The sequence below is a fragment of the Heterodontus francisci genome, chromosome 18, assembly GCF_036365525.1.
Source record: "Heterodontus francisci isolate sHetFra1 chromosome 18, sHetFra1.hap1, whole genome shotgun sequence".
Lineage (NCBI taxonomy): Eukaryota > Metazoa > Chordata > Chondrichthyes > Heterodontiformes > Heterodontidae > Heterodontus > Heterodontus francisci.
Genome location: NC_090388.1, coordinates 73,423,037 through 74,399,557, shown reverse-complemented (window position 1 = coordinate 74,399,557; position 976,521 = coordinate 73,423,037). Strand labels below are relative to the sequence as shown.

Here is a 976,521-nt window from a genome sequence, read left to right as displayed (position 1 = left end):
GAAAATACAAAATAAATACTGGAAATCTGAAGTAACCACAGAGCAGATCCATCAACACCTGATAGAACTGGATCTGGCTAAAACCCTGCTAACGTTTAGATACTGCTTTTATGGTGCAGCCTAGGTCTTGGGAGAAAGAGCTATGTGCACTGTGATCCCACATGTAGTAGACATGAAGCCAGAATTCCAGTAAATGTGGTGCTTGCCATTTAGCATAAAGTCAATCGGAACTTGGACGCATGTGCAATTAAATTTTCCCAGATTACTTACCCGTCCTCAAAGCTGGGCCTGCCAACTGCCATGAATATCCAGGGTTCTGGGCACCTAGTCTGAAAGGATAGAGCATGTCTATCTTGAGATTTCCACTGATTGCATGAGAGCTACTCTGTGGGAAGTGATAGCTGACAGTCATTGTAAAAACAACTAGAACTGGCATTGCTAATTATTTTCACAATTAAGTTTTCACTGGCTGATCAATTAACTTAATCATCACATGACAATACCCAACCCCCTCAGTTCAGTATTTGTTCACCATTTTGTTCCCCACAGGTAACAATTTGAACTTTTGAATTTTGGGGTTTTAAAACAAAGTGTATTCGTACAACTGGAAAACTTTATCAACTTTGCTTCCAATTTCCACCCTTCTCTCACCTTTACATGGTCCATCTCCGACACTTCCCTTCCCTTCCTCGACTTCTCTGTCTCTATCTCTGGGGATAGGCTGTCCACCAGTATTCATTATAAGCCCACGGACTCCCACAGCTACCTCGACTACACTTCTTCACACCCTGCCTCCTGTAAGGATTCCATTCCATTCTCCCAGTTTCTCCGTCTCTGACGCATCTGTTCTGATGATGCAACGTTCCACAACAGTGCTTCTGATCTGTCTACCTTTTTCCTCAACCGAGGACTCCCCGCCCCCCCACTGTGGTTGACAGGGCCCTCAAACGTGTCCGGCCCATTTCCCACACTTCTACCCTCACCCCTTCTCCTCCTTCCCAGAATCGCGACAGGGTTCCCCTTGTTCTCACTTTCCACCCCATCAACCTCCACCACCAAAGAATCATCCTCCACAATTTCCACCACCTTCAGCGTGATGCCACTACCAAACACATCTTCCCCTCCCCTCCCCTGTCAGCATTCTGAAGGGGTCATTCCCTCCGTGACACCCTGGCCCACTCCTCCATTACCCCCACCACCTCGTCCCCTTCCCACGGCACCTTCCCATGCAATTGAGGAGGTGTAATACCTGACCTTTTACCTCCTCTCTCCTCACTATCCAAGGCCCCAAACACTCCTTTCAGGTGAAGCAGCGATTTACTTGTACTCCTTTCAATGTAGTATACTGTATTCACTGCTCACCATGTGGTCACCTCTACATTGGGGAGACCAAACACAGATTGGGTGACCGCTTTGTGGAACACCTCCGCTCAATCCAAAAGCATAACCCCGAGCTTCCGGTTGCTTGTCATTTCAACACTCCCCCCTGCTCTCATGCCAACGTTTCTAACTTTGGCCGGCTCCAGTGTTCCAGTGAACATCAATGCAAGCTCGAGGCGCAGCACCTGATCTTTCGATTAGGCACTCTATAGCCTTGTGGACTTAATATTGAGTTCAATAACTTCAGAGCATGCCTGGCTTTTTTTTAAATATTTTATTTTTCAGCCATGTGCCTGTTTTTCATGTGGACAGAGCTGCTCATTACTCTGCCATTAACACTCTCTCTGGACTAATGCTTTGTCTTTTACCACAAGCATTTACACACTTTTTGCCTTTGTCCCAGGACAGTTTTGTTATTTAATCTCTCCTGCCCTCTGTCCTATCAAACACTTTCCCCTTTGTTCTCTACCGCACACCCTTCCCTTCACTTGCTTAAAACCTAATTCTTTTCTAACCTTTGCCAGTCTGACGAAAGGTCACAGACCTGAAAAGTTAACTCTGCTTCTCTCTCCACAGATGCTGCCAAACCTGCTGAGTATTTCCAGCACTTTTTTTTTATTTCAGATTTCCGGCATCTGCAGTATTTTGCTTTTATTATTCTTGTATTTATACAAGATTGGGAGGACAATCACAAAATGAAAAGAAGTTACAATGCTAATTAAAGTTATTTTCTTCAAAAACTAAATACTCAATTGTTAGCCATTGATAAACTCCTCATACCCCTTGTGTTGAAAGTCTCTGGTCTCTTCTGGCTGTGAACATGTGCTAGATTTTGAAATCCCAGTGGGTGCAGGAGTAAGTGCGTGAGCAATTTGAAAATCGCGTTCTCGGAACTTAGCACTGGCTTCCACCACCTCTGGAACGTGAAGCCATTTTTAAAGGAACGCTGGGGGGAGGGCACAGGAAGTACGATGCCTCCAGTTAATTGGCAGCTGAACTCATTGTGGCTTGTCAGGAGCGTATGTAATTTTCAATGGGAGTGCATGGGGAAAGGCCATGTAGAAGTCACGAATACTGCGGGAGCCAAGCGGGCTCTTGGAAGGGATGTTTAACATATTGTAGAAGCTCAGCTGCTTAAACAGTAGCACAGAGTAGCCATTGCTGGAGCTGAAAGACTTCCTTTTCTCAGTGGTAAGTGGTAGGAATCTTGCAGTCGGCAGCTCATCAGGCAAGTCACGGATGCCATATTCCAGAGAGAGGGGGACTACATCCACTTTGACGTAGGTGGGCCAGTACAGCACAGAGGGCCTAGGGGTTTGCCACCATTAATGGATTCCTTCAGGTTCAGGGCATCATTGATTGCACCCATGCAGCCATCAAGGGACTGATAGACCAGCCAGTCAGATTCCTGAACAGAAAGGGCTACCACTCATTGAATGTCCAGCTGGTCTGTGACCACAGCAAGCGAATCTGGCAGGTCTGCTCCCAGTTCTCGGGCAGCTGTCAGGACTCCTTTATCCTCCGAGAGTGCCAGGTGCTGCACCTCTTCAGGCCGATATACAGACTCCGTAGGTGGCTGCTGGGTGATAAGGGTTATCCCCAGAAGAGATGCCTCCTGATGCCCGTCCACTACTTAGACACAGATGGAGAGAAATGCTACAACCAGAGCCATTTCCTAACATGGACCTGCATCGAATAAACCATTGGCTTCTTGACGATGTGCTTCCATTGCTTTGACCAGTCAGGTAGTGCCTTCCAATAGGATCCAGCCAGAGTGTCTCGGATCATGGTTGTCTGCTGCGCCCTGCACAACGTGACAATACAAAGAGGCCTGAAGATGCGGAACTGGAATGCAACTCCACCTTGGAAGAGGAGGAAGGGATTGCTCAAGAGATGCCTGACGACCAGGCAGCAGAGGACACTCAGCGATGCCATCCCAGACCTTGGTGAAATGCAGGCTGGCATGGCTGCAAGGGCCACGTTGAATCAGCAGCGTTTCACCTGATCGCTTCCGAGCCCTTATGATCGATGATCCCAGAAGTCATCTACCAGTATGAGGATCTGTCACTCCTCCAAGACCCACAGTTGTAAGTCCCATTGTCAGCCATGACCATGGAGAACGAGGTTTCCGATGCCAACATTCTCTAACATCACAAAGCAATGAAATATAGCAATCCCAGGATGCCACAGCCCTTTCTACCCACTCCACAATACTCCATTCCCCCTTTTGATAGGAAACATCAATAACACACATATCCAATTGATAATATAAACAAGTGATATTGTAATGAAAACAAAATAGCAAACAAATGTGGACAACAGCACACAGATGACCCATTAAGTGAAATCAGGAGCGTGGCGCCTTTCTTTTCCTAACACTTCTACAGGGTGCTCCCCTTGTGACTGAGGTGGAGGCAGTCTGGTCCCTCCTCTCTGCCTCTGGCTGAGATGCCCCTGGCTTCCGTACTCGTCTTGGAGATGCCTGTGGGGGCTCCTCCACAGGCTGCCCTGCCTGCATCATTGTAGGGGCTGCCTCTGTCACAGGGCCTTGGCACACTGAAGGTCCCTCAGGCAAAGCGGGTGAGGGGTCGAAGCTTGACGCCGGCTCCCCCCAAGGGGTGGCCCCTGTATATGCTGCTTTGACCATCTCGGCCCTTTCTTAGTGCCTGTGGATGCTGGATGAGGTCACCGAGTGAGACGCAGCTGGAAAACACTCTGAGCAACTCTGCGCCATCAGCAACACTGAGTGGTCTATGCTACAGAGAGCCTGACTGGTTCCATGCGTATCAACATGCTGCTCCTGCACTCATATGGCTCCTGCTGCATATGGCTTTCCAAGTGGTTGCCCAATCTCTCGATGGAGAAGCTCATGTGATCGAATCTCTGAGTCATGACAGGGCATGGTCTCCTCCATTTCCTGCCCATGGCTCCTCAAGGCCTTGGGAAACTCCAAAAAAGGGGAATGTATCTGTCTCTAGTTCTCGAGGAAGACAATCCTTGTCTGTGACATCTGAGGCCCACTATCTTCACCCAGCGAAGCATTGCTATGTCTGTCCTCTGTCCTCCGAGGGGCAGTGCCCACAGCTGACTGCCTGATCCTCATCCTCCTGCTCATGTGTGATGTGAGGTTCACCCAGTGCTCCCCTTTCAATACTACTCAAGGGCCTAACCGAGGTGAGTATGTCTGCACTGGTGGAAGGTGCCGAGCTATGATGTGACAGTGCTGCTTCCATTGAGTCTCCCCCGACCAAGGAGGGTGGCGCCAATTGTGTTTGGGCACTCTGGTTCCCCCCTTGCATCTGGCCCTGTGGGAAACATAAGAAAGTGAAAATAACAACTCATACTACTTAACATCACCTCATCACAACCATCCCCTTAGATGATAGTGGTCAAAGAGCCACAGCACGCATTGGGCAGGAGTCGCCTCCTTGCCCTTCACCTCAAGATAGATCAAACAAATGACCTGCTGTTTACAGCTTCCTGTCTCGCCATCCCCCACTGACTGACTCCAGGGAACCCTGGCGATCTCCAGTGCCACTTCCTGCATCAGGGTCAGAGTGTGGAGTTAAGCCACACCAACTAGCTGTTCTGGCCATTTTCCGAGCTTATGGGATCACTTCTCCTGCAAGATGAGGTGAGAATGATTCAAGAGTCGGCTGCCCTCCCTCCTCTCCCAGCATGACATATACGTGAACAGATGTGCCCCTCAGTGCTGTCCCCTACATGAGAGTGGCTGCCATCTCACTGATGGGACTGGACAATTTGATCTGACAATGTGAGGGAGAACTATGGACATTCTGTGAGTTCAGCTCACATGCATGCTGGTGTTTATAGAGTTGGTGACCTGTCACCCTGGTGCCAGTGGCCACTTACCTTACCAGACCTCATCAGGTCATTGAATCTCTTCCTGCACTGGACCCACGTGCTTCTGGTTAGTCTCTGGCTGTTGACCTCTATGGCCACCTCCAGTCATGCCCGCTTGGTCCCTCTGTGCCGGGAAAAGGAAATCTCTCCTGTATGCCACTGCATCCATTAACGCCTCAAGGAAGCCATCAGAAAGTCATGGAACTGCCCAGGAGTGCATGCCCATGCCTGCATTGGCCCTCTGAGCTCCCTGCTGCTCCATACCTACAGGCGTCAGCAAGCACAGTCATGGCTTTAGTTTGCCTTTAAAAATCATGCTCGGTTTCCAGGTCCTACCTCCATACCAAACACGCATCCAATTAGGCCCTTTTCATTTAAAATAGCATCATGTCAGCATTGCTAAAGCAGTGTGGGGTCGGGACCCAGAAATGTTCCAGGCATCGGATTCCCGACCCTGACATGAAAACTAAGCCCAGGGTGTTTTTTTGAAAAAAACGAGAAACACAGGCAGTCAGGATCAGAAAAGGCTGTGGAGTTAGTCAGGCTTTCATAGAAAGCTATAAAGGAAAGTTTGTCCAGGCTCAGAAATTCAGCATCCAGAAGGATATTTAGAAATATTTTGTTTAAGTCAATAAAGATGCCCCACAGATGTGGGGAAGTAAAGCATGTTCATTATTTGGTTTTATTACTTGAAGACAAATTCTAATGATTGAGCTCAGTGAACCGATCGTAACTGTTGTCCTGTATGTTAATTCACTATTAAATAAAGCAGCTTAATGATTCGTATTTGGAATCATTTCACCAATTGTTTTCTCAACTATTGAAAAATCACATGCAAAATCATAAATATCCCAAGATGCTATTGCTATACCCCTGGGTTATGCCATCATATAGTTAAACATTGGGCAGAACACATATACTTATAAGCTTACATGAGTGACTCGTGCTGCTGCATTTGTGACAATATTTAAGGTGGGTCCCTAAACTTGTAGTTGGTACCGAGATAATTCTGTGGGACAGCATTCAGCACCAACAAACAGAGAAGGCGATGCCAGGGTCAGTGGAAAAAACACAACATTTTCACGTTTGAAGAAACATAGCAGCCATTTTATTTGCGGGAGCCGCCATTTCCAAACCTGTGAAAGAACAAAAGTAATGTGTAAAATTTTGGGCCATTCCACTTTTGTTGGGAACTTTGTGGTATGAGAAAGCAAAAGAAATATAATTTAATGTAGAGAAACTGAGACCTACAAATAAATAGCATCAGGGAGTTGTACTCTTTGGAGATTTGCTGATCTATTGGAGGGATGTTGTGCTCTCCTTTCTGCCCTAATCTCAGAGAGGAACCAAACCTCTCTCTTTTATTTAACTAATTAAATCAGGTATAGCATGCTCTTCTTGTAAGTGTGTTTTGTTCAATTGGCCACATGCTCACCTCCGATGTCAGAAGGTTATGGTTTCAAGTCCCACTCCAGAGACCTGAGCACCTAATCTAGGCTGACAATCCAGTGCAGCAATGAGGGAGTGCTGCATTGTTGAAGGTGTCTTGTGCATGTGGTGTTAAACCGCGGCTCCATCTGATGGGAAAAAAAGATTGTATGAATTATTTGAAGGGCAGGGAATTCTTCAGCTGTCCCAGGCAAGATTCTTCTCTCAAACAATACCAACAAAACAGATCAACTGGCCATTTATTGTTTGTGAGATCTTTCAGTGTACAAATTGTATTTGTGACTTGTATTTCAGAAATAATTTATTGACTGTGTACCTCTTCAGGATGTCTGTATAAATGTATACTCTTATGTTCTTCACTGGGTGACAAATCCAAGAAAAATGCAGGGGACAATGCCAACTGCTGTACATGGACTTTTTCAACCTCACGAAAGCCTTTGACCCTGTCCACTGCAAAGGCTTATGGAGCGTCCTGCTTAAATTTGGTTGCCCTCAGAAGTTTGTCACTATCCTCTGTCTATTCCATGATGACATGCAAGCCGTGATCCTCACCAACGGAACATAAGAAATAGGAGTAGGTCATTTTGTCCCTCGAGCCTGTTCGGCTATTCAAAATGATCATGGCTGATCTGATTGTGGTCTTAACTCTAATTTCCTGCCTGGCGCCCATAACCCTTGACTTATAGATCAAAAATCTGTCGACTCAGCCTTGAATATATTCAATGACCCAGCCTCCACTGCTCTCTGGGGAAGAGAATTCCAAATGGCAACGACCCTCTGAGAGAAGAAATTCCTCCTCATCTCTGTCTTAAATAGGAGACCCCTTAATTTGAAACTGTGTCCCCTAGTTCTAGATTTTCCCACAAGGGGAAACATTCTCTCAGCATCTACCCTGTCAAGTCCCCACAGAATCTTACACGTTTTAATAAAATCATCTCTCAATTTCCAATGAGTATAGGCCCAACCTGCTCAACCTTTTCTCATAAGACAACCCCTTCATCCCAGGAATCAGCCGAGTGAACCTTCTCTGAACTGCTAATGCAAGTATATCCCTCCTTAAATAATGTGACCAAAACTCTACACAGAACTCCAGGTGGGGTCTCACCAATGCCCTGTATAGTTGTAGGAAGACTTCCCTACTTTTATACTCCATCCCCCCGGCAATAAATGCCAACATTCCATTTGCCTTCCTGATTACTTGTTGTATCCGCATGGTAACTTTGTGTGATTCGTGTACAAGGACACCCAGGTCGCTCTGCACTGCAGCATTCTGCAGTTTCTCTCCATTTTAATAATATTCTGTTTTTCTATTCTTCCTGCCAAAGTGCACATCCTCACATTTTCCCACATTATTCTGCATCTACCAGATTTTTGCCCACTTACTTAACCTACCTTAATCCCTTTGCAGACTCTTTGTATCCTCCTCACAACTTGCTTTCCTACCCATCTTTGTATCGTCAGCAAATTTGGCTACAATACAGTTCATCCAGGTCATGAATATAGATCGTAAATAGTTGAGGCTCCAGCATTGATGCCTGTGGCACTCCACTAGTTACAGTTTGCCATCCTGAAACTGACCCATTTATCCCGACTCTCGGTTTCCTGTTAGTTAGCCAATCCTCTATCCATGCTAATATATTACCCTCAACACCATGAGTTCTTGTCTTTTGTCGTAACCTTTTATGTGCCACCTTATCAAATGTCCTTTGGAAATCCAAATGCACTTCATCCACTGTTTCGCCTTTATCCACCCTGCTTGTTACATCCTCAATGAACTCAAATAAATTTACAAACATACTAACATGCGAATTAGGAGCAGGAGTAGGCCACTCGGTCCCTCGAGCCTGCTCCGCCAATCAACAGGATCATGGCTGATCTGATTGTAACCTCGACTCCACATTCTTGCCTACCCCCGATAACCTTTCACCCCCTGCTTATCAAGAATTTTTCTCTGGTTCTATGGTTCTAAGAATCTATCTGCCTCTGCCTGAAAATATTCAAAGTCTCTGCTTCCACCACCTTTTGAAGAAGAGAGTTCCAAAGACACTCGACCCTTTGAGAAAACAATTTCTCCTCATCTCTGTCTTAAATGGGTGACCCCTTATTTTTAAATAGTGACCCATACTTGTAGATTGTCCCACAAGAGGAAACGTCCTTTCCACATCCACCCTGTCAAGACCCCTCAGAATTATATTTGTCAAATACGATTTCCCTTTCACAAAATCATGTCAACTCTGCCTGATTGTACTGTGATTTTTTAGATGTCCTGCGACTACCTCTTCTAGCATTTTCCCAATGACAGACATTAAGCTAACTGACCTATAGTTTCCTGCTTTCTGTCATCCCCCTTTCTTGAACAGAGATATTATATTTGAAGTTTTCCAATCCACTAGGATCTTACCAGAATATAGGGAATTTTGGAAGATTACAACCAACGCATCCACTATCTCTGCAGCCACTTCCTTTGAGACCCTCGGATGTAAGCCATGAGGTCCGGGGGACTTGTCAGCTTTTAGTCCCATTAGTATTCCCATTACTTTTTCTCTAGTGATAGTGATTGTTTTAAGCTCCTTCTCCCTTTTGCCTCCTGATTTTCGACTATTCTTCGGTTGCTTTTTGTGTCTTCTACTGTGAAGACGGATGCAAAATACTTGTCTCTGCCTTTTCCTTGTTTCCCATTATTAATTCCCCAGTCTCATCCTCTAAGGTACCAATACTTATTTTAGCTACTCTTTTCCTTTTTTATATATTTGTAGAAACTTTTACTGTCTGTTTTTATATTTCTTGCTAGTTTTCTTTCATACTCCAATTTCTCCCTCTTTTTTTAAGTCATCCTTTGCTGGTTTCTAAAATGTTCCCAATCTTCTGGCCTACCACTTATCTTTGCAGCATTGTACACATTTTCTTCCAATTTGATACATCCTTAATGTCTTTAGTTACCCACGGATGGTGCATCCTTCTGATAGAGTCTTTCTTCCTCAATGGAATATCTCTTTGTTGAGAGTTATAAAATATCTCCTTAAATGTCTGCCATTGCTTCTCTACCATCTTACCGTTTAACCTATTTTTCCAGTCCACTTTAGCCAACTCTGCCTTCCTACCCTTGTAATTACCTTTATTTAAGTTTATGACACTAGTTATGGACCCACATTTATCACCCTCAAACTGAATGGGAAATTCTATCATGTTATGATCACTCTTGCCTGGAGGATCCTTTACTATGAGATCTTTAAATAATCCTGTCTCATTACACATTACCAGGTCCAAAATAGCCTACTCCCTGGTAGGATCTATGAACATACAAACATGTGAATTAGGAGTAGGCCACTCGACCCCTCAAACCTGCTCCACCATTCAATATATTCATGGCTGAACTGATTACTCCACATTTCCACCTACCCCCGATAACTTTCCACACCCTTGCTTATCAAAAATCTATCTACCTCTGCCTTAAAAATATTCAAAGACTCTACTTCCATTGCCTTTTGAGGAAGAGAATTCCAAAGACTCACAAACCACAGAGAAAAAATTTCTCCTCATTTCTGTCTTAAATGGACGACCCCTTATTTTTAAACAGTGACCCCCTAGTTCGAGATTCTCCCACAAGGGAAAACATCCTTTCCACATCCACCCTGTCAAGACCCCTCAGGATCTTATATGTTTCAATCAAGTCACCTCTTACTCTTCTAAATTCCAGCGGATACAAGCCTAGCCTGTCCAATCTTTCCCCATAAGACAGCCCACCCATTCCAGGTATTAGTCTAGTAAACCTTCTCTGTACTGCCTCCAATGCATTTACATCCTTCCTTAAATAAGGAGATTAGTACTGTACACAGTACTCCAGATGTGGTCTCACCAATGTCCTGTATAGCTGAAGCATAATCTCCCTACTTCTGTATTCAATTTCCCTCACAATAAACAATAACATTCTATTAGCTTTCCTAACTACATGTTGTACCTGCATACAAACCTTTTGTGATTCATGCACTAGGACACCCAGATCCCTCTGCATCTCAGAACTCCACAGTCTCTCACCATTTAGATAATAGGCTTTTTTATTCTTCCTACAAAAGTGGATAATTTCACACTTTCCCACGTTATACGCCATTTGCCAGGTCTTTGCCCACTCACTTAACTTATCTAGATCCATTTGTAGCCTCCTTACGTCCTCTTCACAACTTACTTTCCTCCCTCTCTTTGTGTCATCAACAAATTTAGCACCAATGCCTTCGGTCCCTTTATCTAAGTCATTTATATAAATAGTAAAAAGTTGAGGCCCCAGCACAGATCCCTGTGGCACACCACTCGTTACATCTTGCCAACCAGAAAATGACCCATTTATGCATCCTCTCTCTTTCCTGTTAGCTAACTAATCTTCTATCCATGCCAATATGTTACCCCCTTCATCATGAGCTTTTATTTTCTGCAATAACCTTTGATGTGGCATGTTATCAAATGCCTTCTGGAAATCTAAGTACAATACATCCACTGGTTCCCCTTTATCCACAGCACATGTAACTCCCTCAAAGAACTCCAATAAATTGGTTAAACATGATTTCCCTTTCACAAAACCATGTTGGCTCTGCCTGATTACCTTGAATTTTTCTAAATGCCCTGCTATAACGTCATTAATAATAGCTTCTAACATTTTCCCTAAGACAGATGTAAAGCTAACTGACCTGTAGTTTCCTGCTTTCTGTCTCCCTTTTTGAATAAAGGAGTTACATTTGCTATTTTCCAATCTAAAGGAACCTTCCCCAAATCTAGGGAATTTTGGAAAATTAAACTGTGAAATCAACTATCTCACTAGCCATTTCTTTTAACACCCTTGGATGAAGTCCATCAGGACCCAGGGACTTATCATCCGCAGCTCCAACTATTTGTTCAGTACCACTTCCCTGGTGATTGGAATTTTCTTGAGTTTCTCCCTCCCTTCCATTTCCTGACTTACAGCTAATACTGGGATGTTACTTGTAACCTCAATAGTGAAGACCGATGCAAAATATCTGTTCAATCCATCTGCCATCTCATTATTATCCATTATTAATTCCCCAGACTCACTTTTTATAGGACCAATGCTCACTTTGTTAACTCTTTTCTTTTAAAAATATCTATAGAAACTTTTACTATCTGTCTTTATATTTCGAGAATGTATTGTTCTAAGAAACAGTCCTGAATACACTGTATGAACTCCACCTCCAGGCTACCTTTGCCTATGGTCAATCAATGTGAAGATTAAAATCAACCACAATTATTGCTGTAATCTTCTTGCAAACCCCCATCATTTCATGATGCATTCTCTGTCCTATTTTGTAGCTACTGTTAGGGGGGCTGTAAACTACTCCCACCGTTGACTTTTTCCTTTGCTATTTCTTATCTCCAGCCAAACTGATTCTACATCTTGATCTTCTGAACCAAGATCAATTCTCACTATTGTACTGATCTCATCCTTTATTAACAGAGATACCCCACCTCCTTTTCCTTTCCTCCTGCACTTCCAAAATGTCAAATACCCTTGAATATTCATGTCTCAGCTTTGGTCACCTTGCAACCATGTCTCTGTAATGGCTATCATATCATATACATTTATTTCTATTTCTGCTATCAATTCATCTGTCTTGTTACAAATGTTGCGAGCATTCAGCTAGAGATCCTTTAATTCTGTCTTCTTAGGATTTTTACCTACTTTGACCTTATTTACTGGTGTACTCTTATTCTCTGGTTCTCATAACCTGTGTTATTACCCTGCACTATTTCCTTGTCCTTCCTCTTTATCGTTCCAAATCTCCCCTCACATGAAACCCCACCCCCCACTATTTAGCTTAAAGCCCTCTCTGCCGCCCTAGTTATACAATTCACCAGGACACTGGTCCCAGCACATTTTAGGTGAAGGCCATCCCAACGGTACAGCTCCCCCTTTCCCCAGTACTGGTGCCAGTGCCTTATGAATCAAAACCCTTTTCTCCCACACCAATCTGTGAGCCACACATTCAACTCTCTAATCTTATTTACAAAACCTGATTACCTTGAATTTTTCTAAATGCCATGCTATAAGATCATTGATATTAACTTCTCACATTTTCCCTAAGACAGATGTAAAACTACCTGGTCCGTAGTTTCCTTCTTTCGGTCTCCCTCCCTTTTTGAATAAAGGAGTTACATTCGCTATTTTCCAATCTAAACGAACCTTCTCCGAATCTGGGGAATTTTGGAAAATTTGCTTGTGCCTCAGGTAGTGATCCAGAGATTATTACCTTTGTGTTTCTGCTTTTTAATTTAGCCCCTAGCTACACATACTCCCTCAGTAGCACATCTTTCTTAGTCCTACCAATGTCATTGGTACCCATGTGGATTACCACAACTGGATCCTTCTCCTCCCACTCCAAGTTCCCCTCCAACCCCAAGAAGATGCCTTAACCCTGGCAATGGGCAGGCAACACAGCCTTCAGGACTCATGCTCTCGGCTGCAGAGAACTGTATCTATCCTCCTAACAATTCTGTCCCCTACTACCACTACATTTCTTTTAACTCCCCCCACTTGAATGGCCCCCTGCACCATGGTGCCGTGGTCAGTTTGCTCATTCTCCCTGCAGTCCCTTCTCTCGTCCATACAGGCTGCAAGAAGCTCAAACCTGTTTGGCAAATGCAAGGGCTGTGGCTCCTCCATTGCTACCTTCTGGATCCCCATACCTGCCTCACTCACAGTCACACCCTCCTGTCCCTGACCACGGACCAGATCAGAAGTACCTAGCCTAAGGGTTGTGACTGCCTTCTGGAACAAAGTATCCAGCTAACTTGCCCCCTCCTTGATGCATCACAATGTCCAAGGCTAGCTCTCCAGCTCATCAACTCAGTTGAAGTTCCTCAGGCTGCAGACACTTACTGCAGATGTGGTTGCTGTGGATCACACTGGTGTCCACGAGCTCCCACATGGTACAGCTGCAACACATCACCTGCCCTGCCATCTTTACTCTGTTCTATTTAACAAATTAGGTTTAGAAATATCAAAATTGTCTTCACGTATATCAATTGGTTTACCTAATTAAACAATAAATTTAATGCAATATTTGTATCTCCTCAGTACCAGTTAAACTACTGCCCACCATTTAGAGAGAAAAAAAACTATTTAAAATTCACCTAATGAATGCTTCCAGGCTTCAGCTCTCACATCTTGCTGCCAGTCTCTGGCTCCCTTTTTTGTAAAAGGTCAGAACTGCACCGAATTCCCACACTTACCAAATTCCCAAGCTCACACTCTGTCTCGAACTGCACTCAGTACGAGCTGCTTCTTTGTGCCTGCTCAGTAAAGACTGGGGTCAAGCAAGGCTGTGTCATGGCACCAAACCTCTTCTCCATCTTCTTCACTGCAATGCTATGCCTCGCCTCCAGAAACTACCTGCAGGCTAGAGAAATTGTTCAACCTACGCCACCTTCAATCCAAAACCAAAACTGCTCCACCTCAGTCATTGATCTTCAGTATGCAGATAGTGCTTACATGTGCGCTCACTCTGAAACTGAGCTCCAGATTATTGTCAACTCCTTCTCCGAAGCATATGAGAAAATGGATCTTCCACTAAACGCTTTGAAAATGAGGGTCTTCTTCCAACCAGCTCCCATAGCACAACACCTCCTCTGTCAATCAAGATCAATGGCATGATTCTGAAAAATGTGGACCATTTTCCACATCTTGGGAGCCTCCTCATGGTGAAGGCAGACATAGACGATGAGGTTCATCATCACCTCCAATGTGCCAGCTCAGCCTTTGGCCGATTGAGGAAGAGAATATTTGAGGATCAGGATCTCAAACCAGAGACTAAGATCATGGTTTACCGGGCAGCAGTGATCTATGCGCTCCTATATGCTTCAGAGACTTGGCCAACCTACTGCAGGCACCTCATAGCACTGGAGAAGTACCACCAGAGGTGCCTCTGCAAGATCCTCCAAATTTGGTGCAAGAAAAGCAGTCCAACAGCAATGCCCTATCCCCAGCCAACCTGCCCAGTATTGGGGCGCTAATCACCCAAAACCAACTGCACTGGACAGATGTCATTTGCATGCCTGACACCAGACTCTTGAAGCAGCTGTTCTACTCAGAACTTGGTCACAGCAGGAGACTCCCAGGAGGACAGTGGAAATGCTTTAGAGATGTCCTCAAAGTATCCCTGAAGAGATCAGCCATCCCCGTCGACTTGTGGGAATCCCTGGCCCATGACCATCCTAGATGCAAAAGCTCATTCAGGAAGGTATCATACACCTCGAGGGACTTTGTCGGGAACATGCGGAGTCGAAGTAGAGGCATTGGAGGGAGTGCACAAACCTCCAAACTACTCATCTACCTGACTCTTCAAGCACCACCAGCCCCTCATGTGGCAGAGTCTGCAGATCATGCATTGGACTTATCTGCCATCTCAGAACCCAACAAACTGGAGTGGAAGCAAGTCATCCTTGATTCCGAGGGACTGCCTAAGATTTCTGCCTGACATGTTATTCTGTCACACCTGTCTGCCACTATTACATTATACTGTCATTTATTGGCCCCACAGTTTCTTAGTCTTTTGCAGCACGAGAACAGTGAATTGCCCCTTAAAGTACTAGCCTTCAGATTTCACCTAGGGGAAGCACTATAATAGGAGCAAGGAGGGTACATTTAGTTAACCAAGGGAAGCATGGTGTCAGGAAAGTTTAGTTTAGTTTAGTTTAGAGATACAGCACTGAAACAGGCCCTTCGGCCCACCGAGTCTGTGCCGACCATCAACCACCCATTTTATACTAATCCTACACTAATTCCACATTACTATCACACCCCCACCTGTCTCTATAATTTCCCTACCACCTACCTATACTAGGGGCAATTTATAAAGGCCAATTAACCTATCAACCTGCAAGTCTTTGGCATATGGGAGGAAACCGGAGCACCCGGAGGAAACCCACGCAGACACAGGGAGAACTTGCAAACTCCACACAGGCAGTCCCCAGAATTGAACCCGGTTCACTGCAGCTGTGAGGCTGCGGTGCTAACCACTGCGCCACTGTGCCGCCCTTTAGGCTGGGTTGTGCTCACTTTGGAGTACATTGTATTAAAACAGTAAAATAAAAGCAAAATACTGCGGATGCTGGAAATCTGAAACAAAAACAAGAAATGCTGGATTCACTCAGCAGGTCTGGCAGCATCTGTGGAAAGAGAAGCAGAATTAACGTTTCGGGTCAGTGACCCTTCTTCGGAACAGTTCCGAAGAAGGGTCACTGACCCGAAACGTTAATTCTGCTTCTCTTTCCACAGATGCTGCCAGACCTGCTGAGTGAATCCAGCATTTCTTGTTTTTGTATTAAAACAGAATGTGCTTTGAGACTTATGCAGGAAAGATTGCACTTATTCGACACTGACTTATTCAATCAGATGATTATTGTCATGGTGATGTAGGGAAAAGAGGTCTGATGTGCTGTGATATTCTCAGATTGAATGGTTTGTTCTATATTTGAAGATGGGGAAGGAGGAGTTAGGGCAGTGGTGGCAAAGCCAGACTGTTTTAAACAGAAATGAAGATGTTGGTGATTGGTGATGCTTTAATGCCCCTTGCAGCAGTCACTGAGGAGTCCTCTGGGTGACAGTCAGCCTGACTCACTACTCCATGCAGTTCTGCCTCCAACGTAGGTGCCCGTATCCAGGCCTTTTTATACGGCAAAGTAACATAGGATACAACAGCATGAGCTGAGGGTGCTGAGAAGCCACTTACAACAAATCATGGCAGTGAAAGCATCCCTTTAAGACCCTGGTGGCCTCTCAATGACCACCCTGGTAGAGGCATGTGCCTTGTTGTGGCACTGCTTGATAACTATTTAGGCAACTCTTAGTGGGATCCATGCGAACCGGAGTGTTCTTATCACCTGCAAAACCATTCGTTGCCTGATTTTCTTCTTTCAAGAGTCAGGGAGGACCAAGTTTCAATGGTCAATGAACTTTCATCGGAACAGTTCTGACGAAAGGTCACAGACCTGAAACCTTAACACTGTCTCTTTCTCCATTGATGCTGCCTGACCTGCTGAGTATTTCCAGCATTTACTGTCTTCATTTCAGATTTTCAGCATCTGCAGTAGTTTTCTTTTGAGAAAGTTGAGGGGATTGATTGTTGGAGGGGCAGAACAATATGGATGTCACCAACTGCACCTCAGAGCTTGGGAAAGGCAGCAACCCTTTATAACGGGGTGGCCCTACCTCATTGCTGCCTCACTGTGATGCCAAAGTTGGTGAATTTCCCAGCTCTTCTGTAAAGTGCATCCACCTTGACAAATTCTGCAATGCACCCTGGCTGATATTAGAGATTTCAGTGTCCCCTCACATCTGACCTGGATGGGACATCTGGCTAAGAGTACACTATTCTGAACAAACAGCACAAAAAATGTACTTTTAAAAATATAAATTAAACTTCTTTTTAGTTTACTTAAGTGAAACTTAATTACAATACATGCAGTCATTGTACACTTCTGTAATATTCAACTTTATTGCATTTTACCTTAATCTGTGGAAAATCACTTTTGAAGATATAAAACATCTGAATAGCACATTCATCTTTCTTGCTTCCCTCTTGTCTTGAACAGTGATGCACCTATTATTCAGGTACAAGCCTAGACTGAGGGGTTTATACCTGCCGTGAGGAACTGAGGGACTTATCACTGTCAAGCCTGATCCTGACCTCAAACAGCAAGCAGAGGCCATTAGGATTTAATACCAGTTTGATACTAGCCCTCCAATGCCTGGGACCACTGAACCTAATGGTCATTTCCTTACAGCTGTCCCCCAGCATGTCTGTTTTTGACAGCTTCAAAAGACATTTAGTCCTCAAGTGGGTTGATGGAGAACAGCTTGAAAAAACACATCCACAGTGGACATGCTTTGTCCAGCCTTAATTTTACTATTTCTAGTGAAACCCATTAATACTGTGAACACTGGCACCATCCAAGTGAGTTTGTTCAATTTAATTTTAGTTAAATTAGATTTTTCCTCTGTGTTGCAGTATTGATGGCAATTACATTTGTATATACACACCATTATTTTTCCATAATAAGACTTGTTCAAAGATGATACTGTGAAGTACAACTAAACATTCAGCATTCATTTTTTGTATTCTTTCATAGGATGTGGGCATCGCTGGCTAGGCCAGCATTTATTGCCCATCCTGAATTGCCCTTGAGAAGGTGATGGTGAGCCACCTTCATGAACCGCTGCAGTCCATGTGATGAAGGTACACCCGCTGTGCTGTTAGGGAGGGAATTCCAGGATTTTGACTCAGTGGCAATGAAGGAATGCCGATATACTTCCAAGTCAGGATGATAAGTAACTTGGAGGTGAACAGAGATGGTGGTGTTCCCATACGCCTGCTGCCTTATCCTCCGATGCAGTAGAAGTCATGTGTTTGGAAGGTACTGTCAAAGGAGCCTTAGTGAGTTGTTTACAATGCAGTCGCCTCTACGTTGGGGAGACCAAACGCAGATTGGTGACTGCTTTGCGGAACACCTCTGCTCAGTCTGCAAGCATGATCCCGGGCTTCCAGTTGCTTGCCATTTTAATTCACCACCCTGCTCTCATGCCCACATTTCTGTCTTTGGCCTGTTGCAGTGCTCCGGTGAACCTCAACATAATCTTGAGGAACAGAACCTCATCTTCTGATTAGGCACTCTACGGCCTTCTGAATTCAACATTGAGTTCCACAATTTCAGAGCATGACTGCCTTTTTTGAATTTTATTTTGTTTTATTTTTTAACAATGTGCCTGCCTTAAACTTGTTTTTCAGGTTTTTGGTTTTGGACAGAACTGTTCATTATTCTGTCCCTTGACTAATGCTTTGTATTTTACTGCAACTATTAGCACTTTCTTTGCCTTTGTACTGTGACATCTCTGTCACTTAATCTCTCCTGCCCTCTGCCCTATCACACACCTTCCCTTTTGTTCTTCTTCCCCTTTCACTTGCTCAAAGCCTATTACATTTCTAACCTTTGCCAGTTCTGATGAAGGGTCACAGATGCTGCCTGACCTGCTGAGTAATTCCAGAACTTTCAATTTTTATTTGATTCGTGAACCTGTTTGATTTTTACAACAATCAGACAGCATCTTGGTTATTTTCGCTGTTACCAGTGTCTTTATTTCCATATTTTTAAGATTGAATTGAAAATTCATTCTTGGGAATGTGAGCATCGCTGGCAAGGCCAGCATTTATTGCCCATCCCTAATTGCCCTTGAGAAGGTGGTGGTGGTGGTGAGCTGCCTTCGTGAACCACTGCAGTCTCACATCAATGTGACTGAATCTTAAGTGCCCTCTGATATAGCGTAGTAAAGTGACTCAGTCAGACCAACTGAGGATGAGCAATAAATGCAATCCTTACCAGTGACCCCACACATCCTGAAAGTGAATTTAAAAGCAGGGACCCTTCTCCCAAATAATTTGTTAGTTTAGGTGTTGGGCTTGACTTAATTGGTAGCACTCTTCCTGTTGAGTCAGAAGTTGTGGGTTCAAGTCCCACTCTAAAGACTTGAACATATAATCCAGGCTAACACTTCTAGTGCGAGTGCTGCGGAAGTGCTGCATAGTGGAGATGGCGTCTTTTGGATGAGGCGTTATTCCAAGCTCCCAACTGCCCTCTTAGGAAATCTCAGGGGAACTCTCTGTCTTGGCCAACATTCATTCCTCAACCGATACCTAAAACAGATAATCTGGTCATTTCTTTCATTGCTGTTTGTGGGAGTTTGTTATGAGCAAATTGGCTGGAATGTTTCCTACATTAGAACAGTGATTACACTTCAGAAAGTACTTCATTGGTTGTAAAGTACTTTGGGGCATCCTGAGAATGTGAAAGGCACTATTGGGGGCTCAATCTTTATTCAGAGCTATTTGGAGCAACTATTGTACAAAGATCCAATAGATGGCACCGCCAACTGTGTAGCACTTCCTCAGTACCACATTGGAGTTCCAGCCTAGATTTTGTGCTAGAGCGTCTTGAATGGAACTTGACCCCATAACCTTCTGACTCTGGACTCAGAGGCAAGAGTGCAACCAATTAAGCCACAGTTAACAACAAGGCCTGGCTATTAACAGGGGCAGTTTGCATATGTCAGGGGGCAGTGTTTCAGATGGGAAACTCAGAAGTCGTTGTTTCACTGCATGCATCTTTTCTCCTTGACAGGTTTCCACCTGCAGTCAGCCAGGGAGGACTCCAGAGCAGGCCAGAGGAACAAGCTGCAGCAGAAGCTAGGTCCAATCCCCGTCATCAGGCAGGAACGGGGGTGTGGGGGAGTCTGATTCTTGGGGGAGGGTCAAATCCCCGTCTCTCGGAGATCCAATTCCCAACCCTGAGTGTCTTTGTATATGGGGTCGGAGTCTGATACAGATGGGATCTCTGGAGGCTGGGGGGAAGCATTCCTGCTCCTCATGGTCCAAAAGCAGTGCTGTAAAGGCACTTACCTTCTCCCTGAAGTTGTCCTCGCCTCCCTTTAAGCTTCTGGGTTTCTTGACACTTGGGAGACCTGACCAGACACTGTTAAAGCTGCGAACAGATTAAATCTGAGGCTGCCAGCCTGATTAAAATATTTAAATTGCCAGCCTGTCTCCTGGAAGTGGGTTCACTGTACACCCTTGTCCCACCTCCGTAAAGCCCTGAAGTGATAGGTTTGGTGGTGGGTTGGGGTCGATTTTGAGATGTCAACTATTTTTGGGTGTTAAAACCCAATGGCAAGTTCCAGTTATTTTTCAAAAAGCTCACAAGTTCTGAACTTTGTCTGCTGTACGATGAGGGGCTGTGATATCGGGAAAGATAAATGAAATGTCATTCAACAGATCACTGAATCAGTTTGGATGAAGAAGATACTTCACCTCTTTTGATCTCATCCCTCCAGAATACTAACTTGACTGTCTCTCCATTCCAATATTTTATTGAAGTATATTATTAAGACGAAAATGAGAAAACAAACTGTCGTGAATGTGAGGAAAACACAATATTGTTACGACCAGGTGAGAAAGAGATCAAGGGTGCCCTTTCAGGCTTCACCTGGTCTTACTGTAACAGGGTTTAATTTCAAACACACAGTGTTTTTTTAGCCCCCCCTTGGTGAATCCTTGTTCACCAATTCCAATTATAAAGCAAAGAAAACCAGCACAAACAGGCTTTCTTAGGTTTAAAGAAGAAACGTTAAAATTTATTAAACTTAAACTCTAATTCAGTTGACACCTACGGATACACGACACACCCACGCTATCATGCAAATGCGATACACACATTCAAATAGAGACAGAAAAGAGCGGAAGAAAAATGAAGTGGAAAGGTCTGAGACAATATCTGAAGAGTTTTTGTTACAGTTCTTCGAAATCAATGTAGAGTCCTTAATTGTAGGTAGATCTTGCTTTTCGTTGGGGCCCAGTATTCTTCTTAAACCTTGTTCGATTTAGGAGAGTTTTCTCTCTTGGGATTCATGTGTCTTCAATGGATTCAGAGGCTTATGAGAAAGAGATGGGAGCAGACAGACAGGAGATCTTCTTCAGTCCAGGAGTGTTCTGCTTTATACAGGCTCTCAGTTCAAACTGTACAATTCAAAAACCCCGGGTTGCCAAGCAGGTTAGCCATGTGACTAACTGGTCTAACCCCGTCTTGGCTCTAAGTATTGTATCATCTTAGGGAATGGAATGCACTTCCCTGCCTTCAATGTCTGTTAGTATGTAAAAAAAAAATTCTGCCAAGGTCTGGCAGTCCTTGTAACAGGTCTTCTCTACTTCCCAACAACAATTTGAAATTTAATGTCTGCGTGGTAAAATTAATATGCCTCATTCTTGGTAGGTGGGAGCCTGTATGACAATATGCTCGTGGTCTGGTAAGTATTATAGAGCAATTAGGATCTCCCAAGGATTGGGACTCCAAGAAGATAGGGTCCAGCTCACCCTTAAAATAATCTCCAATCAGCATTCATAATACAAAATGCACTTGATTCTTGAAAATAAGTTCTCAGGGGAGAAGCAGAGTGTGTAATGAAACAAAGCGCAGAAAATGTTATTAAGAAATTAGAGCAAATGGAAGTTCAGAAGGCATCAGGTGCAGGTGGAGTGCTTCAGGGATGAGTGAATGAAAATTAAAGAGAAAATAGGTTTTTCTCTCTCTATGGTTGAGATCCTGTATTATGCTTTGAGAACAGGGCTCGAGATAATTGCTGTGTTTTCAATCTTCAAGCAAGACTCCAACACTCACTGTGATACAAGGTTAACAAGCTCTTAGGATTCCTCTCTTAAGTCTATAATTTCATAGATGTTGGGGTGAATATGTATAAGCTCTTTGTTAACATTAACTGATATGTCAAAACAATTCAGACTCTCTTCATGAGATGCTGATTTAGGCCCTGGTTTTTGGTAAGCTATCTGTGGTTTTCCACCTTTTCTTTATCACCATCTATTTCTTTCTCTTACTGGTTGTCTTATTCTATGATTTGAACGCAATGCATAGATTCATTGTAGCTGAGCCATTCTCTCAGAGTTTGACTGTGCAGCTGTTATATCTCATCCTAGATATTTGATATTATCAGGGAGAATTGATATGGACTCCACTGATGGTTCAGCCAGCGAGTAACTGAGGCAGTCAGACCACAACTGACTTTGTGCTCAGTTAATTGATCTCAACTAGAAAAGCACTGAGGGATTCCCTCTTCTCAGGCATTGTTTCCCTCCCTTTCAAAACTATCATAACTACCCCTCTTCGAAAAATCCATCCTTGACCTCTCTGATCTTGAAAACCATCCTCTTCAATCTCCCTTGCTTCTCCAAAATTTTTGCATGTGATTTTGTCTTCCAACTCTGTGCCCATCTTTCATTCAACTCCCTGATTGAACCTTTCCAATCAGGTTTCTGCCCCCACCACAGTACTGAAACTGCCCAAACCAAAGTCACATATGACACACTCTGTCACTGGAACCATGGTGCACTGTCCACGACACCTCTGCAGTGTTGACACAGTTAACTACACCATCCTTTCTCAATGCCTCTCCTCTGTTATCCAGCTCTGTGGAACTGCCCTTTGTTGGTTCTACTCTTACATATCCAACTGTAGCTACAGCAGGTTCAGCAATAGCTGTATTCCCATTCCACACTGTTACCTCTGGAAACCCCCGTGGCTATACGCTGGCCCCCTCCTCTTCCTCATTTATCCTCTTCCCCTGGCATGACATCTTCTGCAGTCATGGAATCAGCTTCCACATATACACTGAAAACATTCTGATCTACCTTTCCACCACCTTTCTTGATCCTTCCACTGCCTCTATGGTGTCAGACATCCGATCTTGAATGAGCCACAATTTTCTCCTGTTAAACATTATAAGTACGAAAACCATTGTCCAAAACCCCTGCCACACCTCCACATCCTTTCCATCGATTCCATCCCTCTCCTTGGCTACTGAATCAAAGTAGTCGCAACCTTGGCCTCCAATATGACCCTGACGAGCTTCTAACTCCTTATTTTCTCCGTTACAAAGACTGTCTACTTACACTTCTGTAATATTGCCTATTTTCAACCTTGCCTTAGCACATCTGTGGCTGAAACCTCATCCGTGCTTTTGTCATCTCCAGACTTGACTATTCCAATGCTCTCCTGCCTGGCCTTCCTCCACCCTCCAAAAACTTCAGTGTCCAAAACTCTGCTGCTGAATGCCAACTGCACCAAGTCCTGCTCACCCATCACCCCTGTCCTCGCTGACTTACATTGACTCCTGATCCTTCAACCCTAAATTTGAAATCCTTACCCTTATATTTAAATCCCTTCATGGCCTCACCCTTCTCTATCTCTGTAATCTCCATCAGCTCTGTAACCTCCATAACTCTCTGTTTCTCCAATTCTAGCATCAAGTCCATAACCTCCTTCTCCCTTCACCACATCATTAGCAGTCATGCCTTCAGCTCTTTAGGTGTCACACTCTGCAATTTCCTCCTTAAATTCTTCTGACACCACCTGCCTTTCCTCCTTTCCTCGTCAAAACTCACCGCTTTGGCCAAGCTTTCAGTTACCCCTCCTAAAACCATCTTATTTGGTTTGACATCCACTTGGTATTCTGATTCTACCTCTGTGAAGCTGTTGTTCTGTATTCAACAATATATTAAAACAGAATCAAATAGTGAGTGACTAAATTAGCTGCAAAATGTGAACTCACAAATAAAACTCAGTTTGCCAATTTTTTTTGGCAAATGGAATTTTTAGAAAAAATAAATTGCGAAAGTGACTGTGGGTTTCAGAACACCGAATTCTCGAGTTCAAACCTAAAGCAGAATCATTTGAAAGCTGACAATGTTTTGCAAGTCTATTATAAATTAGAAACTGACTTTACAATCCAGCAGCTGCTCATGTCTTTCCCCTGAGATACAGAGAACAAGATAATAAAACTGCAGAGAATCAAAATGATCCAAACAGATGAATGGATACTTGATGCTGTAAAATTGTTTTACTCATCGCTGATCTTGGGAATAAACGTAAAGATCTTTCCATGAAGTAAAATTGTTAAAGATGTGCTTGAATATGAAATTCTGAAGTGCTGGCATGTGATTGTGAGAAACCGAGAAAGTGAGATGTGGTTCAGAAGTTCATCCACTTGAAAGAATGAGATGTTAATGGTAAGGACATGAATGTTAATGTTGAAAAGATGAACACTTCTTTCCCTACTTTCTCCTGAAGGGGCTGGGATGGAGTTCTACAAACACTATTAATTCATGTGTTCGCTCAAATAGTAAGGATTAGTGGACTCTACATTTAAGGCATCTTAGCCAATGTCGGTCCTGTTGTCCCGCAAGAGCCACATGCAGTGCACACACAAACACACACACACACAGCTTCCAACACAAGGGGAGGCAGTGGTGTAGTGGTATTGTTGCTGGACTAGTAACCCAGAGACCCCAGGGTATTGCTCTGGGAACATGGGTTCAAATTACACCTCAGCAGAAGGTTGAATTTGAATTTAATTAATACATCAGGCCATGAAACTATTGTCGTAAAAACCCATCTGGTTCACTAATGTCCTTTAGGGAAGGAAATCTGCTGTCCTTACCGGGTCTGGCCTGCGTGTGACACCAGACCCGCAGCAATGTGGTTGACTCTTAAATATCCTCTGAAATGGCCTAGCAAGCCACTCAGTTGTATCAAACCACTACAAAGCCAATAAGGAATGAAACCGGACGGACCACCCGGCATCGACCTAGGCACTGGAAACGACAACAGCAAACCTAGCCCTGTCGACCCTGCAAAGTCCTCCTTATTAGGGGGCTTGTGTGAAAGTTGGGAGAGCTGTCCCACAGACTAGTCAAGCAGCAGCCTGAAATAGTCATACTCACAGAATCATACCTTACAGACAATGTCCCAGACACGGCCATCACCATCCCCGGGTATGTCCTGTCCCACTGGCAGGACAGACCCAGCAGAGGCAGTGGCACAGTGGTATACAGTCGGGAGAGAAGTGCCCTGGGAGTCCTCAACATTGGCTCTGGACCCCACGAAGTCGCATGGCATCAGGTCAAATATGGGCAAGGAAACCTCCTCCTGATTCCCCCCCTCCCCCCACCCTTGGCTGATGAATCAGTGCTTCTCCATGTGGAACACCAGTTGGAAGAAGCACTAAGGGTGCAAAATATACTCTGGTTGGGGCCTTCAATGTCCATCACCAAAAGTGGCTCGGTAGCACCATTACTGGCCGAGTCCTAAAGGACATAGCTGCTCGACTAGGTCTGCAGCAGGTGGTGAGGGAATCAACAAGAGGGAAAAACATATTTGACCTTGTTCTCACCAATCTGCCTGTCGCAGATGCATCTGTCCATGACAGCATTGGTAGGAGCAACTACCGCACAGTCCTGTGGAGATGAAATCCCATCTTCACATTGAGGCTACCCTCCATTGTGTTGTGTGGCACTACCACTGTGCTAAATAGGATAGATTTCAAACAGATCTAGCAATGCAAAATAGGGCATCCACGAGGCTTTGTAGGCCATCAGCAGCAGCAGACTTATATTGAACCACAATCTGTGACCTCATGGCCTGGCACATCCCCCATATTCCCCACTCTATCATTACCATCAAGCCGGGGGACCAAACCTTGTTCAACGAAGAGTGCAGGAGGGCATGCCATGTGGAGCACCAGGCATACCTCAAAATGAGGTGTCAACCTGCTGAAGCTACAACAAGGACTACTTGCCTGCCAAACAGTGGAAGCAGCATGCGATAGACAGAGCTAAGCGATTCCACAACCAACAGATCAGATCTAAGCTCTGCAGTCCTGCCACGTCCAGTCATGAATGGTGGTGGACAATTAAACAACTAACTGGAGGAGGTGGCTCCACAAATATTCCCATCCTCAATGATGGGGGAGTTCAGCATATCAGTGCAAAAAAAAAGACTGAAGCATTTGCAACAATCTTCAGTCAGAAGTGTTGAGTGGATGATCCATCTCAGCCTTCTCTGAAGGTCCCCAACATCACAAATGCCAGTCTTCAGCCAATTTGCTTCACTCTACATGATATCAAGAAACGTCTGAAGGCACTGGATACTGCAAAGGCTATGGATCCTGAAACATTCTGGCATTAGTACTAAAGACCTGTGCTCCAGAACTTCCCGCGCCCCGAGCCAAGCTGTTCCAGTACAGCTACAATACTGGCATCTACCCTGCAATGTGGAATATTGCCCAGGTATGTCCTGTACACAAAAAGCGGGACAAGTCCAACTGGGCCGTCGACAGTCCGATCAGGTAGCACTAGCTTAGCAATAACCTGCTCACTGATGCTCAGTTTGGGTTCTGCCAGGGCCACTCAGCTCCTGATCTCATCAAGGCCTTGGTTCAAACATAGACAAAAGAGCTGAACTCAACAGGTGAGGTGAGAGTGACTGCCCTTGACATCGAGGCAGCATTTGACTGAGTATGGCATTAAGGAGCCCCAGCAAAACTGGAGTCAATGGGAATCGGTGATATATGTCCACTGGTTGGAGTCATACCTAGCGCAAAGGAAGATGGCTGTGATTGTTGGAGGTCAATCACCTGAGCTCCAGGACATCACTGCAGGAGTTCCGCAGGGTAGGGTCCTAGGCTCAACCACCTTCAGCTGCTTCATCAATGACCTTCCTTCAGTCATAAGGTCAGAAGTGGGGATGTTGGCTGATGATTGCACAATGTCCAGTACCATTCACGACTCCTCAGATACTGAAGTAGTCCAGGCAGAAATACAGAAAGACCTGGACAATATCCAGGCTTGGGCTGATAAGTGGCAAGTAACATTTGTGCTACACAAGTGCCAGGAAATGACCATCTTCAACAAGAGAGAATCTAACCATCTCCCCTTGACATTCAATGACATTACAATCACTGAATCCCCCGCTATCAAAATTTTCGGGGTTACCATTGACCAGAAACTGAACTGGAGTAGCCATATGAATACCATGGCTACAAGAACAGGTCAGAGGCTAGGAATCCTGCGGCGAGTAACTCACCGCCTGACTCCCGAAAGCCTGTCCACCATCTACAAGGCACAAGTCTTGGAATACTCTCCACTTGGCTGGATGGGTGCAGCTCCAACAACATTCAAGAAACTTGACACCATCCAGGACAAAGCAGCCCACTTGATTGTCATGCCATCCACAAACATTCACTCCCTCCACCACCGATGCATAGTGGCAGCAGTGTGTACCATCTACAAGATGCAGCAATGCACCAAGTCTCCTTAGACATCAGCTTCCAAACCTGTGACCTCTACCACCTGGAAGGACAAGGGCAGCAGTTGCCTGGGAACACCACCACCTGCAAGTTCCCCTCCAAGCTACATACCATCCTGATTTGGAACTGTTGCTGTTCTTTCACTGTCACTGGGTCAAAATCCTGGAACTCCCTTCCTAATAGCACTGTGGGTGTACTTACCCGACATGGACAACAGCGGTTCAAGAAGGTGGCTCACCACCATCTTCTCAAGGGCAAGTAGGAATGGGCAATAAATGCTGGCCTTGCCAGCGATGCCCACATCCCAGGAATGAATTTTTAAAAAGTTACCGGAGACCAGCAGGAAGCAAATGTCTGCATCATATTTCCCCATCATAGCATGGAGATGCATTGGCCAACTCTGGCATCTTAGCCAACCCAACATAAGCGATGACCTGAATATGGGACCTTATGATCTGCATACCTACATCCACTAGACTATTAGAAGAGACACATTCAATGATGTCTTACACAGGAGTGTTTCGGGCCTTGTACAATGGCGTGGAAAAGGGTAGCTGGAATGGTGCTGCACCTGCTGCATTATGAGGGAAAGGGCAGCTTGTAGTTGGGTGATGAATAGTGAAAATGTTTAACTGGAGGGAACATTCCCTGTTGCAAATGAAAAGGCGAGGAGAGGTGAAAACATACTTGGTGGTGGAATCATGTGGTAAGTGAAAGAAAATAAGATTTGCATTTTATAACAGATTTCATGACCTCAGGGTGTCCCACAATGCTTCACAGCCAATGAAGTACTATTGAAGTGTTGTCATTGTTGTAATGTAGAAAATATAATGTAGGTAGCAGAAATATTAAGTGATATAGCGAATGTGGAGGCTGATAAGGCTCCTCTGAAAGACATTATGATGTGAGGGGTAGGGAATGAGAACAGAGACATAGGAAATGGAGCAGATCCAGTTAAGTTGGTGGGGGGATGGGGAGATGGGGGAGGCAGCAGGGGGAAGCCTTGACAGAGGGAAAAGGACATTTCAGAAACCCTAGTGGGAAGAGTCACCAAAGCAGAAGAGATGGTGGTGGTGTATTGGGAAAACAGTGTCTTTACAGGAATAAGGGTGGGAAGTGGCACTCCCTAGGTAGTTAAGGTAAAGGGTGGGCTTGCAGCAGATGTCTGTAGAAAATCCATTGCCAGAAATTGAGAGGTACAGGAAGGAAACATTAAAACACATGAAAGTTAGGGATAGATGGGAATTGGAAACACAGGTAATGTAACTTTCTCAATCAGGGCAATAGTAGGAAGCAGCAGCAGCTTAGACATCAGTGTAACTGGATTTCGAGGAAGGCTCTCACAACCAAAACCTTTAAGCTGTCTTTTCAAATGTTGCACCTTTCCAGCATTTCCTGTTTTTATTTCAGATGATGTTTCCAAGTGACCCTGCTGGAGGTGCGTGTGTACCTATCGAGTGAGGACAGGGTCTGATTTACTGTAGTCTGGTGCAGACCACCCCATGGCCAAATATCCTCCCAACCACACATATACAGAATAGCTACAAGAGCATGGTACTGGAGTGAACCCTCCCTATGTGGAACCATCTCCTAGTCTGTTGCTATGGGCAAGGTATCTCAATAGTTGTTACTATTTAAGAGCTGTTCTACTTGACTTTTGACTACAAGTTGCTGGGTTTTAATTTAGGATCTGGCAGTGTTGCAGTTATGTTACTGAACTAGTAATCCAGAGAGTTCAAATCCCACCATGGCAGTTTATGAATTTGAATTCCATTTGTAAAAAGCAGCTATCAGTAAAAGTGACCATAAAACCAATTGGTTCCTCATTGCTCTTTTAGGGAAGAGAACCTGCCATCCTTACCCAGTCTGGCCTGTATGCAACTCCAGTCCCACAACTCATGTGGTTAACTGCCCTCGGACTTATCAAACCACTCGGATGTATCAAGCTGCGACCAGTGGTCCAAGAAGAAGGTCCACCACCTTCTCAGGGTAACTGAATATGGGGCAACAAATGCCAGCCTCAGGACACCCACATCCAGAGAACGAATTTTGAAAAATCCATTTGCAGCTGTATCCCATTGTTTTAAATCTCGATAGCGATGGTGTTGAGGGCAGACTGGCTGCATGAACTCTGTATATTAAGTGTGTGAGAATACTGATGTCTGTGAGGGAGGGGGACATGTTGCCCAGCTACTTCCCTTCTGATGTTGCTCCTAGCAACATGTTGCTGTGATACAATTGCTAGGTTGCCGGTGTCATGATACAGATGATTGCATGCTTTTACACTCATGGTCTGATCTTTTGTTCACTCCGTTTTATCCATCCCTCCCAGGGTGTTGGATCAGCGAGTTAATGATCCCACTTTGATCTGACTGCACCCTCCCAGCGCTGCAACAGTTTAGTCGCACACTAGTTGGTGCTGTGCTGAGTGTAACTCGCTGGTGTGGGGCAACCCCTGACAATCCGTGACTCTCATCCAGTATTTGCGCCCCAGCCACTCCCTAAACCGAAAATGGGGCGCCGACTTGCAAATTGAGCTGATCTTCCTGGGGAATGCTGCAGCTGATTTTCATCATAATAATGGGAGGGCATTGCTCCTGTGATTAACTGCAATGATGCTGCCAACCCCCTGTGAATCAAAGAGGAGAATGGGCTACTCCTCGGGGGTCTGGTTGCAAGTTCTCTGCAATGCCATGACGCAATCCAGGTGCAGCTGGAAAAAGGATGGATACGATGCAGTTTTACAAGCTGCCTCCCCTGATGTCAATTGCATTTTTGCATCTTGTCAGTTTCCTTGTTGCAATTGACTTTTCGAATGGCTGCTTTGCTGGTTTTAGGATGCAAGGGGGTGTCCCGCCTCTGTATTTCTGCTAACTCCGCTGGGCTGCGGATCCTCCGCAGTACCCAGCCTGTTGCACTCAATCCGGCTGCTAATGCAGTGACTGTCCCGTTTGACGCAGCAGGCGAGTGATACTGCAGCAGCCGAAACCAGGAGATCCCGCCCCCCACCCGCGCCCAGAGCTGATAGGCTGCAGCGCGCTTGATTGACGTGGCACGCGATCAATCAGGGCCGCCGCTGCCTGGCAACCAGCTGTCAATCAGGGTGGGAGGGGCAGGGTGGGCGAGCTGTCAGCCCAGCTCAGGTCCCATTGACAGCGAGAGCTGGCTGGCTTCAGGTGTGCAGCAGCACCGGTTCACTTCCCAGCACGGTGTGTGAACTGATACCGGTAAGTGCAAAGTGTGAAATGCAGCTATTATTATTTTAAGGAGCTGAGCAGTCTGTACAGGAAGTAGTTGCTTTTTGCACAGCGCTAAAGGCACCAGCTTTTACTATTAAACTCCTGCTGTGTCTAATTTCAACCTTGTATTTCAGTTCATTTCATGTTAAATGCATTTCTCTCCGATGTCGCTCGCTTGTTATTTAAGTATTGTTTGAACCCCATTCAAAGTTGCACGTGAAGGTTTTCAAAATCAGTAAAATCTATGTCGAAAAGTCTTTAAGGGCAATTGCATTCATTTAATTCACTCTGTAAAACAAATGTGAAAGATTCTTCGGGCGAGGGCAAGCTGTTCCAGGTAACGCCTTGACCGGACAGTGGGGTTGAATTTCTTTAAATCATATTTTAGCTTTATTGCAACAGTAGGTAGATGGCTCCCCCCACCACCAGCTTTATACATTGGGACATGATGTAAGTATATACTACAGGCGGATAGAAAATGTATCTGCAATTTAAAAAGAATAATTAAGTCATAAAATCGATTCAAAATATATCTTTAAGTACAGCATTGGATACATTCAATGCTTGGTTGTGTTATAAATCAGTGTGTATATGTGTCTGTGTATCTCACTCCGGAGTGTGCCAGTGTTAGTAACATGCTGGGTCCATGATCACACTACAAGGAGAGCGATTAGCAACGGGAGAGAACCACACATTGTGAACAGTCTATTTACTGGTAACACCCATGTGTATGTAAAATTCTCGTTGTTGCCTCATATCACCTACATATTTTAGAAAGGTTTAATAACAAACTAACTTTTGAATTTTGCAACAGAAATATACAAACTAGTTTTGTCTCCATTTATGGTCGGTATCTGTTTCAGAGGGTGCATTATCATTTGATCTACTGTATCCTCTGGTTGGTATAATGTCATCCCTTAACAGTCTCTGGATTTCTGTAGTTTGCTTTAGCAAGGGAGCTGGGAAGGATGCGTGTGATAATGATTGTTGATACCACTAACTACCTGGGAAATCGGAAGTAAATAAGGCCTGCCACTCTTACCCCGAATATGCCTTAACCCCCCCCTTGCCCCCACCACTGGAGAGAACTTTGGTGAACTGCTTCTCCTTTTGCATTGGCCCTCTTCTGTGTTGTTCACTCCAGGGAATGTATTTGCCCATGAGCTATCAGTTGAGTAATTTCAAATAAGCATCATCTGGCCATTTGGGTGGGTGGGGATGGCAAACTGATAATCATATCTTCCTTGCAACCTTCTTGTTGCTGATATTAGAACACAGAATATACTACTGTACTAGTCATTACCAGGAATTTCACTAGCTCAGTAATGTATTTGGTGTTCCAGTTTAACATGGGTGCCCTTCTATTGTCCTCTAATTTACTGTGAGCTGCACAGTGGAAGAATCGTTGTTAATGACACAGTGGGGCATTTTCCCATGGTTTACACACTGGATTACTATGGATGCAGTCAATATGGAAAAATGAGGGGTGGATATGGTGGGGGCTAAGACCTTACCCTAAATCATCATCAATATGTCTGGTGTGTGGTCTGTGTTGCACTGTCGAGCCAAGTCTCGGGAGGCAATGAGGAAGTATGAACAGTGCTTGAACAAGAAGAATCAAGAACAAACGTGTACATAAAGAATCAATCTTATGAAAGTTCCAAGTAGACAGATCCAAGTCAAAAAATGGTCTGGATTTGACATTAGATCTCCATACACTTATAAAGAATAGAGAATGTCTTTAAGATTGGGTACTCAATTCTCGCCAGGATTTTGGTGAAATAGAATATGGGTGTCGGCCCGACAAGTAGAGCTGAATGCTGGATTAAATCAGTGGGTGCGGGTCAGCTTTGCTCATCATGCAGCATGGGCGGGGCTCTTTTAGCCTTGGTTGCAGAAGATACTCCAAAGATGAAACCGATGAGGAAGGCAGCAGGAAACCACATTGTCACTCTTCTCTAGTAAGTTACCCAGGATTCTTGTATGAGAGACTCTGGCTGGAACCTGCCCTATGGGGCAGAACTGACAAATTGAGCGCATGTTGCTGTACAATGTTGCATCCATTGCTGTACATGAACCCTTGGTGTCCACTTGTGAATCCCACCAAACTCAAAACGCAGCTGAAGAAACCTCACAGAACTTGAGAAGCCTCTTCTGCTTCATATATATTTGATATAAATACTGATGCGAATGAGGAGAACCAGGACCACAGAAGGGGAACCTGGGCTATTTAATCAGCAAAAACATCCAAAAAAAAGACTTTGTTTAATTATCATACAAATTTGTTTTATTTTTTAAAAAGTGAAAATTTCCACCAGTAAACCATCCTGGTTTCTCACTTCCGACCCAATCCTATCATTGGCCGTTTGAAAGTCACAAAAGTTTTGCGTTGCTCATTTAATTAAAAAAAAATCTTTCTGCCTACTGAATATTTTGTTTCTTGGATTAAATAAAGGCTGCTGGAGAACAAATGCAAGGCTTCGGTCTTCTCAGATCTGCCAATTTGATAAGACAGCAGTCCTCAGCTCTGTTAAAATATATCCATCGCGTGCAAAACATTTGTCACTTTTTAAAAAAAAACTCAGAAGAAAAAGTGAATCGTTTCCTTCAGGTTTCAGATGCGTAAGAGAAAATATCGTCTCATTGACCTGTAAATTTAACTAAGAGTGGTTTACTTCTAATTGATGCTTATGCAGCAATTAGATCTGTGGTTTTAAAGAGAGACAAGATAACCATTGGTCTCTTTTGGCAGATTAAAGAAAGAACTTACATTTTATATGGTACCTTTCACACCCTCAGGACATCCCAAAGTGCTTCACAGCCAATGAAATACTTGATGAAGTGTAATCACTGTTATAATGTAGGAAACACAGCAGCCAATTTGCACATAGCATTGTCCCAAAACAGCAAATGAGATGAATGACTGGAGCATCTGTTTTGTTACGACCGAACGCTCCTGTCAAAGCCCCGAATCAAAATTTACGATTCTGATTGTGGTAGGAGAAACGGACTACTAATTCAATCCCATCCCTCCACAGGTCGCCTAACATATTTTAAAACTTTCCAAATTAAAGAAAGACCCAGCCAAATTGTACCATCTATTAACCCCCGAATGAGGCTAACCAAACCAGGTGTCTTTAATCAACAAATTAACTGTTTAATTAGAAAAACTAAATTTTTAAACACTATGAAGATATAAATGACATTTAAAATAGAAAAAATTAGGGTCCTTGCAAATTTACAATCCAATTTTGCTTGAAGTCCTCATAGCTGTCCGATGGGGAAAAAAGGTTCTTCCACAATAGAACAGTCCATAGTCCAATTCCAGCAGTAAGTGATGCTTTCCTTCTCCAGCAAATTTCAACAATTAACGACTTGCAAACACTTTTTAAATGAATCAATTTGTCTTTAGAATTTTTGAGGGATAAAAGATTGTCACTGTCTAACTTCCCTTCCTTCAGTTTAAATTACCAGAGGTCTCTATTTTGACTTTTTTTTTAGAATTTTGAGAGATAATTAAACAGACTAAATTCTCTTCCTTCAGTTTAAATGGCTCAGAGCTCTTCTTTCAGGTGTGAACACCAGCTGTCTGTCTGTATCCTTTGTGTCCATCTAGAACAGTCTGTTTTCAACTAAAATGCCAGTTCAAAAGATAATTGCAACAATGTATATCTTGTCCTGGGTCCCTGAATGGCTGTTGCCGGGCAACCAGGATGCATTCTCTGAAGCTGGTTGGTTCTCTTTCCATATGGTTGTATCCAATGGCAACCAAAATGCATTTTCTCTAACTCCTGAGGTTTCCTGGTTCTTAAAGCGGTACGGCTCCTTTTTCAGCCTTAAAGACACACTACATTTTTTTTTTATAGATACAGCACTGAAACAGGCCCTTTGGCCCACCAAGTCTGTGCCGACCAACAACCACCCATTTATACTAATCCTACATTAATCCCATATTCCCTACCACATCCCAACCATTCTCCTACCACCTACCTACACTAGGGGCAATTTACAATGGCCAATTTACCTATCAACCTGCAAGTCTTTGGCTGTGGGAGGAAACTGGAGCACCCGGCAGAAACCCACGCAGTCACAGGGAGAACTTGCAAACTCCGCACAGGCAGTACCCAGAACTGAACCCGGGTCGCTGTAGCTGTGAGGCTGCGGTGCTAACCACTGCGCCACTGTGCCGCCCTAAATAAAGCACGGTGGGCACGCTGGTGGGCATATTCCCCGGAGAAAAAAAAACTACAGGACCATGACAGTTTGCTGATGTTGGTTGATGGATAAATGTTGGTCAGGAGAACTCCCCTGCTCTTCTTTGAATGTTGCCATGGGTTCTTTTAGTTAAATGTATGGCAAAAATAATGGTATAAGAAATTAAGGCCCATGTAGTCAGTTGGAGAAAGAGGTGGTTGGAGGATGGAAAGCAAAGCTTAGGGGTAAAGAGAAGCTTCTGCTAAATTGGAAAGTTTTTTCGGTGTGTTTTCCATGGGTTAGGTGGTCTTACTTTGGAGAAACTGGACGTGTCTATAGAGGGAATAATACCAACATTTAATGGCAATATCAAATTGAGTATGGCAAATCATGGCTTAGACTCTGAAAATCTGCAATAGAACATACTCGTCATTTTAATTGGTAGTCAAATGGCAGATGCAGCTGAGTGTAGAGCAATGCATTTTGTAAGTTGAGGAAAGAAAGTACAGCTCAAATTCATAGATATTAAGTCGAAAAGAAGAGAGACCTAATTGTGCAAATGCACAGGTCATTAAAGGTGGCAACATAAGTAGATAAGGCCATTTAAAAGAGTCTTCAATGTGAATCTTTAATTTTTGGATCTAGAAGCACAAGGGGGTGAAAGGTTATCGGGGGTAGGTGGAAATGTGGAGTAATCAGTTCAGCCATGAACTTATTGAATGGTGGAGCAGGCTCGAGGGGCTGTGGTCTACTGCTGCTCCCAATTCGTATGTTCACAATATAAAAGTGGACAGGTGATGTAGAATTTGTATAGGCTACTATTGGAGTATTGTGTCCAGTTTTGGCCACTCAATGATAAGCATATAAAAGCAATGGGAAAGGTGCAGTGTGGATTTAATCAAATGTTATCAGGGATGCGGGGTTAGAATTATGAAAATAAACTTGAGGTGTCAGGGCTTTCTTTACCATTCTCCTTCAAAAGACCAAGGACTAACCGAAGTCTTCAAGATTATGAAGGTTTATGATGGGGTAAATAGTGATTGTTGCAGTTGGTTGATAACATGGTAATGAGAGAATAAAATGATTACAAAGGGATAAAATTCTGCAGGGGTTCTCTGATCCCCTGCCATAACGTCGACAGAGAATACTGAAATGGTCAGAGACTTTCCCTCCTAACTTTGTATCATCAGCAAACTTGAATACATTACTCTCAGTTCCCTCATCTAAGTCACTGATATAGACGGTAAACAGCTGAGGTTCAAGCATTGAACACTGACACTCCACTAGTTATACTCCGCCAATCCAGGAATGATCAGTTTATTCATACACTGTTTTCTGTCAGTTAATCAATCCTCAATCCTAATATTATTATTTTTTTTTCCATAGGATGTAGGCATCACTGGCAAGGCCAGCATTTGTTTCCCATCCCTAATTGCCCTTGACTTCAAATATAAATAATTTGGTAAGAGAAACAAAAGTCTGGAGTGTGCTGCCTGAGAATGTGGAAACGAGTTCAATTGAAACATTCAAGAGGGAATTAAACGGTTATATGAACAAGAAGAATGTTCAGGGTTACGGGGAGAAGGCAGGGGAATGGAACTGAGGGAATTGCTCTTTCAGAGAGCCAGTGCAGACACAATGGGCTGAATGGCCTCTGTCTGCACTGTAACGATTCTGTGAGATTGCATCATTGTTACTAAAAGAAAGATTGCATAGCATTGATATAGCACCTTTCATGATATCAGGATTCACCAAAACACTTGACAGCCAATAAAATACCTTTTGAATTGTAGTCACTATTTTAAAGTAAGAAGTATGGCAGTCAGTTTATGCACATCATAAACAATGGGATAATGAACACAGTTAATCTGGGTTAGTGTTATCGGTTGAGAGATGGATAAATGTTGGCCAGGTGACAGGGGAGAACTCCCCTGCTCTTCTTCAAATTGTTCTGTGATATATTTTAGGTCCACCTGACAGAGCAGATGGGGACTCTGTTTAACACCTCATCTGAAAATTGGCAAACCTGACAGTGCAGCACTCACTCAGTACTGCATTAAAATATTAACGTAGCTTAGACGCTCAAATCTCTGGAGTGGGTGTTGAACCCATGATCTTCTAATAAAGGTGAGTGCGCTACCTACCACTGAGCCAAGACTGACCCTTCAGTGCAAAAACTACACGTTCAAGCAACTGGCCATGGGTGTGGGTGGACAAGTTTATATGAAAGTGTGAAATTAAGTGAGAACAGGAAGGTAGTGAAGTTGGAGAAGAAGGGCTGAGGGGAATTTAGGAATAAGGCAAAAGTATCAAGCAAAGGTGCTTAATGCACTGACTAAAGGGAGCGGAGATCTCTGTGAGGAAATCAACATGGTTTGGGAGGATGTTACAACAACAGATTGCATTTATTTAGCACCTTTAATGTATTAAAACATGCCAAGGTGCTTCACAGGCGGTGTTATAAAGCAAAACTTGACACAAAGCCACACAAGGTAATTTTGGGGTAGCTTGCCAAAGCTTGGATAAAGAAGTATGTTTTAAGGAGTGTCTTAAAAGTGGAAAGAGAGGTAGAGAATGAGACAGCTTTGGGGAGAGAATTCCAGAGCTGAGGGCATGGCCACCAATGCTGGAGCAATAAAGATCAAGGATGCATAAGAGGCCAGAATTAGAGCAGTCCGATATCTTGGGATGTGGGGCTAGGCGATTAGAGGTAGGGAGGGGCAAGGCCATGGAGGGATTTGAAATCGAGGCGTTGCTTAACTGGGAGTCAATGTTGGTCAGCGGGCACGGGGGTGATGGGTGAATGGGACTTGGTATGAGTAAGGACATGGACAGCAGGGCTTTGGATGACATCAAGTTTACAGAGGGTAGAATGTGTGAGACTGGCCGGAAGTCCATTGGAATACTGAAGTCTAGAGGTAACAAAGGGTGGATGAGGGTTTCAGCAGCAGATGAGCTGAGAAGACATGAAGTCGGGCGATGTTACAGAGGTGGAAATAGGTGCTCTTAGCGATAGCATGGATATGTGGTTGGAAGCTCATTTTAGGGTCAAATATGACACCAATGTTGTAACCAGTCTGGTTCAGTTGCAGACACTTGCCTGGAAGAGGGATGGAATCGGTAGCTAGGGAATGGAGTTGTAGTGAGAACCAAAGAGACTGGCTTCAGTCTTCCGACTATTTAGTTGGAGGAAATTTCTGTTCATCCAGAACTTGATGTCAAACAAGTGGTCTAATAATTTAGCGACAGTAGAGGAGTTGAGATAGGCGGTGGTGAGGTAGACCATTTATGTCAAAATTGACCCTATTTTCTGATGGTGTTGCTGAGGCGCAGCATGTAGTTGAGAAATAGAAGGAAGCCAAGGATAGATCCTTGGGGGACACCAGAGGTAACTGTGCAGGAACAGGAAGAGAAGCCGTTGCAGGTGTTACTCTGGGTGCCATTAGATAAATAAGAATGAAACTAGGCAAGTGCAGTCCCACCCAGCTGAACGACAGTGGAGAGGTATTGAAGGAGGAGAACCATGTCAAAGGCTGCAGACAGTTATACAAGGACAAGGAGGGAACTTTGTCACAGTCACATAGGATGCCATTTGTGACTTTGACAAGAGATGTTTCGGTACCATCGTGGGACAGAAATCTGATTGGAGGAATTCAAACATGTAGTTCCAGGAAAGATGGGCACAGATTGGGGAGGCAACAATATGTTCAAGGACGTTGGAAAGGAAAAGGAGATTGGAAATTAGATGGTAGTTTCCAAGGAAGGTGGGTTCAAGGGTTGCTTTTTAAGGAGGTGGGTGATGATGGCAGATTGCAAGGACGGGGGACAGTACATGAAGAGAGTGAACTGTGAACAGCATCAACTAACATGGGGACCAGGAAGGGATGTTGGGTTTAGTTACGCTCTGACAAGGAATGTAAAAGAGACAAGAGGGATGGAAGAGGCGGTTTACTGGAAGTAAGTGGATGCCAGAGGAACGATGTGGGGAAGGAAAGGAGGGGGAGGAGAAAGATGCTACAGTGCCTCTTGCGGGTGAGACCTGCCCTCTGCAGCAGTAATTTGGGCAGGGGAAGTGATAGACTATGTCACCAGGCCATTTGGCTTCCATGAGGGAATAACAGCAGCCATAAGCCAATTATTTGCCAGGGCCAGAATTCGTTCATGCTGAAGGTCTTCCTTTTTGGAAGGGGACATCCTGCAGTAATTCATAGGTACAGTTACAGTGTTCCAAAACTGGTATAGGAATGTTAGTGAAGTGAGTTTGAATGGACTAGTCCGATAGTCCAGCTCACATGATTTTAATCTGGTGAAGTTCCCCTGCAATGGAAGGTTGGCAAATTGATCCTTTTATTGACTGGGCTTTTGGCCTTGTGATACATAATTGAAAAAGTTTAATAATATGCAATCTGAGCTTCTGCTAGTGCATGCCAGTGTGCTCTCGAACCTTAGCTTGAACACTGCACTGCTTTTGTCCATTCTTGAGTTTTCGCCCACTAATGCTGCTAACAGGGCCAGGAGAAAGAATGACTTGCATTTATACGTTTGGTCTTGAATGCACCAAACATCTTGAGCCACTTCAGAATAGTAAGAGGAACTGAAATGCTGATTCAATGGAGAGTTTAGGAGGGGTTGTTGGAGATTTGGCAAGGGAGTGCTCGAGAGTAGGGCCTAGATAGTTGACAGCTTTGCCACCAATGGAATCAGTAGAGGAGGGCATGAACAGGATAGTGGAGTCAGAAGAATGAAATGCACAGGAGGGGAAGTGAGCCTGGAGGAGGAGGAGGTTTCAGTTTATATAAAGAAGGCCACAAAGGGATTTTAACATAAGGACTTTAAGTTTAAAAAATAATTGATAGTCTGAGCTTCAACAACAGTTTTGGATTAGAAAAATTTCCAATTTCAAACCACCATCTGTGTAAAGGTTTTCATTTTACCTCTTTGGGGTGAACTTTCTGCAGGGGCTCTCCTGATCTCCTGCTGTAATTTGCCCTTGTTCTCTGAACTTCTACCATCTGTAAACTCCAACTCGACTAAAATTCAGCTACCCATGCCTGTCCTGCATGCTTGTCCCTGATCTCCTCACTGATTTACATTGCACTCCTTGACAGTGCTTTGAATGTACAATTCTTATCCTAACCTTCAGATTCCAATCAGTGATCTCTCTCGACCTACTCTCTGCAACTTTCTCCAGTTTCCTTAGCAGGAATGCCTGCTAGCCAGCAGTAACCACAGTGCTTTTGTTCTCCCCAGTCTGCAGTGTTTGCTATATTCAAGCCACTGTGACGAACCAGAGGGTGTCAGAGGGTACTGTCTCTACACATTTGTGTATGTATGTCTCCAGCCCCCTCAACCGTTCACCCCACCATTGGTTACAGAGCCTTCAGTTGGCTTGGCTTCATGCTTAAACTCATTCCTGAAACCTTCTGTCTCTCTCCACCTTCCAAAACCTTCTTTAAAACCCATCCTTCAGACCAAATTTTGGTCACCTATCCTAAATTTCCCATTATAAGTGAACATCTGCTGCTTATTTTCTCTCAACCATTTCGGAATTTTTCGTAAGCAGTGCATGTGGTTAAAATGGTGTTGCCTTGGTCAATAGTCTCTATTGTGCAACACTGTTCTAAGCAGTGATGTGCATATTAGCTGGTGCCAGCTCAGTGTCTCTCTGCAACAACTTTGCAAGCTTGGCAGTCTTCCCCTTGTTTTGCATTAATGCCCATTTTTATGTCCATAATTCACCATTTTTAACTTAATATTTCAGATGAGTTACAAACCCTCAACTGGGTAGATCGGTAAGTATTTCTGGACTCCTGTATAAAATAAGACTCTGAAATTGCATGTTTTTGGTTTGTTCAAGGGCAGTCCAGAGTGAAGAATTTGTGTACATATATATATTTTCTTTTAGAAAAAGAATACTTTGTCTCTTAGAACATAGAATGAGAATTTGCACACTGAAGCAGCAACTTTAGTGTGAATTGTTTTAATTTGACAGTTTCAGCATCACGATCCAAGGTTTTGTCTTCTCAAAAGTCATGGAATAAACTTATTTTTGTTTCCCACTCTCTATCCGAAATACAAGTCTGTCGTATCCTTCCTCATGTTCTTTTAGATGGTGCATTGCCGTAAGAAAGCTGTTTATGTCAGTGAACAACAGTAGAGTACTCTTGGGCTTTCTGGCAGAGAGGAGAGTTTAAAATTGAAGTTTCAATAATTTGACTCGACCTTGATATGTCCCTTTAACATAATACAGATTCAGATGAGCCAAGGCGATTTGGATTTGGTCCAACTTGGCTCGTTCATCCAAAAATGACTTATTGTAGTAAATTCACTTATTCCATGCTCCCAGCAGGAAGCTATACTCATGAGCAGCCACAACCAAAGGAGGCATGGAATGGAGATGGGCAGAGACAATTCTAAACTGTGCGCCTTTCGCGAGGAGCTGACTGTTGAGCGTGTGGGAAATCAGTGACTGTTCCTCCATCATCTCCATCACAATATTTAGCTTTTCTCAAGAGTCCAGGGATTTTCATCCAATGCTCTATCTAGGTGATCGTTCAGATGGCGAAGAACTTATTGACACAATTCGAAACATAGAAACATAGAAAATAGGAGCAGGAGTAGGCCATTCAGCCCTTCGGGCCTGTTCCGCCATCCAAAAAAGATCATGGCTGATCGTCTAATTCAGTACCCTGTTCCCACTTTCTCCTCATGTCCCTTGATCCCTTTGGCATTAAGAAATATATCTATCTCCTTCTTGAATATATTTAACGACTTGGCCTCCACTGTCTTCTGCGGTAGAAAATTCCACAGGTTCACTGCCATGCATTTGCCACTCACCCAACTTGTCCAAATCACATTGGAGCCTCTTTGCATCCTCCTCACAGCTCACATTCCCCCCTGCTTTGTGTCGTCTGCAAACTTGGAAATGTTACATTTAGTTCCCTCACCCAAGTCATTAATATATATTGTGAATAGCTGGGGCCCCAAGCACTGATTCTTGTGGTACCCAACTAGTCATTGCCTGCCACCTGGAAAAAGACCCGTTTATTCCTACCTTTTTTTTTAGTTATTCCTTCATGGGATGTTGGTGTCACTAGCAAGGCCAGCATTTGTCGAACATCCTGAATTGAGAAGGTGGTGGTGAACCACTTCGAACTGCTGCATGTTGAACTCCAGAAAGCTTGTTATGGAAGGATAATGCTGAAGCCTATCTTTACTCAGTTTCATATTTATTGTACAGAGTAAAAGGATTACAAACATGTGGCTCCTCACTCAAAACCCTCCACCAGTCTCAGTAAGTATCTGCTTATAAGTGCTCAAATAAGACCCCAATTAATACCCTCCATCTGCATATAATCAAACAATTCATACACAATTAACAGATTCCTTTCTTCTTTAATACAATGTGGATTAATATGTTCAAACATTTTGAAATAAATTCCATATTTTTCACTAATAACATTTCAAAATAAATCAAAATAAATTCCATATTTGGTATAAAGTATAATATTGTGAGATGCCCCTCCTCTAGTACCCCTAACAATTTCTTTCTACTAGCATTTCTTTTTGTTTGCTAATGACTTGCATCTACCCCTTTAAGTTTGGAGATTTCCTTTCTCTCCAGCATTTGTTTCTATCCAGCAAGGTCAATATGTAGTCTTTACTCACTCGCACTTTTTTGTAGAGTGTACATTATCCCACAAAGAATGATTACCCACAGAACATTCAATGTGTATCCTATCTTCAGTATGTCCCTTGTTCTGAATTTCTCGCAAAATATTTGACAAGTAGAAACCCATATCCACTGCCTCCACAAGAACCAGTGTTTCCGCAGCTAAAGTGCTTTTAACGACCCGTTTTATTTTCTTAGCCTCCCAAGGTAAAGGACACCATCTCCCATTTTCAGCTATCTGCACTCGAATATCCATCAGCAAGATTAGCGTGTGAAGCATCATTAAAAATTATTTGCTTCGTGTTCTTTGGATAAGCTAAGGATGGGAACTTCAGTTCACATTTCTCCAGATTTAGTTTTTTAAATATTTTATTTGCCCTTAAAATATTCTCAACCTTTGGATGTTTCATCATTATGCTTAACTCCATCACATCAAAATTAGCATCAGGCCTAGTCTGAGAGCACAACCAGTTTAATTGACCAATCAAGCTTCGCAATTGCTCAGTCTCTGCTTTAGATATATCATCATCTCTCTGTGATGCCCTAACATGATTACCTGAGATGGGAATAACACTCTCTAAATAGGATTGTTGATTCAAACATATTCCGGACTTAGTCTGCTTAATATCTAAACCAATATATTTAAAGGGCCCACAAGCCTGACTACCAATCTTAAATTCTGCCCTAAACATATTAATAACACATTTCTCAGAATCCACAGTACCACCCCATAAGAAGTCATCAGCCCTTAATGATACTAATACAACATTTCAGGATCTGCTTTTAGTTGAACACAAGCAATTTTCAACAAAACAGGTCTCACTGAGAAATACCACACCATGGAAACATCATGAAGGCCATAGATCCATTTGTCCAATTTCCATAGTTTTCCTTCTGCCTACTAGAGTTAGATTAGGGCCAATCAAGGATAGTAGTGGGAAGTTGTGTGTGGAATCAGAGGAGATAGGGGAAGCGTTAAATGAATATTTTTCATCAGTGTTTACAGTAGAGAAAGAAAATGTTGTCGAGGAGAATACTGAGATACAGACTACTAGGCTAGATGGGATTGAGGTTCACAAGGAGGAGGTGTTATCAATTTTGGAAAGTGTGAAAATAGATAAGTCCCCTGGGCCAGATGGGATTTATCCTAGGATTCTCTGGGAAGCCAGGGAGGAGATTGCAGAGCCTTTGTCCTTGATCTTTATGTCGTCATTGTCGACAGGAATAGTGCCGGAAGACTGGAGGATAGCAAATGTTGTCCCCTTGTTCAAGAAGGGGAGTAGAGACAGCCCTGGTAATTATAGACCTGTGAGCCTTACTTCGGTTGTGGGTAAAATGTTGGAAAAGGTTATAAGAGATAGGATTTATAATCATCTTGAAAAGAATAAGTTCATTAGCGATAGTCAGCATGGTTTTGTGAAGGGTAGGTCGTGCCTCACAAACCTTATTGAGTTTTTTGAGAAGGTGACCAAACAGGTGGATGAGGGTAAAGCCGTGGATGTGGTGTATATGGATTTCAGTAAGGCGTTTGATAAGGTTCCCCACGGTAGGCTATTGCAGAAAATACGGAAGTATGGGATTGAAGGTGATTTAGTGCTTTGGATCAGAAATTGGCTAGCTGAAAGAAGACAGAGGGTGGTGGTTGATGGCAAATGTTCATCCTGGAGTTTAGTTACTAGTGGTGTACCGCAAGGATCTGTTTTGGGGCCACTGCTGTTTGTCATTTTTATAAATGACCTGGATGAGGGTGTAGAAGGGTGGGTTAGTAAATTTGCGGATGACACGAAGGTCGGTGGAGTTGTGGATAGTGCCGAAGGATGTTGTAGGGTACAGAGGGACATAAATAGGCTGCAGAGCTGGGCTGAGAGATGACAAATGGAGTTTAATGCGGAAAAGTGTGAGGTGATTCACTTTGGAAGGAGTAACAGGAATGCAGAGTACTGGGCTAATGGGAAGATTCTTGGTAGTGTAGATGAGCAGAGAGATCTTGGTGTCCAGGTACATAAATCCCTGAAAGTTGCCACCCAGGTTAATATGGGTGTTAAGAAGGCATATGGTGTGTTAGCTTTTATTAGTAGGGGGATCGAGTTTCGGAGCCACGAGGTCATGCTGCAGCTGTACAAAACTCTGGTGCGGCCGCACCTGGAGTATTGCGTGCAGTTCTGGTCACCGCATTATCGGAAGGATGTGGAAGCTTTGGAAAGGGTGCAGAGGAGATTTACTAGGATGTTGCCTGGTATGGAGGGAAGGTCTTACGAGGAAAGGCTGAGGGACTTGAGGTTGTTTTCGTTAGAGAGAAGGAGGAGGAGAGGTGACTTAATAGAGACATATAAGATAATCAGAGGGTTATATAGGGTGGATAGTGAGAGTCTTTTTCCTCGGATGGTGATGGCAAACACGAGGGGACATAGCTTTAAGTTGAGGGGTGATAGATATAGGACAGATGTCAGAGGTAGTTTCTTTACTCAGAGAGTAGTAGGGGTGTGGAACGCCCTGCCTGCAACAGTTGTAGACTCGCCAACTTTAAGGGCATTTAAGTGGTCATTGGATAGACATATGGATGAAAATGGAATAGTGTAGGTCAGATGGTTTCACAGGTTGGCGCAACATCGAGGGCCGAAGGGCCTGTACTGTGCTGTAATGTTCTATGTTCTTTGAGTGGTTTCAGAAACACTTCTCTCTGAAAAGTAGCACCCGGCAGAAATGTGACTTTTATGTCAATGGATCTACACTCTCATGAATATGTGGCCAAAAGAGCTAAAAAGATTTTCAAGATTACTTTTCCAGCTGTAAGACAGTCCATTCTAACATCGGTATCACCCCATCACTCTTCAAAACCCCTCACAACTAACCTCGCTTTAGCCTTATAAGTTCCCTCGGGAATGACCTTTTCAGTACAAATCCATCTATGTGACCAGGCTGGCTGTCCCCTATCTGGTACCTCAGAATATACACCAAACACTCTCCAACTCTCTAATTCCATATATAAAAGTGAAGTACTGCAGATACTGAAAATCTGAAACAAAAACAAAAAGTGCTGGAAATACTCAGCAGCTGCTCATTATTCCGCTATTAACAGTCTCTCTGGACTAATACTTTGTCTTTCACCACAAGCATTAACATACGCTTTGCATTTTGTACCAGGACAGCTTTGTTATTTAATCTCTTCTGCCCTATCCAACACCTTTCCCTTTGTTCTCTTCCCCCCCCCTCCACCCCCTGCCCCCTTCACTTGCTTAAAACCTAATTCTTTTCTAACTTTTGCCAGTTCGGATGAAAGGTCACAGACCTGAAACGTTAACTTTGCTTCTCTCTCCACAGATGCTGCCAGAGCTGCTGAGTATTTCCAGCACTTTTTGTTTTTATCTCTAATTCCTTATGTTTTGCTTTTCTTATTAGTTTATTCTCAGGTTTATTGGAGGCCACTAAAACTTTACAGTCATGAGAACTTCTGCTTCTAGTTCTATTCCGAGACTGCTCTCTAGCCTTCGCTTCATTCTGGAATCTGCTCAAACTACGGCCTCAGTTAGCACTTAGGTGTCTTTCAGGACTACTGCTAGAAGATCTCCCTCACACATTATCAGAGGCTTTTTCTCCAGTACGTGATTGCTTCCTTATGCAAGAGTCACTTCCAGACCCACTATTCGAACTTGCACTGCGCTTTCTTACTCTCCACTCTTTCACCCCGTTCTGCCAGTCCATGACCTTGTGTCTTGTCCATCATCTTGAACATTTAACCAATATTTAAACTTGCTTGGAGGATTTCCTGCACGTCCCACAAGTGTTGCATCCCTCCATCTATTACACTCCTCTGGAATATATGTCACCCGAGTACCTACTTGGGACAATTGTCCTTTGGATGCGATACTCTATCTTGAGCGTCATGATCCCTCACATTACTATCCAACCCTTGATCTACCACATTCTGTTCCACAGGACCTTCATCACAAAGCACATGAGTATTTGAGGAACAAGGTGCATCATTCCCCTCTATCAACTGCTCAGGGCTGTGGAAGCTCAGTCATTGAGTATGTTTAAAGCAGACATTGACAGATTTCTAAATACAAATGACATAAAGGGGATATGGGAATAGTGTGGGGTAAAGACATTGAAGTGGATGATCAGCCAGGATTGTAATGAATGGCGGAACAGGCTCGATGGCTGAATGGCCTACTCCTGCTCCTCATGTTTTCACACATATCTCAGAACTCGTCATTGGCAAGTTCCCCCCATTATCAGTCAGAAACTTAGCTGGTGCCCCAAGCTCAGTCCCTATCCATTTCTCCATAATGTCTGTAATTACCCTTTTGTCCTTGCTATTTATTATTGTAGAAAGGCTAAATCTAGTTGACAGGTCTATAAAATGTAGAATGAAAATATTCTTGCCTTTGTCCCACTCCCAGCAAAGGTATCTCACTGGAGACTACATCAGTACTGATAAAGTGGCTTACTCCAGCTATTTTACATGGAATTACCACTCTCATCAGTGACTTCAATGTGTTGTCTTCACCAAACTTAAAGCTGTAGTACTTCCATATTCCTCAGCCTTGCGTCGACCCTCTCTACTAAGTGAATCCAGATAACAATTGTAACCAATCAGTTCCACGTACTGTCGACGTGCAAGCACTATCTAATACAGCACAGTTGAACAAGTTCACAACTAACACATTAATCACAGGACTAAAACTCCTTGTGACTAGTACAATTCATTCAGATTCATCAGTATTCATCGTCATCATCTTTTGCCTCAGAATTCTCTGCGTTGTGTATTATTTCGAGGACTCTGCCCCTCTGCTTAGGGCAGTTCATTGCATAATGGTACCTTGAGTCACATCTGAAGTACTTATCAACTGTTCCTTGGGCATTCCTGGGATTCATTCGCCTTTGATTGCTGTTCCAATTGTGTTTTCCACTGTAATAGTCAGACCTGCTAAAGGTGTTTTAATCCTCATTCCTCCTGTCTTTAACTCTTCCATTGTACTTAGGCCTGCTTCCAGTTTCTGGACCATTTTGAAATCTAGTAAACATTGAGGCCTCCATTCTTTGTGTCACTGCAGAATGACCTGTTTGTTCTACCATGGCTGCAGGAAATGACTCATTCCCCAGGAATTTCTTTTAGGCAGCAGACATTTGATCCAACAGGGAGTCTTTGCCTAAGAACCGAACCCCAGTTAGAACCAGGAGCCTGTCCATAAGTGACACCCTAGCACAGGCTAGCAATTTAAATGCTAGCACTGAACCAGAGATCTCCAAATTGAATTTCCTCAATCTTCTATACAGTCTGTTAAAGTCCATGATTATTCCTCCATTGAATAACCATCTGTTTTCTGAAATGTATCAAAATCTGACCATGCCTCATAGGCATTCAGTCGGTTATCTTTGTTGTAAATTTCATCCAAGAATTCTAACAAAATGCAACCCTTTATCAGTATCTAACTGACGGGTATCCAGTTCACAAAACACTTTTTACTTCTGATTTTACTTTTGGTAGGAAGTGACATCGCCAAGGCCATACCTTGTTTACTCTTTGGTAGAGATGCAACCCGTGTCCACATATCTAATTCATTCAGGGTAATCAGACCCTGACAATTTACACTCGCTTTCTGTCATATTTTCCACAGTAGCCCGTGTGAATTTAGTTGTCCGTGGAAAAAAGAAGAATTCCTGGGCCGGGATTTTACCCTTGGCGGACGGGAGCAGTCCATCAACAGAAAGGTCGGTGGTGAACCCGCCTCCGCCTGGCCTGGGGGTCCAACCCGCATTTTGTGGTTCCCCAGCCTTTAATTGTTCTGAGGCGGGACTTCCACCCACTTGAGGCAGGAAGTCCAACCTAATAGAGCTGCCGGCCAATCAGTGGGCTGGCAGCTCTTAGTCCCAGTTGTTTATGTTGCCTTGCCGGAGGTGATTGGTTGTGCCCTGGTAAGGTAAGGGTGGTCGATTGGGCGGATGGGGGGGGGGGCGGTGATCGGGGCAGCGGGGGCATCCCTCTATCGGGCACAGTGGCTTCTCTCGAGCCTGGCCGCTCGAGCGGCCGTGGGTAAAATCCCCGTGGCGGCTGGCGGAGGCCTTTAAGTCACCGTTCAGTGGGCCTTAATTGGCCTGGGGCAGGCGGGCCGGTTTTTTGCCACCGTCGCCCTGCGGAGGCGAGAGCAGGTGGTGAAGGGCCCCCAAGGCTCCCGCTCCATTTTATGCCCCCCCCACCCCACCACCTTCCCACTCTTTGGGGGGGGGGCCTAAAATTCCAGCCCTAGTTTCCAACCTTCAGCTTTAGGCAACCATTCTCTGCTACCATGTTAAACTCCAGAAAGCTTGTTATGGAAGGATAATGCTGGAGCCTATCTTTACTCAGTTTCATATTTATTGTGCAGAGTAAAAGGATTAGAAATATGTAGCTCCTCACTCAAAACCTTCCACCAGTCTCAGTAAGTGTCTGCTTTATAAGTGCTCACGTAAGACCCCAATATCACCCTCTACCTGCATATAATCAAACAATTCATACACAATTTACAGATTCACACTGCATTCCGTCTGGTGTAGGTGCACTCACAGTGCTGTTAAGAAGGGAGTTCCAGGATTTTGACCCAGCGACAGTGAAGGAACGGCGATATTGTTCCAAGTCAGGATGGTGTGTGACTTGGAGGGGAACTTGGAGGTGGTGTTCCCATGTATCTGCTGTCCTTGTCCTTCTAAATGTCGAAGGAGGCTTGGAAAGTTGCTGCATGCATTACATTGTGCACACTGCTGCCACGGTGCGCCAGTGGTGGAGGGAGAGATATTTAAGGTGGTGGATGGGGTGCCAATCAAGCGGGCTGCTTTGTCCTGGATGGTGTTGAGCTTATTGAGTATTGTTGGAGCTGCATCTATCCAAGCAAGTGGAGAGTACTCCATCACACTCCTGACTTGTGTCTTGTCGATGGTGGACAAACTTTGGGGATTCAGGAGGTGAGTTATTCACTGCAGAATTCCCAACCACTGACCTGCTCTTGTAGCCACGATATTTATATGACTGGTTCAGTTAAGATTCTGGTCAATGGTAACCCCCAGAATGTTGATAGTGGGGGATTTAGCGATGGTGGTGCCACTGAATGTCAAAGGAAGATGGTTAGATTCTCTCTTGTTGGAGATGGTCATTGCCTGGCACTTGTGTGGCGCAAATGTTACTTGACACTTATCAGCCCAAACCTGAATGTTGTCCAGGTCTTTCTGCATATGGACAGGGACTGCTTCAGTATCTGAGGAGTCACAAATGGTACTGAAGATTGCACAATCATCAGTGAACATCCCCACATCTGACGTTATGATCGAGTGAAGGTCAGTGATGGAGCAGCTAAAGTTGGTTGGGCCTAGGACCCTGAGGATCTCCTGCAGCGATGTCCTGGGGCTTGGATACCTGGTCTCCAACAACCACAACCATCTTCCTTTGTAGTAGGTCTGACTCCAACTAGTGGAGAGTTTTCCCCCAATTCCCATTGACTTCAGTTTTGCTAGGGCTCCTTGGTGTCACACTTGGTCAAATGCTGCTTTGATATCAAGGACAGTCACTCTCCCCTCACTTGTTGAGTTCAGCTCTTTTTGTCCATGTTTGAACCAAGGCTGTAATGAGGTCAGGAGCTGAGTGGCCCTGTCGGAACCAAAATTGAGCATCAATGAGCAGGTTATTGCTAAGCAAGTGCTGCTTGATAGCACTGTCGACAACACCTTCCATCAGTTTGCTGATGATCGAGAGTAAACTGATGGGGTGGTAATTGGCCGGGTTGGACTTGTCCTGCTTTTTGTGTACAGGACATACCTGGGCAATTTTCCACATTTTCAGGTAGATGCCAGTGTTGTAGCTGTTCTGAAACAACTTGGCTAAGGGAGTGGCTCATTCTGGAGCACAATTCTTCAGTACTACAGCCCGGATGTTGTCAGGGTCCATAGCCTTTGCAGTATCCGGTGCCTTCAGCCGTTTCTTGATATCATGTGGAGTGAATTGAATGGCTGTTGACTAGTATCCGTGATGCTGGGAACCTCAGGAGGAGGCCGAGATGGAGCATCCAGTCAGCACTTCTGGTTGAAGATGATTGCATATGTTTCAGCCTTGTCTTTTGCACTGGTGTTCTGGGCTTCCCCCATAATTGAGGATGGGGATATTTGTGGAGCCTCCAACTCATAATTGTCTACCACCATTCACGACTGGATGTGGCAGGACTGCAGATCTTTGATCTGATCTATTGGTTGTGGGATTGCTGAACCTTTGTCTGTCACATGCTGCTTCTGCTGTTTAGCATGCATATAGCCCTGTGTTGTAGCTTCACCAGCTTGGCAGCTCATTTTTTAGGTATGCGTGGTGCTGCTCCTGGCATACTCTAATGCACTCCTCATTGAACTAGAGTTGATCCCCTGGCTTGATGATGTTACAGCCACATGGTGTGACGTGGATAGTGCCCACTGTCCAACTCCCCACCTGACCGCAGCACGTGTTAGAGTTTGGCCCCTTGGTGTTTCATTTTTCAAATAAACAGACAGCGACAGGTTTTTTGTAGGTTTTTAAAACAGAAAGTCAATTGTTTTTTTATTTATTTAGAGATACAGCACTGAAACAGGCCCTTTGGCCCACCGAGTCTGTGCCGACCATCAACCACCCATTTATACTAATCCTATACTAATTCCATATTTCTACCGCATCCCCATCTGTCCCTATATTTCCCTACCACCTACCTATACTAGGGGCAATTTATAATGGCCAATTTACCTATCAACCTGCAAGTCTTTGGCATGTGGGAGGAAACTGGAGCACCCGGAGGAAACCTACGCAGACACAGGGAGAACTTGCAAACTCCACACAGGCAGTACCCAGGATTGAACCCGGGTCGCTGGAGCTGTGAGGCTGCGGTGCTAACCACTGCGCCACTGTGCCGTCGTTATTGTTCAGTACGCCTTATCCCTAAATTGTCACAACCGCATTTACTCGCGCACGCACGCACACACAAAAAACAGACAGAAAGGAAGGAGATAGATGGCTTTTAGTGGGAGGAGAAGGGTTATAATAAACCTGTTGAATTCTCTTGAGACTTGAGTTCTCGGGAGTTGCAGGCCTGTGATGATTGTAGATTTCTTTCTTAATTGAAGGTTCTGTTGCAGATGGTGGGTCACTTCCAGCTCTCTCTCTGCTGTATGATGTAGCTGTCAGATTTTTTCCAGCAGGGCATGTGCTTTTTGGCTTTCTGGAATGCCAGCAGTTACAAGTAGCTTCACCTTCTGGGTCTCTCTCTTTCTGTCTGTTGTTTTTAAAGGGTAAAATTGTCACTTCTCACCTCCTGTTAAAAGACATTCTGGTTTCTTTCCAATGGCTACTTCACACCTCCTTTGTTTTAGAAGAAGACATTCAATTCTGGAATGTTTCTATGATAGGTGTGAGATAGGGTTCATTATCACCTTTTGGCTTTGAAGATTTACCCTTTGTCTTTGTCAGACTATTTGAATATACAAAAGATTAATCCCCCTCACTTTGGTGGCCATTTTGGACCATTGTTCACCTTTTAAAAATAAAGATTCATGTTTTTAAAGACAAAGTCCCTTTTTCATAATTCTTCAGAGTTATTCCATGAATACTGTATCAAATCACCTCCGATGTACATGACAATGGTAATGGTAGAGTGAGGGATATTTCGGGCCTTGAGGTTACAGATTGTGGTTGAATACATTTCTGCTGCTGATGGTCCACAGCACCTCATGGATGTCCAGTTTTGAGCTGCTAGATCTGTTCTCAATCTATCCCATTTAGCATGGTCGTGCCACACAACACGAATGTGAAATCAGGTCTTTGACTCCAAAAGGACTCCTAGCAATACTGTCAGACACATGCATCTGCGACAGGTAGATTGGTGAGGGCGAGGTCAAGCAGGTTGTTCCCTTTTGTTGGTTCCCTCACCAACTGCTGCAGTCTGGCAGCTAGGTTCTTTAGGACTCTGCTGGCTCGGTCAGTAGTGGTGCAACCGAGCCCCTTTGTCCTTGGTTTGTGTGCTTGTGGTTTGAACAGATAACAAGCTGAATAGCAATGAAGCTGGCCCGTGGAACAGTTTCTTCTGATCTGCAGAGTTCCCATAAATGTTGTGAGGAGTTGCCAGAGAAAACAAGGCCAAGTTTGGAACAGGAGCATGCGAATTGTGGAAGAAGGAGTTGGAGATTGTTACGAGCTCACAGGACACCAGTCTGGTATGGACTCTGTCTTTAATGAAACTGACTGTAATGTCTGCCCCCAGTCAGAGTACCTCATGGTAGAGGTTAAATGACTATGGCAAGCCAGGAGGCACATTGGTACAGAATTGCATTTCTATCCCAAAGATCCCCCTTTTCATACAAAAAAAATTTGCATGCATTATTGGGCGGCACAGTGGTGCAGTGGTTAGCACCGCAGCCTCACAGCTCCAGGGACCCGGGTTCAATTCTGGGTACTGTCTGTGTGGAGTTTGCAAGTTCTCCCTGTGTCTGCGTGGGTTTCCTTCGGGTGCTCCGGTTTCCTCCCACCGCCAAAAGACTTGCAGGTGAATTGGCTGTTATAAATTGCCCCTAGTGTAGGTAGGTGGTAGGGCATATGGGATTACTGCAGGGTTAGTATAAATGGGTGGTTGATGGTCGGCACAGACTCGGTGGGCCGAAGGGCCTGTTTCAGTGCTGTATCTCTAAATCAAAAGCAAATTATCATTGACACTATGAGTTGCCCAAGTTACCCACTATGCACGCAGCTGTTCTCATGCATCAGTAGTTTGCCATTCTTGTCAAACATGCGTTGCACACATAGTCATTAAATCATTCTGGTCTCTTAATGGCGCGCATTGTCATTGGTTGTTCATCTGGTTGATTTTCCTTCTCCAGCGAGTGTCGTTCCCGTGTCACTTGTTGCTGCAGTAACTGTTGTTGTTCCATTTCCATTGTTGGAGTGCTGTGGACCGCTGGGGCTGATGGTTTTTCTGTGGTAGAACATAGAACAGTACAGCACAGTACAGGCCCTTCGGCCCACGATGTTGTGCCGAACCTTTAACCCACTCTAGGATCAAACTACTTACGTACCCTTCATACTACTATCATCCATGTACATATCCAAGAGTCGCTTAAATGTCCCTAATGTATCTGCTTCTACTACCACTGCTGGCAGTGCATTCCACGCACCCACCACTCTCAGTGTAAAGAACCTACCTCTGACATCTCCCTGAAACCTTCCTCCAATCACCTTAAAATTATGCCCCCTGGTGATAGCCCTTTCCACCCTGGGAAAAAGTCTCTGGCTATCCACTCTATCTATGCCTCTCATCATCTTGTACCCCTCTATCAAGTCACCTCTCATCCTTCTTCGCTCCAATGAGAAAAGCCCTAGCTCCCTCAACCTTTCTTCGTAAGACATGCCCTCCAGTCCAGGCAGCATCCTGGTAAATCTCCTCTGCACCCTCTCTAAAGCTTCCACATCCTTCCTATAATGAGGCGACCAGAACTGAACACAATATTCCAAGTGTGGTCTAACCAGGGCTTTATAGAGCTGCAGCATAACCTCGCGGCTCTTAAACTCAATCCCCCTGTTAATGAAAGCCAACACACCATACGCTTTCTTAACAACCCTATCAACTTGGGTGGCAACTTTGAGCGATCTATGGACATGGACCCCAAGATCCCTCTGTTCCTCCACACTACCAAGAATCCTGTCTTTAAGCCTGTATTCTGCATTCAAATTCGACCTTCCAAAATGAATCACTTCACACTTTTCCAGGTTGAACTTCATCTGCCACTTCTCAGCCCAGCTCTGCATCCTGTCAATGTCCCGTTGCAACCTACAACAGCCTTCCACACTATCCACAACTCCAGCAACCTTCGTGTCATCGGCAAACTTGCTAACCCAGCCTTCCACTTCCTCATCCAAGTCATTTATAAAAATCACAAAGAGCAGAGGTCCCAGAACGGATCCCTGCGGAACATCACTGGTCACCGAGCTCCTGGCTGAATACTTTCCATCTACTACCACCCTCTGTCTTCTATGGGCCAGCCAATTCTGTATCCAGACAGCCAACTTTCCCTGTATCCCATGCCTCCTTACTTTTTGAATGAGCCTGCCATGGGGAACCTTATCAAACGCCTTGCTAAAATCCATATACACCACATCCACTGCTCTTCCTTCATCAACGTGTGTTGTCACATCTTCAAAGAATTCAATAAGGCTTGTGAGGCATGACCTGCCCCTCACAAAGCCATGCTGACTGTCTCTAATCAAACTATGCTTTTCCAAATAATCATAAATCCTGTCTCTCAGAATCCTCTCCAATAATTTGCTCACTACTGACGTAAGACTGACTGGTCTATAATTCCCAGGGTTATCCCTATTCCCTTTCTTGAACAAGGGAATAACATTTGCCACCCTCCAATCATCTGGTACTACTCCAGTGGACAGTGAGGACACAAAGATCATCGCCAAAGGCGCGGCAATCTCTTCCCTCGCTTCCCGTAATATACTTGGGTATATCCCGTCTGGCCCCGGGGACTTATCCGTCCTCATGTCTTTCAAAATTTCCAGCACATCCTCCCTCTTAATATCAACCTGTTCGAGCATATCAGCCTGTTCCACGCTGTCCTCACAAACGACCAGGTCCCTCTCACTAGTGAATACTGAAGCAAAGTATTCATTTAGGATCTCCCCTACCTCCTCCAGCTCCAGGCACGTTCCCTCCACTATCCCTGATCGGCCCTACCCTCTCTCTGGCCATCCTCTTGTTCCTCACATAAGTGTAGAACGCCTTGGGATTTTCCTTAATCCTACCCGCCAAGACTTTTTCATGTCCCCTTCTAGCTCTCCTAAGTCCGTTCTTCAGTTCCTTCCTGGTTACCTTGTAACCCTCTAGAGCCCTGTCTGAACCTTGCTTCCTCAACCTTAAGTAAGCTTCCTTCTTCCTCTTGACTAGCTGTTCCACATCTCTTGTCATCCAAGGTTCCTTCACCCCACCATCCCTTCCTTGCCTCATCGGGACAAACCTATCCAGCAGTCGCAGCAAGTGCTCCCTAAACAACCTCCACATTTCTGTCGTGCATTTCCCTGAGAACATCTGTTCCCAATTTAAGCTCCCCAGTTCCTGCCTAATAGCATTGTAATTTCCCCTCCCCCAATTAAATATTTTCCCATCCTGTCTGCTCCTGTCCCTCTCCATGACTATAGTAAAGGTCAGGGAGTTGTGATCACTATCACCAAAATGCTCTCCGAGAGGTCTGCCACCTGGCCTGGTTTGTTGCCAAGCACCAAATCCAACATCGCCTCCCCTCTGGTCGGCCTGTCTACATATTGAGTCAGGAAACCTTCCTGGACACACCTGACAAAAACTGCTCCATCCAAACTATTTGCACTATGGAGGTTCCAATCAATATTAGGGAAGTTGAAGTCACCCATGACAACAACCCTGTTACTTCTACACCTTTCCAAAATCTGCCTCCCAATCTGTTCCTCCGTGTCTCTGTTGCTATTGGGGGGTCTATAGAAAACTCCCAATAAAGTGACTGCTCCTTTCCTGTTTCTGACTCCACCCATAATGACTCAGTAGACAAACCCTCCTCAACGACCTCCCTTTCTGCAGCTGTGATACTATCCCTGATTAGCAATGCCACTCCCCCACCTCTTTTACCTCCCTCCCTGTTACTTTTGAAACATCTAAACTCCGGAACATCCAACATCCATTCCTGCCCCTGTGATATCCAAGTCTCCGTAATGGCCACAACATCGTAGCTCCAAGTACTGATCCATGATCTAAATTCATCACCCTTATTCCTGACACTTCTTGCGTTAAAATAGACACGCTTCAACCCATCATACTGGCTGCAACTTTGCCCTGTCGACTGTCTAACCTTCCTCACAGACTCTCTGCACTCTGTATCTGCCTGTTCAACAGCTATCCCATCCACTGATCCGTAGCTCCGGTTCCCATCCCCCTGCCAAACTAGTTTGAACCCTCCCGAAGAGCGCTAGCAAACCTCCCGCCCAGGATATTGGTGCCCCTCCAGTTCAGATGCAACCCGTCCTTCTTGTACAGGTCCCACCTTGCCCAGAAGGTATCCCAATGATCCACATATCTGAAGCCCTCCCTCCTACAACAGCTCTGTAGCCACGTGTTCAGCTGCACTCGCTCTCTGTTTCTAGCCTCACTAGCACGTGGCACCGGTATCAATCCTGAGATTACTATCCTGCTCGTCCTGCCTTTTAGCTTCCAACCTAACTCCCTATATTCGCTTTTCAGGTCCTCATCCCTTTTCCTAGCTATGTCATTGGTACCGATGTGTACCACGACTTCCGGCTGCTCCCCCTCCCCCTTAAGAATCCCGTAGACTCGATCCGAGACATCCCTGACCCTGGCACCCGGGAGGCAACATACCACCCAGGAGTCTCGTTCGCGACCACAGAATCTCCTGTCTGTTCCTCTAACCATTGAATCTCCTATCACTATCGCTCTCCTACTCTCCCCCCTTCCCTTCTGAGCCTCAGTGCCAGAGACCTGGCCGCTGTGGCTTTCCCCTGGTAGGTCGTCCCCCCCCCAACAGTATCCAAAATGGTATACTTATTGAGGGGAACGGCCACAGGGGATCCCTGCACTGTGCGCCTATTCCCTTTCCCTCCCCTGACGGTCACCCAGCTACCTTTATCCTGTAACTTAAGTGTCACTACTTCCCTATAACTACTCTCTATCACCCCCTCAGCATCCTGAATGATCCGAAGTTCATCCAGCTCCAGCTCCAGTTCCCTAACGCGGTCTGTGAGGAGCTGGAGTTGGGTGCACTTAGTTAGTTAGTTAGAGATACAGCACTGAAACAGGCCCTTCGGCCCACCGAGTCTGTGCCGACCATCAACCACCCATTTATACTAATCCTGCACTAATCCCATATTCCTACCACATCCCCACCTGTTCCTATATTCCCCTACCACCTACCTATACTAGGGGCAATTTATAATGGCCAATTTACCTATCAGCCTTCTCACAGGTGAAGTCAGCAGGGACACAAGTGGTGACCCTCACCTCCCACATCCTGCAAGAGGAGCATGCAACTGCACTAGCTTCCATACCCTCTGCTCCAAATTGACACAGAGATTAAGTAAAAATAAAGGAAAACCTTACTTTACCAAACCCTCCACACAAGAGTCCTTTTTTTATGTTTAGAGGAGGAGGATGGGTGGGAGACACTACACGTGTAGTGTTTCGGGTTTAGCCACTGCCCGAATATATAAGTTCACTTACCCAGCAGTCCCCGTGTCCGTGTCCGCCGAATCACAAGGTAAGTACTTTATACTGAAACTTACCTTCCCAGCTGCCCCCTGGCTCGCACTCTCACTGCTACCGCTGTTCAAAAAGAAGCTGCCGAATCGCTAGGTAAGTACTTTATACTGAAACTTACCTTCCCAGCTGCCCCCTGTATCGCACTCTCACTGCTACGGCTGTTCAAAAAGAAGCTGCCGAATCACTAGGTCTGTGCAGTTCTTATCTTCCTGATCAACCACCTGCAATGATGGAACAGCTTCTCCAGTTGTGCGTCTGTTTCTGTGGTTGCCACGGTATATCTGGTCATTCACTTCCACCGCATATGATCGAGGTGACAACTGCTCTATGCAGGTCACTAGTTATCACTTGAGCTGACTCTTGTTGAGAGCATTGAAGGTTTGTACCTTGACTAGCTCTCCAATGCTCGATTCTGGCAATGGTTTGGCAGTTTTGTCAAAATGAAATTTGGCTTTCTGCAGTTTCACTTTGATTTTGTCACTCACGCCTGTTACTACTTCTGGCTTCAGTAGCTTTTTTCCTATTGGAAGAGTAGTTTGGCTGTGGCGTGACATTAGTCTTTGTACCGGACTACTTTCCATGCCTTCCGTAGGTGTGTTTCTCCACTTGTGCTAGATTTGCTCGATTTCTTTACAATTCCTTTGGCGATTTTCACTGCCGCCTCAGCTTTTCCATTGGACTGGGGATAGTGTGGATATGATGTATGGTGTTGAATTTCCCAATTCTTTATGAAGCAGCTGAATTCTTCCCTCGTGAATTGAGGGCCATTGTCGATCATCACAATGTCTGGAATGTCGTAACGACCAAAGTATGCTCTTTAGCTTGCTCAGCTTGGTATTCATTACGTGCACAGCACTGGCTGATGTGGTCCTTGATTTCATTGCCCATGTTCGGCCAGTAAAGCACTTCTCTTGCCTTCCTCAGACTCGACTCAATCCTTGGTGGCTTGCATGGATGCACTTTAGCATCTTTCCTCTCAACTCGTTAGGGATAATGACTCTATTTCCTTTGTACAAGATGCCATCTTGGGCTGTCAATTCATCTCTGTAAGCCCAATATGCTCTTGTGACCACAGGAGTGTCCTTGATGCTTTCAGGCCATCCTTTCATCACTACTTCTTGCACCACTTGGAGAGTTGCATCTTGCTGGGTAGTTGGCTTGATTTGAGCAAGGCGCGTGTCAGTCAGATTCAATGTCTCTACTGGGTTGATGACTTCCAGAGCATGTCGAGCTGCAGCTTCACATTGGATCTGGAAGATTTCACTCTGTTGTAGCATCCTTTACTTTCTTCATAGGGAGTGCTGCTCTTGACAGCATGCCAGTGATGTACATCTGTTTCCCTTGTTTGTATGTCACATCCACATGATATCTCTGTAACCGGAGTAACATCCTTTGCAGACGCTTTGGAGCAGATAGTAGCAGCTTGAGGAAAATATTTTGGAGTGGCCTGTGGTCAGACGCGACTGTCACTTTGTCTCTTCCAAGTAGGCATTGAAGAAAATGTTCACAATGAAAGACAATAGCCAGGCACTCTTTCTTGATCTGAGTGTAGCATCGTTCCATTTGCGTTAATGCCCTGGATGCAAATGCAACCTGTTGTTCTTGCTGCAGTAGGGTTGCTCCAAGTCCTGTCTTGCTGGCGTCACACTGCAGGGTAACTTCATCTTTTACGTCATAGTATTCCAGCACAGGCGTTGCCATCACTAGTTGCTTGATTTTAGTGAGCGCTGCTTTTTTGTTCCTTTTCTGTGGCTTCCTGTGGCTTTCAGCAGCTTTTAGTAGTTGTGACCATTCCTGTGGCCTTTGTTCCTTCATCACTCAGTCTCAGCACCACTCTGACACCATGTTACGAGCTCAAAGGATACCAGTCTGGTGAGTACTGAGTCTTTAATGAAACTGACTGTAATGGCTGCCCGCAGTCAGAGTACCTCATGGTAGGGGTCACCTGACTACAAGCCAGGAGGCACTTTGGTACAGTGTTGCATTTCTATCCCAAACAGAGATGGTATCCATCATCATGGGTGACAGATGGGGGATAAAAGCAGAAGGTGCATAGTACTTGGAGTTTGAGCAGTGGTTAACCAGAGAGAATCCAGCTGCAATTAATTTGGAATAGAAGCAGTCATGAACCAATGGATGGGGATCAGAAAGTTGAGAACAGAAGGGAGGCACTGCTTGGATTGGTAGAAAGGTGTCTAATTAATAAAACCAGCCAAATATTACATCCTTTATGAATTGCAATCAACAACTCATTGACATGTAATCTTCTTCTTTGGCCTCCTTGTCTCGGGAGACAATGGGTAAGCGCCTGGAGGTGGTCAGTGGTTTGTGGAGCAGCACCTGGAGTGGCTATAAAGGCCAATACTAGAGTGACAGACTCTTCCACAGGTGCTGCAGATAAAATTGGTTGTCAGGGCTGTTTCGCAGTTGGCTCTCCCCTTGTGCTTCTGTCTTTTTTCCTGCCAACTGCTAAGTCTCTTCGACTCGCCACACTTTCGCCCTGCCTTTATGGCTGCCCGCCAGCTCTGGCGATCGCTGGCGACTGACTCCCACAACTTGTGATCAATGTCACAGGGCTTCATGTCGAGTTTGCAGACGTCTTTAAAGTGGAGACATGGATGGCCGGTGGGTCTGATACCTGTGGCGAGCTCGCTGTACGATGTGTCCGAGGGGAGCCTGCCATCTTCCATGAGGCTCACATGGCCAAGCCATCTCAAGTGCCGCTGACTCAGTCGGGTGTATATGCTGGGAATGTTGGCCGCCTCGAGGACTTCTGTGTTGGAGATATGGTCCTGCCACCTGATGTCAAGGTGTAATATATGTAATATATTACACCTTGACATGTAATATACTTACAAAAAGACATTCCTTAAATCAATTATTGACTCAGCAATTAAAAAAAAAAATCAGTCCATGTTGTAAATAGCTATCAATTCAACTCAAAACCAACATGTTCATCACCTTAATAAACCCAGTCAGCAATTAATTAAAAGTTAGTTACTAAATTCAACAGCAGCTTCATACATATTGTTATTTAAATGATTAAACTTGAAGGATAAGTGTATCGAATACAGGATGTCTCCAAAATGGAAGAACCGAAAAATTAAAATGGAGGTAAGGAAGCAAGTATACTGCCCAAACCCAACTGTGAAAGCAAGAGTAATAACTTAGGGTGGCACAGTGGCGCAGTGTTTAGCACCGCAGCCTCACAGCTGCAGCGACCCAGGTTCGGTTCTGGGTACTGCCTGTGCGGAGTTTGCATGTTCTGCATGTGACCGTGCGGGTTTCCGCCGGGTGCTCCGGTTTCCGCCGGGTGCTCCGGTTTCCTCCCACAGCCAAAGGCTTTCAGGTTGATAGGCAAATTGGTGATTGTAAATTGCCCCTAGTGTAGTTAGGAGAATTGTGGGGATGTGGGAGGGAATATGGGATTAATGTAGGATTGGTATAAATGGGTGGTTGATGGTAAGCACAGACTCAGTGGGCCGAAGGGCCTGTTTCAGTGCTGTATCACTCTATGACTAAAATGTTCAAAAGGATTACATTCCCAAAGGGGAATAATGAAAATAAGCTTGAAAAAAACAATCCAATTCAAGAATATTGTCTGGGACCTAATATGGCTTGTCTTTATTTCTGTTTTAATACCCTTTGCTGAATATGGCTTATGCCAAGATATCTGATTAGGTGCACAATATAAATTGTGTGAAATCATTGTCATTTTCCTTCCACCTATTTGACAAAAATGATTAAGTGATCACTGAGCGGTTAAGAGAAATTTGGGATTTACTCTCTTACCTATAATCTACAATCAAAAGCCTGGCTTTGATTTTCAGTGTGAGAAGTTGTCTAGAGCAGGTATATTTACTTCAGCCTTTTTCTGGACTGTCAGTCTGTGGTTGAACTGAATTGGTTTCACAATGGTCAGGCAGAAATCCTTGGAGCCAAAGCACCCATGTTGAGAGTAATTTGAGATCTAGTTAAAGGACTGAAAATGGATTCCAGAATTCTGAATCACAAGTGTTTTGGGTTCGGGGACAGTTTCCCTTTATTTTAAGGAACAGTGAGTTAATTGCTGTGTTTCTATTTTAGCCAGTTTAGAATAAATTTGGTCCTGCAATAAATGGTGTTTAGCACCGCCGCCTCACAGCTCCAGCGACCCGGGTTCGGTTCTGGGTACTGCCTGTGCGGAGTTTGCAAGTTCTCGCTGTGACCGCGTGGGTTTCCGCCGGGTGCTCCGGTTTCCTCCCACAGCCAAAGACTTGCAGGTTGATAGGTAAATTGGCCATTGTAAATTTCCCCTAGTGTAGGTAGGTAGTGGGAGAATTGAGGGAAGGTGGGGATGTGGTAGGGAATATGGGATTGATGTAGGATTCGTATAAATGGGTGGTTGATGGTTGGCACAGACTTGGTGGACGAAGGGCCTGTTTCAGTGCTGTATCTCTCTATGACTCTAAATGGCTCCAGTGATTTTAGCCTGAACTATATGTATAATTGGTCCAATTGTGATGTATGTTTTTTTTTTATCACCGAGTACACGTTGGCCTGCTTCTAGCGGTACAAAGATATATCGTTAACCCTGAGTCACTTAAAGCATTAGGTTACATTTTGGTTTATATGTGCAGATCTGTTTGAGGAAGAAACATCTTCAACTGAGTATGCAATAACAAGGGTTGGGCCAAGCCTTCTTCACATCCTCCTCCAGAGCTTGAACACACACGATCCAGGCTAATAATGAGGGAGTGCTGCATTATCAGGGGATATTATCTTTTGGATAAAGTGTTAAACTGAGGCACTCTACAATTGAGGTTTAAGATGTGTGGTATTATTTGAAGAGGGATAGGGCATTCAGCTAGTGTCCTGGCAAAGGTTATTCTTTTAACTAATACCATAAGAATTTAATCTCATCGCTGGATTTATGATATTATTGTCCACAACAATGGCACAGCTGCACTTCAAAAGTAAGTAATTTTGGAATATTCTTAAAACATTTGATGTGCCATATACATGGAAATTTGTTCTTAAATATACATCCTGTTGTGTTAAGAGTCATACTGACCTGAAGATGCCAAGTTAGTTGATATTGTCCAGGGCAGCAGTATAGATGCTTGAATTTGCCTTAGCATCCCTGGGCTAAGGAAGGGGATGAACTAAGCTAGGGTTTTTCTTTTGATTGATGTCCTCCACTGGAAAGGGCCTAATTGGATATTGGCTGTGAAATGAGAAGCTTTTTATGTTGTCTGGTAAAACATAAGTGAGATGCATGGAGTTCAGGTTGTTGAAAATCTCGAACAGGTTTATTAACAGTTAACTAATATAAACAATGCAGGGCTATCTATTTACAGAAGCTGCCTTTTGATGTTACAGTTGCAGAGTGAGACTGGCATGTAGTCACATGACTATCCTGGCATTTATCTCATGAGCATACCAAAATCTTAAAGGCAATCACACAACAGACTGAGGACAAGATTGGACTCAGTTGTGATGCCTTTGACAGTCAAATAGCCAGCTGACTGATGAGTGAAGAATGGCTGAGGTAAATGTGGGGAGGGGAGAGGGGCTGGTGCTAAAGCCTGGCTTGGGTGTAAAATGAAAACCTGACCCGGGCCCAACCTGACAACAGCCAACCCGAACCCGACCCGGGCCTGAGTCCTTTAATTTTTTTAAATGCCCGACCCGAAACCGAATGCTGGACGTGGAATGCAGACCCTACCCGGACCCGACACATGTAATCGGCTTTGGTCGGGTTTGGGTCGTGGAGCCAGGCTTTAGCTGATGGTCCCGCTCCCCATTACTGACCCCCCCCCCCCCCCCACCCCAGGTGTGAGAGATTGAAAGTACCTGCAGTGCCTTTTCCATCCGGTCACGGGGATGAAGCTGCTGCTGCTGCTTAGCCTTAGCCGCGGGAAAGGATGATGTTGAAAGGCGGGGCCTGGCCAGGGGTGTGACCTGGAGAATGCAGTATCTGCATCTGGGCCCATGGTTTGGGGAGGGGGTGTTGGTCTGAGGTAAAGCCTGGCTCGGTTATAAAATTAAAACCCGACCTGGGCCCGACCCAACAACAGCCAACCTGAACCCAACCCGCGCCCAGGCCCTTTAATTTTTTTCAATGCCCGACCTGAACCCGACCCATGTTTGGTCGGGTTCGGGTCGGGCAGCCAGGCTTTAGCTGTCGCTGTGTGTGGACTGTACCTCTGCAAGAGTCTGTGCCTTCGAGGGAAGAGAGAAGATTAAAAATTGTGGGGGAAGGGAGAAAATCATCCAAACGCTTTTAAAATAAATGTGTTACATGACAAAAATAATTAATCCTGTTCTCTCCGGGTTTCCAGAAGCTTTAAAAATTATTCAGGTCATATTTCCTACTTGCAGTTACATATTGCGCGACTGCCAATTCATTGCAGGATAATTGTGAATAATACCTGCTTTAATGTTAGAATAATTCTGGGGCTGGCACTGTGCAGAGGTTTAGTAATCACTAACCTGTAACTAATGACGGTATGGTGTTGTGTATGGTGGTGGCTTAATGTGATCAGCAACACCCTTTTTGTACATCACGCCTGCAGTTTAAGGGCATTTCAAGGGCTTCTGTGGTGGTGGCAGCATCAGTGATGCAGTGTGTTGGAAACGCTCATTCCTCTGGCTGCAGCCTTCACTTTGGTGTCGATGTGGCAAACAGACACATTTGAGCTCACTCTTACACTGAAGCTCTGCCAAAACGGGCACTGCTGTGTCTTTGTAAAACACAAGACCTTCTGTTAAATGATCTGACTGAGAAAGTGAGCAGTGGCTGCTTGGCATGTTCCTCGTATTATGCAGTTGGGTGTGCATGCAACAGAATTTTTATCTATGCTACCTCCTCCTCTATTAGCAGGTCATTTGGAGATCAGTTTAAAATGGATGCTTCTAGCCTACAGTCAAGCAACAGCAGGGGTCCTATTATTAGCAGCCTCTTGAAAACGAAGACCTCACTCTATTTAATCCACTCTCCATTTGTGTGGTATTTCAGGTTGTTAATGTTTCGCTTCTTCAGACCACCACTCCACTCTTGTCCTGTATTAACCGTCTTTCAATAACATGAACATGAGCTGACAAAATTAACCGCAGGCAAGGTCCAGCTAAAGAGAAAAGGCTGGAAATACAAACCAGCTCCATTTAACATCCGAAAGGCTGGCTAGCATTTCAGGTATCGAACTTCAGTCTGAAGCGGATATGACAATTTAATTACAAAAAATACATTTTGGTCAATGGACATGGTCAGTGTGTTAGCTGAACTATGTAAAGCAGGAAGGTTTCCGGCTCTGTCCCTTGCTCTGTGCTGAGTTAGCTGATAGCTGAGATGTCGGAGGGGAAAATCATCCATGGTTCCCCTGCCAGAATTGTGAGCATTGGATGTGGGCAGGATTGCTCTTTCCTGTGATCTCTCGTGTTGGAGTAACTCAGTGGTCACTCAATAAGCTCACTTAAGTGAGATCCCAGAGGTGGACTGATACTTGTGGGGCCAAGCCCCATCAAGGGGGTTTCTGTTTTCCACAGAGAGGGAAAGATGATTGGGTTGGAAGAAGGGAGAAACTGTTATTACTAGCTGTAAAATCAGGTAACCTGTGCAGTTTTATGGTGACTGAGTGTGATAGAGAACTGAAAAGCCTGAGCACTATTGCGGACCTTTTTATTTTAATGTCAGCTGTGTTATACTCAGACAAGGTTCTGTGTTCAATTTCCACTCTAGAGTCTTGAGCACATAATCCAGACTGGCAGTCCAGGGCAGTACTTAGGGAGTGCTTCACTGTCGGAGGTGTTGTCTCTCGGATGAGACATTAAAACTAGGGCCCATTGGCCTCTCCAGTGGATCTAAAAGAAAAAGGAGGGCGGCCTCTGGATGTCCAAAAATACTTCACAGCTAATGAAGTACTTTTCAAATGTAATCACTGTTGTAATGTAGGAAGCATGGCAGCCAATTTGTGCATAGCAAGCTCCCACAAATAGCAATGTCATAATGACCAGATATCTGTTTTTTGTGATGTTGATTGAAAGATAAATATGGGCCAGGGGACCAGTAGGAACTCCTCTGTTCTTCTATGTAATAGTACCATTTGCTGGGGTGGGGGGGGGGGCGTCTTTTACACCCAGCTGATAGGGAAGATGGGGCATGGCACTTCTCAAAGAAGAGCTGGGGAGTTCTCCAGATGTTCTGCCAACCTGAATCCCTCAACCAACACCACTAAAAACAGATGATTTGATCATTATTTCATCGCTGTTTGTGGGACCTTGCTGTATGCAAATTGGCTGCCATGTTACCTATATTATAATTTGACTGCATTTCAAAATGTAATTCATTGGCTGTAAACCAGTTTGGGACATCCTGAGGTCCTGAAATGGAAGTGTTTTTTTGCATCTCCTGAATCTTCGAGTTATAGAGAATTGTATTGAACTGTTATGACTGGGTGAGGAATGGGTCTCCGGCTCCCCTCTAGCTCCTTTCCTGGTTTGGCCATGACAGGGTTTAATTTATAACAGGGTTTTAATTTTTAAAAACTCAGTGTTTTAACTTCACCTCACTCTCGAATTGTCATTGTAAATGAACCAATCAGACAGGCTTTCGTAGATTTAAACAAGAAAGATATAAGTTTATTAACTTTAACTGAGTTAGAGTGATAAGGTTACTAAAAACACATGACACAACCATGCTAGCATGCATACACAATAAACACACACACAAATCACAAATAGATAGAGAGGGAGAAAGAATAAAGGGGGTGGGGGGGGGGGTGTTTGGAGTAGTAAATGGAATTCAATTACTGTTTTTAGTTTGGATGTAAAGTCCTTGATTGGGGTTAAGTCTTTCAGTTCTCATTGGGGCCCAGTGCACGCTTTCAAACTTGTTGCGCTGGTACTAGAAGGCTGAGGAGGTCCTCTGTCTTGAGGCTGTTAGGCTGCTTCCGTGGGTCCGTGAAACTTTGCTGGAGAAAGAGACAGGGAGAGAGTGGTGATTTCTTCTTGAAGTTCAATTGCAGTCTGCCCTTTCTGTGTGGCACAATTCAAAAAGTGTCCAGATTAGCCAACAGGTTAATCATGTGGCCAACTCTTTGTTTGAAACAGCATCGTCTGTGAGGATTGTAGATTTCAAAAGTTCTCCAGTCACACTCAGTGTGGGGTAGAATGCTGGCTCTTACACAGACAATGGCTCTCTGTCTTTTGATCACCACTATTGACAAAACCCTTCTCGTTAATTGAATCAGGAGCACTTCCATTGTCACTCTGTTCAGTTGTCTCTCAGAATGCAAATGCGCAGCCACGTTTTCAGCCGTTCAGCTCTGTAGTCTTTTTAAACAAGTTATGTTCAATGTCCAGTAAAAGTTTAAATAGTGTTCCATATGGTGAAATTGATCTGTTTCCATTTGACCAGTGTGGTTTCCGTCACCTGAACAATGCAACTTAAGTGCGTTGCTTAAAATACCGCTTGCACATTTGGATCACTCTCTAGCAAAACAGCATTTTAAACTAAGATTTATACGATATGTATTGAAGCAAACTATGGCTAGATGTTCAAAAAACGCCTTCCATGTTCAAATCTGTATTAGGGATTGAAAAATTATTAAACAAATAAGCTTGTTGTATTTCAGTCATTCCAGTGTCACCAAAAATTGCAGTGCTTCTAGTTGGTGTTCAATATGATGAAAGCGACAGTAAGTTATGTTGAACTTGTATAAGACACTAGTTCGACCTCAGCTGGAGTATTGCATCCAGTTCTGGGTGCTGCACTTTAGGAAAGATGTGAAGACATTGGAGAGAGTGCAGAAAAGATTCACGAGGAACTTCAGTGATGAAGATAGATTGGAGAAGTCAGGACTGTTTTCCTTGGAGAAAAGAAGGTTAAGAGGAGATTTGATAGAGTTATTCAAAATCATAACGGGGTCTGGACAGTTAGATGGGGAGAAACTGTTCTCCTCGTGTGTGGATCAAGAAGGAGAGGGCACAGATTTAAAGTCATTAATTGGCAAGCGAAGCAAAAGCGACATGAGGAAAATCTTTTTCACACAGCAAATGGTTAAGGTCTGCAATGAACTGCCTGAGAGTGTGCTGGAGGCATTCAAAAGGGAATTAAACTGTTATCTGAAAAGGAAGAATATACACGGTTATGGGGAGAAGGCAGGGGAGTGGCACCAGTGAATTGCTCATTCAGAGCCAGTGCAGACACGATGGGCCAAATGGCCTCCTTCTGCACTGTAATAATTCTGATATTCTGTGTTTGTAATTAACTATAATTGGAAATGAAGGCTCAGAATTCTGAATTTTTAACTTCCAAAATGAAGGTTAAAACATAAATTAAAAAATTACATATTTCGTAATGGGTTTAATTTATCAATTGAATAGCTTTTTTTGCATTCTTATGCCTTTTTGCAAGAAGACTAATGTAGTTTATAATATGCCTTCTTGATGACCTCTGGACATCTCAAACTGCTTTATAGCCAATGAAGCACTTTTCGAAGTGTAGTTGTCATGCAGGAAAATGGGGCAGCCAATTTTTGTACAGCAAAATCCCAGAAACAAGACTGAATTAATGGAGGAAACTGTAATACCTATCCCAGTCCTGCTACATCAGTGGTCTACTTTTTAATCTTTGTGCCACTCCCAGCACTCCTCCCTTTGTGCACTGCCCTCCTAGGTGAGACAGTCAGTCCATTCTGCGCCGCAATATATGGTGGTCGCACTCCACTCCTACCTCCTGGCTCACACCAAGCCCGTCTCCATCCATTGCTCATTTGCATACTGCTTGATTATTTTGGGGATCCCAGTTTGAGAAACACTGTGCGAGATCTCCGAGGCACCCCACCAATGCTAGTCAGTCGGTGTCTCGGGCAATATTAAATTGCATAACACCGCTGTTCTCTAACAACTTTTGACTTGCAGTGGACAACACCATGGAAGATCTGGTAGTGATATTGGAAGAGATACATGGTTAGAGGCGGGGGGGAAAGCATGAAGAATCCTTGAGTGTGGAAGCTGACCAAATAATGAATCTTTATCGCCTTCAGTGGTCAGAGTTTTTAAAGAAAAATGATTGATGGGGATGCATGGAAGTGACCCCCCCCCCACCCCGGCCAAACACTTTATACAGTGTTGTGAGACTCCACTATTAATACTACAACCAAATGTGGTCACAGTACCGAGGAAAAATTAGTGAGGCAATGAGATTTATTTGGGATCTTGGGTGAGAGGGGCGGCTGGAACTACGAGTTTGTTTTCTTCTGAGGAAAACAAGAGTGAATTAAGAGATTGTCAAGTTATTGGAACTCCTGAATGGGGCTAGAAGGTTTGAAATCTCCCTGGTGAATGAGGTGATTGTTCGTAGCAGACTATTACACAGACTTGATGCAACTTGAAGACCTTGCTGCGATTTAGCTGCTTGTGGTTCCATCAGTAATATAACCATTGTCATGGATTAATAATGTAAACCGTACACAGTATTTCAATTTAATTAACCATGAATAGGACAGGAGTGGCACATCATCTTCAACATTTGCAAAGAATTAGGATTGTCTTTTCATTGAAAATGCTGAGGTGAATTAACAATGTGAGTGTAAGCACGCTGTTATACCTGATGTATGCAGTGTGTGACGCAAGTCCAATATTCATGAACCCAAACAAGGAAGGGGATTAGAAGATGATATTTCCTCCTGTACGAGGAGAAATTGGCATCTTCATGATTTGCAGTGAGCTTCTTCCTCACTGTTTAACCCAGAGGCAGAGAAATAACCATCTGATAAAATCCCATATTAGAATCCATACATTCTAAGTCATAATCTTCTCCCTGTTCTTCATACAAAGGCTTCTGCAGTGATAAGCTGGCAATAGCTCAGGAAAGACAAAAGCAAGGTCAAGAGTCAAATGTTAATGTTTTAGTGTTTTAGTTGAGGCATCTGTCAGGAGTGACGTCAGCCTGGTTATTGAAAAGATTGATGTGTCTTTAGTCTCATCTAATTGAATGCGATTGTTTCTTCTTGCTACTTCCCTGGTAGCATTGAAAATCTTCCTTTTTGGTTAAGTGTATAGTTCCAAATGGCATGAGGGTGATTTATTGATGCATGAATTGTGTCCCGTTGGGTTCAGGTTGGGTAGCCGGCCTTTAGTTGACTGTTGGTGTGATCCAAAGAGAGATGTAGAGAAGTGCTTTAGGGAGAGAATTGCAGTGTGCTGGACAATGATGGCTGAAGATTTTATCATGGGCTGGAACCACACTTTCTAATCAGCTGGCACAGTATTGCAGGAACTGTGCTATTTCATTGTGGACAGCTTGGTAACTAATTGGCATACATCCATGATGATGACACTTGGGACTATTTGGGGTGACTTGACTATCTTCCCTCACCATAAGTAGCATCCTTGTGGTCTTGATATTACTTGGTGTGGTTCTTAGAAGTTTTATTTAGAGCCCTTAAATTGAGGTTTTCATTTTTCCTTCTTTGGTTTTTAATTATCCTTTTAATTATATTTTGACGAATTTCTCAGGTAGGGGAGATTTTGGTGCGAGGGAGTTTTTATTTGACAGTTTTTGGCCTGTGTTGTTTGCATCAGCCCAAGAACTGCCATAGGATCCAGTGCTTAGTGCAGAGCAAAGTGCAACAATGTACCTTTGCTCTAATCACAGAAGACCACCCTGGTGTTCATTTGTCAACACAAGTTTATGTCAATTTGAACAGGAAGAAAACTACTGCAACCAGTGGAAATATGAAACAAATATAAAACCGGTCAGGCAGCATCTGTGATCAAGTGTCCAGTGTGTGAGGTCGTTGTATTTTTCCCCTTTTCCCTTGTCTGGCTCCTTGCTAAATGTGTTCAGCTGTATTATCTTCCAGTTGTGAGGAAAAATTTATACCATCGACTGTCCCCCTTACAACAGATGCTGTTTTATGGGCTGAATGTTTCCAGCATTTTTCTGTTATTTTAAAATGTCAGTTTATATCTGTGTGTGAGTGTGTACTGACAACTTTCAGGACTGTTGATAATTTTACAGGGAGCTTTGCAATACATTATTTAGACTATACTTGCATTTCAAATGGATAATGGGTTGTTGAGAGAGTGAAGTGTAACAGGAATGCTACTTGGTGTAAAAGGGAGCTATTGGTGAAAGGTGGGGAAGCTCGACCTCTACAGCCTAGAATGTGAGTGGTTAATGGGGATCTCGTTGAGAGGCATAATGTATCATTAATGTAATTAATGTAGAGAAGATCGCCCCAGAATGTTCAAGGCAAGTCAGGTCTGTTAGACAATAAAGTTCAAAGTTAAATTTAGTGTTAGAAAACCCTTTTACTCAAAGGGTGATGTAATGTTGGGAATTACCTGTGATGTTAGGCAATGGAATCTCATATTTGGGGGCATTCAAGTGGAAGGGAGTAATGAGCTTCAAAGGCTTATGTGAATTGTTTTTCCTCGTTCATGATTATTGCTGGTGTAGCCCTTCAGCTGATGCCTAGATACTCCGTTCATACGTTGGACTGGATTGAATTGAAGTTGCGGTCTCTGACAAAAGACCATCACACTAATAGTAAAGCATCATCCAATCTTTTAATTGTGAGTTTGATTTTTCGACTTGTCGTTTTCTTTGTTTTAAATTAGCTCTTTGCCTTTCTGTCGTTTGGTAGTGGGGCTGAATTCCATTAATTTATTAACACATCTCCTTTTGTATTACTTCTGGAGAAAGTACAGTTCCTTTTTAGATACTGAAAGTGTCACTGATAATTCCTCCATTTTTCTGTCAAAACTTATTAATGCCATTTTCCCAGGATTTCTGGTTTTTGGCGATTTTTGTCTTTCTTCTCCCGGGCTCAGCCCAGACTGATGTGAGCCTCCTGTGTTTGCTGGATGTAGTGTTACTGTGTGAGACAAGATTGAGCCGACTCAACCTAGTGAGCATGGGTTTGCAGCACTAAACCACGACTGGCAGCTTGGACAGAGGCAAGAAATCTACACAGATACAGTAGGGGGTTGCTCTGTGGAGGTTAGACACTCGCATGCTTTTTTTAAAGCAGACTAGTAGGAGGAGCTTTTCTCAGCCTGAAAGTGACCTGGGTGTACTTGATGCTGACATTGGGTGGTTGAAATGGAAAATGAACCTACCAACGCATCATGGCTGAATTTCCCTGCCTGGTCCATTGCAGCAAGTGCCACTCCATCAGCTTGTGGAAGATGTAGCCCACTATGTCCCCCTGCTGCCAGGGCGAGCTGGCCAAGATGTGTCATGTCAGAAGGGACAAAGACTGTGAGCAAGTACATCAGCTCCAATTGAAGCTCCATAATGTACTGAAAGCCCAGCCCCTGGTGAGCACAAAAGGACTTAAGTCCAACTTAAACTTGTCATGCTTGATCTTTTTAATGTTCAGACACTATTGATGTCATTGTGAACTAGATTCGAGGTGTGACCATGCCAAATGTTTGAGGAATTAACAAATAGAATGATAGTTTTTGGGTTAATAAATTCAACTCCCTGCTTATATTAATTCAGCTCCACCCAAACTGCAGTCTGCTGCAAGTCCTCATGTTGTCAATACTTGGCATTTAATGAAACAACTGCAGTTTAAGCTTGTCCGTTTCACTGTTTCAGATTCTAAAGTACATTGGTAAAATTTGCTAGCATAAGTCGAGGTTTTTGTATGACAAACACAGGTGCAGCATGGTGAGGTGAGAAGTGGGGTTGGGGGGGTGGGAGGGGGGAGAGAAAGAGGCTGAGAGGAACATACATGCTCATTTTTAAAAATATGTGCCTTTTCTCTACTCTTCCAACAACCACCCCCCAAATGTAAATTCTGTGATATTATTTGTTCCTTTGTATGCACTATTGTAAGATTCACAAGACAGCAAGTAATATCTAAAGAAAATGTGAGTTTTTGTGTCAATTTGTTGCACTACATGTACAACTCCCTGGTGATGTGTGACATGACATCACCTCCTCCGGTGACCTTCATTTACAGCTTCTTAAGTGTTCCGCTCTTAAGGTCGTCCCACAGCATCCCCCTTTTTTCCAAAGATAAAAATATATGTATAATATGCAGTTCAGACTAACTATACATGATTAAAACAAAACGTTATTTACAAGTGAGTAAGTTTAACACTCTGTAAAACATAGAAGAAGTTTCCTTATTTATCCCGATCTTCTTGTTGTGAACCTCTTCCCAGAGCTGAGTTTGTCTTGATGACTCCTCAGATACTCTGGTGACTTGGATTTTTTTGTCAGCATGTTCTTCCTCTGTGCCCGTAGCCTTTGTGTGTTCATCTTCAGACTTTTTCTTTGAACGTGTCCGTGATGTCAGAGTGTCGTCATGTGTAGTGTTGTCGTACAGTTCCCTGAGTTGACTTCTGTTCTCTCTGAGTCGCACCATTGGTTGTCTGGACTTCATACAACCTGGGCTGATTGCATATTCTCCAACCTCTTCAGGATCCCAAGTTCCCAATGCATGATTGAGGACTCTGACCTTCCATCCGACTCACAATTGAGCTGGTCCTGCTTGCATGTCATACAATACCTTCATCTTCCCTTGTTTAGACAGAAGTAGATCTTTTACTATGGAAAACTCAATCACCGGCAATCCCTCTGGCCTCCGGGTACTTGCTGCACGAACTGAAGCCCAAGGACAGACTCCCAGTCATATTGCCTGTTTGAGTCAGGACTCCCAGCCTTTGTGTTGTCCTGGCAATCTGTCTCTCTGCTGACCTGATGTACCTGCTTGGGCTTTTGTTGTGTGTTGGCATATCTTTTGTTTGCCAACCTATCTTGCAGGCATTCTCTCTGTTTGTGATCTGCCAACATTCCTGTGTGCACTATCTGAGCTCGACTTTCTCCACTGCCTTGTCCAATGTCCTTGCATCCCACAAGCTTTGCACAGGTCCTGGTACACTGGATAACTGCGAATTGGGTGAGTTAGGTCACATTTGGGACAGACTTCTGAGCCTTGGTTACCATACCAGTTGTAGCTGCCCCCCAACGCTTCTAACTATTGGTGCCCAGTCATGATGGCTTCAAATTTCCTTCCATCATTGAATAGTGCATCTATGGTTTTCCCTTTCTTTTTTAACAGGTCTTTTTGAAAGGCCTCTATTGGGGTAGACGCAATTACTTGCTCTTTAACCCGTTGTGACAATTAATACCTGCGACGTCACATTGCAACAAACTGGTCAATGGACTTATCTTGCCTTTGCTGGTAGGTTATAAGCTCAAGCCTATATACTCAGATATTGACCTTTACCTTCAGTTGCTGTTCCAGTTATGTCCAGAGCCTGCTAGGGTCCTTCTGATCCTCAGCTGACAATCCTGACGTATTGATCCATTGCCCAGTGCGATCTTAATTTGGATAGCTTGTTTCTCTGGTTTGCTCACTTGTTGATCCAGGAAGCACAGCTCCATTCACTGTCGAAACAGTTTAAATTCAGACACTATGTCTGACGCCTTCCAATCTGTACCTGGATATTTGGAAGCCATTGTCCTAATGATTCTGCTTTTTTATACGTACAGGACTTTTTACAAGTTTTCTTTTTTACAGACACACTTTTTCTTGTTTAGACATTCATTTTCTTCAAGCTTGCCCCTTTAAGAGTGAAACTACATTTTTTTTAAACAGAGGGTGTAATTCTTTGTTTACGCTGATTTTTAAAAAAATTGTGTTTTTTTTTAACTGAGTTGTTTTTCTCTTTGGCGAGCACTGTAGTTTGTAGTACCGGCAGCTGCCACAACCAGCCTTTTTCACTGTGATGTGGACTTCCAATGGCACTGTTGAGTTCTTCCCCTTCTTTTCGGCTTAGGCCACAAAGCAAAAAATGGACATCAAAAACAGTAACGGCTTCAGTTACTGCTTTTCAAAAGCTCCGATCCACTGGCAAATTGCTTACTGTACTGCAGAGTGTCGACACCTCTCAGGGCCCAGTCTGTGATCTTGGCTTATTGCACTGTTGTGGGGTCTTCTGCCAGCTGCTTCCAGGATCTTCAACCACTCCAGGTAAGCAACCTGCTGTTCTTTGTTCTTCTCTCTTAGTGTGTTCTTCAGAAAAAGAAATCAAACAGTGCCACAATGCAATATTTGGTGGTCTTCAGGACAAAAATTCCCACCGCTGCCACTAGATAACATTACTTGTTCCTTTAATAGCCAAAGAAAATGCGGGCTTTTATCATACTTCAACTAGAATATATGTATACAAACAGTGCATGAGACACAGCTCACTTTGTCGGGCTACACCCACACTGAGCTGAGTTACCTCACCAACGAGGCAACAGCTCCTGATTTTTGTCGGTACTCATTTTTGTAGCCCTCTGCGTGTTGGATCTGTACCCCATGCTGGTAGGTCATGTGTAACATGACATCACTTCCTCTGGTGACCTTCACTTACAGTTTTTTAAGGTGATCCACTCTTAAGGTTGGCCCACAACAATGTCTGACTAATCCTACACAAGTGGTGTTTAAAAGGAGAAGTAAGAGTAGTGGCTAGCCTAGCCAAAATAATATGGGGAGGAAAAAAGGTTCAAATGCACATGTTGCAATGTGTAGATTGTGGGAGATATATTGGAGGGAACTGAAAGCAATGGTATTACAGGAACTAGACTTGATGGCATTAACAGAAATCGAACTGCAAACTGGACAAGAGTAGAACATAAACATATTGGGATTATAATGTACTGAGAATCCAAATTCTGAAATAGGAAAGGGACACGGACAGGAATCTTCGTCCTGTGAAATTTCACAGGATGCTTCTACATATGGGAAGGAAACCTCAGAGTTTATTTTTTCTACAAATGGTATCAACTTTATTTTAGTTGCATTCCAACTCCACTGTCTCATAGATAAAGAGAAAAAATCTTAAAAATCAAGTGATATGGCATAAAAGTTGTGTGTTTTTCCCCCCCAACAAAACATATACAGATTGATTGTTGGTTTATAAACCTTGTTAGTGACCTGTTTAATCACTAACAGGTCAGAGCTCTTTACAAAAATTGTATTACTGCATCTGAAAATGCTTCACAAAAACTTACCTGTTATCACCACATTACAGTGCATCTCAGTTTGTTACGATGACTGTGATTGGGATGAAGCTGGACAAGGGTAGTAATGTTTAATTTTATATGTTTTTTATAGTTCACTTCTTTATTAGTTATGCCCTTGTAAAAAGAAGAGCACTTTTGTTTGATGGGAAGACCCCAATGTCTGCCACTTGCAGCTACAGTAATCAATGTTGCATCCTGAGCTTTTCATGTGGTTCATTGCCTCTTTACAAATTGCAAAGTGGGGGGAAACAAATTGAAAAAAAGCCCAGCGAGGATCCAGTCTCCTTTTGGGCTGGCACAGATGGTGCGATGTGTGAGCTTGACTTCTGATGAGAGAGTGAGGCTGGTGGAGAAATGGATGGTGTGAGTATGAAAAAGTCTTGAGATTGTGAGTGGGGATTAATTTTACTTGGAAATAACCAGCCTTGTGATATATGGCAGGTCTGCAAAGCAGTCGAGTACGTTGTGGAGCAAGAATGGTCTTTTCTGAAGGACACAGCAATGGCAAGCTTCTGTGAAAGGGAATGGAGGAAAGTGCATGTGTGATTTCCATCCCATGCGCAATGCTTCCTTTTGTGGTTAATACAGATCCCTGTCCCCCTACTGAGCAGACCATTCACCATGAGTATGGGGATGGTTGGAACCTGAAAGGAAGGCATGCAAGAGCTTGTATTGTGTGGCAGTCACCTACCAGAGAAGATTTTTAACAGGCAGAGCTGCAGATCACTGCAATGCCACTCAGAGCAGTGATACACGTGGACAACCTCGCCAATGAGGAACCAGCAACAGCTCCTGATTTTTGTCGGGACTCATTTTTGTAGCCCTCTGGGTGTTGGATCTATACCCCATGCTGGTAGGGAAGAGAAATTGAAACTGTTATTAGTGTCTCAAAAAATGACGAGAATTTTTTTTTATTGTTCTACGCCTGATGCCCCCGCAACACGCACCCAACCATGTTTGCTCAGTGATTCCTTTTTTCAGCCTTCCTCGGCTGTGGCTCATTTGTTAGCTCTCTTCTCTCTGAGTCAGAAGGTTGTGGATTGAAGTACTACAACCTTCCAGATCACAACTTGCTACATTTAAACAAAAAAATTATTCTCATCGCCTCTGGTTCTTTTGCCAGTTACTTCAAACCTGTGTCCTCTGATTACTGACTATTCTGCCACTGGAAACAGTTTCTCCTTATTTATTCTATCAAACCTTTCATTATTTTGAACACCTGAATCAAATCACCTCTTAACCTTCTCTGTTCCAAGCAAAACAACCCCACCTTGCTTGTACCTGATAGTAATCTAGTAAGTTTTTTCTGCATCCCCACATGGGCCTTGACACCTTCCTAAAGTGTGGTGACCTGAAATGGACACAATACTCAAGCTGGGGCTTAACAAGTGTTTTCTAAACGTTTAGCATAAGTTCCTTGCATGTGTACTCTCTGCCTCTGTTTATAAAGTCAAGGATGCTATTTTTTTAAAATAGCCTTATCAATTTGTAATGCCACCTTCAAAGCATTGTGTACCTATACTCTAATGTCACACAATGTGACTCCAGATAATTTGAGAATGTTTGGTGTTGATTCTCTTCCTTCCCCTTTCCTCCTTTGCAGGTACGATAGTGACGTTTAAGATGCATCTTGACAAATACATGAATAGGATGGGAATAGAGGGATATGGTCCCCAGAAGTGCAGAAGGTTTTATTTTAAGCAGGCATCAAGATCGGCGCAGGCTTGGAGGGCCGAATGGCCTGTTCCTGTGCTGTATTGTTCTTTGTTCTTTGAAATGGGCCTCTTAGAAGGTTACAATTCCTAGTCTAATGCTTATGCAACACATTCCCGCTGTTACTCCTCTTTCTTGGAAGAACCCAGCAAGTTCCCACATCATAAACTTGGATGGTCAGTTCAGGAATCTATTTCATTTTCCAAGAATATCTCCACCTTATTAGCGAGACATCTGCAACCAATGTAGAACAAATTAACTCATGAGCAACAATCCTGCCGATGAGGCATCTGTAATATGTGGAGCACTTGAGTGCTGAGCTGATTACAGTTCTAGCCTGAAACTGTTCATGCTTGGGAGAAAATATGTCAAGTTGGCATCTGTTCAGACATGAACTGAAGCTGGGCCAAGATTATTTTTAATGGAAAAAAATTTCTGGGCATCCTTAAGCAGTGGGAGAATTGAACTGTGAATATGAATACAAATATTTGGAAAATAATTTAAATGGGGCAGAGGACTAAAGGGATCTCGAAGTACAATTATACAAATGAAAGAAGAAAATAAGGAAGACTTGCATTTATCTAGAACATTTCAAAGTACTTTTGAAGTGTAGTTACTGTTGTAATGTAGGAAACACAGAACTAATTCGCACACAGTGGTCTATATTCTTCTTGGGGTGCAGGCTAATGCAGTTTTTTTTAAACTGTTTTTTAGTCCGAAGAGTTGCGTCGCCTCGGAAAAATGTGTTGTTCTACATTGCAGGTCTGACTGACTGTGGGCCAGGAGAGCACAGTCATCAGCGAAAAGAAGTTCACGGATGAGTTTTTCTTGTGTCGTTGTGTGAGCCTGAAGATGCCTGAGGTTGAAAAGGTCTCCGTCAGTCCAGAAGTGTATGTAAACTCCCTGTAGTGTATACTCTATGTAATTCTAAATATCTCTAAATGCTTCACATTGAATCAGTTTCTTGGAAGTACAGTGACTCTTATTACGTTAGTAACTGTAGTAATCATTTTGGAGAGGGCAAGGTTCCTTGAGCTACAATGAAATGAATGACCAATTTAGCTGCTTTTGATGGTTTAGAGAGGAGTATTGATCAGTACACTGAGTGATCTATGCGCTACTTTGCGTAGTGCACTGCCCCCTTCATCTGAACCACTGGAGAGGGCAGGTAAGGACTTCCTTTTATATGTTTCACCAAAGGATGGCACAAGTGACATTGGCTCACACTCTTGATGAGGAGCTTGAACACAGCAGCTTTTTGACTGTCGAAGGTACTACCAATGAGTGAAGTCAGTGTGTGCTGTTGAGATTGATTACACTTGGGATTTCGCTTGTGTTTTCAAACTTTGACTCACTTGAGGTACATGAAAACAGGTAACAGTGTTGTGTGTGTGTTTGGCCTTCATTATGCTGTGGACAAATCTACAGGCCACTGCCACCACCAGGACAAGGCTGGCTAGATAGTTTTTTTAAAACTTCAATACAAGCTGATCTTCCATGACATTGCTCAGTGAGTTGACGAATAGCCTGTTTTATGCTGTTGTATAGCATGTGTTTCTCCTAAATAAAGTTGGTTCAGCTAGTTAGTCCAATGGGCTTCCATAAATTAACACGTCTAAAGTAGTGTCCTTCAACTAAAACAATTGTGATAATTTGAAAAGGGATTTGATTCCCCCGTTCGAAGGTTTCATGTACTATTGTGTCATTCAGAAGCCCGGTCTGTTGCTACCCTGATGACCAAATAGGTAAAGGCACGAAGCCATACAGAGGTCCCAGTTGTCCTCAGTGCCCCTGGGTTGGGAGGAGTGAGGGGGAAGATCAAGCAGGCATCCTGCTCCTGATCCATGCTGGAAAGTCTGTGTGTAGGCACTGGGTGAGAACCGACTGCCAAAAGAATCTAGTCCTGAACCAATGAATGCCTTCAAAACAGACGTGGATAAATATCTAGAATTGATGGTTTCCTGTAACAGCATGGAATGGGATCATGGTTCTGCTGGTTGGAACAGGGATATGTTCCACATGGAAAGCATCCAGTTCAGGTTCCACCATGTTGGTGTGTAAGATCAAAATTGGACCTTTCTTTTTGATATTGCCTGTAAATGGGGAAGATGGTGCAAGGACAGGTCTTGATGGGCTGCATTTGCTAATCCTTGTAGTTTTCAAATTCATACCCAGCATTGCACCCAAGGAGACAGGATAATGGACAAAAATGTGAAATGTTGTGTTACAGGTTTTAAATTAAGGGGTATATTCGCATCAATAGGACCAGTCTCTGGTATGTAGAATCATTTTGCACAAGAAGACGCCATGTAGCTCATTGTACCTGTGTTGGCTCTTTGTAATAGTTATCTAATGAATTCCATTTCTCTGCTCTATTATCATAGCCTTGAAAACTTTTCCTTTTCAAGTATATATCTAATTCCCTTTTGAAATTTACTTTTGAATCTGCTTTTACAACCCTTTCAAGTCATGCATTCCAGATCACAACTGCTCACTTTACAAAAAAAAATTCTCATCTTCCCTCGAGTACTTTTGCCAATTACCTTAAAGTTAATGGCTCTTCTGCCATTGGAAACAGTTTCTCCTTACTTTCCCTTCATAATTTTGAACACCTCAATTAAATCTGCTCGAAGGGAACAACGCCAGCTCTTCTAGTCTCTGTGTGTAACTGAAGTCCGACAAGCTTGCTGCCATTCTAGTAAATCTCCTCGGCACTCTATCTAGGGCCTGGTCATCTATGCTAAAGTGGGTGCCCAGAATCGGACACAGTACTCCAGCTGCGTTAGCAAAACTTCCTTGCTACTGCATTCTATCTTTATAAATAGAGGTATAAAGAATTTGTGTGCTTTTTTTTAAAACAGACTTCTCAACTTGTCATAGTCATAGAGAGATACAGCACTGAAACAGGTCCTTCGGCCCACTGAGTCTGTGTCGACCATCAACCGCCCATTTATACAAATCCTACATTAACCCCATATTCCCTACCAAACCCCCACATTTCTCTTACCACCTACCTACACTAGGGGCAACTTACAATGGCCAATTTACCTATCAACCTGCAAGTCTTTGGCTGTGGGAAGAAACCGGAGCACCTGGTGGAAACCCACGCGGTCACAGGGAGAGCTTGCAAACTCCGCACGTGCAGTACCCAGAACCAAACCCAGGTCGCTGGAGCTGTGAGGCTGCGGTGCTAACCACTGCGCCACTGTGCTTCCCTGTGTTGTAGCTTCACCAGGTTAACACCTCAATTTTAGGTATGCCTGGTGCTGCTCCTGGCATGCCCTCCTGCAGTCTTCTTTGAACCAGGGTTGGTCCCCCGGCTCTAATGGTAGAGTGGGGGATATGCCAGGCCATAGGTTACAGATTGTGGTTGAATACAATTCTACTGCTGCTGATGGCGCACAGCGCCTCATGGACGCCCAGTTTTGATTTGCTAGACCTGTTTGAAATCTATTCCATTTAGCACAGTGATGGTGCCACACAAAATGATGGAGGGTCGCCTCCATGTGAAGATGGGATTTTGTCTCCACAAGGACTGTGCGGTGATCACTCCTACCAATACTGTCATGGACAAATGCAACTGAGACAGGCAGATTGATGAGGACAAGGTCAACAAGGTTTTTCCCTCTTGTTGGTTCCTCACCACCTGCCACAGACCCAGTCTAGCAGCTATGTCCTTTAGATCTCTGCCAACTTGGTCAGTAGTGGTTCTACCGAGCCACTCCTGGTGATGGGCATTGAAGTCCCCCACCCAGAGTACATTATGGCCCCTTGCTACCCCAGTGCTTCTTCCAATTGGTGTTCAATATGGAGAAGCATTGTCCTGCCACCTTCAAATGATTGTGTATGTGAACCCCCAGGTTTCTCTGTTCCCTCTTTAAAAGTGTACCATTTAGTTTATTTTTCTTCTCACTCTTCCTACCAAAATGCGTCACTCCAAACATCTCTGCATTATTTTTTATCTGTCATGGGTCTGCCCATTTCACTTGCCTGTCTATGAAGCTTTCTTGTCCATGTGAATGGCTGACAGTGTGACTCAGTGCAACATTTGACAACTGTAGTCAAAGTTGATGTCCAAGCAAAATGTCTTTTTCTTGTTTTGTATTTGTGTTTGGCTGCCTTGAATTGCAGCCCGTTCTGGTTGCCATGGCATCCTCTGCAAGGACATTTAATGGGAATTCCTCTTCATGATCGAGTCGAAGAATGTAATTTCCAACTGTTCTGATCTGGATTAAAAATGGGTCTAAATGAAAAGAGCGAACAGAGAGAAGATGTTGTCTAATGTTTACTGAAAAGTTTACGTGAGTGATCCAATGTATAAATGTTAGGCCTCATATCCCTTCATCAGTTTTTATGGTGCCTTTACACAGGTTGGAGTTGTATAACAGTCCATAAGAAGACTGCTTCCATGTGTACCACCTGGGACTTGAAGGATTTGGCGAGCAAAGAACTTCAGAATTATTTTTAATACATAACCACAATCCAATTTGTACATTGTTCCAAGTTAATCTTTTTGAATTTTAGACATTTTGTCTATAAATGAAACTGTTTGAGTCGTGCCACTGATTGTTTTCCGCTGTGTGAGGTGGCATTAGACAGGGTGGGTATCTTCCTTGGAGTGGTTTACTGCTATTGGGTTAACTACTAGACTTAGGTGATGCTAGCCTAACAGTATCTGTAAGGAGACGGTGTTGGGGCAGTTGAGAGCGGTGAGGAGCAGCCCAATCACTCGCTTCTGGCTCCACTTCAGCTTTCACTTGAAACTCTACTCGGGGAGTTAGTTATTATTCTCTTGGTGAATGACTAGCTCTGCCACAGTAAAAGCTGGCCATTTAGTCTTGCGTTATTGTTCTACAACTTGATCAAGTGATGTCAACTAGATTACAATACGGGGTCATGTAACTGCTCAATATTTGCAGTTCAGTCTGAGCATGTAGAAGTTGCTTGATGTGCTCAAACTTGCCTAATAACATTTGCAGCCATTGCAAGTGAATAGAGGGCAGTAGTTATCCGACTGCTTTTATAAGTAAAGGCTCAATTTTGATTTTCTGCTTTCATTGATGTTCTGGACGTAAACCCTATTCGAAAAGAGCCTGCTTAATTTTAGTTTCTTTCGTGGAGTCCCACATAGATTGTCAAAAAAACTTGTACTTTTGATTTCTATTGCTGAATATAATAACCTGTGGATATTTACAATGCCATTTGTTATTCCTGCTGCTTCAAACATGGATTTCTCCCAGGATCATTTCCCATTTCCTTTCTTGAAATTTGAACATTACCAAATATTTGCTGCATTGTTTCACATATATAAAATGATATGAATTTGAACAGTTGTCACCTTCTGTTTAATTCGCTGGGTGTTCATTTAAGATGGTTATCTCCATACAAAGACCTTTTTTATACGGGCCAGTCATTAGCCTGACTCAGAATTCCTTACCAGGAGGACTGGCTAGAGGAGAAGGGGTGGGGATGTCACAATCTGATCCCACTGGCAAGATTACCCCACTAAATGTTAACACAGTATTCTGACACCTTGCTAATTGGGGCTACAGTTTTAGGGTAGGAGAAGGACATGGCACTCCATTTCCATTGAGCACAACTACTCTACTGGATGGTAACTGAGTATCTGGAGACAGGAACACTCATCTCATCTCTCGCCAGGGCTGTCTGGAGTGGGACTTGAATCTATAACCTTCTGACTGAGAGGTGGGAATGCTAACAGTGAGCCTAGGCCAGAATTCCTACTCCCCACAACCACCCCCCACCTGCCGATCCATCCTGTAAGGACAAACACCACTCATCAAAATCCATTTAAGGTTGATAACAGCCAATGCCTAGGTATCTCCGAGAAGTGCAGAGGGCTACTCCTGGCATTTAATCAGCTATAATCTGCACATAATTGACAGAATTTGCTGTCAATGGTTATTGTTCCTGAAAATTGTACCATGAGTTATGACTTTTGCACTTAAGTAATTTGTATAGAAAACAGACTTTTTTTTGGGGGGGGGGGAGGTTGGTGGGATGAATAAATCTCTCCATTGTAAACAGTTGTGAAGGTTGTGGTGATGCACATTCTTGCCTCATTTTATTATTATTAAATACCTATTGGTAATGTTTCTTATCTTTCAAATCTATGGTGGGAGATTGGGGAAACCCTGTGCATGTTCTACCTCACAAAATTTATTCAGTGGAACTGGGTCTGGATTACCTTCCTCCTCACCCCACCCCCCAACTGCAGGTTGAAGATTGCTATCTCTGCCTCAGTGCAATTAACTTCACCATACATCTTTCCATATCACTTCACAGGTAATGTAGTTCAACACCTTTTGGGACCGTAGTGCAGGCTTGGACTAGCCCATTTCTGTACCTGCAGGTCTTGTCAGTCCCTTGTGGCATGATGTAGTGACTGGTTCATTGGAGTTTTCCTTAAATGTAACCAAGTATAAGAGGGCTTTTCAGGCTGGCTCCCATGTTTTCTTGCGATTCTTAATTTAGTTCCCATTGTGGCAGATTATGGATGTTGTTGTGATGTGACATTTTTGTTCTGTGTACTCGTATCCACTCAGTACTAGAAACTGTCTTTTATTATGCTTTGGAGTTTAAGTTAAGAGCCTTCATTTTTGAGTTGCAGTGGTTCGAGGGGCACTGTTGTAAACCACTGTATGTCCAGTCGCTGTGCTGGCTGTTCTTGTGCAGTCATGGGCTCCATTGTACTGTGGGAATTACCTCCTCCGGGATTCCTTTCTGAAATCATGCCCTGTGTCTGTTGCTTCCAAGCACTTGCTGTTCCTCTATTTGCTATCTGCTCCTTTGCATCACTTCAAATTGGTTAGCCACACCAGCTTGCACCTTGCACCAGACACTTCCACAACCTTATTTTGTTCTCCTTCTCCCCCACCATCACTTGGCAGCTTTTGAAGCAATATCGCAGCATGCATGATTTCAGTACGCGGACTTTCTGACTGCCCTCTGAGCTGAAGACTTCCCTCCTGATGTTGCTTCCAGTCCCAGAACATCCCTGGTATTGAGTATATCCACGTGATGCGTAGTTTCTCTTGTGGACTTGATTTGGTTCACTGTCCCTTCCAGGACCAACCCCAGTCTAAGCACCACTTAAAGCATATCACTTGATGCTAATAGTATTTAACAGTACTCTGTGCATATAAAATGTAGAATCCTAGTTTATCATGGGTCTGCTGGGGCTGAGAATTAACTAGTTATCGTGGTCTGATTACAACACGGGTTAGATGCAGAGTAAAGCTCCCCCTCATTTCTGGCTCCACGATCTGAAATTAACTCCAATCTTCAGAGTGCGACCTGTTGCGTTGGTATAACAGATGTTCAAAGAAAATTCCCTCCTGTATGGATGAGAATTTTCTATTTCTGTCCTAGTCTTCCTATTTATCCTGAGGAGGGGGATTTCTCATTTAATTTTCACCATTACAAATAGTGGACATTTGTGCTGTGGATGTACACACTCAGAACAAGGCCAAATTGTCTGAATTTTTTATAATGAGGAACCTGAAGCCCATGTTAAAGCTGTTTAGACCTGACACGTTGAAATGGATATTGTGTGGACTCAGATGGAAGTGTACTGTTTTCACCCAGATTTCGATGGATACAAGGCAGATACTAATGGCAGAAGTGGAAAATTATGTGCCAGTAATATTGAAAGACCTGCCAATGATGAAAAAGGAAGTGGCATAATTGGGGGAACAACTTCTGAATGTCTTGGAAAGGTCATAAAATAGTGAACAGCCTTTTGCTCAGAGTAAAGTGGGGGGAACTGGACAAAAATGAGGGGAAAAGAAACCTAAGATTGCAAATGTTACATTCCTGTTCAAAAAAAAAATAGGGAGCAGGCTAAACCTGGTAATTACCAGGCCAGTCACACTAATGTAAGTGGTGGGTAACTATGAGAGACTATTGTTAGGACAAAATTAATATCTACTGGGAGGAGCATGGGTTAATAAAGGACAATCAGCATGGATTTGTTAAAGGCAATAGTGTTCATGTTACGATCAGGTGAGGAGGGGTCGAAGGGCTTTCCTCTTGGCCCTCTCCTTGTTTGACCGGTTTGGCAGGTTTATTTCTTTATTTTAAAGTGGACATACTTGCCAATTCAGTGAGTGTTTAACTATTTATGTATTATGAATATAAAAGAACCAGTCAGACAGGTTTTCTTGAGTTTAGCAAAGAAAGAGGTTAACTTTATTGTACTTAAACCAATATAAGTAAAATAATAAACTATGCTCCAACTTTTGCACACATGCGCACACGTGTGTATATATATATAGATATATATATATATATATATATATACACACACAAACACACACGCACACACACAAATAGGTTACAGAGTGGGGAAGGGTAGATTGGTCAGATTAGAGTCTGGAACAATAAAAAGGGGTGGAGTTTGGTGACTCGGCGTGGTCCTGAGGCTTCCAGTTTGCAAACGTGTACAGCTGATTCTCTGGTTCTCCTGGAGAACAGCGATGCAGATGATTTCCTTCACAGGGTCTTTGTCTGCAGCAGTGATAGGCCTGGGCGGTTACGTGCAGCAGACAGGTTTGAAGCTTGTAAGGTGGACTGGAAAGAGAGAGGGAGGAGGGACCCCACTTGGGTTTTCTGTTATCGGGGTCTTGTTGCTTGTCTCAGTTGCTGCTGAGAAAACACCAGATTAAACAGAGAGAGAGTGAGCCTGTCACATGACCATCACCCAGCGATTCAACATGATGGCTCACTGTATATTCCCTCTTGCAGCTTAAGTCAGTTCACTTCTAGGAATCCCCTTATCTCAACCAGGGTCCCATTGTTCAAGTGAGTTGGTTTGAGTGGTTCATCTCCATCAGTTTAATGTCCCAAGTGATTACCTCTTGTTAATGGGGCAGATAGTTCACTCAAAATTCCCGAAGTCAGTGTTCTTGAAGGGACTGGACAGACAGCTTGTCTCCACCTCTGCATTGGAATGTAGGGCATAGTGAAGCAAATTGAGCTGGCCATCTTAACTGCTTGCAGTCACCTTTTTATCTGTTCCTTTTTTTCCTTTTTAAACATTTTTAATTCAGGTTTCCAGCTGGTGGATTAAAAAAAGTTGTCATTCGGCATAGCCCGTTTTCATGACAGTCTGACTAATTGAATTCTCAGAGGTTGATAGATGTAATGATATAGTGTGTGGACTTCAAAAAAGCATTTGATAAAGTATCTCAAGGAAAATTCCTTCTTTTGAAGGCTTGGACGCATGTGAGAGCAGCTGGGAGAAGACAATCCCAAAAAGTGTGGGTGCGAGAACACAGCCCTGTTTCACGCCACTCAGGATAGGAACGGGGTCTGATGAGGTGCCGCTATGTTGAATTGCGCCTTTCATATTGTCATGGAATGAGGTGATGATACTTAGTAGCTTTGGTGGACATCCAATCTTTTCTAGTAGTCTGAGGAGACCACGTCTGCTTACGAGGTCAAAGGCTTTGGTGAGATCAATGAAAGCAATGTAGAGGGGCATCTGTTGTTCACGGCATTTCTCCTGTATCTGACGAAGGGAGAACAGCATGTCAACGGTCGATCTCTCTGCACGAAAGCCACACTGTGCCTCAGGGTAGACGCGTTCGGCCAGCTTCTGGAGCCTGTTTAAAGCGACTCGAGCAAAGACTTTCCCCACTATGCTGAGCAGGGAGATTCCACGGTAGTTGTTGCAGTCACCGCGGTCACCTTTGTTTTTATAGAGGGTGATGATATTGGCATCGCGCATGTCCTGAGGTACTGCTCCCTCGTCCCAGCACAGGCAGTTCATGTAGTGCTGAGAGTATAGCAGGCTTGGCACTCTTGATTATTTCAGGGGTAATGCTGTCCTTCCCAGGGGCTTTTCCGCTGGCTAGAGAATCAATGGCATCACTGAGTTACGATTTTGTTGGCTGTACGTCCAGCTCATCCATGACTGGTAGAGGCTGGGCTGCATTGAGGGCAGTCTCAGTGACAACGTTCTCCCTGGAGTACAGTTCTAGGTAGAGCTCAACCCAGCGGTCCATTTGCTTGCGTTGGTCAGTGATTATGTCCCCTGATTTAGATTTGAGGGGGGCGATCTTCTTGATGGTTGGCCCAAAAGCTCTCTTAATGCCATCATACATTCCTCTGATGTTTCCAGTGTCGGAGGCCAGCTGAATATGACTACATAGGTGTTGCCAGTAGTCATTTGCGCAGCGCCTGGCTGTTCTTTGTGCAGTGCTTCTGGCTGCTTTAAGTGCTACGGATGTTAACTCGCTGGGTGCTTTCTTGTAGTTCAACAGTGCAATGCGCTTAGCGGCTATGACAGGTTCCAGCTCTTAAATATGAGATTGAAACCAGTCTGCATTCCTCTTCGCACGTTTGCCGTAGGTGGTCAAAGCTGACTCATAGATGGCATCTCTGATGTGGGCCCACTTGGTCTCAGCATCCCCTGTTGGAGTGTTTTGAAGGGCTGCGTCAAGTGAATTTAGAAAATTTTGTAACAGCTGTGGATGAGAAATTCTGCTCGTGTTGATGCGCAGGTGGCCCTTCTGCTTGGAATGATGCAACTTCTTTGGTCTGAGTCTAACCTTGCTGCACACCAGGGAGTGGTCGGTGTCGCAGTCCGCACTGTGGAAACTGCGTGTGATTTGAACACTGTTTAAGGAGGCCCACACTTTTTGGGATTTTCTTCTCCCTGCTGCTCTCACATGCATTCAAGTCTTCAGAAGAAGGAATTTTCCTCCACACAAGATCAGGGGGCAGGTTGTTCAACCTTGCCCATCTAAGAGCGAAGTCCAAAGTATGCAAAGTCCTCATCAGGGAACTCCTCTTTGCCGACGATGCTACTTTAACATCTCACACTGAAGAGTGTCTGCAGAGTCTCATCGACAGGTTTGCGGCTGCCTGCAACGAATTTGGCCTAACCATCAGCCTCAAGAAAATGAACATCGTGGAACAGGACGTCAGAAATGCTTCATCCATCAATATCGGCGACCACGCTCTGGAAGTGGTTCAAGAGTTCACCTACCTAGGCTCAACTATCACCAGTAACCTGTCTCTAGATGCAGAAATCAACAAGCGCATGGGAAAGGCTTCCACTGCTATGTCCAGACTGGCCAAGAGAGTGTGGGAAAATGGCACACTGACACGGAACACAAAAGTCCGAGTGTATCAAGCCTGTGTCCTCAGTACCTTGCTCTATGGCAGCGAGGCCTGGACAACGTATGTCAGCCAAGAGCGACGTCTCAATTCATTCCATCTTCGCTGCCTCTGGAGAATACTTGGCATCAGGTGGCAGGACCACATCTCCAACACAGAAGTCCTCGAGGCGGCCAACATCCCCAGCTTATACACACTACTGAGTCAGCGGTGCTTGAGATGGCTTGGCCATGTGAGCCGCATGGAAGATGGCAGGATCCCCAAAGACACATTGTACAGCGAGCTCGCCACTGGTATCAGACTCACCGGCCGTCCATGTCTCAGCTTTAAAGACGTCTGCAAACGCGACATGAAGTCCTGTGACATTGATCACAAGTCGTGGGAGTCAGTTGCCAGCGTACGCCAGAGCTGGCGGGCAGCCATAAAGGCGGGGCTAAAGTGTGGCGAGTCGAAGAGACTTAGCAGTTGGCAGGAAAAAAGACAGAAGCGCAAGGGGAGAGCCAACTGTGTAACAGCCCCGACAAACAAATTTTTCTGCAGCACCTGTGGAAGAGCCTGTCACTCTAGAATTGGCCTTTTTAGCCACTCCAGTCGCTGCTCCACACACCATTGACCATCTCCAGGCGCTTACCCATTGTCTCTTGAGACAAGGAGGCCAAAGAAAAGAAAAAAAAAAAGTATCTCAAAATAGATTTATTCATAAAATGGAAGCACATGTTACTAAAGGGATGGTGAAATCTTTGGTATGTAATTGGCAAAGGGCAGAGAAATAGTGTTTTTTCTAACTGGAGGGAAGAATGCAATGCAGTTCCCCGGGGGTCAGTATTTGGATCATTGCTTGGACTTGACCATTCTAAAAAAATGAGCAGAATAGAAAAAGCATATAATTGCACAAAGTCAGAAGATTGGAAAAATATACAAAGCAGCAAAAATGAGTAAAAGATTAATGAGGGAAAAATTAGAGAACGAGAGAAAGCTAGCTAGAAATCTAAAAACTGATAGTAAGAGTTCCTATAGATATTTAAAAAAGAAAAGTCTGAACAAAATGAGCGTTTGTCCTATAGAAAGTGAGTCTGGGGAATTAATAATGGAAAATAAGGAGAGGGCAGATGAATTGAACAGGTATTTTGCATCGGTCTTCAGAGGAAACAAGTAACATCCCAGAATTAGCTGTAAGTCAGGAAATGGGAGGGAGGAACTCAAGAAAATTACAATCACCAGGGAAGTGGTACTGAACAAATTGTTGGAGCTGTGGGCTGACAAGTCCCCGGGTCTTGATGGACTTCATCCTAGGGTGTTAAAAGAAATGGCTTGTGACATAGTTGATGCGTTAGTTTTAATTTTCAAAATTCCCTAGAGTCGGGGAAGATTCCATTAGACGGGAAATTAACCAATGTAACTCCTTTATTCAAAAAGGGAGGGAGACAGAAAGCAGGAAACTACAGGCCAGTTAGCTTAACATGTGTCATAGGGAAAATGTTGGAAGCTATTATTAAAGATGTTATAGCAGGGCACTTAGAAAAATTCAAGGTAATCAGGCAGAGTCAGCATGGTTTTGTGAAAGGGAAATCATGTTTAACCAATTTACTGGAATTCTTTGAAGAAGTAACAAGTACTGTGGATAAAGGGGACCGGTGGATGTATTGTACTTAGATTTTCAGAAGGCATTTGATAAGGTGCCACATCAAAGGTTATTGCAGAAAATAAAAGCTCATGATGTAGAGGGTAACATTTTGGCATGGATAGATGATTGGCTAGATAACAGGAAACAGAGAGTAGGCATAAATGGGTTATTTTCTGGTTGGCACGATGTAACGAGTGTTGTGCCACAGGGATCAGTGCTGGGGCCTCAACTTTTTACAATTTATAAATATATAAATGCTAAATTTGCTGAAGACACAAAGATAGGTAGGAAAATAAGTTGTGAAGAGAATATAGGGAGGCTACAAAAGGATATAGATAGGTGAAGTGAGTGGGCAAAGATCTGGCAAATGGAATATAATATGAAAAAATGTGAAATTGTCCATTTTGGCAGGAGGAATAAAAAAGAAGCATATTATCTAAATGGTGAGAGATTGCAGAGCTCTGAGATGCAGAGGGATCTGGGTGTCCTAGTGCATGAATCACTAAAGGTTAGTTTGCTGGTTCAGCAAGTAATTAGGAAAGCTAATAGAATGTTGTCATTTGTTGTGAGGGGTATTGAATACAAAAGTAGGGAGGTTATGCTTCAGTTATATAGGGCATTGGTGAGACCATATCTGGAGTACTGTGTACAGTATTGGTCTCCTCATTTAAGGAATGATGCAAATAAGTTGGAAGCAGTTCAGAGAAGGTTTACTAGACTAATACCTGGAAGAGGTGGGTTGTCTTATGAGGAAAGGTTGGACAGGCTAGGCTTGTGTCCACTGAAGTTTAGAAGAGTAAGAGGAAACTTGGTTGAAACTTAAGATCCTAAGGGGTCTTGACAGGGTGGATGTGGAAAGGATGTTTCCTCTTGTCGGAGAATCTAGAACTAGGGGTCACTGTTTAAAAATAAGGAGTTGCTCATTTAAGACAGATGAGGAGCAATTTTTTCTCTCAGGGTCGTGAGTCTTTGGAACTCTCTTCCTCAAAAGGCAGTGGAAGCAGAGTCTTTGAATATTTTTAAGGCAGAGGTAGATAAATTCTTGATAAGCAAAGCGGTGAAAGGTTATTGGGGGTAGGTGGGAATGTGGAGTTGAGGTTACAATCAGATCATCATCATCATCTTGTTGAATGGCAGAACAAGCCCGAGGGGCCGAGTGGCCGACTCCTGCTCCTAATTCTTATGTTTGTATGATAGTCGCTAACTTCAGGAAGCCAGAAACAGACTGGTGAAATCAGCAGGCAGGAAGCAGATGCAATTTAATCCAAGTAAGTGTATAATGATGCACTTTGGGAGAAACAGGGAGAGGCAGCATAATCTAAATAGTATTATTTTGAGTAAGGTTTAAGAGCAGAGGGACTGGCTGCATATTCATCAATCTTGAATGTGGCAGGGCATGTTGATAAAGCAGCCAAGAAGTCAAATGAGAGACTTGGCTTTGAACATAGGGTCATGAAATAGGAAAACAAGGAAATTATGCAAAACTTTTACAAATCACTGGTCAGGCCTCAGCAGGGCTACTGTGTGCAGTTCTGGGCACTGCACTTTCGGAAGGATGATGATTTAGGAAGGATTGGTGAGGGTAAAGAGGAGGTTTACCAGTGACTTCAGTGCATGAGTGAAGGTCACATGAGGTGTTTGCAAGGTAGATGGCACTGACCTGTATTATCCCCATAGCGCGACACTGTGGAATGCCTGGAAGGAGACAGACTCAAGTTTGAGGCCAGAGCTTGTTGGTTACTGTCACTGGATGCACAGACCTTGTGTTGCACACTAGCACTGCACTTTGCTGCTGTCTTACATGGCCTTCCTTCAAGATCAGTGATCTGAACAAGCATTGCTTTGAAGTAACTGTGCACAGATGTACACAAGCAATTCCTCTTTTGTAAAATCTGCAAGGTGGTAAAAATGTGCTGAATTAGTTACTATGTATAATTGCATGGTAGAACTGCTTGCATAGCAAGCATTTCTGCAGTGCTCCCTCAGCACCATACAAGGTTGTAAGTGTTACTAATGAACTTGGACCATCCCGCACCACCTGTCCCTTGTGGAAACGTTTGTGCAGAAAAACACCTTTTAACCATAAATCCAGTGGTCTGCACGTAATATCCTCAAGGCCCTGTGGGAAAAGGAGATGGTGGAACCTGTTGGATGGTTCCCCGAGCGGACTTCCAAACTCATTTGGCAGAATGCCTCATCGCCACAACTTTCAAATAAGCACCAAGGCATAGCTTGGCTGTTGGTGAGTAGGGCTGACCCTGTCTGATCCTTCCTGCACGCTCGGAGTCTCACTGCTTCCATATGTTGTCCTCAAGGTAGCTGCGGTGGGAAAAAGACAGTCATCGACCTCCTTCTGGAATGTGCCTTTGCAAAGCAGGTCTGGAAAGAGATGCAATGATTTTTGTCGCGGTTCATCCTGAACAGCTTTGTAACGCAGGACTCTGTGCTCTATGGGCTGATCCTGGGGATGCACGCAGAGATGAATATCAGCTGCTGCTGAAGGACCATCAACTCGGTGAAAGCCAAAGCTTTTCTGCCTGAAACTTGCTGGTCTTCATTGCAAAGTGTTATCCATGACCGAGTGTTGCAGACTGGCACATTCCAAGGTCCAGGATGCACTAAAGCTTGGGGCAGCCACTGCAAAGACGCAATCGTCCCTGTGTAAGGTCGTCCCGCTATAGTATAATGAGGGGCTGGAAACCATGTAAAACCCCTCAGGCTGTATGCACCAGAAAATGTTTTTGGTATTGTTACGAAAGTACTTCCATTATTTTTAATATTTTTATTTTTTGAGGACTTGTATTAAAACTGAAAAGATTCCATGGATGTGCTTTTTTTTACCAAGTTCACTGACAGGACAAGATGTTGTTTGAAAGCCACCCGTGCTGGAGGCCAGCTGTGATTTGGGCTCTGAAAACAGCAGAATCCTTGGTAACCTGGGGAAAAATGGTTACAGAGAAGCCACATGCCAAGGTTTATGGAGATCAGGAGGTCACCTCTCTGTTTGGGGTTTGGATATTGTTTTCAGTTTGGTTATGGTGTGAACTGTTTGAAGACAGTTGGTGTTTTCCTGCCAAGTAAAAAGAAGCCACCCAGCTCACCACCTTCTCTACCTTTTTGAAGAAATGCTGCCAAGATTCAGTGTGGTAGACAAAAAATCTCTGGTGCTGCATAGCTCTTGAGGAGCTGAAAAAAAAATCCTGCGATTCAAGTGTGTGCTGGCAGAAAAACCTTGATGCCACATTTCTCCAGGAAAGCCGACTAGAATAATTCTTGACATCTCCAGAACAGACTGCTTCTGAAACCATCCTAGTGACCCGTCTCCGTATACCCGGATGCCAGGCCAAAAAAGGGACAACAGACTTCCTTCCATATCTTTTGTTTTTCGTCAAGAATTAGCAAGTATTTGGCCAGAGTAGTTTCTTTGTCTTTTTTTGTAACTGACCTGCAGAGTGAATTTTTGTCAATTTTTCCAGTTTTTGTTGAGTGTAATTGAGGAATTTGTTTTTTTTAAAAAAGGGAACTTTCATATTTTAATCAGTGTGTTCATGCTTTGCTCCGTTACTGGTTAAGTCTTATTTTAAAATAAACTGATAGTTTTGATGTTTATTAAAGAAACCTGATTGGTGTATTTTATTCTGGGATAAAAAATAGAGTGTATAATTGACTGTATTGGTCACCGGGTAAACATTTAAATATATGTTGTGACCTGTGGAGAAGTATGTAATGCAAATGTACATTGTATATAAAATGGAGTGTCACCTCATGTTTGTATCGAAAGAAATTGATCTTTATTGCACTTTCTGAAATGTCCAATTTGAATTATTTTGTAATGTATTTTTTTTAAACAAATTTTATGAATAAAGTATATTTTTGGGGGGAAAAAAATGAAAAAAAATCTTGGAGCAGGGCAGGAAGCTATCTCCTGACTTAGAATGAGAATTGAGCCAAGGAGGTGCTTTTGATTAGGTGCAAGGCTTCAGTACTCCAATTCTACTTTGCAATTTATTTCCTAAGGGACTGCTATAATGTGTAGGAGCCAAAGATGGTGTGAAGATACAGAACCTCAGCCGCCTGAGAGGAGGTACTCCAGGAGAAAGAGACCCAGCAATGTGGGGAGACAAAATGTAAGGGAATGGATAGATACTAGGCTTGTATAAAGACAAGTCTTTCCTTACTTTAGAACACAAGAAATAGGAGCAGGAGTAAGCCATAAGGCCCTTTGAGCCTACTCTGCCATTCAATAAGATCGTGTCTGAACTTCTACATCAACTCCATTTTCCTGCCCTATCCCCAAATCCCCTTATTTCTTTAGTGCCCAAGAATCTATCAATCTCACTCTTGAATATATTCAATGACTGAGCATCCACAGCCCCTTGGTAGTGAGTTCCAAAGATTCAGAACTCTGAGTGAAGAAATTTCTCCTAATTTCAGTCCTAAATGGCCAACCCCTTATCCTAAAACTATGCCACCCCTAGTCCTAGACTTTCTAGCTGGGGGAAACAGATTCTTGGCATCTACCCTATAAAGCCCTCTCAAAATGTGATATGTTGCAATGAGATCACCTTTCATTCTTCTAAACTGCAGAAAATAGAGGCCCATTCTATTCAATTTCTTCTCATAGGACAGTTCTCTCATTCTAGCAATCCATCTTAGAATTAGAACATTACAGCGCAGTACAGGCCCTTCGGCCCTCGATGTTGCGCCGACCTGTGAAACCATCTGACCTACACTATTCCATTCCATGTAGTGAATCTTTGTTGCATCATATCCAAGACAAGTATATCCTTCCTTCGGCAAAAGACCAAAACTATACACAGTACTCCATGTTTAGTCTCACCAAATCCCTATATAGTTACAACAAAACTTCTTTACTCCTGTACTACAACCCACTTGCAACAAAGGCTAACATACTATTTGCCTTCCTAATTGCTTGCTGTACCTACATATTAACTTTTTGTAATTGGTGTATAAGGGCACACAAACCCCTCTGAAAATCAACATTTACTATTCAACCCTTTTAAAAAAAAAAAACTGGTTTTTATTTCTTTCTACTAAAGTGGATAATTTCACAATTCGCAACATCATGATCCATCTGTCACTTCCTTTCCCAATCACCTTAACTAGTCTATATCCTTTTGCAATCTCTTTGCGTCCTCTCCTCTTTCCAACTTTTCTCCTCCTTCTTTCCCTCCTAACTTTGCATCGTCAACAAACTTGGATACATTACACTGTTCCCTCATCTAAATCATTGATATAGATTGTTAATAGCTGAGGCCCAAGCACTGCTCCTAACGGCACTCCACTAGTTACATCTGGCGTCCTGCACATAACCCCTTTAAGTCCTATGCTGTTCTCTGTCTGTTAACTAATCCTCTATCCATGCCAGTATAATACCTCCAATTTCATGAGCCCTAATCTTGTGTCATATCTGTTGCGTGGCCCCTTATAAAATGTCTTCTAAAAATCCACTGGTTCCCCCTTAGCCACCCTGCTAGTTACAGCCTCAAAAAAACTCTTAATATGTTTGCCACCGACAATTTTTCTTCAATAAATCTGTGTTGACTCTGCTCAGTCATATTAAGATTTTCTGAGCGCCCTGTCATCATGTCCTGAATAGATTTTAGCATCTTCCCTACTACTGATGTCAGGCCAACTGGCCTATTGTTCCCTGTTTTCTCTCTCCCTCCTTGAACAGCGGTGTTACATTTGCTACCTTCTAACCCACAGGGACCATTCTTGAATCTAGGGAATTCTGGAAGATCAAAACTAATGCATCACTATCTCTGCAGTAGGCCATCAAATCCAGGGGATTTGTCAGCTTTTAGTCCCTTTAATTTCTCCAGTACTTTTTCTTTACTAAAAATTACTTTAAGTTCCTTGCACTCATTGCAGCCTGGGTTCCCCACATTTCCCAGTATGTTCTTTGTGTCTTTTACTGTGAAGACTGATACAAATGCAGTGGTTAGCACCGCAGCCTCACAGCTCCAGGGACCCGGGTTCGATTCTGGGTACTGCCTGTGCGGAGTTTGCAAGTTCTCCCTGTGACCGCGTGGGTTTTCGTCGGGTGCTCCGGTTTTATCCCATAGCCAAAGACTTGTGGGTTGATAGGTAAATTGGCCATTGTAAATTGCCCCTAGTGTAGGCAGGTGGTAGGGAATATGGGATTACTGCAGGGTTAGTATAAATGGGTGGTTGTTGGTCGGCACAGACTCGAAGGGCCTGTTTCAGTGCTGTATCTCTAAATAAATAAATAAAAATACTTTAACATCTCTTCCATTTCCTTATTCCCCATTGTAATGTGCCTGCCTCTCAGGGGTCCACATTTAGTTTTGCTAACCTGCGCCTTTTTAAATACTTGTAAAAGCTCTTACAATCTGATTTTATACTTGCTAGTTTACTCACTCTATTTTCTCTCCTTTTATCACTGTCTTGCTGATTTAAAAACCCTCCCAATTCTCAGGCTTATGACTTTTTGGCGCCATTGCAAGCCTCTTTCAGTCTAATGCTATCCTTAATTTCTCGAGTTAGCTATGGCTGTACTGCTTTTCCCATAGAACGCATCAAAGCTCCTTAGACAGCACCTTCCAAACCTGCGGCCTCTACCACCTCGAAGGACGAGGGCAGCAGATGCATGGGAATACCACCACCTGCAAGTTCCCCTGCAAGCCACACATCATCCTGACTTGAAACTATATCGCCGTTCTTTCACTGTCGCTGGATCAAAATCCTGGGCGTACCTACCCCACATGGATTGCAGCGGTTCAAGAAGGCAGCTCACCACCACCTTCTCAAGGGCAATTAGGGATGGGCAATAAATACTGGCCTAGCCAGCATCACCCACATCCCATGAAAAGATAAAAAAAAATAGTTTTTATTCCTCAAGGGATTACATATTGAGAATTATGAATTATTTCTTTAAATGTTTGCTATTGCTTTTTTACCATTACATCTTTGAATCTAAATTCCAATCTAGCTGAGCCAACTTGCTCCAATACCTCCATAATTGACTTTGTTTTCATTTAAGACCCTAGTTTTAGACTTAACATCGGTCTCAAAGTTAATATGAACTTCTATCATTATGATCACTCTTCTCCACAGGATTCTTTATGATAAGATTACGAATTATTCCTGTCTATTTACACAATACTAGATCTAAAATAATCTGTTCCCTAGTTAGTTCTTCGACACATTGTTCTAGAAAACTATTTCGAATGAATTCCATGAGCTTGTGCTCCAAGCTACTTTTGCCAATTTGGTTTGCCCAGTTTATATGAAGATTGACGTTCCCAACGATTATTGCATTACCATTGTTACATGCTGCTCTAATTTTCTTATTGATACTCTGTCCAACACTAAAATTACTGTTAGGGTCCCATAAACTACTCCCACCTGTGTTTTTTGCCCTTTGTTATTTCTTAGCTCCACCCAAACTGATTCTACATCCTGATTTTCTGGGCTAAAATCCTTTTCTCCCTACTGCCTTTGGGGGATGTGGGCGTCGCTCGCTAGGCCAGCATTTATTGCCCATCCCTCATTGCCCTTGAAACGGTGGTGGTCAGCTGCCTTTTTGAACCACTGCAGTCCTTGGTGTAGGTGCACCAGCAGTGCTGTTAGGAAGGGAGTCTAAGGATCTCGACCCAGGGACAGTGAAGGAACGGCGATATATTTACAAGTCAGTATGGTGTGTGGCTTGGAGGGGAACTTACAAGTGGTGGTGTTCCCATGCATCTGTTGCCCTTGACCTTCTAGGTGGTAGAGGTTGCAGGTTTGGAAGATGCTGTCGAAGGAGCTTTGACCAGTTGCTGCAGTGCATCTTGTAGATGGTACACCACCTCCTTTTCCATTTTGCCTATCTTTTCTAAAAGTCACATAACCTGGACTATTTAGTTCCCAACCTTGGTCACCCTGCAGTCATGTCTCTGTAATGGTGACTAGATAAAACCCATTTTGTGCCATTAAGTCATCTATTTTGTTATGAATGCTCTGTGCATTCTAATATAGCGCCTTTAATTCAAACTTTTTTATTTTTTTCCAGATGTGGTCTTATTCACTAATGCCCTATTACCATTATTAAACTCTATGCCCTTTCTGGAGACACTCCACTTGATTTTACTAATTACTATGTGCTCTATAGATCTGATTTTTCTCTTCAGACCTGGAAATTTACAGTTAACCTGAACCATTCCTTCTCTTTAATAGTTTAAAATTCTATCTACTGATGTAGTTATTTAATTGGCTAGGTCATTGGTCCCAGCCCGGTTTAAGTAGAGCCCATCCCAATGGAATAGCCCCATCTTTCCCTAGTATGATGCCAGTTCTCCATGAATTGAAACTCCCGCCTCCGACACCACTCTTAACCATGGAATTAAACCTGTAATCTGTTTGTTTGTCTCTATGCCAATTTAAATACGACTTGGGTAACAATACAGAGATTATTACCTTTTGAGGTTCTGCTTTTTAATTTTTCCCATACCTCTCAAATTCTCTCTCAGCAAAACTCATTTCCTAGTTTTAGGTATGTCACCAGTTCCTTCGTAGTCTACCTCAACTGGATCCTCCCCCTCCCAATTCAAGTTCTCCTCCAGACACGAGGAGATGTCTTTAACCCTGGCACCTGGCAGGCAACACAGCCTTTGGGACTCCCAATCATGGCTGCAGAGAATACTTTCTCTCCCCTGACTGTACTCTCTCCTATCACTAGCACATTCCTTTTCAGTCCCCCCACTTGAATGGCCTCTTGTACCATGATACTATGGTCCATTTGCCCATCCTTCTGGTAGACTTTGTTGTCAGCCACAATGGTAACAAATACCTCATACTTGTTGGATAAGGGCAAAGACTGAGGCTTCCCTACCACTGCATCTGTGGTCTCCTTATCTATCTGACTTGTCCCTGACCATTAACCTGACCTGTAACATGACCTAACCTAAGGGATGTGACTTTCCTTGGTCAGAGTGTCTAGGTAACTTCTCTTCCCTCTGTCTGATATCCTGCAATGACTACATCGCAGACTCCTGCTGAAGAACTCTAAGCTGAAGCTCCTCAAGTTGCAGATACTACAGATGTGGTTGCCTGAGATCACACCACTATCCATAAAATTCCACAGGCTGTAGATGCAACAGACATTTAAATTTAAATTTAAATTAAGTTTAAATTATTCATTTAATAATTAGTCGTAGACTTCTAGTATTAAATACTGCCTCAACTTCCCACTTTGTTTAGACGCACTTTGCTAATGTGATCTGTGGTTACACCCTGTGCCTTAGCTTGTGGTTTTTACTAAGATTTAATTTGATAATGGTTTTAATTCCATAATTGTACATTAGGGTTTAGAAACCAATTTCACTCATAGAAAGGGGAGGAGCCAAACTATTCATTTCAAATAAAAACCTGCTATATGTTTTATTCAGATGCATTTTTATTGGCCGTTCTTGAATTTTAAAAGCTACTTAAAACCTGTGGCCTGTGAATTTTCAAAGGTATTTATCACTGTGGACTTTTCAAAGCCATGAGCTAACCGAGGGTTTTCAGAGAAAGAAAATCTCTGGGGTTTTTGAAGAGGCTCTGTTGAAACCTCCAAAGAGATTCAGCTGAGCTAGGCAACACCTGTAGTTGATGAGACAAAAGGAATGATGAAAAACCGTTAAGCTTGTGTTATTATGTTCTCATTTAGCTGAAGGGTTTCAAGATAATTTCTATTAGAAGAGAATAGCTAAACTTAACAATTGCAGAAATCTTGTGTGTCGCTGGCAAGGTCAGCATTTATTTGCCACCCTGAGTTATCTTTGAGAAGGTGGTGCTGAGCCATAGTCTTGAACTGCTGCAATCCGTGGGGCGAAGCCCCACCATACTGTTGGGTAGGGAGATCCAGGACTTTAACCCAGCGACAATGGTGGAATGACAATATATGAACAAGTCAGGATGTTGTGTAATTTGGAGATGATGGTGTTTCTGTGCATCTGCTGTCCTTGATGGCGTTCGTGGAAGTGGGAGTCCTGATAAAGACGACCTTTTGGGTTGCTGCAGTAAATCCAGTAGAAAGTGCACACTGTGTTCATTGTATAGTAATTTGAGTATTTGTGTTCAGGTGGTACGCATTAACTGGAGATTCACTTGTGCTTTATATGGGAGCTGACTGAAATTCGGGTATAAAAACAAAGTGTTGGAAATACTCAGCAGGTCTGGCAGCAACTGTGGAGAGAGAAGCAGAGTTAACGTTTCAGGTCTGTGACCTTTCATCAGGACTGGTAAAAGTTGTAACAGAAATGTTTACAGGCTTTGAGCAAGTGAAGATGGGCGGGGGAGGTGGGAAGAAGAACAAAAGGGATGGTGTGTGATAAGGCAGAGGGCAGGAGAGATTATATGACAGCAATGTCACGGCACAAAGGCAAAGGGAGTGCTAATAGTTGTAGTGAAAGACGAAGCATTTGTCCAGAGAGAGTGTTAATGGCAGACTATTGAACAGCTCTGTCCAAAAGCAAAACCATGGAAAATAAGTTTAAGACTAGAAAATGGTTAAAAGATAAAATAAGAAAGGCAGTCATGCTCTGAAGTTGTTAACTCAATGTTGAGTCCTGAAGGCTACAGAGTGCTTAATCGGAAGATGAGATGCTGTTCCTTGAGCTTGCATTGAGGTTCACTGGAACACTGCAGCAGGCCAAGGACAGAAATGTGGGCATGAGAGCAGGGTAGTGAATTAAAATGGCAAACAACCAGAAGCTCGGGATCATGCTTGCAGACTGAGCGGAGGTGTTCCACAAAACGGTCATCCAATCTGGTCTCCCCAATGTAGAGGCGACCGCATTGTGAGCAGCGAATACAGTTTACTAAATTGAAAGAAGTACAAGTAAATCGCTGCTTCACCTGGAAGAAGTGTTTGGGAGCTTGGAAGGTGAGGAGGGAGGGCAGGTATTACACTTCCTGTGATTGCGTGGGAAGGTGTCATTGGAAGGGGACAAGGTGGTGGGGGTAATGGAGGAGTGGACCAGGGTGTCATGGAGGGAACGGTCCCTTTGGAATGCTGACAGGGGATGGGAACATGTGTTTGGTGGTTTCATCATGCTGGAGGTAGCGGAAATGGCGAAGGATGATCCTTCAGATGTGAAGGCTGGTGGGGTGGAAAATGAGGACAAGTGGAACCCTGTCGCGGTTCTGGGAGGGAGGGGAAGGGTTGAGGGCAGAAGTGCAGGAAATGGGTCGGACCCGGTTGAGGGCTCTGTCAACCACAGTGGGGGGAATCTTCGGTTGAGGAAAAAGGGAGACCTGTCAGAGGCACTGTTGTGGAAGGTTGCATCATCACAATAGATGCATTGGAGACGGAGAAGCTGGGAGAATGGAATTAAGTTCTCACCGGATGCAGGGTGTAATGAAGTGTAGTCGAGGTAGTGGTGGGAGTCAGTGGGCTTTTAATGATTATCTCAGGGGATAGGCTGTCAACTAATAGAGACAAAGAAGTCGATGAAGGGAAGGGTCGGAGATGAACCATGTGAAGGTCGAAGAAGGGTGGAAATTGGAAGCAAAATTGGTGAAGTTTTCCAGTTTGGTGGGGGGAGCAGGAAACTCCGCTGATACAGTCATCAATGCACCGGAAAAACAGTTGGGGGAGGGGCTTGAGTCGGACTGGAACAAGAAATGTTCGACATACCCCACAAAAGGGGGTTAGAAGATGTGTAAATAACAGCTTATAAAGTGTGTAAAGATTAGGCTCCAGTTCTATCCTTCGTCGCCTGGCTTTCTGGAGTAGAACACATTGCAGCTGTGTTATGTCGGTGATGGATGTTTATGCTGCTGTTTCTTAAATTACCATATTTAGGCAGTTAAAACCTAAAGTAATGGTGAGTATAATGTTCCTCTGCTGCTTTCTGAAGATGACGGGGCTGGAGGCATGCGATAGAGTAGTGGCAGTAATCTAGAAAGCATTCTGTTCATTTTCTGGGAACATGATGAATTTTACATCCATCAATTCAAATACGAACACTTTCTGGGCATAAGGACATGAGGCGCACCTAATTAGAGTAGTTCAAGGCGCAGAAGCAAAAAACAGCTGAAGCAAAAAGGGTACAGAGAGGTTCTTCCAGACATTATTAACCTGTTGGATTTCTGCCCCTACCATAGCGTTGAATTGATGCCGTTCAGTTACATGACATCCGAAGTGACGCTAACTGTGGTGCATTATTGCCCCTCAACTTTTTCGATCAGTTTGCAGCCATTGACATGGTTGCCCTTCCAGTCTCCTCCAACACCTCTGTTGTCCAGCTAAATCAGACTATTGTTACCTGGTTCCATTCTTATCTATCTAGCCATAAGCAGAAAATCTCCTGCAGTGCCTTCTCTTGCCACATGCTGGAGCCCTCCAAGGATCTAACCTTGTCCTATTTCTCATCTACATGCTGCTTCTTGGCGACATCATCTGCGACTACATCAGATTCCACGTGAACGCTGACGACCCCGACTGTACTTCACCCCCACCTCTTTCGACGACTCCACTACGTTTGATTTGTTATGCTGTTAAAATTCCTCCATGATCTTGCCTCTCTCTATCTTTCTAACTGCCTCCAGTCCTATAAGATCTCAGTGTTTCTCTAATTCTTGCCTCTTTGCTATCCTCAATTCCCTTCATCCCTCCATCAATGGCAGTGTCTTTTTCTTTCCTCATTCATGGGGTGTGAGCATCACTGATGAGGCCAGCATTTATTGGCCATGCCTAATTGCCCTTGAGAAGGTGGTGGTGAGCCGCCTTCTTGAGCCGCTGCAGTCCATCTGGTGTAGGTACACCAACATGCCGTTCCAAGTCAGGATGGTGTGTAACTTGGAGGGGAACTTGCAGGTGGTGGTGTTTCCATGTGCCTGCTGCCATTGTTCTTCTAGGTTGTAGAGGTCATGGGTTTGGAAGGTGCTGTCAAAGGAGGCTTGGCAAGTTGTTGTAGTGTACCTTGTAGATGGTACACACTGCTGCCCCTGTGCGTTGGTGATGGAGGGAGTGAATGTTGAAAGTGGTGGATGGGGTGCCAGTCAAGTGGTTGCTTTGTCCTGGATGGTGTTGAGTTTCTTGAGTGTTGTCGGAGCTGCACTCGTCCAGGTAAGTGGAGAGTATTCCCTCACACTTCTGACTTGTGCCTTGTTGCTGGTGGACAGGCTTTGGGGAGTCAGGAGGGGAGTTATTTGCCACAGAATTCCCAGCCTCTGACCTGCACTTGTAGCACAGTATTTATATGGCTTGTCCAGTTAACTTCCTGCTCAACCCAGGATGTTGATGGTGGGGGATTCAGCGATGACGATGCTGTTCAATGTCAATGGAAGATGGTTAGATTCTGTTTTTTTGGAGATGGTCATTGCCTGGCATTTGTGTGGTTGGAATGTTACTTGGCTCTTAGTCCAAGTTTGAATGCTGTCCAGGTCTTGCTGCATGAGGGCATGGACTGCTTCATTATTTGAAGAGTCGCGAATGGTACTGAACACATTATGCAATCATCAGTGAACATGCTCACATTCAACCATTTAGGTCCTAGGGTCTGGAATTCCCTCCCTAAATCTCTGTGCCTCTTTGTTTCTCTTTCCTCCTTTAAGACAATCCTTAACATCAATCTTTTTGACCAATCCTTTGGCCTATTAACTCCTCAAAACTAGGTGGGGGTGTAGGTTGTGAGGAGGATGCAAGGACGCTTCAAGGGCACTTGAACAGGCTACGTGAACGGGCAAGAACATCCCAGATGGAACCCGAATGTTGGATGCAGCCGACAGACCCGACCCAATCCAGACACAAGTTGTCAGCTTTGGTTGGGTTTGGGTCGGGTAGCTAGGCTTTACCCCGTGGTCCCGCTCCCCCGGGTATGAGAAACTGACAGTACCTGCAACGCCTTTTCCATCCAGTCACGGGGAAGAAACTGCTGCTGCTCAGCCAGAGCCGTGGGAAAGGATGTTGAATGGCGGGGCCTGGCAAGGGGCGATGCCTGGGGAATGGGGCGTGGCCAGTATCTGCAACTGGGCCCATGGTGTGGGGAGGGGGTGTCGGTCTGAGGTTAAGCCTGGCTCGGGTATAAAGTTAAAACCCAACCCGGGCCTGGCCCGATAACAGCCAACCCAGGCCCGAGTCCTTTAATTTTTTTAAATGCCTGACCCGGTCCGAACCCGACACATGCAGTCGGGTTTGTTCGGGTCGCCAGGCTTTACACCAGACTGATACCTGGGATGGCGGGATTGTCTTATGAGGAGAGATTGAGGAAACTGGGCCTGTATTCTCTCGAGTTTCAAAGAATGAGAGGTGATCTCATTGAAACTTGCAAAATTCTTACAGGGCATGACAGGGTGGATGAAATGTCCTACCTGTTGTACTGTGGTAGTTAAACCAGTTTTGGTTCAGGTAGAAACATTGGCCTGAGCACTGGGCGAACTTTGCATGGGGTGAGTTTCATCCACCTGGCCAGGGTCATGGTCTGAAATTGGTGACTTCAGTGTTGACCGTGATCCTAATTATTTTGACCTGGATGTGATTTTCGTATGATTTTTTTCATGCTATTCGATAGTATGAAACAATGCTAATCATTTTTGCACATTTTCTCTTGAACTCGCATGCAAAGTGAGGACCACTCTGCAAGGAATAGTCAATTGTTTAAAAGGGGCAGAGAAATACAAGAGTGGCCATTTACCGCTAGTATTTCAGAATTCACATTTAGTCATGTGAATATAAAAATAATTAAGTCATGAACTTGTACAAGACATTAGTTAGATCACAGTTGGAGGACTTTGTGCAGTCTGGGCACACCATTCCAGGGAGGATATTAGAGATGTGAAAAGGAGACAGTGAAGATACAAAAATGATAACTGGATCTAGAGATTACATTTGTAGAGGCTGAAAAAGTCTGGGCTTTTAGAGAAGATTAAGAGAAGTTTTATAGAAGTCATCAGTTATGGACAATTTTGAGAAGGCTAACAGTGAAAGCGTAGCTCACTTGGAAAGGGGACGACTCCAGCAGCCAAAACAATGGCAACTGAAGTAAAATTAATTTTTCTGACTTGGAGTGGGATCTACTGACTTCATTGGATGACTAAAAAGTGAGCACCCAAATCACACTTTCACAGAGCTGGTACAGGCACGATGGGCCAAATAGTCATCTCCTATGCTGTATCATTCTATGAATCTGCTTATAATGTAGGAAGTACATAGATGAATGTCTGGAACTAAATGTAGTGTAATGACAAACAATTGATGATTGAAAACAACCAAATCAGCTCTGTTAGGAGACTGTTGTTATCCAAGTGATCGAGCCTGTGTTTGATTCCAACATGACATAAGACCTGTTGCGGCATAGGGTCAGCAGCAACAATAACTTGTGTTTATATAGCACCTTTAACACAGGAAAACATCCCTAGGTGCTTCAATCAAACAAAATCTGACACCATATCACATAAGGAGATATTAGGCCAGATGACACAAAGCTTGATCTAAGAGGTAGATCTTTACTTTGGCCTCCTTGTCTCGATGCACAATGGGTAAGCGCCTGGAGATGGTCAATGGTGTGTGGAGCAGCGCCTGGAGTGGCTATAAAGGCCAATTCTAGGGTAACAGGCTCTTCCACAGGTGCTGCAGAAAAATTTGTTTGTCGGGGCTGTTACATAGTTGGCTCTCTCCTTGCGCCTCTGTCTTTTTTCCTGCCAACTGCTAAGTCTCTGCGACTCGCCACACTTTAGCCCCGCCTTTATGGCTGCCCGCCAGCTCTGGCGTACGCTGGCAACTGACTCCCACGACTTGTGGTCAATGTCACAGGATTTCATGTCGCGTTTGCAGACGTCTTTAAAGCGGAGACATGGACGGCTGGTGGGTCTGATACCAGTGGCGAGCTCGCTGTACAATGTGTCTTTGGGGATCCTGCCATCTTCCATACGGCTCACATGGCCAAGCCATCTCAAGCGCCGCTGACTCAGTAGTGTGTATAAGCTGGGGATGTTGGCCGTCTCGAGGACTTCCGTGTTGGAGATACGGTCCTGCCACCTGATGCCAAGTATTCTCCGGAGGCAGCGAAGATGGAATGAATTGAGACGTCGCTCTTGGCTGACATACGTTGTCCAGGCCTCGCTGCCATAGAGCAAGGTACTGAAGACACAGGCTTGATACACTTGGACTTTTGTGTTCCGTGTCAGTGCGCCATTTTCCCACTCTCTCTTGGCCAGTCTGGACATAGCAGTGGAAGCCTTTCCCATGCGCTTGTTGATTTCTGCATCTAGAGACAGGTTACTGGTGATAGTTGAGCCTAGGTAGGTGAACTCTTGAACCACTTCCAGAGCGTGGTCGCCAATATTGATGGATGGAGCATTTTGACGTCCTGCCCCATGATGTTCGTTTTCTTGAGGCTAATGGTTAGGCCAAATTCATTGCAGGCAGCCGCAAACCTGTCGATGAGACTCTGCAGGCACTCTTCAGTGTGAGATGTTAAAGCAGCATTGTCAGCAAAGAGGAGTTCCCTGATGAGGACTTTCCGTACTTTGGACTTGCTCTTAGACGGGCAAGGTTGAACAACCTGCCTCCTGATCTTGTGTGGAGGAAAATTCCTTCTTCAGAGGACTTGAACGCATGTGAAAGCAGCAGGGAGAAGAAAATCCCAAAAAGTGTGGGTGCGAGAACACAGCCCTGTTTCACGCCACTCAGGATAGGAAAGGGCTCTGATGAGGAGCCACCATGCTGAATTGTGCCTTTCATATTGTCATGAAATGAGGTGATGATACTTAGTAGCTTTGGTGGACACCCAATCTGTTCTAGTTGTCTGAAGAGACCACGTCTGCTGACGAGGTCAAAGGCTTTGGTGAGATCAATGAAAGCAATGTAGAGGGGCATCTGTTGTTCACGGCATTTCTCCTGTATTTGACGAAGGGAGAACAGCATGTCAATGGTTGATCTATCTGCACGAAAGCCACATTGTGCCTCAGGGTAGACGCGCTCGGCCAGCTTCTGGAGCCTGTTTAGAGCGACTCGAGCAAAGACTTTCCCCACTATGCTGAGCAGGGAGATTCCACGGTAGTTGTTGCAGTCACCGCGGTCACCTTTGTTTTTATAGAGGGTGATGATATTGGCATCGCGCATGTCCTGAGGTACTGCTCCCTCGTCCCAGCACAGGCATAGCAGTTCATGTAGTGCTGAGAGTATAGCAGGCTTGGCACTCTTGATTATTTCAGGGGTAATGCTGTCCTTCCCAGGGGCGTTTCCGCTGGCTAGAGAATCAATGGCATCACTGAGTTCCGATTTTGTTGGCTGCACGTCCAGCTCATCCATGACTGGTAGAGGCTGGGCTGCTTTGAGGGCAGTCTCAGTGACAACATTCTCCCTGGAGTACAGTTCTAGGTAGTGCTCAAAAACAGCGGTCCATTTGCTTGTGTTGGTCAGTGATATTGTCCCCTGATTTAGATTTGAGGGGGGCGATCTTCTTGATGGTTGGCCCAAGAGCTCTCTTAATGCCATCATACATTCCTCTGATGTTTCCAGTGTCGGAGGCCAGCTGAATATGACTACATAGGTGTTGCCAGTAGTCGTTTGCGCAGCGCCTGGCTGTTCTTTGTGCAGTGCTTCTGGCTGCTTTAAGTGCTACGGATGTTAACTCGCTGGGGGCTTTCTTGTAGTTCAACAGTGCAATGCGCTTAGCAGCTATGACAGGTTCCAGCTCTTCATTATGAGATTGAAACCAGTCTGCATTTCTCTTCGCACTTTTGCTGTAGGTGGTCAAAGCTGACTCATAGATGGCGTCTCTGATGTGGGCCCACTTGGTCTCAGCATCCCCTGTGGGAGTGTTTTGAAGGGCTGTTACAAAAATTTCTAAATTCACTTGTAACAGCTGTGGATAAGAAATTCTGCTCGTGTTGATGCGCGGGTGGCCCTTCTACTTGGAATGATGCAACTTCTTTGGTCTGAGTCTAACCTTGCTGCACACCAGGAAGTGGTCGGTGTCGCAGTCCGCACTGTGGAAGCTGCGTATGATTTGAACACTGTTTAAGGCGGCTCGCCTTGTGAAAATGAGGTCTAGCTGGTGCCAACGACGCGATCTTGGGTGCCTCCATGAAACCTGGTGACAGGGTTTAGTGTGAAAGAACGAGTTGGTGATGCAGAGGTTATGATAGGTACACAACACAAGCAGTCTCTGCCCGTTCTCATTCATCCTTCCAATGCCATAGCGCCCAAGGCAGGAGGGCCATGAGTTATGGTCGGCCCCAACCCTGGCATTAAAGTCCCCCAGCAGGAATAGGTGTTCGGTGTTGGGGATGCTGCTAATGATGTTATGGAGTTCCTCGTAGAACTGATCTTTAGCTTCAGGTGAGGAGCAGAGTGTTGGAGCATAGATGCTGAGTAGGTGTACTGGACCAGAGGTGGTGAGCATCGGATGGACAGTATGCGTTCTGAGCCATTTGAGGGAGGCTCTGCTGAGCAAGGAGTTTCTGATGGCGAAGCCCACTCCATGCTGTCTTGGTTCTTCAGGATCCCTGCCCTGCCAGAAGAAGGTGTAGTCTTGCTCTGCTGGAGATCCACTTGCGGGGAGGCGTGTTTCCTGAAGTGCTGCAATGTCTACATTGAGTCTACTGAGCTCGTTGTTAATGATGGCGGTCTTCCGAGAATCGTTGATTTGTGTAAGGTCTTCCGACAGGCCAGGACACATAGTTCTGACGTTCCAGCTTGCAAAGCGAAGGGCTGGTACCTTCTTTCCTTTTTTTGTGTTGTTTGGTGCGGTGTTTCAGTCCACCTTTCGGGCAATGACCCTGAGCTCCAAGCACCCATTGAAGCAGGTCGACTGTGGCGGGACAGAACCTTATTGACAGGGGGCTGCCCGGTTTGAGGCGGGCGGTAGCTGTCCAGTGAGGTGCAATGACCCCTCCCACCGACAAAGGCTACCCGTGGCGCCCAGTTTCTACGCCAATTTATCTGGACTTATAACCCGTAACTGCTGCCTTCCGTGTTGTGTCAGTCGCTGTGAGGCAACTATGGAGTGACCTCTCCATGGCGCATGCCTGGGCGAATTTATGGAGGTTGAGAGTTGCCCAGTCGTCAAAAGCCCCCTCTCGGCCTTTCTGGTGGAGTCCAAAGGAGTGCAGGGCACGACGTTTGGCACCGGTGTGGCTGCAGGAACTGCCAGAAACATGCCAAAGGTGACACATGACCGCCTATGGGGTTCTGCTCCGGATTTTCTGTTTGGGTTTACTCCCTTAGCCTTGGTCTCTCCCGAGATGCCCACAAGGCAGTGGGGTTGTTCGGGCCCCTACACAGGTGTAGGATGATGCCGGTGGGAGGAGGGGGTGCGAGGGGGAGGGGTGGAGGGAAGGGGGTGCGAGGGGGAGCTGGGAAGGGGGCTGTAAGGGGGTGGGGGGGGTGCAGGAGAAGGGGGTGCAGGGGGAAGATGATGCGGGGGGGTTGCTGGGATGGGGTTGTGAGGGGGTGAGATAAGAGAGTGGAGCAGGGAAGTGGGGGTGGAAGGGGGGGAAGGGGGAGGGGAATGGGGGGGAAAGCGGGTGCAGGTAATAAGCCATTTCCTCAGTTCCCACCATCGACGTCTGGAAAGCTCATCCGCGTCCTTCGGGAGGTGAAGCATCTTTTGGCAGACTTACAAAGGTGATTATATTCACTGAGGGTTTTTTGACGTGGTTTATATAAAGGCATACAGCATTGCCGACAGTGCGCTGCAGATGCTCTCCGAGCCATCTCCCGCGGGCGCTTTGAAGTTGCGGCCGAGGAGCCGTTCGTGCATTTTTGGGTGTTCGGGGCACCTTTTCGCAAGGCTGATCTTAAAGGTCTGTCTTAAAGGAGATGGAGAGCCAGAGAGGTTTAGGGAGGGAATTCCTGATCTTAGGGCCTAGGGAGCTGAAGGCATGGCTGCCAATGGTGGAGTGATTAAAATCGGGATGTGTGAGAGGCCAGATTAAGATGAGCGCAGATAGCTTGGACGGTTGTCGGGCTGAAGAAAGTTACAAAGATAGGGAGGGAGGAGGCCATGGAGGGATTTGAAAACAAGAATGAGAGTTTTAAAAACAAGGCATTGCTTGACTGGGAGCCAGTGTAGGTCAGCGATGACAGGACTAATGGGTGAATGGGACTTGGTGTGAGTTAGGACACTGGCAGCAGAGTTTATGGTGACCTCAAATTTACAGAGGGTAGAAGGTGGCGGAGCAGTGGTGGTGATGGCTAATTCCACATTTCAAGTGTCCAGTGTGAGGCATTCGGATTCAGGAGGCTGTCACTAGGTGTCTCGTTGGGGGAGACAGGGCAGCACCAGGTAAAACTGGAATACAAAATGGATGATTCAGCAGCAACAAAGCCAGATTAATACCAACACCAGGAGAGAATGAGGGCATACTGAAGAAATGCACGATGCACCAGGGAAAGCAAAATTGGGAAATAAAGAGCATTAAAAAGGAGAGCAAAGCCAAAAGAGTAAGGAGGAGATGGATAAAATCATAGGCACTCAAACACATGCACTCAGTGCATTTACAACATATACCGCCACACACCTCTCCCTCCCACATACCTCACACAAATTTTCAAACAAGGTTTCAATAACCTTCAAAGGACTCAGGAGCTTTGTTGTTCATGATCAATTCCAGTAACTTCCTCACAATGAATGTTAAACTGAAAGGTATACAGTTTCCAGGTTTTTTCCCTCCATTCTGTCTTCAGTCGTGGGGTGATATTTGCAATATTCCAATCCAAGAGCATAATTCCCAAATCCAGAGAGTTTTGGAAAGTTAAGACTCAACACACCTGCCGTTATTCCACCTGTTTCTTTGAATACCCTACGACAGAAACCATTGGTTTCAATCCATAGTCCTAGTCTTTTACGGCACAGAAGGAGGTCATTCAGCCCATCGAATCCTTGCTGGCTCTCGGTAAAGCAATCTAGTCAGTCCCATTCTCCTGCTCTATCCCTGTATCCCTGCAAGTTTATTTCCCTCAAATGTCCATCCAATTTCCTTTTGAAATCATTCATCATCTCCAGTTCCACCACCTTTGCAGGCAGCGAATTCCAGGTCATTACCACTTGCTGTGTTTAAAAAAAAAAAAGTTCTTCCTCACATTCCCTGCATCTCTTGCCCAAAACCTTCAATCTGTGTCTCCTAGTCCTTGTACCATCAGCTAATGGGAACAGCTTTTCTTTGTTTGCCTTATCTCAATCTGTCATAATCTTGTACTCCTCGATCAAATTTCCCCTCAATTTCCTTTGCTCCAAGGAGAACAACCCCAGTTTCTCCAATCTAACTTGTAGCTAAAATCCCTCATTCCTGAAACCATTCTCATAAATCTCCTTTGTACCTTGTCAAGGACCCTCACATCTGTCCTAAATTGTGGTAACCGGAACTGGTCACAATATTCTAGTTGTGGCCTGACCAGAGCATTATAGTAGCTGTCTTTAATGGGCCCACATTCCCCCTTCACACTGTATTTTAAATACTTCTTAAAAATCTTTACTGTTGGCTTTGATATCCTTGCAATTCTTTTTTCATTTTGCTCCTCATTACATTCTTACATCCCTTTATTGATATTTATAGCTCTCCCAGTCTGTTGGATTTCCACGTTTTCTTGCATTTGTGGAAGCCTTTTCGCCGAGCTTGATACTGTATCTTACTTTGTTTGTTGACTGTTGTTGTTTAACTAAGCAAGTGAAGCTTTTGCCTTTTATGGATATGTACTCCTCTTGGATTATGCCAAAAATCTCATTGAATAATTCCCGTTATTTGTCTGCAGATTTACCCATTAATAGCTTAGCCCAATTTACGGTGGTCAATTTATTCTCTCATCCCTTTGAATTTTGCCTTACTTAAACTGAAAACCTTGGTTTACGACACTTCCATCTCCCTCGTAAATGTAATGCGAAATTCAAATATTATCACGATTTGCAAGATGTTAAGTGCTCATTTCTCATCACTAAATCCAGTACAGTCTTTTCCCTTGGCAGTTAGAGAACAAATTGTTCTAGAATATCTTGTTTGAGAAAACTGTACGTTTAGAAATTCATTGCTTTTCCTGCTTGAGCTATTTGACTACTTCCAGTCTATGTGGAAATTGAAATCTCACATTATATCCAAATTGTTTCTGCTCCATGCTTCACCTATCTGTATATTTATATATCCCTCCCACTGCATCACTGCTGTCAAGAAGTCTGTAGACAACTCCCACCAGAGTGTTGCATCCTTCACTCTTCATTAGTTCTACCTATACTGCTTCCACTGCTTGTGCACCCATACAGTCATCCATTCTTTCCACTGGAGGAATTGTGTCTTTTATCTCCTGCACCTTTCCCAATTTCTTTGTCTTTTTTTGAAGATGCTGTAGCCTGGAATATTTTAACTCCCAATAATGTCAGGCCTGTAGCCAGGACTCTGTGAGGGCTGCTGCATCATAGCCTTCATGATGAATCAAACTCATTTCCATATTTTTTTTATGCCTTCTGCTCTGGGACTTCCATTTCTTGCTCTCTACAATTCAGAAGACCCATAGTGGGTTTCCCTTTGAGAGGAGCACTATATCTTTGCTTTCTAGAGGAGGAATGGAGGAAGGTCAGGCTGGTTAGGCTCCACGGGAGGCATGTGACACTCACTTGTTCTCCCCACTCCACAATACATGGCATTCCTGCCTCCAACAGACTGAGGAGTGTCATAGAGTCGTCCAGCATAGAAACAGGCAATTCGGCCCACCGCGTCCATGCCGACCATAATGCCGATATCTACCAATCTCACCTGCCTGCATTCATTCCATATCCCTCTATGCCTTGCTCATTCAAGTACCTGTCCAGATGCCTCTTAAATGTCGCTGCTGTTCCTGCCTCCACCACCTCCTCAGGCAGCTCATTCCAGATACCCACTATTCTTTTTGTGAAAAATTTACCCCTTTGATCCCCTTTCAACCTCCTCCCACTCACCTTAAATCTATGCCCTCTAGTTTTAGTCACCCCTACCATGGGAAACAGACTCTGGCTATCTACCCGATCTATGCCTCTCATAATTTTATATACCTCTATCATGTCCCCGTCTCAGCCTCCTTCGCTCCAGGGAAAACTGACCCAGCCTATCCAATCTCTCTTTAGAACTCAAGCCCTCCAAACCAGACAACATCCTTGTGAATATTTTCTGCACCCTCTCTAGCTTAATCACATCTTTTCTGTAGTGCGGCGACCAGAACTGCACACAGTACTCCAAATGTGGCCTAACCACCGTTATGTACAACTGTAACATGACGTCCCAACTCTTGTACTCAATGCCTCGGCCGATGAAGGCAAGCATGCCACATGCCTTCTTCACCACCCTATCTACCTGTTTTGCCACTTTCAGGGAACTATGTACTTACTCCCCAAGGTCTCTCTGCTCAACAACACTCCCCAGGGCCCTGCCATTCACTGTATATGTCCTGCCCTGGTGTAACTTCCCAAAATGCATCACTTCACACTTGTCTGCATTAAATTCCATTTGCCAATCCCTTGCCCACTTTCCCAGTTGATCTATATCCTATTGTAACCTTAGACAACCTTCTTCACTGTCCACTATACCACCAATTTTGGTGTCATCTGCAAACTTACTAATCATGTCCCTTACATTCACATCCAAGTCATTAATATATATGACAAACAAGAGAGGGCCCAGCACCGATCCCTGCGGCATACCACTGGTCACCGGCCTCCAATCTGAAAAACAACCCTCCACTACCACCCTCTGCCTTCTATCACCAAGCCAATTTTGTATCCAATTTGCTAGCTCACCCTGGATCCCATGTATTTGAACCTTCTGGACCAGCCTACCATGCGGGACCTTGTCAAAGGCCTTGCTAAAGTCAATGTAGACAACATCCATCGCCCTGCCCTCGTCAATCCTCTTGGTCACCTCCTCGAAAAACTCAATCAAATTCGTGAGACATGATTTCCCACGCACAAAACCATGCTGACTATCCCTAATCAGACCATGCCTTTCCAGATGCATATAAATCCTGTCTTTCAGAATCCCTTCCAATAACTTTCCCACCACTGATGTGAGGCTCACCGGCCTGTAGTTCCCTGGCTTATCCCTGCTGCCCTTCTTCAATGAAGGCACAACATTAGCTATCTTCCAGTCTTCTGGTACCTCACCCGTGGCTAACGATGTTACAAACATCTCTGCCAGGGCCCCAGCAATCTCCTCCCTTGCTTCCCATAGCATCCTCGGATACACCTGGTCAGGCCCTGGGGATTTATCCACCTTAATGTGCTTCAAAACCTCCAACACCACCTCCTTTGTAATGTTGATATGCTCCAGGATATCAGTGTTCCCTCCCTTGAACTCACTGGCTTCCATGACCTTCTCTATGGTAAATACGGATGAGAAATATTCATTTAAGACCTCGCCCATTTCCCGTGGCTGCACACATAGATTGCCACACTGATCCTTAAGGGGACCTACTCTCTCCATAGCTACCCTTTTACTCTTAATATACTTATAGAATCTTATAGGATTCTCCTTGATCTTATCTGCCAAGGAAATCTCATGGCCCCTTTTCGCCCTCCTAATTTCCTTCTTAAGTGTAGTCCTACATCCCCTATACTCCGAGGGACTTGCTCGATACCAGCTGCCTATACCTGACATATGCCTCCTTCTTTGTCCTGACGAGACCCTCAATATCCCTCATCAACCAAGGTTCCCTAAACTTGCCAGCCTTGCCCTTCCATCTAACAGGAACATGCCGGCCCTGAACTCTTCCTATCTCACTTTTAAAAGCCTCCCACTTGCCAGACGTCCCTTTACCTGTAAACAGTCTCTCCCATTCAACTTTTGAGAGTTCTTGTCTGATGCCATCGAAATTAGCCTTCCCCCAATTTAGGACTTCAACCTGAGGACCAGTCTTATCCTTTTCCAGAACTATCTTGAAGCTAATAGAGTTATGGTCACTGATCCCAAAGTGCTCCCCCACTGACGCATCAACCACCTGCCCAGTCTCATTTCTTAAGAGGAGGTCGAGGGTAGCCCCTTCTCTAGTAGGGCCATCCACATACTGCTTCAGAAAACTATCCTGGACACGCTTAACAAATTCTTCCCCATCTGATCCTTTAGCACTACGGCAGTCCCAGTCAATATGAGGGAAGTTAAAATCACCTACTATTACAACCCTATAATTCCTACACCTATCTGTGATTTCCCTACATATATGCTCCTCTACTTCCCTCTGACTATTGGGGGGCCTATAGTATAATCCCATCAAAGTGATCACCCCTTTCTGATTTTTAAGTTATACCCATATGGCCTCGCAGGACCGAGATATCCTCTCTAAGCACTGCCGTGATGTCAAAGAACAAAGAACAGTACAGCACAGGAACAGGCCATTCGGCCCTCCAAGCCTGCGCCGATCTTGATGCCTGCCTGAACTAACACCTTCTGCACTTCCGGGGCCCATATCCCTCTATTCCCTTCCTATTCATGTATTTGTCAAGATGTCTCTTAAACGTCGCTATCGTATCTGCTTCCACCACCTCCCCTGGCTGCAAGTTCCAGGCACTCACAACCCTCTGTGTAAAAAAACTTGCCTCGCACATCCCCTCTAAACTTTGCCCCTCGCACCTTAAACCTATGTCCCCCCGTAACTGACTCTTCTATGTCCTCCCTAATCTGGGCGGCACAGTGGTGCAGTGGTTAGCACCGCAGCCTCATAGCTCCAGTGACCCGGGTTCAATTCTGGGTACTGCCTGTGTGGAGTTTGCAAGTTCTCCCTGTGTCTGCGTGGGTTTCCTCCGGGTGTTCCAGTTTCCTCCCACAGCCAAAAGACTTGCAGGTTGGTAGGTAAATTGGCCATTATAAATTGCCCCTAGTATAGGTAGGTGGTAGGGCAATATAGGGACAGGTGAGGATGTGGTAGGAATATGGGATTAGTGTAGGATTAGTATAAATGGGTGGTTAATGGTTGGCACAGACTGGGTGGGCCGAAGGGCCTGTTTCAGTGCTGTATCTCTAAATCAAATAAATCAAAATCAATAGTGCAACTCCCCCTCCTCTCTTACCTCCAGCTCTATCACGCCGGAAAGATCAGTATCCCGGAACATTGAGCTGCCAGTCCTGCCCATCCCTCAACCATGTTTCCGTAATAGCTACAATATCACTATCCCATGTACCGATCCATGCTCTGAGTTCATCTGCCTTACCTGTAAGGCTTCTTGCATTAAAGTAAATGCAGTTTTGCCTACCAGACCTTCCACGTTCCCTGTCCTGCCCGGCCTGCCTACTGAACTTGCTTGCTTTATCCTCTACATTTGTCTCAACTATCTAATCGGAGAGACTACTACTTTGAGTCCCACCCCCCTGCAAGACTAGTTTAAACCCTCTCGTGTAGTGCTAGCAAACCTCCCCGCAAGGATATTGGTCCCCCTCCAGTTTAGATGCAACCTGCTCTTCTTGTACAGGTCACCTCTGCACCAGAAGAGATCCCAATGATCCAAGTAGCTGAAGCCCTCCCGCCTACACCAGCTCTGCAGCCACGCATTCATTTGCCTAATCCTCCTATTCCTACCCTCACTAGCACGTGGCACAGGGAGTAATCCTGAGATTACAACCCTAGAGGTCCTGCTTTTTAACCTTCTGCCTAACTCCCTATAGTCACTTTACAGGACCTCATCTCTTTTCCTGCCTATGTCGTTAGTACCAATATGGACCATGACCTCTGGCTGCTCACCCTCCCCTTTCAGAGTGGAGACAATATGTCATGAGGGAAGCCATCAGGGAGTTAGATCGCTTGGCCCATCTCCACCACAGGAGCTGTACTAATTGGGAATATCAGCAGCATTCGTAACACCATTGTGAACAGATGTATTAAACATGTTGCAGATGCATTTGTTTTTGCTGAAGCAAATCAGTTCATCATTTTTCATAACAGCTCCAGGCACCTCCTCCCTTCACATTTCATTATGGAGATCCACTTGTAGGGGAAACCAAAATTAGTGGCCATCAATATAAGATGGTCACTAATAAGTCCAATAAGAATCATAGAAATGTTAGAAATTTACAGCACAGAAGGAGGCCATTTGGCCCATCATGTCTGTGCTGGCTGACAAGTAGTTATCCAGCCTAATCCCACTTTCCAGCTCTTGGTCCGTAGCCTTGTCGGTTACAGCACTTCAAGTGCAAATCCAAGTACTTTTTAAATGTTGTGAGGATTTCTGCCTGGACCATCCTTTCAGACAGTGAGTTCCAGATCCCCATCGCCCCACTGGTTGAAAACATTTCCCTTCAATTCCTTCTAAACTTTCTACCTCATCTCCTAAATCAATGCCCCCTGGTTATGGATCCCCTTCCTATCCACTCTATTGAGATCCTTCATAATTTCTTGCCCTTGCATTAGGTCTCCCCTGAGCCTCCTCTGTTCCAAAAAAAATACAATCCTAGCCTATCCTAATCTTTCCTCATAACTAAAATTTTCCAGTCCAGGCAATATCCTCATAAATCTCCTCTGTACCCGCTCTAGTGCAGTCAAATCTTTCCTATCATGCAGTGACCAGAACTGCACACAGTACTCCAGCCGTGCCCTAACCAGTGGTTTATATAATTCCAGCATAACCTGCCTGCTCTTATATTCTATGCCTTGTGTTACGATCAGGTGAGGAGGGGGTCCAAGGGCTCCCCTCTTTTCCTTCTCCTTGTTTGACCTCAACGGATTTACATTTTTTTTAAGTGGATATACTTGCCAATTCAGTGAGTGTTTTAACTATTTACATGCTCTGGTCATAAAAAGAACCAAAGAGGTTAGTTTTATTATACTTCAACCGATCTAAGTAAAATAATAAACTATGCTCCAACTTTTACACACACACGCACACACTCGAGGTTCACACACGCACACACAAACAGGTTACAACATGGGGAATGGTAGAATGGTCAGATTAGAGTCTGGAGCAATAAAAAGGGTATACAGTCTGTGGAGTTTGTTGACTCAGCTGGTTTCAGGCTGAATTCGGTGGTCCTGGTTTCTGGTTTGCAGATGTGGACAGCTGGTTCTCCTGGAGACAGCAATGCAGACAATTTCCTTCATGGGGTCTCTGCCTGCAGCAGTGATAAGCCTAGATGGTTGTGGCCAGCAGACAGGATCTGCAGCTTGTCAGGTGGACTAGAGAGAGGGAGGAGGGACCCCACTTGGGTCTTCTCCTTTTGGCATCCAGCTGCTTGTCTGGTTGCTGCAGAGAAAACACCAGCTTAAACACACAGATGATGGGCCTGTCACATGACTGTCACCCAGTGATTCAACATGATGGCTGTGTGTGTGTGTATTCCCTACTGCAGCTTAATTAGACCATGTCTAGGAATTCCCTTCTCTCAACTAGGGTCCCATTGTTCAATTCGTTAGGTTTGAGTGGTTTATTTCCACCAGTTTAATGACCTAATAGATTGCCTTAATGTCTTGTTAATGGAAGCAGTCTTGGTAGTTCACTCTGATTCCCCAGGTCATTGTTCTTGAGGGGACAGGGCAGACAACTCGTTTCCACCTTGATGCATTGGCATGTGGAATGTCATGATGCAAATTAGAATGGCCATCTTAGCTGCAAGTAAAGTCACCTTTTATCTGCTATTTTCCTTTTTAAAAATTTAATTCAGGTTTCCAGCCAGTGGATTAAAAATCATCCTAACACTTGGCTAATAAAGACAAGTATCCCTTGCGCTTTCTTGACCACCTTATCTACCTATACAGCCACCTTCAGGGAACTGTGGACATGCACTCCAAGGTCCCGTTGTTCCTCTATACTTCTCGGTAGCCAACCATTTCTTGAGTATTCCCTTGCCTTGTTAGCCTTCCCCAAATGCATTACCTCATATTTCTCCAGATTGAACTCAATTTGCCACTGTTCAGCCCACCTGACAAGTCTACTGATATCACAGAATCTCAGGATTGTTACAGCGCAGAAGGAGGCCTTTCAGCCCATCGTGTCTGCACTGGCTCTCTGAAAGAGCAACTCACTCAGTTCCATCCCCCTGCCTTCTCCCCATAACCCTGCACATTCTTCCTTTTCATTTAACTGTCTAATTCCCTTTTGAATGCTTCAATTGAACCTGCCTCCACCATGTTCTCAAGTAGCGTATTCCAGACCTTAACCACTCACTGCGTGAAAAAAGTTTTTCCTCATGTCACTTTTGTTTCTCTTACCAAATACTTTAAATCTATGAAGTCAAGGGCAACTAGGGATGGGCAACATGTCTACAGCTTTCTTCTTCATTATCAGCCATATGGCCATTTTTGTATTGTCTGCAAACTCCTTAATCATACCCCTATATTCAAATCCAAATCATTGATATATATCACAAAAGGTAAGGGACTAGTACTGAGCCCTGCAGAACCTCACAGGAAACCGCCTTCCAGTCACAAAGACCCCCATCAACCATTACCCTCTGCTTTCTGCCTCTGAGCCATTTTTGGATCCAACTTGCCTTGGATCCCATTGTTTTTAGTTTCATGACCAGGCTGCCATGTATGACCTTATCAAAAGCCTGGCAAAAATCCATATAAATTACATTACATGCACGACCCTCATTGACCCTCTTTGTTACCTCCTCAAAAGATTCAAAAATGTTAGTCAGACACGACCTTCTCAGAGGAATTCAGGAGAAATTTCTTTGCTCAATGATTAGAATGTGGAATTTGGTACCACATGGAGTGGTCGAGGCAAATAGCATAGATGCATTTAAGGAGAAGCCAGGTAAGTACATGATAAGAAAGGATTGGCAGGTTATATTAATTATGGTGAGATGGTTGGGAGGAGGCTTGTGTCTAAATGCTGGCAGAGACCTGGTTGGACTGAATGGCCTGTGTCTGAGCTGTAAATACTATGTAATTCTGTATGGGACACTGCAGTGTAACTGAGTGGCAGGATTCTTTGTGACCCTTCACCCGATGCCTCCCCTCGGTGCACGTCTGTGATGCATGACCTCTTCAAGTTAGTTATCATGCTTCAGCTAAGTGCTACCTGAGTGGCAGGAGTGCTGGAGACTGTCGTCTCGAGCAGCTGTATCTTGAGATGAATCTGCTGCCAGCTACATCCCTTGTGTCTCTGCCTTTAGAGGACAGCTGGTGTCTCCTGACCTTCTGGTCGGTTAGATCATCTACTTCATGTTCAACTGCCAGCTCCTCCTGCCCACTCGTTTTCTAGGCATTGTCCTGTTTTTTGTTCTGGCTCACTTAGAATACCTGTCACCAGGTGAATGACTCTTGGAAGAAATGAGTGATTCACAGCGTGCAATGAAGTGGCAGCAGGCCTGAAGATTTGGGTTTGTCCTTTTCTGTTGCTTTTTTAACATATCTAGAGGAAGAAAGAAGAACTTGCGTTTACATAATACCTCGCCACATCTTCAGGACCATGTGCGTTGAAACCAGTGAAGTACTTTTGTAGTACAGTGAATGATATGTAGGCATTCAATGGAAAGGGGTTATAATGGGTTACTGAGGGAATGATTTTGAATGGCTATAAGAAAGAGTGACCCAACGTTTGCTGGCTGCAAGTGTGGGGCATGATAGGGCGCAAAGGAAGATGAGAAGAAAATCATGATGAAACTGTTTTTGGCACCCCCAAGCCCCTTCCCCCCCCCCCCACCCCCCAACCTGCCCATTTTCTATATTGGTTGCTTCTACCAAAGCTTCCTCATGGTATGGGGTGAGAGGGTTAATAGGCCTAAGGTGTATGTGTTATTATGACTGGTTCTCCTTTTCAAAATAAATGGAGTGGCTTCTGATGCTGTGAGCTGCAAGTGAAGTTAAAATTTTAATTGATTCTGAAATGTTGATGTGCCGGTTGCCATAGTGATTGATTGATGCTCATGAAAAGGGAAAAATAATGGGCAAAATGATTGACTAACCTGCATCTGAGAGCTTGTGTATGTTGAGTGGAGCTGCCTGGATTATTTATTCATAGTTTTGCTTGATAAGATTGCTTAATAAATGCAGTGGGCTTGTTTCGTATAATGTGAATGTCTGATCAGTTTGAAAGTTGGGTTTATAATGGTTGCAGTGACTATTGGAAGTAATGCTGAAGCTCATTGAAAGCTGGTACGATTTATAGAGGACACATTTATTGCTTGAGAGTGTTTTGATGGTACCTGCATTTACATCGTGCTTTTCCTTTAAGAAATGTGACTTGTATGTAAAAATGTGATGCTCATTCAGCACCAGTAACATCCCATAAGCAGCTGTGAACTGGTTAATTATTTTGGTGGCGTTGGTTAAAGAATGAAAGAATGCATTTAAATAGCACCTTTCACAACCTCACAACATCCCAAAGTGCTTTGAAGTATAGTCACTGATATAATGTAGAAAGCACAATAGAAAGTTTACACACAGCAATATCCCACAAACTTCAAATGTGGTAATGATCAGATAATCTGTTTTATTGATGCTGGTTGAGGGATAAATATTGGCCAGGACAATGGTGAGAGCTCCTCTGCTTGTCTTCAAATAGTGGCATGGGATCTTTTACATCCAGCTGAGGGACCTCAGTTTAACATCTCAATGGAAAGACAGTACGTCCAACAGTGCAGCATGGAAATATCAGCCTAGATTTTGTGCTCGATCTTTGAATTGGGGTTAGAGGCCACGAGTGGTCAGAGTGCTACCACTGAGCCAGGCTCGCACCTCAGCAAGACTGAGTAAGGAATATTGCTCGGGACACCAGGAGAGCTGCAAAGAGTGCCGCAGAATCTTCAATGTCCAGATAAAACACAAGTATGGATAGATGGGACTTCTCTCTTAAAAATCTAATTTGAAAGAAGGCAGCTCTGAAATACAAGCTTATGAAAAGAAAACGGAGTATAAACCCATTGGGCCTCCCGAGCTTGTCCTGTCCAAGCAGAGTTGTAATCGTGCACAGCAGTGACTGATCCTGCAACAAGGCAAACCCCTGGCAGAGGCTAAAGGAAAATTAAGGAACCAATTAAGGGAAAGCTTTTGGAAATATCTGTTTTACTCCTTAAAGTAATCAAGTAAGCTTCTGGGAGGCTATTATAGCCCACTACAGCTCACTAGCAACTTGCACTCTGTGGCTGAAAATGGCTTATCACAATTTTTGGTCAGCATCACCAGTCACTCCCTCAAGTGGACTTAGCAACCCTTAAATTCTGGACTGCAGCTACCACTGTGTAAAAATTTAGTTAAATGATAGCATGACCTGGGTGTCATAACTGAAGACCGTTGCTCCATACAAAAGGAACTGCAATATGATGCATGTCATGATGTGTGTTCTCCTGTCATTGGTAATGCATCTCTGATGAGATGAGGAACATAGGAACGGGAGTAGGTCATTTTACCCTTTGATCCTGTTCTGCTATTCAGTGAGATCATGGCTGATCTGTGACCTCATTCCATTTAACAAAAATCTAGTAATCTAATTTAAAATTAACAATTGACTGAATATTAGTTGCCGTTTGTGGAAGAGAGTTCCAAACCTCTTGCAAATTTTGCATGTAGAAATGTTTGAGCTTCACTCCTGCAAGGGTTGGCTCTAATGTTTTGGCTTTGTTCCCTAGTCCTAGACTGCCCAGTGGAAATAGGGTAGATAGAGAAAAAATATCAGTTCCCCTTAATATCTTGAAATATCTTGAAAACATTGATCAAGTGACTCCTCAACCTTCTAAATTCCAGGAATACAACCCTAGTTTGTGTAGTCTCTCCTCATAATTTAAACTTTGGAGTTCAAGCATCATACTGGTAAATCTACACTGCATTCTCTTCAAGTCCAATATATCGTTCCTAAAGTGTGGTGCCCAGACTGCTCACAGTACTCCAGATGTGGTCTAACCAGTGGTTTGTATAGTTGTAGTGTAACTTCTAACTCTTTGTATTTTAGTCCTCTAGATATAAAGCCCATCATTCCATTAGCCTTTTTTGATAATTTTCTGTACCTGCCCATGGCATTTTAATCTATGAAACTGGACCCCTAAGGCTCTTTGGACCTCCACTGACTGTTTTTCACCATTTACAAAGTACTCTGATTGATCCTTTCTCATTCCAAAGTGGATGAACTCACACTTCTCACTTGCCTATACTGAAATCCATTTGCCACAATTTTGCCCATTCACTTAATCTATTAATATCTCTTTGTTATTCGACCTACATTGCTTACAAATGCCACTTATCTTTGCATCATTGGCAAACCTGGATATATGGCTTTCTATCACATCATCTAAGTCATTAATAAATACAATGAATAGTTGAGGCCCCAATATAGATCCTTGCGGGACACCACTAGTCAGCTCCTGCCAATTAGAATACCTGCCCATTATCCCTACACTCTGTCTCCTGTGACTTGGCCAATTTCCTAACCAGGTCAGTAATTTGCCTTCAATCACATGAGCTTCAACTTTAGCTATCGTTCGTAAATGAGGGAATTTATTGAATGCCTTCTGAAAGCGCATATAAATAACATCCATAAATATCTTGGAACCAACACCTGGTTTATTTTATGTAAAATGCATGAATGACCAATATACCGTTTTCACAGTGAAAATGGTCAACTTCCTTAACTTGATTGTGGAAAAATAATAAAGATGAAATGTCCTAAGAGCCCATAAATTAAGACTAAAATGCTGGATTGGAAGGGTAGAGCTAAGGTCTGAAATGATTAAAGCCCATGTTCAGAGAACTGGACAAAGCTGTTTGTTCTAATGGCTAAGTGTTCTTGTGGCCCAATTTTGTATTGAACCATACAGACCAGAAGGATCTTGGTTCACTCCTTGGTCTGTGCTGACTAGGCATATTGCAGCTATTGCTGCACAGTTGGACTCGTTCAGTCTTGATGCATAAACATAACCTGTAATTGAGGTAACTCACTTACACTTAGGGTGTCACATATATAATGAAAGAAATTGAACTGTATTGGACTTTATGTAATGTCAAATTTGATCTGTTATGTAATGTACATTTTACATATTTTATGAATCAAGTATATTTTTTGAAAAAAATTCTGTAGATTTTATATACATCTTAATCATACCCTTAAAAACTCACACTCAATTTTATTCATAGAAGCCAGTCATTTCCATAATAAAAGAGACTGACCTGCCAGATACAAGTTTGGTCATCAGTGTTAAAAATATGAGATTTCTGGATTTATTTGAGTTTTAAAAATAATGCAAGTTAAAATAGACATTGTTTTCTCCAGTCAAAATTTGACAGGGTGGACTGCAAATGCTCTGTGAAGCCGCCAATACATTGTTCCGAAGCCACTTAATCCCATAAGGTGCTTTGGTGGCTGAAACAGATTATTTATAATAATATGTGAAGATTGACAGATGTTGGATTCTAATCTCTGAATACTGTGCCATTAGGGGAATTCATTTATAGAGATTAAACTCAGGAGGAAATGTGTGTGCCGGTCAAGTGTTTTTTCCCAGTATTTCTTTGTCCTGTGCTTACTATATGTATAGTAATAATAAGCAGACCAAGGCCCCAATATTTACCTGGGTGAGCTTTGTGAGAAGATGGGGAAAGAGTTTGGTGCAATTTTAGCATCATAAGGTGCGTCTTTTCTTTTCCCAGCAGGCTCCCTGTCAGGCGGGAAATGCTCCAGGAGTAGCTGGTTTAGTGTGGGCAGGGGGTGGTGGTGGGGTGGGTGGGGGTAGGGCAGGGGGTGGTGGTGGGGGGCTTTGGGTCTATTTGGGGGAGAGGGCCTTTTGGCAAGCAGATAAGCTTCATAGGGCAGGGGAAACACTCTTCTGCCTGGCCCTCAAGCAGTGCTGGAAAAGCACTTGCCTCTTCTGCGAAGCAGTCCTCACCTTCCTTTAGCGGCTGTGTTTTCCAGGCTTTTGCAAGGTCTTGGAAACCCGGCTGGCCATAGCTAAACCTGGAAAATGGGATCAGTCTGAGGCATACAGCCTCATTATAATATTCCTCTGGGAGAGAGTTGGCTGCCTGAATTCCAATAGCGTCTCGTCTCAGTTAAAGTTGGAAATAGGCATGTTGGAGGTGGGCTGGGATCAGGTTTGAGATGTTCTAAATTTTCACATCTTGCACGACCCAAACTCACCAATTTTTATTTATTTAGAGATACAGCACTGAAACAGGCCCTTCGGCCCACCGAGTCTGTGCCGACCATCAACCACCCACTTATACTAATCCTACATTAATCCCATATTCCCTACCATATCCCCTCAATTCCCCTACCACCCTACCTACACTAGGGGCAATTTACAATGGCCAATTTACCTATCAACCCGCAAGTCTTTGGCTGTGGGAGGAAACCAGAGCACCCGGCGGAAACCCACACAGTCACAGGAAGAACTTGCAAACTCCGTACAGGCAGTACCCAGAATTGAACCTGGGTCGCTGGAGCTGTGAGGCTGCGGTGCTAACCACTGCGCCACTGTGCCGAATTTTGGGGTTAAAATTCTTCCCCTTCTTACCCCATATGTCTCTAATGATAACTCAGTTTTATATGTCTGTGTCTTGGGGAGCATGCCCAAGGATAACAATTCATCAGATACTAAAGTGGTCCCTGTCCATATGCTGCATGACTTGGACAACATTCAGGCTTGGGCTGCTAAGTGGCAAATAACATTCACGCCATATAAGTGCAAGGCAATGACTATCTCCAATAACAGTAAATCTGACCATCTCCCCTTGACATTCAACAGCATTAATATTGCTGAATCCCCCACTACCAACATCCTGGGGGTTACCATTGACCAGAAACTGAACTGGACCAGCCATATAAATACTGTGGCTACAAGAGCAGGTCAGAGGCTGGGAATTCTGTGACGAGTAACTCACCTCCTGACTTCCCAAAGCCTGTCCACCATCTACAAGGCACAAGTCAGGAGTGTAATGGAATATTCTCCACTTGCCTGGATGAGTACAGCTCAAACAACAGTCAGGCCAAAGCAGCCTGCTTGTTTGGCACCCCATCCATCACCTTAAACATCTCACCCACCACTACCAATGCACAGTGGCAGCAGTGTGTACCATCTACAAGATGCACTGCAGCAACTCACCACGTCTCCTTCGACAGCACCTTCCAAACCTGCGACCTCTTCCAACTAGAAGGACAAGGGCAGCAGGTGCATGGGAACACCATCAACTTCAAGTTTCCCTCCAAGTCACACACCATCCTGACTTGGAACTATATCGCCGTTCCTTCACTGTCGTTGGATCAAAATCCGGGAACTCCCTTCCTAACAGCACTGTGGGAGTACCCGTACCAGATGGACTGCAGCGGTTCAAGAAAGGAGCTCACCATTACCACCTTTTCAAGGGTAATTAAGGATAAGCAACAAATGCTGGCCTTGCCAGTGACGCCCACATCCCATGAAAGAATAAATATAATTGCAGCCTGTAGCACTGGCTATCATGTGGGATACTAAACATGTTCTCCTGTGTTCTTGAAAGGGCAGAAGCTAAGCCTTTTTGTAGATAATAATGTTGTACATGGGTGACACAAATAACCAGTCCTCTATGAAGTTAGATCTTCTGTCAGAACCAAAGACAAGCAGCCTGGACTGTCATCAGTATTCAGATTCCTTCATGTTACCAGCAATCTTTCAAGCCTCTTCTCTCAGCTTGGGAAGTGGAATATTAATATCTTGATATAAATACTTTCCTGCAACCATCTGATGCCATATTCAAGTGACCATTCCTCATGTGTGAACCCAGACCATTAATATTGGCATTACAATTAATCTCGATCTCTTCCCCCCTGACACCCAAACAGGTATTAAGAGCTGGATTTTTGAAGCTTGCTGAGAGTGGGTGCAGAGGCGAGTGCAATTTGAAGATCACATTATGGAGATCGGCACTGGGACCTGCCGTCTCGGGAACGCGGTGCCATTTTTAAAGAGATGCCGACAGAGAGAGAATGGTTGAGTGCGCGCTTCCATTTAATTGCCTGCTGAGCTTATTATGGAGCTCATTAACAGGCTTGTCAGCAGCAGTTTTTAATTTTTAAAGGCTGGGAACGTGGAGGACACCATGTGGCGGGGGTGGGGTGTGATATGACAGGTTGTTCAAGATGTGAACACTGCGGGGGGTGGGGGGGGGGGCGCCAGGAGGGCTATGGGAAGGGCTGATTAAAGGACTGCAGAGGCACAAAGTAAAGTGCAGCTGCTTCAAAATGCCACAGAGTGGTCATTACTACAGCTGTGAGACTTGCTTTACTAAGTGGTGAGTGGCAGGAAACTGGAGAGAGACGAGAGGCTGCTGGCATCACTTGGGCAGGGGAAGGCCTGGTCAACACACAAAGCCCAGCTGAGGGAGTTCAAATGGGAACAGACTACACTGACATTGAATACAGCAGCCAGAATTAGCTGCGGTAAATGCAACCTCCTGAACAGCAGGAGGCCAGAGGAGCACAGCTACAGAAACCCAAGGTATCAGGTCTACCACCCAAGAGTTAGCTACCTGAAAATTTCAGGAGTGCTAGTGCTTTAGGAGCCTGTGCCTATCTAGGCATTTGGTCTCGGACCTGTGTGCTCTGATCCACAATGCCTCATGACTTCCATGGCAGTCCCCTGCAGCTGTCAAGGTCTCTGTCGCCCTGAATTCCTATGCAACCGGATCATTCCAGTGATCAGCTGTGGATCTAGGTGGCATCTCACAGTCGGCAGCTCGTCAGGCAGGTCAGGGATGCCATTTTCAGGAGGGCAGGGGACTGCATCCACATCGACGCAGATGGGCCTGCACAGGCACAGAGGGCATTGGATTTTGCCTCCATCGCTGATTTCCCCCAGGGCATCATCAATTTCACCTTTGTGCCCCTTGAGACACCCAGTGACCGGCCAGAGAGATACATCAACAGGAAGGCCTTCCACTCCCTCAACATTCAACTGGTCTGCAACCACAACAAGAGTTTCCTCCATGTGTGCAATCGCTTTCCTGGCAGCTGCCATGACTCCTTCATCCTCCACCAGTCCAGGCTGCCTCGATCCTTCACTCTATCCCCCAAAGTGCATGGATTGCTCCAAGGGAACAAGGGAAATCCCTTGAACACATGGCTATTGACCCTTCTATGGGAGCCCCAGACAGAGGCATAGAGGCGATACAACCAATGCCATGTGCTCAGTAGGACAACCATTGAGCAGACCATCAGGTTTCTGAAGATGTGATTCCAGTACCTTGATTAGTCAGGTGTCACCCTCTAATACCCTCCTGCAAGGGTCTCGGTCATTGTGGTGGTCTGCTGCACACTCCATAACATGGCTCTCCAGAGACGTGTGGACCTTAATGACATTCAGGCCCTCAAAGGAGACAGCTCCGAGGGAGGAGAAGGAGGAAGGAGAGGAGGAGGAAGAGGGGGTGGAGGGGGATAACACTGAACAGAGAGGTATCCCTCCTGCCACCCTCTGGGAAAGGGACATCCCTCCTCTCCTTCAAGGCCTCCAACATTAGTTCCAGTTTGGCATCGTTAAAGCAAGGATCTTCTCTGTCCCTAGTGCCAGGCCTCCAGCTCCCCTGTGACATCTCACTTCCCTCTGGTGCTGTGGAAGGCAGATCTCTCTCTCAGGACAACCAACAGCCTCAGTGATGGCTGCTGTAGGAGTCTACATGAGCCCCACACTTGTTCTGACCCACTGGCATTTTCAATTCCACTGGCTCTAAGAGGACAGGAAACCCATCTTCATACCAGTTTAGGGTTTACCCATTCGAAACTGCACCCTGAACCAGCTTCCCACAGGAGTCAGGTTTCTGGCCCAAAACCAGACCCGGTTCCTGTTTCCCACCTCCGTAATGAAAATCCAGCCCGAAGTGCTTCTATCAGAATTCTTTATTTTTTTCCCTAGCTAGCCCAGTCCACAGATCAATTGTAAATTTTCTCTCTCTTTTAGTTTCTCTCTCTCTCTCTCTCCACCCCCACACTCTCCTTCCCTCCCCCCCCACTCTCCCCTCCCCCAACTCTCTTTTTTCCCCGCACCCCTCCCACTCACAACCCCCCTGATTGACATCACCTAACTCTCCACAGACAGTGAGGATCCTTTGTAATTGGAAGTGCCTTTGCCTGCAATTCCTGAAACCTCATAAACAAAAATATAGTATAAAGTCCAACTTAATTACATCCCTTTAAGACAAAATGCTGACATTATTTAATGAAGCATTTGTTGCTACTTTCTAGCAGGTTCTTGGTTTTTGTCTCGTTTCCGATCTTTTAGCTGGGAGTGAACTTTTTAGTTGCCAGAGTGTCTAATTCAATTCTGTCTATTTTGGGGTCTTAAGTACCAAGTCAACTGGTTTCCAGTTTTATCGGAAGAATGGGTAGAATGGCGGACAGTCATCTACAAAATACTATGGGGAAAATCCTATGGAATAAAAACAATTGGTTTTATTTTTAAATGGCAAACCAGCCACCCTGTTGTAACCCTACAGCCATAGGGGAGGCACTGGCAGAGTGGTAATTTCACTGAACTAGTATTGCTCTGGGGACATGGGTTCGAATCCCACCATGGCAGATGGTACAATTTGTCTTCAATTAATAAATCTGGAATTTAAAAAAAACCTAGTTTGATTGTTGTAAAACCCATCTGGTTCAATTTTGTCCTTTAGGGAAGGTAATCTGCCATCCTTATCTGGTCTGGCCCACATGTAACTCCAGACCCACAGCAATGTGGTTGACTCTAAACTGCTCTCTGAGATGGCCAGTTGTATCAAACTGCTACAAAGTCAAAGAAATAAAATCGAATGGGCCACCTGACATTGACTACGCACTGGAGATGACAATGGCAGACCCTGCAAAGTCCTCCTTACTAACAGGGCGGCACAGTGGCGCAGTGGTTAGCACTGCAGCCTCACAGCTCCAGCGACCCGGGTTCAATTCTGGGTACTGCCTGTGTGGAGTTTGCAAGTTCTCCCTGTGTCTGCGTGGGTTTCCTCCGGGTGCTCCGGTTTCCTCCCACAAGCCAAAAGACTTGCAGGTTGGTAGGTAAATTGGCCATTATAAATTGCCCCTAGTATAGGTAGGTGGTAGGAAATATAGGGACAGGTGGGGATGTGGTAGGAATATGGCATTAGTGTAGGATTAGTATAAATGGGTGGTTGATGATCGGCACAGACTCGGTGGGCCGAAGGGCCTGTTTCAGTGCTGTATCTCTAAACAAACATAAACAACATATGGGGCTTTGAGCCAAAATTGGGAGAGTTGTCCCACAGTCTAGTCGAGCAGCAGCCTGACATAGTCAACAAATCATACCTTACAGACAATGCCAGTGGAACGAAGCTGTTCCAGTACAGCTACAACTGGCATCTACTCAGCACTGTGGAAACATGCCTAGGTATGTCCTGTACACACAAAGCAGGACAAATCCAACCTGGCCAATTACCACCCTACTCCCGATAATCAGCAAAGTGATGGAAGGGGACTGTGACACTTGCTCAGCAATAACATGCTTCCTGATGCTCAGTTTGGGCTCCGCCAGGGCCACACAGCTCCTGACCTCATTACAGCCTTTGTCTAAAGATAGACAAAAGAGCTGAACTCCAGAGGTGAGGTGAGAGTGACCGCCCTTGACATCAAGGCAGCATTTGATCAAGGAGCGCTAGCAAAACTGGAGTCCATGGGAATCGGGGAAAACTCTCTGCTCGTTGGAGTCATACAGAGCACAAAGGAAGATGGTTGTGGATGTTGGAGATCTATCATCTCATTCCCAGGACATCACTGCAGGAGTTCCTCAGGGTAGTGTCCTAGGCCCAACCATCTTCAGCTGCTTCATCAATGACCTTCCCTCCATCATTAGGTCAGAAGCAGGGATGTTCGGTGATGATTGCACAATGTTCAGTACCATTCGCGACTCCTCATACTGAAGCAGCACATGTCCAGATGCAGCAAGACCTGGATAACATCCAGGCTTGAGCTGATAAATGGTAAGTAACATTCATGCCAGGCAATGACCATCTCAAACTAGAGAGAATCTAACTGTCTCCCCTTGACAGTCAATGGCATTACCATTGCTGAATCCCCCACTATCAACATCTTGCGGTTATCATTGACCAGAAACTGAACTGGACCAGCCACATAAATACAGCGGCTATAAGAGCAGGTCAAAGGTTGGGAATTCTGCGGCGAATAACTCACCTCCTGATTTCCCAGTGCCTGTCCACCATCTATAAGTCAGGAGTGTGATGGAATACTCTCCACTTGCCTGGATGGGTGCAGCTCCAGCAACACTCTATGTTCAACACCATCCAGGATAAAGCAGCCTGCTTGATTTGCAGCCAATCCACCATCTTGAACATTCACTCCCTTTACCACCAGTACACAGTGACAGCAGTGTGTACCATCTACAGATGCACTGCAGAAACTCACCAAGTCTCCTTCAACAGCACCTTCCAAACCCATGAGCTCTACCATGTAGAAGGACAAGGGCAGCAGATGCAGGGGAATATCACTACCTGCAAATTCTCTTCCAAGCCACACACCTTCCTGAACTGGAACTGTATCACCATTCCTTCACTGTCACTGGGTCAAAATCTTGGAACTCCCTTCCTAACAGCACTGTGGGTGTACCTACACCCCAAGGACTGCAGCAATTCAAGAAGGCAGCTCAGCACCATCTTCTCAAGGGCAGTTAGGGATGGGTGATAAATTCTGGCTTAGCCAGCGAAGCCCACATCCCATGAATGAATAAAAAAAAGTACATTTAAAATACTTTACAATCCACCACTGAGAAACGTTGAGCAATTACTTCAATGTGTTCGTGGGACGTGACGATGCTGGCAAGGCTGCATGTATTGCCCATCCTTGATTGCCCGCAGGGTATTAAGTGTCAACCCTGTAGTGTGGGCTTGGATTCAAGTGGATTCCAGAGATGGTAGGTTCCTTTTCCTGAAGGACATCAGAGAGCCAGTTGGATTTTTACAATAATTCGACAGCTTTATAGGTCATTTGATTTGCTGGCAGTCCACAAATCAGATTGAACTTACCGTGGTCAGATTTGAACTTGTGCTCTTGTGTTGCTATCCAGTGCCAGAACCACTATGCCTTATGTATACTTGATCGAGAAATAGAGGCATAGAGTATAAAAGTACGGAAATAATGGTGAACCTTTATAAAACACTGGCTTGGTTTCAACTGAAGTATTGAGACCAGTTCTGGGCACTATACTTGAGGAAGGACGTGAAGGCACTGGAGAGGATGGAGAAAGGATTCATGAGAATGGTTGTGGGGATGAGGGACTTCAGTTACTCGGATAGATTGGCAAAGCTTGGGCTGTTTTCTTTAGACAAGAGAAGGTTGAAAGGAGATTTGATGGAAGTGTTCAAAATCATGAGGGGTCTGGAGCGAGTAGATAGAAAACAACTGTTCTCGTTGATGGAAGCGTTGAGAATCAGAGGACAACAATTTAAGGTGATTGGCCAAAGAACCCAAAAGCGAAATGAGATGACATTTTTTTTTGCACAGCGCATGGTTCAGATCTGGAATGTACTGCCTGAGAGTGTGGTGGAGGCAGATTCAATTGTGACTTTCTAAAGGGAATTGGGTAATTATCCAAAGAGAAAAAAATTGCAGGTCTACGGGACAAAGTCGGGTGAGTGGGTCTAGGTGAGTACACTTGCAGAGATCCAGCATAGACATGACAGGCTGAATGGCTGCCTTTGTTGTAAACATTCTATGGTTCTATGATTAACAGAGGCACTGATTTATGGTGACAGCCCAATTCAGTTTCAAGTTCCTGGTTCTTCAGTGTTTTGGGAATGACATTTGAATTGTAATGGTTAGAACAGTCGCTGGTCAGGTTTTTAAGATGTTTCAAAGAACTGAATCACAGAATAGTTACAGTGCAGGAGGAGGTCATTCGGCCTATCGTATCTGCACCGGCTCTCTGAATGAGCAATTCACTCCATTCCATTCCCCCACCTTCTCCTCGTAACCCTACACATTCTTCCTTTTCATATAACAATCTAATTCCCTTTTGAATGCTTCAGTTGAACCTGCCTCCACCACGCTGTCAGGCAGTGCATTCCAGACCTTAACCACTCGCTGTGTGAAAAGTTTTTCCTCATGCCACCTTTGCTTCTCTTAAAAATTACTTTAAATCTGTGCCCTCTCGTTCTACATCATTTCACGAGCGGGAACAGTTTCTCTCTATCTACTCCGTGCAGACCCCTCATGATTTTGAATACCTCTATCAAATCACTTCTCAGCCTTTTCTTCTCCAAGGAAAACAGCCCTAACTTCTCCAATCTGTCTTCATAACTGAAGTTCCTCATCCCTGGAACCATTCTCGTGAATCTTTTCTGTACTCTCTCCAATACCCTCACTTCTTTCCTAAAGTGCAGTGCCCAGAACTGGTTTCAGTACTCCAGCTGAGGCTGAACTAGTGTCTTATACAAGTTCAACATAATTTCCTTGCTCTTGGACTCTTTGCCCCTATTGATAAAGTCCAGGATAACTGCTGTCTCAACCTATCCTGCCACCTTCAATGATTTATGCACATATACACCTAGGTCCCTCTGCAGTTGCATCCCCTTTAGAATTTCACCCTTTATTTTACATTGTCTCTCCATGTTCTTCCTATCAAAATGAATCACTTCACATTTCTCTGCGCTGAACTTCATCTGTCACCTGTCTGCCCGTTCCACCAACTTGTCTGTGACCTTTTGAAGTTCTACACTATCCTCCTAACAGTTCACAATGCTTCCAAGTTTTGTATCATCTGCAAACTTTGAAATTGTGCCCTAACTGTATTGATTATTTTAATTTTTTAAGAATTAACATTAGTAAGAGACATTTTGCTTCCTTCTTTCCCTCCTGTTTCCAGCTGATGAGTCAGTTTGAACTGCAAACTGCTGTAACTGTTGAGCCATTATTTCACAGTTTCTTGATGAGAGACGTGACTCCACCAAGGAGGCAATTGGCGATGATTTAAGGGTATGAAATTTTGGAAAGAGTCGCAAATCAAATTAAAACTGAATAGAAGGGAATAACCATGGTGTAGGATTTAAGGGCAGTTTCTCAGAATAATTAAAAATGGGTACACACAGGATTCAATTCTGCGACTACTTATGTTCACCGCTTGCATCAATGATTTGGGGATAGAGATAGAGGGAGTGCTGTTCAAGATGGTACTGGACAAGGAGATGTATTAAATAAATGAGGACTCATAAAACCCACAAGGCGAAATTGATAAGATGGTGGACTGCGCAACAATATGCCAGATGGAATTCAATATCAATAAATGTGAGATGATGTACTTTGGTTTTCAGGAAAAAATGGGAGAAGGTTGGGTGATGATGAAGTGAGAGATTTGGGAGGATTCAGGTTCACGAGATTAAAAGCAGCAGTTCATGTGGATAAAGCAATACAAATAAGCTATTGGAATATTGTGTTTGTAGTAAGAGGAATAGAATATAAAAATTGAGATGTAATAGGGAATCTATACAAGACATTAGTAAAATTGCTATTGGAATATTCTGCTGTTTTGGGATCCATACAATTGGAAAGATTTTGAGGCAATAGAGAGGGTTCAGAATGATTGCCCTTGACGTCGAGACAGCATTTGACTGAGCGTGGCATCACTGAGCCCTAACAAAATTTAAGTCAATGGGAATCAGGGGGAAAATTCTCAGCTGGTTGCAGTTACATCTAGAACAAAGGAAGATGGTTCTGGCTGTCGACAGCCAATCATCTCAGCCCCAGGACATGGCTGCAGGAGTTCCTCAGGATGGAGTCTTAGGCCCAACCATCTTCAGCTGCCTCATCAATGACGTTCCCTCGTATGACCCGTAAGGTCAAACGTGGGGATGATCAGTGATGACTGCAGTGATCAGTACCATTTGCAGCTTTGCAGATAATGAAGCTGTCCATGCCCACATGCAGCAAGACGTGGACAACATTCAGGCTTGGACTGATAAGTGGCAAGTGATATTGATGCAATACAAGTGCCAGACAATGACCATCTCCGACAAGAGAGAATCTGACCATCTCTGTTGACATTCAATGTCATTACCATCGCTGAATCTATAGGTTTTCTATAGGTATATCAGGAATAAAAGAATGACTAAAGTTAGATTAGGGCCAATCAAGGATAGTAGTGGGAAGTTGTGTGTGGAATCAGAGGAGATAGGGGAAGCGTTAAATGAATATTTTTCGTCAGTATTTACAGTAGAGAAAGAAAATGTTGTCGAGGAGAATACTGAGATTCAGACTATAGGCTAGATGGGATTGAGGTTCACAAGGAGGAGGTGTTAGCAATTTTGGAAAATGTGAAAATAGATAAATCCCCTGGGCCAGATGGGATTTATCCTAGGATTCTCTGGGAAGCTAGGGAGGAGATTGCAGAGCCTTTGTCCTTGATCTTTATGTCATCATTGTCGACAGGAATAGTGCCGGAAGACTGGAGGATAGCAAATGTTGTCCCCTTGTTCAAGAAGGGGAGTAGAGACAGCCCTGGTAATTATAGACCTATGAGCCTTACTTCGGTTGTGGGTAAAATGTTGGAAAAGGTTATAAGAGACAGGATTTATAATCATCTTGAAAAGAATAAGTTAATTAGCGATAGTCAGCACGGTTTTGTGAAGGGTAGGTCGTGCCTCACAAACCTTATTGAGTTTTTCGAGAAGGTGACCAAACAGGTGGATGAGGGTAAAGCAGTGGATGTGGTGTATATGGATTTCAGTAAGGCGTTTGATAAGGTTCCCCACGGTAGGCTATTGCAGAAAATACGGAAGTATGGGGTTGAAGGTGATTTAGAGCTTTGGATCAGAAATTGGCTAGCTGAAAGAAGACAGAGGATGGTGGTTGATGGCAAATGTTCATCCTGGAGTTTAGTTACTAGTGGTGTACCGCAAGGATCTGTTTTGGGGCTACTGCTGTTTGTCATTTTTATAAATGACCTGGAAGAGGGTGTAGAAGGGTGTGTTAGTAAATTTGCGGATGACACGAAGGTCGGTGGAGTTGTGGATAGTACCGAAGGATGTTGTAGGGTACAGAGGGACATAGATAGGCTGCAGAGCTGGGCTGAGAGATGGAAAATGGAGTTTAATGCGGAAAAGTGTGAGGTGATTCACTTTGGAAGGAGTAACAGGAATGCAGAGTACTGGGCTAATGGGAAGATTCTTGGTAGTGTAGATGAACAGAGAGATCTTGGTGTCCAGGTACATAAATCCCTGAAAGTTGCTACCCAGGTTAATATGGGTGTTAAGAAGGCATATGGTGTGTTAGCTTTTATTAGTAGGGGGATCGAGTTTCGGAGCCACGAGGTCATGCTGCAGCTGTACAAAACTCTGGTGAGGCCGCACCTGGAGTATTGCATGCAGTTCTGGTCACCGCATTATAGGAAGGATGTGGAAGCTTTGGAAAGGGTGCAGAGGAGATTTACTAGGATGTTGCCTGGTATGGAGGGAAGGTCTTACGAGGAAAGGCTGAGGGACTTGAGGTTGTTTTCGTTGGAGAGAAGGAGGAGGAGAGGTGACTTAATAGAGACATATAAGATAATCAGAGGGTTAGATAGGGTGGATAGTGAGAGTCTTTTTCCTCGGATGATGATGGCAAACACGAGGGGACATAGCTTTAAGTTGAGGGGTGAAAGATATAGGACAGATGTCAGAGGTAGTTTCTTTACGCAGAGCGTAGTAGGGGCGTGGAACGCCCTGCCTGCAACAGTAGTAGACTCGCCAACTTTAAGGGCATTTAAGTGGTCATTGGATAGACATATGGATGAAAATGGAATAGTGTAGGTCAGATGGTTTCACAGGTCGGCGCAACATCGAGGGCCGAAGGGCCTGTACTGCGCTGTAATGTTCTAATTCTAATTCTAATATGGTGAATCAAGGAGTAGAGACAAGGTAAGAGAGAAAGGTATCAATATGGGAATAAATAAACAAACTGTGACAGGAAGGGACAGTAATTACAAATTTAAGAGTAATTCAGCAGACAAGGCTAGAGGTTGCAAAAATAATAAAAGGACTAAACGAAAGGCTCTGTATCTGAATGCACATAGCATTTGAAACAAAACAGATGAACTGAAAACTCAAATAGAAATAAATATGCACAATTTGATCGCCATTACAGAGACATGGCTGCAGGATGGCATATTCAGATTGGGACATGAATATTGAAGGCGACATGACATTTAGGAAGGACAGGAAGCTAGGAAAAGGTGGAAGGGTGGCTCTGTCAATTAATGATGGTGTTAGCGCAAGAGAGAGGGATGACCTAAGTTCAGGAAACCAGGATGCAGAAGCAGTTTGGGTTGAGATGAGGGCAAGAAATGATAAAGGCAAGAAATCTCGAGTGGGAGTGGTGTACAGGCCCCCAAACAGTAACCACATGGTAGGACGAGGTATAAAGGAATAAATAATGCGCGCTTGTCACAAAGGTAAGGTGATAATCATGGGGGATTTAAATTTTTTTTTAATTCATTCATGGGATGTGGGCGTCACTGGCTATGCCAGCATTTATTGCCCATCCCTAATTGCCCTTGAGAAGGTGGTGGTGAGCTGCCTTCTTGAACCGCTGCAGTCCATTTGGGGTAGGTAGACCCACAGTGCTGTTAGGAAGGGAGTGTCAGGATTTTGACCCAGCGACAGTGAAGGAACGGCGATATAGTTCCAAGTCAGGATGGTGTGTGACTTGGAGGGGAACTTGCAGGTGGTGGTGTTCCCATGTATTTGCTGCCCTTGTCCTTCTAGTTGGTAGAGGTCGTGGGTTTGGAAGGTGCTGTCTAAGGAGCCTTGATGCATTGCTGCAGTGCATCTTGTAGATGGTACACAGTGCTGCTACTGTGCATCGGTGGTGGAGGGAGTGAATGTTTGTAGGTGGTGTGCCAATCAAGCGGGCTGCTTTGTCCTGGATGGTGTCAAGCTTCTTGAGTGTTGTTGGAGCTGCACCCATCCAGGCAAGTGGAGAGTATTCCATCACACTTCTGACTTGTGCCTTGTAGATGGTGGACAGGCTTTGGGGAGTCAGGAGGTGAGCTACTCGCCTCAGGATTCCTAGCCTCTGACCTTCTCTTGTAGCCACGGTATTTATATGGCTACTCCAGTTCAGTTTCTGGTCAATGGTAGCCCCTAGGATGTTGATAGTGGGGGATTCAGCGATGGTAATGCCGTTGAATGATAAGAGGAAATGGTTAGATTCTCTCTTGTTGGAGATGGTCCTTGTGTGGCGCGAATGTTACTTGCCACTTATCAGCCCAAGCCTGGATATTGTCCAGGTCTTGCTGCATTTCTACACGGACTGCTTCAGTATCTGAGGAGTCACGAATGGTCCTGAACATTGTGCATTCATCAGCAAACATCCCCACTTCTGACCTTATGATTGAAGGAAGGTCATTGTTGAAGCAGCTGAAGATGGTTGGGCCTAGGACACTACCCTGAGGAACTCCTGCAGTGATGTCCTGGAGCTCAGATGATTGGCCTCAAACAACCACAACCATCTTCCTTTGCGCCAGGTATGACTCCAGCCAGCGGAGGGTTTTCCCCCGATTCCCATTGACCTCAGTTTTGCTAGGGCTCCTTGATGCCATACTCGGTCAAATGCTGCCTTGATGTCAAGGGCAGTCACTCTCACCTCACCTCTTGAGTTCAGCTCTTTTGTCCATGTTTGAACCAAGGCTGTAATGAGGTCAGGATCTGAGTGGCCCTGGCGGAACCCAAACTGAGCGTCACTGAGCAGGTTATTGCTAAGCAAGTGCCACTTGATGGCACTGTTGATGACACCTTCCATCACTTTACTGATGATCGAGAGTAGGCTAATGGGGCGGTAATTGGCTGGGTTGGACTTGTCCTGCTTTTTGTGTACTGGACATACCTGGGCAATTTTCAACATTGCAGGGTAGATGCCAGTGTTGTAGCTGTCCTGGAACAGCTTGGCTATGGGCACGGCAAGTTCTGGAGCACAGGTCTTCAGTACTATTGCTGGAATATTGTCAGGGTCCATAGCTTTTGTAGTATCCAGTGCCTTCAGTCATTTCTTGATATCATGCGGAGTGAATCGAATTGGCTGAAGTCTGGCATCTGTGATGCTGGGGACTTCAGGAGGAGGCCGAGATGGATCATCAACTCGGCACTTCTGGCTGAAGATTGTTGCAAATGCTTCAGCCTTATCTTTCGCACTGATGTGCTGGGCTCCCTCATCATTGAGGATGGGGATATTTGTGGAGCCACCTCCTCCAGTTAGTTGTTTAATTGTCCACCACCATTCACGGCTGGATGTGGCAGGACTGCAGAGTTTAGATCTGATCTGTTGTTTATGGGATCGCTTAGCTTTGTCTATCGCATGCTGCTTACGCAGTTTGACATGCAAGTAGTCCTGTGATGTAGCTTCACCAGGTTGACACCTCATTTTGAGGTATGCCTGGTGCTGCTCCTGGCATGCCCTCCTGCACTCTTCATTGAACCAGGGTTGGTCTCCTGGCTTGATGGTAATGGTAGAGTGGGGGATATGCCGGGCCATGAGGTTACAGATTGCGGATGAGTACAATTCTGCTGCTGCTGATGGCCCACAGCACCTCATGGATGCCCAGTTTTGCATTGCTAAATCTGTTCGAAATCAATCCCATTTAGCACGGTGATAGTGCCACACAATACGATGGACGGTATCCTCAATGTGAAGGCGGGACTTCGCATCCACAAGTACTGTGCGGTGTTCACTCCTACCAATACTTTCATGGACTGAAGCATCTGCAGCAGGCAGATTGGTGAGGACGAGGTCAAGTATGTTTTTCCCTCGTGTTGGTTCTCCCACCACCTGCCGCAGACCCAGTCTAGCAGCCGTGTCCTTTAGGACTCGGCCAGCTCGATCAGTAGTGGTGCTACCGAGCCACTCTTGGTGATGGACATTGAAGTCCCCCACCCAGAGTACATTTTGTGCCCTTGCCACCCTCAGTGCTTCCTCCAAGTGGTGTTCAACATGGAGGAGTACTGAGTCATTAGCTGAGGGAGGGCGGTAGGTGGTAATCAGTAGGAGGTTTCCTTGCCCGTGTTTGGCCTGATGCCATGAGACTTCATGGGGTCCGGAGTCGATGTTGAGGACTCCCAGGGCAACTCCCTCCCTACTGTATACCACTGTGCCACCACCACCTCTGGTTTGTCTGTCCTGCCAGTGGGACAGGTGATGGCACATTGTCTGTAAGGTATGATTCTGTGAGTATGATTATGTCAGGCTGTTGCTTGACTAGTCTGTGGGACAGCTCTCCCAACTTTGGCGCAAGCCCCCAGATGTTAGTAAGGAGGACTTTGCAGGATCGACAGGGCTGGGTTTGCCCTTGTCGTTTCCAGTGCCTCGGTCGATGCCGGGTGGCCTGTCTGGTTTCATTCCTTTTTATTGACTTCGTAGCGGTTTGATACAACTGAGTAGCTTGCTAGGCCATTTCACAGGGCATGTAAGAGTCAACCACATTGCTGTAGGTCTGGAGTCACATGTCGGCCAGACCAGGTAAGGACAGCAGATTTCCTTCCCGAAAGGACATTAGTGATCCAGATGGGTTTTTACAACAATCAACAATGGTTTCATGGCCATCATTAGACTAGCTTTTAATTCCATATTTATTAATTAAATTCAAATTCCACCTTCTGCTGTGGTGGGATTCAAACCCATGTCCCCAGAGAAATACCCTGGATCTCTGGGTTACTATTCCAGTGATAATACCACTGCGCCACTGCCTACCCAATCTACATATAGACTGGAAAAATCAGATGGGCAAAGGTATCCTTGTTGAGGAGTTCACAGAAAGTTTCCGGGATAGTTTCTTAGAACACCACGTTCTGGAGCCAATTAGAGAGGAGGCTCTACTAGAGCTGGTATTGTGCAACAAGATAGGATTAATTAATGACCTCATAGTGAAGGCACCCATGGGCAGCAGTGATCATAATATCATTGAATTTTACATTCAGTTTGAGGGAGAGAAGAGTGGGTCCAAGACTAGTATTTTAAACTTAAATAAGGGCAATTATGAGGGCATGAAAGCAGAGCCAGCAAAGGTGAACTGGCAAGTTAGATTAATGGATAGGTCAATAGAGATGTCGTGGCAGACATTTAAGGGGCTATTTCAGAATCCACAGAATAAATACATTCCAATGATTTTAGATTTAGATTTAGAGATACAGCACTGAAATAGGCCCTTCGGTCCACCGAGTCTGTGCCGACCATTAACCACCCATTTTTATACTAATCCTACACTAATCCCATATTCCTACCACATCCTCACCTGTCCCTATATTCCCCTACCGCCTACCTATATTAGGGGCAATTTATAATGGCCAATTTACCTATCAACCTGCAAGTCTTTTGGCTGTGGGAGGAAACCGGAGCACCTGGAGGAAACCCACGCAGACACAGGGAGAACTTGCAAACTCCACACAGGCAGTACCCAGAATTGAACCCGGGTCGCTGGAGCTGTGAGGCTGCGGTGCTAACCACTGCGCCACTGTGCCGCCCTAATGAGAGAGAAATTCCAATGGGAGGACCCACCATCTGTAGTTAACTAAAAAAAAGTTAAACATAGTATCAAAGTTAAAGAAAAAGCATATAATTGCGCAAAGATGGGAGGCAGGTCTGAAGATTGGACAGAATATAAAAAGCAGCAAAGGAGAGAAAAATTAGAGTATGAAAGAAAGCTGGCTAGAAATATAAAAACAGATAGTAAGAGTTTCTATCGGTATTTCAAAAAGAAAAGTTAACAAAGTGAGCGTTGGTCCTGTAGAAAGTGAGTCTGAGGAATCAGTAAGGGAAAATAAGGAGATGACAGATGAATTGAACAGGTATTTTGCATGGGTCTTTACCACAGAGGATACAAGTAATATCCCAGAAATAGCTGTAAATCAGGAAACAAAGTGATTCTTGACAACGCAGCCGGCAGGGACGTCATCCGACTGCGCCAACCTGCGCACATACGCAAACGGGCTCCTGCTCTCTGCGCGTGCGCTGCATTCTGCATTGCCAGGACCGGTTGGCGCATGCGCGGATGACGTCATCACGTAAATTGCCACGACTGGTACACGCATGCCCAGATGACATCGCATAACATGGGACAGAGAGCAAGTGGAGAAGCGGGTAGAGAGCGGGGTGTTGGGGAGAGGGTGAGGGAGAGAGCGGGGTGCTGGGGAGAGAGTGGAGGAGAGAGCGGGGTGTGGGGGAGCGAGCAGGGAGAGAGCGGGGTGTGGGGGAGAGAGTGGGGGAGAGAGTGGGGTGTGGGGGAGCGAGCAGGGAGAGAGCGGGGTGTGGGGGAGAGAGCGGGGTGTGGGGGAGCAAGCAGGGAGAGAGCGGGGTGTGGGGGCAAGCGGGGAGAGTGCGGGGGTGGGGTAAGCGGGGAGGGAGTGGCCAAAGACCTTTGTGGCGGCGGGTGTGCTGTCCTCCTGTACCGCCCCCCGCCTGCTCTCTCCGGCCATTCCCCCACCCCCGCCCGCTGTCTCTGGCCATTCCCCAGCCAGCCGATCTCGCCGGCCATTGTGTGCTGCCATGTGTTTACGTTGCCTTTGTGTGATTATTTGAGCAGCGCCATCGTTAGTTAAATAGGCTGCATTTGTGCATGTGCCAGTGCAGCGCCACCTTGTGACTGCGTTGTCAGCAAACGCAACTATCAGGAAATGGAAGGGAGGGAGAAACTTAAGAAAATTGCAATCACCAGGGAAGTAGTACTGAGCAAATTGTTGGAGCTGCAGGCTGACAGGTTCTCGGATCCTGATGGACTTCATCCTAACGTCTGAAAAGAAGTGGCTAGTGAGATAGTTGATTTGTTAGTTTTAATTTTCAAAATTCCCTAGATTCGGGGAAGGTTCCATGAGATTGGAAAATAGTGAATGTAACTCCTTTATTCAAAAAGGGAGGGAGACAGAAAGCAGGAAACTACAGGCCAGTTAGCTTAACATGTGTCATAGGGAAAATGTTAGAAGCTATTATTAAAGACGTTATAGGAGGGTATTTAGAAAAATTCAAGGTAATCAGGCAGAGTCAGCATTGTTTTGTCAAAGGGAAATCATGTTTAACAATTTTATTCGCGTTCTTTGAAGAAGTAACATGTGCTGTGGATAAAAGGATGTACTGAAATTGGTTTTCCAGAAGGCATTTGATAAGATGCCACATCAAAGGTTATTGCGGAAAATAAAAGCTCATGGCGTAGAGTGTAACATTTTAGCATGGATAAAAGATTGGCTAGATAACAGGAAATAGAGAGTCGGCATCAATGGATCATTTTCATGTTGGCAATATGTATTGAGTGGTGAGCCTCAGGATCGGTGCTGGGGCCTCAGCTTTTTACAATTTATATAAATGACTTGGGTGAAGGGACCAAAGGTATGGTTGCTAAATTTGCTGATGACACAAAGATAGCTAAGAAAGTAAGTTGTGAAGAGGACATAAGGGGGCTACAAAGGGATATAGATAGGTTAAGTGAGTGGGCAAAGATCTGGCAAATGGAGTACAATATGGAAAAATGTGAAATTTTCCATTTTGGCAGGAAGAATAAAAAAGAAGCAGATTATCGAAATGGTGAGAGATTGCAGAGCTCTGAGATGCAGAGGGATCTGGGTGTACTAGTGCATGAATCGCTAAAGATTCGTTTGCAGGTACAGCAAGTAATTAGGAAAGCTATTCGATTGTTATCATTTATCACGAGGAGAACTGAATACAAAAGTACGGATGTTATGCTTCAGTTATACAGGGCATTGGTGAGACCACATCTGGAGCAATGTGTACAGTATTGGTCTCCTTATTTAAGGAAGGATGTAAAATGCATTGGAAGTAGTTCAGAGAAGGTTTATTAGACTAATACCTGGAATGTGAGGGTTTTCTTATGTGGAAAGGTTAAACAGGCGAGGCTGGTATCTGCAGGAATTTAGAAGGTAAGAGGCGACTTGATTGAAACATACAAGATCCTGAGGAGTCTTGACAGGGTGGATGTGGAAAGGATGTTTCCCCTTGTGGGAGAATCTGGAACTAGGGGGTCACTGTTTAAAAATAAGACAGAGATGAAGAGAAATTTTTTCTCTGAGGGTCATGAGTCATTGGAACTCTCTTCCTCAAAAGGCAGTGGAAGCAGGGTCTTTGAATATTTTTAAGCCAGAGGTAGATAGATTCTTGTAAGCAAGGGGGTGAAAGGTTATTGGGGGTAGGCGGGAATGTGGTGTTGATGTTACAGTCAGTTCAGTCATGATTTTGTCGAATGGCAGAGCAGGCTCGAGGGGCCGAGGGGCCTACTCCTGCTCCTAATTCGTATGTTCATATGGACTGCAGTAGATAAAGCAGGCCACCTGTCGAAGACAATTAGGGATGGAAAAAAAAATGCTGGCCTTGCCAGTGATGCCCATATCCCACGAAAATAATTTAAAAAAGCACAGTTTCACTGTGATGTCTTCTACAAAAAATCAGGTCACAGCTGGCAGTGAGGTGCTAAGTAGTAGAATGGAGAAAAACAAGAAATGCTGGAATCACTCAGCAGGTCTGGCAGCATCTGTGGAAAGAGAAGCAGAGTTAACATTTCGGGTCAGTGACCCTTCTTCGGAACTCCTCACCTCACTTGTTTATAATCTGTGTGTGGCCTGGTCCAATCTGCACCTTCTCCTTTGTTATCTCTTGCCCAACCCCCACCTCACTTGTTTATAATCTGTGACTTTTCTAATATTTGTCAGTTCCGAAGAAGGGTCACTGACCCGAAACGTTAACTCTGCTTCTCATTCCACAGATGCTGCCAGACCTGCTGAGTGAATCCAGCATTTCTTGTTTTTGTTTCAGATTTCCAGCATCCGCAGTATTTTGCTTTTATTATAGCAGAATGGAGAGTTGGCTGTTTGCAAGATAGAAAGTAGCGAGTGGGGTGAAGGGTAACTATTGAGAGTGGCTGAAACGGGAAAGTGAAGCTCCAGAAGAATCATTGCTGGAAGACTGTTCACTATTTCTATTGATGTTTTCGGCTTTGGAGTCAAACGCAATTCATAAATTTGTGGGTACACTCATTGGGTTGGTGCAGGGAGGGAGTGAGAAACAGTCAATATTGAAGAGGACTGCAACAAATTACAAGAAGACATTAATGAACTTGCAGAATAGACAGATAATTGGCAAATAAATTGCAACAAAAATAGTTGTGAGGTATTACATTTTGGTAAGAGAAATAAGGAGGTCACATATTGGAAAATAAGAATCTAAATGTCTGAGCTGAGCAAAGGGATTTGGGAGTATAAATACACAAGTCACTAAAAGGAGTGATGCAGGTTAATAAGGCCATTTATAAAAAACAAGCCAAACACTAGAGTTTATTTCTAGAGGGATAGAATTGAAAAATAGAGTAGTTTATGCTCAACTTGTGTTGAGCCTTGGTTCGACCTCGCTTGGAGTTCTGTGTACAGTTCTGATCGCCATATTATCAAAAGGTTATAGAGGCAGTGGATAGGGTGCAAGAGCGGGGAAGAGAAAACTCGAGGCCACCAATAGAAGATGGTTACCAAGAAAACAAATAGTGAATTTAGAAGAAACTTGTTTACCCAGAGAGTGGTGAGAATATGGAGCTCAATAAGAAAGGTAGTAGTTGAAACAAATAGTGTCGATACATTTAAGAGGAGGCTGGATAAGCACATGAGGAAGAAGGAAATCGAGGGTTATACTTATGGTTATATGAGGAAGGATGGGAGGTGGCTCAAATGGACCATTAATGCTAGCATGGTCTTGTGGGGCTGAATGGCCTATTTCTGTGCTGTGTACTCCATGTACAATACAAAAATACAAATACAAAGGAAGACTTGAAATATTGGATCTTTTTGGAACAATGGAGATTAAAGGGTGATTTGATTAAACTGTTAAGAATTCTGAAGGGATATGACAGAGTACATAGTAACACTGAGGAGTCTAGAATAAAGGGACATAGAGAGATGATTAAATACAAGAGATTCAGGACAGCAAGCAAGATCAACCTTCTTTCACACAGAGTGTCATGAGGTTGTGGAGGTTGTGCACTACCTGAGTTAGTGACTGCAGCAGAGACCGTGTCAGTATTTCAGAATAGGTTAGAACAGGGCTCTGCAACCTGCAGCTCGAGAGCTGCATGTGATTCATTAAGGATTCATGTGCAGCTCCTGATCTTGATCAATCAAATCCATTTTGATGGTCATTAAATGGCTTGTTTTGCTTTTTTAAACTTTTATTAAAATTGTCCTTGTCATTCAATTCACAACTCCTATGCAAAGGAGGTGGAGGGGGGTTAGCGGCATAAAATCTGGTCGGATGGTGGGCATTGTGCCCGTCGCCCTCCTGCCCTGATGCTATTTCACCAACGGCAGGGGAGGTGGCTGGTGGCCCGCCCATCCTTAGGCCAACTGAGGCCCTTAAGTGGCCAATTAAGGGCCTCTTCCCGCCACCACCAGTGGTGGACAGGCACTTCAGTACCTGAGGAGGCCGCCTAGTAGTACCTGGCAACCATTGTGGGTCTGGGGGTGCCCTCCTGATGGGGCACCCTGTGCCCCATGGAGCACCCCCCCTTCCTACACTCCACCTCCCCTTGTCCCTCCCCCCCCCACCACTACGGCCTAGCCAGTTGTCCCTGGCGAGGCCCAGCCCCCATGTATCTTTATGGAGGCCAACGTCCCGGTTCCTCTTCTCACTGGGTGCAGTCCCAGCAGTGGCCACTGCTCCCAGTACGCTGATGGGACTGAAGAGCTGCCGATCCTCTGATTGGTTAGCAGCTCCTGGAGGCGGGGCTTCCCTGTCTCAGAGGGCTGGAAGCCTTGACTGCAGCCAATTAAGGGCCTGAGTCATGAGTCCAGGCTTGGCAGAGGTGGGCCCGCCCCTGGCTTTCCAGCCAGACGGGGCCACCACCTCATCATTAAATTCCAGCCAGTGTTGTTGAAATGTGTCTATCTTGTTTCTCATTGCTTTTGGCATTTGAGTAACAACATCGCGGTTCTTAAGGTGTTTTTGACTAAATTTCTTTAATGGCTCTTGTTATTAAGGTTGCTGAGCCCTGGATTAGAACGATGGTTGAAGGAGAGAAGAACCAAAGGGAACAAAGTACATGGGATTAGGACAGCTAATTGTGCGAAGGATGAACACCAGCACAGACTGGTTGGGTCAAATGGCCAGCTTCTATGTTGTAATTTCCATGCAATTCTATGAGGACAGATTGAGTGGTGCTGGTTTCCCACAACCCGCCTTGCCACCTCCACATGGAGCTCCATCCTGGTGATGTGGCTGAAAGCTGAATCAAACTTACTGGAGGGGAAGGCAGCCCAGAAGCTTGCACTGCTACTACAATTGTGTTAAAATTATTACTTGTGGATACACGAATGATACGATAAAGATTGTATTTGGGGCTGTTTTTAAAACCAATATGTAGAGAGATGAACTATGTGAAGAATGTCAGCGATGACATGGGGTTTAGGTCAACATTGTACACGTGTTAGCTAATCAGCAGCCTTGGGGCCAGCACTCCGGAGTCTGACAAGTTCTCCTGGTTGCCCAAAAGGAAACGAGCAGTCATTCAGCATGTATAGCATTCTCAATTATACTGCAGCTGCATATAGGGGGCTGTTCCTGAGTCCCCAAGTGTGCTCGTTTGCCGTACACCACCCCAACCCATGTTTAAACGTTTGAGCTTGCACCAGAGATGTAATGGCCATGTTACAAGATGTGTGTTCTTACGTGTATGTTACTCTGGTGTCTGAAAGACCGTTACAGAGAGATAAATGAAAGCCCCTCGATGGACAGTGTTATAATTTGTCTACATTCCAATGTAGATGCATGGTCTTGTCGGAATTAACAATCCCTGACATTTATTTCCATCCCACAGTTGAATGTTATGTCTCAGAAATTAATTAAGAAATTAATAACGCCTTGAATTGATGGTCAAAACTTGTAACCTCGCCCATCATGTCTTTGTTGGCCTGGAATAACACTTAACCAACATGAAGATGTCACACATCTCCTGCTTCCCTGGGAAGCTGGAAGATGTATAGGAGAGGGGCTGCCATGCTGTCTAACAATTTTGCTCGAGCAATTCTTTTTCTATCAATGCAGGAGAGAATAAAGAAAGCTTCTGTGCCCGCCGCCGTATTAGTTATGGACTAAAGAGTTCTGCCTGCCTTTGCCTGGAATTTCTATTAATTGGGATTATTGGCTAAACTGACCATTGCTTTTCACTGCGTTCTACACCAAACGCACATTTATCCAAAGTAAAGAGACCCTGACTTGTGATTATACTTTCATTCTTCAAGCAGAAGCTCACTGAACAAGCAGAAGTGAAAAGTTAATGTAAACAGAAATCAGTAGCAGTACCATGATAGCAGTCTGATGAGCTGTTTTCTTAGAGCAGCTTGAAGGCATGCAGTGTCTCATCTGGCTGGGTAATCTTATCGAGGGAGCAGCCAGGTCATCATGGTGTTTCACCTCGACCACCCCCATGCCTGACCAAATTTGCCCAGAAATCGTGCCATCAACAGCTGGAGGGGTGTGGAGTGGAAAGAGTTGTCACTATCCATATTATATGCAGAAGTAGGTGCCCACTTGTCCATGCTTTGTGAATGGCAGTCTTCATGGGTTGAAATTTGGAGGCTGCACAGAGATTCTCCACAGCACCGTTCTACAGAACGTACATTTCCAATGGTACGTTTCCTGTGCCCGGCAGGAGAGGGTAAAGTGATTTGCCTGGCAGAGCAGCTCTTTATGGATTGTTGGTGGCTCTGGAGAGATTTGTCAGGGGAAGGCACGATTACTAGGTAGGGTGAGGAAAAGTAATCGTAAACTGGTGGAATGAGAAATCTTGGAGTAGGTGTGCTGCACTACGTGACCTTCATGTTACCACCATTGGACAAGTTGATAGGTGTGAGGGTGGAACCTGTAGGGGTGAGGTAGAGGCAAGATCCAGAACGACCAGCTTGGGCTGGCTTGATTGGACTGTGCAACTCTTGGCTTGATCATCACCTCCTCCTCACCCCATCCCAGAATCGGTGCCGCATCGTGAAATGCAATGGATCTGCCGAGGTTTAATCATGGCGGCCTGGATTCGCCCTGGATCCAGTTGGGTTTACATGCTGCTTGGCTTCCAGTGCCAGTGGGCTTATTTAATTACATCTTACCTCTGACTTGGGCCATGAATTCAGTCCCACTGCAGAACATGAACATGTAATCTAGGTATTGAGGGAGTGCTGCATTGCTGAACGTGCCAATTCCTGGATGCAATGTTAGAATTTCTTTCCCACACCCAAACTGAATCCAATGTTTGTGATTTTTGCGACGTGGAACTGACCAAGGTTGGACGCTGATATTTTGGAGTCGATGTACTGGTTGTCAGCTTTTTGGGCCAGTTACAGCTTTTATTTTTTTTCCAAGCTGTTAGTCATATTTTGCTAGTTTTCTTAGTTGCCATGTGTGTTTGGATTGGCATTTGTGCTTTAGGTTGTAGCAGGGGGTGATGGAGACACAGCAATGCTGCAAATGAGCAGATGGTTAGGAACACTGGGAGAGAAGCAGGTGGTTTGGAGAGTACAGAACATGACAACAGTGATTAAATTCCGTTCCTGCCAATTCCATTGTATCAGGCAAAATTAGCAATTGAGAAAAAGGAGCCCTTAGCCTGTGTTTTCAATATACAACCTGCCAATGACGCAAAGATCAGGTTTAAATGCTTCCTGATGACTGTATCATACTGTGCAGTTCATTTATCCACTGACTTATCTGTGCAACTCCCAATCGATCTCCTTTTCTGGGGAGATCTGAGGGAGTGCTGCACTGTTGGTGGTGCTATCTTTCGGATGAGTCGTTAAACGATTTTCTGCCTGCCCCTTCATGTGGGTGTAAAAGATCCCACAGTACTATTCACAGTAGAGCAGGTGAGTTCTCCTGGTGTGCTGCCCAATATTTATTGATTAGCCAACACAACTAAAGACAGGTCATCTGGTCATCATCACATTGCTGTTTGGGACTTTGCTTTACGCAAGTTGGCTGCTATGTTTCCTATATTACAACAGTGGCTACACTACACTTCAAAAAAAAAAACTTGATTGGCTGTAACATGCTGGAATTGTGAAATATGCTATATAAATCTTTACTCTGGTTTGTGTATTAAATGCTCTTCGTCTGCAGGCTCTGTCTTGGAGGCCAATAAACATCGGTTCCAGGGTGTGTGGGTGTGTTGATGCGGCTCTTTCTGAGGGAGCTTTACTCACACTTGGCTGTGTGCTATACCTGACCAAGGAATGCTTGATGCAGACACAGTGCCTGAAATGAAACATGTTTCTTACCACAGTGCCAACATGCTACACCTTGAGCAGAAACAAAAATGATGAATATGTTGAGGCTAAATTCAATTCTCAGAATCACAGAATCGTTACAGTGCAGAAGGAGGCTGTTCAGCCCATCGTGTCTACACCGGCTCTCCTCATGAGCATTTCACTTGCATCCTCCTCACAGACTCAAAAATAATCTTACCATGTGGGGCTAAATCTAAGAGTCAAAGCACGAGAGTTCCAATTTTGTGAGGTACGTTTAGGAATTTTGGTGCTGTGTATACTCCAGTGTTGATTCAGCCTTGTGTTAAAATGGAGTTTAAACCCCCGAGTGTTTTTATCCCCCCTCCACATTCATCCACTCAGTTTTCTGATCTTCTGTGAGTACTTAAGAACATAGGTCTCAGTGAATTTTCAGTCAGTCGCCAACTTGTATTTTTTGTCAAAGAACAACATTGGGCAAAGTGGTGCTGTACTGCTGACCAATGCCAGCCACATTATAAAGTGCTAATTATGGTAATCAGGTCCTCTGCCAGATTGTATTTTCTTCAGGTAAGCTCCACTTCCCAGCACTTAAATCATCAATGAGCGCATGGCTAATTCACTGCTAAATTTCGATTCTTTAATGTTCAGGAATGTCGGTACTGTTTTTTTTCCTGCAAAAGTATTGATCGTTTGTTTATCTGCCCCCTGCACCTCTCTCAATCCCTGTCTCCGCTGTCTATGATTTGTCATGCTGGTTGTCCGACATCCAATACTGGATGAGCAGAAATTTCCTCCAACTAAATATTGGGAAGACTGAAGCCATTGTCCTTGGTCCCCACCACAAACTCTGCTCCCTAGTTATTGAGTCCATCCCTCTCCCTGGTCACTGTCTGAGGCTGAACCAGACCATTCACAACCTTGGTGTCCTATTGGACCCTGAACTTCCGATCACATGAACGCTCCTATCCTGGATGACCTTCCATCTTCCACCCTCCATAAACTTCAACTCTTCCAAAATTCTTCTGCCCTCATCCTAACTTGCACCACGTTCCATCACCCATCACCCCTGTGCTCACTGACCTACATTGGCTCCTGGTCCAGCAATTATAAAATTCTCATTCTTGTTTTAAAATTCTTCCATGGTCTTTCCCTGTCTATGTCTATAACCTCCTCCAGTCCTGCAAGATCTCATCCAATTCTGGCTTCTTGTGTATCTCCAATTTTAATCACTCTACCATTGACTGCTATGCTTTCAGCTGCCTTGCTCCTAAGCACTCCAATTGCCTCCCTTAGCCTCTCTACCTCACTTCCTTCATTTAAGATGTTCCTTAAAACCTATTTCTTTGACAAAGTTACCTGTCCTAATGCCTCCTTGTGTGGCTCTGTCTTACTGAATCCTTATGTTTCTTGGTGTTTGATAGAGCTGCTGTAAAGTACCTTGGGATGCTTACTTTGTTAACAGCGCTATATAAATGCAAGCTGTTACTTAATCTCTCTTGCCAATTTTGCAGGAGAACATTTATCTTTGTATTAGACTTTGTGCCAGTATTGTTGCTTGCTACTGCGATTGAAGATGCTGAAGATAGGAATTCTTTTGGGTGTTCCTATAATGCAGATGTTGAAGATGAGTTGATGAAGGATACCAGATGTGGAGGGGAGGGGTGACACCTTAGATGTTATATTTTGTATTAAAATCAGATTGATTTATTAAATATATATTAGATGTGATTGTGTGGATGAATGGCTGACATAAGCTAAAAGTTTCCCCTCAGATTGCTGCACTCAGCAGTAGTTGAGAGAAATTGCCTTGATGGTTTTTTTTTCGATTCATGACTCAGCATTGCTGTTTTTGTAGATCAGGCCACTGTCAATTTATCTTGATACCAAACAACAAATTGGATTAGTGTTTTTATTCAGCACTTAATTTGTCAGTGTTTACAAAGTTCAATGATTCTGATGCAAGTCAACTTATTGTAGGGGAGTCTGTCTGACTCTGTTAACCCATCAATGTTCACTCCATCTACGAAACATTGCAACTCATTCATCCTCTGTCCCAACCACTAGTGATCCCAACTCCAGTTACAGCAAATTGGTACTCTTTCCAGAGTTGCTTTGAGATTTCTGTTTCTCACTCCCAGTTAGTTAATATATCAACTCATTCAGTTTGTACAATCTACTTGTTTGAACAGTGCAAGTAAGGTAGCTGGTTATTTTGAGATGCCAGCTCTGAATCAGAAGGTTGTAGGTTCAAGTCCCAGTCCAGAGATTTGAGCATATAATATGTAGGCTAACACTCCAGTGCAGTACTGAAGGAGGGCTGCATTGTGGATGAAACGTTAAACTGAGGCCCCATCTACCCTCTTGGGTGGACGTAAAAGATCCCGTTGCAAAATTTTGAAGAAGAGTAAGGGAGTTCTCCCGATTTACTGGCCAATACTGATCCCTCAACTAACATCACGCAAAGAACACATTATCTGTTCCTGTTTGCGAGACGTTGCTTTGTGTAAATTGGCTTTTTAAAAAATTCATTCATGGGTGTGGGTGTCGCTGGCTAGGCCAGCATTTATTGCCCATCTCTAATTGTCCTTGAGAAGATAGTGGTGAGCTGCCTTCTTGAACTGCTGCAGTCCATGTGAGGTAGGTACACCCACAGTGCTGTTAGGAAGGGAGTTCCAGGATTTTGACCCAGCGACAGTGAAGGAACGGCGATATAGTTCTAAGTCAGGATGGTGTGTGACTTGGAGGGGAACTTGCAGGTGGTGGTGTTCCCATGCCTTTGCTGCCTTTGTCCTTCTAGTTGGTAGAAATCGCGGGTTTGGAAGGTGCTGTCTAAGGAGCCTTGGTGCATTGCTGCAGTGCATCTTGTAGATGGTACACACTGCTGCCACTGTCCGTTGGTGGTGGAGGGAGTGAATGTTTGTGGATGAGGTGCCAATCAAGCGGGCTGCTTTGTCCTGGATGGTGTCAAGCTTCTTGAGTGTTGTTGGAGCTGCACCCATCCAGGCAAGTGGAGAGTATTCCATCACACTCCTGACTTGAGCCTTGTAGATGGTGGACAGGCATTGGGGAGTCAGGAGATGAGTTACTCGCCACAGGATTCCTAGCCTCTGACCTGTTCTTGTAGCCACGGTATTTATATGGCTACTCCAATTCAGTTTCTGCTCAATGGTAACCCCTAGGATGTTGATAGTGGGGGATTCAGCGATGGTAATGCCATTGAATGTCAAGGGGAAATGGTTAGATTCTCTCTTGTTGGAGATGGTCATTGCCTGGCACTTGTGCGGCACGAATGTTACTTGCCACTTATCAGCCCAAGCCTGGATATTGTCCAGGTCTTGCTGCATTTCTACACAGACTGCTTCAGTATCTGAGGAGTCATGAATGGTGCTGAACGTTGTACAATCATCAGCGAACATCCCCACTTCTGACCTTATGATTGAAGGAAGGTCATTGTTGAAGCAGCTGAAGATGGTTGGGCCTGGGACACTACCCTGAGGATCTCCTGCAGTGATGTCCTGGAGCTCAGATGATTGACCTCCAACAACCACAACCATCTTCCTTTTCGCTAGGTATGATTCCAACCAGGGGAGAGTTTTCCCCCTGATTCCCATGAACTTCAGTTTTGCTAGGGCTCCTTGATGCCATACTCAGTCAAATGCTGCCTTGATGTCAAGGGCAGTCACTCTCACCTCATCTCTGGAGTTCAGCTCTTTTGTCCATGTTTGAACCAAGGCTGTAATGAGGTCAGGAGCTGAGTGGCCCTGGCGGAACCCAAACTGAGCATCAGTAAGCAAGTTATTGCTAAGCAAGTGCTGCTTGATGGCACTATTGATGACGCCTTCCATCACTTTACTGATGATTGAGAGTGGACTGATGGGGCGGTAATTGGCCGGGTTGGACTTGTCCTGCTTTTTGTGTACAGGACATACCTGGGCAATTTTCCACATTGCCGGAATATTGTCAGGACCCATAGCCTTTGCAGTATCCAGTGCCTTCACTCTTTTTTCTTGATATCACGTGGAGTGAATCGAATTGGCTGAAGTCTGGCATCTGTGATGCTGGGGACGTCAGGAGGAAGCTGAGATGGATCATCGATTTGGCACTTCTGGCTGAAGATTTTTGCAAATGCTTCAGCCTTATCTTTCGCACTGATGTGCTGGGCTCCCCCATCATTGAGGATGGTGATATTTGTGGAGCCACCTCCTCCAGTTAGTTGTTTAATTGTCCACCACCATTCACGGCTGGATGTGGCAGGACTGCATAGTTTAGATCTGATCTGTTGGTTAGGGTCGTTTAGCTCTGTCTATTGCATGCTACTTACGCAGTTTGGCACGCAAGTAGTCCTTGTTGTAGCTTCACCAGTTTGATACCTTACTTTGAGATGTGCCTGGTGCTGCTCCTGGCATGCCCTCCTGCACTCTTCATTGAACCAGGGTTGGTCTCCTGGCTTGATGGTAATGGTAGAGTGGGGGGATATGCTGGGCCATGAGGTTATAGATTGTGGGTGAGTACAATTCTGCTGCTGCTGATGGCCCACAGCGCCTCATGGATGCCCAGTTTTGCATTGCTATATCTGTTCAAAATCTATCCCATTTAGCACGGTGATAGTGCCACACAACATGATGGACGGTATCCTCAGTTTGAAGGAGAGACTTTGTCTGCACAAGGACTGTGCGGTGGTCACTCCTACCAATACTTTCATGGACAGATGCATCTGTGGCAGGCAGATTGGTGAGGACGAGGTCAAGTATGTTTCTCCCCCTTGTTGGTTCCCTCACCACCAGTCACAGACCCAGTATAGCAGCTTTGTCCTTTAGGGCTCAGCCAGCTCGGTCAGTAGTGGTGCTACCGAGCCACTCTTGGTTATGGACATTGAAGTCCCCCATCCAGAGTACATTCTGCTCCCTTGCCACCCTCAGTGCTTCCTCCAAGTGGTGTTCAACATGGAGGAGTACTGACACATCAGCTGAGGGAGGGCACAGGAGGTTTCCTTGCCCATGTTTGACCTGATGCCATGAGACTTCATGGGGTCCGGAGTTGATTTTGAGGACTCCCAGGGCAACTCCCTCCCTACTGTATACCACTGTGCCGCCACCTCTTCTGGGTCTGTCCTGCTGGTGGGACAGGACATAACCCAGGGATAGTGATGGCAGTAGTATTTCTTACAATACAGCAGTAACTAGACTTTAAATGCATTTTATTGGCTCTATTGCGATTTGTGGATATCCTGAGGTTGTAAATGAAAATCTTTCATTTTTATTTATGATTGACAGAGCACCAGTAAAAAGGAAGACTTCTCTCAGTTAGTCCTTTTTAGCGATTGCTTCTTACTTGCATTGGTCACCTTGACTAGTGACTAACTTGTGCCACTGAGCCAGAAAATCATAGGTTTAAGCCCCAGGCCAGAACTTGAGCCACATAATCTAGGTTGACCCTAGTGTAGTATTCAGAGAGTATAACACTGATGAACAAGCTAACTTTCAGATGAAATCTGTCTGCTCAGGTGGATGTGAAGAGTCCTTGCACGCACATTCATCTCTCAGGCAACCCAACCAAAAGAGAACAATTGAGCACTAATCCCATTACTTTTAATGGGATCTTGCTGTGTACATATTGGGTTTGTCTACAGAACAACGATGACCACAATTTAGAAATTATGCAGATGCTGCCTGACCTGCTGAGTAATTCCAGTACTTTCTGTTTCTATTTAGAAATTATTAATTGTTTCTGAAGAACACTCTGAAGATGCAATGCAAATGGATGTTATTGTCTTCCTTTCTTTGCAATGGGTGGGTAGACAGCCTCGCTGGAGTTTGTTTGTATTTGTGCCCAGAAAATATAAATGCTGCAAAAGGACTCTGGCAAAGAGATCTATCTAATAACAATTGAAATTACGTTATGCACTCCTTTGCAAATATATTAGCTCGTAATAAATGGAAAGAATTGTTAGTTAAGATTGACTTTGGAGCATACTCTATCTGCCTATCTGGTGGGACCTTCAATTCCTGACATTGTAATGGAGAAGCTGTGGTCAGGAGGCTCCAATCCTTCACATTTGGTTGCATCCCAAAATTCAGCCCTACTGGTAAAAGGTGCTGCATAATGTAGAAAAGGTCATTGAACAGGAATCTGCACAGTGTCATCTGGGGCGCCTCGTATTTACCCCTGCAGATCCCAACACGGTCAAGCTTCTGATTCCCTGTCTGCTGTTTTTTAGTCTTTTAAGGAATCAAAGGATGTGGGGAGTGGGAGGGAAAGTGAAGTTGAGGTAGAAGATCAGCTATGATTGTATTGAATGGTGGAGCAGGCTCGAGGGGCTGAATGGTCTTTCTGCTCCTATTTCTTATGTTCTTATCCTTGTATCCTTCTGAGGTGGTGGCAGGGGCATTTTGCTTATTTCAACTCAAATGTGGATTCAGGTATTATGGAAAACAGCCCAATCCAAGAAAATGGTATACTTTCTGTGGCGGAAGCTGGAAAAATGATTGGACCTTTGGGACCTGTTTGTGTCCCACAGATAGTTCCACATTGGCAGCACTCCCCATATTGCTTGTAGGCTACAAATCTAGAATACTTACAAACCCAGAGGAATACAGTTGAGTGATGGAGTTGACTTCTATTTTTCTTGTTGACAAGCTGATGGTCAATTGAGTGATCATCTGTCATGAATCTTTGAATCTCTTGTCTCTTTTCTCCAGCATTATAATGGCTATAAGTCCATGGTGCAGGTGATGAGGGACGTCTTGCATTTTTTGCATAATAAACTCTTTGCATTTGACTTTAGAAACTGAACTTGGGAGATGCATCCAAACAAAATTGAATGCTCATTGCAATGAGCCTTGTTCCTGGGAAATGAGTAGAATGTTCTCAGTCGCTTGTCATGTAATTAGATAAACTGACAGTTTGTGAGTGAAAGCACAGTCTGGTGCCATACTGAACTATACAGTTAGGCCCAGAGCTATGCTGTGATGATTAATCTTGCCTTGGGCATTAGTGAATACTACAGTGACTTTACCTGCTGTAGTAGACAACTGGAAGGAAGGAGATTGCTAAGCTGCACCTCCCATTCCTGACCCTATTCAGTAACTGTTGCTGAAAGGTTTGTGTATGTGACTGTTGCACCAGCTCAGGATTGAGCTTGACTATGACATTCCCTCAAGGAGGAATAGTCCCCCGTGAGGAAAAATACTCACCATCTACACTCACATATGGCAGCCAGTTGGAAGTCCAGTTGGGGGCACACTGATGATCTTTAGTGTGAATCGGGGGAGGTCTGAGATTTGCTAACATCTCCTCCTGTGCAAGAGTTTGTACCTTGAGACAGAAGAGAAAATATTGGGGGAAACGTGGTTTTTACAATGAAATTACTGCCTGTATTGAAAAAGGCTAGACCTTTATTGAAATGCCAATAGGAGAAGGGGATGGATCACAATCAATCAATGACTTCAAAAGGAAATTGGATGGCATCCTGAAGGAAATAGACTTGCAGGTCTATGGGGATTGAGTGGGAGAGTGGGACTGACTGCATAGCTCCGTGGAGAGCTGGCATGGTCTCAATGGGCTGAATGGCGTCCTTCTATGCTGTAAATGATGCTATGACTCATAAAGTCCACCAGTCAAATCTTCATACTTGTATAGTCCACATTTTATGACCTCTTATGAAGTTTGTATGCTTTCAAATAAATCTAACTATTTTAGCTGTGACTTGACTGAGGAGATACTATTCCATTATTTTAGCTACAGCGCATTTGATCCTTTAATGACTTTTTTAATTTGAATTACGAGCTGTCACTTATCTGTTTGTTCAAGTGGAGAAATCAGTTGAGAGCTGTACTTTCTTTTAGGCCGGTTATTATTGACTGTAAATCTGCTCCCGAGAAGTGAGCATGTAATGTGGGCTGGCATTCCAGTAACAGTACTTCAGAGAGTGCTACATTGCCTAAGGTAGAGTTGTTGCACTGAGCTCCCACTTGCCTGTTCATGTGATCACTCAAGATCCCATGGCACTATTGGCAGGGAAATTCTCCCAGTGTCCTGACCAATACCACCAAAGTTCTTGATTGGGGCAGAGATTGCATCATATCGAAGGTACAAAAGCAAAATACAGGGGATGCTGGAAATCTTAAATAAAAATAGAAAATACTGGAAATGCTCACAAGGTTAGGCAGCATCTGTATTCTGACGAAAGGTCATCAACTTAAAATATTAACTCTTTTTCTCTCTCCACAGATGCTGCCTAACCTTGAGTCTTTCCAGCATTTCATCTAGAAGGTAAGTGTCTTTATAGGTAACGCTTGGTTAATATGACCTCCTGGACTGGTCTTGATTGCCAGAGTGGTTTGGAGAGGAGATTTCCTGTGTGTTTTTTCCATTATTGGCCTCAAGTTTATTTTCCTCATTCCCCCAGGATATGATATGGCTGGTGGGAGAGACGGGAGGATGGAAGTGTTTAGTCGTGATGTTCCAGCTGTCATGAGTGTGAGGCAGTTGATGGACCAGTTAGTCTCTTTCTGCCCTCCAATTTTGGTCAAGGCCGATTCACTGGTTCTTCACCTCATTTCTCTGTGTGACTAATGGCAGTCTGTTCACTTAAATTGCACTGGGAAACACATGAAATACCACAAATTCTAGGAGACATTTCTAAGATATTGTGTAGAAACAAGCCTGTCCTTTAATGGGGGTATTGTATATGTTGGCTTATTTTAAAAGGTGGACGAGTGATCCTGGGCTAGGTGGGTTGATAACCTTGGTTTAGATTACGCTGAGAATACATTGGAGAAACAACCAATTGAAGATAAGAGACAAAAGAAAAGCTGCAAATATTGCATTGCTGAAATAAAACAAAATTGTGTAAATTGAGCATTTGAACTTTAACATTTTGGACAGGTCCCAAGAATATGAGGTCTTGAGTCTGAGGGCTCGGAAAGTAACACTCAACTGGGGGTCTGACTGCCAGACCATCCTTGGAAACACACAGAAGTTCCAACTAGATTAAAAATAAACATATATATTTTGATTAACCAGGCCTGGGTAAAGACAGCTCTGGGTGGGTGAAGCACCACGTCAGAGGAAAAGGTTGCAGGGTCACTGCTGTGTGAGTTCATCTCAGTCTGGGCTGATGCCCTTGACACACATGGTCTAGGGACACTCAGATGTGGCAGGTTGCTTCCTCCTGCAGCCGATTCAATGCTGCTGGAGAGTGCGTGTGTGTGTGTGTGCATTGCAGGAGAACTGGACTGGTTTAGGCTGTGATGCTCTCTGTGGGTGAATCATCTGCCAACGCTCTTGTCCTGGCTCACCAATTCCGAACGGCAAGATGGTGAAGGCTGCTGTCGCCCATGGCAACCTATTCAGGAGTGAAGTGGAGAAAATTGGTTTCAAGGATAATACCTTTGTTTGTGGAGACACATGATGAGGAGCAATATGGATAATAGGGAAGTCATTTATCCATATAACTTGTACATCTCCTTGAACAAGCTCTGCTTATTTTTGTACCCCTGTACTATCTCTTTCCCCAGTTGTTTCCATTCCAGATCTATGAATCAGTGTACTCATTTTATCTGTTGTGATACTGGCAACCATTGAGGATTTTAATTGGAAGCTTTCAGCTGTCACCCTGTCCACAGTATATTTAATTCTTAGTGATTGTTGAAGTTCAGCCGAGCCTGAATTTACAATTTGCAGCTCACCAGACCAATTTGTTACAGCTTTCTAAAATGATGTACTCTTTTGACACACATTTCCTTTCCTGTTTCACTGCCTTGATTTCTCCAATTCCATTAACCTGATTTACCCCTCCAGTCTCTTATTCATCCTTCTACAGGTGATGGCTCTTGGCTCATAGAATGACACATCAAACCAAGGAGGCCATTCAACCCATCGTGGCTGTGCCAACTCATTGAAAGAGCTATCCAGTTAGCCCCACTCCACTGCTCTTTCCCCATAGCCCTGCACATTCTCCCCCTTCAAGTATTTATCCAATTCTCTTTTTGAAGGATACTATTTGAATCTGCATCCGCCAGCCTGTGTTCCAGATCATCGTAACTCACTGCAAATTTTTTTTCATTATGTCACCTCTGCTTCTTTTGCCAATTACCTTTTGGCTCCTTTGCCCAAATGTCACTTACTGCTTGGGAAAACAGGGTATTTGACTATGGAAGGCATCATGGACCACCTGACATCCACACAAGCACTTTTTCCAACCAGGGTCACTGGATATCACTCGGGAGCAGAGGACCTGGCAAATTCCTCCCTCCTTTCCTAGCCCAGGGGCACTGAGGCTAATTGTAGCACTCCCCCAACTGTTGCTCAGGGCTAGTGTCAGCACTGTGTTAGCACGCTCGCCTCTGAGTTAGACCCTGGGTCTAAGTTTCACTCCAGGCTGACAGTACTGAGGGCGTGCTGCAGTGTTGGAGGTGGCGTTGTTCAGATGAGACATTGTACCGAGGTTCCGTCTGCTCCCTCAGGTAAATGTAAAATATCTCATAAAACTATTTGAAAAAGAGCTGGGAAGTTCTCCTGGTTTCTTGGCCAGCATTTATTCCTTAACCAACATCACTAGAAATAGATTATCTGGTCATTATCAAACTGCTGTTTTTGGGATCTTGCTATAGGCAAATTGGCTGCTGTGTTTCCTATATTACAACAGTGACTACACCATAAAAGAACTTCATTGGCTGTAAAGCGTTTTGGGATGTCTTGAGGTCCTGAAAGAGGCTGCTATATAAATGTACCTCCTTTTTTGGATGAGATAAAGAGGTGGGCTCACCCCTGGAAGGCACAGCTTGTACAATCATGCTGCCTGTCTTGTCCTTGACTAAATACACTGCAAACTTTTTCTCATCCAGCAATTCCTATATCCTCCACTTAGCGAAATGCAGTTGTCTCCATATCTAAGCAATAACATTCCAATTCCCGGCCGCAAAGTGGGCCCCACCCTGCTTCCCCTTTAACCATACAGCCGTAGCTCTGGGCTCAGCCTGCCAGCTGCGACCTTTCACTCCCTCTAACTTGGCTGCACATGCCAGCCCACCCCTAACATGGCCGTTCCCTGCCGCCTGCAGTTTACTGCCTCAGCCTCAGCTCCACCAAAGTCAAACACTTCTATGTGGCACTTCTGGGTGTGGGCCTAACTGCACATGTGCAGCAAGTGTGTCTCAGTCCTTCCTGGTGTGAGCACTGACACTTGGCTGACAACCTAGTGCAGTACTGAGGGAGTGTTGCAATGTCGAAGGTGCCGACTTTTGGATGTGGCTGTAGGCCGAGACCCCGTCTTCTGTCCTGAGGTGGACATAAAAGATCCCATGGCACTATTTCAAAGAAGAGCAGGTGCAGTTCTTATACTGTGTCCTGGCCAATATTTATCCCACAACCAACATCACTAAAACTGATGATCTGGTCATTATCGCGTTGTTGTCTGTGAGAACTTCGGGCTGAATTTAACGTGGCCGTTTGGAGTGGGAATGCTGGTGTGGAGGATGGTAAATTGCGTCGGAAGCGTCACCTGGAAATCCAGCGACGTGATGTCGGTTCTGGATTTAGTCAATGGTGGGAAAGCACCATGGCGTGACATGAATATATTTTAAATTGCTGAGCACTTACTTTTAATGCATTTGTGTCTAATTCACCGCTGTGCTCTGCAAGGGGACTCAGGTTCTTGGGTGCTCTGCAAAGCGGGGTTGGGGTTTCGGGAGGTCTGCAAGGGGGGAGGTCAGGATCTTGGGTACTCTGCAAGGGTGTGTGCTTGGGTTTGGGTGGCTGTATCGGGTGAGATGTTTGGTTGCTGGTACTGCTGGATAAGAGGGTCAGCTGTCAGTAAGGGTGGGCACTGAGGGCTATCAGGAATTCTGCTGGGAGAGGTAACAAAAGCTCAGCTGGCAAGGCAGAGTCATCTCTGCAAGCTCTGTAGGCTCACTGGTCACTTGGCACGGGGTTTGTGGAATCATGTGGCGCCTCCAATTGAGGGAGGGCCAAGAGGCCGCTGTGCCTGCCCGTGAAGCTCCATGACGAGAGCAGCAGCAGCTGGCCATGCCAAGAAGGGCCCACCTGCGTCAGCGTGTCTACCGTGTCGAGTCAGCTACCACCAAGTGTCCGACTGGCTTTGTCTGTGAAGACTGTGGCTCTTCAGGGAGGCTATCACTGACTTAAGCACCCAGCTGCAGGATGAAGGATGAGTTGCGACCTATGGAATTTGGTGGTCACCCTATGCCAGTGGCCCTGAAGATCACTGTGGCACTAAACGTTTACACATCTGGATCATTCCAAGGATCCACTGGGGGACACGTGTGGGGTTTCCCAGGCAGCAGCCCAATGCTGGATCAAGGAGATAGCCAATGCCCTATTCAAGAGTGCCGGTGACTATGTGCACCACCGGACTGACCCTGACACTCAGGCCAAGAGGACCATCAAATTTGCAGCCTCGCTGGGTGCAAGGTGTGAAAGATTGTGGCCAGTGGACCAGCCAACTGCCTTCATCAACAGGAAGGCTTTCCATTCAATCAACGTCTGAGTTGGCCTGTGACCACTGAAAGCGTTTCCTACAGGAGCATGCCTGCTATCGGGGAAGCAGCCACGGCTCCTACATACTTAGTCCCAGATGCCAGTTTTTTAGGCCCCTGCTCACATTCAGAGATGAATTCTTGGGGACAAGGGCTACCCATTGAAGACTTGGTTTTGACGTCTGTGAGAAACCTTTGAAATGCAGTGGAGGAGAACTACAACACTTGTCACTGCTCCAACTGAGCAACCGTGGAGCAGGTCATTGGGCTGTTGAAGATGAGATTCCGTTTCCTAGAGTGATCCACTGAGGCCTGCTGTGTGCCCCAGCGAGGGTCTTGCGTATTCTGGTCTGCTGTGCTCTGGACAATCTGGCACTGCAGAGATGGGAGTGGGGGCGTGTTGGTGGGAAATACCTTGCATGACAATGACATGACTGAGTGACACTGCTCCATTGATGAGAAGGATATGGAGGAGGAAGATGAGCAGGCAGCACTGGATGTTGAAGCCCTTGCACCGGAGGCCAGGCACATTGAACAATGGGCCAAGGGGACAAGAGACAATCTCATACTTGCCCGCTTCCAGCCACCTAGATGACCACTCAGAGAGAAAAACAACAAAGACTCACCTCAATGCCTGTAGTCTGTCGCTTTCTTTTTATTTTTCTTCCATGCCTAGCGTCCAGCTGAACAACACATGGAAGATTAGTTTCTTAAAGTACATTTCCTAATCCAGCAGTAGTAATTATTTAAAGATACAGTGACTGAGTTACATTGTTGTAAGTACTAAATCCCTATGAATATCCAGTCCACCATTGAAATGCAATATTTGCAATGATCAGGTTATTCTCTTAAAGGGTATAAGATGGAACCTCTGGTGACCTTATTATGTTTGATTGTAGTATCACTTCTTCAGGTGCTTTGCAACCTTGGAAGAGAAACATTTTGTGTGTACTAGTTTCTCAGCTTTGGTCACTTGTTATACTGTACTGATTCAGTGTTACCCATGGGAAATTATATTCAAATGAGGGCTGTGCATCCACTAATAGGGAAGGGCGAAGTCAGCAGCTCACCATTAAGGCATGAAAGGATAGTCACTTCCACACAATGAAGGTTAATGGCTTGAACAAAAGAACTTTAGATGGTGCAGCACATATCAAATTTGAAACACCCATGAAACTCCAAGTGTATCTGGTTTTCTTTATATGTTTGCGAGTGCTTCTACGAGGTATAACCCCTATGCTAACAGCTGGGCTAGAGGCAGGCTGTTGATCAGGCTGTGCCCCTTGGCCTGGGATGACTTTAGTGGCCATCCTCTGGCTGCCTGAGGCATGGAAGGCCCCTTCTGCCTGAGGGCTTCCTGCACAGGTGCAGGACTCTCCTCAGACGTCGTGGCTGCTGGAGCTGGGCTCACTGGCGGAGGGGCTGAGGAGCTGGTGCCCATAGTCAGAGTCCCCTGAGGGGAGCCCCCAGCTGTGGCAGTCAGCCTCTCCTCTTCCCTTTCAAGGCTCACTTGAACCTCCCTGCTGACCATAGAAGGATGAAGAGCTGGAGAAGACTTCAGGCGCTTTGATCTTCTTTCGCCTTGCCGCTGCTGGGTTGAGCTCATGGCTAAGGTGATGGTTTGCAGGTCTGTGTGCATCTGTGGGATCTGGCTCTCCATGAGGGTTGCCAACCTCTCGATGGATGAATCCATGCTCTCACATGCCTGGGACATGGCAACACTCCTGGCATGGACAGACTCCTCCATCTTCAGCTCATGGCTGCACATTGCCTGTGGCATCTCTGCCAGATGTTGCCTTACCTGTCTCTGCAACTTCAGCATGCCCTGTGCTTTCAACACCAGAGGCCCATCATCAGCCTGGGGCTCAGCATGGGCCTGGCCACCCACAGTCCTCCGACTATCAGAGGCCTCGGCTGTCTCAGCCTCAGCCAGCTGCTCAGGCGTGTGTGCTGTGCTCTCACCAGCTTGTGAGCCTGATTCTAAAGCCGTATGGAAATCCACCAAGTTGAAAGTATCTGCGCTGGTGGAAGGTGCAGGAGAGTCATGGGATGGCGCATCCTTTAATTGCAGTTTCTCCTCAGAGTGGATGGCTGTCCTCTTTCTGATTTGAGTCTCCTGCGGGCATCGGTCTGTGCGGATCTCCTCATGCCAACCATGCATGAAGTGGTTCTCCTGAAGTGAACTGTATGTCGACGAAAGCCAATCCTCCTCTTGCTTGGAGATTCCATTCTCTCCACCTGATATGCAGCAGCCGCCCTATGTCCCTGCCAATTTGAATGCCTCTTCCTCTGCTATTGAGAGAGGCCAAAGCTCTGGTATTCCTCCGCCAGTCTGGGCTGTCTCCCTCCTGTTATGGGCCCTCTTGCCCTGCAAGTAGAAAGAGGGAGATAGCCATGCTGCGTAGAGAGATCACCATGACAGTTCTGCAAGTGTCAGCCACTCGTCCCCTACTGGGGTATCACATATAGCTCATGCTCCCATCCGCTCTCGGGAGTTAATGGGGGTGGTCTGTAGCCGAGATGCAGCCATGCACCTGTCAGGATGAGGTGATGCCTAACTCCTCTGCCAGCGCAGTTGTAGTGCCTCCCTCCTCATGTATTGCTTCCTGCTGCGTAGCTACTTGCAATCAATATAAAGGAGAGAGGTATGGAGCAGTCACCTTGGCAGACTGAAGGAAGTCGTTGACCCCCTTGCAGCTCTGTATCCAGTTCTGGGTGGTGACCCCATGTCTGTAGGCCACCTCTGTGATCTCCATTCAGGCTTTCTTGGTCAGGTGGCAGGATCTCTTCTTGCCACCGCCAGGGAAGAGGACCTCCCGCCTTTCCCTTGCAGCCTGGAGGAGAATCACGAGGGAGGCATCGCTAAACTGTGGGGCTACCCGATGTCTTACCTCTGCCATCCTGCAGGGTCCACCTTATGGGGTAGGGTGTCCAGAGTCAATGCAACTCGGGTCTCAGTTTTGATGAGCTGGCAGTAAATGAGTGCAAGGAAGCAATGCAAGCAGGGGTGGCACCGTATTCGATGTATTGCATCCCGCCCCTGCCGTGTGATTGGCCGAGCACTGCGCCTTCATTGTACAAAAATGGCCACCAGCTGCATGATCACGGTGGGGCAGCCACGCACGTGACCAGCAGGAATGGCACCCATTTCCGGGTTCGCCACCTGGACTGGCGATGGGCTCACTAATTTCAGCCCTGTGCCACATTTCCTAAATCTCAAATGTGACTACATCTCAAAAAATGCTTCCTTAGCTCTAAAGTACCTTGGGACATCCTGAGGTGAAAGGTGCAATAGAAATGTTAGTCTGTCTTTCTTTCTCAATGTTGACTGTTCCCCTGATTGAGACCAGCTTCCTCAAGATAGACTGGGGATTAATCCCACCAATGTCTGGTCTGACTCAGTGCAGCATTCTTGTGTTACTTACTATGTACAGTCAGTGCTTGAAACAGTGAATTATTCTTCACTTTTATGACACCTCCTGTTCTCCAAAGGGTTTTCAAAGCAGCTGCTTCGCTGCAACTGAAATATCGAACATCTATTATTCAGGACCTTCTGTATCAAAAAAGGTTTTGCCTCCTGTTTAAAATGGATTTTAAAATATGGAGATGTGAAATGATTATTCTTTTACAGCATGAATTATTTTTGTCAACTCCTTTTATTTCAACCGAATGAACCGTGGCCTACATTTGTTGTAATCATTGCGTATTTCTGCAATCTCTTGGCCTGAAGGCTCAATATTCCTGAAATTAAAGTGGATAAAGAACTTCTCGAGGGGAATTATAGATTTGAAGACTGATTGAAAGCTGTGCTTAAACTTTGATTTTCATACATGCACTGCTACACTCTGGCCTGCTAATGAAATGTAGAAGGTGTTGTTGGAAAGAACAGGGATACCGTTGCTCCTGGTCTGTTTGTTTTGGAGAATCTTTGAAGTGCAGCCTGATAGTTGGGAGTGAATTCTAATTTTGTAATTCTCGAGAAAGACTGGTGAGAGAGGGCTGAATTTTACAGCCCCCCTGATGTCGGGGGTCGTGGCAGCGTGGGGGTGGGGGCAGGAAAATGCCTCCGGCACAGGCCCTCCACGGGCCTCAAAGCCAGGAAGGCCTGGCCCGATTTTGCCAGCAGAGGCCCCCCCACGTCACTCGGCGACGGGCACCCCATTTAAATATTTAAATGTATTTAAACTTAAAAATGGATTACTCACTCGCTCCTGCCGTCCGTCCCAGAGCGATATTGGTGCCAGTGGCCGGCACTCCCGCGCCATCGAATCCCCGTCCAGCGAGCTGAGGCAGAACGCTGGTGGGGAGGGGAGAGCAGGTAAGTTTCTCAGTGCAGGAGGCGGGTGGGGGAGCAGCATCAGAGTAATGTCATTGGTCTAGAGGGTGGTGGGAAGGAGTAAAGTTTAAAGTTGATGAACTTTTGCGGAGGGGAAGGTCGGGAGCACAAGGTAAGTATTTTGGAGGTGGGGGGGTGGGGAGAGGGCAGGTGATTACTTTGCTTATTGGGGTGGGTGGGTGGGAGAGGGTCAGAATCACTTTAATTTTTAAAAATCAGCATTCCTTTAAATATTTAAATTGAAATGTAGGGCTCGAAGCCCTTTTAAAAATGGCATTGGCGCCTCATGCCCTTACCGGGAAGGTGAACCGCTTGCCCCCTCCATGTCATTGGCGTGGGGGTGGGGGTCTGCCCCGGCCATTTAAATAAGCCGTCGCATTTAATATTGCAGCGGCTCTGCTACGTGAGGTCCGCGCGGGCAGACCGCCATTGTTTATAATCCAGCCCAGTGAGTCAGAATTTTATGTAGGGGTTCAAATACTCATCAGAACTTCAGTGTCTTATGAGCATAAATTGAAACCAGGAATGGAGTGGTGCCTTTAAACATTGTCATGCAGGCCCCCAACTGCCAAAAATGAGGCACATTAATTTTGCCACATGGACATTAAACTTCAAATTGTTGCTGGGAAGAAGAGAAGGCCTGATACATGGAATTGCCAGGCCTGGCTGGAAGGACATTTTTTGCATAGTAGCAGACACTGCTTGGAACAAAGGACCAGTCCCTGTTCCCAATACACAGAACAGACATGGTCAGACCAGTTTAGTCACATGACTAACTGGCTGCTGCAGAGTTTGAACTGAGAGTTTTAAATTGGAGAAACAGTGTTTTGAAGACAGAAAGCTCTTGACTCCTGGACTGAAGCAGACCTCCTCTCCTCCTGTCTGCTCTCATCTCTTTCTCACCAGCTTCAAAATCCTTTGAAGACATATGAACCGCAAGAGAGAAAAGTCTCCTACAGGGAACAAGGTTTAAGAAGAATACTGGGCCCCAACGAAAAGCAAGAATTACCTACACGCACGGACTTTACAGTGAGATCGAAGAATCTGAAGCCTTTCCACTTTATTTTTTTCTTCTGCTCTTTTCTATCCCTATCTGCATGTGTGTATCGCATTTGCATGTTAGCATGGGCGTGTCGTGTATCCGTAGGGATCAACCGAATTAGAGTTTAAATTTAAGTTTTAATAAAATTTCACCTTTCTTCTTTAAACCTAAGAAAGCCTATTTGTGCTGGTTTCTTTACCTTATAGTTGGAAAGCGGTGAACAAGCATTCACCAAGGGGGAACTCAAAACACTGAAAACCCTGTTACAGTAAGACCAGGTGAAGGCTGACAGGGAACCCTAGACACCTTTCTCACCTGGTCATAACAAAGTTTTTGTTTATTTCTTTTAATTAACAAACAGGTTGAAGGGTGAAGGGCCACAGTGCAAGTCACCACCGAGGTAGGAAAAGATAGGAGACAAAGGTTAAATCTGGACTTGTACAATAAGATACAAAGCTTTTTGGCTTTCAAAAGCCTGAAGATTATACATGAGGAAATGACTGAGGGAAGTGAGTGTGAGAGGTTCCATTGTCTGAAGTATTGAGAATGAGTGCAAGTAGAAACAGTGCAGTGAATCTTTATTTCAACACAGTGAGGATATAGGGAAGTGAATGAGCAATGCAGGTGGCACATTTAAAACTTGGGAAGAACAAGAAAGTAAAGTTCAGAGGAACATTTTTATAAGCAGGACAGTTACAACCTTACCAGGCTGGTGGAGGGGTTGGACGTATGAACATAACACTGTAAGAACTTGATATGTTCAAGAAGGAGATAGATATATTTCTTAATGCCAAAGGGATCAAGGGATATGGGGAGAAAGCGGGAACAGGGGACTGAATTAGACGATCAGCCATGATCTTTTTTGAATGGCAGAGCAGGCCCAAAGGGCTGAATGGCCTACTTCTTCTATTTTCAATGTTTTCTATGATTCTGCTACTCACACTACCATATAGCAAGATGATACATCAGGAATGGAGCCTCATTACCTCATTATTATATTGTTAAAACCACAAGACTCCGGTTTCAAGCACAGCCCCATACTGCCCTGTTGTTTCTACCTTTACCAATATGGCAGATATTGCATTTCTGATGTGGAATGTGCTTGCTCATGGCGTCCGCCATATTGGACATTAGGTGCCTGTTCTAGACTAGTAAAAATGGTATAGTGCCAACCAATTTCCAGGCCGATATTTCACAATATAACAAAATTTACCCAGTGAATTGCCTTTTGTCTCTTTTAATGCCTTCATTAAACTTCATTAAAGAAGGCCTCAGCATCTTGCGCAGCTCGTTTGCATTTCGTATTTTAGTTGAGTGCTGTGACTTTCGTTAGTCCTGCAGTGAGCATGTACAGGGTGCAGCATTTCCCAGGATGTATCAGTTATGGTTAATGAGCTTTAACTCTCCCAGTGTTCATCACTTTCCAGCAATGTCTACCTGGTTGTTTTTAAGAAGTATATGAAGAAAAGCTGGAATAAAACTTCAAAGCTGAATTCATATAAGATCTATTTAAGATTTTTTTAAAAATCAGATATGTGTGTGAGAGAGCTGCCGAAACAAACAAACATGTAGAGATTTCAAATATCTTGGGCGTGTCATTGCAGCTTTTGTTTATGCTTGAGTTATGACTAATTCACCGTGGGAACTGTATCTTTGTATATAACAGGATTTCAGTTTGTGTGGTTCATGAAAGTGATTTGAATACAAACCAAATAATGATTATGAGTGGGTATTAAACTAAACCTTTATCATGAAAGATAGTCATAGAGTAATTACTGCACAGAAGGAGGCCATTTGGCCCATTAAGTTCATGTTAGCTCTTAGTAAAGCAATCCAGTCAGTCCCATTCTCCTGCACTATCTCCATAGCCCTGAAAGTTTATTTCCCTCAAGTGCCCATATAATCTCCTTTTGAAATCATTCATCATCTCTGTACCCACCACCCTCCGAGGCGGCGAGTTCCAGGTCATTATCATTCGCTGCATAAAAAAGTTCTTCCTCACACCCTCCCTGCATCTCTTGCCCAAAATCTGTGGCCCCTAATCCTTGTACAATCAGTTAATGGGAACATCTTTTCTGTGTCTACCTTATTCATCTGTTGTAATCTTGTACCCCTGTATCAAATCTCTCCTCAATCTTCCTTGATCCAAGGAGCTTCTTCAAACTAACCTGGTAACTAAAATCCCTCATCCCTGGAACCATTCTGATAAATCTCTCCTGCATCCTGTCAAGGACCCTCACATCCCTCCTAAAGTGTGATGACCTAAGCTGGACACAGTATCCTAGTTGTGGCCTAACCAGAGCTTTACAAAAGTTCATAATTTTCCTTCTTTTGTACTCAATACCTCTTTATGAAACCCAAGATTCTATTTGTTTTGCTATTTATTCTCTCAATATGCCCTACCACCTGTTTCTAAAATCATAACCACTGATGTTAAGCTGACCAGCCTATAGCTACTATGAACGTTCTTACACCCTTTCTTGATTAAGGGTGCCACATTTGCCACTCTCCAATCCTCTTGCACCTCTCCAATATTTAGATGGGAAGATTATGGCAAGTCCTTCCGCTATCTTCACCCCCAGTTCCTATAGCCGGCTAGGATGCATGCCATCCGGATCAGGTGACTTATCGACTCTAAGCATAGTCAGCTGTTCCAGTATGTCCTGCTTATCAATTTTCACCCCATCCATTACCTCTACCATCTCCACTTCTATCGATATTTTGTCAGCATCCTCTTCCTTAGCAAACATCAACACAAAGTATTCATTAGGTATTTTAGCCTTGCTCTGCACCTCTAAGCATATATCACCCTATTTATCCCTAATAGAACCTCTTACTACCAATTCATTATTTACATGCCTGTAGAAGATTTTTGGGTTCCCTTTTATGTTAACTGCCATTCTATTCTCATATCTCACTATGCCAGCCTTATTTTCCTCTTCATAACCCCCCTCATCTTGTCGTATTTGGGCTGGTTTTCACTTAAAGAATTCACCTGACTTGCATTATACATCCTCCCCTTTTGTTTCATCACATTCTGTATCTCCTCATCATCCAAGGAGCCCTGGCTTTGGTTCCCCTACTTTTCGCCCTTGTTAGACTGTACCTAGCCTGCACTTGAAGCATCCCCTCCTTAATGATCATCCATTGTTCTGTTACAATTCTTCCTGCCAGTCTTTGGTTCCATTTTATCCTGGCTAGATCCCTTGTCATCCCATTGAAGTTAGCCCTCTTCTAATTTAGACGTTCTACTTTAGATTGTTCCTTGCTCTTCTACATTTTTAATCTAAACCTTATGAAACAATGATCACTCTTACCCAAGTGGTCCCCTACAGACACTTGGTCCGCCTCATTCCCCAGCACCAGATCCAGCAATGCCTCCTTCCTAGTTGGACTGAGACCATACTGGTCAAGGAAATTCTCCTGAACACATTTCAAAAATCCTCCCCCTCCTTTCCCTTTACTCTAACATTATCCTAATTGAGTATTGCTGAAAATAAAGACATGTTGTCGAAGCTTTTCATTTTGTACTCATCAGGACAATCGCAAGAATAATCAATGTAAGGGAAAACTTATACTGCATGAGAAGAGAGTGCTGATTGGTTGGCAAGTGACCTCTGATTGGTAGACACGTTGCCATGGCGAATGCACCAGTTTACAATGACTGACAGTTAACTGCCAAGCTTTGTTTAAAATTTAAACCAGGCAGCTTGACTCTGGTGAAGGCATTGCCCTGAGGAATAAACCAGCGAATGGCTATCACTTATTTTGTTCAGCTGAAACAGGTGCAATGTTTGTACATATTCTTTCTGTTGGCTTCCAATATGCGCAAATGCGCCACACTGCGAGTCCTACTGACAAACGTAAATTGGTTGTCAGTGTAATTCTTAACACACTGAGGATTATTTAGCAAATGTTGTCCAATTGCGGAATCACATCTAATGTTGGGCACTGTGTTTTGAGTTTTGCAAGCATGGGCTGGCTGCCCGTAATACACTGTAAACTGGTGCATTCGCCATGGCAACACCTCTACCAATCAGAATTCACTTGCCAACCAAGCAGCACTCATGCAGTATAAGTTGTTGTTTTCCCTTACATTGGTTATTCTTGCGATTGTCCTGTTGAGTGCAAGATGAAAAGCTTCGACAACATGTCTCTCTTTTCAGCAATACTCAAGTTCAGTGCTACTAAACGATTATTATCCCAATTGATATTGAGGAACTTTATTTACTCAAATATCACCACTCTATAGTTCTTGCAGATCTCTGATTTCCCTTCAGCTTTGTTCCTCTATCTCTCTCTCACTATTTGGAGGCCTATAGAATACCTCCACAAGCGTGATTATACATTTCTTGCTTCTCAACTATAACCAAATGGATTCTGTCTTTGCTTCTTCAATCAGTACTGCCACCACCCCATCTCCCTTTTCTCCTTCTCTGACTTTTCTGAACACTGTATATCGTTGAATATTAAGTCCCATGTCCTCACATTTTTAAACCACATTTCCAATACTGCTACCACATCATAGTCACACAAGGCTATTTGTGCTTGTAGCTCACCAACCTTATTCGCCATACTTTGTGTGTTTACGTCTATGCATCCTAAAGCTGTTTTTGTATTCCTGGTAGTCCTTCTTTGTCCACTCCTACCTAATATGCTACTACTTCCTTCTTTGGTACTATCTGCCACACTCACTCCTTTATGCACCTTATTCCTCTTTTCTACTTCTATGTGCTGGTGCCCACCCCCCTGCCAATTTAGTTTAAACCCTCCACAACCACACTAGTGAACCTCCCCGTGAGGACATTGTCCCAGTTCTGTTGAGGTGCAACCTGTCCCTTTTGAATAAGTGCCACCTGCCCCAAGAATCTGAAGCTCTCCCTCTTGCAGAATATTCTGCACCCTCTCCATGATGTCCTTTACCCTGGCACCAGGGAGCAACACACTATGCAGGGCTGACGATGGTTACAGAACTGCCTACCTGTCACCCTAACTATGGAATGTCCTTTTATGATTGCGTTTCTACTCGTTGCTGTTCCCGCCTGTACAATCCCATGCCCACTGGTGCCATGGTATGGACTGCACTCCAAGATCTTATCACTGCCGGCAGTCTCCAGTGCTGAGTACCGGTTTGAGTGAGGCACACACCCCGAAGACTCCTGCATCTCCTGCCTCTTTCTACTCTTCTGGATGGACACCCACCTGCTATCCTGAACTCTGTCTGCCTATAAGGTGACCACCTTTTGGGACGTATGATCTAGGAAACTCTCATCCTTCCTGATGCTCTGCCGTGACTCCAGCTGCCACTCAAGCTCGGAATTCCTGAGCTCGAGCTCACGTAGCTGCAGACACTTCCTACACACGTGGTCCCCCAAAACACAGGAAGCATGCTGAAATTCTTACATGGCGCAGGAATTGCAAGCAACAGGTATCAGCTGCCCATCCATGATCTAAAATAACTCGATTCCCTCTTTTAGAATTGTTAGTACATTATTGAACCTATTAATTTTAATTAATGCCTCGACCAGCTCTGCGCTAATACCCTTTATTAATTCACTTACTGTTATGCTTTCCCCATTCATGCTGTCGATACTTTTAGTTCTTTTTTCCTTGCTTCCTGATGCTCTCAGTCACTCCACTTTACTGCTCGGTCCTTGAACTCCTTCAGCCATGTGTTCCTCTCCTTGGGGCTCTCCAAACAACCAATCTCATATCTGCTGCCCTCGCTTTTCTTGTTGTTTGGTTCTTGCAGTGCTTGCTCTGTCCCCCGATGACTCCTACGAGCTCGATCTCTGACTCCTGCTGACTCCCCACCACCACTTTTATCTGTTGCTCTCCGGCACTGTTTTCCCTTGGGCTCGTTCTCTGTTCATTTTTTAATTTCAGAAGCACAGCAAGTTGAGTGAGAAAGAGCCAGTGAAGTTATCTCTCATCATTCTTATGAGTTCTTGTTTTCTTTTCCCAAAATGAATAACAAATAAATGAGTTGAATTTTGGGAGGCTTTTCACACAAACGAAAGCTCGGATTAGCATCACCTGTGTTTTGTTATTAATCAGAAAATGTAGTAACAGTGAAGATAGAGAGGTACTGGACTCCAGGAACTGAATTCATTGCAGACATCTCTTAGAAAAAGTGCTGCCAGAATTGGGATCTCCAGAAGTTTCTGCCTGCCTCTCTCAGTCCTCCCAATTCCATTCTCTGTTATCTTCCCGTCACTGCTGATGAACCAAAAGGGTCTACCAATAAGACAAATTCCACACTCCAACCACCACCCCCCCCCCCCCCCCCCCGCCCCCGCTCCCGCTCCCGCTCTAAATCTCAGATTCTCAACTGTGGTGCCAGAGCATTTGTCACCTCCCACCTCCATGCTGTGAAAGCTAAGTACACTGGAGGCCTATTGATAGCTTGTCCACCTGGCCATTCTGCACGGTCAGCTTCTCTAGTGAACATCAGCAGGTTGTTTGACTGCAGAAGGCATCCTTGATAACTTCACTCCTGTTCTTGGCCAATGTCGGCACTTGTGCTCTTCTCAGCCAGGGTTTGCCATTACCAGTATGTAGGGGTAAATTCCGGCTTATTTTCCCTTTGGTCAGAAGAGGTACCTCAGGTGATTTCTCCTTCCCCTCCCACAGCAAGTCACAAGTCACATTCGCGCCATGTAAATGCCAGGCAGTGATCTTCTCAAGAGCACAAGAAATAGAAGCAGAAGTAGACCATGTGGCCCATCAAGCCTGCTCCGCCATTCAGTCCGATCATGGCTGATCTTGGGCTTCAGTTCCACTTTCCTGTCCATTCCCCATATCCCTTGCTTCCCTGAGAGACCAAAAATCTATCTATCCCAGCCTTAAATGTATTCAATGATGACGCAAAACAGCATCTAACCATCTCCCATTGACATTCAATGGCATTACCATAGCTGAATCTTCAACCATGAACATCTTGGGGGTTACCATTGACCAGAAAATTAACTGGTTGAGCCACATAAATACCGTGGCTACAAGAGCGGGTCAGAGGCTAGGAATCCTGTGGCGAGTAACTCACCTCCAGACTCCCCAAAGCCTGTCCACCATCTACAAGGCACAAGTCAGGAGTGTGTTGGAATACTCTTCACTTGCCTGGATGGGTGCAGCTCCAACAACACTCAAGAAGCTCAAACACCATCCAGGACAAAGCGGCCCGCTTGATTGGTACTTCGTTCACAAACATTCATTCCTTCCACCACTGAAGCACAGTGGCAGCAGTGTGTACCATCAACAAGATGCATGGCAGCAATGCACTAAGGCACCTTCTACCACCTAGAAGGACAAGGGCAGCAAATGCATGGGAACACCACCACCTGCAAGTTCCCCTCCAAGCCACACACCATTCTGACTTGGAACTATATCACCATTCCTTCACTGTCACTGGGTCAAAATCCAGGAAATCCTTCCTGAACTGCACTGTGGGTGTACCTACACCAGATGGACTGTAGCAGTTCAAGAAGGCAGCTCACCACCACCTTCTCAAGCGCAGTTAGGGATGGGCAACATAAAATGCTGGCTTTGCCTGTGATGCCTATGAACAAATAAAATAAAGCCCAGATGAACTGATGAAATCAACTAATTTGATGCAAGCTGGGCATTAAACAGAGGGAAGTTCTGCATGTTTTACTCCCAACCATTAACCCAATTATTATACTCCCACCTTAGTGTTGATGAGTTTGGCCAACAATCTGACAAGTTGAGACCACCTCTTACAGGCTGGTAGTCTCACTGCACGCTGGGTGCAACATCACCCCAGCTGTTGTGAAGCCCATTTGAAAATTCCCAAACTAGTGACTGACTGAGAGCTTTGGATACAATTGGAACTTTTTAAATGTTGGGATGGAAGCGACGTCCCTCTTGACTCTTAATAACGTGGAAAAACCAGCCACCCCGACAACAGAGCTCTGCTCATTTCCCCAACATTCCTTTATGGCTGAATGTAGTGTGAGACACAGCTGTCAGTGTAACCTGGGTCTGCAGCTGCATATTGCAATATCCAGGGAACTCTCTCTTTTAGTGTGAGCACTGTGACATTGAGAGCCTAATGGCAGTTTCATTACGTTCGATTATAATTATAATTTCTTTCCAGCCCTGCCTTAATTTTACTGAAGAATAACTCATTCTTTTTTTAAAAAACTAATTTTTTAGTCATGGAATTAACTTTGCAGATTATAAAGAACCGGTTTCACAGCTGAGAGGGTTTCAGCCTTCGCCATTGCTTTTGCTTGACACTGGGGTAGCAGGTGCTGAAGATGTGTTTCCTGCGCGTGGTTCTTCAATCTGAATAGGTTTTGCATAAACACACACAATTAATATCTAATTCCTGGTGCTATTTTCTACAATTAGTTTGGAAGAGTATGACCCATTGGACTGGATAAATAGAGTAACCAGTTTGAGTTACTTTCAGAAATCTATTTGTCATTCAATACCAGATAAAGTGTCCACTTTGTGTCAATAGAACAGATGTATTGCTTGGATGATCTATCTATTCATTTCAAAATATTGCAGACACTCGGAGACATAACTTGGTATATGTCTTGGTATCTGGGTGCCGCTGCCAAGCATTTGTTGCCTATCCCTAGTTGAGCTGTCTTCTCGAATCACTGCAGTCCATGTGGTGAAGATGCTGTTACACTGCTGTTAAGTAGGGAGTTCCAGGAACTTGACCCAGTGACGCTGAAGAAATGGTGATATATTTCCAAGTCAGGATGGTCTATGACTTTGGAGGGGAACTGGGAGGTCATGGTGTTCCAATGCACTTGCTGCCCTTGTTCTTCCAGGTGGTGGAGGTTGCAGGTTGGGAAGGTGCTGTCAAAGGAGCCTTGGTGAGTTGCTGCAGTGCATCTTGTAGATGGTACACACTGCTGCCACTGTACGTCAGTGGTGGAGGGAGTGAATGTTGAAGGTGATGGATGAAGTGACAATAAAATGGGCTGCTTTGCCCTGGATGATGTCTGGATTCTGGAATATGTTTGCAGCTGCACTCATTCAGGCAGTTGAGAATATTCCATCAGACATATGACTTGTGCCAATGAAAAATCACATCCATAATAGTTGAACGATGGGAAATAGAGTTTTTGATAGGCGGTGTAGGTAGGACACACATTTGTTACAGAGGAGCTGTTTCCATATGAAAGACTCTCATTCTTCCCCAAAAAGGGAGTAGGAAAGAGAGTTTTTTTTCTAATGTGAATATGCCTTGCCTAATTTATATCTAAATCTTGCTGTTGGTTCATTCTGCCTATTACCCTGTCAGGTTCAGAAGGATGATCATGCGTGATCTGAATTGGGTGTCAGTCTATGTTAGACACCCACCATAACATTGTCCTCTAACACAAAGTCTGGTGTTCGAAGATATGAACATATGAATTCGGAGCAGTAGGCCACTCGACCCCTCGAGCTTGCTCCGCCATTCAATCAGTTCATGGCCGAACTGATTACTCCACATTTCCACCTACCCCCGATAACCTTCCCCCTTGCTTGTGAGGAATCTACCTACCTGTCTTAAAAGTATTCAAAGAGTCTGCTTCCACTGCCTTTTGAGGAAGAGAATTCCAAAGATTCATGACCCTCAGAGAAATAAATTTCTCCTCATCTCTGGCTTAAAAGGGCGACTCCTTATTTTTAAACAGCGACTCCTAGTTCTAGATTCTCCCACAAGGGGAAACATCCTTTCCACATCCACCCTGTCAAGACCCCTCAGGATCTTATACATTTCAATCAAGTGGCCTCTTATGCTTCTAAATTCCAGCGGATACAAGCCTAGCCTGTCTAATCTTTCCTTGTAAGACAGGCCACCCATTCCAGTTATTAGTCTAGTAAACCTTCTCTGTACTGCCTCCAACACGTTTACATCCTTCCTTAAATAAGGAGACCAATACTGTACACAGTACTCCAGATGTGGTCTCACCAATGCCCTGTATCGCTGAAGCATAACCTCCCTACTTTTGTGTTCAATTCCCCTCACAATAAACGATAACATTCTATTAGCTTTCCAAATTACATGCTGTACCTGCATACTAACCTTTTGCGATTCATGCACGAGGACACCCAGATCCCTCTGCATCTCAAAGCTCTGCAATCTCTCACCATTTAGATAATATGCTTCTTTTTTATTCTTCCTGCCAAAGTGGACAAAGTCCCACTTTCCCGCATTATACTGGTCTTTGCCCACTCACTTAACCTGTCTCTCTCCCTTTGTAGCCTCCTTATGCCCTCTTCACAAGTTTCCTACCTATCTTTGTGTCATCAACAAATTTAGCAACCATACCTTCGGTCCCTTCATCTAAGCCATTTATATAAATTATAAAAAGTTGAGACCCCAGCACAGATCCCTGTGGCACACCACTCGTTACATCTTGTCAACCAGACAATGACCCATTTATGCCTAATCTCTGTTACCTGCCAGCTAACCAATCTTCTTTCCATGCCAATATATTACCCCCTACACCATGAGCTTTTATCTTCTGCAATAACCTTTGATGTGGCACCTTATCAAATGCCTTCTGGAAATCTAAGTACCATACATCCACCGGTTCCCCTTTATCCAGAACACATGTAACTCCCTCAAAGAATTCCAATAAATTAGTTAAACATGATTTCCCTTTCACTAAACCATGTTGACTCTGCCTGATTACCTTGAATTTTTTTAAATGCCCTGCTATAACATCTTTAATAATAGCTTCTAACATTTTCCTTAAGACAGATGTTAAGCTAACTGGCCTGTAGTTTCCTGCTTTCTGTCTCCCTCCCTTTTGAATAAAGGAGTTGCATTCACTATTTTCCAATCTAAAGGAACCTTTCCCGAATCTAGGGAATTTTGGAAAATTAACACGAACGCATCAACTATCTCACTAGCCCTTTTAACACCCTAGGATGAAGTCCAAGAGGACCCAAGGACTTGTCAGCCTGCAGCTCCAACAATTTGCTCAGTACCATTTCCCTGGTGATTGTAATTTTCTTGAGTTCCTCCCTCCATTCCATTTCCTGACTTACAGCTGATACTGGGATGTTACTTGTATCCTCAATAGTGAAGACCGATGCAAAATATCTGTTCAATTCATCTGCCATCTTCTTCTTATCCATTACCATTCCCCAGACTCACCTTCTACAGGACCAATGCTCACTCTTTTCTTTTTAAATATCTGGAGAAACTCTTACTATCTGTCTTTATATTTCTAGCTAGCTTTCTCTCGTACTCTAATTTTACCTTCCTTATCAATCTTTTAGTTGTTCTTTGCTGTGTTTTATATTCTGTCTGATCTTCTGACCTGCCTCCCATCTTTGCGTAATTATATGCTTTTTCTTTAAGTTTGATATTATCTTTAACTGTTTTAGTTAGCCACGGATAGCGGGTCCCACCTTGGAATTTTTCATTCTCATTGAAGTGTATCTATTCTGTATATTCTGAAAGATCCCCTTAAATGTCTACCACTGCAACCTTATTGACCTATCCTTTAACCTGCTTTGCCAGTTCACTTTAGCTAGCTCTGCTTTCATGCCCTCATAATTGCCCTCATTTAAGTTTAAAATACTAGTCTTGGACCAACTCTTCTCTCCCTCAAACTGAATGTAAAATTCGACATATTATGATCACTGCTATCTAGGAGCGCCTTAACTATGAGGTCATTAATTATTCCTATCACATTGCACAATACCAGGTCTAGTATAGCCTGCTCTCTTGTTGGCTCCAGAATGTATTGTTCCAAGAAATTATCCCGAAAACATTCCATGTACTCCTCATCTAGGCTACCTCTGTCCATCTGATTTTTCCAGTCTATATGTAGATTAAAATCCCCCATGATTATCGCTGTACCTTTCTGACAAGCTTCCATTATTTCTTCCTTTATACCCCGTCCCACAGTGTGGTTAATGTTAGGTGGTCTGTACACCGCTCCCACAAGTGACTTGTCTTTATGATTTCTCACCTCTACCCAAACTGCTTCTACATCCTGGTCTCCTGAACTTAGGTTATCCCTGTCCATTGCGTTAATACCATCATTAACTAACAGAGCTACCCCTCCACCTTTTCCTAGCTTCCTGTCCTTCCTAAATGCCATGTACCCTTCAGTATTCAGGTCCCAATCTCTGTCGTCCTGCAGCCATGTCTCTGTAATGGCTATCAGATCGTACTTATTTATTTCTATTTGCACTCTTAATTCATCTGTTTTGTTTCGAATGCTACATGCATTCAGATACAGCGCCTTTAGTTGTGTCCTTTTATCATTTTTGTAACCTCTCACCTTATCTGTTGATTTACTCTTAGATTTGTACGCTCTGTTCCTTCCTGTCACAGTCTGTTTATCATTTCTCATATTGATACCTTTCTCTCTTGCCTGGTCTCTACTCCTTGATTTACCATATCTTCCCAAATTTGATCCCTTGCCCCCACTACTCAGTTTGAAACCCTCTCTACTTCACTAGTTATGCAGCTCGCTAGAACACTGGCCCCAGCACGGTTCAGGTGTAGAACGTCCCAACAGTACAGCCACTACTTTCCACAGTACTGGTGCCAGTGCTCCACAAACCGGAACTCACATCTATCACACCAGTCTTTGAGCCACGCATTCCTTTCTCTAATCTTCTTTGCCCTATGCCAATTTGTACGTGGCTGAAGTAATAATCCAGAGATTATTACCTTTGAGGTTCTGCATCATAATTTGGCACCTAGTTCCTCATACTGACTATGCAGAACCTTATTCTTTGCCCTGCCTGTGTCATTGGTACCTAAATGGACCACGACAACTGGATCCTCCCCTTCCCATTGTAAGTTCCTCTCCAGCCCTGAGCAGATGTCCCAAACCCTGACACTGGGCAGGCAACACAGCCGTCTGACTCTTGGTCTTCGCTGCAGAGAACAGCGTCAAACCCCCTAACTATACTGTCCCCTACCTTCCTTTTTTTCTCCCTCCACTTGAATGGCTTCCTGTACCATTGTGCCATGGTCAGGTTGCTCATCCACCCTGCAATCCCCACTCTCATCCAAACAAGCTGAAAGAACCTCAAACCTGTTGGATAACCACAAAGGCTGAGGTTCCTGCACTCCTGCCCTCTGGGTCCCCTTAACTGCCTCAGCTGCAGCCACACTCTCCTGTCCCTGACCACTGACCAAATCAGAAGAACCCATCCTAAGGGGTGTGACCGCCACCTGGTACAAAATGTCCAGGTAACTTTCCCCCCCCTTGATGTATTGCAGTGTCTGCAGTTTGGACCCCAGTTCAATGACTGAGCCGAAACACTTTGAGCTGTAAATACTTACTGCAGACATATTTGCCCTGGATCACACTGGCATCCAGGAGCTCCCACATGCTGCAGCCGTGACACATCACCTGTCCTGCCATCCTTAATGTGTTTTAATTGACTACTGAATTATTTTATTCAATTATTTATTTTATTTTCCTTTTTAAAAATATATTTCATTAACCTTACCACTAGTTCCTTTACTATTTTAAATTCTAGGATTAGAATGGACCTTAATCACTGACCAGATATTAACTAAACAGGTAGCTTCTTCCCTGCTCTCGCTGTCTGATGCAGTGTCAGTGCATTGATTCATCACCATGGTGGCACTTCAATCGCAGTCTCTTTCTCCTTCACATTTGTGAAAGGAATTGCTCCGTCTCTCATAATAAATATAGAAATATATCTTCTGTATGATCTCAATATTTATTGCTTTTTTTTTGGTATGGTTCTATTATGGTAAGTAGTGTCAGTTTTGATCAATCTGATCATTCGTTACTTCTACTGGACCTGTTTGTGCTAACTGGGACTCTCTTGACAGCAAGTGAGTTAGATCACTGGATTTGGTTGACCTCTCTGGCTGCAGTACTAGTTTCGGTCACTCCCCCAGCTCCAGTACCAGCGGCTGTAATTCTGCTTGTTGACACTGAGTTACTGGACAGTTGGTTTAAAATTAAAGATAAGGACCAAGCTAAGCCCAGAGCCCTACCCAGAATTAAAACTCCTTTGGTCAATCATAGTTTGAACTATCATAGCTCTTTTTAGAGAACATGCAAAGTGATCGGCAGGAGAAGAAAAGCTGGTCCACCAAAGCCTGCCCCATCGGCATTGTGACCAGACAGTTCTTATTGGGATAATCTGTAAGATTCTCTGCTCTGTGGGGAAAGAGAATAAAAAGGAAAATTAGAATGAGATGAATATTGTAGCTGTAAATCCTTTGACATTCTGCTTTATTTCTCACCTGACTAGTGACTTAAGTACACTGGAGTGTCTCTGTGGGAGAGCTAAATCCGTTTTTGTGGAATAAAGACTAGAGTTGGAAGAAGAATAGCAACAATCAAATGGCTGTGGAGATGTGTTTTGCAGAATGCAGTGCTCAGAAATAGGCACTTTGCATGACATCCTGTAAAGCAATGGATTAGAAAGCTGTTCAGTAACCTCTACAACCTTGACTCAAATGACGTGGCCTGAAATAAGTTTGGGCAGACTTGACTTGTTACTTATTTGATGTGGGCCTACAATACAAAATCGCCAGCAAGTTGTAACTGTTGACAGTCTTGCTGCAAGAGGATTGTTAGGATGACAAGTGTGCAAAAATATTGCATTGGTTCAGTTGGGTGTGTTAATCTGTTAATTGTTATCAATGGTTTGATTATATGCAGTTGGAGGGTGTTAATTGGGGTCTTAGTTGAGCACTGAGAAGCAGATACTCACTGAGACTGGGGGGGGGGTGGTTTGAGTGTTGAGCTACGTGTTTGTAATCCTTTTATTCTGCACAATAAAGGTGAAATCGAGTAAATATCAGCGCCAGCATTATCCTTCCATAACAAGATTTTTGGAGTTTAACAGGGTGTGCTCTTCAAAAGCTAGGGTGGAAGTATATTGTTGGGGTAAAGTGAGAGGACTGTCTCCCTTTTATCTAGCCTGTTACAGACCTGTCCTGGTTGAATGGACACTGAAGTCAAAAATATTGTATTCCCCAGCGCTCTGATCCCTCACCTGGGATGAATCCCAACACCCCCCGCCCCCCCCATACAAACCCATTAGATCTGCACACATGCAGAAGTTTTTTTAAGATCAGAATGAAACCTCTGATCAATCGGACAATGCGTCCAATTTCCCGTGTGAACTGCCTACTCTTTCACCTTGGATCATTTGTGTGTGAACTGACTCTTAACAATTGTTAAATTTGTTACTGTTTCACATCTAGTTTGACAACTATAGTTCATTCATCCATGCCATCTCTGGCACAGCTTGTTCTTCTGGCCAGGTGCCATCTATTGATAACTCAGTGGTTGATTCTCTTCCATCACCCACAGGTTTTCCAGGCGGCAATCCTCAGGTTCTGAATAACTTTCTCTCACTGACTCCACCTCTTGCGGTAAGCACAAATCATTTAAATTTCACTTAAAGAGGCTCTTTGTCCATAACAGTCACTAGGATATACTGCAGTTCCTTCATTAAATGTTGCAGAGCATTATAGGAATATAGAGATAGCTGGGGAAAAAAGACCAAGGTCAATCTAGTTCACTCTTCTATCATCCTTCTAGTTACATGATACTACGAGAATAGGGTTCTTGACTTATCAAAGCAATCTATGTCAAATAGTCTACAACAGGCCCAGACACGAGAAGAAAACCTCCAGGGGTGGAGAGCTTTGGGAACCATAGGTCCAAAGTCACCTTTCCTCCCAAGCATGTTACACTTACCACATGTGTCTCACATACTAGCTATTAATACCTATCCCTAGTCATGGCACACAAGGACTGTGTGTAGATGTACTTACTGGTATGTGCACAATCTTGACTAATTGTGTTCTCATATATTAAATTCTCTCACGATTGCTTTGAAATCTGTGAAAGTGATAAAGGAATAGTGCTATTACATTATGGTGTGGAAGCTGTTACTAGATTACAAACCCCATCTTGTAGTCTGGATGGAACCTAATTTTAACCTTGATAAAGAGTGATTGTTATGTCTCCATCCAGATGTAGCATCAGTATGATGATGTTTAGGCCCTCGGCAATGCTTAATTTGTGTAAATAAGGAGTTAAGATTCGATGGACCCCAGATCAAACTGGAATGTCCCTTGCTGGAGTAGGAGATCTTGCTGTACTTTAATAATTAAGTTGGGGACCTAACTCTGGATTAATACTATAATCAGCAACTGTATAGTTCCAATGGAAGCCTAAATGGTCAAGTGAAATTTCATTGCATTCATTTTGGAAGGATGCTTACAGGCAGTCATCTCTGTTCTAATAATAGAAACTTCAAGATGTTCCCCTGGGTCCCCCTGTACTCTTTTCAAACTTGAATTTTAGACCCGAATCATGGTAACAACAGAGAAGCTGAACAAATGTGAGACTTATTTCCTAGGGTTGATGGGCACTCAATTCCCAACATACTCCCGTTCAGCTGTATTTGTCCTGTGATTCCCCGATTACCCCGACTTCAGTTAAGAAGTAAGATTTTGGGAGGGGCAAGCAGTCTGAAAACGGTTGGGTATTCTGTGTTTGGGTGCATGAGTAAGAAGCCTTTTTTAATTATTGGGAAACCTAGGCAAAAGGTCAAAGTTGATGTGGAAAACGCATCGAAGATGAGATAAATAAAGAAGTCTTGGCTGGCTAAGAACATGCTTTGGGATTTAAAATCCTGAAGTCTGTTGGAGGATGAAGAGACTGAAGGAGGTGCATGTGCCTCAGTTTACAGGTTATGGGAAAGAATTGGTCAGTGTTGGAGGTGGTGAGCTTGCAGGGAGCAGAAAGAGTGTGAAGCCCAGTGGATTTATACCTTTGAGTGAAGGAAGTTTGGAGGATGGGGGTTACAATAGAATCAGAAGGAGGCCACTTGGCCCATCATGTCTGCGCCAGCCGAAAAACGAGCCACCCAGCCTGTTCCCACCTTTCAGTATTTGGTCCGTAGCCCTGCAGGTTACGGCACTTGAGGTGCATATCCAGACACCTTTTAAATGAGTTGAGGGTCTCTGCCTCAACTACCCTTTCAGGCAGTGAGTTCCAGACCCCCAACCACCTTCTGGGTGAAAAAATGTTTCCTCATCTCCCCTCTAATCTTTCTACCAATCACTTTAAATCTATGCCCCCTAGTCATTGACCCCTCTGCTAAGATAAATAGGTCCTTCACATCTACTCTATCCAACACCCTCACAATTTTGTACATTTCAATCAAATCTCCTCTCAACCTTTTCCGTTCCAAGGAGAACAACCCCAACCTATCCAATCTTTCCTCATAGCTGCATTTTCCAGTCCCGGCGACATCCTCATAAATCTTCTCTGTACCGTCTGTTGTGCAATTACATCCTTCCACTAATGAGGTGACCAGAACGGCACACAGTACTCAAATTGTGGCCTCACCAATGATTTATACAGTTCCAGCATAACCTCCCTGCTCTTATATTCTATACCTCGGCTAATAAAGGAAAGGATTCCATATGCCTTCTTAACCACCTTATCGACCTGTTCTGCTACTTTCAGGGATCTGTGGAGATTCACTCCAATGTCGCTCACTTCCTCTACATTTCTCAGTATTCTCCCATTAATTGTATATTCCTTTGCCTTGTTTGACCTCCCCAAATGCAACACCTCACGCTTCTCCAGGTTGAATTCCATTTGCCACTTTTTTGCCCACCTGACCAGTCCATTGATATCTCCCTGCAGTCTACAGCTATCCTCATTGCTATCAACCACATGGCCAATTTTTTTTGTCGTCTGCAAACTTCTTGATTATGCCCCCTACATTTACATCCAAGTCGTTAATATATACCACAAAAAGCAGGGGACCCAGTACTGAGCCCTGCAGAAAGCCACTGGAAAAAGCCCTCCAGTCGCTAAAACACCCATCAACAATTACCCTTTGTTTCCTGCCACTGAGCTAATTTTGTATCCACCTTGCTACATTTCCTTGGATCCCATGGGCTTTTTTTAACCAGTCTGCTAGGTGGGACCTTGTCAAAATCCTTGCTGAAATCCATGTTGACGACATCAACTACACTACTCTCATCAATCCTCCTTGTTAGTTCTTCAAAAAAATTCGATCAGGTTAGTCAGACAAGATCTTCCCTTCACAAATCCATGCTGACTATCCTTGGTTAATCTGTGCCCTAAGTGGCAGTTTATCCTGTCTCTCAGAATTGATTCCAATAATTTGCCCACTGCTGAGGTTAGACTGACGGGCCTGTAATTATTTGGTCTATCCCTTGCTCCCTTTTTAAACAAAGGTACAAAGTTAGCAGTTTTCCAATCCTCCGGCACCACATCTGTATCCAGTGAGGACTGGAAAATGATGGACAGTAATTACTGATTAAAATAATGGTCATGTGTACATGGGATTTAGCAAGAATCCAGGATTCTCAAAGTATGGAGCTAGAGAGTTGTCCCTTGGAGGTGGTAGTCTCCTTGCCTAGACAGTGAGTGATTTCAGAGCCAAGCCTGATATTGCCCTGTTTCACTGTCCCACCTGCACACTTCCAGTAGGAGTCCCTGGATAGCCATCTGGTGCAGCAACCCTGGTTGAATATACTCTCTAGAGCTCATGTCCATGGTATTGCCCTCTATCGCTGCCATAAAGTGAGATTTAAATCTGAATGGTCAGCTACTCATTGGATAAACTGGGTGAACCAAGGGGGGGAGTTAGCTACAGAAACCTTTGCGTCAGTATCCCTCGCTATGCCAGTCTGCCATCCATATTAACTCAGCAAACCATACTGCTTGTGAAACACTGTGTTGCTGTAAAATGAAAAGAATAATTATAAAACTATGGAGTATAAATACTCTCAATGACTTAGTGCACATGAATATTGCTGCATTTGTTTCATATCTGGTGATCTGAAAGAATGTTTTCTTTTGAATGTTCTAACTTGGCTCCTGTCACCCTGGGACTTGATCAATAACATCTTTTGAAGGTAATTCTGAAGCACTGAATTATCATTCTGTGATGTGAAGTGTTGGGTTGTTGTCAAGGAGCACACAAAGCTTTCAAAGGTCAGTCGAAAGGCTGACATTTCTTTTAATTGTGCAGTGTGAAAAATTAACGTGCAGGCCGAAGGCTGAACTTAGCCTGTTGTAGGCCCCGGTGGCAGACCTGGAAATGGACACTGTCCCGGTTAGTTATATGGGCGGCTGGCCCACCGTGATCATGAGTTGCACAGCCAATTATAATAATGGAGGCGCCGGACCCAGCCAATTATAATAATGGAGGCACCAGACCCAGCCAATTATAATAATGGAGGCACCAGACCCAACCAACTATAATAATGGAGGCGCTGGACCCAGCCAATTATAATAATGAAGGCGCCGGACCCGGCCAATTATAATAATGGAGGCGCCGGACCCGGCCAATCACACGGTGGGGGTAGGATGTGAGATGCCGAATACAGTGTTGGATGTCTCCGGAATAGGTGCTGGTGTCATATTTTAAATCCCTGCCAGCCCTGCTTGCAATGTTGCCTTGGACTCAATTGCAGTGATCTCTGCTGAAGCCGTTGCGGTTGTGACTCCTGGACCTCCCCCCCCCCCCCCACTCCCCCTACCCCGGAGTCGGACCCTTCAGGATGACAGAGGTAAGACAGAGGGGGGGCCCCACAGTTTAACGATGCCTCTTTCGAGGTTCTCCTCCAGGCTGCAAGGGAAAGGCAGGAAGTCCTCTTCCCCAGCAAGAAGAGGTCATCTTGCCTGGCCAAGCAAGCCTGGATGGAGATCGCTGAGGAGTTCAGCAGCCGTGGTGTTCCCCCCCCCCCCCCCCCCCCCCCCACCCCACCCCGCCCCTTGGACCTGGGTACAGTGCCACGATGGGGTCAACAACCTCCTGCATTTTGCCAAGGTGACTGCTCCATAACTCTCTGCTTTTTAGGAATTGCAAGTGGCTACGCAGGAGGAAACGGGACATGAGGAGGGAGGCACCACTACGGCGCTGGGAGGTTAAGCATCACCTCATCGTGACAGATGCATGGCTGCATCTCAGCTGCAGGCCACCTCCTTTCACAGCTTACCCCATTAACTTGCCTGAGAGCAGACGGGAGCAGGCGTTATATAGGATACTCCAGTAGGGGACGAGGGGCTGACACTAGCAGAACTGTCATGTTGATCTCTCTACGAGTTATGACTGTCTACCTCTTTCCACTTGCAGGGAGACATCCCGATCCCGGACTGGCGAAGGTAAACCATATCATCGATCTCTCTCAATAGCTGAGGAGGAAGTACTTGAATTGGCGGGGATCCAGGGCGGCCACTCAATAGCTGATGGAGAGTCTGGAGTCTCCGCACAAGAGACTGAGGATTGACCCATCAATATACAGTTCACTTCAGGAGACCCACATCATGCATGGTTGCCATGACGAGTTCTACACAGCCTAACCCCCACATGTTTGTGTTCTCTCCTGCAGGTCGGTGTCTGCAGGAGACTCCAGCAGAAGGGGGACATAATTCCAGAGGATGCACTGTCCTGCACCTTCGACCATCGCAGATACTTTCACCCTGGTGGGTTTCTGCTCGGCTGTGGAATAAGTGTCACAAGCCAGTGAGAGCACTGCACACGGGAGCAGCTGGCTGAGGCTTCTGCTAGTCGAAGGACTCTGGATGGCCAGGCCCATGCTGAGTCCCAGGCTGATGATGAGACTGGTGTCGATAGCGCAGGGCATGCTGGAGTTGCAGAGAGAGGTCTGGCGAGGCCAGAGGCAATATGCAGCCATGAGCAGATGATGGAGGAGTCCATCCATGCCATGAGTGCTTCCATGTCTCAGGTATGTGATTGCAAGGCATCTTCCATTGAGAGGTTGGTGACCCTCATTGAGAGCCAGATCCCACAAATGCACACCATTGCTTATGACCTCGATGTAGCAGTGGCAAGGTGAGAGGACGAGGCTCCTTGTCCTTCTCTGGTTAGCTGGGAGGTTCAAATGCCCCTTGAAAGGGAGGAGAAGAGGGTGACCTCCGCAGCTGGGGGGCTCCCCTCAGGGTGCTCCAAGTGTGGACTCCAGCTTCTCAGCCCCTCTACCAGTGAGCCTAGCTCCAGCAGCCGTAACGTCTGAGGAGAGTCCTGCACCAGTGCAGAAAACTCTAAGGCAGCCGGAGGCCTCAGGCAGCCAGAGAATGGCCACCAAAGTCATCACAGGCCAAGGGGCACAGCCTGAGCAGCAGCCTGCCTCCAGCCCAGCTGCTAGCGCAGGGGGTCACACCTCGTAGAAGCACTCGTAGACGTATAAAGAAAACCACCTAGATGCACTTGGAGTTTCACGGGTGTTTGAAATTTGCCACGTTTTCTCATATAAATTTCTTTTGTTTCTGAAATTAACTTTCATCATGTAAAAGTGATTATTCTATCAGACCATAATTGTGAGCTGCTAACTTCACCTTTCCCCTGTAGTGGATGCCAATGTAGGCACAGCCCTCATTTGATTAGCATCTCCCATGGGTTATAGTGTGTGGTTCTGCTGGATGCTAGGCATGGAACACAAATAGGAAGGAGGTGACAGACTGCATGCATTGAGGTGAGTATTTATTGTTATTACTCTGAGAGGGGAAGTATGAGATTGTCTCTTGACTCATTGGCCCGTCGCTCAATGTGCCTGGCCTCTGGTGCAAGAGGTTCAACATCCAGTGCAGCCTGCTGATCACCCTCCTCTGCGTCCTCTTTGTCGGATGAGGAATGTCGCTCGGTCATATCCTCGTGATGCAAGGCGATCGTCCCTCTGCAGTGCTAGATTGCTCAGAGCACAGCAGACCAGCACGATACGTGAGACCCTCGCTGGGGCACACAGCAGGGCTCCGCTGGGTCAGTCCAGGCACCAGAATTTCATCTTCAGCATCCCAATGGCCTGCTTGATGGACGCTCAGGTGGAGCCGTGGCAAGTGCTGTAGCTCTCCTCTGCTGCATTCTGAGAGTTCTTCACCGGTGTGAGTAGCCATGTCTTCAATAAGTAGCCTTTGTCCCTGTGAATCAAGCCCTGAAGGCAAGTGGAGGGCCTGAAAAGCTGTGGCACTTGCTACTGCCGAAGTATGTAGACGTCGTGGCTGCTTCCTGGGAAGTGGGCACACACTGGCAGTAAACGCTTTTGGTGGTTGCAGACCAACTGAACATTGATGGAATCAAAGTCCTTCCTGTTAATGAAGGTAGCTGACTGGTCCATTGGAGCCTCGATGGCCACATGCGTGCAGTCTATCACACCTTGCACCTGAGGAAATCCAGCGATGGCCCCGAATCTGATGGTCCACTCGGCCTGACTGTCAGGGTCTGTCTGGTAGAGCACACAGTCGCCAGCCCACTTGAACAGGGCATTGGTCACCTTGATGCAGTGGTGGGCTGCACCCTGGGTGACCCCGCACATGTTCCTAGTGGATCCTTGGAATTATCTAGACGCATAAAGTTAAGTGCCACGGTGATCTTCAAGGCCATGGACCCCCAAATCCCACAGATTGTAACTGCTTCTGGAGTAGGACGCGTAAGTCAGTGATGGCCTGCCTGGAGAGCTGTAGTCTTCGTTGACAATGTTGCTCGGATATTTGGAGATAGCTAAGTCGAGTCTGGTACATTCTGTGGTGCAGGTGGGCCTTTCTTGTCATGGCCGGCTGCTGCTGCTCTCATCTTGGAGCTTCATGGGCAGGCACAGCTGCCTCTTGGCCCTCCCTCCATCGGAGGTGCCGCATCATGCCACAGGGGTCCAAAAAGACAGGATGTATGTGACCCATGTGACCCGGTGCTGCCACTTGAGAACAAGCCTACCCATGCAGAGCGCACAGCACAGTTGGCTGACAATGTCCTCCACTCCTTCCTGTTCCCCACCCAGTACTGGCCATGGCTGCCGACCCATTGCGGCACTGAGGTCGCAACTCGGTGCCGCCAGTTTTCAGTGGACAGGGATCTGAAGGCACGTGAGGGCCAGCCATCCTCCACTTAATTCCAAGCCCTCCATTGAATCGCTTAGAATTACATGCTCATGTTTATAACTACATATTCTTCAATTTAAATTGCACTTCTTTCATGTTGGAGCAGTAACACCACCTTGGTGCTTTCTGCTGCTGGCTAGATCAGGAAACAATGTCGCGATGTCAGATTTACGGGTGGATGCATCCAACGCTATTCTCCAGCCCCGTATGCCTCCATTCCCTTTCCAAACAGCTGCACTAAATTCAACTTAGGATGTGTATCATGCTCAGCTTTTAGCTGCATAACCATTTTAATTTTTTTCTGTATTTTTGTCTCCAGTTCGACTGGCACTTAATTTCCCAATGTCATCAACACCGGAGTGCAGAACTGTCAAATATTAACCAGCATTTACTCGGCTTGTCTTGGGTAATGATGGAATTAGTGAAATGCATCAACACATTGTTAGTCTGTGCTTTAACAAACATCATGTAAACCAGTGAACCTCTTCCTTGTCTTGAATGTAGCAAAGGTGGCATCCGTGGCTCATACTATCACTCTTGCCTCTTGAGTCAGAAGGTTGTGGGTTTGAGTTCAACTCTGGAAACTTGAGCACAAAATCAAGGCTGATACTCCAGTGTAGTATTGGGCGGGTGCTGTTGATCAGATCAGATGTTAAACCAGGGCCCTGATGCCATCTCGAGTGAACCTAAAAGATCCTACGATAGTATTAGAAAAACAGGGGAGTTGGCCCTAGTGTCCTGCCCAATATTTGTCCCTCAACTCATGCCACCAAATCGATTATTCTGGTCATTATCTTATTGCTGTCTGTGGGATCTCGTTGTGCACCAATTGGCTGACACGTTTCCAACATTACAGCAGTGATTATATTTTAAAAGTACTTTATTGGCTGTAAAATGCTTTATGACATCCTGAGGTTGTGAAAGGAGCTATATAAATGCAAGTCTGTCTTTCTTTGCTTTTCAGGATATCGGGAGAGTGTACTGAGATGATGATCTGCAATCCCTGATCATTTACAGGTTAGATGATTCTACCAGTGCTAGATGTCCATTAATGGGGAGTGTTGGGTAAATAAACTTCATGTGAACTGTGCCAGGGCCCATCTCTCTGTGGCACATGCCCAGCCTAAAACTGGACAGGAGAGGAAGGCTTACTAAAAAGAATAAATGGCATGGCCACCAAACAGATTCAGTCAGACGTGAATGTAGTCCTGCATTTTAAATGCAGTGACTAAAAATAGAGAATTTTACTGCCTCCATTTTGTTGCTGCCTGCAAACCTAGACTGTTCAATTCAAAATTAGGAGACAGTTACTTTAATAAAAGATGTGGCCATTAGCATTTGGCAGAGGAGAATTGGCATACGTCGGAGGTTCTGGCACATGTTGAAGCCTGGTGGAAGTGTTTCATTTAGCGGCAAAGATTTTGACTATGTTTGGGGGAGGTGAAATATTTCTGGCAACTGTTGGAAAGGGATAATCTAGGCCATTGTAAGTTGGCCAAGGCTGGCGATGCCAAGTTCAGAATCCATTCATGGTGAATGTGCCAGAGACTTCTCCTTTGAGGTATACCATGTGGAATTTTCAGAGAAGCTGATGATGGTGGTATGACTATGAAATGTTCTGGGTTTTTGTCGAGTCCTGTGGGAATCCTTGAAAGGATGAGCTGTGTAAAGGGTGCTTTTGGAGGCTTTGATCTCCATGTCTGGTCATGGGCTGTCTGTTCTGGCTAGATTTCAGGCTGTGAGTCCCTATAGTTGGGCTGTCCAATAACAGAATCATGGAATATTACAGCACAACGCACCACTTGGCCCTTCATTATTGAGCTGGTGGTTTTATCTGCGTGAATGACCTCCTCTAATCCCACTCTCCTGCTTGATCCCTAAATATTTCTTCTTTTCAAGTAACCAGTTCTCTTCTAACAGAAATTCAGAGGCTGCTTCAACTCTTTTTGTGGAAGGCAATTCCACATTGCAAACACCATGGCTTGGGTCACAATTGTTATAAGTGGCCTGGTCCTCCAGGGGCAGTTTTGAACATTGTGCAGTTGGTTTTGCAAGGGCTGCTAATATGAACATCTGGTGGTTGAAGATGTTTCTTAAGTTTCTGGAGACTGTGCTGCTGTCTGGGTCAGTGACAGGGAATGCAGTGAGTGGTAAGTTCTGCTTCTGTGCCTGAGCAGTAAAGAAGGCATGAATGAGCTGACAGTCAATGGAGCCTCTGCTGTTGCATTGGGCTGGCAACTCAACATTGGTGTTCAAGCGCCAGGGTAATTGTTAGGATCTTGAGGGGTGAGGGCCAGTGGACATGTCTCCATCTGGGCAACTCCCTGCAGGAGCTGGTGTGGGAGCCCTCAGAGTTTCCTACTGCTCCCAGCTGTGTTCCAGCTGTTTGGATGGGAAGCAGATCAGTTGCAGAAGTCCAGCTGTTCCTGGAGGCTGGTGTGTTCGGCAGAGGGTGAGGGTGAGTTGAGATGGTACTTGTCTGTTATTTATTGGATACGGACCTGTCTAGAAATCAGGAAGACCTCTTCAGTAGAATCCGCGGTTGTTAGATCCAGAAGTCAGGAGACAACCTTAGATGAGAAAGTGTAGAGAAGGAGAATAGTGTGTTGGGTCATCACTAGGAGCATTTATAAGAATATAGGTGAGCTTTTATGTTGCTTTTAATATGGAACAAAGGCAACAGTTAATGTGGGAACATTACAAAGCCTTCCTACAGTCATCCAGCTTGGTGAGACTGTATTCACAGTTCCATTCTTATCTATCAAATCATAGCCAGAGAATCACCTGCAATGGCTTCTCTCCCTGCTCTTGCACTGTTACCCCTGGTGTCCCCCAAGGCTCTATCTTTGGCCCCTCCTATTTCTCATGTACATGCTGCCCCTCTGCAACACCATCTGAAAGCACAGTGCCAATTTTGACATGTACGCTGACGACACCGAGTTCTACCTCTCCACTACCTCGCTTGACTCCTCCATTGTTGCTAAACTATCAGTCTGCTTATCTGACATCCAGTACTGGATGAGCATTAATTTCCTCCAATTAAATACTGGGAAGACCGGAGCCATTGTTTTTGGTCCCCGCCACAAACTCTGTACTCTAGCCACCAACTCCATCCCTCTCCCTGGCAACAGTCTGAGGCTGAACCAGACAGTTTGCAGCCTTAGTTTGAGATGAGATTCCCCACATATCTCTGCCATCACTAAGACCGTCTATTTCCACCACTACAACATCGACTGACTCCACCTCTGCCTCAGATCGCCTGCTGCTGAAACCCTCATTCATGCCTTCGTTACCATTAGGCTTGACTATTCCAGCGCATTCCAGTTCAGCCTTCCACGTTCTACTTTCTGTAAACTCAAGGTCATCCAAAGCTGTGCTGCCTGTGTCCTAACTTGAACAGAATCCCATTCACCCATCACCCCTGTGCTTGCTGACCTACATTGGTTCCTGGTAAACAATGTATCGATTTTTACAATCCCCATCCATGTTTTCAGATCCTTCTATGACTTGCTGGCCCATGTCTCTGTAATCTCCTCCAGCCCTCAGACTTATGTGCTCCTCTAATTTTGGCCTCTTGCACATCTCCGATTTTAACCACGCCACCATTGCTGGCCGTGCCTTCAGCTGCTTAAGCCCAATGCTCTGGAATTCCATCCATAAACTTCTCCACTTCTCTCCTCTTTTCTCCTTTATCAAGCTCCTTGAAAACTTACCTCTTTGACCAAGCTTTTCTCAGGTGTTCTAATATCTTGTGCTTCGATATCAAATTTTGTTTGATGACACTCCTCTGAAGTGCCTTGGGACATTTTATTAGGTTTAAGGTGTTATAGAAACGAACGTTGTTGGTGTTTTGGTGAAATAACCTGAGTAGATGTAAAGTGTGTAATGCAGATCCTATCTTAGATTGTAATGACACTCCTGAGTAATGTCATAGTTCAGAAAGATAAGAACCTAAAGTTGATGAAATTACATTGGAGCAGGGAGATGACATTAAAACTCAACAGGAATTAGATAATGGGCCAGTTAATGATGAGGATGTCTGATTTGCTAAAACAGTAAAAATGAGGGTTACAAAGCAAGACTCAATTAGGAACTTCAGCTAACTTCATGGGGAGGAGACGAGTGGAACTGGACAGGAAATCGCTCACAATCCCTGGAGAGTTTGTTGCACGTGCATTTTCTGGACTCAAGACTGGGATGCAATGCTGTGTAAGTAGTGTTAAGATGAATGCTTTGAAACAATAATAAATGTAGATAATTGTCAGATATATTACTGTCTCTGGCATCCACACATCAACTATTAAAAGTGATCAGGATTATCCAACAGTATTTTCTACCTTTTTATAGCTGCCTTCCCGTGAACATATTGTCTGGATGCTGGGTTCTTATTTTTTGGCTGATTTGCTGGGCACCAGCGAGCAATTTGAGGCACAACTTGGGCGAGCTCAAGATGTCTGACTCTAGCTAGTCTGCTGGGTCCTGATGTTGCAGCCAAACCGTTCCCTTCTTTACTTAGTGCCAGAGTGCAGTAATTTAACCAGAGATTTCATTGCTGCTGTGTAGTCTGTTGTGATTTTATCTAACATTACGTTAGTATTGGATTTGTGGTAATAGAAACTCCAGGAATCTGATTCCGAGTTCTTATCCTATCAGGAATGACTGCAGGTGGTGTGGTTACCAGGTAATGCACTGCCAATAGATTGAGTCAACTCTTGCTTTTTCTCTCTTTACAAAGACTAAATTAGGTTTCAAAATCCTCTTGGGGCTCAAGGATGACCAAAATATTTGCTTTTCTTTAAAACTATTTGTTACTGTCAAACAGAAATATTGCATTTCAGGCTCTAAATAGATTAGGTGTGTGTTTTTAAAAAATTTTGAACCTATTTCTTTCCTCCATTTTCCTATCGCCACCCCCCTCCCCCACCCCTCCCTGGCCTTTTTCTTGTAATTGCTGTTATTGAAAGATGGCAGATACTGAGCCTAGGCTGTTTGACACTCCTGCAGCACTGCTTCCCGGTGATCAGCTGGTGGCCCTTTCCACAGTGACAACAACTTACACTTACAACATAAAATTACAGCACAAAAACAGGCCATTTGGCCCAGCTGATCTGTGCTCTTGTTTATGGTCCAGCTAAATCACCTTCCACTGTACTTCATTTTCCCCCTACCCTATATGCTATTCTTTTTTTCCTCGTGTATATATCTAGCTTCCTCTAAATGTTTCAATATTGTTCAACAACATTACTGTTATTTAATTGTCCACCATCAACATCTGGGGTTACCATTGACCAGAAACTGAACAGGAGTAACCATATAAATGCTGTGGCTACGAGAGCAGGTCAGAGACTGGGAATCCTGAGGCGAGTAACTCACCTCCTGACTCCCCAAAGCCTGTCCACCATCTACAAGGCACAAGTCAGGAGTGTGATGGAATACTCTCCACTTGCCTGGATGGGTGCAGCTCCAACAACACTCAAGAAGCTCGACACCATCCAGGACAAGGCAGCCCACTTGATTGCCACCCCATCCACCACCTTCAACATTCACTCCCTCCACCACCAACACACAGTGGCAGTAGTGTGTACCATCTCCAAGATGCACTGCAGCAACTCACCAAGGCTCCTTAGACAGCACCTTCCAAACCCGCGACCTCTACCACCTAGAAGGACAAGGGCAGCAGATGCATGGGAACACCACCACCTGCAAGTTCCCGTCCAAGTCACACACCATCCTGATTTGGAACTATATCGCTGTTCCTTCACTGTCACTGGGTCAAAATCCTGGAACTCCCTCCCCAATAGCACTCTGGGTGTACCTACCCCACATGGACTGCAAAGGTTCAAGCAGGCAGCTCACTATCATCTCATCAAGGGCAATAATTGTTGACCTTTCCAGTGATGCTCACGTCCCGTGAAGAAATAAAAACATTTTAAACACCTCTGTTAGCCCATTTCTCAGTCTTCTGTGTTCTAGGTAAAAGGGCTTGTTCAGTCTTTCCTGAGTTGATACTTTTATAGTGTCATTAACATCGGTGCAGAAACCTTCAGAGCCTCATTCTCTCTCCAGACTGAGCTCTGAGCTTCAGATTTCTCAGGGTAGAAACTGGAAACCTGTTTGGCTAAAGAGTGAACACCACCCTAATGTTTTTAATTCCCCAGTGTCAGTATGGATGATGAATTCACATAGGAATTTGCTTCCTAAATATTTAATTTCTTCCCTTTCCCACCCCCACCACTCCACCAGTCTGTTGCTGTGGGGTTTTGTGTGCAGCTGATTGTTGGCTTGCTGCTGCTATTTTGTGAATTGTTCTTATTCTTTGAACCTTGATTACAAGATGGGTCTGAATGAGGGAGACTGTTTGGCTCATCTGAGCTCAGCCATACCGGACGACCCTACAGACCCACCCCGTCCCCATCTCACCAAACCCCCCTCCCAACCTAGTGTGTAAAGGGTTCTTGAGGAGTTTTGTCTTCCAGTTCTACCTGTAAGTATGGGTTGCCCATTCTCTTTGTGAAGAAGAGTTCCTAATAGCAATATAAATTTGCTTTCCATTGGATCAACCTGTCCTCTCTTGTTCTACTCTTGTAGCTCGAGTGCAATACTGAGATTTGATTGTCAGTTTAATGTTTTGGTATTGAATAGTTGCTTTGGTTAGTTCCCCTGCATAGGAAAATGGTCTTTTGCACCTCTAACCTTCCAAGTATTGGTGTTTCTTTGGGGCCAGTTTGCAGTTATCAAAGCCTTTCTTTTCCAGTTGAAATTTCTGCCGATTTATAAGGGTTCATTTATTCTGCAAATTTAATGTCGGAGGAATGGAAGTTTCGGTGGGGGTGTATGTGATTTACAGAGATAGATACAAGTGAGGCTCGCCTGATCGGACCCCTGCAGATTTAAAAGGCTCGCCAACACTGGCTGTCCTGACACTGATCAAAGAATGGCCACTTGGAGAGATATTGAAGGACTGTTGCTACATGAAAAATAGTCTGTGTCAAGAGGAGAGAGGTAGGGAGGAGACGGAAGGAAAAGGGGTGGGGAACATAATGTTGGGACTTGCCATATATTTCTGTTGAGTCTGGTTCCCAAATTGTGTAGTGAGCAATTAAGCTCCAACAAGTCATTAACAATCATTTCAATACAAACAAGTTCAGCTGGAATGATCCTTGTGCTCTGACTGATGCGAAAAGCTTTGCTCTGCTCTAAAATGGTTTATGACCTTTTAAATTGAGAGCCTCCCTTCTCAGTATTGAAACCCGCATTTTGATGTTGCTTTAATCGTAAGGACTGCTGAAGGAAATAAATGGCCTGGTTACTGCCATCGGAAGGGGAGGTTCACAGGGAGGTTGAAATGCGTTAAGTGCTCTTGGGCTTTGATTGCTGCCTTTCTGCAGCAAAAAAATCTGGGCTGACACTCCAGTGCAGTACTGAGGGAGAGCTGTACTGTCAGAGGTGCAACATCCCATCTTCCTTCTCAGGTGAAGATAAAAGATTCCATGACATTGTTTTGAAGAAGATCAGGGGAGTTATCCCCAGTGTCCTGGACAATATTTAACCCTCAATCAGTATCATGAAAACAGATTATTTGGTCATTATCACATTGCTGTTTGTGGGAGCCTGCTATGCACAAATTAGCTGCCACGTTTCCTAATCTACAACAGTGGCTACACTTCAGAAGTACTTCATTGGCTGTAAAATACTTTGCGATGTCTGGTGGTTGTGAAAGGTGCTATAGAAATGCAAGTCTCCTTTTCTGCAGCAACGCTGCTTCTGTCATAATCGGTCGATTTATTTTTGTATGTTATAGGTCCAGACGGAGATTAAGGACAGCAAGACAGGCATTACTTCTTCCAGAGACTTTGTTGACTTCATTTTCTTGTAATTGAGTTTCCATTGTCCCTCTTTGTGAAGGACATCTCTTCAGAGAAAATTCAACCTTGAAACTTGACTGACCGGCAAATTGTTGTAGTAACTGCCTCCTGCCATTCGATGGCGCTGTGTTCCAGTGCATCATTTTGTTGTGCCTGATTTCAGCCACTTGGTGGTGATATATCAACTGTGTAACAGCCCCGACAACCAATTTTATCTGCAGCACCTGTGGAAGAACCTGTCACTCTAGAATTGGCCTTTATAGCCACTCCAGGCGCTGCTTCACAAACCACTGACCACCTCCAGGCGCTTATCCATTGTCTCTCGCGATAAGGAGGCCAAAGAAGGTGGTGATATAAGGGCACCTATCAGTTGCCAGGTGCTCAATTGCACCCTCATGAGGCAGAAAATAGATATTGCAATAGATACCAGTACAGGTGTGTGTTGTGCCATTGCACCCAATGGCATAAATATCTTCCATTTATGTAACACCTGGTGGAGGAGCGACATGATAGAGGTTTACAAAGTTATAAGCGGCATGGACAGAGTGGATAGTCAGAAGCTTTTTCCCAGGGTGGAAGAGTCAGTTACTAGGGGACATAGGTTTAAGGTGAGAGGGGCAAAGTTTAGAGGGGATGTGCGAGGCAAGTTCTTTACACAGAGGGTGGTGAGTGCCTGGAACTTGTTGCCGGGGGTGGTGGTGGAAGCAGGTACCATAGAGACGTTTAAGAGGCATCTTGACAAATACATGACTAGGATGGGAATAGAGGGATACGGACTCTGGAAGTGCAGAAGGTTTTAGTTTAGGCAGGCATCAAGATCGGCGCAGGCTTGGAGGGCCGAATGGCCTGTTCCTGTGCTGTACTGTTCTTTATTCTTTGTTCTTTCAGAAACATCTTGGAACAGTTACGCACACACTGGATGGGTTACTCTGAAATGCAGCGACTTGGCATGCAGTTAGCTCCTACAAACAGCAAGGAGATGAACATCGGGGGAATTTTCTGCTCAATAAGCCCCCAAAATTGTGTTCTTTTACCTGTGTAGTTTTAGCGTTCTGTTGCTACTTAATCGAGAGCAGGAGCAGAGACCTTGGGCATTTCCTTTGCACCTTCTTAGCCCATGAATATTTGAGTGTCAGTTGTAACACTGGTTAATTCCCTGGCTGAGATTCACGATGCCAGAAATTTGAACCTGGCACCTTTTAGACAGCAGCATGGTACCACAATGCACATTTACTCTCTAGGCTACCTAATCAATTTTGAACCAACAGATCCGAATTGGTTAAGTTTAGGTCACAGTGCTTCACAAATTCAAATCCCTGCTCATCTTTAGTAATTCGACTGCATAAGTAGTAATGTTAACATGTTATATTGTGTCCAAAGACTGTTTTTATTTTGGATGTTGTTTAAATTGACATAGAAGATTTTAGGATTCCCTTTTATTGGCACATAAATAGTAAAAAGATGGTAAAAAGAGGAGTGGGGCTGATTAGGGACCGAAAAGGAGAATTCACATGGAGGCAGAGGGCATGGCCAAGGTACTAAATGAGCACTTTGCATTTGTCTTTGTCAGGGAAGAAGATGCTGCCTAAGTCATAGTGAAAGAGGAGATGGTTAAGACACTGGATGGGCTTAAAAGTGATAAAGGAGGAGGTATTAGAAAGGCTGGCTGTACTTAAAGATGACCCAGGACCGGATAGGATGGCACTGGCCATAATATTCCAGTCCTCCTTAGTTACAGGGATGGAGCCAGAGGACTAGAAAATTGCAAATGTTACACCCTTGTTCAAAAAAGGGTGTAAGGACATGCCCAACAACTACAGGTTAGTCAGTTTAATCTCGGTGCTGGGAAAACTTGTAGAAATTATAATTTGGGACAAAATTAACAGGCACTTGGATCAGGGATAGGCACCAACATGTTGCACCACAGACATTTGACAAAGTTATTGACTCAGCCACGGACTTGAGGGCAATTAATCTGTACATTAAGTGTGTAGCCAACCTAAAGCCATCAAAACACAGTCTGATTTAAAACCCATTTCTCCCTACTTAGTGAGATACCTGCCATTGTTTTTGCTTGCACAAGTAGTCAATGTCTGCCTTGATGTAGCGATGTGGAGAATTCGGAATAGATGTCCATCTGTCAGGAGTGATCTTGATCTCTCTTTCCCCCCTCTCTCTGTCCATCCCTCTCTCCCCCTCTCCCCCGCTCTGTGTCCACCCCCCCTCTGTGTCCATCCCCCTTCTGTGTCCATTCCCCCTCCCCTCCCCATGGCACATGAAACTTAATGCAGAGAAGTGTGAAGTGATACATTTTAGTATTAAGAATGAGGAGAGGCAACATAAATTAGAGGGTGCAATTCTGAAGTGGGTGCAGGAGCAGAGGGATCTGGTGGTGTTTGAGCACAGATCATTGAAGATGGTAGGGCAGGTCGAGAAAATGGTTCACAAAGCATACGGGATGCTGGCCTTTATAATTTGGTCATAGAGTGCAAAAGCAAGGAAATTATGATGAATCTTTAGAAAACACTGGTTTGGCCTCAACCGGAGTATTACAACCAATTCTGGATGCCACACTTTAGGAAGGGTGTGACGGCTTTTGAGAGGCTGCAGAAAAGATTTCAGAGAATGGTTCCAGGAATGAGAAACTTCAGTTATGTGAATGGATTAGAGAAGCTGGGTCTGTTCTCCTTGGAGAAGAGAAGATTAGGAGGAGATTTGATAGAGATGCTCAAAATCATGAGGGGTCCAGACAGAGTATATAGGGAAAGACTGTTCCTGCTGGCGGAAGGGTTGAGAACCAGAGGACACCAATATAAGGTGATTGCCATAAGAACCAACAGCGACATGAGGAAAATTTTTTTTATGTAGCGAGTGGTTAGGATCTGGAATGCACTGCCTGAGAGTGTGGTGGAGGCAGATTCAATCATGGCTTTCAAAAATGAATTGGATGATTATCTGAACAGAAAAAATTTGCAGGGCTGTGGGAAAAGGCGGGAGAGTGGGACTCGGTGAGCTGCTCTTGCAGAAAGACAGCGTGGACACGATGGGCAGAATGGCCTCCTATACCCTAACCATTCAATAATTTTATGAATTTGCTGATGATGTGGACTCTAAAATTAACTGAAATGATTGTGGTCTACTTTCCAAAAGGACAAAAACAGGAAAGAACTATTTATAGTTCTGCTTGCCACAATCTTCCAATCTTCCCTAGATACAGGGGTGGTACCAGAGGATTGGAGAGTGCCAAATGTGACACCCTCATTCAAGAAAGGGTGTAGGGACAGTCCTCGCAACTACAGGCCAGTTTGTTTAACATCAGTGAGTAAGGTTTTAGAAACAATAATCATGGAAAAAAAAAACCAACAGGCACTTGGAGAGATTTGAGTTAATTAAGGATAGCCAGCATGGACTTGTAAAAGGCAGATCATGTTCGACCAATCTAATTGAACTTTTTGATGAAATAACAGAAAAGGTTGATGAAGGGAATTAGGTGGATGTTATCTCTATGGATTTTAAGAAAGCGTTTGGAAAAAGTACCACATAAAAGGCTGATTAATAAAATTGAGGCCCATGGAATAGGAGGATCAGTGTCCAATTGGATAGAAATTGGCTCAAGGACAGAAAACAAGTCATGGTAAATGGTTATTTTTCAGACTAGAGGTTGGTAGACAGTGTTGTTCTCAAAGGGTCAGTGCTAGGACCACTGCTTTTTTTGCTATATATAAATGACTTGGGTCTTGGGATACAGAGTAGAATCTCAAAATTTGCTAATGATACTGAACTTGAAGGAGTGACAGTGATGATGTTATGAACCACCTGCAATAGGACATAGATAGGCTAGCAGAATGGGCAGAAAGGTGGCAGATGGAATTTACTACAGATAAGTGTGAGGTGATGTATTTTGGCAAAAGGAATAGGGAGAGGCAATATAGACTTAATGGCATAGTTCTAAAGAGTGTGCAGGAACAGAGGGACCTGGGGGTGCATGTGCATCGATCTTTGAAGCTGGCAGGACATATTGCGAGAGTGGTTAGCAAAGCATATGGGAATTTGAGCTTCATAAATAGAGGCATTGAGTACAAAAGCAGGGAAGTTTTGCTGAACCTTTATAAAGCTCTGGTTAGACCTCGACTGGAGTATTGCATCCAGAAGGACTGCAGCGGTTCAAGAAGGCAGCTCATAACCACCTTCTCAAGGGCAATTAGGGATGGGCAACAAATGCTGGCCTAGCCAGCAATGCCCACATCCCATGAAAGAATTGAAAAATGTTGTGGCCACTGCACTTTAGCAAGGATGTGAGGGTCCTGGAGAGGGATGGAGGATTTTAGTTACAAGGTTAAGTTGGAAAAGCTGAGGTTGTTCTCCTTGGAGCAAAGGAGGTTGAGAGGAAATTTGAAGAGATGTACAAGATTATGACAGGTTTGGATAAGGTAGACAAAGAAAAAACTGTTCCCATTAACTGATGGTACAAGGACTACGGGATACAGATTGAAGGTTTTGAGCAAGCGATGCAGGGGAATGTGAGGAAGAACTTCTTTATACAGCGAGGGGTAATGACCTGGAACTCGCTACCCACTATGGGGGTGGAAGCAGAGACGATGAATGATTTCAAAAGGAAATTGGTTGGCTGCTTGAAGGAAATAAACCTACAGTTCTATGGGGATCGAGTGGGGGAGTGCGATTTACTTGATGGCTCTGCAGAGAGATAGCAAGGACTTAATGGGCTGAATGGCCTCCAATTATGCCATAAATGACTCAATGACATCATAATACTTGCATATACATAGCTCGTGATGGGCGCAATGCACTGACCTGCAAAGCATCTGTATTCAACACTTAGATATGCATTAAGGTGGACTCCCATAGTTCAATTCCTTTTCATAAAGAGAGATCAACTTGCAATTGCCATTTAAGGGTAGTTATGTCTCTATGAGAAGCTGTCTGGGCCACTTGGTTTCCAGAACAGAAGTCCATACATGTACACACAACCTAACCGTTTCAGAAATTCCCTTCTGCCTTTTGAGGTGTTAAATCTGTGTAAAACTTGCAGATGTCTGTCAGGTAATCTCTTTCTTGAAATGAAGCTATTTGATCTGCAAGTCAGGTGTCAAAAGCAAATGAAACAGCCAGCCAAAGGACTGCTGTTCACTGTCCATCTACCTGGATGGTGAAATTGATCTTCTGCATCATGGGATAGGATTGCTTTTCTTTGAGTTCTTCAAAGAAACCAGCTTCCATTTGAAAGAAAACCACAAGTATATCTGTCCAATGGTTTTGGGATGTGTAGTTGTCGGTTTACCTGCCTACAGCAGTGGGATGAGCTTCATAGATCCTGAAACAGTCTATATTTCCCTTCTGTCCTTGTCATTTAGTAGCAGCATTAAGTCGTTGGAAATAAATGAGGTGAGGGTGATGCTGAAAAATCTAGGCTGACTAAAGAGTTTGGACTGTTCATTATTTCTATGTCTGCTGCAGTGGTACAAGTGGATTCCAGGGTTTTTTCCCCAACGATTTCCTGTTCTTCTGGCCAATATTCTTCCCTCAAATAACACTATCAAAACAGGTTTACTTGATCTTCATCTTATTTGCTGTTCATGGGATCTTGCTATATAGAGTCATAGTCATAGAGAGATACAGCACCGAAACAGGCCCTTTGGCCCACCGAGTCCATGCCGACTATCAAGCACCCATTTATACTAATCCTATATTAATCCCATTTTTCCCTCTCACATCCCCACCTCCCCTCAATTCTCCTACCACCTACCTGCACTAGGGGCAATTTTTTTTACAATGGCCACTTTATCTATCAACCTGCAAGTCTTTGGCATGTGGGAGGAAATGGGAGCACCCGGAGGAAACCCACGCGGTCACAAGGAGAACTTGCAAACTCCGCACAGGCAGTACCCAGAACCAAACCCGGGTCGCTGAAGTTGTGAGGCTGCGGTGCTAACCACTGCGCCACTGTGCCGCAGTATGTGAAGTCGATGCCCTGTTTGCCTACAAAACAACAGTGAATCAGTTTTCAAAATTATTGGTTATCTGACGTGCTAAAAGACTTGACAAATGGGATGTGTAACCGCAGGTCTCATGTTTAATGCCGGCACAATAGTGTAAATCAGAACTTCGATGCAGAACTTGTGTAAATGATGCACAGTTTTAAAGTTTGTCTGGCAACTACTTTGGTAGCCAGATGTGAGGGATGCAAGGAGTGGTGTGTGACAGAAAAGATCCTTTTACTTATTATCCATTTCATTAATTTATGTGACACTGGTTAGTCACGGTTAACCCAGAAGCAAAAAGGACCAGGATTTGAGGATGTTGAAGTTTGTTGAGTGGTGTCCTATTTTTCTTGGCATGATTGTTACTTCCAGTTGGTTGGTCTGAATCACAATCAATAAAGTTCAAATGGACGTTAAAGTCATGAGGCATTATATCGAAGTGCTTCTGTATTTGCACCCACCTGGAAGTCCTGTCTCCAACACGCACATGGTTTGTTAATTTCAAGGAGATAATATGAGCAATACTGCCCAGACAATGCATTTTAAAATTAGTGTTAAACGGGAAAAGCAAAATACTGTCTCGAGCTCAGTTCAGTCCTGAGACCTGAAGATGGCCCTTCTCCCATGGCTTCCAGGAGCAGGATGCCCCTCAAGGTGGGTCGGGTGTACTGATTTTTTTTAAGAGAGAGACTCCTCCTTGTTCATTGCCCACTGTCATGTTAAAGACTCTCTTTTGTTCCATTTACTGTGTGTTCTGATTCACCTAGATAATTTGTGATCTGAAAACCTATGTATCTGTTCCGAGCTGATTTCACCCAATGGATTTATTCACCATTAAATTCTGGGGAGTGGGAAATAAAGCAAATATTCTCTAAGACTTTAGCTTAAGGCATTAATACCATGTCTTTCCAAAAAGGAAATGTGTTTTTAAAGAGATTTCCCTGGGTTCAGCAACACCATCTAAAATTACCTTGGATGCATCAGTGGTATTTAGTTAGCTCAATTGTTCATCCTCCGGTTTGTCCAGGCAGAGTTTGGACTTTTTTTTAATCTGTGTGTGGAAGGAAGAAAACGAGACGTATTCCAAATATCAGAGACTGTACTCATGTTACTTCTGTTCAAACTCAGATTATCAGATTCTATTATTCTTTCTCACTGCAAAAGTCAAATTATGTTGGCATCCAGAAAGAGGCACAGACAGAAACCGTTTTTTTTCTCATCCAAATTTGATTTATTTCCCCTTATTCCAAACATATGAATTGAATTGAAAAGCTCCTTGGACTGACATGAAGGCTTTAATTTTATTCGAGGTTTCCATATTTTATCAATTAGTGGCATTTTGTAAGAGAGTGAAACAGCCAGGAACAATCACAAACACTGAATTAAATATTTAGAAGTTTCCTAGAAACTTAGAAAGCAGAGCTGCAAGACTCAGGATGGGGGTGGGTGAGGTGTCTGTGCTTGCCAAGAATACACTGGATTCAAGGCCCCGATTCCACGTCTCAATCCTGCCAACCCCAGCTTTCCTGTCCATAGTGGTCCCAGACTACCACTGTCCTGCAGTTAGACATCACTGCACCCCACACTGGGTCCCGGCAGACACAGAGGCCGAGCTGCTCTTAAGCCCATCTGTTATACTGCAGAAGTGTACTTAAAATGCCAACTCGACCCATTCCTCCTTTTCTCCATCAGGCAAGACTCCACTTTGCTGAGCTTGCCACGTCTGAGCATGGAGAGCCTCAGAAGTTCTCTTTCATCCCAGACCAATGTGTTTGACTCACAGGAAATGATTGTGACTTTCATCATCATCTGAAAGGAGGAATAAGTTTCAATGTAGATAGCAAGACTGGCTGAAGAAAGCTAAGGATGTGGAAGCTTAGTCTTATCCATGGCAGGACAAATATGGTTAAGGAAATGTATGTGCAGCTGTCCAGGGACTTGGATGCCAGTAGCTGGAGTTGCAGAGGTAGGGAATAGCTATCAAATAAATTCATGTTTACACTTTTACTACAGTGTCAGGATCTTCTTGATTGATTACAGCATGAAGTAGTGTTGGTTAGATTCAAACCTGAAGCTAAAAGGGGAGACTAGTTAGTGAAGTTGAACTCACCTATCTACAGAAGCTTGAGAAGGTCTTCCATAGATGTCCTATCACAAAAAGGTGGCACATGCATAGGGGACTCCAAAACTTGCAGTTAAATGCACCTTCTTTAAGGATTAAGTTCTGGGAATGCTGTGTCCATGTGGAATATTTGTCAACCTTGACTTGGTTTGAAGGTTTTGGGTTCAAGCCCCATGTCAGAGATTGAAGTACTTAAGCTAAGCTGACGCAAGTGGAACGCTAGAGGAGTGCTGCACTCTTTTAGACGAGATGTTAAACCGAGGCCCCTTCTGCGTTCTCGGCCCCACAGCACTATGTAAAAAAGAAGTGCAGGGGAGTTATACTGGTATCTCGGACAACACTTACCCTTCAATCAAAACCATTAAACACAAATTACCTGGTCATTTATCCCATTGTTGTTTGTGGGACCTCGTTGTGTGCAAATGGCTGCTGTGTTTCCGACATTACAGCAGTAACTACACTTCAAAATACTTCAATAGCTGTAAGATATTAGGGCATCCTGAGGTTCTCAGAACCTAGGCCATTCAGCCCAATGAGGGTGTTCTGCTTTTCAGTTGGATCATGGCTGATCCAAATCCCGACTTCATTTACCAGCCTTTGATTCATCTTCCTTGATACCCTTACCTAACAAGAAAGTCTATCACTTCCAGTCTGCAAGCTTCAATTGACCCAACATCTACAGTTTTTTTGGGGAAAGGAGTTCTAGATTTCGACTCTCCTTTGTGTCGGTAAGTGCTCCCGAATTACACTGCTGAATGGCTGGGCTCTAATTTTAAGATGAAAATTATTCATATTATTTATAAAAGTCGATATAGAAATGAAATTTGTTGTTTCTTTATCCCTGCTTGTTTTTTCTAGCTTACTGGTTTCTTTGGAAGAGCTCCCCCATGGAGGCCCTGCATTCAGAGTATTTAGATTTTAGATTAGTGGACGTGTTGGTGAAATAGTCCAAGAGGGTTCATTTGTAGCATTTCTGCTTTAATTGATAACGTTGGGATCTCCCTCTTTGTTCCATTCACAAACCAGACTGAGTGCATCACACTTTCAGTAAAGCCTGGCTACCCGACCCGGACCCGACTAGACCTGACTGCATGTGTTGGGTTCGTGTCGGGTGTATATTTCCGAGTCCAGCATTCGTGACCGGGTCGGGTCAGGCTGGACACTGCTTCCGGGAAGTCATGGGATCAGGCTGACCCATGATTCCCCACAACTCCAGCTGCAGGAATCGCCTGCTGCTGGAACGGATGAACGATATTCGTGTCAGGTGCGAAAAAAATTCAAAGGACTCGGGTCAGGTTTGGGTCAACAGTGGTCGGGTCGGGCCCGGGTCGGGTTTTAATTTTATACCCGAGCCAGGCTTTAATTTTCAGTGTGTTGAGTAGTTCATTAAACATAATATTGTAGCATTTTTTAACCTTTCATAGTCATTCCATCTTTTTTGTGCTTGCTATAGGGTGAGATGAGAGGAATGATGTTGGGAGAGGGAGAGGAGGAAATCAGAGCATCATGTCACTTTGCTATCTTAAAAACTAGAATCAAGAGAAGTAGGGTCATTCGAAGCTGTGAAATTGTCCTATAATAATGACTTTATTACTAATGGCTGTCCCATCACTAAAAGAATGAAAGGAGAGGCTAGGAGAATATTCTTTTCCCCAGCAGGTTGCTCGTACCTGGAATGCCTCACCAGAAACAATGGTGGAAGCAGAATCTAAATAGCTTACTTAAAAAAAAAAGGCAGTGGGAAAATATTTATAAAAGAATGTAAGGGAATGTGGGACAAGGGTAGACAAATGGGAATAAGTGGATGAATCTTTCAAAGAGCTGTACTGGTGCTATAGGCCACATGACTTCCCTGTATGCTGCACTATTCTCTGATTCTAGCTGGAGAATGAGCTTAGAAGGAGTGACCAAAAGCATGGTTGAACAGATATTTAAAGGAGGGAGGAGTTAAGTGAGGAAATTTGAGAGAGTAGAACCAACGTTGAAACGTTAGGGCCGATTTTCCTGTTCAGGATAGCTGGTTACCCAGCATGTGCACAGCTGCCCTCCCTGCGTCTGGCTGTACTCCCAGCACAGACCCATTCCCCACTGGATATTGTGGCCAGAAGACTGGGCAGCAGCTTCCAGATGCACCTGGAGTCTGTTCTGGTGGTGGACAGGGGTTGGTTGTCAAAGCTTTTGAAAATTGCACGACTGAGCTTATTTTCCATTGAGTATAAAAGATTAAGGGATGACCCAATTGAGGGACTGAATCTTCGGCGGTCAAAGAGAAGGGCGGCCTGCCCGTGCGGGCCACATGTCGCGGAGACACCGCAATCTTCCATGCATCAGCTCATTTAAATAGTTGGGGCGGGCCGTCCCCCACCCGATCATGTGGAGAGGGCGGGCTGTCCGTCCCTGGCAATGGCATCAGCTGCCTGTCCACAGGCGTTGACGTCATTTTTAATGGGTTTTGCGCCCTACCGGTAAATTTAAAGCGCAAGTAAATAAAAGTAAAGAAAGACATTTCTTCTGCCCCTCTCCCATGCCCCCAATAACAATTTAGTTAATTATTTGCCCTCTTCTCCCCAAAACACTTACCTTGTCCTCCTGACCTTCCCCATCCAAACTGCATAAACTTCAAACTATAACCCTTCCCACCATCCCCTACACCAATGATGTTGCTTTGACCCAGTACCCCCCCATCCCGCACTGAGAAACTTAACTGCTCCCTCCTCCCCACCAGTGTGGCACCTCGTTTCCCCAGATGGGGATCCAAAGACTTGGAGGGCCAGTCAGTGGCCCAAAGATCGGAATGGGAACTCGGTGACGTAAGTATCATTAATGTATTCATTTTAATTTATTTAAATATGCAGATGGGGGTCCCATCGCCGAGTGGCAGGGGGGCCGCTACGAGACCTCGCTGCCACTGGTAATATTGGGCCGGGCCCTCCCAGCATCGGGGTGCGTGGCAGCGCTCTGAGGCATCTTCAGGACCTCCCCCCCCCCCCCCCACCCCCCCTCCTCGCCATAGACCCCGATGCCTGGGGGAGAGCAAAACCAACTCGAAGTGTTTAAGGTGATAAATGGATTCGACAGGGTAGATGTAGAGAAACTATTTTCCCTGGTGGGGAAGTCCAGAACAATAGGGCATAAGCTTAACATTAGAGCTGGGGTGTTCGGGATGATGTTGGGAAGTACTTCTGCATGCAAAGAGTAGTGGAAATCCCACTCAAACTGTCGATTGTGGGTCAATTGAAAATTTCTAGACTGAACGGTTTTTTGTTGGTTAAGGGATATAGAGCGAAGGGGGATTAATGGAGTTAATATACAGATCAGCCATATTCTAATTCATCTAATCTATATGTTAATGATTTGGACATAAATGTGGGAGGCATGATTGGGAAATTTGCTGATGACGCAAAAATTGGCCGTGTGGTTGATAATTAAGAGGATAGCCGTAGACTCCAGAATGATATCAATGGTTTGGTTGAGTGGGCGGAAAAGTGGCAAATGGAATTCAATCCGGAAAAGTCTGAGGTAAAGCATTTGGGGAGGGCAAATAAAGTGAGGGAATACACAATAAATGGGAGGGTATTGAGAGGGGTAGAAGAAGTGAGAGACTTTGGAGTGCATGTCCACAGGTCCCTGAAGGTGGCAGGACAGGTAGATAGAGTGGTGATGAAGGCATATGGAATGCTTTCCTTTATTGGCCGAGGTATAGAATTCAAAAGCAGGGATGTAATGCTGGAACTGTATAAAACGCTGGTTAGGCCACAGTTGGAGTATTGCGTACAGTTCTGGTCACCACATTACAGAAAGGACATAATTTCTCTGGAGAGAGTATAGAGGAGATTTACAAGAATGTTGCCAGGGCTCGAAAGTTGTAGCTATGAGAAAAGATTGGATAGGCAAGGGTTGTTTTCCTTAGAACAGAGGAGGCTGAGGGGTGACTTAATAGAGGTGTACAAAATTATGAGGGGCCTAGATAGAGTAGACAGGAAGGATCTGTTTCCCCCAGCGGAGAGGTCAATTACCAGGGAGCACAGATTTAAGCTAATTGGTAGAAGGATTAGAGGGGACATGAGAAAAACTTTTTCACCCAGACGGTGGTGGGTGTCTGGAATTCACTATCACTAACGGTAGTGGAGGCAGAAACCTTTAATTCTTTTAAAAGGTACCTGGACATGCACCTGAAGTGCTGTAACCTGCAAGGCTATTGACCAGGTGCTGGAAGGTGGAATTAGATTGGGCAGCTAGTTTTTTTTTCTTCGGCCGGCAAGGACACGACGGGCCGTAATTTTTCTATGGTTCTAACAGGCTTGATGGGTCGAATAGCTTACTTCTGCTCCAATGTTCCTACAATCCTCTTCTATAATCTTCTGGTCGGCGAGGATCCTCGGGTGTAGGCCCTTGTGCCAGGTTTCTTTAAGAGCCCCTGCACTGGCCTATCCATTGGTCACATGCTTTGGAAAGCAAGGCAGGAGGCTGGGGTTGCCCCTCGCCAACTCTTTGTACTGCTGATACTGGACTTGGTGCAAAAGTGGAAGAGGCGTGGCATAACGGGTCTCCTTCTCTTTCCCCTTTTGTACTGCGCTTGGAGAATGCTGATTTCCCAGATGCTATGAAGAGGGAAATATAATCTTGACTAATGTGCAGCCTTTTGTTGTGAGCACAGCACTCTGCTGCCAGAACTATTTCACTGACCAGTCGCACAAGATTGGCCAGCAGGAACCTTAACACCGTGGAGATACTTATAAGGTTCTTTGTTAGTCAGCATCAAAGCACTTGATCTGCCCACAGTCCAGGCTGCAGTGCTGATGATGTGAACGTGATGAAGAGGTCGTTGTGTGTCTGAAAAGCCAAAGCCCCCAAAAAAGACACAGGAGGTCTAACCCTGTCATCGTTGATTTCTCACTCGCTCTCTCTGGTTTCAGCCCATTCCACTTCAATCCCAAATCCATCCCTCAACTTTCTGCCATGTTATTCTACCCATGGATCAGTAATTTTCTGATAGTTCTATGACATTTGCTCCTTTCTAATTATGTTGCTGTATTTTTGTGTTACAGCCATCAATTCTTCCATTATATTCCCTGGCTTCTTGATCCTTTTTCATCTTCCAATCTTTGAGTGTCTCACATGCCTTGTTGAGTGTTGCAAATTACACAGTTGAAGGTGGCATAGCAGAACCAGTTCTCAGGTATGTAAAAATATATATCACAGGAAGGCCTCAATCTCAATAGTTGAAGTATTGTATTGACTGCTTAGATTACAAGGAGCTGCAGAACGTTAGATTCCATTTAAATAGAAAATAGAATATGGAGAATTTCCGATTCAGTGCCCAAATCCAGTCAGCAAGACACGAGGTCCGTTCAAATCCTGGAGGCAGTACAGACTGATAGCTATTGTCAGACACATGAGAAAATTGGGCTTTGCAGCCTTCAAAACAGGTCTGTATAGAAAAGGTTAATGTGGAACTTAACCTCATGATAAACTATAACTGTACAGCAATGTAACTCAAGTTTAAACTGGCAAAAGACAAATTTGTGACTAATGACAGGAAGTTTTTAACATAAGGAGTAAATCCCTATTTAGAAAAGACTTGCGGGTATAATAGTGCAGGCAATAATGCCGGAATCATTTAGGAAGTAGCTGGACACTGTGATGATGGGTGTGGTGTTTTTATGCTGGATGAATGAGCTAGTTAGGTCGAATGGCTGCCTTGGTCTATCTCCTGATCATCTCATTTAAAAGCTATTCATGGAACACTCAGCATTCTCCTCCAAAGTCAGCCACCGGCACACATTAATGCCTTCATCGTGACTTTATAAAGTGACACACGAGGGGGAAAGAAAGCAATTTTTCCAAAATGTCAATGTGCAATAGCTGGAATAGAATGTCACAGGCTCCCAGTTATGAAGATTATTCTTCAAATTGCTTCTTGCTCGAATGGATTTGTTGAGTAGTTAAATTTCTATTTTGCGGTTTTATTAGCGAGCGTTCAGTGTTCTTCAGGATTCAAAGTTCCCATGGACAGATATTTGAAGAGGCTGCTCAAGTCTTGATGGCCAGTTCACCGTGTTTGTTAAATAGTATTGTTACACAGTGCTATAAGAAAAACAGTGTACACTTGGAGCTACAATGCTCATTATCACCCTTTTGGCGACAATGTAAACACTGATCGATTATCAGACAAAAATCAACACCAAGCCACATAAGGAGAGATTAGAACAGATGATCAAAAGCTTGGTCAAAGAAACAAGTTGAAAGAGCAACAAAGGAGAAGAGAGAGGTGGAGTGGTTTAGGGAGGAAAATCCAAAGTTTATGGCTTCAGTTGCTGAAGGCATGTTGCCGATGATGGGCAATGGAAATTGAGGATGTGGAAGAGGCTGGAATTGAAGGAGCTCAGTAATCTCAGGGCTGGAGAAGGTTACAGGGCCCTGCAAGCAATGTCACCAGATATCTAATTGCACTAGACATGAATTTCTCACATGCAAGTGAGAAATGCAAGCGTATAAATACCAAGAGGAAGCAAACCAGTCACTTCATGCTGATTTCTTCTGATCTAGAATCATAAACACAGAAGGAGACAAATTGGTCCATCATGTGTGTGCTGACTCATTGAAAGAACTGTCCAATTTCTCCCGCTCCCCTGCTTTTTCCCCGTGACCCTACAGGTCTTTTTTCATCTCCAGAGTCATAAGCACGTAATCCAGGCTGACACTCCAGTGCGATACTGAGGGGTGTGGCACTGACGGAACTGCGGTCTTTCAGAAGCAAAATTAAACCAAAGCCCCATCTACCTTCTTGGGGACGGAAACATCTCAATGCACTATTTAGAAGTAGAGCTCGGGAGTTCTCCCTGGTTTCCTGGTCAATAGTTATCCATTAATAAACACCAAAAACAGATTAACTGGTCATTATTAAATTTTTGTTTGTGGGATTTTGCTGTGTGCAAATTGGCTGCTGCGTATCAGACATTACAACAGTAATGTCCTCAAAAGGACTTAACTGGGTTAACACCCTTTGGGATGGCTTAAGGTTGTGAAAGGCACTGTAAAAATGCAAGTTATTTTATTCTATCTATAAATACAATTCCCTTTTGAAAGTTATTATTGAATCTTCTTCCATTAAACAGTGTATTCCAGATGTATAACAACTGGTTGTGTTTGAAAAAAGATTATCCTCATCTCCCGCCTGGTTCTTTTGCCAATTACTCTCTGGTTACCAACCCTCCCACCAGTGGTAACAGTTTCTCCTATTTACTCTATCGAAACCCTTCATAATTTTGAACACTTTTAATTAAATCTCCCTTTAACCTTCTCTGTTCTAAGACACCAACCCCAGTTTCTCTGGTCTGTCTACGTAGCTGAAGTTTCTCATCCCAGTTACCATTCTAGTAAATCTCTTCTGCACTCTCTTCAAAGCCTTGATGTCATTCCTAAAGTGTGATGCCCAGAATTGGACACAGTACTCTAGCTGACGTCTAACCAGTCATTAATAATGATTTAGCATAGCTTCTTCATTTTGTACTTTATGCCTCTATTTATAAAGACCAGGACCCTTTATGCTCAGTGATGAAATGCTTTTATTGAGCATCTGAATGTGAAACATGGGATATTTTAACAATGGAATGAGCAGATGGACTCATTTTCAGTCTCAGTTTTAGATTTTTCAGCAATGTGCATTTGGCAACATTTTTCACAGCGCGTAAACTGTTCCATATTATAGTGGAAGAATTTAAGAATGACAGGTCTTGCAATGTTTCGATTAAATTTACTTCCTTTGCAAACTAATTGGTTGTTTATTAATGACACACATCTAACTCTTGACAACGACCCCTCAACTATTTCTTCTGCCACATCAGTTAGACAGTCAACTCTATTTTCTTGTTACAAAGAGCAAGATATATCACATCATAACAAGACTGCAAAGCAGCTGAATCTTTGCCTCAGGGGACAATATATATGTAAAAGCAGAAATGCCTCAGAGTGACGGTTGAATCATTTCTAGGCTGGTGCTATAGTTTATTGATTGCCTATTGTGTAAATATGTCACATTTTAAAATTTAAAACAATTAAATTTAATGTGCAAATGGATTTTGAAGATGTGTGAATGTTCGCTGAGGAGTTGTACAAGTTTATTGCATGCCTTCCGCCATTTTATTAATTCTTTCTCTTCACTGTATTCATGTACTATCTCTATCTCCAAAGACCTAAACTGGTTGAACCTTTTGCCTCTCTCAGTTGTTCTTCAGATTTTAAAACCCAAGCTTGGTGCCACATAATGGCAATATCTTGACTATTTGATGCACTTCAAAGAAAAGCATCATAAATCCTGGAGTTTATTTTACAAGCACTCAGTTCAAAAACTGTTCATTGGGAAAACTGTGCAGTGCATAAACCAGATGTGCTGTCTGATTTCCAGCTTACGCAACCCCGTTCACACATCTTTCCCTTTTACTTTTACGCTGACTCTCTCCTTCTCTCACTCTCTCTCTCGCACTCACATTCTCACTCTCACATTTTCTCTCTTGCCTCACTCGCTGTCTCACTCACACACACACACACACACACACACACACACACACAATTGTGCATTGAAATTCATTATTTTTCTAAATGGTAGACATATACAATATGCTATCAATGAATTTTTGTGGCAGTCGGTGTATACATGTCATTACAGCATTAATCAGTCAAACGTATAAAACAAGACAGCATTAAACATCACTCTTTTAGTCAAGGTGAGTCAAAGTAGATGTACACATCTCAACATAGGTTCTCAAAACAAGTCTATTATGAAGATGGAGGCGAATTATGAAAGTAAGTAGTTTGGGTGCTTATGCACCAGAAAAGGCACCTGGCTTCTGGGTGAATGGATGCGGTGGGTGGTGGTGTTTAGTCATGATACTCCAAGCATCATGAGTGTGGGGCAGGCTTGATGGACCTGTTGCTCTTTCTCTGCCCATAATTTTCGAATGTTTGTAGTTGTTAGTTTCTCTGACTAGAGGGAGCTTTTAAGCCCTTAATGTCTATTTGATGCGCTAATGGTGAGTTAACATTAATTGACTCTTCCACTACAGTTTAGTGGTTGCCTATTGTATAAATATGTCACATTTTAAAATTTAAAACAATGAAATGCCTTCTTAACCACCTTTTTGACCTGTCCTGCTACCTTCAGGGATCTGTGGACATTCACTCCAAGGTCCTTTACTTCCTCTACACTTCTCAGTATTTTCTCATTAATCATGTATCCCTTTGCCTTGTTTGTCCTCCCCAAATGCATCATGTCACACTTCTCCAAGTTGAATTCCATTTGCCACTTTTCTGCCCTTCTGACCAGACCATCAATATCTTGCTGCAACCTACAGCTATCCTCCTTGCTAATCTACCACACGGCTAATCTACCACACGACTAATCTTTGTGTTGTCTGCAAGCCTCTTGATCATACCCCCTACATTTATGTCCAAGTCGTTAATATATACCACAAAAAGCAGGGGACCCAGTACTGAGCCCTGCAGAATGCCACTGGACACAGCCTACCAGTCGCTAAAACAGCCGTCAACAATTTTTGTTTCCTGCCACTAAGCCAATTTTGTATCCACCTTGCTGCATTTCCCTGGATCCCATTTTTTTTTAACCAGTCTGCCATGTGTGACCTTGTCAAAAGCCTTGCTAAAATCCATGTAGACTGCATCAACTGCACTACCCTCATCTAGCTTCCTTGTTACTGCTTCAAAAAATTCGATCAAGTTGTTCAAACAAGATTTTCCTTTAACAAAAGCAAAATACTGTAGATGCTGGAAATCTGGAATAAAAACAAGAAATGCTGGAAATACTCAGCAGGTCTGGCAGCATCTGTGGCGAGAGAAGCAGAGTTAATGTTTCAGGTCTTGTTTTTACTTCCTTTAACAAATCCATGCTGACTATCCTGGATTAACCTGTGCCTTTCTAAGTGACAGTTTATCCTGTTCTTCAGAATAGATTCCAATAATTTTCCCACTACTGAGGTTAGACTGACACCTGTAATTACTCGGTTGTACAAGTTGAGAAATAGTTGGAACATCTGGTTTGGGTTCATGTTCAACAGCTAGTGATTATTAAACTATGTGCTCTTACAGTAAACGCCAGAATTGATTGTGATTTTTTTTGTCCAATTGTGTCAGTTGCTATTCTGTTGAATGGGCTTGGAGGCCACATGTAGGAGGATAGTTCATTTCCTTGCAGTTCCAGTGACTAAGTGGGAAAATGCTAAATACTCGTAATATGATTCTTCTGGTACATGCAAATTTAATGTTGAAACAGATTTGCAATATATTCCTTTTAATATCATATCAATGGTTCACGTGTCTACTTTCAACTTCTTGGCCAAAATGACCCCTGCCCGTGTAACTGTGAAGGTCCAGTGCACCATGATGTAGTCAGTAGTCTCATAACTTGACTCTTTTTTGGGGTAAATATCTCAGACATGACTGCGTTGTCAGTGTTATTTAAATCCTAGATAACTGCGTCACAAGCCATATGCCTGAGCCTAAGTGTCAGGAATATATCAAACTGGATCTATTGCTGGAATCTCAGTGGATGGCCAGTTGACATATATATTTTTTCTCTGCTCTGTAGTCATTTTTCTTTTCTCTCTTTTGTACTTCTGACGTGATTTTCCTCCGCCATACGGAGATGTTTCTTTTGATTTGGAATATGACCAAACTCTTGCTCACCATATCCTGATTGTACAAGGGAAGGAAATTATTTCTGAAGTGAATTGATTGTTGTCTTAGTTTTGTAAAAGTTTTTGACAGTTGTTCAATAATCCTGCCATGAGGGGCTCCTCCATAGAGCCAAGGAGGTAGACTTTTCCTCCATATAGTTGTCCTTTGTTTAAAATGGGCCAGAATGTTCCTTCAGAAAGCACCCAGTCACTGACACTGACTTGTTCCATAACTGGTCTGTTTGTGCACAAGTCAGGAGCCATTTTTATCTTGAACAGTCCCTGAATTCAGAAGTAGGATTAATCTGTACAAGTTCAGTCACTTTTAAATGAAGTATTTAGACCAAAAATTGTCATGTGATGACTCCTCTTTCACACTGAGAGTATTCTTTCTCTAAGTCTGTATTGCCCCTTCACCATGGATTGGTAAACAAGGGTGAAGGCACTTAAGAAAAAATGGTTCAATCAGAAAAGGCAAGTAATACTTCACATCAAAAGTGCTTCCTTCCACCACGATCTTCATCTTTAATCTTCAGTTACATAGCTCCTGATCCAGCAACATGTCATTTCCATTCTCAGCCTGCCAATTATAGTACTGATCCGGATCCATTTTTGCACACTTATATCTAGTGCACATTATGATATGATAACTCCATTCATTTACAACCCAAATTTCAAGTGTCTTTACCAAGGAAGAAAATGCTGCCAAAGTTATAGTAAAAGAGAAACTGGATGGGCTAAATATTGATAAAGAGGAGGTATTAGAAATGATGGCTTACTTAAAGTTGATAAGTCATCAGCGCTGGATGACATACATCTGAGATGCTGAGTGAAATAAGGGTAGAAATTGTGGAGGCACTGGCCTTAAACTGCCAATCCTCCTTCGATATGGGGGGCGGTGCCACAGGACCAGTGAATTGCTAATGTTGCACCATTGTTCAAAAATGGGTATATGGATACACCCAGCAACTACAGGCCAATCAGTTTAATCTCGGTGGAGAGAAGCTTTTATAAATGAAAATCGGGACAAAATTATCAGTTACTTGGACGACTGTGGATTAATTAAGGAAAGCAAGCATAGATTTGTGAAATGCAAATTGTGTTTAATTAATGATTTAGTTTTTTTGATGAGGTTAACAGAGAGGGTTGATGAGGGTGATGATGTGTACATGGACTTCCAAGCAGCATTTGGAAAAAGTGCCGCATAATAGGCTTGCGGCAAAGTTGAATAAGAGAGACAATGGCAACGGAGAGTAGTGGGGAATGGTTGTTTTTCGGACTGGAGGAAAGTATACAGTAGAGTTCCCCAGCAGTTAGTAATAGGGCCACTGCTTTTCTTTATCTCTGTTACTGACTTAGACTTGGGTGCACCAGAAACAATTTCAAAATTTGAAGATGACACAAAACTTGGAATTATTGTGAACTGTGAGGAGGATAATGATAGACTTCAAGAGGACATAGACAGGCTGTTGGAATGGGTGGACACATAGCAGATGAAATTTAGTGCAGAGAAGTGTGAAGTGATTTATTTTTGGTAGGAAGAGCAAGGAGAAGAAACATAAAATAAAGGTTACAATTCTAAAGGGGGTGCAGGAACAGAGAGACCTGGAGGTATAAGTGCACTGATACGGCCAGGTGAGGAGGGGGTCTCAGGCTCCCCTCTTGCCCTTCTTCTTATTTGACTGCAACAGGGTTTATTTCTTTTAAGCAGTAGTCGTGCTTACCAACTCTGAGTGTTTTAAATATTTCCTTTACTGTGATCTTGAAAGAACCAATCGGACAGGTTTTCTTGAGTTTAAGCAAGAAAGAGGTAAGTTTATTGGACTGAATAATCTAACCCTGATTTAAAATAATAAAAAATATGCTACATATTCACGCACAAACACACACAAATAGATTACAGAGGGAAAAATAGATTTGGTGGTTGGATTAAATTCCAGAATAAATGTAACTTAAATACAGTCTGTGAAGTTGATGATCCAGTAGTCCTCTGGCTGAAACTGTATTCTTGAAGTCCTTGGCTGGTCAAAGTACACTTTGTGGTTGGCCTGTTTTGCTCAGGATTTTCTTGAAGGCAGACTGCTAGGTGGCTCTATTCCCCTGGTCTCTGGCTGCAGCAGTATTTAGGCTTGGAGGGTCCACAGTCGCAGTTGGTTTTCAAACTTGATGTTTTCTGGAGAGAGAGAGAGAGAGAGAAAAAAAGAAGCATGCAGCCTTCTCTGCTGCTGCACACTCAGTTACTACTTGTCTTCTGTGAGTGTAACAAAACTCCCAATTTTTTCAGAGACGGGCAGATGGTCACATGGTTCTCTGAATCCTCTTTGTTTTTAATGTGGTCCAAAGTCTAAAACCCAAAACCTCTCTTAGGATGGGGTTGTCCGTGTTTTTTCCCCATAGGGATGTCTCCACTTCGAAATGCCTCAAGATAGCTTTGACTGTCCCACTAATGCGGATGATCTGCATAATCTAACAAGTTAGTCAAAGCATTAATCTGGCTGGGCTTTTTGTTAGACTTTTGTCTCCATTTCAATCTCCTGGTATTTCAGATGAAAATTGCAGTGGCCATCTTGGCTGCTAGTTTTTTCAAAAGTTAACTGTAGGATATTTTGAAAGGTCTCAGACCTGAAACGTCAACTCTGCTTCTGTCTCCACAAATGCTGCCTGACCTGCTGAGTATTTCCAGAACTTTGTTTTTATACCACAATGCGGATCCCTGGTGCTAGAGGTCTAAGTTGCAGGGATCGGCAGCTTATCCATACACGGACACCAGTGTCCGTGGTAAAAGATTTTGGTGTCCGTGACTGGTAATTTCAGGGATGAGAAATTTCCCGACAACAAATTCTTCCAAACTAGTCCGCCTTTAAAAACAATTGCAGCTGTTATTTTCGCACTGACTTGAGTTTGAGCAGAAACAACGCTTCCAATTCAGACAAGTTTGGGCTTTTCCGGCGGGTGCCAATTATTTTATTTTAAAAAGCCTGCCAAAAAGTCCGAATTTGTCTGAATTGGAAGCGCTGTTTCTGTTCAAGCACCTGTCAGTGTGAAAGTGATGGCTGCAATTTAAAAAAAAAACTGACCAATTACAAAACGGCTCTACTGAAAGTTCCTGTGCTCTGCAACTGTCAGAGAAAGAGGAAGAGGGACAGAGAGGGAGAGGGACACAGAGAGAGGGGGCAGAGATAAAGAGAGAGTAACAGACCAGGAGAGAGAGAGGGTCCAGAGAGAGGGAGAGATGACAGAGAGGGAGGGGGAACACACAGAGGGAGGAAAGAGAGAGAGAGACACACAGACAGATAGAGAGAGGAGGGAGAGTGAGCGATCAAGATCACTCCTGACAAATGGAACTCCATCCGGAATACTCTGCATCACTACAACTGTGCAGGCAAACATTGCGTATTTGTGCAAGCAAAAAAATGTCAGGTATCTTACTAAATCAGTGTCCAACATAGTGAAGAGAAAGTAAGTCAATAAATTAGTCTTCTCATTTAATGCTTCTTGACAAAAATGCACGTGTTGTTGTTTTGATTAATGGTAAGATAAATTTTTAATGCCTTTATCTTTCCGAAATTATCTCACCGGTCCCCTATGTAAGACAAAAATTGTAATGTGGCCCTCATGCGAAAAGGTTGGACACCACTGCTTCAAGCCTTTAACCATGTGTTTTAAAATAACCTAGCAGCTACGTAGCAGCTACCTAGCAGCTAAGCATGTCAAAGATCAATAAATGCAATGTGCATCATTTACTATCCAGTTTGAGGGTAGATAACCTGAGTGGCCAATGCCATTTGAAAGTTATCTGCATCACATTACGTTATATGTGCACCTTTGCTAGCAGGTAATAGATTTGGCTTCGATAGAAATTGGTTAGTCTGGAGTACAATCTTACAGATGGTGACTAAACGTTTTGTAACTGAATAATACATGCAGTAATAACTGCTCAGCTTTTTGTTAATGATTCCGATTTAGCTCAGAGAAGATAATTAACAGTCATAGACTGAGATGTAGACATAAGGGAATTTAAGAGAATCGCTTTATTGAAGGAACTGAGGGGGGAGGGCTCTTTATTTGTAATTGTGTTCAGCTAATTTTATCACTAGCTTTGGTGAAGAAATGGCATTTTGTCCATGAGAGATTCTATTGCTCCTGTATTTTAGAATCCAGGACCTAGTTTCACAGCCTGTCAAGGTGAATAAACTAATCTTATCTCCCTACTGTTATTCTCTCTGTCCCTTCCTGTTCCACTCTGCTTTTCTGTTTTTCATGACTCTTCTGAAGTACTATCTGCTCCATCCTATAAAATTCTCATGATGTGGAGATCACTGCCCTTTTATTGGCTGCCCTGTCTTCAGGCACATAGTACAAGCAGGTGGAGAAGTTGCACAGAGACCATCACGAGTTAAATTGTCTTGTGACAACAGCAGTGTGAGAAATGGTCTGTCTTCCTGTTGCTGATTTTTCTATTGCCTCACCTCAATAACTACAATAACAAACCTCTCCTTCAGTTTCATGGTTTATTGGATGAATTTGCACTCCTGACACAGTGTGAACCCACAGAGATCATCCAATAACATCCATCTACCGCCCTGTGACATGATATAACTAGCTCTATTCTGTCAACAAAAATAATTCACATTGGCATTGCATACTATTTTGCTTGCTAGCTTGCTAATACAGTTGTGCTGCTCTCCTTTGATGTTTGTATGCTTAGCTACTTTATTTGTAGAGAGAAATGTGTTTTGATGGCATTAGGTTGGCTATACACTTTATATACTGCTTAATTGCCCCCATGTCCATGGCTGAGTCAATAATTTTGTCAAATGTCCGTAGTGCAACACGTCAGTGCCTGTCCTTGTGAAGAAAGACTGGATAAGTTTGTGTTTCCCAGCATTGCAGGGAAGCAAATGAGATCTTATAGAGGTATGCAAAATGATAAACTGTGTGGAAAAGAATAATCTGGAAAATTCATCCAAATTAATTTGCGAGTGCGCAAGGAGACACGGGTTCAAACTGGTAAAAAGGCAAATCCAGGACAGATGTTGGGAAAGTCATCACAATGCAGCATGCCCTATGTGGAATAAACAGATGCAAAAACTTGCAAACCATTTTACAAAGCAATCTGATACTGTGATGGGGGTTGGGGATTGTTATGTTCAGTCTTTCTGGATGGATGATTTAAGATGGGAAGAATGACCTTCCTTGTCTGTAACTGTCTTGTGAATAGTCAGGCAATGATGTGGTAAGTAGTGATGGAACCCCTGGAGATTTTGTATACAAAGTTAACTGATGCTTACACTCAAACAGCACATCAAAGTGAGAACAGCTTTGACAAAAACAAATCATCAAGCAACTTACTTTCATTTCTGTTCTGATGGGCATTTGCCTGTTATTTTGAAATGACCTGGGGCCAAGTATCTGAAATACAAGTGTCATGCAGGCCCCCATCTGCCAAGAATGAGGCACACAATATTTTGCCACATCAACATTCAAAATTAAAATTGTTGCTGGGAAGAAAAGAGGGCCCGTCACAAGGAATTGCCAGGCCCCTCACCAGAAAGACCTTTTTTGCATACTAGTAGACAGTGTTGGAACAAAGGAACCAGTCCTTGCTTCCCCAATATGCATAAGACCTGGTCAGACCAGTTTAGTCACATGATTAACTGGCAGTTGGAGTTTTTTGAATTTGAACTTGCCGGAGGATTTTAAAACTGGGAAAGCTGTTTGCTCCTGGACTGGAAAAGACCTCTCTCCTGTCTGTTCCCATCTCTTTCTCACAGAACTGAAGACCCACTGAAGGCACATGAACCCCAAGAGAGAAAAGTCTCCTACAGTGAACAAGGTTTAAGAAGAATACTGGGCCCCAACGAAAAGCAAGACTACCTACAAAAGGACTACAGTGAGCTCAAAGCACAGTAGCAAGAAATTCTTCTGATTTTGCCTCAAACCTCACTATTTTTTCTTCTGCTCTTTTTTGTCTCTATTTGCATGTGCATATCGCGTATGCATGCTAGCGTGGGGCACGTGTCTATTCACCGGCGTTAACTGAAGTACAGTTTAAGTTTAATAAATTTCACTTTGAACCTAAGAAGTCCTGTTTGTGCTCATTTCTCTGCCTTATAATTGGAAACCGGTGAATAAAGATTCACCAAAAGGGGAGCTCAAAACACTGTGTGTTTAAAATTAAACCCTGTTACAATAAGATCAGGTGAAGGCTGAAAGAGACCCCTAGACACCTTTCTCACCTGGTCATAACTCAAGTGAACAGTTTGACATATCCCAATGATGTTGCTGAATTCGTATCATTGAATGCTGTGCACTGTATTTAAGAACTGCAATTACTGCCAGCATCCAGTGGAATCACAAAGAACTGTTTCTGTCTTAAAGTGACAGTTCTCTGACAAATCATGCTCGTCCCTCAGCCTTTCTCTGCACTTTTTGGACAATTCTGCTCCAGATTTGCCTGCATGTGGGTCACGGAACTCGAGGTAATTCATTTTGTGGAGCAGTTTGAGACATTTTCATAATATATTGAGGTGTTTAGCACTTCTCTTTTCTCCCCTGCAGCCCCTTTATTTATTGTGCACCTTTGTGAAAGGGTCAGGAGAACAGGCTGTTTTTTTCAAAATGGCTTTTTGCAGACTGTCTTTTTGCACTTGGTCATGACAGCACTCAGACATTGCAAAATGCTTGTTTTGCGTGAGCATTGTCAACCTGCTTTAATAAGGTGAATAGTTAGATGGGTTTTCAATTAATTTATTTCAGAAGCACAATCCAGCGTAAGGGAAGAGAAAAACCTGACAGTGAACTCTGAAATAAAAAGACAGTGTGACAGGCAGCAACTGCAAGAGAAAAGACCAGCTTTGTATGGAGCTCACAGTAGGTGAATAGATCCACCTGGTTTCTCCTGCTGCTCTGCTGCCTGGCTGTGCATTTTCATCATCTCTTTTATTACAAATTTGTGTGGTTCATTTATCTTATTCTCTCCTGCAATCTAACAACGATTTTCACAACAGCAGCGTTTAACAGTTTTCCTTCGTAGAGATGCTAAGTGATGCTAAGAGCCTGATATGACTCTGGAGCAAAGTGAATTGTGATGACTCGGATTGTTGGGGGGGTGTGGGGGAGCAGTTCCGCAATTCGAAAATATTGAACCTTGTTTTCTGGAGTGCATGGATCTGCTGGGCCCCTGGACGCTTTGCTAATCTCCCTGACATAAATGTTTAGAGAGCAGCTATTCTCCTACTCAAGCCCCATAAATATTTTGAATTTCGAATTGTAGTGAGATAGCTCTGTTCATGTGTGTTACCAGCATGGCTTATAGAGTGGAGAAGTTAAGGTTGCAGCCAAAAGCTAAGCAATGGCTGGAACCTGAACTAACTGCATCAGGCCATTGGCTGCAGTGTTAATACACCTATTGGGTGTTTTGGTGTTGAAACAAGATTTAATTGAGTATTTCCAAGTAATTCACATCAAGTGACAACTGACTGAGCGTGCGGCGCTGGGTGGACGGTGACAGAGCGGCACTGGGTGGCAGGGTGTGTGGCACTGGGTGGCAGGGTGTGTGGCACTGGGTGGCAGGGTGTGTGGCACTGGGTGGCAGGGCGTGCGGCACAGGGTGATGCTGCTCAGTTGTGTACAGCTGTTATGTGTCTATCTCTTTGGGTAGGTTTGAATTCAGAAGAATGCTGGTATTCCTCACGACTGCTCACAATGCAGAACCTTGCAATCAGCTTTCCATCATTTTGAGAAACTGCACAGTTGACAAAGCCACAGCAGAAAATTGTGTTACAGCAACTACGTGAACAATAATTGCATTGAAGGTGATGAGCCCACGTCATCACAAAGACTTTACAAAGTCACGTGTTGGATTTCTAACTTACGCTGAATTAGCTGGACAGGGTTTGAGCGACAGCGGCCAGTATCCGCAACCCCCCTAGGGCTGGGGTGGGTGGTGAAATCAGCAGGATTCCTGCTTCTGAGATGCGGGAGGGTGTGGAACTGTACCCCAGGAAGAAATTGACACCTTCAAGGAGAGGAGCAGAGGAAGTGTCAGGGAATGACCTTCTTTCCTGCAGATTTAGTTTTCCCAGTTAAAAATGATAGGCATGGTTCTCATCTCTGTGGCACCACTGGAGGTGGTGCTCTGTGGGCCGTCTGCTCTCCTGCGGGTGAACACTGTGCCACCTGCTGCTTCTAGCATGGCCTGTGTGCCATGCCCTCTTGAAGAGCACCGATGGAGGCATCCCCTGTGTGCGTCCAGAAGACAGTGATAGGATGCTATCCCGATGCCAGACAGCCCTATCAACTGATGTGACACTGGATCTCCTAATTTGGACCACATAGGTCCAGGGAACGAATTTGTCCATCACTCTGTAAAGAAGGAGCGTTGAGCTGCAAGGTGGGCCCTACACTAACATTATTCAAATATCCAGGCACCCAACTTGCAGGTAAACTGATTATGAAATACTTCCTCTATTGCAAAATGAGTGGAAGTACTCTGGAGTATTTCTGGAGGTGTTGTGATGAGTTCCTGGATTTAGTAGGGAGTGTTGCTCCTTCCTCACAGGGAGGGGCAGAGGAGAAGGTGGCCTGTCTACACAAAGGCGGCAACAGATACGGGGGCTTCAGTTGCAGTGCCTCTGGGTCTGTAGCACAGCACAGAAATGGAGCAGATGCTGTGGAGAGGGTAAGCTCTGCGCGATGCCATCTGCTAAGTTGGACCCTGACTCCTCCAAGCTGGCAAACAAGCCATTCTTTACCCCGGCCTAGCTGCAGCCGAATCATGCCCAGTGGCTCGCCACATGTTGATCCCAACTCGATAGTAGCCTCCAAGGGACATGCAGTGCCAGTATCTGAGCTGGTGGCTGCAAATGTCGGATCAAGTGACGGCTTGAGTACTGAGTGCCAGGTTGTGCTGCTGGGTGAGTGATGGGGTGTGTTGCTTTGAGCAGTGTGAGAGGCTGGTGGTGTGATGGGTAAACGATGTCATGGGAAAATTCATTCACTGACCTTCACCACCCTCGTGAGATCATTTAACTTCCTGTGACGCTGCTGCCAGGTCCTTGGGGCCAGACTCTGAGAATTGACCTCCCAGGCCAAATGCTCCCACTCCCTCCTGAAGGTGGTTCTTGAGGGCTTGGCACCCCATGGAACCATGGCGTCTCCTCCTGTCCATGTCCCCCACTACTTCCTCCAGTGTTGCATCTATCACCCTGGACACCCCTCTCTGCCCAGGTGTTTCCCATGTTTTAAATTGCAGCAATATTATTCCGTGCAGCTTTCCTTTATAAGGGACAGACTGCCTTTAAGAACAACAGGTTGGCTATACTAATATAAAAGCAAAATACTGCAGATGCTGGAAATTTGAAATAAAAACAGAAAGTGCTGGAAATACTCAGCAGGTCTGGCAGCATCTGTGGAGAGAGAAACAGAGTTCACATTTCAGGTCTGTGACCTTTCATCAGAACAGCTGGCTATACCATGTGCTTTCAATACAATGATGCTTGGTCCCTTGCTTAGCACAGAGGCAGTCAGCATGCAAAAGTGCTGAGTCCAATGTTACAATCTCGGTAATTAGGTGGCAGCGCGGAGACAGTGACTGCTGCCAGTGGAGCACCTACCCGAGGCTCTGGAGCAGCACTGGGCCCAGGCTGCTAGTTGGTCAGGGCAGGAGGGGGCTCATGGGGCGTGGGTCAGGTGTGTAGGGGGGGTCGGCTGCAAGGCAGGGGTTGGCCCTCACTGGGCAACCCGGCCCCCGCCCGTCGTTCCAATGCCTGGTCCTCATTAAGGCACTAAGTGCCTTTTAATGAGGGACCACCTTCCCCCGAACCGGCAAGCAGCCTGCATGGTTTTTTGTACAGTGCGTCCCATGTGGTGACAGGGCTGCCTGCTCCTTGGCTAATTGCCACAGTGGCTGGATGAGGCCCTTAATTGGGCATTAATTGCCCAGTTAAGAGCCTCAATTGGTGGCGGGGCCATTTACCGGTCTTCCCACCCCGGACTTAATTTTGGATGAGTCGGGAAGGTAGCGGGGTCCCGCCCCAGATACCATCCCACCCGATTATATGCTGTCCCCGTCTCCAAATCAGCCGCGGCAGAGAGCATCAGATTCCCCCCGAGAGTCCAGTATGTCACATGCTTAGTGTCGGAAGGGTGTCAGGCCCTTGATTTGCTCATGCAAAAGGCCTAACACCTGTTTCAATACCCTTTGGCAAATTGGGTGGTGAATGACCATAGCATTTGCCGTGCAGTCAGTTTTGGTGAGCACATAGCAGACAAATTGGCGGACCTTAGAGAGAGTCTGCCTCCAAACGGTGAGTAAAAATGATACACTTATCTAGATGTGGAGCCAGAGGCAACAGCAGTACCTCACCCCACTCCTCCCCCACTGATCTCGCTCCCCTCCCCCATGGGCCATAGGCACCACGACTGGTGCCTGCAGCTCACCAGTAATAAACAAATGAAACCGGTGGACCAAAGTCATGGAGGTTGGCCTGAATTTGGGTGGGATCCAGTTTTTAAGGCACAATGTTTGTAGAATGAAGGGCTGTAACAATACTGTGTTTATCATGAAATAAAGAATCTCATTTTATGTAAAGTGCTTTGATCTACTTTCTACAAATCTGTATGGCTACTTGACTTATCACAATTCTCTATTTCTGTTATTTCCCTTTATAACAAGTACAGTGCTTTGCCTGGAGTTTAGCAGTGAGTGCTGCAGTCAATGCCCTGTTGTGTTTGACTCCTTGGCAGGGGAGCACAGTATGTGCAACTATGAAAAACAGTTGATTCCAGTGTAAGAAATGGAGGGGGGAAGGGTGAAAGACTCGGTTTAGTAACTTACCATCAAAACTGTCAGGTGTCGTCACTCCCTCCGCCCTGCCCACCCCACCTCCACCCCCCGAGCTCAGTTGCTGAAGTATGAGATTGTAGCCACATGCACTGGGGGCCTGATATTTGATTTGCTGAACTAGCTGGTCTCGATCTGTTGTGGTGGCAGTTGTCGGATTGGTGTCTCTAGGACAGAGAAAAGACCATCATCCTAAGGTCCCTTCTCCTGATCGCTGTCCAGTTATTTCCATTGTCGGATGAGGGCTCCATGAGGCTCACGCATGATGCCCTCTGTAATTCAATGGCCAGTCTACCATCACATATGAAGAAGGGCTACGTTGGCGTATTACCAGAGTTATACCCTGTGGATGAACCAGGGAATGTGGGGGAAGATGGGGAAGTGAGAAGGCAAGTAATTTTTCTGAAGATTGGTTGGTTGGTCTGTAAGTTCTATGCCCCTGTACAGAAATTAAATCTTGGTGCTTGGATCCTGTTTCACAGGAAACTGCTGAGCCATTGTAGTTCAAGATTATCTTTGAAATGTTGTTTTGTCTTTGTGATTTTCTGCACAATTGGCATCCAGGTAGAAGAACTGTAACCTGAGTCACAGTCAGTGCAGCGCCACACCCAGACACTACTCTTGATTTCAGTGGGCGGTCTCGCCAACCGTGCACTGAACCGACATTCACCATTTTGTGTTTTTTGGAATAGTTCCAGGACTGCGCAGAGAACATTTCCTTTTTGCCGCAAACAACTTGCTTTTTTGTCGCCGCTTTAAAGTATAAGATTCGCTTTACAGAGAAATGAGAGGAATAAACATGTTGCCAGAAGAGAGGTGACTGAAGGCTAGGCTAAGAGGATGGGTTTTGAGAAAGAGTGGTGGAGAAGTAGAGACACAGAGTTGGCCACAATTGGTGGGATGGGGGAATGATTCACAGTAGGCTGGAGATGATGGACTGAAGGATGCAGGAGGGGATTATTGCGAAAGAAGGTCAGGTGTGAGGCTGTGCAGGGAATTGAAGACCACACAAGGATTTTTAGTTGGCCATGTTCAGGTGGGAGTAGGGAAGAGGACAGGGAGACAGGGTAGGCCAGCGGGGAAGGGGATTATTGGAGAATGTGGGACAGGATGTGGGCATGTTGGGCAAGTTAGGGTTTAATGGCAGAGAGATGTCAGTAAGGAGAGCATTGGCGTAATTAAGCAGAATGGTGACAGAAGCATGGGTGGAGATTTAAGAGATGACGTAGGACCGGTTTATGATGAAAGTGGGTCATTGCTGTCCCACAAGGCTGGCATTTATTGCCCATCCTTAGTGCCCTTGAGAAGGTGGCAGTGGTCCTTTCCCTTTAACCACTGCAGTCTATGTGGTGAGGGTGGTCTTGCAATGCTTTTAGGTAAGACGATATACGTCTAAGCTGAGATGGTGTGTGACTTGGAGGTGATGTTCCCGTGCGCCTGCTGCCTTGTTATTCTAAGTGGTGAAGTTGATGGATTTAGCAGGTGCTGCTTTAGAAGCCTTGGTCTGTGCAGTTTTATCCGATAATTCACCTGCAAAGCAATTGAATCTTGGGCAATGCATTCAACTACTTCAAGATTTTGGTAAGAAACAAGCTTGAGGGTAAGTTTACACTGAAACTTTAGCGTTGCTTCACACACTGCTGAGATTACAGTATAACTCCCAGAGAGGAGTAGTAACTCCGAGGAAGGAGTCTTGTACCCTTTAGGTTTTGATGCTTGATAGTAGCGTCAAACACAGTTTGAAAAGGGATATCTTTCACATCATTAGAACATTTTAAACTTATTCAGAGGCGTGAATGTTACTCTACGGGCTGTGCCGCCTCTACATTTACATTTTAATGGGGGAGGGGAAGAGGGGAGCTTTTTTGATTCATCTTTGTTGTATCTTAGCTGTAGTGTAGGTGCACACTCCATAAAATGTAATGCAATGTTTTACTGCATTAAGAAAGTCTCATTGAAGAATGACTGGTGATTTTAACACATTGACCATAATAGAATACATAACAAGTTCTCCTTAAGGAAATTCAATCAAAAGTGTCTGTGTAAGGTATATTGTCAGGTTTAATTATAAGGAACTGAGACATGACACACACTGGAGAAAATGTAATTTCTCAGTCAGCTTTCCACTAATAGGAATGAGAAATGATGAAGCTGATACTGCAGAATTTAGAAGAGATGGAATACATCAGTTTGAAAGTTGAGATTACTTCAAGCTCGTATGTCAGCTGTGGCTCACTTGGTAGCAGTCTTGCCTCGGAATCACAAAAATTGGGGTTTCAGTCCCACTCTGGGATGTGAGCACAAAAATCAAGGCTAATGATCCAGTGCAGTATGGAGGGAGTGCTGCACTGCCGGAGGTGCCATCACTTGGATGAGACATTAAACTGAGGCCCTTTCTGCCCTTTTAGGGTGGATGTAACAGAGCCCACGGCACTATCTTGAAGAAGAGCAGGGGAGTTATCCCTGGTGTCCTGGCTGATATTTACCCCTCAATCAACATCACAAAAAAACAATTTATTTAGAAATTGTCACATTGCTGTTTGCGGGATCTTGCTGTGTCAAATTGGCTGCTGCGTTTCCTACAGTACAACAGTGTCTACGCTTGAAAAATACTTCATTCGCTATAATGTGCTTTGGGACATCCAGTGTTCATGAAAAGTGCTATATGCATGTAAGTCTGTCTTTCTTACAAAAGCAAAATACTGCGAAGACTGGAAATCTGAAACAAAAAAAACAGAAAATGCTGGAAATACTCAGCAGGTCTGGCAGCATCTGTAGAGAGAGAAACAGAGTTAATGTCTCGGGTCTGATGAAAAGTCACACAGACCTGAAACGTTAACTCTGTTTTTCTTTCTGTCTTTGTTTCTTTTAGCGCAATAGTCATTAGTTTTAAAACCAATGAAAGTAAGTGATGGTCCTTTTCTTTCTTGACCAATGGGCTTTAGAATAAGGACATGAACAAAGTCATGTTTATAAAATGAAAATAATGGTAGAAATGTTTTACAAATTCATCCAGTTGGTCGAAAATATTTGAAAAGGAAAGTTTTTGCGGGGCAATGCAGCAAGGGCAGGGGAAGTGGGACTAATTGAATAGTGCCTTCAAACAACCAGTACAGGCACGAGGGGCTAAGTGCCTTCCTTCTGTGCTACACGATTTTTAGACTGCATATCAGGAATTTGAGCAGGAGGTCAGTGGGCATTGCCATCTTTTTCCATCTATTGTGAATGGATCCAGACGCTGTGGTCCCCTGACCCCCGTGGCCGAGTTCCTGTTCAAAGCTCCAGATGGGCAGAAATCTTTGCTGGGAAAGCAGGCTGGTTTGAAAAGAATGAAAGCTGACAATGTAATTTGGGGGACTGGCTAGGTCCAGTTATGCAACTGAACAATGTAACAGAGCTGAATTTAAAATCAGAATGATGCAGGGTAGAATTTTCCTTCGTGAGGGGGTGTTTGCTGTCAGCAGGAAATGTTTTTAGATGTAACATCTATTTCAGTCCTGGAAATTATTTGACTGTGCTGTGAATACGGCTTGACTGCAGGTAGAAACTAAGCCATTAAAATCAGAGTAATTCAAGGCATATGAAACATTTGGAGAAGTTGCTGAGATGTGATAATGCGCTATAAAAATGCAAATCTTTGTCTTGTTTCCCCTGTGATTTTTTTTTAACACTAACCCTGTGCTTGCAATTACCTGAAGCTTGACTACGCTTCAAAGATCAAACGAGTCAGGCAAAAGTCTGCTGGCGGTTTTCATTTTAAATGCCAAGATGTAAGTACACTTCCTCGAGTCACAGCTTCTCAATAATTTATTTGGGGCTTATGGACGTGATATGCGGAGGCAGCAACGCAGGCTGAAAGTGATCAGTAGCCTCAGTGTGCCTTGTGGGAGCAAAGCCTGACATGACTGATTGCACAGAAGGCACAAGTGATGGGCAAGCTGCACTGACACTTGATGCTGTGTGATGTGCTGGGGTTGTAATCTTTCAACTAATTGGATTCAACTTTGTGATCATTGGATTACAGGTAATAATCTCTTTAAAATGTGCTGGGGTTTGGGATCGGGATGGGGGTGTAAACTATTCGTCATAGTGCCTGACTTATTTGACATAACCAAACTAAAGTTATGAAATGCAGTTAAGTTGACAAATTGCTGGTCGTGTCAGATATATAAGGTTTAAGCTGCAGAGATGCAAAGTCACTTATCAAAGTTTGCAGCAATGGAGATTAGACAAGGGAACTGAGCACTGACAACTGAATAGATTAACACTTCAATTGGTACCCACTCAGAGAAAAGAGCACAGACAGTTACTTAGCCATAGTGAAAGATCAGTCAGAACAGAAGCTTGATGACTTGGAGCAAACAGTATTTGGGCTACAAAAGAAGCCAATTTTTCATGTGAACGACCCAGGGTTTTGCTTGTTATTTTTTGGGTGCCTTAAAGTGAGGTAGTTAGCATGAGAGGTTGGATTGTTTTATATGTCCAAATACTTATCTCATGGGAACCCATGTGTCCACATCAGCTAATTCAGCGCTCAGATAGACACCTGTTGAAAAGGCAAAGCGATTGCCTTTATTATGTAGGCGAACCTGGACAGCTCTTGTTGATATGGTTAATCTGCTGTTTATGAGACAGTATCTGCGGAGTTCATTGTTCAAAAGCCAGAGTTATGGGCTGTAAAAGGGCCATTTCTCTCTGAACCGAAAAGCTTGATCTGAGTTTGGAGTTAAGATTTGCTGAGTATTTAATGATAGTGTGTAAAGTCAAGTCAGATGCAATGTACAAAGATAGGTATTGTACTGCAAGTATGGCTCGTGTTATAAAAGCATCTTCAGAGATGGACTCTTTGCAGTGTTACAACTAACAAGGTACAATAACGTCCCTGTCTTTGGCAGCTAAACAGCAGATTGTTTGGAGAGCCTGTGCTAGCCTGTGCAAAGTGTAGCATGATGGATGAGCCTGCTGCCTTAACCCTGGCTGCATCACTGCCTTATTCAGTGGGAGTTGTTGACTGGAGAGGGTTGTTCTATTGTGTGAAACACTGACGCAGAAATTATTATATATTGTTGGCTTGTCTGCATATTTTAAAAAAGTGTTATTTGGATTATGTTAGAAGCCCAACAGAGTATTTGCAGCAATGCTCTGTTAATCTCAGAATAATCCTTAGTTTGTATGCCAGCATTGTAGTTTATGACTAGCCATCTATATATTTCCATTTAGATGACAGTGAAACTTGTACATTTTAACATGTAAAAACAAATTATCTGCCTGTTCCAAGCTTAATACAATAATGGGGCTGAGTTTTCATGTGTATGTTTAGTGGAGGTTCGGTAACATACTGATCCTTCATTGGTGAATTGTAATGGGGAAATCTGTTGAGTGAATAAAGGTATTTTATCTTAATAAAACATCCTGTCATATTTCCTTTATTGACTGTACTTGGGAGATTTAAGTCTAAAGATATTACAAAAACTAGTGAAATGGTTGAAGTTGTGCTGAAGAATCATGCAGAGTTTTATCTAAAGAGTAGTCTGTCCTTTCCTTCCCTCCTTTCTGAAGACACTGATCTCCCCAGAGTACAGTTCCACAGGCACCGTCAATGCTTTGCTGCTTCATGCATCTGTGAGCCAAGAAAGCTACTGTCAGCAGGCAACTGGATCATGGAAAGCACCATCACCAAGCCATTCATGTGTGTTCCTTGAGTAGTCGCTGGGAACAATTGGGACCAGGAGCTGCCTGGCAGTTCCTAGGGAGCCTGGTCTGTTGAGGGTGGAGGTAGCCCAGTGCAGCACTGGCGGAGGTGAGGAAGCCCGGTGTGGCACTGGCGGAGGTGGAGGGAGGCCGGTATTGCACTGGTGAAGGTAGAAGGAGCCCGATGCTGCACTGACGGAAGTGGAGGGCGTCGGGTATGGCACTGCCAGAGGTGGAAGGTACCTGGCGCAGCACTGACGGAGGTGGAGGGAGCCCGGTACTGCCCTGCACTGCTGGAGGGAATCCTGTATTCACAAGAAGTGTTTCTGAAATATATTCATTTCTGGCTCACCTACATAATCAATAGTTTCCTATTACATCTTTATCTTGGTATAAACCGAAATTAGAACACAATTTCTGCAAAGTAATGTCAGCATATCAATGAACAACATTGTGCTATGAACATTGATTTGCAACCATTTTTTCTCTTGAATAATGGGCTAACTTTTCATTTTATTGATTTCTGTTACATGATCATGCTACTGAATGTGATAACTTCAGTTTGTTCCATTTAGATGGGGGATGTATCTTTTCCAACTGTTGTCTATCATAGAGAACACTTGCATCTGTCATCAAGAAAGTCTTTTAAAAGTCTGTTCATTAAGGCCAGTTACTGCTCTGAATTGATTCTCTTTGGAGCTACAGGATGCAGATCATCGTATGGGGAGCTGCTGATCTTGGTGGACTTTCAGCTGATGGGAAGTTAGCCAAATGTCTCTAGCTTGGGAAGAAAATAGGTAATTGTATTAATCTGAAATAGTATCACATACGTGCAGACACCACTGGATAAGCCCCTGAAGTTTGACCAAGGCGATGGGGTGTGATGTGAAGAGAGCAAAAAATGAGCAAACCAATTCCGCTCCTACTACTTTATGAACCCCACAATTCACGGTCTTAGTGGACAAACTCAGTGGACAAGGAGCAGAAAACCTACCAGTGCTCTGTGCTGTAAACTGTGCAGTTTTTGCCAGTTGAACTCCAGTCTCTGCGCATACTTAGGAGGTGGGATGGGGGTGTCCTTAAGTCTGGGGTCCCGATGTCTTGGCTTTGGCAATCTTGGAATAAGTGGGTCATAGTCCCAGCAGGAAAGAACCTGCATTACATTTCATGCAAGCCTGAACTCTTTAAGAGAAGTTTAAAATGATTTCTATATCCAATTCATGCATGTGTTGGATTCATGCATATGTTGGACAATTTGTTACTGTTATGACCAGTTGAGAAAGAGGTCTAGGGGTTCCCTTTCAGCCTTCACCTGGTCTTACTGTAAGAGGATTTATATTTTTAAACACATTGTGTTTTGAGCTGCCCCTTTGTGAATCCTTGTTCACCGCTTTCCAATTATAAGCCAAAGAAGTGAGCTTTCTTAGGTTTTAAGAAGAAAAGTGATATTTATTAAAACTTAACCAAATTAGAGTTGAGTTTAATGCCTATGGTTACACGCTGAACGCCATGCTAGCATGCATACGTAATAGGCACATGCTCAGTTTGCCCAGCAGGTTAGTAATGTGACCTAGGTGTGTGACCATGTCCATTTGTGTATTTGGCCATCTTAGCAGTCAACCTGGAATGCTAGCTCCTCCACCCTAAACATCTGGTAATCAAAAGTCCATTGTGGATTAAATTGGAGCAGGGACTGGTTCCTTTGTTCTAACACTGCCTGCCCGTATGCAAAAAATGTCTTTCCAGCCAGGGGCTTGCAAACCCTTGTAATAGACCTTTTCTTCCCAGCAACGATTTTAAAATTTAATGTCTATGTGGCAAAATTAATGTGCCTCATTCTTGGCAGGTGGGGGCCTCCATGAGAGTTACTTTGTCCTGGTATTCATTGTAACAGCATGTAACTATTGCTAACAAAACTTTTAATGGCCTATATATACTTTTGAGTCGGGGACCATACTCCAGTGGCAAAAAAACGACTGTTTGATAGAATGCAGTTATTATTAATCAAACATATACATGGAATATAAGGGCTTTGAGTCATAAAATGGGTCACTGTATTAAAATTTCTGGCTGGTGATTGACATTTGTAGATTTGTTGACATTTGGAGAAAAGTAATTTAATAGTTTCATCGATTCTGAATGTTTTAATATTTAAATGATTGGTTGTTAATCACATTTGTGAGCCAATTGCTACTGGAATAAATTCCTTCAGTACTCCCTTTGTTCTTGTACTCATTACTTGGTATGCTTAAAGTATCTAATGTTCATTAGCCACCAAAAAGGAAGCAACTATCTTTCATCTAGTTCTTTGTGGGATCTTGCTGTGGCGAGAATAGCTGCCACATTTGTCTGCATAAATAATTGCATTTCAAAACGGTTCATTCGCATTAATGTTTCTGTGACATTTGATAAGGAGTTACTTGAATCAAGTCTGTACCATGGAGTTACCACATGCATACAGTGTTAGAGGTACAAATGGCATCTCGAGTGTTATAAAGCTTATCCAGATCTGGTCTCTCTTTTGCTTTTTAAGTGGAGAAGCCGAGGTGAATGGCTAAGGTCCAGACTGCAGGTTGAACAGGGTAGAAAAATCATAACTATGTGAGGCAAGCTTGCGTTCTAAAAGCCTGTAGGTTGCAGGAAGAAGCGAAGACTAATGGGGCAGTCAAACATTGAGACTATCAGTTTAGAATTAATGCTGAGAGGTTTTGGTGTTGCACTGAGGCGAAACTTGTAGAGTGTTAATTGGCTTACGTTAACTGTGAAGCAAAGCATTGTGAAACTTCCTTTTCCAGGCAATCTAACTTTGCTTCAGACCCATGTCAGGTCAGGCCCTCTTGATCCAAGCTGCATGTACATGACTGCAACATTGATGCAAAGCAAAAGCATCTCACTCCGACCCAACAATTGCAGAGTGAGTGCACTCTGAGGGTTAGGCAAGGAACATAAGAACATAAGAAATAGGAGCAGGAGTAGGCCATTCAGCCCCTCAAGACTGCCTCGCCATTGAATAAGATCATGGCTGATCTGTCCCAGTCCTCAACTTCTCTTTCGGGCCTGCTCCGCATACCCCTCGACTCCCCGAGATTTCAAAAATCTATCTACCTCCTCCTTAAATACATTTAGTGACCTAGCCTCCACAACTCTCTGAGGAAGAGAATTCCAGAGATTCACTGCCCTCTGAGAGAAGAAATTCCTTCGCATCTCTGTTTTAAATGTGTGCCCCCTTATTCTGTAATTATGTCCCCTGGTTTGAGATTCCCCCACGAGTGGAAACACCTTCTCAACATCTACCCTGCCAAGCCCCCTTAAAATCTTATATGTTTCTATAAGATCACCTCTCATTCTTCTAAACTCCAATGAAGTTAGGCCTAACCTGTTTAGCCGTTCTTGATAAGACAACCCCTTCATCCCAGGAATCAGCTTAGTGAACCTTTACTGAGCTGCCTCCAATGTTAGTATATCCTTCTTTAAATACAGGGATCAAAATTGTACACTGTACTCCAGGTGTGGCCTCACCAACACCCTGTACAGTTGTAACAGGACTTCCCTATTTTTAAACTCTAACCCCCTAGCAATAAAGGCTAAAATTCCATTTGCCTTCCAAATTACTTGCTGCACCTGCATGCTAACCTTTTGTGTTTCATGTACAAGAACACCCAGATCCCTCTGTACTGCAGTATTTTGTAGTCTTTCTCCATCTAAATAATAATCTGCCTTTTTATTCTTCCTACCAAAGTGGATTACCTCACACTTTCCCACATTGAACTCCATCTGCTAAGTTTTTGCCCACTCACTTAACTTATTTATATCCCTTTGCAGATTCTTTGTGTCCTCTTCACAACATGCCTTCCCACCTATTTTTGTATCATCAGCAAATTTGGATACACTAAACTCTGTCCCTACCTCTAAGTCGTTAATGTAGATAGTACATAGCTGAGGCCCTTGGACCAATCCTTGTGGCACCCCACTAGTTATGGCTTTGCAACCTGAAAAAGACCCATTTATCCCAACTCTTTGCCTTCTGTGTGTTAGCCAATCCTCAATCCATGCCAACACATTACCCTCAATACCCTGAGCTCTTATTTTGTGCAATAAGCTTTTATGTGGCACATTATCAAATGCCTTCTGAAAATCCAAATACACAATGTCTACTGGTTCACCTTTATCCACTCTGCTTGTTATATCCCCAAAGAACTCTAACAAATTTGTCAAACATGATTTCCGTTTCATAAAACCATGTTGACTCTGTTTGATTGCATTATGTTTTTCTAAGTGACCTGCTATTTCTTCCTTAATAATTGACTGAAGCATTTTCCCAATGATTGATGTTAAGCTAACTGGTCTATAGTTTCCTGCTTTTTGTCTCCCTCCTTTCTTGAATTGGGGTGTCACGTTAATGGTTTTCCAATCCGCAGGTACCCTACCGGAATCCAGTGAGTTTTGGTATATTATGACCAATGCCTCCGCTATCTGTGTAGCTATCTGTGGGTGGCGCAGTGGTTAGCACCGCAGCCTCACAGCTCCAGCGATCCGGGTTCAATTCCGGGTACTGCCTGTGTGGAGTTTGCAAGTTCTCCCTGTGTCTGCGTGGGTTTCCTCCGGGTGCTCCGGTTTCCTCCCACATGCCAAAGACTTGCAGGTTGATAGGTAAATTGGCCATTATAAATTACCCCTAGGATAGGTAGGTGGTAGGGAAATATAGGGACTGGTCGGGATGTGGTAGGAATATGCAATTAGTGTAGGATTAGTATAAATGGGTGGTTGATGGTCGGCACAGACTCGGTGGGCCGAAGGGCCTGTTTAGTGCTGTATCTCTAAAAAAAAAAACCATTGGGTGCAGGCCATCAGGTCCTGGCGACTTGTTTGCCTTTAGTCCCTTCAATTTTGTCCAGCACCTTTTCCTTCGTGATAGAGATTGTTACAAGTTCCACCCCACCATTTACACCTTGTTCATCTATTATTGTTGGGATGTTTAAAGTGTCCTCCACCGTGAAGACTGATGCAAAATATTGGTTTAAATTATCTGCTATTTCCCTGTTCCCTGTTATTAATTCCCCATTCTCATCCTCTAAGGGTCCCACACTTACTTTAGCTACTCTCTTCCTTTTAATATACCCATGGAAGCTCTTACTGTTTGTTTTTATATTTCTTGCCAATTTAATCTCATAATCAGTTTTCTCCCTCTTTATTAGTTTTTAAATCATCTGCTGCTGGTTTCTAAAAACTTTCCAATCCTCTGGCGCACCTCTCGTTTTTGCCGCATTGTAGACCTTTGCTTTTGGTTTGATACTGTCCTTAACTTCCTTTGTTATCCATGGTGGTTCATCATTCTGTTTGCGACCTTCCTTCTGACTGGAATAAATGTTTGCTGAGTGTTATGAAATATCTGCTTAAAAGTCTGTCACTGCTCCTCTACTGACTTCCCCTGTAGTCTATTTTCCCAGCCCGCTTTAGACAACTCTTTCTTCATACCTCTGTAGTTGCCCTTGTTTAAGTTGAAGACACTGGTTTGAGACCCGAGTTGCTCACCCTCAAACTGAATTTGAAATTCTAACATGTTATGATCGCTTCCCCCAGAGGATCCTTAACTACGAGATCTCCTATTAATCCTACCTCATTACACATCACCAAATCTAAAATAGCCTGTTTCCCCTGGTAGGTTCTGCAACATATTGTTCTAAGTAACAATCCCTGATGCACTCTACAAATTCGTCTTCCATGTTACCCTTGCCAATTTGATTTGTCCAGTCTATATGCAGATTAAAATCACCCATGATAATTGCAGTGCCCTTCTTACATGCCTCCATTATTTCCTGATTAATATCTTGTCCAAAAGAGAGACAACTCTTCGGGGGCCTATAGACCATTTCCACCCATGATTTTTTTCCCTTGTTATTCCTTATTTCCACCCAAACCGATTCTACATCACGATCCATTACACTTATATCATTACTCACAACTGCAGTGATCCCTTCCTTTAATAACAAAGCTACCCCACCTCCTTTACCTTTCTGCCTATTCTTCCGGAACATTGAATATTAAAATTCCAGCCCTGGTTATCTTGCAACCAAGGCTCAGTGATAACTATCAAATCATATTCATTTATTTCTATCTGTGCCGTCAGCTCATCTACAAATGCTACGTGCATTCAGATAAAGAGCCTTAAGCTTTGACTTTTTACCATTTTTATCTACTCTGGTTCTAATTTCTGCTGTACTCTTGTGCTTGTATTCTCGTGCTTGTATTCTCTGTCCCTTCCTGTCACTCTCTGATTAATGTATGCCCCTTCACTACCCTGCACCTCTGCTCTCTCATTACTATTCAACTTTTTAAACTTCCCTTCAATTTAACCCTCCCCCCCCCCAACTATTTAGTTTAAAGCCTTATCTACAACCCTAGTTATACGATTCGCCAGGACACTGGTCCCAGCATGGTTCAAATGGAGCCCATCCCAACGGAACAGCTCTCTCTTTCCCCCGGTGCCAGTGTCCCAGAATCGGAGCCCATTTCTCCCACACCAGTGTTTGAGCCACAGATTTACCTCTCTAATCTTATTTACCCTATGCCAATTAGCACATGGCTCAGGTAGTAATCCGGAGATTATTACCTTTGTGGTTCTGCTTTTTAATTCGCCCCCGAGCTGCTCATATTCCCTCTGCAGAACCTCTTTCCTAGTCCTACCTATGTCGTTGGTACCTACGTGGACCACGACAACTGGATCTTTTCCCTCCCACTCCAAGTTCCTCTCCAGCCCAGAGAGCTATCCTTAACCTTGGCACCAGGTAGACAACACAGCCTTCGGGACTCTCTATCTTTGCTGCAGAGAACGGTATCTATTCCTCGAACTATGCTATCCCCTACTACAATTACATTTCTCTTTCCTCCCCCCACTTAAATGGCACTCTGAATCACGGTGCTGTGGTCAGTTCGCTCCTCCTCCCTGCACTCTGTGCCCTCATCCAAACCGGGAGCAAGAACCTCGTACCTATTGGATAAGGGCACTGACTGAGGCTCCTCCAAAGCTAAATTCTGGATCCCCATACCTGCCTCACTGGCAATCATACCCTCCTGTCCCTGACCACAGTCCAAATTGGATGTAATTAATCTAAGGGGTGTGACTGTCTCCTGAAACAGTGTCCAGGTAACTTTCCCCCTCCCTGATGTGTCGCAGTGTCCACAGCTTGGACTCCAGCTCATCAACTCGGAACCGAAATTTCTCGAGCAGCCAACACTTGCTGCAGATGTGGTCACTGTGGATCGCACCAGCGTCCACCAGCTCCCACATACTACAGCTGCAACACATCACCTGCCCAGCCATCTCTATTCTATTTAATTCATTAATTTGGATCACAGTATTTGAGAAAAAAAACTATTTAAGTGGACTCTTAACCTGTAATGACGTCACCTGATTTAAATTACTTGGACAAAACCAAAAAAGAAGAAAAAAGAACATGAGACACGGAAGAAGCAAAGAAATACGCACCAATCACTTACCAGCCCTCCTGTGACATCACACTTCAATTTTTGCTGGTCAAGCAGGTCCACAGAACAGAACAAAGCGCCTCTCACCGCCGCCGCCACTGCTTCTGTGTCGGGTCCTGCTCTCCGCTCCTCTCATCGCCGCTGCCGCTGCTTCTGTGTCGGGCCTTGCTCTCTGCTCCTTTTATACTCCGCGCCTCTCACTGCCGCCGCCACTGCTTCTGTGTCGGGCCCTGCTCTCCGCTCCTTTTATACTCCGCTCCTCTCACTGCCGCTGCCGCTGCTTCTGTGTCGGGCCCTGCTCTCCGCTCCTTTTATACTCCGCGCCTCTCACTGCCGCCGCCACTGCTTCTGTGTCGGGCCCTGCTCTCCGCTCCTTTTATACTCCGCGCCTCTCACTGCCGCCGCCACTGCTTCTGTGTCGGGCCCTGCTCTCCGCTCCTTTTATACTCCGCTCCTCTCACCGCCGCTGCCGCTGCTTCTGTGTCGGGCCTTGCTCTCTGCTCCTTTTATACTCCGCGCCTCTCACTGCCGCCGCCACTGCTTCTGTGTCGGGCCCTGCTCTCCGCTCCTTTTATACTCCGCTCCTCTCACCGCCGCTGCCGCTGCTTCTGTGTCGGGCCTTGCTCTCCGCTCCTTTTATACTCCGCTCCTCTCAACGCCGCCGCCACTGCTTCTGTGTCGGGCCTTGCTCTCCGCTCCTTTTATACTCCGCTCCTCTGACCGCCGCTGCTTCTGTGTCGGGCCTTGCTCTCCGCTCCTTTTATACTCCGCTCCTCTCTACGCCGCTGCCGCTGCCGCTGCTTCTGTGTCAGGCCTTGCTCTCCGCTCCTTTTATACTCCGCTCCTCTGACCGCCGCCGCCGCTGCTTCTGTGTCGGGCCTTGCTCTCCGCTCCTTTTATACTCCGCTCCTCTCAACGCCGCTGCCGCTGCCGCTGCTTCTGTGTCGGGCCTTGCTCTCCGCTCCTTTTATACTCCGCTCCTCTCAACGCCGCTGCCGCTGCCGCTGCTTCTGTGTCGGGCCTTGCTCTCCGCTCCTTTTATACTCCGCTCCTCTGACCGCCGCCGCCGCTGCTTCTGTGTCGGGCCTTGCTCTCCGCTCCTTTTATACTCCGCTCCTCTCAACGCCGCTGCCGCTGCCGCTGCTTCTGTGTCGGGCCTTGCTCTCCGCTCCTTTTATACTCCGCTCCTCTCAACGCCGCTGCCGCTGCCGCTGCTTCTGTGTCGGGCCTTGCTCTCCGCTCCTTTTATACTCCGCTCCTCTCAACGCCGCTGCCGCTGCTTCTGTGTCGGGCCTTGCTCTCCACTCCTTTTATACTCCGCTCCTCTCAACGCCGCTGCCGCTGCTTCTGTGTCGGGCCTTGCTCTCCGCTCCTTTTATACTCCGCTCCTCTCAACGCCACCGCCGCTGCTTCTGTGTCAGGCCCTGCTCTCCGCTCCTTTTATACTCCGCTCCTCTCAACGCCGCTGCCGCTGCTTCTGTGTCGGGCCTTGCTCTCCGCTCCTTTTATACTCCGCTCCTCTCAACGCCACCGCCGCTGCTTCTGTGTCAGGCCCTGCTCTCCGCTCCTTTTATACTCCGCTCCTCTCAACGCCGCTGCCGCTGCCGCTGCTTCTGTGTCGGGCCTTGCTCTCTGCTCCTTTTATACTCCGCTCCACTCACCGCCGCCACTGCTTCTGTGTCGGGCCTTGCTCTCTGCTCCTGTTATACTCCGCTCGCCGCCACTGCTTCTCTGTCGGGCCTTGCTCTCCGCTCCTTTTATACTCCGCTCCTCTCACCGCCGCCACTGCTTCTGTGTCAGGCCTTGCTCTCTGCTCCTGTTATACTCCGCTCCTCTCACCGCCGCCACTGCTTCTGTGTCGGGCCTTGCTCTCTGCTCCTGTTATACTCCGCTCGCCGCCACTGCTTCTCTGTCGGGCCTTGCTCTCCGCTCCTTTTATACTCCGCTCCTCTCACCGCTGCCACTGCTCCTGTGTTGGGCCCTGCTCTCCGCTCCTTTTATACCCTAGCTCCTCTCACCGCCGCCGCTGCTGCTTCTGGAGTTGTACAATCTTGAAGATTTGGGGAAGAATGAGTTCAAGTGTGACAGAGCTTCAGCATGGTAACTGAGGAAGAGGAGCATGGAGCAAGACATGTTTTCAGCTTGGAGCAATTCAGAGGGACCTTGATGATAAAGAAATGGAGAAAAACATAGTAGTGTAGGAGTCGGGGTGTGGACGGAAGGCCGAGTGAATAAAAGAGGACTGAGGAGAGGGCTGAAAAGGAATCATCAGTCATACTTTATCTATGTTATTATTCTGCTCATGCTCAGTGGACATTACAACATCTGTTCCCCTTGGCCCCTCCCCACACCCACCAATGACGCTCTCTACCTGTACAGGTAATACTTCCCAAATACCAAAGCTAAATACAGTTCAATTCCCTTGTCACAAGCCCTTCAGGTGGTACAAAAATGAAAGGTGTCTGAGCTGCAGAGACATTTATTATTATTATTAAAATGAAAGTTGTCCCTCTTCCTGTATTCTTTCATTCTTTCACACAGCAGCCTCTGTGCACAAACGTTGACCAAACTGAACTTTGGGGATTTTTAAGTCAATCTGAATCAGCCAAATTCTGCATGCCCTGATTTGGATGCTCAGTTTGGGAAGCTCCTAGCAATTGTGCCAAGCCAATTCCATGGTTTATGTGTGCATGTTCCCCTTCAGTTGTAATAGAGACATAATGAACATCTGAGCACAGAATAGGTTCTTAGGACTGCAGAAGTTTTCCATTGGAAATGGTATCAGTTTCTTTGCTCTAATTAATGTCAGCCATGGCTCCGATGGTAGAAATCTCACCTCTGAATTATAAGGTTCTGGACACGTGACCTGATAAAAATGAAGGCTGATACTCCAGTGCAGTACTGAGAGAGTACTGTATTGTCAGTGGTGCCATTTTTTGGATGAGACTTTAAACCGAGGCCCGATTTGCCTGCTCTGGTGTATGCAAAAGATCCCATGGCACTATTTTGAAGAAGAGCAGGAGAATTATCCCTGGTGTCCTGACCAATATTTATCCCACAATCAACATCACAAAACCAGATTATCTGGTCGATATCACATTGCTGTTTGTGGGAGTTTGCTGTGCGCAAATTGGCTGCTGTTTTTCCTACATCACAACAGTGACTACACTTCAAAAGTACTTCAGTGGCTGTAAAGTACTTTGAGATGTCTGGTGGTTGTGAAAAAGTGCTATATAAATGCAAGTCTTTTAAGTCCTTGTATTAAGTTTTCCTGTATTTTTCTATTGCTGTTGCTTTAGTGACTGAGCATGTTTCTTTGAAAGTTACTTTGAAGGTAAAAGGAGGAGTGGGGCCGATGAGGGAACTGAAAGTGGATTTGTACATGGAGGCAGAGGGTATGGCTGAGGTATTAAATGAGTACTTTACATCTGTCTTTGTCAAGGAAGAAGATGCTGCCCAAGTCATGGTGAAAGAGGAGATAGTTGAGAACAGGATGGGCTAAAAATTGATAAAGAGGAGGTATTAGGCTGGCTGTACTTACAGTTGATAAATCACCAGGACCGGATGAGATGCATCCAAGGATACTAAGGGAAGTAAGGGTGAAAATTGTGGAGGCGCTGGCCATAATCTTCCAATTCTCCTCTGCTGTAGGTGCAGTGCCAGAGGACTAGAGAATTGCAAATGTTAGACCCTTGTTCAAAAGAGGGTGTAAGGACAAGCCCAGCAACTACAGGCCAGTCAGTTTGGTGGAGGAAAAACTTTTAGAAATGATAATTTGGGACAAGATTAATAATCACTTGGACAAACGTGGATTAATTAAGGAAAGCCAGCATGGATTTGTTAAGGAAAAATCATGTTTAACTAACTTTCTTGAGTTTTTTGATGAAGTAACCAAGAGGTTGATGAGGGTAATGCGGTTGATGTGGTGTACATGGACTTCAGAAAGACATTTGATAAAGTGCCACATAACAGGCTTGACAGCAAAGTTAGAGCCCATGGAAGAAATGGGACAGTAGCAGTATGGATACAAAATTGGCTGAGTGACAGGAAACAGAGAATAGTTATGAATGGTTGTTCTTTGGACTGGAGGAAGGTTATATAGTGGGGTTCCCCAGGGGTCAGTGTTGGAACTACTGTTTTTCTTGATATAAATTGATGACCTAGGCTTGGGTGTGCAAGGCAAAATTTGCAGATGACACTGTGAGGAGGATAGTGATAGACTTCAAATGGGCATTGGCTGTGGAATGGGCGGACAAGTGGCAGATGAATTTTAATGCAGGAAAGTGTGAAGTGGTTAATTTTGATTGGAAGAACGAGGAGAGGCAATATAAATTAAATGGTACAATTCTAAAGTGGGCGCAGGAGTAGAGGAACCTGGGGGTATATGTGCACAAATCATTGAAGGTTGCTGGGCAGGTTCCGAAAGCGATTAATAAAGCATACGGGATCCTGGGCTTTATAAACAGGGGCAAAGGGTACAAAAAGAAGGACGTCATGATAAGCCTGTATAAAATGCTGGTTCAGTCTCAACTAGAGTATTGTGTCCTGTTCTGGGCACAGCACTTTCGGAAGGATGTGAAGGCATTAGAGAGGGTGCAGAAAAGATTCACAAGAATGGTTCCAGGGATGAGGAACTTCAGTTATGTGGATAGGTTGGAGAAGCTGGGGCTGTTCTCCTTAGCGAAGAGAAGATTCAGAGGAGATTGATAGAGGTGTTCAAAACATGAGGGATCTGGACAGAGTAGATAGGGAGAAACTGTTTCCATTGGCCAAAGGATCCAGAACCAAAGGATACCAATTTAAGGTGATTGGCAAAAGAGCCAACAGCGACCTGAGGAAAAACCTTCAATATGATGTGAGTGGTTAGGATCTGAAATGCACTGCCTGAGAGTGCGGTGGCGGCAGATTCAATTGTGCCTTTCAAAAGGGAATTGGATAAGCACCTGAAGAGAACAAAATTGCAGGGCTATGGGAAAAAGGCAGGGGAGTGGGACTAGGTGAGTTGCTCTTGCAGAGAGCTGGCACAGGCACGACGCGCTGAATGGCCTCCTTTTGTGCTGTAACCATTCTATGATTCATGGTACTCCTATTCTGAATCAGTGAAGTATCTTCAGGTGAGGACTGTTTACGCAGTTCCTGGGGGATGAGTGGTTCGGGGGTGTGTGGGTGGTTTACTGCAACACTTGTGGGTAGTAGCTTGTATTTCTTCAGTTACTTAATGTCTCTGATCTCACAGCAGAACCATGGACCATTGATGTCATGAGTATTCTATAGACATGCAATATCTTAAAGATATTCTTATTTTCTTATGGGTTTATGTAGAGATTGTGATGAAGAGAAAAACATCAATGATCCTTACAGGTAAAAGGAAAGATTTGCGCTTGAACATCTTACACAACGCCTTTCATGATGTCCCAAAGTGCTTTGCAGCCAATTAAATACTTTTGAAGTATAGTCACTGTTGTAATGTAGGAAATGTGGCAGCTGGTTCATACACAGCAAGATGCCACAACCAGCAACGTGATGATAACTATACAGTTTTTTTTAAAGTGAGGTTGGTTGTTCGCTAAATGCCAGTCAGGACACCAGAAGAATTCCCTTGCTGGTCTTTGAATACTGTCGTGGGATCTTTTACATTCACCTGGGACGGCAGACAGGGCCTCAGTTTAACATCTCATCTGAAAGAGGGCACCTCTGACAGTGAAGCACTCAGGGAGCGCTGCAGAGGAGTGCCAGGCTAGCTTGTGCTCAAGTCTCTGTGGAATGAGAGAGTAATCCTAAATAGTTGGTTCCTTTGCACCGTCAGTGTTTTCCAGTCATTTTCACACCAGGACTGCCTCTTACTGCCTTCACACCACTTACTGTGCCACCTCAGTCAATAACTTCTTACCATACATAGGAGGAAATTTTATTCTGGCGGCAGGGGTCTCAATTTCTGGAAAAAACGAAGGTGAGATCACTGCGTCGCATCGTTTCTGGAAGGTCTGCTGAATTTCGTGCCAATGAGACACTTAAGTGGACAGCAGTGGGACTTTCACAGGATCAAAGACCCCGTCTCTGGGAATCCCACCCTTGGAGAGCTGCCAGCCAATCAGAGGCCGGCAGCGGCTGCTGCTGGAAGTGCACCTACCAGAGGCCAAGGAACATCACTTGGAGCCAGACCACAGGGAGGGAGGAGTCTCGTGGGGTGGGGATTGTGGGGTAGGGGGATCGGCCACAAGGGCAGGGGAGTGGCCCTCAGCAGGCCCCCCCCCAATTCCCAACGCTGGGTCCCTCGTTCAGGCACTAAGTGCCCTTTAATGAGGGACCACACCTCCCCCCACCTGGAGCCAGGAGGCAGCCAGCATGGTTTTTCGTGCCGTGCTTCCCGTGCGGTGATAGGGTTGACTGCTGCACGGCTAATTGTAGCCGCTGTGGGAAGAGGCCCTTAATTGGGTGTAAATTGCCCAGTGAGGGGCCTCAATTGGCAGTGGGGCGGGAAAACCGTCCATAGGCCTTCCCGCTGTGAACTAAATTTTGGCAATGACGGGGACCACCTCCCGCCACCACCACCATCCTACCTGATTTTATGCTCTCTCAGCTTTCAAACCTGCCACGGGGGAGAGCATAAAACTCCCCCCTTGCATTCCTTTGTGCATCTCCGGCTAATTGCCATTGAGAACTGGAGCTGAAGTGGCTGCTGAAGGTTTGGATGGTTAAAGCAGAATTGGAAAACCAAGGAACAGGATTTTTCATTTTGAGTTGGGAGAAGCGACGTCGGCGCCAAATGTGGGTCCTGACCCCGCACTATGTCAGGAGCGGTTACTCGACATAGATTTTTGTTACATTGGCCGGGTAGTGGCCAGAGGGCGTGCTTGCTGTCCAATTAAGGATGGTGGGCGGACTCTCAAGGCTGAAGGGTCATTACGAGGTGAGGAAGAGAGAGGACGATTCCATCTTGAGCCCTTTCGGCACACATAACATACTTGGAAAAAAAATGGCCACAGCTGCTGGACCACCATTGTGGAGGGAAACCCCTCCACAGGGCGGCCTGTGACCAGGTAGGTATGGTGGCTGTGTGTGGGTGGGGCGGGCACCCCAAAGTGACCCTGGAGCACTGCCCCCCCAGCCCCATGCCTCAGCCTGCCACCAGGAGCCAACCTCCAGACATCTGCCATGCTCTCGAGGCCACAGGGGTGCCTGCAGGCTGACTGGAAAGTTCCAGTTGGCCTCTGGTTAATGGCCTTAACTAGCATTTTAATTACCTTTAAAAAGCTACCCGCCACTTGCGGGCTGGTAGCTGTTCATCGCCCGAACCTGCCTCCCAGAAAAATGGCCAGGAGTCAGGACTGTGGCGGGGAACTGGCATGCCGGCTGGTGTTGGGGAAATTCTGTGCCCACCTACCTCTGTTCCCGCTCTCATGTTGGGGCCAAACTCCTGCCCAAGATCTTTTGAAATGAATGTCTATAAAAATTTATCTGTATTATTCCTCAAACTAATTTTGCAGTTGTTTGTTCAGAGGCTTTTTCAGGCTTTAAGCTGATGATCAAGACCTACAGATATGGTAGTTAAACAGATGCATTAAGGATTCAAGTTTCTGCTAGTTTTTCAAGTTGTAGAATAACAAATGTCTATCCTTTTGTTTTTGGTGTTGTTTAACTCTGGCTCAGCTGTAGCACTCTTGCCTATGAGTTGGCTGTTCCCGGATTCAAGTCCCGTTCAAGAAACTTGAGCACAAAATTCAGACTGACACTCCAGTGTAGTACTGAATGGGTGCTGCACTGCCAGAGGTGCCATCTTTCAGAAGAGACGTTAAACCAAAGCTCTATCTGCTTCCATTGGTGGATGTTAAAAGATTCCTCGGCACAATTTGAATATGAACAGGATAGTTCTCCTAGTATCCTGCCCAATATTTATCCCTAACCAACATCATCAGAACAGATTATCTGGTCATTGTCGCATTTCTGTTTGTGGGATGTTGCTATGTCGGAGTTGGGTTCTGCCTTTCCTGCATTGCAACAGTGACTGCCTTTCTTGCATTGCAACAGTGGGACTGCGTTTCAGAAGTACTTAATTGGCTGTAAAGTGTTTTGGGACATCCTGAGGTTATAAAAGGTGCTATATAGATGCAAGTGTTTTTCCCTGCTTCGTATGAAGATTTCATTCTCTGTGGAGGCAGTATTCAGCAAACCATAGGGACATTTTGTCGTATGGTGTTTGAGTTGAGGAAAAAGGATCAACAGGACTTGTTACAAGTGGTAAAGAGGTTGGACGGGTGAGATGCTTGATGAGAGTTAGCCAAGGATGCTACCAAGTTTGACTCATTACTTCTCTGCACTGTAGTCGCCTAGCTATTCTCAAGTAAGTTGTGATGTTTGTGAACCTGAAGGGAGTGATTCTTCAGCGTTGCTGTTGACCGTACATCAGTTATATTGCATGTGGCTTTGCCAGAGCACATTGATAGATTGAACCAGTAAATCTGTGAAATGCTGCATCTAGGCACAGCAAAATCCTCTCATCTGATGCTGAGCCACATGATGGACACAGAAATATATCACCGTGCTTAAGCTAATCTATCAAGAAATCAACTTGAGCAATACCCTGTCATGTTTCACGATTTTTAATCTTTTTTTCTCTTCTTGACAAGGATTTGCGAATGAGTTTAAAATGAATTTAATTTGTTCAGGTTTATCAAAAGCTGCAGGCAGTTACGTTGTGTATTAGAGCCAGACGAGCTAGTTTATAGAAAGTTGTAGCCTGCCACCTACGTCCGAGACACTGAAGGTCGATTGACTCATCCCAGGCTCAGAGAATCAGGATGGCCTGGATTCGCTCTGAGAATAGCAAGAAATATTGTCTTGAGACTCACCCCAAAGAAGGAAGTGGGAGTTTGTTTTATTGATAAGACCGCATGTGATTCCTGGAACATTGGTTGTACATACAGAGAAAAGTACAGGAGGACGGGGCCAATAAAACAGCCAACTAAGCTGGAGACAAAACCTGTGAAAACTCGCATGTCACAAAACAAAGCTGATCAGGAAAAGGTAAGTGAGCTCAATAATGGGGAGAATGTGGTGCATTTTTAAATCATTTCTCTCGTTCTCAAGGCAGGTTCTATAATTAGGTGAATCAAAGTGAGATTTGATTCTAACTGTTACTCTTTATATTGCAAGCAGCAACTGAACATTAAGCAATTCATAGCTGGCCTCATTGTATTTTTGGAAAGATTGGACAAACGCATGTCGAAAAAACACATTCGGCCGGATTTTGTGGGTCTAGTGGGGGTGCTTATGGTGAACTGTCAGCGTTTGCTGTCATTACGCCTTCTGAAACTGGCTGCCACTTAAGGATGTAGTGCATGCACAAATTAGGATAGAAATCCTCAAGTTGCGGTCTGCTGCACCGGGCTCCGTCACAAGCTGCGCTGTGCCCACCCTGCCCTGAGCCAGCAATCATTGAAATCATCAAAGATTTCCTGTTCCCACATCACTGTTAGAAGCCCCATAAAAAGTTACACCTTGTTCATTCAGTGTTTTCAATGGCGATATGAGTAATAACATTTAATGAAGAACAACTTGTTCAAAAAAATTGTAATTGTGTAGTGCTGTTAAATAAGTTATTTGTAGATTTTATAAGCTACATTTTTAAAATAATCTTTTTGAAAAGATATTTATCAGATTAAGTTAGCTTCTACCTTCACCCCAGCGGTAGGATTTCCATTCTGGGTCGGGACCCCGACTTCACAGTCGCGTCCATGTCCCAACACTGCACTAAATCGGCAACGTGCATGCATTGCAATTTTGTTATGGAAATGAGCTAATTAGCTTAAAGTTGCGATCCCTGCCAAATTAGCAGAGGCGAATACGAGTAGGAGATGGGATATAAGCAGCGGCGGGCCCAACTGAAAGAGCGGGTGGTAGCCATTGCTGAGATTGCCGTTTGCCCAAGGGATGGAGGAAGGAGCAGAGAAAAGGACAGTGAGAAGGGAGCCTCCACTGTGTCAGGGCAGCCCTCTGTTTTACTGATGTTGGAGGCGGTGACTGAGCACAGAAACATCCTGTTCCCTGCCAGTGATAACAGAAGCCCTGCAAGACTCACCAAGAGGACATAGCTGGAGATCGCTCAAACGTTTAGCAGCAGAGGAGTAGTGAAGAGGAACTGAGTGCAGTGCAGGAAATGTTTCAATGACCTTCTCAGGTCTGGAAAGGTGACTGCAAAGATAGACCCAGATGGCATGCCTCCTGGTCAGCATTCAGCAGACTGCAAAAGAGAGGGACATCCTGAAGGCGCATAGAGTTCTCCTGATCATGGGAGAGATAAGTGCTCAGCAGCCTAGATGCCGCACAAGCATAGGTCAGACCCCTTGTGCTGTTAGACAGGACACTGGAGTGCAAACTGCAGCAGCTTATGCAAATGGAAAGCTGCGAGTGGTGAGGGAGAGAATAATTATTCTCCATGCATCTTTCTTCACCTTGCAGGGAGTTGAAAGTCAACGAGAATGAGAGGGCACACCTGGATGGCGGGGTGTCAAGGCTAGCATTGCTGACTCACTTTGAGGAGCTGGCACTTGACTTGGCCAGAGTGTCAAGGCACAGGGATGCTGGGGACGGAGAAATGGGAGTCCATCGTAGACAGGGTGAAAACATCTCAACATCTCTATGTTCAGGGGATGCATGCCAGTGCTCCCCGTGCAACGAGCCGTCAATGCATGAACTGTCATTTCATTGTTTTAGCAACGTGAACATCCGTTAACTGGCCCAATCTCTCATCATCATCTTCTCTTGTATCTTCCAAAGGGCCAGTCTCAGAGGGCCAGGAGCCCACATTGCAACGACAAGTTCCCGAGGAGTCAGAGGAAGAAGACACCTTGGAGCCTGCTCCATCACATCTTTCCCATGCACCCTCCATCAATACAGATACTCGAAAGTCAGTGGGTCCTCTTACGTTCTTGGAGAGGATGGTGCAGGGTGAAACACACATCACATTGGAGCAGGAAGATACGGAAGATGGAGGACAGGCGCAGTCCTGCTCAGCTGAGCGGGGATACAGAGTCTTAGGAGTCACGAAACAGGTGGCTCTGAGCATGAGATGTGTACCCACATGTCGGAGTTACCTGACGCATTGCGAAGTCATGGGATTAGAATGGAGGAGTCCATTCATCTCATGTTCCACAATGACTCAATGCTTTAAGTGCATGAGTTCCTCCATTGAGAGAGTGGCTAACCTAATGGAGAGCCATATGCAGCATCATTCAGAATGGATGCAGGAACAGCGCACTGACATGCATGGAATGCACTCTGCAATCTGTAGCATTGGCTGCTTAGTGGCATAAATGGTGCAAAGAAGCATGGAGAGGATCCCAGCTGTGCCCCAGCTGCTGGTCCCTTCCAGTGTTCCAGTGATGAAGAGTGCCATGAAAAGGCTGAGGAGGTGACAGATGGTGATGAGGGGGCCACCCCTCATGATGCTCCGTCATCCTCATCTGCCTCCATGGCCTCTCCGACAGGCGAAGCATCTGTACGCTTGTACCCACCCCATGTGTCTGACCCACAAAGTGACATTCCCGACACAGTGGCCTGCGCTCATGGCCACTCCTACAAAGTGCTCCCCTGTGGCAGAGGCTGTCCCTGCAGTGATGCCGGTGCAGCAGCCTTTGGAAGTGCCCCCCTCACCCCACCGCCCCGGCAGCTCCAGGCCGAGACCTACCGCCACAGGCATTTCAAGCCCAGACAGGCATTAACGAGCAGTCTGCCTCCACTTCATCCTCAGCCACAGGGGAGCACTTTGTAGGAGTGGCCATGAGCGCAGGCCACTGTGTCGGGAATGTCACTTTGTGGGTCACTTGGGTGTCTCTGATCTAAATAATATCACACTGTACTTAGATAAAGCACTGGGCCTGTTGTTGCAGGCATTGCACTGGCAAACTCTCGGATGACCTTCAATGTGGGCACACCATCTGCCTGGACATCTTCCTGAGTCCCCCTTTCATGAAGCCATGAAGCCTGTAAGCAGAGGGACCATCAGCCATCCACCCCCTGCAAAGAAGCCACCTCCACCCCACTTCCCCCTGCCCCCTCCCCCACAAAAAGGTCCTTGCCAACAGTGAGGAGAAATAACAGATAATTCTCCAGTCTCTGTACAACTGGTTGCCTGTGACTGAGGGCCTTTTCTAAACCTTCCCTCTTTGATGGAGCCTCCTGCTGCTGTTCTGCCGCTCTGAATATCTACTCATTTTGTTTGCAGCTCCTCCTCCCTGACATGGTTCAGACCCCACGTGGATACTGTACCTCCAAACAAAAATTGAAATCTGGTCCTCAATGAGCTGACAACGAACTCATTAAGTGGCTTAACTGGCCATGACGTTGGGCTGGTTGGCTCTTCCGGCTCTCGATGCAGTCTTTTAAACTGGAGCGTACCGGTCCAGGTCAGGAATCTGACACGCCACGTGAGGAGCGGGTTTAAGCGCCCCCCCCCCCCGCCCCTGAACCCGCTTGCTCAAACAATTAAAAATCCCACCCCATGTGTCTGTCCCAATCTTTAATTTGCTCCATGTAAAATTTTAACAGGTGATTTTATTTTAGTGCTTTTAATTTCCTGGTTGGCTGTCTGTGACAGTTCTTTAATATGAATGGCTGCTTGGACAGCATGATGATATCATTGCAGCTCCACACTGCAAATCCCCCATAAAGAACACTGCAATCATTTGCAATCCCGCTGCAGGGTGATAGAGGTTAAAATCACAGCAGTGACATTGCAAGATCTCTCAGCGTGTTTTACTTTGGGTCAATGAGAAGCAGCCTTGCTACTGACCGCAAACTCCAGGCAATATCGATCCAGATCATAAGGGATTCGCTTATTATATTCCCAGGTTATGCTGTTATATAGTTAGATATTGGTCAGTCTGGGCACACTCCTGAACATAAGATGCTTAGACCACTTATTATAGTGATCAGCATTGCTATACCTGAGAACATCTGAAGTAGACCCAGAATTTCAAACATGTCCCTTTTTCTAATGTGGAGTATATATTTTATTTCCATTGAATCACATCCCACTTACCAAACTGACAATTGCCTCTAAATCCTCCTTATCTAAAACTCACGTATATTCAAATATACATTTGACAAATGTCAAAAAATTATTTTATTTAAAATTCAAGTCAAGTTATTGAAAGAATAAGTAACATCTGCACTGAAGAATCATGATTTTGGTAAAATAGCTTTACTTTAAATGCACAGTGTTGGCATTTAGTTCGGTGATGGCATTAGCTGCTACAATTAATGTATTCCCAGGCATGTTTTATATTTGAAATTGATATTTTTGTGCACTGACCCTGATGTTTTGCATGTAGAGCCTTCCATTGCTCTGGGTGAAAATGTTGCAGTGAATTGAGAAATTTGGACTTTTCAAAACTTGCACATAAACTGGATTTTCATTTTCATGAAGTCAATGTGTGATCATGAAACCATTGTCGATTGTTGTAAAAACCCATTTGGTTCACTAATGTCCTTTAGGGAAGGAAATCTGCTGTCCTTACCTGGTCTGGCCTACATGTGACTCCAGGTCCATAGCAATGTGGTTGACTCTTAAAATGCCCTCTGAAATGGCCTAGCAAGCCACTCAGTTCAAGGGCAATTAGGGATGGGCAATAAATGCTGGCCTAGCCAGCTACGCTCACATCCCATGAACGAGTAAAAAAAAAATTCACTGGGTGAAAAATTTACAATCTGGTCTTTATTATTAAAGTATTATATCAGTGCAGTTATGAAATGGTGACCAAGTTCTTATTTCTTTAGAATGTTCTGGATTATGTGGGACTAGGTAGAGAAGGAAATGATTCCTTTAGAAGAGGTGGGCATATCCCTGACTTATTTTATAAGCTGAGGAGGAATCGTACTCGCTGTGCCACTCATGAAAAGCATTTTATGTTGCATTTTGGGATCTGAGAGAGCGAAAATGTACCAGCCTCCTGACACTGCACTCCCCATTTACATTTCTACCAGCATCACTCCCCAGCAAGTAATGGGCAGAAGTGGTCCTGACAAATCCAGAGGCAATTTGCATGGTTAATGATGAAATAATGCCCCTCGGCCCCCAGCGTAAAACGTCAGATACCCAGCTGTGGCTGCACTTCTTAAATGCAAAAAAACCCCTGAGGTCCCATCATAGTTCATTCGAAGGTTTCTGCCAAAGCTCTTGGTTCCACAGTTGCATTAGTTCATGGCCAGCAGGAACATAAAATCTGCATCAGTTGAATTTCAGTCGCCCTCCCTCAAGTATTTCGTGTGTTTGTACCTTTGCATCTCTTAGAGAGTTTTTTTCACAGTCCTTCCTCTTTAAGTTCAAACAGAGCTCCCCTGATTGAAATTTGCATAGTAATTACTTTTTACATTGATTGTAATCACCTGTAATGTTATATTTAAATGAAATGCAATTAAAAGTAGCAGTCATGTATCTGACAAATGATATGACGTTCATAACTGCCAATTCAGTATATGCAGATGCATGGAATTTATTCCGTTATGTTCTATTTACTTGATGAAAGTGTATTAATCCTACTTTGAAATGGTTAAAGCATAAGGGTTTTTGGAAGTTATGAAAGATGACTGTGCCCAACAAACGCATACCTTTTTTGATCGGTCAGTTCCAATTATCCACCTTCTCATCACAATCCGTTTCTCTCGAAATGCACCCAATTTTTTGATACCATCTGTTTCCTTTGTTAACTTACTTCACAGATTCTCCCCACCCTATTTTTCTGTAATGCTGCTCCCAGATGTCCTAGCCACAGGAACAAAGTAACCAGCTCTTAGATTCTATGAACTAGATGGTTTCCTTCATCTGTCTGCATCTTGTTGTGTTTTGCACTTAGGGTCCCTATCTCAGTGATTTCCTCCAGCCTTACGGCTTCCCAAGATCTCTGCACTCTCCAATTCTGGCCTCTCGTGCATTCCCGATTTTAATCGTTCCACTATTAGCGGCTGTACCTTCAGCTGGCTCGGCTCTAAGCTTGGAATTCCCTCCCTAAACCTCTCTGCCGATCTACCTTTCTTTCCTCCTTTAAGATCCTCCTTAAAACCTACCTCTTTGAACAAGTCTTTGGTCATCTGGCCTAATATCTCCCCATATGGCTCGGTGTCAAATTTTGTTTGGTAACACTCCTGTGGAGCGCCTTGGGATGTTTTATTATGTTAAAGGTGCTATATAAATGCAAGTTGTTGTTGTTGAGTTGGAAACATTTGCTCCTTAGACCAAAGGCTTGTACTTCAGGCCTGGCTTGAGGTAAATCAATGTCTGATATCTGCTACACACCTCATTAATGTAAATAAATGGCTTTGTCAGCTGTATGACAATCTGCAGTGTCAAAGTCAGGATATATTGAACAAGTATCTGACCTGCCTTGTAATAGTAACAGAGCTTTAACCTGAATCATTTAGATACAGCAAGTGCGTGATTAAATGAAATCAATTTCATCTAGATTTTGCGGTGTTTCGGCTCGTGTAGATTAGTGTTGTGATGATGATTACATGAGCCAGTTGCATCCTTAATCGGTATTACCCTTGCTTGCCAGCTAGACATTACTGATGATATTTTTGATTCTGTGACCCAGAGATCCATCATTTGTTCTCCTATACAGACATCAGTTAAAATGATTGCAGTTCTGAAAGTTGGTATACAAGTTGTCCCATGCTTTCTAATCTCTGCGCTGGTGGATTATATAAACCCTCTCCATTCCATTATGCTGTTAGTTGCCTCCCTTTTGACCTGGTACCTTAAATTATTTCCAAATGCTTACAATTCCAACAAATAAATCTCTTAAATTTGCTCTTTTTAGCAGTATTCTTGTTTGTTTGTTCATTGTTTGTTTGTATGTTTCTGCCCATTTTGGATGTTTTCTAATGCTTCCAAGATTAGTTTTCTTTTCTCTCAAAGCCAGAGATTGCAGAAGGACATAGACTGGCTGATCATGTGGGCGGATGCAGTTTATTACAGCTTTGAAAAAAAGCTCTTTTTTTTTTACTGGAACAGACAAGGTTGATGGGGAAGACATTGAGAGAGATTCTAATAATAGTGTTCAAAACTGTGAACATTCTTGAGAAGGTCACAGCTCATTTGCAGAACATGGTGAATTAGTAACAAGGAGGCTTGTCTCAGAATTATCACAAGAGGAATGAAGGAGAAAGTTAGATTTTTCTTTTCACAGGCGGCTACTAGAGTATGAAATGTTTTTACATGAGGTTGTTAAGGATAAGACTGTAATATCATTTAAGAGGGAATTAGATATGCATTTGAAAAGCAGCATAAAAAAAGTATATGGGACTCAAATAGATTAGCTCCATTTGAAGAGCTATCATCAGCACCGTCCTGATGGAACAGAATGTCTTCATTCAGTATTATAGGTTCCATGATTCTATTACAGGATCAAGCCTGTGCAGAACTATTGGGTGGTCTCAGTCATTCCAGGGATTTTGTTTCTTTATATGAAAGAGACAGAAACCATCTTCCTTGACCACCATGTTCAGCAGTGAAGGTCCCAGATTCAATTCCCAGTATGTGCTGAATTAACTGGATTCATCTAGCGCAGCTTTTGACCTTTAGTTCCTTGGGATCAGAAAGGGGAACAATTAGTCAAGGGGAGGCGCATGTCGGATCAGGGCAGAATTGGGCTTGTCTCTGATCAAATTGCCTGACAGCACATGAAGCTTCATCTTAGGCAGCAAGTACCACAGGCCATCAGTGCCTTGACAGGATGCGGAGGGGGAAATGGTGGCACCACATGTGGGAGAAAGAACTGAAACATTGATATAAAGGCACGATTTTCTGAAGACTATTAAAGCTAAACCAATTTGCAAATACAGATGTAACATTTTCTTCCCAAGTGTTTATTTTTTGAGCACTTGCTCAAAAAAGGTGCATTAATTATGCCAATGACTTGGAATTAGCTGGAATTAAAATTACAATTTCTCAGCAAAGATTAGGATAGATTTTTTTTTAAATCCTTACCCATGGTGAGATAGCTCACCATCCCATCTATTGGAAAAACACCAGAATGTTGCCTCCATGTCTGATCACCACCAGTTGTTCTAGGTTCAGTCCCCAGGAATAATTAGCTTATAAAAGTAAGTTTGGTCTGATTAAACAAGCATTTGTTTTCGTTGCTTGTAAATCATGTGCTTATTTACAGTGCAAGTAAATCTGGAGCACAGCGAGAGATATCATCTCTGCAAATTATATCATAAGACTTTATATCTTCCAGTAGTTGAAAGCCTGAAAACCATGAAAACAGGACTGGTGGTTAGAAACAGAATCTCAATAGAAATGTTGATGAACAGCAGTGGGAGTCACTCTTGGACTCTGCTTTAGGCCTGCAGCAATAGGATTTCCAGCAGTAACATTGAAGCTCTGTGTCTGCACTGTTGGGAGTTATTATGGGTAAGCAGAGCCCCTTGAATATTCTTTCCAAACCTGCTGAAGGATGCATGCCTCTTCTTGTAGCCATCGTTTTCCTGCACTTCTGGATGCTGCCCATTTGTTAACTACAAAGCCAGCAGCTCCTGCAGTAACAACTCAAAATACAGCCATCTGCAACTGGAAAACAGACTCAAGTTAATTAAAACTATGAAAATGTAACCACCCCTTGAGTTAAAATTGTCCAGTCTCACCTGGAGATTACTATAAATTGTTGTTTGCTGAGCAAGATCTGAAAGTATTTAGATGTGTGTGTATGTTTAAGTGTACAAATTTTGCATATTTCTTTTGCTTCTGCTATTATAATATTTTGGAATATGTATTATTGTTCATATGGGTTTATTGACCGTCCCTGTTTGGAACCCACTGTTGAAGCTGCTCAGAAAAGAATATTTCTTGTTTAATGTAGTTCCGCATTTAATTTTATTTTATGTAGCTTTTTATAGCTTGTAAATTTTTCTAAAGCACATGAAAGGTAAATCATAAATAATTTACAATATTTTTTCAGGGCAAATCATAAATAATCTTTAATCTTTGTGTTTTGTTTATGTATATTTTGTATATTTTATGTATATATTTTATTTGGCATAAATATATGTATATTTTGTTACAGATTTCTGCTTGTATCACTCCTGTCACAGTTACCAGGCAAGCAGCTTATGCTACCAAGATTGGAGTGAGGGTGAGCTGAGATTCTTTAAGAAAAGCAGCTGCACCCACCTGAAGAACATTTGGTCTTCACAGTTTATTTTTTCTGAATTTAAAACGTACGCGTTATGTTGCGGGTTGCAGTAACATGGAACAGAGTTGCCATCATGGGTTCAGTTTTGGCAATGCTCAGCTTTCACACAGACCTGATGACTTTTTCCAATGAAAACAAACCCAATCTCTTCAATTTTTCCTCATAACTTAAATTCCTGAATATCAGAATCATCATTTTGCTCCTTTCTGTCCTCTCTATGGCAATAATATACTTCCTCTCATGGGTGGTCAGAACTGCAAAGTGAACCATATAGTGTATTGCCCAGGAATAATTCAATAACAGTTCAGCCGCTTCAGATTTGTGCTTTCTCCTTCTCATGCAACCAAGTACCTTTTTGCCTGGTTTATTGTAAGTAAGAATTGTGGTGACTGTTAAATATTTTTTTCTACCACCATCTTGTTCCTGACTGGCATCTGTACAACTGGAGCACATATTCTGTCCTTTGTTTCCTTTCTTCCACGACCGCTTGTTTTACATTAAGTCACACTGTAACTGTCATGTGCTTCAGTTACCGAATAGAGCTACAGTCTGTTGAGAATCTGTTTACTTTGCTCCTCGTTATTTGCCTTTTCTCCATTTTGGTATTAAGCATTGAGCAGTTATCATAGCAAAGATGCCAACGCTGTGACACAGATCCAGTTAGTACAAAATAGATGATCTGTGTCAGTCATTGGCATTTGTTGCAATTGGACTGGCTCCTATACTAATGAGTCCAAGACTAAGAGATAAATAATTTTTTTTTTAATGCACTTCAAAGTTGTATGGGAGGGTCTATGAAGTGCCTTATAAATACATGCTGCAGCATCTGGTAGGTTATCTTTTTTGTGGCCTTTGGGATGTTTGGAGGACAAGTGACTTTCTATTACATTATCAATTACATTGCAAATGTCGGGCATACAGCAGATCACAGACACTGAGGTAATTTCAGGAGGCAAGAACTGCACATTAATCAAGGCGAGTTGATTTACCACTAAACAGATAAAGTGCCCATGATGATACGCTTCTTCTGATGGATGTAGTGATTCACCAGGGACCTGCTATTGGTGAAACAGGTTACATTTAATGTGTGAAATTATGAGAGAACTGGGTATCATTGTGCGTTGGATTAATGGCCTTGCATCTCGGGACCTAGATTTTAATTCTGGCCAGATTGATGGGATTAAAACCAGCTCTTTCTGCCTGCTGGCAGGGATTTAAGTAAAATGAATGCAGATATTCTCAACCCTGTAGTTGCGAGTCCACAGCATGAACTCGCCCGTTATTTAGCACCAAGTTGCCAGGCACCCTCTGAGACAGGACAAGGGTAAACCCTGTGCAATATAGAAATGGCCCATTGCTGCAGAAGGCCATGTTCTTTGGCGGTTGTTGCTGAGGCATATTGCTGTAGAATGATAGCGAGGGCTTCACTCAACGGTTTTCCCTCTTATCCCCAATTATGCAAAATGCTGAAAAATGTTTCTGTCGACAGTGCTGACACTTTTCACGATGAATGCTAAAAATGATCCAATTAATGGTTGGAGGGGTGGCAGGGATAGTCCAATTGCTGAAGTGATAGGGAAGAAGATGATTGCCATTGTGTGAATCGAGTCGGAATTGGGCCTGTGATGTGATGTCTCCTGTTGCAAATAGTTGTAAGATGGTAGGTTCACATGAGAATCTGTGGGAAGGTGTGATGCTTACCTGTGGAATTGGACTCCTGCTGAGGCAGCTGATGTTTTCAGGACAAGAATAAAGGAGAATGTTTTGTCTTGATTGGAAGCTCATTTTTGAAAATTACACTGCCTAAACATTCTCAAACGGAAGTGTTGAAAAAATAGATGTATATTTAGTTCATTGCCCTGTATATTCTGTACCTCATGATTCACAATTGTTTTCAAACTCTAAAAAACTTAATTATTCATAAATCTGCATTAAGTCATGTAGAAAGTATAGCATAATGTCCTTTAGGGAAGAAAACCTGCTGTCCTTACCTGGTCTTGTCTATATGTGACTCCAGTCCCCACACCTACCTTAACTGCTCTCTGAAGTGGCCCAGTTAGCCGTCAGTTGTATTAAAACTGTTGCCAGGGGTTCAAGAAGATGGCTCACCACCAGCTTCTCAGTGTAACTATGGATGGGAAACCAATGCTAGCCTTGTCGTTGACGTCCACATCTCGAGAATAAATATGAAAAAAGCCAACGGGAAGTTAGTACGAAAATAAAAATTGAAAAATTAAATAATTTGAATTATTGTCTGTTTAAGAGGAATAGCCCATAGTAAGCAGTTAATTTTGAGATGTTTACATTTCTGCTAAAGCGATGAGGGACGCTGCACTTGTCAGCATATCATTCCTCGACCATTGAATTGAAGATGCATTCCTTTCAGTTCAGTAAAAAGACTTGTCGGATTGTAATCTTGAGGCACATCCAGATTGGAAGATATTGTCTCTCATGATGAATAATGGATGTACTGCACCACTAGGATTGTAACCTGTGGAGAAAAAAGCACATTTTTTTTCTCTCTTTATTGGAAGCAAATTGTAAAAACTCTGCATGAATTCCACATGAAAACTCCTCTCCAATTGCAAAACATGACTGCTTATCTGATATCCAGTCATTTCTTCCAATTAAATAATGGAAAGACTGAAGTCATTGTTTTCGGTACCCACTCCAAACTCCATTCCCTAGCTGCTGACTCCATCCCTCTCCCTGGCAATGGTCTGATAAACCAGTCTCTTCGCAACCATGGTGTCATAGAAACATAGAAAAATAGGAGCAGGAGTAGGCCATGGCGGCCCTTCGGGCCTGCTCCGCCATTCAATACGATCATGGCTGATCATCCAAACTCAGTAACCTGTTCCCGCTTTCTCCCCATATCCCTTGATCTCATAAGCCCTAAGAACTATATCTAACTCTTTCTTGAATATATTTAATGATTTGGCCTCAACTGCTTTCTGTGGTCGAGAATTCCACAGGCTCACCACTCTCTGGGTGAAGAAATCCTTCCTCATCTCAGTCCTAAATGGCTTACCCCGTATCCTTAGATTGTGACCCCTGGTCCTGGACTCCCCCACCATCGGGAACATCCTTCCTGCATCTAGTCTGCATTTGCCTTCTTAACAGCCTGCTGCACCTGCATGCTTACTTTCAGCGACTGGTGCACAAGGACACCCAGATCTCGCTGCACCTCCCCCTTTCCCAATCTATTGCCGTTCAGATAATCTGCCTTTCTGTTTTTGCCACGAAAGTGGATAACCTCACATTTATCCACATTATACTGCATCTGCCATGTATTTGCCCACTCACTCAACCTGTCCAAATCACTCTGGACCTTCTCTGCATCCTTCTCACAGCTCCCACTCCCACCCAGCTTTGTGCCATCTGCAAACTTGAATATATTACATTTAATTCCCTCATCTATATCATTAATATATATTGTGAATAGCTGGGGTCCTAGCACTGATCCCTGCGGTACCCCACTAGTCACTGCCTGCCATTTGGAAAAAGACCTGTTTATTCCTCCTCTTTGTTTCCTGTCTGCCAACCAGTTCTCTATCCATGTCAGTACCTTACCCCCAATCCCATGTGCTTTAATTTTGCACGCTAATCTCTTATGTGGGACCTTATCGAAAGCCTTCTGAAAGTCCAAATACACCACATCCACTGGTTCTCCCTTATCTATTCTACTATTTACATCCTCAAAAAATTCCAGTAGATTTGTCAAGCATGATTTCCCTTTCGTAAATCCATGTTGACTTTGTCCAATCCTGTCACTGTTTTCCAAGTGCTCTGCTATTACATCTTTTATAATGGACTGTAGCATTTTTCCCATTACTGATGTCAGGCTAACCAGTCTATAATTCCTTGTTTTCTCTCTACCTCCTTTTTTAAATAGTGGGGTTACATTAGCTACCCTCCAATCCATTGGAACTGTTCCAGAATCTATAGAATTTTGAAAAATGACCAGCAGTGCATCCACTATTTGTCGGGTCACTTCCTTCAGTACTCTGGGATGCATACCATCAGGCCCTGGGGATTTATCGGCCTTCAATCCCATCAATTTCCCTAACACCATTTCCCTACTAATACTGATTTCATATAGTTCCTACTTCTCACTAGACCCTATGTTGCCCAACGTTTCTGGGAGGTAATTTATGTCCTACTTTGTGAAGACAGAACCAAAGTATGTATTTAATTGGTCTGCAATTTCTTTGTTCGCCATTATAAATTCCCCTGTTTCTGACTGTAAGGAACCCACATTTGCCTTCACTAATATTTTTCTCTTCACGTATCTATAGAAGCTTTTACAATTAGTTTTTATGTTCTCTACAAGCTTACTCTCATACTCAATTTTTCCCTTCTTAATCAATACGTTTGTCCTCCTTTGCTGAATTCTCAACTGCTCCCAATCCTCAGGTTTGCTGCTTGTTCTGGCCATTTTATATTGCTCCTCCTTGGATCTAAAACTATCCCTAATTTCTTTTATAAGCCACGGTTGAGCCACCCTTCCTGTTTTATTTTTGCGCCAGACAGGAACAAAGAACAGTGCAGCACAGGAACAGGCCATTCGGCCCTCCAAGCCTGCGCCGATCTTGATGCCTGCCTAAACTAAAACCTTCAGCACTTCCGGGGACCGTATCCCTCTATTCCCATCCTATTCATGTATTTGTCAAGATGCCTCTTAAATGTCATTATCGTACCTGTTTCCACCACCTCCCCCGGCAGCAAGTTCCAGGCACTCACCACTCTCTCTGTAAAGAACTTACCTCGCACATCCTCTCTAAACTTTGCCCCTCTCACCTTAAGCCTATGTCCCCTAGTAACTGACTCTTCCACCCTGGGAAAAAGCTTCTGACTATCCACTCTGTCCATGCCGCTCATAACTTTGTAAACCTCTATCATGTCACCCCTCCACCTCCGTCGTTCCAGTGAAAACAATCAGAGTTTTTCCAACCTCTCCTCATAGCTAATGCCCTCCAGACCAGGCAACATCCTGGTAAACCTCTTCTGTACCCTCTCCAAAGCCTCCACGTCCTTCTGGTAGTGTGGCGACCAGAATTGCACACCGCATTCTAAGTGTGGCCTAACTAAAGTTCTGTACAGCTGCAGCATGACTTGCCAATTTTTATACTCCATGCCCCGACCGATGAAGGCAAGCATGCCATATGTCTTCTTGACTATCTTATCCATCTGCCTTGCCACTTTCAGTGACCTGTGGACCTGTACGCCCAGATCTCTCTGCCTGTCAATACTCCTAAGGGTTCTGCCATTTACTGTATACTTCCCACCTGCATTAGATCTTCCAAAATGCATTACCTCACATTTGTCCGGATTAAACTCCATCTGCCATTTCTCCGCCCAAGTCTCCAACCGATCTATATCCTGCTGTATCCTCTGACAATCCTCATCACTATCCGCAACTCCACCAACCTTTGTGTCGTCCGCAAACTTACTAATCAGACCAACTACATTTTCCTCCAAATCATTTATATATGCTACAAACAGCAAAGGTCCCGGCACTGATCCCTGCGGAACACCACTAGTGACATCCCTCCATTCAGAAAAACACCCTTCCACTGCTACCCTCTGTCTTCTATGACAGAGCCAGTTCTGTATCCATCTTGCCAGCTCACCTCTGATCCCGTGTGACTTCACCTTTTGTACCAGTCTGCCATGAGGGACCTTGTCAAAGGCAAAGGAATGAGCAATTGTTGTAATTCATCCATGTGCTCTTTAAATATCTAACCCTGAGATGAGCTTCCGACCTCATATATGCACCGTCACTAAGACTGCCTATTTCCACCTCCATAACACTACCCGACTTTGCCCCTGTCTCAGTTCGATGCTGAAACCCTCACCCATGCCTTTGTTACCCGTAGACTTGACTATTCCGATGCACTCCTGGCTGGTCTCCCACATTCTACCCTCTGTAAACATGAGGTTGTCCAAAGCTCTGCTTTCTGTAACAACTCGAACCAAATCCCGTTCCTCTATCACCGCTGTGCTCGCTGACATTGACTCCCAGTCAGCAAGGTCTTGATTTTAAATTCTTGTTTTCAAATCCCCTAGTGGCCTCGCCCCTCCCTATCTCTGTAATCTCCTCCTGCCCCACGACCCTCCGAGATGTCTGCGCTCATCTAATTCTGGCTTCTTAAGCATCCCTGATTTTAATCGTTTCACCGTTGGTGGCCAGGCCTGCAGCTGCCAAGGCCCCAAGCTGTGGAATTCCCTCCCTAAACCTCTCCGCCCCACCACCTCGCTTTCCTCCTTTAAGACACTCCTTTAAACCTACCTCTTTGACCAAGCTTTTGGTCATCTGCCCGAATATCTCCTTTTGTGGCTCGGTGTCATATTTTGTTTTATAATTCTCCTGTGATCGCCAAGGGCCATTTTATTACATTAAAGGCGTTATATATATATATAGGTTGTGGTTGTTGTTGAATTCCAAATTGAATCTTGGGAAATTTGCTGAAGGAGGTGATAGTGGTGTCTGCACTTCAAAAAAAAAAATCACTTCGAAATTAGCTTGTGTGCATAATATCTTCACACATCCATATTAAGTATCTCTGCTCCCTAGTTTGTCAGATTAACACCTCTTTTAAAATAATTAACAAAGGAATCCCATGGGAACATGGCAAGTAGTTGTATAGTCGTCTTCACATGCTGTAGTTTCAAGGTTTGTGTTACTTGTTAATGCAGATGCTGTTACTGCTCCTCTTGATTAAAGGTTCAACCTTGTCCTTCAATAGATGTGCATGAACTAGAAAATGAAAAGACCTCCATGCTCCTGTCACTGTCCTTACTGAACACTTTGGGCTGGATTTTATGCTCTCCAACGTGGCGAGTTTGAAGGTGGAGAGAGCATTGAATCGGGCGGGATGGTGGCAGGTGGGGACCCCGCCACCTTCTCATCTCCAACCCGATTTAAGTGCATGGTGGGAAGGCCTGTGGACAGCCTTCCTACTTTGCATCAGTTCAGCCCCCTAAGTGGGCAATTAATGACCAGTTAAGGGCCTCAACGAGCTGCCGGTATTAGCCCAGTGGGAACGAGCCTGTCGCCACACAGGAAGCTTGCTGGCTGCCGGGGAGGGCGGGGGAGTTCCTTTGTCCAAACACGCTTAGTGCCTGATCGAGGGACCTGGCATCAGGAAGGAGGAGGCCTGCTTAAAGCTATTCCCCCTGCCCTTGCTGCTGACCGCCCCACCCCCACACACCCCTCCCCCACCCCATGAAACCCCTCTCGCCATCATTCACCTGTGGCCTGGGTCCTTTGACAATCCTGGGCCTCGGGTGGGTGCTTTACCGGCTGCACCAACGGTTCCATGGAGAGCTGCTCTGATTAATTGGCTGGCAGCTCTCAGCCGGCGGGACTTCTGTCGCCGGGGTCATTAATGTCGGCAAAGGCCCACTGCTGCCCAGTTAAGTACCTGATTGGCATGTGATGTGGCGGACCTTCCTGAAAAGAGGCCCCCATCGTCTCTATTGAATACTGCCCGTTGTGTTTCACTAGCTCTTGTTAAACTGTCATTGAACTGTTAGTGCTCCTAATTAATTTGATAATTTTTGCATGTGTAGTTATGTTGATGTGAGTTGTTGCACATGTCGGGGAGTGAGAGTTCAAGTTGTTTATTAAATGCTTGCCAGATTGAGCAATCTTCAATTTTCAAGAAATCATCTGCACAAATGGAGTTAATAATGGGAATTAGACTGAACAAAGGAAAATACATTAACATACTTTATGCAGTCTTTGTATATGTAGGTATATAGTTACTTATAAATACTTTTTTATTCGTTTGTGGAAGGTGGGCGTTGCTGGCTAGGCCAGCATTTATTGCCCAACCCGAATTACCCTTGAGAAGGTGGTGGTGAGCTGCCTTCTTGAACTGCTGTAGTTCTTGGGGTGTAGGTACAGCAACAGTGCTGTTAGGAAGGGAGTTCCAGGATTTTGAGCCAGCGACAGTGAAGGAATGGTGATATAGTTCCAAGTCAGGATGGTGTGTGACTTGAATGGGAACTTGCAGGTGGTGGTGTTCCCATGCATCTGCTGTCCTTTTCCTTCTGGGTGGTAGAGGTCATGGGTTTGGAAGGTGCTGTCAAAGAGCCTTGGTGAGTTGCTGCAGTGCATCTTTAATATAGTACACACTGCTGCCATTATGCGTTGGTGGTGGAGGGAGTGAATGTTTTTTTATTTTTATTCTTTTTTAATTTTTTTTATTTTAGAGATACAGTACTGAAACAGGCCCTTCGGCCCACTGAGTCTGTACCGACCAACAACCACCCATTTATACTAACCCTACAGTAATCCCATATTCCCTACCACCCTTCCGATGAAGGGTCACTGACCCGAAACGTTAACTCTGCTTCTCTTTCCATAGATGCTGCCAGACCTGCTGAGTGGTTCCAGCATTTCTTGTTTTTATTCCCTACCACCTACCTACACTAGGGGCAATTTACAACGGCCAATTTACCTATCACCTGTAAGTCTTTGGCTGTGGGAGGAAACCGGAGCACCTGGCGTAAACCCACACGGTCACAGGGAGAACTTGCAAACTCCGCACAGGCAGCACCCAGAATCGAACCCAGGTCCCTGGAGCTGTGAGGCTGCGGTGCTAACCACTGCGCCATTGTGCCGCCCCAAAGGTGTTGAAGGTGATGGATGGGGTGCCGATCAAGTGGGCTGCTTTGTCCTGGATGGTGTCGAGCTTCTTGATTGTTGTTGGAGCTGCACCCATCCAGGCAAGTGGAGAGTATTCCATCACACTCCTGACCTGTGCTTTGTAGATGGTGGACAGGCTTTGGGGAGATAGGAGGTGAGTTACTCGCCGCAGAATTCTCAGCCTCTGACCTGCTCTTATAGCCACAGCATTTATATGGCTACTCCAGTTCAGTTTCTGGTCAGTGGTAATCCCCAGGATGTTGATAGTGGGGCATTCAGCGATGGTAATGCCATTGAATATCCAGGGGAGATGGTTAGATTCTCTCTTGTTTGAGATGGTCATTGCCTGGCACTTGTGTGGTGCAAATGTAACTTGCCACTTATTAATAACATGTACATTCATGCAAATGTTTTATGAAAGTATACATTACAATACTTAGTTATGAGCTCATTATAACTATCCACAGCGTTGCTGGGCAATCTGCATTGGCACATTCAAGTTTCTTGGTCAGACTGCACTTGCACTAGGAGCATAGGATATGTTTGATTTTGTTCCTGGGCTTGTATTTCACAATTGTACAGATGTGCCATGACTTGGGCGTGAAACAAGAAGTTTAGTGAGTGTTTGCATTGAAGTTGTGTAAATTCTCGTGCAGGGCTGTTATATCGCACTCCAAGCTCATTTTTAGCCTACTATGACTCTCTGTTTAGAATTTATTAAATGAGTTGAAATCTAAAACCAAAAGTTGTAATTACTTGGTGCATCATTTTGGTCAACCCAGTTTCAACAACTAAGTCTATTTTCGAATTCACCGATTTCCCTGAATATTTACATATCTTGCCTATAGTTGGCTGTGGCTCCAAGTGTTGACATCTGAAAGTTAAGCCAGAAGAAACTGTTTTCCATTTGGAAATCAGCCTGGCCATTGTTATTTAAATCCTCTATTCCATGGCCACCAAAACATCTCCCCCCACTGCCCCACCCCCACCCAACCATATTCTCCCCCCCAACCTCAACACCTTCCTCCCCAACGTATTCCCCTCCCCCCCCCCCAACCATGCACTCCCCGCCAACCCCACACAGAATGGTCTTCACAAAGCTCATATGGCCACAGCTTTTCAAGACCAGGTTGGTCCAGCTCTATAAGGCGCTGTTCCTATCTTTTCCTGGTTTCATTTATGAGTGGCTGCAGACATGTATACAGGCAGGCTGACAGCTGGACTTGCTGGGATTCTGCAGTTAGTTGTGTAAATGTGTGGCTCAAAGATTGGTGTGGGAGAAATGGGTTCCGATACATGGAACACTGGCACCAGTACTGGGGAAAGAGAGAGCTGTTCCGTTGGGATGGGCTTCACTTGAACCATGCTGGGACCAGTGCCCTGGCGAATCATATAACTAGGGTTGTAGATAAGGCTTTAAACTAAATAGTGGGCTGCAGTGGGGTGGGGGGGGGGCGGTGGGGGGCGAGGGTTCAATTGAAGGGAAGTTTAAAAAGTTGAATAGTAATGAGAGAGCAGAGATGCAGGGTAGTGAAGGGGCATACATTAATCAGAGAGTGACAGGAAGGGACGGAGAATACAAGCACAAGAGTACAGCAGAAATTAGAACCAGAGTAGGTAAAAATGGTAAAAAGTCAAAGCTTAAGGCTCTTTATCTGAATGCACGTAGCATTTGTAGATGAGCTGACGGCACAGATAGAAATAAATGAATATGATTTGATAGTTATCACTGAGCCTTGGTTGCAAGATAACCAGGGCTGGAATTTTAATATTCAATGTTCCGGAAGAATAGGCAGAAAGGTAAAGGAGGTGGGGTAGCTTTGTTATTAAAGGAAGGGATCACTGCAGTTGTGAGTAATGATATAAGTGTAATGGATCGTGATGTAGAATCGGTTTGGGTGGAAATAAGGAATAACAAGGGAAAAAAATCATGGGTAGAAATGGTCTATAGGCCCCCGAAGAGTTGACTCTGTGTCGGACAAGCTATTAATCAGGAAATAATGGAGGCATGTAAGAAGGGCACTGCAATTATCATGGGTGATTTTAATCTGCATATAGACTGGACAAATCAAATTGGCAAGGGTAGCATGGAAGACGAATTTGTAGAGTGTCTCAAGGATTATTACTTAGAGCAATATGTTGCAGAACCTTCCAGGGAACAGGCTGTTTTTGATTTGGTAATGTGTAATGAGGTAGGATTAATAAGAGATCTCGTAGTTAAGGATCCTCTAGGAGGAAGCGATCATAACATGGTCGAATTTCAAATTCAGTTTGAGGGTGAGCAACTCGGGTCTCAAACCAGTGTTTTCAACTTAAACAAGGGCAATTACAGAGGTATGAAGAAAGAGTTGTCTAAAGTGGGCTGGTAAGATAGACTACAGGGGAAGTCAGTCGATGAGCAGTGGCAGACTTTTAAGCAGATATTTCATAACGCTTAGCAAACATTTCTTCCAGTCAGAAGGAAGGACTCGAAGAGAATGATGAACCACCCATGGATAACAGTGGCGCAGTGGTTAGCACCGCAGCCTCACAGCTCCAGGGACCCGGGTTCGATTCCGGGTACTGCCTGTGTGGAGTTTGCAAGTTTTCCCTGTGTCTGCGTGGGTTTTCTCCGGGTGCTCCGGTTTCCTCCCACAAGCCAAAAAGACTTGCAGGTTGATAGGTAAATTGGCCATTATAAATTGTCACTAGTATAGGTAGGTGGTAGGGAAATATAGGGACAGTTGGGGATGTTTGGTAGGAATATGGGATTAGTGTAGGATTAGTATAAATGGGTGGTTGATGTTCGGCACAGACTCGGTGGGCCGAAGGGCCTGTTTCAGTGCTGTATCTCTAATCTAAAAGGCGTACAATGCGGCAAAAATAAGTGGTAGGCCAGAGGATTGGGAATTTTTTGTTTAGAAGCGAGCAGCGGATGACTAAAAAACTAATAAAGAGGGAGAAAATTGATTATGAAAGTAAATTGGCAAGAAATATAAAAACAAACAGTAAGAGCTTCCATGGGTATATTAAAAGGAAGAGAGTAGCTAAAGTAAGTGTGGGGCCCTTAGAGGATGAGAACGGGGAATTAATAACAGGGAACAGGGAAATGGCAGATAATTTAAGCCAATATTTTGCATCAGTCTTCACGGTGGAGGACACTTTAAACATCCCAACAATAATAGATGAACAAGGTGTAAATGGGAGGGAGGAACTTGTAACAATCTCTATTACGAGGGAAAAGTGCTGGACAAACTGATGGGACTAAAGGCAGACAAGTCGTCAGGACCTGATGGCTTGCATCCAAGGGCTTTAAAAGAAATGGCTGCAGAGATAGTGGAGGCATTGGTCATAATATACCAAAACTCACTGGATTCGGGTAGGGTATCAGCGGATTGGAAAACCGCTAATGTGACACCCCTATTCAAGAAAGGAGGGAGACAGAAAGCAGGAAACTACAGACCAGTTGGCTTAACATCTGTCACTGGGAAAATGCTGGAGTCCATTATGAAGGAAGAAATAGCAGGATATTTAGAAAAACATAATGCAATCAAACAGAGTCAACGTGTTTATGAAAGGGAAATCATGTTTGACAAATTTGTTAGGGTTCTTTGAGGATATAACAAGCAGATTGGATAAAGGGGAACCAGTAGATGTAGTGTATTTGGATTTTCAGAAGGCATTTGATAAGGTGCCACATAAAAGGTTATTGCACAAAATAAGAGCTCAGGGTATTGGGGTAATCTGTTGGCATGAATTGAGGATTGGCTAACACACAGAAGTCAGAGAGTTGGTAGCAATTGGTCTTTTTCAGGTTGGAAAGCCGTAATTAGTGGGGTGCCACAAGGATCGATCTTAGGGCCTCAGCTATTTCATAGAGAGATAGAGAGATACAGCCCTGAAACAGCCCCTTCGGCCCACTGAGTCTGTGCTGATCAACAACCACCCATTTATGCTAATCCTACATTAATCCCATATTCCCTACCACATCCCCACCATTCTCCTACCACCTACCTACACTAGGGGCAATTTACAATAGCCAATTTACCTATCAACCTGCGAGTCTTTGGCTGTGGGAGGAAGCCTGAGCACCTGGTGGAAACCCACACGGTCACAGGGAGAACTTGCAAACTCCGCACAGGCGGTACCCAGAACCGAACCCGGGTTGCTGGAGCTGTGAGGCTGCGGTGCGAACTACTGCACCACTGTGCTGCCCCCTCTATACTATATTAATGACTTAGAGGAAGGGACAAAGTATAGTGTATCCAAATTTGCTGATGATACAAAAATAGGTGGGAAGGCATGTTGTGACGAGGACACAAAGAATCTGCAAAGGCATGTAGATAGGTTAAGTGAGTGGGCAAAAACTTGGCAGATGGTGTTCAATGTGGGAAAATGTGAGGTAATCCACTTTGGTAGGGAGAATAAAAAGGCAGATTATTATTTAGATGGAGAAAGACTACAAAATACTGCAGTACAGAGGGATCTGGGTGTTCTTGTACATGAAACACAAAAGGTTAGCATGCAGGTGCAGCAAGTAATTTGGAAGGCAAATGGAATTTTGGCCTTTATTGCTTGGGGGTTAGAGTTTAAAAATAGGGAAGTCCTGTTACAACTGTACAGGGTGCTGGTGAGGCCATATCTGGAGTACTGCGTACAATTTTGATCCCTGTAAAAGAAGGATATACTAGCATTGGAGGCAGTTTAGAAAAGGTTCACTAGGCTGATTCCTGGGATGAAGGGGTTGTCTTATCAAGAACGGCTAAACAGGTTAGGTCTTTATTCATTGGAGTTTGGAAGAATGAGAGGTAATCTTATAGAAACATATAAGATTTTAAGGGGGCTTGGCAGGGTAGATGTTGAGAAGATGTTTCCACTCGTGGGGGAATCTCAAACCAGGGGACATAATTACAGAATAAGGGGGCACACATTTAAAACAGAGATGCGAAGGAATTTCTTCTCTCAGAGGGCAGTGAATCTCTGGAATTCTCTACCTCAGAGAGTTGTGGAGGCTAGGTCACTAAATGTATTTAAGGAGGAGGTAGATAGATTTTTGAAATCTCGGGGAGTCGAGTGTTATGCGGAGCAGGCCTGAAAGAGGAGTTGAGGCCTGGGACAGATCAGCCATGATCTTATTGAATGGCGGGGCAGGTATGATGGGCTGAATGACCTACTCCTGCTCTTATTTCTTATGTTCATATGTTCAGTTTGGATCTGCTGAAAAGCAAAGCTGGTCCTTTGCAATGTTTGGTATAAGGACTTATCCTCGGCTCCCACTTGGGAGCTGGATTTTTGGGAGCATGAAGTAAAAAGTGCAAGTAAGCACTCATGATTTTCTGCCCATTAAAGGTAATGGGTGGATAATCACAAGCTTTGTATTTATGATGTCCTGCCAACTGGGTCCAAGGACCTACCTCTAAAGGATCAGGTGGTTTAGAAACACACTGAGGTAACTACTTTATTTTTGGAACAGAAAAATCTTTATACTCATGCCCTTTTACTGATTGAGCTGAATTCCACTTTTGAATGTGGAGACCCAATTGCTAATGAGTGCACATAGCATAGAATGAGAACAGGGACCTTGCTGTCAGATGCACATCTGTGATACAGAAGAACATAAACTTGTGCTGTGTTCTCTGCTTCCAAATGGGAGTTGTCCTGTTTAAGAGCTAGGATTGGTAATGCTGAATTTGTACTTTGGCACACTGCAGAGCTACTGATGTAATTGGCACCAGGAACTTTTTAAGGTAGAGTGGGCACAGTCCAGCTTCAGCTGGCCTTTGGGTAGATGGAGGTGCTCTCCAGTCAGTCCGAAGCAAATTGGCTTTTTATTTGAATCCCAAGTGTTGATAACATGATATTTCCTCCCTCAACCCTCATAGCCCCCCCCATCCCCTAACTGCCCCCACCCCCTCCTTTACTTAGTTCCCCCTAATCCACTGTCTACCTCCTCTTAGTTCCAACCCTGCATCTATCTTTCGGCTCCCCTTACTCACACTCCCATTCCTTCTCCCTCACTCCTACCCACAGCAGTGCCTTCCATTATGGTGAATCCAGCCCACAATACAACAGGGTGATTGGAAACGGTTCGTGGCATGAATGGGCCAATAGATCCAACTATACTTGCATGTGTCTGATTGTTTCTTTGTGGTTTTGTCATTGGAAGTTGATTCTGTAATAGAACCCTGCCATTACAGGAGACCGGAAGGAACAGCTCTCATTCTAAGTATGGTTTCACCTTATATTTGACCTCATACTGCATGTCTTGTTACCGATCAATCTTAGCAGAAAGTTTCTAGAAAGCTTATTGCTATCAAATGACACCAGGAAACTAATGTAAAATATTATCTGGAAAAGCATGGAATCATTTAAGTAGTAATATTGTTTTTTGGGGAGGTATTGAGCAGACTTCAGTCAAGAATTATCTTCCCTCACTCAACTCTCTGCTGTAGAGCAACCATTTTGTCCCCTGCTGAAGTAGATGCCTCAATAAGGAGAAGATGCACACATCATTATTTCACATTACGCTGTAGTGTCAGTAAATATAATTTGTAGTGCTAGACATGATTACTTACAGAATAGTGTCACAGTATCATAATTTACTCGGGTTGCTACTCCATCTAGTTTTGAGTGAATTGACTGGAAATTTCTAAAATGAAAATGGAGTCTGCCAAAGGGCAGACAATCCAATCAGTAGTGGCCCAATTTTCAGGGATGTAAGATGGACGTTACAGGTCATAAAATGAAGGTGCAGAAATTTCAGTTGATCCACTTGGAGTTTGACGTTCTGCCATCTGTTTGGAGGCTATTTGCTGGTCACTATTTCAAGTCATTCCAAGCCATTGAAAATCTATCTAATCTGGCTAGATTTTCCACCAAGTGAACAGACTGTGTGCCCTCCTTCTCCAGCCCCCCTTATAGACCTGCTTTTTGGTCTGGTGGTGGTGCATCTCCATTCTGTGCGTGAGCTAGGCTGTCTTGGTGCAGAACTGTTTGCACTTACCCTGATCACTGAGAAGCAGCTGTTGTTTGTGGTGGAGACGCACGTAAAGACGGCCAAAAGACTGTAAGGACATTTGCAGATCTTACGCTGATATAGCACTGTTTGCATTATCTACCACTTAGAATCCTTCTAACTTGGAAATGTGACTCCTTCATGAACAACCTTGTCTAGAGCTTCCTCGTGCCCTCTACAAGCCTTACAGTTCCTGACAACTTCCATACTACTCTCGAATATCCTGTTCACAGTCTCTGATGAAACTTGCTGCCAATCCAGCAGCAGAATGCCGTTTTAGATCCACCAATGGTTGAGCTCACTGCTCTTTGCTACATGTGTACCTCAAATTGAGCCAGTCCCAGAAATTCAGGCGGGGTCAGTGTGCCATGTGTTGGACTGGCATGATTATTGCATCGTCCCAATTCCAGTCAAGCATCCAGTTGGAAAGATTTGCTTTCCTCCTTACATTTACATGTTAGTTTGGCTCATTTGGTAGTACTCTTGGGACTGAATTGGCCTGTTCCTTGTTCTGATCTTAAAGTGCCTTCAGAAGCATGCATTCTGCTCACAACATTTAACCGCTGAGGCAGCCTAACAGCAACAAGCCGAGGCTCATCTATTGCAAAGCTCCAGTAGATATGACTGGAATAAAGAATGGTGAGAATTAATACATTGAGCCGAACAGTACAGTTAAATTCAATCAACACATGCACTGAGGATTTAACCTCAAAGCTGGGCAATGGGTTGCTTTATGAAGCAGTTAATATTTGTGTGGATTACCCATTTGAAAATATTCTCATGTAAGCTGCAAGCATTTAATTTTGTTGGAAAATGTCATTTTTATGTTTGAAAAGGCTCTGCTACTTTACTGAGACTTAAAGATGGATTGGTGCCATGATTACAGTCAGAACAAGCACATTCCTTGGAAGATGACTCATTTAGACCCATCCCCACAGTGGGTTTGTACAGAATGGCAAATCCAAACTCCTTCTGAGTAAATTGGTAGCATTTTTATATTGAAGGTGTACGCAAGACAATTTGAATTCATAGACCAGTAATAAATAGACCCCCATTGTCTGTAACCTGATTTGCAGCATTGGGATAAATTAGGGGGCTTTCTGTACTCATGCTACTAATAAAACTGAATAATAAATGCATAACATGAATATCACTTTTATCCTTTACTATAGCAATGTGATGCAGTTCATAGAGCGATAGAAACTTATAGCGCAGAAGGAGGCCGTTGTGCCCATCGTGACTGTGCTGGTTCTTTAAAAGAACAGTCATGCTTGACCCCACGTCCTTAACCCTGTATTTCACATCAGTGCCTAGCAGGAAAAGTGCATGATGTTTATTCGCCAAGCGAAGAATAATTTTTTAAAAAGTATATTAAAGAAAGATTTGCGTTTATATAGCGCCTTTCGCAACCCCAGGACATCCCTAAGTGGTTTACAGCCAATAAAGTACTTTTTGAAGTGTTGTCACTGTTGTAATGTAGCAAATATGGCAATCAATTTGCAGAGTACAAGCTCCTACAAACAGCAGTGTATCCATGATGAGACTATCACCTTTTGTGCTGTTGTTTGAGAAATAATTATTGGCCAGGACAGCAGGGAGATTGTGTCTGCTATTCTTCAAAATAGTGTCCTGGGATCTTTTACATACACCTGACAGGGAAGATGGGGCTTCAATTTAATGTCTAATCTGAAAGATGGAACTTCTGACAATGTAGCACTCCCGAAGTACTTTCTTAAAGTGCTCAGGTCTCTGGAGTGGGACTTGATCCCATGACTTTCTGACTCGAGCAAGTGCTGCCAGTAGATTTCAGCAGTGTCTGAAGAACATGAGCTATCCATTGCTCAATGGTCTGTTATTGAATTAAGTCATCCTTACCAATTAAGTCATCCTTGCTTGCACTATCATCAGTAAATACATCAACGGGGAGGTTCAGCCTCAAGTTTTCTTTTCAGATTTTAACTCTGTTATGAGCAATGTGGGAGTATTGCGCTGTTAATTCAGTCCCACTACTCCACAGGTCACAGCATATCAATAAAGTTTTCAACCCACCAAAGAACAGCCAAATTAGACACTCTATATGTCCCCCAGAATAAAGAACACCAAACCATGTTTCTTTAAACAACAACATCAGCTATTTATTAGAAAATAAATAATAAATCTTAACTACTAACGAGATAAATCTATATATATGAAAAGCTGCTTAGTTCCTTAGCCTTCATGCACACACACATACATTAAAAAAAATGGTTAACCAGGGAAAAGGATTTTTTGGTTTACAGCTGTTTCTTAGGAATAAAAAAGAAAAAAGAAAATAATTGAGTTTACCATGTTCCAGTTGGATGTTTTCGCTCTGGTGAGGTGTCCCAGAGTCAAATAGTCGGATGCCACTCGAAGTCTCTCCAGGCGAGGTTTATGATAGGTAGGCCGTCAAGGCAATTTGTCTGCAGCAGGTATCACACAGGTCTTGCAGTAAAGGTGTAGCAACAGGTCTGCTTTGGTTTTGAAGCAGCAGTCTAGCAGTAGAAGCTTTCTTGAGATTTCAGGATTTCCCAAAACACAGGAGACTACAGGAAACACTCTTGAGGCAGGGATTCTTCAAAGACTAGAGACAATAGGAATCTGCTACCTCTGCCAAAGAGTCATAGAGTTATACAACACAGAAATAGGCCCTGCGGCCCATCGTGTCTGTGCCGGCCATCAAGCACCTATCTATTCTAATCCCATTTTCCAGCACTTGGCCCGCAGCCTTGTATGCTAGGGTGTTTCAAGTGCTCATCTAAATATTTCTTAAATGTTGTGAGGGGGTTTCTTCTCTGAAAAGCAGTCTTCCTCTACAGAGAGTAGTAACTTATTTTCCTGGGTCGTTTTTTCTCTCTCGGCAGATCACAGCCACATTTCAAATGCAGGATTTCTTTTCAAGAGGTGCAAGTCTTCCTTTATAGAGAGAGGTCTTTTTCTCCAGTCTCCAGACAGGTCACAGCCAGATTTCAACTTCCTGCTCCTTACCCAACTCACTGGTCTTTTCACAATCCAAAAGTGAAAAAAACCTTCCTGAACATGGTCACATGTCCAGACAGTGTCTCTTCTGTCACTCAAAGGAGGTCAAAACCCCTTGCTGTTTCCTTGAAACTGCTTGCTTCCCCTATTCTTGCATACAAAGTCAACATCCAAAATTTCCAGCTATTTGCAGGTGTCCAAGTCTACTAAAAATCTTTTTTTCAGTTGTTTTAAAATGCACAGATGTCTAAGATTTTAGTACAAAAAAAACCTTTTGTAACAACTTGTTTTTAAATGAAAGGGCCAAAAGAACTGCAAATTTGTTGAAAATTTTTAAAAAAGAACCTAAAAAGTAGGAAGCAGGACCACTGCCATCCAGAAAGGTCAACACATATGTTATGAAATGAATTCTGTTGAGGCAAAGCAAGTTATTGTGTTGAGTAATTGCATTGCCAATTCAGAGGACCCCTGTTCAAATTCCGTCAACCAATGTCAATTATTACATCAAGTGGCCGGTTGGGTCAGCTTTGTCACTTCAGGGTCAGAAACTTGTGGATTTTCCCCCATGTCAGGACTTTATGATTTATACCCTTTGCTGACACGAGTGCCGTACTGCCCTCATTTACTATGCTTGGACTGAGATGACTTTGCTCAGTTCGATGTTAAAGATTCCATGGCACTATTTGGGGGAATGGGATGTAGGGAATTTTCTGTGTCCTGACCAACATCGAACCCACCCCCCCCCCACCACCAATCACCGCCCTCACAGATTAACGTGATCACTTTTCTTGTCCTTATTTGTGGTTTGTTCCAGTTCAAAATGGCCACTGCATTCATCTTCATGACAACAGTCACTGCACTCCAAAAATATTTCCCTGCGTGAAGAATTTTCGTGATGTATTCATTCATTTATGAGATCGCAGCATCACTGGCAAGGTCATCATTTATTGTCCAATACTAGTTGGTGGTCTTCTTCGTCCATGTGGTGACGGTGCTCCCACAGTGCTGTTCGGCAGGGAGTTCTAGGATTTTGTATGAGTAACGCTGAAAGAACAGTGAAATAAATCCAACCTAGGATGGTCTGTGACTTGAAGGGGAACTTGGAAATGATGGTGTTCCCATGCATCTCCTGTCCTTGTCCTTCTAGGTGGTGGAGGCCACAATTTTTGGAGGTGATGTCAAATAAGTCACCTGTAAATAGTGCACAATGTAGCAACGGTATGCTAGTGGTGGAGGAAATGAATATTTAAGCTGGTGGATGGGTGACAAGCAAGTGGACTGCTTTGTCCTGGATAATGTCAAGCTGTTTGATGTTTCAGCTGTGCCATCCAGACAAGTGGAGCATATTCCATCATACTCTTGACTTGTCATGTGGGTGGCTGATAGCCTTTCGGGGATCAGGAGGTGAAGCACTTGCCGCAGAATACCCAGCCTCTGACCTCTAGTAGCCACCGCATTTATGTGGCTAGTCCAGTTGAGTTTCTGGACAATGGCATCCCCCAGGATGTTGATAGTGGGGGATCCAGTCATTGTAATACCATTGAATGTCATGGGGAGGTTGTTAAGGACTTTGATAGATAGGGTGCTTTATAGATGCAGATATTTATTTTACTTCTAATTAGAAGTTTCATCTGATGACGTGTCCAATATTTTGTTACCATTTTAAGATACAATCTGGGTATATGCATGAATTGAGAAATCCAAATAATTAATTAAGCTTCACTTACAAGGTTATAATTCCACAATTGGCCCTGGGTATATAAATTATGTTATCAGCTTTCTTAAATATTTTCAAGGGTCTCTTTCTGCAATTCTGTAACCTCTGTGAAGAATTAATAACAGCTGATTCCTCATTTAAGAACATCACTGAACACATTGCCAAGAGATGTATCACTGTAAGTAAAATACAAGGCTTCTGATCATAGCTTTGTCATTCACCCCCCTCAATGACTCAGTATATACAGTAACGACTGGGTTTTTTTTTTTGCTTGTAATCTGTTGCTTATTTTAGCAGCCAGGATTCATGTGGAGTTGTTGAACTCTTCAGAGACTATCTCCTCTCATTTTAAGATTAATTCTATCTGTGCTGTTGCATTGTAACATTTTCAGACTTGGATGGCATCCGATAAAACTAGATAGATTTTCCAAGGCAATAAGTGGACATGGGTTGTAATGCACGAGGTTGGGTGAAGATTAATCTTTGCAAAATTTGCTTTGTTGATGAAAATTAATTGCAAATGTTAATAACCTTGATAAATAATGACTCCACATTATCTGATACAGACATAAGAGAGCAAAAGTTGGCTTTTGCTTCAACAAAACCAAACTTTCAAGGTCAGGTTTATACGAGAACATTTCTAGACCTCCCAATCAAAAACCTTACTGCTAACAGTGATAAGTAATAAGCTTGTTGCCTATTAATTAGCTACTCTTTTATCTTGAGATTAATTGAGTCCATGCTTTTATTGCATAATATGAAAGCAAGTTTAATATCAGGAAATGTCTTTGGGTCCCACCTTGAATCTAACCCTTTCAGAATTAGCATCTTATCTGTGTGGATATATATCCAATCTTTAATAGACAGTCAGTCTACTGGAGTAAACTGATGTAGGATAATTAAGTCAAAAAAATTTGTATTGGGATAGACAACTGCTGCAAGATACCTGCAGATTTAAATATCTGTCACTATCCATGTAGGCCTCTGTGTAAGGTGTCCACAAAGTGTCCGGAAGGTAATAAACAAAGAATGGTGACTGCATGTATGTAAAAGCTATCAAACCTAAACCTTTTGATACCTTACTCTATACAATAGAGGTGAGCACTTTGGCTCTCACTATCTTTTACCAATTGTCCATCCCCAGAGAGCTTCTTAAGGACCAGTGGTAGTAATAGTAGAAGATGAATGCTTAACATGTTTACACACATTCCTTTCGGCAGTTTTGTTAGCCCATTTAAGATAGAAAATTAAAATTGAGGACAAAAGGACGTCCTACAATCACATTTAGGGTTTGCATCTATTGCCTAGAGTAATGACAACATGTTAATGTTTAAAATTTTATTCATAATGAGAGAGAAAAAACTGAAGTTGAAAAAATGACAATGCTATAATTACTTTTGCCTTTCCTTCTCTGAATTAAGCACAGCTTACATTCTAATATAATTTTTTTTAAAATAGGAACACAACCCACTGATGAAGAAAATCTAATGCAAGGTATAAAAATAGGAAATGCTGGAAATGCACAGCAGGTCCATCAGTATCTGAAAAGGAGAAAGATAAGTTAATGTTTCGGTAGGAGAGCATTAAATTATGAGGATAGGTTGCATGGACAAGTCTTGTGTTCCCTCGAGTGCTGAGTGGTGATGTAAATTAGGTGTTTAAGACGATCAAAGAAGTTGATAGGGTAGAGAGAAAGAAACTGTTCCCTCTAATGAGGGAGTTTAGAACAAAAGGGGGGGAATCGTTAAAATTAGAAGTAGCTTGCTCAAGGGTAAAGTAAGAAGTACTTCTTCACACACACGGTAGTGGAAATCTGGCAAACTTTCTGTCAAAAGGCTGTTGAGACTAGGGGTCAATTAGAAATGTCAAACCTGAGTGTGGTAGATTTTTTGTTAGGTAAGGATATAGAACCAGGGTGGGTAGATGGAGTTAAGATACAGATCAGCCATGATCTACTTCAATGGCCCAACAGGCTCAAGGGTCTCCTACTGTACCTATGTTCTCTTGGTGGTTGCTGACAGATTTGCTCTACCTTTGCATCATTCTGAGCTTGTATTTTGGATTTCCAGCTTTCAAACGAACTGCAGCAGGGTCAATTTTGAGGACCAAAGGGAGCTTGAAAGATGTCCAACCCAGGGCTAAATTTTCAGATGTTTCTGACAACTGCCTGAAACAATGATGGATCCCTTATCTATGTGAATGAGGGGCCCAAACCCTGGTTTACTCCCTTGCTACCAAATTGGACTTCACGGGAACCTCTGCTCGACATTCTCCAATGTTCTGGTCAATGTTCCTGTGGGTCCAGAAGCTCCCTTGACTCAACAGTACCCATGCTTGCCCCCACACCCCCCCCCCGCCCCCCACGCCCCTACCAACAACACTCCTCTCCTGCCTTCCCCTCTTGGATATTACCTTGGGTTCACTGTTGGCAAGGCAAGCATCTTCTTCTTGAGTCTTACAGGTGCCAGCGGCTCACCCAAATAACATGAATAAAGCACAGGGCCCAGCTTTGGGCTGGCCTCGAGCCTCGCGGTTGAGGCTTGCATGCCATCCATTTCAAGTTCGAAAACGAGCCAAAACAGATTTCCACCCCTCTATCTACAAAATGTAACACCGAGAAAAAGGGAAAGTCTCAGCCCAGAAGCACATGTGAAGAGATGACTGAAGAAACAGTTGTTTTGAAAGGCCTTTGCCCAGTCAGTGGTCTTTATGCCTGGTGATGATGGCTGCAGGAGTTGAAGAGTGGTCGTGATAGGCCATGATAAAATGCTGCTATTCTGAAACCAAGGTGCCTGGATCCTGTTTGAGATGACTGACGAGTCATGTGGTCATAAAGCATAAACAAACCTGATAGAAAGCTCTTTGTCAAAATATAAGGGAGGGGGAAAGTCATAAGCCAGACATTTTACATCCATTTAGTTGAGCTTTCGTGCTGCAAATGCTGAATTGCTTAGGTAATTAGTGTAGCACGAAATGGCCATTGTGTGTCTAAGGAATCACTCAGTTCCCACATTTCCTGGAAAGTACGTGTTCTGTATCAGAAACCATTCTTATAGTTTAACATGTCAAATAGTTTTGACAAGAATTGAAAGAGAGTGGTGTGCATTCCAATAACACGCTGACAAAATATCTTCTGCTTTGTCCAATGTGACCAAATATTGCAGATTTAATCAAAAGGCCTTTTATTATGTTTTTCTCAAACTAGTGTAATACTGCAGCTTTCTCTCAGAACATTTCACAGATAATAACAGGTTGGGATATGTTTTTTTTCTGTGTGATCCATTTAGGCTACAGTCACATTTTGTTGACAGAAGTGCCTGTGAGTATAAAAAGGTTACTTAAGGTTTGTTGTATGCAGTGCCTGACTGCTGAAGGTTCAGTTATTTGAATGGATAATGTGCAGAGACCAAGCAACCTTGACCTTCCTTTTGTTCTTTGTTTCATTCCTTTTCGAACAAGGTTTAACCTTCACCATGTTACACTTTACATTTCTTTCTTCCTCCAAAGACCACAATGTGTAATATCAGGTCCTTAACCCTGATTATCTCTCTGTGCTGATAGCAACTCTTGAAGTCATCGAAAAAAGTCTCTCTCAGTTTTAACACTTTCAGGTATTCTCAATTCAGCAGCTAATTTTGCATTGCAAGGTGATGAGATGCTGGTGATGGGATTACCATTGCAAACGAGTAGCATTTTGGGTTATTTCTCACTATTTGTTTTCACAGTGAGGTTTTTGCTGAACGTAATGAAATATGTCTATAACCATTGTCTAAGACACTGCTTCTGCTGCTTAATGTCACACCTGAGTTCTTGGGTGCTCCATTTGATATCATCTGAAAAGCTCAACCTGTCGGGACTGCCTGTCGGCTTTGTGAGGACCCAGTAGTACGACATTGGTAACTGCTTGTAGAAGCTTAAGACTCTTGACATGTCCACCAATGCAAGGTCAGGGAGCAGAGAAATGATCCATACTGTTATTACAGAATTTATCGGCCTTTGGATTTCCACATTTAAAAAAAGTCAACATTTCAATTCTGTGCCACATAGCACTCTTTCACATTGGTAACAATCAACGCAGTTATGGTGATGCTTGGCAGATTCTGGTGACTGAGTTAATGCAATATCATGTGTGAGAAATACTTCATTCTTAAGAAAGAAAAGCTTGCAATTATACAGCCCGATCCCATTTCTCAGCAACATCTTAAAGCACTACACAGTCACTTATGCATAGGTGCAATTACAGGACAACTGAAGTGACGGGGCTAGTGTTACAGGAAGTAAGTGTGGTAGGTACAGGAGGTGCAAAAGACTTTTAATATCGTACTCACTCCTTGACTTTGCACATGATCAGTCAGTCTCTCTTACCTATTTTGTGCACAGCAAGATTTCACGACCAGCAATGAGCTGAATGATCAGTTAATATGTATTTGGTCCTATATGTTGAGGTTGTAATCTTAAAGAGGATGTAACTGCCTGTTTTTCTTCCAGTCTGGTACTATGGAATGTGGAGCTCCATCAGAACAGGCAAGCTTGGCTGAACATCTCATCTGAAAAATGGCACCATTAACAGTGGAGCACTTGCTCAGTATTGAAGGGAAGTGTCATCATAGGTTATGTGCTTGAGATCCGGTATCTGGCGTATCTCGCAGCGACACGATGTCAAATGCAAGGAATTCAGAGCAAAGAAATGCAGTTCCAATGAGTTCAAAAGCGAAGACATGAAGTTGGCCGAGTTGAGCCTCAATCTGGATTGGTTCTACTTTAGAGCACAAGGAGCTGTTTTTTAAATTCTTTTTCATGGGATATGAGCATCACTGGCAAGGCCAGCATTTTTTGCCCATCCCTCAAGAAAGTGGTAGTGAGCCATTATCATTGCTTACTCCCTCTATCTGTTTCTGATTTGCAGCATGCCCTCAAAATGTGAAAAGCCAGACATTGTCAAACTGATTGCTAACTGAAGATCAATATTGCATGGGAACTGGATGTAAACCTGATATATTGAGCTCCCTGTGACTGAACATATTGCATGGTGATAAAACAAGGATACCTTGGGCTACACGTCATATGTTCCTGGAAAAAGTAATTGCATTATTGCTAAGCGTCACTGTTACGACCAGGTCAGAAAGGGGTCCAGGGGTTCCCTCTCAGCCTTTGCCTGGTTTGGCCGTAACAGGGTTTAATTTTTAAAACCCTGTGTTTTTAAGCTTCCCCTCCAGTGAATCCTTGTTCACTGCTCTCCAATTGTAAGGCAAAGAAATCAACCAGACAGGTTTTCTTAGAATTGAACAAGAAAAGTGGAAGTTTATTGACCTTAAACTCTAGTTCGGTTAACGACTATGAATACGTGATGTGACCAGGCTAGCATGCATACGTGAAAAACACACACGCAGTTAGAAAATGAGAAAGAATAAAGGGGAAAACTTTGAAGCGACAGTTGGGTTTTATTTATGGGTCTTTGATTGCAGTTATCTTGCTGCTTTGTTGGGGCCCAGTGGACGCTTTCAAACTTGTTTCTATGTAGGGGTCTTTTCTTTTGAGGTTTAAGTGTCTTCAGTGGATCTGGAAATTCATGAGATAGAGAGCTAGCCTGGAGAGAGACTCTCTTCTTCCAAGTTCAGCTGCAATCTGACCCAAACTGGTCTGTGAGCAGTTCAAAACCAAACCTGGGCCAGCAGGTTAGTCATGTGACTGGCTGTTTTTTAAAGAAATTCCTGCTTTTGTGGATTCTCCATCTTACCAAACACCCCGGAATGCTGGCTTTCATACATATTCAATGTCTGGTGATCAAAATCCATTTGGGTTAATTGGATCAGGTAGCAGCTCTGTTGTTTTTCTAGGCAAATTTTTCCAGCTACTGCTAATCTCTTTGAACAATTCATCTCTTAAGTCCAGCGAAAGTTTAAAATTAATGTTTCATGTGATGAAATTAATATGCTTTGTTCATGGCAGGCGGGGTCTTCATGACACTTCCACACCCAGCGGAATGAAATGCGATTTTTTTTTTGAAGAGCATTTTATTAAAAGGCACTAGAGAGAAGAGTAGGTACAAGAAAACACACATGCATCTCTCTCATTCATTCAGAAATCCTAAAAATTGTTACAGCCTGTCTTTTCTTGGTAGCAGTGCTGTTTAAAAATTCCCTTTTGGCATCCCAATAAACATGTGATTTTTGGGGAAGTTTTTCAGTTTGCACATTTCCGTGACTGCCTAGGGTGTCTTTGTTCCTGTTGAGGTCTGCAGAGGGAGAGTTAGATTTAATTAGCCCTACCTTGGAGTTCTGCTCGTGGGCGCCAGCAGTGGGTGGTTCCATCCTGAACTCTCTTTCAGTGCTTTGATGAGTCATGCAAGGGCGTTTCACCTTAGGGGCTTGTTGGTTCCCTTTTCTGCTGACTGTGGGGCTTAATTCCTTGCTAATACTTCCTTTGTCCTCTGGGACACTCCTGCTTGCAGGTATTTGCCCAGATTCGACTGCACACCCCTGTGGAACTTTGACTCGGTGAGGCATCACCCTTATGGTTTCTCTGCCCTCTTGAGGGCTTTCTTTGTCTCTGCAGGTGCCTGTAAATGCTTTTAGCAACTCTGGTGGGATGCTTCCAGTGTTTGCATTTACATAGGAGGATGTGGGATCTAACTTTTCAAACGCTTCGGGGTTGGCTGACCGGAGAGTAGGGGTTTCCATTTGGGAATCCTCCAGGAATTCCTTTAACCCATCCTCTTTGTCCCTTTTTCCCCTTTCCTCTCTAACTTTTTGCCAGTCTTGTGCTTGTCTGTCCCCTTTTGTTCTCGGCAGGGGCTCCTTACAGTTCACCAGCCCTTTGCTGGAGGGCCTTCCAAACACTGATACAGGATTTAGGGGTGCAGATTTCACAATAGTTTCGGGTTTCCCCTCAACCTGGCACACGTGGAAACTCCACCAGTACTCCACCACATCTTTGTGAAGTTCTGGCCAGTTCTGGTTTTTCGTATACCGACATGTACAGCCACTGTAACCTCTTGGGCTATTCTTAATATTTTTATTTTATTCATTCATGGGATGTGGGCGTCGCTGGCCAGGCCAGCATTTATTGCCCATCCCTAATTGCCCTTGAGAAGGTGGTGGTGAGCTGCCTTCTTGAACCATGTGGGGTAGGTACACCCACAGTGCTGTTAGGAAGGGAGTTCCAGGATTTTGACCCAGCGACAGTGAAGGAATGGTGATATAGTTCCAAGTCAAGATGGTGTGTGACTTGGAGGGGAACTTGGAGGTGGTGGTGTTCCCATGTATTTGCTGCCCTTGTCCTTCTAGTTGATAGAGGTCGCGGGTTTGGAAGGTGCTGTCTAAGGAGCCTTGGTGCATTGCTGCAGTGTATCTTGTAGATGGTACACACTGCTGCCACTGTGCGTTGGTGGTGGAGGGAGTGAATGTTTGTAGATGGGATGCCAATCAAGCGGGCTGCTTTGTCCTGGATGGTGTCAAGCTTCTTGAGTGTTGTTGGAGCTGCACCCATCCAGGCAAGTGGAGAGTATTCCATCACACTCCTGACTTGCGCCTTGTAGATGGTGGACAGGCTTTGGGGAGTCAGGAGGTGAGTTACTCGCCTCAAGATTCCTAGCCTCTGACCTGCTCTTGTAGCCACAGTATTTATATGGCTACACCAGTTCAGTTTCTGGTCAATGGTAGCCCCTAGGATGTTGATAGTGGGGGATTCAGTGATGATAATGCCATTGAATGTCAAGGGGAGATGGTTAGATTCTCTCTTATTGGAGATAGTCATTGCTTGGCACTTGTGTGGCGCGAATGTTACTTGCCACGTCTCAGCCCAAGCCTGGATATTGTCCAGGTCTTGCTGCATTTCTACACGGACTGCTTCAGTATCTGAGAAGTCACGAATGGTGCTGAACATTGTGCAATCATCAGTGAACATCCCCACTTCTGACTTATGATTGAAGGAAGGTCATTGATGAAGCAGCTGAAGATGGTTGGGCCTAGGATACTACCCTGAGGAACTCCTGCAGTGATGTCCTGGAGCTCAGATGATTGACCTCCAACAACCACAACCATCTTCCTTTGTGCTAGGTATGACTCCAGCCAGTGGAGGGCTTTCCCCCTGATTCCCATTGACCTCAGTTTTGCTTGGGCTCCTTGATGCCATACTCGATCAAATGCTGTCTTGATGTCAAGGGCAGTCACTCTCACCTCACCTCTTGAGTTCAGCTCTTTTGTCCACGTTTGAACCAATGCTGTAATGAGGTCAGGAGCTGAGTGGCTCTGGCGGAACCCAAACTGAGCAGGTTATTGCTAAGCAAGTACCGCTTGATGGCACTGTTGATGACACCTTCCATCACTTTACTGATGCTTGAGAGTAGACTGATGGGGCGGTAGTTGGCCAGGTTGGACTTGTCCTGCTTTTTGTGTACAGGACAGACCTGGGCAATTTTCCACATTGCAGGGTCTATGCCAGTGTTGTAGCTGTACTGGAACAGCTTGACTAGGGGCGTGGCAAGTTCTGGAGCACAGGTCTTCAGTACTATTGCCCGAATATTGTCAGGGCCCATAGCTTTTGCAGTATCCAGTGCCTTCAGTCGTTTCTTGATATCATGCGGAGTGAATCGAATTGGCTGAAGTTTGGCATCTGTGATGCTGGGGACTTCAGGAGGAGGCCGAGATGGATCATCAACTCGGCACTTCTGGCTGAAGATTATTGCAAATGCTTCTGCATTATCTTTTGCAATGATGTGCTGGGCTCCCCCATCATTGAGGATGGGGATATTTGTGGATATTTCTCTCCGGTACCTCTGCGTCACCACTAACTGGTGAACCACTGTCTACTCCTCACTCTCAGGTCTGTGAGGAGAACTCCATTTCCTCATCAGTACCTCATTCTTTAAATAGTAACAATCAGGGACTCTCTCTGCTTCAATTTCAGACTGGGCAGCCTTTGCTAACTCTCTCAATACTAGGTCGGCTCACTGAGCCTTGGCTAGGGAAGATTCACTTAATTCATTCCCTGGGTCTTCTAACTTTCCAAGTGTCCCCTCTCTTTCACTCAGTGGGTGTGCCCTGATTAACCCAACAGGTTTTCCCTTTAGTTTCCAGCAGTCAGCTCTTAGACTTATTACAATGGAAGCACACAGGTCTCCAGGTCTCATTCCTACTTGCCGCACTTTCCTTTTTGGCTGGAGGAAGCTCCCCTATGTGTCCTGCTTTTCCTTCTTTCCCAGGACTGCTTAGGCTTCTATCACCTTCCCACCCTTTGTCCTTCTTGGATTTGTGAGGATGGTTAGGAAACGTTTTTCCCTGGGCAACCGACTTATAAATGAGAGCAAGCTCATCAGCCAGAACTGTGGCTTGCCGGGCTCTATGAACCTTCTGTTCCTCTACATGTAAATTCCTCTAGCAAAAGTACATCTCTGAGATTTTCATAGCTGAGCTGTACTTTAAGAGCCCTCAGCTGTTGGTCAAAAGCCAGCTGCTTATTTCTCTCAGACTCCAAGTAAGTTTGATCAGCTTGCTTCTTGAGGATTCTAAACTTTTGGTGATAGGCTTCTGGTACTAATTCATGTGGCCCGAGGATAGCATTTTTTGTCCGTCCATAATTGGATGAACTCTCATCTGGCAACAGGGAATAAACCTCATGGGCTTTTCCTGTTAGCTTTCTTTCTAGCAGGAGAGTCCAGGCCTCAGCTGGCTACTTTAACTACCTTGCAAATTTTTCAAAAGATACAAAAATGCTTCCATGTCTCCCTCATTGAATTTTGGAATCAATTGAGAACGTTTTAACAATTCTATACCCAGCCCTGAATGACGATCCTTCACATTGGCCATGCTTTCACTGGGGTTACTCTGTCGCCTCCTAGTTAACTCGAGCCACCACAGCTCTCTCTCTTCGCATTCCTTCTGGAAGGCTCTTTCTCTTTCTCTTTCCTCCCCCTCTTTTCCTTTCTCCCGTCTTGCTTTCTCTCTCTCCTCTCTCTTTCTTCATGTTCCTTCTGGGAGGTTCTTTCTTTCTCTTTCTGCTGTCTCTCTCTTTCTCTTCAAGTTTAAGTTTCCTCTGTTCCAACCTTTGCTAGCAATACCCTGTCAGTGTCTATTTCTAACCCTGTTTCTGCTTCTTCAGATTCAAAGGAATAATGGTTGGCCACTAGTCTTAGGAGTTCAGACTTTCTAGCCTTGGCACGGACAGTGATCCCACACTGCTCAGGAATTTTTCTGAACTTCTCCATGGACAGTGCTTTTAACATGTCCAAAGTTACTTCACCCTGGCTTGGGAAACTACTGGCTTCAGCCACAGACATGTTCGTATCCTAGCACACACAAGCACAAGAAACCCCGTATTGAAATCTTTTCTCTTTTTTTGATTGGGATCAATTTGACTTCCCACTTCCAATTTGTCGTTGGTCTGTGTGTCGAATCCGGGACACTCGCCTCCAAATTTCTGTTATGACCAGGTGAGAAAGGGGTCTAGGGGCTCCCTCTCAGCCTTTGCTTGGTTTGACCGTAGCAGGGTTTAATTTTTAAACACTGTTTTTTGCTCCTCCTTCAGTGAATCCTTGTTCACTGCTCTCCAATTGGTAGGCAAAGAAATCAACCAGACAGGTTTTCTTAGATTTAAACAAGAAAGGTGGAAGTTTATTAACCTTAAACGCTAATTTGGTTAACGGCTTCGAATATGCGACGCAACCACACTGGCATGCATACACGATAAACACACAGGCATTTAGAGACAGAGAAGTAGAAGAATAAAGGGGAAAAGTTTGAAGCAATAGCTTGGGTTTATTTACTGTCCTTTGAGTTCGATGTAGAGTCTTTGATTGCAGTTATCTTGGGGCCCAGTGGACGCTTTCAAACTTGTTTCGATGTAGGAGTCTTTTCTCGAGGTTTAAGTGTCTTCAGTGGATCTGGAAATTCATGAGATAGAGAGAGCTAGCCAGGAGAGAGGCTCTCTTCTTCCAAGTTCAGTTGCAGTCTGACCCAAACCTGGTCTGTGAGCAGTTCAAAACCAAACTTGGGCCAGCAGGTTAGTCATGTGACTGGTTGTTTTTGTAAGAAACTCCTGCTTTTGTGGATTCTCTTAGCCAACACCCTGGAATGCTGGCTTTCTTACACATTCAATGTCTGGTGATCAAAATCCATTTGGGTTAATTGGATCAGGTAGCAGTTTTATTGTCTTTCTAGGCAACTATCTCTTAGTATGCAAATTTTCCCAGCCACTTGCTGATCTCTTTGAACAATTCATCTCTTCAGTCCAGCGAAAGTTTAAAATTAATGTTCATATGATGAAATTAATATGCCTCATTCGTGGTAGGTGGGGTCTTCATGACAGTTGCAGTAATTGCTGACTGATGAGCTGATCTCCCATGGTATTGTTCCATTGAATTGAAGTATACCCTGTTTTCTAACAGGGATGTTACATCAGATAACATACACACTATTGCAAGAACAGTTGATATATAGTGCCTGAATCTGTTAAATTCTACTTTATCAAATGAGTGAAGTGTGACAGAGCAAGTGTTACAGGACGTAAATGTGATAGTTACAGGAAGTATGAATGATTTGCAAGGCTTTTAATGGCCTACTCATGGATCTCTTTGACTTTGCACATGGTCAGTCAGATATGGTGTCCTTCTTATCTGACTCTGCCTTTTTTTTATGTTGTTTTCTTGTTTTCTCTTTCTGTTGTTGTTTCCTGTATTGCTTCTGTGGTATTTCCTCTTTTTTTTTCTTTGATTCTCTTTCTTTGTCTTTCTTTTTTTCTTGGGTCAGGACTGGGGGTCGAGGTGTGCGGTTTGACTGGAGGGGAGGGGCAGATGCAACTAGAAATGATGGGTAGATATGAAGTGATGGCGAGCCTTGTTCCAATGTGGAGTGAAGGAAAAGTGACAGATCAGGGGACAAGCCAATTCAGGGCACTCCAGCTGTTGGGCTGTATGCAGGGTTTGTGAAGGCCTGGGAAACAACTGTCCACCTGCCCCATCACCAAGGGAGTGGTGTGTGGAACATGGAAGCTGTACAACAATGAGCCAGAATTTGCTGTAGCTGGGCATCTAATGGGACTTGCTGTTAGCTAGATACGTCTCTGCATGCTTCAGCTCAACACATTCTGGTCCACAATGTTGCTGCAAGTGTGAGCTGATAACATTGCAGTGAAGGAAACAGGGATAGGCACTGATATGTTGCATCACGCACATTTGACAAATGTCACACACATTATTGACTCAGCCACAGAAATGGGGGCAATTAATCTGCATATAAAGTGTATAGCCAATCTAATGCTATCAAAACGCAGTCCGATTTAAAACACGTTTCTCACTATAAATAAAGTCGCGAAGCATACAAACATCAATGGAGAGCAGCACAATGGTATTAGCTAGCAAGCAAGTAAAATAGTATGCAATGCTAATGTGAATTACTTTTGTTGATGGAATAGAGCGAAGCTACACCATGTCATAGGGTGGTAGATGGATCTTAGCCGATGACCTTTGTGGACTCACACTGTGTCAGGAGTGCAGATTCATTCAATAAACCATGAAACTCGAGGAGAGGATCGTTATTGTGGTCATTGAGGCGAGGTAATAGAAAAATCAGCAATAGGAAGATGGACCCTTTCGCATGCTGCTATTGTCACAAGACAATTTAACCCGTGGTCGGTGTTTGTGTAACTTCGCCACCTGCTTGTAATATGTGTCTGAAGACAGGGCATCCAACAAAACGGCAGTGATCTCCAAATCAGGAGAATTGTATAGGATGGAGTATATAGTACTTCAGAAGAGTCATGTAAAAAGAACAGCAAAGTGGGACAGGGAGGGACAGAGAGATTAACAGTAGGTAACCAAGACTAATTTATTTATCTTGACAGGCTGTTAAACTAGATCCTGGATTCTAAAATACAGAAACAACAGAATCTCTCATGGACAAAATGTCATTTGCTCATCAAAGCTAGTGACAAAATTAGATAAACACGATTACAAATAAAGAGCGCCCTTCAGCTCCTCCAATAAAGTGATTCTCTTAAATTCCCTTGTGTCTATATCTCAGTCTATCACTGTCGATTCCGATTCAGCTCTGAAAAGATAATTATTAACAAAAAACTATTCTGCAAGAAGTTGAGCAGTTGTTAATTCGTGTATTATTCAATGACAAAATGTTTAGTCATATCTGTAAGATTGTATTCCAGACTAACAAATTTATGTCCAAACCAAATCTCTTACCTATTGGCAAAGGTTCACATATAACGTAATGTAATTATATGATACAGACAACTTTCAAATGACATTGGCCACTCAGGTCATCTGCCCTCAAATTGAATAGTAAATGAGGCACATTGCAGTTACTGACCTTTGACATATTTGTAAAACTTGTCCTTTAATCCAATTCGCAGCAAAAAAAAGTTAATGGCATGTTGCAGTGGCCATGTTAGAAACAAATAGATGTTTACTATGTCTTCCCCAACAGTTTCCAAACTGCAAATGCAGCATGGATTTTGTTAAGGAATCATAGACAGTTCATCTTAGATTGAGGTTTGTTAAAGCTGTCTGTTACATTGTATTTACTAACTATTGTATATGGATCAGCAGCATCGTTTTTTTGCCAATATCACACAGCCCTATTACAACATACTCCTGTATTCATGAGGAACTTACAATGCTAACTTCTGGAGATTCCTTGGATTTTCTTGCCTGTTTTCCCCTCAATTCAAGTTTAGGAACAATATGATTCCAAATGGAAAGCAGCAGAATTGTGACATTTATATTCAAATACATTTCCAGTAACTTTGAACGTGTCACTGAGCTTGTGTTCCAAGTGAAAGTAATGCATGCCAGACCGTAGAAATCCCTAAGTGACTTTTGCCATTTTAAAATGCGTTTACATAACACAAGCCTTTAAACTTATATTTTCAAATAACCTAGCTGCTAGCAAGAGTGTCCAACTTTTTTGTGTCAGGGTGGTGGGGGGGGTGGGGGGTGCGTGGGTGGGTCGGTGGGGGGACACATTACAGTCGGGGGCTGGTGAGCCAATTTTGGAAAGCTAAAGGCATTAAAAATGTATCTTACTATAAATCAAAATAACAACAGATGAGCAATTTTGTGAAGCAGCTTTAAATGAGAAGACTAATTTATTGGCTGACTTTCTCATCACTATGTTGGACACTGATTTAGTGAGAGACCTGGCTTTTTTTTTGCTTGCACAAGTGGTCAGTGTCTGCCTGCACACTTGTGTAGCATTGTGGAGTATTCCAGATAGATGTCAATCTGTCAGGAGTGACCTTGATTGCTCTCTCTCCCTTCTCTTTCTCTCTTTCTCTCTGTCTGTCTGTCTCTCTCTCCCCCTCTCTCTCTGCATTGCTTTCCCCTCCCCCTCCGTGTCGTCCCTCGCCCCTCTGGCATCCCTGCCACAATGTGTCGTTCCCCCTCCTCTGTGTTTTCCCCCCTTCTGACTCCCTCCCTGTGCCCCACATTCTCTCTCTCTCTCTCTCTCTCTCTCTCTCTGTCCACCCCCACATTCACACTCCCTCCCCCCCCCACCACTGTCTCTGTCCCCTCTCTCTCTCCCTCCACTTTCTCCCTCCCCCCATTCACTCTCCTTCTCTCTCTGTCCCCATCACTTTCTCTCTCTCCCCCCACTCTGTCTCCCCCCCAAACTCTCTCTCTCTCTGTCCCCCCACTCTCTTTCTGTCCCTCGTGCTCTCTCTCTACCCCTCTCTTGCCCCACTCTCTCTCTCTCCCCCCACTCTCTCTCTCCCCCCACTTTCTTCCCCCATCTCTCCTCCTTCTCCCTTCTCTCTCACTGCCCCTCACATTCTCTCTCTCCTGTTCCTCCCATACATTTTCTCTTTCTCTCTCTCTCTCTCTCTCTCTCTCTCTCTCTGTCCCCCCCGCCCCCTTTCCCTTCTCACTTTGTCTCTGACCATTGCTGAGAGCAGGAACAGCACTTCCAAACATAGGACAGATTTGGGGTTTTCCGGCAGACTTTTAAAAAAAATCGGAATCTGCCAGAAAACCCCGAATCTGTCCAAAGTTCGGAAGTGCTGTTGTGCTTCAATACCTGTTAGCTGTGAAACTGACTGGTTTCTTCAGACCGGCTTTTGAAAAAAAATCAATGGGAATTTTCTCGTCCCAGAAATTACCAGTCACGGACTTCAATTTTTTATTACGGACACTGGTGTCCATGCGCGGACTCATTGCCGACCCCTGGAGGGAAACAGGGCATCTGGAACCTGAATGAATAGGGCAAAACAACAGTATATCTCCTTAACCAATGAGAGTTAAGGATTGGGAAATAAACACAGGAAGGGCTTAGGAAGAGGGGGAATTAGAGTGGCTGATTCAATGTCAAATCATTTACAGAAAGAGAAATGAAGAGCAAGAAAGAAAGATTGGATAAAGAGAAAAAGCAAAACAGGCATACAAGAAAAGTAGGAAGAACGTATTTCTTAATTCAGTATTTTTAAACCTCCCAAAAAAATGTAAAACCAGAAGAAATGAAACTCCACACTTTTAATCGTTAATTTTCAGTACCAGAGGAGTTGCTTAACAGGCATTCATACTTATCATGTCATTAATTGGGTACTTGCGCTTGTAATGATGAGACTTAACTTTCTGTGGTGAGTTTAATGGGCAAATACAGCAAGTTACTTTTTAAAAGAAAACCAGGAGGCTAAGCGCAAGATGCTGTTTTTGCAAAGCTGACAGTGGAACGGCACAACACAGACAGCGACGTTTGGATATTCATTTTAGGCTGTGCATCTGCTCCTCGCCTAAAGTTCCTGTACAATTTACCCATAAATAACAGTGAGCACCATTAGCCTTGCTGTTATTTTGATGGCGCATTCTGGCCCAGTATCACCAAAAATGCAAAGTAAGTGAGCAGCAGTTTCTGATCTGACCTGTTTTCTTAAACCGGCATATTATTCTTTCTCTCTCTGCGAATGAGCCTGAGTGTGTGCACAGATTCTGTTGAAGTAGGGGCTCAGTCATTGGACTGAATGATAACTGTGAAATTGTTGGAATTATTCCAGGAGATGGATTATCAGCAGTTGCTGTACAAAAAAACAGGGATGAACAAAGGTCACTTAGTCTGTCAAAGCCCATCCCTCTGGTACATTAAGTCTCCATCCTGCCTGTATTTTGAATGCCCTGTCTTTTTTCCTCGATTACTTGAGAAATTACTCCAAACATTCATCACTCTTGGAGTAAAGATGTTTTTTGTGCTATCTATTTATTTTATACTAAATTCCACTTCTGTCTCCGGCTCCACTTTCACAGTTTTCTTTGAAATAATAATTTAAGACTGTCCTCATGATGCACCATTCAATATTTTAGATAACCCGATGGATCCTCTGTTGTGCAGCTGCGAGCTTAAGCTTCTCTAATTTTTCCTGCACAGCTGATCCCTGCTACACTTGGGATCAGTCTGGTTTCTCATTTTATACATTTTCCATTGCCAGTCTATCTTTTGTTCTTTCTTTGTGTGGCACAATGATCAAAACGGAACCCAAAATTCTAAGTGTGGTTTGACCCAGTGCATTGTAAAACCTCAGCGTAAAACCTGGTGTTTCAGTAACAATTGATTGCATCTGTTGTGGTATCAGATTGCCATCCAAATAGTTAGCCAGGAATAGGTATAACACCAAGGGCCAATGCCAAGTTTCAGATGCCACGTAGAGCCAGACATCTGTTGCCATGAATGGACAATTGCTGTCTGGATAAGACCGTGAATCACTCTTTTCCCCTTGATTTTTCTGCCTTTTACACCACTCATTTTCTGAGGGTGATGGTTCAATTAATCAATCAATCAATCAGATGGATCAATCAATGATTGATGCCAGAGTTATGGGGTATGGCTTCACTAGTCTCGGTTGCCTTCTGTCACCTTTCCCAAATGGGGCTCAATTATATGTGATCGTCATTGGACTGTTCGACAGCAGGGAACATTACAACTGAGCCCAATCTTGTCTCCAGCTGGCATATGCACATTCGTGTTCAGGGTTAACACACAAGGCAATGAAGCCCATGCATAGGGCACCTTATAAAAGCTGTGTATGAACATGTTTTGTTTAAGTATAGTATATTATGATATTAATACAAGACCTAGTTAGACCACACATGGAGTACTGTGTTCAGTCTGGGGCATCACACTTTAGGTAGGATATATTGGTCTTGGAGGGAGTGCAGCGTAGATTTACCAGAATGATACCTGGACTGCAAGGGTTAAAGTACAAGGAGAGATTACACGAACTAGCATTGTACTCCCTGGAATTTAAAAGGTTAAAGGGTGCTTTGATTAAAGTTTTCAAGATATTAAGGGTAATCGATTAGGGGGCCACAGGCTAGAAATTAGAACCAAACCTTTCAGCAGTGAAATTAGGAAACACTTCTTGTCCGGATTCAGTTAGCTCAGAGTTTCCCCCATGAATTCACAGTGATGCAGTTCTTATTTAAAAATGGTATAAATTGGTTCGACAAGTGCCAATTATGTTGACACAAAGTAGTTGCTCAGAAGTAGATACCTAAAAACTCATTACAGTAGAAAACTTCAGTGGTTGTCTGCAAGCTTAGAAGACCATTCACCAGCGGTATTGCCAGTTTAAAGAAAAGGAAATGTTTGAATTTATTTAGCACCTTTCATGACCTCATGACGTCCCAAGGCACTTCAGCCAATTAAGTACTTTTGAAGTGCCATCATTCCTTTAATGTAAGAAACACGGCAGCCAACCTACGCACAACAGGGTTTCACAAATGGAAAAATCTGTTTAATTTTTGTTGGTTGAGAGTTACGTGGCCAGAATGCTGAAAGGACACCCCTGCTCTTCTTTGAATAGTGCCGCGTGATCATTTCTGTCCACCTGAGAGGATAGATGGGGCATCGGCTTAACATTTCAACCAAAAGACGGCATGTCTGACAGTGTAGCAACCCTCAGTACTGTACTGAAGTGTCAGGCTAGATCTTGTCTGCAATCCCCTAGAATGGGGTTTAGAACATAAGAAACAGCAGCTGGAGTAGGCCATTTGCCTGTGTGAGTCAAGACCTTCTGACACAGAGGTGCTATCACAGAGCCACAGCTGACACCTTAGAATTTAGACCTTGCAATGGTGGGTATGTTGGTTGGAAATAGTAATGTACAAACCAGTACAAAGTATACCATTTATACTAGTCTTTCTCCTGTGCTGTTGCTTATTCAGCCGAAGTCTACTCTAATTCTCAGCAGTCGGAGCATCATAATATGAAATGCAGAATGTGTTATGTAATATGAGAGTGCGGTTAATAAAACATACAGTATCCTCGGCTTTATTAATAGAGGCATAGAGTATAAGAGCAAGGAAGTTATGTTAAACTTGTATAAAACACTGGTTTGGCCTCAACTGGAGTATTGCCTCCAGTTCTGGGCACCACTCTTTGGGAAAGATGTGAAGGCATTGGAGAGAGTGCAGAAAAGATTCACGAGAATGGTTCCAGGGATGAGGAACTTCATTTACAAAGATAGATTGGAGAATTTGGGACTGTTGTCCTTGGCGAAGAGAATGCTGAGAGAAGATTGGATAGAAGTATTCCAAATCATGATAGGGAAAAACTATTCGCACTCGTAAAAGGATCAAGAACAAGAAAGCACATATTTAAAGATAATTGGCAAAAGAGGCAATGGCGACATGAGGAAAAACTTTTTTACGCAGTGAATGGTTAGGACCTGGAAGCATTGCCCGAGAGTGTGGTGGAGGCAGGTTCAACTGAAACATTCAAAAGGGAATTAGACTGTTATCTGAAATCTATTGCGATTCATAAAAGGCGTGAAGAAGGTGGATGCCAAATCAAAGAAGGATTATGAAGTGACCAAAAGCTTGGTCAAAGAGGTGGTATTTATAAGGGATCTAGACATGGATTTTCCTACCTCACAGAATCGCAGAATTGTTACAGTGCAGAAGGAGGCCATTCGGCCCATCGTCTCTGCACCGGTTCTCCGAATGAGCAATTCACCTAATGCCATTTCCCCCCCCCCGCGCCCCAACTCCTTCTCCCCATAACCCTGCACATTTTTCCTTTTCAGTTAACAGTATAATTCCCTTTTGAATGCGTCGATTGAACTGCCTGTTTGATATTTGGAGTGTACACAATGCTCAGTTAGTTACTGGTTGTGATTGATTGTTTTTTGATGAATATATTTGAGCCAATTGTGAAAACCTAAGAAGCAAGGGAAAAGGGAGAAGGCTGTTCAACATATTCAACCTGTTCTCTTCCATGTAGTGATCACAGCTGTAATTGTCATGGCCTGTAACTAACTCAATTTAAAATTGATTGTGATTGATATGAGGTAAAAGGTTCTGGTAAACCAAAGTAATGAGCTTCTTCCTCATTTTCTTGCTAGGTACTGAATAATATTGCACAGTCCCTTAACAATTTAAACATCTAGACCTAAGTCTATCTTTAGCATCTTCAATCACACCAGATAATCATCCATTTTTTATGAAAAAGCGAAGTGAATGAGTAATGCTGCCTGTGATAGATGTGCATTCCAAACATCAACCATTGTGTGAGTAGAGAAAAGGAATCTCCAGCCTTAAAAGGTTCAACTATCCTGTATTTCTGTCCTCTAGTCCACAACCATAATGTAAGTCAAAAAGCCTGCTTATGCTAATATCATAGGGGATGGTAGCATGGTGGTAATGTTACTGGACCAGTAATCCAGAGGCCTGGACAAATGCTGCAGTTATTTCAGTTCAGATTCCACCAGAGCAGCTGGGGCAATTTAAATTCAATGAATTAATAAATCTGGAATAATTAATAATGACCATGAAGCTAATGGATTGTCATAAAAACCCATCTTGTTCACTAGTGCCCTTCAGGGGAGGAAATCTGCTGTCTTTACCTGGTCTGGCCTACATGTGACTCCAGGCTCACAGCAATGTGGTTGACTCTTAACTGCCCTCAGAAATGACACAGCAAGCAACTCAGTTGTATCAAACCGCTACAGAAGGGTCAAATAAGAATAAAACTGGATGAACCACCCAGCACCGACTTAGGCATCGGAAATGACAAAGGCACACCCTGCCCAGTCGACCCTGCAACCAGCATCTGGGGACTTGTGCCAAAATTGGAAGAGCTGTCTCACAGACTAGTCAAGCAACAGCCTGATATAGTCATACTCACTGAATCTTATCTTGCAGCCAACGTCCCAGACTCCTCCATCATCATTCCTGGATTTGTCCTGTCCTAGCAGCAGAGTGGTATACAGTTGAGAGGGAGTGGCCCTGGGAGTCCTCAACATGGACTCTGGATCCCATGAAGTTTCATGGAATCAGGTTAAATATGGGCAAAGAAACCTCCAACTGATTGCCACCCATCACCCTCCCTCAGCTGATGAATCAGTACTCTTCCATGTTGAACACCACTTGGAAGAGGCACTGAGGGTAGCAAGGGCACAGAATATACTCTGTGTGGGGGACCTCACTTCCCATCACCAAGAGTAGCTTGGCAGCACCACTACTGACCTAGCTGCCCGAATCCTGAAGGACATATCTGCCATTTTGGGCCTGTGGCAGGTAGTGAGAGAACCAATAAGAGGGAAGAACCTACTTTACCTCATCTTCACTGATCTACCTGTCGCAGATGCATCTGGCCATGAGAGTATTAGTAGGAATGACCACCTGGCAGTCCTTGTGGAGACAAAATCCTGTCTTCATGGTGTTGTGCGGCACCAACCCTCTGCTAAATGGAATAGACTCAGAGCAGATCTAGCAGCTCAAAACTGGGCATCCATGAGTTTCTGTGGGCCATGAGTAGCAGCAAAATTGTATTCAACCACAATCTAACCTCATGACCCAACATATCCCTCACTCTACCATTACCATCAAGCCGGCGGGACCAATCCTACATCAATAAGGAGTGTCGGAGAACATACCAGGAGCAGCACCAGGCAAACCTAAAAATGAGGGACCAACCTGGTGAAGCTACAACACAGGACTATGCATGCTAAACAGAGCTAAGCAATCCCACAACTAGTGGATCAGATCAAAGCTCTGCAGTCCTGCTACAACCAGTCATGAATGGTGGTGGACAATTAAATAACAACAGGAGGAGGAGGAGGCTCAATGAACATCCCCATCCTCAATGATGGTGGAGCCAAGCGCATCCAGTACAAAAGACAAGGCTGAAACATTTGCAACCATCTTGGCCTGTTCCTAAGATCCCCATCATAAAAGATGCCACTCTTCAGCCAACTTGATTCACTCTGGATGATATCAAGCAATGGCTGAAGGCACTGTGTACAGCAAAGGCTATTGGCCCTGACAGCAACTCAGATGAAGACTTGTGCTGCAGAACTAGCCACACCCTTAGCCAGTGCAGCTACAACACAGGCATCTAACCAACCATGTGGAAAACCGCCCAAAAAGCAGGCCAAATCCATTCTGGCTACTTACTGCACCATCAGTCCACTCTTAATCATCAGCAAAGTGATGGCAGGTGTCGTTGACAGTGCTTTCAAGCAGCACTTACTCAGCAACAACCTGCTCACCAATGTTCAGTTTGGGTTCCACCAGGGCCACTCAGCTCCAGACTTCAATGCAGCCTTGGTCCAAACATTGAGAAAAGAGCTGAATTCCACAAGTGAGGTGAGAGTGATTGCCGTCGACATCAAGGCAGCATTTGACTGAGTCTGGCATCAAGAAGCCCCAGCAAAATTGAAGTCAATGGGAATCAGAGGGAAAATGCTCCATGGGTTGGAGTCATACCCAGCACAAAGGAAGATGGTTGTGGTTGTCAGAGGACAATCATCTCAGCCCCAGGATATCACTGCAGGAGTTCCTCAGGGTAGTGTCCTAGGCCCAACCATCTTCAGCTACTTCATCAATGACCTTCCCTGCAACATTAGGTCAGAAGTGGGGATGTTCGATGATGATTGCACAGTGTTCAGTACCATTCGCAACTCCTCATACTGAAGCAGTCTGTGTAGAAATGCAGCAAGACCTGGACAACCTTCAGGTTTGGACTGATAAATTGCATATCACATTTGTGCCACACAAGTGCCAGGCACTAACCATCTCTAACAAAAGAATCTAACCATCTCATCTTGACATTCAATGACATTACCATAGTTGAATCCCCCACCATCAACATCCTGGGGGTTTCCATTGACCAGAAATTCAACTGGACTAGCCATATAATGTAAATAATGAGGAGGAAAGCCTTAGTTTACAGGACAATATAGATGGGCTGGTAAGATGGGCGGACCAGTGGCAAATGGAATTTAATCCTGAGAAGTGTGAGGTAATGCATTTTGGGAGGACTAACAAGGCAAGGGAATACACAATGTATGGTCATACCCTAGGAAGTACAGAGGGTCAGAGGGACCTTGGTGTACTTGTCCATAGATCACTAAAGGCAGCAGTTGAGCCTCATAATTATGCCTCTCATAATTTTGTATACCTCAATCAGGTCCCCTCTCAGCCTTCTCTGCTCTAAGGAAAACAACCCTAGCCTATCCATTCTCTCTTCATAGCTGAAATGCTCCAGCCTAGGCAACATCCTGGTGAATCTCCTCTGCACCCTCTCCAGGGCAATCACATCCTTCCTATAGTGTTGTGCCCAGAACTGTACACAGTACTCTGTGGCCTAACTAACATTTTATCCAGCTCCATCATAACCTCCCTGCTCTTTTATTCTATGCCTCGGCTAATAAAGGCAAGTATCCCATATGCCTTCCTACTTTTTGTGAACAATTGACAGGAACACTCCATCTAACTCTTCTACTGTCACTGGAAACATGCTCATTGTGCACAGATTGATCTTGTTCCTTGGACATCTTTGCATGAACCTATATTTCTCCTCATTAAAATGCACTTGTTGCTTAGCCTATGTACTAAATTTCTTCAAGCTTATCTTAATACTTTTTGCTTTCCTAACATTGGACACCTGACCACAGAGTTTTTATGTTGGACATCTTGGGAAGTTAAGGGTTAAGTTAAGGGTTGTCAGCGCGTGCTGAGTTTCAAAAGAGGATAAACTTAGTGACATCACAGGAAATCTGTAAGGTGATTGGTTGGGTAAGTAACAGGTGTTATTGCTTGTAAATAGCTTAAAACATCAGCAGAAAAATGTTTTTTTAAACCCTCAAATAGCTACTTTGTAATTGATAAGGTTAATACTACTAAAGTTTTTTGTAATTTATTAATAATTACTATTTAGAATAGTGCTGTTTGGACAGAGTGAGGCTGTGAGTTGTGTATGAGGGATTTTACTGACTAGGGGAAGGGGGTGCTCTTTGGTCTCTTTCTTCTCAGCCTTTTCAGCCTCCACAGGACAGGGGAAGAAGCTGATTGGCGAGTAACTGATAAGTTATTCCACTTACTACATTACGAATAATTAGTTTGTAAAGCTAAGTAATGGCAGGGCAGCTCGGCCAGGTGGAATGTGCCTCCTGTGGCATGTGGGAAGTCGTGGACGCACCATGTGTCCTTGACGAACACATCTGCAGGAAGTGTCACCAGCTGTAGAAGCTTGAGCTCCGGGTTTCAGAACTCGAGCGGCGGCTGGAGTCACTGTGGCGCATCCGTGAGGCAGAGAACTATGTGGATAGCATGTTTCAGGAGGTAGTCACCCCAGAGCTTGAGAGAGCACAGACAGAGAGGGACTGGGTGGCTGCCAGACAGACAAGAAGGTCAAGGCTGGAAGTGCAGGAGTCCCAGGAGGGCATCCCACTTTCTAACCGGTATTCAGTGCTGAATACCGATGGGAGAGAGGGTTCCTCTGGAGAGTGCGGCGAGAGCCATGACCAGAGCACCATGGGTGGCTCAGCTGTGCAGGGAGGAGAGAGTGGTAGTGGTCGGGGATTCTATAGCGGTAGGGGATTCTATAGTTAGGGGAACAGATAGACGTTTCTGTGGTCACAGATGGGATTCCAGGATGGTATGTTGCCTCCCTGGTGAAAGGGTCACGGATATCACCATGTGGCTACAGGAGGGCAAGGGTGCTCAGCCAGAGGTCGTGGTCCAAATTGGTACAGACGATATAGGAAGAAAGAGGGATGATGTCCTGCAGGCTGAGTTTAGGGAATTAGGAACGAGATTAGCAAGCATAACTTCAAAGGTAGTAATCTCCGGATTACTCCCAAGGCCATGTGCTAGTGAGTATAGAAATAGGAAAATACACCAGATGAGCGTGTGGCTGGAGAGATGGTGCAGGAGGGAGGGCCTCAGATTTCTGGGGCATTGGGACCGATTCTGGGGAAGGTGGGATGTGTACAAGCCGGACGGTCTACACCTGAACAGGACTGGGACAAATATTCTTGCAGGAAGGTTTGCCAGTGCTGTTGGGGATGGTTTAAACTAGTTTGCCAGGGAGATGGGAACCTGAAAACAGTCTCACGACAATTTCAGGGCAGGAACGGGAGGCAGAAAATTATCGAGTGACTCTGAAAAACAGAAGAAGCAAAGGTTAAAAAGTGTACAGCACAGGAATTTGCCAGTGTTAAAGGGTATTTATTTAAATGCAAGGAGTATTGTAAATAAAGCCGATAAGCTGAGGGCACAGATAGTCACATGGCAACATGATATCGTTACTATAATGGAAACTTGGCTTAAGGAGGGGCAAGAATGGCAGCTCAACATCCCTGGATATAGAGTTTTCAAGAGGGATAGAGAGGGAGATAAAAAAAGGAGTAGGTGTAGCATTATTAGTTAAGGAATCAATAGCAGCTTTGGGGAGGGATGATATGCCAAACGAATCATCAAATGAGGCCATACGGGTGGAGCTCAGAAGTAAAAAAAGGAGCAGCCACTATGAGTGTACTATAGACCCCCAAATAGTGAGAGGGAGATAGAAGAACAAATATTTCTGAGTGCAAAAACAGGGCAATAATAGTTGGGGATTTCAACAACCCCAATATCAACTCGGATACAAACAGTGTGAAGGGCACAAAATTCTTGAACTGTATTCGAGAACTTTTTTAGCCAGCATGTAACAAGCCCGAGAGGGGGAGCAATTCTAGATTTAGTCTAATGAAATTGGGCAAGTGGATGAAGTAACAGTGAGTGACCATTTTGGAGATAGTGACCATAATACAGTAAGTTTTAGCATAATTATGGAAAAGGACAAAGATAAAACAGGAGCAAAAGTTCTAAATTGGGGGAAGGCAAATTTTACGAAACTGAGAGGTGACCTGGCAAAAGTGGACAGGATATAGCTACTTGAAGAAAAATCAGTGGCAAACCAGTGGGTGGCATTCAAAAGCGAGATACTACAGGCACAAAGTAGGCATGTTCCCACAAAGAAAAAGGGTGGTATTGCCAAATCTAGAGCCGCCGGTTATCTAGAAGCTTACAGAGTAAGTTAAAGCAGAAAAAAAAAGCTTATGACGATCACAAAAATCTCGATACTTTAGAAAGCCTAGAGAAGTATAGAAAGTGCAGGGATGAAGTAAAAAAGGAAATTAGAAAAGCAAAGAGAGGACATGAAAAATTATTGGCAGGTAAAATCAAGGAAAACCTGAACATTGTTTTATCAGTACATTAAGATCAAGAGGATAACTAAGGAAAGGGTGGGCCTATCAGAGATGTACAAGGGAACTTATGCGTGGATGCAGAAGATGTGGTCAGGGTTCTTAATGAGCTTTTCGCTTCTGTCTTCACAAAGGAGAGGGTTGATGCAGACATTGTAGTTAAAGAAGAGGAGTGTGAAATATTAGATAGATAAGCATAATGAGAGAGGAAGTACTAGAGGTTCTGGCATCCTTGAAATTGGATAAACTGCCAGGGCCAGATGGATTGCATCCCAGGTTGTTAAAGGAAGCCGGGGAGGAAATAGCAGATGCGCTGAAGATCATCTTCAAATCCTCACTAGATACAGGCAATTTACCAGATGATTGGAGGTCTGTGAACGTTGTACCATTAAGAAGGGTGAGAGGGATAGGCCAAATAATTATAGGCTGATCAGTCTAACCTCGGTGGTGGATAAATTGTTCAAATCAATTCTGAGGGACAGGATAAACTGCCACTTAGAAAGGCACGGATTAATCAGGGTTCGTCAACATGGATTTGTTAGGAGAAGGTCATGCCTTACTAATTAATTTAGTTTTTTGAGGAAGTAACCAGGAGGATTAATGAGGGTGGTGCAGTGGATGTGGTCTATGTGGATTTTAGTAAGGCATTTGACAAGGTCTGTGGAAGACTGGTCAGTAAAATGAAAGCCCACGGGATACAGGGGAATGTGGCAGGTTGGATCCAAAATTGGCTCAGTGACAGGAAACAAAGGATAGTAGCCGACGGATGTTTTTGTGAATGGAAAGCTGTTTCCCGTGGCATTCCATAGGGCTCAGTGTTGGGTCCTCTTGCTGTTTGTGGTATATATTAATGATTTGCACTTAAATGTGGGAGGCATGATTGGGAAATTTGCTGATGACACAAAAATTGACCGTGTGGTTGATAATGAAGAGGATAGCTGTCGACTCCAGAATGATTTCAGTGGTTTGGTTGAGTGGGTGGAAAAGTGGCAAATGGAATTCAATCCAGAGAAGTATAAGTAATGCATTTGGGGAGGGCAAATAAAGTGAGGGAATACACAATAAACGGGAGGATATTGAGAGGGGTAGAAGATGTGAGAGATCTTAGAGTGCATGTCCACAGGTCTTGAAGGTGGTAGGACAGGTAGATAGAGTGGTGAAGAAGGCATATGGAATGCTTTCCGATATTGGCCGAGGTATAAAATACAAAAGCAGGGATATAATGCTGGAACTGTATAAAATGATGGTTAGGCCACTGCTGGAGTATTGCGTACAGTTCTGGTCACCACATTACAGAAAGGACATAATTGCTCTGGAGAGAGTACAGAGGAGATTTACAAGAATGTTACCAGGGCTTGAAAGCTGCAGCTGTGAGGAAAGATTGGATTGGTCAGGGTTGTTTTCCTTGGAACAGAGGAGGCTGAGGGGTGACTTAATTGAGGCGTACAAAATTATGAGGGACCTAGATAGACAGGAAGGACCTGTTTCCCCTAGCAGAGAGGTCAATTACCAGGGAGCACAGATTTAAGGTGATTGGTAGAAGGATTAGAGGGGACATGAGGAAAAACCTTTTCACCCAGAGGGTGGTGGGTGTCTGGAATTCACTGCCAGGAATGGTGGTAGAGGCAGAAACCCTCAATTCCTTTAAAAAGTACCTGGACATGCACCTGAAGTGCTGTAACCTGCAAGGCTATGGACCCGGTGCTGGAAGGTGGGATTAGATTGGGCGGCTAGTTTTTTTTCTTCGGCTGGCACTGACACGATGGGCTGAATGGCCTCTTTCTGTGCTCTAATTTTTCTATGGTTCTAAAGTGAGTATGATGGTTTGGGTGACAGACATGCACTGGACTTTTAATTTGTACAAGCCTAGCAATTACTGTTACAAAAACAATAATATTGTGCATGCTGGAAATCTGAAACAAAAATAGAAATGCTGGAAATACTCAACAGGTCTGGCAGCATCTGGAGAGAGAAAAACAAAGTTAATGTTTCAGGTCGATGACCTTTCATCAAGAACCCTATTCCAGAAATTACTGTTGCTGATTGTAATGGACCAATGCTTTTTGTGCTTGTATGACATTCCACTTCTTTTATAATGCATAATATAATGGATCGGAACAAGAATACGCCATTCAGCCTCTCGAGCCTGCTGTGTCATTCAGTTGGCTGATCTGACACTCAACTCCATTTACCCACCTTAGCTTCATATCCCTTTCCTGACAATAATCTATCGATCTTAATTTTGAAAGCTCCATTTGTCCCAGCCTTTTAATCAATTTATTTTAAATGGTCTTGGTAAGTGTTTGTCTGCTAGTAGTGCCAATTTCTAAACTACAGGTAGATAACATAGATTAAGTGAATGAAATAGCATTAAAAACCCTTCATTGCACAAAATAATATCGTCGGACTAAACATTTATTAAGGATTACCCTGTACTTTGGAGGGTTGTAGGGAAAGGGTGGGGGAGTGGGATTAATTGCATTGCTCTTTCAAAGAGCCAGCATGGACACAGTGGGCCGAATGACCTCCTTTTGTGCTGTATGATTCTATGATTTTCTATATTTTGATTTGGGCTATTCAGAATTATAGTACCTTGGCCTTGCACGGTCTTGTGTCTCAGAGCAGCCCCTTGTTGAATGGATGTTAATTATGTAACAGTTGTCAGCCTAGTGGTGTAGCGCATTCTGGAGATTTAATACGGAAGCCTTTTTGCTGCTAATATTTATCTGTTTTGTCCACTGCACTTTGCTTTAAATGATGAGATGCACTGACCTAAATTTGAAACAAAGTGTAGGCAACCCCTGCTTAGTGGCAGGATTCGTGACTGTATTCCGAGTCAAATGGTATGATGTGGACATCACCAATGCAGCGAAATAATGTGACAGATGTGGGAGCTTGGCCAGCTGAGTCACGCTCTGCATTTAAAAAAAATAATTGTGCACTTTAAAAAAAAAATAATTGTGCACTTTTAGCAGATGCCGTTTGAACAGTTAAGATTCGCAACAAGCTATTTCTGATCAGCACTTTAAGCCTGATCGATTCCTGTCAGAGGCATCGCCTTAACACTGCACAAATATTGCACTGATAATGGAAGGGCATCTCCCACGGGGTTAGCTAAATGCAAAAACTTGAGATAAGCAGCCTGTAGTTTGAATGGCATTTTTAGATTATGTAAAATGAAAATGCTGCAGGGGAAGGATTCCTGGGTCTTAGATCCTGGATTTTGATTAATGTACTGCTTGTTGTAGTAAAATCTAATTACTAATCTCTCTCAACCTCCATTCCCACCCCCCCCCCCCCAACCCCCCAAAAAATGTTTTAGTAAATGAGTGATCAATAGGCCATTACACTGCTCAGCCAGGGAATAGAGGAAGTGCATGGATTTGAGACATGAATTATGCATTATGCTGTTCGGATCGGTAGCCGTCTGAGTCTAAAGAGGGACTGTTTTTTTTGTGTGTGGCAAGTGACTGCAGAAGGGTTGAGTGACTTTAACTGGGATGGCTCCTTCAAGGAAAGATAAATCCCAGAGCTTTCTGCGTCCCGACCGTCTGATTTGACAGCAGACCTGCCACCGTGCATCGTCCTTGCCTGCAGTTCAACCCTGGTTGCCTGGTTTGCAAAGGGCTGTTGAGACCCAGCTCGGGTCTGATGTCAGCTTGAAGCCACTGTGCGCTTTTCTTTTAATAACTCCACTTGTCAGCTGCGTACATTGGCAGTGGAGCTAAGTAGGAAATTTTCTGCTGTAAATCTTTGCTTGTGGATTTCTGAAGTGCAGCACAGCCCTGGGACGACCAGAGGTAGCCGTGGTAGGTTTCATCTTTATTTTAATCTTTATTTTGTTTGATGAGATTTCCGTCTTGTGCTTGGCTTAGGGAATGAAGTTTTGCTGAGGTAGGGTTTCCCTGATGCAGTGAGTTAGGGTGCAATATCGACTCCCCGAACCATGTGCAAGAATGCAAAGTCAGATCATTTTATCCAGAAATAGCTGTAAGATTGCTGCCTCTCTGTTACCGTTTACTGAATGTGATCGGTCTGCTATCATATTGAGTTAATTCCAAAGAGCGTTATTTATCTGCGTTAACAATGAAAGGAGGGAAAAAAGGTTAGCGATTTAATAGCAAATCTAATGCAATTTCTATTTCAACATCAAAAGGCAGTAATTGAATGAAAACCCGCGTACCATTTTAATTGATATATAAATAAATGGTCATCTATCACGGTGAGCTGCATTTTGCTGGCGCATGTTTTTATTCTTTCCTGTTTGTTTTTGCACCCCTTTCAAAAATACACGATTTCAGGTTTCACTGAGACTCCAAGTCTAACTGAACCTGGCGTGGAAAGCAGCAATATAACTGTGTATTTGCATTGCATTAACTGGGCAGTGATCCGAGCTCTTTACTGTATTTTCACATTCAGCTTGGGGGCGAAGGTGTCCTTCTATGAGGTGCAAATTTCAAATCGGTAGATGTATGATGCAAATAGAGTATAGAGGAAATCTTGCAGAGAAAGAAAAAAAATCGCCAAAACACAGTCTGTGGTTCTCCAAGTGAAAAATCTCAACCTTTTTTCCATATGAAAGAGAATGTCATCGCCTGGACATGTGACGGACATGTAAGATGTGAAGGTGTAGCAATTTATTTAATATTCAGTCATTTTCTGGTGTGACTGACCATGCATTTTTCAGCAATACTTGTAGCCTTTTTTTTTGCCTCTTAGGATTTAAATATTAATGATTTATTGACCCAAAAAGCCAGTTCTACTCTAATTTCCAAAATGCTTTGGAGGAGAATTTTGAGAGGAAACGTCTAATAATGGCAAGGCGCGTTTTGTAAACTGGAATGAGATAATTCCGCTGTTGGTAAAAGTTCTTTTTGCACCTTGACAAAAGCATGTAATCTGTGCCTGGAACATTCTTCCGTTATATTCTTTGCAATCGGCAGAATGGTGCATTGAATATCAACGAGCTGTTAACAAATTCCAATCACATTAGCAGTGTACTCTCAGATCTGAAAACAGTCTTTACAAGGGTTTGTGTGATGGATTTATTGGGCTCTGCGCTGCCATACAGTACCAAGCTACTGGAGGATAGTAGACCAACAGCAGAGGAAACAGTAGGGTAATGATACTCAAATTCCATCATTTCCATTGTCCTGAGACCCAGTATCTCTCAGTATTATGCATCTTAGCTAAGGAATGCTGCATGTGAACTGGGGGGTCTGGGGAAATAGACTGGTGCCTTTCTGTTCAGTACAAACCTGGTTGAATTAAAGAATTGTAGAAGTGTTTGCCTTGACGTTTGCTGGAGTTTCAGAGCTCGTCTTCCAGAAATGTGTGAAAGCCAGGAAGATAATACGAAAGAGTGGGCATTCTGTAGCTGTCTCCTCCACCCGCTGTGTTTGACGCTGTGTTTACTGCAAATGTGTACAAGTTTGTGGTCTTTGTAAATATATCTATATAATAGTGCTGTAGGATGCGTCAGCAGAGAGAAGTCCCATGTCCAAGGTCAGCAAAGGAAAGGATATTGAAGCCATGCCAAAGGGGGTAGGATGTAGGGAAAAAGGTGAAACCTAAAACAAGACTGTGGTCAGACCCGAGCTTCAGTAATGGACCAAGTTTTGTGTTTCTGGCTCACAACCTAATTTTGGGTTACAATTAAAAGTAATTTTTCTTTTTCAAGAGAGATTACTTCTGCAAATGTTTGTGTTAGGATGACAGTGTCTTATTTAACCACTGCATGAAATGCTGCTAATACTTGTGATAAACCTCATGAAAGTGGAGATCATATGAACATGCGAATTAGGAGCAGGTGTAGGCCACTCGGCCCCTCGAGCCTGCTCCGCCATTCAATGCGATCATGGCTGATCTGATTGTAACCTCAACTCCACATTCTTGCCTACCCCCGATAACCTTTCACCCCCTTGCTTATCAAGAACCTATCTGCCACTGTTTTAAAAATACTTAAAAGACTCTGCTTCCACCGCCTTTTGAGGAAGAGAATTCCAAAGACTCACGACCCTCAGAGAAAATAATTCTCCTTATCTCTGTCTTAAATGGGCGACCCTTTATTTTTAAACAGTGACCCCTAGTTCTAGATTCTTTCACAGGAAGAAACATCCTTTCCACATCCACCCTGTCAAGACCCCTCAGGATCTTATATGTTTCTGTCAAGTTGCCTCTTACTCTCCTAAATTCGAGCAGATACAAGCCTAGTCTGTCCAACCTTTCCTCAGAAGACAACCTGCCCACTCCAGTTATTAGTCTCGTAAACCTTCTCCGAACTGCTTCCAACACATTTACATCCTTCCTTAAATAAGGAGACCAATACTATACACAGTGCTCCAGATGTGACCTCAGCAATGCCCTGTATAACTGAAGCATAACCTCCCTACTTTTGTATTCAATTCCCCTAGCAATAAATGATAACAGGGCTGCACAGTGGCGCAGTGGTTAGCACCGCAGCCTCACAGCTCCAGCGACCCGGGTTCAATTCTGGGTACTGCCTGTGTGGAGTTTGCAAGTTCTCCCTGTGTCTGCGTGGGTTTCCTCCGGGTGCTCCGGTTTCCTCCCACATGCCAAAGACTTGCAGGTTGATAGGTAAAATGACATTATAAATTGCCCCTAGTATAGGTAGGTGGTAGGAAAATATAGGGACAGGTGGGGATGTGGTAGGAATATGGAATTAGTGTAGGATTAGTATAAATGGGTGGTTGATGGTCAGCACAGACTCGGTGTGCCGAAGGGCCTGTTTCAGTGCTGTATCTCTAAACTAAACTAAATTCTATTAGCTTTCCTAATTGATTGCTGGACCTGCATGCAAACCGTTTGCAATTCATGCACTAGCACACCCAGATCCCTCTGCATCTCAGAACTCTGCAATCTTTAACTATTTAGATTACTTTATTAGATTATTTTATTCTTCCTGCCAAAATGGACAATTTCACATTTTCCCACATTATACTCCATTTGTCAGATCTTTGCCCACTCACTTATCCTACCATAACCCTTTGTAGCCTCCTTATGTCCTCTTCACTGCTTACTTTCCTACCTATCTTTGTGTCATCAGCAAATTTAGCAACCATACCTTCAGTCCCTTCATCCAAGTCATTTATATAAATTTTAAAACGTTGAGGCCCCAGCATTGATCCCTATGGCACACCACTCATTACATCTTGCCAACCAGAAAATTACCCATTTGTGCCTACTCTCTGTTTCCTGTTAGCGAACCAATCTTCTATACATGCCAATATGTTAACCTCCTACAGCATGAGCTTTTATATTACACAATAACCTTTGTGGCACCTTATCAAATGCCTTCTGGAAATCTAAGTATAGTACATCCACCGGTTCCCCTTTATCCACATGTTACTTCTTCAAAGAACTCCAATAAATTGGCTAAACATGATTTCCCTTTCACAAAACCTTGTTGACTCTGCTTGATTACCTTGAATTTTTCTAAATGCCCCACTATAACATCTTTAATAATAGCTTCTAACATTTTCCCTAAGACAGATGTTAAGCTATTTTGCCATGTCTAACATCCAAAACTACAGCAAAGAACAGAGCATGAAGTTCAAAGAAATGAGCTGGCATAAGACCTTTCATCAAGAGCAGCACAGTGATCCGATCAGTGACACAATACCACTGATGTTAAAGAAAAATTGACTTGCATTTTCCCTGTTGCATGGATAAGATTAGAGCAAATTGCTAATAGATTGAACCACTGGCTATAACTTGAAGTTTGCCTCTGTACCCAAGAGATCAGAATTAAAGAAAGAACTTGCATTTATGCTGCAGTTTTCATGACCTTCGGATGTTCCAAAGTGCTTTATGGCCAATGAAGTACTCTTTGAAATATAGTCATTGTTCTAATGTAGGGAATTATTAGGAGTTCTTAGAGCTTAGCTGTTGGAAAGCTCCCCTTTTGGGACAATGCCCCTTTGAAAGCATGTTAGATTTTTGAGGCTTGCAGAAGGCAGTGAAATCTGAAATAAGATGATGTGGAGAGCTGGCATATTCAAGGACTGGGGAATCCTCACCTTTGTTGTCTGCATGCATATTGATTTGTCTCAAAGTGGCAATATTTGCATTTATGCCCATGCAGGTGGGTGTGTTTGGACCCATGGTGTGTATTTGATTTGACAGACTGCTTGTCTGACATCCAGTACTATATGAACAGAAATTTCCTCCAATTAAATATTGAGAAGCCCTTTTCAGACCCACCACAAGTTCCACTCCCTAGCCACTGACTCCACCCTTCTCCATAGCAACCCTCTGAGCAGCCAGATGGTTAGCAAACTTGGTGTCATGTTTAACACCGTGATAAGCTTCAGACCACACATCCACTCCATCAAGACTGTCTTTTTTCATCTCCATAACATTGTCTGACTCTGTCACTGCCACAGCTCATCTGTTACTGAAACTCTCATCACTACCTTTGTACCTCAAGATTTAACTGTTCCAGTGCTCTCCTGGCTGACCTCCCAGCTTCCACCTTGAGCTCATCCAAGGTTTTGCTGCCTGTATCTTAACTTGCATCAAGTCCTGTTCACTGATCATGGTGGTATTCACTGACCTACATTGGCTGCCTGTCTGGCAATGCTTCCATCTGAAAACTCTCACCTGTGTTTTCAAATTCCTCCATGGCCTCACCCCTCCCAAGCTCGGTAGCCTCCTCCAGCCCTACAAGCCATCGAGATCCTTGTGCTCCTCCAATTTTGGTCTTCTGTGCATCCCGGATTTTAAATGCTGCATCATGGGTCTTGCCTTCAGTTGTCCAAGCACTAAGCTTTGGAATCCCTTCCTTAAACCTTTCTGCTTGTTTATCTCTCCTCTTTTAAGATGCTCCTTAAAATCTACCTCTTTGCCAAGATTTTGGTCATCTTTCCTCATCTCTCTTTAAGTGGCTTGGCGTCAAATTTTGTTTGATAATGCTTCTCTGAAGTGCCTTGGGTCTGTTTACTATGTTAAAGGTGCTATATAAATACAAGTTTTTGATCTCTTTGCACAATCAATGTAAATATTCTAAGAAGTCAGATGTAGCTATACCCAATCTCAACCAGGTAACTGTAAGCATCAAGTTGGTCAGTTTAGATCCAGAATCTATCTATCTCTCTCATATAGAATTATACGTCACAAAAGGGGGCCATTTGACCCTTTGTGCTTGTGCTGGTTCTTTTTTAAAATTCATTCATGGGATGTGAGTGTCGCTGGCAAGGCCAGTATTTGTTGCCCATCCCTAATTGCCCTTGAGAAGGTGGTGGTGAGCTGCCTTCTCGAATCACAGTTCATGTGGTGTAGACAGTGCAGTTAGGTAGGGAATTCCAGGATTTTGACCCAGCGAAGATAAAGGGCCAGCGATTATATTTCCAAGTCAGGATGGTGTGTTACTTAGTGGGGAGCTTGCCAGTGGTGGTCTGCCCTTGTCCTTCTAGGAGTTCATATATTTGAGAGGTGCTGTCAAAGGTGCCTTGGCAAGTTGCTGCAGTGCATCTTGTATATGGTACACACCTCTGCCATGATGCGCCGGTGGTGGAGGGAGTGAATGTTTAAGGTAGTGAATTGGGTATCAATCAAGTGGGCTTCTTTGTCCTGAATGGTGTTGAGCGTCTTGAGTGTTGTTGGAACTGCACTCAGCCAGGCAAGTGGAGAGTATTCCATCACACTCTTGACTTGTACCTTGTAGTTGGTGGAAAGGCTCTGGGGAGTCAGGAGGTGAGTTTACTCACCGCAGATTACCCAGCCTCTGACCTGCTCTTGTAGCCACAATATTTATGCAGCTGATCCAGTTAAGTTTCTGGTCAGTGGTGACCACAGGATGTTGATGATGTGGGATTTGTCGATGCTCATGCAATTGAATGTCAAGTGGAGGTGGTTAGTCTCTGTCTTTGACAGAGCTGTCTATAATTAGTCTCATTCCCCCATACTTTCCTTACAGTCTTGCAAATGTTTCCTTTTCAGGTAAATACAACATGCCCTTGTGAAAGTTACTGCTCTCTCCACACTTTCCCAATATGTTTTTTGCAGCAAATGCATTCAAGGTAGGAGTCCTTCATAGAATCATAGAATGATACAACACAGAAGGAGGCCATTTGGCCCATTGCAGCTGTGCCAGCTCTTTGAAAGAGCTATCAAATTAGTCCCATTGTCTCTTTCCCCATAACCCTGTAAATCTTTCCACGTCAACTGATACTAAGTTTGATTTTATTTCAAATAAATGAGTTGTTTGCTACATTGAAAGACGGCTATCAGTCTTCCTTCTTTATGCCACATTAATGACATCACTGGTTTTCAATCATTGTGTCACACACTGTTGCCAAGAGGAGAGTTGACCAAAATAATCTGAACCTGCACTTCTGAAAACATCTCCTGGAAGGAGAATTGAAGTTGTTGGGTCTGTGTATAATCCTAGTCATTGTACCTTTCTTCTTTTCCACCTCTCTGCCCCCTCCATCCCACTGCTTAACACATATACACAAAGTCCTTCTTTTCCATGACCTGATTGCTAAGCTGATTGAAATTGCTTGACTAGCACTGTGCACAAAATAGAAATTGACAAGCTATACGGTGCACTTAGTTATGCCCTGGCATGTGCCCCTGAGAATACAGCAGGCAAATTGCCACCATTTGCAGTTCATTAGTTGCCCACGGCAATTTTATTTCAAACACCTGAAATATGAAATGCATTTTCCATTTTTATAATTCATTGGAATTATTATTTTTGCTAAAAATACTTCATTTATTGCATCGGTCAAGAATCCCTTGTTACGACCAGATGAGAGGCATCTAGGGGTTCCCTCCCAGCCTTTGCCTGGTTTAACCGTAACAGGGTTTAATTTTAAAACACCGTGTTTTTAGCTCCCCCTTAGTGAATCCTTGTTCACTGCCCCAATTGTCAGGCAAAGAAATCAAACAGGTTTCCTTAGATTTAAACAAGAAAAGTAGAAGTTTGTTAATCTTATACTCTAATCCGGTTAACGACTACAAATATATGAAACGACCATGCTTGCATGCATACCTGATAAACACACACACATATAGAGACAGAAAAAGTAAACGGAATAAAGGGGAAAAGTTTGAGGCAATATCTGGTAAGTTCAATGTGGAGTCTTTGGTTGCTGGTAAGTCTTGCAATTTGTTGGGGCCCAGTTCATGCTTCAACTTGTTCCGATGTTGGATTCTTTTCTCTCTTGAGGTTTACGTGTCTTTGCTTGGGAGAAAGTGAGAGAGAGAGAGAGGCTTCCTTGTTTCAGGTTCCAGTTCAAACAGCTTTCTGAATTCGAACTGTCCTGTGGCTAGTTCAAAAAACCCCAGGTTGCCCAGCAGGTTAGTCATGTGACTAGCTGGTTTGACCACTTCTGTTTGTGGATTCTGCCATCTTAGCAGTCATCCTGGAATGTGAGCTTCCTCACCTTCAATGTCTGGTGATCAAAGTCCATTTTGGGTTAATTGGACCAGGCAATAATCCTTTGTCTCTCCAAGCACTGTCTGTTAGTATGCAAGTGTTTTTCCAGCCAAGTGTCTGGTGATTTTTTTAACAAGTCCTTTCTTCACTTCAGCAACAATTTAAAATCAATGTTCATATGACAAAATTAATATACCTCATTCTTGGCAGGTAGGGGTCTGCATGACACCCTGTTTATTTTGGATCAAAAGTACTTGTCTCAGATCAGATGTTAAATCAAGATCCTGACTACCCTTTTGGGTGGACGAAAACTGTCTCACAGCACTATTCAAAGAAGAGCAAGGGAATTCTGGCCAGTGTTGATCCCTTAACGAACATCAAAAAAATAATTAGTCAATATTTTAGTGCAGTTTGTGGGATCTTGCTGTGCACCAATTGGCTGCCATGTTTCCTATATTACAACGTTGGCTACACTTCAAAAGTACTACATTTGCTGTTCTGAAAACCCCACATGCCAAATAGAAAATATTAATTTCATCGAGTGGAACTTTGCCTGAGATTTTTACTGGAAATTGTTAAAAATAACTTTTTAAACAGAAAAGCTAGCAGTCACGATGGCCATGGTAATTTGCACATGAATCAGCAACAGAGCAGACTGGAGACAAACATGATTAACTCAGCCTAGCCAGAACAATGGGATGCTCTCTGATTCAGTTACCTGAGATAACCTCATCGAAGTGGTCGTCAAAAGCCATCGACTCCCATTGAATTTAAAAGAGCCAGTCCCCCTCCAAGTATCTCTGGGCAGTCTGAGGGGAGAGCCTTGAATTCCAGAGAAGATTACAGAAGGTTCCCATTAAAACTCAGAGGTGGTCATATTATGTGACCGCTTGTGCCACTCTGGAGATTGTGAGTTGTGACTCAGAAGGCAGACAGTAACTGAAAGTGATCAAGGGAACAGCTCTGTCTCCTCTCTCCTTCTCTCCAGTAGAGATCCAGAGAAGTCTCAAGCTGCAGCTGGTGAATCCAAGTCTACAGATCCTTAAACGAACCACTAGGATACAAGCAAGTCTGCAACCGTGCACATGGTCCAGCGAGGACTTTAGGACTACAATTTCAACTAAAGACTTTGAGACTACTGAACTGTATTTCAGTTCCATTTATTACAGACTCTACTCCAACCTCCCAACTCAGTTTCTTCCTCTGTAGTGTGTGTGTGTTGTGTGTGTGTGTGTGTGTGTGAGAGAGTGAGACTCTTGTGTGAATGTGGGTGTGGATGCATAGTGTATTATAGTAATTCTAACCGGCTTAGAGAGATAAGGATAACAAACTTACATCTTTCTTGTTTAAACTCAAGAAAACCTGTCTGATTGGTTCATTTGCAATTATATTAGAGGAACAGGAGCAAGTGCTCACTGAGGTAAGTTCGATCACTGGGTTTAAAAAAAACAATAAACCCTGTTGCGGTCAAACCAGAGAAGGGGCGAAAGAGGACCCTGAGACCCCTTCCTCACCTGGTCGTAACACTGTAAAGTGCTTTAGGACATCCTGGGGTCATGAAAGATGCTATATAGATTTGTACGTTGTCTTCTATGCTGCAAGTTGGATTTAATTTTCCCTCTTGTCCTCGTGCAGTCCAATGATGTCAGCTCCAGAAGCTGTGTAGTATGCAGCAACCACTGATGAAGTGTCCACTGTTACTGTCTGGATTTTCTTTCCATTTTAGATTTGCCAGATTGCCCGTTTTGACCTGGACAGCCCTGTTTTTGAGTGGAAGCTCTGAGCATTTTTTAAAATGTAAAACACCCTGATGTTTTTGCTTTGCAATAAAAGTCAATATTTCCCACTTAATCCAATCATTTCTATGATATACGGATATAAACTTGTGTGTTTATTACAGTCCTTGATGAATTTTCACCATGAACAAAGCAAACCTGAGTTCAGTGCCCCACCTTAACTCTGCCTCACACCTTGTCTGGTTTTAGACTTGTCAAAACCCTCAAACTAGGGTGTCAACTCTTGTTACAACAAATGACAAAACTCACGGCTTGGACTTAAATACTACCCGTTGCGAGGCGAAGTGATCAGTCTCCCTCCGATGGGTTCTGTTCCGCGATGGTTGTTTCTGCAGGTCTTCGCTTCGGAGGCTCCTAGCCTCCCCTTTTTATCCAGTTGCTCCCAGCAGCAAGAATGTTCTTAATCACCTACACACATGATTTGGAGTCATCCATTTGCTTCGTGCTAGTTGCAAAGCAAAACAAAACACATCTGCTGGCCTTGTTCTTCTTATCTGTCCTTGTCTAGCAATCCTTCGCAACCGCAGCAGTCTCACAGTCTCATTCGGAGCACATCTTATCACACACTGCCTGTTCAGCAGGCTGGGTTCATTAAACTGCAACTGCAGTTGTTTCACAGTCCTTGTCCTTGTGTAAGGCTGGCTATTTTTCCCTTCATGCTCTGCAGATGCTTAGCTGTTAGCCATCCGGCTACACATGGCTGTACTAAACAGCATTATTATTGACTATTTATCGGCCTCCTCATAGAATCATAGAAATTTACAGCATGGAAGGAGGCCATTCGGCCCATCATATCAGTGGCAGGCGACAAGTAGCCGTCCAGCCTAATCCCACTTACCAGCTCTTGGTCTGTGGCCTTGTATCTTAAGGCACCTCAAGTACATATCCAAGTACTTTTTAAATGTTGTGATGGTTTTAGCCTCTGACAGTAAGTTCCATATTCCCCCCACCCTCTGGGTGAAAAGGTTTCCCCTTGAGTCCCCTCTAAACATCCTGCCTCTTACTCTAAATCAATGCCCCCTGGTTATGGACCCCACAACTAAGGGGAATAGGGTCTACCTATCCACTCTAGCTAGGCCCCTCATAATTTTATACAGTTCAGTGAGGTCTCCCCTCAGCCTTCTCTGTTCCAAAGAAAACAATCCTAGCCGATCTAATCTTTCCACATAGCTAAAATTCTGCAGTCCAGGCAACAGCCTTGTAAATCTCTGTACCCTCTCTGTGCAGTCACATCTTTCCTACAGCGCGGTGACCAGAACTGCACGCAGTTGGCTGATAAAGCCAAGCACTGCTTATGCCTCTTGACCACCTTAGCTGTCCTGCTATCTTCAGGGATCTGTGGACCTGCACCCCAAGGCCCCTCTGTTCCTCTACACTTCTCAGTATCCTATCATTTATTGTGTATTCCCTTGCCTTGTTAGTCTTCCCCAAATGCATTACCTTACATTTCTCCAGACTGAACTCCATTTGCCACAGTTCTGCCCAGCTGCCTCATCCATTGATATCTTCCTGCAGTCTACAACTTTCTTCTCCACTTTCAACCACATTGCCAATTTTTGTATTGTCTTCAAACTTCTTAATCATATCTGCTACATTCGTCTAAATCATTGATAGAGACCACAAAAAGCAAGGGATCTGTGGAACCTCTCTGGAAACAACCTTCAAGTCACAAAAACACCCATCGATCATTACTCTTTGCTTTCTGCCTACATATTTACCCTTTTATCTCCCTCTGACTATTTGGCGGCAATAGTACACTCCCAGTCGTGTGATTGCCCCATTTTCTGTTCTTCAGTTCAACCCATATGTCCTCCTTTGATGCTACTTCTACTATACTATCCCTGCTCACAGCAATAATTGTTACTTTAATCAATATTACGATTCCCCCCCCTTTTTATCCCTCTCCCTATCTCATCTGAAAATCCTGTAACCAGAAATATTGAACTGCCATTCCTGCCCTCCTTTCAGCCATGTCTCAGTAATATCTAAAATATCATGCTCCCACCTGCCAGTCTGTGCTGTCAGCTCATCTGCCTTATTCCCTAGACTTCTTGCATTGAAGTATATACCATTTAGCACTCCCAAACTCCCTTCCTGTCTATTTCCTAGCCTTTTATTCCTCTGCTTTCCAAGCACACATGAGTTTTCTGCCTTCCATTTCCAAATTCTATCTCTTCCTAATCTACTCTCAGGTTCCCAACCCCCTGCTTAGCTAGTTTAAACCCTTCCCAACAGCACTAGCAAAGCCCCCTGCGACGATATTGGTTCCAGCCACTTCTCCCAGAAGTGGTCCCAAGGCCTCAGGAATCTAAAGCCCTCTCTCCTGCACTATCTCCAGCCATGCAATCATCAGCTCTGTCTTCCTATTACTGTACTCACTAGCACGTGGCATCAGGAGTAATCTGGAGATTACTGCCATTGAGATCCTGCTTTTCAATCTAGTTCCCTAAATCTGCATTCAGGACCTCATGCCTCTTTCTGCCTATATCATTGATGCTGACATGGACCACGACCTCTGGCTATTCATTCTCCCTTCCTAGAGTACCCTGCAGCCTCGTTGATATCCTTGACCCTGGCACCAGGGAGGCAACATACATCCTGGAGCCACAACTGCAGTCGCAGAAGCACCTGTCTGTTCCCCTCAACTATAGAATCCCCTACCACTATGGCCCTTCCACTCTTCTGCCCAACCCCCGCCCCTTGTGCCTAACCCCCCCTCCCCGCCCTCCCCCTCGGGCAGCTAAGCCACCCATGGGGCCGTAGACTTGCCTCTGCCTGCACTCTCCCGTGAAACGATCATTCTCAGCAGTATTCAGAAACAAATATCAGTTGGAGTGCGATACACTCATGAGTTCCCTGCCCTGTTTGCCGGATTCTCCTTGTCCTTCTGGCAGTCACCCATTCCCTCTCCCCCTGCACATTCTTGAGCTGCAGGGTGACCACCTTCAGAAATGTCCTATCCACAAAGTTTTCCCCTCTTGGATGCCCCGTAGTGACTCCAGCCCCTGCTCAAGCTCTGAAATTCAGAGCTCAAGCTGCTCTAGCTGGTGTCATTTCCTGCACATGTGGTCAGCCAGGCCACGAGAAGCATCCGGGATTGCCGACATGGCACAAGCTGTGCATTTCACAGGGCTGTTATCTAGAAACACTTACCAGCTACTTATCACTCAGCTCCGCCCCTGCTTGAGACATCAGTATAGCTGTTTTGCAGATCTTGATTTTGTTGTCGGAGATTTCGCAGGAGGCTCCCTCCCCGCTTTTAACTTCTTTGTGTCTGCACTCGGTCTGCTGCTGTCGCTGTTGCCAGTGAGTTTCTCTGTAATACAGATAAATGCCTGCCGACTCACTCAATCAATGCCTCGAGACTTCAGCTCGCAGGTCTCGCTCTCTCCCTCTCCCTGACTTGAACCACACCTTGTTTTGTAAAAGATCAGAACAGCACCTCTTCCCTCACTCACTAAATTCCCTGATATAAGTATGCTGTTGAGACTTCATGCTACATACTTTCCTTTGTTGCATTGTTAGACATTTTCAAAGTCTACTGCATTTGTTGGATGAAAGAATTTTTTGGAGAGAAACTCAAGATTTTGATGACATCCCTAGCTGACATGGTTACGTAACTAGAGATCCATCACTCTTGTTAAGATCCAATACCATCCTTATTATCATTTTTTAAACCTTTTTCCTATAACACTGTAGGGCTAATTGCAAGTCCTGATTGCATGGTGAGCATTATGGGGAAATGCGGAATATGTGCCTGTGATTTTCTGCCCGTTAAAATTACTGGTTTCAGGTCTTGGTTGTGTCCCTGCAATTTTCCACAGTGCACTCTCTGTCTGCTTGCCCCCACTGCGAGTGTAGAGTCAGGCTTCTTGTGTCTGTGTTCCTTAAAATCGCTGAACAGTCTTAGTTAAAATTCGTCCCAGTTGTTCCTTAAATAGGAAAAAAATTGCAGGGCTATTGGGAAAGAGCAGATGAGTGGGACTAATTGGATAGATTCTCCAAAGAGCTGGTGTAGGCAATATGAGCTGAAAGGCCTTTTCCTGTGTCAAAAAATTCTATGATTTCCATTCATCTTGCCATCAACAGGCCAGATCTGAATTTGCCTCTGAGGCTTCTCCTAACATCTTCTTTAACTGTAACAGAAACAAAAAGGACCTGGGACATTGAACTAAAGATGTTGCACCTTTTAATTTTGAGGCAATCTAGCATGCTGTCCACTGGACACAAATGAGACACAAGTTGATGTCAGCAATGCCAACTTCTAAGGAGGCAGTGCAATTATCTTCAGCTTCAAGAGGAAAATAAGCCACCTTTCTGATGGGATAGATACCGTTTGGAGAGTAGAAGGACTTCCACAATCAGGGCGGGTTGTGCATAATGTATTCACAGTTATCCTTTTGTATGTCACACTTTGTTAGAGACGCAAAACAATCTTACAGTGCTGCACGGCCCTAGCTGCAGTGTGAAAGGATGAGCGAAGTTCTTTGACAAGCAGTTGAAAGGTGATTTTCCTGAACCTATGTTTAGGTAACTATACTTAAACTTGAGCTGCACCACTGCAGCATTTAAAAAATGGAATTATGTGTGACAACACTCTTGCCTTTGTAGCAGGAGATCACAGGAGGTCTGATGATATAATATAGCATTCTTCTATCTCGCATTGTCTTCACCTAAGCTAGTGTCAGCTCTTCATTCCTTCTTCCATCTTTCTCTCGTGAGAACCCTTTTCGACTATTTCACCCAGTCTGGCAGCCATCTCATCGCCAATTGAAGAACAATTGCACCTTTCCCTGAGTGCAAATTCAGTGCTCACTGACGACCATGATGCTTCTCTGGCTCACCCACCAGAGCTTCTAGATGCTGTGCTCTAAGCGATGCACTTAATTGTTTAATTCCTCTGATTGTTCCATGGCACCAGGCAGATTGTGGCTGGTTACACTCTGAATGCTTAAGCAGGTTCCTTTTACTTTAACTTTAATTTAGATGCATGTTTTATGTTCAGTGATAATTGCCTTAATTGTTTCTTACAATGTTGCTAATGTAATACCCAAATCCTCATGGTTCCTGTCCTTTGAGACTTGTGATCTTTTTTTAATTGCAATTAAACTCGGCCGCTATTTTAATGGATTGTCTGTGTGGCCATCATAGATCATGGAGCAACTGATTAGTGCCTTATTATTGTTGTTTTATGTGGTGCAATGTTACAAACTGTATTTTATGCCAAAAAAGAAAGGGCTGGAGTTTGTGATAGAAATAGTGGTGAGGTTAATATTGCTTCCTGTTACTTAAGTGGAAAATCATCATAAGGAAGTTACTAGCTGAGATGCTCTGCTGCTCCAGAAGTTGTGCAATAATGGTATCTCACCATTTGGCTTCCTATTCAAATATGTACATATACAGTACATATACATGTACAGTTGCTGTATTTACCTGATATGGACTAAACTTGCCAGAAAATGTTAGAATTACATCGAATATACAGCACAGAAACAGGCCAGTGTCCCCAGCCAGTGCATGCTGGCATTTATTCCTCCACTCGAGCCTTCTCCCATCCTCCTTCATCTAACTCTATCATATAATACTCTATTCCGTTCTCCCTCATATGCTTATCTAGCTTTGCCTTAAATGCATCTATACTGTTCGCTTCACGTACTTCCTATGGTAGTGAGTTCCACATTCTCACCACTCTCTGGGTAAAGAAGTTTCTTCTGAATTCCCTATTTGATTTCTTGGTAACTATCTTATATTGGTGGCCTCTAGTTTTCCTCTTACTCACAAGTGGAAACGTATTATTTATGCCTGCTCTACCAGTTTAAGTGCCCTTTTAATAGAGTGGTAAGACTTAATTACTGCAAACAACCTCTCTGGTGCTGAAAATTCATTTTAATAAATGTGGGGTCTCATCCTTTCAGATTTTAATTATTATTGAATATATCAAAATCCTACCATTTCCTTGTCTCTCATCCCTCTCTGAATTCAGTCTTTCCCTCGCTATTTTTCTATCTGCACCTTATTTGTCATTGAATTCACTATTTTAACTGACCCTTTCTGGCTCAGACTCAGCGCTGCTTATTAACAATTCTTCAGTCTGAATGGTTGAGGAGGTTGATTGCCCTTTTCACCTAGTTCCATATTGCCTGTGCTTGTTGGCTGTCTTTGCAGTAAGTTCCAGTGCAAAACCCCAGAGAATGTCTATGTACAAGTGTAACAAACATCTTCACCACTCAGAGCAAGATCTGCCCCTGTAAGTTCAGCTTCAGTGCTTCTCGCTGTGCATGATGAGAGACTGGGAAGAGTATTCTGATCTTTCTGCTAAGCTTTATTTGTTGCTGTATTTTTTCTTTTTGCAACCCCAGAGAAGAGAGGTGGCAGGAAATTATTTTTCCCTTTCCTTTCTTTCCTGTCCCCATTCACCCAATGGTCAAAGCCCTCCAATACTGGAAATTTCCTACGAGCATCTTGCGGGCCTCCATCTTAATTGGGACATGGTGAAATCAAAGATGGTGGTTCAGTTGAGGTGGTACTACTTCTGTTTGGACTGACAGTGAGGTCCTTCCCTCCCATCGGTAATAATAAGTGGGTTTTTTGTATCCACATTTCTTGGTACTTGAACACAAGAAGTTATAGGAGCTGCAAAATAGAGTGTAAATTGTCATTTAGGAAACCAAGGCTGCTCTCTTGTGCGATGATCATGTCAGGTTTTAAGCAGCTATGAATAGCAGCAGAGCACAGGGACAATGAGGCCCATGCAGCACCAGGATTATCATTAAATACATGATGGATATCTAGAGGTTCGGATTCCCCCACAGATCCGGGAGCATCCTAACCTAAAGTTCTATCAGGGTCTTTAAAATCATCGTTGTATGCCACATAGCTTTGCCATCCAAAGTGGAAAAACCGTGGAACAGGTAGAGAAGGAAGACACCAATCTGCCCCAGGAGTTAAACAAGATGAAAGTGAGCCAGAAGTGATTTCTGTGGAACTCATTTCATTGACAGACAGCTAGAGCCACACGGCTGACTCTCAAAAAAACCTGCACCACAATACCCCACTAAGTTGATGGTCTTTTCCACATCTGCACCAAGTAGTGGCCAAATACACCATCCCTAATATTGCTTTCTGTACTAACTGACCCACCAGAGATTCTGGAAACAGTCAAAGTCACTGCAACTAATTTTGTGCTCTCTTAGTTCTTGCTCTTTGTGTTAGTGTATGTTTACATATTCTAATTCCTGATCTGGAGTTCCTTCAACTGCATCTCCACTGTCTGGAGTAAGTGACATCTTTGTTTGCTGGGCCTCAGACTCTCTGCTTCCCTACACTGAGTCATGAGAAAGCCCTGCAACTGGCTGACATGCCATGATTAACACATAATAATACTGTGTCTGCTTTAATGGTGTCCACCAGGCCTTGCCTGTTTTCTTCTACATTTACCATTTGAAGACGGGGAATTGGAGGGGCAGCCTCTGGTATCGCCATGAGGCTTGACATATTACTGATAACTTCTGAAAACTGTGATATTCTGATGACGTTCTGTTCATTTCAGCGTCTTTGATGTCTGAATCCAAAGGCTCAGAAACTTGCCAAGTGATGCCAGATGTCCTCTGGTGAGCAGGTTCGTGCTCCTCCACCAACTGCTTCCTCTGTGTATTAACTGGTACACCCGCCTATACCTCTGTTTGCACCAGAAGGAATGGGTGACAATGGTGCTGCGCAGAGTTGTCATCTTGTGAGCTACTCGGATCTGGCACTGATTCCTTTGACACATTGCCAAAATGCCAAAGGCAACCTATGCAAAGTTCTGGCTCCACAACACTCTTTTGAATATTGATAATGTGAGATTAGATCGTGCTTGGACGAGGGCCAGTGAAGAGGATGAGAAGGAAGATCACAAGAATGCTATTTGCCCTCACACCCTCTACACCAGGGTTGTCCAACATATGGCTCTCGGGCCAGAATCCAGCCTGCCAAAGGTTTCTATCTGGCCCTCTAATGCTGTGTGACTAATACTGGAGTGACAGTGCCTGAGTAGTGGCTAACGGACTAATAACAGCAAACAGGCAACACTTCATTGGTGATGATAAAGTTTGTAGAGTGCTGGGGAGAAGAGGGGAGCGGCGCCAGTCGGGAGCTCCGCATTCACTGCTGCGGCAGGCGGACAGGGTAGCGTTTGTCACTTCCCATGGAGACAGTGCTGCAGCTGTCACGTGACTCTATCTCCCCTAGCAACAAAGTAACGTCTTCAGCCCCTACGTCACGTCCATCACCAAATGGGCCGCACTCCATAGTGGTGGCATCAAGAGGGAGTGGGCAGGCGGCAGCCACAGGTACGAGACACTGTCTATGCCACCCCAGACAGACAGCAACGGCCACTTTACTAGAGCGTGATTTGCTCTTCTATCGACAAGCAATTTGAATGAAACCATACAATTAATAGATGGCCTCACATGCTGTTACGAATTCACAATATACTTTGCCAAACGAGCGGCACACAAAGACACTTTTAAAGTATTTATAGATTACACCTACATACCAAAGGATTTTTTCCCCAAGATTCCTAGCATTTGCAGATTTATTTTACCTTTTAATGATGAAAATAATTTATTTGGGGCAACAATGTCAGTGTGCAAGCATTTTTCCCACACTGGGCTGGATTTTACTCACCAGCCGTTGGGAGCTGTGGTAGGTGAATGTGGGCAGTGCGCCGCCATGCCACCGCGATATTGCACACGGCGGCTCATTTAAATACGCCGGTCAGCTTGCCCCCCCCCCCCAAATCATGTGGAGGGGTTGGGCTGTCCAACGTCAGCAATGGCGTCAGCTGCCTGTGCGCTGGCGCCGTTTTTAAAGGGCAGCTAGCGCTGCCGGCTAATTTACGTTTTGAAAGTAATACCTCCCCCGCACCTGCCCTCCCCGCCTCAGTGTACCGATTGAGAAATCTGTCACCCCTTTCCTACCGCCCCCCCAACACTTACCTTCCACACTTGACCCTCACCCCCCACACCCCCCCCCCCCCACCCAAACTGAACAAAGTGAGAATGTGCAATAAGCTTATATTTGGATGTAGCTCCAAAAAGTCCAGCTTGGTCAGGCATCTTCCATTCGGACGAGCCCCTACTCAATGCTTAATTCCAGCTGGTTGTAGGAGCGTTGGGAATTCCCCTGCTGAATTTTCCCTGGATATCTTAATGTGGTGTAGCCACCTGATATTGTACAGTCATAATTTCAGAAAAGCAATGAAGGTGAGCCAAGGTACTGTTACAGAGTCATAGAGTCATACAGCATAGAAACAGGCCCTTCGGCCCACTGCATCCATGCTGACCATAATGCCTATATATACTAATCCCACCTGCCTGCATTCATTCCATATCCCTCTATGCCTTGCTCATTCAAGTACCTGTCCAGATGCCTCTTAAATGTTGCTACTGTTCCTGCCTCCACCACCTCCTCAGGCAGTTCATTCCAGATACCCACTATTCTTTGTGTGAAAAATTTATCCCTTTGATCCCCTTTAAACCTCCTCCCTCTCACCTTAAATCTATGCCCTCTAGTTTTAGTCACCCCTACCATGGGAAACAGACTCTGACTATCTACCCTATCTATGCCGCTCATAATTTTATATATCTCTATCATGTCCCCTCTCAGCCTCCTTCGCTCCAGGGAAAACAGACCCAGAATATCCATCTCTCTTTATAACTCAAGCCCTCCAAACCAGGCAACATCCTTGTGAATCTTTTCTGCACCCCTTCTAGCTTAATCACATCTTTTCTGTAGTGCGGCGACCAGAACTGCACACAGTACTCCAAGTCCGTCTGACCAACGTCATGTACAACTGTAACATCACATCCCAACTCTTGTACTCAGTGCCTCGGCCGATGAAGGCAAGCATGCCTTACGCCTTCTTCACCACCCTGTCTACCTATGTTGCCACCTTCAGGGAACTATGTACTTGCACCCCAAGGTCTCTCTGCTCAAGAACAGTCCCCAGGGCCCTGCCATTCACTGTAAATGTCCTGCCCTGGTTTAACTTCCCAAAATGCATCACTTCACACTTGTCTGCGTTAAATTCCATTTGCCAATCCCTTGCCCACTTTCCCAGTTGATCTATATCCTGTTGTAACCTTAGACAACCTTCTTCACTGTTCACAATACCACCAATTTTGGTGTCATCTGCAAACTTACTAATCATGCCCCCTACATTCACATCCAAGTCATTAATATATATGACAAACAAGAGAGGGCCCCGCACCGATCCCTGCTGCACACCACTGGTCACCGGCCTCCAATCTGAAAAACAACCCTCCACTACCACCCTCTGCCTCCTATCACCAAGCCAATTTTGTATCCAATTTGCTAGCCCACCCTGGAGCCCATGTGTTCAAACCTTCTGGACCAGCCTACCATGCGGGACCTTGTCAAAGGCCATGCTAAAGTCCATGTAGACAACGTCCATCGCCCTGCCCTCGTCAATCCTCTTGGTCACCTCCTCGAAAAACTCAAATCAAATTCATGAGACATGATTTCCCACACACAAAGCCATGCTGACTATCCCTAATCAGACCATGCCTTTCCAAATGCATATAAATCCTGTCTTTCAGAATCCCTTCCAGTAACTTTCCCACCACTGATGTAAGGCTCACCGGCCTGTAGTTCCCTGGCTTACCCCTGCTGCCCTTCTTCAATAAAGGCACAACATTAGCTATCCTCCAGTCTTCTGGTACCTCATCCGAGGCTAACGATGATACACGATGTTCTACATTGATATCCCTTGTTCCCACCAAAAGGCTGAGGCATTGGTTGCGATGGACTCTGAAATGGAAAAGGGCAGTGTGACTCACTTTCTGGGCTTGCACATTAAGAATGGCTACTTGGGAAAGATACTTGAAGACCAGCAATTTCTCTGGCACTGTCCCACCACTTGATCCAGTGCCTTCAGGAAAAGAACAAAATGCACAGAGCACAGTTTCAATTAGCAATGTGCAATTGGAAACATTTCAAAATGGGAAACCTAACCCTGAGCCATTTAAACATTGCTCCTGATGACACTGAAACGCCAACATTCTTGAGAAAGACCTTCATAACTTCCATGTATGGTCGTGATGGCCTATGTGACAGAAAAGTGGTGATTGGATTTTTGCCAGAGCCTATCCTGTAATTGTTTTGTATTGTTATGATCTGGAATGCACTGCCTGAAATGGTGGTGATCGCAGATTCAGTAGTAACTTTCTAAGGGGACTTGGATATTACTTGAGAAGGAAAAGGTTGCAGGGCTATGGAGAAAGGGCAGGACAATGGGACTAATTGGATAACTCAAAAAAGACTCCTCCTATGCTGCATGAGTCTGAACTGCTCTGTTGTCTTTTCCAATAGAATGATCTTTGATTTAACAATAGACAGTGAGGAGGTCAAGGATAGGTGAACACTTGGAGCTTGTGCCAAAGAAAGCAACCAGCCAGTGATCAATATTATAAAGTTTCTATAAAGTTCATTCTTGGGATGTAGGCATCACTGGCAAGGCCAGTGTTTATAGCTTGCCCTTAGTTTGATACAAATGAGTGGTTTGTTAGGCCACCTCAGAGGACAATTAAGAATTAACCACAGTGGTGTGAGACTGGAGTTAGACCAGATAATGAGTAAGTTTCCTTCTCCAAAGAACATCAGTAAACATTTTTTTTGACAATCTGACAATCATGGTCACTTTTACAGTTGCCAGTTTTTAATTTTTAAACAATTCAAATTCTCAAACTGCTATGATGGGATTTGAACTCTCTGGATTATTATCCAGTAACATAACCACTTCACTACCATACCCATAAGTGTCAAATATTCAGGAGTTTCAACAGGGGAACATTGGCAGACCCTTCCTTGGAGTTTATGTGGGTTATGTAGAGCCTGTTAAAGATTTTAGCTGCTCACTTTTATTGCTGCAGAGCAAAGTTTGAATCTGGCAGAGAGACGATGATGGCTTTTCAGTCCCATGTCAAAGAGGCAGCTCAGTGGAGAGGAGCTGAGGCAGCTCAGTGGAGAGGAGCTGAGGCAGCTCAGTGGAGAGGAGCTGAGGCAGCTCAGTGGAGAGGAGCTGAGGCAGCTCAGTGGAGAGGAGCTGAGGCAGCTCAGTGGAGAGGAGCTGAGGCAGCTCAGTGGAGAGGAGCTGAGGCAGCTCAGTGGAGAGGAGCTGAGGCAGCTCAGTGGAGAGGAGCTGAGGCAACTCAGTGGAGAGGAGCTGAGGCAGCTCAGTGGAGCGGAGCTCTGGCAGCTCAGTGGAGAGGAGCTCTGGCAGCTCAGTGGAGAGGAGCTCTGGCAGCTCAGTGGAGAGGAGCTCTGGCAGCTCAGTGGAGAGGAGCTGAGGCAGCTCAGTGGAGAGGAGCTGAGGCAGCTCAGTGGAGAGGAGCTGAGGCAGCTCAGTGGAGAGGAGCTGAGGCAGCTCAGTGGAGAGGAGCTGAGGCAGCTCAGTGGAGAGGAGCTGAGGCAGCTCAGTGGAGAGGAGCTGAGGCAGCTCAGTGGAGAGGAGCTGAGGCAGCTCAGTGGAGAGGAGCTGAGGCAGCTCAGTGGAGAGGAGCTGAGGCAGCTCAGTGGAGAGGAGCTGAGGCAGTTCAGTGGAGAGGAGCTGAGGCAGTTCAGTGGAGAGGAGCTGAGGCAGTTCAGTGGAGAGGAGCTGAGGCAGCTCAGTGGAGAGGAGCTGAGGCAGCTCAGTGGAGAGGAGCTGAGGCAGCTCAGTGGAGAGGAGCTGAGGCAGCTCAGTGGAGAGGAGCTGAGGCAGCTCAGTGGAGAGGAGCTGAGGCAGCTCAGTGGAGAGGAGCTGAGGCAGCTCAGTGGAGAGGAGCTGAGGCAGCTCAGTGGAGAGGAGCTGAGGCAGCTCAGTGGAGAGGAGCTGAGGCAGTTCAGTGGAGAGGAGCTGAGGCAGTTCAGTGGAGAGGAGCTGAGGCAGTTCAGTGGAGAGGAGCTGAGGCAGTTCAGTGGAGAGGAGCTGAGGCAGCTCAGTGGAGATGAGCTGAGGCAGCTCAGTGGAGAGGAGCTCTGGCAGCTCAGTGGAGAGGAGCTGAGGCAGCTCAGTGGAGAGGAGCTGAGGCAGCTCAGTGGAGATGAGCTGAGGCAGTTCAGTGGAGAGGAGCTGAGGCAGTTCAGTGGAGAGGAGCTGAGGCAGTTCAGTGGAGAGGAGCTGAGGCAGTTCAGTGGAGAGGAGCTGAGGCAGTTCAGTGGAGAGGAGCTGAGGCAGTTCAGTGGAGAGGAGCTCTGGCAGCTCAGTGGAGAGGAGCTGAGGCAGCTCAGTGGAGAGGAGCTCTGGCAGCTCAGTGGAGATGAGCTGAGGCAGTTCAGTGGAGAGGAGCTGAGGCAGTTCAGTGGAGAGGAGCTGAGGCAGTTCAGTGGAGAGGAGCTGAGGCAGTTCAGTGGAGAGGAGCTGAGGCAGTTCAGTGGAGAGGAGCTGAGGCAGTTCAGTGGAGAGGAGCTGAGGCAGTTCAGTGGAGAGGAGCTGAGGCAGTTCAGTGGAGAGGAGCTGAGGCAGTTCAGTGGAGAGGAGCTGAGGCAGCTCAGTGGAGATGAGCTGAGGCAGCTCAGTGGAGAGGAGCTGAGGCAGCTCAGTGGAGAGGAGCTGAGGCAGTTCAGTGGAGAGGAGCTGAGGCAGTTCAGTGGAGAGGAGCTGAGGCAGTTCAGTGGAGAGGAGCTGAGGCAGTTCAGTGGAGAGGAGCTGAGGCAGTTCAGTGGAGAGGAGCTGAGGCAGTTCAGTGGAGAGGAGCTGAGGCAGTTCAGTGGAGATGAGCTGAGGCAGTTCAGTGGAGATGAGCTGAGGCAGTTCAGTGGAGAGGAGTTGAGGCAGTTCAGTGGAGAGGAGCTCTGGCAGCTCAGTGGAGAGGAGCTGAGGCAGCTCAGTGGAGATGAGCTGAGGCAGTTCAGTGGAGATGAGCTGAGGCAGTTCAGTGGAGAGGAGCTGAGGCAGTTCAGTGGAGATGAGCTGAGGCAGCTCAGTGGAGATGAGTTGAGGCAGCTCAGTGGAGAGGAGCTCTGGCAGCTCAGTGGAGATGAGCTGAGGCAGTTCAGTGGAGAGGAGCTGAGGCAGTTCAGTGGAGAGGAGCTCTGGCAGCTGCACAATTTGCATGAACGGAATGGACATCATCATTCTCAATTATTAAATTAAACTCTTGACAGGAGGACAAGGGGAGCCCAAGTTCAGACAAGCGAAAGCCAAATTTAAGGACTGATGTCATGAAGTCTTTCGTACAAAACTCGTGGAATGAACTTCAGGGCAGGCAAAATTCATGGAATCGTTTAACAGTTGAGTGCTGGCAACAAAATGTGGAGAGGGAGGGGGAGGGAGGAACAAATTGATGATACTTCTCTTAAACATGATGTTTACTCTCAAGGTGCCTGGTGCCAGTAATCAGCCATTGCACATGTTGCTGATTGAAATGAAAGAAGATATAATTAAACAACATTGTAATGCACTCTTAAACATGTTGCTTTTTTTTTGCACAAGATAATTACAGTTTTAACTTTGGTACGCTGCACTGAAGGATCACTGCCTTTGAATACAGATGCTGTTTTCACCTGCTGGGAAGTCAGTATGTTGTTCTCTATGGTTGAGCTCGTGACCAGCAGCAGGCATGTGTTTTGCAAAATTCATTATTCTAATGTAGTGCAATTTTTTTCTTTCTTTCTGCCATCAGCTGGTAGTTTGAGATTAACAGAAATGTTAATCAGTGTAGCATGCATGTATTTGAGCTGCTTCCATGCTGGCTTCCCAAACAGATGGTGACTTTTTATTATGTTCAAGGCCAACGTGCTCCTCAAATTCGCCATGTGCCTTTGGGATGAACAGAGCAAGGGGTAAAGCTCAAAGATGCTCGGCCTGCACGGCTGCTGTCCGAAATGGCCTTATCAAAAGCTCCAGATTTGAGGCCATACCCTTAAGTGTCAAATAGTCTGGAGTTTAAACAGGGGAACATTGGCAGAGCCTTTCTTGGAGTTTAAGCGGGTTAGGTAGAGCCTGCGATTCTTGTCACAAGATCCTTGGCAGTTCTGAGCTGTTTATGATAGAAGAGGAAAGATGGAAGAGGAGGCAGAATTTATCAGCCTCGTCAACACCGACTGCTCCTACAGGCACCTTTGCTGCTTTCAGTGTCACAAACGGTTTTGATGGTCCCCCCCAACCTTGCTTGTTTTGCAGTCATGCATATCTAATTAGCAATCCATCTCCTGCAATGTTTGCGAACTGATATTGTTTTGGTGATGTGGGAATTTTTACTGGAGATCAGTTGGCAATTAACACACGCTGTGCTGCAGATGTAAGGTTTTGTATTGCAGTTTTATTTCAAGAGTATAATTACAGTATAGCTTGTGTAATTGCAGCCTCAATTAGCACTGAGAAGATTTAGGGGCAAAAAGGACAATTTGTAATTTGCCAAACATTTCTTAGAACATAAACTTTTCGTTTTAGGAGTGTAGAACATTGCTTACAATGACTGTATAAATGTTAAACGGCTGCAGTGGGGTTCAGCAAATGCTGCTGTCTGTACAGTAACGTGATTTTACTCAGCAATGGAGCCATAAGTGCAGAATTATTAGTTATTGAAAAAACTTAACTGTAGTTTATTTAGGTGCTTGGTCTACTTATCTGAACAGTCTTGAGATAGATTAATGTTTCACAGAATGAAGTCTTGAACTTGCTGCAATGCAGTTTGATGTCTGTGATGACAGCAGAGTTGCCAACCCTGGGCGGTTTCAGCACATGACCTCCTGCCTCCCAGCGTCCCAGTCAAACAGCCTCTTTTCCACCATCTCCGATACATAACGAATAAACAAAAGTGTCAAGAAAATTAGAAGAATGCGCAATTATTTTCAATGCCTCTCTAATTTTTCTCCTGGATTTTTGCTCATGTCACGGCAGTGCGCTGGAAATCAGACAGGCGTAAACTTTTGTATAGGAACACCCCAAGGACTGCAGTGATTCAAGAAGGCAACTCACCACCACCTCCTCAAGGGTAATTAGGGGTATGCAATAAATGTTGGCCTAGCCAGCGACACCCACATCCCATGAACGAATAAAAAAAAAAGGGCTTCGGCAGAGCGCTCCTACCTTAGTGGGCCTATCCATCCATGCCTCCTCTTCCCATCAGCTGCACCTAGTGGGATTCACAGCAGCTGTACCTGCTTAGCCCAGGCCCATGCTCAGATTAAAAATAACAGTTTGGTCCTGAAGTATGCTTCCAGAAGATAACCGCGGGTTTCTGCTGTCAGACTGTGTGAACAGAGCTTGATGTCAGTGGGTAAGTCTTCCGGCCATTTTAACTGCCTGCCTGCACAGACTCCAGTGCATTTCAATAAAGCACCGGAATCCCAGGTTCTTAACAATTGTTACATTCATTTTCAGGATATGGGCATTAACCAGCATTCATTGTCCCATTCCTAGATGCCCTTGTGAAGGTGGTGGTGAGCCTCCTTCTTGAACTGCTGCAGTCCTCATCATGAAGCTCCTGCCTCCATGCTGTGAGTGAATTTCAGGAATTTGACCCAGCGACAGTGGAGAAATGGCGATATATGTCTTAAGTCAGGTTGGCCTGTGACTTGGGGCAGGACTTTTGCTTGGAACCCCACTGTCAGGCTCAAATGGAGGCCAGAAGCCCACACTGTGTGGGGAACAGTCACTCAATGTAATTTCCCCTGAATTGGCCAATCAGTGGCCAGAGAACAGGCTCACCGTCCAATAAAGGACAGCAGGTGACTCCAGACCCTCAGCAATGTGGTTGACTCTTAACTGCCTCTGAAATGATCTAGCAAGCCACTCAGTTGTCAAGGGCATTTAGGGATGGGCAACAAATGCTGGCCTTGCCAGCGATGCCCACATCCCATGAAAGAATTTTTAAAAAGCTCGATTTGGCTAATGGAGTTTTAGGCTGTGAATATTTAAACACTCTGGTCAGCAGAATTGTTTCACTGTGTCTGGCCTGTTTTCCCAGCTGTACACACACAAACCTCTTTTTAATCAATGCCAGTCTACTGGGTGGGGTGGGATTGGGAGGAGGAGGCAGATGTGGTAGGCTCATGCCAACAGAATATAACAGCAGTCTCTTTCTGTTCCCTGTTCTAAACATTTGGGCATTTTAGAGATAGAAAAGCAGCTTTCAAAATTCAATGTGCTGTCTGAGCCCCCAGCCTACCAGGGATTTCCTCTATCTTTGTATATTTTTATTTACAAATCTATATATAATAAATCAAGTCTTGCATCTAATTACATTGGAAGTCTCAAAGGTTTGGCTTTCTTTTTTTTAAAAAATCATTTTATACTGCTTTTTCTGACCTTGATCACAGGATCGTTACAATGCAGAAGGAGGCCATTCGGCCTATCGTGTCCGCACAGGCTGTCCGAATGAGCAATTCACTTAGTGCCATTCCCCCGCCTTCTCCCCATAATCCTGTACATTCTTCCTTTTCAGATAACCGTCCAATTCCCTTTTGAATGCTTCGATTGAACTGGTCTCCACCACACTCTCAGGCAGTGCATTCCAGACCTTAACCACTCACTCTTTAAAAAAGTTTTTCTTCATGTTCCCTTTTGCTTCTTTTGCCAGTTACTTTAGGTGAGGATTTACAAGCAGCTGCCAATCTATAGGAACTTCGCCCAACAATTGTCCTGTAATTGATAACCAAGTGTGCCAATTTGAACCAGTTCTTCATAGGGAGGAGCTGAGTAGTAGCCACCTTAAGCTCAGCTGCAGCTTGGCATTCAGAACATCACAGCTGGAATGGACCTGCAGCTTAGTGGCAGCATTCCCACCTCTGAGTCAGAAGGTGCGGGGTTCAAACTGAGCTCCAGACACTCCAAGTGGGAGACCAGTGTTCTGGCTTTGAGTTCAAGTGGTATACTCAAGTCCAGCGGGAATGGGTACCCCCCGCACCCCACCATCCCCATCGTATAGATTATGGAAGCCCATAAAACCCTCTTGCCGTATAAGACTAACCACCCAATCAGCTAGTATAAAGATACCTCTGGCCATCAAAGAAGACTTCATGTCACAGCTGCCGAGTCCTTCCTCAACATCACACTAATCTCTGAGGGAAGAATGTGAAGATACAAGAACATCATCACAACAGGTCCTGCACAAACCATGAGTACTGCTATGGTGGTGGTGGGAGGGTTAATGATGGTCCACTAATTTAACGCTTAACCCATCCTACTCCAGTACGATGATCTGCAGCATTGCACTGGTTTACAGTAACACTGCAAGTGGCTGCGGGAGAGTCCAAAGGTGCTTTTATGCCAGGGCAGTGCTATTGACTGCAGACCTTCCTTTCTCTGTAAATAAAATCAGAGTTTCAGGAGCCAACCGCGTCGTAAACCTGGGCAAATGTGCCCATCACATTACCTGTGAGGCATGGGAGCCAGTTGCAACGGTATAAAGGTGGGAAGCAGGCCTCCGTACCTGCTGTCTGCGCATTGCCATATTAAAGGGGGAGCCCCCTGCAACTCCAATACAGACGGACAGCACAGTCCGAGCAGGAGAGTGAGTCACTCTCTCGAAACAATAGGATGCAATTTCAGCGCAAAGGAAAGGTTTTTTTCCTATTTTAATAAAGGTCCAGATCTTGCTGTGGTAGTGATGGGGAAACTGTCAGCAAGTTTGGGAGTTCGGAAATGCGCAGAATAATGCGGAGGTCCAGCGGTTGCTGTTGGTGAGTCTGTGCTGTCCTGTAGGGTACACTGTGAAGGTTCTCACTGTCTGTAATCTCCATTGCAATCCTCATTTGATGAGAAATTCCACTCTAACGTTGTTAGTCTCGCTGTAAAAACCCTGGAAAAAGTTACATCTTGTTGAATGAGTTTTTTGTTTAACAGTGTACTATCTTCTAATTATTCTAAACGCCCTCACTGGCCCTGAAAAGCGAATGTTATATTTGTGTAATGTCAGATATTTTCACAATGATAAAAAAAGAGTGAACATTTTTAAAAGTCTGTCTATTTTAGTTTTGAATTATTTCGCTATCTGAAAATTTACTTCAATTACTTCAATTGATTACTTCAATTTGATTGGTTGCCTACTTGCTTGCTGATGTCACTGCTGATGCACGGCAAGACATCTCCTTGATTTGGCACCAGATTTAAACTGGTGTCAGGAAAGGGAAAATTCCTGCCGCAGGCATTGTGAGATCTTTGTGGCAGCTTTCTTTGAGATTAGCAGTGAGCACCTTTGCTTCAGCGCTGACCACAAAATCCAGGCCATTGCTGCTTGTGGTCAGCAGAGGATGTGTTCACATCGGCCTGTTGCGGGAGACTGCCTTTGCACTTTTCAAATGGAACTTTTGGCTGCTGGAGAGTGTTTAATTTAAGTGAGTAATTGAGGGTCAGCCATGGCTTGAAATATTGCCTCAGCTGATATTTAGTCTTTTTTTAGTCAAAGCTTAACGCGGCCAACCAATTATTTTTGTAGGGTTGCCCTATTTTCATTATCATCATCGTAGTTCAAACATAGGAAATGTATTTCAGATTTCCAGCAACTGCCATATTTTATTTTAACTTTGTTCCCAGCGCTTCATTTGAGCAGCTTTAGCAGTTCAAAGCAGCCGTGAATCTGTATAACAATGACCAACAAGACCTTAAGATTCACGGTGGACCCTGGTCTTTGTTTTGGTCTTGGGGAGAATAACATGCAAGCATGACTCTATCACCTCTTACTAGAGGTGAGGCTAGTCCCCTGAATGAAACTCAACACACGTGAGCAGGCCACCTTGTTGCAATGACTGCACACACACGCTTAAATGGCTTGCGCTTTTGCTGTGACCCACATGCCTGCCGCCACCCTGAGCAGATTCTGAGCATTCCCAAGGCTGTCAAGGACACCTCCCCCAGACTGACAGCAGCTTGGGAAACCCAGGGAAAACCCAGGTCTCTCATTGCTGCCAGGTTTGTGCAGATTGCCGTTTACCTATGGCAGTTAAGTGGGATCTGCTGTATTGGGAGTGAGTGACAATACCTCAGTGTGAAACAAAAACAGAAAATGCTGGAAATCTTCAGCAGATTAGGCAGCATTTGTGCAGAGTAAAACGGTTAACGTTTCAGGTCTGTCACCTTTCATCAGAACCTGATGATGATAGGTGCATGACATGCCAATGGTGTTGTTGACTAATCATTGCAATCAATAGCTATCAATTAGTCTACATGGTTCAGTGGGGAGACTTTTACCTTTGAGTCAGAAGGTTGTGGGTTCAAGTCTCACTCCAGACACTTGAGCAAAAAAATCTAGGTTGTTGTCTCTCGGATGAGATGTTAAACTGAGGTCCTATCTGCCTCCTCAGATGGGTGTGAATGATCTTGAAGAAGAGCAGGGGAGTTGCCTTGGCTTAATATTTATTGCTCAATCAACATCACAAAAACAGATTATCTGGTCATTATCACATTGTTGTTTGTGGGATCTTACTGTGTGTAAATTGGCTGCTGAGTTTCCCAGTGTACAACAGTGACTACACTTTGAAAAGTAAAGTGCTTTGGGATGTTGTGAAAGCTGCTAAATAACTGCAAGTTGTTTTACAACAGATCCAGACATGACACGAGGAAAATCCCAGTGGTGGAGAGCTTTGGGAATCATAGGTCCAAATTCTCATTTATTCCTCCCAAGCATGTTACATGTACCACGTGTAATGTCTCAAATTACCGATATACTGTTCAAACCTCACAGGAATGAAGATCTGGTTTTTCCGGTGTCGCTCAGGATTCTGCAGGTCTTGGGGTTGCCCTCCTGAGAATGATTAAGAAAAGATTAACGTGCAATATTTCCAGCTTTGCTGCCCACAGTAGCTTTCCTTTGGTACTGGGGAGGCACAGCATCAGGAGGGACAGGGAATGCGATGGGAGTGAAGAGGAGCAGTAATCTGCGGGACAATCAGGCTGGCACTGGCCTTCTTTAGTGTGGCTTTGCATTCATGGCCACCGTTATTTTTGCTGGAACCAAAATTGTTGGATTGTGTAGAATTACTAGAGGAGTTAGCTCCTGTTTGGCACTGATGCGTTTACCCACCTGCAGTTTGCTGTGAAGAACACAGCAATTGAGAGTCCATGAGGTAGGAGGTGTAAGAAATGGAAGTACTGCTTTGCAGCAGTTGTGGGAAATCTAAGTGTGGAGCTGAGGTTAATCTTGGGGCAGCGTTGTGGGAACGCTAACGTATGTCTGACTGTGATTGTACTTGACTTAGCAGTCCTTGAAGAATTTCCATTCTTCAGCAGTCTTATCCCTCAACTTGATGGTTACAAGGCCTGGCACTGTAACTGAGGATTAAATCGAAGAACGAAGGAAGCTGGCAGAGACTGGTATCAATTTTTAATGAACCATAAATGGCTGTGGATTTCGGATAATACAGCAATGCAAATTTTTTTAATCTTTTTCATTGGCTGGCTCAAAGCAGAGTCCTCAACAAACACATACATTCACAGAGCGTGGAGAATTGTTTTTATCCTACCTTTTGTAATTCTAGAGATGATTCATTTGGTAGCATTATTCTGCACTCTTATCTGAGCCCACAGTTGCTAAGTAAATTACTGATGGCATCTTCATTTTTGAATACTTGGAAGAGATTTTTTTTATTCACCCTCGGAATGTGGGTGTCACTGGCAAGCTCAGCATTTGTTGCCCATCCCTAATTGCCCTTAAGAAGGTGGTGGTGAGCTGCCTTTTGAACCACTGTAGTCTGTAATATTCTGATAACTATTAAGGCTTAGTACAGAATAATATAGGAGTCTGACAGTTGAAATAACGGGAGTTTATTGAAACTCGAACAAGAAATGTTGGAAATACTCAGCAGGTCTGGCAGCATCAGTGGAGAGAGAAGCAGAGTTAACGTTTCAGGTCAGTGAACCTTCATCAGAAGTGGCAGATATTAGAAATGTAAAAGGTTTTCAGCAAGTAAAGCAGGGGGTGGAGCAAGAGATAACAAAAGAGGTGTTGATAGGACAAGGTCACAGTGAATAACTGACCAGAAGTTCATACAGCAAAGGCAAACGGTATGTTAATAGTGTGCTGAAAGACAAAGCATTTGTACAGAGAGGGTGTGAATGGACAATCGCCCCAAGCATAAACATGAAAAAAAAGTGGGTTGGCACAGTAGAAACAAACTAAAGTTTATTGAACATGTCTTGTTTAGAGATACAGCACTGAAACAGGCCCTTCGGCACACCGAGTCTGTGCCGACCATCAACCACCCATTTATACTAATCCTACACTAATTCCATATTCCTACCACATCCTCATCTGTCCCCTATATTTCCCTACCACCTACCTATACCAGGGGCAATTTATAATGACCAATTAACCTATCAACCTGCAAGTCTTTTGGCATGTGGGAGGAAACGGGAGCACCTGGAGGAAACCCACGCAGACACAGGGAGAACTTGCAAACTCCACACAGGCAGTACCCAGAATTGAACCCGGGTCGCTGGAGCTGTGAGGCTGCGGTGCTAACCACTGCGCCACTGTGCCGTCCGAAGGTCAGAGGACCTTGGTGTACTTGTCCATAGATCACTGAAGGCAGCACAGGTAAATAAGGTGGTTAGGAAGGCATTTATTGCCTTTATTAGCCGAGGCATAGAATATAAGAGCAGGGAGGTTACGATGGAGCTGTATAAAACGCTAGTTAGGCCACAGCTGGAGTACTGTGTACAGTTCTGGACACCACACTATAGGCAGGATGTGATTGCACTGGAGAGGGTGCAGAGGAGATTCACCAGGATGTTGCCTGGGCTGGAGCATTTCAACTATGAAGAAGAGAGACTGAAAAGGCTAGGGATGTTTTCCTTAGAACAGAGAACGATAAGGGGGGACATGATTGAGGTATACAAAATTATGAGGGGCATTGATAGGTTAGATAGGAAGAAACTTTTTCCCTTAGCAGAGGGGTCAATAACCAGGGGGCATAGATTTAAGGTAAGGGGCAGGAAGTTTAGAGGGGATTTGAGGAAAACATTTTTCACCCAGAGGGTGGTTGGAATCTGGAATCCACTGCCTGAAGTGGTGGTAGAGGCAGGAGTCCTCACAACATTTAAGAAGTATTTAGATGAGCACTTGAAACACCATAGCATACAAGGCTATGGGCCAAGTGCTGGAAATGGGACTAGAATAGTTAGGTGCTTGATGGCCGGCACAGACACGATGGGCCGAAGGGCCTGTTTCTGTGCTGTATAACTCTATGACTTTATGACTCTTATTTCTTTCAAAGGCATTTTAGGTTTTGAGTCTTCTAGTTCCTCCTTCTGATTCTGCAGTGCTTGAGTAGAATTATTGGATGACTCAAGTTCTTCATTTGGGTTGCCCTCTTGGTGATGGCTATTTGCAGCATCACTGGTTCATCAAACCTTTGAGATGATTGATTCCCTTGGATCTGATGCTTCTTTGGTATCACCACCAATGACTTTCTGTTTGTTCTTATCATCCCTTGGTCAGTTTGGACAATGCACGATCGTGGATATGGTGATTGTTCGACCACTTCTTCATATCGATTTTGGTGTCGAACCCAGTTTGATTCCCTTGGTTAGATGTCTGATACGTTTCTTGCCCTATGATGTCTGTCATAATTTTCTGATTGATTTGACCGCTCCCTATCCTCTCCCTCACTTTTTTCAAGTCTTCCCCACGTAATTGTGGCTTGAGTGTACTTGTGAGTGTAGGAAGTTGGGTATTCAGCCTTCTTCCCGTTAACAATTTGCATGGGGCTAAACCATTCTGAAGTGGCGTTGATCAATAACTTCGAAGTGCTAATTGAAGAACTTCATTCTTTTTCAGCAATGCCTTCACAATCCTTACCCCCCTCTCTGCCTCACCATTAGCTTCAGGGTACCTCGGCGAACTAGTGATATGGACAAAGCCATATACTTCTGTAAACTCTCTGAAGCATTCACACATGCATGAGTTCTGATGAAAGGTCACTGACCTGAAACGTTAACTCTGCTTCTCTCTCCACAGATGCTGCCAGACCTGCTGAGTATTTCCAGCATTCCTTGATCTGATTTCAGATTTCCAGCATCTGCAGTATTTTGCTTTTGGTTTGATTGAATAATAATTGATGACTATTAGAAACACTTTACTTCGATGCTCAAAAAGATCCATACCTAGATGCTCCCATGGTCTAGATGGAAAAGATGATGACATGAGTGGTTCTTTCATCTCCGGACGATTGCTAGCACATGTGATGCATGTCGATTATCATCTCTTTACTTTCTTTTGATATACCAGGCCACTGTACTGACTGTCTTGCCCTGGCTCTGCACTTCGTAACACCCAGATGACCTTGGTGCAATCTCACTAGGATGTCTAATCTCAAGACTCTAGGGATAACTATTCTCTCATCGTAGAATAATAAATCATCAACTATGCTTAGATGACCCCTCTGTTCGGAATACTGCCTTAGAACAGGGTTATGTGGCCCACACACTTCCTTCAAGTAAAAGATGTTGCTATGGGTGCCTGCATGGGTCCTAGTTATGCCTGTTTTTTTGTGCGATATGTCGAACATTCCTCGTTCCAGTCTTGCTCAGGCCTCCTCTCCCAACTGTTTCTCCGGTACATCAATGACTGTATTGGTGTCGCTTCCTGCTCCCGCCCCGAACTGGAAAACTTCTTTCAACTTTGCTTCTAATTTTCACCCTTCTCTCACCTTTACATGGTCCATTTCCGACACTTCCCTTCCTTTCCTCGACTTCTCTGTCTCCATCTCTGGGGATAGGCTGCCTACTAATATCCAGTATAAGCCCACTGACTCCCCCAGCTACCTCGACTACACTTCTTCACACCCTGCCTCCTGTAAGGACTCCATTCCATTCTCCCAGTTTCTCTGTCTCCGATGCATCTGTTCTGATGATGCAACCTTCCATGACAGCGCTTCTGAAATGTCTTCCTTTTTCTTCAACCGAGGATTCCTCCCACTGTGGTTGACGGGGCCCTCAACCGTGTCCGGCCCATTTCCCGCACCTCTACCCTCACCCCTTCGCTTCCCTCCCAGAACCACGACAGTGTTCCCCTTGTCCTCACTTTCCACCCCATCAGCCTCCATATCCAAAGGATGATCCTGCGCCATTTCTGCCACCTCCAGCGTGATGCCACTACCAAACACATCTTCCCCTACCCTCCCCTCCCCTCCCCTGTCAGCATTCCAAAGGGCTCATTCCCTCCGCAACACCCTGGTCCACTCCTCCATTAGCCCCACCACCTCGTCTCCTTCCCATGGCACCTTCCCCTGCAATCGCAGGAGGTGTAATACCTGCCCATTTACCTCCTCTCTCCTCACAATCCAAGGCCACAAACACTCCTTTCAGGTGAAGCAGCGATTTACTTGTACTTCTTTCAATTTAGTATACTGTATTCGCTGCTCACAATATGATCTCCTCTACATTGGGGAGACCAAACGCAGACTGGGTGACCGCTTTGCGGAACACCTCCGCTCAGTCTGAAAGCATGACCCCAAGCTTCCGGTTGCTTGCCATTTCAACACTCCCCCCTGCTCTCATGCTCACATCTCTGTCCTGGGATTGCTGCAGTGTTCCAGTGAACATCAACACAAGCTCAAGGAACAGCACCTCATTTACTGATTAGGCATGTTACAGCCTGGCGGACTGAACATTGAGTTCAGTAATTTCAGAGTATGACGGGGCCCTTTTTATTTTTATTTTTAGTTATTTTTTCTTTTTTTAAATGTGTTCATTTTATTTTACTTTGTTTAGTTTGTTTCTACTGTGCCTATCCACTGTTATTTCATGTTTGTGCTTGGGGCCAGGCTGTTCAGTTTTCTGTCAATTAACACCCTCTCTGTACTAATGCTTTGTCTTTCACTGCACCATTAACAGACCGTTTGCCTTTGCTCCATGACCTTCTGGTCAGTTATTCACTGTGACGTTGTCCTATCAACACCTCTTTTGTTATCTCTTGCCCCACCCCGCTTTACTTGCTTAAACCCTATTACATTTCTAGCCTCAGCTAGTTCTGAAGAAGGGTCACTGACCTGAAATGTTAACTCTGCTTCTCTCTCCATAGATGCTGCCAGACCTGCTGAGTATTTCCAGCATTTCTTGTTTTTATTTCAGATTTCCAGCATCTGCAGTATTTTGCTTTTATATTATTATGTGGCATGTACTCTGGCCATGCATTCAAGCAATATTCCCTGATTGCCGCACATACTTCGTCAATATTCTGCACATTTCTGATCTCACTCAGTTGCTGAGCTGCAGCAGGTAAAGTTGTTGTCGTCATAAAAGCAAAATCATCTTCTTCGAGAAGTGAAATGTCTTCTTTTTCTGGTCCTGCTGCTGAAATACGTGCTAAAGCATCTGCCGTTTTCCTGGAATGTATTCAGTTTTAGCATCAAATCTCATCAATCTGAACCCAAACCTCTGTAGTCTTGTGGTAATTTCGCAAGCTCCTTTGAGTTTTCTCGAGTAATCAACGATTTATGATCTATTTCAATTTTGAATTGAAGTCCTAGGACGTAATCAGAAAATCTTTCCCATGTCCAAGGTGCGGCCAAAGCCTCCTTTTTCATTACAGCGTATCTGCTCGGTTTCTGTTAACGCATGAGAAGCGAAGTATACAGGTCTGCACCTCCCATCTCTTTGTACTTGAAATAGGACTACTCCCAATCCCGTAGCTATGATGGTGAGTAGTTCCAGGTCATAATGGGCTAACACCTCCAATAATATTAACATTCCTTTGATATTCTCAAATTATTCTTGCTGGGCTTCTTTCCAACACCAAACATGATCTTTTTTCAACAACTGTCGCAATGGCTCATTAATCATGGTGAAATTAGGTAGAAATTTTCCTACTAGATTCACCATTCCCATAAACCTCTGAAGCTCTGTCACAATTTTAGACTCTGGGAATTCCCTTATCACTTTTTGTCTTTTGTGGACCCATCTATTATATGTCCAAGAAACTTTACCATAGGCTGCGAAAAAACACATTTTTCGTTCAGTGTGAGGCCTGCTTCTTCTATTCTTTGTAGTACTGCTCTCACTTTAGCATTGTGTTCTTTTTGATTGGCTGCATGGATTAGGACATCATCCATATGGCAAATAATTCTGTCCAATCCTTCCAAATTCCTCTTCCTTTGAAAGATCTCAGGTGCTGATGTTATCTGTTAAAACAGAATCTTCCAAACATTGTTATGAAGGTTGTCAGAAGCTTTGATTCCTCATCGAAAGGTAATTGCCAGAATCTGCTGTTTGCGTCCAAGTTGGTAAAGATTGAGCTGCTCCCGAGTTTTGCCAAACTGTCATCTACTGATGTCATTGGATGTATTTCTCTTGCTGCTGTCGCCTTCAGTTGTGTGAGGTCAACACAAATTCTAATTCAACTGTTAGGATACTTCACTGGAACCAGACCTGAGCACTATCCTGTAGGTTTTGTTACCAGTGAAATGACTGCTTGTTTTATTATTAATTTGTTTTCCTTTTTTACTTTTTCTTGGAGTGGATGTGGGACTTTGCTAGTGTGTACAAGCACACTGGCTGTACTTCCTTAGAGCAATATGGTATGCCATTTTTAACGTCTAAATACTCCAAATAAACTCGGCTCTAAAATTTCTAGGCTGGTCTTCCTAACATTTGAGCTCTTCCACTCTGCGTTGTAAGTCAATGCAAGCCTTCCTACCTAGGAGTGAACAACTTTGATTTTTAATTACATATAAGGTCTCAGAGATTTCCTTTACCCGGTAACTCAATGTTGTTTTTAACTCTCCCATTACTTTCTGTGTCTGATAGTACTGAAACTGCTGCTCCTGTGTCCAGTTTAAAATTGACCTTGTTTGTTTCCACAAGAATTTCTGCCGTCCAGCAATTCTCACTTGTTCCCTGAATTTCCCCCCAAAAGGTATTTCTGCACCTTGTGCATCGTGTACTTCATCAACATTTTTTCTCTCTTGGGATTCTCCTTTAATTGTATTCAGCACTGGGTTTTTTTTAACTGCGACACTTCGTTTTGCATATAAACACTCTGCTTCTCTGGCCGGGCAGTTTTCTCACTTGTGCATCATTCGACCACACCTACTGCAGTTGGTTGCTGCTACCTCTAGATGCTCTCCCCCCACCACCCCCCCCCTCCCCCGCCCCTTCTTGTCTTTTCCCTTTTATTATATTTTTGAATTCAGTGGAGACTCTCGAGATTGGACTCTCCCTGTCCCCTCGAACAACAAATTAATTTGCTTTTCTGCTCAACTGATAGGTAAATTGGCCATTGTAAATTGCCCCTAGTGTAGGTAGGTGGTAGGAGAATGGTGGGAATGTGGTAGGGAATATGGAGTTAATGTAGGATTAGTATAAATGGGTGGTTGTTGGTCGGCACAGACTTGGTGGGCCGAAGGGCCTGTTTCAGTGCTGTATCTCTAAATTTAAAAAAAACTGAATTGCTTTCGTTAACATGAGATCATCCCTCGATTGTAGATCCGAAAGCGTGTCATCTGATACACCGAGCACAATACTGTCTCCAATGAGCTCTTCCGTTAAGCTGCCATATTCGCAATCCTCGGCAAGTTTATATAAATCATTGATAAATGAATCAATGCTCTCCCCTTCTGCTGGCTACGCTTATTAAATTTGGCATAATGACATTTTTCCTTACACTAAAGTATGTCTCGAATGCCTTCGTAACTTCCTCATATGTACCCTACACTTCATCTATGCCTTGAGTACTGAGGACATTGTCTGCAGACTCTCCTGTTGCATACAATAGCATACTGACCTGCTCCATGTCTGGCTTCTGCACGAGACCCGATGCAATGTGATACTTTGCAAACTCCAGACCCATTTCAGCCACGTCTCGGCTTGGTTCAGTCCAGCTACTTTTTCAAAGTTCTCCGGTAAAGGCAAGGATTTCTCCATCCTTTCTAATTTACCATTGCGACCATATAATATTCTTATCGCTATTAAGGCTTAGTGCAGAATATATAAGAGTCTGATGGTTGAAATAATTGGAGCTTATTCACCATGTCTTGCACTAATGGTTTCCTCTACAACTTTTCACGACGTTCTATATGGATTACATTACATCACTTCCTGTGATGATGCACACAGTCTATTTACATAATCTGCCCAGTAACTATCCAGTGTCTGCTATATTACATTATACTACAGAGTCCATCTGGTTTGGGAGGGAGTTACAGGATTTTGACCCAGTGACAGTGAAGGAACAGCAATATAGCTCCAAGTCAGGATGGTGTGTGACTTGGAGGGGAACATATTGTCTTCCTGCAAGTAGTAAACTAACTTTTTCCATGACGATGTACTGACCATTGGTCAGAGATGAACTTGGTTAGTGCAGCATTACAGGGTAAAGCTTTTCAGTTCCAGCTCTGAGATTTCCAACAAGCTGTTTCTGTGATTGGTACTAAGTGTTAGGGAGATTGAAATGAATGTAACATGAGGAAAATCCAGAGGCTTTGTCGATCGCTATACACCATCCGCACCAAGCTGCAGACCAGTTACACAAAGGGACAGCAGGACCTATGAGGGACTCAAGGTTTACCCGATTTGGGAATGCTGCAGAACATTGAGGATGTTATTTTAGATGTCAAAATAGATTTGTTTTTTGTTCTTTTTTAAAAAATTGATCAAGCTCAGTGATAGGCAAGACTCAAGCAAGATTGAAAAGATCTGGGGATGGAAGGTAAATCAGCAAGCAAGGAGTGACAGACTGAGGTAAAGAGTCAAACAGTTTTCTGTGACAGGACAACAATGAGCTAGGATAGGAGACTGTGTGATGCTGAGCTTTGATTTCAATACATTCAGGATGTGGGAAGCATATAGAGCAGGTTAGGATGAACAAGAGAGGAAAGTTCTGAGGAGCACTTACTACAATAATAGAGAGAAGGGGCTGGATTTTCCAGCCTGCATCGGAACCCTGATGTTGAGCCGATATGGGGGTCCTGAGCCTGCCCATGTTGTTAGTGTGCCCACCAGTGCAACCTTCTGGGAGGTGGCTTCTTAATTGGCCGCCTCCACGATTGCCAACCTATATAGGATGGTAGGCGGGCTCTCGATACTGCAGGCCCAATCAGAGGGCCCGCAGTGATGTCAGACCAGCATCCCCACCAGGAGAGGTGAGTGCTGCTGAAGTAAGCAGGCTAGTGTGAGGGTGCCTCAACATGCATTGAAAGTATAAATTAGAGGCCTGACACTGGTAGGGCCATTTGGTCAGAGTGGAAACCCCTCTGCAGGCCTGTTCACGGACAGGCTGCAGTCTTTCATCCCCACTGCCCTGACATTGGGGCATGGAGTGTACGTCTCTGATGTACCTGAAGTGCTGTCGGGAGGCCGACTCGATTGAGCTGACAGCCTCTGCACGCGGCAAGGAGCCCCTCTGACACTGGTAAAATGCCAGCGCTGGTGCAACATGGCCCCTAAGTTGGGCCTTAATTGGACAAATTGGTTGCCCACCGCCATGGAACAGGCAGCTGACCTCGTTCCCAGCCTGCTCCTGGGAAAGTCCCCTGGAGGCGGGAATGCATTAGGGAGCCGTCCCAATGTGTCTCCCCCCTGCCCCTATTTTCCTGGCACCCCACCTCCACCTGCTCCCACCCTCCCCCCAGCAAGATCCAGCCTAAGGTGTCAATGGGCCTGAAAGGCTGGGGATGAGAGCAGGATTGAATGTTGGGGTGGTGAGCTTTTTTACTTCATCCCTTCAAGGAGTATGAGAGAACTGATGGAAAGATATCAAAGCGAAATTCAAAAGATAACAAAAGCCCGAGGCTGCTGTTACATCAGTCTGGAATTTTTTTTAGGAAATGAATTCAGGTCATTGTGTGTTCTCCTGGTTGATGTACCGTTGATACACCAGTATCAGTAAGTGACACAGCTACTGTAATTTTTAAAGGCAGCATAATTTCTGGATGTTGAACGACGTAGATAAAGTGAGATACTGAATCTTTCATGGATGAGGCTTACAGTTAATTGAAATGGCAGGCTTTACAAATGACTTTAGTTGGTTAGTGTTACTTGAGGTGTTACATCCTTCATGCCTGTGAAATGTTGACGAACCAATTAAGATCAGTTTATGTTCTGCAGCCAGTCACATGTCTTGCCCTTTCTACTGTGTTTTATAGTACAGATGCAGCGTTGATCGCGCACTCAATTTCTTCTGGTTTATTTGTTTTAATGTGTCTGATTTACCCGGACAGCAGGGAGAGATTTTCACTGTCCTCTCTCTTTCCTTGCTCTCTTTGTGGATCACAGTATTGAAATAGTGCGAAAGCAATTTATCATGAGTAGAATCGCAATTGCTGGCCACATCGCTGCTGAGAGGCTTATCTTACAAAGCTAAAAAAAAACTGATGGTCAGGAAACGACCCACTGAAACATCAAGTTTATCCCATATAGTTGTGATATCTTGTGCATTATGGTACAGACTCTCCCAACCCACCTAGAACTATGTAATCTCTTGGGAAAGGCAAAATACTAGATAAAAGCCCTGGCCAACTAGGGGAAAAATAATCAAAATCTCCAACCTCTTTCGGTGATCAAAACTATCCCAGGAAGTCAGGTTGACCCTGATTTATAGCACACAATACTTATCTCTTCTGCAAGGTTTTCTCAGAAACAGATCCAGCTCTCTTTTTGAAGAATACAGCGATGAGCCAACAGCCTGTTCCACAGGGTCTACTATTCTCCAGGAAAAGAAGGACCTCCTAACATCCAGCCTAATTCTGTCCTTGTAACTTGTAACCTTGACATAACCAATTGAAATAATTGGTCCACATAAACACAATATAGTCTTTTCATTATCTTCTGTATCTTGATCATTGTCCCCAGGTCTGTGCTTCTGGACTAGTGCCAGTTGTCTTTAACAACAACCAAGTCCACTGGAGCAGGAAGAAGGAGGATTCAATGTTCATCTGAGGGACAATACCTCTGATAATGCAGCACTCCCTCAGTACTGACCAGAGTAACAGTCTAGATTTATGTGCTCAGTTGTGATAGTTGGCGTTGGAAGTTGCAACCTTCTGACTTTGATCTGATAATGCTATTAACTGAGTCAAGCTAAGACCAATGGCACTCTGTTGGCTCATGGTTGGCCATCTATTAAGTGTGCTGTTCGTTAGTTTCCAAGAAGATTGCAATCGGAAACAAACTGATGATTGTCCTGTATTTTCAATTGAATGCAGCTGATTAACTCACCATTCATCTTGTGACCAGCACATCAATGACTCCATTTGACGAACTGTTGCTATTCCAGCAACAATAATTCTTTAACTCAATGCAAGAAACTCCAGACGATGTATGTTCAATTAACTTCATTCACGTTTTCATTTGCGGTATTTTGTTGAAAAACTGAGTTCAAGTGGCTTTGAACACAAAAAAGCTTTTATGTGCCGGAGGAAGTGGAATAAATAGAATATATCCTTGTAATACTTTTCTGGCGTACTTTAGTAAGTGCTTAATGATATTAAAAGATCTACGAAATATACCTTGACTTCTGGCTAATTTCTGAAGAGTATCGATGGCATTGATTTATCCTGAATGTACTGAAAGCTTTTCCTGCATAATTAATTTGCAGTTTTGTAAAAATGTATGAAAGCAAGACTTGCACATATATAGCACACTTACTCATCGCAAAAGCACTTCACATGCGTTTAATTACGTCAAAGTTGGCATCGAGGGAACGATGGCAGCCACTTTATACAGTGCAAGCCTTGCACAGGAATGGCCAGTTGATTTACTTTTTGTGGGTTTTTTTATTTATTTTGGCCAGGACAATGTGAGAACTCTCTGCCCTTCTTCAAATCGTGCAGTGAGATCTTTAACATTCACCTGAACCATCGGAGTAAGCAGCTGACTCTTGGGTTCACATCTCAATGTAAGAGTAATAATAGCTGGGTACAAAGGCTCCATCAAGCTCTTCCTTCAAAGTAATCTTGAGAAAACATCCAGATTTTTAGAAATTGTTCGGCCATTGCTTTAGGTTCTAGATAAGTTTAGTATTACAATTGCACATACTAGTAATCCATCAGTATATTATTATGAAAACTGCTTGTAGTTATTAATTACACAATATCTGCAACTCTTTTTGTTGAGTGCGAAGATGAGGTGTGCTGTGCAAGAGTCCACCAAAGTTGAAAAGAGTCAAGAAGCTGAGGTAAATCAGGAGGAATTGAGACCAAGTTTGGGTTTAACAGCCTGCAGACTGCAGGAGGATTGAAAGACTGAGGGAAGTAAGGCATTCCATAAATTTGAGATAAAAGCAAAATACTGCGGATGCTGGAAATCTGAAACAAAAACAAGAAATGCTGGAATCACTCAGCAGGTCTGGCAGCATCTGTGGAAAGAGAAGCAGAGTTAACGTTTCGGGTCAGTGACCCTTCTTCGAGATCTTGAAATAGAGACTGTGTATTGAGTCTTGATTTTAACTGTGGGAATGCAGGGTGAGGAAAGATCAAGTAGGACTATCAGTGATTTATAAATGGGGTTTCTAACCTCATGTTAAATATCCCCAGAAGTGCTATTTGTAGGATTTCTAAATGGGTACAGTGTAAAATTTGATTTTATAATGGTGTACTTGACTATGGTTGGTGATGTTCTGATGCACATGATGCTGTTAGGTATGACCTTTCAATTTCTGAGTTATGTGGTGCCAACTGGTTTTGTAGATGTCTGATCATTGTCTGTAACATAGAAACCTGCTTTTCATGGTCTCTCATGATTCCATTCAGTTCTCAAAAATTTTTGTTGTCATGCTTGTCGCATTTTAATACATTTATCGTGCATTAATTGAACAAAAATGAAGATCTGCATTTATCTGGTAGCTTGTCATTATCTTAAAGCACTTCACATGATATACTTTTGAAGTGCAGTCCCTTTTATTATATAGGCAAGAATGACAGCTAATTTGCACACAAAATCTGCCCAGCAGTGAGATGAATGAGTCCTTCAACTGTTGTGCTGGCGTTGGTTTAGAAAAAATGTTAGCCAGGACACTAGGAGACTCGCTGCAGCTCTTCGAATAGTGCCTATGGATTTTTGATGTTCATGACAACAGGCGAACTTGGTTTAATGTCTCATCTGAAACACGACACAATTGACAGTGCAGCTGTCCGTCAGTGCTGCACTGGAGCGTCAGCTTGGATTATGAGCTCGGGGCTGTGGAGGGGGCTTGAAGCCACAACTAACTGAGCTAACCTGCCACTATTTATTGCAGAGAAAAGCAGGGTTCATGCAATGTAATTGGAATGTGTCCTCACAGAGATGACCTCCAGGGATAAATATTGACCAGGACACTGGGGAGAACTCCCCTGCACTTCTTCGAAATAGTGCCGTAAGATATTTTATGTACACCTGAGAAGGCAGATGGGACCTCAATTTAATGTCTCATCAGAAGAACAGTACCTCCGACAGTGCAGCACTCCCTCAGTACTGCACTAAAGTGTTACCCTTGATTTTGTGCTCAAGTCTTTGGAATGGGACTTGAATGCACAACATACTGATTCCAGGGGCGAGAGTGCCATTAACTGAGCCACACCTGACAAGAAGGAGATAGACTGGGCAGCGCAGAATGATAATGGGAGGAAAAGCATGCCAATACTGTCTAGGACAGAGGAATTGGGTACAAATGTGTTGAATTGTTATACAATGACATGGGAGACACTCATTGCTACTAGATGGAGGGGCTTCCTGTTACCGTCCCTTGAGCTATCTACCAGAGTTTTACAAGAAGAAGCCTTCATGTGAAATTCTCCCTCTTTGTATTTAAGTCCACTGCCAGTCACCTCCTGTCTGACATTGTTTCCACAGCCCATAGAGTGATAACATCTCATTTGTGTGATTTGTCCTGTACTTCATTCCTGTCTCTAGGGTACCACATGTGTAAAAGCAGAATCTGGAAACTCGCATTTACCACACATTTTACTTCATCTATTGAGGAGGAAGTCCCTTCCATTATGCCAGATATTGGAAGTTGCAGTATAGTAGCAGTGCCATTCATTTACTGTTCTTCAGCTCATTTTTTCTATGCTGACCTTCAGATTTTTTTCTACATTTGTGTTCTCCTGTTTGCGTACTTCTTCGTCATTCTCTTTGAATTCCTCAGTTTCTTTTTATAAACAATGCATGAATTTCTCTCTCACTTCTTCATTTTAATTAATTTGTCTCTGTCTGCCTTCTTGACATCTTGATTGAGATTATGCCAACACATCAGACTGCAACAGAACTGATGGAGAGCTTGTTGCTATGACAGCCAGCTCTCGCATGTACAACATTCAGCTCAAAAGTATTTGACAGCACAGAATTGCTGGTAACTAGGCAATGATCATGTCACGGGATATCATGAGTGCTGTGCTTTGATAGTGGAGCCACCTGCTGAAAACTTGGTGAATCTACGACACAGGACTATAGGCATGCTAAACAGGTGGAAGCAGAGTGAGATAGATAAGAGGAAAGCGATCCCACAGCCAGTGTATCAGATCTAAGCTCTGCCATCCTGCTACATCCCATGAATGGTGGCGGACAATTAAACAACTAACCGGAGGAGGTGGCTCCACAAATATCCCCATCCGCAATGATTGGGGAACCCAGCATGGCAGTGCAAAAGACAAAGCTGAAGCATTTGCAGCCATCTTCAGCCAGAAGTGCTGAGTGGATGATCCATCTTGGTTTCCTTCTCAGGTCCCCAGCATTACAGACACTAGTCTTCAACCAATTCGATTCACTCCACGTGATATCAAGAAACGGCAGAAGGCACTGGCCACAGTAAAGGCCTTAACAACATCTGACAACATCCCGGCTGTAGCAGTGAAGACCTGTGCTCCAGAACTAGCTGCGCCCCTAGCCAATATGTTAGGAACATAGGAAATAGGAGCAGGAGTAGGCCATTCAGTCCCTCGAGCCTGCTCCACCATTCAACTAGATCATGGCTAATCTTCTACCTCAACACCATTTTCCCAAACTATCCCTTGATATCTTTAATATCTAGAAATCTATCATCTCTGTCTTGAATATACTCAATGATTGAGCCTCCACAGCCCTCTGTTGTAGAGAATTCCAAAGATTCACCATCCTCTCAGTGAAGAAATTCCTCCATATCTCAGTCATCTCAATTCCAATACAGCTACAATGCTGGCATCTACCTGACAATGTGGAAATTTGCACAGTATGTCCTGTCCACAAAAAGCATGACAAATCCAATCCGGCCATTTACCACTCCTTCGATCAACTCTCAATCATCAGCAATGTAATGGAAGGTGCTGTTGTCAGTACTGTCAAACAGCACTTACTCAGCAATAAACTGCTCACCAGTGCTCCGTTTGGGTTATGTGATGACCACTTGGCTCCAGACCTCATTACAGCCTTGGTCCAAATGTGGATAAAAGAGCTGAATTCAAGGGATAAGGTGAGAGTGACAACCGTTGACATCAGGCAGCATTTGAGCAAGTGTAGCATGAAGGAGCCCTAGCAAAATTGAAGTCACTGGGAATTGGGGGAAAACTCTCCACTGGTTGGAGTCATACCCAGCATAAAGGAAGATGGTTGTGGTCGTTGGAGGCCAATCATCTCAATCCGAGGACATCGCTGCAGGAATTCCTCAGGGTAGTGTCCTAGGCCTAACCACCTTCAGCTGCTTCATCAATGACCTTCCCTCCATCATAAGGTCAGAAGTAGGGATGTTAGGTGATAATTGCAAAGTGTTCAGTACCTTTCATGACCTCAGGATGGTCCAAAGTACTTTATAGCCAATTAGGTACTTTTTGAAGTGCAGTCATTTTGCACACAGCAAGATCCCATAAACAGCAAAGAGCTAATGCCTCTGCTTTTCGAATAGTGCCATGGAATGTTTTACATCCACCCTGAGAACGCAGGCAATGCCTCGGTTTAATGTCTCATCCAAAAGGCAGCACCTCTGACAGACAGTGCTCTCTCAGCACTGCACTGGAATATCAGTCTAGGATTGTGGGCTCAAGTCTTTGGAGTGGGGCTTAAACACACAACATGCTGGTTGAGAAGTGTGTGTGATATCGACTATGCCACAGCTGAGATTTGAGAACTGGGACATGTCAGCAGTGTCCATTTAATGGTATCACTTTTGGCATTTGCTGTTATTTTGATGCTTTGCAGCTCTGAGATATTTCCAGGAATCTACACGGACCAAATGGAAGCTGGAATTGGGGAACACAAGTGCCCTCATGGGAGGCAATTCAATGTCTATACCTAGAGTTGGCATGCTGAATGTGGTACAGCTATTCATGTTATCTCCCTCTAGTGGACTGGTGTAATCTCTGCTGATTTCCTACTGGAAATAGATATCCGTAGAGTGTCCTCAAGTGATATAATGAGTTATTCCTCCCCACCTGCCCCCGACACCCACCAACATCCATGCTTAGGTTTTGGGAAGCAGGTGGGGAGGGGGAAAGATGTTCAACCACTGTTTGACATCTGTCCTGTGGAAACAGTGGAGCTTTGCAAAGTGTGAAAACAACATCGCACTCCTGTATATTGGTGCAAAAACGAAGTGTTGCTGTCTCACAGCCGGACTGTCAATCTGAAGATTGTAATTGCAGCTCTTCATTAACATTCATTTGCAATTCACTTGTTAAATGAAATGCTACAGAATCATTTATTTGTAATCCCCTTTAAAGCACCAATGGCGTATCTGATCCAGAGCAACAAGTACCTTGTGGGATTTGGGTGAACTTCACTTCTCGGTTATTTTTTGCACATTTCAGAGGAAATATGTGAGGGTGGCAAGGCAGGTTTTAGCTTTTGATAAGCATATGGGGCAACATGCAGTGAAATAAACAGCTGTCAGACCATCAGTCCTTTCCTCCTGCACAATTTGTTTGTCTCCTCTATCGCAGACTTTTCTCCAAGCCATTCCAAATCATGAGCACAGGTTCTGCATGGATTCTGTCTTTAATTGCCTCCCATTCTCTCTCCTCCCCCCCCCCCTCAAATAAGAAGATTAAAATTATAGAAAGTCTATCTGGTGACTCACCCCAGACCACCTGTTCTTTCATGTCTTGCTGCAGAGGTGATTAAAGATAGGCCACAACAACCATTTAAGAAATGGTTGGGCAATGCAATAGACAGCTGGGTTACATTTCTTTGGACAGATACAATCATTTAGAGTGTAGTGGCTTCTTTGTGTGAACGCATCTTTTTTTAACATTTCCATGGTCACAGCAGTTTAAGAACCACCATGTTCCACATTATCATCTATATTTAACATCATATTCAGTCCTGTTCTGAATTAAATGCTCATTTGAGACATTATTAAAGGCTTTATCGAGAAATCTAATTCCTGTAACAACAACTGTGTGTGTAAGTTATCCATTCCTTTCAGTGTTTTAAAACCTGGATTACACTCAATGTTCTATGCCATGGGTTGGTAAGAAGGGTCAATCTCAATCTGGATGGGAGGTGATGAACGGAAGCCAGTTACTTTCATACCAAGGGAAGGAGAATCAAAGGGAAATTGGCCATGTTGCGCTTCCTGTGACCAGTGACCTTATGGCTTGGTCGTCCTGAATTTGGCTGGCGCTGTTTTAACTAGTCCTTTTATTCATACGATGTTGAGTGGTTTTCTGTCTTCGGGACAGTAGGAAACAGTTCAATAGGACTTGCTCACTCCTTACAGTGAATTAAAGCTCAGCTAATGTGTCGCACAGTTTGCTTCCATATTTTTCACAGGCACAAAAAACAATTCAGTGACTGTGTTTGCTGTATGCCATATTTTATTGAACACGCATTAGGGACAATTAGTGAATGCTTATGGAGGGTCAGTGACCTTTAGTGAACAAAAGTCGAGGTTCTTCATGATGAATGCTGCTTTAGCAATGTCTAATCATTAGTCAGGAGGTAATTGTCGGGATAAATTAGCTCCTTTGTTCTGTTGATACTGCAGTGGTCTGTGCTCCTCACTCTTTCCTAAGCTGCAAATGCATCACCCTGAACTGCCTCCTTGTGTCCTCAGTGTATTGAAATCCAAACCTATTCTGACCTGTTCACCTCCACGTGCTCCCCCTCCCTCATTGCATCAATGTGAAATGTTTATGCTTGTTTTTTTTAAAAAAAACAGCCATGGTGTTGGCTTGCCCCCACCACCCACAGCTCTTGCTTTTTGGAATCGGATGTCTCGTGCATGTTCCCCACATGTCTCAGTTCTACCATTTGTAGCAGACCTTCCTCTATACTCTGGAACTCTTTCCAATACCCTCAATGTTATTTCACCTTCACCCTCATAAGTACCTCCTGCAGTCCTATAATCCTTCGAGACCTCTGCATTCCTCCACTTCGGGCCTGTTTGGGCATCTCTGATTTACTTTGCCCTACCATTGGCAGCCATGTGTTCAGGTTGCCTAGGCCATAAACTCTGGAATTTCCTCCCTAAACGTCTCCAACTCTCTACCTGTATCTTTTTTTCCTCCTTTGTCACTTCTTCAAACTTTCCTGTTTGCCCAAGTATTTGATCACCGGTCCTAATATCTCCTAATGTCGTTCAGTGTCAAGTTTTGTTTGATTCTGCACCTGAGGCACCTTGTGACGTTTTACTATGTTAAAGGCAAGTAGTTGTTAAAATATCGAGAATGGCCAGGAACAAGGTACTGCTGGTATCCTTGGTAACATTCCCCAACCAGTATCAAAAAAGGAGAGTGAACGTTTGGCATTGCCAAGATTTAGTTTAACTGAAGGTCCGTTTGGGGTAGCTGGTAACATTCTCGTCAGCAAGCGACGACTGCCAAGCCTATCTAGGCAGACGCTCAGTGGCGCATTGAGGGAGCGTTCCATTGCCAGTTCTTCTTCACACAAAATATTAAACTGAAACTTCCTCTGTCCACTCAACTCAGTAAATGTCTTCAGTTGATAGAGAATACAGAAACCGTAATGAGATCAACTTATCTTCGGTGACCTTTTAGTACATGTTTGAAAAATTAATAGCATGTCACTAAAGCAATAGAACAAAGATTTAGAGGAAAGCATTGGATGGTTACAGGGCTGTGCAATCAGTGGGGATAATTTCCTCTCGTTTCTATCTGTTTTGACATGATAAAGAAAGTCACAAAGAATTCCTCAGAATTTCTGAAGAAAAATGTTCCTTTCCTTTCCATTCTCAACAAATGTGGCCACAGGAGAAAATTGCCAACAACAACTTGCATTTATATCATGCCTTTAGCGGAATGTTACCAGTCCAAATTTGACACCAAGCTACATAAGAAGATATTAAAACAGGTGACCAAAAGCTTTGTCAAAGAGGTAGGTATTAAGAAGAGTCTGAAAAAAGGAGAGAGAGGTAGAGAGGCAGAAAGGATTAGAGAGGGAATTCCAGAACTTAAGACCTGCACAGTTGAAGGCATGGCTGGCAGTGGTAGAACAGAGGAAATTGGGGATGCCAAAGATAAGAATTGGAGGAGCGCAGCCTCTCGGAGGGTTGTAGGGTTGGAGGAGATTAGAGTTAGGGATTTGAACTAAAGGATGCGAATTTTAAATTGGAGGCATTGGTAGACTGTGAGCCATTGTAGGTCAGTGAGCATAGGGACGATGGGTGGACGAGACTTCTGCAAGTTAGGATACGGGCAAAATAATTTTGGTTGAGCTTTAGTTTAAGGAGGTTGAAAGATGGAAGGCCACCGTTGGAATAGTCTAGTCTGCACTGTATATATTTGAATAAGACACACCACCCTCTTGTAAAAACAGTCATATATGTATATCTACTGAAACTGCATACTTTTGGAAGATACATCAGCTTTGTTTGTACATGGGGATGTAAGCCATATACACCAACTGCTGATTAAGCAGGCACACACTGGCTTCTTCAACGGCAGCACAGCCTGACTTGCTCTGAAGTGCCTCCTTTCTTTGTTTATTTGTTTTCTTAAATCATTTTATTTTCGCTCTTTGTGTGGCTGCTGGGCGACCCAGTTTAAAGCCAGCACGCAGAGCGGTTGCCATGGTGACAAGCAGATGTTGCATGTGAGGGAATTGTCAGCCTTGTATCTGACATCTTAACATTGGTTGAAGGAATAAATCTCCCTTCAGCCCTTGGCAAGTTGAAGCCTATGAGGTGAGCTGACAGGTGGGCAGACTGAGAGCAGCAGTTAACCAGTTGTTTGTTCAGGGTCTCTGTAAAACTCACCAATGAATGAAAGCTTCAACTGAAGACTTGATTGTCTCACCACTGAATGACCGAGCTGTCTCTCTCACACACACACTGGGCACGCTCGGATGGCGTAGAATATAATGTCCATCATTCCAAGTTTATCACGTCACCTTTTTATTTTCTCTTCAAAGCATCTTTTTAAATCTAATTGAAATTGTCAGGTGTTTATTACCTCCCAATGCAACCGATCTAATGCAGTAGTATCCAGATGTTAATTTGTTGTCATAAGCCTTTACTCTCACAAGCAGTACAATGAACTGTTCCAGCAGAGAGAGAGAGAGATGTATATATGTAATATAAAGCAATCTGCAAGCATCTCTTTTCAGTGACTAATTGAAGCAGACAGCCAGGGGAGCTCCCAGGTTTGATCCCAGCTCTGTGCTGACGAGACGTTAATTGGCTGCAGAGGCACTGGGTTAGGGAGTGGGAAAATCAGCCGGGGTTCCAATTCCTAATTGAAACCCCACTGCCCCGGTTGGAAAGGCCGATGTGTGGATGGAGGCTGAGGGCAGGGTCGTGCTTAGCCATGATGCACGCCGTTGTAAAGTAGCCTGCCAGTTCACACAGTGATTGCGGACATTTGAAAGTTAACTGAGGGAATTTAATGGCTCTGGCAAGGAATCGATGCCTTCAACAGTGTGGTGGATTGGCAGAGGAGTGGAGTGTGAAAGAAAGAAAGACTTGCATTTATAGAGCGCCTTTCACAACCAAAGGATGTCTCAAAGCACTTTACAGCCAAAGAAGTAATTTTTTTGAAGTGTAGTCACTGTTGTAATGTAGGAACGCGGCAGCCAATTTGCACACAGCAAGCTTCCTCAAACAGCAGTGTGATAATGACCAATAATTTGTTTTTTTGTGATGTTGATTGAGGGATAAATATTGGCCGGGACACCGGGGAGAACTCCACTGCTCTTCTTTGAAATCGTGCCATAGGATCTTTTATATCCACCTGAACAGGCAGATGGAGCCTTGGTTTAATATCTCATCCAAAAGATGGCACCTCTGACAGTGCAGCACTCCCTTTGTATTGCACTGGAGTGTCAGCCTTGTGTATAAGTCCTGCATTGACTTGAACCTGGAACTCATGACTCAGAGGCAAGAGTGCTACCCACTGAGCCACAGCTGATGCTCTGTGGGTGGGGGAAAGGATGGTGGGGAGGGTGGGGGATTAGGACGGGAAGGATTGTGGGAGGGGGAGGGAGGGACCGGAGTGTGGAGGTGGGGGGGATGGATGGAATGGAGTTGGGAAGGGGATGGGGGATGGACGAAAGTAAGTGTGGGAGGGGCAGGGAACAAGTGAAGTGCGGGGGTGGAGGGAGCAGAGTGTGGGAAGGATGATTGAGGGAAGTATGGGAGGGGGAGGGAGTGGAATGTGGGGAGTGTGTGGGGAGGGGGGAAACAAAGTGTTTGGGGCTGGGAGGGGAGTGAAGAGGAGCGAGCGATGGGAGGATCAGAAATTGAAGCAAAGGTAGATCAAGTCTTACACTTCAGCCTGAAACACAATAATAATAATATTTTAAAACGGTTAAAAATGCCCAAAGCCATTACCTTGTGTTTTGTCTTTCATCTCCTGACAACACTGCTGTGTACTTCCAGCATTTATGGGTTTTTGCTTCAATTAAATTCTAGCCTTCACTTGTGGTGCATCTCCTGTATCTGTGAAGTGAAACAAATTTGGTTTTGATGAGACTTAATTTAATTTGCCTGTCTGTGCTGACAGCTATTCTTTGTGTACACATTGCAATATTGCGACCTTTCCTTCAATCTTTAACACTTCGAGCTGTTTATTTCTTCCTTGCATGAAATAGCTTAGCGCTGGCATTGCCTGGCAGCAACAGGAAAGCTCGGTTCAGATTTCCCTCTCCTCGGCAGTCTTGTTTTTGTAGTACGTATCCTCAAGTGATGTTTGATACTTGTGGAAGAGAGCTGTATGGCGTACGGCGACTGAGTTGGCAGTCACGGGGAGTGTGGGGAATAGGGTGAGCCACATGAAAGAAGCTCGTGTTTCAACTTTTCGGCCAACAATCGGGCAGTAGTTCCACACAAGAGGGAGCTTTCCGTACTTCTTTTGCTCTCCCCACTCCAACCCCAAAGGAGATTAATTGGAAAGTGCTTCCAGTGACCATTAGGTCTTCCCTGCTGCAATTGGCCACTCGTGTGAGTCCTTTGGGATGTGTTGTTGGCAGCAGGTCAAAAATGGGGATTGTGTTTTCCTGGCATCACCGCGTGTGCAGTATTTTCCTGAGTTATCCGTGGAGTAGACTTTTTCCGCAGGGCCTCAGCTTACTATGATGGGGTGGGTCTAGGATGCACCACCAGGCTGCAGCACGGAATTAGGCCATATCCAGGTTCAGGGAGAAAACTATGAGACGGCGTGATGGCAGTACAAATTTCCAGTCTTTTTTATGGGTTGTTTTCCCTGCCTCCTGACTGCACGACTGTTATTGCTCTCCAGTACTTCAACCCTGTGACCATCCTTCATCTATTTGCACTGAAGGAGGTGTCAGTGCTAAGTTCAGTCTTGTCTTCATCTGACATCCGCACACGTGCAGTCACAGCATGAGTGGGTAGATTTGGAGCAGGGATCCTGGGTGATTCTACCCTCAATTGACCCCAAGGCAATTCATGAAACATGGTACACACTAAAGACCAACATGGGACCTTCTGGGTTTGTATGGGTCAGCTAGTTACAGGATAAACCTGATGACCTATTGAGGTAACTCCTTGATCTTGCATTTGTATGTTAATTCCATGATTTTCTTGATCTTCTCAATAGCTCAAAACCATCGCTGCCCTAATTAACATTTCTTTATTTAGAGCGAGGCTACTGTTTTGCTGAGCTACAAGTGAGTGCACTTGTGATCCACCTCGAGTCACCCATTATTTTAAATGTGTTGAAGGTGACATTTACATTTAAGGGCCATTTTAGGCTGTATCTTTGGTAATTTTTATTGCCTATTTTTCCTTAGCCTACTTTGAGCAATATTGAACTGTGCTTAAAGCAGAATTGCAATCTTGGAATGAAACCAGAAATTAATCTCTGGAAAATTGGAATCCTGCATTCTTTTGCTTGGACTTTATTTTTATTCATTCATGGGATGTGGGCATCGCTGGCTAGGCCATCATTTATTACCCATCCCTAATTGCCCTTGAGAAGGTGGTGGTGAGCTGCCTTCTTGAACTGCTGCAGTCCATGTGGGGTAGGTACACCCACAGTGCTGTTAGGAAGGGAGTTCCAGGATTTTGACCCAGTGACAGTGAAAGAACAGTGATATAGTTCCATGCCAGGATGTTATGTGCCTTGGGAGGGGAACTTGCAGGTGGTGGTGTTCCCATGCATCTGCTGCTCTTGTCCATTTAGGTGGTAGAGGTCGCAGGTTTGGAAGGTGCTGTCTAAGGATTCTTGGTGCGTTGCTGCAGTGCATCTTGTAGATGCTACACACTGCTGTCCCTGTGCGTTGGTAGTGGAGGGAGTGAATGTTTGTGGATGGGGTGCCAATCAAGCAGACTGCTTTGTCCTGGATGGTGTCGAGCTTCTTGAGTTTTGTTGGAGCTGCACCCATCCAGGCAAGTGGAGAGTATTCCATCACACTCCTGACTTGCGCTTTGTAGATGGTGGACAGGCTTTGGGGAGTCAGAAGGTGAGTTACTCGCCGCAGGCTTCCTAACCTCTGACCTGCTCTTGTAGCCAGGGTATTTATATGGCTACTCCAGTTCAGTTTCTGGTCAATGGTAACCCCCAGAATCTTGATAGTGGGGGATTCAGTGATTGTAATGCCATTGAATGTCAAGGGGAGATGGTTAGATTCTCTCTTGTTGGAGATGGTCATTGCCCGGCACTTGTGTGGCATGAATGTTACTTGCCACTTAACAGCCCAAGCCTGGATATTGTCCAGGTCTTGCTGCATTTCTACATGGACTGCGTCAGTATCTGAGGGGTCGTGAATGTTGCTGAACATTGTGCAATCATCAGCAAACATCCCCACTTCTGACCTTAGGATTGAAGGAAGGTCATTGATGAAGCAGCTGAAGATGATTGGGCCTAGGACACTACCTGCAGTGATGTCCTGGAGCTCAGGTGATTGACTTCCAACAACCACAGCCATCTGCACTAGGTATGACTCCATGCAGCAGGGAGTTTTCCCCCTGAATGCAGGATATTGTGTGTTGAAGAGTTGTGGGGGGGAAAGAAGGCAAGTGGGATTAGAATTGCTTCAGAAAGTGGTTTCTCCACTGCCCAGTCTCTGCTTTTTGCCTGGCTAGGTTCTGGAGTGGTTGGCCATCAGAAACGGGAGCCAAGTTAAAGGTTGGTGTTGACCTTGGTGGAAGCGTGTTGACTGTCTGTAGGAGTTGTCTCTCTAACACCGAGGCAAGAGCGTTTTGGTCTATCACCATTTGAAGATTATGTTGGATATGGAAAAAGTTAGCTGAGTGTGGAGGTTATGAAGTTAATAGAGCCGTCCCTGGATCCTCTTTTTCTTTCCTTTCTTCCTTTCTCATAACATCTGATTGTCGAGGTTATGCTCAGCCAACGCTGCCTCACTGGGACCAAACTGATAACTAATGTGACTGGCAGCAACAGTGCAGAGACATAACTGGCCTCTTGTTACTGAGGAAACACTGCTGTTTTGTTTGGCTTTATTTGTTCTGCCTCTCGCTCTCTTCCTCATCCTCTTTCTCTGCTTCGCTTTCTCTCTTTCTTTCTCTATTGTGTCTCTTGCTCCTTGTGTTTTTGTGTCTGCCTGTCTTTCTATCCTCACACATATATATGATCTTTCTGTTTTTCCTTTTTCTCTTTCTCACATTCACTCGATTCTCTCCACCACCCCACTGATCATGGAATCAATCTCATCCTTCAGAACCTTGCTCCTTCTATCGAAATTAGCCTTAAGCTGTGGGTTAAAAGTATTTGAAACAAATTAGACTGTTTAATTTGGGTCCCATAAATGCGAGTATGGAAATACATGGGGCAGGAAGCAAATCGAAGTCACAGATCAGATAATTATCAGAATTGCAAATTGTGTAGAATGGACAATTAAACTGTAGAAGAAAATTTCCAGTAAAACCAGCCACCGAAAGTCAGTTTTTTTTAATTCTTTCATGGGATGTGAGCATTGCTGGCTAGGCCAGCATTTATTGCCCATCCCCGATTTCCCTTGAGAAGGTGGTGGTGAGCCATCTTCTTGAACCACTGCAATCTATGTGGTGTAGGTACACCCACAGTGCTTTTAGGAAGGAAGTTCCAGGGTTTTGATCCAATGACAGTGAAAGAACAGTGATATAGTTCCATGTCAGGATGGTGTGTGGCTTGAAGCGGATCTCACAGGTGGTGGTGGTGTTCCCATACGTCTGCTGCCCTTTTTCTAGGTGGTAGAGGTTGTGGGCTTGGAAACTGTTGTCGAAGGAGCCTTGGTGAGTTGCTGCTGTTGCATCTTGTAGATGGTACAAACTGCTGCCAAGGTGGACAGAGTGAATGTTTAAGGTGGTGGATGGGAGTGTCCTGGACGCTGTCGAGATTCTTGAGTGTTGTCGGAGCTGCACTCATCTAGGCAAGTGTGGAGTAATAAGCAGCTGAAGTCAGGCAGTTATTGGCCACCTTGTGTATGTGCTGTATAAAGAATAATGTGTTTCTGATTTACTACATGCGATCTGTCCCAGTTGAGGATTTGGGATAACAATGACATATGAGGTGAAAGCTTGAGCAGTTTATAGTTGTTGCTGAGCCACGAGGTGAATCATGGCCTTATAATCACTTCCCATGTCACAAGTTTATTGGAATATTTCCTCCTTCAGTGTGTTCTATGTACAGGGCACTGTTCGGTGAGCTGCATAGTCCACCTGAGAGGACACATGGGTCTTGGTTTAAATTCTGTACTCCCTCAGTACTGCACTGGAGCATCAGCCGAGGTTGTTGCGCTCTCATCTTGGACTTCAACTCAAGAGATGAAACCGCTACCAACTGAGCCACGGCTGACACAAAATCATTTTGATAAAATGAAAGGAAATAAAATCCAATTTCTGACTATTTTGCTATCTCAAAGTGACTTTTGCTCTTCTCTGCATACTTGGATTCAATCAAATATATAAATGGAAAACAAAATGAAGGATGCTGTTGAGTTTTATTCCTTCACCAATGGTGAAGGTTTAGGAGATATCTCTGATTATTGAAATCATATTTCTTCACCGAGGATCTCATTTATTTTGTATTTCATAACGTTTGCACTCTTTCAAGCAGCCCTTGAGCTCATGGTGCACATTAGTCAACATAGAGATTTGAGGTTCAAATAAATGGCACCTGCTTATGCAAAAGCTATGTGACTCTCTTCAGTAGATGCCTCGTCGCTCTGAATAAAGTTATCTCCATTTGCTGAAGCATACCAATCGGAAGGTCCTAGGTTTGATTCCCAGCCTGGGCTGAATGAACTGATGTGACCGAGTGTTACAGTTGGCCCGAGCTAAAGGCCTGCTCAGGGAAAAAAACCCGATAGGACCACATCGGACTCGAGCCCAACCCGGCCCGAGTCCCTCTAATTTTTCCCGGGCCCAACCCCGACCCGACCACCGGAATGTTCCCTTTACCTACTGTACAACTCCGAATCTGCAGGAAGCTGCAGCATGAGTGTGATGACATCATAGAGACGCTCACTGCGCAGACTCAGAGTTTCGCTCCTTGACGTCCCGGACTCCCAGTTCAGGTAGGTTTTTTACTTTTAACACTTCTTGCAGTGCGTGTCTGACCTGGACCCGACCCGACCCGACCCGACCCCAAAAGCCGGACCCCGAAGAGCAACCTGACCCGACCTGAACCCGACACATGTCATGGGGTCCCGTCAGGTTCGGGTCGGGTAGCAGGCCTTTAGCCTGAGCCCCATGTGCTGAGGGAGGGCAAATCATCCTGAGTTTGTGCCCCTGATTACCATCTACTGAAGCCTGCCGGAAAGCACAGATTGGCTGAGGACACAGTTGACATGGGGTAAATTTTTCACAGTGGGTATCTGGAATGAGCTGCCTAAGGAGGTGGTGGAGGCAGGAACAGTAGCAACATTTAAGAGGCATCTGGACAGGTACTCGAATGAGCAAGGCATAGAGGGATATGGAATTAATGCAGGCAGGTGGGATTAGTATAGATAGGCATTATGGTCGGCATGGACGCAGTGGGCCAAAGGGCCTGTTTCTATGCTGTACGACTCTATGACTATGACAGTCAAATAGTCTGTGATGCATGGAATGCAGGCCCTCATAGGGATGTAGAGGGAATCTGGCACTTGTGGATTCATGTCTCTGAAAGGAGTCCAAGTGTTCAGGAAAGGAGTAGAGGAAAGCTGGGAAGAATGAAATAAATGGGTAGGAGATGGAGGTGGTGTTTACCAACTGGTGACGGGGAGAACCTGTCATGCCTCAACTATCTTCATGCAATAAAAAGAGTCCATGTAGAAGTTGTTGAGATGCTTTGAGTGTGCTAGCACAGTTTTGTACAGTTGTAAAGTTTTAAGTTCATGTATGCTGGACAACGGAGAGGAGCTTTCTGAGCAGAGATGGACTGCTGCTGGGAACAGGTTGAGTTGGGCTGATTTAACTTGTCTTAAAATGATGTGTAAAATCTTGAAAATAATATATCCACTTCAGTACCTGTGGGGGGAATTATATTGGCTGTTTTTTTTTTGCTGTTCTGTGCATCCACCATGACGATATATTTCAAAATCAATACGCACATGACCCAGGCGTTTAGTGCCTCCTGTTCTGTTGACCTGCTGGCCTTATGGACTGACACATTCATTGTTTGTCTATAAATCTGCAGTGTGGAACATTAAACTTTAAACACTTGCTGTGCAGCATATAAATGCTGTCTGATATGTTGTCCGACTGTTGTAGCGCGGCAGTACTTTGATTGATCAGCAGTGCAGTTGAAATGACTTTCGAGTGATTGACTCAAGTTATTTGCGTTGTATTTCATCTGTTTTTGTAAAAAAAAATGTTTCCCACAGGAAAGGTCATCTGTCCGAAGGGTCAGTAATGGGAAACCGTGTTGGAAAGCCGAATGGGATCAGGTCTTTGTGCTGTTAAATGATGTACAGTAAAATAACAATTTATAATCTCGTATGAGATTTTTTTACGGCAGAAAGTACAATCCAACGAACTGCTCTCCTGACATATGGGAAAGTTTGCACTGCCGTCCGGCATACCGGTTTGCCGGTACCATCCGCCCCTGGGCTGTTTTCCCAGAGGTGGGATCAGCGGCCAAGGACTACCTGTTTGTAAGAGGTGGATAGCCAATTGAGGTAAGTAAATAGCCACTTAAGGCCAACTAACTGGGGCTGACTGGAATTTTCTGGTTGGGCTGCGGAGCCCCACGAGGCATCGGGAACTAGGCCATATGGCTGGAGGTGGCCTCTGGTGACAGACCATGGGGCCAGCACTCCAGGCAAGCTTTTGACGCCCTCCCTGCCTGCCTGGTCAGAGTGGCGGCCACAGGTCACCCTATGGAGGGGTTGCCCCTCCATGATGGTTGCCCGGCTGCTGTGGCTTTATTTTTATTTTAAAACTCTTAAAGGTTGCTGGGAAGGCACCTCAAGTTGGAGGCACCCTCTCTCTCGCTTACCTGAACTGCAGGCTGCTGCTTATTCCGTGCTGGAGGCTTCCTACTGGCCTTCCAGCTTTGCGAGCCTGCTCGCCATCCTTAATTGGACGTGAGCCTGCCCTCTAGCCACTAATTGGTCAATCCGGGGAAAATCACTGCCAGGCAGTGTTTCCTAGACAGTGAGGGGTCATGACCCCATTTGACACCAACGTCAGGGTCCCAGCACGAAAGACAAAATGCCGAACTTGGTTTGGGAGCAATGAGAAGCTCCAGCAACAAAAGCAGACTCTCAGAAATGTTTCAAAGTGTTTTGCATATATCAAAATACCTTTTATTTTTGAGTGCAGTGACTGTCAGGTAGGCCTGCGGTTTTCATACTGTTTGTGCGTGGCATCCTGTATGAATACCCACACGCTCCCCGGGACCCCTTGCAAATATTGACGGATTCCTTGCAACTATTGACACTTTTGAGGAGCAGCTCGCCAAAACAAAACAGTGTCATGACTACAGAAAATTTATTTTTAGTACAGAGTAAGAAAAATCATGTGCTAGGATGTTGTCAAATATAGAAATCTCTTGGGAACCCATAACTCCCTCGTCTCTAAGGGATGTCTGTGATTTAGCTGAATGTGACAGCCATTTTGTATTCAACAGGGGAGTTGATGGTGCATTGGTAATGTCACTGGACTAATCATCCAAAGGCCCAGGCTAATGCCCTGGGGGCATGGGTTCAAATCTCACCATGGCAGCTGGTGGAATTTAAATTTAATGAACTAATAAAAATCTGAAATTGAAAGGTAGCCTCAGCTTTTCAAACTACAATCGATTGTCATAAAAACCCATCTGGTTCACTAATGTCCTTTAAGGAAGGAAATCTGTTGGCATTAGCTGGTCTGGCCTACGTGTCACTCCAGACCCACAGCAATGTGGTTGACTTCTAACTGCCCTCTGAAATGGCCTAGCAAGCCACTCAGTTCAGGAGCAATTAGGAATGGGCAACAAATGCTGGCCGTGCCAACGATGCCCATGAAAGAATACAAAAAAATCACACAAACTGACCAATAAGTAGTTTATTTTAAGCAGTATTGGTTGAAGGATGATTGTTGGCCAAGATTAAGTTAAAAATGGGAAGAAACTCTGCTAGTCAACTAAAGATGTGAGTTAACACTCCTGTAGAATCAAAATTATAGCACAGGTGCCATTCAGCCCCTCCTGCCTATGCTGGTGCCACTCTTCACGTGGAGCTACTTACTCTTACTTCATTGTGGTGTTCTTTCCCTGTGCTGTATAGAATCATAGGAAATTCTGGGTCAGATGCAATAGCAAGAGGCAACCATGGATCTGCAACAAGCTCAGTATTCACAGAAATTGTGCAAGTCTACTGTTAAAACTATAGGCCTACTGTTACGACCAGGTGAGAAAGGTGTCTAGGGGTCCTTCTCAGCCTTCACCTGGTCTTATCGTAACGGGGTTTATTTTTAAACACACTGTTTTTAGCTCCCCCTTGGTGAATCCTTGTTCACCACTTTCCAATTATAAGGCAAAGAAACCAGCACAAACAAGCTTTCTTAGGTTTAAAGAAGAAAAGTTGAAATTTATTAAACTTAAACTCTAATTTGGTTAACACCTAAGGATGTAGGACACGCTCATGCTAGCATGCATACATGATACACACATGCAAATAGAGGCAGAAAAGAGCAGAAGAAAAAAAAGTGGAAAAGTTTGAGACAATATCTGAAGAGTTGTTGTTACGGTTCTTTGAGTTCACTGTAGAGTCCTTGATTGTCGGTAGATCTTGCTTGTCGTTGGGGCCCAGTATTCTTCTTAAACCTTGTTTGTTGCAGGAGACTTTTCTCTCTTGAGGTTCATGTGTCTTCTATGGATTCAGACGCTTGTGAGAAAGAGATGGGAGCAGACAGGAGAGCTCTCAGTCCAGGAGCAAACAGACCTTCTGCCCAAACTGTTTGTACAAATTCAAAAACCTCAGGTTGCCCAGCAGGTTAGTCATGTGACTAGCTGGTTTGATCATGTCTGTTTGTATATTCGGCCATCTTAGCTGTTAGCCTGGAATGCGTGCTCCCCCACCTTCAACGTCTGGTGATCAAAAGTCCATTGAGGGTTGAATGTGTCAGGGAATGGCTGCTTTGCCCTTCCAAACACTGTCTGTTAATATGCAAATGTATTTCCAGCCAAAATCTGGCAATTTTTTAAAGCAAGTCCTTTCTTCACTTCAGCAACAGTTTGAAATGTAATGTCCATGTGGCAAAATTAATATGCCTCATGCTTGGCAGGTGGGGGCCTGCATGACAGCTACATTTGCAAATCTTGTAACCTGCCAGGATTGTAAAGAGAGAAAGGTTTCTATAGAAAAGAGGAGGTAGAAAAAGCAAAAAAATGAAGAGAGGTAAGAGACAATAAGGAAGCAGAGAAGAACATGTTATGCAGTTGGCTGCTTTTTATTGCATTAATTTTTTTGACACAAGGCAATATCTCAGCTATATATACCTCACAGTGATGCTTTGTGTGGTGTTCCCTGCTTCTGCCACCTTGGCTTGCACAGCCAGCTTGGCCTGGGTCTCCCCAATTCCTGCTGCTCTGACCCTGGGTTTGTTTCGGACTCTTTCTCATCTCTGGAAATACGTAGCGGGTCTGGCAGCATCTGTGGAGAGAGAAACTGAGTTAACGTTTCAGGTCAGTGACCTTTCATCAGATTTCCAGCAGTATTTTGCTTTTGTTTCTCATCTCTCCTGCTCCAGGTCACCAGAACCCTTCCAGCAGATCTTTACTTCACATGGCATTACTACTCCATTTCCTCTTTGCTACCATTCAGTTCTTCCCATTAGACTCTTAAGTTGTTTGAGCAGTGCCATGCTGTCTGTTAAAAAAAAAAATAGCTTCTAGTTTGACAAATATTCTTACATATAACACAATCCATCAGTTGTATGGGAGAGCCATTTTTAGAAATCCATTTACTGTAGTGTGTTTGTGCAGTGACATGTGACCACCCAGAGTAGTGATGCACAGGTTCGGTGACGGACTGCTGCAGTCTCAATATCAATTGGTGTGGGTAGGTGCCAGTTAGCTTCTGTTAAGACTATTTTGGCTGGAACTGTTTTGGTAATTGTACAAAGTTGGTGCATAGTTATTAGAATGCTATTTACTGTGTTCTTTTTTGCATGTTAATTGACCACTGTGGGGAAAATAAGCTTCAAATAAAAGAACAATAAACATTTTAGTGAGTTGAAAATTAACCCTAGCCATTGGGAGTTGCTGTGCCTAATCTGGCCTTTGCATGTCACGTGATATGGGATCTGCATGTAAGAGAAAACCGGTGGCCTATGATTGTAGACTGAATGATCAGGCTTCCCCGAAAGAGGTGCTGAGGAGTCAGACATCAGGATTCCAAGCATATCAGGAGTCCATTAACCTCCTGAGCACATCCAGTACAAACTTAACATGGAATGTATTTGGTAATGCTTATGCTCTTCCATCTTATGTGGTACTTTAACTGCCTCGAACCTTCATAAAACAGACCTAGGTGCTTTCATACAACAACTCAGATTTATATCGCACTTTTAACTTAGTAAAAAGTTACACAGGTGTGTTGTCTAAGCAAATTTGAAACCAAGCCATATAGAGATGTTCGGACTGAAAGCTTGGTCAGAGAAGTAGCTTTTAAGGAGCGCCTTAAAGGAGGTGAGAGAGGTTTTTAGATTATTAGATTAGAGATACAGCACTGAAACAGGCCCTTCGGCCCACCGAGTCTGTGCCGAACATCAACCACCCATTTATACTAATCCTACACTAATCCCATATTCCCAACAAACATCCCCACCTGTCCCTATATTTCCCTACCACCGACCTATACTGGTGACAATTTAGAATGGCCAATTTACCTGTCAACCTGCAAGTCTTTTGGCTTGTGGGAGGAAACCGGAGCACCCGGAGAAACCCCACGCAGACACAGGGAGAACTTACAAACTCCACACAGGCAGTACCCAGAATCGAACCCGGGTCCCTGGAGCTGTGAGGCTGCGGTGCTAACCACTGCGCCACCGTGCCGGTGGAGAGCTTTAGGGAGGAATTCCAGCTCTTAGGGTCTAGGCAGCTGAAGGCGGAGCAAAGAAAATCAGGGATGCGCAAGAGGCCAGAATCAGAGGAGGGTAGTGATCGCGGAAGATTGTCCATTGTTTAGAACCCAGAAGAAGGTTAGTAATGCAAATAAATTCATAGCTACAGGAATTTCACAGTTGCAGGTAATGGAGAAACAAACCAAGTGATTCCAAGTCTTCGTGACAGATGACATTCATCAATGCTGAAGTGAAAATGGCAGACAGTGCTGTTCTGCTGTGCCAGCTATTTGGTTGTTGGCCAGTATCAAAAAGATTAGCACCATCTACTTCCTCAGTTTCCTTTCTGCTCCTTCTTGGCCTCTTGTTGCCACACACACGCAAAAAAAAATCCATTCACATAATGAAATGAGTGTTATTCATTCCATTGGGTCAGGAAGCCTCTGCAGGTTCTATTTAAACCATAATCATTCATGGCACATACTGAACTCATTGAGCTGGTGTTCGATACAAGATTTGGTTGGCTGGCTTCTTTTTAGCCACATCCGTCCTACATTGAATAGATTTAATGACTAATTGAGTCATTATAGATAGATTCAGTGCATGATGCTATTGTTTAATTGCGGAAAGTTCAAGTTTGTGGCAATTGTATCATAAGTAGGTTTTTACCTTAACTGCCACAGTTAGCAGCAAACTAGCACAAATTGGATAATCCCATTGATAATAAATAATCTCACAAAAATAGTTTATTTTGCCTTCAAAGTGATAATTTTACAACATAATTGCAACAAGAACTAGCATTTTTGTGCTACAATGCCTTTAGTCCCTAGGCATTTTGTTCCGGGGGAGCAGCAAGGAACTGAGATACATAAATGATGAGGCCTTTCTTGACTGTTCCAGTGCTGTTCCCAAAATTCATTCCCCCTTTTGTGGGAAGGACGTTGGACCTGGATGGGAGGGGTCATGTCAAAAGTAAGGCAAGTTCAGACTTTTTCATTCCAAAGGCTCCGTACAAGCTAGCTGGATAGATTTTGGGGAAACTGTAGAGCACTTGAAACTGCTGCAACACTGAACAGACTGGGATTCTGTTCTCTAGAAAAGAGAAGACTGACGCGTGACCTAATAGAGGACTTCAAAGTAATGAAAGGGTTTTGTAGTATAAGGATGTAAAGGGTTCATACAGAAAACAGTGAGACAGACCCCTCCCACTGTAAGAGGGGTAATGTAAAAGTCACATGAGATAGGCTGGAGAAGAAGAAGGAGAAGCACAGAGGATGCTAGCTTCTGTGGCTTGAGAAGTGTGTACATAGTATAATGTAAATAATAAACAGTTCTGAGTTAACCTTTATGTGAGCCTGAGACTTTCTCCAGAACTCCCTCCAACGCTACTAATACAACAACATGCAATATGGTGATACGGTAAAGCAATGGTAAAACAGCGGTTAAAACAACCAAGAAAATTTGAAGATCCCTCTATCTCAAGGAGAAGTCCCAGGCAAATAGCAGATCTAGTCAGGGGACTGCAGTGTACTCAGGAGCTGCTCCCTTGCCACAGACGACGTGGACAGTTGGTGAGACAGCCCTGCAGCCTCTCAGACTGCACCACAGAAGCATGGGGGTCTGCATCGGTACATCTAAGTCCAGCGATTGGGTCTGAGTTTTAGCGCTCAGTGACGGTCAAGGATCGGGTGAGAGATTTTGTACAGGGGCCAGTAACAGTTAATGGTGCACTGGGTCAAAACCACGGGTAGAACAGTCGATTTCGGGCGAAGAGATGACTCGAGAGTCGGGTGAAGTCAGCAGCCATTGCTCAGCCGGGCTGCAGAGAGAAAGCACGGGAACGGTCGGACAGCCCTGGAAATCACCAAAATTGTGAAAACCTCCATTCAAGCTTGCAAGATTTTAAAGCTAAGGGGAACACTCTAGAAAGCCTTAGTAAAGTTAAGAAAATAATATGGATTCAAAATTTGGAATGCCGTAAGGTTCTCAGGATCTAGAAGAACCCGATCATGTTCAAAATTGGTCTATTTGGAGGAAGAGATTCCTAAGGTTTAGGATTGCTTCCCAACTCCATACAAAGTCAGAAGTTGAACAGGTCAGCACTCATATATTCAGTAGGCACGATTGTGGATGACTTAATTGTCTGACAGCTAGCTTTACCTGTTGCTCGAGGTTGCACTCAAATTCACCTTTGAAATGTAACAGTCAAATGAGCTCGATTTCCTTGCTGTACTAGTTGAGAAATCTGCTAAGGGGTTCTCTATCACGGTCTACCGCACGCCTACCTTCACTGGTCAATAAACACGTTGGGATTCTTGCAGTTCCCTGTGCTATAAGATTGGCCTTATCGGCAACCTCGTAAAAGCGCCCGAGCCATTTGCTCACTATGCAAGGTTGATGCTGAAATATGGTGAATCAAAGGCGTCCTGCATGACAATGGATACCCTGATCAGATCATTTCACACTGTATGTCGTGCAAATTTTTGAACGGGCCTCTGTCCGTCATTTTCGGCCCTGAAAAGTGCCCAGTCTACCTCAAATTACCCTGGAAGGGTAATGTATCCCAAAAATTGAGCAACAGGTGAAGCTAGCTGTTCATGCAGCTACTATGCAGTAGAAACACCTGCGGAGTTCGCCATTAACAAGATGCTGCCGTCAAGCCAAAAAGACGTTCTGCCTATCACACAATGAGTAATGTGGAATATGAATTTCAGTGCCATTGTGATGCTAGGTACATAGGCCATCTGTCCCAAAGACTGGAGGCTTGTATCAAACAGCATGTCCCTTCCACTGTTCGCAACGGGCAAGGTACAGACCGTACCCGACCAGTCCGTGCTTGCAAAACTCAAAACACAGTGTCCAACATTAAATGTGATTCCGCGATTAGACAACATTTGCTAAATAATCCTCAGTGTGCTAAGAATTACATTGACAACCAATTTAAGATTGTCAGTCGGGCTCGCAGTGTGGCGCATTTGCACGTACTAGAAGCTACATATATTAATACACAGTGCCCTGTTCTTTGCAGACAGAAAGAACATGCACACACATTGCGTCTGTTTCAGCTAAACAAAATAAGTGACAGCCATTCGCTGGTTCATTCCTCAGGGCAATGTCTTGCCCAATCGGAGTCAAACTGCCTGGTTTAAATTTCAACAAAGCTTGGCGGTTAATTGTCAGTCACCATACACTGGTGCACTTTCCATGGCAACGCCTCTACCAATGAGAGTTCACTTGCCAACCAATCAGCACTCTCTCTTCATACAGTATAAATTTGTTGCTTTCCTTTGCATTGGTATTCTTACATATTGTCCTGATGAATGCAAGACGAAAAGCTTCGGCAAAATGTCTGTTTTCAGCAATGCTCAAGTTCTGTACTACCAAATGACTAGATTTAGATAATGGTAATAGCTTTTCTTTGTCTACCTTAACTGATGGTACAAGGAATAGGGGACACAGGTTGAAGGTTTTGGGCAAGAGACACAGGGTGAATGTGAGGAATACCTTTTTTACGCAGCGAGTGGTAATGACCTGGAACTCAGTCTCCGCTTCCACCATCCTTGTTGGCACCATTAATGATTTTGAAAGGAAATTGGTTTGGCACTTGAAGGAAATAAACTTGCAGGTCTACAGGGATAGAGTGGGCGAGTGGCACTGACTAGATAGCTCTATGGAGAGCCGACATGGACTCGATGGGCCGAATGGCCTCCTTCTGTGCCATAATAACTCTATGACTCTTGGATACCTGTAAGTTTTGTATCTGTTGTCTCTGTTTGGACAAGCATACAAAAGGCAAGTGATGTTCTTGAGCATATATGGTAACACCAGCAAATAGTTCTAAGGTTCCTGAACAGCTGTTTCTATATATTATTAAAGATATTGCCTCGGGTGTGTATTTTAAGTCCACAATCCTTAATTCCTGCTTATCATAAATTTTGATAAGTACATTTCTATATTACAGCAGTGACTACACTTCAGAAGTACTTCATTGGCTATAAAGCACTTTGGGATGTCCTAAGAATATAGGAAATAGGAGCAAGAGTAGACCATTCGGCCCCTTGAGCCTGCTGCGTCATTCAGTACAATTATGGCTGACCACCTGTCTTAACTCCACTTTCCTACCCGCTCCCCATATCCCTTGAATCCCCGAGAGATCAAAAATCTATCGATCTCAGTCTTGAATATACCCTTAATATATTCATCAACTGACTGTGGGCAATGCTGCAAGTAGTTTACTCATAGATAGGAAATAAAGCAGGGATAAACACAAATACAGTTGTCAGCATACAAAGGGATACCCCAGCACAAATCAGAATTTCCTACTTGGCACAGAATGTGTATCCTAGCTGGGCTGTAGGCAAACAGTGTTCCCTTTGTCACTGTCCCATTCAGTTAAAATTGAACTGAAATGGGTTCCAAGGTTGGATTAGCATTTCTGCACAAACATCTACCCAAGGTTTCAAATGCTCTGCAAATTGCAGGAGTGCAAACGTGACTGCTGACTCTCAGAATTGCTGTATAAAATAGTTGTCTAAATGTGGATCTATGGCTCAAAATCTTTGTGATCCATTAGTTTTTCTAAATCTGTGTCAGGTTCACAAAAATGCAGCGTAAAGAACAGCAATGATGTTTATTGCATTATTCAGAGCAAGATGGATAATGCAACAAACTTTAAAATCCAACTGCACCCACTTGGGTGTTACTGAATGCACATTACTGACAATTTTTTTAGGTTGATCAAGTTTTTAAAATAGAGGCTTTAGTTAAAAAGAAGAATTGATTGTAGCCACCACCTACAACCATTATGGGGGAACTATCTGCAAACTTGTGCAACTCTGACTGAGTGTAGAGAAGGAACAAACTCTACCTCACAAGTTGATGTTACGCCACAAGGTAAGGTCTCTAGGAGCTGAAAGACAAAGCAGAGTTTATTCAACTATTTGCATTCTGAAAACTGTGAGAATTCTGCTGAAGAAAGTGTTGATAATATTGCTTTGCCTAATGGTTGTGATATTGTCCACTTCCAATTAAATATTGGGATGGCTGAAGGCTTCACTTTGGTCCCCGCTCTAAAATCTGTTCCCTAGCTAATGACTCCATCCCTCTCTTTGGCAACAGTCTGAGATTAAGCTAGTCTGTTCGCAACCTTGGTATCACATTTGGCCGCAAGATAAACTTCCAACCTCATGTTTGTGCTATCATTAAGACTGCCTATTTTCACCTCTAATATCGGCTGACAGCGCCCCTGTCTCAGTTCATCTGCTGCTGAAACCCTCATTCATGACTTTGTTACCTCTAGACTTTACTATTCTAATGCACTCCTGGCTGGTCTCCCACATTCTACCCTCCGTAAACTTGAGGTCTTCCAAAACTCTGCTGTCTTTGCCTTAACTCGCACCAAGTCCCGTTTCCCTATCATCCCTGTGCTCCTTGGCTCCCGGTCAAGCAACATATTGATTTTAAAATTCTCATCCATGTTGTCAAATCCCTTCATGGCCTCACCCCTCTCTAACTCGGTAATCTCTTGCAGCCCCCAAACCCTCTGATATCTGCACTCCTCTAATTCTGAGCATCCCTGATTTTAGTCGCTCCACCATTAGTGGCTGTGCCTTCAGTTGTCTGCGTCGTAAGCTCTGGAATTTCCTCCCGACGCCTCTCCGTCTCTCCACCTCTCTTTGCTCCTTTAAGACACTCCTTAAAACCTACCTGTTTGACCAAGCTTTAGGTCATCTGACCTGATATCCCCTTAGGTGGCTCAGTTTCATATTTTGTTTTATAATGCTCCTGTGAAGCGTCTTGGGACGTTTTGTTATGTTCAAGATGCTATATAAATACATGTTGTTGTTGTGTTCCTGAAATTATTGGGTGGGATTTTAATTCGGGGGTCGGGACCCCGATGATGCGTTCATTTCCAGGCCCTGACCCCGCACTGGACGGCAATGCGCATGTGTTGCTGTTTTAATTGAAAATCAACTTAATTGGCCCAGAGTTGCGTTGCCATCCAATTCGTGGCGGTGAGCGCGGGAAGGAGGCGGGACACAGAAAGTTTTTCTGATGCCTCACTTGAGGTGCTGCTGGAGGGGGTGACATTACAGAGAAATATCCTTTTTCCTGCCAGTGGCTTGAGGAAGCCTGCAAGGCTGACCAAGAAGGCATGGCTTGAGGTGGTTGAAGGGGCCAGTAGCAGAGGAGTGGTGAGGAGGAACTGGCTGCAGTGCAGGAAATGTTTCAGTGACCTTCTCAGGTCTAGAAATGTAAGTCTAGAGACAGACCAAGATTGCATGCCTCCTGGTCAGCAGTCACCAGATTGTAAAAGAGATGGGGCATCCTGAGGGTGCATAGAGTTCTCCAGATCATGGGAGAGACGTGTGCTCAACAGAATTGATGATAAGCAAAATTCATAACCTGAGCGCTGTTGGACAGTATGATGAAGACTGCAACATCTTAGACGAATGAAATGCTGCAAGTGGTGAGGGAGAGAAGCATTGTCCGAATGGCATCTTTCTTCACTTCACAGGCCAAACGGGAGAACAATACCAGGGAGAGCGAGAGGGTACCTTTGGACCGTGGGGTTCCCCAGCTCGTGTCACAAACGCAGTTTGAGCAGCTAGCTCTTGATCTGGCCTGAGTGGCAAGCCACCAGGATATTGGAGACAGAGAAAGTCCAATGTAGACAGGGTGAATGATCGCAACATCTCCAGGTTCAGGGAATGCCTCCCTGTTTAATGAGCTGTCCATGCATAAGCTGTCATTTCATTATTTCAAGCAGCAGAAGCATCCATTCATTGTGTCAATTTCTCATGACCACCTTCTCTTATGTCTCCCACAGGGCCAGCTGCAGAGGGGGGAGGGGAAGTTAAGGCACCACCAACCTGTTCTGGAAGAGTCAGAGGGGGAAGACACATCGGAGCTTGCACTGCTACATCTTCCTTGTGCACCCTCCACCAGCACAGACAGTTGCACCTCAGTGGGTCCTCGCGTGCTGTTACAAACAGTGGCACAGGGTGACGTGCACATCACCTCAGAGGAGGAGGATACGGGTGAGACCGAGTCGGCTGTGGCCAGTCCCCCTCACAGGATGAAGGACAGGCATAGCCCTGCTCAGCAGGGTAGAGATCAGTACCTTGGGAGTCACGAAACGGGCGGCTCTACCTAGACAGCCAGCGTGAGATGTGTGCCCGCATGTCAGAGTTACCTGTGGCACTGTGGAGTCATGGGATTTGAATGGAAGAGTCCATTCATCCCACGTGCTCCACAATGACTCAATGCTTTAAGCGCAGGAGCTCCTCCATTGAGGGATTGGCCAACTTAATGGAGAGCCATATGCAACATCAATCAGAGTGGATGCAGAAACAGTGCACTGACGTGCACGGATTGTACCCTGCAGTCTGTAGCATTGACCGGTCATTGACACCGATGGCACAAAGAAGCAGGGAGCGGATCCCAGCTGCACCCCAGCCTGTGGTTCCCTCCAGCGATCAAGGGCAAGAAAGGAGGCAACACATGGTGATGAGAGGGCCACCCCTTCATGGGGCTCCGTCATCCTCATCCACCTCCATGGCCCCTCTGACAGACGAAGCATCTGTAGAATTACACCCTGTGACAGAGGCTTCCCCTGCAGTAATGCCGGTGCAGCAGCTTTTGGATGTTCCCCCCCGGGAGCTTCCATCCTGAGATCGACCACCACTGGCATCGCAGTCCCAGAGAGGCACTAGTGAGCGGTCTGCCTCCACCTCATGCTCAGCTACAGGGGGGAGTCCTCATGGGAGTAGCTGTCAGTGGAGGCCACCATGATGGTGATGTCACTTTGTGGATCACCTGGGTGTTTCTATTGTACATGACATCACACTGTTATATAATAAAGCAACAACATGCCCAGTGCTTTAAGACAGACTTGTGTGTATCCATTTTGTCATGGCGAAAGGCAGGAGAATAGAAAATAAGGATTAGCAAAGCAAAGGAGTGTGTTAGGAAAGAGTGTGTCAGGTGGAGACTCTGGAGCCTTGCAGTATTTGTGCCATTGGGAAGGTTGCTGGCTTTTATTTTTAGTGGATGCTTGCTCTCACTCAGATGAATCAAATGACAAATCTCCTGCAGACTGAATCTTTCTCACGTGAAACATGTTTGGATCAGAGCAGCCCCTAGCGTCCCTGCCATTCTGATGAACTCTCCACCTTCTGAGCCTACCATGGAGCCATCCCTGCTAAGTAGGGGGATCCTTCTCTCGTTCTCTTTCAGCCTCCTTCTCATCTTCCTCCTCTGAGGAGCTATGTTGCTCCAGCACTTTTCCCTCATCAAGCCCCACACCTCTCTGGAGGGCCATGTTATGGAAAGTGCAGCAGACCACCACAATCTGACCCTTGAGGGAGTGTACTGGAGGGTGCCACCTGACTGGCCAAGGCAGTTGAACTTCATCTTCATGAAGCCGATTGCCTGCTCAATCATGACCGTTGTGCTCAGGTGGCATTGGTTGCAGTGTCTCTCAGCCTCCGTAGCAGGGTTCCACACTGGAGTCATCAGCTATCTCCTCACAGGAAAAATCTTATCTGCTAACAGCCATCTACCGATTTCCGATGGCTCCATGAAGAGCTGCGGCATCTGTGATTGCTGGAGGATAAAGGCATTATGATAGCCTCCAGGATCGCGTGCACACACCTGCATAGAGCTCTTCCTGTGGTCACATACCAGCTGAATGTTTAGGGAGTGGACTTCCTTTCTATTGAGGAATCTCCCTGGCTGGTCACTTGGTACCTTGATGGCCACATAGGTGCAATTGATGATCCCCTGCACCAGAGGGAATCCGGCGAGGGAGGCAAATCCCACTGTCTTTTGAGCTTGAGTGCCACTATCCAACTGGAATTCAATGTAATCCCCTGTCCTCACGAACAGAGCATCCGACACCTCGGTGATGCAATGATGTGCTGCTGCCTGTGAGATGCCACCAATATCTGCTGCTGCTGCTTGGAAGGACCCAGTTGCAAAAAATGCAAGGCCACTGTGACTTTTACAGCCATGGAAAGGCAATGGTGATGGTTCCTGTGAACCCTCGGATGACCCTCAACGAGGGCACACAAGCCGGCAACTATCTGCCTGGACAGGTGTAGTCTTCTATGGCACTGACGCTTTGACATATTTGGGTAGCTTCTCCTTGGTAGACCCTCTGCAGAGGGTATCGTCTTCATTGCCTTCCTGCCCCTTGTTCTTTGCCCTGTACCTGTGTTGCCGAGGGGTCTGCCTCTGCTCTTTTTTTTATTCTTCTGTGGGATGTGGGTGTCACTGGCAAGGCCAACATTTGTTGCCCATCCCTAATTGCGCTTAACAACTGAGTGGCTTGCTAAGTCATTTCGGAGGGCAGTTAAGAGTCAACCACATTGCTGTGGATCTGGAGTCACATGTAGGCCAGACCGGGTAAGGACGGCAGATTTCCTTCTGTAAAGGACATTAGTGAACCAGATGGGTTTTTACAACAATCATTGATAGATTTTTAAAATAAATTAATTGAAGTTATTAATGAATTGAATTTAAATTCCACCAGCTCCCGTGGTGGGATTTAAACCCGTGTCCCCAGGGCATTAGCCTGTGCCTCTAGATTATTAGTTCAGTGACATTACTGCTATGCGATCGTCTCCCCTATCCTGTAGATGCAGCTCCTCATTGCTAGTTGATCCAATCTTGGAGTTGCTTAATCCCATTTCCTGTTTTGTTCTTCCTTCCTTTCAATTGGAATGTGGAGTTTTCCTCAACCCCTCTCTCATGAACCCATAAGGCCTGTATGTAGAAGGACCCGTTCACCCAGTTACCCACCCCCCCCCCCCGCGACCCCCGCCGCCCTCAAAATATCTGTCGAGTGAAGAGATATTACACCTAATTCTCCTGAGGCTGTATAACTTGTTGCCTGTGAATGAGGGCCTTTTCTGAGCCTTCCCTCTTCAGTGGTGCCTCTTGCTGCTGTCCTGCTGTTCTGACTCGCTCCCCACTGTGTTACCACCTCCTCCTCCCTGTCGTGGTTGACACCTTGCGTGGATCCCGAGCCTTATAGAGAAAATTCCAAACTGACCCTTGATGAGCTGTCGCTAGCTCATTAAGAGCCATAACTGGCCATTTATCCATTTCAGATGGGTCGCCTCTTCCAGCTCTCCTTGGAACCTTTTAAACTTCGAGTGTGTCGGTTTTGCGTTGGAGGCTGGTTTCAGTGACCGCCTATCTCCATTCCCACCCTTGCATTTAAATCAGAATCCCGCTCATAGAGTCATTCAGCACAGAAGGAGGCCATTCAGCCCAGTGTGCTTGTACTGGCTCTTTGAAAAGGGTTATCCTATTAGTCCCAGTTGCTCTTTGCTCAGAGTTTGGAAAATCTTAATTGCAGATATATACCACTTCTCTTCTGAAAGTTATGATTGAATTTGTTTCACCACCTATTCAGGCAGGGTATTCCAGATCATAGCTACTCACCGTGCAAAAAAAAAGTCCTCATTTCCCGCCTGGAATTTTTGCCAATTATATAAATCTGTACCCTCTGGTTACCAGCCATTGGAAACGGTTTCTGGTCCAGCTGAGTCCTAACCAGTGAAGGTGCAGCATAACTTCTGTATATTCTCCAGTGGGTAAACAAATACTGTTGTGTGGACAGAAAATGCACTGGGAATCCTACATGAATTTCGGTGGGCAAATCATTACAGTTGGATTGATGGTTTGAATAGACCACTTCAGCCTCTGTGAGAGCTGGCCAAGATTGACTAATCATAGTATCATATAGCAGTGACGAAGACCATTCAGCCCATCGTGCCTGTACTGGCTCTTTGAAAGTGCTATCCAGTGAGTCTCACTCACCTGCTCTTTCCTGGGAAATTTTTAATTTCAAGTATATATCAATTCTTTTTCGGAAGTGAACGAGTTTCCCTCAGGTCCAGTTGAACTTGACGGCAGGACCTGGTTAGCATTTTTTGTCTGTTTCCTGGACACAGCCAACCAGATTGAGAGGCCAGCTGGCTGTTTGGTGGGTAGGCCTCCAGCACTAGGCTGCAGTTGGAGAGCAAAGAAGAGAGAAAGAGAGAGATTGGAAAGATCGGGGGTGAGATTGAAAGGGTCCTGGTGTGGGGGGGGGGGGGGGGGGGTGGGGTGGGGGGAGGGTGGTTAGAGAGATTGGCAGGGCATCAGGAGAGGGGAAGGGGGACTGGAAGAGATTGGTGTGGTCTTGGGGGAAAGTGGGGTGAAAGATTGGTGGGGACTCGGGGAGATTGGAATCTGCAGCCGGATAGTGGTGGGAAGGACTGGAAACAGCAGGTATTGGGGTGGTAGATAGTGCTCGGAGAGAATTTGTGGCTCAGGATGGTGTCCAATTGCGGGGTGGGGGACTGCAGGATGTGCGGATGCAGGCAACCTGGATCTAGCAGACAAGTGAAAAGAGGTTTACCTGCTGGATCCAGCAACCCTCGCCTCCCTTTAGCTGCTGAGCTTTCCGAGGCCTGGAAACCCGGGTGGCCAGGGTTAAATTTAAAACTGCAATTAAATCTAAGGCTTGCTGCCTCATTATAATATTTAAATGACCAACCTGCTTCCTGGGAACAGGTTGGTTGCTCATTTCTCATCCCGCCTCCATTAAAACCAGAAATCGATGGGTTGGGTTCGGATTTCAGATTTTTCCATCCCACTGACTTAAACCCACTCTTTTTTGGGGTTAAATTTATGTTTGGGAGAGACAAGGCCAGTTTATGAGGAGCAACAAACAATCCTTGTTAAATCACTGCCATTTTAAAAGCCCACAGTGGTTGAGATTTGGTATTAATCTGACAGGCAAATCAGAAACTACAGAACCTGTTAACTGCTGATTGAAAGTCCCTGACTGTGATGCTCAGAGAGTGTGAAATTGGACTGACATTGCAGATGGATTGAACTGACTTTGAATAAGGTTGGCTTTTTTTGAAATGGTTGAGGATCAGGCTGAGTTAGACAGTTCCGTGGAAATGTCAAGGTAAGAGGTGTCAGCACTTCAGATCCTTGTTGTCCATCAGATGAGAAAATATGAATTTGCACTTGACGTTCAGACCACATTTTGTACTTGCACTTATGATGAATCTAGAAAATGTAACAAACTTTTAAAATGTAAGGAAGCACCAAAGCAGAACAGATTATTTAGCCCACTGAGCCTTTTTTTTTTGCACAGGCTACGGACAGGAAATTGATTTGTTGAGCCACAAATTCCCATGAGTAAACTCTCGGCTTTCCCCTCGTAGCATGACTTGGCATCAGATTTTTCCCAGTTGCTTTTTCCTCTCGTCGTTCCATTTGGCAGAGTCTCAGTGCCCTGCCTCTACAGTGAAGGGAGGTTGCTAGCTAGTATCCTAACCAGCTGGTCCTATAGTGTCAGTAAGCACAAAGGAGGGCCTTTAGACTGTGATCCCACCTGTTACAGTAACCGGCCAGTATTGGGCAGCACACTCTGCTTAATCCATTGGCACTTCAATCCAGACTCCAATTTCAAACAGCACTGGTGAGCTGACAGTTTTTAACTGACCTCTGGTCCTACTTTCCTGACTTAGTTTGAATTAATTTCCTGGCTGTAACTTAGTAAAACCATTTAATAAGACCTCCTTAACCAACTTTCCACATTGTAGCACTCAGGATTCCCAAACCTTTTTCTTAGCCCCTATACACTTGGGAACAACCTTGTTGCATTTCTCTGCATCCTTTCCTGTGCATGACTGTTTCTCTTGTATTGTGATGTCCAAACTGAACATCCTTTAAATGTGCTGCACTGTATGCTCTGCTAAACACTGATCCAGTATAAGATGGTGACTGCTTTTTCACCAATACACGACTTATATCAGGAGACACTTGCTGTATCGGTTTACTCTGGCACGATCTGGTAGTACCACTGACAAATGAATTATAGCCTTTGCAGAGTGAGATCCGGGCTTCTCTTGCTGGCCATTTTTCCCCTTGTGAAATGATCAAAGTATCAGCTGTCAGCAGAAATTCTAGCTCTGTATTCCTTCCACAGTAATCATTAGCGCTCAGTTTAGGCAGTGCCCTGCATTTTACATTGTAGTTGAGGCAGAGCAAAGCAACTGGACAAAGCTGGTTGACTAATGTAGGAAATTGTAATTAGTTGGAGATGAAAGTTTTCCTTATTTTTAAGAAAGGTTGGATCAGTTGCTTCAAACTGAATTGCTCCTTGAAGATGGCAGGTGCTTTGAAGTATATCATTTGATTATCACTGCTTTAAGTCTGTATTCACAGGAAAAGAAAGCTTTCATCTTGTATGAAGCACCATTATGTTACTGAATTAATAATCCAGAAAATGAGTTCAGGTGCCATCATAACAGTTTGAGAATTCAAGTTTGGATTTTTATGACATTTGGATTGTCATAAACAGCCAACTGGTTCAATAATGTCATTTTAGGGGAGGAAATGTGCCATCCTTACTGGCCTGATCTGTATGCGACTCTATTCCACTTCACTTCACTCTTGGTTGCCATCTGAAGAGGCCTAGCAATCCACTCGGTTGTATCACAACCTTCTCTGGGCAACGAGGATAGGTGAGAAGTGCTGGTGACACCCACATCCATAGAATAAATTTTTTTTTTTTTAAATTCAGTATTGCACCTTCAAAGTAGCATAGGTTTAGTTACATTAAACATCTCTGGACTTATTATAAAAGAATGAACTGACCTGACTACATTATGCAGGAATGAAACTGGATGGACCACCTGGCATCAACCTAGGCACCGAAAACGACAACTGCAAACCCAGCCCTGTCGACCTTGCAAAGTACTCCTTACTAACATCTGAAGGCTTGTGCCAAAGTTGGGAGAGCTGTCCCACAGACTAGTCGAGCAACAGCCTGACATAGTCATACTCACGGAATCATACCTGACAATGTCCCAGACACTGCCATCACCATCCCTGGGTATGTCCTGTCCCACCGGCAGGACAGACCCAGCAGAGGTGGCGACACAGTGGTCTACAGTAGGGAGGGAGTTGCCCTGGGAGTCCTCAACATCGACTCTGGACCCCATGAAGTCTCATGGCATCAGGTCAAGGTAACCTTCTGCTGATTACCGCCCTCCCTCAGCTGATGAGTCAGTACTGCTCCAGGTTGAATAGCACTTGGAGGAAACACTGAGGGTGGCAAGGGCACAGAATGTACTCTGGGTGGGGGACTTCAATGTCCATCACCAAGAGTGGCTCGGTAGTACCACTACTGACCGAGCTGGCTGAGTCCTAAAGGACATGGCTGCTAGACTAGGTATGTGGCAGGTGGTGAGGGAACCAACAAGAGGGGAAAACATACTTGACCTCGTCCTCACCAATCTGCCTACCGCAGATGCATCTGTCCATGACAGTATTGGTAGGAGTGATCACCGCACAGTCGTTGTGGAGATGAAGTCCCGCCTTCACATTGAGGATACCCTCCTTCGTGTTGTGTGGCACTGCCACCGTGCTAAATGGGATAGATTTCGTACAGATCTAACAATGCAAAACTGGGCATCCATGAGGCGCTGTAGGCCATCAGCAGCAGCAGAATTGTACTCAACCACAATCTGTAATCTCATGGCCCAGCATATCCCCCACTCTACCATTACCATCAAGCCAGGAGACCAACCCTGGTTCAATGAAGAGTGCAGGAGGGCATGCCTCAACATGAGGTATCAACCTGGTGAAGCTACAGCCCAGGACGACTTGCATGCCAAACGGCGTAAGCAGCATGCGAAAGACAATGCTAAGCGATCCCAGAATCAAAGGATCAGATCTAAGCTCTGCAGTCCTGCCACATCCAGCCGTGAATGGTGGTGGACAATTAAACAACTAACTGTAGGAGGTGGCTCCACAAATATCCCCATCCTCACTGATGGAGGAGCCCAGCACATCAGTGCGAAAGATAAGGCAGAAGCATTTGCAACAATCTTCAGCCAGAAGTGCCGAGCTGATCATCCATCTTGGCCTCCTCCTGAAGTCCCCAGCATCACAGATGCCAGACTTCAGCCAATTCGATTCACTCTGCGTGATATCAAGAAATGACTGAAGGCACTGGATACTGCAAAGGCTATGGGCCCTGACAATATTCCGGCAGTAGTACTGAAGACCTGTGCTCCAGAACTTGCCGTGCCCCTAGCCAAGCTGTTCCAGTGCAGCTAGAACACTGGCATCTACCCTGCAATGTGGAAAATTGCCCAGGTATGTCCTGCACACATACAGCAGGACAAGTCCAACCCGGCCAATTACCGCCCCATCAGCCTACTCTCAATTATCAGTAAAGTGATGGAAGGTGTCATCAACAGTGCCATCAAGCGACACTTGCTTAGCAATAACCTGCTCAGTGAAGCTCAGTTTGGGTTCTGCTAGGGCCACTCAGCTCCTGACCTCATTACAGCATTGGTTCAAACATGGACAAAAGAGCTGAACTCCAGAGGTGAGGTGAGAATGACTGCCTTTGACATCAAGGCAGCATTGGACCGAGTATGGCATCAAGGAGCCCTAGTAAAACTGAGGTCAGTGGGAATCAGGCGGAAAACCCTCCGCTGGCTGGAGTGATACCTAGCGCAAAGGAAGATGGTTGTGGTTGTTGGAGGTCAATCATCTGAGCTGCAGGACATCACTGTAGGAGTTCTACAGGGTAGTGTCCTAGGCCCAACCATCTTCAGCTGCTTCATCAATGACCTTCCTTCACTCATAAGGTCAGAAGTGGGGATGTTCGCTGATGATTGCACAATGTTCAGCACCATTGATGACTCCTCAAATACTGAAGCAGTCCTTGCAGAAATGCGGCAAGACCTGGACAATATCCAGGCTTGGGCTGATAAGTGGCAAGTAACATTCGCATCATACAAGTGCCAGGCAATGACCATCTCCAACAAGAGAGAATCTAATCATCTCCCCTTGACATTCAATGGCATTACCATCACTGAATCACCCACTATCAACATCCTAGGGGCTACCATTGACCAGAAACTAAACTGGAGTAGCCTTATAAATACCATGGCTATTAGAGCAGGTCAGAGGCTAGGAAGCCTACGGTGAGTAACTCACCTCCTGACTTCCCAAAGCCTGTCCACCATCTACAAGGCACAAGTCAGGAGTGTGATGGAATACTCTCCACTTGCCTGGATGGGTGCAGCTCCAACAACACTCAAGAAGCTCAACACCATCCAGGCAAGTGGAGAGTATTCCATCACACTCCTGACTTGTGCCTGTGTTCTGAAACTGTTTTCTGAAATGACATGTTTGAATTCTTCAAGTTCTTTCTGGAGTCATTTAGTTAAGTCTTTAGATGATTCTTATCCAAAGCATCAGTCAGTAGGGAGTTTCTGCTCACTGCCACGAAATGGAAAATAAACTGAAGGAGCTGATCATCCTTGGGTTCATTCTCAGCTAATGTTCTCACTTCTTGAAGTAGAGGCCACCTTCCTTTGAAGGACATCTTCTGTTCATTTCCAACATGCTGGAATTATAATATTTCAATCACCCAAGTAGATGCGGATTTGGACGGCAGCCTGGATGTTATCAGAAGTGTACTAGGTGAGGCCGTGTGAATTTTTGTCCATCGTGCCACCGCTTAATGTTGTGCCTACAAGCTCTGTTTTCTTCCTGCGGTGATAGACTTGTCCATGTTATCATTTCTGTGAACAGGAGTTACTGTTCAGGAAACCTTGAAGTAATTAGGTTTTGTTTCTGGGAAATAACATAAACAGTGCCAAGTCACTTTTCCCCCAGAGGTAGCAGTAATCTTCAGTATAGTGTTTGCTTAACAGTCAAGCCCCGAGGCAAAGCCAAAATAGATTCTTCAGAAGCAGCTGATGAGCGCCATTTTAACCTCACAGTATAATGGCTAAACGATAGGAGATATTAAAGAAATATTTCATAATGTCACTCAATGATCCTGTGTCCATGACAGTCTGAAGAAATGGAAAAGCTTAATGGCTCATCCAAACCTTCAACAATTCAGAACTCCGAGTGATGCACCAGGTTGTCATCCTGGATTATATACTCAAACTCCTGAGTTTTTTTTTATTCATTCATGGGATGTGGGCGTCACTGGCCAGGCCAGCATTTATTGCCCATCCCTAATTGCCCTTGAGAAGGTGGTGGAGAGCTGCCGTCTTGAACCGCTGCAGTCCATTTGGGGTAGGTATACCCACAGTGCTGTTAAGAAGGGAGTTGCAGGATTTTGACCCAGTGACAGTGAAGGAACGGTGATATAGTTCCAAGTCAGGATGGTGTGTGACTTGGAGGGGAACTTGCAGGAGGTGGTGTTCCCATGTATTTGCTGCCCTTGTCCTTCTAGTTGGTAGAGGTCGTGGGTTTGGAAGGTGCTGTCTAAGGAGCCTTGGTGCATTGCTGCAGTGCATCTTGTAGATGGTACACACTGCTGCCAGTGTGCGTCGGTGTTGGAAGGAGTGAATGTTTGTAGATGGGGTGCCAATCAAGTGGGCTGCTTTGTCCTGGATGGTGTCGAGCTTCTTGAGTGTTGTTGGAGCTGCACCCATCCAGGCAAGTGGAGAGTATTCCATCACACTCCTGACTTGTGCCTTGTAGATGGTGGACAGGCTTTGGGGAGTCAGGAGGTGAGTTACTCGCCTCAGGATTCCTAGCCTCTGACCTACTCTTGTAGCCACTGTATTTATATGCCTACCCCCAGTTCAGTTTCTGGTCAATGGTAGCCCCTAGGATGTTGATAGTGGGGGATTCAATGATGGTAATGCCATTGAATGTCAAGGGGAGATGGTTAGGTTCTCTCTTGTTGGAGATGGTCATTCCTGGCACTTGTGTGGCGTGAATGTTACTTGCCACTTAACAGCCCAAGCCTGGATGTTGTCCAGGTCTTGCTGCATTTCTACACGGACTGCTTCAGTATCTGAGGAGTCACGAATGGTGCTGAACATTGTGCAATCATCAGCAAACATCCCCACTTCTGACCTTATGATTGAAGGAAGGGCATTGATGAAGCAGCTGAAGATGGTTGGGCCTCGGACATGTAGGTATGAACCCACGACCTTCTGACTCGAGGCAGGTTGCTAGAATGCGAAAGTAGACATTTTATATAACATCAAAATATTTATTACTGGGTTGATACGGTGAAGCTGGTGGTTCTAATCAGAGAGTTCCCTGTTGCAAGTTCTCACTGCATGAGTCAGTTCCGGTGCTGGTGGGATGGCCAATGTGCATTGACAAGATCCTCAATAAAATTGTCGGGTGCTGGGTAACCTGGTTGTTTTGGTAGGTTTGAATATATCAGCTTGGGATTATCCAATTTACAGTATATACAAACTAAAGACTGTATGGAACCCAATGGTGGCACAGTAAGTTGTCAAGTTAGTGTGGCCTGTGAGGTAGAGGCAGTGTTTACACCACAAATTTAACCGCATAATCTGGGCTGATTCTCCAGTGCAGTGGTGAGGGAATTCTGCATTCAGAGATATCATCTTTCAGACAAAATGAGGGCTGCATCTGATTGTCCATTGATTCTGGTGTCACCTCATGAATTAATTCCATTGGTCTTGTTTGCAGGAAATTGTAGCCACATACCTGGTTCAAGTACTGGCACTGAGAACAGCAAGCCCAGTGTGTGCCAGTCTTGTGGAACGTAATCAAGTGCAGATTGTTAAGTGCTGGCAGAGACTGTTTCCTTTGATGGAAAGATGGAGAAGTGCACACTGCCCATACTTTTAGTTGCTCTGGAAGGAAATGTACCCAAATAGTGAAAAGAATAATCCAGCAGCAGCTGCCACGGTGTTGCCTGATCAGTATTTTGTGTTGGATAATTGCTGACTCCCATTGCTTTATCACATGCAATTAACCAAAAGTCAGTTCATCAAGCCTCAGATTCCAACAGTGAAATATTAAAGATAGTCTACTTGGTGCTGAGCCCTTGCATTCTGAGATATGCCATCCAAGTTGTGTTGATGTGTTTCTTTTTGCAAGTAATATATTTTCGCCTTAGGCTGTCCTTTAACTGTCATTCAATTGAAATCAAGCAATAAATTGTAAAGCTATCAAATGGAAGCATTTAGGCCAAGAGCCTCATACATTTAGTGAAATCTCAATTACATCCCATTCTCCATAAAACGATTGTACATTGGTTAATAGGCAACTTGCTAGATGATGAAATGCATGACTCCTTTGCTCAGTTGCCGTTTGAAAACGAACAAGTGCCTGGAACATCAAGTATGATCATGTTCCATTCAGTTGTGGTGGAAAATAGAAGGGCATGTTGGATTTTCAAGGATTGGAAACTTTGTCCAAGGAAATATCATTTTCGCCACACGGCTGGTTGAACAGATGGGAATCCAGATACGCAATTATGTTTGTTGCTTGCTTGCTGAATGGTTTTTGTACATTGGGTGATCAATAGGTTTCTGCATCCACCATTGACAACAGCAACTGTTAATTATAATGTGTTACATATAATGTGTGCTGTGCACAGTTTAACAACCATTTTTCATCACCTTACAGCCAGTACGTATTGATCAACACCTTGGGCAGAAGCCTACTAAACTAGCCATATTTGAAACACAGTCTCACCGTCAGTTTATTTCCTCTTGAAGAGCTCTACATCAGTCTGGTACCTTGCCAGTTTCCTATTTTCAATCTTTGAGCTGAGGTACTGAGTCTTGGAAAGCTATTCCTCCAGAGAAATATCACAGCAGTTAACCTTGCCCTCATCAAGCGGTCCTTCCAGTGGAGGGTCACCGGTTAACAATTAGGAGTAGGAACTCTGGATAATATATTCCACCCTCTCCATCCCCCTCCCTCTGCTCCATGCTCCCTTTTCAGCCCAGGGGAACTGAGGCCAATTGCAGCATCACCACTGCTGCCCCTGCTAACACAGCACAGATTTAAAATCAATTGTCGGACAGGCTGGTTGAAATGGCTTCTCACTGCATTGTGCAGCTGTTTTACCCATTAAACACGGCAAGTCCCCATTACCTGTTAAACACAGTGCGACCCCTTCACTCATTAAAAACCATGTGGCCCCTTTACCCATTAAACACCGCGTGTTCCTTTTTTCCATTAAATACTGCATGGTTCCCTTTACCCATTAAACACCGTGCGTCCCCTTTACCCATTAAACACCGTGCGTCCCCTTTACCCATTAAACACCGTGCGCCCCCTTTACCCATTAAACACCGTGCGTCCCCTTTACCCATTAAACACCGTGCGTCCCCTTTACCCATTAAACACCGTGCGCCCCCTTTACCCATTAAACACCGTGCGCCCCCTTTACCTATTGAACACTGCATGGTCCCCTTTATCCATTAAACATCGTGCATTCCCTTTACCTGTTAAACATCATGTGGGGTAATCTACATTACTTGACAGGAGCTAGAAATAAGTGTAGGTTATCATGGTGCTCAGTTCTAGATCTACAAACAATGTTTCAAATTTTAAGAAAAATCTTGTCAAGGAATTTTAGAGAAAATTGGATCTGATCAAACTCCCTAGTTCTGTGTGCTGGTTGTAGGGAAGTATTGGTAACCCATACTCAGAATCATACCTGGACCAATGTTTAACATGGCTGTTTTTTTGTAGGACCAGCATTACTTTTGTTGCATAATTTCAACTGGTAATGAAAATATCAATTTAAAGGAACACAACGGCAAGCTGAAGAATGGTGGCAGGATAATCAGAGCATTTTATTGAAGAATTATTGACAGAATCGAGGGTACAAATCTGTTTATGTACACAGATGGAGTGAGACAAGGCGAGAGTCCCAGCATGATTAGTTGGTGTCTGTCTTGATTATCTTCGCTGCATATCATTAACTGCTGAGTCTTCTTGTACCGCTGCTTGTGCTGATCGTCAGTGAACTGAAATTCTCTCACTGATGCAGAAGTGGGGCAGGCTAAGGGAAATGGGATGTGAAGCACGAGGTAATGAAGGAGGAGTAAGGATCTGTGAATAAATGCAGAAGTAGCCATGAATACAACCATTGATATAAAATATCACCAGTCCTCTGTGCTGTTAAGCTGTGCAATTATAATTGCTTAAATTTCTAACTGTGTCCAACCCCCAGACACACCTGATGGGAAGGGTCCCTGAGCCTCATCTCTTGCCAACTTGCAGCTGAATCCTCTGACTTAACTAAGTCTCCAGAGAAGGTTTTGATACTCTTCTGGGGCCGGGAGCAGAGGCAGGTGGGCGGGTGCATGCTAACAATAGTGCTGTCGGCCTGCGTGCTGGTTTCCTGGCTCCATCCTTCTCCCGGGCTATTTTCTGGAGGCAAGATGGTGGTGGGGGTTGGGGGTTGGCAGGGCTAGCTGCTGTCATGCGGCGGTAGCCGATTGAGTTTATTAATGGCCACTTAAGGCCAATTAAAGGAGGCTGACTGGGATTTTCCAGTCGACCTGCAGGTTCCTGGAGGTGGTGGGGGGGGCAGTTTAGCTGCCTGGAGGCAGCCTCCCGGTGACAGACTGGGGTGGGTGGGAAAGACAGCACTCCAGACAGGCCTAGATGCCCATCCTGTCTGTATGGGTGCAACAGTAGTTGCGGGCCACCCTGTGGAAGGCTCTACACCCCATTGTGGTGACCCGGCTGCACAGGTCATTTTTTATTTAAGTTTTAAAAAAGTTGGAGAGAGGGTACCTCCATTTTGAAGCACCCTCTGTCTCACCTAACTGCCATGGCATCTTGCTGCTCCTTTCAAGCTGGAAGGCCTCTGATTGGTGGACTTTGGCTTCGCGAACCTCCCTGCCGCCCTTAATCGGACAGCGCACCCGCCCTCTGGCCATTAACTGGCCACTCCAGGGAAAATCACATTGAGTGACTGTTTCCCACACAGTGGGAACTTAATGGCGGGTTTCAGATGCCTGCAGGGAAAATCCAGCCCCATAATCTGCAAATGGAAACGCTGCCTGTGTGGTTTGCTCAGGATTTTGGTCTGAGTTGATTATGGGTCTGTTCATGCATTAGAGTCCTGACCAATCGCAGAAGAAACAGAAATATTGAGATAAAATGAACATAATCTATTCTGGAATAAACTTTTTCGGGAAGGCTATTTCACTGATGGAGAAATTGAGCAACCTATCAACTTTGGATTGTTAGTTCTTTGTGGACGGGTATTTAAAATTTTCTTGTGGTGGGGTAGATGTGAAACCCACTAGTGAAACATGTATTATATTGGAATTTTATAAACCACAACATGAAATTGGAAGACCTTTTTATTCCACTTTGCTCTCCGTTTCTCTCTCAACTTCCTTTGCTGCCCACTAGTGTATGGTTCCTTGTGGCCTTTCCACTGCCAACCCAAGTGACCATCCCTTCAAGCATGAGCCTGCACCGTTGAGTGTAGGCATCACGGTCAAGCCCAAACCTTACTTGTTCATCATCCACACCCAGGCATTTCCCAGCAGGGGTTACTGGATGGTGACAAGGCGCAGGTTCACTGGTTGGACAGTTTATGAATGGAATAAAAGTACAAGGAAAAATTTGCAGAGCTATGGGAAAGAGCACAGATGTGGGACTAATAGAACAGCATTTTGAAGAGCTGGCACATGCATGATGGGCTGAATGGACTTCTCTGCTGTAAGATTCTATGAACAAAGGCCGTTGATTGAACCAGCATTCCAGTCTGTAAGGTTTTTGCTTCAGTGGGCAGTATCTGCATGCACTTGATCATTAAGAAAAGCTTTCTGAAGGAAGTTTCTGGATAGGAGATCAGAAAATGGATAATAGACTTATCTTAATCTTTTTCTTAATAAAAGTAAAGCCCTTTTCACCACAGTTAGTTGTAATTAGACCTTTGACTCCTTACTTTCTGACAGTATATTGCTCCAGCCCTGATGCTTTTATCCATTCACCTCTCGAAATCTGCAAGAGGGATTAAATCGGGCAGCATCAGATTGAAAAATAGATTAGAATTAGAAATTAAAAATTTACTTTGATCAAAGAACAGCCAGGCATAATTCAGCAGTCTGTCACTTATGTATGGAACTTTAATTCCTAATATATGGATGTCTATATATTATTTAAGTGTTCATTACCCAGGCAATAAGCACAGGCCCATCATTTTAAGTCAATAATGACCCTCATTTTCAAAGAGTAACTCAATTACTTCTTGAGATTGAAGAGAGAAGGTTTGATATTTTGAAATGATGTAATTGCAGCTGTTGAGAATATCAGGTTAGTTCAGTTAAAGTATAACCATGGGGTGTTACCCAGGAGCTGGATGCTAAATCTGTGGGTCTAGAATTTGCAGATGATGGACTACTTTAAGGTTACAGGTTCAAAATATCTTTTGGAAATATAAATTAGGAGGAGCTCTGGAAATCCCAATCATTTCTTGACTCTCGGTATTTACATTGTTCTTTCCCTTTACAAACCCTTGGAACAATGGGATGAATATGATATTTTCCTGTATTTTTGTGCTAAAGGACATGGTGCTGGAGTGTGTTGCAGCAAGGTCAGGTCAAGCATGGCCAGAAACAGATACACGGGGATCCATGTACATAGGGAATTAAAATTTCATGAACAGGTATGTAAAATAATCAAAAAGACTAATGGAATGCTGGCATTTACATCCAGTGGACAAGAATACAAGGGGGTGGGAGTTATACAATGCCCGAGTTAGACCACATCTGGATTAATGCGAGCAGTTCTGTGCATCTGAAGCCCTTGGAGGGAGTGCGATGTAGAATGACGCCTGGACTCCAAGGGTTAACAAAGAGAAATTACACAAACTCGGGTTCTGTTCCCTGGAATTTAGAAGGCTAAGGGGTGACTTGATCAAAGTTTATAACATATTAAGGGGAACAGATTGGGTAGATAGAGAGAAACTATTTCCGCTGGAAATAGGAGTCTAGATCTTTCAGGAGTGAAGTTAGGAAACATTTCTACACAGAACGGGGGCGATTTTATGCTCTCCCCCCGCGCCACCCCGCCCCCGGCGAGTTTAGAGGTGAGGAGAGCATTTAATCTGGCGGGATGGTGGGGGTGTGGGGGTAGGGTGCCCTGCCACCATCCCACCTTCATCTGAAATAAAGGCCTCATCCCGCTGCTGCCAGTATTAGCCCAGCAGCGGACCGGCCTGTTGCCACACGAGGAGCACACCAAGCAAACCCGTGCGGCTTGTTTGCCAGCTCTGTGGGGGTGTGGGGGGGGTGTCCCTTGTTCAAAGGCACTTAATGCCTGATCAAGGGACCCAGCATCAGGAAGGGGGGGGGGGGGGGTGCCGCTGAGAGCCACTCCCCTGCCCTTACTGACAGTCGCTGCCCAGTGAGCCCACCCTGTGGAATCCCTCCCACCTCATCTGTGGCCTGTATCCCTCGATGATCCTGGGCCTACTGTGGGTGCATTACCAGCAGTAGCCACCACCCCTACAGTGGCGCTGCTCAGTAAAAGTGCTGCTGACCTCCGATTGGTTGACTGTACTCAGCAGGCGGGACTGCTGTTATCGGGGGCCCTTAATCCCGGGGAAGGCCCGCCGCTGTCCACTTCAGGGCCTAATTGGTATGTAATGTGGTGAGTCTTCCCCAGAGGAAGCGATGCGGGGCCCTTGCCGGCTCTTCGGCTGTTGGCCGAGACCCCCATAGCCTATATAAAATCTCCCCCAATTGGTGAAAGGAGTTTGGAACTCTCTTCCACAAATGGCAGTTGATGTTAGGTCAAGTGTTATTTTAAATCTGAAATATTCAGCAGGATTTTTCTTGCAGGCTTGCAACCCCCGTGTTGTGGGCAGTGGGGATCAGACATCTGCACCATAGCCAGAGGGTGGGCTTGCCGTCCAATTAAGGACAGTATGTGGGCTCTCAAAAAAGGAGGGCCAATAGGAGGCCCTCCAGCATTGAAGAAGCAGCAGCTTGCTGCAGGTAAGTGAGAGAGAGGCCACCTCCATTTTGAGATGCCCCCTCTCCAACCTTTGTAACTTTAAAATTAAAAAAGATGAAGCAGCCAAGCCACCATTGTAGAAGGGGAGCCCTTCCACAGGGAGGCCTGCAGCTGCAGCTGGGGCCAGGCAGGCGGAGAGGCCTCTAAGCCTGCCTGGAACCCTGGTCTGCCGCCGTTAGGCCCCCAGCAGGCAGGTTCCCTGTGCCCCATGCCTCTGGGAACCTGGAGACTGACTGGAAATTCTAGTTGGCCTCTGGCAATGGGCTTTAATAGACCCTTGACTCCCTTAATTGGCTACCTGCTGCTTGCGGGTGGGTAGTCCTGCAGCTCCCCTATCCCGCCTCTGGGAAAATAGTCCGGGGCCAGGATGGAGCCATGGGCCCTGTGTACCAGCTGGCAGTGTGAAATTTCACCCCTGCCTGCCTCCGTGCCCACCCCATTGGGGCCTAAAAATTCAGCTCCTTGAATCTGAAATTGATAGATTTCTATTAAGCAAATAGATATGCGGCAAAAGTGGGTGTATGGAGTTAGGGCACAGATCAGCTCTGATCTCATTGAATGGCGGAATAAGCTTGAGGGACTAAATGGCCTACTCTAGTTCCTGTGCTCCTATAAGTGTTACCAGGTCAGGTAGAACATTGCCAGTAAAAGGCAATCCCAAATCATGTCGTCTTGTCGGCCCCCTCAGTGAGATTTCCCATTTACCTGAAATCATGTATAGATTGATGACTTTTCCCACCAGGGGCCTGTATTTAGACATTTATGGTGTGTGCTTAGAAATGTACAGTGCTGTGTTTGCAATGCTGTGTTTTACAAATGGATCCACACAAAAGCAGAGAGCTGAACAGTAATTCATCTCTGGAAAGCAGCAGAAAGATGGCCTGTTTGAAGGCACGGGTATGGTAACATAGTGATTATGTTACTGGGTGAGTAATCCAGAGGCCTGCTCTAATGACTTGGGAATATGAGTTCAAATCCGACAGTGGCAGCTGGAGTAGTTAAAATTTGAATAAATTTGGAATATAAAGCTAGCATCAGTCATGGTGACCGTGAAACTACCAGATTGTTGTTTAAAAACCCATCTGGCTCACCAGTCTCCTTTATGAAAGGAAACCTACTGTGTTTACCCAGTCTGGTGTGTGTGCAAGTCCAGACCCATGGCAATATGGTTAACTCTTAGCTTCCCTCTGAAATGGCTTAGCAAGTCACTCAGTTGTGTTCTAGTAGATGACTCTCCACCACCTTATCGAGGGCAGTTAGGAATGCCCACATCCCGTGAATGAATTAAGGGCACGATCGTTGATATTTAATGCACAACCACAAGTTTTCTGTGCTTCCTCTCCTCATGGAAGTGATGGCCATTCTTTACTCATGAATATGAATGGGGAAATGTTCATAGACTGTTCGACTTAAACTCTAATACGGTTAACGCTTATGGATGTACCACATGCCCACACTAGCATGCACACGTGATGCACACATGCAAATAGGGACAGAAAAGAACAGAAGAAAAATAAAATGGAGAGGTTTGAGGCAATCTCTGAAGAGTTTCTTGTTTACTGTGCTTCGAGCTCACTGTAGGCCTTTTGTAAGTAGTCTTGCTTTTCGTTGGGGCCCAGTATTCTTCTTAAACCTTGTTTACTGTAGGAGACTTTTCTCTGTTGGGGTTCATGTGCCTTCAGTGGCTTCCGAAGCTAGTGAGAGCGAGCTGTGAGCAGGCAGGAAAGAGGTGTTCTCAGTACAGGAGAAAACAGCTTTCTGATTTTCAGTTCCCTGTTGGAAGTTCAATTTCAAAAAACTCCAACCGTCAGCCAGTCATGTGACCAAACCAGTCCGACCACATCTGTTTGTATATTCGGGCATTTTAGCAGTTAACCTGGAATGCTAGCCTATCCACCTTCAACGCCTGGTAATCAAAAGTCCATTGTGGATTAAATTGGAGCAGGGAATAGAACCTTTGTCCTTTGAAGTACTGTCTGCAGACATGCTAATGTCTCTCTCCAGCCAAAGTCTCCAATTGTTTTTTTAAAGCAAGTTCTTTCTTCACCAACAGCAGTTTAAAATCAATGTTCATGTGGCAAAATTGATTTTCCTCATTCTTGGCAGGTGGGGGTCTTGCCTGACAGATACGCACATCCCATGAATGAATTAAGGGCACGATCATTGATATTTAATGCACAACCCCAAGCTTTCTGTGCTTCCTCTCCTCATGGAAGTTCTTTACAAGTGAATGTGAATGGGGGGGTATTCATAGACTGTTATACTTTGGGGGCTTAATGGCCAATTCTGATCCTGTGCTCACCAATGTTCCCTATAAGCTGCATGGCCACGCACCATTAAGTCCCTGTGTAGGTCATGCACAAGTCGCTTTCTTTAATTAAGTTACCGTGTTTGCACAGCCACACAAAAATCTTTATAAAGGGGCCGAACAGTTAAATAAATCACCCGCAGACTCCAAAAAAAGTTAGAAGGAATGTTCGTCCTCACCCAGCTTTTTTGTAATGTCCATCCTCCCCCTGTAGTTGACAACACTGCTGGTCAAAGCTCACACATGAAGAATGCCCCACTGGGGTTAGATGCCAGTGAGTGATGGTATCAAAGACTCAATGACTTCAGAGGAAGAGGGGAGAGAACGGGTAGAAGTGAAGTCCCATTGGCATTCTCTAGCATTGCGGATTGTTGAGGGAATTTGATTCTGCAAGGCAAATTATTACTTGTTATTGCTCAGTCATTTCCCTTCCCCCTCCCCATCCTAGCAAGGAGAGGGATGTTAGAGTTGGAGCAAGGAATAGATTATTCCACAGCCCTCCCAGGTCAACACATTCTTACCTTTTGAGGGCTGATGTTTACTCAACTATAACATGAGCAACAACGTTAGCATTTTCATGGATAGTTATTAATTTCTCTCTGATACTGCATTTCTATTTTGAAGGGACCTAATTATGTACATAAAGCTTTGAGTCTCTTCAGTTTTGGTGCAAACAGAATTGGACATTGAACACGAGTCCCTTCTCATGGATGGCTGATCAAAGGTTGCAAATGTGCGCAGACTTCAGGTCACAAAGCCCACCCAGAATTTGACAAGCCAATTTGTCACTTTAGCTGTCGGGATGTGATGGAAACGTCAGTGGGGATAGCCGGAAATGCTCCTCAAGCACTAGCATCAAGCTGCAGTCGGAACTGGTTAAAATGAAGAGGATCTTTGTGGAGATGTGGCTGCTTGGTGCCCCTATGACCATTTCTTGGACTTCAGAATGATGCTGCGCAAAATTCCTTGCTGTGCTTTGTTAACAAGGGCCCCAACATGTTAAAATAAACACACCAATGTCTTTGATGAAATATTTCAATGGAGGAAAGTTTTATGTGAATATATTGAGCTCTTGTGCTTTGGTATCACACGGTGTAATTTCAAGTGTTAACTTTTAGGATCATAACTTTCACAATGGTTCAAAATTGTAGTCTACTGTCTCATTAATAAACGTATCAACTGCAAACTAGATTTACACATTCAGCATTGGAAATCTTTCCAAATGATTGTACCCTGGCTTCCCATTGTATTGTGCTGCCTGCAGGCGATGGAGCAAAGCTTGAGTGTTGTTGTCATTTGGGATGTTTAATTGCTTTAGAAAGGGGAATTATTGCCAGTAGTAACCCTATCAGCTTTTCACTGTCTTGTCTTCCCACCTCAGGCAGTATTTAATTAACGGCTGTCAGATTAACCAGATTTGGATGTTGCTGAGCTCCAGATAAATTGCACAATGAATTTGTTAGGCACCCAACTGGCTCAAATCTTCACAAATCTGAATAGACTTTGGAATTTATTGACTGTAAATTAAAATTGTTATCATGTGCTGAGTAGTCAATGGTGTGTAAATGAATGTCAAATAAATCTAGCAATAATTAGGAATGCAGCAGCAGCCAGAGTGGGATAACACTACAGAAGGCATAAGGGATGTAGGATTCTAAATGATGACTGCTTATTCAGGGTGTGTTTATACTGCAATTTCAGCATCTCCATGCAGTGAATGGCAGCATTACAATAAGCAGCAGTTTGACTCCAGAACACGCAAGACTATGACTGTGAAACAGTTGGGGGTTTCACACCAGAGGTGGAACATAGGAACAGGAGTAGGCCATTCAGCCCTTTGAGACTATTCTGCCATTTAATCAGATCAGGGCTGATCTGTCCCTTGATACCCTTACCTAACCAAAATCTATCAATCTCAGCTTTGAATTTTTTTTATTGATATGGCCGCAACAGCTTTCTGGTGAGTTCCAGATTTCCACTTCCCTTGTGTGAAGAAATGCTTCCTGACATCATCCCTGAACAGCTTAGCTCTAATTTGAAGGTCATGACCCCTGGTTATGGAGTACTACCCCATCAGAGGAAATAGTTTCTGTTTCTCCACCCTATCCAATTCTTTTAATCGTCTCTAACACCTGAATTAGATCACCCGTTACTCTTCTATATTCAAGCGAATACAAGGCTGTAGTCTATGTAACATTCCTGTTTTCTGGAGGTAACAGGTAAGGTAAGGTAGTCCCAGTTTGCCAGTGCTTGGATGCCTAAAAGGTCATTTCTGCAACACATATTGCCATGATCTGATGGTGTCAGTAGAGCTTCCTCTGGAATGGGGCTACACTGGAATTGAGGGTATAACTCAGCTCTTCATTAACGATATGTACAGTAGAACAGCACCCTCAGACTCTAACTGAAGCTCTGCTGACACCATCAGATCATGGCGATAAGTGTTGCAGAAATGACATTTTAGTCGTCCAAGCTCTGGCAAACTGGGACTACCTTACCTCAAAAAGGTCCCACCTCCAGCAAACGGGAATGTTACATAGACTAGCCTTATATTTGCTTGAATACAGAAGATTAATGGGTGATCGAATTCAGTTGCAGCCAAGTTTGCTTCCTCTGGACTTGTTGCAAGTGTGGATAATGGCAGATGTAATTTATTGATTTGGAAACCTCTCTTTGGTTCTCAGTCTCCCAGTTCCCACTCTCAGCATTGCTGTCTCGCACTCCTCTCTCTCAGGCTTCTGGCCTGCACTGGTATTAAATTTCCTGTTCTCTGATGACTTGATCCAACTCATGGTGCATCTCATACATGGGTCATTCATTAAACAAAAATCCTGGGAACAATACCAGTTATCAATTAAAAAAAAAGTCATCCATAATGTTTGAAATTGTAATTTCAAAAATTCCCAAGTTGAGCTTTAAATATTGAAGGGGAGAAATTGCACTGGGGGGCAGGGTGCGTCAGGCAATGTTACGGAAGTGGAAATAGGTGGTCTTAATGATGGCGTGAATATGAGATCAGATACTCATCTCGGGGTCGCATGTGACAGCACGGTTGTGAACAGACTGGTTTAATCTCATTTAATTTAATCACATTTAACCTAATTTAATTACCTCATCATCACAGTGACTGGCCATTCATTGGCTGGAACCACAACAACAAACAAAGGACCTTTACTAAGTTTTTTTTTAAAGTGGTGTCCATGAAATGTGTAAATAATTTTGGGTTGCCATTTAGGTTAACTGTACCCAGCTTGTTTTATTGCCTTTTAACACTCTTCAAGTAACATTTTTGCAGCTCATTTCCAAATTTGCCCGAGTTCTTTTTGGGATCCAATATTTTTCCTACTAATTTTCTCTCCTTTTTTAAACTAAAATTAAAACCTGCAAAAAAAATACATTGAGGTTTTAAATCAGCAATAAAAACTGACTGCAGTAATCCTTAGTTATAATTAGACAAATGTGTGAGAAAACTGAGCATAAAATTAAGTTGATGATCTGAATCGTTTTGCTCATCAGTGGATTTAATGAAAGCACAGATATTAAAATATTGCAGACACACTCACACTCAACAGCTTGAAATCACACTGTAAAATAATAGACACATGGCTAATCACACTCATCTTGCAACTATTTTTAGCAGAGGCCCACTTGTTAAATTGCTGTAAATCCCCACTATAATGACAGGAATTTCATTAAGCATTTATAGCTATTGTCCAATAGTGCGATTTCAAAGCCCTCAATCTTTGGCCTGTTAACCAAAAAAATTAGGTACTATAATTACTGTATCAGGAGCAGTTCTATCTTTTGCAAATATAATATTGTGAAATGTTCAGATAATCTGCCAAGCATGCAAGCAGAGGCAAAAGCATTGCAGTTATTAAAAATAGAGTTCGATGCTGTAATAAAATCAACAGTAACTTGTATTTAATGGCTAAACGTGCTAACAAGCTGTTAAAGGTAGAATTAGATTGAAGGGAGAGGTTTATAATGTTGTCAAAAGGAGTAGTAAGCCTGAGGTTTAGGAAGATTTTAGAATTCAGCGAAGGATGACCAAGAAATTGATAAAGAGAATATGAGAGTAGATTAGCAAGAAACATAAAAAAAGATTATAAAAGCTTCTATATGTATGTAACAAGAAAGAGATTTTCAAAAGTAAAACTGGGTCCTGTAGTGTTTGACTGATCAGTTTGATTGCTTAAACCTCCGGGTGGAGCTAGAGAGCAGAAGTGGGATTGTGGGAGATTTCTAGAAGCTTCCAGGAGATATTTTGAATATGTCTCACAGCTACAGGCTGCTGCCACATACTGTCTGCTATGAGAGACATGTACCGGAATCCTGTAAGACCTTTTACTGTTAATGTGCTGTAAATAAACCAGTTGGTTATTTAACACAATGTGATATCTACATTGCTCAGAATTAAATTGGATATGAAAATAAACCCAGCGTAAACACAACAGGTCCCCTCGAGGCAGAGACAAGAGAAACTAAAGTGGGGAATAAGGAAATGACAGACATTAAATGGATACCTTGGACCAGATTTTCAAAACGCTTTGGGGCGAGCATGGGTCTGAGCGCAGATTGAAGATTGCATTCCTGGACGGCGGCTCTGGATCCCGCACCTCCGGGACACACTCCAACTTACAAAGTGAGGGCTGGGGGGAGGGAGTCGGGAAGCGACTCGCCTCCACTTCAGGGCCTGTTAAGCTCCTTGAGCTAGTTAATGAGCTGGGGAACGAAAGACTGCAATTTTCAATTGGGAAATTGGTGAACCTGAACACTCTGGTGCATATTAGTGCACAGCTGTTGGGTTCAATATGGGGAGAAGTTAAAGTTATTTTTATAAGGTTAAAAGCCTTGGGACCTGGAGGATCTTGAGCCGGATTGTGTGCATTACCTCTCATTTGGCCGTTTGGCCACTTTCCTGCGTGGTTCGGCTGATGGCTGCCAAGGAGCTACCTGCTCTCTTGTGCAAGGCAGCGGCAGGCCCCATCATGGCTGCCAGCTGCCTTTGCCACTTGGGCTTTGCAGGCAGCTCCCACCTCCTGGTAGCTCTGGCGCCACTGATTGGGCGCCGAGTTCACCTCCGGCTCAATTAGGGCATTTACATTTAAAGATAATGTTGCATGAATGACGCAGATGCAGCAGGGGGGGTCAGGCCCCAAAATTATCCGGGCGTCAGGTTCCCAACTCCGAATTGAAAATACAGCCCACTTCACAGTGGAAGACACAAAAAAATTCCAGATATAGTGGGGAATGATGGGTCTAGCAAGAACGAGGAACTTAAAGAAATTAGAATTAGTAAAGAATTAGTATGAAAAGTCGACAAATCCCATGGACCTAATGGCCTGCATCCTAGTTTTAAAAGAAATAGCTACAGAGATAGTAGATGCTTGGTTTTGATCTTCCAGAATTCCGTAGACTGTAAAATGGTCCCCTTGGATTGGAAGGTAGCAAACATAATCCTGCTATTCAAGGAAAGAGGGAGCTATTTACAATCTGTATCAATCACTTAGATGAGGGGACCAAGTGTAACGTTTCCAAATTCATTGATGATGCAAAGTTAGGTGGACAAGTAAGCTCTGAGGAGGACGCAAAGAGGCTGCAAAGGGATATAGGCAGGTTAAGTAAGTGGGTAAGAATATGGCAGATGGAATATAATGTGGGAAAGTGTGAAGTTCATCACTTTGGAAAGAAAAGTAGAAAAGCAGTTTTTTTTAAAATGGTGAGAGATTGGGAAATATTGGTATTCAAAGGGACCTGGGTGTCCTTGTACACAAATTGTAAAGTTAACTTGCAGCTACAGCAAGCGAATAGGAAGGTAAGTAGTATGTTGGCCTTTAGCAAAGGGATTGGAGTGTAAGGGTAAAGAGGTCTTACCACAATTACATCAGGCCTAGGTGAGGCTACACTTGGAATAGTGTATAATGTTTTGGTCTCCTTACCTAAGGAAGGATATACTTGTCTTAGAGGACAGTAACACTGAAGATTCACTAGACTGATTTCTGGGATGAGGGGATTGTCCTCTGAGGAGAGATTGGGTAAACTAGGCTAGTATTATAAAATTCTTAAGGGGCTTGACAGGATAGATGCTAGTAGAATGTTTCCTATGTATCGTGTGTGAAGGACACAGGGTCACAATCTTAAAATTAGGGGTCGGCCATTTCGGACTGAGGTGAGAAATTTCTTCATGTAAATGGTTGTGAATTCTCTAGCCTACTATGGATACTCAGTTGTTGCATATATTCAACACAGGGATCAATAGGTTTTTGGATACTAAGGGAATCAAGGGATATGGGAATAGTGCACAAAGATATAGCTGAGGTAGTAGATCAGCCATGATCCTGTTGAATGGTGGAGCAGGCTCGAAGGGTCGAATGGTCTGCTCATCTTTTTTCTTCTGTTCTAATGTAATGCTTTTACTTATCGAGCGATTTAGTAAACCACAGGGATAGCCACCAACATGTTGCACCATGGACATTTGACAAAATTATTGACTCAGCCACGGACATAGGGCGATTAATCTGAATGTAAAGTATATATCCAATCTAATGCTATCGAAACACCGTCCAATCTAAAACATATTTCTCTCTATAAATGAAGTAGCCAAGCATACGTATATCAGTGGAGAGAAACACAACTGTATTAGCTAGCTAGAAAGCAAAATTGTATGCTGTGCCAATGCGAATTACTTTTGCAATTACTTTTACTGCTAGGTTATTTTAAAAGAAAAAGGTTAAAGGCTTGAAGCAAGGGTGCTCAACATTTTTGTGTGGGGGCCACATTACAATTTTTGTCTTACATAGGGGGCCGGTGAGACAATTTCAGAAAGATAAAGGCATTAAAAATGTAAGTTACTATTAATCAAAACAACAACAAAGATGCATTCTTGTGAAGAAGCTTTAAATGAGAAGACTAATTTATTGCCTTACTTTCTTGTCACTATGTTGGACACTGATTTAGTGAGACACCTGGCATTTTTTGCTTGCACAAGTAGTCAATGTTTGCCTGCATACTTGCTGTAGCAATGCGGATTACTCTGAATAGATGTCCATTGTCAACAGTGATCTTGATTGCTCTCTCTCCCACTTCTCTCTGTGTCCATCTGTCCATCTCTCTCTTGGTTGCTCTTTTCCCCTCCCTCTCCTTGTCCCCCTCTCTGTGTTGTTCCCCCCCCTCTGTATCGCCCCCCCCCTTGCTCTCTGCCCCCTTTCTGTCTCTTTCTGCTCCCTCTCCCCACTCTCTCTCCCCTTTCACTCCCCTCTCTCTCTTGCCCCCTCTCTCTCTCTTGCCCATCTCTCTCTCTGCCCCCTCTTTCTCTTGCCCCCTCTCTCTCTGCCCCCTCTTTCTATTGCCCCCTCTCTCTCTCTGCCCCTTCTCTCTCTCTCCTTTCTCTGCCCCCTCACTCTCTGCCCCCCTTTCTCTGTCCCCTCCCTCCCACTCCCTCTCTCTTTCTCCCTATCTCTCTACTTCCCTCTATCTCCCTCCCTCCCTCTGTCCCCCTTGGTCTCCCCCTCCTTCCCTCCCCTCACTCCATCTCTCTCTCCCTCCCCATCCCTTCCCTCCCCTCCCTCTCTCTCTCGCGCTCCCTCCCCTCCCTCTGTCTGTCTCTCTGTCCCTCTTTCTGATAGTTGCAGAGAGCAGGAACTCTCAGCTTTGTGATTGCTCCGTTTCTAAAAAAAATTGCAGCCCTCAGTTTCAGTTTCACAGCTGACAGGTGCTGGGAACGGGAACAGCGGCTTCCATACTCAGAACAAATTCTTGGTTTTCTGGCGGGCTTTTACAAAAAAATCAGAATGCACTGGAAAACCTTGAAGTTGTCCGAATTGGAAGCCGCTGTTCCTGCTGTCAGCTGTGAAACTGAAATTGACAGCTGCAATTTTTTAAAAAACGGACAGGTTGAAAGTAAAATTCAATAGGAAATTTCTCATCATTGAAATTAGCAGTCACAGCACTCAAAAATGTTACCACGGATACTGGTGTCTGTCTGTGTATGGACATGTTGCCGACCCCTGGTAAAACATCCCAAGGCGCCTCACAGGAGTGTTGCCAAGAAAGAATTTGATACCAAGTCATATAAGGAGAATTTAGGGCAGATGACCAAAAGCTTGTTCAAAGCACAAAAAGGTTTTAAAGAGCATCATAAAGGAGGAAAGAGAGGAAGAAAGACAATTACATTTGGAGAGGGAATTCCAGAGCTTGGCACAGGTACAGCTGCCAATCTAATTAAAATTGGGGATATCAGATCAAGAGGCCAGCATTGGAGGAGTGCAGATATCTTGGACTGTTGTAGGGCTGTAGGAGATTATAGAGATAGGCAGAAGCGAGGCCATCTCAAGGTCAAATATGAAACCAAGGTTGCCATCAGTCTAGCTCTGCCTCACAGTTACTAGGGAAAGGGATAGAGTTGGTGGCTGGAGAATGGAGTTTGTGGTGGGGACCAAAGACAATGGTTTCAATCTTTCCACTGTTTAACTGGGGGCACTATCTGCTCATCCAGTACTGGATATCGGCTAAGCAGTCTTACCATTTAGAGATGGGTCGGGGTTAAGAGAGGTGGTGGTGAGGTAGAGCTGAGCCTCGTCAGCGTGCATGTAGAAACTGACACTGTGCTTCCAGATGATGTTGTCCAAGGGGCAGTCTGTAGATGAGAAATAGGAGGGGGCCAAGCATGGATCCTTGGAGACACTGGAGGTAATGGTGTGAGAGGGGAAAGAAAAGCCATTTCAGGTGATTCTCTGGCTACAATTAGATAGTTAAGAGGAACCAGGTGAGAGCAGTCGCACCCAGCTGGATGATGGGGGACAGGCATTGGAGGAGGATGGTATGGTCAACCACGTAAGAAGGCTGCCAGCAGGTTGAGAAGGATGAGGAGGGATAGTTTATCTTTATCACAGTTACATAGGATGTCTTTTGTGACTTTGATAGGAGCCGTTTTGATACTGTGGTAGGGACAGAAACCTTATTGGAGGGATTCAAACATAGTCTTCTGGGAGAGGATTTGGGAGGCAACAACACAGTCAAGGACGTTGGAGAGGAAAGGGAGGTTGGAGGCGGGGGTGATAGTTTGCAAGGACGGTGGAGTTAAGGGATGGTTTTTTGACGAGAGGAGTAGTGGCAGATTTGAAGGAGAGTTGGACTGTACCTGAGGAGAGAGAACCATTAACAATGTCGGCTAAAGTGGGGAGATAGGAAAGGAAGTTGGGTTGTCAGCAGTTTATTGAGAGTAGGGTCGAGGGAGTAGGAGGTGAGTCTCATGTGCTGGAGAGGGTACGAAAGGCGTTAGGAGAGAAACTAAATATGTGGGTTAAGGTCTTGGGCAGGTGGAAGTTTGGGTCATTGGAATAGGAGAAGAAAGGGAAATGGCCGTGGCAGATGGTCTAAATCTTAGTGACAAAGGTCGATGAGTTTTCTTGTTGGAGGTGAGGGTGGAGGTGACAGGGGAGAGGGGTTTAAGAAGACAGTTTGCAGGAGAGAAAAGAAATGGGGGTTATTTTTTCATTCCAAGATGATCATAGAATCAAAGGAAGTTTACGGCACAGAAAGAGGCAGCTTGGCCCATCATGTCTGCGCTGGCTGAAAAAGAAAGAGCCACCCATCTTGATCCCACTTTGCAACATTTGGTCCGTAGCCCTGCAGTTACGGCACCTCAGGTGCACATCCAGGCACCTTTTAAATGAGATGATGTTTTCTGCCTCCACCACCCTGACAGGCAGTGAGTTCCAGACCCCCAACACCCTCTGGGTGAAAAATGTTTTCCTCATCTCCCCTCTAATCCTTCTACCAATCACTTTAAATCTATAATCCTACCAATCACTTTAAATCTATAATCCTACCAATCACTTTAAATCCATCCTGGAATAGTGAGCAGTTTTGGCAAGATTAAAGAGTTAGTGTTGTAGAGGGTATGTCTGCAATGGGAAAATGAATTTCCTAAAGGGATAAAATTTGATGGGGGAGTGTGCTGTTGGAAGGGTTTTCGTTAGGTGAGTGAATGTGCTATAGGGATGGACTTCGATGGGAGAGCTAATGTACTGTAGGGATGGGCTGCAACTGGACGGTTGATGTGCTGTAGAGATGGGTTTTGATGGATGGGTTTCATTGGGAGATTTAATATGCTGTAAGGATGGACTTCGATAAGAAAATTGACTTTCTAAAGGGCTGAAATTTGATGGGTCAAATGGCCTTTCATCATTGTGACTTTTCTTCAATTCTGCCAATATTTAGAGTAACTTGTGTCATGAGAACATTTGTGTAAACTGGTGAAACAGGCCTGTGACAATATCTGTGCTTACGTTATATTCTTTGTTATCTTGCAGGTATACTGGTGAACTAACAACTGAGACAACAGATCCCCTTGGAAACTTATGCCATCCCCTTTGAACCGGAGCTGAGAATGTGGTTCCTGTTCAGTCATTTTTTTGCATTGTCATTCATTTTCTGCTTGGCAGGTAAGTTGAGCGTTGGGCGTGACACTGACGTGAAGGGTTTTCTGCTGCTCCCCTTGGCATGATTTCAGATGCAAAGCACTACAAGGTCAGGAATGAATTTTCGTGAAAGATTAATCTTTGCACCTACAGCTTCCGTTGATTAGTGACCGCGGCATTCTTGAAGCGTGAAGAAGGGCGAATGTGTGATTTTTAATGCCAATGAGCAACAGTCAGTTGAAACAAAAAGAAAAAGCATTGTAGTTGTCAGAAAACCTAACCTTCATTTGTCTCTCTGTCTGAGCAGTTGATTCCCCCGAGTTCATGCCTATTTTGTGCCAAGTCTACCATTTCACATTAAAAATTCTCCTACAAGAGCTTGGTGCAATATGCTTGAAAGTAATGTTTTTACGAAGCCTATTGGATTGATGTCTTGATGTCTCGCTGACAACTTGAATATCTGTCTTGCTTACGGATATAATTTAGTGTTTGCCAAGTGCTTCCATGAAGTCAGGGGCCATTGTATAGACCAACTCAAAAAATAGCTCAGTTCCCTGATGACCATGAAGCATAGTCCTTTGAAGAACATTGCAAAATAGAAAGGTGGTCATTTATTTTCTACTGCCGTTGTGTGCTAATACAAAGTACATATCAATTATGGATGCAAAGATGCACCAAGTCTTGCAAAGCTGTAATGTTCAATTTGACAGGAGCTAAACCAAGCAGATCACCAGCATCTCCAGCTGACGCTTTGAAGTTTTTGTGAATCTGTTACTTCATTCCCAGCTGTCATCTTCAGGCCAGCATCTACTCACTGAATTGTGAAAATGTTAAGCATAACAATTGCTGGTGGATCAATCCTTAATGCCAAGCTTTTCTTTCACAAAGTGACTTCAGTGAAGGGTAGTTCTTGCAGGTGTTTGTTTCAAGGCAAGAAAAAGACCATGGAGTGAATTTCAGTTACTGTAAAGGTGGATGCAATTTATTCTTGGCTTGCCTTCCAAATTGCATCGGTGACCTTAATGACCAGGGTTAGCTAATTGTATGCAGGAAAATTAAAAAGAAATTAAACATTATTATGTCAGCATAAAAAATGTAAAATCTTGGATGAACAATATATCGTTGGGGTATTTAAGTACCTGGAAAATAATGTATGTTGGATCCCGCTGAATATTGTCACTATTCCCCCCCCCCGTGACCAAGTTTAGACTCTTAACAATGGAAATTCTTCAAAGGAATGGAAACATTTATTGTAATATGTACTTTTTACATTGATGTCTGGAAGGTAAATGGGATGTAAATTCAGTGAAAAACAAAACTGTGTTTGTTGGCATTGAAGCCTATCCAGAAGCCACTGTTATATTTGACAAAACAAGAATTATCTTCTGGCTGTCCATCTCAGGCAGAGTGAGCTCAATATGTGCAGGCACAATAAAGCCAAGGGACCGGCTGTTTCGATGCAAAATGTCCCACTTATTTCTAGATTGTTCCATTTTTGGTGTAAAATGAATATCGTTTGTCATAGCTGCACTACCATTCCAAACTCTCCAAGAGAACAAGAATCTCACTGGCTGGAGGCAGAGATGTTCTCCACGCAGCCAACATTCAGCAACAGCCAAGTCCATAAGATTAAGAGAAGCCTCAATACGGATTTGCATGCAACCAGTTGTATTCCATGTAGTTTCCTGTTAAACATCTTCTAGTTGTAATTTCTCAACTAATTTCTTAGCTGTATATCCGCTAAATGGCGTGACCTGCATTACTTGATTGACTGTAATATTACAAACTTGAATTTCCTTTATAAATTTCCATAAAGATGCAGAGACAGCTGGTGCTATGCTATGTATGTTTGGTTGCTGTATAATAGTGTGACACGTTAAAAGATGATTGGAGGAGTAGGTGTGGATGAGGAGGTTGGAAGTCACAACTGCTCAGGAAGTTGCATTTTCAGATTCAAGATGGATGTTGCAAGGCTTAATCTAACGAAGAAAGAATGAAGCAGTTAATGAATAGATCATGCTATCTAATACTTGATGCATTTAAGATTTCAGTACCAATTCTTCCACATCTTCAAGATCAGCTAACACGTATTATTGTTTCTTTTAATCTTAATGAAATATGTCTCATGTCTGTCAAAAGTAATTGTAGTTACCATATGCATTATAGCATTATGTGCAGTTATAATCCATAGAAGATTTTGTTCTTTTGGGTGCTATTTTGACATGTAACCATATTAGACAGCTGCACTTTTGTTTCTGCAGAAGGAGGAATATTTGTATATCAGCATGACGTGTGTAAATATCCAACTTTGTCCTTATTGTAACGTGTTTGTAAAAATGCAACTGGGTTTTGTACACTAACTGATAATCTGATAAACGGATATGTACAGTTAGCACAATGTATGTTATGACTAATATTTTAAGGATCAAAGTACTTTTATAACTTGCAAAGTCCATGTGATAAACCTTTCCAGGAGTAACTCATTTCTAGGGAGATTTCCAAACTAATTTGGAAGAATCTAAAGTTGTTTAAAGCAAGACCAGTTTGAATTAGGCTGCTCCTGCTCCTTTCAATAAACATTGGTACACATTTGCACAGGGACACAGTGACCACTTGCATGCGCATGTTGCCATTTTGTTTCTCAACATGAGTTCTCTCCCTTTGATAGAAGTCAGCAATTGGAAGTGAATGTATGTTAAATTTGCATTGGTTTACATTGTTTATTCAAGGTGGCTTTAGGGGGTACATGTCTTTTTTGGTGAGCAAGCTTCTGTGCTCCCAGTGGTCTTGTTCTAGTGCGTTACCAAATCCTTGGGGGTTCAATGAAAAGTCATCCTCTCTGGCATGCTCTCGGTGTTAAATGAGATCTTGAATTATGGAGCCTCTGATCCAAAATGTAATGGTTATAACTCTATAATCATAGTACTCATCTGTTGTTTGTCTGTAGCCACTCTCTCTCTCTGTATCTATCTCTCTCTCTCTTTTTCTCTCTCTCTCTCTCTCTCTCTCTCTCTCGCTATATATATATATATATATATATATAAAGGATAAGGTACAGCATGAATTACTCAAGTAGACAGTCTCATGCTGATGATGAGCTGATAGATTTAACTCGAGCACAGAACAAATCTTACTTTAATATTTAATGTTCAGAACATTAAAGCAAATATCAGCACAAATCCAGGATCACCCATGTGCAAAGAGCTACAGTTATCAGTAAATGAAGCAGAGGATTGCTCCTTGTAGCTTAACCTGCAACCCAAAAAATGACCATGTTAAAGGAAACCCATTGTGTTGTGGGTTAAAAGGCCTTCCTTTGCCCCCACTGTACGGTATTGCTTGGTTGAGGAACGAAGTGCAGGTCCGTCATTCTAGTCAACGATGTATAGATATTTGTGGCAAATCACACTGATTGCTGTATGTAGAAGCACTGAAAATGTTTTCAAGAACATAATGTCCCAGATGTTGCTGGAGTTGGACATCTCGCATTGTGCCCAGTTAGTTAGACTTGTTCGTGCATGTTTAGGTTTTAACATCTTGCCCACAAGGTTGCTGCAAGCACAAGCTGATAACAGCATAGTGAGGGCAACAGAGCACCTGGGACGTTGTGAACAATAGGACAAACAATACATCTCCTTCACCAGTGAGATTAAAGGATTGAGAAATTAAGAGGAATGACTAAGAAGGAGGATGAGAGTGGATGAATTCAATAGGGAAGATTGATTAGAGAGAAAAGAGAGACAGAAAGGAAAAGTAAGAGAAAAAGATAATTTAAATTTAAAATTTGATATTTTTAAAATTTCCAAAAATAATTGACAATCTAAACGAATGAGACTTTTAAGTGTTCCCTTTCTGGGCAAGAGAAGTTGATTGGCGGTCATTAACAATTATTGTGCCATGTAAAGGGTACCTTTCCACCAGGGAGTGGAGCATTAATGCAAGAAGTACAAAAATATAAAATATCAGTAGAGGAGCTTGCAATGAGTTATGTTGAGCAGAGTAGATGCTACCGCAGTGGTTAAAGCACTTAACCAGGCAGTAGTTGGTGACATTAAATTTCAGTCTCAAACCCAACTGTCAGGAGCATTCCCATTCTTAATACTAATGTAGCTACCTGCAAACTTTACTTGAGGAGAAGAGTGATTCTTAGATTGTTCCCCTTTTGCAGTAGGCATATGGTACCGAGTTATTGAACTGATCAGTTGAGTTGATAATTGTGAAAAACACAACCCCACTTTACCAACTAAGCAATAATGTACGCATATACTGCATTAGGGAAATGAAAAATAGTTCAGTGGCTTGGTTTTATTAACCTTGGCTTTCTGTTACACTGTTTTCACAAGTAGTAACCTGTTAATACTGTTAACTTGTATCATGAACCTAGTGAGGAAAAATGCTCCTTTGTTGTTGAAAACATTGCCCTGTTTATTTGGAGGCAAGACAATGTTACATACGATCCATTTCATAACGGCTCATCAATCTGTTTCCTGTTCTACTTTGAGGAAACCCATTGAAGGCTTGCAGCATAGGGTGACTTAACACACAGGTTAGCTGATGATACATTTCCATGTGACTTGTTTGCGAACTAAAAGATAAAAGATTTACAGGAATGTTTTGTGAAGATAATGTTCTTATTCAAGTTCTGTGTCATTGGGCTGCTTTATCTTATTTTGTAGAAGTCTCATCCTATCTACCACCTGCTGTGTAACCAGTGAAAATTATACATTTGACCTGCTTGGTGATTCTTGGCACATTTTCTGCACAAATTGCTTGCATTGCTTACTTTTACTGAAACAGTTGTTTACTTGAGGTTATCACTTGTCTATCTCAGGACACATTTACAGACATCTACTCCCCTGTCAGATAGTGTCTTCCATCTGCGACCTGCAACACAAGATGGCACTTGGGTAACACTTTCCAAGTCCCCAAAATTCTATCTAAAATAGATAGAATTGTTCAATTCTCTGTGACCTTCGCGTGGGAAGACAGAATATGACATATGGAAGGTTGGACTGAAGATGATGCTGTAGCTCAAGGTGGAAGAGATCTTGCTATGTGCCTATTAAACTTTTGTTTACTGGGCATCTGATCAAGGGACATTGCCTTACATTAGAGGACTCTTGTTTGAACAAAGACGATTTATTGAGGATATTGAAGATCTTTTTTGACTTGTGTCTATAAACGAATATCCTCTGTAAGATGTCAAACAGAAGGTAATGCTACGTGATATTTCTTCTGAATGTGGGTGATTAACAGGTGTCCCTGCCTCTTGCTGTTTAATGCTTCTGAAATCAACAACATAGAGTTTACAGAAGTTAGTGAGCGGTGCTATAGCACAAAGTTCTGGGTGAATAATTCTGTTTGATAGCATGGTAGCTTCTTCACATCCATGTGGTCAATCATCAATATTGTACCTTAGCTACTCAGCGTAATAGTTTGTTCTTTTGATGGCTGCAGATAGGCACTTTGCCCACAAGTACTAACTACACAAAGTCTGGAAAAAAGTACTGGTGGCTTTTGACCTATTATTGCATGTATCATTGTAGCAGCTCCTCACCAGGCAAGATTTCAATCTGTTATTTTGGATCTGCAAGCAACAGACAGCAGATTTAAAGTGATATTCTGAACTGGTCTGAATCTGGCTAATCTGACAGATCTGTGTGTTTGGGTCAGTTTCAATTCAGATATTTTTGATGGAAGAAGTAATAAAGGGAAAGTGAGTTCCCTTGCCCAGTGTGTGGCTGAATTGTTTTGTACACCCTGGTAAATTCCCTGGCTGGGAATGCTCTTCGACAGTTGTTGTGCTGTGTGTTTTGTTGACACAGTAGATATAAGGAATGAGTTGAGATGGCACTGCTGGAGAGAACATATTGGAATAAATTGTCTGACATCTGTGTGTGCCCATCGGTCGCCTGAGCATGTATAAGGATCACTACAAAGGTAATTGTTCGGATACTATGCCTTCACTGTTGCTTATCTTGCGATAGAGACATGTGGTAAAATAAGGGTTTCACTGTCATCATTAGTGAACCATCGAGGTGGAAAACATCTTTGGAGGCTACAGAAACTCCAGAACATTTTCTCACTTGGCGATCGTTCAACCCAAACCTTATGGAACACAAGAAGGGAAAAGGCCATTTAGGCCACTGAAGCTCCACCATTGAATTTTCCAACTTTGCAGCCTGATGTTCACTTTCTGTTTAGGTTTGTACTCTACAAAAAGCAAAGTGTTTTGAGCACTCATAAAATTTGTGTTTTTATAATGCTGACTATTCCCCACATTTACCACTCTTCGTGTTCCTTCTGGTATCCGATCTAAATTTGCTGTTCATTTTTTCACACTCATGATCCCTGGTTCCTACTTTATTGACCAGATAGACATATTTAATCCATTTAATATCTTCTATACTCTCATGAGGTTCTTCCCACTCTGCCCCCTCTCCTTTATCTGTTGTCTCCCCAGTCTTACCTGACAGGCCAGCATCGGGTGGGCATTAGATCTCTAGCAACATGGTGACACTTGTATGGAGTCAATCAAAGTTTAGTGCTGATGGGTACACTGTTTCACAGTGATTCTTTTCATAATTATCAGACATCTACTCACCAGCTTTCCACATCAGTCTTGCTGTGAATTTACATCAACAACTGCTTTACACCAAGACCCAAATGAAGATGAATCCTCAGTGCCTGGACAGTTCACCGACAGAAAACTGACACTTGAGCCAGTCATGGTGTTGATCCACAGCCACACCTCAATGAATTCATTGTTGCCTTTCCTGATTGTACTGCTGTTATATAGCAGCCCTATCTTTGCAGAGTGGTAGAGTAAATGAGGTAGCTTCTAGAGGCTTTATAAACCTGCCCAATGAGTCATTTTTATTGGGACTACTGGAGGCAACAGTGCCCTTGATATCAGTGTAAAGAATACCACCATAGGAATGGCTAGCCATCGTGTCTGGCAGGGCAGTGATGTGGCTTCTTGTTCACTGTCTTATCTGATCCTCCCAAAGGAGGAGCTAGGATAGCTGGCGGCTCAGTCAAGACCTGTGACTTGAAAAGTATGTGCACAATTCATTTCTTTTGCTCTGCTGCTGCTGATTGTGCCCTATAATAGTGAGAAAGAAGTGACCAAAGCAAAGGACTACAATTAGAGGGCAGGTTCTTGAAACCATTTTGCACATCAAGATACCGTTGCCACATTTTTTGTCAAATGCAGGAAAGTAATGATTGGCAACCAGTCAACTTGCTTATGGGACCTGGAGGGATGGATCTTCCAATATGTGGGTGTGGGAACAGCATTCTTCTCTCACTATTTCAAATAACTGTACGAATGAGTAGAATGGTGCTAGCCGGACAGATAGCATAATTCAGTTGTGGTAGAGTGCATGGTTTCAACTGGTCAAACTGCACTGGTACCTCTGTGTGTCATTGGGGTCAGGGGGTGGGGAGTGCTGCCTTGGCCTTGGCTCTGCCAATCTAATCCTAAGCTCTCTTCGCTGGAGGAAATGGGATATGTCTGAATGAGCACAGTGTGGACTCCATATTGGACAAGCAGATTTCTCATTGTTCATTCTGGAGAATCTTAAACATGGTGATGATTTCTACATGTCTCCGAAGCTCAGATGGCCAAAGGATATTCTATGCCAAAGAATAAGCTTGATTCGCTCCTATCTGACTTCGAAAGTCATAGGTTCTGACATCCGTGGAGGTTGAGCGCCTCTCGGAGACTGCTGTTGTCAGAGGTGTACTATCTTTTGGATGTGGAATGTGCCTGGTTCTGTGATTACAGGTAGCTGGTTTAAGATTGTATGACACTATTCTTAAAAGAGCGGGAGTCCCAGCCAATATTCCTGCGTACATATTGGCTGCTACATTTGTTAAAATAGCAGCTTCACCTTAATTAATTAATTGCATGTAAAATACTTTGGGATGTTCTGAAAGATGTTGTAAGGAACCAAATAAGATCTTTGAATTCCTCTACTACACAGAATGGGCTGGATTTTACAGGACCCCCAACATCGGGCTCTGTGGTGGGGGAGGGGCCGGAAGATTGTTCTGGCAGAGGCTCGCCACGGAGCCCAACGCCGGGAGGACCAGGCCTGATCCTTCCAGCGGTAGCAAGGCTCATTGGCAGCTCCCCCACCACTGGGCGATGGGACCTGCATCTAAATATGTAAATAAATAAATGAATGTATTCACATGTGCTTACCTGGGATCTTACTGGACCATTGCGATCTTTGGAGAGGCGACCACCACTCCTGCGCCTTCACTTCCCCATCTGGGGAAAGCAGGCGTGACACTGTTGGGGGTGAGGGGAGTTATGATTTTTAGTGCAGGGTGGGGAACAGTGTCAAATAATTGTCATGAGTGTAGGGGATGGTGGGAAGGGGTGAACTGTGAACTCTGTACAGTCTGGTGTGGGGGGGAAGGTCATATTGCAAAGGTAAGTGTTTTGGGGGGAAAGGGCAAATACTTAATGTTATTGGTACTGGGAAGTCAGAAAGGGGCGATAGAATTTTTATTGCAACAATTGGGGGGGAGGGTGGGCGGGTATCACTTCAAAAATTTAAATTAACCAGCAGGGCTGGCGGCCCTTTAAAAATGGCCATTCATGTTGTGATGCCTTGTAGACATCAGCATTGGTTTAGACTATCCCCCAAACAACATGTCAGCAGCGACCAACGTTATCCTCACCGCACCCAACCTTCTCAGCAACAGCATGGAGTATCATGAATTAATGATTTTGAAAACTTCAATCGGGGGTTGTCACTCATCTACATTTTTGGAATGAAGTCAAGACTGCAATTCAATCTTAGGACTTGTGCTGATACTGGCGAAACCTGGCAAGCCTAATCAGTGAAGCACCAAATCAAAAGGCAAGATCTTTGCACATTCTAAAAAGACAACTGTCTTGGTTTGTATATGTCGGACACAGTCACAGATTGGGTTTAATGAAGCCATTAGGCCCCCAGATCAATTTATAGTACCGTAGAATCATATAGCACAGAACGAGGCCATTTGGCCTATCTTGTCTGTGCCAACTCTTTGAATGATCTTTCCAATTAATCCCACTCCCCTACTCTTTTCCCATAGCCCTGCAAATTTTTCCTTTTTAAGAATGTATCAAGTGTCGTGAGCAAAACAAAGGCCTGTACGACACTTTCGTAGACCTCACCAAGGCATTCGACACTGTGGGCAGAGATGGACTTTGGAAAATCCTTGGAAAACTTGGATGCCCACCCAGTTTCATGAAAATCAGTACGGACAAGTCAAGCAAAACAGTGATCTTTCGCGTCCCTTCCGTATCTTCAATGGCATGAAGCAGGGATGTGTGCTGGCCCTGACCTTATTCACCATCTTTTTCAGCATGATGCTGCAGCAGGCAACGGAAGACCTTAAAGAGGGAGTTTACGTACACTTCCGGACTCATGGAGGCCTTTTCAACCTCAGGCGTCTTCAGGCTCACACAAACAGGAGAAAAACCCATCTGTGAACTTCTTTTCGCCAATGACTGCACTCTCCTGGCCCACAGTCAGTCAGACCTGCAATGTATAACAACACATTTTTCCGAGGCTGCATAACTTTTCGGGCTAAAAATCAGTTTAAAGAAAACTGAAGTCCTGCATCAGCCTGTACCCCTGGAAGAATATAGACCACCAAGCGTTGTCATCGAGGAAACCGAGTTGAGTGCTGTCAAGCAATTTACTTATTTGGGGAGTGTCATCTCGTTTGATGTCACCATAGACAAGGAAGTGGCCAATAGAGTTTCAAAAGCAAACAGTACATTCGGCAGACTCTACAAATGAGCGTGAACCAACCACAGCCTCAGAGCACAGCCCAAACTCAAGGTGTACGAAGCCATAGTCTTCACCACCCTTCTTTATGGTGCCAAGTCATTGGTCCTATACGGCCGTCATGTATGCCTTCTGGAGCGCTTCCTTCAGCGCTGCCTCCGCAGCATACTCAAGATCTGCTGGCGGGACCGCATCACAAACATTGAAGTTGTAGAAACAGCCAACATCAAAACCATCATCCTGCAAAGTCAACTATGTTAGGCGGATCACGTTGCCCCGATGGACAATAGTTGCCTGCCCAAGATTGTGTTTTATGGAGAGATGACCACTGGTAAAAGGAACAGTGGGGTCCCACACAAACGTTTCAAGGACTCCCTGAAGAAGTCCCTCTCTTGTGTGCCACATTGGTCATCGCCAGTGAGAAGCGCTGGCCATAGATTGTGATGCCTGAAGGTGCTACATTGGGAGTGCTAAAGATACCTTTGAGACTGAGCGAAGAACCAGCATGAAAAAGGAGAAGAATAGATCAATTTGCCCCGAGCAGCAAACACACCTTCACTTGCACCTGCTTTGGGAGAATCTGCCAGTCATGGATAGGCCTGACTAGCCACCAGCGGGCCTGCAACTGATGACTACAACCTTCAAAATCTTTGTCCGTGAAGAAATGCCAAGAGTTTCCTTTTAAAAGTTATTGTTGAATCTTTCAGTCAGAGGATTCCAGATCGTAGCAACTGGCAGGACTTTTTGCCAATTATTTTAAATCTGTGACCTCTAGTTACTGGGCTCCTGCCAGTGAAAACAGTTTCTCCTCATCTATTGTATCAAAATCTCTCATAACCATTCAATTCAGTGATAAAATCATCATCAGCACTCACATAGTTTGGTACTATATAGGGAAGGCATATTTAGCAGCAATTTAATGGAAAATTATAGCATGTGCGATGTAATGCAAAAGCTAACCCCCATTGTTAGTTGGAGCCTAAAGTCCATCTTCTCAGTCATTTATGACAATGCGGCAAGTAAAGGGGAATTGCTTTCAATGGCCAGCAGGGAAGATATAAGGAAGATGGATTTCTTCAAATTAAGCGTTCTGTAAATGACTTGGTAAAAAGTATTTTTGCTTTCAGGACCATTATGACCAGTGGTCTATCTGGTAGATGGATCCAACTAATTCCTGTGGAGTTGGTCGGATCGTCCCCTGCCAACGGGCAGAAGTTCCTTTTATGATCGAATAACTGCAAGGCAATATGTTAAGGGTCACTATTTCATCTTGGGTAGTTTCTCCAACTCCAACTCATTCTTCCTCAGGACCAAGAAACTCCTTACCTCCCTCAGTCTTCCCTTTCTCCTCCGTACTTCGAGCTTTTAAAACCCAGGCTTGACGTCATCAGATCATAATCTTCTGATTCACCGCATCGTCTCTCCTCTTCTCAGCCAGGCTGCTCCGCACATTGTAACGGCCAGGTGAGAAAGGTGTCTAGGGGTCCTTTTTAGCCTTCACTTGGTCTTATTGTAACAGGATTTAATTTTTAAACACACTGTGTTTTTAGCTCCCCCTTGGTGAATCATTGTTCACCGCTTTCCAATTATAAGGCAAAGAAATGAGCACAAACAGATTTTCTCAAGTTTAAAGAAGAAAAGTGAAATTTATTAAAACTTAAACTCTAGTTCAGTTAACGCCTACGGATACATGCTGCGCCCCACGCTTGCATGCATACACAATACGCCCATGCAAATAGAGACAGAAAAGAGCAGAAGAAAAAATAAAGCAGAGAGGTTTGAGGCAATATCAGAAGAGTTTCTTGTTACTGTACTTCGAGCTCAATGTAATCCTGTTGGGGCCCAGTATTCTTCTTAAACCTTGTTCACTGTCGGAGACTTTTCTCTCTTTGGGTTCCTGTGTCTTCAATGGATTCCAAAGCTAGGGAGAAAGTGATTAGCAGACAGGAGAGAGGCAGCAGCAAGCCAGCTACGAGAGGTCTTTTCCAGTCCAGGAGCAAACAACGTTCTGAGTTCAAATTCGCTGTGGCAAGTTTAAATTCAAGAAACTCCAGCAGCCAGTTAGTCATGTGACTAAACTTGTCTGACCACATCTGTTTGTGTATTCGGCCATCTTAGCATTAACCTGGAATGCTAGCCTCTCCACCTTCAATGTCTGGTAATCAAACGTCCATTGTGGATTAAATTGGAGCAGGGAGTGGCCCCTTTGTCCTTTCCAAGTACTGTCTGTTACTGTGCAAATGTCTTTCCAGTCAAAAGTCTGGTGTTTTTTTTTAAACAAGTTCTTTCTTTACTCCAGTAACAGTTTAAAAATCTATGTTCATGTGGTGAAATATGAGTGCCTCATTTTAGGCAGGTGGGGGTCTGCACTACAACATCCACTCCGGTTTTGTAATTTAAAATAAAAAGAAATTGGGAATTTGTGGAGGCTACTTGTTTGTCTTGGTAATTGCGAATGTGTTTCTGTTCCAATTGATTTCTATAGACCTAAAAAGGCTTTGGACCCAAGAGTTTGCTTGACATACAGCCATCGGTGAGGTCTGTGTCCCCTGTACACTTGATTGATCATCTGTGAATTATAAAGGTTGAGTAATGATGCAGAGTTCCCCAAATGTGACTTGAGAAGTGATGGTTCAAAAAAACAGCACAAAGCAGACCTGCCAAGTCTTGAAACTTGGAAGAAATGTCAATTGTTTGAATACTGGCAAAAGGCTTGACGAGCAGTCAGAAGGTGGCACATTTAAATCTCCGTGGAAAATCTCGCCTTTCTCGTTCTTGGTGGATATCTTGCCATACCAACGGAGCTGTCATCCGGGAACCAAAAAAAAATTGCTTTCTGTTCAGGTTAGAAGAACAAAGTGTTCCTGCCAAAAAAATGTCTTGAAGGCTCTGTGTCCTGTGGAGGGAGGGGCAAGTCATGATGTTATGCCACTGTTGGAATGACTTAGAATTAGCCCAGGCTGTTCAAAATAGTGCTGCTTTGTTTTGGACATCGTCCGCAGTGTTCGTAGATGAGCGAGCGAGAGCGAAAGTTGGAGTGGTATATCACTGTTTACTGATTAGAGTTTCTCTTCTGCAAGAAAAATAGATGGCCCAGGGTCTGTAATGCTGTTAGAAACTGTACTGACTGACGAGCTAGAAACAAGAGAAAACAAAATGGCCTAGAAATTGGACTGTACCTGAATTAGGGCACAAGCCCAGTGCAGTGCATGCTGCATGTACTTAATGAAGCTTGCGGCAGGACCATGGCAAATTGGTCCAGCCGTCTCTCTCTGCTATTGGTGGGCTGCAGGTGACATTTGCAGGTCCCAGAGGCAGGTAGCTGGCACCAAGGGGGATGGTGGGGTGAGAGGTACAGCGCAGCAAGATCAGGGTGGGGGGCAGGCAGTGGTCTGCGATTTTACTGTGAATCATTCTGGATCATCCCAGCTCCTCAATAAAGTGAGTCCTTCACAATTATAATTCCACAAAGCAGGCTTGAAACAGGTAATAGGCCCTTGATTTGCTTGTGCTTAAAGCCAGTTCCATGGGTGCGCCATGGAGGTGCCCTATCTAATATGGCAGCCAGAGTAAACGCATGCACAGCATATTGGACCCTCAGGCACCAGTTTTACACTTGCAATATAAGCACAGCACAATCAAATTTCTAGGTCATTATCCAATAAATTGCTGCTTCTCAGGCTGTATTATCTGTATGCAAATATTAGCATGCTGTTTGGGTCTCTCACAAATATTGACACAATCCTGAGGGCCTCCAAGAAAGTTGGCACATTCCTAGTGCTCCGTCCCCAAAACTATTGAGATGCTGATTGGCACATTTTACAAATATCAAAATACTTCAGGGGATCCCCTGCAAATCTTCACAAACTCCCAGGGTCTCAATACATTAACTTTCGAAAGACAATGCTAGATACCCAAAAGAAATGAGAGCAATTGTAGAAAATGTTTAATTTTTATTAAAACACTGTAGTTGGGTTTTTTGCTGAGCACATATTTCCATCATTTGGTGGGTAAAGGGAACAGAGAACATTGATGTGTGTGAAGGTTTTCCCTCGCCCTTTTTCCCACGGTTGTATGTTCAGAGTCAAAGAAGTAAAATGTTGACAAGTCAGTAGATATAGGAAAATGCTGAAAAATATACAATAGACAATCCTGAAAATACTTTTCCTCAGTCCCAGACAGATAGAAATCACATGACCACATCAATCTTCTTTGGGGCCCTAGTTTGAAATCTATGAGATGAACAAACATGCAACAAGTCTTAGTTATATTGTTTAAATGAGATGACTGAGCTTTGTAATATATCATACAGGATGATAAATGAGCATCACCAAACTTCTGTTGATTTCTTGAAGGCCTTGTGAAGTTTAAATGATTGGATAGTATTTAATGGATAAATGTTTCCTGGCAGTGGCACACTTCTCCAATATCGAACAAAACCATTATGGAGGAAGTTTTCCTCCTGCCTTCTCCCAGCACCTCCAGGAATACAGTTGTACATCAGCGTTGAGCAGAAAGCTCTTCCTCAAACTGTTTCTTGCACCACAGTCACTCGTGAAGTAGCTTGTGTTGAAGAATGGTGAGTTACCCTACAAATATCAACAAGTTCCAACAGATATTTTCACACTTGCAAGCAGGAAACAAGGAATGGTAATGTTGAGGACTTAAATTAACAGAAATATTCGTGGAAGCATCCACATCTGGTGAATTATGTGAAGGGGTTTGATTGTTGGCAGTGTTGATAAGGTCTCCTGTGTATGTGAATGTTGATTGCTATTGGAGTTTTAAATGCAACTGAGTAATTGGATATTTGATTAGAGTCCTGCTCCTTTTCCGCACAGTGTTAACAGCAACAATGTTTGCAGTTTGCTGGAAGTTTCAGAACTGATGTGGAATGGACTCAATGGGCCAAATGGCCTCTTTCTGTGACATACTGACTCTATGAATTGCACACTTACGTTTATTATGATATCTTGGTATTCTGCACCTAAATTCATTAGGAAGCCAGCTCCTGTTACCATGCCACTTTGTGCCAATGCAAAACAGTTTCTGCCTTTTGGTACAAAACCAGGAGTTAACTAGGGAGTGAGCCAGACACTTTTGGCTTGAGGAACAAAAGCACTTCCAGTACCTTCCGGCTTTGTAGTGGATGTGGCTAGGGGACTTTGTAAACTTAAGCAGAGTCTGTTTAATGTTGAGATTTTGTGCTTTCAGAATATTAACCAGTTTATCAGTGATGGAGCACAAACGCACAAAGTGCACTCCTGGCTGAGCATAGCAATAAAACCCAGCAACGATGAGACTTTCTAACCAAAGCTTGGTGTTACCTGGTCCTACTACTTCCTGATGCACCTCATTCACACTCCATCCCTCTTTATTCTGCAGTGTAGGCCATGGCTCTTTCCCAAGGTGTTACGACCAGGTGAGAAAGGTGTCTAAGGGTCTTTCTCAGCCTTCACCTTGTCTTATTGTAACAGGGTTTAATTTTTAAACACACCATGTTTTGAGTCCCCCTTGGTGAATCCTTGTTCACAGCTTTCCAATTATAAGGCAAAGAAATGAGCATAAACAGGCTTCCTTAGGTTTAAAGAAAGAAAGTGAAATTTATTAAACCTTAAACTTAAACTCTAATATGGTTCATGCCTACGGATATACGACGCGCCCACCCTAGCATGCATACACGATACACACATGCAAATGGGGACAGAAAAGAGCAGAAGAAAAATAAAATGGAGAGGTTTGAGGCAGTCTCTAAAGATGATTTCTTGTTACTGTTTCTGTGTTTCCAGCTTGCCATAGAGTCCTTGATTGTAGACAGCTCTTACTTTTCATTGGGGCCCAGTATTCTTCTTAAATCTTGTTCACTGTAGGAGAATTTGCTCTCTTGGGGTTCATATGTCTTCAGTAGTTTCTAAAGCTGATGAGAGCTAGATGAGAGCAGGCAGGAGAGAGATGTTCTCAGTCCAGGAGCTAACAGCCTTCTGATTGCTTTCCCTATTGGAAGTTCAAATTCAAAAAAACTCAGTCAGTCAGTCAGGTGACTAAAATTGGTCTGACAACTTCTGTGTATTGGGGAAGCAACGACTGGGTCCCCATTGTTCCAACACTGTCGGTTACTATGCAAATGTCTTTCCAGTCAGGGTCTTGCAATTTTAAGTTTTAATGTTCATGTGGCGAAATAATGTGTGCCTCTCTTTTCGCAGGTGGGGGGCTTGCCTGACATCTCCACACCCGGGGAATGAAATGCGAGAGGAGGAAAAATGGGGCATTTCATTACAGGGTTTGAGAGAAATATAAGATACAGAAAGAAAAACTATACATTTCTCTCATTCATTTCCATTTATTGACCAATCTTAAAGCCTATTAAAAATGGGCTTTTCTGGGTCCCAGGGCTGTTTTAATTTCCCCCTTTTTTCAGGAGAGTTGGTAGTGGGCAGGTCTATCCTGAATGTTCTGAATCATGCAAAGACTTTTGACTTCAGGGGATGGTGGTTCCTTTTTCCTCTGACTGTGGGGGAGGAGTTTTTGTTACTCTCCCCTTTGTTCTCTGGGACACTTACCTGTAGGTATTTGTGCAGACTTGGCTGCACTCTCCTGTGGCACTTTGACTCAGTGAGGCATCAACCTCACAGTTTCTCTGCCCCTTAGAAGTCTCTCTTTGTCTCTGCAGGTTCCTGTAAATGCTGTTAGCAACTCTGGTGGGTGTTCCGAAGAAGGGTCACTAACCCGAAACGTTAACTCTGCTTCTCTTTCCACAGATGCTGCCAGACCTGCTGAGTATTTCCAGCATTTCTTGTTTTTATTTCAGATTTCCAGCATCCGCAGTATTTTGCTTTTATTTCCGTGAACCTGCTGCTCCTCTACATGGGTCTTTATTGAGAATGGGAGAGAGATTTTAAATTCCTCTAACAGGATTGATTACTTCTCAGAGTTTCATAGCTGAGCTGTATTTTTAAAGCCCCTCAGCCAGCTGCTTACTTCTTTCAAACTCCAAATAAGTTTGATTGGCTTGCTTCTTGAGGGTTCTAAATTTTTGGCAATAGGCTTTGGGTACTAATTCCTATGCCCCGAGGATAGCATTTTTGGTCAGTTCATAATTTGATGAACTCTCATCTGCCAATAAGGAATAAACCCGGTTAGTTTGAGTTGCAATAAGAAGAGACCAGGTCTCAGCTGGCCATTTTAGCGGCCTTGCCAGTTTCTCAGAAGACATGAAAAATGCCCCCACATCTTCCTCATTGAATTTTGGAATTAATTGAGCGCGTTTTAGCAATCTTGTACCCAGCCCTGAATTATGCCTCTCCATATTGGCCATGGCCACTAGGGTTACTTCGTCGCCCCCTAATTACCTCAAGCTGCTTCAGCTCTCTACGGATTCATTCCAGTATATTTTTTCTCTCTCTTTCTCTCCTTTCTCTCTCTTTCCTTCTCCTGTCTTTCTTTCTCTCTCTCCTCTCTCTCTCGTTCCCTCTCCTGTCTTTGTTTTTCTACATGTTCCATCTGGAAGGCTCTTTCTTTCTCCTCTCTCCTCAAATTCACGTTTCCTTTGTTCCAATTGCATCTTTGCTAACAATACCCTATCGGATTCTCTTTTTTACACTGCTTCTGCTTCTTCAGATTCAAGAGAAAGATGGTTCACCACTAACCTATGGAGTTCAGACTTCCTAGCCTTGCCACGTACAGTGATCCCAACCTGTTCAGCCATTTTTCTCAACTCCTCCATTTACAGTGCTTTTAACTTATCCCAAATTACTTCACCCTAGCTTGGAGAGCTACTCGCTTCAGTTGCAGACATGTTAGTTTTCAATCACACACAACCACAAAAAAACTGTATTAAAACCTTGCTCTTTTTGATTGGGAACAATTTGGCTTCCCACTTCCAATTTCACTTGTTTGTCTGTGGGTAAAATTCCGGATGCTAGCACCCAAATTTCTGTTACGACCAGGTGAGAAAGGTGTCTGGGGGTCTTTTACTGTCTTCACCTGGTCTTATTGTAACAGGGTTTAATTTTTAAACACACCATGTTTTGAGCTCCCCCTTGGTGAATGAATCCTTGTTCACAGCTTTCCAATTATAACGCAAAGAAATGAGCATAAACAGGCTTCCTTCGGCTTGAAGAAAGAAAGTGAAATTTATTAAAACTTAAACTTAAACTCTAATATGGTTCATGCCTACGGATATACGACTTGCCCACGCTAGCATGCACACGTTACAGCATCTATAAGTGCAGCCCTCGGATACATCCTTGAGATTAAGAATCTGGAAACCCAGCTTTTTACATTTGAATAATATTGGATACACACATGCAAATAGGGACAAAAAAAGAGCAGCAGAAAAATAAATGGAGAGGTTTGAGTCAGTCTGTAAAGGGGGTTTCTTGTTACTGTTTCTGTGTTTCCAGCTCACCGTAGAGTCCTTGATTGTAGACAGCTCTTACTTTTCGTTGGGGCCCAGTATTCTTCTTAAATCTTGTTCACTGTAGAAGACCTTTCTCTCTTGAAGTTCCTATGTCTTGAGAGCAGACAAGAGAAAGGTGTTCTCAGTCCAGAAGCTACCAGCCTGCTGATTTCTTTCCATGGTGGAAGTTCAGATTCAAAAAAACTCGCAACAGTCAGTCAGTCAAGTGACTAAAACTCATCTGACCACTTCTTCTGTGTATTGGGGAAGCAATGACTGGGTCCCCATTGTTTCAACACTGTCTGTTACTATGCAAATGTCTCTCCAGTCAGGGTCTTGCAATTTTAAGTTGTAATGTTCGTGTGGTGAAATAATGTGTGTCTCCATCTTGGCAGGTGGAGGGCTTGCCTGACACAAGGTTTCTTTGTTTTATAGAAAGGCTTGTGATATTTAAACACCCATTACTCTATGCACCATAGAGAATTCTGAAGCCATAGAAGAAATACCACTGGCCATAGAATTCTATTTGTGGTATCGCTCATTTTATTCCATGCCAGTGTGATTGCAAGCTGCAAATAATGAGACTACCTGTGTGTTGGGTAGTATTGACTTTGTGCTGCTCATGTGATTCCTTCAAGCAGTTAGTCGCAGCCACCCACGTCTCACTTGGCTTGACTTGCAGTCTTCCTACTTCAAAGTCACTCTAACTCAATCCAAAATTCACATCACTCCTACATTAAAGGTGTGCTATCTTCATGAAGGAAGTATTGATTGAACCTTTAGTTTGGGGAGGGAGAAGTGCCACCCATCATTTCTGTTGGGAAGGTTTTCCAAACAAGCTAGACATTGATGAATTTCGAGGCTTCATTGAGTTGTGTGCTGGCAAACTAGTGGAAAAAGTTTGCCAAATGGTGTTTCATGAAGAGGGACTTGATATTAAGTTGAAATCCACCAATTTAGCTTCTCTCTTTGGAGTTGTCAATTCAGGACAAAGAGTCTGCTTGATAGGCAGTCATCCACTGCTTTAAACATTCACTCCCTCCAACCAGTGTCACACTGTGGCAGCAGTGTGTACTATCTAGAGGATGCACTGCAACAATTTGCCAAGGCTTCTTTAACAGCATCTCGCAAACCTACGACCTTTACCACCTAGGAAGACAAGGGCAGCAGGTGCATGGGAATGCTATCACTTCCAACCTTCCTTCCAAGACACACACCATACTGACTTGGAAATATAGCATCATTCCTTCATGGTCACTTGGACAAAATCCTTGAACTCCAGACCTATTGTGGGAGTACCTTCATCACATGGATTGCAGTGGTTCAAGACGAAAGCCGACCACCACCTTCCCAAAGGCAACTAGGGATGGGGCTATGAATACTGGCCTTGCGAGCAATGTGCATATTGTGAGAATGAATGACAAAAAAATATCCACAGCTTACTGTAGTTCCTACAATCCCCAGTTGGTGATCAGAGATAAGCTGAAACAAGAGCCATAAATAGAACTGCCTTTCTGGAACCACGTATTTCCACAAGTCTTAATACAATCTTTTTATTGATTGTGCTCACATCAACTTTCCATAGTTAACATACAGAGTCAAATTGCAGCTTTTATTTGATAGACATTGATAAATTTTAAAGTTATAGTACAATCCTTCTGCAAAGTCACAATTTCCATGCATTTATGAGGAAAACAATTTGAGTGGACTGTTTCATGAGCTTTCTTTTTTCTGGGTTGCACATTTTTTAAAGGAATCGAGAAGCAGAGGTACCTCTCTATCCAACATGATCACTGTTGTGTCAGCGGGATGGCTTTCAGTACCACAAATTTGTCCTCATGCCCTGAAGCAAAACCAATGATAAAATAAGGGTGTTCTGTGAGCCTTTAAAAGGCAGACAATGTTGGAATTGGTCAATCAGCATCGCTTAACAGGAGCCTGTTCAGCCATTCAGTTAGATCATGGCTGAGCTGTACCTCAACTCCATTTACCTGCCTTAGCTCCATATGCCTTGATACCTTTACCCAACAAAAGTCTACCAATTTCTGTCATGGAAGCTTTAATTGTCCCAAAACCTATTCAAGATTTCTGTTACCCTTTGTGTGAAGATGGCATTGAAGATTTTACCTCACCCCAGGGTAGGACTTCATATTGACAACCTCACCAGTTGCTTGGCAGAGATTCAGTGACAGTTGTGTTGTTTGATTTCAGGAGCTGCATCTGTGAAATGTGCCCCTATTAGGAACACAGGGATGATTCATAGTTAACTGGCTTTTGACAGGAATATTGCACCATTGATTTTTGTTGTTGTGTGGCATTATTGTCCCAAAGTATTGATTTGTTGTGATGTCCAAACATAAAATATAAGGCCCCTGTGTAGCACATAAGTAGAAAATAATGGCTATGTGAGAGTGATTATAAGGCAGTGATATGATCAAGGATGTCAGTGATACCATAAACCTCAAGAGAAAAGCTTGAACTGCTTATAACCATGCTGTCAACCTTAAAATGAGATTACAGCTTTAAAGTAACTGCAGGCTATCTATTCTAATATATATTCGGAGCTTCAGAGTCCAATATTGTGCCTGTACTTTCAGAGAAGAGATCTTGTGGCAGCCATCAGTGGCCAGTGTACTATGTGTGGTCAATGTCTTATGGTTTGTGCATTTATGGTTCAGCATTTGTGACCTGACAACTGGACGTTCATCCAGAAATATCACAGACTAGTTTCCTGGGAGGTTAAGCATCCAGTAAGTATTAAAGCCTGTTTGTTTGAGAAATGAAACTCGAGGGGCCCCACTTTGCTTAATCGCTCAGTGCAGTTGTACTTTATAAACCCCAGCGACAGCACAGTGACAGTGTAGCTCACCAGTCACGTCTTGAATCAGAAGGGGAGTGACACAAACCCAGGCTAAAACTGCCTTACGCCACCTTGCTTTGAACCAGGTGGAGTACAATTGCAGGTTCGTGCTTGGGATGAAGGGGGTCGGGGTTCTGTTTGTTGGGTCTCCTGGGTGCTTTTTAAACTGAAGTTGAGTTTCTTACAATGTTTTGAGTGAAACACAGTGCACCAACACAGTTAATATTCTTCACTTGAAGAAGAGCTCTTGCCCATGCATGCACCTATAGAGTTTACTCTTGACAGTTAGAGACATATTAAGAGCCAGGTCTAATGAACCATGACCGGCTGGAAATCAGAACGCCAGTTAATGATCTGCGGTTTGGTACAATGGCAGCCGACATACTGAAGATACATTGAAAGAAAGAACTATCAAAATATTACAGGGAAAAATTAATATTGGCTGTTCTGTGAGCACATTTATCAAACAGTTGTCTCCTGTGTTTGCAGTGTTCTTGCTGCTGCCAGGTTCAGTGACTCTTCTTGAAATCTGCTGACAGTAGCCAGTGGCACAGATATACAGGATATATACAGTGTTACATTCTGTGTTTACATGCACAGAAGATTCATATACATTGATTAGGGGAGTATTGCTAGAAAGGAATTCTATAGAGTTTGATACTGATGTTCTGCATTACTTAATTTTAATCTTGTGCTAGATATGGGAATGAGCACTAAAGTAACTTGGTCAGTGACGCAACTGCGAACAATTGGGGCCAGTTTTTCATCTGCAGCAAAGCTGTGAGTATAATAGGACCAACATGGATCCATGCAGGAAGACGTGTTAAGTCGGGTCAGTAAGATGGTGGATTGTTGTTTGATTGGAGTGGAGGTGCCTGCCCATTGAAGCCTGGGGAAGGAAGGACAGTATTGTAATCTCGCCTTGTAAAGCAGCTGTATAATCTTCCCATTTTATATTATTCTTTTGGTCAGATCCAGTTCCAGCTGCCTTCATTTGCTGGATTTTTGTTAAAACAGACAAAGGTTTGAAAGCTAGATCTTTCTTGAACCTGATGTAAAATTCACAAACCCAGCAAGGGCAGGAACTCAACATAGCTGCTCATGGGTTTGCTGCTCTGTGCGTGTAAAGGGTGATATAAAGTACCGCGGAGGCCTGAGTGTGCTTTGAAAAGAGACACCATTAAAAAGTGGCACCATCTATTCACGAAAATCAGTTTGGGAAAGTTTTGTGAACATGATGAAACATAAGTTGGACCGAAGTGAATCATTACATGATATGTGCTTGACATTACTGTGGATGAAAATGATGCACAGCTCCACTGGCTGCTGTTCCTCAGCCAAAAATAAAAGTTTGCCAATTAATTTTTCCTCTGGAAGCCCTGCCCCTTTAAGCTGTTTTCAAACGTGTCTTCTATATCACCAGTGTGGATTCTTCATTTCATATCCCCTCAGTACAATAAGAACAAATGTCACATTATGCGTTGGTCTCATTAGACTTGCAGTAGAGCTCTGTGCTTTAATACGTTTGAATGTAGTTTGATCCTGTGTGTGAAATCATCATGTCAGCTTATTGGGTCAAGCTGAGTGTACCATATGGCCAGTGGAGATTGCGAGCAAAGAGCATGCAATTGTTGTTTCATTGAAGGAGATTTTGTGTGTGTGTGTGCGTGCGTGTGTGTGTACTGTGGCTTGGAGCAGTGTAGGAAGTCTGAGGGGATTCATGGACATGATGAGGCCCTGTATTGGCACCAGCTTTCTCGCCACCTGACCTACTCCCAGATCGCTCATTTGCTGCGGGCAAAATCTGGGAATATTTCCATTTCCCACTTCTGGAACAATGGTTCTCTTTTACCTCGCTGAGCATTTTGAGAAATTTATAAATATCAAGATGAAATCAGAATGAATTTTGTAGCTTGGATGGAAAGTGATGAAAGACATCTGATCAGAGCTGGCCCTGCAAGCAGTTATGGAAGACAAAACTGCACAGTGCATTTCTGGCTGGGATCACGTTCAGAAGCTTAAATACTAGTCCTTCTGTCTGCCTCTTTCCATTATTTTAAAACACTCATTAATGTATATTATTCCTTTAAATATGTATATATATTTTTGGATATCTATGTGTGTGTTTACTACAGTTGATTAAGTCAGGTTTGGTTAATACAACTGAACAACCTGTGCAATATCACATTCTGACACTCCAAAACATTCTAAGGTCTCATTACAATATCCCAGAACTGAGGAAGGGCAAATATTGCTAATAGTTTTAAAATGCAATGGATTGATATTCATACATAAACATGTATTAATGCATTTGTATGAACTTCCTTTGAGTGCTGTTTTAACAAGGGATTAACCCACTTATTTCTCTGTTAATGTAGTGAGCAAAGTAATTTCATGCACATGTTGAACTGCATCTGTGTGTTAATAATATTGTACAGTGTAATTTCAGCCCACAAACCAATTAGGATTGAATATGAGTCTAGAAGGCAGTTTCACATTTCATCACTCCTTTCCAGGCACTTCTGTTATGATCTGAAAGCACATGATTAATTTTCTCCATTCAGAAATTACCTCAGGAGCTTTAGCATTAAGTCAAAGAGAGTTGCTGTTGGCTTTGCTTATTCAAGTTAATCTCTAGCTCCTACCAGCATACAGAAAGCCCTCATGTACGTTTACCATAGGAAGTGAAGCATGGGCCATGTCAATCAGGGGTCAATACAGAGTTACCAAACTAAGCAGTGTTCTCACTCATGTTTCATTCAGGGAGGCTGATGGCTGTGTGGAATTTTCATACTATGCCCTCTTAAACAAATTACAGGAGTTTTGCTGTTCCAAAATTGGCATGAGTTTGGAGAGAGTTTTTTGCATGAGATGACTCAGAGGTGGAGATTTGGTGGTTACACGTCTGTCATCAGTGATGAGAAAATTTAAACAATGAACTTTGGCTAAAGTGCAACTTATTTTTTGCACGTTTTTAGTAGAAAATTAAATAAACCAACTAAGAAAACCAAATTAAAAAGAACTCTCAGAAATCCTGCAGAGGATGCAAAAGTGAAGGACGGTTAATCAGGGCAGGTGTCCCATGGAAGGGCTTTTAATATTTTAAATCCTTGCAAACAAAGTTATGAATTGCACAGAACAGAACTTTCACTTATAATGATTGCATAAAAATCTTAGGTGTGACTAAAACTCTTCATTTTAGCATATTGATCTCAAACTTGAAGACATGCAAGCCTTGAAATGGCTTCTGATGATAGCAACAGATCGACACATAATGCTTCAGCGTTATAAAGTGGCCATTAACCTGCTTGATTTAAATAGGATTAACATCTCTGGTACAACAGTGAATGTTATGTAAACACAGCCTGGACTTGCTGAACGATCATAATCCGTTTTTGGTTAATGCCATTTGGAACATCTCATTTCATCTCTGAACATGCCATCAATAGTTTCTAGACAGTAGTATGTCTTTCACAGGGCTCAAGATAACTGAAAGATTGGCTATGTACATTTTTGAATGGTGCCTCATGCTGCAAAGATGATTATTCACAGACCTGTAAAAAAGGATGGCATCCTGGGTTTTCCAGCACTGGTAACATTGTCATTTAACTACCTTCATTTCAAGCTGTCAGGAAGTTACATAGAACTGAAAATAATGTTATGATTAATAACTGGTTATCAAAGGCACCTCTGAGATGTTCTCTTGAGTTTTGTTCTAAAGCGGGGGGAAGAAGCAAAATGTTCATTGTTATCCAGAGCTTCAAAATCAAGTGGCAGATTTTGTTGCTTCACGGCAATATGTTCGAGCTGATTCTAATTGTTGGGGTATCATTGGCTGATATGTTTGCATTGCCCAGGAATTTAATATGGATTTGGGTCATATTTCCACAGCATGAATATTAGAGTGATGCATGTTGACAGGAATTGGGTTTTGTTATCTGCAGGAAGATGACAAACAAAGAGACGGAACTGTCACTGTGGCTGTTCTGCATGCAGTTTGCTGCCCGTTCTAGATGGATTGCTTCACTTTCAAATCTTCTCCTGGCAAAACTGTCAGATTCGTTCCTAATTCCTTTTGTACCTATGACACTTGAGCAACAGAGGGCGACATGTTGTCAAGTCGCGGTTGAAGTGGCCTCAACGCCATCTGTGTTTTCTGCGGAGGAAAGGCAGACCTGATCTCTGAAATTCCACCCTGTAATGGACCAATCTGTCTGGAAGGTGTAAGTGGGAGCAAATGAGCTTTGGAAGATCATACATAGACTCAATCAACTCGGAAGGAGTGTTTAATGTACTCTGGAGCCATATTCTTGTACCATCGGAAATGAAAATCAGACTTCATTGTGTTCAGAGCGTACAGTTCACACATTGATTGCACATTGTCTTTCTTATCGGATAGCAATCTTCTAGATGTTAAAAATCAAGACTAGATTTGTACTCTTAAGCGTTTGCTCAATTCATGACTCAAAGAGGTCTATAATGCACTACTTGTATGATTTTATATTGACTATACCTTGAGTTGTACATATTTAATAGTGATTTCAGTAGATACTTTTTTTGTGTAATCTATAAGACTCAGATTTTTGTCTGTCTCGCCTGTTTTAATTGGCCAATTTAAGGGCACATTTGTTGGTGGGGGTTTATTGAGTCGGTGGTGCATGGCGCACGGAGACACAAGGGGCGCGTGGAGGGCTGGAACGCATGACGCACATGTGGCTGCCAACAGTTGGTGGCAGCAGCAGCAGGGTTGGGGGGTGTTGGTGGAGAACAAAAACAGTAGAAGGTAAGGGGAGTCCAGCAACAAAGTTACTTTGGCTGGTGAGATTGTTTCCATGAGGGATGGGATGGGATTGGTGGGAGGATGGGGATGGCAAGAGCGGGATGGAATGGCATGGGAAGGAGGGAATGGCATGGGAAGGAGGGAATGGTATGGAATGGGGATGGCATGGGAGAGGCGGATGAGATAATGGAATCGGTTAAGTGTGGCAAAATGGTGGGGACAATTATTTGATACAACTTATGACTTGAAAACTATTTTTTCTAAAAATGAAGATTCACCAGATTTGAATGAAATTTTTTTTAGAAAAGCTGTCAGATGAATTAAAAGAATACATCAGCGTTGATTCTATAGATGAAGAAGATGATAACAGACTATACCCTCCAGAGTTTCTACACAGTCTAACTCCAATGGACATGCCACCGCACCAACCTAGACTCAAGGAAGGAGCAATTATAATGTTGCTACGACACGTGAATCCTAAACTAGGGCTTTGTCATGGAACAAGATTAGTTAAGAAACTGTTTTCTTCAATGATGGATACGGAAATTATAACAGGCAGATTTCAAGGAAGTAGAGTGTTCATTCCTCAAATAATATTGAACCCAACAGATGTAAATCTGCCTTTTCAACTCAGAAGAAAACAGTTCCCAATTAAGCTTTCATATTCTCTGACTATCGACATGTCACAAGGTCAGACTTTTGATAAAATTTGTATTTATATTCCTTGGCCTGTATTTACGCATGGCCAGCTTTATGTAGATTTTTCCAGAGAGAGATGTTTTGATTCTCTTGAAGTCTTTGGCGAAACAGTAAGCAGAAATCCTGTATTTAAAGAAGTACTGTTGCAATAAAGATACCAATTTGACTGCAGATGTTTAGCAGGTCTCTGCTAGTTGAGATTAAATGTATTGCATACGCTAAGACACTAATGCAAGCTGCCGTCTTTTGTGAATCATAATTAATATGCACCCAGGTATCTTGTTTCATTTTATCACAGCACCTGTCAACATTTGTCTCATTGTTGCCACTCTTGTGCTCAGCTGCACTAGGGCTTCCCCAATGTGGCTTTATTTGCCTCGGGGACATTGTGATGGATTAATAGGGTAAATAATTAAAAGAGCAGAATGCTTAGGTAGGTGCAGATTACGGATCACAAGTGTCATTCCATCAGATCAATTTTTTTAACTCTTCATACTGTTTGGCTAGGTTCTGGAAATTTGAGGTGCATTTGGCGAAGTTAAGGACATAGGCAGCTGGTTCTGTCTGAAGAAAAGTCAGCTGAATCTTTTAAAGAGCAAAAGTTGTACTTGTATTACAGAAAACAATGTATCTTGAGCAGTGGCTTGGTTTGTGGACTTTTAGAATGTGGCCCAAGGTGGCTGTGTGGTGTCAGGACAAATAAGTGTGTCTTCAATGTTGAAGGAATATTGAGGGAAAGCAGTGACGAGCTACATTCATCCATTTGTGTTCTTTTAAAGCATGTGTTACCGTGGAAAATGAATTGGTAGGGTATGACATGGTGACAAGCTAGCCAAATGGTATCATGTCACTGACGTTGATCAAAAGTAGGTAGAGTTAAGAAGAAAATAGTGATGCATTGTCATTCCCAGTCTAGGGAAAGGAGGTGATGAGAATGTAGGTCGTGTTATCCTCTCAATAGATGGACCATATCAAACCAGCACTTAAATAACGTGTGTTCAATTTAGATTTGTAGGACATGCCGCAATATTTCTTATAGGTGCTGTCTCTGGCTATAATAGCTGTGTGTGTTGTACTTGCAGAAGACAGTAGGCAGCATGGACCAGTGTTTGAAGAACAACCACTGCCTACCATCTACCCAGAAGAGTCTGAGGAAGCAAAACTGTCACTAAACTGTCGAGCTCGCGCAAATCCTCCCCCAGACTACAGGTAAAAGAACTTTTTTTTGCTTGTGTAAATGTCCCAGTCTGTTGTTATGGGTGTTCAAAGGAATATAGTTATATATGTTTGGTATCTGTGTTGGAAGGTATGTCAAACCTGTTTTACCTCACGTTATGTTCCCTTTTACTTTTCCTAATCCTCTATTGTTATCATTTGATCACTAGGTGAGTACTGGAATGGCTTTGATTTACTTTTGCATTCATGTACATTATCACTCTTTTCATTGTGTCTGACATAATTGCAGGGACATCTTGTGGGTTCGGACCACCCCTGGTAGCACAGGCTGTGTTTCTCTTTGTTTTTTTACATGTAGAAATGCATTTTGTGTTTGATGTAGGTGGAAACTGAACAACCGGGACATTAATATGGACGATAGTCGCTACAGTATGATCGGTGGCAACCTAATTATCAACAACCCAGAAAAGGTGAAGGACCGTGGCAAGTACCAGTGCTTGGCAACAAACAAGTACGGAACCATCATCAGCAAAGAGGCCAAGCTGCAATTTGGATGTACGTAGTTATTTATTTGGAAACCAGAAATCCTCTTAAATGCATCTATGTGCCAGCCAGTATTCGTTGGGTATTTTATTTTTACATTTATTTCCTCTTCGGTTGCACTTATAGTTCAGTGGTAGCACTCTCTCCTTTGGGTACAAGCTCCACTTTAGAGATTTGAGCACATAATCTAGGCTGACACTCCAGCGTAATACTGAGGGAGTGCTGCATTGAGATATTAAATTGAGATGTTAAATTGAGGCCCTGTCTGCCCTGTCCGGCGGATGTAAAAGATCCCACGACACTATTGTAGGGAAGGGAGGGAAGTTCGCGTGGAGTTCTAGTCATTTATCCCTCAAAAATATCATTAGAAAAAGCAGATGATGTGGTCATTTATCGCAAAGCTGTTTGTGGGATCTTGCTGTGTTCAAATATACTGCCACGCTACATACATTATAACAGTGACTGCACTTCAAAAAGTACTGTAGTAGCTGTGAATTGCTTTGGGATGTCCTCAGGTTGTGAAAGGTTCTTTCTTTTCCTCCATATCTCCTGAAAGTGTTGTCTCTCTGAACTGAAGCATAGAATTATATAGTGTATACAACACAGAAACACGCCATTCAGCCCAACCAGTCCTTGCCAGTTTTTATGCTGCACTTGAGCCTCCTCCCATCCTTCCTCATCTGATTCTAACTGCATAACCCTCGATTCTCTTCGCCCTCATCTGTTTGTCTCGCTTCCCCTTACATGCTTCAATACTATTTGCTTTTACCACTCCCTGTGGTAGCATGTTCCACATTTTCACCATTCTTGGGCTGAAGAAGTTTCTTCTGAATTCCCTATTTAATTTCTTGGTGTCTATCTTATATTGATAGCCTCTATTTTTGCTTTATCCCATTTTTTTTTTATTTCCAAAATATACTTTATTCATAAAAATCTGTAAAAATTACATTACCAGTTTCCAACAGCACCAAGTCAAAAAATACAAACAGTGCAAAGGAGGTCCGTTTGCTTCATTACAATCATGAGTTGCCTCACAACCCTTCCATTTCACATTTGTCATGCCAATTACATTTTTACATTTTACAGCAAATGAAAATTTTCCCGATACAGTTCGAGGGGTTTCCCATGGATCCAGCCCCTCAGTTCAGCTTGGTGGGGGGACCTTACACTGTGGTCTTTCCCCATTGAGCCTTTGCTGCGTCTGTCCCAAGCTTTAGTGCGTCCCTCAGCACGTAGTCCTAGACCTTGGAATGTGCCAGTCTGCAACATTAGGTGGTGGACAACTCTTTGCGCTGGAAGACCAGCACGTTTCGGGCAGACCAAAGGGGGTCTTTCACCGAATTGATAGTCCTCCAGCAGCAGTTGATGTTTGTCTCGGTGTGCGTCCCTGGGAACAGCCCGTAGAGCACAGACTCCTGTGTTACAGAGCTGCTTGGGATGAATCGCGACAAAAACCACTGCATCTCTTTCTACACCTGCTTTGCAAAGACACATTCCAGGAGGAGGTGGGCAACCGTCTCTTCCCCACCACAGCCACCACGGGGGCATTGTGCGGAGGGGGCGAGACTTCAGGCGTGCAGGAAAGATCTGACAGGGAGGGCTCTTCTCACCACCAGCCAAGCTACATCTTGGTGCTTGTTTGAAAGTTCTGGTGATGAGGCATTCCGCCAAATGACTTTGGCGGTCTGCTCGGGGAACCGTCTCCTTTTCCCGTAGGGCCTTGAGGACATTCCGTGCAGACCACTGCCTGATGGATCGGTGGTCAAAGGTGTTTTCCTGCAGAAACTGCTCCATGAAGGATAGGTGGTACGGCACGTTCCAACTGCATGGAGCATTCCACAGCAATGTGACCAGGCCCATCCTTCGCAACACCGGGGACAGATAGAACCTCAGCACGTAGTGACACTTGGAGTTTGCGTACTGGAGGTCTACACACAGCTTGATGCAGCCGCACACGAAGGTGGTCATCAGGATTAGGGCCATGTTGGGTACATTTTTCCCGCTCTTATCCAGGGGTTTGAACATGGTGTCCCTCTGGACCCGGTCCATTTTAGATCCCCAGATGAAGCGGAAAATGGCTCGGGTGACTGCCACAGCGCAGGAGTGGGGTATGGGCCAGACCTGCGCCACGTACAGCAACAACGTGAGCGCCTCGCACCTGATGACCAGGTTCTTACCCACAATGGAGAGAGATCGCTGCCCCCACATGCTCAACTTTTGTTGTACCTTGGCTACTCGCTCCTCCCAAGTTTTGGTGCACACCCCGGCCCTTCCGAAACATATCCCCAGAACCCTCAGGTAGGGGATAAAGGATCGGTCAGCCCATAAGTGGAAAAATTCTGGGCTAGATTTTGTTCCCAGCCTGATGTTGGGTTCCATGGTGGGGGTGGGGGGAAGTTCACCCCTTCACCCCCACCATAGCCACTGGAGTGCCACTGGGAAATTGGAGCCACAACAGCCACCACGGAACCTGATGGCAGGATTGTTGGGCCCGATCTTCCTGGCAGCAGGGAAGCTCCATGGCGGCCCCTCCGCCACTGTGCGATGAGACCTGACTTAGCATATTTAAATTACACATTTGCATACATTAAAATGTAAACTGCAGCGATCTTACCTTCAGATCCTGATCCTCAGTGTAACGAGCGGCCCTCATGCACTTTCACTTTCCCTTCCAGGGAAAGCTGGTGCATTGAGGTGGGGAAGGGGTGAACTCTGCACTCTGATCGGTATTGGGGGCAAAGGGGTGAACTCTGCGTTCCAGTGGCTTTGGTGGGGGTGAAGGGGTGAACTCTGCACTTTGATGGGTATGCGGGGGGAAGGGGTGAATTCTGCATTCGATGGGTGTTGGGGAGGAGAAGGGGTGAACTCTGTACTCTGATGGGTTTGGGGGAGGGGAGGGTGAAGGGGTGAACTCTGCACTCTGATGGGGAATGGGGGGAGGGGTGAACTCTGCACTCTGATGGGTAATGGGGGGGAAGGGGTGAAAGCTGCACTCTGATGGATGTGGGGGGAAGGGGTGAAAGCTGCACTCTGATGGGTAATGGGGGGGGGGAAGGGGTGAAAGCTGCACTCTGATGGGTAATGGGGGGAAGGGGTGAAAGCTGCACTCTGATGGGTAATGGGGGGGGGGAAGGGGTGAAAGCTGCACTCTGATGGGTAATGGGGGGAAGGGGTGAAAGCTGCACTCTGATGGATGTGGGGGCGAAGGGGTGAACTCTGCGTAAAGTTGCACTGTTTGCAGCACTGGAAGCCTTTTTAAAAATGGTGCCAGCACCTGCTCCTTCACCAAGTGATGCCGTGAACAGTGTCGCCGAGGCCGCCCTGCCATGTGATTGGGTAGGGTAGCCACGTGCATATGTAAAATGGCCGCCTGTCGCGTAATTGCGTTGGAATGGATCCCGTAGGGACAGCCGCCATGTTTCACACCTGCTGCCACTCCCAGCGGCATGAATGCAAAATTCAGCCCTCTGTGTGTACACTATCAAAACGTATCACAATTATAAAGACCACTAGCAGGTTATTCCTCAACCTCTCTCCTAGCCTTTATATCCTTTCCTGATAGGTATAACCTCACAGTTCTCGTCTCATCTTTGTAAATCTTTTTTGCACCCTCTCCAGTGACAACAACTGTACACAGGACTCCAAGTATGGGTTAACCAAGGTTCAATACAAATTGAACATGACTATTCTAATTTTCAATTCTGTCACTCGAGAAGTAAACCCTAGTGCTTGATTTGGTTTTTTTTTAAGACCTAATTAACCTGTAACTACTTTTAATGATTTGTCTATTTATACTTCCTGATCCCTTTGCTCTTCTACCCTATTTGTATTCTTATTTTCCAAGTCATATGTGACCTTATTTTTAAAATCAAAATGTAATACCTCACACTTAAATTTTTATTCTTTCATGGGTGCGCATTACTGGCAAGGCCAGTATTTGTTAGGCAACCCTAATTACCCTTGACAACTGAGTGGCTTGCTAGGCCGTTTCAGAGGACAGTTAAGGGTCAACCACATTGTTGTGGGTCTGGTGTCACATGTAGGCCAGACCAGGTAAGAATGGCAGTTTTCTTTCCCTAAAGGGCATTAGTGAACCAGATGGGGTTTTGCGATAGTTTCGTGGCACCATTACTGAGACAAGTCCAGATTTGTATTAATTGATTGAATTTAAATTCCACCAGCTGCCCCCAGGTATTAGCCTGGACATCTGGATTGCGAGTTCAGTGACATTACCACTATACCACTCTCTCTGCTTGTGTTAAACTATCTATTAATTTGTGACCATAATACACATACACAGTTAAGGTCAGTTATTGCTATCTGTTTTCTGTAATTAGCATAACAATCCCACTAATGTTCACTCTTCAGGGCAGGCAGAAAATGGTTCTGCCTATGCCAATTCTCTTGGCTACTGTGATGTGTACATGGATCCAGCAGGAAACTCCAAGTATTTAGGATAGAATAATGAATCCCATTCAATTTCAAACGTCTTAGTGATTTTGATTGACAGCTGTGTCTGGAGTGAGGACAGGACTGTATGGGTGACCGGGCCAGTGATTCTTCTGATGGGCAGCTCAGTGGGCAGGAGCTTCCAATTCTGAACTTCAGTTTGGTTCATGGGCTCAGCTCAGTCGTTCATCTGAAACCAGCAAGGACACTAAACTGGATGTTGCTGCATTTCACCACCTAAGAAGTGAGAAGCTGTTGAGAAAGGTAGTGCCAGACAAGTATCTTTGTTCATTGATAGTCTACAAGTACTGCTTATTACCTGTTCCGAAATAAATTTGTCTATTGGTTTCTAGTCAGAGCTTCAGACTGACAGCATACTAAATACAACAAAAGTAGAGGTCTAAAAGAGAACCTTGCTCTTGCACTTCCAGTTAATTGCTTTTGCTTATTTGCTCTTTACTTAGATATTGAGGAGATAGCGGCTGGAAAGTTCACTTAAGGGAAAGGTACCGAATCCAAATAATACATCTGGTAAAAAAACAGAATATAACCACACCCATCCATTTTGAGAGGGTCAGGGAAGAGCAATTGAAATGATTTTGTGTCCTAAAATTAATTAGTTACGAGGAGGGGCTTGCAGAATTAAAGATTAAGAAGGGATCTGATCCAGGTCTCTAGAAAGGAATGGAAAAGAAAAGCTTGTATTGATACAATATTTTATCACATGGCTCAGATACATCTCTGATTGCTTTATGTACAATGAACTTCTTTGAAGTTCACTACCCACTCTTGTGTAGTCCAACGTGACAGATCTTTTTTGCACTAAATTAGGCCTCACGAGCATCAATGAGTTCAATGATCAGTTATCTGAAATTCTTTACTGTGTGTGACCAGCCAGGTTTCAGCAACATAAGCTGTGATAATTCATTGATATCCAGGAGCCTTCCACATTTATCTTCAGGCCAGGGAGAAATGATGAAGCTGTTGTTTTCGGACATTTTATGTGTATTTGTTTACTTCTCTCAGGAGCTTGCAGATAAATCCAGGGCGTTCTTCCCAATTAAACGATAATGGTAGGACAAGGGGGGAAATGGTCTAAAGTAGTGAAAGGAGTTTCTTGTGCCAGTAGGTTCTTCATGTAGAGTGGTCAATACATGGAATAGACTCCTGGGCGTAGCAATGATTTTCAAACCCAGTGTGTTGCAAACCCACTATTCTCCTAGGGAATAGCCTCTGACCAGAACTCCAGAAGACAGCATCAGAAAACCTAACCAAAATAGAGCCATATCTCTGCAGAAATATTTTCTGTTATCTGACAGCAACAGACGTAACTTGGTTATAAATGAAATAATACAGAAATATACAAGGATTCCATTTTGATAACCTGTGTGCTCAATTGGTGGATGTCTAAAGAGCGTTTCTAAGCAACAGTTGGATACAGTGTTGGAAGCACAGAAGCTTCTTTTCACTTGAATGTATAGAATACTTTTTTTTCATCATATTTCTACTGAGACCTTTTGTAAATTGAAAGAAGTCCATGACCCTGCAGGTTCTATGTGAATGTTGAAGTGGACCCAACTGGTCACCTCTAATTGCACATGTCCGTGTTCCATTAATGCTCCCTTCACCCTTTTATTAACGTATACACTTATGTGCATTAATTTTCTATTTGAAGTCTATTTTTCACACTTTTATCTAGTTAATGACAGCATATCTCTCCCGAATTCATACATGAATCTGACTTTTAACTCTGTTTACATCATTCCAGTTCGTTGGCATTGAATCTGTGTTAAAGCAGCCATGATCAGTTGAAACCAAATTGGATTTTAGTTAGAAACTCACTGTTTGTTGTAGATCTGTCTTTGAGCCAGTCTGAGATGAAGCATCTTAATAGTTTACTGCTTCTACTTCACATAGGATGAATTTATTCCTAGATGTGTTGCTCAAGGCTCTGCTGATCACTTGGAAAAGTATCGTTGTGTGACATAAAATAATAATACTTGCACATCGAAACCAGTTTCACATTTACGTTATTTTAGTCAGTTGTTAAACTTTACACTCAACTTTTGCCTTTTTAGTTGCAGTCACTTACCTCATGTATTTTCAGCCTTTTAAAAGCCAAGCCTGGCGTTAGCTAATCCATCATAGGCGAGTCACCTCATCTGATCACGTTCTTATCTTGCTGATGCATTGCCCTGTGAGCCTTGATCCTTTGACCAGGCATCTCAGTAAAATAAGGAGCACAGAACGAAGCTGCGGGGGTAGAATTTATATCCACTGGTGATTTCGACACTAACTGGTTTGTAATTTGTCACTCAGGAATTGTCAGGTCAGCTCACTGGAGAGTTATAAATCGTATCCCTCAGATCTCGTCATATGTTTATGGGGGGAGGGGAGAAGGGGACTTGCGATAAATGTTTATGAGCTCCTAACCAATCTAAGGCAGTACATGCTTCTGCAATGTGTCCCTAGCCATCCATTACTCTGTAGATTGTGCAGTGTGCATGAAATTTGATTCCAAATCAATTCAGCTTACAAAGTCCCTACCAAACAGACTGGGATGCAGCAGAGATGTGCTTCAACTCTAGTTGAGCGAACCCACAATCTCTCTTTCCCTTGCGTTGATGGAAAGAGCAATTTAAACAAACCTCAGTTCAAGCGATCCTTTCTAAAAATCCCAGTAACCTGTCAATTCCACCATCTCAGCTTTGGTGAAGGTGAGCACACGCGAACAGAGATATAAGTTTCCTGAGCCGATCGCAGTCAGGGCAGTAGACAATGCACAGTAATGGGATTCAGTCCCACTGGGCTGGAAGAGGGAGCTTGGCTTGCGATCTTCATACCTATACAGTGACCACTGCTAGCATTAGTTGTATGAACATTGGGTGAGACTAGGATTGGGTTTGGCTCCAGAGTCAAATAGCCTGCTGATACTCACATGTGGAGAAAAGCCACTTTCGGCAGGTGTTGGAGGGACTCCATGGAATCGTATTTCAGAATGATTTGAGGCCTTCACAGGATAAGTTTAGATGAAGAAAGCCCTTCAGCCCATTTGATCCCATCCTTCCAGGACACCATCCCTACCATTGTAGTATTTGCCATCAAAGTTTTAAACATGACAGGGTCTGGTCACAGCCGCCCCTTCTGGCAGCCCAGCCAACACTTGCTCGCCCTCAAGGGGAGGTGGGAAGAGTATTTGGATCACCATTTTATTTCCAGCTCGTTCCTGTCTCGCTGTCACAAGATTGCTGCTCATCAGACAAAGTGCCATGCATTTTCTGTGGGAGTTAAAGGATGCCATGTAGCACCATCCTTTCAGTGTCCTTGCAAAGATAAAACACTGTGGATGAATACAAGTTCACCAGTCAATCTAACTGCATAGTGAATGCATTACACCTACACACCTAGCTACAATGACTAAAAGTGCACTTGGTCCCAGTTATTTCAAGAAGTATCGGTGGGTTTAGAGGGTCTTAGAATATTTCTGAGAAGAATTAGGTGAAACTGTTAACTGTAATGCTGTACTGACCCGTTGGTTTAGCTGCCATTAGGTGGACACCTTGGTGCAAATTGTTGAAATGTGTAATGATTAAAACCCGTGTTTGTACTAATAGGAACACCACCCAGTGGAAGATTAATTCCACGTGCATCAGTACTTACCTTTCTTTAAGAGGAAACAAAATCTCGGGTAGTAATTTTTGTTCTAAGTATTCTCCCATTTCATACTGAGAAAACAAACCTCACAAGGTTTGTGCGATTTTCATTTTTAAACTTGCAGTTCCTGTTGACCTACTGGTATTAATTCAGTTAGTGCTCTACTTTTGTGTTAAGGATTCGTTGGCAGCTGTTGCTTGTATCTGTGAGTCTCGTGCCCGAGAATTGTGGCGCTCAACCACTAAACTATTGTGATGAACTCAGATGTGCCTTATTGTTAAGGGCCATACTTGAAGTTGCAGAATAGGTTTCCATGAAATCAAATAGAAGAACTTTTTGCTTTAAGCAGCACTATCAGTTGACTGGGTTATCATTATTATAATACTAATAATGAATGAAAATTCAGTGAAAAGGAGTACTTTAAATCATGAGAATTAAGCCCCAATTTTAACTGAAATTTTAACTTCAGTGGAGTTGAAAATTGGGCGGGTTGGGGGGGTAAACCGGGCATCCGATCCCAACCCGTCACTGTCTCCATGTTTGCTCAGTTAAAAATCAGCGCTTTACTTTTTGAAATTCCACTCATGACAATGAATTTGTAAAAAGGAAGTTTTTCCATCTTTCTCCTCCAGATCTCGAGAGATTTCCGAATGAGGAACGCCAAGCCGTGGAAGTGAGGTTAGGAGTTGGTGCGATGCTTCTCTGTGCTCCACCTCCACATTTCCCAGGTAATTCCACACACCTGTTGTGCCATTGTACTTCCGTTTTGCATTCCTTTTCTTGCCGAATTCCTCCGAAGGCTTCTTCCTGGAGCATAGCTCACGGGCACAGGCCATCCTTCAGTGCTTTATCCCAAGTGGCTCTCCAGCTGTGAGTATTGGCAGTCAGTGTTGGCAGACTATCAGTTGGGTGGATTGGGGTATTCTCTGAACCTTATGTTAGCATTATGTGGTACTGGGGTAGTTATAGACGTATAAGGAAATGACCACAGTTCTGAACTAAAAGATGCATGCACCTCAAAACAGTGCCTCCACTTGTTTCCCAACAAAGCCATGTTCCTAATCACAGAATCTTAGAATCGTTACAGTGCAGAAGGAGGCCATTTGGCCCATCGTGTCCGCACCAGCTCTCTGAAAGAGCAATTCACTCAGTTCCATTCCCCTGCCTTCTCCCTGTAACCCTTCACATTCTTCCTTTTCATATAACAGTCTAATTCCCTGTTGAATGCTTCAATTGAACCTGCCTCCACCACACTCTCAGGCAGTGCATACCAGACCTGAACCACACTGCGTGAAAAAGTTTTTCGTTATGTCACTTTTGCTTCTCTTACCAAGTACTTTAAATCTGTGCCCTCTTGTTCTTGATCCTTTCACGAGTGGGAACAGTTTCTCTCTATCTACTGTGTCCAGACCCCTTATGATTTTGAATAGCTTCTATCAATAATCACTTCTTAGCCTTCTCTCAGAAAAACAGTCCCAACTTCTCCAATCTATCTTAATAACTGAAGTTCCTCATCTCTGGAACCATTCTCGTGAATCTTTTCTCTACTCTCTCCAATGCCCTCACATCTTTCCTAAAGTGCAGCACCCAGAACTGGACGCAATACTCCTGCTGAGGCTGAACTAGTGTCTTATAGAAGTTCAACATAACTTGCTTGCTCTTGTGCTCTATGCCCCTATTAATAAAGCCCAGGATACTCTATGCTTTATTGATCACGCTCTCAACCTGTCCTGCACATATACACCCAGGTCCCTCTGCTCCTGCACCCACTTTAGAATTGTACCCTTTATTTTGTATTGTCTCTCCATGTTCTTCCTACCAAAATGAATCACTTCACATTTCTCTGCATTGAACCTCATCTGCCACCTGTCTGCCCATTCCACCAACTTATCTATGTCTTTTTGGAGTTCTACATGATCCCCCTCACAGTTCACAATGCTTTCAAGTTTCGTATCATTTGCAAACTTTGAAATTGTGCCCTGTACACCAAGGTCTAGGTCATTAATATATATCAGGAAAAGCACAGATTCCAACATTGACCTGTGGGGAACTTCTCCAGCCTGAAAAACATCTATTAACCTCTACTCTTTGTTTCCTCCCACTGAGCTAATTCCGTATTGTTACGACCAGGTGAGAAGGGGTCCAGGGGTTCTCTCTGAGCCTTTGCCTGGTTTAACCATAACAGGGTTAAATTTTAAAACACCGTGTTTTTAGCTCCCCCTTAGTGAATCCTTGTTCACTGCTCCAATTGTAAGGCAAATAAATCAAACCGGTTTCCTTAGATTAAAACAAGAAAGGTAGAAGTTTCTTAATCTTAAACTCTAATCCAGTTAACGACTACGAATATACAACGTGACCACGCCAGCATTCAAATGCGATAAACACACACGCAGATAGAAACAGAAAAAGTAGAAGGAATAAAGGGGAAAAGTTTGAGGCAATATCTGGTAGTTACAGTCCTTTAAGTTCAATGTGGAGTTTTTGGTTGCCGGTAAGTCTTGCAATTCGTTGGCGCCCAGTTCACACTTCAACTTGTTCTGATGTAGGAATCTTTTCTCTCTTGAGGTAGACGTGTCTTCCGTGGGTCCGGTGGCTTGGGAGAACACAAGAGAGAGGGATCCTTCCTTGTTGCAGCCTCAGTTTCACACTGCCTTCTGAATTCAAACTATCCTGTGGCTAGTTCAAAAAAACCTGGACCAGCCAGTTAGTCATGTGACCTAAAATAAAAACAAGAAATGCTGGAACCACTCAGCAGGTCTGGCAGCATCTGTGGAAAGAGAAGCGGAGTTAATGTTTCGGGTCAGTGACCCTTCTTCGGAAGTGACAAATATTAAAAATGTCACAGGTTATAAGCAAGTGAGGTGGGGGTGGGGCAAGAGATAACAAAGGAGAAGGTGTAGATTGGACAAGGTCACATAGCTGACCAAAAGGTCATGGAGCAAAGGCAAACAATATGTTAACGGTGCGTTGAAAGACAAAGCATTAGTACAGAAAAGGTGTTAACAGACTGAATATTGAACAGCAGCAAGTGCAAACATGAAAAAAATCAGTGGGTAAGCAAACTGAACAAACGAAGATGAAATGAAATAAATGCAAAAAAAGGTTGTAAAAAAATGTAAGAAAGGAAAAAACAACTAAAAATGAAAGTAAAATGGGGGGCTGTCATGCTCTGAAATTATTGAACTCAATGTTCAGTGCGGAAGGCTGTAGTGTGCCTAATCGGTAGATGAGATGCTGTTCCTCGAGCTTGCGTTGATGTTCACTGGAACACTGCAGCAATCCCAGGACAGAGATGTGAGCATGAGAGCAGGGGGGAGTGTTGAAATGGCAAGCAACCGGAAGCTCAGGGTCCTGCTTGCGGACTGAGCGGAGGTGTTCCGCACAACGGTCACCCAGTCTGCGCTTGGTCTCCCCAATGTAGAGGAGACCACATTGTGAGCAGCAAATACAGTATAATATAAATATATATATATATATATATATATAAAAATATAAATACAGAATACAGTATAGTCATGTGACCAGCTGGTTTAACCAGTCCTGGCTCTGTGGATTGTCTCATCTTAGCAGGGCCTGGAGTGTACTTCCTTACACTTTCACTGTCTGGTGATCAAAATCCATTTGGGTTAATTGGAGCAGGCAATAGTCCTTTGTCTCCACAAGCAGCGTCTCTTAGTATGCAAATGTCCTTCCAGCCCAGTGTCTGGTGATCTTCAAATAAGTAATTACTTCACTCCAACAACAGTTTAAAATCGTTAAAGTTTATATGACAAAATTAATATGCCTCATTCGTGGCAGGTGGGGTGTCTGCATGACCGTATCCATGTTGCTACCGTCCCTTTTATTCCATGAGCTATAACCTTGCTCACAAGTCTGTTGTGTGGCACTGTATCAAATACCTTTTGAAAGTCCATATACATCACATCAACAGCATTGCCCTCATCAACCCTCTCTGCTACCTCCTCAAGAAACTCCAGCAAGTTAGTTAAACATGATTTTCCCTTAAGAAATCTATGCTGGCTTTCCTTAATTAACCTGCATTTGTCCATATGACTATTAATTTTGTCCCAAATTATTTTTTTTAAAGATTTTCCACCACCGAAGTTAAACTGACTGGCCTGTAGTTGATGGGCTTATCTTTATACCCCTTTTTGAACAATTCTCCAGTCCTCTGGCAGCACCCTCGAGTCTAAGGAAGACTGAAAAATTATGGCCAGTGCCTCTGCGATTTCCACCTTCACTTCCCTCAGTATCCTTGGATGCATCTCATCTGGTCCTGGTGTTTTATCCACTTCAAGTACAGACAGCCTATCTAATACGTTCTCTTTATCAATTTTAAACCCTTCAAGTGAATTACCTCCTCTTTCAACATTGCCTGGGTTGCTGCATCTTCCTTAAGACTGGTATCATATGGGTTATCGAATCTGTCACCTAATTCTGGGAAACACTGCAAGAATCAGAGAATCTTACAGCACATTATCAAGCCATTTAGCCCATTGTGCCTGTGGCCAGCTCTTTGAAAGAACTATCCATTAATCCCATTCCCTTGCTCTTTCCCCATAGCCCTGCAAGTTTTTCCTTTTCAAGTATATAACCACTACCTATTTGAAAGCTGCTGTTGAATCTGCTTCCACCAGCCTTTTGGGCAGTGAATTCCAGATCATAACAACTTGCTCCTTATCTTCCCTCTGGTTCTTTCGCTTATCATATTTAATCTGTGTCCTTTGGTTACCGACCCACCTGCCATTGGAAGCAGCTTCACTTTATTTACTCCATCAAAACCCCTCATGATCTTGAACACCTCGATTAAATTTCCCCTTAAACTTCTCTGTGCTAAGGAGAACAATCCCAGCTTCTCTGGTCTCTCCACATAACTGAAATCTTTCAATACTGGCACAATTATGATAAATCTCCTCTACACCTTCTCCATGGCCTTGATGTCTTTCCTAAAAGGTGGTGTACAGAATACTCCAACTGAAGTCTAACTTGTGATTTATGAAAGTTTCGTGTAACTTGGTTTATTTTCTACTCTGTGCTTCTTTATATAAAGCCAAGGATGGTGTGTTATGCAACAACAACATTTTGTATTTATATAGCACCTTCAACATAATAAAACATCCCAAGGCACTTCACAGGAGTCCCACAAAGCAAAATTTGACACTGAGCCACATAAGGAGATATTAGGGCAGATGACCAAAAGCTTGGTCAGAAAGCTGGGCTTTAAGGACTGTCTTAAAGGTGAAAAGAAAGGTAGAGAGGCGGAGAGTTTTAGAGAGGGAATTCCAGAGCTTAGGGACTAGGCAACTGAAGACACAGCCGCCAACGGTGAATTAAAATCAGGGATGCTCAAGAGGCCAGAATTAGAGGAGTGCAGATATCTCTGAGGGTTTTGGGGCTGGAGGAGATTATAGAGATAGGGAGGGGTGAGGCCATGGAGAGATTTAAAAACAAGGATGAGAATTTTAAAATCGAGGCTTTGCTTAACTGTGTGCTAGTGTAGGTCAGCAAGCACAAAGGTGACGGGTGAAGGAGAACTGGTATGAGTTAAGGCACGGACAGCAGAGTTTTGGGAAGTTTACAGAGGGTAGAACGTGGGAGTCCAGCCACGAGTGCTTTGAAATAATCATGTCTGGAGGTAACAGAGGCACAGATGAGAGTTTCAGCAGCTGATGAGCTGAGGCAGAGGCGGAGTCGTGTGACAAGATGATGGAAATAGGCGGTCTTAATAATGGCGCAGATATGTGGTGGGAAACACATCTCAAACTAAGGCTGTGAACTGTCTGGTTCAGCCTCAAACAGTTGCCATGGAGAGGGGTGGAGTTGGTGACTAGCGAATGGAGCTTGCTGGAACTGAAGGCTGTGACTTTGGTCTTCCCAGTATTTAAGTGTAGAAATTCTCTATTTATCCAGTACTCGATGTGGGACAAACAGATTATCAAATGCTAAGGATGCATGTCATTTATTAAAGGCTTCAGGCTGTTGTCTGTCTGGGGATGTTGATGTGAGGATCCCATTATCCTGTGGCAAAGGTGATACTTGGTGATCAGGACACAAAACTGGCTCCACGTTACAATGACCCGTTCATTGTATTCAATGGGAAATGTCCCTCTCAAATGGGTTTCCTTTGTTTTCTTAAAGTATTTCGAGCTGCACAAACAGTTGAGCTGTTGGGAAATCAATTATAGTTATGCAGGATGCAGCAATATCCAAACATTAATGTCTCACATGGCCAGATGTCATATCCAATAAACATTTGGTGTGCTTGTTTGCTTCAAAGACAACAGTTCTATGCTGAAAGATGGCCAATGACATATAACTTTAGTATTTTATCTTTGATTTCGGTTTCTCTGAATTCAGTGGCTCATTTGGAATTTGCATCATCTATACAGAACATCTTATTGTGAAAGTCGGCCAAGAATTTCTGCTGGTCAGATGAAGAAGGTTATTCAAAAAAGAGGATTCTAGTTTTGTTTTTTTCCAAAGTATTGTGCTGTTTCAGCATCTTCCTGTGTCTTCCTACTCCTGTGGATCAATTAACCCTCAAATAACCCAGACCAAATACTTCGAACCTTTACCTTTTGATCGGACATCTTACTGTTTTCTCCCTTTCAAATAGGACAGGAGAAAATGGTGGGCATCCCCATGTACTTTCCAGTGAGCAATATTTTGTGAATGCAGGTGAGCGATTGAGGATGATGGTGTTGGGTCATGTGAGACACAGGCTGGCATTTTTCTCTGTCGTTTTCCCAGTCATGGTACAGAATGTGGGAAAAATTTCAGGCTCTGAGGTCTCCCGCTATCTCATGGCTCAACAGAAATGTTCCTACTCCCTTGCCTTCATAAGGGATCCTGCTGGCCACTCTTCCCCTGCCCATTGATAATGATGGCTGCTAGGGAAGCAGGGCCCATATCCGGAGGGATTTCTCTCCCATTTCCCCATGTCCCAATTTGCTGCCATTTCCTGGCACTGGCAGGAGCATCTTGGACCTCTGCCTGTGGAGAGAGAGAAAGAGAGATAGGATCTCCTACTTGCCTCCTCTTGCCTCCCTCCAGTCAGGCCACAAACATTTAACTGCTGAACCCTCTTGTCTCAGCCAAGGCCTTCAGTGGGACATTGGTTCTGATCTTTACGGCCCTTCTGCCCCTTTGAAGGTTTCTCGCCAGCTCCCTTAGTGCTGTAATGGCTGTGATGTTCTCCCCTTCACATGCTTGGCAACATGAATCCTGCCAGAAGACCAATAGAGGATGACAGCTTAGAGTTCATCATACAGGATGAACTCTGGCCCAGCGAAATAGGTTGGGGTTGTGGTGGATTCGGAGGGGAAGAACTGAAGTTCCATCCAGCCAACTACAACGCAATGCGGAGAATGTCAGCCTTGTTTTCCTATAGACTAAAACTACCTTCTTGTATGACAAGTTGTCATACACATGAGAACAAAGTGTGGCAGAAAGCCCAAAATCTAATGCTTGCCTCTGCTCCAGTGTCACATTTCCATTTCCTAGAGCAAATTGTTAGTGTTCAGGTCTAGGCAGCCTCCTGCTCTTAGAAGCAGCACAGTTCACAACTCTAGAGAAGGCATTTTGCCCATCGGGCCTTTCTTAGAACAATCTAAGCTGTCATCAATTATCCATTCTCTCCTCATCCCTCTGTATCTTCTTGTGCTTCAAGTATTCATCCAGTTTTCCGTTAAAAGATACATTGGCCTTTGCCTCAGCTGTTCCCGGTGGAAAACCTAAGAGCATAAGAAATAGGAGCTGGAATAAGCCGTGGAGCCCCACGAGCTTCCTCCGCCATTCAATAAGATCATGGATAATCTTCAACTCTTTCTCACCTGATCCCCGCATCCCTTAGATTTCAAAAATCTATCAATTTCAGTCTTGAATCTATTTAATGACTGAGCAGCCACAGCTCTCTGGGATAGAGAATTAAAAAGATTCACAACCCTCTGAGTGAAGAAATTTCTCCTTATCTAAGTCTTGAATGGCTGACCCTTATCCCGAGACTATACCCCCTAGTTCTAGACTTTTCAGCCAGGGAAAGCAGCCTCTCAGAATCTATCGTGTCAAGCCTTCTCAGAATCTTATATGGTTCAATGAGATCACCTCTCATTCTTCTAAATTCTAGAGGGTAAAGGCCTGTTCTACTCAACCTCTCTTCATAGGACAATCCTCTCATCCCAGGAATCAGTCTAGTGTACCTTTGTTGCACCCCTGTAATCCTTCCTTAGGTATGGAGACCAAAACTGTGCACAGTACTCCAGGTGTCCAGGTACACCAAAGCCCTGTACAATTGGAGTAAGACTTCCAGTCCCTTGCAATAAGAGAAAGACGTGAATTTATATAGAATCACAGAATGGTTACAGCACAGAAGGAGGTCATTCAGCCATTCATATCCATGCCAGCTGTTTGCCAGAGCAACTCAGCTAGTCCAATCCCCCCCTCCCCCCGTCTTTTCCCCGCAGCCCTGCAAATTTTTTTCTCTTCAGGTAATTATCCAATTCCCTTTTGAAAGTCATGATTGAATCTGCCTCCACCACACTCTCAGGCAGTGCATTCCAGATCCTAACCACTCACTGCGTAAAAAAAAAAAGTTTTTTCACTTGTCGCCTTTGATTCTTTTGCCAATCACCTTAAATCTGTGTCCTGTGGTTCTCGACCCTACCGCCAATGGGAACAGTTTCTCCCTTCTACTTTGCCCTCATATCTCAAAAAAAATCAAATCACAACCACCAGATGTCCCAAAGTAGCCAATGAAGTAGTTTTTGAAGTGTATTCACTGTTGTATTGTAGGAAATGCTGCAGCCAGTTTGCACATAGCAAGCTCCCACAAACAGCAGTGTGATAATGACCAGATAATTTGTTTTTGTGATGTTGATTGAGGGATAAATATTGGCCAAGACACTGGGGAGAACTCTCCTACTCTTCTCTCACATAGTACCATGGGATCTTTTACATCCACCTGAGACGGCATACTGGGCTTCGGTGTAATGCCTCATCTGAAAAACAGACAACTTACACACAAACAGGCCGGGATTTTGACCCAACCCCTCCCCCCCTCCCCCCCCCCCCCCCACTCAAGACAGGAGGGTACGGAGAATTGCGGCAGGCGGCAGGGGAGGTGGAGGACCCATCGCCTCCCCGTCGCCCAGTGATCTTCCCGGGGGCAGGACAGGCTGACACTGGCCTCCCTGCCCAGAGGCAAATTGAAGCCCTTAAGTGGCTTATTAACAGCCAATCACGGGCCTCTTCCTGCTGCTGCTGGGATCAGCGGCAGGGGTTGGGGATGTGGTGCCTCTGCTGCGTGGGGAGGACACCTTGTAAAATGAGGCACCCTCACTGTGGGCTTCAGGTGGTGGGGGTGGTGGTGTTGTCTCCCTCCTTTGTGGCCCATGGAGGGCCCCCACCAGGAACCAATTCACCCTGCCCCCCCCCACCCCCGGGACCCTCCTCCCCCTGGACTGAACGCCACCCCCTGCCCGCCCCACCGGGGTCTTCCAGACTGGCCCTGGCATCCCCGCCTCACCTTCCTGGCACCTACCTGGGCCTGGGTCCAAGGCCTCTGCAGTTCAGGCAGTGGCCTCCGCTCCCAGTAGGACAGCTGAGCTGCTGGCCCTCTGATTCCCATCCTTTTAAAGTCTTGAAAGGGACAGGGATCTCCCCTCCTAAAACACTGACAAAAAAGTCTGGAAGATCGCTTTGTGGGTGGGGGGAAGAAAAGACAGAGGTGGGGTTCCCTCGCCTTTTTGGCCTGGCACTGGGAGCCCCGCCTCCAGCACAAAAAAACACCAGGCTGCTTGTTGGGTGGACCATAAAATTCTGTAACTAAAGGCCAACATTTACGTTACAATTTACATTCCTTATTGCTTATGTTAACTTGCTATGTTTTGTGTATAAAGACACCCGAATCCCTCTGAACACTAGCATTTTATTATTTTTTCACCATTTAATAACTTCTCACCATTTAAAAAATGTTTTGTTTCTCTATTGTACCTACCAAAATGAATAATTGACACCTTCCCGTATTATACTCCATCTGCCACCTTCTTGCGCATTCACTTAACCTGCCTATATCCCTACTCAGACTCCATGGCTAGAATTTTACGGTCCCTCCAACAAGCAGCCTGGTGGTTGGTAGGGGGTGGGGGGGGCGTGGGGGTGCTGACAAATTGAGTGTGAGGCAGGGGCTGCTGTTGCTGACACCGTCCCACCTCCGCTGCAATTTTACGCTGAGCAGTGGTAGCGAGAAATGACCCACCCGCCCCAGGCCAATCAGGTCCCTTAAGTGGCCAATTAACTGGCAGTCAAGGGCTGCCTCCTGCCGCCGCTGGTATTTTACCTGCGGCGAGTGGGCGGCACAGGCCCCAAGAACATCGCCAAGTAGTACCTGGCAGCCTTCTTGCGGGCTGATGGGGTGGGGGGTGCCCTCCTGATTGGACACCGTGTGCCCCACGGAGGGCTGCCCCCAAAGCCCCAACTGCCCCCAACACACACTTCCCCCCTCCCCCCCCCCCCTTTAACTGACCCTTCTTACCTCACCAGGGCCTGGCTAATTGTCCCCAGCGAGGCCCCAAAAACTGACCTCCTTTCTGGGATCGTCCTTCCTCTTTCTGCTGAAACTGGTTGCAGTCCCAGCAATGGCCACTGTGTCCGGTGGCGCTGCTGGGACTAAGAGCTGCCGGCTCGCTGATTGGCCAGCAGCTCCATTAGGCGGGACCTCCTGTCTCAAGGAGGTGGAAGTCCCGCCCAAGGCCAATTAAAGGCCTGGGGAGCGAAAAATCCCAGCGTGGCTTCCCAGGGACAGCGGAGGTGAGCTCGTCACTGACCTTTCAGCTGGTGGGCAGGGCCTCCTGCCCAATGTTAAATTCCGGCCCTTGTGTCCTCCTTATAGCTTACTTTCGCGCCTAGCGTTGTATCATCAGCAAACTTGGATACATTACACTTGTTCCGCTCATCTAAGTCATTAATATAGATTGTAAATAACTGAAGCCCCAATACTGATGCTTGCGCCACCCCACTATTAACAGCCTTTCAACCTGCAAATACCCTACTCTCTGTTTTCTGTCCTTTAGCCAATCGCCCATTCATGCTAATATGTTACTCCGACCCCATGAGACCTTATGATGTGTGTGGCACAATGGCGCAGTGGTTAGCACCACAGCCTCACAGCTCCAGCGACCCAGGTTTGGTTCTGGGTACTGCCTGTGTGGAGTTTGCAAGTTCTCCCTGTGACCGCGTGGGTTTCTGCCAGGTGCTCCGGTTTTCTCCCACAGCCAATGACTTGCAGGTTGATAGGTAAATTGGTCATTGTAAATTGCCCCTAGTGTAGGTAGGTTATAGGAGAATTGTGGGGATGTGGTAGGGAATATGGGATTAATGTAGGATTAGTATAAATGGGTGGTTGATGGTTGGCACCGACTCGGTGGGCTGAAGGGCCTGTTTCAGTGCTGTATCTCTCTATGACTCTAACCTTTCATGTGGCATCTTATCAAATGCCTTTTGAAAACCCAAAAGTACCACATCCTCTGGTTCCCCTTTATCTACACAGCTATTTACATACCGAAAAGACTAATCGATTTGTCAAACACAATTTTCCTTTCATAATACCATGCTGACTCTATCTAATCATATTATGATTTTCTAAGTGTCCTGTTACCACTTCTTTAATAATGGGTTCCAGCATTTTCACAACAGATGCCAGGCTAAATGGCCAACAGCTCCCTGTTTTCTCTCTCCCTCATTTCTTGAATAGTGAAGTTCCATTTGCTGCCTTCCAATCCACAGGGAACATCCCAGAATCTAGGGAATTCTGGAAGATCAAAACAAATGCATCCATTATCTCTGCATCCACCTCGTTTAAAATCCTCGCATGGAGGCCATCAGGCCCAGGGAACATGTCCCATTAATTTCTCCATTACTTTTTCTTTACTAATATGACTTACTTCAAGTTCTTCACTCTCATTAGACCCTTGATTTACCACTGTTTCTGGTCTATGTTTTGTTTCTTCTACTGTGAAAACAGATAGAAAATATTTGTTTAACGTCTGACATTTCTTTATTCCCCATTATAATTTCTCCTCTCTCAACCTTTAAGGGATCCAGGTTTACTTTTGCGACTCTCTTCCTTTTTACACACTTGTAAAAGCTCTGACAATCTGTTTTTATATTTCTTGCTAGTTTACTCTTGCATTCTATTTTTTCTCTGTATCAGTTTCTTGGTCATCCTTTGCAGTCTTCTAAAACCCTCCCAATCTTCAGGCTTACGAGTGTTCTTGGCAACATTATAAGCCTATCCTCTTAATCTAATACAATCCTTAACTGCTTTAGTTAGACATAGATATATAGAGCCCATGCAAAATTGAAATCAATGGGAATCATGGGAAAAACGTCCACTGGCTAGCATCATACCTAGCACAAAGTTGGAGGCCAATCATCTCAGCCCCAAGACATCGTGCAGGAGTTCCTCAGGGTAGTGTCCTAGGCCCAACCAACTTCAGCTGCTTCATTAGTGACCTTCCCTCCATCATTAGGTCAGAGGTGGGGATGTTAACTGATGATTGCACAATGTTCAGCATCTTTCGCGTCTCCTCAGATACTGAAGCAGTCCGTGTCCATATGCAGCAAAACCTGGACAACATTCAGGCTTGGGCTGATAAGTGGCAAGTTACCTTCACGCCACACAAGTGCCAGACAATGACCAATTCCAACAAAAAAGAATCTAACCATCTCCCATTGACATTCGATAGCATTACAATCGCTGAATCCCCCACTATCAACATCCTCGGGGTCGCCATTGTCCAGCAACTGAACTGGACCAGCCATATAAATACTATAGCTACAAGTGCAAGTCAGAGGCTTAGAATTCTGTGGCGAGTAACTCACCTCCTGACTCCTCAAAGCCTGTCCACCGTTTACAAGGCACAAGTCAGGAGTGTGATGGAATACTTTCCACTTGCCTGGATGGGTGCAGCTCCAACAACACTCAAGAAGCTCGACACCATTCAGGACAAAGCAGCCAGCTTGATTGGCACCCCATCCACAACCTTCAACATTCACTCCCTCCACCACCGACGCACAGTGGCAGCAGTGTGTACCATTTACAAGACGTACTGCAGCACTCGCCAAGGCTCCTTAGACAGCACCTTCCAAACCCGTGATCTCTACTACCCAGAAGGACTAGGGAAGCAAATGCATGGGAACACCACCACCTGCAAGTTCCCCTCCAAGTCCCACATCGCCCCAACTTGGAAATATATCGCCGTTCCTTCACTGTCACTTGGTCCTGCTGTTGCTGTGTTCCCGGCTCTCCACTCATTTTATCCCTGCTGCTCTCAGCCACTGGTCTTGTTCTCCACGCTTCAAAAAATGTTTCCATGTTTCAACAATCTTCTGTATTAAAAATGTCTCCTACTCTCTCTCACTTTTCATGCTACCAGGGCATGGGGGCATTTGAAATAGCCCTTGAGCTGACCATTCTCAATTTTAACCTGTTCGTCAAAGCAGGAGGCAGGAACACACACCCAAAGATGGCAGGAGTCTGTTTGACACATGTACGTCAGGTCATGATGACATCATTGGGATCCAATTGCCATTTTAACTCAGCAGCCTGAGTGGGGTTCTGCAGTTGGCAGGGAATAGCATCAAAGCCAGAAGAAGTTCGAACAGGTAAGTTTTTTTTAAACTTTCCTTGTCGGGTCTCAAGGATGGCCTGGAGGAGAAGGAGTGCTTGTCTATGTCTGACAAGAAAAGTTTAAGCCTGCACTAGAGTGAATTGCAACATCCGCCCCACCCTCCATCTCTATTGTGAGACCCTGCGGGATGGCCCCAACAGCCAATCCAGCCAGCTGCCTGGTGTCAACATGATTTTTTCATCACTTCCCACTCAGAACATGTGAGAGGTTGGCCAGTGGCATTTCTGGTGCTGCAAGTGTGTTTCTAACTTGCATCTTTGCTCACCCATTCAAAACTGGTGGTCCGCAGTTAAAATTGGGCCTGCACTCTGCTAACCTAGTGTGCGACCCCAGTGCATGTGGGTTGCTTAGTTGCCTATTCATTGAATCTATTAAAACATGTTTATTCCACTTCGGCTTGTGCTGTGCTACAATGGGACAAAATGTCTGTTTGGCATCTCAGCTAAAGAACATGATGGGAGGATCCGTGAAGAAAATGAAAAGAGACAAACTAAAATATGCAATAAATGCTTATTTAAAACGCATGCTTGAATACCAGTGCGTAGCATTCTGGGCTGCATTGAGTACATGAAGATATTCTTGAATGGGAAGGAATCAGCTTATCTGATTGTGTGAGAGGGGAATAGAGAGGGAGAGGAATGAGAACGAGAGAGAGATTAGTTGTGGAGGTCAAGGAGAAATAGCAACAGTGTGACACCACTGCTCTGTTCCTACAGATTCTTGTATTCTGCCAAGTCCTAAGGGATGACACTCAATTTTTTAAAGATGAAAGGCTGCATGAAGTCTGCTGGCAATCAAGCATTGAATCTCTGGCACCCAACCAACTGAGATCATTCTTTCTGTGCTTGTGAATGAGGTCATATGTTTCAATTGATGTCCTCTATCTTCAGTCTCCTTGTAGAGAATAACTCTCTCTCTTCCCTTCTGGTATCAGATTATCTTCCCTGACCAACAGACCTGTAACAAAAGGCTGGGATTTACCCAGAGCTTGCCAAACATCAGAGGCCATAGTTCTGTGGACTCTTCTACCCTCTTATCCTTGGATTCTGGATAAGTTCAGTTTAACCAAGTGATTGAGTGGAACTGTCCTGTTTAAGCTCTCTGGTTCTGTCAATGAATGAGAGATTGGAAGCTGCATTTCAAACAAACACTTATTTACAAGATATGGAAAAGCAGCTGCCAAGATGCCGACACCTCCATTGAAACGACTGGAAGTGGAATTGAGCAGTCTTACGCTAACTCCCTCAAGGCTTTTAACGGTCCTTACATTTTTTTAACGTTGGTTGCATCAATGTGAAATGTTTTTGGTGCAATGCCTATCTCTCACCACCTTGTGGCTGTTAACAGTCACTGCATGGGAAACAATCTGGGCTCTGGAATGTCTGGAACCATCTCTGACAATACCTGTGGATTCAAGAATAATACTTGATGTGCACGACTGTCAATATTTTATCAAATCTGCTTGAAATGTCCAAGTGCGTGTGACTGGAAAAAATCCCAACATCCTATAAATGCAGATCCCAACAGATTAAATTTTCAGCAGAGGGTCAGAGAATATGAAACCTGCTTGGACATAGGTGAGGTATTAATGTTGCTGCAACATACCAAGCACCCAGAATTGGGACTGACCACAAATGATTAACAGGTGATCAGTGAGACAGCAAGTGGGACAGTTCAATATCACCTGTCTTACACTATCAAATAAAGCTGAGATCTACTCCTTTGTCCTTTCTAAACTCCAACTCACCTCTATGAACAGTTCTTCACAGAGGTCTCTTGTCCATATTCTGGCTGGATTAGCGTGTGCACTTTCCTCCTTTTCCTTATAGCTGTTGCTTCCTATCCATGATAACAAATAAACATTCAGCATCACTCCCTCCCTGTCCATGAAACACCACTGACCTCTCTATAGGGGGTATGCCCACATGCCTCATGAGGAGGGCACAATTAGGTATCCCGAGATCTTTGTCACACTGGGTGTTGTCTTTGCCACTTTCGACTGTTTATTCCTTCGCTTAATGAGATGTTTCCCCCGAGAGGCTTCCTCAAGTAGTTGCTTCTGATTTGACTGAACCTAGATTCTCTATCAGAGTTACCAGCCATATCTTTATTGTTCTGTACACTCAGGATTCTGATACTTAGCCTTAATGTAGGACACTCCCTAATTTTCTTCATGAAGCCCATTAAGCAATAATTTGTGTAATTTGAAATTAGAATAGAATTCAGAAAACTGGACAGCATTGTCCCTCTCCAACAGAGAACTCTGAAATAATCCCAATTTACATGAATAAGCCGAGATGACACAGACAGTCGATGGCAAGCTCCTCTCAACGTGGAGTACATCCAATACCCAATGCAGGTACTTTCCGCTGCCCTGGTTCCAGTGGGTGAATTTCAGTCCTATCCTGCTGACCTGATTAGGACCAGGATTCCTAAATTTTAAAATGTTCCACCAACCTAAAATTTTGGGTTTTAAAGGAGTTGGTGGGAAAGCAAATATAAATTTTTTTTTCCTGCTATTCTCAGGTGTATATTTACAGTACTAGCAGACATGTCTTTGATATTGCTCACGATTGTTGATCAACAATTGCAATGGGGAAAGTTATGTGAAGTAAGTGTGGCACTCACAGGAGCTGCATACTATCCACGTGACTTTCATATATTACAGCTCCTGGTGCCTCACAGGATACACTGGAATGTGACAGTTGAAATGTGACAGGAAGTGTGCACTATTTGCAATGCTTTTAATATATTATAGTTGTATGTATTTTATGGTGGATTAGCAATGTATTTTTACAGTTTAAGCCACTATCTGAATATAAGCAGTTTTAACTCCTCTGAGCAATGTGGGCAAAGAATAAATTAATCCACTTCAGGCTCATTCTTCCTTCATTTGGTTTTGCAGAGCACATAAAAATACATTAGCGTATAAATAGTGAAAGTAAATGAAACTGAATGTTGTTTGAATGTTTGTGATACTTCACAATTAAAATGGAGTTTTCCTAATTTTGACTGTTAGCCCCTGTTCTGTGGAGCGTGTACCCCTGCCGACAGGCTGAATGATATTTTTCCTGTCCCAGTCTGTCCCATTTGAGCATTCACCTCCCTCTGACAATCCCTGGCCTAGACCGAGGGCAGGAAACAAAGGTAAACTCTGCTGAGACAGACAGTCAGTTAACATTTCAGCTGGGACATTTCTGGAGCGTAAGAACAAAGAACAAAGAGCAAAGAACAGTACAGCACAGGAACAGGCCATTCGGCCCTCCAAGCCTGCGCCGATCTTGATGCCTGCCTAAACTAACACCTTCTGCACTTCCGGGGCCCATATCCCTCGATTCCCTTCCTATTCATGTATTTGTCAAGACGTCTCTTAAACGTCGCTATCGTATCTGCTTCCACCACCTCCCCTGGCAGCAAGTTCCAGGCACTCACCATCCTCTGTGTAAAGAACTTGCCTCGCACATCCCCTCTAAACTTTGCCCCTCGCACCTTAAACCTATGTCCCCTAGTAACTGACTCTTCCACCCTGGGAAAAAGCTTCTGACTATCCACTCTGTCCATGCCGCTCATAACTTTGTAAACCTCTATCATGTCGTCCCTCCACCTCCGTCGTTCCAGTGAAAACAATCTGAGTTTTTCCAACCTCTCCTCATAGCTAATGCCCTCCAGACCAGGCAACATCCTGGTAAACCTCCTCTGTACCCTCTCCAAAGCCTCCACGTCCTTCTGGTAGTGTGGCGACCAGAATTGCACGCAATATTCTAAGTGTGGCCTAACTAAGGTTCTGTACAGCTGCAGCATGACTTGCCAATTTTTATACTCTATGCTCCGACCGATGAAGGCAAGCATGCCGTATGCCTTCTTGACTATCTTATCCACCTGCGTTGGCACTTTCAGTGACCTGTGGACCTGTACGCCCAGATCTCTCTGCCTGTCAATACTCCTAAGGGTTCTGCCATTTACTGTATACTTCCCACCTGCATTAGACCTTCCAAAATGCATTACCTCACATTTGTCCAGATTAAACTCCATCTGCCATTTCTCCGCCCAAGTCTCCAACCGATCTATATCCTGCTGTATCCTCTGACAATCCTCATCACTATCCGCAACTCCACCAATCTTTGTGTCGTCCGCAAACTTACTAATCAGACCAGCTACATTTTCCTCCAAATCATTTATATATACTACAAACAGCAAAGGTCCCAGCACTGATCCCTGCGGAACACCACTAGTGACATCCCTCCATTCAGAAAAACACCCATCCACTGCTACCCTCTGTCTTCTATGACCGAGCCAGTTCTGTATCAATCTTGCCAGCTCACCTCTGATCCCATGTGACTTCACCTTTTGTACCAGTCTGCCATGCGGGACCTTGTCAAAGGCTTTACTAAAGTCCATATAGATAACATCCACTGCCCTTCCCTCATCAATCATCTTCGTCACTTCCTCAAAAAACTCAATCAAATTAGTAAGACATGACCTCCCCTTCACAAAACCATGCTGTCTCTCGCTAATAAGTTCGTTTGTTTCCAAATGGGAGTAAATCCTGTCCCGAAGAATCCTCTCTAATAGTTTCCCTACCACTGACGTAAGGCTCACCCGCCTATAATTTCCTGGATTATCCTCGCCACCCTTCTTAAACAAAGGCACAAAATTGGCTATTCTCCAGTCCTCTGGGACCTCACCTGTCGCCAATGAGGATGCAAAGATTTCTGTCAAGGCCCCAGCAATTTCTTCCCTTGCCTCCCTCAGTATTCTAGGGTAGATCCCATCAGGCCCTGGGGAATTATCTACCTTAATGCTTTGTAAGCTTAGACTTTTCCAGATGTTGGTTGACTTACCACAGTTTCTCAGTATTTACTGTTCTTATTAAGCATCTAAATGGGGCTCTATTGAGAAGTGAGTTAGAATATTGTCATTTTGCCCCTTAGAACTTTGTCTGAATTGGGGCCTCACAAGTTGGGGCACAGAAGTGGGATTACTTTTCTTCTTTCATGATTGTATCGAGACTCTCAGCACAAGCCATAAATTGGCATTCACTCAGGAGGCATGAGGATTTCAATCCTTGTAAATGAAACTACTGCACACGTGTAAAAAAATGACTTGAATTTATGTAGTGCTTTTCACGCCTTCAAGATGCCCAAAAGCCCTTCACAGCCAGTGAAGTACTTTTGAAGTGTAGTTACTGTTGTAATGTAGGAAATGTGGCAGCCAATTTGTGCACAACTGAGCCACAGCTGACACTACAAGTGGGTACTTCTCTTAGACTGGGATTACAGTAATTGGAATTAAGACCTCTGGTTAAGAGATGCCACTGACATTGTAAAATGTCAGCCATGGCACTCACACCTCTGAATCAGAAGGTTTTAAGTTCCACTCCAGCAACTTGAGTACACAATCTATGCTGAGACTCCAGTGCAGCACTCAGGGAGTGCTACAAGTCGGAGGTGCCGTCCTTTGGATGAGATGACTGAGGCCCCTTCTGTTCTCTCAGGTGGACATGAAAGATCCCACAGTGTTATTTGGAAGAAGAGCAGGAGAGTTCTCCCCAGTGTCCTGGCCAAAATTTATCTCTCAGCCATCATCACTGAAACAGATTACCTGGTCATTATCATAGAGTCATAGTCAAAGAGAGATACAGCACTGAAACAGGCCCGTTGGCTCACTGAGTCTGTGCCGACCAACAACCACCCATTGATACTAATCCTACATTCCCTATCACATCCCCACCATTCTCCTACCACCTAATTACACTAGGGGCAATTTATAATGGCCAATTTACCTGTCAACCTGCAAGTCTTTAAGGTCATGAGAGGTGCTCTATAAATGCAAATCTTTTTCTCATGGAAAGATTCCTTCCAATTACAACTACCAGCAAAATTATAATGCACTGACTTAGCTCGAAATAGGGAACTTGATGCCACACATAAAATGTACCTCATTGTAGGGATGCAGTGCAGGAAAATGTAGCCTGATTCAAACTCCCTTACGTGACCTAAACATGCCTGATGCCGACATCAGGGACAAAGCATGGAGTTAGTGTTGGATTTGCTCAGCATTCACATCCAGCTGCACAAACTTGTGTAAAACTGTTTTCTGAACCGTTTCACCGCATAGAGTGCTCCAACTGGGTCATCCGTTCTTCACCGAGTGTTTTGTTTCCCCACAGATGACCTCACCTATCGCTGGCTACTGAATGAGTTCCCCAATTTCATCGTGTCTGGCAGGCACCATTTTGTTTCCCAGACGACTGGGAATCTTTACATTGCAAAAGTGGAAGAGAGCGACGTGGGCAATTACTCCTGTATTGTTAGCAGTCCGTCGATTTCCAAAAGCGTTTTCAGCAAGTACATTCCTCTCATCCCTCAAACTGATGGTGAGAACCCCCAATTTTGCAGCTCTTCTCTCTTTGCTTTTGAAGGGCGGAGAAAGAAAACATGTAGGTGTCCAGATGGGATTTGCTTTGGGCCATTAATGCAAAGATATTTTGAGCCAATATGGAAACCTCCCAAAAGCATGTTGTTTAGAGCCTATAAGTTTTATTGTAGACCGTAGGAATTCATAATCTTGTGCTGAATTTCGCACGTTGATGACACACCTCGGGAATTTGTACATGGAGGCCCATCTGTTGCGAATAATAGTGGGAAAGTTCTGAAGGACCACTGATCGCTCTCCCTAACTTTGGACGTGCAGTCCTGGCTCAAAGTTTCACAGAAGTTTATCAGATCTTGTCTTACGCTTGCTCAGAGACTCAAGAAGGAGTCTCCCTGGCAGAATATGGAAGTTCTTCATTTTTCCAGTTGTCCCACCTTTCCTCCCAGCCCACCTCCTCTCCTGAATTCTCTGACTCTTACAACCGAGTAGCAACTCTTCAAGTATGGGTCCACAGCATGTTATATGGAGGGCATTGCAGACTCTAGCTTTGCCCACACTTAACTTGTGCACACATGGACACTATCCAGCAGGAGTTACCAACCAGCAATCTAGAGCAGGAGCATTCCCTAGCCAGTGGACATTGAGACCAGTTGTAGCATCCAACTGTACCCCTAGTTGAGAGTAGCTAACTTGGTATGGCCTGGCCATCAAGTCAATGTGGAGGTGTTCTACACTCAAGCTGCCCAAATGTAGGGCTGCATTTTGTATTCCTCCCGGCGGCGGGCGCTGAACATGGTGGCTGTGCCCCACAGGACCTGCTCCACCGCGCCGATGCGATTACGCGGCGGGCAGCAATCCTACATGTTCACAGGGGCCTCCCTGCCCCAATCACGTGGTGGGAGCGGCCTCGGTGACACTGTTTATGGCGTCACCTTTTGAAGAAGCACGTGCTGGCGCCATTTTAAAAGGCTGCCAGCCCTGCAAACAGTGCACCATAACACAGAGTTCACCCCTTCCCCCCCCATCATTCAGAGTGCAGAGTTCACCCCACCCCCACCCCACCCATCATAGTGCAGAGTTCACGCCTCCCCCCCCACCCATCATAGTGCAGAGTTCACCCCTTCCCCCTCACCCATCATAGTGCAGAGTTCACCCCTCCCCCCTCACCCATCATAGTGCAGAGTTCACCCCTCCCCCCCCCACCCATCATAGTGCAGAGTTCACCCCTCCCCCACACCAACCATCAGAGTGCAGAGTTCACCCCTTCGGCCCCCCCCCACCCATCATAGTGCAGAGTTCACCCCTCCCCCACACCAACCATCAGAGTGCAGAGTTCACCCCTCCTCCACCCCATCCATCAGAGTGCAGGGTTCACCCCTCCCCCCCCCATCCATCAGAGTGCAGGGTTCACCCCTCCCCCACCCCATCCATCAGAGTGCAGGGTTCACCCCTCCCCCACCTCATCCATCAATGTGCAGGGTTCACCCCTCCCCCCCATCCATCAGAGTGCAGGGTTCACCCCTCCCCCACCCCATCCATCAGAGTGCAGGGTTCACCCCTCCCCCCCATCCATCAGATTGCAGGGTTCACCCCTTCCCCCCTATCCATCAGAGTGCAGGGTTCACCCCTCCCCCACCCCATCCATCAGAGTGCAGGGTTCACCCCTCCCCCCCCATCCATCAGATTGCAGGGTTCACCCCTCCCCCCCATCCATCAGATTGCAGGGTTCACCCCTTCCCCCCCATCCATCAGAGTGCAGGGTTCACCCCTCCCCCCCATCCATCAGATTGCAGGGTTCACCCCTTCCCCCCCATCCATCAGAGTGCAGAGTTCACCCCACCCCCACCCCATCCATCAGAGTGCAGAGTTCACCCCACCCCCACCCCACCCATCAGAGTGCAGAGTTCACCCCTCCCCCACCCCACCCATCAGAGTGCAGAGTTCACCCCTCCCCCACCCCACCCATCAGAGTGCAGAGTTCACCCCTCCCCCACCCCACCCATCAGAGTGCAGAGTTCACCCCACCCCCACCTCACCCATCAGAGTGCAGAGTTCACCCCACCCCCACCCCACCCATCAGAGTGCAGAGTTCACCCCTTCCCCACCCATCCATCAGAGTGCAGAGTTCACCCCTTCCCCACCCACCCATCAGAGTGCAGAGTTCACCTGTTCCCCACCTCGGTGACGCTAGTTTTCCCTGGAAGGCACGTGAGTGCCATTCGTCATGCTGAAGATCGGGAACTGAAGGTAAGATCACTATGGTTTACATTTTAATTCATGCAAATATGTAATTTAAATATGCTAATTCCAGTCCCATTGCAGAGCTGTGGAGGGGCCGCCATGGAGCTTCCCTGCCGGCGGGGAGCTCAGGCCCGACAATCCCAGTGCGGGTTCCCTGGCGGCTGCTGCGGCTCCGATTTTCCATCTCCCCCCGCCCCCTCCCCCCCAACCCCACAGGACCCGACATCGAGCTGGGAACAAAATCTAGCCCGAAGAGTGCAGATTACTGAAGGCTCAGCTCAGTGGGAAAAGTTAGTAGATGCTGATTTGTTCTAGCAGGTGTGCAACGTCCAGTGGGAATCACTGAGTAACAGTCAGCTCACCACCACCTTCTCAAGGGCAATTAGGGATGGGCAATAAATGCTGGCATAACCAGTGACTCCCACTTCCCATGAATGAATAAAAAAAAGTCAGGAGAGGGAACCCTGTCAGTGATTTACTTTATTCTCTTCCCCCGCTAATCAGTAGGCACTGTGGCCAATTGTGTTGTGCCAACGTGTGCTTTTTTTTTTCTAACCCGTTATTTTTTAAGGCAACCATTAGATCCTAAGCCCCTTTTCTTTATTTTTGTTGAGTGGGGCTTTTATTCCTCAGGCCCCCTTGATATGTAAATCAAATAAATAACTTTATTAAAAACAGATAAATGAAACAAAAGTCAAATTAAAATGCCATTTTCGGCATCGATGATGCACTCCAGCCCCTGCGGTGCCCACCGGTCGCGGACGGCCTCAAGTAAACCGGCGGACACCGCATGCTCCTTCTCCAGGGACACCCAGGCACGAACATAACCTTGGAAAAGGGGCAGGCAATCAGGGCGGATGGAGTCCCCGATGGCCTGCAGCCTGGCCCTGTGAATTGCCACCTTGGCCAGGCCTGGGAGCAGACTGACAAGGAGATCCTCCTCCCGGCCCACACCCCTCCGCATCGGGTGCCAACGTGTGCTGTAGTTGGGACTAGCGCACTGGGTGCAAGCTAAGAATAGAAACTGGGACCCTCCTCCCAGTATTACATTTCAGCTACTCATTGGCTGGACTCGATGAGCCATCAGGGAGCCAAATGGTCATTTTGTTGCAATTGCTAGTAAATGATGAATGAAAGTTAAATCATTATAAGCAACCTGGGAGTTTCCATAATTATGTTGCCTTGTCCTGTTGTTCATCTTACTCATGTAGCACATATGACTAAATCATTACAAGCAACCTTAGTAAGATTTCTTGTACTGTTTGATTTAAATCTCAGGCGTAGTGAAAAGATATCCTGCTGACATCAGGGTGCAGTTCACTGATACCCAAGTCGTGACGGGCCAAAATCTAACTCTTGAATGCTTTGCACTTGGAAAGTAAGTATGAGGAATAAGGTCGCTACAGTTTTAAGGGTGGTGTAGTCCTCTCTCACTGGAAGCCATTTTTCTCTCACTTGCAGATATTAATGAGGCATCGGACTTAGATAGGAACAGGAGTAGGCCAATCAGCCCCTCGAACCTGTTCCGCCATTTAATTAGATCATGGCTGATTTGTACCACAACAGCATTTACCTGCTTTAGTTCCCTTTCCCTAGATACACTCGCCTAACATCAATTAGTCTATCTCAGTCTTAATATTCCAGTTGATCCAGCCTTTTGGGAAGAGAATTCCAGATTTCTACTAGCCTTTCTGTGAGGAGGTGCTTCCTGATTTATTCTCTGAATGGCTAGGCTCTAACTTTATGATTATGCCCCCTCATTCTGGATTCCCTCATTGGAGGAAACAGCTTCTCTGTATCTACCCTATTGAATCCTTTAACCGTTTGATAAACCATGGTTAGATCACTCCTCAATCTCCTACACATGAGGAAGTACAAACCAGGTTTATGCAACCAAACCCCATAATTTAACTTTCTTTGTTTATCGTTCTTCAATCTTGTCCTGTCCTTTCCATGGCACGACTCCTTGTTGGGAGACAGATGAACAGGAGGTCACTGCCTTCATTACCTTGCCCAAGAGGCCATTCTTAAGGTGTGAGCCTCACAAATCTCATCGGAGCACAGCAATGTACAAGCACGTCGAGGACGTCCAGCCGGCTTTTGTCAGCAGGTTCTTAGCCTGTGGAGGGCATTGCACAAGGGTCCATTCCTGTCAGCACGAGATAACCACACCCTTTCTAACTGGGGGAACTGGATGGCAATCGGGAGTGGGAGGGTTGGCTGATTTTATTTACCCTTCCACTTCCTCCGTCACGTGGGTGTTGAGACCAGTTATACAGCCCCAGCTCCTACCCCAGGTAAGATGATCAAACCCAACACAGATCTGGAATTTGAACCAGTGACGTTGCGGTTTGCGTAACTTCATTACCATGTTGGCTCTGCACCGGAAGATATTTTCTTCGCAGTGCAAATCTTTTAGGAGCAGTTGCGCTTACTCCAAGGTGAGCTTTGGGAATGTTTTTGTGCTCTCCACTTACCCCTGGAGTATGGGCTCTGCAAAGGGCAGGAAAAGTGCCTTTCCCTTGGGCTAATATTCTCAATAAATTGAGAAATACATCATGCATTTAATTTTTAGGCTGGATCTTTGATGGTCAGCTTAGATTGACATAGCCTACAGTTGGCCTTGGTTTTCGGTTTGACTTTTGTTCTAGCGCTGTCATACACAAGCCTGATCTCACACTCTGTCTCTCTCCCTCTCTGTCTTCCTTTCTCTTTCCCTCTCTCTCCCTTCAGCCCACTCCCTCAAGTCCAGTGGCGGAAGGTGGAGGGAAGCTTGCCAAGCAGCGCTGAGCTGCTCACCTTCAACTCGGTCCTAAGGCTAACAAACATCCGGCCTGAGGATGAAGGGACTTACGTATGTGAAGCAAGAAACTCCAAAGGAAAGGACCGCGTTGAGGGACGGCTCACTGTACATGGTAAGGGAATCCATATGCCCAGTGGCCAAGCAAGACTTGTTTTCTGAGACTGAGGGGCTGCTTTTCCAAGCAAGTTATGCTAAAGTTTTACAAATCACTGGTTAGGCTTTGTGTCTCTTTCTGGGCATCACATTTTAGGAACGATGTTGAGGTCTTGGAGAGGGTGCAAAGGATGTGAACTAAAACGGTACCATCGATAAGGGACATGATTTATGTGTAAAGTCTAGAGAAACTGCTGCTGATCTCCTTAGAACAAAAAGGTTAAGGAGAGACTTAAGGAATGTGTTCAAAATTATGATCAGTTTTGAGAGACAAATGAGAAATTGTTCTCACTGGCAGCGGGGGTCAGTAACCCAAGGACACAGATTTAAAATAATTGGTAAAGCAACCAGAGGGCGATGAGATTTTTTAACCCAGTGAGTTGTGATCTGCAATCCATTGCCTGAAATGGTGATGGAAGCAGATTCAGTAATAACTTCCAAAAAATAATTGGATAAATACTTGAAAAGCAAAAATTTGCAGAGTTTTGGGGAAAGGGCAGGGCAATGGGACCAATTGAATTGCTCTTTCAAAGAGACAGCCTGGGCACAATGGACCAAATGACCCCCTTCTGTGCTGTATGATTTCTATGATTCTGTCAGTGATATGGTTCAGCCTTTAAGGGTTTGCTTTCCAGATGAGGGGTGAGAGAATTCCGCTTATTTGTCGACGTCGCTCACTGCCTCACAGTGTGACACATTGTGACAGGCTGCCTAATCATGTCCTCAGCCTGTTAAGATGTACGTCACCAGCCTTGGATCAGTTAACAGCCCCCTACCAATCATACTACAGCTTTCATTTCATTGGGTTCTTGAAAGGCCTTTTGACCTGTTCTGTTGTCGTGCTGTATAGTTTAAAAAGCCTAAGAGGTGATCTTAACCCTGTCCACAGGATAGTGGCTGGGCAGTTACCAGTTAGACTCAGCTGTTGATGCCCCACACCCTTCCCACAGGTTCTGATATTAAACTGCAGGCTTAAGACATTCATTGGCAGAAACCAGTGTCTACCTTTAAATATGCAAATTGGGCTCTGATGATGTCAAGAGGCTGGGTGAGGCTCATAAAGAAAATTCTTTTTACTGTATTAGACTTTCATAGTAGGGTTTGGAGGAACAAGAGTGCTTTGCTTGGCCCATCGAGGAAGATTTAGGCCTCTCCTACCCTCAGCTAAACCCCCGTCCCCACCCTGCTCCACACCCTTGGTGATTACAAGGTCAGTCACCACCTCACCATGAGGCCGTTTGTTTATTTTATTTATTTACTTTATTTTTTTATTTAGAGGTACAGCACTGAAACAGGCCCTTCGGCCCACTGAGTCTGTGCCGACCATCAACCACCCATTTATACTAATCCTACACTAATCCCATATTCCTACCGCATCCCCACCTGTCCCTATATTTCCATACCACCTACTTATACTAGGGGCAATTTTTAATGGCCAATTTACCTATCAATCTGCAAGTCTTTTGGCTGTGGGAGGAAACTGGAGCACCTGGAGGAAACCCACGCAGACACAGGGAGAACTTGCAAACTCCACACAGGCAGTACCCAGAATTGAACCCGGGTCGCTGGAGCTGTGAGGTTGCAGTGCTAACCGCTGCGCCACTGTGCCGCCCATACGTCGATGGCAGCAGCCTCCTGCCACCTGAGATTGTGCCCTGGCCTGCAGATCAACTTCCGGCACTCTGACTTGTGCTGTTGAGGACTGGGAGTTGATATTTACCACATGCCCCGCACTCACACCCTACTCCTGCTCTCGACTTCTACCCCGAGTGCAAATCTGTTGGAGTGCTGTCTTTCAGATGAGACGCTAAACAGATGGCCTGTCTGCCCTTTTTAGGTGGAGAAGAGGGGAGTTCTTCTTAATATGCTGGCCAGTATTTATCTCTCAACCAGCATCTAAAAACAGATTATCTGGTTAGTATCACAAAGCTGTTTGTGGGAACTTGCTGTGTGAAAATTGGCTGCAGCTTTTACAACAGTGGCTGCACTTCAAAATGATTTCATTGGCTGTAAAGTGCTTTGAGACATCCTGAGGTTGTGAAATGCACTATAAAAATACAAGTCTGTCAAGACTGCCAGTGCTGGCATGAATTGAAGGGGTTTTGCACTGATGCTGGATTGTTCCCTACAATTCTGGCAGTGTCACTCATTTACAAGAGGCAGTGTGGCTTTAAGAACAATGCAAGTTTTACTATCGATAAAAAAAAGCACTTTAAATATTGACATAGTCCCAAAGGAATCTCTCCCATTTGAAAGAGACAGTTGGTAATGTATAGCTGGAGGGTCACCACTTTTCAATCATGGGGTAAGGTGAGGAGGTAGGCTTCCATAAACTTCCACAGCTGGTATAGGGATTGAACCTGCACTGTTGCCATCTTTTTGTATCACACACCAGCCATCTAGCCGACTGAGTTAACCAACCCCTGTTAATATTTGTAGAGGTTCATTATCTCCAATAGAAACGATCAAACCTTTGCATCTTGGAGAGGCCATTACTTGATTGCCTACAGCAGAGGATTTTAGAGTTGCAATTAAGGTGGAGAAAAAGAGGCTTGTTCTTTCAACGACCTTTCTACAAGTTGCCTCTTGCTGCTTTCATTTATTAGTGCATTCTGTTGCTTTGGTGACTTCACAGAAATTGAACAGAGAACATTTAGGATAGAAGTGGCAGAAAGGTGCTAGTTATTGGCTGTCAGTCTGTAGTTTTCCCTCTGCCCTTTCATGATGATTCATATTTTAAAAAATAATTTCTTCTGGCTTTCTTCACACAATTGGACAGCCCTGAAGTTGAAGGCTTTTATAATTGTGCCCCTTTGACTTATTTGACTCCTCGGTCTCACCCCTGTTGGCTGTCTTCCAGCTGGCTAAGGAAGACTGCCTTCCTTTTGACAGCAAGCAAGCAAAACTCATCTTTAGAGGTCTTATATATAAACCTAGAATGGACAGAAAGTCCTGCCAAGCTGACGTTTTACCCAGTTTATGGTAAAGCACACTTCCAGAGGTCGGAAAAAGTGGGAGCTGGATAACTCTGGGGAAAGAAGTAGCTGAGAGGCATGAGAATTATTGTATGGTATTGTTTTGAATTGTAGATGACCATTGTCCTCTTTATAGCCTGCACGCTTCTGCGTTGGCAGAGTTGTCAAGACAGTCCTTATATTTGAGATTGTTTAACTGAGCTCTTTGCATTATTTACTTATAATAACCCCTCTTGAATTTATCTGTTGTGTATAAATGAATCTCCTGGAGCTAAAGCAACTTTCTGCATTGCTGTTCCCAGTAGCTCATAGAGAAGTTGGAGATGGTGGTGGTTTCACGAGGGCAGGTGCAGTTATATCATCTGCCCACAAGCGAGCAGTGTGATAGAAATAGTTCTGGTGGAGATTTTGGTAGAGCAGGCCTGTCACATGAGAAGTTCTCTGATATGGCGTGCACAGACCGGGCAGTTCGCTGATGTGCCGTGCACAGACCGGGCAGTTCTCTGATATGGCGTGCACAGACGGGGCAGTTCTCTGATATGGTGTGCACAGACCGGGCAGTTCTCTGATATGGTGTGCACAGACCGGGCAGTTCTCTGATATGGTGTGCACAGACCGGGCAGTTCTCTGATATGGTGTGCACAGACCGGGCAGTTCTCTGATATGGCATGCACAGACCGGGCAGTTCTATGATGTGGCGTGCACGGACCGGGCAGATAGCTGATATGGTGTGCACAGACCGGGCAGTTCTATGATGTGGTGTGCACAGACCGGGCAGTTCTCTGATATGGTGTGCACAGACCGGGCAGTTCTATGATGTGGTGTGCACAGACCGGGCAGTTCTCTGATATGGTGTGCACAGACCGGGCAGTTCTCTGATATGGTGTGCACAGACCGGGCAGTTCTATGATGTGGCGTGCACGGACCGGGCAGATAGCTGATATGGTGTGCACAGACCGGGCAGTTCTCTGATGTGGCGCGCACAGACCGGGCAGTTCTATGATGTGGCGTGCACAGACCGGGCAGTTCTATGATGTGGCGTGCACAGACCGGGCAGTTCTCTGATGTGGCGTGTGCAGACCGGGCAGTTCTATGATGTGGCGTGCACAGACCGGGCAGTTCTCTGATATGGCGTGCAAAGACCGGGCAGTTCGCTGATGTGGCGTGCGCAGTCCGGGCAGTTCTATGATGTGGCGTGCACAGACCGGGCAGTTCGCTGATGTGCCGTGCACAGACCGTGCAGTTCTCTGATATGATGTGCACAAACCGGGCAGTTCTCTGATATGGCGTGCACAGACGGGGCAGTTCTCTGATATGGCGTGCACAGACCGGGCAGTTCGCTGATGTGCCGTGCACAGACCGTGCAGTTCTCTGATATGGTGTGCACAAACCGGGCAGTTCTCTGATATGGTGTGCACAGACCGGGCAGTTCGCTGATGTGGCGTGCACAGACCGGGCAGTTCTCTGATGTGGCGTGCACAGACCGGGCAGTTCTCTGATATGGCGTGCACAGACCGGGCAGTTCTCTGATGTGGCGTGCACAGACCGGGCAGTTCTCTGATATGGCGTGCACAGACTGGGCAGTTCTCTGATATGGCGTGCACAGACCGGGCAGTTCTCTGATATGGTGTGCACAGACAGGGCAGTTCTCTGATGTGCCGTGCACAGACCGTGCAGTTCTCTGATATGGTGTGCACAGACCGGGCAGTTCTCTGATATGGTGTGCACAGACCGGGCAGTTCTCTGATATGGTGTGCACAGACCGGGCAGTTCTCTGATATGGTGTGCACAGACCGGGCAGTTCTCTGATATGGTGTGCACAGACCGGGCAGTTCTCTGATATGGCGTGCACAGACCGGGCAGTTCTCTGATATGGTGTGCACAGACCGGGCAGTTCTCTGATATGGCGTGCACAGACCGGGCAGTTCTCTGATATGGTGTGCACAGACCGGGCAGTTCTCTGATATGGCGTGCACAGACCGGGCAGTTCTCTGATATGGTGTGCACAGACCGGGCAGTTCTATGATGTGGCGTGCACGGACCGGGCAGATAGCTGATATGGTGTGCACAGACCGGGCAGTTCTCTGATGTGGCGTGCGCAGACCGGGCAGTTCTCTGATATGGCATGCACAGACCGGGCAGTTCTCTGATGTGGCGTGCACAGACCGGGCAGTTCTCTGATGTGGCGTGTGCAGACCGGGCAGTTCTCTGATATGGCATGCACAGACCGGGCAGTTCTCTGATATGGCGTGTGCAGACCGGGCAGTTCTATGATGTGGCGTGCACAGACCGGGCAGTTCTCTGATATGGCGTGCAAAGACCGGGCAGTTCGCTGATGTGGCGTGCGCAGTCCGGGCAGTTCTATGATGTGGCGTGCACAGACCGGGCAGTTCCCTGATGTGGCGTGCACAGACCGGGCAGTTCCCTGATATGGCGTGCAAAGACCGGGCAGTTCTATGATGTGGTGTGCACAGACCGGGCAGTTCCCTGATATGGTGTGCACAGACCGGGCAGTTCTCTGATGTGGCGTGCACAGACCGGGCAGTTCTCTGATATGGCGTGCACAGACCGGGCAGTTCTCTGATATGGTGTGCACAGACCGGGCAGTTCGCTGATGTGGCGTGCACAGACCGGGCAGTTCTCTGATGTGGCGTGCACAGACCGGGCAGTTCTCTGATATGGCGTGCACAGACCGGGCAGTTCTCTGATGTGGCGTGCACAGACCGGGCAGTTCTCTGATATGGCATGCACAGACCGGGCAGTTCTCTGATATGGTGTGCACAGACAGGGCAGTTCTCTGATATGGCGTGCACAGACCGGGCAGTTCTATGATGTGGCGTGCACGGACCGGGCAGATAGTACAGGAATTTGTTCTCTCCGTTTGCCTTCACATCTTCCTGGCAAACTTTAGGAGACTGCACAATTTGCTGAGTTTTGGTTATTGATGTTGATGTTATTTATGACGCATTTCTCTCTGGATTCAGTGCTCTGTTGGTTCTTTATTCTTAAAAACTAGAGGCATAAATTTCTCTTGGGCATTAGTCCAAGCTCACAAGATAGGTTCAGCTGATGGAAGCCCTTCAGCTCATCTGATCTTGTTCTTCCACTTCCTTCAACTCCCTTTCCTGGCAATGCATGACAACCCTTGGTCACCCTTTGTGTAAAAACTTACTTTCTCATTCCTGCCCTACATTCACGTTTTACAACCCTGAATCTGTGTTTCTCTGGTCCTGCAGCTTTAGTATATCTTAAAGTATTGTTGCGGGTTTATTTTATTGAAAATATATCCTTAAAATCCTGCAGAAAGATCCATTTCCAACTGTTATCTGGTTGTTCCTCCAAGCTCGCTGTCTAACACACTGGATCAGTTGTATTGCTGTGTTCCTTTTGGGTGCTTCATGTCAGAAGGGAGCCCTTTTCTGTGAGTTTGGGACTGAGTCATATTGTTGGGGCAGAGTCGACTCTGCACCAAATATGCTAATTAGTCCTGGCTGTGCTAGATAGTGGATCTGAAATGGAAACAAGTCCCCGTCCTTAGAACTATCATCCCTAAACGCTTCCTCCCAAAATTATATTTTGGCACTTTGATGTGTTAAGTATTAAAAGACTAACTTAATTAGATTTTCATCTCCCATGGCATCTCATTTCCATTCACTTCACAGAGTGCAATCAGATCTGATGTGAAGTTAACCTGTGCTTCCCCGTCAAGCACTCACATGCTTCTTTAAACATGATGGGCTCTGTTAGTGGTTTTAAGGAGCTTTAATTGAGCCAGTGTGGTCTTCCGCCCAACAGCAGATCAATTGCCTCACAGCTGCAGAGCAGTGAAGGGATTAGAGTTTGGAATCCTAACGAGCATCAAGTGAAGCAGAGGCTGTGATCAAACATTTCCTTGCATTTAATCCTTGGCAGAGTGCAGAAACAATTCTGGCCTGAAATAGAACTCTTCATTTAAAGAGTATAGTAAATTCAAATGTGTGTTTGTGATTAAGTGCACTTTTGTAATTTTGCAGTTTTGCAGAGAACTGTATTTTGTTTACATCCGGAACTCTGAAATGTGCCAGCATTGGAAACAGAATCAAATAACACTGTGTTTGAAAGCAGCACTTTCAAAGACACTTCATCCAAATACTGCATTCAAAAGAACGGCACTGTACGTGTGTCATACGGTGGAGGCTGAGGCATCAATCATAGGATCTTACAGCACAGAAGGAGGCCATTCAGCCAATCGTGCCTGTTCCGTCTCTTTGAAAGAGCTATCCAATTAGTCCCACTCCCCGCTCTTTCCCCATAGCTCTACGTTTTTTTCCTTTCAAGTATTTATCCAATTCCCTTTTGAAAGTTACTATTGAATCTGCTTTTTTCATCCTTCAAGGCAGTGAATTTCAGATCATAACAACTGGCTGTGTAAAACGGAAAATTCTCCTCATCTCCCCTAAGGTTTGTTTGCCAATTATCTTAAATCTGTTCCCTCCACTTACCAACCCCTTCTGGCAGTGGAAACCGTTTCTCTTTATTTATTATATAATAGTAAATGAGATTATGAATTTGGGAAGACCGGCATTTTATTTAGAGGTGTAGGTGGGACTGAATTAGATTTAGATTTAGAGATACAGCACTGAAACAGGCCCTTCGGCCCACCGAGTCTGTGCCGACCATTAACCACCCATTTATACTAATCCTACACTAATCCCATATTCCTACCACATCCTCACCTGTCCCGATATTCCCCTACCACCTACCTATACTTCTTCTTCTTTGGCCTCCTTGTCTCGAGAGACAATGGGTAAGCGCCTAGAGGTGGTCAGTGGTGTCAGTCGCTGTGAGGCAACTATGGAGTGACCTCTCCATGGCGCATGCCTGGGCGAATGTATGGAGGTTGAGAGTTGCCCAAGCGTCAAAACCCCCCTCTCGGCCTTTCTGGTGGGCAATTTATAATGGCCAATTTACCTATCAACCTGCAAGTCTTTTGGCTGTGGGAGGAAACAGGAGCACCTGGAGGAAACCCACGCAGACACAGGGAGAACTTGCAAACTCCACACAGGCAGTACCCAGAATTGAACCTGGGTCGCTGGAGCTGTGAGGCTGCGGTGCTAACCACTGCGCCACTGTGCCGCCCATTGCGGAAGACTTCGGGACATCCATAGCGCACAGGGCCGAGGGAGGAGATTTCCTTCCAGACCCAGCCCATTCTAATATTAGGGAACGCAGAAGAGTTGATAACTGGGCACCTCCAGCAATGCAAAAGAGCACTTGTAAAAATTATTCTTTTTTTTTTAGCGATTATTGAGTTACCTGTAAGAGAGGATGCTGGGGTAGTTAAAGGAACATATGTGTTAGTAAATGAAAAAGACCAAGATCCATCTAGTTCAACTTCTACCATCCTGGTAGCCCCATTGTACAAGGATAATGGAATTGCTGATGAATCATGGCAATCAATCTCTATCAATTAATCTACAACAGACCCAGATGTGACTTGAGAAAAACTCCAATGGTGGAGAGCTTTGGGAAGCATTGGTCCAAAGTCACCTTTTCCTCCCAAATGCGCAACACATAGCACACGTAAAGAAGTAGTTGTTTTTATAGTTTGAGAACAACTTGGATCATTGAGCATAATTGTATGCCAGGGTTCCAGCCAAAGCTCTTATCTTCTCTCCCCTCAAGGATTTCCAAATCTGGTTGGATGTATTCCTGGAGATTTGATCATGTAATATTTGGTCACATGGCATTCAGTCATGTGATACCACTTACATGTCGCCAAGCCCTAAATAAAATATTTGACTTTTATAGTGACAGGCAGACCCCCACCTGCCAAGAATGAGGCATATTAATTTTGTCATATGGACATTGATTTGAAACTGTTGCTGGAGCGAGGAAATGACTTGTTGAACAGATCAGCTGTGGCTGGAAAAAACATTTACATACTAACAGACAGTGCTTGTGGAGACAAAGGACCATTCCCTGACACATTCAACCCACAATGGACTTTGATCACCAGAAATTGAAGGTGAGGAAGCTCACATTCCAGGATGACTGGTAAGATGGCCGAATCCACAAACAGACGTGGCCAAACCAGCTAGTCACATGACTAACCTGCTGGGTAACCTGAGTTTTTTTGTATTGTACAAACAGTTGGAGAGAGAGACTGTTTGCTCCTGGCTGGCTCGCCACAGCCTCTCCTCTGCTCCCATCTGTTTCTCACAGAACTCCAAATCCACTGAAGATTCCAGCACCCCAAGACTAAAGTCCAGCTTCAGGTGGGTGAAGCTCAGTTCTCAGACAGAAGCACCGAAGCTGCCTGAAAACTCCCAGAATAAAACACATTGTACAAAAGTGCACATCTCAGGCTGATGTGAACTCTCCCTCATTCCTGTGTGTGTTCATTTCTCTCTCCTTCCCTCCCCTAGTTTGTGTTTCTCTTTCCACCTCTCCAGTTTGTGTTTCTCTCTCTTTCCTTATAGGAAGATAGGAACAGAAGTCGGCCATTCAGCCCCTCGAGCCTGTCCTGCCATTCAATGAGATCACGGCGATCCGCGGCCTAACTCCATATACCTACATTTGGCCCATATCCCTTAATATCTTTGCTTAACAAAAATCTATCTATCTCAGATTTTAAATTAACAACTGTTCTCGCTTCAACTGCTGTTTGTGGGAGAGAGTTCCAAACCTCTACCACCCTTTGTGTGAAGAAGTGCTTCCTAACATCTCTCCTGAATGGTCTGGCCCTAATTTTTAGAATATGCCCCCTAGTTTTTGAATCTCCAACTAGTGGAAATAGTTTATTTTTATCTAGCCTGTCTTTTCCTGTTAATATCCTGAAGACTTCGATCAGATCACCCCTTAACCTTCTAATTTCTAGCGAAAACAGCCCTAATTTGTGTAATCTCTCCTCATAACAACCCCTGTAGTCCAGGTATCATTCTTGTAAACCTACATTGCACTCCCTCCAGGCCAATATATCCTTCCTAAGGTATGGTGCCCAGAACTGCTCACAGTACTCCAAGTGGGGTCTAACCAGGGTTTTGTACAGCTGCAGCATAACCTCTGTGTCTTTATACTCCAGTCCTCTAGATATAAAGGCTAGCGTTCCATTAGCCTTTTTGATTATTTTCTGCACTTGCTTGTGGCATTTTAAAGATCTATGCACCTGAACCCCCAAGTCTCTTTGGACATCCACTGTACTTAACCTCTTCCCATTTAGAAAGTACCCTGCTCTATCCTTTTTGGTTCAAAATGGATAACCTCACACTTGCCCGCATTGAAATCCATCTGCCACAGTTTTGCCCATCCACCTAGTCTGTCAATATCTCCTTGCAATTTTATGCTATCATCTAGACTGTCTACAATGCTGGCTAACTTTGTATCATCAGCAAATTTGGATATATGACCTACTATGCCATCATCCAAGTCGTTAATGAATAATGTGAATAATTAAGGCCCCAACACAGATCCTTCCGGGACACCACTAGTCACACCCTGCCAATCAGAGTACTTACCCATTATCCCCACTCTCTGTTGCCTACCACTCAACCAACTTCCTAACCATGTCAATAATTTTCCCTCAACTCCATGGGCTTCTACCTTAGTTAACAGTCTCTTATGTGGGACTTTATCAAATGCCTTCTGGAAGTCCATATAGATAACATCCATGGACACTCCCCTGTCCACTACCTTAGTCACCTCTTCAAAAAATTCAATGAGATTTGTCAGGCATGACCTTCCCGTCATGAATCCATGCTGGCTGTCCCTGATTAATTGAAATTTTTCTAGGTGTTCAGTCACCATATCCTGGATTATAGACTCCAGCAACTTGTCCACCACAGATGTCAGACTAACTGGTCTGTAATTTCCTTGGTTCCCCCTTTCACCCTTCTTAAAAGTGCAGTGACATGTGCAACTTCCCAATCCAGAGGGACCACTCCTGAATCTAGGGAACTCTGAAAGAGTATAGTGAAGGCATCTACAATGTGCTCCCCTACTTCGTTTAACACCCTTGGATGGAAACAGTCAGGTCCTGGGGATTTCTCACTCTTTAGTTCCATTAATTTCCTTAATACTGATGTTTTACTTACTTACTCTCCCTCTCTAATATTGTGTTTCTGTCTCTCTCGCTGTGCAGTTTGTGTTTCTGTCTCTCTCGCTGTCCAGTTTGTGTTTCTGTCTCTCTCGCTGTCCAGTTTGTGTTTCTGTCTCTCTCGCTGTCCAGTTTGTGTTTCTGTCTCTCTCGCTGTCCAGTTTGTGTTTCTGTCTCTCTCGCTGTCCAGTTCGTGTTTCTGTCTCTCTCGCTGTGCAGTCCGTGTTTCTGTCTCTCTCGCTGTGCAGTCCGTGTTTCTGTCTCTCTCGCTGTGCAGTTTGTGTTTCTGTCTCTCTCGCTGTGCAGTTTGTGTTTCTGTCTCTCTCGCTGTGCAGTTTGTGTTTCTGCCTCTCTCGCTGTGCAGTTTGTGTTTCTGTCTCTCTCGCTGTGCAATTTGTGTTTCTGTCTCTCTCGCTGTCCAGTTTGTGTTTCTGTCTCTCTCGCTGTGCAGTTTGTGTTTCTGTCTCTCTCGCTGTCCAGTTTGTGTTTCTGTCTCTCTCGCTGTCCAGTTTGTGTTTCTGTGTCTCTCGCTGTGCAATTTGTGTTTCTGTCTCTCTCGCTGTGCAGTTTGTGTTTCTGTCTCTCTCGCTGTGCAGTTTGTGTTTCTGTCTCTCTCGCTGTCCAGTTTGTGTTTCTGTCTCTCTCGCTGTCCAGTTTGTGTTTCTGTCTCTCTCGCTGTGCAGTTTGTGTTTCTGTCTCTCTCGCTGTGCAGTTTGTGTTTCTGTCTCTCTCTCGCTGTGCAATTTGTGTTTCTGTCTCTCTCGCTGTGCAGTTTGTGTTTCTGTCTCTCTCGCTGTGCAGTTTGTGTTTCTGTCTCTCTCGCTGTGCAATTTGTGTTTCTGTCTCTCTCGCTGTCCAGTTTGTGTTTCTGTCTCGCTGTGCAATTTGTGTTTCTGTCTCTCTCGCTGTGCAGTTTGTGTTTCTGTCTCTCTCGCTGTGCAGTTTGTGTTTCTGTCTCTCTCGCTGTGCAATTTGTGTTTCTGTCTCTCTCGCTGTCCAGTTTGTGTTTCTGTCTCTCTCGCTGTCCAGTTTGTGTTTCTGTCTCTCTCGCTGTCCAGTTTGTGTTTCTGTCTCTCTCGCTGTCCACTTCGTGTTTCTGTCTCTCTCGCTGTGCAGTTTGTGTTTCTGTCTCTCTCGCTGTGCAGTTTGTGTTTCTGTCTCTCTCGCTGTGCAATTTGTGTTTCTGTCTCTCTCGCTGTCCAGTTTGTGTTTCTGTCTCTCTCGCTGTGCAGTTTGTGTTTCTGTCTCTCTCGCTGTCCAGTTTGTGTTTCTGTCTCTCTCGCTGTCCAGTTTGTGTTTCTGTGTCTCTCGCTGTGCAATTTGTGTTTCTGTCTCTCTCGCTGTGCAGTTTGTGTTTCTGTCTCTCTCGCTGTGCAGTTTGTGTTTCTGTCTCTCTCGCTGTCCAGTTTGTGTTTCTGTCTCTCTCGCTGTCCAGTTTGTGTTTCTGTCTCTCTCGCTGTCCAGTTTGTGTTTCTGTCTCTCTCGCTGTCCAGTTTGTGTTTCTGTCTCTCTCGCTGTGCAGTTTGTGTTTCTGTCTCTCTCTCGCTGTGCAATTTGTGTTTCTGTCTCTCTCGCTGTGCAGTTTGTGTTTCTGTCTCGCTGTCCAGTTTGTGTTTCTGTCTCTCTCGCTGTGCAATTTGTGTTTCTGTCTCTCTCGCTGTGCAGTTTGTGTTTCTGTCTCTCTCGCTGTGCAGTTTGTGTTTCTGTCTCTCTCGCTGTGCAATTTGTGTTTCTGTCTCTCTCGCTGTCCAGTTTGTGTTTCTGTCTCTCTCGCTGTCCAGTTTGTGTTTCTGTCTCTCTCGCTGTCCAGTTTGTGTTTCTGTCTCTCTCGCTGTCCACTTCGTGTTTCTGTCTCTCTCGCTGTGCAGTCCGTGTTTCTGTCTCTCTCGCTGTGCAGTTTGTGTTTCTGTCTCTCTCGCTGTGCAGTTTGTGTTTCTGTCTCTCTCGCTGTGCAGTTTGTGTTTCTGTCTCTCTCGCTGTCCAGTTTGTGTTTCTGTCTCTATCGCTGTCCAGTTTGTGTTTCTGTCTCTCTCGCTGTCCAGTTTGTGTTTCTGTCTCTCTTGCTGTCCAGTTTCTGTTTCTCTCGCCCTCTCTAATTTGTTTCTCTCTCTCTTCAGTTTGTGTTTTTTTCTCTCTCGTTCTTGCTCTCCCCCAGTCTGTGTTTCTCTCCCTCCCCAGTTTGTGTTTTTCTCTATCTCTCTTCCCAGTTTGTGTTTGTTTCTGCTTCCCCTCCCCTAGTTTGTGTTCCTCTGTCGCTGCCTCCCTCCCATCCCAACGATTTTTGTTATCCCCATGCTGTCATCCTCACAACCAGCAATGAAATGGTAAGTTCCAGCTGGGCTCAGACAATGCACTTTGGTTGTAAGCTATGATAGGATATGAACTGTGCATACAGGAACTGTTTATCCTGTGTCACCAGTAGCAGTGCTCAGGAGGCAAATTGCCCATTCCCACCCAAAGCAGGAGTGTTGAGAATCCTATTTCCCTCTGATGTGACCATGGGCCTTGTCCTGGCCTAATCACCCTCACTGCTCTAATAGATTGGATGCAACTCCGAGCTTCCCTCCCCTACCAGCACAACTGACACTCAGGCCTCTGCTCACCCAGTTCAGCATTCTGCCAGATGCAGCCTGACTCTTGCCTTCCTTTTCCTCTGAGCCTGACCATGGGACAAGGGTTGGGAAATTAAATGTAAAAATTATCCTTCAAGTAGCCAACTTCAAGAAGTGAATTCATAAGAACACAGAGGTTAAGAGTCGAAAGGGAAGAGATTGTGACGAAAAGCAAATTCAAAGATTAGAAAAGAAAAGGAGAGACCGGAATGAAGAAAGCATTGGATAAGCAGTGAAAGGAACTCACTGACCGAAACAAAAAGAGATCCACATTTTCTGGCAGGCATTTTTAGAAAGTAGGATATACACAAAAGAGAAAAAGGGATCGAGGGAAAGACATACTTGGGGAAAGAAGACTCATTTAAAGAGACTATAATGAGACAAACTGTCTCAGCTACACAGGGAGAGTCATGGAGGGAGACAAAATAGAAAACAAACAGAAAAGAGAAAGGGAAGCAGGGGGAAAAAGCAGTTGCATGAAGATAGAGAGATTAATGTTGTGAGAGATGAACATATTGAATGTCAAATAGATTTAGCAGTTGGAAAGCTGTAATGTTCAGCTGATGTGTTACCTAAAAGAGCAAAGTGTGCTTTGTTAAATGCTGTGTGCTCAAGCCTGGCTTGCTGTGCACTTCAAGTATTCACAAAGTGACAGATTCTGCATCTCCATGTACTTGGAGCAGTTGAGTTACCCTCATCATATTCAGCTCTGCAGGTAGAAGTCTTGTGGAGGTTCAAATCACCCAGTAAATAGATACCGAACTGAAAAAATATAGATTATAATCTCATGTCATCACTTCGGTAAAACACCATCATGGTGAAATAAAAAACTGCTGTAAATAAAAGATGCTTCAATCAGATGCAACAATCTCCATTTGAATATTGCTTTATCCAACGTTAGACCATTGATTCTTCAACTTGTATTTGACACTCAGGAATGGGAAGCATCAGAAAGGATCATGGTGCTTCAATAAAAAGCAAAATACTGCAGATGCTGGAAATCTGAAATAAAAACAAAGTGCTGGAAATACTCAACAGGTTATTTTTATTTCATGATGCTTCACCTGGCTGGTCCCAAGTTTCAATACATACCATGGGAATTTTCCCCAGAGTACTCATGATTAGCCACTGGAATTTCAGTGGAAATCCTGTTTACATGGTTTGGCCTGGGTTTCCATCGACTCTTCCACCAGCAGTCAATGGGGAGGGACCCTGATGAAATTGGTTACCAATGTCTCTCGCCAGAATCAGTCACTTCAATCAGGCAAATATTTCTCCAACTGCCTCTTGAATTTTACCTCTACCGTCTTTCACACATCCTCCATCCACTGTATCAAGTCTAAACCGTCTTGTCATCTGCCCTGTTCTGGGCTCACGTCTGTGCCTCCAGTTCATAGGATTTCTAGCTGTGTCCAACTATATTGCTGATCTTGGCTGTCAGTGAATGGAAAGTAGTGAAGCTTTATTGACGCACTTTGAAGATCAGCTAGGATAGGTACAAATGAGGAAGGTCATTTTACTTCATCTCCCACAGTTGTCCCTCTAACCTCTTTCCCCTGGTGACAGCACCGAGCTGTCTCTGGATGATTGAAGGGTTTTTTGACACTGAATGCTGCGTTCTGCTTGCGTGATTTCTGTTGCATCTAAGGAAGCAGAGCAAAGAACCATTCAGAATTAATCTATCCAAAAACAAAATACTGAAAATGCTGAAAATCTGAAATAAAAACAGGAGATGCTGGAGACAGTCAGCAGGTCTGGCAGAACCTGTGGGGGGAGAAACAGAGTTAAAGTTTCAGGTCAGTGATCTTTCAGCAGAACTGATGGAAATTTATAAGCAAGGACAGAGTCAGGGAAAAGGAAGGGGGTGAGATGGAGGAAAGAGAAAAAGGGAAGATCTGTGATAGGATAGAGGGTAGGAGAGATTAAATGACAAAAATGATGATGGCACAAGGCAAAAGGATATGATAATGGAGCAAGTATTGAAACAAATGATGGAACCAGAAGAGATGTAAATTGTTGCAGCAGAGCAGCAGAGAATTAATTTACATATGGATAACAGTCTCGTACAGTACCCTTTATGCTTTCCTTCTTCAATTCGATATGTTTCTCTGAAAGTGAAATTCTTCGATGCCAGTGGCGCATCATTCTAACTTGTAGCTCCTGCCTCTTTCCAGCTCATCCTTACTGGATCCAGGCAATCAATGACAGTGTGCAAGACATCGGGAGTGACTTCACCTGGCACTGTGAAGCAGGAGGCAAACCCCAGCCCACCTACAAATGGTTCCGGAATGGAGAAGTAGTGTATGGGGTACGAACCTACACTTGCATTTTCGCACTGGTTTTCAAAGGTTGCAGCTGTTGCATGCTCATTTGTACAAAGCAGAACAACGAGAAATGAATATGTCTGAGTCCCTTACACAGTCTGTGTCTTGTTTGCTGTTGTGTTAATGTTTCTGCTGCTGGGGTGTTAATGTTTCTCTATCTCTGTTTCAGTTCCAGCGAAGTTCTTTTCCTCTTGTTTCATCTGTACGAATGTCCCAAGTACATAGTCAATGATTTAGTGTTTTTCACAAACGTAAATGTTTACCCCTTGCATTCTGCAGGTCCTTGATGTGAAAACAATAAGCTCTTCACTGCATTGCTGAGAAGAATCAAAAGCTCTGTAAAGTGTTCAATTAAATGTTGCAAAGTTCCCTTTTCAGCAATGTCTTCATTTCAACTGTGTGTAGGCCCGATTCCGAGTGAATAGAGGGGAGCTGCGAATTTCCCGACTGACCCTGCAGGATTCCGGAATGTACCAGTGTGTGATAGAGAACAAACACGGATCCCTATATTCCAATGCTGAGTTGAAAGTTTTGGGTTGGTATCCTGAACACAGTACTGCACTGAGTTCAGTATAAATTCTTATTTTCGTTAGGTCACGGGTCAGGCCTCAGCTGGAGGATTGTGGTCAATTCTGGGCACCACACATTAGGAAGGATGTCAAGGCTTTGGAGAGGCTGCAGAGGAGATTTACCAGTCTGATACCAGGGATGAGGGACTTCAGTTATATGGTGAGAGTAGAGAAGCTGGGATTGTTTTTCGTAGAGCGGAAAAGCTTAAGGGGCGATTTAATAGAGATGTTCAAAGTAATGGTGGGTTTCAATAGAGGGAAACTGTTTCCACTGGCAGGAGAGTTGGTAGCCAGAAGAGGCAAATTTTAAATAATTATCAAATGAACCAGAGGGGAGATGAAGAGCTTTTTTTGCTGCAGTAAGTTAAGATGATCTGGAATGTACTGCCTGAAAGGGTAGTGGAAGCAGATTAATGTTTTTATTCATTCACAGAATGTGGCCATTACTGGCAAGACCAGCATTTGTTTCCCATCCCTAATTGCCTTGAGAAGGTGGTGGTGAGCCACCCTCTTGAACTACTGCAGTCCGCTGCATTGTTAGGGAGGGAATTCCAGGGTTTTGACCCAGCGACAACAAAGGAATGGCAATATATTTCCAAGTCAAAATTTGAATTGACTTGGAGGTGAACGGAGATGGTGGTGTTCACATGTGCCTGCAGCCTTCATTCTTCTATGCGGTAGAAGTCGCGGCTTTGGGGGGTAGTGTTGAATAAGTCTTGGTGAGTTGCTGCAGTGCATCTTGTCCATGGTACACACTGCAGCCACTGTGCACCATGGTGGTGGGAGTGAATGTTGAAGGTCGTGTATGGGGTAATAGGTAATGCAATTGTAACTTTCAAAAGGAAACTGGATATATACTTGAAAGGGAAGAGTTTGCAAGACTATGGGGAAACATCGGGGGAGTGGGACTAATTGGATAGCTCTTTCAAAGAGCTGACACAGGGATGATGAGCCGAGTGGCCTCCTTCTGTGCTGCAAGATTCTACATAAGGCTATCAAGGGATGTGAAGCTAAGGCAGGTAAATGGAGTTACAGTGCAGATTAACCATGATCTAATTTAATGGCTGAGCAGTCTGGAAGGACTGAATGATCTACTCCTGTTCCTGATGTTCCACCCTATGCTCTCTGGTCTGTACTCCCCACATTACCTATGATTAAAAATAAAAACAAACTCAAGGGTATTTGGAGGGAAAGTAAAATTGGAAGAAGGTTAAAGGAAGATTTTGCAAAGAAAATGCTTTCTTTTAATATACAACCTGATTTTCTGATCCTGTTCCGTGTTTTCCATTAGCTTCAGCTCCAGACTTTAGGCTGAACCCAGTAAAGAAGAAGCTGTTGGGGGCCAGGGGAGGCAAAGTGATAATCGAGTGCAAACCCAAGGCTGCTCCCAAGGCAACCTTCTTGTGGAGTAAGGGCACTGAGCTCCTCAAGAATAATTCAAGGTCAGTAGAATGGATCCGCCTTTAAATGTGATGAACACTGTGTCATGTGACATCCAGATCTCCATCTCGGCAAGGCGTTGGCAGCATTTTTAACCTGTAATTTAGCTGAACTAGGCAGCTTGCAATCTTCTTAACTCAAGCAGTTGTGTTTTTTTATATGTTCTTGGAATGTGGGCATCGCTGGCAAAACCAGTATTTATTCTTCATCCCTAATTTCTCTTGAGACGGTGGTGGTGAGTCCCCTTCTTGAACCACTGCAGTCCGTGTGCAATAGGTATGCCCACAGTGCTTTTAGGAATGGAGTTCCAGGATTTTGACCCAGTGATGATGAAGGAACAGCGATGTATTTCCAAGTCGGGATGGTGAGTGACTTGGAGAGGAACTTGCAGGTGATGGAGTTCCCATGTATCTGCTGCCCTTATCCTTCTAGGTGATAAAGATCAGGGGTTTGGAAGGTGCTGTTGAAGGAGAGTGAAGGTGAGTTGCTGCACTGCATCTTGGTGGTACACACTGCTGCCACTGTGCGGCGGTGGTGGAGGGAGTGAATGTTTGGGGTGTTGGATGAGGTGCCAGTAAAGCGGGCTGCTTTGTTCTGGATGGTGTCAAGCTTCTTGAGTCTTGTTGGAGCTGCCTGTGGCTCTTTTGAATTAGAAATGGCGAGTGCTGCAATCACACAGCATACGAAAAGATAGGGAGATCAAAGTTTGTCTTGGGCAGTCGAGTAAAACAGGCAGCATCAATTTCTGCCATCTGTTATATTCCCAGCTGATATTCAGTTCCATTGTCTTCAGTAAAATTGAACATCAAGTGGGGTGTATATCATGTGACTGATGCGATAATGCCCATTTAGCCCTACCACCAAAGACAGCCTTCTTCCCCAGAATTAACAGTTTGGTTCAAGACCCGGGCAGGGATTTTCTCCTTGACATCTTGCAATATTCTGTCCGTTTGCTTTAATGAGAGGAAAATCACAGGCTAGCAAGCATTAGAATCCATTTCTAGGGCTGAGAAAATCAAGAAGTGAGTGGGAGTGAATGAAATGACTGAAGAACGTTAAGTCCAAGCAGGCTGTGCGTGGATTTGCTTTGTTGTTTCAAAAGCTGGACACAGGTGGAAAATGTTGGTTGATAACACGAAGGTCGTTTCAGTCAGACTGTGGAAACAAGATAAGCAAGATGTCGGGAGAGTAAAAGAGTTCCAAAACAGACAGGAGCTCCTTGGAGTGTGAATGGGAGAAAGTGACAGTACATCAGACCTGGTTTCTGAAGTAAAGCACAGTAAGTGTTCAAAAAGAGCAGGGAGAGGCTTCACTTCAGAAAGTGGGTGGAGAGGGTATCCTATCCTGTATCCTATTGGATCCTCCATTCAGTTCAGTGGAACCAGCCCTTTCAAGAAAATCAAGTGTGATATCACAGGCAAGCATGTAGGTGATTGACTGGAGAAGAAGCTATCTGTTTGGTGAGTATCTGGTAAGCGATCAAGGTCCATTCTAATCCTAATGTTTAAAATAGTAAAGGGACTGGTGGTAAGCTTCATAAAACATATAAAAAATGAAAGTAAAATAAATAATTGAATAAAATAATTCAAGTAGTTAATTAAAACACATTAAGGATGGCAGGACAGGTGATGTGTCACGGCTGCAGCATGTGGGAGCTCCTGGATGCCAGTGTGATCCAGCACAAACACGTCTGCAGTAAGTATTTGTGGCTTGAAGAGCTTCGGCTCAGAGTCATTGACCCAGAGGCCGAGCTGCAGACACTGCTACACATCAGGGAGGGGGAAATTTACCTGGACACTTTGTACCAGGAGGCAGTCACACCCCTTAGGATAGGGTCTTCTGATTTGGGTAGTGGTCAGGGACAGGAGAGTGTGGCAGCAGCTGAGGTAGGTAAGGGGACCCAGAGGGCAGGAGTGCAGGAGCCTCAGTCTTCGCGATTGTCCACCAGGTTTGAGGTTCTTTCAGATTGTTCGGATGAGAGTGGGGACTGCAGGGTGGGTGAGCAACCTGACCGTGGCACCATGGTACATGAAGCCATTCAAGTGGAGGGAGAAAAAAGGAATGTAGTGGTAGTAGGGGACAGTATAGTTAGGGGGATTGACCTTGTTTTCTGCAGCAAAAAGCGAGAGTCTAGAAGGCTGTGTTGTCTTCCCGGTGCAGGGTTCGGGACATCTGCTCAGGGTTGGAGAGGAAGTTACAGTGGAAGGGGGAGGATCCATGTAGGTACCAACGACATAGGCAGGTCAAGGAAAGAGGTTCTGCATAGTCAGTATGAGGAGCTAGGTACCAAATTAAAAAGCAGAACCTCAAAGGTAATAATCTCTGGATTATTAGCTGAGCCACATGCAAATTGGCATAGCACAAATAAGATTATAGAAATTGATGTGTGGCTCAAAGGCTGGTGTGTTCGAAGTGGGTTCCGGGTCGTCGGGCGCTAGCAGCAATACTGAGGAAAGTGGTGGCTGTACCGTTGGGACGGTCCACACCTGAACAGTGCTGGGGCCGGTGTTCTCGTGAGCCGCATAACTAGGGAAGTAGAGAGGGTTTTAAACTGAATAGTGGGGGCAAGGGATCAAATTTGGGAAGATAGGGTAAATCGAGGAGTAGTGACAAGGAAAGAGAGAAAGTTATTAATATGGGAAACGAGAAACAGACTGTGACAGGAAGGGACAGAGTGTACAAATCTAAGAGTAAATCAACAGATAAGGCTAGAAGTTACAAAAAGAATAAAAGGACAAAACTAAAGACTCTGTATCTGAATACACATAGCATTCGAAACAAAACAGATGAACTGAGAGTGCAAATAGAAATAAACAAGTACAATCTGATAGCCATTACAGAGACATGGCTACAGAATGACATAGATTGGGACCTGAACATTGAAGGGTACATGGCATTTAGGACAGGAAGCTCGGAAAAGGTGGAGGGGTAGCTCTGTTATTTAATGATGGTATTAGCGCAATAGAGAGGGATGACCTAAGTTCAGGAAACTAGGATGTAGAAGCAGTTTGGGTAGAGATAAGAAATCATAAAGGCAAGAAGTCACTTGTGGTGGTGTACAGGCCACTAACAGTAACCACACTGTAGGACGGTGTATAAAGGAAGAAATAATGGCACCTTGTCAGAAAGGTACGGCGATAATTATGGGGGATTTTAACCTACATATAGACTGGAAAAATCAGATGGGCAGAGGTAGCCTAGATGAGGAGTACATAGAATATTTTTGGGATAATTTCTTGGAACAGTACATTCTGGAGCCAACCAGAGAGCAGGCTGTACTAGACCTGGTGTTGTGCACCGAGATAGGATTAATTAATGATCTCATAGTTAAAGCGCCCCTAGGTAGCAGCGATCATAATATGACTGAATTTTACATTCAGTTTGAGTGAGAGAAGAGTGGGTCCAAGACTAATATTTTAAACCTAAATAAGGGCAATTATGAGGGCATGAAAGTAGAGCTAGCTAAAGTGAACTGGCAAATTAGGTTAAGGGATAGGTCAATAGAGATGCAATAGACATTTAAGGGGATATTTCAGAATCCACAGAATTCAAAAATTTCAACGAGAAAGAAAAATTCCAAGGGTGGGACCCGCCATCTGTGGTTAACTAAAACAGTTAAAGATAGTATCAAACTTAAAGAAAAAGCGTATCATTGTGCAAAGATGGGAGGCAGGTCAGAAGATTGGACAGAATATTAAAAAACAGCAAAGAATGACTAAAAGATTGATAAGGAAGACAAAATTAGAGTATGAGAGAAATCTAGCTAGAAATATAAAGACAGATAGTCAGAGTTTCTGTAGATATTTTAAAAAGAAAAGAATTAATAAAGTGAGCATTGGTCCGATAGAAAGTGAGTCTGGGGAATTAATAATGGTTAAGTAGGAGATGGCAGATGAACTGAACAGATATTTTGCTTCGGTCTTCACTGTAAAGGATACAAGTAACATCCCAGAATTAGCTTCAAGTCAGGAAATGGAAGAAAGGGAGGAACTCAAGAAAATTATAACCACTAGGAAAGTGGTACTGAACAAATTGTTGGAGATGCGGGCTGACAAGTCCCCGGGTCCTGATGGACTTCATTCTTCAGTCTTAAAAGAAGTGGTTAGTGAGGTAGTTGATGCGTTAGTTTTAATTTTCCAAAATTCCCTAGATTCGGGGAAGGTTCCGTTAGATTGGAAAATAGCGAATGTAACTTCTTTATTCAAAAAGGGAGGGAGACAGAAAGCAGGAAACTACAGGCCAGTTAGCTTAACATCTGTCATAGGGAAAATGTTAGAAGCTATTATTAATGACGTTATAGCAGGGCATTTAGAAAAATTCAAGGTAATCAGGCAGAGTCAACATGCTTTTGTGAAAGGGAAATCATGTTTAACCAATTTATTAGAGTTACATGTGCTGTGGATAAAGGGGAACCAGTGGATGTATTGTACCTAGATTTCCAGAAGGCATTTGATAAGGTGCCACATCAAAGGTTATTGCAGAAAATAAAAGCTCATGGTGTAGGGGGTAACATATTGGCATGGATAGAAGATTGGCTAGCTAACAGGAAACAGAGAGTCGGCATAACTGGCCCATTTTCTGGTTGGCAAGATGTAATGAGTGATGTGCCACAGGATCTGTGCTGGGGCCTCAACATTTTACAATTTTTAAGAATGACTTAGATGAAGGGACAGAAGGTATGGTTGCTAACTTTTCTGATGACACAGAGATAGGAAAGTAAGTTGTGAAGAGGTCATAAGGAGGCTACAAAGGGATATAGATAGGTTGTGAGTGGACAAAGACCTGGCAAATGGAGTATAATGTGGGAAAATGTGAAATTGTCCATTTTAGCAAGAAGAATAAAAAAGATGCATATTATCTAAATGGTGAGAGATTGCAGAGCTCTGAGCTACAGAGGGATCTCAGTGTCCTCGTGCATGAAGTGCAAAATGTTCATATGCAGGTACAGCATGTAATTAGTCAAGCTAATAGAATGTTATCATTTATCGCAAGGGGAATTGAGTACAAAAATAGGGATGGTATGCTTCAGCTCTACAGGGCATTGGTGAGACCTCATCTGGAGTACTGTGTACAGTATTGGTCTCCTTATTTAAGGAATGATGTAAATACATTGGAGGCACTTCAGAGAAGGTTTAGTTTAGTTTAGAGATACAGCACTGAAACAGGCCCTTCGGCCCACCAAGTCTGTGCCGACCATCAACCACCCATTTATTCTAATCCTACACTAATCCCATATTCCTACCACATCCCCACCTGTCCCTATATTTCCCTACCACTTACCTATACTAGGGGCAATTTATAATGGCCAATTTATCTATCAACCTGCAAGTCTTTTGGCTGTGGGAGGAAACCGGAGGAAACCCACGCAGACACAGGGAGAACTTGCAAACTGCACACAGGCAGTACCCAGAATTGAACCCGGGTCGCTGGAGCTGTGAGGCTGCGGTGCTAACCACTGCGCCACTGTGCCGCCCAGACTAATACCTGGAATGGGCAGCTGTCTTACGAGGAAAGATTGGACAGGCTAGGCTTGTATCCGCTGGAATTCAGAAGAGTAAGCAGCAACTTGATTGAAACATATAAGATCCTGAGGGGTCTGAACAGGGTGGATGTGGAAAGGATGTTTCTCCTTGTGGGAGAATCTAGAACTTGGGGGTCACTGTTTAAAAATAAGGAGACGCCCATTTAAGACAGAGATGAGGAGAAATTATTTCTCTCAGAGGGTCATGAATCTTTGGAATTCTCTTCCTCAAAAGGTGGTGGAAGCAGAGTCTTTGAATATTTTTAAGGCAAAGGTAGATAGATTCTTGATAAGCAAGGGGGTGAAATCTTATCGGGGGTAGGTGGAAATGTGGAGCAATCAGTTTAGCCATGAACGTATTGAATGGCGGAGCAAGCTCGAGGGGCCGAGTGGCCTCCTCCTGCTCCTAATTCATATGTTTGTAAGTGCTGGAAATACTCAGTCGGTCAGGCAGCATCTGTGGAGAGAGAAGCAGAGTTAATGTTTTAGGTTGATGACCTTTCATCAAAACTGGAAGATGTTAGAGATTCTCAGCATTTAAGCAAATATAAAGCCGTGGAAAAGAATGGGGGCAGGAAAAGAGGAAATTTGGAGATGGCTGGGATCGAGTGGAAGGCAGAAGTGTTTAAATGACAACATTGATCATGGTGCAAGGCAAAAGGAGGTGATAATAAGGCAAGTTTAGAAACAATATATGGGTCCAGGAGAGATGTAAATGGTTACATAATAATAGTGGGGGGGGGGGGGGGTGGGGGGAGCTAAGAGTGGAAAATCTGGCATAGAGAAGGAGGCTCCCATGACCCAGGAATTTGGTGAAAGAAAGGTAGATAGGCCCCAGGAGTGTGGATCACCCTGTCGACCGTGTACTGGTTTCTGAAGAGCTGCTTTGAATATTTCTCTGTACATCTTCCTCCACTTTTCTACCCTGAAAGCCATGTGTATTGATTGGGGCACACCATTCAAGCTTTAGTGCAATGCTCCTATGAACTGCATGACAACAAGCGTTGTTGAAGTTTGCTGTTAGTTGCTAGGAAACACAATGATTCTTCATGTTATGAGGGTACTCTGGTTATATACAAGTAGTAATCATAGTTCTGACCCAATCTAGTGCTGGGAAATTCCTATGCTATTTACTTTGATAGAATAAAATATACTGTATAACTTCACATAAATAATGCGTGTTCAGTTTTATTGAAGTAAGCATGTTGATTTAACTTTAACCAGCACCATTGAATCATGGCAATTATTTCTTGCTGCAGTTCTGACATGATCATAGTCTATTCATAAGGCTCTTATCTATTGTGACACCAGAACATCCCCCCCCACCCACCTCCACCACCAGCTTTAACATCAGTGCTCTTATTGTTGGAGACAGGCTGCAGTCATTGCCAATACCTCTGAAAAGCTGACTGAGTTACATCGCCTTTTAACAAGTTGCGAGTCCTTCATGCTACAAATCCACTAAGCAAAGAAGACCAAGGCAGCTTTGGTTCATAGTTCCTTGTGCCTCGGGGACTAGTTTTGCTGTGGCAGTGCATATGATTTGATTCTCTCTGTCTTTACCTCCTTCCCCTACGATGCTGCCTTTTATTTGCCACTTCCCCATGAAGCTAAAGGATTTAGCAGTTGAAGAAAGCAGGCTGTAGGCCACAATCAACTCCATGCTCTGTTGAGTTTGTTAAAAAGATTAATAGTGCTTACAATGCGTTAAGAGATCCTATAGTTGCTAATGTAGCATTTCGCTGTAACACCTCTGTGTGATGGGTAATCATGCCCAAATTTACTCATGCAAATTTCCATGATTTTCCTCCAGTTGGCTGATTTTAACGTGTGACTCTGGTGCTCCCAAGCCACCTCCTGCCTCTGTTCTGCACATGCTTTCTCTACTTACCACTCATTGGCTGATGTTAACACATGACCCTAGTCTGCCCTCTCCTTGCCTGCACATCTGTTTGCTCCCTCTCTCTCTCCCTCTCTTTCTCTCTGTCTGGCTCTCTCTTTGTTCATCACTCTTTTCTTTCTCTCTATGTCTCTCTTTACTTCTCTATCTGCTGTACTTCTCATTCCATCTCTCTATTTCTCTTTTTCTCTCCTTTCTCTATCACACTTTCACTCTCTCTCAGGCTCTCTCTTTTTGTCTATCTCTTTCTCCATCTCTATATATCGACAGCCTCTTGGTAAAACCTGATCTCTTGTTTGAGCTGACCGTGGCTTCCTGCTTATGGCCTATTGTCCAAGCCATCTCGCAGCATCCTCTCATCAGAAAAACACATACCTTAATAATCACCTGAATTATAGTTTCCATGGAAATTCTTCAGATATTTGTGCAGTTATAATCTGAAAATCCAGTGACAGTACTGTGCAATCAAAATATACTTTCACTTAATCGTCATGCATTAGCTAATGTCTCTGATAATGTATATTCTGTGTTATATTGTTCGTAAAAGCACACCCTCCAGTTCACCATGTGCAAAACCACATTGCATCCATTTCCTTACAAAATCCAATGTCCTCGCACTTCCAGTAAGCCATGCCACGGATCTCTGTGTGTGGGTGTGCATGTGTGTATGCACACGTGTGTGGGTGTAGGTAAAAACTAAAAGAATTTCAGATCACTCAGCAAAAGTAAGACTGACTACAGTTTGGAATAGGAATGAGTATGAGTTGTCTGTTATGAATCTGTTTTAAAGTGGGGACCTCACCAGTTCTTGTGAAGAGCAGATGAGAGGCTGGGAAGTGTGCGATGAATATCTCAACTCCTGACTCCACAAAGCCTGTCCACCATCTACAAGGCACAAATCAGGAGTGTGATGGAATACTCTCCACTTGTCTGGATGAGTGCAGCTCCAACAACACTCAAGAAGCTCGACACCATCCAGGACAAAGCAGCCCGCTTGATCAGCACCCCATCCACCACCTTAAATGTTCACTCCCTCCACCACCAGCATACAGTGGCACCAGTGTATACCATCTACAAGATGCACTGCAGCAACATGCCAAGCCTCCTTCGACAGCACCTTCCAAACCCACAATTTCTTCCACCTAGAAGGACAAGAACATCAGATGCATGGGAACACCACCACCAGCAAGGTCCCCTCCAAGTCACAGACCAATCCTGTTGCTGGATTAAAATCCTGGAATTCCCTCCCTAACAGCACTGTAGGAGTACTCACACCAGATGGACTGCAGCAGTTCAAGAAGGCAGCTGTCATAAGGGCAATTTGGGATGGGCAACAAATGGTGGTCTTGGAATTTGCTCTCTGCCCTATTGCACCATTATTCAGTGTTCTTCTTGCAAGTCAGACTCTCTTTCCCAGCCACTGCCAAGCACTTGCTCTGTCCAGAATGCACCTCGACTTCAAGAGGTGCAGGTCGGCTTTAATTCATGCTAGTGTCATGCAGGCCCCCACTTGCCAAGGATGAGGCATATTAATTTTGTCATATGAACATTGATTTTGAACTATTCCTGGGAAGAAGAGAAGGCCTGTTCCAAGGGCTGTCAGACACTTAGCTGAAAAACATTTGCATACTAATAGGCAGTGCTTATGGAGACAAAGGACCATTCCCTGACACATTCAACCCACAATGGACTTTGATCACCAGACATTGAAGGTGTAAGGAAGGGCATTCCAGAGATTGCTAAGGTGATACAGTCCACAAAAGCCAGGACGGGTTAAACCAGCTGGTCACATGATTGGCTGGCCCAGGGTTTTTTGAACTAGCCACAGAGTTTGAACTCAGAAGAAAGACTGTTTGCTCCTGGAGTATGAAGACCTCACCTGTCTGCTCCCATCTCTTTCTCTCAAGCCTCTGGACCTATTGAGGCCACATGAACTTCAAGAGAATAAAGTCTCCTACATTGAACAAGATTTAAGAAGAATACTGGGCCCCAACGAAAAGCAAGACCTACTTACAATCAACGACTTTACAGCGAGCTCGAAGAACAGTAACCAAAATCATCTTCAGATATTGACTCAGATTTTTCCACTTTATTTCTTCTGCTCTTTTCTGCCTCTATCCACATGTGTGTATCGCATATGCATGCTAGCGTGGGCGCATCGCGTATCCGTAGGCGTTAACTGAATTAGAGTTTAAGTTTAATAAAGTTCAACCTTTTTTCTTTAAACCTAAGAAAACCTGTTTGGCTAGTTTCTTTGCCTTATAATTGGAGGTTAGTGAACAAGGATTCACTAAAGAGGAGCTAAGAAAACAGTGTGTTTAAAATTAAACCCTGTTATGGTAGGACCAGGTGACGGCTGAGAGGGAACCCTAGACCCCTTTCTCACCTGGTCGTAACACTAGCCTTGCATGATCCTGGGCCCCTGCTGAGGCATGCAGCCACTCAACAGCACGTTGAGTTCTGGGGCGCACCCTACTATCATTTAAATTAGCAGGAAGCTCAAAGTTTGTGTGATGCCTGGACCGTAAAGAACAGACATGGGTCAATCGCGCATCCAGTGCCTGTTTTTGGGAGCTGGTGTAAAAATGACCCAATCTTAAAAGCCTCAGATCGGGTCAAGTTTTTAATTCATTATCCAAAGGGATGCTTGATTTTTTTTTTTGCCTAATTGATGCATTTAAGGGGAGGCTTGTTAAGTGCATAAGGGAGAAAAGATTAGAAGAATATGCCGATTGGGTTAAATGAAGCACAGTAGAAGGAGAGTCATGTAGAGCCTAAACACTGTCATAGACCAGTTATTTTCTGTGCTATAAATTCTGTGTAATTTTGTCTTTGTAGGATATCCATTTGGGCCAGCGGCACTCTGGAGATTGGAGATCTGTCTAAGGCTGACGAGGGCAGCTATACCTGTTTTGCAGAAAACAACAGAGGAAAGGCAAACAGCACTGGCACTCTTTCAGTGACAGGTAGGGGGGCAAAACTTTGCTGCAGAATCTTTTGGATTTACTCAATGTACTGGCATTTTCAGCTGAACACTTCTGATCTCATATTTTGAATAAAAATTGTTGCTGAATATCTTTCCCTGAAAAATCCATTAGTCCCTTATCTGATAGTTTGCAAAATATTACTGCATCATCTACAAGGTCCACTTGAGCCAGTTCCCAGCTTAAGGGTGGATTGACACAAGGGTGAACCCTACGGTTCATGAAAGATTTTGGTAATCTACTTTCTGATACATAACTCCAATACAAAATCAAACTGGAGCTAAACTATACTGATGTCCGTAGACAGCTTGGAGTGATTCACAAGCAACAATCCAATGAAGAGTTTGAAGTGAATGACAAGAGCCAAGAGAAGAGTATTTATATTGGCAGTGCAAATCAAGGCTTGCTATAGTTGGGGCACCTCAACACCACAACTTTACTTCTTCTTTTCTCCTACTCTTTCCATCCATATTTCTGAGCTTTCATCTAATTTTCTCAATTAGAACAGTTTTGAAAACAAAATACACATGCTGGCCTATATTCGTGACTCCAGTCCCACACCAGCGTAGTTGACACTTAACTGCATTCTGAAGTAGCCTGACAAGACACATGGTTGTATCGAACCTCTGTTGCGGCAGTTTGAATAAAAAGCCCATCACCACCAACTTCTCAGAGCAGTAGGGATGGGCAATAAATGCTGGCCTGGCCAACGACACCCATATCCTGAGACTGAATTGAAAAAAAAAGATGCTGACTGACCTGCTTTCTGTTTGAAGCACTTTCTGGTTTTTGTACAGATCACCAGCATTCAGTTTTTGTTTTGCATCCTGGTGGCCAAGCAGTTTTCCAGTATCACAGCTGTCATAACAACAACTTACATGAAAGGCACTTTATAAATATAATATAAATATCATAGTTAGACATAAATTGATATGAGCCAAAGAAGGAGACATTAGGACAGGTGATCAAATGTTTGATCAGAGAGGAGCATCTTAAAGAGATCTCGGGAAGGCATTTCAGAGCTTAGGGCCAAGATGGCTGAAGGCACAGCTGCCAACGATGGGGTGAAGGTAAAGGACATGCAGAAAAGATGAGTTGGAGGAACGCAGAGATCTCAGAGAGTTGTAGGGCAGTAAAGAAGTTGGGAAGTAGTATATAGATGACACTGATACTTGGGTTTCAAAAGCCTATAAAACTGTAGGAGGATAGGTGAGACCACTGAAGGAGATGTGAGGAGTTCCAACACCTTGGAGGCCCTGAGAAAGTATGTTAGAGCACTTCCTATGTATTGCACAAGATGAACCTTGTTCAAATAAAGAAATTAGGAGGAATTTCTTGACGCAGAGAGTGGTGAGCATGTGAAACTCGTTGCCATATGGAGTGGTTGAAGCAGAGAACATTGATACATTTAAAGAGAAGCTGGATGTACACACTACAGAGAAGAAAATTATAGGAATGTGGGGGCAGGTTGTGGAAAAGTAATGTTCGGAGGCTCCTGTAGAGTTTGATCACCAAAATAGTCACCATATAAGTACCGGTTGTGCCAAATGGCCTGTTTTTGTTTTCCTGTCTGTCCATTTCACCAATTAGTTTGGCTGAGAGGGCGTGGTTACTCTTTTCTCTTTTGAAAACCACAGGTGTTTTGCTACGTATTTAAAACACATTGGGCTGAATGTTCGCCACAGAGGTGGGTTTGTTTTTGGGTCAGCAAACCACCTCCAGTGGGAAACGAAGTTAAAATTGTCATGGGGAGGTGAGCCCTTAATTGATATGAAGATGGGTTTCCTGCCCAATTCAGCTCATTCTGTCCACACCAGGGTATGGCATCATTGCTCTCTTGTGATCCCATTGTTCACAATAGCAGGCATATTGTGACAGCTATATTGAAAAAGTAAGTATTGTGTTCCTCTAATGACAGATCACGTAAATGCTCTACCTTAGCTGAGCCGTAGACTCCAGGTAGCTCTCCGGTTCAGGCTGTAGCCTGTCTTGGCTGATTTGAGGCACGATAATGGTACCTTCTACAGGCCGATGTCCTGCACTGGGAGCTGAGAAATTGGCCAGGGTACCCATTTCAGATTGCCAACCAGTGACGCTCAATTGGAGAGGATGAGGGTGGGAATCTTTCGTTCAACCAGTTGACTTTGAGGTTGCCATTCATTGATATAACTGGTGAACTCGCCCATTGGATCATTCAGTTTATCCAGTGAGTAGCTGAGCAATAGAGCAACAACAATTTCCATTTATATAGCACCTTTAACATAGTAAAACATCCCAAAGTGCTTCACAGGAGCATTATTAAACAAAATTTGACACCAAGCCTCATAAGGAGATCTAAGGTCATATGGCCAAAAGCTTGGTCAAAGAGATAGGTCAAAGAGTATAGCAAATAAAGCAGATGAGCTGAAGGCACAGATAGACATGTGGCAGTATGATATCATAGCTATTACAGAAACATGGATTAAGGAGGGACAGGAATGGCAGCTCAGTGTTCCTGGTTACAGGATTTTCATTTAAGGAAACTATAACAGCTGTGAGGAGGGATGATATGTTGGAAGGTTCATCAAATGAGGCCATATGGATTGAGCTAAGGAACAAAAAATTGGCAGTCATGCTGCTGGGCGTGTACTTTTTATTTTAGAGATACAGCACTGAAACAGGCGCTTCGGCCCACTGAGTCTGTGCCGACCAACAACCATCCATTTATACTAACCCTACAGTAATCCCATATTCCCTAACACCTACCTACACTAGGGGCAATTTACAAAAGACAATTTACCTATCACCTGCAAGTCTTTGGCTGTGGGAGGAAACCAGAGCACCTGGCGAAAACCCACGCGTTCACAGGGAGAACTTGCAAACTCCGCACAGGCAGTACCCAGAATCGAACCCGGGTCCCTGGAGCTGTGAGGCTGCGGTGCTAACCACTGTGCCATCCCATACTGTTGATCACCAAACAAAGGGAGATAGAAGAGCAGATATGTAGGTAAATCTCTGAGAAGTGCAAGAACAATAGGGGATAGTAGGGGATTTTAATTATCCCAACATTAACTGGGATAGTTTTAGTGTGAAAAGAACTGAGGGAGCAGAATTCTTGAGGTGCATTCAGGAGAACTTTTTTGCCCAATATGTAGCAAGTCCAAATAGAGAGGGTGCAGTTTTAGACTTAGCTTTAGGAAATGAAGATGGGCAGGTGGAAGGAGTGACAGTGGGAGAGCATTTTGGTAGTAGTGATCATAATTCAGTCAGTTCTAACATAATTATGGAAAAGGACAGAGATAGAACAGGAGTTAGAGTTCTCAATTGGGGCAAGGCCAATTTTACTAAACTGGGAAATGATTTAGTGAAAGTGGACTGGAAACAGCTACTTGAAGGTAAATCAGTTTCAGAACAGTGGGAGGCATTCAAAGGGCAGATTCAAGGGGTTCAGGGTAAATATGTTCCCACAAAAAAAAGGGGGAGGCGGCCAAATCTAGAGTCCCATGGATGTCAAGGAGCCTACAGGGTAAGATAAGGTAGAAAAGGAAAGCTTATGTCCAACACCGAGAACTCAATAGTAGGGAAAGCTGAGAGGAGTATAGAAAGTGGAGGGGTGAAATCAAAAATGAAATTAGGAAAGCAAAGAGAGGGCATGAAAGAATATTGGCAAGCAAAATCAATGTGAACCCAAAGATGTTTTATCAATACATCAGGAGTAAGAGGATAACTAAGGAGAGAGTGGGGCTCATAAAAGACCAAAAAGGTAACCTATGTGTAGGAGCAGAAGTATGGTTCTTAATGAATACTTTGCTTCTGTCTTCACAAAAGAGGGGGATGATGCAGATATGTAGTTAAGGAGGAAGAGTGTGAAGTATTGGATGTGATAAACATAGGGAGAGGGGAAGTATTATTGGGATTAACAACCTTGAAAGTTGATAAATCACCAGGGCCAGATGAAATGTATCCTAGGCTGTTAAAAGAAGCAAGAGATGAAATAGCATTTTTCAGTCCTCACTGGATACAAGTATGGTGCCGGAGGATTGGAGAATTGCTAACGTTGTACCTCTGTTTAAAAAGGGAGCGAAGGATAGACCAAATAATTACAGGCCAGTCAGTCTAACCTCAGTAGTGGGAAAATTATTGTAATCTATTCTAAGAGGTAGGATAAACTGTCACTTAGAAAGGCACGGATTAATCAAGGATAGTCAGCATGGATTTGTTAAGAGAAGATCTTGTTTGACAACTTGATCGATTTTTTTTGAAGAAGTAACAAGGGAGATCGATGAGGGTAGTGCAGTTAATGTGGTCTACATGGATTTTAGCAAGACTTTTGACAAGGTCCCACATGGCAGACTGGTTAAAAAAATAAATCCCATGGGATCCAGGGAAATGCAGCAAGGTGGATACAAAATTGGCTCAGTGGCAGGAAACAAAGGGTTATTGTTGACGGCTGACTGGAGGGCTGTTTCCAGTGGCGTTCCGCAGGGCTCAGTACTGGGTCCCCTGCTTTTTGTGGTGTATATTAACGATTTGGATGTAAATGTAGGGGAATGATCAAGAAGTTTGAGGATGACACAAAGATTGGCCATGTGGTAGATAGCGAGGAGGATAGTTGTAGGCTGTAGGAAGATATTGATGATCTGGTCAGAAGGGCAGAAAAGTGGTAAATGGAATTCAACTTGGAGAACTGTGAGATGATGCATTTGGGGAGGTCACACAAGGCAAAGGAATACACCATTAATGAGAAAATACTGAAGTGTAGAGGAAGTGAGGGACCTTGAAGTGAATGTCCACAGATCCCTGAAGGTAGCAGACAGATCGATAAGATGATTAAGAAAGTATATGGAATCCTTTCCTTTATTAGCCGAGGTTTAGAATGTAAGAGCAGGGAGGTTATGCTGGAACTGTATAACTCATTGGTTAGGCCACAACCTGAGTACTGTGTGCAGTTCTGGTCACCTCATTACAGAAAGGATGTAATTGTACTAGAGAGGATACAGAGGAGATTCACGAGGCTGTTGCCAGGACTGGAAAAATGCTGTTATGAGGAAAGATTGGATAGGCTGAGGTTGTTCTCCTTGGAACAGAGAAGGCTGAGGGGAAAACATAGAAATAGGATCAGGAATAGGCCATTCAGCCCCTCAAGCCTGCTCAGCAATTCAAGATCATGGCTGATCTGCCCCAGACCTCAACTCCTCTTTTGTGCCAACTCCTCATAGCCCTCAACTCCCCGATATTTCAAAAGTCTATCTACCTCCTCTTTAAATACTCTCAGTGATCTAGTCTCCACAACTCTCTGGCGTAGAGAATTCCAGACATTCGCTACCCTCTGAGAGAAGAAATTCCTTCGCATCTCAGTTTTAAATGAGCGTACCTTTATTCTGTAACTATGTCCCCTAGTTTGAGATTCCTCCACTAGTGGAAACGATTGAAATGTACAACATTTTGAGGGGCCTGGATTGAGTGGAGGTGAAGGGTCTATTCACCTTAGCAAAGAGGTCAGTGACGAGGTGGCATAGATTTCAAGTGATTGCTAGAAGAATTAGAGGGGATGAGGAAAACCTTTTTCACCCAGAGGGTAGCGATGGTCTGGAATTCACTGCCTGAAAGGGTAGTTGAGACAGAAACCCTCAACTCATTCAAAAGGAGTCTGGGTATGCACCTCAAGTGTCGTAAGCTGCAGGGCTACGGACCAAATGCTGTAAGGTGGGATTAGAATAGATGGATCGCTTTTCGGCCAGCACAGACACGGTGGGCCAAGTGGCCATTTTCTGTGGCTTAAACTTTCTATGATTTCTAAGGAGCATCTTAAAGGGGGAGAGGTAGAAAGGTGGTGATGTTTAAGGAGGGGATTCCAGAGATTAAAACCTAAGCAGCTAAAGGTGCAGTGATGAAAATCGGGTTTAGGAGCACAGCAATCTCAGAGGGTTGTAGCATTGGAGGAGATTATGCAGATAGGGAAGGGACAGGCCAAGGAGGAATTTGAAAAGAAGAATGTGAATTTTAAAATCAAGGCACTGCTGGACCAGAGAGGACATAAGCTTGATCCCTAGTCTCTGATCTTAGGCATGGTAGCAAGTTAGTGGGGGAAGATGATCAGGATGCTTAGACCCCCATTGTTATCCATCAGTTTGCTGCTGATAGTGCTTGTGTATGGCTGTCAGGTGACCACAGTACTGGGTTAGACTGTGATGTTCTTCACCGCTTCTCCTCCACCACCACCCCCCGCCAACTCCACCTCTGTCAAAAGTACAGTAGCTTGCTGACACTCAGTCTATGATCAGTCACAAATAATGACCAGTTCGACAGGTTTCAGGTGAGCAGCAAGAGCCTGTGAAACTAATCCCAAGAAGAGGAGTGCAGCAGTAGCTGGCAGAGAAAGCTGGCAAGTGAGGAGGGAGCAAAGAAGCCACTGAGCTGCTCACAGATAATGTTGAATATGTAGAGGAAGTGCAATAATGCTTGACAAAGCCCATGCTTTGTATTCTGCAACAGATAGCGTTTCGGAGTACGGTCATTAGCAACCTCCTGAGAATGTCCCAGTGTTGTGATTCCCTCGGTCACACATCTAATAATCTGATCGAGTCACTTTTTCTAACACAGAAGAAATGATTTGTATTCATTCTGTCTATTTAACAGTCCCTATGATATCTCTCTCATATAACTTTTTCTCCAGGATGAATGAAGGCAGACCATAGATCCTTGGTGTATATATAAACTTCTGTTGGAATTAGATTACACTTCCAGGTCTCCTGTGACTCGGTAACACACAAAACTAGATTTATTTGCACTTGGCAACACTCCTGCGTGGTTATGCATTCTAGTCCCATCCCAGGAGTTAGGCTTCATGATCTAACCTGACACTCCAATACAACACTGGGCAAGTGACACATTGTCAGATTTGAACTATTCAAGTGGATGTCAAAGTTCCCACAGCAATATTTGAACAAGAACAAAGAATTTTCTCAGTGTACTGGTCAAGATTCCTCCGTCAACCAATACAACAGGTTAACTTTCCATTCATATCATTGTCGTTTATAGGATAAAGCCACAAGATGTTTATAGAGTCATAGGACAGGAATGGAAGCGGGATGAACACAGAACGGCATGAGGTGGGGTTGGGCACCATGCCTGGCGTTGTCCTGCCTCCATGCCATTTTGTCTTTTGTGGGGATGTTGGAGGACGTCCCACGTGAGTGGCCAATTAAGTGCCGTTAAAAGGCATCTTCCCGCCCCCGCTCTCATTTCACGAACTTTCAAGGAGTCGATCGCCGCGTGGAGACACCACCAGGTGAGACTGGCAGCCTCCTAATGAACTCTGGTTGGTGGAGTGGGGTCCCTCCTCTGAGAGCAATCCATGGCCCACGAAGGACCTCCCCTCCAGCAGCAATGGCCACCCCTGCAGCAAGACACCCCCTCCCCCGCCATCACCAATCCATGCCCTCCATCCCCCACCCCATCCTTCGCCCTGGCCCCAGTGATCCCAACCGGACTTAGCTGCGTCCCAGGGTCTCCTCATTCTTCGCCACTGCAGGCCTCTTGCAGTACCGGCATTCGTCACTGCTCCCAGTGGCACTGCTGGTACTGCTGAGCTGCTGGCCCTTTGATTGGACGGCAGCTCTGGAGGTGGGAGTTTGTCCCTTAAATGGGTAGTTAATTGGCTGCCTGTTGTGACATTCCACCGGGAGTCCAAAACAGGGCCAAGGCAGGGTTTCCCGTCACCTTCTGGCTAGCTGTCGGGACTGTGATTGCTGAGATAAAACTTAGTCCTTGGGGTCATTATTATGGCGCAGAGGAGACCATTTGGCCCGTCGAGTCCATACTGGCACAGAAAGTAACCATTCAATGGTTGTGGCTGTACCAGCTCTATGCAAGAGCAACCTAAAGCTACTCCCATTGCCCTGCTCTCTCCCCATAGCTCTCTATGTCTGCTTCAGATATTTATTGCATTTTCCCTTAAAAGATGCAATGATGTCTACCTTCACCATTTCATATGACAAAGCATCCGATTCTCCAAAAACCCTTCTGTCTTCACCGTCTTTGTCAAAATTTGAAGTCGATCACTCCTCATCATTTACTCCCCACCCAGAGGAAATAGTTTTTCCTGAATCACCCCATCAAAATCCTTCCTAATTTTTGGAACCTCCATTGAATCCTCTCTTAGCTTTCCCTACGCCACTGGAAATGGTTTGAGCATATTGGACCTCTCTTCATATCAGTAGTTTCCCGGTTGTGGCATCATCCTGGTGAATCTATGCTGAATATTCTCCTTGGCTTCAACATCCTTTCCATAATGATGTGCCCACAGTACTGTAACCATGGCCTAACCAGTGTCAGACTTTGCTCAGTAGTCGCATTCTCCCCCCTGGATCAGAAGGTTGTTATTTCAAGCCCCACTCAAGGGACTTCAGCATATAAGCGAGGCTGACACTGCAGTGCGATATCGAGGGAATGCTGCACTGATGGAGGTGCCATCTTTTGATTCAGACGTTAAACTGAGGCCCCATCTGCCTTCTCACGTATGACACTCGGAGCTAAATGTGGGAAATGCATACTTTTTGCATACGTGGTAATCTCACTGTTAAGGTAGTGCTTAAACAACACAGCGCCCTCCCTCAAATTACCCGCTGAGTACTGTGCAATGTTCTAGTCACTAAACAGTATTGGCAAACAGTTTGTGTTTGATTTTGATCCAGATTCCACAAGTAAAAGAATAGTATGATAATCCAACCTGTCCCCTGGAATGCCATTCTATAAAAGCACACAGTGAACAGTCACTCAATATTCCTGGAAGTATATATATATAAGATGGATAATGAGGAAAGTCATTTTGACCATCTACACTCACTAAAGCATTAAAAAACTGTGTAGTTCCATTATCACAACATCCAACTGTGTTTCAGTGATGCTAGGATTTTTGCTTCTGGAAAACCCTGAAGTCCAATCCGGATGTAAATTTCTGTGTGAAGAAAATCTTTCTAAATTTGCCTTGCATTAGTTTGAACCTTTGCCCTTTTGTCCTTCTGTGACAGATTAGGAACAGAGAAACAGGAGCAGGCCATTCAGCCCCTCCAGCCTGTTCTACCGTTCAGTGAAATCATGGCTAATATGTATCCCAACTCCATTTACCTGCTGTGGCTCCATATCCCTTAATACCCTGGTCTAGTAAAAAAACTATCGATCTCGGATTTAAAATTATTAGTTGATCTAGCATCTACTGCTTTTTGTGGGAAATTTCCCACACTTCTCTCACCCTTTTCATGAAAAAATATTTCCTAACTTCTCTCCTAAATACCCTGACTTGATTTTAAGCTCATGATCCATTGACTCCCCTCACCAGCAGTAAAGGTTTCTCTATCTACCGTATCAATTACTTTCAAAATTCTAAAAAATAAACATTAAATCATCCTTTAACCTTCTATATTCCAGGGAATACAAGCCTAGTATATGTGGTCTCTCCTCATAATTCAACCCTCAGAGCCCTGGTAACATTCTAATGAATCTGCGTTATACACTTACCAGTATATCTTTCGAAAGATCAGTGCCCAGACCTGCATACAGTACTCCACTTGTGGTCTAACTAGGACTTTGTATAGCTGTAACTAAACTTCCTCCCCTTTATATTCCAACTCACTAGTTATCCAGGCTAACATTCCATTTTTGATTATTTCAAAATAAATTGAAGTTGATTTAGTGTTGCAGGTCTATTTTTCCTAGACTGCTTACTATCGTACACACCTCTGTGGAGACTCTCAGTCGCCTCATTTTAAGGCTGAAAAGCCAAAGTTTCTTCAGTCTTTCTTCAGATCTCAGCTCTCTTCTCTTCAACATCTCCAGGGATTGTTGATGCAAAGGCTCGAGGTGCTGTTTGACAACTATGTGTAGTTTAAGTATGAATTTAGAGAAAGATAATTTCTACCTTAAACCTGTGAAGTGGAGAATCCAAAGTTAGTGGATCTCATACAGGATAACCTGCGCAAGGTAGACTCATGATCTAGATGGGCGAAGACGTTCCAGAAGACATTCCTATAAGACCAAAAACCCAACAGGAAAGGTGAATCAACTGTGGCTAACAAAAGAAGTTAAGGATTGAATTAGGCCAAAGGAAGTGGCTTATAAGGCCGCCAGAAAATGTGGTAAGCTCAAGGATTGGGAGCAATTTAGAGTCCAACAAAGGAGGACCAAGAAACTGATAAAGAAAAGGAAAAGAGATTATGAATGTAAGCTAGCTAGAAGCATAAAGACGGACTGTAAAAGCTTCTTTAGGTATGTGAAAAGGAAACAATTACCAAGGATGAATGTGGGTCCATTACAGGTGGAGACAGGAGAGTTTGTGGTGGAGAATGAGGAAATGGCGGAAAAACTAAACAGTTACTTTGTGTCTGTCTTCATGGAGGAAGACATAGAAAATCTCCTAGAAATACTAGGGAACCAAGGGACTTGTAAAAATGAGGAACTGAAAGTAATTAGTATCAATAAAGAGGTAGTACTCGAAAAATTAATTGGATTGAAAGTTGATAAATCCCCTGGACCAGATGAGCTACATCCCAGAGTATTGAAGGAGGTGACTATAAAGATAGTGGATGCATTGGTGGTTATCTTTCAAAATTCTATAGATTCTTGAAGGGTTCCTGCAGACTGGAAAGTAGCAAATGTAACCCCTCTGTTTAAGAAGGGAGCGAGAGAGAAAATGGAGAACTACAGACCTGTTAGTTTGATGCCAGTAGTAGGGGAAATGTTGGAATCTATTATAAAGGATGAGATAACTGGACACTTGGAAAATAATGATATGATTGGGCAGAGTCACCATAGATTTGTGAAAGGGAAATCATGTTTGACAAACCTGTTGGAGCTTTTTGGGGATGTTAATTGTGGCATAGATGATGGAGAACCAGTGGATGTGGGGTATTTGGATTTTCTGAAGGCTTTTGATAAGGTCCCACACAGGAGGTTCGTAAACACAATTAGAGCACATGGGATTGGGGGTAATATACTGCAGTGGATTGAGAATTGGTTAACAGACAGAAAGCAGAGAGTAGGAATAAATGGGTCATTCTCAGGATGGCAGGCAGTTACTAGTGGGGTACCACAAGGATCAGTGCTTAGGCCACAGCTGTTTACAATCTATATAAATGATTTGGATATTATGACTGTTAGGACCAGGTGAGAGGGGTCCAGGGGTTCCCTCTCAGCCTTTGCCTGGTTTAACCGTAACAGGGTTTACGTTTTAAAGAACACTATGTTTTAGCTCCCCTTTCGTGAATCCTTGTTCATCGCTTTCCAATTGTAAGGCAAAGAAATCAACTCGGACAGGTTTTCTTAGGTTTTAAACAAGAAAGGTAGAAGTTTATTAATCTTAAACTCTAATCCGGTTACCAATTATGAATATGCGATGCGACCACGCTAGCATGCATACGTGATAGACACACACGCAGATAGAGACAGAAAAGTAGAAAAGAATAAAGGGGAAAAGTTTGAGGCAATAGATGGGTTTCTATTTTACAGTCCTTTGAGTTTGCTGTGAAGTCTTGGTTGCCGGTCAGACTTGAAATTCGTTGGGGCCCAGTGCACGCTTCAACTTGTTTTGAGGGCGGAGTCTTTTCTCTCTCGAGGTTTAGGTGTCTTTCGTGGGTCCGGTGGCTTGGGAGAAAGCGAGAGAGAGAGAGAGGCTTCCTTGCTCCAAGTTCCAGTTCAAACAGCCTTCTGCCTCTTTCTTTGTGGCACAATTCAAAAAACCCCAGGTTGCCCAGCAGGTTAGTCATGTGACGAGCTGGTTTGACCACTTCCGTTTGTGGATTCTGTCATCTTAGCAGTCATCCTGGAATGTAAACATCCTCACCTACAATGTCTGGTGATCACAGCCCATTTTGGGTTAAGTGGACCAGGCAATAGTCCTTTGTCTCTCCAAGCACTGTGGCGCAGTGGTTAGCACTGCAGCCTCACAGCTCCAGCGACCCGGGTTGGATTCTGGGTACTGCCTGTGCGGAGTTTGCATGTTCTCCCTGTGACCACGTGGGTTTTCGCCGGGTGCTCCGGTTTCCTCCCACAGCCAAAGACTTGCAGGTTGATAGGTAAATTGGCCATTATAAATTGCCCCTAGTGTAGGTGGTGGGGATGTGAGAGGGTAATGGGATTAATGTAGGATTAGTATAAATGGATGGTTGATGGTCGGCACAGACTCGGTGGGCCGAAGGGCCTGTTTCAGTGCTGTATCTCTAAATAAATAAAATAAATAAAATATTTTTCCAGCCAAGTGTCTGGTGATTTTTTTTGCCAAATCCTTTCTTCACTCCAGCAACAGTTTAAAATCAATGTTCATATGACAATATTAATCTGCCTCATTCTTGGCAGGTGGGGGTCTGCATGTCAAGGACCAATTGTAATATTTCCAAATTTGCAAATGACACAAAACTAGGAGGGAATGTGTGTTGTGAGGAGGGTACAAAGAGGCTTCAAGGGGATTTGGACAGGCTTAGTGAATGGGCAAGAACATGGCAGATGGAATATAATGTGAATAAGTGTGAAGTGATCCACTTTGGTAGAAAAAACAGAAAGGCAGAGTATTTCTTAAATGGTGATGTCCAGAGAGACCTGGGTGCCCTTGTCCATGTGCAGCAAGCAATTAAGAAGGAAAATAGTATGTTGGCCTTCATTGCAAGGAGATTTGAGTACAGGAGTAAAGATCTTATTTTTCATTTTGTTCAGAGATACAGCACTGAAACAGGCCCTTCGAGTCTGTGCTGACCAACAGTCACCCATTTATACTAACCCTACAGTAATCCCATATTCCCTACCACCTACCTACACTAGAGGCAATTTACAATTGCCAATTTACCTATTACCTGCAAGTCTTTGGCTGTGGGAGGAAACCGGAGCAACCGGCGAAAACCCACACAGTCATAGGGAGAACTTGCAAACTCCGCACAGGCAGTACCCAGAATCAAACCCAGGTCCCTGGAGCTGTGAGGCTGCAGTGCTAACCACTGTGCCACTGTGTCGCTCAAGATGTATTGCTTCAATTGTATAAAGCCTTAGTGAGACCATACCTGGAGTATTGTGTACAGTTTTGGTCTCCTTATCTAAGGAAGGATATACTTGCCATAGAGGGAGTGCAATGGAGGTTCACCAGCCTAATCCCTGGGATGGCGGGATTGTTTTAGGAGAATTTGCAGAAACTGGGCCTGTATTCTCTAGAGTTTCAAAGAATGAGAGGTGATCTCATTGAAACTTAGAAAATTCTTAGAGGGCGTGACAGGGTAGATGTGGATAGGATGTTTCCTCTGGCTGGTGAGTCTACAACTAGCGGACACAATCTCAGAATAAGGGACAGGCCATTTAAGACTGAGATGAGGAGGAATTTCTTTACTCAGAGGCTGGTGAATCTGTGGAATTCTCTACCCCAGAGGGCTGTGGAAGCTCGATCATTGAGCATGTTCAAGACAGAAATCACTAGGTTTCTGAATACTAAAGACATCACAGGATATGGGGATAATGGGGAAGAAGGGTGTAGAAGTAGATTATCAGCCATGATCTGTTTGAATAGCGGAGCAGGCTCAACAGGCCGAATGGCCAACTCCTGCTCCTGCTTCCTATGATCCATTGAGAAACGAGTTTATTTGCTGAAAAATGAGTATGTGAAAGGTGTGGTAAATCAGTACTTTGTTCAGATAAATGGTAACAGTATTGGTACAATTGGTCTCTTCACTCCAAAAGATATTAGATGTGGCAAGCATGTCCTTTTTTGATAGATCAACTCCAGCGACCCAACTTCTCACCACATTCCTTAGATCTTTCTCTTACCATCTCTTCCCCCTCACTTACCTGCCTTCTAACTAGATCCCTCTACCTTCCTTCTGTCTGGAAGCACAACTAATTGTCTCCTGAACTCATTTAATACAAAACAGGGAGTTAGTTACACTGCATCCACACAAGAGGATAGCAACGTGAAATAAAATCAGAAAATTCTGGCATTGTTGGAGAGAAAAACAGAGTTAACGTTTCAGATCTGTGACTAATCATGGTGCAAGGCCATAGATCTGAAATGTTAACTCTGTTTCTCTGTCCGCTGATGCTGCCAGACCTGCAGATTGTTTTCAGCATTTTCTGATTTTATTTCAGATTTCCAGCATCTGCAGTAGTTTGCTTTTGTGTTGCAACGTGATATGTTCCTACACGAACACAAGAATTAGGAGCAGGAGTGGGTCATTCGATCCTCAAGCCCGCTCCACCATTCGATAAGATCATAGCTGATCTGATTGTGGCCTCAACTCCACTTTCCTGCAGGCCCCGCCCCGTAACCCTTGACTTCCTTGTCGATCAAAAATGTATCTAATTCATCTAATCTGTCTCACTCTATCTGTATAACTCAGCCTTGAATATATTAAATGATTTTAATTACTTTGATTTTAATTACTTTAATTATCCAAACATAGACCGGGATAATATTACTGTAAAGGGCAGTGAGGGACAAGAATTCCGGGAATGTGTTCAGGAAAATTTTCTGCAACAGTATGTTGCTACTCCAACGAGAAAGGAGGCACTGGTTCTAGACCTGGTTCTTGGGAATGAGGTGGGCCAAGTGGATCAACTATCAGTCGGAGAGCATTTAGGAGACAATGATCATTGTATCATAAGATTTAGGCTGACTATGGAAACGGACAAAGAGCAATCCAGGGTAAGAATAATTAACTGGGGGAAGGTCAACTTGAATGGGGTAAGAATGGAGCTGGGGCGAATAAATTGGAGTCAGAAGCTGGCAGGAAAACCGGTGGATGAACAATGGGCGACCTTCAATGAAGAGATAGAGCACAGTTAAGGTATGTTCCCTCGAAGGGGAAAAGTAGGGCAAACAAATCCAGAGCTCCTGGATGACAAAAGAGGTAGAGATTAAGATAACGAAGAAAAAGTGTGCTTATGACAGATGCTAGTGGAAAATACTATTGAAAACCAGGCTGAATATAGAAGGTCCAGAGGGGAAGTGAAAAAGCAAATAACAGAAGCAAAGAGAATGCATGAAAAGAGACTGGCAGCTAGCATGAGAGGAAATCCCAATGTTTTCTATAGGCATATAAATAGTAAAATGCAGGTAAATGGAGAATTGGGGCCGATTATGGACCAGAAAGGGGATTTACACATGGAGGCAGAGGGCATAGCTGAGGTATTAAATGAATACGTTGCATCTGTCTTTACCTAGGAAGAAGCAACCCAGGCAATGTTGAAAGAGGAGGTAAGTCAGACACTAGAGTGGTTTGAAATTGATAAAGAGGAAGGATTAGATGGGCTGTCTGTAATTAAAGTGGATAAAACACCAGGACTAGATGAGATGCATCCAAGGATATTGAGGGAAGTGAGGGTGGAAATCGCAGAGGCACTGGCCATAATTTTTCAGTCTTCCTTCGACTTGGGGGTGGTGCCATAGGACTGGAGAATTGCAAACGTTACACCCTTGTTCAAAAAAGGGTGTAAAGATAAGCCCAGCAACTGCAGGCCAGACAATTTAACTTCAGTGTGGGAAAACTTCTAGAAAAATAATTTGGGACAAAATCAATAGTCACATGGTCAAATGCGAGTTAATTAACGAAAGCCAGCAAGGGTTTCTTAAGGGAAAAGCATGTTTAACTCACTTGCTGGAGTTTTTTGAGGAGGTAACAGAGAGGGTTGCTAAGGGCAATGCTGTTGATGTGGTGTACATGGACTTTCAAAAGGCATTTGATACAGAGCCACACAACAGACTTGTGAGCAAACATGTAGCTCATGGAATAAAAGGGACGGTAGCAACATTGATACGAAATTGGCTGACTGACAAGAAACAGAGAGTAGTGGTTAATAGATGTTTTTCGGGCTGGAGGAAGGTTTCTCGTGGAGTTCCCCAGGGATCAGTGTTGGGACCCTTGCTTTTCCTGATATATATTAATGATCTTGGTGTACAGGGCACAATTTCAAAGTTTGCAGGTGATACAAAACTTGGAAGCATTGTGAACTGTGAGGAGGATAATGTAGAACTTCAAAAGGACATAGACAAGTTGGTGTAATGGGCAGACAGGTGGCAGATGAAGTTCAAAGCAGAGAAATGCGAAGTGATTCATTTTGGTTGGAAGAACATGGAGAGACAATATAAAATAAAGGGTACAATTCTAAAGGGGGTGCAGGAGCAGAGGGACCTGGGTGTATATGTGCATAAGTCATTGAAGGTGGCAGGACAGGTTGAGAGAGCGGTTAATAAAGCATACAGTGTCCTGGGCTTTATTAATGGGGGATAGAGTACAGGTGCAAGGAAGTTATGTTGAACTTGTATAAGACACTAGTTTGGCCTCAGCTGGAGTATTGCGTGCAATTATGGGCGCCCTACTTTAGGAAAGACGTGAGGGCATTGGAGAGAGTGCAAAAAGATTCACGAGAATGGTCCCAGGGATGTGGAATTTCAGTTATGAAGTTAGGACTGTTTTCCTGGGAGAAGAGAAGGTTGAGAGGTGATTTGATAGAGGTATTTAAAATCATGAGGGGTCTGGACAGAGTAGATAGAGAAACTGCTCCCACTCATGAAAGGTTTGAGAACGAGAGGGCACAGGTTTACGTATTTGGTCAGAGAAGCAAAAGTGACATGAGGGAAAACTACTTCACGCAACGAGTGGTTAAGGTCTGGAATGTGCTGCCTGTGATCGTGGTTCAATTTAAGCATTCAAAATGGAATTAGTTATATGAAAAGGAAGAATGTGCAGGATTATGGGAAGAAGGCTAGGGAATGGAACTGAGGGAATTGCTCTTTCAGAGAGCCAGTACGGACACGATGAGCCAAATGGCCTCCTTCTGCGCTATTACAATTCTGTGATTGTGTGATTCAATGAATCCTCCAGCCTCCACTGCTCTCTGGGGAAGAGAAATCCACAGACTAACAGCCCTCTCAGAGAAAACATTTCTCTTCGTCTCAGTCTTAGATGGGAGACCCCTAATTTTTAAACTGTGTGCCCTAGTTCTTTACTCTCCCACAGGGGAAACATGCTCTCAGCATCCACCCTTTCAGATCCCCTCAGGATCTTATATATGTCAATAAGATAATTCAGTAAGCACAAGTTAGGAGTGTGATGGAATACTCTCTATTTGCCTGGATGGGTGCAGCTCCAGCAACACTCAAGAAGCTCGACACCAAAGCAGCCCACTTGATTGGCACCCTATCCACAAACATTCACTCCCTCCTCCACCAATGCACAGTGGCAGCAGTGTGTACCGTTTACAAGATGCACTGCAGCAACGCACCAATGCTCCTTGGACAGCACCTTCCAAACCCGCGACCTCTGCCACCTAGAAGGACAAGGGCAGTAAATACATGGGAACACCACCACCTGATGTTCCTCTCCAAATCACACACCATCCTGACTTGGAACTATATCGCCATTCCTTCACTGTCGCTGGGTCAAAATCCTGGAACTCCCTTCCTAACAGTTCTGTGGGTGTACCTACCCCACATGGACTGCAGTGGTTCAAGAAGGCAGCTCACCACCACCTTCTCAAGGGAAATTAGGGATAGGCAATAAATGTTGTCCTAGCCAGTGATGCCCACATTCCATGAACGAATAAAAATAAATCACCCGGCACAGTGGCGCAGTGGTTAGCACCGCAGCCTCACAGCTCCAGGGACCCGGGTTCGATTCCGGGTACTGCCTGTGTGGAGTTTGCAAGTTCTCCCTGTGTCTGCGTGGGTTTCCTCCGGGTGCTCCGGTTTCCTCCCACAAGCCAAAAGACTTGCAGGTTGATAGGTAAATTGGCCATTATAAATTGTCACCAGTATAGGTAGGTGGTAGGGAAATATAAGGACAGGTGGGGATGTTTGTTGGGAATATGGGATTAGTGTAGGATTAGTATAAATGGGTGGTTGATGTTCGGCACAGACTCGGTGGGCCGAAGGGCCTGTTTCAGTGCTGTATCTCTAATCTAATCTAATCTAATTCTTCTAAACTCCAATGGATACAGGCCCAACCTGCTCAACCTTTCCTCATAAGAGAACCCCTTCACCCCAGGAATGAGTTGAGTGAACCTTCTCTGAACTGCTTCTAGTGCAATTATATCCTTTCTAAAGTAAGGAGACTAAAACTGTACACAGTGCTGCAGATCTGATCTAGCTAAGGCCCTGTACAGCTGTAGCAACTCTTCCCTAGTTTTATACTCGTTACCCCTTGCGATAAATGGCAACATTCCATTTACCTTCCTAATCATTTGCTGTACCCGCATGCTAACGTTTTGTGATTCATGTACCGGGACACTCAAATCCCTCTGTACTGTAGAGTACTACAGTCTCTCCCCATTCAAATAATATACAGCTTTACTATTCTTACTGCCAAAGTGGACAAGTTCACATTTTCCCACATTATATTCCAACTGCCAAATTTTTACCCACTCACTTAACCTATCTATATCCCTTTGTAAACTCCTTACATCCTTTTGACAGCTTACCTTTGTACCTATCTTTGTGTCATCAGAAAATTTAGCTACCATACATTCGGTCCCTTCACCCAAGTTATTTGTACAGATTGTAAATAGTTGAGGCCCCAGCACTCCGCTCGTAATGGCTTCCCAACCCGAAAATGACCCATTTATCCCGACTCTCTGCTTCCTGTTAGCTAACCAATCCTCTATCCATGCTAATATGTTGCCCCCTACCTCACGTGCTCTTATTTTGTGCCGTAATCTTTGATGTGGCACCTTATCAAATGCCTTTTACAAATCCAAGTACACCACATCTACAGGTTCCTCTTTATCTACCTTGCTTGTTACTTCCTCAAAGGGCTCTCATAAATTAGTCAAACACTATTTCCCTTTCGCAAAACGGTGCTGGCTCTGCCTGATTGTATTATGGCCTTTGCCATCGATTGTGAGAAACTGGTCACTGGACAAGAGCATCCAACATTAACTTAGCTGCCTGATGCCTATCTCTTAACTTGCACCAAGTCCCATTGGTCCATCACCCCTTTGCTCACTGACCTACATTGGCTCCCAGTCCACCAAAGCCTTGATTTTAAACTTCTCATCCGATGTCAGATCTCTCCATTGTGTTGCTTTCCCCTATTTCTGTAACCTCATCCAACCATACAGCCCTATGAAAATTCTGTGTTTCTCCAACACTGCTGTCATGTGTATCCCCAGTTTCCTTCGCCCCACTATTGGCAGCTGATCCTTCAGCCATGGAGGTCCTAAGCTCTGGAAATCTCTCCCTAAACTTCTCTCTTCTCCTTTAATATCCTCCTTAAACCTATCTGCTTGACAAGGCATCCTATTTTCCCATGGCTTGCTGTCATGTTTTTCCATGTTAAAAGCACTATATAAATGCAGTCTGTTGTTCTGACAGCAGACTTTGCCAGTACTAATTCTTGAGTTGGTTTGGAATTCAGAATGTCATAATTCCAAAATCACTTCCTGCCACTTTCTGGTGCAATGTAATGATACCCAAGCACACAACACCATCCAACCATCGGTCAAATCCCAACAAAATGGGAGTGCAGGTGAAACTACTGAAAGGGAGTGGATAAGTTATAGTGCAAAAACTTAGGAGCAACGAGAAGCAATGTGCAGAGAAGCATTGACCATAGTATCAAATGAATGAGTTAAATATAAAAGAGGCAATGAAAGTAAGAAGTTTGACTGTAAACCTTACAAATAAATCTTAACATGTGCAGTGTCTCATAATGGGTTCTTATAATCTTCCACCTGAACAATTAAACATAGATATTTAGCTAAGCCAGCTTGCCCTGTAGGGGGTATTCAAATCTAGGACAGTCTCTGAGTAGGCTCTCCTGGCCCTTGCCAGGTATACATCTTTCGGATGAGACATGAAATTGAGGCCCTGTTTTCCTGCTCAGATGCATGTAAAATTCCCATGGCATTAATTTGCAGAAGAGCAGGGCATTTTCCCAGTATGCTGGACAATGTTTATCCATCAACTGTAAGCACTGAAAATATGCAGTTTAACTAGTTATTCATCCAGTTGCTGTTTGTGTGACTTTGCTGTGCACGAATTGGCATCTGTGTTTGCATTGACTGCACTTCAAATTGGAAATACAAATGTAGTTTGTTCTTTAATTTATCTCTTTCTCTTACTCTATTCCAGCAAATATTGTTGAACAATTTCTATCTTAACCCTATCCTAGGAATGCTGAGGATAATTGTCACATCCATCCTTAAGAACAGCGATTGCCCCTGAGGTTACATATAACATCTGAATCCTAAAGTTAATGTCCTTTTTACTTGCAGTTATCCAGAACTGTCTTGATTACCAAGATTACGTTACACTTTGACATGATGCTTTGGCTGCTACTTGGAGGAGTTTTCAAAATGTTGAGTGTTATAAATACTGTGATTTTATTGCTCTTTTGTGTCTTTACAGAGCCCACCAAAATCACCCTTGAGCCATCAAACATCGACATCACCATGGGGGAAAATGGCACCATGGAGTGCCATGCATCCCATGATGACATGCTGGACCTTACATTCATCTGGTCAACAAACGGCTATCCTATTGACTTTGAGAAAGAGAAAGACTTCATGGAACGCAATGTACGGGTAAGTGACCTAGGGTAGTGACCAATATAATGTCTATAGCTAATGCATACCTATACTCTTTGTACTTGACAACATTTTTATCGATAGTAAAAACCATAATTGAAGACCAGATCAACTACCTTCCATCCAGTGCCAGAACATGGCACATTCATGTTTGAGCAATTACAATTATGATTTAATGTACTCACAGTCAATGTAAACTTCAGGACTGATTTTGATTGCTTGAGGGAATCAGAGAGAAATTTTCTAGCGTTTCTTTATCCCTTATTGGCTCCAGGATTTGTTTTCATTTTTTTTTTGTCTGTCCCAGGAAATTACATGGCTGTTGGGTCAGGAGGTGTCTTGTCAGGATGCCACATTCATCATGAGTTTGGGTCAAGCTTGCTGGACCAGTTGTCTTTTCCTGCCTGTCATTTTCCTATATCCATATGCACAATGAGCAACAAATGATTTTGTTTCCTCTTGTTATGAGGATGTGTCCCAGTTTGTACCTCTTCCAGTTTATACATACTTTATACCCATTACTGTTTGAATTGCATTGGATGGCTTACCGGGGTGGAGGGTGGGGCATGTGATTTTCCCAGGCAAGGGGAGGCAGGTTTGGGTGCGTGCAGGGAGTTATAAAGGTGACGTCAGGTCGGGATCCCGACATCATCCTCCCCTCTTCTGGGTTTTACCCAGGCAGATTTGAAGGCGAGCAGGGAACCTCTATGCAGCTGTCAGGTGAGGAAGTTAAATATTCAAATAGGTCATTAAGTTCTGTTTTAACCAAGGTTTCTGGCTTTTATAGCCAATGGACCCATTTCCTAAGCTGTCATCAAATTGTCAGGGGCACCGAGGCAAGTCACAGTTGTAAGTGCTTCTTCGGTGAAACTTGACAGACTAGGAAGCCTTTTATAAGTGAAATTGAAGAGCTGCAGCCTTGGCCAGATGAGAGGCTGCTGCTCACAGCTCTCCTTCTCAGAGAGTGATTTCAGTGCTTGACAGGTGACTGCCAACTTCTTGGACGTCACTTCACCTGTCTTGCACTTCATTCACGTTTAGGAGCACTTCCCTGCTTCCATCCTTCACCACAGCATGGGAAAAGCTTATGCAGCTCTACCTTGCACTTCTGATGAAGAGCAGGAGGACAGCAACACGAGCCACACCAGGAGCAGCACCAGCTGCCTTCTCCTCTGTTACATGCCATTCCACAGCAGAGGGAATGGAAACTGAGATCCAGCTGGAAGGAGACGGGATCCCCGACACAGGGTGTACAGGCAGAAGGTCAGCTCTCTCGACAAGTCTGAGCACCAGTGTCTCAGGAGGCTCAGGCTTTCACGGCGGGTCATTGCTGACATCTGTAGCCTCCTGGAACAAGACCTCCATCCCAGTGGAGCAGGTGGGCACGCATTGCCAGTGGCTGTCAAGGTGACGAAGGCTGCCCCCCCACCCTCCCGGGTCTCTGCCTCTCCCTGAAATTGTGTGCTGTCTTCTCCTCCTGCAAGGAGAGGTAGTAGAGAGTTAGGAATTGCTTGTGTGGAGAGGAAAGAAGGACACCATTTGTGGAGAGTCAATGTAAGGCATTGTTGCAAGAGAGCAATAGGATGGGTGTGAGTGTTGGCTGTTCAGATGGGGATGTGAAATGCTGGAGACAGAGGAATGAGTGCAGCTGCAAGGTGTGTTGACCTGAGGAGTGCTATGCAGAAGAGTGCTGGGAATGCCAGAGTGTGAGGGCTGGCACCTGAAAGTGTTCTACACTCACCTGTCATGCCCTCCTGAGGTCCTGGATCATCTTGATGCGCTGTCTCCAGATTGGCGGGAGCACACTCCTGCTGCTGACTTCTTCGGCAACTTCCATCCATGCCTGCTTGGTTTGAGAGGCTGGCCTCCTGCTCCCATCCTTGGGAAAGATTGCCTCGCTGCATTCCATCAGATCCTATAGCATGACCTCCAGGTAAGGTTGAGGGGTCCGGGGGTCCCTCTCCAGTCCTGTGTTTGCTGCAGCCTCAAACATCCATATCCATTGGCCCATTGTAACACATGCTGGGGTCCTTTGAAAGATCCAGCGTATTATCCTGCCCGCCCTCCCTGATTGGCTGGGGAACCCGAAGGCGGAATGCTAATGCCATGGCTTTGGGAAAGAGCCTCGGAAAAGCCCACCCCAGCTGTCAACAAGTGCCCGACCCTCTACAGGTCCCACTGTTTCGGTGGAAACTATCATTTGAAAATGCCACCCATGATGCGAGTGTCTCTGTTGTAATGTTCCGTATGGTCCAGATGCTAGATAGCTGCTGCCATCTGTAGCTGTGTTCACACTTTTCAAACTCGCATTTTACAGCTGGTTCAGTTAAAGACTGTCCAATTCCTCACAGATAAGAGGACATTGTATTGCTTGTGGACTGTGAAGCCAGTTGGAAGAGGATATATGTCTGATCCCTTCCAGTGTAAAGGCAAAAAACGCTGGCGTGAGACTAGATGAACTCGTGGTCTTGAAGTTCCTGTCTGGTAGAGGTGGCCACCTGGTTCAGGGTTTTCTTGGAGACTGTGACATAGATGGCTTACTCCCCAGAGTCTCTGTCTGAAGCAATAATAGGTTTGGATGTTTGCAGCCCACAGACAGGGTTTGAAACTTACAGTCTTACCCGGAGGGAGAGAGAGAGAGAGAGACAACCCCCACTGGGGTCCTGCACTGCTCAGTACTCAAAGCTTGTCTTGTGTTCAAAAGAAACTCCCAGGTTTTTATACAGATGGACAGGTTGTCACATTACTCTCCCAGTGTATTTTCTCTTCAATTTAATGAGATACAAGTCTAAGAATTTTAATCTCTCTCAGGTCTTATTGTTTCAATGATTACCCCCTGGAGGTTCATCTCAACTAGGGTTTATGTTCCAAGGTGGCTTTGAATGTCTTGCTAATGAAGGCAATACCAGGTAATTCATTCAACTGCTCAAGCCATTGTTCTGAATGAGGGCTTGTTCAGATATGTGTGACCACCTCGATCCCTTGGAATGTGAGGTATTTCAATGCAAATTGCGGTGGCCATCTTAGCTCCTGTCCTTTTGAAAGTTGAATTTAGGATTCCAGCTTTCCTTTTAAAAGTTTAATGTAGGTTTCCAACCGATGAATTAAAAATCATCATTCAGCATAGCCCGGTTTCATGACAACACCATGTTCACAATAGCACCCATTGAAAGGGAGTACTTGCTCCCGTGTCCATTTATTTCCACAACTTCCCCTGCTGATTTTCCAATGATTTTTTATGTTTATTTTGTTTGTGTTCCCCTTTTCCGAACTCTGCATAGCAACTTCCAAATTAGTTTTGCAAGACAATAAGGAATAAAATTTCAGCGATAGAGTCCCTGGTCTCCGACTATAACATGGGCAGAAAACATCCTGGGTGAAACGGCAGACGTGAGGTTGCAGCAAGAGATCGGAAGAGCTTCCTGTAAATTCCGTGCATGACATGTTTACTTCTGATCGCCATTTGTTTACACTAAATATTCTTATCTGAGAGCTAGTTCACTTGCTGTGAGAGAGCACTGCCGTAAATGAACTGCAGAACAGAAAGGTAAAAGGGAATGTGCTGACTGGTTGGATTTGAGAAGGGTTGTGATTAAAATGAAAATCCAAACACTTTATTTCTCTTAGTTTCATATAACCTATTAATCGAATAGATGAGCTCTGTGCCTGTCTGGCAGCATGTTGCAGTTTGGTTTCATTATCCACATATGAAGCACCTGATGTTGAGCTGACAGATACCCAGTCACGACGTACAACATAAATACAAGCAGAAGGTTTGTTGATGGCGGTAACCCCAGCAACAGCAGAAGTTGTTTCACAGGAGCGTTACAAAGCAAAATTTTGACACTGAGCCATATAAGGAGATATTAGGAAGATGACCAAAAGCTTGATCAAAGAGGTAGGTTTTAAGGAGCGTCTTAAAGGAGGAAAGAACAGTAGAGAGGCGGAGAGTTTTAGGGAGGGAATTTCAGAGCTTAGGGTCTAGCCAGCTGAAGGAATGGCTGCCAATGGAGGGTTGTGGGGCTGGAGGAGATTACAGAGGTAGGGATGGGTGAGTTCATGATAAGAAAACAAGGATGAGAATTTTAAAATTGAGGCGTTGGTTGATCGGGAGCCAGTGTGGGTCAGCGAGCGCAGGAGTGATGGGTGAACAGGACTTGCTGCAAGTTAGGACACGGGCAGTAGAATTTTAGATAACCTTAAGTTTACAGATAGAATGTGGGAGACCGGCCAGGAGTGCATTGGAATAGTTAAGTCTGGAAGTAACAAAGGCATGGATGAGGGTTTCAGCAGCAGGTGAGCTAAGTTGGGGCGGAGTCAGTGATGTTATGGAGGTGGACATTGACAGTCTTAGTGATGGTCAGATGATACATGATCAGAAGCTCATCTCAGGGCTAAATATGACATCAAGGTTGCAAACAGTCTCGTTCAGCCTCAGACTGTTGCCAGGGAGAGGGATGGAGTTGGTGGCTAGGGGACGGAGTTTGTCACTAGGATCAAAGACAATGGCTTCGGTTTTCCCAGTATTTATTTGGAGGAAATTTCTGCTCATCTAATACTGGAGGTTGAAGAAGCAGTCTGACAATTTGGAGACAGTGGAGGAGTCGAGAGAGGTGATAATGAGGTAGAGCTGGATGTCATCAGTGTACATGTGGAAACCAATGCTGTGCTTTCAGATGATGTCACTGAGGGGCAGCATGTAGTTGGGAAATACGAAGGGGCCAAGGATAGATCCTTGGGGGACACCAGAGGGAAAGGTGCAGGAACAGGAAGAGAAGTCATTGCAAGAAATAGTCTGCCTATGATTAGTTAGATAAGAATGGTACCAGGCAAGAGCATCCCATCTGGCTGTTGACAGTGGAGAGGCATTGCAGGAGGACGGTGTGATCAGCCATCTCAGAGGAGGCTGACAGGTCGAAAAGGATGCGGTGGGAAAGTTGACCTTTGTCACAGTTTGATCTTTTGGTGATTATTTTACGCTGATGGCCTCTAGTTTTGCTTTCCCCCACAAGGGGAAATACTCTGTGTCTGTTAAAACTTTCTGTTAAAACCCTTCAAAAGTGATCCACCTTGTTCATCCTTTCTTGATAGGTATAACCTCACATTTCTGGTATTATCCTTGCAAGTCCTTTTTGCACCTTCTCCAGCACCTCTATATTCTTTTTATAACATGGCGACCACAGGTCTCCACAGTTCTCCAAGTGTGGTCTAACCAAAATTTGATACAAGTTTAGCACAACTTCTGTACTTTTCAATTCAATCCCTTATTAACCTGCATTGTAACTTTCAGTGAATAGTGTATTTGTACTTTCAGATCCCTTTGCTACTCAACCCCATTTAGATTCTTATTTTCCAAGCAATAGGTGATTTTCTTATTTTTCTCACAAACATGTAATACCTTACACTTGTCTGTGTTGAAATTCATTTTCCACATATCTGCCCATTCTGCAAGTTTGTTTTTAGGCCTCATGGAGCATTTTGTGTTTTGGCATTGTTCATTTCTCACCAGAGGAATGTGAAATATGAAGTTCGCTGTTCAGTGAATCACTTGGGTTTTGATGGGTTAGTTTTTTTTCCAGTACCAGCCCAAAATGACCAAATTCCATTCAGTTTCTCCACTTACCAGGGTCAGAGTTGATCTCTTGACCTTTGGATTGCTTATTCAGTACCTTAACAACTAAGCTATTCAGTAAAGCAGCCAGTACAAGTGAAAATGCCAAGAGTGAAGAGGGCTGCATTTTAGGTGCACCATGGGCTTCCAAGGTTTGCCATGACTCTGGGCATTCTAATTAAGCCAGCAGTAATTCCCATCTGATCCTTGCTATTCCATATTAAACTGCGGAAGCCCATTTGCGTCAATCTGTGTAAATCAACATTGCAAAGAAACTTGAGGATGTCCCCAGCGGATCCAGGCTGGATCTGTACAACCTTCAGTTATTGTACCTTCACCGGTGTGACCTCTGACCCCTGGGCAGATTGATTCTCAGTCATTGACGGGATGGTTACTCAGGACCTCTCAGAATCTCAGTTGCAGACATTTGACACTAGTATCTCGTGCCATGCTCAGTTTTCACATCCACAGTATTTGATTTAGATAGTGTGCCTCAACAAGCACAATCCCGAGTGTGAAGAGGACGAACCGTGAGGAAAGACTGGAGAAAGTTTAGCTTTTAACAGTGGTGATAGACTGCAGTTAAGTGGAACCTCATCTAAGTATTTGGATGGAATGGATGAGATAAACTCAGATTATTATTTCGAAGTGCACAAAAGAAAATAGGACCAAGCGGCATAAATCAAAATGAATGAAAAGTAATTTAAAACAAACACCAGAATAAACGCCAAGTCTCATCAGTGATAAACGTCTGGAATGTTATTCCATTGAGCAAGGTAATGAAGGCAAAAACAGATTTCTAATAGATTTCATTATGGAAGAGTTGATGTTCTAAATGAGTTTCTGATCCCTAAATTCTCCTCTGTTTTTACTGTCTGCCTTGTGCCAACTGAAGGTTTCCTCGAGGATGCAACTTCAGCGTCCATTGGTTTTACCACTAGTTGTAGCTCTCTGTCTGGCCAGCAGGGGGCAATTTAACATCACTTTTTAAAAAATCCATACAGATCTTTTTACTACAGAAATGTTTCTTTATAATTGTTACCCTCACTTTGTCACTGTTCCTGTTCCATTGGCCTTGCTTAGTCATCCTTAAAGGAGCATGCACCAACATGTCCAGATTACTTCAAGGGATCTCGGTGCCCTGTTTGAACTGTATAAATTGTAAGTATACAGTCCTTTCTCAGAGGCTGCTGTCTTTTTCTCCTTCAGTTTCTTCCTCTTTTGCGATCTGATGGAAAGCATTCAAATATATTTATAAACTGCTCCTGTGTGTCTGTTGATGCTATTCTCAAAAACCTCAGGAGACTGAGCTCCCTTGCAAAGGGCAGTATGTTCTATATGGGAGCTGGCTTCATTTCCTGGCAGGCTGTTAGCTCCTTTTTCCTGTGCAGTTGCATGTTTGATTGGCTCTGACCACCTTACATCCAGTTGTGCACTTTTGCATTGCTGAATAACAGTCGGAAGCTGATCTTATGCCCCTTTTCATAATAACAGCGCAACAGTTGAAGCTCCCCAGTTGCTGGGCCTGTACGGTTCAGTGCCACATTAGGCAGTGCCCATTTACCCATTGGGCAGTGGTGGGGGGTGGGGAATGTCGGGGCCCCTTTCAGGATGGGGAGGTTCCTGTAGGTCCTCCACCAAACTGCAGCAATGAAGCAGGAAACTGAAGCCTTATTTTTCCTTTCATCTTCTGTCTCGGGAACTCTTGGAAGAATGTAAATTGAGTCCAGCAAATACAGCCAAACATGAGAACAGGTATCTCTTGTCCTCAGTGCATTTAATATATTTAGAAATGAATCCTTTTGATGCAGGGTGACAATCAGTTTTTACAAAAGGATGGCATTATCAGCAGACTACTGTGAGTGATATGACTCAGCACATCACCCTGAGACAAATTCCCTCACTTACTAACTGCAGTGTCACCTGCTCCCTCAGTTTTGCATTACAAGTCCCGGAAGCAGAGAAACCGGACAGATCTGTGTTACAACAAGTGACTTGTCCTGCTGATGACGAGGGCCATTTGGTAACCATTTTGGAAATAGTAACACTGCCCCGTGTAGTTTGATGTGTGCATCTTTATTGTGATTGTTAGGTGATTGGAGATGCCCAAACTGAGCAAGATTCAGCGCGCGCGCACACACACACACTCTCTCTCACACACACTCTCTCTCACACACGCACACACACACACTCTCTCTCACACACACACACACTCACACACTCACACAGAAGATTACAGATTTCTGTTGGATTAAATTTAATTTTTAATTCACTTGAATGGAATACTCGACATTTGTGTTTTAATACTGGTGCTCACAAGTATTTGGTTCAGTGATCTTTGTTTTCCTATCTCTGAGGTTTTCTCCCCATTTATCCTGCACCCTTTGCCTTTATTGGATCTGGTTCCAGAGGCGCTACTTACCCTCAGACCATTATCCGTGTTTGCCCATTGACTGTAAGTGCCACTACAGTGCCCCCTGGCCTCACTGGAAATTCTACTGACAGTGATGACAATTCAAAAAATGTACTTCACTGGCGGTAAAGCACTTTGAGGCATCCTTAAATTGTGAAAGGCGCTATATAAATACAGGCTTTTCTTCACTATTGAAAAACACTGAATTAAAAAAAGTAAAATGTTTACTCTCCCTTTGATTGCCTGGATGGTCAGTCCCACAGTGTCTACCCCCGGTGCTGTTGCTTTACAGTTATGGACACCGAATTTGCAATGTCATTATTTGCTGAGTCAGTTGCTGCTCCCAGCACTTGGTGCTGTGCTCGTGTATCTAAGGAAATATTTGTTATTGCTCAGCCTCTACATCGGATGCTCTGTTATAGGAATCAGTAGAGTAGGTTCATAGAACCCGCACTCCAGAGTGCAAGCTGTGCTTAAAGGGAGCATAGGTCAGAGTACATGCAACCAACATTATAGTGCTGAACTTGCCAGCCGGTGTTCCCTGCATGTACCTTGTTGCTGGGAGCACAAGATCAATGATTTTACCCTAATTGAACCAAGGACTAACTTGCATTTTATTTTATTTATTCTTTCATAGGGTGTGGGTGTCACTGGCAAGGCTAGCATTTATTGTCAATCCCTACTTGCCCTTGAGAAGGTGGCGGTGAACTGCCTCTTGAATGGCTGCAGCCCGTGTAGTCAAGGTGCGCCCACAAATGCTGTTCGGTAGGGAGTCCGAGGATTTTGACCCAGTGACGGTGAAGGAATGACGTTACATTTCCATTCCATTGCACCTTTCACATCCTCAGGATATCCTAAAATGCTTCACAGCCATGGGTTCTATTACATCCACCTGAGAGGGAAGATATGAGGCATGCTATGTTTAGGATGTGGGTGGAGCAGTGATAAATGAATGACAGGATGGCTTGTTTCTGTGTGTTGCATTCTGTAATAACACGTTAAGAATGATTTGCTCTTCACCTTGGTGGTACAAGGGAATTTCCATTATTCACAGTCCCCTTCTTGGCAACTCTAATTATTTGTCAGAAATTTCACAAGACATCCTTTCACAAGAATTCACTCCAAGCACAGCTCTGTTTGCTGTTTCTATTTCATCTTTTCTTAGTAAATAAAAATAGTATCTCTTCATTATGTTTGTTGTCATAGCAAGGGCATGACCAGGGTTTGTGGAGTGTCAACAAATTGGCAGCATCCATCAACCATGGGGGAAAGGGGCAGCGCCAATATGGCAGATAATATCTTTGTTATTTTTTAGTTGAAATGTAGTTAAAAAGAAGCAGAAAATGTATATTCAGTGTAACACATATAAAATAGCAGTATGTAATCTTGACTTTGCCCTTGATTAAGCAACTCAACAGCATAAGCTGCTTTTAGTTTACTACTTGTTAAATGTAATGATGTGGTGAAGTAGATTCGAAGACTGCCCTTTCACCTCGGAAACTTGGGTTCTAATCCATTGCAGACTGATGGAGTGAGGATTTGATCTGTATACGGATCAGCTGAAGTAGATTGGTCGACCTCACTCCATTCCCCAATTGGGTGAAGGGCCATGGTGAAAAAAACTGGCCCTAATTTGGCATAATTCAGAGAGGTTGCAGTGCTGGGTTGTGTAGGAAATGAAGATGGTGTACTGGTGCACTCAGGAGTGCTACAACTCTCCGAAAACTCAACACTCCTCCAACTCCGGCTTCTTGTGCAGCTCCAACTTCCATTGGCTGCTGTGCCGGCTGCTGCCCAGGCTATGAGCTCTGGAATTCTCTCCCTCAACCTCTCCACCTCTCTCTTCACCTTTAAGACGTTCCTTAAAACCTACCTCTTTGACCAAACTGTTCTAATGGCTCGGTGTCAAAGTCTATCTGATACCATTCCCAATGAAGTACCTTGGGATGTTGTACTGTGTGAAAGGTGCTATATAAATGCACCTTTGTTGTTGTTGCTTATCTGAGGTTGGAAGCAGAGGTGGATTTTTACCACCCTCATTGCGAGCCCAAACTGGTGTGACCCTGATTACTACAGAGGGTCTCTGCTTGTAGCCTCCTGAGTTATACTTTGATGTTCATGATTTCCCAAAAATCATTTCCTTTATTCTAAGGAATATTGTAGGGGACAGAGTACAAGGAACTTCAATTCTGATTCACCTGACATGGTATGCTTGATACTGGATTATTTTGGGCATCTATTGATTAACATTAACCTCCCTCACTTCAACAAACACAACACACCAAAGAATTTAGAAAAGAGGGGAGCACATTCATGCTATAACTGATAGTGACTGAAGAGTCCTCAAAAACGCTGTGGCGCTGTGGTTTGAGAATCCGTATAAATTACTGATGGAATCCAAAACTTGTGAAAATGTGCATAAAGTGGAAAATGTTTTGCATTGCAAGCAACAGTTCATGAAGGAGCTGGAAGTAGAAGATTTGCTTGGCGCTGGGACTGAAGCATCCAGAGCAGTAGGCCCCAGTTTCCATCCCTGGACTGTGCTGATTTAGGAGCCAGTGCAGCAGTTGAGGTATTATCATTGTCCTTCACATAGTGGTCAAGAAAGGAGGAAAGGTGACAGTGATATCTGATGACTCCTGGATCGTGCTTCGTTGTGATGTTTTCCAAAAGGCGACATTTGCTGTCTCGGCTTACCTGTGAATAATGCATTCTTCATCAAGGTACCAGAAGCTTTGCTAGCACTCCCCCTGTGGACCAAAAGGCCAGAAAGAATCAGCACTTTCAGGAGAGAGGAGAAAGAACTGGCAAGAAATATAGCTTACATTGGAATGGTTGCATGCTGCTGTCCCCTCTCTGCACTGAGGTTAAAGGATTTCAGCGCTGACAGTGCAGTTATCTTGAAGCGTGCAATAACTTGTGGTTAACCAAAGATGTATTTGGAGTAAGTTAGCCTTTCCAATCACAGTTTCCAGTGCTTGATCCAAATCCCTCTGGCACTGTATTTAAATGCTGAAAGAGCATAAGCTTAAGGTGATTAAAGTAATTGTAGAACATAACAGTGACACATCTCGGGTGTTGTCAAGAAGACTGGTATCTTTCCGATGACAAAGGAGTATCCCTTCACGTAGTTTTTTAAAAAACCAATAGTAAAAGGTTGTGAGTGGATGGTTGTGTCATTTGACGGCTCATTTCAATAGTGTTGCCTTTACACTTGTGCCCTGATGGATAGCAGTACAGCTTACAAAGATAAAGTATCAGAGTGGGGTGGGGGATGGGGGAGGGGCGGTGTAGTTCAGAGGTCACGCACTGCCGTATCTCCTTGGACCTTAGAATCCGCCTTTGATGCATATTTCGGATATGTGTGAGTGCAGATGTGACACTCGGATCTCCTGATAGCTGGAGCCACGCGACACAGATCAAAGGCAGCGTAGAGTCATGACTTCTGATTCCGCAGTGCTGGTGCTTGAACACCACACACTTTCAAAGGTGTGAGTTAAATACTTACTGTGTGAGGCATACATGACTGTTATAGTTTTAACCAGATTCAGTTGACCTGAGAACATAATCTCTAGCTTGGTGTGAATGTTGGGTGGTAGATGTGATGGAGGTAATTTAAATAATGTTTCACTCAATCCGTCCAAATTAGACCCTTGATCCACAGTGATTTCTGGTTTCTTCTGAAACATGGAGTGCCATTTTTCATTGCCACATACACACATGCCCGTGTATGCAAAGTATTGCTTCAATTTATCAGAAAAGCTCAGGTGCCCCTTGCATGAGGCCTTCTTTGCCACTTTGCATTCCTGCTACACCCACGTACCAGAGCCAACTTGCCCTCCCAAAGGAAGTTGCAATTGTACCAATCAGTAGTAGCTCATGATGGGCATTTTATTTTGGGATGAATGCTGGTTCCATTTGTTCCACCACATTCGGTACACAGTCAATACTGGGATTAGCAACCCACGGGGCATGAGTTCAAATCCTACCAATTCAATAGATCTGGGAATTTTTGTGCTGGTACCATTCAAAAAGAATGACCATGATAACTGCTGGATTGCTGGAAAAACCCACTAGTTCATAAATGTCCTTCAGGGAAAGGAATCTGCTAGCCCCCTAGCCAGTCAGGCCCTACATGTGACCAGTTCACACTATGCGATTGCCTCTGAATGCTATCTGATTTGGAGTAGGAACTCACTCGAGTTGTACAAATAGTCGCATCCCACTGCTGCTCCCAGGGTGACCAGGGATGGATAGTAAGCGTAGCTCTGCCAGTGATGCCCACATCCCGAAAACAGATTGGGAAAACACTCAAATAAAAGCCAAGTACTGCGAATACTAGAAATCTGAAATAAAAACAGAAAGTACTGGAAAAACTCAGCAGGTCTGGCAGCATCTGTGTAGAGAGAAGCAGAGTTAACTTTTCAGGTCAGTGACCTTTCATCAGAACTGGCAGATATAAGAAATGTAAAAGATCTTAAGCAAGTAAAGCGGTGGTGGGGCAAGAGATAACAAAAGAGAAGGTGTTGGACAAAGTCACAGAATAGCTGACCAGAAGGTCATGGAGCAAAGGCAAGCAATGTGTTAATGGTGTGTTGAAAGACGAAGCATTAGTACAGATAGGGTGTTAATGAACTGTAAACTGAACAGCCACAAGCACAAACATCAAAAAAAAACAGTGGGTAGGTGCAGTAGAAACAAACTGAGCAAACTACAATAAAATAAACACCAAAAATAAAAGAAAAAATTACTAAAGGTAAAAGTAAAATGGGGGCCCGTCATGCTCTGAAATTATTGAACTCAATGTTCAGTCCGGCAGGCTGTAGCATGCCTAATCGGTAAATGAAATGCTGTTCCTCGAGCTTATGTTAATGTTCATTGGAACTGCAGCAATCCCAGGACACAGATGTGAGCATTAGAGCAGGGGGGAGTGTTGAAATGGCCAGCAACTGGAAGCTCGGGGTCATGCTTTCAGACTGAGCAGAGGTGTTCCGCAAAGCGGTCACCCAGTCTCCATTTGGTCTCCCCAATGTAGAGGAGACCACATTGTGAGCAGCAAATACAGTGTACTACATTGAAAGAGATAAAAGTAAATGGCTGTTTCACCTGAAAGGAGTGTTTGTGGCCTTGGATAGTGAGGAGAGAGCAGGTAAACGGGCAGGCATTATACCTCCTGCGCTTGCAGGGGAAGGTGCTGTGGGAAGGGGACGAGCTGGTGGGGGTAATGGAGGAGTGGAGCAGGGTGTCACGGAGGGACTGATCTCTTCGGAATGCTGACAGAGGAAGGGAGGGGAAGATGCCTTTGGTAGTGGCATCACGCTGGAGGTGACGGAAATGGCGGAGGATGATCCTTTGGATGTGGAGGCTGCTGGGGTGCAAAGTGAGGACAAGGGGAACCCTGTCACGGTTCTGGGAGGGAGGAGAAGTGGTGAGGGTAGAGGTGCGGGAAATGGGCCGGACACAGTTGAGGGCCCTGTCAACCACAGTGGCGGAATCCTCAGTTGAAGAAAAAGGAAGACATATCAGAAGCATTGTCATGGAAGGTAGCATCATCAGAGCAGTTGCGTTGGAGACGGAGAAAGTGGGAGAATGGAATGGAGTCCTTACAGGAGGCAGGGTGTGAAGAAGTGTAGTCGAGGTAGCTGTGGGAGTCGGAGGGCTTGTAATGGATATTAGTAGACAACCTATCACCAGAGATGGAGACAGAGAAGTTGAGGAAGGGAAGGAAAGTCTTGGAGATGGACCATGTAAAGGTGAGAGAAGGGTGGAAATTCGAAGCAAAGTTGATAACGTTTTCCAGTTCGGGAGCAGGAAACGGCTCTGATACAGTCATTGGGAAAGCATTCCATTGGCAAACCATTTATCTTGTGCATCTTCTTCGCACAAAGGGTGGTAGAAATTTAGAAATCGCTGCTGCAAAAGTCTGTAGATGCTGGGACAATTGGAGCTTTCAGAACCAAGGTAGATAGATTTTTGTTTGGTAAGGGTATCAAGGGATGTAGAGCAAAGGCAGGAAAATGGAGTTATGGTGCAGATTGATCTAATTGAATGGTAGAGCAGGCTTGAGGGGATGAATGGCCTACTCCTGTTCCTATATCTTGGTGGTGATGGTAGAGTTGATTTGACTGCTTTTTGCATGGATTATAGAAGGATTGATTGGGGTTTGTTACTTCTCTGAACTGGTTCTTTATAACTCTCTTGTATCAAGTCCTCACAATGGGGCTGGTTTCTTCATTTGCAGGCTGGTGCCACATTAAGTTTTGCTTCTCCAAGTGACCTACACACAACCAAGACCCGCCAGTTACCAAAGTCTAACCTCATTCCCTCCTTTCTCTCTAATCATAAAAGGTACTCAAATCTGACACATTTGGCAGTTTATAATGAAACTGAAGAAGCATTGTGTGAACTGACACAGGTTGGCTTTAACGCACATTATCAGTGAAATTCCTAGAATGGCTTAAGAGCGAAAGTAGTTGTTAAATACATCGGAGCATTTGATGCAGGTTTCTATTCCAATCTCTGTTCAGAGTTGACTTTTCATGTGTTGTGTCATCACCGGTTACAGTGGTAGATAATATTGTAGATGGTACAGTGTGCCCTGCACTGTCCACCCTCCAATTACTCGCCTTCCTAATTCTCCCCGAAGTGTTGTCTGAATCAAGCTTTACGCCAGACATTCTGTTGAACGGGAAGGAGCTTAATGACAGAGGTGACTGTCTCCTGAGGATGTAAACTGACACCAGCACTGCACAGTAGTGCGTACAGATCATGGGAACAAGCTGCTCCAGTTCCTGCTGCCTGCTATAAATCTTGAATTGTAACAGGCTGTTGCCAAATAGGTTTAAAAGTCTTAACTTTTATTTTTAATTAAGTCCGGCACCTGTGAAGTGGAAAGCAATTGGTAATCACACTTGCAAAATCTCAGCCCGACTGCTTGTGGCAATTCCCTAACATTTTGACATTGAATGGGAATTATTTGACATTTTAACGCCTGGCCAGAATTCCCTGACATTTTGGCAATAGTCCAGAATTCCCTGACATTTAGTGGGAGTTACAAATCCCCAACATTTTGATGGATGGCTAAAATTCTCTGACATTTTGACTGTTAGCCAGAATTCCTGGACATGTTGATGGGAGCTTGAATTCCCTAACATTTTGACCACTCGCGCATTTCTGTGATATGGAATTTTCTGATTTTTCTTTCCACAGCTGGCGGAATTCCCTGACGTTTTTTCTGGGAGTGAGACATAACTAGCATTTAACCAGTTAGTCCAAAATCACTGGCATTTTAACTGCGGCCCAAAATCCTCTGACATTTTGACAGTGGGACGGAGTTCGCAGACATTTGATTGCTGGCTGGAATTCCCAGCCATTTTGAAATGGACAAAGCTTCGAATATTTAAACATTTCCTGAACTGAATCTGGGCCGAAGTTATAAGAAGCCATCATGGTATTCTCTGGTATGCTGGTGGAGTAGACAAGAGAACCCTCTTCAGGCATTACTTAATAAAGATGATAAATAAATGTTGTAAACCTTTGTCAATCCTAAGGATCTAGCCTGCTTTTTTCAAATTGGAATTGAGATTTTGCCCAACTTGACGCTTTTACCCAAATGGTTTCTCTCTTTCCCGGTTAATCTGCTGATTCGGAACAATCTGAAACAAAAGACAGATCTGCCAGGTTTGCATATCTCCGCAGATCTATGATCTACTGAGGCGCTCTTTTACTTACTAATCTCGCAGGCCGCCTTCCAAGTGGCAAAAAAGGGGAACATGACAGCAAATGCCTGTGATGTGGGATTTAAAATTACCTCACTTATAACTCGTCCCCCAGCCAGTCTTTCCTTCCTCTTGCTCTCATTTTCGGCTTTTAAAACCCAAGGTTTGTATCACCTGCTGAGAGGGAGGCGTTGCAAAAATTCACAGAAATTTACCAGCAGTCAAATGTTAGGAGAATTCAAGCTCCCAACAAAATGTCAGAGGATTCTGGCATGAAGGCTACACTGCCAGATTACTGAATACCCAAGTAATGTTTTTTAAAACTGAAGAATTTTGGTCAAGGCCGACTAGTGCAGAGACCCCAAGAAGGTTAGAAATACTTGGGGTTTTTAAACTTTGCCAGTAATGTCAAACAGGTGCTGGCGGATCAGTGGCCCCTCTCAAATGAAAATTGTGAGAGGAGTTTTAAACATGGCTAATCTATCGGCAAAAGGATCTATTGGTATGAAGGGCGGCACAGTGGCGCAGTGGTTAGCACTGCAGCCTCACAGCTCCAGGGACCCGGGTTCGATTCTGGGTACTGCCTGTGTGGAGTTTGCAAGTTCTCCCTGTGTCTGCGTGGGTTTTCTCCGGGTGCTCCGGTTTCCTCCCACAAGCCAAAAGACTTGCAGGTTGATAGGTAAATTGGCCATTATAAATTGTCACTAGTATAGGTAGGTGGTAGGGAAATATAGGGACAGGTGGGGATGTTTGGTAGGAATATGGGATTAGTGTAGGATTAGTATAAATGGGTGGTTGATGGTCGGCACAGACTCGGTGGGCCGAAGGGCCTGTTTCAGTGCTGTATCTCTAATCATAATCAATCTTAAATGTCAGGGAGATCTAGCCTTCTGTCAAAATGTTGGGCATTTGCAGCTCCTGTTAAAATGTCAGGGAATTCTAGCCCATTGCTAAAATGTCAAAGAATTCCCATTCACTGTCAAAACGTGGAATTACCATGAGCAGTTGGAATGAAATTTTGAAAAGTAAGATCATCAATTGACAGTTGCTTTCCACTTCATAGGTGCTGGAGTAAATTAAAAAATAAAATTAAGGTTTTAATTTGATCTTAATGTGGGGTAATTTTGACTTTTGCCGATAGATTAGCCATGTTTAAAACTCCTCTCACAATTTTCATTTGAGAGGGGCCACTGATCCGCCAGCACCTGTTTGACATTACTGGCAAAGTTTAAAAACCCCAAGTATTTCTAACCTTCTTGGGGTCTCTGCACTAGTCGGCCTTGACCAAAATTCTTCAGTTTTAAAAAACATTACTTGGGTATTCAGTAATCTGGCAGTGTAGCTGTGAGGAATCCCTTCAAAAGGAGTTTAGAGTTGTTTGTAATCATGCTGAGTGACATTTTTTTAAGCATCACAAGTGACCATAAACCCAGAGTAATTCTGAAAGGAAAAGCTAATCGTCCAATGATTTCTGTTGATTGGTTTAATTGCATTTGCATCAGGTCACCGTGCATCAATTGGTCCATTGTCTCTGATGCTCCAGTACTATGATCCAGTAATTACATTTACAGTTCTGTAGCCCAACAAGAGTAAGGTTGTTTCTGAAAAGCTGAGCAAATTCGCAAACTGACCTTTCTTTTCTATAATTTAATCCCTTCATATGTGAATAAACATTCCCTTCAGTGTATTATCGCACAAATCTTCGAAATGAGAACAAGTGATTGCATAAAATGGAGATATTTAATGATGAAATACTGCACACTGGCACCAGCGGGAACTGCCATGAATTTGTATCTTGAGAGGAGAAATGAAATGTTGACTTGTAACCAGTGGGGTCCACCCAATTGTCGACCAACAAAAATGAATGATAAAGGGTTTTTCCTCTTGGCCATTCGGGTAGACTCACCAACGCAAGCTCACAAGAGAGTTTGGATGAAGAAGGCCCTCTAGCAACTGGACCATTCTCACAGATACCGAGCACATTTGTTATCAATTAGCAGATTTCTGCCAGTTTTTATATTCCTACCTTTTCTCTAGTGAACTGCTGTGCACTTGACTTATAAAAGGCCTCTTTCATCATACAAGGGAAACCAGGCCATGCAAAACTCTAACCCATGTTGATTGATAACCTACCATTATGTAATTGTGCGTTTGTTACACTTCACTTGTCTGAAAGTAAATGGAAATGGTGTGGGCTATTCTAATGTGACAGAGTACTGAATTCCATGCCATTCTGTCACATGTATTATATGAGAGCCAAGTAAGGATTAACACTAGTGTGGGATACATTCAGTGCCCAGCAATATGTTTTATTACTTTGAGCTATGTTTCCTATCTCCTGTCCTAAGTCATACATCAGTTTTTTAAAAAATGACCCACATGAATGTTTACAGAATAAATGCCTATTGTTTGGCCACTACTGGCCCCAGACTGAGTACATTCCAGTTTGACTTGAAGACACTTACCAGGTTTCTCCTTAAAATGCCAATTTCCACCAATCTTACACTTCATCTGTCAGCATCTATTATGTACAATGGTGCACAAGATAATAAACAGATCCCACAATAAATCCCAGCAGGGAAACAGTAGACCAAACGTCCAGAGGAGCTAAAATGTTTTGTTTGCATGTTCTTTCCCACAGAATGGATTTGGTGGAGAATTGTTCTTTAAAAACGCACAGCTGAGGCACACCGGGAAATACACCTGCACTGCGCAAACCACTGTTGACAGCACATCCGCCTCCGCAGACCTGATTGTCAGAGGTAGGAACATGTATATCTGCTTTCTGAAGGAGTGTTGAAATAACAAATAAGACAAGAGTGCAAAGGAATCAATTTTAATCGCTGCATTTAAAAAAGTGAAAAGCATTATTTTGATTCTAAGCTATTAAGTTAGGGCAGATATTTAAATATTTATATAAATAGAAATTGATCACCATGAATATAGTTTTAAAAATGGACTTCTCTAAACTTTCTTCAGTTTTTCTAATGTGAAGCATTAGTTATTGAGGTTACTAAGGTCCAATGAACTTTCATAATCACCTGAGCAAGCAGTGGAAGTAAAGCCATGGTTCCAGCAGTTGATCTCAATGGAATCTACGATACCAATACCCTGCTGCATGATTCCAGATCCCAACAATTGATCCCAAAACCTTACTCCAGGATCCCAGCACCTGATGCCAGGTCCTGTCACCTCTATGCAGCATTGTCATTTGTCAAGTTTTAGATTTGCTAAAAAGTGCCAGATCTACGGCACAGTGGCGCAGTGGTTAGCACCGCAGCCTCACAGCTCCAGGGACCCGGGTTCGATTCTGGGTACTGCCTGTGCGGAGTTTGCAAGTTCTCCCTGTGTCTGCGTGGGTTTCCTACGGGTGCTCCGGTTTCCTCCCACATGCCAAAGACTTGCAGGTTGATAGGTAAATTGGCCATTATAAATTGCCCCTAGTATAGGTAGGTGGTCGGGAAATATATAGGGACAGGTGGGGATGTGATAGGAATATGGGATTAGTGTAGGATTAGTATAAATGGGTGGTTGATGGTCGGCACAGACTCGGTGGGCCGAAGGGCCTGTTTCAGTGCTGTATCTCTAAACTAAACTAAACTACTTGATTGTTGCCCCAAATTAATTCTAGAGCTGTTTAGAGCAGCAGTTGTTAACTCTGTATATGGAGCTGCAGCATTGCAAATACAGCTGTGCATGTGACTTGCTTTCCGATTATACCCTTTAATGCAGTCCATTACAGAGTGGCTGTATTGTGATTGGTTTTATTGGTGTATTGGGAACTGTTAAAGTTTTTTCATGAGTATGTTTGTCTAAGTAATTCATGGTCAAACTTCTATGGTGGATGCCAACTTGGTGTATGAGTCTAAACATTGTGTACTCAACTGATATTACAGTATTGCTAAAAAAAAAAAATGCCATTATTCTGATTATTATTCAGCTAAAAGCTATACTTAATAAAAAGTTTTTTTGGTTTAAAAACTTATTTAACTCTTAAACCGCAGGCATTTTCCTGCCTCCCTGGACTGACCAGTTCTGTTTGTTTTCAGGTCAAGCACTGTGGGATTGAAATAAGCACTAATAATAGTCATAAAGGTCCTCAAATATTAGGGCTTAGTTCACCTCTGCTCATTCTTGTCTATTTCCTGTCCTATTTTTGCTCTATTCCGTCTCTGGTTTTTTGGTGTAACTTCAATTTCACTTTATTTCTAACTTAATTCAAAGTTTAAAATGCCTGATTAAATGTTTCTCTCCTGGTCTGTAACAATATTTTGCAAGACAAGACTTTCATTGGTTCACTGCTAGGTTTTGAAGCCAGTAAACAGCTTTGATTGTGCTCATTGTCATTGTTGCAACACAGATGTGAGCACACTAATTACTCAAATGAGGATTGAATACAATCACAGAAAAGTTTGACATGGATGATTGCAGTCAAAGGCATTTTCAACAAGCAGGCTGCGCCTGGTCACATGAACTCTGCTTCATTGCTCTGAGAGTTAAGATATAAAAATTTGTTTTTTTTTTACACAACTGCTGTTGATAAGGCCTTTGGGCATCTTAACTAGGAGTATTTCTGTGAGAATCCATAGGATAAATAGGATATGCTGTCACAAATACTTTTTCCATTATATCACGGAGAGGCAAAAGTCAGCTTTCTTTAAATAATGGATAAAACAATGGGAGCTTCACTTGAAATTGTTCCTCTTTTATTTATGTATTGATTCTGTGTTTTCTTTATATAGATTATAGGCATCCTGTAGATTACTACAAGTGACATTGGAATGTTGGCAATTGATATTTATTTCCCTTATACGACATGATCTCCTTCTTAAATGGCCATGTAGGTTTGACTCTAAATGGCAATTTTGGAAGGTGGTTGAATCTGACTGTTTAAAAGATCCACAGGATACATTACTAATGTTTTGGAAAACGGAAAACACATGAATATCTGTGATTCACAATGGAGTTTTATCAGTCGGGTCCATGTACTTTGGTGCTATATAATGTAGCTCATTTTTACTCCATTGCTAAAGAAAGCATGATTCAACCACGCTTTAACCTGCAGCTCGGCGAACCCTTCACTCATGAAGCATCTTTGTACAGGTTCGCAGAATCCTGCAGTACTATCCCTGTGCAGTTATGTGGCACAGCTTGGGTGGATGTGAAGCATTGTAATATATGTGGTATAACAGCACCCAAATTGCCTCAGCTGAGCATCTTGCATCTTTTGTGAGGCCCTCCCGGGGAAGCTAATTGCACACCCCATGTTATTTTCCATTAACATGGCTAGAGCCTTCTTTGTTGAAAGGGGAAAATCCGTAAAGGCTAGCAATAATGAAAGCCCATGGCCAGTTCCAAGAAGGCAGTCCTGAGCAGTGCCATTGGCAGCAAATGTTCAACTTCCCCATCTCTAACATCCGGTTACAGCATTGGAGATATGAGAAGGGATTAGGTGCCTCCAACAGCACTGGCACCTTTTGTTCCCTCTGATTGTGTTCTTAGTTATTGGATGCAATTCTGTAAACTAAGTGGTATGTTATGTTGGCTTTGTACCAGATGCAGCATAACAGCGAGCTGTGAGAAGGCAACGATTTAAACTTGAAAAATTTACCACTTTATCCAGTACATCTACAGATCTCAAAGCTTGATATAAATAAAGGATAAGTAATATCAAATGAGAGAAGTGTGTAGCAGAGCTAAACATTTGTTGGTAACTCTAGGACCACCTCATAAATGATAGCTTAACTTGATAGTGTTTTAGTTAGGTATAACTGCAATATTAATAAATCTAACAAGAGTTTATTTTTACCTAAGTAACTAGGTGACATTGCTTTCATGCATAGTTTCAACATGAAGCAAGTCAGGGTGTTGGTGGAGCTCCTATCTCATTGAAGAAGGGTACAGCTGTGACCTGTGGGGAATGTGAGATGAGAGATGCACCTTCTGAGATTGGGAGTTGAGATTGTATTCTTAAAAAGCTGTGCATTTACTTCTGATCCTCACTAGATATGATGTTCATAGCAAGGATGGGCCCGCATCTGGAATTTCAGTAGACTGAACCAAAACTAAGTTTCACTTGCTTGGAGCTAATTGGAGAAGAGTTGGTTTGTAAATAATTTGTGAATAGTAAAATGAAAACTTGGGCCTTTACCAAGTTCTTGCTTTGCTACAAAGCTGGAAAGGAGAATGGCATTTTGCAGATTTGGCTCCAATTTTAATGGCAAAGCTAATGAATGGAAAGTGTGAGAATATTTGCTTCCCCACAACTGCTTGTCCATCATCTCAGGTCTATGATATTTTAGCCTCTCCTGGAGGAATGGTGTCTTCAGTTTAATTATTATTGGTGATTGTCTACATTGATACAGTCACAAATATTTAGAGGGAGGAACATTGTGGAGTATCAGAGGCAAAAGTGTGAAGGGCAGTTTAATAGATGAGATATTTAATGGGACAGAGAAAGCAAACCTTAAACAGCACTTTGAGATACACCAAGGCAGCAATATGTGAGGGCACAAGTTCAAGGCAGCAATGTACAAGGGCGCAGGTTCAAACTTGTGAAGCGCTTTGGGACAACCTGAGGTTGCGAAAGATGCTATATACTTGCAAGACTGTCTTTTTTCCCCCTTTATGAAGGTCAAATTTAGGACAAATGTCAGGAAGTATTTCTTTATACCCCTCTATGTAAACAACAGCAGTGAGCTTCCAGGAGGGCTGATTTGAGCTCAGAACACTGGACCCCTTTAAAAAACAACAACTGGACTTGTGGACAGGAGCAAACTATCTAAAAAAGAAGTGGAAAAAATATACACAATAGTTAGATGAGATCAAACGGGTTGAATGGTGTTCTTCATCTTTGTGATTACGTCTACATTCGTGTTTCAAATTCCAGCATCTGTAAATCATGAGGAACTTATTGAATGGTTGCAATTAAATGAGCTGGAGTTGGATTTAAATTAATGATTCATGATACGTAGAATAGGAAGTACTAAAGATGGCCACCCTAGTATTTGTTGTTGATGTTGGGCTATGCCCAACAAGAGTTTTTGTTTCAAAACGTTGCCAGTGTTTCACTGAGGGCAGGAGAATCCCAGCACCATCAGTGTTATTCACGTGACAAATGCTACAGTATTGCAGTGAAGCAGGAGAAACGAGGCATAACTGCAACCTGGCGAAAGGCAAATTAAGGACTGGAGTCAGGACGTCCTTCACACAAGCAGTGATCAGCATTAGAAATGGAGGCTAACATCTTGGGGTCACTGAAAATACAGTTGCTGTAATGGGAGTTCTTTTGGATGGTGAGGTAGGAAGAGCTAAAGGCCCATCCTCACACATAACATCCTGGTGATTTAGGAGCCTTTACTGGTAATATTTATGCCAGAAAAGAACACAAGCCAGTTCCCATCTCAAAGAACCTTCTTTCACTTGGTGGCCTATTAACTGTTGTGTATATTTTTTCCACTTCTTCTTCAGATAAGTTACTCTTTGCTCCTGTCCACAAGTTGTTGAACTCTTACTGGGGTTTGGTATCATAGTCACTGGCCACTGTCTGGTACCTGGTCCAAATGTCTTTTGTTAATTTGTAAGTCTGGACAGTGAGTGCCAACAAGATATTCAAGCCAGTGAGGCACCAAAGCCGAACTCATTGATTTTCTCAACTGACGCCCAGAGATTCACACTTGCAGCAGAGATTGTTGGATCGTGATTAGGAGAGGGACGCCTTGCTGAATTTTTGTGGGGCTAATGCGAGGATGCTGAGGTAAAGTGTAGTGCTGTCACTTCCTCAGCTGAGATCAGTTAATGCACCACAGACTGGGCCATCTACTCCCCGTCTTAACCAAATGAGGCACTGGGGAGAACCACCATGGTGTTTTTATATATAAATGTAAAACTAGTGTGACCTTATCAATGGAATTTAATCAGGCCCCAGTTTTGATTGCAAATAGTTTACTGTAGGTTTAAAGAAATCTTTTCTAAGAGTTGGCATGCCCCAAGTTTATTTTTACACTGCTTCATTAAATGGTATGTGGCCAGTAGACGTTGGTGCCGAAAGGTGTCCAACCTCACTCTGCTCCCATGGAGAGGAGCAAAGGTCGGAGGTCCCTGAAGGTCACCCAGAAGCTGATTGTTATTGTTGCTGCCTTTGCCATATCACGGTAACCGCTTGGGTAGAATAAGTTGCTGTCCTGACGGCACAACCATTTCCTTTTGTAAACTCTGATCCGACAGAAAGGAAATCTTGGTTTCCCTGTTTTAATGATTTATCACCGAGAAACAGTTGCACAACAAGAGTTTTCATCTTCAACTGGTGAAAGTGGATTTGTGTGAGATTAAACATGCACTTAGTACAACATTAATAGCAGCTGAAATTGTATATGCTGCACAAAATGTACTTCAGAGACCTGATTAATAGGCATTGCACTGAAAGGATATAAAAAAATTTTAAGCAAATGGAAAAATATTATTTTCCTTTGCTTTTCTACTTCTGTTTATAGCCAGTAGCTTACATCATACCCTTTATAGCTTATTATTTTAACATGAATGTGAAGGGGAGGGACTTGGGTATCAACCAGTTACTTAAATAAAACTTAAAATGTCAGCCAATTGGAAATTCTATTTTACATTATATAAATGAGCAAAATATACATTAATAAGTTTGATAGTTTATATAAGGTCCCCTCAGTGACTTGACTCCATAGCAGGGAGCAACTGAACCGTACATACAAGGTAGGCCTCGTGTTGCAGGGGCTGCAGTTGGCCTTAGCTTTTCTGTGCTATGGAGGGGAAAGGGAAATTGGTCAGTGTACTTCCTCCTGATCATGATGAGTCATGGTTGCAACAAATGAATACAATGATTTTTGGAATTACTTTTCTCATGGTTATCCCTCTAATGTCTTCAAATATCATTTCCAACCAGCGAGTGAATAGGAGAGCCTAGGGCACCAGTTTATACCATTGTTAATCTTTTAATATTTACAATCAATTTTGGATTTATCATTTGGATTGCCCGATAACACAATAACACTGCCTGTACACTTAACCCATGGTTTCAAGGCATATGATACTGTGTTGATTATGTGTGCATGCAAGTGTTTGCGTGTTCAATAGTTTTGGTGTCCCTGCTAACTCTTCATTTGACCAGCAGAGTGCACACTTCCACCAGACAAAAAAGGGCAGAGAAAGTAATCTTTTTTCCTCTTGTAACAGCGAACCTGGAGCAATCTTAGGAGACCGATGTCAAAACCCATTCTTAATCAGGGACACGTCATATAAAAATTGCTTTCTTTTCATCATTTTCCCTAAATAAAGGGTGATAATATAGCCAAAGCAAAATAAAGTGCAGCCCAGGAGTACCCAGTGTACGGAATCATTGTCATTCATGCCATAAGTACTGCAAACTTATTCACTTAATTAATCCCCTTTATTTGCATACTTTGGCCATCAGAAATTGTGTAGTCTGAGGATGTGTAATGCACAAGGTTTACATTAAATTAGTTGTAATAGTAAATACATTTTTGCATTTATGTAGGTCCGTATCTCCTCCAGCCCAACAATCTTCCAAGAACTCTGCATTCCGCCAACTCTGGTCTCTTGTTCATCCTCGATTTCCATCACTCCACCATTGGCATCCATGCCTTCAGTTGTCTAGACCCTGAGCTCTGGAATTCCACCCCACCAAACCTCTTAACCTCTCTACCACTATCTTCTCCAAAACGCTGCTTAAAACCTACCTCTGGACAAACCTTTGGTCGCCTGTCCTCTTTGGCGATGTCAATTCTTGTTTGATAACGCTCCCATGAAGTGCCTTGAGACCTTTTACAATGTTAAAGGTACTATATCAGTGCAAGTTGTTGTTAAATTATTTCCTAGTGTTTGACATTCACATGAATTAGTTTTGAATTGCAGTGAGGGCTAGGTAACCAAATATAAGGTAACTATGCCATGACTTTGACTGAAAAATAGGTAAATTATATTGATGTCCATCTGGCAAAATAGTGACTGCTGTGTTAGTAGAACAGATGATGACTTCGGACTTTTAAACTGAAACTTGAAATGATGCTTATGTTTCAACATGCTATAATACAACTTGCTAGGGAAGAGGTTGCTCAGCAGGACACTGCATGGAATGAATTCCCAATCTCAATAATGCAACTGAGGGTGGGGACACAATTGCCCACACAAAGTAAAGGAAGGTAACTGAAAATGGGAGCCGCCCATGGGAATACACTTGCCCACCTTCCAACCCAGTGGCACATCCACCTGGTCCCTTCGCTGGAAATGGTGTGCAACCTGTGAGGACATGAGGAGGTGGAGAAGGTACAGTGGCGCAGTGGTTAGCACCGCAGCCTCACAGCTCCAGCGACCCGGGTTCAATTCTGGGTACTGCCTGTGTGGAGTTTGCAAGTTCTCCCTGTGTCTGTGTGGGTTTCCTCCAGGTGCTCCGGTTTCCTCCCACATGCCAAAGACTTGCAGGTTGATAGGTAAATTGGCCATTAGCAATTGCCCCTAGTATAGGTAGGTGGTAGGGAAATATAGGGACAGGTGGGGATGTGGTAGGAATATGGAATTAGTGTAGGATTAGGATAAATGGGTGGTTGATGGTCGGCACAGACTCGGTGGGCCGAAGGGCCTGTTTCAGTGCTGTATCTCTAAACTAAACTAAAATTACTACAATACAGGGAAAATAGAAAAAATATTGGCCGGAATTTTATGCCCCCTGCCCCCCATCAGAAGTGGGTTGGTAGCGGGAGGGCGGGGGCTGTAAAATTGAGTGGGAGGCAGAGGGTGCCATTCCCAATGCCTTCCTGCCCCAGCTGCAATTTTACGCGGGGCGACAGCGAGAAACAGCCTGCCTGCTCCAGGCCAATCAAGGTTCTTAAATGGCCAGTTAGCTGCCACGTAAGGGCCTCCTCACTCCACTGCTGATCTTTTACCCGCAGCCGGCTGGAGTGGGGGGGGGGGCCCTCCTGATTGGACATCCTTTGCCCCATGGAGGTTGCCCCTACCCCAACACGTCCCAGCCGCTCCCACTGAAGAACACTCCCCTAACCCCACCCCGTAGACGACCCCTCCCTCGCCTGGCTGGGGCCCCAAAAACTTGCTGCCTTTGCGGGGACATCGTCCCTTTTGTTGCCTTTGGCTGAGTGCAGTTCCAGCAGTGGCCACCACTCCTGGCAATGCAGCTGGGACTGAGCGTTGCCAACCCACTGGTTGGCAGGACTTCCTGCCTTAAGGAGGTGAAAGTCCTGCCCAGGGTCAATTAGGAGCCTGGGAAGCAAAAAAGTCCTGGCATGACTCCCCAGGCCTGGCAGAGGAGGGCTCACCCCTAACTATTTGTCACAGAATCGTTGCTTCTTTTCATTTGCACTTGAATAAAATGTGCAGGATTTAAATTGAGGATTATATGAAGCAGGCGATTAGTCACTGACCTTTCACCTTTAACACTTTGAGTGCAAGTTGATGGGATGAAAGTCTCCTCTTGCAACCATAGTATCAGATCGTCCTTAATTAAGCAATAAATGGCAAGAGACTTGGGATTGTCATCGAACCGCAACTGTGGGAGATTGGAAAATGTGACAGTAGAAGAGCAACAGCAGTAGGCCATGTAACCTCTCAAACCTGTTCCACCATTCAATGACATGGCTGATCTGCAACCTAACTCTTCGGGCCTTTGCCCCGTATCTCTTAATAGCTTTACTTAACAAAAATCGATCGATCTCAGTTTTGAAATTAACTATTGATCCACCACTAATTGCCTTTTGCAGAAGAGAATTCCAAACTTATCCCACCCTTTGCATGAAGAAGTGTTTCCTAATTTCATTAAGTTTCACTGGTGCTCACCTGAGGTACATTGATTGGGCAGAGTGGAGGGATTTTTATCTGCATCAACCCATGCAGGATCCAACTGAGGGCAGCTTGCTGCTGTCACTGGCTGCCTGAAGTGGAAACCTTTCATTTCCCAGAAGAAGGCCATTCATCCCATCGAGTCCATGCTGTCTCTTCGCGGAGCTATGCAGTCAGTCCCACTCTCCGGCTCAAGTCCCATAGCCCTACAAGTCTGTTTCTCTCAGGTGGCCATCCAACTTCCTCTTTAAGTCATTGATCATCTCCGCTTCCACCACTCCTATGGGCAGCAAGATCAGGCAGCCCACAAAGGCAAGTAAGTACATTATTTCTGGAGAGACCACAGATTTGTTGAGAAAGTTAGATTTAACTTTATACAAAATCTGTAGAACTGAAAAGGAACAGTGCCTTTTACAGTAGAACAGTTCTGACATACTTTTATACAGAATTATAGTGATTTAGTGTGTATTAGTGGGATTTGACTGCCTTTACCCATTACACTGCACAGTGTAATTGGCTTGGAATGTACAAAACAGAACAGTATGGGCTGCTGTAAATTGCCAATTGACATCGGGCAATGGGTGGAGACACTGGGCTCAATTTTGATGTTGGCGTTCACTAAGAAAAGTCTTACTGCTAATTGCACCATGGTTTTTAACTGACTTCACTATGAAAAATGGGACAAAGCCAGATTTTGAAAGATAGAACACTTCGCATTTATATAGCACCTTTCACAACCTCCAGACATTCTATAATGCTTTTCAGCCAAAGAAGTACTTTTGAAGTGCAGTCGCTTTTGCAATGTAAGAAATGCAGCAATTAATTTGCACAGAGCAAGCTCCCACAAATGGCAGTGAAATAAATGACCAGATCATTTTTTGAGATGTTGATTGAGTGATAAATGTTAGCCCAGAATTTTGTGCTGAAGTCCCTAGAGTGGGATTTGAACACTCATGGGGGAGAGTGCTACTGTGGAGAAACGACTGGCACCACAGGTAGGATTTCCCTCCAGGGGCAGGAAATCGAGATCAGGGCAGTGTCCGGGTGCCGAACCCGCCTCTGGTGGGGAGTGGGGGCTGAAGCAGTCACTCATTGTGATTTGCACTGGGGCACCACTTAATTGGCCTGAAGGAGGGCTTTCTGTCCAATTAAGGACAGCAGACGGGCTCTCGAAGCTGGAGGGCCAATCAGAGGCCTTCCAGTTTGAAAGGAGCAGCAGCCTGCAATAGAGGGCAAGTAAGTGAGAGGGTGCTTCAAGATGGAGGTGCCCTCTCTCCAACCTTTTAAAAGCTTAAATTAAAAAATGGATCTTGCAGCCAGGCCAAGTGGTTGAAGGGGTGGGAGAGCACTTCTACAGGGCGGAATGTGGCGGTTCCTCCACCCAGGGAGGGCCTATGGGCCAGCCTGGAGCTCTGCCCCCCACCTCCCTCCCCCTCCCCCCCGACCCTCGGGCTGCTGCCATGATGCTGCCTCCAGGCACCTAAACTGGTCTCCACTGCCTGTGGGAACCTGGAGGCTGACTGGAAAATCCCAGTCGGCATCTTTTTTGACCTCAATAGGCTCTTAATGAGCCCGTGCTGCCATTTCCTGCGCCCCCCCCCCCCCCCCCCACCTCACCCCCTGCATCATCCTGCCTCTGCAAAAATGGCCTGGAGACAGAATGGAGCTGGGGAACTGTCACGCCGGCTGACCGGGCTATCTTTAGCTCCCACCCACCTCCAATTCAGGCCCCAGCAGGGGTTCAAAATTCATCCCCATGACTTTATTTAGACATTTCGTAAAGAAATGCCAGTAAGGCCTGCAGAAAACAATAAGCTAGTTCCTAACAGGGCAGATTGACACTTGAAGGGGTCTGCACCCGTTTGTTTTCTCTCTGTTGACAGTTTCTTTGTCTGGCTTTAGGGTTAGCAACAATTAGCCGTCTGGATTTTCTTACTGGAGGCTCACACAATAGGGCTGCTCTTCAGCGACTTCACAACACAGGCTCATTCAAGAGAGGAGTCCACTACTTGAAAGCATCAAGAATTTTGATTCCATTCTGGTTCAAATAAAAACACCCATTGTCCTCACAGCGACTATTCAGTTCTCAATTTACGAAGTGACTTGGCTGAACTGCACATAAGAACATAAGAAATAGGAGCAGGAGTAGGTCATTCAGCCCATTGAGCCCATTCTGTCCTTCAATGAGATCATGGCTGATCTACATCAACACCATTTTCCTGCACTATCCCCGTAACCCTTGATGTTTTTAATATGTAGAAATCTATCGATCTCAGTATTGAACAGCCTTCTGGGGCAGAGAATTCCAAAGATTCACCACCCTCTGAGTGAAGAAATTCCTTCTCATCTCAGTCCTAAATGGCCTGTCCCTTGTTCTGAAACTCTGTCTCCTGGTTCTGGAATCCCAGCCAGGGGAAACATCCTTCCTGCATCAACCCTGTCGAGCCCTGTAAGAATTTTGTGTGATTAATGAGATCACCTCTCATTCTTCTAAACTCCAGAGAGTAAAGGCCCAGTCTATTTAATCTTTCCTCATAGGACAATCCCTCCATTTCAGGAATTAGTTTGGTGAACCTTCGTTGCACTCCCTCTACGGCAACTATATCTTTCCTAAGGTAAGGAGACTAAAACTGCACACAATACTCCGGGTGTAGTCTCACCAAGGCTTTATATAATTGCAGTAAGACATCTTTACTCCAATACTCAAATCCTGTTGTAGTGAAGGCCAACATGCCACCTGCCTTCTTAATTGCTTGCTGTACCTGCATGTTCTGCCTGCTCTCATGTGGACACTTATAACAATTTTAAAAACAACAACTTTTCATATAATAACATGTCTCAAGACATTTAACTGTCATAAAAACTGATTTCTAGAAAATTCCATGTATTGGTGACCCGCCACCACATCCCAGTCACAGGTCAAGAGGAGTTTCTTAAAGCTGTACCCAGTCAAAAGTTTTTAATTCCCATCACTCAGTCTATGTAAAGATATATAAATATATGTAATTTTCCATACGGGATGCAGGACAAAATTATTTTTTTATTGGGATGTGGGCATCGCTGGCAAGGCCAGCACTTGTTGCCCATTCCTGAGTGTCCTTGAGAAGGTGGTGGTGAACTGCCTTCTTGACCCACTGCAGTCCATCTGGTGTGGATGCTGTTAGGGAGGGAGTTCCAGGATTTTGATCCAGCGACAGTGAAGGAACGGCGATATATTTCCAAGTTAGGATGGTGCGTGACTTGGAGGGGAACTTGCAATACCATGTTTCTGCTTCTGCCGCAGTTCCTACAACTACCACATAATTAAAATTCAAAATTCTTGCAGTGGTAAACTAGTGTTGTTATTCTTATATTTTGAAATGATGTAAAATAGAAGCTGAAAGAGGAAGAACTTGAAGGGGCCTAAATTCCTTAGCGTCCAAATTGTAAGTAATTCTGGCAACATGCTGGAACAGAGAGGCCCGAGGACTAAAGTAAATTCGCCCTTGGGCCTCATCAGAATAAACCAGGTGCGTCTTACCAATTTCCTCACACTCCAAAGGTCTAGAGATAGGTTGTGGAGGGTGGTGGGGAGGTTGGAACAGCAGTGGCCATGGTTGTTTTGTGAAGCCAGGGGAGCACTCCAACTCGACAAAAAGGAAACATCTTCAGCGTTGTTTGCTGTTTCTTTGGGCTGAGTTTTCCCGCGAGTGTCGGGAACCTGACGTCGGGACCATTTCCAGATCTTGGCCCTGCATGGTTCAATGACATGCCCAACGGTTTATTTTTACAGGAGGTGGCCAAGTAGTAGGCCGTATCCACATTCACTGTCCAACTAGGGACATCCGATGGGCTGCAGTGGTAGGAGGGCTAATCGGAGGGCTAATCAGTGTGCCCGAAGCGAAAGGTAGCTGGCAGCCCCACTGTGAAGGCCATGTGCTGCTGAGCTGAAAGGGCCAGGAGAGGGCAGCTCAAGATGAAGGCATGAAAATGATGAGGTGACTGGCAGCCAACCCCTCCTACCCAGCACGATCAGGTGGATCCATCTGCAGGTGAGGCACAGCCATTTGTAAGCCTTTCCAGGCGGGTGGCCTGAGGATTACCAGATTGGTGCTCCAAAGTTAAAACGTCATATTCATCTCATGGGACTCTGGCCTCCTGCTGTGCTCTCGTCTCATGTGAGTAGGTGAGCCGCAGACAAAGCGGGGGCCCTGTGCACCTTCAGCACACTTGCAGTCTGTTCGAGAAATGCCCGCTGCAGTGTTGTGCTGTGTTCTTGAGCCTTCTTTAAATGACAACCGCTGGCTATTTTATTGTCTTTTTATTTGTGCTCCATAATTTCCGATACAGGTCTTTCCTCACTGGCGTATATGCTGTCTGTAAAGCCATGCGCTGAGTCTGTCTCTCATGGCGTCTCCTTATACATCAGTTGCTTCAGTGGCTTGATCTCTTAAAGGTACGGTTTCTTAAAGGTGAAGCCACCACTGCCCTACATTACACCCGCTAATTACATCAATAATTGCCTTAACTATCTGTCTGCTGCTGCCGGGAGCGTTGCCATTACTGCTATGCTCCCACCTCCAGGAAATGCATGAGGAGGAAGGAACATGTTGCGGATTCGGCCTTGATGCTTCCTTTCTAAATTTCCCGTCACCCCCACCCCACTCTCCCACCTTCAGAGTCATATTCACGGAGCTGGGAAAATCCTGTCCTTTGAGTGTGCTGCAGTGGTGCCTTTAAACGCTGCTGGTTAGGTTGCTCGAGATCCAGAAATGCCAGTCAGAGCATGGTATTGCAAGATCCAAATAGGGCCAAATAATTTACCGATCTGGATCTGAAATGAATGCCTGAAAGGAAAAGGCTCCGGCCACATTAGCAGTAGTCTGAACACCCGTGCTGATCGTGCTGGGGCCTTGACCCTGCTAAATTGGCTTTCGACCCATAAAACAGGTGCAACATTGTTAAACTTAGACCCCAAAGAATCTGATGAGTCCACATTATTGGCTAAATGGCCCCTGTAACTTTAACACTTCAATTTTTATTTGATTATTGAAATTGTCTGAGAATCAGAAGGGAAATTGTGCCTGTTTTTTCCAGGATTATCTCCCATCGAGTAGAAAGTACACCTCGTTATCACTTGAGATGTGGTGTTGTTGCTCTGAACTTGTTTTTTTATGGAATTAGCTTCAGTATCTAAATCTCGGTCAAGTTAGAATTAAAGAATCAGAGCGTTCTCCCTCGCAGCTGCAGCAGGAAGCTATCAGTCAGTTGCATTTAATTTAAGAACACAAATTTTAAATACTACCTTTATAAACATCTTGCCACAAAGCCTTAGTCCAATATTATCTTAATAACTGGCAGGGTTAGTACAGGATTAATGTCTCGTTTCCTGCTTGTGCTCCACTGAAAGAACTTTCTAGAAATCCCTAATTTCCTTTTGGTTTTTCAACATTAGAAAACATTAAATGCTGTTGAAATTCTACTTACTCTTTTTCTTGAGGGTCACCAGTTATCAGTTGGATGCTTCTGTTGTCAGAATGTAGTTCATAAAAGATTCGATCACAGCTCAAACCATTCTTTGGGGACAGCAACAAATTCTGTTTTCACTTTACGCTGCACCAGTGTTTAAATCATGGCTGACTTGTGAAATTGATTTTACTGCAACTCACTGCAGTTTAGACTGAGATGTTATTATTTGTGTGTTCCTATGTTTGGGCGGAATTTTATGCATTCCCCTGTGGAGGCGAGAAGAGCATAAAATCAGGTGGGAGGTTGGGGGGGGTGATGGGGGGGGGGGGGGGGGCGGTGGGGTGGGGTAGGTCCTGCCTGTCCAGAAATTTAGTCCGGGGTGGGAAGGCCTGTGAACAGTCTTCTCAGCCCACCACCAATTGAGGCTCTTAACTGGGTAATTAACCCTAATTAAGGTCGTTTTCCCACCGCTGCCAGAATTACCTGTGCGGTGGGAGGCCCTGTCGCCGCAAGGGAAGCACGGCACAAGAAACTGTGCAGGCTGCTTCCCAGCCTCTGATTGGCCAGCAGCTCTCCAAGGGTGGGACCTCCGGCGACATGGTCCAAAATCCGATGGAAGGCCCACTGCTGTTCACTTAAGTGGCTGATTGACACTAAATTCAGCGGGCCTTCCGGAAAAGAGGTGACGCGGGGATCTCAGCGTCAGTTTCCCCCGACGTCAGGATAAAATTCACCCACGTGTGTATTTAAGTGTATGCATGTTTTTATGTGTGCTTGTATGCATGCGTGTTTGGCTGTAAGTATAATCTGCATGCTTGTGTATGTCTGCGCGTGTCCATGCGCGTTTGCATGTGTATTTGCATGCAGGTTTGCGGGTGTGTGTGTGCATGCAGGCTGCAGAGGCAAATGAAAAATGTTCCTTTTTATGAAGTGAATTATTTGAGTAGCAGCAGCTGTCAGCACACATCACTTTAAACCAATATTTGAAAACTTTTGGAGGTAATTGGCTGTGTCTGCCTGACACAGTAAGCTTGAACATGCAGGGTTCCATTACCATGGTGAGCTGAGGCAACAGGATAGAATTCATAAAAGATTAAAGACACTTCAGCTGTGTAGGAAAGATGTCTACACTGTGAAGACAAAAACCTACTGAATAGGTCACTACTGGGATTAACCACATGGGTCGGTTTTCTTTTGAAAGTTTCAAAAGGGCAGAAAGGAAAGGATTTAGTCACAATCACAACATGAGGGCATGATAAAGGAATGAGGTGAGATATGTAATGCCTATACTCGTGTATGAGATTAGTAATGTACTTTGCTGTTTGAGAGAAATCCCTTACGTAAGCTCTCGCATTGGTGAGCCCACACCCCTAGCTCGGTCTCACTTTCTGGTCTATTCTTCAGTGCTGCTCATCGATTCTTGTCTCGTAATCATCTTTTTCCAGCTCCCCATTCTCTACAGCTTCCCTAGCTCCCCGTCTCCCACTCCCCTCTCACGGGTAGTTTTCCCACTCACTGGGCTGAATTTTATGGGCCCTCTAGGGACGGGAACGGACGCGGGGGCGTCCATAAAATTGAGTCGGAGGTTGGGGGGGCGTGGGTGGAGAGCCCATTGCTTTCCCAATGCCTTCCAATTTAGTCCAAGGCAGGAAAGGCAAAGAACAGCCTTCCCATCGCATGCCACATGAGGCCCTTAAGTGGCCAATAAATGGCCACTGTAGAGCCTCTTCCTGTCTGCACCTCAATTGAATGGAAGGCGGAGAGGCTCACCACCTGAGGGAGACGACATCAGGTAAAACACTACGGCCTCTTAGGGGGTTCGGATGGGGGTCCCTCCTTTGGGGGCAATTCAGGGCCCACAGAGGGTCCCTCCAGTGCTGATCGCCACCTCCCCCCGGGAAGATCCCTCCCCCAACCTTACCAACCCCACCCCCCACCTGGCGACCCTGACCCCATTCACCTCTTCCGGGGTGGGGGTTAGGGTTACCTGGCAGCATCTCCATGAGGTGGCAGGCCTCCTCGCCTTCCACAAAATTGAGGTGGAGGCGGAAAGAGGCCCTGTGGCCATTAATCGGCCACTTAAGAGCCTCAATTGGCCTGGGGTGGGAAGTTCTTCCCGGCCTTCCTATCCTGAACTAAATTTGAAGGCATCAGGAAGGCGACGGGCACTCCAGCCTCTGCCTTCTCTCACAATTCTGTGGGCACCCCCCCCCCCCCCCACCCGCCTCTTCCTGCCCTAGGGGGCCCATAAAATTCAGCCCAATATGTGCAACTGTACTCTAAACAATCATTCTTTGAATTTTGTCTTTCCCAACAAGTAGAGCTTGAATGATCAGTTTGCTCTCACTCTATATTGTTTCAAATTCTTGACAAGAATAGATATGTTAACTGTTTCAACATCCTAGTGACTGTAGAAGTAAGAACCAATTCAATGAAATAAAGGTGGACAAGGTAACCAATATCAGATGCTTTAAATGACATCCAATGTCACTTGTAGACAGGATTTATAGTCAGAGTGAAAATCTCTTCACACAGTGATAAAGTGCCGATAGCCGAAAAAATGATAAGATGGGGGAGCAGTGTTAATTATATATTGAGTATTTAGTTGTATTCAGATGGTGTGCATTAACTGGGGATTCACTTGTGCTCCTATAAATAGGAGCAGACTGAAACTGTGGTGGTTGAGTTTTGGAGGTGATGTTTGGAACATGTATCTCTAAATAAAAGCTTAAAATGGTAACGATTGGACTCCAGTTCCATTCTTCACAACCTGGCTTTCTGGAAGATAACAAGCAGGAGGAAGAAAAAGAGAAACCAAGAATTAAATCAAGTTTTAAAAAAAAACAGTGATTCAGAATCACCCAAAAATTGAGCTATTTCTGTACAATATTATCATAGAACCATAGAAAAATGATGGCACAGGAGGAGACCATTCAGCCCATTGTGTCTAAGCGACCGAAAAAACTAGCCGCCCAATCTAATTCCACCTTCCAGCACCTGGTCCATAGCCTTGAAGGTTACAGCACTTCAGGTGCATGTCCAGGTACCTTTTAAATGAGTTGAGGTTTTCTGCCTCCACCACCGATCCTGGCAGTGAATTCTAGACACCCACCACCCTCTGGGTGAAAACGATTTTCCTCATGTCCCCTCTAATCCTCTGCCAATCACCTTAAATCTTTGCTCCCTGGTAATTGACCTCTCTGCTCGGGGAAACAGGTCCTTCCTGTCTACTGTATCTAGGCCCCTCACAAATTTTTACACCTCAATTAAGCCACCCCTCAGTCTCCTCTGTTCTAAGGAAAATAGCCCTAGCTGATCCAATCTTTCCTCATTGCTGCAACATTCAAGCCCTGGCAACATTTTTGTAAATTTCCTCTGTACTCCAGAGCAATTATGTCCTTCCTGTAATGTGGTGACCAGAACTGTAAGCAATACTCCAGCTGTGGCCTAACCAGTATTCTATACAGTTCCAGCATCACATCCCTGCTTTTGTATTCTATACCTCAGCCAATAAAGGAAAGCATTCCATATGCCTTCTTCACCACTCTATCTACCTGTCCTGCCACCTTCAAGGACCTGTAGACATGCACTCCAAGGTCTCTCACTTCTTCTACCTCTCTCAATATCCTCCAGTTTATTGTGTATTCCCTTGCTTTGCTTGCCCTCACCAAATGCATTACCTCACACTTATCTGGATTGAATTCCATTTGCCATTTTTCCGCCCACTCAACCAAACCATTGATATCATTCTGGAGTCTTCAGCTATCCTCTTCACTATCAACTACACAGCCAGTTTTTGTGTCATCAGCAAATTTCCCAATCATGCCTCCCACATTTAAGTCCAAATCATTAATATATACCACTAACAGCAAGGGTCCCAACACTTAACCCTGTAGAAAGCGACTGGAAACAGCTTTCCATTCGCAAAAACATCCGCCGACCATTATCCTTTGTTTCCTGTCACTGAGCCAATTTTGGATCCAACCTGCCACATTCCCCTGCATCCCATGGGCTTTCATTTTTCTGACCAGTCTTCCATGCGGGACCTTGTCAAGTACCTTACTAAAATCCATGTAGACTACATCCACTGCACTATCCTTATCAATCCTCCTTGTTACTTCTTCAAAAAACTCAATCATTAGTAAGACATGACCTTCCCATAACAAATCCATGCTCACTATCCTTGATTAATCCATGCCTGTCTAAGTGGCAGTTTATCCTATCCCTCAGAATTGATTCTAATAATTTACCCACCACCAAGGTCAGACTGACCAGCCTATAATTATTTGGCCTATCTCTCATACCCTTTTTAAACATTAGTACAAAGTTCGCAGACCTCCAGTCATCTGGCACCTCGTCCGTACCCAGTGAGGATTTGAAGATGATCCTCAGCGCATCCGCTATTTCCTCCCTGGCTTCCTTTAACAACCTGGGCTGCAATTCATCCAGCGATTTATCCACTTTCAAGGATGTCAGACCTTCTAGTACTTTCTCTCTCATTACGCTTATCGTATCTAATATTTCATGCTCCTCCTCTTTAACTACAATGTCTGCATCATCCCTCTCCTTTGTGAAGTCAGAGACACAACACTCAATAAGAATTTGCCAACATCTTCTGCATCCATGCATAAGTTCCCTTGTACATCTCTGATAGGCCCTATCCTTTCCTTAGTTATCCTCTTGCTCTTAATGTACTGATTAAACATCTTTGGGGTTTCCTTGATTTTACCTGCCAATAATTTTTCATGTCTTCCCTTTGTTTTTATCATTTCCTTTTTTACTTCACCCCTGCACTTTCTATACTCCTCTGGGCTTTCTAAAGTATTAAGATTTTTGTTATATTATCATAACCTTTCTTTTTCTGCTTTAACTTACCTTATAAGCTTCTAGATAACCAGGGGGCTCTAGATTTGGCACTACCACCTTTTATCTTTGTGGGGACATGCCGACACTGTGCCTGTAGTATCTTGCTTTTAAAGGCCTCCCACCGGTTTGCCACTGATTTTCCTTCAAGTAGCTGTATCCAGTCCACTTTTTCCAGATCACCTCTCAGTTTCGTAAAATTTGCCTTCCCCCAATTTAGAACCTTTGCTCCTGTTTTATCTTTGTCCTTTTCCATGATTATGCTAAAACTAACTATTATGGTCACTATTTCCAAAATGGTCACCCACTGTTAATTCATTCATTTGCCCAGCTTCATTACTGAAGACTAAATCTAGAATTGCATCATCTCTCGTTGGGCTTGTTACGTGTTGGCTAAAAATGTTCTCTTGAATGCAGTTCAAGAATTTTGTGCCCTCTGTGCCCTTCACACTGTTTGTATCCCAGTTGATATTGGGGTTGTTGAAATCCCCAACTATTATTGCCCTATTGTTTTTGCACTCAGAAATTTGCCTAAATATTTGTTCTTCTATCTCCCTCTCACTACTTGGGTCTGTCGTACACTCATAGTAGTCTGGCTGCTCCTTTTTTATTTCTGCTCTCCACCTATATGGCCTCATTTGATGATTCATTTAACATGTCATCCCTACTCAAAGCTGTTCTCGATTCCTTACCCAATAATGCTACACCCCCTCCTTTTTTATCTCCCTCTTTATTCCGCCTGAAAACTCTATATCCAGGGATGTTGAGCTGCCATTTTTGCCCCTCTTTAAGCCAAGTTTCCGTTATAGTAATGATATCATGCCGCCATGTGTCTATCTATGCCCTCAGCTCACCGGATTTATTTATTATACTCCTTGCATTTAAATAAATACCTTTTAACACTGCCAGATTCCTGTGCTGCACACTTAATAACCTTTGCTTTTTCTGCCTTTCAGAGTCACTCGCTAATTTTCTGCCTCCCATTCCCTGCCCTGAAATTGTCCTATCTGATACTGCCTTCAGGTTCCGATCCCCCTGCCAAACTAGTTTAAATCACCCTCAACAGCACTAGCAAACCTTCCTGCAAGGGTATTCGTCCCAGTCCTGTTCAGGTATAGACCGTCTGGCTTGTACAGGTCTCACCTTCCCCAGAACCGGTCCCAATGCCCCAGAAATCTGAAGCCCTCCCTCCTGCACTATCTCTCCAGCCACACATCCATCTGGTGTATTCTCCTATTTCTATACTCACTGGCACGTTGTCTTAGGAGTAATCCAGAGATTACTACATTTGAGGTCCTGCTTGCTAATCTGTTTCCTAACTCCCTAAGCTCAGCCCGCTGGACGTCATCCCTCTTCCAGTATCATTCGTACAAGTGGGGACCACGACCTCTGGCTGTGCACCCTCACCCTCCAGAATGCTCTGGGTTTCCTCTCCATCCCTGCCTCTTCCCCAACAGCTCAGCTGATTATATGGCTGTGAGTTTCTGAGCCTTGAAGACCCAGGTTTGATGCCCGCTGTATCTCCAATTAGCTGATCTCACCTGGTGCGGGAGTAGGGTTGCTATGGTTGGCCTCAGTAGCTGGGGAGGTTAAGGGAGCTGGAAAACAACTGAGGATCCTGTTTACCTAATGGTCCAGAAACCCAAGCAATGAGTGTCCACTCCTGGATATGGATCGGCATGGCTCAGCACCAAGTACTCACTGTGGTAAAATGCAAATGCTCACTATCCAGATGACCAGTACTGTTCCTATAACTGGCCTCAACATTAACAGGATGGGAAGAAAGGCAAATAGACAGGAAATCATGATGAAGTCACAACCAAAGCAGCTTATTGTAACAACTGAAGGAAGTGAGAAAGTTTAAAGGTTGGATAGTTTTTTCATGGAGAGTCAGCCTGGCTCCTTCAGTTACAACCCTCAACTATTATCTAAATGTGATCTTTGCCATAAAGGCCTATCAAAATGCTAAGATTTATATTTTATTGCAAAAATATCAAGTGTTATTGTACTCTGTTTATTAAAAAGTGGTGTTGCCAAGAATTCCTGTCTGTAAACACTGCCTGGTTTCTGGGAATCTCGGACTCCAATAGACCATGCAGACCTGCTCCAGCTATCTGATGTTGTTGAGTTTGAGTTCCCAAATAGACATTCTGAATAGGCACATTAAAAATGACACACTTAAAATTGTTTAAAATCTGTTCTGATGAAAGAATTATTGGCACAGACATCTTGGCTTTGCTTTTACAGTTTTTATATCTGTAACATCCCATCGTCCATGTATTGCTAGAATCTTCAGAGAATTCTGTAGCTTCCGGGCCAGCTATTTGTTGCAGTTTCTTCCATTGTCCTGAAGAAAGTAAGACTTGCATTTATATAGCCTCTTTCACAATGTCAGGATGTCTGAAAGCACTTTATAGCAAATTAAGTTCTATTGAAGTGTAGTCCCTATCGTAATGTCACAAATGCAGCAGACAACTTTCACACAGCAAGTTTTCACAAACAGCAATGTCATAATAAACAGATCCTTTTTTTTTATTGATACTAGTTGAGGGTCCCCTTGCTTTGCTTCAAATAGTGCAATGGGATCTCTCACCTATGTCCATATGTGAGAGAAGATGGGGCTTCGGTTTAATGTCTCATCCAAAAGGCAGCACCTCTGACAGTGGAACATCTCCTCAGTACTGCAGTGGAGCATCAACCTACATTTTTTGCTCTAGAGTCTGGAGTGGGGCTTGAACTCAACCTTCTAACTCAGAGGCAAGAATGCTACCCATTCTGAGCCACAGCTAACACGAGTTTCAACAAAAATTAGTTGAAATCCTAAATAATAAGGGGTATAAAACATAATATTACTTTTATCTCCTTTCTTTCTCATCCATTTTTCTTTGTCAATAGCTTATCTCTCTTATTTCCTATTATTTCATCTCGAATTTGTTGCTGTAACCAATTTTTTTCCATTTTCTGCAGCCCATTGCTCATTTTCAGAGGCAGGAGCTGGTTATCTGTCTGCCATGTGCATTCCTGTTATCTCAAATTAATTATAAACTGGTTCTCAGAGCTGTCAGGGGTTCGATCAGTGAGGTGCGACCTGATTGCATCGTTAAGACAATACGTCAAACCTCTTTATGTGTTTAGCAACCAATTATAGGAATTAGAAGGCAGAGAACAGAGAATTGACGGCCCCAAGTAGATAGATGTATTGAAGTTAATTATGTGGTCAGTGGTGCTTTGTTGGCGGGATGGGGGTGCGATCATTCGTCCTTGCAAACTACCGCCTCATCTCCAACCTCCCTTTCCTCTCCAAAGGCCTTGAACATGTTGGTCACCTCCCAAATCCATTTCCATCTTTCCCAGAACTCTATGTTTGAATCCCAACAGTCAGGTTCCCACCCAAAGTGGAGTAGGTCTGCATGTGTATTGGAGTCTGAGATTCCCAGAAACCAGGCAGTGTTTACAGATAGGAATTCTTGGCAACACTGCTTTTTAATAAACAGAATACAACAACACTTGATATTTTTGCAATAAAATATAAATCTTAGCATTTTGTGATAGGTCTTTATAGCACAAAAATGTATCTGCTGCAAAAGTCACATTTGGATAATAGTTGTCATTGAGGGTTGTAACTGAAGGTCTCAGGCCAACTCTCCCTGCAAAAAAAAGTACCAGAACAGCTCTTATCAAAGCCACAAATGACATCATGTGTGACTGTGACAAAGGTAAACTTTCCCTCCTCGTCCTTCCCGACCTGTCTGAAGCCTTCAAAATTGTTGACCACACCATCCTCCTCCAATGCCTCTCCACTGTCGTCCAGCTGGGTGGAACTGCTCTCACTTTGTTCTATTCTTATCTATCTAATCGTAGACACAGAAACACTTACAATGGCTTCTCTTCCTGCTCCTGCGCCGTGACCTTGGGTGACCCTCAAGGATCTATCCTTGGCCCCCTCCTATTTTTTGTATACATGCTGCCCCTTGGTGACATCATTTCAAAGCACGGCATTAGTTTTCACGTGTACGCTGACGACACCCAGCTTGACCTCGCCACCGCCTCTCAACTTCTTCACTGTTGCTAAATTATCAGACTGCTGACCTGACATCCAGTACTGGATGAGCAGAAATGTCCTCCAATTAAATATTGCGAAGAGTGAAGCCATTGTTTTCAGTCTCCGCTCTAAACTCCGTTCTCCAGGTACGAACTCCATTCCTCTCCCTGGCAACAGTCTGAGATTAAGCCAGTCTGCTCACAACCTTGGTGTCACATTTGATCCCGAGATGAGCTTCTGACCTCATATTTGTATCATCACTAAAACCGCCTGTTTCCACCTCCGTAACTTCACCCCTGTCTCAGCTCATCTGCTGCTGAAACTCTCATTCGTGCCGTCGTTAATTCTAGACCTGACTATTCCAATGCACTCCTGACTGGTCTCCTACATTTTATCCCCGTAAGCTTGAGGTCATTCAAAACTCTGTTTTAACTCGCGCAAAGTCCCATTCATCTATCACCCCTGTGCTCGCTGACCTACATTGGCTCCCGGTCAAGCAATATCTTGATTTTTAAAATTTTGATCCTTGTTTTCAAATCCCTCCATGGCCCCTCCCTGTCTCTGTAATCGCCTCCAGCCCCACAACACTCTTAGATATCTGCACTCTTCCGATTCTGGCCTCTTGTGTATCCCTGATTTTAATCGCTCCACCATTGGTGGCTGCGCCTTCAGTTGCCTAGACCCTAAGCTCTGGAATTCCCTCCCCAAACCTCTCCAACTCACTTTCCTCCTTTAAGACACTCCTTAAAACCGACCTCTTTGACCAAGCTGTTGGTCATTTGACCAAATATCTCCTTTTGTGGCTCAGTGTCATACTTTGTTTTATAATGCTTCTGTAAAGTGCATTGGGATGTTTTATTACGTTAAAGGCAGTATATAAATATAAGTTGTTGTTGTGCAACATAGCTACCTTGCGTCCTGAGAATCTCAGAGAATTTGAACCATCATAGTAAGAAGCGTTGTGGGTGAAATTTGTCTGGCTCTGCTTGAGCAGGCTGCATTGATTCCCCGGGGGGCAAGCAGAGTCGCGGGCCGTTATCTGTGCGGCTTTCTTCATTCTGGTCGTGCAGGTCACAATGGTATCTGTCCCCGGGGAATCGACATGGTCTGCGCAGTGGCCAATTTCTCCCCGACTCTGATGACCAAAACACTTTGTTTCAAGTGTGTTCCCACATCAGTAGATTATTTGTTGTGTACAGGAACAGCTCTCTGCTGAACCTCATGGTGTCCCCAGTTTTATATGGCAGACCATAGTGTTTCTTCATTTCCAGGAGCTATCATTCAGTTAAAAACTACCAGCCTGCTGGTCCAGTCCTTTTGCCAAATCTGACTTGACTCAGTCTGCTGCTTTCTCATACTTTTGTAAACGGTGAAGGTTCCCAACCCTTCTGCTTTGGCAAGAGTCTACCAGAATAGACTGAGCGCTGCTACTGGTGACTGTGGAGAAACAGTTCCTTTATCAGCAATTTGTGCATTTGCAGTCCCCCTGGCTGTCGTGGGTTGCAACCAAACTGCATTGTCTCAGCCCCACTAGAACGAATCATATCATTGCTGGTGGTGAGGATGACAGCATCGGGGGCAACGAAAATAGCCTGGAAACTCAGAGCCCTGAGAGAGAGTAACACACGAACTGAGGGAGGGAGAGAGAGAAACACTAACTGGGGAGGGGGAGAGAAAGATGAACACCAAATGGGGATGGACAGGGAGAGACACAAACCAGGGTGGGGGGGGTGGGGCAAGAGAGTTAGAGAGAGAAACACAAACTGGGGGAGGGAAGGAGAGAGAGATGGACAAAAACTGGAGTGAGGGAGAGTTCATGTGGGCCTGCGATGTGCAGTGTTGTACAATGTGTTTTATTCTGGGCGTTTTCAGGTAACTTTGGTACTTTTCTCTGAGAACTGAGCCTCACTTCACTGACACTGGGCTTCAGTGGTGTGGGGTTGGAAATAGATTTGGGTTTAGTTTCTAAAATTATTTTTATAACCTTATGTACGTGGTAAAAAGTCATAAAATTGTACAAAAACCTTAGTAAGAAGTATCGATGATGTTTTTGTTGGATTAGTGGCAATTACGTAGTGTCATTGCAATTGATACTGTAGAAATATCACAGAAGTCGTTTTTAATTGAATATTACTTATCCTAAACTCGTTTTATTCTTATGCTCGCCTTTTGAATTCTAAATTTCTTTGAGATAAAAGAAATGTTATTCTTATCACTATAAACAAAAAGTCAAATATCTTATTTGAGGCTTAGTGATGCTAAGAAACTCAACTACTGTAAGAGTAATAACATTTGCAAACAGTGGGCAAATGTCATGTGATTATGCATTACAGGAGTAGTGTCATGTGATTGAATGCTGTGTCACATTATCAAATGTCCAGGAATGTGTCAAATCAAAGTTGGAAACCCTATGAGGCAGATAATTTCTGCATCATGTTTCACACACTCCACTCAATGAGCAAAGGTCATCAGGCTCACTACATAAGAATACTGCAACACCAATTTCGAATTATAGCTTACAGGTATGTTGTAAAAGAGCCACCTTGTACACTGAGGTTGCTACATGATTTTTATATGTATTGATCTCCTACACAGGGTTGAAATGTTATTACTTCAGGTATTTTGTTACAGTAGCTGGACCTTTAATTGTTGGTGCTCAAAGTTAACTGCTTAATAGGCACTAATCACATTTTATTCCATTTGGATAGTGGCTAGTTCAGAGTTGATCTGAAGTCAGGCAGAGGCCTTGTTCTGTTGAAGTTTGTTCTGTAGTCAGGCCTTTGTTAGGGTCTTATAGCCTGTATTTGTAGTGCAAAGCCACTTTAAATAGAAGTTTGTCTTGGCTTCTGGTAATTTGGAATCTGCTCCATTGCCATTGTATGCCACTTTTACAACTAGCAATATGTGCGTGATGAGTTTGTGACTTTGATGAGCAGGCTTGCACAGCCTCACTGATGTCTTGGCGAAGGCTTATGCCGGTGAAAGTTGTGTTGCTGGCCTGTACTCTGAGAGGCCGAACGTTCTGCTTGTTTGCGGCTGTCAAAAAATGGTGCCCAGCAGTATATCATGGTGGCTAACCGTAATTTGTCTTCACCTGAGCTGCTCTGTGTCTCTGACAGGTTGAAGAAGCCCATCCCTTGAGGTGTTTCTTTGCACCCCTACCAGATTTTACAGTGAAGCTGAGACATCCTCTCTCACAGATTACTCAGAGACCTGAATATGACTAGTTTTGTGTTTACTGTACTCACTGTGGTCTCCCCTTGATTCTTTCCATCTCTCCTGATACATTCTGCTAATGTGGAGATATATCTGCCATCTTACCGAGACTGCCCTCATTGATATGTTTGAGGTTTTTTTTTTCTGTAAAGTGGATTCAAGCCCAACTCCAGAGACTTGAGCACACAATCTAGGCTGGCATGCCCTTGCAGTACCGGGGGACTGCTGCATTGTCAGAGGTGCTGTCTTGAAGATGAGACGTTAAACCGAGGCCTCGTCTCCTCTCTCAGGTGAGCATATAGGATCCCACGGTATCATTCATAGAAGAGCAGGGGAGTTCTCCCTGGTGTCCTGGCCAATATTAATTCCTCAACCAACATCACAAAAACAGATTATCAGGTCATAATCTCATTGCTGTATGTGGGATCCTGCTGTGCACAAAATGGCTGTCGTGGTTCCTACATTACAACAGTGACTACTGTTGAAAAAGTACTTCATTGACTGTAAAGCACTTTGGGTTGTCCTGAGGTTGTGAAATATATAAATACAAGCTCATGCTTTCTTTTTCTCTTCTCACTGTGTCCTCATGGCCGTGATAACACAAACCCAACCTTATTACTGCATTTCCATAGTTGGGCCAGTAACCCAGGTCATCCTATTCGCAGCGACCTGTTAAGAGAACCTTGCTGTCTGCCTGTACTAGGTCAGAGTTGGTCTGCTTTGCATATCCAAAGAAGTAGCTCGGGAGACAGAATTCATGTCTTGGAATGGAGTCTTGGTTTTTCGAAGCAAATTCATTGTGCTTAAATCAAAAGGTGGAATTGATTGAAGTTGCTGACTGCACAGGGAATGAAATTTCCACCAGTTGTTGTACTGAGCATCAGTGAAGTAGAAATAAAAGCAGAAATTGCTGGAAATCAGGCAGCATCTGTGGAGAGAGAGACAGAGTTAATGTTTCAGTTTAATGATATTTCATCAGAACCAGATCAGGACATTCATCAGGTTTCTGGCAAAGTTTTCTGACTTAAATGTTTATAAGTCCTGAATAGAAGCACTGCCTGGGGATCGCAGATGATGGCAAATTCAGACAGAACCATGAAGTCGATTGTCGACGAAGTATGGGCTGAATTTTCGCCATGGAGGCAGGAAACAGGAGAAGGGTTTGTTTTCGGGTCAGAAACTCGTCTCTGGTGCGAAACTGATTAAAGTTACGATTTTCGCATGGGGAATCCCTTAGAATTAGAATTATTAGAATTAGTACATTACAGCGCAGTACAGGCCCTTCGGCCCTCGATGTTGCGCCGACCTGTGAAACCATCTGACCTACACTATTCCATTTTCATCCATATGTCTATCCAATGACCACTTAAATGCCCTTAAAGTTGGCGAGTCTACTACTGCTGCAGGCAGGGCGTTCCACGCCCCTACTACTCTCTGAGTAAAGAAACTACCTCTAACATCTGTCCTATATCTTTCACCCCTCAACTTAAAGCTATGTCCCCTCGCGTTTGCCATCACCATCCGAGGAAAAAGACTCTCACTATCCACCCTAACTAACCCACTGATTATCTTATATGTCTCTATTAAGTCACCTCTCCTCCTCCTTCTCTCCAACGAAAACAACCTCAAGTCCCTCAGCCTTTCCTCGTAAGACCTTCCCTCCATACCAGGCAACATCCTAGTAAATCTCCTCTGCACCCTTTCCAAAGCTTCCACATCCTTCCTATAATGCGGTGACCAGAATTGCACGCAATACTCCAGGTGCGGCCTCACCAGAGTTTTGTACAGCTGCAGCATGACCTCGTGGCTCCGAAACCCGATCCCCCTACTAATAAAAGCTAACACACCATATGCCTTCTTAACAGCCCTATTAACCTGGGTAGCAACTTTCAGGGATTTATGTACCTGGACACCAAGATCTCTCTGTTCATCTACACTACCAAGAATCTTCCCATTAGCCCAGTACTCTGCATTCCTGTTACTCCTTCCAAAGTGAATCACCTCACACTTTTCCGCATTAAACTCCATTTTCCATCTCTCAGCCCAGCTCTGCAGCCTATCTATGTCCCTCTGTACCCTACAACATCCTTCGGTACTATCCACAACTCCACCGACCTTCGTGTCATCCGCAAATTTACTAACACACCCTTCTACACCCTCTTCCAGGTCATTTATAAAAATGACAAACAGCAGTAGCCCCAAAACAGATCCTTGCGGTACACCACTAGTAACTAAACTCCAGGATGAACATTTGCCATCAACCACCATCCTCTGTCTTCTTTCAGCTAGCCAATTTCTGATCCAAAGCTCTAAATCACCTTCAACCCCATACTTCCGTATTTTCTGCAATAGCCTACCGTGGGGAACCTTATCAAACGCCTTACTGAAATCCATATACACCACATCCACTGCTTTACCCTCATCCACCTGTTTGGTCACCTTCTCGAAAAACTCAATAAGGTTTGTGAGGCACGACCTACCCTTCACAAAACCGTGCTGACTATCGCTAATGAACTTATTCTTTTCAAGATGATTATAAATCCTGTCTCTTATAACCTTTTCCAACATTTTACCCACAACCGAAGTAAGGCTCATAGGTCTATAATTACCAGGGCTGTCTCTACTCCCCTTCTTGAACAAGGGGACAACATTTGCTATCCTCCAGTCTTCCGGCACTATTCCTGTCGACAATGATGACATAAAGATCAAGGACAAAGGCTCTGCAATCTCCTCCCTAGCTTCCCAGAGAATCCTAGGATAAATCCCATCTGGCCCAGGGGATTTATTTATTTTCACACTTTCCAAAATTGCTAACACCTCCTCCTTGTGAACCTCAATCCCATCTAGCCTATAGTCTGAATCTCAGTATTCTCCTCGACAACATTTTCTTTCTCTACTGTAAATACTGACGAAAAATATTCATTTAATGCTTCCCCTATCTCCTCTGATTCCACACACAACTTCCCACTACTATCCTTGATTGGCCCTAATCTAACTTTAGTCATTCTTTTATTCCTGATATACCTATAGAAAGCCTTAGGGTTTTCCCTTAATTGATATGGAGACGGGTTTTCTGCCCACTTAGAGCCAGTGGAGGCAGGAATGGATGTGGGTTATATGAAGTGTAGGACTCATTTAGACACCCCAGCACCAAGGCTGCTGGTTGTCCTGAGGGGGAGATCTTGCATTTGTGCCAAAGCCTTCCACTGCACCAGAGGAAAGTGAGATGTCACAGGATAGCCGGTGGTCTAACACCCAGGGCAGTGCAGACCCTCACTTCACCGCTGCTGACCTGGATCTAGTGCTGGAGGCTGTGAGGGAGAAAAGGGAGGTCCTCTTCCCGGAGGGTGGCAGGAGGAGGCCACCTTGTTGTGAAGCAGGAAACCTCTCTGTTCAGCATCATCTCCCTCTGCCTCCTCTTCCTCCTCCTCTCTGTACTTGCGCCTTCTGCTCCCCTGATGAGCTGTCTCCTTTCAGGGCCTCACCATCCTCAATATCCACCACTCTCTGGAGAGCCATGTTATGGAGAGCGCGGCAGGCCACCACAATGACCGAGACCCTTGCAGGAGGGTCTTGGAAGGCTCCACCCGACCAGTCCAGGCACTGGAATCACATCTTCAGAAGCCTGATGGCCTGTTCAGTGGTTGTCCTAGTGAGCAGGTGGCATTGGTTGTTTTGCCCTTGTGACTCTGTCAGGGTCTCCTGTAGACAGGTCAGTATCCATGTCCCCTAGGATCCATCCACATATTCTGGGGTTTGGAGTGAAGATCTGAGGCAGCCTGGACTGGCGGAGGATGAAGGAGTCATGGCAGCTGCCAGGAAAGCGAGTGCATACTTGGAGGAAGATCTTGTTGTGGTCACAGACCAGTTGGAGCCTTTCCTGTTGATGGATCCCACTGACCAGTCACTGGGTACCTTGACAGCCAGTTGGGTGCAATTGATGATGCCCTGCACCTGGGGGAATCCAGCAGTGGTGGCGAAAGCCAATGCTGTTTGTTCCTGCAAGGCTGCATCTATCGTGATGTGAATGTTCTGTCCAGCTCTGGCAAAGAGGGAGTCAGTGACCTGCGAAATGCAGTGGTGTGCAGCCATCTGCGAGAAGCCACTAAGGTCCGCAGCTTGGAAGGAGCCAGAAGCTAAAAAGTTCAAGGTCACAGAGACTTTGATGGCCACTAACAGGGCATGGCGACCAGTGCTGCGAAATGCGAGCTCTTTGGCGATGAGGACACAGATGTCTGTGACCATTTGCCTGGCGAGTCGCAGTCTCCTGCGGCACTGGGTCTTGGTCATCTCCAGGTAGCTCCGTCCACGGCGGTAGACCCTGTGTTGAGGATTTGGCCTCCATTGCTTTCTTGCCCCTCTTTCCTCTCCCTTGCCCTCCTGCTGCCAGGGGTTCTGCCCTTCCTGTGAAGGGTGCAGCCCCTTATTGCCACTGGGCCCAAAATTTGACAGCTGTGCTCCCATCGCCAGCTGAACCCTTGTTTCTGGGTTGGTGGCTGTCCAGTTGTCTGGCAGTCTGGCCCCCTGCTCTTGTGTCCTCACAATGCCAGGGTGCACCATAACTGTTCCAAACCCGGGTGCTGGGTGCCCACTGCCACCTGTGCAGTGCCAAGGGCACTTCCTCACCAAGTGCTGAGTCCCCCTTGCCCTGCTGACCTGCTTCAGGGGCCAAGCTGGTGTCCTGGGGCAGTCATGGCTGGCTCCCCACTCGTTACCTACCTCCTTTCAGCTGATCAGAAGGTGACAGCTCCTGAAACCCATGCGCTCCTTTAAAAATGTAAACTTCACCCCTTAATAAGCTCTTAACAAGCTTTTAATCAGTGTTAATTGGCCTCAACTGGGTGGAGAGTCAGATTGCTGTCTCTGCATCTTCCCTTACTGGTGATTATTGCTGGCACCGGGATCGGTGCCCTGAAATTGACATGCTGCCCAGCGCCTGTATTTCCGGGGCCTCCTGCCTCTGTTTCTGACTTTGGGGGCCACGAAAATTCAGTCCGATACCTTTTTTAGCGTAGCTGAGGACAGTTTGCAAATATAATGAGACCAAATTTAAGATGCTTTGAGAAGGCCTGCATTTTTTTTACATACCGATGTTTCCGCAGCACAGTATTTTCAGAGCTAAGATTTGTGCAGGTGCTGTGTTAGTTAGAGAGCAGCAAAAAATAATAGCATGACAAAAAGGAGGGTGTACTGGTGTGAGCAGGGAGGAAAAGCAGTAGTTTGCAGAGAAATATTTTGCTGCATATCTGAGGTGACATTAATGTAGTGTGTCAAAAAAGCGAATTAGAATTAGAACATTACAACGCAGTACAGGACCTTCGGCCCTCAATGTTGCGCCGACCCTGTGAAACCATCTGACCTACACTATTCCATTTTCATCCATATGTCTATCCAATGACCACTTAAATGCCCTTAAAGTTGGCGCGTCTACTACTGTTGCTGGCAGGGCGTTCCACGCCCCTACTACTCTCTGAGTAAAGAAACTACCTCTGACATCTGTCCTATATCTATCACCCCTCAACTTAAAGCTATGTCCCCTCGTGTTTGCAATCACCATCCGAGGAAAAAGACTCTCACTATCCACCCTATCTAACCCTCTGATTATCTTATATGTCTCTATTAAGTCACCTCTCCTCCTCCTTCTCTCCAACGAAAACAACCTCAAGTCCCTCAGCCTTTCCTCGTAAGACCTTCCCTCCATACCAGGCAACATCCTAGTAAATCTCCTCTGCACCCTTTCCAAAGCTTCCACATCCTTCCTATAATGCGGTGACCAGAACTGCATGCAATACTCCAGGTGCGGCCTCACCAGAGTTTTGTACAGCTGCAGCATGACCTCGTGGCTCCGAAACTCGATCCCCCTACTAATAAAAGCTAACACACCATATGCCTTCTTAACAGCCCTATTAACCTGGGTAGCAACTTTCAGGGATTTATGTACCTGGACACCAAGATCTCTCTGTTCATCTACACTACCAAGAATCTTCCCATTAGCCCAGTACTCTGCATTCCTGTTACTCCTTCCAAAGTGAATCACCTCACACTTTTCCGCATTAAACTCCATTTTCCATCTCTCAGCCCAGCTCTGCAGCCTATCTATGTCCCTCTGTACCCTACAACATCCTTCGGCACTATCCACAACTCCACCGACCTTCGTGTCACCCGCAAATTTACTAACGCACCCTTCTACACCCTCTTCCAGGTCATTTATAAAAATGACAAACAGCAGTGGCCCCAAACCAGATCCTTGCGGTACACCACTAGTAACTAAACTCCAGGATGAACATTTGCCATCAACCACCACCCTCTGTCTTCTTTCAGCTAGCCAATTTCTGATCCAAAGCTCTAAATCACCTTCAACCCCATACTTCCGTATTTTCTGCAATAGCCTACCGTGGGGAACCTTATCAAACGCCTTACTGAAATCCATATACACCACATCCACTGCTTTACCCTCATCCACCTGTTTGGTCACCTTCTCGAAAAACTCAATAAGGTTTGTGAGGCACGACCTACCCTTCACAAAACCGTGCTGACTATCGCTAATGAACTTATTCTTTTCAAGATGATTATAAGTCCTGTCTCTTATAACCTTTTCCAACATTTTACCCACAACCGAAGTAAGGCTCACAGGTCTATAATTACCAGGGCTGTCTCTACTCCCCTTCTTGAACAAGGGGACAACATTTGCTATCAAGGACAAAGGCTCTGCAATCTCCTCCCTAGCTTCCCAGAGAATCCTAGGATAAATCCCATCTGGCCCAGGGGATTTATTTATTTTCACACTTTCCAAAATTGCTAACACCTCCTCCTTGTGAACCTCAATCCCATCTAGCCTATAGTCTGAATCTCAGTATTCTCCTCGACAACATTTTCTTTCTCTACTGTAAATACTGACGAAAAATATTCATTTCACGCTTCCCCTATCTCCTCTGATTCCACACACAACTTCCCACTACTATCCTTGATTGGCCCTAATCTAACTTTAGTCATTCTTTTATTCCTGATATACCTATAGAAAGCCTTAGGGTTTTCCCTTAATTGATATGGAGACGGGTTTTCTGCCCACTTAGAGCCAGTGGAGGCAGGAATGGATGTGGGTTATATGAAGTGTAGGACTCATTTAGACACCCCAGCACCAAGGCTGCTGGTTGTCCTGAGGGGGAGATCTGGCATTTGTGCCAAAGCCTTCCACTGCACCAGAGGAAAGTGAGATGTCACAGGATAGCCGGTGGTCTAACACCCAGGGCAGTGCAGACCCTCACTTCACCGCTGCTGACCTGGATCTAGTGCTGGAGGCTGTGAGGGAGAAAAGGGAGGTCCTCTTCCCGGAGGGTGGCAGGAGGAGGCCACCTTGTTGTGAAGCAGGAAACCTCTCTGTTCAGCATCATCTCCCTCTGCCTCCTCTTCCTCCTCCTCTCTGTACTTGCGCCTTCTGCTCCCCTGATGAGCTGTCTCCTTTCAGGGCCTCACCATCCTCAATATCCACCACTCTCTGGAGAGCCATGTTATGGAGAGCGCGGCAGGCCACCACAATGACCGAGACCCTTGCAGGAGGGTCTTGGAAGGCTCCACCCGACCAGTCCAGGCACTGGAATCACATCTTCAGAAGCCTGATGGCCTGTTCAGTGGTTGTCCTAGTGAGCAGGTGGCATTGGTTGTTTTGCCCTTGTGACTCTGTCAGGGTCTCCTGTAGACAGGTCAGTATCCATGTCCCCTAGGACATTTAACGCTTCCCCTATCTCCTCTGATTCCACACACAACTTCCCACTACTATCCTTGATTGGCCCTAATCTAACTCTAGTCATTCTTTTATTCCTGATATACCTATAGAAAGCCTTAGGGTTTTCCTTGATCCTATCCGCCCATGACTTCTCGTGTCCTCTCCGTGCTCTTCTCAGCTCTCCCTTTAGATCCTTCCTGGCCAGCTTATAACTCTCAAGCGCCCTAATTGAGCCTTCACGTCTCATCCTAACATAAGCCTTCTTCTTCCTCTTGACAAGCGCTTCAACTTCTTAAGTAAACCGCGGCTCCCTCGCTCGAAACCTTCCTCCCTGCCTGACAGGTACATACTTATCAAGGACACGCAGTAGCTGCTCCTTGAATAAGCTCCACATTTCGATTGTGCCCATCCCCTGCAGTTTCCTTCCCCATCCTACGCATCCTAAATCTTGCCTAATCGCATCATAATTTCCTTTCCCCCAGCTACAATTCTTGCCCTGCGGTATATACCTGTCCCTGCCCATCGCTAAGGTAAACCTAACCGAATTGTGATCACTATCACCAAAGTGCTCACCTACATCTAAATCTAACACCTGGCCGGGTTCATTACCCAGTACCAAATCCAATGTGGCATCGCCCCTGGTTGGCCTGTCTACATACTGTGTCAGAAAACCCTCCTGCACACACTGGACAAAAACTGACCCATCTAAAGTACTCGAACTATAGTATTTCCAGTCAATATTTGGAAAGTTAAAGTCCCCCATAACCACTACCCTGTTACTCTCGCTCCTGTCGAGAATCATCTTCGCTATCCTTTCCTCTACATCTCTGGAACTATTCGGAGGTCTATAGAAGACTCCCAACAGGGTAACCTCACCTCTCCTGTTTCTAACCTCGGCCCATACTACCTCAGTAGACGAGTCCTCAAACGTCCTTTCTGCCGCTGTAATACTCTCCTTGATTAACAATGCCACACCCCCGCCCTCTTTTACCATCTTCTCTGTTCTTACTGAAACATCTAAATCCCGGAACCTACAACATCCATTCCTGCCCCTGCTCTACCCATGTCTCCGAAATGGCCACAACATCGATATCCCAGGTACCAACCCATGCTGCAAGCTCACCCACCTTATTCCGGATGCTCCTGGCGTTGAAGTAGACACACTTTAAACCAAGTTCTTGCTTGCCAGTGCCCTCTTGCGTCCTTCTAACCTTATCCCTGACCTCACTACTCTCAACATCCTGTACACTGGAACTGCAATTTAGGTTCCCATTCCCCTGCTGAATTAGTTTAAACCCCCCTGAAGAGCACTGGCAAATCTCCCCCCCAGGATATTGGTACCCCTCTGGTTCAGGTGAAGACCATCCTGTTTGTAGAGGTCCCACCTACCCCAGAAAGAGCCCCAATTATCCAGGAAACCAAAACACTCCCTCCTACACCATCCCTGCAGCCACGTGTTCAACTCCTCTCCCTATTCCTCGCTTCGCTATCACGTGGCACGGGCCACGTGAATATTTTCAGGAAGCTCCACAAACGAAAGAAATGGCAAAACAGTTGAAATATACAGAAGGTCTGTTAGCAGCTGGAAACAGTGAATGTGTTTTCAGATTGAGACCCTCAGGGTCTCTTTTTCAGAAGTTATAACATAGGAACAGGAGTCGACCTTTCAGCCTTAAGCCTGTTCTGCCATTCTGTTAGATCACGGCCTATCTGTAGCTCAACTCCATTTATCTACCTTGACTCCATATGCTTTAATACCCTTGCATAACCAAAATCGAGCCATCATAGTTTTTAAACTTTCAATTGACCCCCAATATCCACAACCTGTTGGGGGAGACAGTTCGAGATTTCCACTACCCTTTGTGTGAAGAAGTGCTTCCTGATATCACCCCTGAACGGCCTATATCTGATTTTAAGGTTATTCCCCTTTGCTTTGGACTCCCCCACCAGAGGAAATAGTTTCTCTCGATCCTATTAATTCCTTTAATCATCTTAAACACCTCAATTAAATCAATCCTATATTCAAGGGAAGACAAGGCTAGTCTATGCAACCTGGCCTCATAATTTAACCCTTTCAGCCCCGGTGTCAATCTGGTGAAACTCCTCCAAGGCTAATATATTCTTTCTGAGGTACGGTGCCCAAAACTGAAAGCAGTATTCTGAAGTCGAGTACTTCTGTTTTTATGGTAGATTTCCAATGGTGGTCACGTCTTCTTGTTGTCTGCTCAGTTGCTGCAGCTAAGCAGAGAAAGAGAGTACAAGGAATGGAATTTGAAAGCTGAGCCAAAACCTTCATTCAGGGAAGATTGCTACGACCCCGCACTCCCAACAGAGAGCTACACGAAATTTGTTCAAAGTTCTAATATCCTGTCTGCTTCCTTTGCACAAATGCGCAAGGGTTTTTACAAAGCTGTAGCTAACTCCAAGCCACCCAGCAGTCAATGGAGCATAAACTCGGGCAAGGTGCAAAATGGGCGAGCAACCTGAACCTGTCCCATTCCACCAGATGGCTTAGTATAAACTTAGGGCTCAATTCTCTGAGTAGAAGCAGTTCTTGATGTATTTGACAGAGACTGTGGCACAGCCTTGGTCCAAATTCTGCTTAGGCAGCTGGTCCCTATCATTTATAATTGTTATATTTAGACATTGTTAGCTTCCCTTCCTTCTATGCAGGCCATGAGGTTTCCAGGTATCTCTCCAGGTGAGGCCCAGCTCGTACGACCAGTTAAACTTGGAGAGTGGGAAACTGGGGCAATTATTTTGAAGCAATGACATAGATAAGTGCAGATAAGAGAAGTCTATATTATCTGTCCATAGAAACCTATGGTCTTATCCCCGTCACAGCATCCAGCTGTCTTGTTAATGATCTCACAGGCTTTGTCCTCCACTACCTGAGCCAGGGAGCTAACACAGGTATGAATCACTCTCAGTGCGATGAAGAGCTTCTTAACACAAGTCCTGAACTTGCCTTTATCCAGCTTTGTACATATCTCCTTTTGGCCTATCGCTGTAGTTTAATTGAAAATAGCGCTCAAGAGTCGCACTGCAGAATGCTATCACACACTGCACCATCAAGAGATGGAATGCAGGTTTGTGCTTGTAGATCCCCACACAGTGAGTTTCTCGCTTCAGTTATGCAGTTTGTTGGGAGATGCCCAGTGGAGATCTGACATTACACCACAGAAAGAAAAAAAAGACTCTAGTGCTATGAGATTGTTACAGCAACGTGGTGAGAGGTTTGGGTGGTTCCCACTGTTCAACTCCCACCTGACCAGCAAGTGCTTTTTGTTATTTGGGTTTAACAGCTTTTTGTTCTATTTGTCAAATAAATAGACAGAAACAGGTTTTCTTGTAGGTTTAAAACAGAAGAGTATTTATTTATTGAGCAATATGCCTTATCTTGAAATTGTCGCAACTGCATCCACCTACACATTCATTCGCACACACACACACACACACACACACACACACACACACACACACACACACACACACACACACACACACGCGCGCAAAGAACAGATAGAGTGGAAAAGGGATAAGTGATTTTGGGATTCATGGTAAACCTGTTGAATTCTCTCGGAAATCAAGTTCTCGTTGGTTGTAGGCCTGGAGTGTTTCTAGCTTTCTCCCTTGGTTGAAAGTTCAGTTTGAAGACACAGGATGACTTCCAATTCACTGCTACACAAGTTGAAAATGTAAAATTCTGGCTTGCTGGATTTCCTCCCAGCTCTTAGCTCTACAAGCTTTTTGGTGATGCTTCTTTCTGGGTCTCTCTCTCTCTCTCAAGGACTGCCTTTTTAAGGTAAAAGTTTGTCTTGTCATATATTCTGGTAGGAGATGCTTTGGTCTCTCCCCCATGATAATCACACAATGGCCCAGGGTGAAAATACTACTACTTCATACCTTCTTTGTGTCAGTAGAACCCATTCAATTCAGGAATGTTTTATGATGAGGGTAATTTACACCTCTCAACCTTTTGCAGCATTGTCCAATTTTTAAAGAAGGTAATGTCAATTTTTATAACTCTTCAGTTTGAGACTGTATTTTTTCCTTGTCAGACTTCTCGTAAGCGTGACAAGATCAACAAACCAAAAGAACCAAATTTACCGAATGACCCCAACAGTAAAAGCAAACAGACTAGATTTCACTTTTGTAACTTTTACTTTAACCACCAAACCAAACCAAAATCAACATAAATTAAACGTGACTTAACAGACAAATCACATATCATATATTACAAATTACACATTAACTATTGATACAACAAAGGTAGGTCTCTCAGATTTACTGGGCAGTCCACTCAGCATGTATGACACCAATTACAGCCACAAAGTCCTTCACAGCTGTGAACTTCCTCATGTAGATCTCCAGATCCTGTCTTCCAAGATGCAATCACCGATTCTCATCCGACAGCAGTTCCCCTTCAATCCCATACTCCACCAAAAATGCGCACTGCTCCGGCACCACCTCAGCTCTGCTCACGACAGTTTTGGTGGCATGGATTCACCAATATTACCTTAATTAACTGAAACAGCTGCAGCCACGAGATTTTGCCAATGGTCAGTTTCTGGATTCACTTTCCACTGTCTTCAGCTTGCCTGTACACTGCAGTCTTGTGATCTGAACTTGGATGGCTCTGAGTCTGTTTTATCTGGTTCCAACCAGTTCTGTCTCCCCTAAAGCTTTAGTTTCACTTTTAGTTAGCAACTGTCTCAAAAAAACAAGTTTTGAAACCAGGGTCTGTGTACCGAACAACAAGTCATCTGTTCAGACAACTGCTTGCACATGTTCCGGCACTGGTCTCGCAAACCGCGGAGTCTATCATGTTAGGACCATTAATTCGATCTCTGCAACACTTTTACATCTGCTGTATCATAGCAGGTAAATCCTGCTCCCAAATAGCATTCCCTTGCTGACTTTTATCAAAGAGGAAAAAAAAGCAAAAGAAATAGTAACAGGAGTAGCTCCTATGGTCCTTTGAACCTGCTGCACCATTCAGTAAGATCATGGCTAAACTTCTAGCTCAACTCCACTTTCCAATATCTATTGATTCCCTTAGTATCCATAAATCTATCGATCTCTGTCTTGAATATATTCATTGATTGAGCATCCACAGCCCTTTGGGGTCGAGAATTCCAAGGATTCACAATCCTCTGATTGAAGAAATGTCTCCTCATCTCATTTCGAAATGGCTAACCCTTTATCCTGAGACTATGCCCCCTAGTTCTAGACTCTACAGCCAGGGGAAACAGCCTGTCAGCATCTACCCAGTCAAGCTGTCTAAGAATTTTATATATTTCAATTCGATCACCTCTCATTTTTCTAAACTTCATGGAATATAGGTCCATTCCACTCATTCTCTCCTCATAGGATAGCCGGCTAATCCCAGGTACCAATCTAGTGTAGCTTTGATGCACACCCTCTATAGTATATCTTTCCATAGGTAAGGAGACCAAAACTGCACACAGATTTGATCCCACCCAAGCCCTATATAATTGCAGCAAGACTTTCTTGCTCTTATACTCCAACTCCCTTGCAATATTAACTAACATACACTTTCCTAATTGCTTGCTGTACCTACATGTTAACTTTCTGTGATTCATGTACAAGTACCCCCAAATCCCTCTGAATACCAACATTTACTAGCCTCTCACCTGTTGAAAATAAAATGTGCTTTTCCAATCTTCCTACCAAAATAGATAATTTCACACATTATACTCAGTCTGCGACCTTCTTGCCCAATCACTTAACCGGTCTATATCCCCAGCAGTCTCTTTGCATCCTCCTATCAGCTTACTTTCCCTCCTAACTTTGTATCATCACTTGAATATATTACTCTCAGTTCCCTCATCTGAGTCACTGATATAGACGGTAAACAACTGAGGCCCAGGCATTGGACACTGTGACACTCCACTAGTTATACTCTGCCAATCCAGGAATGATCAGTTTATTCATACACTGTTTTCCGTCAGTTAATCAATCTTCAATCCTAATATTTTAATTTTTTTCATAGGATGTAGGCATTGCTGGCATGGCCAGCATTTATTGCCCATCCCTAAATGCCCTTGACTTCACAAATATAATATTTGGTAAGAAACAAAAGTCTGGATCGCGCTGCCTGAGAACGTGGTGGAAACAGGTTCAATTGAAGCATTCAAAAGGGAATTAGACAGTTATATGAACAGGAAGAATGTGCAGGACTATGGGGAGAAGGCAGGGGAATGGAACTGAGGGAGTTGCTCTTTCAGAGAGCCAGTGCAGGCACGATGGGCTGAATGGCCTCCTTCTGCGCAGTATCGATTCTGTGATCTGAGTGACTTGTTAGGCCATTTCAGAGGGCATTTAAGAGCCAACCACATTGCTGTAGATCTGGAGTCACAAGTAGGCCAGACCAAATAAGGACGGCAGATTTCCTTCCCGAAAGGGCATTATGGAACTGATGGGTTTTTACAACAATCGATGATAGTTTCATGGCACTATTACTGAGACTAGCTTTCAGTTCCATATTTGTATTAATTAATTAATCTTAAATTCCACCAGCTATTGCGGTGGGATTTGAACCAGTGTCCCCAGGGCATTAGCATGGGCCTCTGGATTACTAGCTCATTGACATTACCGCCTCTCCCAATCCCATGATCCATATTCTTGTGTAACAACCACTTATGTGCCACTTTATTAAATGCCATCTGAAAAATCCAAATATACTACATCCACGGGTTCCCCTTTATTGACCCTGCCACTTCTTCAAAAACTAATAAATTTGTCCAACATGATTTCCCTTTCATTAAACTATGTTGACTCTGCCTAAAATAAGAACAGAAAATGCTGGAAATATTCAGCAGGTCAGGCAGCATCTGTGGAGAGAGAAACAGAGTTAACATTTCAGGTTGATGAACTCTTACCAGAACTGTAAAAAGTTAGAGATTTAACACGTTTTAAGCAAGCACAGAGGCTGGGAAAGGTGGGGGGTTAGTGGGGTAAGAACACAAGGGAACGTCTGTGATGGGGTGGAAGACAGAAGAAATTTAATGACAAAAGGGATGATGGTGCAAGACAAAAGGAGATGGTAATTGGCCAAGTAAAGAAACAAAAGATGTCTCTACAGGAGATGTAAATGATTCTGCTTAGGATGTAGGCCAACAGATGTAAGGGGATTTGTTGGCTTTTAGTTCCATTAATTTCTTTTTCTTTACAATATTAATTACTTTAAGTTCTGCACTCTCATTCGGCCCATGGTTCCCCAAAATTTCCATTATGTTCTTTGTGTCTTCCACTGGGAAGTCACAAAATATTTGTTTAACCTCTCTGCCATTCCTATTCCCCATTGTAATTTCTCCACTTTCTGCCTCGAGGGACCATTGTTTACTTTCGCTAATCTCTCCCTTTTTAAATACTTGTAGAAGCTTTAAGCAATCTGTTTTTATATTTCTTGCCAGTTTATTTTCATATTCTATTTTCTTCCTCTGGAAATAGAACTGAATCCCAACTTGACTAACTTCCCACAGTCGGGTGTCTGGGAATGGAGACCAGGAAAGGCCTGCTGAAGACAGGAAAGTTCAACAGGCCACAAATAACCGGAGACTGTGATACGAACATCACTGCAGTAAAGAAATAATACAGAATCACAGTTTCAAACAGCTACCCTCCAGATGCTGACTGTATCTATTTATAAAGCGTATAAATGATAGCCCAGAAATTACAGTCAGTAATGTATGCATAGTAAACACACTCGTATTGATTTTCTCCCTCTTCTGTTAACCTGTCTATTTTGCATCACTTAGAAAAATGTCCAGGTTTTCTGTGGCTTTTAAAAAAAAATCTCAACAGGAAAAGGAATTGACATGGAACGAAAACATGTCCTAGTTCAAGGCACCTTTTGATTGCCACTTGCAGTTGTATCAAAGCCACTTGTTTTTTGTACCAAATCTCTCTCCATAATGGACCCTGGTCAGTGTCCTAGGCATGGGAACCTGATATCGCCCCCCTTCCCCCACCTCCTGCTCAGATTCCATTAACTAGGCAGATACTGATGTTATTTGTTTTCTTGAAAAAGTGCACATTAGCCTGATATTTACAGGAAGGTGTGGGGGAGGCTGAACACATCTGAAGAACCTGGCAAGGCTGGAGATGCAGCGGTCCTGCCGAATCAACCGGTTCTTCCCACCTCCCTTTCACTGCCGGGTTTCCCAACCACTGGCAAATTCATGCAGAGCAATTAATTTTTAAAAAGGGCACCCAATTGCATTGCGGATGCCTAATTAAAATATGTTGATCACATATCGCGCTGTGCCCATCCCCCTCCCCCGCAATAGTGGGACATTCAGACATCGACAATGTGGCAGATTGAAATTGCGTTCCCTGTTCATTATTTTTAAACCCCGCCCGACATGTCGCGGACCTGCTCCCGTTCATCTTGAGGAGGGATATTTTTTAGGACATCCGTGCTCAATATGACAGGGCCCCTAAATGAAAAAGTTACAGTGAAGGAGTTTTGAAAGGAGCAGATTTTATGCTATTTATATTTGCAATGGATGTTTGATCTAAAAGACTTGTGTTCAAAATTTTCTTTTTAAAAATATTGACTTTAAAGAAGCAACTGTAGAATTTACGTATTTCCTCCTTCCCACTTAATTCTACTAACCTTTGACCCACATATCTTCAAATATTCAGTTGACCTCCCCTCCCGAAATGTTCTGAACACCACAGCCTGTGTTCTGCAGGCACACAACGCAAACGTGTGCTACATTTCCAGCAACTTCCTAGAATTTGCTAGAAACAAATGGACTAGTTATCCTTGGAGCAGTGCAGTAGCATTTTTGATCTGAATCCAAATTTAGAATTTCCAGATGGTTCTTTGGCATGTACAGTAAGTCCACACTCTACAGGGATCAGTTGCCATATGCAGTAGGAGCTTTTTTTTTTGTTACATACAATACTATTTTAAAATGTGAAAGAACAAAAAGACCTAAGGGTTTAAATACATAATTAACTGAATAGATAAAGAAGTCTTTAAAAAAAAGGCCAATGACAATTCAGGAATTATAACTAGTTGAAGAGTAAACATTTGCAAAACAATAGTTAGGCCACAGTTAGAATTCATAGGAACAGGAGTAGGTCATTGACCCTGTGCTGCTCATGGCTGCTCTGTACCTCAACTTTATTTACCCACTTTTGATCCATGTCCCTTTTTGCTGTGTGCAGTTCAGAGAGGAGATTGAATTGTTGTTTGACCAGGGTAATGTCACAGATAAGAAACAATAGTTCTGAGGAGCGATTTGAGATCCTTTGACCATATCCATCGGAGTATACTAACATACGATCTAGGAGCAGTAGGCTATTCAGCCCCTCAGCCTGCTCTGCTATTCTATAATATCATGGCTAATCTGTTTGTGGGCACAACTCCACTTTCCTGCTTATCCCCAATACCCTTGATTCTCTTGTTTGTCAAGAATCTGTCTACCTTTGGCTTAAAAGCATTCAATGATCCTGTCTCCACCACTCTCTGGGGAAGAGAGTTCCACAATGAGAGAAAATATTTCTCCTCATCTCTGCCTTCAGTGGGAGAACCCTGATTTTTAAACTATGCTTCCTAGTTTTAGTCTCTCCCACAAGGGGAAACATCCTTTCAACATCCAGCCTGTCAAGTTCCCTCACAATCTTATATGTTTCAATAAGATCACCTCTCATTCTTCTAAACTCCAATGAATACAGATCCAACCTGTCCAGCCTTTCCTTATGAGATAACCCTCTCATCCCAGGAATCAGTCGAATGAACCTTCTCTGAACTGCTTCCAATACAATTATATCCTTTCTTAAGTAAGGAAACCAAAACTGTACACAGTACTCAAGATGTGGTCTCACCAATACCCTGTACAACTGTAGCAATGTATCTCTACGTTTATTTTCCATTCCCCTTGCAATAAACGATAACATTGCAATTGCCTTCTTAATCACTTGCTGTACCTGCATACTATTTGTGTTTCGTGTACTAGGACACCCAGACCCCTCTGCATCTGAGTTCTGCAATCTCTTTCCATTTAAATAAAATGTTGCTTTTCTATTTTTCCGGCCAAAGCGGATAAGTTCACATTTTCCCACATTATACTCCATCTGCCAAATCCTTGCCCACTCACTTAACCTATCAATATCCTTTTAAAGACTCCTTATGTCCTCTTCGCAACTTATTCTCCTACCTATTTTTGTGTCATCGGCAAATCTTTCAACCATACATTTTGTCCCTTCATTCAAGTCATCGAAATAAAGAAAGCTAAGAAGAGATTTAGTAGAGGTTTTTGAAATTGTGAAGGGCTTTGTTTGAGTGAACATGGAAAAGCTATTTCCTTTGATTTAGGATTAAGCGATCATTAATGCAAAATTATCATTGAGAGTGAGGAGAAAGGTAGGAGACATTTAAATATGTGGAGGTTTTTTGGAGCGTGTAATACTTTACCACAGAAGGGAATCACTGCAAAGAGGGATCTTGATACCATGGGCAAGCGATCTGATAAAGCATGATGTTCAATAACAAATCTCCCTAACATTGTAGCATGATTTTCTGCCTGAAATGATGTATAAACAGCTTGAGAAGCAGTGAAAGTGTGTATACTCAGAGTGGATGAGAATGTTAACAAATTACTGGCTGCAACAAATCACTTGCCCTGGTCAAAAAAATATGTGAAGTAAAAACATAAACTCCTTGAAAAGAAGAGCAGGTCATTCAACATCCATGAAGTGAAAAGTTAGGTTAATGTTTGGGGTGAGGACCATTCTTTGGTTTAGCTACTGATCAGGCAGATATTCAAGAAAGGAGAACCATAAAACAGCATGAGCTCTGAAGTGGGAGTTAGTAATTGCACACTGCCACTAAGGTGGCATTAACCAGAGAATGCCATGGACCACACCTAAAACACCTCAGCTCCGTCTGCGAAGGTCCAAAGTATCACACTCCAGTTACACTGTTAACTCACAAGGCAAGCAGCCCAGCGAGAACACCACTACTGCAACCAGCAATGCTCTTGAATACCTTTTGTTCTGATTTTAAGCTCACCTGGGTGAAAAATGGCCATCTGACCTGAATCTACCCATTGCCTACACATCAGTTTAGGTTAAAATTAGCCCCTGTCCTTCAGTCCAAGTAACAATTTCTTGCCCCCGTCTCAACGGAATACTTATGGTATGAATGGCTCAGTATCATGCTGGATGATGAGGTGTGAGTACATTGTTGACTGTTCCTGCTCCTCTTGTATTGCCATTGTTGTTGTACCTCTTCTCCATGAGTCTGAGAGGAAGTGTGGTCTGCAGACTGAGTGGTTTGGGTCAGATTTTTCTGTCAGTGGTGAACAAATGGTGCTTGCTGTTCATTTCATTTACACTTGCCCGCAGACTTTCTATGAGATTTTGCACTGGAACTTATTGTGATTAGAAATCCATTTTGGCGCGCTTCCCTCTGCAGGGATCTATGACCTGTGTAAACAGGGCAAGCAACTGTGTATAATCTTAATGAGCAGCGTAGAGTCTAAACCAGGAAGTGTCAGGTAGAATATTGAATTCAATGTCAAATCAGTACAGAAAGCAAAATAAAGAAAAAAAAAATGTAGAAAATGGGGGAAAAACCTGTTTTAAAGTCAAGAATCATCCAATCAGGTAAATGACGAATTTATTCACTTTCCAATTCCTACAAACGCGGTGACCAGTGCAGGGGCACTTGGAGGTAGGAAGTTGGTGATGAAATGTCCAATCAGAGTTGGCAGCTACACCACTCACTGCAACTCTGTTTCCAAGTGTTCTGCACAACTGCAAATAACAGAAAATGAACTGTACGCAGTCGTCAAAGAATCTGCTACAAGAACATGGGTAATAAGAAAAGCAGTTCTTAAATGTTAAAACAAACCTCTACTGGACTAGACAAAAAAGAAAAATCCTCAACAAACTGATAGGAAAAGTACAAATTTGCTTTTTAGCAAAATGCACTCTGCAGCAATGACCCTCATCATCTTGGGAGCTTTAATCTCTGCATGGTCGTGTGTGTTCATGCAGTGTTTAAAGTACTTAGAGGTATTTGTACAGTTGCACAATGGTAATGCTTTTGGAGCCTCTGAATAACCATCTTGGGTTCTGATCCAAAGGCTAATGTGGCTCCTGTACTGTGGCTTGAGCCTTCAGCTACCAGTGTTTCAATCAGATGTGTTAATAGTTCTTGGATCCCAAGGCATAATTTAATAATATTCAAAATAATTTACCCAAATTGTAAGTGCAGCCGTGGTGACAAGAACTAATTTCATTTTTGGAACTGAGACAAATTGCTACTGCCAGAAATGAAGGGTTTATAAAGGGTGCAACAAAACATCAGAAGTCCTCAATCTGCTAAAGTAGTGCCTCCATTGTGCTTTTAAAATGTGGCTGCATTTGTTTCAAGATGCGAGCACCAGATGGTATTACCAGTTATGACTGTGTCCTTTCCCTTCTGGCATCTGTGTCGTGGAATGATAGGATGGAAGTCTCTTCCCTGTGCCATTACTTGAAGAAAAGCACTTGTTTATTGAAAGCTTCCCTGCTTTAACTAAGTGTTAAATAGGACCAATGGGATCCTGAGTTTTACGTTGTTACGACCGAGGCGGGAGGAGTGCACTGTCTTTTCTAGTTCCACTTCTCCGCAGGTTGCAACATCTATTTAAATGTTTATCCAGTTACCGATAATTACAAAGTATGGAAAAACAGAAGATGAAACAATATTAAAACACGTTTACACACTCATTCTCATTCACTCTTTACCTGTAGCTAATACAGTTCTGCTTTGTACCATCTTTGCACTCAGATAATTCAAAGCAAAGTTAATCCTCGACAAAGCATCCACAACTACATTATGTTGCCCCGCAATGTGGATAATCTTTAAGTGATAAGGTTGCATAGTAAATTCCATTGGAATAGTCTGGCATTCTGGTTTTTGAATTTTTCCACAAAGGCTTGTGGTTATGATCAGTATATACCAGTGTCTCTCTGTAGTCATGGTGGACATATACTTCAAAATGCTTAAGAGCTAGTAATAAGCCCAAGGTTTCTTTTTCCACTGTTGAGTATAACTTTTGGTGTCAATTTAGCTTTTTGAAAAGTATCCCACTGGCCTTTCTATGCCTGGTTCATCGTCTTGTAACAGGACTGCACCAACCTCAGGTCACTAGCATCAATTTCTACCTTAGTGAAATTCAACACTGGTTCATTAATCAAAATGGCTTTCAGCCTTTCAAAAGATGCTTGGCACTCCCCTGACCACACTACCTTGATTTTCTTTTTTGAAGCAAATCTGTCAGTGGAGCAGCTACAGTACTAAAATTTGGTACAAACTTGCGATAGAAATCACACATCTCCAAAAACCTCATGATTTCCCGCTTAGTCTTAGGGATAGGGAACTCCACCAATACTTGCACTTTTGCTGTTCTTGGCAACACTTATCCTTGCCCTACTATATGCCCAAGGTAGGCTACCATCACTTTTGCAAATTCACTTTAGGCAAGGTTTATCACTAAATCAGCTGACTGTAATTTTCTAAACAGAGCTTCTAGTTGTTCCAAGTGGTCCTTCAGGGTGTCACTGTCTACCAGCATATCATCAAGATAAACCAAACAGTTGGAAACACTGGCTATCACTTGGTTCATTCGTCTCTGAAAAATGGCTGGGACATTTTTTAGCCCGAATGGCATCACTTGGTCGTTGGAAAAGACCGCCTGGTGTGACAAAAGCTGATATTTCTTTAGCTCAGGGTGTGAAAGGAATTTGCTAGTCAGTATCCCTTTAACCAATCTATTTTTGTAAGAAACGTGGCACTTCCCACTCTGTCAATACAGTCTTCCAAATGAGGAATTGGGTAGGAGTCTGCCTTTGTTACTGCAGTAACCTTTCTGTAGTCTATGCAGAATCTAGTCGAACCATCAGGTTTAGGCAAAAACATGACTGGGGAACTCCAGCTGCTTTGACTGGGTTCAATTAGGTGGTTTTCCAACATGTATTGATTTCTGCTTTTACCTGGGCCTGTTTCTCTGGACTTAAGCGATAAGGATGCTGTTTTATAGGAAAGATTTCTGTTACATCCACATCCTGTATGGCTAAGGTTGTACATCCTTGTTTGTCCCTACAGACGCCTTTAAATGCTGTGAGTAGCCTTGTTAGGTCTTCTCATTGTTCTGCATCTAAATATGAAAGCATAGTGTCTGATCTCCCTAATAATTCAGCTCTATTAACTAACCGGATAGTAGGAGGTTCAATTTGAGAATTGTCTAGGCTTCCTTCTGCCTCATCCTCACCATCCCTTTCATCCTTCCCTGTCCTAACTACCTGACATACCTGTGCTTGCTTATCCTCCTCTTGGCGATGATATTGTTTCAACAACACAGTTGATTCTTTTTTCCAGCAATCTGGGGTATCAATCAAATAATTTATTTTACCAACTCTTGACCACTTTATACGGACCATGCTTTCAGTGGCTCACCCTGTAAAGGCAGTAATACTAACACCTCATCCCCTGGTTGAAATGTTCGGGACTTGGCATGCTTGTCTGCCCATTTCGTAATGGTTGTTTGGGAAGCTTTCAGTTGTTCCTGAGCCACTTTGCAGGCTCTTGTAAGCCACACCCGGAACACTGATACATAATCTATCACAGAAGGATCGTCCCTCTGTTCTAAAAACATTTCTTTGAGTAGTTTTACAGGACCTCTTATCTCATGTCCATAAACTAATTCAAAAGGACTAAAACCTGTAGACTCATTAGGTGAATCCCTGGTGGGAAACAAATGAAATTCTAGCCCTTTATCCCAGTCTTGGGGATATTCATGACAGTATGCCGTGATCATTGTTTTGAGGGTCTGATGGTACCTTGTATCTGTGGGTGGTATGCTGAGGACTTTAACTGTGTTATATCAAAGTTACCCATAACTTCCTGAAAATTTTTAGACATTAAATTAGAACCTTGATCCGACTGAATCTCAATCAGTAATCCATTTCTAGTGAAGGAACTGGGTTAACTTCTCTACCACTACCTGAGCAGAAATTGTTCTCAGGGAAATGGCCTCTGGGAACCGAATAGTCATATCCATGATAGCAAGTATATATTGGTGTCCCACTTTTGTTTTTGGTAAAGGTCCCTGTTACGACTAGGTGAGAAAGGTGTCTAGGGGTCTCTTTCAGCCTTCACCTGGTCTTATTGTAACAGGATTTAATTTAAACACACTGTGTTCGAGCTCCCCCTTGGTGAATCCTTGTTCACCGCTTTCAAATTATAAGACAAAGAAATGAGCTCAAAAAGGTCTTCTTAGGTTTAAAGAAGAAAAGTCAAAGTTATTAAAACTTAAACTCTAATTTGGTTAATGCCTACAGATACATACTGCGCCCCATGCAGGCATGCATACGCGATAAACACATGCAAATAGAGACAGAAAAGAGTAGAAGAAAAATAGTGGAGAGGTTTGAGGCAATCTCTGAAGAGGGTTTTTTTTTTTACTGTGCTTCGACCTCGCTGTAGACCACCCACAGATACAAGGTACCATCAGACCCTCTTGAGTGTAGGTGGTCTTGGTTTTTGTTGGGGCCAAGTATTCTTCTTAAACCTTGTTCACTGTAGGAGACGTTTCCCTCTTAGGGTTCCTGTGTCTTCAGTGGATTCCAAAACTAGTGATAAAGAGGTGAGCAAATAGGAAAGGGGTCTTTTCAGTCCAGGAACAAACAGCTTTTCTGAGTTTTAAAACTCTGTGTCTTTAAATTTTAAAAAAAAACACCAGTTAGCCATGTGACTAAACTGGTCTGACCACGTCTGTTTGTGTATTCAGCCATCTTAGCAGTTAACCTGGAATGTTAGCCTCTCCACCTTCAGCGTCTGGTAATCAAAAGTTCATTGTGGATTACATTGGAGCAGGGAGTGGCCCCTTTGTCCTTTCCAAGTACTGTTTGTTACTGTGCAAATGTCTTTCCAGTCAAGGGTCTGGTGTTTTTTTTTTAACAAGTTCTTTCTTTACTCCAGTAACAGTTTAAAAAATCAATGTTCGTGTGGCAAAATTAATGTGCCTCATTCATGGCAGGGAGCCTGCATGACAGTATATTTTTAAATGGTTACGCAGTTACCGATATAGTCAATCATATACTCTTTATCCCATAATAAACTACACCAACCAGGTTTCTTTAACAAACAGCAAAACTATCAGTTTATTATAAAACAAGATTTATCCAGTAATGAAGCAAAGCATCAACACACAGATTGAAATATGAAAATCCCCTTTTTAAATACCCACCCACACACACACTGGTTAAAGAGGAAAAAAAAGAAATTTTCTCTGCAGAGCTCTTTTACAAAAAACGGACATAAAAAGAATACTTTGACCAAATACTTGTTAATTCTTGAAGAAAATGGATGAGATGTGTTGTGACGTAGAATGGCATGTAGTCTGGCATCCAAGAACATGTAGATGGGTTCTGGAGCAATTCTTTTCAGGCAGCATGGAGAATTAATCTTGCAGGTTTTTTCAGCTTCACAGGAGAAATGCAGCAACAAGAGTTTTAGCCCGCACACAGGAATCTTTGCAGGGTTTAACAGAGACAGGTGGAAAGAGATGAACTGGGTGTTTCTCTTTTGGCAGGTTGAACTCCAACTGCTTTCAAACACAGTCCACACCTCAGCAGAACCAAAACAACATCTCCGAAGCGAAACCCACTCCTGACCCTCATAAATCGTAACATGTCACTTCTCTGTAATCATCTCCCCTCAAGTCACAAAGGTCTCTGTTGTTTATTGAGCTTAAGGCGCGTGATATCCAGTAAAAGTTTGTTTTCAAACAAGACCTCCCAGTGACCCTTGTAAATAAAACGTCCATGGAGTCTTTCCCAGTTTTCCCAAATAAACCAATGTCCGTGATTCTAAAATATGAATCCTCAAAAAATATTTTTAAAAATAGAAACACTTTCATAACAACATACAAAAAGTATTGAATACAAAAAGGAGGAAGAGATGATGAATCTGAACAACTAGGAACCTAAGGAATAGGAGTAGGCCATTCAACCACGTGAGGCTGCTCTACCATTCAATTAGGTCATGGCTGGTCTGCACCTCAACTCCATTTTCTTGCCTTTGTTCCATAACCTGGCCTTACCTAACAGAAATCTATCTCTCAGCCTTGAAAGCTTCAATTGATCTAGCATCCAGGTTTTTGAAGGGAGAGTTCAACATCTCTACTACCCTTTGTGAAAAAGTGTTTCCCAATTTCATTCCTGAATGGCCTCGCTCTAATTTTAAGATTTTGTGGTTAGGCCATAGTTGTACTATGTGCAGTCCATGAAGGAAGGATATTGGAGCAATGGGATGGTGCCAAGGATGACTTATATTGAGAGACGGAAGCAGAAAAGATGAGGGGAGAATCGAAGAGAACTGTTTCAAATATTGCAAGAGTTTGAGAAAGCAACTGGTGAAAGATTATTTTCACTGGTTATTGAAGCAGTATCAAAGGAGCCTAAATGTAGGATTAGTACTAGCAGCACAAAGGAAGAATTTAGAAGAGTTTTTTTAAGCAATGCATTATTAGGATTGGGCATACATCACCACAAATGGCAATTGAAATTGAATGAATCATGGCATTGAAGAAGGATAACCCTTTGAAGGAAAAAGATATTAAAGGAATTGGGGAGGAAATGTGGCAATGGGTTTCGAGTGGAAAGCTTCAGTGGGTGATGACAGCCCTGGGTCAGATGCAGTGGGCTGAATGGCTTCTTCTGTGTTCAGGTTTCTATGATTCTTTGTATCACGGAAAAGTCACTTTTTTGTAAAAAGCCAACAAGAATGATCTACTTGGGCAAGATAGTTGTGGGCCATCCAATGTGCCTGGTTCGCTGCTACTCGGAGGTTCATGGCTTTATGAAAGGACGGAGGGGAGAAGATCTGTAGCAAAAAAATAAACATAGCATTTGGTTATTGTGCAAATAATTGTCCAAGCACACAAATGGCTGTGCCTGGCAGTTTCACAAGCACACACATGACATTAATGGAGACTATGGACGAGAAATTTTTTGGGCACTATGTGTTGCCTGAGAGCTCCAAAATGCGGGTGCACAGTTTTGGGGTGAATTGGGCAGGATACCATATTGTTGAGGCTGTGCAACACTGATTTGATGCTCAGTGCATCAACAGTGCATTTTGATGCTCAGTGCTGCCCTCTTTTAACCTCACAGAGCTGTATGCGCATTCAGCGCTATTTAAAGGGACCATCAACTATTTTTGCAGGTCAGTTGCTGGATGATTTCTTCTGGCCGTTACTACAATTCTGCAAGTGATTTGTGCTTTCTATAGTTGTATAAAGTTACAAAAGTGGTAAGTGGTGTGGTAGGTGCTAGAACTTTTTGCTGACTTGAAGGCTTCTGCACAAATGTGGGTACACTAGTAAGCATTTCCCTTGGTATGAAGCATGACATGGAGAATGAACAGAGGCAACAAAGAGCAAGACAAGCTTCTGGAAGAGGGATGAAGAGGAAGTGGGGGGGAGGGGAGAAGGGCTCTCAGCAGGAGGCCATATCCACCTGGGGTGGGTCAGGCAGTAATTCTCTTACATGAATCTCAATGAGGAACAACGTCCAAGACATCTGTGCTTCTCACTGAAAGCAGCCACCTACTGCAGTCACAACTGCAACCTCATAGCAGGGCATGAAGTGCATTGTCAATGGCTATGAAGGTGATGGTGAGGAACTTTTATTTGTCTGTCTCCTTCCAGGCTGGAGCTGGAGATATTTACAACATCCCACAGTTTGTTGTCCACTGTTCCGTATGGGAGGTCACTGAGGCTCAGGAAAAGGAAGGGAGGTGGCAACCCAGACAGCCCATTTTTGGCTGGGTTATTGGTGAAGAGCTGATGCGAGTGCCATACCAGTAACCACAATCCCAATTCCCCATTCAACCAGAGTCCCACACCTTACCTTCCTTTTGTTACTGACCATCACAGTGTCCACTTGGGCACAAGGCAAAATTAAAAGCAACACAAAATAAACATTCCAAACAAAATTGATAAATGATATCATGCTGCATTGCAGACAAAAGTCAATAATGGCCCCTGTACATTCCTTAGTGCCTTTTCCTGGCCGAGTGCTCCTGTGCCGTGCTACCTCAGTGGCTGCAACATGGCTGGTGGAAGTCTGCTAACTATCAGTGGAGGAGACTGCCGATGGCCTTGAAGGACAGCCTCAAGCAGCTCTGGGCCTAGTCAGCTCGGCTGTGGACTGCACCATCTCAACATAGGCAGTAGCAATCTGTGCTGTCTGGCAGACAGGCAGCAACAAGGGAACAAGTGGAGTGGCAGGAGTTGGAGAACGAATGTTATTCTCCTGAGAGAGGACAGCAAATTCATGCTCCATGGAGCCACTGCCATTCCCCAAAAGCAGCGCCTCAGCAATCCTAGTAATCTGTTGGAGGATGAATTGCTGGACACCCTGCAAGCCCCTTTGCACATTGTAATCCACAGCCATGATGGTAGCAGTCTGAGCTTCCACTGCACCACTCAGACTGGGTGGCTTCTGCCTATGCTGCAAAGGAAGCTGCATCATTGGCCATCAGATGCTGCATCATTATTGGGTCTATAAGTGTGTCAGTTGGCCATCACTTCCACACTAGAAAGGATGAGCTCTCAGGTCTGTGCAAAGCCCTGTGCCAAGTTGTTACCAGACTCCTCCATGTTACTTGACATTGACCGTTGTCTTTCTGGCAGGCTTTTCAATGCACCAATCATTTCGCTGTGCGTACTTCCATCAGCCGCCTTCTGTAGGCTGGCCTGTTGAAGTGCTTATCTGAGTTCTTTGCAGTGAACTCTTTGTAATCTGTCACTCCAGTGATCTGCCACCTGCACTGTCCTTACTCCCTGCACTGTCCTTACTCCCTGCCCTAGCTGTAAGCGACTCATGCCCAGCATCTCACCACGAGCAGATCCCACCTCTGTTCTAACCTCTAAATTATGAACAGTGTCAGCATCTGAGCTGGTGGCTGCAAGTATGAAATTGAGTAACAGTGCATCTTCGTCATCATTGTCTTCTTGCTGTACCCTACTCCCTGGCCAGGTTGCACTTATTGGGTAGCTGAAAGAAACATAGAAAATAGGAGCAGGAGCAGGCCATTCAGCCCTTTGAGCCTGCTCCGCCATTCGTTATGATCATGGCTGATCATCCAACTCAGTAGCCTCTTCCCGCTTTCGCCCCATACCCTTTGATCCCTTTAGACCCAAGAGCTATATCAAACTCCTTCTTGAGAACATACAATTTTTTGGCCTCAACTGCTTTCTGTGGTAGCGAATTCCACAAGCTCACCACTCTCTGGGTGAAGAAGTTTCTCCTCATCTCAGTCCTGAAAGGTTTACCCCCTATCCTTAGACTATGACTCCTGGTTCTGGACTCCCCCACCATCAGGAACATCCTTCCTGCATCTACCCTGTCAAGTCCTGTTAGAATTTTATAGGTTTCTAGGAGATCCCCCCTCACTCTTCTGAACTCCAGCGAATATAATCCTAACCAACCCAATTTCTCCTCATACGTCAGTCCCACCCTCCCAGGAATCAGTCTGGTAAACCTTTGCTGCACTCCCTCTATAGCAAGAACATCCTTCCTCAGATAAGGAGACCAAAACTGCACACAGTATTCCAGGTGTGTCCTCACCAAGGCCCTGTATAATTGCAGCAAGACATCCGTGCTCCTGTACTCGAATCCTCTCGCTAAGAAGGCCAACATACCATTTGCCTTTTTTACTGCCTGTTGCACCTTCAGCGACTGGTGTAGAGAACACCCAGGTCTTGCTGCATATTCCCCTGTCTCAGTTTATAGCTGTTCAGATAATAATCTGCCTTCTTGTTTTTGCTACCAAAGTGGATAACCTCACATTTATCCACATTATACTGCATCTGCCATGCATTAGCCCACTCACTCAACTTGTCCAAATCACCCTGAAGCCTCTCTGTATCCTCCTCACAACTCACCCTCCCACCCAGTTTCGTGTCATCTGCAAATTTGGAGATATTACATTTAGTTCCCTCATCTAAATCATTAATGTATATTGTGAATAGCTGGGGTCCTAGCACCGATCCCTGCAGTACCCCACTAGTCACTGCCTGCCATTCGGAAAAAGACCCATATATCCCTACACTTTGTTTCCTGTCCGCCAACAAATTTTCTATCCATCACAATACACTACCCCCAATCTCATGTGCTTTAATTTTATATGCAAATCTCTTATGTGGGACTTTGTCGAAAGCCTTCCGAAAGTCCAAATAAACCACATCCACTGGCTCCCCCTCATCAACTCTACTAGTTACATCCTCGAAGAATTCCAGTAGATTTGTCAAGCATGATTTCCCTTTCGTAAATCCATGCTGACTCTGCCCCTGTTCTCTAAGTGCTCTGCTATACAATCTTTGATAATGGACTCTAGAATTTTCCCCACTACCGACGTCAGGCTGACTCGTCTATAATTGCCTGCTTTCTCTCTACCTCCCTTTTTAAATAGTGGGGTTACATTAGTTACCGTCCAATCTGTAGGAACTGTTCCAGAGTATATAGAATCTTGGAAGATGACCACCAATGCATTCACTATTTGTAGGGCCACTTCCTTAAGTACTCTGGGATGCATACCATCAGGCCCTAGAGATTTATCGGCCTTCAATCCCATCAATTTCCCCAACACCATTTCTCTACTAATACGGATTTCTTTCAGTTACCCTCTCTCACTAAGCCCTGTGTTCCCCAACATTTCTGGTATGATATTTGTGTCCTCCTTTGTGAAGGCAGAACCAAAGTATGCATTTAGTTGGTCAGCCATTTCTTTATTCCCCATAATAAATTCCCCTGTTTCTGACTGTAAGGCACCTACATTTGTCTTCACCAATGTTTTTCTCTTCACATACCTATAGAAACTTTTACAGTCAGTTTTCATGTTCCCCGCAAGCTTGCTTTCGTACTCTACCCCTTCTTAATCAATCCCTTGGTCCGTTGTTTTTCCTGGCAAATTGAGATGCCTCTTCCTTTGATCTAATGCTATCTGTAATTTCCCTTGTAAGCTATGGTTTGGCTACCTATCCCGTTTTTTACTTTTGCACCTGACAGGAATAAACAATTGTTCCAGTTCATCCATGTGCTCTTTAAATGTTTGCCATTGCCTATCCACCGTCATCCCTTTAAGTAACGTTTCCCAATCCGTCATGGCCAACTCGTGCCTCATACCTTCGTAGTTTCCTTTACTAAGATTCAGGACCCTTGTCTCAGAATCAACTACGTCACTCTCCATCTTGATGAAGAATTCTATCATATTATGGTCGCTTGTCCCCAATGTGTCTCGCACCACTAGATGGTCAATTATTCCTCTCTCATTACACAATACCCAGTCTAGGATGGCTGTTCTCTAGTTGGAGAAAGTTGCAAGATTGATGTAGTGTGGGGTGGGGAGGCAAGTAAGAGATGCATGCTTTCACCATCAGCAGCTTGTAAATTAGAAAAAAAGTGGATGAGGGGGAGGTAGGATGTGAGAAGGAGGATTAGCCATGAGGATACTGTCATCTTCGATGTTTCAGGCCTGGTGCTGGCCACGGGTTCAGCAATGTCATCCCAGTAGTGGCCAACACTGTCTCCTCGTTGGGGGTTTGGACATGCAGGCATGCCTATTCATCTCCAGTTCTCTGGTTAGCTCCTGCTGCCTCTGGTTATGCAACACCTTGCCTGCAAGAGAGATGGAAGACTGTCACTGCATGTGGTGCAACCTGCTTGTGTGATGTGGCTGTCTTGGTTGAATAGCTGGCAGTGTGTGCAATCTGTGAGATGTGGTTGGGAAGCTTGCAGTAGTGCCAAGTGTGTGAGAATGCAGTGAAGCATATGAATGTTAGATATGTATACTGATTGACAGAGATTGTTGATAGGTGAGTTATGGAGGTGTGGTGGTATTAGATGAGACTACAGGTGCAGTTGGTAGGATATGGCATTTGAAGATCTATTCACTGACCTTGACTGCTCATGTCAGATCATTGAACTTCTTCTGGCATTGGATCCAGCTTTTTGGGGCTTGACCTCCACGGGTATCTCCTCCCACTGCCTTCTGATCTTGTATCTGGCGGACCTCCTGGCCCTTTGCTGACACAGGGTATCTCTCTTCCCTCCCACCTGCCCCAACAAGGCCTCCAGTGCAGCGTCTAAAAACCTTGGAACTCATTCTCTCCCATGTTGTGCCACTCTTCAATGTTTTCAAGGTCAGAGTCACCTCCTGAATGACTCCCAACACCTGCTGCAGTCACAATGCACCTCCCCGTAACAAGGTGCAGGCTAGCCACTCACTCGCCATACTAAACCCCTGCTGATGTGCGCAGCCAATCAACATCATTGGTTAGCACTGACGGGAGGCTGAAACCATTGAGATGAGCAGGCAACATGAAGGTAGCATCCTGCCTGTATCGTAATCAATGGCGCGGCTTAATCACCCCTTGCAATCTCCATACCTGTTTTCAAGTGCCATTGAATTTAGTCCTTTCTCTGCCATCGAGTAATAATTGTACAAGCACACAAGCGGAGTTCATGGAGGCTGTGTCTGGTAACGATTTCCTGGCAAGAAAATGTTTTTAGTTACACAATATTACTTCACAATTCTGTAAGAATCATTTGATAATTATACAATCTCATTTAGAATCATCTGTATTGCATGGACAAAAGCTCTGTAATCGAGGCCAGCCTTTGCTGTGTTTGGCAGGTAAACTTTAGAGCTTTTTCTCGCGCTCCTCCTCCACCACCACCACTCCCTCGCCCCCCTCACTGTGATTCTTTTCCACTATTACTGGCAACCATAGGAGACCCGACCCCAAATAGCCAGTTTTTCATCTGTGAGTTGTGACAATGCCTACCAGCAGAGTAGACAAATGTGTCAGCCTCGATAGTTGAGCCTAATCTTGTGTTTTTAGGGCGACACAGGATTAGAACAATAAATATAAATTGCAGTGTGTGGATATAAAACAGCATCTTCTGACAAACGGTACCGATATGTTCAGATCATGTACTCTTTAACAGCTCATAATCCAATGCCCTTATAAAAGGCTAAGAGCTGTGAATTATTGGACCACAAGTCACAGCCTAATTAGAAGTTGATTTATGTTTTTAATTAAAAGGGATGATTGTTGGCCACCTGCACCATGGCAAACTCAACGGTTTCCTTTTCAGATTAAAAAGTACATTTCAGGATTAAATTTAAGCCTGTGTGTGGCTCAGACAAGTCTGCTACTATCGTTCACATTCTGCATAATACAGAAACTCTCGGAGGACATGAGGAGGAAATGTTTAGTCTATATGGATGTCTCACTGTGGCGTTTTCTAATGTGTTCATTCAGTGCTGATTGGACCCACTTTAATGACGACCTGTGTTTCTGCCCCATATACTATTGCATTCATGTGTCACATATTTGGGTCTTGAATGATAATTGCAAATCTGTTGCTGTGGTCAAAAACAACCAGACGCACGAGAACACGAGCACTGCCAACAGATTGCAACACCTACCCCACCTAGTGAAGTTGACAAAAAACTGTGTGTTACAATTCTTTACAGAGACAGATTGCATGATCGGGTACTATGGGCAGGGGAGTGAAGCTGGTGGATGCTAGTTAGGAAATTAAGAGCCTAAAGCCCCATTTAGTCGAGCTCATGATTTTTCCACACAATCCTCTGCTCCTCATCAGGGAATGAACTTATGTTCATCAGTTCCTGCTGATATTTGGAGAAGTGCCTGATAATGTAGGGAATGTGTTAGGAGCCAAGAGACACAGTTATGCACAAAGAGTTAGTGGACCCTTTTTAGAGCTATTCATGGCCTGCTAATAAAATAAGGGGCTTGTAAGGGTTGTTAAAATGTGTTGTTTTACAGAAAATGATTTGTCATTTGTCAGGAGAATTCTTCATGTCTCAAGCACCCATTGACACACTTCCCCTGAATAAATGTCAGAAAATCAATTGCCATTTGTACAAAATGGCTAAATGAAAATTGAGATTTAATTTCCCTCCATGATATGCTTCACACATTCATTACCTTGTAAAAGGCTTCTTCTCAATGAATAACATACTCTCCCTAGTCCCCACCAACCTATTCACTGCAGGGCATGGAATTCATTGGTTTTTAATCATGATTGTAGCTGAAAAAGTCAAGCAGAAGTGTTCATTTTGATAAAAGCTGCACCACATTTGGCATTTTTGTAGTTACCTTCCTTAGTTTTGAAATTTGTGGCCAATATCATTCTTCAGGGTTTTCACACCTAGTAGAATGTAGGATAACTCAGACTAACAGGCATTGACAGATAAAACACTAGACCCTAGTTTTTTTTTTAATATACTTACAAACTTCCAGTCACAAAGACACACATTATGCACCTTCAACCAACAAAACCACTTTCAATCTGCTCGTTTATATGAGTGCAGATGAATCCCTGTTTAATGCCTACCACCTGAATACAATTAAACACCCAATTGATATACAATTAACACCTGATGGTACAGATTCCCCTGCTTTTCAACAGTGGCATGTTAGGTCAACAATGATTGAGTTCTGCAGTGGGAAATGCAGATCCATTTAGCACTTGGTCAGTCGAAGTTCTTTAAGGCCCCATTAGCCCAATCAGTGACCACACGTGGTCTTTGCTGTCTCTTTTATGGAGAAGGTGACTCAATGGAGCAATGCTTTAAATGGAAAATATTTAAGCGATATTTGAGGAAAGGGGCCATTGTCCCTAATGGAGGACAACAAAACAGTAGAGAAACCATAGTAAAGCAGGAAGTACTAATTAGGCGATACCAAGCTTTGGTTTCCAAAAGCTTGTAGATTGTAAGAGGAAATAAAGACTGAGGGAGGTAAGAGCTGCACTGTATTCAAGTCCTAGGAAACAGAGTTAGAATAGGAGGCAGCTTGATGAATCTTGATATAAATACAAGAGGAGCAAGAGAAGAAAGCTCTGAGGTATATTGTTAAATAGAGTGATACATGAGGGGTATTTTTCCTGTATAATCATAAACCTTCATTTATTTATCACAGCAACTGTTTGAAAATGGATTTAGAATATTTAGCAGAGGAATAAACCTTCAAAAAAAAATTGCAGAGGTTGACTCTGATTTCATAAGAAGTTAAAATACAAGGAGAAAAAAATTGAGAAGGATGCAGGTTCATTTAAACCATTGAAATAGGTCCCTCTAATACTCCAGCTTACTGGGTTGAAGGTCCAGGTACATTCTCAACTTCCCATATGTCTTTCACTCCACTGCCTTGTCAATTTTTAAAAATATGTTTCAAATTTTCTTTCAACAAACAAATGTTTTATCTTTTGTCCTACAGGCCTGACTTAATAGAAAGTAATATTGTAGGTTTACTTTTCTGCAGCATTAAATATGTTCTGTACCTCTGCAAGGACCCCCCCCCCCCCCCCCCCCCCCAACTTAACCTCCTTCTGTGTAGACTGTGGAGCTTAAGCTCTTCTAATCATAAGCTAAAGGGAACACAGATTCCATTCTCTTCTGCATCCTGCCTGAATAAATCGAATGCTGCCACCATAATAGTGTTCTTTGAATCTAACATTAGAACCAGATCTCCTCCCACCATTTCATTGGGTAATATTTTTGTTCATTTGAACTCTGGTGCAGGATAACCCTTTGACCTTGGCAGTGGGTTCGAAATGAGTTATTTATTGTTTCTAGATTAGCTTTCACAAAAACTGTATTGAGGAAGGAAAAATACTTTTCACATAGTGAGACATTGTAGACAGCACCTTGCATTCATACAGCTTAAAGTAATTCACAGAAGGAAACCAACACTGAACAGTGGTTGGAGCAGAGTTAAAGCATGGTCACAGAGAAGGGCTTTGATGAGATGGGGAGAAAAGTAAGGGGAGAGAAAGGCCTGGAGCGAAACAGCGGAAGGCTTGGCCACCGATAGTGCAGTAAAGCGAGAGGGTTCGGAACAGGAGCCAGAACTGGAAGGGTGGGGTCAAGAGCTGGGACGTTGATGAGATGTTAAATGGAGGCCCTGTCAGCCCTCTCGGGTAGTCATAAAAGATCCCATGGCACTATTTTGAAAAAGAGCAGGGGAGTTGTCCTTGGTGTCCCAATGCTTTAATGTGGTCCTGTCAAATGTGGAGCAGTAGAGCATTGCTTCTGTTTGGTGGTGATTAGAATGAACACACTGAATCAGCATCTCAGCAGATTGCTGAAAGGGGGTCCATTTAGATCTTGGGAGGTGGGGCAGCTTTCCCGACCAGATCATGTGTGTGGCAAAAGGCCTGTCCCTGGGAACGAAACTGTCAGAATTAATGATGTGGAATTCTAGAAGAGCAAGAGCAGAAACCTTTTTCTAGATTGTGTATTTGTAGTCAGCAAAAATAGCATCCTGAGGCTAAAACTGTTACAACCAGGTGAGAAAGGTGTCTCGGGGTCTGTTACTGTCTTTGCCTGGTCTTATTGTAACAGGGTTTATTTTAAACACACTGAGTTTTGAGCTCCCTCTTTGTGAATCCTTGTTCACAGCTTTCCAATTATAAGGCAAAGAAATGAGCATAAACAGGCTTTCTTCGGTTTAAAGGAGAAAAGTGAAATTTATTAAGCCTTAAAATTACTCTAATACAGTTAACACCTATGGATATACACGCGCCCACGCTAGCATGCATTAGCGATACACACATGCAATTAGGGACAGAAAAGAGTAGAAGAAAAATAAAATGGAGAGGTTTGAGACAGTCTCTGAAGGGTGTTTCTTGTTACTGTTTCTGTGTTTCCAGCTCTCCATAGAGCCCTTGATTGTAGGCAGCTCTTTTCATTGGGGCCCAGTATGCTTCTTAAACCTTGTTCGCTGTAGGAGACTTTTCTCTCTTGGGGTTCATATGTCTTCAATGGTTTCCGAAGCTGGTGAGGACAAGATGAGAGCAGACAGGAGAGAGGTCTTCTCAGTCCAAGAGAAAACTGCTTTCTGATTTCTTTTCCTGTTGGAAGTTCAAATTCAAACCAAACTCCAACAGTCAGTCAATCATGTGACTAAAACTGGTATGACCACTTCTTATGTATATTGGGGAAGCAAAAAACTGGGTCCCTTTGTTCCAACACCATCTGTTATTATGCAAATGTCTTTCCCATCAGGGCTTGCAATTTTAAATTTTAATGTTCATGTGGCAAATTCATGTGTGCCTCAGTCTTGGCAGTTGGGGTTTTTGCCTGACACTCTGTATGAGCACAAATGCCAAACAAGATTCAATGGGATGTCAATAATACTGGTCAATGATCCTGAGTTAAGGTTTGACAATAGTGTGGAGACTCTCTGGGTAAAGGATCAACCATTTAAGACTGTGATCAGGAGAACTTTCTTCATTCAGCATGTTAACCTTTGGAATTCTGTACCCCCAGGGCTGTGGTTGCTCAATCATTATGTATATTCAACACAGTGATCAATAGATTTTTGCAATCAAGGGATATGGGGATCGGAACAGGGGAAGTGGAGTTGATGTAGAAGTTCAGCCATGATCTTATTGAATGGCAGAGCAGGCCCGAGGCGCAGTGTGGCCTACTGGTCCTATTTCTTACGTTCTTATTAGATTTGACATAACAATGAGGCTGTGACACTGAAAACAGTAAAATCAGCATGCCAGAGATGGGAAGGGCAAGTAGCCATTTGTGAGGAAGAAACTAGGTAAGGTTAATCTCATCAGTACATTGCAAGGATAACGGCAGGTAAATGTGGATGTTAGCTTCAAGTACATCTGACCGAGCAGCAAACTGACAAATCTAATGACTGAGCCTGAATAGATAAGTGAAGGCAGAAAATAGCTTTAAGTGCTGCAATGGGAAGATTTCTTCTGGCACCAGCAACATCACAAATCGAGTTTTTAATGTCGGCTATTTCTGGCAAAGTTAAATGCATTTTTTTGAAGCATTTTCATTAAGAATTGTAAGTTGGAAAATACTGTTTACAACATATTTAACCATTGGTGGCTGTGCTTTCAGCCATCCAGGCCCTAAGACTCTGAAATTCCCTTTCCTCTCCACCTCTCTAATGCTCTCCTCCTTTAAGATGCTCTTTAATGCCTACCTCTTTGACAAAGCATTTGGTCACCAGCCCTAATAGCTCCTCCTTTGATCCAGTATCAATTTCTTTCATCTGATTACATTGCCGTTAAGTGCCTTGGGACATCTTAGCACGTTAAAGATGTTATAAATAACAATGAGGCTGTGACACTGAAAATTATTAATGGTGAGCAGAGGAAATCTACCCCACTACAAGGATTTGGGAAAGATAGAGAATAAATTGGCTTCTGAAATGAAAATAGACAGCTTTTTAAAAAAAAAATTGAAAGAATATCACCATGAGTGTTAAAGATATTAAGAATTCTTGCAATAATTTACTGATGTGTAGGGGATTTTGGGCAATTAACTGTACTTCTCTTGAGCCATCAGAGAGTCAGTAGGGTTGATTCTGCATCCTAGAAGGGAAAATATGGAGGAAACTATGGAGCCACAGTCCATAGTTTTCCATTCATTTTACTAGATGGAAAATCATGGGCTTTGTGCTCATGTGGACTCCCTGCTAAAAGCCCACAATAAGCTTACAAAGAGTGGCAGATTTTCAGTGAATCCTTCTCTATTATATATCTTTCTGAAGAAGAATTGTACAGTACTTGATACAATTATAGTGACTGGGACATCAGGGTGAAAAATATCAATCCTGCTATCAAGGATAGATAAGACAGCAGAACTAGATGGAATGTACTCAGAACCTCTTGAAGCAGGCAGAGTTTTGGCACAAGTATTCAGAGGTTGGTTGATGCCTAAGAAGGTACATAAGGACTGAAAGTTGTTTAAGGTAGTGCCAACGTTAAGCTGGAAAGAGGTGTAGAAATTCCACTGGTGAATTTGATATCAGCAGTCTTCATCCATATTGGAATGTATGGTTAGGGATGCAAGTCACCATCTAACTTGGATTCAAAAGAAAGACTTGTATTTATATAGAGCTTTTCATGATCTCAGGATGTACCAAAGCACTTCTCAACCAATTAAGTACTTTTGAAGTGTAGTCACTGTTATAATGTAGGAAAGACAGCAGTTGATCTGCACAGCAAGGTTCCACAAACAAATGTGATAATGACCGGATTATCAGTTTTAGTGATGTTTGTTCTTTCATAAATATTGGTCAGGACACTTCAAAATTGTGAATAGAAGGCTATAAAACTGCAAGATATTTATGGCTGATGAAGGCCATCATCCCATCTTACCTTCTTCTTCTTCTTAGGCAGTCCCTCGGGAACGAGGATAACTTTCTTCCACTCCAGGGTTGTAGGTCCTTCGATGACTGAATAGTTCAATTCTGGATCCGCACACTCTGCCACAGGCGGGGCAGGTGGTGTTTTGTGAGGCAAGTGGATGGGACGCTCGAAATTCCAAATGTTCCTTCCGCTGTTAGCACTTGGTCGCTGCCTGGGCATGTCGAAGTTGTCCAAACTGGCTGGCACCTTCTCCATTTTGGGCAGTTTCGGGCAAGCGATTCCCATGAATCGGTGGGGATGTCACTTTTTTCAGGGAGGCTTTAAGGATACTCTTGTAGCGTTTCCTCTGCCCTCCTGGTAGCCTCTTGCCGTGACGGAGCTCAGAGTAGAAAGCTTGTTTTGGGAGTCTTGCCTCACCCATGTAGAAAGATCCTGAAATCTCCACATCGCAGCATCTAATTGTTCTTTATGTGCTACCAGTGTTTTTTCGCTTTTACACGTCCATGCAAAGTCCATTCCATGTGTTGATCATTCTTTATGTGAATAAATTGAACATGTCCCCATGCTCTCTACTTAGTCCATTAAATTTCTGCATATACCTTTTCCATGCTGTTCACATTAACTAGCTCTATAAGATCATCTCTGAGGTCTTTCAAGACTGAGAATCCCACATTACTGTGGTCTTAACTCATGACTCAGGCCTTTGACACTAAGGATCAACCTTGAAGTTCTTCTCTGCACTTTCTCCCACAAAAAACTGGACACAGTACTCTAGAAGAGGTCTGACCAGGCCACTATACATTTTGAGCATGACTTCTGCTAACATGGACTCTACTGTTTTGTCTATATACTTCAATGTTCTGTTTGTTCTGTTGATTGCTGCTTTACAATGCGTGCTGATCTTACTGAGACCTTTAAGCCTCTTGCAACTTCTCCATTAACTATTTCAACACCATCTGTGCAATATGTGTTGTCACCCATTTGCCCTTCATGGATTTGGAAAGGGTCTCCAGGTTGCTGTTTTGGTGAGATTTACATTGATATTAAAAGTGCATGATCCCTCCACATACTTTGCTGTTGCACAGTAACACAATTGATTTAAGAACAGAATGTAAGGCGATCCTTAAGTTAGAACAGTCAAGCTGCAAATTAATCATAAAACTGCTACAGTTTCAAATGAGAGATAATCCAGTGGCATAAAGGTTTCCTGATTAAGGTGCCTACATCTATTCGAAGAGTTGTCACTGAATTCCTTTAAAATCATGTGCTGAGATTTATGAGGGTACAAATCATAAATAAAATTTAAGCATGTAAAGATTTCTCTTTTACTGTTGTGCAATGTATCAGGTTTTATGGGGTAACTTAACCACGACTGGCCTTTGTTATGCCTCGCTGTATCGATGTTAGAAATAGCCATTGATGTTCTTTAGTACCACAATTTCAGCAGACATTTCTGGGCGGGGTAGTATCCTCATCTCCGGGCCTCAAAGAAAAGATGAAATGTAAATACATCACTCCTGGTCAATAAAGCTATTTCTATCCCTCAGGCTGCAATTTCAAATTTAGCAGAATTATTCAAATAGAGAAAAAAATCAAGTAAGAGGTATGCTGGGAAATTACACAGTGGATTCTGCCCCACCTGCACCCCACCCCCACCCCAAAATGAACAATATGCCACTTTTCTGCAGTACAGTGTAGCTTCTATCTGACGAGTGGATTTTCAGAAAATCAGAAGCAGGGTTCAAAAGGTCACCAGATAATCATGGATAAGGGCTGCCTTTCAGCTCATCTTAGCTCATTTATCTCAGAAGGCCTACAGTTTCCTGTCGCACCAACCCCCAATCTCAGCATCCAAATCACTCTTGCATTCTTGCCTCCACTCCTTAACCCAGTGTCAAATGTTAATATTTCAGGTTGATGTCCTTTCGTCAGAACTGCAGCCACGACATGAAAAGTGATTGACCTGAAATGTTAGCTCTCTTTCTCTCTCCATAGATGTTGACAGTCCTGCTGAATATTTCCAGCATTTTCTGTTCTTTTATTTCAAATTCCCAGTATCTGCAGTATTTTGCTTTAGTCCAAATGTTGATTCATCTTCATGTGAAGAAATTGCCTCTAACATAGCTAAAATGGGATTTTGGAATGGGAGTAGGCCATTCAATCCCTTGAGTTTATGCTGCTATTCAGTTAGATCGTGGCTGAGCTGTATCTTAACCCCATTTCCTTGCCTTATTTCCGTATTCCATAATATCCTTACATAACAAAAATCTATCAATCTCAGTTTTGAAATTTTCAATTGACCCCCAGTCTTAATAGCTTGTTGGAGGAGAGAGTTTCAGATTTTCACTACCCTTTGTGTGAACAAATGGTTCCTGACATCATTCCTGAATGGCCTAATTCTAATTTTAAGCTTATGTCCCCCTTTGATTTGGACTTCCCCATCGGAGAAAATAGTTTCTTTCTATCTACCCCATCAATTCCTTTAATCAGCTTAAACGCTCAATTAGATCACCCCTTTACCTTTCCTCAAGGGAATACAATCCTAGTCTATGCAACCTGTCCTCCTAATTTAAACCTTTTAGGCCCAGTATAATTCTACTGAATCTGCACTGCATCCACTCCAAGGGCATTATATCCTCCTCTTCTTCCATCTCCTGAAGGTGCTGTCTCCTTGCTTCTCTACTGTTAAATGGACACTGGTCACCCCCAGTGGCTGCTGTGCAGTGGCCACTTTCTGTGTGAGCTTTGATGTTGAATGACCACATCACTGCTTGGTCTGCTCCTGCCCGAACTCCCTACGCCCACACAGCCATGCGTCCCAGCATAAGTTGCTGCTTAGCTTAGGGGGGGTGGATGCGGCATGTGCACAATTTCAGGCTTGCTTCTCTGCTTCCAGAAGGCGGAAGGGAGGTTTCAACTGTGTGCTTGGTGGTTGTCTGTAAAGTTCTGTAGTCTTGGTGTAGAAGCTGCCACTGTGGTTTCCCTGGTACTGTTGGAATTTCTGAGTCTTTCACATACACTCGGTGGGGTGTGGAGTTTGGCTCTTACAAAGTCAAAGGGGTGTCCATGCCTTTTGATTACCCCTATTGGCAGAACCAATCTCGCTAATTGAATCAGGGAGCACTCCCATTGTACCAGCTAGACTGGTTAATTTCCTTCTGTCTCTCAGCCAGCCCTTGTCTTCTCAGAATGCAAATGTGCAACCGTTTTTTTAACTGCACAGTTCTGCTTATTAAAAAGTTATTTTCAATGCCCAGTAAAAGTTTCAAGCACTGTTCCATGACAAAATTAATTTTCCATTTGGCAGGAGTGATTTCCGTCACACAGAGAACACTAGAAACTCACTCGGGTATGTACACTTTATCAGAATTGATGGAAGGAGCACTCCCAAAATGCCTTTTCTTATTACAGATGCTGACTGATCTGCTGTGAGTTTCCAGCATTCTCTGTTTTTAAAAAGAACATAGAAAAGAAAGAAGGGAATTTTCCTTTATATTGTGCTTTTCATAATGTCCCAAAGTGATTTACAGTCAATGAAAAACGTCTTAGAAGTCACCAATGTCATATAGGGAAACACAGCAGCCAATTTGCCCACAGCAAACATCCACAAACAGCAATGTGATAGTGACTGATAATCTGTGTTGATTGATAATTGGTTGAGGGATTAAATACTGGCTACCACTGTCATGTACCTCAACTATATTGCACTTACTGTGTTTTTAAACACTTGATAAAATATCTGCTAGTCATGCTGAATCTAGTGCAAATGGTTCCCATTCATTCATCATTTGAACCTTGGAGAAATTCCAGATATCTACATTGAGATGGGTTTTGGTGCGTAAGGTTTCTGAAGATTATATCCGGGTGTAGCTGGAATGTGTTCTGATTTAGTGATGATTACAGGTGTTCACACCATTTCTACAAGTTAAACACAAGCCCTGTCCAAAATCTGGAGGACAAAATCCATAGGATAAGCTATTTTTATGCTAAGATACTAAGAACTATCAGAGATCATCATTCAGAAAGGTACGATCATGCATAGGAAATATTTTCTGGATCTCCACTGTTTACAAAAAGCCAACTGGTCAAGCTCAATGTAGTTTCTGATTTAGTATAATGTGCGACTTTTATGGTATGGTCAGGTCATTGAACAGTTAACATGATCTAGCAGTTCTGCAACTTATATCCCACTAGTCATTTATATGTTTTAATTAGGTGTGACCCATTACTTTGAACCCTCTGGGTATGATGTTAAATACTTTTTAGTTTCTTATTGTATACGCTTTTGCTTATCTAGGTAGAGTTCTGGGTATGCAGGTAATGGATGGAAGAGCTTGAAATGTGTCAAGATTGTGCTTGATTCATCTAACTGAATTTTTTGATGAAGTAACAGAGAAGGTTCATGAAGGGAATGTGGTGGATGTTGTCTATATGGATTTTAAGAAAGTATTTGACAAAGTACCACATACAAGGCTGGTTAACAAAATTGAGGCTCATAGAATGGGAGGTCTGTGTCAGCGTGGATAAAAGAGAATTGGCTTAAGGATAGAAAACAGCGTGTCATGGTAAATGGTTGTTTTTCAAACTGGAGGTTGGAGGTGTTCCCCAAGGCTCAGTGCTAGGATCACTGCTTTTTTGATATATATATAAATGACCTGGATATTGGAATACAGAGTGAAATTTCAAAATTTGACGATGATACCAAACTTGCAAGTATGGCAAACAGTGAGGATAGACTGCAACAGGACATATATCAGCTAACAGGATGGGCAGACAAGTGGCAGATGGAATTTAATGCAGACAAGTGTGAGGTAATGCATTTTGGCAAAAGGGATAGGAAGAGGAAATATAGACTTAATGGTACAGTTCTAAAGAATGTGCAAGGACAGAAGGACCTGGGGGTGCATGTGCATAGATCTTTGAAGGCGGCAGGGCACATTGAGAGAGTAGTTAGCAAAGCATATGGGATCTTGGGCTTCATAAATATAGGTATTGGGTACAAAGCAGGGTGGTTATACTGAACCTTTATAAAACTCTGGTTAGGCCAAAACTAGATATTGTGAGCAGTTCTGGCCATCACATTTTAGGAAGGATATGAGGGTCCTTGAGAGGGTGCAGAGAAGATTTCCAAGAATGGTTTCAGGGATGCGGTTGGGTTGTTTTCTTTGGAGCAAAGGAGATTGAGGAGAGATTTGATTGAGGTGTACAAAATTATGACAAGTTTGGATAAGGTAGACAAAGAAAAACTATTTCCATTACCTGATGGTACAAGGACTAAGGGACACAGATTTAAGGCTTTGGGCAAGCGATGCCGGGGGTGGGGGGGGGGGGAGCAGGAGATGTGAACAGAACTTTTTTACGCAGCGTGTGGTAATGACCTGGAAGTCGCTGCCTATGAGGGTGATGGAGTAGAGACAATCAATGATTTCAAAAAGAAATTGGATGAGCACTTGAGGGAAATAAACTTGTAGCGCTAGAGTGGAGGACTCAGACTGACTGGATTGCTCTACAGAGAGCCAGCATGGACTCGAATGGCTGAAAGGCTGTGACTCTATGACTCTATCTTAATATTCAGATGAGGCCAGCTTCTGAAAAGCCACTGTACTTTCTATGTACTGACAAGAACTATTCAATGTCATTGACCGAAGTTCTTACATTCAGAGGGACACAAAATGTGGGTATGTACAGGGCCTCAAGAGATCATTACAGTCCATTGGACTAAGGTATAAAAAATACCATATATTGCTCTCTCAATTACTTTCCCTGCTAAATCTCTCTCCACTTTCCTCTAGAATTTGCTGAGACTTATACTCGTAGTTGGCTTCTGGACTGCCGTAGAGAGTAATAGAACTATCTTCATTGAGATTACTGAGGCTTTATCATAGATGAATTCAACAAGTACTTACAAAGAAAGAGCTTCACTTGTATAGTGCCTTCCATAACCTCAGCATGTCCCAAGGTGCTTTACCACCAATGAAATACTTGAAATGTGGTCACTGTTGTAATGTCGGAAAGCCCTGCAATTTTATTTCCCTCAAGTGCCCGTCCAGTTTCCTTTTGAAATCACTGATTGTCTCCGCTCCAACATCCTCGTAGGCAGCAAGTTCCAGATCATTACCACTCGCTGCGTAAAAAAGTTCTTGCTCACATTCCCCCCACCCACTCCTTGCATCTCTTGCCCAAAACCTTAAATCTGTGTCCCCTGGTCCTTGCATCATCAGGTAATGGAAATAGTTTTTCTTTGTCTACCATATCAAAACCTGTCATACTGTGCAACAGCCAATTTGCACACAGCAAGGTCTGGTCATAACAGCAATGACCAGATCATCTGTTTTAAATATTGGCCAGGATACCAGGAAAAACTCACCTGCTCTTCTCTTCATAGTGCCATGGGATCTTTTACATCCACTTGAGAAACTAGATGGTGTCTTAGTTTAACATCGCAGACCACCTGCAACAGTACAGCACTCTTAAATTCTGTACTGGAGTATCAGTTTAGATTATATGATGAAATCTCTGGAGTGGGGCTTGAACTTACAATCTCCTAACTCAGAGATGACATGCTACTACTGAGCCACAGCTGACACTGCAAATCATAACATCCATGTTTTTGCATGGTCAGAAATCATTCTTCCTTTGACTGAATCATTGTTGCCTTTCTGATGAGGTCATTATCACCCAGACCCTGTCTGTAGTGAAGCTGAGAGCCCCTGAGTCTTTGTATATTCTGTATGCAGTGAGACGTTTTGTAATGGTTGTGCTTTTGGGACTAGCTATGCACAGGTCATTGCTTCACAGTGAGTTGTGAAATTCAATTCAATAATGTAGCAATTGGGGGGCTGGCACAAGAGGCAAAATAACGATAAAAGCTGCTGGATTGTGGTAAAGCATGACCTTCTCAGCCCTAGACATGACTTTGTGCCACTTGACTCTGAGTCTCTGATGTGGCCTTGAAAGCTACACTGGGGCATTGATTGCAGCTTTGGCAGTGCCCCGCCACATCTCAAAGAACAAACGCCATCCCTTGTGTTTATTTTTGTCAGAAGGCCTTTTTCATGTTGAACTCTTCCATTGGGGAACCTTTGGGTTTTTGAAATCATGGTGTCAAGAAAGAAATATGACATCTTTCAAATCTAGCTTGAGCTTAGTCTGGCAGCTGTTTGCTTTTGAATTATTTTTCAAAAATGTAACTTTTTTAATGCCAAAATCATTTAGTTGCAATAAGTAAGGTATTGATTTCTCTCAAGTATTCAGATTGGGCAAGGCCATTGGTGTGAAAAGCTTGTATTTTTAAAAATAACTTCTACAGATTAAGCTCCCAGCTTTGAGGTCTTCAGCTCCTTGTCCTAGTTTATTTATTGATGTCTGACATGAACATTGCTGTTTGTTCTATGTTGGGACGAGAGACTTCGGGTTAATTAAAGGACTTGGCCGAACCTCTTGGTTAATTAGCTCCCTTATTCCAGGGTAAAGCATGCTGCAATGTTAATTATAACCATATTAATGAAAGTTGCAGGCAATATGCATGGTTAACTATTTTAGAAGCTGAGAGACTCTAAAGGAGCAACCCTTTATCCTCAAATGATAGTGAAGGGGCAGAAAAGCGCAATGTTGTTTGTTACTAAACAGAGCAGTGGATGCACGACTGAAACTTCATGCACAGTATAGTCTAAGACATGGGATGTCGTTGTGTGTTGTTATTGGCTGGGTGTGGTACTGAAAGTTTGCTTCAGGTCACAAAGGGGTTGCTCAAATTGTAACTTCCATTTGTCACTGGTAAGTCGGCCTCTAAACCAAACCAAAGGAAACGGGATAGGATAGCCACTGTTGGAACTATACTTTATAAGTGAAAGATTGAGGTTTTCATTAGGCTTGTGACTAATTGAGAAAGTTTTGAATTGGTTGCTGTAATGGGATACATTTTCTTCCAATTTTCTCTTCTACCCTGCCGGCAACCCCCCCCCCCCCTCCCCCGCTCAACTTTCCACTTCCATTCCTCAAGGTAGATGTACTTGGGGTTGCAACCCTGTGGAACCCTCTAGCACTGCCCCCTTCCCCTCCACAAGTGCACATTGTGCAAGTGTGAGACTGCTTAATGATCACTGTCAGTCAGTTGATTTGTGAAACAATTCTCTTTGTCGGGAGATAGCACCACCTTCCCACAGCCAATTGGAAAGCAAACACTTTGTTACCAGATTGGATGATTCTTGATTTAGTCAAATAGCTATTTTCCCATCTCCAGCAGTTTTATAACTGATAAAGTGTTCAAAGAAAATGATTTTTTTAAATGTCCCTCAAATTTTTCTCCCAGGTTATTCACAGCAGTGTGCAGTAGATTAATTCCTGTAGACTTCAGGACAATCCCTGAGGGTTGGCAACCCTGGAACATGGCTTTGCAATGGCTGCAGACCTGATTTACTGATCTCTCACTCTGAGTCCTGTTGTGATCCTGTAGTTTTTTTTTCTTTTCCGGGAAGTATGCGGTGTGCCTTTAAGGCTGTAACAGGATCAGTACTGCTTTAAGGCAACAAGCTCCAGGACTGAGTCTAAGAATGCATTCTCATTGCCGTAGGATACAGCCACTCAGGACCAAGAACACGAGATACAATGTTGCCGATTGACATTTGAAACTAGCTGTAAAACTGGCTTTTGAGACACAGACAGACAACTGGACCCGCATGAACCTAGGAGAGTTCTCTGATAGTTTAAACTGAAGGAAGGTGAATTTTAGACAGATCACTTTTTCACCCCTCAAAATAACTCTAAAACCAAATTGATTCATTGAAAAGTGTCTGAAAGTTGTTGATTGCTGAATTCATCGCTGGAAGAAGAGCATCACTTCAACTTCTGAAAATAAACTACTGACTGTCCGACTGTTGAAGAACCTTTTTCCCCGCACCGGACAGCTGTGAGGACTTCAAGCAACCTTGGACAGGTCCACATTGGAAGATTACACTTCGGCAGGAGCGTAAATCTGCAAGGCCACTAATTTCTTCTATTTTAAATGTTGTTTATATCTTAGTAGTGTTTAAGAATTTAGTTTTGCTAATTAATCAGTTAATTTGTTGATTTAAAGACACCTGGTTTGGTTAGCCTCATTCGGAGGTTGGTGGATGGTCAATTTGGCTGTGGTTTTCTTTAATTTGGAAAGTTTAAAATGATATGTTAGGTGATCTCTGGAGGGGTGAGTCTGAATCAACAGTGTGTTTCTCCCACCACAATCAGAATCATATATTTTGATTGGGGGCTTTGTCTTGAGTGGTCGGTCGTGACAGTCCATTCATTGAAAAAAATTAATTGTCCACAGTACTTTGTACGGGCACATTCTGCGTGTTTATAAATGCTGTGCAATAATATATTAAGCAACATTGTGTGTGCAAAATTCATTCGCCTCAATTTCTAGGCACATGGAGCTGTGGTTCACGTTGTGCCCATGCCCATTCAGATCGAGATGGCCCTGTTGTTTGCCAATCACCTGGTGCAGGCAGCCTGCTTTTTCTTAAAGGCAGGCTGCTTCTTAAAGGAAAGGTTTATTAAAAAAAGACTGCTGCAGTGGAAACTCTTGCCAGCTGAACACCAGAGGGCTCCACACTGACAGATGTTGCGCTGGAGATATTAGTGATGCAGGTGGGCAGGAAAAGAGACACCATGGCCCTCAGGGGTCAGGATACCTCAAGGACCACCCTCAGAAGGGAGTGGGAGCAGCTGGCCAGGAAGGTCAACTCCCAGAGTCTGGATCCAGTGACCTGGCAGCAGTGTTAACAAGAGGGCTAATAACTTCACATGGGTGGTCGATCAGTGAATGCATTTTCACATGACATCTCCTCCACCACAAGACCAGCCTCCCTCATTGCTGAATGCATCACATCCCCATCACTCAACAGCATCACCCTCATGCCTCAACTACAAATACTGCACCTCCCCATCACACACCTACCAATAATGTCAGCCACCATGTACCTTCAGCTATGGCAGGTACATCACCCAAATATTGTGCTACACAACCAGTGGTATTCTGCCCTCCCTCTTGCAGGGCAAGGTGGTACACATAGAAGGGAGCAGAGCAAAGCTCGCAGGGACAAGGACGCCTGCATTTCCTGTGTCCTACAGAGGAGATGGTACCCAGCATCATGGGGCTGACTGCAACAGTGCCTGCAGCATCTGGTGTCGCTGAGAGCATTCGGGATGATGGTGTGTTCCTGTCTTATTCCTTTCCAGCACACAGTCCTCCTGCTATCTGGCATGATGTGCAAACTGCTGATGGTGTAACATTGGACCACTTGCACCCCTCCCCACCCCACCCTCGCACCTTCCCTCACACCAACCTCTCCCTTCTGAGTTTCTGCTTTCAGATACCCAGGAACTGCTGCCTGCCCAGCAATGGCAGCTCAAGGAGGAGGAGAGAGAGCAACAGCACAACACTAATGAAGAGGCCCTGTCACCTGATCTAACACTCAGAGCCATCAGCTCAGATACTGTCCCTGCAAGTAACTTGCACACTACTATAGAGTTGGGATCAGCACATGGTGGGCTGGATTTTGTTTAGGAGGCAGGGCTCCCAGTGCCGGGCCGAAAAGGCGGTGAAACCCTGCCTCGGCCTTTTCGTACCCACCTAGAGCGATCCTCCGTTTTTTTTTGTTCAAGTGGCCCGTGGCAGGATCCCTGTCCCCTTAAAGACAAGGATCCCGCCTCCAATAGTTGTCGGCCAATCAGGGCAGTGGCCACTGCCGGTACTGCAGAGCCCTCAGACCCAGACCCCGTGCTGGAACTCCGGACCATAGGTAAGTGAGGTGGGGTCACTGGAGCCAGTCCGGAAGGCCCCGGCGAGGGGGATTGGGGGTGCTCGTTCCATCCAGGGGGAGGGAGGTCCCAGCGGGTAAAATGGTTCCCTGTGGGTATCCTTCCTCTGTGCCCCACTCGCCCCCAAGCCCGCAGGGAGTGCAGCTGAAGTTACAAGGTGCCCTTCGCACATGGCGGAGGCACCCCCTGCCGCTGGTAAGATCCCAGTGGCAGTGGGAAGAGGCCTTTAATTGGCTGTTTATAGGCCACTTAAGGGCCTAAATAGGCCTCTGGACAGGAAGGCCATCGTCAGCCTACCCTGCCCCCGGGAAAATAGCTTGGTGACGTGCCCTCTGCCCCCATCACCCATTGCGATTCTCTGTGCCCCCCACCCCGCTTCTGACCCCGCCTCAGGGAGCCCATAAAACTAGTCTGGTGAGTCACCAGGAACGGATATACTCCAGCTAGGCTAAGGGTAAAGGATGGTTTGTGTGTCAGCTCACTGGAGGGCGAGATGGCAGACAAGTACTGCTGCGAGGGACTCATGAGGACCTCAATGGGGCACCATAGTAGAGTGCTGAATGGGCTTGCACACCGAGTTACTGGGTGCATTGGCTGGCCTGCCAGACAGCCTCCTGTCACTGTCAAAGCATGGAAGAGCCCAGCTCTGACTTGGCAGAGGTTTGTGAAACTTTCCCTCTGCTCCATCTCCCTGTTGTGCTGCAGATCCAGAGGCATTGCAGCTGCTGCCCCTATACCTCTTGCAGCCTTTGTGTGGATCGATTACATATTGCTCTGCCATCCCCGTAACGATGCAACAACACTCTCTCGGAAAGGCATCAAAACATCTCCAAAAACACTCCAGAGTGCTTTCCGACTCTTGCCAACAGAAAAAGTTCCATATATTTTGCTGACTTGCACTCAAGGTGCCTGGCCATTTAGATAATGCTACTGCAGGGCCTATCTTGCTGCTGCACGCTTCATTTTTCAGGAGCGGACAATGCAGGCGTTGCCAGGATCTGAGTATTCTAATTTTGGCATTCTAGTGTCACATCAGCCGGTTGGGCTGTGTGACGTCAGGATGGTGCTGTTTCCGCCTGTTTGGATGCACACATGGGACGGAGCTGCGTGCGCCCATATTAATGAAGACCATCACGCGGGTCATGGCACTGCCTGCTTCTGAGCAATTTCAGGATGACTTTCACGGCTGATACATATATAAACCAATCACAATCCATAATTTGAGTCACATGATTGATATTCTTTGTAGTTAAGTGAAATAACTGCAGGTTGATTACTGTCCTCCAACAGTGCACAAACTATAGTTGCTTTTGTACTTTGAGTGCAACTGTCCCTGTTCATTATATCTGTTCATCTCAAATAAGACCGGGGCAACCTTTGGCTAATGATAGATCCTCCAACTTGTCAAAATTATAGATTAATTAAGCATGGACAATTGAATTTGAAAAATGGTACTTCAATCCGTATATAAAATTTTAATTATTTTTTATACACACTGAAAACATGACCTGTTGAGTTTTAATACATCTGATCAGATTTTCAGACAGTTAGGAAAAAGGCTATTGTAGCAACTAATTAAATGACAGATAAGATGTGACAGGCTATTAGTCACGGAAAATGGATCAGAGTGTAAAGCAGGCCTCATGAATTACTGCTTCTCTTATCACATCATGGACCACCGTTTCCTGTAACATGATCAGAAGATCCAAGATAAGTAGGGTTAACTGAGTTGAAACGAAAGAGTGTGAGAAAAGCTGTCTCCAACTTTCACAAGCGGGTTAATTAAGAGGATGGAAAATGTGGAGTGAAAGTTCCCGTGAAGAGTCTCATTTACATTTAGAGTAGACCGGACTGGCTGGCTTGAATTATGCCTTCTGTTCAGTATTTGTATCCTCATTCATCCTTGTTTGTTAGGTGTTCATTGAGATCGATGAGTGATTAAGTTCAGTCCAATCTATACTGCTGATATAATATACACCATGTGTTGCTTCCTCCCACTTCCTTCTGAACAGGAAGCTACACCTTTCATCGCGATGTTTCGATGCAGACAGTGCCAGCTGCACAAAAATGTCATACTTGTTCGGTCTTCTCTGAGAGGTCTTAAAAGTAAAATACATTTTCTTCCAACTTCCCCTGTCATCCCACCAATTCCTGAAGGTGCTCGCACTGACGTGTGTTGCATCCCTGCAGAATCCTCCAGCCCTCTGGTATTCTCCAAGTGCCCATTGTTAATGTGTGAGACTACACAGTGAGCCTTAATAGTTAATGCAACTGCACAGGTGTGAGTTTCCAGTCAGCTGTTGCTCAGTGGGTAGCACTGTCACCTTTGGGTCAGAACGTCATGCGTTTGTATCCCACTCCAGGACTTCAGCACAAAAATCAAGGCTGGTGCTCCAGTGCAGTACGGAGGGAGTGCTGCTTTGTCAAAGGTGCTGTCTTTTGGATGAAATGTTAAACAGAGGCTCTATCTGCCCTCTCAGGTGAATGTAGAAGATCCCATGTCACTATTTGAAGCTGAGCAGAGGAGTTGTCGCCAGTGTCCTGGCCAATATTTATCCCTGAATCAACGTCACAAAAACAGATTATCTGCTTGTTATCACATTGCTGTTTGTGGGAACTTGCTGGGAGCAAATTGCCTGCGGCATTTCCGACATTCCAACAGTGACTATACTTCAAAACATACTTCATTGGCTGTAAAGCACTTTGGGACATCCTGTGGTTATGAAAAACACCATATAAGTGTAAGTTTTTCATTTCACAGTCATTGGACAGTGGGCAGCAGTGGAAAACTTTGGTTCTTCTTTCCCTTCATACAGCAAGGGGCACTGAGGACAGTTTTAAGCTCCCGTTGTTGCCCTGACTGAGATCAGCCAATTGGAAATCATGTGATAGTATTCTAATTATAGTTTGCACAGATGATGCTCTTTAGTTATTTATGCCAAATAATTCTAAATAATTACAACCTTTCAGTGGAAAGGTTGACAGTATCATCTCAGAGGTTACTAGAATCAGATGTTTGGTTGTCCAAAAAGATTGAATTTGATAAGAAAAAAAATGCCCAGGTTTTGCTGCAAACTGGCTCATTTTGGGAGCCATGTCCAAGGGTGTTTGTTGGGCATTCTTACTGATCAGCTAAAGACTCATGAGTATCCATTCTCAGCCTTACTTTCAGGATTGTTATCATGTGTCTCTTGCCATGACTTCTCAGTGAATTCCTCAGATTGTCAGCTCAGTCTTAGTGTCTTGACCTTTTTGGCTCCATTTTATTCATTCTCAGAATGTTGGCATCACTGGCATTTATTTTGCATTCCGAGTTGCCCTGAGAAGGTGATGGTGAGCTTTCCTGAACTGCTAATTTTTTTTTGAAGTTTTAATAAAATTGAGACTTCAGAGGGTAGCTGAGTGTCAATCACATTGATGTGGGGTGGAGTCACATATAGGCCAGACTGGGTAATGACAGCTGGTTTCCTTCCCGAAAGGGTGTCCGTGAATTAGTTGGATTTTGATGACAATCTGACATCTTTTTTAATACTTGTACTGATGCCAACTTTTTGTTTCCAGGTTTTTTTTTAAACAAATTCTAATTCTTAAGCTGCCTTGGAGGGATTTGAACTCTCAAACTCTGAATTACTAGTCCTGCGACAAAGCCACTACGCTGCTGTGCCCCAACTCGCCTCTCTTAGTTAGCCTGTGTGCTGGCTTGGTATTTCATTCCCAAAACTCCTGCACTTCCTTAATTACATCTCAGCAATGCCCTTCTGAGGTCCTCACTCATTCCTGCTGCTGCTGCTTTTATAGTCTTCCTCCCTCCCCTAGTTCTGTTCATCCTTACTTTCCCAAACTTTCTGCCTTCTCATACTCTTCTCAATTTTCCTCAAGTCACTCTATTACCAGTGCCTGATCCTTTATTCAATGGTCTTCTTTGCTCAGTGCTTTTCCCTCTTTGGCTCTGCCCTTAACTCTCACCGCAGTTTGTAAAGAAATGTAGCCCAGCAGCTTGTACTACTTTCAGAGTATACCACATTGTGCACAGACTCAAATGCTGCTCCTCTTGGACTCACCCAAGCCATGCAGAACCCATAATCTGCTGCTGCAGCATTTTAAATCTTCCTCCTGCGCACGCACAGGGTTTAAAACTAGTGGAACTTAGAGGAACCCTCAGAAAACCTGGAGACCACGAGTTCTTAAAAAAACTTGGAGCTTCTGTACTTAAATACGCAACATGGCTTCTCTTGTGTGAAAATCCTGAGGGTATTTGCTACAAGTAGTTCATTAAAGTTGACCAGTGTAATGGACAGAATACTCCAGGCTTGAGGTTGACATTCAACTAACTCAGGACCAGTCAATATTGTTGATAAGGCTGGAAAGTGCAGCTGATCTTTGCTGTTATAAGATAGCTTTCTATGGCCCTCCATCCAAGTGTGAGGAATGGCTCACGCTTCTGAGTTAGAACGTTGTGGGTTCAAGTTCCACTCCAGAGCCTTTAGCACACAATATAGGCTGATACCTCTATCCAGGACTGAGGGAGTGCTGCACTGTCAGTGGTGCTGTATCTTGGATGAGGTGTTCATGTCGTGCTTTTCCCAACCTCAGGATGTCCCAAAGTGCTTTACAACTAATGAAAAACTTTTGAAGTGTAGCAATTGTTGTAATGTCAGAAACACAGCAGCCAGTTGCACACAATATCCCAGAAACAGCCATGAGATATGTGACCAGAGAATCTGTTTTAATAGTAATGGTTGAGGGATAAATATTGTCCAGGGCCCTGGGAGAACCCCCTGCTCTTGTTCAAAATAGTGCCATGGGATCCTTTACGTTCATCTTTCGGGGCCTCAGTTTAACGTCTCATCTAAAAGACAGCATCTCCGTGGGGGCAATATTTACTTAGTACTGACGTGTCAGCTTTGATTATCTATAAACATTGATTCAGGTGTAACCTTTCCAGGTATAGATGGAGGCAGGGGGCGATTTCAAGCATTGTAGAATTTCTGATTCCTCTTGACCTCATCACAAGGATGCAACATTACCTATTTATTCAGCCCCTGACTCTTTATGGCTTGGTTGTCTAGGACCAGTGAGAGAACCCAGGTATGGAATTTTCTCTCCCAGGGTTTGAATTTGTCTCCCACATTGGTGATCATTTATGGATTATGTGGGGAATGTCAGTGTCCCTGGACCATAGCTTCACCCTGCAATTTATCCCTTGACTGATAACAGCAACCAGTGGTTCCTAGTGTTTAATTTCCAACTGAGTTCCATTGTGAGTGTCTGAGAAGCTTTGTGATTAGCTCATAAATACTCTCACTCTGTGGCATGGTCCCAGACAGTTGTGTTCATCACATAATCCGCAGCTGGGAGCCTTTTTGATCTTTTAGCAAGATTACGGTTTTGTGCATAACCTCTGTGTACAAAGAATCCACAAAGGGCATTTTCAGAAAACCTTTGGGAATATGATCTGTAGTTGGTGACTGGCGCTGATATGTTCCCATGTGGGTTAGTTTTAACAAATTCAGCATGCTTTATGTGCAAAGGGTATTCATCTTGCTCTTCACAAGGATATTGCTTTATTCTGTTCTTGGGGAGCACATGACACTGGCAAGGCACCATTTATTGCCTGTTCCTGATTGCTCTGAGATGATGCCAGGCCTTTTTTTGTTGAGTGATTATTTTTATACCCAAGTTGCTTGTTCTATCTGTCTCAGAAGACTGATTTTCCCCCCAGCTTTTTCTCCCTCTGGTTCCAGTCAGATGTTACCATATTAATTACATTCATTTTCAAAACTAGCCATCACAGGATTTGAACTTGTAACTTCTGGGTTGTTAGTGCAGTACAATAACCAATACACTACTCATACCCAATTTACACTGCTCTAGGTCAGTTCTCTTCAGGCAGAAGCAAGTATTCTACTAATGGGTTTACCTTGGCAACACCCAGATTCCAGACCAGCCACAAGCTTGGGCACAGATGGTGCTCACTACCTGACAAAGCGCTGCAGTTGTAGGTTTTCCAAGCATGTTTTTAAGCTGTGTTTAGTTTTCGATAGTATACAGGAAGATGTTTGAAGCTATATGGAAACATTTTGAGTTACAGACCCCCTGGGAACTCTCTTTATGTGATCAGTGTATTTGGATGCCAAAAAGGCAATGAAATTCGAGGTTTAATTAAGTTGTCGCTCAAAACAGGAAGCATACTTCAAAATAAATTCAATATAAGTGGGAAGAACACTTCACAAGTTCTGAATAGCCCATAAAGCGTATATGTTTTCTTATTACTGTACTGCAAAGTGCCCTGTTTATTCATTGAAGCTCAGACCAGCTCTTAGTGCCGTAACTATCTCTTCACATCAAAGGATTGCTGGTGAAAGGCCATCAACACCTTAGAGCCACATCTGACAGAAACTGCAGGCTGTTTGCCAGATGAGATAACAAACTGTGACCATGTGTGACCACTGCCCCACTTCCCACAGTCTTCTGCCACTTTTAGCTTGTAACTTCATCCAGAGGTCAGTCCTCCTCATTAACCCTTGGGTGAGGCGAAAGATGAGCACGAAGCAGAAAGTAAACTTGTACGTCGGTGACGTGAGGCTTGGCGGGAGCTTTGAAGGAAGAAAGACGCTCCCCGAAGTAAGTCACACCAGAACAGAGGCATCAAAGCTCGGAACTGAGGAGCCTTCCTGTTAGTGAAGTATGTCTTTCAGTCAGGCAGGCTTTTCAGAGACCTGAAGGAATCAGTTTGGAGTCCATTAAATACTTCCCTGAAGTCTTCCTCAAGCAACCGTTGACAGACTAGTGAAAAGCATGGCCCAAGTGTACTGTGAGCTGAAAAGAGGAAAGCTTCAGGGGGAGGCTATTTTACAATAAACTTTCAGTCTGAAAGCAAACAGGTGCAGTGACCCACAGCCAAACTGAATACCTAAAGTGAGAGCAAGACTGTTTAATAGATAAGTCAATAAATAAAGCTAGGGGAAGTGACATTCTACAACGTATAAATCAGTAATGAATCATTCCACAACAGACGTGGGACATTCCAGGTAGCTTACAGTCTAATTTTACAGAAGGATATAGTATCTGTATTGGGTAGTTGGTTGCCCAAAGCAAGAGACAATACATTGGAGATGCAATGCGAGGTGCACTTACTGAGTAGGAATGAAGATCCTGTCTTTCCTGATTTATTTGGATGATTCTGCTTACTTGGCCCCACGTTTCACTTTCACAGGTGGCTAATGTGCAGTCAAGTCTGTCCAAACACCTGTGGATTCCAGCCCAGAGCAATATGTGAGCCACCCCTCACTCCATCACCCCACACTGATCCCCAAACTGCCCATCCCCTTCCCAGAAACAGTCTAGTGCGTTTCTCTTTCTTGGAGGATGTGATGTTGTTGTTACCTCAAGTCTGATACAGCCATCGTGTGAATGGAATTAAAAAAGCAAATCCAGGCATGTAGTTGATGACTGAGGATCCAAGTTAAACATTTGGAAGTTAAGAGTAGGAAGGGAAGGTGGATAGAACTTTTTTGCCCATTACTTAGGAAACGACTTAGCAGGGAAACACTTCTTTGTAAACAGCATAAATGGATTAGATAGGCTGTTAGATGGGGGAGAGAAGTAATTGAAGGATATGATGAGAAAGTGGTTGTGTAGTATTGTTCAATCAGAAAGAGGTGAAGATGTTGAGTGCAATGGCCTTTTCCTGTTTCTGAGGCTTATATCTATGATATACACCAAGTCTGAAGGAAGCTGCAGGGTTATATGATCCCTTCCTGACCCCACATCTCTCAGATTTTCACTTCAGTGAAGCTCTTTTGCTGGTAATACTTGGTGTTACATTCTTTCATTAAAATCTTTTTCTCTCTTGTGGTTTGGAATTAGCATGCCAACACATGCCTTTCATTGAGGATTATATAAGTAAATTTGAGGTTCAGAACGATTAAAAGTAAAACAGCAGACTCACTAATATAGACCAGATTTCATTGGATTGAACTCTACAGTCTACTGTTGAATCTTAAATAAGTACTGTACCGCAATTTAAAAGCTCAACTGCAATTAGAGTGACTGAATGAAATGGTCCAGGTCGAAGTGCAGGTGCTAGATTTGGAGGAGTGCAATGGGAAGATAGTAGTGTGGGGAGCGGCCTGCATTAAAGGCTTGGGTTCTTGTGTTAGTGGGATTCTTATGGTTGTATATCCTGGAGCACTCTGTCCCTGTGAGAGTGGGGATCTCACCATACATCCCCAGGAATGCTCTGTCTTGTGAAAGGTGAGATCCCATGTCATATACTCAGAGGCATTCTGTCTTTCTGAAAGGGGGGAATTCTGTCCCTGTCAGAGTGAAGATCCCAGGATATGTAACCAGGTAAAAGAATGGGGATCCCATGATTATACCCAGGATGTTCTGCCCTTGTGAGAAGGAAGAACACATGATATATACCCAGAGGCATTCTGTCCTTGTGAAAGGGGGAAATTGTATGATATATACTCAGGCATTCTGTCTTTGTGAAAGGAGGCTATCATGACATACACCTAATTTACGAGTAAAAGGGAAGAAGATGAATAAGAAAAGTGTTTTGGTTACAATGTAGTGCCTGTAGAAAGGTGTGTGCAATACCTTTGTGACTGAATGTCCGTATATACACTATACACAGATATATGACATCCATTGTTCATGTATATAAACACTACATTCAGACATGTTGGGCTGGATTTTGTATGAGAAATAACGGTGAGGCTGACAGCGGTTTAGGTAAACAGCAATGTTCAGTAACTACAAATATGTAGTTAAACGCAAAAATCCAAGCTTCCCTTGTTATGCGATAATGATATCTCACCGTGTAGCTCCCTATTCAAATACATTGAACGGTGTGAAGTTGCTGTACTTACCTGATAATGTGGACTAGATACAGCAGAAAATGTTAGGTCTTATCCATTCCAATGTAAATACCCATTTAATGGTGTGGTGAGGCTTAATTACTGCCAAACGACCACACTGGCACCGAAAATCAACTTTTACAAGTTTGGAGTCTCATTTCTTCAGATTTTAATGATGTTGGAGATTCAAAGAAAGGATTTTTTTTGACTTTCTCTTTCTATCCCTTTTATCTCCCTCTCTTAATTCCAGCTTAATTTCCCTTGCTTTATTTCACTTTTTTGCAATATTTGACATTGAATTAACTATTGCAACATACACTTCCTGGTTTAGACTCTGAGTTAGGATTCTTCAATCTGATTGGTTAAGGAGAGGCACAGTTTCTTGCCCTGTTCACACTCATCCCAAATGCCCTGTCAAGGGCGCTGTACTGTTTAAATAGTTTGCTGACAGGAACTTCCAGTGCACAAAGCCATAAGAACTCTGTGGCGAAAAGTAAGTATGACAAAGGGCTGTTCGTTTGCTGCTGAGAGCAAAATCTAACTCATTGTGAATTTAGTTATTCATTATTCCATAATAAACGTGTTTTTAAATAGAGAATACCTTGGTTCCAGCTGCAGTCCATTAGGGACAAAAGCTTTTCTATTCATCATTTCCCCTCCTCTCCTGAAGGGGCTGACTTTTAGTTTATCACCCCTAAGGGCTGAATTTTACTAGCCCTCTGGGGATGGGTTGGGAAGTGGGGCGGTACTGTAAAATGCCGAGGGAATGTGGGGTGGAGTGCCCAACTAAGGGCCGCTCCCCGCCACTGCTGATAGCAGCAGGGGAGGGGGCCCTCCGCCACATGGGGAGACTGCCTAGTAAAAGCTAGTAGCCTTCCTGCAGGCTTGAAGTTGGGGAGGGGGCCCTTCTGATTGGGCACGCTGTGGCCCACAGAGGCCCCCTGGCAGCAAGGGCTGCCCCCTTGAAAATCTACCAGGGCCTGTCTGACTGGCTTTGGTGAGCTCCACACACTTAACCTCCATTCCGGGGCCTCCTCCATTGTTGCTGGTCCTGGCTGGGTGCAGTCCCAGCAGTAGCCACCTCTCCCAGTGACGCTGCTGGGACTGAAAAGCTGTAAGCCCTTTGATTTGTCAGCAGCTCTTGGAGGTGGGATCTGGGCCCTTAAAGGGATGGCAGCCCCGGTCCACGCAGTTAATTGCCTGAAGTACGTAGAATTGCACTGGAGCTTCCAGAAACGACCGCAATGGGGTTACCCCCCAGCTTTCTGGCCCGCCGTCAGGGCCACTGACTTTTACTACTTTAAAGGTACTCTATAAATGCAAGTTGCCATTGTAAGAAACTGCAAGACGTAAAGAGGGCAAGTTCTCTGGGGCTCACCTTCCAACAAGAAGCCTTGTCTATCAGGAACACATGCGCATATCAGAAAATTGTGGACAGCATACAACCATATTTCTGTTGTGTGCTCCCATTGGGTGAGGCTCCCTGCTGGTAGCACAGACAATGGGGAGGTGGTGGCGTAGTGGTATTGTCACTGGACTAGTAACCCAGAGACCCAAGTTATTGCTCTGGGGACATGGGTTTGAATTCCACCACAGCAGAAAGTAGAGTTTGAATTCAATTAATACAAATATGGAATTTTAAAAAGCCAGTCTAATGAAGGCTATGAAACCATTGTCAATTGTTGTAAAAACCCATCTTGTTCACTAATGCCCTTGAGGGAAGAAAATCTGCTGTCCTTACCTGGTCTGGCCGACATATGACTCCAGATCACACCAAGAACTCAATACTACAGAAAGCCGAGAGGAGCATAGAAAGTAGAGGGGTGAAATCAAAAAGGAAATTTGGAAAGCCAAAGAGAGGGCATGAAAGAATATTGGCAAGGAAAATCAAGGTGAACCTAAAGATGTTTTATCAATACATTAAGAGTAAGAGGATAACTAAGGAGAGAATGGGGCCCATAAAAGACCAAAAAGGTAACCTATTTGTAGGGTGGAAGATGTTGGTATGATTTGTAATGAATACTTTGCGTCTGTCTTCACAAAAGAGGGGTACAATACACATATTGTAGTTGAGGAGGAGTGTGAAGTATTGGATGTGATAAACATAGGGAGCGAGGAAGTATTATTGGGATTAGCATCCTTGAAAGTTGATAAATTACCAGAGCCAGATGAAATGTACCCTAGACTGTTAAAAGAAGCAAGAGAGGAAATAGCAGAGGGTCTGACCATCATTTTCCAGTCCTCACTGAATACAGGTGTGGTGCCGGAGAATTGGAGAATTGCTAATGTTGTACCTCTGTTTAAAAAGGGAGCGAAGGATAGACCAAATAATTACAGGCCAGTCAGTCTAACCTCAGTAGTGGGAAAATTATTGGAATCTATTCTGAGAGACAGGATAAACTGTCACTTAGAAAGGCACAGATTAATCAAGGATAGTCAGCATGGATTTGTTAAAGGAAGATCTTGTTTGACCAACTGGATCGAATTTTTTGAAGAAGTAACAAGGAAGATAGATGAGGGTGGTGCAGTTAATGTGGTCTACATGGATTTTAGCAAGGCTTTTGACAAGGTCCCACATGGCAGAATGGTTAAAAAAAATTAAATCCCATGGGATCCAGGGAAATGCAGCAAGGTGGATACAAAATTGGCTCAGTGGCAGGAAACAAAGGGTAATTGTTGACAGGTGTTTTAGCAACTGGAGGGCTGTTTCCAGTGGCGTTTCGCAGGGCTCAATACTGGCTCCCCTGCTTTTTGTGGTGTATATTAACGATCTGGACATAAATGTAGGGGGCATGATCAAGAAGTTTGCAGACGACACAAAGATTGGTCATGTGGTAGATAGCGAGGAGGATAGCTGTAGGCTGCAGGAAGATATTGATGATCTGGTCATATGGGCAGAAAAGTGTCAAATGGAATTCAACCTGGAGGGGAGGTCACACAAGGCAAAGGAATCCACAATTAATGGGAAAATACTGAGAAGTGTAGATGAAGTGTGGGACCTTGGAGTGAATGTCCACAGATCCCTGAAGGTAGCAGACAGGTCGATAAGGTGGTTAAGAAGACATATGGAATCCTTTCCTTTATTAGCCGAGGTTTAGAATGTAAGAGCAGGGAGGTTATGCTGGAACTGTATAACTCATTGGTTAGGCCACAACTTGCGTTTTGTGTGCAGTTCTGGTGACTTCATTACAGAAAGGATGTAATTGCACTAGAGAGAGTACAGAAGAGATTTACGAGGATGTTGCCAGGACTGGAAAAATACAGCTATGAGGAAAGATTGAATAGACTGGGGTTTTTCTCCTTGGAACAGAGGAGGCTGAGGGGAGATCTGATTGAAATGTACAACATTTTGACGGGCCTGGATAGAGTGGAGGTGAAGGGTCTATTCACCTTAGCAGAGGTCAGTGACGAGGGGGCATAGATTTAAAGTGATTAGAGGGGAGATAAGGAAAACTTTTTCATCCAGAGGGTGGTGGGGGTCTGGAACTCACTGCCTGAAAGGCTAGTTGAGGCAGAAACCCTCAAAGCATTCAAAAGGAGTCTGGATGTGCACCTCAAGTGCCATAAGCTGCAGGGCTACAGATCAAATGCTGGAAGTCATAGAGTTATACAGCACAAACAGGCCCTTTGGCCCATCGTGTCTGTGCTGGCCATCAAGCACCTATCTATTCTAATCTCATTTTCCAGCACTTGGCCCATAGCATTGTATGCTATGGTATTTCAAGTGCTCGTCGAAATACTTCTTAAATGTTGTGAGGGTTCCTGCCTGTACCATCCCTTCAGGTACTGTGTTCCAGATTTCAACCACCCTCTGGGTGAAAACATTTTCCCTCAAATCCCCTCTAAACTTCCTGCCCCTTCCTGTAAATCTATGCCCCCTGGTTGTTGACATCTCCGCTAAGGGAAAAAGTTTATTCCTATCTACCCTATCTATACCCCTCATAATTTTGTATACCTCAATCAGATCCCCGCTCAGCCTTCTCTGCTCTAAGGAAAACAACCCTACCCTATCCAGACTTTCTTCATGGCTGAAATGCTCCAGCCCAGGCAACATCCTGTTGAATCTCCTCTGCACCCTCTCCACTGCAGTCACATCCTTCCTATAGTGTGGTGACCAGAACTGTACACAGTACTCCAGCTGTGGCCTAACTAGCATTTTATACAGCTCCATCATAACCTCCCTGCTCTTATATTCTATGCCTCGGCTAATAAAGGCATGTGTGCCATATGCCTTCCTAACCACCTTCGGCCGGCACAGACAAGATGGGCCATGTGGCTTCTTTCTCTGTCTTAAACTTTCTATGATTCTATGACTCACAGCAATATGGTTGACTCTTAAGTGCCCTCTGAAATGGCCTAGCAAGCCACTCAGTTGTACCTAACCGCTACGAAGGCAATAGGAAATGGAACCAGATGGACCACCTGGCACGGGAAACAGCAACGGCAAACCCAGCCCTGTCGACCCTGCAAAGTCCTCCTTACCTACACCGCCATCACCGTCCCTGGTTATGTCCTGTCCCACCAGCAGGACAGACCCAGCAGAGGTGGCGGCACAGTGGTATACAGTCAGGAGGGAGTTGCCCTGGGAGTCTTCAACATTGACTCCGGACCCCATTAAATATCATGGCATCAGGGCAAACATCATCCTGCGGAGTCCTGCTGATTGTCACCTACCGCCACCCCTCAGCTGATGAATCAGTACTCCTCTATGTTGAACACCACCTGGAGGGGGCACTGAGGGTGGCAAGGGTGCAGAATGTACTCTGGGTGAGGTACTTCAATGTCCATCACCAAGATTGGCTCAGTAGCATCACTACTGACCGAGCTGGCCAAGTCCTAAAGGACATAGCTGATAGACTGGGTCTACGACAGATGGTGATGGAACCAACAAGAGGGAAAAACAAACTTGACCTCGTCATCACCAACCTGCCTGCTGCAGATACATCTGTCCATGACATTATTGGTAGGAGTGACCACCGCACAGTCCTTATGGAGCTGAAGTCCCACTTTCACATTGAGGATACCGTCCATTGTGTTGTGTGGCACTACCACCATGCTATATTGGGATAGATTTCGAACAGATCTAGCAATGCAAAACTGGGAATCCGTGAGACACTGTGGGCCATCAGCAGTAGCAGAATTGCACTCAACCACAATCTGTAATCTCATGGCCCGGCATATCCCCCACTCTACTATTACTATCAAGCCAGGAGACGAATCCTAGTTCAATGAAGAGTGCAGGAGGGCATGCCAAGAGCAGTACCAGGCATACCTCAAAATGAGGTGTCAACCCGGTGAAGCTACAACCCAGGACGACTTGCATGTCAAACTGCGTAAGCAGCATGCAATAGACAGAGATAAGTAATCCCATAACCAACGGATCAGAGCTAAGCTCTGCATTCCTGCCACATCCAGTTGTGAATGGTGGTGGACAATTAAGCAACTAACTGGAGGAGGTGGCTCCACAAATATGCCTATCCTCAATGATGGGGGAGCCCAGCACATCAGTGCAAAAGATAAGGCTGAAGCATTTGCAACAACCTTCAGCCAGAAGTGTCAAGTTGATGATCCATCTCAGCCTCCTACTGAAGTCCCCAGCATCACAGATGCCAGTCTTCAGCCAATTCAATTCACTCCACGTGATATCAAGAAATGACTGAAGGCACTGGATACAGCAAAGGCTGTGGGCCCTGACAATATTTCGGCAATAGTACTGAAGACCTGTGCTCCAGAACTAGCTGCGCCCCTAACCAAGCTGTTCCAGAACAACTGCAACACTGGTATCTACCTGGAAATGTGGAAAATTGCCCAGGTATGTCCTGTACGCAAAACCAGGACAAGTCTAATCCGGCCAGTTACTGCCCCATCAGTCTACTCTCAATCATCAGTAAAGTGATGGAAGGTGTCGTCGACAGTGTTATCCAGTGGCACTTGCTTTGCAATAATCTGTTCAGTGACGCTCAGTTTGGGTTTGACCAGTGCCACTCAGCTCCTGACCTCATTTCAGCCTTGGTTCAAACATGGACAAAGAGCTGAACTCAAGAGGTGAGGTGAGAGTGACTGCCCTTGACATCAAGGCAGCATTTGACCAAGTGCGGCATCAAGGAGCCCTAGAAAAACTGAAGACAATGGGAATCAGCAGGAAAACTCTCCACTGGTTGGAGTCATACCTAGTGCAGAGGAAGATGGTTGGGGTTGTTGGAGGACATCACTGCAGGAGTTCCTCAGGGTCGTGTCCTCGGCACAACCATCTTCAGCTGCTTCAGCAATGACCTTCCTTCAATTATAAGGTCAGAAGTGGGGATGTTCGCTGATGATTACACAATGTTCAGCACCATTCGTGACTCCTCAGATACTGAAGCAGTCCGTGTAGAAATGCAGCAAGACCTGGACAATATCCAGGCTTGGGCTGATAAGTGGCAAGTAACATTCGCGCCACACAAGTGCCAAGCAATGGCCATCTCCCACGAGAGAGAATCTAACCATTTCCCCTTGACATTCAATGGCATTACCATCACTGAATCCCCCACTATCAACATCCTAGGGGCTACCATTGAGCAGAAACTGAACTGGAGTAGCCATATAAATACCGTGGCTACAAGAGCAGGTCAGAGGCTAGGAATCCTGCGGTGAGTTACTCACCTCCTGACTCTCCAATGTCTGTCCATCATCTAAAAGGCCCAAGTCAGGAGTGTGATGGAATACTCTCCACTTGCCTGGATGGGTGCAGCTCCAACAACACTCAAGAAGCTCGACACCATCCAGGACAAAGCAGCGCACTTGATTGGCACCCCATCCATAAACATTCACTCCCTCCACCACCGACGCACAGTGGCAGCAGTGTGTACCATCTACAAGATGCACTGCAGCAACGCACGAAGGCTCCTTAGACAGCACCTTCCAAACCCCTGACCTCTACCACCTAGAAGGACAAGGGCAGCAAATGCATGGGAACAGCACCACCTGCAAGTTCCCCTCCAAGCCACACACCATCCTGACTCGGAACTATATTGCCGTTCCCTCACTGTCGCTGGGTCAAAATCCTGGAACTCCCTTCCATGTGGGTGGAACTCCATGTGGGTGTTCCTACCCCACATGGACTGCAGCAGTTCAAGAAGGCAGCTGACCACCATCTTCTCAAGGGCAATTAGGAATGGGCAATAAATGCTGGCCTAGTCAGTGACGCCCACATCCCATGAATGAATAAAAAAAAGACTTCTAAAGTCACCACCAAAAGACGTGTTGCTCTGGAGACTTGGGCCAAGAGGACTGAAAGCTGCTTTAGGGGATGTGGCTGTTTGTTAAAGAAGGAAACACTTAACATTTATATGTTGCACAGTAAAGAGATAAATGAGCAGAATTAAGTACAAACAGCAGACTTACAGTAATTACAGGTTTTGCTAATTTCCTGGATATAGACCCAATAGACTTGGTTCACTTTGTGCTAAGCCTCACAATAAACTAGACCTTTATTCGTCTTGGGGACAGCTGTCTACCATGGAGTCTCCAACCTACCCCTATCCCTGACTACTTCAGACTAACTGCTGAGTGGAAAGATATAAGCCTCGGAAGTATCATTGAATAAACTTTGAAGGTGAACTGAACCGAACCAAAGGACATCAAAAGTGTCTCACTAATAACTACACGTAGGTACACGGCAATTCATCGTTTTCAAAATGGAGGTGGGGCAAATACAGCTGCCAATCAGACATATACTTCAAGAAGCTCTTTGAACTGAATGGCTTCATTGAAGTACCAAACTATCCTGTCCCATCTGGTTTCTGCTGGAGCAATTCTATTACCAACATTTTGCAACATAGTATACCGAGTGCAAAGGAAGATGGCTGTGGTTGTTGGAGGTCAATCATCTGAGCGACAGGAGTTCCTCAGGGTAGTGTCCTAGGCCCAACCATCTTCAGCTGCTTCATCAATGACCATCCTTCAATCACAAGGTCAGAAGTGGGGATGTTCACTGATGATTACACAATGTTCAGCACCATTAGCGACTCCTCAAATACTGAAGCAGTCCGTGTAGAAATACAGCAAGACCTGGACAATATCCAGGCTTGGGCTGATAAGTGGCAAGTAACATTTGCGCCACACAAGTGCCAGGCAATGACCATCTCCAACAAGAGAGAATCTAACCATCTTCCTTTGACATTCAATGACATTACCATCACTGAATCCCCCACTATCAACATCCTAGGGGCTACCATTGAGCAGAAACTGAACTGGAGTAGCCATATAAATACCGTGTCTACAAGAGCAGGTCAGAGGCTAGGAATCCTGCGGCGAGTAACTCACCTCCTGACTCTCCAATGCCTGTCCATCATCTACAAGGCACAAGTCAGGAGTATGATGGAATACTCTCCACTTGCCTGGATGGCTGCAGCTCCAACAACACTCAAGAAGCTCGACACCATTCAGGACCAAGCAGCCCACTTGATTGGCACTCCATCTACAAACATTCACTCCCTCCACCACCGACGCACAGTGGCAGCAGTGTCTACCATCTACAGGATGCACTGCAGCAACTGCACCTCGAAGGACAAGAGCAGTAGATGCATGGGAATATCACCACCTGCAAGTTCCCTCCAAGTCACACACACCTTCCTGACTTGGAACTATATCGCCGTTCCTTCACTGTCGCTGAGTCAAAATCCTGGAGTTCCCTTCCGAACAGCACTGCAGGTGTACCTACCTCACATGGACTGCAGTGGTTCAAGAAGGCAGCTCACCGCCACTTTCTCAAGGGCAATTAGGGATGGGCAATAAATGGTGGCCTGGCCAGTGACGCCCACATCCCATGAATGAATAAAAAAAAGTATGAACCAAGCCATCAGCTGAAGAATTACTGTACAGACCCCTTCAATGCCCATACAGACAGTCCGTCTCTGCACTGAATTGTTGTGTTTCATCGAGGTTTGCAGTAGAAAGGGAGGCCATTCAGCCCATCATGTATGTACCCACTGCCTTATGCTGCCCTCCTGTATCCTCCTCTACTTCAAATATTTGGCTATTTTTTCCTAAGAAATGCATTGGTCACTACTGCAACAATTCCCTGTAGCATTACTGTTTGTGTTCTAATAACCCTCTAAAGACATTTCCCCTAACTTCTCTCCAGATTCTCGTTAAATTGAAGACCTGTCGTTGCTGACACCCCACCGACCGGATATCAGCCATTTTCTGTCAGTGATACTGGGTTTTTGGAAAAGTGGAAGAAGTCAAATCTACATATCTTGCAGACAGAAATGCTTCCTTTTTTTCTCTCACATGTATTCAGTGTCATGCAGACCCCCACCTGCCAAGAATGAGGCATATTAGATGGAGCGAGGACACGACTTGTTAAATAGATCAGTCGTGGCTGGAAAAAAACATTTACCTACAAACAGACAGTGCTTGTGGAGACAAAGGACCATTCCCTGTCACGTTCAACCCACAATGGACTTTGATGTCAGACATTGAAGGACTAAGGAAGAGCGTCCCAGGGCCGGCTGCAATGATACAATTCACAAAGCCAGAAGTAGTTTCACCAGTTAGTCACGTGACTAACCTGGCCAACTTGGGGAGTTTTTTTTAAATTGTAGAGACAGCTTTTTGAACTCAGAAAGACTACTCCTAGAGTGAGAAGACCTCTCCTGTCTGCTCCCATCTCACTTTCTCACAAGCCTTTGGACCCACTGAGGGCACATGAACTTCAAGAGAGAAAAGTCTCCTACATCGAACAAGGTTTAAGAAGAATACTGGGCCCCAACGAAAAGCAAGACCTACCTACAATCAAGGACTTTACAGCCAGCTCCAAGAACAGTAACCAGACCCATCTTCAGATATTGCCTCAAACTTTCCCACTTTATTTCTTCTGCTCTTTTCTGTCTCTATCTGCATGTGCGTATGGCGTATGCATGCCAGCGTGGGCGTGTCGCATATACGTAGGCATTAACCGAATTAGAGTTTAAGTTTAATAAAGTTCAACCTTTTTTCTTTAAACCTAAGAAAATCTGTTTGGCTAGTTTCTTTGCCTTATAATTGGAAGTTAGTGAACAAGGATTCATTAAGGGAGAGCTAAAAAAAATGGTGTGTTTAAAATTAAACCCTGTTACAGTAAGACCAGGCGAAGGCTGAGAGAGAACTCTAGACCCCTTTCTCACCTGGTCGTAACATCAGCAATGCTGAAAAATAATGAGGCAGTTACCAATCACTTAACTGAACTTTGAACTCACATGCTGAAAAGTGGGGCTTGAGATTTAACCAGAGGAAATGAATAGTAAAGTGGAACAAAATGTATCTTTGGCATCAATGAAAAGTGCCTCAGTTTGAGTGGACGGGGTTGTGAGAGCACACACTGATGTGACTGGCAAGCTGGTATATCAATTTGTATTACATCTTGCTAGTACTCCCTGGCGGTGAGTGGAATTTTCCATTTTCTGTTTTGCTGGAGTTGTGCGGTCACTCAAAACTCCCTCTCTGTACCTACGGTGTAATTGGAAAAACCACTGCAGCAGACACCATTCATGTACAAAATGGCACATGGCTAATGACAGGTTGCAAGGAAATGGTGCATGTGTTATGAGTCAAGGAACATCTGTTTTCCAAATTGAGACACTTAGCCACTAGAAAGCACTGGTATATAAAAAGATTTACTTAAAATGGACTCCCAGCACTTTGTGCTGTGGCTGGAATGTGGAAAGAACATAATATGGCCCGGAGTTTCTGCACAGGCAAAGTGGTTTTTTGGATGTCATTCGTCCAAAATCGGCGAAATCAGCGCAAAGGATTGTGGAACTTTGAGCAAATTAAATCCAGTGATCTTTCGTACTAGTTTAAAAAACATAACGCCAGAAGCTGGTCCTAGTCACAAAACTAGCTATGCTCCCAGAGTGAATTATCACCATTGGGAGTTTCTGCTAATTGCACATGTTTGGAGGTCTTCAAAAGGCTCTAAAAATTAAGTTGTTTTTTTCTGGGCGCAAGAACACTAATAGGGATATTTTAAAAAGCTTTTGAATTTTTTTTTAATTTACTAAGAAACTGACAACTGTTCCCCAATGTAAATTATTATATATTTTAAGTTTGTAAGTTATTTTTCAGGTTAGACAGTTCCTCGGGACTGAGCATGACTTGCTTCCACTCAGGTTCAGTGAGTTCTAACATGGCTATGTTAACAGACCAGACGCTGTGATTAAATTACTTATTTTTTATTATATTTCCAGCTGTATTTATCAAACTGCAAAAAGTTACCTTTCTTAATTTTAAGGAATATTTTTAAAGCATTTTTTGAAAGAAAAACTCCTTCTAAAGCACTGCCTGATTCCGTTAGTTCATGGCAGATTTTGGGTTATGTTTAGCGGAAGCTTGGAAAAATACACTTCTCAAAACTAGTGCTATTCTGGGCCCAATTTGTGCCCAGATTGTCGATTGCTCCCAAAGTGAAAACTCTACTCAATTGTCTTTTGTTGTGTTGCACTCTGTACCTCAAAGGCTAGACTGCCAGGCTCACTACATTGAGGACTCAGAGTTAAACTTTAGATTCAGCTGTTTTTTGGAGCCAGTTACCAGTTGGGTTTCAGATTTTCATGTTAGGCCTACCTTAGAATGCGGCTTATCTCTGTTTATGAGGATGAAAAGACAGAAAAACATGACTAAGGAGAGGTACATTGACAGTACATACAATGGAAACTGTCACATAGGGTTAAATCACTGGGCACTATTTCAGGATGGCATCAAAAACTCCCAAAGCTTTCTCTGGCAAAGAAGAGGGAGTTCTCTTAGTGTCCTGGTCAACATTCACCCCTGAAGCAACACCACCAAAGCAGATGAATTGGTTACTGATTCATTTTCTGAGTGTGGCATCTTGCTGTGTACTATTTGGCTGCTGCATTTGCTACAATCTGCCTTTTGTATTCAACTTGAGATGTTTCTCCAAGATGTGATAAGGCAGCAGGTAAATACAGGTCTTAGTTTCTCCCTTTGGAAGGCAGAAATAATGAGAGGAAAAACTGTTTGATGAATTCATTGTATGTTTGGAGCTCTTGATCAACACACTGTGCTTTCACCATTGAATCCTGGATTTTAAGTCTGTCCAGTATGATGAGATAAAATTCTTCTCATCTGGACTGTTGTATGGAGTTTCTCTAGTCTTAACCAGATCCCAGTGAGCCTGGGTACATAGTTAAAAATTACCCTAAACTGTTGCAGATTAACATTAAATTGACCGCCTTATTTTGGTGCTAAAGATTTTCATGACAATGGAAAAATACATGCTGATGCAGTATAAATGTACTTCTGAAGTTGGAGTACATTGAGGTGTATTGTTGGACCAAAGTAAAAACTTGGAAGTATTGTGAACTGTGAGGAGGATAGTGATAGACTTCAAGAGGACATAGACAGGCTGGTGGAATGGGCAGATACGTGGCAGATGAAATTTAACACATAGAGGTGTGAAGTGATACATTTTAGTATGAAGAACAAGGAAAGGCAATATAGAATAAAGGATACAATTCTGAAGGGGTGTAGGAGCAGAGGTATATGTGCAAAAATAATTATAGGTGGGTTTCTCCCTTTGGAAGGCAGTTTTTAAAAATTCATTCATGGGATGTGGGCATCGCTGGCCAGGCCAGCATTTATTACCCATCCCTAAGGTTGAGAAAGCAGTTAATAGGGAATACAGGATTCTGGGCTTTGTAAATAGAGGCATAGAGTACAAAAGCAAGGAAGTTATGGTGAACCTTTATTAAACACTGGTTCGGCCTCAACTGGAGTATTGTGTCCAATTCTGGACAACACACTTTAGGAAGGCATTGGAGAGGGTGCAGAAAATATTTACGAGAATTGTTCCAGGGATGAGGGACTTCAGTTAGTTGGACAGTTTGAAGAAGTTGGGGCTGTTCTGCTCGAGAAGCGAAGGTAGAGGTGTTCAAAATCATGAGGTGCCTGGATGTAGTAGATAGGGACAAACTGTTCCCATTGGTGGAAGGATGGAGAACCAGAGGACACTGATTTAAGGTGAATGGCAAAAGAAGCAACGGTGACAGAAAGAAAAACTTCTTTCTGCAGCGAGTGGTTAGGATCTGGAATGCACTGCCTGAGAATGAGGTGGAGGCAGATTCAATTGTGGCTTTCAATAGGGCAATGGATAATTATTTGAGGAGCAAATAATTTGCAAGGCTATGGGGAATGGGTCTAGCTGAGTAGCTCTTACAAGGATCCTTCACAGACATAATAGGTCAAATGGCCTCCTTCTGTGCTGTAACCATTCGTTGATTCTATTCTGCTGCAGGTAGAAAACACATGTGGTGTCCGCAGGGTTCAATAAATTAAATGTCCTGATGAAGTGATGATGCCACTGGTGGCAACATGTGAAATAATGTTCTGTTCCGAACATCAATAAGCACAGAAATCACCAAAAAGTAATTTTGAAACTACCTCAGTGTTTTTTTTCACTCCCAAGGGTACTCTGCAAAAAATGATGATCCCTACAAATACTGCCACATTTCCAAAGGTCACCTCCAAATGTGGAATCCTCCACAAATATTAAATGCTGGGATTGTCTCCTGTCCAAACGTCCAAAAGACTGTCAGTTACCTAAAGAAAAATAGTGATATCATTGAAGAAAACATTTTTGTTCACAACAGGAATAACGTGATGTATCAGTATACACAGAAAATATAACTCACAGACAGGCAGAGATTTGACCTTGCAGACTGCCCTTGTAGATTTTTGGATCATCTAGAGCAGGGTTATCCAACCTTTTCAGGTGAAGGACTGCATTATGGGTTGCATCTTAGCGGGACTGGGACGAATATCCTCGCAAGGAAATTCGCTAGTTCTGCTGCGGAGGGTTTAAATTAAATTGTCAGGGGGATGGGAACCTGAAAAGGAGCTCAAATTGGAGGGAAGCAAAACTGGTAACTTGTCAAGGGTGTGGGAACCAGGAGCAAGTATCAGAGAGGAATATCAAGGTGCACAGAATACTGGGGAAGATAGATAGCACGCGAGTAGGGAATAGTAAGTTATTAGGTGGGGTCAGAGTAAGGGTAAAAGTAATAAAGTCTGAATCAGGGTTAATGTGCATGTATGTGAATGCATGGAATGTGGTTATAAGACTGGTGAGGTACAGGCGCATTTTGCCATGTGGAAATATGATGTTGTGGCTATAACAGAGACCTGGCTCAAAGGGCAGGACTGGGTGTTAAATATTCCTGGATACAAGGTGTTCAGGAAAGATAGGGGAGGGAAAAAAGGGGCAGGAGTGGCGATATTGATTAAGGAGAACATTGCAGTGCTGGAGAAAAAGGATGTCCCAGAGGGTTCGAGGACAGAATCAAATTGGATAGAGCTAAGGAACAAAAAATGTGTGGTTATATTGCTCGGTGTTGTCTATAGGCCACTAACTAGTGGGAAGGACGTGGAGGAACAAATTTGCAAGGAAATTACAGAGGTGCAAAAATTATCGTGTAGTTATAATGGGAGATTTTAATTATCCCAACATAGACTGGGATAGACTATCACCAGTAACCTGTCTCTAGATGCAGAAACCAACAAGCGCATGGGAAAGGCTTCCACTGCTATGTCCAGACTGGCCAAGAGAGTGTGGGAAAATGGCGCACTGACACGGAACACAAAAGTCCGAGTGTATCAGGCCTGTGTCCTCAGTACCTTGCTCTATGGCAGCGAGGCCTGGACAACGTATGTCAGCCAAGAGCGACGTCTCAATTCATTCCATCTTCGCTGCCTTCGGAGAATACTTGGCATCAGGTGGCAGGACCGTATCTCCAACACAGAAGTCCTCGAGGCGGCCAACATCCACAGCTTATACACACGCATGGAAGATGGCAGGATCCCCAAAGACACATTGTACAGCGAGCTCGCCACTGGTATCAGACCCACTGGCCGTCCATGTCTCCGCTTTAAAGACGTCTGCAAACGCGACATGAAATCCTGTGACATTGATCACAAGTCGTGGGAGTCAGTTGCCAGCGTTCGCCAGAGCTGGCGGGTAGCCATAAAGGCGGGGCTAAAGTGTGGCGAGTCGAAGAGACTTAGTAGTTGGCAAGAAAAAAGACAGAGGCGCAAGGGAGAGCCAACTGTGTAACAGCCCCGACAAACAAATTTCTCTGCAGCACCTGTGGAAGAGCCTGTCACTCTAGAATTGGCCTTTATAGCCACTCCAGGCGCTGCTTCACAAACCACTGACCACCTCCAGGCGCTTATCCATTGTCTCTCGAGATAAGGAGGCCAAAGAAGACTCGGATAGTAATAGTGTAAAGGGCAGTGAGGGGCAAGAGTTCCTAGAGTGTGTTCAGGAACATTTTCTACAGCAGTATGTTGCTAGCCCAACGAGAAAGGAGGCACTGCTAGACCTGGTTCTTGGGAATGAGGTGGGCCAAGTGGGTCAAGTATCAGTAGGAGAGCATTTAGGGCATAGTGATCATTGTATCATAAGATTTAGGTTGATTGGAAAAGGACAAAGGGCAATCCAGGGTAAGAATAATTAACTGGGGGAAAGCCAACTTCATTGGGGTAAGAGTGGAGCTGGGGCAAATAAATTGGAGTTAAAAGCTGGCAGGGAAACAGGTAGATTCAAAGAAGAGATAGTTAGGGCATAGTTGAGGTATGTTCCCTTGAAGGGGAAAAGTCGGGCAAACAAATCCAGAGCTCCCTGGATGACAAAAGAGGTAGAGGTTAAGCTAACAAAGAAAAAGTGTGATTATGACAGATGCCAGGTAGAAAATACTATTGAGAGCCAGGCTAAATATAGAAGGTCCAGAGGGGAAGTGGAAAAGCAACTAAGAGAAGCAAAGAGAGAGCATGAAAAGAGACTAGCAGCTAGCATTAAAGGAAATCCCAAAGTTTTCTTTCGGTATACAAATAGTAAAAGGGTGGTAAAAGGAGGAGTGGAGCCAATTATGGACCAGAAAAGGGATTTACACATGGAGGCAGAGGGCATAGCTGAGGTATTAAATGAATACTTTGCATCTGTCTTTACCTAGGAGAAGCAACCCAGGCAATGTTGAAAGAGGAGGTAAGTCAGACCTAGAGGGGTTTAAATATGATAAAGAGGAAGTATTAGATAGGCTGTCTGTACTTAAAGTGGATAAAGCACCAGGACCAGATGAGATGCATCCAAGGATACTGAGGGAAATAAGGGTGGAAATCGCAGAGGTACTGGCCATAATTTTTCAGTGTTCCTTCGACTCTGGAGAATTACAAACATTACACCCTTGTTCAAAAAAGGATGTAAAGATAATACTGAGATTCAGGCTACTAGGCTAGATGAGATTGAGGTTCACAAGGAGGAGGTGTTAGCAATTTTAGAAAGTGTGAAAATAGATAAGTCCCCTGGGCCAGATGGGATTTATCCTAGGATTCTCTGGGAAGCTAGGGAGGAGATTGCAGAGCCTTTGTCCTTGATCTTTATGTCGTCATTGTCGACAGGAATAGTGCCGGAAGACTGGAGGATAGCAAATGTTGTCCCCTTGTTCAAGAAGGGGAGTAGAGACAGCCCTGGTAATTATAGACCTATGAGCCTTACTTCGGTTGTGGGTAAAATGTTGGAAAAGGTTATAAGAGACAGGATTTATAATCATCTTGAAAAGAATAAGTTCATTAGCGATAGTCAGCACGGTTTTGTGAAGGGTAGGTCGTGCCTCACAAACCTTATTGAGTTTTTCGAGAAGGTGACCAAACAGGTGGATGAGGGTAAAGCAGTGGATGTGGTGTATATGGATTTCAGTCAGGCGTTTGATAAGGTTCCCCACGGTAGGCTATTGCAGAAAATATGGAAGTATGGGGTTGAAGGTGATTTAGTGCTTTGGATCAGAAATTGGCTAGCTGAAAGAAGACAGAGGGTGGTGGTTGATGGCAAATGTTCATCCTGGAGTTTAGTTACTAGTGGTGTACCACAATGATCTGTTTTGGGGCCACTGCTGTTTGTCATTTTTATAAATGACCTGGAAGAGGGTGTAGAAGGGTGGGTTAGTAAATTTGCGGATGACACTAAGGTCGGTGGAGTTGTGGATAGTGCCGAAGGATGTTGTAGGGTACAGAGGGACATAGATAGGCTGCAGAGCTGGGCTGAGAGATGGCAAATGGAGTTTAATGCGGAAAAGTGTGAGGTGATTCACTTTGGAAGGAGTAACAGGAATGCAGAGTACTGGGCTAATGGGAAGATTCTTGGTAGTGTAGATGAACAGAGAGATCTTGGTGTCCAGGTACATAAATCCCTGAAGGTTGCTACCCAGGTTAATAGGGCTGTTAAGAAGGCATATGGTGTGTTAGCTTTTATTAGTAGGGGGATCGAGTTTCGGAGCCACGAGGTCATGCTGCAGCTGTACAAAACTCTGGTGAGGCCGCACCTGGAGTATTGCATGCAGTTCTGGTCACCGCATTATAGGAAAGATGTGGAAGCTTTGGAAAGGGTGCAGAGGAGATTTACTAGGATGTTGCCTGGTATGGAGGGAAGGTCTTACGAGGAAAGGCTGAGGGACTTGAGGTTGTTTTCGTTGGAGAGAAGGAGGAGGAGAGGTGACTTAATAGAGACATATAAGATAATCAGAGGGTTAGATAGGGTGGATAGTGAGAGTCTTTTTCCTCGGATGGTGATTGCAAACACGAGGGGACATAGCTTTAAGTTGAGGGGTGATAGATATAGGACAGATGTCAGAGGTAGTTTCTTTACTCAGAGAGTAGTAGGGGCGTGGAATGCCCTGCCTGCAGCAGTAGTAGACTCGCCAACTTTAAGGGCATTTAAGTGGTCATTGGATAGACATATGGATGAAAATGGAATAGTGTAGGTCAGATGGTTTCACAGGTCGGCGCAACATCGAGGGCCGAAGGGCCTGTACTGCGCTGTAATGTTCTAATTCTAATAAGCCCAGTAATTACAGGCCAGTCAGTTAACTTTGGTGGTGGGAAAACTTCTAGAAAAAAATAATTCGGAACAAAATCAATAGTCACATGGACAAATGCGAGTTCATTAAAGAAAGCCAGCATGGATTTCTTAAGGGAAAATCATGTTTAACTAACTTGCTGAAGCTTTTTGAGGAGGTAACAGAGAGGGTTGATGAGGGCAATGGTGTGGTGTACATGGACTTTCAAAAGGCATTTGATACAGTGCCACACAACAGACTTGTGAGCAAACATGTAGCTCATGGAATAAAAGGGACAGTATCAACATGGATACGAAATTGGCTGAGTGATAAGAAACAAAGGGTAGTGGTTAATGGATGATTTTCAGGCTGGAGGAAGCTTTGTAGTGGAGTTCCTCAGGGATCAGTGATGGGACCCTTGCTTTTCCTGATATATATTAATGACCTAGACCTTAGTGTACAGGGCACAATTTAAAAGTTTGCAGATGCTATGATACTTGGAAGCATTGTGAACTGTGAGGAGGATAGAGTAGAACTTCAAAACGACATAGACAAGTTGGTGGAATTGGCAGACAGGTGGCAGATGAAGTTCAATGCTGAGAAATGTCATTTTGGTCGGAAGATCATGGAGAGACAATATAAAATAAAGGGTACAATTCTAAAGGGTGTGCAGGAGCAGAAGTCATTGAAGGTGGCAGAACAGGTTGAGAGAGCAGTTAATAAAGCATACAGTATCCTGGGCTTTATTAATAACAGCATAGAGTACAGGAGCAAGGAAGTTATGTTGAACTTGTATAAGACACGGAGTATTGTGTCCAGTTCTGGGCGCTGCACTTTAGGATAGACGTGAGGACATTGGAGAGAGTACAGAAAAAATTCACGAGAATGGTTCCAGGGATGAGGAATTTCAGTTATGAAGATAGATTAGAGAAGTTAGGACATTTTTTCTTGGAGAAAAGAAGGCTGAGAGGTGATTCGAAAGTGGTATTCAAAATCATGAGGGGTCTGGATAGAGTAGATGGAGAGAAACTCTTCCCACTCGTGAAAAGATCGGGAGCAAGAGGGCACATTTAAAGTATTTGGTAAGAGGAGCAAAAGTGACATGAGGAAAAACTTTTTCACACAACGAGTGGTTAAGGTCTGGAATGCACTGCCTGAGAACGTGGTGCAGGCAGGTTCAATTGAAGCATTCAAAAGGGAATTAGACAGTTATATGAAAAGGAAGAATGTGCAGGGTTATGGGGAGAAGGGAGGGGAATGAAACTGAGGGAATTGCTGTTTTGGAGAGCCAGTGCGGACACAGTGGGCCGAATGACCTCCTTCTGCACTGTAATGAATCTGTGATTACAATTTTTGCTCGGCCTATGGGGCTGGTCAACAAATTTCGAAAGATAAAGGCATTACAAATTGATCTTATGAATAAAAACAACAACAAATGTGCATTTTTGTGAAGAGGCTTTAAATGAGAACACTAATTTATTGACTTACTTTCTCGTCACTATATTGAAAACTGATTTAGTGACATACCGGGCATTGTTTTTGCTTGTATAAGTAGTCATTCTCTGCCCATATACTTGATGTAGCAATGCAGAGTATTCTGGATAGGTTTCCATCTGTCAGGAGAGACCTTGATCTCTCTTCCCCTTCTTCCTGCGCTCTGTGTGTGTGTGTGTGTGTCTCGTTCTCTATTCCACCCCCCCCCCCCCCCCTCCCCACCCTCGGACTAAGGGATACAGATTGAAAGTTTTGTGCAAAAGATACAGGGGGAATGTGAGGAAGCAGTTTTTTATGTCGCAGGTGGTAATGACCTGGAACTTGCTGCCCCCAAGGAAGTGGGGACTATCAATGACTTCAAGAGAAATTTGAAAGGCCACCTGAGAGAAATAGACTTGCAGACTTATGGGGATTGATCTGGGACTGACTGCATAGGTCCATGGAGAGCTGGCATGGACTCAGTGGGCCGAATGGTCTCCATCTGTGCTATAAGCAAACGACTCTGTGACTCTTTCTCCCCTCTCTGTCTCTGTCCCTCTCTCTCTCCCCCTCTCTCTGTACCTCTCTCACCCCTTTCTCTGTCCCTCTCTCACCCCTTTCTCTGTCCATCTCTCTGCCCCTCTCCCCCCTTTCTTTGTCTCTGTCCCCCCACCCACCGGCCCTCTCATCCCCCCCCCCCCGGCCCTCTCTTTCCCCCCCCCCCCAGCCCTCTCCACCGTTCTCTGTCTCTCTCCCCCTGTCTCTGTCTATGTCTCTGTCTTTCTCCCTCTCTCTCTCCAACCCCCATGTGTTCTGTGTTCCCTGCTTCATGTTCCCCACTGCCCATTCAGTCCTCCCGGTTCCCCGCTCCCCACTCAGTGTTCCCTGCAGCAGCCATTGCCATAATGCTTCAATGGATGTTGAGACAATCACCAGCTCCATTAGTTGCTCCAGCAGCTCAGTTTCTGAAAAATTGCATTTGTTGCCCTTACTGCGGCATTTACTGATGAACTGATCTATTGATTACTGTGGCAGTTGCCTGTAGGACATCAATTCCAGGTCATGAATTGTAACCGGAGTTGATCTTCTAGCACTTTCCGTCTCTTTGCGGGATCTTTCTGGTCCTCTTCAGATAAGCCAGAGGTCATGATTCTGTGTAACCCCTCATTTCCAACTGCTGTTAGTATTTTTATAGCCTGCTTCTCTGGTTCTATAATCACTTAGTCTGTGAAGCATAACTCTATTCTTTGTTTAAAAGGTTTGAACTCGATAGGATATCCGTGGTCTTTCAGTTCATGCTGGGAGATTTGGTGTCCATCTTTCTGCTGTTCTTTTGCTTAAAACTCGCTTTAAGACTTGTTCCATGACTTTGCGCTGTTTCCCCTTTAAGAAACTATTATTTAGACTAGCTCCTTGGATGGAGAGTAGCAGGTGTTTGAAAGTATTCTGCATTTATCTTGCTTGCAGCATTTAAGCTTGTCTGTTGACACAGCTGTTCATTAGGTAGTTCAGTTGTTTTTTTTGCTAGAGTTTGTTTATGTTCTTCACACCCGAGTGGTTTAATGGTTTTTTTTATAGCTGTGGCTGCATGAATGGAAACTCTTCTTCATGCTCAAATGGCTTGATAATTTTTTTTTAATTTTGGCTGCGTGAGTGGAGACTCTGCAGTGTTCCGAGGTTTCCTATGCTTTTTGCTGTCGGATGCCCCCAGTAATGGCACCGACCTCGATCAACCTGGGAGAAGAATTGGGTCTTCCCCATTTTTTTGAGTTTTTGAGACAAAATCAACTTTTTAAGCACTTCAGAGCTTTTTTTTAAAATGGGGATTCCTCGACCGTGGGCACAATGACTTTCCTGATCGCAGTAATTTACTTGCACCCTGTCGTTCTGAGCTCCATATTCTATAGCTGGAGGTAAGTCCTTTCTTCCTTCCACTCTTTGGTCAGTATTTCTTTTGAAGTTGCTCTCTTTTAGCTGTAGGAGGGTAGTTTTCAAAGCTGTTTTATGTGTGGTCTTCAGTTTAGACTTCGTCTTTTCACCACAGCTGCCACCATGTAATGGGTTCTTTATGTTGTCTGATGCAACATAAATGAGATACATGGAGTCCAGTTCATTGAAGATCTCTAACAGATTTATTACAACTAAACTCTTAAGTACAGTGTAGAGAAAACTATTTACAGAACCTTCCTCCAGGTGTTACAGTTGCAGAGTGACTCTTGCTTGTAGTCACATGATTACAGCCTGTACTTAGCTCATTAGCACACTGAGATTTTAACGGGATATCACTCTTAAGGCGATCAAACAACACATTGTACAACTCTGTTGCTTTTTAGGTGAAAAGTTTCACCTGACTTAGCTTCTTACTCCTCCCAACTTGCACATTTTTATTTAGTGTTACATGTATCTGTATTTTTTTGTTAACTGCAATATTGTCCATGGGTCAAATGTGTCTCACAGTATTTTGAATATTGTAGCCCTGGCTATAATGAAATGGGCACTTGCCAGCAGTCATGTGCTCTATTCAAGCCAATTGGTTGCCACTGCCCTTAATGACTTAATTGGCACAGAGCTAAAACATTTCGAGGTACACAACACAAATTGCAAGCCTGATTGCAGCAATTCGGCCTATAAATACAGGTTATTATTTTAACAGGAATGCAGTAACGTTGCTCTTTCAGATAATTAAATAGTTTGTTAATTCGTGAGTGTAGAATCAGAGAAGTTACCCGAGGCCTTTCGAACAGTTTGGGGTCTGTGGTGAAAACATTTTTTCTGGTTTGTCTCTTCCATAACTAAATGCCTCCATTCGAACTGTTCTTATTTTGTGCCACATGTGTGTTCTAAATTGTTCTGGTTGATGTGGGGAGACTGTGCATGGTGGTAATGTCATTGGACTAGTAATCCAGAGACCCAGGATAATACTCTGGGGACATGGGTTCAAATTCCACCATAGCAGCTGGTGGAATTAAAATACAATTAATTAATGAAAATCTGGAATTGAAAGCTAGTCTCAGTAATGGTGACCATGAAACTATCATTGATGGTTGACTAATGCCCCTTTACAGAAGGAAATCTGCCATCCTTACTTGGTCTGGCCGACATGTGGCTCCAGACCCAGACCACAGCAATGTGGTTGATTCTTCACTGCCCTCTGAAATGGCCTCGCAAGCCAGTCAGTTGTACAAAACTGCTACACAAAACGTGAAAAGGAATAAAACCGGACGGAACACCCGGCACTGACCTAGTCACTGAAAAAGACAATGGCAGACCCTGCATCTTCTTAATACCATCTTGGGGCTTATGTCACAATTGGGAGAATGCCCCACAGACGAGCCTGACATAGTCATACTCACAGAAACATACCTTACATTCAATGTCCCAGACATCAACATTCCTGTGTATCCCTTGTCCCACCGACAGGACAGACCCACCAGAAGTGACAGCACAGTGGTAGACAGTCAGCAGGAAGTTGCCTCTGGAGTCCTCAACATTGACTCCGACCGCATGCAGTCTCATGGCATTAGGTCAAACATGGGCAAGGAAACCTCCTGCAGATGACCACCTACCCCACTCCATCAGCTGATGAATCAATACTCATCCATGTTAAGCACCACTTGGAAGAAGCACTGAGGGTGGCAAGGGCACAGTATGTACTCTGGGTGGGGGACTTCAATGTTCATCACCAGGAATGGCTTGGTAGTACCACTACTGACCGACCTGGCCAAGTACAGGACAGATCTGCCAGACTGGGCCTGCGGCAGGTAGTGAGTGAACCAGGAAGAGGAAAGAACCTACTAGACCTTGCCCTCACCAATCTACCTTTTGCAGATGTATCTGTCCATGGCAGCATTGGTAGGAGTGACCACCGTACAATCTTTGTGAAAATGAAGTCCTGTCTTCACACTGAGGCTGCCCTCCTTCGTGTTGTGTGGCACTACCCCCATGCTAACTGTGATAGATTCAGAACGGATCTGGCAGCTCAAAACTGGGCATCCATGGGGCATTGTGGATCATCAGCAGCAACAGGATTGTATTCAACCACAACCTGTAACCTCATGGCCCAGCATATTTCCCACTCTGCCATTACCATCAAGCCGGGGACCAACCATGGATCAATGAGGAGAGATAGAGAGCATGCCAGGAGCAGAACCAGGCATACTTAAAAATGAGCTGTCAACTTGGTGAAGCTACAACAAAAGACTACTTGCATGCCAAACGGCAGAAGCAGCATGTAATAGATAGATCTAAGCGATCAAAGCTCTGCAATCCTGCCACATCCAGTCGTGAATGGTGATGGGCAATTAAACAACTAACAAGAGGAGGAGGAGGCTCTACAAATAGCCCCATCCTCAATGATGGGGGAGCCCAGCACATCAATGCAAAAGATAAGGCTGAAGCATTTGCAACAATCTTCAGTCAGAAGTGCCGAGCTGATGATCCATCTCAGCCTCCTCCTGAAGTCCCCAGCATCACAGATGCCAGACTTTAGCCAATTTGATTCACTCAAGTGATATCAAGAAACAGCTAAAGGCAGTGGATACTGCAAAGGCTATGGTTCCTGACTACATCCCGGCTGTAGTACTGAAGAATTGTGCTCCAGAACAAGCTGCGTGCTTAGCCAAGCTGTTCCAGTACAGCTACAACACTGGCATCTACCCGGAAATTTGGAAATTCCCCAGGTATGTCCTGTCCACAAAAGTAGGACAAATCCAATCAAGCCAATTACCGCCCCATCAGTCTACTCTCGATCGTCAGCAAAGTGATGGAAGGTGTCATCAACAGTGCTATCAAACGGCACTTACTCAGCAATAATCTGCTCCGTGATGCTCAGTTTGAGTTCTGCCAGGGCCACTCGGCTCCTGACCTGGTTACAACCTTGGTCCAAACATGAACAAAAGAGCTGAATTCAAGAGGTGAGGTGAGGATGATTGCCCTTGATATCAAGGCAACATTTGGTCGTGTGTGGTATCAAGGAGCCCTAGCCAAATTGAACTCAATGGGAATTGGGGAAAACCTAACACTTTTTGGACTCATACCTAGCACAAAGGAAGATGATTGTGTTTGTTGGAGGCCAATCTTCTCAGCCCCAGGACATTGCTGCAGGAATTCCTCAGCGTAGTGTCCTAGGCCCAACCATCTGCTGCTTCATCAATGACCTTCCCTCCATCATAAGGTCAGGAATGAGGATGTTCGCTGATGATTGTATGACGTTCAGTACCATTTGCAACTCCTCAGATAATGAAGCAGTCCGTGGCTGTTCAGTGGCAAATAACATTCGCGCCACACAAGTGCCAGGCAATGACCATCTCCAACGAGTGAGAATCCAACCATCTCCACTTGCCATTCAATGGCATTACCATCGCACAAGTCAGGCGTGTGATGGAATACTCTCTACTTGCTTGGATGAGTGCGGCTCCAGCAACACTCAAGAAGCTCGACGCCATCCAGATCAAAGCTTGATTGGCACCCCATCCGCCACCTTAAACATTCACTCCTTCCATCGCCAACGCACAGTGTCAGCAGTGTGTACCATATACAAGATACACTGCAGCAACTCACCAAGGCTCCTTTGACAGTACCTTCCAAATCCACGACCTCTTCCACCTAGAAGAACAAGGGCAGCAGACACTAGGGAACACCACCGTCTGCAGTTTCTCTTGCAAGCCACACACCATCTTGACTTGGAACTATATCGCCATTCCTTCACTGTCGCTGGATCAAAATCCTGGAACTCCCTCCCTAACAGCACTGTGGGTGTACCCACAGCAGATGGACTGCAACAGTTCAAGAAGGCAGCTCACTGCCACCTTCTCAAGGGCAATTAGGGATGGGCAATGAATGCTGGCCTTGCTGGTGATGCCCACAATCCATGAAACAAATTTTAAAAAGCCATAATGTTTACTTAGCTATGAGAAATTAATACTTATGGTCAACAACAACAACTTGCATTTATATAATTTTTAATGCAGTACAATATACCCCAAGGTGCTTCACAGGACTGTAATTCGACAAATATTAACACCAAGCCAAAGAAGATGTTAGGACAGGCTGACAAAAGCTTGGTCAAAGACTCATCTATAAGGAACATCTTAAAGCAGGAAAGAGAGGCTGCAAAATGGAGGGGTTTAGGGAAGGAATTCCAGAGCTTCATGTTAAACTTCAGAAAGCTTGTTGCGGAAGGATGATGCTGGAGCCTATCTTTACTCAGTTTCACATTTACTGTACAGAGTAAAAGGATTACAAACATGTAGCTTCTCACTCAAAACCCTCCACCTGTCTCAGTAAGTGTCTGCTTATAAGTGCTCAAGTAAGACCCCAATTACCACCCTCCACCTGCATGTAATCAAACAGTTGATACACAATTAACAGATTAACAATTCGGGCCTAGTTGGCTGAAGGCATGGCCACCAATGGTGAGGTGAAGGAAGTCTGGGATAGACAAGAGGCCACAATTTGTGGTCAAACGCACTTTAGTCTTGGGGCCGTAACTATCTAGCATTTTCCATTTTTTTATTCATTCAAGGGAAATGGATATCACTGGTGAGGCCAGCATTTATTGATCATCCCTAATTCCCCTTGAAAAGGTGGTGGTGAGACACCTTTTTGAACCACTGCAATCCTTGTGGTGTCGGTACTCCCACAGTGCTTTTAAGCAGGAAGCTTCTGAAGTTTTGTCCAGCGACAGTGAAGGAGCAGCAATATAGTTCCAAGTTTGGATAAAAGCAAAATACTGCGGATGCTGGAAATCTGAAATAAAAACAAGAAATGCTGGAACCACTCAGCAGGTCTGGCAGCATCTGTGGAAAGAGAAGCAGAGTTAACATTTCGGGTCAGTGACCCTTCTTCGGAAGGGTCACTGACCCGAAACGTTAACTCTGCTTCTCTTTCCACAGATGCTGCCAGACCTGCTGAGTGGTTCCAGCATTTCTTGTTTTCCAAGTTTGGATAGTTTGTGACTTGGAGGGGAACTTGCAGATGGTGGTGTTCCCATGCACCTACTTCCCTTGTTCTTCTCAGCTGTAGAGGTGACAGGTTTGGAAAGTTGAGGGAACCTTGGTGATTTCTTGCAGTGCATCTTGTAGATGGTGCACACTGCTGCCACTGTGCGCTGGTTCTCAGAACCTTACTCTGTGACTTTGCCTTTGATTTCCCCCCCACGGTCCCCAGCCATTTCCACATTTCCCTTAATGCTCAGCGCCCCCTGTATTGTCCCCCTGTTGTTAAGCAGTTTGAGATATTTTTGTACGTAAACAGCACAATTGTAAGGCAAATTATTAATGGTGAGAGACATACATTTATTGATGCTAAGCTTTGTCCATCAACCAGCCTATGTGATTGGTTGAGTTACTGGTCAGCCGAGGTTATTTAGTTAAGTCTTATTAATGTTGCTGCTGGTCTTATTTAGCATCTTGGTATCTTTGCAAGCTTCTTGTACGATGCTTCTAATTAATTACCTCATTACCACATTTCGGAAGCAATGAGTTGCAAGAGCTGTACTAGTTAAAGATAACAACAGCAGTAGAAAAAAGGATGTAACTAGCAATAAGATAGATACAGAATCCATATGGATTGAGCTAAAAGATAAGGAATCCTTCACCCTGTACTTGGAGACCACCAAAGGGAATTGAAGAAGGAATTGTGTTAGCACATCTTTGAGATGAGTAACAGGCATAGGAAATAGGAGCAGGAGTAGGCCATTCGGCCCCTCAAGCCTGCTCTGCCATTCAACGACATCATTGCTGATCATCTACCTCAACGCCATTTTCCCGCATAATCCACAAATTCCTTGATATTTTTTAATATCTAGAAATCTATTGATCTGTGTCTTGAACATAGTCAATGACTGAACCTCCACAGCCCTCTAGGGTGGCAAATTCCAAAGATTCACAACCCTCTGAGTGAAGAAATCCCTGCTCATTTCAGTCCTAAATGTCCTACCTCTTATTCTGAGACTGTGTACCCTGGTTCTAGACCCTGTCCCCCCCCCTCCCCCCCCCCACCAAGCCAGGTGAAACATTTTTCCTGCATCAACCTTGTCGAGCCCTGTAAGAATTTTGTATGCTTCAATGAGATCACCTTTCATTCTTCAAAACTCTACAGAATATAGGCCCAGTCTCCTCAATCTCTCCTCATAGGACAATCCTGCTATCCCAGGAATCAGTCTGGTGAACCTCTGTTGCAGTCCTTCTATGGCAAGGTTATGCTTCCTTAGGTAAGGAGACCAAAACTGTACACAATACTGCAGGTGTAGTCTCAGCAAGGCTCTTTACACTTGCAGCAAGTCTTCTTTACTCCTGTACTCAAATTCTCTTGCAATAAAGGCCAGCATACCATTTGCCTTGCTAATTGCTTGCTGTACCTGCATGTCAGCTTTCAGTGATGTATGAATAAGGACACCCAGGTCCCTTTGAATATAAACACTTCCCAATCTCTCACTATTTAAGAAATATTCCATATTTCTGTTTTTCCCACCAAAGTGGATAACTTCACATTTTTCCATATTATATTCCATCTACCATGTTCTTGCCCACTCACTTAGCCTGTCTAAATCCCCTTGAAGCCTCTTTGCATCCTCCTCACAACTCACATTCCCACCTAGTCTTGTGTCATCAGCAAACTTGGAAATATTACATTTGATCCCCACATCCAAATCATTTATATAGATTGTGAACAGCTGGACCCCAAGCACTGATCCTTGCGGTACCCCGCTAGTCACAGCCTGCCTGACCAATACTCAATCCATGCCAGTATATTACCCCAATCCCATGTGTTTTAATTTTACTTACTAACCTCCTATGTGAGACCTTATCGAAAGCCTTCTGAAAATCCAAATACACCACATCCACTGGTTCTCCTTTATCTATTAGAGTCATAGAGTTATACAGCAAAGAAACAGGCCCTTCGGCCCATCGTGTCCGTGCCAGCCATCAGGCACCTAACTATTCTAATCCCATTTTCCAGCACTTGGCCCATAGCCTTGTTTGCGATGGCATTTCAAGTGCTCATCTAAATACTTCTTAAATGTTGTGAGGGTTCCTGCCTCTACCACCTCTTCAGGCAGTGCGTTCCAGATTCCAACCACCCTCTGGGTGAAAGCATTTTTCCTCAAATCTTCTCTAAACCTCCTGCCCCTTACCTTAAATCTATATTCTGCTCGTTACATGCTCAAAAAACTCTTAACAGATTTGTCAAACATGATTTCCCTTTCATAAATCCATGTTGACTGTGTCCAATCCTGCCATTATTTTCTTGGAATAATAATCATGGGAGATTTTAACTGTTCCCCAAATAAAATGGTAGGAAGCAGTAGCGAAAGAAGAAAAGGGAATTGGGTTTTTACAGTGCAGACACGACTCTTTTCCCACTGAGTACATAAGAAGTCCAACAAGAAAATAATCTTATAATGCATGATGAGCCAGAACAGATATGAGAAGTAAGAGTAGAGGAGTACATTAGTAGCAGTGATCACAACATAGTAAATTTAAGGTGAGAAATGAAGAGTGACATAAGTAGGACAAAGGCTAAGGTAATAGATTGAAATGAGCAAATTATGAGGAACTGAGGCGGAACTAAAGAAGGTAAACTGGGAAAAAATCCTGAAAAACAAAGAGATTCACCGGAGTTTTAAGCCCCCCACAGGAGTGGACTGGAGGTGGTGGGAACAGGGTGGGGGGGATGGGGGACAAAATTGAATGGGAGGCAGAGGTGTCGTTGCCATCATCTTGCCGCCCCCACTGCACCTTTACAAGCGACGGGGGCGGTTACAAACGGCCACCCGCCCCAGGCCAACTAAGGCCCTTAAGTGACCAATTAATTGCCATGAAGGGCCTCCTCCAGCCACTGATATATTACCAGCAGCAGTTGGGCAGCTCAGCACCTCAGGAGGCCCCCCAGTAAATCCTGGCGGCCTCCCTGTGGTCTGGGGTGCGGGGGGAGCCTCCATGGGCACAGTGTGCCCCATGGAGGGCCCCCCCAAGGCAAAACCGCCCTCACTGGAGCACATTCACAGTACCCCCCTCCGACTCAACAGCCCCCCGCTCCCCAGTCTGGCCAGGGCCCAGCCCAGTAAGGCTCTACACAGCTTAAATCCGGGACCTCGTCCATTGCTGCTCCTCCAAATGGGTGCAGTACCCAACAGTGGTCACCGCTCCCGGTGGTGCTGCTGGAACTGAAGAGCTGCCAGCCCACTGATTGGCTAGCAGCTCTTGGAGGTGGGAATTCCTGCCTCAGAGGGGCAGAAGTCCTGCCCGAGGCCAATTAAGGGCCTGGGCCACATAAAATCACTGCGTGGCTTCCAGGCCTGGCGGTGGCAGGCTCGCCACCGACTTTTTGGCTGGTGGGTAGGGCCTCCACGCCAATGTAAAATTCCAGCCCTAGAGTGTATTCAGTAGAGTTTAATTGAAATGTATTCCACTGAAAGCCAAAAAGAAGCAAGCTAATTATGGGCACCATGGAAGAATAAAAAAAAGCTAAAGAAAATTGTATCTACCAAGACATATTAAGTTACCAAGAGAGAGGAGGACAAAGGGAATTTTAATAACTTAGGGGAGAAGTTCGAAAACCATTAGGAAGCCAAAGGGACATTGTAAAAAGAAGTAATAAAGTCTCCTTTACACACATAAATAACATAAGGAAAATTGAAGTAGTGACAGGGCTGCTAAAAATGAGCAAGATAAACACTCAGGTGATGACAGAGAAATGGCAGAAGTGTTGAATACCTACTTCACCTCAGTTTTTACTAAAGAAGATAATGAAATAGATGCTTTGCTAGAGGACGAGCTTAAAGAGAATATTAATACATTTGGGATAGAAAGGGGAAAATAATTGACCAACTAGTAAAACTAAAAAAGGGCAAAACCCCGGGTTTGCACCCATGCATACTCAACAAAACTAAAAAGATAGCAATGACACCAGTTCATATCTGCACAAGTTCCATCGAAGAGGGGATAGTGCCAAAGGATTGGTGAACAGCTAATATTGTTCTTAAATGCAAAAGGAACTAAACCTAGGAGTTCTTGACCTGTCAGCTTAATGTCTGTGATGGGAAACATTCGGGAATTTATGCGAAATAAAATGATAGAACAGCAACTGGTGACAGAAAATATAATTTAATAGTCAGCATGGATTCCAAAAGCTAAATCAAACTCAACTAACCAAAGAATTCTTTGAAGAGGTAACGGAAAGAGTAGACAAGGGTAATGCAGTAAATGCCATTTACTTAGATTTTCAAAAGGCACATGGTATATTCATGACAAAGGATAGGACATTTGGAGTTGGGGGCAAGTAGCTGCTTTGATCGCAAATTGGCTAAAATATAGAAAGCAGAGAGTTGGGGTATAGGCTAGCTATTCAGATTGGAGGAAGGTAGAAAGCAGTGTTCCACAAAAATCAGTGCTGGGACCACTGTTGTTCATAATTTTCAGGAATGATTTGGACTTGGGAACAAGTAACTCCATATCAAAATTTGCAGATGATACCAAGTTGCTCGGTATAGCCAACATTGAGGAAGAATGCAGCATAATCCAAAAAAAAATTAGAAATCTTGAAGATTGGGAAGTTAAGTTGCACATGAATTTTAACATAGATAAATGTGAGGTGATGCACTTTGGTTGGAAAAATAGAAACATCACCTGCATCTTAGAAAATAAGGAACTGAATAGGGAAGAGCAAAAGGATCTAGGGATAAAGGTGATAAAAGTAGCTGTGCGGGTCAGCAAAGCGATAAAAATGCTAACAGAGCACTGGGATTTATTCAGGGTGTAGAATTCAAAAGTAGTGAAGCTGTGTTAAACTTGTATAGGAGCCTGGTCAGACTGCACTTATAGTACTGTATACAGTTCTGGTCTCCATACTATAAAAAGGGCATAGAAGCACTGGAGAAAGTGCCAAAAAAGATTTACAAGGAGTGTACCAGAATAGAGAGATTATAGCTATTGGGAAAAATTGAACAGGTTGAGATGTTTTTCTTTAGAAAAGAGAAGACTTAAAGCTGACCTGATAAAGGTCTTCAAAATTATGAATGGGTTGGGCAGGGTAGATGTGGAGAGAATGGTTCCATTTGTGGGAGAATCCAAAACTAGGGTCCATAAATGTAAGATAATTACTAATAAATCCAACAGGGAAATAATGAGAATTTTCTTTACTCAGAGTAGTTAGAATGTGGAACTTGCTTCCACAGGAAGTGGTTGAGGTAAATAGCTTAGATGCTTCCTAAGGGAAACTAGACCAGTACATGAAAGAATAGTATGTGTGAAAGGCTGGGAAGAGACTCATATAAACACTAGCACAGACTAGTTGGGCTGAATGGTCTGTTTCTGAGCTGCAAATTCTATGCAATCCTATCTTTGTAAAATTTGTTAATGTTGTGTAACTCTAAATATGTTCTTGATATGTAATGCAGGTTTAAAAAGAGACAATCTGGAGAACTAAAGGCTGGTTGTTCTTCATAATTCAACTGGACCTGGTTGAAAATGTCACGCTCTCACCAGTTTACTTTATCACAATCTCAATGAGAAAGACAAGCTCTCGTGTGTGGTTTCAGGAAAATTTCACACACGCATGATGACACTTTACTGAAATTGTAGTGGCCATAATGAGATAGTTATTACAGGTGTGTTTTTGTATCATGGGAACATATAGCACAGGAGGAGGCCTTTCTACCCATTCTGCCTGTGCAGTACTACTTACAAATAAAAGATAAAGCCATCAGTTCTGAGATTGAGCTGTTATGCAGGCTAACTTTATACAGCTGTGTAGCAGGTGCGTTCACAGCTTATTATTCCTTGTGGGGGGCTGCCTGCAGGACAATACCATATACAGTTTGCCACTCTTTGCTTAGACCAGAGAAGAATAATCCAATTGTAACAATCACTGCTTATTTATCACCTTTTGTCAAGTTGGGTCATAGGGTAGAGTTGAAATCTCTCCATGGCTTTGATGGAATCTTCTCCTTTCCTGACTCCTCGCATATGCCTCTGCTGTTTGATTCTGTCATTTCACCATTGGTGGTGAAGCCTCCAGCCTCCACACCCTTGCACTCAGGAGCCCTCCCCTTAAACCTCTTTACTTTGTTACCTCTCTCCTGCTTTCAAAACGCTTCCTCTTCAATCCTGCCTTTAGCTACCTTGCTAACTTTTCTTTCCTTATTTCTGTTTGATGTCCAGTGATTCTCTAGTAAAGCACCTTGGGACCCGTCGTTACATGAAAGGCGTTATATACAGGAAAGTTTTGATTAAAAAGATGCAATATTAGAATTCTCGATGCAGTCTGTGCCATAAAGAGACTCTCAATTATTTGCCATGTGTTGCATTTTACTTTGTTAGTTCTGATAATTTATTAACCCTTGCTTGTATCAGCTCACCATCCATTGAATACTTTAATAAGAAGTTCTCAAAATTGAGCTGCAAAATGCAGAGAGATCAAAAAAGATTCCATCACTTTTTGAGTGTTGAGATATTATGTTGTCTGCAGCGGCCCTTACAATGAGCTTCCATCAGTTTTTCGTAACCGATGAGAAGAGTATTTATTGACAGTGTTTCCTGCACTGGAAGCTGCAATGTTTGCTTTGCACTGAGTGACCCACCCGTCATTTGTCTCTTTGTGAATCTCTTCTTTCAGGTCCCCCAGGACCCCCTGGAGGGGTGAGAGTCGAAAATATCGGAGACACCTTTGTGACTCTGTCCTGGAGTCGAGGGACAGACAACCATAGCCCAATCTCCAAGTATACCGTGCGGCAGAAGCTTTTCGATTCTGATGAATGGAAAGATGCTGAAACAGGTCAGTCACAACCCACTGATAGGAGAGGCTTGGTTGCACAAGATAGGCATGGCTAGAAATGTTGCATTGAGCTCTGTTTCCTTTTTATTCAAAATCAAGAAAGTATAGCATTATATTGATCATATTCTATATGCTATGGTGTTGAAAACCAGTCAACCAAAGCAGCATTTTAGTTTCTTTGTGGGATTGTGGGGTTGGGGGGGAGGTAGCAGGGGAGTGGGAATTGGGACAATACTGTTTATTGTCCCAAAGGAATTTATCCCCTTTGTTTGTACACTGGATAAAGTATTTGTCTAAATTTCTTGTCAGCTAAGTTAACCTATTTATTAAACTAGTTGCATTAGCCAGTGCACTGCCAGAGAAAATTAAAGCCATAATGTGTTTCAGACAAAATTTTCAAGTTTACACAGGCTAGGTCATGTCTGGGCAGAACAGCCACTTGAGGTAACTATTTCAAAACCACATCCAATAGATGAGATGACCGCTAGACAGTAAATGACAGTGTTGACCAGACATTTGATGTGGTCCTTCCCAACACATCTCTTGCCCTTTTTCTTCCTGCCTCAGCATCCATTCCCAATGCCAATCTGTGAAGTGTGTTCAACATTTTATTTGTTAACAATGCTATAAGTGTCCAAGATGTTATATTTGCAGTAAGAAACACATTATCGTTCAGCCCAGTTCTGTCCTCAAACAATGTCCAAGCTTGCCTTCTTTTACCAGGGGTTCTGAGATAGTGATCAAGACCAGGAACCTTGGCAACCTTTCTCTTCTCTGTTTCCTAACCTGGGTGTACAGAGTGCAATTGTAGTGCCTTATCCCAGCCCTGGCTGGGATTAGCTAACTCAGGATCGATCAGGAACTGAATCTAAGAAGTTAGTTAATATGCATCATCTACTTCCTAGCTTGACTGGTTACCTCTGTGTATATTAACACATTGGTAGCTGTCATATGCATTTATTTCCCCAAAAGGTTTTCCTGTGACTATCCAGGGCAAAGTGAGGCCATAGAGTGAATACTTAAGATTGTAATGTTCATCATACGGAGCAAAGATTGCCCACTCTTAATTGTAAGTGAATTCAAGCCGCCCACACTCACCCAGCTTGCACAGTGTCATTCAAAGCAACCTCTTCAAAAGCATGTTTTTGAGCTGCATTTGTGTGGAACTTGTGGGAGATGGTTGCATGCCTTTATTATTGTTTTTTCCATAACTTTCCACATGGGCAGCACACACTGAGTGAAGGGCAAAAGAGGACATAGACAGGTCTGGTGCAGTACGATTACTGTAGGTCACGCATACGTATGCTGTTGACCAGTTAAAACACAGCAAGGACCTCACATCACAATGGGCATTGTTTAAGAGTAAGATAAGCTGCAACTAATGAATTGCCTCTGTTTTAAGATTGGGACAGGCTTCACTGGCAAAGGAGCTTACCTCTTAACGGTCCCATTTTAATCAGGGTGTTGCAGCATTAAAACAGTATGGTGCAGGTCTCCCAAGCAGTTCTGGAGAAAACCACCATCTTTTTAAGAACTTCTAGTTCTCAGGATGGAGGCGACACTGGCAAAGCCTCATTTATTGCCCATCGCAAAGTTGCCTTCCCTTTGGCTTCAAGCAGCCCTTGTTAGGATTGTGTTACGCGATTATTGCTAAGCCACTTCAGAAGGGCATTAAGATTAGTGAAGTACTTGGGTTTTTATTTACTGTTCCCTGATGCCAGATGCGTCTAATTCAGTTTCACAACCAGTCGTAGTGGAATTTGAACATGCAACCGCTGAGTTGCTAGTCCAGCATCATATCTACTCCATTATCATGTGTACCTTGCTCTATGTGCCATCCCATTCCACTTTTTCAATATATGAATGATTTACCAGCGTCCAGCAGAATCTGCATTATCTGAGTCATTACTCATGTGTTCAGGATCCACAGTATCCGATTGACATGTACAGATTTAAAAGAGAACCTTTATGATCCATGATGTATGTGTCGATCCCAGAAATCACAAAGCATTGACATTAAGAAAAACAGGATTCAATTCTGTGTCGTTTCACAGCGTCATCTTCCTAATATCATAAAATGTGACAGCTAGTGTGTGCCTCTACATGGCTTGTCCTGGTGTTCCAGCTCTTGAAGCTCAGGCAACAGAGAAATTATTTCCTCATGTGAGGGAGTCCAAAACAGAAGAGAACAATCTTAAAATGAGAAGTAGGCCTTTCAGGAGTGATATCGGGAAGCACTTTTTCATGCAAAAGGTAGTGGAAATCTGGAACACTCTCACTGAAAAGGCTGTGGCTGCTCAGTCAATTGAAATTTTCATGACAGATAAATTTTTGTTAGGTAAGGGTATCAAGGAATGCACATCAAAAGTGGTGAAAGGGAATTGAGGTCAAGATCAGCCATGATCTAATTGAACGGCAGAACAGACCCGAGGTCCTGAATGACCTCTTCATCTTGCTTTGTCACAGTGGCCGTCTCTCATGTATGAACTTGGACGATACTTGTCAGCAGGAAATTTGATCATGGTATCCAAAGGATGGAAAGGGTATGATGCCCTTAGAAAACCCCAAACATATGTCATTGAAATGGAACCCCCCCCCCCCCCAAAGGAAAAAGAAGGCAATGTAGATTAATGAACAGTTGGGAACACATGGGAACATTTGGAAGTGGTTGCCGAGTACAGAGTTCTGTGGTGAAAAACAGTAGAAGACCTACTATTCGCAAGGAGTAATGAGGTTGACTGATGATGGTGTGGGGGAGGAGGTTTGGGGCATCACAGCCAAAACCAATCCAAGCCTTGCCCAACATCCACACACACATACCCCTTCCTATCAGAATCACTAGATAGGAGTAAGAACCCAGAGCAATTTTCTCATCGAAATCGATGGTTGCTGAAGCCATTTGTGTTTCTTTCATTGTCACAGATAGCTCAATACAGACTAGGATGGAAGTTGAGACTTTATTGGTCCATATTGCTTAACTGTTGCTGGATAAACTGAGTCATCGGGGTAGACCCCAAAAATAAGATATTACAGATTACTGTTAGTAATGAGTTGTTCTTGTGGTTTATGTCTGAATGTTTATCGTGTCAGTTGTTCAACAAAGTTTTTTTTTCTCTTTCTCTCTCTTGCTCTTTCATTTTTTACTATTTAGACCCTCAAGATATAGAAGGCAACATGGAAACAGCAAAGGTTGTTGACTTGATCCCATGGATGGATTATGAATTCAGTGTCATAGCAACCAATACCCTGGGGATGGGAGAACCCAGTCTGCCATCCGCTAAAATCAGGACTGCTGAAGCAGGTGGGTCACCAGCTGCAGGAATACATATTTTACATTTTATGCCTAGTAATAAATTATTGTTTAAGTCCTACAGCATTTTCCAAATTTCATGACCTTTAGTTATTGGGAGGAAGTCCACCTGCAGATGTGGTGGGTTGGTATCACACTTCTGTGGATATGACTGGGAGTCCAAGCAATATCCAGCTTCAAGTGAGCAACATTTCCCCCTGTCAAGATTCCTAAACTGGAAGCTGTGACTACGAGCCTATGTTGTACCATTGATGGTACGGGGATCCATTTTACAAATACATGTCCTGTTGCTTTGTTCCTTGCACAAGAAAAATTTGAACTGTCCACTAAATCAAATTAAACATTATTAGTGAAATGGCAATGTAAAATAAAAATATAAACAAAATTTGAATTAACAGGTAATTCAAATGATTTAACTTTGAATTGAGGACGGTTTACATTTTTAGCTGCTTCTCAAAGCTTGTAATAATTGTCATGAGATTTGCAGTTAATGCCATTAAAACAACCAAGGTCCTGGCCCATAGAGTTGACAAACCCTTATCTACTTTCGAGATGATGTACTTCCATAAGTCAGTGTGTAGAATAAGACTGCTCATTGGAATTGTGGATGAGTTCTCATCGCTCTACTTCCCTGACCTGAGGTTCACAATGGTTTAACGAAAAGCATCTATGGCAATGGTAAGATGAAGAGGGAGATAAAGAATGATTCATTTCACCTCTGGTTAATTATTTTGTAGCTTTGTGGCTTGCAGCGTCACGTTGTGGTGCTGGTGAGAGTTGGTTATATGATACGTTTTGTCAACATTTGAATGGAACTTCAAAGCATGTTGACTCTATCTTTTTCCACCATTGGTCTTGAATCACAGAGTGACCCCAAATCAGGAAGTCATTATTGTCCACATGCAGTGGTCTGCTTGCTCAGGTAGAGGAACAAGATGCAATGTACTGTAGCTAAGATTAGAAGACTATTACAGGGGCAACCATGAAAAAGTGGAGGAAATAGGTTTTTATTTTGATTACCTTTTATGAGACTGTTTACAATATTGTTTAATAAGTAAACCAGGGTCTAATACTGTAGGGAAAGGTAGAATAAATTAAATATTGACTCTGATTCTGTGTCCTGACCTAGATTTTCAAACAAAATTCAAGAATTATTTGGAAGAAACTAAATTTAGTTCTCTCTACTGTAGAATTGTTGAAGACATTGACTTGACTTGAAGCAATTGACCTCAGAAGGGTAATTTTATGAAGCCCTGCTCTGAGCATTAAGAGTTAGTGAGGAGGTCATGGATGGGGTTACAATACTACATGGCCAGTTCTGCGAACTACACTCCCACCTCACATGGCAGAGCCTTACAGCGTTACACTTAGTGTTTCTTGTACCGCAGCTTGATGTTCAAAGTGAAAGATAGGTGTTTATTGTATGCGTTTATAATCATGGGAAATGCATTACTTAAGGGGACCTGAGTATGATACATGGAAAACTACTGAAAATCAGTAAAAATGTTTACTAGACTCCTTTCATTGAGAAAGACATGGCGTCCCAAGGCCTATCTGGAACTTGGGTAACACCAAGGTTGAAAAGGGTACCGAAGATCAACTAAATTAGACAGTATCGATTAGGTGATGAATTTTATGATTTTAAAATAGATTAAATGAGATTGGGTGAAGGTGTTGGGATGATATGGGGGGCAGTAGTATCCAAACTATCGCCTGTGGATCTGATGTGGTCCTCAGCCCTTGAAATCCAGGCCACGAGCCTGGTTGACTCTGGGCTATCTGCATTTATATTTCTTAGTCGCTGCTTTGTCCTTCGTGCTTTCATTGACATAGAGGTTTGGAAAGGGATGTCTTTAGCAGTGTTGCTTCATTGGGGCATAAATCCTAAATCTGAACACCAAGACATGCAGCCTGAGACATGTGCATATTAAGTGAGGACAAGACACCACAGAATGTACATCTGTGGCTCGTGAAGCAAAAAGAAGCTAGGATCTCCCTGGTTTAGAGATCTGTCAACTGAACACTGTGCTAAAGATGTGGAATCCAATTTGGTGTTCTGATCCAGAGTGCAGTTTTCTGTAGAACTGACAAACAGCTCATCTTCCCAGCTTTGGAGACTTGGGGGCGCTGCTGCTTTTCTGAGTGACCTTGTTTAATATCAGGACATTTACAACAGGGTGACTCTGAGGTGTGTACAGGACAATTTAGATGCACTCTTGGACTATTGAGAAGATCAAAGTTAGTTGCTGATGACCAGGATGTCTGAAGTGGCCTTCGAGCTGCTGTTCGGATTTTGGCTGAAGGAGTCTCTTCCTGTGTTCAGTCATTTGTTTCCCTGTTTGATGATCAATAAATATTTTCTTCACTTTTTTCATGGTATTATGATTTTGACATCATAAAGTTGTGATGCAAACTCAAATTTAGACCGGCTACATTCTTCATAGAAGCTGTACCTAACAACTTTTGCATGACAGGTGTATTGATTGGGTGTATAACAAGGGAACCTTGTTATAGTATGTTGTGTTACAAGCTATAGCTTGATTTCCACAACTTTTCCACATCTAAACTTTTTTCTTTGAACTGTTCCATCTCGCTTGGTTATATTGTCAAGAAAACTGACACTATACTGAGGTCATTCATAGTTTTTGTTTCAGGTGGGACGGGGTGAGGTGAGTGGGAATATTTGCTGCGCCTTCAAAAGAACAGTTTCCATTGAATGATAATGCATATGTTGTGAGACACATTTGTTCTTTATTTAGAAAAGTTTTACTGTTTTAATTTTCAGTTAAAATAACAGCACTACATGTAAAACAGCAGGGTGGAATATAATGCAGATGTACTGCTGCATGATGACCGTTCACAGTTAACAGCATAACTTTCAGTAATTTCTTGCCGTATTTTGGGTTTTCACTATTGTACAGCTCCATCAGTGATCTAACATATACTGAAGTCATATTCTTGCAGCGTCACCTCATTGATGTTCATTCCTGAACTTAAAGACCTGTTGGGTTGTTAGAAGAGCTACATAAAGGAGATCTTGAACATTTGCATCATTACTCAACATCGGTTCCCAGCTGTTCACTTAACCATTCTTTAATGGGTGATTATCTTTTACGCGTGTATCTGTATGTGTGCGTGCAACTCAAGTCTGTAGTTTTGTGCCTTTTTTATACATCGCATTATGTTTTCGTATCTAGGTCCATTTTGTGGCCGTTCCTAAAGATGCTGAAGTATGTAGTTATTTGTGTTCTGTGCTTTATATTGCAAATGACAGAAGTATGTTAACTGCACACTGTGTGATGCGCAATAAGATCAGGTTGACTGTAGGTACAGCAAGTCTGGCCATTCTGCCTTTCAAACAGATTAGATCTAGTGTTAACCAAGATGGTCATAACCTTTTGTGCAACTATGTTCAAGTCTACTTCAAACAGAATGATGTGAAGTAGTTTTTTTCTACTTGTACCTTCTTCAAAGTGTGGCATGAGATACCTATATATATATATATATATGCTGCTCCTAGTTCTTATGTTCTTATATATATATATATATATATATATATATAACATAAGAACTAGGAGCAGGAGTAGGCAATTCAGCCCCTCGAGCTTGCTCCGCCATTCAATACGATCATGGCTGATCTCATCTCAGCCTCAACTCCACTTTCCTGCCTGTTCTCCATAGCCCTTTAACCCTATACTAATTAAAAATCTGTCTATATGTGTGCATATTTGTACATTTCTTTTGATGTGGATGAATATGACAGATATGGCATCTGCTGAATATTTTAAGCACATTTCTAATGATTAATCAGGCTCCTCTTTCTGCTAATCTGTAGGATTTGATAAATTTAGTACCTTTGCTGTACTTATTGTATTTTACTGTCAGCAGGTCAGATCACTTCACACAGTAACAATTGACTGTTTGCACTCATGTTGAGAAGTAGATTTTGTTCAGTTTAGATTGTTGCTCCTCTCGAGCCCGATGTCTTTCCTTGTATCACATGGAACCACAGGAAATGTTGTCTTGGCTCTATTTTGTCTTTATGCAAGTCAGTAAACATTGGGTGGATAGTGGAAAGAAAAAAAAGACGTACTTAGATAGGGCCCTTCATGACCTCAGGATGTCCCAAAGTGCTTTGCAACCAATGAAGAACTTTTGAAGTGTCATCTTTTTCTTAGGCAGTCCCTCGGGAACGAAGATGACTTTCTTCCACTCCAGGGTTGTGGGTCCTTCGGTGACTGAATAGTCCAATTCTGGATCCACACACTCTGCCACAGGTGGGGCAGGTGGTGTTTGGTGAGGCGAATGAATGGGATTCTCGAATTTCCGAACGCTCCTTCCACTGTTTGTACTTGGTCGCTGCCTTGGCATGTCGACGTTGTTCGAACTGGCTGGCACCTTCTTCCCCATTTTGATCAGTCTCGGGCAAGAGATTCCTGCGAATCTGTGGAGATGTCACATTTTTTCAGGGAGGATTTAAGGACATCCTTGTAACTTCTTTGTTTCTTCTGCCCTCCTGGTAGCCTCTTGCTGTGACGGAGCTTGGAGTAGAAAGCTTATTTTGGGAGTCTTATGTCAGGCATGTGGAAGATGTGGCCCGCCCAACGTAACTGACTAGCCATGACAGGGTCTTGATACTGGAGATGTTGGCCTGAGAGAGGACACTGATATTGGAGCTCCTGTCCTGCCACTGAATTTGCAGGATCTTGCGGAGGCACCGCTGGTAATATCTCTCCTGGGCTTTGAGATGTCTGCTATACACTGTCCATGTTTTTGACGCATACAGGAGGGCAGGTAACACTGTGGCCCTGTAGACCATGAGCTTGGTGCCAGGTTTGAGGTATTTGTCGTCAAACACCTCTTTTCCTCAGATGGCTGAAGGCTGGGCTGGCACACCGGAGGTGATGCTGAGTTTCATCGTCGATGTCTGCCCTTGCTGAGGAGGCTCCCAAGGTATGAGATATGATCCACATTGTCCAGTGGTTCGCCGTGGATCTTGATAGGGGGCAGTGTTGTGTTGCGGGAACTGGCTGGTAGAGGACCTTTGTTTTCTGGATGTTTAGCTGAAGACCCATTCTTTCATACGGCTCCATGAATGTATCGAAGATGGTTTGAAGCTCAGTCTCTGCGTGTGCACATCTGCAAGCGTCGTCAGCATACTGCAGCTCAGTGACAGAGGTTGACGTGGCCTTGGTTTTGGACTGGAGGTGACATAGGTTAAATAGTTTCCTGCTGCTCCTGTAGAGCGTAGAATCCTGTAGAGTTTTGAAGTGTAGTCACTGTTGTAATGTAGGAAACATGAAACGTAGTAGCCATTTTGCACACAACAAGCTCCTACAAACAGCAGTATGATATTAGCAATGTTGGTTGAGGGATAAATATTGATCAGGAAAGCAAGGAAGACTCCCCTGCTCTTTATTGAATAGTACCATGGGATCTTTCAAATTCACCTGAGGAGGCAGACAGGGCCTCGATTTAATCTGAAAAGGTGGTTCCTCAGAGAGTAAGGCATTCCTTTGGTATTAAGTTAGAGTGTCAGCAAAGACCTTTGTGCATAAGTCTCGAGAGCAGGATTTGGATCCATGACTGAGAGACACGAGCTCTACCACTGCTGACAGCTACTGACCAGGCATTGAAAATGTTACCATGTTTTAACAATTGAAAAGGAAGATGGACGTTAGCAAGTACAAGTTGAAGGATTGCCATTGGTGTTACCTCAGTTAACTTGTTTTGTCTATGTTCACTGTACTGATGCAAATACAAAGCAGCAGTGGCAGACCCATGGAGAGCAATCTAGAAGCCTAAGTAAATACTCGCTGAGAAGAAGGAAGACTGAAGGTTAAGGTTCAGTCTGGCGGAACAATTGGCAGATGTGGAGAATTCTTTGTGCAGTGCCAGTAAAAGAAGACTTGATTCCTAGCAGAAGACCTTCAAGTTAAAGGCAACTTACAGATTAACTACTTCATAATTATAGAATAGGCTGCTACTTAGAAAACTCAGTGGCTAAAACATTCAAACATAAATACCAAGTTTGGCCCTGAGATTGGAGGCAATAGAAGGTGGAAGGAAATAAATGACCAGTGCTCATGGATACGAAACACAGGTCAAACCGAGTGACTCATTCTCATTCCTGTCATTTGCACCGTCTAAAGGGGAGATGGTGGTGTAGTGGCATTGATACTGGATTAGTAACCCAGAGACCCAGGGTATTGCTCTGGAGACATGGGTTCAGATTCTACTACGGCAAAAAGTGGAATTTGAATTAAATTAATAAATCTGGAATTTAAAGCTAGTCTAATGATGGCCATGAAACCATTGTCGATTGTTGTAAAAATCCATCTGCTTCACTAATGTCCTTTAGGGAAGGAAATCTGCTGTCCTCACCTGGTCTGGCCGACTTGTGACTCCAGACCCACAGTAATGTGGTTGACTATTAAAGGCCCTTTAAAATGGCCTAGCAAGTCACTCAGTTTTATCAAACATCTACAAAGTCAATAAGGAATGAAACCAGACGGACCACCCGGCATCGACCTAGGCACTGGAAATGACAATGGCAAACCCAGCCCTATCGACCCTGCAAAGTCGTCCTCACTAATATCTTGGGGCTTGTGCCAAAGCTGGGAGAGCTGTCCCACAGACTAGTCAAGCAACAGCCTGATATAGTCATACTCACCAAATCATACCTCACAGACAATGTCCCAGAGACTTTTATCACCATCCCCGGATATGTCGTGTCGCACCGGCAGGACAGACCCTGCAGAGGTGGCGGTACAGTGGTATACAATCGGGAGGGAGTTGCCCTGGGAATCCTCAACATCGAATCCGGACCCCATGAAGTCTCATGGCATCAGGTCAAACATGGGCAAGGAAACCTGCTACTGCCACCTACTGCCCTCCCTCAGCTGATGAATCAGCATTCCTCCATGTTGAACAGTATTTGGAGGAAGCATTGAGGGTGGCAAGGGTGTAGAATATACTCTGGGTGGGAGACTTCAATGTCCATCATCAAGAGTGGCTCAGTAGCACCACTACTGACCAAGCTGGCCGAGTCTTAAAGGACATCGCTGCTAGACTGGGTCTGTGACAGATAGTGAGGGAACCAACAAGAGGGAAAAACATACTTGACCTCATCCTCACCAACCTGCCTGCTGCAGATGCATCTGTCCATGACAGTATTGGTAGGAGTGACCACCGCACAGTCCTTGTGGAGACAAAGTCCCGCCGTTACATTGAGGATACCCTCTATCATGCTGTGTGGCACTACCACCGTACTAAATGGTATAGATTTCAAACAGATCTAGCAATTCAAAACTGGGCATCCCTGAGGCGCTGTGGGCCATCAGTAGCAGCAGAATTGTACTCATCCATAATCTGTAACCTCATGGCCTGGCATATCCCCCACTCTACCATTACCATCAAGCCAGGAGATCAACTCTGATTTAATGAAGAGTGCAGCAGGGCATGCCAGGAGCAGCACCGAGCATACCTCAAAATGAGGCGTCAACCTGGTGAAGCAACAACCCAGGACTACTTGCGTGTCAAACTGTGTAAGCAGCCTGTAATGGACAGAGCTAAGCGATCCCACAACCAATGGATCAGATCTAAGCTCTGCAGTCCTGCACCACCGTGAATGGTGGTGGACAATTAAACAACTAACTGAAGGAAATAAAAACAAGAAATGCCGGAAATACTCAGCAGGTCTGGCAGCATCTGTGGAGAGAGAAGCAGAGTTAACATTTCAGGTCAGTGATCCTTCATCAGAACTGGCAGATATTAGAAATGTAAAAGATTTTAAGCAAGTAAAGCGGGGGTGGGGCAAGAGATAACAAAGGAGAAGGTGCAGATAGGGCAAGGTCACAGAGAATAACCGACCTGAATGTCATGGAGCAAAGGCAAACAATTTGTTAACGGTGTGTTGAAAGACAAAGCATTAGTACAGATAGGGTGTTAACGGACTGAAAACTGAACAGCCGCAAATAAAATGTGAAAAAAAGTGAGTAGGCAAACTGAACAAAGATAAAATAAAATAAACACAAAACAAAAATATAAAAAAGAAAAAATAACTAAAAAAAAAGTAAAACGGGGGGCCCGTCATGCTTTGAAATTATTGAACTCGATGTTCAGTCCGGCAGGCTGTAGTGTGCCTAATCGGTAAATGAGATGCTGTTCCTCGAGCTTGCATTGATGTTCATTGGAACACTGCAGCAATCCCAGGACAGAGTTGTGGGCATGAGAGCAGGGGGGAGTGTTTAACTAACTGGAGGAAGTGGCTTCACAAATATCCCCATCCTCAATGATGGGGAGCCCAGCTCATCAGTGCTAAAGATAAGGCGAAGCATTTGCAACAACCTTCAGCCAGAAGTGCCGAGTGGATGATCCATCTCAGCTTCCTCCTGAAGTTCCCAGCATCACAGATGCCAGTCTTCAGCCAATTCGATTCACTCCAGGTGATACCACGAAACAACTGAGGGCACTGGATACTGCAAAGGCTATGGGCCCTGACAACATAGAATGGTTACAGCACAGATGGAGGTCATTTGACCCGTCATGTCTATACTGGCTCTCTGAAGGAGCAGTGTACTGTGTGCCACTCCTCCACCTCCTCCCCATAGCCGTGCACATTCTTCCTTTTCAGATATTAATCCCATTTCCTCTTGAATGCCTCGATTGAATTTGCATCCACCACACTCAGGCAATGCACTCCAGATCCTAACCGCTCACTGCATAAAAAAAGTTTTTCCTCATATCACCATTGTTTATTTTGCCAACTACATTAAATCTGTGCCTCTGGTTCTCAATCCTTCCACCAATGGGAACAGTTTCTCCCTATCTACTCTGTCCAGATCCCTCATGATTTTGAATACCTCTATCATCCGTCAATAGTACTCAAGACCTGTGCTTCAGAACACGCCATGCTGCTAGCCAAGCTGTTCCAGTAGCATCCACTGGATAACCACTGCATCCGCTGGTCCACTGGCATCTACCTGGCAATGTGGAAAATTGTCCAGGTAATGTCCTGTACACAAAAAGCAGAACAAATCCAAACTGGCCAAGCCCCATCAGTCTACTCTTGATCATCAGTAAAGCGATGGAAGGTGTCATTGACAGCGCTGTCAAGTGGCACTTGTTCAGTAATAACCTGCTCAGTGACACTTTGGGTTCTGCCAGGGCCACTCAGCTCCTGACCTCATTACAGCCTTGGTTCAAACATGGACAAAAGAGCTGAACTCAAGAAGTGAGGTGAAAGTGACTGCCCTTGACATCAAGGCATCAAGGAGCCCGAGCAAAATTGGAGTCAGGGGGAATCGGGGAAAACTCTCCTCTGGTTGGAGATATACCTAACGCAAAGGAAGATGGTTGTGGTTGTTGGAGGTCAATCATCTCAGCTCCAGGACATCACTGCAGGAGTTCCGCAGGATTGTGTCCTAGGCACAACCATCTTCAGCTGCTTCGTCAATGACCTTTCTTCAGTCATGAGGTCAGAAGTGGGGATGTTCACTGATGATTGCACAATGTTCACCATTCATGATTCCTCAAATACTAAAGCAGTCTGTGTAGAAGTGCAGCAAGACCTGGACAATATCTAGGCTTGGGCTGATAAATGGCAAGAAGCATTTGCAAGTGCCAGGCAATGACCATCTCAAACAAGAGAGAATCTAACCATCTCCCCTTGACATTCAATGGCATTACGATGGCTGAATCTCCCACTATTAACATCCTAGGGGTTACCGTTGACCAGAAACTGAACTGGAGTAGCCATATAAATACCGTGGCTACAAGAGCAGGTCAGAGGCTAGGAATCCTGTGGCGCGTATCACACCTCCTGACTCCCCAAAGCCTGTCCACGATCTACAAAGCACAAGTCAGAAGTGTGATGGAACACTCTCCACTTGCCTGGATGGGTGCAGTTCCAACAACACTCAAGAAGCTCGACACCATCCAGGAAAAAGCAGCCTGCTTGTTTGGCACCCCATTCACAGATATTCAATCCCTCCTCCACTGATGCATAGTGGCAGCAGTGTATACCATACACACCAGCGGAGCCACACAGGAGAGAGGCCATATTAATGCACTGAATGTGGAAAGAGTTTCACATGGGCAGGGAGCCTCCATATATACCAGCGGATCTACAGAGGAGAGAGGCCGTATAAATGTACTGAATATGGAGAGACCTTTTCTTGTATCAGTCATAATGAATGGCGGAGCAAGCTCGAAGGGCTGAATGGCCTTCTGCTCCTATTTTCTATGTTATATCTATCAGCTGAAAGCTCACACTTGTTTCGAAACCTGTCGTAATTGTGGAGAAGTCTTCAAGGATTCAGCAGCTTTCAAAGGTGACATGAGAAAATGTTTTGAAACATAATGAAGAGAACAGTAACCAACTTACAATTTTACTCTGAATATTTCTTTCTATTTGAATGGCCTTGAATAATTACTAGTTATCTGAAACAATACTATTATTTAGACTTTTAACCTTTCACTCTTTGATATTTTTGTACGGATAATGATGGAATATAAGGGTAAATTCCATGATTCTTCACGCCCAGTGAGGTTTGGAGATTTGGGCTATGTTGTTGTCGTCTAATGTCTGATCCACTCACCCTGAAATTGTATCTTCAGACTTGGATTTCAAAATGTTCCCTCTGATATAAACTGCAGCATCTGCAGAATGTGTTTAATCTACGAGATGCACTGCAGCAACGCTGCAGCTGCTTAGAGAGCACCTTCCAAACCCACGACCTCTATCACCTAGAAGGACAAGGGCAGCAGATGCATGGGAACACCACCACCTGCAAGTTCCCCTCCAAGCCACACACCACCCTGACTTGGAACTATATCGCCGTTCCTTCACTGTCGCTGTGACAAAATCTTGGAACTCCCTAACAGCACTGTGGGTCTAACAACATCAGACAGACTGCAGCAGTTCAAGAAGGCAGCTCACCACCACCTTCTCAAGGGCAATTAGGGATGGGTAATAAATGTTGACCTTGCCAGCGACGCCCACATCTTCTGAATGAATTGAAAAAAAATGGAGTCAGTTTAAAAATCATTACATGTTCCTCCTTTCAGCACCCTCTTAAGCCAGTAATGAACACCATGCACACCCTGTATGTTTGACCGGTTGTTTATAGCATGCTATATAATGGAGGCCATTTATTACCATTTCCAAAACAGTGGCAACTTGCACCACAGGCCGCTACCTGTGTGGCGTTCTACATTGATATCACTGTAGAATACTATGCAGGATGCACAGGTAGTGGCCTGCAGCGCTGCCTGCTCCGATTGGTCTGCACAGTGCGTCAAAAGCGGTGCTACGTCAATGTGCATCTCGCCCTTAATGTTTGTCAGTAGCATTTGGTGCAACTGCTCACATTCTTAGGGTGTGCTAACGGAGAGGATGGACATGGTGCTTCTTATGTGCTTGCCTTTTATTTAACTGGGTTCAGTTGTTAAGATGTCAACAGCCAGGGGACTATTCTGAAATGCTCAGAATTTATGTGTGGCTCAGATTGAAATTTGTGTAAAGCCAGTTATTGTACTTCCACCTGGAGTTTGCATGTACTCACTAAATGGGACAGACACAGACATTTTTATGGAACAGTGAACATGAAAAGAGTGGTCAGCATATAAACCCCAATTGAGGTCGTATCTTTGAAATGATTCCTGTTAATTAATTGTTTTTTATACTGTACATGGTGAAGCTCGTAGGGGTTGTTTCCATTGTATTTTGATTAGCTGTCATGAATACTGTGTGCATTTCATGCATGGTGGCCCCTGAAAGATCTGTGGCAAATGATATCAGTGCTAAAGGCCTGCTCTGGTCTTCAAATGAAACCCGACCCAAGCCCGACCGAACCACGTCCGACCTGGCCCGAGTCCTTTCATTTTTTTCTGCGCCCGACCCGACCCGACCCGACCCAACCACCGGAATATAATCAACTTTATTGAAGAGGTTGTGCTCTACCTTGGATGGAATTGCTCACTGCAGACTAGTGCGGAGTGTTGCCCAAGTTGACGTCCTGGCTGTCACTGTATCCGACCCGACCCGACCCGAGCCCGAATGCCAGACCTGGAAGAGCAACCCGACCCGATCCCGACACATGTCGTCAGGTTTGGGTCAGTTAGCCATGTCATGCAATCGAGTTGATCAAATGATAAACAGGAGGTAATATTTCTGTCCATATCCTAAGTCACACCAAGTCCTGTTCACCTTCACCCATGCTCGTTGAGTTACATTGGCTCCTGTTTTGGTGATGCCTTGATTTTAAAATTCTCCTCCTTGTTTTCAAATCTCTCCATATACTTGCCCTTCCCTCTCTTTGTAATCTCCTTCAGCCCTACAACCCTCTGACAACTCTGCTCATCTAATTCCTGCCTCTAGTGCATCCTTGATTTTAATTGTTCCACCTTTGGTGGCTGTGTCTGCAGGTGCCTCAGCCCTAAGCTCTGGAATTCCCTCCCAATACCTCTCTGTCCCTCTCTACTCCTTCAAACCTACTGCTTTCTTTAAAACCTATTCCTTTGATTAGCTCATCCTAATATCTCCTGAAGTGGATCTGTCAAATTATGTTTGATAACACTGCTGTGAAATGCTGGTTCCACCTTGTTCTGGATTCTGCTCCACTACTGCTGAATGATCTTGGCTCTGCCACTATTTAAAAAAGAAAAGAGTTAACAGAGTGAGCTTTGATCCTATAGAAAGTGAGTCTGGGGAATTAATAAGGGAAACTAAGGAACAGCAGATGAATTGAACAGGTATTTTGCATCGGTCTTCACCATAGAAGATAGAAGTAATATCCCAGAAATAGCTGTAAATCAGGAAGTGGTAGGGCTGGAGGAACTCAAGAAAATTATAATCACCAGGAAAGCGGTACTGAGAAAATTATTGGAGATGTGGGCTGACAAATCCCCGGGTCTTGATAGACTTTATCCTAGGGTCCTTAGAGCTAGTGAGATAGTTCATGCGTTGCTTTAAATTTTCCGAAATTCCCTAGATTCAAGGAATGTTCCATTAGATTGGAAAATAGCAAATGTAACTCCTTTATTCAAAAAGGGAGGGAGACAGAAAGCAGGAAACTCAGGCCAGTTAGCTTAACATCAGTCTTAGGGAAAATGTTAGAAGCTATTATTAAAAGATGTCATAGCAGGGCATTTAGAAAAATTCAAGGTAATCAGGCAGAGTCAACATGGTTTTGTGTAAGGGAAATCATGTTTAACTAATTTATTGGAGTTCTTTGAAGAAGTAACATGTTCTGTGGATAAAGGGGAACCAGTGGATGTACTGTACTTAGATTTCCAGAAGGCATTTGATAAGGGGCCACATCAAAGGTTGTTGTGGAAAATAAAAGCTCATGGTGTAGGGAGTAACATATTGGCTTCGATAGAAGATTGGCCAGCTAACCGGAAACAGAGAGTAGACATAAATGGGTCATTTTCTGGTTGGCAAGATGTAACGAGTGGTGTGCCACAGGGATCAGTGCTGGGGCCTCAACTTTTTCCAATTTATATAAATGATTTGGATGAAGGGACCAAAGGTATGGTTGCTAAATTTGCTGATGATACAAAGATAGGTAGGAAAGTAAGCTGTAAAGAGGACATCAGGAGGCTACAAAGGGATCTAGATAGGTTAAGTGAGTGGGCAAAGATCTGGCAAATGGAGTATAATGTGGGAAAGTGGGAAATTGTCCATTTTGGCAGGAAGAATAAAAAAGCATATTATTTAAATGGTGAGAGATTGCAGAGCTTTGAAATGCTGAGGGATCTGGGTGCCCTAGTGCATGAATCGCAAAAGGTTACTGGTACAGCAAGTAATTAGGAAAGCTAATAGAATGTTATTGTTTATTGCGAGGGGAATTGAATACAAAAGTAGGGAGATTATGCTTCAGTTATACAAGGCATTGGTGAGACCTCATCTGGAATATTGTGCACAGTATTGGTCTCCTTATTTAAGGAAGGATGTAAATGCATTGGAAGCAGTTCAGAGAAGGTTTACTGGTCACGTGCCTGGAATGGGCGGGTTGTCTATTGAGGAAAGGTTGGACAGGCTAGACATGTATCCACTGGAGTTTAGAAAAATAAGAAGCGAGTTGATTAAAACATATCAGATCCTGAGGGGTTTTGACAGGGTGAATGTGGAAAGGATGTTTCCCTGTGGGAGAATCTAGAACTAGGGTTCATTGTTTAAAAATAAGGGGTCACCCATTTAAGACGGAGATGAGGAGAATTCTTTTCTCTGAGGGTTGTCAGTCTTTGGAACTCTCGTCCTCGAAATGCAGTGGAAGCAGAGTCTTTGAATATTTTTAAGGCAGAGGTAGATAGATTCTTGATAAGCAAGGGGGTGAAAGCTTATTTGGGGTAGGCGGGAGTTGAGGTTACAATCAGATCAGCCATGATCTTATTGAATGGTGGAGCAAACACGGGTGGCCTACTCCTGCTCCTAATTCGTAAATTTGGATGTTCCACCTGCTTACGATTGCCTTGACTCCATTCATTCCTTGCTTGGTATACTGAATCTGTTAGTGTTATTACAACCGAGGTGGGAGGAGTGCACTGTCTTTTCTAGTTCCACTTCTCCACAGGTCACAACATGTATTTAAATGTTTACCCGGTTACTGGTGCAGCCAATCATGCACTCTATTTTTTCAACCCACAATAAAATACACCAACCAGGTTTCTTCAATAAACAACAAAATTATCATTTTATTATGAAACGAGACTTAACCAGTTATAAAGCAAAGCATTAGCATACAGATTGAAATATGAAAATTCCCTTTTGAAATTCCCCAATTCCACTCTCACGCAGTGGTCTGTTACCAAAAAATGACATAGAAGACTACTTTGGCCAAGTGGAAGGATGTCAGTTGTCCCTTTTTTGGTCTGGCGTCCGGGTATACAGAAGCGGGTCACTGGGATGTTTCAGAAGCGGTCCGTTCTGGAAATGTCAAGAATTATTCTCGTCGGCTTTCTTGGAGAAATGTGGCATCAGCGTTTTCTGCCAGCACACACTTGAATCGCAGGATGTTTTTCAACTTCTCAGGAGCGATGCAGCACCAGGGATTATAGCTCTCCTGCACTGGATCTTTGCAGGATTTCTTCAAAGAATTAGAGAAGGAGATAAGTTGGGTTGTTTCTTTTTTCCTTTGCAGGAAAACATTAACTGTCTTCAAACAGTTCACACCACAACTAGACTGAAAACAATTTCCAGACCCCAAACAGAGAGATGACCTCCAAACAGTCAGGGAGAGATATGTAGGCAAATCTCAGAGAGGTGTAAAAATAATAGTAGGGGATTTCAACTTCCCCAATATCAGCTGGAATAGTCTTAGTGCAAACGGCTGAAAGGGGGCGGAATTCTTAAAATGCATACATGAGAGCTTTTTGAGCCAGCATGTAGAAAATCCTACAAGAGAAGGGGCGGTACTGGACCTAATCCAAGGGAATGAAGCCGGACGAGTGGTAGAAGTGTCAGTGGGGGAGCATTTCAGAGATAGTGACCATAACTCTGTAAGATTTAAGGTAGTTATGGAAAAGGACACGATAGACCGGAAATAAAGGTACTGAATTGGGGGAAGGCTGATTTCAATATGAAGAAACAGGATCTGGCCAGAGTGGACTGGGAGCAGCTACTTGTAGGAAAGTCTACATCAGACCAGTGGGAGTCATTCAAAGAGGAAATAGTGAGAGTTCAGGGCCAACATGTACCCGTTAAGGTGAAGGGTAGGTCCAACAAGTCCAGGGAACCCTGGATGTCAGGGGATATAGAGGATTGGTTAAGGGAAAAAAATGGCAAATTCAGAGTGCTGAAAACAGCGGAGGCACGAGAGGAGTATAGAAAGTGTAGTGGGGGTACTTAAAAAGTAATTAGGAGAGCGAAGAGGGGACATGAAAAAACACTGGTGGGCAAGATAAAGGAAAATCCCAAGGTGATTTATAGGTATATTCAGGGCAAGATGATAACCAGGGAAAGAGTACGGCCCATTAGGGACCAAAGTGGCAATCTGTATATGCCAGAGGACGTAGGTGAGGTTTTAAAAGATTACTTTTCATCTGTGTTCACTATGGAGAAGGACGATGTAGGTGTAGAGATCAGGGAGGGGGATTGTGATATAGTTGAACAAATTAGCATTGAAAGGGAGGAAGTATTAGTTGTTTTAGCGGGCTTAAAAGTGGATAAATCCCCAGGCCCAGATGAGATGTATCCCAGGCTGCTGTGTGAGGCAAGGGAGGAGATAGCAAGGGCTCTGACACAAATTTTTAAATCCTGTCTGGCCAAAGGAGAGGTACTGAAGGACAGCGAATGTGGTCCCAATATTCAAGAAGGGTAGCAGGGATAAACCAGGTAATTACAGGCCAGTGAGTCTAACATCAGTGGTAGGGAAACTACTGGAAAAAATTCTGAGGGACAGGATTAATCTCCACTTGGAGAGGCAGGAATTAATCAGGGATAGTCAGCATGGCTTTGTCAGGGGGAGATCATGTCTAACAAATGTGATTGAATTTTTCGAGGCGGTGACTAGATATGTAGATGAGGGTAAAGCAGTTGATGTAGTCTACATGGACTTCAGTAAGTCTTTTGATAATGTCCCGCATGGGAGATTGGTCAAGAAGGTAAGAGCCCATGGGATCCAGGGCAATTTGGTAAATTGGATCCAAAATTGGCTTAGTGGCAGGAGGCAGAGAGTGATGGTCGAGGGTTGTTTCTTGCGAGTGGAAGCCTATGAGCAGTGGTGTACCGCAGGGATAGGTGCTGGGACCTTTGCTGTTTGTAGTGTACATTAATGATTTAGATGTGGATTTTGGAGGTATGATCAGTAAGTATGCAGATGATACGAAAATTGGTGGTGTCGTAAATAGTGAGGAGGAAAGCCTTAGATTACAGGACGATATAGAATAGCTAGTAAGATGGGCGGAGCACTGGCAAATGGAATTTAATCCTGAGAAGTGTGAGGTGATGCATTTTTGGAGGACTAATAAGGCAAAGGAATATACAGTGGATGGTAGGACCCTAGGAAGTACAGAGGGACTTTGGTGTACTTGTCCATAGATTACTGAAGGCAGCAGCACAGGTAGATAAGGTGGTTAGGAAGGCATATGGGATACTTGACTTTATTAGCCGAGGCATAGAATATAAGAACAGGGAGGTTATGATGGAACTGTATAAAATGCTAGTTAGCCCACAGCTGGACTACTGTGTACAGTTCTGGGCACCACACTATAGGAAGGATGTGATTGCACTGGAGAGGGTGCAGAGGAGATTCACCAGGATGTTGCCTGGGCTGGAGCATTTCAGCTATGAAGAGAGATTGGAAAGGCTAGGGTTGTTTTCCTTAGAGCAGAGAAAGCTGAGGGGGGACCTGATTGAGGTATACAGAATTATGAGGGGCATTGATAGGTTAGACAGGAAGAAACTTTTTCCCTTAGCAGAGGGGTCAGTAAGCAGGGGGCATAGATTTAAGGTGAGGGGCAGGAGGTTTAGAGGGGATTTGAGGAAATATTTTTTCATCCAGAGGGTGGTTGGAATCTGGATCGCACTGCTTGAAGGGTGGTAGAGGCAGGAACCCTCACAACATTTAAGAAGTATTTAGATAAGCACTTGAAATGCCATAGCATACAAGGCTATGGGCCAAGTGCTGGAAAATGGGATTAGAATAGTTAGGTGCTTGATGGCTGGCACAGACACGATGGGCTGAAGGGCCTGTTTTTGTGCTGTATAACTCTATGACTCTGTGACCTCCTGACCTCCATAAACCTTGACATGTGGCTTCTCTGTAACCATTTTTCCCCAGGTCACCAAGAGTTCTGTTGTTTACTGAGCCCAAAGCACATGACTTCCAGCACAGGTGGCTTTCACACAACATCATAAGTGTCCTTTCGGTGAACTTGGTTAAAAAAATAATGCATCCATGGAATCTTTTCAATTTTAACACAAGTACTCAAAAAAAAAGATTTTTAAAAATGGAAGCACTTTCATAACAGTGTGTGCTGTATATCACCAAGGCCACTAATCACCTCAACTGGCCCTCTCGACCAGCCTTTGCTGGTTGTTGGTCGATTCTCCACACCTCTTTGGCTTTCCATTTACCATGGGAAAAGTTCTAGTAGTACGCCCACGGATACCCTGCCCGTCAAACAGTTCCTGACTTACTCAGTCTCCAGATAAGTTTGTTGATCCTTCAGGCTGACCCCATCTATCTGAAAAGTCAACTTTGTCTAACTGCAGGACCTCTGACTTTTACTTTGGACTTTTTACTATTGTTACACCGGGTGAGGAGGGCCTCACAGTCTCCCCTCTTCTGTCCTTCCTCTTATTTGACCACAACAGGGTTATTCTTTTTTAAACAGTGGTTATGCTTACCACCTCAGTGAGTGTTTTACCTTTTCCCTGTAATGTGACCGTGAAAGAACCAATCAGACAGGTTTTCTTGAGTTTGAACAAGAAAGATGTAAATTTATTATACTTTTATGTTATTATACTGAATAAGCTAAATCCGATCTAAATTTTTAAAAAAGCTGCTCATTCATGCGCACATTCACACAAGAATCACACTGACACAAATAGTTACAAAGTGGAAAGGAGATTTTTTTGGTTGGAATTAAGACCCGTATCAATAAAAGTTAAATACACAGTCTGAGGTTGGATGATTCGGTCGTCTTCCGGCTGAAGTTGTATCCTTGAAGTCTTGGCTGGTCAACGTGTATTTTGTGGCTGGCCCGCTTTGCACAGGGTTTTCTTGGAGGCAGACTTGTAATTGGCTCTTCTCCCCTGATCTCTGGCTGTAACATTTTGTAGGCTTGGAGGATCCACAGTTGCAGATGGATTTCAAACTTGATGTTTTCTGGAGAGAGAGAGAGAGAGCAAGAAAACGAAAGGGAGGTATAGAACCTCTGCTGCTGCACGCTCAGTTACTGCTTGTCTCTTTGTGTGTAACAACACTCAGTTTTTTACAGCCTGGGGAGATGGTCGCATGGTTCTCTCAATCCCCTTTGTTTTTAATGAGGTCCAAAGTCTAAATCCCGAAACGTCTCTCAGGTGATATTGTCAGTGTTTATACCCTGGATGGACGTCTCCATTCATGAATGCCTCAAGATGACTTTGAATGTCCCGTAAATGAGGGTGGTCTGGATAATCTACTCAGTTAGCCAAAGCATTCTCCTGGCTGGGCTTCTTGTTAGACTTCTGGCTCCGATTGGGCTTTGGAATGTGCAAAGTTGTTTCAGAGGCAAATTGCAGTGGCCATCTTGGCTGCCGTTTTTTAAAAAGTTAACTGTAGAATTTTCCCCGTTATAAATGTCATGTACGTTTCCAACTGATTAATTAATATTTCTCATTTGGCATGTAGTGTTTTCTTGTCACTATTATTGTTTCTTCCCTATTCTCTGTTTGCAATCAGGACATATATATCCTAATATTAGCCATACTTATGTAACCTGATGTTCCTCTGTGCCCCTATATGTTCACATTTTGTCAGTTGCTCTATTCCCTAACCCATTGCTTTTATCTCCTTTTACTCTATTGACTTTACTGATTTTGGACCATTCTCTCCTAACATCTCTCCTTCTTGTTACCTAGTTGTGCCTCCTTTAATTTCTCCTGTCTTGTGTATGTTGCCCTACCCAAACCTTCACTGTTCCTCTACCTTCCTAATCTCCTGCTGTGGTCCCATGGTTGATTCCCATTTGGATAAGTCCACAACTTCTCCCTGTGCCTTTCTTGGTATTCTTCAAAGGGCCCATCAAAGCATTCATCGCTACCTCATGAGCAGCAACCCCCACTGCCCCATCCTCCTCCCTTGTCGTCTTTCACACTGAGCGCACCTGCTGGGGTCTAATCTTCAGCCTTCTTCCCATCGGTTTTTAGTTAATCATTCATGGGATGTGGGTGTCACTGTCCAGGCCAACATGTACTGCTTATCCCAGTTGCCCTCAAGAAGGTGATGGTGAGCTGCCTTCTTGAACCACCTCAATTGTAGTGGCTTGGTACAACTAGTTGGTTTGCTCGGCCATTCAGAGGCCAGTTCAGATGAACTACATTGCTATGATACTGGTGTCACGTGTAGGCCAGACAGATTAAGGACAGCAGATTTTCTTCCCTAAGGGACATTAGTGAGCCACATGAGTTTTTTTACAAAAATCTGGTAGTTCTGTGGTCACCATTACTTATACTAGTTTTTTAAATTCCAGATATTTTAATGAATTGAATTCAAATCCTCCAACTGCCAAAGGGGATTTGCACTCACATCTCCAGATCATTAGTCTGGATTACTAGTCCAGTAGCATAACCACAATGCTATCATACCCCAGCTGCTGCTGACCCCATGGACTCTACCAGGAGATTAATATTTACTGCCGCTCTCCAAGCTGCCGCCAGAAAGTCTATACAATTGCGAAGAAGATCCATGACCTTTATTGTGGATGATTCCATCGACATTATGGCTGTGATGAAAACTTGGCTCACAGGCAGTGACACTTGACTCCTTACTGAAGCCTCCTAGCCTGGATGTACCTTTTACCAATTGCTCCACCCGAACCACTGTGGTGCTAGCATGCTCCTTATCACCATATCTCATTTTTGACTGTCCTCTTACTCCTCTGGGACTTTCTCCTATTTTGAGAACCTCATTTTACTCCACCACTCTCGCCTCTTGCTTAAAATCCCCATTCTGCACCACCCATCAAAGTCCCACACTGGGTTTCTCACTGAGATAGCCTCACTCCTTTTCTCCCTCAGCTTTTGCACCAAATGACTTCTCATCCTCAATAATTTCAACCTCCACTTCAACTCACTCTGCCTTCTCTCCTCTGAGTTGCCTCCCTACTATCCTCCCTTAGTCATCCCTCCATATAAACTCTCCTACCTATATTCACTCACCTTTACCATCTCACATGGTCACTCTAATCCCATCGTCTCATTTACAGACAAAGCCATCTCTAATCATTTCCTTATATCCCCCTTCCTCCTTCCAACATTTCCTTCTGTATCCACTGCATGAAAAATCTTCCCTAAATCACTTGAAGCATCACTTTCAAACACTCAACTGTCTAGCCTTTGGCCCTTTGTTAATCACAATATTTCTACAGCTATCAACCTGAATAATCACACCTTCACCTCTGCCTTTGATGCCCATATCCCCAGTGAAACCATTACTTTCTCTGCCTTGGTCCTTTGCTACAGCCTCATCTTCATCTTCATTCCTTGAAGTCCAAACAGAGCTGTGATGCTCTGCAAACCCCTGTGAACACTGGTATCTGCAGCCATGATGGCACCAATCTGAGCCTGCATGACAGAAGTCTGAGCTTCCACTGTCGCACTCAGATGTTGGGTGTTTGTGCTGCAATGGATTTGGCCACCACTTCCATACTGGAATTGATGGATTGTGAGCTCTGTGCAAAGCCCTGTGCCAAGTTGGTGCCAGACTCCTCCCTGCTCCTTGGCAGTGGATGCTGGCTTTCTGGCAGGCCTGCCAATGCACCAAGCATTTTGTTGTGCATACCCATCAACTTTCTTCTGTAGCCTGCCCCATAGAAGTGCTCATCAGAGTCCTTTGTAGCAGAACACATATGTAACCTCTTCCTCCCAAGAGCTGGCATCTAAGCTACCCTTGTCCCCTGCCTTGGCTGCAGACCATTTGTGCCAAGTGTCTCACCATGTACAGATCCCAACTCTAAGCTATCCTCTGAATTATGCGCAATGCCGATATTTTAACTGGTAGCTGTGAGTGATGGTGTTTCTTCTTTGTCACTGTCTTCTTGCTCTTCCACCTCTTTCTCTTCCATCATTCCTGGAAAGTTGAAATTCTTGGATATCTGGCAGGAGAAAGGCAGAAGGGTAAGGGTTGTAGTGGGGTGGTGGGGTGTACAGGGAAGCAAGAGGTGCATGCTTACACCATCTGCAGCTTGTAAATCAGAAGAAATTGTGGCTTGAGGGGGAAGTAGGATGTGAGAAGGAGGATTAGGTATAATGATATCATAATCTTCAGTGGCTTCAGTCCCTTCCCTGGCCACAGTCTCCTCCATTGAGGTGAGACCATTGTGCCATGCCTGACACCCACCATAGTAAATTCGGCCTCCTGTAATTCATTAACTTGACCTGTAAGAGAGAGAGAGGTGTGTCAGTGAGTATGGTGCAATCTGCTTCGGTGATGCGACTGTCATGGTTGAATAGCTGGAAGTGTGTGGAAGCCGTGGGGGATGGGTGTGACACTTGCAGTAGTGCTATGTGTGTGAGGGTGAGGTGAAGCTATGAATTTTAAGTATGAGTTGTGATTGATACAGATTGTTGGTAGGTGAGTGATGCAGGGGAGTCGCGAATTGAAAAGTGGTGTGAAGCTAGTGGTGCAGTTGATGGGATGTGGTCTTCAAAGGTACATTCCTGATCTTGATTACTCATGTGAGGTCAGTGAAATTATGACTCCTGGCATTGACCTCCCACTGCTTTCACAAGGTTTGGAGGGCCTCCTGACCCCCCTTGTGGATAGATCACATCTCTCCTCCACTCAGTCTGCTCCACCAAGACCTCCAGCACAGTGTCAGAGAACCTTGGAACACCCTCTGTCCCCTGTTGCATCATAATTTATTCTGCTTCTTGGTCACACTCTCTTCCAAACAGTTCCAGTACCTGCGGCAGCCAGAATGGCACCGCCCCTTTAACAGGTACAGACTGGCTTTAAATGGTGCTCGCCTCGCACAAACTTGGATGCCCCCTGCTGTGGCGTGCAGCCACTGAACAGCACGTTCAGCGCTGGCTGCATGCAGCTATCATGCAAATTAGCAGGCAGCACGAAGTTGACATGCTTCCTGCATTGGAAGCAGCAGGCGTGGGTTAATTGTGCATTATGATCACCACATCTGTTTGTGGGATCTATTGAATTTTGCCCCCATTGTCTTCAGCCCACACCATAAACTCCATTTCTTTGCCACTAATTCCATCCCCCTCATTGGCCAGGGTCTCGGGCTGAACAAGATTGTTTGCACCCTCAGTGTCCTCTTTAACTCTGACCTTAATTTGCTCCCTCATATCCTATCTATTATAAAGACTGCCAACATCCACCTTCATAATATTGCCTATCTCCCCCACCGCCTCACTTTATCAGCTGCTGAAATCCTCATCCATGCTTTTGTTATGTCAACTATTCCAATGATCTCTCAGCTGTCCTCTGTTATTCGTCAATTTAGTAAACAAAAAACTGTTTTTTCCCAATAATTGATTACTTGCTGCTATTACAAGACAGAACGACAGAAGTTTTAAAATTAAAAATAATTCATACTCAAAAAAATGGAAGCTAAAGAGTAGATTTCAACAATTAAGAATAAACAATTTAGAAAGAATAAAATACAAGACTATGTTTATTGTAGATTCCAAAATCATACCAGTGGCACCAATGAAGTCAAAAATTCAAATTATTTTATAATGAATCCAAGTCTTGTACCAAGTGTTCTTGTATTAATCTGTTATACTCCGGCTGTATCAGTCACTTATATTGAGTGAAAACATATGCGGCTGTAACCTAACTTGCACCAGGTCTTGTGTACTAATCACCTTTGTAGTTGCTAACCTATATTGGCTCATGGTCTAGCAATGTGCCACATTTAAAATTCTCCTCCTTGTTTTCTAATACTTCCATGGCCTCACTCCTCCCATCTCTGTAATCTCTTCCAGCCCTACAACCTTCCAAGATATCTGCGCTCCTTCAATTCTGGCCTCTTGTTCTTCGTCGACTTTCTTCACTGCACTTTTAAGATCCTCCCTATAATCTATTCCTTTGATAAAGCCTTTGGTCATCTGTCTCAATTAAATAGGTATCAAGTTTGTCTGATAACGCTGCTGTGAAGCATCTTGGAATGTTTTACTACATTAAAGGTGCTATATAAATGCAAGTTATTATAAAAGAGCAGGTCTCGCTAATGCCCACAGAGCTCATTAGAAACCAGATTTTCAATACTTTTCAGGGTTTTATGCTCTAAAATTAAAGGAACGTTGGACATACCTACAGCTTCAGCTAAAAACTTAAGATCCACTGCACACTCAGGGCTGGATTTTGTGCTCAGTTGGAAGGCGGGTCCTGCGGCAGTTGAAGGGGTGGGGGGGAGCCAGAGAATCAGCGCAGAATCGTCCACCACGATACTCCGACGCCTTAATGCTGGGTTCTGATTTTCTCGGAGGTGGCAAGGTTCCGTGGCAGCATCTCCTCCGCATGACGACGGGATTGTAGTCTAAATATGTTAAATCCTGTTTTGCGGGATCCTACCAGGCATTCGTGATCTACTGCATGACGTGCGGCACTCACGTGCCTTCACTTTTTCCATCATTGTAAAGTTGGCGCCACCGAGGCAGGAGCCTCGCCACTTGCAAAGTTTAGGTAAGTTATCCGTTGTTATCTTCATGAAGTTTTTTCGGCATCAGACATTGCCACTAAGTTCAATCTGCAGATGTGAGGGAGGTGGGGAGCTCTGCAACTGGATACTGTGGGAGAGGGGAAGAGGGGAGCTCTGCAAGTGGGTACTGTGGGGGGGGGGGGGAAGAGGGGAGCTCTGCAACTGGGTACTGTGGGAGAGGGGACGAGGGGAGCTCTGCAAGTGGGTACTGTGGGGGGGGGGGAAGAGGGGAGCTCTGTAAGTGGGTACTGTGGGAGAGGGGAAGAGGGGAGCTCTGCAAGTGGGTACTGTGGGGGGGGGGGGGGGAAGAGGGGAGCTCTGTAAGTGGGTACTGTGGGGGGGGTGGGGGGAAGAGGGGAGCTCTGCAAGTGGGTACTGTGGGGGGGGGGGAAAGAGGGGAGCTCTGTAAGTGGGTACTGTGGGAGAGGGGAAGAGGGGAGCTCTGCAACTGGGTACTGTGGGGAGGGGGGGGAGAGGGGAGCTTTGCAACTGGGTACTGTGCGGGGGGGGGGGAAGAGGGGAGCTCTGCAACTGGGTACTGGGAGTGGGGGGGGGGAGGGGGAGAGGGGAGCCCTGCAAGTGAGTACTGTGGGGGGTGGGGGGTGAAGAGGGAAGCTCTGCAAGTGGATATTGTGGGAGAGGGGAAGAGGGGAGCTCTGCATCTGGGTACTGTGGGAGAGGGGGAGAGGGGAGCTCTGCATCTGGGTACTGTGGGAGAGGGGAAGATGGGAGCTCTGCAAGTGGATATTGTGGGAGAGGGGAAGAGGGGAGCTCTGCATCTGGGTACTGTGGGAGAGGGGAAGAAGGGAGCTCTGCAAGTGGGTACTGTGGGAGAGGGGAAGAGGGGAGCCCTGCAAGTGGGTACTGTGGGGGGGGGGGGGGGGGGGTGGGTGGTGAAGAGGGAAGCTCTGCAAGTGGATATTGTGGGAGAGGGAAAGAGGGGAGCTCTGCATCTGGGTACTGTGGGAGAGGGGAAGAGGGGAGCTCTGCATGTGGGTACTGTGGGCGGGGGGGGGGGGCAGAGGGGAGCTCTGTAAGTGGGTACTGTGGGAGAGGGGAAGAGGGGAGCTTTGCAAGTGGGTACAGTTGGGGTGGGAGAGTTGAACGCTGCAATCCAACATCAGGAGACGCAGTAAGCATCATCGCCAAAGCTGTCCCCGCCATGTGATTAGGGCATGTGATTAAGACAAACATATTAGGGAAGTGACAACAGAATAGCTGATATCAGGTCAAAGGTCAAAAACCATTTTGTACCAGGAAATGGAAATGATGCAGTGCAATTGGAAGGTTGTAATTTCATGCTTTGAGTTGTTGAATTAGCAAGTGGACAGCTACATCGTTAAATGGAGACTAGGCTCAGCTGAAGCATCCAATAAGGAAATATGCAGTCCAGCGAGCCAATAGAGTAGAGGCAAAATGATTTGTTTCCTGCAGGGAGAGTAATGATTTATTTGTCTTCTGAAACATACTGCCTCAAGTCAGCATCATCCTGGCCAAATACCTTTCACTTGAACCTTTATTCAAATATATTAGGACTCCTTTTTAAGCTTTTGTCTATGAACAACACTACAGAAGATGAACTAGTAATGGCAATATATAGAGAGTGACAACAAGGCAGTTTCAACATATTTCAAAATGTAAAAGGTATACTTCAGACAAAATATTCCTTTTTGGAAATTGAGGAATTTGTCCTTCTACATTATTCACTTGTAGCATTGCTCCTTACTAATTTCCACAAATGAGCCTTTCCTTTGTTGTTGGTGAATATGGTAATTTATCAAGTTTAGTTTGTGTTTTCGTTGGCTAGGTCGAAATGTTCTATAATGCATCCAAGTTTTGTACTGCAGTAATATATCATAACCAGACTGTATCAGTCATTTCTAATAAGTGAAAGTGTAAGAATAGACCCTACTGTTGATTTAATGTTTGCAAGATATAATAAGCTATGTTTTAGTTAGACATTAAAAAAGCTTATGAAGCAATCCTACATTTGGACTTTATTTTTCGCCCCTTACCTCCTCTCCTGTGCTGTTTCCTTGCTGGACTCCATTTTCTGAGGCACTGGTTGTCACAAGAACACAAGAATTAGGAGCAGAAGTAAACCATATGGCCCATCGAGCCTGCTCAGCCATTCAATATCATGGCTGATCTTGGGCTTCAATTCCACTTTCCTGCCTGCTCCCCATATCCCTTGATTTCCTGTGAGATCAAAAATCCTTTGATTCCTTGCTCATGTGGCTATTATTCCTGTGTGAGCCTAGGCAATGACCGTCAGCAGATTAATTGCCACATCGGGTGATGGTAGAGGTAGCCATTGTACTCAACCCTTGATCTTGCTGTCCCTTAATGTCAATACACAAGTACTTTCCAACAGGGACTCCTCAATAGTGATCAAGACTGGGAGATCAGGCTAACTTCCCCTGCTAACCCAGGACAGTGAAGCAAATTATCACACTCTTACACTCCCTAGCTGAGATCAGTTAACTGTGTACAGCCTGGGTATTGAGCCTGACATCACCCTTGTCTGTATACATCAACATCTTCCTACATACACTCGCAGAGGCATCCGGACAAGTGTTGCAGTTATGAGTTGTCTAGAAAGTAAGGCACTTCCAAAAGTAAGTCAGACCGACACGATTCATTTTTGATTTTGTTTGCTATTTTGCAAGACAAGTGAAATGAGTGAAGTGAGGTTTGTTGTTAGTCTATGTGAACTTGCTATGTGTAAAAATAAAGCAGCTTAACGATTAATATCTGGCCTTGCCTCACTGAAGTGTTTTTCAAACCATCTTTTCAAAAATTGGAGAAGCCCACATGAGGGCACGGCGAAAGATTCAATACGCAGTTCCGATTTCCTATTGTTACGCCCCAGGTTGCATGATAATATTGTCATGCAGGCCCCCACCTGTCAAGAATGAGGCATATTAATTTTGTCATATGAACATCGATTTTAAACTTGCTGGGAAGAGAAGGCCTGTTACAAGGGCTACCAGGCACTTAGCTGAAAAACATTTGCATAATAACAGACAGTGCTTGTGGAGACAAAGGGACCATTCCCTGACACATTCAACCCACAATGGATTTTGATCACCAAACATTGAAGGTGCACAGAAGTGCATTCCAGCGACTGCTAAGGTGATGCAATCCACAAAAGCCAGGATGGGTTAAACCAGCTGGTCACATGACTAACTGGCTGGTCCAGGGGTTTTTTGAACTAGCCACAAAGTTTGTGAACTCTGAAGAAAGACTGTTCGCTCCTGGAATGAGAAGACCTCTCCTGTCTGCTCCCATCTCTTTCTCACAAGTCTCTGGACCCACTAAGGACACATGAACTTCAAGAGAGAAAAGTCTCCTACATCGAACAAGGTTTAAGAAGAATACTAGGCCCCAACAAAAAGCAAGACCTATCTACAATCAAGGACTTTACAGCGAGCTTGAACGACATTAACCAAAACCATCTTCAGATATTGCCTCAAACTTTTCCACTTTATTTCTTTTGCTCTTTTCTGTCTCTATCTGCATATGTGTATCGCTTATGCATGCTAGCGTGGGCGCGTCACTTACCCGTAGGCATTAACGGAATTAGATTTAAGGTCAACCTTTTTTCTTTAAACCTAAGAAAATCTGTTTGGCTAGTTTCTTTGCCTTATAATTGGAAGTTAGTGAACAAGGACTCACTAAGTGGGGGCTAAAAAACTGTGTGTTTAAAAATTAAACCTTGTTATGGTACGACCAGGTGAAGGCTGAGAGGGAACTCTAGACCCCTTTCTCACCTGGTCGTAACCATATAATTAGCACTTGGGCATTCCGGGCACATTTCTGGACGCAAGTTCCTCAGATCGCTTGCACTGCTGTTCCTGAGACCTTGGGTGTCAGTCATGGCTCAGTGGTTGCTGTCGCACTTATGTGGCTTAACAGTGCCTTCATTTGGGACTAATGTGTATTTGCAAGGTGCAGCAATCTTCAGGTGGACCAGTGCAGTGAGGGGAGAAAGAAGCCATTAGATTGGGACTGAATGCTATCTAGTCCAGTTTGGGAAAGACCACCGATGCTGTTCGATTGATTCTCATGTTGAAGTGGTTAGGGTTATTGAGGGGGGATTATGCTGAGTTAGTCTCCAGGGGAAGGCCTCAGACCAACAAGTATTTTCCCAGTTAGCCAAAATATGACGCCTTCCAGTTTGAACGCTCTGCTTCTTCCCTTGTGCGCTCTCCTATCTCTTGAGTATCAGGTGACAGCAGTTTGTCCTGCACGAAGGTTAGCGGTATTTCCATAAATGAGAATATGACTTTACTTTTTTTAGTTCGTTCTACGTGAACTTCCCATTCGACCCATAACATGAAACAACTGAGTCTATGTTCGCTGCAGTTAAGTGTTTAACAATGAGCTTTCTTTATTGTAAAAGTTGATTATTTTTGTAAGAGGAGGCCCCAGAGCACTCTCAATTTTGTATAATGGGCCATTCGAGCACTACTGAATCCCTTTGAATTGAACCCACATCTGCTACTGAGGTGTCCCAATAACAGAAAACTGAACTCCAGTCTGACACAATTGAATAAGTAATATGCAGAAGATTTATTCTTTTCTTTATCTCTTTGATTGTTGCTGCTTTACTCAGAGAACGCCCTCGAACACTCTTGAACTTTACATTAATTATATCAGTGATCCAGACCAGGCTGTATTTGCAGGCGTGTAGTAGCAATGCTTGCCGTGAGCCTGCCTTGACCGTTCCACTCTTCAGTGCCCCATAGTCCTATAATATTGAATGTTGCTGGGGTACCTTGTTGGGCAAAGTACATAGTTTTTCTGGGTCACTTTTTCAAGGCCACTATATCACCTAGCATGTGAAGGGACCAAAACAGGATGCAATACTCTAGCGAACAATCAACATAATGACACACTGATGACCTTTGGTTTAAATTGAATGTTTCTATGAATACAACCGAATACCCTGTTTGCTTCGGCTATGGTTTCTCTGCATTGATCTTGAACCTTGAGTGATCTGTGCACAATGACACCTATTCTTGACCAATTTTGTCATTTCCTGTAAATGCTAAGCATATTCTGTCTTGGGCATGCCTGCATGCATTTATCCATGTTAAATGCCGTTTGCAATGTTTGGCTTATTCCCACAGCACATCTAAATTTTGCAGAAGATTGTACTCCTCCACAGTCTTAATACTCGCACATAATTTTGTCTCACCTGTAGATGTACTAACCATGCCCCCAACACAAATGTTCAAGCAAATAGTGAAAGTAATGATGAGGAATTCAACACTTATAATTTTTGCTTCAAAAACCTTCATATTTATACTGTTTCCAAACTATCATCTGACCTTTTAGCATATAGATGTTACCTTTCTGTGTGTGTCTTTCCTGCTTTTGAGATCCATATATGGTAATATCGTTAACTATCATCTCCACTTAATGTTTTGCTGGAAACCCCCTGCTCTTGAAGTGGTGAGCATTTATATGGTCAAAATGTTTATAATTGGCTTTACTTGGCATCTTGTTCCTGTAAGTACTATTCCACTTTATTATTTTATTATCTATAATTGCCTTTTATGATACCTTGAACCATCTTTTGAGTCAATCTGTCTACATTACACCACTATCAATTAATTAAGTTTATTGCTACCACTTACTGATGTCACACAGGATATTTCAATGTGTGTTTATCCTCTAAGCCCCTGGCAACAGAAACGCTGAAGTGGATTTTCCAACTTAAAAGGTGTTTCTAGTTCACATTGTATTGTAACAGGGACCTTGAAAGACCTTGAAATTTCTAACTCTATCTGCTTAAAGGCGAATGTCAGTGAGTCTTGAAAACTGACCATTTATTTAATCTCTAATTCTAAAAGGTATAATATGTTAACTATATCTAAATTCTACCTAATTAAGCCTATTATACCTATGCTTCATCACATCCCCTCCAAGTCACACACCATCCTGACTTGGAACTATATCGCCGTTCCTTCACTGTCGCTGGATCAAAATCCTGGAACTCCCTTCCTAACAGCACTGTGACAACACCTTCACCACACGGACTGCAGTGGTTAAAGAAGGTGGATCTACTACCTTCTCAAGGGCAATTGGTTATGAGCAATAAATACTGGCCTCATCAGTGATGACCACATCCCATGAATGAATTTTTTTTTTAAAGCATTGATTACAGTTTTCTGCCTGCAGGGTTGGAACCAATAATTTCTCCTGCAGTGTAACAAATTCTCACCGATGCCACAAGATCTGATTTTGTGGACTAACCTAGTGCGGGCAACCTTACCAAAGGCTTTCTGAAAATCTGAACTATCTACCAGATTATCATCGTCCACTAGCCTAGTAGCTCTTTCAAAAACCTATGTAAATTGGTAAGCTCAACTACTGTAGAAGTATCATGACAAACGAAGTGTCAAAGGCTAGACAGTTGGAAGTTTGTGCAGTTGTAAGTGACTTGGGGAAATGTTTTTTTTTTGCTGGGTTGAATTGGGTTGGAGGCAGCATGAGATGCCAAGGTCATGGGGGCAGCCATGGATATGGGTAGGTGAGGGCAAGGTTCAGGGAGACAGGATTTGTGGCAATTCACTGTACTTGAAGCATCTTTAAAGGCATGATATGATGCAATAATAAAGGAGCTTTCTTTTCCCTTTCTTAACATAGTGTTGGACTGGAGCAAATGCATTGAATGGAGTGGAACTGTAGCATTTGGTTACTTACACTGAGCTGAGAGATGTTGGCAGGATCAGATTAAGATCTATATCCAAATTCCTGCCTAGCTGGGAGATTTATGAAACCGATGTTGCATTTCATCTTTCCTTGGTACTGCTGAAAGTAAGAAATCTCCCCGCCAGTCTGTATGTATTTATTGGCCTATCTTAACAAAGCAGCATTTATTTTCTTTCTCAATATTTTAAATTTCTAAGCCGTTTTATTTCCTCTGGTTTCCTGGTTATTTGGAGGTGACGCATGAGCTGTCATGTGGAACCGGATAGAGTGAAATCACTGTGCTACCTGAACTAGAAGCTGTGCTTTCAAAACCAGGAGGGATTGTGGTTCATTACATTTATCATTTAATCCAAGTAGCTTGGAGCTGGATTTTTGAAGACACATATCATCAGTTCTATCATATTCTCAATATTTTGAAAGTGGCTGTTAAATATATCACTGTGACACTGACTTGTATTGAGACCTCCCCCTCACCAGCTATAAATGAATAAGCTTATCCAGTGTGCGACTGAGCTGTGCAGACTAGGAAGGCTCCAGGTCCGATCTCCAATCCCTGCTGTGTTAGCAGTCCCATTGACCTCAGTGCCCCTGTAAAAAGAAAATCACCAGCTTTCCCACTCCCAGGGGTAGTGCCAATTGACTTCTGCACCTGTGAACCTTGAGGGTAGGATTTGGCTTGCCCATGATGCTCCTCACATAGTTGAATACCAGCACTCATGTCAGTGCTTTACTGATGAGTAATGGTCGTCTGGATAAAGGTACCTGAGCAGTAGTCTAAAAATCGAGGAGAGGCGTGCAAGGTATTTCTCTTTATTTAGATCTGTGAGGTTTTTTTTAGTGATTTTTTTTTATTCGCTCATGGGATATGGGCATCGCTGGCTAGGCCAGCATTTATTGCCCATCCCTAATTGCCCTTGAGAAGGTGGTGGTGAGCTTCCTTATTGAACTGCTGCAGTCCTTGGGGTGTAGGTACACCCACAGTGCTGTTAGGAAGGGAGTTCTAGGATTTTGACCCAGCAACAGTGAAGGAACGGCAGGACAGTATTCCATCACACTCCTGACTTGTACCTTGTAGATGGTGGATAGGCTTTGGGGAGTCAGAAGGTGAATTATTCACCACGGAATTCCCAGATCCTTTTACCTTCTGCCCAGTCTCTCTGCACCAGACACTATCTCCAACCAAGATGGTGACATATTACTCTTAACTAACTGCATGATGATGGCTGCGCGTTTACTCTCTCTGCCATCATTCCCTAAATGAACTGAACATTGTATGTGATAGACGGCAATGGTGAGCATGCTGTGTTGGGTCAAAGCATTCCTTTATTACTGTGTTAATCTAGTGTACCCTGTTGTATGGGTCAGAGATCCATTATGCTTTGAATCATAAAAACTCTACATTTTTTATATCTCTTTAAGGAAAGAAGCTATTTTGGCGAGGTCAACATGTCCCCTTATTTTGGCAGGGCTGATGGCTTCTCTTATATTGTGGGTAATTCACATCTCAATTAATATGTTCACTTCTAATAGGCATGGTTAGCAAGCATCACAGATGGCTGCCCTTATGAGTTGATCAGCCCACCAGGGGACAGGATTATCACCCACTCTATCAGGAATTTTCTGCAGGTTTTGGTCAGTTTCAGTCCCTTTAAGACACTGCTTTGATTGGCAGTGTCATCTGTATGAGAAGATGGTGTCTCTTCATCCATTGGGAAACATAGGGAAGTATAACTGTTGCCCTCTTACATTGCAGGAGTGCAGCTCTGCGTCAGCAGGCTGGCGTGTATCAAGCTGGAGATCATGGAACACACAAGGTCACACGCTGGTTGATGAGGAGCATGGGGCTTGCCTGTGGAATAAGATAGTTTTTCTTGTACCCAACATAAAACAATCTGGAGCAAAGGCCAAATTGTCAAACCCAGAAATAAACATCCTCCATCCAGTGTCCATTATTAAGTTTTACCCACCACAGCAGAACTGAAGGAAAAATATATTCCATTGAAAATCAAAAACTCAGCAAGAAAGACCCATCCATGGCTCACTCAGGAAGTTAAGGATAGTATTAGATTAAAAGAACAAGAACACAAGAAAAAGAAGCAGAAGTAGACCAGATGCTCCATCGGGCCTGCTCCGCCATTCAATATGATCCTGGCTGATCTTGGGCTTCAGTTCCACTTTCCTGCCCACTCCCCATATCTCTTTATTCCCTGCGAGACCAAAAGTTTATCTATCCCAGCCTTAAATGTATTCAATGATGGAGCATCCACAACCCTCTGGGGTAGAAGAGACTTATAATGTTGCAAAGAACAGTGTTACGACCAGGTGAGAAAGGTGTCTAAGAGTCTTTTATTGTCTTCACCTGGTCTTATTGTAACAGGGTTTAATTTTAAACACACAGTGTTTTGAGCTCCCCCTTTGGTGAATCCTTGTTCACCACTTTCCAATTATAAGGCAATGAAATGAGCATAAACAGGCTTTCTTAGGTTTAAAGAAGAAAAGTGAAATTTATTTAAACTTAAACTCCAATATGGTTAACATCTACGGATATACGACGCACCCACGCTAGCATGCACACGCGATACACACATGCAAATAGGGACAGAAAAGAGCGTAAGAAAAATAAAATGGAGAGGTTTGAGGCAATATCGAAGAGTTTCTTGTTTACTGTGCTTCGAGCTCACTGTAGTCCTTTTGTAAGTAATCTTGCTTTTTGTTGGGGCCCTGTATTCTTCTTAAACTTTGTTTACTGTAGGAATCTTCAGTGGTTTCCGAAGCTGGTGAGAGCGAGATGAGAGCAGATAGGAGGGAGGTCTTTTCCAGTCCAGGAGCAAAGCTTTTCTGATTTCAAATTCCATGTTGGAAGTTCAAGTTCAAAAACCTCCAGCAGTCAGTTAGTCATGTGACTAAATAAAAACAAGGAATGCTGGAACCACTCAGCAGGTCTGGCAGCATCTGTGGAAAGAGAAGCAGAGTTAACGTTTCGGGTCAGTGACCCTTCTTCGGAACTGACTAAACTGGCCTGACCACGTCTGTTTGTATATTTGGCCATCGTAGTAGTCAACCTGGAATGCTTCAACATCTGGTAATCAAAAGTCCATTGTGGATTAAATTGGAGCAGGGAATAGCTCCTTTGTCCTTTTGAAGTACAGTCTGTTGATATGCTAATGTCTCTCTCCAGCCAAAGTCTCCAATTTTTTTTTTGAAGCAAGTTCTTTCTTCACCAACAACTGTTTAAAATCAATGTTCATGTGGCAAAATTAATTTTCCGCATTCTTGGCAGGTGGGGGGCTTCCTGAAAACAGTAGCAAGCCTAAGGATTGGGAGTGTTTTAGAAACCAACAAAGGGCCACCAAAATGTTGATAAAAATGGAAAAACAGAATGATAGTAAACTAGCCAGAAATATAACAACAGATTTTAAGAGCTTTTATCAGTATATAAAAAGGAAGAGAGTAGCTGTAGTAAACATTGATCTCTTAGAAGCAGAGACAGGAGAAATTGTCAGGCGGTACGAGGAAATAGCAGAGGCATTGAACAAATATTTTGTGACTGGCTTCACAGTCGAAGACACAAGTTGTATACCAGAAATAGAGGGTAACCTAGGGCTAAAAAGAGTGAGGAAATTAAGGTAATTAATATCAGCAGAGAAAAAGTATTGAAGAAACAAGGGACTAAAATCTGACAAATCCCAGGACCTGATGGTCTACCTAGGGTTCTAAAAGAGGTAGCTGAAGATATAGTGGATACGCAAGTAATGATTTTCCAAAATTCCTTAGATTTGGGAACAGTCCTAGTTGGCAAATGTCACACTGCTTTTCAAGAAAGGGAGAGAAAAAACAGGGAACTACAGGCCAGTTAGCCTGACATCAGTCATTGGGAAAATGCTGGAATCAATTCTTAAGGAAGTCTTAACAATGCACTTAGTAAAGCATAGTATGATTGAAACAAATCAACATGGTTTTACGAAAGGGAAATCTTGTTTGACAAATTAATTAGAATTTTTTGAGGATGTAACTAGTAGGGTCGATAAAGGGGAACCAGTAGATGTAGTATACCTGGATTTCCAAAAGGCATTCGAAAAGGTGACACACAAAAGATTAATAGGCAAGATAAGGACTCATGGAGTTGGGCCAATATATTAGCATGAATAGAGGTTTGGTTAACGGACAGGAAGCAATGAGTGGAAATAAAAGGAGCATTTTCAAGTTGGCAGGCTGTGACTAGTGGAGTGCTGCAAGGATCATTATTGGAGCCTCAGCTATTTACAATCCATCTTAATAACTTAGATGAAGAGACAGAGAGTAATGTATCTACGTTTGCTGATGATACAAAGGTACGTGGGAATGCAAGCAGTGAGGGGGACACAGAGAGGCTACAAAGAGATATAGACAGGTTAAGTGAGTGGGCAACAAGGTGGCAGCTGGAGTATAATGTGGGGAAGTGTGAGGTTATTCACTTTGGTTTTAAGAACAGAAAAGCAGATTATTTTGAAAGGTGTGAAACTTTTAAATATTGATGTTCAGAGAGACTTGGGTGTGCTCGTACAAGGAATGCAAAAAGTTAGCATGCAGGTACAGCAAGTAATTAGGAAGGCAAATGGCATTTGGCCTTTATGACAAGAGGATTGGAGTGCAAGAATAAAGAAGTTTGTCCAATTGTACAGGACCACATCTGGAATACTGTATGCAGTTTTGGCCTCTATATTTAAGGAAAAACCTACTTGCATTGGAGGCAGTACAGCAGAGGTTCACTGGATTGGTCCTGGGATGAGAGAGATGTCCCATTATAGGCTGAATAAATTGGGCCTGTAGTCTCTGGAGTTTAGAAGAATGAGAGGCGATCTCATTGAAACATACAAGATTCTGAAAGGGCTTGACAGGGTAGATGCTGAGCGATTGTTTCCACTGATTGTGGAATCTAAAACACAGGGTCACAGTCTCAGGATAAGGGGCCAATCATTTAGGACTGAGATGAGGAGAAATTACTTAATGTAAAGAGTTGTGAATCTTTGGAATTCTCTACCCCAGAGGGTTGTGTCTTCTCCACCTTTGAAGACATGTAAGACTGGGTTAGACAAAGTTTTGGTCTCTCAGGAAATCAAGGGATATGGGGAGCGGACAGGAAAGTGAAGTTGAAGCCAAATATCAGCCATGATTGTATTGATTAGCGGAGCAGGCTCGAGGAGCCATATTGTCTACTCCTGTACCTAATTCTTGTGTTCTTATGCTTACAGAAACTTATATATACTGTAACTGGAGTTACCTTCAAATAGTTCTTTGCCTGAACATTGGTACCAAATTAGTAAGAGCCATGCTTTTTCTGCAGGGTTATGAATGCAGTGGCAGCCAGAAGGGAATAGATTCTTTCAGGACCTATAAAGTATCTTTGTCATGTTAAATAGTGGCTATTGTGTTATTTTGACACAATTTTAGGGTATCAAATGTTGGTAGATGGAGACGTGCAGATTGTGGTGATGAGCTGGTTCCAAGTTTTGGGGTCAATCTACAAAAGCAGCCAAAAGTGCCAAAACCTGAGAATAAAAGTCCACGTGTATACATTTTGAAAGCAGTTGACTTCAGTCAAATCCACTTGACTTGTGAAATTGTTGAGTTTTTTTGGCACTCCTTCTACTGGATATAATTTCATATCCATTCTTGAACTCCCTCCAAATAATGACTGCATTGAATTACTTATATCTCAATGGAGGTATAATTATAAACAGAGGACGTATAAAGAAACTGCTAACCGTTACCTTGGCCATGTTGAATCTAACCTAGCCCAATGGTTATTTGCTAAAATTGTTCACCAGGTCAGTGACTGTATGCAAACTGCTGTTGTGTCTTTTTTCCCACCATATCTAATGCTGTATTAAAGAAGGAACTTGAATTTATACAGCATCTTTCACAACCTCAAGGTACAGCACAGAAGGAGGTTGTTCAGCCTAGCATGCCTGTGCCCGCTCTTTGAAAGAGCTATCCAATTAGTCCCACTCACCCACTCTTTCCCTGCAGTGCCACAAAAGTTTCTTTTTCAAGTAACTCTCCAATTCCTTTCTGAAATTTACTATTGAACCTGCTTTCAGGCACTACATTCCAGATCATAATTCCATATTACTGTACAATTTTCTACCATAGTAGGAGTTGTGTTTGGATGAGAAGTCTATGTCTAAGCCATTTTAGGGTAACTTCATTGATTTCACTCCCAGAGAGTTGTGTGTTGGAGATGGGGGCTACAATACTATAATACTGATTTTGTAGCCCACCCTCCCTTACAGCATGACTCCCCACTGGGAATACAGGGTCTAGGAATTTACTCTTATGTCTATCCTTTTTTTCCAGATATTTTAGGGGCTTTTTGATGATTTCTGCATCATGGTAGAGAATGATATCAGCAGTCTGCAAACTTCCCTCAGAAAAAAAACTCGAGTGTTGCGTATGAAACTTTTGGGACCTTTTGTTGGTGGTGGTTTAGTGATCAGGGCAACTCATCCAAAAGCAGATAGTTCATTTAACTTTCATCTATCTGATGAAATATTTTCTCAGGACTAAAAAATGAATTCTATGCATGGGCCGGAATTTTACCATTAAGAATCGGGTCCCGTCGGGGTCGTGTGGAGGGAAAATTGGCGCGCGATGACGTCAGGCTGGGTCCCCGGCGTCATTACGCGCTGACGCAACTTAACCAGAATGGGAAGTTGGGCGCGATCAAGTTTGCGCTCGCCGCCCGACTAACATCAGTTGAGAAATACTTAAGGTAATTCAGAATCCAGTTGGCAGAGATTTTACGCTACGTATCTGATTTTACGGCTGTTAATTAGGTCGTGGGGCGTGTCGGGAACCCGGCAGGTTCAAAAGGGCAGCAGGCATTGAATCATGAGGGAGTTGGAGGTAAAAATGTATTAATTCAATTTTATTAATGCTGATGTTATTTGTGTGTCCTAACAAGGGGTGTAACTTGCAGATTGTGCAGAAGGTTTAATCTGAATGTTATGCACTGCTGATAGGGATCCATCTAATATTAGTTATTGCCTGAAAGGAAGTACCTGAAGTGAGCCAGTCACAAAAGCTAGAAAAGCTATTACCTGTGGTCAAAGCATTTGTTCTGCTGGTCAACAATGGGAATTGTTCACTCTGGAGATGGATCATCAGATGAGGAAGACAGTGATTCAATGAATGACAGAAGTACAAATGGTCAGGGGAATGTACAGCAAGCTGCACCAGTGCACCCTCGTGCTGCTGGAGGGAGAGTAGTTCACAGAGTCGCCCAGGAGTGACCAAATGTCAGGAGACGTGCCTACCCAGTACTAAGGGCATACCGATCATGTCTGAACCACCTGCAGCTGTCAGAACGCCAGTGCAGAAGACGACTGCGGCTGTCACGGGAGACTGTCACATCTCTTTGTGAGATGCTGGCAGTGGATGTTGCATCAAACTGTCTCGGTGGCCATCCAATGCCAGTCGCTCTAAAGGTTACAATAGCTCTTAACTTCTATGCATCTGGCTCCTTCCAAGGCTCAGCTGCAGACTTGTGCGGTGTCTCACAATCAGCAGCGCACCATTGCATAAAGGTTGTGACTGATGCATTGTTTCAACGTGCTGACCATTTCATCACGTTCAAGACGGACAACACCAGTCAGGCTGAGAGAGCCAGAGGCTTCAGCATTATATCCGGCTTCCCAATGGTACAGGGCATGATAGACTGTACTCATGTGGCCCTTAGAGCACCAGCTGGACAGTCGTGGGGCATTTATGAACCGCAAGGGATTCCATTCAATGTACGTTCAGCTCGTCTATGATCATTGGAAGCGAATTATGCAGGTGTGTGCACGTTACCCTGGTAGTTGTCATGATTCTTTCATCCTCTACAACTCACAGGTGCCTGCAATTTTCAGTCCTCCACACAGAATGGAGGGATGGATACATGGCGTCAGGGGTTATCCTCTGATGACATGGCTCATGACACCAGTGAGGAACCCAAGGGGTGAGGCGGAAGAACGATACAATGGGAGCCATGCGGCCACCAGAGTGACAATGGAGCAAACTATAGGCCTCCTAAAGATGAGATTTAGGTGTCTTGACTGCTCTGGTGGATCACTGCAGTACGCACCGTCGAGGGTTTCCAGAATCATTGTCGTCTGCTGTGCCTTGCATAACCTGGCGATTGAACGTGGAGATGCCCTGGACAATGATCAATGTCAACACGATGTGTCATCAGATGATGAGCAAGATGGGCATCAGTCTAATGATGATCATGGAGAGGAAGCTGAATGTAACTTGGCTCTAAGTGCTAGAGAAACAAGGGATTCTCTAATAGGAACGCGTTTCAATTGAAATGATATAAATCTTCACAACTTTCAATCTGCTTTATGACATTAATCATTGTGAGGATCTGACAGTGCAAAATCTCTAGACTTTAGGGGGTGAGACAATGCGATGAATCAATCCATCACATCATGAGGGACGCGATCCAAGTGTGTGGCCTCATATTTGAGACAACTTGAGTTGACTAACTATGTAATATCTGACTTCAGGAATGACATGTCCAATAGTAAAATCTCCAATTTAATCAAACACTATTATTTAACAAATCAAATAAATGTACTTCAAGTCACCCAGTGCACCAGTAGTGAAATTAAAGTGTTTTCTAAATCCGTTTACACGTACTCATTCGTGTGCATGATCCCTCGCCACCAGACTTACCAGAAGCAGGTGGCTGATCTTGTTGCCGCCCTGCTTTTGATGACTTTGGCGGACGTCCTCTGCATGCTCGCGGCCGTGAGGGCCCTGGCATCTCAGGGTTCTCATGACAAATATCATGAGCACCCTCTAACACCCCGGGATTTAGCGGTTCACATGTCCCTGGCACAGAGAGCAAGGAGCTGCAGGATGCATCAGCGGCGCTGTGAGAGGAGCTCCCATATGCGATCTGCTGCCCCTGTGCCCTCGTGAGGCTCCGGTGGTCCTCAGTGGTGGCATCCGAGCGATGAGTGGCCTTAACCTGGCGCAGTCGCATCAGATTCTGCTCTCTGATGCTCTGGTCCAGGGAGGCCACACTCACTCTGAGGTCCCGAATTGCATGAAGAACTAGTCCCTCCACTGCAGCTGCCTGTCTATCAACGGAGGAAGCCAGATGTTCAAATGCCTGTGTGTTTGCTGAACTCATACTCTGGATGGATGTCTCCGGAGTATGAGTCATAGCGCGCAACGTTTCAGGCAACTCCGCCAGATTTCCATGGACTGCATTCTGCACCTGCAACATCATCCAACGAGAGGATGATCTCAGAGGCACGTCATCAGCTTGCGACTCTGCACTGGCCTGGCATCCCACTCTCCTCCGGGTATGTGATGCATCGGCCGATTCTGCCTCTGGTGGCTGGCCCGGCAACTGTGCTGTGCTGTGCTCACACCAGTATGTGACATTGATTCCCCAGACACAGTCACCCCAACCGAAGTGTCAGTATCTGCTGTGGTACTTGATGCGTCGCAATGATGTGACGGTGCACCCTCTGAGGCGCCCTCCTCCACCTCGGAGGCGGATGGTCGGGCAACAGTAACACTTCCTGGCACATGCTGTGTTTCACCTGTCGGGAAAAGCACTATGATCAGTTTCATCATCAATCCAGACTTAAGCACAAGTTTGTGCCTCCAGCATGGTTACATCTGGGTGATGTTACAATTGAGGGCAACATTCAGTGCATTTGACATTCACCAAATCATTGGCACGGTAGCGCAGCCTCACCAGCAGCCCCCCTCCCCCAACCCCCATAATGAAGTGTTACACCACATTCTGGAACACTCACTCTCATGGTCAGGTCCACCGGCCTCGCCATCTGCCACGGCGCGTCCTCCTTCCTCCACTGCTATAATTAAGGCATCCTCCATTCTGGTGAGGAATGCCTGGGTGGCTACGCCACCACCAGTACGTGACCTCTCCCGGGCATGGTGTGCCCTCTTTTCCTAAATAAACAAAAATACTTATTTTATACATAGTCAATGGCATATGACGCTGTCACCCAAAGTGTTGATGTTGCATTTCACTACTGTGACAGTGCTGGGCGCAACTTTAACACCACAGCATCAGCATTCATCTCAGACTTGCCCATCATGCGTCCCATTTCAAGGCAGCAGCCAAGCATTGATCATACAGGGCTTCCACATTGCATCATGAGTGCACATAAACGATTAGATGAATGAGGAATGCCCCCTTACCCAGGCAGAGCGAAGCAGGTCATTGAGGCGCTTGCGGCACTGTATCCATGTACACCTCACTACGCCTCGGCTGCTGACCTCCTCTGCAACCTCCAGCCAGGCCCTCTTGGTCACTTCGGTGGGCCTCCTACTCCCATCTAAACTGAATAGAATGTCTCTCCTCAACGGCCTGGAGGAGGACCTTCAGTGAATCATCAGAGAATCAGGGGCCAACGCGATTGCTTCAGCCCTCCATCACCTCTAACAGTCATATTGTTGTCTCCCAGTCTTTCTGTGTTTCAAGGTATGGAGCCTTTGAAATCTCCAGAACTTATGACACTTGTATCTTCCTTGACATCCAATGAAGAACTCACTTCTCTGTTCAACTTCAGTACTCCTTTATATAGGGCTTACAATCAGCTTTCCACGTATGTGGCCCTGCCCCCAATGATGCTGAAGTTCCCGCCCGCGCGCACCATTTCTTCTTGGAGTTACGCCGCGGGCCCGCTGATTAGGTGATCAGCGCGTGATGCCGGCGGCCAGGCGACGTGGAGCGGGATCGGGGGCCTAATCCGCTTCAGGTGCATCATCCCCGGAGCCACCGGTAAGAGCAAAATTCCGGCCATGATGTATAAACCATTAAAACGCAGGTTCATACCTGAGCTGTTAATGTGTTTTGACTCTTTGCCTATCCCGATTTGTGTGCTGTGTATTACCAACATTTTCCGGTTTTGTTTCTGTGTGCAGTAGCCTTGAGTAGGTATTGGGGGCCTTCCATAAAGAGGAGCCTTTGAAGTTAATTTTGTGGAAGTAATTCCCTTTAAAAGGTCTGCTTTCTTCCAAACAATCTGGCCTGAACTGTTTAATTGCAATGACTTTCTCCTACAGATTAATAAAAAGAAGGAAATCCTCTTGAACCTGGAGGTAATAGACTATCGAGGCCTTCAAAGTAGGCCTGTCCTGTACTTATACCAAACCAAATTGAGGGAATTGAGTTGTGAACCTCAAGGATTGTTTTAGGATGAAGTCTGAACTTAGTCACATCCATAGCTAGGTCAATAGGTGAACTGTTCCATAAAAATAAGGTCATGTGTTTTGGAAAAGAAAAATTGGAGATCATCTTTCTTCACTCAAATCTTAGCCATCTCATTATGCTGATGGTGACTGCAGGCATCTCCCAAGACTGCAAAGGTTCGCACATCCTGGCTGAATTGAGGATTTGATAGTGAATAGTTCATAAATAGAGAAAAGAAAAGTAGACTTTTATTGAGAAAGATTCAAAAGAGAAGTTATTGCTGCAGTCTTCTTCACTGTCCTAATCTCACATTAGCATCATTCCCAGAATTGCAGTTATTTGCTTATCATCCCCCCTCAAAATATTTGGAGCCAGAATGTAAAGATAAATAAAATGTTCTTCCTAATAAATAAATGTTCTTAAACCATTCCATGGAGATAGCCAACTCTTGTTATGTCCAGTTTCTGCAATCACCTAACAACTGTAGACTCTTCAGAGTACTGCACCAATATTGAGGGCTAGTGTAATGACAGACGATATCAATATAATTATTGGTAAGAATCAAGCAAAGTTTCATTATCTAGAGTTAATCTTTTATTGTGGCTCAGAAGTTCGGTACGGTATGGAATTGTTTGGTGCAACAACCTGAATGCGGACTTGGTGGATGCATGCAAGGTCTGGGCAGTGAGTAGTGTTTTGGATATTTGATGTGTCGCCTTATGGCCCTGGGGTTTATTTTGTCAGTGAAGTTAGAGCAGGGCATGCAGGGCTGGATTTTCCCTCCGGGGCAGGAAACAAAGGTCAGGGCAGAATCTACCTCCGGGGGAAACAGTCACTCATTGTGATTTACATGAGGATGCCCCTTAATTGGCATGGAGACAGGTTCACCGTCCAAATAAGAACAGCGGGTGGGGTCTTGAAGTTGGATGGCCAATCTGAGTCCTTCCAGCTTGAAAGGAGTAGCAGCCTGCGATGGAAGCTAAATACGAGAGAGGATGCTTCAAGCTGGAGGTACCCTCTCTCCAACTTCTTCAAATCTAGTTTCAAAAATGGCTTTTGCAACCAGGCCACCACTGTGGGGGGTGCCTGAGAACCTCTCTACAGGGTGCTCTGTGGCTGCTCCTGCACTCAGGCAAACAGGGAGGGCTTCTAGTCTTACCTGGAGTGCTGTTCCCCCCCCCCCACCCGACTGGCCTACCACTGGGAGCTGCCTCCAAGCAGTTAAGCTGCGCCACGCCCCCCCCCCCCCCCCACCCCGCTTGAGATAACCTGGAGGCCGATTGGAAAATCCCAGTCAGCCTCTTTTATTTAACCTTGAGAGGGTCTTAATGGACCTTAAGTGGCTGTTAATGGGCCTGGCCGACTGTCTGTCGCATGCAGGTGGGTAACACTGCTGCTGCTCCCCCAGGGGCTGGTAAAATCATTTTGAGGTCCATGACTTGTATTTTCAGGGATGAGTAATTTCCCATCGGCTTCTTCTTTTCGATGAGACCAGCTTTAAAAAAAAAAATTGCAAGTGTCAGTTTCACAGCTGATTTGGAATTTCTAAGCTCAGATCTTTATCTAATGCTCATTAATACTCCTTTCCATATTCAAAGCTGACAGGTGCTGAGAGCGGGAACAGCAGTTTCCGAACTTCGGACAGACTCAGGACTTTCTGGTGGGTTCCAAGTTTTTTCTTAAAAAGCCTGTCAGAAAAACTGTGAATCTGTCTGAAGTTTGGAAAACATTGTTCCCACTCTCAGCAATGGTCAGAAACAGAGGGGGGTGGGGGGGGGGGGGCAGAGAGAGAGGGGACAGAGAGCGCGGGGAGACAGACAGAGGGAACAGAGAGATAGAGAGAGGGCAGAAGAGAAAGAGGGGGGGACAGAGAGATAGAGGGGGACAAAAACAGCCTGAGGCGGGATGGAGCTGACAAACCGGCATGTCGGCCGGCGGGGCTATTTTTAGCTTCCGCCCACCTGCAATCCCAGCCCCAATGGGAGCCAGAAATCCAGCCCTTAGTCTCTGCTAAGTTTGCTGAACTTAACCAATGCAACCTATTAGACCCTTGACCTTCAGAAGGTCAAACAAGCCGAAATTTCCTGCTGCTAATCGTGATTAAGTGACCTGTGCAGGGAAGCGTGGATCTCGCATGCCTTTAAGTGCCAGCTGTGGCTCACTGGTAGCAGAGACAGAGAAAAAAGCATTAAATCTAGGCTTACACTCCAGTGCAGTACTTTGTTAGGCAAGTGCTTCCAATTTTAATATTTTTGAGGACTCGTCTTCCAAAGACTGTGGAAATACCTGAGGAGATGCTGGACTTGTTTTTTTTTAAAACGGGTCACTGAAAGGACATTAGGGGGCTTTGTTTAAAAACACTTACTGGAAATCACATGTTTTAAGCTAAGTAAACAGCAGGAGCCTTGCTGACTATCGGAGTTATTTACAGAGAAGTGACATGTCTTGATTTAAGGTGGTCAAGAGTTGGTTTCATTTTTGGACATTGTTTGGAGTTCTGTTGGGGTGTAAGCCTACTAAGAGAGAGAGGCTATCAGCTCACCCTGTTCCGACTCTTTGACAAACCTTGAGAATCCAGTGTGAGAACTGGACAAACTGATGCAGCATTTCTCCTGAGAAGCTTCTGCAAGACTTTCTCTCGACATCTCCTGAATGAACTGTTTCTGAAAAGATCCCAGTGACCACTGCATGTGTCTAGTGACACCCGCCTACATTACCTGGCTGCCAGACCCAAGAGTTATCAAGCATTTGGCCAAAATCCTTCTTTGTTTTTGTTTTGTAAAGTTGATCTCTGCAGAGAAAGCTTCTTGATTTTTGTGTGTGTGTGTGTGAGTGTTGGGCTAATTAGAAGGGAATATATTTATACTTTCATATTTTAACCTGTGTGTTAATAAGCTTTGCATCTTTATTGAATGAGTCTTGTTTTATAATAAATTAATAATTTTGTTGTTTATTGAAGAAACCTCATTGTTGGATTTTTGTTCTGAAACTAAAATAAAGCATATAATTAGCTGTATCGGTAACTGGGTAAAATATTTAAATATATGTTGTGACCTGTGGAGAAGTGGAAATAGAGAAAGACAGTGCACTCCTCCATCCTTGGTCCTAACAAAGATTTTTCGGGGATAAGTAGGACTTGATATATCAATCTTAAATGTGTAATATTGTTAATTATATACTAAGAGAGTCAAAGAATATTGGCTGCTGCAGGAAGTAATAGCTGAGGTAGAAAATCAGCCATGATCTTACTGAATAAAGGAGCAGGCTTGAGGGTACAAATGGCCACCTATTTCTTATGGAGTGCTGCACTTTTGGATGAGACGTTAGATTGAGCCCTTGACTCTCTCCTCATTTCAATGTGAAGTATACAGAGAAGGTGTAATAGTTCTTGAGGTGTTGTGTGATGATAGATTACTCATCTGGAAGTCTTTACTTAACGTGCTGCTTTATGCTTGAAGACGTATTTTCATTCATAGCAAAAGAACCATCGCTGACAATAATCAGAAATAAACAGATATTTAAAAAAAGAAAATCATCATGTACATATTCTTTTGAGGATCGCTGTGGCTGTCGATCTGCCAATTTGACATAATCCAGCCCATAATTTTAACCTGTTGGCTCAGGGTTGCATCAGGTGTCGCTCTAGAAGGAGTGAGCTGAATATGGGAAGCAGAAGAATGAATTAAGCTGTATCAAGGCAATTCTGTCATCACCTGGGTCTCCTTATTCAGCACACATCTGTTTTGCATTGCAGCAACAGAAAAAGGCTTTGTCTTTTCCAGTACCCTGAGCAGGCCACATTTCTGAAATTAATCCATTTTAGTTTTGCAAACAGGAGCTTTCAATTTTACGAAAAGGCATTATAAGGGGAGTGCTGTTGTGGGATTTTAGCAGTGTTAGTTTGTGTGTTTACTTTTACACTAATTAGGAGAGATGCTTCATCCTATCTCTGACTGACGGCAAACTCATTCTTTTCTTAATAGGGGTCTATTTTTAATATAAGGTATTAACTGTGGCTCAGTGGTAGCATTCTCTAGAGAATGCTTAATCTAGGTCCATATTCCGAAACGCCGTCTGCCCTCTCAAGTAGACATGAAAGATCCAATGAAGCTATTCGATGAAGAGGAGGGGTTTTCTTCCAGTATACTGACCAATATTTATCCCTTAACCAACACCATTGTTGTTTGTGGGATCTGGCTGTATGTAAATTGAGTGCTGTGTTTCCTACATTATAGTAGTGGCTACACTTCAAAAAGTGCTTCATTGATTGTAAAGCACTTTGGGACATACTGAGGTGCTGAATGGCGCTGTATAAATCCAAGTATTTATTTCTTTCCAATATGATGGTACAAATTCTGATGGACAGTGGAGACGTCCGAATGCTGAGTGGGCATGTGCTACATTCCTGTAAACACTATTCTTACATAGACATTAGTCTGAAGTTAATCCATGTCACACACGTGAAAATAGCTTGCACAGGAATTCAGTGTGAGGACATTGCAGGTGGCAAAGCCTGTTATAATGGAATGGCCACCCGTTGTGCACCCTGCACAAGATTCCTTTTGATTGGTTGCCTCAACCTCACAACGCGGAACCCCTGCTTCAATGGGGTGACATGTTCTGAGGGAGGGTCCCAAACCCGTAACATTGACTGACTGGTGTTTCCTCAGCAGATGCTCTCTGACCTGGCATGTCTCCATTGGTTTCTCTGCCTTGTTTCCCATTGTTTTAAAACAGGGCTTTACTGGTGAGGGGCTTACCCACTTCTATGCAGTTACAGTCGCAGCACAGGCCTGTGCTCTGATTACTAGCATAAAGTCTTGTCTCAGTCACACGATATAACATGGCATAGGGGGTTTAATTGTGAAGAGCGGTTGCATAAACTTGGGTGTATTCCCTTGAGTTTACAAAGTTTGAGGTGATCTAATGGAGGTGTTTAGAATGATAAAAAGATTTGACAAGGTAGATACGTAGAAACTAGTTCCTCTGGTGAATGACTGAAGAACAAGAGGGCTTAATCTTAAAATTAGAGAGAGGCCATTCAGGAGTGCAATCAGGAACCCTACAAAGGGTTGGGAAATCTTGAATTCTCAACCTCAAAAGGCCACAGACAATTGAAGCTTTCAAAACTGAGAGAAGTAGATTTTTGTTAGGTATGGATATCAAGCAAAATGGAGAAAAGGGGGAGTAAATGGAGTTGAGGTGCAGATCACACAGGATCGAGTTGAATGGTGGAGCAGGCCCAAGGGGCTGAATGACCTAGTCCTGTTCCTATGGATCTGTGCTCCCATCGAATCTCTCCAGAGTTTGCTTCTCGGTTGTAGGCCACATTCACACAGCCAGTTCGTTAACCTTGCCACTATCAAACGCATCATCCCCTTCCCCTGTCAGCATTCCAAAGGGATCGTTCCCTCCGTGACACCCTGGTCCACCCCTCCATTACCCCCACCACCTCGTCCCCTTCCCATGGCACTTTCCCCCCTCAATCGCAGGAGGTGTAATACCTGCCCATTTTCCTCCTCTCTCCTCACTATCCCAGGCCCCAAACACTCCTTTCAGGTAAAGCAGTGATTTACTTGTACTTCTTTCAATGTAGTATACTGTATTCGCTGCTCACAATGTGGCCTCCTCTACACTGGGGAGACCAAACACAGACTGGGTGACCGCTTTGCGGAACCTCCGCTCAGTCCGCTAGCAGGACCCCAAGCTTCCGGTTGCTTGCCATTTCAACACTCCCCCCTGCTCTCATGCTCACATCTCTGTCCTGGGATTGCTGCAGTGTTCCAGTGAACATCAACGCAAGCTCGAGGAACAGCATCTCATTTACTGATTAGGCACACTACAGCCTGCCGGACTGAACATTGAGTTCAATAATTTCAGAGCATGACGGGCCCCCATTTTACTTTTATTTTTAGTTATTTTTTTATTTTTCCTTTTTTTAATATATTTTTTTGTGTTTATTTTATTTTATTTTAGTTTGTTCAGTTTGCTTACCCACTGGTTTTTTTTCATGTTTGTACTTGCAGCTGTTCAATTTTCAGTCCATTAACGCCCTATCTGTACTAATGCTTTGTCTTTCAACACACAATTAACATATTGTTTGCCTTTGCTCCACGACCTTCTGGTCAGCTATTCTGTGACCTTGTCCTATCTACACCTTCTCCTTTGTTATCTCTTGCCCCACCCCCGCTTTACTTGCTTAAAACCTTTCACATTCCTAATATTTGCCAGTTCTGAAGAAGGGTCACTGACCTGAAACGTTAACTCTGCTTCTCTCGACACAGACACTGCCAGACCTGCTGAGTATTTCCAGCATTTCTTGTTTTTTTTCAGTTCCTTAACCTGATTGACCTGAGCTCCTGTGGATTCCTTTAGTGCCACTGTCAGCACAACACAACATTTTTTTTTTGCTTATGAAATTATTCCAAATATCAGCTTCAGAAGGACAGCCAAGTGGATGAAGATTTGAAAAAAAATTAATTTATCTTGGGCCGTAAAAGTGGCCACATGGGGACCCAAGCTGCAGAAAATTGTTTCCACACAATTCAGCATTCAGGTCTGAAACTATGACATGCCTGCCACAGCTTATTGCTTCTAGCAAAGACTTCCATTCTCCAACAACCCTGCTCAAAGAAATTTCTTCCAATCTATCTGAGACCATTTTAAATTTATGTCTCTTAACAGACATCCCAGCCTGAGGAAATAGTCTATCAAACTCTTCATAATTTAAAAAACTTATATTAAATCACCTCTTGGCCTTCTCTACTCCAATGGGAATAGTCCCAGGATCTAAAGCCACCACTTCCAGCAAGTCTGGAGATCATCTCAATCTGCTATTCACTCTGTTGCCTCACCATACTCAACATTGCTGTGAAGCAGAAACCAATAAAATACTGAATCCTTAATTAGTTTAAAAAGGGATGTTTGTCACTGTTAAATGTGTCTTTAATGTCTTAGGATCTCGCCCTTTATGTGCCAATGCAGAGTAGATTCAGGTTCAGAGCAGCACAATACTGGCAGTATAACTCAGGGGTCAGGTCCTGATCTGACTCCCAATTACGTTTGAAAGTTTACGAATGTACCGCATAAGTTTACAGCACAGGGGATCTTTCAATCCATTATCATAGAATGATACATCACAGCAAGAGGCCATTTGGCCCATCAAGCCTGTGCTGGATCTGTGGCTGCTCTTTGCGAGAACAATCTAAATCTAATCCCACTGCCTCGCTTTCTCACCATAACGTTGTATCTTCTACGATTTGAAATGGTTGCTTACTTTTGCTTTAAAAGCTGCGATGGTGTCTGCTCATCATACTCCTTGTGGCAAAGCATTCCATTCTCCAACAACCCTGCTTAAAGAGGGTTTTTTTCCCTCAATTTTTTCATGGGATGTGGGTGTCACTGGCAAGGCCAGCATTTGTTCTCCATCCCTAATTTCCTTCACAACTGAGTGGCTTGCGAAGTCCATTTCAGAGGGCAGTTAAGAGCCATCCACATTGATGTGGATCTTTTTTTTTATTCATTCATGGGATGTGGGCATCGCTGGCCAGGCCAGCATTTATTGCCCATCCCTAGTTGCCCTTGAGAAAGTGGTGGTGAGCTGCTGCCTTGAACCGCTGCAGTCCATGTGAGGTAGGTACACCCACAGTGCTGTTAGGAAGGGAGTTCCAGGATTTTGACCCAGCGACAGTAAAGGAACGGTGATATAGTTCCAAGTCAGGATGGTGTGTGAGTTGGAGGGGAACTTGCAGGTGGTGCTGTTCCCATGCATTTGCTGCCCTTGTCCTTCTAGGTGGTAGAGGTCGCGGGTTTGGAAGGTGCTATCTAAGGAGCCTTGGTGCATTGCTGCAGTGCATCTTGTAGATGGTACACACTGCTGTCACTGTGCGTCGGTGGTGGAGGGAGTGAATGTTTGTATGTGGGGTGCCAATCAAGCAGGCTGCTTTGTCCTGCATGGTGTCGAGCTTCCTGAGTGTTGTTGGAGCTGCACCCATCCAGGCAAGTGGACAATATTCCATCACACTCCTGACTTGTGCCTTGTAGATGGTGGACAGGCTTTGGGGAGTCAGGAGGTGAGTTACTCGCCGCAGGATTCCTAGCCTCTGACCTGCTCTTGTAGACACGGTATTTATATGGCTACTCCAGTTCAGTTTCTGGTCAATGGTAGCCCCTAGGATGTTGATAGTGGGGGATTCAGTGATGGTAATGCCATTGAATGTCAAGGGGAGATGGTTAGATTCTCTCTTGTTGGAGATGATCATTGCCTGGCACTTGTGTGGCGTGAATGTTACTTGCCACTTATCAGCCCAAGCCTGGATATTGTCCAAGTCTTGCTGCATTTCTACATGGCCTGCTTCAGTATCTGAGGAGTTACGAATGGTGCAATCATCAGCGAACATCCCCACTTCTGACCTTATGATTGAAGGAAGGTCATTGATGAAGCTGCTGAAGATGGTTGGGCCTAGGACACAACCCTGAGGACCTCCTGCAGTGATGTCCTGGAGCTCAGATGATTGACCTCCAACAAGCACAACCATCTTCCTTTGCACTAGGTATGACTCCAGCCAGTGGAGGGTTTTCCCCCTGATTCCCATTGACCTCAGTTTTGCTAGGGCTCCTTGATGCCATACTCGGTCAAATGCTGCCTTGATGTCAAGGGCAGTCACTCTGACCTCACCTCTTGAGTTCAGCTCTTTTGTCCATGTTTGAACCAAGACTGTAATGAGGTCAGGATCTGAGTGGCCCTGGCAGACCCCAAACTGAGTGTCACTGAGCAGGTTATTGCTAAGCAAGTGCCACTTGATGGCACTGTTGATGACACCTTCCATCACTTTACTGATCATTGAGATTAGGCTGATGGGGCGGTAATTGGCCGGGTTGGACTTGTCCTGCTTTTTGTGTTCAGGACATACCTGGACAATTTTACACATTGATGGGTAGATGCCAGTGTTGTAGCTGTACTGGAACAGCTTGGCTAGGGGCGCGGCAAGTTCTGGAGCACAGGTCTTCAGTACTATTGCCGGAATATTGTCAGGGTCCATAGCTTTTGCAGTATCCAGTGTCGTCAGTCGTTTCTTGATATCACGTGGAGTGAATCAAATTGGCTGAAGTCTGGCATCGGTGATGCTGGGGACTTCAGGAGGGGGCCGAGATGGATCATCAACTCGACACTTCTGGCTGAAGATTGTTGCAAATGCTTCAGCCTTATCTTTTGCACTGATGTGCTGGGCTCCCTCATCATTGAGGTTGGGGATATTTGTGGAGCCACCTCCTCCAGTTAGTTGTTTAATTGTCCACCACCATTCACGACTGGATGTGCAGGACTGCAAAGCTTAGATCTGATCCGTTGGTTATGGAATCGCTTAGCTCTGTCTATCGCATGCTGCTTACGCAGTTTGGCACGCAGATAGTCCTCTGTTGTAGCTTCACCAGGTTGATAGCTCATTTTGAGGTTTGCCTGGTGCTGCTCCTGGCATGCCCTCCTGCACTCTTCATTGAACCAGGGTTGGTCTCCTGGCTTGATGGTAATGGTAGAGTGGGGGATATGCCGGGCCATGAGGTTACAGATTGTGGTTGAGTACAATTCTGCTGCTGCAGATGGCCCACAGCGCCTTATGGATGCCCAGTTTTGCATTGCTAAATCTGTTCAAAATCTATCCCATTTAGCACCGTTGTAGTGCCACACAAGCGGCACAGTGGCACAGTGGTTAGCACCGCAGCGTCACAGCTCCAGTGACCTGGGTTCGGTTCTGGGTACTGCCTTTGCGGAGTTTGCAAGTTCTCCCTGTGACTGCGTGGGTTTCTGCCGGGTGCTCCGATTTCCTCCCAATCGGTAAATTGGTCATTGTAAATTGCCCCTAGTGTAGGTAGATAGTAGGACAATGGTGGGGATGTGATAGGGAATTTGGAATTGATGTAGGATTAGTATAAATAGGTGGTTGTTGGTCAACACAGACTCAGTGGGCCGAAGGGCCTGTTTCAGTTCTGTATCTCTCTTTGACTCTACGACAACAGAAAGGAGTGTATCCTCAATGTAGAGACGGGACTTTGTCTCCACAACGACTCTGCGGTGGTCAATCCTACCACTACAGTCATGGACAGATGCATCTGCGGCAGGCAGATTGGTGAGGACGAGCTCAAGTATGTTTTCCACTCTTGTTGGTTCCCTCACCACCTGCCGCATACCTATTCTAGCAGATATGTCCTTTAGGACTCGGCCAGCTCGGTTAGTACAAAGAACAAAGAAAATTACAGCACAGGAACAGGCCCTTCGGCCCTCCAAGCCTACGCCGATCCAAATCATCTATCTAAACCTGTCGCCTATTTTCTAAGGGTCTGTATCTCTTTACTTCCTGCCCATTCATGTATCTGTCTAGATACATCTTAAAAGACGCTATCGTGCCCGCGTCTACCACCTCCGCTGGCAAAGCATTCCATGCACCCACCACCCTCTGCGTAAAGAAATTTCCACGCATATCCCCCCTAAACTTTTCCCCTTTCACTTTGAACTCGTGTCCCCTTGTAATTGAATCCCCCACTCTGGGAAAAAGCTTCTTGCTATCCACCCTGTCTATACCTCTCATGATTTTGTACACCTCAATCTGGTCCCCCCTCAACCTCCGTCTTTCTAATGAAAATAATCCTAATCTACTCAACCTCTCTTCGTAGCTAGCGCCCTCCATACCAGGCAACATCCTGGTGAATCTCCTCTGCACCCTCTCCAAAGCATCCACATCCTTTTGGTAATGTGGCGACCAGAACTGCATGCAGTATTCCAAATGTGGCCGAACCAAATTCCTATACAACTGTAACATGACCTGCCAACTCTTGTACTCAATACCCCGTCCGATGAAGGAAAGCATGCCGTATGCCTTCTTGACCACTCTATTGACCTGCGTTGCCACCTTCAGGGAACAATGGACCTGAACACCCAAATCTCTCTGTACATCAATTTTCCCCAGGACTTTTCCATTTACTGTATAGTTCACTCTTGAATTGGATCTTCCAAAATGCATCACCTCGCATTTGCCCTGATTGCCCTAGTAGTGGTATTACCGAGCCACTCTTGGTGATGGACATTGAAGTCCCCCACCCAGAGTACATTTTGTGCCCTTTCAACCCTCAGTGCTTCTTCCAAGTGGTGTTCAACATGGAGGAGTACTGACACATCAGCTGAGGGAGGGCGGTAGTTGGTAATCAGCAGGAGGTTTCCTTATCCATGTTTGACCTGATGCCATGAGACTTCATGGGATCCAGAATCGATGTTGAGGACTCCCAGGGCAACTCCCTCCCTACTGTAGACCACTGTCCCGCCACCTCTGGTGGGTCTGTCCTGCCGGTGGGACAGAACATACCCAGGGATAGTGTTGGCAGTGTCTGGGACATTGTCAGGTATGATTCCGTGAGTTTGACTATGTCAGGCTGTTGCTTGACTGGTCTGTGGGACAACTCTCCTAACTTTGGCACAAGCCCCCAGATGTTAGAAAGGAAGACTTTGCAGGGTCAACAGGGCTAGGTTTGTTGTCGTTTCCGGTGCCTAGTCGATGCCGGGTGGTGTATCCGGTTTCATTCCTTTTTATTGACTTTATAGGGGTTAGATACAACTGAGTGGCTTACTAGGCCATTTCAGAGGGCATGTAAGAGTCAACCCCATTGCTGTTGGTCTGTAGTCACATGTAGGCCAGACCAGGTAAGGATGGCGGATTTCCTTCCCTGAAGGACATTAGTGAACTAGATGGGTTTTTCTGATAATCGATGATCGTTTCATGGCACCATTACTGAGACTCGCTTTCAATTCCAGAATTTTATTAATTAATGAAATTTTTATTAATTGAATTTAATTTCCACCCGCTTGCATGGTGGGATTTGAACCTGTGTCCCCAAGGCATTAGCCCGGGGCTCTGGATTGCTAGTTCAGTGACATTACCACTGCACCACGGTCTCCCCATTTCTTTGAACCTATTTCCTCACTCTCTTTGAGACCATTTTAAATTGATGTCACTTCATTAGAGACATCTCAGTCAGAGGAAATAGCCTGTCTGTATTCCCTCTCGTCCCAACCATCTTCAGCTGCTTCATCAATGACCTTTTCTACATCATAGGTCAGAAGTCGGGATGGTCACTGATGGTTGCACAGTGTTCAGTTCCATTCACAACTCCTCAGATACTGAAGCAGTCCATGTCCAAATACAGCAAGACATTCAGGCTTGGGCTGATAAGTAGCAAGAAACATTCATGCCAGACAAGTGCCAGGTAATGACTATCTCCAACAAGAGAGAATCTAACCATCTCCCCTTGACATTTAACAGCATTACTATCACTGAATCTCCCATATCAATATCTTGCGGGTCACCATTGACTTAACTGAAAACTTAACTGGACCTGCCACACACATACTGTGGCTACAAGAGCAGGTCAAACTCTAGGTGTTCTGTGGTGAGTAACTCACCTCCTGATTCCCCAAAGCTTTTTCCCTTTTTACAAGGCACATGTTAGGAGTGTGATGGAATATTCTCACTTACTTGAGTGAGTAAAGCTCCAACAACACTCAGGAAGTTGGACACGATCAAAGACAAAGCAGTCCGTTTGATCTGCATCTCATTCACCATCTTAAATGTTCAGTCCCACTATCACCGGTGCACAGTAGCAAAATGCAGTGAAGCTGCTCACCAAGCCTCCTTCGACAGCACCTTCCAAACCCGTGACCTCTACCACTTAACAGACAAATTAGGAGCAGGAGTAGACCACTCGGCCCCTTGAGCCTGCTCCACCATTCAGTAAGATCATGGCTGATCTGATTTTAATCTCAACTCCACATTCCCGCCTACTTCTAATGACCTCTCACCTTCCTGCTTATCAAGAATCTATCTACCTCTGTCTTCACAATATTTTAAAAATCGGCTTCCACTGCCTTTTGAGGAAGAGAGTTCCAAAGACTTATGACCCTCTGAGAGAAAAAAATTTCTCCTCATACCTGTCTTAAACGGGCGACCCCCTTATTTTTAAACAGTGACGCCTAGTTCTAGATTCTCCCACAAGAGGAAACATCCTTTCCACATCCACCCTGTCAAGACCCCTCAGGATCTTATATGTTTCAATCAAGTTGCCTCCTAGAAGTGATTCCCTCAGAATCACACACCATCCCAACTTGGGCATATAGCGCCGTTCTTTTATTGTAGCTGGTCAAAATCCTGGAACTCCCTCCCATAGCAAGGTGCACCCAGCAGTGTAACTTGGGTTTTATTCGCTGAGAATCTTACTCTGTCTGAGGCCATATCTGTGGAATGATTACAGCCTTGTTGTTGTGGAGAAGCATGTTAACCCTGTCTAACCAGCTAATGTTGTGACAACTGCAAATTAAATGGAAGTTGGTAGGAGACCATTGAAACTTTAATGAGTTAAATGCACCCTTCGAGAGCAAAATTAATCCTTTGTCCCATTTTACAAAACATAAGCACATGCCATCCCATTTTCGAAGAAATATCCAGTTGTTTTTATTGTAAAGTGCAGTAAACTCCTCATTATAAGTGGCTGCCTGGAACTCAGCCAAGTGCCAGCTTTCAATGAGGCCCCAGTATTAAGGCCTCATTTAGAATACACTTATACAGGAAACCTGAGTCCAGCAGCAGCGGCACAGGAATCGTTTTGAATGGAGCTGTTGTCTGATGTTTTTGCTTTGGAATCTTTACTTAAGTGTGGCTGCTCACTCATTTTAACAGAGTTACCAACCCTTTGCTGTTACAATCCTCTATTTCATTCCAAACTGATTCTTTCCACCCCCAGGTTCTCTATCTCACTTCCAATGGGCTGTAATTTGTGGTCAAAATAACAGTGAGCCCAGTGGTGCTCACTTTTATTTCGACACAAATGATACAGCAACTTTGGGTGAGGGGCAGATGTGCAATTAAATACAGAAATCCAAATGTTGTTGCTGCTCACTTTGTGACAATAGCATCTCACTGTCTGCCTTTACCATTCAAATGTAGCGAGTGGCGTGAAGTTGGTATATTCGCATGGTAGATATGAACTAAACTTGCCACAGAAAGTTAAGCCTTGTCCATTTCAGTCTAAGACCTCTGTTAATGATATGATAAGTATTAGTGACTGTCAAAGAAGCTCCCTTGCACTGGAAATTAGCTATTACAAGTGTGGAGACTCATTCCTTCAGCTTTTAATTGTTTTTGGAGATTTTAAAGGTGTAAAATTTAAATTAAATTTCTTTTTACTTTTCCATTCTGACTTTTTTCTCTTTCTCCTAATACAATCTTTCTTTCCCCCTCTGTCTCGCTTTCTGTGCCTAATTTGGCATTGAATTAATCCACCCGAATTTACAATTCCTGCTCAGTCATTGCACTATCAATTTCACAATCTTTCAGTTTGATTCGTTAAGGAGGTGCACAGTTGCTTGCCTGTTCACTCAGGTCCCAGATGCCCAGTTTCCCTCACTGTCACGTTGTCGGTTCTTAATTTCATCAACTTGGGATGCAAAAAATTTAAAAACCGGAACGTGCAAGGGCAAGTCCACCTAACAACAGGAGCTCTATCAAAATTAAGGACCAATTATCTTCTCTTCCCTTGATTAGTGACCGAGAGGAAATTCAATGAGGTTTTTAAAATGATGAAGGGTTTTGATAGCAAAACCGGGACAGTGAGGCACAATATCAGGGACCAACATTCTGTGCCCCAAGAACGCCCGAAAATGATCCAGCCTGAAATTATGTCGGGCAGTTTTTCATGTGACTGTGGTAGACAAATAGACAGACAGACCTGCATTTATATAGCGCCTTTCATGACCCCAGGATGTCCCAAAATGCTTTACAGTAAATGACGTACTTTCGAAGTGTAGTCACTGTTGTCATGTAGGAAATGCGGCAGGCAATTTATGCACAGCAAGCTCCCACAACGGCAATATGGTAATGACCAGATAATCTGTATTAGTGATGTTGATTGGGGGATAAATATTGGCTAGAATACCAGGGATAACCCGTTTGAATAGTGCCATGGGATCTTTTACATCCATCAGAGAGGACAGATGGGGCCTCGGTTTAATGTCTCATCTGAAAGACGGCACCTTCAGTAGTTCGCCACTCCTTCGATACTGCACTGGAGTGTCAGCCTAGATTTTTATGCTGAAGTTTCTGGAGTGGAACGTGAACCCACAACCTTTTGACTCAGAGATGACATTGCTACCACTGAACCACAACGACTGTCTCAAGGAGAGGCTATATAAATGAGCAGTTTGTCTCATGAGATGAGCAAACAGATATGTCCTTCACCACACAGGATTCTTCAGCAGATGTCAACTAAAGCTAACCTTCCTGTGGAGCCAGGTGTGCTGTTACGAGCTCCATAGCGCTCCTATCAGCCCCGATTGTCCCGCCACTCCCCCCACCCCATCCCCGACTCCCCTTTGTCCTGGACCCGTCACTTCCAGCATTTACCAGAGGCTGCTGCCGGTGAGAGAAGCTGCCAGAAATTAGTCGTTGCTGTCTGGAGGACGAGCTCTATGCGGAGGCCCAACAAGGCGCTGACAGCTCACCTACATTATTTGGGCCTGAGCTCATATTTCGGGCCAGCTTTTGAGGGCGTTTTGTGGTCACATCATTGCCTTCACGTCCAAAAGTGGGCAGCAGTGAATTTCCGCAACACCCGCACCCAAACACGTTACTCTGTAACTGCCTCTACACGGCCAGAGATGCTGACATTTGTATCTGTATGAAAATTCTGCGCCTTGGAGATGACAGTTGAGTGCCTGTGGGATACAGTGCTTTCCTCGTGTAAAAGCTAACTTTATCTTGATAGGCTTTGGAACAATTGTCTTCCCTCAACGAGATTTCAAATGCTCACATAACCACGTTTGACCACCTGAAACAAAAAAAAATAAATCTAGTAGCCATTTCCCATTCTCTGAGTGTGTGCAAAGCTCAGGAACTCTCAGTAACATTGGAGAGAGACTGAAGGGAAAATGGTCAGAAACTGGAGAGAAAGATGCACGTCCAGCACTTCCCCCATTCAGAAATGAGCGCAGAGCAAAGTTATGAAAAAACAAGAAGAATCGTACAGTAATTGAATCTGCAATCTTTCGCATGGGCAATTTTTGAAATATGACAAGAAACAAATTTATTTTTCGACGACACAGCTTTTTTTCCCCCCATTCCTTCAATTCAAAATAAAAGATTTGAGAACAGCTGGTGTGTGAGTCGAAAGTAACCATATGCTACATACTGAATTAAAGAGAATGGTTTTTAGGGATAATGAGTAGGAAGAAAATGGTCAATTCTGTGTCTTAAAGACAAGCTTCTTACAATCTATAAAGGTATCAAAGATATTGGAAATCTTCAATTTCCTTTAGCACTGTTTTTATATGGTGGTTTCTGGTTACTAATGGTTTTGTGACGCTTTTACATAATATTTATACTATAAAAATTAACTTGAACTCCAGGATTATTTTAAGATTATCAGTGGTCTGTAGAAGAACCATCAATTTCATAATTGACTACTTGGAACTCCTTGATTTAGATTATAGATCAGTTGAGTCTTTAACCACTGGGTAGGACAGTTGCAGGCAACAGTTCACAGATGTTCGGTGGCTGGACTGTGGGGACACAGGTTGGCTCAGTAAGCTGCAGAGTGTGTGGCAGGAATGGTGGGAAGGGTGGGTGAGGTGAGAGTCGAGGTGCAAAGCTTCAGAAACAAGCTGTGATTGGAAAAAGTAGGCCATTCAGCCCCTCAGTCAGATCATGGCAGATCTGTAACGCAACCCCCAACTTTGATGAGGCAAGCATCGGCTGAGAAAGTTGCGCTCTTCAGATTTCCCCTGACATGCCCGTGGGGTTTCAAATCAGCCAAACTGAGACAGACACTGACTGAATCTTAGAGACAAGGGGTTGACGGAAAAAACTCAAGTCCCCACACAAAGCATGGTAAATTGGCATCTCTACCTCTCTCTGCGGTATGCTTCTCCCTGTCCTCTGCTTGCCTGCCTTTCAAGACAAAGGTTTCCCTGTCATCCTGATGCTGCTTTCTTCCATGCCCAGAGTATACATGCAAAATAAAAATTCCCCCTACTCTCCTTTAAAGATTTGCCCCAACCACAACCTCAAAAGAGCACTCCCCAGTGTATCAGTGTAACATTTTTTCCAGCACGAACAATTCCTGTGGTTGTTCGACAAAATTGATATTTGGAGTAGAGTTTATGCAGGATGCCCCTTAAGAATTTGCATGATGTCACCTCAACTCATTGCAGCACTGCACATTTATAAGTAGCTTCGTTCTATTTAGCAATTTTGTTTGTGCTTGCAAGACTTCAATTTGCGTTCTTCTGAATATTACAGTCGCAAACTTGCCCTAAACTGGATATTTATCTTCGCTATCATAGTGCAGCTGGATCGAGTACCCAGGGCAGAGCAATCTGCAATGCCATCAGATCGAGGAGTTGAGCAAAATCCGGTCACTGTTCAGTGAGAGTGCCGTAACAAGGATCCACTGTGCTTTACTTGCTTTCCTGGCATGGTCTGCAGCAAGTTAAAACTATCCAAAGTCATTTCCCGCAGTGCCACTAATTGAAGGAGATGAAATGCTGGAAAGTTGGCTCCAGCACAGACATTGTGCAAGTATGCCGCCTTGGAGCTCCAGAGTGGTGCTCAAGGTTTCTTTCTTTCCTTACTGAATTTACGAAGCTTTCCTCCAGCATGGGTTTGGAAAATACAAAGCCCAGCTTTTTAATTTTCTAAATAAATGGAAAAATTTCCTGTTTTATAAATAAACTAGAAATGAATTTTTGCACATTTTTGAAATTAAAAAGAAACACTTCAATTTATATGACACCTTGCATGACATCCTGAAATGTGTTACAGCCAGTGAAGTACTTTTCTGAAGTGTAGTCACTGTTGTCATGTATGAAGCGAAGCAGCCAATTTGCACACATAAAGGTCCCATAAACAGCAATGTGATAATGATCATATGATCTGATTCTTATTGTGAAGTTGTTTGAGGGATAAATGTTGACTCCAGAAAGAACTTAGCTCCAGGACATCACTGCAGGAGTTCCTCAGGGTAGTGTCCTAGGCCCAACCATCTTCAGCTGCTTCATCAATGACCTTCAGAAGTGGGGATATTTGCTGATGATTGCACAATGTTCAGCATCATTCGTGACTGCTCAGATACTGAAGCAGCCCGTGTCCAGATGTAGCAAGACCTGGATAACATCCAGGCATGGACTGATAAGTGGCAAGTTACATTTGCGCCACACAAGTGCCGGGCAATGACCATCTCAAACAAGAAAGAATCTAACCATCTCCCCTTGATGTTCAATGGCATTACCATTGCTGAATCCCTCACTATCAACATCCTAGGGTCACCATTGACCAGAAACTGAACTGGACCAGCCACATAAATGCTGTGGCTACAAGAGCAGGTCAGAGGCTAGGAATTCTGTGGCAAGTAACTCACCTCCTGTCTCCCCAATGTCTGTCCACTATCTACAGGACAGAAGTCAGGAGTGTGATGGAATATTCTCCACTTGCCTGGATGAGCTCCAACAACACTCAAGAAGCTTGACACCATCCAGAACAAAGCAGCTCACTTGATTGGCACCCCATACACCACCTTCAACATTCACTCACTTCACCACTGATGCACAGTGGCAGCTGTGTGTATCATCTACAAGATGCACTGCAGCAACTCACCTAGGCTCCTGCGACAGCACCTTCCAAACCCGTGACCTCTACCACCTAGAAGGACAAAGGCAGCAGATGCATGGGAACACCACCCATGTTCTCCGCCAAGTCACACACCATCCTGATTTGGAACTATATCACTGTTCCTTCACTGTCGCTTGGTCAAAATCCTGGAACTCCCTGCCTAACAGCATTGTAGGTGTACCTATACCCCAAGGGCTGCAGTGGTTCAAGAAGGCGGCTCACCACCACCTTCTCAAGGGCAATTAGGAATGGGCAATAAATGCTGGCCTAGCCCACGAACGAATAAAAAAACCTCCCCTGTTCTTGTTTGCATTAGTGCCGTGGGATCTTTTACGTCCAACTGAGAGGGCAGACAGGGCTTCGCTTTAACGTTTCATCCAAAGGTTGGCACCTCTGACAATGCAGCAATCCCTCTGTAATGAACTGGGGGTGTCAATGTGGATTTTGTGCTCAAGTCTCTGGCATGAGGCTTGGACCCATGACCTACTGACTCAGGCAAGAGTGCTACCCACTGAGACAAAGCTGATCCCAAAGGTTACTGAATTAGTGAATTATTTTCCATCTCCTAAGTTTTAGGGACTCTTGATAGTAATTGTAGCACCCCAGTTATTGTCGTACTGGCTGAGATCAATTCAGTCAGCACAGTCTGGGGCTTGAACCAGTAACCATCGGCAGTAAGATGACTGCAATAATTAATATTTCAAAGTGGCATTTCAAATACTGTGGAGTCGAGTCCACTTTAAGGCCTCTTGCATCCTTTTCAACGGTAGCCTGATCTGTTAAGTTAATAATAAAAATAACTTCTTTCTAAATGTATAGTTTAGCAGTTTATCTCACCACGTTTCTCACCACTGCAAGCACTAATCTGTTAATGATTCCTTACAGTCTAGCCAGTGTAAAGATCATAATTTATACCATATGTTTGGCTTGCGAATCAATTATTTTATTTCCACAGATTATTTTTCTTTTTTAGGACTCTTTAGCATGTTTCCCGGCAGTGATGCAGACACACTTTTGTTCCAGGCTATCCTATAGCGCTGCCATTTTCAACAAATCAAAGAATAAATCATCGAATGGTTACAGCACAGAAGGAGGCCATTCAGCCCGTCGCATCCGTGCCAGCTCTCTGCAAGAGCAGCCCCCACTCACCTTCACTTTTCCTGTAGTCCTGCAGTTTTTTTTTCTCTTCAGATAATAATCCAGTACCCTTTTGAAAGCCACAATTGAATCTGCCTCCACCACACTCTCAGGCAGTGCATTCCAGATCCCAACCACTCAAAACAAGTTTTTCCTCATGTGGCCATTGGTTCTTTTGCCATTCACCTTAAATCGGTGCCCTCAACCCTTCAGCCAATGGAAACAATTTCTCCCTATCTACTCTGTTCAGACCCCTGATGAATTTGAACACCTCTGTCAAATCTCATCTCCACCTTCTCTTAGGAGAACAATCCCAGCTTCTCCAATCTATCCACATAACTGAAGTTCCTCATCCCTGAATCTTTTCGGCATCTTTTCTAATGCCTTCACATCATTCCTAAAGTCAGGCACCCATAATTGGAAACAATACTCCAGTTGAGGCCAAACTAGTTTATAAAGATTCAACCATAACCTCTTTGCTTTTGTACTCTATGCCTCTATTTATAAAGCCTTATTAACTGTGATATCCGGGTTACTATACTCTTTGTACAGAATAAAGATATTAGTCTGTGGGTTAAGATAACTGGAGTTTATTTACAAACCTCCAGCATCTATGGCTTCCACTACAATACTCCTCACAAGAGATTCTGTACAATCCGTGACATCACATCCTGTACTGATGCTTGCAGTCTAATTACATAATCTACCTAGCAACAACCTATATTACATTATATTTCATCAACTGCTATTTCAACCTCCCCTGCCACCTTCAATGATTTGTGCACATATACCCCCAGGTCTCTCTGCTCCTGCACTCCTTTTAGAATTGTACCCTTTATTTTATATTGCCTCTCCTCGTTCTTCCTACCAAAACGTATCGCTTCACACTTCTCTGCATTAAATTTCATCTGCCACATATCTTCCCATTCCACCAGCCTGTCTATGTCCTCTTGAAGTCTATCACTATTCTCCTCATAGTTCACAATACTTCCAAGTTTTGTGTCAACGTCAAATTTTGAAATTGTGCCCTGTACACCCAAGTCTCGGTCATTAATATAGATCAAGAAAAGTAGTGGTCCTAACACCGACCCCTGGGGAACCCCACTGTATACCTTCCTCCAGTCCAAAAAACTATCGTTCATTACTCCTCTTTGTTTCCTGTCATTGAGCCATGCTGCCACTGTCCTTTTTATTCCATGGGATTTGATTTTACTGACAGGCCTATTACGTGGCACTTCATCAAATGCCTTTTAGAAGTCTATGTACACCCCATGAACCACATTATGTTCATCAACTCTCTCTGTTACCTCATCGAAAAGACTCAATCAAGTTTGTTGAACAACATTTGCCTTTGGCTTTCCTTAATTAATCCACATTTGTCCAATTGAATGATAATTTTGTCCCTGATTATCATTCCTAAAAGCTTTCCGACCATCGACATTAAACTGATTAGCCTGTAGTTGCTGGGCTTATTCTTACACCCTTTTTGAACAAAGGTGGAACATTTGCAATTCTGCAGTCCTCTGGCACCACCCCTGTATCTAAGGAGGATTGGAAGATTATGGTCAGTGCTTCCACAATTTTCCTCCTTACTTTCCTCAGTATCCTTGGATGCATCTCATCCAGTCCTGGTGATTTATCAACTTTAAGTGCTGCCAGCCTTTCTAATACCTCCTCTATCAATTTTAGCTCCTCCAGTGTCTCAACCACCTCCTCTTTCACTATGACTTTGGCAGCATCTTCTTGGCAAAGACAGATGCAAAATATGCTGAACTGGAGCTGTCACATAAATACTGTGGCTATAAGAGCAGGTCAGAGGCTGGGAATCCTGTGGCAAGTAACCCAGCTCCGGTCTCCCCAAAGTCTGTACACCATCGACAAGACACAAGTCAAGAGTGTGATGGAATACTCTCCACTTGCCTGGATGAGTGTGGCTCCACAATATTCAGGAAGTTCAACACAATCCAGGACAAAGCAGCCCATTCATCGGCATCCACCACCTGAAACATTCACTCACTCCACCGTCGACGTGTAGTGGCAGCAGTGTGTACCATATACAAGATGCACTGCAGCAACTCACCACGCCTCCTTTGACAACACCTTCCAAATCCATAACCTCTTCCACCTAGAAGGACAAGGGTGGCAGCAGATGTGTGGGAACACCACCACTTCTAGGTTTCCCACCAAGCCACAAACCATCCTGAGTTGGAGATATATCGCCATTCCTTCACTGTCACTGGATCAAAATCCTGGAACTCCCTAGCAGCACTGTGGGTGTACCCGCACCAGCGGTTCAAGACGGCAGCTCACCACCAGTTACTCAAGGGAAATTAGGGATGGGCAACAAATGCTGGCCTTGTCAGCGACACCCACATCCCAGGAAACAAATTTTAAAAAGTAGTACCTCAGCCACGCCCTCTGCCTTCATGCGTAAATCCCGCTTTTAGTCCCTAATCAACCTCACCCCTGCTTTTACTTAACTTTTACAATTTATATGCCTATAGAAAACTTCTGGATTCCCTTTTGTGTTAGCTATCAGTCTGCTCTCATAGTCTTTGCTTCTCTTATTAGTTTTTAACTTCCCCTCTGACTTTTCTATATTCAGCCTGGCATCTTTCACACACAATTTTTTTCTGTTTCATCTTAGTCTTTATCTCTTCTGTCAACTATGGAGTTCTGGCTTTGTTTGCCGTACCTTTTCCCCTGTGAGAATGTACCTCGACAGTACCTGAACCTCTCCTCTTTTAAGGCAGCCCATTGTTGCGTTACAGCGTCGCCTGCCAGTCTTTGATTCCAGTTTACCTGGCCCTTCCCTAATGAATTATTTCTACTTGTCCTTTTCCATCACTAACCTAAACCTTGTGACACTATGATCACTGTCTGCTAAATGTGTCCCCTCATGCCACTTGATCCGCTTGACCCACCTCATTCCCCAGAACCAGATCTAGCAATACCTCCTTCCTCGTTGGCCCAGAGACCTACTGATCTTGAAAATTCTCCTGAAAACACTTGAGAAATGTTTCCCCTTCTCTGCCCTTTACACTTTTACTTTCCTAGTCTATATTAGATAAATAAAGTCCCCCATTATAATTACTTTATAGTTTTTGCATGGCTCTGTAATTTCCCTGCAAATTTGCTCCTCTGCATCTTTTCCACTAATAGGTGACCTGTAGAATACAACTAGTAGTGTAAAGGTGCTCTATTGTTTCTTAGCTATAACCAAATGGATTCAGTTCTTGACCTCTCTAGGACACATTCTCTCTCCAGTACTGCAATATTCTCCTTAATCAAGACTGCCACCCCTCCTCCTTTCTTTCCTTCCCTATCTTTCCTAAACACCTTGTATCTAGGAATATTTAGTACCCAGTCCTGCCCCTTTACTCGCCTTCCTGTCTCCTCCCCATAATCTACATAAAATCCTCTCCGGCTTCATCTCTGTACCAGTTCCCACAAGATTCCCCCCCCTCTGTGCTCAGCCTCGTTCTGTTCTGCATGTTGGAGAGATCAGCTGTTACTGGTAACTCGATAAGAGTCTTTTCAGCCTCACAAAGGGACATTCAGGGTGTATAAAATACTTCACAGATATGCCAAAGACATGGGTTGAGGGTTGCACATGCAAATTACAGGACATACATAAGGAATTATTTCTTTATGCAGAGAGTGGTCAATAGCTGGAACAGATTGGCAAAAAGCATGGTTGAGGCCAGGAGACTGGAGTCATTTCTAAACAGCTAGATGGTGCTATGGGGAGACAGGAAGTTAGATGAGATAAGATTGGCCAAGGATATGAATGATTCATCTGAATGTGTGTTATGATTGTCCTTGTCACATTCTTCATTCTGCCATCTTCCTCCTTGCCTAGGTTAGGAAATTAGTCTCTGCCTTTTCATCCCTTTTGTTCTCCCTCTTCCCTTTCTCTTTTCTCTTTCCTGGTGGATAAATCAACGGAGTGGAACTCTGATTTATTTATCCCCTGCCTAACTCTGTAGTTTTAGGGCCAATTGTAGTGTTTCTCATTGTGTTCCAATTGGAGGCAGCTCACTGAGCACAGGCCAACTTAGTGTTTCCGTTCAAAACACAGAAAAAGTTCTTCGATACGTGTATTAAGTGTTCATATACTGATGTTGTCAATTTTACTCTTACTTTTTGTTGTTAATTTGTGCAATAAATAAGCAATAAATAACTTGCATTTATATACCCACCTTCACAGCCTCAGGACATCCCAAAGCACTTCAATTTGTTTTGTAATGTAGGATTTAATTTTCAATCACCTGTGGGGGCATGTTTGGGTCGAGGCAAGCCTGGAAAAGGCATCACTGGTTTCCTGCCACCTCAGGGACGCAATGTGATTTCCAAAGGCAGGGGGACGTGTGGATCCAGAAACCCGCACACTTCCAAACAACTGCTGGTTGAGCTCGTTGTACAGCTCATTGAGGAGTCTGGGAAGCAACAGTTTTGAATTTTCAACTGAGAAGCACAGGGAAATGGAGGGTCTGGGACATTTTATTTTATTTTTTTAGAGATACAGCACTGAAACAGGCCCTTCGGCCCACTGCGTCTGTGCTGACCATCAACCACCCATTTATGTTAATCCTGCATTAATCCCATATTCCTACCCCATCCCCATCTTTCCTCAATTCCTCTACCACCTACCTATACTAGGGGCAATTTATAATGGCCAATTTACCTATCAACCTGCAAGTCTTTGGCTGTGGGAGGAAACCGGAGCACCTGGCGAAAACCCACGCGGTCACAGGGAGAACTTGCAAACTCTGCACAGGCAATACCCAGAACCGAACCCGGGTTGCTGTAGCTGTGAGGCTGCGGTGCTAACCACTGCGCCTCTGTGCAGGACATAACTGTCAAGAACACAGCGGGAAGCCGAATGCTCATGACTGCAGTGTGCAAAGGTTGTATAAAACGGGAGATTTAAACTCAGTTGCTCATGCAGTGGCACAGAGTTAGCATCACTGGTGCTGTGAGGTCTGTCTTTGTGAGGAGTGAATGTTTGGACTCTTGAAAGGGACGTGAGACTGCTGGCATCACTTGGGCATCAGAGGTGGGTTGAGGAAGCCCTGGTAAACCAAGTGGCAGGTGAAGCTGTTGAGACAGGAGCAGGCTACTCTGACATTGGAGCGTAGCGAGGAAGAGCATCAGCAGATGCATCCTCCTGGTCAGGAGGAGGCCTGGGGAGCAGAATGAGGGAAAGCAAGGGGAAGAAGGCATTACCCACAACATTGGGTGTACTGCCCAAGAGTCAGCTACCTGAAAATGACAAGAGTGCCAGTGCCATTGGAGACTCCACCTATCCAGGCATTTGGTCTCTGGCATTTATGCCCTTGTCCACAATAAGGCCTCGCAGTGCCTGTGGCAGTCCTCTACCTACAGCTGTCAAGGACACTGCAGACCCTTTGCTCACCCTGTTGCTCCATTTTCAAAGGCAATAGCAAGCCCACTCATGGCTGCCATTTGCCTCTTAAATTGGCCCTCTGTCACGAGTTCCCATCTCCAGCCCACACCCGATGTCACTAATTGGGCACCAAACTCACCTCCAGGCCAGTTAGGCCCTTTCCCTTTAAAAATGTGTCATGTCACTAACGCTGAGGTGCTGTGGGGTCGGGACCCAGAAATTATCCGGCCATCGGGTTCCCGACCCCGGATTGAAAATCCAGCCTGTAGTCACTCTTGTAATGTCGGAAATCTGGCAATTAGCAGTTTACATACAACAAGGTCCCACAATAGCAATGAAATAATTGTTGAGATCCATTTTAATGGTGTTGCACAGAGGGATAAATATTGGGCAGGACACCAGAGACGTTCATTACTCTTTTTCTGAGGGGGCTCAGCTTAAAGTTGCAGCTGTAAGGCAGCACTCCCTCAGTGCTGCACTGAAATGTGAGCTTAGATTACGAGGTGAAGTCTCTGGGGTGAGGTTTGAATCCACAACCTTGTGATTCAGAGGCAGGAGTGCTACCACTTCGATTAATATAAAGTTTATGTCTGAACATATTGCATCAGTGCACATGCCCATGGCTGTACACAGCCCTTCATCCATAACTGGTGTGCACAGCCACTAAACAGTTAAAAGGATATACCAACACTGAGCCACCAACTGCAACTGTGAGAGAGCATTAAAATTGAGTTCACAGTAGTGCTTTCTGTACCATAAATGACTTATTTAATGAGTATATTTTTGTATTTTAGCTCGGGAAGCCATCTGGTGGTGTTGTGATTATGGAAATATGATTTTTATTTCCATACTTTAGGGGCCACACGAGTGTTATAAAAATAGCTTTCAGAATAAATCCATGCCTGAAATTCCAACATACCTTTCTGCTATCAGGAGCCATGCTCCAAACTGAATGTTTCTTGGAAAATTAACACCATTTTTTTTATCAGAAGCCTACTGTGTATGAAGCACACAAAATATTTTCTCTCTGCATTCTTCTCAAAAATTGTCTGCTTGTTTTCACATACTCTGAGGCAGGGCCCTGCAAGTGTTAAAGAGATGTTGTGCAATGTTTCTGGAAGGGGCATCTGCTGGCCAAATGTCAGATTGTAGTCAGCTACGTGCTCATATCCAGATAGCTATTCAGTAATTCAGCTGGATCTTTCCTTATAGATTTTCCCCTTTTTTAATCTCTCGGAATTGAATGCAATTTACCTTCTACGCCTGTAGCGTGCTGTTGTGCATTCCCACAGTATGCTGTGTGCTGTACCCAGGAGGAAAGTGTTGAAAGGATTGGAGGAAATGCTCCCAGGTGTTGATCATCACTCAAATCCTTGTTGGTTGACTGTATCAAATGTAAGGTATTTCCAGTCTCACTGTGCGCTTTTAATAAATGTTCTTAAACGCCTCATTCCTGTCTCTTCCAACAAAAAGTGAGGAGCTCATGGATTTCTTTGTCACTAAGACTGAGACCATCTGATCAGCTGCCACTCCTTCACTTCCCTTAGTCCACCTGGCCAAACGTGTTGTAATGTTCTCCCCTGCCATAGCTCTGAACTTGCATCTTTCTCTATTTTCTCTCCTACCTCTTTCATGCCTTCTCTGAGCTCATCTAGTCCATGAGACCCACACTTTTCTCCTTTGACCCTATTCCGACTAAACTGCTGACCAGCCAGTTTCCTTTCCTGGCTCCTATGTTAGTCGATATTGGTAACAGTTCTCTCTCCTCAGATACCGTTTCTCCTCTTTCAAATCTGTCATCATCACTCCTCTCCCTAAAAATACAACACTTAGCCCCTCCATCCTTTGCAAGCTACTGGCCCATCTCCAACCTCCCTTTCCTCTCCAAAGCTCTTGAACATATTGTCGCCTCCCAAATCTGTGCCCAGCTTTCCCAGAACTCCATGTTTGAATCCCTCCAATCAGGTTTCTGCACCAGCCACAGTACCCAAATGACTCTTATCAAAGTCACAAATGCCATCCTATGTTATTGTGACAGGGGTAAACTTTCTCTTCTCGTCCTGTCTACAGCCTTTGACATGGTTGATCACACCATCCTCCTCCAGTGCCTCTCCACCATTGTCCAGCTGGGTGGGATTACACTTGCCTGGTTCCATTCATATTTATCTAATCATAGCCAGAGAATCACTTACAACGGCTTTTCTTCCTGCTCCCGCACTGTTACCTCTGGTGTCCCCCGAGGATCTATCCTTGGCCCCTTCCTATTTCTCATTTACTTGCGTCCTTTTGGCATAATCATTCGAAAACACAGCATAGGTTTCCACATTTACGCTAACCACACTCAGCTCTACCTCACCACCACCTCTGTCGACCTCTCCTCTGCCTCTAAATTGTCTGACTGCTTGTCCAACATCCAGTACTGAATGAGCAGAAACTCCCTCCAATTAAATATTGGGAAGACTGAAGCTATTGTCTTCGGTCACCAACTCAATCCCTGGCCCTGGCAATTGACTGAGACGGAACCAGACTATTCACAACCTTGATGCTATATTTGACCCCAAGATGAGCTTTCAACCCGATATCCGTGCCATCACTAAACCAATTATTTCCGTAACAAAACCAAGCTTTGCTCCTCCCTCAGCTCATCGCCTGTTGAAGCCCTCAATCACGCCTCTATTACCTCTAGACTTGATTCATCCAACACACTCCTGACCAGCCTCCCATGTTGTACCCTTTGTAAACTTGAGATCATCCAAAAATGCTGTCCATGTCCTAACTCATGCGGTGTCCCGCTCACCCATCACCCCTATGCTCGCTGACCGACATTGGCTCCCGGACAAGCAATGCCTTGCTTTCAAAATTCTCATCCTTGTTTTCAAGTCCCTACGTGGCCTCGCTCTCTCTACCTCTGTAATCTCCTCCAGTCCCACAACCCTCCAAGACATCTGCGCTCCTCTAATTCTGGCCTCTTACATGACCCTGATTTTAATTACTGCACCATTGGTGTCTTTGCCTTCAGCTTCCTGCGCCCTAAACTCTGGAATTCCCTTCCTCAACTTCTCCAATTCTCTTCCTCACTTTCCTCCTTTAAGATGCTCCTTAAAACCTACCTCTTTGACCAAGCTTTTGGTCAGCTGCTGTAATATCTCTTTATGTGGCTCAGTGTCAGATATTGTTTTATAATATTCCTGTGGATGTTTTATTACATTGAAGTTGCAATATAAATATAAGCTGTTGTTGCTCCAACAGGACAGTACAAAGTTTCTGAGTCAACTATTTGAACAAAGCCTCAAATAGATGATGCTAAAAAAGCAGAGAGAAGTTGTAGATGAACACTTTTTTTTATTGAGATCATGCAAAGCAATTTGAGCACCAGATTCGTAGTGAGGTATCTGTGTATATTATTGGCTTTTGAAGGATCATGTGACTATTCATTTAGAAATTATGCAAAATAAAAACCCACTGATAGGGTGGGATTTAACAAGGAGGCAGTGGCCCCGCCCACCAGCTGGAAAGTCGGGGGCGCCTCCACCAGCCCTGGAAGACACAACACTATTTTACGTTCCTCGGCCAGAAATGGAGGCCGGAGAAGAAGGTAAGTGGGGTTGATCGCTAGGGCAGGGGGGGGTGGGGGAGGCCTGTGCCGCTAGGGGGGCCCTCCGTGGGCACAGGGTGTCTGATCAGGAGAGAGCCCTCCCCCCACAGCCCGCAAGAGGGCTGCCAAATTTTACTGGGTGGCCTTCCCAGGTGGCGAAGTGCCACTTAAGGGCTACAATTGACCTAAGGGCGGGCAGGCCGCCCACCATCACCCCCACCGCTGGTAAAATACCAGCATGGCACCCCTGTCATCCCACCCGATTTGGACTGGCTTTTTAAAAAAAAAAGTCTGAAACCACCTGAAAACCCTGAGTCTGTCTGAAGTTGGGAAACAGCTGATCCCGACTCCAGCAACTGTCAGCTGTGAAACTGAATCACAATTTTTTTAAAAAGCCGGTCTGACAATGGGAAATTTCTCGTCTCCATTCACGGATGCCCTGGGAGGATGAGGAACAGCCTGGGTACAGTTTACATCCACGGGATGGATGAAAACCTTTGGCAGGCCAGATCCTAGCCTGCGGGCCATATGTTAGACAACCCTGTTCTAAATTCAAGCAAATACTTATGGTGTATGGTACCATAGTGGTTATGTTACTGGACTGGTAATCCAGATGCCTGGACTAATGATCCAGATTTACAAGTTCAAATCCCACAACAGCAACTGAGGAATTTGTATTTGTTAATTCAGTAAATCTGGAATTAAAAAGCTAGTATCAGTAATGGTGACACTGGAGTGTCACAATGCTCTTCAGGGAAGGAAATCTGCTGTCCTTATCCAGTCAGGTATGTATGCAACTCCAGACCCACAGTAATGTGGTTGAATCTGAACTGCCCTTTAGCGAGCGACAAAGTATAGTATGAATAAAAGTGGACAGGCCACCAGGCATCAATCTAGACATAGGATTCAGACATGACAAAGTCGATGCTGCCAAGTACTCTTCACTAACATCTGGGGACTTATGCCAAAATTGAGAGAGCTGTCCCACAGCTCAGTCAAGCAACAGCCTGACAGGGTCATACTTCACCGAATCATGCCATTCAGCCAATGTCCCAGACTCCACCATCACCATTCCTGGGTATATCCTGTCCCACTGACAGGACAGACCCACAAGAGGTGGGGGCACAGTAGTATACAGTCAGATGGGAGTGGCCTTGGGAGTCCTCAACATTGACTCCGGAACCATGAAGTTTCATGGCAACAGGTCAAACATGGGCAAGGAAACCTTCTGCTGATTACCACCTACTGCCCCACCCTCAACTGATGAATCAGTAATCCTCTATGTCGAACACCCTTTGGAAAAAGCACTGAGGGTAGAATGGGCACAGAATGTTGTCTGGGTAGGAGATTTCAATGTCCATCATGAGCGGCTCGGTAGCACCATTACTGACTTACCTGGCCGAGTCCCAAAGGACATATCTGTCAGACTGGGCCTGCGGCAGATAGTGAGAGATCCAACATAAGGGAAAAACCTACTTGACCTCATCCTCACCAGTCGATCTGTCTTAGATGCATCTCTGCATGACAGTATTGGTAGGAGTGATCACCGCACAGTCCTTTTGGAAACAAAGTCCTGTCTTCACATTGAGGAAACCTTTCATCATGTTATGTGGCACTGCCGCCATAATCAATGAGATAGATTCAAAACTGGCCAACTATGTGGTGCTGTGGGCCATCAGTAGCAGGAACAAAGTTGTATTCCATCACAATCTGTAAACTCATGGCCCAACTTAACCTTGCTTTACCGTTACCATCCACCCACAGGACCAACCCTGATTTGTTACATTACAATAGTGGCTACACTTCAAAAATACTTCATCGGCTGTAGAATGTTTGGAGACATCCGGTGATCGTGAAAAGTGCTATATAAATGCAAGTCTTTCTTTTCAGTGAGGAGTGTAGAAGAGCATTTCAGGAGTACCTAAAAATGAGCTGCCAATCTGGTGAAATTACAACACAGGACTACATGCATGCCAAAGGGCGGAAAAGCATGGTAGAAACAGAGCCAAGTAATCTTGCAACCAACGGATTGGATCAAAGCTATGCAGTCCTGCCTCATTTAGTCGTGAATGATGGTGGACAGTTAAACAACTAACCGGAGGAATAGGCTTCACGAATAGCCCCATCCTCAAAGATGACAGAGCCCAGCACGTGAGTGCAGAAGACAAGGCTGAAGCTTTTACAACCATCTTCAGCCATCGCGTGTATGATCCATCTCTACCTCCTCCTGAGGTCCCCACCAACACAGACGCCAGTCTTCAGCCAATTCGATTCACTCCACAGGATATTAAAAAATGGCTGAGCATACTGGATACAGCAAAGGTTAAGGTTTCCAACAACATTCCAGCTATGGTGTTGATGGCTTGTGCTCCAGAACTTTCCACACCTCTAGCCAGGCTGTTCCAGTACAGCTACCACACAGGCATCTACCTGACAAGGTGTAAAATAGCCCAGGTATGTCCTGAACACAAAAGGCAGGGCAAATCCAATCCAGCCAAGAACCGCCCCATCAGTCAACTCTTACTCATCAGCTAAGTGATGGAAGGGGTCACCACAGTGCTATCTAGCGGCACTTACTCACCAATAAGCTGCACAATGCTCGGTTGGGATTCCACCAGGACCACTTGGCTCCAGACATCAATACATCCTTGGCCCAAACACGGACAAAAGAGTTGAATTACAGAGGTGAGGTGAGAGTGACTATCCTCGACATCAAAGCAGCATTTGACCAAGTATGGCATCAGGAGCCCTGGTAAAATTGAAATCAATGGGAATCGGGGGAAAGCTCTCCACTGGATGGAGTCGTACCTAGTAGAAAAGAAACTGGTTGTGGTTGTTGGAGACCAAACGTCTCAGCCCCAGGACATTGCTGCAGGAGCTCCTCAGACACTTGTCCTGGGGACAACCAGCTTCAGCTGCTTATCAATGACCTTCCCTCCAACATGAGGTAAGGGGTGAGGATGCTCACTGATGATTGCACCGTGTTCAGTCCAATTCTTATCTCTTCAGGTAATGAAGCAGTCCGTGCCCACATGCAGAAGGACCCGGACAACATTCAGACTTGGACCGATAATTGGCAAGTAACAGTTATGCCACACAAGTGCCAGGCAATGACCATCTCCAACAAGAGAGAGTTTAACCAGCTTTCATGACATTTAATGGCATAACCATCATTGAATTCCTCACCATCAACATCCTGGGGGTTACTGTTGACCAGAAACTTAACTGGACCAGGCACATAAATACTGTGACTACAAAAATAGATGAGAAGCTAGATATTTTGCAGTGAGTGACTCATCTGACACCCTAAAGCTTTTCCATCATCTACAAGGCATAAATCAGGAATGTGATAGAATACCCTCCACTTGCCTGGATGAGTACAACTCCAACAACACTCAAGAAACTCAACACCATCCATGAAAAGGCAGCCCGTTTGGTCAGCACCCCTCTCCCGCCACCTTAAATATTCAGTCCCTCCACCACTGGCACACAGTGGCAGCAATGTGTAAGATCTACAAAATGCACTGCAGCAACTCACCAAGCCTTCTTCAACAGCGTCTTCCAAACCCACGAACTTTACCGCCTAGAAGGACAAGTGCAGCAGCTGATACATGGGAACACCACCACCTGTAAGTTCCCCTCCAATTATCACACCATCTTGGGTCAAAATCCTGGAACTCCCCCCAGACAGTGGGAGTACCAACACCACACGAACTGCAGTGGTTCAAGAAGGCAGCTCACCACCACCTTCTCGAGGGCAATTAGAGATGGGCAATAAATGCTGGCCTTGCTAGTGATGCCCACATTCCATGAATGAGTAAAAAAACTTTTATGCAAACTGGCCCTATAATTTAATCCTCTAAACCACTATTATTCTGGTGAATCTGCACGACAGCCCTGCCACGATCAGTATATCATTTCTGAGGTGTACTGCTCAAATCAGATGCAATACTTGAAATGTGGTTTGGCCAATGCTTTCTACTAATTAGTATTTCTATGAGATTCCCCATTACCTTCCCTGCTGTAATGAACACAGTGATGGGATTATCGACATAACTAAATCCTCTCATCTCTGGTGTCACTCAGTAAATTGACATTGGACCCAAGATAACTGTTCCTTTCACTCAATAAAATATGAGCGAATTCTGTTTTACTTTTGACCCCAAACTGCTAACAAAGGTACAGAAGCCTGATTTTTACAACAACAAAAAAATTGTTGCTGACAGGAGGAAAGACTGCCTACTATTGAAAAATCATCCAAGAAGACAAAAATAACACCCAGCTTCTCTTCACCGTGACTAACCGTCTTCTGAAATCACCTCCCCCTGCTCCTCCACCCTCACCTCCAACAATAAATGCAACGATCTCATGGACTTCTTTGTTGCACAGATCGAGACCATCAGCTGTCTCTGTTGTTTCCCTGCCTTTCCCTAGCCCACCAGACCAAGCTTCCTCTCAGGATCCCCCTTGCCCTAACTCTGAATGTGCATTGTTTTCTAGTTCCTCTCCTGTCTCCCTTCATGCCTCTCCGAGCTCACCTTCTCTGTGAGACCCACATTCTGCTCTCTCAACCCTATTTCCACTAAACTGCTGACAACCCATCTTCCCTTCTTGGCTCCTACGTTAGCTGACATTGTAAATGGTTCTGTCTCCTCAGGTTCTGCCCCTCTCTCCTTCAAATCTTCTGTGATCACACCTCTGCTCAAAAATGCAACCCTTGACTCCTCCATCCTTGCAAACTTCCGCCTTATCACTAATCCCCCTTTCCTTGCCAAGTCCTTGAACATGTTGTCGCCTCCCAAATTTATGCCCATCTTTCCCAGAATGCCATGTTTGAATCCCTCCAATCAGGTTTCCACCCCTGCCACTCCTATAAAAGTCACAAATGAAATCCTAAGTCAATGTGACAAAGGTAAGCTTTCCCTCTTCGTCCTTCTCAGCCTGTCTGCAGCCTTTGACACAGCTGACCACTCCATCCTCCTCCAATGCCTCTCCACTGTTGTCCAGCTGGGTGGGACTACTCTCAATCTGGTTCCATTCTTATCTATCTAACCATCGTCCGAGAATCACCTTCAAGGGCTTCTCTTTCTGCTCCAGCACCATTACCTTTGGAGTCCCTGAAGGATCTATCCTTGGTCTATTCCTATTTCTCATCTACATGCTGCCATTCAGCAACATCATCCGAAATCATGGCATCAGTTTCCACATGTAGGCTGACAGCACCCGGCACTATCTGTCCTCCACCTCTCTACCCTTCCTCCGTCTCTAAATTATCTGACCGCTTGTCTGATATCCAGTGTTGAAATTTTTCCAACCAAATATTGGCAAGATCAAAGCCATTATCTTCAGTCCCTGGTCAGACTTAGTTCCCTTGCCACTGGCTTCATCCCTCTCCTTGGCAATTATCTGTGGCTGAACCAGACGTTCGCATCCTTGGTGTCAAGTTTGACTCCAAGATGAGCTTCCTACCACACAACCACGCCATCACTAAGACCACCTATTTTCATCTCAGCCTTTGTCTCAGTTTATCTGCTGCTGAAACACTCATCGATTCCTTTGTTACCACTGGACTTGATTATTCTAATACACAGCTGGCGGGCCTTCCACGTTCTACCCTCTACAAACTTGAAGTCATTCAAAAGTCTGCTGCTCGTGTGCGAACTCACATCCAGACTTGTTCACCCATCTCCCTGTGCTCACTGATCTATATGGGCGCCCAGTCAAGCAGTGCCTCAATTTTAAAATTCATATCCATGCTTCTGGTTTTTTTGCCACTAACTATCTCCTTCAGCCTACAACTAACCCCTTTACCCTCAGTTCTCTGCTCTCCACCATTTCTGGCCTCTTGAGCATCTCCGAATTTGATCACTCCACCATTGGTGGCCATGCCTTCAACTGACTAGGCCCTAAGCTCTGGAATTCTCGCGCTAACCCTCTTCACCTCTCTTTCCTCCTTTAGGATGCTCCTTAAAACTCAGCTTTTTGACCAGGCTCTTGGTCATCTCGCCTAATATCTCCTTATGTGGCTCAGTGCCACATTTTGTTTGATAACACTCTTGTAAAGCACCTTTGGACAACTTATTACGTTATCGGAACGATACGAATGCATTTTGTTATTTTTGCTGTTGAAAGAGACACTAACGGTTGTAACTGTAGACAAATCTGTTCTTCGAGTTGCACAGTGCACAAAAAGTGTAGGAGAAGGTTCAGCAAAGGAAACTCTCATTTCCCAGCAAGGCTGTGTACGTTTTCAGGCACTTGTGACATTGTCCAGTACTCCTGCTCAAGAACGTCTTGCAACATTGGACTGATAACAGTGTCCAAAACGAACATCTTTATCAGGTTAGCAACCTGTAAAACTGTTCTGACGCATTCTGTTAATTTTTGAGCTTCAATCATTCCAATTCTGCATCGTTCAGTTTCCAGAAAAAAATAGAATTACAATATAAAATCTCCATGTACATTTCATATAAGAATGCCAAATTTAATATAAAAACAGAGAATGCTGGAAATACTTCAGTGACCCTTGGGTCACCGACCTGAAACGTTAACTCTTTATCTCTCCACACGTGCTGCCAGACCTGCTGCATATTTACAGCACTTTCTGTTTACATTTCAGATTTCTAGCATCTGTAGTATTTTACTCTTCTACCAACATTTAATAGTTTCTCACCATTTAAAACATATCCAGTTTTTCTATTCTTCCTCATATTTCCCACATTATTGTCCATCTAGCACCTTCATGTCCACCAACTTAACATAACTATATGCTTTTGCAGGCTCTTTCTGTTCTTCTCACAACTTACTGTTCGGACCAGGTGAGAAAGGGGTCTAGGGGTTCCCTGTCAGCCTTTGCCTGGTTTTACCATAACAGGGTTTAATTTTAGAAACACCGTGTTTTTAGCTCCCCCTCAGTGAATCCTTGTTCACTGCTCCAATTGTAAGGCAAAGAAATCAGACAGGTTTCCTTAGATTAAACAAGGTAGAAGTTTATCAATTTTAAACTCTAATCCAGTTAACGACTGCAAATGTGCGATGCGACCACACTAGCATGCATACGCGATAAACACACATGCAGATAGAGACAGAAAAAGTAGAAAGAATAAAGGAGAAAAGTTTGAGGCAATATCTTTTAGTTATTTACTGTCCTTTAAGTTCAATGTTGAGTCTTTGGTTGCCTCTAAGTTCTGCTATTCTTTGGGGCCCAGTTCACGCTTCAACTTGTTTCGATATAGGAGTCTTTTCTCTCTTGAGGTTTACGTATTTTCTGTGGGTCCAGTGGCTTGGGAGAAAGCAAGAGAGAGACAGCCAGGAGAGAGGCTTGCTTCTTCCAGCTTCAGTTGCAAAACTGCCTTCTGCCCCTTTCTGTGTGGCACAATTCAAAAAAACCTAGGTTGCCCAGCAGGATAATCGTGTGACTAGCTCCTTATTTGGAACTTTCTCTCCTGCAAGGTTTGTGGATTGTATTATCTTAGCAGTCCCTGGAATATACTTCCTTACACCTTCAATGTCAGGTGATCAAAATGCATTAGGGTTAATCGGAGCAGGGAATAGTCTTTTGTCTCCACAAGCAGCATCTTTTAGTATGCAAATGTCCTTCCAGCCCAAATGTTTGGTGATCTCTTTAACAAGTAATTTCTTCACTCCAGCAACAGTTTAAAATTAATGTTCATATGACAAAATTAATATGCCTCATTTTTGGCAGGTGGGGCTTTGCATGATATTACTTTCCGAGCTATCTTTGTATCGTCAGCAAATTTGGATACGTCACACTCAGTCCCTTCATCTAAGTCATTAGTATAGATTGTAAATAGCTGAGACTCTAACAGTGATCCTTGCAGCACCCCACTAGTTATACCCTGGCATTCTGAAAGTGACTTGTATTTTTTCTTACTCTGTCAGTGACTTCATGCTCCTATGGGAAGTCAGGCAGAGCCACAAACCCAAGCTCTCACTCATCCTGACTGACAAAATCACTGAAAAAGCATACATAATATCCATCCATGGTAAACACGCGATCAGTTACCTGCCTTATGTATTTGTGGACCGCCAACTGCGAGATCATACACATGTCTCCATCAAAGCCCTGGAAGGATACAGAGACAAAGATGTTGAGGATGGTGGTGACTATGACAGCCGCAGATAAAATGTGACCACCAGGTCCTGTTAGCAACAGGTCTTGTTCCAGCAGGCTGCAAATATCTGCTGATACCTGACGTGACACATTGAACCTCCTCAGACGCTGATGTTCCGAGGAAGCTTATCTCCTGTCCATAGACCCAGTGTTCCGAGTCAGACCTTTTGTGAGCTGCATCATTCTGCTGATGCCCTCTCCCTGTGGAGCTGTAGGTCTCTGAGCACCAGGCTGTTGCTGCTCCTGCTGGTACTGGTACCACTGGTGCACGTCATCTTGGTCTTTATATGAGTTCCAAAGTAACGCAGCATAAGCAGCACCCATGCTAATCTGATAGATCGGAACTCCAAAGTGCAAATCAGATGTACAGACTGTTAATTGTATATTGATTGTGTTTAATTGTACGCATGTGGTGGGCGTTAAATGGAGATTCACTTGAGCCCCTATCAAAATAGACTGATACTGTGGTTGTTGTTTTAAGAGATGTATGCTTGTGATATGTAACTCTGTCAATAAATATAAAAGTGTGCAAAGATTGGCTTCAGTTCTATTCTTCATCAACGGGCTTTCTGGATCACAACATGGCAGCAGAGAATAGTTGCCTATGGGTGAAAGTTGGAAGCTAAGAAAAGAAAATTCAGTCAGAAAACTACAATCATAGTAGCCATCATGAAAAATGGCACAAAGCAAGTGTAAATTGTTGGGCAATGATTACCCTGCGATGTTCTCAGAGTCTGAACTGTGTCGCCAGTGTAAGAATGAAGTGGGCACGGGTTATATCCCTACTTAAGGTATGGCCTTGGCGTTGCCTGTCACTTGGATAATGATGAAGGTTTGGACTTTTTATTAGAGTCCTTGGCTGAAATTTACAAGAAAGATGACTTGCTTCCTGCCTATGAGGCATGGTCAAACTTTGATAGATTTAAGGAAAATAGATAGTCAGTTCATGGAGGAATATATCATGGACTTTAACAGATTGTTGTGCTGGCATTCAAATTTCTGGATTGTGCTAAGGTGTATCTGGTTCTAACAAATTCTGGTTCTAACAGATAGTTGGTTCGCGGAGAGGGAGACCCTGTTTAATCAGGTATTAGCTACCTTGAAAAAATTCCTGGGTAAACAGTTATTTCCTTCAGCCTTTGTGGAACAAATGGGACTTTACACGGTGACACAAAGAATAAAGGACTCAATGATTTCCAGATTTTGAAATGGCCCAGATACTGGATGCAGGCATCAATAGAATGGAAGTGTTAAAGACAAGAAGATTGAGGATGAAAAAACCTTTATCAGTTCTGGCTATTACAGCAGAAGACAGAACGCGAACAGCAATAATAGGTGATTGCATCCCAGGAGTGCCCAAAGAACAATTAAATGACACATGACACGGAAAACTCTGAGGAAGAGGATGAAGATAATGATGAATCTGAACAAATTATACTGGTCACAAGAAGTTTTAGTCCTGTGATGAATGTGTTAGTCATGGACTCATTTTGCATTTTTTTTATTGGGGTCGTTCAGTAAATTTGGTTCTTTAGGTTTGTTGGTCTCCCAGGGGATCATAACAAAATTGATCTGGATAAAGTGCTGCACCATTTACCTGAGCAATGCAGGAAAGACATAGCTGACCTGTTGAGGGAATATAAGCCTGTATGCCTAGATAAGCCAGGTTGTACTTCTCTGGCCATTCATGAAGTTGATGTGGGGGAGGCTAAACCAATTAAACAAAATTCCTACAGGCTCAATCCCAGCAAATTGGCCGAAGTCAGGGAGTCAAAGTAGTTGGAGTTCTCCTGTTGTTCTTATACCAAAAGCAGATGGTTCTCAAAGATTCTGCATTGATTACCGAAAGGTTAATGCGGTAACTGAGACAGACTCCTATCTGATCCCAAGGGTTGAGGATTGTATTGATAGGGTGGGAAACTTGCCGTTTGTTAGCAAGTTTGATTTGCTTAAGATATTGGCAAATCCCCTTGACTGGCCAAGCAAAAGAAATTCGACTTTTGTGACACCCAGATGGTCTGATCCAGCGTAAGGTTATGTCATTTGATATAAAAAATGCACCGGCTACATTTCAAAGACTAATCAAATCAAGAGTTTGCCAGGTTGAGTAATTGTGTTGTGTACATCGATAACCTTTTGGTGTACAGTGACACTTGGAGTGATCGTGTCAGACATTTGAGAGCTCTACATGACCTCTAGCTATCCAAAGATAATCGTGTCAAAAACCTAGCAAAGAGCAAGTTTGCCAAGCCCAAGGTCGCATATTTAGGACATATCGTGGGTCAAGGTTAAGTGTTACAGTGAGAGGTCCTGGATGAGCCCCCAATTTTGTTACGATCCCCGTGCAGACCAGCAAACCAAAAGAACCAAATTTACTGAACAATCCCAATTTTTAAAAAAGCAAATGGACAAGATTTCACTTTTATAACATTTACATTAACAATCAAAGCAAAATTAACATAAATTAAACATGAATTACCAGACAAATCATGGTCAAGATATTAAAATTACACATTCACTATCAGATACAAAAAAGATGGATCTCACGGATTTAATGTGTAGTCTGCCCAGCATGTATGGCACCAAATTGTAGTCACACAGTTTAGATTAGAGATACAGCACTGAAACAGGCCCTTCAGCCCACCGAGTCTGTGCCGAGCATCAACCACCCATTTATACTGATCCCATATTCCTACCAAACATCCCCACCTGTCCCTATATTTCCCTACCACCTACCTATACTAGTGACAATCTATAATGGCCAATTTACCTATCAACCTGCAAGTTCTTTAAAACTCTGTAATTCCTCAGGTGGATCTCCAGATTTTGTCTTTCCAGATATAGCCACCAATTCCCAATTAACAGCAGTTCCATTTTAACCCTGAACTCCACAGGTACAGTCTTTACCAAAGAACAGTGTACTTCGCCAGAACCTTCTCTGTTCTGCTCACAACAGGCTTGACTGCATGGATCCACCGGTATTCCTTTTATCCGTCCCCTTCAGTGACAACCTTGTGCACTGTATGCCCAGGTCTGGTTAATCAATTCCTCTAAATAACAGAAACCGCTCCGAGATCTATTCTTCAGTTTCTTCAACCTGCCTGTAAAAATACACCTTCCTGCCGTCAAAGATTTGTCTCTTTTTTTTTAATCTGTTCCAGCCAGTTTTAGTTCCCCATGAAACCTGAAGTTTTTGTTTAAATTTCTGTTCAGACAGTCTGTTTCAAAAAAAATAAACAATCTTTGCAATCAGGGTCTGTGTACCCAACAGAACGTACGACAACCCATCTGTTCAGAGCAAAGCCCACACATGCTCGCCAGTGCCCTCAGACTGCAGATTCCATGACACTGTGCAATGCAAGATAGTGCTTGCACTTTGACAGCATGTGGAACAAATTGGTTAAAATATTATCTTGATTCACTAAGTAGTGGGAATCGATGCAAGATTAAGGAATATAAAAGTAACACTTGCTTTAGGTTTGGTGATAACACATTGAGGTTACTAAAGAAAGTTGTAAGGTACAAATGAAACTTGACATGGAGCATGATACGGCAATTGGTTTTGGAAAGTCAGTGGATCTGCAGTTTACCCAATCAGGACATTATTGTAGCCCGTTAACAAAACCTGATATTTCTCGTCTGAGTGTGAGACAAGTATCAATGGGATTAGGTGATAAAAATCAGAGAGAATAAAAGCAAATTGTCTCAAAGTTACATAGACAATTTACTCCCCCTACTTGTTAAAGATTAAAAAGCCTGCTAAAGGATGCATGGGTGATCGATGAAGAGTATATAGAAGAGATAAGTGAAAAGTGTGAAATCTGTAAAATGCATTGGAGGATGCCACCACGTCCTATTGTCAGCCTTGCATTCGCACGTGACTTTAATGAGGTAGTTGCCATGGATCTAAAGGTATGGGAAAAAGACAGAAATATTTTCATTCTACACTTTGTAGACCTGGTGATCAGATTTAGTCTTTTCACAATAATACTTACTGAGGGTAAAAGGGCGATTATGGACAAAATCAGGGTGAAATGAATAGGGACCGAACTTGGGGCACCAGTGAAGTTTCTAACTGATAATGAAGGAGATTTTGCCAATGATGAGTTCAAAGACAAGTGTGAAAAAATGAACATTATGGTCATGAATACCTCAGCTGAAAGCCCTTTCTGCAATGGGCTCGGTGAAAGGAAAACCTTAGCTGATCAACCAGACTACAAGTTTGGGGCAGCTCTTGCAAAGAATTCACTCCAGATGCTTCGGGGAATATAGTCCCCATCAATAAGTCTATGGGCGAAATCCCAAATTGCCTTTTGTGCTGTGTTGATAGGCTTCCTGCTCTTGAAGGTACTAAAATTAGTTCCATTTTTTCTGCACATTTGAATGCTTTACATACAGGGAGATGGGCTTTCATCAAAGCTCATGTCTTGGGGAACAAAGAGTTCTGAGGCATCATATGAGGCGATCTGAGACAGAATTTTATTCAGGATATTTGGTGTATTAGAAAAGAGAGGGTCATGGTGAATGGAAAGGTCCTGGTAAGTTAATAGGTAAGATAGTACTTAACAAACATGGCAATCAAACTGTTAAGGTTCATTCCTCACAATTAATTGAAATTAATTACAAAATCTCAAACTCTGAGCAGCTGATAGGAGTAAAGGAAGCTCCTTTTACCTCAGATAATCGTGTTTTGTGATGAAGGTCCTGAGGAACAGAATATGGTAGATCAAGGACAGGATGGTGGTAATTTGCCCAGAGTGGGAACTCGGGTGACATATATTCCAGAGTCTAGTGAATGGAGGGATACGATAATTGTGGGATGTGCAAGAAAAGCTTCTGACAAGTTTAAATATTGGTTGAATATTCAGGATGATGGCCAAGAAGCAAGGTCCATGACTGGCAGAATGGGGTGAAAGAGTGGAGAATGGGGCGGCACAGTGGCGGGGTGGTCAGCACCACAGCCTCACAGCTCCAGCAACCCTGGTTCGGTTCTGGGTACTGTCTGTGTGGAGTTTGCAAGTTCTCCCTGTGACCGCTTGGGTTTCCTCTGGGTGCTCCGGTTTCCTCCCACATGCCAAAGACTTGCGGGTTGATAGGTAAATTGGCCATTGTTAAAAAAAAATTGCCCCTAGTGTAGGTAGGTGCTAATTGGAATTGAGGGAAGGTGGGAATGAGAGGGAAAATGGGATTAATGTAGGATTAGTATAAATGGGTGGTTGATGGTCAGCACGGACTCAGTGGGCCGAAGGGCCTGTTTCGGTGCTGTATCTCGCAGTGCAAATACTGATAGTGGGTCCAGAAGTGAAGCTTGCATTAGAAAATGATCACGTACCAGAGAAAGCCTCTCCAAAAGTGCAAGAGGGAGATCTCTCAGTAGTAATCCCTGAAAAACATAAAAGTGCAAGTATAGGCTGCAGCTTAAATAGATTAGACGATGAAATAAAAACCACAGAACAGTCTCAGAACAGAACTAGAAGCAGGAGTTCTCATGATCATGAAGTTTTGGTGGCTGACCATCAACTTGAGAATAAACGAATGTGAGGCAAAACCAAGAGAATTCGATACTTGGAGAATGTTTTGAGTTTATTCTGAGGTACCAGATGAAGTGTCAAAGAGCTTTGTCACATCAGTGGATTTGTACTGAAAAAGACATTCCCAATGGGTCTTATAAGGCTGGAGTGAAGCTATTTGCGAGGGGTTTTGAAGAATGACTGGGCGATAGAGATGCTGGAAAGGACTTTCCCACAGCTGAAAAAGTAATCTTGAAAATCGTTTTAGCTCTTTTCACATATTCATGAGAGTGTAGATCCCTCGGCATAAAAACTGCGTTTCAGCAGGGCAATACTTTTCAGAGAGAAGTATTTCTAAAACTGCCCAAAGGGGCAGCAGATGCAGAAGGAAAACTATGGAAACTAAACAAATGCACCTTTGGCCTGAATGATGCTTCCAGGGTGCAGTATTTTTCAGTGAGATCAGTTTTGCTGAAACAGAGTAGGTCTGGAATAAGTTTAAATCCACAATCCTCTTTAGAGAGTGTTACTCCCATCCCGGTTTATCTCAGACTGATCATCACAGACTGATGATGTTCTATGGAACGAATGGACAGAGTAATTGCGAAGCTTGATTGGTCACTCAGACTAGACCAGATGCAAGCTTTGATGTGTTGGAGTTAAGTACTAAGATGAAACACCTTAAAATAGAGAAGGCTTTAAGGGCAAATAAAACATATCGAACAGAAAATGCTGGAAATACTCAGCAGGTAAGGCAGCATCTGTGGAGAGAAAAACAGAGTTAACGGGCTGGATTTTCTGGGCTCCCTGAGGTGGGTTCAGAGGCGGGGGTGGGCCGATAGAATCACAGGGAGAAGTGAAGTGCCCATCGCTGCCCTGTCGCCAAGTGATTTTCCTGGGGGTGGCATAGGCCGATGCCAGCCTTCCCACACAGAGGCTACTTGAGGTCCTTAAGTGGCCTATTAACTACCAAATAAGGGCCTCTCCTCACCACCGCTTGATTTCACCAGTGGCGGGGGGTTGCCTCCACCACGCAGGGAGGGAATCTTGTAAAACGAGGCACCCTCCCTGCGGCCTTGAGGGTGGTTGTACCTCCTCCGATGGGCAATCTGGCCCACGGAGGAACTCCACTGGGAACCACTTTTTCCCCGGGACCCTCCCCTCCCCTCCCCTCCCCTCCCCATTGACTACACAACCACCTCCCCACCCATCCCCCTCACTGAGGCCTTCTGGACTGGCCCCGGCAGCCCCACGTCACTTTCCTGAGGTCCAGGGTTGCAGCGCTGAGCCTGGGCCCGAGACCTCTACAGTATCAGCAGTGGCCACTGCTCCCGGTGGTGCTGCCGATACTGCTGAGCTGCCGGCCCTCTGATTGGCCAGCAACTCTTGGAGGTGGGATCCCGGCTTGTGAAACTTAAGAGGTTAAAAGACAGGAGGGGTGCAGAATGCCAAGGTGGGATACCCCCGTCTTTTCGGCTTGACACTGGGAGCACCGCCTCCACCACAAAATGTCGCCCCCTGTTTCACTTCGATGACCTTTCATCAGAGCTTCTGAAATGATATGGGATTCTATTTGTCAAATATTTTAAGTGCGATTCTGTAATGTAGATAATCATTCATTGTGGGATAATGGACACTCTACGAAAAATGTGAGTGAGGAAAGGTTATGGTTGACCTTGTTGGCTTGAAACAAATGCTGGAGAGAAAGGAAATCTATAAAAATTAAATAGGTGTGTGTGAGTCATTAACTGATGGTTTTACAAAAAAGAAACGTATATACAAAGAAATTGTTAGGGGTCCTAGAGGAGGGCGTCAAAATGCGGAGGTTTTTGTTTTAATTCATTTTGCAATTTTCATTATACATATTAACTCTAATTTTTATTTGAAGAGAGAGAACAGAATCTGTTAGTTGTATATGGATTGTGTTTAATTGTTGCAAGTGGTGGGTATTCACTGGGGATTCACATGAGCCCCTAAAAATAGACACCAAATAAAACTGTGGCTGGGTTAGGAGGTGTACGTTTGTAATTACTCTAAATAATCTAAATGTGTATAACGATTGGATCCAGTTCTATCCTTCACCAACTGGCTTTCTGGATCAGAACACAAAGTCTTTCACATATACAGGCAAGAAAGCAGCTGTGAGGTGTCAGTACTCATTGGCATGTTTTTCTGTCTTGCCTTCAGAACCTTCAGTTGCAGCTTTCACCGGTGAGTGCCAAGAAACCCAGAAAGCCCATGGACCCACAGTTCTATTGCAAAAACCATGGGCTGCATTTTACAAGCGATCGGCGGCGAGCTTCAAAGTTGGTGGCCCGCATGTGCGGGTTTTACTCTGTGGAGCTGCCACGACATTAAACATGGCGGCTCATTTACATGTCCGGGGTGGAGTGCCCCACCCCCACCCCGCCCCCCCACCGATGATGTGGAGGGGGCGGGCGTTCCGTACCCAGCAATGGCATCCAGTGCCACTGCACAGGCGCCAATGCCAATTTTAGCTCTTCCTCTTGCATTTAATTTAAATTTTTAAAGTTACTTGAGTGCTAAATATTAATTCAAGTTATGCCGACCCTCTCCCACCCACCCCCAATTACCATCAAATTTACTTGCTCTCTTCCCCTCCCCCCCAAAATAAATCGTATCTTGAGCTTCCGACCTCCCCACTACCCGCACCCCCCTCCCCGCCACCAAGGTTAATAAACTATGGACCTTACCCCTTCCCACCATGCCCTAGACCAATTAAAACCATTTAACCCTGCGCTCTCCCCTCGACCCCCGCTCCCAACCGAGTGGAGATCCGAAGGCGCGGGAGTGCCGCCCACTGCCACCAATATGGCACTGGGACCAATAGGGGGACCGGGTAAGTATTTAATTTATTTTTGTCAAATTGCAGCTGCCGGGCTGGGCGGGGCCGCCATGAGGCCTTACCTCCACCGGCAGTCTGTGGCGGGGCCTTCCTGGCGTCAAGGCCCGGCGTGTGCCTCTCCCAGAGCCATTTTCCGGGCCCCCCGCCACGACCCCTGACGTCGTGGGGGGGGCGGTCAGTAAAATCCAGCCCCATGTTAATATCGTTGTAATTGAACGGGTAACATATTGAAATTGACAACCCACCTCTCTGCTCACATGAAACCTAACACACTGGAGTTAAACAAAGAAGTCAGTGGGTTGGAGCCAGCTTCCTGACACACTTGCATTTTTCCAGAACTTAATCTCAAACCCCCCACCCCCACACTGTACCCAAACCCATGCACTCACCCATGTTGATATTTCTCCCCCACCCCCCTCCCACCCCACAGACTGCAAAAGTGAGGAGGTTATGCTACATCTATATAAAATGCTCGTTCAGCCCTCATTGGGAATATTCAGTATGATTCTGGGCACCACGCTGGGACGAAAAGGCTTTGGAGAGGGTACAGAAGAAATTTACTAGAATAGTTCCAGGGATGAGGGATTACAGTTACATGAATAGACTGGAGAAGCTGGGGTTCTCCTTTGAGCAGAGAAGGCAAAGAGGCGATTTGAAAGAGGTGTTCAAAAATCAAGAAGGTATTAAATAGAGTTTATAAAAAGAAACTTGCTGATGGCTGAAGGGTCAATAACCAGAGGGCACCAGATTCAAGGTGTTTGGCACAAGAACTAGGGGCGGCATGAAGGAAAGCTTTTTTACTTAACGAGTTATTAGGATTTGGAGTGCACTGCCTGATAGAATGGTAGATATAGATTGAAAAGCAGCCTTCAGAAAGGAATTGAATAAATACTTGAAAGAGAAAAAATTGCAGGGATATGGGGAAAGAGTAGGGGACTGGGACTAACTGGATTTCTTTTGAAAGATCCAGTGAAGACTCAATGGGCTGAATAGCCTCCTTCTATGCTGCATAATTCCATGATTCTTTCACCTCACACAATAGCGGAATGCATTGACAGAGATATAGGGTTTAAGGAAATTGAATGGCAGAAGCAACATCTGTTTTAATGGATGTTTATCTTCCATTGAAAGGAAGCCCATTCAGTGATCATCCTGCACACTCCAATCATAAATTCATCTCGTTCCCTTCACCTCTTCATAAAAGGGTACAAATCCTCAGAATGAAGTCTGAAACATACTGGATTGAGGTTATTCGTTTACAGCAAGCTGCAGAGCAGAGATTGTGCGCTGGCCTGAAAAATCAAGCCCAGTGCCAACTTTGAAAAGAATAGAAGTTCTTTGAGAACATTCTGACTTGTATATTTAAGTGCCCGCTGGAGCTGAATTGTGGCCATATTACATTTGCAGCTGGGAAATAGTGACCATGTATTTTTGGCTTCATAAATCTGTAGGGATTGAAGTCAGAACACTTGCTCCTGGTAAAGACTGTGTTTGTAAAAGACCTAAGATGCACTCATTTGCTGATTTGATGCCAGAATGTAGTCAGATTTTCTGCTTTTCTACTCCTTTGTGAACCATTGAAAACAACGGGTTCTTGTTGCATGATTGATTTGAGCTGAGCATCAGTCTCACACTCCAATCACTCCTACTCATGTGTTTATTGATGTATTCTTTTTGAAAAGTGAGACCTCCTGAAACATGGTGACTGTTATTTAAAATCCTTGAAGCAGAAGTTAAGCCGAGGGGTAGTCGTTTCATTTCAATATGCACCTATCTGTAGTGAGGGATTTGGGGGAAGAGGAGGAGAAACATAATTAAAATTTTATTTCAGCAGATATCTTTTTTACAAAATGTCAGTGTTTTTTTCCTGCCAAGAGACATGATGGAGCATGTTACCCTCCCTCCAAGGCCTTTAATCAAATCCTTTCACTGCTAGGTCATGTCTCCTGCATCACAACAACAACTTGTATCTATATAGCACCTTTAATGTAATAAAACGTCGCAAGGTGCTTCACAGGAGCATTATCAAACAAAGTATGACAGCACGCCACAAAAGGAGATGTTTACAGCGGGTTGCTGGATATATTATATATATATATATATATCTCATTTATCTCAGAGCAATGCAGATATGACACTCATATTAAATCACCAACTGGTTTATTTACAGCACTTTAAACTATCTCAGTATTACAAGATCTCAGGACAATGTCTTCTCCAGAACAGTCTCTGTCTTTTTTGCTTTCAGTTTCAAACTCTTAAGCTCCACCCAGCAGCGTAAGCAATCAAATACAGTGAACACAGATAAGTGGACGAACTAGTACAATCAAACCCGGATCAAATAAACACTACAGGTCAGATAAGCAAAAGCTTGGTGGAAGAGATAGGTTTTAAGAAGTGTCTTAAAGGAGGAAAGTGAGGTAGCGAGGCAGAGAGTTGTAGGGAGGGTATTGCAGAGCTTGGGGCCGAGGCAACTGAAGGTGCAGCCACAAATGGTGGAGCGATTAAAATCAGGGATGCTCAAGAATCCAGAATTAGAGCAGTGCAGATTTCTTGGAGGGTTGTGGGGCTGGAGGGGATTACAAAGATAGGGAGGGGGGAGGCCATGGAGGGATTTGAAAACAAGGATGAGAATCTTAAAATCAAGACATTGTTTGACCGGGAGCTAGTGTAGGTCAGCGAGCACAGGGGTGATAGTGGAAAGGGACTCGGTGCGAATTAAGACACGGGCAGCAATGTTTTGGATGACCTCAAGTTTATGGAGAGTAGAATGTGGGAGACAAGCCAGGAGTGTGTTGGAATAGTCAAGTCTAGAGATTACAAGAAACTGAAACTGGAAAGAAATTAGAATATGAGAGAAAGCTAGGTAGAAATGTAAAAACAGATGGCAAGAGTTTCTACAGGTATTGAGAAAGGAAAAGAGTAAGTAAAGTGAGTGTTGGTCCTCTAGAGAGTGAGAATGAGGAGTTAATAGTAGATAATAAGGAAATGGCGGATGAAATGAACAAATATTTTGTTTCTGTCTTCACTATAGAGGATACAAAAAACATTCCAGTCATAGCAGTAAATCAGGAGGTGGAAGGAAGAGAGGAACTTGGTGAAATTACAATCACCAGGGAAACGTACTGAGCAAACTGATGGAGCTGCGGACTGACAAGTCCCCGGATCCTGATGGGCTTCAACCAAGGGTCTTAAAAGAGGTGGCTAATAAGGTAGTAGATGCGTTGGTATTAATTTTTCAAAATTCGCTGGATTCTGGAAAGGTTCCATCAAACTGGAAAGTAGCAAATATAACCCCTTTATTCAAGAACGGGGTTGGGGGGGGAGACAGAAAACAGGTAACTATAGACCAGTTAGCTTGACGTCTATCGTGGGGAAGGTGTTAGAATTGATCATTAAGGAGGCTATAGCTGGGCACTTAGAAAAACTCAAGGTAATCGGGAATAGTCAGCATGGCTTTGTGAAAGGGAAATCATGTTTAACCAATTTATTGGCATTCTTTGAAGGAGTGAAATGCGCTGTGGATAAAGCGGAGCCCGTTGACATACTGTACTTGGATTTCCAGAAGACATTTGACATGGTGCCATGTAAAAGGTTATTGCGCAAAGTAGGAGCTCATGGTGTAGAGGTAACATATTAGCAGGGATAGAAGATTGGCTGGCTGGCAGAAAACAGAACGTATGCATAAATGGGTCCTTTTCTGGTTGGCAGGATGTGATGAGTGGAGTCCCGCAGGGATCTGGCTGGGGCCTCAACTTTTTACAATTTATATCAATGGCAATATGTTACCCCCTACATCATGAGCTTTTATTTTCTGCAATAACCTTTGATGTGGCACCTTATCAAATGCCTTCTGGGAATCTAAGTACAATATATCCACCGGTTCCCCTTTATCCACAGAACATGTAACTCCCTCAAAGAATGCTATCCTTTATTACGAGAGGAATTGAAAATAAAAGTAAGGATGTTCTGCTTCAGTTATACAGGGCATTGGTGAGACCACATCTCGAATACTGTGTGCAGTTTTGGTCTCCTTATTTAATGAAGGATGTAAATGCATTGGAGGTGGTTCAGAGGAGGTTTACTAGATTGATACCTGGAATGAGCGGTTTGTCTTATAAGGGAAGGTTGGACAGACTGGGCTTATTTTCACTGGGGTTTAGAAGAGTGAGGGGAGACTTGATTGAAGTATATAAGATCCAGAACGGTCTTGACAAGGTGGATGTGGAAAGGATGTTTCCTGTTGTGGGTGAGTCTAAAACTAGGGGGCACTGTTTTAAAATTAGAGGTCGCCCTTTTAAGACAGAGATGAGAATTTTTTTCTCTCAGAGGGTCGTGCGACTTTGGAATTCTCTGCATCAGAAGATGGTGGAGGCCGGGGTCATTGAATTTTTTGAGGTGGGGGTTGATAGATTCTTGTTAGGCAAGGGAATCGAAAGTTATTGGGGGTAGATGGGAGTGTGAAATTCGAGTCTCAAACAGATCAGCCATGATCTTATTGAATGACGGAGCAGGCTCAAGGGGCCAAGTGGCCTACTTCTGCTTCTACTTCGTATGTTCGTATGTATGTTCGTATGAAACAGGAAGGCCTTGCAGCCCATTTTAATTCATCCATTCAGAAAGACTCAATGAATTCCCCTTCCCCCCCCCCCCCCCCCCCCCCACTTCCCGTCCAGTTGCTGCACTTAAATATTTGTTAAGGGAGTCTAGGGTTTACATTTTGTCTTGTGATCCATTCACATACTAATCAATCATCAAATGAAGAACTTTCTGACACCAGTTCTTTATTTGCCTTTTATAACGTTCAGCCTTTGGCATACACAGTGGGGTAAATATTTGTCTTCACTGCACAGCCTATAATCTGGGGAGTGGATTGAACGCATGTTGTGTATTTTGGTAGAATGAACATCGGGTATGTTCTATAACAGGGGTGATCCACTCCGCCAGATCACTGCCCGTGCAGTGAAGGTGAAATTTATTCTGGTATCTCCTTTGAAGACAGTGACATCAGACAGCCAGCAAATCCAGCACCATCTGACTCAGTAAATTTCACCACCAGGCTTGCAGCATAAACTGCACTTGTTCTGATTTCAGTTTGTCTGTGGTACAATTGGGAGCTTGTCTATTCACACTTGTTTAGCTTCCTTGCCTCATTGTTTATTTAACCTCCAGGAACTTGCATCTTGCTTTTTGTGGAGCTGTTGAAAGCAAAATTGTAGGTTTTGTTTGAAAATTACTATATAATTCAAGTACATTTTCAATGATTGGTATAAGCCTGTTATTTAAAAATTGTATTTTTCTTCAGCTTTGTGAAATTTGCAGCCTGATACAAAGTCCTTGGATGTTTAACTAACAAGTATGACATATTGCCTGCCTCACCTCTTCATGCATCTCCAAGATTTAGCAAACTTCCAGCTGATTGTTGGGTTTGTGGTGGAATCGTTGCATTTTACCCCGTTTAGGAGTGCTACTTCTATGGGCTGCTGGAGATATTTATACCTTTCATGATAGCAAAGCATAAAATCAGACCAGAAAAAAATATATCCAGATAAATTGCCCCTAGTGTAGGTAGGTGGTAGGAGAATTGAAGGAAGGTGGGGATGTGGTAGGGAATATGGGGTTAATGTAGGATTAGTGTAAATGGGTGGTTGTTCGGCACAGACTCGGTGGGCTGAAGGGCCTGTTTCAGTGCTGTATCACTCTATGACATTGAACAGGGTGCAGAGGAGTGAAAGAAAGCTGGTTCCACCTGTAAAGAGTATTCCTTGAGGAGACATTACAGGAACTTGAGATCTATGAGTCTAGAGAGAAAGAGGTTGAGGGCGACAATGGAAATGAGGAAAGCGGCTGCGTAATGAATGTCAGAATTGCAGAGTGCCAATATCAGCATTTCTGAACATTTATCGGGTTTGATTCTAATTGTGGAATTTAGCTTTTATCGATCCTGATCAGGTTTCAATGGAAGGTCTAACAATCAGCTTCATTAACCACTATTGAAGCCTGTTGGTACACCTGTAGTTTTAATGCAGCTTTCTTTGTTCATAAACCAGTTACTTAGATTGATTTATGCACTGGATAAAACCTCAGTGTACCTGGGTGTTACTCCAAGTCTTTGAGGTAATGAGGCTGAAGGAAGTATTGCTTGGTATCTTTAATAGGAAACTGGATCTCAGACTCTCAATTTATTTTAAGGAGAGTTAGGGGAAGCAACTCTATGTTCCTCAAAACAATGGGTAAAGGAGGGTTGGATTGTTCCTCTTAACATTTCATTGGTTTCAGTCTGCAGATGGGATTGTTTAAGCTTGTACTGCATTAAGTGGGGAATCATTAAGCAGAAATATCTCAGGTAGTAACAAAGAATTTGCTGACAACCCTGCTTCAGTGGTGCTGTTCGAAAACTGGCAGTAGTTCCAGAGCAATAGTTATGTGTTAGTCTTGGCAGGGAGCTGGACTCTGGCAGCTATTGCAGGTCACTGTTATTGTAATTATATCAGCCTTATGTGTTGTTTACAAAGCTTTCCCTTCTGCCTCCAATGCAAGCCATTCAAACTTGCCTGTCGTCTTCCCACAGCTCCCACCGTGGCTCCATCCGATGTCGGGGGAGGTGGCGGAAACCACCGGGAACTGACAGTAACCTGGACGGTAGGTTCTTGTAAATGAAGCAGACTGGCGCAGGAGGCTCCCTTTTTCTTTCTGTTGGTTTTATGCACATTGAGTCTTCTTCAGCCTTGATGCCAAGTTTAAGTGGCCAAGAAAGACTAAAGAGATTAGCAGGTTCTGCCTCATATAGAATCATAGAAAATTTACAGCGCAGTAGGCAGCCATTTGACCCATTGCGTCTGTGCCAGCCTAATCCTATCCAGCCTGATCCTATCCAGCCTAATCTCACATTCCAGCTCTTGGGCTGTAGCCCCATAGGTTGCGGCACTTCAAGTACAGGCCCATGTGTTTTTTACATCCATTGAGGTTTTCTGCCTCTATCACCCTTTCAAGCAGTGAGTTCCAGACCACCACCACACTCTGGATGTAAAAATTCTTCTCAACTCCCCTCTAATCCTTCTGCCAATTACATTAAACCCATGCCCCTTGGTTACTGGCCTCTCTAGTGAGGGAAATAGGAAATATGTGCTATCTGCAACTGTTCCATCCTTAGTGCGAAAAGTGAAACAAAATGTGCATGCTGTTATTTTTTTGGCTGCAGAATTTTACCTTACTTCTCAATTTGTTGTGCTCAACCCTGTTTCTCAACACAATTTGCATTTCAAATTAATTGCATTCCCCAAGACATTCCAGTTATTATGATATCAGAATAAACTCTGGCCTTGAACGATGGTCTGTGAAGATTAGTACAGAAATGATCTTAATAATTGCCCTGGTCCATGACTTTAACAGAGGCATTAACATAAAATTAGGCCGTCTCTATTAATGCTTAACATTTATTTTATGATAGCTTAACTTTCAAGAGCATATTGAATCCTATAATTTATCCAGCCGGCCAAAGCATTTTTTTAGAGCATGAACACAGTTCACCCTTAATGTTAAAGCACGAGATATAAACTCCCAGACCAATTTAAATAATTATGGGAGAAGGTTTCACGTTTTAATACTTTTATTATAACAACTAAACTAACAGAAATCCTCATTAACTAAATAGTACTTTGTAAGTAGCTGATACCCAAAATTACATAGAAAGATATTTTCTTCACTTCTTAAAACACTTGGAAACCTCACACCACACTCACACGTTACACAATCCTCCTTGATAGTGAAATCTTTGCAGTTAAAAGCCTCAAATTCCTCCCAGTTGCCATGGGTTGGATCTCACAGACCTTTCTCAAAGACAATGTCCTCTTCGCTCACTTTTTCTAAGCACTTTCGACCTGGACTTCTGTGAAGAAGACAATCCCTGGTGATACTATTGGTCTTTTTCTTCTCCACACACCTCAACTTTCAAAACCGGTTCAAGTCTTCACAGCCTTTCGCTGTATTAGACTTCTGAGAGCACGTGTACCCTATCTCTCTCCCTTGTTGCCGTCACCGCTGGTCTTCTTTGCAACCTGCCTTCTGAAACTCTGATGAATTTATCTGGAATCAAAAGTCAATCGCAAGTTGTCTTTTCCAATATGCAAAGTCCACAAATCTGGCTGCAGCAGAGCCGCTCGGGCTTTCCATTGTTTCCAGGTGTTAGCAATGGCCATTCATATTTACATTGTCTGAGCCACTCACTCCTTGTTTACAATCTGAAAGTCTTGGAGCGTGAAACCCATTGTTCTTCAGGTGTTAAACCCCTGCAGTCTCTGTTTTTCAAAAAGGTCTTTGAACTGGGTTCTTTGTTGTCCTGGTAACCAATATTCCTGTCTTTAAGCAGAGTTGATATGAAGTCACATGGCTTCCCTGACTCCATCTTAAAACTACATTAAAAATCACAGTTTCTTAAAAACATAATCTTGCTACAAAGTCCAGCATTCATAATACGTAAACATATCTGAAAGGGGTGAGGACCTCCGTGAAAGTAACAAAGAAAAGAATTAATACGGATGTATGACACAAGTGTCAGCTGTAGCTTAGTGGCAGCACTTTGGCCCCTGAGTTAGAACGTCATGGGTTCAAGCCCCACTACAGAGTCTAGGCTGACACTTTAGTGCAGGGCTGAGGGAGTGCCATTGACAGGGACAGCACAAAGGAAATGAGTTCCATACCATCTGAGACCTAACTTTAATTGGAAAGAAATTGTGAGCTATAAGTGGAGGTTGTGGAGCTCCACACTCTTGAAGCCCAAGTACCTTTTGTTCAGTTGTGTTGCTGCCTGTGGCAGTGAGATGAAGGATATATAAACTAAAAGAAGGAAAGTGCTTGTATTTATATAGCCCTTTTCACAACCTCAGGACATCCCAAAGCTGACAAAGTACTTTTGAAGTGTCGTCACAGTTGTAATGTAGGAAACATGGCAGCTAATTTGTGCACAGCAAGCTCCCACAAATAGCATTGAGGTAACAACCAGATCATCTGTTTTAGTGTTGTTGGTTGGAGGATATTATTATCCAGGACCCTGGGAGAACTCTCCTGGTGTTTCCAAATAGCACTATGGGATGTTATATATTCATCTCTGAGGGAAGACGATGCCTTCTTTTATAACTCATCTGAGAGGTGGCAACACTCCCTTAGTACTGAACTGAAGTGTTAGCTTCAAATTTGTACTTAAGTCGCTGGAGTGAGACTTGAACCCACAACCTGCTAACTTGGAGGTGAGAGTGCTACCACTGAGTCACGGTTAAGATTCTGCCCATTCTTAAAATTTCCACAAGCACCGTCTATAGCACTGGAGGAACATGCTCTGTGAACCGTTCAGAAAGCAAGAAAATTTCTATGCTCATCTGCAGGTAGACAGGTTGACTTCAGGCCAGACAAATGTCATTGAGGTTTGACTGTCGCTGCAGTGAAGCCTTTGAGAAGTTCAGCCTTGCCTTTGATGCAAGTCTTCGACATCTAGATGAAATAATGGTCACTGTCTCGATCATTACCGAGACCACAGTTATAGTCGGGGCTGTGAATGCTTTCAATAACAGTTGTGGACTTGATGCCTGGCACATTAGGTATCTTCCGGAGGTCATAGCAGCTTACAGATTTTATTGTGATCGGACCTGATCTCCTTTGCCTCGGAGACAGTTTGAATTTCATTCATATTTGTTTCTGGTCAAATTCAGCCGCCATTTACAAATTATCAATACCTGATGTGTGGTCTGTTTGCATGCTGTGACGAAAGCAAAACCAATAAACAAAAAAACCGAATTATAATGAAATAAACCATAGAGAGATACAGCACTGAAACAGGCCCTTCAGCCCACCAAGTCTGTGCCAACCAACAACCACCCATTTATACTAATCCTACATTAATCCCATATTCCCTACCACATCCCCACCATTCTCCTACCACCTACCTACACTGGGGGCAATTTACAATGGCCAATTGACCTATCAACCTGCAAGTCTTTGGCTGTGGGAGGAAACCAGAGCACCCGGCGAAAACCCGCACAGTCACAGGGAGAACTTGCAAACTCCACACAGGCAGTACCTAGAACTGAACCCAGGTCGCTGGAGCTGTGAGGCTGCGGTTCTAACCACTGCTCCCACTGTGCCACCCTAAAGTTAATGAATGTAACAAATGAATACTTCTCCTTGCTATAATGAGTTTAGAATGGGCACTGCAGCAATATTTTAACTTAGGATAAGTTTCCTCAACAACAGTGCACTTCAGAGGAACAGAAGTGAGCCATTCAGCCCCTCAAGCCTGCACTGCCAATCAGTTAGATCATGGCTGATCTATATCTTAACTCTATTTAGCTGCCTTTGCTCCAAATCCCTTAATAGCCTTGTGTACCAAAAATCGATCAATATCAATTCTGACATTTTCAGTTGAAACAACATCCACAGCTTTTTGGGGGAGTGCGTTTCAGATTTCCAATATGCTTTGTATGAAGAAGTGCTTTCTGACATCACCCTTGAACACTCTTGCTCTGAGTTGGTCACGGCCTCTTGTTCTGGATTTGACCACCAGAGGAAATAGTTTCTCTCTATCTTTCCTATCAAATCTTTTAATTATCTTAAACATCTCAATTAGATCACCCCTTAACATTTTATCTTTGAAGCTTACACTCTCTCCCACTCTCTCTCTGCCCTCATAGCCCCTGCCAAGGGAATACCATTATGGAAGCAGCTTTGGTTACATCGTTGCCTTCAAGCCAAGTACGGAAAAGGAATGGAGGAAAGTGACGGTGCCCAACCCCGAAGGCGACAGATATGTTCACAAAGATGACTCCCTGTCTCCACGCACCCCATTTGAAGTCAAGGTCAAAGCTTTTAACAGCAAAGGAAATGGGCCGTTTAGCCTGTCTGCTATCATTTATTCTGCAGAGGATGGTAAGTCTCATGGGCATGCCATTATGTCTTAATGTACCAAGATATTAGGCACTGATTGCCAACGTCACTGTTTTAAAATGACTGAATAATTCATGTTCCTTTGTTATTGCATGGAATTTCGGGATTTTTGCCAGTGTTTTGGGGATTGAAATCCTTGCTGTTTTTCTGTTAATAGACTCAGGTTTGCTGCTCTCTACAAACGGGGATTTGGTTTGTAGTGACGCAGTTGATGTGACAATTTCCATTCTCATTATAGGGAATTCTAGGATTGTTCTTGGTATTTTGATAGCATGTTCCATGCTTTGTTCTATGTTTCCATGAAAACTGTACATCAGCGGCCTTTGATAACCAGCCTGGGAATTAGACGGTGTATTTTAACCATTCGAGAACTTTTTTCGTGGTACATGAGAAACAATCAAAAACAAATTTGTTACCCTTTGCCAAACATTTATGGGGTTGATGCTTAACATAGTTAACATGCTGAAGAGAATGGTTAAGTGTAAGGTCCTTTCACTGCTGAAGCCTGACTTTGACTCCTGTCCAGACTGTTGGAATGAAAGCCTCCCCTCTCGCGCTCTCTCGCTCTCTCTCTCTCTGTCTGGGTGAAGCTAGTTCAGGTAGCCTGATCCAAACCAATGGGGGCCTCGAGCACAAAGCCCACAGTGCAGCATGAATGCTGAATTGAATTAGCAGTTTCAGCAAGAGAAGATGCTAAAGATAGCTGATGTGGGGTTTGGAAAATTCCCTCTGACGCGCCAGTCATGCTGTTCTATAATTGTGGTTAAAGTTCATTGTAGTGATGGAACAGAGAGAACTTTCCTGTTATTTTGGCCATGCTGATTTTAACTCAGCTCTGCTCAACATCAGATGTTTAATACGAGGGTTAAAATTCTCAGGGTGAGGAAATAAGTGGAAGTTTGTTAGGGCTGGTGCAGGGAAAACATCTTCTTTGATTGCTTTGAGCTGGTATTTATTGAGTTAAAATTTTTGCTTGCTTATCCTTCACCTCAGTTCCCTCCTCCAGGTTTACTCTCATACATAGAACACAAGGGAGGGATTGCACACTCTCATGCTCCTGGCACAGATTGGCAAATCAGTCCAAAAATCACAGGCTGTGAGTGTGCAATTTCCCAGCTCAAACTCCCTGAGAGCATCAGATCCCAGAATTGCCCCTGTGATGCCAAACAAATATTGCTAATTTCTCACAGACAGGCCTGTTACTGATTTGGTACAGTACAATTTCCTGCACATGAGCAAAATGATTCCCCAATTCACCACTTACAGCTCCGTGATATATACATGTGTGGAGAATAGGATCACAATGTCGCAGCCAGCAAACAGTGGACATTCTCCCCCATTGTAATTTGTTTCAAAAACAAATGTAAGCCCATGTGGTAAATGTTTGGAGATTCCGCTCCTGGTGAAGAGTCTCACTCATTGGGTGGATAGATCAGATAAACGGGCACAAAGATCAATGTGTGAGATTCATGGTGCTGCCAATTTTCCAGTAATTATAAAGCCCACCTGTACAGTGACTCTGCTTGTCCTGTATTTAAATTACATTTTGTATATTGACATCGCCAGTGTTTTAGATGGTAATGATTCCAAATTTCCTTCTACCTCCAGGAAAGTTTAGCATTCACATCCATGTCCATTTATATTGTAACTTCTCAATGCCCCAGGAAACTCTTTTGCTCCCCGATGCTCCACAGTGACTGCGGCTGCCCATAAACTTGGAAATTCTGAGCTTGAGTTGAAGCAGCTGGAGGCACGTCCTACACACGCAGTTCCCCAAGACACATGAAGTGTCCTGAAGTTCCCACATGGTGCAGGAATTGTAAGCATCTGGTCTCAGCTGCCCATTCGTGATCTAAGAAAAAAATCTCTCTTCCCTCTTTTAGAATTCGTATAAACCAAGATTTTAATTGATGTCTCTAGACCTGCTCTGTGCTAATACTCGTATGAATTCACTCACTGTTATCCCTACACTGATTGGAATTTTATTAACTAATCTAGGCTGTAAATTTCATACTGTACTTTATAGTTTCCCAATGCTTGTTTAAACCACTGCCCTAGATTAGAGAGAAAAGAGAGGTTTGGGAGGTGCTGTTAACGAAGCCTTTTCCATTTGCTGCAGTGTATCCTGTAGATGGTACACACTGCAGCCACATTACAACGGTGCTGGAGGGATAGGGTTGGCTCGGAGTCGACTGGAAAGGGCGATTGGTATTTCAAGCGTTGCTTGACTCAGGTGACTCAGGAGAAACGGTATCCATTCACGTAATTCGTGCATGTGTAATACCCTGGCTATCATGGCTTGTAACCAGAACGGGTTGTCTGAGGCCTGCTGGATTGTACCGCCTCATTGCCAGTTGTGAGAATGACAGCATCGGGGACAATGAAAATCGTCTGGAAACTCAGTGAGCGCTGTGATAGAGTGACACACAACCTATCTGAGGGAGGGAGAGAGAGATACATAAACTGCCAAGGGAGTGTGGTAGGGGGGGGAGAGAAAGAGAGAAAAAAACACACTATTTGGGGGAAGGGGAAGAGAGTGAGAGAAATACAAACTGGGGGAGGGAGAGAATGAGAGAAACACAAATTGAGGAGAGAGGGAGGGAGAGAAACACAAACTAGGGGAGGGAAGGAGACTGAAATCTGCCACCTGTTGTGGGCAGAACTGCAGCCTCAGAACAGGGCGAGGGCAGCATTGCCAGTGGTTATGATGGTGACCATGGCCAGAAATCCTTATATGTCAGGTTCCTTCCAGGCCGGAGCAGGTGATACTTACATCTCCCAATTTGTTGTCCACTGTTGTTTCAGGGAAGTCACTGAGGTCTGTATGTAAAGACAGCTGACTACATTTCAGCCTCTCTTTCTAGAAAGAAGCAGGTGGAGTGAGCATGTCACTTCACAAGAATTGTTTTCTATCCCATGTTGCAGGGTGCCATTGACTGTGCACACATTGCTTTGCAGACGCCCAATGTCAGTTTGATGATGGACTGCAAGCCGAAGGGTTTCCACGCCTTTAATGTCCAGTTGGTGTGTGGCCGGGATCAGAGCATCTTTCAGGTCAATGCCTGGTATGCTGGCATCCGTCATGATGCCTTCATTCTGCAGCAGTCTGCTGTGTCATCTGCATTTGAGCTACTGTGAGAAACCAGAATATGGCTGCTGAGCGACAAGGGCTATCAGCTGAACCACCTGGCTCATGGATTCGGTTTGTAACCCATGCACAGGTGGGCACCAAAGTCTTGTTGCCACACAGAATACAATCAAGCAGACCATTGGGGTGATTAAACATCGCTGTCTGCACCATTCTGGAAGCCCTGCAGCAGGTGTCAAGATACGTCTTGGTCTGTTGTATACTGCACAACCTTGCCATCATGAGGGCACAGCCCTTACCACCAGGCATACAACAAGCAATGGAAGAGGACAAGGAAGGGAGGAGGAAATCAACACATCCACTTTCTGGATGGGCTATCCATAACTGACTCATCTGACTGTGGTATCAGTGAGCACAACCCCAATTCCCCTGTCACCAATAGCCCCATAGCTTACCTTCCCTCTGACCATTAAAGTGTCCTCCTGGCCACAATGCGAAAATAAATGCCACCACAAAATAAACATTCCAAACCAACTTTATATATCAAACCATCCAATATTCCACACAAAAGTCAACTAATCTTTGTGCATTCCCTTAGTGCCTGTCTTTGGTGTGCCTTTGCCTGTCCTTGTGCTCCTCCACAGCGCTACCTCAGTGGCTGTAGCATGGCTGACACAAGGCTGCTAATTTTCAGAGGACGCTGCAGATGGCCTTGCATAATGCCCTCGAGCAGCTCTGGACCAAGAAGGTCAGGTTTTGGACTGCACCACCTTGGCATGGGCAGCAGCAGTCTCTGCTAGCTGGCTGAGCGGCAACAACAAGGGCACTGGCGGAGTGGGGGGATCAATGTTGTCTTCCTTAGAAAGGACAGAAAGTTCATTCTCCATGGAGCCATCCCCTGGGGTGACGCCTCAGCAATCCTATTAATGTGTTGACAGACAGATTGCTGGACTGTTATGAGACCCCACAAGCTCCTGTGGACATTGGTCTCCACAGCCATTCTAGCAGCAGTCTGAACTTGCATGACTTTAGTCCGAGCTTCCACTGCAGCAGATGTTAGGTAGCTACTATTTGTACTGCAACGGAAGCTGAGACATTGCCCATCAGACACTGTATCGTGGTTGGGTCCACAAGTGTGGTCATGGAATTGGCCGCCACTTCCGTGTTGGAAAGGATGGGCTGTAAGTCATAGAGTTATACAGCACAGAAACAGGCCCTTTGGCCCATCGTGTCCGTGCCAGCTATCAAGCACCTATCTATTCTAATCCCATTTTCCAGCCTTGTATGCTATGGCGTTTCAAGTGCTCATCTAAGTACTTCATAAATGTTTTGAGGGTTCCTGTCTCTACCACCCCTTCAGGCAGTGCATTCCAGATTCCAGCCACCCTCTGGGTGAAAATGTTTTTCCTCAAATCCCCTCTAAACTTCCTGCCCCTTACCTTAAATCTATGCCCCCTGGTTATTGACCCCTCCGCTAAGGGAAAAAGTTTCTTCCTATCTACTCTATCTATGCCCCTCATAATTTTGTACACCTCAACCAGGTCCCCCCACAGTCTTCTCTGCTCTAAGGAAAACAACCCTAGCCTATCCAGTCTCTCTTCATAGTGGAAATGCTCCAGCCCAGGCAACGTCCTGGTGAATCTCCTCTGCACCCTCTCCAGTGCAATCACATCCTTCCTATAGTGTGGCAACCAGAACTGTACACAGTACTCCAGCTGTGGCCTAACTAGCATTTTATACAGCTCCATCATAACCTCCCTGCTCTTATATTCTATGCCTCAACTAATAAAGGCAAGTATCCGATATGCCTTCCTAACCACCTTATCTACCTATGCTTCTGCCTTCTATGGACAAGTACACCAAAGTCCCTCTGACCCTCTGTACTTCCTCTGGTCCTACCATCCATTGTATATTCCCTTGCCTTGTTAGTCCTCCCGAAATGCATCACCTCACACTTCTCAGGATTAAATTCCATTTGCCAGTGCTCCGCCCATCTTACCAGCCCATCTATATCGTTCTGTAATCTAAGGCTTTCCTCCTCGCTATTTACGACACTACCGATTTTCGTGTCATCTGCGAACTTACTTATCATACCTCCTATATTCAAGTCTAAATCATTAATATACACTACAAACAGCAAGGGTCCCAGCACCGATCCCTGTGATACACCACTGGTCACTGGCTTCCAATCGCAAAATCAACCCTCGACCTTCACCCCTCAACCCTCTGCCTCCTGCCACTAAGCCAATTTTTGAACCCATTCGGCACATTGCCCTGGATCCCATGGGCTCTTACCTTTTTGACCAATCTCTCATGCATGACCTTATCACAAGCCTTACTGAAGTCCATGTAGACTACATCAACTGCTTTACCTTCATCTGCACACCTAGTCACCTCCTCGAAAAATTCAATCAAATTTGTTAGACATGATCTCCCCCTGAAAAAGCCACGATGACCATCCCTGATTAATCCCTGCCTTTCCAAGTGGAGACTAATCCTGTCCCTCAGAATCTTTTCCAATAGTTTCCCTACCATTGACGTTCGACTCACTGGCCTGTAATTACCTGGTTTACCAATAATGGGACCACATTCGCTGTCTTACAGTCTTCTGGCACCTCTCCTGTGACCAGAGAGGATTTGAAAATTTATGTCAGAACCCCTGCAATCTCCTCCCTTGCCTCACGTAGCAGCCTGGGATACATCTCATCTGGGCCTGGGGATTTATCCACTTTTAAATCTGCTAAAACCGCTAATGCCTCCTCCCTTTCAGTGCTGATTTGTGCAAGTATATCACAATCCCCCTCCCTGAACTCTACACCTACACCGTCCTTCTCCATAATGAACACAGATGAAAAGTAATCTTTTAAAACCTCACCTACGTCCTCTGGCTCCATACACAGATTGCCACTTTTGTCCCTAATGAGCCCTATTCTTTCCCTGGTTATCCACTTAATATACTTATAAAATGCCTTGGGATTTTCCTTTATCTTGCCCGCCAGTGTTTTCTCATGCCCCCTTTTCGCCCTCCTAATTACTTTATTAAGTACCCGCCCTACACTTTCTGTACTTTTCTAGGGCTAAGCTCTTTTCATGGTTGGGTCTGGACTCCTATGTGCTTCTTGATTGTGGCATCAGGCTTTATGGCAAGCCAGCCAATGAACCAAACATTTCTGCATACTCATCAACCTTTTTTTTTTATACTCCGTCCCATCAAAGTCCTCATATGAGTCCTATGCGGCAGAATTCATGTATGACCTCACCCTCCAGGAACTGGAACATGCACAATCCTTTCCCCCTGCAGGTTACTTATGCCCACCTACTCACCACATGGATATCGCATCTCTAACCTACCCTTGCTAATACACACAGTGTCAATATCTGAGTTGGTGGCGGCAAATGTTGTTGTTTCTTCAACATCAGTCCCTTATTCCAATTCCACTTCTTACCCCTGCACCACTGCCTGGCCAGGTTACAGTTCTTGGGTATCTGAAAGGACAAAGGCACAAAGGTAGGTTTTTTAAAATTCTTTCATGAGATGTGGGTGTCACTGGCAAGGCCAGCATTTGTTGCAAATCCCTAATTGTCTTTGACAACTGAGTGGCTTGCTAGGTCATTTCAGAGGGCTGTTAAGAGTCAACCACATTGCTGGGTCTGGAGTCACTTGTTGACCAGACCAGGTAAGAACAGCAGATTTCTTTCCCTAAGGGGCATTAGTGATCCAGATGGGTTTTTACGACAATCGATGATAGTTTCATGGCACCATCACTGAGGCTAGCTTTCAGTTCCAGATTTTTATTAATTTATTAGTTAGTTGAATTTGAATTCCACCAGCTGCCATGGTGGGATTTGAATCCATGTGCCCAGGGCATTAGCCTGGGCCTCTGGATTACTAGTTCAGTGACATTGCTACTATGCCACTGTCAGATTGGTGATTTGACATCAGGTAACATGCACAGATCTAACTAAACATCGTTAAATGTCTTAAGCATAGCTCCTTATCCCACCTTTGCGTAGACAGTTGAGAATGAAGTTCGGAGTTCGGCCAAGCAGATCATGTTTCCCACTAACTTAGTACTGTATCCCATTGAAACAGCTCAACATGACAGTCAGCTTATTAGCTCTCCTATAATGAAAGATGAACCAACAAGCTGAAATATATCAGGGGATTGAAAAGCTTGAAGTAATCACTTTCCTTTCCAAGTAACAAAATGAAAAGACTCCATCATCTCCTTACCAATTTGAGATCAACTCTAAATGGTGTCATTTTCAGTAAACCTCTGAGGAGTTTGTGGAGAGGTAGAAATGTCTAGTCATGAAGTTCCAGCCATCATGCTTGTGGGCCAGACCTGATGAAGCATCTGGTTTTTTCATGTCCATCATTTTCGTCAGTTTGTAAACCTGTTTTGAACTTCAGCCCAAGCCCGCATTCTGCTGGGATAGACAATCACTTGAATTGAGGAAATCTGTCATGTGCTGAGTAGTGTCTTCAGGAATGAAGGGTATCTACTTCCATAAGAACTGCTTGTAAATCGAATCTGAGCTTTCCTGCCCACATGTGAAACCTACAGGATTGAACTGTGTCCTCATCCCTGTGAATAGTGTGGAGATATCAAACTCCATGTTTGATGAAAGGTTACCGGAAGTTCAATTCAAGTTGTGAATGGCACCCTATGGCATCATCCCAGTCACAGCATCTTGTCACCAGTTTGGATCAACTTGCCCCTTTCATATTCCCGGAACCTTGCCATAAGTCACAACTGCATCGTGAAGCTGCCCCTCTTGTGGCACTTCTGAACTGGGAACTTGACTTCTTCATAAACTGCAAGGATGGAGAGGAGTCCCATCTTCTCATCAGCCTCAAAAGGATGTTTCAGGAAATGCTGCTTTCCCTGTTATATTAGATCCTTCATCATGAATGCATCCTGTACAAATTGGCGAACTTCCAATCAGAAAGACAAGTTAGCTGCCTCCATATTTAATTCTTCTTTTCTGCCTTCTCATTTTTGCTCTTTACATATTGATTTATTTTATGTATTGGCAGTAGATTTATTTTATATACAGGTGTGGGATTTTTATATATGGAGTTGGATTTTTAATGTATGGATCTTGGATATATTATATATTGGTGTTGAATTTTTTGTTTAGTGCATGCTGTTGGGGAACAGTACAAGTAGTGCTGCCAACACTCTCAAGTCCTGTGATTTTTGGAAGTGTTTTGTTTAAGTTCTTTCAAGACACCTGGGAAATTTAAAAATCATTATGGCAAATGGAAACAGAACCCCGCTGTACCCCTGAATTATTTAGTTATAATGCCTATAATATTCCATGCCTATGTATAATACTCCTGCACAATTCTATGATATAGAGTATATTACTTCTTAGCTAAATCCAGGCTTGAGGTCAGCTGGCTAATTATCACCACAATCTACTATTTATATTATAAAAATGCTAAGTATTCTCTTTTTGTTGCATGATGAGCAAACTGTCACATTCTTAAAACTTAGTAGCAACAAATAACTGTCTGACAAAACTCCAAACGGGTGGTAAGAAGCTAAACAGAATTAACACCATAAATGATCAAATCATTGGCCTCTATACCCATAGCATGGCTTGTGAATGGTCCATCATGGAGATGCAGAGCATCTCATTAACATATTTAAATCAGGCTTCCACAGTGCAATTGGGAACCTTATTGTGGAACCCAACAACAAAATGCCAGCTCCAGAAGGTATGTAAGCACTCCTTACAGGGCAGGAAGAGGAGGAGTGCTCACCTCTTCCCCGAAGCAAGCATTCAGCCTCCTCTTTGCCGATGATGGCCTCCCTTTAACCCCTGCAGCTCCCAGCCAAACCCCACTGCCCCCCCCCCCCCCCAAGCCTTGATCTACAATCTGCAACCTTCTCCAATCCCAACTGCTGGAACCATCCCCAAGGGTCCCCGGCTGCTTCCTCCTGCCACTGGTTATCCCTCCTGGCAGCCAGCTGTAATGAGTTCTTTAAGTTGTCAGATGAAGCATAACTGAGATCCGTGGAGTCCAGTTTGCTGGAGATCTCAAACAGGTTTATTAACAGCTAAATTATTATACACAGTACAGAGCAAACTATTTACAAAAGCTTACTCAGGGTGTTACAGTTGCAGAGTGACTCTGGCTTCAAGTCACATGACTGCGTCTTGTTACTTAGCTCATTAGCATACTAAGATCTTAAAGGGACATCACTCTTAAAAGCAATCCGACAACATCACCTTTCTTTACAAAGATAAGTCTTGTATGCTACAAGTAAAATTACCGAAAATTAGATAACATCAAAACTAGTTATATGGGAAATAGATTATAAAATTTACAAGTATAGAAGCTTAAGAGTCCATGTGTCATTGGTGGTTTGACAACTGTTCCAGATCTTGTTATGGTGTAACCTTCTGGGAATGTGGATTTCACCCTTGCCTGTTTTGGGTTGGCAGTTATGTTGTCACTGTGTTGGTTGTCGCCCTGTGGTTCCATCACACTCTCATCATTGGAATGCATTCTTTCGAGTCTGCTGTGGTATTGCAGACGTCTCTTAGTTGGCTTTTGTTCCTTCCCAACACCACTCCGCTAGATATTGTAACCTCGTAGGACCTAGGCTCACTGCAAATTTTGGATACCTCTGCGGGTAACCATGTTCTCATCGTGAGGTGTATGACCCCGACCTTTTGTCCGACTTGTATCTGAGGTAGTTCTGCCCCTGCGTGTCAGTCATGCACTATCTTCATTCTCCCTTGTTTTTCGAACAGTGTCTCCTGCACCTCGGAGAATTTGGACAGATGATGGCTTGGCAGAATCGTTCTTGCTTGTCTACCAAACATGATCTCTGCTGGTGACAGTAAGCTCATATCCATAGGTGTAGCTCTGAGGTGGAGCATGGCAGCACAAAAATCTTGTTTCGTTGTCCTACACTTCAGGATAAGTGATTTAACTGTGCAAACTATTCGCTCAGCAAGACCTTTAGATCTAGGGTAATATGATGAAGACATCACGTGGTGTGTGCCACATTTGGTGCACATATCTCTGAAAGGTTTGCCCGTATACTGCGGCCCATTGTCAGAAATGATTTCTTCAGGTGCACCGAATAGACTGAATACGGCACTCAATGTGTCTGCGATGACCACGCTCGAAGTGTCTTTTACCTGTCAGACAACTGGAAATTTGAAGAAATAATCAGTGACTAAGATAAAGTCATCTCCATTCACAGAAAATAGATCATTGGCGATTTTGGACCAAGGAACTGATGGAATTTCGTGAGGGTGTAGAGGTTCTTTACGTTATTATGGCTGGTGGCTCTGGCATGCCTCACACATCCTCACTAACTTTTTGAGATCATTCTTGATCCCTGGCCAATAAACAGTGTCTCATGCCAGTCGTCTTGTTCGCTCTTTGCCCATATGGCCCTGGTGAAGTTGTGACAAGATGTCCTGTTGGAGAGCTTTGAGCACAATCACTTGTTTTCCCTTGAAGGTGACGTTTCTTGAGATACCGAGTTCGTCTCTACAAAGCCAAAAGCATCTGAGGGTTTCTGGCACCTCTTTTATCGTGTCAGGCCAACCGTGTCACTCACTGTGCCTTCAGTTGTGGGCCATTCGCTGTTTCTGATTGCAGTTGGTCACATTTGTCCGGACCAAAATGCAATAAATCAATTTTGAGCACATCTTCCATCTCGATGTCTATGCTGTCTACTTGTAGATCCAGTGGAACTTCTTCATTCTTGCTCAGGTTTGGCAATCAGCTCAGCATATCCGAGGTGACTATTTTGGTACCTGGTTTGTAGCAGACGTTGAAGTCATACCCCTATACTTCCACAAAGAGCCACTATAGTCGAGGTGTTGCGCTTGTCAGTGGTTTGCGCCAGATCATCTCCAGTGGATTGTGGTAAGTTTCCACCATGAACCACTTACCAAACAGGTAGATAAGTCAAAGGGTAGTCTCCGGAAGGAGTATCTTCCAAATGGTGCCCTGAAGGTGGTGACTTCTTGAGATCCTTAGCTAGGTGTACCAACCAATATCCGTGTTTAGCATCCAACTTGGAGAAGAATTTGGCTCCTGTGAACTTGGGATTCAATTCCTCTAATGTCAGAATCTTGTGGGGGCATCCCTTTAGGGAAAGGTTTAGATACCTCGGATCTAGACACACCCTGATTGCACTATCCTTCTTTTGTACGCATGTAATTAAGCGACACCAGTCTGTGTGATGATGCACATGACAGATGATGCCACTGTATTCCATGTCATGTAACTCGCACTTAAGCTTTTCCTGTATGTTCACGCTGCACTTTCTGAGAGGGTTGATTGACAGAATTGCATCTTCTCTGAGGTGCAGTACAGCATCGCCTTTGAAATCTCCTGTGGTGTCAAACCTGTCCGGGTACATTTATTGTAGGTGGTGGACTGACTCAATGTGGGTGCCATTGGTCTCTTCTGCTGCAATGGATATCTTAGTGACCTCGTGGATCATCACAATGTTAAGGTTGTTACACACTGGCAGTCCTGCCACTTCTGGTCCACTTGTGTCTACCAGGTAGAATATTTGTGGCTTCCATGCCAACTTGCCACAGCTGCATTGCGTTGTTAGTGTGCCACTGCAAGGGATGGGTGATCTACTGTATGCAGATAACTGAGGGGACCACAGTTGTACAATTTGAGCAGTCCAGATTTTGAGGGTCTCTGGAAAGGAGGCATTGTGAAGGCACAGGTAGCGTTTAATCCATCTGCAGGTCATGTGCCTAAGAGCACTGAAAAACCCAAAATAATCTTTTTGAGTTTGACATGCTATTGACAAGTGGATGAGTGTGTTTATCTACTCAATGCACCAGGAAAGAATTGCAAAGTAATATTAGAGGGAAAATGGCAATTCCAAATAAGAATGAGGGCAAAATGTGAGAAGTAATATGAAGAAATGTCTTGCTGGGAGAAGAGAAGAGAAATTCAAATGTGAAAACTTTGGAATTTTGGCTTGACAATATTGTGAATAAGGAAGAGAGGGTGCAGGTATATAGGTTGGTCAAAGTTGTTCAAGTTACGTTATTTATCAGCAGTTTGTGTTGCGCCGTTTTCTTTTTTTTTAATTGACAGCAGAAATCAATAACTTAACCCGAGTACAAATGGATAAAGAACAAGGAAAACTTGCACACAAATTCGAATACGGTGTTGCTTTTCTTGGCTGTCAACTCTATTTATATAAGCTTTGATGTGTTCCAGCAACATTGAAGGCTTTAAAAGTCATGTTGCAACTTGCTGAGCTGGCATCATATATTCCAGTTTTTAAATGCAGGCAGTTTATTGGTGTGTCGGTATGTTTTGTTGCTCCTGGTGAATTGGCAGTTACACTGTTGCAAGGTGCTCAGTGTGGAAATGAAATAATTAAAAAGTAGTTTTTAAGCGATCTCCTCAAAATACCATGCAGCAAGTACTTATTGACTGTCCTGAAAATAGATAGACAGTTTTCTTACATAAATAAATTTATTTGTGTAATATGGAGGGGAAGTTACTTGCGTTTAATATCTATTTGTTCAGGTATATAACACAAAAAAAAAACTGAATTGCATCTTCCCTCCTTTGCTAAATATCTCTGCAATGATTACCACCTACTGCCCCCCCCCCCCCCCCCAATCAGCTGATGAATCAGTACTCCTCCATGTTGAACACCACTTGGAGAAAGCACTGAGGGTGGCAAGGGTGCAGAATGTACTCTGGGTGGGGGACTTCAGTGTCCAACACCAAGAGTGGCTCAGTAGCACCACTACTGGACGAGTCCTAAAGGACATAGCTGCTAGACTGGGTATGCGGCAGCTGGTGAGGGAACCAACAAGGGGGAAAAACATATTTGACCTCGTCCTTACCAATCTGCCTGCCACAGATGCATCTGTCCATGACATTATTGGTAGGAGTGACCACTGCACAGTCCTTGTGGAGATGAAGACCCACTTTCACATTGAGGATACCCTCCATCGTGTTGTGTGGCACTACCACCGTGCTAAATGAGATAGGTTTCGAACAGATCTAGCAATGCAAATCTGGGCATCCATGAGGCACTGTGGACCATCAGCAGCAGCAGAATTGTACTCAGCCACAATCTGTAACCTCATGGCCCAGCATATTCCCCACTCTACCGTTACCATCAAGCCAGGAGACCAACCCTGGTTCAATGAAGAGGGCAGGAGGGCATGCCAGGAGCAGCACCAGGCATACCTCAAAATGCGGTGTCAACCTGGTGAAGCTACAACACAGGACTATCTGCATGCCAAACTGCGTAAGCAGCATGCGATAGACAGAGCTAAGTGATCCCAAAACCAACAGATCAGATCTAAGCTCTGCCATCCTGCCACATCCAGTTGTGAATGGTGGTGGACAATTAAACAACTAACTGGAGGAGGTGGCTCCACAAATATCCCCATCCTCAATGATGGGAGAGCCCAGCACATCAGTGCAAAAGATAAGGCTGAGGCATTTGCAACAATCTTCAGCCAGGAGTGCTGAGTTGATGATCCATCTCAGGTGCCAGAATTCAGCCAATTCGATTCATTCTGCGTGATATCAAGAAACGACTGAAGGCACTGGATACTGCAAAGGCTATGGACCCTGACAATATTCCGGCAATAGTATTGAAGATTTGTGCTCCAGAACTTGTCGCGCCCCTATCCAAGCTGTTCCAGTACTGCTACAACACTGGCATCTATCTGGCAATGTAGAAAATTGCCCAGGTATGTCCTGTACACAAAAAGCAGGACAAATCCAACCCGGCCAATTACCGCCTCATCAGTCTACTCTCAGTCATCAGTAAAGTGATAGAAGGTGTCATCAACAGTGCCATCAAGCAGCACTTGCTTGGCAGTAACCTGCTCAGTGACACTCAGTTTGGGTTCCGCCAAGGCCACTCAGCTCCTGACCTCATTCCAGCCTTGGTTCAAACATGGACAAAAGAGCTGAACTCAAGAGGTGAGGTGAGAGTGACAGTCCTTGACATCAAGGCAAGGGATTCCTTGCAAAACTAAAGTTAATGGGAATCAGGGGAAACCTCTTTGCTAGTTGGAGTCATACCTAGTGCAAAGGAAGATGGTTGTGGTTGTTGGAGGTTAATCATCTGATCTCCAAGACATCACTGCAGGAGTTCCTCAGGGTAGTGTCCTGGGCCCAACCATCTTCAGCTGCTTCATTAATGACCTTCCTTCAATCATAAGGTCAGAAGTGGGGATGTTCACTGATGATTGCACTTTGTTCAACACCATTCGTGACTCCTCAGATACTGAAGCAGTCGGTGCAGAAATGCAGCGAGACTTGGACAATATCCAGGCTTGGACTGATAAGTGGCAAGTAACAGTCGCGCCACACAAGTGCCAGGCAATGACCATCTCCAACAAGAGAGAATCACACCATCTCCCCTTGACATTCAACGGCATTACCATCGCTGAATCCCCCACTATCAACATTCTAGGGGCTACCATTGACTAGAAACTGAACGGGAGTAGCCATATAAATACCGTGGCTACAAGAGCAGGTCAGAGGCTAGGAATTCTGTGGCAAGTACTTCACCTCCTGACTCCCCAAAGCCTGTCCACCATCTACAAGGCACAAGTCAGGAGTGTGATGGAATACTCTCCATTTGCCTGGATGGGTGCAGCTCCAACAACACTCAAGAAGCTCAACACCATGAAGGACAAAGCAGCCCACTTGATTGGCACCCCATCTACAAACATACACTCCCTCCACCACCGCGCACTGTGGCAGCAGTGTGTACCATCTACAAGATGCACTGCAGCAATGCAGCAAGGCTCCTTAGACAGCACCTTCCAAACCCGTGAGTTTGACCAACTCAAAGGACAAGGGCAGCAAATGCATGGGTCCACCACCACTTGCAAGTTCCCCTCCAAGTGACACACCATCCTGACTTGGAACTATATCGCCGTTCCTTCACTGTCGCTGGGTCAAAATCCTGGAACTCCCTTCCTAACAGCACTGTGGGTCTACCTACCCCACATGGACTGCAGCGGTTTAAGAAGGCAGCTCACCACCACCTTCTCAAGGGCAATTAGGGATGGGCAATAAACACTGGCCTAGCCAGTGATGCCCACATCCCATGAATGAATAGAAAAAAGTACTTTGTGGTGCTGGAATGTTCTCTTTGAGTATGTGTGCTTAAATGATTTTCCATCAGCATCTCTTCAAACTGGAATTATGGAACAGTGCTTCCAGAACTTGCGAGCTGTTATATGAAGAATGCTTGTTTTTTAATTCTCAGTAGATTATGAATAACTGCTTTTTCTCCAGTTGCAGCTTCTCAGCTGTATCTGCATTTGGCGCTCTCAATCTATTTGCAGAGGAACCTATTAATATATTACTATGCATCATAATAAAATTACCTGAAATAATTAAATAGTCCATGCTTTTTGATTTTCTTTCCAAGAAAATACACTTTCAAAGAGCCATCATCACTTCCAATAAAGGCTTCTCTAACATTTTCAGATGAGAATTTTCCATCGGTAGGGTGGAATGCAGGAGGTTGCGGGCTTTACGAACAGCAAGACTTGGTACTGTCTTTGAATGGCCAGTTTTGCTGACACTCATAAAAATCCCTTCAGTCATATGGACTGGTGCGAGCGAGGAGCTGTAGCCTTACTAGCTTTATTCAGTGATTGTTCCAAGAGTCCGAATGAGCTTGAGGTCTCGACATTGTTTCAGGTGTTTTAAAAATGCTGTTGTGTAAAGGCCTGCTCGGGTCTGCAAACGAGACCCAACCCAAGCCCAACAGACACTCATCCGAGCCTGAGTCCAACCCTGCCCGAGTCCTTCCATTTATTCCCCCCCCCACAGACCTGACCATCAGTTAACTTACCTTCCATTTTTCACTTTGTTCCTTACCTGTGCAAGCTTAAAATAACTGTTGCAAAACCACCTTTAAAGTCCAAAAAGTAAATTAATATTAAAGTCACTTACCTGAGGTTGTAATAGAGTGTGTCCGATCCGGCCCGACACAACCCGAGCCTGAAAGCCAGACCCGGAAGTGCGACCCGACCTGACCGAACCCGACACATGTCGTCGGGTCCCGTCGGGTTTGGGTTGGGTAGCAGGTCTTTACTGTTGTGTATGGAGGTTCAATCATTATTTTGTCAATTTTGTAATGTTTCTCTGTCTTTATCATGTTATAAGATTTACATTCAGTGATTGCTTATTTGGGAAACCAAGATGTCGGGTTAAATGATTTACAAAAAATTTTCTTTAGGAATTTTAGGTTATTCCCCCTTTTTTATTGCTGGTTTTTTTCTTACTGCAGGATTTTTAGCCCCCAGTTGGTGAAAGTATGCAGGCAGCCATGTGCAAAAATTCGCACCACCAGGCAGTGTGTTGGTTTGCTGGCTCCATCCTACCCCCAGGCTATTTCCCCAGAGGCAGAATTGGGGGGGGTGGTGGGTGGGGGCGGGGGGTGGTGTTTGGCAAGGCTACCCACCCACAAATGGCACGGCGGGTAGCCAATTATCATGATTTAAAGGCTAATTAAGGCCTATATTCAGAGGCCGACTGGAATTTTCCAGCCAGCCTTCAGGCCCCCGGAGACGTCAGGGACTAGGCCAGCTCCCTGGAGGTGGACTCCTGGTGGCACACTGTGGGGATCAGCACTCCATTGAGGCTTTGAGGCCCTCCCAGCCTTCCTGGCTTCAGCTGAAGCTGCAGGCCATCTCCACAGTCGTGGCCCAGCTGCTCAGTCCATTTTGTTTCCAACTTTAAAAAGTTGGAGAGGAGGCGCCTCCAACTTTAGGTGCCTTCTCTCACTCTTAGCTGAAAAGGCAACCTACTGCGTCTTTAGTGCTGGAGGGCCTCCAATTGGCCCTCCAGCTTCAAGAGCCCTCCTGCTGTCCTTAATTGGATAATGAGCCCACCCTCTGGCCACTAATTGGCCGATTCGAGGAAAATCACTGCCAGGTGACTATTCCCCACACAGTTCGGGGTTCTGGCCTCCATTTGACCCTGGGGTCCCAAAGCCTGCAGGAAAATCCTGCCCTCTGATTTTCCTGTTGAATTCACTGTTTTTGTGTGTTCTTAGTTCTTCAAAATGTTATGTATCAGCATTTCTCTTGTAGACTTCAAAAACTTTGCATATATAAACATCAGCACCAAAGTGTGACAAAGGAAGTGTGATGTGGTGAATAAAACACATCTGATGCAAGCTTTTATGTGGATATATATATATAGACCTATAATCTGTTATGTATTAAAATCACGAACTGGGTCACGGTATTCTATTTCAAAATGAACTGAAAAACCCTGTGCCATACGATGGAAAAATAGATTCTAAAAGTCTCACAATTTACCTGCAATATCAGATGGTCGCACTCTCACCTCTGAGTCAGTAGGTTTTGGGTTCAATGCCCACTCCAGAGACTTGAGCACATAATTCTAGCTGGCATTTCAGTGCAGTACTGAGGGTGTGCTGCACTGCCTGAGGTGCCCTCTTTCAGATGTGACACTCGGTTATGACAGCTCAAGTAAATATAAAAAATCCCATGGTATTTTATTTGAAGAAAAGGAGCAGAGTTCTCCCAGTATCCTGGCCAGCATTTAAATATTCAACCTGTTGCAAATTAAATTGTGGCAGCATTGCATTGTTTCATTGTAAATGATGTCATTTGCATTCCTTAACTCTTGCAAGCACTTCCTTCAATAAAGTATTATATTTCTGCCATACTTCTCAAACATGCTTCTTGATCTCTCTTCATTATTTACTAATTAGCGCCAAATTTATTCTGATATAATCATATTTATTTTTCTTATTGAGAATTGGCTTATTCTTTCCACCTGTCCCTGAACCTCCAAACATCCCCTCCCAATCTAATCCCTCGAAGCACATCAGTGACGTCACTGCATGTTCACTGTCTTTATACATTATTTCTGACCCTACTTTCTAAACATTTCATCTTATAATGCTTTGAACTGGGTATACAATAGTTCACCCTATTTGTTTTCCCACATCTCTTTACTTTTGTTGTCCATTTTTGTTGGATTACACTTTGCAGTGCCCGTATAGTTGATGTTGTAAAAGGTTCTCTCTCTTCCAGTGTTGTCCCTCTCTCCTTTAAATCCACTGTCATCACACCTCTCCTCAAAAAATCAACCCTTGACCACCCCACCGTCCTTGCAGACTACTGCCCCATCTCCCACCTCCCTTTCCTCTCCAAAGTCCTTCAATGTGTTGTTGGCGCCAAATCCATGCCCATTTTTCCTGGAACTCCATGTTTGAATCCCTCTGATCAGTTTCCGCCCCTGCCACAATACCAGAACAACTTTCATTGAAGTCACAAATGACATCCTATGTGACTGTGACAGAGGTAAACTACCCTACCTCATCCTTCTTGACCTGTCTGCAGCCTTTGACACGATTGACCATACCATCTTCTTCCAACATCTCTCGAACTGTCATCCAGTTGGGTGGGACTGCCATTCTTTACTATATAATCATCGTCTCACTTGCAATGGCTTCTCTTCCTGCTTCTGTACCGTTCCCTCTGGTGTCCCCCAAGGATCTATCCTTGGCCCCTTCCTGTTTCTCATCTACGTGCTCTCCCTTGGCGAGATCATCCAAAGCAAAGTGTTATTTTTTACATGTATGCTGATGACATCCGGCTCTACCTCACCACCACCTCTCTTGTCTCCTGCACTGTTGCTAACTTACCAGACTGCTTATCCTACATCCAATACTGGATGAGCAGAAATTTCCTCCAATTAAATATTGGGAAAACTGAAGCCCATGTTTTTGGTCCCCGCTCCAAACTCTGATCCATAGCTATCGACTCCATACTTCTTCCTGTCACTGTCTGAGACTAAACCAGACTGCGTGAAACCTTGGTGTCGTATTTGACCCTGAGATGAGCTTCCAACTACATATTCGTGCCATCACGAAGACCACCAATTTTCACCTCCGTTACATCACCCGACTTTGACCCTGCCTCAGCTCATCTGCGGCCTAAGCCTGTATTTATGCATTCGTTATCACTCGACTTGACTATTCCAATGCACTCCTGGCTGGTCTCCCACATTCTACCTTCCGTAAACTTGAAGTTATCCAAAAATCTGCTGCCTGTGTCTTAACTCACACCAAGTCTCATTCACCCAACAACACCTGTGCTTGCTGACCTACATTGGCTCCCAGTTAAGCAACACCTTGATTTTAATATTCTCATCTTTGTTTTCAAATTCCTCCATGACCTCACCCCCTCCCTATCTCTGTAATCGCTTCCAATCCCACAACCCTCCAAGATATCTGCGCTCATCTAATTCTGGCCTCTTGAGCATTCCCCATTTTAATTGCTGCACCAATGGTAGCTGCGCAAGCCCCAAGCCCTGAAATTCCCTCCCTAATCCTCCCTACCTCTCCTCCTTTAAGACAGTCTTGAAAACCTACCTCTTTGACCAATCTTTTTGTCATCTGACCTAATATCTCCTTACGTGGCTCAGCATCGTATTTTGTTTCTCAATGCACCTTGAGATGTTTTATTATGTTAAAGGCGCTATAAAAATATAAGTTGTTGACTTTCTACATTAAAGATGCAATATAAATGCAAGTTATTGTTATGTTACTGATTCCTCTATTCACCAATTTTCTTCTAATTTACATTAGACTTGCACTTTATTCCCTCATTGTCCTTCATTTGATTGAACAATTCCTAAGTTGAATTTCATCAAAGTTTATCTTTGTTATTAAATCAGCTGATCTAAAACCATCACAATTGATCACTAGTCTTAATATCACAACGAATCTATAATAAAAATCTTCTCACTTCTATAATATTGTATCTTATTCTGTCAGTAATGTCTTTCCTAACTCTCCAATCTTCCTCATTTACACACAGATAAATCAAACTCCCCGTCTTGTTTGTAATAATTCTTAGCATATCTCCCTATTGTTCAATATATACTTTTTCTAAATACCCAACTGCTCATTCACTTATATTCTCTGTTGTACTCACTCAATTTTCCCTTTTTCTCTGAACACCATTATAGGAACAGAAGTAGGCCCTTGAGCTTGTTCCACTATTCTAATAGATCATGAATCACCTCTACCTCAACTCCATTTTCCAGCCTTCGCTGCTTATTCATGGGATAAAATTGCAAAAAGACATTGCTAGATTAAGTGAATGGGAAAAACTGTGGCAGATAGGTTCCAACATATCTAAATGTGAGGTCATCCAAAAAAGGATAGATCCAAGAAATTTTTAAATGGTGAAGAGTTGGGAACAGTGACTTCCCAATGAGATTTAGGGATGCATATACATAGATCACTAAAATTTAGTAATCAGGTACAAAAAATAATCAAAAAGGCTAATGGAATTCGAGCCTTTATATCTAGAAGACTAGAATATAAAGGGCAGGAGGTTTTTGCTGCAGCTCTACAAAGCTCTGGTTGGACCACATCTGGAGTACTGTATACAATTCTGGGCACCACACCTTCGAAAGGATATATTGGGCTTGGAAGGAGTGCAGTGCAGATTCACCAGAATGTAAGCAGGGTTCCAAAGGTTTGATCATGAGGAGCGAGGACATAAGCTAGACTTGTATTCCATGGAATATTGAAGGTTAAGGGGTGACTTGACTGAGGTTTTTAGGATATGGGAAAAATTTGATAGGGTAAATAGAAAGAGGATATAATCTTAGAAGCTACGCCAGGCCAATCAGGAGAGAAGTTCGGAAACCCTTCTTTGTGCAAAGGGTTGTACACGTGTGGAACTCTCTCCCAAAGAAAGAAATAGATGCTAGCTCAATTAATAATTTTAATTCTGAGGTCGATAGATTTTTGCTACCCAAGATATTAAGGCATATGGAGCCAAAGCGAGTGGATGGATTTAGGATGCAGACCAGCCATGATCTCATTGAATGGTGGAACAGGCTGGAGGGGACGAATAGCCTACTCCTGTTCCCATGTTCCTATGCCTTGATACCCTTACCAAAAATAAATCTAGTGATCTCAGATTGGAAAATATTAATTAACCCACTATCCACAGCCTTTGGGAGTGAAAGTTACAGATTTTGATTACCCATGAAAAATAAACTAGTCCTCCAATACAACAATGACTACACTTCACAAGTGCTTCATTGGCTAGAAAAGGCCTTGTGATGTCCTGAAGGCGCTGTATAAATGCACATCCTTTCTTTAGCACATAATAAAAATGGAGCACATTCCAGAAGTTTTCTCCTTCGGGGATAAAACTGTTGGAAAGTAAATTTCTGTGATCCACCATCGCACGATTGGCATATTTCCAAACCAGGAACAAATGAGAACTATAGTCATCAGCAGAGAGGAAAATCTACCCGTGGAATCAGAAGGTGAACTAATTAACTTGATCAGATTACACTTAGCAAAAAAAAGGCCCACAACAAATCTTAACCCCCGCCAGTTTAAAAAGGAATAAAAACTGAACCAATCAGATCACTCAACAAATATTTTCAAAGAATAACCAGCTGCCATTTTTTCTTAGCAACTGATTTTGTTTTAATGTTAAAAGTAAGTAATAAAGACGTAAAAAATTACACATTTTTCAGTTTTGTGTTTAAACTTACAAAATTGCTTTTTGTGTTTCTGAGCATTAACGTTTTTACTCAGTGGCTTCAGCCTCCGTCAAAAGCCTTGTGTTGGAGTTGACATTCTTCCCATACCTGCTTTGTCAACTGAAGAGAGTCAAGAACGATATGTGGAGAAGTTCCTTTCTGTATTGATATGATTTGTACACTTGAAGCATGTCTTTCTTCTGTTTTAAAAGTTTTGTTTTTCCCAAATGACTTCAAACAAGCTGTAGCATGAACTTTAGAAACTTTTTTGAGGTAAAGTTTGAAATGGAAAATTTTCAAAATGCATCTTAATACTTCAAAAGTATTGTTGGGAGTGACGGGTATCGGTACAGTAGCTTTGATTTTATTTTCTTTACGCTGATAATCTGAAAACAACAATTTGCAGCTAGTCATAGGCAACGGATAACGAAAATGTGAAGGCCGGAATTTTACGCCCTCCACCACCACCACCCCCCCACCCCAGGAGCAGGCTGCGGAATGTTGGGGGGTGGGTGGGGATGTAAAATCAGGTGGGAGTTGGGTGGGTACCATGCTCGTTGCTTACTCACCTCCACTGGTATTTTACCAGCAGTGGGAGGAGGTGGTGGGCAGCCCACCCATCCTTAGACCAATTTTACCAGTCGCAGATGGGCACTTTGCCAACTGGGGAGGTCGCCCAGTAAAACCTGGCGGCCTCCCTGCGGGTTGGGTGGGGGGGGTGGGAGGTGTCCCTCCTTATCAGGCATCCAGACCCCATGGAGGGCCCCCTGAACGGCAAGGGCCACCCCAATGAAACACCCTGCCACTCCCGTCCTTGTGATCGACACCCGCACTTCCCCTTGTGGGGCATGGCTAATTGGCTCCAGCGAGCCCTGACCCCACTTACCTGTACTCAGAGGCCTCCTTGATGGCTGTTGCTCCAGGAACTGCTGCAGTTAATTGCCTGAGGACTGTAAAATAGTGTTGTGGTTTCCAGGGCTGGAGGAGGCGGGCTTGCCCTTGACTTTCCTGTTGGTGGGCGGGGCCACTGCCTCTTCATTAAATTCCGGCCTAAGTTAATTTCCAGGAACCAGTCAAATAATTCACTATCTTTGGGCGGTGCTGATAGAGATTTCCACATTCCCAGTTTACAACATCACCATACTTAACAGGAGTAGGCCATTTAGCTCCTCGAGCCAATCAGTTAGATTATGGCTGATCTGCAGCTCACTCCATTTACCCACCTTTGTTCCATATCCCTTGATTTTATTACTCAACAAAAATCTATCAATCTCAGTCCTGAAAATTTTAATAGGCCCAGCATCCACAGCCTTTTGGGAGATCAAATTCCAGATTTCCACTACTTTTGTATGAAAATGTGCCTTCTGATTTCCTTGCTAAGTCTCCTAGTTTTAATGTTAAGATTGCCCCCTTTGATCTGGATTTGCAGACTAGAGGAAATAGTTTTTCTCTGTCTGCTCTTTTAAATCCCTTTATCATTTTAAAGATCTCAGTTAGATCATTCCTGAGCCTTCTAAACTTACAGGAATACCAGCCAGGCTTGTGGAATCTGGTCTCATAATTTAACCTTTAAGCCCTGGTATTTTATACAGCACCACTATTCAGGGGTCGGCAACGTGTCCGTGGTAAATGGTGTGGAGGTTCGTGACTGGTAATTTCAGGGACGAGAAACTTCCCATTGGTTTCTTCTTTGTGACCAGAGCGGCTGTAAAAAAAAACAAATCACAAGTGTCACTTTCACAGCTGACTGGTGTTGGGAGCGGGAACAGGAGTTTCTTAACTTTGGACAGTTTTGGGGATTTCTGGCAGGTTTCTTTTTGTTAAAAGTCCGCCGAAAAATGCAGAATCTGTCCAAAGTTCAAGCCGCTGTTCCCACTCCCAGCAATGGTCAGAGAGAGCGGAGAGGGAGGGAGAGGGGCTGAGGGAGGGAGCAAGAGGGGGAGGGAGAGAGAGAGGGGTGGGGGAAGGGGAGAGAGAGGTGGGAAGTGGGAGAGAAAGAGAGAGTGAGAAAGGGGACAGAGAGAGAGCGAAGTGGAGAGGGAGGCGAGATTGAGAGGGGGGCAGAGAGAGAATGGGAGAGAGAGAGAGGGGGATGGAGAGAGAGAGAGAGAGGGGGATGAAGAGAGAGTGGGGGAGAGAGAGAGTGGGGGGGAAGAGGCAGGGAGAGAGTGATGCACAAAGGGAGGAAAGAGAGATGGAGAGATGGGCATAGAGGGGATGGGGAATGACACAGAGAGGGAGAGAGAGAGAGTGAGTAAGAGATCGAGATCACGGCAGACAAATGGACATCTGTCCAGATTCTCCGCATCGCTACATCCAAGTGGTGCGGGCAGACATTGACTACTTGTGCAACAAAAACAATGCCAGGTATCTCACTAAGTAGGCAGAAATGCATTTTAAATTGTACTGTGTTTTGATGGCATTCGATTGGCTACACACTTTATATACAGATTGATTGCCCCATGTCTGTGGCTGAGTCAATAACTTTATCAAATGTCTGTAGTGCAACATGTTGGTGCTTATCCTTGCCTCGAATGCAAAAACATTCCAAGAGGCATTACAGAAGTGTAATAAGACAAAAATGAACATTGAGACAAAGAAGGTGATTGTAAGAGAGGTGAAGAAAATCTCAGTTGATGGGTTTTGAGGAGAAAATTCCGGAGTGTGGAGTCTGGACTGGTGAAGGCTCAGCAGTAAATGTTGGGACAAAGCAGGTGGGATGCACAAAAATGATTAAAAATGTTAATGATTGCACATTAAGGATCCTCTAGTTAAATTCCTAGAATGCCATGAAATTAAAACTTAATTTGACTTATTTGGATACTGTCATTCAGTGATCTTATTAATTATACAATGTGTGTTATGTGACAGTTCACCTCTGTTGTTATATAACAGTGTATCCCCTGACACATTGTGCAGTATATGTCACACTTCGAATAAAGTGGTAGTACTCTCACCTGAGTCAGAGGGTTGTGGGTTCAATCCCCACTCCAGAACCTTGAGCATAAATTCTAGCCTGACACTCCAATGCAGTACTGAGGGATTGCTGTACTGTCAGAGGTGTCGTCTTTTGGATGAAATGTTAAATCAAGGCTTTGTCTGCCCTCCCAGGTGGGTGCAAAGGTTCCCGTGACAATATTCAAAGAAAAGCAGGGGAGTTCTCCATGGTGTCCTGACCAATATTTAGCCCTTAAGCAGCATTACTAAAACAGATGATCTGGTCATTATCACATTGCTGTTTGTGGGACGCTACTGTTTGCAGATTGGCTGCCATATTTCCTAGATTATAACAATGACTATACATAAAATATATTTCATTGGCTGTAAAGCACTTGGGATGTCCTGTGGTGGTGAAAGGCGCTACATAAATGCAAGCTCTTTCTTTACTGATAAAGTCTGTCGTGTTCTGTGTGGCTCAAAATTACCTAGAACTAATCAAAAAACTCTCACTTCACTGACTGCGTGTATTTTATCCTAAATTCTTTCCAAATCTCTGATTTGCTTGTCATCTCGGACCTTTTTTTTCTACATAATATGTATTTAACTCAAATGGTCTCCTGCAATTCAGACTAGCATTCACAGCGGCTGTCCAAAGGCAATGGGAAGTCCATGCATATGTGATTAAAAAAGCACTGAGCAGCTTTCCTATCTATTCCTGCATTCCTTGTGCATCTGTCAGTGTTTTTGCTGAAACACAATCACTGAAGCAGTTTCAATTTCAGTTGTTCTATGAATTTTTTTTTGTTATTTGTTTGTAATAGTTTGGCAAGTCTATTATCCATTAAATGTTACCAGATGCACAATGAAGTGTTAAAAAATATATAGTGGGTTTGATTGTTCCCCAGCCCAGTCCTCAGGGTGCTGGCACATGTGAGGGTCCAGTTCAATGACTGCTGGCAGCTCTTGCGTATCCGGCTTTAGTGCCCATTTTTCTTATGTGAGGCAAGACGAAGGGAGCATTGGCGAGTTGTTTAACTATTGAGAGCATTGCAGTCAAGTCAATCCTTTAATCCCCTGTCTTGCAATACAGATAGTGTCCAGCATACAGAAGAATGCGGAACAGGGCCATCACTCAATGTTTTTCCTTTTCATTGCCAAGAGATGGATAAATTGTAGGGTCCTGATGGAAGAGTGATCATAATTGATAGAATTGCATGTTGAGTTTGAGAACGATTGTTGTTAAGTTTGAAATTAGGGCCTTAAGTTTAAACAAAATCAATCACATAGGTATGGGGGGCGGGGGGGTGCGAGTTGAATAAGGTAGATTGGGAAATTAGATTCAAAGATATGACTGTAGATAAGCAAAGGTGAACATTTAAAGAAATATTCATAATTCTTAACAAATATAAATTCCTTGGGGAATAAAATCTCCACAAGAAAAGTGGTCCAACTGTGGCTAACTAGAGAAGTTAAGGATAGCATAAGATTAAAAGAAGAGGATTGGGAAGGTTTGAGAAATCAGCAAAGGAGGACCAAGAAATTGATAAAGAAAGAGAAAAGAGAATATGAGAGTAAAGTAGCAAGAAATAGGAAAAAAAAACAGATCGTAAAAGCTCCTACAAGTACATAAAAAAGAAAGTAAACATGGGTCCCTCAGAGGCAAACATAGGAGCACTGAATGATCGCAGAACTGAGTCATTGTAGACAGAGTGCGAAAGTCGGGAATTTGGTACAAGTGTGAATTTGGTGTAGAGGGGCAGTAGATGCTGTGTTTTATTCTTTTTGTTTTACCTCCAGTAGCTGGCAAGTGTGTTTCTTTTGACTCTAAGCTAGGAAACTGTAATTTGATATTACTTTACTAAGATAGTAACTAATTAATGAATCAAATAAATAAGGTTAGATAGGCGTAGCAGGGCAGGCGGTATGACATCACTGCTACAGATGGGAGGTTGTGGAGAGCATTGCGATCACAGACAACCATGTCTGAGTTGTCTGTAGCTCATGGATCTTCGACACAGAGTTGAGCTGAAGTCTGAGCTACAGGCGTCAGGGAGGGGGAGAGTTACCTGAACATATTGTTTCAGGAGGCAGTCACACCACTTGCGTTAAGTAGAATTTTAGAGTTGATCAATGGTCAGTGACAGAAGGGTGTGACTACAAACCAGGCAGGTATGGGGATCAAAGATGTAGTGAAGGAGAAGCCTTTTCTTTGACCAACAGGTACAAGGTACTTGCTGCCTCTGTGGAGGAGAACAAGGACTGCAGGGCAGATGGGCAAACTGACTATAGTACCATGGTGCAGGAAGCCATTCAAGTGAGGGTAGTGAAGAGGAATGTGGTACTGATAGGGGGCAGCATAGTCAGGGGAATAATGTTCTCTGCAGCTGCGACCAGGAGTTCCAAAGTAAAAGCAAAATACTGCGGATGCTGGAAATCTGAAATAAAAACAGAAAGTGTTGGAATTACCCAGCAGGTTTGGCAGCATCCGTGGATAGAGAAACTATGTTAACATTTAGGTCAGTGATTGCCTGCCAGGTGCCAGGGTTAAAACATCTCATGGCTGGAGATGAACTTGGAGTGGGAGGGAAGGATCCAGTTGTGGTCCATGTGGGAACCAACGACATAAGAATGATGTTCTGCTGAGAGAGTTTGAGGAGTTAGAGTCCAAATTCAAACGCAGAACCTCAAAGGTAATCATCTCTGGATTGTTACCTGAGTCACGCACCAATTGACACAGGGTCAAGCAGATCAGAGAATTAAACACATGGCTCAAAGAATAGTGTGGGAAGAAGGGGTTTCAATTCATGGGGCACTGGCACCAGTCCTGCGGAAAAAGGAAGCTGTTCCGTTGGGATGGACTCGACTTAAACTCGACTGGAATCAGTGTCCTGCCGAATCGTGTAACCAGGTCAGCAGATACGGCTTTAAACTAAAAAAGGGGAGGATCAGGTGAAGGGAGAATTGGAAATCTAAAGGAAAGGTTGAGGCAATAGAGTAGTGTATCAATTTGGGTACAGGAAGGGACAGAGAGTTTAACAGTAATTGTGCATTAGCGAATAAGGTCCATAGTCCATAAAGAATAGCAGTAAAAAAACAAAAGCTCTTTATCTAAATGAACAAAGCCTGCATACCAAGATACATGGACAAGCGGCACAAATAGAGATAAATGGGTTTGATATAATCGCCATTACAGAGATAGGTTTGCAAGGTGGCCAAGGTTAGGAAATAAATATTCCAGGATACGCAGCATTTCGAAAATACAGGCAGAATGATAAAGGAGAAGGAAGAGTGGAAGGTGAAGGAGAAGGGTGCCAATAGGACAATCATAAGAAAATTATTCAAAATTTTCAACAAAATCTGTTCCATTAAAAAGCAAAAACTCAGCTAGAAAGATCCATCTGTAGCTAACTGAACAGTATTAGATTGAAAGAAGAGGCTTATAATGTTGCAAAGAATAGTAGTAAGCCTGAGGATTGGGAGAGTTCTTGAAACCAGCAAAGAGCGACCAAAAAGTTGATTAAAAGGAAAAAAATAAAATTTGAGATTAAACTAGTCAGGAATATAAAACCCGATTGTAAGAGCTTTTACAAGTATATTAAAAGAAGAGTGGCTAAAGTAAATGTTGGTCCCTTAGAGGCAGAGACAGGAGAAATGATCATGGGGAACGAGGAAATGACAGAAACATTGGCCGGAATTTTACGCCTCCCCCCCTCCCCACCACCAAAATGTGAGCTGGTGGCAGGTGGTGGGGGGATGGGGGTGGTGTAAAATGGAGTGGGAGGCTTGAGGGGCCCTTCTCAACCTGCTCCCGCCTCCACTGCCGTTTTACACGGGACGGCGGTGGCAAGAAAAGGCTGGCCCACCCCAGGCCAGTCAAGGCCCTTAAGTGGCCTATTAACAGCCTCTGCCTGCCATCACGGTTATTTTATGGTTGGCAGGCAGGCAGCCAAGGCCTCAGAAAAGCTGCCTGATGAAAGTAGGCGGCCTTCTGACGACCTGTAAGGGGGCATCCTGTGCCTGACGGAGGGCTGCCTATGATGCCCAAACTGCCCCCAACGCCTAACATGCCCCCCTTACCCCCCCCATCGACCCCTCCTTGCCTCATTGGGGCCAGACCGATCGCCCCTGGCGAGGCCACAGAAGCTTACCTGTTCTCCAAGGCTCCCCGCCATCTTCAGTGTGCAGCTGAGTTGCAGTCCCAGCAGTTGCGTCCGCTCCCGGTGGTGCTGCTGGGACTATGAGCTGCCGACCCACTGATTGGCTGGCAGCTCCAATAGGCGGGACTTCCTGCCTCAATGAGGTGGAAGTCCCGCCTTAGACCAATTAAGGGCCTGGGGGACCGTAAAATCCAGTCTGGATCCCCAGGCTCGGCGGAGGCGGGATTGCCACCGACTTTCTAGTCGGTGGATGGCTCCCGTCGAGCACCGTAAAATATTTTGTGCCTGTCATCAAAGTGGAAGAAACAATTTACATAGCACAAATAGAGGGTAACCAAGGGTTAATGAATGAGGAACTTGAAGTAATTAATATCAGCAAAGAAAAAGTATTAGAGGAACTTAAGGGACTAAAAGGCAACAAATCCCCAGGACCTGATGGCCTACATCCTAGGGTTCTAAAAGAGGTAGCTGCAGAGATAGTGGATGCACTGGTTACGAGTTTCCAAATTTCCCGGGATTCTAGAAAGGTCCTAGTGGATTGGAAATTAGCAAATGTAACACCACTATTCAAGAAAGGAGGGAGAGAAAAAACGAGGAACTGCAGGCCAGTTAGCCTGATATCAGTTGCTGGGAAAATGCTGGAATCTATTATTAAGGAAGTCTTAATGCATTTAGCAAATCATAGTGTGATCAGATAGAGTCAACATTGTTTTACGAAAAGGAAATCTTGTTTGACAAATTTGTTAGAGCTTCTTGAGGATGTAACGAGTCGGGTGGATAAAGAGGAGCCAGTAGATGTAGTATACTTCGATTTCCAAAAGGCATTGAATAAGGTGCCACACAAAAAATTAATAAACAAGTTAAGGACTCTTGGAATTGGAGGTAATGTATTGGCATGGATGGAGGATTAGTTAATTGACAGGGAGTAGGGATAAATGGGGCATTTTCAAGTTGGCAGGCTGTAACTAATGGAGTGCTGCAAGAATCAGTACTGGGGCCTCAGTGGTTTACAAACTTTATTAATAACTTAGACGAAGAGAACAAGAGTAAGCTATCCAAGTTTGCTGACAGTACAAAGCTAGGTAATAATGCGTGCTGTGAAGAGGACACAAAGAGGCTGGAAAGTAGTATAGACACTTAAGTGAGTGGGCAACAAGGTGGCAGATGGAGTCTAATGTGGGGAAGTGTGAGGTTATTCGTTTGGTAATAAGAATAGAAAAGCAGAATATTCTTTTAAAGGTGTGAAAATTTTAAACCTTGATGTTGAGAGAGATTTGAGTGCACTCGTACAAGGAACACAAGGGCTTGGATTTTGTGCTGGAGCTGGGGCTCCTGGCGCTGAGCCAAGAAGGCAGGGAGAGCCCCACCTCGGCCATTCACTCAGAGAGTTGTAAATATTTAGAATTCTGTACCCCAGAGGGCTGTGGATGCTCAGTGATTGAAAATATTCAAGACTGAGTGTGATAGCTTTTTGGATACTAAGCGAATCAAAGGACATTGGAACAGAGTGGCAAAGTGGAATTGAGGTAGAAGATCTATGATCTTATTGACTGGCTGTGTAGATGCGAAGGGCCGAATGGCCCACCCCTGCTCCTATTTCTTGCGTTCATATGATTGTGTCTGTTGTTGAGATTATCTAACAGCACAAACTGGGAGTTGCTTTTCTATTATACCAAAAACAGAAATTGCTGGAAATACTTAGCAGGTCTGACAGCATCTGCGGAGAGAGAAGCAGAGTTAACGTTTCAGGTCTGTGACCTTTCATCAAAACTGGGAGTTAACTTTGCACTGTCTGGGGCAGTAATATGGTTGAGTAGATCCCCTGTCCCACCTTTATAAATTGATTTTCTCTTAGATTGTGCAATCAGCTCCGTTGATTACTGCCCAGGTATCAATTTTAGGATTTTCCCAGTGTTTCTGGCTCAGGATAATGCTGGGTGATGCTTTTACCTTCTTGCATTCAGTTGGGTGCTGCTCTCAGAAGATCATGGGTTCAAGCCACATTCTCAACCAGTGTGGTGGCAAAACTTATTGTAGTTAACCTCAGAGTTTTTAACTTGAGCAGTGGAAAATTGGCCTCCACCACTGCTGATCAATATTCAGTGATGAAAAGGCACATGTGAAGGTTAGCATGAGATTGAGGCAGTTGTAGTGTCCTGTGCAGTTGGGCTGTTCAGGAAGCTGCCATTCATTGTTTCATAGGACAGAAAACTACCGAGTAAAACCAGGCACAGAGCTCTGCCATGTTTTGATTTACTGTCAAGTGTTGAGTCCCATTGTGCATCTTCATTGCGCCTAGATTCAGTGAATTTTTCAGTTAACCTGAGTGGATTTTTATAAACTAAGACAGCATAAATTATTTATTTTGTGGAGACTCGCTGCGATAGACTGCCTGTTGTTGTAAGGATATGGATAACGTGATGTTAAGATGACTGACAAGGTGACTTGACTGATGCGCACAAGTCATAAAATATTTATGGTACAAAGGAGGCCATTCGGCCCATCGAGTCCATGAGCAATCCAATCAGTCCCATTTCCCCTGCAAGTTTATTTCCCTCAAGTGACCATCCAGTTTCCTTTTGGAATCATTCATCGTATCTGCTTCCACTGGAAATAGCTGGCAAAATGTTCTCCTTATGAAATGAGTCTTTATGTGCTGAGCAGATGATAACCAGAGGAATGATTGGGTCATAGCAGTCTTATAACACAGCAATCAGAAATCTATCTGCGTGCCATCACCTGATGCATCGTGCAGTTTGGAGACTTAAGAGTAACAGTTGCTCACTTCAGCAGTGATTGACTGAAATAAACTGCAGTTATTCACAGTGGCAGTATAAAACGTCAGTCCAAAGTAAATTGTATATTTGAAAACCCTTCCAGATGTTTATATAAGCACAAAATGTAAATTCATTGCTTTGTGATGCAGGGTGTTGAAATTCCTCGGTGATCTTATTTTTACAGTAATATCAAATCTCAATGGCCATCATTTTGACCGTCATCAACTATTTGTGTTTATAATTTTGATAAGACACCACACTTGGGAATTTGACACATTGATTAACCAGTGGGCTAAATTTAATGCATTGAACAATTTCAACCCCAAGTTGATGCCATGGTTACTGAAGTCATGTCAGTGCAAAAAAGGTCTATGTACAATCTGATTTCATTGCAATAAAGTCATCCAATATTTTATTCCATCACTAGAGCCCAGTGAAACCCCTTCAGGAGTGACTGCCAGGAGCATCTCATCGTCGGAACTCGAAGTATCATGGTTACCTGTGTCCCAACGGTCAGTGGATGGCTATGAAGTAAGTTGAGCTCTTCTGTTATGTAATTAAGGTGTGTGTAGAAAAAAGGTGTAATGCTGCAGTTTTCATTTAGGAGATACTGAAGGGGAAAACAACAACTGTATAATGAGCTTGAACAACAGGACTACCTCACTATAGAACGGGATATCTTGACAGTGAACTTAACATCTCATTGTTTGTATCCGTTCAACAACAGTAGTGCTCTGCTTGGTTAAGCATCTGGGCTGACTGCAGTAGACTTTACATAATATAGGGTCACACTTCTCTATTTAGCTACAATTGCAATCTCACAAATGTCTGTTTGCCTATTACACTTATGAATTCCTTGACAGTGTAATAATGGAACTCAAGGACGGGGTGTCTTATCAAGCAGCCAGCTTAATCTGTAACCCATCTACCATCTTAAACATCTATTCCCTCCAGTGTACCGTGGCTGCACTGTGTAATATCTCACCAAGGCTTTTTCAGCATACCTCCCAAACCTGCAACCTTTAACACCCAGAAGGACAAGGACAGCAAATGCATGGGAACACCTTCAGCTCAAAGTTCCCATTCAAGTCATGCGCCATCCCAATTTAGGCATATATTGCCGTTCCTTCATCATGGTCACTGGACCAGAATCTTAGAACTCCCTCTTTAACGGCACTGTCGGAGCACCTTCACCGTACAGGCAGCAGCGGTTCAAAAAAGACAGAAAGACTTGTATTTAAATAGCACATTTCACAACCTCAGGACATCCCAAAGCAAAGGCCTGCTACCCGACCCGAGCCCAACGCGACCCGACGACATGTGTCGGCTTCGAGATGGTTCGGGTTGCATTTCTGGGTCCGGCATTCGGGCTCGGGTCGGGCTGGGCCGGATCGGACACGTTCTGTCACCACCTCAAGTAAGTGAGTTTAACGTTAATTTACTTTTTGGACTTTAAAGGTGGTTTTGTTACAGTTATTTTAAGCTTGTGCAGGTAAGGAACAAAGTGAAAAACGGAAGATAGGTTAACTGGTGGTCGGGTCGGGCGCGGGAAAAAAAATGGAAGGACTCGGGCCGGGCTCGGGGTCGGATGTGGTTCTGTCGGGCTCGGGTCGGGTCTCATTTGCAGACCCAAGTAGGCCTTTATCCCAAAGCACTTTACATCCAGTGAAGTACTTTTGAACTGTAGTCACTGTTGTAATGTAGGAAATGGGATGACCAATTTGTGTAAAGCAAGCTCCCGCAAACAGCAATGTGATAATGACCAAATAATCTGTTTTTGTGATGTTGATTGAAAGATAAATATTGACCTGGACACTGGGGATAATTCCCTTGCTCTTCGAAATAGTGCCATGGGATCTTTAATGTTCACCTGAGAGAGCAGACACAGGGCCTTGATTAACATCTCATCCAAGGGATGACACCTCCGTTCGCGCAGCACACCCTCAGTACTACACTGGAGTATCAGCTAAGATTATGTGCTCAAGTCTCTCTAGTGGGAATTCATTTTTATCAGAGCAAGAACGTATCAGTTAGGCTCAGCAGGTATCACTGATTCAGAAGATTGAGGGTTCAAGACCGACTCTCATCATGTGTGTTGGCAACATTGCTGCAGTTGACTTCAGCACTGTTGAATTAGGGAATTTAATCAAAGCAGAATGAACTAACAGTATACCACATGAGCTGGAAGTCTTTCAATTATTTAGAAACAACTAATTTTCCTTCTGCTGATTAATTATGCACTTGAAGTCGGGGTATACAAGCCAAGTAGCTCTTCATATGTCAATCTCCTATTTCCTGTCCTAAAACCTATGGGAAGCAGTCAAACTATTTCATATCTCAAGCCGCCTTCCCTTGCTGAGGTTTTGTAACTTAAATCAGCGAGTCAGCTCTGGGAAACATCAGCAGTTTTTTTAGTTCTTCATTTCACTACGGTGGAACTTGAATTATCTGATACTGTTGCTCACCATTCTAGTTATTTCTTCTGATGCCCCTTCGGCCTTTTCCACAGTGTTCAGTAGATGCTAAGGATCCAGCAGAACTATTTTGAAATAGAGTGGGTGGTTTTCCCAGTGTCCTGGCCAAAATCCCTCCCAGAACCATCAAAATTAAATCAACTGGTCATTCTTCTCTTTTTGTTGAATCTTGGTTTGCACACAATGATAACCAGGATTACTCATAGAACAGCATTCATTACATTTCAAAGTCATTTGTAATTTGTTCTATGTGAAGCATTTCAAAATGTCTAAGACATAATGAATTGTTATATAAATTCAAGTTGTTCTTTTCTTCCTGTTTATCACAGGACAAAGCCTTGTGTTAGATATCACCCAACTCCACAGTTTCTTTTGTTACTCTTATTTCATATTCTTTTCTTGTAGAGTAGAACTACAGAATGTTTCTTTTGTTATTTGTACTGAACTTGTCTTCATTCCCTTGCCTCGGGCATTGACTTTCTATATGTACAAGAACAAAATTTGGAGTCTGTTGATAATCAGCCAATTTCAGTAATTGACCAGGGAATATGCTGCCATTATTGCAGATAATGGAGTTTTCACTGCATTTGAGAGAAAATTATTATTTGTTTTGTGGCCGGCCCACAGAGTCAGTGTTCTACTTTAGGTAAACCTTTGTGTGTCCGGTGGCCATTTTTACACTTAGATCTCTTTCTTTCAAACTCTTGGGGAAATCAGCAGAGTAGCTTTTATTGGAGAAGGAGGGAGCATAGTGGGGGTCATCTTATCAAGATGTACATTCCCCTGATGCTTACAATGGAGCTTCTGGCAGGGCAAAGGGAAATGTTAGTCATCACACGAGGTTTGTATTAAGTGATTGTTACAACAAGAACTTGCTTTTTTTCTCCTTTTTATGTTTCCATATTCACTTTTGCCAGAGTATCCTGATATGGCCTTTGGCAGGTATTGCTTTGTTTCATGATGTGCTTTAGCAGGTCAAGGCTAGAAAAGTAATGCAACATTTTTTAATTGTTTCAGAAACTTGTGAACAACTTTATGAAATAGCAATGATAGATAACTGCTGGTTTTCTTTGTCAATTTACATAATCAGTTCAGGACTGCACTCGAACAAGAGCTTGCAGTTCGCTTGACTATTCTTTGGTGAGCACCACCACATAGGAAGTTAGGATGATTATAAGTGAACCTTTCCAAGGTTCACAGGTTCAATGAACTGCTTCTGCGCTCTTCCCAAGCCAAAACTGTTTAAAGTCAGCATTCTCAAGCTGAAGGTTGTGTTCCCATCATTGTCTACCACTGCAGATTGCATCATATGGTAAGGGTTATGGTGTTAGCACCGATGAAAAGACACAGCTTGAAAACCAGTAAATGAGAATATCATTCAGTCTGAACCCTAACCACATTCCCCCATAAGCAGCTCACAACTGCCTACATACTCCAAGTTTATCCAAAACTTGAATAATACTCCCATTCTGTCATGTGGCTGCCAGGATGGTAGGCAGTAAACTACATTTTTCTTGGGTCTTCTTTCATCGGGTAATTTCTATATCCAGGGAGCTTTACTGATACTTAACACATACTCCTGGGCTGGATACAAGAGAACGATTGTCCAATGATAGACAATCTCTTTTCCACCCTTAACCTCCAACCTGTCTTAACATCACAACCTTTCTTTTTTCTCTTTGTTTTATCAATATACAATTATGGTCAGTATTCCTCCGAACTCTCCCCACCTGTTTCTCTTGAGCTGATGTCTACCTCACTCTGTTGAAATTAGCATTCATTACACATCTTCTTTCCCAAGACCTTATGGAATTCTTACCTCCCTCTTCCTATTATCTTCAGTCTTGGCATCACTTAATTAACTGATTAGACTTTTCCACTTCATGCAACTTTGGTGATGTCTTCCACTATGATCCTTCAGCTGGGTTCTTCAGTTAAGCGGGTGAGGGTGGTGAACAGGAGGAATGTGTCTGTCAAAGACAGATATGGGTGAAAAACTCTCGATGGATCTCCAGTGGTGAAGTTTATCCCCCAAACAACAGAAATCATGGCAAATTGTTTTTTTGCATCTTCAGGCTCTTCCTTTGGAAAATAGTCAAAGAATTTTCAGGCCAATTAGCAATCTGACAAGCTGCAATCTGAACGCTCCGACCCTAGCCATAATCCTTCTCATACCAGCCGATAAGGTCTTGTATATGATGGAAGGGTTTTTTGGACTCCCAGAACCGTGAAGCAAGTATGAGCTGGATTTTCCCTCTGGGGCAGGAAACAGAGGTCAGGACTGTTTGCAGGTACTGAATCAGCCCACGGGGGGGGGGGGAGGCAACAGCCACTCATTGTGATTCTCATGGGGCGTCCCCTTAATTGGCCTGGAGACAGATTTACCATCCAATTAAGGATGAGGAGCAGTCTCTTGAAGCTGGAGGGACAATCAGAGGCCTTCCAGCTTGAAAGGAGCAGCAGGCTGTAATGGAAGGTAAGTAAGAGAGGGGGTGCTTCAAGATGGAGGAGCCCTCTCTACAACTTCTTCAAATCTCCAATTTAAAAATGTCTTTTGCAGCCAGGCTACCCTGTGGTAGGGGGAGCTCCTGTACAGGGTGGCCTGTAGCTGTAGGCAGGAGGGCCGCTAGGCCTGCCTGGAGTGCTGCCCCCCCTACCCCTCCCCACCACCCCTGGCCTGCTGCCAGGAGGCAACCTGAGTACCTAAACTGGCCCATGCCACCTGCGGGAACCTGGAGTCCAAATGGAAAATTTTAATTGGCCTCAATTAGGCTCTTAATGAGCCTGATCAGCTACCTGCAATGTGTGGGCGAGGAGTCATGCTGGCCCCCGATCCCGCCTCTGCACAAATGGCCCGGAGGCAGAAAACCGGCACGCCAGCCAGCCAGCCGAGCTATTTTTAACTCCCACCCACTTCCGATCCCACCCTCATCTGAAAATCCAACCCTATATTTCTAGGTATTAATCTTGAATTCAGAACTGGCGCACTGTTCTCTACTTTTGGAGCTGTCTCTAGTAGGATTCAAGCTCCCCTATACTATTTGACTCAAAGACTGAATGCTACCACTCAGCCAAATTCTTTACCCAGTTATGTAGGTGAGAGATATTTCACTGCATTATCTCTGTGTTCAAGCAGCTCATATTTTCAGTGACAGGCCTGTGCTTTCATCCTTAATGTTCCTGAAGCAGCATTGTCCATATCTTTGGTAGACTTCACAGTTGAAGCTGCAATGGTATCAACTTCTCAAGGATCCTTATAGAAAATGTTTCTTGCCAACCTTGCTGATAAGAGGGAATTTTGGACTTCTTATGGGGAGCCCTGTTCGCAGGGAGTGTAGAGCTGCATATCCCACCCATATTCCCACTGGGTCCAGCTCCCCATTTGGAAAGTGAGACTTTCATTCTCCTCTTAATTTTCACTTCTCCAAGGAGAACAGCCCTAGCTTCTCCAACCTATCCATGTAACTGAAGTTCCTCATGCCTGGAATCATTCTCGTCAAACTTTTCTGCACTCTTTCTAATAATGCCTTCACATCCTTCCTAAAGTGTGGAGCCCAGAATTGGACACAGTACTCCAGTTGACGCTGAACCAGTGGTTTTTGCAGGTGTATCATAACTTTCTTGCTTTTATATTCTATGCCCCTATTACCCATGTGAGCCGCATGGAAGATGGCAGGATCCCCAAGGACACTTTGGACAGCGAGCTCGTCACTGGTATAAGACCCACCAGCCGTCCATGTCGCCGCTTTAAAGACGTCTGCAAACGCGACATGAAGTCCTGTGACATTGATCACAAGTCGTGGGAGTCAGTTGCCAGCGATCGCCAGAGCTGGCGGGCAGCTATAAAGGCGGGGCTAAAGTGTGGCGAGTTGAAGAGATTTAGCAGTTGGCAGGAGAAAGGACAGAAGCGCAAGGAGAGAGCCAACTGTGTGACAGCCCCGACAACCAATTTTATCTGCAGCACCAGTGTAAGAGTCTGTCACTCTAGAATTGGCCTTGATAGCCACTCCAGGCGCTGCTTCACAAACCACTGACCACCTCCAGGCGCTTACCCATTGTCTCTCGAGACAAGGAGGCCAAAGAAGAAGATCATAACTTTCTTGCTTTTATATTCTATGCCCCTATTTATAAAGCCCAGGATCCCATTTGCTTTATTAATTCCTTTCTCAGCCTGCCCTGCCATCTTCGATGATTTGTCTACATATATCCCCAGATCCCTCTGCTCCTGCACCCCCTTTGGAATTGTGCCCTTTATTTTATATTATCTCTCCATGTTCTTCCTACCAGAATGTATCACTTCACATTTCTTTGCATTGAACTTCATCTGCCACCTGTCTGCCCATTCCACCAACTTGTCTATGTCCTTGTGAAGTTCTACACTATCCTCACAATTCACAATGCTTCCAGGTTTTGTGTCATCCACAAATTTTGAAATTGTGTCCTGCACACCCAAGTCTAGGTCATTAATATATATCAAGAAAAGCAGGGGTCCTAATACCTGACCCCTGGGGAACTCCACTATATACCTTCCTTCAGTCCGAAAAACAACTATTCACCACTACTCTGTTTCCTGTCACTTAGCCGACTTCGTATCCGTGCTGCCACTGCTCCTTTTGTTCCAGGGGCTTCAACTTTGCCAGATAGCCCATTATGTGGCACTTTATCAAATGCCTTTTGGAAGTCCATGTACACCATGATTTCGTGTCCTAAGTAATCTAACATTTCCCACCAAACAATATGTTTCAAACCTGCGACCTTGACTACCTAGAAGGACAAATGACAGCAGGCACTTGGAACACCATCACCTGAAATTTCCCTTCCAAGCCACACACATCCCAACTTGGGCATATATCGCCATTCCTTCATCGTCGCTTGGTCAAAACTCTGGAACTCCCTACCTAACAGCACTGTGGCATCATCTTCACCACACCGATGCAGCTGTTCAAAAAGACTACCCGCTACTTTCTCAAGGGCAACTAGGGATGGCAATAAATGCTGGCTTTAATATTGGCACCCTTATCCCAAGAAAGAATAAAATAATCTACAACGGGTCCGATTTCATCCTCTTTGATGTCACACAAATCATGTTGTGTTACCGCATTATTAAAGCAAACAATTTATGGGTTGGCACCAATGACCCATAGCATGCTGCATTTTATAGTGTACACAAGCAGTCAGACATTTGTCTGCTTTGTTTCCAAATATAAGCTTGCAGATCTGATTTATTGTTACTGGCAGCACAGTGCAGACTTTAACCTTGTAGTTAGTTCTCGTGCCTACAGTCTCATTCTCATCTTCTATTGGCTCAGTAATGGCCATGCCACATTTTCAAATGAGGAAAATGAAGATGTGTTTTCTTTCCTCAATTCTAAAAATTCGGGACATTAACAATCACTAGGACAAATATGGATTAATTAAGGACAAGTCATGTTTCACTAACTTGCTTGAGATTTTTGATGAGGTAACAGAGAGTTAATAAGGTATACATGGACAGAAAGGAGAGGCAACACAAAATAAAGGGTCTGTTTTCTAAAGGGGGTGCAGAAGCACAGGGACCTGCAGGGATGTCTGAACAAATCGTTGAAGGTGACAGGCAGGTTGAGAAAGTGGTTAAAAAGGCACCCAGGATCCTGGGCTTTATAAATAGAGGGATAGAGTACAAAAGCAAAGAAGTTATGGTGAACCTTTTGTTACGGCCAAGTGAGGAGGGGGGGTGGTCACAATCACCCCTCTTGCCCTTCCTCTTATTTGACCGCAGCAGGGTTTATTCCTTTTTTAAACAATGGTTGTGCTTACCACCTCCATGAGTGTTTTACCTTTTACCTTTACTATGATCATGAAAGAACCAATTGGACAGGTTTTCTTTAGTTTAAACAAGAAAGAGGTAAGTTGATTATACTTAACACTCTAACCTCGATTTAGAAATACTAAAAATTACGCTACACGTTCACACGAGAATCACACACAAATAGATTACAGAGGAAAAAAATAGATTCGGTGGTTGGATTAAAGTCCAGAATAAATGGAACTTAAATACAGTCTGTGAAGTTGACGATCCAGTAGTCCTCCGGCTGAAGCTGTATTCTTGAAGTCCTCGCTGGTCAAAGTGCACTTTGTGATTCGCCGGCTTTGCTTAGGGTTTTCTTGAAGGCAGAATTGTAGTTGGCTGTCTTCCCCTGGTCTCTGGCTGTAGCAGTCTGTAGGCTTGGAGGGTCCACAGTCACAGATGGTTTTCAAACTTGATGTTATCTGCAGGGAGAGAGAGAAAGGGAAGCACGCAGCTTTCTCTGCTGCTGCAGTCAGTTACTGCTTGTCTGTTTGTCGAACAAAACCAGATTCCTCCTGAGCTGGACAGACAGTCACATGGCTGCTTCAGGCTTTCTGGAACCTTCTAATGAAATTCAAGGTTAGGAGTTGGCTCCACATGCCCCAGGTTGCCAGTTTACACTTGGAGGGGGGTTTGCTCTTTCAAAGTCAATATATTAGGATTGCTTTGACTGCCATGCTAATGAAGCCATTTTAAATAATTCAATAATTTAGAGCAAACCATTGTCCTGGGTCCATACTGCTCAGCCCTCTGGCTCCAGTGGACCTTTTGAACATGAAAAGGTGTTTCAGATGTAAATTGCAGTGGCCATCTTGGTTGCCAGTTTCTTTTTAAGTTAACTGCATGATTTTATGCATTTAAAGTCTAATGTAAGTTTCCAACCGATGAAATTAATATTTCTCATTTGGAATATAGGGTTTTCTTGACACTTCATTAAAAAACTGGTTCAGATCAACTGGGGTATTGTGTACAATTCTGGGCACTGCACTTCAGAAAGGAAGCTCTGGAGAGGGTAGAGAAAAGATTTACAAAAATGGTTCCAGGAATGAGAGACTTAAGTTACATGATAGCTAGGGTAGAAGCTATGGTTATTCTCCTTAGAGAAGGGAAGATTGAGAGGAAGCTTGATAGAGGTGTTCAAAATCATGAGGGGTCTAGACAGAGTAGATAGGGAGAAACTATTTCCCTTGGTGGAAGAGTCGAGAACCAGGGCACACCAATTTAAGGCGATTGACAAAAGAACCAACAGCGACATGAGGAGAAACTTTTTTACGCAGAGCGTGGTTATGATCAGGAATGCACTGCCTGATATTGCAGTGGAGACAGGCTCAGTCATGGCTTTCAAAAGAGAATTGGATAAGCACCTGAACAGAAAAAAATTCACACCGTTATGGGGAAAAGGCGAGGGAGTGAAACTGGCTGAATTGCTCTTGCAGAGAGCTGCATGGACACGATGGACTAAATTACCTCCTTCTGTGCTGTAACCGTTGACTGATGGACCATATTTCCATCTCGGCTTGTCCTTACCAAATATCCACACACTTTCCAGTTGGTGACGATGGTTAGCGATCGGGAACAGGAAGCTGTCTTATTATTTTCCCTCCCTAGTCAAGGGACAAAAAAGTTAAGTATAGTCATCCAGCTTGTCCCCTGACTATAATCTGGGAGAGCTCACGGTCACACAGCAAGTGGCTCTACTCACAGCCAGTAAACAACTGCCTCATTTGCTCCGCGCTAGAAGGAAAATTAGGATTGGTTCTAGAACACTTACCTCATATATGGTTACCAAGGGCCCTCAACTCATTTTAGGGCATCAATTGGTTGCATTCATTTCAACTGCGTCCAGAGAGTTTCCCTTATGGCGCAGAATAAAATATTAGCAAAGAGTAATGTTGATGATATTCTTGAGCTACTGTATTGTACAGTGTGGTTAGGACTGGACTGCTGGTGCACTGAGCAGCAAAAAGCACTTTGGTGAAAGTCTTATCTAGGAAAGACTAGCATTGAAATCTTACTGGATTCAAAAGTACTTCAGAGAAATGTCTTGGGTGTCAGCCGTGGCTCAGTAGTAGCACTCGCCTCTTGAGACTGAAGATCATGGATTCCAGTTCCAATCCAGAATTTTAGCATATAATCTGAGTTGACACTTAAGTGTACTACTGAGGGAGTCTGCACTATCAGATGTGCCGTCTTCACTGTAAAATGAATGGCACTGTTCAAAGCAGAGCAGGTGAGTTCCCTTGGTGTCCTGGCCAATACTTATCCTTCAACCAACATCACTAACAACAAGTTATCTGGTCATTCAGAAGGCATTAACTCAGTGTTGTTTCCATCTAACCTTGGATTAATAAAGCCTACTGTCTGTTTCCATAAAATCTAAAGCAGAAACTGGTTATACAATGAAGAAACATGGTCACAGCTGGCAATATGTTGTAGTGGTTGACTGGAGTAAACCTGGGCTGGTTGCTGTCTGGAACCTGAGAGTAATATCAAATGACCTCGCCATACACATTTTACATTTGAAATCAGCCACCGGTCTCTTGCAGACAGAGGGGACCCTTTGAGGAGACTGTTCAAATGGCAGACCTGGAGACCATGAAAAATAGAAAGACTTTTATATAGCGCTTTTTGCAGCCTCCAGATGTCGCAAAGCACTTTACAACCAATGAATTACTTCTGAAGTACAGTCACTGTTGTAATATAGGAAACACAGCAGCCAATTTGCACACAGCAAACTACCACAAACAGCAATGTGATAATGACCAAATAATCTGTGTTTTTTGTGATGTTGATTGAGGGATAAATATTGGCCAGGACACCGGGGAGAACTCCCCTGCTTTTCTACAAAGAGTGCCAAGGGATCTTTTGCATCCACCCATGCAAGCAGAAGGAGCCTCAGTTTAACATCTCATCCGAAAGATGGCACCTCCAAAAGTGCAGGACTCCCTCCGTACTGCACTGGGGTATCAGTCTTGATTTTGGTGCCCTGGAATGAGACTTGAACCCAGAACCTTATGACTCAGAAGTGAGAGTATTATCTGCTGAGTCATAGCTGCATGAAAAAGTAGGCCTCCAATGCTGCAGGAACATGTTATATTGGACCATTTATGCAGGAGCGTCATGAGAGAGCAGCAATCGTGCCATGTGTGGAGACTGCACTCATGCCATTTGGAGACTGGTGGTGTAGGGCCGCTGAGCAGTTGATGGGCTTGATAATCAGCAAACAAACATAGTGGTCAGAATTTTAATATAACAGACCGTTAATAGCAGAAGGGGACCGTGTTTCCTGACCAGTCACAGAATGTGAGCATGATGACGACCCATATCTGTCCAAGGAAGGGGTCAGAATAGCTGAATTCTACATTGCTTCCTGAAGTTTCAGTAATGACAGGAATGGAAAGGAGATGTGGGAAGGCTGCCCTGTGTCGCTATTTGCATATTGAAATGACTGACCTGACAGCTCCACGGGGTTTCTCACTCACCTGGGAACGCACCCCAGTGAAACACAAGTGGGCGAAATCATGTCAGGTTTCCAACCAGACAGGGATTTAACCCCTGCCTGCACCTGAACCCACCACCCCTTGGCAGCTAAAATTCTGTCATGTGTTTCTCACAGGTCTTTGGGTGTTGTCCCTATGAGGAGGAGATGTGTATACTTTTTAATTCACTGGCTGTAAAATGCTTTGCGACATCTGGAGGCTGCAAAAAGTGTATACTTTCTAAGCTTAAGTTTAAGTCTAAGTTTAACATCTCATCCAAAAGGCAGCACCTACTCAGTACTGTACTGCAGTATCTACCTTGATTTTTATCCTCAAAGTGGAACTTGAAGCCACAACCTTCTGATCACTGAGGCCAGAGTGCTATTAATTGAGCCACGACTGATAATCCTTGGACACTGCAACCAAGATCAGTCAGAACTGTTTTGAGGTGATGGGGAAACTTTGCACATTTCAGACAGCTGTCAACACCTTGGCGACTGCAACCTGGAAGCATGAATATTATTGCCATAATTAAAGTCTGGTCGGAGAGAAATATCCACTGCAATCTGAAAAATCTAATAGTTTGAGGCAGTTGCAGTTCCTGTTCTAATCTATTGATGCAAAAATTTGACGTGGCACCTAAGGCTGCCTTTTTTTTTGGATTGATGTTCAGAATAGATTTTGTAATCTGCAGGAGATGGCCTTAGGAAGATAATGTGGTAAGACTCATGCTGTGTGGAGACTGGCACATGGTTAGTGAGCAATGGATAACTGGTTGGAGAGTCAGGATACAGGACGTGACATTTATATAGTGATTCTCATGTAAAAGAAAGATGTTCTTTTAGAGAGGAGAAAAGGTGAACCATGAGCAGAAACTGAAGGAATTTAATAGACCGAGGGACAATCAAAGAAACAGAAAGAAGAAAGACTTGCATTTATAAAGCACCTTTCACAAACTCAGGACGTCCCAAATCGCTTTACAGCCAATGAAGTACAGTCACTGTTGTAATGTAGGAAACATGGCAACCAATTTGCACACAGCAAGATCCCACAAACAGCGGTGGGATAACAGCTAAATAATCCAATTTTTTAGTGATGTCGGTTGAAGGATGAATATTGGGACATCCCTGCTGTTCAAATAATGCCAAGGGATCTTTTGCATCTACTTTAAAGGGCAGGCAGGACCTTGGTTTAACATGTGAGAGACAGCACATCTCAAGTCTCTCGAGTGGGACTTAAACTCACAATCTTCAGTCTCAGAGGTGGACGTGCTACCACTGAGCCACAGCTGACACAATTTAGACATGTTTTTAAAGCTTTTTGGGAGGCCTTTAACGGTCAGTAACAAGACAGTGATTTTGGATGAGGATTCCAGAATGGTGAGTTGGTTTAAAGACTGGTGGAGTGGAGGGAGGCACCAATGGAGCATCAGTAATCTGGATTTGAAGGGATGGAGGGTTCAGGCTGGGACATGTGGCTGGTTAAAATATTCAGTTAGAGTGGATAGAAGCTCTGCAGGAGAGACACTTCCAAGTACAAGTAGGAATAGGCAGCCAGAGTACTCAGAAGCAGCACCAGGTGACCGCTGGCAGTGGTGGGATGGAGGTAGAGCATGGCTACCCGACCCGAACCCAACAGGACCAGAAGACATGTGGCAGGTTTGGGTCAGGTCGGGTCGCTCTTCAGGGTCTGGCATTCGGCCTCGGGTTGGGTCAGGCCGAGCTGGACCTCAGTGGGGAAAGACCACTGTGTAAGGTCCTCCCACCAAAGTGAACTGAGGGGCTGCACCCATGGGAAACCCCTCGGGCTGTATACACCAAATATGGGTTTGCTGTAATATGTACATGACATGTAAAATGGAACGGAAGGGTTGTGAGGCAACTCACTCCTGTATCGAAGAAAACTGATTTCCTTTGCACTTTTTGGAATGTCAACTTGATGCTGTTTTGAACTGTTTGGTAATGCATTTTTTTTTTACAGATTTTTATGAATAAAGTATATTTTTGGAAAAATCAATTAACTGCCACTTAAGGGCCTCCTCTCGCCGCTGCTGGTATTTTACCAGTGGGCGGCGAGCAGCTGAGGTCCCCCAGGAGGCTGCCAAGTAAAACCTGCCAGCCTCCTTTCGAGCTGGGGGTGGGGGCCCTCCATGTGGTACAGGGTGCCCGATCACCACCCCAACTACACAACACCACCCCCCCCCCCCCCCCACTTTTCCTCACCAAGGCCTGGCCGACTGTCCGCAACGAGGCCCCACAAACAGACCCTCATCCCAGGGTTAACATCCCTCTTGCTGCTGTGGCTAGGTGCAGTCCCAGCTGCAGCCACTGCTCCCAGTGGCGCTGCTGGATTGAGAGCTGCCGGCCCGCTGATTGGCTGACAGCTCTTGCAGGCGGGACTTCCTGCCTCAGAGGGTTGGAAGTCCCGCCCAAGGCCAGGTAAGGGCCTGGGAGGCATAAAATCCTGGTGTGGCTCCCAGGCCTAGCAGAGTTGGGCTCACTTGTGAATTTTTGGTTGGTGGATGGGACCTCCCGGCCAATGTAAAATTCTGGCCAGTATTTTTCTTGAAATCTGTTTTAAAATATATTCCTTTATACATTTCAAGTGGTAACTTGGTACAGTTTGATTAATACAGCTGCAAATGGGTTTAATCACAGTGTCTATCACCAGTTGTGAGGAAGCCCATTTTAAATTAATTTAAAATTTATTTAGAGCCGGTTAGTACTTAGTTTCTTAATACATCTTTCAAAAAGCTTTTAAAATGTGCCTATTAATGTTCTTGTACCTGAAAGAGCCAGATTAATTTTAAAAGCCTCCTTGAACGACTGCAAACAGGTGCAGTTCGTGGAAACTCCCAATGGAGTGGGGTGTGGCCAGTTTTGGTCGTGGGGCCAGTTTCTAGTGCAATGTTTTTTAAACTAACGTAAAAGATCCCAGAGAATGAATTTGTGCTCAATGCAATTTATGCTTAAAATGCCCAATCATTTGTGCAGGTTTCACCAATTTCAGGCAAATTGCACAATAAAAATTGGCGCAATCATGTGGAAACTCTACCCTCATATCTTTTGGCTTTCAAAGAGCAAGGCAGCAAGTATTTTTGAATAATCTGATATCTCAGAGAGTGAAAAAAGTGTGCCTGACGACAACTTTGCTAGATTTTGATATTTCCTGTATTGACCTGTACATCACAGTAGTGATAAATGTAACATGAACATTAATGTGCACAATCTTTATAGAAATAGTGGGGAATTATGGCAGATGTTTACATACATTGTGAATAAGTCCTACATGTAGTACGACAGAAGAGAACTGTTAGGTTTTTATGACAACTGAAGTTAATCAAAGTGCAGTCAACCTAATAATAACTTTGATACCTCATGTTTTAGTCAACTTATGTAATTCTACTTCCCATTTATAAAGCAGTGCTAAAAAGAGCAAATCTTTGCTTTCCCAGATCACCAACTGGGGAATGATTTCCTGACATTGCCAGTTGTTATTCTGTTCATATAATCTGCAGCATAAACATCCTCTAGCTCCACAAAACACTGACATCTCTGTGCTCCTCCAATGCTGGCCTCTTGTGCTTCTCCCATTTCCTTCACCCTACCATGGGTGGCTGTGCCTTGAGCTTTCCAGACCCTAAGCTCTCCCTAAACGTCTCTGCCTCTCTTTTAAAACTCTGCTTAAAACCCACCATTTGGATCAAGCTTTGACCACTTGTCCCAATGTCTCCTCCTTTGGCTTGGTGTCAATTTCTGTCTGATTACGCTTCTGTGAAGCACCTCGGGATGTTTTACTATGTGAAAGGCACTACAGAAATAAGTTATTAAAATTATTTTGGAAATGGAATTTTTCATACAGGACGTTCAGTGTTTTACATACACAATAGCGAAGCATTGCATCATTGAAGCAATGACGTGTGCTGAAAATTTTTATGAACCACACTGTCTCCCTTTTGGCATTTCTTCGTGGACAAAGATTTTGGGAAGGTTCTACTCATCAGTTGCAGGCCCGCTGGTGGCTAGTCAGGCCTATCTGTGACTGGCAGATTCTCCCACAGCAAGTGAAGGTGTAGTCGCTGCTCGGGGCAATTGGATCTATCCTACTCCTTTTCTCTTTCATGCTGGTTCTTCACTCAGTCTCAAAGGTGTCTGTAGCACTCCCAATGTAGCATCTCCAGGCATTACGATTATGCTTCCCACTGGCGATGATCCATGTGGCACACAGAGAAGGACTTCTTCAGGGAGTCCTTGAAACGTTTGCATGGGGCCCCTCTGTTCCGTTTACCCATGGTCAGCTCTCCGTACAACACAATCTTGGGCATGACAACTGTCATCCATCCGGGCAATGTGACCCGCTCCATCGCAGTTGGTAATGTTGGCTGTTTCCAGGACTTCAATGTTTGTGATGCAGTCCTGCCAGTGGATCTTGAGGATGCTGTGGAGGCAGCGCTGATGGAAGTGCTCTAGAAGGCCTACATGACAGCGGTATACATGAACCACGTTGTAGTCATTTCAAAAATAAGACGGTAGACAGGTGATTCAAACTGGGTGACAGGATGGTAAGTGACATCCTGTAATTAGGAATCTCCATTTACAGTTTGGCACTTTATTTGGGTAAACTGTCAGTCTTTTGGCCTGAAGTTCCTTGAATAGGTACATTAGCAAAGTGTTTATGTTATTGGGCTAATAATCCAGAGACATGTATCAAATACCACCATGGCAATTGTGGTATTTAAATTCAGTTAACTAAATAAATCTGGAATAAAAAGTTAGTATCAGTAACGGTGACTATGAAACTAACAGATTATTGTAAAAACCCATCTGGTTCACTAATGCCCTTTAGGGAAGGAAATCTGCTGTCCTTACCTCGTCTGGCCTATATGTTACTCCAGAGCCACAGCAATGTAGTTGATGCTTAAGTGCCCTTCTAAATGGCCTAGCAAGCCGCTCAATTGTTACAGCCACCTTCTTGAGGACAATTAGGGATAGGCAATAAATGTTTGTGATGCCCACATTCTGTGAATGAATAAATTGAGGAAAAAAACACTGTTCCAGCAGTGCAAATACCAGAGTTTTCCCTGATCTTAAGCAAAACCCCCAAATAGGAACAGAAGAAATAGGAGCAGGGATAGGCCATTCAGTCCCTCAAGACTGCTCTGTCGTTCACTAGACGCTTGGCTCCCCCTTACTTCTGGAATTATTTTGTGTCTTCTATCATGAAGACAGATTCTGGCAACATTATAAGCCTCTTCCTTTAATCTAATGTTATATTTAACTTCTCTTGTTAGCCACGAATTGACCACTTTTCTAAGGGACTAAGAATTTCAGAGTGACACTTAACTGGTCCGGGGGAATGATGGAGGATTCAGGGACAATTATTGTTCTGTTTCTTTTTTTTTAAATGAATAATTTCTTCACTGTTGTTGCATTCCTAATGGCATGTGATCGTTCTGCAGTTGACTATCTCCTTGGTGTATTTTGTAGACGTACTTCCTGTGGGGGTGCAAATAATCTGGAACTGACAAGATTTTTGGTGGGTGACACCATCTACCAATCCCATCTCCTCTCTTGGCATCAGTGCAAAAAGCATTGGGCATAAAAAGCACCCATGCCATTTCTGTCCCACCCCCAGATCTGAGTTTCTGATGAGGTGGATAAAGGGGCAAGAGATCTGGCAGACTTGGGCTTTACTCCAAATCTCTGCCCTCCCAGACCAGCGATCCTGGGACCTAAATCTTAGACTTCAATCTGGTCTTTCTGGTGTCCTCCTGAAGTCCTCCAATGCTGCCAAGTTCCAAGATCCTTCCCCGCACCCTCCCCCCATCTTTTGTTCTTTCAATGCCTAGAAACTGCCCCCGCCCCAGTGCTGATCCTTGGACTACTCTCAGTGCTATCAGAACTGAGGACAATCCCCAGTTTAGCTAAATGACACCAGCTGTGTTAGCCATCAGTTACTCTCTCCAGCTTCCAGCAGTCCTCACAGGTGTAACCTCACTTCTATCTTCCACTTGTCAAAAGTACATGTGAGAGTGGCTGTATCAGCTAAATTCACAGTGAAATGAATAATGTCATTAGCATAATACAAATATACCTTTTTAGATATGCTGCCAGATCTCATTGTAATTCACTGGATCTTCTATTTTTATGCCACTGGGTGTTTGTGCCTTGTAAGGTGTGTCATCAGGAATGCTCATTTACTGAAATAAGTAAGTCAAATTCCACTATTATTGTATGATATTCTGAGATTTTTATCAGGGCTTTGGGGATCAGTTGGAATAAACTGTCCATTATTTTTTGCTAACTATATATTCCTTTGCTTATGTATTTATTTGTATTCCTTACCATTTTTAAACTGTGGCAAGATATGTGCCAGTGGCACCTTTGGAGATAGGTAACTGATGGCAGTACTAGTGGGATATACCTACACTGGGGATAACCCTTGGTTCTGAAAGCACTGAGAGTTTTTCTGAGGTTCTGTGGCAGCACCGGGGGCAGGGCAGAGAGGATGGGGTTCTGGGCATTGAAAGAACTAAAGGAGGGGGAAGGATCTTGGAACTTGCAGTGCTGGAGGAGAGGTCATGTGGTCTGGTACCATTGTGGAGGAGGCACCTGAGGTTTGGCAGAAGCTGGGCTTGGAATGCGGGTTTGGCTTAAAGGTGAATACCTCGAGTGTGTTAGCAGTGACGAGAGGGCATGGTCTGCCTCACATTGTGGGGAGGAGGTATCCTGTGTCTGACAGAAGCTGGAACTTTCTATGCTATCTGTGCAAATGTTGAATTCCTTTTGTTTGGTTCTTGGATACAAATCTCTCAGTGGTTGACTGTCTCTTGTCTGTCTCTCTCTTTCGGTCTCCATGTCTCACAGCTATCACTGATTAAAATGCTTACATTTTATGACTATCAATAAATCACAGCTGAGGCTAATCAGAGCCTTTCTGTTTGCCTGATAACATTTCAAAATTCAACTCTTTTTCTTCTCCCTCTCAAATATATAACAACAACTGAAATAAGGATGAGGAAAGACAAAGGGCCAAAAAATCTTCAGGGCAAAGATCCCGAGGCTGATCCCACTGGTATTCTCAGTAGGAAGTCATCTCATTTGTATAGGGTCCACGCCATTAGTGATGCCATCTCAAAACCTGCCTGCCCCAAGAGGCTGGGAATCTCGCTGGATTCTATCTACTTTCGCCCTTACCCTGAAGCCAAGTGTCAGCAGCCCAATAGCCACTGTAAGGCCACTAAAATAAAATTTTTCCTTCAGCAAATCTTCTAAGTCGCAGACTCCCAAAGTGGGTACACATACGCTCACTTATTTAGAGGCCAGACTACCTCTTTGCCTTTTTCCAATTGAAAAATCTAGACTAGTTGTTGACTGGTGTCACGACATGCTGACTCATGGAATTTTGCGCACCGTGATTCACCACGTGGCAGGAGGGCACAAGATCTCGGCCATCCATCCTACTGATGTACCCTGAATGGAGGCTGTAATGAAAATCAGAGGGCATGTCAACTCCACCTTCCTCTTCTAGCAACCACCCCCCCCCCCCCCCCAAGCAACTGTCTCGAGCAGTAATGATCTGGGAGGAGGTAATCTTTCCATCCTCTTGCTCAGGGGACAACCTTAAAATAATGGCAAAAAGTGATAAAACCATAGGAAATACATTATGATTGTTTGTTCTTGGTGTTTATTCCTCAGTGCTGCAGTCAGATTTTACAGGTGTCCAATTTATGACTAACTGCTTCTTGTAAGTATCTTGTCATTCCCAATGTGGTCTGTCTTTATAACGAGATGACTGGGTGCAGGACAGTACTGAGTTTGCAAAGAGAAGAGGAGGTAAAACACGAGGGAGTGAGTAGGTGACACCAAGCTTGAATTTTAAAAGCCTGAAGATTGTCAGCGAAAGGGAAGATGGAGGGAGTTAACCAGATCCATGGTTTTGAGGTTCTCTAAAAGGAGGAGTACAAGGTGAGTCTTAATTTCCACACTGCAAGGATATAACGAGGAGAGAAAGCATGATACAGAGAGCGCTTAAAGCATGAATTATCTTTTTATAATTCACACCTCTTAGTAGCTCAGATTTTTATTATGCTTCAGAAAGCAGCATTTGTTCTGCTATTACACTTTATTAAAACCTAACCAAGCAAATCAGTTTAATCTATAAAGCAAACCTTTAAGCATATAATATAACATATTTCAGCCATGACTATATTTCAGTAGCAGTTTAATTTTAAAGCTATGTGAAAGGTACAGAATCTGTTATGTCAGTATGTGATGTTGTTGAGAAATTATGTGGGTTATGCAATAATAGTTCAGAAATAAGCTTTCCATTTGGAAGTTTGTGGAAACTTATCACTCTCCCTTTTACACAGTAAGGCTGCAGCTATGCTGCCACCATTGAATCAACGCAGAACAACTGTGCACGCATCTGGCTTCAGCTTTGGCTCAGCAGGTAGCACTGTCACCTATAGGTCAGAAGGTTGTGAGTTTAAGTCCCACTCAGACTTGAGCACAAAATCTAGGCTGACAATGCAGTGAAGTACTGGGGGAGTGCTGTCTTTCCAATGAGTTGTTAAACTGAGGCCTTGTCTGCTATCTCAGGTTCATATAGAAGAATCCATAGCAGTATTTGAAGAAGAGTAGAGGAGTTCTCCCTGGCCATCATTTACCTCTCAGTTATGCCTCTGTAACTTCAGCTTTCCTTGAGTCCATTCATATGTGTATTTTGGCTGCTGCTCCAGAGCCGACCCAAGCCCATCACTCTGTTTCCACTTACATTCTTTTTTATAACTTCTTTTCTTTTACCTCTCCTGGACCCCTGTCTTCTATTGTCATGCCTCCTTTCGTTTCTCCACTCTCAGGCACTTTGCCTTCCCAATTCCCTACCCCAGTCCTTCAGTACTCCTGCTCTCTTGCCGCTGTCCTAGGCTTGAATTCCTATTAGATAAGCCTACAGCTTCCCTCTCTTGGCATCCTTTTGAAGGGTTCATCGCGGCACTCGGCACTGGCTTATTAGAAACAGCAACCCCAATTGTCCATCCCACCCTCACATCGACCTTCCTGCACAGAGCACCTACTGGGGCTAATCTTGTCAATCTCATTGTCCAACTCACCCCTCCCCCTGCTGACCCTGTGGAGTCTGCCAGTGGATCAGCTCTCACTGCCCCTCTACACATCCCCCTCCAGAACGTCTGTTCAATTATGAACAAGGCCCTTGCCATCCATGAACTTATTGTGGATGATTGCATCAATGTCATGGCCTTAACAGAAACCTGGCTGAGGGGTAATGACACCTTCACCCTTAATGAAGCCTCCCTGCCTGGTTACATCTTCCACCACTTGTTCCATCAAGACTGTCCTGGTGGCAGTGTGACTCTTATCACCAGATCACACCTTGGCCTGAGCCCCTACTCCTCTGACACTTTCTCCCCATTGAGCATTTCACCTCGTTCCACCCCCTCACCTCTCTTTCAAAATCCTGATTCTCTCCCACCCTTCCAAGTATGATAACATTTTCTCACCGAGAAATCTTCACTGCTTTCCTCCCTCAGCCGCTGCCCCAAATGACTTCTCATCCTCACTGATTTCACCCTCCATCTCAACTCATCATGTTTTCTCTCTAAGTTCACTCCCTCTTACCCTCCCTAAATCCATTTAAACTCCCCAACCATATTCACAGCCACCCCCTTGACCTTGCCATTTTTGTAGTCTTGCTAGTTACATCATATCAATCACAGATAAGGCCATCTCTGATCAGTTCTTTGAATCACTTTCCACCCACATCCCCCTTCCCCGCCGCAACTCGACCTCCTTCTGTATCCACCCTGGAAAAATCTATCCCCCAATTCACTTATAACTGCACTTTCAAAATCTCAACTGTCCAACCTTTAACCTCCATTCACCTCGATATTTCTGCAGCTACTGATTAGCTCAACCGCACCGTCACCTCCACCTCCACCTCAGATGCCTGAGTCACTGATAAAGCCGTTACTCACTCTCTCATCCTTGCCATTTCCCTGATACGGCCCTCATCTCTGCTCCCTTAAGTCCAAGGGGCACAGATCTGAAAGGATATGGCAGACAACTGGTTGCCAATCCAGCGGCAGATCTGGCTCGACCCATGAAGCACTTTCCCTCCTCATCCTTCTCGACCTGTCTGCAGCTCACGTATTCTGAAACGCTCTCTATTCCAGGATCAACCTGGAATGCAAAGCTAATCCCCAGCTTCTTTTCCCTCTTGCAGACTGTCTTCTTAAACCCCTCTTCCCTGTCTCCTCCATCCTCGTCTCCAACATGAGTGCGAGGAGCTTATGGACTTCTTTGTCACTAAGATCAAGGATGAGTAGTCATTTGGTGCAGAGGCTAAGGGAGGAAAGCAGTGAACAGATCTCGGTGAAAAGCTTCTGTCGTACTTGGAAGCTGCCTCTGCCGTGTCATTCCCTTCCAGTAGCCTGCCAGGCCAAACTTCCTCTAAATTTACCCCTGCCCTGGCTCTGAACTCACAACTTTCTCGAGTTTGTCACCTATCTCTTTCACGCCCTCTCCAAGTTCATCTTGTCCATGAGACCCACCTCTTGCTCCCTTGATGTTATTCGCACTAAACTGCTGACTACCCTGGTCCCCATGTTAGCTGATATTGTTAACAGTTCTCTCTGTTCAGCTGTTGTCCCTCTCTTCTTGAAATCTGCCCTCATCACCCTCTCCTCAAAAAACCAACCCTTGACTCCACCATCCTTGCAAACCATCAACCCATCTTTAACCTCCTTTACCTCTTCAAAGTCCTTGAAGGTGTTGTCGCCTCCCAAATCTGTGCCCATCTTTCCCGGAACACTCTCCGATCAGGTTTCCGCCTCTGTCAAAGTGCTGAAACAGGTCTTTTCAAAGTCACAAATGACATCCTATGTTACTGGGACAAAGGTAAACTTTCCCTCCTCATCCTTCTCGACCTGTCTGCAGCCTTTGACATGGTTGACCACACCATCCTCCTCCAACGCCTCTCCACCACTGTCCAGCTGGGTGGGACTACTCTCACCTGATTCCAATCCTATCTATTTAATCGTAGCTAAAATATCACTTGTGATGGCTGCCCTTGACTTGACCAAGTCCCATTTCCCTATCAGCCCTGTTCTCGTTGACCTACACTAGCTCCCGGTCAAGCAGCATCTTGATTTACCTGCCCATTTCCTACATTACAAAGGGGCTACACTTCAGAAGTACTTAATTGTGTGTAAAGTGAAGATACTGAGGTTGTGAAAGGTGCTATATAAATGCAAGTCTTTTTCACAAAAGTGAAAGCATAACTGTGAACTGAAGACTCAATCTGACTTTGGAACACACTACCATCAGTGGAAGTGAGACCAACCCTCCTCCACCCCACACTACCCCAGTGGGACCAGTATTTGAGCTTGGCACAGTGTGACATTTAATTCCACTCTGGTGTGAACTTGGGGTATAAGAGGTGCTCAGTGAGTTCATTGGATTTCTTGGGCACTGTATAAAATGATTTCAGAGTCCTTTTAAATGTTATGAGGAAGTGCATGCCCCCACCCTCTCTCTCCTGACATCGTAAAGCAGTTTTTAAGTAGAGCAGGCCTCAGCATGTGTGTAGGCAAACCTGCATGACCTTTCATCTGATGCGCACAGTGTGACTCACAGTATAACTCTGGTGTTGCCAGCTATGTTTTGCACTCTGCAACTGCCAGTCAGAGACTCGTAGGACAATGCAACAGCTGCTTTAAATTCTGATCTTTAATTAGCAAGTTACCTGTGTGAGTTTGGGAATTTGTAAAATGTATTTTATATTTCATCTATCTATAATTCTCACTACAAACTGTCCTTTGCAGGCATTTGAGTAATGTATCATTGGAAGGACAAAATTACAGATGGAGTTTTGCATGTTTATTTATCTTTCAATGCAGGCAAGCTTAACCTTGAATAGAAAATCTGACTATTTCCCTGCAGAGTCAAGAGGCAACCTTGTTTGTAATATAATTGGCACATTGCCAGCCTGTTCTCCCATAACTGTCTCTTCAAACAGTAACAGCTCCCTGTGGCCTGACACTGACATGTGCCTAACCAATTTGTGGTCATGTTTGTTTTGACTGATGGAGTACGAGATTGGATGACTATAAGCAACTAGTCAGGTTATCTCAATGTCACTTTTTCAGATCTATTTCCAGTATACAATCGGGCAAGTTCATTTTGTAAGGCCTGAGAGATCAATATCAATTATTCCATGGGATTAATCCTGGTAAGAATACAGAATGAATATCAGGTTACTGTAAACCAGGAATGAGAGACAGAACTTTATATCCTTTCACCCTTGGGCCCTCAGTTAGGTTCCAGCCCTTATAAAAAGCATACAGTATCCAATCTAAACAACTTCTTGGCATTTCTTGGCGGACGAAGATTTTGGGAAGGTTGTAGTCATCGGTTGCAGGCCCCCTGGTGGCTAGTCAGGCCTATCCTTGACTGGCAGATTCTCCCACAGTGGGTACAAGTGTAGGTGTAGTCACTTCTGGGGGCAATTGGATCTATCCTTCTCCTCTTCTCTTTCATGCTGGTTCTTCACAGTCTCAAAAGTGTCTGAAGGCCTCCTGATGTGGCATCTCCAAGCATCACGATCTATGGCCAGCGCTTCCCACTGGCGATAGTCGATGTGGCACACAGAGAGGGACTTCTTCAGGAAGCCCTTGAAACGTTTGCGTGGGGCCCCTCTGTTCCTTTTAGCCGTGGTCAGCTCTCCATACAACACGATCTTGGGCAGGCGACTGTCCTCTATCTGGGCAATGTTGCCCGCCCAACGCAGTTGGCTTTGCAGGAGGATGGCCTCGATGCTGGTGATGTTGGCTGTTTCTAGGACTTCAATGTGTTTGAGATGCGGTCCTGCCAGCGGATCTTGAGGATGCTGCAGAGGCAGCGTTGATGGAAGCGCTCCAGAAGGCATGACAGCAGTATAGGGCCTATGACTCGGCGCCATACAGAAAGGTGGTGAGGACTATGGCTTTGTACACTTTGGTCTGTGCTCTGGGCTTCTGGTTGCTCCACACATGTTTGTAGAGTCTGATGAATGTACTTTTTGCTTTTGAAAGCCTATTGTCCACTTCCTTGTCGATGGTCACATCAAACGAGATGACACTCCCCAAATAAGTACATTGCTTGATGGCATTCAGCTCGGTTCCCTCGATGACAATGCTTGGTGGTCTATATTCATCTTGGGGTGCAGGCTGATGCAGGACTTCATTTTTCTTTAAACTGATTTTTAGTCCGAAGAGTTGTGCCGCCTCGGAAAAATGTGTTGTTATACATTGCAGGTCTGACTGACTGTGGGCCAGGAGAGCACAGTCATCGGTGAAAAGAAGTTCCCGGATGAGTTTTTCTTGTGTCTTTGTGTGAGCCTGAAGATGCCCGAGGTTGAAAATGCCTCCCTCAGTCTGGAAGCCTATGTAAGCTCCCTCCTTAAAGTGTTCCATTGCCTGCTGCAGCATCATCTGAAAAAGATGGTGAATCAGGTCGGGGCCAGCGCACCATCCTTGCTTCACGCCATTGGAAATTCAGAAGGGACTAGAGAGCTTGCTATTTTGCTTGACTTGTGCGTACTGATTTTCATGAAACTGCTTCACCATGGCCAGGAACCTGGGTGGGCATCCAAGCTGTTCAAGGATTTTCAACAGTCCATCTCTGCTCACAATGTCAAATGCCTTGGTGAGGTCTACGAAAGTGATGTAGGCCTTTGTTTTGCTCACGACACTTGTCTTGTAATTGTCTGAGTGCAAATACCATGTCTGTGGTGCCTCTGTTTGCTCTGAAACCACACTGGCTCTCTGGGAGGTTTTCTTCCGCAATGGTAGGCACAAGCCTGTTCAGAAGTATTCTAGCCAGGATCTTACCAGCAATAGAAAGGAGGGTGATCCCACGGTAGTTGGAGCAGTCTGATTTTTTTTTTCCCTTTGTTTTTGTACAAGGTGATGATAACAGCATCACAAAGATCCTGTGGAATCCTGCCCTGTTCGCAGCAGGCCGTGAAAAACTCTTGGAGCTTGGTGTATAGGGCAGGGCCACCAGGCTTCATGGCTTCGGGCGGAATTCCATTGGCTCTGGGGGCTTTGTTGTTCTTCATCTGGTTGATGGCGGTCACAGTTTCCTCCAGAGTTGGGCTCTCATCCAGTTCTTCTTTGACAGGCTGTCGTTTGATGCGATTGATGGCAGTATCATGCACTGTGCACTTGGCGCTGAAGAGAGTTTCAAAGTTCTCCGCCCAGTGATCCAGGACTGACTCTTTGTCGGTGTGTAGGATCTTGCCATCGGCGCTCCTCAGTGGGTTTTGGGTTTGATGTGCTGGTGCATAGACAGATTTTAGTGCTTCATAGAAACTTCTTATGTCACCAGTATCAGTGTATCGTTGAGTTTTTTCTGCAAGTGCAATCCACCAGTCATTTTGGATGTTCCTCAGTTTACATTGAAGGGCGCTGCATGCTTGACGATCGGCTGTCATTTTCTCTTGACTGGCCGGCTCAGCCAGGTGAGCCTGATGAGCTGATCCTTTTTATTTTTAGCAGTACTTGAATTTCCTTGTCATTTTCATCAAACCAGTCCCTATTCTTCTTGGTGCTGGGTCTGATGCCCTCGTTGGAAATATCCAGTACTGCAGCTTTGATGTGTTCCCAGAGTTCTTCTGGAGTGGAATCAGCAGTGAGATCAGGATGTTCCAGTCTGGTCTGTAAGGTTGCTTGATCTCTATCTCTGCAAGATGAGGCTTGCAGGTTGCTGACTGGATATTTCTTTGATGGGTTGTCTCTAGACCTGTTCTTGAGCTTAGGCTTGAAGTGGAAGTTCAGCTTTGACTGAACAAGCTGGTGGTCTGTATGACAGTCAGCAATGGGCATGACTGTGGTATGCTGGATGTCCTTTAGGTCACCCTGGCGCACCAAGATGTAATCTATCAGGTGCCAGTGTTTAGAGCGGGGATGCATCCATGTGGTCTTGAAGCGATCTTTTTGTTGAAGGAAGGTGTTGGTTATGGACAGCTGCTTTTCTGCACAGAGTTCCGAGAGTAAATGTTCGTTTTCATTACAGTTTCCAACTCCATGCTTTCTGAGCACTCCCATGCCAGGCTGTCACGTCCCACTCTGGCGTTGAAATCACCAAGGATGACAATTTTGGCCTTGGGAGGGCATTCTGGATGAGTTCACAGAGATCTGTGTAGAACTTATCTTTGTCAGCTGGGTTAGCCTTCAGGGTTGGAACATAAACGCTGATGAGGGTTGCATGCTGCTGACGGGGGAGGCAGGCACAGGGACATTATGCGTTCAGAATGGCCGACTGGCAGGCTTGAAAGTTTAGTGGCAATAGTCTTCTTCACCATGAAGCCGACACCAAAGAGGCTTTGTTCACCTTGAGGTCTACCTGACCAATAGAAGGTGTAGCCAGCGTTTTGTTCTGTTCGGTTGCCTTGCTTTGAGAAGCGGACCTCACTCAGGGCTGCTCTATCAGTGTCTAGTCTGGCTAGCTCATGGGCCACCAGAGCTGAGTGTAGTTGTGGGCGGCTGTTGTCGCCAGAGTCGAGCACTACTCTCACGTTCCAGCAGGCGAGTTTCAGAATTTTTTTTTTCCTGCCTTTTGAAGCAAGGTTAACAGTTTGCACTTCCCTCTGTGTCGTAGTTTGACCGCATTAAGAGATGCCCGTTGACCGCGGCAAGCCAACTGGGTGGTAGGGAGAGGAGCATTTGTTTAAGCCACCTTTTCTAGGCCCCTCTCCAATTTCAGAGCAAGCAGTACTGTCCTTCAAAAAGGCTGCTTGGTCGCTCAGGGTGCTACCGGGTGATGATTTTGTCTCTAGATCATCATCAAAACGAGCAATATCCTGAGCCACCTGCATGCAGGATTGGAACTGCGGCTGCCAGTGCCATCCTGCACCTGCCGTTTTCGCCCCTTTCCCGTCGCTACAGGACTTAGTTGTTGAGTTATAGTTGGGCTGGATGGATTTCCTTCCTGCCAGTGCAGTGGTGCTTTAAGGTGGAGGACAGTTTGCACTGACTGACCCCACACTTTAAGCCTGGAGCTCATCTGTCGTAGCCCAGTGAACTGGGACAGCGACAGCGAGGTCTCCAAGCCGTAGATTTGGATTCAGAGTTTCCCTCTGCTAGGTGGGTTGCCGACTAAGGCTTGAAGGGACCCTCCTTGCCTTGCTATTTATCCATAGCCGGTATACCAACAATCGTAGCCCACGCAATATGGTGTGGTACGCCTTTGGTCCAGAACATGCTAGTCACTTGAGCCGCTTGGAATCCTTCCACCTTGGCCGTTACCTTTATCAAGAAAGACATCCGTCCAGGTGATGTCATGTTCATCACTTCTCCCCTCACTACATTTTGCCCGTCAGCTGTGATGGTGTACGGGGGTGTAGCGCTTGGAGCCAGCAGTGACAGCTGGGTGTAGATGAGGACCAGTGATTCCAGTCCAGCCTATAAAATTGGTTGCAGTTGACTGAAAATACAAGGGTACTACCTCTATCTGAACACCCAGTACACCCCATCTAAACAACAGGAGCATCAGAACAGCAGTGGGACAGTCAGCCTCTTGAGCCTTTTCTGCCATTTCATTAGATTATGACTGGTCTGTATCTCAGCTCCGTTTACCCGCCTTTGTTTTTTGCTGGATATCCTTACCTAATAAAAAATCTATTGATCATAATCTTGAAAGTTTCAATGGACCCAGCATCGACAGCCTTTTGAGGCGAGAGATCTAGATTTCAGCTACTCTCTTTGGGGGAAAAAGTGCTTCCTGATTTTAACTTCTAAATGGCTTCCTCTAATTTTACATAAGAACATAGAAACATAAGAAATAGGAGCAGGAGTAGGTCATACGGCCCCTTGAGCTTGCTCCGCCATTCAATATGAACATGACTGATCCTCAACCTCAACTCCACTTTGTTGCCTGATCCCCATATGCCTTGATTTCCCTGAAGTCCAAAAATCTTTCGATTTCAGCCTTGAATATACCCAATGACTGAGTATCCACAGCCCCCTGTGGTAGAGAATTCCAAAACTTCACAACCCTCTGAGTGAAGGAATTCTTCAACTCTGTTCTAAATAATCAATCCCTTATCCTGATTCTATGCTTCCAAATTCTAGACTCTCCAACTAGGGAGTAGAGCCTCTCAGCGTCTACCCTATCAAGCCCCCTCGGAATCTCATACATTTCCATGAGATCGTTCTTTTAAACTCCAGCGAGTATAGGCCCACTGTACAACCTCTTGTCATAGGACATTCCTCTCATCCCAGGAATGAATCCAGTTAACCTTCAGTGTACCACCTTCAAGGAAAGTATATCCTTCTTCATGTAAGTAGACCAAAACTGTACACAGTATTCCAGGTGTGGTCTCACCAAAACCTTGTACAATTGTAGCAATACTTGCCTACACCTGTACTCCAACTCCCTTGCAATAAAGGTCAGCATGTCATTTGCCTTCCTAATTGTTTGCTGTACCTGCACACTAACTTTCTGGATTTCTTGTATGAGGGCACCAAAATCTCTCTGAACACCAACATTTAAAAACTTCTCACCATACAAAATATATTCTGATTTTTTTATTTTATTCTTCCTACCAAAGTAAATAACCTCAGATTTCCCTACATTATATTCCATCTGATTCAACCTTACTGATTTACCCCTTTGTAGCCTCTTTGTGTCCTCTCACAGCTTACTGTTCCATCTAGCTTTGTATTGTCAGCAAACTTGGATAAATTACTCCCACTCCCTTCATCTAAGTTATTAATATAAAATTGCAAATAGCTGAGGCCCCAGCACTGATCCTCGTAGCACTCTACTAATTGCAGTCTGCCAACTTGAAAATACCCTATTTATCCCTACTCTCTGCTTTCTGTCCGTTAACCAGTCCTTTATCCATGCTGATATATTATTCCAACTCCATGAGCCCTTAACTTGTGTTCTATCCTTTTAAGTGGCACCTTGTTGAATGCTTTTTCGAAATCTAAATATACTACATTCACTGATTTCCCCTTTATCTACCCTGATAGTTGCATCCTCAAAAAACTCTAATAAATTTGTCAAACACAGTTTCCCTTTCATCAAACCATATTGGCTCAGCCTAGTTATGGATTCCCCATCAGAGGAAATAGTTTCTCTGTGCATACCTTATCAAATCCCTTTATCATTTTAAAGACCTTGATTAAATCAACTCTGAACTGTCCATACTCGAGGAAATAAAAATGGCAACTTGTCCTCATAATTTAACCCTTTAAGCTCTGGTATAATTCAGCTGATCTGCACTGTACGCCTTATATTCTTCCTGAGGCCTGATTCCCAAAACTGAGCATGGTACTCCTGATGGGGGCTGACCAAGACTCTACACAAGTGAAGCATCACTTCTTCAGTTTTGAATTCCAACCCTCTTTGAGATAAAGGCCAGCATTCTGTTAGCCTTTTTAGTTACTTTTTTGTACCTATGTACTGGCTTTTACTGATCAGTGCACATCGACATCCAAATTCCTTTGCTCCTCCACAGCTCCTGGTCTATCACCACACAGACTATATTCCTCACACTTCCCCTCATTGAACCCCACCTGCCATATTCTTTTTCTCACTCACTTGATCCATTTATGTCCCTTTGCAACTTCCTGTTCCCAACTACATGGCTTACTGTGACTCCCAACTTAGTGTCATCTACAAACTAAGATCTATAACTCTATTTCAAATCATCAGGCGTAATTGTTTTCACACTTTTCACACACCCAAATTGTCAGCTAACTCTTAAATTATGGATATTTTAGTCCTCCAGCTACTGATTATGCAAAACTCATCAGTAACGGCAGAAGCTACAAAAAAGGCAAATTCACAAACTGTCTTCTTTGGCCTCCTTATCTCGAGAGACAATGGATAAGCGCCTGGAGGTGGTTAGTGGTTAGTGAAGCAGCGCCTGGAGTGGCTATAAAAGCCAATTCTAGAGTGACAGGTTCTTCCACAGGTGCTGCAGAGAAATTTGTTTGTCGGGGCTGTTACACAGTTGGCTCTCCCCTTGTGCCTCTGTCTTTTTTCCTGCCAACTACTAAGTCTCTTCGACTCGCCACACTTTAGCCCCGTCTTTATGGCTGCCCGCCAGCTCTGGCGAACGCTGGCAACTGACTCCCACGACTTGTGATCAATGTCACAGGATTTCATGTCGCGTTTGCAGATGTCTTTAAAGTGGAGACATGGACGGCCGGTGGGTCTGATACCAGTGGTGAGCTCGCTGTACAATGTGTCTTTGGGGATCCTGCCATCTTCCATGCGGCTCACATGGCCAAGCCATCTCAAGCGCCGCTGACTCAGTAGTGTGTATAAGCTGGGGATGTTGGCCGCCTCGAGGACTTCTGTGTTGGAGATACGGTCCTGCCACCTGATGCCAAGTATTCTCCGGAGGCAGCGAAGATGGAATGAATTGAGACGTCGCTCTTGGCTGACATACGTTGTCCAGGCCTCGCTGCCGTAGAGCAAGGTATTGAGGACACAGGCCTGATACACTCGGACTTTTGTGTTCCGTGTCAGTGCGCCATTTTCCCACACTCTCTTGGCCAGTCTGGACATAGCAGTGGAAGCCTTTCCCATGCGCTTGTTGATTTCTGCATCTAGAGACAGGTTACTGGTGATAGATGAGCCTAGGTAGGTGAACTCTTGAACCACTTCCAGAGTGTGGTCGCCAATATTGATGGATGGAGCATTTCTGACGTCCTGCCCCATGATGTTCGTTTTCTTGAGGCTGATGGTTAGGCCAAATTCATTGCAGGCGGCTGCAAACCTGTCGATGAGACTCTGCAGGCACTCTTCAGTGTGAGATGTTAAAGCAGCATCGTCAGCAAAGAGGAGTTCCCTGATGAGGACTTTCCGTACTTTGGACTTCGCTCTTAGACGGGCAAGGTTGAACAACCTGCCCCCTGATCTTGTGTGGAGGAAAATTCCTTCTTCAGAGGACTTGAACGCATGTGAAAGCAGCAGGGAGAAGAAAATCCCAAAAAGTGTGGGTGCGAGAACACAGCCCTGTTTCACACCACTCAGGATAGGAAAGGGCTCTGATGAGGAGCCACCATGTTGAATTGTGCCTTTCATATTGTCATGGAATGAGGTGATGATACTTAGTAGCTTTGGTGGGCATCCTGTCTTTTCTAGTAGTCTGAAGAGACCACGTCTGCTGACGAGGTCAAAGGCTTTGGTGAGATCAATGAAAGCAATGTAGAGGGGCATCTGTTGTTCACGGCATTTCTCCTGTATCTGACGAAGGGAGAACAGCATGTCAACGGTCGATCTCTCTGCACGAAAGCCACACTGTGCCTCAGGGTAGACGCGCTCGGCCAGCTTCTGGAGCCTGTTTAGAGCGACTCGAGCAAAGACTTTCCCCACTATGCTGAGCAGGGAGATTCCACGGTAGTTGTTGCAGTCACCGTGGTCACCTTTGTTTTTATAGAGGGTGATGATATTGGCATCGCGCATGTCCTGAGGTACTGCTCCCTCGTCCCAGCACAGGCATAGCAGTTCATGTAGTGCTGAGAGTATAGCAGGCTTGGCACTCTTGATTATTTCAAGGGTAATGCTGTCCTTCCCAGGGGCTTTTCCACTGGCTAGATATTCAATGGCAACTGTATGGAGGTCTTAATTAGTAATTAGAAAACAGGCAAAGAACCTTTTGGTCTTGTGGGGGTTGGGGGGAGGGAGTTGGTGGGTGCATGAAGGCAATTAAGATACTCCGCAGGGTCAAAGGAGAACACCAGTTTGTCACCAGGTGAAGGCACATGGAGGCTTATCACTATGAGGAGAGCTACATCAAGTTTAATGTTTGGGAATGCAAGAATTGCACCACATCTTAACAAGAGGATGAAGGACATATATTGGTATAAAGAATGGGAGTCACTACATTTAGTAATAAATAATACATTCAGTAGTAATAAAAGTACAACTCATGCAACTTGGTGACTGAATTTGCAGAAGCCAAATTTCTTAATCTGGTGGTGAAGAACATATATGCAAAATGGCCAGAGTGGGATGAAAATAAAAGTAAGAATTGTTAGGCAAATGCTGTATGCATGCTGAGAATTGGTTAAAATAATATAGCAAAGAAGGTGGTAGAATTTAAAATGGCAGGCCAATAGAAATGGCATCACACATGCCAGGGGTGTCTAAGTGAAAGTGAATCTCACACCCTGAATTCACATAACTCTGATGTTTATTCTCTACCTCAATCAGGCACTCGCCTTATGTGAGAATTTGTAGAGACCAGATCCGTAAACTGTGTCTTTAAGTTATGCTACATAGTTAAAAAGGCGTCCGTTGCTATGTGCAGACTGGCCAAGAGAGTGTGGCAAAATGGCACACTGACACGGAACGCAAAAGTCCGAGTGTATCAAGCCTGTGTCCTCGGTACTTTGCTCTACGGCAGCGAGGCCTGGACAACGTATGTCTCAATTCATTCCATCTTCGCTTCCTCTGGAGAATCCTTGGCATCAGGTGGCAGGACCGTATCTCCAACATAGAAGTCCTCGAGGCGGCCGACATCCCCAGCTTATACACCCTACTGAGCCAGCGGCGCTTGAGATGGCTTAGCCATGTGAGCCGCATGGAAGATGACAGGATCCCCAAGGACACATTGTACAGCGAGCTGGTCACTGGTATCAGACCCACCGGCCGTCCATGTCTCCACTTTAAAGACGTCTGCAAACGCGACATGAAGTCCTGTGACTTTGATCACAAGTCGTGGGAGTCAGTTGCCAGTGATCGCCAGAGCTGGCGGACAGCCATAAAGGCAGGGCTAAAGCGTGGCGAGTCGAAGAGACTTAGCAGTTGGCAGGAAAAAAGACAAAAGCACAAGGAGAGAGCCAACTTTGTAACAGCCCCGACAACCAATTTTATCTGCAGCGCCTGTCGAAGAGTCTGTCATTGTAGAATTGGCCTTTATAGCCACTCCAGGCGCTGCTTCACAAACCACTGACCACCTCCAGGCGCTTAGCCATTGTCTCTCGGGACAAGGAGACCAAAGAAAAGGAAGAAAGAAAGACATAGTTAACTGACACATCATTACACTGATTTTATTTTAACTTGAGGACGATTCCATTTTGGAATATTTGTCACTTTTAGGCTGCACAAAAATTTTCATTAAAACATGCTAAAAGATGCTCATCTCTTTATTAGCGTGGGTGGGGAAAGCAAGTTGATAGCAAAGATCAACTGAAAGGATCCGCAGCCAAGTTAGGGCATTAGCAGGTGCTCTGTGCTTTTATGCGGTTTGCAGTGCCGGTGTTGCTGTTAGAATGAACACACATAGTTCCTTCATCAAACTTACATCGGTTTTTCCACAATTTTTGTTTTTAAGTAAGGTAATCCAGGGAGGAAAAAAAAGTGTTTTTGGGAAATGTTCAGTTCTCACCTTCAATAAAATGCTGTTTTCCTGCCAACAGAAAATTTTAAGCTAAGACTGCGACCAGATAGATCGGTTTGTGGTTCTTATTGAAGATCCTTCAGTTCAGGTTTTAATTATTGGTCAATTGGAAAGCCAGTGCTCACAGTGGATTAGCTTATCTGCGTACTCATGTGTTCAGTGAGTGCTGTGGTGTGAGACTGAGCGGAAAGAACTGAACCCTTTCAGTCTCAAGAGGATGCCTTCAAAAGAACACAATGTTGAGGCACTCAGGCTGATATTGTAGATGAAGAGCAGATGCACTAACCAGACTCAGACGTTGTGTCAGCACCACAGTGCTGAGGCTCAGCTCTGTTCAGCAGCCAGGAACTCCCTGTTCCATGATATAGTGTAGGTGAGATAAGTCTCACCGCTCCTTGAATGCCATCCACCGATTGTGAAGGGCTCGCTTGGTGGAATCGTAAATGTGACCTGGAATGGATTTGACTGCTGTATTAAAAAGCCCTTTGTAAATGCACACAGTTACTGACCAGCACCAATTTGTATCAATCCTTTGACCAACTGATGAAAGTTAAAATCCTGGATGAGCTAGAGTAGGCTACCTTTTTTTTATTCTTTCATGGGATGTGGGCATCGCTGGCAAGGCCGGCATTTGTTGGTCATCCTTAATGACCCTTGATAACTGAGTGGCTTGCAAGACCATTTCAGAGAACAGTTAAGAGCCAACCACATTGCTGTGGATCTGGAGTCACATGTAGGTTAGACCAGGTAAGGACAGCAGATTTCCTTCCCTAAAGGACTGAAGTGAACCAAATGGGTTTTTATAATAATCGATAGTTTCATGGCACCATTACTGAGACTAGTTTTCAATTCCAGATTTTTATAAATTAATTTTTTTTTCTAAATGACCATCTGCTGGATGGGATTTGAATCTGTGTCTCCAGGGTCTGGGCCTCTGAATTATTAGTACAGTGACATTCCCACTACACCATCGTCTTCCTGTAAAACTATCTCACTAGTGGATGTCCTGTGCCATTGCTGACATGTAAATGTTAAACATAAATTTCAATTGACTTTCTCTTCCAGGAGCTGTCTCTGCTTATCTCTGACTCTCTCATATTCTTTCAGTTTATTTTCCACCAGATGTCCCCTTTGTCTCTCTCGCTTTCTCTGCATTGTGCTCACATATTTTCATTGCCTCTTGATCTCTGATTCTCCTCTCATTATTTCTGACCTCTGAAAGAAAAATAAGCATTCTCTTTTTAAATAACTCTCAATAATCATGCTGTGGCCCAGTTATGGTTGCTATGGCAGCAGTTTTTTGCATTGCTGGAAAGGTTTTGTGTTCAATCCGTACACAAATCTGAAAATGTTATCTGACCTATTCCCATTCCTGAAAAGTTCCCCTGCCATTCTTGCTTAGGAGTTTGCCAGAAACTCAGCTGCTGGTGAACCTTATTTCTTTTTAATTCTATTTTGCTTTCCTCTGATGCGTGGGGGGAAGGTCCTGATAAATGATTCAAGGACCAAACTGCCTCCCTTCACTGAATGACTTGGATTATTTCACCTGCCACAGTCTCCCTCACTTGTTGCCAGCTCTCAGTGATACTGCCTAATCCCCAGAACAGCAGTTTCAACATCTCTTGGTATGCTGTGGGACACATATTGAAAAGCTGTACGTTAGCACAACCACCACTAGGAAGTTGCTTAGCAGGATCCTGGGTTTTTTGTCCTTTTCACATCCTTTTGATGATTTGGAACTTACCTCATGCCCGCATCATCCCCAGTTAGTGTGGCACTTTTCTTCCATCACCCCCCTTTCCCCAGTTCCTTTTTTATATAAGAAATGCCCAGATTTGTAACCCAACTGGATCATTGGTGGGAGGCATGAAGATCACTGGGAGCCATGTCCAGGGGTGGTTGTGGGAAGCTCTTCCTGATCGACTGAAGGCTCAGGAGTATCCATTCTCAGCTTTACTTCCAGACTTGTTGCCCTGTGTCTCTCATCATGACTCTCTGTGGGTTCCACAGATTGTCTGCTCGGCCTTAGCGTCTTAACTCTTTTGGCTCCTTTTTATTCATTATCAGAATGTGGGCATTGCTGCTAAAGCCAGCATTTATTGCCTCTCATCCCTACTTGCCCTTGAGAAGGTGATGTAGACCTTCTTCCGGAACTACCGCAGTCTGGGTGGTGAAGCTCCCACAGTGCTGTTAGGGAGAGTGTTCCAGGATTTTAACCCAGTGACAATGAAATTTATTCTCTATTCTCCCTCATCCTCTGCCATGTTTCATGTTGGTAGTTATGATCCCTAACATTCCCTTTCCTTTTCTTGCTACCACTCGCCCACATTCACCACAGTTCAGGTATCCCCTCTCCCCCATTCAGTACAGCTCCAATATCCTGCCGCCTTAGCACAGTGACTGGCTCCCCTCACCCACTTGGCACTCCCACCAGCTCTTACCTCGCTGCTAACTGAGCACTACTACGAGACCTGCCAGGATTCAGCACACAATTTATAGTGGCACTCAGTCACATGGAGCAGCGTGTTTTCTCAATGTCCTGAAGTTCTTTCTCCTGGAAAGCCAGGGCCAAGTCGTCAGCAATTATGCAAAGCCGTGACTTTGTGGGAGGGAGGTCACTGGTATATATATTGAAGAGGGCCAGTGCGAGAACTGATCCCTGTGGGAACCCTTTGTTAGTTATGCATTGGCGGCTGATTTGATCTCCAAGGTGCACACGGAACTGTCGGTTGCTGATCATGGAGTTGATTTGTTGTAGGGTTTTCGCACAGCAGATGATATAGGTGAGTTTCAGCAGCATATCTGTAGGTCACACTGTGTCATAGGCACAGGATAAGTCAACAAAGGTGGTTCCGGTCTTCAGGCCTTTCTGAAAACCAGCCTCAATATATGAGATCAGTGTCAGGACCTGCTCAGAGCAATTGCAGCCTGTGTGAAAACCTGCCTGTTAGGGGGCATCACTGCTTTCAGGATGGGACTCAATCTGTTTAACAGGAGGTGCTCCAGGACCTTATATGTTATTGAGAGTGGGGCGATGTGGCGGTACCTGTGCGGGTCGTCGAGTTGTTTCCCTGGCTTGGTGTCTGTGCTGTGGATGTTGATAAACAGCTTCCTTCCCTGTGATCCGATGTTCTTCAGGAATTCTGGGTAAATCCCATCGACTCCTGCTTTGCCTAGCTTGGTAGTCGACAGGGTGCTGTCCACTTCCTCTTGTGTGTAAGGGCTTGAGAAGTCTGTCTGCCCTGGAAGAGTCTTGTCAGTCACAGCTCTTCATTTATGATGCGACTTGGCCCTAGCTTTCCAGGCTAAAGAACTTCAGGACATTGGGAAAACAATCACTGAAGATCCATGTTCTCTGGAAGCCTACTTCAGAAAATGGAGATTCCGACCAAATGCCGCTAAGACTGTCATTTCAGCCTTCCACCTGAACAACTCGAAGGTCAGGGAAGAACTTCACGTCCAGTTCTGCAACCAACCACTCACCCACAACTCAATGCCAAAATACCTTGGCATCACTCTTGACTGTAAGTTGACCTACCAGCAACACATCCAGAATACCGGAGCCAAGGTCAAGACAGGAGTGAATCTCGTAAGGAAACTGGCAGGTAGCACCTGGGGCAGCAGAGCCAACATGCTACGCACTGCTTCACTCGATTGGGTCTACCCAAAAGCAGAGTACTGCTGCTCAACCTGGCTCAGGAGCCATCGCACAAACATGGTAGATATCCACCTCTGGGAAATCATAAGAATTATTTCTGGAACATTGAGACCAACCCAGCTCGAGTGGCTTTGTGTGCTAGCACACATTGAACCTGACGATGTCCACTGAGAAACCGTTCTCCTCAAAGAACACCACTGGATGACAGCTAGCAAAGTACTGCCATTGACACAGGAGCTAAAAAAAAGAACACACTCACCTAAATCTTGTTGCCCCTTCTGGAACACGCTCCATATCCTACAACAGCCCCATCTCTCGATGGCGCACCTCCTGGTTGACTGTTAGCGTCACCAACCATAACCTGGTGACTAACCTGATTGGGGAAGTCCCAGGTTTCAAATTCCCACAGAAAATCTGTACAACCTTCAACTGCTTGAGGACAGGCCAGGGAAGATGTGGCCACTTGCTGCACAAATGGAACATGAGGACCAGCTCAAATCGTGACCATGGCCATCCAAGTCAAACCATTACCCACATACTGAATCCCTGCCCTGAGAGAGGTGGCGGTAGGAAGTGACAGCAACCCAAGGGCACAGAGGGCAATGGAACCAGGAGTCCTTCTGAGGGGGAGCAGCTGTGTGCCACAGTGAGAGATGCAGAGGGGCCAAGAGCTGTGAGAAGGGATGTTGCCAGGAATTGCAGAGAGAAGAAGGAAACCAAGTTGAAGGATGGGGAAGAGCTCTAGTCACAACTGACTGATGGGAAGGGAGGAGGAGCTGCTAGCCAAGCAAAGAGATTGCAAGGGGTGAGGAGCTGGGAATCATACCAAGGGGTGGGCAGGGGGAGAGCTGAGGGTCACATTGACAGAAAGTAAGGAAGATTTGGGAGTCACACTGAGTGATGTGGAAGAGCTTGCAGTTGTGTCCAGACAGTCCGAGCTCCCATCCAGCTATAGTGATGTAGGTGTAGGGCTCCCGCTGGGGGCTGATCTTGCCAATCTCCCTCCTGTCCAACTCACCCCTCCCACTGCTTACCCTGTGAACTCTGCCAGCAGACCAGCTCTTTCTGCACCTCGCCACACCTCCCACCACAATGTTCATTCACTTGTAAACAAGGCCCTTGTTATCCATAAACTGATTGTGGATGATTGCATCAACAGCATAGCCTTGACAGACTTGGCTGAGGGGTGACAACACCTTCCCCCTAAATGAAGCATCCTGCCTGCCTGTATCTTCCACCACTTGCCCTGCCCAGACTGGTGTGGTGGCAGTGTGGCTTTTTTCACCAAATCGCACCATGACCTGAGCCACTACTCCTCTGGCACTTTCTCCTCCTTTGAGCATCTCGTCTTGTTCCGCCCCTCTCACTTCTCATTTAAAATCCTCGTTCTCTACCACCCACCCAAGTATGATAAAAATTTTCTCACCGAGTTATCTTCACTGCTTTCCTCCCTCAGCCTCTGCACTGAATGATTTCTCATCCTTGGTGATTCAATCTCCATCTCAACCCATCATGCTCTCTCTCCTCTAAGCATACTGCCCTCTTATCCTCACTTAATCTCTCCCTCTATGGAAACTCCCAATCCATATCTATGTAAATTCCCAATCCATATACACAGCCACCCTTTTGACCTTACCATCTCACATGCTCTTGCTAGTCCCATCCTATCAACCACAGAGAAAGCCATCTCCGATCACCTCCTTGTATCAATCTCCACCCACAACACCCTTCCACACCCCAAACCTACTTCCTTCTGTATCCACCCTTGGAAAAAATAACCCTCCCATTCATTTACAACTGCACTTGCAAAGTCCCAACTATCCAGCCTTTGGCCCTCTGTTCACCACAATATTTCTGAAACTGCTGATTTGCTCAACTGCAACCTCACTTCCACCTTCGATGCCCTAGTCCCCAATAAAACCATTACTGTCTCTCACCCTGGAGGTTCCCTCTGGTATGACCCTCATTTCCACTCCCTTAAGTCCAAGAGACACAGACAAAGTGGATATGGCGAACAAGTGGTTTAGCCATTCATCGCCAGATCTCGGTGGACCTCATAAAACACCATCGGGTCCTACTTTCAACTGCTAAAACTGCTCACTATTCCAGGATTATCCTGGAATGCTAAGATAATTCCTGGCTTCTTTTCTCGATTGTAAACTATCTTCTTAAACCCACCCCATCTCCAACCTCCCTTTCCTCTCCAAAGTCCTTGAACGTGTTGTTGCCTCCCAAATTCATTCCCATCTTTCCCAGAACACGATATTTGAATCACTCCAATCAGGTTTCTGCCCCACCACAGTACCAAAACATCTCTTATCAAAGTCACAAATGACATTTTATGTGACTGTGACAAAGGTAAACTTTCCCATCTCATCCTTCTCAACCTGTCTGTAGCCTTTAAACAGCTGACCACACCATCCTGCTCCAACGCCTCTCCACTGCCGTCCAGCTGGGTGGGACTGCTCTCACGGTTGCATTGTTATCTATCGGATTGTAGTCAGAGAATCACGTGTCATGGCTTCTTTCCTGTGCCAGTGCCATTACCTCTGGTGTCCCCTAAGGATCTGTCCTGCGGCTCCTCCTATTTATCATCTACATGCTGCCACTTGATGACATCATCAAAAAACACAGTATTAGTTTGTACATGGATGCTGATGACGCTCAGCTCTACTTCACCACCACCTCCCTGAACTCCTCCACTGTTGCTAAATGATCAGACTGTTTGTCTGCCATCCAGTACTGGATGAGCTGAAATTTCTTCCAATTAAATATTGGGAAGATTGTCTTCGGTCCCCACTACAAACTCAGTTCCCCAGCTGCCGACTCCATCCCTGTACCTGACAACTGTCTGAGGAGGAACCAGATGGCTTGCAACTTTTTGGTGTCACATTCTACCCAAGCTGAGCTTCTGACCACATATCTGCGACATCACTAAGATCACCAATTTCCTGCTCTGTAACATCGTTCGACTCCCCGGCTACCTAAGCTCTCACGGAGCTGAAAACCTCATTTATACCTTAGTTATCTCTAGACTTGACTATTCCAACACTCTCCCGACCAGCCTCCCACATTCTACCCTCTATAAACTTGAGATCAATCAAAATTCTGCTGCCTTTGTCCTAACACGCACCAAGTTCTGTTCACCTATCTCCCCTGTGCTGGCTGACCTCCATTGGCTTGCAGTTAAGTGATGTCTTAAAATTTTAAAGAATTTTAAAAATTCTCCTTCTTGTTTCAAGTCCTTCTATGGCCTCACCCCTCCCGATTCCTGTAATCTCCTCCAGCCCCACAAACCTCCAAGATATCTGTGCTCATCTAATTCTGGCCTCTTGAGCATCCCTGATTTTAATTGCTCCACCATTGGTGGCCACACCTTCAGCTGCCTCGGCCTTGAGCTCTGGAAATTCTTCCTTAATCCTCTCCGCCTCTCTATCTATCTTTCCTCCTTTTAAGATGCTCCTTGAAAGCTACCTCTTTGCCGAAGCTTTTCACCATCGGCCCTAATACGTCCTTATGTGGCTCGGTGTCAAATTTTGCTTTATAACGCTTCTGCGCAGCACGTTGGGATGTTTTATGAAGTTAAAGGTGCTATATAAAATAGATGTGTTGTAAGAAGTTATCAACTGGACAAGCAGGGGAAAGATTTACATTCTGTTCTATTTAGCTGCACAAATTTAGCCAATGAAACTTTACCCATTGGTTGTTGTCAACCTGCACCTAAGATCTCTGGGCCAAGATAAATGGCAGATATCCTGACGGGGTGAAAATGTACTCTCCAAATCAAGCAAATTAAAACTGATGATGTTTCAGTACTTTGATTTAGAAACTTTTGAACATCGTGTTGGGTTTCCATATGTGCCAAATATCTGGCTGATCAAAATATAATTGTAGTGGTGGGTTTAAGTGAATAAACAATTTGGTGACTATGATATACATATGAATCCTGCAAACGTACTACATCATTTTCAGTTCAGTCAGCCTTAACATTGCTTTGATTGAAGTACATACAATATTTTCTAGCATGATTCACTGGGTAGAATTAAAAGCTCATATCGTAGAGATGACGTAAGAATATGAAATGAATTCAACAGCCAAGGAACCACTGCTTCTGAGAATGTAGTGAGGGCTCAAGAGTCTTTGCTGCTTTCTTTTGATGTGGAAGTTGGACAGATATTAAAGGGAAGCACTTAAGCACTTGGCTCCCATAGGAATGAGCAGGAAATTGCTTTGAGAAGACTGTTAGAAGAAATAATTACATTGTTTTAGCAATGGAAATTAATAGGTATTACATTTTCTACTGATTAAATGGTGCAGTTTCTTGAAACCGTCAGTTCAGAATAAAGGGTGTAATTTAATGAAAAGGGAGCATGCCACCACCAGTTACGGGCATAGTCTTACAATAAACATTTGGAGTGAAAGAGGACAGTTGGACCACAATCCCCAAAGGTTCTTCTCCCACAATCCAGACAAGTGGACAAAGCACTGTTGTTGCCATCTGTTCAGAGGCAGGCAAGGCAACAACAACAATTTGTGTTTGTGTAGAATTCCATTCATAACTCTGGCATGGACTCAATGGGCCAAATGGCCTCCTTCTGTGCTGTATTGACTCTCTGAACTGTAACAGCTCAGAGCACTTAACAAATTGGAAAAGATGGACACCGAACCAGGAAAAAAAACATTTTGAGGAAGGGCCAGAGAATGATTTTTGGAAGGCTTTTTGACAGAGGATGCACTCGTGAAGCAGATCTGGGAAATAGCTCATGAAACCAAGGGCTTAGTAGCTGAAAGTTTCACCAGGGTCCGGGGACAAGTAGCCTTCCAGCTTCAGGGAAGTAGAGACTACGGGCAAGGACATAAGGCTGAAGGAGGTCATTTAGATAAGGTTGAGGGTTTTGAAGACAAGAACAAGAACCTCAAAGTTAATTCTCTAAGAGATAGTGAGCCAGTGTTGCTAACAATGGAGGGGTGAGTGGGTGAATAACTGAGTGCGGGAGAGGATTCAAGTTACTGAGTCATGGAACCATGCATGAGGGCTTCAGTTGTGCTTAATGCAATTGTTTTTGCTGGCAACTCAGTTTAAATCATTGTGCCTCAGTTAAGGTTGGCAACCTGGTTTTGTCACATTGTTTTGACATCATGCAGAATTCGGGCATTTGGATGTGATAGTAAAAACAATCCAAGCTCATAACTCACAAGATGCCAATTTCTGTTTGCGGGGCGGGTGTAAGTTAGAACACTATAGGGTGGATAGGGAGAAACTATTTCCTCTGGTGGGGAAATCAAGAGCAAGGAGACATAACCTTAAAATTAGAGCTTGGAAAGAAACGATGAAGCATTTAAAAAAAAAAATTGTTTATGGGATGTGGGCGTCGCTGGCTAGGCCAGCATTTATTGCCCATCCCTAATTGCCCTTGAGAAGATGGTGGTGAACTGCCTTCTTGAACCGCTGCAGTCCATGTTGGATGGGTACACCCACAGTGCTGTTGGGAAGGGAGTTCCAGGATTTTGACCCAATGACGGTGAAGGAACGGCGACATAGTTCCAAGTCAGGATGGTGTGTGGCTTGGAGGGGAACTTGCAGTGGTGGTGTTCCCATGCATCTACTGCCCTTGTCCTTCTAGGTGGTAGAAGTCGCAGGTTTGGAAGGTGCTGTCTAAGGAGACTTGGTGTGTTGTTGCAGTGCATCTTGTAGATGGTACACACTGCTGCCACTGTGCGTCAGTGGTGGAGGGAGTGAATGTTTGTGGATGGGGTGCCAATTAAGCAGGCTGCTTTGTCCTGTTTGGTGTCAAGCTTCTTCAGTGTTGTTGGAGCTGCACTCATCCAGGCAAGTGGAGAGTATTCCATCACACTCCTGACTTGTGCCTTGTAGATGGTGGACAAGCTTCGGGGAGTTGGGAGGTCAGTTACTCGCCGCAGGATTCCTAGCCTCTGACCTGCTCTTGTAGCCAGGGTATTTATATGGCTGCTCCAGTTCAGTTTCTGGTTAATGGTACCCCCCAGTATGTTGATAATGGGGGATTCAGCAATCATAATGCCACTGAATGTCATAGGGAGATGGTTAAATTCTCTCTTGTTGGAGATGGTCATTGCCTGGCACTTGTGTGGCGTGAATGTTACTTGCCATTTATCAGCCCAAGCCTGGATATTGTCCAGGTCTTGCTGCATTTCTACTGAAGCACGGACTGCTTCAGTATCTGAGGAGTTGCGAATGGTGCTTAACATTGTGCAATCATCAGAGAACATCCCCACTTCTGACCTTATGTTTGAAGGAAGGCCATTGATGAAGCAGTTGAAGATGTCTGGCCCTGGGACACTATCTTGAGGAACTCCTGCAGTGATGTCCTGGAGCTGAGATGATTGACCTGCAACAACCACAGCCATCTTCCTTTGCGCTAGGTATGACTCCAACCAGCAGTGAGTTTTCCCCTTGATTCCCACTGACTCCAGTTTTGCTAGGGCTCCTTGAAGACATACTCAGTCAAATGCTGCCTTGACGTCAAGGGCAGTCACTCTCACCTCACCTCTTGAGTTCAGCTCTTTTGTCCATGTTTGAAGCAAGGCTTTAATGAGGTCAGGAGGTGAGTGGCCCTGGCAGAACCCAAAGTGAGCGTTACTGAGCAGGTTATTGCTAAGCAAGTGCCGCTTGATAGCACTATCAACGACACCTTCCATCACTTTACTGATGATTGAGAGTAGACTGATGGGGTAGTAATTGGCCGGGTTGGACTTGTCCTTCTTTTTGTGTACAGGACATACCTAGGCAATTTTCCACATTCCGGGTAGATGCCAGTGTTGTTCACACAAGGGCTAATACAAATCTGGTATTCTCTCCCCAAAAGACTGTGGATACTAGGTCAGTTGGAATTTTCAAGACTGAGATCGGTAGATATCTGTAAGATAAAGGGATAAGGAGTAAAGGTGGGAAAATGGAGTTGAGATGCAGATCAGCTATGATCCAGTTGAATGGTTGAGTAGGCCTGAGGGGCGGAATAGCCTACTCTTAATGTTTCTTAGTTGCTTTACTGATAACCTGTGTCAGACGTGTCAACGATATACATGTGCTGGAGCCAGACATCTGACACAGGGCTGCTGAAGAGAGCCTGATCCTGAAAATATCTACATTCCTGAGACGTCTCAAACATCTTCGCCACCACTGAAGTGCTTGTTTGAAATGTAGTCATTGTTGTGATGTAAGAAGTAGCCAATCTGCGCACAGCAAAATCCCATAAACAACAAAATGATACTGGCCAGATAATTTGTTTTCGTGATGTTCCCTGAGAGATAGCTACTGGCTGGGTCACTGGGGAGAACTTCCCTGCTCTTCTTTAAAAACAGTGCCAGGGGATCTTTTACGTCCATCTGAGGGGGCAGACAAGGTGTCGATATAATGCCTCATCTGAAAGATGCCACCTGACAGAGTAATACTCTCTAAGTGCTGAACTGGACTGTTAACCAAGAGGTTTTGCTCGTGTCTCTAGATTGCAATTTAAACCCAAGAGGCAAGAACGTTACCAACAGAGCCATGATTGACACTTGGCTGAAGCATTGTTGGCATATAAAAAAGATTGGGCATGGATAGTATGCCCCAGTGGTCAACCTTCCATTGTTCAGGCTTATGCATGAAGGGCAGCCACTTGGGAGTGAGGCTATGTTTTTTTAAATTTTCCTGCCAGACCTCAGGAGAATCCTGACACTGGCCACTGAATTGGCTGTGACCAAGGATTGGGCTTGCTTTCTTCCTGCTCCTAAGAGCTGAGAACCTCGCCATGTGATTTCTCAACAGACCTATGGGGTGAGCAGGTATATTTAAAACATGTCACTTAGACAGGGTGAGGGGAGATGATTTCTTAAAACAAGTGACTCCATTATAAAAAGAGGCAGCAATTTTGATTGCCTTTGGTGAATTTGTATTTTGTTTTTTAGCAGGGAGGTCTGGTGAACTAAATTCTGGAGAATGATTCAGTCATGTTTAGTTTTATTTCATGATATTACTGGATTTTTAGTGCCTTTTAACAAACCTGATCGATTTCCCGTGAAACTCCAAAAGCAGTAGTTTCTCTGCAATTGAGTTGAAAGGTGAAAATTCAATCAAGGGATTAAGATACCATTGCAAGAAGTGATTTGCATCAACCAAGTAGACGCCAAAAGCCTGGGCCTCTTTATTATCCCTAGTGCATAACAACTAATGAAGGAATCTGGAATCCTAAGACAGCAGTTGCAGTCTTTGCGGCTTTTTCTTATTTAGATGTTCGACCTCAGGAAATAATACTAACTAGTATATATTATAAAGCCAAAATAACCCAGTCATTAGCATGAATAACTTCATAACACTGTAACAATGCAGCTATAGATAACGTTTAATTGTAAGACGTTATACTGCGGAAACATAATTTATCAGTAATATGTCAGTAGTGTTTGAAATTAAAAACAGGCTATTGTGATGATCCACTGCAGTAATACTTTGTGGTCCAACTTAAACACTAATATTTCAAGTATTAAAACAGCCTGGAAGACATAATGGAACCATTATGTGCTATAGCAGACGTCCATTGGGGAGAAAAATGAGCATAAAAATGGCATATAAATCCCACCTATGACTGTTGTGCTCCACAAAAATTAGGCGCACTGGCATATAGGTTGCAGCTCCACATTCACAGGTAGAAACAAACTGCTTGAACCTGTCATTTGTTGCAGCAGTTCTATAGCATTTGCTTTAAGCTAGCCATAAGATTAGTGATGTCCTGGTGTAAATGGATAGAATGCACTGTGTTGCAGTTGCTATGGGCGGGCTGCTTTCTGAGGCAGTGCGCTGCTGCCTTATATGCTGACCCAGAATTGCAGCTGGCAATGAGGGTCACCTGACTGCTGCAGTGGCTCTTCATGTTTTCAACTGCTCAAGACCTTCTCACAATGCCCATTAACCTGTGTCAGTACAGACCATCAGCCAGCTGTGTGGTCAGTAAGTCTCTCTCTGATGGATGCCTCCAAACATGTCAAAGTCAAGCCAAAGCATGCCTAGCAGCAGTCATGAGAGACACATCTACTGCTGTATACATGGCCTATGTTACTTTGGTCATCACTATTGCCAGTAGTGTTGCCTTCATAATGCTGGGAAGACAGTCTTTAATTCATCTTTGTATTGTATTGGGAATGCAGCCAAATGTCATCCTTCTTTAAGCTTTTACTCAGATACTCCAGTAAGTGAGCCCACACTCCCTACAAACTGATAGGCCCAAAAATACCTAGTCATGTAGCCAGGCCAGCAGTCGAACATAAACCCTTTTCACTGAGACGTAGGTGATACAGTAGGCTGAGAAGGCCTTTTAACTCTGAGACTTTGGTACAATTCCAGATGGGTGAAAGTCTCTGTCTGTTCTATATGAAATGAGCTTCAGCAGTCTCAATCCAATTCCTAGTTAGCATGGACCCATAGCACAAAACTTCACTAATTTAGCACTAATCACTCCGAGATGGCTGGTCTGGGAAATGGAAAAATGTCACACTGTTGCAACAGTGGGCTGGGGCACATTTTTGGGGTAGACTTCAGGGAGATTTACTTTGTTCCATTTCTGACTTGGGCATGGTTGATGGGATATGTGCCTGGAATGGCAACAGGTCCATCCCCCAGCACTAACCTTGCTCACCTTGATGAGCACAAAAGTTTTTTAAAAACCACTGCATTTAGCTTACTGAATATGACATGAGCTCTCTAATGATTTTTAGTAGTAGAACGAACGCTCTATCAGCATGTGGATTAAGTAGTGAAGTACAGGATAGATTGATCAAGAATGACAAAACAAGAATAAGCAAAGAGAATAAAGTAGTTTACATAACGTAACTAAATAATATAGAAAATAATTAATATTCAATCCTTCAGTAATAGTGGATCTGAAATAATTCTTTGGCCCTTTAATAATAACTTCACATGGGGTTCTTTCTTCATTGCTCCACGAAATCTCTCTCAGTGGCTTTAGAAGCACTAGTGAACCCCGAACATGGTTCTGAGAGAAATTCTTGGTACCCATTGAAGTTCACCGAGGACAAAAGGAAATTAAAAAATGGGCGGCTCCTAAACTCTGTCATTCAACCCTAAAGCGGCATTGATTTTCTTTACAACCCGAGATCATAAGATGTCAGAATGGAGAGTGAGGGATGGGCCATGGAGGAGGTGATGTAATGCCTTTTAGCTAAGTTTAAAAGGAAAACCATTATACTGCGAACCGGGAGTTAAAGAAAGACATCTGGAGGGTGAAACTGTGACGTGTGTATCTTCTGTGAACAGTGTGGGCCGTGAGTATGTTCAGGTTAATTTAACCATTATACACCATCAAGTGTTTGACTACTTGTGAATTCGTTCTTGTAGTACAGGCACAGGACTTCATCCTTTGTAATATTGTGAAATGTATATCTACATTCAAAGAAAGAACTTGCACTTATTTGACACCATTCGGAATAGCCCAAAGCATTGCACAGCCAATGAGTACTTTTGAATTGTAGTCACTGTCGTAGCAAAAGTGCATCTAGCTTTAAACTACACCTAGTTTTAACTTGATGGTACCAGGATGAAAAGACAGAACCAAGTACACCATGCACAAAATGCAACTTTTGTCACACTAAGGATATACTTATTAACCTATTCTTAGCCCCATTTTATTTCTCATCTACATGCTACACCTTGACGATATAATCCGAGAACACATCAGGTTCCAAATGTATGCTGATGTTTCTCGACTCTGTATCACCATCACCTTCTTGGACTCCTCAACTGCCTCTAATCTGTCACACTGCTTGCTCAGCATCCAATATTGGATGAGCAGAGATATCCTGCAACTAAATATTGGGAAGACTGAAACCATTGTCTTCGATCTCTGCCACAAATTCTATTCCATATTCACTGTTTTCAACCCTGGGAACTGTCTTAAGCTGAGCAAAAATGTTCAGAACCTTAGTGTTGTGTTTGACCCTAAGTTGAGTTTTTGGCTATATATCTGTACCATCAGCAAAAATACCTACTTCCACCTCCATAACATCGCTCAACTCCGACCTTCCCTCAATTAATCTGCTGCTGAAACCCTCATCCATGCCTTTGTTACCTCTAGAATTGACTATTCCAATGCTATTCTGGCCAGCTTCCCACCATCTATCCTACATAAACTTGATGCTCATCCAATGTTCTACTGCTTGTATCTTAACTCACTCCAAATCTCATTTAACCATCATCCCTGTGCTTGTGAACCTTCACTTACTCCCCATGCAACAACACCTCAATGCTGAAATCTTCATCCTTGTTTTCCTCCCTCCATGGTCTTTGCCTCTTCATATCTCTATAGCCTTCTCCAGTCCTACAAGCCTTCAGGATCTCTGTGCTCCTCCAATTGTGGCCTCGTGTACATCCCTGATTTTAATCGCTTCACCATTTTGTGGCCATGCTTTCAGCTGCCTTGGCCTGATGCTCTGGAATTCCCTCCCTAAACCTCGCCACCTCTCTACTTCTCTCTCCTTTTTTAAAATGCTCCTAAAAACCTACCTCTTTGATGAAGCTTTTGGTCATCTTGGCTTATCCTTCTATGGATCGGTGTCAAAATGTTTTTATTGATATTTCTGTTGTTAAGCATCTTAGGACATTTTGCTACATTAAATGTGCTATAAGTTGTTATTGCAACAGCCTCTGTTGTAAGGAAAGACTATTAATATTCATATCCTGAGACATCTTATGAGGGGCATCCAGCTCTGTGGATGCTGCTGACCCTTCACTCCAGTACTTCACCCCATGCTGCCTCATTCTTATCACTAAATAATGGACGCCAAGTGTTTGAACTGCTGCGTACTACAAATAGGGGTGATGATGGCAAGTGCAGGGGTGAATGTTCTTCTCGAATGGAATTTTGGCAGAAGGAACAGGGAGAGGCAGTATATACTTAATGGCACAGTTCTAAAGAATGTGCAGGAACAGAGGGACCTGGGGGTGCATGTGCATAGATCTTTGAAGGTGGCAGGACATGCTGAGGGACCGGTTAGCAAAGCATGTGAGATCTTGGGCTTCATAAATAGAGGCATTGAGTACAAAAGCAGGGAAGTTATGCTCAACCTTTATAGCCCACTGGTTAGGCACCAACTGGAGTATTGCGTCCAGTTTTGATCACGACACTTTAGAAAGGATGTGAGGGTCCTTGAAATGGTGCAGAGGAGATTTACCAGAATGGTTCCAGGGAGCAAAGGAGATTGAGGGGATATTTAATAGAAGCGTACAAGATTATGACAGGCGTAGATAAGTCAGACAAAGGAAAACTGTTCCCATTAACAAATGGTACAAGAACTAGCGGGCACAGATTGAAAGTTTTGGGCAAAAGATGCAGGTGAATATGAGGAAGCACTTTTTTACGCAGCAGGTGGTAATGACCTGGAACTCGCTGCCCACAAGGGTGGTGGAAACAGAAACAGTCAATGACTTTGAGAGGACGTTGGATGGCCACCTGAGAGAATAGACTTGCGAAGCTATGGGTATGGAGCCAGGGAGTGGGATTTTTGTATTTTTTTTTATTCATTCATGGGATGTGGGCATCGCTGGCCAGGCCAGCGTTTATTGCCCATCCCTAATTGCCCTTGAGAAGGTGGTGGTGAGCTGCCTTCTTGAACCGCTGCAGTCCATGTGGGGTAGGTACACCCACAGTGCTGTTAGGAAGGGAGTTCCAGGATTTTGACCCAGCGACAGTGAAGGAACGGCGATATAGTTCCAAGTCAGGATGGTGTGTGACTTCGAGGGGAACTTGCAGATGGTGGTGTTCCCATGTATTTGCCGCCCTTGTCCTTCTAGTTGGTAGAGGTCGCGGGTTTCGAAGGTGCTGTCTAAGGAGCCTTGGTGCATTGCTGCAGTGCATCTTGTAGATGGTACACACTGCTGCTACTGTGCGTCGGTGGTGGAGGGAGTGAATGTTTGTGGATGGGGTGCCAATCAAGTGGGCTGCTTTGTCCTGGATGGTGTCGAGCTTCTTGAGTGTTGTTGGAGCTGCACCCATCCAGGCAAGTGGAGAGTATTCCATCACACTCCTGACTTGTGCCTTGTAGATTGTGGACAGGCTTTGGGGAGTCAGGAGGTGAGTTACTCGCCTTAGGATTCCTAGCCTCTGACCTGCTCTTGTAGCCAGGGTATTTATATGGCTACTCCAGTTCAGTTTTCGGTCAATGGTAGCCCCTAGGATGTTGATAGTGGGGGATTCAGCAATGGTAATGCCGTTGAATGTCAAGGGGAGATGGTTAGATTCTCTCTTGTTGGAGATGGTCATTGCCTGGCACTTGTGTGGCGCGAATGTTACTTGCCACTTATCAGCCCAAGCCTGGATATTGTCCAGGTCTTGCTGCATTTCTACACGGACTGCTTCAGTATCTGAGGAGTCGCGAATGGTGCTGAACATTGTGCAATTATCATCAAACACCCCGACTTCTGACCTTATGATTGAAGGAAGGTCATTGATGAAGCAGCTGAAGATGGTTGGGCCGAGGACACTATCCTGAGGTACTCCTGCAGCGATGTCCTGGAGCTCAGATGATTGACCTCCAACAACCACAACCATCTTCCTTTGCGCCAGGTATGACTCCAGCCAGCGGAGGGTTTTCCCCCTGATTCCCATTGACCTCAGTTTTGCTAGGGCTCCTTGATGCCATACTCGGTCAAATGCTGCCTTGATGTCAAGGGCAGTCACTCTCACCTCACCTCTTGAGTTCAGCTCTTTTGTCTATGTTTGCACCAAGGCTGTAATGAGGTCAGGAGCTGAGTGGCCCTGGTGGAACCCAAACTGAGCATCACTGAGCAGGTTGTTGCTAAGCAAGTGTCGCTTGATGGCACTGTTGATGACACCTTCCATCACTTTACTGATGATTGAGAGTAGACTAATGGGGCATTAGTTGGCTGGGTTGGATTTGTCCTGCTTTTTGTGTACAGGACATACCTAGGCAATTTTCCACATTGCAGGGTAGATGCCAGTGTTGTAGCTGTACTGGAACAGCTTGGCTATGGGCGCGGCAAGTTCTGGAGCACAGGTCTTCAGTACAATTGCTGGAATGTTGTCAGGCCCCATAGCTTTTGCAGTATCCAGTGCCTTCAGTCGTTTCTTGATATCACGTGGAGTGAATCGAATTGGCTGAAGTTTGGCATCTGTGATGCTGGGGACTTCGGGAGGAGGCCGAGATGGATCATCAACTCGGCACTTCTGGCTGAAGATTGTTGCAAATGCTTCAGCCTTATCTTTTGCACTGATGCGCTGGGCTCCCCCATCATTGAGGATGGGGATATTTGTGGAACCACCTCCTCCAGTTCATTGTTTAATTGCCCACCACCATTCACAGCTGGATGTGGCAGGACTGCAGAGCTTAGATCTGATCCGTTGGTTATGGGATCACTTAGCTCTGTCTATTGCATGCTGCTTACGCAGTTTGGCATGCAAGTAGTCCTGGGTTGTAGCTTCAGCAGGTTGACACTCATTTTGAGGGATGCCTGGTACTGCTCCTGGCATGCCCTCCTGCACTCTTCATTGAACCAGGGTTGGTCACCTGGCTTGATGGTAATGGTAGAGTGGGGGATATGCCGGGCCATGAGGTTACAGATTGTGGTTGAGTACAATTCTGCTGCTGCTGATGGCCCACAGCGCCTCATGGATGCCTAGTTTTGCATTGCGAGATCCGTTCGAAATCTATCTCATTCAGCACGGTGATAGTGCCACACAACACGATGGACGGTATCCTCAATGTGAAGGCGGGACTTCGTCTCCACAAGGACTGTGCGGTGGTCACTCCTGCCAATACTGTCATGGACAGATGCATCTGCGGCAGGCAGATTGGTGAGGACGAGGTCGAGTATGTTGTTCCCTTGTGTTGGTTCCCCCACCACCTGCCTCAGACCCAGTCTAGCAGCCATGTCCTTTAGGACTTGGCCAGCTCGGTCAGTAGTGGTGCTACCGAGCCACTCATGGTGATGGACATTGAAGTCCCCCACCCAGAGTACATTTTGTGCCCTTGCCACCCTCAGTGCTTCCTCCATGTGCTGTTCAACATGGAGGAGTACTGAGTCATCAGCCGAGGGAGGTGGTAATCAGTAGGAGGTTACCTTGCCCATATTTGACCTGATGCCATGAGACTTCATGAGGTCCGGAGTCGATGTTGAGGACTCCCAGGGCAACTCCCTCCCTACTGTATACCACTGTGCCACCACCTCTGCTGGGTCTGTCCTGCCGGTGGGACAGGACGTACCCGGGGATGGTGATGGCAGTGTCTGGGACATTGTCTATAAGGTATGATGCCATGAGTATGACTATGTCAGGCTGTTGCTTGACTAGTCGGTGGGACAGCTCTCCCAACTTTGGCACAAGCCCCCAGATGTTAGTAAGGAGGACTTTGCAGGGTTGACAGGGCTGGGTTTGCCGTCGTCGTTTCCGGTGCCTAGGTTGATGCTGGGTGGTCAGTCCAGTTTCATTCCTTTTTATAGACTTTGTAGCGGTTAGTTACAACTGAGTGGCTTGCTAGGCCATTTCAGAGGGCTTGTAAGAGTTAACCACATTGCTGTGGGTCTGGAGTCATATGTAGACCAGACCAGGTAAGGACAGCAGATTTCCTTCCCTAAAGGACATTAGTGAACCAGATGGGTTTTTACAACAATCAACAATGGTTTCATGGCCATCATTAGACCAGTTTTAATTCCAGATTTTTTTATTAAGTTCAAATTCCACCTACTGCTGTGGTGGGATTCGAACCCATGTCCCCAGAGGAATACCCTGGGTCTCTGGGTTACTAGTCCAGTGATAATACCACTACGCCACCGCCTACCCCTTTGGCTGCATAGCTCCAAGGAATCTATATTAATGGCTTGGATGAAGAGTCAGAGTAATGTATCTAAGTTTTCTGATGATACAAAGGTAGATGGAAAGGTAAGATGTGGGGAGGACACAGAGCAGCTGCAAAAAGATATAGACAGGTTAAGTGAGTGGGCAGCAAGATGGCAGATGGAACATAATGTAGGGAAGTGTGAAGTTGTTCACTTTGATCATAAGAATCGAAAAGCAGAATATTTTTTAAAAGGTGCGGAAAGCATGCAGGTATGACAAGCAATTAGGAAGGCAAATGGTATGTTGGCCTTTATTGCAAGGGGATTGGAGTGCAAGAATAAGGAAGTTTTGCTACATTTGTAAAGGGTTTTGGTGAGACCACATCTGGAATACTGTGCTGTTTTGGTCTCCACATTCAAGAAGGGATATGCTTGCATTGGAGGCGGTGCAGCAAAGGTTCACTAGATTGGTCCCTGGGATAAGGGGGTTGTCCTATGATAGGCTGAGTAAATTGGGCCTTTATTCTCTGGAGTTTCGAAGAATGAGAGGCAATCTCATTGAAACATACAAGGTTTTGAGGGGGCTGGATAATGTAGACACTGAGATTGTTTCTGCTAGTCGAATCTAAAACACGGGGGCACAGTCTCAGGATAAGGGGCCTATCATTTAGCACTGAGATCAGGAGAAATTACTTTACTCAAAGCGTTGTAAATTTGTGAATCTTTGGAATTCTCTATCCCAGAGGGTTGTGAATGTCCCATCGTTGAATATATTTAAGGCTGGGATAGACAGATTTTTGGTCTCTCAGGGAATCTAAGGATATGGCGAGCGGGCAGGGAAGTGGAGCCTAAGATCAGCCATGATCATATTGAATGTCTGAGCAGGCTCAATGGGCCATATGGTCTATTCCTGCTTCTATTTCTTGTGTTCTTGAGAGCCGGCATGGACTCTGTGGGATGAATGGCCTCCTTCTGTGCCATAAATGACTCTATGACTGTATGACTATAAAGACTTCTGCATGATATGTGAGAAGAGCAGATGGGGAATATTATATATAACTAGACATTCAGGTGGAGTTTGTTTGCAAGAAGGGCATGTGACCAATCAGTATGATTGGACATGCAACATATGGTGCCGATTGTGGAGTATGCGAATAGTGTAGTAAGTATCAGGTGGTCTGTGCACCCCTGCAACCTCTGAGGACCAGCACCTTCCAGAACTCGCCTCCCTATTAATTCCATTATCTTCTGCTCATGTACTGTCAAAGGCTTCTCCTGGGATATCTTACCATCTGCTCCACTCTTTGCCCTCCTATTCTGTGGTAATTTGGCCTTTCAACATAATAACAATGGGAACTAATAAGAGAGGCCTACTTGCCACATGCCATGCCATCCATTCATTTGAATTTCTTCAATAAATCACATTTGAAAGGAAACTCATCGATGTCTTTCACATTAAGAAAGGCTGATTTGCCAACGTGTATTGTGTCCATTAATTTTAATATTTACACATTGCCTGTACTTCACTGACATTCAAAAGTATGTCCTGTTTGTGGCTTTCATCAACATATAAAATATGGTGATACACTTGCATTACCTTGGTGCACTTTTTCAAGGCATGAAACGTCTTGTGGTTCTCCTGTCAGGTCCTCATTGTGGGCACCTCGAGTTTTCCTCGGGTAGTAATTTTCTGTTTTGCTGTTGATGGCTGAATCTGGCTGTTGTCCAATTCTACCACATTCAGCCTGCATTTCAGCAGTGCTGCCTACGAGTCTTCATGTATTGTTCAGTGAAACATTGTACATCTCTGACATTTTTATCAAGCACTGTGCACAGCATGGCTGGGTAGGCAAAATGTTTGAGATTTTATCTTAGCTTAGTGTCAATTGAGTTGTTTGGGAGTTATGAGAATAGCATTACTACAGGTGTACAGTGGTTTCCTGGTTATCTTTTGTCCTGCTAACAAATTCATATTGAACAGACACTTCAGCAGAAACATCGTGCATACCATTTTGAGTCCATTAATTCCTACAAGGGACGGAACTTTATTTGTGAAAAGAGTAAAGAGTGTCAAAGGTCAAACTAGGGAAAAAGATACACTTAACGGGTAATGTTAAGCTGATCCACACAGCTGGTCAGTGTAGAGTAACATTAGGTGGGGTGTAAAATGGATGGCTGATGTGATCCTGTTAGTATCCCACCGGGTGGGTTAGATTAAAACATGCCTAAAGAGAAAAGGTTTCAAGACTGACTATTCTATGGGGGCTGGGGGTGGGACTTTGTTGCTGACCTCCTTCCCTCCAATTTCCCTAAACGCATTGACCCATGCTGAGGTAGAAGGCTAGAGGCGCAGATATTTTCCAGTACTTTGGCGTACGTGACCATACTTCCTGTATGAGCCTTGATGTTCAGTGTGAACCTTGGCAAATGCCATAGCCAAGCCCGGTCCTGTCCTTGACTGGGTACCCACCATTAGGAGTCACTATATCGCATTCAGCAGCGGTAATTCTGGCTGATGTTAGCCGAGGGATGCTGAAGCCAATTACAATGTTCCTATCACACCCAGCCTTCTCCCAGTCCTTAGCCATTTGTAGCACCCTTAGCCTGTTCCCCACTGGAAGACTCAACACAAAAAAGGTCACTCGCTATTGCTTTAAGGCTGGACCCCTTACTGCTTTAGTTTACTGAACGATGGCGGACATTGCTTTAAACACGAATTGCTCCTAATTGTATTCTTCTACTCTGTCTGCAGATCAGGTACCGAAGGGTCATTGACACCGAGGCAGCCGCACAGCGAGTAAGAACAGTCGGATCTAACACGACGGCCCGTATCAGAGACCTTAAACCCCACACACGCTACTATGTAGAAGTCAGGGCCTACAACAAAGCAGGAGTTGGCCCTTCTAATCAGCAAATTGCAATCATTACAAAGAAAGCACGTATGTATCACTTCTGTGATGTGACATTTTAGCACTGTTCGTAGTAATGATATGGCTATCAATTGTTGTACCATTCATCATCCAAAATTCTGCTGTAGCTGCTTGGCTGAAGTATTGGCATTCTCACCTCTGAGTCAGAAGGTTGGGTGTTAGCCCCACATCAGGACTTCAGCTTGTAATTCCAACTGGCAGTACTATGGGAGTACTGCATTGCAAGAAGCGTTGTCTTTCAAATGAGGTGTTATACTATAGTCCCATCTGCCTGTTCAGGTAAATATGAAAGATTCCACTACACAATGTAAACAACAGTAGGAAGTTGTTCCCGTGCCTGGGCTGATACCCTTCCCTCGACAGCATCACCAAAAAAACAGATTAATATCTTACTGCTGATTGTAGAATGGTTCTTCATGGCTGCTGCATGTGTGTAGAAACACTGTACTGGAAAATTCTTTGTGAAGCCCTTTGAGATGTTTTAGTGATTAAGTGCTATAAAGTTGCAAGTATTTGTTTATTTTAAAATGCCCACCTTCGGAGGCCCTTGAATCTTCCAGCTTGAAGGGTACGTTAAAAGCTGTTTAACCCCCCCCAATCACATACAGGTGCATGTCCAGGCAGAGGCATTGCACAGTAATCAGGAGCGGGAAGTCCGGCTGATTTACTCATCCAAAACCCCAAAGATGCTGAGGCCAATTTTAGTGCCCCTGAGAACCCCTCCCCGCAACTCCCCTCCCGCCTCCCTGCAACTCCCCCCCCCCCCCCACCCACTCAGCCAGTTACAGTACCTCTAACACCCCCTCCTCAGCTGAAATCAGCTTGCTCAACACAGGCTGAGCATCTAACAGGGGCGTTCCTTGAGCTGTATTTGTTTGCCTGCTGCCTGAGTAGCCTTGCTGAGTTATGGGAGAAGTCCTTCACGACACTGCACTATACTTGGGAAACAAGAAGATGCAGCAGTACAATTTGTGGCGTATTTCACTGCCTTCCAATACCTCACCCACTTGGGCATTCTTCACGTGTAAAGCTGCACTGACAGGCTACTGGATCATGCAAGGCAGCACACGCAAGTGTAAAGTTGTCCGCACCCAATTCCTATATGAATTTTCCAGCGGTAGCTGGTGTTCAGGAGGTAGGGGACTCGGATTCTCCAACTCCACCCAACCCTTCCCCCCACCCCCTCACCCCCCCCCCCCCAACCCAGCTGGGGTTCTCTGCTATTGTCGTGCCGACCCATTCTGAGAGTAGAAGCAAAACGAAACAATACAAAAAGAACGTGGCCAAGAATTCATACTGTAGGAGACACCATGGGGGCTAAGTTAGATAGCAAGGATCGCAATGCGCAATTAACCCGTGTCCATTTGTGCTGCCTGCCCATTTGAATGATCTCTGCCTCCAACCAGCACTAATCGCGATGATGATTGGCTGGATGCATCAGCAGGGGGCCAATATCATGAGTGGCTAGCACCACTCAAAGCTCGTCTACACTGCTTAATGCTGCTTAAAGATAGGGTGCATTGTGGCTAGAGCAGGTACTGGGAGTCATCCGGGAAGTGACTCTGGCCTGGGAAACATTAAAGAATGGCAAAACATGGGAAAGAGCGAGCTGCACTAGAGATCTTGGTGGAGGAGGTGGAATTTGTCCTGTGTCCACAGGGGAAGGAGAACCTGCAGAGACACAGCATAAAAAGCAGTGGGAGCAGCTAACTGTGGAAGTCAATGCCAGGAGTCCAGGCCCGAGGGCCTGGATCTAATGCTGCAAGAAGTTTTGTGACCTCACACCAAGGTCAGTGACTGCATCTTCAAATGCCATATCCTACCAACTGCAATAGTAACCTCAGCCACTGATCAAATCACCACACCCCTTCAGTCACCTACCACCAGTCTCCATCAATCAGGCCTCATACCAAACATTCATATGCTTCACCTCACCCTCACACATTTAGCACTGCTGCAAGCCTCACCCACATCTCAAAGATTAAACACACAATCAGCCATTCAACCATGACAGCCGCATCAGCCAAATAGATTGCATGACACTGACTGACATACTTGTCTCCTTCTTGCAGGGCGAGGTGACACACTGAGGTCGTGGCCAGTGACAGGGCTGAAACCTTGAAAGATAGAATCATGAAATGGTTGCAGCACAGAAGGCTCTCCAAGAGCAACTCAGCTAATCCCACTCCCTGGCCCTTTCCCCATAGCCCTACAATGTTTTAACTTCAGGTGCTTATCCAATCCCTTTTTGAAAGTCCTGACTGTATCTGCCTCCACCACTCACTCTCAGGCTGTTCATTCCAGATCCTAAACACTCACTGTGTAAAAGTGTTTTTCCTCATATTGCCATCAGTTCTTTTGCCAACCATCTGAAATCGTCGTCCTCTGGTTCCTGACCCTTCAGCCAATGGGAACAGTTTCTTCGTATCTACTCAATCTAGACCCTTCATGATTTTGAACACCTTTATCAAGTTTCCTCTCAACCTTCTCTTCTCTAAGGTAAATAGCCCCAGCGTCTCCAATTTATACGTGTAACTGAAGCCCCTCATCCCTGGAATCTCTTAAATTTTTTCTGCACCTTCTCTAAAGCCTTCACATCCTTCCGAAAGTGTCGTGCCTAGAATTGGAAACAATACTCCAGTTGAGGCTGAACCAGTGTTTTGTAACGGTTCATCGTAACTTCCTTGCTTTTGCTGGAGATGACATAAGCACGCACCTCTTACTTTGCCCCCTTCTATGCCCCCATTTATAAAGCCCAGGGTCCCGTATGCTTTATTAACCACTTTCTCAACATGCCCTGCCAGCTTCAATGATTTATGGCACATATATCTCCAGGTCCCTTTTGCTTCTGCACCCCGTTTAGAACCGTATCTTTTATTTTATATTGCCTCTCCTCATTTTTCCTGCTAAAACGAATCACTTCACCCATCTCTGCATTGAATTTCATCTGCCCCGTGTCCGCCCATTCTACCATCCTATCTATGTTCTCTTGCAGTTTATCACTATCCTCCTCACAGTTCATAATACTTGCAAGTTTTGTGTCATCTGCAAATTTTGAAATTGTGCCCTGCACACCCAAGTCTAGGTCATTAATAACCTTCATCTAGGACCATCCTTCAATCATAAGGTCAGAAGTGGGGATCTTCGCTGATGATTGCACAATATTCTGCACCATTCACGACTCCTCAGATACTGAAGCAGTGGAAAGTAGAAATGCAGCAAAACCTGGACAATATCCAGGCTTGGGCTGATAAGTGGCAAGTAACATTTGTGCCACACAAGTGCCAAGCAATGACCATCTCCAACAAGAGAGAATCTAATCATCTCCCCTTGACGTTCAGTGGCATTATGATCGCTGAATCCCCCACTATCAACATGCTAAAGGGCTAACATTGACGAGAAACTGAACTGGAGTAGCCGTATGAATACCATGGCTACAAGAGCAGGTCAGAGGCTCGGAATCCTGCGGCGAGTAACTCACCTCCTGACTCCCCAAAGCCTGTCCACCGTCTACAAGGCACAAGTCAGGAGTGTGATGGAATACTCTGCACTTGCCTGGATGGGTGACCCTCCAACAACACTCAAGAAGCTCGACACCATCCAGGACAAAGCAGCCCACTTGATTGGCACCCCATCCACAAACATTCACTCCCTCCACCACCGACACACAGTGGCAGCAGTGTGTACCATCTACAAGCTGCACTGAAGCAACGCACCAAGGCTTCTTAGACAGCACCTTCCAAACCCGCGACTTCTACCAATTAGAAGGACAAGGGCAGCAAATGCATGGGAACACCACAACCTGCAAGTTCCCCTCCAAGCCACACACCATCCTGACTTGGAACTATGTCGTCGTTCCTTCACTGTCGCTGGGTCAAAATCCTGGAACTCCCTTCCTAGCAGCACTGTGGGTGTACCTACCCCAAATGGACTGCAGCGGTTCTAGAAGGCAGCTCACCAGCACCACCTTCTCAATTAGGGATGGGCAATAAATGCTGGCCTAGCCACCGACGCCCACATCCCGTGAATGAATAAAAAAATATATAAATATTGTTACAACTGAGGTAGGAGGAGTGCACTGTTTATTCTAGTCCCACTTCTGCACAGGTCACAACATAGATTTAAATTTTCCCACTTACCGATATAATCATATCCTCTATTTTCCCAGAATAAAACACACTGACCTGGTTTCTTTAATAAACAACAAAATTATCAGTTTATTGGAAAATAAGTCTCAACCAATAATGGAGTAACACATACACATATAGATTGAAATATTAAAGCCCCTTATTTACCTTATCCCCTCACACATACAGACACACACACACATACTGGTTAACCGGAAAAATAAAAGGGATTTTCGTTTACAGTGCTGTTACAAAGAAAACCAAAAAAAACACTTAGGCAGAATACTTGCCCTTGGTTTTAGTTTTGGGTCCCAAATGCATATATGCGGCTGTCACTGGGATCTTCCGAGAACAGTTCTTACCAGGTGCTGTTGAAGATCCGTTTTGGTAGGCTTTCCAAGAAATGCAGCTACAGAAGTTTCAGATAGATCTTACAGCAGAACTGCGGCAACAAGGTTTCAGTTCCCACTTATTCGATACACAAGGTTTCTTCAAATACAGTTGGAAATAGGAACCTGATACACTGGAAATGCAAGATTTCCTTTCAAGAGTGAAATGAGGTGGGTCGTCTTCTTTTGGCAGGCAAAAACCAACTGTCTGTTGTAACAGTTCAAACTGAAACTAAAAACAGTTCAGAAGTCAAGCCTCCTGACCTCAATAAATCTTGCCCTGTCATTTCTTTATAAACATCTCCCTGAGTCAAAAACAGCCCCTGCTGGGTGATTATCCACTGACAGGTGCCTTCCAGTAAGACTTGTTTGCAAGCCAAATCCAGGAACCATCTGGTGACTTCTTTTTTAAAAAAACAGCAAGTTCAACATCTCTTCAAGGTTCCAGATGAACCAGTGTTCCTAATTCAACTATCAGTCATTTAAAACATATTTTCCAAAAAAATAGAAGCAATTTCATAACAATACAGATCATGAAAAGCAATTGTCCTCGTACTGACCCCGGGGAACCCCACTATACACCTTTCTCCAGTATGAAAAACAACCATTCACCACACCTCATACATAATCCTCCTCCTCACATCCCACTTCCCCCTCATCCCCACGCTTTGCTGATTTACAAGCTGGAGATGGCGTAAGCATGCACCTCTTACTTTGCCCCCTTCCATGCCCGCCCCATAACCTTACCCCTTTGCCTTCTTCCTTTCAGATACCCAAGAGGTACAACCGGACCAGGCTATGAAGGACCATCAAGGAGAGAGTGATGATGAAGACACAGCACTATCACTTCACACTTGCAGCCACCAGCTCAGATACTGACACTGTGCATATCTTGGAGGATACACTAGAGGTAGGATATGCTCATGGTCAGATACTGGGCATGAGTAGCTTGCAGCCAAGGCAGGGGGCAAGGATAGCACATGTGCCAACTCACAGGAGGGTGAGGTGACACATGTGCTTTGCTGCAGAGGACTCATACCAGGACCTAGATAGAGCAGCCTACAGAAGAATACTGATGGATATGCAGACTTACCTGGAGAGAGTCAGGCGTGGCGGTGGCCCTGTGAGGAACCTACCGAGCAGAGAATAAATCCAGACACAGGCTCGAAGCCTTCCACTTACCCGGAGAGAGTTGGGAGTGGCGGCAGTCCTGCGAGGAACCAACTACCTCTATGCGCCTGAGTTTGAAGAGGAGTGGGGTTGGGGGGGGGGGGGGGGTGGAAATCAAACCGTGACATCATAGGAAAGCAGTGAGTTGATTGGCTGGTGAGTATTTGCTGCTTCGGAGCTCAGTCCAAGCAACTGGAGTTTAAAAACAACATTACAAATATTAAGTATTCATAACAAGTAACAAATGGGTAGCTGATGAGTCATCTTTTATTTTTAAATAAGGTTTAAATAATTTTTATTTTTTAATTTTTATATTAGGTTTATTACTATTGGTGAGTTCATTACTACCATTGGTAAGGTTTTATTATTGGTAAGGTATTTTAATAGTGGTAAGGTAGATTAATATTGGTAAAGTTTTGTATTAGCAGTAGTGAAGTTATTATTACTATTGGTAAGGTTTATTACTATTAGGGTTATTAGTAGTAGAAGGGTTTATTAGTAGCAGGCTTTAGTTGTAGTATTAAAGTTACTATCTAATCGATAAAGGAATGGCAGTGCTGCTCCAACTTCTGCAGTGCACATCCTCTGCTATGTGGGGTCTCCAGGATGCTTCTCAGGTCCTGGATAACCATATGTGCAGGAAGTATGATCAGTTACAGCAGCTTGAGTTCCGGCTTTCAGAACTTGAGCAGCAGCTGGTGATACTGCCATGCATTCATGAGGATGAGAGCTTCGTGGATAGCACGTTTATAGATGTGGTCACCCCGCAGCTTAAGAGTATGCAGGGAGAGAGGAAATTGGTGACCGCCAGACAGTCAAGAAGAAACAGGCAGGTATTGCAGGAGAACCCTGAGTGCGTCTCACTCTCCAACAGGTATTCAGTTCTGAATACTGAGGAAGGTGATAGTTGATCTGGGAGTGCAGCCAGAGCCAAGGCTTTGGCGCCATGGGTGACTCAGCTGCATAGGGGGCACAAGGAAGTCTGGAAGTGCGATATTGATAGGAAATGTAATAGTCAGAGGAACAGACAGGCATTTTTGTGGCCGCAGACGTGAATCCAAAATGTTGTGTTGACTCCCTGGTGCCAGAGTCAAGGATGTCACTGAGTGGCTGCAAAGCATCCTGAATGGGGAGGGTGAACAGCCAGCAGTCATGATCCACATTGGTACCAATGACATAGGTAGAAATAGGGATGTGGTCCTGCAGAAAGAATTTAGTCAGCTAGGTAAGAAATTAGCAAGCAGAACCTCAAAAGTAATAATCTCTGATTGCTCCCAGTGCCACGCGCAAGTGGGTATAGGAATAGAAGGATAAGACAGATGAATACATGGCTGGAAAGTTGGTGTAGGAGAGAGGGTTTTAGATTCTTTGGACATTGGGACCGGCTCTGGGGGAGATGGGACCTGTACAGGCTGAACGATTGTACCTGAACAGAGCCGGGACTGAGTTCCTTGCGAGACGTTTTGCTAGTGCTGTTGGGGAGGGTTTAAACTAGTTGGCAGGGGGAATGGGGGCCTGAGGGTAGACTCAGTTGGGACAAAATCAGAAATGAAAATGGAAGGCAGAAAATTAATGGATGAGTCTGGAAGACAGAAGAAACAAAGGTTAGAAAATTTCAAAAAAGAGTTTGGCAGTGCTCAAGGGTATCTACTTCAATGCAAGGAGTATAGCAAATAAACAGATGAGCTGAAGGCACAGATAGACACGTGGCAGGATGATATCCTAGCAATTACAAAAACATGCCTCCTTAAGGAGGAACAGGAATTGCAGTTCAACGTTCCTGGTTACAGGGTTTTCAGACACGATATGGAGGGGGATAAGAAAAGGGTGGGTGGCAAAGTAACAATTACAGCTGTGAGGAGGGATGATATGTTGGAAGATTCATCAAATGAGGCCATATGGATTGAGCTAAGGAACATAAAAGGGGCAATCACATTGCTGCGAGTGTACTGCAGACCCCCAAACAGTCAGAGAGAAATAGAAGAGCAGATACGTAGGCAAATCTCTGAGAAGTGCAAGAAAAATACGACAGTAATAGTAGAGGATTTTAACAACCCAATATTAACTGGGATAGTTTGAACGTGAAAGGAATTGAGGGAGCAGAATTCTTGAGGTGCATTCAGGAGAACATTTTTGCCCAATATGTAGGAAGTCCAACAAGAGAGGGTGCAGTTTTAGACTTAGTTTTCAGAAATGAAGCTGGGCAGTTGGAAGGAGTGGCAGTGGGAGAGAATTTTGGTGGTAGTGATCATAATTCAGTCAGTTTTTTAACATAATTATGGAAAAGGATAAGGAGTTAGAGTTCTCAATTGGGGCAAGGCCAATTTTACTAAACTGAGGATTGATTTGGCTAAAGTGGATGGAAACAGCTACTTGAAGTTAAATCAGTGTCAGAGCAGTGGGAGGCATTCAGAGGGGAGATTCAAGGGGTTCAGAGTAAATATGTTCCTACAAAGAAAAAGAGTGGGATGGCCAAATCTAGAGCCCCATGGATGTCAAGGAGCTTGCAGGGTAAGATAAGGCAGAAAAGGAAAGCTTACGTCCAACACCAAGAACTCAATACTACAGAAGGCCAAGAGGAGTACAGAAAGTGGAGGGGTGAAATCAAAAAGGAAATTAGGAAAGCTAAGAGAGGGCATGAAAGAATATTGGCAAGCAAAATCAATGTGAACCCAAAGATGTGTTATCAATACTTAAGAGTAAGAGGATAACTAAGGAAAGAGTAGGGCCCATAAAAGACCAAATGGTAACCTAAGTATAGGGGGAGAAGATGTTGGGATTGTTCTTAATGAATACTTTGCGTCTGTCTTCATAAAAGAGGGAGATAATGCAGATACTGTAGTTAAGGAAGAGGGATGTGAAGTATTGGTTGTGATAAACATAGGGAGAGGGGAAGTATTAATGGGATTAGCATCCTTGAAAGTTGATAAATCACCACAGCCGGATGAAGTGTACCCCAGGCTGTTAAAACAAGCCGGGGAGGAAATAGTGGAAGGTCTGACCATCATTTTCCACTCTTCACTGGATACAAGTGTGGTGCCAGAGGATTGGAGAACTGCTAATGTTGTACCTCTGTTTAAAATGGGAGTGAGGGATAAACCAAATAATTATAGGCCAGTTAGTCTAACCTCAATAATGGGCCAATAATTGGAGTCAATTCTGAGAGACAGGATAAACTGTCACTTAGAAGGGCACAGATTAATCAAGGATAGTCAGCATGGATTTGTTAAGGGAAAATCTTGTCTGACTAACTTAATCTAATTTTTTTGAAGAAGTAACAAGGAAGATAGATGAGGGTAGTGTAGTTGATGTGGTCTACATGGATTTTAGCAAGGCTTTTGACAAGTTGCCATATGGCAGACTGGTTTAAAAAATAATAAAAGCCCATTGGGTCCAAGGAAATGTAGCAGAGTGGATACAAAATTGGCTCAGTGGCAGGAAACAAAGGGCTATTGTTGACGGGTGTTTTTGCGACTGGAGGGCTGTTTCTGGTGGCATTCTGCAGGGCTCAGTACTGGGTCCCCTGCTTTTTGTGGTGTATATATAAACAATTTGGACATAAATGTAGGGGGCATGATCAAGAAGTTTGCAGATGACACAAAGATTGGCGATGCGGTAGATAGCGAGGAGGCTGCTGTCGGCTGCAGGAAGATATTGATTGACTGGTCAGATGGGCAGAAAAGTGGCAAATGGGATTCAACCCAGAGAAGTGTGAGGATGATGCATTTGGGGAGGTCAAACAAGGCAAAGGAATACACGATTAATGGGAGATTACTGAGAGGTGTAGAGGAAGTGAGGGACCTTGGAGTGAATGTCCCCAGAACCCTGAAGGTAGCAGAGAGGTCGATAAGGTGGTTAAGAAGGCATATGGAATCCTTTCCTTTATTAGCTGAGGTATAGAATATAAGAGCAGGGAGGTTATGCTGGAACTGTATAACTCATTGGTTAACTTGATTACTGTGTGCAGTTCTGGTCACCTCATTACAGAAAGGATGTAATTGCACTCGAGAGGGTACAGAGGAGATTTACGAGGATGTTGCCCGGACTGGAAATTTACAGCTATGAGGAAAGATTGGATAGGCTGCGATTGTTCTCCTTGGAACAGAGGAGGCTGAAGGGAGATTTGATTGAAATGCACAAAATTATGAGTGGCCTGTCTCGAGTGGAAGTGAAGGGCTTATTTACCTTAGCAGTGAGGTCAGTGATGAGAGGACATAGATTTAAAGTGATTGGTAGAAATATTAGAGGGGAGATGAGGAAAGAAGTTTTCACCCCGAGGGTGGTGGTGGTCTGGAACTCACTGCCTGAAAGGGTAGGCGAGGCAAAAACCCTTAACTCATTTAAAAGGTGTCTGGATATGCACCTCAAGTGCCGTAACCTACTGGGCTATGGACCAAATGCTGGAAGGTGGGATTAGGCTGGGTGGCTCATTTTCCGGCCTGTGCAGACACGCTGAGCCAAGTGGCCTCTTTCTGTGCCATAAACTTTCCATGATTCTGTGCACAATGAAATGATTGGTGCATTGGGAAGCCTGCCAGAAATTCAGTGTCAAGGAGCATGGAGGAGTCCAGCACCAAATTGACACAGGGCTTTGCGCAGAACTTGGATAATCCTCTCTAGCACGCAAATGGTGGCCAACTCTATTCACACAATTGTGGGCCCAACCATGATGCGGTTTCCGATGGCCAATGACGCAGATTCTATTGCAACACAAGCAGTAGTCACCCAATGTCTGAGTGCTGCAGCGGAAGCTCAGACTGCTGTCATCATGTTTGTGGATTACAGTGTGCAAAGGGGCTTGCAGGTTCTCACAGCAATCCAGCAATCTGTCCCCGGATGAGTGACAGTGGCTTCATGGAGCACAAACATGCTGTCCTCTCTCAGGATGGCAGTATTCATCCTCTCACCACTGCCACTCCACCTGTGCCCTTGCTGTTGCCTATCTGCCAGCCAGCCCAAACGGCTGCCACCCTTGTCAAGATGGTGCGGTCCACAACCAAGTGTTCTGGGCCCCGAGCTGCTCGGGGTTATCCTCCAAGGTCTCCTCCACTCAAAATCAGCAGTCTTTCACCAGCTATGCTGCAGCCATTCAGGTTGCACCGCATAGGAGCACGAGGACAGGCCAAGGCACGTGGAAGACAGGCATTAAGGGAAAGCACAAAAGATGATTATCTTCTGTATGTAATATGGCAGGATCTGATTGAATTTGGTTTGAAATGTTTATTTTGTGGTGGTTTTTAGTTTTGCATTGTGGCCAAGCGGACACTCTAATGATCAGTGACAGAGGGCAGGTAAAGTGTGGGGCTGATGGTGGGTGGGGAATTTGTGTTGTGATTACTAGTAACGCACTCACGTGAGTTGTTCACGGACAGCTGGGGGCAGAAAGGCACTGTCTAGGCTGCCCCCTCCTCTTTCTCCTCCTTTTTCTCCTTCTCATACTCTTGCTCCTCAGCTAGTCACTGTATAGCTGGAGGCTGAGCCCTCGTGATGTTGAGGTTGTGCAACATGCAGCAGACCACCACAAATCTTGACACCTGCCCTGCCAAGTACTGCAGGGCTTCTCCAGAGAGGCCCAGGCAGTGGATGCATTGTTTCAGCAGAAAGAGAAAGAGATTTACATTTATATAGCAGTTCTCACAACCACCAAATGTCTCAAAGTGCTTTACATCCATTGAAGTACTTTTGAAGTGTTATCATTGTTGTAGGAAACACAGCAGCCAATTTGCACACAACAAGCTCCCACAAATATGATAATGACCAGATAATCTGTTTTGGTGATGTTGATTGAGGGATAAATATTGTCCAGGATACCAGGGATAACTCCCCTGCTCTTCAAAATAGTGCCATGGGATCTTTTACAGCCATCCAAGCAGGCATATGGGGCTTCAGTTTAACAGCTGAGAGACAGTACCTCCAACAGTGCAGTATTTCCTCACTCCTGCATTGGAATGTCAGCCTTGATTTTTGTGCTCAAGCCCTGGAGTGACACTTAAACCCAGAACCTTATGACTCGGAGGCGAGAGTGCTACCCACAGAGCCACAGCTGACACAAGGGAACGCACAGCACACCAGTAGTCTGCTCTTATCATATTTTGTATGGCAACGTGGCATTCATTCTATGCATAGCGCGCATGTGGGCGTGGGTTGTGCACCAAAGTCATCAGCCATGTTGTCAAGCAGATAGCCTTTATCTCCCTAATATAATAAAAACAAAAAATGCTGGAACCACTCAGCAGGTCTGGCAGCATCTGTGGAAAGAGAAGCAGAGTTAACGTTTCGGGTCAGTGACCCTTCATCGGAACTCCTTTGTCTCCCAATCACCACCCTTTGTTTTGCCATGGTGGCTCAAATGCAACTGGAGCGGATTGTCACAGAACGAAGGTTATCGCTGCCTATGGTCACACACTAGCTGGGCATTGAGGGAGTCAAGGGCAGAGTTGGCTTGTGGCACCTGCAAAGCGATGTGTGTGTAGTCAGTGGCACCCTGTAGCATGGGGAGGCCTGCAATCCTTGTGAAGCTGTATGCTCACTCCATCTGCTTATCTCTAGCAAGACAAAATGTAATGTGGTTAGCTCTCTTTGAATAGAGAACTTCAGTGACCTCCCTTAAGCAAGAGTGTACGGCAAACTGTGAAATGTCGCAAATATCTCCAGTTCCAGCGTGGAAGGAGCCAGACGCATAAGAACTCATCGCCATGGACATCTTCACAGCCACTGGCAATGCGGTCCTTGCCCTGATTTATGAATCCATCAGCCAGCAGATTTCAGTGAGGACTTCCTTACTGAAGCACAGGCATCTCACACAATGCCCCTCACTGAGGTTTAGGTCGGAGAATTGCTCCCTGCACACCCTGGGTGGATATGGCCTCTTGCTGAGAGCTCTTCTCCCCCTCCTTCTCCATCTTCCAGAAGCTTGTCTTGCTCTGTGACCTCTGTTTATTCTCCCAGTCATGCTGTATTCCAGGAGGAAGGCCTACTAGTGCACCCATGTCTGGGAGTAACTGGTTTGTACAGAAGCTTTGGAGTTAGCAGAAAATCCTTCAGCACCTGCCACACCACTCTTGCAGACTTTGGCAACTTTAAACAATTATAGAAAGCACCAAACACTTGTAGAAACATAGTAACCGTCCGAAGAAATCAGCAGCAACCAACCTGTAAGTAGTTGATGATCCCTTTAAATCGCGCCAGTGAGGGTTTCCATCCTGCTGCTGAATGTGTGTTCAGCTGTGTGAGGTTGAGAGAGGGCACTGGCTGGAGCATTGAGCTCCAAAATGGAACTGCTGGCATCAAATCAGTGTTGCACACTGATTAATGTCATGATCTGCCTGCTCTGCATACAGCTGGCGGGTGTTCACTGTGCACAAAAATGGTGTCTGTTGCAATTTTACCCCACAAGTGTGTGCACACTGCTGCAGACTCCATTTGGTGTTCTCAGGGCATTCGTCGAGCCCAAAAATGGGCACTAACAAGTCTGATTTCTCGCCCATAGTTACAGTGCAAGGGTTTCCTGGTAGTCTATATTGTGGCAGTAGGACAGACTTCACAGAGTACACATTCCCTGTTAATGTTTATTAGATAGTCTGAAAATTCCCAAATATCTTCCATTGCTGTTCAGTATCCCGTCAGTTTTAAAGTAGAACCCACCTTCCTCTTAAGCTGCTCATAATGCAATTGAAAAGTTTATTTGAATACATCACAGGAAAGTCCAGTCCTCCCATGGAAGTTGTTTTTCCTCTTCTGACATTACTTGTCAATTATGCACTGCTAATCTGAATTTTATTTCATCATTTTCCAGCTCCCAGCAAGCCTCCAAGAATAACCGATACTACGATGCTTGGTACCTACTTCAGGATCTCCTGGGAAGCAGTCCAGCCGTTGGACAATGAGTCAAACGTCGAAGGCTACAAGGTGTGTTGCAAGTAGAGTGAGTAGTCGTGTGAAAAGTGAATCAAACTGTGGAAACCTCATTATCCACAATCCCTTTCTCAATTATCTGCCAGAATTCTCATGGGACAGAGCATTGGGTGAAAGATCACCTCGCTGGGCTGCCTGCTGCCATCAGTTTCCCCAGTCTGGCATGAGTCAGCCTCACAGCCTGAAAGACCCCAAGCAGCCTGTGTTGTTTGTCTAATGCTTATTTTTATTCCCATGCCACCGGTATTGCTATACCATACGTATAAGTCCAGGATCTGGGGAGCCGCAAGCACCAATTTCAAATCTCATGTTCCTTTCTATTGATGGTGAAGATAGAGGCTCCTTTTTGCATAGAAGGGGACAAAAGGGACTGGAAAAACTGTTGGAATTTATCATTGTTGCTTTGACAGGAAGCAAAACTGAATGTTCAAGCAATCAGTGCCCTGAAATATGCACTCTTCTGCATTTTTATTCCATGGTTTCCCACATTCCTCCTCTCTCCTTTTCTGAAGATACTGTCTGCTGCTGGGGTGTACTGTCATAGCCCATCATCTCCCTCTGAGGGCAGCTCTAATTGGAAATGGAAGATAATTGAATTTACCCTTAAGCCACTGATTTTATAGCACTGCTGTACTAGTGCATTCATCCACGAACACAGAAAAATATGATTTAGATAACTGAAGTTCAGCAACATCTCATTATTCTGCAGCTCCCACTAAAATGTGAGTGAGCCTGAGCTTCTCTGTTAGTAAATGTTACACTGAGCACAAATTAAGATGCAGAAATGTCAGAGTTTCTTGTTGAAACCAATTTTAATTAAAATTGCTTTTTAATCGATATTCAGGTGGTACCACAAAGCAACAAAATATGATGGTCTGAGTATTAGTCAGATAGCTGTGGAATGTCTGGGGATGCATTAAATATCTATGGATTGCTGAGAGGAAGTGAACTCGGAGCGTCAGTCTTTGCTTCCACACTCTACTGGAGAATTCCTTCCTTGCTGCTCATAATCACGAGGGTGCTTCTGTAGTTTTGAGCTGCTTCTAGTCTGCTTTTCATAGCTTCGATTCAACAGCCTTGATTTAACCAGCTCAACTCCATCAGTCCCTCCAATCCTTTCAAACTTTATGGTCCCATTATATTTTTAGAGTCTGAATATGCTGTAGCTTCCCCATTAGTTCCACAGTAAGCACTCAATGTCCCTCACCTGTGTCGAATCAGAGGAGTAAGAGTGGGGCTGGAATAAGTGGGTCTCGATGTCCCTGGTATATACAAGGGAAAACATCAGCCAGGGCTTCTGGTTCCCAATGGCTAGCTGAGATCCCCTGTTAGAAAATGTAGGCATGAAGTCCTCCCACAGTCAAATGGAACACCAAGATGTACTGGCCAAGCTAGCACATGAAGAATGGCCAATTTGATAAGGAACAGGAAGGCTGCCAGGGCTCATCAAACAGGGCTCCCTTCAAGCTATCTGGGTTTTTAGGAGGGGCATGCTCTTGGTCCAACAAAACTCATTACAAATTTTGAATTATCCCCCCAGGCCTAACAAAAACCTTCAGGCTTACCTCTAGCCACAGAGAGGCTCTCCCCTCCGCACCCCCAATTTCCCTATCATCCTCGGTAATTGCATTCCAAATTGACTCCACAGAGGAATTGCCAGATTCCCTACTGCCCCCCCCCGCCCGCCCCACCACCCCCCATCTTCCCAACCACAGCAAGATGGGTGAGAGTATCCACTGAGTGCTGGCAGCTTACCCAAAATATTTTGATGAGGCAACCATGAAAATTGCTCAGGCCTCTTACTCCATAACATGGCAGATAGTACAATGGCTCCACTCACTGCTTGCTTGGAATGAACTCCAGTTGAAAACTGTTGTGTGATCTCCACTGCCAACTAATGCTACACAAAACACCAACAGCAACCTGTATTAATATAGCATCTTTAATGTTGTAAAACGTCCCAAGGAAACTCACAAGAGTGTTATAAAGCAAAATGTGACATTGAGCCACATAAAACGATATTAGGGCAGCTGATGAAAAGCTTAGTCCAAGAGGTAGGTTTTAAGGTGTGTCTTAAAGGTGGAGAGATTTAGGGAGGAAATTCTAGAGCTCAGGGCCTAGGCAGCTGATGGTACGGCCACCAATGGTGGAGTAATTAAAATTGTGGATGCTGAAGAGGCCAAAATTAGATATATTGGAGTGTCCTGGGGCTGGAGGTGATTACAGAGATGGGGGTAGTGGGTTGAGGCCTTGGAGGGATGTGAAAACAAGGATGAGAATTTTAAAATCGAGGCGTTGCTTAACTGGCAGCCAATTTAGGTCAGCACCCACAGGAGTGATGGGTATATATGGGAATTTGTCCAGGTTAGGACACGGGCCGCAGAGTTTTGGATGACGTCATGTTCATGGAGGGTGGGGTGTAGGAGGCTGGCCAGCACTGTGTTGGAATACTCAAATCGAGAGGTAATAAAAGCATGGATAAGGGTTTCAGCAGCAGATGTGCAGAGGCAAGGGCAGATTTGGACGATGTTGCAGAGGTGATGGTGCGGATATGTGGTCGGAAGCTCATCTCGGAGTCAAATATGACACCAAGATTGCTAACAGTCTGGTTCAGTCTCAGATGTTTGCCAGGGAGAGGGAGGGAATCAGTAGCTAATGAGAGGAGTTTGTATTGGGGACTGAAGATAATGGCTTCTGTCTTCTTAGTATTTAATTGGAGGAAATTTCTGCTCATCCAATAATGGATGTCGGATACGCAGTCTGATAATTTATCGACAGGGAAGGAGCCGAGAAAGCTTTGGTGAGGCAGTTGTGGGTGTCATCAACATAAATGAAAAACTAACACTGTTTTTGGATGATGTCACCGACATCATGTAGATGAGAAATAGGAGGGATAGATCCTTGGGGGACACCAGAGATAACGGTGTTTGAGTGGGAAGAGGAGTCATTGCAAGTGATTTTCTGGCTATGATTAGATAAATAAGAATGTAACCGGGTGAGAGCAATCTCACCCAGCTGGACGACAGTGGACAGGCATTGGAGGAGGATGGTGTGAGCAAGCATGTCAAAAGCTGCAGACAGGTTGAGAAGGACGAGGAGAGAAAGTTTAGCTTAGTCGCCGTCACTTAGGATGTCATTTGTGACTTTAAGAGTTTTGGTCCTGGGGCCGGGGCAGAAACCTGATTGGAGGAATTGAAACTTGGAGATTTGGGAACGATGGGCATAGATTTGAGAGGCGTCAACATTTTCAAGTACTTTGGAGAGGAAAGGGAGGTTGGAGATGGGTGGTAGTTTGCCAGAACGGTGGGGTCAGTGTTGGTTTTTTGGGGAGAGGGTGATGACGGCAGATTTCAAGGAAAGCGGGACAACAGCTGAAGCAAGAGAACCATTAACAATATTGGCCAACATGGGGCCCAGCAGGGAAAGTTGGATGGTCAGCAGTTTAATGGGAATAGGGTCAAGGGAACAGGAGGTGAATCCCATGGACAAGACGAGTTCGGAGAGGGCATGAAGGAAGATGGGAGAGAAACTAGAGAAGGATGTGAGTTCAGGGCTAGGGTGGGTCAGAACTTCAGAGGAACTTTATCCCAAAGGGGTTAATGGAAGGGAGGCACCCGGCAGAGGCAGCTGATCAGATGGCTTCGATCTTAGTGACAAAGAAGTCCACAAGCTCCTCGTACTTATTGTTGAAGGAGAGGGTGGAGGAGCCAAGGGAGAGGGATTGAAGAAGATGGTTTGCAGTAGAGAAAAGAAGCCCAAGTTAGGATAAGAACATGGCTGAATTCCTTGCTCAAAATAGTTTTTAAAGCAAATCGGTTCTCAGTAAAAAAAAAATCTCCTGAAACCACAGGCAGCAAAGTGGGGTCAGAAAGGCGGGATTCTATTACTGGTTGAAAATGAAGTCTGTGCATTTTGAGGAAAAACATTGTGTTGTGGTAAGAAAATTCCATGGTGTCCTTGTGCTGACCTGGACACTCCCGTTGTCTAGAGAACAAGCTGCCTTTTATTCATGTTCTTGGAGACTGATTAGCTTGAGTTCAGCTGGGCCAGCTCCATTCACTCCTCCATTCCCTGAAGTTGTGCTAACCTATTATCATCTTCAACTCTGCAAGCCAGCAACTCAATGTGCAACAAAGAAAGACTTGCATTTATAAGTGCCTTTCACATCCTCAGAACGACTCAGTGTTTCAGAGCCAAAGGAGTGCAATCATTAATGTATTGTAAGGAAACACAGCAGCCAATGTTTGCTCAGCAAAATCACACAAACAGCAATGAGACAAATTACCTGAAGTGATGCTGACTGAGGGATAAACATTGACCAAGACACCCAGAGACTTCTCATGTTCTTCTGCGAATAGTGCTATGGATCTTTTACTTTTGCTTGAGAGGGCAGATGGGGCCTCCCTTTAATCACTTATTCCCAAGGATGGCACCTCCGACAGTGATGCATTCCAATATCAGACAAGGGTATCTGCTTCAGTCTCCAGAGTGGTTCACCTCCTGCATGCGTCAAAACAGGTTGATTTGACGCTGTCCTGACACCACACACTACAATCGGCTGATGTGACACTAGGATCACAAGTTTCAACAAAGCAGGTCCAGGCAACACCTGCGTTGTTCAGTAATGACAAAAGAAGTGTGAAGAAGCAAGATGGGCCCTGCAGTTGTGTTACTGAAAGGGCTAGGCACCCTGATTGCAGTGAAGTTACATTTTTAGAACTTTCTCTTGCAAAGTGTCTGAAATTACTCGAGAGTGTTTTTGGCAGTGTTTTGGTGAGTTCTTGTTGCCACAGTGTGTTGCTGTATCCTCACAGGGATGGCAGGGGAGTAGGTGATCTGTGCACATAAAGGATGCAAGAGGTATGGAGGCAGCAGTGGCAGTACATCTGGGTCTGCAGCACAACAGGGAGATGGAGCAGAGGCTGCAGAGAGAGAACCCTCTGCACCAGTTGCTCTGCCAACTTGGAGCAGAATTCCGCCATGCTCCTTAACAATGACAAGAGTCTGCCTACCAGGCCAGCCAATGCACGCGGCATCTCGGTGTGCATGCCCATTCAGCGCTCTCCTCTATGCTGCCCCATTGAGGTCCTCATCTGAGTCCTCTGTAGCAAGACTCATCTGCCACCTTGCCCCTCTGGTGAACTGGCAAACAGACCATCCTTTACCTCTGGCGTGGCTGCAGCCCACCCGTACCCAGTGATTCACCATGTGCTGATCCCAACTCTGCAGTAGCCTCCAAGGCAAGGGCAGTGTCAATATCTGAGCTGGTGGTGGCTGTGAGTGTCAGGTCAAGTGACAGGGCCTCTTCAACAGTGCTGTGCTGTTGCTCTCTTTCCTTCTCCTGGGGCTTCTATAGCTGGGCATCTGGTAGTTCTTGGCTGTCAGAAAGCAGGAACTCAGAGGGGAAGTTTGATGATGAGGGAAGGGGCACGGGGTAGGAAGCAGGAGGTCCATGGTCGCACCATCTGCAGCTTGCGCATCTTGCCAGATAGCAGGATGAGGCTGAGCTGGGAGTTGAGAAGGGATTTAAGGCAGGAATGTACCATCATCTTCAAAGTTCTCCTTGTTGAATGCTGTAGGTCCCTTCGCAGCTGGACCCATGACTCAGAGAACCACCACCTCCATAGGGCTCAGGAGTTGCAGGTGCCTTATCCCCTGCCAGCTCTGCTCTGTTCCCTTCTATTGTGTGTCACCTTGTCCTGCAAGAGAGGGCAGAATGTCAGTGATTGTGTAGCACTGTGTTTGGGTGATGCGCCTGCCATAGCTGAATAGATGTAAGTGTGTGGGGGAAGTGAGAGGTGGGTGTGTAGTTGACATAATTGGGAGATGTGTGAGGGTGAGGTAAAGTATCTGAGTGTTAAGCTTGAGTCCTGACTGCCTGGACTGCTGCTGGGTAAGTGATGGGGGTGTGGTGTGAGAGGCTGGTGTGGTGGGTAGGTCTCCAAGTCATAGTCCCACTGCCTTGATCCTCATCCCACTCATTTCCTGACCCCTCAACTGTCATTTCTCATCAACATTGTTAAGGGCACCCTCTGTTCTGATATTGTCTCATTTCCTTTTAAAAGTTCCAACATCCTCTTCCTGCCTCAAATCCCACACATTTATCCTCTAACTATCGCCTGATCTCTAATTTCCTATTCGTGTCCAAAGTCCTTGAACGTGTTGTCATTTTTCAAATGTGTGCTCGCCTCTTTCTGTTTAATCCCCCGTCGTCAGGTTTCTGTCTTGCCAACAGCTCAATGATTGCCCTGGTCAAAGTCACCAATAAAATTCTCAGTGAGTGACTGTGGCACTTTATTACCTTGATCACAGTCTGTCACAGTATCTCCAGCACTGCCTCGTTTCTGTGGCCCACCGCAGAGGAGCTGCCCTTGCACTTCCATCTGTCCCAATGCAACCAATCAGTCAGAGGCAATGGCTTCTCCAGCTCCTGCACAATCACTTCCGGAGTTGCCAAGAATCCATCTTCGACCTCAGTTCACCCTTCCTCTGCAAGCAGCCCATTTGTGGCATCGTACATACGCACAGGGTCAGCCTCTCGAAACGTGCTGTCAACAGCCAGCTTTATCTCTCCGACACTTCCCTCAATCTGATACCAGAACAGTCTGTAACCTCTCATGCTCTGTAATATCTGTCTTATGATGGATGACCAGAGCTGCACAGAGATGGTTCAGAATAGTATCTCATCCATCAATTATGGAATCTCTTTAGATTTGTACTCTATCATCTGCTTTTGCAGCACCAGTACTTTTGCAGGTGAACATTGTGCTCACAGTTTCGTAGGCTTATCCAGCAGAGATCTGGTTTCCAATAGGCACATAGTGCCATGATTCCGTTAAACGCAGATCTTTTCAGTTCAGCATTCTCACAACAATTATTTTACACTTATCGTCTTTGGACTTCATCCGCCACTTTTGGACTCAATTGCTTTAAAGTTGCATTGCCCTCCCTACTATTATTTATAAGTTTGACTATCCTCGTTCAGCAATGTAAGGGTATCTGACCTTTTAGTGGCCATGTTCATATAAATTTTTAGGGTTGCTTGTCTGTGCCAGGTATCCTAAATCTTTCAGCACACTTAGCGGCTTGGGCAACGTGTACTGGCAGTGCATTATAATCATTTAAATGTCTTTATCTTTGAACTTAGCCTTAACTTTGAACTAACAATCAGATCACTATGCTACCAAGCATGCTTTCATAAGAACATGATAAATAACAGCAGGGGAAGGCCATTCGGCCCCTCCAGACCGCTTCGCCATTCAATAAGATCATGGCTGATCTGATTATGGCCTTAACTCCACTTTCCTGCCTGCCCCCCCCAACCCTTGAATCCCTTGTCTATCAAACATCTGTCTCACTCTGCCTTGAATATATTCAATGACCCAGCCTCCACTGCTCTCCAATTGCAAAGATTACCGACCCTCTGAGAGAAGAAATTCCTCCTCATCTCCGTCTTAAAAGGGAGACCACTTATTTCGAAACTCTAGTTCTAGATTCCCCCATGAGGAGAAACATCTACCCTGTCAAGCTTCTTCAGAATCTTATATATTTCAATAAGGTCACCTCTCATTCTTCTAAACTCCAATGAGTTTAGGTCCAACCTCTTCAGTCTTTCCTCATGTGACAACCTCTTTAGCCTAGTGAACTTTTGTGCTTAAAGAGACTGAGTGAGACCGACACAGTTTAAAAGACCAGCGGCAGCGGGAAGGAGTGAGACTGAGTGAGACTGGCACAGTTTAAAAGAGCAACGGCGGCAGACCGGAGTTTTGAAAAAAAAAGCCAACAGGAGAGCTGCAAGGTGATTGGGTGGTGAGTCACTGCTGTTAGGGAATAGCTCGAACTAGCTGGGTTAGTATCTCAGGTAAGAAAAGTTTATAAGTTTAAAGTTTATTTCAAAGATAGTAAGTAGTATTTTTTTTTTTAGGGAGTTCTGTAGTAACGAGGACCAGGGAAGAAGGACCCTAGAGTAACTGATATTATTGGACATTAAGATCTTCCAGAAGGTTTAATTTAATTTACAGGGTTAAGTCATGGCAGGAGAGCTCAAAGCTGTGGTGTGCTCCATGTCGAAAGCCGGGAACATTTCCAGTGCCCGGGACCAGCATGTGTGCAGGAAATGTATCCAGCTGCAGCTGCTGGAAGCCCGGGTTTCGGAGCTGGAGCGGCAGCTGGGGACACTGTGGAGCATCCACGAGGCAGAGAGTATCGTGGATAGCACATATAGAGAGGTGGTCACACTGCAGGCTCAGGCCCCACAGGCAGGAGGGGAATGGGTGACCACCAGACAGAGCAAGAGGACTAGGCAGGCAGTTCCGGAATCTCCTGTGGCTATTACCCTGCAAAACAGGTATACTGCTTTGGATACTGTTGGGGGGGAATGGCATCTCAGGAGAAAGCAGCAACAGCCCCATTCGTTGCACCATGGTTGGCTCTGCTACACAAGGGAGGAGTAAAAATTGTGGGAATGCGATAGTTATAGGGGATTCAATTGTAAGGGGAACAGATAGGCATTTCTGTGGCCGCAAAAGAGACTCCAGGATGGTATGTTGCCTCCCTGGTGCTAGAGTCAAGGATGTCTCAGAGCGGTTACAGGACATTCTGAAGGGGGAGGGTGAACAGCCAGTGGTCGTGGTACACATTGGTACAAACGACATAGGTTAAAAAAAGAATGAGGTCCTAAAAGCAGAATATAGGGAGCTAAGAAGTAAGTTGAAAAGTAGGACCTCAAAGGTAGTGATCTCAGGATTACTACCAGTGCCACATGATAGTCAGAGTAGAAATAGCAGGATATATCGGATGAATACATGGCTGAAGAGATGATGTGAGGGGGAGGGCTTTAGATTCCTGGGACATTGGGACCGGTTCTGGGGGAGGTGGGACCAGTACAAACTGGACGGGTTACACCTGGGCAGGACCGAGACTGATGTCCAAGGGGGAGTATTTGCTAGAGTGGTTGGGGAAGGTTTAAACTAAAATGGCAGGGGGATGGGAACTTTTGCAAGGTGTCAGAGGAGGGGGGATCAAAGACAAGAACAAAAGACAGTAAGGGGAATAAGAAAAGTGATAGGCAGAGAAATCAAGGGCCAGAATCACAGGGCCACAGTGAAAAATAGTGGGAAGGGGACAAGTAATGTTAAATAGACAAGCCTTGAAGGCTTTGTGCCTTAACGCGTGGAGCATTCGCAATAAAGTGGATGAATTAATCGCGCAATTAGATGTAAACGGGTATGATATTGTCGGGATTTTGGAGACATGGCTGCAAGTTGACAAGGAATGGGAAATTAACATCCAGGGATATTCAGTACTTAGGAAGGACAGAAAAAAAGCAAAAGGCGGTGGAGTTGCATTGCTGGTTAAAGAGGAAATTAACGCAATAGTGAGGAAAGGTATTAGCTCTGACTATGTGGAATCTGTATGGGTAGAGCTGAGAAACACTAAGGGGCAAAAAACATTAGTGGGGGTCATATTCTTTGGCCTCCATATCTCGAGAGACAATGGGTAAGCGCCTGGAGGTGGTCAGTGGTGTGTGGAGCAGCGCCTGGAGTGGCTATAAAGGCCAATTCTAGAGTGACAGGCTCTTCCACAGGTGCTGCAGAAAAATTTATTTGTCGGGGCTGTTACACAGTTGGCTCTCCCCTTGCGCTTTTGTCTTTTTTCCTGCCAACTGCTAAGTCTCTTCGACTTGCCACACTTTAGCCCCGCCTTTATGACTGCCCGCCATTATTAGCTCTGACTATGTGGAATCTGTATGGGTAGAGCTGAGAAACACTAAGGGGCAAAAAACTTTACTGGGGGTCGTATATAGACCCCCAAACTGTAGAGGTGATGTTGGGAATGGCATTAAACAGGAAATTAGAGATGCATGCGATAAAGGAACATCTGTAATTATGGGTGACTTTGATCTGCATATGGATTGGGCAAATCAAATTAGTCACAATACCGGAGAGGAGGAATTCTTGGAGTGTATACGGGATGGTTTTCTGGACCAATATGTTGAGGAACCAACTAGAGAACAGGCCAGCCTTGACTGGGTATTGTGTAATGAGAGAGGAATAATTGACAATCTAGTGGTGTGAGACCCCTTGGGGACGAGCGACCATAATATGATAGAATTCTTCATCAGGTTGGAGAGTGACGTAGTTGATTCTGAGACAAGGGTCCTGAATCTTAGTAAAGGAAACTATGAAGGTATGAGGCGCGAGTTGGCCATGACGGATTGGCAAACGTTACTTAACGGGATGACGGTGGATAGGCAATGGCAAACATTTAAAGAGCGGATGGATGAACTGCAACAATTGTTTATCCCTGTTTGGCGCAAAAGTAAAACGGGAAAGGTAGCCAAACCATGGCTTATAAGGTAAATTAGAGATAGCATTAGATCCAAGGAAGAGACATAAATTTGCCAGAAAAAACAACAGACCTGAGGATTGAGAGCAATTTAGAATTCAGCAAAGGAGGACCAAGGGATTGATTAAGAAGGGGAAAATAGAGTACGAGAGCAAGCTTGCAGGGAACATAAAAACTGACTGTAAAAGTTTCTATAGGTATGTGAAGAGAAAAAGATTGGTGAAGACAAATGTAGGTCCCTTACAGTCAGAAACGGGAATTTATTATGGGGAAGAAAGAGATGGCTGACCAACTAAATGTATACTTTGGTTCTGTCTTCACAACAGAGGACACAAATACCATACCAGAAATGTTGGGGAACACAGGGCTTAGTGAGAGAGAGGAACTGAAAGAAATCCGTATTAGTAGAGAAATGGTGTTGGGGAAATTGATGGGATTGAAGGCCGATAAATCCCCAGGGCCTGGTGGTATGCATCTCAGAGTACTTAAGGAAGTGGCCCTAGAAATAGTGGATGCACTGGTGGTCATCTTCCAAGATTCTGTATACTCCGGAACAGTTCCTACAGATTGGAGGGTAACTAATGTAACCCCACTATTTAAAAAAGGGAGGTAGAGAGAAAGCAGGCAATTATAGACCAGTCAGCCTGACGTCGGTAGTGGGGAAAATTCTAGAATCCATTATCAATAGCAGAGCACTTGGAGAACAGTGGTAGAATCGGGCAGAGTCAGCATGGATTTACGAAAGGGAAATCATGCTTGACAAATCTACTAGAATTCTTCGAGGATCTAATTAGTAGAGTTGATGAGGGGGAGCCAGTGGATGTGGTTTATTTGGACTTTCAGAAGGCTTTGGACAAAGTCCCACATAAGAGATTCGCATATAAAATTAAGGCACATGGGATTGGGGTAGTGTATTGCAATGGATAGAAAATTGATTGGCGGACAGGAAACAAAGAGTAGGGATAATTGGGTCTTTTTCCGATTGGCAGGCAGTGACAAGTGGGGTACCACAGGGATCGGTGCTAGGACCCCAGCTATTCACAATATATATTAATGATTTAAAAGAGGGAACTAAATGTAATATCTCCAAATTTGCTGATGACACAAAACTGGATGGGAGGGTGAGTTGTGAGGAGGATGCAGAGAGGCTTCAGCGTGATTTGGACAGGTTGAGTGAGTGGGCTAATGCATGGCAGATGCAGTATAATGTGGATAAATGTGAGGTTATCCACTTTGGGAGCAAAAACAGCAAAGTTGATTATTATCTGAACGGCTATAAATTGAGAGGGGAATATGCAGCGAGACCTGGGTGTTCTCGTACACCAGTCGTTGAAGGTAAGCATGCAGGTGCAACAGACAGTAAAAAAGGCAAATGGTATGTTGGCCTTCATAGCGAGAGGATTTGAGTATAGGAGCAGGGATGTCTTGCTGCAATTATACAGGGCCTTGGTGAGGCCACACCTGGAATATTGTGTGCAGTTTTGGTCTCCTTATCTGAGGAAGGATGTTCTTGCTGTAGTGCAGCGAAGGTTTACCAGACTGATTCCTAGGATGGTGTGGGACTGACGTATGAGGAGAGATTGAGTCAGTTAGGATTATATTCGCTGGAGTTCAGAAGAGTGAGGGGGGGATCTCATAGAAACCTATAAAATTCTAACAGCACTTGACGGGGTAGATGCAGGAAGGATGTTCCCGATGGTGGGGGAGTCCAGAACCAGGATCATAGTCTAAGGATACGGGGTAAACCTTTCAGGACTGAGATGAGAAATTTCTTCACCCAGAGAGTGGTGAGCCTGTGGAATTTACTACCACAGAAAGTAATTGAGGCCAAAACATTGTATGTTTTCAAGAAGGAGTTAGATATCGCTCTTGGGTCGAAAGAGATCAAAGGCTATGGGGCGAAAGCGGGAAGAGGCTACTGAGTTGGATGATCAGACACAATCATAATGAATGGCGGAGCAGGCTCGACGGGCCGAATGGCCTACTCCTGCTCCTATTTTCTATGTTTCTATGTTTCTAAAGCACTGCGAGCCTGCTGCTTTTGCAACAGCACAACATAATTCCCATTGTATCGGGAAACAGTCACCTACCATTCTTGTCAGCTGTGACTCAGCAGGTGGCACTTGTGCTTCTGACTCATAAGGTTCTGGGTTCAAGTCCCACTCCAGGGCTTGAGCAGAAAAATATAGGTGCAGTGTTGAGGGAGTACTGCGCTGCCGAAGTTGCTGTCTTTTGGATGCGACATTAAACCGAGACCCCATCTGCCTACTTGGGTGGATGCAAAAGATGCCATGACACTATTGTGAAGATGAGTGGGGAGTTATCTGTTGTGTCCTGGCCAATATTTATCCTACAATCAGCATCACAAAAACAGATTCTCTGGTCATTATCATATTGCTGTTTGTGGGAGCTTGTGTGCAAATTGGCTGCTGCGTTTCCTACAACGGTGATTACATTTCAAAAATACTTCGTTGGCTGGAAAGCGCTTTGAGACATCCAGTGGTTGTAAAAACACTACATAAATGCTAGTCTTTCTTTGTCTTCCCAGTTTGAGGGGAATTTTTTCACCAAGAGATGTTTGGGATCTGGAACCCACTGCCTGAAAGGATTATAATTTAAAAATTACTTAGACATGCCCTTGAGGTGCCATATCCTACATGACTATGGAACAAGAACTGGAAAGTGGATTATGCTGGATGGCTACTTGTCAGATAGTGCAGACACGATGGGCCGAATGGCCTCCTTTCCTGCTGTAAATTTCGATGACTCAGCTTCTGTTCTGCACTTCTATCTAGGCATTCCAAATGAAGTCACCCAGTATAACGTTATTAACTGGTCATATAAGTTTCTGTCATCTTCCTTTACCTGCCCTAGGAGTCTGTACCAGACCCTGGACATTAGTTCACTCCCAGTCCCTCGACCTGATCTGCAAATATTGACACACCTCTGGGCTCCCTTGCAAATAGCAGAATGTCCCAGCGGGCTCCCTACACATATTGACATATAAGCAGGGATGCCCTATCCTAACCTCTGCAGAAAATGTTTTTTATTAGTTTGAGACAGCTGAAATAATAAATACTCAAGCATCTTGAATACAGAATTCTGAATTCACAATGCTTTTGACACACCGTATCCCAGACCTAGAAGGACAGAAATCTGATGACTTCAAGGCCTTACCCATAACCCAATCCCATTGTGACCTGCCAGGTCTGTAGACCCAGTTTACAAATCAAAGTATTGGTTGAGGTTCCAATCACCATTTGCCAAGTTAAGTGGAAGTGGCGATGGGCGGCACAGTGGCGCAGTGGTTAGCACCGCAGCCTCACAGCTCCAGCGACCCGGGTTCAATTCTGGGTACTGCCTGTGTGGAGTTTGCAAGTTCTCCCTGTGTCTGCGTGGGTTTTCTCCGGGTGCAGGTTGGTAGGTAAATTGGCCATTATAAATTGTCCCTAGTATAGGTAGGTGGTAGGGAAATGTGGGGATGTGGTAGGAATATGGGATTAGTGTAGGATTAATATAAATGGGTGGTTGATGGTCGGCACAGACTCGGTGGGCCGAAGGGCCTGTTTCAGTGCTGTATCTCTCTAAACTAAAAGTTTCCCCTTTTCAAATACAGTAGCCGATTCATCTACAGAATCCCCAAAGCTAGTTTGGTATGATTAAAAGTCCATGAAACTGGCTTTTGAGCAAGAGTTTGTTTACAGAGTTTGAGGAGCCCACCTTCTTGCTTTGAAATTTTATAAATAAATCTATGGTACAGCTTCATGTTGTCTGGCCGGAATCTCCACAATCTGTTGATTCATCTCCGTAATTAGTCTGCAGAAGGCCAGAGGTTTTCACTATAAGTGGCCCCAAGGGCTGAGACACATGTGTGCTGTCACTTTAAACTCATCAGAAAGTCGATTGAACTGTTGGGCTGTGGCTTCCAGCACGCAATCATTGAATTCCATGGTAATTTGTTATTCCATTGATTTCTACATGTAAATGTAAAATTAAAATTTGATGGGTGGATAGGTGGATAAACCTAGGTAAATAAATGGCTGAAGAAAAAAAAACACAATCTCCTGGATTCAAAATGTTGTCATTTGCATGATATTTTGGAAAGTCCTACTGAAGTGAAAGAGTTCATTGTTCTGCCCTTTTCTTGTCTGTAGCTCACTTTTACACCTCAGTTCCAAATACTTATGCCCTTGTTTCTTTCAAAAGTCAATTGTGCCCAGGTAAACAATGAAATATTTGTCCAAAGTGACTTGATAATTTATGTTCTCCAGAGTTGTCAAAGTTCTGCATAGACCTTCAACTGAAACGTTAACCCGTCTGCCTGTTCCATTGGTAGGGCTGGTTGTTAAAAAACCATTGGCACTATTTATTGAGGATAAGGCAGTGCCTTTTCCAATATAGCTGCCTCAATCGGCACCATAGATAAAACGGTCTCTCTGCTTTTTGTTGGACCTAACTCTGAATTATTGCGTTTCTGTGTCTTTTTGCTTTGTATCTCCAGTTCAGGTTTTATGCACCAATTTGCATGTATCGTGTAATAAGCATGTTCGAAAAGATAATGTAAAAATGGTGAACCATATTAATTTAATGGAAAACAGCACATTTCCGCTTTGAATATAAAACTGAAAGAATGCTTTTTGTCTTTGTGCCTTTATAAAAGATCTTGTGATAAGTGGAATTTTTTGCTGTAATTTTGTCAGTAAAGCCATCTTTAAACAAACAAAACAAACTTTAACTTCGGATGCATGGAATTAATACAGTTTTTTGGCTATTGATTCTTGTGATTAAACAATAGCTTTTGATAGCACATTCAGAATTATTTATCATCTCAGCTATATTCGAAACAATAATGGTCACAACCTTAAAACCTGTTCCTTGAACCAAAGGCATTATCTATAACCATGGTGCAGCTGTACCACTCAAACAAGTTTATTTAGAGCACAATGATTTTTGTTAAAATAATCATTTGAAACCGTAAAGTGTAGCATAATGATTAACCTTTTATCCCCACAATAAAAACATGGCTCTTACTTAATTTTTTTCGGCATTTTGCTTGATTATGCAATCCAACTGGAAAAGGTTGGGAGCTGTAAATGAGATGTTAAAGATCCACATGTGACTCCAGAGTCAGCAACCTGTGGCTCTGCCAACCCCTGCCCTATGCAATAGCGAATAGTGATTTTACACTACAGACTGTACTCTAAAAGTATTTCATTGGCTTGTGACGTGCCCTGGATTGTTCAGCTTGTGAAAAATGCTATATAAATGTAAATTTTTAATTTCCTTAATGTGCTTTGGTAATATTGGTTGGTGAATGTTGCCCAGGACGTCGGGTAAATTCCTGTTCCTCAAAAAATGTACAAGATCGTTTATGTCCATATGAAAAGGCAGACAGGAGGGACAGTATCTTTGGTAATGCAAAACTTCCTCAGTACTGCACTGAAGTATCAAACTGGATCAAATTCTGGACTGAGACTTCAACCCACGACCTCACTACCCAAAGGTGAGCAGGACCACTGAGCTAAGCAGATGCCCTGAAAGCACATGCATCTCTCAACAACTGATAACATAGAAGAAGCCCTGAGGAAGATCTTTGAGCAAGAGGACAGACAAATTATACTCCATCAACATTGTTTAGAAGAGAAGGAGGCTAACATTTATAGGAGAGAAAAAGGGGGGGGAAAGTAATATTTTCATTCAATTCATTGAATGCTTCAAACACGTTAAAGGATGCTGTACTGCATTGACTAAAATTTGACCTCTACAGAAAAATGTTCACAAATAATACGAGTGAAATCAGCAATCCTAGTCTGGAAAAAGTAGACGTGTGCTCATACTCAAGTTTCTGATTGGTTGCTTTACTAGACCTGTCAACAAATGAGAAATCAATGACACATACTTCAGAAACCTGTCAATAAATAGGAACAGCCAATAGTTAAGCCAGAAAATGGACTGTCAGAAAATGGGAACAGCAACGACTTGCAATTTTAAAAAATTCATTCATGGGATGTGAACATTACTTGCAAGGCGAGCATTTATTGCCCATTCCTAATTGCTCTAGAGAAGATGGGGGTGAGCCCCTCTTGGTATGTGGTATAGTCCATGTGGTATAGTTACATCTACAGTGCAGTTTGGTAGGGAGGGCCAGGGTTTTGATGGAGCAATGATGAAGGATTGGTAATATATTTCAAGTCAGGATGGTTTGTGTCATGGAGGGGCACTTGGAGGTGCTGATGTTCCCAAGTGCCTTGGATGTCTAGGTGATAGAGGTCACGGATTTGAGAGGTGCTGTCTGAGAAACATAGGCGAGTTGCTGCAGTGCATCTTGCAGCTGGCACACACTGCTGCCACTGTGGGCCAGTGGTGGGGGCAGTGGAAGTTTAAGGTAGTGGATGGGATGCCAGTCAAACGGGTTGCTTTGTACTGGATGGTTTAGAGCTTCTTGAGTTGTTGGAGCTGCACCCATCCAGGCAAGTGGAGAGTATTCCATTAGACTCATGATTCCTGCCTTGCAGAAGGTCAAAAAACTTTGGGGAGTCAGGAGATGGGTTATTCGCCACAGAATTCCCAGCCTCTGACCTGCTCTTGAAGCCACATTATTTATGTGGCTGGTCCAGTTAAGCTTCTGGGCAATAGTGATCCCTTGGATATTGATGGTGGGGGATTCAGCAATGTTAATGCCATTGAACATCAAGGGTAGGTGTTTAGACTCTCTCTTGTTAGAGATGGTCTGTGCCTGGCATTTTTGTGGCATGAATATTATATGCCACTTATCAGCCCAAGTCTGAATGTTGTCTAGTTCTTGCTGCATGCGGGCACAGAGTGCTTCAGTATCTGAGGAGTTCTGATTGAAACTGAACACTGTGCAATCATCAACGAACATCCCAATTCTGACTGAATGATGGAGGAAAGGTCACTAATGAAGCAGCTGAAGATGTTTGTGCATAGGACACTGGCCTGAAGAACTCTTGCAGCGTTGTCATGGTGCTGAGATGATTGGTCTCCAACGACCACAAGTCTTCCTTTGTGCTATATGACTCCAGCCAGTGGAAAGTTTCCCCCTGATTCTCATTGACTTCAATTTTACTCGGGCTCTTGGTGTCACGCTTGATTAAATACTGCCTTGATGTCAGGGCAGTCACTCTCACCTCATCTCTAGAATTCAACTGTTTTGCTCATGTTTGGTCCAAGGCTGTAATGTGGTCTGGAGCCAACTGGGCTTAGCGGAACACAACCTAAGCATCAGTGAGCAGGTTATTGATGAGTGAGTGACACTTGATAGCACTGTCAATGACCCCTTCGATCACTTTGCTGATGATTGGGAGTAGGCTGATGGAGCAGTAATTGGCCAGATTGAACTTGTCTTGATTTTTGCGGACAGGACATACCTGGGCAATTTTTAATTTTAAGAGCATAAAAAGTAGCAGCTGGAGTAGGCCATTTAGCCCTTCGAACCTGCTCCACAGTATCATGGCTGATCGACCTGAACTCCACCTTCCCACACTCTCCCCATATCCTTTAATTCCCTTAGTACCCAAAAATCTATTGATCTCTGACTTGTACATATTTAATGACTGAGCATCCACAGCTCTCTGAGGTAAAGATTTCCAAAATCCACAACCCTTTGAGTGAAGAAATGTCTCCTCATCCCAGTCATAAATAGCTGACCCCTTATTTTGAGACTGTGACCCGTAGTTCTAGACTCCCCAGCCAGTGGGTATGTCCGTCCAGCCTCTCCCCTATCAAGCCCTTTAAGAATTTTATATGCTTTCATTCTTCTAGTAATGCAAGTGTTCTAGCTGTAATGCAACAGCTTGGCTAGAGGCATGGCTAGTTCTGGAGCATAAGTCTTCAGCACTGCAGCTGGGATGTTGTCAGGGCCCACAGCCTTTACTGTATCCAGTGCCTTCAGGCATTTCTTGTTATTATGTGGAGTGAATCGAATTGGCTGAAGACCAGCTTCTGTGATGCCACCTTGAAGAACAAGGGCAGCAGGCACATGGGAACACCACCACCTGCAAGTTCTCCTCCAAGCCACACACCATCCTGATTTGGAACTATATCACCGCTCCTTCGCTGTCACTGGGTCAAAATCCTGGAACCTCCTCCCTAATAGCACTTTGGGTGTACTTGCACCATATGGACTGCAGTTGTTCAAGAAGGTGGCTCACCACCACCTTTTCAAAGCCAATTAGGGATGGAGAATAAATGCTGATCTTGCCACTGATGCTTACATCCCATGAACAATTTTTTTTTAAAGTGCTGGAGACCTCAGGACGAGGCCAAAATGGATCAACCACTCAGCATTTCTGGCTTAAGATGGTTGCAAACACTTCAGGGTTGTTTTTTGCATTGACGTGTTAGGCTCCACCATCATTGAAGATGGGGATGTTCATGGAACGTCCTCCTTCCGTTAGTTGTGCAGTTAATCACCACCAGTCATGACTGGTTGTGGCAAGACTGATTTTATCCCTTGCTAGTGGAATCACTTAGCTCTGTCACAGCATGCTGTTTCCATTATACATAGTGCCATTTATGGAGTAAAAGTTCTAAGGCACTTCACAGGACAAAATTTGAGCTGCATAAGTCATTGTTGAGGCTGATAACTGAAATCTTGGTCAAAGTTGTAGGTTTTAAGGAGCATCTTAAAGGTGGAGAGAGAGGTGGAGAGATTTGGGGAGGGATTTCCAGAGCCCAGGCCCTAAGCAGCTGAAAGCACAGCTACCAATTATAGAGTGCTGAAAATTGGGATGCACAAGAGGCCAGAATTTGAGGAGTAGAAATCTCAGAGGGTTCTAGGGAGGGACAAGGATTTAAAAGCATGGATGAGAATTTTTCAGTCAAGGTGTTGCTGGTGCTGGAGCCAATGTACTTCTTGATTGCAGAGGTGATGGGTGAACAGTACTTGATGTGAATTAGACCACAGGCATCAGAGTTTTTGGATGAGCTCAAGTGATGGTGGTCCATGAAAGACCAGCCAGGAGAATGTAGGAATAGTCAAGTTTCGGAGTATCAAAAGTGTGGATGAGGGTTTCAGCAGCAGATGAGCTGAGGCAAAGGGGAGACCGGCAACTTTCGGGAGGTGAAAGTAGGCAGTCTTGGAGATGGTGAGGACATGTGGTAGGAAGCGCAGGGTCAGATAGGATGCCAAGGTTGTGAAGATCTGGTTCAGCATCAGACAGTAGACTGGAAGAGGGATAGAATTGGTGGCCAGGGAACAGTGTTTGTGGGGGAATCGAAGGCCATAGCTTGGTTTTCCCAATATTTAATTGGAGGAAATTTCTGTTCGTCCAGCACTACAAGCAGTGCGACAAATCGGAGGTAGTAGAGGGGTTGTGGTGAGGTGGACCTGACTGTCATCAATGTACAGGTGGAAACTGATGTGTTTTCAGATGATGGCGCCTAGGGAGCTCCAGAGGTAACAGTACAGGAGCAGGAGGAGAAGATATTACAGGTGACTCTCTGGCTACGACTAGACAGACAGGCTAGAACCACACAAATTACAATCACCAGGGAAGTGGTACTGTTCCATCCAGCTCGACAATGAAGAAGAGGTGTTGTAGGTGGATGGTATGATATATGTGCCAATAGCTGCTGACAGATCAAGAATAACAAGTAGGGGTAATTTACCACGGTCACAGTCACATTGAATGTAATTTTTAATTTTGATAGGGGCTGTTTCAATGCTGTAGCGGGGTGAAACCTGAAACTGAGTGGTTCAAACATAGAGTTGGGGGGAAAATGGGCATGGATTTAGGAGGCAAGAACATGTTCAAGGCCTTTGGAGAGGAAAGGGAGGTTGCAGATAGGGATTTAGTTTGCAAGGACAGAGGGGTCAAGGGTAGGTTTTTTGAAGAGAGGGTGATGACAGATTTGAAGCAGAGAGGGACAGTACCTGAGGAGAGGGAACTGTTAGCTGAGTGAGTGAAAGTGAGTCTGGGGAATTAATAATCGATAATAAAGAGATGGCAGATGAACTGAACAGATATTTTGCATCGGTCTTCACTATTGAGGTTACAAGTAACATCCCAGAATTAGCTGTGTCAGGAAATGGAAGGGAGGGAGGGACTCAAAATTACAATCACCAGGGAAGTGGTACTGAACAAATTGTTGGAGCTGCGGGCTGACAAGTCCCCAGGTCCTAATGGACTTCATCCTCGGGTATTAAAAGAAGTGGCCAGTGAGATAGTTGCTGCATTAGTTTTAATTTTCCAAAATTCCCCAGATTCGGGGACGGTTCTGTTAGATTGGAAAATAGCGAATGTAACTTCTTTATTCAAAAAGGGAGGGAGACAGAAAGCAGGAAACTACAGGCCAGTTAGCTTAACATCTGTCTTAGGAAAATGGTTAGATGCTATTATTAAAGATGTTATAGCAGGGCATTTAGAAAAATTCAAGGTAATCAGGTAGAGTCAACATGGTTTTGTGAAAGGGAAATCATGTTTAACCAATTTATTGGAGTTCTTTGAGGGAGTTACATGTGCTGTGGATGAAGGAGAACCAGTGAATGTATTGTACTTAGATTTCCAGAAGGCATTTGATAAGGTGTCATATCAAAGGTTATTGCAAAAAATAAAAGCTCATGATGTAGGGGGTAACATATTGGCATGGGTAGAAGATTGACTAGCTAACAGGAAACAGAGAGTAGGCATAAATGGGTCATTTGCTGGTTGGCAAGATGTAACGAGTGGTGTGCCACAGGGAACTGTGCTGGGGCCTCAACCTTTTACAATTTATATAAATTACTTCGATAAAGGGACCAAAGGGATGGATGCTAAATTTGCTGATGGCACAAAGATAGGTAGGAAAGTATGTTGTGAAGAGAACATAAGGAGGCTACAAAAGGATATAGATAGGTTAAGTGAGTGGGCAAAGATCTGGCAAATGGAGTATAATATGGAAAATGTGAAATTGTCCATTTTAGCTGGAAGTATAAAAAAGAAGCCTATTATCTAAATGGTGAGAGATTGCAGAACTCTGAGATGCAGAGGGATCTGGGTGTCCGAGTGCATGAATTACAAAAGGTTAGTATGCAGGTACAGCACATAATTAGGAAAGCTAATAGAATGTTATTGTTTAACGCAAGGGGAATTGAATACAAAAGTAGGGAGGTTATACTTCAGTTATATACGGCATTGGACCACATCTGGAATACTGTGTACAATATTGGTCTCCTTATTTAAGGAAGGATGTAAATGCGTTGGAGGCAGTTCAGAGAAGGTTTGCTAGACTAATACCTGGAATGGACGCAGTGTCTTATGAGGAAAAATTGGACAAGCTAGGCTTGTATCTGCTGGAATTTAGAAGAGTAAGAGGTGACTTGATTGAAACATATAAGATCCTGAGGGGTCTTGACAGGGTGGATGTGGAAAGGATGTTTCCCCTTGTGGGAGAATCTAGAACAAGGGGTCACTGTTTAAAAATAAGGGGTCACCCATTTAAGGCAGAGATGAGGAGAAATATTTTCTTTGAGGGTCGTGAGTCTTTGGAACTCTCTTCCTCAAAAGGTGGTGGAAGCAAAGTCTTTGAATATTTTTAAGATATAGGTAGATGGATTTTTGATAAGCAAGGGGGTGAAAGGTTATCGGGGATAGGTGGGAATGTGGAGTAATCTGTTCAGCCATGAACTTATTGAATGGAGGAGCCGAGTGGCCTACTCCTGCTCCTAATTCGTATGTTCCTATGTATGTTTGTATGTCAGCAGTGTCAGCTAATGTGGGAGCCAGGAAGGGAAGTTGGATGGTCAGCGGTTTGAAGGGAACAGAAGGTGGGTCTCACAGACATAATGAACTTGGAAAGGGCATGAGAGGGGGGATAGGCAAGAAACTAGAGAAAGAAAACTGCCGATTGGTGCGTTGTGAGATAGTCAGTGAGTATGAACAACCACAGATACTGCATCAGACTGTCAGCAAATAGTCATAGTTGGGAGATAATCCATGAGTCTGCTGAGAAGCACAAAAACTACCAGGTAATTCATCTGTTTTAGGAAACATCAGACATTATATGAAGTTCTCTTTTCTGTTTTTAGGTGCTGTACAGAAGAGATGGCACAGTAAACAGTACACTGTTACAGACGGTGGGACATAATATAAATATACCTATTCACGACGAGGGAGACTATATTGTGGAAGTACGAGCCTATGGTGAAGGAGGAGACGGAGCAGTGAATTCAGTCATGATTTCTAAAGGTAAGTTGATGGATGTTCATTTCTCAAGAAGCTGAGTGTACAGAAAGCCGACTGGTTACCATGGGCACTGGGAGCCTGAGGAGTGGCTGATTGATGGAAGGATGAGGCCCCCCTTTCAGTAATTCCCAAGCACAGGAAAGGCAGTAGTTCGCTATTAGTGCAAGATGTACAGTTAGTGGAAGAAAGAATAGAATAATCTACAGAATCCCTATATCAGCCTCCTGAATGACTATGGTTTATGCGTCATTAATTTTACGAGGTGTTCAATACAAGTGTTGCTTACTCTTTATGGGGAGAATTTCTTCCTGACATCTGACCATGGCCGTCCACCAGTTTCAATCAGATTACTCTTCTCCTGCTGTAATGACTTGCCTTGAGATAAAACTCCATGTTTACCCCTTGAGTATTGTTTAGGATACGATATATTTCTTGTAAATACCCTCTCAGACACTTTCTAAGGCTCAGGAGTCCCAGTTTCTTCAGTCTTCCTCTGTAGCTCAGTCCTCTGACACTGGAGATTAACCACATGGCTTTTTTCTACACTGTCTCCAGGAGTTGAGCCTGTCCCTTCGTTATCAAGGCTAGGAACATGTTATATCCCAGTGGAATTAGATGGGCAGATTCCGATGCAACATGTCCACGCGTCAACCTTATGAAATATGTCCACTCATCATCCTTATGGAATATGTCCACTCACCAGCACAATGAAACATGTTCACTCACCATCACAATGAAACATGTTCACTCACCATCACAATGAAACATGTCCACTCATCATCACAATGAAACATGTCAACTCACCATCACAATGAAACATGTTCACTCACCATCACAATGAAACATGTCCACTCATCATCACAATGAAACATGTTCACTCACCATCACAATGAAACATGTTCACTCATCATCACAATGAAACATGTTCACTCACCATCACAATGAAACATGTTCACTCATCATCACAATGAAACATGTTCACTCACCATCACAATGAAACATGTTCACTCATCATCACAATGAAACATGTTCACTCACCATCACAATGAAACATGTCCACTCATCATCACAATGAAACATGTTCACTCATCATCACAATGAAACATGTTCACTCACCATCACAATGAAACATGTTCACTCACCATCACAATGAAACATGTCCACTCATCATCACAATGAAACATGTTCATTCACCATCACAATGAAACATGTTCACTCACCATCACAATGAAACATGTCCACTCATCATCACAATGAAACATGTTCACTCACCATCACAATGAAACATGTTCACTCATCATCACAATGAAACATGTTCACTCACCATCACAATGAAACATGTCCACTCATCATCACAATGAAACATGTTCACTCATCATCACAATGAAACATGTCCACTCATCATCACAATTAAACATGCCCAATCACCATCACAATGAAACATGTTCACTCACCATCACAATGAAACATGTTCACTCACCATCACAATGAAACATGTCCACTCATCATCACAATGAAACATGTCAACTCACCATCACAATGAAACATGTTCACTCACCATCACAATGAAACATGTTCACTCACCATCACAATGAAACATGTCCACTCATCATCACAATGAAACATGTTCACTCATCATCACAATGAAACATGTCCACTCATCATCACAATGAAACATGTTCACTCATCATCACAATGAAACATGTCCACTCATCATCACAATGAAACATGTTCACTCATCATCACAATGAAACATGTCCACTCATCATCACAATGAAACATGTCCACTCACCATCACAATGAAACATGTTCACTGACCGTCACAATGAAACATGTTCACTCACCATTACAATGAAACATGTCCACTCATCATCACAATGAAACATGTCCACTCACCATCACAATGAAACATGTTCACTCACCATCACAATGAAACATGTTCACTCACCATCACAATGAAACATGTCAACTCACCATCACAATGAAACATGTCCACTCATCATCGCAATTAAACATGTCCACTCATCATCACAATGAAACATGTTCACTCACCATCACAATGAAACATGTCCACTCATCATCACAATGAAACATGTTCACTCACCATCACAATGAAACATGTTCACTCACCATCACAATGAAACATGTCAACTCACCATCACAATGAAACATGTTCACTCTCCATCCCTATGGAACATGTCCACTCTCCATCCCTGTTGGACATGTTCACTCTCCATCCCTATGGAACATGTCCACTCTCCATCCCTGTTGGACATGTCCACTCTCCATCCCTTTGGAACATGTCCACTCTCCATTCCTATGGAACATGCCCACTCTCCATCGCTGTTGGACATGTCCCCTCTCCATCACTTTGGAACATGTCCACTCTCCATCCCTGTTGGACATGTCCACTCTCCATCCCTATGGAACATGTCCACTCTCCATCCCTGTTGGACATGTCCATTCTCCATCCCTATGCAACATGTCTACTCTCCATCCCTATGGAACATGTCCACTCTCCATCCCTGTTGGACATGTCTACTCTCCATCCCTGTTGGACATGTCCATTCTCCATCCCTATGGAACATGTCCATTCTCCATCCCTGTTGGACATGTCCACTCTCCATCCCTGTTGGACATGTCCACCCTCCATCCCTTTGGAACATGTCCACTCTCCATTCCTATGGAATGTGTCCACTCTCCATCCCTGTTGGACATGTCCACTCTCCATCCCTGTTGGACATGTCCACTCTCCATCCCTTTGGAACCTGTCCACTCTCCATCCCTATTGGACATGTCCATTCTCCATCCCGATGCAACATGTCCACTCTCCATCCCTGTTGGACATGTCCACTCTCCATCCCTGTTGGACATGTCCACTCTCCATCCCTGTTGGACATGTTCGCTCTCCATCCCTATGGAACATGTCCACTCTCCATCCCTATGGAACATGTCCACTCTCCATCCCTGTTGGACATGTCCACTCTCCATCCCTATGGAACATGTCCACTCTCCATCCCTGTTGGACATGTCCACTCTCCATCCCTGTTGGACATGTCCACTCTCCATCCCTATGGAACATGTCCACTCTCCATCCCTGTTGGACATGTCCACTCTCCAACCCTGTTGGACATGTCCACTCTCCATCCCTAGGGAACATGTCCACTCTCCATCCCTGTTGGACATGTCCACTCTCCATCCCTGTTGGACATGTCCACTCTCCATCCCTATGGAACATGTCCACTCTCCATCCCTATGGAACATGTCCACTCTCCATCCCTGTTGGACATGTCCACTCTCCATCCCTATGGAACATGTCCACTCATCATCACAATGAAACATGTCCACTCACCATCACAATGAAACATGTCAACTCACCATCACAATGAAACATGTTCACTCACCATCACAATGAAACATGTCCACTCATCATCACAATGAAACATGTTCACTCACCATCACAATGAAACATGTTCACTCACCATCACAATGAAACATGTTCACTCTCCATCCCTATGGAACATGTTCACTCTCCATCCCTATGGAACATGTCCACTCTCCATCCCTATGGAACATGTCCACTCTCCATCCCTATGGAACATGTTCACTCTCCATCCCTATGGAACATGTCCACTCTCCATCCCTATGGAACATGTCCACTCTCCATCCCTGTTGGACATGTCCACTCTCCATCCCTGTTGGACATGTCCACTCTCCATCCCTTTGGAACATGTCCACTCTCCATCCCTGTTGGACATGTCCACTCTCCATCCCTGTTGGACATGTCCACTCTCCATCCCTATGGAACATGTCACTCTCCATCCCTGTTGGACATGTCCACTCTCCATCCCTGTTGGACATGTCCACTCTCCATCCCTGTTGGACATGTCCACTCTCCATCCCTATGGAACATGTCCACTCTCCATCCCTGTTGGACATGTCCACTCTCCATCCCTATGGAACATGTCACTCTCCATCCCTGTTGGACATGTCCACTCTCCATCCCTATGGAACATATCCACTCTCCATCCCTATGGAACCTGTCCACTCTCCATCCCTGTTGGACATGTCCACTCTCCATCCCTGTGGAACATGTCCACTCTCCATCCCTGTTGGACATGTCCACTCTCCATCCCTATGGAACATGTCCACTCTCCATCCCTGTTGGACATGTCCACTCTCCATCCCTATGGAACATGTCCACTCTCCATCCCTGTTGGTCATGTCCACTCTCCATCCCTTTGAAACATGTCCACTCACCATCCCTACGAAACATGCCCACGTACCACTACTGAGCTTTATCAGTGGGTTGTGTCCATTCACCATCCCTGTGCAGTGTGTGGCTTTTTTTATGTAGTGATACCCAACTGGGTTTCAAAAATAATATATAGGTTTCAGTTATTTTAATCAAAAGGATTGCTATAAAAACTCACAGGTGGTGGCAGGGGGTCAAATTGATATGTCTGTGGGAAGCCGTTTTCCATCTCAACTACCAGACCCTTTGAACAGAGGAGCCCAACAGTAAGTTGAATTTCAAGATTGACTCTGGCTAATGACACATGTCGAATGATTCAACCTAACACAAATGTTCCTTTTCAGAGATATATACGCTGCATAAGCCTCAGTGCTGTGTTGAGTCCATGGTTATTCTCGGAGTCCTATTTCATTGTGCCTTCTGAAAGTGCTAAAATCATGTGAAAAATCTCTGGGTGATGCGATCTTTCATTTCTTTCTGGAAATGTGTCCAAATTTCACATTAAGTTCAAGATCGTGTGATATATGTTTTCCTTGTCTGCTTTTGCAAAGCTGTTTGAGCCTTTCAGAAGCTATTCTTTGAGGCTGTTTTGCGATACTGTGAAATATTATTTCCTCCAGCTCTGCAAGGCAATATAATGATTTCCAGCTGCTGGTTAACATCCATTCAGCCCCATCAGCAGAGTATTAGTGCAACAAACTGCTTTGTTCACACTATACCAATGTGCGTATCTGCTGCACCCTGCTGCATTTCCACGTGTACAGAATATCACATGAGCTGCAGCTGTCGGCAACAATCGAGTTTTCTTTTCACACTTCCATGTTAATACTCATCAGATTGGGGAATTGAGATTCAATATCATGCAGCATGTCCTGAACTAGAGATGCCCATTAACAGGTCTGTTGTTGGTATACTGTAATTGTTGTAGAAAAGTGTAAACCTCACAATCCCATGCCAGCTTTCAGCAGCGGATCATGCAAAGCATATGTGGTATGAAGCTGAGAATAAATTTTCTATTGAATGCTCACTTGTGCTCCTTTGTGAGTTTATCCAGAGTAAGTCTAGCAGAGCTGAGTTAGCTGATCTAGGAGCAGGTGGCAATTGGGTGCCAATGCTGTCTTCGACATTCTCAGGTCTACTAGGAAAAAGTTGCAATAATCACGTTTCTGATTGTTATTCAGCCACCCCACTAGAAGGATGCATGGACGTCATTTGAGAGCGTGCTCAGGCCTTGCTGTGCTCCATGGCTCGACAGCCTCCCAGCACTAATAGCAAGGGCTCACCCATGAATAGCAGCTATTTGAATGAGATACCAACATACATTTGTGGAAATCAACCACAGTCAACAGCTTGAGGAGAGAAAAGGGAACAAATTGGAACCCGCTCAATGTCTAACAACCATTATTGACCCGCTCGGAGCAATGACTTAATCTATTATATTAAACTATATCGAGCATATGCTCTGTGTCACACTTACTTCCTGTAACACTTACTCTTTTACGCTTTGCTGATTTGACAGGATACAATTTTGACCGATTCAGTTACCATTAATTAGTGGCGCTGATAATACATGGTGTGTTAGATGTTGTAACATCCCTATTGTGGTGAAACAGTATACTTTACATTCACCAATATGGTGCCATATATGCTATAGGCACAAGGGCAAAGCTGTGAGCAAGTCACATGGTGCCTCACAGATATTTGTGTCCTGGAAATGGGAGAAATGGTCTTGGAAAGATGGTAGAGATGGTGTTGAGAGAACAAATGGACTGAAGGGCCACCTTTATTCAAACCTACCTTGCGATTGTAATCTATCACTCCTCCCAGTTTAAAAGCTTATTGCATTCGCTTGTTTTAAATTTTGCTTTCATGTCTCCCATGTATTTGGTCTTGGTATTCACTTTTATGTTTTTGCTATTTCATTATCAGGTTTTACACGGTCACTGTACAGCTTCACGAGCATGGAAAACCCAAGTCATAACTGAATGTGCTTTCCATTTGCACTTTTTGACTGCCTCCTGTTAATTATCACCTCCTGTGCTGCTCTCCCCAATTTAGACTCTGAATTTGGTGTTGTCTTTATAGGTATGTTGAGCTTTTCTTTTGTACAGAGACAAGTGGAGAATCTGTGGAACTGGTGACCTGACACCAGCCCCTCATCCTGACAGGAGAATCATGGACAGGCATTTCCTTGGCTCCACTGGCTCCTGATATTGGCCATGTTTACAGCGTGGAGTGGAGCTGTCAGAGGGAGACCCACATGTGTGCAGTTAGCTGCACTGCAATAGTGTAAAAGTGCCTTGTGTTCACTAACCAAGAGGTGAAAGGCAGCAATGTCCTGTTTTTCATGTAACTAACTGAGCAAGTCAGGTAAGGGTGCACTGCATTCCTGTGGAAAATTCTACAGGTGTCAGCCTCAGTTGGTAGCTCTTTTGCCTCTGAGTCAGGAAGTCATGCATTCAAATCCTACTGTAGAGACCCAGTGCAGACCCAAGGAATTACTGAACTGTCAGAGGTTCCATCTTTCGGATGAGACGTTAAACTTAGGCCCCATCTGCTCCCTCAGGTGGACTTAAAAGGTCATAGGAAAGGAGCAGGGGACCTCTCTTCTGTGTCCTGGCCAATATTTATCCCTCAACCCACACCACTAAATCAAATGATTAGGTCATGATCGCATTGCTGTTTGTGGGATCTTGCTGTGTAGAAATTGGCTGCCACACTTCCTATGTTACAACAGTGAATGCAGTTTAAAAGTACTTTATTGGCTATGAAGTGCTTTGGGATGTGCTAAGCTTACGAAAGGTGCATATATAATTTCTTTCTAGTATTCTCACTGTGCGTACAACCATAATTAAACTAATACTCTGCACATTTGGATGACCACTGTTCTCATGCATATGACATTCAGGCCAGTGGAGTAAGAAAGGGCATGAATTTGGTGACTGCTACCTCTTCCTTTCATTATTATGAACTTTGAACTCCTCAGCACCACGTAAGTCACAGCGAGACAATTCCACTCCCTGAGCAACCTGAGCAGAGGGTTGCAGTCTAACTTTGGTCAGCTGAGAACCAAATGAATCCAGACCGGAGACAGAGCGAGAGAGAGAGAGGAGCACGGCGGGACCGGCAGTTCCAAAAGCGTGCCAAGAGCCCAGAGTCGGAGACCGGAGACAGAGCGAGGGAGAGAGAAAGGAGCATGGCGGGAGCAGCAGGGAAAAATCGAAAAGTGACATCAGACTGATGTCACAGTCAACAGAGAGAGCAGGGAAACAGAGAGCCACCAGGGTGAGTATACAGGTAAGCTTTTAATTTAATTTAAATCAAACATCACAGGCAAGCAGGCAGGTGATTCGTTTGGGAAGAAGCTACCTGTTTGGTGAGTATCTGGTAAGTGATTAAGGGTCATTGTAATCCTAATGTTCAAAATAGTAAAGGAATTAGTGGTAAGCTGAATACAATATATATAAAAAAAGGAAAATAAAAGAAATAATTGAATAAAATAATTACGTAGTTAATTAAAACACATTAAGGATGGCAGGACAGGTGATGTGTCACGGCTGCAGCTTGTGGGAGCTCCTGGATGCCAGTGTGATCCAGGACAAACACGTCTGCAGTGTTTGCAGCTCAAGAGCTTCGGCTCAGAGTCATTGAACTGGAGTTCGAGCTGCAGACACTGCTACACATCAGGGAGTGGGAAAGTTACTTGGACATTTTGTACCAGGAGGCGGTCACACCCCTTAGGATAGGGTCTTCTGATTTGGACAGTGGTCAGGGACAGGAGAGTGTGGCTGCAGCTGAGGTAGGTAAGGGGACCCAGAGGGCAGGAGTGCAGAGCCTCAGTCTTTGCGATTGTCCAACAGGTTTGAGGTTCTTTCAGCTTGTTTGGATGAGCAACCTGACCGTGGCACCATGGTACATAGTGGAGTCATTCAAGTGGAGGGAGAAAAAAGGAATGTAGTGGTAGTAGGGGACAGTATAGTTAGGGGGATTGACACTGTTCTCTGCAGCAAAGAGCTAGAGTCCAGAAGGCTGCGTTGCCTGCCCGGTGCCAAGGTTCGGGACATCTGCTCAGGGCTGGAGAGGAACTTGCAGTGGGAGGGGGAAGATCCAGTCATCATGGTCCATGTAGGTACCAACAATATAGGCAGGTCAAGGCAAGAGGTTCTGCATAGTCAGTATGAGGAACTAGGCACCAAATTAAAAAGCAGAACCTCAAAGGTAATAATCTCTGGATTATTACCTGAGCCATGTGCAAATTGGCATAGGACAAATAAGATTAAAGAAATTAATGCGTGGCTCAAAGACTGGTGTGGTTAAAGCGGGTTCTAGTTCGTGGGGCACTGGCACCAGTATTGGGGAAAGTGGTGGCTGTACCGTTGGGACGGTCTACACCTGAACCATGCTGGGGCCAGTGTTCTAGTGAGCTGTCTAACTGGGGAAGTAGAGAGGGTTTTAAACTGAATAGTGGGGGCAAGGGATCAAATTTGGGAAGATATGGTAAATCAAGGAGCAGAGACCAGGCAAGAGAGAAAGGTATTAATATGGGAAATGATAAACAGACTGTGACAGGAAGGGACAGAGTGTACAAATCTAAGAGTAAATCAACAGATAAGGCGAGAGGTTACAAAAAGAATAAAAGGACAAAACTAAAGGCTCTGTATCTGAATGCACGTAGCATTCGAAACAGAACAGATGAATTAAGAGTGCAAATAGAAATACATATGTACGATCTGATAGCCATTACAGAGACGTGGCTGCAGGACGACATAGATTGGGACCTGAATATTGAAGGGTATATGGCATTTAGGAAGGACAGGAAGCTAGGAAAAGGTGGAGGGGTAACTCTGTTAATTAATGATGGTATTAGTGCAGTAGAGAGGGATTACCTAAGTTCAGGAGACCAGAATGTGGAAGCAGTTTGGGCAGAGTTGAGAAATCATAAAGTCAAGAAGTCAATTGTGGGAGTGGTGTACAGACCACCTAACATTAACCACACTGTAGGACGGGGTATAAAGGAAGAAATAATGGCAGCCTGTCAGAAAGGAACAGCAATAGTTATGGGGAATTTTAACCTACATATAGACTGGAAAAAACAGCTGGGCAGAGGTAGCCTAGATGAGGAGTACATAGAATGTTTTCAGGATAATTTCTTGGAACAGTACGCTCTTGAGCCAAGCAGAGAGCAGGCTCTACTAGACCTGGTATTGTGCAATGAGATCAGATTAATTAATGACCTCAAAGTGAAGGCGCCCCTAGGTAGCAGCCATCATAATATGATTGAACTTTACATTCAGTTTGAGGGAGAGAAGAGTTGGTCCAAGACTAGTATTTTAAACTTAAATAAGGGCGATTATGAGGGCACGAAAGCAGATCTGGCTAAAGTGAACTGACAAATCAGGTTAAGGGATAGGTCAATAGAGATGCAGTGGCAGACATTTAAGGGGATAATTCATAAAACACAGAATAGATACATTTCAACGAGAAAGAAAAATTCCAAGGGTGGGACCCGCCATCCGTGGTTAACTGAAACAGTTAAAGATAGTATCAGACTTAAAGAAAAAGCCTATAATTGTGCAAAGATGGGAGGCAGGTCAGAAGATTGGACAGAATATAAAAAACAGCAAAGAATGACGAAAAGATTGATAAGTAAGGTAAAATTAGAGTACAAGAGAAAGCTAGCTAGAAATATAAAGACAGATAGTAAGAGTTTCCATAGATATTTTAAAAAGAATAGAGTTAACAAAGTGAGCGTTGGTCCAATAGAAAGTGAGTCTGGAGAATTAATAATAGATAATAAGGAGGTGGCAGATGAATTGAACAGATATTTTGCATCGGTCTTCACTATTGAGGATACAAGTAACATCCCAGGATTAGCTGTAAGTCAGGAAATGGAAGGGAGGAACTCAAGAAAATTCCAATCACCAGGGAAGTGGTACTGAACAAATTGTTGGAGCTGTGGGCTGACAAGTCCCCGGTCCTAATGGACATCATACTGGGGTCTTAAAAGAAGTGGCTAGTGAGATAGTTGATGCGTTAGTTTTAATTTTCCAAAATACCCTAGATTCGGGGAAGGTTCCATTAGATTGGAAAATAGCGAATTTAATTCCTTTATTCTAAAAGGGAGAGAGACAGAAAGCAGGAAACTATAGGTCAGTTAGCTTAACATCTGTCATAGGGAAAATGATCGAAGCTATTATGAAAGATGGTATCACAGGGCATTTAGAAAAATTCAAGGTAATCAGGCAGAGTCAGTATGGTTTTGTGAAAGGGAAATCATGTTTAACCAATTTATTGGAGTTCTTTGAGGGAGTCACATGTGGTGTGGATAAAGGGGAACCGGTGGATGTATTGTACTTAGATTTCCAGAAGGCATTTGATAAGGTGCCACATCAAAGGTTATTGCAGAAAAGAAAAGCTCATGATGTAGGGGGTAACATATTGGCATGGATAGAAGATTAGCTAGCTAACAGGAAACAGAAAGTAGGCATAAATAGGTCATTTTCTGGTTGGCAAGATGTAACAAGTGGCGTGCCACAGGGAACTGTGCCATGGCCTCAACCTTTTACAATTTATATAAATGACTTAGTTGAAGGGACCAAAGGGATGGATGCTATATTTGTTGATGACACAAAGATAGGTCAGAAAGTAAGTTGTGAAAAGGACATAAGGAGGTTACAAATGGGGTATAGATAGGTTAAGTGAGTGGGCAAAGACCTGGCAAATGGAGTATAATGTGGGAAAGTGGGAAATTGTCCACTTTGGCAGGAAGAATAAAAAAGAAGCCTATTATCTAAATGGTGAGAGATTGCAGAGCTCTGAGATGCAGAGGGATCTGGGTGTCCTAGTGCATGAATCGCAAAAGGTTAGTATGCAGGTACGGCATGTAATTAGGAAAGCTAATAGAATGTTATCATTTATCGCAAGGGGAATTGAATACAAAAGTAGGGAGGTTATGCTTCAGCTATACAAGGCATTGGTGAGACCACATCTGGAGTACTGTGCACAGTATTGGTCTCATTTAAGGAAGGGTGTAAATGCTTTGCAGGCAGTTTAGAGAAAGTTTACTAGACGAATACCTGGAATGGGCGGGCTGTCTTACAAGGAAAAATTGGACAGGCTAGGCTTGTATCTGCTGGAATTTAGAAAAGTAAGAGGTGACTTGATTGAAACATATAAGATCCTGAGGGGTCTTGACAGGGTGGATGTGGAAAGGATGTTTCCCCTTGTGGGAGAATCTAGAATTAGGGGGTCACTGTTAGAAATAAGGGGTTGCCCATTTAAGACAGAGAGATGATGAGACATTTTTTCTCACAGGGTCGTGAGTCTTTGGAATTCTCTTCCTCAAAAGGCAGTGGAATCAGACTCTTTGAATATTTTTAAGGCAGAGGTAGATAGATTCTTAATAAGCAAGGGGGTGGAAGGTTAGCGGGAGTAGGTGGAAATGTGGACTAATCAGTTCAGCCATAAACTTATTAAATGGCGGAGCAGGCTCGAGGGGCCGAGTGGCCTACTTCTCCTAATTCATATGTTCATATTATCCCTCAAGAAGAATCAGTGCATTTATACTCTGAGCTCCTGGCATCCAGAATTTCTTCCACCGCTTCCTTGTTGAATCTGGTCCTCCATGCACTAACTTCACAATCCCTGCCTCACAGACCTTGGCTGTGTCAAAGATGGGCGTGAACATTTTTTGAATTCATTTCAGAATGTTTTACTGAGATACAAATTTCTAAGTCAAATTTACCAGAAGATTTTTCCAGCACTGAAGCTCATTATTGAAGGTTTGTCACCCAAGTGAATGGCAGAACTTCTGTTCTTTCTGTGGTCAGCATTAGGCCTTTAATTGCTCAGAAATGACGAGTTTTTAAAACTTGACCTCGACCTGATTTAATCCTTCAGACACCAGCTGAGTCTAAATTAAAATACTTGGTGAAGCAAAATAGCATCATTTAAAAGAGATTGTTAGTGTTCAAGTTACATATGAGGTGTGCTGGATTGATGGTTTTAGTCAGATGTGCAATGAATTTGCAAATGGCTAGGTAATTTTTTTTGTATGGGCCAGGTGTATTCCGGGTAATATTTTGACACCAGGACCTGCAGCTCTTGATGTGGCTACGCATTACACTCTGACCAATGCTGAGACATGCTGCGCTCATAAGTCAGTTAAATGCTGTTGTTAGGAGGTACGTTGGGACCACGCATAATCGCTTGCTATTAAATGTATTAACAATCAAATTTTTTTAACTCGGTCAGCAGACCACTTGGAAGTCTTTGAAACTTGGGGCAGAATTTTCGCCCCCACATGGAGGCAAGTACAGAGGCGGGCAGGTGCAAAGATTCTCTCCACTGGCCGGTTTGCCGGCACCATCCTGCCCCCAGTCCACTTTCCCAAAGACAGGATGGGGGACAGAAGGGCGACCTGCCCACAAGTGAGAGTTAGCCAATTCAGGTAAATTAATGGCTAATTAAGGCCAGTTAACTGAGACCGGGAAGTCAGCATTCCAAGCAGGCTTTGAGGCCCTCCCCGCATCCCTGGCCATTGCTGCAGCTGCAGAACACCATGTGGAGGGGATCCCCCCCGCCCCCCCAACCCCATGATGATGGTCTGGCAGCTCTGGCCATTTTTTAATTTTGAAGTTTTAAAAGTTGCTGAGGGGGCACCTCAAGATGAAGGCACCTTCTGTCTCTCTCTAACCTGAAACAGCTGGATGCAGCTCCTTCTGAGCTGGAGGGCCTTTTATTGGCTTTCCAGCTTTGAGAACCAGCCCGCTGTCTTTAATCGGACGAACAAGCGCACCCTCTGGCCACTAATTGGCCAATTTGAGGGAAAATCACTACTGGGAAACTGTTACCCACACAATGTGGGGCTGGGACCCTCATTTGACTCTGACATCAGGGTCCCGACTCAGACTCAAAACCTTGTCGCTGGCTTCACTGTGGAGAGCAGTTAGGAAGCATCATTTGCTGATTATGCCAGCCACAGGCAATCTCTCCTAACAATAATATTTAACTGAGTGTGTATGCAATTTTTACACCATATTTTGGCAACTGGCAATGTCTCCCATCATCAGTTAATGTTTAGAAAATTATTGTCATGCTGGACTTGTGCAAAAGAAGGAAAAATGTTTTCATTTATATCGTGCCTTTCTTGACCTGAAGACAACCTAAGGCACTTTGCAGCCAATTAAGTACTTTTCTTGAAGTCCATTCATTGTTGTAATGTAGGAAACATGGCAGCCAATTTGCACACAGCAAGGTCCCAGAAACAGCAAGGAGATAATATCCAGATGACCTTTGTTTTAATGATGTTGGTTGAGGGATAAATACTAGCAGAATACTGGGAAAAACTCCCCTGCTCATCTACAAATAGCTTCATGGGAACTTACATATCCCCCTGAGAGTGAGGGTGGGCAGGGCCTCAGTGTGACATTGCATCCAAAAGACAGCACCTCCATCACTGAGGTATCAGCCTATATCTTGTGCTCAGGTCTCTGGAGTGGGGCTTGAAATACTCAGACTGAAAGGTGAGGGTGATATCATTGAGCCACAGCTGAAGCTCATACAACATGAGACTACCCACAGAAGGTGGTCTCGCACCTCTTAGCTTTAGTATAGTCCGCAGTCAGATCCCCAACCTAACTCCTGAGCTACACTCACACTCTTGTGTTGTCGCATATCCAAAGGTATTTAGTGGCAGGAAAATTGGCCTGTTGAGCCCCACATTAGGACTGGATTTTGTTCTCAGCCTGATGTCAGGTTTCGTAGCGGGGGGCCGGAGAATTCGAGCGGCAGCAGCCATCACGAAGCCCTACGCCGTGATTGCCGGGCCCAATCATCCCGGCAGGGGTGAGGCTCCATAGCGGCACCTCCACCGCTCTGTGACAGGACCCTAGTTTAAATATTTAAAATACCCCTCTGTGAAAATTCAAATGTAATTTGCCAAGATCTTGCCTTCAGATCCCAATCTTGAGCTCGTCATGTGGCACTCACGTGTCTTCACTTTCCCATCCGTGAGAAGCTGGCGCCACCGAGTTGGGGAAGGAATCAACTCTGCATGATTTGTATGGGGAAGAGGGGAAAGGGTTAACACTGCATTATTTGGAACTATTTACAGGGCTGGCAGTCTTTTAAAAATGGCGCCAGCTGCTGATCCTACATCAGGTGATACTGTGAACAGTGTCGCCAATGGGTCATTGAGTTGTAACTCTACATGGGTCCAAGAGCAGTTCACCTTTATTTGGAGCTGGCTGCAGCATTTCTCTTCATCCTCATCCTGATGTCTGCACTTCCAATGCTTATCTACAAAGAGCGACAATATCATTACCAGTGAATTCAGCAACACAAACCTTACATTACTACATTTTTGCTCTTTTTCCACCACTCACAGTCAAAATGACATCATTACAGATAAGTGGATTTTTTGGTAGGAGGTAATCATTGATGTCCTTCCCGTCTGATCGGTAGAAGGACCTTTGTTATCTTTATTGGAGCAACATTTGTGTGGCCTGATGACTATGATGTTACATCCAACTGGGGCACTTGGATCTGTTTTAATACATCTTAATCTTAATATATCTTAATGGAGGTTTTATCCTATCAAAAGAACCAGAGCAGAGCCTTTTTTATGCAGCTAGCTATGATGATCTGGAATGCACTGTCTGAAATGGCAGTGGAAGCAGATAAAATAAAGCTTTCAAAGGAGAGTTGGATATTTACTTGAAAAGGAAACATTTGCAAGACTATGATGAAAGAGCAGGATCGTGGGACTAATTGATAGCTCTTTCAAAGAGACAGTAAATGCACATTGGGCCAAATGGCCGCCTCCTGTGCTGTGTAATTATATGATTCTATTCAATGATTCTGCCCTCTTATGATTTTGTAAAATAGGAAAGGGACAACAAGGATCACCAGCTTCTCTGTTCAGTTGAAGACTACGGTGTACAGGCTAACAAAGTTACAGAGAGAAAAAAACTGAATAAATACGCATCCAAACCATTTAAAATAACAAACTGTACGCCAGGGATTGCAAGACAGAAGCCCATTGCAAGAGCCTTCAAAGGCTGATGCCTCTAATGCTTAGATTAGACCACATCCCTGGTCCAAAAAGGCAAATTAGCATCTCTGTGGTCTGGCACAGTGCCATTCTTACAAAAACCCACGGCTGCCATCTGATTTGTTCTTTCCTGCTTTCCTCCCTGTTGAGTAACCACTTCAGCATCCATCGATGCTGCAGCTGCCGACCAAGCCAACCTTGGCATCATGCCATCAGAGTCCAAATGCCAGTCAAGTCTGGAATTTGGACTTGCCCTCCTGCATTGTGTCACCACATTGTGACGGGTGGTGGGGAGGGGTGGTGGTGGAGCTTCAATTACAAAAGTAAAAAATGCATTGTGAACTTTGCAGTAATATATACAACCACAAATCAGTTCTTGCATCCTGAATATTGTTTAGAGTATTCAGCTACAATAATATTTATCCGGATCTGCACTATTTCTGCAGTGGGAGGCTTGTGCAAGATAGTAATGAAAAGCGAGGCCTAATGCAATCAGTTAGCTTCATTCTCCATGCCACTAAATATTTACTTGTTCAATGTTATATTAGTACTTTGGCATAGTTCAGTACATTCCATGCTTTGATATGAACATTTGACAAGTGCTTGCACATATAAATACTAATGAGTAAATATTTAAATCTAAGATGACATTTGGGAGTTTTAGCTTTAGATTCTTTAGCTGGCAATCCAACTAATACTATTGCGAATAACCTTCCAATTAGAAATTCAGAGTCACAAATGATACTCTCTGTGACTGTAAGCACGGTGCACTGTCCCTTCTCATCCTTCTCAACCTCTGCAACTTCTGCAGCCTTTGACACAGTTGACCATACCATCATCTTTCAGTACCTCTCCTCCGTTACCCAGCTGAAGGGGACTGTCCTTACCTAGTTCGAATCTTACTTATCCAGTCTCCTGAAATGGCTTCTCTTCCCATCTCCACAACGTTACCTCTAGAGTTTCCCAAGGATCTATCCTTGGCTCCCTTCTATTTCTCACCTTGGTGCTGCACCTTGGTGACATCATCTAAAAACATTAATGTCAGGTTCCACATGTACACTAATGAAACCTAATGGAATCCTTTCCTTTATTAGCTGAGGTATAGAATACAAGAGCAGGGAGATTATGCTGGAACTGTATAATTCTTTGGTTAGGCCACAACTTGAGTACTGTGTGCAGTTCTCATCACCTCATCACAGAAAGGATGTAATTGCACTAGAGAGGGTACAGAGGAGATTTACGAGGATATTGCCAGGACTGAAAAAATGCAGCTGTGAGGAAAGATTGGATAGTCTGGGGTTGTTCTCCTTGGAACAGAGAAGACTGAAATGAAATGTACAAAATTTTGAGTGGCCTGTATAGAGTGGAGGTGAAGGGTCTATTCACCTCAGCAGAGAGGTCAGTGACAAGGGGCATAGATTTCAAGTGATTGGTAGAAAAATTAGAGGGGAGATGAGGAAATACTTCCTCACGCAGAGGGTGGTGGGGGTCTGGAACTCACTGCCTGAAAGGGTAGTTGAGGCAGAGACCCTCAACTCATTCAAAAAAGAGTCTGGATATGCACCTCAAGTGCTGTAATCTGCAGAACTATGGATCAAATGGTGGAAGGTGGGATTAGAATAGATGGATCGTTTTTCGGCCAACACAGACATGATGGGCCAAGTGTCCTCTTTCTGTGCCTTAAACTTTCTATGATTCTATGAAACACAACTGTACCTCATCACTAGCTCTCTCTCTCCCCCTCTACTGCCTTTGCGTTGTCAGACTGTCTATCCATCATCCAATATTGGATGAACCAAAATTTCCTCCAATTAAGTATTAGGAAGACAAAGTCATTGTCTTTGGCCTCTGCCACGAAATCTGTTCCCTCTCCTCCAGTTCTTTCCCTCTCCCTAGCTACTGTCTCATACTAATCAAGGAAGAGCAATCAAATTCAAATAGTGTCAAAACGACCAATTTCAGATGATGAAGTTAGAAGTGTTGTTTGGTATTTTGTGAAAAAACAATTGCAAAGGATATAAACCATGCAAAAGTCACTCTGTCTGAACTGATTTTCACCTGTATTGACGATGAACCCTTCCACTGTTTTAGTTGACTGCTGCCAACTGAGGCATGAAATTTGTAACTCGAGGTTCCGCGATACCCTTGCGTACCTTTGCTGGAATAATGTGGTAAGGTGATGGGTTCACTCCGAGGGAGAACGTTGAGAATAGGACGCATGATCAAAAAGAGTGACCCTTTCAAACGTCTGGAGTTTTGTCTAGTTTTAATAGTGTGATGCATCAAAATTAGTGTCATCTTTCAATGACTGAAGGCTGGTGTGCCTGACTGAGCTCTGTGTCATTTTGAACATGACTGTGTGTTTATGTAGATGATAAAAACAGAAAACGCTGGAGATACTCAGCAGGTCTGGCAGCATCTGTGGAGAGAAAAACAGGGTTAACGTTACAGGTCTGTGTTCTGGTGAAAGGTCACAAATGAAACGTTAACTCGGCTTCTCTCTCCACAGATGCTGCCAGACCTGCTGAGTATTTCCAGCACTTTCTGTTTTTATTTCAGGTTTCCAGCATCCGCAGTATTTTGCTTTTATTTATGTCGATGATGTCTGACTTTGTTTTCAGATTAAACCAATGAACCCACTGATGCAAAATGGTCCAATTCGTATAAGTTTGGTAATGAAGAAAAATATCAAATTTACATTCTGTTGGTATCTTCTTAACAATCTTAATTTTATCCATTTTATTTCTAATAATGTGCATTTCCTGAGCTTCTACCTACTAATGGAAGGAGCTATTATGCTTGGGATTCTTACTTGTTTTTTGATTCCTGCACTGGTAATCAGGAATTGATCATTGACCATTGCTCATCACCATGTCTTTGCCGAGTGAATGCAGCTCAGATACTTGCTCTGGTTTTCTCAAAGGGAAACCAAAAATCACAGCAACCAGCAAAATTGGTCCAACTGAAGAAATGGCCAAAATAAGCACCACAGAGTTGTCAAAAACAAACACTGAAGGAAAGCCGACAACGATAGACACCTTTAAATATCCATCTGATTATAACTTATCAGAACTTAGGGCTTTCAGTGCTGCAATTGCCAATAACAAGAAGGTGAGATTTGGCTGTCAGCTGGTCCGGTTTAGTTTTACTACAGAGCATTTCAGGAATTTCCTGTTGCTTTTTATGAACTCAGTTTGCAGGATGTGTGTTCAGACATTGTAGAGGTTTGAATTTGCCCAGCTAATTGGTCCAACTCTGGATGCCAGCAAACAAAGTATGAAAAATTGGCATGTAACAGACCTCGAAAGCATAGAACTGTGAATTTGGTGGAAAGGAAACACTAAGGCCTACTGTTATACCTGTAATGCGGTCTTCTGTTATACCTTTAGTGGAATAACTGTAATAAAGCCCTCTGTTATACCTGCATCGAGGCCCTTAAAGATGTAGTATGGTTTTCTGTTAAACTGGAGTGAGGTCCTGTGTATTATTTTGCAGTGAGGTCCCACATATTGTTGTGTAGTACGGCCCAAAGTATTGCTCTCCAGTGTGGCTTCATGTATTGCTCTCTAAGACTTATTTAATGCCATGTAATGCAATCTCATGAGGTCTGTTTAATGGCTAGTAATAATACGATGTGTGATGCCCTGTGCGTTCCATTGAATGCTCTGTACAGAGGTCCTCTTATTGCTCTGTCGTGAAGCCCTAGTTACCGGCTGATAATGCAGCCTATGTTTATTGTGGTTTGATCTAAACCCTGCCCTGTAGAATGCTCTGTAACGAGACATTCTGAAATACTATTGACCATACATGCCAACCATAAGTATTTCAGACTGACAGTCAGTGTTTTAGGTTGCAGGACAAAATGTCAGCCCTTACTGATAAACATCCTCCCACCAATCGCACTCCTTCCAATCTCATTTGACTGCTGCACAGGATAGGCCCCCATCTCCTGTGAACACATTACTTGTCACCTCTGTGTATTCTGGACAGGAATTCCTGCTGGCATGAGAGTTCCAGCTGACAGTATACAAGCTGCTGGTGCTGGGTGTGCAGTAAGCGCAGACAGCAACCTGTCCTTTGTATTAACATGATAGAGGATAGCTGGTTTATTTCACATTGAGTGACGATACAGAGGAACAATCACAGTCAGATTCACTTGGTTCAATCAGTACAATGTGTCTGTTTGATAATGCAAAATAATGAACATGATATGCTTCCCATATCAGTCAATCATCTTGCTTGGCCTAAAATAAAATAACCCCAAAATTCTGCTTCATAGCGACACTAGTTTCAGTGCTATGGGAACCAGATGATGAAAAGAATGGCAGGGGGTTTACTCCCCTCGACTTCAGGTGCAACTCACTCCAATCAGTATGTTTTGAAGGGTAATAACATTGGCGTCCCATGAGTGTGCCAGAAGTTTGCAGAGTGGATAGATCATGACATCAGTAAGCGTCTAATGTCAATTTGGCATCCAATTTGCCATTTTGGGCCTTGCCAATCCTGTTAATTCTCATAAACATGCCCAACTGAACATGCATTCAGTTGCATGAGGGCCTTTCTATTTTAAAAAATCCAACTGTCTATGCAACTTTGGCTAGACCTCTCTGCCTCTGTCTTTTCTACTGTTCTTCAGAGCCAAAAAGGAAGTTCTGTCAGATACCTCTGAATAAGCAATCTGGACTAGAGACCTCCCAACACAATCGATGCGATCTGTTTATCTATTACTGAGACAAACTTAACCAATTGCTCATTGTATACAGTCTTAGAAATAACCACTGATAGCATATATCCATCTCTTGTCAGTGATTTATTTAAACTGCTATCAACACACTATGCTTTGACCACATTTGAAAAGTAACTCTCGTCAGCAAATCCTTTCAGTGATAAAAGCGGCCAAAAGAATCCCCGTGATATGATAGGACGAAGAGAAAAGAGTTACATTGGGGTGTTAGAGGAAAGAAATTTCCAGCATTAATTGAGGGAAGTAGGGTAGGAGAATACTTACATTACAATGGCAGAGGTGGGTTGAGTAAACGGTGCCAGCTTGACCTTTGCCAGGGTAAAGGCAAGAATGGCAGATTGATCGGAAGTCAGGGGAGGAAAGGAACAATAGTACCGTCTTAACAGGGTTGGAGTGGAGAGAAAAGGTTGAATTGTTGAGGGAGAGACAGAAGAGTGCCTGTTTGACCAGGGAAGCTTTGAAGAGAAGAGAGTGGGCTGAATTTTACTAGCTCACAGGCGCCAGCGCCATTTTTAAAGGGCTCGGAGCCATAAATGACAAGCAAAATTTTTAAAGAAACCGCTAATTTAAAATTATTAAAACTAATTTTAAAAATCTTTCCAGCCCTTCTCCCACCTCGCCCCCAATAGCCTTACATGTCATTCCTGCCCTCTAACCCCCCCCCCAAAACACTTACCTTCAGCACCTGACCTTCCCCCCCCCCAACAAAGTTCAGAAACTTTTACCTTTACCCCTTCCCGTCACCTTGACCAATCAGAAAAGTTTAATCCCGCTCCGCCCCCTCCCCCCACCCTGAAAACCTACCTGCTTCCCCCCTCCCTACCAGTGTTCCGACATTCTTCAGAGGTCGGGGATTGGACTGTGCGGGAGTGCCGGCCACCGACCCTAATATCGGAGCGGGACGGTCGGCACAACGAGGTAAGTAATTATTCGTTAGTTTTAATGAATTAACATAGTGAAATGAACATCCTGTCGCCGAGTGGCAAGGGGGGCCGCCACGAGACCTTGCCATCACCGGCAATATGGGGTGAGGTGTTCCCGCCGTTAAGGCCTGTGGCAGGCATTTTCTGGGCCCCGCCCCTCCGCCACGACCCCCGACATGCAGTTCCTGGTAAAATTCAGCCCAGTGTCTCTGAAAGGGTGGAGATTTGGATGCGGAAGAGTGGCATTTGAGGGAAGTGATGGTCTGCTTGGTCGGTTGGAAATCGAAATGTCATTTTTGCTTTTTGGAATTAGATCTATTAATTATAAAGTACAAAAGTGCTTAAAATGTAACATTTTTAATATAAAAATTCACATTTTTCCAGGGAGCATGCCCACGGGTCCCCCTAGAAATGCTTCATCAATTTTGGGCCTTCCATTCAGCCTTTCAGGTATCTATGTTTCTTTTCCTCCAGTAACAGTGAAGGAATATCAGGGAAGACTTTCCTCTTCAAGGTTTGAGCCCACGGCAAGCACCTGGCAGATTGCAAAGAGCAAAATCAGGCCAGGGCAAATGCACACTCTATATAGACATCTCCCCACAACCCATTTTACTCTTTGTACCCCACCCAGACCAAGCGGTAAAGAGGAATTTCTTGCCCCAGTTGTGCATGCCCACCGTTTAAGTTGGAAAGCCCAAGTGACGACTTATTTTCATGTCAGCTATTTGACGACTATCGGATCAGCTGTTACAAATTGTGTGGGTTGCGTATGTTTAATTATAGTGTCGGTCTGTGTAAAGCCTGTTGTGAGGTCGTTTGTAATAACATTTAGTAAGGCCCTGGATAATTCCCTATCACCAGGCCCTGGATAATTCCCTATCACCAGAGTTTGGCTGGGCCGTTTTCTGAGGTCATTCCCAGAATGCCCTGCAGTTCTGTATTCTGTGCATGTTCAGATATGTGGTCCCTCATCAGGGGCCCATCTTTCAGTCATGCCTCTCAAAGCCACAGAAATCTTTTTGCACATGTACACAATTACCTGGGCCCTGCATTAGTTCAGAAGCAGGCAGACATCCAGCAGCAGATGAGAAAAATGTTGGCAACGTGTGTCACTTTGGTCGTCTTCATCTTTCTCTAATAATGACATAAAGTCCCAATGCAGGTTAAGCATGTGGGGTCTACGACGCATTCAGACTGTTATCCTTCATGATTTGAAACTCCACTGTATGCAATGGGAAAATATTCTTCAGGCCCATGTTGTTAGATCTCGGACCAGTTATCATCTACATTACTACATAATTCAACTATGGCACTGCATTCAACAGATACAATGGTCAAGAGTCAATAGTAATTTGTATCCTAAGGCTGTTGAGTGTGCAAGTCCCATTCACATCTGGGGGGCTGGTGGTTGGGCCTGGAATATGGGCCATATCCTGACTCCACCCAGATTCCATCCCGTTTAGACCTGCCCTTTAAATTCCTGGTGGGTGGGGGGATGCCATGGGCAGATTATTCGTCTTGCCCACCGCACCCACCTCTTGGGGATACATCAGGGGGAGTTCCCAGGCTTCCACACACAAACTTTTATTTATATTGGTTTGGGGGATGTGGGTGTCACTGACTAGGTCAGCATTAATTGCCCATCCCTAATTGCTGAGGTTACAGATTGTGGTTGAATACAATTCTGCTGCTGTCGATGGCCCACAGCGCCTCATGGATGCCCAGTTTTGCATTGCTAGATCTGTTCCAAATCTATCCCATTTAGCACAGTGGTACCCACGATGATGGGTATCCTCAGTGAGTGTGATGTCGATGCCAGATGGTCCGTCCAGTTTCATTCCTTTTCTTAGACTTTGTAGCGGTTTGATATAACTGAGTGGCTTGATCAGCCATTTCAGAGGGCATTTAAGAGTCAACCACATTGCTGTGGGTTCTGGAATCTCATGTTGGCTAGACCAGATAAGGACAACAGATTTCCTTCCTTCAAGGACATTAGTGAACCAGATGGGTTTTTACAACAATCGACAATGGTTTCATGATCACCATTAGACTAGCTTTTTTTTTAAATTCCAGATTTGTCAATTGAATTCAAATTCCACCATCTGCCGTGATGGGATTCGAACCCTTGTCCCCAGAGACTGGGGCTCTGGGTTACTAGTCTAGTTCCTCCAGTTACTCTCGTGAGAAGCCTGAGTGGTTTTCATGCCAGTTGAGAGCTGGGGGGAGACCTGTTTGAGGCTTTCTGAAGGTGCCAAACCTTTACTAGAGGAAGGTGATCAATCCCGGAGTTTCTGGATTACCTTCTCTTGTATTGATTGGCTCTAATAGGAGCTGAGGTTTGGGACAAAAAAAAGTCATAATTTGTTTTTCTGTCCATTGAAGATTGGCAGGCCCCCGGTCCACCTCATAAGGGTGGATCAGCTTGGATCAGTATGTCGGATTCCCTGACTATGCAAATAGCTTGATCCCTAGAATTTGATATGTGGTGTCTGGCCATGGTTTTAGTCCTCGGGATGTGGGCATCACTAGCTGTGCCAGCATTTGTTGCCCATTCCTGGTTGCCATTAAAGTTGGTGCTGGGCCTTCTTTCTAAGTGAGGCCCAACTGATGCATTTGGTATTCCAGGACTGGATTTATGTTGTAAACCTCTTTTGTAAGGACCTATAATGAGCTTCCAGTCTCTCAGCAAGGTATGTTTTCATGGACCGGCTGTATCCAAATGCCGACACCATTATCTTTCAAGTCAAATTGAGTTTAGCTTCCTTTGGTGCGGCACCATGTATTATCCTGTTATACTACATTGAGCCCTGTTTAATGGTCTATAGTGAGACACTGCCTAAGAAATACCCTGTGCTAACAGCCTGTAAAATACCCTCAGTGAAATCTGTGGACTACCCTGTAGTGTAGGTCAGAGTCCTGTGATTTCTCCCAGCTACAAGGATTTTGTTTAAGGAGCAGACATCGCAGCATCTCACAGGCATTCCAAAATCACGAGTGTTCTTTGCAAATGTTTATTATCGTCAGCACTCACAGAATCACAGAATTGTTACAGTGCAGAAGGTGACCATTCGGCCATCGTGTCTGCATCAGCTCTCCAAATGAGCAATTCACTTAGTGCTATTCCCCCACCTTCTCCCTGTAACCTGTACATTCTTCCTAATTCCCTTTTGAATGCCTCCACCACACTCTCAGGCAGTGCATTCCAGACTTAATTAATTAATTCCTTAATGTAATAAGTACATTTTGCAGCTAGTTTAAGAGGAGTGTGGCTCAGTTGATAGCAGTCTTGCCTTTGTAGGTTGTGGAATCAAGTCCCACTTGAGTACATAATTTAGGCTTACACTGTAGTGCAGTACTGAAGTAGTGCTGCGCTGTCGGCGCTACTATCTTTTGGATGAGACATTAAACTGAGTCCCTGTCTGCCCTCACAGGTGGTCATTAAAGATCTCATGGCACTGTTCTGAGCAGGAGAGTTCTTCCCTGGGTCATCACCAATATTTGTCCCTCAACCAACATCACAAAAGAAAAAGAGTCTCTGGTTATTATCTCATTGATATTTGTGGGACCTTGCTGTGCATTTCATACATTACAATAGTGGCTACATTTCAGAAGTACTTCATTGGCTGCAAAGTGCGTTTGGATATCGTGAAAGGTCATGAAAGGCGCTATATAAATGCAAGTGTTTCTTTCTTGTAGCCAGTGTTCTGAGCTGAGTGCCTCATCAATTTCTTGGATGAGACTGCGCATAGTGTGAGGAAAGCTAAAATAAATGGAAAGGGAGAAAATCATTTAGAGGAGAGAATAAAGGGAGATTGCAACAAAGATCACTACTCATAGAACCTTTCCCCTGCGTTTAATCTTTGCATGTACTTCGTGCAGATTGGGTGCAGTAATCATCAGGTTTAATTGGCTGTAGGTTGTGTGACCGTGGTTCATTTCTGTTCAAGGTATAAACTGGGCCTCAAGTACATACACGTGGGACCTATTTGTGTCTTTCCTTTTAAGAGATTACGATTTGTGATTTGTGCACAGAACAAAATTTGCTTCCAGATCCTATTATCAAGAAATCAATTATGTATGAAATTAAGGTATATTACCACCTTAACTGTAATTAAGCCTCAAGACCAATTTATGTGCTGAAGAAACTGCACATTATCAAAATGTTTTATGTCTAGAGAATAGAAGAGTTGCTCTCAGTCTCTCTGAGTGACAGGTCTTAGTGCACCGGCTGCTTCAACATGCTGCCATCTCTGTCCTTCAAAGAACAATTGAGATTAGCTTCCTGTCTGTTACTGCGGGAAATGAAGTTTAATTCCAGTGCTAATTAAGTTACTGGCTGATTGGTGATTGAAGATGCACTGTGGCTAATTGTTAATTCATAAAGGTCATATGTAAATATGTTTTGAAATCAAATGTTTCAACTATAAGATTAGAACTTGGGCGTTCATATGGAAAGTGGAAAAAGGTCCTTTTTTTTGTGAAATGTACTGTTTGTGAACTGTCTCGGCCAGCAGACTGTGATTTCGACTAAATTACAGACCTGCAGCAGTCCAAATTGCATCACTTTTCGGAGTTAAGTTTCCTCCACTTGTTCATATAAATGGAAACAGCAGCATGGATATAAACTGGCTTTCCCTACATCCCTACCTCCTGTGGATCAAATTTGACCCGCTCTGGATTTCCCAGCAGTCGTTTCTGACATCGTTCTGAGCTGTTTCATCAGATGGATGTTGCCTAGTCTTCCATCAGTCGCCACTTCCCCCATCTCTCATACTGTACTGTTATACATACATACATACTGGGCTGCTATGTAGCTAACTTTGGACTGGACGGACCAGTTTCAGTGTAGGATATCTGAAAAATTTAAAATTCAAACCTCACCTTGAAAGGAAAAGAAGAACAAAGAACAAAGATAATTACAGCACAGGAACAGGCCCTTCGGCCCTCCAAGCCTGCGCCGATCCAGATCCTCTCTCTAAACATGTCGCCTATTTTCTAAGGTTCTGTATCTCTTTTCTTCCTGCCCATTCATGTATCTGTCTAGATACATCTTAAAAGACTCCATCGTGCCCGCATCTACCACCTCCGCTGGCAATGCGTTCCAGGTGCCCACCACCCTCTGCGTAAAGAACTTTCCACGCATATCCCCCCTAAACTTTTCCCCTTTCACTTTGAACTCGTGTCCTCTAGTAATTGAAACCCCCACTCTGGGAAAAAGCCTCTTGCTATCCACCCTGTCTATACCTCTCATGATTTTGTACACCTCAATCAGGTCCCCCCTCAACCTCCGTCTTTCTAATGAAAATAATCCTAATCTGCTCAACCTCTCTTCATAGCTAGCGCCCTCCATACCAGGCAACATCCTGGTGAACCTCCTCTGCACCCTCTCCAAAGCATCCACATCCTTTTGATAATGTGGCGACCAGAACTGTACGCAGTATTCCAAATGTGGCCGAACCAAAGTCCTATACAACTGTAACATGACCTGCCAACTCTTGTACTCAATGCCCCGTCCGATGAAGGAAAGCATGCCGTATGCCTTCTTGACCACTCTATTTACCTGCGTTGCCACCTTCAGGGAACAGTGGACCTGAACACCCAAATCTCTCTGGACATCAATTTTCCCCAGGACTTTTCCATTTACTGTATAGTTCACTCTTGAATTGGATCTTCCAAAATGCATCACCTCGCATTTGCCCTGATTGAACTCCATCTGCCATTTCTCTGCCCAACTCTCCAATCTATCTATATTCTGCTGTATTCTCTGACAGTCCCCTTCACTATCTGCTACTCCACCAATCTTAGTGTCGTCTGCAAATTTGCTAATCAGTCCACCTATACTTTCCTCCAAATCATTAATGTATATCACAAACAACAGTGGTCCCAGCACGGATCCCTGTGGAACACCACTGGTCACACGTCTCCATTTTGAGAAACTCCCTTCTACTGCTACTCTCTGTCTCCTGTTGCCCAGCCAGTTCTTTATCCATCTAGCTAGTACACCTTGGACCCCAAGCGCCTTCACTTTCTCCATCAGCTTGCCATGGGGAACCTTATCAAACGCCTTACTGAAGTCCATGTATATGACATCGACAGCCCTTCCCTCATCAATCAACTTTGTCACTTCCTCAAAGAATTCTATTAAGTTGGTAAGACATGACCTTCCCTGCACAAAACCATGTTGCCTATCACTGATAAGCCCATTTTCTTCCAAATGGGAATAGATCCTATCCCTCAGTATCTTCTCCAGCAGCTTCCCTACCACTGACGTCAGGCTCACCGGTCTATAATTACCTGGATTATCCCTGCTACCCTTCTTAAACAAGGGGACAACATTAGCAATTCTCCAGTCCTCCGGGACCTCACCCGTGTTTAAGGATGCTGCAAAGATATCTGTTAAGGCCCCAGCTATTTCCTCTCTCGCTTCCCTCAGTAACCTGGGATAGATCCCATCCGGACCTGGGGACTTGTCCACCTTAATGCCCTTTAGAATACCCAACACTTCCTCCCTCCTTATGCCGACTTGACCTAGAGTAATCAAACATCTGTTCCTAACCTCAACATCCGTCATGTCCCTCTCCTCGGTGAATACCGATGCAAAGTACTCGTTTAGAATCTCACCCATTTTCTCTGAGTCCAAGCATAACATTCCTCCTTTGTCCTTTAGTGGGCCAATCCTTTCTCTAGTTACCCTCTTTCTCCTTATATATGAATAAAAGGCTTTGGGATTTTCCTTAACCCTGTTTGCTAAAGATATTTCATGACCCCTTTTAGCCCTCTTAATTCCTCGTTTCAGATTGGTCCTACATTCCCGATATTCTTTCAAAGCTTCGTCTTTCATCAGCCGCCTAGACCTTATGTATGCTTCCTTTTTCCTCTTAGCTAGTCTCACAATTTCACCTGTCATCCATGGTTCCCTAATCTTGCCATTTCTATCCCTCATTTTCACAGGAACATGTCTCTCCTGCACACTAATCAACCTCTCTTTAAAAGCCTCCCACATATCACATGTGGATTTACCTTCAAACAGCTGCTCCCAATCTACATTTCCCAGCTCCTGCCGAATTTTGGTGTAGTTGGCCTTCCCCCAATTTAGCACTCTCCCTTTTGGACCACTCTCGTCTTTGTCCATGAGTATTTTAAAGCTTACGGAATTGTGATCACTATTCCCAAAGTAGTCCCCTACTGAAACTTCAACAACCTGGCCGGGCTCATTCCCCAACACCAGGTCCAGTATGGCCCCTTCCCGAGTTGGACTATTTACATACTGCTCTAGAAAACCCTCCTGGATGCTCCTTACAAATTCTGCTCCATCTGGACCTCTAACACTAAGCGAATCCCAGTCAATGTTGGGAAAATTAAAATCTCCTATCACCACCACCCTGTTGCTCCTACATCTTTCCATAATCTGTTTACATATTTGTACCTCTATCTCACGCTCGCTGTTGGGAGGCCTGTAGTACAGCCCCAACATTGTTACCGCACCCTTCCTATTTCTGAGTTCTGTCCATATTGCCTCACTGCTCGAGTCCTCCATAGTGCCCTCCTTCAGCACAGCTGTGATATCCTCTTTGACCAGTAATGCAACTCCTCCACCCCTTTTACCTCCCTCTCTATCCCGCCTGAAGCATCGATATCCTGGGATATTCAGTTGCCAATCATGCCCTTCCCTCAACCAAGTCTCAGTAATAGCAATAACATCATACTCCCAGGTACTAATCCAAGCCCTAAGTTCATCTGCCTTACCTACTACACTTCTTGCATTAAAACAAATGCACCTCAGACCACCAGTCCCTTTATATTAATCATCTGCTCCCTGCCTGCTCTTCCCCTTAGTCACACTGACTTCATTATCTAGTTCCTTACAGGCTTTTGTTACTACCTCCTTACTGTCAACTGACCTCAATTGGTTCCCATCCCCCTGCCACATTAGTTTAAACCCTCCCCAACAGCGTTAGCAAAAGCACCTCCAAGGACATTGGTTCCAGTCCGGCCCAGGTGTAGACCGTCCAATTTGTAATAGTCCCAGCTCCCCCAGAACCGGTCCCAATGTCCCAAAAATCTGAAACCCTCCTTCCTGCACCATCTCTCAAGCCACGCATTCATCCTGACTATTCTTTCATTTTTACTCTGACTATCACGTGGCACTGGTAGTAATCCTGAGATTACTACCTTTGAGGTCCTACTTTTTAACTTGGCTCCTAACTCCCTAAACTCTGCATGTAGGACCTCATCCCGTTTTTTACCTATATCATTAGTGCCTATGTGCACAATGACAGCTGGCTGTTCACCCTCCCCCTTTAGAATGTTCTGCAGCCGATCTGAGACGTCCCTGACCCGTGCACCTGGGAGGCAACATACCATTCGGGAGCCTCGTTTTCGACCACAGAACCGCCTATCTACTCCCCTTACAATCGAATCCCCTACGACTATAGCCCTTCCACTCTTTTTCCCGCCCTTCGGAACAGCAGAGCCAGCCACGGTGCCATGGACCTGGCTACTGCTGCCTTCCCCTGGTGAGCCATCTCCCTCAACAGTATCCAAAACGGTATACTTGTTTTGGAGGGAGATGACCGCAGGGGACTCCTGCGCTGCCTTCCTGCTCTTTCTCTGCCTTTTGGTCACCCATTCCCTTTCTCCCTCAGCAATCCTAATCTGCGGTGTGACCAATTCACTAAACGTGCTATCCACGACCTCCTCAGCATCGCGCATGCTCCAAAGTGAGTCCATCCGCAGCTCGAGAGCCGTCATGCGGTCTAACAAGAGCTGCAGCTGGACACACTTCCTGCACGTGAAGGAGTCAGGGTCATCAGCCATGTCCCTGAGCTCCCACATTGAGCAAGAGGAGCATGATACGGGTCTGAGATCTCCTGCCATTTTTAATCTTAAGTTTAAACTTAGTTAAATGAAAAAGGAACGAAAAGTTTCTACCAATCACAATAAAACCAGAGAAATCGAAAAAGCCTTACCTTATAAACACCCCACCGAGTCCTTTTTTTTTGGTTAGAGGAGGAGGGCGGGTGGGAGACACTACAAGTGTGGTGTCTCGGGTTCAGAAACCGCCCAAATATATAGTGTTTTACTTACCCAGCAGCCCCCTGGCCTCCGCCGAAAAACAAAAGGAAATTAAATTTACTTTCAAACGGACTTTCCCAGCTGCTCACTCGCTCACACGCTGCTCCCGAAAAAGCTGCTGCACTGAAAGGAAAGTTATTTTAAACCGCCCAAATATATAGTGTTTTACTTACCCAGCAGCCCCCTGGCCTCCGCCGAAAAACAAAAGGAAATTAAATTTACTTTCAAACGGGCTTTCCCAGCTGCTCACTCGCTCACACGCTGCTCCCGAAAAAGCTGCTGCCTATTCTTTTCCTGGGTTCCTGACCTATTGGCCTTCAAAGTTGAAACTGAACTTGCATTCATGTCAGTGTAAGAACTCAAAGCACAAACCCAAGCCCTGTTTTATCCATGGAAATGTGACAACTCTAACTCCCCTTAGCAGTCCATGCAATGTCCTACACTGGTTGGTGCTGTCTGCCATAAGCATAGTTCTCAATGCATTATTCTGAATGCATTTTAAGAGTGGGCTGGATTTTATTCTGGCGACAGGGGTCTCCGAGGCAGGGGGAGAACTCGCCTTGGGCGTCCGTCGGATCCCAGTTGCAATTCCATGGCGGGCCACTAATTAATTGCCCGCCATCGGGGTTGCCATCCCTTTAAGGGACTAGCTCCTGCCTCCAGAGCTGCCATTCAGTCAGAGGGCCGGCAGCACTGTAGTACCAGCAGCGCCCCCCAGGAGCGGAATGGAAGACACCCCATGAGAGGTAACTGGGGTCGGGGTTGCTGGGGCCATTCAGGCAGGCCCCAGCGACAGGGGTGCAGCCGTTGCTGCCAGGGCAGCTCTCCAGGGATCCTGGATGCCCCCAAAGGAGGGAACCTTCCCCCTGCTAGGAGGTTGCCAGGCTTTACCTGATGGTGTCTCCCTGTAGCAGTGGGCCCCTCCTTCAACAATATTGAATTGGAGGCGGGAAGAGGCTCTAAGTTGGCCATTAATTGGCCACTTAAGGACCACAATTGGCCTGGGGTCCTCAGCCTTCCCCGCTGTAGACAAAATGGCAGGGGGCCCAGACGACATCGGGAATGGCGCCCCCTGCCATTTTGTTTTCCCCCTGCCTCCATTCCCATCTCCGACAGCAGAGTAAAATCCTGCCCTGTGCGCTTTTTTTCCAAGAAACTGTGACATTCCTCCTTGTATATAACTCTGAGCAAGTAGCTCCTCCTTATTCTTTCACATGTACAGTGAGTGATTGGATACACTTGAACTGGACACAGACTTGTACCAGGAAGAGGGGAGATCGGTGACGGGGAGGGCAGTGAAAGGGCGGGGTGGGAAAACCAGAACACCATCAGGGTTGGACTGGCAAAACCATTGATTGCTACTCAAAGGGATTAGAAATTAGGAGCAGAAGTAGGCCATTCGGCCCCTCAAGCCTGTTCTGCCATTCAGTAAGATCATGGCTGATCTGTTTGTGTCTTGAATTCTACATTCCCATCTACCCCTGATAATCTTTGATTCCCTTGCCTAACAAGGGAATCTACCTCCACCTTAAAAATATTCAGTGACCCAGCCTCCACCACCTTCTGAGGCAGAGAGTTCCAAAGTCGCACAATCCTCTGAGAGAAAAAGAATTCTCCTCATCTCTGTCCTAAAAGGGCGACCCCTAATTTTAAAACCGTGCCCCCTAGTTCGGGACTCACCCACAAGAAGAAACATCCTTTCCACATTCACCTTGTCTAGACGGTTCAGGATCTTATAAACGTCAATCAAGTCTCCCCTCACTCTTCTAAACTCCAGTGAAATTAAGCCCAGTCAATCCAACATTTCCTCATCAGACAACCCGCTCATTCCAGGTATCAATCTAGTAAACCTCCTCTGAACCACCTTCAACGTATTTATGTCCTTCCTTAAATAAGGAGACCAAAACTGCGCACAGTATGCGAGATGTGGTCTCACCAACGCCCTGTATAACTGAAGCACAACATCCTTTTATTTTCAATTCCTCTTGTAATAAAGGATAGCATTCCATTAGCCTTCTTTATCACCTGCTTTACCTGCATACACACTCCTCTAGTTTTACAGATCACGGCACGGGGCTGCTAGAAAATTATTGAGCTGATGTCCTAGGAAGACAATGCTATTGCAGTATTAGATGCAAGAAATGTAAGATTAAAGTGATGCCCACTCAAACTGCTGAAAAATAGACCTTTTCCAATGTGATTACAAGATCCTACAGATGAGAAAGGCCATTCGACTCATCCCAGCTCTACCATCCAGGAAAAGTCAAAAGTTCCTCATCTCAATAGCCTGATTTTCTTTGCTGTCATCAACCTGCCCTGAAGTCCATTCCGTCATTCTCTCCATATGAAGAAGAGGTTTCTGATTCAGTCCTAAATTTGCCTTTCACACTTTGACCGTGTTCACCCTTCCACTGTCATAGTTTAGCTTGAAATAGTTATCTACATATACATTTTCCATATTATTTACAATCTTATACACGTCAGTGAGAGTCCCTTGCTGTCAAGCCAAAGTTTCTTCAGTGATTCCTCATAATTCTAACAATTAGGGGATGAATGTTGCACTTCTTCTCTGCACCATCCTGAAGGTTTGAATGCCCGCCTGTATCTTGGTGACCAGAATTGAACACAGTACTCAAGGTGTGGTCTGACTCATGCACTTTTACCGTTTGAGCATGACTTCCTTTAACTTGTATCTTATTGATAGATGCCGGGAATAAAACAACAGAAAATGCTCAGAACACTCAGTTGATTTCACGTTTCAGATATGCACCCTTCATCAGAACTTATAAATAACCATTAATCCAGTCATTTCTGTGCCACATTACAGCTAAAGATTTGTACCCTGTCAGCAAGGAACATGCATAGTTGGGACTGTCTGCGCCATGAGGTAAAAATGAATAAGTTAAGACAACTTGGGTACAGTTTAATATGTATTTACGAGTTGTGTTGCACAATTTTTTTCCCTCAAACATACGCTGTTTTAATATGTAAAATTTTATACATTTAGGAAGTAGAATCCATTGTTCCCATTTTTAGGATTTAAGAACAGTTCTAATAAATATCAATCAAACAGTTCTGTGTCTGTGAGATTGTAGAATCCCTCTTTGCACTCGAATAATTCCTGCAGCGACCAGAAGGATTGCAAAACCAGAAAACAAAAAGCAGCCAAAGTGGTTACTGGCACGGAGACAGGTAACACAGCAGGTGGCAGACTGAAGTGGCAGGAGTGAGTCTTAAATCTGCCTGCAGACCACCCAAGAATATCACCAGAAGAATAGCCATTAAAACAGATATTAACTGCAGACGACACCTCAGTCTGTCTTGAACTTTTTTAACACTGTATCCCTTTGAAATGGCAATGATGTGACTGGAGAACTCGTAAATGAATGGCATCGACAACATTAATTTCAGGGATTATATATGTATTGATTGCAAGTCACCAAGATAGAAGGAAAATATCCACAGTTTGGAGGAGTGCAGAGAAGGACCAGAAGGCTAAATCTGGTGTCAAAGGTCAGAGTCATGAGGAAAAGCTGGGAAAACTCTCAATGCTTCAGGGTGGGAGGGATAGGGGAAGTTAGAGAGGCTTTTAAGATACTAAAAGGTTAATTAGGTGCGCTGTTTGAAGTTAAATAATAACTGGAAGACAAGGAGATATGCTTATAAAGTGACAAATGACAAGTTCAGGAAGGAAAAAAAGCAGGTCATTTTAACTTTGGCCAATGATGTAAAACGAGTGACATTGATTTAGATGCCCATTTTCACCTCACTTTTTTTTTCCATTGAAATCACTGGAAGAAAAATTCAGGCAAGATGATTAATTGCCGATCAGTCTGGCTTTGCCTCTATTGCACCATTGCCCAAATTACCCCCAAAGCATGAATAATGGTCTTCTGGTGCCGACTTTGTAGAATCATTGAAGAGTCAGTTAGTTGCTGTGACTGGGATACATGGGTGTCGATGGAGTTATGAGCTAATTCTGTACTTAGCACTGTGATTTGCAAGCAGCAGTGGGGCCTTTTGAAGGCCTGTGAATCTTGTCATTAAAGGGTTAATTACCTGTCACCAGCACTACATGTGACCAATAACAGAACCTTCACTTTTACTGGAAATTGAATGATGACTTTCCAGCCTGCAGCTACACTCGGCTTCCTGCTGCTGCATTACAGCTATTTTCTCTTCTCTTGTTCCATGCCCAGAGCCAGAGGATGTTTAGGTGTAGTCTGACACATAGCAAAACAAATTTGGGGCTTTTTTCATGCCAGGCCATGAATCACTTTGCACTTACTCAGCTCTTGGACATACAGAGTTATTGCACCGAGCTCTCTGCACTGTTGTCTTGAGTGTCCAGCACCACTTAATGGGCTGGAATGGCAGGCAGACAGACAAATGTCCCATTTACACACTGCAGTAAAACCTAGGTGGATTAGCCTGACTGCTAAAAAAACTAAACAAATCCACAGGTGGCTAAGGATCTGTGTTTACACGGTGCTTAAATGAAAAGTATGTTCATTATAAGTGCGCTTGAGTGGTCAAAATGAATAAATAAATAAAACTGCGTAGTCATTTAGAAAGCATGCTTCACACCTTGGTGGGTGCCTTTGGTTTACCAGTTCTAGACTCAGCCCTTTAGGTTATTTCTATTATTTTCTCAGGAGCTGGGTGCATAAATGGAATATTCCTCATACACTTTCACAGGATGTGTTGGACTATCGGTCAGTACGTTGAGGCATAAGAAATCTTTAAGTCTGCATCGGCAGCAATGAGAGAAGCCAACAAGAAACAGAAGGGAGGAATAATATGGAAAAATAAACAAACATTAAAAAAGAAACAATCCATCATCTGTGCTGTACTGGTTGACTTAAAAAAAACATTGAGGAACATGGACTGCTCCACCAAAGCAGATGAAAGGGGTACTGAGCAGTCTACATTTGGATGAATCAGTAGCATTCCATTATTATGAATAGCAGAAGCATTTAGATTTCAGAGTTACATATGTAAGCCCCAAATTTCCCCTCCATTGTCAACATTTGGCAAAAATTTCTTTGGATTTTGGAGGTGACTGAGAATACGCCAACCCACAAATTCATGGTGTTTAATTCCTAGCTATTCTGGGCACCTGCCTTTCACTGTGCTAAGGCCCTTGTGAGAGGGAAATGTGCAATGTAAAAGGCTGATGGCATTAGGGAATCTGCCACCTTCAAAACTCAGTCATTTGCTTTTTTATATATCTTCCAATCCAAAGCACACTCTCCCCACCTCCCCAACACCTGAAGAGGGTGCCCCTGCTACACTCCAAACAAGAGCGGACTCTCACCCCAAATATATAAATTCCCCCTGATCCCGGGACATGAAACAGGGTCAGGCATACAATTGGAGAGCAGAGTCAGTGTTGCAAGTCATCCAGTTATGGGGGCTATAATATTCCTGCTTGGTCTTGGTCAAATGGGTATGTTTTAAGGATCCTGTTATAGGAGGAGAGGTTATGGGAAGGTATTCCATAACTGGAGCCTAGACAGTTGAAGACATGGGACCAATGGGAGGATGACAGTATTGAGGGGTGCACAAGAGGCCAGAATTGGAGGAACACAAAACTCTGAGGATTGTAGGTCTGGAGGAGGTTACAGAAATTAGGAGGGGCAAGACTATGGAGGATGTGATTTTTTTTTTAATTGAGGTATTGGTGGACTGGACCCAATGCACGTCAAAAAGCACAGGGGTGATGGGTGAGCAGGATGCATTGCGAGTTAAGATCAGGACATCAGAACTTTGAATGAGAAAGTTTATGGAAAATGGGAGGCCAGCCAGGAGAACATTGGAATAATTGAATCTCCAACTCCTCCCACCAGCATCCACCTATCCCTGAGCAGGGGCCCTAACAATCTCACTGCCTTGTGGGCATCTCGGGAGAGACCAAGGCTAAGGGAGTAAACCCCAACAGAAAATCCGGAGCGGAACCCGGAAGGCGGTCATGTGTCACTTTTGGCATGTTTCCGGCAGTTCCTGCAGCCATACGGGTGCCAAACGTCATGCCACCAGGAAAGCCGAAAGGGGGGTTTTGACGCTTGGGCAACTTCCAACTTCCATACATCCACCCAGGCATGCGCCATGGAGAGGTCACTCCATAGTCACCTCACAGAGACCAAAACAACACAGAAGGCAGCAGTTACGGGTTATAAGCCCAGCTCAATTGGCGTAGAGATTGGGCGCCACAGGTTGCCTTTGTCGGTGGGAGAGGTCACCGCATCTCACTGGATAGCTACCGCCCGCCTCAAACCGGGCGGCTCCCGGTCAGTAAGGTTCTATACCGCCACAGTCCACCTGCTTCAATGGATGCTTGGAGCTCAGGGTCATTGCCCGACAAGTGGACTGTAACACCGTACCAAACAGCACGACAGAAAAAGGAAAGAAGGCACCAGCCCTTTGTTTTGCAAGCTGGAATGTCAGAACTATGTGTCCTGGCCTGTCGGAAGACCTTACACAAATCAACGATTCTCGGAAGACCGCCATCATTAACAACGAGCTCAATGTAGACATTACAGCACTTCAGGAGACACGCCTCCCTGCGTGCGGATCTCTAACAGAGCAAGACTACACCTTCTTTTGGCAGGGTAGGGATCCTGAAGAACCAAGACAGCATGGAGTGGGCTTTGCCATCAGAAACTCCTTGCTCAGCATGATAGAGCCACCTTCAAATGGCTCGGAACACATCCTGTCCATCCGACTGCTCACCGCCTCTGGTCCAGTACACCTACTCAGCATTTATGCTTCAACACTCTGCTCCCCACCTGAAGTTGTCGGGCAATAACCACGAGGAACTCCAAAATATCATCAGTAGCATCCCCAATACTGAACATTTGTTCCTGCTGGGGGACTTTAATGCCAGGGTTGGGGCCGACCATGACTCATGGCCCTCCTGCCTTGGGCGCTATGGCATTGGAAGGATGAATGAGAATGGACAGAGACTGCTTGAGTTGTGTACCTATCACAACTTCTGCATCACCAACTCGTTCTTTCATACTAAACCCTGTCACCAGATTTCTTGGAGGCACCCAAGATCACGTCGTTGGCACCAGCTGGACCTCATCGTTACAAGGTGAGCCTCTTTAAACAGTGTTCAAATCACACGCAGCTTCCACAGAGTGGACTGCGACACTGACCACTCCCTGGTGTGCAGCAAGGTTAGACTCAAACCAAAGAAGCTGCATCACTGCAAGCAGAAGTGCAGCCCACGCATCAACACTGGCAGAATTTCTTATCCACAGCTGTTACATAAGTTTCTAAATTCACTTGAAAAAGCAGTTCAAAACACTCCTACAGGGGATGCACAGACTTAGTGGGTCCACATCAGAGGCGCCATCTATGACTCAGCAATGACCACCTATGGCAAACGTGTGAAGCAGAACGCAGACTGGTTTCAATCTCACATTGAAGAGCTGGAACCTGTCATAGCCGCTAAGCGCATTGCACAGTTGAACTACAAGAATGCCCCCAGTGAGTTAACATCCGTAGCACTTAAAGCAACTAGAAGCGCGGCACAAAGAACAGTCAGGCGCTGCGCAAATGACTACTGGCAACACCTATGCAGTCATATTCAGCTGGCCTCTGACACCGGAAAGAGCAGAGGAATGTATGATGGCATTAAGAGAGCTTTTGGGCCAACCATCAAGAAGATCGCCTCGAAGTCTAAATCAGGGGATACATCACTGACCAACGCGAGCAAATGGACCGCTGGGTGGAGCACTACCTAGAACTCTACTCCAGGGAAAATGTTGTCACTGAGACCGCCCTCAATGCAGCCCAGTCTCTGCCTGTCATGGATGAGCTGGACAAACAGCCAACAAAATCGGAACTCAGTGATGCCATTGATTCTCTTGCCAGTGGAAAATCCCCTGGGAAGGATGGCATTACCTCTGAAATAATCAAGAGTGCCAAGCCTGCTATACTTTCAGCACTCTAATAACTGCTTTGCCTGTGCTGGGTTGAGGGAGCAGTACCACAGGACATGCGCGATGCCAATATCATCACCCTCTATAAGAACAAGGGTGACCGCGGTGACTGCAACAACTACCGTGGAATCTCCCTGCTCAGCATAGTGGGGAAAGTCTTCACTCGAGTCGCTTTAAGTAGGCTTCAGAAGTTGGCTGAGCGTGTCTACCCTGAGGCACAGTGTGGCTTTCGAGCAGAGAGATCGACCATTGACATGCTGTTCTCCCTTCGCCGGCTACAGGAGAAATGCCGAGAACAACAGATGCCCCTCTACGTTGCTTTCTTTGATCTCACCAAAGCCTTTGACCTCGTCAGCAGACGTCTCTTCAGACTACTAGCAAAGATCGAATATCCACCAAAGCTACTAAGTATCATCGCCTCATTCCATGACAATATGAAAGGCACAATTCAACATAGCAGCGCCTCATCAGACCCCTTTCCTATCCTGAGTGGCGTGAAACAGGGCTGTGTTCTTGCACCTACACTGTTTGGGATCTTCTTCTCCCTGCTGCTCTCACATGCGTTCAAGTCTTCAGAAGAAGGAAATTTCTTCCATACAAGATCAGATGGCAGGTTGTTCAACCTTGCCAGTCTAAGAGCGAAGACCAAAGTATGGAAGGTTCTCATCAGGGAACTCCACTTTGCTGACGATGCTGCATTAACATCCCACATGGAAGAATGTCTGCAGAGACTCATCGACAGGATTGCAACTGCCTGCAACGAATTTGGCCTAACCAGCCTCAAGAAAATGAACATCGTGGGACAGGATGTCAGAAATGCTCCATCCATCAATATCGGCGACCACGCCATGGAAGTGGTTCAAGAGTTCACCTACCTAGGCTCAACTATCACCAGTAATCTGTCTCTCGATGCAGAAATCAATAAGCGCATGGGAAAGGCTTCCACTGCTATGTCCAGACTGGCCAAGAGAGTGTGGGAAAATGGCGCACTGACACGGAACACAAAAGTCCGAGTGTATCAACCCTGTGTCCTCAGTACCTTGCTCTACGGCAGCGAGGCCTGGACAACATATGTCAGCCAAGAGCGACGTCTCAATTCATTCCATCTTCACTGCCTCCGGTGAATCCTTGGCATCAGGTGGCAGGACCGTATCTCCAACACAGAAGTCCTCGAGGCGGCCAACATCCCCAGCATATACACCCTACTGAGCCAGCGTCACTTGAGATGGCTTGGCCATGTGAGCCGCATGGAAGATGGCAGGATCCCCAAGGACATATTGTACAGTGCGCTCATCACTGGTATCAGACCCACCGGCCGTCCATGTCTCCACTTTAAAGACGTCTGTAAATGTGACATGAAGTCCTGTGACATTGATTATAAGTTGTGGGAGTCAGTTACCAATGATCGCCAGAGCTGGCAGACAGCCATAAAGGCACAGGCTTGATACACTCGGACTTTTGTGTTCCGTGTCAGTGCGCCATTTTCCCACACTCTCCTGGCCAATCTGGACATAGCAGTGGAAGCCTTTCCCATGCGCTTATTGATTTCTGCATTGAGAGTCAAGTTACTGGTGATAGTTGAGCCGAGGTAGGTGAACTCTTGAACCACTTCCAGAGCGTGGTCGCCAATATTGATGGATGAAGTATTTCTGATGTCCTGTCCCATGATGTTCGTTTTCTTGAGACTGGTTAGGCCAAATTCGTTGCAGGCAGCCGCAATCCTGTCGATGAGTCTCTGCAGACACTCTTCCATGTGGGGTGTTAATGCAGCATCATCAGCAAAGAGGAGTTCCCTGATGAGGACTTTCCGTACTTTGGACTTCGCTCTTAGACGGGCAAGGTTGAACAACCTGCCATCTGATCTTGTATGGAAGAAAATTCCTTCTTCTGAAGACTTGAACGCATGTGAGAGCAGCATGGAGAAGAAGATCCCAAACAGTGTAGGTGCAAGAACACAGCCCTGTTTCACACCACTCAGGATAGGAAAGGGGTCTGATGAGGCGCTACTTTGCTGAATTGTGCCTTTCATATTGTCATGGAATGAGACGATGATACTTAGTAGCTTTGGTGGATATTCGATCTTTGCTAGTAGTCTGAAGAGACGTCTGCTGACGAGGTCAAAGGCTTTGGTGAGATCAAAGAAAGCAACGTAGAGGGGCATCCGTTGTTCATGGCATTTCTCCTGTAGCCGGCTAAGGGAGAACAGCATGTCAATGGTCGATCTCTCTGCTCGAATGCCGCACTGTGCCTCAGGGTAGACACGCAGGGTAGACAGATTAAGGATTGGTTAACCGGCAGAAAATAGAGATAGGAATAAATGGGTCATTCTCGCGTTGGCAGGCTGTGACTAATGGGGTATTGCATGGATCAGTGCTTGGGCTCCAACTGTTCACAATATATATCAGTGATTTGGATGTGTGGATCATTTGCAGTATTTCCAAGTTCACGGATGACTCCAAATTAGGTGGGAATGTGAGGAAGATGCAAAGCGGCTTCAAGGGGTTTTGTACAGACTTAGTGAGTGGGCAAGAATGTGACAGATGGATGTGGAAAAATGTGAGGTTATCCACATTGGTAGGAGGAATAGATGTTCAGAGTATTTCTTAAATGGTAAGCGATTAGAAAGTGTAGATCTACAAAGGGACCTGTGTGTCCTTGTCAATAAGTCACTGAAAGCTAACATTCAGGTGCAGCAAGGAATTAGGAAGGCTAATGGTATGTTAGCCTTTATCACAAGAGGATCTGAGTACAGGAATAGCGAAGTCTTGCTTCAATTGTATAGAACCTTGGTTAGACCGCACTTTGAATATTGTCTGCAGCTTTGGTCCCCTTACCTTCGGAAGGATATTATTGCCATAGAGGGAGTGCAACAAAGATTCACCAGATTTGTTCCCAGGATGGCGGGACTGTCCAAAAAGAGAGATGGGGGAAATTGGGCCTGTATTCTTTAGAGTTTTGAAGAATGAGAGGTGATCTCATTGAAACCTACAAAATACTTAAAGGGATAGACAGGGTAGATGCAGTTAAGATGTTTCCCTTGGTTGGGGAATCTAGAACCAGGAGACACAATTTCAAAATAAGGGGGAAGCCACTTAGGACAGAGATGAGGAGAAATTTCTTTACTCAGAGGGTTGTGAATCTTTGGAATTCTCTACCCCAGAGGGCTGTGGAAGCCTAGTCATTGAGTATGTTTAAAGCAGAAATTCATCAGATTTCTAAATATAAATAACATAAGGGGATACGAGGATAGTGTGGGAAAAAGGCATTGAAGTGGATGATCAGCCATGATCATATTGAATGATGGGGCTGGCTTGATGGGCTGAATGGCCTACTCCTGCTCCTATGTTCCTATGGTGTAACCTGGCCAAGGCAGTGGAGGAACACCAAGAAAAGAGTGATGATGAAGACACAGCAGTCACTTGATTTCACACTTGCTGTCACCTACTTGGATACAGACACTGCATGTAACTTAGAGCAGAGATTAAAGGTGGAATCTGAAAGTGGTGAGACACCAAGCATGAGTGTCCTGCAGCCAGGTTAGGGGACAAGGATAGAGCAGGTGCCAGCTCGCCAGAGGGTGAGGCCACACTTGAATTACACTGCAGAGGATTCATGAGGACATCAGTGGGGCAGCCTACAGAAGAAGGCTGATGGCTATGCATATCAAAATGTTTTTGTGCATTGGGAAGCCTGCTAGAAAGGCTGCAGTCAATGTCTTGGAGCCCATTCTTACCAGCATGGAAGTGGAGGGCAACTCGTTTGGATCCAAACATGACACAGCTTTTGATGGCCGATGTTGCAGCTTTCATTGCAGCAGAAGCAGCAGCCACCCAACATCTGAATGTTGCAGTGGGAGATCAGTCTGCTGCTATCATGGCTGCTGATTACAGTGTGCAAAGGGACTTGCAGGGTCTCACAGCTGTCCAGCAATCTGTCCTCCAGTAGATTACCAGGATTGCTGAGGTGCTGCCCAGAGGGCATGGCAGAGGCTCCATGGACAACCAACCTGATATCTTCTCTCAGGATAACAAGATTCCTGCTCCCACCCCTACCACTCTGCCAGTGCCCTTGCTGTTTCCTGTTTGCCAGCCTTTCCTGACTGCAGCCACCTATGTTGAGATGGTGCATTCCACAGCCATGGCTTCTAGGCCTAGAGCTGCTCAGGATCATCTTCCAAGTACATCTATGCTCTCTCCCAATGAAAGTCAGCAGCCTTCCACCAGCCATGCTGCACCCACTGAGATAGCACTGCCTGGGAGCCCTCGGACTTTTTTTATACAGTTGACAGATATGGGCCAAATGCCCTCCCTTTGTGCTTTAACTTTCCAATATTTCTCTGACAGGCACAAGGAAGACTGGCACTAAGAGAATGTACAAGGATGGTTTGTTGACTTTTGTATGTCACTTCTAAATTTGGTTTGGCATTTGTACTTTGTGATGGCTTTTATTTTTATATTATGACTTTAGGACTGGAGGCATATCTAAAAATCAGAGCTAGAATTCTATTAAGTTGGTAAGACATGACCTTCCCTGCACAAAACCATGTTGCCTATCACTGATAAGCCCATTTTCTTCCAAATGGGAATAGATCCTATCCCTCAGTATCTTCTCCAGCAGCTTCCCTACCACTGACGTCAGGTTCACCGGTCTATAATTACCTGGATTTGCCCTGCTACCCTTCTTAAACAAGGGGACAACATTAGCAATACTCCAGTCCTCCGGGACCTCACCCGTGTTTAAGGATGCTGCAAAGATATCTGTTAAGGCCCCAACTATTTCCTCTCTCGCTTCCCTCAGTAACCTGGGATAGATCCCATCCGCACCTAGGGACTTGTCCACCTTAATGCCTTTTAGAATACCTGACACTTCCTCCCTCCTTCTGCCGACTTGACCTAGAGTAATCAAACATCTGTCCCTAACCTCAACATCCGTCATGTCCCTCTCCTCGGTGAATACCGATGCAAAGTACTCGTTTAGAATCTCACCCATTTTCTCTGACTCCACGCATAACTTTCCTCTTTTGTCCTTGAGTGGGCCAATCCTTTCTCTAGTTACCCTCTTGCTCCTTATATATGAATAAAAGGCTTTGGGATTTTCCTTAACCCTGTTTGCTAAAGATATTTCATGACCCCTTTTAGCCCTCTTAATTCCTCGTTTCAGATTGGTCCTACATTCCCGATATTCTTTCAAAGCTTCGTCTTTCTTCAGCCTCCTAGACCTTATGTATGCTTCCTTTTTCCTCTTAGCTAGTCTCACAATTTCACCTATCATCCATGGTTCCCTAATCTTGCCATTTCTATCCCTCATTTTCACAGGAACATGTCTCTCCTGCACGCTAATCAACCTCTCTTTAAAAGCCTCCCACATATCAAATGTGGATTTACCTTCAAACAGCTGCTCCCAATCTACATTCCCCAGCTCCTGCCGAATTTTAGTATAGTTGGCCTTCCCCCAATTTAGCACTCTTCCTTTAGGACCACTCTCGTCTTTGTCCATGAGTATTCTAAAACTTACGGAATTGTGATCACTATTCCCAAAGTAGTCCCCTACTGAAACTTCAACCACCTGGCCCGGCTCATTCCCCAACACCAGGTCCAGTATGGACCCTTCCCGAGTTGGACTATTTACATACTGCTCTAGAAAACCCTCCTGGATGCTCCTTACAAATTCTGCTCCATCTGGACCTCTAACACTAAGTGAATCCCAGTCAATGTTGGGAAAATTAAAATCTCCTATCACCACCACCCTATTGCTCCTACATCTTTCCATAATCTGTTTACATATTTGTACCTCTATCTCACGCTCGCTGTTGGGAGGCCTATAGTACAGCCCCAACATTGTTACCGCACCCTTCCTATTTCTGAGTTCTGCCCATATTGCCTCACAGCTCGAGTTCTCCATAGTGTCTTCCTTCAGCACAGCTGTGATATCCTCTTTGACCAGTACTGCAACTCCTCCACCCCTTTTACCTCCCTCTCTATCCCGCCGGAAGCATCGATATCCTGGGATATTTAGTTGCCAATCATGCCCTTCCCTCAACCAAGTCTCAGTAATAGCAATAACATCATACTCCCAGGTAGTAATCCAGGCCCTAAGTTCATCTGCCTTACCTACTACACTTCTTGCATTAAAACAAATGCACCTCAGACCACCAGTCCCTTTGCGTTCATCATCTGCTCCCTGTCTACTCTTTCCCTTAGTCACGCTGACTTCATTATCTAGTTCCTTACAGGCTTTAGTTACTACATCCTTACTGTCCACTGACCTCATTTCGTTCCCATCCCCCTGCCACATTAGTTTAAACCCTCCCCAACAGCGTTAGCAAAAGCACCCCCAAGGACATTGGTTCCAGTCCGGCCCAGGTGTAGACTGTCCAATTTGTAATAGTCCCACCTCCCCCAGAACCAGTCCCAATGTCCCAAAAATCTGAACCCCTCCCTCCTGCACCATCTCTCAAGCCACGCATTCATCCTGACTATTCTTTCATTTCTACTCTGACTATCACGTGGCACTGGTAGCAATCCTGAGATTACTACCTCTGAGGTCCTACTTTTTAACTTGGCTCCTAACTCCCTAAATTCTGCTTGTAGGACCTCATCCTGTTTTTTACCTATATCATTGGTGCCTATGTGCACAACGACAACTGGCTGTTCACCCTCCCCTTTAAGAATGTTCTGCAGCCGATCGGAGACATCCCTGACCCGTGCACCTGGGAGGCAACATACCATTCGGGAGTCTCGTTTTCGACCACAGAACCGCCTATCTACTCCCCTTACAATCGAATCCCCGATGACTATAGCCCTTCCACTCTTTTTCCCGCCCTTCCAAACAGCAGAGCCAGCCACGGTGCCATGAACCTGGCTACTGCTGCCTTCCCCTGGTGAGCCATCTCCCTCAACAGTATCCAAAACGGTATACCTGTTTTGGAGGGAGATGACCGCAGGGGACACCTGCACTGCCTTCCTGCTCTTTCTCTGCCTTTTGGTCACCCATTCCCTTTCACCCTCAGCAATCCTGATCTGCGGTGTGACCAATTCGCTAAACGTGCTATCCACAACCTCCTCAGCATCACGGATGCTCCAAAGTGAGTCCATCCGCAGCTCCACAGCCGTCATGCGGTCTAACAAGAGCTGCAGCTGGACACACTTCCTGCACGTGAAGGAGTCAGGGACATCAGCCGTGTCCCTGAGCTCCCACATTGAGCAAGAGGAGCATAACACGGGTCTGAGATCTCCTGCCATTTTCAATCTTAAGCTTAAGTTAGTCTTAACTTAGATAAACGAGAAAGGAACGAAAAGTTTTTACCAATCACACGAAAAAAAAATAAATAGAAAAAGCCTTACCTTATCTGCACACCACCGAGTCCTTTTTTTTGGTTAGAGGAGGAGGGCGGGTGGGAGACACTACAAGTGTCGTGTCTCGGGTTCAACCGCTGCCCAAATATATAGGACTTACTTACCCAGCTGCCACCTCACTCTCCCTGTCGCCGCTGCAAAAAGACCACTTGGTTTCTGCAGAAGCCTTCAAGTCAGAAAAAAGTCCTTCAGCACTTGCCATACAACTTCCTGTAGACTTCTGCACTTGCCATACAACAATAGAAAACACCAAACATTTGTCGAATCAGAGCAACAGCCAGAAGAAATCAACCAGCAACTAACCTGTGAGCAGTTGGTGATCCCTTTAAATAGCACTGCTGGATGGTCCTTCCGCTACTGAACACATGTTCAGCCTTAAATAAAAGCAAGAAATGCTGGAACCACTCAGCAGGTCTGGCAGCATCTGTGGAAAGAGAAGCAGAGTTAACGTTTCGGGTCAGTGACCCTTCTTCGGAACTGGCCTGAACATGTTCAGCCTTGCAAGGTTAAAAGAGGGTATTGGCTGGAGCTTTGAGCTCCAAAATGGCACCACTGGCATCAAATTAAATGTTACGATCTGCCTGCTCTGCATACTTCCGGCCGACATTCACTGCGTGCATGCTGACACCTGCACCAATATGGTGGCCAGCACGATTCACCTCGCAAGTGTACATACGTGCCATGGACACCATTTCAGAGACAATAGGAGCAGGAGTATGCCATTTGGCCTTCGAGCCTTCTGTGCCATTTAATAAGGTCAGCTACCTCAACTCCACCTTTCCATACTACCCCAAAATGACAGCATCTCCAGCACTGCATTGGAATGCCAACCTAGATTTTTGTACTTTTGTACTAGAGTGGAACTTGAACCCACAATCTTCTGACTCAGAGGCAAGAGTGCTACCCACTGAGCCACTCATGAGGCTCTCAGGGCACTTGTAGTGCCCAAAAAACAGGCATTACTGAGCACAATTTCTCACCTAGTGCCTCGGTTTAACACCTCAAGCAAGACATCTCCAACAATGCAGCATTCCTTAAATCATGCAACTGAAGTGTCAGTTGTATACTTAAGATTCTGAAGTGAGGCTTGAACACGGAACACAATACTACTGAGCCAAGCTAACACAGCAATAACATTTGCAAGTGTTCAGGAAGTAAAGGATCGACTGGGGAGCGTCTTGGCAGAGACCTTCAATAGTTCATTTTAGGCAGATAAGAGTATCAAAGAATTCGATGTCAGTAAATGTTGCATTGATTTTAAAGAATGAATAATGAGTGACTAGTTGCTGAGTTCAACCACCACATGCTGAACCATGGTAGCTGGAACAGAATTGATTGGCTCATGTGCGATCTGCCCGCTGGTGCCTGAGTGTCACTATGCTAAGTGTTTCAATGCTTCTAGCAAAAGCAACAGTTTTCTGAGCTCTCTTTTCTTGTGACACTTGGAGCAACATTCAGTTGTGCTTCATATTGTGAACACCAACAAAATGCACCAAAAATGGGATCAGCATCGCTATAATTCATTCCTCAGGTATCCCCTTACAAGGATTAATTGGAGCCTTGACTGTTTTGTCACTAATTTCCTTGAGGGTTCTAGCAAGTCTCCCATCTGGTCAGGCACTCTGCATACATAGAATACCTTGTGAAAAGGTTATTTTGTCTTGAAGACAAGTTGAAATAATTCCATTTGTTCTTCTTGTAGAAAAGTGAATTGATGCAAAAATTTAAATTCATGAAGATGATTAACAAAATAATACTTTGGGGCCGTTTGTGTTAAGTCAAATCTAATCCGGCCAATTACTGCCCCATTCACCTATCTTGATCATCTGCAAAGTGATGGAAGGTGTTGACAGTGCTATCAAGCGGCACTTACACAGCAATGATCTGCTCAGTTTGGATTCCACCAGGGCCACTCACCTCCTGGCCTCATTACAGCCTTGGTCCAAATATGGACAAAAGAGCTGAACTCAAGGGGTGAGATGAGAGTGATTGCCTTTGATATCAAGGCAGAATTTGACTGAGTGTGGCATCAAGGAGCCCTAGCCAAATTGAAGTCAGTGGGAATCAGGGGGAAAACTCTCCACTGGTTGGAGTCATACCTAGCACAAAGGAAGATGGTTGTGGTTGTTGGAGGCCAATCATCTCAGCCCCAGGACGTTGCTGCAGGAGTTCCTCAGGGTAGTGTCCTAGGCCCAACCATCTTCAGCTGCTTCATCAATGACCTTCCCTCCATCATAAGGTCAGAAGTGGGAATGATTGCACAATGTTCAGTACCATTCGCAACTCCTCAGTTAGTGAAGCAGTCGTGTCCATATGCAGCAAGACCTAGACAACATTCAGGCTTGGGCTGATAAGTGGCAAGTAACATTTGCGCCACGCAAGTGCCAGGCAATGACCATCTCCAACAAGAGTCATTGTTCATCTCCGCTTTCACCACTATTGTGGGCAGCGAGTTCCAGGCCATTACCACCCACTGCGTAAAAAGTGCTTCCCCATATTCCCTCGGCATCTTTCAATCTGTGTCCCCTAGTCCTTGAACTAGCTGCCCACAAGGGTGGTGGAAGCGGAGACGATCAATGACTTCAAAGGGGAAGTTGAATGGCGACTTGAGAGAAATAGACTTGCAGGGCTAAGGGGATCAAGCCGGGGAGTGGGACCTACTGCATGGTTCCATGGAGAGCCGGCATGGACTCGATGGGCTGAATGACCTCCTTCTGTGCCGTAAGTGACTCTATGACTCTAAGAGAGAATCTAACCATCTCCCTTTGACGTTCAATGGCATTACCATCGCTGAATCCACCACTGTCAACATCCAGGAGGTTACCATTGACCAGAAACTGGAGCAGCCACATAAATACTATGACTGCAAGAACAGGTCAGAGGCTAGGAACACCACCAACTGCAAGTTCCCCTCCAAGCCACACACCATCCTGACTTGGAACTATATCGCCATTCTTTCACTGTCGCTGGATCAAAATCCTGGAACTCACTTCCTAACAGCACTGTGGGTGTACCTACCCCACATGGACTGCAGCGGTTCTAGAAGGCGTCTCATCACCACCTTCTCATGGCCAATTAGAGATGGGCAACAAATGCTGGCTTTGCCAGCGACATCCACATCCCATGAAACGGAAAAAAAAAAGTCTGGAATGTAGAACTAAATGATGCAAGTTGAAAATTAGGAAATGACTGGAAAAGGAAGGAAAAGAAATGTCTTCTGATGTAAGATTCTAAATTGATGGTGAGTGGCGATTGAATCAGTGAAGTTTTACATAACGTATGCTTTACTGAACCTTTTATGATGTCATTTACAAGACAATGTTAGCCAAGGCCTTAAACAGAGTTAAAGCATATGTACAATGCTGAACTGAATTCTGGTGCTAATATTTCAAACAGGCAAAAATTTCTTTTTAGTATTGCAAAGGGAATTTTACTTACACAATCTGCAGATTTTCAAAACTGACTTTACTTTTGTTATTATCAGTAAATGAGTTTTTAGACCAAGGGAACTCCATTGCATTTTTCTGAAATGGGTGCTGGCAAACACAGATGCCAGTTCATCACTGAACCACCTTGGAGTTAGTTATAGACTCAACATGTGGCAGTAAGAAATCAGACACCAGCCTATCATGCGCTACCTTATCTATGAATTAACCTGAGTATCTTACGATCTTACCATTCCTATTGCACTTATTCTTAGGATTCAAGGCAGTGTACAATCAGACTACAAGTGAAGGGTAATTTTGTCATGAGCATAAGCTAAAATAATTCTATTTTTCTCCTTATGTAAAAGTGAATTACAGTTAGACAATGCAAATATTAAAGTAATGAAGACAATGGCCAAAATGATGATTGAAGGCAATTTGTGTTGAACCCGTAATGTAGAACTCAGTGACATAAACTGAAAATGACTGGGAAATGGAAGATTATAAATCAATGGTCAGTGGAGATTGAATTAGTGAAGTCATTTAGGAAAATGCAGCTCAGATCGAGAGGATTGAAGGCAGAAGGCTCGGAGTATGATAGAATGACAATGAATTTTGAGGTCTGACGCACAGAAATAGTAAGTTCCAATTTTTAGAACCAGGCAAATGACATTACAACCACAAGTCAGACACTTTTTTGATGCATCTTACCACAACCACTACCTGCTTTCTAACCAATCCCTCACTCCCACCTGTCATTAGAAATGCACCCAGTTGTGTCTTGAACCCATTGTACTGTCAACTTCAATCAGATAAAACTTGCTAGCTGCAGCTAATCAAGCCAGCCACACGTGCATTATAAACAACAGTGTTATGAAGGAGCAAGTTTTAATTCCTGAACTATAATTAGTAATTGAAGGGCTGGCAGGATGCTTGATCCAATCAAGGTGAACTGTGTTTTTCCTCTTTCTTTTCCACTTCTGCCTCATTTTCCATCTGGCAGCCTGGGCAAGGACTTTTAAAATTTTGTCAACTAATGTTATTATGTTTGAGCGATGGAAAACGAGGGGTCTGAAGTGAGGATCCCACTCTCTGATTCAGTGATAAAATAAATTTAATGATTGCTTTAATAATCTCACTTAATTTTAGGTTGCTGTGGTAAAATATCAGTGCAAAGGAGGCAATATGACAAATGCAACTTGATGGGTACCAGACAGGAAAAATGATAAAATGATATCAACAGTTGAGGGGCTACTAGTTGTGCGCTATTAATCTTCTGTTTGTTTTTCCTGCCCATTAACATTCTAGTTCATGTTTTGAAATGGTCACTAAATAGTTATAGAGGGAAAGAAAAATAAATACAATCGTGCTGTTGTTATTCTGAACGTTCTGAATGAATGTTTAGTTCTGCACTTTGACATGGTCGCTGTCAATCATGGGGCATTCTTAATTGCCACAGGGAAAGTTATAAACTTTTTAAAATTCCAAACCCGTTGTGTAATTAAGATGCTGTACACCAGAGCAGTGCATAGCTAAGGGAGTTAACTAAGAACTTCAAATAAAGCATAATGAGAGCTGAACAGTACAGTGATCTGCAGCTGTGAAGCCCTTGAGGGATCTGGAGACTCGAGTGGTGTAAACACTCACTTTTGTAGACAAAATTAGGATGTAGCCTGTGGACAATAAGGTCATTATTATTTAATGGCAAGCAATGGAGGGAATCCAAATGAACCCTGAAAATGGTTGTGACATAAGTGTGTTTTTTGCATTATTCATAATGACATCACTGTACACACAGAGGGTGGACTCTTACCACCTCTGAAATTTTTCTGTTGTCGGGACCAAAAGTGGGTCCTGATCCTGATGGTGTCAGCTGGCTTCATGGCATTGCAAACTTACGGGAGGCAGCCAATTAAGAGGCCCCCTCGGCGTTTGCCATTTAATTATGGCAGGCGGGTTCCCCAGGCAGGAGGGCCAGTAGCCCCACCGGGAGAAGTGGGCAGGTAGGGGACCACGAGGGCGCCTCAAGATGGAGGCCTTCACTGAAGCCTTTTGCAAATTTGAAAATAAAGAATGGCCACAGCTGGCAGGCCATCATTGTGGACCCTTCCAAAGGATTGAATAAGGCAGCATAAAGTGATGGTGGGGAAGGGGGGGGGTGGGATAGAGTGCTTCAAGGACTGAGTGCTACATCAGGAATTTGGTGCAGAGGGGGAAAGTGGTGCTGCTTTTTATACCTTATTGTTCAACCTCGAGTAGCTGGTGAGTGTTCTTGGGCTGCAAGCTAGGGACCCACTCTTGCTATTACTTTAGCTGTGTAAATTCATAATTAATTAAATAAATGAGGTTAAATAAATAAGGTATAGTCAGACCTGGCAGGGCTGGTGGTGTGCCGTGATTACAACATGTGGGAATCTGGAATGCATTACAGTCCCGGACAGCCATATCTATTGTAAGTGTCTGCAACTCAGAGTTGCTGAGCTGGAGTCTGAGTTGCAGACATCGTGGGGCATGTTGGCCTTTATTGCAAGGCAGTTGAAGTACAGGAATAAAGAAGGTTTGCGACGGATGTACAGGACTTTGATGAGACCATACCTGGAGTACTGGGCTAGATTTAGTGAGCCCATTGCGGGTCCCACTCATTACGTGTGTGGCAAGCCCACCGCAATCACGCAGTGGGTGGCCAATTATAACAAAGGAGGCGCAGGGCCCAGCCTATCACTCGGTGGGGGCGGGATTCAAGGCCCCAAATGCAGGTGGCTCTGGTGCTGGTGCCATTTTTAAAGCCCTGCCAGCCCTGCATTCGTTCCTGCCTGGTTTAAAAGAGTGCCTTCCTGAGTGCCCTCTGATGCCCCAGGACCCCTTCTGCTGCCTAATTGGCAAGGAGCTGAACACGAGCCAGCAGCAGCCATGGCTGAAGGAAGACACTGGGTCGTCACGCGGATTAGCGATGCCTCCCTTGAGATTCTCCTCCAGCTGCAAGGGAAAGGATCAACGACCTCCTTCATTCTGCCAAAGTAACCACTCCACAACACCTCTTTGCTTTTTATGTGGCTACACAGGAGGAAGTGGGACATGGGGAGGGAGGCATCACAACGGCACCAGCAAAGGGGGTTAAGCATCACCTCATCATGACAGATGCATGGCTGCATCTTGGCCACAGGCCACCCTCTTTCACAGCTCACCCCCATTAACACCCCTGAGAGCAAACGGGAGGATGAGATATATCATACTGTCGTAGGGGACGAGGGGCTGCCACAGCAGAACTGTCATGTTGATCTCTCTGCGAAGTATGTGTCTCCCTCTTCCCACTTGCAGAACAAGAGGGTCCATAACAGCAGGGAGACATTGTGGATTGGTGGAGGCATCCCAGGCATCAGGCCTCTCTCCATGCCTGAGCAGGACGCACATGAACTAGTGGGGACCCAGGGTGGCCACTCAATAGCTGGTGGAGAGACTTGAGTCTCTGTGCAAGAGAGTGAGGATCGACTTCCATCGACATACAGTTCACTTCTGAAGACCCACATCACGAATGATTGGCATGATGAGATCTGCACATTCTAACCCACACATGTTTGAGTTCTCTCATGCAGGTTGGCATCCGCAGGAGACTCCAGCAGAAGGGGATCCTCTGAGGAGGATCCGCAGGCAGTGGATGTACCATCCCACGACTCTCCTACACCTTGCACCAGCACAGATACTATCACCTCGGTGGGTTTCCACTCCGCTGTAGAATCAGGGTCACAAGCTGGTGAGAGCACCACACACGGACCCGAGCAGCTGCCTGGTGCTGAAGCCACAGACAGTTACAGGACTGGGAGACCAGGCCCATGTTGAGCCCCAGGCACATTATGAGCCTCTGGTGTCGACAGCACAGGGCATGTTGGCGTTGCAGACATGCGTAAGGGAACATCTGGTGGAGCTGCCAAAGGTGATGTGCAGCCATGAGCGGATGATGGATGAGTCCATCCATACCATGACTGCTGCCATATCTGAGGCATGTGAGCGCATGGCTTCCTCCATCGAGAGGTTGGCAACCCTCATGGAGAGCCAGATCCCACAATTGCGCGCAGATCTGCTCACCATCGCCTTGGTCATGAGCTTGACACAGGACTGACAAAGTGAGAGAAGGACGAAGTCTCTGGAGTCTTCTCCAGCTCCTCGTCCTTCTCTGGTCAGCAGGGAGGTTCAAGTGAGCCTTGAAAGGGAGGAGGAGAGGCTGACCGCCACAGCTGGGGACTCCGCTCAGGGTGCTCTGAGTGTGGACAGCGGCTCCTCAGCATCTCTGCTAGTGAGCCGAGCTCCAGCATCCGCAGCGCCTGAGGAAACCCTCAGGCAGCCGGGGCCTTCCAGGCCTCAACCATCCAAAGGACGGCCACCAATGCCATCACAGGACAAGTTGCAGCGTGATCAACAATCTGTCTCTAACCCAGCTGCTAGCACAAGGGTTTCACCTCATAGAAGCACTCGTAAGGATATACTTGCATTGGAGGCAGTACAGGAGACGTTCACGTGATTGGTCACTGTGACTCCGTGATGGGGGGATTGAGAGGAAAGATCTATGGATCCGGCCTGCCACCAGGAGGTCGCCTGCAGGGAACTGCCGGACTTTGGCCTCAATGGAGGAGATCCTGGTGGGGGCAGTGTCTTGCCCTCGTTTAGTGTGTAAAGTGGCCTCCAACCCGGCCTCCAACCCTGCCTCCGTGGAACTGGGAAGATTCCACCTAGAAAGATCAAAACGATCCTAACTGTTCAACCGTGGAAGAGAGGGGACCTTACAAAGGTATATAAGGTGCTAGCTGGAATAGAAATAGTTAATCTGGTCAACTGTTTGAAGTTAAACAGCAAATGCAAGACAAGGGAGCATAGTTAAAATGACAAACTTCAGGACTGATAACAGAAAGCACTTCATGCAAAGAGTGATTGATCCCATGACCGTTTTTGAAGTAGATGGAGTACAGGGCAATACTTCATGAAGTAGATCACTTTGCAGAATTATCATCAGGAATTTTGTTTGAGCATAAATTTCACTACCTTGATATGAAAGAAAAATTAAAACCCAAAAGAAATGATACAAAAATACTGTGCTCAGTTCCAGAGTCAGTGCCAGCTACCCCAAGGAAAGCAGTGCTATAATTAATATACAGTAGCAGGAATAATGCGTTCCTAAGTCAGCAATACAAACTGGCGGCCTCGTGGACCTTTAAGATCCCTAGTTTAAAAACTCAGTCAGTGTGAATGTGGAAAATGGTCACCTGTTTGCATTCATTCAAACAGAAGAATTTATGACAGGATGTCCTTATCTGGATCTGCACGTCACGGTGTGCAGAACCATTTTAATTGAAATAAAAACAGAAAGTGCTGGAAATACACAAGCAGGTCGGGCTGCATCTGTGGAGAGAGAAACAGTTAACATTTCAGGTTTGTGACCTTTCATCAGAACCATTTTAATTGCCATTACCATTTTAATTGATTTATCTCTTGCTAGTTTTCTCCACTCGTAATATGCAGTTAAGTTAAGATGCAAAGCATCAATGATCTAATTGAATAGCGGAGCAAGCTTGAGAGGCTGAATGGGCTACTCCGTTCCTATGTTCCTACCTCCACTAGGTGGTCTTTATTCATGTGTAAGCCTTGGAGATGAGTACTGGCAGACTATGAATCCATGTTAGACATCTTCACCTGAGATCCACTTGTGCACTTCCACTCCCACTCCTTCAACCCAAGGGGAAAGGAGGCCTAAATGTCACAGACTCAGGATTAAACCATTAAAATGTCCTGTTCCATGGGGCTCAGGTACTCACTGGCTAAAAATGACTGTGCTTCTAGGAAAACTGTTAGCATGCCATGGACATGTTTACGTATGCAGGCTCCATATTGCCCTTTGGGTTACTGGTGAGTATGTTCCTCTGTCGGCAGAACTTGCTAATCTTCTGTCTCGATTTACCTGGTGGAAGCCATGGATGCAACAAAGTTAATTTTGGGCAGTCAATTGTCTGCAAAAATGGGAATTAAAGGCCAGTTCTATGCAGTGCCAGCTGGGAGCTTCATCAGCTAGCAGTGCTAAATGGAAATTCAGACAGGCAATGACCATGAAGTCCCCACATTGAATTTAATGGGCGGAAAATTGTGAGCAAAATCCCTGACATGTTCTGCCAGCTGACAAGAGATTTAAAAGTGAACTCGAGGATCATATAAATATATAAATATCAAGACTGTGTATTCATTTCGAATCTAAAACCAGCACCGCCTTCATAAAATCTGCATTTTTCCTTCAATATGACAGCTCAAACAATTTTATGTAAATAAATGGATGTGGAAATTCAGATTTACATTCCAGCACAAGTCAATTCCCTGAGATTCTGCTGTATTGAAGTATTCATGTGGAACGATATTTCTGTCAAAATTTCATGCACAACTGCTCCCAAGATTGGGAAGTACTTTTTCAATTAACTGTGCGGGTAGGGTTCTGGTTGCTGATTCTGATATATTATTGCCAGCGCACTCATTAACACAATGACGAACTAGAGCAGCAGACATGGAGTGAGGTGTTGTGTGGATCTGAGGTTGCAATTTTAACAAGTACTCAACAGTGAGAATGATGAACCATAAACTTTTTCCTATCTTATGGAAAGATAGTGGCAGGACTGCGCTCTGGCAATAGACTGCTCGACACATATCACAGTGGTGGCATAATTCCTGGACAGTGATAAGTTCCTGCTGCCATTCATAAACCCAGTTGCTGAACAGTGTGTGATATGTACTACTTCCAACTCTGTGGTTTCTCTCTATGTTGGTAACAGCAGGCAGGACTGCAAAGCCCTTTTAAACTGCAGTCAACGTGATTTCCATTTGAACATGAAATGTAACTGGGTTGGGAGATAGTTGCATATTTGACAGTTGCACATTTATGTGCCAAGTCACACGTATAGGATTAAGTGCAGCTTCTGCTTGTGCTGTCCAAGACAGTATTAGGCTAATACATTAGACACAGGCAAGATACTTCTGTTGAAACTATGGTCCAACTTTAGCATCACCACAAAGAAGCAATTTTGACTAAAGTTGTAGTATGACTGCAGGGATCCACCACCCACCCAGCCCTGTTGATGATACAGTTTTGCACCAATTGAGGTTGCAGAGTATAAGGTACGTTTACCCATATCAAACATTTCCCCCACCCTCCAGTGTTGGAGAGAGCGCTGCACTCAAAGTTTGAGGTTTCTCTTTAGGTCCAGGAGTACTGGGATTTCCTGCTCAAAATGTGGCTCGCTGGCATCACTGGTATAGGCCCATACCCGGGCAGGGCCCAGCACCGACAGAAAAGAGAGAAAGTTTAAGTGCAAATGCAGGCCTCTTGTGTGTTGGGCCTTTGAGATTGGATACTCAAGCTGCAGATACAGCTGCCTTGTTCCTATTCAGCAAGGACCGGTCAGCTGCATACGTTCATCTGGGACACCCAATAACTGTTACAGCAGAAAAATGAGGCAGGAGATTGGGAAAGCTCCCTCTCTTCTTATTAGCATGACTACGATGGGCACAGGCCCATCAATAGCACCGCCCACACTGAAGGGAGGCTGGGAAAATCCTGGGCCAATGTAGAAGTGGCAGGGACCTGACGAAACAGGCTCCAGTTCTTCTTTGGACGTTTGCACCCTGAGATATTACCCAGGGGTAAAGCTGAGGAATATCAGACCTTATAATTCCAGTTTAGCGTTGCACGTGATTTCGAAAACAATCAGGGGTTCGACTGGACCACCTGAGCACTTAACTTCAGACTCTGCTGCCCCGCTTTCTAAATATTTAACATTCAGTCACTGGGAAATGTCTGCGAAGGCATGTAAGCATGCATACAAAGAGCTCACTCCTGGACAGGAGAATTCCAGCTGGAGTCTCACAACATCAACAAGGAACTGCCTGTCTGGAACCAGGCCATATGAATACATCTAAAAGAAAATTGGTGACTTTCAGTGCAGTGGAGCCTGTCTGCATTTCCTATGTTCAAAATGATTGGTTGTCCTCTTAAGGGAGCTTACAGCATCGTTAGGTGAATAAAGTGTGAACAGGTTTGCACAGAGCTGATTTACTTCTCTCCATCACTAGGTTTAGCCATTATTCTCTATATATGCTGTCAGGAAAACACGATATGCCAAATAAGGAGTATTAATTCATCAGTTGGAAATTTACATTTAACTTTTAATGCAAAAAATTCTGCAGTTAGCTTTTTAAAAACTGGCAGATAAGATGGCCACTGCAATTTGCATCTGAAACACTTTTTCACATTCTAAGACCTAACCGGAGACAGCGGTCTGAGGAGCATGGGCCCAGAACAATGGCTTGTTCTAAGTGATTGAATGATCTAAGATTGCTTCATTAGCATGACATTCAAGGCAATCCTAACACCTTGACTTTGGAAGAGCAAATCCCTCCAAATGTAAATATTGGCATCCTGGGGCCTCGGGAGCCAATTCCGAACCTTGAATCTCATTAGAAGGTTCCAGAGGATACCCTGAGGCAGTTATGTGACTGTCTGGCCATCTCTGTGAAAGCCAGGAGTTTCCTTGAACAAAGGGAGTCAAGCCAGTAACTCAAACTGTGCATCAGTGGAAAGGGTGTGTGCCTCCCTTTCTCTCTCTCTCTCTCTCTTTCCCCCCTCCCCTTCAGATAACACCACAAGTTTGAAAACCGTCTGAAACTGTGGACCCTCCAAACCTATAGATTGCTACAGATAGAGACCAGGGGAAGAGACCACCTATGAGTCTGCCTCCAAGAAAGCCCTGCCAGCCATAAAGTGCTCTTTGACCAGCCCAAGACTTTAAGAATACAACTTCAACTGGAAGACCACCAAATCATCCAACCTCACAGACTGTGTATTTAATTTTCATTTATTGTGGACTTTAATCCAACCACAAAATCTACTTTTCACTCTGTAATCTAGTTGTGTATGTGATTCTCGTGTGAATGTGTAATGTATTTTTTTTTTAGATCAGGTTTAGATTGTTCCTTATAATAAACTCCCCTCTTTCTTTAAACTCAAGAAAACTTGTCCGATTGGTTCTTTCGCGATCACATTAAAGGTAAAAGGTAAAACACTCACTGAGGTGGTAAGTACAACCACTGTTTACAAAAAAAGGGAATAAACCCTGTTACGTCAAATAAGAAAAAGGGCAAGCGGGGCGACTGTGACCCCCTCCTCACCTGGCCATAACAATGTCATATTGTACATTGTTCTTCAAGTGCACTGGAGTCAAAGGGCAAGGAATTGGGCTCGTTAGCACCCAATGTTTGGGTGATATAAGCTCCCTTAGAGCTTCAAAATGGCATCTACACTCCAGTCGTCACCCTCTCAACCTCGCACAGCTGAACGTGCTTTCAGCAGCAGGAAGGTTCTGCCACCGGCGCAATTTAAAGGGATCATCAACCGCTTACAGGTTAGTTGCTGGTTGATTTCTTCTGGCTGTTGCTATGATTCTACAAATATTTGTTCTTTCTATAGTTTGAAGTTGCAAACATCTACAGGGAGTGGTGTGGCAGGTGCTGAAGGACTTGTTTCTGACCGAAGGCTTCTGCATAAAACGTTTACTCCCAGACAAGGATGCACTACTAGGCATTCTCCTTGGAATACAGCATGACTGGGAGAATGAACAGAGGCCACACAGAGCAAGACAAGCTTTTGGAAGAGAGAGGAGGAGGATAAGAAGAAGAGCTCTCAGCAGGAAGCCATATTAGGTAGCAATTCTCATACCTTAACCTCAGTGAACAACGGTGTGTGAGAAGTCTGGACTTCAGTAAGGACTGAAATCTGCCACCTGCTGCAGCACGACTGCAGCCTCAGAGCAGGGGAAGGACTGCATTGCCAGTGGCTGCTGTTGTGTTTTCTTCTCCTTGCGTTAGTGTTGACTATAGACAAGTATCAACCACGCATAAGGGTCCAGCTGGTGTGTGACCATACGCAGCGAATCGGTCAAGTCAATGCCCAGTATCCTTCATTCCACGGCATCTGCTGTGCCAGCTACGTTTGAGCCACCACGGCAAACCCTGGTGTGGCTACTGGGTGACAAAGGATATCCACTGACAACATTTTTAAGACTCTAGTGCGCTATACATCTGCCCACAGACAGTGACAGTCATGCTGCCACATGAAATGTGATAGAGCAGACCACTGGTGTGATGAAACAGTGCTTCTGCTGTGTGGACCGCTCTGGAGGCTGCGAAAATTTGTGGTGGTCTGCTGCATGGTGTACAGGCTTGCCATCATAAGGACATAGTCCTTGCCGCTGCTATATGGTGAGCAGCTCAGGAGCAGGAGGCAGAAGTAGAAGATGAGGAAGGGAGGACGCAACCTAAACAGCCCCTTTCTGGCTGGCTGCCCTTGGAAAAACTCATCTGAGTACAATTATCAAAAAACTGCATCCTCAATTCCCTGTCCCCACACCTGGCCTTAACTCTTTCACTCACCATTACACCATCCGCATGGTCACAATGCAAAAATGACTGCCAGCACAAAATTAACATCCCAAACCAAATATATAAATGAATACAAATATCAACAAATAACATTTTTACATTTCCTTAGTGTCAACCTTTGCCTGCCCTTGTGCTGCTACCCAGTCTTAATCCAGTGACTGCAGCATGTCCAACTGATTTTCATTGGAGGAGACTGCAGATGGCCTTAGAGGATGACCTCGAGCAGCTCTGGGCCTACAAGAACCGGCTGCAAACTGCACCATCACACATGGATGGCAGCTGTCTAGGCTAGCTGGCTGACAGGCAACAGCAAGGGCAGAGTGGCAGTGGTGGAAGGACAAATGCTGTCTTGCTGAGAGAGGACAACAGGTTCATGAACCACAAAGACACTGCCATTCCTCTGGGACGGCACCTCAAAAATCCTTGTAATCTTTAGGAGGACAGATTTCTGGACACCCTGCAAGCCTCTTTGAACATTGTCATCCACAGCCATGATGACAGCAGTCTGAGCTTTCATTGCCCCCTTCCCTGGCTGCCACCCAGTCATGCTCAGTGTCAGACCACATGCAGATCCCACCTCTAATCTATTGTCTAAGCTACGTACAGTATCAGTATGTCAGGTGGTGCCTGCAAGTGTGAAATCAAGTGATAGTGCTGTCTCTTCGTCATCACTTGCTCCTTGGCCTACATCTACTGCTTGGCCAGATTGTACCTCGTGGGTATTTAAAAGCAAAAAAGCACAAGAGTAAGGTGTAGTCCAGGAAGACGGGCAGAGGGGAGTAAGATGTGCATGCTTACACCACCTGCAACTTGTAAATCAGAAGTGAGTGTGGAATAAAGGGAAATTGGTATATGAGAAGGAGGATTGGGAAGGAGGATACCATCATCTTTGATGATTGCAGCCCCAACGTTGGCCATGGCCTCAGAAATGGGCATCCCAATAATGGCCAACACAATGGGTCACTCTCCTCTGGTTAGCTACTGCTCCCTCTGGTTGTGCACCACCTTGTCCTGAAAGAGAAATTTAATTGTGTCAGTGAGTGTTGTGCACTCTGTTTAACTGATGTGCTTGTCATGTTTGGAAAGCTGGACAGTGTGTGAAACTTGGGAGATGTGGGTGTGAGGTTCACAGCAGTGCTACATTTGTGAAGGTAAGTTGAAGAATATGAATGTTTGATATGAGACCTGATTGATGGAGATTGGTGGGAGGTCAGTGTTGGGGGTGTGGTGATTTGAATAGTGGCTGAAAATACTGAAGCAGTTTGTAGGATTATGGCATTTGTAGATTCATTCACTGACCTTGACCACACGTGTGAAGTCAGTGAGCTTTTTGTGGCATAAGATCCAGGTCCTCAGGGCTGGGCTCCTAGCATTTACCTCTACAATTATCTGCTCACACTGCCTTTTGACGATGTGTCTGGAGACACTCCTGACCCCCTTGGATTCAGGACTTCTTTCCTCCTTTCCAACTCCTCCAACAAGACCTCCAGTCCAGTGGTCCGATAGCCTTGGAAGCTGCTGGCTTCCCTGTTGTGCCATTCCTCACTCTTTCCCAATTCAGACTCTTCAATCACCACTACTGGCACCTGATGCACCCACTAAGCACCTCCCCTTTAAGCAGTGCACATTATCTTTAAGCAGTGAAGGCTAGCTTTAAGTGGTGCTAGCCACTCACAATATTGACCCCCTATGATTTGTCCAGTGAATGAACAGCAGGGTTGGCACTAACTGGGTGCAGAGATCATGAAAATGAGCAGGCAGCTTGATGTTCACGTGCTGCTTGCATTGCAAACAACAGGCATGGGTTAACTGCACATCTCCATCCCTGCACCCGTTTTCAGGACTATCCAATTCGGGCCCCAACTAACGTTAGAGAAAAGTTGCTACATGTCTTTTAAAACAAGTAACTGTAGTATGGTGCTACTAACAAGAATTTTACAGGGGATCTTTGGGTTGGTGGGCTAGTTAAGTTATAGCAATGACAACATGTTGTTCCACCAAACATGGTTGAGTACCCACAAACTGTTGATTCACTCCTGAGTAGATAAAGACATCAGGTTGGCAGCTGCATTATCTTCAGTCATGTGAATCAGCCAATAAAGGTAATATTGCTTATTCCTTTGGTATGTTAGCTATTGTAAGACTCAGGACTACAAGTAATATTCAAGGAAAATGGGTTTTTATTATAACATAGCTAGAACACACGTATATAGCTACTGTAGGAGCCACACCAACTCACACCTTACACTGTTAGGCTGCACTCACAACTCCCTGATCATGTGTGATGCGACATTACTTCCTCTGTTGATCTTCACTTACAGTTTCTTAAGGTGGTCCTCTTAATGTTGTCCAACAACATCTCCCTTATTTTCAAAGATAAAAATGTATGTACAGTATACAATGCTGATGCGGTTCAGACTATCCCTACATGATTAAAACAAAATGTTATTTACAAGTACCATTGTAGGCAGTCAGCCTGCTGTGGTGGGTCGTACAATAGATTCCCATTTCTTTAAATACGTGTCCTTCAGTATACGGATGGGCAGAATGTTTGCACTTGCACATATGTCAATTTTCACTCTGAGCTTATGCTTGCTTCTCTTCTGCAGATATATAATCCTATTCATGGTGAATGCCTCAGATTGCATGATAGCATTGACATGTTGATCCAAGTTAACTATGCGAAATGCTTGCTCGCTGTTCACACAAGTGTATTCTTCACCCGTGTCCTCCTGACGATCTGTCTCTCTGCGGATGTGATGTACCTGCTTGGGCTTTTGTTCTGCATTGGCACACCTTTTTGTTGTGTTTGCCGTCCTGTCTTGCACACATTCTCTCTGCATGTGGTCTGCCACCATTCCTGTGTATAGTAGCTGAGCTCAGCCTTCTGCACTACCTTCCATTGACCTCGTGTGCCACAAGCTTTGCACTGGTCCTGGTATGCTGGCCAACTGCGAATTGGGTAAGTCAGGCCACATTTGCCACAAGGCTTAGCAGACTTTTGAGCCTTGGTTACCAAACCAATTGTCATAGCTGCCTGAATGCTTGTAACCGTTGTCGCCCAGCCAAGATGGCTTCAAATTTCCCTCCATCATTGAATAGTGCATCTATGGTATGCCCTTTCTTCTTTTTTAGCAGGTCCTTTTGCAATAACTCTATTGGGGGAGACGCGATTACCAGCTCTAACCCGTTTCGACAGTTCAATACCTGCAAAGTCACAATGTTGAGCTTTGTCTCGGCACCTTACAACAAACTGGTCAATGGACTCATCTTTCCTTAGCCAGTAGGTCATAAGCTCAAGCCTATGGACTTGGAAATTGACCTTTACCTTTAGTTGGTCCTCCAGAAATGCCCATAGCTTGCTAGGGTCCTTCTGATCCTCAGCTGACAATCCTGATGTATTAATCCATTGCAGGCCCTCATGCCCAGTGCAATCTTAATCTTGATAGCTTGTTTCTCTGGTTCACCCACTTCTTGATCCAGGAAACACCATTCCAGTCACTGTCAAAACAGTTTAAATTCAGACGCTATGTCTGACGCCTTCCAATCTATAACTGGATATCTGAAAGCCATTGTTATAATGATCCTGCTTTTTTAAATGAATATAGAACTTCTTACAGGTTTTCTTTTTCACAGGCACACTTTTTATTTATTTTTTAAGACATTTTTTGCAAACCTGCTCCTTTTAATAGTGAGTGATTACAGCTTTCATTGGTTACACAGCTTTTTTTTTTAAACTAAGACATCAGCTCTTTGGTTACACAGCTGTTTGATTTTTGTTTAAACTCAGAGAGCTGTTTTTTTTAAATTGAGAACTTTTTAAAATAGAGTTGCAGTTTACAGTACTGGCAGCTGCCACAGCTAGCCTTTTATCTTGTGCTGAACCTCCAGTAATGTTGTCGTGTTCTTCCTGCTTTTCAGCTTAGGCCCCACCCACGAAGCAAAAATATCAGGAAAACTAAAACTGCTTTTTATATTTTTTGACCCACTACCAGATTAGGTGAAAGCTCTGATCCCCTGGCAAGTTGCCTATTCACAGAGTTTTAGCACTTCCAGGGGTCCTGTTTGTGGTCCTAGCTCTCTACACTGTTGTAGGGTCTCCTGCCAGCTGCTCTCCAGGATCTTCAGCCATTCCAGGGCAGCAGTCTGCTGTTCTTTGTTCTCTCTCAGATGTGTTCTTCAGGAAAAAAAATCAAACGTTGACACCATGTAATGATACTTGTCTCTTTGGTATGTGAACAGGACTACAAGTACTATCCAAAAAAATCCAAATATCCAAAAATATCCCTCAAAAAAGTGGGGTTTTATTATACTTTAAACTAGAACATAAATATACAAACAGTTACTGCACAAGCACATCTACACTTGTCTCACTCTGTCGGGCTCCACCCACAACTCCCTGTGTGACGTGACATCACTTCGTCTCGTCACCTTCACTTACAGCTCTTTAAATTCGTCCACTGTTAAGGTCATCCTACAACATAAACCGCTAACACCACGTGACACTGAACATTGAAAACTGCTGTCATCAACAGGCATTAATTATACTGTGGAAAAATGTTGCATTTACCTATGGGTTTTTTCCCATTGATAACACCTGACTTAGGAGTTTTCAATGTAATATCAAATAGATTGTTGAGACCTATACAGCACTTTCAAAATATATAGAAGATATTACGAATCTATACCTACAATATATCAGCTTGTATTTATTTCGCACATTTAACATAGAAAAAACCCAAGGCACTTTATATATATATCATATATCTGTGCTGCCTTCTTGTCAACGGTCTTCATTATAAATCCCTGTGTCCACGTTTTTAATGGGAGTTGCCTATGTAAACTTTACATTCAGTAATTACAGCTGCCCACCAGTGAAGGTATTACAGCACCTCGAGTGTTATCGAGTCATAGATACAACACCAAAACAGGCCCTTCGGTCCAACGAGTCCACACTGACCATCAACCACCCATTTATACTAATCCTACATTAATCCTATTTTCCCTCTCACATCCCCACCATCCCTCAATTCTCCTACCACCTACCTCCACTCAGGGCAATTTTTACAATGGCCAATTTACCTATCAACCCACAAGTCTTTGGCATGTGGGAGGAAACCAGAGCATCTGGAGGAAACCCACACAGTCACAGGGAGAACTTGCAAACTCCACACAGGCAGTACCCAGCACTGAACCCGGGTCACTGGAGCTGTGAGGCTGCGGTGCTAGCCACTGCGCCGCCTGGTGAGAGGCTGTACCATGGTATTGAAAGTTTCACAAAGTTTCCTAATGTGGATGTAGGAACTTATGATGCAAACATAAAAAGGACTTTAAAATGGGAGCTAGATTGCATCTGTTTGGCCGGGCCCGATTATCCTTGACTGCCATCCCAGACAAGCCTGACCACTACAATTGGTTTTGACTTCTTTTTTGTCACACCGCAGAAGATCAACTATTATTATATTGAAAGTCTTAGTATGGTGCGCACATTTCCTGTCCACAAGTTCCACTACCTGTTGTCAGGATTTGTGGTTACCATTTTTAGATCAACACTTAACATCGAAAATGCTTAAGTAATCAGTTAAATGGAAATTCCCTATGTAAACAGGAATTGTGTCACTGTAGTTGCAAACGCGACATGAAATCGTGTGACATTGATCACAAGTCGTGGGAGTCAGTTGCCAGCATTCGCCAGAGCTGGCGGGCAGCCATAAAGACAGGGCTAAATTGTGGCGAGTCGAAGAGACTTAGTAGTTGGCAGGAAAAAAGACAGAGGCGCAAGGGGAGAGCCAACTGTGCAACAGCCCCAACAAACAAATTTCTCTGCAGCACCTGTGGAAGAGCCTGTCACTCCAGAATTGGCCTTTATAGCCACTCCAGGCGCTGCTTCACAAACCACTGACCACCTCCAGGCGCGTATCCATTGTCTCTCGAGATAAGGAGGCCCAAAAGAAAAGAAGAAGTTGCAGACTGCAGCCGCAAAGCAGTGCTGGAGCTACACTGTACACTGCATGCTGTATCCTCTGACACACAAAAAATCTACTTTTGAAATATATTTGCAATGTTGCATGTAACTGGGCATTCCACCTTCAAAGGACAGTGATACATTGAGGATAGATGATGTGGATAATTCTGAGATTTAAAGATGCAAGTTTGGAGGAGAGGCACGATGAACAAAGACTTTTTTCATCTGAGAAAATAGAACTGAGAGGGAGTATGATGCAAGTCTTTAAAATGATGAGGAATAAGCACAATGTTAATTAATGTAAACCTGTTGTTTAACTTAAGATCAGAGAACTGGAGAACATGAGTACAATGTCAGCAAGTGCCACCGGAGTCCAGAGATTGGAAGAATGGTACACTTTTTGCTGCAGAGTAGTTGATATGTTGAATAAATTCAGCAAAAGCATATTCCGCCACTTAACTCATTCAAACAACTGGATAGATCTCTCATGGGAACAAGATTGATGGCTGTTCGAGGAAGGAAAGAAATGGCTCAAGTTCCCCATACTGCATAATTGTTGCTTTTTTGCAAGGATTATGGATTCTATTGAACACAACTGGCCAGAGTTGAATCTTGTGAAATAGTGTTGATTGTATGGTTGAACTATTATCCTGGAGTTTTCTTTTGCCAATTGCTTCTATGAGTTGGAGAGAATTTTTCAGGAGCTTTACACCTCAGGATTTAACCATATTGTGCAAAGCCTGTGGAAGGAATGGATTGATGGACCAATGGCCTTTTTCATTGCATATTTTCTTATATATCTTTAAAGTTCAGTTAAGTGTTGGCATTGTGATCACCAAGACCTCATTCTGTTCTGAGAGAAGTGAAAGACCTCAGTAACGTAAGCTGTCCCAAGGTTGAGACATATCTGACATATTTTCCTTGAGCTACATTTGTTGCTTCACTCAGCACTGTTTGAACTGTTGTCTGGGAATGGGCTGATTTCATTTACTTCGCCGCTACATTAGTTGTGACTCTTGGAAACGATTGTGCATACCTTCTGTAATTTGCTTAAATGGCATATGAAGAAGGCAGGAGTTCATATGCTTTGGCTAGCCAGTCACCTGGCCCAGCCACATCAACTTCATTACTCACTAATTCACAACAACTAAGTACCTATGGCATTTCACATCATCAATCATTATCGAGTCAAAACAAAATGAAAATTACATTGTCAAGACCAGAGAAGGAGACATTCTTTAGTGAAGCTATTTCCTTTTGATGTACAGGCTGGGCATTGATATAAACACTGTGCAGGTGTAATGAGGAAATGCTGATGGTTTCCTTAAATTACTTTCTGCTGCTGATGCTATTAGAAAAGAACAGCCAATAAATTTTAGCGAATGCAACGACAGTTTCTGTACGGTAGATAATTGCAAGTGTCTTTGGTCTGCGGTTAAACAACCACTCGTCACTCATTCATCTTCAGCTTGTCAGATACTGCTGCTTGGAGAAAAAGGTGATTTCTTAGAGAATTGTTTCCAGCTCCAGGGAAACATTGCCATATCCACTGTTATTCAGCCTGAACATTTCACGCAACAGATTCGTCATGAGATTGTGGCATCTTCAAATGAGAAAATATTGAGAATTTCTTTACTGATTTTTTTTTTGAAAAAAGACATGCGTTTTGTGCTGTAATTAATGCAGCTGTAAATTCTTCCGATCTGCCCAAGGATTCCAGCTGTCAGATTTGAATTTTCAGCTTTTTATAGTCTTTCTTTCATGATGCCACAGGGGATGGTCAAGCCACATCTCACAGATTACAGATTGGATTGTCTGTCATGTATGCTTGCATTTCCTCAGATCTCAGTGAGGCTGCATGGTGGGATTGAGAGAAAATGTATATAGTGGCCAATCACTGGGTTAAGAGGAGAGTCTAGTTTTCCCCACCAAATCAATGATTCCTATGCAATGCTTGAAATACCATTGTGGTTAGAATTCCAGGATTGACTGGGTTATCCTCATGGTTTAATGGCCACAGAAAATCCGGGTGGCACAGTGGCGTAGTGGTTAGCACTGCAGCCTCACAGCTGCAGGGACCCGGGTGCAATTCTGGGTACTGCCTGTGCGGAGTTTGCAAGTTCTCCCTGTGACCACGTGGGTTTTCGCCAGGTGCTCCGATTTCCTCCCACAGCCAAAGACTTGCAGGTGATAGGTAAATTGGCCATTATAAATTGTCCCTAGTGTAGGTAGGGAATATGGGATTACTGTAGGGTTAGTATAAATGGGTGGTTGTTGGTCAGCACAGACTCGGTGGGCAAAAGGGCCTGTTTCAGTGCTGCATCTCTAAATAAAACAAATAAATAAAATGAAGGGCTTAATCCCTATCACTGGTCCATTGTAACAGTTAAAAAGCTGTGTTAATACAGCAGTAAATTACTTTTGCTATGAAGCTACATTTTAATTTCTTTGTGCCTGGGTACTACCAATATTGGATAAATTTTTTTTCAAATTAATCTATTTCACATTTTCCTGGTTCAAAGTATGTGCTACAGGAAACAGAAATAACGGATGTGCAATGATGAAAGGTAGCACCAACAAACATAGTTTTGTACAATCACAGAACTATCGTGTGTAAATAATGGTCAATGTTAGATAAACAAAGGAAAGAACATGTATTTATATTGCGCCATTCATGACCTTATGATGTCCTGACAAGCCCTTGTAGTACTTTTGAAGTGTAGTCATTATTGTAACATAGGGAAATGTAGCAGTCTGTTTGCTCACAGCAAGGACCCACAAATAACAATGAGATACATGACCCAATAATTTGTTCCCATGATGTTGGTTGACGAGTAAATGTTGGCCAGGGTACAGAGAGAGCCACCCCACTCCTGCTCTTCTGTGGATAGCACCACAGGATCTTTCACATCTATCTGAGTGGGAAGGCAGGCCTCAGTTTTATCCAAAAGCAGCACTTCTAACAATGCAGTACTTCCTCAGTACTGTATTGAATTGTCAGACAAGAATTTGTGCTCAGTCTTCATAGTGGGGCTTGAACCCATGACCTTCTGATTAAGATGCAACAGGGCTACTACTGAGCCAAGGCTGATGTCAGCTGGGCAGAAGGGGTCCACTTGGGAATTAGCTGTAGATAGATTTTTTTTAATGTATGAAATTCCTGCTACAGATATCAGTTTTTCTCAGAGGTGCACTTTGGGAACTTAATTGAGAGAAAATTTGTTGGAAACTGGGACAAGATCATTAAACACTACAAAATACATATAAAGGGCTCTAAACTGACCCACAGCACAGAGACGTTCCAAACTTAGCACTGAACTTCACTTAGAGGCCATAGGATGGTGCAATAGGTGTTTCTGTTCAGAAATTGGGGTGTCAGCTTGTTAGGCAACACTTCTGCTCTCACCCCTTTCCCTCCCACCCAGAACTATGAAAGGGCTCCCCTTGTCCTTACTTTCCACCCCATCATCCTCCATAGTCAACAGACATTCCTTGCCATTTCCGCCACCTCCAGCGTGATGGCATCCATCAAACACAGCTTCCCTTCCCCTCTCCTTTCAGCGTTCCCTCCACAATGCCCTGGTCCACTCCTCAGTTACCCCCAACACCCCCTCCGCTTCCCAAGGCACCTTTCCATGCAAGCGCAGGAGATTCAACACCGGCCCTTTTACCTCCTCCCTTCTCACCATCCAAGGCCCCAAACACTCCACCCAGTGATTTAATTGTACTTTTCAATTTAGTACACTGTGTTTGCTGCTCACAATGTGGCCTCCTCTACATTGCAGAGACCAAACGTAGATTGGGTGACTGCGGAACGCCCCCGTTGAGTCCGTATACGTGACCCTGTGCTTCCAGTCGCCTGTCATTTTAATTCTCTGCCTTACTCTCATGCTGATCTCTCTGCCCTCAGCCTACTGCAGTGTTCTAATGAAGTTCAACATAAACTTGAGGAACAGCACCTCATCTTTTGATTATTTACTTAACAGCCTTCCAGACTTAACATTGAGCTCAACAACTTCAGACTGTAACCTCTGCCCCCATTTTCTTTCCTTTTCTTTGCTGGTTTTGGTTTTTCTTTCTTTTTTTTCTCTTGTTTTTGCTTTCAGATGGCAGCTGTTCATCATTTTGCCATTCATGCTGCCTCTCGACACATCTTTGGTTTCTTTACTTGTTCCATTGCCACTTCCCTTGGCCTTGCACCATGAACCCTTTTGTAATTTAATCTCTCCTGCACGCCACCCTATCACAAACCTTCCCTTTTGTTCTTCTTCCCACCCTCCACCACCCCCCTCCCCTACTTCACTTGATCAAAATGTATTACATTTCTAACTTTCCCGGTTCTGATGAAAGATCATTGACCTGAAATGTTAACCCTGTTTTTTGCTCCACAGTTGCTGTCTGACCTTCTGAGCATTTCCAGCATTTTCTGTTTTTATTTCAGAATTCCAGTATCCACAGTATTTTGCTTTTGCTTTACTCTCTTTGCTCTGCATCTAACTTTGCTTTACCTGACCTGTGAATGCTTGACACTGACACTAGGTGCCACACATGAAAACAGTTCCATTACTCAGCACTACCATCCCTCACCAAGTTGAGTCTGTGCTAGCCTGGGACTTGTACATCAAAATAAAATTTCAATCAAGTCTGAAAGTAAAGTCTGAAAAATGGTAGAGGTGTAGGGAAGTCATTACCTTTTTTTCAGATTGCTTTGTGAAACAGTGGTCATTTACACGTTAAACTGCAAGAAGTAAGTTGGAGTGTTCTCAATGCTGCCCTTGTTCTTCCAATCTGTCGCTTGCCAAAAGAAACACAAGTTAACAGTGATGTGTACTTGAGAGAAAAACAATGGCAGTATTCATTGGAAATGCCCTCCCTAATAGGATAAACTCAATATCCTATCGAACCCAGTAGGTCACCTGTAACGACATTTCATCAGTCCTACAAACTCTCACTGATCCAGCTGAGTGAGTACCCTGCTGCCAATGACAGGAAGAAACCTAAAGCTGAAAGTTTTGGAAAGGGCAGAAATTCATTGCATTCAGGAAAAGCACCCCCCCCCCCCCCACCCAACCCCCAGCCATTTGTTTTTAGAAAAGCAGAAACCTAAATTTTTTCAAAGACTGTCTTTAAAAAATGTCATTAAGTGTAATGTCACCCTGAGTGACCAAAGCCCGAAAATGTGGAAGGACCTTCTTCTGAAGCTCCAAAGGAACTTCATAAAGTTAAGTACAGATAAGAGAGGCCCATCTAGCTCATCCTTACAAACCTACGCTCAGCTCCACCAGAGCATCTGACTGTCACTTCAACTCCAGAGTTTGGTCCGACTGCTACCCTACCCAGAAGACTATTCCAAATATTAACCACTCTGTGTGATGAAGTGCTTCCTAACTTCAGGCCTGAACTTGCCCTTTGCCAATTAGTGCTTATGTATTCTTGTCACACAATGGTCCTTTAACTTGAATATTTTTTGCACACAGTCAAACTGGAATTTGAAATACCAGTGGAGTAAAAGTATGCCACTGACAGTAAGTGGAACAAATCAGTATTCAACCCATTGCTCTGACATCATAGCCTCTTTAGAGCCAGTGTGCTGGAACTACAGACTGAGCTTCTGAAAATGAATATTCCTCACCATTTTAAACCGTTAAGTTTATTGATCGGGTGCAATTCCATGATTTGGCTGTCTCCACACAGAAGGTATATCTCGTACCATCCTGGGCTAGATGTCCTGCATTTCCCAGGTATGGTCTTCCTGAAAATGTTGGGACCCTAGATTATGCACACCCTTAATACTGTCTGTATGTATTGCTGATTTCCATGCAGCAAGAACTGGTATTTCCATTGTATTCACTTATTGCATCCTTCATAAAACCATGGGTGATACAGCGAATGAGTCACATTTGAGCCCAGTTGTGTTTTACAGCAGCTTTCGGCTAGTAAAGTGGAAATCCTAAGTCCAGTGCTCCTGTATGTTGTATAATGTGGCTGCAGGAAAACAAGGCTCAGAGTCATGATTGATAGATATTGTTGTGGTAAGTGAGTGATGTGGGTGAGGTGCAATGAGCAGAGTGTGAGGCTAGTGTTGAAGTTGGTGGGATAAGGCATTCGAATATTCATTCTCTGATCTTGACCACTCTTGATGCCATTGAACTCCTTGCGACACTGGATCCACGTCCTTGGGGCTACACTGCTACCATTGACCATGATGGCTGCTGCTGCTGCCTTTGCAGTGTCTATCAGGAGGGGCTCCTAGTTCCCTGTGGATAGATGATATCTCTCCTGTCCACTTCCTCCACTAAGGCCTTCATTGCTGCATCAGAGAAGCTGCCCTCTGCCATGTTGTGTCATTCTTGTATCTTTCCCAGGCCAAATCCCATCCTTGAATGATTTCCAACACCACCTCCAATCGAAATACACAGCCTGTTTAAGAGGTGCAGGCATGCTTTGAGTAGTGCAGACTAGCCTCCCACGATTTTGTATCTCCTGCTCAAATGTGCAGCCACTCTACAGCAGCTGGATGCTGCAATCATGTAAATGAGCAGGCAACCCAGGGTTGGCCTGCTGCCTGTATCAGAAGCAATGGGCATGGGTTAATTACACATCGCAGTCCCCTGCCCGGTTTAGGGCCTTATCGAATTTCATAGCCTATGTATTTTGCCTCTACCTCATCCCTATTTATTTTCCTCTTGATGCTGATTTTAATTAAGCCCCAGAGATCCATGGTTCCCATTAATAAAAGGAAGGGGATCTGTTTCCGCGCTCACTGAGAAAGTTAAAGCAAGAATTTGCAGTTACATAGCACTTTTCGCTACATCAGGATCTCCCAAAACGCTTCACAGCAAGTACTCTTTTTGAAGTGTAGCCACTGTTGTCAACAAGTCAGCCAGTCTGCGCACAGCAAGATCCCACGAGTAATCATGGGATAAATGACCTCATAATCTGTTTCTATGTAGTGAACATGGGATGAATATTGGCCAGGACACCAGGTAGTTCTCCCCTTCTCCGCTTCAAATCATGCCATTGGATCTCGCACAACTGACAAAAACGATGGGCCTTAAGTTGACCATCACATCAGAAAAAGATCAACTGCAACAGTGCAGTACATTGCGGTGTCAGCCTAGATTTTGTGCTCAAGTCTCTGGAGAGGGATTTTAACCCACAACCTTCTGACTCAGAGGCCAGAATGCTACCCACTAAGACTCAGTTTAGCCCTGACAGCGGCTGGTGGGATTAAACATTTTTAATGAACAGAGCTGTTGACTTTGAAACTCCAACCACTTGCAGTCAACGCATTCCCTTGAAGCAAAAACATTTCTAGAGCAGCAAATTGGAAAGGATCTGAACAGGGCTTTTCCTTCCTGCATTTTTGTTTCTTTAACACAGTACAAACAAAAGACACCATTTGGTCTGTCTGGCTCATCCTTTCGTATGAGCCTACAATTCCCCACCTGCCTACCCTCCCAAAATCACAGCATCTAACTGCTTCTCGAGTGTTTCCAGAGACTTGATGTTTTAGCTGATTCAGCATTACAGACTGACAGTTTGAGAAGGAAAAGGAAGCCGCAGTTTGGGATTCTGCCATCATGAACAGTTTGACTTGAGGCAGCTGTGTTCTCGATGCTTATTCAAAGGCTCTGTCTAAGAACGTGCTGCATCCTCTGCTTTTCCCTGAGCTGAGGTTGTCACTCTATACTTGGCACTAAAGAACGGTGATCTTTTGTCTGACAGTTTCCATTGACTGAACTGGAAGAGCACTATTGTAAAAAAAAATAGCAATCAGTGCACACAGCTTAAAGGGGCATTGTTTTCAGGGTTTAAAAAAAATGTTTGTAAACTCTGGATTAAGACAGTTAAGAGACTGGCGTGCTGATGTCATTCACAAGTGAGGCAACAGTGTACTTTTGCATAAGTTATGTCACAGCATCCAAACAAAGAAAAAGTTTACCAAAGCATTGGATAACCCTGTCCCTTTAATTCGCTGGCTTCCATTAATACACAGGGTGTATTCCACCCTTCTTTATGAATGGAACAATGAATTTCACTATAAGCAGATAATAATTGAGTTGTAACAGGAGTGCTATCCTATTCAAATCCAGCTAAGTGAATTCCAAGTCTGTAATTTTTTCAAAATGGTATTATCTGCTTTCCGCCCATTAACCTAACAATGTTTTTTAACCACCTGTCAAAAGTCTCCTGTGAAAACCTTTTGATTGGCCTTGGAAAGGGCACAGCACAGATTCACCAGAATGATATAAAGGCTTAAATGGTTAAATTATGACAACAGATTTCATAAAACATGACCTGTATTCCCTTGAGATTAGAAGGTTGAGGGGCGATCTAATCAAGATTAAAATGATAATGGGATTCAATAGAATAGATACAGAGAAACTATTGCCACTGGTGGGGAAACCCAAAACAACAGGACCTAGTCTTATAATTAGAGCTATATCATTGAGGGTAAAATCAGAAAATACATTTTCACACAAAGCAGATATATGGAACTTCATACTTGTGATGTTGGGTCAATTAACATTTTCAAGACTAAGAACGAGAGATTGTTAGGTAGGGTTGGCTAGAACTCGGGAGTGTGAGCGCTGTGTGTTCCCTGAACTCGGGAGTGTGAACGCTGTGTGTTTCCTGAACTCGGGAGTGTGAACGCTGTGTGTTCCCTGAACTCGGGAGTGTGAACGCTGTGTGTTCCCTGAACTCGGGAGTGTGAACGCTGTGTGTTCCCTGAACTCGGGAGTGTGAACGCTGTGTGTTCCCTGAATTCGGGAGTGTGAACGCTGTGTGTTCCCTGAACTCGGGAGTGTGAACGCTGTGTGTTCCCTGAACTCGGGAGTGTGAACGCTGTGTGTTCCCTGACCGCGGGAGTGTGAACTCTGTGTGTTCTGTGAACTTGGGAGTGTGAACGCTGTGTGTTCTGTGAACCCGGGAATGTGAACTCTGTGTGTTCACTGAACTCCGAAGTGTGAACTCTGTGTGTTCTGTGAACTCCGGAGTGTGAACTCTGTGTGTTCTGTGAACTTGGGAGTGTGAACGCTGTGTTCACTGAACTCCGGAGTGTGAACTCTGTGTGTTCTGTGAACTTGGGAGTGTGAACGCTGTGTTCACTGAACTCAGGAGTGTGAACTCTGTGTGTTCTGTGAACTCGGGAGTGTGAAGGCTGTGTTCACTGAACTCAGGAGTGTGAACTCTGTGTGTTCTGTGAACTCGGGAGTGTGAACGCTGTGTGTTCACTGAACTCAGGAGTGTGAACTCTGTGTGTTCACTGAACTCCGGAGTGTGAGCGCTGTGTTCACTGAACTCAGGAGTGTGAACTCTGTGTGTTCACTGAACTCAGGAGTGTGAACTCTGTGTGTTCACTGAACTCAGGAGTGTGAGCGCTGTGTTCACTGAACTCCGGAGTGTGAACGCTGTGTGTTCCCTGAACTCGGGAGTGTGAACGCTGTGTGTTCCCTGAACTCGGGAGTGTGAACGCTGTGTGTTCCCTGAACTCGGGAGTGTGAACTCTGTGTGTTCTGTGAACTTGGGAGTGTGAACGCTGTGTGTTTCCTGAACTCGGGAGTGTGAACGCTGTGTGTTTCCTGAACTCAGAAGTGTGAACGCTGTGTCTTCTCTGAAGTCGGGAGTGTGAACTCTGTGTGTTCACTGAACTCAGGAGTGTGAACTCTGTGTGTTCTGTGAACTCGGGAGTGTGAACGCTGTGTGTTCACTGAACTCAGGAGTGTGAACTCTGTGTGTTCACTGAACCCGGAAGTGTGATCGCTGTGTCTTCTCTGAAGTCGGGAGTGTGAGCGCTGTGTGTTCACTGAACTCAGGAGTGTGAACTCTGTGTGTTCTGTGAACTCGGGAGTGTGAACGCTGTGTTCACTGAACTCCGGAGTGTGAACTCTGTGTGTTCACTGAACTCTGGAGTGTGAGCGCTGTGTTCACTGAACTCCGGAGTGTTAACGCTGTGTGTTCTGTGAACTCGGGAGTGTGAATGCTGTGTGTTCACTGAACTCCGGAGTATGAACTCTGTGTGTTCTGTGAATTCGGGAGTGTGAACGCTGTGTTCACTGAACTCAGGAGTGTGAACTCTGTGTGTTCTGTGAACTCGGGAGTGTGAATGCTGTGTGTTCACTGAACTCAGGAGTGTGAACTCTGTGTGTTCACTGAACTCAGGAGTGTGAACTCTGTGTGTTCACTGAACTCCGGAGTGTGAGCGCTGTGTTCACTGAACTCAGGAGTGTGAAAGCTGTGTGTTCACTGAACTCAGGAGTGTGAACGCTGTGTTCACTGAACTCAGGAGTGTGTACTCTGTGTGTTCACTGAACTCAGGAGTGTGAACGCTGTGTGTTCACTGAACTCAGGAGTGTGAACAATGTGTGTTCTGTGAACTCGGGAGTGTGAACACTGTGTGTTCACTGAACTCAGGAGTGTGAACTCTGTGTGTTCTGTGAACTCGGGAGTGTGAACGCTGTGTGTTCACTGAACTCGGGAGTATGAACGCTGTGAATTATCTGAAGTCGAGTGTGAGCACTGTGTGTTTCCTGAACTCAGAAGTGTGAGCGCTGTGTGTTCCCTGAACTCAGGAGTGTGAACAATGTGTGAACATTGTGTTCTCTGAATACAGGAGTGTGAGTGCTGTGTGTCCTCTGAACCCGGGAGTGTGGGTGCTGTGTCTTCTGTGAACTGAGGAGTGTGAGCACTGTGTGTTCTGAACTGGGAAGTGTGAGCGCTGTGTGTTCTGAACTGGGAAGTGTGAGCGCTGTGTGTTCTGAACTGGGGAGTGTGAGCGCTGTGTGTTCTGAACTGGGGAGTGTGAGCGCTGTGTTTTCTCTGAACCCGGGAGTGTGGGTGCTGTGTCTTCTGTGAACTGGAGAGTGTGAGCGCTGTGTGTTCTAAACTGGGAAGTGTGAGCGCTGTGTGTTCTGAACTGGGGAGTGTGAGCGCTGTGTATTTCCTGAACTCGGGAGTGTGAACGCTGTGTTTTTCCTGAACTCAGAAGTGTGAACGCTGTGTCTTCTGTGAATTCGGGAGTGTGAACTCTGTGTGTTCACTGAACTCAGGAGTGTGAACTCTGTGTGTTCTGTGAACTCGGGAGTGTGAACGCTGTGTGTTCACTGAACTCAGGACTGTGAACTCTGTGTGTTCACTGAACTCGGAAGTGTGATCGCTGTGTCTTCTCTGAAGTCGGGAGTGTGAGCGCTGTGTGTTCACTGAACTCAGGAGTGTGAACTCTGTGTGTTCTGTGAACTCGGGAATGTGAACTCTGTGTGTTCACTGAACTCCGAAGTGTGAACTCTGTGTGTTCTGTGAACTCCGGAGTGTGAACTCTGTGTGTTCTGTGAACTTGGGAGTGTGAACGCTGTGTTCACTGAACTCCGGAGTGTGAACTCTGTGTGTTCTGTGAACTTGGGAGTGTGAACGCTGTGTTCACTGAACTCAGGAGTGTGAACTCTGTGTGTTCTGTGAACTCGGGAGTGTGAAGGCTGTGTTCACTGAACTCAGGAGTGTGAACTCTGTGTGTTCTGTGAACTCGGGAGTGTGAACGCTGTGTGTTCACTGAACTCAGGAGTGTGAACTCTGTGTGTTCACTGAACTCCGGAGTGTGAGCGCTGTGTTCACTGAACTCAGGAGTGTGAACTCTGTGTGTTCACTGAACTCAGGAGTGTGAACTCTGTGTGTTCACTGAACTCAGGAGTGTGAGCGCTGTGTTCACTGAACTCCGGAGTGTGAACGCTGTGTGTTCCCTGAACTCGGGAGTGTGAACGCTGTGTGTTCCCTGAACTCGGGAGTGTGAACGCTGTGTGTTCCCTGAACTCGGGAGTGTGAACTCTGTGTGTTCTGTGAACTTGGGAGTGTGAACGCTGTGTGTTTCCTGAACTCGGGAGTGTGAACGCTGTGTGTTTCCTGAACTCAGAAGTGTGAACGCTGTGTCTTCTCTGAAGTCGGGAGTGTGAACTCTGTGTGTTCACTGAACTCAGGAGTGTGAACTCTGTGTGTTCTGTGAACTCGGGAGTGTGAACGCTGTGTGTTCACTGAACTCAGGAGTGTGAACTCTGTGTGTTCACTGAACCCGGAAGTGTGATCGCTGTGTCTTCTCTGAAGTCGGGAGTGTGAGCGCTGTGTGTTCACTGAACTCAGGAGTGTGAACTCTGTGTGTTCTGTGAACTCGGGAGTGTGAACGCTGTGTTCACTGAACTCCGGAGTGTGAACTCTGTGTGTTCACTGAACTCTGGAGTGTGAGCGCTGTGTTCACTGAACTCCGGAGTGTTAACGCTGTGTGTTCTGTGAACTCGGGAGTGTGAATGCTGTGTGTTCACTGAACTCCGGAGTATGAACTCTGTGTGTTCTGTGAATTCGGGAGTGTGAACGCTGTGTTCACTGAACTCAGGAGTGTGAACTCTGTGTGTTCTGTGAACTCGGGAGTGTGAATGCTGTGTGTTCACTGAACTCAGGAGTGTGAACTCTGTGTGTTCACTGAACTCAGGAGTGTGAACTCTGTGTGTTCACTGAACTCCGGAGTGTGAGCGCTGTGTTCACTGAACTCAGGAGTGTGAAAGCTGTGTGTTCACTGAACTCAGGAGTGTGAACGCTGTGTTCACTGAACTCAGGAGTGTGTACTCTGTGTGTTCACTGAACTCAGGAGTGTGAACGCTGTGTGTTCACTGAACTCAGGAGTGTGAACAATGTGTGTTCTGTGAACTCGGGAGTGTGAACACTGTGTGTTCACTGAACTCAGGAGTGTGAACTCTGTGTGTTCTGTGAACTCGGGAGTGTGAACGCTGTGTGTTCACTGAACTCGGGAGTATGAACGCTGTGAATTATCTGAAGTCGAGTGTGAGCACTGTGTGTTTCCTGAACTCAGAAGTGTGAGCGCTGTGTGTTCCCTGAACTCAGGAGTGTGAACAATGTGTGAACATTGTGTTCTCTGAATACAGGAGTGTGAGTGCTGTGTGTCCTCTGAACCCGGGAGTGTGGGTGCTGTGTCTTCTGTGAACTGAGGAGTGTGAGCACTGTGTGTTCTGAACTGGGAAGTGTGAGCGCTGTGTGTTCTGAACTGGGAAGTGTGAGCGCTGTGTGTTCTGAACTGGGGAGTGTGAGCGCTGTGTGTTCTGAACTGGGGAGTGTGAGCGCTGTGTTTTCTCTGAACCCGGGAGTGTGGGTGCTGTGTCTTCTGTGAACTGGAGAGTGTGAGCGCTGTGTGTTCTAAACTGGGAAGTGTGAGCGCTGTGTGTTCTGAACTGGGGAGTGTGAGCGCTGTGTGTTCTGAACTGGGGAGTGTGAGCGCTGTGTATTTCCTGAACTCGGGAGTGTGAACGCTGTGTTTTTCCTGAACTCAGAAGTGTGAACGCTGTGTCTTCTGTGAATTCGGGAGTGTGAACTCTGTGTGTTCACTGAACTCAGGAGTGTGAACTCTGTGTGTTCTGTGAACTCGGGAGTGTGAACGCTGTGTGTTCACTGAACTCAGGACTGTGAACTCTGTGTGTTCACTGAACTCGGAAGTGTGATCGCTGTGTCTTCTCTGAAGTCGGGAGTGTGAGCGCTGTGTGTTCACTGAACTCAGGAGTGTGAACTCTGTGTGTTCTGTGAACTCGGGAGTGTGAACGCTGTGTTCACTGAACTCCGGAGTGTGAACTCTGTGTGTTCTGTGAATTCGGGAGTGTGAACGCTGTGTTCACTGAACTCAGGAGTGTGAACTCTGTGTGTTCTGTGAACTCGGGAGTGTGAACGCTGTGTGTTCACTGAACTCAGGAGTGTGAACTCTGTGTGTTCACTGAACTCTGGAGTGTGAGTGCTGTGTTCACTGAACTCCGGAGTGTGAACTCTGTGTTCTGTGAACTCGGGAGTGTGAACGCTGTGTTCACTGAACTCCGGAGTGTGAACTCTGTGTGTTCTGTGAATTCGGGAGTGTGAACGCTGTGTTCACTGAACTCAGGAGTGTGAACTCTGTGTGTTCTGTGAACTCGGGAGTGTGAACGCTGTGTGTTCACTGAACTCAGGAGTGTGAACTCTGTGTGTTCACTGAACTCAGGAGTGTGAACTCTGTGTGTTCACTGAACTCCGGAGTGTGAGCGCTGTGTTCACTGAACTCAGGAGTGTGAACTCTGTGTGTTCTGTGAACTCGGGAGTGTGAACGCTGTGTGTTCACTGAACTCAGGAGTGTGAACTCTGTGTGTTCACTGAACTCGGAAGTGTGATCGCTGTGTCTTCTCTGAAGTCGGGAGTGTGAGCGCTGTGTGTTCACTGAACTCAGGAGTGTGAACTCTGTGTGTTCTGTGAACTCGGGAGTGTGAACGCTGTGTTCACTGAACTCAGGAGTGTTAACGCTGTGTGTTCTGTGAATTCGGGAGTGTGAACGCTGTGTTCACTGAACTCAGGAGTGTTAATGCTGTGTGTTCTGTGAACTCAGGAGTGTGAACTCTGTGTGTTCTGTGAACTCGGGAGTGTGAATGCTGTGTGTTCACTGAACTCAGGAGTGTGAACTCTGTGTGTTCACTGAACTCAGGAGTGTGAGCGCTGTGTTCACTGAACTCAGGAGTGTGAAAGCTGTGTGTTCACTGAACTCAGGAGTGTGAACGCTGTGTTCACTGAACTCAGGAGTGTGTACTCTGTGTGTTCACTGAACTCAGGAGTGTGAACGCTGTGTTCACTGAACTCAGGAGTGTGTACTCTGTGTGTTCACTGAACTCAGGAGTGTGAACGCTGTGTTCACTGAACTCAGGAGTGTGTACTCTGTGTGTTCACTGAACTCAGGAGTGTGAACGCTGTGTGTTCACTGAACTCAGGAGTGTGAACAATGTGTGTTCTGTGAACTCGGGAGTGTGAACGCTGTGTGTTCACTGAACTCGGGAGTATGAACGCTGTGAATTATCTGAAGTCGAGTGTGAGCGCTGTGTGTTTCCTGAACTCAGAAGTGTGAGCGCTGTGTGTTCCCTGAACTCAGGAGTGTGAACAATGTGTGAACATTGTGTTCTCTGATTACAGGAGTGTGAGTGCTGTGTGTCCTCTGAACCCGGGAGTGTGGGTGCTGTGTCTTCTGTGAACTGGGGAGTGTGAGCACTGTGTGTTCTGAACTGGGAAGTGTGAGCGCTGTGTGTTCTGAACTGGGGAGTGTGAGCGCTGTGTGTTCTGAACTGGGGAGTGTGAGCGCTGTGTTTTCTCTGAACCCGGGAGTGTGGGTGCTGTGTCTGCTGTGAACTGGGGAGAGTGAGCGCTGTGTGTTCTAAACTGGGAAGTGTGAGCGCTGTGTGTTCTGAACTGGGGAGTGTGAGCGCTGTGTGTTCTGAACTGGGGAGTGTGAGCGCTGTGTGTTCTGAACTGGGGAGTGTGAGCGCTGTGTGTTCTGAACTGGGAAGTGTGAGCGCTGTGTGTTCTGAACTGGGGAGTGTGAGCGCTGTGTGTTCTGAACTGGGGAGTGTGAGCGCTGTGTGTTCTGAACTGGGAAGTGTGAGTGCTGTGTGTTCTGAACTGGGGAATGTGAGCGCTGTGTATTCTGAACTGGGGAGTGCGAACACTGCGTGTTCTCTGAACTCAGGAGTGTGAGCGCTGTGTGTTCTGAACTGGGGAGTGTGAGCGCTGTGTCTTCTCTGAACTGGGGAATGTGAGCGCTGTGTGTTCTGAACTGGGGAATGTGAGCGCTGTGTGTTCTGAACTGGGGAATGTGAGCGCTGTGTGTTCTGAACTGGGGAGTGTGAGCGCTGTGTGTTCTGAACTGGGGAGTGTGAGCGCTGTGTGTTCTCTGAAAGCAGTCGTGTTAGCACTGTGAGCTCTGGAGCCTGCCTGACAATGACTGGATCAAATTGCATGCAGAGACCTTGAATTTTAAAATAACCTCTCTGCTTTTCAATTCTGCTTCTCGGTTAGTTCATACAAAGCACATTTAAGAGGCTGGAGACATTTGGCTCATATCTGTTCTGCTGCTGGAGAGATTGAGTGTATTTTCCAAATGACTTTCTTTCTTTAAAGTTTATACTGTGGTGAAACACAAACCTTAACACCAGGTAGTGCCTGACGTCATTAAGTGTGATTGACAGGAAGTGCAAAGTTTTTAGCATGTAGATAGGTGTTAGCGTCTGATATGTATTATGTTTGAAATGTAAGAATATTTTTTTCTTGGAACATTAAATGAGTTCTTTTTGTCTTCTTCTCTAACTTCCAGGTTCAGGAGTCACTGTGCAGTTCTCCTACATCTTGCTTAGTTTTGGCCTCATCCTTGGTGCCATCAGTTGCCTGGAGCTGTGATTGTAGCCAACTTTATCTTTTCTTCACATCGGTAAAGAGCTCTCCGTGAGGTGACTGAATCGTCTCAAGCCTACAAGGATCTTGGCTCGCTGCAGACATCTCTGGTACCATCAAAAGCCAAATATAATACCAATTTGAAAGACTTATTGTATACTCAAGAAGACAGAAGGCATCAAGGAACTTCCCCTTTCCCCTCTCTACCCACCCACCCAAAACCCTACCCCCGTTAAATACCAAGTAAATATAATATTGGTAATGAATCAAAGGAATTCTTTTGACTTGTTCCAGTATGCCTTATATAAACACACTGATCTATGGCAGTTGCATGATTTGATCTAATGGTGCAAGTTACCAGTGACAAAATACCATAGCTTAAAGCTTGAGGGAAAGAATTTAAATCACCACACATAGGTGCTCTAACATTTAACAAAAATCTGTTAAGTGTACTAGACAATGAATGCATTGGCTGTGTAAAAGTGAGTGCAAGGTTAACCTTGTCACATACCACATGTCTGTATGCAGCACTGTTCCTCAAAGTTGACCGCAGCCATTCTGCCATGAATAAAAACATTCTATTCAGAGAAACAGTCATAACAAATAAAATACATTTTTATTTGCAGTTTTATGGATATCACACCAGATTTTCCTTTAGAGAAGTGCTCACTCTGGGTGTTTGACATCAACTGCACCTTTTAGTTACCTTAACTTGCACGCTGACATTGAGACATCCTACAGCCTTGTTTCTCAGTTTGCTTCTGATGTGAAGCAACACACTGTATACATTATATATATATATAGTTACTAATTTGCTTAACATTGTGTTTAGTTTTATACAAATGTGGAAGTAACTGCATTATAAATCTTGAATTATAAATTTATATTTTTCATTAACCACTCTCCTTTATCTGTGCAATTCTAAATTGTTTCATAAGTTTCAGGTTGTCCTGGTCTTCCTAAATCAACACGAGATTAAGTGGTTGATTATCTCATTGCTTTTTGTGGGATCTTTCTTTGTGCTCTGTGTTTGCTTTTCATGAAAAACTTCCCATTTCAACAAGTTAGGTTCTAAATTGTTTTATAGGTCCCAATTCAGTCACTGTGGCCAACACTCCTCCCTAGACCAACTTCAAATTAGCCAGCGCTTCATCTGTTTGCTGTTCGTGGGAGCTTGCTGTGCACAAACTCTTTGCTGTCCACTAGTGGCCTACTAAAAAACGGCCTCTGTATTTCGATGTAACTGATTGTATGTGTAGCATTTTGGGACAGTTTTGAGAGATGTGATAAAAGCTGGCAAGCTGTGAGTGTCTTCTCAAATTTGAGGAACCTTCAAGGACTTTAATACATTCCAGATATTGGACCAAAAATCTTGCGAGATTGTAGAAACTCCAAGGATTTTGGGGATGGGATATTTTTTACACTTAAAGTCTTATTCGTGCATATTCTGTTCGTGCATACATGAAATATTTGGCCGGTGACTTACTCCAATTTAACTGGTTAAATCCTTTTTTAAATTGTAATTCAGCCAACCTATTTGGTTGCTTTTCCCACCCTTCATTTGAAATTATTACATGTTGCAGTTTCTCTTCGATCGCCTTCCCTTCTATAATTTCCCTGTACCTTTCCTCCTCTTATTTGATTGACTCAGCCTGAGATGCGATGGATGCTCCCCCCTTGGGTCTGATCCACTGCTGAGAAATTGCTACAAGAGTCCACACGTGTGTACATTTTCACCAACAGTTTCATTTAGACCTTTGGCAGCAACTAACAAATTCAAACAGAGAATTCACAATCCTCCTCAGTCAGTGAACTTTCAATAGTGGCTCTGCTCTTAAGCAGGGATGTTCAAACCTTTTGCCTTATTGGGCTACTCAGTCATGTACCATGGAGCCCCTGAACCCACTTAGAAACAGTTAAAAGTTTTACAACACATATTCTCGCTGTAGCCCCATTGGATTTTTTGCCAATTATCTTAAATCTGTGTTCTGGGTGAGGGTAGTAAGAGGGTTAGTAGAGGTTAATAAATCCTATCTATCAAATATCATCCTTATTTCTCGGGGTAAAGGGAAATAAATCCACTGCAGTGTCATGAAGTTAGAAAGTCTGTGCTTCAAGTGAAATGGAGCAGTACACACTGACAATTTCTTGATGATAAAATATCCAGGATGTGGGGCTGAATGACTACTAAGAACTCTAATCTCTCTTGTGGGGATTGTTTCTTTTGATGATTGTGGCTACCAACAATTATGAGAAGATTTCGTGAATACTGTAAGTGCATTTTCCACTGAACATATGAACCAATGGAAACTTCCCACTTTTATTTATGGTGTCATGGCATATAGCAACTGACAGAATTCATTCCCCATTGGTTGAATAAAATATCCTTTTAATCTCAATTAGGAAAAAAGTAACTGTCTTGGAAAAGTAACATTAAATAAAGGTGATGGGAAATCATTTGACCATGCAGAGGAGATCACAAATAACTTCAGAAACATATGGGATGTCTGATGTGGTGATGTTGATTTGGGAACAACAGGATTTGCACTGAGAAATGCAGAGAGTGCTATAGGGTCTGAATATCAGCATGTTCACAACTAAACTTTGCAGTCCATACATATTTTGAATGCTCCCATGTACAAAAACAGCGATTATGTCAAGCACCTACAGTAGAGCACGACCTGCAAATGGTGTAGAAAGTGCTGCAGCAACTGCCAAAATGCCTGAAAATAGCTAACGCTTTTGTTTTGACTGTGTCTATAGTGTTACATGTTGGTGCTGTGTGAGGAATATAAAGTCCATTTATGATTCACTTGTCAATTAAGATTGAGTGTGTGACTGTTACAGATAACGCAAATGGTGTTGAATCAGCGGGTTAAAATATTAGTGCAATGTCATGCTTTAAAACAGAGTAATAGCTTTTGAATGAAACTTAGCACAATCTTGCTAGATAGGGGTAGATTTTTCTCTTAGATTTCATGCTGTCTCCAAGCTTTGTCAGTAATAAAGGGTGCAAAACTAGGCACTGTGGTATGTTATATGTGATTTCAATAGTTTTAATATCTCTATGGATTTTTTGCACTGGCATTTTTAATATAAATTAAATGAGTTATTCTGATTTCTGTTACTCCATAGACCTGTATACCTTGATTTACTTTCTAAAGGCGCGTTCATCAGATTGGATGTTTGTGCATCTTCACTCTGTTTTTTGATTGAATTCATTTGTTACGGCTGATCTCTGGACACATAAATAAATCAAAAGGGTTTCCTCCAAGTTATGTTTTTCCCTTTTGGTTTTCTAGTCATTTTCGATAGTTGATTGTGAAAGAATTGTGCCTCATATTTACAGTGCAAACTATTGGCCTGCTTTTCTTTCCCCCCCATTTTTTTGATTAAATCGGTTGAGCACACAATGTTAAAAAACCTTCCAGTTATCTGATAGGATACTACCATGGTGCATTCATCTGAAATATCTCTGTCCACTGATTTAGCAGACATGCTAACCCCTTTCAAATTATGTACCTGTTGCGTGTTTGTAAACTGTTATCCCAAAGACAGGTTAACGCCATGCTAAATTACCCCACAAGGGAATTTTAGCTGAACTTGTTAAGTGTTTGTAAGTTGTGAACCCACAGGTTTATGTCTTTGCTAAATTAGCAGACAAGGGAATTACAGATGAACTTGTTCAACGTTGATGCAATGTTATCCCACAACCTAATTTCAAGACTTTTTTTTCAGCTAAGTTGAGACTTCCTCCCCAAATCCTTTCATAATACTGGAGTCAACCTGATGGAGCTCCCAAAATGCACAAATGTCTTTGACTGTTAAAATCAAAGACATTCAGACCAGAATTGGTATGTCACATTGTGCATAGGATTACACCGAAATGCAAAAAATAGATTCTTTTTACACCCTCTTTTATTAAACTGAGTGCTACAGTTCGTATAATAACCTGGGAGCACAGACTGCCTTTTTTGTTACCAACTGATGTACAGTTTTTTTGGGATCATTAATTCATATAGGTATTGTAGATTAAATAAACATTAGCTTTCTGCTGATTTCTCATACCTATTCTGGTATCAACTAACTGCTGGTACTGGTGTGTAACCGCTGTTCTCAATTAAAGTTTATATAGATAGAAAACACTGGCTATTGTTTTCGTGAATCATGTGGCTCAATTAGCTAAACTTTCTGGTTCAATGTCCTGATTATTTTTAATCAGTCATTTTTCTTGTAGGACTTTCATTGTGAAATGATAGTTTTACTTGCATACTGTCTGGGATGCACACAAGGTACTCTTCATGGTAACCTGAGATTCATATCTCCAATAGCACTTAAATTTTCAAAAGATTTTAACAATGATCATCAGAAGTAATCTTAAGCATAGACCTCCATCCTATCAGCCGTCTAACAAAGGCATCCCATATATTGTGGGCCTTCATCTCAACACACGTTTGCTGATCCATGGCTTAAAAACAGTTGGAGACGACTATCAACATACCATTGACCAGAAACTGAACTGGACCAGCCACATAAATACTGTGATACAAGAGCAGGTCAGAGACTGGGAATTCGTCGGCAAGTAACCAACCTCATGACTCTCCAAAGCTTGTCCACCATCTACAAGGCAGAAGTCTGCTCCAATAACACTCAGGAAGCTCGACACCATCCAGGCCAAAGAAGCCCGCTTGATCGGCACCCTATCCACTACCTTAAACATTCACTTCCTCCACCACCGACACACAGTGGCAGCAGTGTGTACCATCTACAAGATCCACCTAGAAGGACAAGGGCAGCTATTGCATGGGAACACCACCGTCTGCAGTTTCCCCTCCAAGTCACACACCATCCTGACTTGGAAATATATCGCCATTCCTTCACTGTCGCTGGATCAAAATCCTGGAACTCCCTCCCTAACAGCAATGTGGGTGCACCCGCACCAGATGGACTGCAGCGGTTCAAGAATGCAGCTCACTGCCACCTTCTCAACGGCACTTAGGGATGGGCAACAAATGCTGAACTTGCCAGCACCGCCCACAACCCATGAAAGAATTTTTTTTTAAAACACCTACTGGGAAACGTCTAGTCAGCTTCACACATCAATTAAATTATGAGTAGTCCACAGTCCTTGCTGAAAGCTTTATTGTTGCTGCTTATACTTCACAAAGGTGGGCCAAGCAATCCATTGGCCACAGCCAGCAGAAGGTGGCAGATTAGGATGTGCGGTGCAAATAAAGGTTCTTTATACAAACGCACAGAGTATAAGGAACACCTAGAATAAATTGCAGATGCAAACCTGCAAGATATGACATGGTAGCCATTACTGAGACACAACTGCAGAGCAGTCGGGACTGGGAACTAAATATATATCAGGTTATAAGGTCTGGAGGAAAGATGGGGGAAATGGTAGAGGGGGAGGAGTAGTCTTAGTGATTATGGATGAAATCACTTCAACGATCAGACAGGATATAATGAGCATTAAGCAAGCAATGGAGACTTTATGGGTAGAATTAAGGAAGTAAAGGATCTAAGACTGGAGTGGGAATAGTGTATTGGGCCTCTGGGAGCAGCTGTGAAGTGGTAAATTGTATAAATGCAGAAATTAGACAAGCATGTAGCAAAGGCAGAGTAGTTTTAATGATGGATATTACCTTTCATGTACATTGGGATAAGCAGACTGACATGTCAGAAAGGTAGTGAATTTCTTGAATATGTCTGGGATAATTTGCTGCAGCAAACCAACAAGGAAGAAGGCCAGATTAGATTTAGTAGTGAGCCAGATTTACCTAACAGCCTTCGGGGACATGAACATTTATCTAACAGCAATCAGAATTTGATCGAATTCAACATGGTGTTTGAAAGGGAGAAAGGCGAAATCATCACTAAGATTCCAGATTTAAGTAAGGCTGACTTCAATGGGCTGAGGCGGAGACTGCCTACAGTTAATTTAGCAAATCTGTTAATGCGTGAAACGACAGACGATCAGTGGCGGGTGTTCAAAAAAGAATTTAATGTGATTCAGAGCCATTTTGTACCCCTAAGTGACAAGAGCTGTACTTGCCAAAAACGCCAGCCATGGACAAATAAAAAGGTAAGAGACAACATAAATGAAAAGAAAAAGCATACAAAAATTAGCATGGATCCTGGTGAATGGAAAAGATACAAAGAATAGCAAAGGGTGACAAAACTGAACATATTAGCTATAAAAAGCGAGCAGGAAAATTTGCAAGGGATATCAAAAGCAATACAAAAAGATTACAATCATTTTAGGAAAAAGGATGGCCAGGAGCAATGTGCCCCCCCCCCCTTAAAAACAGTGATATTGTCAGTGAAAATAAGGAAATGGGAGACATGCTGAATAATTACTTTGCATCAGTACTTATAGTTGAGGAAGAGGTCAGCATGTCAGCTTCCCAAGGAAACAAATAGTAAATCAGGGACTCACCAAAATTAATGTAAGCAAAATAATAATAATGAAGACAATAATGGCACTAAAAAGTGGCAAAACCCCAGAACCAGATATTTTCCATCCCAGGATTTTAAAGGAAATAGGTGAGAACATTGCAGATGCCTGAACGATAATCATCCAAAGTTCTCTCGATTTGGGAACTGTTCCTTGGATTGGAAAATTGTGCATTTTTCTCTGTTCTCTAAGAAAGGTGACAGAGGGAAAGCAGGGAATTATGGACCTATTAGCCTAACATCTGTTGTCAGAAATTACTAGAGTCTATAATTAAGGATAGGGTGACTGAACAGCTTGAAAATGTTCAGCTGATCAGAGAGGCAACATGGATTTGTAAAGGGTCGATCATGCTTGGCTAAAACAATAGAATTTTTTGAAGAGGTGACTAAAGTGGACCGGGAAATGTCTATAAATGTTATTTATACAGACTTCCAGAAGGCAAATCATAAAGTCCCTCATAAGAGATTGTTAGCCAAAGTTGGTGATTATGGAATTTAAGGCAAATTATTAACCTGGTTAGGAAATTGGTTGAGTGGCAGGAGACTTGAGAGTAGGGATAATAGACAGGTACTCTAATTGGTAGCGTATGACTTGGGTGTCCCACAAGGATCTGTGTGGGGCCTCAACTATTCACCATATTTATGGTGAACCTGGATGATAGAATGGAAAGCCACATATCCAAATTTGTCGATGCCACAAAGATGGTAAGCAGTATATTGGAAGGATAAAATTACAAAGAGATATTGACAGAATAAGTTAATTGAAGAACTGTGGCAAATAGGTTTCAATGTTGGCAAATCTGAGGTCATCCACTTGGGACCTAAAAAGGATAAATCAGGATACTTTCTAAATGGTGAAAATGTAACACATTTATTCAAGCAAGGAAGGAGACAGAAAGCAGGAAACTATAGGCCAGTTAGCCTAACGTCTATAATAGGGAAATTAGTAGAATCCATTATTAAGGAGGTTATAGCAGGATACTTAGCAAATCATAGTGGGATAAGACAGAGTCGACATGGTTTTGTGAAAGGGAAATTGTGTTTAACTAATTTACTAGAGATCTTCAAGGAAGTAACAAGCCAGGTGGATAAAGGAGAACCTGTAGATGTGGTATAATAGATTTCCAAAAGGCATTTGATAAGGTGCCACATCAAAGCTTACTACACAAGGTAGGAGCACATGGTATGGGGTAACATATTAGCATGGATAAAGGACTGGTTAGCTAACAGGAAGCCAAGCATAAGAATAAATGGGTCTTTTTTGGGTTAGCAAGCTGTAACTAGTGGAGTGCCACAGGGATCAATGTTGAGACCTCAACTATTTACAATTTATATCAATGACTTGGATGAAGGGACTGAATGTATGGTAGCTAAATTTGCTGTTGACACCAAGATAGGAAGGAAAGTAAGTTGTCAAGAGGAGGTTAAGAGTCTACAAAAGGATATACATGGGTTAAGTGAGCAGGCAAAAAATTTGGCAGGTGGAGTATAATGTGGGAAAATGTGAACTTGTCCACTTTTAAGCAGTATATTATTTAAATAGATAGAGATTGCAGAACTCTGCGGAACAGAGGGATCTGGAATAGTTGGTATATGATTCACAAATGGTTAGTATGGAGGTACAGCAAGTGATAAGGAAGGCAAATAGGGTGTTAGCATTTATTGCAAAGGGAATCGAGTATAAAAGTAGGGAAATGTTACTGCAGCTATACAAGACCTTGGTGAGACCACAGCCGGAATTTTACGCTGGGTGGACGGGAGCCGGGCTCCGACGTAAATGTCGGTGCCGGTCCCACTCCCGCCCAGCCTGGGGATCCGTCCCGTATTTTACGGATCCCCAGGCTTTAATTGGCCCGAGGCGGGACTTCCACCCGCTTGAGGGAGGAGGTTCTGCCTCAGTGAGCTGCTGGCCAATCAGCGGGCCAGCAGCTCTTAGTGTCAGCGGTGCCACCGTAGAAAATAAGGGGTCTCCCATTTAAGACAGAGGTGAGGAGAATTTTTTTCTCTGTGGATTGTTAGTCTATGCAATTCGTCTCCCCAAACAGCAGTGAGGCTGGGTCATTGAATACATTCAAGGCTGAGTTAAATAGATTCTTGATTGACAATGGAGGGCGGCACAGTGGCGCAGTGGTTCGCACCGCAGCCTCACAGCTCCAGGGACCCGGGTTCGATTCCAGGTACTGCCTGTGTGGAGTTTGCAAGTTCTCCCTGTGTCTGCGTGGGTTTTCTCCGGGTGCTCCGGTTTCCTCCCACAAGCCAAAAGACTTGCAGGTTGATAGGTAAATTGGCCATTATAAATTGTCACTAGTGTAGGTAGGTGGTAGGGAAATATAGGGACAGGTGGGGATGTTTGGTAGGAATATGGGATTAGTGTAGGATTAGTATAAATGGGTGGTTGATGTTCGGCACAGACTCAGTGGGCCGAAGGGCCTGTTTCAGTGCTGTATCTCTAATCTAAAATCTAATCTAAAAGGTTATACAGCAGGTAGGCAGGAAAGTGGAATTGAGGCCACAATCAGATCAGCCATGATCTTATCAAATAGTAGAGCAGGCTCAAGGGGCCAAATGGCCTAGTCCAGCTCCTAATTTGTATGATTATATGTATGTTTGTAAAGAATCAATGTACTTTAACCAAAATCGTCTGAGGCCCTGTTTACAAACTGGTGAGCATGGAAGCACTTCAAGTTTTAAATGATGATTAAGCCCAGTTAACAAAGGCTCTTTCTGAGCTTTGTTTAATCACTTGTCCAATGGCAGGCCTTTGACCCTCCCAATACCACATGAGGCTCTGCTCACCAATCAAGGAATTTGAGGCATTGCTGTAGTAACTGATTGGATTGGATTGGAGTTATGACAGTTGTGCGAGCAAAGAGTTTTCTGAAGGGTCAGTTATGTCTGTTCTTTAGATATTAATCATTAGAGTCAAGTGAACACTTGTGAATAACACAAAGAAAGCAGGTCTGTAAGTGAGTAACTTTCTTTCACAACTTTTTATATAGAGGCTCATTCAGTATTTTTTTTGTAATACAGGTGACAGCAACACAGTCTACACACAGCACATTTTGGGTAATATTCACAGCTGCCTTACTTTAACAGTGCTTGTCTGCTCTGGTTTAACCTAGAGTAAATCTAGAAGTGATATGAATTTAAACATGACAGTGGGATGAGGTAGATCAGTTCAGTGCTAAGGTTGGACAAGTAAGTTTAAAAACTGAAGTCAAGTTCATTTTGCTTGATGTCATGAAGGAATATCCTTTCACATAATCAGCTTCAAAGCTGAGTGGGGGAGGGCGATACATTGAGTTTTGATGGTTTCTGTGCTGATGGCGAAAGTTCACTCAAAATCATAGTAAGCTACAGAACGACGTTGTCCAAAAGTATTGAGTGTCTGATTTTAACATCAAACATATGAGTCTAAAACTGGCCAGGTGGCAACACCATTTTTGTAGTACATTAGGAAAGTTACTTCTGAAGTAAAGTGGCCTTAAAACAGAGTTGTTGGGCAAAGAGGAAGAAATATTACTGGAGTCTGGGCTGACTGAAAACTGTAGTATGATTTTTCAAAAGCTTAAGAGTATTACACTTTTCGCTCCATTTGCAATACACAGGTTGTTCCTGTAATATGGTGGAGGCTCTGTAAACAGTGGGTTTTTGGCATGCAAGTTTGTGAGATTGATCAAATATCAAGTCATCTTACCAATGTTTGATGGTTAATTTTCTGAAGGCTTTACGAGGGTTAAAATTGGTGCAACAAGAATGGCTTTCAGACCAAATTAAACATAAATTTACTCTGCACTGATTCTGCCTTTGCTCTTATTCTTTAATGCTATCATTTTGAGAAACATTTTTTATTCCCTATGCCCCCATTTCTCTGTCCTATCTCCATATTCCCTCTGCTGTACCATCAGGGACTGATCAATGCCCTGCTGACTAGAATTCTCTCCTAACATAATTTTAACCTGCAAGTGCCAGCTTGGCTCTCTTGGTAGCTTGTTGCTTGAGTCAAAAGGCAAAATATTCAATCCCCACTCTTGGAATTGAGCACATAATGTAAGCTGACACTTCTGTGAAGTACTGTGGGGTGCTGCATTGTTGTAGGAGTCGTTTTTCAGATGAGTTGGTTGTAAAAGATCTTCTGATAATATTCTAAGATGGCTTGGCCAATATTCCTTCTTCAACCAACACCACCAAAAATTTAGTGATTTAGGTACATTGAGTCTTCCTGAGCACACTGTGGCTGGGATTTTGCAGGCTTCCCTGAAACGGGGGTTGGGGGGGCACGGAGAAGAGGGGCGGAGGGCGCATCGCCCAGTGATCTTCCCAGGGGCAGGAGAGGCCGATGAATGCCTTCCCACGCAAAAGCCAATTGAGGCCTGTAAGTGGCCTATTAAGGGTCTCTGCCTGCCGCCTTGCGATCTTACTGGCGGCGAGGGAGGAGGGGAGAGAGGGGGCATCCGCTACACAGGAAGGACGGCTTGTGAAACGAGGCGCTCTCCCTGTGAACATGGGGTGAGGGTACCTTCTTCGTGGGCAATTTGTGACCCATGGAGGACCCTCATTGGGAACAACTTTACCCCAATGGACTCCCTTCCCCCTGGACTGAACGTCCCCACCCCACCTCGCCAGGGCCTTTTGGACTGGGTCCGGCAACCCCGCTTCACCAACTCCTGGTCCAGGATTCCACTGCTGAGCCTGGGTCCGAGGCCTCTGCACTACCGGCAGTGGCCATCGTTCTCAGTGATACTGCCGAGCTGCCAGCCCTCTGGTTGGCAGCTCTTGGAGGTGGGATCCCTGTCCCTTTAATGACTTTAAAGGGATGGGAATCCCGCCTCTTAAAACTTTGAATCAAAAAGACCAGAGGACCGCTCCGGAGGGGCACAAAAAGGCAGAGGCGGGGTTCCCCCTCCTTTTCAGCCCGGGGTCAGGAGCTCCACCTCCAGCACAAAATCCAGCCCTTTTTGTGCAAGTTCTTTCTCGCAATGAGGCGTTAGCATGAAGGGAAGGCAAATATTCTTAGAATATCGAGCATGGTACAAAAATCAGGGAAGCTGGTTTCTCCTTTCTTTGCTGCCTCACTATACTTAATGTTATATTATCAATTCTGTACTGTTCTTAAATTCTTATCAGCACACCATTGGAGTGGATGAAGGAAACATATCAGTTGTGCCCCATGTTTGTCCCTGTGCTTTACAGCAGTGATGTGTTTTCAGAAATTTTATTACGAGCTATTTATTTTTAGAGCTCCTCTAATCCTGGCTACCTTGGTGCTTTCCTAGTTCCTAAGGGGCTAAGAATGCTGATTTAGATTTGGATCCTAAAGCAGAATGAATGCTGCAGAATCATGCATACCACAGCTTAAACTGCCTTCAGACAAGCTCCATTTGCTCCTTGGCAAGCATTGGTGGGCCAGGAATTTCCTGTCCCCTTTATGGAATAGATAGTACTCTGGAGTCACTAGAAATGTAGAGCAGACGTTAAAGCAATTTTATAACCAGAAAATCCCACAGCACCATTTCTTCTTTTTGTGTGAGGCAGCAGGGCAGTTGCATGCTTCAAAATCAGTGGTACTTTATCACTGGAAAATGGGAATAGGCCATTCAACCCCTTGAGACTGCTTCTCCGTTCAAAAAGATCATGGCTGATAAATCAACTCTTTTTATCTGCCTTAGCTGCATATCTCTTGATACCCTGA

The 976,521-nt window shown here is 44.3% G+C and overlaps 1 protein-coding gene across 3 annotated transcripts; it reads left to right on the top strand.

Annotated features, from left to right (window-relative positions):
* The first annotated feature begins 30,540 nt into the window (after positions 1-30,540).
* Positions 30,541-965,264, top strand: LOC137379721 (contactin-1-like). Of its 3 annotated transcripts, XM_068050987.1 has the most exons (26): positions 30,541-30,624; positions 158,569-158,610; positions 183,517-183,578; positions 192,059-192,111; positions 410,212-410,343; positions 437,933-438,059; positions 438,409-438,581; positions 447,305-447,400; positions 466,530-466,736; positions 470,255-470,354; positions 471,710-471,891; positions 487,768-487,901; positions 488,323-488,452; positions 489,778-489,928; positions 500,186-500,313; positions 520,685-520,860; positions 539,247-539,367; positions 656,615-656,773; positions 659,925-660,074; positions 754,303-754,373; positions 758,414-758,648; positions 790,618-790,721; positions 846,623-846,809; positions 860,282-860,394; positions 882,776-882,935; positions 964,291-965,264. In XM_068050987.1, the coding sequence occupies exons 5-26, from the start codon at positions 410,289-410,291 to the stop codon at positions 964,371-964,373; spliced, it is 3,042 nt and encodes a 1,013-aa protein (XP_067907088.1). In that variant the 5' UTR covers positions 30,541-30,624; positions 158,569-158,610; positions 183,517-183,578; positions 192,059-192,111; positions 410,212-410,288; the 3' UTR covers positions 964,374-965,264. The 3 variants fall into 3 exon arrangements, with proteins under 3 accessions (XP_067907088.1, XP_067907090.1, XP_067907089.1); XM_068050989.1 differs by lacking the exon at positions 183,517-183,578; XM_068050988.1 differs by lacking the exons at positions 30,541-30,624; positions 158,569-158,610; positions 183,517-183,578; positions 192,059-192,111 and adding an exon at positions 309,220-309,624.
* Positions 965,265-976,521: the final 11,257 nt, after the last annotated feature.

What these genes read in the sequence shown, in the direction of transcription:
- LOC137379721 (XM_068050989.1), top strand. Translation starts at nt 410,289, where the DNA reads ATGTGGTTCCTGTTCAGTCATTTTTTTGCATTGTCATTCATTTTCTGC. An exon ending in GGGACGGCTCACTGTACATG is followed by an intron (nt 471,892 to 487,767) that starts GTAAGGGAATCC and finishes GCCTCTTTCCAG; the next exon opens with CTCATCCTTACTGGATCCAG. An exon ending in AATCATTACAAAGAAAGCAC is followed by an intron (nt 846,810 to 860,281) that starts GTATGTATCACT and finishes ATCATTTTCCAG; the next exon opens with CTCCCAGCAAGCCTCCAAGA.